Source organism: Epinephelus fuscoguttatus, linkage group LG21 (assembly GCF_011397635.1).
Source record: "Epinephelus fuscoguttatus linkage group LG21, E.fuscoguttatus.final_Chr_v1".
Lineage (NCBI taxonomy): Eukaryota > Metazoa > Chordata > Actinopteri > Perciformes > Serranidae > Epinephelus > Epinephelus fuscoguttatus.
In genome coordinates, this window is record NC_064772.1 from 21,616,992 (window position 1) to 22,593,821 (window position 976,830).

Here is a 976,830-nt window from a genome sequence, read left to right on the forward strand (position 1 = left end):
ATCTCCATACGAGCCAGTTCAAAGTGTCTCTGAGAAAAGGATTTCACAGAAATACTGTCAGACGACCAAAACTCTCCATGGCAACAGATTCTTTTAATTGATCATTTGCCTTTCTAATTGCGATCTGCTAAAAAGAGGGACAAGTGCTTCTCGCCAAGCTGTCCCTTCCTAAATAATTGCACAGCCTTCCCCAGCGGATTGAGCTGTGTTTTTCCTAATACTTCTGGTGTTCTGCTCGACTTTGACAAACTCATTTCAATAAACAAGGTCACTCTGGCTGTTTAAATGAGTCTGAACAGGTATTCTGGTGCTGATCGCTGGGACTGCAGAGCCCAGGGCTCCACACTCAGACCGCCACCTGACCTGTACCTCAGGTGTCCTTCTGGTTTATAGTCCAGTGATATAACCTGTTATAAAAACACTTCTCTAATAGAAGTGGGAGCTTGGCCTTTCGTCTTAAGAAAAAAGACATGGGAAATTTTTACAGAAATGGCATTTCTGGTTTTACAATAGACCACAAAACTACACCAAGCTTTCATACAACCAGCACATTAGATATATGAGTAATTAGATGTATGATAATGTTCAGTCATGGCAGTTTAAGGCTAAATAGACTCATTAATTATGCAGGATGAAAGCTGCTGACCAGTATTGCCTCCAGGACTCTTGATGTTCAAGTATTCTTCAGTGCTGCTCAGCTGCTTTTCAAAGGTGTGAATTTGTCTTGACGCATGTTTCAGCGTATCTGAAGCAAGACATTTGAAATGCTAAAAAAGCACAATCCCCTGAAGCTCTTCAAATGATCACCTTTTGAAAAATTAAATGTAAGACAGCTGGCTTTGCCAGGCTTCTCTTTGCATGCAACTCAACAGTGTGTACGTATGCAGCCTGCATGAGAACGTGTGAAGCAGAGCTGTCCATAATGCAGCGAAGCCCCCAAGGGCCTTTCTGTCTATATGAATCTAGCATGTGTAGCTCCAGAGGTGTAAACCAAGACGTTTCCTTAATGCTTGTTCACATAATGGATGCAGATCTCCTCACACAGGGGTCGAGGGGGGAAACTAACATCTGTAAGGACAGTATTGAATTTTTGTCGAAATTAACTTTTCTGTTTGTTCACAACCATGGCTGGATTTTCCAGTTAAAACCTCACAAAAAGGAGACTAAACATCCAAATAACTTTGATATAAAAAGGTTATCTTTAAATCAGATAGTGAGTACTAACATCAAACCAGCAGTCAATACATAATACATTGTGCTATTGTTAACAAATCCTGTGGAAACACCAAAACCAACAATGTGTTCATCTTTCACTTTACACTCTGACGTCTCTACCCTGTCCATGGCACCCATCCCCAAGCCTGTTTGTTCCCAATGAAGGTGTAAATCTTTTAAAACAGGTCACAACATAAAGTTCCATCTTTATTAAAGCTTCAGTAATTTCCAAAAACAGCTGTACTTTTTTAGCAAAGGTTACTCAAACAGGAGGCGTTAATGTTGTATTTGTTCAGGACAATATAACACACACTCGGTGTGCTAGTTACCGTTTACAGCAACAGGATGGTGTGTGTGGGGGAATAAAATGTCATTTTCGTTTTATTTCTTTCATAGCCTTTTATATAGTATTGGTGTGGAAAAGGACAGAAGGAGCAGGACTAATGCTTTCAGTGATAGGTTACGTCACTGGTCCATGTCCAGGACAAAAATATGTAGCCTCATATGTTTGAAGTGTATCTTTTTTGCTGCTGTAATATGAATTTCCTGCTCTGACACAGGAAACCAATCTCCCTATTTAGTGAAAATTAAATATTCTCAGTTGACGTATAGATGAAACTTACTTTGCTTATTATAGCACACTGCTGTTATAATGTATATTGAAAATCTTTGGTATGCTGTGGGCAGGAGTCCATTTTCATTATTTTGTACTAATGAGATCTATATTGAAGGGTTGCAGGAAATAAATTTTCATGATTTCATGTCGTTAAGTGATGTTTTATTTTAGTGATTCGTGACGAATAATGTTTTATTCAAATGCGTGAGGCAGCAGATGTCCACTCTGACACTGTGTAGATTTGACTGCTTCATAATGTGACAGAAATTGCCATCTCAAGAGAAATCTAGGGCAAAGCCATTCGACCAAAATTGTAACCCAGTTTTCTTTGCTCTTTGAAAACACACGTCAACCATAAGTGGTTCTTAGGGGCCCCTTAAAGGGACAAATCACCCCAAAATCAAAAATACGTATTTCTCTTCTTAGTGCTATTTATTAATTTAGATTGTTTTGATATCGGCCATAGAGATGTCTGCCTTCTCTTGAATATAATGGAACTAGATTTGCCTGATATACGACAGAATTGTCAGCTCATTCGTTCCTATCTTTAATCTGACATTGTCTGACATTGGAGATTCAATTTTCTCTAAATGATCACTAGAGACCAACATATGCTTGAATCCAACGTCATTTTAAGTCCACACAGATGCGTAGCCATGTCAGCATAGCCCACCTGTTTTGATGAGTTTTTAAGTGTGGAGCAGAGTGATGTAAAAACAAACTGCAATGTCAGGCGAGATTGAGAAGACATGACATTTAGAATGGATATTGATATTCTCTTTCATGCACTGTGATTTAAAAGACCTTCTCCTCTTTTTTCCTTTCTTTCTTTTATTTATCTATCCACCGTTTTTCTACTGTGCTTTATTTTATTTTTATACATGGAATCAATGTCATTATGTGTTGAACCTGTATCTTCACGGACTCCCAAGGTATGTATGATTTACAGTTATCCTTCAATAGAAATGTCATTTAAAAAATGACACACCTCTTGACAATAGCACACCACTTTACAACAGCTCGACAGCAGCTTGACAACGGCATTAGTCCCACCCGTGGTGCTCATTGTTTATTATTTTAACCAAGAAACCACTGTGTCATGTCATAATACCAGAAGAATCTGTCAACCCAATGGAGCGGGCAAATTCCATGCATCTACGACAAGCTTACCTGGCTAGCCACTGAACTAGCTAACATTAAAGCTCAGCTGTGATGGACCCCATAATGTTTACTACGTTAATAACGGTTGGTGGATGTAGTTTGTTGGAAAGAAAATAGTTCCTACATGAAAATGCTCACAACAAGGTCTGTGGATTATCTTGAGTAACCGGGTCATGATTTCATGAATGCTGTTGAAAGTACCATCAAGTTCCATTATATTTGAGAGAAGGCAGACATCTCTATGGCTGATATCTCCAACACTCTGCAACTCACACCAAAACAATCTAGGTTGATTAATAGCACTACAGGTAAGAGGAAAAATATGTATTTTTGATTTTGGGGTGAACTGTCACTTTAATCTGAACATATAATGCGGATACTGTCTTCCTTGTGTCACCTCGTGGCTTAGGTTTGAATCATTTATAACTCAGTGTGTCTGTCAGAATACTGGGTCTGTCATTCGTATATGCACCCATAAAGTATGATCCGCTGGGAGAGAACAAAATATCTCCAGGCCTTAGCGCAGAATGATTGACAAACATCATATGCATCAATGGTGACAGTTATCATACAGGTCAATGTGACAGGAGACACCCACAGAAAAGTAACATTTCAAATGTTTTCTTTATTTTAAGCTTGGCTTGACTTTGAGCGCCAAAGACCATAAAACTCTCTATCATTTCATGTCACAATCAGAGGCATCTCTGTCTCTGTCAATGTCTGTCACCTTGGTCGTTAAACTCACATATGTTTATGCGAGGACTTTTTATCTGGGTTAAGATCCAAAAACAAGATTGTCACACCAGTCTAAGTTGACATGCAGATTGAAATGTTTATGCCTTCAATTATATAACCACTTTTGCCTTATGTAATATTCTAATGTGTATGGCAAAACCCTTCCCAGTCGTACGCTTTGTTTTGAAGAGCAGATTCAGTTTTGGTGGATGTGGGATGGATTTATTGTCAAGTGGAGCGCTAATGAGAGCAAACAGTGTGGTGGAGGCAGCGTGGTGTTTTCTTCCTTTCTTCAACCAAGCTGCAACTTTTTTTTCCCAGACAAAAGCACTCACAATAAGTTACGGTTCATAAAAGAAACATCCACCATCACACAGCAGTGACCAGTTCAGTCAACACCTCCTCGCCTTTGTCTATAAGAAACCGGAGATGTTATGATGGCGACTACTTCATCAAATTGCTAGCTTCCAAGAAAGCCTCACCCTGCCTCCATATGTGTACAAACTCTTAAAGCCATGCTCACAGAGTCCTCGCAGATGACCGCACAGGGCATTTGCCCCGTAGCACACGTAATGAATGTCCTCCGTCACATTAGACAGGATGCAAGCCAGTGAAGATGTGGTGAAATCAGCTGTGTTTGTTCAGGAAGAGATGCATTGTTGTTTTTCACAAAGTGCATTGTAAATAGCCTAATGAGGAAAACAATAAAAGGGTCAGGCTGTGTTATATATCATGGTGGAGCTGCAAAAAATATCTTGATAGCCCTTGTGAAGAAAATCTCAAAAACATTGTCTTGTTTTTGTCTATATCATATCACAAGATAATTAGAAATGTCTGTCCAATAAAAAAAAACATGCCGTACATAACTGACCTCCTTACCGTGCATGTTTTACCCCTGAGTAAATGGAGTGACTCATTCTTTGTTTTCTTTTCTCTGTTTTACTGGTTAAGATCAGAAGATGACCGGCCGTGGGTTTCCTACAGTGAGATGCGAAGCATTCCTCTTTCTCTAATTGTTTGTGTAGGTGTCTATGTTCCGTCCTTGGTTCCTTTCTGATCATCAGCGAGGAGCTAACAGGCGCTGATCACACAGTGGCCCCAGGCCCAAATCAAAAATGAGACAATTACACCAGACAGCAGCAGCATTCTGGGAAAAATCCGAGAAGAGCACAAGAAAAGAAAACACCGACAAAAGAAAGAACAAAACTTATCATGTTGTACTCCAGATAAAGTAGTTAAAGAAATTAACAAACTATGTGGGTTTGACTTTTGTAATTGTACAACAAATAATATATTTTTAATAAATGAAACTGTGGTGTTGGATGTGTCAGAGGATCATTGCTGGACTGAACTTTGTTCTCTGTGATTAATTCGATTGAGTGGCTGTAATTTAAAAGCTTCCAGAGCTCGACATCAATCAGCTGAACTAGTCAAATAAAACTAATGTAATGAATCAATCAGCAGAGATACACACATTAATCTGCTCCTCTGTCAGGAGCCTTTCAACATCAGGCTTAACCCTCCAGAGAGAGGGAGCGTGTGAATATACAGTACCAACGCTCATGATTAGAGATACAGAGAACAGAGACAGTGAGGAGGAAGAGGCAGGTACAGTGAGGGCGGATGGCAGGTAGTCGGACACGTGAGCTGATCTTGTCTCGTCAATTCATCAGCGTGAGTGATTGGACAACTCAAGAGTGACATTGTTTCTTGGGATGAGCAACATAGAAAGGCAGCTGTCAGATGGAGAAGAGGTGCCAGGAACTGCCCTGTCCTTCACTGTGCCTCCTTTATCCAGTGATGATGGGAGGTCATCCAAACATTTAGCAATACAGAGGATCTGATGAAGCCGTCCCTCGAGCTGTAGAAACCTAACTTGTTTGAGGAAAGGTAGCAGAAATTTACTGAAATCACTCATCTGCCCATGAGTCCGACCAGTGCTGGATTTTTAAGGCTGAAACCAATATGATTAATTGAGAGTTTAATACAACAGTAAACAATAGATCTGCCTATATTCACTTTCAATATAAACATCAGGGGCGTAAATATAGACAGTGCAGGCAGTGCGGTTGCAGTGGGGCTGGAGGCTGGGGCGGGTTAAAGTGAGCAGGAACTCCAACAATGCGTTTAGATCAGTGGCGCCAGCAACCATAATCCTGTACTCACTGTGCATACATTTTTTTCAGTGATTTATCATCCTATCTTGAAAATAAAATTGTAACAAAAGCAGCAGATCACATCTTTGGGTTTTGTTTTTACTACCGAATGTACCTGAGATGCATTTTTTGTCTGTGTCCACTCACTATGACGCAAATACATTTGGATGCCAATGACTGGTGCACACGTCACGGGCTAGAGGTCAGTGTATGATAAACCCAAGCCTCAGCTGCAAAGAGCCACAGTAAGAACACCGGGTCTGCTAGCATTACTGCTGTTAGCATTAATGTTACAACAACAGAGGCTAGCAATTTCATGATATAGAAATTGATGAGGAGGCTGTTCTGTAGGAGTTTGATGTAAAAGGGGGATGGGGAGATCTTGGCCAGTGTCAAGTCTCTTTTTAATCATGTGTTGAGACTATATGATACGAGGTGGCTAGTTTAAGCGTGTGACAAGTAAATAGTGTGCACCAGGGCCCATCATAATACCATGCACTGGGGCCTGTCCTAACTGTCTTACACCACTGATAAACATATGACCAACATTCCTGACAAGATTAGGATCCCTTAAAGCAGGGGGGGTCAAACTCATTTTAGTTCACAGGCCAGATGTAGTCCAATTTGACTGCAGGTGGGCAAGAGCAGTAAAGCCACCACATAATATCCTATAAATGGCAAATACCTCCAAATACCTTCTTTTTGTTTAAAGAAATACATTTTAAAAACGCTAATCCATTCACAAAACAGATAACAAACCGCCTTTGATGTCTTCAAAAGAATAAATGCAGTTTCACAACATTTCTCAGTTTGTCCACATTCAGTCAGTCGACTACTCACAGTCATTACATGTTCATTTTTCCATACATTTCAACTCCTGTGTAGTTATCCTAACATCCTAACAAGACCACACCAAAGTGAAAGAAAAGAACTGTATTCTGGCCCCCAGGCTGTATGTTTGACACCCCTGCCTTAAAGAAATACTTCACCACCCAAATGACCATTTGTATATAAATAATTTACCTCATGTTATGTTGTATTAATGAAGAAATCATGAAATGAAAGAAAACATGCCTCCTGTGAGCAAAGAATCCGCAAACTGAGAAATTTCTTGATCGACTGAAGTCATAGGGTTCCATGTTTAAAGCTATAGTGCGTAACTTCTGTCTCTCTCCTCCCAACGGATAATGCGTTATTACAACTAATAAGCCGGCGGCACTTCCATGTACACAGAGTAACACTCGTCAGTCGCCACGCACCGTACGCAGAGTAACACTTGCCTTTGTGGTAGGATCCACTTCTGAACCGTGTCTCGGCCACTTCTCTGTCATGTTGCTTTCTCTTTCTACCTGCGCTCTACCTCTTGCTATGACACTGTCCGCTCTTCCTCCCCCTCCCTTCTCGTTGTGAGGAAGCATTTCCTGTGCGCCAGCGCGGGAATGTCGCCAGTCGACACGCATGATATATATTGAAAAATACTGCGAGATGTTAGAGGAGCCGATCAGCTTAATCAGCATTGTGTCATCTCCTCTAGTAGTGGCTTGGGTGAAACAGACATTTATGGACCTGTAGAAGTTACGCACTATAGCTTTAACAGCAGCAAAACTATATCAAAACATCTGTTAAAAAAAATAAAAAAAAACAAACAATTCATGCAGTGTAATCTAAGTCTCATTTATTCAGTTGTATACTCAGGGAACTGAACTAAGAGTGAAATTTATCTATGCTCACTCCAAAGCCAAACTCCATTGACAAAAACAGTAATTGTACCTCGGTGAACACGGGAGTTGCTGGTCAACCACTGCCTCGATCAATAGTTAGTGTGACTTTTTTGTGGGTAATTGACATACAAATGGTCATTTGTGTGTTGAGTATTCCTTTAAAGGCTATTTTTTGCATTTTGGGAAATAAGCAAGGTTTTAAATGTACCAAAATTTGTGTACCAGAGCTCAGCAATTAACAAGTAATTTGTTTGTAATCCAACCAAACATCCTGACATACTCCCAAAATGTCAAACTATTCTTTCAAAATTTGATTATTTATTGATTGTGACCAAAATATGACTTATACAGGATATTTTACAGATGAAAAATAAACTTTTAAGAGCTTTCTACAATGACATATTCTGTCTAATATGATGAGTTGTGGTTTTTATCTGTCATTTACAAGGATTTCCTGATGCCTAGCCTCTCCAAGCTGCCTAAACTCTTTCTCTAAAGTAAGTTTTATTTACTGGCTTCTGTACTGCTAAAGGGTAAAAATTGTGTTTCTGTTCATATGCTCTCAATTGCAGCTGCCAGGCTCTTGTTATGCTGCCAAGCATTTTGACCTTGTGAAAGACTTTGCATCCTGATATGTTTAAGCACCGCTGTGTCTGAGCCCAGAGGATACGCGTGGTCTTCACACAGCCACATTGTAGGTTGCCCACGATGTGATTTCAAGCAACTCTATCTTCTTCTTTCTCCATGCTGCCTCAGTTTATCTGCTGTTGTGCTTCAGCTGCTTTGGCAGACCTTAGTATATCCTGCTGGTGATGCACTGATGCTCCTACCCGTTGCCTGTCTTGTTTTTGTTTTGTTTCATACGGTGTTGTCCATGTCCAGAGCACAAGACCTCTGCAGGCCTGTTGTGTTTTCTTTTGGTTCTGTCTCACTGGGTCTATTTTCACCACCACACATTCTACTTTTGGCCTCTCTCGGCATCAAAGGTTGGACTTTTGAAGTGGCTGGCTATCTGTCGATTTAACATTCAGTTTGCTTGCTAACACTGACCTCTGTATGTAGTCTAAGCCGCTTACCACATCCTGCCTCAGCTCCTAAATCTCCTCTTTGTTGTAAGGTTCACATTATACCATCTCCCTAATCTTTAGAAAAGCCTCTCCAGTATCCCAAAAATTGTATCTTTGCCACGGAGGGCTTTTTTCCACCTTACAGTTCACCTTAACAATCATCCTCCTCTGTGAACCTTTGTAATTCTGAATGCTCACAGTCATGAGCAGGAGCTGAGACAAACGTCATCATGATGTCATCTTCAGATGTGTTGTTCTGCGTGTTCAGCACAGAAAAAAACCTGTAAGGCACCGGGGGTTAGTTTGCTACATATCTAATTATAGCACAGTTAAATGTGTTGCTCTCACTATATGATTAATCTTGCAAACATTAAACTGACTGCTATTTTTAAACTTGCCTTCTGTTTAATAAACTCACTTTGTTGACAGAGAAAGTGTTTTCTTTATTATGTCCCTTGAAAATGAGAATGATATTCGTCACAAGGAGTAAAAGTGACGTTCGTCTTTGTTGCCCTTGCCCTGCCGAGACAGCAATTTAGATTAGCTTTCACGATTCCACGCAATTAAATTACAGCGCCTTTTAAAAAAAACTCACTAAGTGCTCTGTGATGGCAGCGGGTCGTGATTGCTTTAGAGTTTGTTCTGCTGCGGGATACTGTAAATAGAAGAAATTAATTTTAACTCAGGTCATTATATTTGAGTACATGCATTTACATAGCTAATTGTTGTTTCCACTTTTACATACTAATCAGGGTGCGGGGACCAGATATTCATTGATCATAGCCAAAGTTTTCCAAGAACTTTCAATGTGATTACTGAACTGCTCTGTGGTCGCTGTTTGCAAGCTGTGTTTTGTAATTAGAGTTTTTTTCTCCTCCTCTCAATCCTTCCTGATGTGTCCAGTTCACTGGGCTGTGCATACAACTCCCACACATTGTCAACTCAGGTGGGCTTCCCCGAGCTCTTTGACCCCTCTCAACATGGGCGAGCATGAATTACATTAGCCACAGTTATGTAAACATTAATTAGATGAGGGATTCGGATATTGGCACAACACTCTTTCTCTGTATTGAGCTGGAAGCCATCGCTCTCCGCTATATCCCCGTTCACGTGCATGTATGCATGTGTTTGTATTGTGCGCACAGCAATGCATACTTTACACCGATAAACCTCCAGCACAAAGCAAGCCGAGCTTAGACTTGAAGTATACGCAGCCATCTGCCTGACTGAGTTGTGTGATATAACACTGAGCCCCGGGGTGGACGTCGTTTAGTTTAACTTGGTTTGGCAATGACTTTCAAACAGGGCAGAAGGAGAAGGAGCCTAACTAACCTCAAGTAGGTTGTGCATAGCCTGGGGCCATTCACACAATTACAGTTGAGATGCTGCCTTGTTGCGCACCCCTCCTCCCCGCCTGTACCCGCATGAAAAGAATCACCAAAAGGATCTGATATCCGCTATGTGTTCTAAGTCAGCTGTGGCACTGAATCGTCAGCTTTTTATTTGGGAGTACATATGGAGTTGAGGCCTCGTGGCTGGTGCTTTGCCTTCCACTGACACCATGTGCGCAGGCAAACAGGAGTGTAAATTATCCATAAATCTGTGCTTCGGTGAAGCTCAAAATCTGAGAATTAGCGCACATAGTGGTGTTTGCTTCCACTTTGAGGTGCTTGTTTGTGTGAAAAAGTGAATGTGTGAGCGTCTCTGTGTGTGTGGCACTCTCGTGATAGATCTCAGGATGTTTGTAGACACGGCACTCTAAATAAAAATGGTGCTGAATAGGACCCAGACGCGGTTCTTTGGCTCATAATCATACAGGAACCTGTCTTGACACCCATCTTTTAAAGGTGCTATACAGCCCCTTTGTCAAATAGTGCTACACTGAACCATTAGAAGTGCCATATAGCACATTGGTTTTACATTTTTGAGTGGGGTGACCTTGAATGATGACAGATAATGCCATAGAGGGGTCAGTAAGCTTCTGCATGACACTTTTACTTAAAGGAACATTGCCTAAGATTTAGCATCTAGCACTGAGGATTGCAAATTATCCACAGAGGTTTCTTCCTCTCCAAACAAACGGACCAGCAGATTTTAACAGGCAAAAATGCTGAATTACGTTTCACATTACAAATCAGTGTTTCTCAAACGCTGATTGGAGACTGTTTGGAGAGCCAGTGTTTGGTTTGTCCATTCTGGGCTCCTGTCGAAACATGGCAGTACAACATGACATGGATGAGGACCTGCTCCCTTTGTAGAAATAAACTGCTCATTCTAAGGTAATGAAAAAAAGATTGTTATTTTCAGGTGATTATACACTAAAAAAAACCTACTTATTACATTGTATTGCATTTCTGCCAATATGTCCCCCTAAATCCCTACACACTGAACCTTTAAAATATGAATAATTAATAATAATTTCATATGACGTACTAAATACTTGAAAAACACATCAAACCTGGAATATTCTGTGTAAATGGGGTCAAAAGGGTTGAAAGCCAGTGCTTTAATGTACAGTATTATCCTCCCGAAAATACATTCTTTGTAGGCTATTTCAATAATATTAATATATATATATATATACATATATATTTTTTTTTTTTTCAAATTTTTTTCCTACTCAACTAAACCAAGCTGACGAACCAGTGAAGAACCTCTAAAGAACCATACAGGGGCTTAAAAAGTTCTCTGTTACTCCTTTTCCACCATCTTGGAAAGGGTTCTGTTCAGGTTTGTGCACCTAACCTTAAAATTTTGAACAGGTCGGAGCATTTCGACTAAATTTAAACTGGTACAGAACACGAAAAATTGGTATTTTTTACCATGAAATTTGAACCATGACAACATCATTGAGCGTGTCATATTCTACAGGTTGTTAAGAGAAGATGGAGTCTTACACAGAAGTCCTCTATGTCTTCTTATCATTAATAGATGGCATATGCTTGTTATTTGGGATGAAAACAAACATCTGTGATAATAAAACTTAAGCTCGCAGTTAATCAACGTGATCCGCTATCTTACAACTAGCATTTACTTCCACTGTGCATTGTGCAACACCCTCTGTTGATGACACATCCTTGATTACAATGATTCTACTCAAAACTGGTGAAAACATGGGCTAGTTTGCTAGATAGCACCAAGGTACCAAGAATCCTGCACAGAACCGGTTCAAGAACCAGAGGTGTGATGGAAAGGAGGTATGTGTGGCAGTGGTGCAATACAGCACCTCAACCCATGCCAAAGAACCGCTGAGAAACCAACATTTCTCTGTGTGTGCAAACAATGGAAATGAAAGACCTATTCCTTTCTTTGGAGCATCACTGACTTCTGCCATCTTGATCACAGCTCATTTTTCTCCACTTCCTGGTACGTCAAAAATGACAAGAGAGCAGCAGGAGTCCCACATTTCAAAACCCGCCACTTCACATCTGAACTCAGAGCTGGAGCAAGTGTGGACAAAATAAGAGAGACACCAAATAATACCGAGAACCTAAGAGGGGAGCAGCGTCACACTTTGCTTTGAAAAGAGATTCAAACCTTCCTCAGATGCTGTCACAGTCTGAAAGTGTGTTTATTGAATAGGGGGGGGAAAAATCCCTCTTTGAAGGGTGAAGGAGGTGTAAATCTGCTTTGCACGCTCCGATTCAAAACTCCACATAAAGGTTCATTGATGTTCAGATCTTTTCATTTCTCAGGGGGGCAGGTTTTATGCTCCTTACACCAGGTTTCCCTTCTTTGTGCACAGACATTAGATGACTTAGAAAAGTGGTTTCTGAAAAGCAGCCCTTCCATACATTCAAGCTCTGTATGTGCTGAAGGTCGCAACCTACAGTACTTCTCAAAACTTGACCTTGGTGACACTGATTTTGAGTGACAGATGGGGCGTTCAATTAAGTGTTCATATTTGAAGCTGTATCAGAAGCTTTTAACCACTAAACTGTTGAGTGTCCATTTGTGGTCAGCGCTGCTCTTTGCCTTGTCTACCTTGAACATCTGCTGCCATCTTTTCTTGTGGTTGTTGCCTCACAAAGGTGCGCTGACACATTCTGCTAATAGGCAATAAACATATGAATGACTCACCTTTGCATTTGTAATTGTAATGCTGTGTGAATGCCATTTTTCATTTGATGTTTCTACTTCCTGTACACCACTTATGAATATGACTGGCTTTTAAATGCAAATCAGAGAGTTGTCAGTTCATAGTCAAATTAGCCTCATTAAAATCATTATCGTAACTCATTAATCTGAACATACAGACGGGCAACTTTAGTATTAATTGTTCCCGATCAATTCACCACAGTTCAAATGATGCATTAAAATCAAATGTTATTTCAGGAAGCATTTTAGGTGTTTGAGTATTCCTAACCTGAGACTCCTTGTGAAATTCTTCTAAATTGTTTCACTTACTCAAACTCTGGGGCATGGAGGGGAAAAAAGCAGAGATTAAATTTACATATCAAAGCGAGCATACCGATGCTTGAGGGTCCCTGCATAGATGTATGTGATCCATATTATTTATAGCTCAGGAACATCCCCTGGGATCCTGATGCTGTTCTGCGTCTGTCATGCTACAAGAGAGGATAGTTGGGTGAATGTAGCTTGCAATTAGCGACTGTTGCATCATGTCAGGCCAAAGGGTTGCGTGATGCGTGACCGACATATAATCACAGCATTGATCAGACAACTTTTTGGAGAACAAAGCAAAGTGGGCTGACAGGAGTCACTTTGAGGCACACGGTCATGAGCACAGGAGAACGACTGTACATTACCATCGCTGATTTTCTGCTCTGACACGAGTGGGATCATACAGGGATGTTTAGTATGCCAGTGACACACTGACACTCTGTTAGCGATAAGTGACAGTGGCCCTGAGGACGAGGGGAGCAAGGTGACTCCTGCCCTTTTGCTAATGAGCCCCTCTGACTCATTCAACAACATTGACTGATACAGGAGGAGTCGCTCCTGTTGAATGGCACAGGAACAAAGTCACTATTCCCTGATGGGTGTCAGTTTATTCATGCAATACTCTGCACTCAGTATATAATATAAAAGAGTGCAGGTGCATTACCTGTTGCAGATGCAAATTGGCATCAAGTGTAGGCCATGTAAGGTCAGAAATGGACTAATGGTGTGTCCAATTAGAGAGATATAAATGGAAAAAAATGGAAAAGCTTTATAGCTGCTAGCAGAATAAATTAAACAGCTTTAAAAAATGATGACGAGCAACTAAAGAGGCTTAAAACAGAGTTATTTTTTAAAGGAATACTTGACACACAAAATGACCATTTGAATATTAATTACTCACCCTGTGTTGCCTTGAATTTGTGAAGAAAACTTTGTTTGTCTCGCATGTAGGGCTAAGAATTTTCCGTGTCGACCAATAGTCATCATTTAGAGCCATTAGTCGACTATGATATTATTCAGTCATTAAATGATATATTTTGGGTGGGGCAACGCAATGGTTTGAGTTGAAGGTGTGAGAAAAAATAGTATCAGTAAGACTGTTAACAAATACAAAACCGTACTAATGAACCTTCATTAATATAGGCCTATATTTTATCTACAAGTGCACGTCACACACTGAGCGAGCCGCCTGTTAATGACGCTGTGGGCTAATGGGCATGTAGCTACTTCCATGTTTCAGATGATACGTCATGTTTGTAGTCGACCAATGAAGATGAGTTTACATATCACCTTGGGTTCGTCCTTCACCTTCTCAAAATGATCCCACACTTTGGATTTCCTGCCCGACATGTTATTAACTAGCCTGTGTCATAACTGCAGGTACCAGCCCTGGAAATTAGAGGCTGTACACATGCTGCGTCTTTAACCACCTGGAAAATGCGAGGTCGGGGGCTGGGCGCTGCTCTTGTGCTTTTTTTGTGCCAGCTTTCAAGAGAGCGGTGGCAGGTTGCATCTGAGGTTGCTAAGCAATCATAATAAGCACCGTATCATAACCTGTTTACCTGAAATCCTGAGTGAGCTGATCTTCTGTATTTAGGGACCATTAAAGCCTGTGACAAGTTCAACGTAACACATGGTGAGAAACTGAAATACAAATTATAACTTTGTAGGTGAAGTATTCCTTTAAACTTGACATCTGTGTCGCTGGATTCATCCTTTACATCCGGACTTGAATCACCCACTCAATACTTTGCAGTTACAGCCACAAATGATTAAGACTTTTTAAAGTTCAACAGACAGATAAAAATGTCCGAATGACTCTATAAAGTTCCTCTCCAAACATCAGCAGTGCATGACTCTCAGCCCACGGGGGAGACAACAGCACTTAGACTGTGTCCTCAGTCCACCCCTGAAAAGGCCAATTTGTCACTTGTCAGAATGCATATTTTGTTTGAAACAATTTATTTCCGTATGGGGTTTTTTTTTTTCTTACATTCCCCATGGTCCATTGCCATCAAATCAGTCGCCTTCAAGTTGAGTAGCACTTAGTGTCTAAAAGCCCTCTTGTCTTTGATAAAGCATTTGAAGGGTACGTTATCAGGGTGGCTTTTATAAGCCACATTTTCACACAGACTCATCACGGCTCATTAAACTTCATTTAAAACAGTGCTGCGTGTGACATTATATACATCCTGCTCAGATGTGATCTGTATACATTATACTATCTAGCCTATAATAAGCATGCTTTTTCCCCAAATAATGTCTGATTGACCAAATTCTACATCCTTCTAGCAGTGAACAATTCCCCCGAGGAACTAGTGGCTGTCTACATTCATTAAGCTCAGTATCAGTCTAATTATGCGCCAGTGTGCACCTACGGACTAATTAACAGGGGATCAATAAGGGCCCTGGATGCCCCTCACGTAGGGGCCCGGCACTCAGCCCCCTCATTATTGGAGCTGCACCGAAGCTTCAAAGAGGATTTCTCAGGCTCTACCCGAGGGGCTGGATGACACATTAGGCTGCACAGGTTTGGCAAAAGTTGGTGAAGCTGCTCTTCGCTCTCTTTTTCTGTGAGTGTGTCTATCCCATATTTGTCAGCTAAATATGAAGCCACTGCAGTTACTGTTGGCTCAGTGTAGCACAATGACTGGAAACAGGGGAAACAGCTAATGTGGCTCTCCCATGGTGAAAGAAAATCCACTCATTAACACATTATATCCTTTTTTTAATTAATATGGAAGTTTTAGAAAAGTTTTATGGGAGGATATTTCAGGAAGTTGCTTCTGGCTACAGAGAATGTCAAGTTGATGTCATGCTGTCTTAAACTTTTTGGACCGGGGTGCCATCTTAAGAGGATCGCTCTGTGTTACCTCTGCCTGCTACAGTGATCAAGTAACAGTATTTGGACAAACTAATCACCATAAACAGCATAACTCAGCAGCCCAAGGCTGGATCACAAACACTGATGCACCACCTCCACTCACATACCTGTACATTGTAAACTATGTTGTTTTTAGAGTGAGTGCATGCACCTTGGTAACAGAGCACACACCCCAGAAGACGCCCCACACGGCATGATGCACCGTCACATTCTCTTTATGGTCCAGCACATAATGTCCCATAAAACCATGTGTTGTTTTTACACGTTTTTTGAACAGGGCAAACAAACGAAATTTAACATATTAATTAGTTAGCTTTAGAGGTAAAGAACCAGGCTAGCTGGTCACACTAAGTAAAAAACAACAAGCGGCTCCTGTTTCAAAGGATTTTCATGGAGAGTGGCATTTTGAGCCACAAGAAGCATGGGTCCAACAAACACCAGACCTTGAGCTGAGAGGCATTCTTTCACTTCCCATGTGAATATTGAGCCAAATCATGATGATTTTTTTCTGTACCTAACAACGTGCTTTTGTTGTACAAGGAAATACACGTAAACATGAGGTGTTTTATGTTGTGAGTTTATTTTGAAAAAGAACATGTGCATCTAGCTAGCAGAAACTGTACATTTCCCTTGACAACTGAAATGTGTTTTGAAAAGGTTGGGCGGGTCATCCACTAATCAGAAGTGGTTCAAGCCCTGGCTCCTCCAGTCTGCATGTCGAAGTATCCTTGGGCAAGATACTGAACCCCAAATTACTCCCGATGGCCGTGTTAAAACCTGAGTAGCAGGTGGCACCTTGCATGGTAGCCTCGGCCACCAGTGTATGAATGTTTGCATGAATGGTTGAATGTGACTCGTAGTGTTAAAAGCGCTTTGAGTGGTCGGAAGACTATAATGGCGCTATACAAGTGCAGGTCCAAAAGACGCAATGCATGTAACAAGCATAAATCGCCATGGCATTGTGGAACATCAATAACAGATGTAGGATACCTAGCGCATCATATGTAGACACGAACATCTACAAACAAAGCAGCGATATTCTATGAGTAAGGCTGAGAACATATTGAACTCTCTAGATAGGTATAGACAGGTACAGGTACGTCACTATATAGCAGGTATATGATTTTATTTGCACTTCTGGATTTGAAATAATCATAACTTTGACTGAAGGGAAATGATGAGAAGGCTGTGACCTGAAAATCCCGACTGCCTGTCGATGCACCAAAAACTGTTGATGAAGGAGACACAAAGGCTCTTGAATCATTTCATCATTATTCTCCCAAAGTTGTGGGGCAACTCGGTGCAGGCCCTGGCTTAACAGAGTACAGGGTGTACCCGATGATGTCACTGCGATAAGCCCCCACAGTGCTGCTGAATACCAAACTCAGGGACGACCTCTGTAAGTTGCCATGACACCAGGAACTAACCAGCCCTGTCTGGTTCCAACATCCAGCATGGAGCCGCTGTAGCGCATACACACTCGCACAGACACATACGTCATACACTGGCTTGCATGATCGTGTACACACACACACACACACACACACACACACACACACACAGTGGTAATGTGGTTGGAATGATATCTCAAGGACTCTCCCCACCATGCCGTGCTGGTTCTAGGAAGCCAGCCAGGTTTTGGGGAGCAGCTGTAGTGTTTCACCCACGTCACCTGGACGAAGAGGGGGTGCACTTCCGGGAGACCCCAGCTGTGTTTCCTGCTCACCTGCAAACAGAACACCCCTACTGTGACCTGGCGCCTGTGGGACAGGTACTGTAATACCTGCCACAGAGACACAGCTTTGCCCTCTTTTGTCATGTTTTAAACGGTTTGAAATAAATCTGAGAGATGCAGCAAAGTGAAGGGTGATGCTGCGAGCACCAAACAAACAGATGATGCAGTTTATCTTCTGGCTTGTCCTTCTCCGAGTGTGAGATACCACGCGGAGCAGACGATAGTTTGAGAGCAGCAGGCGACTGTGAGGCATTGCACAGGGCCAAATGGTGCTTCTGTCCCAACTGTGGCAGATCAATAAAGGCTCTGACCTCAACTGTCAGCCAACTAAACTCTGTTCGCCAGGGGACACTCATTTCCTTTTCTCCATGGAAACAGGAAGTAGCAAATGTAATCTACAGAAGTGCCTAAGCCTATCAGCTAACAGCTCAACCATGTGGATTTTTTTTGTTTTGCATGAGCACACTTGATTTGGACAGACAGTCACTTTTATCGATTCCTCTCTGAGAAATCATGTCATGTGAAGCTATTACCCATGATATTTACCAAAGCGACGGATCTATAGTTCACTGTATGTTCACGGGTTATTTTTAAGCCTGCTGTATGCTTGGAGGACATGTGTGAAGCTTGAAAATCCTCCTTTACACGCTCAGGCGCTTATTTCCCTGCAGAAAGAACAGACTTCACCTTTTAATGTGTTGTAAAGTAGAATGTTGTTCTTTAAAGACAATAAACCAAAACGGTGTTCCACAAAATCCTGGAATAAGATGAAAAAAGCGACTTCTCTGTCTTCCAGCCAAGTAGGTCTAAGAATTTTATGTAATAATACAACAACTATAAATACACAAGCAAACTGTCAGCAGCTAATCACGTCTGATTTATGCCAGGATGGTGCTGATGAGATTATTTTGCCCTCCTTTTATATCTGGCCCCGCAGCGCTCTCACCTCGTCTTTGATGCTAACAGGTCGACTTTTTAAAGGAGAAGGAAGTTTCAAGCCTCTGGCTGCTTTTTGCATGAATGGGTGTCCTTTCTTTCTCCTTGTGATTCACGGATCATGGTAGCCACCAGTCAGCGAGTATTTAAAGATGAAGATGACAAAGAGTGAAGCACACTGATCTTCACATGACGAACATTTTCCTCTGTAAGAAATGCAGAATAGGCTTGAAAAACAACACGGAAAGCTTTAAATAAAGAAGATGTAATATTGTAACTGCACATGTGCACTTATTCTACAAATAGGATATGGGCCATGAACGGTCTTTGTAGTGCTTTGAATAATGCATGCTGCTGATCCTGTTAGACTTAATGGTTTGTCCCTGCTTAGTGAACCATTCACAAGTTGTATTCATTCATAGAAAATGCGCAAAGGTGCTTAAAGCTTCATTATATCACAGTTATTTCAGGACCTCTTTCAGACTAATATGAATAATGTTTGCCTTCACTTATGTGGTGGTGGGGGATGAAATAATCATGTCACTTCATGTGTAGAGAAAAACATTTTTGTGTAATTGTTACTTTTGCAGGTTCTTATTGTATAACACAAGGAGGACAAGCAAACACTGTGAGGGCATCGTCTGTTGCAGACAGAGCTGAACTGTGGACATCATGCTATTTTTCAGTCTAGACTGTTTTGGTGTGAGGTGCAGGTGTTGAAGATAATGGATCTAGATGGCACTCAGCTTGTGGTGCTCAAACTACCAAAACAATACATTTGGAAAACTCAACAGCAATGTCTTTTTCCAGAAATCATGACCCAGTTACTCAAGACAATCCACAGTCCTTGTTGTGAGCAGTTTCATGTAGGAGCTATTTTCTTTCTGCCTAACTACACCCAACAGTCGTATTACTGCACAGAGGAAGGCGTGCATCTACTGCTAGCTCATGTAGCACCACTGAGCTAGCTAACTTTACAGCTCAGCCGAGGTGGACACCATTATGGTTTACATATCTCGCTGTCACAAGCAGGAGCCTCTCGTCTATGAGTAGATTGGGTTGGCAAGTGTAGTTCGGTGGAAAGAAAATAGTTCCTACATGAAGCTGCTCACAACAAGGTCTGTGATTATCTCAAGTAAGCGGGTCATGATTTCCGGAAAGAGACATTGCTGTTGAGTTTTTCAAATTTATTTATGCATTTATTTGGCGCTTTGAGCACCACAAGCCAAGTGCTGTCTACTTTAATTATATTTCAAAGAAAGCAGACATTTCTTCAGCAAAAATCTCCAACACTTGGCAACTCACACCAAAACAATCCAGACTGCTAAACATCACAACAAGTAAAAGGAAAAATATGTGTGTCTGATTTTGGGGTGGACTGTCCCTTTAGGACATGTCTGCATGTACCGCTTGAAAGGGCCACATTAAATCAGTGTTTCCAAAAAAAGTTTGTCTGTAAATTATTTTAAGCCAAGGGTGCACAGGGTACAGTTCTCTATACTACAATAGTACTATAATAGTAGTGAAGAAACTTGATTTGGTTGAAGAGTTATGAGTAAGATCTTAAAAGAGTTGCAGCAGTGTGAAGCATAGAAGGAAATCTTTTCAGACTTGTATCAGGAAGTCAGAGCTAGTTAAAGGCCAAAGTGAACAGATATTTAGCGAGCTAGTGTCCCTGATATCTATAGGTGGTATGTTCCATAGCTTTGAGGCGTAATTGACAAAGGCTGCATCCCCGATCGTCTTCCGGCTGTTGCTTGGAACATCCAATAAACCTGCAGCAGATGATCGCAGTGTTCTTGGAGAAAAATAGGAGTTAGCGATGTAGCTCAGTCTCAGCCCATGTGGGGCTTTGTACACTAGGAGGAGGAGCTTAAACTCAATTGTAAATGTAACAGGAAGTCACTGCAGAGCAGCTCAGACTGGTCTGATGTGCTCTTTCCTCTTGGTTCTGGTTAAATAGCCGAGCTGCAGAGTTTGAATGAGCTGAAGTCTCTCAGTTTTAAGTTTCTTCACAAAATTTCCCATTAATAAAACATTTATATTTCTAGTTATATCATCAGAGGCAGGAAGTGACTAAGAACAATTATTCAAATTCTGTGCTTAAGTATAGTTTTGAGGTACTTGTAATTTAATTGAGTATTTCCATTTTCTGCTACTTGATGCTTGTACACTACATTTCAGAGGGAGATATTGTGCTTTTTGTTCCTCTGTATTTATGTTAAAACTTTAGCTACCAATTATTTTGCAGATTCAGATTATTGATACAAATATAATCAGCAAGATTAAATATAGATTAAGCTGTCCAACGTTGCCAGCTGCAACATGAAAATTAGGTTTATACATTATTGCATGTGTAACTGATGTGGAAAAACTTGTAATCTTGGTCAGTCTTCATTTTGATAAAATACTTTAGTCAAATTTTAAATAGCTTACTTTCACTAATATGTGTATATAACCTTCTGCGTTAGCACCACAGAGATCTCAGGTGGGGCTCAGTCAGCTCACCATGTCTGATTAAAACCTTCCTGCAATTCTAAAGTGTTGATTTTTCAGGAGCTTGGAATAAAAAAAGAGTTATTTTGAGCTCCTTTTGGCTGAAAGTAACAAATAAAACCTGTGAGGAGGGTTTTCACATGAAAGCAGCGATATGTTATGGAGAGAACTATTTCGAAATCTTATCCTTTAAGCACATTTAAGAGCTGTGGAGACGCAGACACTGAGAGTGCGAATGACTTTGCTGCATGGTCACAGCTCTTAGGGAACTTTATCCGGCCTGTGCTGTGTATTCTTCCATAAAAGAAACACCGTGGAAAAGTAATCCTGTTTGGTTGAATTCACAGCGGATCAAAAGTCAGCAGAAACCCTTCGACACTTGTGGAGACCGTGGGTGACACAGGCAGCGAGGCCAGCAGCTAACTAGTGGACTTTGCTCAAATTGGGGCGTTTTCGACGATATACATTCACGTCACAGAGGACCTTATAGCCTTCTCTAAATCACGACAGGGACTTTGGGCAGCTAATTACGCACTTCCTCCTCACATCTCCAAACACAGCATCACTTGTGACCTTATCTCTGCGCCTGTCAGAGCGTTAGCATTCACATGGCAAGTGTGGCGATGAATGTAATTACTGGAGCCCAAAATAATAACACCATCGTCTTTGAGCAACCAGCAGGCAGTCAATTGTAAAAGGACCCCCACCTCCTCCTCCTCCTCCTCCTCCTCTTCCTCCTCCACCACCACCTCCATCTCCTCCTCCAAATTAGTGGAGACAAGGACAAAAATAGAGTTATTAGAGCCCTGGATCTAGAAACACATTCAGAATACATGACAGACAAGGGAGGATATTAATACTTCAGTGAATTTAATCTCTCGCTAAAACACTTATAGTAATCCTATTAAGAAGTTTATCACAACTCCATAACTCTAAAAATATGTGCAGCTATTATAAGAGACACAGCACAGAAACTTAGAAAGAAAACACCTCTTATTTATTTATATTTCAGCTTTTATTTTCACGTCCTTGTGTAAGTGTCCCTGCACTGTAGTGTTTTTCACAGATGTAATTTTTGTATTTTGAAATGTTTCAGTTGTACCAGAGTCTGCACACCCAAATCAGTCTGAATGCCCTGTGAATTATTTACTTTTATTTATTTCATGTTCAGTAGATGGGAGTAAAATGCACTGACATTTCGGCTATGTCTTCTGAAGTTTGCATAATGTTTAAATTATACAAGTGCTATAATAATACAACATTACATTAACTATTGAGCACTGATAAGTGTTGGATTTTGTGTGGAAATGAAAATTGAATGCAGCTTAAGATATAAATACAGAATCTGACATTAAAAGGTTATCACTCTTGACTTTCCAACAATAACAGAGCAAACTCCATCTGCTGATGAAGACCATGTGATACAGTCAAAAGCTACAGAGCAGCAAGTAAACTGACCTTTGGGACAAAACGCTTTGTTAACCAATATTCAATGTGTTTTTCATGCAAAATAATTAATTAAAAGAAACTAACTCTAATTAGTGTTGGGTAAACTATTTCCAAACTACTAGCTACTTCACAGTGAAAAGTTGTTCAACTATTTCTTTACCTTTCTCTCAAAAAAATATAGCTTGTCAAAATGAAACTAGTGTCAACTACACTCACCAGCCACTTTATTAGGTACATCTATTTAACTGCTCATTAACGCAAATAGCTAATCAGCTAATGACGTGGCAGCAACTCAATGCATTTCGGCATGTAGACATGGTCAAGATGACCTGCTGAAGTTCAAACCGAGCATCAGAACAGGGAAGAAAGGTGATTTAACTGACTTTGAACATGACATGGTTGTTGGTGCCAGATGGGCTGGTAGAAACTGCTGATTTGAATTGAACTAAACATCTTTTACCTGAGTATTGTTGCTGACCGTGTCCATCCCTTTATGACCACAGTGTACCCATCTTCTGATGGCTACTTCCAGCAGGATAACACACTATGTCACAAAGCTCAAATCATCTCAAACTGGTTTCTTGAACATGACAATGAGTTCACTGTACTCCAATGGCCTCCACAGTCACCAGATCTCAATCCAATAGAGCACCTTTGGGATGTGGTGGAACGGGAGATTCTCATCATGGATGTGCAGCCGACAAATCTGCAGCAACTGTGTGATGCTGTCATGACTGGACCAAAATCTCTGAGGAATGTTTCCAGCACCTTGTTCAACCTAAGACACCAAGAAATAAGGCAGTTCTGCTGGCAAAAGGGGTCCAACCTGGTACTAACAAAGTGTACCTAATAAAGTGGCTGGTGAGTGTGCATCCAACAAACAATCATGTGAGTCTGGAATCTCATATTGTTGCACAGAGTTTCAACTGATCTAAAATGCAGGTGTTTCTGATTTAGGGACCAGGGCAGGTTGATCCTCACCTCCAAACTACAGCAAATTGTAGTTTAACTATTGAACTACATGCAGTTAACTACTTTCCAACACTGTCTATTATATCACAATCAGAGGCATAAATATAGACAATGTAGGCAGCGTACTGGGGCCCCTGGGGTGGGGGAGGGGCCTTGTGAATGATTCAGATTGCCATCCCAGACCTACACCTGTGCTCAAAGAAGAACGCACATCAGTTTAAAGATCGTCTCTGTGCAGAATGATGTATATGCAGAGGTCATTTCCACATCAGGGGAAAGATGTTATGTACTCACTTTAAATCTAAGGGGTGTAGCTACATATGATGGGATTTTGTGACACTGAATATTCTTTAGTGTGTACATGTTTCATGGAAATTCTATTGTATGTTAAATGATGATATTTATCTATTAGATCATGATGGATTCAGTCTGAGTCCATCTATTTTCTTTGTGTTTGTCAACAGTTAATGTTTTATTTACAGTCAATGTGCATTATTATGTGTTATGTTAGTATAATGTGTTGCATAGTGTTGTACTGTCACTTGTGTGGACCCCAGGAAGAATAGCTGCTGCAGTGCAAAAGCTAATGGGGACTTTAAGAAGCAAACAAACACAACAACCAGTCTGAAAACCAATCACTGGTCCAGTATGCGACTTACACAAGTGTGACGTGGAGACTTGACACTCCAGTGCACATACACATCAGATAAGACATATTTGCATGTTCTGGATTTTTCATTGAGGGAGAATGGGTGGATGTTATTTTAAGAATATTAAAGAAGGAAACTGGACTTTTAAATTGAAAGAATCATCTATTACTTAAAGCAGCTGTGTCTTCAAAGATTATTAAAAAAGATGTCCCCTTTCTTGTTTTTGTTTAGTTGCTGTTTTAATCATGTATTTTTATACAGTTTTATTGCATTGTGTTTTTATCTATTTATTGCATTATTTTTTGTAATCTTTCACATTTCTGGATTTTAAATAATCATAATTTTGATAATGTTTGAATTTTTTAATATATATTATATTATATTATATTATATTATATTATATATATTTTTTTTTAGTTCACTGCTCCTCGTATTATTTTCTATATAATAGTTTTCTGGATTAGAAATAATCATAATTCCTAAGAAAAAAATGATTTATCATTTTATACAGATGTTTTTATTTTTGTGTTGTTGTTAAAATGCTGAATTTAAATTAAAAAAAAAAATCAGAAAAAAATAACAGATGGCTCTTCCCTCTTCTTTTTTTGGGCTGATATGTTCTTTGTTTAGTCTTTGTTTTTAATCCTGTATCTTTATACAATTTTATTGCATTGTGTTTTAATTTATTATTTGTGTTTTTTGTTCACTGCTTCTTGTATTATTTTTTTATATTATATTTATATTTTTTTTATTGTTTTGTTATTGATAGTTTTGTACAGATGTAATGTCTGTGTGTTTTTGTTGAAATGCTGAATTATTTTTTTTAAATCCCAAAAGACAAACTATAGAATGTATAAACAGTTTGTATCCTGTAATCTAATTTAATCTATCAAATACTTCTGATGTTTACCTAAGATGTTTGCTTAGTAGCCTATTCTTATTTTGTTTTCCCACTTATTTTTGTTTATTTAATAATTTATTTATTGTCATGTTTAAAATAAAATCTGATTTATTAATCTCTCAGACACATGCAGGACAATATGAAATGGACCACGATCGACCTCTTGTGGTTAAATGTGGTATTGCTCCACGTTAACTGTGACCCGGAAGTATCTCCGTGTGTTTTTCTCTGTCACACGTGCCTACTGCACATTTAACAGCACTTTCCAACATGGCGGCGTGCAGTGTGGAGGAGCTGTTAGCCAAAGCTGAACAAGAAGAGGCAGAAAAACTGAGGAGTATCTCGGTCCACAAAGAGCTGGACCTGGACTTTGACATCGGGAACCTCTTAGCCTGCGACAAAAACCGCATCGAGTCCCGAGACTTCAAAGAGCAGAAGAAAGAGGACTTCCTGCGCTCGTTAGCTCGTGACAACACGCAGCTGCTCATCAACGAGATCTGGAAACAACCCACGGAGAGGGTCGAGGAGGCGATAGTGGCCAAACTACCAGACCCGACGACCCCGCTGCCCAGAGAGAAACCACCGCCCAAACCTAAACCTCCAACTAAATGGGAAGAGTTCGCCAAACTGAAGGGCATCCAGAAGAAGAAGAAGACCAACCTGGTGTGGGATGAGACCGCGAAGGAGTGGAAGAGGCGGTGGGGCTACAAGAGAGCCAAGGATGACACCAAAGAGTGGCTGATAGAGGTGCCAGAGACCTCAGACCCCAATGAGGACCAGTTCGCCAAACGCGCCAAAGCCAAGAAGGAGAGGGTGGCCAAGAACGAGTTCAACCGGCTGAAGAACATCGCCAGGGCGCAGAAGGTCAAAGTACCGGGTGTGGGTCTGACCCCTGTAGCCCAGCAGTCCAGAGACGACCTGGCCAGAGCTGTGAGCGTCGCCAAGACCTCCACAGCATCCGTGGGCAGGTTCCAGGACCGCCTGCCCAAAGAGAAAGCGCCCAAGAACACCGGCAAGAAGAGGAAGTTTGAGCCCCTCATCGGTGACTTCTCCAGCGAGAAGCAGAAGCAGCTGGAGCTCCTGAGAGTCCTGGACAGCAAGAAGCCCAAACTGGACATCACCAAGGCTGTGAACAAGCAGATGAGGGAGGAGGACAGGGAGGAGGCTGCAGCCAAACACAAGAGGGGAGCAGGGAAGAAAGGACGCAAAGGCAGCATGCCAGGAAAGGGCAAAGGAAGCATGCCAGGGAGAGGCAAAGGAAAGGGTGGGAAGGGGAAAGGAGGTAAAGCTGGAGGAGGAGGCGGAGGAGGGAAGAGGAGAGGCAAACCTGGGAAGCGCTGAGGACTCTGTATCCTGCTACATGTGTTTGTGCCTTGGCATCAGGACATTGAACTGGACTCAAATGATGCAATGACTGTCTGATCAGTCTGCGAATGATGTGACTGTCTCTTTCTGTGTGTTTAAACTGTCACCACATCTGTAAATGTCAGTGGAGACATACTGATTAATATGTTTTATATCAATGGAAACATATTTAAACTGCAGCTCAAATTAAAATCATCAGATTGTGATTCTGTTCCAGTTTTTAATTAAATGCAGAACTTATAAATTAATTTAATAGCTGATGATGGGGTGCACAACACTTTATTGCAGACACAGGGTAGTTGAACAGCTCTGTGGTGGTTGTCGGATGATTTTTTCGTCATTAATTCATCTTTTTTTCTTCTTAACAGTTTAAACTTAAGAATATCAGTTGTTGTTCTACCTGACATGTTTGGAGGACTATAGAGCGTCACAGGTCTGAAGGGTGGAGGTTTATAATCTTGGGGGTAGTGGGCTAGTCAGGAGTGCAGGTGGGGTTGTGATTTGTGATTTAACAAAGCAGAACAAATGTTGAATGCATTCTCTGGGTTTTAATACTTTCAAATATGCAGTGGTCATTTCTCAAAGATTACACGAAAAGATTTTGGATTTTTTTTAAATTCAAAATTGTAACATGAAATATTTTAATAACTTTGATTACATTCACTAAAACCATCAAACACACAGTAGGCCAGTGTTGTAAAGTGTGAGCAGTGTTGGGTGGGTTGCTTTGTAGTGAGTTACAGATTACAAGCTACCCCGTTAAACATGTAATAAGCAGTATAGTTTTTAGTAACTTCATCAAAATAATGTAACTTAAAACACTTTGATTTTTAAGCAAATGCTTTATTTAATCACCCTGACTCATAGCGAGGAACACACAGCTGTGATCTATCTCTGTTAAAGAGTGTAATCTGTTGAGGTGTTCCTGTCCAGTAGAACAGAGTCACCGTTAATGTACCAGGATTGGGAAGGTAACTTTTGACATGTGACAGGTCACAGATTAGGAGTTAGCCTGTTAAAAATGTTCTTAGTAACTGTTGTTCGTCAAAGTAATGTAACTAATTACAAGGGATGCACAATATTGGATTTTTTGCCGATATCTGACGTGCTGATTATAACAACTTATTTGGCTGATAGCTGATACCGATATATCCACCTTTTTCCCCACCCAATTCTCTTCTGTAGTGGCATTAACATCATATCATGTATACATACTTGGCCCACCAGCAGATGGAGACATGAAATACAATCATTTTTAATGTATGTAATATTCATTCATTGTGCAAAATAAGAAACAGCACGTTGCCTGCTAATAGTTCATTTTAAAGCCAATATTGGACAACGCCGATGATGCACCGATATTATTGTGCGTCCCTATGTATTACATTTGATTTTCTAGTAAATGTTTAAACTGGACGATAAAGCTGAAAAGTATGATAAACATAAAGTTAAGAAACGACGACTCGCTAGCTCTCATGCATCCGAGCCACTCTAACTGTTGTTAAATATCCAATATTAATACATGGATAAAACAGTGTGTTTCAACTAGAGAGTCTTCATCAGGGTGTAAAATATTCCTGCCTATACCACTGTCTCTGGCCAGTCGATGTTTTACATCCTTATGTGACTATTTGTCCTTCAAGAGCACCTGGATTTTTAGAACTAACTACACAGTGCTTTAATGGCTCTGTTCCACTGGACAGGATTACACTTGTTAACAAACATTGATCACACCTGTGTGTTTCCTGCTGTGACATGTAAAAGTGTTACCTATGAAAAATACCTCTAACGGGCTCAGGCTGATTAAAAAAAGCATTTGCTGAAAAATCAGTCCAGGAAAATGTTTATGGATAAATTAACCTTTAAGCAGAGTCTGTTTTTGGCTAACTTAAAATTAAAGTCCTGACAAATCAAAGTACTCGATCACATTTGTGTCAGAATCTCTTATTGTATTAAAGAGTCATGCGCAATGACTTTCATCATTGTCCACAATGGTGTACACTCAGATATCTTAAAGGGATCAACAGTATAATGTTTTATATTTTTGTATCAGCCAACCTCTATATTAAAAATCTTGATTTCTATTAAGTCAGGTTGCTCAAATGAACCTGCAGCAGCCAACAGGTGATGCAGCTCTGGTCCGGAAAAAGAATCTCCACAACGGATTAAACCTATTATTAACCGAGTAGTGGTAGTTGAAGCCAATACAATCTAGTGTTCAAAGTAAAGCTGTAATGCACAGCAGCTTTTTTTGGTGAATTTCATGTACATTTTCAACGAGGCTGCACAATTATTTGAGATATTATCGAAGTTACAATATGGTCAAGTGCAATATCCAAATCACAGCAGCTGCACATTTTTTGAAAATGTGTCACAACAGGGTGTATACGGGTCTTAAATGTCTTTAATTCAATGTTACAACAAGGCCTTACGTGTCATTAAATAGTCTTATATTTGAATTCGTGAGGCATGAACTATTACAAACATTTTATCTAATTTCATTTATCAGTTTTTATTTTTATTTGTGAAAATGAGTGAAGCCTTTCTGGTTAAAAATGCACATTTCTGATGTTACAAATCTTAAAAAAAAACCCAACTATAATACAGTCATTTTACTTCATGAATAACTGAATGACTATTTCTAACCCAAAATTTAAAAAAAAAAATAAAAAATAAAGACAAAATAAGAAAACAGACAAGACAAAGATAACAGTGTCCGAAAAGGAGTAGATAGAAATAAAACTTCCCTACCCCTTTCTTACATTTCTTCTTTGAACTCATTTCAACAAATTCCTAAATTTATTTACAACTAATATACGACTATCCCCAGTCAATTCACCGCCCAGTTAATAAATAAGTAATAAACTCAGTTTATTTACAGTCCATGTAGCACCCAGTGTTACAAAATAAACATGCATTCCCCTCTTTTTTGTATAGTTTTTTTTTTATATAGGTTTGTATTTGTGCCTTGTCTCAACTTATCACGCAACCCATTCCATAAGTCCACCCCAAACACTGAAATACACAGACTCTTCTTAGTTGTACGAATACATTGTTTTTTGAAATTAAATTCTCCTCTCAAATTATAACCATGAATATTTGCACTTATCTGTTGGCAAAATGTAGACTGACTTAACTCACTCTAATAACCATACCCCTATGTAAGACTTACTGCCATGCTTTAATAAGTTAAACATGATTTGTCCAAAAATCTGTCCTAAATTTGGTTAATATGTGTCTTGAACGTGTCTTAAAAAGCCTTAAATTTAACAGACTGACACCTGTGGACACCCTGAACATGCCCTTATAATGATGATGATGTATAATGATGCACTGTGGTGCTGTGGCCTACAGATTTATATTCCACACATAAAGGAACATACTTATTTGGTTGTACCTCAGCAAAAATCACATCATAATCATTTTTATATTTTTTCTTTCAGTGTAAATGAAATGCAGAAATCACTATTCCCACTCAAATCTGTCAAAATAATCGCAATATGATTTTTATACCCTAATTTTTTTTTTAGTCTCAACAGATGAATGCATGAACATGGAGGAGCTCAGTGTTCATGTGTTTCTCCTTCCTAGAAGTAAACATCATTGCTTTTCTAAGCGGCTTAGCTGTGGTTTTTGGTTATGTAAAGGCTTTGCTTTGGCCTTGGCGTCTAGACTGGAGGCATCACACTGAATTAGGAGCAGTCAGAAGTGTTGGAGACAACTAACAAAAAAAGAAAGCCCAAGTATGCACAGACTCATCTGAGAGTCAGAGGGGGTGCAGGCCTAACAAGTGTTTTGCAGAAAGACTGAGGCCAAAGAAATTTAGGTTAATAGCTGTCTCATCCATTTACAGGTGTTTACACAAACACACAAAGCTTATCCACAGCTCCTCTGGATTTCAACCTCAGATCCTGTTGACATTGATTGCAATGAAATAAGTTGATTCATTGGCTCTCAGTTTTATAATAGCTGCAGCAAACTTTCATGGCTCACATGTGATCGTCTGGCTCAGTGATCACTCATGTTATTGATGGATGCTTTTTAATCGCTGACACAAGCTCACAGCCAAGCTCCATCGCACCAGAGCGGGAGAGGGGAGGTGTGTGTGTGTGTGTGTGTGTGTGTGTGTGTGCGTGTGCGTGTGCAGGGTGGGTTCAATCACCATCTGTTGAGCAGTCCACCACCCCGTCCCAAGCCCATTCATCTTTGTCCCTGCTCACCCAGGCCACTGGAAAATGGGACACAGTCAATAACCCTAAATCAATCAAGCACTCATGATGAGGTGGAATTATGAATTCTCATCCACGTCAGGCGAGCGGTGGCAGCGGCCTCTAAACTTCTCTCGCATGTGACCAGATGGTCAAAGAACAATAGGCACTGGCATGAAGATGAGGTGGTCAAGCACGAACTCTGAGTTGAAGACTACTGAATATTAAAAACAGATCTGTATTTGCTGACATTTACTCTTAAAGATTTAAAACCCAGCTATTACTGTAATAATCAAACACTTTTCTTCCACACACTGATATCTGATTTGTCCGCAGTCTTGTGCTGTGCATGTTTGTGTGTGTGTTATTCCCCAGGAAGGACGTGCTGTTGCTTGTGTCCAGCTCCAGTCAGTGCTGCAGCGGATTAGTCAGCTGCATTTATCTGAAGGTAGAGCAGAGAGGAGTGCAGGAGCTTCGGTCAGTGTGCAAGTGTCAGTGTATCTTCAAGATGCAGCGTATCTACATGCACAGCAATGAGCACTTTGAAGTCTTCACCACTGTCCTTGCTCCTCAAGGTGAGTGGAATCATGTCTGCAGTGAAGTGTGACATCATTTTGTCATTGTTAGGGATGTTAGGGCAACATGGGATATCAGTGCCAGATTATTAATAAATAATGGGGGTAGCTTGTTTGTTTACTCATTTACTGAAGGACATGGTTACAGAGATACTTATGTAGGTGCATTTATGTGAAGAAATGCTTATGTACATTTGCATATAACATTTTTGCTGATTCATTTTCCCTCTCACAGGGAGGTATCGATACAGAGCAGAAGCTGAAAAGGCAAGTTAAACCATTCAATTATGCATCTAATATGCACTGATGATAATGTAGCATTGGCTGTAGGTTGTTAATTCAACATCATGTGAATCTTAAACAGCAGATACATGAATCAAAACTTACTGTTTTCTAAGTAAAATTGATATGAGATGACATTGATGTTATGTAAAGTTGGTCAATTTCCTGTGCCTCCATTATGTGTTTAATTAATCTAATTCCTTTGACAAACACGGACCATATTTAGGAGGAACAGATAATGAAGAGTAGACCCAGATTTAGGGTTTCTATTTAACTGCACCACCCGTTAATCTCTGACACATAATCCTCTCCATTCACTGAGTCTGACCTGTAGACTGCAGAGAGCGACACAGACAGTGACTGCAGCTTTAATCAGTGCAACAAAAAGGAAATGCATCAAACTGCACCTTATTTAAATTCAGTTTTAGATTACATTATAAATGCAAAGTCAAAATAACTGGCTGTAGCTCTCCCTATGTCCATTAGATGGTAGTGGTGCACAGCTACAGGCCCCACTGGCCAGATGAGCTGGAGCTGTCCCCTGGTGACGTCATCCTGGTGCTGTCCAAACATGAGGAGGAGAGGTGGTTTGGGCGGCTGCAGGACGGCCAGCAGGGCTACTTCCCCGCCTCCTGTGTGATGGAGCTGAGCCAGGTTGGTTGGCTGCCCGATGAATGTGCTCAGCAATGCAGCATTACTGGATGGTGTTGTTGCTGCTGCTTAATGTCACAAGACAGATTGCACTTCCTGTTCTGTTTCTCCACAGAAGTGTAGGTTTTTTCACCATGAAACAGTTTGTTTCTCAATCAGCTTCTTACCGTGAGCACTGGGATTGTACTCGGACACATTATTTTCTGCCAAAGTCAGAACATATTTTAACTGAGATATTTCTGTCAGTGCTGTTTTGCTGAGCTAATTTCAGAGTGGTAACTTTTAATAAATAATACATAAGGAAGTCTGATAAAATAACCTGATGATGTCACAGTGGTGTCATTAGGTCACTTCAGCTTTGGCCTGAGAATCAAAATTAAATTTAAAAAGCCTGCATTATAACCTGGAGCAGAAAGCTATTTCACTTTTAAACATTCTCTTTTTAATACCCCTTAAAAGTTATGAAGAAATACTTAAGATTTTGACTAGCAGCTTTAAAGGGTACTTAAGTATTTTTCAGTTTGGCTCCTTTTCCCATATTTTTGTGTCTAAGTGACCATCAGAACAAGAGTTTTTGAACTTGGTCGAGTTCTGAGCAAGAGCTCCGCAGCCAGCAGCTAAAAAACAGGTTGCAATGTAACCACTTGGGGCAATTATGCACCGTCAGTTTACGCCCACTGAAAGTGCTTGTTTTTGCCACTGACAGGCTCAGATTGTTGCCATAAGTGTCTGAAAGGATCCCTACAAAGATAAACCTTTTTGTCAAACAGTAAGATCCTTTTGTTTAACCAGGAACAGCTCCTAAAATCATCATCGGCAAGCTAACCAGATTCCATTTAAAAAAACAGCAATTTTATCACTGTAAAACACACATCATTCAAAGTCGACAGAAACAAATTAAAACTCACAAAAGCCGTGTTGGTTCATCTTTCCACTGTTTCAACAATCAACAACTATGGTTTGGTTTAAATAAACCCTTAATTCACCCAGTTAGATGTGAAAATATGTTGATTCTATACATGCTTAAATTACTGTTTATTTGAATGGAGTCTGGTGTTTTGACAACAGCGACTCTGGGGCTGTTTCTAGTCTAACAGAAAAGGATCTTTCTTTTAAATAAAGAGGTCTAACTCTGTAGGGATCCTCTCCATCATGTTGTCAGACACGTAGACAAGTAGGTACACTTTGATAAACAAGCTTACCACATGCCAGTACGCATTTAGGGCAGTAATTAAGTAAATTAAGTGGCAATGTTTTTTTTGTATGAATATAGTAAATATAAGTATAGTTACTTTTTTCCAAACATCATTTAATTTGTGTTTTGATATAGAATTGGTTAAAAATGTTCTGTCCTGCAATCAAACCATACAAATAAATTTCCATTTCTGCACTGCTACTGTCTAAGTAGAGAAATAACAGAAAGATAAAATCAAAGGAATCTGAGCTGTCACTGTGATTTTGGGTGAAAATAGTGGATAAGAGAAGATACCAGAGGAAGTGTACCATTTATTTCAGAACATCTGCACAACAGTTTTAACTCAAACACACTCAATGGTTCCCTCTCAGGTGAATCTTCCTCCAAAAGCCCTGCGAAGGAGTATATCTCTGAGGAGCTCAGCTTGGGACAACGACTCAGGTGTACGCAGCAGACATGGAAAGTAAGTGTTCAACACATACGGCAGCAACAACAAACACACACACATCCCCCTTGACGAGTGCATGCACACACATCAAGCAAACACCCAGCAGCTGTTGTACCAGCGAACCCCCACACATCCCCCATCCCCAAATCCCATCTCACTGCTCTCCGCCCAGCGCCCCTGAACAGGTGGCCCCTCTCGTCCCTCATTAGTTGACAAAGCACACTGATTACTAACCCCACTGAACACACACACACGCACACACACACACACACTATCGAGTCAATCCCCTCTCACTGCAATGCATCTCATTAAAGAGAAGCAGGAGGGAAAAACCTTTTCGTTTTCCATCCTAAATGATACGAAAATGTTTGACCGCTAAAATCAAAATGTTATGAAAATATCTACGATTGTTCGTCAAATAACTTTTCATCAAAGCTATAATCAGTGTAGCACAAGTTGTCTGATAGGATACTGTGTCCCCCCTGCAGTTTATTTGACAGTAGGGGGCATTTATTTTTGACAGCCTGCCACTGAACCTTGCTCACTCACTCACATAAACACACACACACCACACAGAGCCCTCTGTACAACTCCGTGCCTGTCTTGTCTGCTAGCGGTGGAATTTGGGTCATGAGGAATAAACAGGGCCTTTGTGTTTGTTATTTCCTCTTTGTCCCCCAGTGGACACATTCGGCAGGCACTCAGGAGGGGGAGCAGAGGAGTTGGAGGAGGAGGAGGAGCGGGGCTGGATGGGGGCCAAGGCGAGAGCGAGGGCCCCTTCCTGGTGCGGAGGCCCCAGAACCCTGTGCCTCAGCCCGTGGCCTCCCAACCTCAGACACACAGATCCCCGAGCCTGCTCCACAGGATCTTGTCCAAGTGCCGGAAAAAGAGTGAATGCCAGGGAGCTACAAACGGGGCCTTCGAGGGCGACTAAGAGGCCCTCCTCTTTGTCCTGGGTGGCTGAGCCGAGTTCACTTTGGTGGGGGGGAGTACGTGTGTGAATGGAGGAACCTCTGAAATGTAAAAAGACAGGTCTTGAATATGCTGATATGGGCTGGTGCTCATTTCCATACCAGGTATTCTTGACTTGGCTGCATTTCTAGAATCGGGGGGTCAAATTGGGAGTGTGCAAACCTAATCAGCGATGTCACAGCAGGATGTTTTTCCCATTACATTCAATGGACTATGCCTGGTGTGACATCACTGATGGGGGCGTTGCCACAAGTGCAACATGTTTGAATGTAGGGAGCTGAGCAGCTGCTATTTCTGCCCTGTTTTTCCAGCATGGCAACATGACATGCCAGGCTTAGCTTTGAATATATAATAACTATATAATCTTTGCAATCATATGTGTAAAGAAACAGGAGTTCAGTGAAGCAATAAGATGCTCAACAGATGTAGCCTTTTTCTATGATAATTAAGATTAATGTTTCCATTGTCTGTGCACATTTTGTTCCATCATTCATGTTTCTTAACCTCATCTGCTCATGTAAAGCTGTTAATATATATGTACTTTGCTGCTTAATATGTAATTATTATGATGATTATAAACCAGTATACCCTTACTGGCTGATGTATTTTTACTTCAGTGGAAACATGCCTCCATATATTACCTCATACTTCAGCTCCTGTTCATTTTCCTTTGAACACACTGGGCCTCCCTCCTATTTACCAGTGCTGGAGGAGAAAAAAAAACTCTCTCAAGCGAGAGGAAGTGTGATTGAGGCCTGCTGAAAGCCTCGCCAAAGGACCAGGGATTGTGCCGGTTGCCGGGGCAACACTAAAACAGCTCTCAGAAGTCGCATGTTGTCTTCTTCATCCGCGGTGCCTCCCAGCGTGTCCTGGTAGCCGGGGTCTCTATAGGGTGGGCTGTAGATTACCTCCTTCCCCGGGACACAAACACCAAACCTAATCCCTAACCTTGGCCTTGACCTCCGTGGGGGAAACACACTCCTCCTCCTCCCCCACCGTTTGATATTCACTGTTGTATAATCCTTTGTAATAAAGGCTGTAGGAGGCAGTCACTCTGGGGCCAGGGTTTGGGCGGCATGTCGTGCACAGGGAAGGGTGTAAATGTTACAAAGAGAGACAGCTCCGCTGGTGCTCTGAGCAAACTCTGATTCATGAGGAGAATATTTGTGTGGGCCTTTCTGCCGCCGTTACTGTTATCTTGAGCTTGTGACTCTCACTTTTAAACAGAGGGAGGGGAATTACTGAGATTATTGCATGTTTACTTTATGACCTACGATGACTTCATATGGCAGGATATAAAACAAGATAATGTGCACCTCTCTTAATGAGATATGTGCCTGAAAAGGAGGCGCATAAAAGAAGTAAATGCCACTTATCTTAAAGGTATCAGATCCTGGGACTATAAGTGGTGGCTAAGTACTCATATTTTTTTCAAATTCAGACAAGGTCACATTACTTGAAAGTAAACCATCTACTGTGCATGTACATTCAAAACATGACAAATGTCCGCTCAAAATTGGAGCCTGACTTACCTCACACACTGACACACACAAGTGGAAACAGTGACCTATATAGGGCGGAAAGGCCAGGGTCCAATTTTGACACACACACACACACACACACACACACACACACACACACACACACACACACACACACTCCCAGGGCTGTCGACTCTCCCGCCTAAAAGTGTCCTATCCATGCTGTGTTGTGCTGGGTGTCTTCGGGGGGATGGGGGAGAGGGTTAGGGTAACAGGGTGCCTGCCAGATGACTGCTCTGTCAGCCCAATAATGGCCTGCCATCTGCTGTCTAGCATACACAAAGGCAAACAGTGCGCGTGTGTGAGAGTTTGTGCGCTTGCTTTCGGGTGTGTGCTCCGGAGAGGAAGGCAGGGGAGGTTTGGTTGGACGCCTGCAGGCTCTGTTTCATGTCTACAGTGTGCTAGGTAGACATGAAACTGAACACACCACCTTACTGAGTCCATGAACAACTGACTCATGGAGCTTGAGGATGTATAAATGGTACCAGACCTGTTGTGGATGCCAAAAATGGGTGGTGCAGACTATGGCATGTCAAGTTTTACAGCATATTCAAATAAAAAGATGGACAATATAATTCAGTGTTGCGTTCTGCATGCCACAGGTATCTATGTGTCTACATGTCAGTAAGTCACTTTACTCTCAAACGTGCTCCCTTTAAACACACGCACGAAGCATAACGTGGAGGGGCTGCTGCCAATAACCAATTAAGTGCCAAAAGGTCGCTGACATCTTTCAACTCAAGTGCGGGTCACCCAAGAACAAAAGACCCTCTTGTACAAGAACGAGAGCGAAGGGAGGACAGATTGATTAAGTGGACATGGCGTGCATGCGGCGCCCGTGTGTTTATGTGCACATTGTTTGTATGCATGTGCACTGCTGCTCCTTCAGCATAAGGCAAGTCGTCACGTCCTTTGCCTCCCTCCGTTTTGGGGGGCAATTGAGTGAATGGGCCTGTAAAACCAACAGCCCCGAGGACAAAGGAGCCCGGGGGCATTAAGTCATGGGTGAGTGGGCCCCTTTAGGGCCAGCAGCTGACCCTGTGGAGAGGCCTCTTGTTCTGATGGAGGGGGCTCGTGTCCCTGGACCCCAGGCCAAGTTGACAGCATCCCAACATATACATACACACATGACGGGGGGGGTTCAGTTTAAACCACTCTATCAGTTGTCAGTCCCACACCCAAGCTATCCACCTGCATGGCTGTCAGCTCCACCTACGGACAAGTGACAGGATTAAGGTGGAAGATTTGGATTTCCAGTGTCCTCAAAAAAAAATTAAAGGAATCTGTTTTTGGCAAGAGCTCAAGAGATTGCTACGCCTGCTGTGAGCGTGTCAGACAAACCAAAGGATCACAAGAAATCTTTATTATGTGGGAAATAAGATGTAACCTGTTCTAATATGTACAGGGGCAGTTGGCAGAGAAGGTGAGCTCGGCTTGGTTTCAAAACAGAGTTCAAAACGCTGTAGATGTCATGCAACATATGCATTTATTTTTCCAAATTAAGTACATGGTTACAAAGACAGTTGGCAGGATTTCTATGGTACCTTGGTTATGATTTCAACTGAAAATGCTACAAAAAAAAAAAAAAAAACCCACCACAGAGCGAGTGTTACACCTGTGATTCACCTCGTCAGTTAAAGCAAAGTCCAGCATCTTGTGTATTGCTCATGCATAACTACAGTAGTATATAACAGCTGCTACTATCCTGTATATATGTACTTAATTCCCTCAAAACCTATGATGTTACATGGCCAAATGTTGTTAACGTACAAACATGTTAACAAATGGAATGTACAAACACAAGTCAAACCAACAAACAGAACAAACGACACAATTATATACAGATCAGACACATCGCAGCCACCAGATTCAAACGTCTCACGTGGATGTTTGTCTACTTTCTGTTTTAGAGTTGCGCGCTCCTGATCTTTCCACTTGATCTCCCTGACAAGATTCCCTTCTTATTCTCACTCAAATGCTTAATGCAGGATAATCCAGATTATAACTAATACTGGACCCACTAATGCCGATAATACAAAGAAGACCATTTATAGCTGTAGTGTCCCTTCGACAGATTACGTTTCAGAAGGGTTAAAAATGACATGAATCAGCTGGAAGCACAGTGCAGTACATTTCTTCAGAGTCACACCCAAATCCGTGCATATTTACATTTTGTTCTTACGCAGTGTCAAATAATGAGCGAGCAGGTAAAGGTTTAGGGTCTTGCTCGAGGTCGTTTCAGCAGGATATCTGAGTTATAGGACGGTCTGTGTTAGCTGTGTTGTCGCTCAAAGCCATCTGTCTATAAAAATGTTAAGGTAAGGCTTCGATGTAGTGTGTTTAAACACGCATTTCTGCAGCAGAACAGGAGAAGAGAACATGTTAAAATCAAGCAGCAGGATCATAATGTCAGCATTCGTTACAAAATGGGGAGACAACCATCTAACACGCAAACACACACCATAAAACAAAAATAAGGACAAGAGCTACATCATTAGAATGAACAAACATTTAAAATTAAATGATGAGTAAAAAGTGCAATTTGTCTATGATTAGAGGTCGGAGATGGAGTCCTGCTACCTAAGAGCGGAGAACACATTTGAATCAAAGAAAGAAAATGTCCTATCTATATGTTATAAGATCACAGATACGACTACATGATGATTATTTGCTAGATCTTGCCTGATCAGGAAGAGAAATTAAAATTAGTGGCAGTGCACGTTCTTCTAACTTGGAGTAATGAAACTGTAGCCCAATCCTGATTTTGAAAGAGAAAAGACAATAAAATTCTTCAATAATTTCTCTTAAATGTCTTTCTTTTTTTTTTTTTTTTTTTAGAAATAAATAAATTAGTAGACATTAAATAAATAAAACCTACAGCCTTCACAATAAAAAGTAAATCCTTCTCGGCCAAATGCTTGTTGTAGAACACTGATGATATGAAAACTGCTCAGTATCAAAGCAATGGTGACCATTCATTTTCTGTTACAAAGAGAACTGTTTTAGAGCAGGTGAGGGTTTTTAGGCTGTTTTGTCAGCAAAGTTAAACTTCTTAAAAAAAAAAGAAAGAAAAAAAAAAAAAACTCACGGTGTCCGATTTATATTAATATCTAAGCTTTAGAGCTGTCAGATAATAAATAAAACAAACAGAAATAAACATTAAGGTACCCTTCCATTACTGAGGTTCTTACACATGTACATTGCAATGAAATACATTCAACCGATGTCTCAACGGACACTATGGCCTTGGAAAGGAAACAAGTTGTTAAACAAAGATACCATCACAAGTGCTATCCAGTTTGCCCTTAAACACACTGCTCCTTTCTCAGCAGTGAAATCAACTCAGTAGTGCAATACTGACAGTTTCTTACTAACATCCTCAAAAAAAGTTCACATCACCATGGATAGGCATTCAGCAATGTAACGCTGCCGTCATAAAAAACCACGTAACCGCACTTCTGTTTCTGTAATGTCAAAGCAATGGTTATTCTGGACTGTGTGTGTCTAGGTAACCCTCTGAGACCCATGTTGGCACTCCCTGTCTTTAGAGGCTGTAGTGGTACCAACCATGTCGTGGTAACTTGTCAGGAAGGAGGCTAAAAATAACACTCCAATGTTAGGCTAAATTTTGGCAAGGACGACAATGGGTTCTATGGACACCGACAAGTCTCCCATGTAAAGACACGCCCACTTTATGCGGGCCAGGGGGGGTTCCTGGTTCGGACACAGGGTGGGGGGTTCGAACTCTAGGGTGTGGGAGCCCCTCTAGGCGGAGTTTGCATGTTCTCCCTGTGTCAGTGTGGGTTATCTCTGGGTGCTCCGGCTTCCTCCCGCAGTCCAAAGACATGCAGGTTAATTGGTGACTCTAAATTACCCATAAGTGTGAATGGTTGTCTGTCTCTATGTGTCAGCCCTGTGATAGTCTGGTGACCTGTCCAGGGTGTACCCCACCTCTCACATAGTCTCAGCTGCGATAGGCTCCAGCCCCCCGCGACCCTCAAGAGGATAAGCTGTTATGGAAACTGAATGAATAAATAAATGTGTAATATCCGCTGATAGTGTTTGAAAATTCTGCATAATGGGTCCCTTCATTCTCGGAATTGCATAAATTGGGTAAGTTTTGAAGACGTAATCGATGATGGGAGTAGACATCATATACTTCCATTATAATGTTTTAAGCCCTTATACAATCTAATCTTTTAAATTTGGAATAGGCGCCTAACCAAACACAAGTTCATAACAGATTTATTACTAGTAAAACTGGACACACAGTGCTAAGCTGCATCTCAAATAATCTTCAGGATCTCTGCTTTCAGATGATGTGTACTACTTCTTTTTTTAAAGATATTTTTTGGGGCATTTTTAAGCCTTTAATCGATAGGACAGATTAGCGTGAAGGGGGAGAGAGAGAGGGAGGGAGGGACATGCAGCAAAGGGCCACAGGCTGGAGTCGAACCTGGGCCGCTGCGGCAACAGCCTTGCACATGGGGCGCCTGCTCTACCACTAAGCCACCGACGCCCCAATGTGTACTACTTCTATGTAGCATTCACTACTGACCTGCAAACTCCCCCTAAAACTCACCTGTCTCCTCTAAACAAGACAAAAAAGGGTCTATGGTGGGTCTCAGAGAGTTAAAAACCCATGGTGTGATTTTAAAAATACAATGGTGTCAATACAAAGCTGCGAATTTTTGCATGTACGTGGTTTTTTATCTGACACCAGCGACGGGGCAGTTTAGCAAAACAAGCTGGAGGAGATACACAATGAGTAGCGTTACATTATAAAACGTCTGTCTTGTCATTTAAACAATATATTAACAATATAAAACTCAGAAGCAGCCACTGCTATTAATAAACACTCTATGTCTATAGCCTACTGTACGTGTAGGTTGTTTTCAACATTACTGACTAGTGCAGGAAAAACATTCTAGCCTTATCATATCTGTACAAAACTGCTTACGTTGCCAGGTTGTGTGTATTCAAAGGAAAACACAAACAAACAAGAAACTACTTGGGCAGTGACCTTGAAATGTGTTTAAAAACCAGCAGCCATGCCTTTTTGTGGTCGTCCGTGGCAGTGCATTTCTGCTTCAAAAGAAAAACTAAAATTATTTGTCTTCACTGGATTGTCTCTTACTAGGTTCAGTGGAGGTTTTAGTTGTTGGACGGGGTGTAGTAGTGTTGCCTGCGCAGCAAGGGGACGTCTTTAAAGAACAAGGGCTCTTGAGGTAGAGCCAGAAGATGTGTAGGGGGTCAGGTACTGACGGGCCTGTTCTGTCATGATCAGCTGGTCCTCTGTCTTCCCATAAACCACTGCTTCCCAATCACTCACCTGCAGAGAAGGCATGTTACAATGACAGCTGTTCATATTAAACATGGCTTAAGTTTCACACAACGAGGTAAACATACGTAAAAGTAATCCATGTGAGCAAAAACCTCAGGCTTCAGATTGTTCTGAGTGCTGTTTCCATCTTTTTTTTCTACATTTGAGACAAGCTAACGTCAGCTCGTGATGGACTTTATCACTACTGCAAGTGTTTACTTTACATACTACACTAAACTGCTACATGTAGCTACATGCTAACATCAGGGAAACATTTAATCTTGGTTGCCGTGGTTAATTTCTCCCTAATTTGGGGTCATATTTCTGATTGAACATGTCTGCTTGTTTTCAGAAGCTTTTATAGGTGATTCTTCAGGGAGAATGGTGCCGCTATACTCCATTAAAGTCATTCCCCTGCTGCAATGACGTTGCAGAAGACCCAGAAAAGCTGACCAATCAGAGCCAACTGGGCTTATTTGGGAGGGGAGCTGCCAAAATGGAGCGTTTCAGACAGAGTGGACATTAAAGCATGTAAACATGTTCTAGTAGAAAATCAAAACACAGGTATGAACCTGAAAATGAGCAAACTAGGTCCCCTTTAATGACTTTACGTACCTGTACAACAGCGTGTTTTGGTGCTTTGTGGGAGGAGAGAAGCTTCTTCATCCGAGGGCTGGTAAAGCGATGAGGATGAACAGGGACTAGTGAGGTCTCCTCTCGCCCAGAAGTCAAAGAACGGCTACACTCTTCTTGCTCAGAGATTGAGGTGACCAATGAAGAGCCTGACAGTAAACTTTCATCTGGCACCTGCAAATAACAGATTTAATAAATGAAATAGCTACATAGAAGGAACTATACAAGTGATGATGATGCTGAATTTAAAGGGTGACTTCGGTCCTGTCCAACCTTGACCCAATTTTCCCATGTTTTTGTGTCTATGTGACTGATGGCCACAACAAGTACTGATCGAGACCACTGCAGCTGGCAGCCAGAAAAACAGGGTGCGATGTAACCATTCAGGGCATGTCCACTAAAAGTGCTTTTTTTCTGCCACTTACAGGCTTCTGAGCCAATACATTTACAGTTTGTATATAGAAACCAGTTTACCAGTACAATCACACCTCACTATTGTTAGACACTAAGAATGTTTTTAGGGCTATGTGCCCTTCTTCTTCACATATCCATGTTATCTACTGATTCTATTTTTCTCATGTAGTTACAGAATCTGAAGCTGTTATCTTAAACCAGTATCGAGACTTACTTGTGCATTGTTGAGCTGCTCTTGAAAGAGTTGGACATTTAGGCAGTCTTTTCCCCAGGGGTCCAGCACAAGAGACTTGCGCACCTTTCTCGCTGGGCCATCAATCTGAAATCAAAGGATCAAGATATAAATAACAGCAAATGCTCCACAGTTTTGACTCCACACTATGAGTGAGCTCAGTAAAAAGTATTTGTTTCTCCAAAATAACAGAGAGAAGGTAGTATAGTTCCATGATGGAAAACATGTGCATGCTACACATACATTATGTTTCCACGCTCTGTAGTCTGGTTGGATGTTTGCTCTGTTGAAGATGTCAGCTCCAGTCTCCTGCTTCAGAACTTCTCGAATGTCCTCTTCCAGAAATGCCAATGGCTGTGGCTGAAACACATAAACATACATATGATTATTATCACAAGCTCATGCAGCCATATGTAGCATAAAATAATAAAAAGGTTATCACAATAAAGGTAAATAAAAAATGCACACAGCCACATTTGACCTCTCACCTCCATCTTCAGTGGCCCATGCATTTTCTCCTGGGCAGCCAAAGCGTTCTTGAAGGGAGTCGGCGTCCGCGGGGTTGGAATCATGACAGTTTTACGGATTTTGGGGGTCTGTAACCTAGAGAAGTGACAGAAAATATTCAACACCGGGCACTCCTGGTTAAAAAATTCTTACGGAAAATTCCCACAATGCATAGCAATCTTCTGGCTTTTATACCAGCTCTTGTGGGATGTGTTTTAATATATTTACCCATCATTCTCTTTCTGGTGCTTAGGTGTGGTTTCTTTGTGGAGCGGCGTGTTGAGGAGACATCTCTGGCCACACACAGGGGTTGAGGTGAGGGCGGGATTTTCCAAATTCAGATGCTCCGAACCTGATGTGTTGCAGAACTGGAAAACACACAGACACGGCATATTAGCCACATGACTAATGCGACCTCAGTATAACAACTCTACAAAGAAGTAGTCAGCTGAGGTGTGGTTTAGGGTGTGTAGAGAGAGAAAATATTTACTCGTGACGGTGAGAATGGCAGTGACTTTGTTGGCGTTTTCTTGGGAGAATTTGAGATATTCTCCAAGAAAGAAGAGCAGGTCCTGTCACATGAAGGAGACGGTTCCCCCCTCTCTCTTCTCCTCCTCCTCCCAATGGATGACTGGGTGGGTTTGGATGAGTTGATAGGAGTCAGGGAGGTGACGCCGCTCAGACTAAATGGAGCACAGCTCTTATCACGACCAGAAATGGCGTTCGGAGTGTTGACTGTGTAGCCCATTGAACTGTCAATCGTCCGCTCTTGCAGGAGAGTGGTGTACCCTGCCTGGTTGTGCCTGGGTGGTGTCGCTGACTCTGACAAGTCGAAACTGGCCACGTCACTCCACGTCACAGGGTCCTGCAGAGCAAAACACATCTACAGAAGATCTTTAATACATTCATGACTTTTGTTTAAAATATTCATACAGGGATACATTGGCTCTCCACTCTGCTCCTTCTGTTACTCACTGAGTCAATGAGCTCCATAGTTTCTGCAAACTCCGGTATGGTCTGCAGGGTCGAGAGCACGGTGCTGGCCTCTACGGCCAGGAACTTGCTGGGCGAGACAGGAAGCTGTGGTGGAGGTCCTTGGGGGATCTCAGGGCTCCTCCAGGGCCTTCTCTCCGCCTGCTCCTCGAGGCTGCTGTTACTTCTAGTCATTGTGTCATCTGACACACTGTCGGACCAGGATGAGTACTGCTCTGCACTCTGAGGGGGCAGGATGAGAGAATAAGGGTGTTAGATCTCTGACTCCAGCAGCAAAGTGGTGTCTGATTAAAGCTGCAGTTGGTAACTTTTATGAAAATAACTTTGTGTCATATTCGCTGAGAGTGTCACTGTATTCTGAACGAGGTACTGTACATGAGGCAGATGATCTGTGAAAAAATCATGCCCCTCCTCCTCTTCCTACTACTTGTACTAGCATTTGCTAGAATCTACCGCAGCACATGGACAACTACCTATCAGAGCCAAGGAATCTCTCAAACAGCTGTCAATCCTCTCAATCACTGTTTGTACGCCACTAAACTCTCAAACTAGCCAGCGCTGATAAAATATAAATCAAGTTTTGTGACTGCATTGCAAATTTCTCACCTCAAATATTTTCAGAAACATATTTTAGTGTACTGTTTAGCTGTAAAATGAGAGAGTTGTGACAGAGCACTAAGCACCGCCCACCAGCCGAACCAACTGTCTCATCTTCAAATGCCATTAAAAGTGCCACAAGACAATCAAGTAAGCAGGAGTATGATTTTTTTCACACATTATCTGTCTCATTCTCTGCGTGAATACACTGACAGTTTCAGCAAATATTAATAAAAACGTTATTTTGTATAAAAGTTATCAACTATAGCTTTAAATGGTGTGATCTGTAGATGTTAAATAATATCACTCTAAATTTGGATCAGTTTTAAAATTATCTGGGACTAAGAAAGTGTGGGGAACACAGGTGATATTACAACATATCAATCTTGACCAGTCAATCATTCAGTATGAAGTCACTGACTGTGAAGACAAATGACATGAATGAGTGAAGAAGAGTGAATTAAATGTGAAAACAGTGTCAGGAGAAACAGAATAGGAACAGGAGAGACAGAGGAGAGTGCTTGGTTCAAACTGCTGGCTGAGCGTGGGCATGGGGGTGAGGGCTAGAGGGGATGACGGAGCAGGTTGGAACGATGGTAATGGGGGGTAGGTGGGGCGGCTACCAAGCACAGCTTCAGGCCAGTCTGAATGAGTAGCGAGATGGGGAAGGCAGTTACTATAGCAACACTACAGCAAATCAGGCTACAGCTAGCATACGTGAGTGCCAGTCATGTTTTCACATGTATACACTGCAAAAAGTCTATTTAGTCTCAAGTCTTAAAATCTTGATTTGAGAATTTTCTGTGAACCAGTGTTTAGTGTGAGGTGAAGAAAAAACACCTGATTCAAGAAAACTGATAATTTTATCTCTTAATCTCACTTTGATTTGATTTCAAGACTCAATGTTTGATTAGATAATATAAAATATTAAAAATGACTTTTTAGAGTGTATGTGAGCTGCAAACACACGCAGGCTATGCTGACTAAGTATGCAAACACACGTTCGGAGTGTGTTCTTACACGTTGACCTCTGCACTGCACTTGTCGCTGGACTTCATTCTCTGCTGACATAAGCAGCAGCTCAAGCTCCTTAATTCTTTGCTCTCTGTCAGGATCATCCAGGCAGGATGGCTGAAATAAACAAACGTCAGGGAGGAGAGGTCGAGAAGGACAGGAGGAAAGGAAGAAGTTAAAAAATAAACAGACAAAAAACAGATTTACACACACAAAATATTTACAGGAGCATTTAAGATTTTGAATGTTAGGTGAAAATAACGGGACATTCAAGTGCTTGATTTGAAGTCCAGAGTTAGCGATCACAAAGGTAATTACAGAAAGTCCAGAAAATAAAGAGGGTGACAAGTTTTCCCACTGGCATGCAATGAAACACACAAAGACTCACCAACATGAAGCCTGAATTATCAGGAAGACCGTCCATCAGGTGTCCACTGTGAGGATCATAAGGATATCCCCCCATCTAAAATACAAAGGACCACATTTAAATACAGACAACAAATAAAGTAAATCATAACACCATATAGAGTAGAGTGTTGAAGGGAACTGGACCTGGTTGGGTCCCGGTATAGGCAGGGGACTGTGGTCACAGTGTTGGGACTCTGTTGGAGTTTGAGGACATGGTCTGTGTTGGCGTCTCTTCGCTCCAGCATGAGAGGAAGTGAAACTCTTGCAGCCATCTTGCAGGTACCCCTCATGCTCCACCTTCCTCCTCATGGTAGAGTTCCAATGGTTCTTGATGGAGTTGTCCGTCCTGTTGGGCAGAAAAATCAGTAGTATTTCAGCAAATTACACTATTGCATGACTTGGGCTACATCCACACTAACACATTTTTTATTTAAACAGCGTAACTATTGCTACATTTATGCTGAGCATCCACATTACTCCAGTGTTTTGGAACCCCTAAAATGGCTGACCCCATTTTAGTTTTTAGATTATGGGGTTGAGTTTTCATCTGGACAGGTACAAAGGGAGACTTTTGAAAACACTGATGCACCCGCATTCACTTCCTAAATGGGTCTTATCAGTCACGAAGTGCCAAGCCAAAACGTTATAGCTACGTCTGAATACCTTTTGTAATTTTATCCTTCTTGTGTGGGTATGTCTGTCTCATTGCCATGGCTTCCTCTGGTGATACATGATACAATGCTGCCAGTACCACTCTGAAATGTTGCTGTATTTGCATTGCAACAACTGCAATTGCACCTTGTTGTTGGTCCAAGCAAAGAATTATCTGGTCCTACTTTTCGCCATCTCTGTAGTATTTTCTATAACCAAGCAGTGAAGCAGAGTAGACAATCTACTTCCTATTTACATCGGCATACACATACCAAGTGTACATGAAGGTCATGTGATATGTGTTCCAGGTCAGTTTGAAGTGATGGAGATAATCTGAAATTATGCTAAAGCGCTTGTGTGTACAGAGATCATTTTCATTTTAAAACGGCACTGCTGAATGAACACATATTAATGTGCATGTAGCTAGTGCAATGCGTGCACAAGATTATATTTACCGTCCAGGAAGAAGCTTGGAGATCTCTGCCCAGCGGTTGCCAAGGCGCTTGTGGGCCTCATAGATGATTCGGTCCTCTTCCTGAGTCCATGAAGACTTCTTCACCTCTGGGTTAAGGTGGTTGTGCCACCGTTCGCGGCACTGCTTTCCAATCCTTCCCTGGAGGTGCTTGGCGATCACAGACCAACGCTTGGGGCCGTACTTGTGCACCAGGTCAATAACCTGCACAAATATCACCAGTGGAGAAACATTTATTGCACAGTTTTATTTCTAAATCAGAAACTTAAAATATATACACTGCTGCATGTTGTGGTAGTTTTCTCTGCTGTTTTTAGAAAAGGATGGAGTAAGGCCTTAACTGGCTTCATTCAAACTACAAGCTTGTATAAAGAAGGAAATCACATCATTCTATTTTTCTCATTTAGAGCCAACAGCAGCGCCAGTGTTTACAGAGCTTTGACTGAAGCAGCAGCAGCAGCGCGGCTTGTTTGACTGTCTCCGTCAAGACTGAAAAATGCTGTGACGTCGCCACTGGCAACACAGGCTGTTATTGATAGGTCTCGGTTTCTATGATGATGCCAAGATTTTAGAGGAATGAGACGCCATTCTTGACATTCTCAAAGAATCGTGATCCATTTAAGGAATGCATTGTTCATCTCAGGGCTGGCGAACATACTGCAGCTTCACTCTGTACAAAGAAGGCTTGGCTCTAGTGACTTGGAAAGTCTGTGTTTTATTAGGGATGACGTAGTGGAGCATTTACTTTGCAAAAAAAAAAAAAAAAAAAAAAAAAAAGAAGAAGCTAAGGCCAAGAGGGTTTTAGCGGGAAGTAAGCTTGCACATGTGCTCATTAGTTGGAAGGTAAAAAATGCATTGCTTATTGTAGCATTTGTGTTTGTATTGTGTTGCTCTGCTGCTCTCGACAGTCCCTGCAGCTTCTTTCTGCCTCCCCTATCATTTGCCTACTTTACCCTCCAGAACAGGAAACTCCCAGCTCCTCTTACCTTTTGATCCTCCTCTTTTGTCCAGGGTCCTTTCACCAGTTCTGGGTTGAGCACCTTCTGCCAGCGGTGCTGACATTGGCCATCTGTCCTCCCCTGTGACACAGCCGCACAAAGCACAACACCTCATTACACCACAGTTACACCAACTCCTGACAGCTGTATATAAATCTGCCTCTCCGGTCACTGCTCCTACCATGATGTTAATTATGAGATTACTAAATGGTTTGCATGTGTTAGAATGGAAAGAGATAAACCAATATGGCATAAAGCAGTAAGATACTACTGTTAATATTCAAGCAGTTTTGCCTGCATCGTATTACACAATGCAGACATCACATTACATACTTACTGGAAAAAAGTTAGCGATTAGTTTCCAGGAGTCAGTTCCATGCTGCTCTACTAGTTTTTTCAGCTTTTCATCCTGAGAAGAAGAAAAAAAGAGACCTCCTGAGGAACTTCCAGCATCCACATTCACACACTGTCTACTTTAGGGTTCCCCTAAGATGTGTGAAGCACACACTTAAGGACGTTATTACTTGCAAGAAGATGAAATACAAATCTTATGCAGTACAAAGTCCCCATTTCACTCAAATAGTCTACAACTCCCCAAAACCTTACTTGTGCCTATGATAAACTTACCTCATCTCGGGACCACTTTACTTTACACAGGGTCTTTTTATCTTTGCTCTTCTCTTTGCTCTCTGGGTCTGTGGAGTGTAGCTCTTCATCCTCATCATTGCTAAAAAAATATATGCAGGGATACAGAGAAAGGGAAGTAAAAGAAGAGAAGAAACTGTTAGTTGTGCCAAAACTTTTCTTTTATCTTATATTATCTTTACTGTAACTGTGCTTTTATGGCTGCGCAGACCTGTTCTCTCATCCAGTGCATTTCATTGTACCTTTGACCATAACCTGCAGACTAATAAAGTAAAACTGAAACTAAAACTGAACTGAACTCTTTACAAGGTCAATGTAAGCAAGAATACTAGGATGAGTATGGAACTGCATGGAAAGCGCTCAAGTGTTAGTTATACTGTATTTCTGCGTCAGCTCTATGCAGAGTCTATGCCGTACATGGCCTACGCCATGTCTGTGTCACTCTGCAGTTACACCTCCAAAACACTAGTCAGCGTCAGGGTTTCTATGAACTGCTGTAAAGTTTAGCTGATTCAAAACACACATTAAACACACATTAAACATGGCTTAATAGAGACAACTTCAAACACAAGTACACAAATCAGCTTCACTAGAACTCAGCATTTACAGACAAACACTTGTCTTTATCTGGACACATTTTCCCCACAAATACAACATGCTAATGTTTTTAGCACAAGCCTACGGCATTTTACATTGTATAAATTAGCCTAGCAGCTAGCAGACTTTTTCGCTACTCATATGAAGCCAGGGACAACAGCAACATTTAACAAAGGTAATGTAACACAATTCGGCTCCATTACAACTCACAAGATTCACCGACAAAACAACTGTCTGATACTAAACATGTTTTCCAAACAAATATAACATGCTAAGGTAATTAGCACAAGCCTGTGGCATTTTACATTGTATAGATTAGCCCACATATAGCAGAGATTTCCTCCACTTATCTGAAGCCAGGATAAATCATCAATAATAATTAATAATAATGTTAGTATCTTAGTTCTATCAATATGTAATGTAGTCAAATGCTCAGTAAAGCTGTATCCAGATTAGTCATAAAATGTATGCTTATACAAATGCAAACATGTAGGCTAAAGCTCTCTGCTTGTTAAGGCTATTCTTTGCATATGCAAGTTCTCAAGGTAAAGGAGAGCAGTACAGAAAGGTGCAAGAAGAGCAAGTATTAGATAGGCTCTGCTTTAAGTAGGCATTCACTTCTTCTATTAAGTCTGAAAGTTAGTCAAGAACTGAAACGATACCACAGCATTGACTCTGACATCGCACTGAAACTACGGTAAGTCAGTTATCATACAGAAATGGATAAGAGTAAATAATACAAATTTACTACAAAATGTAATAGTCTGCTTTCATAACAGACTATGTCGATTCAAATAAACAATACGGAAATGTAAACTAACAATCAGATAATTAAATAAATAAATAAAGTATAATTATGGATTGCACAGAAATGGGTTTGTCAGACTGGTGGGTCTCAATATGAGACATAACAACACTGTAAGAGCACAACAGAGCTTTCACTTTAGAGATTTAGGGGATAACTGTTTTTAACAAACCTTGACAGAATATAAAGGAAAGAAAGAAACAACTTGTATTTGTACATGACTGCATACAAGAACACAAAATTCCTCTCTACTGACACAAGAAGTTGGCAGGTAGCACTGTACTTCTGTGTTCCCACAAAACCTGCTGCTGGGCAACACTTTCTTTGTGGCTGTGGAGAAGAATTTAATAAATGGAGGAGAAATTAAGTTATCTGTTATCGAGAGCTGTTACTGTAAAGCAGATCTTGCCAATCACGCAGGCCCTTAACCACACACAAAGGGGTCTCATATTAGACTGTGTATGAAAGGTCGTCTTCAGCATGGAAATTTGAACATGGCAACTGAATTTTGGTGTGACCTGACTTCTTCACCAGAGCAAAGAGAAGTGGGGAAAGTGAGTCTGGAGCTTTAGCTGAGCAGGAAGGAGGGGAGTAAGTGGGCTGGAGGAAAGGGGCGATCCCACATCAACAGGCTCTTTCACCTCCAGAGGTGTGTGAGTGTGTGTGTGTCATTGAGATGGAGGAGGCGGTGCGCTGGGGTGTGGTCAGGGGAATGGCAAAGTCCTAACGGTCCAGTTGTTCAAAAAGTTTTCAAAAAAACAGGCAGACTTATATAACCTCTTTGCACTCGGAATAATGACAACGTAGTATTAAAATGTGCTTTAAAAGTTTTAAAAGGAACCATTTTAGTGTCACATCAACACCTCAGAGGCAGCAAAACAAACAGACACTGATGTACCAAACATTCATCGTCAGTTTGTTTACTTCATCAGTCATAAACAGTTCAAAGTATATTGTAAAATACAGGACATGCATTCCCCAGGTCAAACCCTGAGCTATTCTAATTGTGAGAGGAAAGAGCCGCCCATCTTTCTCCAGATGTGAACACAAGGAGAGGTATGTGAAGGGGGCAGGGCACAAAAGTAGCACCATCCACTAGCCAAATGCTGGTAAAATATGTGGCTGGTAGATTTCTTTCTCTCACTAACTCCCCAGAAAAGTCTGCAGCCTGGATTGGGGTTAATTTAGATATTAAACAATTCAACTATTAGTTCAAGCACAATGCTATTTCCCACAGCTCCATGTCACATCTTCAAATGGCTTGTTTTGTCCACCCAAATACCCAAAGATTTATTTACAGTCAGATAAAACTGGAAATAGTGACTGATCTTCACATCTGATAAACTGGAATCACTAAATTTTGCTTCATAAACGACTAAAACAACTCACTTGTTACATAAATGGTTGGCAATTCATATTATTTTGACCAACTAATCAGTTAATTAACTTATAGTTCCTGCACAAATTGTGTTTTTTAACTAACACTTGATTGCAAATACCCTTTTTATTGTGCACCTGGCTGTTGTTAGATGTAAATAGTGAATGTGCTGCGGCCTTGGTGGTCATACAGTTTAACAAGCCAGTATAACTTATCAAGTCTAACCACAAACCACAACATCTGCTTGTTTTCTCAGGTACTTTTCCTACTGAGGTTTGTGAAAAACAAAGAAGAGCTTTGGGGCTTGGCATTAACAAGATGTTCCAAGAAGACCAGAATAGTAAAAATCGGAATAGAAAAACACAGGAAACATTTGATCTGATCCAGATTTTTGTGTGTTAGTCTTTGATTAAGAGACTATATCTTACCAGGTAAAACGTTTATTTATTGACAGCTAATCTGACTGCTTTGTTAAGTAATGTTTACAGGGATGCTGCTATTACATAACTGCTGTTTGACAATAGGCTGCAATGAGCTGATAATGAGCTCCCATGCGTGGCAATAATATCATGCAAAGTATACTGTAATATTCCAACAATAGTAATACTTGCAAGGTATACATTTGGATGTATAGCGTTGTTTGTATTTTACACTATCCATACCTATGTTCAGGCTAGTTTGAGAGGTTATTAACCATTAAATATAATGTATCTATTAACTAACTGGTGCATTTCATGAGCTAACATTACCATTCATAATCTTGTATGTTGACCTCGTTACAGTCTGACTCTGCAGGTGCACATGCTCTGCTGTCAAAGATGAGACCTGCAGCTCCTTAAAGAAAAACCTTAATAGTAAAACCTATCTAAGGTTATCTTGTGTTGCATAGAGGCACTGGTGGCTGTGGCAAACAGATAGCAAAGTGCTTATTGCTGGCACTCACCTGCGTGGTTTCACGTTGTCCATGACAGTCGATAGGATGATTGAAGCTTTTCAGAGACGAACCTGTGGTTTGGCAGCTGTCTAAAATCCCACATTAATAGATGTTTATCCATAGAAATCGCTGTAAGTCATCGCTGGCTTCCTCTGATACACAGCAGCATCTAGCTAGCAGCATTCGGCTAGCCAGTTAGCTAACTTAGTGTACAGTCCATAACGTTACGCTTAGTTTGGGAAAGCTGTACTAACTGTCGATAACATCTTTCTGAAGAAAAGCGTCACTATCTCTTCTGTTACTTGTTTCCGAAACGTCAATATCGCAACACAAAAACCCGATATAAAGTATAAAAGACTAACACAGTACTCTCATTACCCGCTGTCCGGGCTGTTTCTATCTTACTTGTCTGTACTTCTATTTGGCGTTATGATTTTTGTCCATCCCGCCGATTCTCGCGCCCAGCCCTCTGCGCAGGCGGCCTCGCTCCTGATTGGTCAGGAATGGGGCTGTGAAAAGAGGAGTCGGTACTCGAAACTGATTGGCCAGAAAATGAGGAGAGGCTCGTCTGTGATTGGTCGGAAGTGGGAGGTGGGTTAATTTGATTGGTTGAAAACGTGAGAAGGCGGGCGTTAAGTTAGACAACTGTACTGTCACCTTCTGCACTGATGCAGCAGAATGGGTCTTTTCATTAAGGCGGTGGTGGCTCAAAGTTGGGTGCGGGGACTTTCGGGGGCCCTTTCAGGGGGTTTCAGGGGGTTCCCAGCACCACAAGTTCACTAAAGGCAAGCATGATAATCCATTCTCCGATTTTGTCCATGTAATCTGCAGTGCTGAGATGATATTTTGTGTTAATATTTAGGAACACATATTCATACAAGCAGATATTTCTACTGAACATATATTTTTTTTTTAGATCAAATAATCCACATATAAATTTGAGCGCACTGTGCATTTGAACTGACATCATTGTGGTTCCTTGCAAGGGATAGACATTATTATGATGATTCACACAGTAATTGCATCATATTTAATGAGGTTAAGACGTTTGGTATGAGATTCATACCGATGTTACAGATAATATGTAGACTACAACATTCAAACTGACACAGATAACACAATATACCCTTTCGTTTTGACAGGCAGCTCCTGCATATCCATAGTGCACGCTGCAGCTCCTTTAAATTGTGTTTTGCTGACACCTTGTGGACAAACCTTTGGCATGTGCACTGCTTATTGGTTTCATGCATATAAAGCCAAAATGACAGTATTAGTACAACTGGAAATGTCTTCTATTTATATGTTACATAAGGTTTATGTTTCTTTTAATTTGTCACAACATCTCTGGTTTTTATTCGCCTCCATTTTTTTTAGGTCCATGCAGGTAGGTCGACTCGGGACATTTTTTTATGGGATAAGTGGTGCAATGCGTCTGTGTGGATTTTGACAAGGTATAATACCAAACATAGCTATAGCCTCTAGATAGGACAGGAAGTTAAAACCGTTTCTTTTTTGGTCACAATCATGACGCACCTCATTATGTTGATAGCCTATATTATCTCAAATTTGTCACGTAATTAATTCCTAATTACTTTATATCTTATAATCACTGTGTCACAATTTTGACATAGCCTTGTTTATAATAGGCTATATATATATATATATATATATATATATATATATATATATATATATATAATTCCTACTTCTTAATCTATTAATATATTTTTCTGTCGGTAAAATCAGGATGCGGATGATTTTTTGGGGATATTAGGCATGTTCTTTTTTCCACCAATAGGAGACGCTGTTTAACTGTTTGACTTCCCAGTGTTGTCATTCCTGAGTGCAGGAGTGGCTGTGTTAAGCCAACCTAAACAACACCGGAAATAATTTACTATGCCTCGAAAAATAAAAGCATTAATTCTGTCAATTAACAAGTAGGCCTACAATAAGTGTAATCACAAAAAACATCATATAACATTGTAATATTAATATACGAAGTATCAAAAGCCTTTTAGAACTGCTTGTATTTTCTGTAGTCCTCCTTATACAAATACTTTAAACTACAAAACTAAACTAATTCAGTTTGTTAAGACTTCCACTGTGTTTAACTTACTCCTTAGGGTTAGATCCTCTGACTGTCATGTACAGAGCAGATGGAAATATAGTTGGCAGGGCAGGATTAAAAGCCACAGGTTTGTGGTGAGTATGGCTTTTGGAAATTTGATCAGCAGTACATTTGCTAACTCTGACCTATAGTCTGTGCACCACCAACTGCAATATCACCTAAAATTAATGTAGACAAGTCCCTTTATACAGGTTCTACATTATTACCTTATCCTGAGGTCCAGATGGCTGTTGTCGTCTTTTAATTTATTATTTATTCAAGGCCACACAGTGCATGTTCCTATATAAATCATTTTAACTGGTATACTTTGAAATGATAAGGTACATAACTGCACACTGCACAGAGAGAAGTGTTTAAGTGGGTTGATCCAGCCATGATTAAATGTATAAGTACACGTAAAAAGTAATAATATTACAATATAAAAAGCACAGGTTCTGCATACTAAAGTGCAAAAGTATTAACATCAATATATAGCCTACTTGATGTACTAAAAGCAAAAGTACTCATTATGCAGAATGGCCCATTTCAGAAGTATAAAGTGGCATAAAATGAAAATACTGAAGTAAGGTACATCAAAATTATACTTGTGTACAGTATCTGAGTAAATGTACTCAGTTACTTTTAACCACTGTATCACATTATTGGGTTAATTATATTGTTGCACTGATATTGATGCGTAATTAGAATATACTTTTGGTGCTGATTGTAATGAAGCCAATGCATCATCATACATAACATGGTTTTAGGCTGGTAACTTATTGTAAAAAAGGCTATAATTTTCTCTTAAATGTAATGGAGTAGAGGTAGGTTATAAAGAAGTGTGACATGTAAATACTCACGCACGCAAGCACAAATACTTCAGTATTGTACTTCATAGGCTACTTGTAAATGTGCAAGCAACATTCCAGCACTTAACTACTTTGTGTTTTATCTTGTTATATAAAAAGTTTTATTATTTATTTATTTACTTACAGTTTTATTTTTAATTTAAAACAAGAAAAATATACAGCGCAAGTAAGGGAATAGATGTACAAAGACATAAGTTGTAATTCAGCAGCAGTGGAGGAAATGATGCCACAATACAATCAAATACAAAAAAAGAACAATAGAGGTGACATTATTTTGAAAATCGAGAGATTTTTTTTAAACAAAAAGGCAACAAAAACAAAAAATGAGAAACAAGCAAGTAAACAAATCAGGAGCACAAAAGGGCAAGGTAAGATACATTAAAAGAGCAAGATACTAGATGAAGATACAAATAAAGATGAAAATATACATATATAGACAGGATATAGATATACGCTTTACTTTCGCTTTACTATTCAATTTTTCCATATATTTTAGCAGCTTGATGGTGGGAAAGTTATGAACACAGTGAAGGAGGGATCCTTTCCATAATACAAGCGTGAATGTGATATTTACCCAGAATAATCACAAGATTAATAGTATGTGAAATAACTGTATCCAGTTTGTCCATAAAATAAAATATATCAATGTTACTGAATGATGACATCTGACAGCTAGGTGTGAATATCAGTCCAAAACAAATTCACGGACATAATGATATTAATAATAACATGGACAATAATATGGACATAAAAATAATAAAATGAAATAAAATAGAATAAAACAAATAAAATAAAATAAATGTTCATGTTACGTCGAAGTTATCTGCTTATATTTTGAAATGCCATACCGGAAGTGCACCGGTGTATTGTGTCCGGCCTGACGGTTGTTGCAGTTGTGAAGTCCCGTGACAAAATTTCATTGGAACTTTCTACAGCCAGGAAAGACTGATGTTTCCTGCTTCTCTCACTTACTTGACAGTACGCTTATGGACAGCAAGAAAATACACGCTCAGTTTGAGACTTTAGGGGCTTTTGTCCAGACCAAAACTGGAAAATGTTGACTGTGGTGACGGTTTGAATGCTGTAGAGCGAAGTATCCTCACTGGACCAGCGAAAATAGATGAACACCGCATCAGAACACTGTACGGTACGTGATGTCCATGTAAAAGGTACCTTGTTCTCGTTTGGCTAACGTAGTGTTGGCTAGCCGTTGGGTTACATATACCTAGCACACGACGCTTTAGTAACAATATAAGTAACAAAACGTTATTTTTAAATAAAAATAAAAGGGCTAACCGTTATATATAGCTTAACATAACTTTTTCTACTCGAAGACATCACTAAACAGTGGAAGCAAAGTACTATAAACAAAGTTAGGTTAGCTTCTTTGCTGTGTAGCATTAACGAGGAACTTAGCACATGTGTAACTGTGAGCTTTTGCCGCATTGTTTACAGTTTGTGCTGCATGTGGGGGCTTGTTTCAGCATGTCAGTCCTCTCATTTGGTGTGGGAATGTGCGTGTTGGTGTTTTATTTGTGTTTATGTGTTCAGCTCCTCCCTCCCCCGGCTCATTTTGATCTCCTCTCCTCGGCTGGAGAAAGTATTTATGCTCCTTTCCTGTAACACACGTGATCTGTGCTGAGATTTAAAAAAAAAAAAAAAAAAAAAAAAGTTGTACCGGTGTAAGTACACAAATAGCCTTAGGTGTTAGCTCAGCCAAATTTAAACTGAACAAGGCGAGGTCTTTTCAATGATGTGTGCCAGGGACGTGTTATCCTCCCAAATATAATTGTTCTCTGCCTGCAGAAATGATGTGTCAGACCTCATAGGCTGTCATAATTAGACCCAAAATGGATATTGATTCAGCTGTGTGGTATGGACTGAGGCAGACAACCATTTTTAAGCCTGATGATGTGTATATGAATGTTTTTCCTCCTGTGATGCAACATAAAACTTAGGTAACAAGTGTGTAGTGACAAGAAGGATGCATGTCTTGATAATTCTCCCTTCTCTAACACAAGAACAATGAAATTAAAACAGTCATAAATAGGAGAATGTTAGGACAATTGATTAATATTTCAACTCCGTAACGTAGAAATGTGCTAGCTTTCTGCTTGTCATGATTTGAGGAGGTTCCCAGCTGTTTCTTTGATGTAACATGTAGCTATCTATAACATTTTTTGTATAACATGACACATTTCAAGATATGAACGATGGATTTTACTATGTGAGATCTCTACATCTGTGAGAACTGTGATTTGGGAGTTCAGATCTCACAGGTAGACCTGATTTGCCATAAGTTGTTTAGGCCTGCCCAGCAAGAGCATCCCGCATTCTTTGATGTCTAATTTTCTAAGGCTGATGAGCTTGTCGTTTTGTCAGTGCACACGCTGATTCAGACCTGTTTCTAAAAGGAAGTCAGCACCACAGTTTGCAGACTGTGGCTTTCTGTGAGCTGTCTGGACAGTCAGGTCAGTTTAGGAGTTTATCCAGATGCTGAGGTTGGTTGCATGCACGGGAGGTTGACTGAGTTCATGCCCCTCACGCTTCTCCAGCTGCACTTCCTCAGTCAGAGATCTGTCTCTGTTGCATTATAATGAGATAAGTCCAAATTGAAAAAATGTTTTAGTCATTAAGTCGCATCCCACATGTAACAGACTATTTAGGTTTATTGTCAACGTTTCTAAGTGAATCTAAACAGCTTTTGATTAGTTTATTTGTATTTATGCAAAGTTAAAAATATCTGGTAGCTCTTTTGAAATAGGTCGTCTTCCTGTTTCAGCTCTTTGTGTTTGTCTCCAGAAACCATTTCAGCTTGCATCGGTCTGTGTTTCCTTGTTTATCAGTGGATGCAAGCCTGATTGAGCTTTCAGCACTGATTTAACATTGTAGGGTGAAGTGAGCTTTGTTTTCTCGCTGAAACTGCTTGTCACGCATGATACATGGCCACACACGTCGCAAAAAATATGTTCAACATCCTCATAGGATATCCACAGGCAAGGATGTGTGTTCGAGCTAAGCAGGAAGAATGCTATTTTTGATCCTGTGTAGTAGTTGAGCGTATTTGTGCCTGTCAGCACAAGTTAATTCATGTAGTGGCATACGTGCAGAGCATGCTGGGTCTAAACAGCGGCCAGAGAATGTGCTTAACATTAATCTTGTTCCTTTTCATACTTGTTATGCCTTTCCAAGCTTTGTTTTGAATTCTTATTACAAACTTGACAATGCCTCTACGTGGGTGTGGTGAGCTGCAGCATTCCATATGAAGGAGTAGCAGTGTCAGCTGAAAATGTAAGTCGTACTAACTAGGCGCTTATAGGTTAATTCTCCCCTGAACAAAAAATATTTCTGGAATGTTAAAAAGCGGGTCCTACCCAGTGACGTAGAGAGTCAGTTAACCATGAAAATAAGCACAGATGTGCAGCAGCTCACGGAAATAGCCAACCGTTTTTGTGCACACCAGCCACAGTTGCACAAACCTCACCAGCTCTCTGTGTTTAATGGCCAAGTTTTAAAAACACAAACACATCTGTTGACCCCTGCAGCGGCCATAGGAGGAGCTAAATCTGTTTGATACAGCCACACTTTGGCATCTGAATGTCACTCTTGAAAATCCAGTTTAATAAGAGCTTTAACTGTTACTCAATCAATCATTCAGTTGACAGAAAATTTATCAGCAAGTGTTTTTAAAAATGAAATTGTCATTTTTCTAGCGCAAAATCCAAAACTTTTCTGCCTACAGCTTCTCAACTGTGAAGATTTTCTGTGTTTTTTTTGTTTTATGTCATTGTCAAATTTATTTGAATTGCACAAGACATTTTATGAAACTACCTGGGGCTCTGAGAAATTTCGATAAGCTTTTTTTGCATTTAATAGAGCAAACAATTCATCAGTTTAATTGAGAAAATAATCTACAGACTACTCCAGTGAACATAATGATTCGTTACAGCCCTAGCTTTAAAACTTCCAGCATGAAAGTGAAGTCAATTGTGGTAGAGGAAATGTTATTTTCTTGATGTCTTTGTGGTTTGATAGCTGTGGCTGAAACTGAAACCAAAAGAAAGTTAAAGGGAACAAAAGAGAAAAAGGGGACTAGTGATGAAGAGGGCATGAAGGTCCCTCTGATCGCACACATGCATTTTAAAGAGGGGCGCTCTTTTGCTGTACCCTCACCCCGACGTGAGCAGAATGACATATCCCTTCAGGGTGCGTTCAGGAATCAATACGCAGAGGGAGGATGTTGACCCAAAGCAGGTTCTCCTTGTGTTGTGAACAAATAACACTGAGAGTAATAGCGATTGCGGTTAGAAAACAAAAACTACTAAACAAACTAGGCTGACCTCATGAACATGAAACAATGGACGAGTCAGGGCAGCAGACAAAGAGCTTTGTTGTAGAAGAAACAAGACGTTACATAACTCATGGTGAAGGAAAAGAGATCTGTGTGTGCGATTAATTTACATCACACAGTGTTTAGTATTTGCCCTACACATAATAGGTTTCTATCATGTCCTTTTCCAATTCATCATAACTCACTTATAAGACTCTTTGCAATGGTAATAAACCTAACCTCCGTATCCATCTTCAGGGAACTCAGGTCTTGACCTTTTGTTACTACTGTTGTCAGGGGAAGGAGTCTATTACACCTCAGCAATGAGCTTTATTTCTCTTTAAACGCTGGGGAAGAACAACTCTGGGGGCCTTACTCTTAACCTATTGTGTAACTCCAGCTTCAAAGACCTCTGGAAGGTTGTTTAAAAATACCTTTCTACTGACCGGAACAAGGGAGAATGTCACAGACCCAGCATGCGCAAGAGAGCCAGTGTGTGTGTCACTGTGAATGAGTGTGGGCTTATGTGTGTGTGTTCACATGCTAAAGACGGTATGTGTGAGATGAATACTCGTGGAAGACGGAGACTTGTAATTCTCATGTGGGGCTTTAACAAGTTGATTAATCAGTTTGTATGTATGATAATATGTACAGTACAGGCCAAAAGTTTGGACACACCTTCTCATTCGATGCGTTTTCTTTATTTTCATGACTATTTACATTGTAGATTCTCACTGAAGGCATCAAAACTATGAATGAACACATGTGGAGTTATGTACTTAACAAAAAAAGGTGAAATAACTGAAAACATGTTTTATATTCTAGTTTCTTCAAAATAGCCACCCTTTGCTCTGATTACTGCTTTGCACACTCTTGGCATTCTCTCCATGAGCTTCAAGAGGTAGTCACCTGAAATGGTTTTCCAACAGTCTTGAAGGAGTTCCCAGAGGTGTTTAGCACTTGTTGGCCCCTTTGCCTTCACTCTGCGGTCCAGCTCACCCCAAACCATCTCCACTGGGTTCAGGTCCGGTGACTGTGGAGGCCAGGTCATCTGCCGCAGCACTCCATCACTCTCCTTCTTGGTCAAATAGCCCTTACACAGCCTGGAGGTGTGTTTGGGGTCATTGTCCTGTTGAAAAATAAATGATCGTACAACTAAACGCAAACCGGATGGGATGGCATGTCGCTGCAGGATGCTGTGGTAGCCATGCTGGTTCAGTGTGCCTTCAGTTTTGAATAAATCCCCAACAGTGTCACCAGCAAAACACCCCCACACCATCACACCTCCTCCTCCATGCTTCACAGTGGGAACCAGGCATGTGGAATCCATCCGTTCACCTTTTCTGCGTCTCACAAAGACACGGCGGTTGGAACCAAAGATCTCAAATTTGGACTCATCAGACCAAAGCACAGATTTCCACTGGTCTAATGTCCATTCCTTGTGTTTCTTGGCCCAAACAAATCTCTTCTGCTTGTTGCCTCTCCTTAGCAGTGGTTTCCTAGCAGCTATTTGACCATGAAGGCCTGATTCGCGCAGTCTCCTCTTAACAGTTGTTCTAGAGATGGGTCTGCTGCTAGAACTCTGTGTGGCATTCATCTGGTCTCTGATCTGAGCTGCTGTTAACTTGCGATTTCTGAGGCTGGTGACTCGGATGAACTTATCCTCAGAAGCAGAGGTGACTCTTGGTCTTCCTTTCCTGGGTCGGTCCTCATGTGTGACAGTTTCGTTGTAGCGCTTGATGGTTTTTGCGACTCCACTTGGGGACACATTTATAGTTTTTGCAATTTTCCGGACTGACTGACCTTCATTTCTTAAAGTAATGATGGCCACTCATTTTTCTTTAGTTAGCTGATTGGTTCTTGCCATAATATGAATTTTAACAGTTGTCCAATAGGGCTGTCGGCTGTGTATTAACCTGACTTCTGCACAACACAACTGATGGTCCCAACCCCATTGATAAAGCAAGAAATTCCACTCATTAACCCTGATAAGGCACACCTGTGAAGTGGAAACCATTTCAGGTGACTACCTCTTGAAGCTCATGGAGAGAATGCCAAGAGTGTGCAAAGCAGTAATCAGAGCAAAGGGTGGCTATTTTGAAGAAACTAGAATATAAAACATGTTTTCAGTTATTTCACCTTTTTTTGTTAAGTACATAACTCCACATGTGTTCATTCATAGTTTTGATGCCTTCAGTGAGAATCTACAATGTAAATAGTCATGAAAATAAAGAAAACGCATTGAATGAGAAGGTGTGTCCAAACTTTTGGCCTGTACTGTATATTTTTATAGTGAATAATCAGATGAGAGGAAGGATGGGATGTTCATGCTCAGAGGAAGGAGTGAGTTAACTGGCTGCTCAGGAGGAGGGGGGGGCCGCCTGCTGTCATGTTGCAGCTCACTGACCCTCCTGTTGTTGCCTGTGCACACTTGCCACAATCTTCATTCTCCAAGAAAGCACAGGGACCTTAAGATAAGGCTTTCAAATAGCTGTTTAAAAAGCTCCATTGAGGAAGTTATATGTTATGTTTTTTACAAGAACATTTCGTTGAATAGGGATTGGGGCCATTTTTTGACACCAAGTGCGATACTTGCAGGCAAGCACGATCCACAGTCAACAGGACTATGTCATGGCTCAAACATCTAAGAAATGCCTAACAAAACAGTAGTAAAGAATCAACAACAAAAAGCTGCTTGTCTGAGATGAATGTTTGTCAGGTATGGACAACCTAAACACTTGAGGCTGAAGTGTGTAGAGAGCAGAGGGGAAAACAGTAGTTTCACTTCCTGAATAACAGAGTGTTCTGTTCTCCTTTCTCCTCAGCAGCAGCGACCCAGGATGGGGATGGGCCAGTTGTATACTTGAAGTCTTATCCTGAGGAGGACGCATTACTTTATGACCTTGCACCTTTGAATGCCGACAGCCGCTAAGATGGAGGAGCAACCCAGTCTCCCCAACGTCAGCATACCCTGCCACAACGAGCAGAGGGACAAGAAAAAGCGTTACACAGTGCGTACAAAAATTCTCTTCGTTGTTCAATTGACAGTTCTGTGTCAACTTAATTCTACAGTGTGTTTCATTGTCAGTCTATGAGTGTTATTTCTGTAAAAGCATACAATCACAACAGTTGATCATATTAGCATGTGATGTTACTCCTTGTGCTTACATAGACCTACCTTGCCCTTTTTTAGGTTTACAAAGTGATCGTCAATGTTAGACAACAGGAATGGTTTGTCTTCAGACGCTACGCAGAGTTTGATAAACTCTACAACATAGTGAGTGGTGGAACATCTTGACACATTATCATAAATCTGTCCACGAGTCTTTGATTCCCTTAGTCTTTGATTTAATGGCTGTTCAAAGTACCATTGAGAATAATTATATACTTGTGACTATAGATGTTTCCCAGCCCTTGTGTCATTTTCTCTGCTGCTCTCCTGTCTTTTGATGCAGTTAAGGAAACAGTTTCCAGCTATGAACTTAAAAATCCCTGCTAAGAGGATATTTGGGGACAATTTTGAACCTGGTGAGTGTTCACATTAGACTGATGTATGAAATATGCACTCAGACAGAATTCCAGTAACTGATATAAAAAAAAAAAAAAATTCATGTTGTTTGCTTAGTGATTGTATGTTTTAAACGATACATTTATCTTCACATTAGAGTTCATCAAGCAAAGAAGAGCAGGATTGCATGAGTTCATCAAGCGGATTGTCTCACATCCTCAGCTCTGCAACCAGTAAGTGTCGGTGTTCTCACTTTCATGATGTTACACTACATTGCTGACTTTATCAGGATGAACGGCTTCAATATCTGAGTCCAAAAAAATCTAATGAGATCAAATGTGTTCAGCCATGCTTCACACTTGGTGTGAATTAGATTAAGAAAGATGCAGAATGTTCTGCTTTGTCGTGCTTCACTTGCTGATGCGAACTTTGTTTTTGCTTGGTCCCTCTTTAACTTCACAGTCCAGATGTGAGGACGTTTCTGTTGATGGACAAAATGCAGAACTTGTCAGATGCCTCCGAGGATGAAGATGACAAAGTGAGTAACTTGAGTTTCTGTTTTTCTTTGTGAATATTTTTGTTTTCCTGCTGACTATGTCTTTTCAGTTGATGTGTAGGATAGTCTAGGTGATGCAGTGGTTAATCAATTAGTTGTCAACATTTAAATTAATCGCCAACTTATTTGGTAATGGATTAATCTGTTTTAGTAATTTTTAAAGAAAAAAAAGACAAAAGTCTCTGATTCCAGCTTCTTCCAAATTCATAATAGTTTTTATTTATTTATTTATTTAACCTTTAGTTAACCAGGAAGTCCCATTGAGATTGAAAATCTCTTTCACAAGAGAGACCTAGCCAACATATAATACAAAAATCTACAATAAAACAACTATTCAAACAAAATGGCCTGTAGTTACATTTTGTCGGCTAATCTAGATAATGTTTTCTCTTCTGTTTAGCAGAACAACTCTACCTCCAGAAACATTAACCTGGGACCCTCTGGAAACCCACAGTATGTTCAACCTGTTTATATGTCATGACACTGTGTATAGTTTGGATTTGCACCGTACTGATATTTGATGTGTTATATTTATGTCTGATCTCTGTATATTTGCAGTCTTTCCTACTTTGTACTGCTGCACAACAGTTTCCCTCAGGATAGATAAAGTCCCATGTGATCTTATCGTATATTTACTTTAACACTTATATTTACAGAAATCTGTGTTAGCACAAAGCAGACCGCCTTACTGTTTTTACTAACCTTGCAGCTGTGTAATCACATACAGTGTATTTTTACATACGCTGAATTTAATGTGCTGTAATTCTTCTTTTCAGTGCCAAGCCCACAGATTTTGACTTTCTAAAAGTCATAGGAAAGGGAAGTTTTGGGAAGGTATGTGAACAACACAATACTGGAAAGCACAGTTGTTTTCTGTTCATTGCAGAGTGAGAATTCTCACGGGTACTGCTTAGATAAGGTATTGTCTTTAATGTATTAGTTTCAATACACAGAAAGCAGTTTACAAATCAACTTTGTAGAATTATGTTATATTATAATTTTGTCGTATATATTAGTTATGTTTAGAGATGTTTCTGTGGTGTTGTTTTTTTCCACAGGGGTAGCAACAAGTTTTAGTTCTGCATGTGTTGGCCTTTCCATGTAGGAAGTGAGAATCAGATCTGGAATCACGCTGGTGATGCGTTGTTCACTGTGCTTTCTCTTCCTTGTGATGCAGGTTTTCCTCGCAAAACGAAAACATGATGGAAAGTATTATGCCGTCAAGGTTTTACAGAAAAAGGTCATCCTCAACAGAAAAGAGGTAACTTTACGATGATATATGACCATGACTCTGTCAATGTTTCAGGCACACATATGTAAATTATAAATCTCTAATAAATTACTCTTCCTAATCAGCAAAAACACATCATGGCAGAGCGCAACGTGCTGCTGAAGAATGTGAAACATCCTTTCCTGGTCGGGCTTCATTATTCGTTCCAGACCACAGACAAGCTATACTTCATCTTGGATTTCGTCAACGGAGGAGAAGTGAGTCGTTTCAGTTTTGTGAATAATGCGCTCACACAGACATGACTCACAGGTTCAAGAAAAGCTGAGAATGGCAGTAAAACAGGAAATTTGTATTAAATAGCTTTGATGAAATCCCTCAGTGTGGCACTGTTGGTTGTCAACACACCTCCATGTGTGAAAATCTCATTAGAGATCACAACATTTGTGATAAAGAACACGCACAGTGTGACTTCCTCTGCGCCTCTCCTTCATATGCAATTGGCCTTTTTAAAGCTGCCACGTGTGACTGACTGTCTGAGGGTGACTAACGACAATCTGTATCTCAGTAAATCTGTCTCTTGCCCTTCTGAATAAGTTGTCTACAAAGACCAGTAACATGAAAATTAAATCAGATCGATATTTAAACTTTCCAGTAAAAGTTATTTGTGTAAAAAGGTGACGTTAAGACATAACCAGATAAAGGGCTGACAAAGGCAGTGTACACGTAAGAGTATGTTTGGCAACTTACTCACATCATGGTTAATATGATTTTTGTACTCATGGTCCTACAATGCATTTGCCATATAATACATTCCAATAATCGGACGAAACATTTCTATTTCAGCTTTTCTTCCATCTTCAAAAAGAGCGGACCTTTCCAGAGCCCCGGGCAAAATTCTACGTTGCGGAAATGGCAAGTGCACTTGGATATCTGCATTCTCTCAACATTGTTTACAGGTATGTTGGAGGTTTATTCAAATGAACACTTGCTTTGTGTTAAGTTTATTAGAAGGGAAACTGCTATGTTTCAACCTAGACCCTATTTTTCCATGTCTTTGTGTGAAAATGACTAATGGAGACAGCATTTTTTTAATTGGTCCAGTATTGAGAGAGGCTGCCACAGTCGCAGCGGTAGCAACAAATCAGACTGCAATGTAATGCCTATGGGTAAATGTGCACCAACAATTTACATCCATTAAAAATGCTTGGTATTGCCACCAACAGGGACACATTTTTGTTATACGTGTCTCACAACATTACGGAGAAGACCCCACAGAGAAATTAAACGTTTTTCTTTACCTTTCGCTTATCTGGAACCTGTACTACAAAGCAGGGATTGGAGTTAGCAGGTAACTTCAGGGTTAACTCTGGGTTTTCACTGCTGTGCCGCCAGTTCTCTTTTTAACAGGATAAATCACCGTGGTAACTTAGAATGAGCAGGTTAACTTCAGAGTATTGGAGCACATGCTGTCAATATTTCTACACTTCTGTTAAAAGATTACAGAGTATTGTTTACATCTCATATGATATGAAGCAGCCTACTACATTCCTGGTTCTGATGATGTCACTCGTAATTAACAGCCCCACCTCTTTCACATGAACGTGCTCATGGCTGGATAGGAAAACCCAGAGTCGACTGACCTGGTTGATAACCAGTTTTGCAGTACTGTTTATCTAGATGGCCAATGTTAGGGTTAGTCAAGCCAGATAACAAAAAGATATCCTGGATAAGTTGAACTGGCTTCATAGTACAGGCCTCTGGTCTGTTAGTGGAGTCACCAAGTCTCCCTCAAGGAGAAGTCTTCTGAAATCTTGCAGACTTTCCACTTTATTGAAATCAGCTAAATATTCTGACATTGAAAAGCTTTTAGATAACGCTCAGCTACTCTTTCTGTACTCCAACACAACAAATTCTTCCCAGCACTTCTCCAACTCTCACTAACATCTCCACCATTGTTTTTCCTGCAACAAGTCACCTCCCACTATATTTCAGAATGATACTTCTTCTTGAGCAAGACTTGGTCACAATAACAAACTGGGCAGTGAAAGGTCAGGAAAAATGTTTAATTTCTCCGTAGGGTGTTTTCTGTAATGTTGTCAGACACTTAAAGTAATAATCTGCCTGACAGTGGCAACAAGGAGCACTTTTAATGGACATAAATTGACACAACTTAGATCTAGAAAATGTTACAATGTTTTAGGTACTGTTTATACACATATCAAATAAATCAAACATTGATGTCATGAAGTGTATGAAATTGAAGATAAATTAAACGTGTGTGTGACACATGCTCACGCTCACATGATAATATGTCTGCAGGGCCATAGCAACCTTTTTTTTGTTATGGGGAATTTGGGGTTTTGAACCTGAGAATCTGAATGTAAAGGCACATTCTAAAATCAAAACCACACTTCATAGTTTTCTGTAAGGCTGATTCTCAGAGTTATATTCCTCCCATTGTTGAAGCAGCATTTAGATCCATCCATCAGTTTACAGAAATGTGCATTTTCATTGTTAGATTAAAAAAATAGTACAAATCTAAGAAATATTATTATTATTTCTGCAGGATATAGGGTTGCAATGGTGTAGTTTGGACTTATGACATCAGTGTTTCCTAATACTGGCTACCGCCCTGTGCTACATTTACTGACATTCATTTGTTTTAATTTTGTCCAGAGACTTGAAGCCAGAAAACATCCTCCTTGACCATGAGGTGAGTATTCCTGCTGTGTAACCCAACACACTGCTGTTCAATTGAGACATAATCACCCTAGCAGTAATTACAAAGCACAAACTTTTTTCAAGTTAGATCATTTTATCGACAATATATTCATGGAACCATAGTGCCTAAACACTGGCTGCAGATTTATTACATAAGACCATACAGCACTAATGTCATTCTTTCCCAGTCATATTGTACCACCAGTGCACAACAGTGTCATTTCCAGTTCCAGCATGTGATTGGATTAGCTCTTACTAATGAATTTCTTGCCGAGCCTTATTGAGAAAGCGAGGGAACGGTGAATGGGACTGCCTGAGCTTCAATGCAGCCAACATTCCTGGGCAACAATAGAATCCTCAGTCCCCGGGGATAATGAGCTGCTTGTGTGGCACATGTTGTCTAAAAACGTCCCTGTGTCCTCTCTTTAAAGGGGCATATCATTTTGACGGACTTTGGATTGTGCAAGGAAGGCATTTCCCAGACTGATACCACCACGACATTTTGTGGAACACCTGAGGTATGGCACCACTGAATTGGATGTTTAATTTCTACCACTTTTGCACCAGACACTTTAAAGAAGTCTCACGTACAGCATCAGAACGTAATAATCATTAACAGACTTTTTGGAATAAAGTGTGGTTAATGATTAAAGTGTGAGTGTATTCCATTCAAGGCTATACTGCTGTCTGTGCAGGGATATGAGTCACATTTTCCAGAGAGGAAAATAGGCTTTTATAACTAAAAGTAGTTGATATACATTTGGTGTATTTTAAGCCAAGAACAAAATGTCAGTGTTATATTTTTGTGTTTGTGTGCTTTTTCTGACCAGTACTTAGCTCCAGAAGTCCTGAGGAAGCAGCCATATGATAATACAGTCGACTGGTGGTGTCTGGGTTCAGTGCTGTATGAAATGCTGTTCGGCCTGGTGAGTTTTTGAGATTTGAGCCCACGTCTGCTCAAATATCCCCCACGCATCATGCTTATATTTTCAGCATGCCACACAATTAATAGTTTAACTACTTTCGTAGACAAAGCTTTTCAGTTTTACTGTGATGTACACGTAAACTGCAGCAAATTTCACAGTTCGTTTTACAGCTAAATGTTAAAGAACCTCATCGTACTGTCACACTCACTTACATGCCGCTAAATGTCTCTTCTTTTTATATTCTAGCCGCCATTCTACAGCAGGGACACACATGAAATGTATGACAACATCCTCCACAAGCCGTTGGTGATGCGTCCCGGTGCGTCCAGCACAGCCTGGTCGATCCTCCAGGGCCTGCTGGAGAAAGATGGCACACACAGACTGGGGTCGGGTGATGACTTTGTGAGTGGGATAAATCAGAACACTCACACTGAGCACATACAGACACTGCATGTACAGCAGAACTCCACGTGTTTGGGCTCCCTCTGGTGGCCGATTTGTGAACATCATGTCACTGATACGTTACAAATGAACAGTCATTAATGAATTTTATTAATCAGGTTTTTTCAGCTAACTTTCTATTGATACAAGATTAAGTTTAAGTTGTTGTTTATGCTATATTTTCAGAATGAGATCAAAGCACACAGCTTCTTCTCATCCATCAACTGGGACGACCTGGTACAGAAGAAGATCCCTCCTCCATTTACACCCAAAGTGGTAAATATTTTTTTGTTTCCCAGTAATCAGAAACTTAGAGGTGTTTCACAGTGTCTTGACTTTTGTACGTCTGCACCCAGAACTTAAAATATATATCATAACTCACATTGATTTTGAAGACTGCAGATTTAAAGAAAGCTATGTATTGTATTTGATCATATTTGAATGCTCTCTCTTTCTGGTGTTAATAGAAGTCTTATTTTATGTACTATTGTTGTACTATTGTAATTGTTGTATTTTGTCATCAAATTAACTTTTATAAATACACACATCCTGTTTGTTTTAAATTAGTTTCTTGAATGCTAATATGACCCATGTTTTTATTCCCTCTTCCCCTGATGTTTTTCCAGAGCTCTTACTGTGACATCTCAAACTTCGATCCTGAGTTCACAGACGAGCCGGTCCCCAACTCCATCTGCTGGTCCCAAGACCATTCCATAGTCAACGCCAGTGTAATGGAGGCCGACGATGCCTTTGTGGGCTTCTCTTACGCCCCAGCTTCTGATGACTCTTTCCTATGAAACATTCCCAGTGAGGTCGTTGATTGCCTTAACCATTGTAACTTCTGTTGACTAAAGGGAAGCATTTGTACCATGGATTAACTTGTTCTATGAAGCCAAAGTGAGCGGATGAGACAAAAAACAGCACTTAAAACAAATTTTGGTGGGAACAAAGCATGCCAGAAAAGTCTTTATTTTTTATCAATTTGTATTTATATAAATATATATACATAACAGATGATATTTTTAAGAATTAAGGACAGCCAACCTCTATAAATGGTATTTCTGGTGGTTTCTAAAATGAGACTTTTTAAAGCCTTAAATTTGTCCCTTAAATGAAATCAATAAGCAGTTTTCTGGAAAACTTGAACAATTCACTGGACTTGAAATCACACCATTTGACTGCCAGATGGAAGTGTGTTTGTCCATGTAATTACTGTAAAATACATATTCATCTTAACTAAGCTGGAAATAGGGATTACTTGAGAGACCACTGAATAAAGCATTTTGGTTCATAGGTCACGTTTGTAAACAGAAAAGTGTCTTCTACTTTTTAAGTTACCTTTCAGTTTGTCTTTGAATACTGAGTTAATTGTTTGTTTTTTTTTAATATTGGATTGTTTGTATTTGTTTTTTGCTGTCCTTTGCCTTAACACATTTATTCATAATTACAGAAATTAGAAATCCACAATGCTTTGCTACGCATAGCAGTTAAATAGGCTTATACTCCTGCACAATAATAAAAAATATAAAAGAGATGTAGTCTGAGTGTCTTTATATGTAATAATAATAATGATGTATTTTTTATTTTATTTTTATTACAATTACTATTTTTTGTAAATAAGGGACTGTTCGTGACTGTTCGTGAGGGAAGGGGGTGGATGAGGATAGTAAGGAACAGATCCATTGGTACCATCCACATCTTTTAACAGTGGTCTGCTTGGTGGTGATGGGCTACAGTTGTTTTTTGTTGTTGTTTTTAACCCTCTTTGTAGCTAGGATATATTTTTCCTTGATTCTCCCTAAGTAACTGGCAGAAAACTTAACCACTTGATGTCTGAAAGTTCAAGTTTGAAGATGTAAAAAAACATTGGTTTTTCATTCTTGTGCATGCTGGCTAATTAGTGCTCACATATTATTATTTTTAGCCAAATTTTAAATGAGTTGTAGAATAAAGTGATTTTGATTAACAACTACTTTAAGCTCAGATTTGGCGATGTTTTTAATCTGACAGAAGCATTTGTTGCACATGATGTGTCCAACATCAAATTTAAAAATGCAACTATTGTTTCTGTTTTACAGTTTCTGGCTATAATAAATGGTGTAATTTTGGAGTAAACATGCCTTCTGGAAGGCATTTAGTTCAAAAATTTGTAGTAAAATAAATACAAAATAAAACCAGTTAATTTTGTATTCCCCTCCCCTGAGCCAAAATAAAAAAAAACATAAATCCTCCCCCAGTATAATATTTGACATGCCTGCCCCTGTTTGCGCCACCATTTTCTCCTTTTTACGTTATGAACAGTCCCTAACTTACACGTAATGGCCTTAACGTCCTGGTCCTTCTGGTCACCGTGGCAACGGGGTTGAAGCTTAGCTCGAGCGCCAATGCAGCCCAACGTCGCCATGCTAGCTTATAGCAAAGTACTACTTTCTTACCATTTAAGTTAAAATGGCTGTCATTTTATCGTTGAAAGAGTCAGTTCTGGTCTATTTAGACAGAAGTGGTGGCCTCCAGAAACTGGCCGAAGATTGTAAAGCATTCAACGGTAGGGCAACTGTGAGGAAAATGATAAAACTAGCTAGCTTAACGTACACTAGATAGATAGCTATCTATGTTCATAACCTAAGTTAAGTTAGCTAACAGAAATTAAAGTTAAAAATCACTACTGAAACTCCATTTAAGTAAGGATTTTAAACTTTGGCCATCCTTTCCAGACCCCCAACAGATTGAAGCAGTCTATAGGTTTTGTATCGGTGTAAATCCCTCTGATGTTATAGAGGTGGATCCTATACTGGGTGACTGTGTCCTGCGTGATCCCCTAAGAGCAACATCCTTGTTTCAGTCTGTAAGTGAAAACTGTGAGCAAGCTAAAATGAAATGTCAGCCTCTACTATAAGGGTAATTATATTTGCCTAATTCCTCATTCAGGTTTGCTTCCTGGCCATAAAGACACTTTCACTTGTTGAAAAAATACACACAGAGAGTCAGGTATGATTAATTGGTGAAGCTACATCTGTTTCTGCCCCACTGGTTCTCACTCAGCCCTCTAACAGTGTGTCATCTGATTGTTCCCTCTGAGGTGAATGTAATTCTGAAGTTGACACATCTGCCTCCATTTCCTGAGTACACGTTGGACCTTTGTAGTTTTCCTCGTGGGTATGGGCCCATGAGGCCTGTCTCCATGGAGGGCCTGGTCATTGCCATGACGAGGGTCACGAAATACACCCAGGGGGCCAGGTTCCTTTGCATTAATGATGACTGTCCCTGCTCTACAGGTACTACTGGGCAGACACATTTGTCTCCTCTCAACCCTAATTTTATCTCTTCCCTTCAAGTAGTGCTATCTATAAAGACAGACCAGAGTCAGTTGAATTTGTACACACAACATATTGTGTGTTTCAAGCAACTGTCCGACAAGTAGCATTTCTAGACTTAAAATTTGATTCATCATTTAATTTCCTGGATGCTGACTGTAGGGTTTCACCACATTCGTGTCCACGCACCTGGAGCCACAGAGTCAGCTACCGTGAGAAACGACTTCAGCTGCATGATCTGCAACTCCCAGCTGAAAGAGGATGTGAAATTTAGAGTGTTGGGAGGTGAGAGTGATGCCTCTGAGTGTTACTGGAGATGACATCTGAATTGGTACATGAGGTTAAGAGAAAACTGTGTGCATTGTTATGATCGGTATGTTTGCAACTGTGTTTTTGTGGAGGCAGACAAACAGCTTGTGGAGCTGATCCATGTCAAAGCACTGGATGTTCTTAGGGCCCATCAGCAAAGCTCACTGAGATACCAGTCTGTCACCCTGTTTCTCAGAGGTAGGTCTACAATGTGAATTGCCGAAACACAGACACACTCTATTATTGCATAATGTCCCTAATTACAGTGTCACCCAGTCAACAAGTTGATTGATAATTGCAGAAAATGTCAGGGGAAACAAAGCTTAAAGTCTATTTCCATCTGGTAGAAGGGAGGGTAATGTGGCATGTGAAGAAAAATATGCACTTTCAGTACATTTTACAGCACATCACAATCAACAACAATTCAGAGTAAAGGAAAACATATCAAAGGTTCACATAACCCAATTCTAAAACAACAAAAACGCTAAATAATATCATAAACTGTACAACATGTAACTAGTTCTTTATAAGGTTCACCTCTGACCTACACTTTCAAGCAGGATTTGAATTTGTTTGTGTTTTTTGGCTACCTTTAAGTCAATTTTTAATCTGCGAAACAGCTGCAGAACACAAGAAAGGACTTTTATTTACAACCTCTAAACTAAACAGCACAACGTAAGTATGATTAGGCATCCCTGACACATATGTCTGTGATAGACTACCAGAATCATATTTATGGAAAAAGACATGAGTTTGATTGCTTCATCATAATCATCTAAAGCTTTTGTTGTAAGAAGGTTAGACATGAATATGCCCTGGATTATTTGATAGTTATTTAATTTGCTGCTGCTGTATGACAGCTAAAAGATGCAAAGCAATGACATTAGTGTATGGTTACTGCGCATAGCAAAGAACAAATGAGTACTTTTAAGTTTTTCTGGGTTAAAAGGCTCAGTTTTCATTTGCAAGTCAAAATGTCAAAGTAGATACTGCACTGTAAATTAATATCCTCAAAATTTTAAGGGGTATTATTTATTTGTAAAATCATATTCTCATCCATTATAGTCACTCCAAGTACTGAATAATGTGGTTGTAATAGCTTGTATTTACACACAGTCAGATGTACTGAGGTTTGTCATTAATTTTCTCTGGCTTTCTAAATGAGGCTCACTTTGGAACACAAACTTAGTGGGGGAGAGTTCAAATAAATAGATTTTTGTGCAGCCAGCCGCACACAGTGCCTCATGGTGGGATATTAAGTGTTTCTGTCCCCTCTAATAACATTGTCCAGCCAGCCCCCATGGGAGCTTAGCAAATCTCAGCACTAGGATTAACATATTCTGTTGACCCAGTCCTGTAGAGGAATTCAATACACTGGGTTCCCGTTACTAAACATATATGTTAATAAGTGCAAGGAACACTCATTAGCTGGCTGTGCGATTCTCACACAGAGAAATCTTTGTTCTGAAGGCCTCACTCTGTGTTTCTCTTGGCAGTGGTTTGTAGGTGGCATGCATGTTTCTTCAGTAATCACCAGACAGCACAGAACAACCCCTTTGAGTGTTATTGCTTTGTTTCCCCTGTTCGTACAGATGAGCTGTGTAACTCAATGAGAATCGGCCGCCTCTACAGGGTGTTAGGCATTCCTGCGCATGTGCACCAGTGGCCCAACATTACCTGGAGTGTAGAGGCAAATAGCGTCCAACCGTGGGAGCCAGAGTGTAAGGCAGTGAATGATTTCATATTAAACTCTGGTCCAAAGCCACAGAAATCCCAGCCAAAGACATACAGAGATAACATTTGGATCTTAACACATCTTGACACAGTATATTCTGATTAATCTCAACCATTTTTTTCCCACACTGTGCATTGTTAGCATATTTAAACATCTACAATGTCTCACACTCTCCCTACAGACCCCTGTAAAGTCAGTGCCAGCTTCCAGGAGCTGATGAAGGCCACAGCCGGTTCTCGCTGGAGGTTCTCCGCCATTGTGGCTCACTGCTTTGGGTTGGACGTGGCCCCTCCAGGCCTCTACAACACCTTAAAGCTGGGCTTGCTGCTCAGCTTGGTGCAGACTAGAGCAGATGCAAAAGAAAAATCTAACAACTTGGATCTCCTAGTTGTCACCACTGATACTCTGATACTGGAAAGGTAAAATGGTCTGCATGAGCCAGCTTTGCTGAAACCTAAGATTTAATACTCCTCATTTCCCATTCCCCTCTGTTGTTTTTGCCAGACTAATGACATACAGCCTGAGCTTGGCGTGCCGTGGGGTCAGGCATCAGGCCTCAGGGGAGATGTTTGCATCTCTGTCCCGGGACCAACACGGAGCAGGCACTGCTAACATCCATGCTGGCTCTGCCCTGCTAGCCACTGGTGGCATTTGCATGTTGGGAGATTTGGGCTGTTACAAAAAGGACAGGTTGGATGCCATTCAGTCAGGTAAAGCACCAAAGCGGTTATTAAATAAGTGAAAGCATGAGGAGAGGATTCTGTCAGCAGTTCACATGATGGACAATTTCTGCTACACATAAAGTAACAGAGTACTTTAATGTTCTTCTCCTGCACTCTGAATTTTTCTCAGTTCTTGAGAGCTGCACAGCATCTGTGTTCATCCCAGGGAAGAAGTATGGCGAGGACGCTGATCAGCAGCTTTCCTTCCCAGTCCAATGCAGCTTCTGGGCTTTCACTGACTCTATGGATGTGTCCCGACGGTCTGGGAGGGCAGATTGTGCTGTACTGGGAACAGCAGTGGGTTCAGTCACAACATAATGTTCTGTTACTTTAGTGTAGTTCGCTTAAAACGTGGTCTGAATGTGTACTAGCAGGTCAGTGTTGCGATTTTTTTGGGAAATAAATCGTCATCTGTTAGTGGATCTTGTGTGGTGCAGTACACTGGGTTCAAGAATTTTCATTTAACTCAGATGTTTGTACATAGTACAGACAAAACAGGAAGTTGAGACAATTTACTTTTCTTGGAGGAAGTGCCCTGCCCAGACGACATTACCTCACAGTAGAGCCCTTGAGGATAATTAATGCTTTGTGTTTTTTCTTGAGCCTGGAGGGAATGTTGACAATAGACTGTGTAACACATAGAATTTCAGAGACAGTTTAGATTTCAGGTTACTTTCTTACTTCATAGGATTCTCTTGACAGGTTTACACTTAAAACATAACCCATTGGACAGCTGTCTGATGCACTATCTCCTTCTATGAGCAGGAAATGGGTCCCATACCAATTCAATTAGCAGACGCCTTTGGCCTGGTCATTCAGTGTAAGGATATCATGGGAGAGCAAGCCCTGCTTGCCCAGACTGTCCACACCCTCCAGCAGGCAGTGCAGCCTGGAAAACCCCTCTACCCATCCTGCTGGGAGTTTTCTACCCAAGACTACCGGGAGGTTAACAAACATGTTCTTATACCAGGATCTTTGCATTGCTGTTATAATAAATTACACTGCCTCACTGAAATACACTAAGCTTAGAGTGCAATTACTGTTCTTAATTCTATGCCTTCCAGTTGGTAGCTCATGCACAGACTTTGCATGTGGAGCTCAGCCCCGAAGCAGAGAAAATAATTCACGGTTACTACATGGCCAGCCGAAGAGTCCGAACACAGAGCCAGGGAGTCAAGATGTCTGTGGCCTCTATCAAACTACTGTAAGCAATCTAGAATCTACTACAAATTAAAATAATAATTGCTGCTATAGTATTCCATCTTCACTTTCTGCTTCACAACCAGAGACTATGTAAAGACAAGAAGGCATTGTTCAGAGTAATGTCACTATCATCCACTAGATGGAGAACTTTTCATCTAAACTGTTCTCTGAGATGGCTATTTTTCATGTGGTTATGACAAATGTGTACAAGTCTTTTCACTGTGGTGATTTATTTTCTGTCGAAGTAAAACTATGAAAATAAATCTGTTTTCCACTGCAGGACAAAATGTCACATTTAGCTTTAAATCTCAAAACATTTACATGGCCTGTAATGGGTTTAATTGCCATACTAAATACAATTTTACAGATTATTTTGAGTTCATATTTTTAAGAATAAAATATTAACTAATAAGGAAATAATGTTCACTTATAAATAGTACTTTGATGGGTTTTTTTATGTTGAAGGATCTCTTTGGCGGAGGCACACTGCAAGTTATGTCTCAGAACACGTGTACTGGAGGAAGACGCTGTGATTGCTGTGCTCCTCTGTGAAAACTCAGTCACGCTCAAGCATGGTACATTTTTAAATCATTACTCCCTTCTTACTGATTGTAGTGAGTACAAATACAGTACTTACATTCATTGAATTAAAAAATTATCTTACAGTTTATACAAATTTGCTCGACCTGTAACACACAGTTAAACTACATCATGCAAATTAAAGCTATTGTTATATGGTTAACCCATTTAAAAGCATGGTGTTATTCAGCACATAAACAATTAATACTATACACAAGACACACAGCTTAACCTTTTTTTTGTAAATTTAATCCAAGCCCTGGCTATGTTATTAAGCACCATAAGGGCTCTATGTAGGTTAAAAGGTTTCTTCAAGAGATGTCTGCCTCTTTGTACAGGGGCCTCTACCCTCGTTATTCCACCTGATGCAGTGTTTCCTTGTGACCTGGGAGATGTGGATGGTTTGCACAGGAGAGACAAGACCCTGGACGAGCTTCACCAGAATATCCTGCGCTTCATCTACGCATATGCACCGGGAGCAGACACGTACATCACAGAGGAGTAAAGACCTCTCCATAGGGTTCAAAGACACAGGTAGGCAGCACAAAAATCCTACTAAACATACAATTGATGTTTAAGAGCATTTTTCTTTTTCATTACTTCATTGTTGTAGATTCATTGAATCAATGTAGGCATATAAAACACATCATGAATTTAATGCAGCGGTGATAAGACGAGTAGCTGTGATGGTTAACCAAGATCATGTTTATAGGGAAAACATCTAAAATGCATAACAGAAAGAGATGAGCAGGGAACCAAATTAAAGACATCAAGTCAAGGCATTTTTCTTGTAGACAGGTTTTTATTATTGATGAAAGGCATTAAATCCCCCCCCTCAAAAAAAGGCAAGTAAGATTTCCTTCCAAATGGTGATCCATCAGCTCCAGAAACACTGTAAAAAAATAGGCCAAACATTTAAAAAAAAAAAAAAAAAAAAAAAAAAAAAGTAATGCAGTGACAATATCCACATTGAATGTGTAGCATCATGTGTGAACAGCTAAAATATTAATTTAATATCCGTGTGAGAGAGGTTGGGTTCCACCCTTACCTTAAAACAATGTTCCCTATAGATGGCCTGATCAGTCGACTGGCTCTATAACCTTGCAAATAAAGAAATATACAATTAGCTTAAGTGGAAAAAACAGGGATTTGTATGGTTTTAAAACTCTGACTTAAGTTCAGTTAGTCACATTCTCAGCAGCCCATTTTGGTCTGACGGGTAAACGGCGAAAAGGTGAACTCATCATTACATCTTTAATCAGGACATGGATCAAAAAAAAATAGCAAACTGCAAATAAAGTAGCTCAGTATGGGCTTTACTTACCACCCATTACAGGCAGACACGGTGGTGTGTTTTTGTTCCACTGCTACTCTGACTGCTCATCTGCAGGAAAATGTGGAAGACTGTTTAAATTTGTCTTACATATTTAAATTCCATAAGTCAAGTAGATATTTTCTGTCTACACGTGAAACTCTTAAAGTAACTGCATAAATCCAGATGACTGGGACAACAGTAGAGCTGATGGAGTATAACTAAGCTTGCAGCTGGTAATTCAGTAGACACAATCTCACCATTCTATTGTCTGATGGGTAAACGGCGAAAAGGTGATCTCATCACTATTACAGCTGCAAGTTGCCAGTGCTTAATGTAATATAACACTTAGACAAGCCATTTCTCTATTACAGTCAGTCGTATGTATTTCAAGAAATAGCCGGGGTTAGGAAATTATTCTTAAGGTAGGACTGACTGGGAAATGCCTTCAAAGTTAAACTGAATTATTTTTAAGAAGCTCTGCATATTTCTGCAGTTATTCTGATCACTCAGTCAGTCTCACTGCCCATTGTGTCTGACTGGTAAACTGAACACTGTTGTCCCAGCAGCATAAATGTACAGCTGTGCAAAAACCAAATACTGTAGCAAGTAACTCACCTCTTGGTCAGCACAGGAGGCAAAGGATTACATCTGATACATATCCTGTGACCGTAGCATGGCCCCTGAACAAGAAATAGGAAAGGGATTTAACTTCATAAAAATTCCACATGCCATTTTCCACATCAAAAATCACTCCTGACGAATCTTAAGCTGGCAATTCAGTTAGTCACAGTTTCACCACCTTATTGTCTGATGGGTAAACGGCAAAAGTGTGAAGTCATCACTATTCCAGCAGCGGGACTGCCCAATACCATTTGGTCCAATACAACCAAAAACTGTTAATACCATACGTGAGGCTCACCTTAAGGTCCAAACGGTGAAAACCAGTGTTTGGCCATGTGTAGTAGGCAGCAGCGACCTGACATCTGTAATACAAAAGGATCACTGAGTACACAGATCCAACTAGCAAATGTATTATTTGACCAATCTTGCACTCCTTATCAGACTTTAATCTTACCTGATCAGGTGTACCAATCACAGGTCAATCACAATGTCCATCTTCATCTGCACATCTATGAAACACAAAAGTCAAATTTGTCAGAAAGTTAAAGCATGCTCAGTCTCATTTCACTTTAATTACTTTAAATTACAATATTTTCTGACAAGTCTGTCATAGTAACTTCATCAAACCTCAGGAATAATCACTCTCAGGAGTAATCTATTGATTTTCAGCTCGCATGAATAACATGTACTTAAGAAACAGCCAATATGGTGAGCACCGATGACTGATCACCCGCAGGTCAGAGGGTACCGGTGTAACACAGCTTGGGAGCATGGCTAACATCGCAGGGTTCAACAGCAGGTCACGACCTCTGCCATGACCTCGCGTCCTCAGTGGGAGCCATGATGACTTTCCCCAGTGAAATAATGGGAGAGGGCAACTCTCTGACCAGCAGCTCATCTGCTGACCCCTGGACACAGCCAGATATGGACAGGGCTGTGAGGGGCTGAATGACACAGGGGACGTTTTCCCTTTTAACTGTCTCAGAGAATGATTTATTGCATTACTACTGGGATGTGACCTGTCTATAGAGACACTGCAATGGGTTTACTGGCAGGTACGGCTGCGTTACAGTTACATTTGTGACGTTGCATTGCTGCAGAATGTGCGTGCATATAAGCTATAAGAGACGTTTAGCATATGAAATACGGTATTTACACAGGCGTGAGAATAACTGAAGAAATAGGCGCTGCATTCAATTCACATCCAAATCCACGTGCATTTATGCTACACTACTAAGCTAACCCAATAGAAATGAACGTGCAGTGTTAAACTTAAGCTGCCCGTGTGCGTTATATACACGATTTATACTGTTTATTTTGGTTTGTGGCATGAAGAAATGTCCCAATCAACTGTTATAGTGCGGTCTTTCCTCCCACGTGGCAGAGATAAGAGCTAAGTTAGCTACTGGCTAACACGCACCGGTCGTGCTAAAGAGCTAACCGCTAATCCGCCCGAAAACACGTCCTAATCTGAGAGTAACACATCTGTGGAAACATTTAAAGTCATTTTACAATTGCCTACCTTCGTATTTAAGATTAAACATGATGTAGTCTTCTTAGTTTGCAGCTCACACGAGGAGCTGCAGGGCTGCTTTCTGCTCATGGTTGAGTCTCCAAGACAAGAGGACGTATTTCCGGGTCCGTGCGCTCTTAACTGCGCCGCAGAGCTGCGCAGTGCAGCTCCTGAAGCGCACTGCTGAACAGTGATTATATTGTCAGTACCAGCTGCATCCTATTTCTTTGACGCTTACATTTAAGATTTAAAAATATAAAATAAATACAGTCTCTCCACTCTACTACACAAAAGCACCAGGTTTGTGATAAACTGGGAATCTGTGGTTTATTTTCTTTAACTCACTGTGCCTTAAAAATAATAATTTATAGACATATAACCTCCTTCATTTTCCTAAAACTGGCTACAATACACATATACTGCCCTTTGTTACTTTTAGAAAATGTGATTTGCCCATATATTTATAAATATTTAAAGAAGTTAAACCATATTGACAAATCAAGCAATTTAACAAAGTTGATCAAATAAAGCCAGTTTCTAAAAATGTCTAAACGTGTCAAAAAGACAGGCAACTTCACATCATTCAGCTTCTACTGAAATAATAAATTGTTAAATGTAAAGGGGTTAATTCACTTAATATTTACACCTTTTATCTGTACAAATATATGTAATTATTGTTTGCTTTCTTAAACATGATGACAGTATAAACACAATGAAAACTAACCTAACATATAGGCATACATTTATTCTGGTTTAGCCTATTTGACTTCTTAAGTCGCGAAATCCTTCTCAGCCTTCTGCAGATTAGGTTAGGTGTAGTCATTTTTATTTACACCTTTAATTATTGTTTGCTTTCTTAAACATGATGACTTTGTAAACACAGCTGAAAGTACCATAAATTATAGATTTTTTTTTTTAGGCCATTTGATTTCTTAATTCATCCTACTCAGCCTCCTTCATATTCTTCAGTTAGTGCAGTCAATTTGCTGCAGTTAAATGTTGTCTTGAATTAAAAATATAGCCTGCAAGAGCACTACAGCTTTATTTGATAGATTTGATTAAATGTTACTGTCCCATGATCACAAGGACACTTTTAAATGGTCAGGAAATACCGTCAGTGTTAAATAATACAGCATAAAATATTACTTATAGTAATTATTTTCACAAACCTCTACGTGAATTTTCAATCGTTACATTCTACTTTATTATCTCAAAATAAGCCAAATGAAAAAAGGGCACTTCCACAGATCTTCTATTATCGTAAAATCTTGGAGACTTGTCTTCTTTCACTGAAGTCATTTATTCACAAACACATTTACAACCATGCATGTAAAAATACGAAGGAACATGAGATGAAGAGCCTCCATTGTTGACTCTCTGACAGACCACTTCACATGACAGATGTTAAGTTATTCACACATGCATTTAGTGCAAATGTCTCAACTGAAAGTGCACACCTCAAGCATGACGGGCTCATTGCCCCGCGGAATCTCTACAAATATCATACCTGGGACATGTACCGAGCTGCACGATGCAGGGGCAAACAGGATTGGCCAAAATAACAACAGAGAAACATAACATATGCTTTCTCCAAATTTATACAATAAAATTCATGTAATATATTAATTTACAATGTCTTCCTAGAGGGCTTTTAGTGGAGGTAAAATCAGATCTACAATCATAATGCAAATGTTGCTGCAACAGCATGGACTCATGCAAATATGAAACTATTTCATACGATGATTTTAAGGGCTGTTACTGGGAGGTGGACGATGATGGGCCTTGATTCTCTGACTCTGAAGGACTGGTGGTGTTGAGGAACTGTCCGCTTGCTCCGACGTACAGTCTGGATCGCATGGGCCATTTCTGCAAAGACATTTAAGTTGTTAGTGAGGTAACCTCTGAAATAGGCCCAAAGGACACCGAGGGTGATGTTGCATGCTTTAGAAATGTCAACTAAGTATAAGTGATCACTGTTTATTAAGTTATTTTTGTGCATTATAGACCTTTGCAGTGAAAAATTCAGCTCAGAATTTTTTTTTTATCAAGAGACATTTAACAATATAATACTGGATAACAACTGACATTGAGAACAGATGACATGCCTTTATTATTATTATTATTATTATTATTATTATTATTGTTATTATTATTGTTGTTATACTGACCTTCACTGGGTGCAGGTAGCCGTCTCCTTTCAATGAGTGCAACGCCTCTGTTTGTTTTGTGCTCTCTCCCTCCTCCGCGCCTTCTTCTTGTAGTGTTCGAGTCAAATGGGCAATATAGGTGGTGGCCAGTATCAACACGTCGAGTTTGGACAGCTTGGTGTCCGGCGGCACGGACGGCAAAGTCCTTTGTAGCTCCAGGAACGCGGTCCTCAGGGTTTGCACGCGGCTCCTCTCCCGCGCTGCGTTGGCTGCTGCCGGGCGTCCTCTGCCGCCGAGCCCGCCGGCCTGGAGCACTCTGGCCCGCTGCAGGTCCTGGCGACGGCCGTCCGGACTGGGGCTGGAGCTCGGGCTGGATGCAGGGCTGTCATCCACCGCCGTCCCGGAGCAAGTACCGCTGTCCATGCGGAGCGTCTGTCTTCCAGCCATCAGGGTGCACTCACAGACCTGAAGAGTTACATCAGATGGATGAAGACACATCAAGCCACCTTTAGTTACCTGGTTATTATATTGCACATTTTACTGAGCTCATAACTTATGAATTATTTATTGTTGTCTATGTTCCTCTATTCTACCTTTAACTTAACTTTTAATTTATATGATAATTTGTTGCATTTATTTATTAAACCGTAACTTATTTGCAGTCTAGTGCTGAAAATGTCTGTATTCAAAAATGCATGTTCAGGCAAATTAAACAGACACATCCCTAGTCTAAAAAGCCAAATGGCAGAACAGACAGCTCTCCAAAGTTGCACCCAAGACACATGAATTTGTGCAGATTGCTCAGCCACATGTCAAACGACCTGCGGCGCAAATGAAGTCCCTGCCATGCACAAACTCATGAGAGCAGTTTCTGATCTGGGGTTTACCTCTGGTATCTGTTAAAGGCGATGTTTTCGACATGAAGGCGATCCAAACAGGGCTTCGATAGGATTGAGAATTTGCTCTTCAATGGAGAACAGTCCCAGTCCACGTCCAGCGTATCCTTATAAAGTGTTGCGTCTGCAGAAAAGGTGCGCAGCAGTCCCTGTACGCTCATCCAACACTTCACCTGTGTGCGTAAAAGTCTCAGGAGCCCTTAATTTATTGGATACACAAAGCGGCGGACAAGTATTTCACTCCGACGTAATTAATCATTCGGCCCATAGCACTCCCTCACAGTGCAGAAGACTGCTCTTTCCCTTTCCTAACTTATTTCTGTCTGAGGGCAGTAGAGGCTCGTTTTCAACGCCAGAGGCAGGACTCTCTTTTCCTCGTACCCTGATATGTGGTAGGCCAGATCCCACTCTAATTGGCTGCGAACCTGACACTGTATTTTCTTTATAAGCCTATCAAAAAGTGGCAATGGGACCAAAGTTAGTCAAAATGACCTAAAAAATGTGCTCGTCATGGTCAGAAATAAAGCTTATAGTCTTTCACAACGCTATTTGCAGCACACCATGAAGACAGGCTGACATGTGTAAGGTGATATGCAAAACATTTGACTAATTGCCAGGGTGTCTTGAATTGCAAGCTCATTGGAACAGCTAATAAATAAAGTCCAGCGCTGCAATCAACAGGCAGGCATTGAGGAAATTCTTGTGAGACTCATAAATTAATCACTCTGATTTCCAAGGCTCCAAACGGAGATGTCGGCAAATTAATGAAAGGAATTATTCATAATATGTATATCCTCGGACTGTTCTTAATAAACATTGTTTTTGTAAGGATGGGGTAACAGTTTTGCTCCTGGCCACTAATTACATGGCGAAGTAAGAGAAGGTTAAGTAAGCTTGTTTCCCTAATAACCCCGCATCTTTCAGGGGGTCACACACCCACGTGGCTCCTCATTCAAACACTCAGTGACAATAAATACATCCGCATTGTTACTGTATCTGCTACAAACCAGCACTGGATCATTTATCACAGAGGCTGTGGGTAATGTAAAGCCTTGTAATGCTGGGGCACAGTGATCATTTAGATTGTGCCACTCTGCATCTCCTGATTCACTTATTTGCTGAAATGCATGCAGACGAAAAATTACGCACATAAAATAAGACTATCAGCAAATAACAGTTTGAGTTGGATAGAATATTTATATCCTCAGAGCCCCAAAACAAAATGTAATTAGAAATAAACCAGCTGTGAAAGTGAGAGGAGTAAACGCACAAACCATTACTCATCGTTTTGCTCTTTATTTTTTCATTCATTTCAAACAGTAGGAGATTTACAGTCTATTAATTCATTTATATGAATCTATTTATTACAGATAAAATCATTTGAAAATATGCAGTGAAAAAAGCCACAATTTAAACCACTATAATCCACTAGGTGAAGGGTACCCTGCAGCAACATGGACATTAATGTATGCAGGTGACAATGTCTGTTTTCTGTCCTGCTAAATACACAAAGATAAAAGATCTGCTGCTGTGATGACCAAGGTGCTTTAAAAAAGGCAGTGGCAGGGTTAGTCCTGCATGTGTGAGGGGGGAGGTGGAGATTTTAGGCAGGTTTGTCATAAGCATCCACATCACTGCAGAGGGGTGATGAGACAGCCACACGATTGAGCAGTCTGCTCATGGGAATCTTTAATGTTTTTACCCTACAATTTCAGAGAAAAAGAAGAGCATGCATTATCAGATTATGGAAGATATTTTTTTTTACTACTTTGTGGTCTAAACGTTTGTGAATGTTCAACAGAGACAGGCAGAACTGCTAATCAAAAGAATATGATAAAACAAAATAGCAAGTAATTTGTCAAGATGGAAGAATGAGGGAAATTAAAATAACTGATACCACTTTACAATAAAATAAACCGAAAACATTTCGTCCTGATTTTGAGGAGAGCTGTGAGATGTGGGATGAGGTCCAGCCTGTTAGCAGCTGTCATCCCTCATGAGTTCTACATTTCATCATGTACACTGTACACTGGTTTGTGACATTGATAATTTAGTGTCTGCAGTTAAATCATTTGTGAGACTAAAATGTGTACTGTCTCGCATTAACTGAGATCTGTGTGAACTAGGATTCTGGACCTCAGAGACGGCTGCAGTGACTTCCACCTCTGCATGTTAGCGTGGCTGTAGATGTGACCGGGATGTGGACCCTGACCCACGTTAAAGTTATCTGGAATAAAAACAATAGAGCACACACACAAATTCGAATGTGTAAAATCCCATCCAGCATAATAAAGTAAAGAATGACACACGTGAGTAGAGCAGGAAATCAAAATAAACACATTTTTAGTGGTTTCCATATTTTATTGAAAAATTACATGTATTATATGTAGCTGTTTCTCAATATTATGGCTCATGTTTAACTAATGCATGTAACTAAATCAAAGATGTGACCACGTAAAAACAAAGTAGAAACATTTAAATCACTTTAAGAATTTAAGGGCTTATTTGTTCAAATATAACTGATCCCATGAATTAAAATAAGTGGATAGCTGTGGTAATGTGGGCAAAGATGTTACAGTAGATTTATAAACCACAGAATTTTAAGACTTACTTGTTAAAGGATAGGAGATCAATGGCTCGCTCCTCAAATGTTTGTTGTTTTCTTTCTTCTTGGCTTCTTTGGATGCTTTCCAGTTAATAAGGAACTGTCTGGTTAACTCATTAATTTCCCTGCCGTCGAGAACCTCTGTGAAAATAAATACATACTTTAAACAAACAAGCATTTAATTTGAAATTCTAAAATGAAAATCATCTTAAATATTAGCCCGGTTAAGTGCATTTTCAGATTAGGATGCCACTGAGAAAGGAAATGAATAATAACTCACCGAGGCGTTTGCACACAGTTATCAGGTGGTCTCTGTACTTTTTACTTTTACACACAGGATTTCCACCCAAATCCATTTGAAGCAGCTGAGGCCAGTGGCTGAACACATCCTCTAACTCCTAAAAATACACAAAAAGAGAAACTTCACCACAAGTATGTTGTGTTTTCATTTTAACCACAAATCATTCACATGGCAGTAGTTTGTCTCTACAGCTACAGCTCAGTAACGAAACAGGAAACAATGGACAACTTTCTTTTAAACAAATATGATACATATTTATAATTACTACTCAGAGACGAAAACGTTTGAAGACATGGTAAAAGTGAATGGTAATGTGAAGTACAAGGGCCAATGGAAAGTTCATAAACAACACATCAGTCTATTTTAATAAACAGTGTCGCCGGTGTCATGTAACTACAAGTTCTCTCCTGGGGCAGCGTGAGGCTGGCTCCTCCAGCCAGTTGCCTGCAGTTGTATGTTTATCTAAAGGCACATTAATCCAAGCCTGGAAATATGAATACTCTCTGGACACGCTCTGATTGTTCATTGCCTTCCTGTCTTGGCCAAAGCGCTTCCACTTTTCCAGCTCGTGCTGCAATCAGTTCAGAGGGGACCCCTGAGCACCGCGCGCTCCCAGGCTTTGATAAATGATCGTGTCAGGGCCGTCACTCAGAAGGCCCTCACCGAAGAGCAGCCCAGCGCCAAATTGCCCCCCACGCGGGGGCGTGGAGAACAGCAAAGGTTGGATACTCACTGAGCTTGGCTGGCTCGCTCGCCTGGACTAATGATGGGCCAGTTATGAACCTGTATTTGACCAGGGCTTCGATTCCCCTGTCCTCTCTGCCCTGCACACGGCTAACGGTCTCCGAAGATGCTCCCCATTTGTCACCCGGGCTGACTGCCTGTCATAATCTATTTTAAAAATCCATAATGTTTCCTCTGGATTCTGTGCAAATGGCGCAGAAGAAGGGATTGATCCTTTGGAGGGCTGTCTTTGCAGGATCAATAGTGGCAGACGGGTTGTATAAATTATAGGAGATATCTGCTAAAAATGACACGTGTACAGCAATTACCTGCATCAACGTTCTCAGAAAAAAAATCACTTGTGTTGAAAAAGTAGCCTCAGCAGTGCAGTCAGTTGTAAAGTGCTTCAATGTGTCATCCGAGTGTTAAGAAATAAGAATGACATCCTTTTAAATGAAGTCATCAACCTTTTCGAATAATATTCATACTTAACGCCTCAAAAACAAGCAGATTATTTCCCAAATAAGTCAGCGAGCACAAACCCTATCTCTGCCTCAGATGAGTCTCCTGTAAAGTTAAGTACTGCTGGTTTAAGGTATCAAACGGAGGATTCTGAGGCAGAGAGGAAAAATCAGCAAGGAAAGAGAGAAACTTGTGCTTGTTTAAAGCTGTCAGCGAGAAAAGTCTCAGGGGAACGGCTCGCTGATTTGTTGAATAATTCTGACCCTGTGCGAGTCATGGAGACTGGGAACCTATGGCGGGATTTGCAGGATTTGGTTCTTTAGAACCCTGTTCTCCATATCATTTCACACATCACCGCAGAGAGCTATGGAACAATGTTAATCCTGACCCGATCAACTAATAGCTGGTACGCTGACTTTAATACACCATGTCATGCGTGGTTGCTGTGATGTGGTATTTACTTTGACTGCAGAGTGCACGGCATGCAGTCAGTTTCTACCACTATCACACTGGAGAAGACGTCTTGAACTGGTTTCACAGACACTTCTTAACTACCTCCTTTTAAAGTCATATTTACCTCCATATTGTGCAATTTATTGTCAGCAGCAGAAAAGTGCTGGAGTTCCTTCAGCACGGTCAGGTCTCTGATATCATCGATGTTGTTGTTATTGATATTCAGGACACGAAGCGATTCCTGTGCAAAGAGTTCAGATTGATAAAGAGAGAAGTTATAGGTACACATAAATATATTGTGATCCTAAATGTGTAAACCAAGAACAATAATCAGCCAAATGCTACACTAAATAGTACCTATATTACTATTGTGTGTGGCCAAAGTAAATGTACAGTATTTTCATCCCTTCCTTCGCTTGTGATCCTTTTGCTTAAGCATTTAGATGTGTACACTTTATATGCCTGAACTTCTCGGCTCATGTCCAAATCAGACTCTAGATAGTGCTGTTGCTAAATATTCATCGTGGTTTGAAGTTCTATAATGGCACATTTATAAAAAGCTGGAACTCTTTAAATTTGCACAGCAATTTCTTTAATTATCCAAACAAACAAGAAGCTGAGACTTCTGGTGTGTTTACCCATGGCCTGGGCAGTAAACAAAGTAAACACACCTAACTGATTTGTCAGACCGGAGAGAGCAACAGAGGTCTCTTTGACATCATCAAACCCGGCACAATACTGCTTTTACATGGATCACTGGCCACTGGGAAATCTGAGATCTTTTAAAGTTGATGTGATAACCTACCAGGTTGATACACCACACATATCCTTGTGTAAAAATATTAGGTTATCCTCTGACCTTCTGATTACTTAAAAATATATACAATTTTAAAAGAAGGGGGCCCATATTATGAGTGTGGATCATCCTTTTATCTCGCACTATCTCTGTATTGAGCAGTGTAAAAATAGGTCATACAGCAAGTGAGCGGAGAGCCATGGGGTCAAAGAGCAACTTTTCCCCTGGTGCCAGCCTCTGACTCTCCAGATGAAGCTCCTTGAGCTCACAGAGCTTCTCTAAGCCCTCCACCACCGTGATCCTGTTTCCACCCAGATACCTACAGAGCAGGAAAACCACACACATGTTCAGACACACTGTTAGATTTTAAATTATTACCACAGCACAGGACAATAATCGGTTCAACTTGTCTACTCACAGTTTGGAGAGCCTCTGCAGATTGAAGAGATTCTCTATATGTGTGATGTTGTTGTTCTGCATATACAGATGTGTGAGGTTGGAGGCAAAACCGAGGTTGCAAATATGTGTGATCTGATTATCATACAGGTAAAGAACAGTGAGGTTTCTGCACATGGAGAGATCCCCCTGAAAGCAGAATTTAAAAATGAGGCATATGAGAGGAAGAAAAGATGCACCAAATTAAAACCTCAGAGTCAAGAACAGCTACTTACAATATCTTCAATATTCTTGCTGAAGAAGTGGAGGTGGGTGAGTGTCTTGAGGTACTCCGGGAAGGTGAGGCCCCTTTTCTTTTTGAAGTGGTTTCTAGATTTAGCAATCAGATCTACGGTCAGGCGTACCATGGTGGCTCGTCACAGACGCTGCTTTAGAGAGGATCCTTTTCAGCTTCAGCCAAGCATTCAGCCCACAGCAGGGACTAGATCTGTCCGTCGGGGAGAAAATAGATCCGTGTGAGCTGAAATAAACCTTCGCTGCCAAACAAATGCTCCCTAGAATAACTATTTACTAATGCCACATTACTTCAGCATTTAATCACAAATGACAGGCAAAGATTAACCTTGTACAGAACTTTAAATGGCCTAAAACCCAATTGTCAATTCACAATTTTGGATAATTGATGTTAAAAGAACATCACTATTCTCCAGGAAACTTGCAAAGAGGCCAAAGGTTGGGCGACCACTCAATTTATGTTGTAATTAGAGCGGTCAATATCCCCCAGCAGACTGAGCAGAGCTTCCACTGCTTCCTCTCACTCAGTACCCATGGGGCTTGTTTATTAGCTTGACCTGACATTGAGATATCAAAATTTGCACTTCGATTGTACTTTGCAATTAGGCTTTATTATACATGCATGCCTCTCCACCTGCTAATTACACAGCAGTCAGTGTGTGTGTGTGTGTGTTTGTGTGTGTGTGTGTGTGTCTGAAATATGGTGGTAGGTAGAGAAAGGCAGAGGGATGTGACAGCAGGTATTTTCCACACTTGATCTCAAGGCATCAGGCCGCGGTTATTGGAGACAAGAGGCACTGATCGATAAACCAGAGCTGGACAGAAGCTAAAGGCTAACTGAACTTATACACCCCTGGGCCTCAGCTCTCCAGGGAGTCGGGGACAGCAGTTTATCACTGTCAAAGAAAGTGCGACACTCATAGATGTCCGTGTGCAGTGCGTGAGGGACAGGAAATATCCACTAAAGTGAACGCAGGTTGGCAGTGAGAGGTGGTGATGAGGTTCACACAGTCGGGGAAATTAGTAGGGTGTTATAAATGAAAAAATGGCCCCGAATTGTGACGATAGCAACGGCTAACAGCTAGCTTAAAAGCTATCATGACACTGTAGCGCACTGGTATATTCTGTAACAAAACTTAGCACAACATTCCTTTGTATAATGGCGAATTTACTCAATTAATGTCAACTAAACTCTCCTACCTCTTCGTGTCTTCAGAAATGTTTAAAATGCGAGCGACTTAAACTGGTTTGAAGAAGTTGTAACGTTAGTTGTAAAACGAACCGCTGTTTTGTTTGAGAGTACTACGTTGCTATGGAAACCACGGAAGCAACGCATCAGTCAGAAAAAGATGGGTCACAGAATTTAGTGCAACACCGGTAAAGCGGACGTAAGTAAATGATTATATTGATGAAATTAAAATAATAATTATATTTCTGTGGTGTTTGTTATGGTTACTAGTATTTTGGTTACAACCAAACGTTCATAAGTCTTATCGCCCTTTCAGGGAAATACCGGAAGTTGCTACGTAGTGCATTATTTTAATTATTTGTATTTATAATAATTCATTCGAATGGTTATAAATGAATAAACGACAAAAGGGAGAGACTAACTAAATTCTAACTAACTAAAATGAATTGGTAATATGGTAGGAATTTAACAGGAATGTAAGAAACTAATTTGCAGTGTAAGCAGTGTAAGTCATACAATAGCATTATTAATCACATATTAACAGGAATAACATCCACTGAATCAAGGGGGTAGCTTTAATTTCAGCAATGGGGGGGACACTTATGAAAGGGGGGTTTAAGGGACCTCTGCCAGAAAATTTTGAGCATCAAACACTTTGATTCCTGCATTATAGTGAAATTTTATTAACCATTTTGTACATTTTCTGCATCAATGTATGGTGTAAATGTCTATAATTTTGTCCAAATAAAAGTCTTCTGCTGCTTACCTGTTTTATATGAGGGAGATAAATGCGTATGTTCTAAGTACTGAAATGTACACCTATGCACTGAACTAAATGTGACTATATGTTGCTAAAACTTAATGCTGTTCACATTTTCTGATTTTGCTAAGATGACATTTATCCAAGCTATAGTGTTCCTCTTTCAAGGCCACATACCAAATCAGGACCACAGCCCACTTTTCCCAGTGACCCCCACAGTGCTAATCTATATCATGTCAAGACCTGCGTTTCCTGTAAGAGAGTGACTTGCCTCCACTTATGCAGGAGCACATGGTGGAGAGGAAGTGTAGCACCTCCAGCTCTCTGAGCTAGGATCAACTTCTTCACACACGGGGTCATGCTTGTGGAGTTAATTCCTCTGAGAGCCAAACTAAACATAACATCTCCAGATCTTGGTGGGGTCATTAGATCTACAGGGTCTACATACTGTAGCTACTCATAGCTATTAATCATGAGCCTTATCAATCTGCTGCTCTCATATCAGTCAGTGCCAAATCACTCCTTTATTTGTCTGTGGACAGCAAAGAAGGCAGCATTCCACTGCAATCTGCAAAAGTTTTTTTTAATACTAATGGGGAACATATTTGGGATTATAAAACTGCTAAATGTTAAAAGAGTAAGGTTAAATGCACGAGTAATGGATTTTTGGCTGCCCACAATTTGACTTGATTAAAATTTACATACATTTTCCTATTCCATCTTTAGTCATGCATACAAATGTCCATCTGGTGATAATCACAATATTTACATGTCCAACGAGTTCAATATGTTTCACTGATTCTTAAATCACCATGAAGACCAAACATGAGGTGAAACTATTTTAGAAGTGCATACCCTAAATACTTTCTCAGCACTGTGACAGTCATCCATGTAATACATTTAAATATCTGGCAAAAACACCAACTATTCAGCAGACCGTGTGTGCAGAAAACCTATTCAACTATTTTAAATTCCTAAACATTAAATATAATCTAATAAGTTTCCTCTTCCTAAACCGCTATACTGAACACCCTCCAATTTAGGGCATGGCTTAAATACTGGTAAAAGAAAATCATTATAAGAAGTGGTGCCAAAGCTCATGCGCATGAGCAAAAACAGACACCTCCACTGCCCCACTGGGATTGTCTCCTCTGCGATATATGACATCAAAAATATACATTTGGCCATTACAATACAAGGAAAAAAAAGACATGACACAAACCCAGGCCAAAGTGGCTGTCTGTAAAAAAAAAAGCAGACTTGGTGAGTGTCTGCTTCGATGGAGAGCAGACACGTTGGGTGAATAGACTCCAGTGTGTACGGCTTCTGTTTCTGCGCTGCATCACTGCCACGCCACAACCTGACGAGCTGGCCACTCCGCTGGAGTGTGTACCACCGAGAGCCAAACTGTGCTGGGAGTGACTCCGCAGAGACATCCCACACATGGCAGCCGATTCCCTTTGAGCCTGTGCAGAAGCTTGAGTTTGTTGTTCCATTATGTAACGCTGTGACACACTGCACTTCAATGACTGACTGGTGCTCGGACAGGCTGTGCGTTACATGCAACCATGGTGTGTGTTCATATGTTGGGCTGCAGAAGAACATATCCCTTACACACAAAAAGATTTTTACCATGAAGGGTAATAATGCTGCAGTGCCTCATGCCTTCAAAAATACTGCACTATATTAACAAAGGACTGAATATGTGAAGACAAACGTCCACCTTGTAAACCAGTGAAATAATTGCCAGTTTTATGTTGTGTAATATAGTGAAATAAAATCAAAGCATTTTTGTTTAATATGAAATACAAACATACAGCAGCTGCACTTTTTTATATTTTATTTTTTGCACAAGTCCTTGACTGTATAATCCTTAGCTACTTCTAGGACAAAAGAAGAAATTGAATGAAAAAACACCCCCCAGAGAAATCAGATAATCCTACCCTTGGCAGTTAAACATAAACCAGTAAGTGCTACACATGCACAAGATTTCCAGGTGAAATCCACATCAGCTCGTAGTTCAGGTTTAATTGCCAGACGTGTTGATTTGATTGAAGAGTTTGTCCTTAATGACTTGAGACATCAGGCCATGAATTGCCTCAATGGTTGTCTTGCAGCTAAAATAAACCGCAGTGAAAAATGGAGATTAGTCCAGGTACCCACAGACACAATTTACAGAGATGTAGCATAGACACTAGTATCAGTCGACTATCAAGAGCTATACATTGTTAAGGTGTTTACAGACATGAATAGTACAATATCTCTACTCGTGTATCAGATATTGCTAAAACTAAAATTAATAAAAACAGATTTGTAGGCTTAGTTCTGATGCACTTTTGGTTAGTTTGAATCACAACCATATTTAATTAATGCGATATTATAAAACAATGGAAAAATGTAAGTGTGCTTAAAGTTTATGTTTTTCTTTTTTTGTTATTAATCACACTACTTATAAATAAAAATATTAAAAACCCAATAGACCACATATCGAGAAATAAGGCTAATTCTAAGTTGATTAAAGATTGCCAAAAAAAAATCGGTAGCTATATTGATAACTGAATCATGGTTTCAATCATTCTCTGTTTTATATCATTGTAAACTGAATCTCTTTGGAAAGATGGTCAGGTAAAACAAGACATTTAAAGATGTCTTTTTGGAAACTGGTATTTTTTATTCACTTTTTACAGTTAAAAAAAAAAAAAAGACTTGATTATTTGAGATAATAATCTGCAGATTGACCAGTGACAACAAAAATGTTGGTCATAGCCTTAAATCAAACATTTGACTGATGTTTAAGATTGAAACTAGCACAAATATTATATTACCAGCCTTCCTTCATACCAGTGCCCATTAAAATGTTATACAGAATTAAGGTTATTGTTAACATAACATAATAACATGTGTATATGATGATTCTTTTCAGGATCTATAATACAGAGTACACAACAGGAGCACAGTGTAATTATAGTCCCCAAAATAAATCAAGTACATGTTTACATTTGCAGCCTTTTTTTTTTTTTTTTGGGGAGATTTTTTTGGGCATTTTTGACTTTAATTGACATGATAGCTAAGCGTGAGGGGGAGAGAGAGAAGGGGAATGACATGCAGCAAAGGGCCACAGGCTGGAGTCGAACCTGGGCTGCTGCGGCAACAGCCTTGCACATGGGGTCCCTGCTCTATCCACCAGGCCACCGGCATCCCTTGCAGCCTTTTTTTTTTTAAAAAAGGAATATATTTACCTATCTCGTGTTGCTTTGGCCAGCTTGTCCTCAGACTTCCTGTCATGTGTGTCCAACCCGAGCATGAAGCTGCCTCTGCCCAGCTGGGCCTCCGACTGCTCTAGCTTCTCTGACAGGTCAAACACCTGGCCTGTGGTGTAGTCCGAGTTCTGACCGACCAACCAACCAACCAACACACACACACACACACACACACACACACACACACACAAATTCATGCACAATTTGCCAACAAAAGCCAGATACCAGATTTTCCACAAAGAAGAAGATTTTTGCAGCATGGCAACAAATCTGTCTAACAAGCTGTAAGAACACTCTGTGTGTTGTCGTGAATGAAAAGACGCCAGTGAAAAGTTTACTTAAGGTGAGGCCGTGTTTTTAGTGGAAAAGGTAATTAAAACACAATGACACGGGGCCCCCGACTAGGGTGACAGTGTAGCAACTGACAAAGCCTGTCACCCAAGGAGCAGCTCGTCCTTGACATCTAGTCAATTCATCTTCATCCAGAATGCCAAAGAGCTAACTGTTTGGATAAGCCTGATGCCTATTTAGACTGTTTAGTCAAGCTCGGGACAGAGTGACTGCATCCACAATGGGAATTCACATGAGGGGCTTTCAATCTTTACAATGAACTGCGAGGGAGAAAGCAGATGATCCATGGTGAACCATGACAGCATCAGTATCAGTGGACTTGGATCCAACTTTAATACTTATCTCCCTTGTTAAAAAGTTTAAATGAAGCTTATTACTAAAATCAATAAACAGGGACTCTTGGCTACTAAGCTGCAATAAATCACTACATCACAAGCGGGTGACCACATGTCTCAATGAGTTATAGTGTAGTAATTAACCATTAATCAAAATGTCAAACAATTAGCAAGCATTTAGTTTTTTGAAGTTGCCTACATACCGTGAGGAGACTTGAGGAGCTTAAAGTATTGACCCAATATTTATTCCAAAGAAGTTCCAGAAGCTTTCTGTCGAGGGAGGACTTAAAGTAAGTTACCTCCAAGGCGTAATACCTGAATACAAAAAATCAAAGAAAGAACATGAGCCACATGCAGCCATAAAGTAAAGAGTACACTACTTGCAAGCACTGAAATTAAGGTACACATTAAAAATATAATTTACATGACATGTATTTATAATTAGTGTTATGAATATCTCTAATACTCACTGTTTACAGTGAACACCAAAGTCTTCAATCTTGTTCAAGGGGATTGTCTGGTATTCTGACGGTCCCTCATCAGGAGGTTTGTAACCCTGAAAATTCAAAGAGGAAATGCTGAAAAATGACAACAAACAAAAAAGCTTTCTTGCACTGTAACCAGATAATTATTACACTAATAAGGAATAAGGTCATGAGATAGACAGGCAACTAAAAGATCTCAAAGTCTAGTTAATATAGCATAACAAATACACAACAATAAAATCCAAATTCAAAAACTACAAACCACACATGCACTGCAAATTATTTTATTACTATTACAATTATAGTCTCAGGAGAACTGCTGCTAAATACAGTCTTTGCTTTACCTTTGGGTAGGTCCTAAAGGCGCCAAGGTTGACTTTCCCTGCAGAAATAGTCCGAGTGGGGTCGATCTGTACGAGGCAAGATACAGTAGAACAGGAAAACAAAGTCAGGGGTCGTACAAACCTCCAGGGACCACTCAAATCCGGTCACGAGGAGCCTTTTGCTACGGCTGTCAGTGTGCTGGAAATACATACTTAATTATATAACGCCGACGGCAATTAAGCACCACTGAGCTAAATGAAGTGTAAATAGCATATACGGTTGCAATAGCAAAATATTCATCAATACTACATGGAAACCTACAACTCATACATCAACAATCTCACCGCCTTCTCAGTTACACACACATTAACTTTGATAATCATGGTTAAAAAAAGAGAAGGTTTTACTCTCCTTAATACCATTTTCATGGAGTGAAATTAGAAAGCACAGTAAATTAAGTATTTGGCTTGACATTAAAAATGATAACTATTTCCACAGTCTTACCACAACGGCCACGAAAGGCTCCTGAAACTGCTGGTTGAGCATCTGAGTGCTGACATCTATGCCCGAGAGCCAGCATCCGTAGCCTGGGTGACTGTGGTACCAGCCAATAGCGTTCTCCAGCCGGCCAACCTGAGGGATTAAAGATAGACGTAAGACATTATCCAAGGCATGAAATACATCATCATACAATAACAGCACAGAAAATAACCACCAAGTGTTGTTACTGCATTGCATTTGGTGCAGTGTATAACAGCATTTTTGTCATCATTATTTTAAGGAATAACTGACAATTCAGCGACAGGATTAAAGTATGCTGTATTTTTTTAGGAAGAAAAACACACGCCATGTAGTAGCTGTGTTAGAAATAAACAACAGGATCGGATGGGTGTGACATAATACATATAATGTCATATTGCAGTCTTGATATATAATTCCATAGTGCATTTCAAAGTCAACTGACAAACAGTTTATGGATGAAATAACCAGACAGGAATGTTCAATATTAACTAAACCTGTAAATTAATTACAGATCAAGGTACTTCATCATTTACACTGATGCACAACGATGAGTAAAGAAATTATAAAACAAATGCCAACATTACAATACAGTATCCCTGCTTGCTGCTTTGCAACAGTGTCCATTATGGCCTAATACAACGAAGGATATAATAACAGTAGCTACTTTAGTATTAACAGAAGACAAAACTTATTTAATCTGACTTTATACAGCGCCATATCACCCAGTATCAATTTCAAAACTCATGTGGATGTATGCCTACACATTGCAAATACAAAAGTGATTTTTGAGTAAATGAAATCTGTCCATTTTCGTTGCCATCAATAACATCTATAGAAAGAGATGAACTATAAATCAAAATACTGTAACTGAACAGAGTGAATGCAGTGTTTGGTCCCCTCTCTCAATCATGAAATGTGTAAGATGCCCTTAAGAAGTCAGTGACCGACCTGTTTGGCATTTTCAATGTAGGCAGCCATGTATTCATATGCTGCAGCCTGGGCGTTGACTCGTGTTTCTGTGCCCTCCACAGGCAGGGCAAAGCTGTCCATAATGATCATGGTTTCACCATCCACCTTCCCCAGCATGAGGCCCATAACCTCCAGGTTTCCTCCAGACCTGGCATGCATCACCATCTTCAACAGGGCCAGGGCTGAGATCTTGCAGTACTTGAAATAGTGATGACTATGGGTCAAAAGGATACATATGCATTAGCAGTTATATTAAGTTTGTTGGGGCTAATGTTAAGAAGTAGATACATTTGCAAACACACACCACACAGTTATAACGTTACTGCTGTTGACAAACAACACAATGCTAGTTGTAGCTAAGCTATCAGAAGGGTGTTTTACCAATGAACTAGCGTTGCATTTACCTAACATACGACACCGAAAATGTAGCTAAAGAATCACTTTAACTAACGTTTAACACCACATTACTGTTTTGTACTCACTCTTTTGTCCATGGCTTCGCAGCGAGGATTTCTTGTTGTTGCTTTTTGTCATATTTGTAAATTTCGTCTATGCTCTGAACTTCCTGCATGCTGTTCGATAGCTCCCATGTTTTCTGAGCTGTGCTACTCCCCGCCATGATGAGTTATCTAAGTAAAACAACCCCAAGTCGTTAAAACCCCAATTTCTGCACCTGTAAGAGAAGAAATGTTGTGTTTCTCCAAAGATTTAGATAACGTTACCATAACAGAGCTAACGTTAAATGTCTACTTGCTCAGGGAGCCATGACAGTGGGTGATACCAAAATACCAAAGTGTAATCGTGGGGGTCGTTTGTCACAATTTTAGCGAATATGACGTTGATATGTTTATATGGTGTATTAAATATGTTGAAATTAAACCTAATATTTGTAAATGCAACAATTACGTTCCACCTGAAGCGATGTTTTACCGTATCTACCACTCATACTAAAGTGCAATAACCCCTCTGCCAGAGTGAATGGTTAAGTCCCGGGAAGAAGACAGCTAACCGCTGGGGACACACTGACATCTAGCGGCGCTTTTCAGAAAATGAAGAACGTCTCTGCATTTACATCTTGGGCACTTACTTTAGTGAAGATTAAGGTATTAAACGAATCGACAAAAATGCAGCTAAGTTCATTAATTAAATTAATGTCTTAACGACAGAGCCCACAAGCAAAGCTAAAAGGACTACTGAGGCTACTTGGTACTTAATTTCTACCGTTTGTTGTTGGTAAACTAGCGAGTAAACTTGATTTCAGTTGATGTTTATCATGTTAAAACCACTTAAGCAGCCAATTAACTCCAAACCCCAGACTCTAAAGTGATATAACATAAATTAAACAACGAGTTTGACGTGTCTTAGAAATATTTTCAATGTTTTGCGGTGTCATGTAAGCTAGGTTAGTTAGCCTCTCCTGGGAGGACCTTTGTGTCATGGTTGCCTGTAGCAACGGAATGATGCTTTGCGCCATGCTGGGAACCTACACAGGATCATTTGGCACTTTTTGGTCTGTATAGGCAAATAATATGAATCTGAATAATTTTATACGTTATAATGTTTTGTTTGACTGATTTGGACTGAGCAGAGTTTAAGCAGAACTTTTGTGTACATAGTAATTAATGGACGAAAGATGGGACGTTTTTCGAGGAGCATAAGGAGGAAACACCCAAAGATACATCATCACTGAAGTGTGATACATAATTCATAAATGCAGATCGAGGTATGTGAAGTATCAGTATCTAATGATTACCATGTCGTTCTAAAGAGCAAATATACTGAATTTATGAATGTTGTCCACAGTCGAGGACTGATAACAACACAGTGTGGATATGCCTCCAGCGTCAGCATTACTAAGAATGTCCCCTAATCCAGACAGAGGTATTGTGCAAGTCTCAAATACTGAACAGTGAACATAATGGGAATATAGGTTTAAGTCATACAGTTTATGTGGTATATGTTTATTACTTCCCAGGTTTGGGCGTTAGTTTGCTGCTGGGAAAAGACTATGAGAGGAAGAAGAAGAAACTTCAGCTGGAGCTTCAACTGGACTACAAACACTATGCTGCCCAGGTCTGATGATGTATTTGAAACAATCAATAAGATATGTTTCACAATGTTGCAGACTCACCATTCTGTCCTTTGTTGTCATGCTCTTTCTCCAGAAAAAGGATCTAAAAACTAGTGAACCTTGTGAACAACCCCAGGGTTTCTCCTTACCTATTGAGGAGAAAACATCTGTTCAGGTGTGTGTCTGTGTGTCTGTGTGTGTCTGTGTGCCCTGGTGGGTACTTAAATGAGTACATTTTTGTCTGTGTGTCCCTGAGTCTGACATAACAGGAAGCAAGTCACTCTCCATAGTCATCAAGATGAGACCTCCCCTGGCATGATGTAACATGATCACAACAACACCAATGGAGTTGATATACAGCAGTGCAGTGAATTGTTGATTGTACAGGGCTCTGTGTCTCGTGGCAACTGCTTTCGTGCTTGCAGATGTGTCAAAGCTTACTAAGTAGGTCGAAGATGTTGCAGCATGGTACAACACTGGCCCAGTGGCCTAATGGATAAGGCATCAGCCTCCGGAGCTGGGGATTGTGGGTTCAAGTCCCACCTGGGTCGATAAGTTTATGAGGACTGTGCATCCTTGAAAGGCTACAAATATCATAAGGTCAAAATGCCCATAATGTAGGGAGAAACTGACCTTGAAATGTGTTAATATGTTATGTTCTGAGAAGCCATGTTGTAATTGTTCTGTTACAATAAGCTGAGATAATGCTCTAACATGAAAAGTACAGTGAGGTGTCTTATATTCAAAAGATAATTTTGTATATTTAGTTTCATTGTTATGTGATTGAAACTGTTTAAAAACATCTTCTATATTAATTAGACATCAAAAGAGAAATGACTGAATGAAAGTTGGAAAAGGGGAGGGGATGACATATAATATTGGTATTAATTAGTCGATTCAAACATAGCATTGAAATTATGTGACTGGTGCCCTATCTGACTAAGACATCACTGAATTTGTTTCTCTCACAGGAAAAACTAAGAGAGGAGAGAAACAAAGAATACAACCTCTTCTTACAGGAAAAAGCTAAAGTTAGAAGGTTAAAGAGAGGAACACCTCCTGTCACTTCAAAGGTAATAATAAAAGAACACATTTTTGCAAAACGATAGTAAATATGTGGAGCTCTTTTAACAAAATACATGGTTGGAAGAAGATTTTTTTGTTATGTGCTATAAAACCTAGGTATAAAGTAAATGTTTTCTTCTTCTTCTTTTTTTAATTCTCACTCTTAGCCTGAACAGGTTCAAGCTTCAGATGCTGTGAACATTTCTTCTCCAGCTTCACATACAAACACACACCCTCCTCCCAGGGAGCGCCCTGCATCCAGGAGAGATGCTGCCACTCTGACTGAGGCAGTGAATAATGGAAAAAGCGGAGGGACATGGGATCCTGGCAAGCGTGGACGAAGGCGATGGCAACTCTATAGACTGAAGGAGCCCTATAGCTCTGAGGAGGAGCCAATCACTGACAACGAGGATGAGTTGGAGTTCAGACGTGGGAGGCGACTAGACAGATACACTCCAGAGCCTGAGTACAAAAAGGAGAGGAGAACAAGAGAACGCAGAGCTAACAGGTGTAGCTTTTTTCTGTAATATGATTTTGAGCTATATTCACCCATTACATATATACCATAGACAGAAGAACAGGTGTGATAGTATAATTTCTCTTCACCTATCTTATCTGTCTCTGTGGCAGAGCTCCTCGGGACATAAAGGAGTTGGAGGCTCCTGGTGTTCATGATCGGAACAACAATGATTGGGTTCAGAAGTCAGAGTAAGCAAGTTTCATTTCTATGTACAGTTCCAGTCGACTGCTGTATTGAGATGTGTAATGCCGAAAAAGAGTTATCCTAGATAGCACACACGCAGAACTAGACAGCCAATAACATCCTCCTGGAAAGTCACATACATTTTCTCAGTCAATAAACTAATCTGATTGAATGAGCCAATATAGTCATAGATCATTGCTGCCATACTCAGTTATTGCTCTCCAGCACTTTTGTTATTTGCTGTTGCCTTTCATTGTTTCCGTTCATGCCATTAAGTTGAGCCGCTCTCAATAAGCTGTTAACGTGTGGGGCAGTGATGGAGGGTGGGGGGTTGAGCATTGGCCCAGCTCCAGGCAAACAATTACTCACCTCAGTTCTATCGGAGCAGCTGGATTGATTGGAGAATAAGGCTTCACCCCATCTCTGAGAGCAGAAAGCTCTGCAGGCAAACTTCGAGGCAGTGCATGATGTAAAATGGTTGCTGGGTGTGGCTCAGATGGGAACTGATTGCTGTGCTGTTACCCTCATACACTGTCAGTAATGGGATGGCTCTAGTGGAATGTCTGGTTCTGTCTGTGTATCTGTGTTTAATAGTCTGCAAATGCCAGACAACATGAGGACGGCTACAAGATCCAGACCTGCTACCAGCAAGGATAAAGCAGAGTTTGCTACTGGACTATTGATTGGTAAATACCATTTTTATTGCATGAGTGTGGAATTATTGTGGAATTTGTCACTTGAAATCCCTTTTCAGCATCATAAGTGACAGCACTTGCATGTTAATAGCTCTCTGTTGTCACGCAGGAGCAGCAGAGGAGCAGACGGCCTCTCAGATGAGGAAAGAACAGTACAAGCAAGAACTGCTGCAACAAATTGCTGAGCAGCAGAAAAATAAGATCAGGTGACTATTTATTCACTAAATCAACATTTTCTTTAAAGTAGTTTCAGCTTGCACATCTCCGTGAGTCAACAAAACACAAAGGATACGGTGATTTTTTTCAGGGAGAAGAAACTTGAGCTGAGGGTTGCTGCCACTGGAGCCACAGACCCTGAGAAACAGGTACAGCAGAATGGCAAGAACAGGCTGAAATTGATACAGCTTTTCGAAACATATTCAGGTATTATACTCAGCAGATGTATCAGTCCTGCATTCGTTGCTGTATTTGAATAAGTATTGTAGAATTGCCTATACAGCACACTTTTGATGCCATGCCTTGAGCATCACCCTATCTTGAGGTTTTCTCAATATCTGTTGCCTGATTTCCTTTCATGTATCTCTACACAATGCTCACCTCTTCCAGCCCGACCGAATTAAACAGTTTGGGGCCGTAAATCGGCAATATGACAGCTGGAGACGAGATGTCCCCTACAAGACCGGAATAGATCTGGAGGCTGGAGGGAAAGACCCAAATCCAAGGCCAACAGATGACAAACCCAGTCAGGACACAGAACAGAGAAGCCCACCAGGAAAGCCTCATAAGGACTACAGTGCAGCTCTCAGTCAGCTGACAGGGACGACAGCGCCTGGGTCCATAACGAGAGCAGAAGGTGTCTCCCCGCTGGACTATTTTAATGAGGACTACCACAGGGACTTCTCAAACATGCTAGGAGAAGTGGCTAACCCGAGGTAGCTCACTATTCCTGTGTGTTCCTATACATGAATGGCATTAACAACTCTTTTGTAAACGCATTTTACTTCATGTGGTTTTGTTTTTCAGGGTTGCTGGTGTTCCTCTTCCTGTTGCTCCCACTGTACCTAATAATTACAACACTCCATATGATGCAGCGTACTACTACTATGGAACCAGGAATCCATTAGGTCCTAATCTTCCTTACAATCAGAGTACAGTATTTTGGCCATCTTCATGTTGTATTTGCCTCTTTGCCTTTCATCAGAAATCATACTTTGATTAACTGTGAACCATTTTTAATAGTGGGCTTTCATGTTTTTGCATTATGAATTGTGGTTGACTGAACATTATAACACTGACTGTCAAATGTACATAATCATTGTGACTAAAAGCATTTATGGTGTTTAATGCTAGCATTTAGAGCATTTTAAAGAGACAGTTCACCCCAAAATCAAAAATACATATTTTTACTCTTACCTGTAGTGCTTTTATCAGTCTCAACTGTTTTGGTGTGAGTCTTTGAGTTTTGGAGATATCAGCCATAGAGATGTCTGCCTTCTCTTAAATAAAATGGAACTCGAAAGGCGCTCGGCTTGTGCTACTCCCACCACCCAAAAAATAGGTTTGAAAAACTCAACAGCAATGTCTCTTTCCAGAGATCCTGACCCTGTTACTTAAGATAATCCACAGACCTTGCTGAAAGTAGTAGAAACTGTTTTTTTTTCTACTAATCTACACCACCAACCATATCACTGTGCAGAAAAAAGCATGCATCCACTCATGGACGAGAGGCTCATGTGAATGACAGCATGAGATGTAAACATTAATGGCATCCTCCTCTGCTGAACTAGCTAGCTCAGTGGTGCTAGGTGAGCTAGCAGTAGATGCACACTTCCTTCTGCGTGGTGATACAGTTTGCAGGTGTAGTTCAGTTGAAAGAAAATAGTTCCTACATGAAACTTCTCACAACAAGGTCTGTGGATTATCTTGAGTAACCAGGTCATGATTTCTGGAAAGAGACATTGCTGTTTTTCAAATATACTTTTTAGGCACTTTGAGCACCATTACGCGATTGCTGTCTAATTCCATTATATTTGAGAGAAGGCAGACATCTCTACGGCTGATGTCTCCAACAATCTGCAACTCACACCAAAACAATCTAGACTGATAAATAGCACCACATGTAAGAGGAAATATATGCATTTTTGATTTTGGGGTGAATGGTAAAAAACATGTAACTCTTTATGGTTGTATGGTCATGCATGGAAACCTGTGGCTGCTTGGAGACAGGAGAAACATAAAAAATCTATGAGGCTCTGGAAGATAGTCAGCAGGAATGTAAAATATGCATATTTGTAGTCAATGCTGGTCCAGAGTCATTGCTGTGTCTGGTGTCTTCACAGTCATAAACCAACTCACAGTATCTGACAGTTTCACCTCAGATGGGCGTAATTCACATTGGCTTAAACAAACTCCCAGACCTCTCTGTGGAGAGAACTATTGCCATTTATTATGGAGCCACTTTATCGCCATATCAATGGCCAAGAGGACTTGGCGTACCAATTCATAAATCTTATTTTACAACACAACTGATTTTATTACAAAGGGGATATATACAGTTTATTGGATATGAGTTCAGCAGATCCAGATGGATCTCATTTCATCCAGCTCGTCTGTTTGGTTACATTTATTTTCTTTCCATTGTAATTTTGCAGCCAAATTTTAGCCCTGGTCTGAGCTCACAAATATTTTAATGTGTTGGGAAAATAAGCTGACAGCCTGTGGCAGCAGATAGCTAATGAAACTGTTTGTTTTATTATCTTGTATTTTTGTATATTCTTTATTAGATGAACTGCCTGGAGGGGTGCAGCAGCCGTGGGATTTCTATAGTCCTCCTCAAAGACCACCTCCCAAAACCAGTGGCCACAACAAGTCAGTGTCTATTTAAGAGTTGTGTATTCATCCAGATGATAAATTCAGTGTACACAATTTAAAAACATTTTCAAAATGTGTGTGGCTCCTGTTCTTTACACTGAAAATCCATTTGCAGAGTGTGAGAGCTTTCAGATTGGTAGATGTTCATAGGACTTTTTGTTTTCTTCCAGAAGAGGGCCCTCACTGCCAAATAACTGTGCCTGTCAGTACCTCCTGCACACATGCATTATTTGTCCCTCTGTCTATGCTTCCAGAGAAAGTGATCAGCATCGAGTGTATCCCTTGGATGTTGGAGAGCTTCCTACAGACAAGTCCAAGCAGAGGAGAGAAAGTGTTCTGAGCTACCAAGAAGCACTGAGACAGCAGGTATGACATCAGATCTACAAGATACCATCTCATCGCTGTGAGCAAACCCAATGTTTTCATATATAACAATTTGTGTTCAAGAATTGTTTTGCGTAGTGTGTTTTTGCACCCACTTTGCGGTTCTGTTAGCTGGTAGTTGGATGTTTTTAGAGGTTGTGGAAGCAGCACACTGTCTGACATGCTAACTGTCCCAGTGACATGCTAGTAGTTGCTGTAACAGGCTACTACCTTCATGCTGATACCAAAGGAACCCAGACACTGACTAATTTTAGGGACAACCCCAGATATTTTGACAAAGACCAGAGCATGGTGGAGTCTGCATTTTCCTATGATTAAAGAAATACCTTGTAGCAAGGCTAGCAGTGACTCGCACTCCCCTAAGGTAGTCTCAGAAAGTGCTTCAAATTTTGCATCATCCTGCCTTCCCTGTGACCAGATCAAAGAGAGAGAGGAGCGTAAAAGAAGAGAAAAAGAAGAGAAGGAGCGATATGATGCCAAAATAGAGGCTGAGATGATGGCGTACAACCCCTGGGGGAGAAGCGGGGGAGGCGCTCCAATTAAAGACCAAAAAGGCAACCTTGTTAGTAAGTTGGCTTTTACATTCTCTTTTAATGAGTTTACCCAAACCTGAGATAATTTCATGATGGCTCATAATAAATGCTAATGCAGCATGTTTCCACGCCCTCAGGTGACCTGAATCAAATGCACAGGACCAACGAGGAGACATATAGGAATCCTGTGTCTAGGAATAGTGGAGAAACACAAAGCTTTTTAATGAGGATGGTAGACACTCCCAGAGATAAAGCCAGGGCTCCCCTTTCCCATCGACTATCAGGTAGTGTTCGGTCTCTGGGTGATTGTGTCAAGCTTGTGGCAAACTGGGTCCTGCCATCCACGGTATTTCAGTGTGCTGTGCATTTGTGTGTGCACATGTACACGGTATTCTTCTTTATTGATGGTATTATTATCTTTCCCAATTGTTCTTTCAGGTTTCAATGAGAATCCAACTCCACAGCAGCTCCAAATGCAGGACAAATACAAAGAGGACCTGAAACGACAGGTAGATCCAGTGTCACATTATAAATCTGAATACTTCAAGACCATTTTGAGGAAGTTGTAAACTAACTATACCTGCAACTTGTCATTAATAACAGATAGAGGAAAATAAGCAAAAGCAGGCACAGGAGGCAGAGCGAATGAGGATTGAGGAGGAGAAGGAAGAGAAGAGGCTGGCAGAGCAAAGGGCTCGCATACAGCGAGAATATGAGGAGGAGCAAAGCAAGCAAAAGAAGATTGAGGTGAAGAGTTCATGTCTTTGATGAAGAGCCCTTCATCTTTCCTCCATCCTGGCAGTTAAGGGGGTCTCCTCACATTGGGCTTGCTGTTGAGACACAGTTTTCTTTACTCTCTACAGCACAGGCTGGAAAACCGAGATTGGATCCATGAGCCTAAAACACAACACCAGGAGGAGGAAAAGAAGGTGAGGCGGGAAGAAGAGATTGAGAAGAAGGTACCCGAGAGCGCCAGGGACAGAGAGGAGAAAAAGCCGCTGTTGAGTTATGAGGTACAGTAAGCCTGAGAAGACATTGGCGCTGTAGCTTCCAGTTTTATTGAACATCTTTGTCAAGTGATGTGACTCTGCTTGTAAATTTGCAGAGAGAGCCATCTCCTCCCGTCCCAACCTTGCAGAGGAAGCAGACAAATCTTGTGGCATCCAGACCTTCTACTGTTGTAAGCCAACTCTCCGCCAGGACTGTAAGTCACTCAGTAAACGGATGCAAATATTTTTACATCAGAGCTAATTTGGTGTTAATCTAAAATATAAAAAGTCCCGCAATTTTCACAACAGGAGCGCTCTGTGTCAGCGCCACAATCCCGACCAGTCCCTGCGACGAAACCCCAGCTACAAGGTAAGACTGCCTGGAGTTACTTGTGCACAACCCCACCCTTAAAAAATTCAATTTCTACCTACGTGTAAATCATAAATTGCTATTTAAATATTTATTTTTCCCATTCTTGTCTCTGTCTCCCCTCACACTCTCTGCTTACTTCAGATGGTCACCAGGAAGTGATCAGAGAGCTGTCAGCCCTCCGTAGATACCTGAGGAAAGAGCAGAGACAACTGGAGGTTCAGCTGGGTCAGAAAGATCAACAGGGGAGTCACTACATTCCCCCCAGCAGGTATTACAGTCAGACACCCATGAACACCAGGGGTAATTTGTGTCTGTATAGTGTGCCCAGAACGGATGGGATTTTATTACTTTCTTCTTGGCTAAAAAATGAGCCATTTAGAAAACCTATTAGATGTGCTCTACCCCTTCAGGTCCAATTTCACCTATTACACCCCCAGACACATTAAGGTGAACCACAATACTAATTCTGTCTTGTTAAATGGCAATTTTGATTTGCTATTTGTATTTAAGGAGGCTTCTTAGTGCTCTGAACTAATGAAAGTGACCCAGGTCAAATTGGCTATCTTCTAATCTCCATTCAGAATTGTTTCGGGGACTCATTACTGCAGTAATGTAACAGTGTGATCCCAGAGGGACATTTCTTTTTCCTCTGTCTTCATCTTGCAAGATCAGCAAGGTCATCTGCAGTACAGCATCCAGTAGGGATTCAGAGTGTTGTTGAATAGCACTTCAACATATGTGGCTGAAAAACACACGTGAGTCATAGTATGTGAGTAAATTCCACCCCTGAAAGGACAGAAATGTACTACAAGCTACTTGTAAAGTCTCTGCTTATATTCAAATAAGTTTACAGCAAATCATCAGAGAAATGCGTTTGAGCTGGTGCCAGTTTCACGGCTTTTCTTTGGTTCCAGTATAAGCCACTTACACAGAAACCCCCGCGCTTTAGGCCTCATAAAAGCATTTGTAAGTGTTTAACACACACACACAAACCAGGTGTTCGGTCCTTATTCTTTAAAACAATACCCTCTTAACTCTTTTTGAATCTAGCCTAACTTGCGGGGGCCAGTGTGTCAAGTGGAACTGCATGCTACAGTCATTGTGCACAACTGGAAAGCATTCAGGAAAGTGAACTATTGGGACATTTTTAAGAATGGCATCTGTGTGTTATTTGAGGTAATTGCCCTGTTTAAACTGGGTTTTTCCTCCTTTGCTCAGACCCAGAGGACAACCCAGAGAGCACGCCTTTGAATCGACACACAGGCAAGCTGTCCAGCCATCAATCAGGAGTCCCTCCTCTGGGGCAGCATGTGTTAATACGCAAAATATTAGGGAGTTCAACCAGCTTAAATACAGAGGTATGGCACTTTGACTGATTTCATTTTATGAAGCAAAATTTGTTCTTACTAATCAGATCACCCCTAGGTCACTCCAAGGAAAAAAACAGCTTTAATCAGTTTTCTGTGTGATCTGTATGCCTTCAATGTGCTCTAGACTGCAACATCATGAGTAGTGACCCTCTGCCTGCCAGTGCCAGTCAGGGGTGCAGTAATCAGGGGAAAAGTGGGACTGATTACCCAGGGCACCAATCGAAGGGAGGCCCTCGAAAAGACTAAAATTAATGATTTTATTTTTAATTATTTTTAAGTTATTAGTGCCATAACTGAAATATCCACCCCTACATTAGAATTTTTCTCTCTAAACACAGCTAAAGCCGAGTGAGCGACTGCTTATACTGCTGGAGCACCACCGTTCACTGTCATGTCTCTCTCCATGAAAGGGAAAGTGGGGTCCAGAAAAGAAAAGACAGAAAGGAAAGGGAAACTGAATTTAACTAAAAAAAATTTTTTTTTTTCCCACGCTCTTGTTGGCTTGGCTTGGTTTAACGCGGCCTGTCGGCCGAGCATGGCAGGGACTTGTGTTACCATTGCAACAGGTCTACCTGCTTGAAGGTGCGTCTCTAACTGATAACAGATTTGTCTTGAGAGCTGGCGTTTAAAAGTAGTCAGCTGATTCACAGCTTAAGTCCCTCGCTATTTTACTGCAAGCGTTTTTCCATCACGCAGCTGGGCAGTTAAAAGAAGTTTACCTGTTGGAGGTAAGCAGTTTGCAGAGGTGCAGTAAGAGCCTGTTGTCTGCAGCTCTTCATCAACATCTCACTGTGGCTGTTTCTGCTTTTACTCTTCCTCCCTGCCGTATTATTAGACTTGTCTTGAAGGAAAGCCGCTAACAAAGTTCCGCTAATACAGTAATAAACACATTTTATTTACTATAGGTTCTTTACAATAAAACTTGTGAAAACTTTTATTGTGAAGTAGCATAATAAGGAAATGTTGGGTTCATCGGGAGTAACTTAACAAGACCCCTATGCGACTGAAAGTGAACATGAAACAGTAAAATTAAGCAGATAGCTACAGTAAAAACAGGACGCAGGAGAGAAACTAAACTCTACACGACAGAGGTTCAGTGAGACACAACAGAAGTACTGAGAGATGAACACACAGAGACTTTTAAACTCTTTCTCTCTGGTCTCCTGTGCAGACAGACATGAGTTGAGACTTGCAACACACACACTTGTTTCAGGTGAAGAAACAGGTTGTCAGGGATTTGCCGCTACCTGCTTGGGGGCAGCCAACTGGCTTTAGCCCTGCTTAGGAGAAGGCCCATTTCTAGGATGGCTCGCTGTGGCGCATGCACCTTAACTGATAATGGAAAGAGGAATTGGCATGGTTTGACTCAACACTTCCAAAAGTGGTAATGGAAAAGGGCTAATGGATCAAGAGAAGACGGGCAGGGGCAACACAAAGACTGCTTGGCCCAGAATTTGGTGCTACGCCCCTGGTGGCAGTTCACATATGACCCAGAGGTCACAAGCAGCCGTGACTGCAAGAAGGGGTCATACAGTTCACTCACAAACTGCAGTGAGACTTTTCACAGTGGTTACTTTTTTGTGAAAGTGAGATATTGCTTCATTTTACTTCTATCATTCAAATAATAGTGGTGAACTGAAGTTGGTTTATCCCATTGAGCTGAAACCAGCTGGACACAGCTTACTTCCCTTCTGTACTCTGAAACAAACCCCTTTTCCAACTTTGAGAAAGTGATTGAAAAACCCTCCTCTAATTGCCTTGGTCATGGTGTTGGTGTAAGGACAAGAGACGAGGATGACTGTGGTCCTAAGCCAGCTGGGCATTACCAGATGGTTTAGACTTTCCAGAGCCTCATCAGCCCTCTGTCTCCCTCTAGCCGCACTGAAACTTTAATCTCATGAGGTCATGGGAGGCGTCCGTCAGTGACAGGCAGTTTGGCAGCGTAAACAGAGAATGTAATGCAAGCAACCAAGGAAATGGCTTTGGATGGGTTCCCAGACAGCGTTAATGCAGGAGCTCCAGCTTGTAAAACCAAAAAAAAAGGAAGAAATGTTAGTCTGTGACGAATTGACCAAATCACATATCAGACTTACTCATATAAATAATGGATGTATGCCAGCCTTGCATCTGAGAGCTGCGTCAGATCCATTCTGTACACAGTCAAACCTTGATAGGATGTAGTTGGAAGGATGTAGCCAGGCTGTGGAGCTGCTGAGTCACGGCCAAGTTGCTGTTGCAGAGGGGGACAGTAAGGGAGGGAACAATCAGAAATCACTACCAAATATGAACATAGTCTGTGCCTCCTGACCTTATCTTTCCGATTGTTTTATTACTGTGCTAATGCGTCTGTTATTGCTGCATCAATCCAAGAAAGCCACCTGATATGGAAACTTTCCTTTGTTTGTCAGACACAGCATCTCGTGAAGAGGTCTGTCACATGTACCCCGACCCTCCCACTGATGCACAAAGTCTGGACATCCAACAGCAGGCACTTCTTCGTGAACAACAACGAAAAATCAGACTCATGAAGAGAGAGGAGGAGCCCGGTCTGTGAGCAGACACACTTAAATTTCTCCTCAAACTTTTGTGCTCTTTAACTCATTGTTTTGTGTTTCGCTACAGACTTTTTGGACCAGAAGCAGAGCCTCTATCATTCTGTGAGTGGTGATCACATTGTAAATATGCATTTTCATTGTCAGGCTAGTCAAGTGGATCTTGCGTGGTTTGCTCTTCTTGAGGGCAAGTTAATTAGTGTCTGCCTGTGTTTATTTCTTCCCTCAGAAGAACAAACCTGTACGCCACATCCGCAGAGACTCCATACTGCCATCTGAGACATCTTTTATTGGTAAGCCTAGCTAAACATAGTCTGTTTGTCTGTTCCTCGTCTTCTTTCAAGTACGAAGAAAGTGTTAACATCAGTGGGGACACAATATGCTCTGGGGTTTTCTTTTTCTGACGCTCCAGGCGTTTTCCATAAAGGTGACACGGCTTGGGAGGTCAGCTACATATACGCTCACAATACCACACTACAACACCTTCTGTGCCAGGATAATTTAGCTCTGTGCCTCTGTGCCAGGCTAATTGTGGCACATGCCAGCTCCTGTCTCTGTGCTGCAGCTGGTGCCAGTGCTGGGTGCAAGGCACACATGCCAGCTGCAGGGTGGAGATAGCACAGTGCCAGCCACTGGGGATGGGGGCAGTAGAGAAATTGTTTAAAAAGCCTGGTGCAGTAAGGGAGGCTTTTGAATACCTCTTATACTTTTCCATCCAAACCCCTTCCAGTAAAAAGTTTTGCTGAATGGACTGATTTCATTATTTGTCATATATCTGAACTGACTGAACTTTTAGGTCCCTGCTCTCTGTCCAGCTGTAAAGAGGTTTGAGTGTAATGATGAATGGCTTTGTCAGATGTTTACAGCGGTGATGTATGTGAAGAGTGGGTTCATCAGCAGAGACCCCGTCAGCCCTCAGCAGAGCGCCAGGAGAGGACAGCCCCACGGAGGAGACGTGACTATGATGTATGGCGCTGAGTAGTAAATGGATTCTTTTGTCTGCTTCAGGCCAAAACGGTCTGAGTCACTACAGTACCAGAGCTGCAGCTTTCAATACTGTATTACTCAAGTCCCATTAGTTTTCTAATTTTACAGCATTAAACAGATGAAAAGTGTTGTAGATTTCTTCCTTCTGGTCTCTGTTGCACAGGAGGTGGCTGTGTGTATGGATCAGATGGGTGGTAACATTCAGCCAGATGCTCAATCTTTGGAGTCAGCGACAAGTTTGAACCTTGAATCTAAAGTCAGAGCCAACAACCAGCACCGCATCTCAAAACAAGACACTAGTGATCAGCACGGCAAATCAGGTGAGAGGAAACACTTTACATCAGAGGTATTTAAATAAGCTGGATGCCAATGTAAAAAAAGCATAACAAATCTGGCAAGTGGGGGCGTGAAGGAGTGTTGGTTCACTAAACATCTCTGTGTCTTTTCTTATACATCTTAATCTGTTAAATTAAAGGGACTAAATTCCTCAGTGCCATGAGTTTGCAGCTGCAAAGTCTTGTTCTTCCTGCATCTAGCTCCGTCATTTGACATGACAGTGACGATGTTGAGGCAAGCAAGAACTACAGGCTATGTCAACTTGGATTACTAATGTCTGCCATGTGGGGCATTCTCCAGATGCTGCTCAAAAACAGAACTTCCTCATTCTCTTCACTTGTATTGCAAACTAGCTATATTTCCTACAGCGAAATTGGCATCCCAAAAGATGAGAGCAAACTGCAGAGAATTTTATGGATGAGGATAAATTTTAGTGTTTTGGCTGACTCGCATATTCATCCGAATTTATTTGAGCCAGAGTTCACGGCCGAAGAAATACAGAGGCCAAGACTGAGGCTGCCTTAGCTGTGTAAGAAGATATGGCCAGCTTTGCTCATATTGCTTCATCATACTACTGCAATGAATCTCAGCGTGAGCAGTTTTTTGGATGCTGTCACAAACGGAAATCCTAAAGGAACCTCTGTGTGCTTTACTATGGATCAGAATTTTACTCCTCACAACACAGAGATAGCTATTAGCTGGGGTGGTGATACCCAGTGATGTTGGAATCTCTTGCATGCAGTGCATCCTGGTACATGGAGGCACTTTCACAGTCGCTATATTGCATGCACTGAGGAATTTATTGCCCCGACTGAATTTACTGTCAATACTGTTTGGAAATAAAAGGTGGTATATTTTCCATTTAACAGATAAAATACAATGCATATAACTTCACATGCAGTAGTGTTCTCCTCGTGTCAGTGTGGGTTTTCTCCAGGTACTCCGGCTTCCTCCCACAGTCCAAAGACATGCAGGTTAATTGGTGACTCTAAATTGTCCGTAGGTGTGAATGTGAGTGTGAATGGTTGTCTGTCTCTATGTGTCAGCCCTGTGATAGCCTGGTGACCAGTCCAGGGTGTACCCCACCTCTCACCCAATGTCAGCTGAGAAAGGCTCCAGGCCCTCCGTGACCCCTAATAGGATAAGCAGTTACAAAAAATGAATGTAGCTTTATATTGAAGATGGCTTTTAAAATAACTCGTTTTTACCAGATTTCTGACTCATGCTCAGACTCTACTAAAGCTTTGCCTTTTCATCTTTTCAACAAAGATGAGACAGATGTTAACTATTGTTTCAAAACAGTTTAAAATTAGGCATCATCATTTCTACAATTTGTTTTTAACATCCTTTATTTTGTGATTGCCTAAAGAAATGTGTGATGGATAATCCTGTGTTCCTCTCCAGAGGGTCTGTCTCGTGATGAAGTGGATGTCTTATCTCTGCGTTCTGCCTTAGAGAGGCGTGTCTCCATGGAGACTGTTGCCACAGATGCCTGGCTGCGGCCCGGCACGTCGGATACTGTAAAGCGCTCCGGCTGCAGGGAGAGGCCAAACAGTAGGATGGATGCTCCACCCTGGCTGACACACCGCGTCACGTAGCTCCCATTAGCTGTCTGATGCTTGATTCACTTTCTACTGACTAATATGTTAATTGTGGGTCTTTGTTAGAAAACACAGCGTTCAAAGTTTGTTAGAGACAAGAGTCTGCCTGTATAAATATTAATGTCTGTTAGTTTAGACAAGAGCCAGTTTTACAAAAGACTTTGAGCATGAAAAGTGCACTTTTTAGCCCATAAATATCTCAGACTTAGCCCATAAAAGTTTTGTAAAGTCTCATATCTGTGAATGTACCATAAATATATTTACTCATTGATGCATTTTTTAAATATAATTACACACTGGAGAGTTTATTTTATAATAAATATTATTTTGATGTTGTCCCGGCTGATCATTAATGGAGAAAATAAATAGCTAGCAGATACGTCATTTAGAAGTCAGTGATTCAGCATTTCAAATCAACCAAGTTCAAAAACTTTATTGACCTAGAACCTGATTAGAATGCCAGATGATGTATTGTACAGAAAGTTGTACATAATCTTTTTTGCAACATAGAAAACTTTACATTGCTGTATCATATACATTTTGTTTTCTACATCCATGAGCAGGAATGCATCCCATTCATACTTAAAGCACAGCTAACATTTGTCATTTTCTCTATACATATACCTTTCCCCCAAACCAAAGGAAAAAAACAAAACATTAAATATATTATTAACTTTTGATTTTGTACACAAGAGTGAAAACTAAACTCAAACATGAAAACAGACTAGTGAGTCAAAAGCAGCTAGCATCAGGTTGCTCTCTTATCTTCCAGTTTCAGATGCCCTGTTATCACCTACCTCCAATAAAAACCTAAGAACATATAAAATGGAATAATTTAACCCTTCACTTTCCACGGTCGTGTTCCATTACAAATCATACTGTGTAGGACAATCTGCAGGAGATGGTACAGTCAAATAAATTATCACAAAAGTAAAATCTCCAGTGCATTCAAAAAAGAGATCAAGTGCAGCAAATCCAGAGGAGGAAAAACAATAAACAAAAATAAATGAAATCTAGTGTTATAAGATTATATTACATAGCGGCAGATCTGTACAACTAGTTTCATCCAAGAGGCTATCAATACTAATGTTAGCCATCTGCGGTGCAGACAGAAAGATCGTTACTATCAATGTGTGACAAATGTCACATTTCATAGTTACTAAATATGTCTTTTTGCATGTTGTTGAAACCATTCATTCTTTACTTTTTAAATATACAGTAAGAAGCACACATTGTTTGAAATATATTCCTTCTGAGCAGATCAGAGATATGGATAACTGTCAGTTGTTAATCAGTAGTTTTATCCAGTGGAGGCATCGCTACACCTTGTACAAGACATTACTGTTTTCATTGTGATATCAAGTACTCTGTCTGGGCTGTTTGTGTGTGTGTGTAGGCGTGTCTGTGTGTGTGTGTGTGTGTGTGTGTGTGTGTGTGCGTGTGCGTGTGTGTGGTGACAGGGTTAAGGGTGCAGGTGGGTGGTAGCAGATAGCCGATTGATAATCAGCTGTTTTAAGTCAGGCATAAACCACGTGAAGGGCCCTGAGGTGATGCAGAGCCACAGCACAGTTGCACAGATCCAAGGTGGAGGCCTCAGTAGAGCTCTGCGTTCCAGGCTGTTGGTGGTGCAGCATCACTGAGCCTCCTCCCCAGCCTCCTCCCCCACCTCTGTGTCCGCCTCCTGCTCGACGGGTGCCGGCTGAGGTTCTGGTTCGGGCTCAGGCAGCTGTGCGATGTGAAAAACGAGGCCGATGCGCAAGTAGAACTTTCTGAGAACAGCCCGCAGCTCGGGGATCAGGTCGAACTGCATGATCTCACACAGCAGAGGGTAGTATCTGGACGCATGTGCCTTGAACTGTGGGATGAGACAGAGACAGAGAGATAAAGAAGTGAGATGAAGACAGACACACCCATGTCTATAAGGCACTTAAATCCTGTTTGCATGTTAGCTATTTGGAACAAAAGTGACAAACATAATTTTCTGCTAACTTTCCTGAGCTCTAGAGTAAACATGTTCAGTGAATGAAAAGTGGAGCTGCACTTCTACATTTTTGCTGTTTATCAGTTTCATGAATCTAAATCTAAATACTGAAATGGTTCCAATGTGATATTTTAATCCAAAAATGCAATCAGTTTGGCTCATGCTCTGCTGCAATCGGCTCCACCTACACCCCACAGATTTCCCCTTCATTGTTAAACTATATTAATGCCATGGCCACAAAAACATTTTTTCTGACTGGCTGTTCTGTGTCTGTTAAAATAGTGTAACCGGACACCACAAACATAGTCCCAGTAAACAGTTTAAATAAGCACACAAGGTATATTTAAAGCGACAGTTTGGATCTTTTAAAGTGGGGTTGTGTGAGTATCAGTGCCTGTGTCGGAAATCATTAACTCATTCACTACTCCCTACTCACTATGTGGGGAGTTCTATGTAGAGGACTATATAGTGAGCTAACCCTACTAATGTCTGATTTTCTGTTTAACCTTTGTTGTATTCAAGTTTGTTTTACCAGTCAGTCATGGATTAACTTGTGAATTTAATGTAAAACGTTATGCATTACGCCATTATGTCACAAATCAGAGCTAGCAGCAACTCAGCTTTCTAACACTAGCTAGCAGTATTAGCCCACATAAACATGTGAGTGTACAGCAGGTTGTAATAGAGCTGCTCTCTCTCCTCTTGTCCATTTTGCTGTCCATCCCATATAGTCCGTCCGTTCCTTTGGCGCAATACATGATGGGATATATTGCTTGGTGACCATCGGTTGTACACTACTTTTCATGGTGCATTGTGGGATACTTTGAGTCCACTATATAGGGTATAATGATTCCCACTATAAATTCCGAAAGCACCACAAAACGGCAAAATCACTTTATAGTGGATTATATAGTGTGTAGTGGGTGATTTCGGACATAGCGTATCACCTACAGTAGATGTCAGTCGGCACACCTCCTGTTTGGAGAGGCAGGTAGGGCTACTGCCACAGAAGCTAAGCACTGTACTGATGTGGACGGGGGCAGCAGCAAGATGTATTTTAGCTACCTTGAAAATTTTTTCACTGCTTTACTTTGATGAAGACAGCCCTTTGTGAAAGAGAAATGGTGTCAAAGCAACCAGACTCCATTGACAAAAACAGTTATTTTACCTTGGTGAACATGGGAGTTGCTGGGCTATGGCTGCCTCGATCAGTTCTATCATTTGTGTTATTATGGGACTTTGGTAAATCCAAACTAACCCCTTTGAAAGCCTTAACCACACAACACAAAAAAATTAACTAACAATCGAAGCAGCGAAAGACCAGCAGCTCCCATTTTCACCCAGGTTAAATAACTGTTTTTGTCAATGGAGTCTGGCTTTGAAGAGAGCAATAACACAGCTTCAGTTACCTTTTGTATAGTTTCGCTCACCAGACCTTTCTCAAGAAAAGAAAGGTCTGGCTGGGCAGACTCTTGCAGCAAGAAAAAAACGCCCTGGCTGCTTGTACTTCTTTCAACCAATCACAATCGTTCTGGGCGGTGCCACAGCAACGGTGCGCTTACAAAAATATTGCCGGGGGAAACAGGTTTTGGTGTAACACGCCCACAAAAATATCGCCTACAGGACGCGAACCATGGCAGAAAAATGGCTACATCCCCGCAAGATCAAACACCGCAAAAGTTAGTAAAGGACGTGTTGAAAACGGTTGAAAACTACTACACAACCGGAGGTGGTAGGGTGGGACTTCAGCGGGTGGCTCGTTCCGCCTAATGAGAGGCTGATCTCTGCAGCAAACTTCCGCCCACTCAGACTACCTGTTGTAAAGCGCTGTCTGATAGCAAGATAATGTGGTTAAAATATTCTAAAAGTAATATTGCTTCTTGAAGGTGGGACTTTTTTTTAGGTGGCTAAAATATGTTTTCTTTCTGACCGGTCCACAGTTCATTCCTTAGCCTGTTTATACAAACTGAGGGTGTGCTGACCCCCATCTGTGGTATGTAATGCACTGACTATAGATAAGTATCTCAAACAATCCCGCTTCAAAAAATACAAACTATCCCTTTACACAAGCTTTAACAATGGATTATGATATAAAAATACCCTCTATTTTTTGCCTGTTACACCGATATTAGCAGTGTGATAATCCCCTCTGAAGTGTTAAAACGGAGAAAATAATCACCCCATCTGTTATTTCTGGATGTCAGACCTCATCTTAAATCATCTGGTATGTGTCAGGAGAGGCGTCATCAAGTGTTTCAGCTCCTTACCCTTTCATCGCTGATCTTTAGCACCTTGGTGAGGAAGAGCAGCAGCAGGTTGGTCCAGGCCTCTCTGTGGCTCTCTGAGGTCAGAGCCAAGAAGTACGCTACAGCCTCACTGCACACACTACAGCACAGAGAGAGAGAGAGAGAGAGAGAAACATTTCAGAGATGTATGTTAACCCCTTAAGAGAACATTAAACACAAAAAATTCTGGATATTATGACAGAAAAATTGTGTTTTGTCTGTAATGTATTGTAGCAAGAAAGCATCTGCTTCTCCATCTTGCTGATCATATGACAAATTTGCCGGGATGGGGATGATGAAGATTGTTTTCGATCAGTAACTGCTAATTAAAGCCACTGACTGAGGCTATTATGAAAACAATTAGACACTTTTCTTCACAGTCTACGCTTGAAGGGAAACTGACACAACCTCTGACCTTTCTCCCTCGACCCTGCGGCCCTCTTCCGACATCAGCGGCATCCATTAGCTGCTCACCCCGCTCTCTCTTCCTCCCTCACATGCAGCTCTGTTGCACTTTTATCTCTGCGACCTAATCACCTCCTCAATCAGCTTTGTACCCTGCACTAATCAAACTTGCATGTGTGCTGGCGTCTGGTGAACAGGGATCTGTTTGTGTGTGTAATTGAAGAATAAATGTGCGTCTGTGCTGCTTCTGGATGACAGGATGAGGTGTGTTTGAGAGAGAGGAAAGGAACATAAAATACAGGCGTGATGACACATAACAGTGTCTTCATGAATTAGGATTTCTGAGCCAGTCGCACACGGAGGCACCATCCTTCCTCCTCCTCCTCCTCCTCCTCCTTCTCCTCCTCCTCCTCCACTACTCTTTCTCATCTTCTCTCTAATAATGAATGCAAGTAGGAGAGACAGGCGATGATTCTGCTTTATCTTGATATCATCATCAATTTGAGGGCGAGGCTGGGGGAGAGAGAGGGGGTGACGGCTGTTTGTGAGGCACTGAATAAAGATGCAGCGATGACAGCGGTGCTGACTGAACAATGAAACATCAGTGTGCTGATTCCTTCGGATCTATACGGCGCGAGAGCATCTGTTACGGAGAACTGCCGAGCTGTGCACGCGCTGTGCCTCTGCCACGAGTAACTGACTGTAGATAGTGACATCAAAACAACATCCCCTCCTCTCGGGGGTCAGTGTCTTTTGGTTTCTCCTTCCTCTGAGTAAACTATTGACGTCTGTGCCCGGAGAAGTGTGATTTTTTATTCCCACATTGAGGCTAGTGATGGTGAATGTGTGAGACGTGTGTGAGGCTCTGAACAGTAAAAAAGTCCTCAGCTCAGAGAACGTAGGCATATGCTCACACGCACACACAGACTAGGGGTGCAACAAACTGATGACTATCAGTCAGTAACATTATTTCACAGATGTATTGGCCACAACAACCTTAATATGGTGCCAACTGATTCTTTAACCCTTTAAATCCTGACGACAGCAACATCCACTGTCTTGTGCTGCGTTCAAATGCCTTTCACAAACATTTAAGCATCCAAGCCTGAAGAAGTTAGTCTGAAAATGTATTTAAAAAAACATAGAAAATTATCAAAAAAAAAAAAAACAAACCCCTACGAAAATGTCAAGTTCTAATTATACACTTAAAATTATGTGACAAAAAATGAATATAGGTATTATTTAGTTTAATTTATAGCAATTTTTTGGGTAATTTTCTTGGTTTTTTTTTTGTACTTTTCTTTGTTGTTATTATCAGGAAACTTTCGTGTTTGGCTTTTGATTTTTTTATTTACTTTTTTTGGGTTGTTTTCAGGTAATTTCCTTGTTTGTTTTTGCTTATTTTTTGATAATTTCTTCGTTACTAAAGTTACTTCTTATAACGTTTTAACATCTTGCTAATTATCAGGTAATTTCTTAAGTTTCTATTTGCCTTCTTCCTGTGATTTAAAAAAAAAAAATAAAGCCAATATGCATGATTTCAAAGAGTTAAAAGAGATAGTAAAAGGAAAGATTTAGAGCATTTTCAATAACTATGAACTGCCCTCAAGACTTTCACTATTATTATAATCATTAATTTATTCTTGTTCATTCTCATGTTTAACTTTTGAAATCATAAACATGATCCAACCAAAACTTGCCACGTCCACCTCTATAACACAAACAACAAACTGAAAAACTAAACCAGTTTACTCCGGCAGAGTTTCAGCAGAAAGATGTCCTGCACCGAAAGCCTTCATCGTGTTTTCATCTACCAACCACCACCAACAAAAACCTCCAATTAGTCTCTGAATTCTGTCAAACTGAGAGCAACAATCTCAGGCATATGCACACAAGGATGTATTGTTCCAGCTGTCACTTAACACATGTTTGGCAGGAGTAGTGTGCTCTGTGCAGACAGCATCATTAGCTGGATGAAAATAAGCAGCACAACAGGAACCATCACAAAGATCAGTAGTTTAACCTGCTAAGGGAGTCTACACTGCTACTCCTGCTAGCGTGGTGGCCAACGATGATGATGATGAGGAGTGTCAGAATAATCGGAAAAAAGTGGCATCTACTAAGACGTCATGTTTAATATTAATAGAGATAGCTGAGCAGAGTTAATTCTTAGATCCACTGACTACTATTCAAACCTAATTGCCAGAATAAATGTTGTATGCTTTTGCAAACCCGCATATGTAACATTTACACGTTATTCTGCAGGAGATGTGTTGAAACTTTACATTTCATCGGTGTGGTCATGTTTAGGCACAAAACACTTGATCATGTTGAGGAAAAGATCATGTTTTAGCTTAAAATACACGCTTTGGGTGGCAACATCACTGCTGGAAATGCTGCAGCGACTCACAAAAAACAAGTAGTGCCTAACAGCCATGAAACATACAAGTGTAACATATCCAAGGTCTGCAGAAACACACACTGCCAAAGTTTTCTCTTCGCCCTGACCATCCACTACCACTGAAGGATCAGCAGTTGCAGTGGCTGTGAATGTGTCACATGTTTGTTCCTTACTTGAGCAGTCGTCTCTGTACCTCCTCCCAGGCGTCTTGGCGACTCTCGTCTGTGTACATGCGGAACAGGATGCGCAGGCCACACGCCAGGCTGCTGGTTTCCTGCTTCAACAGGTTGGGCTTCGACTTTCCTTTGAAACCTTGAGCACAAACACACAGATGCACAAAGCCATTTTAAATTTTCCATAAAGTCAGATGGATTACAGAAAAATCACCAGCCCAAACTTGATGGAAGCGTGTGGTATCGTGTGGCAGATACACAAATTATTTTCACTTTTGTTGACAATGTGACACAGAGGATTTGGCCTTGGCCCTTCTACTTATTAACCCCAAACTACCAAAAGAAGCGACACAGCCGAAGGTTAAGTGCTAATCACAGTTTAGAGGCAGTGATTTCTTGCCGTACCTGCTTTCCACAGTAAAGTCCTCTGCTCATTGTTGGAGTTGAAAGCCTTGGCGAAGCTGTGTGACTCCAGCAGGCAGTCCAGCAGCTTGAAGAGCTGTTCTGAGGTCAAGTAGCGATACATGCCCTGGTCCTGGGTCTCCACTGGGACGTCTGCTGCATACGAGGCATCCCGCTTCAACAAAACAAACATGACAGACTATTATTGGTGTTAATCACACAGCACAGTGATTCTGTTATTTTGTTAGAGGAAAGCATTTGTACCTGAGCAGCAGCAAAGTTCTCAGCATCTTCCTTCTTACTGGTGGCGGGGAAAAACACGATGTTATCGATAGTCTGGATCAGCTCCAGCTGCACGACGCACTTTATCAGCAAAGCAGTGAATAGGCGCTGCTCCTGAACCTCTGTGGAACATATGGGGAAACTTTCGTCAGAGCACACATGCAGACAAAAAGACGAGCAGTGCGTCATTGAGTAAAGCGACAGGCATACTTATTGGGGTCCTGTTCCTAGAGCCGTCCTCACACATGCCTGAGGCGGAGCTGTACTGACTCTGCCGACGGTTCTCCATGGCAACCCTATCAGCACTGCTGATGGAATGCTGGTCGTCAGAGCGGGACTGAATGTCCACTGACTTCTGGGAGATGGAATCCTGAGAGCGAAGTGGGCAGAGTTACAGCAAGGCCTATCTATATGTATACATACAGTATGTGAAATTATAGAAACAGTACAGGCATATAAATCATGTATAAGACATGAAAACTGTGTGAAAGAAGTGAGGCAAATATTTTGTTTCCTGGCAGTAAAATTCCCCAAAAGATTTTGAAATAAACTTGAAAAAATATGGCAAAGAAAATCTTGAACAAACAGTTCTTCATTCACATGCAAAACAGAAAAATGGCGTCTTTCCTCACCAGCTGTTTGTCTGACAGGCTCTGTGTTGTCAAGTATTCTCCCTCTGCTCCTGCTGGTCTCCATGTTAACAGCCTGAAAAACAGTTTATTCAGTAAACCACATTCATTCTTGGACAGAATGACAAACAACCAACAACTTCCAAGCAAGAAAATTACCCGAGCCAGGAAATCCATCAAGCTAAACAAAGTCTTAATTTATTTAAAGTCTTTGTTGGATGATACGTCCATATCTGTTTGCTTTGTTTTTCCATTTATCACTGTCATTTAGCAACTAATGTCCCTGTTTATAATTAGAATCACTGCTAAGTTTAAGACTGCTGGTTTATTAACATCTAAATGTACGAGCATGGCTTGTTTTTCTGGCTTTGATGAGGAGCTGGTTTTATGTTCAGCACAGCAGCTTACGCGTGTGGGATGGTGGTCTTGAAGATGTCCAGCATGCAGTTGCACGTCTTGTCCCAGATCTCCGGGGAGAACTTCTCTCCATTCAGGATGACCACATTCTCTAGACAGTTGGTGCCTGAACGGGCGAGCTGCTCATTATCTAAATACACACAGATGACAAGGAGGAGGAGGAGGAGGAGGAGGAGGAGGAAGGGTTGGGCCAGAGGAGGGAGTGTCAAGGGAAGGGTAGATTAAAAAAGACAGAGTGAAAAACAGGTAAGATGTATCGATGTATAAAGTGCAAAGAGCCTTTTTTTAATCCAAAAAACAACCCAAAAACACTAAAAACGTTTATTGACTCTTTGCTTCACCTTCGTCTTTTTATAAAGTGGTGGACCAGTATTGATGTGGCACATTAAAGCTCAGAGATCATCTTTAAGCTCTGTCGCTTCAGCCGAGCTCAGGTCATGTCTAATGCCAATAACTGTCCTAATGCCTCTTATTATATCGACCTCTATAATCTCAAGAGCAAAAGTTCTTCCTCTTTTCTGTGTTGCTGCGTAAAGACAAGAGGACACTGCATACAAATTCCACTTAAAGATACTTGTCTGTGGATAAATATGGCAGAAAACCAAAAAGGGATGCTGCGTGCTCACCTTGCTGCACACACCAGTAGAGCTGAGCCAGAATGTCATCCAGCAGGACGTCACTGAGGGACTCAAAGTATTGGGTGAAGACATCACAGATGGCGTAAAGTGCATGGTTGCAGGTGGTGGTCATCCACTCTGCTTTCTGAGGGTGCAACACAACCTTGTTGAGTATTTCTTCCATCAACATAAGAGCACAAACTACAAGACAATACTGCATCTCAGGATTGCATTTTAAAGGTCCAGTGTGTACGATTCAAGGGGATACATTGGCAGAAATGGAATATAAAATAGTAAGTATGTTTTCTTTGGTGAAAATAAAAGCCTTTTATCTATACAGGGAGCAATCCTCGTTGACAGAGATCGACATGCTGCACCACCATGTTTCTACATTAGCTCAGAAAGGACAAACCAAACACTGGCTCCAGGAGCCTTTCACATTAGCCACCGTAGTTAGCAGTCCTTCTGCCATGAGCGGTGCTGGAAAAAACGTTGTTTTTTTTTTAATGTAACACATGCAAATGGCATTTTGTAATGTAATGCTTTATTCAGTGGTTTTTTACTAGTTTTAATCATCACATTGGTTTGTTACGGTGAGAAAAAGACCTTTACACATAATTTGACTCCTGGCAAAAAACGTCCTGAATGTCTGGATCTTAAGTTATCAAAGAAAAAAGGTGGGCACACACTAGCAGGTGCTGGGTCAATCTTGACATACCAAACAGCGTCAGAAGAACACTGATTTTTATTAACGTTTAACTGCTTTATTCTGTGTAATTTACTGGTTTAAATCACCAAATCCTTTTGTTAATTTGGCTCATGGTGAAAACCGCCTTAAACGTTTGGATCAGAAATAAGGCACGCACACATTAAGGATGTTTTCCCACTTAGTCCTTTCCAGCTCTCTTAGCAGACTCAGAGCGGTGACTGAGCATTTTTTGTGCATATGTGAACACTCCAAGAGAACTCAGACCCCTCTGAAGTGAACCGTACTCAGACCCGCTGTTGCGCGGTTCACTTAACCTGTGCCTTGTGAACGCAAAGTGCTCCAGGTTTGCTTTGCTCTTTGCCAGTGTATTTAGCCCTCTAGATCACATGCTGTTGCCCTGGGATGCTTAAAAAAAAACAGAGAAAACCCTGTCGACCTGTAACACTTGCAAGGACGCAGAATGAGGAGTAGTTTGGTCCACGGGAGATACTGCACGTCTCCAGATGTGGTAGTAGAATACATCAGACAGATGCAGTCCACAGAAACACTAAGGTTTTCCTCCAATTTTAAATTAATCTGAAAGCGAGGGGCTTTGTAACCACACTGCAGTGTCACGTCAAAGTAAAAACAAAACTATATCAGTATATATTATAAACAGGTTATAGTGTGAAGACAAAGAGGACTGAGGCCCCATCAGAGCTGAAGTAGACCAGAAAGCGTCCTCTTTCAAATGCACTGACAATATGAAAACATAAAAAAATGAGTTCCTTTTCTGTTGGTCCACTTTAAGAGGAATGAATTCGGTTTGTTTAAAGAAGACTATTTGTGAAATCACCCTAGGTTATAAGAGAAAATAAGTGAGCACACATTAGCAGTTGCTGAGCTAGCGGCCGGTCTGCAACTTTTTTTTCAGCTCCCAGTAAAAACCTCCAGAACAATTAACATTGTTGCAGTGGTTGCAATCTGCAATCCTCACGTCTAGATGCCACTTAATCCACCTAAATTTTACACACTGCTCCTTTAATATTTGAGATATCCAGCTGTGAAACACAGGATCTGAAACAGCTATTGAGGATGAAAGACTTGTTGTGTACCTCAGTCTGTTGCTCAGGCAGCTTCATGTTGTCAAAGATCCTGAAGACAATCCTGAACAGGTCTTGCCACCAGTGTTTCTCAAAGGTGTGTCCGTAGGTCTTCATCACTTCAAACATCACTGTCAGGCCCCTGGGAAATGCACACACACAGTTTTGTCCTTTCCCTGATGCTATAGCTGACATTTGCTTTTTTTCCTTTTGTTTTTTTACAACATGCATCAAAGTCTTTTCTATGTTGCAAACACTGTCTGTGTAGTAACATGCCTTCACTGCTGCCTTCACACTTATCTTAAATCTAAATTAATAGGTGTTAAAACATGCAGTTTAATGCCTTTAATGACGCCCACCGTCTGAGATAGCAGGCTAAAGGTGAACCCCGCCTACCTGGTCCTGACATCCAGCTTACACCTGTTGATAATGCAGGAGAGCTCGAAGAGAATGGGGAACCACCCCCGCACCCACACGCGGTCCTCAGGCGCTACATTCATGTCATCACTGGTGTAGTCTTTGAAGGCCTGCCAGAGAAATACGAGCCGTGTTCACCATCTCTGCCTCGGGAGAGGATTAACCCTCCTAAATAAATGCACATTTCCATGCATACTGTACGTGCCCCTGATCTGCACTAAACACACACACTCTATGTCATGCTTTATTGATGCGCACATTCTGCCTCTTTGTGATGTCAAGGGTGAGAAAATGAGTATGCAAAAGCAGCACCAGCAACATTAGCACAAGACACATGTTGACACACACTGGATGATGTTAACATACGTGGGCTAGACATAGTACTACACACTTGCATTAATTCATCCTTTGGTGAACAGCTTATGATCTGAGCACAACATGCTTATACTCTGTCTCTAGATGTTCATAAGACCATATACATGTGTTGCTTGGATGAATTATGTTTAATTAAATTAATTAAACGCTACATTCTTCTTTCACAGCCGTAGCTTCAAACCTATAATATACACAGTCTATCTAATACGGTGCAGAGTTTAAGGGGCCTATCATGCTTTTTCTCATTTTCTGACACATATATGTTACAGTGTCAGATGTTCATAGCAAACATGGCCATGGTTTCAAATAAAGAGGTAAACATATGTAAAAGTAATCCCCGTGACGAAACCTCAGGCTTTAGACAGCTCTGAATACTCTTTGTTTTTTGCTCTGGCAGCGAGATGAAGTCAGATCGTGACCGATTTCTTTATATGGTTATCTGCTCCTGGCAGGCATCTGTAAGTATTTACATTAGGTAGCCTACACTGCTACATGTAGCTACATGCTAACATCGGGGAAATATGTTATCTTGGTTGCTGATATTGCTAACTTCTTCCTGTTTTTGGATCATAGCCCTGCTGGAACAGTCTGATTGTCCTTTAATTGGTGATTTTTCACTATTTTTCAACCTAGAAACGCTGACCAATCAGAGCAGACCGTGCTTTTTTCAGGGGGTGGGCTTAAAGAAACAAGCCAAACCTGAGCGTCTACAACGGAAGGTGAATACAGGTGTTTCAGCACGGATAGTATGAAGTGTTTCTTGAACATTAAAGCATGTAAACATATTCGAGAGACCAAAATACAAGTATGAACCTGAAAATGAGCATAATAGGTCCCATTTAAGTTAATGCATTTTGTCTCATAATCACTCAGGATTATGCACATGGCACATTTACAGCAAGTAATAAACTGTACAGCGTAAAGCACAGCCTGACACTGACCTGTGGCCTCTCTGAGACGTATTTGGCGCAGTGTCGGATGAGGCGGATGGCTTCCATGCTGGTGTCTGGGAAGGAGGCATTACAGGCAAACTCGGACAGACACTTAACAGCGTCCTGGAAGGAGTCGATGGTGGCTGCAAAGTGCTTTTCAAATACATTCGCTGGGAGAGGGATAGAGGGAGAGATGAAGGCAGAATAACAGAAGGGTAGGTGGAAGTAGATAAACAAATGATGAAGAGAGAGAGAGAGAGAGAGAGAGAGAGAGAGAGAGAGAGAGAGAGAGGGATCAAATCTAAAATCTGATGACCACAAGGTTAACAAAACCATTTTAGGAGGGTTGTCATTTAAGTCATTACTTATCCTTCTTAGGTGTCTGTGTGCTGGACTTACTGACGATATGGCCGGTGGTCTGGAAGGCCAGCTCTACAATGCTCTCATCCTGGTCAGAAGCAGCCAGGTGGAAGACAGAGAAGATGTTCTTCCAGCCTGAGCGGATGTTCGCTGCCTGGGAGTTAACCATCTGTGCTATACAGCGCACCACCATGTCTCTGATGGTGGGAGACCTGGACAGGAAATAGTGGGTAACAGGAGTAAATTGGAAGGAGGAACAGAGTTTAAGGGAAGAGGAGAATATGAAAGTGGTGAGAAGAAGTCAAAGGCAGAGCCACAAATGAAGAAGCATAATAAAGAAGGCAAGAAAGTAGGAAGCATGAGAGCCAATCAATTAAAAAGACGGAAATTCATCTCTTCATTGATGTTAATTATCTTTAAAAGCTCTCGATAAGCCATTTTCAGGCAGCATCATTAATCCAGTGCTGGCTAGTCTTACCACGACAGGTTTTTACTGTTGCCATAGTGAAGAGCATTCCTAATTGCTCAGTAGTTATGAATGAGAGAAGAGCTCTGCCTCCGCTTAGCATTGCACACGCACACACCACCACAGCGGAGGGCAGCAAGTCTAACGGACACACTGCGCTGCAGGGTTTACGTGGCTGCCTGCCATCTCTCCTCTCTGTTGAAGCTCTCAGCCTGTTCAATCTGTGGGTGGATTTATACTTACACTGCTACTCCCTCTTTCACATGAATGAAAAGTGTGCTGCAGCAAAACCGCTTGCCTTTTGATGCACTGCACACAGACAATTACGACAGCAAAATCAAACTAATTTATGACTGATTGCTGTTTTAAAAATCCATTCAAGACTTATTCAGGCTTTAAAAAAAAGGCTTTTTACATGAATTCACTGAAAGGGTAATGCAAACAGACTGAAATGGGTCAAGTGAAATGTTTGCTTGCTGCTTTTCTCCGAGCGAACAGTACGCTTACTCACTGCTCTAAGAGAGAAAGTAGAGACAGAGGAAGAAAGAGAATGAATAACAGAGGAGGCAGAGAGCTGCTCCAGAGGTTGAGGGGAGGAAGGGAGTGCGAGTCTGCAGCCATGTGAGAAACAGCCCAGAAATAGTAACTACTCAAAGACACAGTGCAGGCCTTGTGTTTGCACCACCCGGCACCACAGACTTACATGGGAGGAGCAACAGAAGCGCTCACTCTGTGGGTGAGTGTTCAACTTTACCTGTTCTTTTTCATGATGTGCTCAAAAGGCCTCAGAAAGTCTTTCTGGAATCTGAAGTTTGCCAGCTCCCCTTTCTCCAAAAATTTCATGGACAGTTGCCTGAGAGAGTCCACCGCGAAAATTGCCACATCTTCATTTGTATTACAGCCAACCTGCACGAAGATAAAAAGTGTCAGTAACATCGCTGTTTTCTTAAATTTAACAAGTCAAGTGCAGCTCCTTTCCAACTGAATAATAAGCATCTACTGTAGATGCATAGGTCACCCTGCAGCAGGAACGAAAAAACCTTGAAATCCACTTTCTAACATGATAAATGAATATTTTGAGGATTTGATTTTACACAGACTAAATCTAGTTTGCAGCGACTCAGTGAGAAGCAGAGCCTCAGTGAGAGATGTGTCCTTGAATAACAAACTAACAAAAAGCTTTTCTGGCAACAATTTGTGTTTATCAGTGACCGAAATCAGCCTTCTGTAAAACAGAAGGTGGGAGAGGAAGTTAACAGTCCTCTGCGGTTCACTCAGTCACTCCTCGACTCCTCACTCATTATCAATGACACTATTTTTAGTATCTTTCTATACAACAGGGCTACACTGCAAACCATGCTTCTGTTTCATGATTTCCATCCCTGGAGTGACCAGCCCTCACCCACCTTGTTAAAGTGGTCTCCAATAACCTCCCAGATCCTGGACCACTGCAGCCTGATGCGGCCCATGTTGTAGTAGGAGATCTCGACTATTTTTTGCAGGCTGAACATGCGTGGGTGTGTGGGCGAGGCCAGCTCATCCATGGACACAGCACACAGCCAGCGCACAAAATCAACTGACGAACAGATAGAAGACGTTGGCAATGAGCAAAGAAAGGGTGCTTTGTACCAGCAAAGTGATGCACGACGATAAAAACAGCCTGAATGTACCTGTCCTTGAAACAATAAGAATAAAAGTATGTAGCTAGATCAGCTGGACTCACCTATTGCGTTACCATCCAGTCTGGTGGAGCCGGTGAATATCCTAAAAAAAGAAAATGAGGATGATGTAAACTACGTCTGAAAAGTAGATGCTTGCTCCAAACATACAGCATACACCCACTGCATAACAAGTTAATGTCTTCCTGCCTTTCAATCAGTGTTTCTTTGAATCTAATGTTTTCCTCTGATAAGAAGTGTTTCCTGTCTTAATTCGCTTTAAATTTTGTAGACATATGGAACGTTTTGTCCTGTTCTATTGCCGTAGCTTCTACTAAAATTTATGACCAACATAATCATTTGTTCCATTTGACAGTGTGGATGGAAACAGTACCTGTCCACAGCCACCACCACACTCTGCGAGCTGGTCTCTCCGATGGACTCCTGAATGCTGGCGATCTGCTTACGGTCCACTGTCCCTCCAACTAGAGAGCAAAGCACAGAGGATTACAAAATATAAAAGCAAATATCAATATCAAGGATTTAGTGTGGTTTTGACCGATTTACTAAAAGTACAGCTCCGCTTGCAAACCACAAGTGCTGTGACAGTGCTTTACAATATGTATCTATGAGTTTGTGCTGACCTAGACCCAGGTATTCATCATTGCTCTGCTCCTTTGTACTTGTTATGAAGCCCTCTTTGCCGCGCACCGTCCCTGAGATGTAGCGTGCCTTCACTCCTGTGCCGATCAGCTGAGCCAGTTCCAGCTGACTGATGCACTTCATGATCTAGAAGAGATAAGACGGGGCATATTTAGAGAAACAAGCACAAATAAGAGAAATAGAAGAGGACACGGGGAAAATTGGGATTAAATGGAAGAAGGGTTGATTGGGAGATATGTGGATTTGGTGGGAAAAGGGGTGTCAGGAAAGATCCAATAACAAAGTACAACTGGTTGCTGTAAAATACCCCTAAACCCAACAAACGGCTATGGCTGTATAACAGATAAAGGTACGATGATCTGACGTAAACAAAGAAAAAAACACATACATATCCCACTGAGAATTGAGGCCTATGGTGGTTCATTGCTTGGGTCAGGAAAGGAAGATAAGGTGCGGTAAGACAGTTGAGATATGGGGGAATACAGTGAGTGAAAGAACTGCAAACCTCATGCCAGGAGTTGCCCAGGTAGTTGCCATCGGTGTGGGCCACAGTGATGAGGGTCTTTATGGTGTCAATGTTCTTCTGCTTCATTTCTGAGATGCCAGAGCTGGCTGTGAGCAGGGTGAACCTCGCCAGCGCCTGCACATACGCATCCCTCTCCAACTGAGACAAAAACAGAAGGCAGCGTGTCAGAATACTGCCAGGTATGAGATACAGCAAGACACTGATCCTCCAGTTTAGACTGCAGTACCTGTATGCAGAAGATGCATGCTATCCTGATGGCACAGCGGATGCCCTCCAGACACAGTGAGGCCACCTCGGTGTCATCGCAGTCCTGAAGACCCACACTGAAGGCTGCCAGGAAGGGTGTCCATGCCAGCTGAGGAAACACAGACAGATGAGGTGTACAAATTGTGTGTGAAAATGTGACTCATAGACATGTGTGTGTGTGTGTCTGCTACCTTGAACATGGGCCTGACGTGCTCCAGATGTGTGGCGCTGGTAAAAGGAGCCTGGACGTGGCTGACGGCCTCCATCAGAGCTTTGGCCGTCTTGGCCATCTGCTCCATCTCCACGTTGTACAGAAGACGCCTCTGCTTCTCGCTGGCCACACCTGAGCACAAACACACAAGTACGCATAGTCACACGCAATAAGAGCTTTTCGCAGCAACCAGACAATGTCAACAAGAAAAAAAACACTGCAGCTTTTCATCTAGTAAGCTCTGCAGAGTGTCAAAAGGAGACTGAATTATACAGAGACAAAAGTGACAATAGGCCTCTTCATGCCTATTAAAATTTTAAGCCACTCATTGAAGTGTTTTTCACCGAACAACTGATGGTAAACAAACAAGTCAATATACCGTCTATTGTATATTTCCATTATGCTTCATAAAGAGTTACAGCACTGCACATAATTCTTCGAGATGTTTTTGCAATGTCTTTGCGCCATGTGTGCTGTCTGCTCACAGTGCTAAGTCTCATTCAAAACCATTACAGCAAAGACTAGTGCTGTAACTATTGATTATTTTTTTTGCTGATTACTTTGTTGATTTTTTTCTCAATCATTAGATTAGTTGTTTGATCTACAAAAAGTCAGAAAATGGTGAAACAAGTCAATCAGTGTTTGCCAAAGGCCAAGATGACGTCCTCAAATTTATCAACAACCCAAAGATATCCAGTTTACTGTCATAGAGAAGTAAAGAAACCAGAAACTATTCACATTTAAATAACTGGAATCAGAGTTCTGACTTTTTTTCAATCACTTTAACTCATTATTGATCATCAAATTTGTCGGCAATTGATTTAATAGTTGACAACTAATCAATTAATCATCGCAGCCTAACAAAGACATCAGGTACACAGCTCTGGATAATAACCGAAATTATAGCCTCAGATTGAATCACATCTTTGAGATGTGAGAGTCTGCACCTCCTCCTTCTTCTTCTCCTCCTCCTTTGCTGAGTCATTCAGTCACAACTCACTCTGCTTGTTGGATTTCATAGTGAGCTCCTTCGTCTCCTTCATGGCGATCTTTTTCCCCGCAATCTCGTCGTAGATGGCAGAGAGATATTCCTCAGGCAGATCTTTGCTGTCATTTATGCCGCGGTTCATCTTGATGTATTGCTCTTTTGTCATTTTATTCTTCACCTTTGCAGACGACAACAAGGATACGGGTCAAAAGCGGCTCATGCAATCCCGGTGATTTATGCTGCACTAATATCGGAGGGAATGACTGCTGTCAGAACATTCCCAAAGGCTGCCGCCTCACTGAGGTGGAGTGCTCACCTGTGGACTGTGAAGGTCTGTTGTCAACATAATGATTGAGTAAGCAAGGACGTATGCGGTGTCAGCGCTGGCGAAGAGGGTTTGCCTGGAGAATTGAGGGGAGGAAGAGGAGGGTAGGGAAAGGCAGAATGCATATTAATAGCAGCATGTTGTATGTGGGTCATGTTAAATCAAATTCAGCTATTTCCATAGTAAGGATTTTACAGCCAGAGATGAAAACTCACCCCTGATTGCATTCCAGATATCTCGCTGCAAATTTCTCCATGAGCCGGTCAATCTTCTGGGCCTCCCCGGGGAGCCGAAAGCCCTCCAGGAACATGCGTAATGCAGAAACAAAGTCTTTGCCCTGGAAGTCCATTTGATCCACGTAGGCATACATCACCTCTTTATTGAAACGGTCATTATCCCCGAGGAATTCTCCCACTTGAGTCTGGCAGGGCAAAAGTTAGAGGTCAGTCTTACTTTAACATACTTCAATGTAGCATACAAATTAGAACAAGACAGAAAATCCTGCCAAAAAAAACGGAGAGGCTGTGCGGGGCTGTTACACCCCATGTGTCCAATTTGGTCTGAACCGACTGAGTGCTCCACACTCTCGCTGGAATTGCAATAAGTTGCTCTTCAACTAACATTTCTCTCGTCATAAGAGGTAAAAGCAGACGAAGAAAATTGACTTCAACACGGCAAAAGAGCAACATGCTTGTCTGGCTTTTCAGTCAGTGTGGATTACATAAATACAGGTTTGACTTTCATGTTTATTCACTCTGTTTGCCTCTGCCACAGAGCCACTGCATCTAAGGGCCCTTGTTTCTAACCAGATGTTATGAACGCTCTTTAATGCTGATTACCGCTGCGCGCAGACACCCTCGAGGCTGTCCAATCAAAGCGAGTGTGCTCCTCATTAACATTTACGCTGCTGGTGGACAGACATTAGATTACTGTGCGGCTTCTGTGGGGTTTGGCTGGCTGAGGCAAAAGGCAGAAGGTGCGGAGTCTGTTTGACTGGACTGGCCGTTTATTTTATTTGCCAAGATTTTTACTGAAGCTGGTGGATGCTTATTTTCTTTACGAAGACTCCACAAACAACAACAAAGGTGCTGGAGTTGAATATGCTGTTTATTGTTCCTTAAAACCACAGTGACACGTCACACGTTTCTGTTGAATAGTGCAATCATCTGATCCACTCTCGGAGTTCAGAAGAGGGACCAATTGTGCAGGTCAAAAAGAAGGTCTGCACACTCTCAGGCTCCAAATAAATAGCCTATTTCTCTTTTCTCTTTTCAAGGCAACGTTTCAATCTACAAGATCATCATCAGGCTCTTCCCACTCTCTGACATCCCCAAGTGGAATAATCTTGTTATCAGTTCACCTTGTCTGAGATTAGCTGTGTAGTTTGTGCACTCTCATGTTCTGTTTTGTAAGCAGCACTTGTCTTTAGTTGCAAAATTGAATGAAAATCAGCTGAACTGTTACCGAATCAAGCCTCTCTTCCTGGTGCAAGAACTGAGCAAGATCCTCTGGGGTTGTACCCAGCATGCCTTGCTCTTGAAGGTACTGGATTCCTCTCTTTGGTTTCTTGTTGAACCTAAGCAGAATGCAGAGACACAGAATATAATGTAGCCGATGGAGCATCACACAAACAACAGGATAAAATGGTAAACGTGTGCTCAGTGAAACTTACAGGTCAATGCCTTGCTCGATGATTTCCTTCTGCTGTTTGAGGACCTCAAACTGCTCGGGGTTGTCAGTGCCTGACATCTGGGTGCTGTAGCTGCCGATGCCAGACGAGGCCGTTGAGTCCAGAGAGTTAATGCTCCCATAGCGGTTTATAGTCTCTGGGGCCTTGGTCTCTGTGCTCTCCTGTTCTGACGGTTTCTCCTGACCTGAAGAGCAAAAAACACCAGATTAAAAAAAATGGTGGAAATAAACTAAGTATTCCTATTGTTACTGTACCCCCTGTTACCCAACCCCCTGAAACTGTCGAAAAAAAGGTTTTAATTGAAACTCTGTCGCTGGCACAAACTCAGCCTGGGGGCTTAACAAATGAGCTAACTTAAAGCTAGTACTGCAGGAGAGAGACTTCAGTAATTGAAAGGGGAAACTTCAACACAGAGAACAAAATGACCCTGAGGCCTTATTAATGATTGTTGTTGGCAGGGAGGGTATGCACGCTGGTGTTACTCACATGCATGCAAGACCGCAGCCTCACGAACTCAAAAAAAACCACACACACTTATTCACACACAGCAGGTGCAAGGCAGGGCATGAGGGGAGGATTTCACAAAAGGTGGGTTATCTAAAAAAGCTCCAGGCAGTCAAAGAGGAAGCAGCCGGAATTAAGAGGCCAAGAGAAGTGTTTTTTTTAAAGCCTGCCCGAGATGATCTCAGGGATCTGCGCTGCTGCTGGTGCTGCTGGAGCGGGTCCAGCCTGTAACCCTGTGCTAGGGCCAGGCGTCTGATTACCCGTCGGAAACTCTTTAAAACATTCACGACAGTGTCTCCGTAATGTGAGCTGGCACTGTACTCCACATTCTTAGGTTTAGTCTTAGCGTCGAGAGAGGAAGGTGTAGGTAGGGAGGTATACAGGGGAATACGAAAAGGGAAGAGGAGAAAATGACATGGAAGTTTAAAGGTCCAGTGTGTAGGATTTACGGGGATGTATTGGCAGAAATGGAATATAATATAATAAGTATGTTTTCTTTAGTGTGTAATTGCCTGAAAATAACAATCACCATGTTTTCATTAGCCAAGCGTGAGCTGTTTATATCTACACAGGGAGCAGTTCCTGGTCCACAGAGTCCGCCATGTTGCACCGCCATGTTTCTACAGTAGTCCAGAATGGACAAACCAAACACTGGCTCTAGATAGGGCCAGTTGTGTTTTTGTATCGATCACCAAAGTTAGCAGCCTCTCCACGATGAGCCAAACAGCATTGGAAAAACAGAGATTTTTAACATGAAACTACTTTATTCAGTGTTTTGACCACTTTAAATCACTGGGTCCATTTGTTTTGGAGAAGAAGACACCTTTGCTGATAATTCGGCTACCAGTAAAAACCTCCTGAACGCCTGGATCTTAAGTTATCAGCAAAAAAGTTGAGCACACATTAGCAGGTTCTGGGCTAGTGGCCTGTCTCCTAGGAGTCGAACCCCATCAGAAAAACGCTGCTTTATAACATGACACTGCAGTCTACAGTGTTTCTACCAGTTTCAATAACTTGGTCCGTTTGTTTTGAGGAGGAAGAGACTGCGGATATTTTGGCTCCCGGTAAAAACCTCCGGAACAGAGAACACTGACAGAAATCTTCACGCTTTGCACACGTAGTTCGTAGTTTCAGCTGGCTGCAATCTGCAATCCTCACCACTAGATGCCACTAAATCCTTCACACTGCTCCTTTAACATGTGTACTGGAGAAATACTTTATAATATATTTATAAGTTTGTCAAGCAGCATTTTTACTCATCAAATTCAGAAAAAATGTTTCTACCATTAGTTTAATTATTGCATACATACATGGTTCTGGTTACAATCTAAGGGATGTAAGTGTGTAACCCTACAAACAACATGTTTTATTATGCAAGACCAGTACCAGTCATCTAAAACTACAGATACAACAGGTTTAAAACAAAAGATTCTCATCACAGCAACACGTTCTAGCAAATACTCTGTACGTTTCTACCAGTATTACCTGCTCTTGCTTTGAAGACATACAAAAAGGGAAGAAAATGACACAACAAGGGACAGTTGAAAGAGTGAAGGTGATATACTGTACTGTAATAGTAGAATGCATTCTGAAATTCAATGTACTGTACTCATAAATATTATCACAAGGAAGAAAAAAGTCTGAAATCCCCAACAGCCAGCGGGGTGAGTTTGACATTCAACGTTTAAATCTTGACCCGTGAGCTCCTGCTAGATAAGTAATGACTCATCATAATTTTCCGCAAGATAACGTCCCCGCGAGTTAACACAACTGCCTCTGCTGGTTAGCCTCAACAGCTTAGCCTGAGGCTAGCCTGTGGATAGTTCCCAGGGCTTGTGGGATATCTTTTCCAGCCGTTTCACTAAGTTGCACTTGCTCCTTATGTTGCGCTCCTCCTTTGGAAAACAACAGAAATCCTCCAGTGTGCAAAAGACCCAGAGGCCAGTCTCACACACAGGATGTGCGGTGTATGTTGGAGACGGGGTGTTTCATCGCGGCTCGGCTTCAGGTATCGCTCTGTTTAAGACTAAACCTTCTGGATTAGCCTGTCTGCGCTGGCCTGTGGGCATTACCTCGCTCCCTCCTCTGGCTGGAGCCGAGCTGACGAATGCTTGCTTTCCTCCTCTGAGCGGTAGCTTCCCCTGATGAATGCCAACTGTCAATCCAACAACTGATTGCAACCGAGCTGATAGATGTGAGCTTTATCGCTAACCCCGGTTAACCTCAATGATGAATTGCTGCCAAAAACCAGGCCGATCAGGGGAAAATCTAGTTATAACCTTGGCAGTTTCATCTCTGACACACGCTTTCCACAACACAAGTTCAACTCCTCACAGACTGTTGAGGAAAAACAGCAGTCTGGGGTTTTATGGGCAAAGCCAACAAAGCATGTATCAACTGTATTTAAGATGTGAAGATAAAGGTTCACACCACTTCTGATAACATCTTGGTATAATTATATGGAATACAGCATCACTATAAAAACCCTCTTCATGGATTAATTCATCCTTCAATAAGTGATGGGATTGGTAGTTCAGAATTAAGAGATACAAACATAAATTCTGTCACATGTATGTCTAAATACTAAATATTCAGTCAGCATGTAGAATCAGAATGAACAGAAAGGTAATGTTCATGTCTGTCACATTCAGTTTGGGTTTCACAGCTGCCAGAAAGTCTTGGAAATTCACATCCATGTTCAGCGTGTCTTACCAAGGCTGGTCTGAGAGTTGGGGTTGACGTATTGGTCTTTACTCCATTCGACCATACACTTCAGGATGGACACTAGACATTCAAGGCCTTTCTTTCTCAGGGTCAGCTCCTAGAAAGGGAAACAAAAAATGTTTGGGTATTTTAAATGACTGTAAAGGCAAAATGCTTCTTTGGCATTTATAAAAACAAAGAATATCAAATAAAGCTAAATATTTTAAGAAAATGGAAGAAAAAAATGTCACCTGTAGGGGTGTTGTGCCGAGCTCATGGCCTCCGCGACCCTGCGCGATTTTCGACAGGTCATTGACCAACCGCTCAAATATGTTAGCAGCATTCAAGTCACAATCATAGTTGACGTAGATGTCCACCACACTCTGGGCATCTGAGAGAGGCAGATGGAGTTCATCAGTGCGAATCAATGAGACAAACACAGACTGTGTACAAAGCTTTCATGGAGTCTGATGTCAGCGTTAATAACTAGAGGTTTCCTATAACCATCAATGGGGACTTATTATGCTTTTCTTTTCTGTCTGTCATACACTGTATAAATAATGTTTCTATGTCAGATGCTCATATTAAATGTGGCTAGACAAGCTGACATCAGCTCATGACAGAATTTTTTAGATAGTCATCTGCTCCAGGCACACTACTGGAAGTGTTTACTTTACATAGTTTACACTGCTACATGTAGCTAAATGCTAACAATGGGGAAAACGTAATCTTGGTTTCCTGTGTAATTCATTACTTCCTGCTTTTGAATCATATTCCTGCTGGAACATGTCCTGTTGTAAAGATTTCGGGTTAGAAGCTTTTACTGGTGATTTTTCATGGCAGAAAGTGCTGCTGTACTCCATTACAGTGATTCCCCCAACTGCAAGTACATGGCTACATGTAGCTACATGCTAACGTGAGGGAAAAACGTAAAGTTGGTTGCTAATGTTGCTAATTTCTTCCCAATTTTGAATCATATTCCTGCTGAACATATGTGATTGTGAAGATTTCAGTTTAGAAGCTTTAACTAGTGACTTTTCATGGTAGAAAAGTGTCGCTATCTCTGTTACAGTCATTTCCTCGCTGCAAAGATGGTGCAGCGACGCAGAGATACAGAAGACCCAGAACACCTGACCAATCAGATAAGAATCAAAGCAGGGCTTTTTCAGGAGGGGCACTTAAAGAGAGGATGACTACAGGTACTCCAGCACAGACAATATGGGGAAAATAAAGTGATTTTTGAACAATAAAGCATGTAAACATGTTACAACAGAAAAATGAACATAATTGGTCCCCTTTAAACTGGCTGAAACTCATAAAAAATAAGGTAATAAACATAGTTAGCTGACACGTATTCTGCAAAACATCAGAAAAATAAAAAAATTAAGAATTTAGAGACCCAAACCTGCGCATATTCTAGTGAGGGTCTGTATGACCATCCACTTGTGGTCATAGGAGCTTGTGGACGTCTCAAGAATATACAGGAAAATCTCCTTGAAGAACACCTGCGGACAAAGTCAGGAGAGGTGTTAACACCATCAGCTGCCTGCGTGGCCGACACACAACACACAATACTCTGTGGGAGCCCACATGAGTTTCCCTTCAGTGGACACGGCAAATACAGCGGGTGGTCATGTCATGCGTTAGAAACTTTGAACCAACTCAAACAGAACAATAAACTGTGGGCAGCAGAAAGAAGGTCACAGTGCAACTCTCGACTGCACCGAAGTGGAAGAATGTTACAGCGCTCTGTGAGAAACCACATCTCCAATACATCATTTGTGTCAGCTGCCTGCTGCACTGAGAAATGGAGTCAGACTGTTGGTATCACAGTGTGGGGTGTTCTTCAAAACTCGGTGGACACTTAAATGAACAATTTTAAAGTGCTGCATTTTGTGATCTGTTGCAGTTAGTATATTTGCAATCTTTCCGCTTGAGTCTGAAAGACTGTCAGCTGCCAGAGAACGTGTGAAACTGTTGTTTCCATCAAGAAGTGGTGGGTGGATATATAAATATAGCCACTGTAATTAGCCAACTGGTTCATCCGGTTTTCCCTGCATATATGAATCGAAATAAAGCTGTGGGAAAAAACTGAAAAGAAAAAATCGAACACATGGAGAGCGCACTGCTGAAGAGCAGCAGGTAACTGTTGTCGGAAAGCAAGTGTGTGTTTTGGTAGTGCGGACGACCTTCGCTGCATCACGTTAAAAGCTTTCCAGCAGAGATATCTGATTACTGTGAAGCAGCTGCATGAAGTGTTGAGTTATAGTCTGTAGTAGGTGAGAAGTAGTACGTCAGGTGTGGAGCCTGAGAAACCCTGAAAAATGTGTCTCTTATGATTTCATCACATTAAGGTCTGTTCAGGCTGTCAGCAGAGAAATTACTTTCTTTACCGTCACACTGTCAGTCTGAGAAACTGTCAGCAAAACCTGAAATGTTCTTGATAAAGACAAGACACTGCCGTGAATACGTTACCTCGATTTGCATCTTGAGGTGCGTCTTGAAGTGGGAGAGCAGAGTGAGGAAGATGGAGAGCGAGAGTTCGAAGACCTCAGGCACGGAGGAGACGCCGTTCTTGGACAGGGCCACACACAGGTACTGCTTGATGGCGTTGATGAACATCTCGTTAGTCTTGAAGATGGGCCCAGCGTTCTGCAGGATGGAGAGGAGCAGCTGGAGGGACAAGACCTTCGATCGCAGCTCATGGGACCTGAGGCAAGCGGAGAGAGGAAGAAGAAGTTAGAAACTATTTGTGTAAAGTCAGGAGGAGGTCAGTCTGAATATTTCAATAGGGAAGGACATGATGATACATTGAAGAAATTAAATCACAGTAACAGAGGAAAGACTGACAGTGTGTATTTTTGTGCATGAAGCGCAGGTCCATGCCTGTATCTTTAGCTCTTGCACTGTATTGTGTATCCTAACCCCTTGGGAAACAAAGCTGGCTCCTACATAAAACAACTTGAGGGATTTTTTCCAGCCATCTGCTCAAGACTCTGAGAACACATTGTCCAATCGGATGAGCATTAACATTTCAGACGTACAATACACCCAGCGAGACAAAAACAAAGAACTCCCGCTAAAACCGAGCACTTATAGGGAAATTATCTGTCCTTCAAGAAAAGTTACGCCTCAAAGAAACAGAAGTGTAATGCACACTGAGACCACATCACACTGTGTTTCTCCATCTGAGAGTTAAAATCTTCAACAGCCATCAAAGAAACGCTAGGGCAACTAAATCAAAGCTCCTCTGCGTGTGGAGCCTCAGCTCGTCAGAACTGTTTTCTCTGCAGCAGCAGGACAGAAAAACTGGAGCTCAAAAAACATACTTTCAGCTACTTTATATGCTGAGATTGGCTGCTTCACTGCAATGTCTTCCATCTCTGGCGAGCAGACAAAGTAGGATTTATGTGGCACAATGAAAATGTGTCTCGACTGCTTCTGCGAGTGCCCAAAAATATGGACACTTTTCCCCCAAAACGGACTGCCTCTGTCAAAACATTACAATTGCATCCTCATGGTAAATGGTCTATAGAGCAAGAAATACAAACCAGAAAAAACTGGTAATTGGTAAATATGACATGAGCTTATGAGAAACTGTTAAAAGTAAAATACCCTATGATTATTACTGTCATTTATACATTAAGTAATGGTAATTGGATGCATAAATAAATCTAAATCCAAAGTGTTTTGTAAAAGACTACATTACCGAATTTAACTGTGGCAGAAGATACTGCATTTGTATTTAATACCACAGACTGTCAGTACACTTCGGTTACCACCAACTCTCTGAGGAGGCATCAGGGTGTCTACAGGTGTCAGACAGTTAAATTTAAAGCTTTTAAAGACCATTCGAGACACATTTTAACCACATTTAGGACAGATTTTTGGACAAATCATGTTTTACTTATTTCAGCATCGCAGGTAAGCATCGCATGCAAGTAGTTTATATGTGATCCTGTGCAGAGGTAAGTGTTTTGTAGGAATATGGTTATTAGAGTGAGTTAAGTTGATCTATATTTTGCCAACAGGTGAGTGCAAGTATGAAGTAAAATGACAGTATAACAAGCTTTTTTAAAGATGTATAACATTAGAAATGTGGACTTTAAACTAGGAAGACTTCACTCATTTTCATAAAAAGACATTTAAAAAATGGACAAATGACAATAGATAAAATCTCTGTAGTAGTTCAAGCCTCACAAATTCAAATTTAAGACTATTCAATGACTTTAAAGGCCAGTGACAATGAATTTAAGACATTTTAAGGACCTGTAGACACCCTGTGCATATAGTGTCACTGTGCCTGTATGTGGCTGTCAGTGCTGATCTTTGTGATTTGGATCGTTGTTGCATTAAGCAAAACTTCCATATAAAGTAGGGCTGCAACTAATTTTCATTAACAATTAATCTGCTGATTATTTTCACAGTTAATAAATCAAAATGCTAAAACTCCAAAAGTCACAATTTCCCACAGCCCAAAGTGTCTTAAAATTGCTTCTTTTGTTCAAAGACTATGACACCTTTACTACATTACACATCACCAGCTTTCAAAAATGACCAAAAAAGCAGCAAATTCCCAAATTTAAGAAGCTAGAACCAGCAAATATTTGACATTGTTGCTTGAAAAATGACTGAAACAATTAGTTGGCAATTAATTTTCTTTCAATCGACTTATCAATTAATGAACTAATTGTTGCAGCTCTAACAGAATGGCACCAATTTTGCACCAAATGTATGCATGTTACTCAATTTAAATACATGCAAATAGCACAGGAGCACTGAGATGCTATTTGCTTGACAGCGCAGTTAGGGATTCTTTTCCTTGGGAATTATATGGTAATTTATATGGTAAATCTGTGCTATCCTTTTGTGAATTCGCCAGTTTGTTGTTTTTGGTGCAACTTCAATTAAACTAGCCATTTGTGGGTCATTGTAGAGGCTGACATATGTTAACTGAGCCCAAATGATCTAGTAAGGACTCAAGATGGAAATCCAGAGTCTCACTTCATTTTAGTCAATTTAAAAGTATTTTTTGAACCACAATGACTGAATTAAATGGAGTACGGTGACGACTACACAGAGAGATTATGTCAGATTTGACAAATGCTTGTTCTGGCCCGGTCAAGGAGATGTATCCACATATAATATCCAACTTGTACACTGGTTTGGAGGACAGTGTTGTACATTCTGACCCATAAATCATCATAGATGTCCTGAAACAGGCACACAGTAATCCCTCTTGAGACCATATGTGTACCCTCTGATCCACCATGAAGACAGAGAGTACTTTCTGATAGTTAAGGAAACAATAACACAGCTTTTCAGCCTGTGTGTGTGTGTGTGTGTGTGTGTGTGTGTGTGTGTGTGTGTGTGTGTGTGTGTGTGTGTGCGTGAGACACAGAGTGAAAGAGGCAGAGCAGCCTTGTTAGGAGGGTAAAAGGTTTCTGTCTGGCAGTGACATGGCACATCAGTGCTGGGGTAATTGACATGGCCTTCATCAGACACACACACACACACACACACACACACACACACACACACACACACACACACACACTGCTCTCCTGCGTTTTCACCACATTCATTTCCAAATGCTATTCAAGAAAGGACCCAGCCTACATTTTACCAGCTGACCTAAAAAAAAAAATGGAAAAGATTAGATAAATGAAGAAGCAAACAAACACATATCAAAGCCACCCCACACACACTGTGTGAATTGAGTTATACACAGAAACCAGATGCAGGAAATCCTGTTTCACAAAAGCCACTGCTATCAGGACGAGCCAATCAGATGCCTCTATTTTGGCAAACCAGAGAGCATGGTCAGAGGCAATATTGCATGATGGCAAAATCAGATTATTTTCCCCTCTCTGGTGCTCTGAAAAGGGGAAGCGTTAAAAAGGGATTTGTGAAACCAGGAAGTGATTCAGAAAATGCTGAGCGATGCCTCATTGTCTCCCTCACCACCATTTATCAAAACACTACCGTAATCACTGGAGCAATCCTCATTTTAAACCGTGACTCACGTCTATTCTTATACCCAACACACTCACACTGAATAACAGAGGCAGCAGAGGGGTTTTCACAAGGACTTGACAAACTGTAGAGCATATTACTAATCTAAAATTCAGTCATTTAAAAGTCACACAGCTTTTTACTGATAAGTTTGTGTCGCTGTGAGTTTATCATCAGTGATTTAACACATTTTTTTTCTGGTCACATACTGGAAAAGCATTTTTCATTGTTTTTCAGAAGCTTTTGAAAAGTGTTGGGAACCTTTTGTGCTCCAAGCCATCCTTGGAGCAACAAGCTCTTTATCTTTTGTCAATACGTCAGTGCCTTCAGGATTTGGCGAGATTTTGGGGGGATTGTTGGAGCCTAAAATGCCTGATTTCACAGCAGCTTTTTCTAAAAGATATTACAAGGCATGTAGGAGTTTTTTGCAATCAAATTTTATGTTTTGTTTTTATTCCTGCTATGTCAGGGTCTCTACGGGTATCAGACACTTAAATTTAATGCTTTTAAAGACCTTTTTAAGATCATTTTTTACCAGACTTAAAACTGATATTTAGACAAATTATCTTTTGTGGTAATAAAGACCCCACAAATTCAAAACTATTTAATGACTTTCAACATGTTAATAAATTTTAATTTGAGAAATTCTAAGACATTTTAAGGAACTGCAGACACCTTGTATGCTCTCCAAAACCAATAAATACATTTTTAAAAATAATAATAATTCATCAGACATTTAATGAAAAGTAAAATTTTCAGAGTAGAACATGACCTTCAACTATTGGTGTGTTTTTGCAGCAAAAAATATCTAAATGACAAAAAGTTTGTGGCTTAAGTTATTTATGATCTAGACTAGAGCCTGTTACCACGCCCTCTTATCACAATTAGTCTATATCATTGTGTTTAAGAATATAGCTTTAACTTTTTGCGGACATAAAATATCTCACTTAGCTGCAACACTAAGCAAAATGACCACACAAGTAATGCTGTAATCCTGATGTTGCACACTACATGAAGTGAACTCTTACTTGGGATCAGGTGGTCCATCTGACAGCGGTTTCATTGACAGCTTGCAGAGGGAGCGAAAGACAAGGAATGCATCTTTCTGGAGGATGTGGGAGAATTTTGCACCTGGCGGCTGGCCCGGCGCTGCTCCTGACTCCTACAGAGAAACAAAAACAGTGAAATCAGTGTGCAGCTAGAAACATCTTCTTCCACTGACTCTCAGCTTACGGAACATAATAAAAGGGGTATGATTAAAAGCCTCCCGGTCTATTAGATGTGTTTAACCTTGATCACTGAGGAGTGCAATCAACCATGATTGCAGGCTTCATATAAAGCTGAAAAGAGGGGCGATTGCATAAGACATTCCAGGAAATATATTCACCTAAATTAAAGACTGGATCAGTAGACTTCACAGTACAAGTGTTGACAGACTTTTCATTATTTTGTCTTTTGATTAAATCAAGTTGTTCATTTCCTCTGACTCTCAGATAGTGCAGCAGGGTCACAATGTTACATCATAAACAAGAATTTAATCATCTGAAAACAGGGGTGAACGCCATCTAACAATTATGACACATTAACATGAAACAAATTAAAAATCATTTGCAATGTTTCCCGCTTACTTTAACCAGTAGATCTAACTTTGACTTTAACTTATAACCAAATGTAGCAACTCTGCTTTGTCCTTCACCTGAGTGTCATTGGACGAGAGAGACAGCCTGTCATCAGGCAGCGAGGGGGTGAAGCTGGCAGAAATAGGCGTGCCGGGAATGCCGTTGGCATGGACGTGCTCGCTGTCGCTACCCAGGGTGCCCTCGTCCTCCAGGGAGCTCTGAGTGCCTTCTGTTACTGCCTCAGCCGGCTCCGACTCTGCCGGCTCCCCTTCGCCGCCAGGCTCCTTGGTGTCGGAGCAAAGGTTTGTGGGGTCCAAGCAGTGCCCTGCAATGATGATGGAGCAGGGAGGAGGTAGACAGTGGCGACACATTGATCTCCAGTCTCAACATGAACATACTAAAAGGGGACTCATTATGCTCATTTTTAGGCCTGGAGCAGATGACCATAAAATGAAATTCATCAAGAGCTAACGTCAGCCTCTCTCGAAAGTAGAAGGAAAGTTTGGAACAGAGTATTTCTCAACTCATTTTTTGAAAAACTTTACAAACATCAGACATTATAACATTATATATGCACAACAACAAAAAAAAGCATAACAGGGGGCGTCAGTGGCTTAGTGGTAGAGCAGGCGCCCCATGTACAAGGCTGCTGCCGCAGTGGCCCGGGTTCGAATCCAGCCTGTGGCCCTTTGCTGCATGTCACTCCCTCTCTCTCTCCCCCTTTCACGCTTGTCTGTCCTATAAAATAAAGGCTAAAAAATATCTTTAAAAAAAAAAAAAAAAAAAAAAGCATAATAGGTCCCCTTAAAACACTTTGACACATCCAGAACTACGTGTTTTATGTCCATCGAGACAACATGTAACTGTCAGATCTTGATCTAGAGTTTGACATGATGTTCTGGTCAAGTACAAAGAGAGAAAATGACAGCGGCACATTAGCAAACAGCATCTAAGAGAACTTTCAGGTTAAAAGAGAATAGTAGAGTGCATTTCTGTTCAATGTTCCTCCCGACCATTACGGCCTGTTAGTCAAATTGCTGCTCAAGGGTAAAAGAGTATTTGAAAGAGAAAGCCAAAGCACTATTCTTTTGTGTGTAGAAGTTAATGAAGCTTTTTTTAGGCGGCCACAGAAAAAATAAAAGCTCCTTTTAACTTTTGCACACAAAGACAGAGTGCTTTGCCTCTTCCTGTCAGCATCTAAGGGAACTTCAGGGAGCTTGACACGACCTAAAATTATAGTGTAGCTTCCCGGGAAGTATTTCTCAGCAGAGGGCCAGGTTTAGCGACTTTTGCATCTCCTTTCAGACACATTTTGTACCCAGAGAGGCGCGTGCTATCTATCAAATGGGCAACAGCCTGGGAGCATAGTCCACTTGTCACCTGAGGTAGGGCTCATACAGAGACAGCACACCGCTTTCCTTTTTCCATATGCATTTAAAGACCCAGACACACCAACGGATATCAAAGAACTAGTGGTAATAAAGGTCGACTGCTGCGTCGCCTTATGTTGCATGCGTCTCAACTGAAAGCTGCACTTGAACACATCGCAAACACTACAGCCAATGGCCAACTAGATACGTTCTTTGCCTACGTGAGAGGAAAAACTCCAGCAGGAGGTGGTAGTTTGTACTTGTCATTCAAAAAGGGAAACTAGAAGATCAACAGGACGGATTCAAGACGCTAGTTAGCACATCAATAAGTAGAGATGCACAATGATCGGCACGTCATCGGTATCGGCCTATATTGGCTTTAAAAGTAAATATCAGAATCGGCCAACATGCTTTTTCCTAATTTGCACAATGAATGAATATACATACACTGAAAAGTATTGTATTTCATGTCTCCACTTGCAGGATAAGAGTATGCATAGATAATATGATGCTAGTTCTACTACACAAGACACTTGATGATCACTAAAACTGGGTGGGGAAAAAAGTGGTTCTCTTTCAAACATTCGCTCGGTATCTCACTATGGTACGGTGAGATACGTCACTTATCTTGTCAGAGAACCGGGGTTACCTTTGTAACCTACAGTTATATCAATATCGATATCGGTCAAATGAGTTGTTGCATATCGGATATCCGCAAAAAACCCAATATCGTGCATCCCTATTGACAACACAGCCCAATCCTGAAAGAACAAATTCATGTTTACCAAGCACCAGCAAACAGTAACAAACAATTACGAACCTTTCAGCTAAAGATTTTAATGGCTAAAGAATAATCTTACCGTGTATGACTAATTTGCTTTGCTCACACCCTCTGAACTTTAGTCCTTTGTTTGCTTTCCTCACTTCTGTTTCCCTTTTTGCGGCTGAGCTGAACTGTTAATCAGAGTGATCTCACTCACAGACGGGCTGCGACGCCTCCGACACCGATTCAACATGCTGAATCGACCGAAAGACAGCTGACAATGGTCAAGTAGTGCCAACAGTGTGGGACACGATGCAAAAACTAGGGTGACAGACGCTCATTGACAGCCTGACTTGGTGTGTCAGGGCCCTAAACACCAAATTAGAAAATAATGGGACGATAAATTAAATGTGTGGCTGATTCTACTGCTGAGCTACATTCTGCTGGATGGCTGAATTTGCAAGGGGTCAGTTTTGCATTAAAAAAACTGAACTCACAAAAGCAGGTGTAGATTTGCACAAGTATGGGGGGGGATGCAAATTCAGATAACCTGTTTGGCAGACAAAGGATAAGCAAACTGAAACGGCTCATAGGAGCTGCCCTGAACAGAAAGCAGAGGGGATAGTTGTGGCTGAAGTACTTGAACTTGCTGTTCATCGAGCTGCTAATGCACCATGACAAATACACTCACTTGACTCTGAGGTGGATTGTACAAGTAATCCCTTCTTTATGCTTGTGCTTTTATTTCCCCTTGAAAATAGGTGAATGACTCCTATGTTAGCAATACAAATGTGCTTATAAATAAAGCTAGGTGTGTTTTTAGGACACTCTCAAAGAATAATTAGCCACTGCTTTTAAATTTTTATATCAATCTCTCTCTCACCTCCTGCAACAGTGTTGACCACCTCCTGTAGAATACTCTGAACGATTTCCTGGGCTTTCTCCTCATAGTTCGGGGTCTCCTCGTCCTCCTCCTCACCTGCCTCTGTATGCTGCTGGGCTGCTGCATCTGAACAACACAAACACACACACACACACACACACACACAGAGTTTAAGAAAACACATTAAACCTCTTTGTTGACTGAAAAAGGTGCCGAGGGCAGTCAAAGCATCCATTCTGCAGTAAGTATAGTGCTTTCTGGGCCAGCATCCATAAAGCTACAATGTCACCGACAGACTGTTTTTAATCCTGCTGTTCATATTCTACACCAGCTTTCACAGTGAATGAGCCATTGTAGTGCTGAATGTGGTATCAAATGTTTGCGACGGTAAACACTGGTTCTGGCGGCTTTTCTTTCCTTTGAATGTAATTGCACAAAATGTCAAGAGTGAGGCTTTTATCGAGCACAATCAGTGGGTTACTCTTTTTTATCAGCAAACACACCAGCCAAGATTGTACATAAAGCCCAGGAGATATGAAATGTTTACAATATGTGATCTTAAACATGTCTGTGGCTGTTTATCAAGTGTGTGTGTGTGTGTGTGTGTGTGTACAGCCCTAATTTGTTTAAAGTCACACTAATCCTTTGCTAAGCCCCTCCCTAGAAAGGCTACTGTCTAATTCAGGGGTTGGCAACTATTACTATTAAAAGAGCCATTATTGGCCAAAAGATATACATTTGAATAAAGGTAACAGCCTATTAAATCTAAATTAGCCTATCAAAATTATGAATAGGTCTCAGTGAGCATTCATTAATATGATTTACTACAAGGTGGCTACACTGCAGTTGGCTATTTATAATTATTTAGCAATTTAACTTTGCAGCATTGGTGATGAAAGCCAATGAATCTGTCCACATACTATTAAATCCTCTATTTTCCTCCACGCCTTTTTGGATTTGGAATCCATGGCTAGTTTTGCTAGGGAGACTCCAGGCCACCGCTATTGGAGTTCAACAAAATGTAGAGGAAAAGGCACTGGGTCGTAGACATATGACACACCATTCAATTGATGAAACATTAAAACATTTTTTAATTCAATGTATAGGCTACAGATTTTTACAGTTGTAGAATGCAATAATCACTTTAGGCCTACAACAATGACAACTGAAAATCTGAATGTTGAAAAATGGCCGCTATTCATTTCCATATGATTTTATGTCAAAGTCACAGGGAGCCAATGGAAAAGGTAAGTGGTTCCTAAAATGGTGGGTCGTGGTCCAAAAGTGGGTCAGGGTTCCATTCTGAATGACTCGCCAACGTGTCAAGTTTTAAAAAACACACTTTATTTTTAAAATATAGTAAATTTCTGGCACAAGCTTTTATTTTGAAATGCTGTTTCCTGTAGTAGAGTGAGTGAAAAACAGACAGCTACTTAACAGAGACAGCAAACTAGCTTGATGACATGGCCACATGCAAGTATGACGCTGAATATATTGAATATTTGTGGACCTTGAACCAATGACTAAGGAGAAACCTGGACCCCACGGCTGGATCAGTTGGGAACCATTGGTCTAAAGAGCCACATTCTGCTTCGGAGCCATAGTTTGCCTATCCCTAGTGTAATTGTATGTTAGCAACTGTCTGTAAGCACTGCAGGCCTGTCCCCCTTCAGAACAAAGTAAATGCTAAAATGGTGTGCATATGGAACCTGCATGTCCGACAGCAGATATCCCTAAAATATTTAGAGGGTGGTGTCATATATTTCTGTATTCTTATGCTCTGAGGTAAGAGGCTAGGCTAACTTAAGTTAGCTGGTTTAGCACTTAGCAAACAAAGACAGTTAAATATTTATTGTAAGTTACTTTCATTTGAACTTTAGGTTAAATAGTTGTGTACCACTTGAGGCTGTTTGCGCTTTAAACAAGTAGAAAAGAAAAATAATTTTGTTTTGTTAGCATTGGGCTAAAACATATATAAGATAATTAAAGCTACAGGGAGTTGTAACTACACGTTAGCTTAAATTAAACACCATATTGACTTACTCTGCTGTCCAAAAACATTATTGGTCCTGTATATGTCTGTCGGTCATGTGAATTGTCAAAACATGGGGTGCCTGACGCTTACATTGATACCAGTGAGCCTTTCCCTGAACTTTAATGTCCTCTTCATTCACAATATTCCACCAGCAAATGGTATTGTGAATGTAGCTCTACAATACATGTTGTGGTCCTTTCTGCCTACTTCTCTGATATTTCACCATTATTCCAGAAATATCCAATATCTATCTCCAATATTATTGAAACGCTGTATTGACGTGCCAGGAGCAAAGGCTTGACAGGCCTGACGGCAGTGACTCCATATCTTATATCTTTCAGAATAGGCCCCGCCCACAACTTTGGGATTTGCAAACAAAACTTCTGGATGTGCAAAAAAAACCCTTTGGGATTTCCAATCAAAACTTTTAAATTGACATTAATACATTTTAAGCGGTTATGGAAAATGAGTGAATGTAATGTGTTTTACTTGCAATAAAACATTTTTTGATGGCAGTATCGATAATTCTGCTCTAAAATCCATTTTTTGATTGCTGCGGGGAAAGTTGGGCTATAAATTCTTTTCTGTTTGATTGGATAACAAAGAAACAAAAGTGACTTAATAACCAAGGAAGGCAGAACTTAGCGAAGGGTCATTTAAACAGTATCTTAAAATTTGGTATTAGCCTTATGAATATTGATAGTTTTTTACTTTTTCAAACGGGACGATGGGGCTTGAAACTTGTCTTTGTGTGTTGGTAGATAAAGGACAATAATTGGGTAAAGTAAGGATACAGAATATAAAAATAATAAATCCCTTTATGCAGTCTTACTCTGTGCTGCTGCTGTGGCTTGATCTGCCTCAGTCTGTTCATTTTCAGCCACGCAGAAATCCGAACCATTTTCTGGATCTGGGCTCTCGTAGACAGCCCCCTGCTCTCCCTGCTCCTCTTGCTCCCGCTGCTCCTCCTGCTCCCCAGACACAGACCTGCTGCTGCTCTCCGGGGCGGGTGTCGAGGGGGTGGACGGGGTGGATGGGATGGTAATGCTGGGAGTTGGAGGGGTGACGGGCCCGTTGGCCTCCTGGGACAGACCCTTGGCCGGCGGGTGGATGTGAGCCTGGAGCTGGGGGGAGTCTGGCTCGGTGTGCTGGGTAACCGGGGAGTGCTGCCGGTGCCGCTCTCTCTCCAGCTGCTTCGCTTCCTGCAGCTGCCGGGGGGGGGGTTGTGGGACACACACAGACACACACATACAAAATAATAAAAAACAAAACACACAGACACGGACAGTACACACAAAGAACAGCAAAAGCATTCATAGAACAGGCACATGCAACACACACATACGCACACACAGAAAAAAGACAGGTTAAGACTATGTAAACAAACTCATAACAGCAATTACAAGTTTGAACAACCTGTCAAGATTCCCTGGGGGCTCACTGAACCAAAAGCAGAGCCACAACACTTCCAGATGTCAAAGCAGAGAAAATAAGACTCTTTAAAAGGATTTTTTTTCACATCTAGAGTGTCAGCATACAATAGATGAGTGTTCTTATGGAAATGTATATGAATACGCAATCACTGAGAAGTAGGACATGCTACTACGACAGCGATGAGACAAACTTTGTGGAATCGATTCATGCTGGCTCGTGTGAACTGGGTCTATTTCAGTCGGCTGGTGGCAGAAGGTATTTCTGATGGAAAATGGCTCGTACAGCCATGTCCCCGCTGATGCGTCATGGCTGACTTGTGTTACCACTGCTTCTGATATGAGGTACTGGAAAGTGTTGCTATGCTTTAGCTTGGTAGGTCATGGGCGAGAAGTGGGTCACAAGACATTTGCACATAGTTGTGGCCAGAAGATTCAGTCATGTTAGTAAATATTGCGTTATTTTAGATTAGGGCTGGGCGATATGGGCAAAATAGAAACATCATGATTATTTTGAATAAATACCTTGACATCGATATTGCAACTATACTGTAGGGTTGACTACTGGCGCTTTCACAACATATTTACACAGTGAGAGGAATGGTAAAAACTAGAACAGCTAGAGCAGTCTGGTAAGTTCAGAACATTACTGCACACTTGCCAACCCTCCTGTTTTCCCTGGGAGACTTCTGATGTTCATTATCCTCCCTCGGTTTCACAGTTCTCCCATATTTCTCCACATTTCTGACAAATTTTCGCACTTTTTTGTCTTTTCATTATCAAAACCTGTTTCTGGCACTGTAAACAAATGTAAGCCCTACAGTGCTCAATGTGAACTGATTTCTATCTGTTGCAGCTTCCCCCTCTCTCCCTCCTTCTCCAGACCTCCAAACCTGCATGAGTCAAGCGTAGCTGTGGGTGGGCGTCTCCTCTCTGTGGTAACCGCGTTACATGTGCGAATGTCTTACGGGATGCTCTGGGGGGGTTTGAGGGCTGCCTCGTGGGTTGGTGGGCCATAAAAATGCTGATGCAGTCCATTTTTCATGAATTTTCTGTAACTGCTTATCCTGTTCGGGGTCGCAGGGGGAGCTGGAGTCTATCCCAGCTGACATTGGGCAAGAGGCAGGGTACACCCTGGACAGGCCGCCAGATTATCACATAGAGACAGACAACCATTTATGCTCACAATCACACCTACGGGCAATTTTGAGTCACCTATTGACCTAGCCTTCATGTCTTTGGACTGTGGAAGGAAGCTGGAGTACCCGAGGAAAACCCTCCTCACAAGAACCCGGAAGAGAGACCATATCACATCTGTTTTGGCCTCTCTTCACTGACTGCCTGTATAATTCAGAATTGATTTTAAGCTTCCCCTATCTGTCTACAAAGTGCTTAATGGTCTGGCCCTGTCCTACATAGCAAACCTCCTAACCCCTTATTCTACCCCCAGGTCCCTCAGGTCAGCTGACCTGGGTATGCTCCAGATTCAAGCTCATGAGTGAACTGTGGAACTGTCAAACAGCCAATCAGATTCCCCCCCCCTCTATTGACACCAGGCTCAAAACTTTTATTCATTAGCGTTTGAGTCCCCCTGATGTGGCTTTCCCTGATATGTGCCTGTGTGTGTTGTGTCTCTGAATGTATGAGCTGTGTACCTAACAGTTATGTTGCCTCTCGTGTATGTTTTTAACGTTTTATTCCTTTGGCACAGCACTTTGCTCAGTGGGAGTTGTTTTTAAATGTGCTTTATAAATAAATTTGAGTTGAAAGACTAAACCTACAAAATCCTCCCAACTTTTGAGGTCTCAAGGTTGGCAAGTATGCTTTACTGTAACGCAGCCTTTAAAAACAGGAAAAGACAACTCTTATAATATCAAATATCTTAAATCTAAGACGATATCTCGTCTCGTCATGATTTTGATTCAATATTGGTATATTGCCCAGCCCTGATTCAGATAATAGATTGCTTCATGGCAGAGGTAAGGTTTGGTTTTGAGCAGAGTAACTCTATCTCTACTGCTGATCTCAGAGGGGGAAACAGTACTCATATGCACAGTTACACACTTAGTATTTCATGGCAAATACAGATCCAAAAAAGAGAGCAAACATTACAAGCAGTGGAAGTTCTCTCAGCCAAGCTAAATTAACAACAGCCCATGGTGCATTTTCAATCCAAGTGCATTTGTAGATTTGTCGGGCACAAATGTATAAAAAAATAAAAACAAATTATAGACTTGAGTGACTCGAAGAGAAAAAGGCACAGTAACTAAAGAGATGTATGGGTTACAGATGGAAATATAAACAGTGTGACACATTTACAAAACAGTGATGATAAATGGTGTTTCTTCTATCTACAGCAGACTTGCTTTTCAATTAATAACTGTAATTAACAGAATAAATCTGCCAAGTGCAGGGACACTGGTGGTGTCAGTAGCCACAAGTCACAATTATACAATCTGTTTTATGCTGTTTCTTCACAGAAAGTTTTTCTCTCTCCCACGAGGCAAACCAAAAACTGCATTTCACACCTACTTCATACACAAACTCCTTTTATTAAACTCATTATGTCTTGTTTTTAAAACCACACTTCCAGAAGCTGCTCGAATCTAATTAAATGAGCCTGCTGCTATTGTCACATTTAAATGTGAGCAACTCAATTCAGTGACACAGCATTCCGAATGAAACAATTAGTATTGAATATGAGCAACGGTAACAAGGCCAGACAACGCACCTCGGCTGGAGGGGACGGGCGAGGCAGCGCAAACAAACTAAGCTCATTATTTAAATGCCACCTCAGTCGGATAGTGAAGGCTGAATCTGTGAGAGTGAGCCAGACAAACACTGTGTGTGTGTGTGTGTGTGTGTGTGTGTGTGTGTGATCATACCATGCTGAGCCGCAGCAGTCAGGAGGATTCATCTACACACAAACACACAAACTGGATCTCCCTGTGCAGCAGCACAACACTACATGGGGAGTGACAACACAACAATAGGCCTCTGCCTCAAAGTCTGCCTTGTCTCTCTATCTCTACCCCTGACTGCTTCTTCATATTTCCCCGTCTGTGTCTGACTCAATACCAGTCGCTTATTGTTCTAAAACAACTGTATTAGGCCCTTTGGAGGAACAAAACATAACAAAAAGCTGTCGGGGATGAGACGGGCGTAGTTGACCTGCGATAACACATTTACCAGGCTCAGGTGTGGATGTGAAACAAAATGTAAATTAGTGCAGGAGAAGCGAAATGATTTGTAGGCAAGTCAACAGAAAGCCACGGCAAGCATATGGTGGAAAAAAGTACACAGCATACCTGCTCCTGTGCAGTGTAGGAGCAAAGGAAGAGAATGGATGAGTGCATGAATGGATGAGGGAAAAAAAGCGCAAACACAGATACACAGAAGAAAAGTTTAAGAGTTCTGATCAGGCAAGTCACGGCAGTCCTGCACGCTTTACCTGGCGGTCACGCTTTCTGGAGGCCAGAGACCAAGATAGCTTGTGATTTGTAAGCTATGTGTCCAAAAGGAAGGGAGGGAGGCAGGTGAGGAGGGGGGAAAGTGTCATTCAAAAAGAAAAAGATGACATTAGAGCAAGCTTTGTTTTTTAAGGCAACACCTAAAATGTCCCTCTGGACACAAAGCAAACAGTAGACTTTAATGAAACCATCAAGCAGAAAGCTTTCCTACAGAATATAATGTCTTTCATTGTATTACAATCCAAACTGACCCCATGCCAAAACAGTTTTACATAATTTGCTGCAGCATTTTTAAACTGCAAGCTCACAGAGATTTGAGCCTAAAAATTTGCAGTTTGTTTGATCCTATAAACAGCTACATCGGCTTTTGTTAGTTCATCAGACAGTGGCTCAAGGGAGGAGCTGTCCTCTCTTTCACTTTTGTGCGTCTCTCTACATAAAAAGGATTATGTGTGATAATGTTTCCAAAGGGTCGGACATACTGCTTGGTTCTCCATGCGGGCGAAGATGACGTTGAGCATCTGTGTGAGTGTGGCCTTGGCCGTGGTCTGGTTGATGAGGTTTTTGCTGGCCAGGTAGATGTTGTAACACGTACGGACGGCCTGCAGGACAGTGCCCTCGTGGATTTCTATGTGCTGGGAGGTCACTGCTGTCAACAAAGCCTGGAGGAAAGAAGATAGGAGGTGTCAAAGTGGCAGGGGCAGATTACATGAACATCAAAAAAAGTATCTTGTTCAATGAAATATTTTGTTTAACAGTAAGTCATTAAGTGTATTTTTTTTCTAATAAGTTATAGTTCAGTCAGGAACACTTTAGTCAAAGAAAACTTATTTCCACTTGCAGTATTATATTTGGTGGTATGGCTCTGTTCTGGGGCCTCTCTGCCTTTCCATGCGCCTATGTGGAAAGCCTGAGGCAGACAGTTAAATCCTCCCTGCCCTTCCATGCGCCTATATGTAAAGCCTAAGGCAGGGAGAGCAGCAGCGAAGACCCCCCGGGACCAGAACAGAGCAGCAGCAATGACAAACAGAGATGACATCAATAAGTCAGACACAGTATGAAAAGGAGGAGCTGGGGCGGAGACAGGTGTGTCTTCTGTTTTTATGCTGCTCTTGTAGCTGCCTTTCATTGGCCAAAAATTTCAACGTACCTGTACTGTTTTGCATCTACACAAATGGCAATAATGAATCTATCTATCTAATCTATCTAAGCCAGTGCAGAGTCCTATGTTCGGTTGACTTGGGCCAGCTGATCAGTCAATAACTGACCAAATAAGGACAGTGGAGAGATTCACCGGCCTCCTAGTCTTTCTGCTCTTACTGCAGGTTACAAAATAATCCTTTTAAGAAACTTTTGTCATGTTTTCCAGATGGGCCATGGAAAAGTTTAAACATGTAAACTCACCATTTGTCAAATGTCAATATCTGTAAGGCGTTTTCACACACGTGCCTCAGCTTCAGCTTCAGAAATTTTACACCTCAGTGGCATGTTCAAAAACAGCCCTGAATATTCCGCGTACTTAACCTACTCAAGTCCTTTATAACACTTCCATGGCACTGCATGAATCACTAACAGATAGGTTGTACTTCTAGGGGAAGTTATTGAAGATGCGAGAGTATTCTTAAATATGTGTTTCTTTGAGTACTTCCCCCCTACAAAGCAGCACTACAAAAGAACACACACAAAAAAAAATTCATCCCAGGAGCTTCCTGGATAAACATCCAGGAGGGATGGGCAGATCGATACTACTGGATCAATACTCACAAGCTACTCATTTGGTATTGATTTCTTTACAAAAATATCGATAATAAAATCATATAAATACAAAACGTGGGTAGCTGCATTACTTTCAAACATTTTCCGTACTTTTATATATATATATCTTGTCAAAACAGCCCTGATATATTTATCTGGCTCCTGTCACATGACTGTGGAAACCTATCTGACTCACTGCCACTCTCTAGCAGAGATGACAAAACAATCAAGACCAGATCATACGGCTCATTGTCTCCCTATAAACCATCACATTTATAACATAATTACACACCAACTAAATTAGTCTTTTCAAATGACGTATTGATTCATAAGAGAAAAAGGAGCTACTTGTAGTGTAGTGAAATAAAAAGTAAAATAATAAAACTGACTTCATATCAAAGTAATACAAAGATAAAGTGATCTGCTTTTGAGAAATATTATAAATGTGATGCTGAATTAAAGCAATCTGAAGTATCTGTGTGATGAACTGTGAAATTTCGGAAGACAAGGACAGCAGCACACCTTAATAATCTGTAGCTGCACGCCCTCATCAGTCTGCGGCCCTTGGAAACAAGCGCAGATGGTCTCGATGATCCTGTCGATGAGCTTCTTGCCCGGGGCTGTGCTGTCCGGGGCACTGCCTGTCAGGTGGCCGTACGCAATCAGCTTCTACAGGTCAGAAACATATGCAAACATTGGGAGTATATGTCATGTCACTTTCTGTACAATTATCTTTTGAAAGTACTACTGCTTTTTTAGTTGTCTCTCAAAGTGACTTGGTAGAGTTAGGCGTAACATCTCAGAGTAAAAATTTGGGGCTCTGCCGTCCAACTTGTCCTGCCACTGACCTGTAAACAGTCGAGCGAGGTGATGACGATGCGGGGACATTTGGACTGACAAGCCAGCTCAAACGGCAAGAAGTACTTGTCGGCTTCAATGAAGTTGGTCTTTGATTTGATTGGCGGTAAAGTGCTGGAACCCGATTTGCCATCTCCACTGGGCGGACTAGGAAGGAACAATACACACACACAAAAAAAGAGAAGAGATGGAGACTGTGAGATAAACACAGCGATCACACGGTCCAGTCTGTCAGCTGGAGTCACTTGAAAAGAAGGAGGAGGGCTCAAAAATCAGCCTGACACACTCACACTCCCCTTGACTAACAGAGCATTAAAGAAGTGAGTGCAAAGAATGGCATGTTTCACTGGGGAGAACAGCCTCTGACGTGTTGCCCTGCATCCTGCTCCTCCAGGAAAATGCAGAGTAACAAAATCTTTATTACCGTGAATTTAATGTAGAGCCTGACTGCTTCAAATTTTTCACTTGATCTCTCTCAGGGAGGGGTACTAATCCCAGAGGTTTGTTATTCAGGCTTAGCCGTGTGCTCGTGCTGACAAAGCATCTCCTGGCCTTAACTCAAACGATACAGTGATTTTTTTTCTGAATTTTTTAAGACCGGAGACTCAGACATAAAATATGGACCATTGCTTTCAGCAGCCATGTGTCTACAGCATCCCCGAGCACAAACACCACACCCAGACTGCACTGGCTGGAATACGAGAGGAACAGAGAAAGGGAGGGAGGGAGGTTGGGGCAAAAGATGGAAGGAGGGAAACAGATAGAGCAGGAGGGGTTGCATTGTTTATGTCTTGGCAATGAAAAAGGATGACTTCAGCTCTTTTTAGAGGGACGACCTCACAGCAGGGCACAATCATCGAGAGAAACACAAGAAGAGAAGAAGGATGAAGTGCCTTGTAAAGGAGGGGGAGAGGGAGGAAATATAAAACAAAAGAGGAAACAGGCATCGAGTAGCGTGTATTAAAGAGGAATTAGAGCAAGATCAAGAGATCATGCAGAGAAAGAAGAAGGGAGGAAGAGTGAAGAGCTTGGTTAAGGAAGGGAAAACCAAACAAAAGAGGAGACAGGCGTAGAGTACCACAAATTAAATAGGAACAAGTGCGGGAAAAAGCTACAATACAATTATATAAACAGAAATTATGGAAAAAAGGTGAATCCCTTTAGAAGCCTTCTCATCATTCTCAAAACCTTTTGGACAACAAGATCAAAGTGGAGAGCTGTGATTCAGCAAAGAGTACTCGGCTGGCTCATCTGTACTGTCTGACCCAGCCTCCATCTCTTTCGGCTATTGTGCTCTGTGTTTGTGTGTGTGTGTCTGCAGGAAGCTCCTCTCCTCTGGCTTATTCCTGGACTCCCTGCTTAATGTCAGCTGGCCTGCTCTCTCCCTCATAATCAGCCCAACGTCAGACTTAGCCTGCTTATAAAATATAATACAGCCATTAACTGGGTTTTAGTCAGACAGCGAGGTCTGCGTGTATGACTCCCTGGTGCCATCGTGGGGTGCTTCATTTGAGGCGTGCTTCATTTGAGGCGGCACATGTTATGCCATGGAAGAGAACACAGATTTGTATGGCAGTACATAGGCATGGGATGATATAAAAAGTGAATGCCACGATTATCTTAGCCAAAATAATTGCGATTCACAATACGGTAATCATAAATCATAAATAAAAGATTATTCAAGATGGATGACAAAAGCCAAGATTTATGCTGGCACAAATCGAGGTTTATTATTCCATCTGTTCCGGGACTGCCCAGCTGTAGAAGTGTCATCCCTTATGTCAAAGTTTTTCAATGTTAATTTCCCAGTTTGTCCAAAAGATTGCCTGCTGGGCCTGAAATCAGACAATAATGTTGGCGTCACTAGCTCCTTTCACACTGCCTGATCAAGGCAGGAATTTTGCACCGTTCTGCTGCCTTACTTTTCTGTATATAAGATATGATCTTAGAATGAAAGACAGAGCTGTCTCGCCTTTGATCCGCTACGGGAGGTGGCAACAATGCCGAAACAGTGTCTATATAAATAGGACAGCTGGTAGAACAGGACCATGGGTGAGATGGGTGTGACGTTTTGGCAACATGTTATGTGTGAGACCCACCGTGGGAGATTTAAAAAGCAGCTAATAGCAGTTAGCAGCTAACTCAGTAAAAAAGAAAGAACAGTCAGTACGTTTACATGGACAGTTTAATTCCACTTTTAATCGGAATGAACGGCCATTCCGATTAAAAGTGGTCATGTAAACGTTCATTCCGATTGAAAAATGGTCATTCCGATTGAAAATTAAATCCAATTAAAGGGGGTGGTTTATTCCGTTTGTCATTCCGAATGAAAGAGTTTTATGTGCATGTATACACTCATTCCTCTTTGAGTTCATTCCGGTCTTTCTGCGCATGCTCGTTTCCTTGCCTTTCTGGTGCGATGACGTATACACTGTGTTCCAAATTATTATGCAAATTATATTTTTCTCTGATTTTCCTAAATAGTTGATGCAAATGACAGTCAGCATAATTTTCAAGTCATCAGCTGTTAAAGTTTAATTCAAATGTTATTGAACAAACCTCCCAATGAAAACAGTATTTTTTTAAAAAATAAAAAACTTAAAATGCACTGTTCCAAATTATTATGCACAACAGAGTTTCAAGACATTTTCTAGGTTGTAAAGAACTGAAAATAGTCATTTGTTGAATATGCAGCATTAGGAGGTCATATTTACTGAAATCAAAAGCTATTTCAATCAAAAACATCTTAATAGGTCAAGTTACATTTTAACACAGGACCCCTTATTTGATAGCAGCTTCACAATTCTTGCATCCATTGAACTTGTGAGTTTTTGGAGAGTTTCTGCTTGAATTTCTTTGCAGGATGTCAGAATAGCCTCCCAGAGCTGCTGTTTGGATGTGAACTGCCTCCCACCCTCAAAGATCTTGTGCTTGAGGATGCTCCAAAGGTTCTCGATAGGGTTGAGGTCAGGGGAGGATGGGGGCCACACCATGAGTTTCTCTCCTTTTATGCCCATAGCAGCCAATGATGCAGAGGTATTCCTTGCAGCATGAGATGGTGCATTGTCGTGCATGAAGATGATTTTGTTTCGGAAAGCACGGTTCTTCTTTTTGTACCATGGAAGAAAGTGGTCAGTCAGAAACTCCACATATTTTGCAGAGGTCATTTTCACACCTTCAGGGACCCTAAAGGGGCCGACCAGCTCTCTCCCCATGATTCTGGCCCAAAACATGACTCCGCCACCTCCTTGCTGACGTCGCAGCCTTGTTAGGACATGGTGGCCATCCACCAACCATCCACTACTCCATCCATCTGGACCATCCAGGGTTGCACGGCACTCATCAGTGAACAAGACTGTTTGAAAATTAGTCTTCATGTATTTCTGGGCCCACTGCAGCCGTTTCTGCTTGTGAGCATTGGTTAGGGGTGGCCGAATAGAAGGTTTATGCATAACTGCAAGCCTCTGGAGGATCCTACACCTTGATGTTCGCGGGACTCCAGAGGCACCAGCAGCTTCAAATACCTGTTTGCTGCTTTGTAATGGCATTTTAGCAGCTGCTCTCTTAATCCGATGTATTTGTCTGGCAAAAACCTTCCTCATTGTGCCTTTATCTGCACGAACCCGTGTGTGCTCTGAATCAGCCACAAATCTCTTAACAGTATGATGATCACGTTTAAGTTTTCGTGAAATATCTAAGGTTTTCATACCTCGTCCAAGGCATTCAACTATTTCACGCTTTTCAGCAGCAGAGAGATCCTTTTTCTTTCCCATATTGCTTGAAAATGGTGGTCTGCTTAATAATGTGGAACATCCTTCTTCAGTAGTTTTTCCTTTAATTGGGCTCACCTGGCCAACTAATTATCACAGGTGTCTGAGATTGATTTCAGTGATCCAAAGAGCCCTCAGACACAATACCATCCATGAGTTTAATTGAAAAACAAAAAAATTAATCTTTATGACACTTAAATACAATTTGTATAATAATTTGGAACGCGGTGTATAGCGTACATAGCAATGGGCTGCATAGCAACGGGCTGAGCTAGAGCAGTCGGACTCGTTGCACTCACCGGTTTCCATTCGCCACAGCACGGTCTTCTGCCTCCCTTCTCCTGCTCAACAGATGAAGCATTAGCAGAACAAGGTTGTTGTCGTACTGCTGCTTCAAGAATATAAGCAAAACACACCCGAAAAAGGCAGTAATAACGGCGTCGTCAAGCATCTTGTTATCCGGAGCGAGGACCACAGTGTTTTCTTCCGGTAAACGTAAACACGTAACATCCGCCCCGCCCCCTATCCAATCAGAAACCTTCCCTGCCCCAAACCTTGCGCAGACCTGAATAAAGGCGATTGAACGGATCTCCCATGTAAACCCTCATTCGGAATTAATATTTCCCATGTAAACTACCTGGAAACACTTTAATTCCGAATGATTTCATTCAGATTCATTTCATTCCGAATGAGAAGCTATCATGTAACCGTAGCCAGTGACTGAAAATATCTACAAATTAGGGAGACAATGAGAGCTGGGTGCTCCTTATTCTTCAAGCAGAGGACCAGATCAACCGCCATGTAGGACAGAAGGTAAATTATCGCTACTGCCGTGTTATGCCATTGTTATTGTTTGGAAAGCGCTGCTGACGTGCATTTGGCACACTGGAGGCCGATGCTGTTGTGTTACATGTCATGCCTGTTTTGATTCCACGATGCCAGGATGCTATTTAAAGTCACACACTAGAGCAGAATGATGTCACCCTCATCTGATTCTGTGTAAAAATGCAAAGGAGGCATAAAGAAGGGACTTAGTAGCAGCCCAACAGCGCGATCTCGACGTTAAAAGGGCCACTGTTAACCTCCTGTGTACACTGGGTTGCTTATCTACAAAAAAGACTAATTCTTTTAAACAGAAAGGAGAGTAAACCAGCCGGATTCTCCAGGGATTCATGGCAGGGGGAATACCTGAACTTGCTAAATATGGAACGAGCAGCCTGCCTATTAAAAGACACTCCTCAAATAGTAGCTTGTTCCCAATTGAAAAGGCTTGTATATAAGATTTCATGTACATTGTGGGTTCTGGGTGTCACCCTCACAATGTTGATTAGTGTTTCCCAAAGCCAAAGATGCTGTTCTCAAATGTCATGTTTTGTCCACAACCCAAAGATATTCAGTTTACTGTCACAAAGGAGTAAACAAACCAGAAAACACACTCATTTAAGAAGCTAGAATCAGAGAACTTTTTTCGAAAGATAATTAGTCAAACCCATTAATTGATCATCAAATTAGTTGGCGATTAATTTTAATAGTTGACAACTAATGGATTAATCGGTTTATCATTGCAGCTCAAAGAGGTATTTGCTTAAAGCAATATTGACAATGCATCTTAAATGTTGAGTTTGACAGTTCACACTTGACAACAGCCTTTGGCAAAAGTCTAACCCTGTCTCCACTCATGGTCCCCTTACTCTCTTTACCCTGGAGCTTTCAACAGAACTGTATCACACTGTCTTCTCCAGCAGCTGACGTTTCGCTCATTTGTCGTGAAACTGTTGAAGGAATAGTTCAACATTTTGGGGAAATATGCTGATTTGCTTCCCTCTCAAGAGCAAGATGAAAAGATCAATACCACCTGGAGTCTCCTCCGGTTGCCTGGCAACCTCATGGTGACGGGACCTTGAGCGTGGAGCATTTAGGAAATGTTTTTGTCTCCCTGTCTGTAAAGGTGGTGTTACAGTTAAGTGATTTGTAATAAAATTAACAGTTAATTATTCCATTTGTTTGGGTCATTACATTCACTTTACACTTTATTTTGACAGCGTTCCCTAAAGCACCAATCATTATATCTCTTTGTGTCAGTATCTAAATGTTAAATATCCTAGTGTTTAAATTGCAGATATAGCTGAGTGCTCCTTCCCATCTGGCCATTTCATCTACTGTATAAATATGATATCAAGATGTATGTTTGCAGAGTGATACTGCGATAGATTTTGCCCATCCCTACTGCTGAGATTTTAAAGATGTCCTTGTTAAATCTGGCCTTGTGTCAGCTGAGCTGCAGAATGAATGCACATAGGGAAACAATTTAAATAGGACTGCAGGCACACACAAAAAGTATATTTGTATTGCTGAGTAGCACTGTGAGACTATTGCATCTTCAGTTTATAACATGAAAAATAGGTGAGAGTAGCGAAGTGCCTGAGATGAATCCAGAAGCAGCAGCGTCTGTGTGAGCTGAGTGTGGCCGCACATGCGTCTATCTAACTTTGATCTAGCAGTGCTAACCTTAAGGGTAAAATTTGGATGAAATTGGTCACTGGTAATGCTAATTTGGAGAGAATGGAAAAGCTGGAGAGAGATAATGGGGAGTGAATATGAAGGGAGGGACGGTGTGTGAGGGAGGGTAAGCGGCAAGGGATAAAAATGTAAGAGGGAAATAAAAACGAAGCGGCAGGAGGGAGAGAGGATGGGGAAGAGGAGAGGTGGCACTCATGCTACGTTTCATTCCATGCCCATGTTACTTGGCAGCCCATACACGAGCACGCCAAACACGCGCGCACGCACACACACACACACAAACACAAGCACATACAGACTCTCAAAAACAAGTTGAGCATTAGGCGGGGGTTCGTGAAGAAAGCCATTAATGAGAAGGCAAGGGGCTGCTGGGAACAGGCCAGGCAGAGAGACACAAACAAAAACACACTAGAGGCTGCACGCACGCACACACGCACACACACACACACACACACACACACACACACACACAGAGCTAATCCCCTTTACTAGTCTGAACACAGGGGAAAGCAACAGAGAGGCTTGCAGTTGAGCCATGAATTTTACAGTGACTGAACATGCAGAAAGAGAAACAAAACCAATTAAATGACCCTCGATGCCTTATTGTGGTATGTAATTAATCAATTGCTTACCTTAATTTTTCTGATTCCTCTTTGATTTCCTCTGAAATTAAAAAAAAAGACAGGGAAGAGAAGTTAAATTAGTCGAGTATAAGCTTTGGGGAATGTAAATTCTGCTGTATTTTACTCCACTAATGACACTGTAAGGATTAGACTTATTTATGAAGGATGGTTTTAAGAGAATCTTCTCTAAAAACTCCTTAATGCACAACTTAAGTGTCTGCACATCAGGTCAGTAATGTTTTTCAGAGCCAGAGCCTTTTAGCTGCAGCTGTGTGTGTGTGTGTGTGTGTGTGTGTGTGTGTGTGTGTGTGTGTGTGTGTGTGTGTGTGTGCAACTAGCAATTTCACTCCCAGGGGATTAGGCTGTATACTGTACACACTGTGCTGACACTTGCAGCACATATAACTGCACACATCTGACACAGAGAGAGTTCTCTAACACACTTGTGTTAAAGTATTCAAGCAGAGAAATGTGCGCAGTGTTTTTCTCTTTTTTTTTTTGTCATCGTGTCGTCATGGTGACGGTCTTGTTGACGTCCCAACGCGGTGCAGAACGGAGCCTGGTTAATGTATTGCCTCAGCTGCAGCTCAGACCCAAAAATGTAATCATTATTCACTCGGCGGCGTGTCCGTGAGCCAGGCCAACATTTGTGTTTATTTCACAGATCTCCAGGCATGAAAGCAGTTGTATGAACTTGCTGAGCACTGGCACAGAAGAGCAGAAAAAAAACAGAGACAGACACACAGAGGGAGGGATGAGAGCGATAGAGAGACAGAAATAGAGCTAGAGAGAGCGATAGAGAGGCCAATTGGTGCTAGACATTAAAGGGGGCCTTCAATGAGGAAGCTTTTTAAAACACAGTGGCAATCGGCAAAGTCCTCACAGAATTGCACCAGCCTGTGATGGTTGGGAAAAACCCCAGTAACGCAATGACAGCCCAATTATTTCACTGCTGGAAGGCTAACAGTCCTTTCAAAGAAATCCACTTGGCGAGAATATTTAGCACTTAACACTCGGTGGAATTAAATTAAGGCTGGTTTTAACGTTGTTTTACTGTACTACCCATTAGGGACATGCAGAGGAAACAGTCATGAGGGGACAAAGCAAAGCCAGGTGTCATTTTTGATTCAGAATCAATACATCCGTTACAATCATGCAGTCACAACCGGCCTGCAGGAGCGAAAGTGCTCCACTCCCTGTGGATCCAAATGTGACGTGAGATCCAGGCACATATGACCTTGTCATCTTTTCATGTCATTATTCTGAGACAGACTGAATGGGATCATCAAGCCTTGACCCAAGTCTCAACTGTCTATCCGTTTTGTGCTCTAACGCGTGCCTGCGTGCGTGTGTGTGTGTGTGTGTGTAACATCCTGAGTGTTTGCTGCACTGCTTCCAATGCCTTGTACACACACAGACTGCTGCAATGCACCTAATTAGTCTGTTGATTAATTTTCTATTTATCAGCTAACTGTTCAGTTTAAAAAATGGCCCAGAGTCCAAGGTGACATGCTTAAATGGCTTGTTTTGTCTCATTTTTAATCCAAAATCCAAATACATTAAAATAATACAATGAAATAAAAAAGAGCAAAGCATCCTCACATTTTAGAAGCTGCAGATATTTGTTTTTTTTATTATGAATGACTCAGAAATATTGTACATTTTCATGATAATGTCATTCGATTCTATTTGTTTCTTTATTTTTGCAGTATTTCCTTTATTTTCATTTTCTCTTACTGTATTTGTTGTGCGCCAAAACACCAAAGCAAATCCCTTGTATGTGAAAACCTTCTTGGCAATAAACCAGATTCTGATTCTGATTGATCAATTAATAATACGGCTGCGACTAAAGATTATTTTCCTTATTGATTAATATTTGAAGATGCTACTCTCGAGTAACTCGAGGGGCAGCGCTCAATCTGACATGAATGGAAGTTCTGGCTCACACTGACAGACTGATGCCGTCAGTGTGTATCAGCATCAGACGTAACAGGAACAAACAAAAACAGAGGGATGGATGGACGGATACTGAAGTGCTGGGAGAGAACAGGCACGGCCAATTAACTTGTTATAATGATGATAACTTTCTCGTATTAGCTTCGACCTTTTGATTTCTTTTGTAGGGACATTTTTTTGAAAACCTCTCATTATATTGTGTTTGTTTTATGTCTTTTCCTCTTGATCGTGCTGTCACAACTGTCTGACTGCAGGTTTTTTCCTACTCTGAAATAAAATCTGACATAATTGTATGAATATGTTTTGGTTCTTAAGCGAAGGGTACTGACTTAAACAGTAAGTGCCTCATAACTACTTTTACTGCTGCTTTTTGTCCTGGCCATACCTGTATCACAACAGGGTTAATTAATCTGCAGATGCCCCAGTTCAAAATGAGACCAAACTTTTCAATGGATGTCCAATGTGGCCAGCCTGATGAAAGTCACCAGTGCACCTGCTCTGCGCGCCCAGTCATGTTGAAGCAGAGCGTTAGATTTGAGTAATTTTACACACAGAAGTCGAACTGTTTTGGCTTCCTGTACCACTGAGTATCACTCATATGAAGGAATGGGGCCCCGCCTCCAATTCTGTGTCCAGTTCTCTTTATACATCCATGCCTACAACAGACAGTGAAGCTTGTAATTTTTTGGTAAGCCTATTGCTGTAACTGTATTTCACTTAACTGCTTCTGCTACACGATTTTGTTGATCACTTGCAGCCTCTTCCAGCCAGTTAAGAGGAGTGACAAGTCAGCAGTATCACCACAACCATTAGACGTCCTTGAGTGCATGTCATACATATGCACACAAAATATTAGGCTGATTGGTCCAGTAGTATGCAAGATTAGCTGGGACAGATGGATGGCCAGATACACACACACACACGACCAAATGCATGACCCCTTCCATGTTTGCGCCTGGTGGAGATAATTTCATATTTAAGAAGCTGAAACCAGCAAATGTTTTGCATTTTTGCTCGATAAATCACCGCCCAGTTAGTCATTTATTATCAGAATTGCTGTGGATTAATTTCCTGTTCACTGACTAATCCATTAATTGACGACTTGTTTCTGCACTAATCATAACTATCATAAATACTGCATTATAATACCCATGAATATTCATCAACGTAATCCTCTCGCTCTGTGTGTTCGCTTCAAACTTTGAAATTCTTGACAACCAATCAGCATTTTTTACTACTACAAAGTGAATAATCAGCACAGTCCGATCTTTTATCTCTCCCAGCTACCCTTTCACTTTAGCTAGAGTGCTAGACAAAGCCCGACATCATAGAACTGGACCCGAGAGAAAACTAGAGCAATATCACACTGTACTGCACGCTACAGTGAGAGAAAACGCTGCATGTCTGTCTCTCTCCTGCTCTGCTCAGTGTCTGTGTGAGTCTGCCACTTCGTAGTCCATATCATAAAAGTTACAGCAGGACTCTGGAGGTCTCCTCTCCAGGATGTGTGAAATTACAAACACACACTGACCTCAGGCTATTCCGCTTTTAATATCAGCTTTACCTCAAATGATTTCTGTAGTGCAGGGTTATCAGATTTATGCAAATACACACACACACACACACACACACACACACACACACACACACACACACACACACACACAGGAGTCAGAAGACAGGCAGGTGGGCACACAGGCAGCAGGTTTGATGGGAGGGGTGGGGATTGTCATATTGTCTGTTTAAGTAACCGTCAGATAATTAGCTTGGTGTGTCAGGAGTGTTGATGAGGAATTGTCACCCAAGGATTTGAGCAGCGAAACCATGGTAACGGTGGGTGGTGTTGGTGCTGAGAAAGAACAGATATATAAGTGCTGGATACTCCTGGGACTGGGCAGACGCGAGCCGCAAATTAAAGCTGTGGAATCACGTCTGATCTGCCAGCTACCGGTTTCAAAACAAACACGCGCAGTTATAGAGTGCAGACATATGCCGGGAGGCTGAGTGGGACTGAAACACACACGCGCACACGCGCCCGCGCGCACACACACACACACACACACACGCAAAACTACACAATTATTTATTAAATTATCTCCCGTTTTTATCAGCTTCACCACGATATAATCAGAAGACACACTGAAATGAATGAACCCAGTATGTGAAAGAGAATACAAATATTTTAGTCTGCATTTGTCTCGAAGCAGACTTCACTCCACAAACTTCACAAAATGGCTAATCATAGTCTGATCAGGTGTCTTAAAATAAACCAAGCACTAGATAAAAACTTGCACAGAAGCCGAGGAATACTTTACTGGTAGAGGAAAAGTTTCATTTAGCAGACAACTTAAATAAAACATTAAACAGCAAAGTTCCAAAGCAGCTTATAAATATAAAATATCCCCAAATTCCTAAAAAATATCTGGTATTCTGTGGTTATTTAGTTAGTTGCTTTAAAAAAAATGACTTTATTCCGTACAGGCGATAATGTGCCCACAAACAGCAGCCTTTTGTCAATAATTAACCCGATCCCACTCTCCCTCTACCTCCTCTCTGCAGCATTCATACAGTAAATACAGCTGACCTTGAAGACGCTGTGTTCTGTGCCCTGGTTTGTCCCTGCACCCTTGTATAATCAAAGAACAACAGCACCAGCAGTAGTTCAGTGTGGTGGGTAAAACCTCCTCCACGCTGTTAAAACACACGACTACAGCGATGCAGATCAAACTGAATGTCCCACCACTTTTTAATCTAATGAGTCCACATGGAAATGATCAGGGCTTTTTGTGAATCAGCTAGTTAAACTTTGAAAATGTGAAACTGAAACTCAAGAAACTGACTCCCACAATGACAACAATTAGTATATTGATTGCAAAAACGTCCATCTCACTCTCCACACATCCATTATTCTCCCAAAGAAGTCGCAACAATTTTGTGAAACTACTACTGTGAAAACTAAGACACAATAGGGTAAAGCACTTGTCTGAACTGATGTAGGTAAACTTTAAGAACAAATTTGTACTGGATTGCTATAGGTTTTTCATCATATTACTTAGAGGAATACTTTAACAGAAAGTGAAACTTAATCAGTGCTTTAAACAAAGCCAAACTCAGTTAGTTTGTTTGTGTTATTGTGTGACTTTGGCGTTTTATAGGGTTAGTTCAGATTCATATTCACACATTAGGCAAAAGGTGAGATACACCCTGGACAGGTTGCCGGACTCCTTTAGATTGTAAGAAATTTAGATTGTGGGAGCAGGCCAGAGAAAACCCACGCTTACACAGGGAACACATGCAAACTCCACGCAGAAGGGCCCCAGTCGGGTTTGAACAGGGGTATCTCTGGCTTGGCGGTAACAGTGCTAACCACTGTGCCACCATGTCACCTCTCTCCCGTGTTCAGCAAGGTAAAAATACTATTTTTGTCAATGGAGTCTGGCTTTGAAAAGAGCACAGATAAGTTTCACTTTCTGTTCAGTTCCCCATCATAAAGGGCTGTCTGTTAGGAAGTACAGAGCCTATGACTGGATTATACTACACGAGTTATTTGAAAGTTAAGTTTTTCTGTTGTTAACAGCAGACCCCAGTTACCTCAGTTCATCAAGAATGTTCACCATTTTTGGACTCTTTGTTCCCCTAAGGTATGCCAGTAAAACAAAGTCTTCTTCACGAATTCATCCAAACACAGGGTGAGTATCTGATATACCAACAGTCATTTGGGGGGTGAAATATTCCTTTAATACTCAATTACAGGCTTGCTGTGCTGTGCTGTTGCTTCAGCAGAGAGGAATAGAATTACTGTGCTCCCCTTAAAACAAACACTGACACTGAAACACTACTTTTACCAAACCCCAGTGGGGAAGCAGCATACATAATACACCTATTTCACTGACCAGATTAATAAGAGGAGATACTCTGTAGCCCGGACCAGACCGCAACACAAAGCCTGTGAGAGCTCCATAATGTATGAGTGCAGCCTGCTAAGCCCTCAATCACCTCCACCATTTCACTCATCTTCAAGGTACTCCTTCCCTCTTACCCTGACTTTGACCCAGATCCTTACAGTAGATGACAGTAGGACATTAAATGAGCATCAATGCCAGCATGTCAAATGCCCCCTTGGAGAGAGTCATTTTAGGCCCACATTTAACTTTTCTTCCATCATCAAGAGACAAGTGGTTCAGATACAAGTAGAATCTTCCTATTCCTCTGGTGTGTTATTGCATCGGGCTGCTGCTGCGGGTACTTGAGCAGCAGTGTCCACAAAAGGCCAGTTAACCAATCCAGTCCCAACCAGATACTTTGCAAGTGAGAGCCTTTTACTCTGGTTTCAGTTTGTACTGAATCCCATATACCCTTAGGTTGTCATCTATTCAAGGGCCCCCCTAAAGCTTCCTCTAAGCTCGGGAGAAGGTCAGTCAAAAGCTGGCTAATCATTTCTCCACTCTGCTCTGGAGTGACTGCAGTCTCCAAGCCCGGATAAAGGCGAGTGGGCAGAGGGAGATTTCTGAGAGCCAGCAAGTGTACAAAATGGACATGCATGAATGCAGGCGGGTAAAGGCACACACACCAGTCAGGTACTTCCCCACTGTCAACTGGAACTCTAGCACCTCCAGTATCATATTAACAACCTTTGGCTCCCTGTTGGGGAAGTTAAACACTTCCTAAATTTCAGATATTATTCTGCACCTGCAGCCTCAGCTACTGTTTTGATAGCATGACACACACAGTTGCTGAGTCAATGCCGCCAACCTTTATGACATGATTAATTCATGAAACATATCCTCCTTGGAACTTATTATTGGATATCTCCATGTCTAGAGGAGACCAAACTGCACAAACATCCCTGTACGTCAGCCTTGGTGGCAGACTTATTAAAGCAAACATAATAGCCCCGGTCCCTCAGCACAACAACGATATACGACACCTGCATGACAAGGCCCGCTGTGAAAAATACATGAAGTGATGAAGACATTGAGACAAAAGCTCGGCACCTCAGCTCGAAGTCAGCTCACGCAAAACAACAAAATGCCGCCTCTGTTTGCCATAATGTAACACTTGCATGGCAAAATACGACATGCATGGTGCACGTGTCATCAGCACTGTACTGTACGAAGACTGTGGGCCATATGACAGCTGTGGAAATACCTATGGAAAGGATAGTTGTTCATTTGACAAAGAAAAGCACAGTAACCTCACAGCTTCAGGTGACAGTGTCAGATTGAGATGCCAGGATAAACACAGCCTGATTTAGACTGAAAGACGGCAGCATCACACTCAGTCGCTGAACTTGACACATGCAAAGAAAGATTTCTGCAGTGCTTCATATAATACACATTACAAAGGGGCTTATCAGTGATCCCTTCAATCACATTTACACTGAGCTACGGCAAAAGCTGATCATGGCTTAGATATCAAGTGCACAATGTTGTAGTCAGCCTCTTAGGATGCAAATGTGCAGCTGTTAACAGATAAGGATGATGAATCGGCAAAGGAAGTATTTGGAAACCCTGAGCCAAAGGTTAGAAGCGGGATTGGAGCAGGGTTAATGCTTCAAATCCCGGGAATATCTGGGGGAAAATCTGAGCTGAGTGAACGAGGAATGTGCTCCCCTCGTGCAGCAGCTACAACCAAAATCCCTGGAGCCCTGCAGTTTACACCCTATTGCTCCAAATGTGAGTTTATGTATCTGGATAAAAGTAAACAGTGTTGCTAAAAGATGTGCATGCATATTCATTAAAGCCCTACTGAATAAATAAACAACATAGAGAGGGCTACAACCATACAGTGTTTGCTAGAGGGTGAAGCTACAACACATGATGATGCATTTCAGAAGTTACAACATCCATTAACACATACAAGCAGAATGGCAGTCTGCTTTCATGGTGGATCACATCAAAGTCCAACTGCTTCTCGAGGCAGCATGACAAAACAACCTGCTTGTCGTCTCTCGCTGCTGACGAGAGCTACTCGCAGGCTAACTTGAGTCTTCCTGGGCACCACCCTGCCTTAGTAGCGTGACAAAGCATTCCTAAGCCAGCAGCAGCGGTGGCGGCGGCAGCGGCAGCAGTAGCAGAGCACCCTGCTGGGAGTGTCCGCCACAAGGATGACTGCTCACTAGGACCATTAACGCTGCAATCATAGGTCCCACTGCCTCCCCGAGTGTATTTGTGGTCATGTAATGTATGCTTGTGCAACAGTACATTTAGGAAATGTAATGCCATCAGTTACTTATGCTGCACATAAGGAATATTAAAACAGCTTTGCAGCTTAATCAGTGCTGATATTGCAGTGTTCATGTTTTTAGTATCTTATTTTTCTAGCTGACTGCGAGTGACCACGACACAGTTACCCTGACAACTGAAACTCTCGTATTAAAGGTACCCCGTGGAGTTTTTAAAGAGGACCTATTATGCTTTTGCATTTCTACTTGAACATGTTTACAAGCTTTAATGGTCATGAAACACTTTATTTTCCTCAGACTGTCTGTGTTGGAACACCTGTGTTCACCCATCTGTCTGAAACACTCCATTTTAGCACCTCTCTTTTTGATCCTCCCTCCTGAAAAAGTCTGCTCTGATTGCTCAGCGTTTCTGGGTCTTCCGTATCTTCACCAATCTTGCATATCTCTGCGCTGTTGTTGTTCCTGAGTGAATGACTGTAACGGAGTATAGCGGGACAATAAAATCTGCTAAACCAAAATCCTGATAACTGGACATGTTCCAGCAGGATAATGATCCAAAACAATAAAGCAACCAAGATTACATGTTTCCCTGATGTTAGCAAGTAGCTACATGTAGCAATGTAGGCTACATAATGTACTAGCAGTAGCCTGCCAGGAGCAGATGACCGTATTAAAGAATAAGTCATGAGCTGACATCATCTTGTAGCAAAGTAGAAACAAGACTAGGTCCAATGCTAGCAAATAGTTGAACCGTGTATGAAATGCAAGACAAGAGGGCATTTAATTTGAAACAGGGAGTTGGTGGCATATACCCAGTCACGGACATTCGTTTGCGCTTACAGAGCTGGCCCCATTGTTGCAGTTCAGCCCAATGATTCATGTAAATATATTTCAAATGAAGACCACTTCAGTCACACAGCAAAAGGAACCTGTTTTCTCTGAAGCTGAACCCATGATCAGCTCCTTTTCTCTCGATTTAACACAACCGTCTCCTCTTCAGCTCCAGTCGGCGCTGTACGTCCCAGCCAGCATGACTCGTGGAGGCTGCACAGCCATCAGACACTATCAGGGCCAAATTCCGCAAACATCGATAGTTTGTAAAACACACTTTTGGCACCAATTACCACAAAGAGAATATTTGTCATTGTTGCGGCACCCATTCCAACACTGTAACCCTTAATGTTCACATCAATAAGTGTCTTATTGCAACCTTGTCCTTGATAACGACAGCACAACCTGTTCTGACACTGTAACATGTATTTACATTTAAACAAGGGCTTGTGTCAGACACAGTTGTTCCTCAAACAAATTGATGAGGTCAGCCGGCTAGTTCCTTATACTGGCTAGCTTGCTAATTCTGCCATGTTTTTTGCACTGTCGTTACAGTTGTTACAGAAAATGAGCCAAACAAAGTTCTCACTAATTTTATGATAACAGTGTGCTTCAGTACAATGTGACAACAACAGCGTGTTGATGAAGCATTAAGTTGTGACATTTTACCCATGTAGCAGCTGGCTAGTTAGGTATTAGCTTGCTAATTCCACCATGCTACCATGCCACACTGGTGTCCTCAGCTCTGTCTACGTGTCAGTGCCTATTCATTTCAAAAGAGTAATGGCCAATGGGGAAATACCAACACTCACGTCATCAGTCAGTCATCCATGGACAGACTTTTGTGTTTATAGGGCGGGCCTCGCCTCTGTGGTCTAGTCAAAAACAGCTGAAACATAGTGTTCAGAACAGTCTGAAGACTTACAGGGGTTGCTTTTAAATACGTTTACCTCGCTAGCTGTTTAATATTTAAATCCGACACTGTACCATTATATCCACCCATCAGCCCAAACATTAAAACCACTGGTGGGTGATTGATCATCTTGTTACAGTGCAATGCTCTAATGGGAAACCTTTGATCCTGGCATATATGTGGATGCTATTGGACGTGCTCCACCCCCCCGAACACCGTTGCAGACAAAGGCACCATGCCACATCACAAAAACTGCTCAGGAATGACCCGAGGAACGGGACCATGGGTCAACCTGGCCTCCAAATACCCCAAATCCCAACCTGATTGAACATCTGAGGGACATGCTGGTACCCCAGGGGTACCTCCGATCCATGGTGGGTGCTCCTTGGACCGGACTTGGCTCTGACCTGTCGAGGCACGGACACAGGACATTGGTTTCTTATACCAATGCTTCATTACTTCTTCACTGTGAGTAGCGACCCATTCATCCCTTATCATATTAAACACAGGTCCATAACACAGCTGCACATTGCTGCCATAGCCTAAAGTAGGGCTACATTATATTTGTAAACCAGTCAAATTTTGTTATGCTTGATAGCTTGACTGCCATTACAAAATGGAGCCTACATCACAGCTTTCCTATAGAGTTTTGTGAAGGGTCATATATAGAACACCCGAGGAGAGTGAAGTGTCAGTGTGAGTGTGTTGAAAAACTTTTTTTTTCTTTTTGTTTGGACAGGATTTGCATTTTTGTCCCGAGCATAAACAAACACAGAAGTCCAAATGTTGTCTGCAACCAGCAGCAGCTCATCCAAGGTGCAGTACATCTGCAAAATGATGTGTAAATAGAGGCAAAGCGACCATTATTTCAACCCGAGGGGGCTCTGCTCGCTGGTGCATGCTGTCAATGTGGACACTTTATTCAAAACACCCGGCTGCTTGTTCATGCAGCCCTGCAGTTCTCTTGCAAAGCTGTGTGTCAGGAATACATCATTGGTTTTTAAAGGTGTACAAAAAGAGATAGTGCATCTAAGGTGCGACTGTTTACAGCAAACAAAGTAATGCTGCAGGTATTTGCCTACTTCAAAATGCCTTGGTCACTCCTTAAACTTAAAAATAAAAACACGGAAAAACAAAAGGAGATATCTCTTACTAAAGCCTAACAAAGAGCTGTTTGACACAGTACCCCTCCCCACTTACTGGACTCCCTCCTAGTCTGATATGAATGTTTTCTGAGTAGACTTCAACAGTGCGTAGAGCAGGTAGAGCCAATGACAGGCCGCGGTGTCTGCACACACCTGGGTAAATATTCTTGCTGACTAAAGCTGTTGGATCAACACTAATTCAATAAGCAGACATTCTGCCAGCAAGATGTTCACACAGAGAATCACAATCAAACATGCACAGATACAGTACACACACTCATACATGCACACACACCAAAAATCCCATGTGAGCTCTAACATTTCATCAATTAAGACACGGCGGAGCCTGCACACGGCTGCTCCCCTGGCGGGAGGGACGGAGATAAACAGACAGCTCTCCGGAGACGCTCTGCAGTACGTCACAAGACCAGCAGCAAGAAAACAGCTCGCTGGGAGGGGACGGCCGGTTCAGACACAGAGTGAGCGGAGAGAAGGGAGAGAAAGCAGCGACAAGGACGAGGCTGGCTTCCAAAACAAACTCGCTATATAAACCTGTCTCCCGCCAGCTCCATGGTTTGTGTCCATGAGCTGCACGAGTGTGTGTTTGTGTGCGCTCATATTACGAGGCTACTAGAGGGGAACAGTATGTAAGGTCTCATTTTAACACTGTGGAGAGACATGTTTTGGTTTGTGCTGTGTGTGGCCTTTCACAATAAAATCCTGTACGCCAGAAAGGATAAAAGAAAGAAAGAAACTAGAAAGGGTTTCATTGCATCCTAATCACTCCCTGCCCTTTGGGTGGGTAAAGAATCTGCAATATGATAACACAGGCTCCTTCTTAATGGGCTTCCAACAGTCTTTACATGTACGCAGATACAGAGGAGAGGTTAGAGGTCATTCCCTGACTCAGTTTCCATCACCTGAGCGAGGAGCTGGGGACTGAGAAAGGGCATCCCTGCATCCCGCAGTACCATTTCCATTTCAAAGAGCTTAGAGCCCATCTGCATCTGGCATGGATCCCATAGTTGGCTCTAACCACTCCGTATGCAGCTATCAGCTAAAATTCAATTCAGTGCCCGAATGCTTTCACCTCAGTAAAACACGGTGGTCATGGTTTCTGTGTGACTCCAGATATGGACCACTGACTGTGCAGTATGTTCAAGCAGGTAAAGAGGAAAGAAGGTGTGAGTGTGGCTGGACAGGATAAGAAAAATAAGTTGCAGAGACAAGAAAAGGCCCCTCAGGACTCAGATGGACATAAACTGTGGCTGTATGATGGTGCAAGATGTTAAAAGTAAAGTTTTATCTCCACTGAGTGTCCAACACTGACCCCATTATCCAGGCTGTGAACATTATTACATCTCTGGTGTATTTATTAATCAAGCAACGGCATTTTGAGAACAGTTTGTAATAAGGCAACGTCCACTGGCATGATAATAAAGACCACAGTGTAGCTATGTGCCACTAAGACAGGCTAATCAGCGGATGAATCTATGTGTAGGTGTTTATCCACCTCCTACCAAACACAGATAAACACGGGGCAGCTGCGACCCCCACGGAGAGCCTGAGAAAAATCAGACCCCTGACATTTCTATTGTCCAGGCTGAAAGGAAAGGTTGCACAGCAGTAATTACATTTGGAGGGGAAGAAGCAAACACTGTCAGAGGTTGTCTGGGCTACCTAATCGTGTGTGCGTGCACGCCTGTATGTGTGCATTACGTCTGTGTGCGTGTGTCCAACCCCACCCCCTCACCCACACTTGCATAAGCCTGTGTCTAATCACTAGTCTCACTCCCATGGCTGAATCAGGGCTCTCGTTTTTTTAGCCAAAAAGTCACACACAAAAAAAACTCGGCCTCCACACGGCCTTGATTACTCAGCTGTTGGCTTTGTTGTTGAAATGAATTAATCTTTAATAACGCCGCTGCTGATACATGATTTGGCACTTTTCTGCTCCAATGCTATGAATTGCACTTTCTGTCCTCTGAAATGGGGTTATTATTATTGTGCAGGACTGTGCTGCACAAGCTGGAGATAATAGCCGCTCAATGGAAGATAAATATGTGCACTGTGAACTGCATCCTCCTCAGCTCATCCGGCCGAGGTGCCCTTTCTCATCCAACCTGCCCTCCTTTAGGTCCCAGCATGCTTAGCAGCGAGCTTTGATGGAAATTTCACCAAGGTGCTCTATATGCACGACAACTACTGCAGGTATTGCCCATACTGTTACATATTCTAAAGAGGTTGTAATCGCTTCTGGACATATCTGAGAAAGAAAAAACTTTTTAGACAGATAAGTGTTGGGCGCCTGATACACGCTCTCGTCGGCTTGCATTGGGTCGTCTCTTCACTTTTTGGATAAACGAGCAAAACTGAAACCTAAAAAGTTGTTTATTAATCTAATCTTTGCTTTAACCCCAGGATTAAACCTAAAGGAAACCTCACGCCTAACTGTAACCTCAGACATAGATGCTTTTTTAATTGTTTGTGATCATTTATTTACATAGATATGAAAACACTTGAAAAACAAATGAATTTTACCTTGCTGCTGATGAATTCTCACTTTAACCATCGTAAAGTTAGACTGGAAAATACGAACAACTAAGTAAAGCTTAAAAATATTGCCATTTAGATGGACTAAACCATGCCCAACAACAGAAATCTGCTCAGATAGGGTGGGCCTGTATTCTGATGTCAATGTAGTATCTTGCATCAATAGATGCCCCAACAATCTTGCAAGGCAGACGATCAGTTTCCATGTGCATTAATGCTTGACCATTTTGTATATTCATGTTTTCCTATCATTTGTATACATAATCAAATTACAAGAAAAAATGAATAGACCAATCCTATAGAGCACCTTGGTGAAATTTCCATCATAGCTTGCTGCTTAGCATGCTGGGACCTAAAAGAGGGCAGGTTGGATGAGATGGGGCACTTTGTGTATTCATATACAAATAATAGGAAAACATGAATAGTATACCCTCTATGCTTTTATATTTAACATGCATTGAATAAACCAATCTCATATAGTATACGTGAATTATTCAGTTTGCCTAATTTACCGAGCTTTAGAAATAAAACTAGCCCATAATTAGACACTCAGTCCACCACTGCATTTTAATCAAAGCAAAATAATTCAGATTTTTGTTTTGCATTCTTTTTTTCAGGATTATTTTTATGGGTTTATGGGTTTTTATGGACCAACGGCTGCTGCAGCAAGGACATAGCCTTTATACATGGGGCACCTGCTCTACCAGGTGAGCTACTGGACACCCCTTGTTTTGCATTCTTACAAAAGGTACATACAGGTTATCACATAACTGTGCACTCAGAGCATGGGCTGAGAGTGAGTGCACTGCTGCGTCTTGCAAAACCAAGCCCATCCAGGTGAAATGCCCCGTTTTCAGGGAGTCCCGTTAATAGAGGTAACTGAGCTGACATTGCTAGGAGGCGTTCTGTCAACTTCCATGGAGTGCTACTGCCTAAAGGACGTTAGAGCTGTGTATGTGGGCTTGTGGAAGGGAAAAAACTTAAGGTTAATGGTACTTTCATAACGGTTCTCTAAGTAGCATGAGTGAGTTGTCTGTAGATTCCCAAGCCCATGTTATATCTGATGATATGTACAGTTTAGTGATTCAAACATGCCCCTTTACAACAGCAGGGCTTGACACTAACTTTTTTCCCAAGGAGCACATGTGCTCCTAAGTTGAAAAAGTAAGGAGCACACAAAGAACTTTAGGGACACAATGTAAATTGATCAAATAATGTGTTTTCCATAATAAACGTGATGCAAATAGACATTTACAAGCAAAATTATTTAATGAATTTGTATACAAAATGTACAGAAAGGTAAAATCATCAAGTTTTGAAAAAGTGTTGCAATTTAATTTTGTCTTTAATGTTATTATCTTATATATATTATCTTTGCAATATTATTATCTTATATAATGTTATTACTATCCTAAAACATTCTCCAGGTCCTCTGAAACTCTGCAGGACTTATTTCCACCCTGCCCAGCAGCGGTACCGTGGCTAACGGTCCCTTACTGCGGGGAGAACGGAGCAGGCTTCCCCGGAGGTCCGCCGCTTTTCCCGGTCCGTCTCCTCCGCCACACTTTGACTTATTCCCACCCAGCCGACAGCCCCGCAATGGAGAACGGTCCCTAACTGCGAGGAGAACGGAGCAGGCTTCCCCAAAGGTCTGCTGCTTAACCCGGTCCGTCTCCTCCACACTTTGACTTATTTCCACGCTGCCCAGCAGCAGTAGCTTGGAGAACGGTCCCTCACTGCGGGGAGAGGGGAGAGGGCTTCCCCGGAGGTCCGCCGCTTAACCTGGTCCGTCTCCTCCGCCACACTTTGACTTATTTCCACCCTGCTGACAGTGGGACTTATATTCATTGTGCTGACAGTGGCTTGGAAAACCGCCCATAACCGTGTCACACGGGGAAGAGGGAAGAGGGAAGGCGGCTGGAGTTCCTCCAATATTTGCGGTTAGATTATCATATTTTTTTTACTGACAAAAATATAGGCTGCTTCGGCTGATTTTTTTATGCGCACATGTGCCCCTAAATATTTTTTACAGTTCGCACACCTATTTTTAGTCACAAATGCGAGTGAAACGCTCACACCGTCGAGCCCTGAACATTCAACATTTGTTCGGAGAACCCATAATGCTGTTTGTATTCTGGAAAGTGGAAACTAGTTAGCCGCCCTTGCTAACATGTCTACTGGACATTACATGTTAACACCAGCTGAGTTGTCAGTGGCACTCTCCTGTTGTCAATGAGATAACAAATGACCAGACTGTCAAATCTCCCTCTATGGTGTAGTTCTGTAACCGCAGTGCACCCTATATTACCAAGTTGTTAGAATTAGGACATGAAGTGATGAACAGCATCACAAAGTAAAGCAGGGGAGGCTCACATTCACACCCACTGGAGATGACCAAATTTGACCAAGTAAGTACAAAAGTCCCCCAACAGCAATATGTGTCCACTGATATAGCAGAAAAAATGGATTTTGATTTCAGTTCAAGTATAAGCTCACAATTTCGTCTGTGTAACACTGCCTCCTTACTCACACCTTCTTTTAAACTGCCTCTTCCTCCCTCCATCTCCCTCGGTAATGGTGATGTATTATTCGCTTGGTACCAACCTTCCTTGGATGAATACAGATGATAGATCAATACAAGATAGATAATACAGATAAATACAAGCAGCACAAGATGAAACAGAAACTGGGAGGAAGAGCGAAAGGGGAGGGTTTTCTCTTCATTCGTCTCATCTGTTTGCGGTATAATTAATTTATCACCTGTCCCGGGACATCAGTCGAGAGAAATAATGTATTATGTATGGCGGTATCGGTGTAAGAAAATGAATAAAAAAGAGGACGGGGAGGAAAAAAAAACAGACTCTTCCTTCTAAATTCTAAACCGTCTCGTCTGTATAGATAAAAGGATTATTTATGCTTTCAGAGCGAGCGCTGGCCCTGCCATGTTGACTACTCCACTGCTCATTAACTGAATACCAGTCAACCTTTGGGGTTACAAGCAGCTTAAGTGTCTGCACTTAGTCTGGAGGGGAGAAACGAGACAGAAACCAGGCACGGGGCCTCACCCTTTCTCATGTCTCTAATTTCCATCAGGGCAATGTAGCAGTGGACACAGCTGTGATTGGAACAGACTTTTTAACACATACAGCACACTGAAAATCCAGTTAGTACCTTGGATCGTGTCCTGTGGACTGAGAACTTGAAATGGGCTCTTATCACGATTTCTACAAATTTGAATAATCAATGGAATGATAAATAGAGCAAATAATCATTAGCTGCGGCCCGACAACAGGCTAGAAGACGAGACACAGCTTTTACAGCATGTCTTTCTCTAACAGGGTTTAGAGTCTGGTCTCTATTTGTTGTTTGTAGCTCCACTGTGGAAGAGGATGTCTATGTCTTTAGTACTTTTAGGAATAGGGTTGGGTCAATGCAAACATTTTCAAACAGGTTTGATATTTAGAGCCTGACCTGACCGGTATACCTAATTTTACCACTAGGTGTCGCACTTGAGTTGATGACAGTGTGTCCCAACAGCAAATGAGTGTCTGACCATCGGACCTCTCTGTCCACAGTGAATCCATTAAATACGCATTTCTGTTACGTGATGTAAACAAACGACGTAAATATCAGCTGTGTGCTCGAGATCAGACTGGAGACGTACCTACTTAAAAGACCGGTCAGTAGCCTACTTGCTATCTTCTTACATTTGTACTTTTTAAACAGATAAACATTCTAAATTACGATATTTAAAGGAAATGACAATTACCAATGGTCATTTACCAGAAACTTTTTGTTGCCTGGCAATCAGGTTTTTGTGCTTAAATAAGAAGGCATTGTACAGATAATTCCTTATTCCAATTTTTAATGAATCAGCCATTTGTTGTCCATGGTGGTACGATTAAAATTCTGTTCAAAATGGTACGCTGTGTCGCTCAGGGCCTGGTCGGACACCTCTTTCGTCAGATTCAAATCCAAACTGTTGCCATACTGGCGAGGTTCTAGGTTTCCTGAGAGACTAACTCTGCCATGTCTCATCTAGTCACCCCAAAAAACACATGAACTTTCTAGAAAACAAACAATATGTGTGCCACTCTTCCCCCTTCCACCTCAACTGATATGTGATCTCCTTCGTGTTGCCGTGCTCGGCTCACAGCCTGTCAGATACTAAAGGCTCCATTAGTCTGTTTGTAAGTAAATATGACTGTGTTTATCTCATTGTCATAGTAATACTAACTTAATAAAAGTTGGATTTAGCACGTTGATGCTGGCGGCACAGGTTGCTGATGAAGGCTGCTTTTAAATTTGCCAGAATATGCCGTAATGACAAATACCTGTTCTGCGGTTTGCGTTAAATCAAAATAATTTAAGCTTGTACAACAAACCAGACCATCAAAACCTGAAATCAACCTGACTCTATTTAAGAATTATACTTTAAAATAGAAAACCAAACTGCACACATACATACACATCTGATTCCAGTTAAAATAAAACACTTAGTGCCAATTTATAGCACCCTGACAAATAAAGGTGAAATATAAATGCGGTTGCGAGCTGTCATCTCTGCCCTCATTTACACTTTCTCATCCCTGGCAACGCCTGCCAGTTTCATCAGCAGACTACCTGGTGTGCCTTCGCTGCATGGAAAGCAGTATGAAACTGCCTGATTTCAACTTCTTGGTTGACGAATTTCTGTCAGGAATATGAAGGATGCCGGTAAAAAGGTTGTCAGGTACACAAATCAGCAAAGCTTTTATTATTCAGTAGGAGCACAAACATCCGAAGCTTGCCCTGACAGCAGCCCTCAGCTGCCGCACTTCATGTTTTGGGAAGGCTGTGTGGCTCTTTGGGGAGTCGTGGTGAAAACCTTAATTAACAAACGGGATCATTTATTGCCTGGTGCTTATCATGGGTGAGCATGCGGTGACTATGGCGCAGCTTATCATGGAGGAGCATGTGTTCACCATCTTTAATGATCAGAGGTGCATTTGTCACATTGGCTCCCCTGCCAGGTTTGCCAACTCTAAAGAAAAGGCGGCCCGTGCAGGCGGTGGCCTTGAGTTTTGTGCAAGAGAGCAGCTTGCGAGCTTTTGTTGATTTTGTGTGTGTTTACAGATTGTAGTCGAGGATCTTTTGACCTTGGATGGGAAAATGTTTTGCCAAAAATACAATGGCATTAGTCAAAACCTGTCAAACAGCATGGTTTGGACTAAATCTTAGAGAGAAGATAAAAAAAAAACCATGTATGAGCAGGAAACAGTTCTTCTCTGCAGATGAAAAGCATGTATCGTCAGAGGAAAAACTGTTCTTTGGATCTTATAAATTAAAGTAATGGAACAAATCATATCATATTATCTTACTTAGAATTGTTAACCTTTATTTAAATGGATTTAACCAGACGTCTGGGAGCTCTGGTATCACACCAGAGCTAGAAAAGCTATGATAACAAAACCCCTAATGACATCACCAACGTTTGATTTGATTTGATTTCACTTTATCATCGCAAACGATCTGAAATTTGTCTAAACTCCCAAGATGTCAACTGTATCACATATGAAATAACGCTGTAAGAAAACTATACTACCATCACTTCAAATCACACCAGACATATAGAAAAAGTGGATGCAGTGCAACAAATTATCATTCCCCTTTCATTCAGTGTTCGGCTCAGGTACACTGAGGCTAGTTAGACGCCATACTCTGATTTAATAGGTTTACAGAATAAGGGACAAAAGAGCATTTAACATCTACAACACGAACATTGCATTTTAAAGAAGAGGATAATGTTGATGACATTAGAGGAGGAGATGGGGACTAACGAATAAATTAAAGGGAAACAAACACCATAGCATGCCAAGAGTCAGTGGACTGTGTCAATATAGCTACTAGCGTCTGGTTTATTGTAATTTCTTTTTCATATCCTCCCCATGTTGCAAAAACATTCAGATTTAATGAATGTCAAACCCCTCAGACCACCAGGAACAAACCACAGGCACTCCAACTGTCAATATCTCCGAGAGCAAGCAAGCTGACAAGCCAATTGACAAGGTTTGCTCACAAAACACAACATTGGGGCATAAAAATTCACACAGTGCTCTCACATACGCCCATTTCAAACCAAAGGCAGGCTTTTATTCGGCAAATAACCCCAGACAAACCTTACCTGCCTGGCGAGAAAGAGGTGAAGTGAATGAAAGAGGAAAATCGAGCATTTACAAAGCCATGAGAGCCGGTGTTTTTCTCAAGAGTTGGTGGATCAAACCAGGAACAAAACACAACTGAATAATAGATTTCCTCAGGTGGCAACAAAGATGAATCCAATGGGATGTCCAAGTTGCCACAAGTAGTAGTTTACTAACATATCAGCAATGCTAGTCATCACCATATTACTTTTGTCCACACTACAACGTATTGACTAATAAATTTAAGCTACAGCTGCAGGTATTGAGCAAATAATTTACCTTCATTGATTAAGGACAAGAAAACAAAGAGATATTGAGAATGCAACACATCTTCAGACATAGTGAAGTTCTCTTCCCAGTGGCTGACTCCAGAGCCTGAACAGAATAATCATCTGCAGGTAATAAAACTAAAAGGAGGAATCAAGAATGCATCTGCGGCAGGTTTCCAGGTTGTTCCCAGGTTGCTGTGACCTATGCAGCTGACCCTCAGATCATACACCCCAAGGGGAGAGATAATGAGCAATGTGCTCAGCAGGACTCAACTCCTTTTAAGTGACTACTATCCTGGATACAAGTTCTCACTCCTCCTGGCGTGGTAGCTTGTACCGAGTCCCCTGATTTAGCTTGTTACATTCACAGTGTGATTGTTTTGTAGCAGCAGAAGTGAAGCTGTGCGAACTTCTCAAGTCGGAGAGGACAGGTTGGGTTTAAAAACAATGAGACCATCCACAAAGTGGATGTGACGCTTGCAATGCATGGCAACAATGAAGCAAAGCCTCTATGTGAGCTTCTGAGAGGTGATAGGCAGATACAGCCCGAGGGCCTTTGATATTTTTGAGTTAACTGTCGGTTTCACCCTCTGTCTATTCACTGGTATCAGACAGCTCCTCTCAAAGAAGCCGACGGTGCAATAGAAAGATAATAGGACCCTACGCTGCTACGGTTTGGAGCGTGTGAGAAATTGAGATCTTTTTGGGAAACTGCTGAGCGACATTTTGATAATCCAAGAGAAAGGTCAGTTTTGGGAGCGAGGACGGTGTACAATCTGGCAAAGGTAGCCTTTTCCCTCATGCCTATGCATTAAACCGAGCAGTGATGAGCAATATGAGCCTAAAGATCGAGCAGAAACGAAAAGCTAGATAAAAATACCATCTTGCGTATACAAGAAAAAACTCAAACAATACCTAGTTTTGCACAGTGGATAAGTGGAGAACTTTCAGTGACAGCAAAGAGGAGACTCTGGCACAGGCACTCTCTCTGAGATGTCTCACAGCCCCAAGAGCTGGAGGGGATTATGTAAGTCACTCAGTATACTGGGTCACCCAGTCGTTCTTGATATGCAATACTACTGTACGACTGCTGCGCTCATTACAGAGATTCCCATGCCGTAGATTTGTAGTGTATGGCTAAGTTAAAATCAGCATAGACAGTTAATTGCAATGAGATTTTATACTATCTCATTTTCACAGTGGTTAGAGTTGTATCTGAGTATTGTTCTTTCATTTTCTAACCCGAGGAGACCTACAACCACTAACCGCGTGACTAACACTGCTTTTTAAAGGGAAAGAACAACCTTAAATAGGATTCAGTGCAAACTGATGAATATTAATCAGTAGAGACAGACTGTAGTGGTGATGTCATCTGCTGAAAAAATATGGAGCTGGTCCATAAACAGTGAATAACTGCCTGGATGCTATGTGGCAGTCAGCAGCCATGATGTTTTTTATACCGTTTTTTGTTTTCTGACTCACAGTTGGACGGCCTACATTTCAATAAAACCCATAGGATGACTAATCCACTTAAACAGACAGAGAGTGTCACCTGATTCGTGTCTTTATGCTCTGATTCCTCAGTAAAGAGACAATGCCGACTCTCCACTGATCACTGGAGCATTTCAGGGTGTATTTTCCCTTTAAACCCATGCTAGAGAAAGCCCAACTCTTCTTATGAAGACCAGCCTCTTGCACACAGTTTTTTCTGTTTCTCCACACACAATTGAGTGGGGGAAGGAATATATAATTGTGTGTAGGTGGGTTGGTTTTACTAAACATTAGAGCAAGCCTAGGCAAACAAGATCAGTGTATTTAGCCTTCAAGGCCATTTCGAAACCCTACCACAGCTGAGTGAGTAGATAAAGGCAGCAACTGTCAGGACAGGTAGGATGACTGGCTGCTGCACAACATGGACCCATTGTTTCTCCATAGTGTCAGATTACTCCTTTTGCAGGACAAAACCTGGCTTGTTCCAACTCAGAGCAGATTAAAAAAAAGAGTCTGGCATGTTAAAACTGGTTATGGTGTTATAAAAAGGTGTATTATTAACTACTCTGGTGTTTCGTACTTTTTTATTTTATTTAAATCGACTTAAACATGTTTATCTATTATTAATAGTCACCCCAAGGACGTGTTCCGGAAAATACACCTGCTAACAAATAGTTTAATGAAGTTGCCGCATGCAGTTAAATTAAAACCGGATGTTGAGTGAGGTTGACTTCAAAATAAAAGCGCAGTCATTGTGACAACAGTTGGCGTTGTCTAAAACACGCTATACAAAGATAAAAAACTGTTGTTTCGTATTAATTACTTCTTCAACGTATACTTTTTACCTTAGTAGTTTTATTTATTGGTATTTTGATCTTGTTAAGTGTATTCTGATTTTTATTTTATTTTATTTTTTTTATATCTGACCGGAAATCATATCTTATTATTTCCGGCATTTTGACATTGTTCTAGCATAGCTGTGCTACTGACAGCTGACACCTTCACTGTCCCGACTTCTCTTGTAGTTTAACAACATATTAATTAAAAGGAGAGCCCAGAGTGTTCAATAAAATATATAATAATGCACAAATATGACTGAAATACTCTCTGTACTCAGCGGGCACGGCTTCGTTTCTTGTGTACCAGGAAGAGACACAAACATCCCACCTTTACGGGGTTAAACACACCAAATTAAGCCGTTTAGATGAATATAGTTCACACTTGACGAATGTTTAAGGTGTAATTGTTGGTTGGCTTTATATTGAAGGAGGATACAGCCGTTAACAACTTTGTTTTCTGCCCAGTCCTCGGCCTGTTCCCACATCGCTACTAGTTTCGCAGCATCGCTCCAGTGTTGCAAACACCCACCCCTCCTGCACCATTTCCGTGTTTTATACGGAATCATTTCCACGGAGCCTGTGCCACGTCAATTAAATACGCAGGTTTTGCTGAATTATAACGCTAGACAATAAGACAGTAATAGCAACCAGTAGATAATGAATGGAAAATCCGCTGTGTTGCCAAACACTGCGACATCGTTGCAGGATAACCAGTTAATAAGTGAAAGGCTGCATGACGTGTCTAAATCAATGAGTCCAAGACAAGAGAAATGTGGAGCTAAAACAACACAACTTACCAAGTGCCACCTCGCAGGCTTTGCGCAGTTGCGAATGGTGAGCCTTTTTCACCTCCTTGTCGGCCAGGATCTTTTCCAAAGCTCGTGTAAGGAACATGTTTTTCGTCTTTTTGCCCTCAAACATGTCGCACCGGAATTTGGGGCGAGGTGTGCCTGGTCCCAAGGGGGGCTGCAGCCGCCTCGAATAGAGATGTATTCCTTTACAAATGTCAGCCGCAGAGCCCCTAACAGACAAACATAAATAAACACAGAAGGTGGGGTAAATCCCTCAGATTTCCATTAACGATCTGCCTCCTGCGCCATGTTGGAGAGAGGAAACGACGTCACGTACGTTTGAGAACGGCCGCAGTGAGGCAGCAGGGAGAGAGACAGAGAGGGGAGATGTCATGAGTGTAGTCTTACAGCTAAGCCTGGTGTATAAGCCTATATGGGCTGATTAAAGTCACATGTGAAAGAACTCGCATTAATATATGCATGTTATGAATTAAACAAAGTATGATGGCTTCAATGTGTGCAGGATTTTTTGCTGAATAAAACATTTACAACTTACAATATATGCACATTACACATTATACTTACGTGTGAGACTTTTGTGTGGGGACAGGGGTCACCTCCCAATCAATATTTAGAACGGGTGTCAAACTCATTTTGATTTCAGATGGGCTCGACCAATAAAACCATCGCACAATAACCTGTAAGTGACATCAGTTTCAATATTTTATCTTTTTTGTGTGTGTAAAGAATTACATACATTCTGTAGACCTTCATTATTTATTTTTTTTTTTTTTTACAAAACAGATGAACAGCCTGGGATGTCTTTAAAAAACTGTCATGTCATGGGCATTTGTCCATTCATTTCCTGATACATATTCTTTTGAACTGAAGTTGCTGGTTGACAATATCCTCCTGTGACCCTGTGTCCTCATATGAGGACATCACATTTTGGGTTTACTTGACTTTACACTTCATTCTGCTTGACTTAGACCTGTTGTCCTCGTTCGTGGACACAAAAACAAGATGGCAGCCATCTCTGTGAAGTCAGTCTGCTTCTGATCCTGAAACAAAAGTGGACAAGGTCCAAAGCTTTGGACCAGGCCAACATTTTAAGGTTGAAACTTGTTTATTTATGATTAATAATGTTTGTAGTTTGATATGGTAACACATTTGACCAAGTTTACCAACAGTAACAAGCTAAGAAACTGTTAATTAGGAAGTACTTGTTTGAAGACATTCGAACTTAATAATTGTTGACTGTGTTTAGGTTTTTATACTTATCGGGTCCTACTGATCCCAAGTAGCTTGGAGAAATTAAAAATGCGCTCCAAATAAAAGTCTGGGTCTCAGGAGGATATTTTGCACAATGTTCAATGTCTTTAAACATGGAAATATTTAGTATTCATTATTATATCAGAGAACTGTATTCTGGTTGCGGTGGAAAAGCTTCTGAAGCAGAATTTTACAAGTCAGCATTGTTTAACTTGACTTAGTCTAGTCATCTAGTGGGCTGGATTGGACCCTTTGGTGGGCTGATTCTGGCCCAGGGGTTGTACATTTGCCACCCCAGATTTAGAACATGTGAATATGCCACCTCCAGTAACAACAGTAAAGTACTAGAGGACTTTTATTTTGACAAAATTAAAGACAGTTACAAGATAAATTGATGCAGAAAAGGTACAAACTGGTGCAGAAAAATTCACAAGGCAAAAAGTTAAGTGTTTGATGCTCAAAATGTCCAGAGGGGTACCCCCAAACCAAGCCCAAGCCTGTATTTTCTTTTAACAATTTGTGTAAAAATCTGGTAAACAGGGAAACAAGAAAATGTTTGGTATTTTAACAGACATATTACAGGCAGGGGTGTAAATCTAGACAGTGCAGGCAGTGTTGTTGCATTGGGGCCCATGATGTAGGGGACCCACAGAGAGAGTGGGCCTTCTAACAATGTGTTGAGTGGAGAATGGGCCCTTATGAGTGATTGCCACCTTGAAAGTATGCCTGTGGTGACAGAAGAACTGTCATATAGTGCCATTTGTTATATATGTCTTTGAAAAAGACAAACCCATCTCCATCATGCTTATTATTTTTTTTGTAAAGAAGTCAATAGCATCTATACCAAAATATATGCTTATTCTATAACTGTAAATCATCTATTCTAATAATCAAATATTCTATAACAATAAGTAAGTATTAGCAAATATTAAAATTGTTAAATTAAATCAATAATTTCTTATTTTTGTTGGTATTTTTTGTTCTATATAGATATGCAACAATGATTGACGAGTAATATATATGTTGATGTTATTCATTGTCAAGTCTCTGAACATGTAACAAGACGATATGTGCACAACATGAACTGGGGCCCATCGTTACTACCTTACACCAATGATTATAGAAATTAATAATAATATATTAAATATAATGAAAAGTTTGACATTTACAAGAAAAATAAGTCTTTTTTTGATTCTCTGATCATCATAATTGAAAACAAAGATTTTACACTCCAACATCTCCCGATCACCCATATTTATTTAAAAAAAAATCTATTTTAAAGAGTTAGATTTTTTTTTTTAATGTCACCCCTTCCCATGGACATAGGCATAAATTTCGGGGGGCAACACTTCCCCCTCAATATTTAGATCTTGTGCATTTGTCCCCCCAGTAAAAACACAGAAGCCAAGGACTTTTGTTTTGACAGAAGTAAATATGTTTACATGCAGAAAAGGCACAAATTGGTACATTAAAAAATCACCAGAGTGCAGGAAATTATGTTAGATGCTAAAAATTTTGTACCAAAGGATCCCCAAACCCTCCTGTTTCATGTGCCCCCTCATCAATACCTAAACAAAATCTACACCCTTGCTCAAGGATGAAAAGAAAAACCTTAAACATAGACATTAAACATAATCTTAAAATAAAAATAGCACAGATTTTGTTGCTGTCTGTGGTCATTATGTTGTAAATTTCACAACACCTTTTTATTTAATCCTGCCATCACTTTGCTTCACCTTATCTATAACTGTGTGTACCTGCATGTTTAGTATTGCTAAAGCCTGTTACAGCCTAGTGCAACATTTAGCAAAGTCCGACAGCAAGTACATCCAGAAAATCTGGCAATTTGACAACACAGATTTGGCAGTTGTGGGCGGCAGAGTTCACTTTCACTTTGGGATGTCTTGAATGTCAGTTCCACCATTTCTGAATCCATAAATAAGAGCAGAGCTGCAGAATCAGAGACTGGATATGAAGAGTGGGAAAGAGAAAGAGGAGGACGTTTGGAAGAGAGAATTTGATTTAAAGTGTTGTGCCTGAAGCTATAAACTCACTGACCTGTGACAGCTCAGTGAGTTTATCATAATAAAAAAATACACCAGTAAAATAATGTTTATTATCAACATGTGTACAAAAGATGTACAAAACACAAATATGGGCGACAGCTGTGACATTTTACTGCTTTCAAATAAATAGTAGAGATGTAAGGATGAGATGAATGTAAAAACATGAACATTTATTGTTATATAACAATATCTATTCAAGTCAGATATTGTACATTTATTAGAATCTCTTATTAAGCACATAAGCTGTCAAAAGTAAACATTTCTGACTCTGTCATTGATCCGTACCTGAGTGATGACACAGTGAGCTGCTGCAGTGACAGGTCATTTAATCCAAATCTCAATCTGAACCAAATGAAAAAGAAATCAAACAAAAAAAAAAATCTCAATTTAAACCAAACCCAAGATTGTCAGATGATAGCATATCATATACACCAACAATGTTGCAGTAATAAAGGCATTTAATATTAAGATACTGGCACTTGGTAGGACTATTTAAAAAATAAAAAGCAACCCGAATAAAAACAGTTCTCGTGATTTTGGAAGACATTAAAATCTGAGCTGTCTCTTTAGAGGAAAGTGCTGTTGTATTGTGACAAGTGCTCACGTGACCACCATTCAGCTTATGTCGTGGAAAAGTGTGCATTATTAATAATTTTTGTAAGTCGAGAGCAATTAAGAATTTGGGGAAGGTGTAGAGGATTACATGCTAGAAAGGATTCGAGCTCAGGACACTGACTTTGGACACGTAATGATCTATGTAAACAGGCTGGTCACTAATTAGATTCATGGTTATTGACACCTGCCACCATCAGATCATATTTCATCAGTAAAGGAAAATACGGCTTACAACCCCAAACACGAGAAAGGCAAATTAAAATTCATACTTTGCTGCTTCTCCTCAGCTCCTCACCTGATAATATCTTGGAGGAATATGAAATCTCAGAGGAATATGAGGTGTTGAGATAAGTAACTGTGATGGTGGAGCTCCGGGGACCCACAGTGCGCTCATATATATGGAAATCTGTCCCGATCTGTTTCACACTTCTTAAGCAGACCTGATGCAATGGCCTTCACTGCCCGCATAGTCTCAGTGCAGGTCGGGTTGATCAGGGACTCAGGCAGAAGAAAGCCGAAGTATCCTGTGTCCCTCAACTCAAATGCAAACGCGTATGGGATCCCGTTTCTGTAGGCCCAGTCTATAGAGCTGCCTGAGCTGACATCTGTGGAGAAGTTAAACAAACAGAATAAACTTAGGACAGTATTTTGTTCCATAAGCAGTCATAAATATATTTTCACTATAGTCACATTGTGAATGCAAGACCTTTACTTGCAAGTGCAGTATTGCTATTTTTACTTGGCTATATGATTTGAATATGTCTCCCAGCACTGCTGACAACAAATTGATTCAATTTTAGGTGAGTCTGAAAGCATTTCATTCTTATTGGTGTTACATCTCTGCATTTAGCTCCTCTCAAGGGGAACGTTCAGTACACTGAGTGCAAGACTAAATTGATCGTGTATTTATAGAAAACTGGCACTTCTCCCCACTTCATAACATAAAGGAGGATCCACTTTCCTTGTCGGCAAATGAAAGGAACACAGATGAGGTTGGAAGGAGAGCACGCAGCAGCAGGTACGACATGACAAATAATCCATTCTGTTTTGGTTTCTAAACTTGGAGGGTACAATGAAGACAAAGAACGGTACTCACACAAGGTTGTGGAGGCAGGTCCATATCTGTACCTCACTCCATAGGCAGAGTACAGGGCTGTCACTGCGTTATGAGCTGCCAACTCCTGGACGGTGGAAACAAAAGGCCAGCTCATTCGTGATTGTACATAGGTTTGCAAAGTAGGATTTAATATCAAGTCATTCTAGTTAAAGGAACACTTCACCCCTCAAATGATCAGTTGGATATTAATTACTCAGCCTGTGTTCTGTTAAAGTCAGGAAGAAACTCAGTTTGTTCTCTCATGCATCTGGTGAGCGAGGAATCCAAAAATGGAGTCATACAGGTCTGCAAAACTATATCAAACCATCTGTGTACACACTCTCACACAACCTGTGCAGTATAATCCAAGTCCAAATTTTACATTCATATGCTCAGTTCTTCCCAAACAGACAGCCCTTTCCAACAAGGAACTAAACTAAAAGTGAAACCTCTTCTACCATGCTCTTTTCAAAGCCAGACTCCATTAACAAAAACACTTGTTTGTTTGTGATATATTTGGCGTTGTTGTTTTAAAGGGTTAGTTTGGATTCACCAGAGTAACACAGTAAAACAAACAAACATATTGATCGAGGCAGGGGTAGACCAGCAGCTCTGGTGTTCAGCGAGGTAAAATTACTGTTTTTGTCAATGGAGTTTGGCTTTGAAGAAAGCAAAGACAAGTTCCCTGTTAGAAAGGCCTGTCTCTTTGGGAAGTAATGAACGTACGGCTGGATAAAAGAGATGTGGATTATACTACACAAGTTGAGTGAGAGTTTGTAAGTAGATATTTATTGGTAAACGTGGACCCCAATGACCTCAATTCATCAAGAACTTTTGTAGTTTTTGGATTCTTCCTTCACCAGATGCATGCGAGAAAAACAAAGTTTTCTTCCTGAATTAAATGTAACACATCGTGAGTAACTGATATACAAATAGTCATTTGGGAGGTGAAGTATTCCTTTAAGTACCTCTAACATACCACCGTGCAGTGCACTACTAGAAGTTTAGTTTAGTTTAGTTTATTAAGGATCCCCATTAGCTGGTACCATAGTAAATGAAATAAACTAGTCTTCCTGGGGTCCAGAAGGTGGTGGATATGAATATTATCTTAAATAAAGACTTGTTGGTCAGTAGTTTATTATCAGGCTCTTACCACGCAGTTGAAGTTGGGGATAGTGGCATACTTGTAGGAATAGGGATAAAGCAGCATTTGAGCGTAGGCGTGGATGGATATATAGGCTTTGACGCGCTTTTTGTGCTTGCGCAAGAACTTGGCGACGGCCTTGACTTCAGGTTCAGACTCAGGGAAGGGACCACAGTACGTGTCATCACAGGGATGAGAAGAGGCACCTTCCTCTGTGAAAAGAAAGGAGAAAATAAATGATGCCATTCTCTTAATCACCAGAGAGCATTAAGGGACAAATTACAAATGTGGCTCATGTTTCATTCAGATTTTCTAACCTAATATAAAAGAGGTGCTGCGATCTTGGTTCTTTATATTCAGTGACCACACAGGCAGCTTAAAGAGATGGAGTGATATTGTGGAGGAAAAACTAATGCAGACCCAGACTGAAATCAGCAAAGTCACATTATAATGCCAAGGATAACATTCCCAAACATTATAGGCTGCACTGATGTTTGCGTATGAAAGTCCTTTACAAATAACTAATAATGGTGGTCAATATTGTAAATAATTAGCATGGATTTCAGTCAGGCTGCAAGTTATCACAGAACTAGCTATGTTCTTTTTAATGCAATTCTCTTGTGTTTCCTGTTTCCCCTTCCTAGTGTCTCATGTTTGTTTTCAGTTTGTCTCCATGTGTTTGCTGGGCGTGGCCTTCTGGTTCACCTCCTCCTGCCAATCCTCCTGAGTGCCAGCTGCTGCTGAACCTGTACACCTGAACCTCATCTACAATCATGCCACTGCAGCATAAAACCCCAGCTCAGACATCCAGACTCTGCCAGATTGTTCAGTGTCCTTTGTGGTGCAGACATCAAGGCCAACTTCTAAGTTTTTTGACACTTGTCTTTTTGTGCTTTTGGACCTCAATTCACACTTTGTCCTGTGTTTCAAGTTCACCACGCCGGCTTCGTTTTCGTCTCTTTGCCTCCAGATTAGTGCTGCTCTGTCTTTAGCACCTCAGCCTGCAATGCTTCGCCATTCCAAGCCCACCTCAGCCTTCCTTTCACTCAAGCCTTCAGCTACCATCTTCAAACTAAAATAAACTGCCTTAAACCGTTCCCAGTGAGCTGGTAGTGTTTGCATTTGGGTCCTAAGTCAAACTGTCAAACTAGTCCAGTACTGAAGTGTAATCTTGTTAAATCTCCATCTTTCATATGAATAAATACTCAAGCACGTCCACCTGAACATTTCACTGACAGTAGGGCTGCACAATATACAATTTTATTATCATAATTGCCATGTCAACTTGCATGACAAATACAGAAGAGTGTGATATTGCACTTAGTGATTTTTTTGAGTTAGTTGACAGGGAGTAACACTGCACATTAAAGTGTAATTATCTTTTTTTATTTTATTTTTTTATTAGTGCCTTTTGTGCTCAGTTCCATGTGTTAATAAAAAGAATGTTGGCAATAATTTCCTCTATTTTTTTTTTAATTCAGCAAGCAATTTGTTGTATTTTAGCAGCGTAAGGAAAGCAGAAGAAAGGCTATAATATATATTTATTTCTCACACATGACAATGTTATCCCGATATTCAACAACAGTAAGTTCCCTTGAAGAAAAGCTTTTAATTTAAGTACCCAAAATACCCAATATTTAAGCTAATATTCGATTTCTCTCTGTTTCTCATCTCACATCACATCTCCGTATGTCTGTCTGTACCACAAACATCCCAGCTATAATCTCAGAGCCCTCCTGGAGTGATGATGATTCAGCAGAACCCCCCACCCGCCTCCCACCAGAGACTAAATGACATGAAACACAGACTGTTGTCACCACACAAATATTTTATCCACAGCTTACTCTGATTAATAGTCAGAAAAGACCACATCAGCAACAGACTCCAGGGAGTGCCTTGCCAAGTTGCAGTGAGCGTGTCTCCGTGCGCTGTATGTGTGAGAGCCATTCAATCGATTTTCCGTACATTTCAGCTGAAGTCCAGCGTTATTGAACTCACCACACCATTTGACTTTCCAGTTTCTGTTAGCATCCACTCCTCTGCAGTGGAACTTGTGGTTTTTGGACCGTGTTTTCCTCCAGAACCGATCCTGCAGGGAAAACAAAGACGCTGTCACCACGTATGTCCACTTACTGTCAGACTTATCAAACAAATGGAGCTTCCTGTCATCTCCAAAATAATCCATCTGTCACTCAATCAGCTCCTAAGAGATATTTAAACAGCAGTTGAGGAGCATTTTTCACTGAAATAAGGGCTGCTTAACGACAGAGACCACATCATTGTCTCTCTGATGTTAAGTTTTTCTACTTTGATCTACTTGGACACAAAATGGGAATTTAGTTATTATTCCAAATACATGCATGAATATAATAAAAGTGTTTCTTCTCTGGGCCCAACATGCTGCAAAGTTATCAGAATACGCTGTATGTAGAAAGACCTACAGTACCGTGGTCCAGCTGAAGTGATATCCATCCACGTTGAAGACAGGCATGATGTAGAAGTTGAGCTGGTTCAGCAGTCGTCTCATCACCGAGTCATGCTGGTATGAGTTGATGGCCTTGAATTACAACACAAAAACAGTATAATTACAGAGCACAGATCTAGATTGTGGCCTAGTAATACAATTGCAGGTAATTACTATGCTATGTTTTCATTATTTTGTAACCTTGCACATATTTGCTGTCACAGTTCTTTAAATGCACGACTACAGCAGGTTAATACTCAGACTGTAAACGAGGTGTGAAGATCTGGTCACTGAGCTAATACTGCTTGTACCTGCTCTTTAATCAGACCCAGGCCAAGGTTAATATGCTTTAAGCCTTAAACAAAGATGGCACCCTGACCTCCAGTGGCCAACCTCAGTTACTACATGACAGTTGATCACATTTTAGTGCACAGATTTGAGCCAAGTGGAGCATCTTTGAGTGTTTTTCCCGAGTCAAATGTTTCCCCCTGTTCATTTTTTTTGTCGGTCTGTTTCTGATTTCCTGCTGCTGTTTGTCTTTTCCCTCCCTTATTTACTCACTTCCTACTCCCACTTTACCCTCCTTTGAAGAATTCCCTACTGAACGTGTAAGTTCATGTAAAAGCCTAAAGTGAATTAGTCATGCATTTTAGTTTAAACCGTTGAGGCCAAACATGTGTCTGCAAACAGAAAGACTGTGGAGCACAACAAAACACTGCTTTGTAAATGTTATGGTCCAGTGAACCTAAGACAAGGTATGATTTAAAATGTGCATGTGTCACTTTGAGGTGGAACATGTTTACTTTTAAGTCTCCTCAACAGCAGTTCACTTGGTTACTAGAGATTGAAATATTTCGTTGCATTTGTTTAAAGGTTCTGTACGTGACATTCAGAGCATCACTATAGCAGCAAACCACTATTTGCTATGTAAAGATATTGTGTAATGGTGTCCTGAGCAGATAATGAAGTCACACTCTCTCTGTGTGTGTTGTAATCCAAGCTTCTTTGTGGTTTGCTGTGGTAGACCGGTCCGGCTGCGTGTCCATGTTAATGCATGCGTGTATCCCACTGGTTAGCTCATCGCTGCTGCTTTGCATCGCCCTCATACACCGGTTACTGCTGATATTGGGATGGCATTATGGCGAAAGCATAACACCTACACTTCCCAAGATAGCAAAGGCATGACCTGCCCTACTCTCCATCTGACTGGCTAGTACGTCTTGCCTTTGTTGGTTAGGTTGGTTAGGTTTAGACAAGAGGAGTCAGAATGATTAGGGTTAGGGTAAGAATGAAGGGGTAAGCCAGTCAGGGGCAGAGTAATGCGGGATTTAAACTTTTGCGGTGAAATCTGACGTGCACCTCCTCAGAAATGTACCTACACGTCGTAGTGATGCAAATCTCCTGTCTTTTTTTGTAAGCTGAAACCATTTCTCTCAGTGGAAACAGAGCTTTTATTTACTTAAATTTCACAGATAAGAAACAATAAATTGTGAAGACAATAAAGCCTCCACAAAAATAGCATTTTTAGTCTTGTGTGTGATTTATCCTGGCTTCATATGAGTGGATGAAATCTCTGCTTGTCGCCAGGCTAATTCATACAATGTAAAATGCCATAGGCTTGTGCTAATAACGTTAGCATGTTATATTTGTTTGGAAAACGTGCTTAGTATAAGACAGTTGTTTTGTCGGTGAACCTTGTGAATTGTAATGGAACCAAATTTTGTAACGCTACCTTTGTATTACTCATATGGCTTCTTATGAGTAGAGGAAAAGTCCGCTAGCTGCTAAGTGGCTAATGTGTAAATTGCCATAGGCTTGTGCTAATAACATTCGCATTTGTATTTGTGGGGAAAATGTGTCCAGCAAAAGACAAGTGCTTTGTCTGTGAATGCTGTGAGTTATAATGAAGCTGATTTGTGTACTTCTGTTTGACATTGTCGCTATTAAGCCATGTTTAACGTGTGTTTAATCTGTGTTTTGGGTGTGTTTTGAATTAGCTAAACTTTAGAGCACTTCACAGAAACCCTGACACCGACTAGTGTTTTGGAGGTCTAACTGCAGAGTGACACAAATACAGCAACTCACAAGTATAAATGCTCACAATATAGGCCGCATGCATAGGCTATGGCATATAGGCTCTGCATAGAGCTGACGCACAAGTAGGCCTATAAATCCCCCCTGGTTAACAACATTAGTTTTGTCAGAATCACTGCCGTTGTTTAGAGCTGCTTATGGAGTTAGCACCATTAGCTGCTAGCTGCCAGTTCAGCCCCCTTCATGTTGAGAACTGTGTCTTGATAAGCCTTTTTAAGCCTTTTTTAAAAACCTGTCAGTTGAAGTCTATCATGCAAGAATTCCTTATAAAGGCTGTGACTCAGCGCCCTACACTGATATTCATTGACTTTTCCTTTAATTATCCTAATGCTCTGGCACTGTGTTGCAAATCCCACTCATCTGGCATCTAAGCAGTATAAAACAAACCATTAAAGGTTCTTGCAGTTAATGTCTGGCTCTGGTCTGGTACCGTCCTCACTTCAGAGGGTAGTAACTAAGACTTTAAGGGTGTGACGGAACTTGTGTGAGCGTCTGGGTTATGTTCAACATCTGAACAATAAAGGGTATTCTTCAGTATTTGCATAACTGTGCATGACGAGCGAACAGATGTTCACGTTTTTGTTGAGGACCCCAGAGACCAAACATCACAGACTGCTTGCTACAGGCTGTCATTTAGATATGAGGCACTGTTGAAACATGCACTGATGCAAGCAATGCACAAAGTTCAAACAGTGTTTTAGCATTTTAATTTGCTGGAAAAACAAGGCTACCTCTTTGACAAACCACTGGCAGAAGGCAGGTCCTATCCACTCCCTGGCATGGACGCCACAGTCGATCCAAACAGCTTTCTTCTGATGACGACTTCTCTTTCCTATCTGACAGGAGACAAGCACAAGAGTAGCACAAGTTTGCATGTGTCAGCACCTGTGTCTCTTTGTATGTTATTTGTGTCTCATGCTTCCTCTCCTACCTGAAGCACATAAAGCGGTCTTCCCTCGTACGACTTCCCAATGGAGAACATGTCAACCAAGTCAGAATGGGTTCTGTTCATCTCAAACATCCAGCTTTGGATCTTAAGGACAGAGAATAATGCAGAAGAGCGAATGTCATTCAAGGATTTGTTTACAAAGTTTTCAAGAGCAAATGTGGAAGAACAATAAGACTTGTGCCTATGGAGTATATGCATTTGTGCCGGGTTGTGTCTCTGCCTACACAATGTGTCTGCACACACACACACACACACACGCATGTCTAAGTGTGCATTTTACAGTGAAGGGGAGGATCACAGCTCAGAGTACAAAAGATTTGTGGAGGCTCTCAGGATCTGCGTGTGGAATTCACGCTGCTTCATAGGGCCCGACAGATTCGTGAACCGGGAGCCTGATCGACCTGGGAAAATAAACACTCCACAGCTGTGAAGTGTCTGAAGTAGAGTGCGTGTCTCTGTGTGTAAGAGTGCGAGGCTGTGGGAGAGAGACCTGTGGAATGGGGTAATTGGGAGTTTTGAGAGCACCTTAGAGAGCATGTTTGTTTACTCAGTGTGTGCATTAGATTACAGAGCAGAGCAGAGTGAGAGATAGGCAGGCAGGCAGGCAGGCAGGCAGGTAGACGGTGGGCTTCACATCTACCTCTTCCAGTGAGTGGTAAACCTCGTAGTCATACTGAGACTCTGACCTCCGCTTGCGAGAGGAGCGATATCCCGTCTGCTTTTCAATTTCCTTCTGCAGATTGGAGATAAACACCCTGTGGATGGAAGAGAGGGAGTCACACAGACACATGATAGACATGATAGCCAAGACCATAACACCTTACCAATAACATTAGAACATGTCAGTCATGATGTTCCCAGGAAAACATTGTTTTAATACTAGTGTTTTCAATACTTCTCCTTATGTACATGTGTCACTTTCTAAAAAGGGTTACTTTTAAAAGATTACAAGTTGTAACTACTATGTTTATTATTCTTAAATGTATTAATGCTTTGTAGATCAGTAATAAGCTATTAATTGACACATTTGGGTTGCCTGTTTGGGATGCTGCTGTTTATCCACCCCTTGCATAACTTCATATATTTATAAATGAGTAAGTGAGCCAATAATAAGAAAGAGCCTGATTATTATATTTTCATTAATCATTCGTCTATAAAAAAATGTAAAAACTCTTCAAAAGTCTTTTTTAATTCCTCCAAAAGTCCAAAATTGGAAGACAGTCAGTTAACAATGATATATATGCCAAAATAAATAAATAAAAAGCTACAAATGTTCACATCTCAAGAGCTGAAAGCTAGAAAGTTTGGCATTTTTTCATTACTCTAAAAATGACATAAGCAAATAATTGATTATCAAAATAATGGCTGATTATTTTCCTGTTCATCGTCTAGTCAGTTAATTGACTAACTGATTCAGCTCTTTATATCTAACTAAATAATCGAAGCTTGAAGTTCAACGTTCTATACTGTAAGAAGAAACTATTTGCTTTAACTTAAAAAATTAGCACCCAGGTTTTTGACTGAATTTGAGAAAACAAACTGAGGTAATTTTGTAATGATTCAGTATAAATAATAAATAAATAAATAAATAATCAATTAAGATAAAATTTATTTGACTGGGAAATTCTATTTGTTTCCAGTCGTTACAAAATTACCTCAACTTAAAATTTTAATGCAGCCTGCATGCTTAATTTTCTAAGTTAAAACAAAAAGTTTCTTTCTGCAATGCTTTCTGTGCCTTAATTTGCACCTCATGGTCTTAAGTTATCAAATACAGCCGACTGGTATGGTTACACGCAAAACTTTGACCATATGACAAGTGTGTTTCACAACCTGGTGACCTAAATTTTGCTGTTGCTTTTATAAATAACCTATTTCCCATTTATAAAGTATTGGCAAAAGTCTTAAATTACAACTTACAAACTCTTTACAAAAACATAGTTTACAAGAGTGTGATACCCATGTAGCTACTGTAAAACATAAAACAGCAACATGTAAAATTACTGCATATTTTGTTTATGCTACTTTACACAACATTAACTCTAACTTGATGTGAGGTTTTATCATTTTGATCATTTGTTACAGTACGTCCATGTTTGGCTGCAGTGGCACCGCACTGTAGGTGAATATAATATGTCTGATAGGTGCAGAGGGCTGGTATGAAGTGGTGGATCAGAGGTCCTGAATATATTGTTGACTCATTCTTAACACCAATTATGCAACTGCTCTCTCATCCCTCTTCTTTTCCAACACCCAAACCAGTTTTCTACATCAGCACTCACCCGGTTTGATAGTGCAAACTAGTTATAACACTGCTGTCTATCAGTAAATTAAATGTGCTGTAAATGAGCCAAAACTATAATTATCACCAGCATTGTCTGTTTATAGACTGCTCCTGCGTCTGTTCAGACCCTATGCCTCTGCACTTCCCACTCCAACGTGAAACAGACGATGTAATCTGTTTTTGTAACAGCTATGTGGGCAGCCAGACTCTCCTAAAATACACTTTCTCACGAGGTCCTTACATGTCCATTTCTATCCATAACTGCTTCAATAACATTCAAAAAGCTGCATCATTTCCATGAGAGAAAATGGGATCTTCAACACTTCGCTCCCTCAAAACCCAACCACCTACCAGAGAACGTCCCCTGCAGTGTAAACCACTTTCTCGGTCAATCAACACAGAGAAGAAAAAAAAAACCTCACCCTCAGATCTGCAATTCCACCCTTAGGACAGAGATGACAATGGAATTCTTTCTATCTGCGGCTGCTTTGATAAACTCCATCATTTCAACGTTAATTTTGATGAGGGATGGGGTGGGGAGATGAAAGGGCGGCTTTCTGGAGCAGATTGGGAGAGTACTCTGATGTGTGTTTCTATGTGTCCCAGCTTTGAGGAAGCTCTTTTGCATGCACAGTATGGCCGACTCTGCATGTGCAAATCATATATTCTGGCTGGGGAAAGCTGGGTAATTGCAACGCCCTTTGGATAGCAGATGTGTCTCGGGGTGTAGACACCCTGCTAACAAGATTGCCAAATGTGTGAGAGCATGAATGTGTAATGTGATATGTCTCTGTATTTATTGCTGGCGGTCTCTCCAGTCTTACCGATAATCAATATGTTCCCGCTTTAAGCGTGCACGTAAGCCTCGTGTGTCATTGTGTTTCACATGGACGTCCACTGTGACATTTTGACAGATTAGAGTGGCACTGTTGGGCTGCCAATAGTCCACCTAAAGGAAGAGAATAAATATATTAGATCAGAGGTTACAGACACACACACACACACACACACACACACAGCAGGATTTCATAATGAGGAAAGGAGTGGGTTATTGAGATAAAATCTTCTATCACCGTTATTTTAAATTGCAGTATTAGTGAATAAGAATTACTGCCAGATGGTTGTACGCCTCCGTGAACCAGTGAAGTTGTAGTTACAGTTTACATACACTTCTGCTCAGACTTACATGTACAGTAGCTATGACAGTTCACAATACGTCTATGGATGTTGCTTCCAATAAGCTACATTCTAAAACATGGATGCTTCACACACATCTTCAACCCGGCAGCGCTATATCTATATCTATACACTCAGCAAAAATTTAAGATCAACAACAAAGATTAATGTCACAAATTCAGTATCTGACCAGATGTCTTCCCTTCTGCTACTGAGTTATGATGCTGAGCTATGGCAGGAAGCGTGTTTTTGCAGACCGTTATGATGTCACACTGAAGTTGACTTTTTGGATATAAAATGTCATCACTTCATTATTTTATTCTTGAGACATTTGTTTGAGAGTTTGTCAAAACTAGCATATAAATTCCTGAGTTATGGCCAAAAACATGAGGTAACAGTGACCTTCGGTTCTTCCTTGAATCCAAGTCGCTGTTTGTGTCAAATTTGAGGAAGTTCCCTCGAGACATTCTTGAGATATCACGTCCAAGAGAATGGCGCGGACATACGCCACAGCTGTCGCCAGCACTGAGGCATGAAAATCGTATAAAAATCCAAATTTCTCCACAGCCCTGATGATTAATTTTCAACACTGCCCTCTAGTTTTGTTTAGTCCATAGGATCCCCCATTAGAGTCAACAAACAAGATTTCACATAAAGACAATGCAACCATTACAACTCACAGCACATAACATTACAGAAAAAACAGGACGACACTAAAACACACACACAGACAAGACAAGCTCCTGACAATTCAATAATGACAGGATATGAAATATATTCATAACACACTCCAGTGCAAATCATAATTTCACTCTAGTATTCAATACATTAATCAAAATATATCAAAAATTGTGTGTTTCATGCCAGTACTCCCAGTCCACAAACACTCTAAAGCCACAAGAGTCAAACTCACATTTGTATTTTGTTTAAAACATAGCCAAACTAGTTTCTGCATCTTTTCAACATCTCTTGTCAAAACAGAAGAAATAAACTTGACTGTTTCCTTGTGCTGTATGTCTAGGGCAGGGGTAAGCAACCCGCAGCTCCAGAGCCACATGTGACTCTTTCTGCCCTGTACAGTGGCTCCCTGTAGATTTTTTAATATTGTAATTTTCATGCATCTTTCTTCTCAGCCTAAAGTGATTTTACATTCTCTGATTGTAAAAATAGGTAGCCTATACACAACTAAAAATATTCTTTTACATTTCGTCAACTAAAATGCCATCATATGTCTATGACCTGACACCTTTTACTCTAAATTTTGGAAATGGTAGTAAGTGAAAACGCACAAGGAAGATAACGTTAATGTTTCAGAGGCTACGCTACAGTAGGCTAACGTTAGCCATTAGCAACTGGATGTTGTGTTGTCATATATAACGTTATAGCCTCTGTTACATTAAAGGCAAACTAAAAATAACTGTCCAGCAGAAACTCTGTGACCATCTCGTCCCTTTTTAGCTCAGGATGAAGCTGCAGCAGTCTTCGCCATCGCTCAAAAGCAGAGCCGATGTTGACCCGAGTTTTGGCTCTTGCAGCATCGAGCTCTCTCTTAGTGTTAGCTTTTTCTGCAACATTCTTTCTTTGCCAAATGACTTCCCTGTTGGAGCGGTTGGAGGTGGTAATGTCAGTGGTTACGTCAGTCGAAGGCCTCCACGTGAGGAAGACATACAGGACGCTCGGCCAATTGGTCGGAGTTTTCTTCGAACCATATGAGAATGGTATAATTATTAGTTTTTATGGTGGAATTCATTTACATTTTAGTGTACCTTCAGCTTATTAATAGCATTTTAACCTAAACAAAGAAAGACGTAACATTTCCAGGAAGGTCAGTGTCGCTTTAATAGCACATGGACAGATTTGCTTACTTTCACCGCCAATGCTGCAAAGTTAATGTAGCAAATAATCAAGAATAGCCGTCTGCAGAGAAACCACCTTGTGGGAAAATACATTATTAAACTCTCATTTGGAGCCATCAATAATGCTGATAGGCTAATTTAGATACCTTCATAATAAGGCTCAAATATGCTTTGCGGCTCTATACAAATTTTTTCCCCCTTTTTTTATTGGCCAAAAATGGCTCTTTGGATAGTAAAGGTTGCTGACCCCTGGTCTGGGGACAGGGCCGTTGGTTTGATTATGGCCTAATGCACCAAGAGATATTAAAGGGATTTGCTACCATGGTGTAAACAGTATTGCAAATCTACAGTATATTGTCTCATGGTACACTATATATTGCTATATTGTTGTATTAGTTTTATTTATTGTCTGACTTAGGACGTAAGATGCTGCCGTGCCACATGGACTCAGTAGGGATGCACCAATCCAACTTTTCAAAACTGAGTACTAATACCACTGCCCTTTTTTACCCTAATCTAAAATACATACCACACTGTAAGGAAAGACTCATTTCTATGGGAGATAACACAAAGCAAGGGATTACTGTCGCTCTAAAAACTGAGTCTGTGGCCGGCTGTGACTAAATAAATGTAAGTGATTGCGGAAACACTGAATTTTGTAATGATGCTGATAAAAATCTGTGTTTTATCTGGGGTGTGTAATGCTTTGGCTGATAGCTGATCCACTTAGTATTGGCTTAGATTAACTAAACTAAACTAAACATGAGGGTTAAAGAGCATAGTTGTAGAAAAAAAAACAGAAGACTTGATTATCTTTTCTGCTGGGAGTTTAAAATAGCTCCAAACATTTGGTGATAATGACCAAATTGTTTTGTTAAGACCTGGACAGTTTAACATTCCTCTACTCTCTACCTTGGAGCGATGGACTAAATCAGGGGAATGTTGATGACTCTACAGTGTTAATGAGGCAAAACACACTCTAACGTGCCCCATTAACAACCTGCAGTGAATGACTCTCCCTCCGCTCCCCTCTCTACCGTTTGACCTAGTATTAGCAACAAAACTCCTGTCTTTCAGCGCCTGTTATCAGGCCGTGGTACTCCGGTCTGTTAGCTTTAGCTAAAACAGCTAGCCAACCATATAAACACAGACATCATGTGGTAACAGATAAAATAACAGAGAGAGCTGACCTACGAATGATACACACAGTAGTCACTGCAAAGGGAGCGCTGTATATTCAGTGTTCCTGCAGACATGTGCGAGCGTCCTCAGCTGGCTTTCATTTGTACATAAGGGCAGAGACATGCAGGCTGGCACACATGCTTGTTAATGTGTCAATTGGTTTAATGGTTTACAGAGTGCATACCAGATTAATTTAACTTTGTTTAGAGCCAGGGGCAGAAAATCTTCAGCTGGAATGTTTGGTGCCCTGCAGTATAAACCGCTCTCTACTGCTGCACTTTTATGGCGTCTCCAAATGGTTAAGTACCCCAAATGTTTCAGCTCTGCTGTTAGCCAAACAAATCCAAAACACAGACGCCTAAAAGACACTTAAATACCCCGATCAGATAACGCAACTCCTCGCAAGCATTTCTCTCAATTTAAAATTTTACTGTTGTATTTATGAGCCCTAAAGATGCATGCTTTGTCTGCTTTTTAAATCTTTTGTCTCCTGATTTTTAATGCGATTCTTCTTTTTTATGTGTGTGTCTGTGTATACAGGCTAGCTATAAATTGAATTTGTGTTGTTTTGGTTGATGTAACACTGGCATGGGCAGAACAAGAAAGGAAAAGTTATAGTTCAATAAAAAGAGCTGACTTTCCTTCAGGCAGACGCGGTGAAGCTGCCGTCAAGTAAAAGAAAACAAGTTGCCAAAGTAAAACACAGTTAGTGAGTATAAACAACATTGGCAGAGTATGTGACAATGGGCCCCTGGGCACCAATATTCAAAAGGCCCCACCGCCTCTCCTACATAAGAGCAAGACACAAAGACTTTGTACTGGCTTTACCTCTTTTTGTTGCTGTTTTATGTGTCTCTTTGAGGTCATTTTGTGTCTCCTTGATGTATATTTTTCTCATTGTTTTGTCTTTTTGTAGTTACTTTGTGTGTCTCTATAGTTCCTTTGCATATCTTTGTTGACATTCTGTGTTTATTTGAAGGTAAATTTGTGATTCTGACATAAATTTGTGTCTTTTTTTGTTCATATTGTGTCTTTTTGTAGTCATTTTGTGTTTCTTTGACATACAATTGAGTCCTTTTTGTTCATTTTGTATCTTTTTGTTGTCATTTTGTGTTTTTCACATATAATTGAGTCTTTTTTGTTCATTTTGTATCTTTCTGTAGTCATTTTGCACCTGTGTGATGTATATATTTGTGTATTTTTGTAGTCATTTTGTGTTTCTTTGACATATATTTGTCTTTTTTTGTTCATTTTGTGTCATTTACAGTCATTTTGTGCCTTTGTGATATATATATATTTATGTCTTCTATGTTCATTTTATGTCTTTTTGTAGTCATTTTATGTTTCTTTGACATTCATTTGTGTCTTTTTTGTTCATTTTGTGTTTCTTTGTAGTTCCTTTGCATCTCTTTGTGGTCATTTTGAGTCTCTTCCTGGTTGATACGTGTTAATTTGAGTGACATTTTTGCGGGTAAAGGACAGGGGTGCCCTGGCACTTTGAGCCCCTTGGCCTGTACCCAAGAGGCCCGTTCAGTAATCCATCTGTGATTATCAAAATACCAGCTGTTTGACATGCTTCGCAGCCTGATATTGGATGCTTTATTACAAAAAGAATAGTTCAGCATTTTGGGCAATACATTAATTCACTTTCTTGCTGAGATTTAGATGAGAAGATCAATATCACTCTCATGTGTGTACAGTGAATATGAAGCTACAGCCAGCAGCTGGTTAGCTTAGCTTAGCATAAAGACTGGAAACAGCTGTCCTGGCTCTGTCCTACAAGCACCTCTAAAGCCCCCTGATTAACACTTTCTATCTTGTTTGTTTAATCTTTAAAAAAAAAAAAAAAGCTGACAAGACCTAAGAGGGTTATGTGCTGGATTATTTCTCAGAGCAGTGACTTCCTGAAGTTTGGTTGTCAACACAAAGTTGCCAGGTGGAGACCCCAGGAAGGTAGTTCCCCTCGTTCCCAGTCCTCAAACAAACCGCTGCTGGCTCCAGCTTCATATTAACTGTATTTATCTAACTCCTGGCAAGACAGCAAATACTTGTATTTCCTAAAATGTCAAACAACAGTCTGTTTCCCCCCCAACAACAGGTCACGCAGACTGTGATGATGATGTCATGTGAGACACAAACGCTGAAACTGCTCGACAGATAGTAAATAATGAAATAATTCTTGGGAAGCGATGACAGCAGCCACAGTGATTGATGATAATAGTACATCTGTTTCACAGATTTAATCCCTGGAACGCCTCAAACAAAACTTCTATGGTCCCGGAAAGAGACAGTCACTCATTCTGTGTTATTGCTCCCCTCAAACAACATGGGACCACTAGATTTATATTTATTTCACTTTACAAAACATGATACCAAACATAAAACTCCAGCTTGTGGGGATTTCTTTGACTTATGTAATAATAAATTGAACATGTTGGGGTTTTTGGAGTGTTTGTCAGAAAAAAACAAGCAATCTTAAGTCATTACATTGAGTATGAGACCAAATAATCAGTCAATAAGAAACTGCAGATTAATTGACACTGATCTTATTAACAGATAATATCTCATGCCCCCTTTCAGATACGGTCATAAACTTGTTCTCCAGGAGCTAAAGAGGTAATTATTAACTTTTTGTGAAAACCAACATGTAGAAATATCTTATCTTGATGATGCATAGCTTTGGTGAAGGTATTATTTGCTCTACTGGGTGCATTCAGGAGCTGTTGTGTTTCTGCTCTTGGCTGCCCAGAGGTCACCTGTCAGTCACACAATGCATGCAGGAATGTGAGGTTTACTTTAAACTTGAATTATTGCAGATAGATTCTGTTGTTGCTCAATTATGGTGGCTTTCACAGCTTGTTTTCTGGTGTTGCTGCTTCTGGAAATGCACAGGTGTCAGTTAAATATTTTGTCAGTGAGCCAGCAGCCAAACAAAAATCCTGAATAACTACTCAAATTATTGTTATTCTGTTGATGATGGATCTGATTTTGATTCTCAGTCTGCACTGTACTGTCCAGTGGTTGTTTATTATTTGACCTTAATGCGCAGCCCGAGGCTGAAAGTTTGGCTGTGGCGCTGGAGGCATGGCAGTGTGGCTAAGCTACTGAAAACACAAGTCCACAGCTGTCCAAACAGTAGCTGCCGCTGCCTCGGTTGGCCTTGGAGCACCGCGTCCACTGCCCTTACATACATAAAACTCCGGCCAGGTCCTGACCAACAGCCTGGCTCTTACTTAGTATTCTTCACCACAAATCATAAACATTTACTGAATCCTCTATTTTGTCCACTTCTGATCATTCCCTGCTCGGAGCTGTATTGGTTCTGGACCACTAAACAAAAGCTTGACCTGAACCCGAACAGATGCCTTTTCATAGCTGCTGGTGCAGCATCTGGCTGCACAAATACAACCCAAGTGGACCAAAGCGAACTGGAGAAACAGAACACACTGCCACAGGGCTGCAGGCAGATCGAAATCTTTGCAACTCTCTCAAAGAGAATTACCGCCTTGTGATCGTACGCCTCCGCGAACCAGTGATTTTGCAGTTTAAATCCATGTCTGTCTAGACTCATATGAAGCCACGACAGTCAACAATGCTTTAAATATGGATGTTACTGGAAATAAGCTACATATTTTAAAACATGGATGCTTCAAACAAATCTTCAACCCTGCAGCACCGCAGATCTATACAATCAGCACCGTTTCAAGATGGACACCCAAGATTAGTGTCACCAATTCAGTATCTGACCAAATGTCTCCCTCTCTAATCCTGAGGTATGACGCTGTTTAACCTCCAGAAAAGTGTTTCTGCAGAACATTATGATGTCACAGTGAAGTTGACCTTTGACCTTTTGAATATAAAATGTCATTGCTTTATCATTTTATCCTACTAGATATTTTTGTGAAATTTTGTCACAATTAGCATATAAATACTTGAGTTATTGCAAAAAGCATGTTTTTTGAAGTCACAGTAACCTTTGACAAACAAAATCTATGCAGTTCATTGCTGAGTCAATGTGGACATTTATGCCAAAATTGAAGTAATTCTCCAAAGGCCTTCTGCAGGTATGACAGTCACAAGAATTAGATGGACAGATGGTTCCCCTGCACGGAAGCGCTTAAACCTCTTAAATGCATTAATTGGATTTTGCATATTTAATTCATTTAATTAGGTGTGTTATTATGTCCTCTGCAAGTTTTATTTAAATGGAGCAGTATTTTTTTTAATACTTCATTACAATATTTTTTCAGTTCATTTAATGTTTTTATGCTTTTTGTGTAAATTAAAGCTTCATACATCGACCAACCATGCACAATTACACAAATAAAGAAAGTGTGTGTGTGTGTGTGTGTGTGTGTGTGTGTGTGTGTGTGTGTAATTCCTACCTGTCTAAAACAGTATTTTATTTTGTGTATTCTGCTGTTAGGAAATAAACTGTTCCATTTCTCAAATTGGTCTCTACCTGCGAAAGTTAATTTCTCCATCTCAAGAATCTGTTCTATTGTTGTTATCCAAGAATTTAGTTTGGGTGTGACTGGATGTTTCCATGTTCCTGACACCTGCTTCATGGCTGCCACACACAGTATGTTAAAAAGGTACACTTCATTCTGTTGAATCTGCCCACATTAATTCACCCCAAATATGTTTTCTGTCTGTAAAGGTTCTTTTAAATCAAATATGAATGGTATTATTTTCTTAACCTCGTCCCAACACGGCTTTAACACTGGGCAGAGGAAAATGGTTTGAGTATAGTTTGCTATTACCCCTCCACATCCTCTCCAGCAGTTAGTCCCCGCTGAGGTTAAAATGACGCAGTAATTTGAAGGAAATTTGTCTGAACATGAACTACATATAAACTCACAAAACAAAAAAAAGCTGTCATGGAGCTTTGCCTCTATTTTTTTTTGCTATAATTAGTACCAGATTACACAGTTCTTTCAGGGAAACTTCCTGGGAAATGATTAGGAAACAGATCTATAAAATAAAGTGTGAGATGGTAATAAAAGATAAAACGGACTGTGAGAAGCAGTTGCAAGCTCATAAGTCGGCTGTTGAAATCACTGTTTTATTTCAACATAAGATCTAAATTCAGTTTCAAAGCCCCCTCGACACGATTACCATGATTACAGCTCTGATGGAGCAATATTGAATTTATTATCTGTTTAGAAAAGTGGTTCCCAACTGGTTCAGCTATGTGATCCAGATTTCTCCTTAGTCATTAGTTCAAGGTCTGCGCAGTTTAATATATTCAGTGTCATATTTGTATTTGAACATGTCATTGAACTAGTTTTCTGTCTCTGTCAAGTCCATTAGTCAGTCACTCTACAGCAAGAAACAGCAATTGAAAATAAAAGTTTTAAGCTGTAAATTCACTGTACTTCAAAACAGAGTGTGTTTATTACAAACTTGACATGTTTGCGAGTCACTTGTGGTCCATTTAAAAAGGACCCATGACCCCCTTTTGGACCTCGACCCACCAATAGGGAACCACTGATTTAATACATTTTAAATCTTAAATCTAAAAACACTGGGATCAGCCTAAAAAAATGTAAAGTTTTTAACTGCCTGCTGTTTTCTGATATAAAGTATTCAATTAAGGTGTAACACATTATGACTCAGTACTGAAGGTAAGTTAAGGGGTTTACCAATAAAGTGACTGTATTGTTTCTGTTTTTCAGATACTTCCTGATCAGTTTCAGTAAAATGTTTAGTTGAAGATGCAGCATGCCTTTAATAATAGTGACTTTTATAGATTTCTTCGAGTTCTGCACCATACTGACCAATTAATGAAGGTAAGGAATGTGGATAATATGATACTAAAAGTCTTCTTTGAGGCTAATGTTTTGAACTCAAATAAAAAAAACATCTCAAAACTTTATAGGGGGCTGCAATTACCGAAATATAACCCACTGTATATAAAACAATAATGGGAAAAGGAAGGAAACCTGGGTATAACAGAGGAGGAATGGGAGGAGTTATGTGACCTACAGTGGAAAGCTACAAGTTCAGCATCATGGAGAGAGTTTTGTTGAAAAAACCTCATTAGGATCTTTATTATATCAGTTCAACAGAGTCACTGTTCATCAACTGTTCAAACTGCTGGAGACAATGTGGGTGCCCCGCTGCCAAACATTATCACATATTCTGGTCTGGTCCATCATTAATTCCTTGCTGGCAAGAGGTTCATTCAGTTTTGCAAAAAGTGGACATTCCATTTAAACTAGAGACTTCGAGACTAGATATTCGGGCTCCTTGCCATTGGACAATGTTACCTCTCATTAAAGATATCTATTTCAGATTCTAAGTGCTGCTAGTAGGAAAGCCATTACTAGAAAGTGGCTGAAGCCAGCAATACCTACAGCTGATGATTGGAGTGACGTTATATATGACGTCTTTAGGATGGAAAGGATTACTTTTTCTATTAGACTGCAACAAGACAAATTTTTCAAAAGATGGGAAAATTGGATGGTGTACATTAAACCAGTTTGTTCTTCATTTGTTTACAGCAAATTTATGTCCGCCTTGTGTTATTTTATTTTATTTATTTTCTGGGTTTTTTTACCCCGCTCCCCTTTTAGTTAATCATTTATCTTTATTTTTTCTATATGTTAATATATTTTTTCTTTATATTTCATATTGTTATTTTAGCATTCTGGTTCTATATATTCTCTCCTTTTGTGTATTAGTTTTTCTGTGTTCTGTGTGTGTGTTCATTTATTTACATGTACTTTATCGGCCCATTTTGGCCTCTGTATTACACACTGTAACAAACTTTTATGTTACTTTCTGCTGTAACTGTCCTACCGAAGGCCTGGAATGAGGTCTATAATCCCTTTGAGTATGATTAAGCTGTCTGACTGGACCCTGAAATAAGTAAATAAAAAGAGAATCTAAAAAAAAAAGAAAAAGAAAGTTTGATCCAGTCAGAGGTATTTTTGTTGTCTCTGATCTACTAGTCATTAGTTACTACAGGAAATTGATCACAGCATCACACTAATATTCACAAGCATGCTTTGGTCTTTGATAAGCCTGATTCCTCTGAACGCACCATTCATCTGCAGAGAGATAATAATACTGGAAACACTGATTTTTAGTAAAATCAACTGTGCAATCAATTATTCAAAAGAGTTCTTTGAATATTTGCTGAACAAGAACGCCTATAATTGCATCATGCTTTTTATGCTTTACAAACAATCTTCGCTGTGTATTTGCAAACTGAAACAATATGCAAAGGAAGGTCATCCATGCTCCCGAGGCTGATGGGTAATTACTCCCAAATGAGTTTGGGGAAAAGAGGCGAGGCCTTTCGTGTCCTCCAGGGTTTCCCCTCTAATTTCAGTATCTTTGAAACACATGTTCATATAGTTTGTAACTGAAAGGGATCCAAACATTCAGGCGTCATTATGGAGAAATCTTTTGTATTTCCTCCACATTCTTCTCTTGGGGTTTCTCACTGAAACGAATACAGAGCATCCTATCAACAGTATCTCGCTCTCTCAGACAGGGAATATGTCCTGACTGTGACGGATGACCACACTCGGCTGCTTGTGTCTCTCTGTTTTGCCTATCGATGTCCCCGATCCTCTGTCACATCATCCCCCCTTTACCGCCAGCGTCACGCCTCACTCTGTCTGTGACTGCTGCTCAAGTGTCATAAAAGAGACCACTGGGGGATTACAGGCTGGTGTGAGCAGAATATTAACAGATGTGACATTTTAATATGGCATTTCAGAGCAAGAACACACACAACAATAAAAGTCAAAACAAATTAGATTTGTAAGTAAAAACATTTCAAATGGCATCTGATGAGGATCACACAGTCGTTAGTATAAGTCAGAATTATGAGCATGAGTATGTGTGAGGGGAATATAAGACAAAATATGTGCCAACCTTCATGTGTCCCAGAATGTTCTTGAGCACTTGGACCTCCTCGTCATTACTCGGGGTTATCCTGAAGACTTGATCACTGCAAAAACAACACAGCTCTTCTAAGTTTCAGGTTCAAAGCGCCTCAAAGGGGTTTTAACGACACTAAAATTCACCGTATCAGGGCTTGGATCCATTTTCGCTAAGTGCCCATCATTTCAAAAACATCTGGGCAACGGAGTCACAGGTAATGCTACCTGCTTTTGTGCTGATTGAAGGTGACACTTCTAATAACAGATGTTTGATGGTGAAATGGGTGGTTCCTCCTTTAGAGTGCTATAGATGACAGGGTCAAAGCCCAGTCAAACAATCTGTGTGAGACATCATTAAAGGATTATATTTCATCGTTTTCAGCTCTGCAGGTAGCACCTGGAACTATTCTTTGGCGGATACAGTAGCAACAGCAGCTGTTTCACATTTCATACTGTAAATACATCAATCATATACTGATATATGCTGCAGATAGATGTGAAAAACACCTGAACATATGAACGAGTACAGTTGAATGATTTGTTTGACATTGCAACAGGACATCCGTTGGAAATCAGGCTGTTCTTATACACTGTTCCTATGTTTTCCTACAAAAAGCAATGCCCCAAAAGTCGTACATATCCCACGCAGTCATGAGCAAGTAATTTGTGCCTAACCCACGTATTGTGGAACCCTGCAAACATGTGACCAGTGCACTGATGGAACAAAAAGGAGGGGGTCCCAAGTGGGCAAGTAAGAAGGCAGTTTGGAGCAGCGGATGTGTCAGAAAACACAGGACTTTCCCCACGAGACTGGTGGTCCGAACCGTGTGAACTTAGAGTAAACCCTGAGTCATTTTATGATACGTCATCACCATGTTTGCCTTCCCTAAACCTACCACACTAACTTTAGTTGCCAAAACCTAACTTCTGTAACTCTACATTAAGGATGTAATGGTCATTCGTGTGATGAAAATTTGTAACATATCATATGAACCATTGTCTGTGCATTTTCGTAGGGTATCGTACAAACAATGCTATGAGGATACATTGATGAAACACTCAAAACGACCTGCTGTATATCAGTTGCTCAACCCATGTTACGTTAAATTTATCAAGCAAACTTTGTTTTTGTCATACGTCTCCACAAGTGAACGAAGAATCCAAAAATGGAGAAGATTCTTGATGAATGTTTAACAACAGCAAAACTATATCAAAACATACATTTACAGACTCACACAATTTGTGCAGCATAATCCAAGTCTCATTTACCCCAGTCAAATGCTCAGTACTTCCCAAACAGACAGACCTTTCTGATGGGGAGCTTAACTGTAATTGAAACATATCTTTGCTCTCTTCAAACTCCATTTACAAAAACAGTGATTTTACCTCATAGAACACAAGAGCTGGTGCTCCATGGCTGCCTCAATCAGAACATGGATACATTTCACTTTTGGTTCAGCTCCCTGTCAAAAAGGGCTATCTGTTTGGGGGCTACTGAGCATACAGCTGGATAAACTTGGATTATACTGTATGAGTTGTGTGAGACTTTGTAAATGGATGGACATGGACCCCTTTGACCTTAATTCACCAAGAGGGTTCTCTGTTTTTGGATTCTTCGTTCACCAGAGGCAAGTTTTCATCATGAATTTAATGTATCAAAGGGAAGTAATTGATATTCAAATGATGGTTTCGGTGGTGAAATACTTCTTTAATGTTTGTTTTGGGGGGGGGTTTAACACAGAAAAGAAATCATTAGTGAATACAACACTGTCATTTGAAGTCCGAGACACAGCTAAAAGGTGTTTGGTTGATTCAAACCACAGACAACAACCATTCATGTTTATTTTGTCAGACAAGGTGGGGCTTAAAAAAAGCTGTGCTGCATTTAAACATCTGTGGTCAGATTAAAAAAACACTGGTGCACTTTCTGAGTTTAGTACTTCATTCAATTTTGTTAACTGAGAATCAAGGAGAACATTATGTTAATCAGCTGCAGAAAAAGTTAATTAATTTGTTAGAAAATACATTAGTGAAATGAGGGAAAATTAAATATAAAAATCATGATAGACTAATAATATTATTCACATATTGGTCTTGGCAGATGACTGAAACAACCACGAAAGAAAATAGAGAACCTTGAAAGCCTCTCTAACTCAATCTGCAAACCACATCTTTTATGATAAAACAAAGATGCTCTTTATCCTCATCATGAATCTTTCACAGTGTTGCTCTCACTCTGCAGATCACAGTTCCTGGGGTTGACCTTAAAGCTAACACACCGCCAATAATTCATTAATTACAGACTCCGCGTCTGCCCAGATACCTGTCTGTCTGCCAGGTAGTATATCTGTCCACTTTGATGTCTCATGTTTTTTTAAACCTCTTTCTTTCTCTCCGTGTCTTCCTCTCTCATGTTTCGCTTCTTTCAAAGAGCTTTTTTTTTTACAATGTGTCACACAGGAAGTTGGGCCCCTTAAACAAAGGTGGCAGTCGGCCACTCTGAGGTTTTGATGAACAAAAGGGGTCCGGGTGTCCCATGTGAGTGGCCACCCCATTTCAGTGACCGCAACACAGTGTCCAAAAACAACCTGTTTCCATGGCAACAGTGAGGATAGAAGATGAACTTCAAAGTGTGCAGGCCAGTAGGTTTTGGAGGTGAGAACATTGTTTGGGAAACTGAATCTAGACCGATCTCAAACCTCAAAAAACAACTTGTACTATAAAATATCCTCTCTGAAACCTCAGAGAATACGTGTTTCCACATCTTCAATCGGTTCTCACTGGTCTAAGCTGGTAAGACCTGTGTTTTTTGTTTCCACCAGTGCATTCAGCACCATGTACACACACACACACACACACACACACACACACACACACACACACACACACATACAGAGTCTCCAAGTAACTAAAGTGGCACCCCAGAGCTCTACTGTGGTCCAAATTGAACCATTCGTTCATCTTGTTGTGATTCTCAAAGATGACATGCTGTTTTTGTTACAGTGTTGGCCTGGCAAAGGCCTTTTGCTTTGAATCTACCAGCTGCAGGGCTCTCGGAGCTAAAGCTGTCTTTAAGTTGACAGTGTGTTGATTCCCACAGCAGTACTCTCTCCGGGATGGAAGCAATTTGTTTTAAACCGAGGAGTTGACTCTCAGCAGTGTTTTGATAGTGTAATATATTGCAGCCATCAATTCTCCATGTTCAATATGTACAGTAAAGAAGCTCGGTACATGGATGGTATGAGGTTTTTTTTGACAATTACAGTCTTCTTTTTAGACTTTAAAGGCTCATAGTAGAGCCACCACATCTTTGATTTCTGAGTGAAACAGGGCCCCTCTATAGAAACGCATGTTAGGACTTTTTGCGTTAAACTAAAGGTGGCAGCAACTTTTGGAGCATATCCAAAATATATGTTGTTTGAGACAGACGAGAAGGGGGTTTCCAGCACAGTTGGTCGCCCTCTGCTTCTGCTAAATTGTATCAGAAGCTCTTTTGAAAAACAGACCATAAAGCCTGACATGCCCCATGATGCCTTCTGCCAAAATACTATATGTGTCCACCTCCAGGTGGTCCCATAGGAGACCATCTATTAGGCTACCAGCTACTTTCAGGGTCTTCTTGGGGAGGTGTATGACCCACATTCAGCCTCATAACCATGCAGACAGACTAGTTTGCCAGGACTTTTGACAAAAGTGACTGTTATGACAAATTTGTTCTCTCTTGTGATTATGGAAGCACATGGCTACATGGAGAGGGCTGGGAGTTGCTGCCATCTTACAGCTATAATTTCTGAAATGAATACTTTGAGCAGTTTGACAGGCCACTGTAGCTGCAAGCATCCCCTGTGTCCTCTGTGCCTATCATGAGCAGTCTGAATGCCTCTCTGCAGCACAGCCGTATCCAAATGCCATCAGACAACAAGATCAGTCTAGAGGAAACTAAAAACATTATATTATGTCTAACAGGAGAGATGTCCCGAAACGATGAAGTGAGAATAAAGACTTTATTTGTTTTTCCTCTCCTCTCTCAACCTCAGATAAAGCCCGTCTCTTGGTGTGTAGTCTCTGCAGAAAACTTGTGATAGTGCGCTTTTCCTGCAGGATGAGAGGCTCTGGTGAGCCCCACAAATGAATGGGGGTCTTTACTCACCCTGCGTAGCGGTTGTTGTAGAGATAGGCACCGACGGGACATAGCACGTTACTGCAGATTATCACACACGCCAGCAAAACGGAGGCGCGAAATGCGCTCTTATGATCCAGTACCATCCTTGGCCAGCAGATCAAAGACGGAAGACACCGACTGGGCTACTTTGCAGGATGCACGCCAACTTATCAGAGAAGAAATGAAACTCAGAGGACACAGTCCAGTCGCACCATCAGCTAAAGTCACTTTTTGGTCGCGGTGCGCGCTCCCGTGGATGTCCCTCTGACACAGAAGGTGCAAAAGGTGCGAAGGTCGGTCATCTGGCACAGGGGGAAGCATTTACCACCTCTTTGAAGCTGTGGAGGGAATTGCAGAGTAGCAGCTCTTTTTAAAATGAGGAGGACCTGAGTCACGTGGGCCGGTGTCGGCGAAGTTGGTAACTGGATCCCTGATGACTGGTGCGCACTGTGTGCTGGGGGGATGTTCCACAGTGAGCCGGGAACACATGGACACATTCACCAAATATGATTTTTTAATGGAAGATAATGTGTCTCTTAACATTTTAAGTGATGCAGAGGCTTTTGTGTACTGTATCAAGTGACTCATCTTTATCACTTGAGAACAACAGGCTCATTCTTCCAGAGCGCTCAGCTCAGGTCCTTTGAAGAAGACACTCTGCTCTTTCCTTGTTTAGATAAAACTGTCAAATGTGCTGTGTTGTCCACTGGAACATCTCCATACAACTCATCAGTGGTGGACGAAGCGCTGACATATTCTACTTTAAGTAAAAGTGGCAATGTAAAAATGCAGAAATACTCTATTACAAATAAAAGCCCTGCATTCAAAATTTTACTTCAGCAGTAACTTCTGTGCTTTTCAACCTGCATCTTATTTTCCCATGTTTTTGTCATGGACAGGCTCAAATTAATATTCAGAGTGTCACTGTTATGGAAAGGACAATACAGAGATAAACCTCTTTGTTAAAAATGTGTTTTCTGTTTTCACATCTAACTGGGTGGATTTAGAATTTATGTCAAACAAACCAGAGTTGGTGATTGTTGGAACAGTGGAAAGATGAACCAAGACTGTGTTTTATGATTTAATTTAATTTTGCATCTTGTGGGTTTGACAACACTCACAAAAAGAATCTACTGGTTTAACTTAAAAAAAAATCAAGGTAACAATTTGCATTCATCTTTTTAAGTAGCAGTAATCTGACAAACTAATTTAGTTTAGTACAACCAACATGATTTGCTTTAACCTCAAAAAACTTTACTAAGTTGAACCAACTTAATATTTATCCAAAAGTTGTAGCAATATAGTGGTCAAATTATTTTATTTAAGATAGTCCAATTTATTTATTTGAACTCCATCTTACTGAAAAAAATGTCAAACATGTTTCTGATTATGACCAGCTTCTTAAAATGTTGACTGACTGAAATGCATTAATGAAACAAATGTAATTTTTTTTACACTAAAAACTTCTTTATCGCAAACCCCATTCTGGTTAAACAAAAAGGATCTTATTCTTTAACAAAAAATATTGATCTCTGTAGGGATTCTTCCCATAATGTTTTGAGATACTTGTTATTTTTTCATTGGTATTCTCTTGTTTACAATCCTATTCTTGGCCTATTTCCAGCATATTTATGTCTGTGCATTTAGCAAAAAAAATGAAATGACTGTGCTTTCTGTTCGCAGAACATGCTTTCATTGTCTATCCCTAGGGTATATACAGAGTTTGTCAAACAAGCATTTATACATGCAGCTCCTTATATGTGGAATCTTCTGCAGAAGGACTAAAAATTGCACTCATTGGTTCCTCTCAGCCATTTCAAAGCACAGGATTTTTGTATGCAATCATCTATATGCCAATATCTTGCTGGTCTTTGTAATCATGCGTAGTTGCATTTGTGGTTCATTTATCGCATATATTGATATACTTTTTGGCTTTTTTTGTGCTAATTTCATTTTTTGTTTTATGTTGCTTGTTTTAAAGCTGTATATTTTTATTACACTATGTTGTCTGTCTATAATGAATGTTGCTGCCTGTCTTGGCCAGGACACTCTTGAAAAAGAGATTTTTAATCTCAAGAGATTTTTCTAGTTAAATAAAGTTAAATAAATAAAATAAGTGGTGGTGCAGCTACTAGCTACAGCGGTCTCACTCAGTACTGGACAATTAGTCACTTAGACACAGAAACATGGGAAAATGGGGCCCATGTTGAAAAATACTGGAGTTACCCTTTAAGTAAAAGTATGAAAGTATCCATCCATCTATCCATTTTCATCCTCTTATCCATCAAGCAAAGCACCCCAAATGTCCCTCCCCTCGTGACATTTTCCAAAAGTATTTGCATCAAAATATACATAAACCACCAAAAGTAAATGTACTCATTATGCAGAGTGGCCCATCTCAGAATAATTTATATCATATCATTGGATTAAAATTACAACTACATAAATGTGTTCATCTCTCTAATGTTGCAGCTGGTAAAGGTGGAGCTCATTTTAATTTATTTATATACTGGTGGATAGCTTGTGAGTTTCGCTCTGCAGATTACTGAAGTCTTATCTATAGCTACATCATCATTTATTTGTTGATTTTTTTGTATGATCTGAATATGCAGAGTAACTGAAGTTATCAAATAAATGTAGAGTAAAAAACACAATATATACCTCTGAGAAGTATAACTTACATTATAGCTGTCATCTGCATGTGGGTAATGTACAGTATATCTAATGTATTTTTGTTATATTGACACTAAGAACAGCATCATATCCCAGTGAGCATCCTATAAAGACTGCATCATGTTGTCCACCTTGATCAGTAGAAAGGAAATGTATGCCCCACATGGACAGGAAATACATAATAAATCCAGAAAAAAAACAGCAAGGGAGTATTGTTCATTCAGACATTAAGAGCCCATTGAGTTCCTGAATCCTCAGCTTCCTGTTCACTTACACTTCTATACCTCACAGCCTGAGTGATAACCAGCAACCAGCTCTGTCAGTGCCTTGGCCCCGCTCCACCAGGAATCCCTCTGCTGAGCTTTAGGTGGCTCTCCCTGTTATTCCAGGCTTTTCGTGCCTCCGTTTGATCCTCTACTTATCACCCAACACAGTGATTAAATGTCTAAGTCAACTACCAGCCTTTTCCTTTTGTGATTGCATGGCAGCAGCACATTTTTCACATGCTTTGCTCCAGTGTCAACAGTGCGCCACCTGTTTTACACCCAATTACTGTACAACAGAACCCAAACACTCCCCACTCCCTCCAAAGCCTCTCATACAAACACACATAGACATTAGGACAGGGGTGCTGTTTTGACAACACCAACTAATGCACAGGAGATGTAGAGAAGTAGAATTATTATACAGTTGAGATAATGGTATTTAGAGAACACAGATGCTCAAATCAGCATAGCAATAACTAGCCTGATAACTTAAGGATGGAGTTTAAGCAGCAGTGAGCTCATATTCTCCAGCATTTAGTCTTAAACTCAGGATGGGCTGAAAGATTTATTGATGAAACAAACTTGAAGCTGATACCATGATGGCTTTGAGATAAAATGCTCTTTGTGTGCTTGCTGTGATTTAAGACATCATACCCATACACCATATAAATCCACCGAGTCTTCTTTCACTTGTTGACATAATAGAGTCAAGATTTTAAGCGTTTCCAGCCATTTGCCATAGCTGTTCTAAAAACAGACTCAAAGTGGAAACAGACAACTTTTCACCCCCTGGTGTTCCCAAGTGCGATCATTGTCGGCGCCACTGTCGCAAACACAGCCGCATAGTTTTCCTCAGAGCCTCATTTTTTACAGTTAATTCAGTTTTTCCCATGAACTGTGTAAAATTACGGATGTAGCTAACATGATGTCACCAACTGGATTGTGGACTTCCGTTTCGAAGCCTCGAGATTGGCATTTTGGACATTGCCATCTCGTTCTTTGGAGCTGTGGAGGAGTGATGGGTGGATCTGACTCACATACTGTAGCAATGCTCATAGACAGCCTGCTGTAAAGTTAGGCATTTTAACATGGGGGTCTGGGGGGATTGACTCACCTCAGGAGTCAGCCTCAAGTGGCTTTTAGAGGAACTGCAGCTTTTGGCACTTCCACGTTGGCTTCATTTTTGCCCCTGCAGATTGTCACTCACATATTTGTTTTTCTGTCAGCGACCTCACCCTCCTTGGATGCTCTCAAATCAAAATTGAAGGAAGTGAAAGGATCTCAAATGAAATCTGGAAATAGTCCATTGCAATGATCCACACAGCTTCCACACGTGTCAGACATACATTGATCCAATTTTAAATATTTCACAGACTGTATCTGTCCAGGACTAGGCTTGCCCAACTCTTTCCACAATTTGAACCAACCTGTCAACAGTGCAACCAAGACCCAGCAACCCTTAATCATACATTCTGGGCTTGTCCACAATTTTGGGCTATGATCTTCGTACCAGATAACAAGGCCATATACCAAGTCTGGCAGTTTTTGGCATTGCTCTTAGAGATCTGAATCTCTCTTGAGCTGAGGTCCACACTGTTGCTTTTTCGTTGCTTTTAGCAAGACAGCCTTTTTTCTTGGGCATAATTTTCCTGAGGTTACCACCTGATTGTTCCACCATCCGGCCATTCTGCTGCTGGGGATAGTAACTGCAAACTTACACTGATATTCTTTGGTAACTTGGGATAGCTATAGAAAGCTACCATGGAAAACAAAAGGGCTATCCTTCCTGTTTTGTTTGTGCAACGGTTGATGCACGTCCTTTGTGCTGTCAATCGAGCCTTGATTTTTTTCAGGACATCATATCAGACCACAACAGACATAATTGCATGGTAAAAATTAGGCTTTTAAGGAACCAGTCTAGACACAGATGGTGTTGTTATTCTATACCCGCTACACTGTGCAATCAAAATTTACTTTATCATGATGAGTTAAAGCAAAAAACTTGTATTTTTCCACTTTAATACTGTTTTATCGCCTTCATGACCTTTCCTATACATTCATTCATTCATTTTCTATAACCGCTTATCCTGTCAGGGGTCGTGGATGGAGCCTATCCCAGCTGACATTGGGTGAGAGGCAGGGTACACCCTGGACAGGTCACCAGACTATCACAGGGCTGACACATAGAGACAGACAACCATTCACACTCACATTCACACCTACGGACAATTTAGAGTCACCAATTAACCTGCATGTCTTTGGACTGTGGGAGGAAGCTGGAGTACCTGGAGAAAACCCACGCTGACACAAGGAGAACATGCAAACTCTGCACAGAAGGGCTCCTACACATCTGTGAGAATCAGACATGATTTAGAACTGACATGTTTCAGAAGTCCACTACAGAATACAAAGCATTATTTCTGCTTGGTCTCAGCTTTAAAGCATGCTTAAATCTAGTGTTGATAATACTTTATATGCAGCACTGCTCAGCCTAAAATCCCAAATAAGCCTATTTGGATTTCTGTAAGTGGAGTTTAAGAGGGAATACGACCATTACGGGATCTACAACATGAACCCAACTGTAAGTATTGTCACTATGTGGAATAACGTAGTATACATTTCTTTCGCTTTCTATTTGTTTATAAATAGCCTATATAACAAATGTTTTCTTTTTTGGTGTAATAACAATGCTTTGTGGCCATTTCTGTATTTCATCACCTTCATCAAATGTACAAGCCCATGAGAAGGGTCACACCTTCTTTTTGTACATATTGGGACTTAATAAAGTCAGATAAACAGAAAAAAAGATAATGATTTTACATCATTTTTACAAATACAGCAGTGGGACCCCAAACAAAGAGGAGGAACAACAACAACAACAAACTGAAGGGTGAAATCACATTAGTTTCTTATTTACTCAGCATCTGTGAAGAGCACTTTATAGGAACATTAAAGAGGACTCAGAGAGTGAATCCATTTCTGGTTTAAACACCGTGAAAATCCACCTCCTTATTGGAAAATGTCATCAAAACTTAAATTGAATATCCCAGGGTTTAAAGAGGGGGTTACTGACAGAGCTGTTTTTCAAAAATAACATAAACTCAGAAAGTGTTTTTGAGCACCGCGACAGCTGCACACAGAAGCATATTCATAAAATGCTTGCTTTGCGTTCCATGTATATCATGTTCAGGGATTTGTGGGGAGAGTGAAAACGCTTGCATGTAAAGGCTGTTACTTTGGCTGGTCATTTAAGCATGGCGCGTTGGGCACGGAGACGTAGGTTGAGGGCAACGCCGGCAGTCAGTGTGATGTTGTCTGTGTTGTTTTTAACACACAGGAACGCAGACCTGGCCGTGTGGCACTGCTTTGGGCTGTGGTCTGTGGGAAGGTGCAGAACCAAGCATCTCTCTTAGAGCTAACGCTGTACAATCTTAGAAGGGCACCGAGCTCCAGTAAATCACCATGTTGCTCTGTGAGCCTCAAACTGTGCCGAGGGGTGTGAATGAGCCCTTTGATAAGCATGCAGTCTGAGAGTGGGGCTCGCACTGGTTGTGGTGGTGATGGGGGGGGGGGCTCTGGTCAGTCTGTGGGGCTAACTGCAGCTCTTTGTGATGCCTTTAGGGCCTCTGCAGGATCTAAGAGGTCCAAGCTGACCCTGAGCAGGGCTGTGAGTGCACATCTATGACCTTTTGACCCTGAGGGAGAAGTGAAGAAAAGGAGTAGAGGGGGTTAAAGATGGTGCATAGTCTAGGAGGCAGCACAAAGTGGACCATTTAGCAGTCACTCTCACAATGAATGGAGAGTTGGGGGACGATAATATCAGTGACAAGAACTTACATTTGCAATTATTCATCCTTGTGAGATAAGACATGAGTTACACTAAGCTTTGCTCAGATGTCTGCAGCCTACAGACTGATTACAGAGCACAAAAACAGTGATGTTGGGAATGAGAGGCAAAATGAAAAAGGGAACAAAGGGGTCAGATCGTAGTGCTAAGAGAAGAACATCAAGGAGTTACCATGCTATTATCATATGTCAGTGATTAGATTAACAACCTTTCTGGCTTTTTGGCCCTTTAAACCAATCTGATTACAGATTAAAATCCTTTACAACAACGATAAAGTGCTGGCTTAAAGCAAACCAGAGTTGTAGCATATGTATTGCATAGTGGTGTGTCTGTTGTAGTAGATGTATTGTGGTACATGTACTGTGGTGTGTTGTGGTGTGTGTATTTTGGTTTATGCCTTTTATTGTGCCTTCCATGGATATATTGTATAGTAGTTTATGATATTTTAAACTGTGTATTTTATTTTATTTTATTTTATTTTATTTATTTATTTATTTTTACAACATTTTAGGTCTACATGTAAAAACCCAGCTTGGGACAATAATTGAAAATTAGTAAGAGCTATAAACTCTCTATGAAACATGTCTGTCCCATACTCTGTATTGGAGCTATGTTAAATTGCATCGTCCCTATCAAATAAAATAAAATAAAATAAAATAAAATAGAAATAAATAAATAAAACAAAATAAAATAAAATAAAACAAAACAAAATTAATTAAAAAATAAATTAAATATATGTAAAATAAATAAAATAATATAAAATAAGAATGAAATAAAACAATTATATTTTATATAATTTATTATATAAAATATTTATTTTAATAATTTAACAGGTCAAAAGAAGTAAAACTGTTTTCAAGAAATGATAAGTGAAGACTAATGCAAAATAACATTGTATTACAGTCACAAGTGTTAATTTATGGAGCAACTGTATTGAAGAAATGAAAACATGTTAAATAGTGAACAAATTTAAACAAATTTCTAAAAACTTATTGAACTGATATGAGATGGATGATTAGAGAGGGGGACTAGCATCGTAAGACAGGGTACAGGATATGTAGGTTGTTTTTCTTGTTTGTTTCATTCTGATTGATTTGTTCTTGTTTTGTTTGTCTTTATTTTCCTTCGATTGATTAAATCAAGGTGTGTATGGTGAACTCTGGGGTGGTAAGTTGAAATATTAATGTTTATCACTGAGTTTATTGATAAGACATATAAAAAAGGGTAGGACTTAATAAGTACTCACCTCTTCTTTTTGGACATAATGTTGTATAATGAATATGTTTGCTTGGTATTATTGTTTTGCTTTCTTACTTATACTTAAACATTTTTGAAATAACATCTAATCTGATCTAAAAAATAAAAAAAGAAGAACCTCTGAAAAAGCATAAAGTAACACATTCTAAATGGTATAATGGTGTTTTTTTCCCCTATCCAATCTTGCAGCCCTTCAGATTTATCTTGCAAGCAGTTCAATAGTCCCATACCCCCTTATAAATATAGTGGAGGAAAAGGTGTAGGGTTTGGAGGCTTTATATAAAGTTTAATTACAGCACAAGACCAAACATGAGGTACAAACAAGGTACAAAGGAGAGAGTGTGTAACTTAGCTTTAGTGCACACACTGGGGAGAGCTGGGAATTGAATTTGCTAAATACTGAAGGTGCAATAAAAGTCTAAAGTGTTTTACATAGACAAGAACAAATACAACACAAATTGTATATACAAACTTGAATTTAGTCAAGTCATCCCCATTTAGTTAAATTGCTAAGTCTGCCTTTAGTCCTTTCAGTGGATTCTGAAGAACAAGATATAAAACCTAGGACAAAGTTGTTGTTTTTTTAAAGAAATATTCTTCTACATTGCATAAAGATGGTGCCTAAATTCTGAAATGTCGACATTATGAAACTGAGAGAGCAGTAAATTGAGGTATTTTTCACTTTGAATCAGAGTAAAACAATATTAAACTATTTTTTTACAGAAGCAAATCAGTGAAAACTTTAATCTCTTTCTATACAATTGATTATACACAGTGGTGCCCTATGTGCCTGGGCCAAATCGATCACCTCTTATCAGGGGGAAGCCTTGTTATTTTTACCACAGCATCTCAATATCATGCCGGGAATCACATAATACTACTTATTACCAGATTTTGATTAATAGCTGCAGGGCTGTAAGTAATATCTCTGCTAAAAGGGGGGCATCGCTGCTTTATATTCACATCAGTCGCTCAGGAAACAGAAACTTGGCAGAAAGAGGAGAAAAACAGGTGAGCTACAAAACCTAAAGACTAATATATACATTAGCAACATGCCACGACTTTATTAAAGCACTTATCTTGACGGCCTGTTGCGCAGAGCTGCAACATGAACCAGTACAAATTAACCACAATGCAGAGATTGTTACCTACTACAACCTGAAGCTGGGCATGAATGGCCTTTTTGTACTACACATTCGCCCATTCAAGGCTGTAGTTCTGCCATTAAATAACACAGAATGACTTTTCTTGGCAAATGAGTTGTTTCTTTTTCTTAACTGGTATATGGAGCTGTTGTACGGGCATTACAAATCTGCCAGGAAAGGGTTTTATCTGATTGATAAGTGTAAAGATATATGTGTTTCCTGTGCTGCAGCCTGGTCTGAGAGAGGGTGAAAGTCAGACTACTTACAGTAATAAACCCTCCTCAGCTCCTCCTTACATACTGTATCATTACTGTACAGGAATCTGGACAAAAGACAACTTGTTTGACTGACACAACTGCAGATATGTGATGTAGGAATGTTGGTGTTGGCTGCTGTAAACTGATCCCCTGAGTAGCACATGGGTGGAAATAAGGGATTAAACGTCCATATCAGTGTAAATTAACACTTTTATCACCACTCATGTTTGATGTTGAGTACAACTAATCAGAAAAGGCAGCTCGTATCAGCCTGACACTCCTTTTCCAATGGGAAGAACAGAACACTTCCTGGCAGCTCTTGGCACGGCACCGGCAGCACTAGACCACAAATAATAGAAGTTAATTCCACAGACCAAAGTCATGGGCAATAAAAGCTGAAGGTCTGGAAATTTACCTGCACTGGAATGGCTAATATAAAACTATAATTAAGTCGGTCTACCGCAAATGTCGTCAAGGTTTCTCAACTTTTTTTCATGCGAGGACCCAGATTTAGTACATTAACTGTCAGACTGGGACCCAGGCCCACTCAGGCTTTCAAGGGCTTTGTCAATAAATAGACTCATAATGGGGTTGAAGCTCTGTTTGATGGAAACCTTTGATTCATAGCAGGATCAGCGTCCAAGTCAAAAACAACACTGCTCTCTGGTGGCAGCAAAGACACAGTACAGGACACAACTTTATAATCAGGAAACACATCCAAAGCTAGCAGTACTGCATTTAACCACCAGAGTATACTGCATGTCAAGATTTACTCAAGTTTAAGAGCCGTGTCCTCATCTCATCTCGCAAAGCTGACACTAACCTGTAATTGAGACATAAAAAACCTCCATAAAATAAAGACTCCCTCTGGTGCTGATGAATTAGAGCAGCAGCAGTCATCAGTTACATTCCTTTTCTCTGTTGGTGACTGTGCTCCAATAGACGGACTACGCTCCAGAATATGCTGAGATACATAAAAAAGGATGTCACGGAGCAGAGTGTAGGAATTTGCTGCAGAAAGGAGTTAACTGAATCCCCACCTGTTGAAATGTTAATCCTTAAATCATTATTGTGGGCTGTAAATGGCTTCCCTAAAATCCCCTCAAAAGACTTTTCAGGCCGGTGAAATTAAAGCTGGTTCTAGTGATGATTGTGCTGCTATTTACCCAGGCGCTAAATGACTCTGACTGTGTCTAATTCAATATATAAACACTTAACCAGCTTCTCAAGTGGCTGTCCCTGCACTGCAGCGTTCGGGAGCAGAAAGAGACTTTGAACATAGCTTTCACCTCCCAGGAATGAAAATTCTGTCCTAATTAAACACACTCTGACTGATCACTGTGTGCATGTTGGTAGCCTGCATCTATGTGTGTGTGTTTTTGCATCCTTGTGTGTTCATGCCTTTAATGTTTTTTTCTGCTTTTTTCCACATAAGAAACTGTACATGAATTCCAAACAACCATTAACTGCAGTGTGAGAAGTAGGTATCACCCACAAGGATAGGAACTGGACAGGATGCATACCAGCTTGTAAAGATGAGCTGTGGCGCAAGAGCATCTGCTGGCTTCATTAAGAAAAAACCTTAATTAAATGTAAAAATGAATAAGTTATTAACATAAAAAAGCAGAGGCCCTTTGCTGCAGACAGGATGCATTTATTACAGGAAAATTGCTGCAAGAAATGTCCTTAGGTCATGTTGTTCTGCAGTTTAATTTGTATTTTTTAGTTTGATTGTTAGACCAGATTGTATCAGTTACATTTAATTAGCTTATTATTTTGCCTGTCAAATAAAAATACACATATGTAAAGGGTGTTTTAATGATTACAAAGCAATTATTGCTTAATTGAGATGATACTGTGACAGAAAAAGGTTTGTGTTTCAAATGTAACCACCTCGAATGAGTCACATTAAAGGGACAGTTCACCCCAGAATCAAAACGCATATTTTTCCTCTTACCTGTAGCGCTATATTTTCAGTATACATTGTTTTGGTGTGAGTTGCTGATGTTGGAGGTATCATCCACATGTCTGCCTTGTCTCAAATATAATGGAACTAGATGGCACTCAGCTTGTGGTGCTCAAAACACCAAAAAATACATTTGAAAAACTTAACAGCAATGTCTATTTACAGAAATCATGACCTGGTTACTCAAGATAATCCACAGACCTTGTTGTGAGCAGTTTCATGTAGGAACGATTTTCTTTCTACAAAATACATCTGCAAACTGTGTAAATGGACTGCATTTGTACAGCACCTTTCTAGTTTTCCAACCACTGAAAGTGCTCCTACCCTACTGAGTCACATTCACCCATTCACACACACATTCACACACTGGGGGCTGAGGCTACCATACAGGGCACAATCTGCTACTCAGTAACCATTCACATGCTCTTACACACTGATGAAACAGCCATCAGGAGCGATTTGTGGTTGAGTATCTTGCCCAACGATACTTTGACATGCGGACTGGAGGAGCCGGAGATGGACCTCCCGACCTTCCGATTGCTGGATGACCCACTCTTCCTGCTGAGCTGGAAGAAGAAAGTGTGCATTTACTGCTGGCTCACCTAGCACCACTGACCTAGCTAACATTACAACTCATTCGAGGAGGACACCATTAATGTTTCCATCCTGCGCTATCACAAACATGAGCCTCCAGTACATGAGTCGATGCACGCTTCCTTCTGCATGATTGGCTGGTGTACTTCAGTAGAAAGAAAATAGGTCCTACATGAAACTGCTCACAGCAAGGCCTGTGGATTATCTTGTGTAAATGGGTCATGATTTCTGCAAAGAGACACTGCTGTTGAATTTTTGTATTTTTTGGTGGTTTGAGCACCACAAGCTGAGTGCCATCTAGTTCCATTATATTCAAGACAGGGCAGACATCTCTACAGCCGTTATCTACAACACTCTGCAACTCACACGAAAATAATCTAGCCTGATAAAAAGCACAACAGGTAAGAGGAAAGGTATGTATTTTTGACTTTGGTTGAAGTGTCCCTTTAAGGAGAAAAGAACCTCACATTGTTCTTTGAGGCCCCTTACATCTAAGCTCAAGTCCCAGTCCCTTGCAGTCTGCCATGTCTTGTTTCTCCTGTTATCTGCATAATAAAAGTGTTGTTGAACCTGTGTGTAAGCTCAACTAGCGAGGAAACTAAAGTGAAGCGACAGTCTGTTGACAGAGGTGGTCGTTATGAGAGGAGAAGGACTTAAGGTCTGATGCAGTGCAGGCCCATTTGTGACTCACTCTCCCCTTTAAGTTCACTTATTGTATATGGGAAAACAAAAAGCTCACGCAACGGCCGTTTTCGTGCTCGGCTGCAACAGAACAGAGCTGCGGACGGTACTTTGCTGCCTCTGCTAACATCCAACGTGTCCAATGTGTTTATCATAAAAGCTGATGGCATTGCAAACTATGCAACTGGGTTCCCTACACAAAGATATGGCGATAAACTCATTTGCAGCTTAATGATCTATAAAACAGAGGCTTTATGATTGAATTTCATTACTTCATTAGCCAACTACTGTGCTTTATAACGAGGGGAAAGAAAGCAATTAAAGTAACGCAACATAATTCTTTTGCATGGTTAACTTCAGCATTGACACTGGTTTCAGCTTGGTCTTGGCAGCACCAAGGGGTCATTGATGAGGAGTTCTCAAACAAGTGAGAGGCACTTTACTTCCCCCATTATTTCACTTCATAAATTTCACAGGAGTGAATCTGAGTGAAATGGAGTAAAACTGATGGATGTGCTGCTGTGGTGTCTTTGGTTTTTATCTGACATTCCTCCTATCTTTAAGGAAATAAACTGTGTAATTTTCTTTTTGTTGATGCTCTCTCTGGCTTATAATCCAATGTGTCAGTCATAGGTGTAGATGTGCATCTGCCCCCTCTGATAAAAGCGTGAAAGTAACAGGGACTTTTATTTTGACAAAACTAAGGTCATTTACACCATAAATTGATACAGAGGGGCCACAAACTGGTGCATATATATTCACCGGAAATTAAAGGAACAGTCTGTAAGATTCAGGGCGATTTAGTGGCATCTAGTGTTGAAGATTGCAGATTGCAATCAACTAAAACTTCTCTTGGTTAGAATTCCTCCAGGGTACGCTGTTTAGGAGGATTTTACCTGGAGCCGAATTATCTGCAGAGGTCTCTTTCTCTCCAAAGCAAGGTGGACAAGGTGATTTAAACCAGTGAAAACACTGAAAAAAGCTACAAATCAGTGTTTCTCTGACACTACTCAGCATATCATAGACGGGCCTCTAGCCCAACACCTGCTAATGTGTGCTCCCCTTTTTATCTGTTAACTTAAGATCCAGAGGCTGGTTGCACAAAACACCTTAAATATGTTCCTTAAATATGACACTTGCGGCTTACACAACATACCTTGCCAATAACTGACTGGAAAGATCCCGCTGCATAAAACTGCAGAGCAATCATTAACTGGAAGAACGCCACTTTGGAAAGATGAATGAACAACCAGCCGGTTACAATCATAAATTGACTACTAGTCAAATTTATAGCACAAAATCATTTGCTCATCATTAAGTGGTCCATCGAATTCTCCTGGTTGCAGGAAGCCTTATCTTTTTTTCATTTGTCTCCATAAACTCAGCCATGTTGCAGATAAGATGGAGTCAAAGGTACTTAATGTTTTTGTCCTTACTTTGATTACTAAGGTCCAATGGTTTAGCAAACTTTAAGTGATTCCTCAAGTACAAGACCAACATAAAACATAAAAAAACCCATCAACTGTTAAGAAAACATTTTAAGGAAACCTGAAGGAGAAGACTTGAGGATGTTTTGTGCAACCCATTTTATCTCAAGGAAACCTTAACTCTAACTTTAAGGATAATCTTAATTTAAGGTGCTTTGTGCAACTGGCCCCAGACGCTCAAGGAACTGATGTATCCACATGGTCTCTTCCACTCCAAAACAAACACTGAATAAAAAAGTAAAAAAGTTTCACAGTAAAAAAAAAAAATCAGTGTTTTTCCAAAGCTTTGGCCGCAGAGGGGCTGCTGACACGAAAATGCACATGGCACAATCTATAGCCAGTGCATGGTTTGCCATGTGTGGAGCTATTGTAGAAACATGGTGGTGCAACATGGTGATCTCTGATGACAAGGAACTGCTCCCAGATACAAGCAGCTCATTCTACCATAATGTCAACACAACGATTCTTATTTTCAGGTGATCATACAGAAAAGAAAACACACTTATTATATTATATTCCATTTCTTTCAGTTGGCCTTTATCCCCTAATCCTACACACTTGTGTTTGATGCTCAAAGGACTCCCAGACCCCCCATTTCATATGTATATCCTCCAATATTGAAACAAAACCTACGCCCTTAGCAGTAGCATAACATAGTCACAGTGTGCCCCAGTGACAGACCCTAGTGCATGCTAGTTAATAGTTATGTACCTAAACTCGTTACCATATGATCTCATAGTCTCGTCACATGATCGGAGAGTTGACATTGGATAACACTAACATACATAATACCCCATTGTGTATATGTATATGACAAATATGACAAAAAAAGAAATTAATCATTTAATTTAAAAAATTTTTTTAGTTTATGTAGAATAAGTATATTTACATATTGTGTGATACATTGATACTGATTGTTTAACAAAATAAATTAATACAAAAATAAAGGAAAGAAGAAAACCACCTTTTCGGTGCCATATATAGTAAATGGCACCTTTTAAACTGAGTTCTTTTTTGATCACAGGCATTTCTAAACTGGCAATTTGAATTACAGGCAAGGTCCTGTTTTCTGCCCAACATATTGACGGAGGTCCCACTCTCTCTTTGGGCCCCCTCACGTTATGGGCCCCAGTGCAATCACCCTGCCTTCACTGAATATATTTACACCCCTGGCCCTTGATGTCAGCAGTCTATGTGGTTTCAAGACATAAAGTTGTGTGAACATTTTCCTTGCTTCTCCAAGGTTCAGGTGTGTCAAGATGAACGGAGATAACGACACTGATCCCAGAAGTAGAGTAATTGCTCCTTCAAAATAAAAGCACAAATCAAAAATAAAGATTTTAGGGCCTCAATTCAGACAGTGTACCTGTAATTTCCTGCACGTCTTTTTTAATAGAATTCATCCGAATTTTATTTGACTAAAGATCGTCTGTGTGATCATGTAAAACAATGTCGTAACGTGTATGTGTTAGTTTTTCTTTCATAAAACCTGTCGCTGCAGTTTTAAGTTGAAAGGTGAAACCGGAAGTCACCCATTACACTGTGGTTACCTTGACAGTGGTCCTCTCTGCGTTAAAGACTATTGGGAGGCTGGATTAGGATGAAGATTGTAGGAGTCACATGGACTCAACTTTCTAACTGGTGTCCACTTGTTGCACGCGCTGTGGGCAGCTGTCTCGCGCTGCTGTGTAGCTTTTAACTCACTTGCTTTTCACACTTTTTTTGTCTTTAAAAACCCGGCTTTGTTTTTCTACTTTCCGTGGACTCCCGCTGCAGACACCGGTTGCCCCTTCAGTGTTGACTATGAAAACTTCACACGAGTGAAACCTGTTTTGTGATGTGAAACTTTTGCCGAAAAGGAAATAAGTTTTTTTAATTCATCCACTCACAATGACTGAGGAGAGCAGAAGTGAGCACAGAGCTGAAAGCGGGAAGGACCTGGAGAAACAGCTCCGGTTACGAGTGTGCGTCCTAAATGAACTTTTAAAGACTGAACGGGATTATGTTGGGACACTAGAGTTTCTCTCGGTGAGTTTTTGTGAATCATTTTTACCCAGAGACGGCCAACAAAAGTGCACAATATACTTTTGAGAATGAAACCCCGAAGCAAACAAACAAACAAAAACAGGCAGCCTGTTTAGTATGCATGGTGCATCAGGCTGCAGGGCAAGGACTCCTCCACTGAGTGTTACATGTTAATAACCTGTGCAGAGTACCCTGAATGCCACTGGTACTTTTAATAAGTGTGAGCAGGGAGAATCAGCTTTTACCTGTAGTGCTGTCTGAACCCAGTCCTCTGATGGAGATATTAACTTTTCAGATTGCAAGTGTGAAATTGGGATAGCAGGCACAAAGAGGCATGGCACAGCTTTGGTTCTTGCACAGCCTGTGTGATGTTTAATCCTTTTCTCAGTCTGCTCAGAGGCTGGTAGAGATGTGTAGTGGTTTGTCTGATCAGAAAATAGTTTAAGTCATTTGGGACACTTGATATTTAAGATAGAAAATGCAGGTAAACTGTCAAATGTTTTAAGAATAGAAGTTTTTCTTTTTGTAAATGGCCACATTCCCATTTTTATTTTGTGTTTACTATTGTGTACCCACCTTTACAGTCAAATTTTTAGTGTCACAACACAGGCTTGTAACAGCTTGTGCTGTTCTGCATCACCATCCCATCCATATGATTGCCCCACTTCCCACACAACACAGAAAATACAGTGCGAGTGCATTTCTGCTGTGTCCTTTGCCAACTTCTGATCAAATCCAGAAGTGTGTGGACGTCTGCCAAGGACGGCACAGGTGGACTCAAATGAAAACCACTGGAGCTGCCGCTCAGCTGGCAGCACACATCTCTGGCCGCACACTGAGTGAAACGCCTGGTTGCTGCAGCACAGGAATGATGTGCTGTCAGCTTAATGGCGTTACATAAAATCACACCTAACCTCAAAGACAGGAGGGGAGGGAAACATTGGAGATGTGTTGTGCTTAAACCAGAAAGCTGTGAGAAGTTGGTGATCAAGTCTTATTGAGAAAGAAAGCTGTGTTGCTGCTGTTGAGGATGTTAAAACATCCTGATATGATGTGATCCGGACTGCATGTTTGGATGTTTGGACGGCTTCCACCAAATTTTCTCAGCAGTTTCTCAGCGCGATGGGAACTTTGCAGGGAAGTCAGGTCGCGTTGTGTGTCATTAGAAGTGCAATTTCCCAGACCACATGTATGAATGCGTACACCCTGACCTTCCTCCCACTACCCAGATGTTTCCAATGGAGGACAGAGGGACCAGGGAGGGGATAGAGGAGCTCTATCTGGCCTTTCTTAGAAGTGGCATCACTGGAGAAATGAAGGAGGCGATTACATGAGGGAATGTGTCCTCTGTCCTGGTGGTGGGGGGGTTTGGGGAATGCAGCCACCCCTCCTTTATCTCCCCTGTGGTGCTGGAACTGGGATTCATTTCAGAGAAGTGACTGATCCTTACAAGGCAACTCTGTTCTGGCCCCAGGAATGTTGGGATGGATGCATCAGATTGAGATCTGTCCGTGACAGATTGTTGGTTTAGCTGTGTGTTGTAGCTGGATGAGGATAATAAAGAATCTAGAAGGTGAGGGAAAAAGACAAAAAGTCGCTATTATTGACTGCCTTATCATCTTGGAGGTCCTAGGGAGTGCTGTGGAAGATACTCAGAATGATCAAAGACAGCCCCACTGGGGAGAGGGGTCATAACGAAGACTTTCATCTGATCACACACAAACGCACCCTTGCCTACCCCGCTTCCTGTACCGCCACGCTACAACCAGTTACAAACCACACAAGTTTCTGTGTGTCTAGAGGTCAGTATAGAGGATGACCTGCCCCCCCACTGTGCGACTCCCTGGTAGGATAATCCAGGGGACTCCAAGTACCAGCAGGGAGACGGTTGAACGGGATATTGCCAGAGGGGAAAAGGGAAGAGGGTAGTGCTGATCACGCAGTAGATATTGCCAAGAGGGTAAAGGGTAGGGGGGAGTCTCCGCAAGTGGCTGGGCTTGGTGCCTTCCTTGTAAACCATATTTCCTGGAGGAGGAATTCCTCTGAGGCTAGGAAATGCTGGGGAACAATGAGGCTCTGGTCAGTAGCAAAAGTTGAATTGTAGAGCAGAGATTGCTGCTGCTGATCCATGCGACTCAAACACAATGCACCTCACACATACCTTACGATTAAGGTAGTGGAAAACAACATGGATGATAGGAGCAGTCTGAGCCTGTTGTGCAGCTGTACCTAACCTCTCATGGGAAAATACCCAGATTGCATCTTGAAGGTGTCATTATTAGGAAATCTAAAATTGACTTTGTTTACATTAAAGCACTACTTCTTAAACTGCATGCACCAAACTTCCACAGTAGTCAGACAGCGAGAGGAAGGCTCTAGGGAAGCTGTTTGAAATATCTCAGGCCTATCTTGCATAATGAACAATTATAGCTGAAGATAGTGGGAGGAGGTGGACACTGGTGTTTATCTTGGACAGCTATGAGCCAATAAAATGACAGTCATTCTTAGAAATGTCTCAATGAGGGGAACAAATCAAGACATAATGTAAACAGTCACAACGAGGTCCTCGCCTCCTTGCAGTTTTTTTTTTTTCAGTCACAGTGTCAAATTAAATACTTTACATAGTCTGACATTGTTCGCTGTTGATAGAGAGACACTGAAAGCCATTTGCTTGCATGACAAGCACTTAGAAGGGAGACTGCAAGAGGGGACAAAAGAGGAAATCTTTCATGTCCTGATTCTGGAGGGAGATCTGAGCCACAAGTTAACTTAATATATTCCAAAGAGCTTTGCAGTGTATTAAGTGGTCCCTCAGCTGCCGCCTTCCTCTCCCCAAAAAAAGCCTGTTGAACTATGAAGCAACCATGGAGTGTAATGTTTAAAACATTCTTAATCCTCCGCATAAATTGAAATTAAATAGATGTGGTTTGAGACATTGTAATGCTGTGGAATCTCCTCACACACTTGTCATTCTTTTAAAGGGACAGTTCAACCCAAAAACCAAAACTAAATATTTTTCCTCTTACATTTAGTGCTATTAATCAGTCTAGATTGTTGTGGTTTGAGTTGCCTAGTGTTGGAGATAACAGCCATAGAGATGTCTGCCTTCTCTTGTATGTACCGTCAAACTTCAATTAATAGCCTTAAATATCCTTTCACATAAAACTGTTGTTCAAGGTTAGCTCAAGTGGGTAGCCATTTCAAATACAAAAGTTGTGATGTATAAAAACAGACTTGATGGGAGAAACTTTGACCCAAGCTTACAAACATTTTAGAGACGGGATACTGGTGATGCAGACAGTGAGATGGAAGCCTTTTTGGCTTTTGTTTGTACGTACATTTTTGGTATGGATCCTATGCATTGTTTTATAAATGAGACCTCAGGCATCTACTGTCAAAATGTGTTGCCATACCGGGCTGGTAAAACGAACTGGGCATTTAATTGGGACCAGGCTTTTAATTGAAGTTTAACGGTAATAGAACTAGGTGGCACTCAGCTTGTCGTGCTCAAAGTGCCAAAAAAGTACATTTGAAAAACTCAACAGCAACATCTCTTTCTCGAAATCATATACTTCCATTATATTTGAGATGGGGCTGCAACAATTATTTTCATTGTCAATCAATCTGCTGATTGTTTCCTCGATTAATCCATTAGTTGTTTATTCTATGAAATGTCAGAACATGGTGAAAATGTTGACCCAAAGCTCAACACCACATCCTTAGATGTCCAGTTTTCTTCCACAACATCCCCAAAGATATTTAGTTTACTGTTACAGAGGAGTAAAGAAGCCAGTACATATTTAGGCCAGGTTTACACGAAAACGATCCACTGAAAACGGAATCACTGAAAAGTTCAGTGTTCAGATGACAATGTTTTGATAACAATCACCGTGCACACGGATCCGCAAAAATGATCAAAAACGCTGCAGTATACATGCCAGGTTAGTAGTTGGTGGTGTGACTTCGCAATGAAGCAACACGTGCCTGCGCACATATGCTTCCTTCTACAGAGTGGTGATGTATAAACAAATAAAATGGTAACTGCACGAACATTTGTCTGGACGGACGAGGAGGTGGAGTTGCTACAGTAAATCTACACCTTGATGGGGAAGCGTTGATAAATTCAACAGAGTGAGCAGCACTAACAGAACTCGGGAGTCTGCTATTGTTGTCGTGATGGTCGACTTTCTCGTGCATGCCTAGTGACTGGAACTGTAATGCACATGTGCGAAAAGTCTCCGTTTTTGTAGGAACTGCATATTGCAAGTTTACATGACAACAGAGATGGTGCCGTTTCCAAAAATTGCACTCTGGAATCCATTTTCAAAATGTTGCGTTTTCAGGCACCCAAAATGCAGCTGTCGTGTAAACGATCAGCCAAAGAACTAGTGTTGTCACGATAACAAAATCTTTGTTTCGGTACCAATACCAATATGAATTTCAATACTTTGCAATACTCTTAGGTACTTTTCCTAAGGAAAAGTCCTTTTGGATACAAACTTTTAGAACAATAAATAGTAGGGGTGTAACGGTACCAAAAAAAATCATGGTTCGGTAAGTACCTCAGTACGGACGTCACGGTTTGGTAACTCAAATGTCCCACCAAGTTTGTGTTGTCTCGTGTTGTCTCCCTTTGCGAGGCAGACTTTCTCTTGTCTTTTTTCACATGCGCCAGCTGCGAATGTTCATACAGGTGTTGTCATACACACCACTTGTGCAATCTGTGCTCCAATAGGAACAAGAAAGGCGTTTGTGTGCATAAATGAGTAAAATAAATTAACTAAATTAATGAATTGAATCAGTTTCAAAGTACCGGTATTTTCCAAATGCAGTATAGTACCGTTTGGAATACTCTAGTACCGCGGTACTATTTTAGTACCGGTATATTGGGCAACACAACAAAGAACTAAACTTAAGTTTACCGTTTCAGTTGAAATTGTCGTATAAACGGGACCTTAGATTTGAGAAGCAAGAATCAAAGAATTTTGAAAAATTCCCTAAAACATTTGATTGTCAAATTAGTTCTTGATTAAATCAGCAGTTGACAGCTAGTCAATTACGGTGCAAACATCTCTGTGGCTGATATCTCCAACACTTGGCATCTTACACCAAAACAATGTAGACTGATAAATAGTGCTACAGGTAAGAGGACACATATGTATTTTTGATTTTGGGGTGAACTGTCCCTTTAAAGTAACTGTTAGTCATCAAGAGATTGAACTCAAGAAATATTGCATGTGAATTTAATATCTTTTAAATATGGATGCATGTGATTATTCTTGTTATATATCCCAGGCTTCATGCAGAAGGGTTATTGGTCAACAAACAAGTTGGAGGTCACTTCATGTCAGCAGTGTTTTTTTAACTGTAAATGTCTGCAGGAAGTTCGGGAATCCAGCCTAATGGAGAAAGCAGCTGCTAAGAGGGATGGTTTGCTGGCTCTTACAAACCCAGGTGTTCAAGTGAAGCCTGTGTGTGCGTATTTATATAGAGAGGTTTGACATCTCGCTTTTGGAGGGTTAAGATTTGTTTAAATCTTGGCTGGGACAGTCCGTTGAGAAGTTTCCATTTTTGCTTGTAACATCTGACCAGTGGGCAGTCGTTATGGAGGTCAGGTCACGGTGGGTGGACGACGAGGGGGTTCACATGTTCCAGACAGACAGTTGACGACCCCAAAGGTCACGACTTCTTGTTCCTTTCACCTTCCTGTCTGTTAATCTGCAGGCTTTATGCCAACATCCAGCTCCCTCTTGTGTTGTGATGGAAACAGGGACAGAAGATGCTGATGGTCAGTGCGTCCTGATTTGATGAAAACATACAAACACAATGTGTAAACAGAGGGCTCTCCAGCATCGGGCCATATATGGAGGCATGTTGTATTGATGTTGGAAGCGAAAATAAGATTTTTAATAAATACTGAATTAAGTGAGATGAATTGAAATATAAATATTTTACTACGTGGTGTTTTATTCACAGTAAAAAGCTGAATCGTCAGAGTTTTAGGGGTCAGAAGACAGAAATGTTGAGAGTAGCTGTCTGGATCTGTTGGAGGAGGAGGAGGAGGAGGAGGAGGAGGAGGAGGAGTGGGGTTAAAGAGTGCAAAAGTTGTTTATGTTAGCCTAATGAGACTGACACCACGTGGTATAGCTGCTTGTACAGATTCCACTAAGCTATTTAAATAGCTTTTTTAAGTGACAGATCAGATAAGATTCAACACACATGATGCTACTGTGTGTGGATTGGGCGGTTTAGAGGCCGAGGGTGAGTGCTTAGAGCCCGCCAGTGGCCATTTACTGTTGCTTACATTAATCAGTCTCCATAATGGGCTGCGTCTGGCGATAAGGGATTCCACAGAGAGCAGTGTTTTCGCACAGGCTGACGTTTCTGCCCTGATTGCCTTCTTCTTTATTCCTTAATTACTTCCTATATTCATTTAGGATGGCCTCATCATACTGTTCCACACCTGCCTCTTACGCCCTCTTCTCTTTAATATGCCTCAAAGCTCTCTTTATTGTGCTCTTTCTCTCTTGTTTTTCACACCTGTGCTCCAGAGGGAGCCATGCTGCATATGGTCCATCCATTATATTGGATGCTGTGCTCAGAAGAACTGCATTTTCTTTTACTTTCTTTCTATTTGAAGGTTTATGATAACCCCTACTAGCCCGATGTTTCCCCATTACTGGCCATAAGCTTCAATCTCTTTAAAAGGGTCTGTTTAAATTTAGCTTTATTCTGTGTGCATAGACACAATTATGTTGCATGTGGGTGTGTTTGAGAAGCAGAAGAAAGAAATGGAAGCGGAGAAGGAGGTGAGATGTTTCTCTCCTTGACTCTTTTTAATTGGATTTGGCCAGTCTCTGCTCTCCGAGAATACAGACAGTTTCTCTCTTGTGTATGTCCCCAGTGTGAGGCCCCTGAACCGATAATGTGGCTCACCTGCATTTCAATTTCACACCACAGCCACAACACAAGCCTGACTATAAACATAAATGCATTCTGTCGTCTGGTCATACCGTATGTTTATTTTGTGCCTTTTTTAATTCTAGTAGATGCAATGTGTGTAAACCTGTTTAACACCCCCCATCTTAAATAGATAAATCTGTCTTTAACCAGCCTGAAGATGAATGATTGTGAGGATTAGCTCAGCAAAAAACAGAGCCCTCTCCTACTGAGATTTCTGCATCAACCATTGAGTCCCATATCAATAAAAACACTGAGTGAGATTATCCTTCATCTTCCCATTGAGCAATGCTGCCTTTGGAGCCGCTGTGTTTTGCATGCCTTTCAATATTTTATCCGCTCATCTTTAAGGAAAAGATTTAGCCGTTTCCTAGATGTAGCAAATGTGATTACCACGGGGAAATATTCAGTAACATGCATGGTGACATTTTGCCATGTTGTGGAAGAAATATTGAAAGTTGGAACATTGCTGTAATGTTCAGTGAAAGGCGTGATGGGAAAAGTTTAAAGGGTTGCTGCTTATGTTCTTGACAAGCGTGTAGGGCTTAGTGTTTAACCTCAATCATTCAGAGAGACCAAAATGTGCGCTGAAAGCCAGTTGTTGAATTGAACTTTTATTTTGGCAAAGTTCCTGTCCATTCTTTTTTTTTTTGAGGGAATAGTTCAACATTTTGGGAAGCACATTTAGTCACTGTGTTGCAGAGAGTGAGATGAGAAGACCGGTGCCACACTCCTGTCCGTGGTCAACAAGGGCAAACACGCGGCAAAATGACTCAACATAAGCAAATGAAGACATATCTTCGCCAATTTGACGACACATGCCACGGATTTATAGACTTACACACACAGTAAATCTATAAAAAGCTCTGCAAGAAGCTCAAAACAGAACAGAAACTCTTTCCAGGGGATGCACACGGCAGGGACATCTTTGATGTTGCCATGATTTTTGGGCTTATGAAGTTGTTGAAGTTGGCAGTCTGTCAGTAGTGTTGGAAAATCACCCAAAAATGTCTTACTTTAATATTGTGATCCTAGTTAAAATAATATTGCAGACTGAAGATCTGCTGTTACCCTAGCATTAGCCTTTTGCTTATCATCAGACTGCCAATTCAGATAATCTAATGGAATACACACAAGTAATTATGAAACAGGCTAACGTTATGTTATTGTTATGTGACTCTAAATTGTCCGTAGGTGAGAATGTTAAGGTTAATGGTTGTCTGTCTCTTTGTGTCATCCCTAGGATGTTATGGCGACCTGTCCAGGGTGTACCCCGCCTTTCGCTCAATGTCAGCTGGGATAGGCTCCAGCCCCCCCACGACCCCTAGCAGGATAAACATTTACAGAAAAAAAAAAGAATGAATGTCTGAATCCGGGTCACGGTGACACAGTAAAATAAGCTAAACAAAACTTTAATGTGATTTTCCAACACCATGCATAGCTGACTTCAATAACTTGCCAAAACATGGTTTTGGTGACCGGGGCGGCACGGTGGTGTGGTGGTTAGCACTCTCGCCTCACAGCAAGAGGGTTGCCGATTCAATCCCGGGCGTGGGAGCCCTTCTGTGCGGAGTTTGCATGTTCTCCCCGTGTCAGCGTGGGTTCTCTCCGGGCACTCCGGCTTCCTCCCACAGTCCAAAGACATCTAAATTGTCCGTAGGTGTGAATGTGAGCGTGAATGGTTGTTTGTCTCTATGTGTCAGCCCTGCGATAGTCTGGCGACCTGTCCAGGGTGTACCCTGCCTCTCGCCCGATGTCAGCTGGGATAGGCTCCAGCCCCCCCGCGACCCTCAAGAGGATGAAGCGGTTTTGGTGACCAACAAGGACCACCATCATGAACACCCCCACAAACATTAGTGCAGCTGTTAATAGTTTGCAACAGCAAGCCATGTCCAAACTGTTTGCATCATTTTTTTGTGTCCCCAGGAAACCATTTCCGTTGTTTCTTGGGCTTCTTGCAGCGGTTTTTTTTTTTTGTAAATGCCGTGCGTGTGTCATTAAATTGATGTTTTTGTGTGTTTTGAAGTTGGTGAATGTTTTCCAGCTGGTGCGTATGTGTCATCAGGATGGAGAAAATGTTTCTTTATTTGCTTTTGTGCTGTCTCTTTGCAGCATGTTTACCCTTGTCGGCCACTGTAAGTATGACATTACAACCAACGGGTGTTAGCATAGCCTCTAAACTGCAACAGCAACTAGAAATTCAGAATTAATTAAGAGAAAAAACATCCTTGCTTTTATTATCATTTAGTCTATCCTATGACTTAATTGATTACTGTTTGGTTACGGTCTTTTACACCTTCTTACTGTCAGTGTAAATAATGTTTAAGTCCCTCAAGAAGTATCTTACACTGTAGAGACTTCTCTTGCTTTGTCTCAGGGGCCATTTTTCAAGCAGGATTTCCTTCCTTCCTGGCCCTCCCCGTCTTTACATTGTGCTGCATGTTTCCTGCTGCAGCGCGCACACACTCAAACACACTTCCCCCACTGTCTCCTCTGGGTCAGGGAGTGGAGACTTTTGCCCTAATTGAGCTTCATGGCATAGGCGACAGGCCTGGAAAGGACCCCTGCATTGAAACCATGAAGTGGATTTAGCTCAGGAGGCAGAGGTGGTGCTGTCCCGCTGCCCAGAGGAAAAGGCGACCTTTGTTTTGGCCAGTGCCAGCTGCCCTGTCACATGGTGCTTACGTGCGACAAGTAGAAGAGTGGCGGGACTACGGTAGACACTTGTCAGGACGCTCATGGAGTGTGAAGGGGTCATCATCACAAGGGGGCCTGTGTTTTAGCTGGCATGCTCTGCCACAGGGAACACACACACACACACACACACACACACACACACACACACACATGCACACACACTTGCTCAGATCAGTATGCCTGCAGCGTCTGCTCAGCGCTCCCAAACCTTCAGCATTGGCCTGATTCTGCGTGACACCTTAAAATTGAGAACATGTTTACAATTGAGTTTAAATACTGGTCTGTTGTTCATCAGCCAAATTAAAGTTATTTTTGTAAAGGAATTTACAAACCATATGGTTTGGTATCATGAAATATCCCCACAAACACTAGTGCAGCTGTTTCTGCATTTTCAGATCTGACTGAAACAATTTTGATGAAGTGTCTTGAGAATATGTTTAGACAAGTTTGCATGTTCTCTCTCTCTGTGGTCTAAACTCACACTTTCCATGTCACTCATGTCTGACTGTCCAGCATTTCTGGGCTCTGAATCCATAAACACTCAGAGCTGCCCCGCCAGACATGATGGGAAATTCCACTTCACTCTAAATTATTTAATTAAGCACTTGAATGAGATTTGCCATAGAAGCGCTGAGAGTGAGACAAGTGTCTCTCTGTCTCAAAGCATGCCTTGTCCACAGTCATCCTTTTTCATGTCTGTCTGTCTTTTTTCTTTCTCTTTCCGTTTTATTTTCAGCCTCTGAAAGTGTTCGTCTGGAGACAGCGAGTAGTCTCTATTTTCCACTTGTACAGTCCCCCTCCACTCAAAGTGTTTTTCTTCTGTTTATGTTCCCTAAATTGTCTGACCCTGACTACACTGACTTGTATCTGTTCAAGGTCTGTCACTAAAGAGGTGTTCACATACCTCTACTGAAGAGGGTCAAGTCTTCACAGTTCCCTAAAATCTGAGATTCGAGCGTATGCTGTGGAAGCTAGATTAGGTACATCTTAGGTTCTCCTCATCTGAGTCTGGGTCAGACTGAGGCTCAAACACATTTGGCGGAATCTCTCTGATGTTTCCTCTAATGCTAACGCTACCCATTTTGAGGCACACTGCTCTTTCACCAGTCAACCTAGCATGAGGGAGGGGGAGAAGATTAGATCTGTTTCCAGCAACTTTTTGCTTAGCAGTGGTTTTTGGGGGGGAAACATGTGAGACTAGTATTTTTTGATGCCCCCTACAGACTGTGAGATTTAGCGCAAGCTTTACTGTGTGACATGGATCTGATAAACTTGGATAGGACATCAAGTTTGATGTATGCAGACTGTACGATGACAGCGCTTACTGAATTGCAGGCTATGACGTATGACGCAATAGCTTTCCATGTTGAGTGCACAAGTATGCTGCATGGGTTATCACTTCTCCAACTGTGGAACACAACATAGATGGTCACATTATTAAATAACCTTAAGTTTTGTTGGCACAATATACTGCAGTATATCTGTGTTTGTGTTTGCTAGCTGCTAGATTGCTCACCTGGCAGCTGCAACTCCACCCCTGTTTCCCTCCATGCTTCGTCTATCTTTACGCGATCATAGTAAGAGCTGGAGGACACATTATGAAGGCAAGGCCTCTGCTGCCACAACTGAACGAGGTTTTCCTCCTTGCTGGAATCCCACAGATTTCTTTTGGCACGTTTTGCCTCCATGGCGAGCTGCTGTCTGTCTGTTTAGCACCAGTGCGTCATTATACGGTACATTTCAGTTTGTTGGTTTATAGACGTAGGTCGTCAGTCACACAGGGAGACGGTCATCCCAAATTTCTGACACTGTCAGAATTTTATCCCAGGCTGTCTTTGATCGCAAGACAACTGCCATCCTTGAACCTCTGTCACTGTCTGATGTCTGACCACTGTTTAGAGCCATGGCCACAGCTTTCACCAAATTTCTTTTTCCTCTTGTACAGCCCAAAATCGTACAGTATATGCATATCTGGAGGGGGACTTGAAGTTTTAAATTGACCTTTCACATTCTTTCTAGCCTAAAGTTGCTGCATGTGTGCTGTCAGTTTAGTTTCACACGTGAAAGCATAACTTGATAAAAAATTACAGTGAATATGAGGTCTGTAAAGTCTGGCTTTCTGCATCAGACTAAAAAATAAATTACTGACTATAAAGTAGTGCATGTAAACAAAGCTACTCACTTACAATAAAAGTAGTTAATGTGCCGTAATTAGTGGTTTCCATTCCTGCTTATTTGAAAGAATAAGTGGACTGAATCAAGCTGAGGTCTATACTGCTCTGATACAGCCATGTTGGCAGGGTGCCTCCTGCTCTGTCCATTCACAGACAAAAAGGAGGCATGATGAGCAGAACCTTGGCAGGAGGGGGTATTTGTTCGGGTGGGCATGCTTTCAACAGTTGTGCCTGGGGAAAGTGAGAGTGGGGGAGAAACTGGCAAAGCAGTTGTTCAATTCTCCCTTGACAGCGTCTGGTTCTGAGTCAGTGAGAGAGGCTGACGCTGCACAGGTTTCCTTTTTTCTTGCCGGTCCTGCTGAGATGGATGACGGGGGCGGGGGCTCCAGTGGATGATTTGGAAGCTTGAAACGGTAATCAAATGAACAATCTGGGTGTGAAACTGTCATGCTTGGGAGTGCACAACAGATTGGGAAACTGATGATTCTGCTTAGTCATGTTGCAGATCAATACAGGGTGCTGGTGTGCTGCTGATTGGGAATTGCCAGCTATCAGTGGGTAGTGGTTTGCTTGGCTGCACAAGGAGATTGGGGATGCAAGGCAGGTTAGGTTTCTAAAGACAGACTCTTATCTGCTGAAGGTTGGTCTCACTGCTTCATATCCAATTTCACAAGTCAAAAGATCTTCCTAATATGCAGAAGATACCCGCCATTTATAGTGCTGCGATGGGTGAAATTGGACAGGCCCACAGCCTGTCAAGTATTCAGTTTAACGGATGTGACCTCGGGCATCATTTTATACTCGTGTTCATTTCGCTCCAGTGCGAGTAGCTCACCAGGAGTCAGGCACAGACATTGGACGCAGACATGTTCATTAGATGAGTCTCTTCATTCCAGCTGTTTATGTATCGCCTTAGGGGGCAGGGTCACTGAAAGGACAAGACTAACATCTAAGAGAAGAATTTTCGATAGCCTTCATGGACAATAGTGAGTTCTTGGAGATGCCTCAAAGCACATTGCTTAGTCCGTCTTTATTTTTCCTTTGCAAGCCAGAATTTCACTTCATCTTCCACAAAAAAATAAACTTTCAAATTATATTTTAATAACTGTCTCCTTTTGTCTTGAAAAACACTTCTTCATCTACCTAGATACCTTGATAACGGTATTGTGGTGATATTGTAGGGTTGACTGTTGGTGCTTTCACAAAATTTTTACACAGTGAGTTTTATGGTAAATAATCAGTGATGTTGATATGATGACTAAGTGATGAAACTTGAAACTACTTGTAATGCACTAGTCTGCAAAGCTCTGAAAACCTCCCAGTTTACACCAGTGCGACAAGGTCAAACGGCGTAGCGTCTACATAGCAACGGCTCTCACTATGTCCGTTATGATTTCCAGCTTTTCAGATTTTGTTTGTAGCCAAATATAATTTATACCATCTTAAATCTGAATAGTGATAGTGAGATACTTGCTTCAGTTGCATTTCTCGTCGTGATGAAACAGCCAAAAAGGTAAACCAAAGATGACTATGTTTATGATAAATATGCCACGATAATTTAAATAACCAGGACCAATTATCACCGATTATCAGTCAGTGAGTATATTTGTGTGACATCCATATACAGCGAGCAACAGCAGCAGCCCATTGTCCGACAGGACACACTGTGAGGACAGAGACCAACATGCACGTCAACAGCAGCGGGGATGTACTGTACTTGGGGTACTCTGGCTGGGCGGGGACAGAGGTCTCTTGTCAGAGAATGTGACAGCAAGGGAACACACCATCTGCTGACACTTTGTAACTGACTTGACCAGCTGACTTCGCAACTAGCCAATTGACTGTTGAAATAGGTGACCTTGCGTTCTTAAACCAGCCACTGGCGACTTGACAAGCTGAGTCATAGGAGATACCATGAGTTGGCTTGAACATTGCTTGGACGGGCCAGCTCTCACAGCTGCAGCGCTCCCCACGATGTTGTAAAATGGTTTTGTCTTGTTGCGAATCTTTGGTCATAACTGGGCTTGAAGTCAAATAATTAAACAGCTAGATCAGTCCGGCCTTTAAAAGCAGGATAACAACAACAGATACGATAATACAACATCCAAAATCAAACATGATACAGTCTTATATCAAGATATGGATATAATATCAATATAGTGCTTGGCCCTATCCTCATCCACAGTATTCAATAAATTTTTCCGACTCATCTGGTATTCATACAGACTGCCTGAACTTAAAAATGAAAGTCTTCCAAAGACAAATGAGCTTTTGTTCTCTCGAGGAACCTGTAAAATGACTACACTCTGTGTTCTCCGTTGTTAATTAAAACCAGAGACCCTGCATTGAGCTGTGGAGATGAGCCCTAATAGCCACTCCCAAGATAGACATATTAACTTTCCCCGCTACATTAAGTGTCTGTTTCCTGTATACATTCCCAGCAGAGAGAAACAGGCCTGTTTGGGAAAACTAGCCAGCAGACTAATGGGATGGAAAGCCTGGGATGACTCCTGGAGGTGTCATCAGGACCTTTTGAAGTTGGGAGGGGCCTGGCTTGTGGCAGGGAATCACTACAAAGAGCCTTTTCTCTCTTTTCGGATGTTCCCCTGTGTGCTCTCGGCTTTGGAGACTGACTTTGTTTGTTACTGGTCAAGACTTTTTCAGCGGAAGTTCAGTTTTTGCTTGCCAGGAATTTTGTGTGTGTATAGGTTTGTGTATGTGAGGCCAGGAGGTTTGACCCTGTAATGTTGAATTCCAGTTTGAAAGCAGTTCCTCTGTGCAGGAAGTATAGTAAAGGCACCATATCCTCCCCACAGGGTTGTCATGGCCAAACAAGGCTCTCTTTTTCCTTCCTTTTGTACTTCCTCTCTGTCTGTATATTATGTCTGTCTCGTCTCTTTGAGTCTCTGCTGCTCTCTCATTTTCTCACCAGCACACACACAGCAAATCCAGAGACTCAGGTGTTACCAGAGCTTTGCCTGAGGGTGTTGAGCTGCCAGTGCACCTGCTACATGCACATCTTTAACTGATATCACAGTGCTTTACTTTTTATTCTGCTATCCTGGGGGACAGATGTATGACACACACACTTACACATACACACATACTGAAAAAGACTGTTACGTTAATGAGCATACCTTCACAGTCTAGTGATTCACTACAGTGGGCTTTTTCGTGTGGACGCTGTTGTTTGTCTCCATCTCTGGCGTCAAATGGTCTTTGTCTTGTCTGTTTTGTTTGTTGACAGGAGAGGATTCCTCCACAGATGGTGGATCAGAAAACACGGAAATACCTGTAAATGTGTGTTGTAATATCCCTCTTCATTATAATCTTTTTTTTTTTTTTTTTACACCGCTAAATATAACACACAGAGAGGAAAATACACAGGATATTTGTTTGTTTGCCAGCTCTCCAATCCGGACAACAAAGCACATCAGTGAATCATCGGTGGACAAAAGAGCCAGTTTGTCCAATAGACTCTGAGAAAGGCCTATTCATTCCTGCAGAGTTTATACTGGTGACCAGTGCCAATGAACTCAGATTGGACCTATTTCAATTGTTCGCAATAGATTCCACATTACCACAAAAACTGAACTTTGGTAGCAGAAGAAGTTTTAAAATTGTGCTGACATTGTATTTTTTTTTACTCTTTTAATATAGCTGCTTCAGTACTTTTAATTTCGAGGGGAACATAGTGTTCCACAGTTGAACCGATCGATCCACAGGGACCTAAAATGGTTGTTTTGCATGCAATACATCAAACAGGCCCCGTGTTCCTGCCCACTCCTCCAATAGTTTTAACTTGAATGCATTAGCAGATGTTTGAGGCGAGCTTTGTACTTGATTCAAACTAATTTCTGTAGCATGGGAGCAGCTAGATGGCTTTTTCTATCAAAGCGATTTGCTGCATCATTTTGCTCCTTTGGATCTGTTTAGTGCTCTTTTTCCTCTCCCTGGGTTTGATTTGTATTCCCGTCACAGCCAATTCTGCTGGCTGTGATGAACGACATGCTTTTTCTCCCCTCGCACTTTCTTCATTCTCTTTTCCACTCACTTCCCATCCACTCTGGCATTTTTTATTTGACCCAAGCACATGCTCTGGTTTGGCAAATTCGCTGCACACACGCTTTATTTTAAAGTGCAAGAATGTCCATCATTGTCTCTCTTGTTATGTAATTGTTAGTGTAATTGAGACAGAGATCAGCTTATACAGTAGGAGTGGCTGGCCTTCTGCTGATTGTATCTTTCCAATCTGGTGGAGGGATGCTGGGGGGGGGGGACAACATTGCATAATGTCCATTCACAAAGTCCTGAACTAGGTTGGCTCAGTCAGCACACACACTCTGTTGGCATGGAAACAGCCCTCCAGCCAGTCTATTACCCCTCTGCCTTTCCTTTCCTATATGACACTGATGTCCAGAGGATGAAGGGTGCAATTTCAACTACCCTGATCAAAAAGCACATGTCAGCAAACTGAAGTTATTAAGCAAACTGTCACTCATAGATGGGGGCAATTTTCCACTCTTTCTAGTCAGATGAAGTAGGGCTGCACAATATGAGGAAAATCTGCGATATGCAATAACATCATTGAATATCACTATAATAATATTACTTGCAATTAACCTTGTTTCCACTAAGTAGTCCGGTTCAGATCAGTTCAGTTTTTACACATTAAAATGGTTATTTTTGTGTTTCCATTGTCAAAAGTTGTGGATGGTAACAATTAAATCTTTCAAGTACATACCATTTTTGGGTTACTCCTCTGTTGAGGTACCTAGTACACTGATCCGATAGTAAAAGTTGGAGCGAGAAATACTCCAGTCTGTTGATTGGTTTGCAGACAACCATCTCTCTTGCTTGACAAGGACTCAATACACAATTCCACCATTCATAAATATCCAGTTGATTGCGATAGAGACTGTAAACTGTCTAACCTGTTCTTTTTTTGTTCTGAAAATATCAGCATGCAACCGTGTTCTTCGGACGATCAACCAGGTGCAGACATTCCTCTGCATTTTTACTCAAGAAGAAATACAGTGAGAGCTGGATGGAGCAGTAACGTGGCTTTTACTATCCAGTGACAACCCCGCCTACATTTAAGACTACTGTCTGCATTGGAGACGTTAAACAGATCTTAGGGTTTAGGTACATCTCCGTACAGATTCTGTACCAGTTTAAAGGGTACTATACTGAAAGTGTTCGGTAGAAACGCAGCCATAGTGTACTCAGGCTCAGACTTGTACAGTACCTTTGGGACTTCAGAGGCTGCAGTGTTTATTCATGGACAAACTTAAAGCTAAGTTGTACATTTACTACCACTGACAACTTGATTGCTATCTTAAGTGCTATATCGTAGGCAACAGGACCTGCTTGAGTTTCTTGAAGACGTTTCACCTCTCCTCCAAGAGGCTTCTTCAGTTCTTCCTCTTGAAAGAGAGGTGAAATGTCTTATAGCACTTATAGATTTAGCACTTAAGATTACCATGACCTGGATGACTGAGAATCTTCACCAACAACTTGATTGCTAATTTCTTCTCTGCTCTGATCACCCACAGCTTTCTTCTCTGAGGGCATGCACGTCACTCTTTCTTGTGCTTGATCACACACTCATTACGCAATGAGCTATTCTTATAGCAGCTACAGTACTCTTATAACACATGTCATCATTCTCCATTCAGTTGTATGCTTTTCTTAGACATGCAGTGAATGTTCTTTTACCTTTCTACTCATATAATGTTTTAGGATTGACCGCTAATTCATATATGAAGTAAACAAGCCGGCCTGTGTCTGAGTAACATTGCTCTCTTGCTAAGCTCGGACAGCTGACTGATTTTATTGACTGGCCTGAAGTTACTTTTTTTTGGCCCCAGGTTCCAACGGTCTTTATTATTGTACACTGCCAAAAGGTGAGGGCTCTGGCTGATTGGCCAGAGGTTAACAGCATGGCAGGTATCAGACAAAATGGTGCCAGACAGACAGAAATAGGTTGGTCCTCCATTTAAAGTGCGATATTGCAATCTTGAATTTTGTATCCCAGTGTGTTTAGCATGTAAGTTGACATCGCAATGTTGATAAGAAACAATATATTGTGCAGCCTTAATGGTAAGTCAGTGATGGAAAGGTCTATGATGTTTACTGAACCTGATTTCAGTTTTACTGTGACAGTAAAGGTCAGGTTGTTATCACATTGAAGCATCACTGCGTCAGGCAGTACAGCCGTGATTTCCACCACCATAGCTTTGTTGCCCACAGCGTGTGAGCTCGTGTTGATTAATGGCAGGTAGGGCCACACGCAGTGATTGGACCAATCTATTCATCACACCCATCTGCTCTGTGGAATAATGAAAACTTTAATGGGGTTTTAATGTGAAGTCCCCCCCCTCAGCCATCAGAGTGACAATCCAGGTGATTATACCCGGGCCTCAGGAAACAAAATGACTTTCTGACACAGTTTTGCTGATACATGGTTAAAGATAGTAAATGTGTACAGTATGTCAAACAAGTAGACAGGAAATAACCAATACAGAAAAGAACAGCCACTGCTTCATTGCCCAAAAAAGTGTGTGTTGGCGTGTTTGTGACAGCGAGCGGATGCCATTTTGGAGATGAGTCTAACTTTCCTTGAATCACCAGTGGAAAGAACACTGTAAGCGAATCAGTGCTGTTGTCCAACTCTTTATCCTCTTTGTCTTCTGAGCTCATCACTTTACCTCATCATTTTTCCGAATATATAAAAATCTGTCAAATTCATACACTCACAATGTTGGAGAGAAAACGTTGACTTGTAGTTCAGTATTTTCTGCTCGGTTCAAAATGTCAGTCCATCTCTGCTTCCTGAAAGCGTGACATGGATCGTGAACAGCTCCTTTTGAGATTTAAAATGCAGTGAAGTCTGCTTGTGATTCAGAAGTGGCCGGTGCCCAGACATGGTGGATTCCTGCTAGAAAGCACATCTAGTCCTAGGGAACAAAATGTGTCCCTCTGGAATTCAGTCGGTCGTTGCTGGCTACGAGGCCAGAGATAGCAACTGTGGTGAACCATAATGAAGAAGTTTCATGGCTGAGTCTTAAGCAGTTCTTCAGCTGCATTTTTTCCTGCCATTTGTTTGAAACTGCTGCAAAATGCATCACTAAAATTTAATTAGTTTCTAGTTAGTAATTATTATCCTCATAGCTTAAAACCAGAGAACAGATGCTGTGCTCTGTGATGCCATAGAGACAAATGCACTGACACTGAATCACAATGCAGGATTTGGACTCATACAGTCTTAATACAGTACACACAGGTGTTTGCAAAGGAGCCATGTGTTTATGTACCGCAGCGCTGTCAGGTACTGTACAAACCTGGAAATGGGCTTATATATATTCACAGTCACCCTGGGTACCGTTACTGTGTCCATAAATCCAGACAGTCAGTCAGCTTTCTATTCACTGTCCGTGGAGCTGTTCCAGGATCAGCCTCTAAACGACATCAACAATGCAGTCTTGGCTTTTTCCTCAGAAGAGACATGTTGGTTTCCAGTCTGAACTGTCCACAGTTTAAAGAATAACACAAACAGTACTTAGATGAATCGTTTAGACTTTTGTGTGGCCCGGTCTGTTTTCTGTGCGGTACATTCATCTCAGAAAACTACATGAAAGATGTTTCCAGTTTTACACCATCACTTGTGCGCGACAAACACAAACAGTCCCTTATCTCCTGGGTGATAACACAATTCATTATCTCCATCCAATCAGATTCAGAGTTCCTGCACTCCATTATGCCGTGCCTTTTTTCCTCATGTTTACTTCTGATGAGCATCTGCAGTGGGGCTCCTTATGTTTTGCTGCAGAGCCCCCCGCCATAGCTGTAGATATACTGTATAATTAGTGCTTTGCAGATATAGTGATTATGTCCTGTTGAATAGACTCTTCAATATTAAAGCTGAAGTGATGGATTTCCTAATGAGACCATGTTTGATGTCACGCATCAATGATACTGAGCTGGGTTTTGATGCAAATTAGCACTACTTTTGCTCAGCTCAGGTCCTGTACTGTAAGCCCTGTCATGCCTTCGCGAGGGCCTGTCGAAGTCTGCTCCGTGTTTGTACATATTAGACTTGCTAATCAGGTGCTAATGCTCGTGAGTGGCAGAGTTGTGAGGCAAGGCAGCTACAGAATGGTAATCAGTGTGGAGTTGGCCTACAACAAAGAGGCTGATTATTTAAGCCCCCCCTTTTTTTTCCCAACCACAAGTCCGAATTCAAGCATTCACTTATACGGTTCCTTTTGAAGTGTTGCTTGACGTCAGTACAATGTGATTAAGATGATTTCAGTAATTTCTTCATGTCTATTTGTTTTTCCTTTTTCTTTTTTTTTGGCTTTCTAATGAGCTAGAAATAGAGACTTTAACACAGGTCCAGCCCGACCACCTTACCATCTGTTCACAATTAATCAAGTGAAACTTCAACACGCTCACTGTAGTCCCAACCACTCACTTAGATCTTGGTGTCGAGGAATAATTCTTGGCTTGCCTGCTCATTAAAGTAAGCTGTTTACATGCTTTGTGGTTGCATTACGCAGGCTTGCTCAGGTCAGGCAGCCCGCTGTGTGGCTGCACTGGATGACAGATGGCATTACGGCCCTCGGTGGGGCGGTAAAGGGACGCCTATGGTTAGGGTCAACTGCAAAGACAGATGTAAACTTCTAACAGCACTCGCAGTGACCGCATGCATCACTCTGCCTTTCAGTGCGGAGCCTCATGTTGGTCATTTGTTTATGGAGCTGCTGTTGTTGGTGTGTGTCACGCTGTACCGTGAAATGATGCTTTGTGCTGCTGAAGTGTTTTTCTGTGTCACAATGTTTTGTATTGTAGCACTGTCTCTGTGCCTATTATGTTGTCTGTCATGTTGCAGTGGCTTTGTGCGAGGATTGGTGTGATCAGTGACAGGCCATTTATTAAGTCAGCGTTTGAGTTTTGACAGCTGTGCTGCATTCTCTGTGAGCTTGTAATGGTGTTATGGTGGACACAGATGGATTCAAACTGCTGGTTAAAGATATACTATAAAGGATTTTCCTTAAAAGATGTATAGACTCATACAGCAGTAATCCCTCTCAATCATCACTTATGACCCTCTAGAGATGTACTGCGGAGTACTTATCTGCAGAGATTCCGCAGTCTGCCTGTATTTTCTAATTGTCTTATAGTGATGCACCTATTTATTGGCTGCACATCGGTATCGGCTGATATTCACCTTGTTGGTTGCCATTGGCGTATTGGCAAATACGATTACATTCGCTGATGGCAGTGGCCGATGTTTTTCTGTTGTGTCACAGTAATCTTGCGTAGGCTAAAAAGCAGGGCTCAAGACTCGTGGTGTCCCGTTGCCTGGGGACAATAGATAACTTGTATGGAACAAACAGAGATTCCCAGGCCCGCAACTGGGGCGAAAGGACGTGGTAAACTCACTCTCAACTTGCCAGGGGCTTTATTAAAGGGTGGTGATCACTTGCCAGACTGTAAGCATCAGACATCCAAGACACAAAGGGCTAAAAAAACACACATAGCGGGGCGAAACGCCAAATGAGAGTGAATCTGAGGTTCACTTTCCCTTTTACTGGCGAGCTTGCTTACAAACAGTAACCAACAACCCTGCATAGTAAACTTTTAAAGTATAATTTCTTTGCCTCAGTTTTCTTTCATTTAGTAATTTATCTTAAGTGTCATGAGTCTTTCCACAGTGTTTTAGCCGACAGGTCTGGCACAATAAAATCAAAGTACACTCTTGATTCTACTTAGAGATCTCATTTCTGCTTTTATCTTGCTTGAGTTACTGCCTTTTATGCCATTTGGTGGATAAATAAAGTTCGCTTTGTGACATGGGAAATGAAAACAAATGTAAGATAAAACCCAAATCACACAAGTGTGTTTTTGTGATGTTGTGCCAAGGTTTTTTTTCTTCCTGCTGCTTAACTCGCTCTCATTCAAATTTGACAGCGACATGAACATCAGGGACGCTGTTGTTGTCGCTTGACATCAAGTTTGATGGAGCTCAAATTCAGAGCGATTGAATGCAATTTCGCTTGTGCTTTATATTTCATGAAAGTTTTGATTTTTAAGCCTTGCTCTGGATTTCATCATCGCTTCCCTGAAGTGAAGTGCATCACAGACATCAATCAAAATCAAAGTGTGATGCCACCAATTTGTCTTCCCCAGAGCTTCTATACTGAAGATAGATTCCTGTCTGACAAACTATATTCCAAACATTGCACACATAAGGATTCAAGTCTGGTACCTGTTGATGGATGTCTTCTTTAAAAGCTCTCCCCCAGGCGGAGTTCAGAAAATGACTAATTCCTCCTTAGTCACATTTTAAGAATACATTCGAAGCACACCTTCTTAATTTGCCATTCTCAGATAGTGCCCTGAAGCATTAAATGGGATGTTGAGGGCTTGTGTGGTGAGGCAGCCTGGGAACCGGCGTCCTCGGGGACTGAGGAAAGTAAGAGCACTTCCCATCCATCTCAATTCACATACTGTTGGCCTCCCCAACTCCCATCCCCAGCCACTTAACATCACCTTTGAAATACCAAGTGCTGCATTGATTATGTTTTTTAAGAGATTGTGTTTCATGCGTATCAGGTGTCCCCGTTGTGATAGTTACCAATTAGCTCTGGCAGCCAAGTGTTGCAGCTGCACACAAAGCACCAAATCTTCTATTTGTCTCGTTAAAGGTGCAAGCGATCAGATGTCAAAATGTAATTCAATCCTGGGGGACCACTTCATCAAAAGTGTTAACTGTTGCTTTCCTTCTCTGCTTCAGGTTTTTCTACATCGTCTCAACCAGTATGCAGCCACCAAACTCGACAAGAACATCACAGAGGAGACTGTTAAGGTGAGGGTCAATCTGTGAGGTATGGGACTGCATAATTAAGATTTGGAAAAATATTAAGGGCAATTGACCTTCTCTGGGACACGGCACACAGATTTTATTTTTCTACAGTAACCTGATCCATGAAAGGACCGGAAATTTCATCGGAAACTAAATAAAGTGGGTCTCTTGTTTGGGGTGCTCTTTCAGTCTAAAATAGCCAAGTTCTGAATGGAGAAAGAAGTAGTGGGAGATCCAGGAAGCAGCTGTAAATATAATCTATTTCTGGCTGGAGGATAATAAAGGATACTCTCTCACAGTGGGAGTGTGACTGTTTCACTGAGCTTGCTTACTCTGGAAGGTAAATACACATTCAGTGGATATTTACTGCGCGTCCTATGTTTTGGAATATGTCTATCCATGCTATGTTTTGTTTGGGAACACGCTGTACAAACTAGAGAGGGGTTTGGATAAGGTGGGTCATCACAAGGTTGGGCTGTGATGTCACCAGGCAGCTGAATGACATCCAGTCCTTTGGAGCAGAAACGCACTGATCAAATTTTACCAGATATTTTTTTTTTTTTTTTTTTTTTTGCTATTCTTGTTTTCGCCCCACAACACCCATAAAAAGTCTTTTCTGGTTTTCATTCTTTGGTTTTATTTCACTAGCTTCTTCCTTCATCCAGAATTGTTTTGTCCTTTAATATCACCACAAGAAGGACATAAAAGGGGGCAGAAGTCAGCACCACATGAAGGCAAAGTTTCCATACAACAGATCTTAAAAATCTGTTCCCTTTTTTCTGCCTCTCTATTGAAATATCTCTAATAATGTTTGAAATTCAGATATCAAAGACGTCTCAAGCCAAGATGCCCATTACAAAGAAACCTCATTCTTTATTGTGTGGCCTCACAAATTGCTTCGCCTAGTGCCACATGACCACAAAAAAGCAGTATATGCCAAAGTATTGATTCGGACAATCCTAGGAATACCACTGGAGGAAGAAACAGTTGGCAGATATGCTAAAACCACACGTACACACTTAAGTTAATGTGACCATCTAGTGTTTTTGTGTCCTTTTTCCTCTTTCAGGTTTTATTTTCCAACATCGAGGAGATCCTGGCTGTTCACAAAGACTTCCTGTCTATGGTGGAAGAGCTACTCCACCCTGACCCTCATGCTCACCATGAAATTGGGCGCTGCTTCTTACACTTTGTGAGTAGCACATGTGACTTTTCTTACTTACAGTAGAGGCGAAACACTGCACAATATGTCTGTGGTTCATTTGATTTTTACTTGAAGCAAAATATGGCACTGCAATCAAACGTGGTATTCATCTAGATTTGCTAGAAAACCTGCAGGGCACAGCCATTTCAACAAGCTAGTTGGTAACGTCAAGACAATGGTTGTTTACAAGGAGCACTGAGTACAACACTGAAGTTTAGGCTAGTTAAGTGTTGATATAATGGACTTTGAGAGACTTGGCGAGATAAATAGAACCAGGGACAAAGTCAAAAAACAGTTGCCTAAGCTTTTGAGCCAGTAAGACCAGTGGTTAGACCTGTTCTCATTAAGTCGGACAACAGCGGTGGAAGTGAAAGTGAATAGCTGCCTGAACGTGACTAATGTTACAATCGGTGTTAACAAACCACACAAAACACTTCTCCACTCCAAATATGTGCTCTACCACTGCCTCCATCAAGTTGTCAGGCCACAACAACAACGCAAGATGCTTATAACGTTACATTTATGTTCTTATGTAGCAGCTAACATAGCTAATGTTAGCATAACCCAGCAGTCACATCCATAAGCCATCTTCTATCATGATCAACATCACTCCCACCTAGAAGCCATTTCATATTAAGGTATTGCTTGCATCACAAAGCATTGGTAAAATAAACAAACAGCAACACTCACCATCAGCAGAACTGTCAGGGTTGAGCACCACTTGAACTTGTCCCGTCTCCCTGTGTGCATTGGATTAAATAGCTGGTAATGCCAGTACAATTTTGCCTTCGTGCGCCCATCCTGATCTCGGTGTAAATAATAGATGGTCATCCTTGATGTGGAGACACCACCAAGCACCATCTTGCAAGCTCTTTAGTAAAATTTTGGAAACGAAGAACTTCCTCCTTAGTGACAGAATCAGAGCAATGTCAGGCTAGTTGATGATGTTAGCTTCACCTTAGATCTTAAACCAGAATTTTTACTACTCACTGCTTTTGTAATGGCTGCTATACCAGTTTTGCATATCCGTAGAAATAGTATCAAACTTCAGTTCTTTCATCAAGACAGCAAGTAAGGTTTACCTGTACCGGGACACCGAAAAGTGACTTCCTGTACTTCCATGCACTACTCTACTCAAATTTCTCATATACTGGCTATAAAAAATTATGTTGTCAGAGAACAAAACAGTCATCAAACCACAAAACATCTTTCACATCATCTTTACCAAGTTTAAGTCTAGCTTAACAGCTACCTTCTGGCTAGAAGCAGACAACAAAGAGGCAAACCATTCTTGTGATGTCACCTATTAGCTTGTTGAAAGATGGCTGTGCCCTGCAGGTGAAAACGTTATATACTGTCCTATTTTCCAGCAAAGCTAGATGAATATCAAGTTTAATTGCAGTGTCATATCATGCCTAAGGTAAAAACAAATTAACCACAGTCATATTGTTAAGCGTTTCATCTCCTCTTTTGTAAGCTGAAAGTTATGTCTCCACCTTTGACTTTCATGTCACCATCTTGTCCAAGCTCTTATAGTTCAGTTGCGTCAGTGCCAATTCTGTTTCCAATAATCCTTGGCTCACTGGAGCCTGTAATGTAAAGAATGTCTCTCCTACTTTACTATTGAAGTTCAAATACAGTTATGCCTTTGATTACTGCTGAAAATGATAAGACACACCACATGTTGTCAATTCATCTCTCTGGATTACCCATGATGAGGGAGTGCACATGTGTGATATGCTTGATACGGTTCTGATATACTGCTCACCCCTGCAATATATCACATGTCTTTGATGCAGAGCCTTGAAGCCCACTGGCATATAATAGGTTTCAAAGTCCAATAAATCTTACCATCCTTCTGTTGGGCTGAAGGCGACGGCTCTGCCAGTGGGTTGCTGATGTAGTGTGGGGCTGCTGCTCGCACAGGTGAAAGGGAGAGACAGAGGGACGACCTCATTGAGAAAATGGGATATGATTTGCAGCATAACTGAAAACTCATGACCATAATTCAGTCATGAGTGACCATGTGAGTCCGTTGAGATAAGACTTGGACAAATGTTCTTTTTCCGTCCTTTTCCTTATTCTGCAGCGTTTTTTTCCGTCTTTGTGGTGATTTGTTGATGCTCTAAAAGTTCCAAGAAAGACTTACACAATCTAACTGTACTAAAGAAACACAAATAGGTAAGTAAGCCAGCTGGACAGTGGACTGCTCAAATCAAAATCCCTCTGTGATTCAGGCCTGCAAATTGGACTCCACTCCTCCCTGTTGGACTACAGTAACATTTGTCCCTAGGGCCAAAGAATAATCTTCATGGAGGTTCATAAACTGACCTCTTAGCAAACATGACTCAACAAAGAGAGCATACTCTTCAGCTAATCATGAAGTTGTGTTTTGCAAAACGCCCCCGCTTGTTGTTATGACAGTTATGTCTCTCCACATCACCAGCTTTGTCTTCTGAGGGAGAGCAGCATGGTTGAAGACTGTGTGTACTATTTTTGCTGCTCTGTAGTGACTTTGTAGTGAGTGATTTAAAGGCTGTGTGGTCTGATCCCACTGCTGCCTCTCACAGACAATGGAGTATGAATGTCAAGAGAACTGCCGCGCTGGAAAGTTGTCGGTCATATGGCTGCAAGGCAGATGACAGGATATGATTGGAGCCACCCCACATATATATATATATATATACATTATTTATTTCATGATGGAGAGGAGTGTGGAGAAGAATGCATGCCCACCATGAATCCTATAATTCATGTGTCTGCTCTGTGGTCTGTTTTTGCCTTCTTTTTCTCATTTTTCTTTATTTCTCCAGTCAGTATATCTGTCTTCTGTATCGCCCTCTCTGGCTTAATTTATTTCTTCACGCCCTCCTCTCTTTTTTTCCGTTTTCTGTTAGACTCAGTTGCCCTATTTCTCTCTCCTCCTGTCTGTAATTTGTCCCTTTTACTCCCCATGCGTCCTTCTCACCTTGTCATTCTCTGTCTTTCGCAGAGGAGCCGTTTCCAGATTTATGATGAGTACGGCGGGAATCATGAGAAGGCCCAGAGGCTGCTGCTGGAGCTCAATAAGATCAGAAGCGTCAGGACATGTTTACTGGTGAGAAGGGGGCTGTAAAGGTGCACATAATACAATAGTGTCCCGCTGCAGAGCTCCAGGGTCAGGCCCACATCTGATGCTGGGACTCACCTCCATCGGCAGGGCCCATGGTGGAATATCACGTGTTTTTGTCAGGATTCCTTACCAATAAATAACTTTATATACTTTAAACTATAAACTAAACTTTACATCTATTGCGTATTGTATTGTTTTATGGCACCTAAAGCCAATAAAAAAAAGTAGCCTACAAAGCATATATTTAATACACTGTATCACGTCCCTGCTGTATAAGTAACATGTGTCGCAAGATGATCTACAAGCACTTTATAAGCTGACTGATCAAATTTGGTTTCATGTTTAGGCTACGTATGATTTGTCCTAACTTCTCTTTGATCAGTACAGATGTCTTATTATCGACCATAGAGAGTAAAGTGTTAACTAAGATGCCACATAGCTACTTCCAACCTCAAAGGTAAACCATACAACCTCAGTGTTTTGCTAAAAATAACTTATAAAGTTACGTAACAAAATGTTAAGCAGCAAATAACTTGTACTAACCTGATTTTGCTAATGTTAGCTAACATTACTGTATACAACATTAGCTTAACTAGCTAACTTTTGCAAACTCATAAGGTTAGTACAAGTTACTTGCTGCTTAACGTTAACGTTACTTTACCTAACTGCGTAAGTTACAGTTCTACTGAAATATAAGACACTTTTTTGGGACGACATCACAATGATGTCATGTTATTAGCTTGAGGCAAAACACGACTCTCCACCGCAGGGCTGTAGGCTACACAGGAGTCTTAAAATGTCGTGTCATGTTGTGTTATTGGGAGACAGAATAGATATTATAATAATAAAACTTACATTTTATTACATGTCACTACCCGTCAACAAAAACGAAGACAACTATGGTTAAATGTGATAAGACAAAAGGACTGGACGGAGGCGATCATCAAAAATGCTCACATGTGCAGCGCACACTTCATATCAGGTTAGAGAAAAAGTAGTTATTGTTGTAGGGATGAATAACGTTATATGTATTTTAGGGCTATCATGTCCACATAGTTAGAAATTAGGGAGGTATTAAGAGGAATGTTGGATTTCTCTGTAACGCTAACTTTAGCTTCTTCTTTAGCAAAACAAACTGCAGGAACCCGTTCAAGTATCGTCGTCCTTTGTAAGATTGGCATAGTAATCAACCACAAAGCTTCTTGTGACATCATCCATCCACTGAGTGAGAGCATACAGGTCGGCCAGTCTGGTCCCGTTGGTCAGTGTTTACTTTTTCAAGTAACACTTCATTACATCCGTAAATCCAGTCTGACGCTCTACATCAAAATTAGATCCCAGTTGGTCGAAGAAACAGAGCATTATATCTCTATGTAGCTTAACAAACAGTTAAGTTCATCACACTTCGTCTCCCTTGACAGAGTGTGCTTTGCCACCTCAAGAGTGTGGTGCTCTGGATAACTGGACGGTACATTCCGACAGCGCTCTGAATTTATGACCGGTCCAGTTTGTACCAGAGTGCGCTCCGACACTCGGCATGAGTATTTCTGAATGCACCACTTGCATCATCTTCCTCCATCTAACAGAACTTGCTAGCTAGCACTAACTAATGTTGGTGGAGTATTGTTTTGCCTCAAGCTAAGCCCCGCCCACCAAAAAACATCATACTAATTACTAACAGTAAAAGGGTCTATAGATGGAGGTGGTGTTGCTTATTGAAACCAGTTATTGCAGGCTATCCTGATGGTCGTCTCTGGCGTACACTTCCTTCTCCAAGCTTGGAACTGAAGGGTCCGATGAAAAGGCGGGCCTGAGCCTGGAGCTCTGCAGCTAGACCCTTCTCACATAATGAAACATACATACAGCCAAGTGAAGTCTCAGAGGATCAGTGCTCACGTCCAAGTCAGAGAAACTGTTAATATTTAATGTTTAATCCACGTTAACACACAGACAGTGCACATAAATACACAAGTTTGACTTCTGAAAATAATGCTGAGCTCGTAGGGCCAATGTTCAAGTCCAAGTGGGGTCAAGCGTGTTTAAAACTGGACTTAAGAACTGCTCACATATGAAGACACATTGTCTCAGTCTTGTAGACATGCAAACACGCAGTCACCCACACATGGCAGTGTAAAACCCTGTACTTAATGTTCCAGTGTGTCTGACAGCTGATGTGACTCGGCCCCTTGTGTGGGCGTACTCCCTCTTCCTGTCCCGACACTCTGAGAGAATTTCACTTCCACAGGGGAGCATCATGTTGCTAGAACAAAAGATGACTACATCCCCAGTGCTGGCTCGCTAAACTGTATGTGTGTGTGTGTGTGTGTGTGTGTGTGTGTGTGCGCACTTTAAGAGGTCAGTTTAAATGTTGGCCCTTTTTCTTTTCCATTGCCTCTCAAAGCTCTTCTCTTGATGCTGTTTACAGTCTCTTGTCCCTCTGCTGATACTTTTCACTCTTTACTCATAGGCTTTGACAGTTTGTAATGTGAGTCCGTCTCACTCCCTACTCCTTTGCTTCGGTGCGGCACACACTTGTATCACTACACACTGTCACCCCTTGTGTTTTAAGACTTCCATAAAAACGGAGCACTTTGAAATCGAGATCTACAGCAGAGTTGCACTCCCAGTAGAGCCAGAGTATGACCACAGACTTGGGTGTATTGATTGGCCGGCTCTCTGGTAAAGCATATGACCTTTTCGAAAGACTGTAATTCATGGAGTGAGAAATTCAACACACACACATGCACATAATATACACTCCATCAGAGAAGAGTAGCTGCAAGAGCTCTGCGTCTTATTTACTATTCGTGTGTGCCTTTAATCTACGAAGCCAGAGCAGGCAAAGATATTAATTGACTTTGATTTAATGGGGTCTTTATAGCCTTGACCTTTCTGTGACCCAGCCTTCCATCAGGGCTATATGGGTCTCATGTTACCCTCCAGCCTACACTTAGCTTTGGGCTAATATACCTCAGGTCACCTTCTCTGCCTTGCAAGGACCAGGGTGGGGATATCCACTAACCTCCACTAAACCTTTGGCCTGCTGGCTGCTGTTAAACCTGTTTTATTGTTTCCACCGTAAACCAGCACCTCACTGATATTTCAGGTGAGGTTAGAATAATTATTAGCGGTTGACCTCATAATATGTCACCTACCACATGTAGGTACAGGTCACTTTGATTGACTAAGGGCAAGGTTTGTCTCTTATTTCATGATAAATCCGAATTTAGGGATGACGATTTTGGTCTGTTGGCCATTTTGGTCCAGACTTAATATTTCAACAACTATTAGATGGATTGCAATGAAATCATGTGATTGTATTGTGTACATCTAAGAAGCCACTGGTGCCATGCGCTGTCAAGGTCAGCCCGATGAAGAACAGTTGTGCTCGAAATGGTGTGTAGGTGTATTTAATAAGTGGACGTTGGAGCCCCGCAGTGTGTGAGCTATTTGCTTGTTTCACAAACTCATTTTTTTCCCAATAGTTCGGTTTATGACCAAGTACCTCCGAAATCGGTGACATACCCATCAGCCTCAGCTGTATATGGTGCTAATTAGCAAAGGTTAGCATTGCAAACATGCAAAACTAGCATGGTAACAGTGGTAAACATTGATGAAAACACTGATGTGAAAACTTCATGACATCAGCTAATTTTGAATAAACATGATGACCTCTCTGCTTACACCATCCTCAAACAAAAGGCAACTGTGAAATACAGCTAATACCGCTGATAAACCCGTTCTGATAAATGTTGCCTGAGACCTTTATTCTAACACCACTCTGGCAACTTTGACATTTATTTCACCTTGTCTAAAATCAAAACCAAATGGACCTCAGCTTTTATCTAACAGTTTGGTTTTCTTTACAATGAGCATTACAGCCTCACAGGGTTAGCCTTGTTAAACCTCCTCTCCTCTCCTCTTCTCTCCTCTCCTCTAGAATTGCATGTTGCTTGGAGGCAGACAAAACACAGAGGTCCCACTGGAGGGTTACCTGGTAGCTCCTATTCAGAGGATCTGCAAGTACCCATTGCTGCTCAAAGTGAGTATGGTCCTGTGAATGCTAACCATGTATTATGGAGATACCACACCCTTGTGCCACCTCTGTAGGGCACCTTCTACCCCTCTTTTCATCCACTACCACCTAGTCATTAGTTAGGGCTGTCCCGTCCTATTCACATCAACCTCTCCCTCACTAATGAAACACTGGTCTCATATTCTGACACGTCTCTGCTCTAGTTCCCCAGCTCAACCACATCGTAGGAATAACACAGGACCTATCATCACCTCCTCTGCCCAGCTGTGCATTCAGACGCTTTGACTGGGCTTATTCATACCTGCATTCTCAGTTGTTAGTTTTGAAATTTCCTTTTCCCAAGTTAAACGTGAGGGAAATTAAATACACTTTCAAAGGTTTGTTTTAGTGAGTGATCCGAGCTGTCCCATCTCGTTTGTCTTGTTATGATCTATTAATTCACACAGGCATTCTCTAAACAGCCACTCGCACGGGCACAGAGATGTAATAATAATAAGGGGGTAATCTGATGCTCCGCCATTTGAAGTCTTTCAGCTGCCGGGGCCTCCTTCTCTGAAATGACACAGATAGCCATCACTGGCTGCAGATATATCCAGAACAGAGTAAATCAGCCCTATAGCGGCTGACATGCTGAAAGGCAATGTTTAGACTATAGATGCAGAGATCACCATCACTTTTGCTAGACCATTGCATGCAGTAGCTTCTAACCACTAAACTCAGGAACCACTGAAGGGTAAGTAAATGTGAAGTGGATAAGAAATTGAACGTTTATTTCTGTCTTGCTTTTCATGATGTGCAAATTATGATTCAGAGTTGGATTTGCCACAAATTTGATTTGAGAGTAGTTTGGGTGCATTAATGGGAATGTGTGTCTTTATTATCACATAACTCTTTTTTCTCCTTGTGTGACTTTGTGTGGTCTGTGTGCAGGAGCTGCTGAAAAGGACCCCGAAGAAACACAACGACTACGTCCTGGTGCAGGAGTCTCTGCAGGTGATGAAGGCTGTTTGCTCCAGCATCAACGAAGCCAAGAGACAGATGGAGAAGTTGGAGATTTTGGAGGAATGGCAATCCCATATCGAGGGCTGGGAGGTGGGCCTCAGCTGAACTTTGTAAACTGTGTTGAATGATTTAATCTCACCCAGTAAATTCAATTTAAATGGCTGTACTGACTTGTTGCTCTGTTGTCAGACTTGGCGTGTTTTTTGATTTTTATTATTTTTTAAAAGACAGCAAAGCTTTCCTCCCGTCAAAGCTCAAAGTCATGACATATTTAAAGCCACTTAGCCCTATGCCAGCAATTCATCAAAAAGTGGCGTGACTTTTGTCAGGTTTTTAAGCTTTCTTGTACTCTCTGAGAACAATGGCTTGTATTCACAATGGTCAAATTCTTTCCGCCTGGATGAGCCTGTAGTTAAAGCCGTCACGCTTTAGGGTGACTGATCTAATCATCGTCAGGTGGACCACACTTCTTGGTCTGGAGGGTTGCCCTTTAGATTAGTTTTCCTCCTGAGCTCTGGGATGCCTTAATAAGGGGTCAGTAGGCCTAGTGGTTGTTGGAAAGAGAAAACAGTGGTGGTAATTGTAATTCAAGAGGCTGGGGTGCTTATGTAATTGACCTGGCTTCATGCAAAGAAGGCCTTAAGACTTCCTGGACACATGCAGACAGAAAGACTCTGCCGGTGTTGATATAGCTTCTGTCTGACGGTGCAGGCAGTAACTGATTTCTGGTAAAAACACAGACTTTTAACTCAGACAAGATACAATAGAGCATGATTAGACTTCCTTAGGCTTTAAGTATTTGCTTTAGTACTTTGCTTTATACTAAAATATACTCTAGAAACATGAATAGTTGGTCAACATTTATGACAAAAAAAAAATCCATGCTGAATCTATTAAGGTAGCTCTATTCAACATTCAGAGCCTATCTGTGATTCAGACTCTGATTCAGTTTGTCGGAACACTGTTCTCAACATGGAGGTAGCTAAGCCAGTGGCTAGCTGCTAACGGTGTTAATAGCCTGGTCAGTGCCAACAACAGCAACAGTGCTGACCGAGTCGATGGTGTTTACCGAAGGATGGGTGCTATGTTTTCTTGTTGACACTGTCCAGATATCAGTGGTAAACGTCGTATGAGCCCATGGCAGAGCAAAGGCAATTGTCTAGCCAATGGGAGCCATACAAAGGACTCACAGCACTAACATGCATGCATGACAGGAAGGGTTGGGGACCAAACTCATTACCTTTAAGGGTACCGACCAAATTACATTGGTACTACCATGTCCCAATTCATGTGAATTCGGGACATGAACAATTGGTGCCAAATTTGGGTACCTAAGAGTGTACCTGGGTGAGAACACTGGCTTCAGACAGGAGGCAGAAGCACCTCAGCGCCCTGAAGCCAGCAATCTGTATGTGAAACTCCGTGGCAAGCTTGGGGGCGCTTTGTTGCGGAGACAAGGGAGATATGCGGAAGTGCCAGATTCAGAAAGGAAGCCAAGGTCCGTGAAATGACCTGAAGCTATTAAGACAGAGCTCCTTGGCCGGCTTCCCAACTTCAATCTATAGTCCCAGGTTAAGTCTGTAGTCCCAGCTTCAATATATAGTCTCTGTAGCCTCTGCAGCCCAGTATTACTGCTGTTTGGGATTGTGTTTTTTTTAATTACGTACTTATCTACATATTTGTCAGTTGTGTCTAAACAGAGAGCATGAGAGACAAGCAGTACACACACACACACAAGCAGACAGACAGACAGACAGACAGAGACTTAGCTCTTTGTGTGATTGGAAAAGAGCAGAGGAGAAGAATTGCTTGTTGACGCAGCTTGTTCAAAAATTGCATTGTTATTACAAAAAGAGTTAAGTACAAAAAAAATCAGTACTGTTGAGTACCCACACCAAATTCAAGGTTAAAAAGTAAACAGTACCCAACCCTAGTGTCTGGACTGTCTACCACAACAACTAACAGAGAAGCTCGGATAACAACACTCACATTGGGAATGTCACTTCATTCGCTGCTCAGGACACCGTTACTCCATTATATCTTCTCAAAAAGTTTTTTGCTGCTTTATTAATGTTGTGGATGTCATGTACGAAACCTTCAATGTGTATGCAGACCAAAAAAATCCCAGGCTTGTAATGGATTTAGACAATTAGAAGTATACAGTATAAATTCTGTTGCACACTTATAGGAGGATAAAAACAAGAAGTCCCAAAATAATCACTACTAGATGCACACACACACACACACATACACACACACACACACACACAGAAGGAGAAGAATAGTTAAAACTCCAAGGATAGTGTGATCAGAGTGAGTTTTATTGTTGGGTGCGGTGACATATCTTGCTCTCGACACACTCCTGGCTGTAGCTACTCTGCGGTTTCCCCTCAGCACTTTTTATTAATCGTAAACATTAGCTCATTCTGGAGCGGGACCCTCTGACTTCTGCACGCCAAGCTAAATGAGATGGAACTGAGAAGAAGAGAGAGGGTGAAATAGAAAGAAGAGGAAAAAAGGAGAGGGAGCTGAGTGATGTTTGTATCTTGCATTTCTGTGTGGGTGTCTGAGGAATGATGGAGGGATGAGGAGTGATTGTGAGAGCCTCTGTTTTTCCGTCGCTGCTTCTCCGCCCGGGCTGATTGCTTGTTAGCGCTGACCTGCTCCACAGCTGGCCGCCCTCGGGGCATCCTGGCAGGTTCACCTCGCGTGGGAGAGACAGGGCGATGGCCTGCAGTGGTCACCATGGTGACGACTGCCAGCATTCGTCAGGGCGGTGATTGCCAGTTGGTTTGTGTTGCAAGTGTCTGTGTTTTGTCACTGTTTACCATAGAAATACGTTTATTTTAGAGCAGCGGGTAGGAGTTTCCAGTAGTGTTTTCACTTCACATTCTGTTCTCTTGTTTAAGTTTAATTAGCGCTCTTAAAATCTACTCGAGTTGTCGAGTTTGCTTGATTTGGCTTCTTTGGTTTTAAGAATTTCATTTAAATTGTCTCATCTCCCCAGCTAATTGACAAATACCACATCTGAGTTCAACACAAACTTTTCCACCATAGTTTTTCCTTAATTAATGACATATCCTGCTTTGCTGCTCCTAATTTTTATCCATTTCTGCAGTTGTTATGTCTGGCTGTTGTCTGGTTATAAAAATAGAAGGTTGAAATTTAGATGAAACAGATGACTGAGGGTTTAAAGTGTTGCTTAAGTTTCTGAATGCACCCTCTGTGGAGCTTGAGCTTGGAACAAGATGAATGTGAAGAGTGATAGAAAAATGCTGCAGAGAAAAAGAGAGGCTGCACCAAAAGAAGTAAATTGGCAGGGGGTTCTGTCAAAGGCGCATGAAACACAAAAGGGAAGTGTCGGTTCTTCCATTAAGGAAATGCAGCTCTATAGTCTCAACCAGTGTGTGCGAGTTGCTATTGCCCCCTTCAAGTGACCAAGACAAGTTGGCCTTTCCGTGTCTGGTGTGCACACATTCACTGGCTGCAAATTAGTTTAACATCTGGTCATGAGCAGGGGAGTTAAAAGGCCCCTGAAAGAGCGGGAGACAAAAAAAAAACCAAGCACGGAGGAAGGAATGAAAGAGATAGAGGAATAGTGCGGGGAATCAAGGGGAGGAGAAGTGAGTGAGAGATGATCGGCAGAAGGGAAGGGAGGAGAATTAAAAGGGCGAGGAGAGAAAGAAGGAAAAAGCGGGATAGGTTTTGGCCCGCTGATGTCTCCAGCAGGAGGAAATGCTTAGCACATTTTCCGGCTCCGTGCGCGTAGGAGTTATTTTTAGCTCTGAAGGGCCGATCAAACGTAGTACATAAATTCCCAGAGCAGGCAAGGTAAGGGGAAAAGACAGCACACTTTATCACTTGCAGCAGGAACCCCAACCAATATGGTGACCAGGCACGACAATGCAACACATAGTTTGTCCGGACGGGATGTTATTCTATAGAGGCTATTAGCGGCTATGCATTTTCAAGTCCCTCAGCAATCTGCTCTGAGGAAGCAGGGAGTGTTTTCATAGACTCCAGAGAGAGGGAACAGGAAAGGCTGTGCTTTGTGATCCCTCCTCCTGTTCAGACACTGTGTGTATGTTAAATGGCAAAGAAATAATCTGTAGAAACTTTGTCTGTCAGATAAAAATTAAATTAAAATATCTGCGAGTTTGAATACCTCCTTCCCCGCATTCCTGTGTGTAAATCTATGCCATAGCATCTGTTTCACTCTGCATTTTTCCTCTCTGTTTGACCTTTTCCCCACATGTCCGCTTGCAGGGCTCCAATATCACAGACACATGCACGGAGATGCTCATGCATGGCGTCCTCTTGAAGATTTCGGCTGGAAACATACAAGAGAGGATTTTCTTCCTGTTTGACAAGCTGCTGGTCTACTGCAAGAAGAAAAACAGGTGGCTTGACCCGCTTGTGTTCATTACGCTACAGACAAAATCCACAAAGCAGGAGATGAATTTAAATTCTCATTACAGTGTGTGTTTTTCAAGAGACAGAATAAAAATATTGTTTATGCTAATTTCAAAATTTCCCTCTGTCTCTGTGCGCCTACAGAACATTTAGAGCATGGACTTTATAAATAATTCACCGCGCAAGTTCCTTTACTTGTTTAAGGGAAAGGGAGCAGTGCACTATGGGAAGCATTTTAGCTTTTTGTGAGGGGAGTTGAAAGAAGTCATGCAGTAGAGGCGCCACACGAGAGAAGGATATATATTTTTTTTATCTTGGGAATACAGTGACGGGGGTTGTTAACCACCATCTGTGGACACATGTTCGTAAACACACCAAATACTATGACATTTGTCATGATCGGTGCAAGTTGAATCAGGAAACTCTTGCTGATTGTCGATCATTGTCGTGTTTCTGCCAGATCTGCTCATGCTGAGCTACTGATGCAGCTGCTAACAATGCTGCTGCGTCCATTGTGCGCGTTTCTGGCAGGTTTTGTTTATCCACCACCAACCAAGCTGCCACCTGCTTCGATTTGCTTTTACTCTACGTGCTGTATACAGTGTAGTGTCTACAGGTAGTATCCATTCATGACTAAAGAAATAAAACCAAGACAGAAAATAAAGTGTGTCGCTCTGACCTTAATTCGAGTAACTTGTCTAAATTGGGTGCTTTCCTCACTTAACATGGTTAATACACATGGACAAACATCAGATGATTATAATTAGTCTTTTATAGAATCCCAAATGGGCTGTGAGTGATACTAATTACACAGAAAATAATAACATGATTAATCTTTATGGACTAATATTTGTGGTTGCTTTTTTCTGTCCAAGGCGTTTAAAAAACAGCAAGACGGCCACGGAGGCTCCTCGCTACCTGTTCAGAGGGAGAATCAACACAGAGGTGATGGAGGTGGAAAACGTGGATGATGGCACGGGTGAGTGGACAAGTAGATTTTCTCTTTGTGCTCACACCCTCTCTCAGAAGCTCATTTTTTATGTCAGCAGCACTCCTGGCAGCAGCAGTTTAAAAATATGCCGTAACCCACACAGGAACGTTGACAACCTGCGATTTTATACTTGGAATGCCGATGGAAAAATAAGATTTACCTATAAACATTTTTTTAGACATCTATAGTTACTTATTCTTGGGACTGTGCTGCTGCTGGTACTTGGTGAACTCGAGCGCTTGTGTCTCTTGGCCTCACATAGCCACTGATTATCATTTGTATTTGTAGAAGCCATCATTTCCTCTCCAGCAGACCTAGATGGGCCGTAATATTGGGTGTTTTTGGTGAGAGATGGATGGGTTTGGGTCTGGAGAGGGAGGATAAACACGTGAGGCCGGCGGCGGTGCAGTAACTCCTGGGTGTTCTGCACCACAGGCGGGAGATCTCAATCTGAAATCCAGGGCGACAGGAGTATTTTAGCTTGGATTCCTACGTAATAATAAGCGCCGCAACTTTTTTTCCCAGGCGCACACTTGCTGCCTGAGGTTGAAAAACGCCCTCAAGGCATGCCATATAAAGGACACCACACTGTAGATGCTTTTAGACCTGATTGTAATTGATGATTGTAATGGTTTGCTTTTTGTTACACCCTTGGAGGGAGAAAATCAGAGGTCAGGTGGTGAAGCATTTAAAATGTTCTCTAAAAGATGGAAGAACATGAGGAAGATTCAGCTTATGGTCAAGAGTTCAATTCCATTTGTTCTGTTTTTTTAATTGTTTTTTTTTTGCATACCTTATGGTTATATTTGTGTGTTAGGTTAGAGCTAAACACTATGGTAAATTAGCAAGCTGCTTATTTTTTTAGACCAGTATTGCTAATGCAATTCAGTATACGATTCTTTGCTTATCTTCTGTATTATTCAATCATCCTAATGTATGACCAACACAACACTGTATATGGTCACAATATGAACTACTCTGTCATGTAAGCCAGGCCTGCAAGTTATGATAAAATGAGATTAATTGTCATGAATAGGGCTATACCCGACTGAATCATTATCAGTCAAATCAGATTTGGCTGTTTAAAATGAATATTTGACTATTCGCTCCTTTTATTTTACATACAGAGTTTGAGAGGTTGACCTAGGTTCATCAGGATATTCAGGGTGACAGTAGTGATATAGTAAACCAGCCAAGTTAGCCCTTTGAGCTAATGTGTGCTTACTATGATAATGATGCATCGGAACTGTGCGACAACCTTTTTTACTGACACTAGATGTCAAAGAAAAGTTGCTGTAAGCTGTAAATTCACCACTTCTAAGCAGAGGGTGGAAGATAGAAGAAGTTTTCGGGCGGCTGTAGCTAAGGAGGGAAGCTTGTTCACTAAGCAAAAATCGGCTGTTTGATCCCCGGGTCCTCCAGTCCACACGTCGAAGTATCCTTTGGTAAGGTACCGAACCCCCAACTGCTCCTAATGGCTGTACCATCGGTGTGTCAGTGCCTTAAAGCTGAGTAGCAGGGGGCGTCCCATGTACAAGGCTGTTGCCGCAGCGGCCCGGGTTCGACTCCAGCCTCAGCCTGTGGCCCTTTGCTGCATGTCCTTCCCCCTCTCTCTCTCTCTCTCTCTCTCTCTCTCCCTCCCCCCTTCACGCTTAAGCTGTCCTATCAATTAAAGGCTAAAACGCCCCAAAAAAAAATCTTAAAAAAAAAAAAAGTTGGGTAGCAGGTGACACCTTGTATGGCAGCCTCGGCCACCAGTGTGTGAATGTAGTGTTAAATCACTTTGAGTGTTAAAAACGAACTATACAAGTGCGGGTCCATTTACCACTCCATCTCTCAGAACCTGACTGGGTAAAGCCTCTCTTCCTCTTGGCAGCTACCTCCGTCTCACTCAGACTCACCCTGGGTCTGGGTCTGGGTCCGCGGCTGCCTGTACCGGAGAGCAGCGTGAAAGTGAGGAGTGCTCACTCTGCGGTAAAGCTGGGGATCAGAAGTACACTGCACACTGGCTGACCAAAAAACAAACCCAAAAACAAGCACAGAAAACAACCGCTCAACTTGAAAACTTTCATTTAAATGAGGCGTCTCCGACTGATGATTCAGATCTTGTAACTTCCAGTTATGCAAGCATGTAATCTAATCATCATGACTTTGATAGTCTGAAAAAAGAACAACAAAGCCCTGCAAAACAACAGGCTCGGGTGAACATTTACATAAATAAAACAAATATGAATGATCTTACTGATCTCCAGTCAGTTACCGAAACAAATCACCCAAACTTAAGTGCACACTGACTGATGCTCGACTCACCTCACTGTTCAGCCTCCAGACAGTGGTCAGGAAGCACATGGCCTCTCTGTTCCAACACCTGTTTTTCTCTCTGTGCATCCATTTTAACTCTCTTTCTTGCTTGAACACACACTTGCTACAGCCTTGGCTGTTTTCACAAGGGATTACTGTGAGCATGGTATTTGACAAGTTGTTTTCTTCATCTACTCTTATTTGCTTAAGTCACGTGTACGCTGGGGGGGGGGTGGGGGGTGGGGGGGCAGGTGTTTCCGACCTGCTTGTTTGTTGCCTTTAATTGCAGCTTTTGCAATTTAAAAATGACTTCCTATTACACTGCAATGTCACTTTGAATTCGATTAATCGTTCTGCCCGAGCCAAGGTGGTGAATCACAAGCAGCCATTTACTCTGTGTGAGTATTCTGAACACTCAGTAGTAAATAATGCTGATGGATGGTTCTTCTTCTGCATGTGTGTCCCCTCGTTTATCTCATTGAAGGAGAAGAGCGATAATCAATGATGCTTTCAATAGAGAGGCTATGAGGGCCGACACTACAGCTGGGAAAAATGAGTCCAAGGCAAGAGTTTGCACTGAGATAGAGGACTTTATTTTCAATAGTTTCATGATGGATGTTGTTTCTTGAAAATAGACCACACGCTACTGTATAAGAAAGCCTTAATTTATCAGATAATGTGTTGTCTGTTCTGCTCTATTTGCACTTTCCCATATGAGTTCCAGTGTTGCTAACACCATGTTACTTTGCTTCGTTTTGTCTGGAGCAAATCATTGGAGCTGTGCTTCACTATGTTATTGCTGTGTTTAATGCGGGTAACACTCTTTCACTGTGAACCCGACTTCCCAACAGCTCCATTTACAGTGTCATGATCAGTACGACCACTGATTGATGGCCCTCCCCTTCAAACTTCTCTGAGCTTAAACGAGTAAGAAAAAAAAAAGTGGATGCGTGTCGTTCCACCCCTCACGAGGAGAAGACTTTATAAAACTAGAGAAGTCAACCTCTGTGTCTGTGTTACAGCTGACTACCACAGCAGCGGGAACATAGTAAACAACGGCTGGAAGATCCACAACACAGCCAAGAACAAGTGGTTCGTCTGCATGGCCAAGACGCCGGAGGAGAAGCAGGAGTGGCTGGAGGCCATCATGAAAGAGCGGGAGCGGAGGAAAAGTAAGAAGGCGCTTCAGTGTCAGGGTGGGGGTCGGTCAGTTAGGGAAGCTCATTTCACGTTTTTTTTATTTCTCTACATCTGTGTTGAATCAGATAGCTGAAAATATATGCTGCGTTTGGGAAAATCAATACAGAACGATTTAACCTGAATAGTAAAAAGAGGGCGTAAATCCCAGCTCTGATGAGTTGTTGAATCTGTATGAAAGAAAAAGCGAGCAATGTGGTGATACTGTGTGTCTTGTGTTGGAACAGATTAGCAGGTTGTCACTCCTACAGTGACGGAAACACATATTTTCAGTTTCTACTTCCCGCATTTTGAGATTGTGTACATGATAAACTCCTCATAGTGTCAGTGATTAACATTGCCTCAGACTATTAGCACAGACTCTGAAAGACACTGCTAATTATCTTCTGAAATTAGGAGACATTAACCTTCTCCAGCTAGTAATTGATGTCACGTCTAGTCAAGACGCTGAGTGCAAAGATTATTAATGCCACGATATTGACAGGCTTTTTTTGTTTTTTTTGCATCCTCCCTCCCTTCCTTCCTCCCTCCCTCCCTCCTCTGCTGCATAGGTCTGAGGCTCGGCATGGAGCAGGATACGTGGGTGATGGTGTCAGAGAAGGGAGAGAAGCTCTACCACCTCATGACCAAGTGTAACCTCATTAAGGACCGTAAACGCAAGCTCACCACCTTCCCCAAGTGCTTCCTGGGAAGGTAAGATTCTCACCGCTAACCTCGACACTTTGGTTTGTCCGGTGGGGAAGCTGCTGAGCGCTCAGTCCTCCTGGTTTCCTCTGTGTCACATCAGTGTGAGCTCTGTAACTGTGAGGGAGTGAGTGTCAGAGTGGATGACTGTGTCGTGACATGAACTAGAATAAATAATTCTGTGTATTCTCAGATGTGTACGTCTTTATATATGATGACAAGAGGGCAGCGAGGCCTTGTACAGTGTTAAGTGAATAATAGTAGCACCTCTGGCATATGGCTGTATCTTCAGAGCGGATTACACAGGACACTTTTGTAACACAGATCAGTTTCCCCATCCCTGCTTTCATTTTTTAAATTGGCAAGGGTTTCTAAAGACAGCAGCTGGGAAGAAGAAAGCATCGGCGCCTTTTTGTTCAGGAGTGTGTTATGTATATCTACAGCCTCAGTCATGGGAAAATCAAATCCAGCCAGATTTAGCCCATGAATCTTATTTAAGGATTATTGGTGTGGTGTCTGGGGACGGATCGGCCATTGAATGCCAGTCGTAAATCACAGGGAGATATCCCTGTGCGGCTCAGCTGACTGCCCGCTTTCTCTCTCGCCCATGTTAGACTACAATAAGCTCTCTGCTGAGGAATCCATGAGGTAACTGCAGTAGAGGGCCCATTATGCCAGAGGGCAGCTGTGTGTGTGTGTGTGTGTGTGTCTGTGTGTCTGTGTGTGTGTGTGTGTCTGTGTGTGTCTGTGTCCAGCCCTGTCGCCTAGAAATAACAATTGTATACAAGTAATCTGAAAAAGTAAATGCGTTTTTTAAGTGAAACATAGTGCCGGGGTTTTTTTTATTATTACATTTTTTATTAACATATAACCAAAATCACGATTTTTATTCCTAACTTTAACTAAAGGGCTTTTTTTTTGCCTAAACCTAATGCCCTATTCACACAACCAAACCAGCAACAAAACAATAGCGTGATTAGTGACATTATCGCCCAGTCGCCATTGAAGTGTTGCTTAACGTAGTTATATTGTCACAGGCCTGTGTGTCTGCTACTTGCAACAAAGCATTTCGAGTGAACACCATCTAAAGTTGGTCAAATTTATATCTATGTGTTTCATTAATGTCTGAGTCCCATTTAAACATCACATTTTGCCATCCCATTGCAAATCACGTCAACACGTCATTGGAGCGCAGAAAAAAGTTGAGGCCAGATGAGCTTTGATTTGTACTGCGTCACGCCTGTCACTTAGACAATTGTTGGGCGGCAGATTGTAGCTTTTTACCAACTTCCACTGAAAATGACTGTAAGCCTGTTGCTGTCAACAAGCCTGTTGCTTGTAGTGTGAACAGAGTGTATGGGTGCTTTCATACCTGCCCTGTTTGGTTCGGTTCAATTGAACTCAAGTTCATTTGCCTCCTAGGAGTGGTTGGTTTGGGCAGGTGTGAACACAGCATTCGCTCTCATGTGCGCACCAAAACAACCGGGCCGAGACCTTCTTGAAGAGGTGGTCTCGGTCTGGTTACAAATGAACTCTGGTGCAGTTTATTTGTGGTGAGAACATGTTCCGACCTCGATCTGAACCAACTGCAGTCACATGACACATTGTTTGGGTTAAACATGAGCATGTTACAGTCCTGGAGGATTATTAATGTGCACCTCCTCCTGTACTGCCTTAATATGCACATTCAGCACATCCAATGCATCAAAACATTGTTTTGTAGTTGGAGCCGCGCCTCGTTTTCAAACTGTATGGTTTGACTAAAATGAACAATGACAGCAGTATAGTCCACGATGACCAGCGCTAAAATCAACCTGCATAGTTGTCCCTCCATTGTGACATTAGAAAGTGTCACATTTATCTTGCAAATGTACTCTTCTTCAACGATTTGTTTACTTCCTGGAAATTTTCCCACATGGAAATTCTGACCAATCAAGAGCAGCTTTCTCGTGCAAGGCATTTGATCTGGTCCACCTGTAAATGCTGCCGTGAGAACACGAACCAACTCTAGGCAATTATACAACTTTGTAACAAACTTAGTCCCTGATTTGGACCAAAGCAAGACAACTCTAGGTCTGAAAGCACCCTAAGACAAAGGTCTGAACCCACAGTTCTGGTGTCATGTCGGCCATCCACCCCAACCACCTCCCAGTGAATCCAGGGTGGTACATAAATGTAGTGTTTCCCAAAGAAACATTGTTTCCGAACGTAACCCAGGCAGCAGTTACATCGTCACCACAATGCAATTAAGTAATATACAAATGTTAATTCTAGGAGACGGGGTGGTGTGTCTCATTGTAACATGTCCATTGTTTCTGCATGTCCTTGAGCTTCCACAGCCAAGCCAGTGCACTTTCTATGTTTACTTTTCACAAGTCTAAACATGTCTTTCTATCCTTCATTTGCTGATAGGTGAGAAAGTTTACTTTAAAGGGTGCTTTGCTCAAAATGTTGCCCTTGATCTATTTTAGGCATGCATGAGCTGATGCCCCCATTTCGCTACTTTGCTTTTATCATATAAGATGTAGATGTCTTGCCGCCGTATCGACTTGCCGGGTTTCATGCAAGTAAATAAGTAATAAAGTTGGCTTGAACTGAGTTTGCCTCGGGTTTGATCCTGTCCAGAAACACTCTTAAAAAGTTTAAAATCCAATATTTAGGGGGCATGGACTGTAACTTCAATCACTGATGTATATGAGAACCAGAACCATGTGATCCTCTAACTACCTGCTGTGATAGGAAGTTCCTTTCATTGGGCCTGAAAGCTTTTTACAGGAAATCTTGACAGGAAATCACACCTCTTTCTCTCCTGATGTTGGAAGGCGCAAAAACCTTTAACCTCAATTCTTCTGTCTATTCCTATCACATTGTAGACTTTTTGTGGGAAGCACACATTGTGGGACTTAAAAGGTGACAAAACTGGATCAGGGTAATAAAATCTCCAAACATCTGGCTGCAGCAGAGGAACTCTCCATGTTTGAAAATGAAAATTCTGTGCGAGGGCCTTTTTATAGAGTGATGACACCATGCAATTTAAAAAGGGCTTGGAAATAAAATAAACCATTTTCACAAGACAGTGTTGGTTGGATGTTATTTAAACCGTGCTCATATCTCGACTCTTGTAATCGCATAACAAATTTGCCTTGTAAACGCCCCACTACTTTTTAAAATGATCCGTGTTTTCCATTTGTTTTAAATTTTTACAGAGATGTTTTGACTGGTAATAATCACTCCGAACTCAAACAGTCAGTTCAGAATGTTATTTTTAAAAATAACAGGGAGAAGCGTGGGGAGAGAAAAAAAAACAACAACCAAAAAGTTCAGTTGGGCAGCATAGCTGTGGCCATGTTACATCGCCTGGTGGTTTGGAATGGGGGGTTACTTTCTCCTTTGGTCCGTGCAGACAACACCAGATACCTCGCGGTCTGGAGGAAAAATTGATCTGTCAGCTAAAGAGATTAAAAGGATCAAAGGTTGGTCATATGTGGGCACGTCGTTGATTCTGAAGAGATCATATGGCAAGAAAGCAGCTCAGGGAAGCTCCTCGTGGAAACCTATCCCTCTATATATACAGCTTGGTCAACACCTTGATGACCACTTGTGGGTGCAAAGACTCCTCTAGCCCCTCTGTACTTCCCCTGTCTGAGATGATTATGGAGATGATTACATGTAGGCGTAATTGGTGAATTGGAACCAGCATGGTATGTCTCTGATGAAAGCCACATTGCCTATGGCTTCAACTCAGCCCACTCCCTCCATTGTGAAATGCTTTTATTCTCCTACCACGCCTCCTCGTTCTCTTTTTATTCTTTTTTTTTTTTTTTTTTTAAAGGCCGAAGGCTATTTTTGGGTCTTGGGCTCCGCCCCTTTAAGTGCTACAATCATTTGTGGTTTGGTTCCTACGACAGTGTAATTCATCACAGAAAATGCGTGTGACAGCCACCTAGCTTGCAGTTATCATCCAATTTTAAACCTGCCTGGAATAAACAGAAAAACAAAAGAGATTCAAAGTGTGTGTCTCTTCTGCACATGACAGACAATAGTGTCTGCTTGTTGTGATAGATGTTGATGAAAAGCCCTTTTAAGAGCTCAGTGAAAAGGTTAGACATCCTGTAAGAAATTCCCTTTGTCTTTGTCAGCCTCGTCTCTTTCTTTTTGACATTGCTTGGAATCCACCTTTTTGCTCTTTCGGCACGCACAAACGATGCATTTAAGCAGAAGCTGAGAAAAAAGACTGCTTTGGCTGCATGTGGATGGAGACAGGATTTTGCCCATAGAGAAGGGAGAGATACTCATACATCAATTAATATACTTTGCAGATGTAAGAACGTAGACACTGTCTGGCATTTTATTACCTTAATATATTAACACACTGAAACTTTAAACCAAAAGTCTGACATTTTGGGAAGTACTGTATGCTAGTAGTTTGCTTTCTTGCAGAATGTTAGATGAGAAGATTGATGCCACTCTCATGTCCTCTAACTACAGCCAGTAGCTGACTAGCTTAGCATGAAGACTGAAAACAGGAGGAAGCAGTTGTCTGAAGGAATAAATCCACTTGTACCTCCATAGGTAATTTATTTATACTTGGGAGGTAGTTAACCCAAGAAAATCTTGGCTGGCTGAAATTCGACCTACTTTTCAACCAGTGGATTGGTCTATGGGGAAATCAGACACAATGGGCTGAGTGCAGTCTACCCTGGTAGCATATCTACTAGGGGTGGGGTAAAATATCGATACAGCAGGGTATTGCGATATTTTTGTGTGGCAATATTGTATTTTTTGTATTACACAAATTATTAATATTACAAAGACAAATTAGACTTTATCTAACCTACTACAATAGAATAATCAATTGCTTTTTCAGTCCACTATATACATTTTACTGCTGCAAAAAAACCCAGGCTGAAGTGACATGAACAGGCTGAAAACTGTCTTATTAGATAAAACAGATGTTGACAAAGTTTGGGGACATAATTTACAGTTGAAAAAAGGTAATTAGTTGCAATATATGGAAATATATTTTATTGCAATACTCAGTATATTTCAACATATTTAAAATGGCAAAAATATTGTAAAGTGACTGAAGTATTGTGATAATATGATATCGTATCGTACCGTGGATCATCTGGTGAAGTAAACTCTGTGAGTTTTACAATTGGGCAAGGGTAAAAAAAAAAAAATTATATGCAATGTAACGTTATCTGAAAAGAAACTGCGTACTCTATCGCACACCTTTTCCACTTGAGCTCTGTGTGCAAGTCTGTCTCACCACCTTGGATTGAACAGGACTCATGAAAAAATCTGACATACTGGACTCTAGAAGTTAAATCTGAGGTTTTGGGATCATATCAGGCAAAGGTTACTAATGTTAAATACCTCTGGAATGCTGCATGCAGGAGACGTACATTGTTTTGACCAGACACTGGCTGTCATGCTGTTCCGACAAGGGCTGCCTAAGCTTTCAGAAGCTTTGTAATTCTTGAATTGCTGTGTCTTTCATGAGACTTTTTGAAAAAAATCAGTAATGATGATTCCGACACTTAATGGCATTTTACACTTAATATGATTATTTATCTTTTTTTTTTAATTGAAAAATTAGACTTGAAAAACTTTTGCTAAATCACTGCACTCTTCAATGTCACTTTTTACTCAGCCGTCCAATCACAGTTGAGAAGGGGCAAGACAAATACCACATAGCCTCACATACATGTACAAGTGCTGAACAACCAATGAGTTTGTTCAGAGCACATGAGCCAACAAACTGACCCACAGATTAGAAGATGTTGGCCCCCTGATTCATACATTATGTGATATTGTGATATCACCATTTTTCCAGCTTTCCAAACCAGTGAGAGGAGCACAAACAAAAACCACATAAATACAGAGATCTCTCATGTGAAATACTCCAAAGGTTTATGGCAAACAATTTTGTGTTCATTGAGAACTCTTTCACTCATAGTTAGAAGTTCATTGACGCACACTTGGTTTTAGGGGGCTTTAAAAGCTGAATTAAAGTAAGTGAGACATTTTTTTCTCAGATACTAAACCTACTCTCTAATGATTGATACATATAGTAATGAGTCGTAAATATTGGGATGTTTGATTTGGTTAGTTTCGCCCCACTACACATTTCAATTGCATGGAACTGTTTATTGCATATGTGACCCTCATCAGCTGGAGGCCATGAGAACCACATAGTCCAAACTTTCACTTTGTTTTTCCTTCCATGGTTAAGGTACAGAGGTTGACAAACTGACGTTGTTATAGACTTGTGTTTTTCCCTTGTGGTCTGTTGCGAAGAGAAAAGACGCCAAGGATGAGTGGTTATAGACTGACGGACGGAGGTGGGGTGTTTGGTCAGTTGTTTCTCTGAAAGCGTTGGTAATTGCCACTGCTGGCTCGATGCTGACACCCGACCACCTCCGTCATGGCCTGGAAGTGAATTCCACAGAAATTTAGTGGTGCTGCTGGCCATGTTTGTTTGTCTATTATAGGGAGACAGGACAGGATGTAATCTGATAGGTTGCTGCCACTCTGCCTGTCCTCAACCCTCGTCCTCTGTCTTTATTTTGTCCTCTTGCTCTCTCTGTCTCTCTTTGAGTTACTAAATTATAAAGACTTATCCCATTTGGCTCATTCGGGCCCTTTGAAGTTCTGATGTTGTTTGTTGATCTGGCGGTTGGTTTGTTTCCTCTTCTCTGTTGTAAATGATGCAGAGAAAAAACATTCTTTTAGTTTCCATCATGAACTTCCCAACGTCCAGTTAAATTGCTCGGATTTCATCGTGCTCCGTCTTATGTCTAAAATAAATAAAATTAACCCAAACAAAACACGCAGAGTAAAGCCTGCTGGTTGTTTTAACAAACATGTGGCCCCCAGCAGTAAATAAATCATCCCTCATTGGCAAGCTGGTGTTTGTTGCTATAGTCACATCAATTTAGAGTAACTGTTCATAGCAAGTTGTAAAGGCTCTCTGTAATGATGGCAAAGGCCACCACTATTTTTTCCAATTTGCAGATTAGCAAGGGTAAATTCAAAGCTCTCTCCACTGATCATACACTTCTCTTTTCCGGAGTGATGGGATTTCTCGTGGGGATTTTGTGTAAGTTTGTTGTGTTATCCCTGAGTGAGCATGTGCATTATTATGTCTGTGTTGTCTTTTGTGTTTTCCCCAGTGAGCTTGTGTCTTGGCTGATGGAAATCGGTGAGACGGGCAACCCAGAGGAAGGGGTTCACCTGGGTCAAGCTCTGGTGGAGAATGGCATCATCCACCACGGTTAGTTCTCACAATATTTGTCCTTTATTTTCTCCCACTCAGACCTGCTTTATCATCCTTTGCTGTTCCATGTCTATAACCAAACCTACCACAGTCTAATTTACTTCATGCTGCACGCTGTAGAGCATACAAATGCCTGTCATTGCCTGACCTAACCTCTGGCCATGTCCAAAGAATGTTCCTCATTCAACAAGCAGTTTCACAATACTTTCACTCCCTGGCTTGAGCCCACAATGCAGACGCAGCTGTCTTATTTATGTCTTAGCAGGTGTCCCATTTAAACACCCCCTTGACACAATGTTTAGGTAAGGGATTATAAATGTTAATCTCTTCTCGCCGTAATGTTTGTGTAATATTTGCTCTGTGGCTGTTCTGTGGCTTTGGGTAACAAGTGTATTTGGTGCATGAGGCTTAAGCTGGCTAATGCTTTGCATTCACACTAAATGGCGTGTACTGCTCTGCATGTATTTTTTTTTTCCTCAAAAGAGTAGGGCCCCAAGCCAAGTTGTATCTTGAATCACTCGGGGGTGCTTTATTGCTTCCTCACAGAGAAATGAGATTGGGCTTTAGAGCCGTTCCTGACAGAGAGGAATAACTCCGAGCCCCTCTGAGCTCTCCCCCAGTACTGTTAGAAGTGCCCATGTGGAAAACGATAGAATATCTTTTCATAAAAACCTTTAATGGAACCCGAACGGCTGCCGCCAAGAATACAGAGCCAACTGTTATTACTGTTTTGGAGGGCCTTCAACAAAGTCCCCCAGAGCAAGAGGAGCAGGGAGCTCTGAGCAGCCGTGTTATCTGTGACCACTCTGTATTAAGTTTGAGTCTTCCTCTTGTCTGGAAAGCTTGTTTCACCATGCAGCCCTGCTTGGCTCGAATATGTTTTTAAACCTCTTATACTTTTAAATTTGAAGCAACACGAATAACGCCCCTTTGGGATTTCGAGACTTTTTTTCTCGTCTTTTATTCTGGTACTTCTTCTTTCAGAAACATCCTTATGTTTTGAATTGCATTTTTAGTCACAGACAAACACCAGTTCAAACCCGAGCCGGTACTGTACCGCTTTCGCTACGACGACGGCACCTATCACCCCAGAAGTGACATGCATGATGTCATATCTAAGGTAACAGTGTAACAGTAGAGCTACTTTTACTACAATTCACATTTTACACACCTATTATTGACCTAATCAAAATCTCCTCACTTTTTTTTTTTTTTTTAGGGTGTTCGGCTGTTCTGCCGTCTTCACAGCCTCTTCACCCCTGTCATCAGGTAGGTGGCCATTTTCTTTTTCACAGCCCAGCCAGGTGGGGCCCCAGTAGCATAGCATCTGTCTCTTTCCTCTAAAAATAGTTCCACCACACAGCAGCGTGGAGGAGAGAAATATCACGGTGAACTATGAGCTCATTGTTTTTAAAGAGGAGCTGACTTAAGAAGAGTTGGCACAGATGGTGATGGAGTGTGGTGGGGCCTGTGGGTGATCTAGCTTGGCAGGTTTTATCTGCCCGGTCTCAAAACACAGACGCGGTGAGGAAGATTGAGTCTATCAGATGTTATAAGTGGTCTGGGTGCACCTGGGAAGCAGATAAATGGCCAACATTGTGATGAATCTCTCTTGGTGCCTTTGAGAGTTCATTTTCAGCTTTTAATAGTCTGTTGCCACATTGTTCACCATTTTCCACTGAGGCAAGGTCACATTCTTGAAACAGTTGTAGTAAGCAATCTTAACTTAAGATCCACTTATTAGCTTTTGCTGGAGCCTTTAACCCATCAGATGGTCCTCATCAGCATGAAAGTTCATTCTTTACAATCAAAATAGTACTTTGACTAAACAGCCAAGGCCCTCTCATAGCGTTTTCTGGGGCGTTCAACCCCATCACACGGTCTTAATTGGCATGAAAATTTGTTCTTAGCTGCAGTCAGTAGTTGGGATTTTTTGAAGTGGGGTTGTTTGAGATACCTATCTATAGTCAGTGTATTACCTTACAGTAGATGATGTTTGATTTGATTTGATCTTTATTTTCCTCGAGTAAAAGGAACAGAACAGAGCAGCATCAATGACAAACAGATGACATTGATAAGTCAGACAACATGAAAAGGAGGAGCTGGGTGGAGGCAGTTTGCAAAGCAGCTTGCAGAGGAACCAGCAACAGTCGACAGGCTAATGCTTTGCTCAGTTTTTTTTTTCAATGGAATCTGGCTTTCAGTTCAGTTTCCCATTGGAAAGGGCAAGGTAAAGTGTAGAGTACACATGAATTGATATTTATTTTTGTAGGTGGTCATTTTAGGTGGCTAATATACATTTTTCTGCTGCCCCTGTCCACAGCAGAACATTGCTTAGCTCCTTGGCAGTACTCCTGCCTGCTTCAAACTCAAGATGTGCTGACCAGCATTTTTGTACAGTAGGTAATACACTGACTATGGATCTATGGAAGTATCTCGTACAACCCTACTTCAAAAAATCTGAACTATCCCTTGAACTTAAAGCCAACACGAATGAAGTCATAAAAGTCCTATGGATAACATTTTAAGCTCTACTTTTGAATTAAAATCATGTAATATTGAAAGGTTGGAAGTGGATCTGGAGTTGTGATTGTTCTGTCAAAGGATATTGCCAGTTTTTGCTTTGTGGTTTGTGGTCATTTTTTCCTTTTGTTGTGTGTCTACACTACGTTTGGCTCACATGGCTCAAACTATTCATCACAGATACAAATAGCCTCATTTCTCTTATAAAGCAATTTAAGGGGTCACTCCGTTACAATACAGAGGTCTTATACATTCCACTGAGTGTGACCGACAGCATATTGATCCTGTGCTCTGAAAGGCCTGACATGAATTGGAGCTGCAGGAGGCAAACATTGATTCCAATTCTTCAACATCCAACATGGTGCAAAAAAAAGCCATTTTGATAACTGAAGTTCAGCGCTGTTGTTTTCAAAGTTTCACAGCTGAAGTTCTGTATGCCATGATTTGTCATTCAAAACACACTTAAAATGATAAAAGTAAGCTCCCAGTTAGTCATCTTATAGTGTGTAATTAGTGTAAACAAGTGAAAGCTGAAAAATCCAGCATGCCCATGAAATAGTCACTTAAACCCAAATGTGAAACAGGTGTTTTGGAGCAATCCTGGCACATGCGATGAAACATCCCTTTGTCTAACAGAGTTAGAAGTGGAGCAATCTCATTTTATAGGAGTAATTTGCTGGCATGGTTTGGTTTTCAATGTTGTTGTTTTTTTAAACTCCATTTGAACAGTGTTTGAAGAGCAGGCTGCTAATGTGTTTTACCGCAAAGCACCGCATCAAGGTTGCCTGTTTATGCTGGATCTCAAATGGCCTGGAGAAAAGCTTTAATTTCACACCAATAAAACTGTGCCATAGCTGGAAGGGGGCACGCTGATCCTGCATGTTTCCAGCATAGAAGCTTCGCTGTATTTCTGTTTGATCCAACTACTAAAAAGCCTAAAGGCTGATTTTGTGTGTGTGTGTCAGCATTTAGTCCATTGGCGTTTGTGTTGAGGCCAAACCTCTTGACGTAAAAACTCTCGTCGGTGTACTAGAGTTGAGTGTGTTGTTAGCCAGCATATCTGTGCAGTGTGTTCTCGCTGAGAGGCCAGTACAATGCATCACAGAGCCTGGGAATGCCAGAGTTTAATTGGAGCAACCAGCCCCTGCCTAATTAGGTATAATTTCCTTGCAGAGCGAGAGAGATGAAGCGAAGGGGGGATCGTACACTAGCAACCCTGCTCCCTCGCACAGCTTTTGTGTCCCCCTCACACCCGGCTCTCCTCACAAGAAAGCTCCAATGAATCTGATTGTACACTTTGAAATGTCCACTGCAATGTCCAATGTGGATACACTGTTTGATAAAGCAATGAGAAGAGATTTTCAGTGTGCTTACAGTGAGGCTGCAAACCCACACAATACAGCGAAGGTCACTCATAAATTATCTTCGCACAGAATGGAAAAACTGGCATTTCAGTTCAGTGTCTGATAAATATTGACAGGTTTTCTTCATTATGCTGATGAGTCCTCCAGAAACTCAATATTTGCAGATGCATGTGCAGGATTTTCAAAATAACTAATGATATGCCACACTGTACTTGAGTTATTCATCAGGACTGAAACAGTTGATTAAATCTTGAACTTTCGGCATCCTTTGCATAAAACATTTTCCAAAAATGCTTTGAAAATGCAACATTTGCCTTCATCATCCATTTACCCCGAACAAAATGTCAAAGCAAACTTTTCTCTACGGACAGCAAGTTAGAAAACCACCTCTCTGACCTTTCCCTCTGTTGCTCCTCCAACTGCTGTTCCCTCATGCCGGACATATGGCTGCCCACTGGACCGCAGTTTACCCCCCATTTTTCACTCTGACAGCCTAACTGTGAACCAGCCGATGTAGCCCCAATCTCCCTGTCTCTAGTATCCCATTCAGGAGGAAAAAAGGATTTCTGTTGCCTCTTCTGGTCCATCGGGATTATGCATGGCACGGCAGGGCAACGTGCCTCACCGGCTAATACCAACACTACCGACCTCATCAGAGACCAACGCAGGCTGTCAAATACAGTTACGCAACAGAATGTTCCATTGTGGAGGAAACAGGGCAGCATTCGGCCTCTCACGCTTCACTTTCTGAACAGCTCCAGACAGCTGAGATTGGACTTTAACTTGGCCCACATGTCATGTTTGACTTGTCTGAACTGTGTGAGTGTGTGCGCAAGATGGGCATGTGTATGTGCGGTTGCGTGTGTGTCTGAGTGAGTGTTTGCATGTGGTGGAAGTGGTGGAGTGGTGTAAGTCACGGTGGTTCTGGACTTTCCCGGCCTGCAGCCTGGCCCCTGCATGTCCCCGGGGAGGCCCCCATGTTCATGGGAAAGTCACGGCTCCATTTCAGAAGGCATTCTCGGGGTCTCTGTGCGGCAGTGTGGGTAACACTGAGAACAGCAACGCCAGACTGACATGGGGCACCCCGGGGCCAAACACTGTAGGGGCTGTTTCCAGCCATGCTCGGAGGAATGCTGTTTTGCTGTCACCAACTGTCAGAAACTCACTCAGATTTATGACGCAACTGCCAGTGCTTGAAAAGCGACCACGCCTTGCTGACAGTGGGAATTATTAGCCCTCTTTTAGGCTCCTTCACCATTTGTGTTTAAATAGACTAAGAAATTACTACTCCACATGTTCCCCATCTGGATTTATTGCAGTTTAAGTGAATCACAGAGTTGAATAGTAACATGGTACAATCCAAGTTTAAAAGTAGAATTTTGTTTTCCTCACGATGTGTTCTGCTTTTCTGCTCATCCAGGGACAAGGACTACCATTTGCGGACCTACAAATCAGTGGTGATGGCCAACAAGCTCATAGACTGGCTTATTGCACAGGTAAACCCTAGTTTTTTCTTGATATCTGACAGAACTTGTTACACTCTGTTCCCATCCTCAGTCTGACGTTGCGTCCACTCTAATTTATGTGCAGGAGGGGGGTTTCGATTTCCCCTTACCAATCACAAGAGACGAAACGTATCTGCCTGAATCTAATGTTATTTAAAGTCCACATGAATGGGTAGCCATGCCAACATACCTGTTTTGTTGGGGTTTAAGAGTGGAACAGCCTTGATAACAGCATCTATCTTGTGTATAGGGCTTGGCATTGTTGTTTTTTCTTAGTGGTTCAATAGACTATGCTTGACAACAGCTTGACAACTGCGTTAGTTCCGCCTGTTGCATTCATTGGTCGTTTTAAGCCTCTACACTGGCGACAGCCATGGCCAGAGGCATTATATTTATGGGTTGTCTGTTTGTACATCCATCTGTCCATCCCATTCTCATGAAAGCAATATCTCGAAATCACTTTGAGGGAATTTTTAAAAATTTGGCACAAACGTCCACTTGAACTGACTAGATTTTGGTTGTCAGAGGTCAAGGGCACCTTGACCTCACTTCCGTCTCATTCTCGTGAATGCAATATCTCAAGAAGGCCTCGAGGGAATTTCCTCAAATTTGGCACCAACATCCACTGTGACTCAAGCATATACTCATTAGTTTTTGGTGGTCAAAGGTCAAGGTCACTGTGACCTCATAAAACACATTTTTGGCAACAAGTCAAGAATTCATATTCTATGACAAAATGTTTCACAAATGTGTTATAGGATAAAACAATGACACATTTCTAGCCATTGCTCAACGTCATAATTCAGGAACAGAGGGGGAGACATTTGGTCGGACACTGAATTGGTGACACTAATCTTGGGTGTCCATCTTGAAACTGTGCTGATTGTATAGATCTTCTGTGCTGCCAGGTTGCAGCAACATCCATATATGAAACATTGTCTAATGTCATGGCTACATGAGTCTGGACAGACATGGATGTAAACTGCATCTTGGCTGGTTCATGGAGGCGTACAACCACAAGGCGGTTATTCTAGTTTATTTTAACTGAGAAACCACTGTTTCATTTCTCGATGCCAGACAAATCAGTCAACTCAAACTTGGTGGAGTGGGCGGACTTAAAGGTCTAGACCCAGGCAGCCCTAACTTAGCCTCACCCACAGTAATGGATGAGAGGTATTATAATATATCAGCTTTCAGTGGAAGCATGATAACCATGTGATCCTACATTGTACGATCAAAATAAATTGTCTAAATAAATCATTCCAAGCAAATTGTAATTCAAAATGTTATAAAAATATCTTTGTTTTACATGTGTGAAAAGTTTTTTCAGTATATTACATAACTTGAAACACAATCAATTGGATTCTTAGAAGTGTAGTTTTTCAGGTCACTTCAAATGTGCAACAGAGGAAACAAACTAAGACGACAAAGCATTTCTTGCCATCAGACTCAAGGCTCTCAGTGGAGCCAAAAGGAAACGAAGAAAGAAAGGCAGAATTGATTCGACAGCTGAGCTTTATTGACTTTGACAGGAAGCTTTGAGGCTGACAGATTGATAGCCCTGTCCAGGATGACAACAAAGAAATGAAATGTATATGGCCACCACCGCAGAATCAATGACAGACATCACATGTTTGTGTGTGCGTATGAGTGCGCGCGTGTGTGTGGTAGTCCATATGAATGTGTTTGACCCAGGCCAACGGAATAGCTTTCACTCCTTCCGTGGGACTTCAAGAGCTGTCACACTTTGCTGTATAGACATGATTTTGGCTGTGTTCAAGATGGAGAATGAAGTGGGTCTGCAGGCCTCTGGGCTTTTGGATGCAGGAACAAAGGAGGGGTTGCTCTCTAAACATACAATGTCCTTTGTTCTGTCTCTCTTTCTCTTACTTTCCTGTGGCTCGTTTATTCTATCCACTCTTTATTCTCAAACCTGTCTCCGCTCTCTACTGCATTCACTCTTTAACTTTCTTGTGTCTTCTGCTGCAGGGGGACTGCAGAACCAGGGAGGAAGCGCTGATCTTGGGGGTGGAGCTGTGCGACAATGGCTTCATGCATCACGGTACGGCACTGTTCACTGCTGAGGATTTCAACAGACCAAAAAAAAAGGTTCCCATCCCGCTGTTCACAAACCATGGAATCCTCTCCATCATTGACTAAATAAGAGTCGAATGCTTCGGAGAAACCACACAGAGGGCGTCTGGCATTTAGCATCCTGTTTTAGAACACAACCACTCTTGTTCTCTTTCCATTTCTACTTATAATCCCTTTGACACGCTACAGGAATAGAACTTTTTTCCAATCCAGTGAATGAATTTGTATGTGTGCATTTGTGTGTGGTTAGGGTTATGGCTGTATTCATGCATACTATCATTAACTTCATGCATACTTGTGTGCATCTGACTTAAGTAACCAAGTGCGGGGTACGTGAATGGTTTGCTTTAGCTGTGAGAACTTGGCAGATAACACATAGCTGTCAGTTAAAGTGCAAAAAATGGTTAGTAGCCATGGTTACAATTTGTTTGTGCGAGTTAGACTTGTTTTTAACTCGGCACTTCTTGCGTGCCAAAGTCCACATCATACACACTACAGTATGAGTCACAGCGTGTCTCCTTGTACCTCCATGATGTAACTGCTCTGAACTAGCCACAGTTCAAGCCTCACACTACAAATTACCAGCACATCTATGGAACATACAGTAACAGACCCAGCCATCAAACCTCCTTTCACTTCCACAGCCTTTGGGGTAATTTTGCCATTCGTGCCAGTGAGTTATTTGGCCTGACGATGTGGCTATTAAACCTATTGCCGTTATATCTGATCCTTCAGGGGAATGAAGTGAATGTTAGAGGGAAACTCTGTTTTTCCCCTCAGGGTTATTTTTCATTTCAAAATGAAGTCTTGGTTAAGGCGTTATGTTGCTGTGGAGACTGGGTTCATTTAAAAGTGATCCCTTTCTCTCATAGTGTGTGCTGATTTATGCATATTAGAATACATGGTATGCATGTGTTTAAGTGCTTTGGCTTGCTCTGTTTGGCATGTGACAGATAATTAACTGTATTTTGGGTTTGTATAAGAACATGTTTACATGCTTTAATGATCAAAAAACACTTTATTTTATTCATACTGTGTGCTGGAACACTATTTACCCTCTGTCTGAATTGTTCCATGTTTCCTTGACATTAGCATGTAGCTACATGTAACAGTGCACTTGCAGCTGCAGAATAACTGTGTATAGCGGCACTCTCTCCTGTTGAAAATCTTCAGTAAATGCTTCTAAACACAGCTAATCATGTTCCAGCAGAAATATGATCTGAAATTGGGGAGAAATTAACAACGGCAGCCAAGATTACATGTTTCCCTGAGGTTAGCATGTGGCTACATGTAGCAATGTAGGCTATGTAATGTAAACACTTGCAGTAGCATACCTGAAGATGATCAAAAAAAAAAAAAATCTGCATGCTTTAGCCCATTTCCCATAACTCACATGTATTTCACATTACTAACCAGGTTTTATACCATGTTTCTGCATTATATTTTACTGCAGCGGTTCTCAACTGGTCCAGCCACAGGGTCCAGATTTCTTCTTAGTCTTCTGTTCAAGATCCGCACAGTTTCAGACATTCAGCGTCATACTTGTGTGTCGTCCGTGGCCATGTCGTCGAGCTAGTTTGCTTTCCGAGTCACGTATTTGTCTGTTAGTCACTCCCTCTACAACAGGAAATGGCACTTCAAAATGAAATCTCAGAGCTGGAAATTTTCTGTACTTCAAAATAAAGTGTGTTTTTTACAGACTTGACAAGTTTTCGAGTCACTTGTGATCCATTCAGGATGGACCCACACCCACTTTTGCACTGCAACCCACCAGTTGGGAGCCACTGTTTTAATGCATATTTTGCCAGTCTGTGCTGCCACTGGTTTCCATGCATTTCCCTACAGTGTGTTTTCATAATTGCCAAAGTTACATGGTTTTGGGGTTTAAAATGGTTCAAATCTAAAATCTCAAAAATGCATCACCATGAAAAAGTTATAGCAGATTCAGTATTCACTGTGATGGATTTCAGAACTCGAGCAAACTTTAGAAGTCTTGTTAATTTTAATACTGCTTAAATCGAAGGCACTTCTTCACTGGAACAGTAGAAAAAAACATTCAAGAGTCTGAAACTGTATAAATAAATAAAATAAAACTGCATAAATAAAACTTTTGAAAATTGTCAGCAAAAATGTGATTTATACGTGATGTGTAGTTAAGCAGCTGATCCTTCAAACACCCTTGTATGAACTCTTAAGTCTAAAAACAAACTATTTGCTAGAATTGTGATTATTCAGCAAGTATCAGTTCAATTGTTTGTTTTTCTGACATTTAGTCACTTGTGACTTTGTTATTACCTCCTCTAGTGTTGGAAAAGAGTGAATTCAAGGACGAGCCCTTGTTGTTTCGTTTCTTCGCTGATGAGGAGATGGAGGGCTCCAACACCAAACACAAACATATGAAGCATGACCTGAAAATAGTTGAGAACGTCATTTCCAAGTCTCTCCTGGTGAGTGTTCACTTACAGTACTCTTTTGTGGCTAATTGACTGATTAGCTCTCAGTCTGTCTAGCAATCTATAATGTACACACAACTCAAACCAAACCAAAGGCACAGTAAATCATTAGAAAGCACACAGCTGTGAGAAGGAAAAAGGCACAACTCTGCAAAAGTCCATTTTATACCTCAGTAAGCATTTCTTTCTGAGGAGTGAGCTAATACTACCATGGCTGCTATCTGTTTGTACCAGTATCTGGTTCTAGTTTGTGTGTTTGTGCTCTGTGAAACTGTCTTGGTTTGCTGGCTTGGGATTTTGCTGATGGGAGACGTGTCGGTTCTTTTTTTCCCAGATAAGGCCTAGTGATGGCGGCTACGGTTTTACCCTGGAGGAGAGGAACAGAGTCCCCATCATCAAATCTGTAGAGAAGGGCTCCCAAGCTGAGGTGAGAATGCACACAGACGTAGATGGATTATTGAACGGGCCTACTGGGCAAAGGCCCAAGGGCCAAAATTGTCAGGGGCCCCCTGTCCTTCATCTGCAAACTGTCACTCAAATAAATATATATCGATCAGAAGACGACTCAAAATGACCTCAAACACATACAAATGAACTACAAAGAGACACAAAACGACCGCAAGGAGACACAAAATGATCAAAAAAAGACACAAATATACCCAAAGAGACACAAATTTACCTTTTAAAAAACACAAAACGATTATAGGATATGCGAAGGCTCTACAAAGACATGCAAAGTGACCAAAAATATGTCACAAAAAGACACAAATTCACCTTTAAAGAAACATAAAACAAGAACAAAGATATGCAAGAATGACTTCAGAGACACAAAACAACTACAGAGAGAAGCAAAATGACCAAAATGGACCCAAATATACCCTGAAGAGATACAAAATGACTTCAAAAAGACACAAAACAACTACAAAGGAATGCATAGGAACTACAGAGACATGAAGTGACTAAAGAGACAGAAATTGTCCTTTAACAAAACATAAAACTACAACAAAGATATGCAAAGGAACCACAGAGACAAGCAACAACTTCAGAAAGAAGCAAACTGGCCAAAATTGACACAAATTGACTTCAAATCGACACAGAACAACTACAAAGGAATGCAGAGGAATTTCGAAGAGACACAAAACACCTACAAAGGGATGCAGAGTTACTACAAAGAGACATAAAGTAACCAAAAAAAACACCAATATATCTCAAAGAGACATACAGTGAATTGTCCTTTTAAAGAAGCATACAACAACAACAACAACAACAAAGATTATGCAAAGGAACAACAGAGACACAAAACATCTACAAAGAGAAACAAAACAACCAAAATGACACAAATATTCCCCTAAGAGACACAGAATGACCTCAAAGAGACACAAAACTACAAAAAGATGATGAAACTACAAGAGACGCAAAACAACAAAAAGAAACAAAGCCGGCACAAAGTCTGTGTGTCTTGCTCGTATGTTAGGAGAGGTGGTGGGGCCTTTTACATGTCGGTGCCCAGGGGCCCATTGTCACATAATCTGCTCATGCACACAGTCATACAGTACATGTTTATTGAACGAATTGATTTCCAAAATCCTATTGTTAAAAATCCTTCTGAAACTTAGTCCTCACTGAGCGGATTTACCTACTGTACAAATCCATGTAATCGCTGTTGTAACAAATAAGGGCCCGAGATCTGAGGGTGTTTTTGGCTTTATAGTGTTCAGACTCTGGTTCACTGTGTCCCTTTTGTAATTTAACATCATTCTGCTGCATTTGATTTTGTTTCCCAGAAGTTACTCTGCAAAGCTGTGACGCCTTTATAGCAGATGAGCTCCAGTCAGCAGAAGCCTTTTGTTGTTAAAATGTGGTTCGGTCATCAGTTATACAAAAACCATAACCTCTAACCTGCTTTATGATGGTGGACACGGATGCTAACATTAGAGGCATTTTCATGCAGAAATAGAGCGTATGAAAGGGCGCCATATTTTTGAGGTCTCCTTTGGTGTTTCGCTTTGATCTGCAAGATGAAACTGGGACAGAGGAGTTGGAGGGCAAATGTGATCAATCTGAGCGCACGACCCATAATTCCCTCCAGCCCTGAAGTAGCACTGAACAAGCCTGAAAGGGTCTGGATTGCATAGAGACTGGCGTTGTGTGTGTCTGCATTTAAATATTCAGTCTGGGACGATGAAATCCACAACAGGATCCAGCCGTATGCTCATAGATAAAAGTTATCCTATGACTGGGAGTGTGAGCGCTTTCCTTTGTGATATATAGAAATCCTTTGGGAGGTTGGTGTGTTTATACCAACAAAGTTAACTTGAAGCTAAAAATGACAAACATTTCATTGTGATTCTGTGTGGCATCAAAACCTAACCTCAATACCTTTTTTTTTTCTTCTCTTTTATTATATGCTCTTGTAAGATGGCTGGCCTGGAGGTGGGGAAGAAGTTGTTTGCCATAAATGGAGACCTGGTGTTCCTCAGGCCTTTCTCCGAAGTGGAAGTTCTTCTTAGGCAGTGTTTTAACAGCAGAGGACCCCTCAGGGTGCTGGTGAGCACCAAGCCAAGAGAGTAAGTCAGATTTGAATATGCATGTGCGTTAATGTGTGCATACGTCTAAAGATACGATCAAAGAGATCTTGTCGTTTTCCCTCCTCTTGTCCCCAGGACAGTGAAGATTCCCGACTCAGCTGATGGATTAGGTTTCCAGATTCGTGGCTTCGGTCCGTCTGTGGTCCATGCTGTTGGGAGAGGTAAGAAATCGCCACCTCTACCGCTTGAGGTGTCTGGCTTCATCAGCAAAATGCCTCCCATCACCTCCCTGGTATTGTGGCACAGCTGGTCAGCAGATGCCACACCAGTCTTTTGCTGTATGCATGACTTGGCCACAAGGGGCCAATTTTCCACACTCCTGCTCTCCATGTGGCTCAGCTGGTCGGTTAATGTTGCTGCCAACACTGAAAATTAGCTTTTTATCAGTCTCTTTCCACATTACAATAATTTACATGTACCTATTCACATTTTTCTTAACGCTCCCATGCCTCTGTGTGATGGAGAAGCATTTTTTGATCAGCGTGCCCGTTTTTGTCCTAACACAGCGTGTTTAGTAGCACCGCTATCAGCGCTGGTATGAGATAGGGTCCAATCAAAAAACAATCCATGGCCTTGTCTGGCTGTTCTCAGGAGAATTGGATCCTGTTTTTTTCCTTAAGCAATCTAAGTGGGATGGCAGGGTAGAAATGTGCTGGGTATGTGTGAGACTTTGCCTGTGTGTGTGCATGTGTTGGCTTGATGATGTGGTTGCCTGGGAACCTGCTGTGTGTTTAAGTAGATGCTCTGATCCCCCCGAGACAAAACTGATGATGTAGGAGGTGTCTAATTCCTCAGATTGTCATCACAGCTGCTGTTTCCCGGTGTCTGAGGTCAACAGAGCAGGTAATAACAATTAAAGGCAAAGGAACTGAGACACAAGAAGGGGTGAGACAAAGAGAAACTGGTTAAAAGATTACTTTACCCCCCAAATGACCACTTGTGTATCAGTCACTTACCTTGTGTTACAGTGAATTAATGTAGGAAACTTTGTGTCTCTTGCGTGCCTCTGTGGTGAACAAAGAATCCAAAAACTGAAGTCATAGGCGACTGCATTTAACAACAGCAAAAAATCCATTTACAAACTCTCACAAAACTTGTGCAGTATAATTTAAGTCTAATTTATCCAGTTGTATGCTCAGCACTTCCCAAAAAGACAACCCTTTCTGAGGTGTATCTGAACTATAAGTGAAATTTATGTTCTCTTCAAAGCCACACTCTATTGTCAAAAAACAGTAATTTTACCACGCTGAATTTGGGGGCTGCTGGTCTACCGCTGACTCGATCACTTAGTTTGTTTGTGCCATTGTGTGACTTTGGTGTTTTAAAGTGTTTGTTCAGATCTAGCAAAGTCACACAATAACACAAACAAACAACCGATCAAGGAAGTGGTAGGCCAGCGGCTCCCATTTTCAGCGAACACAAATTACTGTTTTTGTCAATGTAGTCTGGCTTTGAAGAGAGCATGAATAAGATTTACTTTTAGTTCAGTATTAAATAGTTTTAGGTTTTTGTAAAAATGCATGTCTTTGGGAAGAACTGAGCATACGGCTGGATAAATGAGACTTGGATTATACAGTTGTGTGCGAGTTTGTAGACGGATGACTGTTGCTGGTGTTAAACATTCTTCATGGAGCCATGCGAGAAAAACAAAGCTTTCTTCCGGAATTCAGCGCAACACAGATTGAGTAATTGATATCCAAATGGTCATTGGGGGGGTAAAATAATCCTTTAAAAGGATGGAATTAATGTTTAGCTCGTGGTCCAATTCTAGCCAAGCCAGTCATGCCCACATTAGTGCTAATTAGCAACACTTCAAAACACACTCTGTTTACCACATTATTGTCCCAAGAGGCACCTACCTGAAACAGGGAATGTAAACAAACATAGCTTTTTATTATTTCATTTTATCAGTCTGTGATGGGAAAGCAAAAACAGTTTCACATACACACACACGCACAGATGCAGCCTCAATAATATGAATGTTAGAGTGCTGTATCTTGTACCACACTTGTTCACGTCCTTGCAGTCTGACTCTCTATCTTATTGGCCCTATTGTTGTGTTGCTGCTCTGTTATTAAGTAGACCTGCCTGTTGATATACTTTCTCACCACAGTTAAAGCAGTACAGAAATGAGGGCTCAGTAATTTCATTCTTGCAATACTTGCTGTGAGGAGTACAGATCCTGTATATTGCGATGTGAGTTATGCATGATGTGTGTTTAAGGAGCTATGCAAACAAGTGGGAGGAATATTTAGTCTGCCTTGCTCTTCCCCCTGATAGCTGTAAACCTTGAAGATCTCTTACAGTACGGTCTGAATCACATCCCTCAGAGAGGCCCTCGTCTAGCCCAGATAAACAACTTCCCTCCTCTCCACGCTCACTCTCACACTCCTCCTGAGCTGCCAAAACAGGAAGCAACGTTGTAAATACAAAGAAGAAAAAGGAATGTTGTTCAGCCTAATTTTGTGTACAGGATGTGGAAGATGTGACAGTTATTTTTTGAGGTGGGGGGGATGTGCTGGTGTTTGTTTTCAACCTGATGCAGCTTTCACCTGCATGATAACGTGCAGTACTTATTGCCCTTGACGCGTCCTTTTTTGGGGTTGCTTGTCTCACGCCAGGCACAGTGGCAGCCATCGCCGGTCTCCACCCAGGCCAGTGCATCATCAAGGTGAACGGCATCAATGTGAGCAAGGAGAGCCATGCCAGCGTCATCGCTCATGTCACTGCGTGCAGGAAGTATCGACGACCCACACAGGTGAGACGGGAAGAGAAGAAGGGACGGGGAAAAAGGGAATAAACCTAACTACTGCAGTTTGGCAGAAGTTTTATTTTAGAGAGAAAGCATTTATCCAGTATTTAGGGTATCATAGGCCCTGTTTACACCTGGTATTAAAATCCTAAATGCAGCCTGGATGATCGGATCACAAGTGGGCAGCTTTAAGTACAGGTGTGAATGCACCAAATGCGTCTTTAATGTGTTTTGAGATCCGATTTTTCACACCACATTCAGAGGTGGTCTGGGCCAAATGTGGCCACATTCTTTCAGCATCGTGAATGCTAATGTGTACTGGGCCACATTAAAAGACCGCCTACTCAGCTGATGACTTTGCTTTTCTGACTACCCACTGGATAAGAAAAAAATGTTAGTGCAGTTGCATAGAAGCAGAGCTAAAGGACCATCTCTGGAGACACTCTACTCCTGGCTAGCGGTCAGTTACACGTCTGCCTGGTTAGCACGAGCTAACACAACAGCAGCAACTGTTAAATGGTCCCAACAAACCCACACCAGCAGTGAAACAGCTCGGCTCTGTCTTTACACCCATTGATAACCATTTGGCAGGGCACCCACTAGCTCACCTGGTAGAGCAGGTACCTCATGTACAAAGGCTGTGGGCGCAGGTTTGATTCCAACCCATGGCCCCTTGCTGCATGTTATCCCCCCTCACTCTTCCTACCTCACACTGTATCTGTCCTATCAAAAGAAGGCAAAAGGCCCCATAAATATCTAAAAATAAATAAATAGATAACCGTTGGGTAATGTTAGCTGTGCGACGCTAACAGTTAGCCCCGCCAATGTTTGTTTGTAGCTGGGCGAACTCTTACCAGCTGTCCCAGGCATGGAGCTCACACTACTGGAGTCTCCCCATGGTGCTTGGCTCATGATGAGCAAACAGAGAGAGAGAGAGACCCAATTAAATAATATTTTACTCATTTTAAATCATAAACACTCTAAGTTGGCTTGTAGAATGACAAACCTCCTGCCAGAAAAAAACAACGGAAATGATTGGCATGTTTATTTTTATATAACAGCTGGAATTGAGATCAGAAGTGGTCGCTCAAGATGCATGTGAAGAATGCCAGGTGTAAAGAGGGCCTTAGAGCTGTCCACTTGTGATCCGATCACCCAAGACACTTGAAAATACCAGGTGTAAACAGTAGGGCTACTCCATAATAGTCGACCAAACGTCAGCCAACCAGAAATGTCATTAGTCTGCAAGATTTAACTGTTCGCTTAGTTGCAGAAAAAAAAACAAAATGTGAAACTCTATTAGGAGCTGTGCCTCATCAAAATAAATCAAAACCTATATGACTGGACCATGCTGGAATTTAATTTGAAAGAACAGACACAGGAAGTGGCCACGCTCAGCAGTCAGACAGGAGTCAGGTTAATTTCCAGGGCTGGTACCTGCGGTTATTCCACAGGCTAGTTAATAACATGTCGGGCAGGAAATCCAAAGTGTGGGATCATTTTGAGAAGGTGAAGGAGGAACCCAAGGCGATATGTAAACTCATCTTCACTGGTCGACTTCAAACATGATGTATCATCTGAAACATGGAAGTAGCTACATGCCCATTAGCCACTTAGCACAATCATTACTGCTTTGCCGACAGCGTCATTAACAGGCGGCTCGCTCAGTGTGTGACGTGCACTTGTAGATAAAATATAGGCCTATATTAATGAAGGGTCATTTGTACGGTTTTGTATTTCTCTGTAATGTAGCAAAGTGTTAACAACCATTGTGTTGCCCTGCCCAAATTATATAACTTAATAATTAAATAATATTGTAAACATTTGGGGGAAAAGTTGACGACTATTGGTGGACTATGAAAATTCTTGCTGGGGGCCAGCTCCAGTAAATAGGCACATACATGTACACAATGAAATTAAAAATACCTGTGAGCACTATCAAGATCTATTCCCCAAAGAAAAGACGGATTCTTTTCTGTAATAATGTTTGATTTGGAGGTCACACTTTAATTTCCCGTGACCTCACTGGTAGAAAGTTGAGATAATTTGAACTGCATGTTGATTGAGCTGATAATTATGTAATAAAACTACAAGGAGGAGAAGTGTGGGAGATCATAAAACAGCAGAAGGAACAAAAGCAGTTGAAAAGACGGGAAACAAGCACTAATTGACCGTGAGAAAAAAACATAGCAGACAGACCTCCTAGCTCCCGTTTACCTTCATATCTCTCCCTCTCTCTCTCTGTTTCTCTGACTCCCTCTTTCCTTCTCTTGGGTCATTACTCAGAAATAATAGTAGTTTTGGCTTCTCCAGCGCTGACCTCTGGCTCACAGTGGTGGGCCTGCTGTGGGAGACTGGCAGGCTGCACAGAGAGGTGGGAAAGGATCTGATTGTGGCTGGAGCTCAGGGTGGGTAAGATCCCTGGAGGGAGGGACGGAGGGAGGGCAGGAGATGGACAATCATAGCCATGTTTTTTTTTCTCCCAAAGAGTGGTTGACAGAAAGCTCAGTCCACCTGTTGAAGGTGGGGAAACTGTGTGAAAATAGAAACCCAAGGGTATGTGTGTATGTTGTGAGTCAGTGTAGTGTGTCACTATAATTGAGCCCCTCTGGGATCTCAGGCTTAATGAAGCACTTCAGGGTTCCAACACTACTGGAGATCTGGTTTACATCAAGTATGGACGCAGAGGAACCGCCCTCTCCCTCTCTGTCTCTTTCTATGTGTGTGTGTGTGCGCACTAGAAGACCACAGACCAGTAGGCAGGCACAGCATGTAGCCTTGGCAGAAACCCGACTGTGGGTCTCGCTGTGTAGACGAGAGAACAGACAGATACACAGACGCACACACAGAGCTGTGTGGCACACTGGAGTGGGTTGATGAGATTGGCGTGGGTTTGCATTTGCGGTCTCACCAAGCACCATGTTTCCATATGTTTGTGAAGGCTTTTCACTGTGTGCTCTGCCAACCCAACTGTGACGCTGTACACCATATCGGGGCAGAATCAACTCAACATGCTGCATGAAACCCAAACCTCAGCTTGTGTACACGCACACACACCAGACCTCTGTGTGTTCAGAGTTTTGTTTTTCCTCATCTCCTATCTTCCTAGTAATAGAAATGCCACCTGTTGACCACAAGTGATGCTACAATAGACTGATGCGTGCTGACAGTTGTGTGCATGAGCAACTGTAATGTTTCCAGTCAATTTAATCTTGAGCAAAAACACACAGACATTTTACAGGTCAATATAAGTTTAAGGTATAAAGAGACAAAACGTTTCATATTATTAATGATGCAATAACATTTTCACTAAATAAATTCCTTTATTGTGATCCTATGCAGCAAGACACTATTAAGTGGGTGTACAACAACAGTGAGAGCGCCCAGGAGGACAATCAGAAAACAAACCAGAAACCAACCCCTGAGGAGAATGGAGACGGCTTCGAGTGTAAAGTAGAAGGTGACCACACACACACAAACACACCCACACGCACACATTCACAAGAAACTACACGAGAATCTGGGAAAAACATATCCCGCTCAAGGTGTCTGTGGATGTAACGCAGGCTTGTTCGCGGGAACACAAGTCTGTCGCTCTTTGCAGTTAACAAGTCAGACGGGGCTCTGCAGAGGCTCATCTGGAGTGTGTTACTCTGAGAACAGCCGCCTCCTCTGGCTCATCAAGTGTTAATTCCCTCCTACAATTTATGGATCCCAATGAGAAAGTTAAACAGGAAAGCTATTCCCCTCGTAGCAAACAGCTCCAGAGCAGGATTTATTGCCATATTAAGTCATAGCATTAACATAGGGCCGGTTAACTTAATGCTCTTGGAATTGCTCATCATTTGAGGAGGGTTGTGGAGGGAAGCCATGTGCAGAGGGTCTTCCTCTGAAATGAACTGCAGATTTGGTGGTCAGAGACCTCCTACAGTCCTCCCGCCTACAGACCTCCAGAGTGTGCAATGATGTAAATACTTCATGTGGTAAAGATAGGGATTCTTTGTTTATCACGGAACGTGATTAGCACATAATTTTTGTGATTTGTGCATGAGATCTGTTTCAACACTGTCTTTTCTTTCTTCCACAATCGCAGAGGTTATGGACAAGTTCAACACAATAGCCATCATCGACGGAAAGAAGGACCATGTGAGTCTGACAGTAGACAACGTCCACCTGGAGTACGGAGTGATGTACGAGTATGACAGCACAGCTGGCATCAAGTGTCACGTGCTGGAAAAGATGGTGGAACCCAAGGGATTCTTCAGCCTCACTGCTAAGGTATACTGTCTGTTTAAAATAGGATGGGTATCATTTATAAAAACATGACATCACATACTAATCCTTGAGTTTATTCTGTGTGCTGCTTCACTATTGGCTTTTCTTGTCAAGACCTGCCCTACTCTACCTCTGATTGGCTACATTGTACTTCTTGATGCATCTCTCATGTGTCTTGCCCATGGACTGTATATATTTAGTGGATCTGCAGTGGACACTAGAAAAATAGACACAACAAGGCCAAGAAAAGAACTGAGAGACGAATAACAGTATTAAGTAGGAAGAGAGGAGAAAGACGTTTATGTTCTAATGTCCCAAACAAAGAAAAGTTTTCATTTAGGTCTGTTATTTTTATTGTTTATATCAATGTCTTTTATTAATTATAGTTTATTGAAAGAAAAGTATATTTTGGAATTCTGCTTTTGAATTACTGAGATCGCCTACTGAAAGAGGTCAAGACAGAGAAATGCATCAAGTAGGAAGAGGAGAGATAAAAAAAAAAGTGAGCAATAGGCCTACAGATGATGTCATGTTATTGGAGGACATGTTCAAATGTCACAAAGTCTTCAAAACAAAAAACTGTTTTTCTTATCACTGAGATATTGTGGAAGTCCAAAAATAAAAGTAGCTTTGCAAGTAGCAGTCTTCTTTTGCCATTTTCTCTTAGCTTGCTACATTTCTCTGGAGATAGTAGCTTCCCCAACACTGGCCATCACTTTGCCGAGGCAGTCACACATACTGCGCTGCTGCAGATGTATAGAGTGTTGTATTTGTAAGTGTTTATGAGAATTAATGGTAGTGTACCATCACTGCGACACGGTGGTGCAGCCGCCTCCCAGTAAGAAGGTTCCTGGTTGGAACCCAGGGTAAATGACCAACTAGGCCTCAAATTTACTTTGGAGCAACTGTTTGCACAACCTATTTGCACTTCTACTGAAATATGTTGCACAGTCTTGTGTAAGGGCTCTGCATCAAAATCTAGTTTTAACACTTTTATAATTCAACTTGATATTATGCTTAAATGGAGCATATTTCTAAATATATTCCAGCAGGAGGAGCACAAGTGGATTTTTTGGGCTCTCTGAGAAGTATAATCAAGCTGCCATGAACTGTATGCACTGCATATGATGAGTACAGATACACACACAGTTCACAGAAAGTTGGAGGACCGGGGGGGGGTCAGTTAAGGCCCACAGCTCATTTTTGCCCCTGTGGTTAATCCGGCCCTACCCAGCCCCAGAGGAATGTCTAGTTCAATTAATGCCAATTACTTTTATCATTAAGCTAACTGTTATAATCCTAAATGGCTGCGTATGACAGAGAGAGAAAGAAAGAGAGAGAGGAGAAGGAGAGCGTGAAAGTTTTATTACCTTTTAGGTGATGAATAGCGCTGTTGGGGTTTATCACCTCAGAGCTGAGCTGAGCTTGATGAGGGAGAACAATAAAGATGTAAACAAACCATGACTAGGCTTCTGTCTCACACTAGGCTGCAGAGTAGCAGGAGATGAGCTGCAAAATTGTTATGACAAGTCGTCGATTCTGTTTGTTCTTGCTGTTTGGAAGGAAATGAAATCTCTGTAGAATTTGCAATCAGTTGGATTCTGACTGATAATTTAGAGGAGCTTTGTCGTGGCATTTTTCCTTAAGTTTGTATTTGAATACTTGAGTACAGCCGGATACAGCCAACAGCTCTCCCGCTGTGTAGATTGAAGGGCTTGATGCTAGTTATAACTGACAGCTTTATTTTAGCCATGTTAGTTCCCAGCTGTGTTAAGTGCATGCTTTTTACATCCCGGAGGCAATGTTCACAGAATGATCATTATTGATTTAAGATACGCGCAGGAAAGAAGATTCGCCCAGACACACTGTAGATGCACACATGCTGGTGTGGGAAATAAAAGAGGATTTTGCATCATCTTGCTGCCAAACGTCATGATGAACAACATCTTTCTTCATAGTGATAAATTAGCAGAGATCACAAGTTGGGTTCATGTCTTAAACTGGTTGAGATTTACAGCCCCTGTGTCCTAAAAGTCTTTAAAAGCACCATCTTAAATAAAACCCAGTGACATGCACAGAAAAAAAACGTGCCATATCCCCTCCGACTATAACTTGTTTCCCATTCCCCCAAAGTGAAAGTAATTTTAGTATTATTATAAACATCTGCCCCAGATGTCCTCTGAGATATGTGTGTGATGTTGAATTTTAATATTGCGAACGCTGTCGGGGCGCATGGGCTTTCTTGTGCTGCAGTCTCTTCCTGCTGTTACATTTCCTCCCCTGCTTTTCTCTCTCCTCCACTGGGCATCTCATTAAGACGGCTCAGAGATTTGTGTCTCTCTTCCTCCTCCATATCTAATCTCTGATCTAGAAAGTCAGAGTCTACATACGTACAGCATATGTAGCACAATCTGGGTTTATCTCCGAGGACTTATGAATAGCACATGGAAATTTCAGATAGCGCTTTAACCGCTCATGAAATGCTATAGAGGAATCAGCCCTCCAGCCAATTTCTGTTTTGTTTTCCAATTTAAAGAAAAGCTCTGTCGTTTATTAACATCCCATTAGTTGTTCCAAGAGGGATTTTTTTAGGCATTTGTATATCAGTTAATCATCCCTGCCTTTGTTTGCCCTTTCTCTGACCAGATCCTGGAGGCACTGGCGCGTAATGATGACACGCTGGTGCAGATGTGTGGCAGGTTGAGCTCCAGCTGTGATGTGATCCCAGAGGAGCTGCAGGTACGCTTCAGCGCCATGTGTGGTGAGAGGGTGGAGCACATCAACCGGCGTATCACCAACTACAGAAAGGTAACGAAGAGGCCCTTCATCAGTCTCTCTCCTCTGAATGATATTTGTCTCCACTATGAGCTGCATTTGTATATTTTTACACAGCTTGGAAGCATGAAAATGGACTCTGTCTTCTGTAATTCTCTGCAGACTGACAATAATAGACACAGACAGGATGCAGCTGGTGTAGAAATGCCACTTTTACATAGTTTTCTCTGTGGTTCCACACTGTGGTTTTTGTCCTAAAAGAAAAAGTGGAAATCCTGCTGAACCGATTCAGCATAGATGCACCATGATAGAACTTTTATAGCGACCTCCATTTAGGGTTGGGTACCAAACCCAGAGCCAGTGTGGTACCAGCTCCTATATGACTGCTACGCACCGAATTGAATCACAATGCAGATTTTGGTGCTTCATTCTGGTGTCAGATTGTGTGGGTAACGATTGTAAGTGTGTGGTCAAGAGACACAGAGAGCATGTGTGTGACGGTGATGTGTGACAGCGGGGCTGCAGTGACTGGAGCAGAGAACATGCAGTTAAACGTAGCAGTGCAGTGTGTGAACAGTTCAGGTTCTTTGTCAGTGAATAAATGCTACAACTCCTCAAGACCCAAGCCAAGTTCCCATGTCTTGCTTGCTATCTACTGGTGAAAGTGAAGTAGGTTAGTAAAGTGAAGTTAGCGAGCAATGTTAGCCTCCCTTAAGGTGCACTGTTAAGGTGGACCACGTTTCTTACTGTAGTGATGATCTCATTGTCTCTCAAACAGATAAGGGAGAAATGTCTGGGAGCTGAGTTTCTGAGCTAGAGAGACGATTGTTATACCCAGCTCAAAATTTAATTGGCTGTAGCTGTTGCATTATTTATGTGAATTTTTAATATTTTTTGTGTTTATTCATATTTATTTGTATTTAAGTATATGTCAGGAACACTTTGTTAAAGAAAACCTTATTTCCAGTTGCAGTATGATATTTGGCAGTATGGCTCTCTTCTGGGGCCTCTCTGCCCTTCCACGTGCAAACGAGGAAAGCCTGAGGCAGAGAGAGCACGCCTCCCTGCCCTTGCATGCACCTACATGAAAAGCAAAGACCCCCCTGGGAACAGAACAGAGCAGCATCAATGACAAACAGAAATGACATTGATAAGTCAGACACAACATGAAAAGGAGGATCTGGATTGGAAGCGAGTTGCAAAGCAGCTTGCAGAGGAAGCAGCAACAGTAGGCAGGCCAGAGCAGTTTTAATAGGGCGCCCTGAATGAGATTCACCAATTGGTTGCATAGAAAGGAATCATGTGATCTATCAGCTGACTCCCTTCCATCAATCAGCTGCTCCATCAGTTGATTGGGCTGTTTGAGATCAGCTGATGTAGCTGGGATGTGAGCTGAGTTTGACATCATGTCCTGCTTGAGCTAACGCTATGCTCAGTTTTAAACTGATAATAGTTAACATATTGTTCAATTGTCTAAAGACTCCTTTGCTAAAATGCAACACGATCTCACTGACCTGAGAGTGAAGCATTTAGCCAAGATGTTTGTCACTGACTTGCAAACTTGTCACTGATTACTTTGTGAATGTGTGTGCAATACGTATATATCCGGTGCTTTGTTTGTAATTAGGTTACAGCTGGATGTTGAGAGAGCCAAAGTGTTTTCATCACTTCATTCACATCTGTAAGCATGTGTCTATAGGCCAAACATCCCAATGCTTGCAAATGTGCGTGAGAGGGTAAAAAGGAAAAAGATCTGACTCAACATTAGAGCGGGCCTTGGATTAATTACCAGTCACTTATAAATAGCCATGCACAGCCACAGCCAGGACTTTTGTTGTGTAAGATCGCCTCTTGCACTGGAGCATTCCTTCTCAGACCCCTAGAGAGAAAGGAGGGGGGGTGCTAAAGTGGAGAAATGAGAGAAGGAGCAAGAACTGAGAGAGAGGAGAGGATGAAAGAGGCCATAAAGAGACAGAAAGATAGAAGAGAGAGTGATATAAGGGAAGATGTTAACCTGAGGCCTAGAAATAAGAGTCCGCAAAGACAGACGGGATGCGGTCAGACTCTTCAGTCTCAGGAGAAGGTCAGCTTGGGGCCCATCTGGAGTGTATCATCTCACTTGAAGCAGGAGCTCCATACTCCAGCTATGTGAGATAACCGGGGAAGACATGTTTGGTTTAAGTTCCTCTGCTGACATATACATTATGTTATGCTTATGTTGCTTGACAGCCCAAGTTGCTAAGAACCGATCCAGCGGCTTATACCATCTGCTGTGTAACATTTAAGACAGGACACAGGCCCTGTGATGGAGGGTTCATGGAAAGTGCAACCAAATGTTGCAAAGAAAAAATGTGTTTGTGATATTCTGCATCAGCTCAACTGGACCCAAGCAGTCCTTCAGGCTCCTTGTGTATTGTGTCTTTACACGGAGATGCTATCTCATGGCACGTTCAGAAAGTTTCCTTCCACAGCAGGGTTGGGTGGAGTTAGAAGTCCTGCAGAAGTTCTTGTATAACACCATGCATGCTCTTATCTGAAAAGAATATTTACGTTATTTGAAGCAACATATTTTTCTGTGAAACATGAACTCACATTCTGGAGGTCGTTGAAGATAATAAAATCATTTGTCATATAATCTTACAACATGATGATATGTGCTATACGCCAGTTTGAGTCAATTCGTATCAATTTAAATGATAAACGGCCAAGTCTGAGTCTGCAGTTCTTCACATGTTTGAGCAATGATGACGTTCTGTGTCTGTCTTGGATCTTTGATTTTGGTTGAATATTTGAGCTGCCACATAAAAAAGGAGGAATGTGGGAAATGTACATTAATAGATATTTATGCTTTTCTTCCAGTGCCAGCTGTCATATATGGAAAACAAAGCAGTACATTAAGCTGACAGTTATTCTCTAGTGTGTTTCACATGAAGCCTTATAGTCTTGTGCTGGTGAGATTACACATCAGCCATATAATGCGAAGACTTTTGAAGCCTGGCTGTTCTAAAAATGTCAATTCTTATTCCCTACTTTTGATAACTGTTGATTGTAAACCTACCAGCCAGTAGCATCATAGTATTGCATTCTTTGCTCTGAGTGAAGTTATAGTGCAAAATCTCTACCCATATTTCTACCTAATCAACTTTTCACTTTACCAACCACATCAAAGAAAGCATATTTGATCTCTTTCCTACAGTTTGCGCGGGTACTGAAGAACAGAGCGTGGCCCACCTTCAAGCAGGCTAAAGCCAAGGTGTCCCCGCTCCACAGCAGCGACTTCTGCCCTACAAACTGTCATATCAATGTCATGGAAGTGTCCTACCCAAAGACCACCACCTCTCTGGGTAGTGCCTTTGGTGTGCAGCTGGACAACAGGAAGAACACGCTGGAAAAGGGAGGGCGCAGTAGCGCTGAGCAGGGTGAGTAAGGAACACCTGCACAGTGGGGTAATGATGCATATTCATCTAAATCTGCTTTCAAATGGCTGATTTTCCTTTTTTTTCCTGGCATGTTTGTGTTTCTTCAGGTAAGATTAACCCCATGGTTCACGTCCAGCACACGATCACCACTATGGCCGCGCCGTCAGGTCACAGCCTGGGCAGGACAGAGGGTCACGGCCTTCGCTTCCTGCTCAGAGAGGAAGACCTTCTCACCTTGGATGCTTACCAGAAACTCCTCTACAAACTCACTGTGGTTGTCAAGGAGATGGAGACACACGGTGCTCATATTCACGAGTGAGTGCCTATACGTACATACAACATCTGTTTCTGAATGTAGAGATTCAAGTGGTCAAATTACACATGTTTACTTGTTTCTCATTTGGACAAGTCCCTGCAAATCATTCCCATGTGAAGCACAGTGTTTCATTATTTTCAACTTACTCTGTTCATTTTCAGGTTCATGCTTGTATTTTTGGGTTTCTACTAGAACATGTTTTCATGCTTTAATGATCAAAAAACATTATTTTCCTCATACTATCTGTGCTGGAACACCTGAATTCACCCTCTGCCTAAGATGCTTCGTTTTAGTGCCTGTCTCTTTAAGCCCCCCCTCCTGCTCTGATATGTCAGCATTTCCAGATCTTATGCAGCTTTGCACTGTCATTACAGCCAGGGGAATGACTGTAATGGATTGTAGCATCACTTTCTACTGGAAAAATCACCAATTAATGCCTCTGAATCAAAATCTTCGCAACCAGACATGTTGCAGCAGGAATATATGATCCAAAACTGAGGAGACATTAACAAGCAAGATTACATGTTCCCCTGACGTTAGCATGTAGTTACGTATAGCAGTGTAGGCTATGTAATCTAAACACTTGTAGTAGCGTGCGGACAATCTGACACCTGAGGTTTTTTGCTCCCAGAGATCACTTTTAAATACCTCATTGTTTGAACCTTTGGCCAACATTCAACGCTGTAAAATGTATGACAGAAAATAAGGAAAAGCACAGAAGGTGCCCTTTAAGTGGGCTTGAGTTTAAGATTATTCTATCCTAACATATTTCCCACAAGTTGCAAAACAAAGGGTGAAATTGATATTTATTGAAACTCTTCAAATCTCTTTTTGTTTATGATGGAAAGAGATATCTTCCTGCTGATTCTGTTCCACTTGATTTCAAATGTCTTTTGAAACCAGATTGCGTCATATAACACACTGTAACTTCAGCAGCCCGCTTGGCCAATGCGCTGCATGTATCTGGCGTTTGGCGGGCATACATTTCGGTCATTACTCCGACACCTGTGTGTGTGCTGTCGGTGTGCTGTGTGTGTGAGAGAGAAACGAGGAAAGGAAAACCAGAACAATCAAGTCAGTTTGGTGCTTTTCTCGACCATATGTATATGACCATATGCACAGTTGGTGCACAAAGGTATGCCCATGCTTCATTTATGTTCTGGATTTTAAACTTGAGATGGTGTATGTGTGTGTGTGTGTATTAGATTAGTGTTTCCTGGCTGGCCACTCTGTGTTCAGCACGGTCACCGGGTTCATTGTTTGGAGGCACACGAGGCTTCGGAAAGGAAATGGGAAACACTGCTCCCGTTTGACTTCCCCCACCCCCAAACAGGAAATACAATTTCAATGACGTAAAGGGTGTGTCATTAGTCCAGGTGCCCTCTGGAAATGCCATTCATCAACAATAGACCACTGATACAGAAAAACACAAGCACACTTATGTCTGTGAAAGCTCTTATTCCTAAATAAATGTCCATAAAAAGAAACTTTCAGATTTGCCCTGCAGTAGCTGGTAATTATTGGTGGACAGCTGACTTATGTGTTATGAATCTTCAGATCATTAGATTGATGCAGTCATTAAAAGTCTCCTCAGCCAAGGCGGCAGCGTTCGGAGAATGACATTAAAAGTCGCTAGATGGAGCGGAGCTGTAACCTAGCCGTGGTAATAATGAGTGGAGTCCACAGCAGGGCTCTTAATGACTGAGTCTGGACAAATTTTGTCATGCTCCTGTCAGTGCCAATTAGTAGAGTTGTTTTCACGCGCGTTCAAATGGACCAAGACGCGGCTGGCGAGGGGATAATGACCTTTACCATCCGCTATCTGTTTAAACATGCAGACGCACACACACATGCACACTTCAGGAGCTTGTTAAGAGTGGGCTGTGGGGCCGGGCGTGAGTGTTTCACAGGAGTGGAACTAATATGGGTTGTGTTGCCAGTAGCTGCAGTCTGGAAGCATCGCGCTGACCTCTGTGGGTGTGTTCAACCCTCCTAAGCGCTTCATTAGGTTAGTTTGCATATTAACCTGTTTGCTGACTGGCCTGGGGTCACGACTACACACACACCCCACCATTTCTCTCCTAGCTCTCCTTTATGCCTGTGACTCTTTTTTTCTGTCTCAGTTCCTCTGTCTCATGCTTTCCACACACCGTCTGCGCACATAGACGCAGACATTCCTCACTCCTTGTGTCTCTCTCACTAACTTTGACAGCACGACTTCATAATGACACAATAATGAACTGAACTGACCATATTTATGAGAGTGCCTTTGTGCTTGACGTCAAACGCAACCTCCCACGTAGTTCCCAACCTAAAGTCAAGAGAGAAAGTCTACGCCGCATTGGTCAGAGATTAGAAATATCCGCAAGTAATTTAGGAAAAAAAAACAACTGGACATAGAGTGATGTTACGTAATTTCTTGGCTGATTCTCGAGGAATCCATTTTGAAGCTGCGACCTGTGAACCTTTGTCTTGGGGGCCACGGACAAGGGGTTGCAGCTGTGTGAGGACGTGCCCCGTAGTGTACTTTACATCAGGACCTCCTCCTTTCCTGTATCAAACACCCACTTTCCTCCTCTATTTTCACATATTTTCCGTATTCTGTGCATTAATGAAGAGCTATAGGGACATCAGACTGATTTGCTTCAGTGTGGATCAAAGCATGCAAATATCTGAGGAAGAAGCAGCCCAATGTGGAGCTTTGTAATGCAGATGGATGTATAGATACACTGCAGGCGATTGATGTCTAATGGTTTAAAGTGTCGAAGTGGGTTAAAGAGCTTCCTGTGAGAGATTAAGAGATCTTTCTGATTGCTTGCTATAAGCAGTGGTGTACTTTGGCCTACTCTTTCTGTTTCCCCCCAGTTTTTTTCTTCTCTGATCCAGTCATTGTTATTCTGCCCCGCTCCCTCCGATAGTTTGCGCCCCGAAGGCCCCAAACTGCGCTCGCTTCTTTATGAACCAATGGCCAATCACAGAGCCTGGAGAGCTTCTCCATGGCGATGGAATGCCACTCTGCTTTAGAAGGGCATTGTGGCCGCTCCTGGAGTGGACCATAATGAGGGCATCTCTGTGGCCCAGTGAATGGGTGGAAAGGGGGTCAGTGGAGAGAGAGGAATGAGGGGACGGGAGAGGTGTTTAAAATCATAAAGCGGCATAAAAAACTGAGATGCATTTGGGTAGCACGAGCGAGACAGGTTGTTTATTTTGTGTAGCTCCGAGTGGCCTCAAGCAGCCCCCCCCTCCTGCCTTGCCTCCACATTGAAATGTCCTTAAGGCCGATGTTATGACACAATGGAAAATGTAAGCGGACACAATTTAAAATGAGGCCAAAAGGTAAACAGAAATCGCGTGTCAGAATGTGCATGGGGAATGATTAAAAAAAAAAGTCCAAGCCTAGCATTTATTGGAATATGGCTCTAAATGCCAACATGTGTTGCTGCAACTGTGAAAACATCCCAACCAGCCTCTTCCTGCTCCTCTGATAGCCGTGTGATAGAACACAGGCCGGCTGTAACAGTAAGAGGGGGAGCTGATCTGTGCAGTGCTGCTGCAGCGTATTGACACAGCTGTACCCTGCTACACGTTTGAACCTATTAATACAAAGTGGATCCCTGAGCCTCTGAAGCTGTTGTGCGGAAGGCCGAGCACAAACAGGTTGGGGTTTTGTTTGGCGCACCCAGTCAGCTGTCGGAGCCCACGCATATGTACAGTACACACATACTGTACGTGCTGTATTTACAGTTCAATATGTTACAGCGCCTGGACACATGTAAGAGCTTCCTGTGCAGCATTAGTGTGATCAAAGAAGCTGTTTCTATCCTGCTGTCTCAAATGTCAAAGTTGTTTCAAGTAAAGCCTTCCACTGTTTTCTCTCCATCAGTCTCTTATCCTCCATCACCCACCCTCCAGCATCAGAGGTGAGGACCCCAGAGAGCTACATATCGGCAGAGAGCGAAGGGGAGAAGGGGGAGCGGAACGGGAAGAAAGTGTGTTTTAACGTGGCAGGGGACGAGCAGGAGGACTCCGGACACGACACAATCAGCAACAGAGACTCATACAGGTAAAAACACAGTGAAAAATTGGTAACTTATGGTCACATACCACAATATGACTCAGATAGGTGAGTCCAAATATCGAAAGCTACAGTAATGAAGTGTACACTATCTCTCTCTCTCTCTCAGTGACTGTAACAGCAACAGAAACTCCATCGCCTCCTTCACCAGCATCTGCAGCAGCCACTGTAGTTCCTATGTTCACAGTGATGAGCTGGACTCAGGTACACAAAGCTTTACTTTCCACCACATGTTGGAGGATAGAACTGAAAAAACTTCCTCTATTAACGAAGGGTAACATCAGCGTTTTTCAGTCTGGACACTATTTTCCCATGTCGTGTCTAAGTGTCTAATTGTAACAAACGTTTTTGGAATCGGTCCAGTGTTGAGTCAGAGCACTGCAGCTGGCAACATAACCACCCAGGGCATGTGCACCCCAAATGGACGTCCACTAAAAGTGTTTGTTTTTGCCACTGACAGGCTCAGATTGTTTTTATTGTTTTTAAGTGTCTGACATTATGGAAATGATCCCTACAGAGATAGACCATTTTGTTAACGAGTAAGATGCTTTTATTTTAATCAGAAACAGCCCCGAATATTTATCACCAAACCCACCAGACTCCTTTTAAATAAACAGGAATTTAAGCATATATAGAGCCAGCATATTTTCACATCTAACGGGGTGAATTAAGGGTTTATTTAAACCAAACCAGAGTTGGTGATTGTTGGAACAGTGAAAAGACAAACCAAGACAAATTTTGTGATTTAGTTTTGTTTCTGTTGACTTTGAATGAGGTGTGTTTTATGCTGATAAAATAACAGATTTTTTAAATGAAGCCTGGTGGGTTTGGTGATAGCATTTTTGGTGCTGTTTCTGGTTGACAAAAATAGCCTTACTCTTTGACGGGATAATGTTATCAGACATGACAGTCTGAGCCTATCAGTGGCAAAAACAAGCACTTTTAGTAGACGCACATTGACGGTGCAAAAATACCCAGAGTGGTTATATTGCAGCCTAATTTACGGCCTCTGACTGCAGCCCTCTACCTCAATACTAGATCAGTTTTTAAAAAATGTTGTTCCCATTAATCGCTTGGGAAAATAGTGTCCAGGTTGAAAAGTATGGAAGCTACCCTTTAAACATTCATTAATTTATTAATTCATTATCTGTAAGCACTTTTCTTTGGTACAGGGTTTGGGTTGGCGGGAGTCTATCCCAGCTGACCTTGGGTGAGAGGCGGGTACGCCCTGTATAGTTCGCCAGACTATCACAGGGCTGACAGAGATAGAGACAGACAACCATTCACACTCACATTCATACCTATGGACAATTTAGAGTCACCAGTTACCCTGCATGTCTTTGGACTGTGGGAGGAGGCCTGTGAATATAATGAGTTATAATTAATCCACTGTATAACATCTATATGGCAGTACACAGTTAGACGCAAAGTTCCCATCTGAGCACCATGATCCATAACCCCAATCAGCCACATTGTTGCAAAAAGTGACAGGCCATGATTACAGTTGAACTGCATGATTACACCTTCTAGAGGACGTGGAGCAAAAAAGCCTGAAGTTGAATCTAATTGGATACGACAGGCGTTTGGCCGCACATCTCAGCTGGATTTGTCATTAACATCTTACACAGCTGTGCATCCTGTCAAATATCCTTCCCCTCTGTCTCCTAGGATGTCTCAATCACACTCCACACACACATAAACACACATTGTAGCTAGATGTAAGGTCAGATATCACCCCTCTTTCTGTGTCCTAAAAGCTGAGAATATAATCATTTGAAATAAAGGTAGAAAAAAGGTTGATGCAGTAAACGTGTTTAATAGTGGACCAATGACAAGTTGTAACCACACCTCTGCAGGAGATGAGATGCCCTCCAGTGTGTGGCTGTCCCATGATAAGCAGAAGAAACTCCACAGCTTTCTGGAGCATCTGTTCAGCCAGGTGAGTCAGCGAAACATCTGTACAGATGTGACTGGTGAGAGTGATTAGCGAAAAGCCTAACAAAGCTAGCTGTCTCACTATCTGCTGTTCCGGCCGCCTGAACATTTGTTAAATTCAGTCTCTCCTGCAGATAAAGATTATTTAAAATCTTTATATATTTCATTGATCCCTGTGGAATACATTTAACTTTTTTGTTATCTTGTTATGGTTTAAGGTCAGTTACTGTGTTGCATAATCATATTGTGTGGTAGATTGTAAATGGCAATCTGGGCAAGGGAATCTTTTCAAAGCCAAAACGGTTCATATCTCATGTGCAACTTTAAAGGGCAGATATTTATTTAGATTTTAGAGTTGTTGTTTTTCTTGTTTCGTGCTGAGGAAATGAAAATCGTGCCAGCCTTAAGCTGACCGGTGACCTTTCTTTGGAGCAAAGGTTGACCATATCTGACCATGAGACGGTTTATGAGGATGTCTCCATCGGCAGTGGAAAAGCAAAAGAACTACGCTTTGCTGTCTCTGCACTTTTGAGCTGCTTCCTGTCATTTGTTTTATTGTAGAGCAGTTTCCCGAGCTTTGTTTACATACTGCATAGCAAATTGTATTCACTGGGGCTCTGAGGGATTGTGTGTGTGCGAGTGTTGGAGAGTGAGCGAGAGACGCAGGTGTTGGTTATGTTTGGCCAGCAGTTGTTGCTTCCCTGCACACACTTTTGATCTCATCTTAGTGGGAAACTGTATCATGTGAAGTGCACCAGCTTGACCTTTGTGCTTTTCTTCAGGTGGACTCAATCACCAGCATGCTGAGAGGAGCAGTGGTGGCCCGGGCGTTTGAGCAGACCAAGTGCTTCACACCTGGTAGAGGATTACAAGGTAAAGCGCCGGGACTGTGATGTGCTCATTTCTCAGCATCTTTTTACCACACCTCATTACACAGTAGTCACACCATCTGAGCAAGAAATGTAAAAGTTAGTCTCTGTGTTTCATTTTCATTGCAGTACGTCTCAGTATATGTTTCCTGCGAGGAATGTTTTTGTTATGGTGCAGCTCTGCTTCCTGGGCCTTGCTGGGCTGCACAGTGGGCCTGAGCGAAAAAAGATAATATTGGAGCTACTCCCAACCAGCACCGACACTGAGAGAAAACAGAGCACATGCTGAAAATGTCGCAGCCGCCTGCACACTGGGGCTGCAACTTCCTGTTGTGTAATGTGTGTGTGAGCACAGATGTGATTGTATAGACGTGGGGAAAGTATAGTAGGTGGATTCCAGCTCCTAAAAAAAAAAAGGTTCCCATCTATTTTTTCCCTCTCTACATTTGCCCCTCCTCCTTCGACTATCGCAGTGCCCTTCACTCTGAAGCACTTCGTAGTGTTGAAACAGCTCCACTTAGTTACACACTCATCTCCACTTCACGGTTATTGTAGTGCTTCTTACCAGTCAATGGAAAATGTGACCCTGTGACAGCTCTTGTGCTTGTGCATTATCTGATTATTTTGTTTTTTACCATGTGCTTATGTGCCACCTAATCTCATGTTGGCCTTGGTGTTTCACCGCAGCTCTATTGTTACATGTTATCTCCCACAGGAAAATGTAGGAAATGTTACTGGAAGGGGCTAAATTTATCCTTATCATTTCCCACTGCAAATTTAAACTAACTTACAGTGCGCCCTTATGAACTGCCCAACTTTGTTCAGATGACTCAGCCCTTTTTGAAGATTAGATAGAAGAAGAAAAGCAACAATTGTTGTCTTTCTTCTTTCTGTAAGTGGTGCAGACAGGCTTCCCAGACCTTGCAAAAATTATAACTGTATCTTTTGTACCCTGGTGGTCTTTGTACAACTATATAAGGCATTAATAAGCTCTGATGCTTATTTTGTATTCTCCAATGTGACTTTAGTGAAGAGTGGTGAGCACTAAATGCAGAGGAGCAGATTAATATGTATATTTTCATATGTGCATCTTCCAAACACCCCGACCCAACTGGCACACACCCCCCCTCTCATCTCAGGCTGTCTTCAAGTGAGCCCAGATATGCTTGAACTGAAAATAGGTCTGCTTGTGTTTTGTGTGTGTTTGTGTGTGTGTGTGTGTGTGTGTGTGTATGTGTGCATAAATGCCCTCAGGAGGGACGTGAAGGCCTTGATCAGAGCTGATCCATCTCCACTCCAGTAATGTGTGTGGTTGATAACAGAGCAAATAGGATTATCTAACAAGTGGAGCATTCCTGCATCTGATCTCTCACTCACTCCATCGCCCTCAGACACACACACTCTCTCACACACACACACACACACACACACACACACACACACACTCAAGCCCCCCTCTGTTAAACAGCCACGATTCTATCACAGATCTCTTCTTTTGGCTCCAAAGTAAACTTCATTACGAGCCTCTCTGTCCAGTTTAAGGAGTTACATTAAATTGACAGACTTTTGCACTGCGAGGATGAGAAAGATTAAACCGTAGGCGGTCTAAAACTGGCGGTCTGCGGGATGCACTAATAAAATTGGAGGTTTCTGGGTCTGTCTGACCTATAATTTTTAACTTTTCAAACAGAGCAATGGACAGAAAGAGAGTGAGACCAATGTGAAGAAGAACAAAGAATGGAAAATGAATGATGGAGATGGTTTTAGAGGAAAAAAAAGAAGATCAGCAAAGCATAGAAAGATGCAGATTGTTATAATTTATTAAAATCCATCTTCCTTTTAATTATATCCTTTGCGGAAATATTTCTTCTGACTAAATAATCAATCCAGTAAATAATTTAAGTGTGTTGTACTTCTAAAGGGTTTGATGTGCTCTAACCACTTTATTACAGTAACGAAGATTTTATGACGGCAATAAACATCTGTGAAGAGAGCTGACTTGAGTCGAGGAGAAATAGAGCTGGAGAAGAAGAGATAAGGCAGAGACAAACATTGTATTCGGAGGATGAAGATGATTAAGGAAGATTAATAAGAGGAGGCTTGAAATAATGAGATCTTTTCTCTCTGTCTTCATGTTTTAATAATACAAGAGATGGATAAAAGGCAGTCGAATAAATCCACTTTCTCCATGCGCACATTGTGCCTCACAGTCGACACACATACACCTCTGCACGGCCTCTAATTCTCTGCCTGTGTGTGTTTCTGTCAGAGTTTCAGCAGGAGATGGATCCCAAGGTGAACTGCACCAAAAAGCTGCGTCTCCATGTCAAGCAGGATCCCTGGAACCTTCCCAGCAGCGTTCAGACCCTCACACAAACCATCGCTAAATATGTTGAGGGTGAGTGCATACCTGAACTGGTCCGAATATGGTTTAAGTTTAACTTTGGTGTTTTTCAACCTGGACCCAATTTCCCCATGTTTTTGTGTATAAGTGACCAATGGGAACAACACATTTGGGGCTGCAGTGTGAGTGCTTAGGGCATGTTTGCACTATCACTTAACATCCACTAAACGTGGTTGTTTTTGCCACTGACGGGTTGAGTCAGATTGTTATTAAAAGTGTCTGAAAATATTGTGGAAATGATCCCTACAGAGATAGACCTTTACTTTAAAGAGTAAAATTCTTTTTGTTTAATCAGAAACAGCCCTGAAATCACCACACTCACCACACTCCATAGAAATAAATGGTAATTTTAGTATGTGTAGAGCCAGCATATTTTCCATATCTAACTGGGTGAATTAAGGGTTTATTTCAACTTAACAAGTATTGGTGATTACTCTCAGTTGAATGAACAGCAGAAAGACAAGTTTTTTAAATGGAGTCTGGTGGCTTTGGCAAGAGGGTTTTCGGGTCTGTTTCTAGTTTAACAAAAAGGATTTTACTCTTTAACAAAAAGGTTGATGACATTTTTGTCAAAGACTAAGATTGTTTTTGTTCAACCAGAAACAGCCCAAAATTGCTATCACCAAACCCACCAGGCTTCATTTAAATAAACAGCAATTTTATCATTGTAAAACATACCTCATTCAAAGTCGACAGAATCAAAATAAAGTCACAAACGTTGTCCTGGTTCTTCTTTCTGCTGTTCCAACAATCAACGACTCAGGTTTGGTTTAAATAAACCCTTAATTTACCCAGTTAGATGTGAAAATATGCTGACTTTATACACACTAAAATCACTGTTTATTTGAAAGGAGTCTGGTGGCTTTGGCGATAAATATTTCGAGCCCGTCCCTGGTTAAACAATAAGGACTCTAATCTTTGAAAAAAGGTCTATCTCTGTCGGGATCCTTTCCCTAATGTTGTCAGGAACTTTGAATAATAATCTGAGCCAGTCAGTGGCAAAAGGAAACACTTTCAGTGGACGTACATTGACGTTTCAAACATACTCTCTGTGTTACATTGCAGCCTGTTTCGACGGCGCCGTTGACAGCGCTCTCACTCTACTGGATCCGTTATAGAAATTATTGTTCCCATTAGTCAAAATAATGAAGTTATCCTTTAGCACACACACACTGCTCTTACAGTGTTTGGGGCCTTAGACACACAGCCACATATAGTATTTATAATGGAAAGGAATTCTGGGCTTGGGAGGTAATGTACATTAAATTGACCAATCCTCCAGTGTGCCTCATCATGTTTATTGGATGCAGTAATAGCCCCTGTTTCAGTTGTGTGGGTACAAGCAGTCCCAGACCACTAACTGCTGTTTTTAAACTTTAAACCTAAAAGCATCCTGGGATACATAAATCGGGGCCACATTGTTGAAGCTGAAAACTAACAAGTTAAACATCCAAAGAGCCGCACTATTTGAGTTTCCCTTGATTTTTTTTTTTATCTAGATAGGCAGTTCAGCCTCATTAATTCCCAACGGGAGTGTGTGGTTTTGTGTTTGTTAGCACACGGATTAAACACACAGACACAAATGTACATACAGACACGCCCCAGGCAAACACAGTGAGCTACAAACTGCCCCGACCCGAGGCCCGGCCACATGACACTCCTGGGAAAGGTGAGCTGGCGGTCACCACTGAGAAAGTACAAATAAGCAGAGTTAATATTAATACGCAGCTTGGCCTGTGTTCACCACATTTTTTTTATTTTTTTATTTTTTTTATACCTCTCCCCATGATGGCTTTTTCATGCAGCGCAGCGTCCTGCCAAGATTCCCGCGGCTCTGATATGACTATAAACAAATGCGGATTTATGTTATTATCTTTGCCTGTGGCTGGTTTTTATGATGCAGTGGGTTTTTTTCTTATATGTGAAGATAAACAGCCGTGGAGCTGGGACTGAGCAGAAGACTCATACAGCTCCGGCCTATTTATGACTTTAAAGGGTTGAGTTTATAGTATAGGTCATACTATTGCAGTGGAGGAGAAAGGCTCTTTGGGAGTTGATGTAAGATTGTTCACTGCCTCACTGGATTGCTTTTATTTGTTTCCTTCAGAGGTGAAGACACGGCTGCTCTTGGTGCTACTACAGTACACAGGTTTGTCTCACTCTCCTCCTGCATTAGAACAGAAATACAGAAAACAATAGAGGCTTAAACTTTAAATGTTAATGCATTGTGCACATAAATAATAAATAAATAAACCGCACCCTTCAGACACAGCATCCTCTCCTCGTAACCTAAACTGTGAGCTCCATTCAAGTAACAGTGAAGAAAGAAACAAGGGAGAAAACTGGAAAATGCAAGCGAGGAATGGAAATCAGAATCATACACTCAGACAGAGAGAGTTTTACAAACAAAACAGGAAGGTGAGAACTGAACAGTTCAGAAGCAAATGACGTAAACATCTGCAATAATCCTAGAGCATAATAAAAGCACAAAGGTAGAGTTGGAGCTCTGCAACTTTCTTAAAATGGCCAGCTATCAATTTCCTAAAGCCACATCTGGATAGATTTTTGTATGAGGATGCATTTTTTCTTACTGAAAAATAAAAAAGTAACCCTTAGCATACAGTGAATCCACCCTCTGCCTGTGTGAACTTATATATTGTCCCTACAGAGTGCTGCAGGGATGACATTTTACTGTAGGGCAGCGCGGAAGTTTACATCACTCTGGTTTCCTTGTCAAAATAGCCTATGGGATTTTTCCATTGGATTTTGGATTACTGCAGGAAATAAGCTCTGTGGTAAACAAGAGGTTATGATACTTGCACATTTTGTGTTTTCTAGCAAGATAATCTTCAAAAACCAACACCGCTTTTAGGGTTTTTGAAGTGTTTAGTGTGTAAAATGCGAATGTCAGGCTAAAAAATGGACCACACCACTGTCACATGACTTAGGGTGTTTTCACACTCAGCCCTCTAAATGGACTCAAAAAAGTGACTCAGCATTTTTTGCACAAATGTGAACACTCCACTCCCCTCCCCTCTGAAGCGAACCATGTTTTCGGTTTACTTCAAGTTCTCTAGATCACATACTGTTGCACTGGGATGCTTGAAAAAACAGACAAACCCACATCGGCCTGTAACACTAGCTAGGACACAGGATGAGGAGTAGTTTGGTCCACGGAAGATACTTCAAGTCTTCAGATGTGGAGTGTAGAATACTTAAAACGGCAACAGTCTAAGGTACACAGGAACCTCAGATTTTAACTTCATCTGAAAGAGAGGGGCTTCATAACCGCACTGCAGTTCCACGTCAAAGGGTAGGGTTATAGTGTGACCAGAGAGAGAACTGAGTCCCTTTTCTGTAGATCCACTTTTTGGTCCACTTTAAGAGGACTTAGTTTGGTTTGTTTAAAAAGGACTGTATGAAAACACCCCTAATGTCACCACCACAATAAGGCTGTAAAGCCGTGTTTGGCGTGATGAGACTCTCTAGTCTCTTTTAGCCACTTTGTAGCAACATAGAAGCTTCAAAGTTCAAGAGGGGGGTATTTAATGACGTATTTTATGTTGTAGTACAAAACATGAAAGTCTTCTAATGTTGTATTAACCACTGACCTTATTTCCGGCATCTAACTAGAAAAACATCAGGAAAAAAAAACCTTGACTTGAGATGAAAAGACCTTTCCTGGAGCACTCATTTCTGCTGAGCCTGTTTTGTTACTCTATTCTTTTTTTTTTTTTTTCAGTTTTTTTTTTTAATCTTCTGTTCATGTTCTTTTTCATAAAAAAACAACAACAACTGAACAAAGTAAATGAAAATGTAGCGCCAACAACTTAGACTTCAACAGCACCAGTTCAGTAGATACTATTAAAACAGCAGTGCTGAACTCTTGAGAGAAACTGTTGATAAGATGAGGTGTTTTGATCCTTTACACACCTTCAGGAACTTTGATTTAATAAGAAAAAGTAGAGAGAGGTAGATTTCTTTTTCTGAGTCCATGGTGGGCTTGGTTAATAGTGTCAAAGAGTTTGCAGCCGTGCCTTATGACACATTATTCATTTCTGAGGGGTTCATGAACTCATTTTTAACTCGGTGGATTGCAGAACTTTTTCAGGGGGCCTATTTCTCAGGAAATTATGGCAGCAATTATTTTCCACTCGGGCACACCTGTCATTTGCTCTCGTTTTTTTCCTGATACAATATTTAATACCTGGGAGATTTTTGGGAAGGGAGAAAAAAAAAGCAGTCAAGGCTTTTTGTCACCTTAGTGAAAGCTTGCCACAGCGTAGTCAGATCATGAAAGTCTGTTTAATTATCATAACAAACTCATGCTATCACTTCTTTTCTTTTAACCTCTTACCTTTACACCTCACATCTCTTTTTTTATCTTCACTGACTCAATTTTGTACAAATTTCCTTTTATTCTTCTCGCTTACTTTTACTGTTTTTACTTTTTTAAACATGGGTTTCCTCTCAGCCTCATGTTCTCTTTGTTGTCCCTCCAGACTCAGAGATCCAGTTGCGTCGAGACATGGTGTTCTGTCAGTCTCTAGTTGCAGCTGTGTGTGCCTTCTCGGAGCACCTACTGGCTGTCCTCAACCAGGTAAATGACACATATGTCTTGTCTGGAATTGGAAATTAAAAACATGACCAAACAGTGACATACAGAAATGCAGTAAACAGCATCATCCTACATAACAGCAAGAAATATTTGCCTCAGCTCACTGCCTAGCTTGTTTGTGTCCACTCTCAGTTTCACAATGTAGGCAGGGAACTGGACCAAGACAGCTCGGACCCTCAGGACCTTCAGGAGGCCCAGGAAGCCAGTCGCCGTTGGCTGGAACAGATCGCCAGCGCTGGGCTGCTCCTCCACTTCCAGTCCCTTCTCTCCCCCAATCTGGTGAGCAGCAGACGAGCCTCAGCTCTCAGTTAATCTTCTTTAACAGACACTCGAAAAACTGGACTCACTGTCTGTATACTCTCATAATCATATGGATATGTAAACTGGCCGATGCCGTAGTTGTGCACAGACAAAATACCACCACTTTCATCCAACTGCACATATATTTGCATTGCAGACATTTTAGATTTGACCTAAATTAAGTCTTTGATTGGCACAGTGGTGCAGTGGTTAGCATTGTCGCCTCACAGCAGGAGGGTTCCTGGTTCGAACCCAGGGTGGGGGGTTTGCATGTTCTACCCGTGTCAGTGTGGGTTTTCTCCGGGTACTCCAGCTTCCTCCCACAGTCCAAAGACAAGCAGGTTAATTGGTGACTCTAAATTGTCTGTAGGTGTGAATGTGAGTGTGAATGGTTGTCTGTCTCTATGTGTCAGCCCTGTGATAGTCTGGCGACCTGTCCAGGGTGTACCCCACCTCTCGCCCAGTGTCAGCTGGGATAGGCTCCAGCCCCCCTGCGACCCTCAACAGGATAGGTGGTTCCAGAAGATAAATGAGTAACTCTTTTGTAACATATTTTCCTTCTGAACCCTCCAATATGCTCACATTCTGATATAAAACCAAAAACAAACAGTATAACAAACAAATACAATCATACATCAAACAATATGAATCACTGGGTTACAAAAACTTGTGGGACTTGAATTATGCAACATTCAACTTTTGCTTTTCCCTTTGAGTATATGTGATTGTGAGCTATAGCTAAGCAAATAAGATGTGCGTTTTGTATTTTACCATCATCAATCAAGGTGCCACTACCAGGCTGCGTGGCAGACAGTAAAACATTCACTAGAATGTGCTGAGTTTAATACACAGTCTGCCCGCAGTGACTGTGTAGGGATGTGGTCTGAATCATTGAGGTGTGCCGCTGATTCTGCAGAGCCAGATCCGACAGCCGACCTCCCTCATGTGTTTCTCAAATAACAGTCATGTGGATAGATTGCTGTTTAGGCTGGAGCTGTGTCTAGGGATACTGTGGAAATATCCCAAACAGCCAATAACCAAAAACACACTAAATTTTGAGCTGTTAAAAACTCAGCCAGAGGATTCATTAAGGCAGCCGAAATAGTTTTACATTTTAACCCCATGTACACTTCATGTCTGAGAGAGATCTGTTGATCTGTCTCTTCATTTTTGACCTTTGAACTTCAAGTTTCAATTGATGCCTTCACCAAGTAGATACTAAGATGGCAGTCAACACCATGGCTGAGTATTTTTGCCTTGGAACTGCAGGGACAGTCTCAGAAACACGGATTCAGACAGTCAGGGTTTGTTACATCACAAACTTGAGGAACGTAAACATCACACTAAGGCAAAACAAGGAATATCAGAGAAGAACAGGGTGCTTATCTGTGCTGTAAACCAGCCTTGAAATAGCCTGAAGCATGTTACCTTCATGAGAGTTATTAATCCTCTATCTTATTTTGGAAAGAAACTTGAGACATGCTCAAGTAGTCTTTTGGCTTTGGTGTCAGGCCGCTCTGTTCTCTGCATGAATTTAAGTCAGTGCGGTGAAAAGACCATCCAGAGAGGAGTTCATTATGAGTAGCCACAGTGGATCGCTAAAATTGAGCTCAGCACACACTGTGACCTCATCGAGGTCCATTAACCTTTCCCGTCAAGGTTTTTTTAAATATTTTTAAAGTTGTCTCCGACCCTGTTAGCTAAAGGGTTGTAATATATTCTTTCAAAGTAGTTATTTCCTCATGGTTTAATTTATACACTTTGCATCATCAACCACATAGAAAAACATTTTTTTATTGGATGAGGTACTTCAATTTAGTTTCTATTTCTGCCGTCTTTCTCTGGGAATTAGAAACACAGGAAGTGTTTTAAAAGTGTATTTTGGATGACCGTTTATTTAGGTTAGACAAGTGCGCGGCTGACGTCAGGTCCCCAGAAATGATGTTTTCCTCTTTTCCCTCCTGGGCTGACGTCTCTGTCTTTCTCCCTGTCGCCCCCTTTTCCTTTATTTCTCGAGACATTTCTCTTTCAAGTGTCCCTGTGGAGCAAAACAGGGTCTCAGTACCTGCAGGTGATTCCAGCGAAATCTCAGCACGCTCCTTTTTAGGGCATCACATGAAAGGCAGCATGAGTCAAACTGGGGATGCTGTGGGTGTGTGCCTCTGTGTTAGGGTTTTTGTGTATACTGAATGCGTGTGTGTCGGGGGGGAGTGTATTTATGCGAGGCGCTTTGAGATAAACTTGCCCACACATGGCAGGCACTGCTTGGCAGGGTGATGGGTACCCCTCCGTCACATGTTGGGCCATCTCGAATGTGTCTTTAGAAAAAGGACCTAATCCTCTTTCACCGCTGCTCTGTTTATCCCTCTGCATGTGGTGGATGAAGAGGAGCGGAGAGAGAAAGAAGAAAGAGAAGGGGGAAGGGGCGGTGACAGAGGAGTGCAGAGTGTCACAATCCCAAATATTGGAGCCGCTATCGCTGTGGCCACAAGCAGATGTGCTTGTTTGTGTGTGAGGATGCTGAGTGCATGTTTGAAAAGGAAACACACATTCAGAGACATAAACAAACAAGCTAAAGCAAACAGTAAAACAGACAGACGTACGCTTACACACATTGTCATACATACAACACAAGCTGACGCCTCAGATCAGCATCTCGTCACACAGTCAGAAAAGTTTCTTGTACGATGCTATCCTCTGTGCCTTTTTTTCTTAAAGGGACAGTTGACTCAAAAATCAAAATACACGTTTTTCCTCATACCTGTAGTGCTAGCTAGTGTTAGATTGCTCAGTGGTGCTAGGTGAGCTAAAAGTAGGTGCACACTTATATCATGATAAAACATTTTTTTTAATCATGTTAATCGCATGCTGCTATTTTCGCTGCCACCCGCTTTCAGGGGCAATAGATGACTAAGTTTTAATGCTGAAGTGATGATCAAGGTATCATATGAAACTAGAAGACCTAAGGAATCCCGTTGCAACCGTGTTATGCTAGCTAAATAACACTTCAAAGTTAGGCTAAATTTTGGTGAGAGAAAAACAGCATGGCCATTTTCACAGAGGTGCCTTGACCTCTCATGTCAATATATCTGAATGAAAATGAGTTCTGTGGTTACCCATAAGCCTCCCCTTTACAGACATGTCAATTTTATGTTAATCCCATACAGTTTTGGCACAAACTATGCACTTTATTACATGCAGAATTTATTGCAGATTTATGACTAGAATAACTTGACGAACAGTGCTGAGCTACATCTCAAATTAATCTTCAGGTTTCCAGCTTTCAGGTGATACATACCACTTATATATAGCATCTACTGTTGACCTGCTATCTCACACAAAAGACAAAAATGGGTCTACAGTATGAGGGTCTCAGGGGGTTAATTGCTTGCTGCTATTTTATCTTTCGAACAACACTGTAGTAGCAGTGCAGCACTGACTTGAAATAAATAAATCTAGATGTCAAGATCACAAAGTAAATTTCTTTGCATTCAATTTATTCCCAATCAAACACTGGTAAGAATTGCTTCACATACTTTATACAGACTTCAAAACTGTTTTGAAATGCAAAGTTATGGAATTTTAAACCTGCAAAAAAAAAGTGTGATTTATCACTATTAACTGTTGAAATTCACTAATACATTGCAATTGGAAATATGAATTATTTGACTGCCCTGTCTCATTGTATTCAAGAGAAGGCAGACATCTCTACAGCAGATATCTCCAACTCTCTGCAACTCACACCAAAACAATCTTGATCAATGAACAGCACTGCAGGTAAAAGGAAAAATATGCATGTTTGACTTGAGGTACTTTACTGGCTTTGTTCTTGGTATTATTCCCATGTTATGTTATTGAATACAATTGTGCATATAAGCTGTGGATGGGGCCTTTCTGCATCTCTTCAGATATGTTCTAATTTAAAAAGGGACATACAAGGTCGTCATAAAATTAAAGTGACACTGGTGGTTTGTTCACAAGAAAATATATCACTCAAGAAAAATCCATAATCTGTAGTCACCACCTGCCCCCAAGCTGACACATGAAACACACTCATGAACGCAAACTCAGCCAGCTTTAGTTAAAAAATGGTAGAAGACTATATGACCCTTCTAAAGGTGGTTATCAAGGATTAATGCCGGGCCTTTAGATCATCAGTAAGAGGCTGCCTGGTCTTCTTTAACCTTACTCCTTCAAGGTGCAGGGTATTGATCAGCTCATTAAACCACAGCTTGACTGTGGGAACCTCCTTTTCCTTCAAAACATTTTTTTTATTGTGATTAAGCTATGAGAAGAGGCTATTTTGCATGATTCATACTTTTAATTTTACTACTCACAAACATGGGCGACCGTGAGCTGCAGAACAGCTTTAGTGCTCTTTGGCACAGGCTGTATGAGTCTCTGTTCTCCCAAAAGATATTAGTTTTTCTCCGAAATCTCCCATGATGTTCACTTGGCTTAGTGGCTCAACATTCACATCATTTTCATAGTCCATTCTACTATTCTGAGACCCCTTATGCCCTGTATGGACTTGTCTGCATTATGTCCGTACACTCATTTCTTTCATGTTTTTGCGCTCCTATAACATTGTCAGACTCACGATGGGTAGTTGACAAAGAGAAGCATCAAAATGGATGCAGCAGAACCAGAGGTCTTGTCTTTGTAACTCAATGCTTTCCTCTTCCTTGCCAGTACCTGTCCTACATTACCCACAATGCAACTTGACCACCCACAGTTAAGTTGGAGGTTCAGGGGTGCTATACCAACAGCAGCTTCTATAGTTGAAACAGGGCTCCTTGCTCATAATCCAACAGCATGCGGCCAAGTTCACTTTTCAGCTCAAGGACAGAAACTTGTCCAATAGATTTGAAGAGGCATCACTTCACACATCTCTCTCTGGAGCCACAAAAGGCTTTATACGACCTTCTCACAAATGCAATACTACCCCCCAAGAGTTCTCCTTTAATTTGTCATCTGTGTGTATCTACTTTTACTACGGAAATGATCTGAATACTTCCTCCTCCACTACTTTCTCACGAGTATGCTGTCTTTCTCTCTTCAGACTGACGAGCAGGCCATGTTGGAGGACACTCAGGTGGCTCTAATTGACCTGGAGAAGGTTACGTTCTACTTCCAGCAGTTTGAAGGGGAGCCGCTGGTGGCCAGTATGTACACAGACTTTTATCTTACATTTGACTTGCTTTTTTGAAAACATTATAGTCTCATTGTTCCTACTGTGTTCTACGAAAATGAGATTGAGCTTTAATTTTGCCTCCTCTCCTCTCCTCTCCTCTTGCAGATATGCCCATGTCATATCAGGTGGAGGGCACCCGTCAGGCCTTGAAAGTTTGCTTCCACCTTGAGAGTTTCTACTTCTCCCAGTTGCCTCACAGGCTGAAAAACGGAGGAGGCATCAAAATCTACCCTGTGCTCTTCACACAAGGTATAGTGAGCCTGGTTAGGGAACTTTAAGTCAGCAGGTTGTGCAGAGATGAAAGGCACTTTACAGATGATTGAAAACACCGGCAGGTAGATGCACAGTATATGCAGTGGCTTTTTCACTTTATTTTTCACTTTTTTGTTTTATCCCTTTCTAGCGCTGGAGAGTATGGAGGGTTACTACTACAGAGACAATGTGTCAGTGGAGGAATACCAGGCCCAAATCAATGCTGCCTCGTTGGATAAGGTTAAACAGTACTACAAAAGACTGAGGTACGTTACACAAGACGCACACTTTGAAACTACATATCCTGTGTGATCTGGCAGTTTTTCAGATCTAATATAAATCAAGACGACCTGTTCAGTCGGGCTTGACTCTCAACACCCAGCAGGGCCTCAAGGTGATTGGCTGAGAGCAACACAGCGGGAGTGTTTTATGATTGGTTGCGAACACTCGCAGCAGGGGCGGCGGTGATTGGATGAGAGTGCCCAGCGTGTCACCAGCGCTGATGTAGTGCTTCTGTGCAGCTGCTGCACTCAGTTACCTCACACCCCATTGGTTTGCTGCACACCCGAGACCTTCTGTGATTGGCCAGGCGTGGATAATTTAATGAGGTGGAAACAGATACGAAGACACAGACACTTCTGGGAGTTGAAAATAAGGGCCTGACTTTATTTAATCTCCTGAATGTGTGAGTGAGTGTCAGACCTATATAGTATGCAGTCTGAATATCAATGCAGTCTCATATTAGATGCCACCTTGTTTATTCCAGTGACTAAGAATCACATTTAAACCAGCTGTGTATAAAATGATGCGAGTGCCTGTGAATGCACAAGGCACATTAAGAATTCATAATGAGAAAATCTAAGAGACTGTGTAATTTAGACACAAGATGTGGCTTTTATGAAATGTCCTATGCTGGTGGAAGTGCAGAAAGATCTACAGCTTACACCTGATCCTCTTGAAGTCTGATAATTGGACTCTCTGTTATCATAGAGAGAAGCTCTCTATTTGACTATATGTTTGCCAGTTCAGCTCAGTTACCAATGAACTATAGTGATATCACGATTAAACAGTATGGACTGATAGCATCTTGGTTAAAGGGGACCTGTAATGCCTTTCCAGATTTTGTGTCTTACATGTAGAGTTACAATGTTGGCTGTTCATATTAAACATGGCCAAAGATTCAAATAATGAGGGTATGAGGTATGTTAAACTAATCCCTGTGACCAAAAACCTCTGGCTTTAGACCATTCTGAATACTTTTTTTCTGATGTTTTTTTCTCTACAGTATGACATCATAGTGCGCTGGATTTCTTTATAGACCCATTTAGGCCTGACATCACAATAATGTCACTTTATTAGCTGGAGGCAAAACATGACTGTCCACCACAGGGCTGTAAGTTACATAGGAGTCTTAAAATGTCCTCTTGTTGTGTTATTGAGAGCCAGAATAGAAGGAGTCATGGCTCAAACTAATGCTATACTGAAATGAGAGCCCTGCTGGTCAAGGAAATAGAACATTGTATTTCTATATGAATTTAAAAAATGGTTAAATTAATCACACATTCACTCCATTTGGTGCTTTGCTGCTCCGCTTCCCTATACAGAGTGCCTAAAGTGCGCTTTGCCACTCTGAGAGTGCCGTGCTCTAGATAACCGAATGGTATATTCCAGCAGCGCTACGAATTTGCAACGGTCCAGTTTGTGCCAGAATGCGCTCCAGCACTCAGAGTATTTCTGAATGCAACACTCGCATCATCTTCCTCCATTATCTAAAACAAGCCAACAGAACTCGCTAGCTAGCGCTAGCCACTGTCTGTGGAGAATTGTTTTGCCTCCAGCTAAGCCCCGCCCACCAAAAATGTCATACCGTTTACTAACAATAAAAGGGTCTGTACGATCATCTGCTCCAGTGTTTACAGTACGTTACCTACACTGCTAAATAGGACTACATGCTAATGTCAATGAAGCATATAAACCTGGTTGCCAATATTTTAAATTTCTCCCAGATTTCGGATACATGTGAAGTTAAGTTTAGAAGCTTTTATTGGTGATTTTTTATGGTAAAAAGTGCTGCTACAAACTACACCCACCACCAACTCACTAAGGCAATGGTTATTTGGACCGTGCTACAGTGTAGCATTGTAGTAAATACGTATGAGGCCAAACATAGCAATAATCCACTTTAATCATTTACTTTATTCATATGAAGACGTGATTTACCTTTTAACTAACGAGATGTAACCCTTACCTTTACCTCTCCTTAACTGCCTTTTTGAATATTTTAACAATTTATAGCTGGCTAAATGCTAACTTAGCATTTTCTTTGGGGCTTCTTTTTCCAGGCCAAGAAGCAAAGGGGACTGATCATGTAGGCATGGTGGGCGAGTCATGTGGCTGGTTGGCGACTTATGTAGCAGCTCCAGCTGCAGCTTTACCGACTCATGCAGAGGCATCAAGATATTGAAAACCAGTCAGAGCAGACTGGGCTTTTTTGGGAGGAATGCTTAAAGAGACAGCTGCTAAAATGGACAGCTCAGGAGGAGGGTGAACACAGGTGTTCCAGCACAGACCAGAAGAATAAAGTGTTTTTGAACATGAAAGCGTGTAAACGTGTTTCAGTAGAAACCTTAGATACAAGTATAAAATGACCATATTACACCCTCTTTAGTAATGACACTCCTGGAGAGCAGCTTGAAGCCTGACCAGAGTGCACCCACTCATTGAAAACCGAGGAGGGCGACTGGTCGACACGTTGGCTTCGACTAAACATCTGCTGCTGATTGTGTGGATAATTAAACAGAGCAGAGCTCACAGCAAAACTCCATCTTGTTATTTAGGGACAATCTGCTTTGGGGGGCTGAATGATTTACAGCTTGAGCAGTCATGTGTTACATCAGTGCTGATCCTCCACAACAAAACATTAATTTACTGGGATTGCTTTCCGCTGAGAGTTTTTAATTTGTTCGTAGTGTTTTGTTCGACGAGTGAAAAGAATTTTGAGCATTAATTTCTGTGAGTGTCAGATTTCCCAAAGCGCAGTTATGGATACCAAATTGTGCTGGGTCATTTAATCTCTTTCGTGCATCAGTCCTTCTATCTCTTTGTGTAATGATATTGTCTGCCAGATCTTCTGGGACTCCACAACCGTTTAATAGAGGAGTATTGCCTTTTCGGGGTATCTCTTTCATTTTATTGAGTCCTTGTTTGCAGACTGCCGTTAAGACTTCATGATCAATCTCTGAAATGTTACAGTTCTAATTGAAATACCACAGGGAGACATATTAAGTGCAGAAATGTGTTAGAGCACCTGCAGCACCTTTTAACCTCAAATTATTTTCATAAATTTATATGTAGCTTTATTATTAAAACTGTACATGCAGGACCATACTTGAATTCAGCCACGTGATTCAGAATAGCCTGTGTTTTTGTATGTGTGCCCATGTACCGTATTTTAGTCTGACCTGTACAGAAAGAGCCTAATTGAATCGACAGCAGAGGCTCCAGCAGTAACATGGAGCAGATGTGGGCTGACAGGCGAGTGAGTGAGGCTGGTGATTCTGGGGGCTGGGTAGGGATGTGCATAAGCAGTGTGCTTGAAAACCTCAACTGGAGTGAAACTGGTAGAGACTCTACTCAAGCACTCAATCTCCTTTTCAGAACAACCTGTCATAAGCCAAAACTGCACATCATTTCAGTCCAAATACAATCAGATGTCTGAGCTCTCGAGACCCCGGCCTCCTGCTGTGTGTATACTGTTGTACAGCGGGTGTATCAGTTGGTGTTGAGTTGACATATGAAAGGCTCCAGAGTGCGACCAGAAACCTGTCAAGTGCGACTGAACATTTTCATTGGTCACACTGGTGCGCCTGACTTTTAGCAGGTTTGTCTCTGTGTGTATGTGTGTAGCATTTTTCCCCACCTGCATTCTGCAAAGACCTGCCCCTTCTCTGCCTCTGATTGGCTCTGACTCTTATATTCTTTTTTACTGAATGCGGGAATGTGTTTATGGTTGAATCCTGGGACTGTACTACTCCTCGAGCGGCATCACAGTCTTAAAACATATCGGTACTATTGATCGTTTATTCAACAATACAACTTCTGCAGTGCCTGTTACATCGGCAGAGGTACCCACTCCACCCCTCGTAAAATGCCTAATCCTCACCCAACATCTTTAGCGCAGTGTTGCAGTCAAGACCACCTAAACGAAGACCAAGTCATGACCAAGACCAGACCAGTACAGGTCCTACACTGCAGGACAAATTTAGGATTAAATGTGGAATATGCAAACCAAAACCAACTGGATTTGAAAGATCCACATTCCCATAAAACTCCCATAGAAATAAATCAAGATTCCTCTTCATTCGTCTCTTTATTTGCTACATATCTACTGTATATGTGTGTGTAGGTGCTGTATCTGATTTGTCTTCATTAAATCATCAAAATTGTAGAGGTGAATTTAATGTATGGGAATTAACCTTTGTTTCTATGGGCAAACAGTAATGGGCTGAAATGAACTTTACTGTCTCTGTTCATCGCTGCTTTAGTGATATCCCCACAGTTGTTGACTTGACCGGTCTTGACAGAGTCCTCTTTATCTGAGACCGAGACAAGACCAAGTAAAAATGCAGTTGAGTGTGAGACGAAACCGAGACTTTCAAAAAGTGGACTCGAGACCAAGACTGATCTTTAGCACTACAACACTGCTTTGACGTTAGTCAGTTACGTAATATGTAAAGAAATTACAGATATGTATGGGAACTGGGCAGCACAGTGGTGTAGTGGTTAGCATTGTCGCCTCACAGCAAGAGTGTTCCTGGTTCGAATCTAGGGTGGGGGAGCCCTTCTGTGCAGAGTTTGCATGTTCTTCTTGTGTCAGTGGGAGTTTTCTCCGGATACTCCGGCTTCCTCCCACAGTCCAAAGACAAGCAGGTTAATTGGTGAGTCTAAATTGCCCGTAGGTGTGAATGTGAGTATGAATGGTTGTCTGTCTCTATGTGTCAGCCCTGTGATAGTCTGGTGACCTGTCCAGAGTGTACCCCACCTCTTGCCCAATGTCAGCTGGGATAGGCTTCAGCACACCCTTGACCCCAATAGAAGAAGCGGTTATGGAAAATTAATGAATGGGAACTGACCAAAAGGTAGCCCAAATGTAAAAACCTTGGGCGCACCAGTGCAACCAATGTAAAAAGCTAGTCTGGAGCCCTGATGTGTACAGACCTAAGGAAAGACTCTTTACAAAAGTAAAAGTTAAGGAAATAAATTAGAGAGTGAATCCATCGTCCAAATAGTTGCTTATTAAGTTTTGTTGATGGACTTGCCGTTGACTAATTGTTTTGTGGTGTTAACCACATCACTCTCCAAGTAGTGCTTTAAATTCCACCTTGCTGCTGAGTCATTCGTGCACACATGGAATAACACAGTCAACACTAGCAAAACTTTAACAGGCAATCTACACCAGAAACACCTTCTTCACTCCCACCCAGTAGTATTTCCTTGTATCAGTGGTAGTAAAATAAATATTCCCAGATGGCTTTCAACAGTCAATGAATACAGTGTCTTTCTCTATGTAATGTTACCAGTAGTTTTCTTTTGCCGGCTGCCATGTGTCTTTCGGCTGACCACAGACCAGCCTGTGATGTCACTCCTCTCTCCATTGCAGCGTTCCAACCTCAGGCACCTCGTTATCCTTGGAGCCCGGCCACGGCAGTGTTGGGTTAAACCCACACCGTGGGCCGCAGCCAGAAGCTGACTGACACACAGAAACAGCACAGCACGCAATACTGAACTGAATGAACTGCAGGGGCCGAGACTCTTGCATGTTTTCATGTCGTCAAACACACATTAACACCTCAGACCTCTGTTTGCCTTTGGGAGCCCTGAGATATCATCTTTAGGAGCGATAATTGAAATCTCTAACTAATAACATTGCATGTGGAGAAATTGAAGTAATGATGATGAAAATTTGCATTTTCACTTATAAATGGGAGCATTGGGAACATTTATACTCAGTTAAACAGTTGCTCATTATAATGTGGAACCCTGTTGAGATGAGAAATGCTTTTCTGTGAAGACTGTGTGTGCATGTTTGTATACATGCAGAGTGCTTCATAGTGAAATTCAAAAGCAAAGAGAAACCATTGTTTTGGTCCAAAAGAAATTTTTGTTTTTGTCTTTTTCCCTCACTGATGCCTTTGCCAGCATGCGTTGTTGGCATTATACAATCTGACTCTAAGGGCTAGTGTACGATTTCCCAGCAGCCTCTCTGTCTCCAGCTTATGCTTTCCATACCCACACCAAGATACAGTATGATCCAAGCAAAGCCATAGTGCCCTGATGACGTCACTCAAGTCTTCCACAAAACATAAACTCACAGGCCAAATCACAAGCACATGGCTGGTGCCACGGGAGTCAGCGGTATGTAGAGCCAGAGCACGCACCCATGTTTTCAAGCTTTCATAAACCGTCTCAGCTGACACGTGCATTTAGGTAGAAGAGGTTTGTAACCCTGACATGTAAGAGTCAGCCATAGTCTTAGTCTTGTTTGCTTAAATCTCTTGGAAGTTTCTCATCACGCAAACAGGAAGACAAACTAATCGTCTCTTATTTTACTGTCACAAATTGTGAGCTAATTTTCCAAATGCACACAGTTGCCTCCTCTCTAGTAAGAAAGTAGCAACAACTGAAAAGGGTAGGAAAGAGCATGCTCTGAACGGAAAGCGTGTTCTGCTTAAGGACACACTGAGAGTGGAAGAGGGGAAATCGAAAGGGGAATATAGATCACCAGAGCAGGTTGGGAAGATGGAAAGGGTTTCAGGGGAGGGGATAAGGATGATAGGTTGAGGAGGAGAGTGTGCAAGCGTGTCGAAGAGGGCAGAGTGGAGAGGGGGGGAACCGGAACAGAATCTGCAAATGTATTATTCAAAGGGAGAGATTATTGCAGGCTTGTGGTTTCATCTCATTTTGCTCTTATTGACAGGAAGCTTCAAGAGGGAATTGGGGTGTCCCATTGCATGCTTCCATGCTTTCGATTCAAGGAGAACCGTACATATAGCTGCGGGAAAGAATAAAGGAAGAAGTCAGGCATGTACTGCATGTTGTCCGCTGGTGAATCATACCTAATTCGTGTCCATATATTGATGCTGCAGGTGTAACAGTAACCTGTGAGTGTGAGCAGATGTGCTAAAATCAATAACTTCTGGCACAGCTGAGACGGAACAGTTGCACTGCAGGCATTAGACTTTTCTCCCCCTAATTGAAATGCATTTGGCAGTAGTGGGGAGAGTTTGGCACTACATCACAGAGGCAGTTGTGAAACTTCCACTTCTCATGGTACACGTCCCTTTGGTAAATCGCTTGATTTATGTGGATATTAAAATTCCACTCAATCTTGACAAATGGTGTTTAATGATGGCATGGTGGCTGAAAGATAAGCAATAAACTTGGACGTATAGCACTGTCCAACAAATAGTATATTTTATTCTTACTGCAGACTTGTATTTCATACTTTGCTGGTTAAATATGCATCGGTCATCACCACAGAGCACAGCTTCGAAGTCATTTTGCACTCGCAGTATTTGCTCTCCCATCAGAGTTGGTAATTACACCACCGCAGTGCAGTCTGTCTTAATAAGTGAAAATGTTTGATGCTTATTGCAGGTCAGAGTGTCAGTTTCAACACAGTAGTCACTCACTTCCTTTATCTCTGCTGTCCGGCGGCCGGAGCAGAGATCGATCCTCTCACTCTTGTTCAGACGTGACCTGATGTTTAGAGTGCAAATGCTCTAGTTAAAGTGCTGCATGCATGACAACATGATTAATGCAAGTAGCTGATCAATTAATGGCCGCTAACACACACAGGTTAGGCTTTGTTATTCTAACATACATATATCTACTTCTGCTTGCATCCTCGCAGACACAAAAACAGATGTGCAAATCCAACTATGTAAATCATATTGTTTGTTCTCCAAGGACACCTCTGCAATATATGCTCAAAGAACAAGACGATATATGGTGTGACATCACTGTAAGTCGTTCAGCACACAAAACATGGACTGTGCTCATCATCAAAACAACGCCACAAATCTGTTGCTCAAACAGCATCGTTGTTGCGTTATGTAATTGATGGCATTTCTCTTCCTCCCTGGGGCAGTGATGATTAATATAACAATAGCTACTGCAGCAAGTTCCCACATCTTCCATGTGACATGCATTGTAAGCTCCTCACTACAGAAATGCGGCAGTGCAGCTAGTTTGCTCAAAGTGGGATTGCTGCTCGGATGGCTGCATGTGTAACCTGAGAAGTAAAGTTTTTCCTCACAGAATGAAAAATACGTCTTATTTGGGCAATTATAATTGATTATGGATATTATCCTAGCTACAGCAGGGAGGCAGTTTGGCAGTCTGGCAGTTTGGGTAAATGTTTTTCCTAAACAGAAACAGAGCTTTCTTGTCTCTACTTTCCCCCCATTTTAGAAAGTGATGAAAATGCTACAGTCATTGCAGCGGCAAAGGGAGTCCCAATTCACTAGAGCGCAGAGGAAGCTGGTGGGGCTTCTTTCTGCTCCAGCTAGTGTGCACTGAACCCCTGTCTATAAAGCCTAGAAAGGCTGAGCATCAGAGACCCGTTTCCATTAATCATTTCCATTCGATTCTATCGTTGAACAGCCATAATGATGACAGCTCTGCACTCAGTGATGCTTGATGTTGTAAAGAAGACCTTGACTCACCTCCTCAGCAGTTTCTGTGTTTAAAAAATCACCTCTGTGAGAAGCCGGGAAGACTTTGCATCTACTTTTGTGCAGCATCAGGGTCGTAAATTTGTTCCCCATTTTAAGGCAGTCGCTGTTCTTACATTGTAATATCTACAGTTACTGCATATGTGTCCTCGGTGACAGTGATTTAGTGATAATATGTCCTCAACTGGCTCTAACATTGAGACCCTTTTAATGCTAATGTGCTTTGGGTGTCAATGATCGGACATTTTTGCCTGGTCTTGATTGACACTATAGTTTGAAAATGGCATCTTTGTCCTTGATGATGATGTGTGTGTAATAATGCAGGGATTTTATCCTTTAATGATACACCAACAACAAAAAAAACATCTCACCGTTGCTTACGTATTCTTGTTTTATCAGTATTTATCTCAGGTGGGTTTGAAGGCTTTTCCTGCTGCCATGTGCTTCCATATTAAGCTATGGTTGACATCTAGCTGGTCATAAATATTTGTGAGAAAGTGTAAATAGGAAGGAGGCGTGGGATAAGGAAATGACCTCCAGCGCACTTCACACACACCCCATCCTGCTGGTGTCAGTGCAGAAGCATCACCATGAGCCATGTGTGGGCTCCTGGAAGCCCTCATTAGCCCTTATAGGCAGCTCTGCCACACACTGCAGGGGTTTCTGGGGGATTTAATAACACCGAGTGTCATTCATCATGGTGGTGTGAGTGATTTACATGGACCAGCATGCCTTTCTGCAGGGTCACATGTAATGTTATAAATCCTAGATTCCTTTGTGGTGTCCTCATGAGTGAACGGATGTGATACCAAATCCGCAGAAGGCTTGTGTAAAACGTTTTTCCTCGTGTCTCTCAAGGTATTTCGGGGATCATTTTTGTTTCTTTTGTACCTCTTGAACAGGGGATGTCATGCTAATGTGCCCATTCCCACGCTGCTCCTCTGAAAACATCTGTGCCTCAGATCCTTCTTCTTTGACGCTGCAGCTGACTGTTAATACTCCTGTGCTTTAAAGGGCCTCGAGTGTCCTATTGTCATGACGGAAGCAGAAACAAAGAGAATTAAGTATTCTCATCGGCCCAATAAAATAAAACCAGCTACACGCAGAGCAGGTCCTTTCTGGCCTGCAGCCAAATCCTCCATTAGAGTCTTGTGTAAAAAAAAAACTATTGGCTGTGTGTGTGTGTGTGTGTGTGTGTGTGTGTGTGTGTGTGTGTGTGTGTGTGTGTGTGTGGTCGTTTGGGGTTTGGTTATTGCAGAAAGAGCTACGAGCAGGCTGCATCTAAAGGTATGGATTTCTTGACTTCGACTGAAAGCAGAAATATGAACAGGAGTAATGCTCTTAAAGCTGCAGTTGGTAACTTTGATATTAAATAACTTTTTCATATTTTCCAAAACTGTCACCATATTTACACAGGACTGAATGAGACAGATAATCTGTGAAAAAAAATCATAATCCTCTGCTTATTCTGTAGCCTCATAGCATTTCTTCTTTTGAGATTATTTTTATGGCTTTAGCTTTTATTAGACAGGATATCTGGTATAAAGCGTGAAAGGGAGAGAGCAAGAGAGAGGGGCGACAACATGCAGCAAAGGGCCCGAACCTAACCCGCAACCGCCATAGTAATGACACCCTCCCCACATATGGGATGCCTGCTCCACCCACTGGACACCCCACCTCATAGCATTTCTAATGGCCTTACTGCATGTGAACTAAAACAACCAACGAACCAACCAACAGTCTCTGACGCAGCTGTCAATCATGTCAGTCACTGCTTGTGAAATGCAGTCAGAGATTCTATTATTGCATTGCCTATTTTTCCACTTCAGATGTTTTCAGACTTCATGTTTTAGTGTACTGTTTAGCTGTAAAATGAGAAAGTTGCTCCGGCCAATGTGCGGTGCTTGGCACTCCATTTTAACTCTATCCAACATGGCGGTCAGTAAAGCCCCGTTTCCACCAAACACTTTCTGTATGGTACCTTTGGAGCCAAAAGTAAACCTTCAGACATGGTACCTAGACCCTAGCGTTTCCACCGCAAACAGTACTCTTAAATGTGGGCGGGGTTGTTGTCACTCACTGCTCTGTCTAGCATTCACTTGGCCCAGTGAATTACGTTTTTTTCTCTCAGACTCCAGCTGCTGTGAGAGGCAGCAAAACATCCTTTCATTTTGTAGTGACAGTCTACTAATAAAACTCTCCACAGTATGAACAGTGAGCCTCAAAACCAGCCACAGCTCAGCCCTGAGCAGAGTGACTGTCCTCTACTGACCAGTCAACAGACTGCAGTGTTCACAGCTCCACCTTTTAGTGCCAGATCTGTGTGCTAGGTACCCCAACAGAGGGGGGACCAAAAATGGGGATGGTATTGAACGCTTCCATTGGTACCATCCATAACTTTTCACAGTGGAAACTGAAAAAAAGTGTACTGAACTGAACTGTACTGTACGGCTCGGTGGAAACGGGGCTAAACGTTCTCATTTTACAGCTCAACAGTCCACTAAAATATGCTTTTGAAAACATTTGAGGCAAGAAATACGCAGTGCAGTTACAGAATTTTGCTCCGTATTTAATCAACTCTGCCTAGTTTGACAGTTTAACCACTGTTCATGGACTGATTAACATGATTGACAGCGGCGTTAGAGACTTCTTGGCTCTGACTGGCTGTTTCCGGTGTGCCGCAGTCTGATTCTATTGAATGCCATTACAGGCAGTAGGCAGAGAAGAGGGACATGATTTTGTCACAGACTATCTGTCTAATGTACTTCTCTCAGAATATAGTGACATTTTCAGCAAATATGACACAAAGATATTTTCACATAAGTTACCAACTGCAGCTTTAAGAGAAGAAGCAGAACGACAAGCAGTTCTGGTAACCTTTATGTTACTGACTGACAGATGGTGGGTTGGAGTTTTGATTGGCACCAAATTCCACCCAAAAACTTGAGAATCAATGAGAGACGCCAGAATTTTTCTTCAGGGTTGGAGAATGCCAAAAGAATCCATACTTGTGTGAAAGTCTGCAGGGGCGTTCAGTGTCCTGGGGCAGCTGGAGTTCAGGGGCTTAAACCTGAGAGCCAGTATAGATGGGTGAAGAAATAACAGACCCCCAGTGATTTAAACCATATATATAATCTGTATGTAATCCAGTATGTTCTTAGTGTTGTGTTTGCACACCGTGTGTGGGCTCAGAATTTCATTTTTCATCCACTGTAAATGTTTCTAAGGTGCTCCGTCTCCAAACCTCTGACAAAACATCATCAGTTCAGAAGATGTAATGCAGGTCCTCTTTAAACCATACATCACTTGCAGTCTCACTCCTATTATTTTGTCATTAGAGACCTCCAGGAGAGTCAGCCCTGCTCCTCAAGCTGTGGCTGATGGTATTTTTAGAAAGGACTCATACAGCAAGAGGATGAGATAATCAGCGGGTATTGTGACCTTGCCTCTGCAGAAGAGGTGTGCAAGGGCGGGACGAGGTGCTTTTATTTAGTCTGAAACAGATAAACAGATGCCTGCAGATGAAGTTGGGCAGTGATACAAAAGTCGACTCCTCTCAGGCAGATACTCTTTTATACCTTTAAGATAAAAGTCTGAGCAGCTGACCGATAAGCAGGGGGACAAGGGTGAATGGACGCACAGCACACAGTTGAAGTTGACAGATAACAGGCCATACCTGCAGTGCGAGCCAAGTAGGAACTATTTCAGGGCCAGGTTTTTTATATTTCCAATAAACTTTCTTTTGTGTTATTGTGTTCTGTAGCGTTTTATCGCTCCACTCGATCTCGGCTCTCTCTATTGACCTGTTAAAAGAATGATGTTTTGTTAGGAAACTGTTGGATCTAACTTTCATTAACTGCAGCCGTTTGTTTTTCCCCAGCAACCAGACCTTGAACGCCACACGCTCACCGGCATGCTCACACTTACAATATGGATGCCAGGTGTTTACTGTTGAAGCTTTAATGAGAAAATCAAATATTTAGAGCTTTAAACAGTCGACTCAACAAAACACTGGCCCAATGCCCCTCATGTAGATTGTTCAGCAGTTGTGGCCATTACGCCACTTTACTTGCTTTTTACGAGAGGAGATGAAGAGGTGTGTGCTCCACGCCGTGATGTGGTGTGACTCCTGGTCTATCCCGAGCATCTTTTGAACGATAAGGCCATCTTGAACCAATTACATGGGCTGTTAGCTCTGTCTGAACCCTCAGCAAACTCTGCTCTTAGTCGTTCAGTAGAGCACGCCACAAGGTTAAAGGATAATTTGCCCGATAGGGATTAGATGCCTGGAAAACTTCAACAAGTGAAGATATAAAATGAGCAGGTTACTCATCCGTGTCTCAGAGTAGATGTTGCATCGTAAACTTAGATGTGAATGAGCTTAAGTGAATAGAAACATTTGCTCACATATTAGACCCAAAGCTTTATAGGCTTAAATGGATGAAGTGTACTATGGAGGCTTAAAGATTCAGTGTGTAGGATTTAAGGGGATATATCAGCAGAAATGGGATGTATTAGAAAAACTGTGTATTCTTTAGTGTATTATCACCTGAAAGTTAGAATTGTTGTGTTTTGGAAATCTTAGAATTCGCCGTTTTTACCTACATAGGGAGCGGATCCTCATCTACAGAGTCCGCCATGTTGTGCAGCCATGTTTGTACAGTAGCTCAGAATGGACAAACCATACACTGACTCTAGATAGGGCCAGTCGCATTTTTGCATTTTCACAATGGCCACTGTAGTCACCGCGATGAGCGCAGGGGCTGGTTGCTCCTAGTGATGAAATTCTAAAAAAATTCTTAGTGACTTGTTCTTAAGACTAGGTCCTTGTAAAGGTAAAAGTAATTCACAGAGCATCTTAAACCTTAAAAGAGCTCCTAAGGTGAAAAACTGTTAGATGCAGGGAGGAGGACTTTTCAGAGGCTTAAGAGTTTCTTAATCAGAGGAGAAAAGAGAGGTCGGAGAAACTTTTTCCAAACACTGGATGACAGTGAGTTAATGAAATGCTACAGATTAGATTGTGTAGGGATAATGTGTGGTTGATGTCATTAGGGATACGCACACATTTCCCACCCAACGCTGTGATGTCGGAAATAAAGTGATCAACACTAAAATATTTAAAAACTGGAAAAAGGCAACAGTGCAGCAGTGATGACTTGAGTCTGTCTCAACCTTCCATCAACAGAGTGACTAACACAGTAACAATGACAACACTTTCACAGTCAGCAGTTCATTTCATTTCCACTGGGTGTCCACACCTTGCAGGCTCACAAAAATGGCGTGTCTGTAACAACCAATCACATCTGTTAAAAGAATACATCACACCTAGCAGCCGGGTCAAACATACCTCCTCACTAGGGTAAAAGTCCCTTCCTTGCTCAGAGCTGCTCTGACAACTTTCCTAAATCACTCCTAATCTAGGACTCTTAGGGGCTGTCCACACCAATGCGGGTATTTATAAAACTGTGACTCTTTGCTTACGGTTTGGCCTTTCATCCACACGTAACCGCAGTTTTGGGCCTCTGTAACCGGAGTTATTTGTAACCGGAGTCCAGGGTGAACTTTTTGGAAAAGACTGGTGTCAGCAGTCATGTGTGGACAGGATAACCGCAGTTATGTTGTCTCATCTCCATTGTATGACGTCACAGTGTGCGACGTAAACAGAAAACAGCTGTGTTATTACCCGATCCAGTGTGTGCGAGAGACGATTTGAGGATGGACCTAAACAAAATACTGCTGCTATTTAGCAGCATATCAGCACTTTGTGGCTGTATTATACAACTAACGCTACTCAACCACATCCAGCAACAGAGGCGCAAGAGTGTGCTATTACGGAGACTGCTCCTGCTGCATTATACTATGCTTGTTGTTGTTTTTCCGGTAATGACGTTTTACTGCCTTCTGATTGGCTACAATGGCCTTACAGTTAGGAGTTATATTGCCACCTACTGCTTTGGCCTGTGTATTACATTGCTTGATATTGGAATTTGCGGCGTCATGTGGACGGAGGTATTTTTATTACAACACTCGTATGGACGCAGATTTTTTAAAAACTGGAGGCCAGAAAGTTCGGTTTTAAAAATACTCGTGCTCGTGTGGACTAGGCCTTAAACCTTACCGGGAGAAGTTTCAGCTGGTTGCAATCTGCAGTACTCTCCTTTAGATACTACTAACTATACTCCTTTAAGGGACTTGTCACATGTATGATTAGGCAGGTATTTTTTCTCCAGTATGACTTTGGTATATATAGTGTGTGTGTGTGTGTGTGTGTGTGCAGGGTTCTCAATGACTTTTCACTCCAACCCGCCTGGTTTATAATCACTCTAAAATCTTGAATCAGGGATGTGTTAACTCTGCTCTGATGAATTAATTTCATTAATATTATGTCAGGCAGAAATACCACAGTCATAATGAATGCCTCCTTGGCCTGATTTTAATCACTTAATAGCAGAGTGAATGCAGACGAATGAGCCCTGCTCGGCTGATTCTCATAAACAATCTCCCTCCCTCAAAGTCTGTCGCTGCTGCATCGCTTCAGACTGAATTTTTCCTTGACTATTTGCGATTTCTGAACTCTATGGGTGACTGTGTGTACTGTACATTATTATTGCTGCCGGCAAAGAAGTAATGGAGTATGTGATTTTATTACAAGGGGTTTAATGTGGTGTAGTGTACCTATTTTTAGCCCACTGCTGGATTACTGAGATTTGATGGAGTCACAGACTGCTGAGTTTGCACCAGTAGCACTCCACCTCAGATGGACTCATTGCGGCATACATCCCCTCTGTCTGCATAATGACACCAGTGCAGTGCTGCCTCTGGTGGACAAAGGAGGAAAATAACACCAAAATGGACTGTGCTCCGTGAATGAATGAGGCAATGGCATTTGGAGTGATGCCCAGGATAAGAGATGCTTAGTTCGTGTTTCTGCTGAGCTGTACCCAAGTTACTCTCGTGATTGATAGTCAGATGGTGAAGCTCCATAATGAGCAGGTGGCCTACTTTTCCCAGAAAAGCAGCCAGTGCTCCTGATGACCTAATGGTGCAGAGAAAAGAATACCACATTGTGTTTTTCAGGCAATGGAGCCTCTAAATAAATAAAAAAAACAACAACTTGTGTGTGATTGTTAGTCTACTGCAGTATGTTAATACTTAATACACACTGTTTTTTTCCTCCACTGCAGTACAAACATCCAGTTAGACTCACTCCATGTGTAAACTATTGTTTCTCCCCCTCAGGGCTTTCTACCTGGATCAGTCCAACATGCCACCGAGCTCTGCACCCAAAGCTGCCCTCATAGATAAGGTAAGAACAACCTCACACAACCTTGTGCTGCATTCATGACATCATGGAAAAACTGGAGAGCAGGATTAGATCTAAACACTGCAATGTGGAAGTGATTGCATGTGTAACGACTCACAGGATGGCAGCTGCAAAGTCGACTGATATGTATAATCAAGCAAAGAAGATCGGCAGCAAATACCTGTTTACTTCAGTGAGTGACATTGACTGTGTCAGTGTGAATTTAGACCATATTAGGGTGGGGAATAGTTTAAAATATTGTGATACCAGTACTAATATTAAGCCCCGACACCCAGCCCTACAGTAAATGCATAAAATATTCACCTAATGTTATCTAGAATTACCTAATATTTCCTGTAGTTACCACCAGGAAGCTGACATGAGCATGTTTTCCCAGTGGGCAGCTCTCTTTTGTTGTAAATCTGCATTCAAAGCACAATCTAAATCTACCTGACAGAAGACCACAAACACCTCATACTCAGCAGATCTACTCTTCTTATGCAAATTGCTCATAAACAGCCTGGCAGTGTTTTTATTCCCGAGCTGGACTCACCACTAACCCCTCTCCTTCTGTTTCTGCCCAGTTGATGCGCCCCCTGAATGCTCTTGAGGAGCTGTACCGTCTGATGGAGAGTTTTATCAGTTGCCGCCGCACCGCTGCCTGTCAGTACACCGCCTGCGGGGCTTCCGGAGTGGGGCTGCTCAGTGTGGCCTCTGAGCTCTGCTCGCGTCTGGGAGCCACACACATCGTCATGTGCAACAGCGGTGTGCATCGGTGAGTGAGTGGGCACATATATGCCACACATACCTTCCAGGCAGCGTATGAACCCGCCTCCAGTTTAATTACATGTTCCTGCTTACTGTTTTCGTTCTTTTGACAGCTCTCTTGTTTTCTTTTCTCTTTCATCTCTTTTGCATTAACACTCCTCTCACCTTTACCACATCTACCAGAGTTTCTCACTGGTTGCCTGCACCTTCTTTTATCCTCTGTCTACCTCTCAATTTCATGAGAACCCTGCCTGCGCTCCTCACCATGGGGATTTTCTATTAATACCCATTTCTCTGCATTAATTACCAGCAGCATATTCTAGTTAATAGGGCCCATTGTTTCTCAGACCAGATGAGGGACTTTCAAGTAGGTATAGCACTTTACACAGGGAGGAGACAGGTCAATTACTCCCATTCTCATTGAATTCTATATATGGCAGCCTATTTCACCTGCAGCTAAGGGCACCATTCATCAATGCATAGGGACAGAAATATCCCGATCGTTTGTCACCACTGATCCCCACCTTTCATCCCTCATCTCTTACTCTGCCCCTTCCCTCCACGCACCCACCTGTCTCTGTGATACCCTTCTTCTTTACCCAGTGACAGTTTCCATATCTCTGCGTCTCAGTCACATGCTCACACATGCCCGCGTTCACGCCTTCGCCGGGTGTGACTGATGGCTTGATAAAGTGCGGCGGATGGAGCCGTGTGGTTGCCTGAGCTCTAATAGAAAGTTCCTGTCCGTGCAATGACTGCTGCTACTTTATTAACCTGCAGCCTGTGTGCGTTTATGTGTGTGTGTGTCTTTGCAATTATACACACTAGCCACAACTCAGCCAGGCAGGCAGGCTAAGTGTAGCGTGACACAGCAGGTGACAGGTTCCTGCCATATTTAGGATTATTTGTGAACTGGCTTCCTCCTTAAACACTGTTTTACCCTGCAAAGCTGCAGACTGATGGGCATATTGGATTCACAGGAGAGTGAGTTAGCGAGGCTTTGCCTGAAGAAATCCACAAAATCAATGTCGTAAACTTTGGCCGACAAGCTTTTCATGTATAACACCCTTACGATTGACAGAATACAGATTATATACGAATGAACCAATTTCACTCCTTTCTCGAACATTGAAATATTCAAAATGTATTGCTCGTGTAAATGGTGAGCACACAAACTAAATCTGGTATAATTGAAAAAGCTGTGAAACCAAGCCAGTAGATTAGTAATGTGGAAATTGCATTATCAGTGTGGCAGCCTTCTCAGGCACTATTGATTGGATTAGTTGACTTGATGGATGAGTTTTAATAACAGTGAAAGCGTGATATTTTGGGGCCATCAGCATTTTGCAATATGCAGCGCTCCTTTCTTCTCCAGGTTTTTTTTTTTTGTCCATCACCTCCCACAAAGAACATTAAGAGAGGCAAAAGGAGAGTTCACCGTCTGATAGCAGAACAAAAACGATATCAGAGCAGGGAGAAAATACCACAAGCACAAAGCCTAATCCACACTCCAACTTGCTTTTTATTCATTATCGTGGAATTTCACAGAGTAGTTATTTCTCAGAAATAAATGTTCGGCCTGTGTGCGCTTCCTCTTTGCTCATTCCTCCTGTTTCTGCTTCCTCTCTGTCATTCTTTCCCTTTCTTTGTGTGTGCTGCTCTCTTGTTTCATCTCATTTATCAGAATGGACTTAGCTCTGGATGGAACACAGAGTGTAAATGGGATATGGGTTGGAACAACATAAAACAGATGGGTATAAATCACCTCATACTATCTCACCAGCCCTAATGAAAAGGGAAACCGTGCAGCCTCACAGACACACACTCACACAGATTTTGTGCAGTTCCTTCATCCTGCTCCAGCTGAAGAGATATTTAAAGATCCTCTGTGGGTGATTTTTTTTTCTCTTCCTTTATTGGTGTGGGAAGCTGAAAATGGATGCTTAAAATATTCTGGGGTAGCCTGCGAAAGGACATTCTTTTGCAATTCTCCACCGGGATATCTTTTGGCACATACTGGAGATGATTGTTGAGTTCATTACTTTTATCACATCATGTTACGCCATCATAAAGTTATGCAACTGGAACTCGCGGGGGCTTTTAAATCTTGATCTGATTGCCTCAAAGTTTGGCTTCTGGCGGCAATAAGTTCCTCATCACACATCTGCTCTTTCTTTTTCTTTAAGTTTTGTTCTCAGTTGGTGTGAAACCCTACCAAAGAGATGGAGATATTAAACAAACAGCTCATATTTCTTAGCGGCCCCATGGCAATGTTACTCTTTGTAACTGCGCCTGGCAGCGTTGGAACTTTGGACAGTTCAATTTGCAGTGAAAAGGCCCTGGATCGATATACTAGTACAGCTTGTTATCATAGAAAGGTCACCAGCAGCCTTGATACTTGTCACAGGCTCTCTAAGGATTTATCCACATGCTGCAGTCTGCCTGTGTGTGTGTGTGTGTGTGTGTGTGTGTAAAGTTGAGAGAGGGGAAGAGACACAGTGTGTCTAAGTTTGCTGTAACTAATAAATCACACACTCGCGTCAACACTCATTTTACGCACATCACACCCTTATGGCAGTGAGAGCATTTCGCCTCTGCCACAGGAGACACACTGACTTGTCCTTGGACCCATTTCTCTCGGCTGCAACGAGAAGCATCAATCCTGATGATGATGAGAAACGCGGGAAGTCTTCTCAAGTGCTGAAAGTCCACCGCAAGGTTCTATCTTCTCTTTCTGCTCGGTCTAAAGCAAAGATCAGGAGGTTTGTTATTCTCCTGATGCCGTGTGTTTGCTCACTGTGAGTGACATCTCAGTGGCAAGCGAAATGATTCATTAGCAAGGATATGAGCGAAGGTGATGCGGGAGGAATGTGAAGGCGATGACAAGGTGTCAAGAGGAGCAAAATGCGTGCGGGGAGATTTGATATAATCGTACTGAATTCTGCCAGAGCCTCATCATATCTGGATGAAGCCCAGAGTTTGAGTTTGGCATGCTTTTGTTTTCTGTTGATGTTTGTTTCAGTCTACATCTGTTGCAAGGGTGACTTTGATTGCCACGACAGCATGTTAAAAAAGAGTGAATGAGATAGTGTTGACTGAAAAAGGTGTTTACTGTCACCATAAATGATTTTATTGTGACTGTAGAGGAAGATGGACAACATGTCCCCATGTTCCCCCACTGTACAAAAATAGGCCGAAATATCCAGGATACAGCTGCTGCTGTCTTTGGCTGGTAACATCAGTTGGAGCCAGTCGTGTGGCTCCCTAAAACTTGCTCTTTCACCTCGATCGCTGTGATTTCACAGGATTGTAGCAGTGCACGCTTCTGCGAGCTCGATGATCATCTCAGCCTGTGAGTGCAAGTTCACAAGTTCTCATCTGAATATGATAACCTGTGTGCACCTTTGTAAGAAGGCACAGCAAAATTTGAACTATTTAGGTTTTACATAAATAAGAAGTTGGACTATGGGCTAGTTTCATAAGTGCTATATTGTAGGTAACTGGACTTGCTTGCAATTCTTGAAGACATTTCACCTCTCATCCAAGAAGCTTCATCAGTTCTAGATGACTGGTGCGGAGTCACAGACTTTAAACCCTGTGTGGGGGTGAACCTTTACAGAGTTGTTGGGGTCACATGTGAGCTCTTGGTTTCAGAGTTTCGTTAAGTTCACATGTGACAATTGTGACCTCAACTACTCTGAAACCAAGAGCTCACATGTGACTTGGATGAGATGCAAAACATCTTCAAGAAACGCAAGCAAGACTAACTGCCTACGATATAGCACTGAGGATTACCGTGACCTGAATGACTGAGAATCTTCACCAACATGGGCTAGTTTTATTTCCAGTGCTTGGAAACTTAGGCAAACTAGACTAAATAGTACAAATAGTACAATTATATTCCCAAAACTGCACTAACAGGAGCAATATTTTTCTCTATGATCATCCAGCATCATTTAATCTCTCAGTGAGAATCTGATAAATATGCAGACTGTGAGCAAATGTATGAGCTCGACCTGATGTTTTCTCTCTCTGACCAACAGCTGCACTCTGAGTGTGACACTGGAGCAGGCCATCCTGCTGGCCCGGAACCACGGCCTGCCCCCTCGCTGCATCATGCAGGCCACTGATGTTATGAGGAAGCAGGTATGTCTCACACACATGCATATAGCCTCTCTCTTTATTTCCACTCCTGTTATCACTGCTGCAGTCCCTGCTGTGACATTTCCTCACTCAGAGGGAATTTGTGCTTCAGTCTCTGCATCCAAAATCATTAGATAAACTGTATGCTTCATTGAGTCAAACAAGGCTGCCAAAAGAGTATTAGCAATGAGTTTAACGTTGCATGTAGAGGAGCATCCATGCCGTTTAGCTTCCTTGGTTACTGTTTCCCTCAGACACTATTACTTCAGTGGGAATGCAATTTTTAAAGGCAGCCAAGTAAGTATATTTCTGGGTGATGAAAGAAGTGTCAGCAGCTGTCCACACGCAAAAATTATTAGCTCTGCTTCTGTATATATAATACTTTATTTTGCTGTTTCACCCCTATCTGATTTCAATCTTATGAGATATGCATTCACCGCAACCAGAATATGAATTTGACCAAATGAGGCAATAAAAAAAAGAGTAATGAGAAACTGAACAGATTGGTTGAGAGTCTGGAGCTTGTTTGTTTGTCCGTGTGTCGTTTTGGGGTCAAGGCAAGGAATTCCCATTACTTTCTCCGCGCGTACGCACTCACCCTACAAAAGGCTCCAGCCATGACCAGCTCCTGGCCCATATCTCAGACAGTCATTAGAAGTTCTGTGAGTGGTGGTTATATTGCTGTTTGCAGTGAGAGGAGAAGTTAGACGAGAGGCTGAGATCCTGCGGGAGGACAGGCATTTAATTTCTGCACTCAGAGAGCTGGGCTGCCAGCCAGGAGGATGCAACTCTGTGCATTGTGTGACCTTGAGCAATACTGTATGTGTTTGGGAAAAAATCCATCTTGTGGCGGGTGTGGTTTGAGATATTTGTAATGGAATATTAAAAGGTGCAAGTATGGAAATGTGCTGTTTGCCTCCTTGCGGGACACACAACTTTTTTGCTTTGTGTCATTTTTCAAGACACTTCCTGTTATTTTTTTGCATCATCATTGACCGAGACACTGCTGAAAAGAGATGGTTCATTCCAGATAGAGAGCAGAGGGGAGTCTGCTTTGCATTGTCTGACGGTGTGTGTGTCTCCTTGCTCTCAGACATCAGCCGACGAATCTGATGAATATGAATATCACACAGGGTTTTGGATGACGCCTCTTCTTCCTCGCTGAATAGTCATACTTACTGACGAAAAGGTTATCCGCACAGCATCCGGCCCCAGCAGGCCCCATCCATCAAGCCCAGACGACATCATTCAGAATGAGAATGCATGAGTGATTTGGGCAAAATGGGTCCAATAACAGCTTGATTTGTAAACTCCTGCATAGCAATCTCCGATATTTGGTCTGTGCAGGATGAGTATAGTTTACTATATAAAACTACCTCAACTTCTGGGCTTTATTTTGTCCTGTTTCAGCATATGGAAGGAACAAGTTAGAACACTTTTTATAAGAAAACTTGGCTGACCAAGATGGATCAAATTAAATAAACTAGATTCAAATTTCCTCCCTGGTAATATTTATTTCATGTTCTCATTGATGTTCCAACCATTACAGCCTCAGCAGAATACTGAGTTTCAGTTTTCGGCGTAGAGACATCATCTGTACAACAATCAGCTACCAGGTTTGAGTTTTTAAGTGATGCAGGAATGAAAAATGAAAAACAATTATACAGAATACATGCAGCATTTTAAATGCATGACTAACTCAGTGTTCATTATACACAAGCAGGGATGGACTGTGCATTTTAACATTTGCACATATTTGTACTTTGCTGCTTCTTGGACGGCCATATTTACCATATTTGCCCAATATATCTTTTACTCCATGTGAACTGTTGTTGTATTCAAGCTAGCAGCAAGGTTTTAATATTGATTCGAGGCTCAAATATAGGATGGGTTGCTAAGTGATTCTGTACAGAGTTATATTCCTCAGGGGCTGAATCCTGAAGACTGTGGTAATCCTCTGACTGTTCCTCTAGCATCACCACCATGAGGTTGATATATTTGTTTGATAGGTTGCCATGAAAGAGACAGACAGAATTGTAATAACTTGTAACTGTACTAACTGTGGTTGGCACGGTGGTGCAGTGGTTAGCATTGTCCCCTCAGAGCAAGAGGGTTCCTGGTTTGAACCTGGGGTGGGGTTCTCTGCAAGTACCCTCCCACAGTCCAAAGACTTGCAGGTTAATTGGTGTCTCTAAATTGGCCATAGGGTGAATGGGAGTGTGAATGGTTGTCTGTCTCTATGTGTGAGCTAGGTTTGTCACGATACCAGAATTTCAGTAGTCGATACCAATACCAGTGAATTTCCACTATTCTCGATACTCATTCGATACCGCGATAAAAATCAAAAAACAGAATTCATGTATTTCTAAATTCACTACTTTATTAAAACTGTTTCAAACTTTGAAATAAACCCAAATAATGTAATATATTTCAGGATAAGTATAACATAACACAAGTGATGGTAAATTGAAACTCACTCACCCTGAATTCTTTAAACAAGTCAGGGTGTCTGTCTTTTAAATGTTTCCTCCTTTGGTCTGGAAACTTCGGAGGCACTGTTTGCAGACTGGTTTTTGTGAGTTTATAATTACTCCGCTTTCATCTACCTCAAATGCAAAATATCTCCACACATGACTCCTACTACCTGACTTTTCGACAAACCGAGGTGTTGTGGCTCCAGCAGCACTTGTAGAAGCCATATTTTCTGGCAAAGACGATGGAGAGCAGACGTTCTTCTTCAGTGCTCGTCCTCAGCACAGATTGACGCATGTATACTGCCCCCGTCAGTTCCGAGGTACTGACGTATTTTTTGCGTGTTGCCATCGACTTGGTACCGAAGTATCGGTTCTCATGACAACCCTAGTGTCAGCCCTGTGATAGTCCGGTGACCTGTCAAGGGTGTACCCCGCCTCCTGCCTAATATCAGCTGGGATAGGCTCCAGCCCCCCCATGACCACCAACAGGATAAGCGGTTACAGAAAATGAATGAATGAATGTACTAACTGTACCTTTTTTGCTTCTAATAAGCTAATCTTAGCATGCTAAACTTAGAGCTGATCATGGTAAAAAATTATACTTGCTAATTACTGGCTGTTAGTGATGTCATTGTAAGCATTTTGCTATGCTGCCAGTCTGACATAGAAGCCAAACCATTGAATTTCAGCCCCTGAATCTCTCGAATGATGCCATGGGGCCCCAAAATGCTTCTTCCCATAGACTTACATTGTGAAAGAGACATCTGTAAATCAGTGGGTACATTTTTTGAGCCTCACAACCCCCGTGAAATAACTAGTTTCACTATCGGAATTTGATCCATTCAGTCTGATCTTTTCAGAAGTCTAGAAGAACCGCGTATCAAATCATTCTAACCCCCATTCAAGTTAGCGGCGGGCTAAACAGGAAGTTAGCTGGATCTCTAGTGTGCTTGCTCCATGGGCCCATGGATGTGGAAGATCAGGTAATTTTATATCAGGGACATCGAAGATTTTTGGCAACTTTTATATAAATGAACTGGACCCCACCTTCTATGCTGTATCCAGTTTTCTTTATACATCCGTAGTGCTGCCTCACAGAGTTGCTAGTATAGCTGACCCATATTTTTGTGACTTACTTTGTTCCATGGCCTTGTAACTGAAAATCAGAATCTGAATTCATCAGGCATCATCAGACATTTTTGTTTAGAGATCTTAGATATGTAAATCGAGTTCCTCTTGTTAAAGAAACTGTAAAGAGAGTTTTGCCTTGACTCTTTGTCTCTAACTGATCTCATCTATTCTGGGTGTCGTGTCCTCTAGGGACATTAGGGGGCATCTCTGTCCAGAGGCATCAGAATGGATGGCTGTGATAGGCATCGAATAATTGCTGATGCTATCCGGCTATCAGGACGTAACTCGGGGCAGACAGTAAGATGGAAAACGGCAGAGCTGTAACTGAGAGGTCAGCTAATGCACTTTTGGCCAGTTGCTGCCTCTCTGCTCAAAGAGGAGACGCTGATGACCTCCTCGGATAATGATTTGATTGTGTATTTTTTGCTTTGGTGCGTGCGTCACAAGGGGGAGAGAGAGGGTGTATTTGTGAGTGCAGGTGTTCACGTCTCTAAATTGAGAGGCTGAGTTGCTTCCTGCTCCCCTACGTTTGTGTATTTGCCGACTCTGCGCACAGCCAGCAGACTACAGGAACATTAGTGAAGAGCAGACATACTCCTGACTGGGTATAATCAAAAAAAACTCCGACACACACACTCGCATACAGGAACTATTCATCCTCCAAATCCCTTACTACTTACTTTTATTTCCTTACAAAGACTATTCAGCAGTTGAAAGAGGAAAGACAGCACACAGCAGCTGTTGTTCAAATTTTAAGGTCCTAACGTGCATCATATGACATTTACTTCAAAACCTTTAGTATTTATAGCAGCTGTTTAGACTAGAAATGACTTCTATTCTCTCACAGGTGACTGCCAGTCATTCATGGCCTGACACGAAGCAATCTTACTTGGGCATTATTAAACAAAAACCATCAGGAGAGATTTATCTCATCTGTTTGCCCAGCGGACCTTTAAAACGTGTGCTTTTTGTGTCTTCTCTCTCTGGTGTTTTTCTAAGCCCCTGTTTATGACTGTCGCATTTCAGCCGGATCCATGATGTCATGAACTATCGATGTCTGTTTCTCTTTCAGGGGGCAAGAGTTCAGAATTCTGCGAAGAATCTGGGAGTGAGGGATCGCACGCCTTCATCAGTCCCAAGGTAAAACTGCAGCCACATCCTGTGTATACGAGCCGACATCAGCTTAGGGAATTAAAGAACAAGCTTTGAATGCTATAGCTCATTAACTACAATACTCTGCATTACTGCTGGCCATTTTAAAGCATAGTTCTTTGAATGATTTCCCACCCTCCAGGCAGCCATTTATTTCCATTAGTTTTACTTGGGCATTAAAATTGACTTGCAGACAGAGACAGATATGTGATGCCAAAGTTAGAATTTAGTAATACGGTTGCAAGCAGTGTTGGTGCTTTCAAGGTTTCACTGATTTGAAAACTGTAACCAAAGCACAGTTTTTAAAGCACAGACCTACTAGATGAGTTCACTTTTCAGACTACAGATGGACAGGCAATGTTTGGAATCTTGGAACCCCTCAGCTATCGGTCTGACGCTGATTTAGTGTCTAGGGGCAACGGCCAATATTTGGAGGGTTCTAGTGTAGAACATATATCCAGGGCAAAACTTCCTTTTTAGAGCACCAGCTGTTGTTCACAGTCCGATTAGCCACCTTAGACCAGTTGTTCCTAACTGGTGGGTCATGGGTCCATTCTGAATGGACCGAAAGTGACTTGTGAACGTGTTTAAAGCCCAACTTGCAGGTTGGAGACCATGGTGAATAAATGTGTAGGAAAATGATGTAGAAACTTGATTAAAACAAAAAACAAAAACATATACACACTACAGTGACTTTTGGGGTTGTTTTTGTGAGAGAATTTTGCTTCCGCATCTAAAAACCCACTAACCGGAAGTGACGTAGCGTAAGGGAGTCTGGCCGAGTTCGATTGAGTGTAACATTAATAAACATGGATCCCAGTACTAGTTTTGAGACTGAAGAGGTTGAAAATGTACATTCATATGCATATGACGGCCCACAGAATTATAACTACGAGCCTGCTAGGCGTCCAAGAGACCAGGAACAGATCAGGGTTAGGAGAAATAACGGCCACAGGAGAGAAATAGAGCTGTGGTGTGAGGAGAACCAGTGGAGAACTGGGCTGGTGTCTTGGTGAACGACCATCGTTAGCTAATGACAGCTAACGATGTCTAACGCTGTGTTCACATCACAACATTAAGTTTGCCATCACGTATTAGGTTATAACAAAGCTACCAATAGTTCTGCCAGTATTAGATAACTAATGCTACTTACCCATAACAGAAACTAATGCGCAAATATCAGCTTGTATCAGACGTATCTTGCTATGCGTGTTATAACTCTGCATTACAGTGTATTGACGTCAGCAGGGGAGAGAGGGAGAGAGAGAGAGAGAGAGAGATACGAAGATTTCCTGAAAATTTTTTGTGTGATAGGTGCTTGTGTGGGAACTGCCAGCCCATGTCCTCAGCTGTGGAGAGTATGTGCTGCAGGGAGGTGGATGCCTTCTGGGCTCTGGTGGAGAATCTGACCCCCAGACCAGACATAACATGCCTCACACTGTCCACCAACCCTCACACCGCCCGCTCCTGTCTCGCACATACCCCCGAGGCTCGGGTCTCCGTGGAGCCCGCCTCGGGTCCCGCACATACCCCCGAGGCTCTGCGGAGACCAGAGCCTGCAGGGGCGGGCGGGCTCCACCAGGAACATAATCCTCCTGTCCAAAATGAGTGCTGCACACGGCCGCGTTTTTGGTCACAGATGAAGCCGTGAAATCGCACCTCTCCACCTGCACAAAATGCACCCATGCACGAAAACTAACTCCACTCCTTTTTCTGTCCGTGGTCAGTGGACTCGATGTCCTGACAGACTCGAGTTTGTGCAACCTGCACAAACACAATAATTCAGCATAATCACAAATGGTGAAATGCACTGTTAACAACTGAAAAAATACTAACTCACAAGTTTACTACTGCTCAGACTCACTACCACCTACTACTGTGCATTGGACAGAGGCAGGGTCAAGGACACAGAGTCCCTCTCATGACGTAGTATCAGGCGATGTTGAAAAAAAAAAAGCGTTTTTAGAAGAGGAGCTAAAAAGCCACTTTTTCCTCTGAATTTGTGCCCTTGTGTAAACCATAATAAATTCTGAATTAACTTCTCATATGGTAATTTTCAGACAAGGTTATGTATATATTTTAAAAAAAATGTAACCTGCAAGTTGCACTTTAAGTTTGTAAAAAAAAAAAAAAAAAAAACACTTTATTTTGAAGTACAGTGAATTTCTGGCACATAGCTTTTATTTTGAGGTGCCATTTCCTGCTGTAGAGAGATTGACACATGGACAGCTTCTTAACGGAGAGAGCAAACTAGCTTGACAACATGGCCAAACACAAGTGTGACGCTGAATATATTAAAGTGTGTCAACCTTGAACTAATGACGAAGGAGAAATCTGGACCCTGTGGCTGGACAGGTTGGGAACCACTGTTTTAGATGCTATATACACAGTCATGATGCTCTATGAACAAATATCCTCATATGAATGAATAAAAAGCTAAATTGTCGTCACATAAAAGCTGATGGGTTTTATGGAAGCATTTGGGCCAATGCCTTCTGCTTTTTTATGCTCTCCAGATGGACTGTTTACTTGCATGCAACCAAAGCTTGCTCAAAAGTGATCGGCCATTTCTATGCAGACTACAAACTCAAACCAAACAACTTCCAATACCAAAGTCTTTTCCCATCACCACAAGATTCTGCATTCTTGTACAGGTATCTGTTTATAGAAATTAGCTCTGCGATGAACATCGCTATTTTTTTTTAGCATAGTGGTCAAGTGACTGAAGTGTGGGAAACAAGCAGTAGGGAAGACAAATAGAACGCTCTTATTTTCTTTCATCATGTATCTTTGCAGCCATAACAGTCCTGGATGTTGGCGTTTACTTGAATGCACCATGAAAGACTTTTAAAAACTGCCTCCGCCCTCAATTACTGTACCATGTGGGGATAGGATAAACCAAAAAAGAACAAATACTGAATAAGTAAAGTGGTGTAAGTGTTCCCTGAAAGTCTAAAAACTTGTGGTATACTTTTGCAAATAGTCAGCAGTGGCATAAAACTACAGTGGTTTAAATCCATGCCTCTATAAAGTTCATCTCTGTGTTGTTGTGCAGTTCAGCATTTTAGAAGTGCATGTATTTGTGCAGCACTGTAGGTCTGTGTATGTGCTTCCTGTGCAGGACTTGGGCCAAATGCTTCCATTAGAAGGGAGCTCCCTGCACTCAGTAGCCCCAAGATGAGGACGAGGACTGCCTCAGCCATTTGGCTGTGACATATAGGCTTTTGTGTGACAGGCAGCCCTTTTGAACCTTTTAGTGAAATTGACAAATACAATTAAGTAGCAGGATGATTAGTGTTGAGACATTGTGGTCGCAGAGCAAAATCGCTGCACTCTCAGCTGGTTTATGTCATAATTGTTGCAGTGTGAGCGACTGCTGCAGAATGTGGAAGTGTGCTTTGTGCATCGGGAGACACTGGCTGCTTGTTCACTGATCTGTAGATGAAAAGGACTGTAAAGTTTTAATGTGAGTTTACCCTGCAGCCATTTCTCAAGACCAAAAGATGTGAGTGGTGCAATCGGTTATTTAAACTACACAAGGCAGCAGTGCTTTATTAGGATGCAAGAAATACTGTTGATTGTACTGAAAATGGCACTGAGTTTGGAAAAACATGATCAATTATTGATAACGGAAAATAAATGTGTTGTTGTGAGTTATATTTCCTGTTCATTAAGGCAGCAGAACAGACCGTATAGTGCTTGTTTATGGACTCTATAATGGTTATAGTGGAAAAAAGAGCATGCAGGGTTTTATATTCTCTTACAAATGCAAACAACGATCTAATGCATTATTCATGTGGCATTTAAAACACCAAGCATATGGCTTCTGTACGTTTCACAAGTCAGACTTTTTAAAGCTTTAAAACCAACAACACTCAAAGGTAGAAGCTAAACTCTGAAGTCACTTTCTACTATTTGAACATAGTTAATGTTGTTTGACTTTGAAACACAAAGCTGGATGTGCGCTGCCTGCTAAGGATAATTGTTTTTCCGACGCTGACAGTTTTCTTCTCGAGACTGCAGCTTAAATTTGTGGTTACACTTCCTTTGCACCAAACAAAGACCTGTTGCCTGGGGAAGTGACATTTCTTTACAGATCACTGCTTTGTTTACACGCTATATAATAGAATGTAATTAAATGCCATTTTGCCTGCATGTTTCTGTGATCAGGTTGTACAAGCTGTGCCAGCCTCCACCCCCGGATGGTGACCCATAATGCATTGCATCCAAGAAGAAGCTGAAGTCTCGAGGAGCTCTGCGTCTTCCCTCCGCCCATGAAGGATCAACCTAATAAAAGACAGTTATTGGGTCCATTTTTATATGTCCGGAGTAGCTGCCTGAAGTGTAAATAGAATTTAAAAAACGTAAATAGTATTTTTAATACATTATATTTTTCATGATTGTACTTTATACATATTTTGATTTTTTTTCGCACAGTGCATCTGACAAGACAATGACTCAGTAAGAAAAAAACCCAGAGGATTTATAGCAGGAGAATGCAGTTAAATTAGCCCAGTGAAATGGAATGAACCCCATCAGTTCACTGTTGGCACATTATGGTCTGAAAATGATGTTTGTTTTCATGAGGGACATTTGCATTTCATGTTATTAGTTTAATTTGCATATGAAATGAGCACGATAATATTGATTACAAAGGATATTTGGCGTCGTACTGTGTTCAAATTACCCAACAGTTTGTCTGCTTCTCTTCAGCTCTGACCTCTACGCTTTATCGATTGTCTCAGTATTGGATAACCATATGAATGTGTGTTTTGTAACGCTCCTCAACGTGTTTGTGTTCACTTGTAAATATACATATGTAGTGAGTGTGAATGTGCTAAAAGAGATGACTCCCATTGTGTTTGGATTTTTACAACTGTTACATGCATGCACGTGAAGATTTTTAATGGTTTTATCAGTATTAACATGAAATAGGTTTTTGGAAGTAGAGCTATGAGATGTATTCTGTTATTTTATATCGACAGTACTCAGGATTAAAGTGTCTCCTCTGTTTTACTTATTATTGGATGTATTATTGTAGATGGACGTCTAGCTCACTACTATGCAAACACACAAGTGGTAATAAACTGCATCAGTAAGCTCCAGTTGTGTGTCCTGTGTCATCCATGCGGAATTGTTGGATTTTTGCTTTCCAAAACACTACAAAAATGACCTCATGTATACATTTATATCCGTAACCACTTCTCCACTCCACTCACCACTCAAGCACTTGGCACAGGGGCATAGATTATATTTGAGCATATTTGAGCCTTTTCTGCATTTTATGGTGTTTTAAATTTTGTCAAAATAAAAGTCTTCTGCTTCTTTTATTGTTTTATTTGGGGGACAAATGCACAGGTTCTAAATCAGGGGTGTCAAGCACACGGCCCAGGGACTAGAACCGGCTCGCCAAAGGGTCCAATTGGACCCACTAGATGACTTTGCACACCTCGTGTTGATGCACTTGTGAAGGCTGGGAGGTTTCAGGAGCAATTCAAACAGTGAGTAGATATTTTATGTAAATGCTGCCTCAGAGGCTCTTTACCCTGACCAGAGTACAGCTCTCTGAAACAACAATAAGTACCTTCTGTGCTCAGATTTAAAGATATTGGACATTGTGCAAAATACTGTCAACCAGCAGCTTCAGTACAAAAGAATCTGTATCAGACTTCCATCTTAAAACACTATGGGTGGAACCCTGCTGCTGAGGCACTGACAAAACTTGAGATTTGTAAATGGTTTGTGAGGCAGAGGATGACTTAATCTGCCTCTACCATTTTAGTAGGAGTGAAAATTATGTTGAATTTGCACATATTCTTCTCAGGATATCGCAGGCTGTTCATTATTTGTTTGGTAAATCGATAATTGTATTCAGATTTGACTTCTTTACACTACAAAAAGGGAAAAACTTGAAGTGGTTGTCATTTATAGGTGCAGTGGTTTCACTGGTCTGGCCCACTTGAGACCCAATTAGGCTGCATCTGCTAAACTAAATGAGTTTGACACACCTGTTCCGTCCCTCTAAATCCATACCTATAACTAGGCATGGTGGGAAATGTCAGCTATCCCTGCAGTATTCTAGTACAAAGCCTCGTTTTGTTGTGCTCTGCCATTTGCTGTGTATGTTATTTTTTCTCTGGCTAGGCACTAAAAAGAAAGTACAAATCTGGTGGATTAAAACAAATGCAGCAAGAGAAAAGTTTGTCTGCATCATCTGCTGCTCTTACATCGTACTTCTAATCTTTGTTGTCTTTCAATTCACCACGAGGAGGATGAAGTTTTAAAAAGAAACCGTGATATGTACTGTTTTTTGTTCTACTGTATGGAGGAATATACAAATGCACTACACAAACCACAGCAGTGACACATACATAATTAGTCATTAATAACGTTTGTTTATAAAGAAATCAGTCAGATTGTTAGATTAATGTGCTGTTCAAAGGTCCAGTGTGCAGGATATAGAGGCATCTATTGGTAGAAATGTTATACAATATTATAATCATTGTGTTTTTGTTACCTTAGAGTGAACTGAGTACAGTATATCTAGGTATGGAGCAGGTCCTCGCCTGTGGAGTCGGCCATGTTGTTTCTACAATAGCCTGCAAAGGACAAACTAAACACTAGCTAGGGCCATTTGCATTTCAGCCTTGGCTGTTATGGTTCTCCTACATGCTTGGCACACGAGACAAGTTTCAGTTCTGCAACCTCACAGCTAGATGCCACTAAATCCTACATACAAGACCTTTAAATCCACGTTACTGCAACTGTCTCTGCACCCAGGCCCTGTGGTGACATGGGCTAGACTGCTGTGTGTCTATTTTATATTTGAATTTAGACCTTGTAGTGTTGTAGACATCTGTGCCTATTTTATGATATGTTTAAGAACGTCCTACTTAGACAGAGCACCAGGCGTGTTGGCACTCAGCACCACTACAGTGACTGTAACAGCGGTGGTGCTGAACCGTTCATCAATCATGCATGTAAAGCGTGTTGTCCTTTATGCTAGGTGCTGAAATGTTTAAACATGACAAGCAACCTGTTTCCTTTATTCATTCTTCGGACAAGCATGTCTGACAAAGTGACTTTGCTGTATATTTTTGTGGACATAGACCAACACAACGTTTGTTTGTGTTCACTGATAGGAAAGCATCTATCAACTATTTTACAGTTATGATTTTTAAAGCCCAGTTCAGACCAAACATTTGCGACAAGACAAAACCATTTTAGAACATAGCAGAGAAAAGTTGCGGCAGTGTGAACTGGCCGTCTGAGCTTGACTCATGCCGGCTGATGGCATCACCTGCAACTCAGCTGGTCAAATCGCCGCCGGCTGGTTTAAGAACATAAAGCACATCATCTGTTTCAGCAGCCAACAGTCTGCCGGTCAAGTCAAAATAACCACAGATGGCATGTTTGCTTGCTGCGTGCGGCAGGTGCTTCGTCCCCACCGAACCCTCTATTTCCAGCCTCTCGGTGTGCCAGTGTCGGACGGTGGGTCGCTGCTGCTACTTGCTGTATGTGCTTATACCCCCCCACATACATACACATTCTCATTGACTTCTTAATTGGCACTGCTTACTTATATTATTCATTCACTCCTTAATTATCCGTAACCACTTATCTGGTTAGGGGTAAGGGGGTGGGGGGCTGGAGCCTATCCCAGCTGACATTGGACAAGAGGTGGGGTACACCCTGGACAGGTCACCAGACTATCACAGGGCTGACACATAGAGACAGACAACCATTCACACTCACATTCACACCTACGGACAATTTAGAGTCACCAATTAACCTAACCTTATATTATTGTGGCGTATTTATTATAAATACAGTCTGGTGCTCGTTTTATGTTTTTCGCCATTTCATCACTACTAAAATTGCAACTGTTGCCAGTATCTCGCTGTCACTATCCTCATTCATATTTTAAGAAGCTACAAATTATATTCAGCTACAAAATAAGTACAGAGTACAGAGTACAGAGTTGTTGCATAGAGATGATACACCATCTTATCTAGTTGCAGTAGTGTAAACCACCAGGATGCAGAGCGATGCGTTGCAATTAGTTGCATGATCATCTTGTCGCAAATCTTTGGTCTGAACTGGGCTTTAAATTACTTTTTCAGAGGGGCCCCTCGAGCATGCCCCGCCCCCATTGTTCTAAGAGTCTAGCTCCGCCCCTGCATTTTTTTTAATTATTATTTTTTATTCTTATTTGTTTATTTTTTTAGTGACGGTTTTACTGCTTCATTCGCAGCAAAATTAATTATAGATTTTTAAGGGAAAAAAAAAGACTTGTTGAGCTTTTAACTGTACTTCCGGTAATTAGTAAAATCATCCGCACCCACGTTAACAGCTTTCAGCGCTCGTGCGTGTGTCGTTGCGCATTTTATGAGCGTTCAGGTGGCTCATGGCTGAGCAGCAACACACTCCGGGTGCACACAGAGGGCTTGGCTGAGCCCGGCGGATAAATGGGAGTGGCGGTGGCACCGTTAACAGTGCTGGCAGCCAGTGAGCGGAAGATTTGTAATCTCTGTCACAGAGCTGCCGTGCCATTGGCTTCTACCGGGAAGCTGCCGCCAGAGAGTCAGTGAGGCGACAAACTGGGGATGGTCCCGGGCTGAGTCTCCACAATGAGCCGGGCTCAGAGCCGCCTGCTCCGCACTTGACGCGAACCGTCTCAACTTAAACGAGGCTCCGGCTTGGTGACATTTTATTATTTTTTTTAGCACATTTTCAGTCGCCGAGACGCCTCCTGAAGGACGACTGACACCGGCTCACCTCATGATTTCATCCCGCTAAAAGCTCTTGGCAAAGGCACAACAGTTTCTTCATGGCGTCTCCACAACAGTCAAGAATTCAGTCTTATCTGGAGAAGAATAAAATCGGACCCTTGTTTGAGGTGAGTGCACGAATACAACCAAGAAGTTGTTGGCTGACATTTAAAGGAGCTTTGCACCAGACTGCGTTAATCATCTTTGCCTTATAGTTGTGCTAAATGATGACAGCACATCTGCAATGTGAGCTGACACAGTGGAGTAACTGAGAATGTATTAAACTGGATAATTACTCCCATCACCTCATACACATGCGCTCTTAATGTTAAAGCTGCTATTTAAATTGAAAACCGTTTATTTGTGTTCACCCTGAAACATCCCACTGCGCTCCGGCTATGCCACACTGTAGTACACAAGCATACAGCAACATCAGCTGCTGTTTGCCCTCACATTTCCACGCTCATCCTTTAATTTGCATTTCAAAAGATGATGCTGCACCCTGCTACCGCCTGTCTCGACATTGTTACAGTTAGTTGAAGTTAGGGCCACTCACAGGAGCCAGTTGTAATTCATAATGCACAGCGGGGCAGGCTACAGAGGACACAGCCAAACTAACTACCTGCCTCTCTGTCTGTTTGTCAGTCTGTGTAAATCTGTGTGTTCATCCCCGGGTTGTCTCAGTGTGGCATCTGAAGCAACCCAGGGGAGAGCATGACTTCATCCTTTGTTTGCTATTAGATTTCTTGCTGGAAAGCAGGACCGCACAGGTGTGAGGCATAATCAGAGTCAAGATGGGAAAGGCAGACAAAACACCCCAGCTCAACTGGGATGCAGGAGATCTGTGAGTCTCGCTAAACAAGACTGACAACTGGGAGGACGACTGTATTACCATGAAATGCAAACTGGGGATCAAGTGGGATGACGTGCACAAGCAGTATTCACATGATGTGTGCAGCAAAGTGCTGATGTTTCACTTCTGGGCTTGGGCTGGATACGTACAGTAGTAACACACCAACACTGGCTGCATGTTAAGCAGATGTAAGAGCAGTAGTGAGGCTTGTTTCAGCACCGTGGACAGAGGCTCATGCCCAATATGCATTTCACCGGCAATGGAGACAGGGACTGCTCAATGAGTGTGTGTGCTCTCTCTGTTTGTTTTTCCTCCCTCCATCTTCCCCTTCCACCTGTCTCCCCCTCTGTTCCTCCTCTCAGTTTGTGTTTCCTCTTTATTTTTGGCTCTTTGGACAATTGAACAGTGTCGACTTCATGTCACAATTAAAAAAGATGAAAGCAGTGCTGAACACATTTGCTCCAAAGATCAATGAGCTCATATGATGAAGCTTTAACCTGCTGTGTGCTGCACCCTCACGTGTGTCCCTAAGATACCAAGCGGTTTTGGTCAGCCAACAAGGACGTGGATAATTGCTGAGTTGTTTACAGTGTTTAGACAGTGAATGGTGTATTGTGAGGCTGCATTGTGCAGTGTGGATTTTTCAGGCGAATCTGACAGTTTTTTGAAAGGGAGTGAAAAGAGGTGTAGTAAGAGGCGAATATAGGAAAACTCTCCCGGGTCTGCCACTCTCCTCATGAGAAAAATGATGTAGCTGCTACCTTGGTGTTGTGCTCAGAAAAGCTCAGGCCATTTCATTGTTTCCTCAAAGAAAACTCATCCATGTGCATTCAGTTGTGAAGAAACAGGATCCAGGAAGAGAGGCAGGAATACTCCTTTTAATTTTCTTTTTTGATCAGATGTGGAGAATTGGTGCGGCAGAAGTAACAATACAGCTGCTCTGCTACGCTGCTTAAACCGAACAGGAGCTTGCGGAAAGATTGATTGCCATTCACACATGAGTACAGCACTTGAAGAGAAAATGTGTCTGTTAAAGTGACACAAAACAACTTGAGAATACAAAAGAATACCATATATATATATATATATATATATATATATATATATGTATATATGTTTTTACAAAGTGTATTTCAAACGAAACAAAGCACCACTGTAAAAATATGATGATCTAAATGTTTGATTTTGGGCTGAAACTGAACCAATACTGATAATTTCAATAATGAAACAATAATAATTGGACTGCATGTATCACACTGAGAGTGTCCACAGTAAATGACATCATCTCTACAGTAAGAATAAATGGATCTGTGTGGTTTCCAAGCAGAAAAAACTTAATCTTTCACAGTATTAGTATTAGTATTATTGATTTAAAATCCTGCCTTATTCATTTATTTATTGTACAAAAACTGTCACGATAGCTACTTATGGTGGATTATATTTTGTCCCCAAAATTATTGCACTAAATAACATTATCATTTTAAGACAATTTTATGCTGCTAATATAATGATATTATAATAGCACAATGCTAGTACACACTGTCAAAGAGCAACGAACTTTTAATTTTTAAGAATATCTAAACATTTGAATTGGAATTAAAAAAAATAAATGTATGTCTTAAATAAATAAGACATAAATACATGTGTGTGTCTGTGTGCATTGCAACCAGAAATGACAGCATAGTTATTTTGTGTGTCGATTTGGCTCAGGTGCCATGAAGAAAAAACCCTTAGGTGTTGTTTCCAGGTCTTAGAATGATAGGAAAAAACCTGCTGTGGTTGGGAAGACAAACTGGTTTGATACTAAGCCAAACACCGGAGAGGACCAGTATACTGAATTTTAGCAGTTGTCACCCTTGGCTAAGCAGCAGCTCCTGAGTGGAACATTAAGACACCATGTCCTAACAGAAGATGAGCGTCTGGCTATCGTGTAGCATGGCGTAACATCGGAGTTCTCTGTCCATATTGAATCTGTTGAATATGCACTTCTTTTACCTCCGTATAAACAAACCACAGAGCTATCAGCTATGTGTTTGAGATCTGGGGTCTCATTTGTAAAACAATATGTAGGATCCATACTAAAGGCCTGTCCCAATACCCACACTTCCCCTAGAAATACACACTTGCACTTGTGCGCGTTCACGTTTAGGCTAGTGGTGTCCCAAAACAGAATTGAGGTAGTGGTTTCCAACACTTAAAACCCATCCTAGATTCCAAGGGAGCCCTGACCCATACTTACAACAAAGCGGAAGATGAAATTTCCAAGAACACCTTGCGAAGTCAGCAACTTGGCCAAGTTTTGGAAAACAATTTGTTACTGTGCAATCGGAATGTAGGCTATACAAACAACAGATGGTTGGACTAGCGTCAAACGTCAAAATATTTAAACAAATCGACTTAACCGAACAAAATCGATCAGAACTAGAAGACCTCGTAGGTGCCTCCTGTTTTCAGCATTTCTTCTCCGTCTGAATAAACATAGCACATGCCACAACACAAGTGCTGGAGCCAGCATTTTCAAACCTGAATGACTACCTGTATCTTGCATCGCTATTACGCGTGACGTATGCCTGCACGTCGGCCACGCCGATTTGCATGAAGTGGTGTCTCATTTCTTAGGGAAAGATCTCTACCCTAATATTTCTCACTTCCCTCACCAAAGGTTATCTCGCAAACGAGGGCACTCAATACCAAGTGCAAGATTTAAGAGGTAGAGATAGGATTGGGCCTAAAAATCTACGTACAGACAAAAGCCAAAAATGGCATGCGTCAAAAAAAATTGACGATTTCTACAATCAGGCTTCCACCTCACCATCTGTGTTGCCAATTTCCCGTCTCCAAAATGTTCATAAGCAGGGGTCAAAGATTCTTTCAAGTCTGGTTTTATATATCACAACTTTTGCATAAGAAGTGGCGAGCACCTCTTCCAGCCCTCGTTTTGTGTGTATACAATGTTTATAAATGAGACCCCCAGAAACTGGAGATGTAACCATTTAAAAGATGTGTGGGTAGCCTATTTGCGGTCTTCCTACATCTGTGACATCACTCTTCAAAAATGGAAAACGCACATTTTATATTGTGATATTCACTATAAAATGACATGCAATATAGCCAACAGCAAGTAGCCTAGCTTGTTATTAGTAATGGTCATTTCGTTTAACAGAAAATTTCGGCTCCCCAGTGATCTCCCTCCTGCCAGCTTCCACCTTATTTTGTTTTTTGTTGTGAAATAATAAGGTGTCATATAGATGACTCCTAATTTCAACTTAATGAATCAGCTATTACTCGTCTATTGTGGCGCTTTCAAAGCGAGTGACACACGGCGAAAGTTCAGCTCAAGATGACGCTTGCAGCTAGTTATGACACGTCTTTTGTCAGCTTCATATCTGAAATGTTATCGTAGTGGTGCAGTTTTAGTTTTCTGGAGACACTAACTCTGCCATGTCTCGTCTTGTCACCCCAAAAAACCCATGAGATCTCAGGTAAACAAACATCGCACGTGCTGCTTGTCCTCCCTCTCACCTCTCCTGAAATTTGATCCCCTTTATGTTGCCGACACCGTCCTGGGTCCAGCAGCAAATTGCACACAGCCTGTCAGACACTAGTGGCTCTGTTAGTCCTTTTATAAACATAATATAATGTTCATCAGGTTGTCATATTGCTTATTATTAGGATTAAGAGCTGTGATGTCATCAGCACAGGTTTCTGATGTAGGCTACCTTTTTAATTTGCCAGAAGGTGTCATACAGTACTTACAAATGCTAATTTAGCCGTTTAAGGTCGTACACTTGACCAGATCAGCAAAACTGGAAATCGACCCAGCTTTAGGTGACATATTTTATGTAAACAAACACAGATATAAACACAAGGGCAATATCTTATGATATATGGACATGGCACTTAAAATTTTTGCTGACCTCCGTAAGTCAGTAACGTAATTTTCATGACAGGTTTGTACATCAATACATTTAGTTTGTTGAGGAGCCTTTACAAACACAAGTATGTCATTTAGCATGTTACGGTGTTCCCTCCCTGACCTTTCTCATCTGTACCATGGGCTTCCTTACTTCCTGCTGGGTAAACACCACCGTGACGTAATCAGCGTCTTTGCCCCAAAGAATCCTTCTTCTCCATTTCTCCCAAACACTCATCACCCTCGTCACCTCTTCCTCACACCCAGCACACAGCTGCAGCATTAAACAGTCTGCGTAGCAGCAAGCAGGGGTTCATTTACTCACTCTGATGAGACACAGCTTATGATTTGCCATCAAATTGATTTTTTTCCCCCCCTCGCTAATGAAATGGTTGCTTTGCAGAGATAGCAAGCTGAGTCAACATTGACGGAATATTCTCCAAAAAAGCGAAGCAGCCTTTCATAATAATTGAAGTAATTGCACTCCAGATTATTGTCAGCCACTTGCCCGAACACCTACTCTTTTCCAATCTCTTAACAGTTGCAGTGCAGCGGGACCTTTCTCATTTTTGTGTTGCTTGAAGAATTGTAGTCAGTATGGGCATTAAAGCAAGGCCACATGTGCTGGATCCATTGTCACAGTCTGTATGATACACACAGTAAAAGTACATTGGATTTGTCATGGAAACAGTGTCACTTCAAATGTATGACAGAATCTATAACATCCTTTAATCTTTGTTTTATCAGAGAGGATCTGTAGGATCTATCTGCACCCTCCTGACATTTAAACTCGTGTACTGTAACAGGTCCAGCAGGTAGAGACAGAGCAGTCTTTGTCTTTATGAGCCGACAGTGGAAAGCCAGCTCTCATGTACCTCCCTGCTGTGATATGCCAATCATATCTGAGGCGATGTAATTGTTCTATTGGAACAGGGAACTGATGGATCATGTAAGTGTAGCCTAGACCAAAAAATGTCACCGGGTTGATCTGTAATTGGTGTAACAGTCAAATGTTGAATAATAACACTGCTTTGTGGAAGAATCGGTGTCATTGTTCATGGCCAAGTCTGACTGCAGTAGCTTGAATATAGGTCTGATAATATCTATTATTAAGTGAGTATTGGTCTCAGCTCGGGGGTTGTTATGATTACTTGCTGATATTAATGAAATACAGAGATGAGTGATAAACTGGATCTGATTTAGTAAATGCAGAATGAGAGGCATGCTCATAAAACATTAATACATCAATAATCCGTTTAATGACTATCATTTCATGCTTTTTTAAAATGTCATGTGTATATTTCTCTCTTTTATAGTTGAGAAGTGTTGTGTAGTTAACGGCCTCACATTTCCTTTCACATAGAAGAATGATCCTTATTAGTTCTGCACAGTGAGATGAACAGATTTTAAACTGATAAAGGCAAAAAAGAGCACTGGTGTTGAATCTAGAGGTATGGAATTTTGAGGCACTTTGCAGTTCAATTCCAAATCAGAGGTTGATTATAAAACGATTATAAATACATCTGGATGCATCAGAGTGTTTGATTTCTACGTATGATTTTGCTTCTTTCAGTGTGTGACTACTTGACTGAGAACTGTGCAGAATACTGCTCTTTTTTTCATGATTTTGAAACCCTAAATACTTGGTGATTTTTTTTAATCATTTAAATTTGGCTGGGTGGTTAATAATACATTTTTCTGTGGTGTGAGTCATCACATTTTTTAATACTTAAATGTTTATTAAGTTTAAGATTGTATACAACCATAAGTGTCATTTATAACAACTTACAACATTCTTTCCACAATCAGAAAGATAGAAGACAAAATATCAGCAAAAAGAGTGAAAAATAAAAGTCATATATATATATATATATATATATATATATATATGGATGCTACCCACCGGAACACCACTGCAGACAAAATAAACCCCCTCATGGCAACAGCACTTGTTGATGATAGTGGCCCCCCAGCAGGACAATGCACTACATCATGAACCCTGCTCAGAAATGACCTCAGGAACGGGAAAAAGAGCTCAAGGTGTTGACTTTGCCTCCAAATACCCCAATCCCAACCTGATTGAACATTTGTGGGACATGCTGGTACGTTAGTAAGTTCGTAACAGTAGTACTAACAAAAATATTTTTTCTCACTCCAAGCAGATAGATGATTTTTTTCCATAGCACAAATCTCTCTTATAATTTCCAACCATTATTTAAAGGTAGGGGATTCAGTCTTGTACCAATTCCTTGTTATTGCTGACTTGCTTGTGATCAATAATGTCTTGGCCAAATATCTATCATAATCCCTGGCAGTCATTTATATTTCCAAAGTAAATAACTTTGCAGTTATAAGGTATTGCATATACCAGAATTTCTCTGATTGTAACATTCACATTTCCCAGAGTTGGTGTAGCTTGTGATGCTCCCAAAAATATGTGTGTGGTTTGCCTATTTATTCCTACATATTCACCAACATGGTTGTTATGACTCAGTTGTTGTACTCTTTATTTTAGGTGTAATGAAGTAGTGGAATTACACATTTATTTTTGCTTTACCCAGACTTTAAAACATAGTGTATTTGTAATGAGCCATTACCAAAATAAATAGATGAATTTACTCTTTTCTTAATACCGTACACTTGCTCCAGAGCCAGGCGGTGCTGGTTGGATTGTGTACATCTGTGGTCACACTTAGTGATCATCACCAAAACTCAAGAAGTAGCCCATCTTAGAAATGAACATGATGCACACATTTACGCCCATTATCTTTCACCATCCAGTTGGTTCCGTTTTAGCCTTTGATAGGACAGTCAAACGTGAAGAGGGGAGAGAGAGAGGGAGTGACATGCAGCAAAGGGCCACAGGCTGGAGTCGAAACCTGGGCCGCTGCAGCAACAGCCTTGTACATGGGACGCCTGCTCTACCACTAAGCCACTGAATATGCAGCCTGCTCTTACAGAATTGTTACAGGTGATCATAATATCGAGAGTTTTGTTTTAATTTCTGATTATTGACTTTCCTCCATAGAGCATTTTCAAGAGAGAGTCATGATGCATTTAAGGATGAATTTTCCCCTTCCATCCCAGGTTTTATCTGCACTCAGTTCAGCCAATACCTTGACTTTAGGAGTAGGAATTTAAATCAGTAAGGCAGCTCTCCTCCTTCTGTTGGTGTTGCTACCTATAGTAGAGTTAAATGACTTTGCCTCTCCCTATAGATTTCTCTCCCATCCACATGGAAGAGATCTGCTCCGACCTGCTCAGCTGAGTAGTGTTTATAATCTGCTGTGCTCGGGGTCTCAGTCGTGTAGCTCTGCGGTACTGTAAAGAGGTCAGTCAGTCAGGCGTAACTTGGACACCCACACACACACATTCTGACCTATTGATCTGCTCCCTTAAGAGGTAATTTATCGGACTGGGTGTGATTGGTTTTGAGCTATTTCCACCTCCTGTAGTAGCGTAATGCTCTGTCTTCCTGTCTCAGTGAATTGATGTTATTTCCGTATGCATGTAACGAGTTTTTGTATCTTTTCCATCATTTGATCTGCTGTAATGGTAGGTTATATGGTTCATATGAGAATTTCACTGACCCGCCTCGTTGTAATGCCTGTACAGCTCGAGAAAAGGAAGAAAATTGTGAAGCAGGCATCTGGTTTTGATATATTTGTTATTCTTGACCTTTGAGGTGCATTAACAGCAACACACAAAGAGAGAGGTTCAGTTATACAACGGGAGAAATCCTTCACAGGTCTTATTACATCTACAAAAACACCTGGAAACATTTCTGTTTGACAGGGTCACTTTGTCATTGACATACCTCCCACACATCACATCAGTAATACTAACCAGCAATCTCATCTCAGCTGTAGGTCACTTTGTTATATCATTTATTTTTTATTATACCACCTTATTCCACTATTCGAGGCAGACTGTCTGCAAAATTAGGTCAGAAAAATAGTGGCAATTTGCATTATTATTTTTGCGACAGAGCTCAGTGGTGTGTTAATTACCTTACCCCTTGATTCTGACTAAGAAAAGCCAAGTCCATTGATCAAAATATCATCCATAGTGTTGCTTTTATTTATAGCATGCTCGCCTCTAATTAAAATTTAAAAAACCCCGATCAGAAAGCTGTGAAGGCATGCTAAAAGTCAATACAATCAGTTTAGAGAAAATTGATGTGAAATTTCCCATGGTGCTCTGTTACGTCACCATGTGGAAATTGAGAGGAGGCCTTTCACTTTTGTCGTCTCTGGGGGACGGTAGATTTCATATTTAGACACCAACACCATCAAAATTCAGAGGAGCAGGTTTGTGATTAGTTTAACTCTAAACAAAACAGAGCCACAGTCTTTGTCCAAGCAATTACAGCACGTTTTTTTCTTTTCATCCTCCAGATATCACCTATTTGTTTGGTCCTCAAGGTTGATGACTTGATATGGCAGACGTCTGGTCGTGCACGGGTTAACACCACTCCCCTTCAGGCACAGTTAGAGTAATTACTGCAAGACAGGCAGCCTAAGGCCAGGTTGGTCCCGAGGGAGTACAGGAAGGGGCGAACAGGGAAGGCAAAGGATATCTTGGAGATCAGGCAGCGAGACGATGAGTGAAGCCCAATATGAGGAAGATTTAGAGCATGCAGCGTGCGGCGGTGGGGGCAGGGAGTGCGTACGGGAAACAGAAAGAGAAAGGGAGAGAGAGTACTGTGGCTGTGGTGCATGCTAATAAAGTTATCATGTCCACTTACAGCCCGAGGATGCTGAGGGCTGACTGCTGCGTGTAATTGATAGTCATGCTGGTGGTGTGGCAGAGCTGATCATCTGATACAAAGAACCTTGACACTTAGTTTGTTCATCTGGTGACTAATGAGTGTATGTGTGTGTGTCTGTTTGTCCAGAGAGGGATTAATGTGTGTCTGTGCACATAAGTATGACTAAAGGTCCCCTTTTAACTCAGTTTCAGTCTAAGTGATGGGGGACAAAATCCACATTCCTCATTCTGTGCTTTCTGAACTTCAGTTGTAGCTAATGTAAGGTCTGGGCGGTCTGGGGTAGACAAATCAAGCAGTTATCCTCCAAAGTCACAGTCTTTTTGGCATGAAATTTCTCTTTGTGCTTCCCTGGACAGTGTTTCCATACATTTTTACACAGAATGAGAACTGTGGATTTTTCCCCCATGTCTATTGAAAGGGCTTTAGGGGGACATCTCTGCACAGCCAGAGCCTTTTGCAATGTTGTTAAAGATGTACACCTATCCTCAAAAGTACAGCTCGACCCCCAAATCAAAAATACATATTTTCCCTCTTACCTGTAGTGTTATTTATTAATGTGGATTGTTTTGGTGTGAGGTCCTGCAGAGTGTTGGACATATCTGCCGTAGAGATGTCTGCCTTCTCTTCAATATAATAGAAGTAGATGGCACTCAGCTTGTGGTGCTCAAAGCACCAAAAAATACATTTGAAAACTCAGCAGTGATGTCTCTTCCAGAAATCACGACCTGGTTACTCAAGATAATCCACAGACCTTGTTGTGAGCAGATTCATGTAGAACCCATTTTCCGTCTACCAAACTACACCTGCCAATCATATCACCACACACTAAGGGTAGTTATTCTTCATTGTCATTACCATTAGGTTTGAAGCACTCAATAATTCACTGTCCAAACTAGGGATGTTCCTGGCAACTAATTTCCCTGTTGACTAAGGGAAAATATTAATTCAGACTAGTCGACGACTCAAAAAAGAGGAAAACACTCAGAAAACAGTCAAAGTTTAACACAATTTATTGCTAAGTATTTGAAACATTGTCCCAAAAAATATTGTGTGCATCAAGAGCCCTTTGAAGCCTTTAATCACAATCTTCAACAACCATGTTGGGTTTTAAATGCCGCTGAAGTACGAGACTTTGTGCCGAATGTGAACATGAACATTCAGGCTCAGCATACTGCATAAACTTCCTGAAGCTTTTACCTTCAACAAAGTTAAATGGAAGCATATCTTAAGAGGTCATTGTCGTGATGAGCTGCGTTATCTTCTCAGACGGGGCAGGATCACAACATCTCCGGGTGAACAATGTCAATAGAGTGCCGAAGTCACACCCCTTCCGGTAGAGCTCATGGGACCTTAGATCGGAGGTCAAGAAAGTCATACTTTGTGGTAAAACTGTTGAGATATAAGCTTTTTAATTAGAAAGACTACACAGAGTACACAGGAGGAGGTCGCGTATGTGACGTCATAGCTTTCGCTCGCTTCCTGCAGCTTGGCCTCCCCGCTGAAATTCCACTGTTTTATGATTAATCGATTTATGATTGAAGACTTCCTTGACCTTAAAATTTATGTTTTAAATTCATATATATTCACATATTTGGATTTCATGTCACAACTCAAACGGGACCAAAAGATAATATTTCTCTCCTCATTCACTGGCATTCATATTTTTTCCAGTCTAAGGTCCCGTGAGCTTCACCGGAAGGGGCGTGACTTTGGCACTCTATTTGATCTGAGTGTGGCTAGCACCACAAGCAGCAGCAGCCTACATGCTTCCCTGTTTTCATTTTCTGGATCAAAGTACTACCAAACTGCGCTGGTTTTGCGAGAGGACATCTCTCCAATTTTCCACTGTGCTGTTTTAAAACTTGGTATCTTGGTAAAATCTGTATCCATCACTAGTGGCGGGCCTTGTACATGAATAAAACACTAATTGGTTCAACCAGTTAATACTTCTGGTGCCGACTAGCGAGGGGGCAGACGTTTAATTGTTTAATCGCATGCATCCCTAGTCCAAACCAGCTGAGCTTTAACTGACTTTATACTGATATTTTTCAGTCATTCATGCATTTTCAGTAGTCTCGCTCACCAGGCCTTTGTCAAGAAAAGAAAGGTCTGGCTGGGCAGACTCTCACTTTAAGATTGGAGAAAAAAACGCCCCGGCTGCTTGTATTTCTTTCAACCAATCACAATCGTTCTGGTCGGTGCCACAGCAACGGTGTGCTTGCAAAAATATTGCCGGGGGGAAACAGGTTTTGGTGTAACACGGCAACAAAAATATCGCCTACAGGACGCGAACCGTGGCAGAAAAATGGCTACATCCCCGCAAGATCAAACACCGCAAAAGTTAGTAAAGGACGTGTTGAAAACGGTTGAAAACTGCTACACAGCCAGAGGTGGTAGGGCGGGACTTCAGCGGGTGGCTCGATCCGCCCAATGAGAGGCTGATCTATGCAGCGAACGTCCATCCACTCAGACTACATTTTCGATAACCGCTTATCCTGTCACGGGACGTGGGTGTGCTGGAGCCTAACCCAGCTGACATTGGGTGATAGGCGTGGTACACCCTGGACAGGTCACCAGACTATCACAGGACTGACACACACAGACATCCATTTACGCTTTGAAATGTGGGAGAAGCCAGAGTACCCAGAGAAAATATGCTGATACTGGGAGAACATGCAAACTCTGCACAATATACACAATGTAAGAAAATAGTCCAGTAAGAAACCCTTAAATGGAAGTGTGTGACGATATTTATTGAGGTAAAGAGAAGGTACAGAAGAGAAAATGAAAGATGGGCCCCATCAACGTGATGCATCTTCATCAGGCCCAGGCACATATAAGATAGATGATAGGAAAGGATCAGCCGAGACGCAGTTGGTGGTGGAGTACAGCCCGCAGGAAAATGATGGAAACTGTCGATTGCATCTCCAGGAACATCCTGAAGGTCATGGCGGTGATAGGGAAGTCACAGAATTGCAATGATATTTATAGAACAGCATCCGAGTGGCGTTTGGCCCCAAAGATCATGGGTTAGATATGTAGGGAAGCAGAAGTGACAGAAGTGAAGAGCAAGAAGTAGCTTCCTGGAAAATGTGCTTGTTCAGAACAAAAAACTATTCCAAGCTATCCCTATCCTCCTGTAAATGACCAAACTGTGCTCAATATTTTGTCTGTAAATTGATTAGTTGACTAAAAGTGAGCCAGTCCACCATTACTCATGCTCACAGTACCTCCAGAGAAATGACACAGGCCGTTTTCTGACTGCTGCAAAACATGGAAAGAAGTGCTGGAAATGGACTTTGAGGCTGTGCTGCATTTACTTGTATTTCTTGTGTGTATCAGTGGGGCAGATAAAAGCATCTCTTCTGATGAGTATTATCTGGTAGTGCCAGCCTGGTCAGGTGACATTGCCTCTCCCACAGTCTCCTCTTCCGCATGATCTCTTCTGTTCTTGTCTGCCTGCTTATTCAAGGTCTGGATCTCTTCCAGTGGCATCGCTCTCTTTCCCTCTCTCTCTGTCTCTCTCTCTACTCATCTTCACCTAAACTGTCTCATCACATCATTCTCCTTTTTCCAATAATGACCTCTTTTGCTATATGAAGCCCATCTGACAGACGCAGACGTGACCTTAAATACCCTGATATGACTTTGCATTCCCACATTTCATTGACAAACAGCAGGTAAATCAATGGTCGTCTGTGGCCTCTAGTATAGGCGGCAGGGACAGGGAGCCCTCTTGGGAGTCTTGGAAGAGCTGTTGCTGCATTTCAATTTTTTTTTTTTTTTTTTTTACACAAGGACAAGTCTGAAGAAAAGATGTCAGGTTTTATAGCTGATCACAGCCCCAGCCTCTGAGCTGCTGTGTTGATTGATTTTAGTGCAGAATATTCTGCAGGTAAAAAATGATTTTTAATCAAGCAAACATGATTGTAAATGCATGCGGGATATTGCAGCAATAGTCTGTGTGTATCCTCACTCACACGTCTCAGTAGACTGTAATGGGTACGCTGCCCCCCCAGGGCCGCACACATCATAGAAAGCCGGCTTGTGTTGTGTGCCGGTGGCTCAGTGTCTCCTCACATCCAGACATCCATAGCTCAAACAGTTCACCAGGAAGCTGCAACAGCTGAGGTGGAAATTCAACAGCTCCAGGGTTGACAAAAAAGAAAGGAAGGTTGCTTACATCACAGAGCTTATGTTGCTGTATCAACTCTGTCAATATCTTTTTTTCTTCCCAACTTTTGGGTGACACTCAAGCACTCTTCTTTGTCATGCCGCCTTTGTTTCCCACAAGAGAAATGTCTCTTTTAACTTTCACAGAAAGGTAAGTGTCCAGGGTTAGGAGTAAAGGACCACCCTGTGAGGCTGGGAGGATTTGTTCTACTGATAAGGACACTTGAGCAGGGTCTCCGTGGATTTCTCCCGGTGTCCTACACTGAACGACCTTCTAAACTTTCCTTTTTTCAGCTCCTTTCAACTTTCAATTTGGGGAGTTTGTTTAGGTTGCAGGGATGCAGGGAGCATCCGTGAGTATCACGATTGTCATTGTCCCCGGAGGGAGTCCTTGAGAGCTTCCAAGGACACGGGTGTATCTTGGCCAGCTGACAGCTTGTCAATTACCGCCACCTCACCAAACTGCCAGGGGCACAGAGATATCTCGCCCCGACCACAGATCTGCACAGATATGAACTGTATGTCTCGGTTGCTGACGCCACCTGTTGGCCTGCTTCCTGTTCTCTGACGCAGCAGCTGAAACTGTCTGCCTCGCTTTACCTCCCTCACAAACAAACATGTTTCGCTGATCCAAGTCACTTGAAGCCAAATAGCATTAAAGTCTGCTTATATATAGAAATGTTGACCCAAATTTGAGTCTACATCTTACTACAGAAAATATGATTACCCTTCAAACAGAATGGGCTCATCAAACATGACTCATGTTATTTAAAGCATCTCATTACCATAGAGAGTGAAGGTGTCAGATATGGTTACCTAGTTCTGCTGTATGTGTGACACATAATGTATGCATATCCGCCATGCGTACACGGTGGGACCTGTTACTTCCGTACATGTCTCTTTGCCTTTTTATGATGTTATTGGAGATGGTGAAGGACGCGCAAAAGGTACACGGGTGCATCGGCTCATTCAGCACAAACTCATTCAGCTCATGCAAAATGCTCTACAGGCTGTGCAATCAATATATGTTGGCACACAAGTGTTTTACAGTACAGACGTGGGTAGACTGCAGATGCACCCACACGTGCTGCCATTTCTCCAGCATTCTATGCTATCTGTCCATCTGTCTTTGCCACAGTTTGCTTCATGCATCCAACTCCTGCCTGCGCCACTCTCTCTACATGCCTGTGTGTGTGATTTCCACTGGGAAACACAATCATGAAAATCACCTCTCTGCAGTCATCTATAAAAAGAACTGCACATCCTTCGCTTTACCCCATGCCCATAAAAAACTATTAAGACTTGGAAACCCTGCAGTACTTAACAGGGTTCTGCTAGTTTGGCTTCCTGTGTAATCTACCAAATTACAGCCTTCATTTATAGACCTCCTGTTGGTAGGTTAGTTAAATTACCCACAGGAGCTACTAAGCAGTAATTACAACTTTTTACATCTTAGCATCGTTAGTGGTTTATAATTGTTTGTCACAGGCCACAGAAATCCGTCGTAGTTGTGAGCAGAGATACTTTGCCAAACTCATAGCGTGCTGTATGTTCTCTTCCAGTACTCTCTCATATTTCTCAGAAATGGCTTCGTTGTTCTCTTGTACATCACTTCAGCTTTATCTCCCGCCGGGAGAGGAGCAGCTGAGGTTCTCCAGTCTTTTTCAGGCCTGCAGTCTGCAGAGAAACATTACAGCACACTCCCTGTTTTTCCATTCACATGCTGTTCGCTGCCAGAGCTGCTGTAGACACTGGGACCGGGCAGGAACGTCCCCCGGACCAATTACCTGATTAGCTTTCGGAGCACACACAGGACAGCCAAGGCTAGCCAGCTACAACACACACGGAGGCTGCGTCCATGTAGCGCTCTCCGCCCCCTGAAACACACACATGCAGATACATGAGCATGTCAACAAGGGCAAAGCAGCCACCAAAGCACAGAGCTACATGCTCCTGCTTAGCTGCACATACATATGTATAGAGTGATGTGCTTGTCACACAGAAACACACACACAGTAACGCTTGTACTCATGCGCACACACACTCATTTTATCCATACATTACTGCCAGTATACTGCAGTGCACTAATGACTTTCTTTGCTTCTCTGCAGCAGCCGTCCTGGAGTCAGCCTCTGCTGCTCCTGCTGGCTTTAAGTGGTCAAACAGAGTTCATTCTCCATCATGCCAGCACACACAAACATGTGCTCATCGCTCTACATCAGCTTCAGGGAGACAGTTATTCCCTACAGCTGTAATAAAATAACACATGCCAAAAGTAGCTTTTGGTATTCTGTAGGAAAACATCATTTCTTTTCACATTACATTTATATTTTTACCTGGTGTGTTGTTAAGTTGATTGTTATGGACGTGTGCCTGAGCTGGCAAAGCATGGAGCTAGGATATAACTGATTAGTCATGACATGATTGGCGCATTCAATGCTAAATTCCCATCGTGCGTTTGACAGATTATCTCTACCCTCAGCACCTGTTACTGTGACTCCCTGTGTGTTTTCCTTCTCTTCCACCTTCTGCCGTACTCTTCTCTCATCAGTCCAATTGGGAGTCAGTCGTATGAACAATGTCAGTACCTCCTTTGATGAATCATCTCACAGTATAAATGACTTTCTCATTACTTTACCTTTCACATCCTCTTTAATTACTCTCCAGTGATAACCAGATTGTCAAGTTATTAATATTTAGGGACTGTTCTGTGGTGTGACTTTCTTCTTGCTTTTATCTTGACCCTCCCTGATGCTACAGATATTTTTCCTTGAGCTTCCTGGAGTGACTGGGGGAAAATGCATCCCTCTCCCTCCACCATAAATTTTTTGTGATATTCACACCAAGTGTAGGTATCGGAGAAGATGAAACGAGCAAACAGCACAGGAGTGAGAGTTATCACTCAAACAAACAGCTGATTTCTTACGCAAAATGCAAATCCTCCTTACAAATTGTTTCATCATCGCACAAGCTGTGTGTGTATGTCAGCAGAGTATGGGTGCATGAAAGCCACCTGTCCTGCCACACAAACCCAACTAAATGTAATAAGCCTACACATCACACACACTCCACATCACAGCGCACACACAGCCGGCATTAGTAACGTGCATGATGACTGTTCTCCCAAATAAACTATGTACAACAGAGGCAGCAGCCGGAATGATATTGGTTACTGTCGACGGTCGATGTAATTTGATTTTACAGACTGACCCTGTAATGTTTGAAAGTTAGAATTAAAAAGTTGAAGCTGGAGCTGAGAAACACTTGGTTTTTAATTATTAACACACCTGCAGGAGCACCGAATTTAATGTTTTAACTGGACCTCGTAGGGCAAACGTTTTATTTTTTGGCACAATTTTAAATGAGACATGTAGAGTAAAGTGATTTTGAAGACATATCTCTATTAGAAGTTTAGATTTGGTTGTTTCCTGACAGAAGCGTTCGTCACGCAAAATGTGTTCAAGGATCTTTGGCTTTGATAAATGATGTAATTTTTGGAACTTTCAAGAAAACATGCCTTTTTTAAATCCACTGGCAGGTTTTAGGGCTCAGATGGCATTTTTTTTAGAAGTTATTTTTATTGGTGATAATGTATTTCAACATGAACATACAAACCCCAAGAAAAATCCCTACCAAAACCCAACCCAACACTCACACACACACGGAAGAGGGATCTTGACACCTATAATCAACATGATTATCAGACACAGCCCATCACGGATGAAAGTATGCAGGAACAAGAAAACGATAAAGGATAAAGGGAAAACATCCAGATGCACTCATTGAGTCCAGATATTGCAAAAGCGAATCCCAAGATCCTTCCCATTTATATTTACATTTTGGATGATTTTCCATGTGAATAACCGAAACAAGTTCACACAGCCAGTTTCTGAAACGGATTTGGTGTCTTCCAGTCTTTGAAAATGAGTTTTTTGGCCTATCGAAGGAGCTGTCTGTATGTATCATGGAAGTGTCCTTTGAACATCCAAAAAGAGCCATGTCCCTGTCAGGAGAGCGTCCTCTGATAAACCCCAGAAACCCCCCCCCCCAGAACTGCATTTAAAATACATACAAAACACAACCATTTACAGCTGTGTGTCCCTCTCATGAGCCAAAATAAGAGTCCCTCCCCAGTGCTTAATAAATTATCTGACATGCCTCCCTCATTTTGCACCACCCCCTTCTCCCCTATAAATAATGAACAGTCCCTTACCCGTAATTATCACTTATCTCCCAGTGGAAAAGAAATGATAATGTCTTTTTCCTAATTTTAGTAATAGAACTATTCCTGACACTAAAATCAGTCAGTCTGTTCCTCTCTACATCTGTCCATTCTTCCATCAGGCCCAGTATATTCTTAGAACATCAGGGACTGGTCTGTGTTCTTGCCTCATGACATGATTTTTAAAAATTTACAGACTGACCAAAGGCTGTGTGTAGTATTTGTTTACTTGTTTGTCCTTGTGTCTTGACAGACTGATCTGATTTTCTGAAGGAGCTTGCCGACATACTTGTTTCTAATTGACACAGAAGGGAAGCGCTCTGATCTTTGGGGACGTAGTTTTGTCTTGTTGTCTCGGCTTCCTGTTTTTTAGGATATCAACACTTGGTGTAGCAAATTCCTGAAAATAAAGTTAAGAAGCTTATCTCACCACGTTAGCTTTCTTCTCACATACCCTCCCTTGATGGTGGAGTACAAAACAAGACTTGCAATGCTTGTATGGATTGATTGTCTTTCTCCACTTCAGCTTGGTGGATACTCCACTGGCCGCACTCTCTCACTCCTTTTGTAGTGCCACTCTCCTCTAACTGCTCTCTGCTTTACTCTGCTCCTGTAGGAGTTGATGACCAAATTGATAACTGAGACTCCCGACCATCCAATCCCTTTTCTCATTGATCACCTGCAGACCAAGCAAGACAGCCCCGGCAAGCTGCACAGAGCTCTCTCTGGCTCCGCAGCACTGTGGGCGCAGAGCTCCCCAGGTCGGTACATACAGATGCAAGCATGCAAAATGCACACACACATACATGCAGAATGAGGCTTATTTCTTTGTACACACTCCCTCCCACAATACACACAGTATATATGACACATATAGGCTCGGAGAGAGACAACAGAGCGTGAAGAGTAAACTTGGCCTGCATTTATATTCTCTAGAATTTGCATAACAGGGCTTTCTGAGCAGAAATTGTGACTATCTCTCCCAACAGAGAGCAAAAACCCTCGAAGGGAGAACAGCAACTATGAGAAGCCATGGCAAATTCACCCAAAGAAACCGAAAAAGTCCAAGAGCGACCTGGCTGTTTCGAGCATCTCTCCTCCTTCACCAGAATCCAAGTCTTGTAAGTTCCCTTTTTGTACTCATCAGCAAAGTTTTCCACCTTCTGAATATTTTTTGGAATTACGTTGATTACACACACACACACACACACTCACACACATATTCCACTTTAAAATATGAAGCCGCACAGTTTTGATACCTGTTGTATCAGTTGTATCCCAATTACACGCTCCATTGACTTTAATCTTCATTTTTAATTTGATATAATTATATCTAATTAAAGTTAGTCACAGTGTATAGTCCGGTGTCCTCCTTCCAGCTTCCCACAGCCCTGCAGACGAGTTCATTATAAAGTGCCACTCTCTGCACACTTGCCGCTGCGCTGCTGCACACTCCGGAGATGAATTGTTCACAAAGTTCTCGCATTAATGCAGATGAGAAGATATTTCCGGGCGCTAACTTTTCTTAGTTTTAATGAATTACCGCAGCTATGATGTTCGAATGAAGTATGACGCTTGAGACAATGAGGCTAGGTCAAATATGGAGCGAGCAGACTACTTCAATAATTTAACATTGTGCTCTGTCACTGCCAGACCAAGTCTATTTCAGGCTGCGGTCTGAGCATTTCTCACAATCAAGAGGAAACGGGTATCGGGATGAGTGCACAAAGTGAGCGAAAGAAAACAAGTGAGAGGGAGAGGCGACACTCGGCACATCGAGATGTACTTAAGTTTGGAGTGTTATGAGAGTAAGAAGCCTTCAAAGCTACATTTAAAGTCAAAGCATATAAAAAATACATGCATAGGTGTTTTGGTGTGCAGAGCTCATGAAAAATTGAAATCAAAAGAACTGCCGCTCATCATTATTGCACAGTGTAGCGAGAACACAACAGCCGTCATAAATATATGCACAGAGGTTGATGTTTCTTTCTGTGTACACTTTGGCGAAGGGTGAATGCACTTCGGCCTCACTTCTACCTGACTGATGCTTTGAGAGGCCTCAGTGGGAATCGAATCATTAACCCTTAATCTAGCCTATTAAGATCCAGCACAGCCCTTTGCAGCCGCAGCACAACACACACAGGGAGGACAGAAAGAGCGGAAGTAATGAACAAGATTTTTTTCCTCCAGTCTGTGTTTGGCAGCGACATTTGCTCTGTGTTTATGGTTGTTACAATGCCAAGCAGCTTAGTCAGAGTAAACAAGGGTAGAGGATGGCAGATTGTAGCAGCAGTGCTGTCAGATATTCGCGTTTACTTACTCGCGTGTGTAAACAGGAGGGCGATGCTTACTCTCTGCACCTGTCACCATGTATGTGTTTCATTCAAACACGCATGAAATGATCCTAAAATCCCTCTCCTTTATATCCCGGTTAACGTGTCTGTTCAGGCAGCGAGCAGTGGACAACCAGTACATTTGTTTGGCAGCTCTTCATACCCCACTGGTTTTTCATGTTAATTCAAATCCAGTCATGTTGGAGCTTAAGAACGTTAGATATGGATGAACTACAAGGAATCCCTCCCCTTTCAAAGGAAAATCACTCTTTCCTTTTTATAAATGTCTAACAGTTAATAAATTAACCATCACATACAGTAGATACTGAGGGACGCTGCGAGAGGACGTGGGCAGGCCGTCAGTACAGTATGTGGGTCATTTCCTGCTCCTGTTTCGAGTTATTTTGAATGTTAATCAAAGAGACTGACAGACACTGTCCCCTGGCCTGCGTCCAGTGAGCTCTGTGCTGCTGGAAGAGACACGTTGACTTTACTGCCAGTGTTTCCGTTTCACTCCATCCTGCAGTAATTCACAGTAATTCCTGTTTTTTTTTTCCTTTTTTTTTTTTTGCACTTATCCTTTATTTTCTATTTCACTCACATGTTATCATATGGCAGTGAACAAACAAACATGATACATCACATAACAAATGGAAGCTTTGCATGGACACTTCTTATTCAGATTCTGTTCACAGGCATCCAAGCAGCCTCATTCTAGCTAACATGCAGTCACCCGTATGTTTAATCAGGCACTTAAATTCCAGCAGGGAGACTCTGGAGGATAAAGAAAGGAAGGTCAGGACCTACATGCACTTATACCCAATCACAGCTGTATACATGGCTCCAATTAGATGTGGATGGTACCAGTCGATTTCCTCTCCACTGGGGTTCATGAGACATTATGTCCTTAATCAGTCTCATCAGCTGTACTATTACAGGTGTCTATTTAATGTTGTCGTCTTCATTTGATTGTAGTGCTGTATATTTACAAGAAATGTTACAAAAACCAAGCAGCTTTAAAACATCATAGTGGAAAGCCAAAAGATGTTTACCAGGAAAAAAGAAGAAAAGAAATGTTCTCATAAGAAGCTTATGAGAATGTTTTATTTTAATGTATATCAGTTTGTCAATTTATTTATTTATAAAACATAATATACAAAAAATAGGATAAACAATAGCAGCACATACAGGTTAAATATAAGTGCTGAAAATACATACAAACAATATAAAATGGGAGAAAGTTTTATATTTACGACAGTTCCTCTTTCTGCTGCAGAAAGAGAAGTGTGTCCCAAAGCTTGCTGCTGTGTTTACCCCCTACAAAGTAATGTAGGGAGCTTCATTCAGCTGCAAAGGTGACTACAAACGCAGTGACAGCACGACGGAGTGGGAGTGGGTAGGGTCCGGTTTTAATAAGGCCCTGCCTAATGTCACTCTAATATTTATCCAATTTGGGACATTCCCAAAAAATGTGGGTACAGTCGCCAATCTTCCCACATTGCCTCACAACTCAAGGTACTGCTGAGGAATCTTAAATTCTCTCCTTTTAGTTTCCTTTTAAACTCCCTCCAGGTAGAGCTGCTTATTTGCTTGTGGTCTTCACAACATGACATTTCATCTGCGGTAATAATATTCATTTATAACTCCCATTTCTGTTTCGTTTCCATGGTGTTTCCTGTTACATTCTGTTGAAGTCCTCTGCATAAGTGGGTCATCAGATTCTTTTTCATCACTCCTTCCACAGTCAACAGGAAGATAAAGATATAGTTAAATTAGACGCTACTTAACATATCTGCATGTGTCTGTACGGAGTGTCTTATTTGAAGAAATCCAAAAGAATCCATCCTTTTATCCGCCCAAAGTCTGGAGCCATTACCTGCTGCTCTGCTTCATATCTGACTGCACCACTGTGTCCTTAAACCTGCGCCCAATCAGGTGTTCAGCATCAAAAACTGTGATGGTGGAGTTCATGGCAACCTGATTCTTGGCTGTATCGCAGATCAGCCTCTTAGAGTCTGTGAAGGCCGCGTAGCTCGTGTGGTCCTGTTGCCCTGCCCTGTTCTGATTCATTTATCTGTGATGCTTTTAAGAGGATCTGATTTTAAAAAAAAATCATGTTTGTGTTTCTGTCCAGTGCCACGGTCCATCGAGTACCCATCCTGGGACTGGAGGGAGAGCCGGGACTTTGACGAGCTTAACCACATCCTGCAGGAGAGCAAGAAGCTGGGCAAGGCCCTGGAGAGTCTGTCACGCAGTGAGTGGCCGTAGCTCGGCGAATTGCACGCTCACACCACACTGAGCAGTGTTTAATACATCTTAACATACACAACTAAAGCGTAGACCTTTCTGTAAATGTCACTGTAAATCCTGACAGGAAACCGGATTGAGCAGCTAATCTTACAAGCCCGCCACTAAGCTCAGACGCAGTCTAAGCTCGGATTTTGAACTGAATTAGATACTTCTCTGTGCTTTAAAGCATTTTCTTCTCTCTGCAGGCATCGCCATCTCCGATGAGCTCGACCAGGTAGATAACAACTAGACTGGAGTCTTTATACACTCACATATACAGTACACTGGCAGTACAGCGATGTGTCACTGATCACTCTGCAGCACTGCTAATGCTACATCAAATGAAAGCCATGTTTCATAACTTTCACTCGGCTGACAGAGCAGCACAGCTCTGTTTCTGACAATGAACTGCCGTCTCATGGGAGTGATATGCGAGAGTGATACTTCAGTGAACATGTCCTCCGTCTCCCTCTCCCTCGCTGCTTCAGTGTGCATCTTACACGCAAAGCTCTGTCTGAGCTCCCTCTTTGTCCTCGCCTGGCCCCAATTCTCTCCCAAACACAATGGTGCAGCGGCTGCCCAGGCTGGAGATGCACAGAGCGATTTGGAAATGATGGGTCTGGATGAGAGACGCGGCATATGTTTTGACAGGGACTTCACTTTTTGCTCAGTGCAGCAGTTGCATGTCCAACGTCCTTGGCTCTCAGCCCAGAGATTTTCCTTCTTGCTCTGCGGGACGGGACAGTGAATGAATACTAAACACCTGCTCTGATCATGCAGAGACAATGGCATTTGATGCTATCCTGGATTTAGTCAAAGACAAGCAGACACATCTTTGAGCGGGGTTGTAAATGTGTGCTGGCTGGCTTTGGGATCAGATTGGGAGGGAGACATCTCAGACAGCGCTGTGGTGCTTTTTGATTTTATTTTGGCTTTTGTGAAGAGCAGTCTTAGTTCTAATTTGAATACATTGTAGTTAAAAGTTCATGGTGTTAGATGAAGTTTTATAGCAGTATTTTTAAAATAAATCTGCGTCTTTGTCCTTCTGTCTGCCCTCTTCAGTGTTGTTTTGCCTCTTATTATTTCTATATTGCTCTTTTAGAACTTAGGAGGCTATAACTCAGTGCTGCGCCCGCGGGTGGTGGGGGAGTGGATTGGTCGGGAAGACGAGGACGCGGACCCACTGGCTTCTGAGATGCTGCAACCCCCCATCCCTCGGGCTAAAACCGAAGTGTGCTGGAGTGGAGACAGCAGCCCTGCTGGGAGGTTGGTGATTGGCATTATAAGTATGTGCAGTCATAGATATGTGTGTGTGTGCGTGTGTGAATCATTTGAATGGAGAAAAAAAAAGAAGTTTAAAACTTGGAGAAAGTTCACAAAGCTATTGTTGGCTCTTTAAAAATGAGGAGGTAGACTTCTAACTGTGGCTCCTGCTGCCTGAGGAATGCCCATCTGAATGGGGTTGATAATCCCATTTCAAAGGCGCGATTAAACATGCTTGCCATGATACTGCTTCAACCCAATTTCGAATTAAAGCTAACCTCATTTCTGTGCGCTCAAGGCCAAAGGAATTTTGTGCTTTTTATTTTAAAAATGGCCCGCTTTTGACAATATATTTGCATCATGCGTTAAACTCTTAAATTGTTTGTCACCCTCTCAGGAAGCTTTTTTCACCCTCTGTTTTTTTATTCATGTGTTAGCAAAACTATCAAAGTTTCAAATAGCCTGGCACCTTTTGGGCATCCCTGCCAGATGTTACTGTTGCTGTGTGTGTGCGTGCGTGCATGCTTGTCTGTGTCACGTGCACTGCAGCTACTGATGTGACTAATTAGAGGAGGATCGGATATAAGACCATAAATCATGCGCGGGCCTGAGCTGACATACACACTGTGTTAATCTCATTAGGTTACTGTATGGGTGGATTATAGGGAGAAATCACTTAGTTTGAAGTCTGAGCTGGGAGATAGTGGTGTGTGTGTGTGGGCTCACTGATGAGCTCCACTCTGTGTGTGTGTTTGTAAATGAGATGGTTTCGTGTTTACCTATGAAGAGAAACTTGTGCAGCTGTCTGTTTGGGGTGCTGCAGCGTCCCAAAATATTCACAACCCCTTGTTAACTGTAGGAGTGTTTGGCTCATCTGATGGATCATTTATATCAACTCTTAATTGCATTTACTGGGAACTTGCTCCCACTTCGGATCCTGTTTAGGGATTGAGATCACTTTCATACCCTCTGAGCTGTTTCCCAGCCAAGCCACAAAGTCAAAAATAGGGAGATAAGAAAACATAAATACATTTGTTTTTTGTCTCTGCAGGCGGGAAAGGTGTGTGGCAAAGATACTGCATGAGGTAAAAGGGACAGGTACATTTTAGCAGCAAAACAATGTGAGGTTTGTCATTGTACTTTGGCTGGCAATTTTGCCCACGTTGCGAATAAATGTCTGGGTAGAAATCAGAACAGAAGATGCTCCTGTAACTCCAGACTATGCCTGAGAATCATTGCTTTTTCTCCAGTATCACAATAAACCAGTGATAGTTGTAGATAAATCTATAACTGCATTGAAAACAAGCCCCGCTAATAGCTATTTTGGCGCACTGTTAATGGTGCCAGTTTGCTTAAATGAAAAAAAATATGGGCTAAAAATCAGAGGAAGTCTGAGTTTAGTAATTACCAGGTCTGGATAAGTATGAAAAAAGGAAAAGAGAACATGAAAAAAAAATGTTTGGGAGTGAGAGTGCGGGCAAGAGTGAGTTTGATGTCATGGAAAGCAAGGCAACAAGTATGGCAGGCAACTGAACACACACTCCTACGCAGAGCTGCCTCTACTGCTGTACGTCACTGATTGCAAACAGCTCTGCCACGGTTGCCTTATAAGTGTTTCAAATCCAGACACGCACGACCAAACTAGTTTGAAAGAAAATGGAGCAATATCTTTGAATTGCATAGTTATGTACACTCACCGGCTACTTCAGTACGTATACCTGTTCACCTGCTCACCAAAAGGACTGGAAAAACATTCCATCCTGCCTTGTATCACCGATTCAGGCTGCTGGTGGTGGTGTAATGGTGTGGGGGATATTTTCTTAGCACACTTTGGGCCCCTTAGTACCAACTGAGCATGGTTTAAACACCACAGCCTACCTGAGTATTGTTGCTGACCGTGTCCATCCCTTTATGACCACAGTGTACCCATCTTCTGATGGCTACTTCCAGCAGGATAACGCACCATGTCACAAAGCTCAAATCATCTCAAACTGGTTTCTTGAACATGACAATGAGTTCACTGTACTCCAATGGCCTCCACAGTCACCAGATCTCAATCCAATAGAGCACCTTTGGGATGTGGTGGAACGGGAGATTCACATCATGGATGTGCAGCCAACAAATCTGCAGCAACTGTGAGACGCTTTCTGAGAAATGTTTCCAGCACCTTGTTGAATCAACGCCACATAACAGACAGTTAACAGTTGGATTTGACTTGAAAAACTTCTAGCTATTCGTACTCGGATGTCAAATATGGTTTGAAAAATCTACAGAGAAGATAGGAAAGTCAAATCTGGAAAAGCATGGAATATTGAAAAGTAAAATGTGTAGGAACCCTGGTGCTGTTGTCTTGATTTTGTCTAAGGCATAGCATCTTAACCAGTGAATTTAAGATCCAGTTAAAAGTAAGATTTGTTTTGGTTAATTTGCATCAGAAAAACTCAAAATAACTCTGAGCAAGTGGAAAATTGGCAGCGCAGACCAGCACTGCCCGCTTTTAAAATCCCATCTGAGCCTTAGTAGGCCATCCCCTCTGATGCTCGTACACTTTCTGACTAGAGTCCCCACATTTTCTCATGTAGCTGACCTTATTTGTCAAACCAGTCCATCTTCCCCCTCTTACTTTGGTAAGTTTACTTGTTTTCATTTTCAGACTCCTCGCTCCTGTCCCTCATTCCAGCCCACCTGTCACTGAGGACCGTAAGGAGAGCTGACAGTCGGTGGTGGCGGCTCTCTGTATGATTGGCTGCAAAGTCTAGATGGATAAGTGCAAGGGGCACATGGGAAATCAGATGCAACTGTGGCAGAAGTATATTCAAGGAAATGGCTTATTTTGACAGAGTCTGTCCTGTGCAATGGGACTCCCTTATCCCACATCTGTCAGTGCCATAAACTCCTCTCTCTTTTTAGCCTCCTGTTTTATTTTTCTCTTATATACAGTACCTTCTCTTAACACCAACGGATTCTGATCTCTTATTGTACATTATATTAACAGGGAAAGGTCATGATGGCCAGCGACACCTGCTTTGATTTTGTGTTGATATTTATCATTTTTAATGTTGCACCACCTGAGGTTGGGAAAAATTGCTGACACTGGTGAAGCTGCCAGCAAGCATAGCGAGCCGGAGATTTCCATAGGAGATACGAGCCAATAATATGGTGCGACATGTAAAAGTAATAAAACAAACACCTTCGTTCTCTCTATTTTTCTTCCTTATATTACTTCCCTGCTTTTAATATAACATTTGTCATCCTCAGCTTACTCTCTCTGCGACACTGTGTGCCTTCCAGTTTAAAATGTTTGTTTACAAATGCAGGAAACATTTTCCCCCAAGTCTGTGGTTAAATAAAAGAAGAAAACAGTTGTCCAGACTCACACCGGCCACTTTGCCTTCCCCGTGTTAGCAGATCTAATTATCACAGACATGCCATACAGACAGGAGGAAGAAGTATCTGTCATCGTATGACCCTTCCTCATTATCTGTAAATAGAAGTCATTAAACTGAGATTAGCATCAGATTAATACTCTTCCGCTCGTCTAATCCACGCCCTCAGCCTGGGGGATGTGGAAATTAATTTCTCCGATATAGAGGTAATTCAGAATCTGGCTTTTGTAATTGTATCAGAAGCTTTAATTCTATAGGAAAGAGATGTTATTTGTAATTTTTCAGCCGTCCTCCAGTGTTCCAGGTAACACCGTGTCTCCTGAGAAATGAGTAAAGCTGTTGGGAAAAGAAATATGAAGAGAAGCGTTTGATTTCTTTCTATTCATGTATTGTTTTTAATTTGAAAACAGCCCGGGAGGCAGTCTGGGGACTGTAAAGCTTATATAGTGCTGTGAGTGCAGCGGCGAGGTGTGACGCAAATGAATAATGCAGAGAAATAGTTTCCATAGCTGCATCCTGTTGCTTATGTTTATAAACGCCTACAGTGCAGTATGTATTGTAAATGTTGGCATGGGAAAAGCAGAATTCTTGCTTTTTATAAGTGAATCAGACTTACATAACTTTATATTTCTCCTTTTCCCTGTGCTTTCCTTCACTGACTATAAGATTAAATCAGTAACTAAATCCTCCCCTTGTGTATCACCCTTCCATCTTTGTTCACTACTCTTAACTTAAAAACTACATGAGACATTTGAACACCTCATATCCTTCTACATGCTGTAAAACCTCCTCAGCTCAGACCTTCTTTTTATCCCACTTCCTCTAAATACTACTGCTTTCTGCTTAGCGCTACAACTATTTCTCTGTTGCTCACCTCACAGCAATTATCCCTTCTTATCTTCTCCCTGAGAACCGTTTATAGCAAGGTGTTCTGCACCTGCGTGGCACTTGAAATGATTGTATGTTATTTTGTCCCTAACAACCGTGGAACAGCTGCCAAATGCAACAAGTGGGGAAGCACGCTTTAAATGGAGTCACACATTTGCACACCACCGAGGGAAATGCAACATTTTATCCTGCGTAGATACGAGCCTGACAGAAACCCATGAGAGGCATGTTTTATAATAACCCTGCCCCTATAGTAATTATACTATAGGAGCGCAGTTATTATAAAACATGCCAGTTTTGCAGCTATATTTCTCAGTAGCTGAAAGCATGTTATTGCTGATGATGATTCAGACTCATATCACATTCAACTTTCATGTTCTTTATAAATGTTAGAGGCTGTGTGTGGAAAATAACCAGCAACAGCTGATGTATGTTAAAGGTATATTACGCAGAAAGTGTCGGCTGCTGTTTGTAAACAGCATCACAAGAGAGAGCCAGCCCCAGATTTGCTATGTTTGCATTTTTTCTGTGCTTTGTCCGCACAGTCTGGCACCTGGTTGCCACTTTTTATTAACATCCTGACTTCATCGATGAGCTATGCCCAGGAATATCCCGCACATACACTTCTAGTGGGTCACAAGTGATGATTATAAAGGACTAAGTTTGTATGTAGACTCTGTACGTACATTTTTTTTGTGAAATTCCTGCATAGTTTATCTTCAAGCAGAATTTTGAGGCACTTATACTTTACTTGAGTGTGTCCATTTTATGCTACTTTATACTTCACAACATTTCAGGGACAAATATTGTACTTTTTACCCCACTTTATTTATTTTAAAACTTTAGTTACTAATTACTTTGCAAATTTAGATTACTGATACAAAATATAAATGAAATTATTATGTGTTAAGGGGCCAGTGTGTCAGATTTAGGGGGATATATTGGCTGAAATTGAATCTAATATAATTTCAATCAGGAGAGACTCTTTTTTTTGTTTGTTAAACTAATATTTATTTACTTGTTCACATAAGAATAAAAAAAAATTAAACAGTTTTTGTCGATTAGACCCCAACAAGATGATATATTTTTAAGGAGGATAATGAATCAATAGTGGAATAGGAAAGCCCCACTGGGGTCTAGACAAAGGTGGTGGTAGAGATGATGATGTGGAGAGGAATAGGCATTTGTTGAGCTTGTCCTAGACTCTGGATACGATGGCTGGAGGTGAACAGGGTGGAGGAGGGCGCAACAGTTCTGCCTTAAATGACAGCTGACGGCAGCAGAGGAGAGCAGATTTAAAATTCTGCTGTAGCATCCTGATTGACTGATAGAGATCGTGGCGAAGTTTGATTGGATAGCTAGAAGAATGAACACCCATAGTCAGCTAATTCGAGGCAGCGGTGAGAGTAGGAGGGAGAGAGTTATGAATGGATGAGCACAGAGAAAATCTTTCTGATTGAACTTATGCTGAGCTTCATAAGTATGTTCTCTTTAATATATATTCACCTGAAACTAGGAGTCACTGTGTTTTTGTCACCTTAGAATGAACTTTTTATATCTACATACAGAGTGGGTCCTCTTCCACAGAGTCCGCCATGTTGTCCCTACAGTAGCCCAGAATGGACAAACCAGACACTGGCTCCAGATAGGACCATTCGCGTTTTGGATTCAGCCACTGTAATTCTCTGACATGCTTGGCACATGGGGGAATCGTCACTTGGTTGCAATCTGCAACCTCACCACTAGATGCCACTGAATCCTATGCACTAGAACTTTAAGCTACCCAGCAGTGTGTAGAATGATTAACATTAGCTCCACGTTTATTAGCTGCGTCATTAAAGTGACGTGCACATGAATACATCAATAATTATAATGAAATATATAATATACCTGACTCTGAAATGGGCCGTTCTCGAGTACTTTTACTTTTTGTACTTTAAGTATATTTCAATGGTAACACTTTTGTCCTGCTTCAGTAAGATTTTGAATGCAGGACTTTTTATTTTACATTATATTATTGCTTCTTTAACATAGGTAAAATATGACTGATACGATATGATTGTGAATACTTCTTCCACCTCTGGTTAATATGTGTCAGTAAATAGTTATCCAGTGGAAAAGTCTTTTATCTCCTCCTCACCTCTTCTGTTTGCCTCCTCAGCTTGAAGATGGAAACAAAGAGCAAAGGGTTAAAGGAGCAGCAGCAGCATCACAAGAAGCTCCTGGCGGCCATGTTGTCCCAGGACTCCTTCGATTCAGTCCATAGCCCTGCCCCCTCTGTCGCAGAAGAAGAGATGGAGGACGAGGACGACGCCATGGAGCTTCTGGGTAATGTCACAAATTTTGTATATACACTACTTTTCATGTGCACAGACACAAATTATAAATGTGTGGTTGTTCAGTCCATTTAATCAGCATGACATGCTCTCATGTGTCGTTACATTCTGTTGAATTCTGCTAATTAAATGCTGTTGATCATAATACAAGGCTGCTTCTGAGCCACAGTGGCTGCAGGTGTACAACTCTTCGCTGTGTGTATCCGCAAATGTGCGAGACATCCACTTTCCCCCAAATCCCGCATTCAACAAGAACAGCTTGCTGTGTATACCTTGTGTGTGTGTGTGTGTGTGTGTGATAAATCATAGTTGAACATTTCACGTTTAATGAGTCTCTTTGCAGAGCTCGTTAGGGTTTCCACTGTCTTTCATAAACTTTGATCATGTAAGTTTTCTCCCCAAAAAAAATCAATCTGTTCTGATATTCAGGAGTCCAAGTGTATTTCAGTGACTTAGTGGGTGAAGCTTTGAGGTAACATCAGACAAACCTCTGAAATGAAAGGATCAAGAAGATATAGGAACTTTATTTAGCTGCAGTATGTAGGAAGGACAGTTGACAGAAACATCTTCAGTAGATAAACACTTCAACAGCATTTTAAAACACGTGTTTTGTTGACCGTGTTCTTCATGCAACATTGAATAGTTTTCTTTTTATGTATTCCAATTGATAACTGGTCAAAGATGTCAGACTGGCTTCAATAGTAGACGGAGAAAATATCACAAGTATTTAAGGTAAATATCAGGTTTTAGTGTCTTTTTGTTAGATGCACCACTTTGTATCAACGATTAACACTCAAAGTGGTGAGCGGGTCCTCTTCCATGGAGTCCACCACGTTGTTTCTACAGTGGCCTAGAATGGACAAATCAAACAATGGCTCTAGACAGAAGTTCGCATTTTCCCATGTTTTGCATTTTTTGCATCAGCCACCGTAGCTGTCCTATATGCTTGGCAGTTGGCACACGAGAGAAGTTTCAGTTCTGCAGCCTCACTGCTAGATGCCACTAAATCCTACACACTGGACCTTTAAGTGTGTTTAGTTAAAAATATACCATGCAGGATTTCCCTAAAAAACACAGTGCTTATACAGAAGCAATCCATCTCAGTTATCACGTACGACCCACTGAAATGTGTGGCGGTGTGTTCTTCTGCAGAGACTCTGCCCTCTGTCCGTATTTTCTTATTTTTCTTCTTATCTCCTGTGCTTGGGATGTTAAAGGGTGTGTATCCCACAGCTCTCAGGTGAGGTCAGGGCTTTAGATAAAGGTAGCAATCAGGGGTTAGACCATAAGCAGCAGGCACACAAAACAACACAAATATAGCAGTACTCCAAACAAGAGTGAATCTGGGGCTGGCTTATGCATTTGTTGGTGAGTGCAATGGTAAATGGACTGCACTGCATTCTTCTAGTCTTCCAACCACTCAAAGTGCTTTGACACTACACACACACAGTCATACACTGGTGCCACCTGCTACTTAGCTAACATTCACACACACTGGCTCACCGATGGAACAGCCATAGGAGTTCAGTATCTTGCCCAAGGATACTCTGACATGCAGACTTGAGGAGCTAGGGATCAAATTGCCAATCTTCCGATTAGTGGACGACTCCGTCTCACTCTGAGGCACAGTCACCCCAGCGTGTCTGCAAACAGTAACCAACAATCCTGCATAGTACACCTCCTTCTTTTCCATAGCTGGGACAACTAAACTGTTGCTTATAGTATTAGTAGTACAATAACTGTCTTTGGTTGCATACTCAAAAGCACAATGTTCAGACAGCTTCTCTGCAAGTTGGGGAAAAGCATGCTGGTAGAAGTGGAAAAGCACTTACCTAGAGAGGAGCAGATACTGCAATTGGAAATGAAAGTGATGGAAATTAAATATAAGAGATAGCTGAGAAGGGAGGAAATGGTTACATGTATGCAGACCTGTAGAGGCGTCCTTCCTGTATGTAGTGTCAGGAGAGCTGGATGAGCAGAGCAGCAGTCAGTTTATGTTCTGTACTGAAGAGCACTTAGCAGTAGCTGTTAAAGGAAACTATGCTTCCTGTTTACACAGACTGGCCAGATGCTCCCAGCCACTGAGTCTAGGTATTCACTCTGACAACTCAAGAATCACAAAGTAGCTCCTTTCATTTACTTTTTGTGTGTTCTCGTGTGTGTGTGTGTGTGTGTGTGTGTGTGTGTGTGTGTGTGTGTGTGTGTGTGTTCACGTTCCTTCATGTCATGCCATCATGTGCTGACTTAAGATGAATGAGTGGGTGACAAAGGAGCATCTGATGTGGGGTCTTGTTTTGGCTTCATGAAGTGGAGCTTGTCACCATGTCTGTGCAGACAGAGGATCTCATGGCTCACGCTAAATTGATTTTTTTGTCTGAAATACTTTGTGTGGTAACGCACTCCCTCTGTTCCTCCGTCACTTGTTCTTCCTCTCTGTCTCTGCTGTGTGTGGTAATCTTTACCTGCAGGGGTGATTCTCTGGAGTAAAGAAGCTTATCCCTGCATTGTGACACGACGGTAAAGGGAGGCCATACACACACAGGCAAGCACACAACAGTATACAGCACACACTTCATTACTCAGAAGATTTATTGTACTGGTAGCTCTTTAAAAGAATCCATCAGACTTGTTTGACAGCTGTATCATATACTGGGAAAGTCAGACTTCCTGCCAGTATAAGTCAACGTAAAGTCACTGAGCTTCCTCTATGCTAGCTAACAAACGCCTGACATACAGCACTTCTTTGAGGAATAGCAGTCTTTTTCTAATGTCTCTGTGTCTACATCGTGGGCCCCAATTATGTGGTGCTCCAGTGCTTCAGTGTCTCCCCAGTCTCTTCAGAGCCGCTGCTCTGTGATGACACACAGGCTACGTATGTCATTGATCTCTGCTCTTCTGTCACAGCACTGAGGCGCTGCTTGTTAGCAGGATCTTTTCATCCGGGTCATCCAGAGGTTCACGTTTCTTTATAGATGTGCGGCGGAGGGGCCAACAGGTCGCACAGACTGGGTTCTTATTCGCAAAGCTACAGATTTTTTTTTATAAAGTGCCCTTTTTAAGTGAGTGAAATATCAAAACCATATGACCGTGAACTGTATAAGATAATGGATGTAGCTACTGTGATGTCACTCATTGGTTTGTGGACTCCAGTTATGAAGGTTCGAATTTGCCATCCTGTTTTTTTGGAGCCAGAAGTGACCATTTTTGGTCAGTTGTGAGGGTGGAGCTGTATACACTGGGGCCATGCCTCAGCCTGTCACTCAAGTTGCCCCACAATCGATAATGCATATTAAGCTTTAAAGGATAGCTATGGCATTTTTCAATCTGGGCCCTGTTTTCACGTATAAATTGATCAGAGACTGATGTGAACAGCAATTTTTGAAATTGGTCCAGTATCGAGGTAGCTGGCAGCGGCCATCTCGTGACATCTTGTGATATTTCAGAGAGACACCTGCTTAAGGAGGCAATAACAAACACACCGGATCAAGTGAAAGGTAAAGAGACACTTCAGACACTTACAATCTGAGCCACTTTGTGTTGGAAATAACCACTTTTAAAGGACACATACAGTGACGATGGTCAGTTGCCCCTGGTGCTTCTATTACAGCCTGTTGCGCTGTCATTGTATGTCCGTTAAAAGTGGTTATGTTTGACACAGAGTGGCTGAGATTGTGAATACCTGAAGTAGGGTCCAGGTTGAAAAATTCCAAAGTTGTCCTTTAACAAATGTAAACAGGTGAGTTATACAACAATTAAGCCCCGCCCCTCCCTGTGCAGTTGTCATAATTGTTGAAATTAGCTGTAAAGACCAAAACTGTTTTTTTTATCAGGCTCTAAACATGTTAATTTCGGCTGTAATGCTGGGCACTTTAACACGTGGGTCTATGGGCTTCTGGAGCCAGCCTCTATTGGCCATTCAAGGAACTGCAGTTTATGGCACTTTGGTACTGGCTTCATTTCTCAGCCTTGCTGATGACGAGTTACCAAAGCTGAAAATTACGTTTTAAAAATGCTTTTGAAAACAATGCTTTGATTGTTTCTCTTTGTCATTTGCTTATCAATTAATCAACTAATTATTATTTGAGCATTAGCACAGACATCAGATTAACTAAGATCACCTGCATTCACGCTCTGCCACAAGATCTACATGTTTTAAATTTGTCTCTGCTCCAGTGCTACAAGACGAAGTCTGTACTCTGTTCTGTTGAATTTTATAGCAGGCTCAGTATTTGTCACTATGAGACAGTGTTAAATTTATGAATGAAGTGATTTATTCCTACATTTAATGTAGACCGTAATTAAATTTATTTATACTTACCTATACCCCATGTTCTCCTCTCTGATAAGGGAAAGGAATCTGGAGAAAACACAAGTAAACACAGAGTTTTCTTTTCCATTATACAGTAGGCCTATCAACTGAGCACAGTGGTGACTCGGGACAGCAGTATATAATGGTGATAAATACAGCCATAAAGCAGGATGTTGATGGTGTGTGATGGCCCTTCTTGATCATAGCTCTAGGCGCATTCCCCCCCAGTGGCTTTTACACCGTGGTCCTGGGCAGTAACTCAAAGGAAATAATACAGCGAGGTCATCTCTGATTCTCCGTCCAGGCCTGGTGCTCTCCGCAGGGACCACCGCCACTGTGTTGACTGTCACTCCGAGTGGGCTTCCTCACTGTGGTAGAGTTGATTAAAGTGATGCTAACATGCAGCATGTGGCGGCCTGGTGGGCTCGGAGAAATGAATGACCCTCAGGAGGATCTCTGAGCCTCATTTAGAAAGAGGGTCTTGGCACAAACTCTGTGGCCATGACCAAATGCATGCCAAAGATGACAGATGATCTTTGGCAGGAATGGTGATCATGTGATAGTATATTGATCCCTGAAGGAGGTATTTATCTCTTTCCTTGCTGCTGTCCACATGAAGGTTAAAACATATGGTCAGCTGCTCAGCAGCACGCCTGGAGCTGGTAGGGATTCAGTGACTTACTCAAGGACTCTACAGCAGGCGGGGTGCTCGCTGTCTAATAGGTCAGACTTGGAGATCAGTGGATTTAAATGCTCTGCTCTAAAATTATGGGATGCATCAGAAGCTTGAGCACTATAGCTGCATTTGTACAGTTATCTTGAGGAAAATTTCCACACACAGGATTGTTTTTCTAATTCCGTGTAACACTGTAAACACCTCACTCCTTTTTTAAGCATCCTTATCTCTTAATTTTGATTTACCAACTGATAACATACTCAACGGGCTATATAGTGCATCGCGCATGTGAAGTTATTCCCCCATATGGCTTCTCACCTGCAGCAGTACAGTCACTACAGCAGCAGACATTCTCGGAGGCATGTGATCTTATCAAGCATTTGCTTAGGGTGACCTCTAGTGGCTAAAATGTGGTATTACAACTGCTGTGTTTAAAGCCTGTTTGGAAGTATAGAGCCAGGTGAAAAGTGTTTAATAACAGCTCTACTATTGGTTGGGCTGTCCCAAATACGTTTCTTTTTTTTTTGCTTTTGGAGCTTTGGTGGTCACTTACAGTGAATATTTACCCCTTCAGCCGGGATTGTGAGGCACAGAAGCACAGAAACAGTGTACTAGCTCCAACAAATATAAGATTTGAGATATATATTTAGAAGATTCATATTTATTTACATTTTCTTTATTGTCATTTCTTGACGGTTAAGTTTTTAAAATTTAATAATCTGTAATTTTAATTTTTATTGTTTTGTGATGAACAGAAAAACAGCATCAAATGTGATACATCATATGGCCATATAAATCTGTAAAAGTAAGGTACAAGGGCTAAAGAGGGTACACATTAGTATAGTTAGACAGAAGACAGTGCTGAGACAAACCGACTAAAAGAAAATTAACAACACTGAAAAATAAAAAATATTTAAATAAAAATAATTAGATAATCATTGGCTCGTGAAATAACTGAGTGTCACATGACAGTTTGAGGCATTTGTGGACATTCAGTACTTAGCCCAGGCGTTCTGGAGCATCCCAAAAAACTCTGGCACCTTTTTTACTCTCATAGTGCAAAAAAATTCCCAGTGTAAAAATGGTCAGTGGGCCACCTGGCACCCTATTGCGAGCCACATTTGGCCCACAGGCCGTAAGTTGAGTATCACTGATTTAGAGTGTCAGATGAGTATTTGAATTAAAGTAAACTGTCAGACAAGTATGCATAGGTGTTAATACTTTACACCAGTGGTTCCCAACTGGTGGTTCATGGTCCAAAAGTAACTCAAGAACGTGTTAAGTTTTTAAAAAACAACTTTTATTTTGAAATCCAGTGAATTTCTAACACAGGTTTTATTTTAAAGAGCTGTGAAGAATTTAGCAAAGTTGACTATCAAACACATTTTAAACTTTTCCCCTTTAAACCAAAGGCACTCTCATTCACTTTCATATACCTACAAATATCTTCACATCTTTTTCTTCACACATATGCAGTGTTTGGTATACTGCAGTCTTGTGCTGTAAGATTCTGATTAAAGACACTCGTCTCAAAGAAACATACAGTGCACATCAGTTGTTGTTGTACTATCAGCTAAGCAGAGCTTCCTTCATCACACCTGCTAATTGGCATCCTTGTTGTGCTGAATACGAGTGTACAGAGAAATCCACACCACTCAAATGAGAGCAATTACATTAGCACGAAATGAGCAGGTCCCATGGTGCGTGGATGTATGGCAAGCCGTTTAAACATTTAATCGCTAAGTTTGACTATCCGGAATTACCATTACAGATATCAACAATGTCATTTTGACTAGTAGTAATGTCATTGTGACTAGTATGAATTTTAATTGAAGATATCTATAACGTCATTCTGACTAGTCAAAACTGAATTACAGATATCTGTAACGTCATTTTGATGAGTCAAAACTGAATTACAGATATCTATAATGTCATTTTGACTAGTCAAAACTACAGTTACAAAACTGAATTACAGATATCTATAACGTCATTCTGACTAGTCAAAACTGAATTACAGATATCTATGACGTCATTCTGACTAGTCATAACTACAGTTACAGATATCTGTAATTCAGTTTTGACTAGTAAGATTCAAACTATTTTTGCCATTCATGTGTATGGGGTTTGTCATTATAGATATCTACAATTACATTATGACTATCTATAATTCCAGTTTGAGATATCAACGTCATTTTGACTAGTCATAATTCAGTTGCGGATATCTACAACGTCATTTTGACTAGTCATAATTCAGTTGCGGATATCTACAATGTCATTTTGACGAGTCATAATTCAGTTGCGGATATCTACAACGTCATTTTGACTAGTCATAATTCAGTTGCGGATATCTACAACGTCATTTTGACGAGTCATAATTCAGTTGCGGATATCTACAACGTCATTTTGACTAGTCATAATGCAGTTGCGGATATCTACAACGTTATTTTGACTAGTCATAATTCAAATTCAAGATATCTACAATGTCATTTTGACTAGTCATAATTCAGTTGCAGATATCTACAACATCATTCTGACTATCTGAAACTCAATTCAAGATATTTAGAAAGGACCATGTAGATATCTTCAATTGATGATAATTAAAGATATCTTGAACTTGAATTATGACTAGTCAAAATTAAATTGTAGATATCTCAAACTGGAATTACAGATATCCACAATTCAGTTACAGATATCCGCAACTACATTGGAGATATCTATAATGACAAATCCCATACACATGAATGGCAAAAATAGTTTGAATCTTACTAGTCAAAACTGAATTACAGATATCTGTCATTAGAGTTTTGACTAGTCAAAATGTAATTACAAATATCTTGAATAAGAGTTTTGACTAGGCAAAATTATATTGCAGATATCAGTAATGAATATCCAGTCTAGCAATTAAATGTTAAAACAGCTTGCCATAGTGGATGTCGTATTCATGTGTCCAAACCTCTGGAGGACGAGGTGAGGAGAGTTCAGAGCCACGGTGAGCTCTAAACATATTACATAATATCCACTGGGAGGCAGGAAAGGAGCACTGGTTTCTGTCTAACAACTACAGCATCTACTAGAGAGTAAGATGCGTAATAAAAGCAGGCTTAGAAGATACAAAGAAAGTTAGCAGCTAATCTCCATTTCCATACTGAGCAGAAGGGTTTTCCAGACTGGGTGTCTTTTTGCCAGCACCTGGATAAGGAGCTTATAGAATAATAAAATCCTCTTGGAATGGTTTACAGTGCTGCTAGCCAAGGTTGTACAGATTGAATGCAATTATAAAAACCAAAGACATGGCTTAAGGTTTATTTGTTTTGTTCGGATTGTTCCAAAAAGAGAAAATAAAATCAGCTTAGGGGCTAAGTCTTATTGATTCTGTAGCTGCTCTCGGGGATGGCACTGTGTTTTCCCTGTTGTTTTCATTAGTTGTGTGCTTAATATTTGCCACAGTCAAAACCATACTGAAAAGGATCATGACTCACATGTTCTTGCAAAGCCATGGAAAATGTCAAGATTCGAGCTTTCGCTGGGCGGTGAGACCACAGTTTTATACTGATCTGAAATAAGAAACAAGCTGAGTTCAGTGTGTGGGGAGAAACACCCTGTTTTTGGCCTTGCAGTGTTATTTTATGGTGAGTTAATGAGACGAGTTAGCCAGTTCCCTGCTGTAAAGTTACTGGTCTCGTCATCCTTGGTGGAAGTATTCCATTTCAGAGACATACCCTGTGAATTCTCAAAACCTGCTTTTGTGAATACGTGTATAAAGTAAGTGTTATTTACTTGCTGTGGGCACTTATCATCTTTTTTCACAATAAATGTTGTATATTGTCCTCTTTAGCATCATAAACTCAGACTCTCTCAAGGTGTGATAGAGTCAAAATATAACATAGCTTTATTTTTTCTCTATTTGTACTCTATTTAACCTCTTTGAGGCTCCTTAACAGCCCAGTCAGCAGAATAAAATGTTGGCATTGTACATTCCTGCTGTTTCATACATATCATATCAACATTTCTAAAGTGATGTAGTTCTGATATTGGTATAAGAGCTGATTCTGTCATCAGGAGGTTGATGGGGATGGTGGATGGAGTGACAACTAGGCCAGAAGGCTGCCAAGTTGCAGATTGAGACCAGCAAACAACATAACCTGTTGTTCATTAGCATATCCAGAAGCGTTAGGGCCATGAAAGACAGGTTTTTTGGCGAGACATAATGCCGTTTCTAGCAGCTTTTCCAGCATCATTTGAGCCACTGAATTTGGGTGTTTTTAGTGACACATTGCAGTGTTTCCAGCGTTGTTTCCAGTGGCGTTTGAGCCACCAAACCCAGGTGTTTTTTAGTGGCACAAGACGGCTGCCAAGCTGCTCACCACTGACACATTATGGCATTTCCAGCTGTGTTTCCAGCGGCATTTGAGCCACTGAATTTGGGTGTTTTTAGTGTCACATTGCAACCTTTCCACCGGTGTTTCCAGTTGCGCTTCCAGTGGTGTTTGAGCCATCGAACCCAGGTGTTTTTTTAGTGACATGAAATGGCTGCCAAGCTGCTCACCACCAACACACTGCGGCATTTCCAGCTACGTTTCCAGCTGCATTTCCAGCTGCGTTTCCAGCATCATTTAAACCACAGTTTTTGCAGATGTTTTTTAGCAACACATTGCAATCTTTTCACTGGTGTTTCCAACCCTGGTGTTTTTTAGTGACACAAGATGGCTGCCAAGCTGTTCAGCACTGACACATCACAGCATTTCCAGCTGTGTTTCCAGCATCATTTGTGCCACAGATTTCGGGTGTTTTTTAGCGACACATTGCAACCTTTTCACTGGTGTTTCCAGCTGTGTTTCCAGTGGCGTTTGAGCCACCGAACCCAGGTGTTTTTAAGTGACACAAGACGGCTGCCAAGCTGCTCAGCACTGACACAACACAGTGTTTCCAGCAGCGTTTCCAGCAGCGTTTCCAATGGCATTTGAGCCACCAAACCCAGGTGTTTTTATGGTGTAAAATGTAGAAACATGGAGTGCTAACATTTATTCTAGCGATTGTGTCACTCACAGATGTGTTGCTAAGTCAAGAATTGTTTAGTTTTGTTTGGTAGACACTGTCAGACATTACTTTCAAACTAGAGATCTTGTTGGAGGGTTGTAAACTTTCATTTCACATGCACACACACCTATATTGCAGAAAGTAACAAAGATTCTCTGTGAGCAACATTCACACTGCAGCAATCAGACAGACCCTTTTAGTATGTCGACCCACTTTGGCATGATTCCTGAAACAGGAGAGGAGGACGTGAGAGTAGCGTTACCCACTCTCACTGATTCACAGTGACAGCGAGGATTTGATGGGGACAGGATGAGGGCATGATGAAGCTATGTCTGATCTTTGATACACGCAGAATAAAGCAGTGTCTGCTGGATGGGTTACAATGCCTGTGTGTGGCTCTTTTGTTCGAGGATGTTATATCTTCCTTGATCAAGCAGAGTATGCAGAGCGATACAAGAGCTCCGTTTTTTTTTAAACACAAAGTTGAGTAGGTGAGGGGAAGTGAGCCAATCTTTACCACCCTGAAACTTAAGTAAAAAAAATGTTCCATGTTAAGAGGTCATCTACCGCATGTAGACCCCCGTGCCTCAGAGGGTGATTAAAGTCTTAGCCTTTCAACTCATAGAGGCCTGAACATTTACTTAGTCCTACTAAATGACTTTCTGTGGTCAAAGAGCAACGCTGTTATTATTAGCTTCATGGCAGATAGGAATGACAAATATTTGTTGTGACGATTATTAGGAATAGCCCCCTCAAAATCCTTGGGCTGAAGCAGAACACTCTTGGGAAAAAAATGCAGTGTACCCATAACTTTTAATCTAGCGCCACCAGTCTTGTGAAACATCTCAACATCTACTACCTCAGTATCATCCAGTATTTTGCTTTATGACCAAATACCTGTAAAACTAATGACATTCACATCAACTTTAGTTATAATCATTCAATCTCAAGGTCCCTCAGGTCGACTGACGTGGGGCTCCTGGCTGTCCTGGGATCTAAACCTAAGCTCAGGGGTGACTGCGCCTTTGCTGTTGCAGCTCCTAAACTGTGAAACAGCATTCCCTCTCCCTGTTAGATCTGTTTCCTTCACTGACTGTTGTAATTCTGCCTGCTCTAGTCTGTACAGCACTTTGGTCAGCTTAGTTGTTTTTATAATAATATGTGTGTGTACATGCCTTCAGTGTCTAAAACAGCCATTGCTATGATTTGCTAGTCGGCTATCTTATCTCTTGCTGTCTGACAATTGCTGTCATGTGTGTGACAAGTGTGTAGTCCAGTGTAGTGGAGTAGATGTACATTTATTTTATTTCAAATGTACTTTAGCGAGAGGAAAAACACTCTGCAAATCAGCTACTCTTAAAAGTACATTTAAAAACTACTCAAGTACATGTAATGTTGCTGCCCACCACTGCCAAGTGCAGCCTCCCAGAGCTGCAAGCATGGCTGTAGACTGTTGTTGTTGGTTTACATTGTTTCTAGGGCAACTGTTGTGTCTTTGGGTGTTTGGGCGAGGATGAAGGGGGCAATGGGGGCGATGGGTGCATGTGTGTGTGTGTGTGTGTGTGTTGCTGGTGCTGGTGCTGGCGTCAGGAAGTGCGTGCCTCGTCTGCTAACTCTGGCAGTCTGAATGTTGGCCTAAGGCAGAGGACAAAGAGACAGCTCTTAGCCATGTTAACACGGCAGTCCACTCAGACACACGCAGGATGATGCACACTTTCTACAAGTTACATTGCAAGTTGAATAATAAAACCATTTTGCTTACTGTTTTTTGCTGCACTGTTTGACAGCTTTACAAGTTACCGTGCTGATTAACAGATTAAAATCGTATATATTAAATGTATAATGAGCTCATAAAATAGTATGCGTTGTTGGAAATACCTAATATACTGTAAAACTGTAAAATTAGCTCCCTCTCTGCCAGATACAGCTCAGTATCATTATGGTGCATGGGGAGAAGCAGGAGGAGGAGGTGGATGAGAACATACATGTCAGTGGTGTGAGCTGCTTCAGCACTAAATCTTTCACTTGAAGTTGAAGCTTGAAAGGGCCAGGCTCACCTCTGAAGGTTTTGCCGGCCTGACGGTGAAAAAAAAAGTTGCCAGTAAAAGTCTTAACTGCGCCCAATTTGACGCCTGTAAAAGTCTCCATGGTGCCGATGGATACGCTAATCGAGAGGCAAATTGCTGCGGTATTACGGTGGTATTACTGGAAGCAATTACCAATAGGCAAGTAGACTGCTGTGATCATACCATAAATCTAGCAGTAGTCATTACGCAGAGCGTGGCCTAATACCAGCCGGTGTACGTATCTCTGCTGTAGATGAACTGAGCAGTTTATCTGAATGGAAGGGAGCTGAATGGACACAATGATGCTGTATTGTGGCTACTGTAACCAGACAGAAGCAAGAGATGATAGATAGACACACAAGGATGATATCTGTGTTTAGCATTGTTATCTAGAATGACAGATAAAGGACTTGTGTGTATGGAAGCATCGTGTTATCATAGGTTAATCGGCGAAGGCTCCCCCAGCAGTGCTGTGTGCAGCTTTCAAGAGTAAAAGTGAAAAATAAATGAAGTTACATCATCGCTCTGTGGCTCCTCTCCGCTGCAAGATTAAGATTTAAGACACAAATAGACAAGTGAGTTATAGACTTGTGTCATTATGCAGTAATTGGTGTGTAATCAGTAGTTGGTGTGTGTTTGTGGAGCTGTACGCCTTGTGTGTGCTGCTGTATCTATGTGTTTATCACAAACAAGCAGGGAGAGGGTGATCTCCAAGAGAAATATAGACATCTAAACTCAAAGAGGAGAATTGCTCGTAAAATATCGTCCCATAACTCATGTCAGATTTGTTTGTGTTATGAAAATTAAATGGCTCTTCTATCATCAAGATTTCTCTGCACCCTTTTTGCACAGGCACATTCCAGTTTCATGAATCATTTAATTATTTTAGAAGTGATTAAAGTCATCATTTTGAACTGCAGGTGGCAGCCTTGATCCTGGCAGTCTTGATGTATTTTTGCATAATACATTTAAATAAATATCTTCTTAAAACCACATTGCAACAAACTGAGATTCATTTTGAGATTTCCAACACACAGGACAGCTCATGTCGCTTTTCCAGCTACAATGCCTGGCAGCGTAATGCATCAATTCATCATACGTCCTGATGTCTGTAATATTTGCGGTTAGAAAACGAGTTAAAAGGAGGTTTGCACCGAGGTCTGCGATAAGACTTTCCACAGACCTCAGACCTGTGATGTTCCCCTGCTCATGTGTGTCCCCATCTGATTCTGATCAGGGTTTTTACTGCCGCACTCGGAGCCGTGGAGCCTAACAGGCATATTTTTAGGCCAGAAGGGTAGGAGGGTGCTATTGAAAGCCGAGACATAATTATGAAATGTAAGTTGGAATATTGTTTTTATTACAAAGCCAAACAAATGCGTCTCTGCCGCGACTCACATCAAAAGATGTCTGTGTGACGACTAACCGCCAAGTGGAGGCTTTGGTGCTCGAGGCTTAATGAAAAGCAAATGCTGGTTGTATGTGTGAGGGCAACGCAAGTGTGAGGTCTGCGAGTGTCACTGTATGCGTCGGGGTTGAGTATGTGCTGTGTGCCTTTTTATCTATATCAAGTATGTTGCTCACACATGTGGGTCTCTGTGTGTGTGTGTGTGTGTGTGTGTGTGTGTGTGTGTGTGTGTGTGTGAGTGGAGCTTTTGACTGTACAAGGCGTCTATCACTTAAAGACTATTAATTATGGCCCAGTGTAATGTGGTGGGACTCTGTCACTGCTCATGAAAGAATGGAAAATTCAATTATTTCACTTGAGCTGAGACACCATAACTCACAGCACTTGATGAAATGCCATGGATCCGATGTGGAGGATGATGAAGTGTGTGCGTGTCTCCTTGCTCCACGTGTGGGGTAGTGCGTTAGATGATTCCCCCCCCATGCATCTGTCAACGACTCATTCATGAAGGTGTATATTAAGTTATTTGTGAAGCCAGTGCGCTAATTACGACTTCAGCTCTGTTCTCAGCCCTATGAAGAGCAGCAAAGAGCCAGTCAGTCCGTCGCTGTCTAAACAACATTAAATTACATGGAAACTTGGAGCGAGGCGCACACAAACACTTTATCTGCTCGCCCGGCTCCGCTCCTTTCTGGCTTTACTGTGAGTGAGTGATTGCGGCACGGAATTCCTCATTGCTCAGGCCTTTTGTTGGGATTGCATCGCTCGAATAGTTTCCATTTCTCCCCCCCCCCCCTTTCCCCGCACCTACCCCCCAGTGCAGAGCCATTTTATTTATCTGCCATGTCTCATCGTTAGACAGGGGGAGCACGCATGGCTGCCCCGGTGCCCAGGGAGTGGAAATGTGATGGGCTGACAAACGGGCGAGTGTGGACAGACGTTTGTTGTGTCTAGACAGAGGCCTGTGAGGCTGTCATGGTCTCAGGGTAAGCTGGTCTCATGGGAGACGCACTGTAAACTTATCATGGTGGTATTGTGTGGGAGGCACGCCGGGTTCTATTGTGAACCTGGAGAGTATGCACTCAGTCATATGTGTTTGACTACGCAAACACAACAGAGAAAATAATACTTAGACACAGTCGCACATGAAAAGACAGGTGTCGAAGTTAAAAGTTAGTTTGTTAGAAGTCTAGTTTATACAGTTGATTCAGTATCATTTGAAAGTATTTCACTACTGGAAAGATGTCTATGCAGTAGGAAGACACAAACACTTATGGAGTACGTGCTATGTGAGAAAACAGGAAAAGGTCTGTGGCATTCGCTTTTGCTCAAGAGGTAGAAAACCTACAACTATCAGAACACACTGTACTGCGCTGGACCAATAGACATTCCAACTGGTGAGTGATGTAGTGCGAGCTTGGCTGATTTGACACAGGGAGCAATATTGCAGACATTGCGGCATTGCGGTAACAAACAATCTCAAAATACAGTTGAACCTTGAGCTGAACTGTTTCTGAAGGTGAGACATAGGCAATACAGTAACACAATCATCAGCACTGCCTAGTTTTCTAATTTAATCTTACCTTGGTGTGAGTTTGAGAAAGAGAGAGTGGCGGGTCTCTCTCTTGATCCACCTCTATACTCTTAGTGCCTGCGGTTGCGAGCATACAAAAATGCACACAACAGCCCTGGAGCCAGCATTGCCTGGGAGATCTGAGCACTGGTGAGATGAATGAAAGTTCACCACAGTTCATTTACACACGCTGCCCACATTGTGATGATACAAAGATGGCTGAAAATTAGCAAAATATCCTTTTAATGGTGCACTCTGTTAGGAAATATTTTTCCTGTTTGTTTGAGACCACAAAAAACAATTTTCCCCACCAGTAAGAAACTTTCTGCGGTCATATTCGGGTTTCTAGTCATCAGGATGATGCAGTGGGAGCATTTGCGTCAGAATAGTTCTGTGCATGTAAAAGCAATCATTTACAACGCTAACACCCAAACCCCAACCCGTCTGATACACATTTATCACTTTAACACTCCACACTCAGGCCTTCCTCAGAGAGTGGTGTCAACGCAGAAATCTGTCACCTCTGCCTGCCCAGCAGAAAGTTCGGAGCTGGATTCTGCCTCATGGAGGGCTGACACGGCTGGGATGCAGACTGCTGTAGTGCAAATGAATCGCTGCGCTTACTCCTGAAGCCTACGCTCGGAAAGACAAGCAGATTTAACGTATGGGTAGTGAGTGGCAACAGTGCACCATACAGTAGATGCAGACATTTTCTATTAACTCATCTGTTTCCACAAACAAGCATATGCATGCAAAAACCAGTTAGGCTGACTAAAAGTTACTCTTTTCTCTCTCTGTATCTGAGACTGTTGATATTACAGGGACATGCTCTTCTCTCCTCTCTCAAGTATGAAACAAATTGCTTCAGAACGAAATGTTAAAACGCTCTGTTACGCTTTTCAACTTCTGCTACATTCAGACACAGTCTCATCTGTTTTCTGTACAGGACGCACTCCAGACAAAAGCCTTTGTTTACCTCAGTGACCTTTGAGTGTCTGAGATTAGCTTTCACTTCCCCTCAGACACTGAGGTCTTTCTCTCCATTATTGTCACTTTATATTGACCAGAAGGCAACACGTCCAAAAGACAAAGCGGGAGTTGAGGTGACAAGCAGCTGTGTACACTGGGGTCATGTTCTCTTTCAGGGTCAGAGCCGCTCGCTGTTATTCTTTTGCTATTCCAATGCGAGCTGCAGCCTCGCAAGTGAATGTTTCCAAGTGTCAAGTAATGATTTGTATCACAGGCTGTGACCCAGAGAAAATCTGGCATGCCACATCAGTCAGTCGGCAAAAGAAGGGAAATGGTTAGAAGTGGGATTGGACGAAGAGAAAAGAGGAAAAGGTGAAGGCCCAGACTCGAGCAGTTCCCACGACCAGCAAATTGCCCATATCGCTGGTGGCTCTCTCTGTCCCCACCCCCTCCAATACATACCGTGATGAATGGGACATTTAATATTGCCTTGCTTAAGGGTATTACTGGAATCTATCTGTCCTCCTCAAAACATTTAAATAACACTTAAATGGTCTCAACTGAAAATGTAAGAAAAGCAGGAACCTTCCAGACTTCATTAAATGTCTTGATGCAGTTTTTGGTGTTCAATACTGTAATAAAGTCAGAACAACTATAACAAGAGTACATTATGATAACAATTGTCAGTGTGATGGCATTAAGGCTGATTAAACCCAATTGAAAGTGGTGAAAGGCCTGTTCTCATGTAATTTTGAGACAAAATTAAAAAAAAATAAAAAAAAAAAATATCTTTTTTTTTTTTATAAAAACTTAACTACAATAAAATTTAATTTATTGTCATTACTTATTGGTAGAAGTTTTGTTAACTCTCTACATGTAAATGTACTGTATCTGTATCAACAAGGTGTTTTGACATTCAGATTTGACTCAAAGCCACAACATGTATGTGGAGTTAGAGGAAAAGACAGAGGATCACCAAAGTCAGTAAAGTCAGTCCCTCAGGGGACCATGAATGGACCATGAAACTCATAGTAATTCTCTCTAATAGCTGTTGAGATATTTATATATGGACCAAAGTGGTAAAATCGTCCAGAGAGCCACACCATGATTGTGGCTAAAAACACACTAAGATACTTTTTAAACATGCAAGAGAATGCACATTCATCTATTCCTATTATTTTTGCTTTGGTTTATGAATTAAAGAAACCTATTTCTGTAACGTCATACAATAAGAAGTGTTCTCAAAATAATGAGTTAGCATCTCAAAACAATTACTTGCTTTCTTGAATAATCAGTTAGTATCTCAAAATAATGAGAGAAACCTCAAAAACAAGTTAATGCCTCGAAATAATGACTTAGCATCTCAAATTAATGACAAACTGTCTCCAAATAATGACTTAACATTGAAGAAAAATGACTTGCTTTTTAAATAATCACTTAGCATCTCCAAAAAAGAGAAGATCCTTCTCAAGAAAACAAGTTAGTACCTCAAAATAATTACAAACATTCTCAAAATAATGATGTGGTGTCTCAAAATAATGAGTTCATGTCTCGAGTATTGAGAAACTTTGTTAAAATAATGATTTAGTAACTTAAAACAATGACTTTGTGTTTAATAATAATGAGAAACGTTTTCAAAATAAAGAGAAACCTTCTCAAAATGATTTGCTTTCTTGAATAATCAGTATATCTGTCAAAAGAGAGAAACCTCTAAATAACGAGTTAATTCCTCAAGATAATGACTTAGCATCTCAAAATAATGACATTCTCACCATGATAACTTGATGTCTCAAATAATGAGTTTACATCTCAAATATTGAGAAACTCTCTCAATATGATAATTTTGTATCTCAAGATAATTTAATATCTCATAATAATGAGAAATGTTGCTAACACTTTACTTGAAGGTATCTACATATGGGTGACATGATGACACTGTCATAACTATGACATGACACTGTCATGAACTTGTCATAAACATTGTGTGCATGTCATAAACGTTTATGACTGCTGTCATTAAGTGTCATTCGGTTTTTGTAATGACAAGTTGACATTGTTTGGGTTGTCTTGATTATGACAACTTGACATTAATTAAAGTGACATTACCAGAAGTTGTCTTTGTCATGACAAGTTGACATTAAATTTGTTTGGGATGTCCTTATGATGACAAATTGACTTTCCCAGTACATAACCAGGATGACATTACCAGAAGATATCTTTGTATCAATCGTTATGTCGCCTTGTCATAAACACAAAAAGAGGTGCATTTCTTGTTAATGTCAAGTTGTCATGACAATGACATCCTCTGGTAATGTCATCCTGGTTAATGTCAAGTTGTCATTATAAGGACATCCCAAACAAATTTAATGTCAAAAGACAACTTCTGGTAATTTTACTTTGACTAATGTCAACTTGTCATAATCAAGACAACCCAAACAATGTCAACTTGTCATTACAAAAACCGAAAGACACTTAATCTCTTTCCTGATGTCTGGACCAGCCATCAGGAGCAATGTGGGGTTCAGTATCTTGCCCAAGGATACTTCGACATGTGGACTGGAGGAGTCGGGGATCGAACCGCCGTTCTTCCAATTAGTGGACGACCCGCTCTACCTCTGATCCACAGTCTTAAAACACTTTTTTTTTTCATTATTTTGAGATACAAAGTCATTATTTTACGAAAGTTCCTTTTTTCGAGAAAGTTTCTTAAAATGATGAGAAATGACACTGTTATTAGACTGAGACTCTTGACTCATTACTTTGAGATAAGTAACTCATTACTTTGAGACACCAAGTTATTGTTTCAAGAAAGTCTTTCGTTATAATGACTTTCAGGATCTTTTTTTCATCACACTTGCAGAAGTGGGCTTCTGTATTGAATGGACTAAACTAAGAATCAATTAACACAAGCCTCAAGCTTAGTGTCTCGTCTCAGGGTAGAGTCATGAATGAGTGGATTAGATTGAAACACTGCGTTTAGGTGTCTCATCAGAATGATTTTCTGACACCCGGCGGAGACAGGTGAGATTTTCTGGCTCTGTGCCACGCTGATGGATGGAGGGAGAGAGTTCTCATGAGCAAGTGTCATCCAATCTAATGCAGGTGATTAGTCATGCATTCTCCTCTTTCAGTGTGTGAGGCCCATTTTTCCCCCCAAACCAGGGGCCAGGTAACGTGATCTCTCAGGGAAAAGTATCAATGTTGGTTTCATATAACCGGACACACATACGAAGAGACGTTCACGTTCTGTGCTGCTGCGTACTGTATGCAGACGAGCAGAAACAATGGCAGCCAGAGGTGAGAATGTTCTGTATGTCCTGAAGGCGACCCCCCTCGTTGGCAGACCTCCTAAATTCCTCTGGTCTGATGGGAGGATCGGGACAGATATTGTTATGGTGACCGATCAGTGTGCTGTGCGTGATTCGAGTCGTGTTTAAAAAGCTTGACCAGCACACTTAACCAAGTAAGAATCCAGACACCCACTCGCTGTTCATTCTCATAACACGCAAAGTACTGCAATATGTTTTTATCTCTTGAGGATGCAGTCAAAACCAAAATGGTCTGGCTGATTCAGACTCTCCCCTTTGATCCTCGGTTACACTTAACGAACCGTTGACTTCATATTATTCAACTTCACCGCTGTTTTTTCGTAAGTCTCGTTATTGGCGTGATTTATGCCTTCTTTCCCCATCATGCTGGTGCAGCATCTATTGAAGAAACATGGATCTGTGTCTTGATGCTGAACATTTCGTACTCAGATATGATGGCTGACGATCTTGTTTAGTCTTGTATCACATCCAGACTTCAAACTTGTGATGTGGAGAGCACTTCATCGCATAGGGAACAGCTGTATTATGAGATAAAGCAGATATGGAAGGAGGACAAGAAGAAAGTTTATTTAACATGAACTTGAGAAAAAGAGTCTAGAGGCCCTCGGCACCTGTTATTTTTGTGTGTTTGTGTGTGTGTGAGCACATGTCATATGTGACTATGCAGACAGCAGAGACAGACTAAGAGGTTAGGATGAACAATACTGGCGTGTCTGATGCATATGGACTTCTTTAGAGACTCAGAGGGATCTATGTGTGTGTGTGCTCCGAGAATATTTGCTCTGGAGGACACAGGGAGAGATCAGACAAAACCCAACTTTCCAGCTCTCCATCTTCCTCTTACCGCTCATTTTTCCCCGCCGTCTTCATTGTTCTTTGTCCCCTTTCGCCCTCAACTTGTTAACGTACCCTTCCTGTTACTGTTTGGCTGTGATACGGCGCTGTCATCGACTCCTCCGCATCACTCCTTATAACAAAGAGTTTTGTGTTGATGATGCAAGCTTCTTTTTTTCTGTTTGTGGATGTATGTGTGTGCAAAGTGTGTGAGCGAGCACAGCAGCAGGGCTGGGCTGGGAATGTTTATTTACTGTGATGTGCTTGCTTGCTCCTTTGGCTCTAAGCACACTGTCATCACCGGGCATCATATTGACAAGAGAGAGACCAAAGTATGATTAATGACTGTCCTTTCTCCCCCTTGTTTTCTCTCCCTCGTCCATCTCCTTGCTCTGTCCCTCCTTGTGTCTCTTTTGCTGGCTCCCCTCTCAGAGGACCTGGATGACCTGCGGATGGAGGGCGTGACGGGCTTGGCTCCATCCGGCAGCAAGTTCAGCCAGGGACGCAGCTCCTATCAGCCTGAACCACAGGCCAAAGTTACACTCAACATCTGCTCTAGGTGTGCCAGGTAAATGTTTCCACCTACTCTTATCTGGTGCCCTAAGAGAGATTGTGTTTTTTATAAACAGCACAGCTCTGTCGAGTCAAAATTTTCTTTCAGGGATTTTTACAGAATAGTTTGACATTCAGAGAACTTCTCTTATTTGCTTTCTTGCTGGGAGTTAGATGAATAGATGGATACCATTTTTGTGTTTGTTGGATAGATACGGGACTACAGCCAGCAGGTGGTTGGCTTAGCAAATCACGCCAGACGAACATGAGAGTGGAATCAGAAAGGGCTATACAGAATTAGAGCTTAGATTCTCTGCCTGAGCCCGAGCCCGGCCCGACCCGGCCTGCATTTCCTATATTTCTGTCATTCAAATGACAAGAATTGTGGATTTTGTTTAAAATGACCTGTTGAAGTAAAAAAACGAGTACTGACGGGAACAGACGAGTGGAGTCGATGTTTAACCGGCGCGGAGAGCGCAGGAGAAATGCGCTGCCTGTGTGGACAGTCAAGCGCCTGCGAGTACACTCGCAGGACTTCCATGGCACTAACGCGCTCACCGTGTGTGCCCAGGCACTCTTAATTCTAACAGCCAACTTATTGAAAAATGCCGGGTTTAAATCGGGCTCGGGCCCATAATTACAGTTAATTGGATGGGCCGGGCCGGTCCCTGACACAACGTGCACGGGCTCGGGCCGGGTCAGGCTCCATTTTTTGGGCCCGATCTAAGCTCTATACAGAATGGTACAAAGTGCCAGTCATAATGTTGACATTTGAATTGTAAATGAACATTTTTATGCTTCCATGCTGGCAATGGCAGTAGCCAGAGGCATTATATTTCTGGGTTGTCTGTCTGTCCCATTCTCGTCCTATTGTCGTCCCATTCTCATGAATGCGATACCTCAAGAACACCTTAAGAGAATATTTCTCAAATTTGGCACAAACGTGTCCTTGGACTCAACAATGAACTGATTAGATCTTTCTGCTCATAGGTCAGATGTCAAGCTCAATGTAACCTTGCATCTGTCTAATTCATGTGAATGCGATATCTCAAGAGCTCCTTAAGGGAATTTCTTCCGATGTGGCACAAACGTACCCTTGCACTAAACAATGAACTGATTAGATTTTGGTAGTTGTAGGTCAAAGACCAAGGTCACAGTGACTTTGTCTCATTCTTGCCAACAAAATATCTCAAGAGACACCTTCAAGGAATTTCTTCAAATTTGGCACAAACATTCTCTTTGACTCACCAACACACTGATTAGATTATGGTGGTCAAAGGCCAAGGTCACCATGACCTTGAATCGGTCACATTCTTGTGAACGTGATATCACAAGAACACAAGGGAATTTCTTCAAATTTGGCACAAATGTAAACTTGGACTAAAGAATAAACTGATTGGAATTTGGTGGTCGAAGATTTTTTATTTTAACCAAGAAACCATTGTTTCATGTCACGATGCCAAAGAGTTGGTGGATTCCAAGGTTTGGATCTCTGTAAGTTCAGTGGTCCAACCATAGGTTTCAGTTCAAGCAGGAGAGACAGAAGAATGAAGTAAAGATAATATTTAATACAGAATATGAGTGCGCAGATTAACAGATGATTTGTGCTGATTAAGATTTAACAGAAGATTTGAGGCAGATGAGGCTGATGAATCCATAAAGACTAGGTGGTGATGAGGAGGTGGAGGGCACACATGACTGCAGCCAGAACGAGCGACGGCAGAGAAAGAACCATATTTAAAATGAGCAGCAGTTAGATGATAGGCTGACAGAGAAGGTGTGTCGCTGTGCTATTGGTTGATTGTGACTCAGCTGAAAAACAGCTGACGACTCAATTGACAGACCTAGACAATGCTGAACTTTAGCTAGGGCTTCATTAGTGGCTTCACGGGATTGTTTCCGATTTTTGTGCTCCAAACACTTTCAAAACTTTGTAGTGTTGTAACGTCCAAAAAATAAAATTTATACAAAAATGGGAAGAACTAATTGTTTCCAAAATTCATCCTCATTATTTTCTTTCTAATAAAAATGCCTTAATCCATGTTTGTTGGCGGTTAGGCTTTCAAAAACATTTTCAATGAGGTCAAAAAATGTTTTTCTTTTTCTTTTTTTGTGTGGTGATGTCATAAAATATAGTGACAAATATTCAAAGCTGAAATCAAACACCTCGGTAGAAGCCTTCTCATCTCACTCTCGGCAGGAAAGCACACATGTATATGTAGCAAAATGTCAAACGCTCACTCTAAGGCTTTCAATGATATGAATTCAAATACATTTTAGCCACAGTAAGGTTGTGGTTATTACTGTAATCTGTTATTTCCTTTCATCATCCAAACCTGTTCTTATCCCAGGTCATGACTCCCCTTTGTGCCCTATCCATTCCCCCACCCACTCTCTGCAGCTGTACCAGAGGTGGCATACCTCAACATTCAGAATGGGGAATAATATCATATCTGAAGTGCATTCCGGTGTTGCTTGTTTTCACAAATCGGCCTGAGCACTGATAATCGTCTCCATTATCACCCTTTCTTTCTTTATCACAGTTTTTCTCTGCTGACACATTTCCTGTTCCCTCTGAGCCCCAGCATCAGTGTAGCGCTCAGATTTCTGAGTGTTGGGTGTGATACCACAGACAGGTGTGGGCAGGACTCTTTCTTGATGCCAGTCAGAGATAAACTGGTATCTGTTCGATGAGACGCCATGCACACATCTGCCTGCACGGCCTCCTCTGTTTGGGGTTTGGAATTTGTTTGTTTCCTACTCTTCTTTCATTCACGCTGCTTATCAGTTTCACTCCACGCACAGGCTGCGGGATGTTGTCAGAGGACGAATGGTATCAGTGAATTTTTTTGCTGCCAGTTTATTGACTGGATGTTTTTAAGCAAATAGGTTAAACCTTCAGCTTATTACCAAGTCCCCGGGTCGGATCAGCGACGGAGCAAAGCAGCATCTGTATCTGGAGCCGTTCTTGGCTGTCGCGCTCACTTTTTTCGTGACTGAAATGTCAGACATCTGTTCTCCCTCTCTGTCTTCGTCTCTCCTTCTCGCTCAGTCCAAATTCCTGCCTTGTCCCCTATAACCTGACCACAAAATCCTCCCCAAGTTTTGTTGGCGAAGGAGTCGTGGTCTTTCATAGTCATTTTTGGTAAGTGCAAGGGCCATAAACAGATCACTAAACTGGAAAAGTGTTGCACGCACGGTATGCCTTTTGTGCTATTCTGGTGACGCGTAATTCTGAAATCAGGAGTATCACACATATTCATGAAACACGTGCGTGCATGTCCTTGCATGCACTGCATGCTTCTGTGAGCAGATAGTGGAGGCAGAGGTCAGGGAGCAGTAAGGGAAGGAGACTTTATACTGTGTGCATTAGCACTCAGTCTTGATGAGATTACCAGAAACACCTTTCAAACATGGCTCAATATGAGGCCAACCTTTAAACTGACTGACCTGAGAACACTAACACATGTGGCACAGTGTGTTTCACACCTGCAGACAGTACTACTGTACAGATGTGGCCTTGCTCAAGTTTTTAACGTAAGGTTAATTATTTTAGTTTAACATGAAATTGAGGCAGGTGGATCTTTTCTGATAGCATATAACTATAACTATATGACAAAGACATTAGAGGGTTGCCAGGCCCTGTATGGATCTATGAACACAGGCCGAAGTTGGACGAGCATTCCTCACATACCTATCACCCCTCCGGCAAACACATTAGAATGCAGCTCCTTTTTTCCACATGTGAGCTCTTCTGGGTCAGTGAGGTCCAGCTTTCGGCACATTAAACTTTTGTTTAAAAGCATTCCCACTGTATACGCTCCCTGTAGTTGTCTAAGTGATCATACGAGCCCGAGCCACTTGGCTTTACCACGCGCCACCCAACGCCAAGGAGAGGTGGCGCGTACTTTCACACCCACAGCGTGAAGGTGACAACTCGGTTCCTCCCCAGCAAGCATTTATTAATTTCCAGCAGCACTCCTGTATGTTACTGTGTTCGCAATCCACCTGCAATATTACAGGCCAAGGACATACACTTCAACATGTGCAAACTCTTTAAAATGATTGTTTTAAAAAGATTGATAGTGTTTAGATATTATGTATAATGTAAACAGTAATATGTGTATATTATCTTTATTGCATGATGACATAATAACTGCCTTTAGACACCGTCCTCCATCATTCTCCTTTTCCTTTGCTTCTGTCCAGCCACTGTCTGCGCCACCAAACAGTCCAGTCAGCCTGTGTGGCTCCTAACAAGCAGTGGCAGGTCAGGAAACACGCCGCTTCCTCTGGCCTCTCCACTGGTCGGTTGAAGTGTAAAGTGCCGTGTGGCCTGTGTGTTGTGGGCATGTCTCTGTCTCTCGGGCTATAGCTGTGGTCACACCAGCATTTCATCCACCTCCTCCATGCACCCGATCAGTTCTTTTAATGGTTATGTGCTCCTGCCACAAAACCTCCTGTGTGCAAACGCATCCCAGATCTTGGGCACAGTCCGGAGGAGTTGGCGGTGCAGTCCATGGAAATGGATAGATCTCCACAAACCTCTTCTGGGCTTGTAGTTCTCATTAAATTAATTGCTTTCATATCAGGAATGCACTGAGGGAATGGTAGTCAAGACTTGTGGCTACGAGCAGCTTTTGTTCAGAGAATGGGAAGGCCTTGTGATAGTCATCTCGGGTACTTTTTAATGGTCTTATAAAGACCATTAAAGAGAGGGAGAGACAAGGCAAAGGATGTATAAAGAAGGAAAGAAACAGAATACACTTTAAAAAGCTGCGTTCTGCTTTTACCCTCGTCTTAGAGGTAGAAACCAAGAGGCCCTGCGGCTGTGACGGATTGCAGCCGCGCCATAAAAGCGTATGGATTGCTTTCCTTTGTCTTCAGCTAATGGTTGCGCCGATGACATGGAAATAGCATGCAGCGAAAGCATATGGAGCTTAAGTAGTGTGTAATTACAGTTAATATGGTGCGATTTACAGTCGTCAGAAATATGCTTTAGAAAAATAAATGCAGTGTTTTTTAATTCCATGCGGATGTTGGAGTGTGTGAATTAGTTTGAGTGTAAAGGCAGCGTGTTTATGTTCCCGTTGAAAAGGTATTTCAATCACTGTTTGTCTTTCACCCATAGTATACTTTCCTATCTTAGGGAAACTTAAATCTTTTAGTACCTCAAGGAGACGGCCAAATCTCTGAGACCCGCTTCGATTTCAGTACAAACAGATATCTTAAAAAAAAAAAAGCTATAGGGGCTTGGAACACATCATGATAAAGAGCAGTAACTGAATGATTTAGGGGGAAACAGAATCCATGTGCCAGTTTTTCAGTTTTGCTTTTGTCAGTAAGCGGAGTGAAGTCGCCTCTGAGACAAGTGAGCTGTGTACACTTTAATCCATGCACCACATGTCTGTAAATGCATTACTTCGTTTTCATGTCAACATGCCAGGACTATTTCAGATTTACTTTCAGCAGGATGAGAAGCTGCGATGAACAGATAGGATTTGTGCCCCCAAACTGACCCCCATGTGCGTCTTTTTTATGATACTATCCCAGATTCTGCAGGAGAGCAGATCATAAACTCACTAAACACTTCCTCTTTGTCTCATCACCTCAGACTGATAAAGACAGGCTTGTCTTCTTGCTATCTGGGATTCAATTTCCAATCGTGCGTTGCAGTGTCGTGACTGAAAAACTGAAGATTTTCAGGGATGATTTGCACGCACTCGACTGCCACTGTGTACGGTAGTTATATGTGTTACGTGTTGTCTCTAGGTTGCAGGGGGACAGTCTATCAGACGGCAGATCTGAAGAAGAGCACAGGCCTCACATATCTGAGCAAGCTGTACCTGACATCTCCTGTAAGTTACACAACACAGTTCAAATATAAATTTGTCTTTTTTTTCTGTGGTCTCACGCTCTGCTCTGTCGCTATTCTTTTCTTTCCTGTTTGTGTGTGTGTTGTCTGGAGCAGCTCCATTGCCCGGGGTGGACACAGTGGCGGGACGGTTGCAGGAATGCGAAGCCTTGTCTCAAGTGTCAGGCTCTGTAAGTGTCCTCCCTGCATCCATCACCAAACAATTAAGATCACTTTACAGCCATCAATTACCACGTCGCTCTCTCCTCCTCAGCCTCTATTGTCTGAGAGCGAGCGAGAAACCACCTCCAGCCTCTTGTTAATAGGACAAGACCCAAGCAAAACTGATCCATCTTTATGCGGGCAAATTTCAGCTTACACAACTGTTGATAGCACTGAATAAGCAATAGAAATCTCCCTATATCACTTTGCTTCCCTCTCAGGGCAGTTGTGTGCGATATGAAAGGAATAAATGAAAAGAATATCTAGTGACACGACGGCAATTGAGGCTGATTTAGAAGTTTTATACAATAGACCTAAATATTTATGGGTTACAGGAGTACACACACTTTTGTTCAACAGCAGGATTGCGTGATAACCTCACACGCTTCAGGGGAGAAACCTATGGAGGACTAATGTGGTGCATGCCAGACTCAAACACAGGCAGACACTCACATGCTGTTAATAAAGCGGCCCGCTAAGACGCCTGTACCTTTTTTATAATTACCCTCCAAAAAGCAATACCTTTTTTTTTTTTTTTTTTTTTTTTTTAAATAATGGTCCAATCTAAGTGTTAGACAAGGCTTTTTACAGCATGTTTTAAAGAAAGAAAGGGCTTTGGAGCCAAGGCATTGCTCCGTGTGTGGAGCAGATGCAGAGAGGCTCCAGACTAACTGGGAGCAGACTTTGAGAGACTGAAAGACCTGTTGAATCAAAGCCTGTAGTCGGAAGTGTGAGGGATTAGGCCAAATACACGAGCGGCTACCCAGAAAGTAGCAAAACCGCGCACCTTATAGCATCAAACTGCCAGTCTTCTATTCATTCTCTCACATGTTTCATGTGAAAAGCTTAAACCAGATGATAGATGATGTCATGTCTAACTCAGAGATTTAAGATGATTAATTTACCCTCCAACTAAATCTGACATCCTCTCTAACACTGACCCTCACACCCACGTTGAGCAGCCACTATTCTGTAGCTGCTTTTAAGGGACCAAACACTACGTCTCCATAGGTTAAACCCTGTCTGGCACGCTTAAGAATAAGGTACTAATGTGTCCCATATGGAAAACACAAGTGCAAACATCTCCTGTCATCTACTGTAGCTAATGTGGCTGTTTTGTGTTTTAATTGCTTGTGTTTGGCTGTCTTTGAAAGGCAAATGCAATTTGTAATAGCTTGTTAGTTTAACTGGGCCTTCAAGGGCTTGCGGGCCACGATCACTGAACGGTATGGAAAAAAAATGTAATGCCTTTATGGGCTTATTTGGAGAAACACAATGGATGAGGTCATACAGTATGGGAAGTAGCTGGGCTTCTGTAGATGATTGTGTTTCCTTTTTTAAAGAACAAATCAGTGTTTTATGTAATTTATCTAATGCTCCAGTACCGGTATAGATAGTGTTCCTTGCATTGGTAGAAAAGTGTCCATCGTGTTAAAGAAAGGATGCATGTAACTTTGTCTAGGTTTGAAATTTTGAAGCCGTGTTTAATTATTATTAACATATTTCATCACGCTTGGCTGTCGTTAAATGAAGTGTGCCTTGCATTGTATGTTGCCCTGGTCTGGGCAGTAAAAGGTTGGTGATGTTGGAAAGTAAACACTGTTAATGGTTATCGTTATTAGTCTGACAGGCCCCCTGCCTCCGCCAGCTCCTTTAGGTGATAATTGCCTCATAAAGACAAATACTTTCCTAAAGCAATCGCCAGAGCAAATTCTCCAAGCAATCCTTGTATAGTTTCCTTTGTGAGTGTTAAGTGATATGTTTTAATCAAATTTAGCTCTGTGTGGAGTTGTATGGGTGTTACCATCATAAAATCTGCCAGGGGGAAACTGTTCATTTGTATGGCAGAAATAAGATAATTAGTGTGATGCCATGCCATGTGTATGATACAAGGCAGAGCCGTTGTGACGGTTTATTTTTGTTTCCAGGGGAATTTTGGCAGAGTTTCAGCCGATACACTGTATGGCTTTTTATATTTGGCAGCAGTCTGCTCTCCACACCTCCACAGTTGTGCATGCATGGTTATCCTCTGTGCAGATCTCTGTGATTTTAGAGCATAGCTCGAGTGCAGTTTTCCAGATTTCCCATATTAGTAGTTTTCATTCGTTTGTCATCTGTGTGCATACGCCCTAAATTACTGTTAAAATACAAAGTGTCAGCTGTTTGTGCTGGTACAGTTTCATGAAAGTTCTTTTAAATTATATTCTTGAGACAGGGTTTTGTTAGAATTCTTCTCACCTGCAGTTGCAACAGTTTCATCATTTGACTTGAGCCTAGAGGAAGTTGTAGGGAGTAGAACATTCAGTTGCATCACCATCTTGAAGTTGCTGAAGATTTGTCCGACCTAAAAACTAGTACTGTGTATTGTAGCTCCAAAGACTAAGCATCGTTGGAGAGGCATAGAGCAATAATACCTGTACAGTACTTGCCTTAAAGGAATACTTAACCCCCTAAAATGACCATTAGTATATTAATGACTCACTCCGTGTTACCTTGAGTTTGAAAAGATGACTTTTTTTTCTTGCATGTCTCCATGTGAGCGAAGAATCCCAAAACAGAGGAAATTGTTGATAAATTGGAGTCATAGGGGGCCGCGATCAACAACAGCAAAACTATATCAAAACATCAGATTACAAACTGTCACACAACTTCTGCAGTATAATCTAAGTCTCAGTGACTCAGTCGTATCCTCAGTACTTTCCACACACATGGATTTTCGCTTAAACCTTAATAACGCAGGTACACTACATGTTCGTGCATGAGACTCTTTATACGGAAGTGTTTTAAATAGTCAGATTTTACTGCAGAGACATGAGAAAAATAAAGGCTTCTTCAGGAAGTCAATGTAACCTCATACGAGGACATCACATTTTGGGTTTGCTTGGCCTTATACTTAATTCTGCTTAACTTAGACCTTTTTTGTGCAATCTAATGGTAGAAAGAGCACAATACACTAATCCATGGAATAACAAGATGGCAGCCATCTCTGTCAAGTCAGCCTGCAGCTGAACCCAACACAAAAGTAGACAGGGTCCAAAATCTGATCACATTTTATGCCTGAAACTTGTTTATTTATCATTAATAATGTCTGTAGTTTGATATGGCAACAAAGTTGGCCAATTTTAGCAACAGTAACAAGCTAAGACACTGTTAATTAGGAAGTACATCTTGAAGACATTGGGACTTACTGATCTTTGACGATGTTTAGTTTTTTAAACTGATCAGGTCCTACTGATCCCACATAGTTAGGAGAAATTAAAAATGCATACAAAACAAAAGTTTGGGTCTCAGGAGGATATAAATGATCATTTGGGGGTTGAAGTATTCCTTTCATTCCATTTGCATCTCACTGTGTCAATGGTTTAATAAGGAACTTTCAAATACTTAATTTATTTTGAGGGTTCTGCTAAATAAAGCAGCGACTTGAAGGCTTTTGTTTGGCAACAGACTGTTTGTTTATATGGCTCATATTAACAAACAAACAAATTTGTCTTTAAGATTATAATTCCAATCTAGCTGCTATTCGACACTCTCTAAATGAACAATATGAGTTCCTGTGCAGAATCCTCTCATTTCTCTGTACTAGTTTTCACCCCGTTGCACTCCTGTTGGCCCAGCACTTCATCCTCTGTTGGTTGTTCTTCCACGACTGAATGATAGACAGTGCGTCATATAACCTGTCTTTGTAATGCTTGAATAAAAGTCTGACTGTGTTATTGTCAATATCCTGTTTGCTCTTGGCTGTGCTAACTCAGTGGTTGGGCCGGTGAGCCGGTGAGCCCTGTATACAGTCCATAAAATCCATTAGTTGATTGTGCTGTGAGCCAAAACAACAGGAACTCATTAAAAGTTCAGTGTGACTCCTCATATCCCAAATCCTCCGGTGGCTGTGCAAGGTAGAGGGGTCTACAAGAGCAGAATCGGTTAGTGGGAAAACATACAGCATCTCTTCTATGTTGCAGGTAAAGGGACAGTTCACCCCAAAATCAAATATTTAGGCTGTGTTGGTGTGAGTTGCCGAGTGCTGACGATATCTGCTGTAGAGATGTCTTCTTTCCCTTGAATATAATAAAACTAGATGACTCTCAGCTTGTGGTGCTCAAAGTGTAAAAAAAAATATATTTTGAAAAACTCAACAGTAATGTCTCTTTCTAGAAATCATGACCTGGTTACTCAAGATAATCCAGAAAGAAAATAGTTCCTACATGAAACTGCTCACAACAAGGTCTGTGGATTATCTTGAGTAACCGGGTCATGATTTCTGGAAAGAGACATTTCTGTTTGAGTATTTTTTGGCGCTACGAGCACCACAAGCAGAATGCCATCTAGTGTCATTTTATTGGAGAGAAGGCAGACATCTCTACGGCCAGTATCTCCAACACCAGCAACTCACACCAAAACAATCTAGACTGATAAAAAGCACTGATTTTGGGGTGAGTTGTCCATTTAAGTTTAGTGGATCAACCCATTTGAGGATTTGATTTTGACAGGAAAGATAAATCATTTTTATCTTTGCGCTTGTGTTAATCAACTGTTTTGATCCCAGTGTCCAGGATCAGTAATGCTTTACATCTGAACATGTTTTAAACAAGAAAATAACTAAATACCAGTGGTCTATGCTCATGTGCTATGACGAGAGATGATCTCTCCCCGCATGTTTGCAGGGTTGCTATCCAGCATAATCAAAACCTTTGTTGTTTTGGTTAGAATAAAAACAACCCATTGCTACAATACTCAATGTTCTCCATCTCACACATGTGCAGATCAGATCCTTATGCCGGCAAGCTCCTATCTGCCAGGATCCTCTCTTCTCCGCTCAGACGTCAACGCATCCCGCACCTGATTTGATAAAAGCAGTGCTTGCTGGGCTAAATCACAGCATGCAAACTGAGCTCATGAGATGTGTACTGGCTTTGCAAAGCTTAAGTGGCAGTCATCCAGAATTCCTGAAAGTGCAGTTACATTTGTGAGTCTCATTTTGTTTTGTTTTTATTGCTAGAGGAGGTGCATTAGCATTTGATGAGTCATGCAACCAAAAGGAAAAGCTGCTGCAATAAAATAGGGACTGAAAACACTGATATTTGGAGACAAAATAAGGTGTACGGTGAAGCTCAGGTAGTTTAAGAAGAACCTTAACGCAGCCCATGATGTGCAGTAGTGACAGTCCTTATAGAAAATGTCCACCCAACGGAACAAGTAGCCCCAATTTGCCCCGATTGTCCCAGTTAAATGCCTAAAAAATAAAAAAAAGAATGCTGCTAACATATGTGTCAATGTATTGTTGCATGCTATACTGTGTGTGTTTGTGTGTGTTCGTCCTTGTGCTGCTCTGTCTGACCACAACAATAGAGTCCATCAATTGTGCTCTGCAAAGCCAGCAGTAGGCTCAGACCATGTTTGAGGTCTATGACTGCATGCACACATCCCGAACAGTTCATGTTGTGCGGAGGGCAATGTTGAACCGAACCCCAGATTGTGGTGATTATTACTGCTGACCACACACGTATAGCTGCACACATGTAGGCTATAAAATATTTAACTCCAGACTTCCATCCTCTCTCATTCTGTCTTGTTTGCTCTCAACATGGAATCAATTTTGCAAGAAACAAGATCCTTGTTTGTTAGTCGGGCAGAAGCATCACCAGAGGGTTTTTCCCCATTTTCTCTTTAAGGTCTTTTAGTTTTGTCATACTGGGAGGGAGATTATACAACTTGGGTTTTGCGCCACTGACATTAATATACTCATAAGTCATTGCAAAATCCTGGCCGCTCTTTAGTTTGGAGATGAAAAGGCATTCATTCTCTTCTCTTTGTCTGTGTAGATTAAAGCATCCGATCCAAGCATCCAAACAAAGGGGAAGAAAAGTTTGAGTCATTTGCACTCATGTCATACATTGTTGCTGATAAGGACAATGGCTGCTTTCAACTGTAGTGAAAGGAAATTGCTTTTCATCACGTCATTGTGTCGCCCTAGCGTGTAATCAAGTCCATTTTTGTTTAGGTTTGGGGTTATTTTTGCCCCCATCTGCCATGTAGAGCCTCGCTGATTTGCACATGACTTTTTAATATGCACTATTATGGTGTGTGTTCATGTTGACGTCTTCCAGGTGACTTTGTAAATATGTATGCCTCCACCAAACTTGATGTAACAACACTTGTATTTTGATTGTGATGTCTGTTTATTTACTGATGTTATCTAGGGAGGTGAATTGCTTGCAGACTCAGCATATCCTGTTTATTTGCCCGTCCATAGGACTGCAAAGCACCACCAGCCTTTAGGCCTGCAGTCTCCATGATATTTGGTCCTGATTACAGAATAGTCTTTCCTGTAGTGGACACTGGAGCTCGAGGGCAGGAGCAATGCAAATGTTAAATTGCGGACATTACTGACATGGGTACATGTCCATGACTTTAACTGGTCTCATGAGGCAAGACTGGACTTTTTTTAAAGGGATATTTCACCCCAAAATGACAGTTTGTATATCAATAACTCACACTGCGTTACTTTGAATTTATAAAGAACGAAGAATCCAAAAAATTTAGAAAGTTCTTGATGATGAAGTCATTGGAGAAGAAGATATATTTTATTAATCCCAATAATTAAAATGGATAGATGTCAGGGCGAGAAGGCTGCCTGTGTTGCCCCAAGCAGTTTGGGGGTTGGTGCCCTGCTCAAGGACACCTGGCAGCACCCAGAATATAAACCTGCACCTATGGACTGAGCAATCTTTTCACAAACCCTTCTACAACTCGTGCAGTATGATCCAAGTCTCAATTATCCAGTGGTATGCTCAGGATTTCCTAGCCATACATTTTTGCTAAATCCGTGAAAACTGAGCTGAATGTGAAACTTATCTATCCTCTCTTCAAAGCCAGACACTATTGAACACCCCGGATGTTACTATACAGTTTTGCTTTTGTTAAATGCGTACGCACCTTTAACTTCAGTGTATCAAGAATTTCCTCAATTTTTTGGATTCTTCGTTCCCCCGACACGTGAGAGAAACATGTTGTCTTAATGAATTCAATGTAACACAGGGTGAGTAACTGATATATAAATGGTCATCTGGTGGGTGAAGTATTCTTTAAAGACACTACAATTAAGTTTTTGTCCAGTAAACCTTTTATTGAAACCAAGTTAAAGCCTTGACTTCCAAAAGAATAATAGCTGTAACACCATACAGTAATGTAACGATGATTGGACGACTGGAAACTTAAATTAGGAAACTGTTGGTGGCCTTGTTTGCCGGCGCTGAGAAGACCCAGAGAAAGCGAAGGACAGGATGATGTCATGCTGTTGGATTTGGGGGGATACCACCAAAGAGAAAGAAATAAAGTTGGGGAGGGGATTCAGTTGTAATGCTCAGCTCGCCTTGCTTCTTTATGAGGGCTGTAATTAAGGATTGGCTTGTGGTGTTGTGGTTCTGCCGCCACAGAACGCCTCATGTATCTGACAGGCTCAGAGATCAATGCCATAGACCCTGGGAATCATGTCCTGTCATTTATCAGGGGGTAGCAGCTTCACTTGTTTTTCACCCCACCTCCCCTTTGGAGACAGACTTTTAAGTCCACTTTGGATCCTGAAAGTCATAAAATGAGTATCCTGCTATATCCCAGGTTTGTCCTTAAATGTTATTGGAAGACTGCGCTGTATGTATATCACCACATCTCCCAGAGCCTTTCTCTGTGTCAGCACTTTGTCAAGTTAACTCTGTCTCTCATTAAGTGCTTAGCACATCGAGTGATGTAAGCGCTGGCATTGGCGGTATCGTAACTTATCTAGTGTAAACCAAACTTATAGGAGGTGGAATTATGGCTGACAGATTTTATTTCTCACCTGTGCTTGAAGCTCATGTGCACTTGGTCCATTGGCTTAACAGATCAGCCGGCCACTTGTGTCCCATCAAAGGAATAAATAGGAGGATTAGGCGTGCTGCCATTACAGGACTTGGCAACCTGACTCTTTCAAACAGGTCCCTTTCCAAATCATACAGTTGGCCTCGAGTCCCAGAGTAGCCCCTATAAGTGGTCCAATCTGCTTTTTAGAATTATTTTGTTTCATATGCTTTGGAATATGATCATCTTTATTGTTTGTATTATACCAATACCGTGCGCTCTAAGGGAACCATCCCAACCGGCTGATTTATTGTTCCTTAGCTGCTGGTGCAAGATTTGCTGCTGTCAGGCTCCTTGCCAACAGACTAGTGTGCGTACAAGCTCCTATAGATTTACTGATAGTTATACAAAAATGTCCTGAACCACTACTGACAGTCTCGCATCCCGCATTCACTAAACAGAGATCACTGCATGCTCTGTGCTTTCATCTGCACTTGCTGTGGTTTCGTGTGTTTTTCTAAAGCCCATAAAATAATAATTGCCCCCTTTTTTTCCAGCAGATATGGCTTCGATATTTCCAGCAATAGCTGAAAATTATATAAAGAGTTAATTGAAGGGTCTTTCTTCTAATGTGACTTTCTCTCTTTTCTGTTCTCCTCGCTAACTAGCGTCAGGCTGTCTGGGAGGCTGATCTGAAGGCTGTGAGAGGTGGGAGCTCTGTCGGGCAAACGGGCCTGCTACTGGGTGACTCCCTCTTTTCTAAAGAGCTGGAGAACATGGGCAAACAGCTTGCTGGTAGGCAGATCTGTGTGCTGTGTCTGTGCATATATGTATGTTTGTCTGTGTATTTAAAAGTGGCTGTAATGATGAATAGTATGGGTAAGTCAGATCAAATACTTTCTTTGGAATACAAAAGTTAGTCTGCAGTGTGCAAACATTTATAACACACACACACACACACACACACACACACACATACACACACACGCATAAACACACACAGTAAAAAGACTTATGAAATATAAAGGGCTTTAGAGAGCACTTATGAGGAGTGGGAGGGGGCGAGTCCAGCTAAAGAATGTACAGCTTTTGGCCAAAGGATTTTCCGGGTTAATTAAAAACTGATCTTCCTGTGAAATGTGTCAAGACTAAATAGAAAAACTAATTAAAATAATTTCCACATGCCATGAATTAATCTCAAATCCAGCTCTGACGGGGGTCAATCAATAACTGCAGCTCTGCTGAGTCATTTGGAAGTGATCGAAGCCTAATGGAGCTGGAGACTGATTTCATTTGACAAAATGGAATTTGTGTGGCATTTTGGGAATCATTATTCCTAATGCAGTTCAAGGCTCATCTTTGACATATGTGACGTCTGGGTGACTCAGAGACTGCTTTTGTTGTCATGATGATCAAGTGTGTATCCACTTATGAATCAGATGAAAGCCCGGAGTGGAGGCCAAAGGGAATGTCGCCATTTACCATCATGTGTCACCCACTTGTTTGTTTATACATGTCCTCCCACCCTGTTTGACAGCGTCACTGTCTGTAAAGACCACGTACGCTCCTTCACATACCAGACTTATTTGAAGCATATTGGTCCTACTTAGTGAACCTATTACTGTCACCAAACAGTGGTCCCAGCTGCTCCCATCTCCTCAGCTCATCCGCACATCGGTGCTCAATAAATACGCTGGTTCCTTCCGTGCCTACAGAACAAAACAGCATGCTGGTGCTTAGGAGACACTAAGGGGGACTATTTGTGTTAACAACACACTTAGTTTTGCCCCAGAGGTCCTCAGATGGCATTCATTTCTAGTTGTTTTACGCCGAGTTACTGAATATTCAGGCCGAGGGCTCCCACCGCGCAGTTCAGTGAAGCTGTTCAACGAGCTAATTCAGCTCTTTCAAGCCTTTATTAGCTGCTAATACTTTCCATGTTCAGAGCCAGGGCCTCACTTTTCATCTTATATTGTCACCCCAATTATGTGGTTGTGAAATCACCCCTCATCTGCCTTTTGTGATATTGTGAAGCCCATGTGTTCTTGGTTTTGATTTTTTCCACACAACACAAATGAATTAATGCTCACTAAATTTGTTATTGAATCATTTTATTAAGTGCAGTTTAATCTGAATGTAGTTTCCCCAAGGGATGGCTATTGTTTTAAAATGTTCTGTCATCGGTGATGCAATATATTAGTTTTAGGAGTATAAAGACATTTTAACCCCTTTTTACAAAAAAAATGCCAAGCTGCTGAGTGACTTAGCGTTAAATTAAGACTTTTGCTTACCAAAGTTTCCTGATCTAGAACCAGAAATAACCGATTAAAATGCAAGTAAACAAGGCAATGAATCCTACTAAGCTTTCGATGATGGCTTTTAATTATTTTTTATACTGCTTGATACTTAAGGGGACCTATTGGGCTTGTTTTCGGGTACAAAGTTGTATTTTGGGTTTCTACTTTAACATGCTTACATGCTTTAATTTTCCAAAACACTTTATTTTGCCTCATACTGCCTGTGCTGAACACTTGTATTCACCCCTCTGCCTAAGGCCTCCATGTTAGCATTTCCATTTCTTGGTGTCTCTGCACTGTCATAGCAGCCAGGGAAGGACTGTAAGGCCCAATCCCAATACCCCCCCTTGTCCACTACCCCTTGGCCCTCAAAATGAAGCAACGAGGGGTAAGGTTAGAAATCTTTCCCTAGGAATTGGGACACCACTCACTACGTCACCACGTTGGTTACGTTCACGTATACGTAACTGTTTTAAACAGGAAGCTGCAAGCCATCTACATTTCCAACCGGCATCTACAATGGAGTCTCATTCATCCTACCAATCGCAGTTGCCGCATTGATCATGGTTCGTTTGATGAACAACAGACGACAGGGGACTTCTGCTAGCTAGCTAACCAGCTAACATTACGAGGCAGCTTAGTTGTACTAGCTGGCGTGTTATCGTAATGTGAAAAGTTTTTTGCAGAATAGGACAGCCAGATAGTGCGAGCTAGCTAGCTAGCTCACAAGCAACCTGATAACAGTAACGTTAGCTATGTATGAACTTTTTTCCCTGTCTCTTGCTGGTAGCCATGGCGACGTCTACCCCTCGCTGGCAAGTCAGCATCTGAAATCCCTTGCTCCGAAGGGCTAGTTTCATACCCACTACCCCTCGTTGTGCCCCCAACCCCTACACGCAAACAGGAATTGGGACACCACTACCCCTCGGGTGAATGTGCAATGAACGTGAAATGAAGGGGTAGGGCTAAGGGGGGGTACTGGGACGGGCCCTAACACAGTATAGTGTCACTTTCTACCGTGAAAAATCACCAATTAAAGCTTCTAAACCAAAATCTTCACAACTTAACTTGTTTCAGCAGGAATATGACCCAAAATCGAAGAGAACTTAGCAACATCAAAAAAGATTACATGTTCCCTAACGTTAGCGTGTTGCTACATGTGGCAGTGGACTTGCAGCCAGGGAATAACTGTAATGGAGTAACATATAAGCCCTGTTTCCACCAAACACTTTCGGTATGGTATCTGTGGGACCAAAAGTAACCCTTCAGACATGGTACCTAGACCCTAGCGTTTCCACTGCAAACAGTACTCTTTCCTGTTTTTCCTGTTGTTCCTCTTTCCTCCTTTATCAGTCTGCAACTAGTTTATCGTCCACAGAACAAAATATAACAGGCTGCAGAGAGAGTCTCTCCATGTGATTTTTAAAAATAGCGGGCTTGTGCGTTTAGTCCTTCTAAGACAAGCTCAGGGGTTTAGTGTTGCCAGAGCCCACAGGAACAATGTTCCGCAACGCTTTTTTTTTCTCTGAGTGAGGATTAGCTTGAAGATCCTCTCATAACTAAAGGTGTATGTCATCCGAAAGAGACAATAAAAACTAAAGTAATGGATAAAGTTGTCACAGTAAAAGGTAAGGTGTGTTGATGGATTCACGCCGTCAACTCATGCATTGAATGACAGTAAGTAAAGTAAATAAGTAAGTTAATGTTCTGTCTTAAAAGTCGCCGGCAGTCGGCCCAGTGAATTAAGTTATTTTTTCTCAGACTACAACTGTTGTGAGAGGGAAAAACACATCATTTCATTTTACAGTTACAGTCTACCAATGTATGTAAAACTCTCCGCAGTATGAACAGTGGTTACATGAGTTTCAAAACCAGACACAACTCAGCCCTGAGCAGAGTGACTGTCCTCTATTGACCAATCAATGGACAAGTTTTCACAATTGAAATTGCAAAAAAAAAAAGCGTACCTAACTGAATTATACCGCAGCGCTTGGTGGAAATGGGGCTATCGTGGCACTCTCTACTAAAAAATCACCAATAAAGTTTTTAAACCAGGTCCCCTTTAATGCTACAATTACCCTTTAGGTCTGTACTTTAAAAATACTGAGACTCTTAGTGACACCATATTAGGAACATGTACTTCTAACCATTTTGTACTTAATGTATCTATCCAAGGACAATAGTTGATATTTAAGTTTATTCTGGTCTGCAGTGTATTGTATTGTTGTAAGCCGGCAGTAGAATTACAGACAAGCGATGTGTCATTAGCACTTTCGTTTATTTTCAGAGGAGGGACCTAATAAAGTTTGCATGAGCTCTGAACGGTTGAATAGCGTGCTGTGGCCCTGTAGTCTCTCACCATGTGCAACCGCTTCTTGATCAAAGACTTTAATAGATCAGATCTGTTTCTATTTCTTCTTGTCTCCTTCTCTCTGTCTCATTTTCTCCTCGTCTCTCTTTTTTTCCCCCGTCTTTATTACTGAATCAAAACTTATCAAAGGTTCGTACCATATGGATTCTGATGCTGCCGCTTTGATCTCTCTGAGCCGTCGTTTTACATCAGCGTCTGTGAGATGGCTTGTAGTATCTGCGCATTAAACACTGCACAGAATTTCAAAATAAAGCTGCTTGTGATGGGCTGCTCATTAATGCCAGGAAGTTAGGGGAAACAAATGGTTTACAATAAAATCATGTGTGGAGCAACCATTTACGGAAGCGGGGAAAAGTTTCACAACAAAAACATGTGGTGTTTATCATCGTACTGGTAAATAACCTGAGATAAAAATATCAACTTTATGGGAACAGATTACTAATGAACATATCCTGTTTACAATAGAGTGATAACGTCAGTCGTGGTGGACCTGGTGTGGGTGGTTAAGAGCTTTAGCAAGGGAATCATCATATGTGGAACTTCCGTTTTGGCCACTGTCTAGCCGTGCATGCAGACCATCAACTAAATAACAAAGCTTCTTTATGGTTTGTAACGTTACATACTGCAGTCCTGCCACAAGCTGATGTCACGGCACGCCCTGAACACCTCACATAGTTAATATCTTCCAACTTTCAATCAGGGGGAGGTCAAGAAAGGCCAAGTTGTAGCCTGTATCTTTAGTTTTCCTACTATTATATAGAGAAGTAACATGTGTAGAATGCACCAGGGTTAAAGCAACACAGACACAATGTCACACAGTACACATGCACATTATTGAGCACACAGCACTACGCAGTATGTGCTCTGCATTGTATCTCACTCCAAAGGTTGGCCTCCATACAATCAGAGCTGATTAAGCACAGAAACAGCAATCTAATTATGCATGTCAGAGAATTAAATGTTTTTGATCCCTGAAGGATTGTATACAAAACAGTCTGGAATAGATTTCAAACCAACTCGGTAATGTCTCAAAGCTGAATTTGGAGTAGTATCGCAGACGCGTTCGGCTTTGCATAGTAAATGGATATTTGTAAGCGAATAGGAGCATATGCTTCACATTTTTGCGTGGAAAAATGTTGTTTGTATATGATGGGGGGGGAAAAAGCACAATTTGCTCCAAAACAAGGAAGTCAAGGTTTGTGAAATACTTGTCATGCTTCCTTTTGCTATTTATTTAACGTCACACATATACAGTTTTCCAGAAATACTCGCTCCTGATGAGTCATTCCTGAAATTATCCCTCTTGAATGATAACTCCCAGGCCGGTTTGTTGAATCCCGATTGCCAAGATTTTTAACAAAAGCATTAAACACGGAAAAAATGACACAGATGTTGATCATAGAAGTTGGCAGCGTCACTCCTTTCACAAACAGAAATGTTTTTGAGACTACCAGTGAGGCAAACAAATGAGTTTCTGTCAGGAACAGGGTTTTTTTTATTTTTTTTTACCGGGCTGCGCTCGCTGTATATCAACTTGGAACCTTTTCTGACGGAGGAAACTGGATTCACCACAATTTACAGTGCCTATAAATATTGTCATCATTGCCCAGAAGAAGGATTAAAGCAAGCAGTCTCGCCCACTTTAATGCTCAGTAAAGTTTGTGAATCATCCGTCTTGTAGGACACATACTAACCTCACAGCACCGCCTGAGAATATGTGATAAAAAATAAGCTTGACTTTATCTTAGAGTCTCCTGAGATTCTTGTGCTTTGTGTTGCAGTCTTTAAACACTGTCATGTAAAAAAATAGGATTGCACTCACTGCCACAGTTACAATATTTATTGATCTTTATGTTGTAGATATGAAATCTGGATGTTGACTTGGATTATCTGCCTTTTTGTCCCTCCAGAGGTCGAGAAGGACCTGGCCAAGCTGGCAGAAGTAGGGAAGATGACCACCCGGAGCTCCAACAATCCCCACAGTAGTCTGCTTCACACCCCTCTGCGCCACAGAACACTCCCCGACACGCTCCCTCTCACCAGCCTGCTCTCCAGACCCCAGTCTCCAGCTGGCAGCCTCTCAGGCAAGCCCTGCAGCGTAGGCCTCCCACTGCTCAGCCCCAAGCCCACCTCGCTGGTCATGGGTCGGACTCAATCTCCCAGCAACTCCGGGAGCAGGACTCAAACCCCCAGAACGCCCAGCAGGCCCCTGACCCCGAATAGTTTACTGACACGCTCCACCTTTAACCCTGGATCTCATAAAGAGGTGACCTTCAGAAGGTCACGGAGCCGCCCTGTGACGCCCACATGTCAGCCTACACATCCCCGACCGCTGCTCACCCCTCCTGGACTAAGCACTACAGACAGCCTTGGTGCCAGCCTACGGGCCTATCTGTCTGAGGTAAGACCCTAATATGAGAAATATATGTTTAGTTTCCAAAACACCTTCGCTGCTCACTGCTCAGAGGTCATTAAAACAATATTTCATGACAAGGTTTCCCAATACAGGTAATATGTTTTGCAACACAGAGACAACTAGCAGGGCCTTTAATTTTGTCATGATCAATCTGGTGAGTGTCAGTGTTATCAGTGTCACTGTAAAGGAATAGTTTGGCAGTCAGAGGATGATTAGCTGGCCTTAGCTTGGCATAAAAACTGAAAACAGGGGAATAGCTACCCTGGCTCATGGCAGCTTTTAGCCAGAGAGGGAAATTCATATAATTTCCTTTTATTGAGACATTATCTTTCATGGCCATGGTGTTGCGTCAAATTCTACAGATCACATTTGAGTTGTTTCTCACATTTGTCAAGCAATGAAATAGATCAAAAACAGTACAGTGTGTAAAACAGAGTTAAATTGTCATAAACTCTGGTTTAAGGGCTTGAAAAGCACTCCAATTTTATTGTAATTTTTTCGTATGTTGAGACTGAACTTGAGTGTCAAATCGGCTCAGTGCCCGAGTAAAGCTGGCTGTAGAACATGAGCGCCTTTACACAGATTATGACTGAGAGCACCAGAACACACAATGTCACACATGTGCAGACCCTCGCAAACACTCACACACGCTTCGTGTGGGGTTTAGCAGAGAGTCATGGAGGTCCATACAGTAGGATGTCATTTTACTGTGGAAAAATGAGTCTGGCATAAAAGGCGAATTTTCAGTGGGGATTTCTTTCTTATATTCCTTTCATGATTTACTTAACAGCAGCGCTGTTAAATACGAGACCTTTTTGAAGGCTTTATTAATGGTGGGCAGGAATTTTGCAGTCCCTCTGTATACTCTTTGACAGTTATGCTAGTTGACACCTACTGAGATTATCCAAAACACCCAGTGCACCCAGTCAGCTTTTATTGAGGCCACCTGGTCCCATGTAGACGGACTGGGAGGCCTGCTTAGAGATTTAAAGGAATACTTCACCCCCCAAATGATAATTCAATTACACTGAAATCAGGAAGAAAACAGTTTTTGTTGCATGCCTCCACGATTAAGAATCCAAAAACAGAGAAAATTCTTGATGAATTGGAGTAAAATGAGGCCATGTTTATTAACAGCAGAACTATTTTAAAGCATCTGTTTACAAACTCGCACTTTTTGGCCGTAGGTGAGACTGTTTATGCGGGCGGAAGTTTTTAAATAGTGGTTTCAGCAAAAATGCATGTGTTTAGAAAGTACCAATCAAATTACCGGATAAATGAGACTTGGATTCGATTGCACGAGTTGTGTGAGTTTGTGAACAGATGTTTTAATATAATTTTGCTGTTGTTAAACGTGGTTGTCTCTGACTTCAATTCCTCAAGAATTTTCTCTGTTTTTGGATTCTTTGTTGACCATAGAGGCATGTGAGAAAAACCAAGTTTTCTTGTAGAAGTGAAAACAGGGTGAGTCATTGATTACAATCAATTATTTGGGGGATGGAGTATTCCTGTAAGGAATCCTAAACCTTTTTGAATACTGAATGTTTAAAAAAATACGTACAGTATACGCTTGTGATCTTGTTTTTCTTGACGACTACTCCTTTGATTACTTGTGTGATCATTTACAGGTTTGAAGCTCCATCATTTTAGCACTGAAAGCTAGGAAGACAAAATGGTCTTATATAGGTAGCATGGGAGTTTTGCCCTGAGGACTTTCAGTATGTAAGATGATTGTTTGTAGGGCTGCAACTAACGATTATTTTTGTTGTCGACTGATCTGTTGATTATTTCTTTGATTAGTCAACGAATCATTTTATCGAAAAATGTGTTAAAATGTTGAAAAATGTTGGTCTGTCTCTCCCAGTCTACATCTAATGTCTTGTTTCGTACTCACGCCAAAGGGTTTTAGTTCACTGTCATGGTAGAGTGTGTAAAGCTGCCAATATTTGAACGTAAGAAGCTGTAATAAGAGTATTTTGGGGTACTTTTATAGTACTTTTCTATGAAAATGACAAACCGATTAGCCGACTGCTGAAATAGTCACCGATTATTTTAATAGTTGATTAGTCATCGATTAGTCGACTAATCGTTGCAGCCCTAATTGTTTGTGTCTCAGGTTTTGACATCTTTGGTTTAAAGTGAAATGAAGAATTGTCAGTACCTTTTCTTTGACCAGCTGCTCATTTTCATGGGGTCATTACCGCTTTTCACATCACACCACTGAAGCTTTAAACAGGAAGAGGAAGACGTATGTTTGAATGTGAAGACAAAATCACTTCAGATTTGATGTTTGAAATCTAAAACTGCTAAATGAGATCTTGCAGCTGGACTCATTACATATTCCTGTACATGTTTTCCTTTCATTCACAACAAGACCTTGAGTAAGACACCTACAGTCTAGAGACTAACAGATGGATACATTAACAGACGGATTGACAGAATGATTAATATTCTCTTTTCCCAGCTGTGTTTTCAATATCCATTTCCCTCTGTCTGTTATCGCCACTGACTATGAGTTAACACAGTCTTCCATCATCTCTGTTCTGCTCTATTTTTCCACGTCAGGATGAGTTTTACCAGCAGTTACAGGCCATCCGACAGCCTTGGCATATTCCCAGTGACACAGACAGTGACATCCTGGAGCCTCCTGAGCAGGATAAGAGTGAGTGACCTATCTGTCTCTTCTGTCAGTCTTTTTTTAACCCTACATTAGATTGTTTATCAGTTCCTCAGACAGGTTCCCGTCACAGGAGAGTTTGCTGGGAGGTTCTCAGAGCCTCTGAGTTGAATCCACAGTTCACACATTTGACAAATTACAGCTCTAATGTTTTTACCTTCCCGCAGTTTTTTCTTCCTAAGACGTGAGGCTCATTTCATTACTGTAATGTCACTTTACCACAGCGGGTAGCTAATGCATTTACGTAGCTATAGATCTATTAAAAAGGGAAGATTAATGTGAAAGTACTTCTTGTAAAATTCTGAGATGGAGGAAAAAGGCTGACACATGAGAATTTCCATATTTCACAGTCGGGTGAAATCCTCAGGGGTTTCATAGGGGGGGAACACTGTCATGTAAAATTTCCTTTCTGGCCTCTTGTAAGAGATATATCTCTATCAAGATTCAGTTGATAGACACGAACAATTCTTGCTCGAAAGTCATAAAGCAAGTCATAGTAGTGGTCTGGCCAGGATACAGTGCAGCATATTACTCTGGCTTTGAACATGACAGAATTAGATCAGACCTCCTTGGATGTTCTGGAGCATAAATCACATGAATGTATGAGGCGGTATGGTCTGATTGGCAGGGGCTTGTAGTTCTCAATTCACTGAGGTCCACTAAAAAAATGTCAAATTTATGCCTGTTTAACATTGGTTAGCATATGGTGAAACTTCTCTGAACCTCTGAGATGTTTGTACGGATTTATATAGTGGCTGGACTAAATGAAATTAATTATGTAAACATTACATATTTCTCTAGAACAAGCAGTTTTAGGGCCTGCTGTGTGGGGCATGAGGATGTTAGACAGAACAAACAGGACTTTGAGAATTCAGCTCGTCTGAGGCCAAGTCCACACGTACAGAGGTATATTTGGAAACATAGCTTTTCTCTGCGTTTTTTTTTTTTTTTCTCCCCATGCAGATTGTTTTAGGTCGCTGAAAGCAAACATTCTGAATATCTCTCTCCAGGGTGAAGTTTTTCAGAAACTCTGTCACAGACATATGACCTTTTACTAAGCCCAGCCCCTTTGTGATGGTCTGAGAAGCTGTCAGAATAAGCGTGGAGCCCACACTGTAACTAACTGCACTCCCTGAAGAAATACTATCATATTTTTGTTAAAATGAAACAGTGATTCCAGAGAGAAGCAGACAGAGGGGTCTACAGTCTGTGTTTGAAGGATATATCCAGGATGCCAAACTGACTCAGCAGCAACAACAGGTTAAAAGACAAAGATAGTTAGAAGCTAAAGCCGAACTATAGGCTACAGATCACAGTGTAAAAGTGAACCACCACATCACTGCTGATCCCCACACAAGACAGTGAATATAAATGGAAACTTTGCTGATACTGAACCAGCTGTGTGGCATCGCAGTGTGTGCAGATGAGGGATGAAGTCAAACAACCTTCATCTGCACACACTGTGATGACACAGAGCTGGTTGAATATCAGCAAAGTTTCCCTGCTTCCCTTCACTGGTTCCTGTACAGCAGGGTCGGTCTTTGTTTCACTGTTATAATCATTAAAAAGCAAAAGCAGCATGTGTATACATTCAGTAGGCTATATCATCAGTAGCTAGCTAGCTAACCCTACACTTTTCAGGGTTTGATTTTAGTTTTGAAACAGGGAAGAAACGTATATCTTTTTCCAACCTCTCCAGGTAACGAGTATCATTAATACACGACGTGCCCCAGGCACAACATTTAGCTCCAAATCCACAGAACCAGCCTGAAAATGAAGGAAATCTGAAACGACTGCATTAGAGTCAATGGAGCACAGCTGTGTTGTTGTCGGGCCCTGGTCTGAGCCGGCCCGATGCTACGTTATGATTGGCCAGTCTGTATGTAGGGGGCGGGACTTAGTGAAGGATCAATTGAGTTTTTGGTTTGTAACATCAGAGTGTGCACCATTATTTCACAGAGGTGTCACAATTGAGGCAATGATCCATGACAAAATACAATAAATGTAATGAACACCAAACTGAGTTTACTCCCCCAGCAACATATTTGCATTCTGAATTTGAAAAAATGAGTGTGTTTACATGGACATGAATAACCCGTTTATGATTGGGTTTTTTGGAGTATCCCAGTTATGTGTTAGAGCATGTGAACACCATATTCTGTTTATGAGAAACCTGAATATGCTAGCTTGAGTACTCTGAAAGAATTCAGGATGTATGCAGGGAATATCATATCCTGAAAATGATCGTAACCGGGCTTAGCCTCATAAACAGGTTATTCTTGTCCATGTAACCACCCACGTGTTTAGGTCTCCAGTGAAGGGAACCTCTATGAGGAAAAGGTCATCTTCCTAATACTGTTTAGACTGCAAAGTGGGAGTGGATGTGAGAGAGTGAGTCAAACTATTACAAATATTGACCTCTAGGATGTTACCCAAGTCAGATTTAGGAGGAAAATGTGGGAATTGTTGGTGGGTGGTGGTTCACACAAAGGGGCAAACTTAAAAATTTCTAAAAGATGCAAAATTGGTAGACTGAATTTTTGAGAGAGTTGCGAGAAAGATCCATACACACCTTCAATATATCATTAGAGTCCTTGTTGCCTTGAGCCCTTTTTCTATACCAGCCTCTTTTAAAAAAAATCCTCATCTAAGGACAGATAGTATAAAGGATTTTTGACTAAAGGTGAGAGAATCAAGAGAGACTGTAGACAAAACTGTCCTCCAAATGGAGCCCAAAGCTGAAGAGAATGATTCATGATACGGTTTAAACTTGTCCGAGCAGACGCTAGAGGAAAACAGTAGGATGAAATAGCAAAGAGGCAGGCTGATTTACAAGATGCTTCCTCTATTACAGCCTCAGCAGAATTCCAGTCCATAATGGCCCTGAAACAAATGAAGAAGACTATGGATGTTGGCTGACCTGTTACATATCTGAAAGTTAGGGAGCACTAAGCCACCATGTTTTATGATTTTGAAGAAGAGCCTTTGATTCTAGCAGGGTGGTTATTCCAAGTAAATGATGGGACATGTTGATCAAATAGCCTGAAAAAGGATTTGGGGGAAAAAAATGGGATTCTTAAAGTTAAGTAGAAGCAGTAGGGACAACCATCTGCTAAAGTCTTGACTTGATCTAGGAGAGAAGAGAAATTTAGGGTGAACAGGTCATTCATTTGTTTGAAGATTTTAACTCCTAAATATCTAAAATGATCAGTAGTTCTCTTAAATGAGGCCACATTTTGTAAAGTTGCACATGTGGCTATATTGGTACTGATTCTAATTTTGCTAACAGGACTTTTTACATGTTTACACAAATGTACAGTTTCTCTTCCACGTATGAGTTCACTGCTCCAGGTAGCCTTCAGGTGATGGCTTTTTGGTTTTAGCACAGGGATGGCAAAGTGGAAAGCTTGGAAGAGGAAAGACAGGCCACAATGCTAAAGGTCCATCCTCTGGGGAGCACAAATGTGCTCAGTGCATATAACGGAAATCCCCCACACAGTACAAGTGGTAATGCAAACAGAAATGTTGGCCTGGTAAAAAGGTGACAAATTGAACAAAAACATGATGATGAATCCACTTGGAACAATGAAAGTCCGCTTTTATTTCTATGGAAAGCGAGCCATTGGTTATCGAGATATCTTTTGGACCTGAGCGTTTGTCAAAGAGAAATTCTGACCCTATTACTCAAATTCATGCTAATCTGTCTGGTAGTTGTCCAGTTGCTCTGGACCAATGTGGTTGATCGACAGACAGATCAACAGCCAAACCAGCAGGCTAACAAACTGACTGCTGTTGCCGTGTTGAAATCCCACCACTACTGGGGTAAAAAAAGGCAGCCCTGATGTTAATTACGACCAAGTCCAAAGATGCAATGACTTAAATGTTCTCAAATTAACTTCGACCTGTTTTCTCAATAAACAAAACATCAGCATCCGCTACTCAAACTGAAAATCAAGTGCACGTGGGACTTAAAAAGGCGGTTTTCATTGACGTTATGACACAAGAATTCCAGTCAAACAAAAGATCAAGCAGGCAAATGGTTGTCACATGGAAATATAACCCTTCTGACAAGTTCCTCTGGAGGGTCATTGCTTTGCCAAATGTGTATCTTGCAAAATAAATGGATAAATTTTCCTAATAGCCCCTGGGGTCCTGCTCTAAGTCTTGGCAGTGGTAATGGCGTGTTGAGAAAGGATATGAGCCACACATTGAATTAGAGAAGGCTCAGGCGCAGGGAGAGAGAGACTGACAGGGAAAAAGAGACCCAACAGCCACAAGACGTGACAAAGCACTTTCTGGCGTGAGAGAGGGCCCACAGGACTGTTCGCTGAAATCTGGTTTGTACAGTATGTCCTTGTGTGTGTGTGTGCATGTGTATAAGTGTGTGCATTTAACGTCTGAGTGATTGCATTAGTCAGGGTAAGACTTTAAAATTGTTTTCAGAGAGTGATTTTGCCCTCTTAATCTTTTCAGGGGTAATTTTTTGACCCATGAAATAATGGAGTTGAATTGCATCCTGGCAAACGAACACTCAATTTGTACCACTGAGATTTTTTTTGTTAAGTTTTAATCTCCAAACAAAGGAACAGAGCAATAATCCTCGACTACCTACAAGTTTTCCACGCTTCTCAAAAGGTGAAGAAAAACAAAGTGTCCTGCTTTCACAGCCATTTCATGAATTTGAAAAAGCATTTCAAACACGAGTATGGACATGTGTGAGAGTTTGAGTCTGTCGATGTACCTGTATGCGCATGCGTGTCCATGAATATGAGTCTTGCTTCATTAGCGCGGTGACACCCTCTTCCCAGTATCACAGCACATGTGTCTGAGCTGGTGCCAAGAGTATGGTGAGAGCTAAATAATGGGGGAAAAATCCATAGCTATTTCCTGTTATTCTACAAACTTCCAGAATGGGACAACCACACACGCCACAATGGAGATGAAAGGAGTCTGTCCTCTTCCCCCACTCCTAACCCCGCTGTCCGTTTTGGGTGTGGCTCAGCACATGAATGAATTCAACATAGACGTGTACAGTGGAAGTAAATCAGTGTGTTACAGTATACACACTTGTCAGGATTGCTTACAGAATGCGATATTCACAGTGTTTAAAGATAGTTTGTATTATTAACGTACTGATAATCACAATCACTTGCTGCAGAAGCATACGTGATGTTGAAACTGGTGGCCATGTTGACCATTTCATCAGTCGCCGTCTTTAAAAAACTGAAAAATGCCAGGGATTAGCCTCAGTTGTGACAAAAATATAACTCTGCAACTGACATAGTAGAGAGCTGCTTTCTTGCCGATAGTTATATGACAAAATACTCTATAAAAAGATACCCACATAAGTGTGCTGGTTTGGTTGCCTACATGTAAACAATCTGTTTGGACTGGAGAGAGAAAGAAATGCAATCTCAGAACCCATTGTCTGTTGTCTGACACTTTAGCTGACATTTAGCTTTTCAATAGTGTTTTTCTAATCTATGTCTGCATTTTATTCAGCCATTCATTGATTTTCCATAACAGCTTATCCTGTTAGGGGTTGCGGGGGAACTGGAGCCTATCTCAGCTGACATTTGGCGAGAGGCGGGGTACACCCTGGACTGGTCGCCAGACTATCACAGGGCTGACACATAAAAACAGACAACCATTCACACTCACATTCACATCTACAGACAATTTAGAGTCATGCCTTTGCGACTGTGGGAGGAAGCTGGAGTACCCAGAGAAACATGCAAACTCTGCACAGAACCAGGTTCGAACCAGGAACCCTCTTGCTTGTGGGGCAACAATGCTAACCACTGCACCACCGTACCGCCCTCTGTCTGCAGTCATATGCAGGTATCTGTTTATAGAGATTAGCCGTTGATGTTGAAACTGTCTCAAGATGCTAATCGAATTGTAAAAAGGTGAGCGGCGCACCAAAAAGGAAATCTTGGCCCAGACATGCACCAGCTACACTGGATCTTGGCCAGTGCGTATGATTCATGGGTACAACTCGTTCTAAAATTGGTACAGTATTGAGGCCCGAAATGAGCTAAAGCGGTAATGGGGGCAAATGCGTCCCGTATAAACGTGCTTTTTTTCGCCACTGACCGGTTCAGATCGCCAGTGCTATCTCTGTAGATAGCATATTGTAGCGGCCCTGGGGCAGTGGTGAGTGTAAATGAGTGGAGTCAGCTGTCAGTGTTGGAGCAGAGAGGCGGAGGGCGGCCCCGCTTGGTACTGTAAATGAGTATGTGTGTGTGAAGTGTGTGTTACACTAGAAGAGTCAGAGGACGGAGTCTTTTACGTGCTACCGCCTGGAGTGTTACCGGAGTTGTTGGAGTGCTCAAATAAACTGGCCTTTTTCCTGAACGCAAGAACAGGATATAGCGCAACACCCCGTACAGCTTTCACAGGCTGCCTTTGTCGGACGGCAAGATGCTGAAGTTGTGGCTAGTTGTGCTACAAATGGATGCTAACACTCCTCTCCAGACACTGCGCCTTGCAGACCATCGGGTCTGCAGTGCTCACTTTTCCCAAGATGACTACTGCCATCCGAAGAAGAGAAGACATCCAATCCCGAAACACCTCTTCCTCAAGAAAACGGCTGTCCCACGAGAGAGAGCTACAGACACAGTGGAGCAAAGCTTGTCACATCACACAGCTCAGAGGTAAGGGAAAGGCTAAGTTAATATGCTATCTACAGAGATAGCACTGGCGATCTGAACCGGTCAGTGGCGAAAAAAAGCACTTTTATACGGGACGCATTTGCCCCCATTACCGTTTTAGCTCGTTTCGCGCCTCAATACAGAGCCAATTTTAGAACGAGTGGTACCCATGAATCATACGCACACATACACATGGGGAAATAGAGCCCAGGTTGAAAAATACCGAAGTTGTCCTTTAATTCCTTAAATATGGAACTTAAACTCCTTACGAGTGATCATGCTGCCCTACATGACACATTTTCTGTCTTTATTTTTCCACAGGTGGAGCACGAGATGCCAATAAGAGATCTGTGTTTTCAGGTGAGAACTTGAACACTTAGAGGCTGCACAGCACTGCACTCCGAATGTGATGTTTTGTTTGGGTCACCAGAAACCAATTTTGCTATTGTAAGCCACTGCCTTAAGTTTAGAGAGCCTCAGTGTCTGTCAGTGACCTCATTTGTAGAGCCACAACATGCTACCCAAATAACTACCAATGGGTGACTTACTGCCGAAGCCTCCACCTTCATTTATGGTCCATTCAATTACCGTCACAGGCTAAATGGAGGGCACAGTGGCTCTGAAATGTGATTGGTGGAGGCCGGCCATGTGTGGAGACAGGAATGCTGTTGCCCAGTTCCATTAAGTCACTTGGGTTCTGAGTTTACACGCAGCAGACAGCGTCAACTCTCAGCGTCAACATTTGGGAGAAAGAGAAAGTCTGTCTGGTTTGAGGTTGTCTGCGGTTCTCCTTCTTGTGGCTCAGGAGGTGCCCACAGTTCCCAGTGTCAGTGTGCCAGTCTGGAGGGAGATCTGAGAGCAGGCTGCTGCTGCTTGGCTATCAGAGAGGCCAGAGCATCGCCACGGCAACCAAACTCAAAGCTCGCTGCTTAAGTCACCCCAATCACTGCTCTCCCAGAACTTATTGTGAAATATGGTTGTTGGAACGCACACTGGGCAGCGGCAGGCCTCATTTTCCACCTCATGTTTGTGTATGACATGTTTAAATATTAAATAGCTGTTTCACAGTAATTGCCCCAGTTATTATTCTTATTAGCGGTTAAATGTGTCTGATTTTAGTTTCTAGGAGACTGATGTTTTTGTCTTTCATTTTTCACAGGCCTATAGTGATGAAGACCAGAGACATTGATCCAATCAAACTATTATGCAAACCACTGGACATTTTCAATATGTCTACAGAGACGATTATTTTTATAATTCATATGAATGGGGAAAAAGAAGATTGTATACTTTTTTCACAGATATTTCATAGACATTGTACTGTAACTGTATGATAAAATGTCAAAAAAATATTACTTCAGAGTATGGAATATAACATTTATTTTTGTTTGCTCTATAGCATGCTATTGAACTTCCACGTGGAGTCCAGGAACAGATGCATTTTGTTGTTGACAGACTCTTTTTCTAGGCCTAGTGCATTATCACATTGTGAGGGCAGCACACCCATGTTAAGAAGGCGTTTATTGATATGCACTGTTAAGAGATGTAGTGTTACGGAGGGAGTACAAGGAATGCTGTTATATTAATTAAAATGATTTGGTGCACATGTCCCCATTCTTTATATGTTTTGGGCTTCCTTTTGTTTTCACATTGTTATGAATTTCAACATGCAAACGCTAGAGGAGGAGACCAATTCATTTCTTTCATTGTCCTCCCGTCTCATTAAAAAAAAGCACACTGAAGTCATTATTTAAACGACTAAAGCTGTTACAACACAGTCTCGCTTTAATCCAGTCTCTCCCAGATACATGATCCATCTAACTGTGTGTCTCTCACACGTTCTGTGGTGCTGACGGAGACACACAGATCTGTCCTGACCATGACTACATTGCTCCTGTGTGTTTGCCTGGGCACGTGTTGGTTAAACTGTGGTCGTCTGAGTGTTACACACAGACGACGTCGGCTCCAGAGACACACACCATGGACACACCCTCCAGCCTGACACAGTCTGATCCGAGCATTTGAACCCTACTGAGTTTTGCGGTATGGTATGCCCGACTTTTCAGTCTGTCTCTCGGGATGTGGTCTACAAACTACTTCTCTGTCTCATTTCATTGACGGTGATTCCTGTAAAAGGATGTGTGAGAAGACTAATCACTTAAAACCCCATCCTGTAAAACATGGTATGCGGATTAATGTCCCACGCTTTTCAGACCCGTCATGTGCTTGTTGGAAAGGGATGTGGTTTTGAAAGATCTGTGGAAGAATTTAAGGACATGGCATTATGGAGTCACAGTGGTGCCTTGATCTAATCTTCGTATCACTATAAACAATATTTTCCTGTCAGAAAAGGGAAATGTCTTGAGTTGCACATTACAATTTTCACATTTCGTATTCCATTTTCGCACCGTCGGACGGGGGTTGGGAGTGCGATTGCCATCTGTTCTGATTACCAGCACACTAACTGCGTTTATACTATCAATATTTTCTCTTGAGTTCATATGTCTCCTCAAGTCTTTCATTTATGTCAGCAAAAAATCAAGACATGAGGAGTCCTGGAATAAGGAGAGACAGTTTGTGAAATGAAGACTTAAATTATTGCCACAGATGTCATACAAAGACAGCGCTCTGATGCTTTCCCCCCTCTCTGTGTATCTTTGAATGTCTCACTATGTCACAACGTATAAAGATGAAATGGTGGGACCATAACGGATATCTCTCCTCACCGCAACTTGCACAGTATCATATATCAGATTATAGCCATATGACTTCTTAATGATTGGTCCCAATATGAAGGCTTATTTTATGCTGCTCATATATAATCATTTAGCTCAAACTACATATATCTTTATCAGTCACATATGTCATGTTGCTGTGAATCAGCTTGATCGGGTTTCATAATATTAGTACCATCCCTCTGGAGTCTGCAGGAAGAAACCTCCAATATCTTCTGAAAGTATGTTTACTGTGCAGGCTTTATACACCAGGCCCGTTCAAAGCAACTGCAAGGGCCACCCAGGAACAGCGGCAGACATCACTGTACTTAGAGGGAGATCCGGACCACCATCAATGGTCAGCAGACTGACCCAGGTCTTAATTTACAACTGAACAGACTGGGATTTATCCTGACGTACAGCACAAATAAATCTATGGTGGAAGAAAGGTATGCTTTCAAGGCATTTAAAGTTTTTATCATTCACTGCTTGGAATGAAAAAGCCAGTTTTTTTTCTCTAACTATAACATTAAGAAAAGCACAAAAAGCTAGTACTTTAAACTACACTATGTGTGATTATGGAAAAGCTCCACATTAAAACCCTTTTCTGTGAGGACTCCTCTGCAGAAACACCCGAGGAGGTTTGTGGGGCTGTTTTTTCATGGTAATTTAAAACATAATCAACAATCTGGATTTTGTTTTCTGTGTTCATGGAAGCGAACTCCCTGTTCTCACACGGCTAATGAGTTCAGCCTCCACTGTTCTTTGGCTGTTAACTTATTCAAGTCTGTCATCAGCATGGATGTTTGAGTGTTGCTCTGTGCTGTTTCAATGAAGTCAAGGCAGTCGTGCTCTGCTAAAGCAGCTCACTTTGTATCACAAAATACACAGTATTAAACATTCATAGGTGCTGCAAAAGCCAACATAAATAGTGTAAGACTGAACCTTGTCATTGTTTAAAGCAATGGTTCCCAACTGGTGGGTCCTGATCTATTCTGAATGGACTGCAAGTGACTTGTGAATTTGTCAAGTTTCTAAAAAACGCACTTTATTTTGAAGTACTGTGAATTTCCAGCACAGAGATTTTATTCTGAAGTGCCATTTCCTGCTGTAGAGTGAGTGACCAACAGGCAGCTGCTTGACAGAGACAGCAAACTACCTCAACGACATGGCCAAATGAAAGTATGACGCTGATATATTAAACTGTGTGGACCTTGAATTAATGCTTAAGAAGAAATCTGGATTCAGTGGCTGGACCAGTTAGGAACCAGTGGTTTAGAGAACAGATCCTGACACAACTGCACCATTGGAACAATCAGTATACGATTACTCCAATCTTGAGCATATATTTAGTTAATCCCATTGTGTTTGGAGTTCAGCTGACAATTAATATGAAACATCATAGAAAAGAAAGAACACTGGCTGCTGATTTTAATCCAATACATAATGCCTAAAATACCACGAAAACTAATGTTGGGTGACAGAGGATGCCATTGCCACACTATCAAAGCTTCATATGATTTGTGGTTGTTGATTGCTAACAAAATACTCACTTACAATTTCTCAATCACTATGTGGTCAACTTGAGCCATAATGGGTGTATTAGAACAGACAAGAACTAAAGCTAAAATGATATTTCTGAATGCCCGAGCATGGTAAGTTTTGCAGCTGTTTATTTTACAATGTAGTGTCCAAAAATCTTTCTTGGTCCCAGCAGTGGTGTTGCCAAGGGGTGGCCAATGGGAGCCATAGCCACCCTGATACAATTACTGACCCTGCCTCCACGAAAATAAGTGGAGGCCTCTGTGTGGTGTTTTTAAACTTAAGACGGCTTGTTCCCAGTACATGTTTTGTTTCTCACAGTCAATGTACTTCTTCAAATAAAAGCTCTATATTTGTCTCTGTAAGGGAAAGGACAACCAGCCCATTTGAAGAACAATGAGTCATCTTACACATGTGTATATATATATATATATATATATATGTACAGATACATAACACATTAAAACAGGATTGTTATGACACTCAGTTGTCACACATCAGATAATTAGAAACTGTTACAAAAGAAACCAAGGTGCATCAAAACAGGATTCTTTAACCTTCATATTGACATTGAACTAGTCTTTCCACTACAAAAGCAGAATAGAATTTCTAAAAATTCAGTTATGGCTTATGGTTTTGGTCTGCCACACCAAGATTTGCAGTGGCCCCATCTAACCACCACTATGAATTTATTTGGAGGGGCCACTTATTCCTACACAGGACTGGTATGACGTGCAGTACTGATTGCAGTCACTACATCAAAATCATAGCACAGCCCAGCACTGGGAGCTTATCTGTAGCAAATGGGCAGAACTGTGGGTTTATGTATGGTCTTGTAGTTTTGAATTTTTAACAATAAACCTCTTATCTTTTATCTATTTTATATACAGTACTTATAATTTATAGTCTTTCAATGTGTTTATTACTTTAACTAGCTGTGTTTCATGTCCATCAAAGCCTCAAAAGTGCTCCAACTATCAGTCATGTTTTATTATGATTAAGAGTAACAGAGCCTGGATGATGTAACTTCTCCTCCCTCCCTTTGGTTCAATTATCATGTGATCATCATTTTTACATGTGACTTCTGCAGAGAGAATTAATCTCAAGTCAGAGAGAGAAAAAACAGAGAGCACAGGTTGTTTAATAAAACTTACTGCTGTTCTGAAGACATTTCCAGGTTTCTCAAAGACAGTCCAGCTGTAATGACAATATTCCATCTGCTGCACAATAAGAAATGAATTTAACAAGTGTCAGAAGTTGCATTCACAGTAATGTAACTATTTTAATTAATTCATCAAAGTAATGTGACTTTTTGCATTTGATTTCTTTTTGAATAATTGTCTTACAAATATTTTAAACTGGACAATAAAGAGGAAAAGCCACTCAAATGCACTCAAATTTGTGGCTTTGCTGACCCATGTTGTTTGTAGAAGATTACAGTTACATTTATTTTGTGATTTAATCACATAACTCTATTACAAGTAACTAGTCAGCCTACTCTCCAGTACTCATAGAAACTCAAAAAGTATGGCTTCATCATCATCATCATCATGTTCTTCTTCTTATAATATTAATAATAATGACATCTGACATTTTCATAGTTGTTTCATAGGTGGTGAACTAGGCCTACATGTAATTAAACTGGTAGTTTAACTACATCTTGCAATAGTTTGCTGGTAGTTCATCTACAGTCATGTTCAAGTAGTGATTCAAGTAGTTTTTTTTGCATTTTTTGTGTAGTTACCTACAGAGACTACAAACACTTTTGGCTATAAAAGTAAAGGAATTATTTTCTTTTTTAATTTTACCATTGCTTTTCAACTGTAATTGAACCCTCGCATGACCACATGTGCTCATTAGTATTAATGGTTAACTAAATAAGCCTGCCTGGCACAATAACTCCACTTCGACTCTATGGTTTCAGGAAGGTAGGTGTGTGACTGATGGACATTGTGTACAAAATCAAAGTTGACATTCCTGCACTCTCCGATTAATAGTAGGCTATTTTATTTTATTTTATTTTTGGTTCAGGCAAGACCTGTAAACAAGTGGACACTTTTTGCAATAAACTCAATTAAGAAGTTTTTTTTTTTTTTTTTTTGCTGGCATAAGACTTTTTGTATCATATTTAGTTATAATTTCGTATCACATGTACACATTGTATTTACAAAGTAATTGGCTTACTTTTTCTAAGTAGCTTTTGTTAACCAAACTAGATTTCTCCCAAGGGTATGGCTGTAGTTTAGCTTGCACAGCAAAGTAGCCTCCCCAGTACTGCTTATATGTACATTACATGTAGCCTACATTAAAAAAAAAATTGCATCAGGTTCAATCCATACAGTTATCTTAAATAAAGCTAGTTATACAACTCGATAAAAAAGACAAAAAACAACAAACAAAAAACTATACAACGAGGGTATCAATGAAATTACATTTAAGAGAAATATTTAAGGCTTTACAATTTTAATGTTTTCATTGCTTTACTGTTCTTCAATTCATGTCATGTTTTAATAAAGTGTCTAAATTATATTTTCAATTGTTGTATGTGTGACATGTTTTAGTCCATTTGCATTTGTGAATGTATAATTTTCCATGTAAAATATTTTTTAAAAATAAATAATTAAACCACTCAACCTCTATCCAAAAATTATTTTGTATAAAGGCATTCGTAAAATAAATGACAAATACTTTCAACTTCATAATTACAAAATACACACAAGTGATGACAGGCTCACAGGTCAAACAGGTGATTACTTCCGGCCGCCATCTTAGTTAGTCCCAAGCCGTTAGTACATCTTTATACGGTCTGTGTGATACTTTTCACTCTTGAGAATTATCTGGAAATGCTCTGAAACAGCGGCAATAGTTGTCTCAGTTTGGTTTGTAGTTTTACTCGAGGAAGAACACGGAATTAGCTGTGAAACTTAAATTTTAAAGCGGAAACGATGACTGCAGGAGACGCACGGCTACGTTCAAGTTCCACCTTCAAAGACGTTGAAGGTAAGCTAGCTATAACGTTAATGAAGGTAAGCTAGCTTGAGCTGTGTTCTGTTGTTGGTAGGTTGGTTTGCTGTTTAAATGTTAATTTGTGCTTTCAAAAGAGAAACATTTAACCTTCTCTCACAGTATATTGTTTGAAGAGCTTGAGCTTGACCTTTATTGTTGTTAAAAAACAACACAGGGACTTAATGTTATACCATAGTAACGTTAGTTCATTAGCTAGCATAGATTTAGTAGCTGCTGATAGTTTCACTGTTTGCTGTGATAACATATCATGAAGCCAATCCTCCAACATGTATTATAAAAAGAAAATCCAGTGTAAATATGGATTACTGTTGCTTTTTGTGTTTTATTTGTGTAGCATGTAAGATAATATTTTAAGTATAAGAACAGATCTTAAATCCATTCTGCATTCAAGTTTGAACTGTTTAAACCCCAGGCAGCAGAATGAAAATAGTCTTTGACCATCCTTACCAACACTGTAAACATTGTAAACCAGAAGATATCCATCATTGTTGTGTGGATAGTTGAGGCTGTTAGGTTTGGCAGGGCTTGTGAGGCGTTGAAGGACATACTGCCTGTATTAAACAAGTGTTATGTTGTTTCTCGCTGAAGAGTTTTCCTAACATTTTCAGCTGTTTGCTGTGGCAGATTATTGGCCCTCTCTTTTACAACTACACACAATATAGCCTAGTAGTACAGACATCCATTTATTTAATGCTTTTTCCATAAAGATCAAGGTGTCAATCTCAATTTTTATGATAAATGACATAGAAATGGCTCATCCCCCTTGGTGTGTGTCTGAAAGGAAAAGATCACTATTGGGATTAGCAGACACTTGTATGATCCACTGGAACAACATGTATTTAATGTTGTTCCAAAGAGTTGTTCGGCAAATCCAGAAGGATTACATTGTGGATGGATAAACAGAAATCCCGTTGTGATCTCTGGCTGATTGTGAGGCTTTTCTGTCAAATCTCTATAAAGTCACAGAAGGCTCAGGAGTCTTGAGAATACTCTGCACTTGTAAGGCTCAATTGTGAGACCTCGTTGTGTGAGAACGGTAGTCTGAGCTGTCTTGTCTATATCTCCCTTTTCTTTCTCACAGACTAATTTATGGTTCTTCTCCCTGACCATGATGTGGTCAGTGTTCCAGACGCTTGGGGATCTTTTCAAAGACTGGGCTGTATGTGTGTTACACATTGGCAGGCCTTGTGGTGGGTGAGGCTTAGACCTGGGTCAGATGACTCATCCAAACTCGGTGCTTGTCTCTGGTTCCAGGACTCTTTGTGCTCATATTAGTCTTATTATTGTTTCAATTGCAAAGGATCTAATCTTGGTCTAGTGGTGCACCCATGTCTTGGAAATGTTTGCGTTTGCTTGTGTGGATGTGTTTTATTTCTGTCTGGAGTGGATTGAAACAAAATATTGTGTCAGGCACTGTTAACCTGATCGTATGTATACCTATTGTCAAACTGCTTTGTCTCTATCCATCCAACTCAACCTCCCTCAGGGTAATGTGGAACACCTCCACTGCTGCAGTTATACTTGGATTTTGTTTCACTGTCAGAGCTGATGGTTTCACTATCCTGTGCTCCAAAAGCACCAACGATCCCTCTGGATCTCTGCTCTTTTATGTTTTCATTTACATATAAAGTTGCAGTGGATTTATTGAGTCTGCACATGGCTTTTTATTCAAGCGGTGATTTATTACACAATCTCATGCAGCTTTATTCTAATTGGCTGCCAGCAAGCTTTTTTATGCTTTCACCAATTTATCAAAGCCTTCTGCCAGAGGCTGCTGGTGGATGACTGGGTAAGATTTATCTGTGGAAACTTAATCCTTCACCTCACCTTTATAGATTCACGCTCATTTACTCAATGTAGCAAATATATATAAGTTTTTGCCCTCATACCAAACATAAAAAAACATTTTCATAACTGATTTCCTTTGTGATAGTTATTGTGTCAATCCAGATGCCTCATAGTCCATGTGTTTGCTCCTCTGTTTGATTCTCCGTGACCAAACATGATCAGAGAACATTCAGCCAACATCAGTTCTCTCACCAGATGCTAATTGGATTCATATTCCAGTAAAAGTGTTGTCATGTCACTGTCTCCCTTTGTTGAAGACGGGCAATAAATATTTGTGGGATGTCAGACAGAGAGATTTCAAGGATGAAATGATAATAAATTGCCAGGTCTAACTTGCCAGAATACATAAAATGGTATATATTATGACCTTGGGTGTAATAAGAATTGGTTCTCTTAGATAAACATTTGCTAATCATTTTGCCACATCTGCCGCTTTTGTGGCTTTATTATGTCTACCCTCAGCAAAACCATGCTATCACAAGTACAACTGTACCCCCCATTGCCTGTGCAGAAACACTAATTTGAAAGTGAGCGTATTCTATTCTTACTGTAATGAATCATAAAGCAATTTAAGGGATAATTTGCCGACTTTTAAAAACTTCCCTCCACCTAACCAGTGGCCAGATCTCTGCTTAACTCACAGCTCCGATCAGATTGGATTTCAGTGGCTCTAGGGCTGTTGCATTCTGTTACAGCATTTCCTATTTCTTGCCTTAAATGTTTTCAGAAACATATTTTAGCTGGTCCATTGTTTCTGGTGCAACGCTGGTGGTGATGATGTATCACCCACCAGCTTTTTGGTCTGATGCGGTGCAGTGCATTCTGGTAGTTAAAGGTTTTGTACCTCTTGAGCAAAAGCAAATGTCACAGCCCTTTATCTCTGTTGTCTCTGGTCATGTAGTACCAATTTCAGAAGTATTTGCATCTATGCACTGCGCAGACAGCCCTGTTTTATGAAAAGACCATCTTTTCAGCAGTGAAATATTTCTTTAAGCAGTTAAAATTACAGGTGCCAGATAACCCATTGCTTTATCCTCCTAATACAATAACTGGGAAAGCGGCAGAAATTATATTGAATCATTTGATCTGGCAACAAAGGCTCTTTTGGTAGTGTTGGTGTTACTTCATCAGGGCTCCACGGGACAGCGTGCAGTAAAAGGGTGGAGTAGGACTGAGTGATGATGCTGTTACTGGCCAGTCGGGAGGGGAGGAGCTGCGAGATCGGCTCTTTTCAATAAACTCAAATGGATCTGTGACCACGGGAGAGTAGAAAATGTCTGTGCTAATGCCAGAAGAAGTTTGATTGCTTTAAGCTGCCTCACACCTGCTGCTTCTTTTCTCTCTGTTCCTCTCCTCTCTCCTCTAGTATCATGTCTCTTAGTTGGCAAGTAGTATATGAGTGGCCTTTTGTTGCCTTTCTTTTTGCACATACTTGTCATCAGCATTAGCCTCAGTCAGTTGACGATGGTTAAGGGCCACTGGCTTAAAGGTCATAGCAGGGGGAATGGCAAAGGACAGATTAATTGTCGCAGTGTGAGTAACATTGGAAGTGTTTGGTTCTCTTCCTCTCCAATCACCAAGATGACGCTGTTTCCCCTCATCAAAGACTCCTGCTGCCAAGAGTCTGATCTCAGTTTCCCAGCAATGCAATGCGAAATGGAATTATACAGGGGTCACGATACATTAGTTTCAGCTCGGTAGAACGGAAGCATGATGGACGGGCCGGAACATTAACAAGTCACATTTGTTGTTGTGACGGAGTTTGTCGTGATTTGAGAAGATGTTGAGAGTATCAACATGACAAAGAAGATGAATTCCCTGCACTTTTTTTATGGCAGAGCTAGGATGATATTCTGTGTCTGAGTCATAAGTGTTTTTGCTCTGGCTGCACAGAATGCTTTCCATTTTCTGGGTTTCAGCTTTATGATTTTGAACAAAGAATGATTGAATGTCTATACCAGCTGTCCTAGATAGTTTTTTTTTCCACTATAACCACCCTAAGGACAGCTTAAACCTCCTTTTTATTTAGGGCCATTTCAATCAAAAGGTTGTAAATGTAATGTTTATCCAAACTGAGTACCTCTGAAACCTCATCAGGCCGTTTGAACCACGGGAATAGAGTTGCCTCAAATGAAAATGTTGTGTCAGAAGGTTACACAGCAGGTAAGCTACCTCAACCACCGGCCTTGGAACATTTTTGCAGCCACACAGTGTTTTGTCTGCTATTAAGTAGGGACCACAAAGATCTAGGGAAGTGGGTAAAAAAGTGGTTAAATCTTATGAAATTCTGTAACCTGTAAGTGTGAGTCTGTACAATACATACTGTAGGGTATGCATGCAGTCGGACTTTATAGTACCCTAGTATTCTCACTGGTGTCAGCACAAGAGCGAACATGAAAATAAAATGGATTTATTGGGTAAGAGGGAAACACCAGTTTGTGGTATCCAAAGCAACTTTGTGCTGATTGGGTAGAAACATTATCACCATTATATAGAATGTATTTAACGTGGGTTCTGAACTTTCATAGAGAGCATGTCCACTAGTCCAAAAGGCCATCTCATTTGAAGTCCTGTAATGTAAAACTTACTGAAAGGTCTGGCCACTTTATCATTTACAGCCTTGAAAATCTCTCTCTTAACCACCGCTCTATAATGATCCATTCAGTTGTGACCTGAATGGATAAGTTTACATTAACAACATTAAACAGGCATTTATCAAGTGATTCAGTCCTGGACCTGAACACAAGCCATAACCTGTTTTCATGACAAGCAAATTATTTCAAGACTACTAGCTGATGACTTCTGTGTACTGACTGTTCTGTTCTGTCTCCTCATAATGGTTCCCATTACACGATCAGCTCTCTGAATCATCCTTTGTGTCTTGCATCATATCAGCGGGGCCAAATCTGCCTGTAAAATCCCCCTTTAAATTGCTTTTTGATATTTATTGGCTCATCTAAAAGAGGGGCTGGTGAATGAATGAAGAGAAATCATTGATAACTGAACAATTTTAGTGTTCCTCTATGATGTCAGTGACTGTTTAGCTCATGGTTGGACTAAGTACCCTGAAGATTCTTTTAAGTCTAGGCCAAACAATGAGGGGTTTTGGGCTGATACTGGTTTCTGTGATAGGCTTCCATTAAGGCTGAGTGGTGCTTGGAACTTGCCAATAGTTTTGAGGGAAAAAAATAAAGAAGAGCAACTAGAGAAAAGAAGAGGTTGTTGAAAAATGTATCTCGCCAGCAGCTGTGGTCTTTTTTTCCTCAGATCAAACAGGGAGATCAAGGAGTGAAGACGTGTGAGGAGGTTGAACTGTGCCAGCCCTCCACAAGAGGGCACAGATGATGTTGCTGAAGGAGCCTAAGTAAGTATCCTCCCTGGAGTGTTTCTGATGACATGCCTAGTTGGTAAGACCCTTCATGTTGAGCCCTGGCCTGGCTCTGGCCATTAATCTCCCGTTGTTATAAATCACATTTCTAGTTTCTGCTGAAAGACTGAAAATCCAGTGGTTACAGAAGTAGTTCAATTTCCACTTAAACACACAACTTTGGCAGGTGACAGGAGTGAATATATATACAGGTTATCTTTACAGTCTCTGTTTGTGAGTGTGAAATTATAGGGTGCACCATCCTTTCAGGGGACTACAATGTAAAGGCTACAAAGTGATTTCAGAAAATACCATGGGCAGAAGTGAGGCTCGAGGCAGTTTTTGACAGCTTAGTATAAAAGTTTCCCATTTCCTCTTAATACTAGTAAGCTATTTTCATATAGATCATTATCATAAATCAAAAGTTTGCCTCAAGGGGCTTGTGATTATTATGCTTATTGTTAAGCAGAGCCACTAAAGCTTTTTTTGTGACTGCTAAACACCTTCCCATCACTTACTAGAGTCATTTAAACAGTCTAATGTTTTTTAATAATGGAAAGCATAATACTTGTTGCTAATAAGTCACTGTAATAAGAGCACCAGTTGATCAGCAGATAATGATCTGCCACGTTTTATCAAGCTGACATGCCAAGAATTCAGTGGTTCAGGCTACTCTAATTATTTCCTGAATTTCTTTGTCTTTCATGTTTGCAAACTAAATGGCTTTGGTTTTCTGAGTGTTGACATTTAAAATGATTACATGATTAATTGATTAAGGAAATAATTGCCAGATTAATCAATAATCAAAGTAATCAGCTCTAATGCTGGTTTCACATGGAATCTGGGAGACAGTAGACAGCAAACTGGATGCCATTTTAGTGAACAAGAGCAAGAATGTAAAATCAGGTGAGCCTGGCAGAGTATACTGGAAATGGTAACGGCAGACGGCAAGTTGAAATATTTTAAGTTTTTGCTGTCCTCTGCGACTCAACAGTTCCAGAAAAATTACATTAAATGATAAATACGAAATATTTTATTCAGTGTATTTTGTTCAATTCTTTCAATACAGCATCACCGTCGCAACATATTGTCATGCGTGTTTTCTTTTATCATCTTGCCATTCTGTCGGACTGTTCAAAAACTGTTTTGCATTTACCATCTGCCTGATTCCATGTGAACACAGCATTATTCCTACGAAGTATCAAACCTAGTCAAACTGAGGTACTTTATCTCATTTAAGACTTCCTGTAAGTATTTACTTTGAGATCTTTTACCACTTATGACTTTCATCTCAGCATAATTTGGTTAATTTTAACCAAGTTTCTTTGATGGTTGTTCACCTATTCAGCCAAGTAAAAGTATGTTAGCAGTCAGTTGCTCTTGAGACAATCAGTTACTCTGATTATTCTTGTATTTCCTTAGTTGGTCAACTGGAATTGAAACTCCAAGGTGTAAAAAAACATTGGTGCTAGAAGAGTTTTACTTAGCCATGTTTTCCATTTATGAATAAAGGTTTAAGTATCTAGAATTTTTTTTCCCTTCCTTGTCAGATTTACTGCCGCTCTGCTTTGCTGAGCAGGTTGTGAAGCGAGACTATGAAGTGATCATCACAGCATCACCTGCCCTTCAGTGCTGGATGTCAGACGCTGACACGGAAGAGCAGTCGGGGTTTGATTTACAGGAACATGTGGTCTGGGCTGCTGTTTGTCCTTGCAGTTGGTGTGCTATTACAGAGCCTTCGACTCTGTAGATAGCCCCATATGGTGCAAAAGACATCTGAAGTTGTCTTACTGTGTCTGGAGTTTTGCTTGGAATGAAAGGCGGATAGAGTGGTTTGTTCTAGGGATGGGAATTTAACGGACTAACCCCTAGTTGACATCAAAGACAATAATCGTTAAAACTAAAATTGATGCTTTGAATTTATTTGTCCTTTAAATAACATCAGAACATATTATCATCCCTAGTGTTTTTCACTGCAGCATGGTGTTAAAATTGATTGTTTGAACTTTTGTCATCGCTTTGCCTTTCCTCAGTTTATCTAAACATGCTATTCTCTTGGGAGGCGGAAACCTTTCTTTACATTTAAAAAATGTAGTATAGTTAGACATTTGAATCCTGCATGTGCCATACTATTAGCCTCCTTTTCCCCATAAACCTAATTGATACCTATGGCTAGTGAAGTGTAAACAGACAGGCAGCTGGTGAGACAGCCATGTGTCTTGGATAGAACAGCCACCCAGCCCATAATGTAGTGCAGTTTGGATTGTTCACTCCCTCTTCTGTGGCTGTCAGGGCCGAACAGAGGCAAGGAGACGACCACACAAAGGAAATATTTGTCCAATCTGTCCAAGCAAACTCCCCAATTGAGGACTGAACTTTCCCATCGCATTGCTCTGTGCCTGTGTGACATGTAATTGGAAGAGGGACGATGCTTTGAACTGAAAAGGAGGCAGCCTTTGCATTTAAAAACAGTTGGGAGGTGTAATGGCCACTGACAAATTATGCACCTGTTCCATTAAAGTTTGACCTGGTCAAAATCCAACATATGAAGATATATTTAGGTATTATGATGATGAAGTCGAGCTTAGACTAAACAATAGATTGGCAGCACTTTCAAAGCTCCTTTTGCTTCTTAACAAAACATTTAAAGTTACAAGAGGAATATTGGAGATAAAAAGAAATTGGTTTTCGACCACACTTACTTGCATTAATGTTTATCTGGAGATCTTAAATACGTTATTTTAAAACACCACATTAAAGAATTTTTTGTCTTTTTTCTAAATAAGCCAAGTCTGTATGTCTCGACAATGATTACCATATGCAAACATCAAAAATATCCTCATTGCTCCGTAGTTGAAGCCTTGCCATTTAAACACAATGTTTTCAAAGTGCCACGGTCCATAGATCTCTCCACTGTTCAGAAAATGGGGTTTCCTCCTGTCAGTATCTCCAGGCTTCCCAGACGGCTTTGCTACCAGCGTCACAAAGAGCCAGGAAGTCTCGTTCTGTGTACGAATACTAAAACGTTTATCTCTCTCAATTCATGAGAGAGTGTTGGGTCTGCTGTCAGGAGCCCTGATGCAGTATGTGTGTGTGTAGGTTCAAATGGTTTGCCAGTGTGAAGTGAAAAGGGTTGCCAGGGTGGTGAAAGCAAGCTGTTTGCTCATGTCCAGACCCGCAGAATGGATGAGGACACAGATGGGATTTCTCTCTGGTGGACTTTTCTTCTGACCTAGCCCCACCATGTTTGGAGAGACATGGAAACCTCGGCTAGAATGGACAGGCATCTTATTGAATGAGGGAAGACTTAAGGCTTTCACCCAGCATTATCTGAATAGGATGTGGGAGACAGGCAGCAAAAGTAGTGTGTGGAGATGGGGGGTTTGTTGAGATGAGGTCAATATAATGTGAATGGCCCATGCTGTCACCAGTTCTTATGTGCCTATGACTTCGGGAATGAAAACATGTTTTTAGATACAAGTGAACCTACTGACCATGCCCCTGTGTGTCTAGAGCATCTGGTAGATTGATATGAAATGGTGGTCTGTACCACAGTTGTCTGATACAACTCAAGCAAGTCCAGGCCTTGCCCTCTGAGGCTCCTTATAGCTGCAGTACCATAAAACTTCAAAGCCTGGACCAAAGAAATCATCTGGGTTTGTTTCTCTCCATGCCGAGCACTTCTGCTTTTCTCTTGAGAACCATGAGGGGATTCACAGCAGCACATTTTCAAAGGGAAACAATGTGCATCTCTAAGAATTGCATCCAAGAAACAGTCCATGGCGTAATGCAGAGGTCAACTACAGTTTATCTGAGGTTAACAACAGTACGCTGTAATAGAGTGCCACGCCAATGTTCTGATGGTCCAAAATTCCAAAGCCCTGTTAGTCTGAAAAATGTCCCATTGGACTGAAATGCGTCTGACAGCCCATTATCCCAAAAACAACCTAATTTATCCAAAATCCTGTTTCTCTGTTCTCTGTTTCCCAAAAGGCATTTGAGCCACTATTTCCAGTTGTTTTCACCAACCCTTAGCGGCGTTACCAGCAGCGTTTTAACCACTGAACCAGGGTGTTTTTCCCAGAATTGTCCCTGATTTCCACCATCTTTTGTGCCACCCAACATGGGTGTTTAAAGCCAAAACATTAGGGGTGTAACGGTACACAAAAATCACGGTTCGGTACGTACCTCGGTACACAAGTCACGGTTCGTTTTTTTTCGGTACAGTAATGAAAAAAATAGACAACTATTAAATATCTTTTACTTATTGGTAACCTTATTAAAACATACCACCACGGCAGTTAACTCTTTTTACACAATTTTTGAATGAAACAAATATATATATATAATCCTCCTTTTTCACATTGTTTGAATGAAAATAGAAATACAGCATAAAAGTCAAAAATAAAATCCTGCTGTTTTTTTAACACATTTTTTGAATGAAAAAATATAAATATACATTTCTGCTTTAATAGTTTTACTCAATTAAAATAAAAAGTATAGTGCAGCTGGTCAGCTTTAAAGCCTGCTCAGATTCAGTTTTACTAGGAACTTACTTAGCTTTCCCACTTTGTTAAAGTGCAGTAAACAAAACATGCTTATATCTAAAGTGCAGCTTAAACAATTTTACTCAGCTCCAATGGCATTGGTTATTTCTTTAGCGTGATGGTCAGGGAAACGCTCTTTCTTTTTAAACGACGACGATATCATAGTTTGCACCAGATTGCTTTTTCTAGTCGTGCCGGTTAACACGACACATTTACCAAAGCATTGTTGACAAATGTAATGTATCAGGTGTTTATAGAAATGTATCATTCTAGCATTTTTTTTACTGCAGGGGGGGGATAACTGGATATTGGAGATATGGGCTTTTGGTCCAATGGGACATTTATAGCCTAGTTCTTCGGAATTTTGGATTGTTGGAACAACAAGCAGTCCCCATTATAGGAGAAAGAGTGCTGAAACAGTTTTTCAGTGACGAGTATACTGATCTTTTCCACCACATGATGACATATCTATATTGCTTTTAAAAGAAAAAAGGTATGGGAAAATACAGGCGTTGGTTGTGTTGGCCTCACATCACCTAGAAATACTATCAACCCATCCATTATCTTAAATTTCTTTCCTTGTCTCGGTAGGAAATTCTGCTCGGAATAGGTAAAAGTTTCATATCTACCAAAGCATGCTTGATGTGTCACTTTGTCATATGTTAGGTGTTCGTCATTTGCTTTTTGTCTGGTCTCATGCCTGGGACTAATTTGCTGTTGGAGACCCTGCCAGGAGCTAAATGATCCAGACAGAAAGTTCCCTTTTTCATGATAAGGTGGCAAGTTCAGCAGAGAAAATGTGGATTTGTTGCGAGTCACTTTTTAAGATCAGATTTCAAAGATACATTAGCACAGAGGTAGTGGTGTTGTGTACGTTACACTAAGCCAGTTGACACAGCATCAGGTACTCATGGGATATCTTCTTCTGATACAAAAGTTAATCCTCAGCTAACCAAAAGCACCAACTTTAGTTTAAATCACTAGCTCTTTTGGTATTTACAAGGATGATTCTGGTGTTTAAATACAGTAACTCCCAGTGCTTGCTCATTGGGAGTGAGTTACTGCACCAGGTGAAGGAGTTTGCGTATCTCATGATCTGGTTCAAGAGTAGAGTATAATGGGGGTGGATGAGTGGGGGGAGGGGCTCTGTGGTGCAGTAGTGAGTTGCTGACAGGTGTGGCATGACCAGGGCTGAAAGGTCAAGAAAGTTTCTATAACAATACAGGTCTGGAACTGCCTCTGGAAACATGCAAGTTTGATAGAACGAGCAACCCACAGCGCTCCTATTCTTGTCTACAGTGTACTTAGCATTCATATTACCGAGATGAGTTTTCAGTTTATGGTGTCTTCGTCTTTTGGGAATTTTCCCCATCTCTTGTTTTTTAATAATATTCATGCATGTGTTTGTTCATTTAGCAATGTAATATATATTTTATAGGTGTATATTAATGCACCTTCTGTTCACAGTGGTAGTTGATTTGACTTTGGCGGACTTTGGTTGAATGACTTACGACCATCAGAGATGAAACTAATAGCTGATTTCTTTAGATGGACATTGAATGAAATGTAATGCAGGGTATTAACAGCCGTTGTCAGTTCAAGTGAAAGCATCTGCTTTCAGTTTAAAATCAAGATCAAGGGAAATTTGTCGTGGACATAAAGGCTCCCACATAAAAATACATACTGCACAAACAGACATAAAGCGCATAGCACAGACAAGTGCAAACATTAAGTGCATTAAAATGTGTGCAGTTCCGCCCCTCAATTCACACCCGCCATATGCACACAGTTGAGGAGATTTATTGACAGAGGGATGAAAGAGTTTTTATACATATTTGGGTATCTCACTCTGGAATAATAGGAACCCTGTAGTGTCTAGCTAATGGGAGCAGTTTGTATTCTGAGTACAGGACTTGTAAGGGGTCTGCAATAAATGTCCTAGCCTGTACCTATAGTCTTTTCAAAGAGCATTTGAAGGTGGTGTTAGTTCGGGATGTGCAAGAGAGCAACAGATGCCGTCACAGAAATATTGGCACCTATCATTTAATAGAGAAACTAGAGGATTCAGAAAATCAGTAGCTCTGAAATTTTGCATCGTCTCAGGTTTCCAGGATATTAGCAATGTTGCCTACATATGTCTCAACCACTGCAACAAGAAATACAGATTCATTCAGATTCACCCATTCATTCTCATCTAAGACATTGCTACTGAAAAACCCCAGTTGACAGCAGAGGTGAGATGTACGTTAGACCTAGTGGAACAGAACTTTGTTTCAGAAGTGCAGAATGGGCATATTAACATCGGGTTAAACCAACATTTGGAATGGGAGTGACGCCAGGATCATTAGAGAGCAAGAGCGAGCGCTGGGCAGGGTCAGGTTACATGTTGTCGACCCCAGACCTGCCCTCAACCTGTCTGTCAGAGGAGAGGAGAGTGAGTAAAGACGAGGAGAAGGAATAAAAGACTGAGTGACACGTTTTGACACACAAGCTGTGCTCAGTGGCGTCCATTCAGCTGGATGCTGTTGCTTACTTTGGCGGTAGAGAGCTTAATCAGATCTGATGGTTGTATTATTATTAACCAAAATGTGTGTGTGCTCTCAGCGTCTTTGGAGAGCTTGCTGCCAGTTAGATTTTCGAAACCGAACCATCTGGTGATGTGTTTTCCTCGTGATTTCTGCAGTAAAATCAGTCAAGGTCCAACTAATTTAACATACAGTAGTTCATGGTCATTTTTATCCAGTGAAAGAAAAGTAATATTGCAATATGGATCAACATTATGTCAGTGATTTGTTACCCCAAATTCAACACTGGGCTGTCTGTGGCCTGGATGTGACATCATCCAGGGAGGTGAACCCAGCCCTGGGTCAGGCCCTAATGAGACCCACAGAAGAGTCATTACAGTCAGTGGGAGAAAGTTAGACTGTTGAGAGTAGCAAACCGCCGGGTGGAGCAGCCCCCCTCCCCTCTCCCTCCGTTCCTGCTCCAACCTCCCCCCATCCTCCTCTTCCACCAGCTGGCTAACAGATGGAAGGACCTGTTGGCCAAGAAAGTGAAGGAGAAGACGGGAATGTGGGCGAGGAGGGGAAAAAAATTCAGTGACAGATATATTGAATGATAAGCAAATTTGCGGATGCTTGAATCAGAGCGTGGGGAGCACTTACATATTTTTCTCCTTCATCGTGGACGAGTGTGACAAGTGTGTGTGTGCAGAGGGGACATTTGGCTGGGGTCGCTGATTGGGTTATGCAATGTTAGCGTTTGGTGTGTTTTGTTTACAGGACTTGTGAAATGGAGGAAGTCAGATTGTGCGGGGGAAGGTGATGAGTATGTCAGAGGATGGAAGACAGAGTGGGTACAGGCTGTGCAACGTGCGGCCTTGATACGTGTGTGTGTGTGTGTTTTTTTGCATTTGTGGTCAGGGAGCGCTGCAGTCAAAATGGTATCTGTCCTGCTGTTATTTACCTTCCAGGCCCTGCAGAGAGGAAACCGATGGGTGTGGTGGGATCAACAGGGACTTGTCCTCCTAGATTTATACAAACACCACCTCCTCAGATCGGCTGAGAGTTTGCTCTGTGTGTGTGTGTGTGTGTGTGTGTGTGTGTGTTATTGAGTACAAGATTTTTAAGCTGTATGCACAGGTGGTAGCAATGGAAAAGGAAGTCAGGTCCCAGTTAAACTGCTGTCTGTTGGTTTTGCTGTCAGTAGATATATAGTACCTTTTTTATGATATTTGTAAAGTTCTATAAAAAGTAAGATACAGGTATTGATAAAGTATCTTTTAGCAACCATTTTCTGTTTGCTGTGAACAAGCCTTCAAATATAATGAATGACTTCATGTTGGCCTTTTAAGAGCCAGTTGTAACCTATCAAAATATTTTGAATGTAATAGATTTATGGTTTTATTACCACGAGACGGCAGGCACGCTTTTCTTAATAAATGACAAGTTTGAAACACCTGAAGAAACACTTTCTTACTAGCGCTGACAAAGCTGTGCGCTTAATCACTGTCGATTTTATCTGCATTGTTTCAATAGGACTAATGTGCATTTTGTTGTCAAAATAAACCTCCTGCCACTGATGGAGAGACACATTAGTACATTGTTGCCGTGCTTGTTTTTGTTTCCTGTGAAACTCTTGTCTCGTTATATATCACGCAGCTATAAATGAAAGCTGGAGGCAGTGTGATTATGTTATGATTTTCATTTTATCTTAATTATCTTCCAAGCAACAGAAAACATTGTTTTTTAGTCTTTTATTGATAATTTCATTGCTGTTTTTTAGAGCTCCGTTGTCTTCTATTCATACTTCAAGAAGTAATAATACAATAACTGATCTGATTTGATCAGGGTGCTAGTGCTCCCCTAAAACTGTTTAACATTAAGATGTTAAAGGGTGACATCTGCCCTGATGACTTAACACTCGGGCGATGTTATTTCTGTTATTTCCTGTCTCAATGCCTGTTTACACCTGGTATTAACAGCGCTTAATACAAGTGTAAACGACCACAGAGAAACATTGTGATCCAATCAAACAGCTGTCTGAGACATCTAAGACGCATTTGACCATCTATCTTTTGTTGGGATAATGCTAAAGTCAAAAAGTCCAGACCAAAGATTCACAATAAGATGGGTTGAAACAGGCAACTACTTGCAATGCGCCATGCTGCCGGTTCACACCAATGCAACTAGATGAGACGATGTATCATCTGTATGCAACAACTCTCTGTACTTTCGTTCTGATTCCCAACTTTTCAGGCTTATTTTGTTGCTGAATATAATTTGTAGCTTCTTAAAGCTATAGTGCGTAACTTCTGTCGCTCCCCCAGCGGATAATGCGTTATTACAACAAATAAGCTGGCACTTCCATGTACACAGAGTAACACTTGCCACACACCGTGTACAGAGTAACACTCACCACACACCGTGTACACAGTGCTACACAACGTGGCAAACACCAGGCTGCTAACATTACATTATGTTCATAGCACCATTTCCAAGAAAATAATAAAGTACTAGGTCCAGTACATGTAACAGCAACACATACTACTCATAATATAATTAGAAACCAAGTCACTTATTTATCCAACAGCAGCAAGGCAACATCCTTGTCTGCCCTCAGCCCAATTTCTTCCTTCAGGTCTCTCCACCGAGGAAAAGCGATGCCAATACAAATCCTTTTTTGCCTTCTCCGTCGGTCACTTTCCTTCTTTGCTAATAGACCTTCAGCCGAACGTCCAGGCTTTTTCTTTGTGGTAGGATCCACTTCTGAACCGTGTCTTGGCCGCTTCTTTGGGTTCTCCGCCATGTTGTTTTCTCTTTCTGCCTGCGCTCTACCTCTTGCTATGAGACTCTCCGCTCTTCCTCCCCCTCCCTTCTTGTTGTGAGGTAAAACGCGGCATTTCTTGTGCGCCAGCGCGGGAATGTCGCCAGTCGACACGCTAACTAAAAATGATATATATTGAAAAATACCGCGAGATGTTAGAGGAGCCGATCGGCTTAATAGGCATTGTGTCATCTCCTCTAGTAGTGGCTTGGGTGAAACGGACATTTACGGACATGTAGAAGTTACGCACTATAGCTTTAAAATATGTATGAGGCTAGAGATTTTGAGATACTGGCTACAGTTGCATTTGTAGTAGTGATGAAACAATAAAAAACAAAACAAATTGAGCATCAGATGAACTGTATTCATAACAAATACGCCCCAATAATAACCACCGGCAATTAATCAGTCAACGAGAATGTGTGTGTGTTGGCAGGGCATAAGCAAATACAGTGAGCAGCAGCAGCGACCCACCGTCCGACACTGGCACACCGTGAGGACGGAAACCAAGGGCTCTGCGGAGATGGAGCATCGCTGCAGCAAGCACACATGCCACCTGCAGTCATTTTGACTTGGACAGTAGGCTTCTCTACAAACCGATTGGCTGTAGAAACAGGTGATGAGCCAGTGGCAATTTGACCAGCAGAGTTGCAGGTGACTCCATCAGCCAGTTTGAGTCAAGCTCAGACCGGCCAATTCACGCTGCTGCAACTTTTCTCTGCAGATCGATGCAGGATGGGGTGGTTGTTTTTGGTGACGGTGGGCTCTAATTTGCCCACTTTACGAGTTACGAGTTGGACAGAGTGTTTCATTTCTGTCTATTGTTTTGCCCCATGGAAGGAGACATGTTAAATTTTGCTCACAGTGATATCTCGCTAAAGTGACTGGCAAGCCTGCTAGAGTGTGGACTTATTAACCGTGTGCAGGCCCGTTTGACCTCCTAGCATTTAAGCGATATTGACAGTAATGAAACCAGAACACAAGTATTCTGCTAGAGACGTATGATAGACACAGGTGTGAATGACGATGTGTCTTGGCTGTCTTCTTGTGTTTGGATCACCCAAGTGCGTATTAATACCCGGTATAAACAGACTCTGAGAATAATCCTCAGTGATTGTTTTTGTCTTCCATCCTGCATGCAGATGCTCATAAACAAAGGGAATTAATTTGTTGTGTAGGTCCCACAGCGTTAACATATTTTTGTGTGCCTTGAACAAAGAAGAATCAAGTTACATGCCTCAACTATGCTAACTAATTATATTGTTTAAAACAACTGAAATTGAATCTTGAAACCTTAATCTAATAGTTGCAATGTTTTCCTTAGTTATTCATGGCTCACTCAACCACATTAAGTAGGACAAATCTTAGAAAACAAATACATGTTGGGAAACTCCGAAGCTCTTCGAGCCTTAGGTCACTTCCTCAGGGTTTTTATAGCCGTGTCTCTTCCTCGGTTATGATGGAAGAGTACATCTGGTGGCGTACACTGTGCCATATTGTCGGCCAGTGTTTTGCAACATCCCCTGTATATCAGCATGCTCTGCTCATCTTCGTCAGATATGTCAGGGATCCAGACACAGAGAGGCTTTCCTCCCGAGCTCAACTCAGTTTTCTTTCCCACAGCTCTCAGGATATTTTGGCGGTCAGTCCATCTCAGCAGGAGTGCGCTGTATATACAACTGTGAGGTGGTTTGCTTAGATTTGGCTGGGACTTGAGGTTGCAATGCAATCCTGTCTTTACAGCTCTGGTATGGCACCAGGTTGGTGTCTCTTAGATTCAGAATGTCTGTTATTAAATGTTTCCTGGCCTCACCTGTGTGAAAATACCTTTCAGGTCTGTTGCATCTCAAATTGTGCCCTTTTTAACTTTCTGGTCCAGAATTCGTCCATTACTTCGCTAAATATTTCGCTTACCTCTTTACTGCCATGGAGTATTTTTCAGTCTTTTGATGGACTCTTCACTTCTGCTTAAATGTGTCTTTTAATACTGATGACCTCACTCGGCAGGTGCTGGGTCCAGCTTGGCATTTCTAATGTGTTAGGAATTGTTTCCTTGGCAGTCTGCAAATCAGCTTCAGTCCTTCCAGCTGTAGTTTTTTGCCAACTTCACATATTTTGTTCAGTTTCTTTTACTAATATTTACCTGACCTTTGGATGATCAGCGACAATTTCCTTTTTGAAGAATGACTCCTTTAGTATCCATTTACATTCATTATACTCAGCTACACTTTTACAACAGTATGAATGACAATCACTGTCATTGCTGTGTCTCAGGTCAGAGTCCTCACTTCCTCTCACCCACCCTCTTCTCCACTTCCAGCCTTGTTCTCTCTGTTTTACCTTCCTTACAACCCAAGACTATAAAATGCTAATTTGCCAGTCAGTTGTCTCAGGGTTTTGTTTTTGGCAGCTGAGAGCAGACCTGACCTGGCTGGGACAGTTTAGGAAGGTGAGGGACAGCTGCTCAGCAGCTCACTGACTGTGTGAGAAAATGGTCATCCCAGGACTCTCCTCAGGGCTTTGCTGTCCTCTTCCCCGTGTTTTGTCCTGTTGGGAACGAGGCACAAAGCCATTCAGACTCACATACCTGCCACAGTACCAACAGAGCTTCTGCTGTTGTCTGCTTTGAGGAAATTGGTCCCCAAAGCTAGACGTCACATGGTCATTCTGAAATACTCATTTGAGTTAGACTGAATATAGCTCTGTGTTTTAAGGGTCAGACTTTTCTGCATCTTTCTTTATTGCTGTCTGCGCTAAACAGCATTCTTGGAAAAAAAAGACTTTTAATAATGTAACATGCTTGACTTGAAGTTTTGAATACCTTGTTGAACAGCCAAGAATGATTGAGTGAGTGCGCTTTTATTCTCTGTAAAGTTTGGGCATACAGATGAATGGCATCCTGTTGAGCTGATTGACCCACTGATGTGTGGCGCCTCTTTACCTTGTGCTAAATGTGTTGTTTGTTTTTTGATAGCTCAGTACTCAAATTGGATTTATGTCTGTCTGAGCAGTAGGTTAGAAGTTACTCCCTGGAGAATGTGCTAAAATAAACTGTTATGCTCCTATGGATCCTTAGGGAGTGCCCATAAACCCAAATTCCCCTCACAACCAAAATCCCCCTGTCTCTTGTCGTGAAAATGTGAATGGAAAATTACAGGACGTTCATTGAGCATTGAGGGGTTATTTTTGTTAGGTGTTGTCCATAAATGATTGGTTTGAGATCGCTGTAAATGTTCCTTCTGTGTCTTACACTTTCATCACAGCGACAGAGCTCCAATGCAGTCGGTATGTTTTTAACCCCATGAAACTTTTTAATTAGTCTAAGCCGGTAAAGTGCTGCAAGTGTGACTGTGGAAATACCTTAGTGTTCTTAATAACCCACCAAGCAGCCACAAGTTCACATAACTGCTGTTTGTTCTGCTGTTAAGTGAAAAAGACTGTAAAGAAATGTGCCATAATTTAGTCACATTAAGAGAATCTGGATAATTTTTAAAATCCTCAAAGCTGTACATGTGTTTAAGAGAGGAAGAGCAAACGCAGGTGTAAGTGAATGTGTGTTTCAACGTCTGTGTGACTGAAGATAGTGGCAAGGTAGAGCTACTGAGTGCTGCTGATAAGATCAGGAGATGCCTGGAGTTATTGGAGTCCCTCTTTGCAGGCTGTCATTTCCTTTTTTATGTGTCTCCGTTTAAAGACGTAATTGAATAACCTTTATTAGCCTGTTAGTTCTCAGCTTAGACGTCCTGCGCTTCCATGTACTCTCTTGTCTGTCTGAAGGTGTGCTGTTGAGACAGGTATGCTTCTTGAGCAGTTGGCTCTCAGAAATTGGACAATCATGGCTTCTGATTAACTTGTAAAAAAGATAACATGTTTGCTTTGTAGGGATATTGTATTTTTGGGTGACAGAAATTAGTTTTAAATGATGACGCACAGGATAATGTGAGTCGAAGCTTTGCTCAGTGATGTCTTTAGCCCCTTAGTAATGATATGACACAGATTTCTGTTTGTTCTCTCTTAAAATCTGAAAATATATGTATTACTTTTTACTCATTTATTCTCAGGACAGTGCACATCGATCAACATGACTGTAAATGAGCCAGAGTTAGTCTATTGTAGATACAGAGTAGATACAGACATGGAGTCATACAGGGTTGCAGTCCTGTCAGCTGAACACTGTGATATTGTCTTTCTTTTTTTGTGTCTCTTACATTGTAGGCTGCTGCGTTATAATTGTTCCATGTTTCCAGTCTGGCTACAGTGCATGTGTTTATGGCATCCCCGATGGGTCTGGTGATCCATGGTCTCTGGTTGTTGAATGATTCAGCAGTAGTTTTGGGTACTGTTGCTTGTGCTGTTTAACAAATTAAATCCACCACAGACTCTGTGAGTTCATTGATGTCAATGCAGGGTTGATGGAGTCTGGAACATGGACCAGACTCTGATCGGCCCATTCTTTTGCCTCTCTTGGGGCATGCGTCATAGTTTGTTTACATATTGTGACCTTAACGAGATGGCCACAAGGTCGCTCCTCTTGAATACAGGCAGCATTGCTTTGCAGCCACCTCTGAACAGTGCAAAACAGCAGGCGAGCAGGAACAGGACAGCACCTGATATTCCCACTGTCACACTAGTCATTATGCACCATAAAACACAGGCCTCCTCCCCTTCTCTCACCAGAGTTGTCTGCTCTGTCAGATCAGCATTTAGAAAAAGTTACCTGGTTGAATGCTGCTGTCCAGGATTTCACCAGATTTTGGTGAAAGTAGGACACAATGGGTCTTATTCATGAAAAGTGAGTAAATCTGTGTGTAGATTTGCACATAAAAGCCTACTCTACTAAAAACCTACTCCGGATTCAGGAACGCCGCGGGAAACTCAGATTTGATCGTAAACACATGTGTATGATCATGAATGCCAATCCATCGTAAAGTGACAGCGCGCTCCCCGTAATCAGCAATTAGCATAAATCCCCGCCCATAAATAGCCAATGACCACCATATAAGGAGGTGTAGGTGCATCGAGTCGACCTGTCAGTCATGGCGCAAAGAAAGAAAGAGAGAGAGAAAGAAAAAAGAATTTTTCCGACGCAGAGATCGAAATAATTTTGGGTGAAGTGGACTTAAGAAAAAACATTTTATTTTCTTCAGTTAGTAGTGGTGTGACAGGGACAGACAAAGCGAAGGCCTGGAGGGAGGTAACAGATGCTGTTAATGTTGTCTCCGTGGTACAAAGAACCATGTCAGAGGTGAAGCGTAAATGGTTTGATATGAAACTGGTGGCAAAGAAACGCATAATAGGTCATAAGGTGAATCAGAAAAAGTCTCACAGAAACTGATTTCCGCTCCGACATCTAAGAGTAGGCTACAGTGAATACCAGGCCATCAAATCACAGCATCCGCGGTGAGAGGACACGGAATTGTGTGCGCTTTTACGCGGGTGTAGGTAATCACAGATATTTGATGTGGGAAAGATGTAGCCAGATGTATTACCTGTTTAAGATAAGTGGCTGTCTGTCCGTCCGTCCGTCCGTAGCACGAGTCATGTTCCGCCACTTAACCACCAACCCAGCGAATAACGCTCAGGCGGAACAGATCATTACGCTCAGATGGAACAAGTGCCGAATTACGACCCCGATCACAGGACTCTTGCGGGGTTATGAGCTACGAACTCCCGATGATTAGCTGAACATGTATTGATCTTTTTTATGAAGTAAAGATCGTGTAATCCCCAGATGTCGGAACGAGATGAAACGATAACTGCGTTCACCTTATGGCCTATAAGCACACACAAAAAATACAGAGGTCACTAAACAAACAGAAGATTCATTCATGGGGTTTTGAATGAAGTGGGAACGGCCCAAGGCTGAAGAGGCTGTGATCCGGCTGTCCTTACGGATATATTTATTATCATCATTCAACATGTAGAAAGAACGTGTAATCTATTGAGTCAATTTACATAGATAATTCACAATCATGAACCTAATCTGGATCTTAAACCTGCTAATTGCCAACTAATTTAACTAAATGTGTTATATTTTTAATATTTTGTCATGTTTAGATTACGTGTTTCAAAGGCATTTGTGTATTGTGTACATAACAGAGTGCAATACGAATTAAAATTGTAATTTCCAATAGTGACAAGCAATATTTATGTGCTTTACTACATTGACACAAGCACTACGAGTGGTCAGGAGCAGGAGTAGATTTTGTTAGTAGCTACGAAAAGATCGGAGCTACTAAAATATTGATGAATGCGGACATGTACGTAAATTTCCGTCTGCGAACAGTTTACACACAAATGCTCACGTTTCATGAATGAGACCCAATGAAACCACAAGTCCTTGGCTGATATTACTGCAAAGTTCAATGCTCAAACTTTGGTCAGTTACCTTAATGTGCATGAATATGAATTGATTTATGCTGTAATTATGTAAAAGGGACAGCACAGCTTTTAACAAAGCATTGCAGGCTTCCTTTTTAAAATGCGGCCCTTGGTTTACAGAATCTACAAACAGAAAATTCCCCAAGATGTCTTTGATACAACATGTCTCCTCAGAATTTAATGCCATCATCACTCAATAAACCATATTTAGGGTGAACACTTAGATAAGCACCAGGATATCGTCCTGGTTTTCCTCAATGGACAACCTCTTTTTTTAAACATTGAAATAAGTCCAGAACCTGAGTGCTAGTATAACTCATAGGCAGACTTTGTTTTTACAACTTTATATAAAGGTTTCTGGCATTCATCTCCTGCACACGGATTCTTCCCAATGGGCATGTTTTCCTGTGTTTGACGATTAAAAGGAGTTGGACTGTACTTTAAATTGTAATTGTCAGTGTATCTGAAGGGAGATATAACTGCAGTTAAGGGAGGGGTCACTCTCACTTGTACAGGCAGAATAACCCTCTTTTCTTTCTTTCCTGTCTTTTAAAGCCACATCGGGCCCCAGAGCACAAAGATGCTCATGGCAATAATATGTCAGTCAGAGAAATGGTCGTATAATAAGATATAATGCTCCCTTTGTCTGTGTTTAGAGCTGTTTGTATTCACACTGGATCGCTGCCAGGCCAAAAGAGTTGCACTTGTTGGCTTTTTTATTATCACCTTTTCTTTTTTATTATCACCTTTTCTTCGATTTAATCACGTAGTGAGTAAATAGAGACAAATACAGAGCAAACGTTACCTGAGCAGATTTAATTTCATTGCCTGTTTTATCGTCAAAATTGAATTTTCCTCTGGCTTTATAATGCTGTGCAGCCATAGGATATCTCACATTGCTGAGTTTTAAAAGCCTAGGGGGATTGGGACTTAATGTGAAATAAGCTAAGAACAACTTTGTACATACATTTATCTTGTTATATTAAGTATTTATCCAAAAGTTAGACATTTTTAAACACCCTCTTTCAACAAAGCAAAACTAAGCAGCGCCTAGGAGATGATTGACCCAGTGGTAGCTCAGGCATCCCTGTTGCCAAGCTATTAAGAATGACCCAGCCGGCGTCATGTGATCAATATGTTTTCTTTTCCTCTTTTTAAGTCAGTGATGGTCCTAAATGGGTCCTGCAGCCTTGGCCTGTCTGGCCTTTCTCCCAGCCACACCAATCAGGGACCCTTGTGTGTGTGCCTGTCTGGCTCTTTCACAGCCAGCCTGGGAGCTCCCCTAATTTATGAGTCATTTCCCAAAGAAAACACGCCGCGTCAGCAAGTCCTGATACAAGGATATGGGACAGTTTAAGTGAGGCTTGATTACTGAGAGAAGGGAGGGGTAGCTAGAGGAGATGGAAGAAGGGAGATGGAGTGATGTCTGACAGGAGGAAAAAGAGGATTTATGAAGCACCTGTGACACCAGTCAACATCTGGAATGATGGCAAAAGGAAGAATAAAGGATTAGAGGAAGGTGGAAAGATAGAGGAAGCTTGAGAGAGGGATGGAAAGAGGGAAGGTTGGTAGTGATACAGGGCAGCAAAGGTGGATGTAGGTTGTAGGCTATGTGACTCACTCCAATGTGTAAACAGGAAAGGCAAAATGAAATACTTTTATAGCTTTTACAGTTACAGATCAGAACTAGACGTACAGTTTGGTTGGTCAAGTATGTTATCCATTTTGGTTTAACTCCTCATTCTGAAATTATATTCATAGATATGTATTTTGGATACCTCATTAGTTTAGCTGGTACATAAAAGTCTACACTTGTGATACTGTGAAGCTGTACTGATACACAGCAGTGCTTTGTGCTAAATGCTAACAGCAGCCCCAAAGTATGTGCTCACAATGACCATGCTTACGGGCTGATGTTTTGTAGTTATGTTTAAAGTTCATATTTTGCTTCAGTTTATCATCATGCCAACATTTGCTTATTAGCACTAAATACAAACACCTGAGGCTGATGTAGGGCTGCCGCTATGAAGGAATTTCACAGTGTGATATTACTGCAGTATTGCCACCATTTTTTAACACTGTTTTGCAAATTATTTCCTTGATCCTGATTTTAGTACTTTGTAAATAAGCTTTATTGTTATGCTGTTATTAGGTACGTTGTTGCTCCTCAGAACACAAAGATGTCAGAGTTTTAAAACAAATTGAATATGTGTTCATTGTTAAATGCAGAACACAGAAGGGCAGTGAAACGCAATAAAAATAAATAAGGGCAGCCATAAAACTCTGCAAAATCAAATTCCTTCTCCACAAAGTCGAAGTCTGGCAAAAAGTCAGCCACTATTCCATAAATCTTTTATAAAATAAATGAATGAACCTTCCAGGCTACGGTCCGGTTCTGCCTTGCAGCTGCTGCTGCTTGTTCTCGCGAGATTTCAGGCACGGTATGAGATCGCTGCTTGTTCTCACGATATTTCGGCCTCGCTTTGGGAAGCAGAGGTAAATGGTTAACACACCGTAAGGTAAAACAACAACTCTGAAGACCACCTAAATGTAGAATGTTAGTATATAGGCTTTCCACATCAAGAGGTGATGGCCGCCCTTATTTATTTGAGCCAGAATACACTGACGAAGAGCTTCGTGAAATTGAAGAATGGAGAAGGAGAGAGAGAGAGGCACAACAGGTAACGTTAGAGGACGACAGAGGAGGAATGGCTGCTGGATGGTTTTAGCTCTGGAGATCAGTGGTGTAATGTTACCTGTGAATGCTGTACCCCAATGCCCACAGAAGAGGAATACCTCTGTTGCAAGGAATGGGAGCGGTTGCAGCCTTAGCTAAATGGTAAACAACAAACATGGCAGCACACCGGTAAGGTAAGACAACACATTTACATGTCATTTTCTATATGTTCTCTGACATTTATCCTAACGATATGAGGCGGTCTTTGTGGAGAAAAAGCTTGTTTAGTGGACTAACTTTGCACTTGAAAGTATGCCCGTTCAATTACGTTTTAACAGGTCTGACGCTACGGCTGTATCTAGGCTAACGGCTAACATGCTAACTATTATTTCTATGTCACTAGTGACTTGAAACAAATTTAGGACAATAGGAGATGGGTTGAAATAAACCGAAATTTCCCTTTAAGTGGCTAAAAAAAAGTTGTTAAAACAATAAAAAATGGCGGCAATAATGCAATCATATAATGCTCTTGAGACACCCTTGAAATTCCTTTTAGTGACAGCCCTACATCAGTCTCAGCTGTTTGTATTTAGTGCCAATAGGCAAATGTCAGCATGATAATGAACTAACTTAAGATGTGAACATGTTGAACATAACTACAAAACATCAGCCTGTAAGCATGGTCATTGTGAGCATGTTACCTTGTAGTGTTGTCACGATACCAAAATCTTTGTTTCGGTACCAATACCAATATGAATTTCAATACTTTTCGATACTCTTCCTAAGGAAAAGTCCTGTTGGATACAAACCTTTAGAGCAATAAATAATAGGGATGTAACGGTACCAAAAAAAATCATGGTTCGGTAAGTACCTCGGTACGGACGTCACGGTTTGGTAACTCAAATGTTCCACCAAGTTTGTGTTGTCTCGTGTTGTTTCCCTTTGCGAGGCAGAGTTTCTCTTGTCTTTTTTCACGTGCACCAGCTGCAAATGTTGATACAGGTGTTGTCATACACACCACTTGCGCAATCTGTGCTCCAATAGGAACAAGAAAGGCGTTTGCGTGCATAAATGAGTAAAATAATTAACTAAATTAATGAATTGAATCAGTTTCAAAGTACCGGTATTTTCCAAATGCAGTATAGTACCGTTTGGAATACTCTAGTACAGCGGTACTATTTTAGTACTGGTATACCGTGCAACACTATTACCTTGGGGCCTCAGAATAGCCTCACAGAATCCCATGTGTAGACTCTTAGTCTTGTTACTGCCTATCCATCCATCCATCCATCCATCCATCTTCACCTTTCTCTAATCCTTCATTCTCCGTTCTGCCATCATTCCAGATGTTGACTGGTGTCACAGGTGCTTCATAAATGCTCTCAGTAATCAAGCTTCACTAAAAAATTAATAATTGAGAAAATATCCTTACAGTGCAAAACTTTAATGACCCTATGTGGAATACTCAACCAGCATTGGCATGGTTGCTTTCCAACCATGAAAGCAAAAATAAGGTCGCTATGAGAGAAAGCTATGAACTCTTAATATAGCACCTGTGTTTTGTAGAAGTGCATTCAATGGTTTTAAGGGCTCTCTCTTGATCAACATTGACATAAGATAAGGTCATCCTTTCATAGATTACTATATTGTAAGGGCTTCTGATCTTTTTACTGTGATTATATAGTTGGTAAAATATGGACAGTCCATTTTTTCTAGCATCAAGGAAATGATAAATGCCATCAGCAGAGGTCTGTTTTGGAAAACTAGCTTGTTGCAGTCTAATAGAATAGACATAGGGTAAATCTGGACAAGCAAGAAACCTCCAACTTTGATGTCCATACGAAGGCTATAAACTTTACCTCAAAGAGACCAGTGAATGCTTTCTTTCTTTCTTGTGGCAGGGTAACTCCTGCTCCTCAAGCCTGTCCTGCTTTCTCATTGTCTGTCCCAATCCATCTCACTCTTGTAAATCTGTGCCTCTTTAGCCAGGCAGCCCTTAAGTCACAGCCTTTTTGTATCACAAGGCTACAAAAATAAACATTTCAAAGTGAAAACGCCAGCGTCTGTTCTCTTTTACACAGGAATTATGCATGGGATATTTGAGGCTGAGCCATATTAACTGCAAGAGGGGGAGGGGAAGATATATTAACAGGTGTGTTCAATTTCCATCCTTTTTTATTTATATGTCAGATTATCATGGTCCTTTTGGTGCAGTGCGGTCCAAATAAATACAGGAACTGTCTATAATGCTGCAGTGGGTTGTTCTGAATTTAGTCAATTTATTGGTGGACTCCATTAAACATTTGCTCTGTTTGTGTTTGATTTTTGGTTGGCTGGTCTTAAGGTTAAGCCAGCAGGTTCTGATGAGCTCCAGTTGTGATAAATTATCGTCAGTTTCTAAGAGTTGCCTCTTGTTATCTTCACTTGATAGTTTTATTTTGTGATCCAGTATTACATAGAGGTTATTGTTCAAATTTCTTTCTTTTTAAATGTCAGTTATTAAATGATTTTGTTATTGCATGATGAGTTCACTGTCCTCATGGCTGGTGGTAATTTGATTAAGTGAAGTGGTTCTCATGTTGCTGTAAACTTATTGGCATATCACTACACAGTGTAAATAATACAGAGAGATCACAGCAGCAGGGATTGTTCAACATAAATATTGTATGTTCAGTTTTATGTAGCTATTTATTTGCCTAGCTCGGATTTCTCCAAACGTCATGTTCTCACAATGCTGTTTTCCATTTGCCTGTGTTTACAATTTGCGTATATCAAGTGACCACTACAACTTATCCACTTAAGGGACTAATCTAGCAAATGAGTCTTGGCAGTCAGCTGGTTTTCGAAAGCCTGTCAGGGGAGTATTTAGAGGGGAGAAATCCATCTTCTATTGTACAGAAGTTTTGGTGATGATGGTCTGCACTGCACAACATTCAGTCCCGCCATCCAAAGGCGAATAAAGCCACCGTGTCCTCTGCCGTTTATGGAGAGGTTGCATGTTTGTCAGTGGATCCAGATGTTTCTGCAGTGCTTATTAAACAGTGAACATATTGTCACACAAGTAGTAAATTTGAGAGCGGGAAGAAAGGGAAAAAATTATCTTTTCAGATGGCAAAGCGAAGTAGTTTTGAGTTTACACCACACTTTTCAGAAGCACTTTCATCACACTACTTTGTTCTTCTGTTGCGGTCGTGTTTCAAACCTGGAATAACAGGTGTTTTTCATTTATGTTGTTCTTAACACAGTCTTTTAGTTTACCGCCCGTCTCCTGCTATCCTCCTGCTCGGAATTACTGCCTGGGATTTGTGGCCTCCTGATCTCACCTCCTTTTACTGAGCTACTTTTTCTATGTGGAAGAACACATGTATCTTTAAGAATAGAGGAGAAATAGACATAAAAAGAGTTTTGAGTCTTGTGTTTATGTAAAATAATGTTTTCTTTTTTTCATCCTTCTCTTGCTTAACTAAATTTCATTAGTCTCTAAATTATAAAGATTTAGAGACATTTAGTTGCTTGCAAAATTCATGTCACTATCTATTTTGAGATTAACTAACTAGCTCAAGAAAACATTGCACATTCATTCATCACAGCGTGCAGCAGCTGGTTAAGAAGCAACAAGACAGAGTCTGCTCCTTCCAGTGATGTCTGTGCCCACCATGCACTGTCACTCCTAGGATTACCGTCAAGGCTGCCTCCCACTTTCAAAGGCTTAGTCGGAGAATCACAGCAGAAGTGGTGTTAAAAGTTTGGAAGGCTGCATAAAGACAACAGCATGTACTCCCATAAAGCAGCATGAAGCAGGACAGCCATGAAAGCCTTCAAGGACATCGCTACAGTAGTCTCAAAAGTTCACTCGAACTTGTACACAGTGAGCTGGCCTGGCTTGGCTCCTCAGACAGTAATTCTAAACAGAATCATCTGGTTACAGATAAGGAATAACACAAATGTAACTGTTTCTGAAAGTGTCAATAAGAGCTTGTTGAAATATATAGTTTTTTTGCAGCTATTTTAATTGAACAGGGGACATGACAGATTTCTTTTACATTTTAGGCACTATTGTAGGCTAAGCAGCCTGTTTCTGGGGTTGGAGAACATGCAGGCAAGTGGGTCATGGAGTTTATCAAATGGGCACCTCCCATCACAGATGTTTCATTGAATGGTACATGACAGCTTCTGAACCCAAACGGCACCTAGACACACACACAAACACACACTGAAATATTTGAGCTTCAGCGTGTTAGTTGCTATGTTTTTTTTCCCTACTTACTGGCCAATTTGCTGTGTTCTTCTTTGTGCAAGTTTGAGCAAATTAAACTGTGATTCTGAATCGACCATGATGCAGGAGGTACTCATAATGGCTTTGTTGCAATAAAACACTGGCTAATATTTGGAATTGACAGACAGACAACTAGCTGTGACTACTAGCTGCCTGACACAGCTGAAAAGGTTCCCAGAAAGGTTTTAAAGAACAAAAATGGGAGACTGTTTTTGAGAAACCCTCCTAGTGGTGACAACTTGGGCATTTTCGGATGAAACAATTCTGGGGTATCCCTGGAAGAACTGCCGCCTAGGGAGGTCTGTCGAGAACTGCATACCTTAAAGGGCTTTTTTTCTGTTTGCATTGGAATTGCCAATAGGAACACTAAAGTTATGTACTGTAGCAGGCCAGTGGATGGTATAACAATGTCACTTTTGCTTTGACAGTGTATCCTTACAATGTCTGGCCCAATTACCACCGTACACTTATGTCACTTGTGGTTCCTCTTGCGCTGGGGGAGTACCTAATCTGAAAAAGGAGCTAACAAAGTAATTCAGAACAGTGCACTACCGTCGTTCCTAGTTCTTGCATTACAGACATAACAAATAGAAGGGCTCATTGAAAAAGTTCCTCCGATCTAAAAATGTCTATAATATGTGTTCAGACTTTTTATGGATGATTTGATGATCCAATTTCCTCAATCTGATCACACCTCTGTATACAGATGTGAGTATAAAGTGGAGTTTTCAAAGTTGGAATTGAAAAGGCGAGGAGCCTTGTGACAGGAAACAGCCAATTTGGCTGTAAAGAAGTGGAACTGTATGAGCCAGCACAAAGATATCCTCATATGATGTATACATCTTTTATGTGACATGAAAAAGATATCTATGGTATGGATCCCATCTGGTATGCCTCTGTTTCAGCTAAAGCCACTAAATGTGAGTCATTAGTGAAGAGGGCCATTTATCCAACGTCTGGACAACACAGATATTTATCAGAGGAAATGGCTGACATTTTTCCACAAATTTCCAGTTATGTGCAATTAATGACCAGCAACCAGATAGTAATTCACACAGAAGAATTCCTGACAAGGACGAAAGAGGCAAGTTTTGTTTTTCTTAACAATACTGGCTTTCTTTATTTCCCTCCATCACTTTCACAGAGACACTTCCAAACCTAGGGGATGGTTTTCACATGGGTGGGAGGGAGGTAGAGCTGGTTTTTTGACATTTAGCCCCTCAGCTGAGGCCCATAGGCCCCTTCTTTTCAGCTGCTGGCAGAACAAAGTTGCTACTTGTCCTAGAATCTCAGTGCCATAAATCAATACACAACCTTGACTTGGAATCAGACTATAAATCAACAATACTTTTGATAAATATCCAGATTAGAGATATCCAGGGTGAACAAGCATTGCCAGGTCCGCTACATCAAACATTTGCCTGTTCTGAACCTAGAACTACCACACTATTTGTTTCTGCATTATCTTTCAGACCTACAGTAGTGAAGTTGCTGGGTGGTCATGCACCATTTGCTGTAGATGACATGTTCAAAGAAGCAGATGGACCCCAAGTTTGTTGTTGATGCATTGCCTTTGACAACCAGCGGTCCGTTGTGAGGAAAAATATGTCCTGTTTTTATATTTTGGTATAGTATGTGCTGGTGGCCCATATCTAATCCTCACTCAAAGCTACAGCCATGCATCTCCTTTAATTAAAGTAATATGAAGGCACTTTTCTTGGTATTTAATCCTTGGGACACGTGATCAAATGTCCCAATCCATGAATTAGATTTTGTTTACATACTTGCATATGTCTTTCACATGACTATGTAGGCAATTTGGTACTATTTTAACACCTGATCTGTTGTGCCAAACCAGCTGTCATGTTGCATTACATCAAAGCAAGAGTAAACATCTTATTGCAGAAAACATTTAATTAAATTCTTTCCACTTCCTTATTTTGAAGGTCTGAGGTTAGTGGTGTTGTTCTGGGGTGGCAGAACATGGATGCAGGAGTGACAGCCATGGCTTGGGGTACTGGTGTGTTGGTGTTCTGTCATGGTACTGTGAAGATGGTATGTCTGGCACTGGCCACATCATTTTCAGCGGGTACCACCAAACCCCAAATAGGACGGGAAGTTTTTACATTTTTGTGGTTTGTTGGAAATGAAAGATGTCATTTTTGAAGTCATTGCGCTGTCTTTGTCTTGATGAAATAATCTTTATCGTTGTGTCGTCCTGCCCTTTGGGTGAATCCTCAAACTTGTGAAGTCAAATTACTGTGTCGTTACTTTTAAAGCCTTACCCGAAATGATTTATGCATTCGTTGATGATAACCCAAAGTACTTCTCACCGCATCAGACACATTCAAGTTCAACTGCTTTTACACAGTGATGTCATATAGAAAACAATGTGGGCGCCGGCACTCCTAATGATGTGGTGGGAACAATATCTTCAACAGCATCAATGCAGCGATAGGGAGTTTGATTAATGATCCTGAGGAGACACAACTAGCAGATGGTATGCTGATCTCATGTTTTTGGTGAGCTTGTTTGAGCGCAGCAGCTGTGAGGCCTGCGCTTGCAGCAACGTGTGGAGCATGGAGCTGTCATTAGAACAAGCACTTTATTGGGGAGATGGAGTCCAATCATTTCTGACTGCCTGGAGACAAGTCCATGGCTATTCCTGGTGGGTTGTCAGCCTTATGGGGGCTGCAGATGGGTGGGCAGATACTTGACGAGAGCGCCATTGCTTCAACACATGAGGCTTGAGAGACAGCAGTTGCATAAGGGGAAAGCATGATGGCGTTTTCTAATAGGAACTCTTTTTAATGTTTTCAGCGTGGTTATGGCCCATTGTGGCTGTTCTGTGTAATTGTTTCTATGCTTTCATATCTGAGGTATTCCCCAACACGCAGAGACACACAGTACTTTTTCTGTATAAAATCCTTAAACAAGTGGTTATTGGCTTTGACATGTGCCGTAGGGAAGGAGCCTTTTTAATGGAAACATAAAAAACCTGTTTAGAAATGAGAGTCATTTTTATAAATTGATCTATCAATGTGTGTTGTCTGACAGGACAGGGGTCCTGAGGATGGCATTAGAAGCCATTATTGTTTTCTCAGATGGAAACCAGGCCTTGCTCTGGCCCTCTGGCTGGCTGCTGTGTGCAACACACTGATTAGGACTGCCACCACAGGGACCTAAAGGAGCCTTTTGAGAATCACATGGAACTTTTAAATGGGAGCCACTGCAGCAGAAGTGAGCTGCACAACTTCTGAGGAACATCAGCAAGGCGAAGTCAAACTGCGATTGGGTAATGGTTGTCAAATTGGAGGTGAAAGAACTGCGGGCAGTGGAAAAGTCCTGACGTGGTTCATTAAAGATGAATCAACCACTGCCTAAATCTCCTACATTACATGAATATGGTTAGACAATGTTTGGTTCTCATTCCCCGTGGCTGCATAGGGGATAATATCTTGGAAGAATGTCCAGCAGATGCACTCCATTTTTATGGATCAAAGGGCCAGAAAACAAGCACAGCAACGTCATGCCTACTGTATTTCACATCTGGACCTGGGGATGTCAGTCATGTGTGGCCACTTGTCATAATTTGGATGATCCCGCCTTTGGCTTTTATGAAGGGCATACTGTTGTGAGTTGCAGCTGATGTGGTTAAAGGCAGATTATTTTCCATAAACTGGGATTGTTTTACAAATCCAAGGATTTTGTCCTGTACTTGTGCTGACCTCTAAATGCAACATGGATGGATGGATGCACTATATTCATTGTACTGTTGGGAAATCTCAATCATTGGAGTGCTTCACAGAAATATGTACAGTGGTTTGAGTCAGCATCCTTTTGGTTTGATATATAGGTTGGGCCTCTTCAAATAGGAAATCAATCAGTTAGAACCAAATTGTCTTTTTGACTAAATCCTTTAAGTATTTAAAATAAAAGCACAATTTATTTTTCTAAGTCAGCTAGTGTCTCTTAAGGGAAATGTCTTTGCCTCCTGATAGCTTGGTTTGTTCAGTGACTGTGACTGCTGTCCTCCATAACTGAGAATAAAAGACTTACTCTACCATGAGGTCATACCCATATTAACGTCACGAGAGATGAAATTGAGGAGATTGAAGGGTAGAATGAGAGACTAATTAGGTGACTTTCTGATTTATGTCAAATACAATAATATAAGCCTCCTTTGGCTTTGCAAGTCAAACACTGTCTGAGCCAATGTATAATTTGTCTCTGTCATTGGAGCTGGACAGATTTATGACATTCAGGGACGTCTTAAGTATTTTTTGGCCCTGATCCTGATCTGACCTGCCGATACAGTCCGAACTCATACTCATATTTACTTCAGTGTTGATCACATATGTATCTGACGCAATGAAATAAGAGCTGTTGTGTACTTAATTGAATACACCTTAATTTTAGGACATTCTTGCCTCGAGGTCCTGGTTAAAATTATCAAATTTATATTATAATATTTCGGCTATATTCTCCTGAAACTAATGTGAGGTGATCAGCTTGAGAAAAGATGTGTCTCTCTGCTGGAGTTGTGGGAATTACAGAAACACTTTTCCCTAATGACATTACAGTCACAGCTCTGTGGTTTGTGTGGTTGTGAGCAAAAGAAATGGCAGATGTGGCATTCCCCTTTATAAAAGGGAGTTTTAGTCAAGGAACCTCAGAACAACAGTGGAGGCAAATGTGTATCATTGTAAATAAGTGAAAGTGGTGTCCTGGCCAGGCTCTGCTGTTCCTCCTCTCCTGAGCTCAGGTTGCAGCTCCCAGATGGTTCCTTAATCTGTAGGTCCCGCTCAGGTCAGCTCCAGCAGAGCCAGGTAACACGAGCCAAACTCATAACCCCAACATCCTCCAAAATGCATCCATGGAGAGCCAGACAGATGACTTTAATGTCTTCACTTCTTCTGAAAACCGAGCCACATGGAGCTCACTGCACTGTGATCGAGGGCTAGCCTAACTGAAACCCATTATCTACAAGACCTGCTGCTGTGAGCTTAAATCCTCCTCGCTGTGTGCTTTTGATGACAAAGCATCTAACCTGGACCTAGTGGAAAAGAGCTTGAACATGATAGTGATAAAATTACACAAGACGTCACCTCATGTGGTGTTAAAACACCTCATCATTTCCCACTCACTCCCAGCCGCCATAGCTCTGTCCTGTATAGTGCACAGGCATTTCACATAGTATAGGAGTTGTGCCACTTTCCAGAGCTGGACCAAACCGCACCGAAATGCTGCTTGTCAAAGCCACAGTAAGAAATTACAGCACACTCCTGAGGGTTTGATCCCTGGCCAGATAAGGAACTGCTTGATGAGATTGGGTTACCCCCCTCCTTGTCTTGGAAGAGAACAACCACAGCAGGTCCTGAGCCTCGACTGTGATAAAATGCCTCCCTGTTGGAGTTCTCCCATCTCCTCTTATGTTTAACGTCTAATAATTTCCATGCTACGATATCAGTTGACTTGACAGGGGCTGGGTGTTTTTGCAGCCAAGTTACAGCTGGAAAGCTTTTCCAGGCTGGCCTGAAGGGTGTGAATGAGCAGCTGACCCATAATTTCACATTCCAGCTTCAAGCGTTTTGAAATTACCCCCTGAAATTAAGGGCTTTTGAATTTGTCTTGCTCCTTTGATATCTTCTATCCCATTCCTTGCTGAACTTTGCTCTCCTTCTGTTTGTGCCTATTGGCTTTGTTAGAATTGATCTTCTTTTTTTCCTAATCAATTTCACCTTTATGGGGTTTGGTAGTCACACATTTTTTTCTCTTTTAGGCTCCAAGTTTCTCTGCAAGGTTAATAGAGCATTAGTGATTATTCTAGTTGCAGGGTTAAATTAGTGTTTAATTAGTGTTTATCCCTCTTTACTGCAATGTATGTACTGTCACATCAGGCAAAAAATAAATCCTCTCAGCCTTCCTCTGGACACTGTAAAACACCTCAAAAGATAAAATTTTAGTGCATAGGGTATGCTTTCACTGACACAGAAACTACATATGCCGGCCCCTGGTGTAAGAACAGAGTCCTGTTGTTCAGAAAGCTACTTAAACACCTCACCATTTTTAAGACATCTACAGTCGCTTTTTGAGTACCTGCATTCAATCCTTGCAAAATGGAAAAAATCCCGTCAAAAACGCATTGTGAAAAGCATTGAGGTTGATGTTTATAAGAAGGTGCAGACGTTTGTGCTTGTCAACATGTGTTTTCTTTTTTCCACTGACCCTCAAAGGATTCCAGTGATCTTAATGAAACCAATTTTCATATAAAGACGCCTTTTAGCTTTGGCTCCTTGTATGAAGGCAGCAGCATTTTTGGACTCAGACGCTGTGAGGAGACCTGGCCTTTGAAGTAGCCTCTGGTTATTTTTCTGCTTGACAGATCAGAGCAACTGTGCAGAAATCAAAAGGGAAGTGCCCTGCCGCCCCAGGTAAATGGTAACTCAGGACTGAGCCGGGACATTTTGAAAGCTAATATGGCTACTGCTGAGTTAGGGCCATCTGGACAATTTGCCCTCCGTCCAAATTCTTGAAAATGTGATGCCTAATAGAGTGAGATTGTGCGCTGCACTTGTGAGCAGTCTTGTGCCAGAGGTGTATCATATGACTCATCAGAAAATACTGCTGCACACCTCAGAGAGTGTGAAAGACAGACCAGAGTCTGAGACATGGCTTGTTGCTGGTGAGGTGTTGACCAAGGCTATCCAGGCATGTCTGACCAATCTCCACTCCTATAGTAGGAATGCAGGGTGCGGGAAAAAGTTAAGAAAATTCTTGAGGCTCTAAAGATCCATAGCACCTGGCGGAGCTCATTTTCCCCCATGAGAACAGTAGGTATTGAGGGATGAGACACGGCCAATTTAGCTAAGTGAGATGTGCTTCTCCACCAAGGAATAACTGTCTCCCTGTCTCCCAGTGCAATTGTCCCCTAACCAGGGCAATGAGGGGGAGGAGAGCAAGGTTTCCACAGCACTTGCATTTCATTTTCCAATGCCCCCTGGAGGGTTTCAAAACAAGCTCTGGGGTTAAGAACAAAATCACTGAAAGCCGTTACACCACAACTGATGCCTAGTCAGGTCTGCTTCTCATTGCAAGGGATCTTGGGTGAGGGAGAGGGCTTACCAGCAAGGCTCAGGGTTGCAAACAATCAATGCCACATTGCCTCTCGACCCCACTAAGATTATAGATGCCATACATACACGCATAAACTAAACAAGGACAGAAATAAAAGGAGAGCTACATTGATTAAAAACTGAAAATAAAATGTTACATTGTTGTCTGCAACTGTAGAAAAGTTTTATTAATGATCCCAATCATTTGATATATCGTGCAATCTGCCCCCTTGTGTGGGCCACATGTGGTTACTTTTTCAGGAGGTCCTGGTAACCAATTGACCACAAACTAACAAACTTTTAATTTGTTTCAGGAGTGGGGTTGACAAAAGCTTTCACATGCAACCTCAGATCAACAAAACACATTTGTTGAAATATTCATTATATGTGAAGATATACTATGCAGGATTTTCATAAAAGACCATGCAAAGAGTCATACAGATTTTCTTATTTTCTTCTTATTTATTGTGTTGGGGACGTGTATGGATGTTCACCCCCATAGCACTCAGTTAAGGCTTGTGCTTTATAAAAGGTAGCAACCAGACCAGACCAGAACGTAAGCGGGGGGGGGGTAAATAGAAATAAAGGATGTTTTTTCAGAGAACAATCATTTGACTTCTGTAGATTATCAGCACTATGTATTATGTAATAACTAATGGCTGGGAGTTGTCCTTTTCTACTATTTTCACTTGTACACACAACACATTGGCTATGTCACATGAGTTATCATGAGTTGTTCTAAGGTACATTTACTTATTGAGATCAATGCACACAATCACACAGACAGTCTGCCGTGTGTGTTGTAGGTTCCTCTCCTTGGTGGTGTTGTTAAAGGGATATTTTTGGAGAAATATGTACTGTAAATGATGTAGGAGAGTCTTTCACATACTCTGGCTGCTTTGTATTGTCTAAGTTCCAAATATGAAATCTAATTCATTCAGCTATATCATAAATAAACCATGTGTGGTCCCACCGCAAATAGGCCCAAACCATTTTTGTCTCTGACCCATTAAAATACTGCCATGTCACGAGTCGCATACAGCAACTATTGTACTATTGCATGTGCTTTGTGTTACCATAAGTTAAAAATAATTTCTGCTTGGTGTTATTTTTTCCATTTTGTATCTACCTTTTGTGCAGTTTAACATAGGGACATGACTTTTTTTCTGCAATGTGTACAGTGTAGCTGTACATGTTTCATGGTTTGAGCTGTACGTCCCAAAAGACCAAGCCTGAACTCTCATACTGCTTTACACTCAATGAAGTTATTTTCAAAGCATATAGCGTATTGCTTAAAACTGCTTAAATATATGGTAAACTGACTAGAAGAAACACTCACAAATTGAAAAACTGTCCTCTTATCTATTTTACCAGTTGGAAAGGGCAAAGTTTTTTGAATTCACAACTCTCATCAAATCTTAGAATAAATTAATAGTGCATTGGATTTCCTGCAATTCAGGTGAACTCTCTGAACTTACAGTACAGCATTAAGCCCCTGAAAGTTACAGTCATATCCTAAACTAATGCTGTACCCCTTTGATAATAAAAAAATAAAATTATAGAAGGGCAGCAATGAACATTAAATGATTAAATGTAGGTAAAACTGATGTTAATTCAAAAACAGTATCATTTACAGTGCTCTGTGGAAGGTATTTCTTCTGTTCTATAGATTGGCATAGTGTGGTGTTGTTCTTGTGCAAGGTTGTTTATCTAGTCCAGCGGTGGAGATGATTTAGTGTTGTTTTGATACAGCTGCTTGTGTTCCTGCTGGGCCCAGGGAAACTGGGAGGTCTTGGAGGAAAGGAAAGGAGTTAGGAGAGGATATGGGCAGAGGTTGATTTATTTGCAGTCTGAGCTTACCCTGAGCTTCCCTTTACCTCCAGACCTCTCAGCTCTCAGGGATACAGGCGCATAACACACCAGCTAGCTGGAGAGATTGATGTGGGAAAGTAACTTTAGAGAGTTAGTTTCTCATTAACTGGTATATCTGATACATAAAATCCCAAACTCTTTAGTGAAAATGACAAACACTCACTCAGTCTGATGTGTGTGGACCCATTCATGATGATTGCTATATTCTGTATTCTAATTGTGAGTCAATATTTAAACTCCTTCTGAAGTTTATGCTGGAATTTAGTGCAGTGAATAAACACCAGACAGTGATAGAAGTACAGGTTTTATTAGCATCTATTAAAAGGTGCTATTAAATTAAATTTGTATGCTGGTATAGACATAAGTAAATCAAGGCAGTTTATGTTGTGAATATACCTGAAGATTCTAATCTCTTGCTCTGAAAATCCCAACACAGCCATTTTTCAGTTTTGGATTTATCCAAACCTGCTACTGCGTTACTCTTTTACTTTGTACTGTTGTCACATTAACAGTAAAGGGTGACTGAATTTGTTCTTTTAAAGGCCGATTTCATAACGATAGTTTGAACAGGATAAATTGGCTGCTAACACAACCCTACCCTCTCAAGCTTCGGTCGATGATTTACGTCCTCACATGACTGGTGGAGGCTGTACAGCCTCCACCAGTCATGTGAGGACGTGACTGGTGGAGGCTGCACAGCCATCAGCCACTATCATAGGCAAGTTCCGCTGAAAGCTTTAGTCAAAGAAAACTTTATTTCCATTTGCAGTATTATAATTGGCAGTATGGCCCTGTTCTGTGGCCTCTCTGCCTTTCTTCGGGCCTACGCAGAAAGCCTCTTCCACATGCCTATGTGGAAAGCCTAAGGCGAAGAGAGCACACCTCTCCGCCCTTCCATGCGCCTACATAGAAAGCCTAAGGCAGAGAGAGCGCACCTCTCCGCCCTTCCACTTGCAAATGAGGAAAGCCTGAGGCAGAGAGAGCAAACCTCTTTGCCCTTTCATGCGCTTACATGGACAGCCTAAGGCAGCAAGAGCAGTAGCAAAGACCCCCGGGACCAGAACAGAGCAGCATCAGTGACAAACAGAAATGACATTGATAAGTCAGACAGGACATGAAAAGGAGGAGCTGGGGTGGAGGTGGGTTGAAAAGCAGCTTGCAGAGGAAGCAGCAACAGTAGGCAGGCCAGAGCAGTTTCAATAGGGCGCCCTGAATGAGATTCACCAATTGGTTGCATAGAAAGGAATCATGTGATCTATCAGCTGACTCCCTTCCATCAGTCAGCTGCTCCATCAGTTGATTGGGCTGTTTGAGATCAGCTGATCAAACTGGGATTGAGCTGAGCTTGACATCGTGTCCTGCCTGAACTAACGCTATGCTCAATTTTGTAAAAAAGTCCTCTTGGCACAGATTAATTGGCCCAACTAGTAAATAAGTCAAAATCTAGATAACAATGACATATTTGTCTCCCTCTGCTGTCTATAACAAAACACTAGGATCGGGCCCTGCAACAACTTGATAAGGCCATGTGTCTTTATCGTGACAGTGGAAACTATCAGTCTTCACAGCAAACAGTTTTCGCCCAGGACTGTATACAGATCTGTGATATGCTATAGATAAGTCTAAAGGAAGACCTTTATTTTTTAAGAGACAGGCTGCCTGAGGGTTTGGTTCACACTGAGGCCTGATATCTGATAACCTTCTCCTATCCAATGGATGGCCAGAACCAACTTACCAATAATGATTGGTATGTGTTTAAGACTAAGCCCAGAGTTGATGCTGATGTCGGACGAAAAAAATGCTCCAGATAGTCTCTGCAAAACAGTTGCAAAGATTAGGCCAGAACTCTCTCATACCATCTCCTTATTAAAAATAAAATGCCTGATCTTTTTTTCCATTGATGAGGCCATTTTAGAAGGGATTAGGGGAGCACTGGGAGGATTGCTGCTGTGTTGTGCTGTTGCTAACATTAAGAGGATGTAGGGCTTTAATACCTCAATATGTTTTGCATTAAGTCTGAGCATGTTTGCCTCCCTCTGGGAGTAAAACGTGTCAGCAGATAACAAATTTTTCTTTAAGCTCAAGTTTTAGCGGACCCGTTTGCCTCACTGTGTGTTAGGAGGAGGAGGGGAGCAAATGAACTCAGGCTGATGTGTTGTTTTTAAGAGATCCTTAGAAAAACAACCCAAGCAGCTAGTGTTGCAGCGGTTTACCAGTTTCACAGCATGCCATGGTATGAAAATTGACAGTTATCATCCTGTGTACATTGGCTTATCTAGACTATTGGAAAAAAAGCATCTGGACAGAGAACCTCACCTGCACGTGTGCATCTTTTTTCCTCTTTGACTGCCAGTCAAACTTCCTATATAAAAAATAATTTCATGGTTCAAGTATAAGACCACTAATAATAATTGTGTAATACTGTATGCTGTGATACCATGAAATGGTGATTTTCTGAGACAGAATGTCGTATACAAGTGCAACCCTAGAAACAGCGTTACAATGCTCAACCTGGAAGCTGACATAAGAGATGAAATGAGAGATGGTTTTGCAATAAAAATGTCTCTTGATGAAAAAGGGGAGAGAGCCTAAAGCAGAGAGAAGATTGTGACTGTTACCTTTAGTACATGTTCTTAAGTTTTGGCCTAATTTGTTTTTTCGATTGGAGTTTAGTTTCTTTTCTGCTGCTAAAAATGTAATAATGTTACGGCCATTTTTGGCTCCTTGCACACTATTTCATCTCAGACACACTGCCAGCTTTTATATTTGGCCCTCTTACCAATAAACAATGGCAGGGGTTGACTCTCCTTGTGTGTGTGTGTGTATGTGCACGCGCATGTTCCTGTGTTTTGTATTGTGGTCTGGGTGAACCCAACTTGGCTCTGTTTGAACGGGGTAGGATAAAGGCTCATACATTTTAATATATTACCCCCATGTCAAGCAAGAAGAAGCAAACACAATGCCATGGGGGGAAAAGCTATTTGGTAATGAGAATCAGCTTCAGAAGCACAAGTTTTTAAAAAGGGGACTGCTGCCATGTATTTGTGTATACATACTAGCTGTGGGAGACAGTAGGGTTGCCAGGTTTGGCATTTGAAACCCTCTTTTTCTTTTATTGTGACCCAGGAGAGCAAATGGACATCTGGAGAGATGTAGAGTAACTGAGTGACGTTGAGAGTCATGTAAAACACATTCAAGGGAGAATTTTTTTCCTATGCTTTGTACCAGTTACAGATTATTGAAAACCACTTGGAAAACTGAAGTCTTCAATCATCTAGCCAGATTAAGAGAAGTAATGTAAACTTGACCTGTTGCCTATTTTGATCAGATTGTGGTGTACCTGACTGCAGCGTTTTCTTCCACCTCATTTGTACTGAAGAGGACTCTTCAGATGAGGTGGATTTGGTGAAAGTCCATGATTAAAGTGTCATAAACTACTAATCCCAGACCTCTTTGACTCCTCCAACCCAGGTCAAAGGTCATCTAACCCTCCACTCTGACCACACAACAATGTGTTCAGGGTCAGTTTATCTTAGAGAAACAACGCGTCACTTAGGTGGATCAGGACGTTTCCTCCAAGTCTTGTCGTGGAACATTAAGTAATGCCGCAAAGCCGCCACATTGTTGAGGGATTATCACTCTGATTGTGGGCCTTATTTGTTCTATTTATAGCTGTAAATAGTCACATTTCTGCTCCATTCCAGATGGCTTTCATGGCTAGGACTTGCATCCCCTTGACAATTGACTCCAAAAGTTTGGCTGGTGCACAGTACACTGGCACCACACACACATCACGGCCAAAACACTCTGTTTGCCTGCTGTGGGCCTGTGAGTAATTTGGAGTGTAGTGGCCTTGTCAGTCAAATGCAGTGCAAAAGGGCTCAGTTTTAAGTGTTTTATATTCTGGGATATATTTATGAAGTCTTAATTGTGGTAGCAAAGACATTGAAGTGAAAGCCCCTTGACTTCCTGCTGATCCAGATTTCTACATTTGCGGTGCCAGCAGCCTAGTTTTCTTTGACTTGGATATAAAACTTGAGCTTGTGATTTCTCTTTGGCCGGTGATGCGAGAGGACCAACTTGCTGTTTGACATGGAACACCATTGTGTAATGTCATTACAGAAGATGCCAAGAGCATGGGGTTCATATGGCAAACTTGATGTGATGTGGAAAGTGCACAGAGCACATTTTATAGGCAATTTCTGTCAAACTTCTACATACTTGCGGCCGAGCTGAGTTACAGTTTCTTCAAAACAGGATTCAGACAGCTTCCCAAAAACAGAATGATTTAACCTGATATATCGATAAGTTCGCAGCGTTAGACTGAGTTATACATCCACTTCGAAAGGCACAAACAGCCTCGCTTTGGCTGCCAATGATCCAACTCTACTTGAGGCAAACACCTCAGCTGTGTAATGCTGTCGACTCCCTAATACACACTTTCCATGACAGTTATTCCCAGCAGAACCGACTATATGGACACTTTTGGGAAACAGGAAGCATAACAACCATAACATTCATGGTGCGGTATACAGATTTAAACTGATAGGAAGAGATAAATAGTCTCATACAGTTTTGACTGTAATATTAGGAGAACATTAAGAGGTTTTTGTTACAGCTTGTCTTTTGACGCTGGTAGGGATCTCCCACTCATATCATAAAGTATCAAATTAGAAGAATACTTGTCTTCATTGCCTACTGTAAACCTGTCACTTTATATCTGCCATTCTCATAACATACCTGGATGGGATCAGACAAGTGTAGAAAACTCTTCCACAGCTGTAATGTTTTGCATTCCCAAAGCATGTTTATCTAAGCTATAGGCGATAATATTTATGACTGTTTTTAATTCAGTCAGCGTACAGTTTTGATTTCACCATCAGCTCAAGTGGTGTACAATATGTGGCAAGGGGTCCATAAAGCCTTCAACATGTTTTATCCCTTTCTTTCCTTACATGTATAGTTTCAGCATGTCTGACACCAAGCTAAACACATTCCTCACCATATAAAATGAGACACTATTTTTCCAGTTTTCTCTAGGAATTTAAATTGAACCCTCAAGTAGAGTTCAGCTTCAGGATTGTTGAGTTCATCAGCTGTATTTGAAATGTGATATATGTAAACATATCTATGTGTGCTGTGTCTATGACAAAATGTCTTTGGGTAGTATGCTAGTGGATGTTCCTCTATCATAACACTATAGCGGTTTTCTTTGTGCAAATACACAGCTGATGATTTACGGGTTAAAGAAGCTGGACACGTACTGTTATGATACAAATCCTTCTACCTCCCGCTTACTTTATCCTGCTCGGCACCAGCTTGGTCATGAAAGTCTTCAGTCATTCCGTTACGGATGTTCTCTGGATCCTTTGGCCATCTGGACCCGGACAGGAACAGGAAATGAAGAATAATAAGTTAAGAAAGGTTCTTTTTAGGATATGAAAGCTTGAAAAAGAAAGTGGAGCACCACTTTTTACAGTTTAAGCCTGGGCTACACAAATTGAGGCACTTTCTTTTTTCTTTTTAGTGCCCTCTTTGCTACTTCCCTTCTAGCTGTCCTTTGTTCATTCCGTGCTTCCTGTCTTTATTCAGTTATTGTAATATTTAGTGTATCAAATGAAAGTATTAGATATATTCATTTTGATCATATTGTCATCCTCTACTTTATTGTTTTGCTTGTTCCTCTTCTTCTGTGCTGTCATTTTGTTAATCTTTTCATGCCTCCAAGCGGCAATAGCCGTGGCCAGTGGTATTATGTTTTGGGATTGTCCGTCTCTCTGTTCATCCCTATGCACGTCCCATTCTCTTTAGCGCAAAATCTTAAGAATGCCTTGCGGGACTTTCTTCAAATTTGGCACAAATGTCCAGTTGGACTCGAGTAGAATTTGGTGGTCAAAGGTTGAAGTCAGTGTGACCTTGCGTCTGTCTCGTGCTCGTGAACACAATATCTCAAGACGGCCTTGAGGGAATTTTCTCAAGTTGGCACAAACATCCACTTTGCCTCAAGAATGAACTGATTAGAATTCACAAAACATATTTTTTGGTCATAACGCAAGAATTTGTATGCTAATCATGACAAAATTTCACACACATTTCTTATAGGATAGAATGATGGAGTAATTACATTTTATATCCAAAAGTTCAGCTTCACAGTGACATCATAATATTCTGCAGAAACACTTTTCGGGCCGTCATTCAACATCATAACTCAGTTTGAAGATGTGTGTGAAGCATCCATGTTTTAGAACATGTAGCCTCTTAGCAACATCCATATTTGAAGCACTGTCAACTGTCATGGCTGCACATGAGTCTGGACAGACTTGGATGTAAACTCTTACTGCAACTGGACTGGTTTGCGGAGGCATACAACCACGAGGCAGTAATTATAGTTCTTTCCATCTTTTGATTAAATTTCACTTCAAATCTGTCATTAGTAGATCTGTCCCTGTAGCTTTATGCCTAGAGCACACTATACTAGAGAACTTTGAAAATACCGTTATAAGTCACGTACTGTAAGATTTTGTGAAGACTAGGGGTCTTACAGGGTCACTATTTGGAAGACTGTAACTAGATTCCTTTTAGATTATTTCCCCTTCTGCTCTTGGTGGAAAATATTATGCTAAACCTCCTTTAAAAAAATATGACATATTAACAATTCCCAGTGTATCCGCAAAAACACATAACACAAAGATAAAAGGCGCCATATGTCCATGGTATTCTTGTCAATTTGGCATCAAAAAAATCCATAAAGATTAACTGTTTTTACACACAAAATTTAGCTTTTGGATTTTGTTGCCTTAGCTGCACTGTTTTAAAGGGAAGAGACCATGGAAATGAGGGGGAAAACATTTCACAACTCCATCAGTTTCTTCTCCTTTTCCATAATCCAAGAAAATTTTTAACGTTCTTATACCTCCCCAGAGTCTTCTCTGTCTTTACTATCTACCTGGTTTGCTGCTTTGGTTTGTTTTGTTTCTGTGGAGAGCGCACCTATTGATTGTGGAGAATATTCACATCATAGAACACAGTCTAGAGAGAGATTTATGACCACCTTACACAAAGCGATCGAGGTCACGGGAGTTTGCCGCAACTCTAGCAAAACTGATTTAATTCCAGCATTTGAAATTTGCCTGTGACAGCCAAATTGCATAACAAGTTGTTAGGTGTAAGACCAGCTTTAGATTGTGCAAGTTTTGTCAGCAATAGTTCAGTGAGGAAACAGCAGTGTTATCAGATGGTCTCCGTAAAATTCAAGAGATCAACATTCTCGCCAACACAGGAGGGAAGGGGGGTGGGGCAGGGAGAAGAGAAAACACAGGGGTTTATCAGTCGTGTTCCTAACTTTACCTCCTCATCTGAAGTTATGTTTTCGGAAGGCTTTGTGAAAGTTGCTTGTAGAGATGCACGTTGAACAGATCTACATACATACATAGGAGTTCTTCTTTTTTTTCTTGGGAGGGGGGACTAAAATATTCACAAGATGATGCCCATTTTCTCCTTTTTGGCCTCGTCATTGTGGCTGAGATTCCATGCCCCAAGAGGGAAGATAAGCGCTTACTAGGAGGATATTCTGAATTCCTGTACTGTTTTTCTCCCCTCTAAGGTCCCTCTCATTGCAGGAGTGTATTCACTGAAACAACTTCATATGTGTGTCATCCTGGAGAGAGTGGAATCTACTTGAACAGAGGTTAATGGAGAGGTTCAGGTAGGAGTCATGATGGGTTATATTCTGCCTGTGTATGCTTTTTTTTTTTTTACCTACATGGAACATCACTTTGTCACATATTTCCCCCTCTTATTTCTCTCCCTTTCCTCATTGTCTTTCTTTGTGAACATTGGGCCAGTTATAGAACAGTGCACAGAACAGTAGAGGAGCCCCATCTCTTCTCATGCATATTCAAGCACGCGTGCACACACACTCACACTATGAAAGGCAGCTTGGCTCCTGGTCAAGGGATCTCTGCTAAAGACTGGTCCTGGACAAGAGAGCTGATCGCCAGCCAAGCAGGACAGTTACAAAGTGGAGCATGGGAGGCCCCGCCATGTTTGCCGAGATCTAAAGCCTCTTTCTCTAAAGCTTTGTTTGCATTTTGTTCACTGCAGCAGCTGAACAGTACACAGAAAAGCCTTTTCTTACCCTTTCTCTGTCCACTCTTTTTCGCTTTTCACTTTTTCTGACTCGGCTGCTTTCTGACAGTTGATTCTGTTCTTGTGTACTAAAGGAAATTATGTGCTTAATTGGATTATTGGGAGTTTTCTTCAAATGAGTGCTCACCCACCCACACAGCCCCAGACTCTGAATTCTCCTCTGGGTTGGCTGTCCGCTACATGTTTCCAGACTCCACGGTCTGCAGGATGAGCATGAAATGGGAACCTGGGAGTGTGTTAAAGTTTAATACCATGAAGCCAAAGCAATTATAATAAATACAATTACATTTTCAAGATGTTAAAAGGGTTTTGTTTATACTCACTTGATTACGGAACAGTTTTCAAATCAAGGCAGCAATTCCATTTAAGCATTCACATTAATTGAGAAAAGCTCTCTTTTCACTCTCTGTCTGTGTCACTCACACACATACACATAGTAACACAATGTGAAAATTCAACCTGATATGGGACAGATCTAGCTGTCAGACATCTCTGCTGGCCATCACCTTCAGTGTGCTACTTGGCCCAGGTTTATAGAAACACAGTGGTGTCCAAACGCACGCAGGCATCACTGGAATTTGCACCTGTTGGAGACCCGGCTCTTATGGTCTTCTCTCTTGAGAGCTGTCCCTCTTGCTCTTCCTAGGCATTCTTTAGTAACCGAGGGCATGACCTGTGAATCGTTGTATAGAAATGGTGAAATCTCAAATGAAGGAAAGGAAGCCGATGGGGGTTAAAATGGGTAAAGGGCAGAGTGGATGATGAGAGGGCCTGAGTGTATAAAGAGGCTGGATGAGGGAGCTTAGGGAAGGGGAGGGTCCCGCTCTTGTACCTATTCTCATACAAATGATCCCATGCGCTGTGTGGCCCTTCAGTGGGTCATAAACATCCCAGTGGTTGTGCAGTTGTGTAGTGGTGAGCTGTTCATGTTACTGATTTTCTCCTAGAGAGAGGAAGCGGAGTCCAGGGCACAGATTAAAAGGCCTCTCTTTCCCACCCGCGTGCGAATCACAAATCACATAGAGCCACAGTGCTTCCCCTCGCCCAGGAACCCAACAAACACCCTGTTAAAAGCCACAGCCACATCCCTGTGTTTTCATCTTACTGGGCACAGAAAACATAGTTTGTATTCTAATTAGACTAGTGTGCATATCCAAGTTTTCCATGTGGACACCAGTGCTGCAGTGGATGTCTATTAGCCTGCCAGTTTAGTCCTTGTGCCTCATTATAACGTATTTTGGTGGTTGTATTGCGGCTGTTAAGAACAGCACTGATCATTCACTGGAACTGTTATGTAGTGATGTATCATTAAACTACTATATGTCAACATGCTCTGTATCCTCTAAACCGATCTCCCTTGTTCTCGCCACATTCTGCTGACAAATGAAAAATCTGTCCTTATCGTGGCCCGGGGCCAGTTAAGGCCTCTGAGGGGATAATTGAACGGCCTATCTGCTCTACGCAAATCCTAATTCTCTCTCTCAACAGGCCACTGGCGGCATGCTTTATGGGATTATTTTCAACCAGGCATTTTGAATGTTGTAGCATACATAGGCCTTCCTTCCCACGTACAGCTTTTCCCCTTTCTCCTTGTTCCTGCCTTTCACCTTCTCGCCTGAGAGGATTAGTAAGTCAGGCTTCCGGAAACGGAGCACCACTCGACGAGAATGAGACTCCCAAAAGCTCCGAGACAGGAAGGAGCTGGACACTGGCTTTATGACAACAATCACTGCCTTCTCTCGATGTCTTTGGGGGGGTTTTTTGTATTTTAACAAAGAGTTGGCCTGTTTTTTGCAGTGAATATCAGTGTAAACAGCAGATTTTTCTGCTACCCAAGAGACTGAGTGGAGTCTGTGGAGTCAGGGGGTATGGAGGGAAATGATTATTTGTTGAATGCATTGTTGTTTGGTGGTGTGGAGACTGTTGATTTGTGGCTACAGAGGAACTGTGCTCGCAGGGTCAATGATATGCTTTACCAATTCCTTTTTGTCCTTTATCTCTAAAACATTTTTGGAGGCAAAAGGACATTCTTTGTTGAGATTAAAATATATCCATGGCTTATTGACAGTTCAGAAAAAGGGTTCATTTTCAGCTCAGGCTAAATCATATTTTATATTGAGCAAGATGAACCCCTTAAAGGGATACTTTGCTGATTTCCAACCAGCTTTGTATCATAACAATATGTATAGTATATAAAAATGAACTATGGTAAACTAACCTCCATCTTACCAGCACCCAGATCTTCCTGCTCATCTTTCACCTCGAACCAGTCGATCGCAACCTGATTTTTGATGTCTTTGTGGCTTTTGCTCAAACTGCAGATTGTGCTTCTGCATTTCCAAATTCCTGCCACCACAGACAAGGAGCCACAGTACTGGACTGCAGGAGAGAGCAGCCCCTCTGTTTTTCTCTCTTCAAACGTTTTCAGAAACATATTTTAGCGTACTGTTTAAATGTAATTTGAGGTTGTTTCCTATCTGCCAGTTGCCATATTATTTCCTGTGACAAAACAGACAAGCTCACATAATGTCACCCAACAGCAGAAGCGTTTATAGGTCCGTTTTGGTGCAGTGCATTCTGGTAGCTGGAAGTTTTATACCTCTTGATCAAAAGCAAACGCCACAACCCCTATTATCTGTTTTCTGTGGTCATATAGCACAAATTTCAGAAACATTTGTGTTTTTCTACTGCATAGACAGCCCAGTTTTGTGAAAAGACCATCTTTACAGAAGGGAAATACTTTTATAAACAGTATTGTGTACAAAATTGCCAAGTGTAAACTAAATGATGATGTCTGTCCCAGAAGAAGAATAACCAGAAGTAGGGCATGACCGCCTGGTTGTATGGTGACTATTGTAAGCCCAGAAATATGGGAATAGGGGGAAATTGTGTTGAATTCAAAGGCTTAAAAGATTTTCAATTGTTGAATTTTTGCACCAAGATTTATTTCTGGGTGAGGATGACCTGACCCACACTGTGGTCCATATTTTGGTCCAAGTGGAAAAGCACTGTTACCTATTTTTTTAATCTAGTGTGTCCTTCAAGATGTCTTAATTCATGTCTATTCAAGAGCAACCAATTTTGTTCCACTTGTGCTGTCCCAGTTTGAGAGAGGTGTTGCAGGTTGTCTTTCTAATCTTACCAATATATGTCTTTAACTAATGTTAAGCCCACTTGAACTGCTTTTGTCTGACAAGACTGACAAAAGGCACCAACACGTTGTGTAAATCAAAAGTGGAATTCACTTGTGCTGCAGTCTTAAAGGTCCCTGAGGCTGAGCCTGTGGAACCTGGTTGCTACATGACCTCCATTGTCTTAGCTGTCAGAATGTCTTTCATCTTCTTACTAGGACCCAGGGAGAGCGATCAGTATCTCCCCGTTGTATCTTTCTCATATCTCCATGGCTTACAGCACTGGTTCCCAGCCATATACCCATTTACTGAACCTTAAGGCTATCCCAAATCATTTCCGTCATCCTTTGATTCAGCAGATCAGGGGAATGATAGGACTGGTTTCTCTTGCTATCTTTTCCCAACTCAAGAAGTTCTTGGAACGTCCTAATCCCACTTTAAAATGACTCCCTGGGTGGTCCATCAGATTTCCACAGAAGTCGTTCTACGTACTATCATCTGATTTTTATCATGGCTATGAAACATAAAAGTTTGGAAAAGCAAATGAATAAGGAATCTGTTTTTACTGTTTTCCAGGCAACACAGTGTTGAAATATTTGTGAGAAGGACTTTTGATGAACCTATCAATTGATTCACAAGATATGAGGCCCCCTATTTGACACACAGTGTTTTAAGGCTTGATCAGTAAGGGTGTCTGTGTGCTCCTAAGTGCCCCTGACAGCCTGTAAGAACCATGCAATCATAGTCTGTGCTGACAGTTGTTGTTATTTGGAAATCTGGATGCACTTACCTTTTTTCATGCCAAGAATTATCCAATATAGGCGGCATTCCTCTTGAGCTACATATGTGGAAGTTAGTAAGTATTTGCACCTGTTTATCATTATCAGTGGTACAACCTGTCGTTTTATATTTTGTGTGGGAATCAAACTCATAATTTTCCTCAGAGCAAAAATGATCAGAAGAGGGATTAAGTCAACTGTAGTTTAGGGAAGCTGGAAGAACATCATGTGGGATTGCGACATAAAGGCAGTGTGGCTTATGGAAACAATTGCTTTCAATGAAGGATAGTCACTTGTGTTTTATGTGATTGGGAAAAGGTAAATATGCTAACTGCTCTGATCTAATGACATTTGGAGTAATACTTTGTTGGTTTAAACCCCCAGAGATTAGATTAGGTTATCAAAATGCAACATTATCCTCTATTACAACTGCCTTTTACACTCTTAACACTGATGGTTGGTGGCCATCATGTAAACATCTGTCAGTGAGGTGATAGCACATCTGGCATCTGATTGAAGTCTGTTGGTGGATGTCATTATTAACAGACCTCTAAATCCTATCATCATTACCTAACACTTGATCTCAGGTTACTGTTAATGACTTCATTATGTGTTAGTGTATTCCCTTTGTCTGCAGTAAGACCTGTTAGCTGCTTGATAGTGGCTTTTGAAGAGTAGGTGTCAGTCCTGATGTTTATTGTAGTGATGACTGGCAACCTTTCAAGTAAAAAAAAGCCAAGCAATATACTTTGTTATTCATTGTTTGTTAAAATACCTGGAAACTGAAAATTTCACATATAAAGTATGCTTATGTCCACACAAATAACTCTATAATTGTGAATACCAAGATAAGGGTAATAGCCTCATTAAGCTGTTTACAAAGTAGTTACCAAACTCCAAACCCCAGTAACCCTAATTTACATGGCTGTGGTAGTCGAGTTACCAAAGACATGTAATTTTTTTTCAATATGTCAATCAAGCTGTGAGCCTGAATAGGGCTGCAGCTATCAGTTATATTGGGAATTGAATATTCTACATAAATCTATCAATTAATTGAGTATTTGCATAAGAAATACTCTTGCTTTAAAGAGCAATAGTGAATATACAAAAGAGAAAATAACATGGGTCTCTTAAATGGATAACTAATTGGTTTCCTTTTTAGAAAATGAACATTTTTCTTGCTTTAATTTTGTACAGTAATTGGGCTCCAATTGCTACCAGCGCCACCCAGTATTTAGTTTTTGGGAGGTTTTATGCATCGCTCTGTGTGTGTGTTTGCGTATATGTGTGTAGCTGTCATATTAATAAGGCGAATGAAGTTGAAGTTGAATGAAGATGTAGCGTTTTATTTTCTGTGGTTATGTCCCTAAGTTAGGAATGTTTTGCTCAAGAAATTAAACAGCAAATGATATGCTGCAGTCAATTTATGAAAGTCTAACTAGCCACCATGTTGTTTTATGTTCTTAAAGGGAAGACTTTGCTAATTTTCAACCACCTCTGTGTCACAACGGTGTGGACATTTTGTGCAGATGAATGCCGTGTATCTCTCTGTGCTGCCTGAGATTCCCGCTCATCTGCTAGCGAGGTCCCTGGGTTTTGGGTCATTTGGCGGACTTTTGCTGGTGGATAAGCAGGGAGCTCCAGGTGCCAGCAGGGAGGCTGAGTGTTGTTCATTTGCACTTAACATTACTGCCTGTGTTGCAACAACAAAGAGCTGGTTGAATATGGACATAATGAGCCAAAATTTACGCATATCCTTTATGAGCCTTCATTTTACCTAGCAAGCATTGATTTAAGTTAAATGCAAACATTCATGTTACCTTGTTCTGGATCAGCTCCATGGATTGAATGCTTTCTGCTGAGATCCTGAAGTATTGACGTTGTGTTATTGTGTTAGGCTAGTTTGGTTTTTACAATAGACACACTGTACAGATTTTTTGTTTTGAACCAGCTTGAAATTATCCCATACTTTGGACACTTTATGTAATTTTATTTAGCCTGTCTCTTCTCTTTGCCTCTCGCACTTTGCTCTTTCTTTTTCTCCAATTTTACAATCTGCACTATGAAATCATTGTAAGTGCGTTGTTCCAAAGTAAAAACCATTCATGCAAAACCCAGTGTGTTGTGTATAGTTATGGATTAAATTATTTTTAAGCACACAAGTAACACTATCTTGTGGTTGAATTGTGTTTAATCCAAATACATGACCCAGTGCCTTTATGCTAACTCACCGAAGGTGTAACATGGAAAGAGATCATTTTTTAAAGTGACAGTTGGCTTTATTCAGGGTATTGGGACACATGCCGCCACACATGTGTGCTTGGATCTGTGGTTTTCATACATGTTCAATCACATATGTGTGGTGCAAGGGCACATGCATGGCACAGCAGGAGGGTAGCGTGAGGAGAGCTCCCTCCACATGCATGTGCTGCATGTTCAGCTGTCACTGAACCACAGAAGCCCCTCCTTCTCCTCCACTCCCCACTTTCTCTATTTTTCCTTCACCCTTACCGCCCCTCTTTCCCTACTGTATTCCTGTCTCCCTCTGTCTTCCCATCTCCTGCCTTTCATTTCTCCTCCAAGCCCGATACATTCATGGCCAACTGTGCGTGTCCTCTCCTGCTTTCCTGCTGTAACCCAGTCATCCCCAGCTCTCAGCTGTGCCTCTCTGGCATGAACTTGAGATGACACTGATTCAACCCCCAAAGGTGTATGGAGTCCTGGGGACCAGCAGGACCAAAGCAAATGTAACATCTAAGAAGAACACCATGGAGTACAGTGCTTTACAAATTCGATCACACCTGGGCTTAGCTGTGGAAAAAGGTTTTGTCTTTTCTAAGACTAGTTTTGTCTTCTCTGCACCCAGAGTTGGCACTTGCTAGTTGTGCATGTTGTTTCTCCAGTGTCTTCCATCCTGACTCAAACGGATCTTAAGCAGCTGACATGTTCAATACTTTGATACCCACCAGTCATCTGACACGAGTCTTCAGCACTGCATTACAGAGGGAGGTAAACATGGCAGTAGCCATGTGCTTGGCATTTAAAATGCTGTGCAGTACAAGACAATGTCACCCCAAGGTTTGCCTTCCTCCACATCATGGCTGTATCTTCCAGCGGCAGCCCTAGGGCTCTATACTGGCACAGAGGCAGGATCACAGCTATGACACCCCTATGTATCTCATTCAGCCATAGAGAATGGGACTATTGAACCGAGTAGCCCCCCAGCACTGGCCTCTGCCTGCACCTGCAGGCCCAACTGATGGTTGGAAAGCTGGAAGGAAAGGGGGGGAAGTGATTTTGAGATGTGAGGAAGCTTGGATTGAGTTTAAGAGCAAAGCTTGGACAAGAGACAGGACTATGACATCATACTGTATGGGGGAACCAATCTGAGAGGTCTAAAATAAGAGAAAACTGTTCACCTTAAAGCTACTTTCTGTGTTTGATATTCACCATGATGGTCTTGGTGAATTCTTTGTGAAGTAAGGATGGGGAGAAGGCGAGTGAATGGGGGTTACCAGAGAACCTCTGGCCCCCCTGCAGGTCATTCAGTCATTCATAAGATGAGGCCATTTTATAGACCTCCCTCTACCCTTGTCTTTGTTGCTGTTGTGTCCATCAGCGGAAGTGAAAATGGAAAATGGAGATTAAAAGTGGTCATGCAAAATTGATCCAAAGGTGGATGATCGGTTTCTATCTCTTAAACATTTTATTTCTAGGCGGGCCCTTGCTGGACAATGCTGTAGTTGTTTTCCTCACAGACACCCAGCCTGATAACCTTTTCTGTCTGCATGGATTTATGATGTTTACAGATGTGCTCACTTTATGAAAAAACAGCCCCTCTCCCCCAGTGGGGCAGCCATCTTTAATCCAGTAAAGAGCACAGGGATTTCGTCGCCCCTGGCCTGCCTGAAGGCCCTTTGGAAACCTCTCGGCCGTGAGAATGGGGGCTGGGGTTGGAGGTGTGGGTCGGGATGTGTGTAGCCATGCAGGAGGGGCTGGGGACAGTCTTTGTGAATTTAGTTAATCTAATTTGAGCTCTTTCCCCCTAAGGCCCTTTCTCTCCCTCACCACTGCCCCTGTTTCAAACATCAGTCCAAGCTGGGGAAAGTTTCACGTGACCCTGGTGAAAATAGGCTTTGTTTAGTTTAATCCAATATCCTCATATGTAAACCTGAGGGGGATAGAATTGGGAGCGCCCACAGAAAAAAGTGGCAGCATCTCTGTCATTTGTGTGTTAAAATGGAATGCTAATACACATGCATGAGAAATCTGAGCAGTATCACAGCATGACATTATTGAAGCTTTACCAGTCGGATAATGCAACATATAAGGAATTTGATGACACCACAAATGAAACCTACTGATTAAAGGTCAGTTTGAGAGAGACAATCAAAGTCTTCATTAGTAACTGTTAGTACTCCTGTTTTAACTTACTAGTTTTTGTCACAGGACAACTCGAAACAGAGGCTGCTGCTTATAGAATGTAAATGAACCACTTAGAAGCCTTTCATTGGTGTTTCACACCTCTGATTAACTCATTGTGATGCTGTCGGATATCAGATGGGTATTAACTCATTAGGGTTTGCCTTTGAAGTTGCTCCTGAATATCATCAGGGTCTTGTAATCCTTTTTTAATGGATCAGTGAGTAGGACAGTGGTTCAAAAATGATTAATGTGACAGCCTTTCTCACCTAATGTTCCCTGTGTTTTGCATGAATGGGTTGAAAATTGGTTGATTCATTTAGGAAACGCACCAGTAATGGTGTTACTGTTGAAAGGCAGAGAGTAAATGGTAAACTGCTTTATCAGGTTGCCGCTGTCTAGCCGTAAACCCAAACCCCCCTCTCTTATCTTAACTTCTTTTCCTTTTCTTTCTCTTACTATCTTACTCTTTCCTTGGCTTTGTAATTTTAGTGTCTTCCCCTCTGCCCTCCTTTTTAACTTAAGGCAATTGGTGGTGAAGGGCAGGAATGCAGCCGAGGGACTGTAAGGATTTATCACACTGAGGTGTGAGGGCTGCTGCCTGTGCTTCTGTGCCTGGAGATGTAACAGTTTAGTGCCAACAGCATTCCCACCATGGGGCCAATACAGAAGTTTATTGCTTTTTTGGTTTGATTCTTTAGACCACATACTTTGTGGCTGCAGGGAGAAGAATGGGAGGGAAGGTGTCAAGGACAGAAGGTGCAGAAGTTTGGTGTGCATGGGTTTTCAGTCCGAGAATTGTTGAGTAACATTACCAGCAAGGTAATATGAACCATGAGAATAAGTTATATCCATATTCCTCTTATCAGTCACTGCTTTTGCCTCTTAAACATGGTCCGTCTCTCTCTGCTCTTGCCGTCTCTCTCTCCACTCTTGCTCTCTTTCCCTCTCTCCCCTCCCATTCCTTCTCTTTCCACTCCTCTCACTCTCCCGGTCCCTTCCTCCTACTCTGCCTCTCAGGTTACGATGACTGGGGGTTTTCTTGCTTCCATCTCGTAGAGTGTCTGTGTGTGTGTTTGTGACTGCGTGTGTGTGTGTGTCTCCCTCAGCGCTGAGCTGTGTCCTTGTCCCTGCCTCCTGGCAGCAAGGAGCCACCCAGCAGCCGGTCTGTGATTGGGCAGGGGAGTGGGGTTCTTGACACAGCGCGGTGCTGACTGCTCCGGGACGTGTTTCAACAGATGGTCGAGGTTAGAGAGTGTCATCACATCGGAGAGAGGATTAGAGGAGAGAGGTTGTCTTCCAGGAGCTGTGTGGTCCCCCCTACTCTTCAACCCCAAATCCCTGCACCAAGACACAAACCCCTCTATGAGCGCGGGGAGACCCGGTGAAGAAACGCAAGAAGAAAACTCAGAGAGGAATCCTAGCCTTGCCTCTCACTCGGCCGGCACTCTGCTCTCCTGCCTTTCAGGTACTTCACAACTTTCTCACTGTTTTTTTTTTTTTTTTTATGGTCTGCTTTCTGCTTATTTTCCATTGGTTTTGCAGTGCATGTGCCAGTTAGTTTGTTCAGTCGCTAGTAAATTTCTGATGCAGCATACAGTCAGCAGTGGGAGTCCACAAGTGCAGTGAATCTGTGTTGCCTGTACAGCAGCACTGTGTGCTGGACTTCATAGTTTTCCCCCTGAATGACAGGAATTCCCTCCGTCGCAAATTCCTCCGTCTCAAGGGATTAGAAGGCAGCACATTCCATTAATGTCATTTTTTCCCCAATCCATAAGCACCCATCTGTTAATTTCTAGTTTTCTGAATGCAGGGTGTTTGAAAGTGAAGGGAGGCTACTGTAGATTTGTAAAAGATTGCTGTCACTTAAAAAGTATGCTGCATAATGAGCTGTGTCAGTGGGGGCATCCTGTGAGTTAGAATGTGGACAAGGTAAAAAAAAATCTGTATTTTATTCTGTTTGTATCCTGAATGTCTTTTTTGTCACCTACAATCTTTAGTGAAGATGAATTGTGTCCTTATTTACTCTGTCAGTTCTGCTAATAGGAATTAAAACACAATTTTTTACATGCCCAAAACTCAGTGCGGCAATTAACATTCCCTCACTTCAGACCAGATAAGTTTTTTCATAAATCTTATTCAGAGTGCACTTCTGGCAGAACGTGTCAGTATACGCGAAATGGATGAGCTGCTGAAGACTGCTTTCCGGACAAACTGTCAGAGCAAAGCAGAGACTCAGAATCTACACCTCACTTCAGCTATTTAACTCAAGTCAAGTGAGAAGGGAAACTCGCCAGTGGAGTGGGAATATGATGTATAGTATTTATACCTAGCTCCAGGCAGTGTGTGTGTGTGTGTCTGTGTGTGTGTCTGTGTGTGTATGAGGTGTTTGCAAATGGAGATTGTGCAGCTGTGAAGGGCTGTGCGGACAGCAGCCGGGCTGAGAGGAGAGGAGGTTGTATAGGTGAAAGCTGCTGTTGTGTGAATTTGTGTTTACCTTGGTAAACCAGCCGTAGCTACACTTCCTGCTTGTTACTTGAAGTATTTAACACAACCACCAATAGCTTGTGATGACTGCTCCTTTAAGGCCAGTGGGGACGTTTGTATAAAATTTGGCTGTGTGAGCAGATCAACGATGAAACAGTTAAATTTATTTTTGAGAGAACTGGGAGGGAAAGTTGATGGTCTCTTTATTTTAGGCATCGCGAGAACTTTTATAAGAGGTATTGAGTGAAGTTTGACTCATGGATGTGTTTTTCTGTATTAACCAGAGAGCGTGGTTACATTGACACATAACATTACAAGATCAGTGCTGTAGTTGAACATGTTTTTTCTTCTCTTAATTCATTTTTTTATGCTTCTGGTAAGCTTGGATTTAGCCGCGTGTGATATGTTATTAAATTTCCTCTATTTTAAAGACCAAGTGAGTGACTTGGGACTCTTTATTTTTATTGTGTATTGGATCAATGTATCCTGCACCAATCCACAAAAAGTTGAGAATTCATACTAGTGTTCCTAAATGGCAAAATTATGCTGTGGTCCTGTTCAAAGCCAACTGCTTGTGCCAGGCACAATTGGCAAAAACGTAACGCGCTGGCTTACATTTCAATACACTGGCAGTGCCAGTGTGTATTACTGAATGAGAAAGCCGGAGAAATATGGAGAAGCCTGACTTCAAACTTTCAGCATTGACGGGACTGAGCTATAAATCTTCTGTTCACTTCAGTTTCACCCGGCAGCGTTTAGATTCAATTTCTGATTACCCTACACTGAGCATAGCAAAGCTGCTTTGAGGCATTTTGAAAGGGAAGCGCTGACTGCCAGCTCAGAAGAGAAGGGAGATCCTTTAAACAGTTTAGCTTCACTGTGCTACAAACAAGAGCAGCTGCTGCAAATAATTAGGTTCTGGGGGGTAGCCGCTTGCCAAGACAAACGTTGTTCAAGTAGCGCCTCTGCCATCACTCGGATCTACCATAGTATGTGTGTGTGTGCGTGCATGTGTGTGTGTGTGTGTGTGTGTGTGTGTGAGAAAGCAATTCATTCTGCTGATAAGTATGGTGAATGACTGTGACTGTGTAAGGGAAGAGGAAGAGGTGTATCTGTGGTTTTCATTTTTTGCACTAACGGGACCTGAAGTGTGTGTGTGTGTGTGTGTGTGTGTGTGTGTGTGTGTGTGTGTGTGTGTGTGTGCGCGTGTGTGTCCTTTAAATGCCAGGCACAGTGAATCAGACTTCCCAGACATCTTGCGTGACTTAATACTTGCCAACTGATGAACAAGGTCAGAGGTATTCATTGCAGACTAATTCATCCAAGAAATGAAAAGGGCATTAAATATATGCTTTTGTTCTAAAATGTGCTGCGTAGTGTTGTCAAAAATATCGCTGTATTGATTCATATAGATACAGACTATTTGAAATGGTTTAAATACCCATTCTCCGCAGTATTGATACACTGGTACCAGCTGCACTTTCTTGCTCTCTCTTATTATTGATGTTTAGTACAGTCATTCTGCTGTTCTCTGCTACTAACCAAGAAAAGAAAAGTCATGTATCTCATGTTCTTTTAATTAGAAAAATAAATTGTATGTCCTTAATGTCTGTTTTCCCTGTGGTATCTAAAATAGTGTTGAATATCAATATTTTCCATGGAATTGTATTGGAGTTATAAATTCCTGTATCATGGCAACACTAGTGCTGTACCTGTCAAAAGCGCTGAACTTCATTAAAATTCAAGCATGTGTGGGCAGTGGAAGTCTTTACCTTTTCTATTCTGTCTTATTAACTCCAAATCAAAAACCCGCACTCTCTTCTCTCCAGAACATTACCGTAATTTTATCTCAGCCGAGTCGGACTGTCATCATGCTGCATTTTCTCAGCTTGACCCTACAATGACAGAAGTCACATTTACCATTTCTATCATTATGGGGTTCTCTGGGTTGCAGCAATGTTGAAAGCCTTGACGATGACCTTCTGATACTCAAGGCTGATAAAAAAAAAAAAAGAGTTTTAGATGGTGCTAAAATTGAGCAAGAACGTGAGATGCATTATCCAGAGTTATTTCGATCTAATTGCACCTTATCAGTTAAAATGGCCGACAGTTTAATAAATACTCTCAACTGATTTATTCAGCATCTTTGCCCTGGAAGATGAGAATGTCGGTTCCTCACAATGTTCATCTCTCTGGAAAATTCAGACAGAGATGCTATATAACTGCAGTTTGTGTGTGTTCTCTTGTGTGTGAGCATGTTAAGAAAAGATTTCCTAAACCACCCTCTCCTCCGGCACTTGTTTATCTCTTCAGCTTAATGATAGTGTTCCTCATACTAGCCTGATTGCATAGTAGCGCTGGAGTAGATTGCACAGTCCTATCACTGCAAATGACCAGTATTTGAACAGTGAGCATTTGGCATGCTTTTATTTATGTGGGATCTAGAAAGGCTATCTTTAGATGAGTCAGCCACTTTCTCAGTTCCTTTGTTGTCCTTGCTGATCAAACATTTCCATGGAGTTTCCATTCACTTGCGTACAGCCCTGAAAGGAGACACGTCCTTGACTTTTTAGGGCATATCTTCAGGGAAATACCCTATGCATATCTGGATGTCCACACAGGCACACTGCATAGATCTATTTTGGGGTATTTTGGAGCTCACAATAGCACCCCCAAGTGTTTGTTCAGCCTTTCATTTGAGCGGCAAAGGTCAGGGCATGCAAACATCACATTGAGCTCATCATTGGCAGGAATGCCTGATCCTCCAACCTGCGATCTTGTGCCTGCACACGTTAAAGAGAGCAGCAAACCAGAGATATATTCGATGCTTCACTCTTTTTTTGTGTCTGGCACTGTTCCTTTTCTCTTTGTCTTGAGCCTCTGCCCTGATGACTAGTTGGAAAGACAATATATGTTTTGGGAAGAATAGGTTTTGCAAACTTCTCAGGGGATGGTTAAGCTATGCAACATTCAGGAATGACCCCTGACCAGGTCCTTGTAGTTTTGGCCTTAGAATGAATAGAGCTAGAGGAGATGTGAGATTGCTGTTAGACTTTAGTCATTAATGTGCATTTTTAGCCCGTGAGTGGGAGAAAGAGGATTTGAATGCTTTTTCTGTGATGTCCGCAGCAGCTTTTGTTCAAATGTCACTGCACATAGATGCAGCATGGGCTTAAGAGGGAGAAAGAGAAAGCTGGGTCAAGAGAGACACCGAGGGGGAAGTGAAGAGGGATAAAGTAGAAGAGGCCAACATAAGAGAAAGGGAGGTGTGAACATGTGATAAAGAGGGAAGGAAGTGGTGGTTTTAAGTGGACAGAAAGATGCAGTGATCTTGCCGAGATCAGAGGCTGGATCTTGCGCACACGTTCTTGGTTGTCACTCGCACGTGTGCGCATTTGAAACACATGGACACAAACATAATCTTCTTGTGACACAGTCATGTACAAAAGGGAAACATAGAAAAACGTGTACACACACACACTATCTACAAGCTTACCCCCTCCGTCCTCCACCCCCCAGAGGGCTGCACTGTCCCTGCTTTGTCATCTCTCTTGTCCAATAATCCCCTCCCCAGGGAGAAGCAATCTGTTTTAGATTTGAAAGAGAAAGGGCCCTGCCTGTATCACGTACAATTAAGCAGCCGTCAGAATGCGTCGGCGTAAGTTTGGAGGGAGAAGTGCTGCCACTGGGGGGTTGTCCCTTTCATCCGCCGCTCTTCTAGAATGGAGATAATGGGGTGGGAGGGTTGGAGGGATGGGAGCGGAGGGGGGAGCAGGAGGAATGAATACATTTCCTCACCCCTCCATCCCGCTCCACAGCTCGACTAATAGAAGCCAGCATGCGTTTGTTTCAGCTCTTCTGCTCCCTTTCTTCCCTTCTCCCCTGGAGCGGGCAAACACATTCAGCCTCTGCCAGCACTCCCCTCCTCTGCCCGTGTGTGTCTATGCGTGTGTGCATGCACAATCACTCATATGTGTGGACTTGGCCATGTGCTACTGGTAGCCTCTGGTCCTGTTTGCCCTTACTTGAACAGCTCGGCTGTGCCATGTGGAAGCAGAATGGCTGAATATTTGAACAGTTGTGGTATTAAAGGTTGGGCAACTTTGTTTATACTGACGGTCCAGCATTGCATGACACACATTATCTTTGCTTTGCTTTCCTTGAATTGCCCGCGGCAAGTTCAGCTGAGTTTGGCTGGTGTCTCTTCAACATGTTGGGATGATGCATTGACTGCATTCCTTCAACTTTGGCTCAAATGTAAAGGAATGGAAGCACTTGGAGGGGTAAGCTTCCTGTTTTATGCTTAGTAAGCTAATTAGTCTCCGGGTAGATATCGTATTTTAGATATTTTACAATGCACTAAGATCTGGAATTTCTGCCAGGCAGGATAAAGTTAATTAAATTACAAATGACGTTACTGCATGCTTTGGAAAGCCACACACTGAGCCAGAGGCAATGGAAAGGAGAGCTCCCCTGTGTACAAATTACAGGTTACGTGTCTGTCTGTGTTCAAGTCTGACTGATTCTTACTCTGGCAGTTTCAGTGAATGACTACTGCACACACACGGAGTATATGATATCCAAATACACACATGCATATATGCCCACAGGCATGGACAGAAGGGAGTGCTGAACAGGCACAGGTGCAATCGGATGAATGCTTTTTTATGAGTGGTATCATGTTGGTGTGTCACAGCCATGGAGAAGTTTGTTTATGGCATCCAGGGTCACGCAGGCTGGTTCTCATGGTCTATGTTTGTCTACAGTTCCCAGAGAATATGCCTACACATGTTCCACATTTTAGGGGTGTTTAGTTTCATGCACCAGCAGCAGCACTACACTTAACTGGGGTTTGCTGATTGAGCTGCCACCACCTCACCCTGAGGAATCTGCCTTTTTTCTCTCATTTTATCAGAATTCATTATTCAGGATTGATTTGGTTTGTATTCCCATAATTAGGGGAACTTTTATTAAATGCTAAATGCTTATTCATATTTAATTAACTTACAACAGCACAGCACAGCTTCTGTGATATTAAGTGTATCACTTTGCTAATGCCCAATTACTAGAAAAAGAATCACTGGCGGCTGCTGAGATAGGTATTATTAGTATTTGTCAGGACCCCAGGAAGTGTGCCGGTCTTTAAAGCCAACTTTCATAGTGGCCAAACAGTGGAATTACGTCTGTCACTTGATGCCATTGGGCCCAAAAATGCTCTCTCTGGTAGACTTACATTGTAAAAGAGACATCCGTCAGTCAGTGGATAAATATTTTTGAGCATCACAACCATGCTAAATGACTTTTTACTGTCAGGATTTGATCTGTTAGGTCTAATAACGTTTAGGAAGTCTAGATAAATAATTGTATTCCCATTCAAGTTACTAAAGCACAAAACCAGAAGTAGTCGGCTTCGATGTCTCAAGTTCACCTCCTTTATAGGCCACACAGTGCGGAAGCAGTACTGATCATATGGGTAATTTTACACACAACAGTTGAACTTTTGGGGCCCTATGTGCCACTGAGCATCTTTTATAGGAATGAACAGGGCCCTGCCTCCAATGTTGTATCCAGTTCTTTTCGCGTTCAAGTTTTTTTTAAGTCTAAATCATCCATTTTAGTTGTTGTTACCCTAACTTCACTTTATCAGCTCAGTATAAGCAGCTAGATGGTAACAGGGACTTTATAATTGGGTATACTATGTCTATTGGCTGAATGTGATGTATACTGATCATCTTTAAAGACAAGACAGTTGCCAAAGTTGTTTTACTTTTTCTTAAATTTGAGTTTATTTTAGGTGCATACAGTCGTCTGATTGTCGTCCTGTTTTAAATGATGTCAGAAATGCTTATTTTTCTCAAAAGCACAGTGCTTGTTCAGTTCAGGATCTTCTGTTTACCTGTTTTTCTTTTTTTGTGTTGCTAAACACAGTTCTGTCTGTATTGACACTGACATAATTCTCTTCAGTCTGTAGTTTGAGTAAATAAAACTCTATTTTTATTGTAAGCACAGACCCACACAAACACAGAGATGGAGAAAAGTAAAGCTCAGTTTGCTATTTGAAACATTTCTTTACCTTATATTACCTTTCCTACCTAAGTCAAACCTTATTTAGGAGAATGGTGCATTGGTCAGTGAGCAGTCCAAATGAATCTTTATTTGTTTAAAGTGGTCCTGCACCATACCCTTGTGTTTTGTTTTGTTTTTTTAGTAATTTTTTAAGTAAACAGCGCATATTGAAAGAAAAGGCCATGTCTTCTTGTTGTGCTCATACAGGTTTTACTTTTCTTGTTAATTTTCACAATATACAAGGCAGAGAATTCAAGTCACTCTTCTCAAGTCAGTAGTCAGTGAACATTACAGGGCTGTTGAACTTGGTCAACTGCCGAGTCTTAACAGAAAGAAACCCTACAGACCTCTCACTCCCTCTTTCTCTCGCTCTTTCTCTGTGCCACCACGCTGCTGATTTCATGGAAAAGAAGTCAATCTCTTTATTCTTGACAATTACCTCAGTGGAAACCCATTGAAGCAATTTGCCATAGCTCTCTTTTGTGGTAAAAGGAATAATTTATCTGGGGTATATTTGACGAGTCAAAGAGACAAGAAAGCCACCCGTGAGTGAGCAATACGTTCTACTCCCTCTCGCTCCGACTTTCTGTGGAGCTCTCGCAGCCTGATGGAGTGTTTCTGATGGGAGTGTGGGTTTTGACAAGAAAGTGGCTGGAGGAATATAAATGTGCAGTATTTTATTCATCTGAGGTCGTCTATCGCTAATGGTTTCCATTCATGGCTTAGAATAGATTTAACAAGAAAGCGCCTGCTCGAGACTCGTATCATATAACTGTGGCTGCTGATCCTCTGATTGTGATTCTGTGTTTTCATATCACACTATAAATCAGAGGAGTGGTTTCCCTTTCGTTCACTCTCTCCCCTTTCCTTCTCTCCTCCCTCTCCCTCTCCTCCTCTTTCTCTCACCCTTGTCCTCACCCTCTGAATGGTAAATTTACTTTTCCACTTGTAAAACTGAGCCTCAGTTGAAAAGCAAGCCTCCCAGAAAAAAACAGTACATGTCTTTGGAAAAGTGTAAGAAAACATTAGGCATCATGTACTGCTATGTGCATACATATTATACTGATAGATATATAAGAGAAGTGAATTAATGCAATACTGTTACCCACTCATTTTGAATAGTGGGAGCAGAGATTGGCCATTCAGGGCACTGAACATAATGATAATGAGTGTATGTGAGTGATGCCAGTCATACTGACTGACACTAAACTCCCAGACACCCCAAACCAACATCAAAGAACCAGTGGCGACGAAGGCCAGCTGTTGCGTCACTTCATGTTGCCTTTTTTCTTGGCCAAAAAGTTGCGTCTGAGCACACCACAGTGACCACAGCCAATGCCTAACTAGCACATATGTTCTAGGTAATAACTCTCCATACCAGCAGGTGGCTGTAGTCTGCATTCATTATTCAAAAACACAACCCTGTGTTGAAAGAACAAATGATATGTGCCGGGAATCAATAACACAAACAATTGCAAACCATTTCTGCGAAGAAACTCAATGGCCGAAACATAATCTTACCGAATGTAACAAGATTCAACATGGCAAGTCTCGGGGCACACAGTAGCTCAGTGGTTAGAGCGGGCACCCTATGTACAAAGGTACATGTGTCCTCATCGCAGCGGCTGTTGATTTGACTTGAGCCCACGGCCCTCTGCTGGATGTCCCCTATCTTTCCCCCTTCCCACTTCAAACTGTTCCACCATTTAAGACTAAAAGTGTCTCCCAAAAAAAAAAAAAAACCTTTAACATGCTGAATCAGCTGAAAGAAGTTGACAAGGGCTGGCTAGTGCCAATGGTGCAGGACACACTGCAAAAACTAGGGCGATAGATGCTCACCAACAGTCCAACGTTGACCGATGGTCAACTGTCAGCTTGGTGTGTCAGGGCCATAAGGCCTATTTGTCAGATTGAGGCTTTTGCTTGGAAATACAGACCTCAACTAAGAGGTTTCCATAGTTAAGAATATGGGCGCTTAAATACACACCACCTTCAGGACAGGAACACACACGCACATACATAAATAAATACAGGCAGCTTTCCCCATTCATGAAATGACCTTGTGTGTTTTTTAATCATTTCCCTCTTAGGGTTCTCAAACCCCCCTCATGATTTCCAACAGACCACCTGGTGGCCCGCAAGCCATTCTTCCTTTGAAGTCTTTTGGACAGGGATTCATTTAATTATGCATTAAGATGCATCCATAATATTGATGGGGTGGCATGGCAGCCTTGGCACTACAAAGGCTCTCTTACCAGGTCCGAGAGAAACATGAGGGGTTTAACTAATAGCCATGAATGCACTCACTCCAGGTTCACATTTCACTGAATTGAGGCCATTCTTCTTCATTAAAGTGGCCTGCGCTGTACTCTAAACATGCTGCATACCAGTGGATGGGAATAACTTCTAGCTATAACATCTGAAGTTTTGTAGTTGTGACATGGACAAAACAAGGATTCTGAATGTGCCTGTCAAGGTTAAGAGTTGTGAAGCCATAAACATGTCGGAACAAAGAGCCAGTGATCTCTCCTCACTGCCTTGCGCTTGGTTTTCTCACTGGAATTTTGTCATAGATCCTACACCAATTTGGGCATTTTGGTCAAACAAATCAGTGGAGTTAAGAGTCTGAAAACATCGAGGTCTGAGCATTTTCCCAGTGCTTACCCACAGCCAAGTGAGTGCATCGGGACAGAGCTCTCCTTCAGTCAGCTCAGCGTCGCTGACGGGCGGGTCTTGGTGGGTACAATATGCTGCCCTTGGCCTGCTGGGCACAGCGCGCCCCGACACAGGCCCTCCTCAGTGTAAAAGGCCCTCGTCAGTCCTCATGGCAGGAGACCAGCCGAATTCCCTCGGATTACAGAAATATTTGGACAAACCTTAATCTAAGGCCTCGCAATAATTATTTTTTCCCCTCTGAAATGGAGATGGAGCAATCAGTCTGCACTGAAAAATGTCACTGGTCTGAAGCAAAAATCAAGAGATCTAACATTGTTGTCCTCCATCTTTACATCTTCTGCTTTGCCTCTTAGATCAGCTTGTAACCAAACGTATACATGTACTTCTCTCTTTAATTTTATTTTATATTTTCCATAGTTCTCTCATGTTTGAGTGGAGTTCCTGTACAAAATTGCGACTGTATGCAACAAGTCTTTTGCCGTCATTGCTAGTCATGGAGCCTATAGTTACAGAACAGCCTCCAGAATTCAAACTATGCCCTCAGACTTTAATTCCCCCTTTTTGCCATTGTTCCTCTGTGACTTGGCTGCCCTAGTGAGATGGACTGGGCAAACAGAGAGGGAGGGAGAGTGGACAGCAATAAGAGGGGATTTGAGGTGCTTTGAAATGGCCATTGTCCTTAATAGTTAGGCCTTTTATGAATGACTGATTTACTTGAGTGGGGCAAGGCATCTGGTTTGGGTTTGACTTGCATCTTGTTTTGGGAAGGTGAACCCCCTCACCTCCAAACTTCTCCATGTTAACTTGAGGCTCGAAGTCTGTGGGCAGACACACATTAGTAGACAAATGCACTGCTTAAAGGGAAATATGGATTCACTGCTGTCAATCAGTGTGTTTCGTCCAGGAAAATCCCCTTATGCGTCTTCTCAGTGCGCCTGCTGTTTTTCACTGACAGCTGATAAATATGTAGACTGCCACTGCTGACTGAACAGAACCTCGGCCAGATGCAGACTGTTTGCTGTTGCTGAAATTAATATGCAGGCCGATCACAACCAGGCTTTTACGATACTTTTGTTACCTTCATACCTCTGTACTGAGCCCCCTCCACTCATTTTTTCCCCCTAGAGTTTCCCCTCTTAACCCCTGTGTGTGGGTAGCCTCAGGTTGCTGAGGTTAGGTTAAACAAGCCACCATCAAAGCCATATTACCACTCGGGTCAGAGGAGGGTCAGGGTACAGCAGGGTGTGTGGTTTGAGGCCCTAACTGGAGGGCACAACTGCCAACCAGCCAAATAGTACTGCCCTGGATGGTTACACAAGCAGCAACTCTATTATGTTCAGCTTTACTCAGTGCACAAAGCACAGCTGTCTGTGCAGCCATACCAAATCACTGAGCAATGCAGCCCGTGCCAAATGAGAGTAAGTGAAAGAGCTGTTTTCTGCAAGTAAAGTAGGAAAAAAAACTTTACTGTCATCAAAGTAAAGATTAGTAGGGTGTTGAGGTGTGCTAAAAGTCCCTAGTGTTGATGGCCATTAATCCGAGAATTGCACATATTTTATGTATTTGGCAGCTGTGTGTCTGAAAATTCCATAGTGGCCTTTTTGTTCCAGTCCTTTGAACCCCTGGGCATTTTACGTTCCTCCCATCCCTCCCCAATATTCTTCCCCCAGCTTAACCATGATGAGTACAGTAAAGGCTCATTTAAAGGGTCATTAGTGCTAATCCTCCAAAACAATGAGGAAGGAGAAACAATGTGCACCCTAGTCCTCTGACTCTGTCCAGGAATAAAGACCTCTTGTCTGTTCTACAGATGTATAGAAGAAGCCTGTTCTACTTTTATCACGCTAGATGACATAAATAAATGACTCATTCAAAATGAAGGTTTTATAAAAATGACATGAAACATTATTCTCACAGAGGGCTCTCAAGGGCTTCTCAAAATTGGCAACATGCATTTTAGCTCAGATGTTGGAGGCAAGTAAGAAGCGGTAGCAATAACAGAGGAGAGCTTCAGAAGCCAACTATGTAATAACTTTCAGATTTCAGCATATTTACTCATATTGTTTCTTGTACTTACAGCGCATGAGCTCCTTCTTCAGTTTGAATACATCCAGCAATGTTAAGATCTGGATGCACTGAGTTCCTTCTCTTCTGCCTCTCATCCCTGAGCGTGCCCGAAGGCAAGAACTGTGAAGTGACCACTCAGAAGTGACCGCTGTTTGAACACACTGATCTAATTCAGTTAATTTTAGGCAGTTAATCCTGATAACCAGCAATGATTAAAGCTGCATTTAAACTGTCCAATCTGGGCAATCTAAGTACTCTCAACTTCCACATCTGGAGCAGAGGTAGTTTTTAATAGACTTAATAATAGAATACATTAAGTATTTACCAATAATGCTTTATACAGCTGATTTGTCTTCATTGTAGGGCAGCCCCCTGAAAGTCAAAGATTTTGATCATCAGACCCCTCATTCAGCTGTAATTCTTTTCTGTATTTTCTTTGTCAGTCAGTGTGCAATATTCTTCTAGGGACTTTTCAGTCCCTAGATTTAGCTGCACAGTGAGCACTACTTGCTTTTATGCTGCTCTCTGATACAGGCAGCTGCAAACCCAGACCCAAAGTGAGGAGTCTTATTGAGAAAGAAGGCAGCTGCCCGGAGGGAGACAGGTTTTACTGAGTCAGTTTCTGAAACAATGTTGGCAATTTACAGTTCACAGCAACTTAATGCAACACAGTCTCTGGCTTTTGTTGATGTCTATTGCTGACAAAAAATGTTGTACGTTTCCGATCCATCGTTAGGCAAGCACGCATTTGCTGTGAGGGCTAAATTGGCTTGTTTACTATATTACTTGTATGTCGCTGTCACCCTGAACACCCTGACGAATCCAAGCTCTTAAATTTTAAAGTTGTTTTCTTATTATTTTCTTGTCTATGAACTGAAACACCAAAGCAAATTCCTTGTACGTGAAAACCTACATGACGTTTAACCAGATTCTGAGTCCCTTTTCTAATTTTCCTCTAAGTGAATAGGAAACCTACGTGTCTCATAGGTCTTAATACAGTCTGCTAACTACTACTTGATCTACTTCTGCTCTTAAGACAGCAGCTGCTGATCTCTACACACTGGTTTTGTCACCTAGCTGGTCATTCCCTGTGGCATCTTAAAGTTCTACATGTCATATTAACATGAAAAAGTCAGGTTACTGATGATACCACATAAATAAGTAAGTGTGGTGTTTCCTTTAATGAGGGGTGACTTTGAGATGGACAGCTGTCGAGTGATCCAGGGGTACGTTTGGCAGACGCAGAGCTGCAAGAAATCCTTCTAGTCATAAATGAACTTCAGACGACCTCGTGAGGAAAGTGGATCAGGTGAAATTGAGTTAGGATGAGAGGTAGCCCAAAGGACAAGGGGAGGTCTGCTCTCCCTCGTGGCAGCAGTGTCTTTTTGCCTGCGTAACGTGGTCTCGCATCCCATTGGTCGTTATGGGTGGCACTTTATTAGCCCTGCCATCTCAGTCGTTTCAGACAGTGTAGCTATTGATACCACTATGGCTAACCACATCAGCACCACAAGGTTTGTATCAGATTCCACAATGGACCTTCTTGTCTGTATTCTCACTTCTTTAAGTCGCATGAAGAGGCTATTGCTGGGAACCATTGGCATGTAAAATTGAATTTGCGCTGGGTGCTAACATTACACCAGTTGGCTGACTGGTTTACAGTTGATTTCAGGTCTTCCACAGCTTGACAGAAATAGAGCCTTGAGTTTTGTCTAGATTTGGCCTGCCTCTATTGTTTCTGGGAAGCTGTCCCATTTATGTAGGAGGACTTGGACCCTCACAGCAGGAGAATGTGTTTTTGTGGGAGAAAGCCTCGTGTGTGTGAGTGTCTTATGAGTTTCTGCGTGTCGCCATGTGTTTGTACAGTAGTTTGTGTTGTGTGTGTAATTCACTGTAAGGTTCTGTGCACTCTGCCACCCTGCGCTGGAGGGGTGTTTGTCCAAACGGCGCCAATGTTTGCACAGGGCTGTCACGATGACTGGGCTGGCTGGCTCGGACACTGCTCGTCTGAAACGCAGGACAGACCAGAGTGCCCTTAAAGCTCCGTCTGACGCTTCTCTTATCACAGACAGCATCTGACTAGAGGAACAGATAAACATTGTAGTGCAAGGAAAAGATCAAAACTCACCTGTTGACCCATTTGATATGTGGGAAGGAGAAAATAATTTGTAATGGTGTTATCTTATGTGGGGCCATCTGTTTGGCACATCAGTGAGAACAAGTGTTTGTGGAAGTAGGCTTTTTCTGGATTTGCATTTTGTGTTTGGAAAAGGACTAAAGCCACACATTAATATAGCGAGTTAATGATAAAAAATAATTTGCATTTCACCCTTCAATCTTATCCAGAGTGCCCTCTGTTATGAGTCAGACACCATAAATGATAACTTATTTGAGGTTATAGTCTCTTTGCCAATTGGGTCTGGCCGTTTTGTGGAAATGAGGGTAAGGGCGGAGCCACCCAGTGGGGTTTGACCAGGCTCAGGTGTCATAGACCTGCCATTTGTTTTCAGGCCATTAACTCAGAATAGCAAGCAGTATGGTGCCACTCAGTGGGACTGCTGTCCATAAGGCTATTTTTCACAGGCAGTGATGGAGTACGTATTGTTACAGCGTCACGGTTCATGTCACAGCCACAAGCCATTTTTTCCACATCTATTATTGTTAATAATTCTTGTATTTATGGATCAACTTTTGGAATTCATTTAAACAAGCGTGATGTCTCTTTTAGTGAAGGCTTGATGTATATCTTCTTCTGAAGTTGTGGAAAGGTCAGGCTTAGTGCTGGTATTAATTTTACACTGGTCCCTGGCATTTAGGCAGAGGATATGCAGACTATTTCTGACCAACCATGACATTGTAAGTGAGCAAGAGGCTGCAAAGTGCTATGATGACTCAGTGGTAATCTGTGATTGGCGACAGTGGCACTGGGGTTAATGTAGCGGAACCCTCTCTCCGCCTCCCGTGCCCCCTAACCCCCTCCCCCCCAGTGTGGTCCCATCCTCCCCACCGGCCCTCTGTCACGCTTGACTCGCCAGGGGGTGACTTTTGAGTGACAGGTGGAAGGTGGACCGCGATTGGCTGCCACAGGAGAGTGGCTGTGGGTGTTTGAGTGCAGGCAGCCAATGGCACTGCCTCAGCACAGTTAGCTGAACAACAGCTCTCCAGTGGAGGTAGAGAGTTTCTGTGTGTGAGTGTGTGTTATCTGACACAGAAGGGGAGAGTGAAAAACACAAGAAAAAGTACTTGGATGATGAGAAAAGGCCAAACAAAATGAGACTTACAGGATTCTCTGAGGTGAGATCTGTCTCTGCTTGCGGTTTTGTTGTTTCAAGTGTTTTCAAGGGTTGCTGTGATTTACTTTTTGGTTTTTTTTTTTAGTTAAGGTCAGGAGAGTTAATGTTGAGGGATTTTGTTTACAGGGGAGAGTATTGATGGGGTTTCAGTCAGCACGCAACTTTTGTTGGAACTGTTGGGTAATTTTTCCTTGGTAGACCATCAAGGGCTGAAGCGCAGAAGAATCTGTTTCGGCTTCTCTGTTTATGGATAAACTGTTGTGTTTGAGTATGATTTGTGAGCAGATGCACACAATTTCTCTGAAGTAAATATGCTCAAATGTTCCCTGAGGGAATCTCGGCTTTTCAATGACTGTCTTTCTGAGAACATAATGCAATTCTCTAGTCCACTACTTTAAAAGTGCCCACTTTAATTCTCTTTTTTTCCCTCGTTGTAATGTCTCCATGTGTTTTTCTCCTTCTGTCTCTTAACAGTTGACCACAGCTACAAGAGCTGCACGGGTGTGAGTGAGTGGCCTGGCTGGATTTCTTCTCCCTCCTTTCACCCCTCTATTAATCCTCTCATCTACCCATCCCGTCTCTTGTCGTCTCGGGCACCATGCTGATGCAGTGGCTGGCTTGGTTGGCCCTGCTGTCTTTGGACTGGGCTCCAGGCAGCTGGGCCTTCACCACCACGAGGGCTCAGGGGCTGAGGGGTCGCATCCAGAGAGACCGCAGAAACATCCGGCCCAACATTATCCTCATCATGACTGACGATCAGGATGTTGAGTTGGGTAAGGTTGGCACACTTTCCGGTCTTCCTGGAATACTACAGGGCCTATTCACTTTTCATTTGGGTCATCTTACTTACTAAAAAATATTTTTTTAATGTAATTTTGCCTTTTTTTCTCTCTATGTTGTTTTAATCAGTTTCTTTGTCTTTGTGGGCATTTGCATCAAGATTTATGTGGTCCTTCTCCACACATGAAATATTAAATAGAGGCCATAAGCCAGAGCAGAATGGCCATCTGGCCTATTAAATGCTGAATTCTAATTATTTGCCACTTAGAGAATTCAGTGAGAAAAGGTCATGTGATCTGAATAGACTGAACTGTGATCATCCGTATTCTTTTTTGAAGAAAAAAATTATTTTCATTAAAAAAAACCAACATTTTTATAGTGTGTATTGACACAACCTAGGCTTCACAGTAGTAAAAATGCATACAACAGAATTACGACTTGACTGAAACTACAGCACTCACTGACCTTCACTCCTCGTCCCCCAGGTTCTTTACAGGTAATGAATAAAACCCGTAAGCTCATGGAAGACGGAGGAACAACTTTTACCAATGCCTTTGTCACGACACCCATGTGCTGCCCTTCGCGGTCCTCCATGTTGACGGGCAAGTACGTCCACAACCACAACACCTACACCAACAATGAGAACTGCTCCTCCCCTTCCTGGCAAGCTCAGCATGAGCCACGCTCATTCGCCGTCTACCTCAACAACACCGGCTACAGGACAGGTTGGTGAACTAAGACATGCACTCATATACGGGCACCTATTGATATACAATAATCAGCATTAAGGGCCTGTTGTGTGCCCATCAGACACCTCTGGTGATGTTTTCTAATAATGTAACATGGAAAATTGACATTTCTCAGGTTATAATTGGGTAGCATCTCACTTTTTGTCAATATACTGTCAATCACCACCAGCTCAAATCTCTTCCTGGGCCCTCTGTGTTCACTCGTGCTAGTCAATGCAAATTTTTACAGTAAGCTAGACTCCACTGCCCTGCCTGGCTGTCTGCTGTGAGAAATGCAAACACGGTGAGCGTGCCAGGTCGCTGTCGTGTCTCATCAGACAGTGTCTGTGTGAGTGATGGGCAGGCGTTAGACTGGGCAGCTCAGTGGGGTCCTGTGGGCTGCAGCACGGCCTGCGGTTTTAGAGCTGATGCGTTAGTCTGCAATTAGCCTTCTCTAGAACAGGCTGGCTCCCTGCCCAGCCTATCCGAGAATACTGTGCAGTGAAGCCAGGGGAAAGGAGACAAGCTAAAAAGTTATGCGTCACACACACACACACACACATACAGACAGAGAGAGAAAGATAAAGTCACACAGTCACATAGAATTGATTTTCATAGGTACAGGCATAATTAAAAGAGGAAAACGTGCATTTATGGACTAAGACTGCATATTAAAAGAAACCTTCCCTTCTGTCTCCTTTTCTTCTTCAGGCTTCTTCGGCAAGTACCTTAATGAGTACAATGGCACCTACATCCCACCTGGGTGGCGTGAATGGGTTGGATTGATCAAAAATTCCCGCTTCTATAATTACACCGTCTGTCGGAATGGTTACAAGGAGAAACACGGTGCAGATTATGCAAAGGTATGTGTTCCTGTAATTTCTAAAAAGGGACCATTAACTCAATCCCTCATTTGTTTCCTCTTTATGACTTAATATAAAGACTTCGTCTGACAGATTGCAGGTTCCACTCCACTTATAAATACAGACAGTGAAGCACCTCACTTATCACAGTGTTGTGATCTAGGCTGGCAAGAATTCTCATCCGAGAATTAAAGGGAATGACTCGAGGTGGAGTCTCCTCTTTTTGCAGCATCCCTTTATTATGACGCACCTCACCTCAACATGTAGACACTGTAAAACTGAAGCATATTTATGAGAAACCCTGTGATAAATACCACCCTGCATTTGTTTTTGTCTCTCTTGTGTCTGTCTGCCTTTCTCCCCTTCTTTTTGTCTCACTATGAAGTTTTGCAGGACGACTTTGTGCTATAATACCATGATAAAAAAGAGGGGGGAATTTTATCTTACCACTGTCAGAGTCAGAGATGAACACTGTGGTTACACTGTCTCTTGTAGCCTTGGCTGGCACTGGTCATCAATCTTTCCCAGATGTTTTTGTTAGACCTGTCAGTTTGTTTTCGCAGCTCCATGCCAGTATCTTCCCAGGTAGCGTAGTCCTGGGTACATGAGGAATCCGTGAGGAGGGTTTATAGTTTGGATACATGTCAAGTTTCAAGATGGCCTGGCCAAAAGATGGGCAAACAAATGTTTGGACTGCTATTCCTCTGCCAACTTGGACTGAGGTGTAAAGTTACCCACAAGCTGAGGCCGAGGTGTTTACATGACATGGGCTTGGTCAGCAGATTGTGGTTTGAGACCAAATGGACACACTTTTTGCTATTTACCGTCAAAAACCATTAACCTGTCACTGCGAGGACAACCACGGCTCCTCTTTTTAGATTCACACAGGGTGAGAAGGTCGTGGTATTCCACACAGAGCGCAACTGGCACACCCCGTCATTGTGATCGCATGAGGCACTTGCCCCGTGATTTCATTCAATTTGGTCCCATTTGATTTTCCATCCGTAGGAGGATGAGTTCATTGAGGTTAAGGCCTTTGTCAGAGACCTTTTGCGTGAGATATAGTTGGAGAATATGATCCATACACTTTTTTTCCCTTCAAATTCCATTACAGAAGACAACGGTCACAGAGACACAAAGCAGGCCGCGTTGCAAGCCAGATGTGCTATGTTGGTGTCATCGGTGCTAGCAGGAACTGATCAGAGACCAAGCGCCTTGAAATTAACTGAGAACTTCTCATGAGCAAATCTTGTAAATGCAAAGCCACAACGCCCTGCTGCAATGACAGTCAAACCATGGAGGTTGTTATACAATTTAAAATGTCAGACTCTCACTGCATGTCATGGGTGAAATCAAACCATGTGTGAATGAGCTTGTATTATGTGACTGCCACTTAGTATGAATCATCTCCAAATGGTTCTGGGATAAGCGATACTCTTCACCTCCCTGACCATTTTAGAGCTGTTGGCCAGGCATTCCCCATGACACTGTTGCTTCCTTCTGACCTGCCAGAGCCCTCAGTAGCGGCGGCTCAGATTCTGAAGAGCTGGCAACACGGAGGAAACAAGTATGGCAACGCTACGCCATGTGCACGCAATCACCAGCCTCCATGGGCATGTGAACCCACCAGGCCATTAAAGCTGGCCTGGCTATAAAGCCTATTAATAGAGACAGGATGAATCAGCCAAACCCACTTCTGACATTTCAGGAAAAATCACCCTTTACCCTTTCATTCTGAACCTGGCACTCCCTTCCACATGTGCCAGACAACAACTGTGGCATGCCAAAGCTGCAGGTAGAGTGGTTAATCTGTTGGAAACTTGGCAAATGCTGTTGTGATTTTAGTTCAGGATGTGACCTACAGTACACTTAGAAAGACAGACTCCGCCACGCCTGGAATAAAGGTTTTGATAAAATGTCAGGCCTGTGGGTTGTTTGATGTGACAATATCACATTTCCTGAGCCTAAGCTCTCCACCGTAAGTTATAGTCTCATTCATTCAGTTGTCCTCTCTTTGCACATACCACGAGAATTTGAAAAACAGAGCACTCAGGGTCTTTCCCATTTCCTGTATACAAGTCATCACTCACTCCAGTTCATTTCCCTAGTAATGCCTGAGGCTTATATCTGTTGAGGTTATTGTGTCTGATTTGTGGGTTCCATTATCTCCCGGAGTGACTCAGCGACAAGGAAACAAAACACATGTTAACGGAAAGGGGATAAAACGAAATGAAGCTAAATAGGTGAGGCGGAAGCTGAAGGAGAAAGAGAATGGATAGCCCGGAGAGGAGTAGAGGGTGGGAGCTGTCATAACAACATACCATTTGAGAGCGCCAGGCTCCTCTCACCATCAAGTGGTGTCACATTCAATAGTGCAGAGATTCACTGATGAAGCAACAGCCCATATACTGTATACACACACACACACACACAGGCCCAAGCGCACTCTCACATTTACACACACACAGGCAAGCTGCCAGCTGTTGACTCGACAGATTGGTAGTGTAGTGTACTCAATGGCCCCAGTTCATATCCCCACTGGCCCCTGTGCATTTATTTGAAAATGACTGGATGAGGGAAAGCAACATGTCATGGTGATTGGACTGCGAACCAGTTTTATCAAAGCTTGTGTTGTTTTGCATTTCCCCCCCTCACTTCTACCTTTAGCCTCCTCTAGATGGGATTTTAGCCCTGCAGCACCTAATAACTCCTGTTTATTCACTCTTCTCCAGGACTATTTCACAGATCTGATCACCAATGACAGCATCAACTTTTTCCGCATGTCCAAGCGTGTATACCCTCACCGCCCTGTAATGATGGTCATCAGTCACGCCGCTCCTCATGGCCCCGAAGACTCAGCTCCACAGTACGCTGAGCATTTCCCAAATGCTTCGCAGCACATGTAAGTCACATTCAGACTCACATTACCACACATGCTCAAACACATATACCCATCAGGGTTCCCACATCAGACTTTTAACCCTATAAAATTATGAACAATTATGCTCAAGAGATTATATATACACAGACATCCCTTTCATCTGCTGCTTTTTTGGAATTTTTTCTCTTTAACATCCAATTTGAGTTTTTAGGATTTGGTGTACATGACATTATCATAGCACTCACGTCCCTCAATCCCCAGTGATGACAGGTTGCTTAGGAGCTGCTCAGGCCGACGACTCAGCAAGCGTGAAATCAAAATGATTTATCATCCAAGAATAGCCGGGGCACATACCATGAATAAGATCAGGGATGGCTTTTTTACGGAGCACAGCTCATGCCAAGCCCACATTGGCCTCCCACAACTCTCATTACTGAGCCGAGGCAGCGTTGCAATACTCTGTGTCTTTCCATGGCAACACGCCCTGCCATCTCTTGGTGGGCCCTCCAACAGGCTCCCAGGATGCACTACTCCTCTGGGTGGGGGGAGGGATGGTGTTTTTAGAGATGTAGATATGAGGTTCAAGGCTGCCATTTCTGCTTTCCTTTTTCTTTTCGCTTCCCAGCCGCTCCGCTGTTTCTCGCTTCCTTCCTCTCACTTTCTATCCCACTTAACATTCCCCTCGTCTGTTTGCTTGACCTCTCGGCCGCTCTATCTGTATATCTCTGTGTCTCTCCCTCTGCGTCTCCCAGTGTCTTGTCTCGTTTTCTTACCCCTTGCCACTCTCCCCAGCCCTCCCTCCCCTCCTGTGAAATTCGCAGAGGACTTCCTGATCCTGTCCATATCAATCAGTAGTTTCTCCCTGCGGCTCTTGGGACGAGAGGAATGCATTGTGTGCTCTGGAACACCCTTTGTGACATTATTAATTTATTTTTAGCTCAAGCCTCTGGGTAAAGGGGTGGATCTGGGGCCCGGGGGTGACTGAAGGGGTTGCCCCAGTGATTGTGTGGAGGTGCAGTGTGTGCCGAGTATGTCGTGTGGTTACTGTGGCAGCGCAGGTGGTTGGTATGGGTGGGTGTTTGTTTTTGGTGTTTGTTGACTCAACACTTCCATAACACATATGGAAAAACTTTTATTTTTACTGGCAAATGCTGTGGAGCAAATTCCTTTAGAAACATGATTTTGTTTTTGACACTGTTCCACTCTGAGTTGGTTGTTAATTCTCTGCAAAATCCAGTAAGTCCCTGGGAAGGTCATCCACTAATGGAAAGATATGACATGAAGCGTATGTAGTCTGCTGCTCTCCGTCTCTGCAGCAGATGCAGCGTACCTCTTATTCATAATGCATACAGTTGGGACGAGACTGCGTGGCAGTAAAGGAGGAGCTGCCTCATAAATCAAATGAGCGTCTGTACTTTTGACAGCAACAATAGCAGGGGAGGGTTTGATGTTAATGTCATTAACATTCCTCACTGAAGGTGTTTTTACTCCATCTCTTAGATGTAAGCCAAACTCTTGACTTATTTTAAACACTATAGATCTGTTGTGGTTTCTCAATGGCATGTCTCTCTATAGTAGGGAGTGATTGTAAGTTATTCAGGTCGTAACTCAACAAGTTGCTTTCGGGAATGTCAGTAATCCTCATACTGGATGTGTCTATGTTAAGTTTTGTAAGGTCAGGAGGCATTCTGGAGCGAACAGCAGGCCCTGCGCTGCTGTAATCCAGGGCTAATACCACCAAACACCAACCTATATGTGACAGGTGGCAGGTGTGACCTCTCCTATGGACTGGCTTCGTTCCACTGACCTCTGCATTCCTGGTTCCCTTGTGCCCAGGGCCCCATACCTTGGTGGCCCATTGCCCAGAGACAGGTCCCTTTGTGGGGCTTATTAGACCGCCTGGCTAGGTGGGTGAAGAGTTCACCCTTCTCACAAAGCAGGCCTGAGGAGACGAGGGCAGAAGGCAGCTCACTCAGTCAGAGCAAAGCAGCTCCCATAGCAGGTCTTCATTAAGTATCTAAGTCTGGATACTTTGCTCAGCGGCTGCTTATTCAGGGGTAGAACCTGTTCATTTATAGTTTGCTTTAGGAGTGAATTACTTATTGTAAAATTAGTTATTCCAAAATTAGAGACCTTAAATATGACTGTGAATTCTGGGGCTAACTACATAAGTTTGCAGTATATTAATCATATATTATTTTGCTTTGAATAACACAAACTTTGCAGACACAGAGTCAACATCATAATTTACTCTACTGTTTATCTCTCTCCTGTACTGTACAGCCAATACCACAGACAGGTGAACAGCTTCTCTGAGCTATAACTCCACAAACAGGACTGCTTCTCCCTCCCTCTTGCTCTTTATCCACTCTTGTTATTCCCCGTTTCAAAATGACCATGACTTATTGAGTTTTTGGTCCAGAAATTGTTGCAAACTTGACTTTGGGGCCTATTATTTTCTTAAGCATGTGCCAACCCTCAAATGACTTGTCCGTGCCAAGAGCGCAGCAGAGCCGGCAGACTCTCGACTCTGTGTGAGGGGAGAGATGGTCAGAGAGAGGTGTGGAAAAACAGCTAAGGTGCTGGCTGCTGAGTATTAAGACATTTCCTTCAACAAACAGAGCGGCTATTGATGCGTGTCGAACGCAGTGGACAACTGTGGCACCTGTTACCGAGCAGTAGTTTGTGAAAAGTAGCAGACAGGTGTTTTTTGGCATCGTAAATGGGGTCGTAGCTGTTACGTGCTCTGATAACTCACCATTTAGATTTTCTTACTTCTATGTGACTTCATCAGGCAGACAGTGTACATGTTTGTCCTATCAGTCCTTAATACAGGCAGTTTTTTCGCATGACTGTCTCCTCTCTCCGTCCTTTGTACACTCATAGCACCCCCAGCTACAACTATGCCCCAAATATGGACAAACACTGGATCATGCAGTACACAGGCCCCATGAGACCCATCCACATGGAGTTCACCAATTTCCTCCATCGGAAGAGGCTGCAAACACTCATGTCTGTGGATGATTCAGTGCAGAAGGTAATGAGCTGTTCTTTAGGAATTTCATATCTGGTTCTCAGAGGCATGTACTTTCTTTAAATGTCTTAAATGTCTTCTCATCCCCATTCATTTGGTTTCATAGGTGTTTGAGATGCTAGAGGAAACTGGTGAGCTGGACAACACTTACGTCATCTATACAGCAGACCACGGCTACCACATTGGTCAGTTTGGGTTAGTCAAGGGCAAGTCAATGCCTTACGACTTTGACATCCGTGTGCCGTTCTTCCTGAGAGGACCCAACGTAGAGCCTGGGGCAGTGTAAGTTTTTTAGCTTACATTGTCTCTACGTTGACCTTGTATAAGGTCAAGAATGAACTGCACTATGTGTACTTTGACCTGTCTTTCTTGCAGACTATTTTTTTCACGTGTCTTGTGTTATTTAATATCACTGTATGTATCTCAGAAGATTAACATCATGTGCATGTACTTCTCAGAAACCCGCATCTGGTACTGAACATTGACCTAGCTCCCACGATTCTCCACATTGCTGGGTTGGATACCCCTCCAGACATGGATGGAAAGTCCATCCTTAAGCTGCTGGAACAGGAAAGGACTGGCAATAGGTCTGTATGGATCCATCATGCCATGCTGTAATAGATATCATGTACAGTAATTGCACAGTGTGCATGATATGTGCAACAGTCCTGTTCGTTTGTCGTTATTGAGCGAATGCAAATTTCCATAGCCCAAATAATTGCGCTCCAGCTGAGCACAAAGTGGGTTTAGGGCAATTTGGTGGATTTTCCTTGGCTGTAGGACTTTGGCTCGAATTCACTGAGGTTATTCTTGTGAAGTTTCCTGTAGAATTTGTTTGCAAGTTGAATCATTTGTTTCCCCAGGAAACCTACTGCACAAACATTGTCAGAAAGAGCCATTGACCTGTTATGAATGAAAAATCATTGTCCTTTACCAGGCATTAAAAAGAGCACAAAATATATCTGCACTATTAAAGAAAAAAACAGTCGCTTAGAAAAACATTTCCAGAGCAACAGAAAGAACGGAGATAATCCGTTTAATGCTCAGAGAGCATTTACACGATTCCCTTGAACCCACAAGGTCTTGAGCCTGCTATGATAAACTCCCCTAATGTTGGCTAGCTGCATGCCCGACATACTGTAGCTGATGGCGAGTGCATAGGCCATATGAATTCTATAAACTTTGTGCTTTTTGTTTTCCCAGATTCAAACCCAACCGGAAACCCAAAGTCTGGAGGGACACATTCCTGGTGGAGCGAGGGTAAACTCTGGTTCTTTATTCCCTTTCCACACCACAGGCACATCCATGTCGTTGCAGAGCATTGTGTGTCACATAAACCTGACAAAGCATCTCAATGAACCCGAAATGTGCAAGGCTCAATGCGTGGTCCCAATTCCAGCAACAAAGCCGCTTTTCCCAGTTATTTGTTATCTGACAGACATTTCCTGACCACAGTCGGCTTGGAAGGCAATGAGGGTGGAAGAGGTTGAAATATTCATTTTGGTAAACCTATAAGCGGCTTGCAAATTATGACAGTTCACGCAAGAGGCCCTGACACGTGTAAAAAGGTCATTTGATCATTTGCAAAAGAAAAAGCAGAGTCTTTGTCTTTTGAAGGGACCTTGCATCTATCCAGCACATGATCGGGGCCTTAAACCTGACTTGGCCTGCTGTTCATGCACTGGCGGAGACAGACGGAAGATAGCTAGACACATGCAGAATAAACAAAGGCTAGCCAGGCTCAGGATGATGTTACCTGAGGAATGGCTGGAAGGCTCACACTCAATCCACTCACAGGACATGTCACCAGCTCCCCCAGTGTGGAATGCAGCAGCCACGCTGTAGCCAGCGCTCGACTGTTTCCCCCAAGACTGTTTTCTTTGTAGTGCACGCGATCGCATGCAGCACATGCTCCCTCACAAACCCTGTCAGTTCTTTATTTAACCTCCCCTCCGCTGCCAGATATATGTTGCAGAAAACGATACCTCCAATCTGACAGCCTGCTTTTGTTCACTTAACATGTTAAGCTTTGGTAATGCCAGGGTTACGCTGACAGAAATCTGACAAGTTGGAGAGAAACGATCCCATCAAGCTTCAAGTCTTTGCATGATGCAGGTGCCCAAGAAGAAAAGAATGAAATGAAATGAAATTAAATAAATAAAAACGGGAAAGACACAGAGGCATGGGTAGGAAAACGAGGGGGGAGAAAACACTGGTTGGAGCCAGATTGTGCTGGCAGCATGTGTAATGATACTGTATATTACAGTATGTCACCCATACAGCTGCTGTTTTTCCCCACTATCATTTCCTCACGATCCCTACTTCTTTTTTCCGAATCGCTGGCTTGGCCCATCTCCTTTCCACTAATTTGCTCATTTGCCAACATCTGCAGACACGCATCCAAGAGTACAAAAGAAGCACTCGTTAGCTGAGCTGCTGCGCATACAGATCAGTCTCCTGCTGGCCTATGTTTGTGTGACAGAAGAACAAGCGGGTCTATGGACCGCTGTGTATGAAATGAAAGAGTGTAACCTTTGACATGTCAGGACTTTAGCTCTTTTAATCCATTCCTCCATTAATCCACACTGTTTATAAAGGCTGTCTGCTTGTGTGCTTGCCTCTAAATACTGAGATTAGCCTCCACAGACCTCTCACTCTTTTTCCCTGGCACAGATGTAGCAGCACACACACACACAGTAGCTAATGTTTTTTGTACACTTCTCTCACTGCTCATGTGATATTCTCTATGATCTAATATCCTCACATGACCTAACAGTACTGTTCCTCTGAGCCTGTGAAACGCTGACTGACAGCTGGGGCTGACTGTGTTGTTTGAGAATCTAATAATCGACGCAACGCAGCCATCAGGGAGTGACATCCACGACAACTGTTCGCTCCTTAATCACCCTTGGCTAAAGGCTAGAGACTGCAGCCAAGGCAGTGTGTGAACATTGGCTTTTTTCCCCTGGAACAGAGCGCTAGACAGGATCAGACAAGACAACGGCCCTAGTCTTGCAGGGCACAGGTTGTTCTGTGCTTCGTTGTCGCCGTCACTCTGTCTGTGGGTCGCGAGCAGCCAGGGCATGTTGGCAGAGAGTTGGTAATAGAGCAGGGGGACGGGGGGAGGGAGGTTGGCATGGCCTTAGCAGAGACTCAGCCAGGTCTTGCGGTGGTAGCGGAGGAGAAAGGGGCAGGGCAGTTGAACATGATGCCAAGCCAAGGTCAGACAGCTTGGCCTGGAGCTGAGCACTGGTGTGAGGCTGAGCTGAGCTCCATGCCCAGACCCTCTGGCACACACACACACACGCTACATAACTCATCCATTCACTGACCATGACCATGAGAAGCACACGGGACTGTCCGTAACAGAGAGTAAAAAACAGGAAACAGTGAATAAAACTTTCAGCTCACTCCAGTTCAGTAATACCTTAATAGTTTAATAGTATATTCACTCCTTGAATGAGCCTTTTAAAGCTGATTTCCTCTTAATTCTGTTGACTCGTTGTGTTGTGCAGAAAGATCCTGAGGAAGAAGGAAGACTCAGTGAACACTCAGCACACCAACAGCCTTCCCAAGTACAAGAAGGTCAAAGAGACTTGCCAGCAGGCGGAATTCCAGACACCCTGCGAACAGCCTGGACAGGTAAAACAAACACGCCCATGTGCAAATGAAAATGAGTTCCCTTGATATCCACTAAGGAAAGTTGCTTCAGTTCTTTCCTAACAGTAATGAGTACCACTCTAGATGTGACCTCGTGCTGCCTGTTGAGCTATGCCGCAGAGCCAAACGTGAAATCGCCATTCATAGTACATCACTTTGTTCATAATTGGACCCTATTGCACTGTTTTGTGGTATATTAATCTGTTGGTACTTCCCTTTCATCTGTGCCCATTAATTTTCTGGCAGACCAGCAGTCAAGTGGTACAGTATGTGGCCTTGGAGCACACAGACCAGAACAATACAAATTGTTACAAGTCTCAGGTAGCGTTAAATGATAGGCGGAGTTTCTGAGGGTCGGGCTAATGCATTCCAGATCCAGTTTATGGTCACATAAATGTGTGTACGTAACAATCAGTTATTAAAGACAGCGATGGAACAATTCCAGTTGAGCTCAGCAGTGTGTTGTGTTAATGCATGCGGATACTGAAAGCGTGTGCACCTGTAGTCGTGCACAAAAAAGAGCAGAGCCGTCGTCTTGCCGCTGTAATAATTCACAGTGTTACATGTTGGTGCATAGCATGAAGGATAAGCTTTGGTCATAACTGGCCTGTCTGGTATGATTTAACATGACCTCCCAGTGAGCAGCCTGAAAGCCAGTGGTGTGTGTCTTACAAAATTACAGGGGAAATGGTAGTTTCGCACAGCAGGGAAGTGCTTTATTGCTCTTCTTCATTTTGTCTAATCTCTCTTTTCCAGCTCCTCTTCTTCTGTATTTTACAGTTTGTTTTATGCATTTAAATGCCACAGAGGAAAAAAATGGCTCAAACTGGAGCATTGTACTGAAATAGTTAAAAGGGTCTTCAACAAGGACATCAAACCTCAGTCTTGAACCCAATTTAGGTTCGAATGAGAGAAGTTTTGTTTTTGAAACGCCTTAAAAGTTACTGCCTTTTGAATATGACCACACGATCTTGGTTCAGACAAACCAGATTTTTCTAAAAGCAAAGCCTCTGTTGTGTTTTTGTCGCAGAGTTGTTGCGGTTCTTTGGAATCGATCATGTGATAACGCTACGGGTTTGTTGTGGGTACGGCAGATTTACTCACCAGGGACAGAGAGAAATCTCTGTTACTCTATGTTTTCGGGGGTACATCACAGTGTGAGTGGCTTGCGGTACTTTGGGTCTTTCACTTTACCGCTCATGTTTCAGCCTGCGTGGTCATCCATGTCTGCTCCTAACTAACCTCCCCCCCCATCCTCCTCCTCAGTGTCTCATCCATCTCTGCTGTCCTGCTGCTGCAGTGGCACTGTTGTGCCTTAAAAGCACTCACAGGAGGGAGGGCAAGGGAGGAGGATAAAGACAGACAGAGATTGTTTTCATCCCTGAGTGACAATACATCTCTCTCTCTCCCTCCCCTACGTCTTGTCTAATGCTGATATAACAGCTTTGTTTGGCCCGTAAGCCCTTCGTCACTATATGAGCCTTCCAGAAGAAACCTGAGCTGCTTTATGGCTCTTTGTTTGGACCCTCGTTCCCACACTCACCGCTGATGATCCGCACTGCGCCCTGCAGATGTGTCTCTTCCATTTATACAAGACCAAACCAGCGGCACAACTCACAGCAATTAGCCAAGGCTTTCTTTTCCTGGTGGGAGTAAATGTTGAGAAAGACACAGAAAATGTAGGCAAGTGCGTGGATACGTATTTACACAATTACGCTGGTGACGCACTTGGCACAGACGCACTCAGTGTGAGGGTGATAGGGGGGCTTCCTCTCTATTTTCTAGACACCAGACAGGCCCTGTTCATCTCATGTGGTCAGTTTGGTTTATCTTTCCCGCTGCTTTTGGATGCCATTCTTTCCCACAGGCTGAGATTTCCCTGATATATCTGTCAGAAGCATGTGTTTCTCATGACCCCAACACCAAAACAGAGGCTTTGTCGGAGATTAAGTTTTTCTTAGATTGGTAACATCTCTAGCACTTATTATTAGCTCTGCCAGAAAATCTGTTCATTGTTAAAAATAACGTGGAGACTTCCAAAAGGATACAGATCAAGGACACTTGATCACTTGAAATCTACACATAGAAATTAAGTTAGCTGAAAGAATGCCTGAAAGAATTCCTGAGGGAATATTGTTTCTCCATATTTATTTCTGTTGTGGTTGCTGTTGACAGAAATGGCATTGTGTGGAGGAGATCACAGGGAAGTGGAGGATACAGAAGTGTAAAGGTGGTTCCAAAGAAGGCTCCAGGAAGAGGGCCCGCAGCCTGAAGCCTCGCAGCAGTTATGACCACAGAGAGAGGGGCTGCGACTGTGGGGACACTCTCCTCAAACCCTCCAGAATGGACCGCCGTGCCCAACGACAGTTATCTGGCTCTACAGGCCAGCGTAAGTATACATCACTCTTCATCTAATAATATAGAATACAGTGTCCTTTAAAGTGATGACGGATTGGATATATGTGTATGAGTATTGTTATTTCAGTGCAACAGTAGACAATTTGGCATGAATGTGATCAGCAACAGGTTTTTCTTTACTTGTATTGATGTCTCTCAATACCAGAAGAAAAATAAGTCTGCAAAGGCTCAAGCCTTGACTTCCTGCAACTGATTATTTATGCTTTAAGAGGAGACATATGCATGGAAAAAGTAAACATCCTGCAACAAGTACTGCAATTTGTTCTGTGGATGCTGTGTTGCGTATGTGTGTGTGAGACTATATGTGTGAGTGTGCTGTCAGGATTGTGGTTTTGAATTGTTTGATGCCCTCTAGTGTCGCTTAGAAAAGGTGCAACTGAAGCCGTGTTTTACAAGTGTATACATTAAGGACTTTCCAGGCAATACAAACACACAAGCCAAAGGACGTATCTGACAGCATGACGTGTGAATGAAAATACATGGGCTTTACAGATTTAGGAGGCACAGCGTAAGTTTCTGCAGCTGCGGTTCTCTCAATCGAAACAACATCCAAAGATGGAGTTTGATTATGTCATGAAGTCGTATGGGACCATAGAGGTTGTTGCTTTCGTTGTTAAACTACTGCCCAGTACTGGATAAAGTTTACCAAGTATCCGCGAAAAGACAAACCATTGGGTCAGTAATCACATGCAAAAAAATTGTTATTTTGACTCAATTTAAAACAAACCAGCCATCTGTTTATGGGGTTAATAAGGTCAACTACTGTATATGAACTAATACAACCCAAGACAAACCAGTAGAAAGACCCAAATGCCCACACCCTCAAACTTGGGTTAGCGACTTGTCTCAGTTTTTCTTAGGTTATATGAACAATGATTAGGATGCGTTCCAGAAATGGCCCAAAAATTATACTTCATGTCAGAAACAGTTTGATTCATCAGTAAAACTGAAGTAAGGTGTCGTATAAGTGTACCTAACTAGTAAAGTAGGAGCATAAAGGCATTGTTTGACTCAAGTTTATATGTTTATAGGTTATCAGCCACGTTTTGTCCACACCCGGCAGACCAGGTCTCTGTCTGTGGAGTTTGAGGGTCAGATATATGACATTGACCTCCAAGCAGACGATCAGTCAGCTGTCCGCCGCCGCGTCATCTCCAAGCGTCACTACAGCCCAGACGACCCAGACTTTAATTTGGGGTCAGATGATGGTTCAGAGGAAATGCTGGCGGATGACACCAATGCTGTGGGATACCCAAACTCTGTGAAAGTTACCCACAAGTAAGAAAGACTTCACGTGCATATATACTGTGTGTCTGCCAAAAGAGCAGCATGTGACTGTTTTTTTCTGTTTCAGGTGTTATATCTTGGTGAATGACAGTGTTCATTGTGAAAGAGAAATCTATCAGTCCTCCAGAGCCTGGAAAGACCATAAGAGCTATGTGGACCATGAGGTGAGTGTACACAGGTCAGGTTGCTCATTTTGTTTGTGGTTAAGGATTTGTCAAAACAGATAAAAGATAATTGATTGCATTTGCTGTGTACATATTTAAATCCAGATTGAAGCACTTCAAGACAAAATCAAAAACCTCCGGGAAGTACGAGGCCACCTAAAGAGGACAAGACCGGACGAGTGCGACTGTGGAAAGAAGAGGTTAGTCTTTTAAATTTCACCTCAGAAATATGTTTCTCTCTTTCATGTTATTCCCACAAGGTATCTATAACTTGTTTTAGGCCTGCCTGATGCAAAACCCTATAGGAGGCCACACCTAAAAAAGTTTTCTGCCTGGTCCTTAGTCTCTTTCTCTGTTTATAAAACCAGCTATTTTAACAAAGGAGACAGAAACAAGGCAGAGAGATTGAAGAACAGGAATGATCACCTCCATCCGTTTAAGTGAGTCTCTCTTCCCCTTTGATTATGAGTTTGCCCCATTTAGTGTCACCCTTCCTTATTTGTTAAACTGACCATGACTTGCAATGGATCAAGTGTGAAAATGCTGTTTGACTGTCCATTGCTAATAATCTGCATGGTCACTGCATGTCAGGTTTAAACATAAAGCTCACCTTCATTTAGATGACTGTGTAGATCCCAGATGAGCAGCCCAGCATGTGTGTGTTTTGGATGTGTTGATGATGTTTGTGTAGAATTTTTTATTCAGTGTTTGGTCCTTGAATGGAGTTTAAATGACAAAGCAGATGCATGGCCAGGGATCTATTTTATGTGTGTCTGGAAGTGATTGAGTCGCATGGAAAGCTAGTATGACTCAACAGAGGGGAAATCAGTCAATCCCTCAAACACAGTGATCAACTTGCACCAGGAAACATTGGAAACAGATTATGCCAATACAAAGCAGCTGTTTTTCTGCTGTGCCTGTTCTGCGTTCAGGCAGGGAGGAAGAGGGGACAGTGGCTAGAATGTCATCCCAGAGAAAATTGGACCTAGTAAGAGCTTAAACATGAAAGTAAACAGACTGTCACATCCTGGCATCGGCGATGCCTTCTGGAAGTCCCCTCCAGATCCTTCACCACTGTGGTTGCTGGCATTAGAGAGGGTAGAGGCTGATGTCATCTTTGCATCAACACTGTTTTGTAATTCTCTCACGTTTCTGCCCACAGGGAGGCAGCGCAGGAAATTGACGGGAAGGCACAGTTGTACAACGAGATCCGGAGAAGGAAGAAGGAAAGGAAGGAGAAGAAGAGGCAGAGGAAGGGAGACGACTGCAGCCTGCCCGGCCTCACTTGTTTCACACATAACAATGACCACTGGCAGACTGCTCCCCTCTGGACATGTATGTATACTGACTTCAAGCTCCTGAAGCCTGATTTATGGTAGGCCGCTTATCACTTTCAGTGAGTGATGCTCGACAGAAACAATGTATTTTCAACACAAAAATGTGTTGCACAACACAAAAATGTGTTGCACAACACCATATACCTGGAGAATTTTGTTATGCCACAGACAATGTCATATGTTGTTGCACAATGTGATTGGAAGTGTTAGTATCATCCCCATCGAGAGAGTAGTTTTTAATCCACACCGACTTCGACCTGCACTCAGCGTCTCTGGCCACAGTAAGCAGCCGTCCATCAGCAGCAGCTCCTGGAGAGCTGAGAAGACAGCGGTCAGCCAACCTGCCTTCACCAGGCTGACTGACAACAGACATTTACTGAAACCAAATTATTTTTCATGTCAGCTCCATTGGACGACATCAACAATATTTGTATTTATTGATTCATGAATTTTATTTCGCCATAGTGAGAGGAATCTGCTGCTCACAGACAGACTGGGAGCAGATTAATCGATGTATATACGGTTAAAGACACATTTACAGCAATTTTAAACAGCTGTCTGTGCAGATTATGCTTCACTAAATGTGACAGAAATGGATTCTGACCACAAAAAAAAGAAGATGACTGAAGCGTAAATTCAAAACAACACACAACTGCGTAATTACTGTCAAACAACACTCATCAGAAGTGTTGAGCACTCTACTATAAATCAGGCTTAGGTCTTCCTCTCCTCTCCTTGAATAAGAAACACCACTATAAACACATTGTTAGTAGGAAAAATGCTAGTTTGATGGGGTTGAGTCAGTGTTATGACTGTGAGTATGCCTTGCTCATGAGCACTGAGCACATTTGCTCAAAATTTGTAAGATCCGTTAAGAGATTGGTCTGTAGTTGCATTACAACTGACTCCTGTTACAATGAATCTCGATTGCTGTTTAGTGGGTGGATTCTGCGCATGCACCAGCTCCAACAACAACACCTACTGGTGCCTGAGAACCATCAACGAAAGCCACAACACGCTCTTCTGCGAGTTCTCCACCGGCTTCCTGGAGTACTTTGACCTCAACAGTGACCCCTACCAGGTGGGTGAACATCAGTCTTCAGCCATTCAGCTCAGTGTGTCCCATCTGTGTCTCCTCGCCTCCTCTCTCAAAGCCTTTTTATTGGTCCCTGCTTTATAAAACTGGTTATTTTGAAAGTTTTTATGTGGGAACAGCAACATGCAATTTCATCCTGCTATTTTTGGACATGGATAAACACGCAAATATAACATCATGACACTAAAACAAATGTTTTTTGTTTTTTTTCTTTGAGTGTTAAATTTCTGTTTTTGTTTTCCCCATGCAGCTCACCAACGCAGTGTACACAGTGGATCGGGATGTACTGAACTCTCTCCATGCCCAGCTGATGGAGATGAGGAGTTGTCAAGGTTACAAGCAGTGTAACCCTCGCCCAAAAGGCTTGGACACAGGTAAAAATGCTCACTGTTAGCCTGTTTGTTGTCTCCTACCTGCCTGTCCTTAAATCGTTGGACATCTGGACTATTATTCTGGGTTTAGTGGTGGTTGTTATGCCAACAGAGACTGAAACAGATTTTACACGCAGAAGAATTAGACTGAAGTTGATGATTTTGAGAGTATATAGCGTCAATATCAAGATGTGGCACAAGATAGGCAGGTGGGATATAACACTGGGAGGAGTTTGATTTGCCACAACAGTAAGGTCCCAGTGGTGCATAATGTATAATTTAGAGCTGTCAATCCTCAATGGGAAAATATTCCAGCCAGCAGGGCAGTAACAATGGTGTTTTGTGGAAAAGGCGACACACCTACATGGCGTGCTGTTGCTAGCTGGTTAACTTAATTGTAGCTCTGTGCCGCCAAAAGTGGCAGATTGATTGCACAAGCAAGCGCAAGTCATATTTTGTTTTACAGGAAGAAAACATGATTGGATTTTCATATAACAATATGAGGAAATAGATTTATTTTCTTGCATATATTGTTAAGTAGGTGCAAAGTATGGCCATAGATGTGATCTAAAATGGTTAAATCAGCATTGTGACTTTAAATTTGAATTAATTTGACTTTAAAAAACACTCAGTCTAGTCTTCTGCTGGGTCTCTATTATCTGTTTCAGTCTCTGGTGTGTGTGTCTTTGCACATATCTGCATGCTGCATGTGTTTGGGGATGATCTACTCGGTGACGTATGCTGAAATTTCAGGTGGAGGTCAATGAATCATCACCACATCATCATCAACTCTTACGTGTCATTTGTCGATGTGTTCTGAATGTTTTCTTGATACACACATGTACACACACTCAGACTTCTGTTCCCCAGCCCAGGACCTTCCACTTACATACACTGAGTTCTAGCATTTTGACTCATAGTGTTCTTTAATAAAAAAAGATGGCCGTGTCACAGTTGTACGTCCTGGCCATCATCCCTGTTGTGACTCACTGAGTGTTAGAGATATTATTTGGAGGATGCTGTCATCACAGCAGTTGAGGCTGTCATTTTATTTGGGCCCGTCATGCATCACTGCCATAATCAGCCCCAATGTATTTTTACTACCACCACATAGTCCAAGCATCCTTACTGAGCAGACATCCCGGTGACGGAGGCGGTTAATAACTAATGCCACGATGACCGAAGGCCGCGCGGCCCGAGCTGTGGGGTTCGTGTGTGGCATGAACTGGCTGCGCTGTTTATGTCCTGAGGATAAAAACTTAATGTCTGTAATTACCAGCTGGAGAGTGGAGCACCGGAGCGGCCAAGCTGCTCTGAGAAAACTGATTGTGTTTCAGTGTTGGCATGGCGGACTTGTCAAAGCCGTGCCAACACATGTCACATAGCAGCCTAAAATCTCTTACTTGTACTGGCTGCCCTCGCTCGGGTACGGTGCCAGCGCCGTGGACCAATGAAATTGCTGTTGTGGTTGCATCAAGTGATGTTTTTGTTGGATGAATAGGTTATTAAGACTTAAGTATCTCGGTGAAATGGATCTAGCAGTTACTTGCATCTATTTGCGGAGTGTGACTCAACCACCACCATCACCTGACTGGATAACCTTGTGTGTTTTGCTTTGAAGGGGAAACCCAGTTGAACTCTACACCTCACAAACCACTCACTTCTGATCAATCCTCATCTCTCCATCCAGCCCAATCGTATGAACTCTTCCACCCTGTTTTTTTTCCTCCACTCAAATCCAAATCTTTTTTTCCTCCTCACCCCTGCCCTCCTCAATCTGATCATCCAATGATTGCATTTCTCCATAGGGAGTAGCAGCTGTGCATGAAGAAATCTTCAGTGTGAATGATCTATTTATCTCCCTTCCCGTATCTCCCTGAATCAAAGCATTAACAACCGATTGCTTTTATTTTCCCGATCAGGAGGTAAAGATGGAGGAAGCTATGAGCCACACAGGTATCCACCAATTTTTGTTTCTCTTCAGTGGCTTTTTCTTTAACACCTGCATGGGCCCGAATTGCCTCATTACCACTAATACATCCATCCATGGAGTTGCTGGCGCTTAATCCGTGGCTGCATGCTGGGGACACGCTAACAAGTCATAACAGATGATTATTATTTTTTCTCTCATTAAAGCAGCTTCATTTGTTGTCACCTCTGTGCACACAGTCTGTCCTTACTTTTATCTGCTGTGTAACGTCAGTCTGCAGCTATTCCAACATCCAATCAGCAGCTCAGATATTCTCTGCCGCATCATTTCACACCTTTGCTTGAGAGTGCAACATTTATAACAGCTGCCCATGTTGAAATACGGACTCGGATATTCACCCTTTTAGCTATTCTTACAATAGCATGACTGAAAACTAAAAAGTCAAACAGGGAGGTGCTGAATATGAGCTTCTACTAGAGACCTGCCCCAGGCATTATGTGCACGGGAATGACAATGCATGAGACTGTATCATCCCAACTCATGCATCACATTCTACATGATAGCTGAAAGGAGTAGTTAAGACATTTTGGGCAATAGTCAACATCACTCTCATGTCTGTACACTAAATATAAAGCTTTAGGCCCTGTCTACACATATACAGATAATTTTGACGATGGATATTTTCTCCTGTGTTTTAAAAAATAATTTGGTCCACACGACCTTTGTTTTACAAAATATCTGCATCCACATTAAAGCACAAAAACGACTCTAAACGCTCGCTAACGTTAGCTGTGTTCAGCAGTCGACCTTGTCACAAAGGTAGTAAAGTTTACCATTCTCCCACTGGAGATTTCATCAGTTGATTTGCATTTAATTCAAGGATGAAGGACCTCACTGAGAAATGCAAGTGATGCAAAACCATTGTTTCCGGCGGATTTTAAATCACGGACGCTGAGGTGGAGCAAAAACATCAGATGCAGCAGATGCCTCAGTGTGAAGAAGGCCTGCCCCAGACTAAGAATTTTCCTAGTCCACCAATAGTTGTCATTTAGGGCCATTAGTCGACTAGTCGCCTGCATGTTTACGATATTAATTTAAGTTATATAAGTTATATATTCTGGGCGGGGCAACACAATGGTTTGAGTTGAAGGTGTGAGAAAGAATAGTATCAGTAACATTGTTAACACTGTGCTACATTACAGAGAAATACAAAACCGTACTAATGAACCTTCATTAATATAGGCCTATATTTTATCTACAAGTGCACGTCACACACTGAGCGAGCCGCCTGTTAATGACGCTGTGGGCTAATGGGCATGTAGCTACTTCCATGTTTCAGATGATACGTCATGTTTGTAGTCGACCAATGAAGATGAGTTTACATATCACCTTGGGTTCGTCCTTCACCTTCTCAAAATGATCCCACACTTTGGATTTCCTGCCCGACATGTTATTAACTAGCCTGTGGAATAACTGCAGGTACCAGGTAATAAGAAGAAAAATATCTGCTTTAAAAATATCTCTATATGTGTAAACAGGGCCTCAGTCAACAGTCAACAGGTAGCTTTATGCTAAGCTAACTGTGTCCTGTGTCCACAGACAGATATGAGCGTGGTACCAGTCTTCTCATCTCACTCTTGAAAGAAACACATTTCCCAAAAATGCCTAACTACTCCTTTAACATCACCCTCCATGCAATATCAGCCATATCCATATATAAACCATCACCATCACATTAGTGTTCCAGCATAGCATGACATTCAGATGCCTCTCACATTCACTCATGGCCATTAGCTAGTGGTAGAGTGGACACTTGAGTTGCCGTGACCTCTCTGTCCTACCACTGACCTCTGCCCTTTTGACCTCTGTTTCTGGCACCTGCTTACCAGGCAACAGCAGCATCGAAAGTGGTCAAAGAGGAGACCAAGCCTCTCCTTCCTGTGAGTCCCTAAAGCCTACGTCAAACCATCTCCATCCTGTAGCTGCAGTAGTTAACAAGACAGCTGATCTTACAAGGAAAGCCGACCTAAAGTGGCGCTCATGCTTCTTTTCCTCAGTTTTTACTCGCAGACATCAAACTGAGCCCTTTGCTGCAATTTCCTTTTTATTTGCATCTTTTTTCTGATAGTATTTTGAGTTTATTTTTCTGGGGATACACCATCCAGCAGCTCATTTTTGTTTCCCTGAGCATCTTCTTGTTTTGTGTACCATCTTTTTTGTTTCCTCTGCTGTTCTTTTATTTTCCAGGTTGCCTGACTTTGCATTTCAATCCAGTGCCGTCCTTTCATTAACTGTGCCATTCCATTTTTATGCGCAGCTCAGTGTTAGTCTGTTATGATGGATCATTAAATTTTTTTTTTTTCAGTCTGTCTTTCTAATGTGAATTTCTGAGGCAGCATGTGTTTGCACTACTCATGGCTTGAGCTTAGTGTGAGTGCTGTGTTTATCTAGTTTATTGAATGCTGCTTGAAAGTGTGCGTGTGTTTGTGTGCAAGTGTGTGTGTGTGTGTGTGTGTGCGTGTGTTTGTGTGCAAGTGTGTGTGTGTGTGTGCGTGTGTGCGTGTGTGTGTTGCTTGGGGCCTCAAACCCCATGGAGCTGGCTGCTTTAGTGAGAGCTGGAGGCTGGGCATGACTGCATGGTGTCTGAGTCAACTCTTCTTTCCACTCCAGATCCTCACAGTCTCCTGTTTCTTTGTGTTTGCCAGCACACAGCCACTATGGGACGGACGACAGGGTTAAGCTGCCCAACTTGACAGACGAGGAGGTGAACTGGCAGGGACTGGAGGATCTGTATAGCATTAACGAAAGCCTTTATGAATGTAGGCCTGACTACAGCCCCAGCCCAGACAACTGGGCCAACTTCCGGAAGGATGTAGATAATATGTTTGCACTGCGACACGTTTTTAACAAATTCAACCGAACCCTTGACGACTCCACCCTGCCAGAGCTGGGCTCCGGGGCCGGGGGTGGAGGCTTTGAAGAAGGCAGCGGAGAAGAGTCGGCCTCAGCCAGCAATGTCTGGCCGGGCCTGGCCGCAGAGGCTCGCCTCACCACCCCCGCCCCCAGCAAAACTCCATCAGCACCACCCACACCCAGGACCACACTGGAAGGCCAACTGGAATCTGTTGTCAATGACCTTTCTGAGAGGCTTCTGAGCAGACACGGGATGCCTGTGATGTCAGCATCACCGGTGCCAGCGTTACCATCGGGTCCAAGGAGAGACAGGGTTATCTTCCAGAGCGACACGTGGGTGCAGCAGCTGGAGGAGATAGAAGGAGAGACTTTCAGTGGGAACGGGATGACGGAGCTGGAGACGCAACACGACAACCTGCTGCGCACTCACAACAGCCTGCAGGCCCAGCTGGAGCCTGGCCTGGGCCAGGGAGAGGCAGCCAACCCTCAGCGGCTTGGCCTGGACCTCGAAGACGAGGAGGACATTTTCCAGGCTCAAGGCTACCTCCCTTATTACCCGCAGACGTTGAGGCCCAAGGTGCAGACCAGCACCACCGGGAGCCCCCCCACCACACAGACTAGCACCCCACAGAGTGTCGGGGTGGTGCTGCAGGTGCTGCCTCAGTCAGCGCTGCCCCTCACCTTGGACTACGAGGGCAGCGGCTCTCTGCCTCAACCCTCCAATCAGACCCTCTGAGGCAGACGCATGTGCTGGCCAGCCAGCCGACGAGCTGCTGGTCGCCATAGAGACACAGAGACACAGTGATTGGGAGATGAGCTTGCCAAGAGCGATGGCAAGTGATGCCACCTCAGTCAGTCAGAGTTGTATAATGAGTATTAAAATTATTTTTTATTTTTTTACAGGTGCCTACATTTATTAGTAAACAGTGTTATGTTGGGTTTTTTTTCAAATATATATTTAGAAAAGAAAAAGCCTTAATGCAGCTAAACTTAAGTGTTGGGATTAAAGATGATTAATTCCATATGGATAACACCATTGATGTTTTTAATATATGTTTTTATGAAAAACAAGTGTGAGTGGTGAAACCATTTCAACATCTGAATACATAGTTAGCATGAGTCAGCTTTCGGTACGCTCCACATCTATTAATCACAACGCTGCCCAGTCACAGGAAGCTTCGTCACCATGGTACCCACTCACTGTATAGATAAAGGTTAAATTTGACCCCAAATGCACTTTTGAACTTTTCCACGTGATGACCTTGTGTGTGGATATGAAATTTGTGTCAATTTGTGAAATTAGATTTTATGAAATGATTATTTCTACTGACTACTTTTAAAAACTGACAAGAGTTGGAGTGTCGCTTCTGAAAGAGTTACAGAATCGACATGAATACACAACATCTGTTTCTCAAATCTTATTTTTAAAGTTGCCAAATGGAAAATATTTCTAGCATTTGTTTTTACCTCCTTGCCATATGGCGTCAATAGCATCAGAGAGTTTAGACAATCATGAGACAGCCTGAGCTCACAGTTCACCCTCTGACTCTGACTCTGCGGAGATTTAAAGGGACAGTTCACTCCAAAATCAAAAACACATAGTTTTCCTCTTACCTGTAGCTCTGTTTATTAGTCTAGATTGTTTTGGTGTGAGGTGTCAAGTGTCGGCGATATCGGCCGTTATGTCTGCCTTGTCTTGAATATAATGGAACTAGATGGCACTCTGCTTGTGGTGCTCAAAGTGCCAAAAAAATACATTGGAAAAACTCAACAGCAATGTCTCTTTAGAAATCATGACCTGGTTACTCAAGATAATCCACAGACCTTGTTGTGAGCAGTTTCATGTAGGAACTATTTTCTTTCTACTGAACTACACCAGCCAATCACATCACCACACAGAAGGAAGTGTGCATCTACTCATGGACGAAAGGCTCATGTTCATGATATCTATGTGAACATTAATGGCGTCCTCCTCGGCTGAGCTGCAACCTTAGTTAGCTCAGTGGCGCTAGGTCGCATACTTTTTCTTTATACTTTTAGTAGGCACTGCAGCTGCCCTTAAAAAGAACGTACTGTTGCATGCAGTGTGCACACGGTCGGGACATACTACTTCCTCATAACATCACACCCTGAACTTTGACCCTCTGGCTTTTATATCCATTACCTTGGAGATAAAACAAATGCCATGGATATAGTAGAACATCCTGGTATTTTTGGCGTACTGCATTTAACATACTAAATCTTTTCCTGGCACACTAATGGTAGTATTTGTATTGGAACACACTCTTTATTCTGAGCGGTGATACGGTTGGTGGGTGTTGAAAGAAAGTAGTTCCTACATGAAACCGCTCACAACAAGGTCTGTGTATTATCTTGAGTAACCAGGTCATGATTTCTGGAAAGAGACATTGCTACAGCTGATATCTCCAACACAGCAACTTACACTAAAACAATCTAGACTGATAAACAGCTCTACAGGTAAGAGGGAAATCTGTATTTTTAATTTTGGGGTGTACTGTCCCTTTAAGTTAACTATCCTCACTAATAAGCAAATGCTTTCACAATCAGCAGGAGATAGAACATGTTCATTGTGTAACTTTTTTTGGAGCTGTCACCATTCCTCATGTGGTGTATGATGTAGTGCTTTGATAATCCTGAGTATAGTGTTGCACATGGCCAGTTCATTTTGAATGTAACTGTGTAGTCCCTTCAACACGCTCTGTTACAGCTTTATCTACGACAGCACAGTCAGCGAAATACTCTGCAGACGTTGCATAAGCTAAGTATTCCCGTGTTTAACCTTTAGAAAATGGTTCTGCAAAAACTTGATGCTGTCCTTTTCCTTCTCGACAGTGTGCGTACAAGTGTTAGAACAACTCTGGTTTCAGGAAAGCCATGAAGCTGTTAAACAAATAAACCCTTTCAACCTTCCCCGTGATGTTGTCCCACCACATTCATTATCCTTCGTTACACACAAACACTTTGCAATAATTCAACCAGCCGAGTGGATTTTTCCATTTTTTAATGACAAATATCAAGTATTCAAGGCATTTGTAAACCAAGTGTTCACAAACATCAATTAGACTTCTGCTCCTGAGGAACAAAAGTGATAAGAGCTCGACTTTCAGAATACAGCTTCTGTTCTGTCCAGGAAATTCACTTTCGGTTCAAATACTGATGAAAGGGAAAACGTGTTAAAAGCAAATCTACAGTCAACCTGAAGTCGTCTGTGTCAGTAGTAGTCCAGGCGTTTGAGCAGCAGGACACTGAATACCAAGTAGTAGGTGCACAGTAGAGGCAGACATCCCTGCGTCTACTGTGTCTAATGATCTGTGTGGCATTACTGGATGATTCTCTACCCTGTCATTGATTAACTCTTAGCAATGTGATCAAGTTCAGTTAGTATAAGTGGAGAATTTTAATCCATTGAAACATGACTTTACTCAAACATACTTTCAGTGAACAAAGAATCCAAAAAAGTAAGAAAATTCTTGATTAGTTGAAGTCATAGGAGTCTGTGTTTAACAACAGCAAAACTATATCAAGACATCTGTTGACAAACTCTTAAAAAAACTCATACAGTACAATCCAAGTCTCATTTATCCAGTCACATGCTCAGTTCTTCCCAATCAGACAGTCCTTTACGATGGGTAACTTAACTGAGAGTGAAACTGTGTCAATGAAGCCAGACTTCATTGACAAAAACACTAATTTTATCTCCTTGAAATTTTCACTTTTAGTTAAGTTCCTTGTCAGAAAGGGCTGTTTTTCAAGTACTGAGCATCCAACTGGGTAAATGAAACTTGGATTACACTGTATAAGTGATGTGAGAGTTTGTAAAGTATTATTTTTTGGGGGGGGGTCGCCTATCCCAGCTGACACTGGGCGAGAGGCAGGGTACACCCTGGACAGGTCGCCAGACTATCACAGGGCTGACACATAGAGACAAACAGCCATTCACACTCACATTCACACCTACGGACAATTTAGAGTCACTAATTAACCTGCATGTCTTTGGACTGTGGGAGGAAGCTGGAGTACCTGGAGAAAACCCACGCTGACACAGGTTTTTTGACATAGTTCTGCTGTTAAACGTGGACCCCAATGACTTCAATACATCACAAACTTTCTGTTTTTGGATTCTCCGTTCACCATGAAAGCATGTGAGAAAAACAAACTTTTCCTCATGAATCCAGTGTAATACCTGGTGAGTATCAAATATACGAATTTTCATTTAGGGGGTGAAGTATTCCTTTAATTGTAAAATGACTCAGCAGGGACTGCATTTAACTTCCCAGTCACACAGGCAGGGGGACCTGATCAATAATCCTACATTGGTATTCCTCTTTTGAGGCTGTGATGAATACGGAGCGCTAGAAGAAGGGTAGAGAATCATTACAGATGGAGAGAAGGGCATTCTGGGTAGCATAACATAAGCATTTAAATTAACTCCATTGTGTTCTCCTCTTGACAGGAGAATATAACCCAACTCCCTCCCCCCACATACACGATGAACTCAACCCTTCCCGTGAGTAGTACTGCTCAGGCACGGCGAGACAAGTCCACTGGTTTGTTTTGTTTGTAGCTTTAAGTCTTATCCTCGTCTCTTAACTACGACGTCGTGGGTTAGTTCATAAATATGCTTCTAACTATTTGTGAGCTCTATAATACGCTTCATTTGCTTTGTCAATATTTACACGATGACCACTTATGAATATGTCATTTGAGGTACTAAGTCACAATAATGCTAAAATTAGTCACTGCCATTATTATTATTATTAATAATGATAATCTTCACCTGGCAGAATATACCAACAATCTTGGCCAGAAAACGTTAACTTTTAAGATGTGTTCACTGCATCAGATTCTCCATTCCTTTGCAAACGTAACTAAAAATAAGGTGTACTGATCAGAATATAAAATACAATAACTTTATTAGACTTATCTCATATTCCCCCTCAGGAAAATGTGGTTTTCAAAACATGATATCGAACAAAAGTTGTTTTTTTTTAAACATGGAAACCACCTCTTCTCTTCCATTTCTCAAACATCACCTCCCCTATTCAAAGGAAGGTAAATCCATAAGATACTTAATAACATGAAAGTAAAATAAAATTACAATCAATAAAAAAAATGGCATCTGTTATTCTGAATATTGTAGACTTCACCACCAAACTAGGTTTATCTTTGGGAAACTGGAGTGCTGAATTCAGTGCAGTGATCAAGTTAAATAATTAACCTTTGAACCAAGAGCTTTATACAGTAGGTCTGACAAACAGCAACATTCACTGGCCTTCACACAATCTTCTCTCTGTCCACTAGAGGGCGCCAAACACCCAGGAACTGAATGATCAACATCAGATTACTCTCGCTGATTAAAAGGGGGGTTCATAGTTTCACATGCTTGCTGCACTACTTTCTTAAAAGCCTAGACTACAAGATAACTACTATGTACATCTGATGACCATTAGAATGGAGAAGCCATTACAATGTAAAGCCAAAATGATGCATCCTTTCGTTAAATACAAATTTGTTTCACTTTGAGGAAGTCGTGTTCTAAAAATGGGTCAAATTTTGCTGCAAACATTCTTTAAAATCTCCATTGTCACGTTTCCAGTTACAAGTACAATCACATCTTTTGGACATACAGTAGCTTCAGCACATGGTCAGAGATGAGATAACCTTTCTTGTTCCATTCTCCTGTTCGCTGTGAGGCTGATTATTACACGTTGTAATAACAAAGTAGTGTGATGACACATAGGTTTCATAGAAGTCGCTGTACCATTGGTGCTTGTCGGCTTTAAGCTACATGGTTACCTTGCCAAGGCGAGGAGCTTCGTCCACCGAACACAGAAGCTGAGGGCAACGAAGCAGGATACTGTCGCTCGACTGAGAGGACAGTGACTGGCTTTTCGGTAGCTAGCGTGTACCCTGGTAGCTAGCTTTGTATACTGGACTGGCCGAGGCAGCCTGAGAGGCACTGTTACGAAAAAGGAATTAAAAAAAGAGGTGAGGGGATTTTTAGAAATCCCAGTTTTTTTTAATTGTGAAGGTCCGAACAACACCAGACAGGAGAGCGGGTGGAATGGCTCGAATACAGGAGAGGTTGCTGATATGTTCACAGCTCAGACTGTGAGGGACGATGGTGGTTATGGCTGAGCCAACGACATGTAAGAATGAAGGGGGGAGAAAAGGAGGTACAGATGTGTAATACAGAGGGAGCTGTACAGTACTGAGGAGGGAGGAGCTGTACACTGGATCTTGCATAGTACAGGTTTATCAGTTGTGCTTTAGAGGCCGTGTTGATGATGACTCATCTGTCTGTTCAGAGATTTTAATGCCCTGCCCTTTAACAGTAGCACCATGTCATGTCTTTACATCGTCCCAACCGTCGCGTGGAGGTCTGAGCATCAGTGTGGATGCTGTGTGTGGCTGCAGCTGATGATATGCTCAGAATCAAATCTGTCAGTCTCCTGTTATTATAAACAACAACGAGCAGCCCTTTAAATATGGTGGCCGCACCTGTGTCTCTGCCTGTCAGTCCTACAGCAGCTGTGGAGCCCCGCCTGGCGTCTGATTGGTGTGAAGCAGACACTGTGTGGCGCAGAAACACAAACAGGAAGGCACAAGTCACAATGGACCCCAGAGGGAGGCTTGGAGCGCTCTCAGACGTGTGCGGAGCCTCTGTGGTGATGCGGCAAGAGGATGGGCGGGGTTATTGCTTTGAGGGCGTTGCCGGGGCAGCTGAGGCTGCTGTGGCCACGGTTGAGCAGCAGGGCGGCGGGCGGGTCCGGCCGGGGCGGGATGAACACGGGGCAGGAGCGGGTGCGCGCGTGGCTTTTGTGGCCTCCGGCGTGGCAGATGAGCTCGCTGACGGTGCCCAGTGGAGGCAGGTGCTGGCGCCAGCGCTCGGCCCGATCCTCCTTGTGCTTGATGGAGTACCAGGTGAGGAAGATGAAGATGAAGCCAACGAACTTGAGGCTGGCGGCCAGGCCGAAGTAGACAAAGCGGAAGGAGGTGACGTCGTATTCCCAGCAGGAGCCGTGCACACCGCAGTCCTGCTGCCACAGCATGCAGGTGGTGTCGATCACAGCACCAAAGTAGATGGGCGTGGGGATGTAGGCTGAGGGAGCAGAGACAGGATGTGATGAATAAATCTAGTAAACAAGTTGCTGTGTACCAACTCCAAACTGTATATAATTCTCTGCCAGTTTGAACCACACAGTGTATTTTACTGTCTCCTCCTATTTTAAACCAGTTTTGGTTATTTAACAAGTTTCTGTTTGTTTTTGTTATTTGAATTTGGCAAAACTCAGCTGGAACAAGGTGATGTCATGAATTTCCATGCTTATGTTGCCAGCACTGTCAGTCAAATCTGATCAAACCCCATCCACACTTTCCCTGAACTTTAACTTTCTTTGTTTTACAGAGAAATATTCGAGATTTGTAACCACATTTTCAGGGACTTTAAATATACCCCCAAAAGTCGATGTGCATGTTAATGATTTTTGAATGTGCTGTTGATGTACAGTTTCACAATATAGTGCATAAAGCCAAGGGAAATTTTTGGAAAACACAAGGTAGGTTTTAAATCTAAATTTTTAAGAGCTGTGTTTGTGAAGTTTACAGTTTCTTGTCAGTTTGAATGATCCAAGATGCCTCAGAAGGCAGCCTCTGCAGTGCTGTTTATGTCAGTCAAATGTTTGTTGTCCTTGTTCTAAGCTGTATGTTTATTCTATGTATGTACATTGAGAACAATAAAAGATGGGAGTCAGATTCTTTGTATGCCTACACATACTTGGCCAATAAATCTGATTCTAATTGTGTTTGTTTCATGTCTGACAGCTCATATATTTTATCATGTGAAGTACATTAATTTCACATATACTTCAACAAACACAAACTAATGACAGATTGTATATATGGTGCCTACTGTGTACAATTAACATGTAATGGAATTGGGATACAGCCCCTGAATGTAATTCGACGGTGACTGCAAACCATAATTTTACCACTTGGTGGAGCCATTTTGTGCCGATGAGAAGGCCTGAGCCTCTGAAGGTCTCACTACCACTGAGTATTAAGTGTCAAAAAGTCAGTAAAGTAGGCCATAAAAAATTGATAAAAACTGTCAAGACAGTAATAAAAATGTCACAAGGCACTATGCAATAAAAAATGTCAGAAGAAATAGCCGTCCTGTATTTTAAAAAATGTCATAGTATAGTAAGCCATGAAAAATGTCACACAACAGTCAAATAATACTGTGCCATGAAAAATGTCATAGTATAATGTCATCCAAAATCATGAAAAAAGTCATAGTATAGTATGTCGTCCAAAATTATGAAAAAAAGTCTTAGTATAGTATGTCTTCAAAAACCATGAAAAAAAGTCATAGTACAGTATGTCGTCCAAACTTATAAAAAAGTCTTAGTATAGTATGTTGTCCAAAATTATGAAAAAAAAGTCAGAGTATAGTATGTCTCCAAAATCACGAAGAAAAAAAGTCATAGTATAGCATGTCTCCAAAATCACGAAAAAAAGTCAGAGTATAGTATGTCTCCAAAATCACGAAAAAAAGTCATAGTATAGTATGTCTTCAAAAACCATGAAAAAAAGTCATAGTACAGTATGTCGTCCAAACTTATAAAAAAGTCTTAGTATAGTATGTTGTCCAAAATTATGAAAAAAAAGTCAGAGTATAGTATGTCTCCAAAATCACGAAGAAAAAAAGTCATAGTATAGCATGTCTCCAAAATCACGAAAAAAAGTCAGAGTATAGTATGTCTCCAAAATCACGAAAAAAAGTCATAGTATAGTATAGCATGTCATCCAAAATCATGAAAAAAAGTCATAGTATAGTATGTTGTCCAAAATTATGAAAAAAAGTCTTAGTATAGTATGTCTCCAAAATCACGAAGAAAAAAAGTCATAGTATAGTATGTCTCCAAAATCATGAAAAAAAGTCATAGTATAGCATGTCGTCCAAAATTATGAAAAAAAGTCTTAGTATAGTATGTCGTCCAAAACCATGAAAAAAGTCATAGTATAGCATGTCGTCCAAAACCATGAAAAAAAGTCATAGTATAGCATGTCGTCCAAAATCATGAAAAAAAGTCATAGTATAGCATGTCGTCCAAAACCATGAAAAAAAAGTCATAGTATAGCATGTCGTCCAAAACCATGAAAAAAAGTCATAGTATAGCATGTCGTCCAAAACCATGAAAAAAAAGTCATAGTATAGCATGTCGCCCAAAACCATGAAAAAAAGGTCAGAGTATAGCATGTCGTCCAAAACCATGAAAAAAAGTCATAGTATAGCATGTCGCCCAAAACCATGAAAAAAAGGTCAGAGTATAGCATGTCGTCCAAAACCATGAAAAAAAGTCATAGTATAGCATGTCGTCCAAAATCATGAAAAAAAGTCATAGTATAGTATGTTGTCCAAAATTATGAAAAAAAGTCTTAGTATAGTATGTCTCCAAAATCACGAAGAAAAAAAGTCATAGTATAGTATGTCTCCAAAATCATGAAAAAAAGTCAGAGTATAGCATGTCGTCCAAAACCATGAAAAAAAGTCATAGTATAGCATGTCATCCAAAACCATGAAAAAAAGGTCATAGTATAGCATGTCGCCCAAATCCATGAAAGAAAGTCATAGTATAGCATGTCATCCAAAACCATGAAAAAAAGTTCATAGTATAGCATGTCGCCCAAATCCATGAAAGAAAGTCATAGTATAGCATGTCATCCAAAACCATGAAAAAAAGTCATAGTATAGCATGTCATCCAAAACCATGAAAAAAAGTTCATAGTATAGCATGTCGCCCAAATCCATGAAAAAAAGTCATAGTATAGCATGTCGCCCAAATCCATGAAAAAAAGTCATAGTATAGCATGTCGCCCAAAACCATGAAAAAAAGGTCAGAGTATAGCATGTCGTCCAAAACCATGAAAAAAAAGTCATAGTATAGCATGTCGTCCAAAACCATGAAAAAAAGTCATAGTATAGCATGTCGTCCAAAATTATGAAAAAAAAAAGTCATAGTATAGCATGTCGTCCAAAACCATGAAAAAAAGTCATAGTATAGCATGTCGTCCAAAACCATGAAAAAAAGTCATAGTATAGCATGTCGTCCAAAATTATGAAAAAAAGTCATAGTATAGCATGTCGTCCAAAATCATGAAAAAAAGTCATAGTATAGCATGTCGTCCAAAACCATGAAAAAAGTCATAGTATAGCATGTCGTCCAAAATCATGAAAAAAAGTCATAGTATAGCATGTCGTCCAAAACCATGAAAAAAAGTCATAGTATAGCATGTCGCCCAAAATCATGAAAAAAAGTCATAGTATAGCATGTCGTCCAAAACCATGAAAAAAAGTCATAGTATAGCATGTCGTCCAAAATTATGAAAAAAAGTCATAGTATAGCATGTCGTCCAAAACCATGAAAAAAGGTCAGGTTTTGACCTGCTCAGGGGCCATTTCCTGTATATGTACTGCCAAATTCATTGCCAATACATACAATCACTAAATTACACCCTTTGGGTTTTCTATAAAGCTTTGTACCTTTAACATCTAGTTTTTATGACCCAAGTAGAAATAAGAGATGAGGCATTGTAGTGTTTTAACCTGCTTCACAGGGTAATAAAGCACACAGTGTGTGTTCCTATCATGTTTAACATTCATCACAGTGCAAATAATCAGGAACTTACCAAGAGTTCGGAGCAAGACAAACTGCATCCCAAGAGCAAAAGGCCTCTCCTGTTCATCAACAGACCTGAGACACAAGAAACAGAAAGTGAACAATATAAATTTACTGCAATCCATCTATTACTCAGTTCAAACAGACAGAGAATATGATGGCCTTTCAGCAGAGTGGACACACACACAATGACTGGCAGAAGGTGCTCCTCACCTGAGTGTGACGATGATGGCGGAGGGCTGGGCACAGGCGGTGATAAGAGTAACGATAAAGAGGAAGATGAGGAAAGGGATGAGAGTGTTGCAGGTGCGGTCGCACTTCCCCGACACAGCGTAGCCGTTCTCGTTCAGGTAGGTTTTAACGATGACCAGCTGGAGCTGGTTGACCTGGCCGCCGGAGGATGGAGTGATGACCTGTCTGCTCTGCACACAGCCACAGTCTGTGTAGTTTCTAATCTGTGATCACAAACAACATGATTAAATCCCACCTTCCACTACCAACATCTTTCTTTTTTAAGCTAAATAAAACCTGAAGCTAACTCGATTAAAACATAAGTGATACTGCAGCTGCATTGAAAAATGAAATGTAAATTTAGACACGAGCAGACAGACTGGGTGGCACCAGCCGTGTGGCACAATCTAGGCATTTCCTTTCCTTACGCTGTTATAACTTCCTATCTGACATTGTTGTGTGGTCTGCTACTTCCTGTTCTTTCAGAGCTCTGGGAGGAGAAAGTACAGAGTGTGTTCATTATGATTAGTGTGTCCGCTCTCTGAAATCATTTTTATCACTCCTTTCATATTCTGCTACAGTAGACATGTAAACGGCCACATAGCAATCATTTTTGAGACAGAAAACAATGAAGGCATGGGTGTAGCGAGTACGTGTGTGTGTGTGTGTGTGTGTGTGTGTGTGTGTGTGTGTGTGTGTGTGTGTGCTCACCCCAGTGCTGTCGTTGCCTACTGTGCTGCATCCAGCCAGACAGGGGTTGAAGTAGGTAATGCCGTCAGAGCCGCAGACCGGAGCGTACTCATGGATCCTGCATCCACAGTTGACGTTGCAACTGCCCGTCAGGTTCCTGTGGGTCATCGTCAGGGTCGGACTGCACACAGGAACACAAAACGTGTTCAGAACAACAGGAATCCATCTATTTACTGGACCATTTCAGTGCAGGGGCTACATACGTCTTTGTAACCCTTGTTTATACTAGCCTTTCAAAATCTTTTGGATAGTACTAAAATGCATCGAGAGGGTTGCTTTTCTTTTTTTTTTTTATTCACACTTTGGAAATATATTTCCACAGTAATGCTGTGTCAGCAAGGGCCAGAGGCAGGGGACTGGGCCATTCAACTGCCTGTAGGAGCATTTATTAAATTTCTGCACATTAATGCATCTAGGTTAGTGTGGCCCTGCTGGGAGAGCAGCACACCATTTCACTCCGGAATAAAATTTATGGCGCTACGTGTCGCATTATAAACCACATTTCCTCTAAAACTCAATGCTTCCTGCTGCAAAGAGGGTAATACTTCATGTCCCCAATCTTCTTCCCTGCTTGGCACCATTCCATTAAGTTTTGTTTCAGCAGGAAAAAAGAGCCAAAGAGGCATTAAGACAATAAGAAATGTTGCATATTAGCTGCAAAGTACACAGCGAGAATTTCATACAATGCAAAATGTAGTGCGGGAGATCTAAAAGTCTGACAATCTTCTCAACAATGTGTCTCATTGTTAATCTGCTGCACATAATCCCTTTGATTATCTTTAATCTAGCCCTCCACCTCACTGTGTGATGTGTGATGATAGAGGGACAGAGATGAGGGGGCGAGGAAGTGACACCTCTAGTGACTCGAGAGGCGGTGTGGGAACAGTCGCTATAAGCCAAACAGGACTTTGGCTCCGTCTAAACCAGGAGCAGTGAAGCGAGTCCTGGGTTTGCTCTGGGAAGCTTCGCTCTGAGCCCTGCGGAACAGCCGGGGACGGGCCCTAACAACACAACAGGCTTGGGGTGACGCTGTAGCGCACACACACAACCAACACTGACATTACATTTCTATCTCAAAGTATTTTGATATGTTTAAGATGCCAAAAAAATCAATTAGTTTATGCTCCTTCTTAAAATCTGTGGACCATCATTTCTCACAAGACCATAAAGGGCTACTCATCCTCATTTGGTTGTCACAGGGGAAGCACATTTGGGCCCGTCCTGACATAACAGTGTCACATTCCAGACACTGTGTGTGAGGGAGACAGAGTGTGTGTGTTTGCATGCATGAAAAAAGAAAGGCATCAGCCCCGATGGAGTCGCAGGCTCACTGCACTGATTGCACATGTCCTTTTTTTTTCCAGACTTAACCACGGCCTCCACTGAACCCTCCAGATGTCATGTCGCCGAGTCCAGGCTGCACTGCATAAAAAACCCAAACTGAGAGCCAAGAGAACGAATGGCTTACTGTGGTTTAGCTCTGCAGACTCTGAACAGGGAGAGTGACGGCCAAAACACTGAGTTGTGAAGGTTTATTGAGATTCTTTATTTTGAAAATGTCCTTCAAAGATGACGAAACAGCAGCTTTTGATTATACATACAGGCCTTGCTCGTAATCATGCAGTGCTTTTGCAGAATATTACATAACTTGACCTCTCCGCTCTGTGAAGCTCGAGGACCTTCGGAGTTTGTCATGTCCTTTTTTGTCAAATAGTCCCGAGCCTGTCAGCAGAGGGAGAGCTACGTCTAGATTAGTGTGTGAGAGCAGACAAGTGACACAAAGGGTGGGCTTGGGCTAAACATTCCTTATGTGGGTGCTAGCGGTGACTAGTGACCAGTGCTGTTCATAATGAGGAGCCCCCACCGGCTCACACGTCTTGTTGACCCCTCTATAAACACCGGCTCCAACAAAGACTGCAGTTATTAATGGGTCAGCTACGGGGCTTTAAAGGGCCCACTGGCTATTTGGCAAATATTCACCATGATTAACTTAGTAATGTGAAAAGTAAATTTCACAGAGGTTTAGCAGTTTCACCTCTCTTTGCTCAGGGTTTACTGAACTTCTGCCAGATGCAGTTGACTGGCCCGCACAGCCTACAAAGGCAACCAGTTCCTTTATCAAAATAAATTTTAATACATCTAATACCTCTGACGATATGGATGCACAACAAAAATTGAAAATGTTCATTTTTGGGACGTGTATGACACTGTTATGAGATGGGATATTAACACAGTAGATATTAAATGTTTGTACGTCTTTTGCATCATCCAAGGTCACTCCGCTTATGGCATCTTTATGCATCCGTCTATATGAGTGTATTCATAACTGTGTGTCCGCTCCGCATTCCTGTCCGCAGGGGCTGACACATCAGATGACTGTTTCTGTTAACTGTGCAGCCTGGCTGCTGATGTGGTGTCGAGCAGCCGCTTCAGAAATAGAGGTGGCAGAGTGATTCAGCGGAGCCACAAGAGCAGATGCCTGTGTCGCTAATTAATCATTCGCACTCCAAAACAACGCCACAACACATAAGAATGATGGAGTGGTGACAGCATCCCAGGCCCACACCCTCCTACACTATATGTGTATGTCAGATATAACTTCATATGAAGAAGTTTGTATGCAAATGTATACCTGCATATGTAAAATTATTCATATTGTACATGGTCAAGGAAAAGGAGCTTACAAAGCGAATCTATCACTGCAGATCACAAGCTTATTTTCCTGTCAATATGTGTTTCCTCCTTAACACCAGCGCTTTGGGTGCCTCTGCCTCAGCCGTCTTAGCAGAAAGAATGGATACCGGATACTTCGGCGGCTGTTACCATACTAAATAAAGTCTGAATGTGAAAAACACTGTATTACCCAGTTGTGTAAGGTATGTTGATGCCTCCTAAATTGATGCTCTCACAGCCCACTATGAAGAGTGTGGAGAAGCAGAGCAGAGACACGCCGCTGCATATCATGGCCAGCTTGGCCGACTCTCTGGCCCCAAGCTTCAGCTTCTTGATGATGTAGCCCCCCAGCACGATGCCCACCCCGGCACTGGGTACGATGATCACTCCTGTGAAAGAGATAAGAGAAAAGACAAACTGGTGAGGTGAGGGGGGAGAAAAAAAACTTCAGAGGTGTTGCACACAGTGCATAAATAGCGCAGCTAATTTGTGTCAGGAAGTAAATGTTAACACTGAATTAATTACTGTAAAGCGTGAATGACTATGTGCATCTAATCTACAGTATTTTAATCAGCACCAACATGACTAACATTAACATGTCGTGCTTTTATATGAGAGATTATATGATGTCTCGTTGGACACGGTTGCTTGGAAGAGAAACATCAATCTCAATGTGACTTCTCCTGTTACACCAAGAATAAATCACTTCAAAGAAAAATGAAACAAAAAAAAAGGATCAGGATCAGAGGAGGCTTTGCTTTATCAGTGTGACCAGGCTACACTGTGGGCTACCAGTGAGTCTTTTCAGACCGTGGCAGCACGAGGCATGTGCTCCCAGTCCACTATAGCTGGTCTAATTGACAGCATGAAGACAGGCAAAGCTGGCTGCTGGCAGGATGGACTGGGAGGAAAGTGTCAAATCGTGCAGGACTGAAAGCCCAGGGAGACTGCACATGGCAGCCCTCGAGCCTGCCACAGGACTCTCGGCCGGGTAACGAGCAAGATGGGGTCAGTCGGCGGGGGCGGAGGGTCATCAAAGATAGAGGATCAGCAGAGAAGTGATCCAAGTGCACAGAAATGTCATCTGGCTTCTCCTTCTCTCTATGTATCTGTGTGTATCTCTGTATGTGCGTGTGTAACAGTGACAGAAAATGTGTCTCTTTGAGCATGCTCAGTGAGAGCTAGGCAACAGACAGCTGTGGCATGACATTATCCTGTAAGTGCATGTCTATGAGCTAAAACCTTGTGCTTTCTGCAGGATTAAACATGTACACAGCCAAACCAGATATCATATCACAGTGACATAAAGCCCGCACACACTGTGCTGTGGTTATAAATGCTACATGAATAACTTACTCCTGTTTTATCTGGATTAACCATCCTTCGATAAATGTGTGCATGTATGCATGTCGGTGCTAATCTGTTGCAGAGATCCTACATCAAGCAGTGAATCTCATGACAAACTTTTGCGCTGCCTACAACTGTCAACTGCAGCTTGTGCAGCAGAGACGTAGAAAGAAGAGAAGAAATAAGAGAAGCACAAGAAGGATGGAAAGTGCATATCTGAAGGGAACAGAGGGTGAGATTAGGAGAGGTGTCAGAGTGAAACAAAGTCAGAGAAACAGTCAGAGAGCAGCAACAGCAGCACTGGGGAAACTGCAGCTGAGGGAGGCGTGTGTGATATGTTACAGAGCTATTTCTGTAGCAACATCTAATGAGCATGTAGCAGCAGTGGCTCTTTAAACAGGGCATGATACAGACTCATGGAGGTGGTAATTTGTGATTTCCATTTATCTTATTTTGACATCTTTAGTTTCTACATTGCTGTTTTTGTGGTTCACTTCCTACAGTGAGACAAAGATATCATGTCTTTTTCTTTATATGCTCTTCTTTGGACTTGTCAGCCACCGTGGCTATTGCTGCTAAATCTAGATACCTAATTGTTCTGTTTATTTCTAGCACTGTCAGTGCTGCCGGAAACACAAAGTGCATCATGACCTGTGCAGCCCAAGGACAGTACAAAAGCTTTAATGAACTGAACCAAGTGATGCTCAATCCATTGACAATTAGGGCTGGACTCTGATTGCTGGCCCCATGTTGGATCTCAAGTACAGCTGGATTTATTCATTGTACGTTAACAGATTTTTTTTGGCCACACGGGAGCAGCAGAAACAAGCTGTAAAGACAACAATTATAATTATCATCTTTTAATTTGATAAGGTGAACATGTCAGCATATTGTTGCTTATTTATACAACCAACATATCTAAAGCGACATTAGCATGTATTAGAAGTTGTGTTTCTAGTTACTAATGAATGCAAGTTCAATATTCACTTTCTTTTTCGTTCTTTTTCTCTCTCTGTTGATTCCTGAGTGGAACATCTGGATCTTAAGCGGAAACATTTGTCTGAAGATTACATTGCTGAGATTGGAGAGTCTGAACCAAAACAGTAAAGTGGTGGGCCCTCAAACCAAAGCAATGAGCTGAAAGACACTATAAAGCTCTGAAGAGCTGAGAGGGAACTGCAAAGTTGGGTGATAATTCTTTGTGTGATCGCTACTATGAATGAACCCTTTTACATTACACACTCATTGTTAATGGGCCAATTTAGAGTCACACTGCAGTGGTTAGCATTGTCGCTGCTAGCCACCAGCACTTCGTAGAGGTATTTGTCCTGGGTCATGAGATTGTCCAGGGTTTTGCCCAAGTATAATATGACAAAGCTCCTCATTTATTTGGCAATCTCTTGTGAATATGGGTAAATTAGTGGGCATCCCCCAAAAAATATGAAAGTTGTCTGCAAATGATTTATCAAACAGCCTCCAGCATTCATCCCGCCCCTGAGGCTCATATAAATTTCAATTTTGTTACAAAATATCGTATTATGTTTTTTCAGCAGGACTCCTGCCAGGATTTTGAACTGGTGGTCCTAGTTTTATCCTCCAAAATATCATTCCGGTCATTCTCAGATATCTCCAGGCCTATATGTCATATATTCGTGATACAAGAGCCACCTCCATGTTGAGAACTGTATGCAGACAATCCCGACTTACACTGAATGTTGCACGCAGCTCCACTAAGTAGCAAATAGCAATGTAGACAAAATTATCCAAAAGTAGTCATTCAGATAAAAAGTAAATATTTTAAAATTTGATTACATTTTTTATATCTTGGTAAGCCAGTGTTTTAGTTCTCTAAGTTCAATCATTACACTTTTATTACCCTTTGAAACCTGAGTAAATTGGTTTGATTTCTTTCAAACATCCGAAGAAGGCAATAAGCAATGAAAGAAGAAATGACCCAAAAATTCTGCAAGAAATTAGTAAAAAGAGAAAATTCAAAACAAAAAATGAGTTAAAAAGAAAAGAAAAGAAAGCATAGAAAGCTAAACAAACAAACAAACAAACAAACAAACAAGGAAATGACTTGGAAAAAGTACTTAAAAATGTCTGTATCATAATTTTAAAAATGAAATAATAATAATTATATAGTTTTTTTCCCTATTTTTTTCCTTTTCCCCCTAATTTTTTTAAAATCATTTTCTAAACCCATACATTTTTTGCAATTTGCGGGGCATTTCTTACCAAGTTGCTCATTGCCTTTCGCCCAAAAATAGCACAAATTTGCTCAGGGTTCAAAAGATTTAATACTTGTGAAAGGCATCTGAGACCAGCACAAGAAAAGCGATGTTGCTCCAGGTTTCAAAGGGTTAAATATCACCTTGAGTTGCTTAAAAATTGTGGAAAGCTAATCCTAATTGTATTTGGTTTGATGAAACAGACTAAAACTAAACTCAATCAAAGCCTGACTCTACTGGTATTACTATTTATGTGAAAACATAACAAATAATTCATGATAACATAACAAATATTTTACGCATGCACAATCACTGTCTGGTATTCTGGTCATTCTTTAAAAACAATCCCTCACAATCAACAGGGAAATGTCACAGTTGGTCCGTCCATCTGTCTGCCTGAGGAAGCACTGTGCTCCCATCAACGGGAGTGCCCTCTCCTCCTCCTCCTCGCCAACCACCATCACATCCCAGCAGCGTGGCATCGTTTGGGTAGCCATGGCAACTGCACTACCCATTTGCCCTTACCCCTTGTATCCTGGCAACAGGCAGATGAGATGAGGCAATGGTATTGTGTATGTGGGTGTGTATGTGCATCTAGAGATGACCATATGTTAGCCACCAAAATACACACACACACATACACACACAGTCACACACAGTCACACACAGTCACACACGTACACCTTTTTTCATTCACAGGCATAATTGAGTTTTCAATCACTCCTTGCTGAAATAATCCTGATACCAGATTAGTCATGTATTAGAACCACTGGCTTAGACACGACTGAGGGATTTGTCCATGCTACATATGTGGTGCACAAATTACAGGCCCAGTGGAGGGTGGGGTGTGGGGTGTGGGGTGTGTGTGTGTGTGTGTGTGTGTGTGTGTGTGTGTGACCACATTATGATAAATGTGTCTCCCCCGCAGTCAATAGAGACTTGTGTTACAGTCAGGGGACGAAATGGAAGCTCATCATTGAATGAAAGTCTGCAATGACTCATAGCACTGCCCTCTGACTGTGAATCACCGTGTGCATGTGGAGAGGTGAGAACAAATGTGAGCTTGAACTGGTACAGACTAATGGTACATGCAGTGCGTGGTGATGCATCATTTGTCCTCCTGCCCAACATCAGAACAAACACATTGTGATGTACAAACCATTTTTCATGGCAGTGAAAAACATATTTCCTACAAATACAATAATGTGTTTCCTAAATTAATATGTGGGTATATTTATATAAATATTCTACGTGCAGGTTTAAATCTCACAATAATAATATATTTGCTTCCATCGATTAGATATATCTCAATAAACAAACAATCTAGTATTTTTTTAAGTGCTGTAGACTAGGGTAATATTAAATACATTCCAAATAAGTCTTTGCAGAGAAAGTTTTACCTCACTGATCTCATAGTGTGGGTTACTGCAGATCTTTTCTTATACCGTTCAATAAACCTACAAAATGACAGCTTTATTTCTGCATTATATGCAAATAAATACACAATACCTTCTACTAAAGACTATTGCTTTTTAAATCCCATATTCCCAGCATTTCTTTCTCACAGCTGGAAAGTCATGGCAGAACATCCAGAGGAGGAAGATCTAATTTTCTTGGTTCATTTACCCTCAATTGTTGAGATTTTCTTACCAAATTTGTGCTTATTTTAAGTGATGTAACAACCTCTTAATCAAAGGAATACTTAACCAACAAAATAATCATTTGTATATCAGTTACCCTGTGCTTCACTGAATTTGTGACGAAAAACATATTTTTTTCTGGCATGCCTCCACAATGAATGAAGGATTTAAAAAAACTGAAAAATTTTTGATAAACTAAACGTGGTCCACGTTTAACAACAGCAAAAATGCAAATGTCAAGACATCTGTTTACAAACTCTCACATAACTCGTGCAGTATAATCCAAGCCTTATTTATCCCGTCATATACTCAGTACTTCATAAACACAAGCATTTTTGCAAAAAACATTTGAGCTTCTAAGGAAGTAAGGTTTAACAAAAATGTGTGAGTTTCGAAGAAGTGTTTTGCTGTTGTTAAACTGAACTGAACTGAACGGAATTGAACTGAATTGAATTTAATTGAATTTAATGTAATTCAACGTAACGAGGCAAGTAAAGGACTTAATCCTTGGACTAATTTCTGTAGTATAGATAGAAAACAGTTGCTGGTTGCACCTTTTCAAACTGTGAGGATTATCTGCACAGTCGGTTTGGAACAGTTGGTCAGACAATACAAGCACTCTGAAGTCGCACATCACTACTGAAATTAGTTTGTTAAATCCCTAGTTGTTTTAATTCTTAATTCATTCACCTCAACTTTTTCTTCTACAGGCAGCTAATGTTGGTACCATCTTGTTCTACTGCATCATTTTCAATGGAAATAAGAAATTATTTTACTTCGCTGCTCAGAACATATTCTAAAAAACACTCATTACAAGCTCCCACACATCCTTGATGGCAGCCCACAGGGGACGGTGAGTGCAATGACTCACAAGACAACTCAAAAATATGTATGAATCTGCTGTACAACTGTGATGAAGTGAAAAGAAAAGAAAAAAATGCTGAAAACAAACACAGTGAGTCAGCCAAGACAGACTCACTTTACAAAGACACACTTACCAGTATATATGCTGGCGTTGGAGGCGGGGATACCAAACTGTGACTCAATAAACTTGGGGATGAAGGTGATGAAGGCGGTGACGATGGCACACTCTGCTGTGTAGGACAGGCTGACGAACAGGAAGGTCATGTTGCTGAGGATCCTCAGGGCTGCCTTGGGCAGGTCTGGGGAGGGATACAAGACAAGACAGAGCGCTCCATTACTGTGGTGCTGTAATTAACACACAATCAGTCTCTTAATTTGGCTCTCACTCACGCCCACGCCAACTGAAGTCGACAGAATCATCACAAGAAGAATCATTACTGGAAAGCTGTAATTAAGAAAAGGCAGAGAAGGCGGCATCTGTAACACAAATAAACCTTGTGTCACAATAACCTTAGGTAATAACGGAGTAAAAGTTAACACCATCTTAAAATGTCTCTGAAACACATAAATAAACACTCGGGCATTCAACCATGTCTCATTACATCTGGGTAAGTATTCCTGTTTCACGCAGGACTGCAGGAACAAACAACAAGGCATAAACACACAGATGCTCATTGTAGCCTGAAACCCTATGAAGCTTGAAGAAACTCGTATCGCTACCAGCAAGTTCTGCTGCACAATGCAAGTTTGTGGATCATGTGCATCTCTGCTGCGAGCCCAAAACAAACCAAGCTCTGCAAATCCAGCCTGAATGCCGTCATCCTTGGTTCATCATAACAAGGGCAAACATGCCCTTTATGTTTGCCTGAGGGCAGTGTCCATATGATTAGGCTGACATGATGCAGAATGCCCTCTCATCCTGCCACTTCTAAGAGTCATGTGGTCAAACTGTAAGTACACTACTGTTACCAGGCAGAATGAAACAGTTACTCTATTGATCTGTTGCTATCCAGAGATAAACCTCTGATGTCACCTCCTATCCAACTGAAGAAACGCAGACACATTTTCCAAACAGGAGCTAATGGGCATTCAGTTTCTTACTCTCTGGCACATCAGTGAGGCAGATGCTTGCTGTCATGGCAACTCAAATGTGGAACTCCCAGTTGAACGACTATCCCCGAAATCATTACACCAACATGCTATCCACACACCAGTCCAATACATGTGTCTGCTGACAGCCTTGAATGACCATTTACATTTAAAATGTGTTCCTGTCCTCCTGCCAAATTCAAAGCATCAAATCTGTTCCTCTCAACCTAAAGCCCCATCCCAACATCCTGTTTAAAGAGAGACTGTAGTCATTTAAAACCTGGACCATATTTTCCCATGTTTTTGTGTTCAAGTGACTAATGGAAACAACAAAGTTTAAAAACGGTCCAGTATTGAGCAAGAGAGCTTTGCAGCCACTCGGGGCATGTTGGCAATGTCATTTTACATCCACTGAAAGTGCTTGTTTTTGTCACTGACAGGCTCAGATTGTTATGATAAGTGTCTGACAATGGGCTACAGCAGCAGAAGACCACACCAGGTGCCACTCCTGCCAGCTAACAACAGGAAACTGAGGCTACAGTTCACACAGGCTCACCAAAACTGGACAATAGAAGATTGGAAAAACGTTGCCTGGTCTGATGAGTCTGGATTTCTGCTGCCACATTCAGATGGTAGGGTCAGAATTTGGTGTAAACAACATGAAAGCATGGATCCATCCTGCCTTGTATCAACGGTTCAGGCTGCTGGTGGTGGTGTAATGGTGTGGGGGATATTTTCTTGGCACACTTTGGGCCCCTTAGTACCAACTGAGCATGGTTTAAACACCACAGCCTACCTGAGTATTGTTGCTGACCGTGTCCATCCCTTTATGACCACAGTGTACCCATCTTCTGATGGCTACTTCCAGCAGGATAACGCACCATGTCAAGCTCAGGTCATCTCAAACTGGTTTCTTGAACATGACAATGAGTTCACTGTACACCAATGGCCTCCACAGTCACCAGATCTCAATCCAATAGAGCACCTTTGGGACGTGGTGGAACGGGAGATTCTCATCATGGATGTGCAGCCGACAAATCTGCAGCAACTGTGTGATACTATCATGTCAATATGGACCATCTCTGAGGAATGTTTCCAACACCAACACGAAAACATGAGAAAATAGGGTCCAGATTGAGAAATACCAAACTTATTCTTTAATACAGAAACATGTCACAACATTGAGAGAAAGAGAAAAACTATTAATTTTAAGGCTACTGTAATGGTCGCCTTGATTTCTCCCGTATGTAGCCTCCTGTATTTACAAAGTTTACCTTACATGTCCTTGCCAAAAACACAAGGTTGCAGAAAACACTGTTCTCACGGTCACTGGAACATACGCGCTCCTTCATCTCTCAGCAACACTGAGGGCAAAAGATTTCAGGAGCAGGTTTGACAGAATGGGGATCTCCGCAATCCACAGGGACCTCAGATTCAAGCTGCTGCTTCTCTACATTATAAAGCTGATGTAGTTTGGGCTCCTGGTTAGGATGTTCTGCGGAAGGACCCAGGACATGCTGCAGGGACTACATGTCCAAACTGGCCCTGAGCTGGAGCACACTGCTGATAAAGCAGATGTCTAGTTTGTTCTCTTGCATGACTTACATCCATAACACCAATGACAAAAAAGCATTAGACTGAAATATCCATTTTTTGTGCTTCCTTGGAGTATTTTAAATATTGTTTTGCTAATTCTTTTTAGCATAATAGTCAAACATTTACTAGTTTGATGCTTCTTTAATGTGAGAATTTGATGCTTTTCTTCAGCTCTTGTTCACAGAAAGACAGGAAGAGATGGAAATCAAAGAGAGATTTTCTTTTTGCTTTTCTCCGGCAGTTGAAATCCAAAAAGGCCAAGAAAGGTCCCTCTATCAAAAACAATTATCGGTACCTTAAAGAAGCGAGGTCACTTGTGTGCATGCAAAGCTTCTCTATTCAAATGAATTTGAACTTTGGGGGCTGATTCCAGACAGAAAAACATTGTGCTGGCTACCCTTGACCTTAACTATCTGTGGGATGATAGATGGGAGAAGACAGCAATCGCAGGCAGCATTTAATAGAGTCTTTCAAACTAAAATATTAAATTCAGGTTTTCAGATTTTATCTTAAATCTCTTTTCTTTCAGTGCAGTCTTCTTCTCTCCCTGTGTGTGTGTGTGGTTTGTCAAAGGCCACATTTGAAAGCAAAGTAAGACTTCAAACATTTGGCTGGTCACAGCTTGTCTAACCGAGCACACAGTTGGCATCTCCGATCGGTCCTGTGTGTGTCCAGAGTGTTTTAAGCCCTGGGCTGAGGGCAAATATTATGACTTTACAGTCATAAGGCGATCATGGGGGCTTCTTCTGTCTCATGTGCTTCACACACACACACACACACACACAGATTCCTAGCGAAGAAAGAACAAAAGAAAAGGCAGGAAGCATTTAAAGTGGATTATTATTGCCTTTTAGAAGGGTGTTAATCATAAAGCTGGCCAGCCTGAGTGGGTGGCACGGTGCCTTGATTTGGGGATAGCCATCTCAGCACTGATTCAACTAATCTTGTTGTAGGTGGGAAAATTTTAGCATCTGTCAGTGTTATCTCAGATCAAAAGGTATGAATAGAATAGTGACGCTAATTATTTCATTCCCATGGAGCTGTGCTGTAAAGTTGTCTGGAGGGGGACAGATGGCGAGGTCCTGTTGACGTCTGCAGCAGCTGCTCCCTCAATCAGACAGACCACTGGCTCGCAATACTTGCCACACGCGCTATTTTGTTGTGAGAATTTATTTGATGACTCTGTCAAACTATTTCATCCATCTGCTTTTGCTTAGCGGGTGTTAATAGCATATTATTTGTACTATCTGTAAATACACTAATATAGCTCATACAAGTCACGCCATGAAGCTGGTAAAGTCAAAGCGGTAGATCTAATTTAAGAACAAATGTTCAACAACAATGGTGTACATGATCCCTGTACCTCCTCTCAAAAGATACAGAATTGGTTTTCGATTCTTTACAATTCTGTAATCTGAATATTTAAAGGTTCAGTGTGTAGGATTAAGGAGGATATATTGGCAGAAATGGAATGTAATATTATAAATATGTTTTCTTTAGTGTATAATCACCTTAAAATAAGAATCGCTGTGTATTAGTTACCTGAGAATAAGATGTTTATATCTACATAGGGAGCAGGTCTTCTTTCACAGAGTCTGCCATGTTGCACCACTATGTTTCTACAGTAGACCAGAGCAGACAAACCAAACACTGGCTTTAGACCGGGCCATTCACATTGTCATGTCGGCCACTATAGTTAGCAGCCCCTCTGCGATGAACAGCATCAGAGAAACACCTATTTTTTTTAACATGAAACTGCTTTACTCAGTGTGTTACCGGTTTAAATTACCTAGTCCATTTGTTTTGGAGAGGAAGGGACCTCTGTGTAGAATATGGCTCCCAGTGAAATCCTCCTGAGCAACTAACATCGAAGGAATTCTAACCAGAAGTTTCAGCTGGTTGAACTCTGCAATCCTCATTGCCAGACATCACAAAATCCCCCGAAATCAGCAGGCCACTTTCATCCAGATTTGGGTGGAAAATAATTCATGAATTAGACAAACTTTACATTTACATATAATCCTGATAATAACAAACGATTAGTCTATCGACAGAAAATTTATCACCAGCTATCTAAATAATTGTTAAATGTTTGGCGGCAAGGTGGTGCTGCGGTTAGCATTGTCGCCACACAGCAAGAGGTTTTGTTTTTTTTTTAACCCTTGGGGTGGGGGAGCCCTTCTGTGCAGAGTTTGCATGTTCTCCCCGTGTCAGCGTGGGTTCTCTCTGGGTACTCCAGCTTCCTCCCACAGTCCAAAGACATGCAGGTTTATTGGTGACTTTAAACTATCCATAGGTGTGAATGGTTGTCTGTCTCCATGATGAATGAATGAATGAATGAATGAATGTTTAAATCATTTATCTGTTTTTCTGTTTAAGATCTTTGTAGTCTGAGAATATTTGGGCTTTGGACTGTTTATCAAGCTGTTAAACAAGATATTTAAGAAATCACCTAGATGTACTTGACAAGCAATAAGTCAACTGATTAATTCCTGAAGTCACTTTCCTTCATCTTAACTTGAAATATTGAATTTGGATGGAATCAAATAGTGAGTCTTGAGTCAAACCTAATTTGAAAGTAATTGTTGAAACTATTTTTTTTTATTTTTTTTTTTAAATATCACTTTGTATTACTGTATCTGTATTTTATTAGCCATCAGGTCAGTTATCGGCCATTGACATATGATTGTAATATGCATTATGTAGCTGCAGTTATTCATCTAACAGCAGAGAAACTGAAGCCAAATATATGAGCTAGTATAGATTCTATACTAGCTAAAAGTCTATGAGATGCAAAGTCAATGAAATGTAAAGAACTGCTCCAACACAGCAGTTGACCAAGGTCTGGAACATTCCGTAATCAAAAGAGCGTCCCTGACGTGTATTACTGAAAATACTGAGTGTTAGCATTTTTCACTGTTTGCTGATGATATGAAGGGCAAAAAAATGCTTGGTGAAAACAGCCACTTTGGTTCAGCATATCTTTCATAGAAAGTGCTGAATTTGTTCTATGGACAAACACACACACACACACACCACTATAGAAGGACACGCACAGCACTATAATATATTACAGACCCAAACATTGAAGGGCCTGAGTCTGCAAAATTGGATGTAGTTTGCACAACAGCTCAAAACATCCTGCTGGGACGAGTAAAACAGCAGGAGAGCTGCCACTGGCCTGTAGAAGCTATAATGCATTCATGGTTACATTATGTGTTATCTGCTTTCAGAGACACAATCCTGTCCGGACTGCTGTGGAGAATGCACAACAGCATGAATATATGAGTATGCATCCATTTAAATAAATATTAGGATTCACTTTAGTTATTTTGCATATAATAAAGAGTGTGAGAGCAAACATGCATTCTACAGTTTTGCTCTGCTGCCAGGACTGTCTGCTCTTGTGTGTGGAAACGTGACTGAGTTCCCCCGAGAGCTCATTTAAAAGAGAGAGAGCTGTCTGACTGAGAGAAAAATCAGTCAAAGAGGAAACTGGGAAACACTGAAACAGGATTCTGCTTAACTAGGGAGCTCTCTGAGGGAAAACCAGGAGATTCCTGTTATATCTGGCTCAGAGAAAACATAAAAAATACTCTCACAGCATCTCCAATTTTCCTAATTTGATGTTTTAATTCTAGTTTAAGAATGCATGATTGCTGCAATGTGTCCGTTGTCTTCTGCCATGCATCACTGGAAGCACCATATACTTATTTGTGAGTGCTGATGACTTCCTTCTTTATTTTCTGATTTTTGACTCTGCACCCATTATACTTGCAAAACATTTGAGCTGAGCACACCAGTTCTTTTGTTTCAACTGTGCGGACAGCCTCCTCCGTCACTAATCAATAACATCTTTAAAAGGAAATCTAAATGGAGCACCGACTGTTAGATAAAATGACTAATCCTGGGCATTGATTGAATTATGGGCCATTTGCACATCAATAGCTCACAGTTCCTCTATGTAAGGAACTTGTAACACCTCCAGAGGTGCAAAACCAAGACTGATATTATCTGTTCCTCACCTTTGATGTCCTTTCCAAAGCCCATGGAGGAGGAGACATTCTGGCCCTTGCTGCTGGATTTCTCCTTCATCACATCATCATCGCTGGACACGTCGCCGGGCGAGCTGATCTTTTTCTTCTTCCTCTTTTTGTGGCGTGGGGGCAGCTTTTTGGGGAAGGCAAACATTGGAAAGATGACCAGAAGCATGGCTATGGCACACAAGAGAAAGCCGCTCCACCTGAGAGGAAGAAACAACAGATGGGTTGTAAAGGCTACAGAGAACAGACTGATCACCGCAAAGACAAAGGTACATAAGGACTCGGACAGTCATGCAGATGCACATGCATATTTACCAGTTGCCGACAAAGCGGGGGTCACTCTGGTCGATGTTTACTACAGTTTTGGGGTCGACGTAGAAGCCGATGAGGACGCCTCCTAGCAGGTAGCCAGCTGCAGGTCCCAGGGCTCCCATCACATACATGATGGCTAGAAAAGAAACAGGCAGAGCCAATCACAAATTCAAATTCTCTTTAAACTGCTTTCCTAGATGAGGCTAAATGAGCTCTCATTAACAACACAGGAAGTCAACACTTTGAGAGCCTTCAAGTTTTTCCTCATTCTCCATTAATGCTCTTAATGACCCACTGTTAACTGTTTAACTCAGACCTGTGGGAGCAGTTCATTACCCCTGATGCATTGCGTAGCATACTCAGAACACCTGCACTGATATCAGTGGGAACTTGCCACCAGCCCTGAGGTCATTTATCACAGCTTTTGAAGCGTCTGTAACAACCGACCTTAAAGCTCCAGAGGTCTCGGGTTGACCTGAGGGCACGACAGCGGCTCTCCCACATCAGCAAACCTCAGAGCGAGCGGGGGCGAAACATTAACCCTTGGAGGGCTCTCAGACCCTCACAGAGGTAAGCCTATCGCACTCCGTCGCTTTGCCCGCAGGAAGGGAAAAACTCATTAAAGTTAGATAACCTTAGCTGGACAAGTGGAAAAACCTCCTGCGGACATCCAGCGGAGACACGAGTCAAAGCCATTTACTAGCTGTAATCATGGGGCAAACTTTCTATACTTACACCTGGAACATTGCTGCTAGCCGTCAGGGTGTGAGTGTGTGTGTGTTTGCAAGACTGGGGGGAGGGATTAGCTCTTCGTGATGGTTGTGTGTGAATATGCATTAAAATGTTTGTGTGAATGACATAATTCTCACCCTCAAGTAGACTTAGCGGTTATATTTTCATTTTAATCGGCAAGACGGCTACAAATCACATGCCTCCATCGCTCTCACACATTCACACACCAGCAAAATGTTCCTGTTCCTCCGTTTGTGTCTCTCAAATGTCACTTTTCTTGAATGCTGGCACTAAACTCCGTCATAAGTGTGTGTGCGCACATGTGTAAGAGTGTGCTGGTGTCTGTGTTTAGCAGCAGGTATGCTGTGTATCTAGACCAATCCTCAAATGTCTAATCTCTTCCCCTGAGACCAGTGGAACACCTCATCTCTGCCAGATTACGTAACAAATGCATGCATGCACACACACACTTCAGCAAAGTTTGTTTTCGTCAGAATGGAAGCTCAAAAGCCATTTCATCTCAGTCTGTTTCACCAAATGTTTCAGCTGCCCGCCAACATTTGCATATAGCATCCCTACATCCCAAGAGGCTTGCATCTTCTGCCGCCCTCATATTTTCATTCCAATGTTTTGAGTGCTTTTGGACCTCCTTTAATCCCCGGATATGGCCAATCGAGCACGTGTTCGCTTCTATAGTGCGGTTCCAACAATGTCCCAAAGCCCAAATCCTTATCTACACTTAATTAAATCATGGCTTCTTTAAACAAAACTATTGGGAAAAAGAGAATGAGAGGAAAATATTGCTTTAAGAACAAAAGGCCCTTCAACAAATCCTCTTATCAGCCTAGAGCAGACACACACACATGCTTGCATGCATGAACACAAAATGCAAGACAACAATGGTCAATTCCCGTGGCTCCAAAGACTCTGGTGATCACTCATTTTTACGACTTTCGGCGCACATTAAGCTCGTCTATGTGAGCGTATATGTTTCAAAATATAAATGAAACATGTATGAACATATGAAAGTGAGAGCCTGACAGTCTGTGGCAGTTTCAGTCCTATAAATCTTGCAGACATGAATCACTTCTCTAAGCACCTGAAGCAGGTGTCCAGGTGTCCTTCTTTCACTTCTCCTGCCGCTCTCTCTCACATATCGTATTTCATCTTTTTAACTCCTTTCACTGTGCCATTTCTCATATCCTGCTGACTGGAGAGTCACTTCACGGCAGCAGTCGATCTGTTACACAGTGTAACTGGAGAAATTACCCACCCAGAGACAATAAACAATTAACTATTGTTGGCAAGGACAGCGTGAGGTCTTATCTTAATATCTCCATCTTGAAATTAAAAACCATCTCACAAAACCTGAGCCAGTGAATCATGCTTTTGTGGTACACAGCAAAATCATTTCCATCAATAAAGCACTGAATATAGTCCGTGATAGAAAGGATGGCTATAAAGCCGACAGTTTAAAGATGAGAATGACTCTGAACGCTTGGTACACATGATTTTAGAGATTGCAGAGGTTTTCAGATTCAGTTCTCCTGACTCTTTTTTTTAAGATATATTTTTGGGCATTTTTTTTACCTTTAATGGACAGGACAGTTAAGTGTGAAAGGGGGAGAGAGAGAAGGGGAATGACATGCAGCAAAGGGCCACAGGCTGGACTCGAACCAGGGCCGCTGCGGCAACTGCGGCAACAGCCTTGTACATGGGGCGCCTTCTCTACCACTAAGCCACCGACACCCCAGTTCTCCTGACTCTTGATCGAGCTTCAGAACAGGGTGACTCTTCAAAAATATGTTATACAGTTTTGAGCAGGTTAATAATAGAAATATTAATGGACACAACCATTACTTATGTGACTTAGCTATTGCTTAAGTTTAAAGGAATACTTTGCCTCTCAAATGATAATTTGTGTATCAATTACTGACCCCTTCTAATGATGGATTTGTGTTGAAAACTCCACAGTGAACAGAGAATCGAAATACAAAGAAAATTCTTGATGAATTAGAGTCATAGGCGTCCGTGTTTAACAACAGCAAAACTATATCAAACATCTATCTACAAACTCTCGCACAACTCGTGCAGTATAATCCAAGTCTCATTTATACACTCATATGCTCAGGACTTCCCAAATGCACAGACTTTTTCGACAGGAACTGAGCGAAAAGTGAAATTTATCTATGCTCTCTTCGCAGCCAGACTCCATTGACAAAAACAGTAATTTTACCTCACTGAACACAGAAGCTGCTGGTCGACCACTGCGTCGATCAGAAGTTTGTTTGTGTGTTATTGTGTGACCGTGGTGAATCTGAACTAACCATTTAAAACACCAAAGTCACACAATAACAAACAAGGAAGTGGTAGACCAGCAGCTCCTGTGTTCAGCAAAGCAAAATTACTGTTTTTGTCAATGAAGTCTGGTTTTGAAGAGACTGTACCTAAGTTTTACTTCCTGTTCAGTTTCCCATCGAAAAAGTCTGTCTGTTTGGAGAGCACTGAGCATCTGACTGGATAACTGAGACTTGGATTATACTACAAGTTGTGTGAGAGTCTGTAAACAGATGTTTTGATATAGTTTAGCTGTTGTTAGACACGGTGGGTCGCCTATGACTTCAATTTATAAAGAAATGTCACAGTTTTTGGATTCTTTGTTCAGCGGAGGCATGCAAAAAACTTTTTTTTTTCCATGAAGTAAACATAACACAGAGCAAGTAATTGACATACAGTCATTTGAGAGGGTGAAATATTCCTTTAAACCTTACAGGATTAGAAGCCTCAGTAATACTAAACTAACAGTCAAGATGGACATTTTTGCAGTACAGTGCCACATGAAGAAAAGCCTATCAATGAATCATCACATCACTTTTCCAACTGCTGACCCTTCCTGTGCCCCAAATATAACAGGCCATCATTTAAACACACTTTGGCTTGAACCAGATACACCTGGCGCAGTCAGCCATTCACTCGTCAGGCCAAGGTTGAGCACCAACTATGGTCCTTTGGTTGCACTCCAATCTCCATCATCCCCTTTCTTGGGCACCCAGGCGGGAACGGCCATACTTTATCCCCCTTGGGTGATTGTGTAAGCACCTATCTTGCCACTCCATCTATCACGTTAACAGTGTTCTGCCCGATTGGAAGACGCAGGGGGTCATAAACCGTGCTTGACTCGTCGCCCTACCCTGCTTGCCTGGCACAGGCTCCATTCAGATATTTAGGGATGAGGGGATTGAAGGGTTGCAGCCGGGCTGAAGGGCGGCCAGGGCAGACCCATCGGATTGAGGAATATGCTGGCACAGCAGCAGCGCTCCATCACACACAAACACACATGCTGCGGTGGCAGACGTCAGTGGAGCACAGGGGCTGAATGCCAATGCAGAACGCATGGCACGCCACAGGCTCACTTTACTCAATTACGCAATAGACCTTTACCAGCAGCACGTGAAGGACGATACATTATAGACTTAATATGGCTTTCTACACGTGCTGCAGGTAATGGATTAGGAGCTCGCCATTGCAGTTATTGGCTTCTCACTCTTATGTTTTACAAAGTCAGCATTTAAACCTCCTACTGTGACCATTCGACTTGACTTTCAATATGTTGTGTTATTTTGTGCTGACTTTGTTATATGCATTAGACTCGCATGAGAAGATACATATTGAGGATAAAGTCACAGAGCGTGCAAGTTAACATGTTATAAGCAGAATATGATATCAGCAACAAGATACTGATGTTTATTGTACCAGCCTGGGAAAAAAACAAACACACACACACACACACACACACACACACACACACACACACACACACACACACAAGCATTGAAAAGAACCCATCAAGAAGCACTATAGCATAAATTGCAACTCAGTCCCTTTAACGTCAGCCAAGGTCACTCCCTCACTGCATATTAAACACACACATGAACACTGAAACTTGCATGCACATGGACACGTGAGATGGGAGGTGCAAGGGCATTAAAGGTAAGAGTGGAGGCGGGATGAGGTTAGAGAGTTTTATAGTGCATCGTTGACCCCAATTTAGTGTTTCAGCTCCACTGTTTGTGATGGATGGACTCAGTGGTGTCAGGAAGACGAAGAAGAGATTTACTCGCCAATAATCTGGAGAAGAGAAAGGCAATATAGTGGGATGCAGAAAGAAATAAAAACTGATAAATAGAGACAAGTGGCGGGGAGAGAAAGCAGAGACAAAGAAAACAGATGAGGCAGGAAGAAACATCTGAGAGCGGGGAGCGAGAGAGTGATGAGGAAACAGAGGGAGAGGAAAGGAGAGGAGCTGGGCTGCAGTCTGTGGCGACTGATCCTGCTGTGTAACAGAGTGATAAAGCTTGCTCAGCAACATCCCTCTCAAATCTAACCTTCAGGGACCAGCGCTGCTCTGTTGTCTCCACTCTGCCTCCTCCACACTCCGTAAGAGCTCTGCTCCTCCTGACTCTGTATTCATGAGCTGCACTGACTCATTCAGAGCTTGTAGGAATGAATGAGGGTGAGACAGAAAGAGGAGAATGGCAGCAGAGCGGCGTTAATTGGAAGCATGATTACAGGAAGGTAAATGCCCAGGTGCTGCTTTTGGATTGGTGAAATTATCTTCACGGCAGATCCAAAGTATTGTATATTAATGTGTTTGTTAATTTGGCCGTCCTTCATAGCTATCCAGCATTGCGGCTAGGCTTGGATACCATTCACATCATTTTTTTTTTAAAGATATTTTTTGGGCCATTTTGCCTTTAATGGACAGGACAGGTAAGCGTGAAGGGGGGAGAGAGAGAGGGGATGACATGCAGCAAAGGGCCACAGGCTGGATCAAACCTGGGCCGCTGCGGCAACAGCCTTGTACATGGGGCGCCTGCTCTACCACTAAGCCACCGGATACCATTCACATTTGTACTGATAGCAGTACCGTTTTTGATACCAGGAATTTAGTACCATTACCCAGTGATACCTTTCTTTGGTACTTAACCTTCAAAAAAGACTTCAACAAGCTGCAGTGATGACGTCGTAAACTAAAACGCAATTCTGCTCCTCTGCTTTTTTTTAACCCCACACAGATCTAATCGTCATTCTGTGCTCATCTTGCAGTGATTCTATGCTATACTTAAAAAAGTTATGCTTAAACTATCACTGCAGATCAACACTGAAGCAGCCATTTCGGCTCACTGGTAAGCTGTAGGAGCTTTGGTAAAGTAGTAGGAGTGAAGTCCAAAACTCAAAGATTTAAATTTATAATTAAATAAATCAGAAAAGCAGCACTTAAGAAGCATTTTATTCAATTAAAGACTTAAACAAATGATTAATGATAAAAAATTGCTAATAGGTTTTCACTTACTCTTCAATTGACAATTCATTTCAGCCTTAACTGATATTTATTACAGATGATACCATTTTACATTTTGACACCAGTTTGTTTTTTTCAAATGCCACACAACTGGACTTCCCCTCCTTAACTGATAATAACTTCTGCAATAAATGCAAGGAATTCTGGGATACAAAGCACCCAGCTGCTTCCATAGTGTCCCTGGCTGCGAGTGGAATTTCAGCCCTAACAATAAAATGGCGTCTGCAATGCTCCCCCCCATCCACCCTCCTAACCTTTCCTGACCTTCTGTTCTCTTCACCCCTCACCCTTGAGACGCAGCCAGAGCGGCAGCGGATGGAGGAGAACGCAGAGCAATCGGACCTGACGAGAAAGCACATTGCACCTAATGAAGCAGCTCTCCAGTGGCCAAACTCATTACCACAGATTAATGATTTGATTTAATTACGTGGGCAAAATAAAGGACACACTGCCTTGTCAGAACACTGCAGGGTTAAAAGGTTGAGGCTACAACTCAGAAGATGGAGGAATCATCAGTGTTAGACAGACTGCCCTTTTATCATATCCACAAGCTGAAATGAACCTGAACACGACGTGTCTATGTATGTGTTGATGTTTACGTGCTGGCCATTTGCAGTATGTCTCATTTGTTTCCAGATTTGCTTCCTTCTTGTCACTTTCCTGCAATAAGGCTGCAGAGGTATGAGCAAGGCCCTGTCATCCCTCTCCACTCTCTGGCTGGAAACTTAGTTTCAATGAATTATGTAGCACTCCACCTGGCTATTAGCCTACAAAGCTCAGTCAGCCTCCAAACAAGCCTGGGAATGGATGGCAGGCAGCAACACAACGACCTTGGATTTGTATTCAATGCATTACAACGGAGCTGTCTAATCTCAAAAAGATGCAATCACGTTGTTTTCCCAGCATTACTCAAAAGCCGTGTCATGTTGATTTGTGTAACATTATGCTATTCACTCTGACGTAGGATAATGATCAATTTCCACACCTGCTGTGTGACAGAGAAAAAATCTAAATGAGCCGTTCCTCTTAATTTAATAACATCCACTTTGTGTCATACGTCAGCACACACTTCAGATTTCTGATGTACTGCACTGTACAGTCCAGCTCAATGCCCAAAGCTCTTTGGAAAGTGTGGCTGCAGGTGACAGCTGTATGATAGATGATCTATGCGGCTGCTGCTATTTGAAAGAGAACGAAAAGAGAGGGACGCCACTCTATGTATCCCTGTGTTGCAGGGATCAGTTCAGTCATGTGACTTTCCCCCCCGAAAGACAAGAGGAGGAAAAAGACAATGAAATAGGGGGAATGACAGCATTGTCATGGCAACTCGCTGACATAGCAGTGTCTTCTTACAAGTCCTAACCTTACAGTTTTACCCAGAGGGCATGCACGGGGACTGTGGCCTCTCACACACACAGGACAGTGGGACAAACTGCATTAATATGCATGAGTTATCTGGACCAGACCTAAACACATTGTATATCAAAGGAATGTTTTCTGTAAATCCATTTGCTGTGGAGAGCCAGAGTGCTGATCCTCTAATGTTGCAGCGTGTTCTGTACGGAGCGTCTCCAAGCGCACCTTCTATTTTGGTTCATGTATGTGCTGCAGCGTGCAGAAGGGTAGGATAAGGAGTAATATAGATCAGAGGGTGTGCTGAATAAAAAATGCTCTGGTCTCATAGCTCTGAAATCACAGGGACACACGACAACAACAACAACAACAACTCAACAAATTAAAAAAAAGCTTCTGCAGGAAATCATTTTGTTGTCGTAACAGTGCAGAGCAGCACAAGTTTTCTACTGTATTTCTCATTAACTGTCACACCATATCTTCAGATGTGATACAGCAGCATTTGCACTACAATGCATTTCAAGAATAAAACACGAACCACTGAAATGTGTTGAAAACGAAGCTGTGATGCATACAATCGATGAGCTCCAGTAATCCCATGTCTCTCGCATAAAGAGGCAGAATAAAGAGTTACAGCCGACCAGTCAGAGGGGCATGGAGCTGTGTGCGTTCATTCTGTATCAACCTTGTGTCATTTGAATGCGATTTAATGAAAGTAAACACGGTGAAAGGCCGTGCATAATGGCACTGCACTCCAGCAAATAGGAGGCTGCAGATTTATCACCATATCTGTCCTGCTGCCTTCGGAATATCTGCGAGGATTTAATGAAGTGCAGAAGTATTTCATACAGTGTAAAAGCAGCTGTGGACAACAGATATTGTGAGAATTACTATTAATTCAGAGATAATGCAGACTGATTTACCAGTGCTCATGCTTTTACCACATTAAGATTCTTAATTATGGCCTTGGGAGAGAAGCTGTTATTGCATAAATTGTTCCTGCATTGAGCAAAAAAAATAAAAGTCTTTATGTACGAATGCTAAGACCAGTCAGGGAGGAAATGAGATGGAAATCAAGGGAGAGGACGCAAGAGGGTGTGGACAGAAAACGGCCAGGAGAAGTCCGAATAGCAGTAGGTAGTAGAGGTAGTGGAAATGAATAAGAATGAAGCGTGCTAGATAAAACTGTTGCAGTTTAAGCCAAGTCAGACTAAACCGACATAAACCCAACTACACTTGCTACACTTGTCAGATATTCAGACATGGACAGAGAACTACATACAAACAGACATTATATCGGCCTGTTTGAGTGAGACGAGTGATTAGACGGGTGGGACTGGTAACATGGAATGATAATCCACAAAAATAGGCACAGACTGATAGAAGCCAGACAAAAATCGCGCAGCTCCAATATGGCACAAACAGGTCAAGAAGTCATTTCCTGCGCTGTGTTAAGCCGGCAGATAGTGTCTCTGTGATAATAACATGCAGATTTAGCTTTGCGGTGGCACACCAGTTGGTTGAGCCCTACCAGACTGCTCGGGCACCCAAACAGAGGACAGCCTGAGCAGGCATATAAATATGCCACTGCATTTGAGTGCTCAATGTTTAGAAATCCATGCTTTCCTTGACCTGTAAATTGATTTGAAATGGTTCAAAATCATGACATTTAATTGGATTTCAGTGCTGACTAATGTTATATAGCTCAGTAATTTTGGTAACCCTCTATCACAACTAAATTGTGTTTCTAAATTCAATATATTTGAACGCTTGAGATGACTTGCACATAACATTTTTAAGAATGTATCTCACTGTTGGACTACCAGATAGCCTTGAAAGCAGAGAGACACAAGATTGAGGTTTTAATTGCATACTGTTATGAAAACTATAAAACCACAATGGCTGAAATGCTGAGAATAGTGTACGTAACCAGTTCATGCTCATATAATATTAAAAAAGGTACGAGCAGTCAATGAGCGTTCCACACAGCGCTGGCATCCCACAGGCAGAACAGTGGGTGGTAAAAGCTTAAGATAAGTATGAAATGTGGGCAGGATGTGAGGAATATTTTAATGGATCAAGTACAGTAAAGAACTTTGATCCTGGTTTGCAGGCAGCACAGACTGGTACAGACACAGAGTCGAGACTTTATCAGCCAGACACGGCCCTACGAATACCAACATCAAAGCCCTTCCAACTTGGAAATCTGCGTGCAGGCCACCCATCGGGCTTCTGAACCACATTACCTCTGAGCATTACAGTTATAAGCCCCTTAAGCAAAGACATGACTGATCACAAGGTGCCCAAAGGACTTGATCGGAATCTTAACTCTGTTTCTCTCCATCCCTTCCCCCTCGAGTTATTCTCCTGCAAAGCAAACTACGACCCAGTGACCTCTTCTCTCATCTAGAGGCAGGTCATGTGGCAATGTGGCGTGGTGCATGATTGATGCAGCAGAGGTGAGGCACGCAATAAGGGCAGGCGACGATCTGATTCATAAATCTACCGTACACGCTCCACTGGAGGAATTTTCTCATGCCTTTGTCAGGAATTGCATCCTCTCTTTTATTGTGGTTTATACCAAAGCTCCTCGCTGCAGGATAGTAGCGCCCAAATCTGTCATATTGCAAGAAAAGCCCAAACAGCAATAAAACTTTCATGCAAGTTGCTATACTTTCCTTGCAGGGGTCCCCAAGCTCACTTTGCTAAATCAAATATTTAAAAATTGAGAGAGAGAATGGAGGGCTGGTCTTTATTTCTAGCTGCTCCCCTGCTACAGGACGGATGCTACACTACAGTCAGCCAGTGAGGCAACACTTCTGCTAGCCATGATGAACATGGATATTATTAACTGCTTTAACCAATGATTCAGCCAGTCCACAAAGAAAAAGCTGTGGTAGCAATGACCCTCATCGAATGCAACTTAAGTTTCCAGCACGCATGGTTTTCCTGAGGGACCCCAGTACAACTTCTGTGTTCGTCAGACGGGTCATGGATCCTAACTCTGACACCGAGCGACCACTTTCTGCTGATTCTCATGCTGCTGTAAGGCTTCTGGTCTTGCACTAACAGCAAAAGAACACAAATCTGCTGCTGCTGATTGGGGCTGGTGGGAGTAAGGCTGAATGGAAAGAAATCTAGATGAACAAAAATCAGCAAAACTCAACTGGGAACATGGTGATGGAAGAAGAACCCCGCCAGCGATACATATGAGGTCAGTCGTCAGCTGCTCGCTCTGCTGTGCTGCAGTAAAGCGAGTGAGTGGGCCTCTAAATCCATCACTGTCAGATGGACAAACGCTCTGAGACAAAAGATTTGAGGTCTTAGTTTAGAGAACACATTTGGATTCAAACTTACAAACACTCAAGTGTGGTTTCTTATCAAAAACTAGTGTGATTTACATGGAATTAATGTTTTTGTCGGTGACTGGTGTGTCCCAGTTGTTGTTTTGGCACATTTTATTATTAATATTAATAGTGATCAATTCCATTGTATACTGTGGTCTTGGCCTGTATCATAATGGCCAAAATGATAACCATGATTATCTATCCATCCATCCATTTTAATCTGCTTATCCAGGGCCAGGTCATGGGGGCAGCACCCCAGACATCCCTCTCCCCAGCAACGCTTTCCAGCTCCTCCTGGGGGACGCCAAGGCATTCCCAGGCCAGATGAGATATGTAATCCCTCCAGCGTGTTCTGGGGCCTCCTATCGGTGTGACATGCCCAAAACACCTCTAACGGAGGCATCCTAATCAGATGCCCGAACCACCTCAACTGACCCCTTTGGACGCGAAGGAGCAGCGGCTCTACTCCAAGCTCCCTCTGGATGTCAAAGCTCCTTACCCTTGTACTACATTCCTGCTTATTAACAAATCTTTGCATCAATGTACTAATTCAATGCATTTCCTATAGATGTGTATCCACGATGTATTTTTACAGTGGTCATGGTACCATGATGCGCTGCAGCTGGCTGTCATGGATGTCTGAGTTGATGCTAGACAAGGACAGGTATTCAGTGAGGTAACGTCGGCAATGTTTTTCTTCTTGGCATTCATTCAGTGATCGCACTACAGACTGTAGTGTTTTTTCAGGTAGTTTAAAAAGTTAGTTGGGTTGCTTTTCTATGCAGGCATTAGTCACACACACTTGTTGCATATGATTTGTCCTCTCCTAAATCCGAAATGCTCCCCGACAAGAGATGATGACGGTTGGTTTTGCTCATCTGCAGTCCCAACATTCAGGAAAGTTCTTCACAGGATGCTGCTGCAGAGTGCACATATAGTGAACAGCTCTTTAAAAGTGGAGGCTGGCTATTGGTTTAGAAGGTGCTGGAGTTGATATGCAGCAGAGTTTTTTTATGAGCTGGGCACACATTATTTTCATTTTATTGTGGGAAGCCAAAATCGTGATCGTAATCAATGTTAGATTAATTGTGCAGCCCTACATTGGTCTGGGTTGACAGTCGATTCTGATTGGCTGCAGAGTGTCCATTAATTCCTGATTATGTCTGTTCACTGTTCTAAATTAATGCACTGACTACACAGTATCACAATCTTTGTATGTACAAATCTTGATAGAGATTTGGGAACTGACATGGCTGCACATCTAGCTAATCTTGTTGCCAAACATACTGTCAAATCATATTTACTGTGTCAACTGTACGCAATGTTATTGACTTTGAATCCTGATACCATCATGTTGGCTTTCTGGCTCACAGCTGAGCCAAAGGGCTCTATGAGCTGAGGGAACTGGAAATATCATCGCCATCATTGCCAAGTCTAAGGTCCATCCTATTTGCTGGAGTAGTAAACAACGTTGTCATTGCACATGAACCTTATGGAATGGCAGTGATTATTGCAGGAATTAGTCAAACCCTCAGGAGATACACAGGAAACTGAGTTATAGCTTTTGAAAAACTTTAAATTTTAATTGCTAAACACATAAAAATGTAAAAGAATGGTCATAATTTTTTTTCTTTGGCAAGTGACCATAGTATAAGTGGGATAATGCCCTTAGAGGTGCCCATAATGAAGAATTAATAGACTCCACAGAGACAACTGTTCTTCATGCACTTCCTGACAATGGACACCTTATGGGACATTATCCCCAACTTATTTATTGCATCGGGGGCTTGGACCACGTTATACTTGCTTGTAAGTCTGGTATTTTATACACTCCCTTACACTGCATTGGAATAAAACTTTGCTACAGTGCAGACTGAAAGCACCTGTCGCTGACTGATGTGGCTCAATCATGACTATTTATTGTTGTCAGTGAAAGCCTGTGGCAAACAGCACTGTACGCACTCGCATATGTTATTTTATAAACATGAACTACTGAATATTGTTAGTGTGAGTAAATGATGATTCACTTTTGATTTTACCATCATATTAAATTCTGTTTTCACCAGCCCCCAGAAAGGTGTTTCTGTGAATGCTGTGCACAAAGCAAACCTACTTTGTTGTTAGCCATCCATGCTGGCATTATAAAGTGTTATTTATCAGACAGCTGGAAATCTATTTCGCTCACTCTTCCTCACGATCTCCCCTTGTGACAAGCCAATCAAACCAACTCAGTTCTATTTAACTGGCTTACTGATGGGATGTCATTCAAAGGCAGAGCCTGAGAGAAATGTGCTAATTCCTTTGTGCCTCCTCCCTTTCATATGACTTCACTTTCTAATATTTCTCAGAAGTCTTTCACACACTGCCACATTAAGTAAATCCCTTTGCTCTCTACTTAATTGTCTAATCCATCATCCTTTGTGGATTTCCATCCAAATCCATCTTTCTTTGTAACTTTTACCCTCAGTCCCTTTACATAATGAGAGCAAACACACAATTTTAGCTCATCCTCTACTAATTGCTTCTAATGAATGACTTAAAGGGGCATTTTCAACATTTTCTTGCAATGAAAACTCCTCTGTAGACAAGTTTAGGTCAGTATGTACCTTGCAAATGTACAGAACATGCACAGCCAAAGCAACAGGCAGGTACAGAGTCTGCTGTAGTGTGGAGCCTGCTATTTTTTCCACCACTCTCTGGTTGAGCTGTTAGGTCAACAAATTGCTATTCCAGGTTAGGATTAGTCATCAGATTTGTGAGATTAAGAGTGCAAACAAGGTTTATAAAGGCATTCTAGGTGAAATTTGAAACAGTGTGAGTCATTGTGGGGAGGTAGACTGGGCATTTACATCCTCAGTTGAAAGTAACATATGTTATCAGGCCAAATTTGCTTCATTCTCAACCTCTGATTGAAGCTGTACGGCATGCAGCCAATCTGAGAGGACCATTATTAGCGACTGGATGAATGTATCAGCTATCTGTGATTGGCTGAGTACATCACCGACTGTTTTTTGGGGTGCTAATTTAAAGGTCTGCCTCCATAGAACAAGTGAGAGATAGTGCTCAGCGGGCAGCTGGCAAAGCACTCAAAGTGTGCAGATAGGTCTGGCTTTGCAAGACTACTCAGCGACAGAATCTTGTTCGGCAAGCTAATCCTGCAACACAAAGATGCCAGAAAAAACAGCATGTAGAGCCAGTGTATTTTCACTTCTAACTCAGTGAATTAAGGGTTTATTTCGACCAAATAAGAGGTAGTGAAAGACTAACCAAGACAGTTTGGGTGAGTTTTATTTTGTCTTCGTTACATTCAAGTGTGTTTAATGATGTGTTAGGAGAGAAACCTAAATTCAGAAAGTACATATTTGCATCGTTATGTTAAATAAGGAAAACAGATGCACAAATATATTCCTTTCTTGGCATTTTGTGAGTTTATTTTGACTAATCATTTGACTAAAAAAAGCTATGAGAGCTTGGACCTGGATTTTAACATGTTGCCAAACCCTAATCCTTACATTACCTCTTGCCAAAACACACGCACACTGGTGGAGTGCTCCCAAATGTCGCGTCAAACACACCAAGTCTGTCACCACTCTGTGTGTTTGTCCATGCATACATAATGTTCCAGCATTTGAGAGGGTGGCAGATAATCTTTCAGCTGATGAGGGGCCATGAATAGGGCATCTGGGCCGGGGGTATAACCACATTATACTAGCAACCAAGTGTGCGCGAGTGTATGTGTGTGAATCCATTAGAGGAGTGAGTACAGGGCTGAGGTGTTAGTGTGCCACAAGCTTGCACCTGCAGCTTTTCAGCCTCTCTCATTGACAGACATGGCACAGCAATCTGGTCCATGGTGCTTAAGCGGTTGCCCCCCCCCCCCCCGTCTTCAGCCGGCGCCAAGAATTTGGCCAATTCATCAGCGCACCCTCCTCTGTCCAATTCCTGCACCAGCTACTCCCCAAGAGGAAAATAAAGAGGCAAGAATGCTGATTCCAACTCAACTCCACAGCCATCAGCTCGTTCCTTGCCTTCAGGAAACCATAACAACATATCGAATATATAAAGACATATTCTTTATCATACTCACCATCAGCCTTCTTTATGCTTGAATGTGTGTTTTTTGATTCTGTGCCCTGTGTGACTTTCCTTTCCTTGGCAACAGTGAGAAAATTGGTTTTGCTGGTATCTTGAAGGATAAAAGGCTAAAAAACTATATTAATAGCTAAGCTTATGTGATCTTAACCATGAATCTGGAATACTTTGATTACTATTTGAGTGAATATAATTACTGTGGCACAACACGCAGCAGATGGAGTGACTACACAGCACCGCCCTGCTTTCATTCACATCATTTGCTGTTAATGCAGGTAAGAAAAGAACTCAGTACACTGTTCTGCAGCAGAGGTGCCTCCTACACACTGTGACAGAAGTCTGTGGAGTCAGTCTTGACAATGACGGGTCAGACTTCCCTGCAGTGTCTCCGCACAGGCACAGATGTTCAAATACCACTGCATGCTTGCAGGAAAAGCCACGCAACACAAAACCCTGCCTCCTGCAAACACTTGTGCTCACTCCCACCAACCCCCAAAGCCCTAAACCTCACCCCTCCCCATCTGCAGGTGCACACACACACACACACACACACACACACACACACACACACACACACACACACACACACACGCACCCTGCCAGCTCTAAACAGCTGCTCTCTCACCATTTATACCCTGCTACCAACTACTAGGCCCCCCAAAATAAAAAAAAACACACAGCCATGGGGATAGAAGCATGACAAAATTAACATTAGAGCAGCAGGCTTTGGAAAATATTATAAGGTACCTGTGTCTGGCTGTTAAAAGATTCCTACTGTGTACTTTAAATAAACTTTTCTCCCAAACATCCCACAACAATGAGCCAACTCAGTCAGCTAAAACCAGTGGACAACTCTTGTCAAAACACTGTCTCTCCAATGAGCTGTATCGCGGTTACGTGTTAGCCTATTAGCCCGAGTTACATAATGCACAACCAGCTTAACGCTACATTTAGTGGCATAACGGAGCTTGGCAGAGCCGCTACAACAGACAGAAGAATGTGCACGGCGAGATTTGCCCCAGTCTGTACGCCTGTCAGGCTACATTTTTTGGTCTTAGTGCATTATTTTTCAGCATGTCTGTATGTGTCTGAGTGTGCACGTGTGTGTGTGTGTGTGTGTGTGTGTGTGTGTGTGTGTGCGCAGCAATCCCACAGGCTGGGGTTGGAAAACGTTTAGTGTCATGCCATTTATCTCCCTCAGAGTGGGCTCCTGTTCCTCCAGGAGCTTGACACAGATGGGTCGGCTATATGCAGCCAGCACAGTAGAATAGCAGCTTAAGGTCAGAAGGTCAATATGAGGAAAAAAAGGACATCCAGCGTATAAAAATGGAAGGAAATGCTTTAATTTTCTTACCAATGTTGCTTTAGTAAGCAAATCTGTTTGAATGTCTATGTGGAGGTCACCATTTGTCGACATGATCCTAATATTTGTGAATGAAAGCACATTCTTTCCCAAATACCAGAGCTGTTTTTGTGCTCAACATGTTCTTACACTTATGTAAATGCCATTAACACTTCTCCCTCCAGCAGCCCCTCCTCCCTCAGTCTCCATCTACGCAGAACAGGGGTCAAGGAGAACAATAGCTAGTCCACTGCTCCGAGGGCATAACACGAGAACGGAGGAAGATTTTTTCCCCTCCATCTCTGTAGCAAAACAACACTCCTAACAACACCCTAAAGGCTGAATCAACTTGGAGGACGGACTGAGCTGAGCAGATAAGACGCACAAGATTGAAAGAAGAGAGCGTAATTCAGCTTGACATGCATGTACAGGCAGTCTATATGCAACTATTTGATCCAGATAGAATTGACACAGCTCAGATATGTCCAATCCCACAGTAGCTCACTCAGAGTTTCCATCTTTTTAAGAATCCAGTGCTCAATAGCGACAGCACCCTCTGTGTCGATAGCCATCGCAGGACATGCTGTACCCCTGGCAACAGATAAACATCTGGTAATTATTGACAACGACTCATTTCCTGACTGGACACAACACGCAAAGGAAGGGCATGTTTCTCTTCACAATGCTGATAGGCTTAATCAGAGAAAATACACAGAGAGGCTGCAGGTTTTTGAGTGCTTTCAGTCAGCAGAGATGAAACGGCAAAGGACATCTGAAGTGAAGAGGCCTCTTGTTTTTTTGTTACAGGCCGTATAACACTTAAAGGGGATGTGGCAGCTCGGGGGAGATAAGGCAGTATTAAAGCTATCCATCTAGACAAGAAATATAAAAAGGGAGAAAAATGTGCTATTCGCAAGTACAGATGTCACATTAAGATGTGTTATAAATTAAACGTTTCATTTGTGAATGAAGCACTGTAATTTGTTCAAATTGACGGACGCTGTTAAGGCAATCATGTCATCCCCAAGACACTCAATTATGAGTCATGGTTTCGTGGGTGGGGAAGGTAGCGTCTGCGGTCCTGAGGTATTTGTAGCACTGTAGACCAAACACACTAACCACTCAGTCATAAAGTTACCCAGTCTGAAAATCTAAGTGACATTTCATTTTTCAAGCTGCTTTCTAATGTATAGATGTGAATGAGAAGTGACAATCCCCTACTGTGTTTCTGTCCAGTAACAATTAAACCACTTCAAAGCTATTTTGGGGCATTATTTCATTTTAACCCGAGCCAACGAGAGCAAGGGATCAAAGAGGATTTGGGGGGCGGGGGGAACAACATGAACCAAAGAGCCAGCAAGAACAAAGAAAAATTGTCCATTCCTTTCCCGCATACCTTTAAACAAAAGGTTTCTCAGCGTCACTGTGATCCTGAAAACCTCTTATGGCATTTCCCCAGGAACCTTCCCACACTGTCAAAACAACCCGGACACAACGCTGAAAAATGGCCAGAAGTGAGCGGCCAGTGAAACTGAGCAATGACTGCACTACAGTTGATGCGGTAAAGACCCCTGCCTCTGGAAACAAACCGACTCCCACACTTGCCTTATTCTATCACTCCTACTCTTCCTGCGGAATGATTAAAAGACAAATGTCTGTGAGGAGTGCAGGTTGGTGGGGATACAAACAGCAGTGAAGGATTTCGAGGCACAGACAGAGTCATCGGTGGCACAGGATCAGCCTCAGAGGGGTCAGCAGTTCAATGGGGAGTCACAGTAGTAGTAGTAGTAGTAGTAATAGTGGTGGTCAGAGCTGGCAGCCCTGCAAGCTGCAGCTAAAAAGGTCGCCTGCTGCTGAGTAACCCTGAGGGCCTGTGTGGACAACACAACCGAGCGGAGGGAAAGCAAGTAGAGATATTTAAAACCTCCTTGAGGATAAGCCAAGGGGACAGTGATGAAACAGGACCAGCCTTCTTTCTATATGTGTGCCAGCCTCTGACAGGGCCCAAACGTGTACCCTAACTGATTCTGAAATGTGATCTGTCAGCCTGGAGGGGCAGAGACGGAGCGAGCGCCGGGGGGAGGGGAGGTTCTCTAGGGACGTGTGTGTGTGTTTGCTTCTGTCAGTGCACAATCTGCATTTGCTTTGGCTGCTGGGCAGAACAGGACACACAGTTTAATGGAATTGACTTGAGTGAGCACAGAAAAAGGACGTGCCGGGGCCACGGCTGATAATCCTCAACAAAAAATAAAAACACAGGAGGTAATAGTGAACTGTTCATTCCTGCTTTTTCCTCTCTAATCTGGAGGGAGACACACACACAAAACGCACTTCAGGAGAGACACTGAGAGCAACTGTTCTTTCTAAATCTGTCAGAGGGAGAGAGCGGAAAACACACCCCTTGTGCTTATGCGAGCATGTGTGTGTGTCTGTGAGTATCAGAGAGCGCAGACAAGACCAGTGTTCAGGCTGTCTCTGCGGGTGTTAAAGCTCCTCTCTTCCTAAACTGGGCACCACCTCTTCTCCTCCTCTTTAGTAAATAAACACCACTGTGTCAAACTACAGCTATGTCAGATCTCCTTTTATTTTCATGGGAACATCAATAATGCACACACACCAATAACACACACCAGTATGTCCGTTTCAAAGTCATCTGCACTGCAAACTAGTTAATGCAGAGGCAGTGGGACATTGTCAGCCAGTAGGAATCTATTAACCTTATCCTGCGTGTAGACAGGGTGGCTGCGTGTACAGTAGATTTATATGCAAACAGGCTGCAAAGTCTAGACAATAAAAAGAAAAACAGGGAATTAACAAAAGGGCTGTGACAAATTTTGGGTATATTTTCAGTGGACACCTCCTCCAGAGGGTAATGTGGACATGCAGACAGCAATCTAATCAGAGATGACCTCTCCGTTCACCCGACATCAATAACAGCTTCTCAGCATCATTAGCTTGTAAATCACAGAGGTCGTCAGTGAGGCAGGGGTGGAAGGAAAAAAACGCTCCCTCTCATAGCTGGAGGTCACAGTCACTGTCCATGGCTTGTAAGGGATCAACAACTCAATGAGGAGAATCGAGATTATATTGATCATTTAGATCTGTGGGTCACTGTGTAGTCAAATCACATGGAGATGGTGACGGAGACCGGAGGAATCAATCAACAGCAGAGACAGCAAAACAACAACAGAAGCTGATTTGAATACGTTTGTTTCCAGTTTATTACAAATTGTTGCTCAGCTGAACAACAGAAACCTCATCTAATGCAACAAGCCACCTTCACACAAGATGGAGTGGCTCCTCAGAGAGGGGCAAAGACAAACGTTCACCATAGTAACGCCAAGAATGGTATGTTGTAAATCTGTCAGAGCAGAAAGAGAACAGACTGAGGAAAAGAGGCAGAAATGTGCAAACGGCGGCTACTTCCACACTCGAGCTGCCAGTTCTTGTCTTTAAATTCTCTAGGGGAGTACTACAAAACCACAGAATCCTAAACAGAGATCTACAAAGCCAAATAAACAGTTCCCTCGTTTCACCATTTGCTCTCAAAGTACAGTAAAAGAGGTAAAGTTCAGATGCCGTGCCTGTTACATTACCATAGCGACATGGGGCCATAGCTGGGAATTGGGGCGACTGGTCCGAGGGAATGCCTTACTGTGTATGCATGCGTACACAAAGATAACATCCTGACAAAAAAACCACACACTCTCTCTTTCTCTTCCTCCAAGGGCACCAGAAGTACCCCTGAGTGTACACCGCATTGTCCTACTAAAGCGAGCAGCTCCTCCCCTCTGAGCCAGTGTAAATTGAGATGGGGTTTACGTTCATGGGAGAGGGGGGAAAACCATCTCGAGGTAATTTCGGGGGAAGCCTCCTCAAGATATGGGTAGCCTATATCTCCACAAAATTAAGCTAGGAAAATATGAGGATAGCTTGGAGGATTTCTGGGTGAATGGGTTCAGAAGTGTTCCACTTTCCCTTCTTGCTGGGGACTGGGTAGAGGTTAAAAATCTACGTTTCAATGTTGACTCTAACACTTGCCCAACAACATGTTTATTTAGGGTGAAATAAAGAAATATGTCGTCTGAAGGTAGATTTCATCCAAACTAAACATACTGCGTTACTGGAGTGCAAGGTGAAGCGGTATCATGGTACTACTGTAACCAGGGTAGTTAGAAATCGCAAAGGTAAGGTTTTCAACACCGTTAAAAATACAGACACTCCTGTTTCTATTGAGCTCAAAATGGAGAGGCTGTAATGAGAACGTTTTCATGTAGTTCACATTGCGTACCACCAGAGGTCAGTCTGGCGCCACAGCAGCTGAGCTCACTGTAAGTGGTGGGGATAATGCTACAATTGGGGGTGTGCCATATCATCTTATTCACGATTATGCCGGTATAATTTTTAAAACAATATAAAAAATTGTTATCGCGATACTCGCAATATTCCGACTTGTTGACATATTGATGTCATACTGTCAACCACGGCAACAACAAGCATAGCTGGAAGCAAAATTATTGCCGACTCCACAGGGGTTTCAAAAAGAGAAGCAGCTTCAGTAGCGCGGAATAAACGGTGGCGTCCTGAATGTTTTATGAACAGCCCCGGACTTCTCAGACTCTTTTAGTGAGTCACCCCTCACAGGGAACTCATTCAGCGGCTCCTCTGGCAGCAGCACAGCAACTCTCCCTTTCCTCTCTCGCCGTGTGCACGTGTTATGAAGTGACTGAAGAAAAAATTACATATATGTGAATGTGCGATAGTTCTGGTATCATAACAGCCTGTCACAGGTTACAGCGTGATGATTAGAGGAGAAATGGCAGAGCATAAAAGTCCAGGTGGGAAAACAACAAAACTCATTCAGAGTCTGTATTCACAAACTGTGCCTTTAAACAAGCCGTCTGGGCTTCTGGGAAGTTGTGACATCACAAAGATAAAAAGGCAGAAACTGCTGATACCGTTTGGTTACGGTCATTTCCCAGCTGCAAAGATGGTGCAGAGATGCCGGGCGAACAGATGTGGAAGACACGGAAACGCAACCAATCTTAACACGCGGGCTTTTCAAGAAGGAGACTTAAAGAGACAGGCGCTAAAATAGAGCATCTCACACACAGGGTGAATATAGGTATATTCAGACAGATAGTCTGAGAAAAATAAAGTGTTTTTCGAACATTAAAGCATGAAAACATGTTTAAGTCGAAACCTAAAATACAAGTATAAACCTAAAAATGACCATCATATGGGACCTTTAAATCTAATTTTAGAAAAACTGCCGATGCTAGTGGTGTTCAATGAATGACTATGCCTGTTTCATAGGGATGCGTTCTTTGTGTTTATGTTAGGGATATGCTGCTACGTAGGAGTTAAAGAGTCAAAAGGCTGCAGATAGATTACACTGGAGGATCTAATGGTCAGGGGTTTAAAAACACAAAATTAACCACTGCCATGAATATTTGCATATAAACTATGAATTAAAATCTAATAGTGTTTTTGTGAGTATACTAATATTTTCGTACACCCCTACATACTAACATGGCAAGCCAGCACTACCTGGACTTCTTCATCCATGGCTGACTCATGCACCAAATACCAGAACACGCCTCAGAGAATGTCAAAGATAAAGATGTATTCAAAACACCTGAATAATACAAGTGGAGCCCAGTTACCATGGTTATTGTGAGAGTCTGATATACAAATCAAGGACATTTTCTCCACTTCCCCACTCCGTCTGACATGTCAGAACATGTTGCCGTTTTCCCAAACAATGCATTGCTGGAAGACACAGATTATCCCTCTGGGAGTCCTCTGAAAATAACCATCAAGGGCACAGCAGCCGCTTTTGATGGATATCTGTACACAGGGACGTCTTGACTGTGATGACTCAATGGGCCTTAGGAGCTCAGATGCCTTTGCTCTGGTGTACCATGGCGAGGTGAAGGCACAGCAAGTCTCTGTTTTGGGGTTGTTTTCTCCTTGCTTTCCTGCCTGGTTCAATAGCTCTGCTGCATTGGCTCCCTGTGACGCAGGGATCTGATCAATACTGGGACTCGGGGGCAGCGGAGCAGGCAGCGAGAGGACTCGACACAGAATATGCTCCATAGACTGCGTAATGTTTGGATCGGGGGCTGGTGTCATCACTGTGGCTAATGCTCTGCAACAATCTCTGTTGTTTTACATCCACCAAGCATATTGAAACAAGGAGTTAATGAATCAGTCGATGGATCAACTGAAAAGTTAAATCACAAGATCACAAGATAAAGCTGTTTATCAAGCAAAAACACAAACATTCAGAGGATAATTTTGCAGATTAATCCATAATATAAATCAACAGATAAACTGATGACAGTAATCATTAGTTGCAGCCCTACACACAGGTCAGTGGGACAATGACCATCTGTGTAAAGACACTGCACCAGATTGAGGGGTGCCCCATGTCCCAATAACCCAACTACAGTGGGGACACACAGGAGGATTACTTCTGCAACCATGACCTTCTCTATGAGCTCTGCGGAGTATGTGTGTGCATGTACAGGCCATCACAGCCAGCACAGCCCCAGCATACCAGATAAATTACAGGATACCTGTGAAGAAACGTACAGATGATTTGTGAAGGAATACAATCTGCTCACACTTAAACACACCAGAAACCAGTCCTTTCTGGCTAAACATGAGAGCATGCTGCTTTACTGCTGCCAGCCTGCGCGCACACACACACAAGCCTGAGGACACAGCAGTATTACCATGCACACGCGCACACACACACACACACACACAGTGCAGGACCATTAATCATAAGCAACCCAGTTCTGCTTCTTGCACCACACTCCTCTCATGCGCTTCTGGCCCAAGGTTGACTTTGCAGTCTCTGTATTTACCTCAGTGTGGTGCAGAGGTTGCATGCCGTGGAGATTAAATCAAAAGGACAGAGGGCTGGGGGGGTTGATGAGTGCATTTTTTAACTCTGCGGGCATACATGCATGCACATACCCTCCCGGTAAACATCGTAAGACCAGACCAGTTAAAAGCTGTCTTTTAAATCTATCAAAATGCAAACATCTGATGCATTTATAGTGGGAATGAAATCAGCAGGGATAATTGACACTAACTGTGCTACAGACCAGTAACTGTATAGCCCAAGGGCACTGCATCCTTCAAGTTACACACATAAGAGCTGCACAGTTTGTACTGTGGAGCAAAACTAGTGAAACTGCTCAAGTCTGAGAAGCAGCCTGTCTTCTATTTATCCAAATAAATTCAGCAAGTCTGGAATGTTTTTGTGATGTAACATTGTTCCTCCACGTTTTATAAATGTCAGGGAAACAAAATGTATGACAGGATGTCTTACCCAGGTAGAGAGATGCATTTTCTTTCTTCACATTGTCGTCCAGGTAGGTGGGCCCCAGGGTGTAGATTGGCGTGGACCCCATGCCCACAAGTATCTGGGCACAGATGAACAGAGTCACATACAGGTTGTGCTCATTGCCCTCCTGGTCGCGAGGGCACGATGCCACGTCAAGCTCACGCCCACTGCTGTTGCCACTCAAACAGAGGCCTTCACGCCCCGTTGATGAGTTCATCTCCTGAATCTGGTATGGTGGTGAGATGAAGTGGGGCAGGGAAAACAATGCTGCCCCCACAGCGATGACCACACCACCTACAGCCAGCCAGCGCGGCCTCTGACCTCTGCCCCCAAAGTAGGAGATGAAGACCACCACCAGCAGGCTGCCGATGTCGAAACAGCTGACCAGCAGGCCAGACTCAGAGCTGCGCAGACTGTAACGCTTCTCAATGGTGGTGATGACACTGCTCAGGTAGCCCGAAACCATCAGGGACTGAATGAAGGTCAGGTAGCACATGCAGAACAGGAAGCAGCGAGAGTCTCTTAGGATGACCCGCACATACTTCCTGGCTGGGATGCGGATAAGGCGGGTGAGAGAGAAACCAAGTTTTTTACCCCCCGAACCTGCAGCCCTGTGGCCCTCCACAGGTAATGAGCTGCTGAGCCCCACCATGCTGGAGGCAGAGGGGGAGAAGTCTGTCCTGGAGGAGGGAGTCTCTGCCTGGCTTGAGTCTGGGGTTTTTGCCTGGAGCTCGTTGCCCTCCTCCACCCCCACACAGGTGTGGGTGGTGTTGACCAGCCGAGTCTCCGCAGACTTGCGATCCGGCTGACAGGGTCCATTCAGGATGGGTAAGCTTTTGGACTTGAAGCAAGTCTCTGGGTCCATGTACTGGTCCTGGAGCTCACGGATCTCCAGAGACTCAGACAGGTCACTCCCCGTCTCATCGTTGTCCGATGAAGTCATGTCGCAGCTGGAGATGTGTCTCCTTTCTGTGCTGAAGAGTCGGTCAGTAACTAGTGCCACATGAGGGCAAAGTGGAGCTGCTGCTGGAGAAAAGACTCTGCCCTGCCAGTGGGACTGGGTCGGACTGAACCCCTCTGGTTATGTGCATGTTTTGTTCCACATAGCCATTCACAGCAGCTCCTCTCTGTCACCTTAGCTCCAAAATATTCTTACAAGCCACTGGCTACTGGTGACATCATGACTGAACACAGTTGAACATCACTTCCCTAACACTTCACAATATTGTCTAAGGTGTGAACTGTTTTTAATAAATAGTTTCTAATAATAAAAAAGAAACATACAAATAACAAAAAGGTGATGTCTTTACAGTACTCCCCTAATTTATAACCCCTTGTAGGTGTTGCTTTTATGGCTCTTTGTTAGATAGCTGGATTCATAGGGGCTTTTTGTTTCCTTTGTCCCATAGCTGTGCAGCATCCTACACAAAAAAGATAAAAACATGAAATTAAAATATTAACAAATATCAAAAAATGGCTGATAAATCAAAAACAGACACATTTGCATACAAACAAAACGTCAAAAATATAACCCCATTCACTTCTGGCATTCTGGCAATACGTCCACCCTGGATTAAACCGGTCACTTCACATCGCTTAATTGCTTAAAACGAGAAAATATCCCCCCCAAAATAAAAAATAACCTCCAGGAACAAACAACCGCATCGGTGCCAAACTGTCGCAGCGGGTAAGGCTCAATAACAGCCAGCTTTCCTTTGTCAAAACGAGAAATATACCTAGAGAACAAAAGACCACGCTGTCCACAAACGTCTCAGTCATGACTTTGAAAAGAATTAAAACCTCCGATTCAGCGCGAGACATTTCTGAAATTAAGCGACAGCAAGTCTCGGCTTCGACTAAAACGGCGACAAATATTATTTGACATAACTTCTGTGAAAGGCTAGAGGTGCAGGAGGCTGTAATACTCACACAGGACAGAGGGAGGTAGCCTGTTGTTCTCCACGGAGCGGCCACTCAGTGAATGAAATCTGTTTAATGCGGATGGCTGCTGCTGCTGGTGGGCACGTGCTGCCTTCATGGGCTGTCGGAAATAGTAACATTCAGAGTTGGGGGCACCAATTAAGCACGAAATAAACGCTGAAAGTGTCTAGTTTTGATTACGCCAGCTCATAGAATTAAAAATAAGAAAATTAAAATGTTATAAGAAAAATAATATAAGTGGCGATTGAAGAGAAATATTTGGTCAGAAATATGTTCATCTATTATACAGCCGGTAAAACTTATCATGTATCTTTTTACGTGTGTAACTCACCGTAGCTTTATGCTACTCTAGCTCTAAAATGTTAAGACAATCACCAGAAAACACGTTTCCGACTTCTTCGCTGTATTTTATACACAAATACGCTAACTTTTCTTCTCAACCGTCGAGCTACTACATAAACCCAACGAGGAGAATCTACATTGAATGTAACAAATGTGGGGGTGATTGTTTTTCACACCAGCCATACTGGGACTTGTAGTTCCTTTCGCGAGTAAAGCGCGCGTTCAGCTCACTATTAAACTACATGTGAAGCTGAGATAAGTAGCAGCGAGTCTCTGAGACACAAGCCATACTTGATACTTCTGGAAATACTGTTGTATCCATAATTTCATTCAGGTAATTTCAACTACACTAACTCCAGGACTTCATATGCCAGCATGCTTGTCGACCCATATGCTTGCTTGTTTAGTACACTACGTCATTCAGACAGCTGGGACCCTTGCTGACCCAGCAGTGATTGACTGGTCACAGGCTCATATAGACAATGGGTTTGTGCCTGGCACTCCTCTGACGCAATAAATAGTAATTAATTGTCCAGTGAAGTCAGTTTATTTTTTCAGGGAATACTACCATTGATTCATTGATGTAAAGTACTTCAATTAGAAAATATTAATACACATTTTTAAAGCTGAAACGATGTGAAATACATTTACATTTAGACTTGTATTGAGAAGGGAAAATCTAGATTTATGATGGAGATTGTAGCCTTTCTTCTGATGGCCGTTGCAACAGTAGGTCTACTGGGTGCATTTATAAGGTAACAAGAATGATTTGGAGCCATATAAATAAAGGTATTGATTCTGTTTGTCTGAATAAACATTAACGCTTGACATGTTTTTTTAAAGGTAAAATGTCACCGAATGGAGATTGAATGGAAAATATCTGTGCTGGCAGAGAATTAAGATCTTCCTTTTTTGTGGAGAGAGTTGACTCCCAGTGCCTGTCAAATGGATGGATGACTTTCCCCAAGGTCATTAATTCATTTCCTGGACAAGGTAGGCTGGGTGATCAATCCCGCTCCTCCTCCGCTCCTCATTCTGATGCTCTTCGGTTCCTCCGCAGAGGAATACCATTCGAACAAAGCCTGAATGTCAAATTTCTGCTTCACTTCACTTCTCAAATGTCTGATATATTTGGGATGTCTCCTAACATTAAAATGCTTTTTTTTCTCCAATCCTAAAGTGACACACATGCTTAGCTTTCCCCCAGCTGTGTGCAGTCCACCATCTCACTGGTGACTGAGAGAGAAAGACTGTCTCTCAGCAGTCAATCAGAGGGATCAATGAGAGGCATCATGGTCCATCATAGAGGCCTCTGTGGCCTCTGTTCGGGAGTTTTTAATCTCTCTCTCTGGCTATGGGCACGCAGCAGGCTAATCAATACCCCAAACCACCATGAATACACAACAGCATAAAGGGAAGAGGGGATTTATTCAGCAGATAGTGGCACTGAAGCACTACGGCAGAGCTTTCATCTCTGCAAGTATAGATACAGTAGGAAGTATAATATTTCGGGCACACATAATGTTGAATGTTATGTAATTGCCCCATATTTAAATACACCTGACAGAGACAGAGGAAAATTAAGTATTTTTGTTGTTGTTTTGGGGTTTTTAAATCATTTTTTATGTTTTCTACCATCTGTTAGCTAAAATGAAATAAAAAATAATTTAGTTGCAAAACATAAGACAACTGAATGGGCCTACTGGTCACAGTCCCAGGGGCCCCAAGTGTCAGGGGCCCCACTGGCCTTCACCTGCAAAATGTCACTCAAATTAACACATACCAGGAAGTCAAAATGACCACAAAGAGATGTAAAGGAACTGCAAAGAGACACAAAATAGCTACAAAAGGGGGCAAAACAACCAGATACCCCTTTTCATCCAACATGGAACTGGTTCTGTTTCGGTTCCAACACCTAATTTTTAACTGCATTTTGTCCAAAGATTCAGATTCAGAACTTGAAAAGTTGGTTACCAGCTGGAACCAAAAAACATAGCAGGTTTTTCCTCTGTCCTTGAGTATGAAGCGTAATGATGTAAGTGGGTGTGTCATATTCTACAGGTTGTAACGAGAGGATGGAGAAGGCAACAATGGAGAAGTCAGAAATCATTGGAACAAAACGGCCATGCAGAAGTCTTATTAATAGTTGTTTCATATTTGTTTTGTTTTTTGTAAAAACAAATAACTGTAATAACAGAACAAAAGTTTGCAGATAATTTATGCAAAACACAGTTTTGCTACTGTTTATTTTGTTGAAACATGGGCTGGTCGGCTAGATAGCACCAAGGTTCCGAAATCCTGAACAGAACTGGTTCAAGAACCAAAGTTAATTTGGTGGAAAGGGGGTAAAAGAGACATAAAACGACCAACAAAAGGCACAAAGTTAACTAAAAAGGCCACAAAACAACCACATGGAGTCACAAAATCACACAAAGATGCATAACAACTAGAAGGAGATGAAAAACAAACAAAAAAAGAGGCTTAACTACCACTAAGTCTGTAGCCATTTTTACACAGAGACTGCACTAGAAGGCTGCTTAGAAGTCCCATCTTTATGTCTCCTCTATATTTTGAACCAAATAACAACGGCATCATTCTGCTCCAGTGTGATTACACACTACATCAAGGCTTTGCAGAATCGAAAGAGGCATGACGGGCATGACATGTAACACAACAGCATAGTATGATATAAAACATATGCATCGGCAGTGCTCTCTAAACAACGACAATGACATTCAGGTCTCAATCATTTACTGTCCCAGTCATATGGCGGCTGATCTCATCCTCTGCTCAGAGAGGAAGAAGCTTCCGAATCTCATAGTTTTTTCCAATTTGTGGACATTTACGGCCATTCTTCTCCTTTTTTTGAGTTAGCCACTAACTGCTAACAGCTACTTTTTAAATCTCCTGCAGTGAAAGGCACGAATAACGTGTCATCAAAACTGAACCGTGGTGACTTAAAGGCAAGACCACTCTGTCCCCACATTCTGCAATAGTACCTTATATACAGAGCGGCAAGGTGGCATAATAGTGTGATGTTCCCACCCTTAACAGACAGTGTAAAAGGGATTTGTGTGTCTTACTCCTGTGTAGGAGAGGTGGCGGGGCCTTTTGCATATCTGTGCCCAGGGGCCCATTGTTTTATAATCCATCTGTGAACATGAAGAGGACAAAAACAATGAATCCAGGCCAGTTGAAATGTCATCCCCCCATAATTCAAACAAAATACTGTATTTCTAATTCTTTGTAATCAAGGAGAATGTGTTGCAGAAGAAAAATATGTAACATACTGCATCATACACTCATTGTCCACAGCAGATTCTTCTTTGTTGCAGCCAAAGGCTATTTATTTAGAGAAGACAGGGAAGTCACAGGGACATTTCGCTAGCCCATGACCTTTCTTAAAACAGAGAGTGTGTGACCGGAGACTTCACAGATGACAGGAGCAGCCTTTCCAAAGGTTAATATGTTCATGCCTTCTCAGAAGCAGCTCTAATACAGCACAGTCCAGCTTTAGACGAATCACCATCAGCAGAACAAAACACAACAAAACTTCCCATGTGAACCAATGAACCAGCACAAAAGACCACTGGATGACCAAACATTTTAAAAGAGGCCTTGCTACAAAGCTTTCCTTCATATCTAAATGTTTCCCACAACCACTGCCAGCAGTTATCGCTGTATCGCATTCCTCATATAAGCAGCGATAAAATACACAGCCTCTTATTGGAACAACTATAAAAAAAACAACAGTTATCGCTCATGGGGGGTCAGAAATCAAACCTATTTAAGATTTAAATATCGATGGGTAATATTCAGAGCAGTGGAGCGCAGAAATGGATCATCCCCTGTTGAACTGGCTCTGCAGATGGTGATAAATGTTTTATAGTGAGAAAAATCAATGAAGCTGTAAACCTGCAAAACAAATGGACGTTACCCTGTAACTTATGTATTTATGATCTGATGAGCAATGCACTGATTTAAAAACTGAGCCCCTTCCACATGAGATGCAACACCACCCTCTAGTGCACAGTCTGGTTCAATGAGGCCAACATCTGCAGGGTGCTTGTGTTTCTGGTCATGACCAGTAGATGGTGCTTTGTCCTCAGGGTTGTTAGCATCTAACAGAGGGCTGGGCTGCATTATGTGCATGTGTGTGGGCGAGAGGCAGGGTACACCCTGGACAGGTCGCCAGACTATCGCAAGGCTGACACATAGAGACAAACAACCATTCACGCTCACATTCACACCTACGGACAATTTAGAGTTACCAATTAACCTAGTCCCCAATCTGCATGTCTTTGGACTGTGGGAGGAAGCCGGAGTGCCCGGAGAGAACCCACGCTGACACGGGGAGAACATGCAAACTCCACACAGAAGGGCTCCCACGCCCGGGATCGAACCGGCAACCCTCTTGCTGTGAGGCGAGAGTGCTAACCACCACACCACCGTGCCGCCCTTCTCTGGTTAATTAGTTAGTTATTTTATTGACAAAAACAAACAAAATATTTGGGTCCAAATACTATATTAAAAAAAATCATGTATAAGATAAACCCACTAGTAAAAATTTTAAAAGGTAATACACCTAACAACACAGAATCCCATCATTCAGTAGAGGCCTGCTGCTGCTCCGGTACCTCAAGACATGCATGTAACATGAACAGTCTTTTATCAGCAGCCCAGTTCTTCATCTTATATCGCAGATTTACAGCAACATACATAATGTTCTGGTGGTGCATGTCTCCACCTCCCCATTTCCACCGTGCGAAAGTTATTCTCAGATGGTCTTCAATGTGCAGTGTATTGCTGGTAGAAAGTAGATGAACAGATATAGCTGGATTAATGCCTTGGTAGGTCTTGTATCTTGTTCCCTCTTTAGATCTTAATTTTTCAATCATCTCTCTATGGTCACTCTGAATATGATCTTGTTTCTCCATTATCTCACTCAAGTATGTTACATGACAATTGCCATTAGGTTTTGATTGGGTTGTTTTAAAGCATCCTCTGATTTTACACATAAAGATTGGTTTAAAGTCATGACAGCCCATAAAACAGTTGTATAATGTCTTCTGTAGAGAGAGCTGTCTTTGAAACTAACCCCAATGATCTCATCATATTGTCAGTAGTTCTCGCCTCCCTCCGTTGGTTGCCAGTTAACTTCGGAATTTAAGATTATTTTAATAACTTACGCTCAACATTTATACAGCTGAGCTTCTGACTCCTTATGCTCCAAGTCATGACCTGAGCTCCTCAAGCCTACCCTCACTAGTCGTCCCTCAGTCAAGGCTGGTAACTAAAGGTGACCGGGCTTTTGCCATCAAGGCCCCCGAGGCTCTGGGATTCTCTGCCTGAGGCGATCAGGCAGGTTAGCACATCACCTGTTTTAAAACATATTGTTTATAGGAAATATAATATAACACTATCTTTCTATGCTCTTGACATTTCTTTTTAAATATTGTAATGCTATTGTCTTATTTTCATACACTTTGTGAAGCACTTTGTAACCTTGTTTTTAAGTGCTATACAAATAAAATAAAATTAATACTACTATTAGTAGCAGTCGGGTGTGACGGCCTGGATATCAGCACCTACAACCTCCTCTTTGTTTTCCATTATTTCTGTTTATTTATATGTACCAGTACTCATATTACCTTGATTAATATTATCTCTGTGAATATTAAATTTAATCTTAATGTTATCAACCAATTTTTACTGCACATTTCTACTATTTCATTATTCTTCTGGCTACTTAAAGAGGGCTGTTGGCTGGGATTGGATTGAGAAAGGTTTATGGGTTGATAACTCTTTTAAAAAAAGAAAGAAAATATCTGTTTTCTACTTGTTCTATGTATCACTCTTTCACTCTTTTGTTTCAATAAAACATTAAAATATAAAATCTTATGTTACCTCCGGCGGGGCTTAAGATTTTAGATTTTATTAACAGAAACCTGCTTTAAATTTTTTTGGAAAAGGGGCCGAAATAATAAGAGTTCACCAGATAAACACAATCTAACAAAGCATGGTATCAAGTTGCATCATGGAAATCGAAGGATCCAGTGTTTTTATGGAGCTTGTATCATATTAGGGACTAAAAGTTAGGGTTATTTCTGTCCCTTATGGTCAGTTTTGTGAATATACAATAATAAATTACTGCAATATTCCTTTAAATTAATTGAGAAGTAAAACAAACCAAGCTATTTTAATGTTTTATTTTATTTTATTTTATTTAGCTGTCTTCTACACATTAGATTCAGTTTTTACGCATGTGGTCAAAGTGTTTGTTACAAAGGTATAGTACCTGTGAGATCTCCTCCTGTCAGTCCATGAGTGATGACATCATAATCATCATCATCTTCTGCAGCCCTGGTCTGACACTTCCCATGGCCTTGGGTCGCTCTCCCCCTGCCCCATCCCACACTCTTCCTGTTAACCATCCCAACTTTATTGACATTACAGGAATCACTAATGAAACAGCGTCTGTTTCTCAGCTCGCTGTGTCTGCCCGTGGAGCTATTAAAGGGAATCGCACACAAACTTACACAGACATGCGTGCTCATAAATACACTGTACGTTCCCATCCCCCCACACACAGCAGCCTTTTCCTGTACGTAGCCTTGGCTATCATATCCACCGAACAACATACGGGAAAATGCAATAATGACAGACAGGTGTGAGCCTCTGTAACTGGAAGTCAGGGGTGCTGCTCGGAGTTCCAGGACTCAAAATAATCAGCAGACTCTTTATCTTTTGTCTGCTTTTGCATCGTGAAAAGAGGTAAAACAATCCATCCGTCTCTGACTGTGTCACAGCTTCATCAGCTAATGGCTTTACAACAGCACTCAGAGATATAAGAGGACTCTATGCTTGAACTATAACCCTCCGTGGTACTGTTTTACCACATTCTGTCTCCCGGAAAGGCATCCTTTTAAATTAGGAGTCCTCTTTGTGCTGCTTTCTAAGGTCAACATTCTTGCACTGTGGAAAGGCTCCCAGGTCTGTAGTTGGGACTACTCACCAAATTAGGTTACCCATTCAGGGAGGCATGCAACTGGGAACTTTGCAGCCCAGAGAGTGGCTGATGCATATGAATAAGCCGAGCAGGTCAGGACAGAAGGGTGGTGTAGTAATTGTGTTAAAAAGTGCAAGGGCCCCAAAATAAAGACCCCCAGTATAAGCCTGTGGAGGCCCCCTGACTGTGCAGAGCAATCCCAGCAGATTGGGCCCCATGCTTATGCAAAAGTCCTTACCCCCTCCCTTTGAGACCCATCACCCTCAACCCTACCATCACCTCCAGAGGCCTGATTGGTAGGCCAGCTCACCCAATGACTGGGCGAATGCAGGTTCCTCCATCACAAAGGCTGGCTGAATGCTCCTTTCCTAATAAATCATGACAACATTAACAAATATGCTGGTTGCTAAGAAGAACACAACAGCTCTTTTCCCTGAAGGGATCTTTAACACTGATAACACACAGCTTCGATTAGCAAAGACGACCTGAGAACTCTCCCCTGCTGAGGAGAGCACTGGAAAACATTTGACTTATTATCAATCACTGCAATGTAAATTCTTTATATCAAGAAAACCTGAATTAGTCATAAAAAGTTAAGGGGGAAACTGCCTCGTCTACTTCTGTATTGCTGTTTTGTTACTCACATTTAAGAATAAAAAGAAATGATTAAAAAAGGAAAAATACAGCAAACTCAAAAAAGTGACAGATTTTCTTCATGGGGAATTTAGTGATTTAATTTTATTTTCTGGTATATATGTTAGAATATTCTAGCAGTCAGTTACATGCATCTGCCTTCTCACTTTAATTTGATACTTTGATATTAAACTAAATGTAAATGATTACTCACAAGTCGATTACATTAGTAAGATAGTTAGCAAAAAAAAAATGTTCTAAAAACAGCAATGGAAGCTCATCCTACAGTGGTCAGTAATCAAACCTTCTTCTCATGAATCAGATCAATTCATTGTTGCTTCGCTCTCTCTTTATCAGAACTGAACCAGGAAGAATGTATTACAGTGCTCCTATACATGGAATAATTTGCAAAAGACCTTAAACTTGGACACTCTGTCACCCTTAAGGCTGTTTAAATGCCTTATTTCAGATCTTGTTATAATTGAGTGCAAATGCTTCTAACTATACATCGACACCATAACATGTTTATCACGCTTAGCGATTTTTTTTTATTGCTATTGTTGTTTTGTACGATTTCTTACCGGTTTTAATTGATATGCATGATGGTTCTTTGTTGATTGTTTTTAATGTCTTTATTCATGTTAGGCATAACTGAAAATTAGGGTCTCCTTCAACTGATTTCCCGAGTCTTAAATAAAGGTTTGAATGAATTTCAACACCAGAATCATTTCTTTCTTTTAACCAAAAACACATTAATGAGATAATGAGTACATCAGAAACATAGATACAGTAGCAGTAATTTATTTTTTTATTTAAATTAAAGATTCAGTGTTTATGATTTAGGGGGACTTAGTGGCATATAGCAGTGAGGAATGCAGATTGCAACCAGCTGAAGCTTCTTCTGGTTAGATAGTTTTAGTGTTAATTGTTCAGGAAGTTTTTTAGGGTCTCTCTTCTCCTAAAAAAAACTATAGTGGCCAACATGAAAATGCGAATGGCTCCATATTGAGCCAGTGTTTGGTTTGTCTTTTCTGGGCTACTGTAGAAACATGGTGGTGCAACAATGCAAGCTCCAAGTTGGAGGACCCGCTCCCTATGTAGACATAAAAATCTCATTCTAAGGTAACAAAACACAACAATTCTTATTGTCAGGTGCTTATACACTAAAGAAAACATACATATTATATTCTACTTAATTTCTGCCAATACATATCCCCCCAGATCTACTGGACCTTTAAAACAGAAGTACATACGCAAGTAAATAAGCTAAACACATGCTGTTTAATAGACAGCATGTGTTGCGCTGCTGCTGGTATAAGTAAGAAGAAGCAGTTTAGCTGCATACTCAGCATGTCTGTCCTTCCAGAAGAGACCCTGAGTTTACTGTAAACACAGAAGCTGTTTCATGCCCTCCTCGATTCCCCCTAACACATATGGAAATGGGCCATACCTTCAGGGCTTTGTCCTCCTGCAGGAGCATCCACACAGCCCTCACAATGTTAAAGGAGGGACTGACAAACATTTCATATTCATGGGACACAATTACCTCCATATGAATGGAATAATTGCCCTTTAGAGGCTTAAGCTACCATCTGAAGTATGTGTGCGTTTCTCAGGCCCTCGGGCTAAGGTGATGATCAGCCGCCTAAGCTGAGGGTGTGCTCTATCATCTGCTGGAGAGAGGGAGCGTCTGACTGCTGTAGGACAATATGTAGGTAACAAAAAAAACATACAGTGTGCGCATGTGTGTGTCAAGGATTGCTGTGTTTTATATCGCATATACAGAAAGTCAGACTTTTTTTATTTGATTGTTTATCAGGTGAAAAGAAATGCTAAACTTTGTTTGTTTTTGTTTTGAAAAGGAAGCATGATTGGCAAAGATAGCAGTGAAAGATAATTTCCTGTGTTCACGGATGATTATCCACAACAAGTATTTTTTGGATGCAGAATCAGTCATTTCATGACACTTGTACGTTACATGTGAATCACAATGTACTTTTTGGCACAGCTGATGATCGTGATAATGTTAGCCAGCTGTGGTGCACCTCTTTCCCTCTGAGCAGGGTGGGCCCTGCTTGGATGAACCTAAAAGGAAATCCCCTTCCTATTGTTGTCTTACCACCCTGACACACAGCAGCGCCTCAGAAGCCAGAGGTACTTGAGCGTGTGCCTTCTTCACCCCTGAAGAGGATCCCTCTGCCCAGCTCATCCCGCTAATTACCTCCTAGCCATACTGTAAATGGGCCACTCCTGATAATCAGCCTAAGCTGGGAGGAAGGCTGGATAGAAGCGCAGACAGAGGGAGACATGGATGGATAGGGGATGAAAGGAATGAGGGGATTTCAATGAAACTGATTAGCCGGGGGCCAAAAGCCTCAGTTTGACAACGTGTTAAGTTTTGATGACATCATCCCTGATGCAAACGGTGACTTAAGATCAATCCTCAGCTGAGCAGCTGATTCATTTCTTTTTCTTAAGTGTGTTTGTGCTTACAGAGTTGGGAAACAGTGTGCTGTGGTAGCACTGCAACAGCCGTCTGTTTTTGTGTAGTCAGTCCTCTCCACTGAGACGTGGTGAAAACTTAATAATGTGGAAAAAGAAGCAGGTTAGCAGGCGTTTTAACAATAATTGAGAGTGCGTGCCCTCACTGGTCTCTGAATCATAACACAGAATATATATATGGGTTTATGTAAGTGCTGTGGCATTCAAAACTTTCAAAGAAACAACATAGATTTCCTTTGTTGTGGTGAATGTTTTTTAGGTGGTATGAGGGTTTTGGTTTTGATTTCTTGTTTGGTAAACTGAAGAAATGTTCTTGTCTGTATATTTCCATCGGATACAGCCACACACTGTAATGTGTTTTTGGGACACCTGTATCGAACTTTGTTGAAAGGATAAGTCTGTTGATAGTCTATATTTTTGTTATTGTCAACAAATCCCATGAAAATATTAAGAAAATACACACAATGAATTCATCAACAAATACTGTCTGTGTAGCTAAAGCCTGATATAATTTAAAATTGGTACTGTAGTTTCAGCCCGTTCCCGTTCATCCAGATCATACTGATGCTTTGTCACGCCCCTCCGTGTGTGATATGAACACAAAAGGCACCCTTTAGGGTCTTAATGAGACGCACTATACTTCCCACTAACTCCAATGAAAACGTATCCACACCAACTGATGTACAATACTGGACTTTTACCAACTTTCACTCAGGAGACAGTTTGTGTCCCATGTGAAACCAAAAGTCAGTTTTGTTTTAGCGTAATATTACTTATATGTACCTATGTTAGGTGTGAAATCAAAAGGCACTGTTACGTTACATAATTTGTTTGTGGTAGTTGCACACTGATGTCACTCAGAGGTCATATTACCTCACGTTACATTAAATAAGAAACGCTTTGTTGCCTACACCTTACCGCCACCGTTTTGATATGATATGATACACTATGATGCAATGCAATGTGATATGGCATGACACAATACAATGCAATGCAATTGCGATGCGATACGGTGCGATATGGCACGACACAATATGATGAAATACGATACGATATGATGCAATACAATGCGATACGATATAGTACGACAAGACACGATGTGATGCAATGCGATACGATATAATACCATACGGTATGATACGACATGATATAATATGATACCATGTGATGCGATACGATGTGGCACGACACAGCACTACACAATGCGACGCGATGGGATGCGATGCGATATGGCATGCCATGATATGATACATTATGATACGGTATGATTTGATACAATATGATATGATACGATACACTTTATTCTCCCCGTAGGGAAATTTGTCTGCACAAGTATTGCTGCCTTACAGTCCAGTCACATCATTAACCACGTGTTCAGTGTGTTTCAGCTGTACATCACATACATGCTAAAGGGTGCCCTATGCGTCGCTATTAGACACCAATCATGACAAAGCGACCTGGGTATGAGAACGGCTTGGTATTTTAAAAGCCACAGACATTGTCCACATGCTGTAAATAGTGACTTGTGCACCAAATCCAAAGCTGAAAATTGTCCCCAATAACAGTGCTATTTACTCCTCTTTGAGAAAGGTTTGCTAAAAATCTAAAATGGCCAGTTGTTTTAGAAAATTGTATGAACATTTTAAAAAATGAAACTTTGTTTTTGTGATCCACTTTTAAAGGTTTACTACCTCAGTAGGAACAAATGATCTTGGTGCTGAGAATCACAGGGTAGGGGTGTCTTAAAATACTGAGAAACAGACAAAGACATTGTTGGTTTTGGTCTTTCCATGTTTATTTATTCTTTTTTTTTTATAGTCAATAATAAAAGTATAAAATATCACAAGCTCTATCATTTAATTAGTCAGATAAATAATGAGCCTTTTTTTTTTAGTGAGAAAAAGGTTCCCTCATCTTAAAGGCCCACACACAACCTCCTCTTACAGTAGTTCTTGAGACACAGCTGCTAATAGAGCAATGCCTCCTGCCCTGATCCACACCTCAGTACACACACACACACACACACACACACACACACACACACACACACACACAATGCAGCAGTGTTTGCACTGTAATTACTGCAACACTGTCTTTGTCTGCACCATAATCCGAGGGATCCATTGTTGGTCATACGTGCCTGCTCCTTCATTATTACCAATACTCACCCTCCTCCTCGTCCCTCACACCACCCCCAAACCCCTCCAAAAGACTGTCTCTCTTTCACCTCTCTCCGCCCCTCGCACAAGAGAAGTGTGCTGCACCACAAAGGGACTAAAAAGAGCCACAATTAGCCCTGTGACAGTAAGCCCCGGCATGGGCCAGGAAGCATGCCGCACAAAGGGGACAAACTTTTATACGACACTTTAATGCAAACACTGGAGTGTGCTGCCTCGTGCCGCGGTGCTCAGGGCCTGGCCACTCTCATCACAGGCCTTTGTGACCGAGACACAAGCGGCTATTCATTTCATTTATTAGTTATCCATTAATTGGGGAGGCGTGGTGTTGCCGCTGAGGAAACAAGGAAGATGGTGTTACAGAGGGTGGATGAAGAAAAGGAATAATCAGTGGGCTGTGCCTTTAATTGAATCCCATGCTAGTCATTCAGATATTGCTCTGTCAATGATTATATGGGGATCAATACAGTGAGGCCAATTGCTATCTGAGATGGGGTGTGTTTTTTACTGTAAACTGCTCTGAGGAAAACCTTGAGATGACACACAGCTCACAAGCGCTTCTAGTAGAGTAAGAAATTTGGTTTGCAAACTCAAAACCTAATCTCACAACACACACATCTCACTCTGCCCTTGTTTGTGCTACTGAACTGTATCGGAGCACTTCAACAGGTCTCAACTGCTGCTCTGTATCTGCACTGCAGGACCCACATTAATGATCGGCAGACTTAAATAAACCCTCTGTGGTTGTTCTCTATCGATCAGGTGATCTGACTATCAGATAAGCTAACAGATCTATGAAGGACTCGTGCTGTAATTGAGTTGCTCTGTGGGAGTGTGTGTGTGTGTGTCTGTTCAAGCACATGTGTTCACAGGCACATCGTATATGCCAAAGGTATGCTCCTGGAGGATTATCAACACATAGTATTGTTTTTCTTGTGTGTGTGTTTCACACTGTCGACCCAAATGGGAGATGTGCTCCCCGTGCTAATTATGAGTTGTAAAGCGGGTTGTGATTGTGGTTGTTGGTTTGAGTCCCAGAGGGGGATCAGTATTCAGTCTGTCCACTGCGCTGTGTGATTAGAGAGACTAGGGGAGAGGAGGAGGGTAAAGTTTAGGTTGAGATGCTGGACCTATTAAGACATCAGGAGGAGAATCCCCTCTGTATTTGTCATTTTGTTGTATTTGACTAGACTTGTGTTGCTCAGATGTCAAACATATTGGTAAAAAGTCCAGTTATTTTAATCTTCACTTGATTTCTACAATGAACTATGGAGAAGTTTTACAGAGCTTTACAAAAATTATATGTCTCAAATTTTGAATGTAAGCAGCAAAAAAGGTTTCACAAGACACTGGTGTAAAACTGATCATCCAAACAAGAAGTAATGATTCGATTTTGTCCAGGAAATGTATTCAATGTCAAAATTAACCCAACCTTATGGCATTAAAGTAGATATTTGGGCAAAAATGGTAACAATTGAGCCATTTATTATTAAAGTGACAGGTCACCACAAAATCAAAAACACATATTTTCCTCTTACCTGTAATCTTAATTAATTTGTCAACTTGTTTTAGTGTGAGGTGTCAAATGTTGGAGATATTGGCCGTAGAGATGTCTGCCTTCACTCAAATATATGGTACTAGATGGCACTCAGTTTGTGGTGCTCAAAGCTCTAAAAAAATGACCCGGTTACTCAAGATTATCCACAGATCTTGTTGTGAGCAGTTTCGTGTAGGAACTATTTTCCTTCTACCGAACTACACCCGCCAACTGTATCACTGTGCAGAAAGAAACTCATAGATGAGAGGCTTGTGTTTCTTACAGTGCAAGATGCAAACATTAATGGTGTCCTCCTCAGCAGAGCTGTAACGTTAGCTAGCTCAGTGGTGCTAGGTAAGCTAGCAGTAGATGCACAGTTAGCGGGTGTAGTTTGGCAGTAAGAAAAGAGTTCTGCATGAAACAGCTCACAAAAAGGTCTGTGGATTATCTTAAGTACTCATGATAATTACAAAATGGTTTTGATTTTTGGAAAAAGACATTATTGTTGAGTTGTGTCATTGCTTTGAGCACCACAAACCAAGTTCCATCTAGTTCCATTATACTGGTGAGGAGGCAGACATCTTTATGGCTGATATCTCCAATACTTGGCAACTCACAGCAAAACAATCTAGACTGATAAATAGCACTGCAGGTAAGAGGAAAAATAATGTATTTTTGATTTCAGGGTGAACTGTCCCTTTAAATAAGATACTGAACAACTAACCTAATTGTTTAAACATGAAGAGATATATATCTATACACCTATATATACCTGTAGGTACCTCATGACAACTACTACCTCCATTTTATCTTGTTTTTACTGTCAGGTACTTGTATCAAATCTACAGACTTCAGAGGGGATACAGATGAAGTTAAACACATAGCAATAGTGCCATACACTGTTTTTCTATGTCCACGTGGATGTGTGTGTGTGTGTGTGCGTGTGTGTGCATCTGTGTGTGTGTATGTATGTGCGTGCCTGGCACTTCCATGCTTCTGTGACTCCCTGAGACGCTAATGCTACCTGTCAGCTCCCTCACCACAGCAGCTATACAGACTACATACACCGACTAACTAACTAACTACACACACAGCTTTGTGTCCGGCAGGAGATGAGTTACAGGACAACAACAGTCACAATTAAAGGACACTCAGTCTGAGAACTGCCTTCATTAGATGTGTATTTTCTGAGTTGAAGGGACAGTCTAATGGTCAGGTTTAAGGCTAATAGGGCTCAGGGGGACTGGAGCACCTGAGAGAGGCCCGCACCTTGCGTATTACAGACACACTACATGTCAAAACACAGACTGCAGCAGGGATGATGCACAAAGGGGAATAAAGACATGTTATAGTGACTGTTCTATTGAAGCAAAAGAGTTTTTCAGTCAGTAAGGTCAATTAGAAATATTATTGAGTTATGTAGCTATGCAAAGAGTTTAAGATTTATCTGTGGAGGCTTTTTGATTTCTTTGGCAAAATGTAGTGCCAATAAAAATGGTCCACAGAGAGATCTGAGGTCCGTCCAGAGTAACCAGGTCTTTGTGTTTGGAAAGGGATGCTACTATTAAGATTTTTTAAATACTCCAAGCACTGCAAAGGATACTTGCTCATTGGGATGGGGGCAAAATTCTCGGTGATAGATACCTGAAAATCTCAGCAGATGCAACCAAAATGGGAAAACAGTGTGTGCATTTTTGTTATTTGGGTGGACTGGCCCTTTAAACTCTAATACGGAGAAGAGGACTAAAAGAGAAATCAAACACCTTCATCAGCAAATTTTAACTTTAACCCTGCCAGTGATAATCAACATCTACACTTTTGAGGTTATACTCTTAATATAAAAATCAATTGATCCTGATCATGTCATTCAAATATTAAAGGATAGTGTAGAAAATGTTGATGAAGAGTAGTGAATGATGAAGGAGATCATAGTCAGAATAACTAAGCAGTTGACTGCACCTGTTGCTTAAAATATAAGATGTTTGCTTTGCAAGAAAATGAGAAGTGTACTTAAGAAAACAAGAAATGTGAGATTAAAACTAGAAGAATGCTAGTATCAGATGTCACATTTTAAATAACCATTTGCATTAGTGTGTATGTAGTGTCCTCACGGTGACTGTCTACTAGCAGCTCGAAAAAGAAGATAGTTGTGAGACATGACAATCGAGGTGTTATTCTATGTGTTGATTTCATTTCCTTATGTTGGGGATCATCTATACGTCAGCTGTGAGTGTGTCTGTGACGTTTCAGACAAGACCAGTTCGTAAGACACTTAAGGAAGTGCAAAAGCTGATGTAATGGAGGACTTGTTTGTTGAAGGCACTCTGCTGTACTATGAAAATAGCAAACACTCCCTTGTTAGTGAGAGACTCTTCTGTGCTGCTGTGTGCAGGCCTGCTCAATAAAGCAGAGCCTGACTGAAGCATCAGTCTGTGCTCCCTGATCCCTTCATGTTACCACAGGAAACACTCCACCTGCGTCACTGCAAACTGAAACAGCGGGGAGATTCCCACAGTAGCTTCACATTTTTTCAAGTGTGTCTTAAAAAGACTTCAGAACCATACCCTCCTCATTTGGCTACCTCAGACTGCTTAACCCCCATATTAGCTTTAGCTGGACTTGAAGGAACATTTAACCCACAAAGTGATCATTTGTATATCATTTACTAACCCCTTCCACCTCTCGCATGCCTTCACGGTGAAAGGAGAATCCAAGAATGAATGAAGTAAAAGGGGTCAATGTCTCAACGGGCACTGTAAATAATGGACAAAAAGCCTGTGCGGTGGCATCACTGTTGCGTATTCGAGCTACACAATCTTTTCAGCTTTGACAGCTTCATTAACTTTTGTTTCCTGAAATTAGTTTTCAAATGTATTACCAGTTTAACTCCAGAGCCTCTTTACAGCTTTATTCAGAGACAAGACAGTAATAGAGTGACAAGGAGCAGCGTGAATGGCAAATGTAAAATACCATGTTGTTAATCTAAATTTGGACAATCAACTTTTTCCAGAAAGAGCTGTCAACTCTTCTTCACAACAAAGGTCAAGTGCTGGCTAAAAGCAAACCAGAGCTGTAGCCACTTTTAGTGAAATGCCCTAAAACTTTTAAGGGGTATTTCTAAAACTCAGCTACAAGGCTTTTAACCAATGCCAAGACGTCCGACCACATCACACCAGTTTTAGCCTCTTTACATTGGCTCCCTGTTTGTTTTAGGACTGACTTTAAAATCTTATTAGTTACTTTTAAGGCTCTTCATGGCCTGGCTCCAGATTAGATTTCAGACGTCTTAGTCCCTTATGAACCTCTGCGTAGTTTGAGACCTCAGGCAGAGGCCTTCTACTTGTCCCAGAGTCCAGACCTAAGACCAAAGGGGACAGAGCTTTTGCCACCAGGGCCCCGAGGCTCCTCCTCCTGCATGCAAAACATGCAATTTTTGATAAAAATTTCCTATTTAAAACACTTGAGCTGAAACAGTCCCACACACAGACGAGTAGCAAGCCAGGAAAAGTGTTTTAAACTATGCTCAATGGAAAACACAAGCAGATGTGAAATGCATATGCTTGCCCACGCCTGCTACTCGTATGCTGAGGTGTTTTTGATAGTTTCAGTAAAAATGCATGTGTTTGGGAAGTACTGAGCACACAGCTGGATAAAGGAGCTTGGATTATACTGCACAAGTTGTATGGGGGTTTGTAAATGAATGTCTTGATATGGACCCCCTCCCCCTCCCCTCCCCCTTTACTATAAATCATCTAGAAGTTTCTCTGTGTTTGGATTCTTTGTTCATCATGGAGGCATGCAAAGAAAAAAAAATTCAACAAAATATGGGGTCAGTAATTGATATACAAATGATAATTTTGTGGGTGAAGTATTCCTTTATGAATGCAGCAGACTGAAGACAGTGGATTTTGTGCACTGGAATCACATTAAGAAGGGATCTCTCCATGGCCAGTGTGAACAGGAGGAACAATCACAGCAAACAAATACTGTTTAAATATAACATACATGTGTAAGTATTGTTTAAAGACTTGAAAAAATGTGAAGCTGTCATTTAAAACATCGTCCAAAGCAGGATGCCTATCGTAGTTGTCTGACCCTGACCTTACAGAGCAGCTCCACTCTGCATAACTCACACACAGTTACCTCTGAGGCAACAGCCAGGATCTGCATCTCAGCCTCTAAATCAGGGCCCGTAGGCCGTCCTCGTCTCCCCGGCCTTTCTCCTCCCCTGCTCCAGACAGGACTGATGGCTTTTGTTCGTGGAGGAGCATCATCGCTCACAGCTGCTGCTGTAAATCTGAGCGGCCTCATCCATCCGCCAAGCGAGCCAAATGAGCTCATCTTTTTGGCCTCACGTGGCACCACGGTTGCAGCGGTGAAATATCGAGGATGATGATGATGATGGTGATTATTGGTGATTTCCTCAGCTGAGCTGTGTGTGTCATTAAGGGGAGGAGGGGATTGTTGTTCTTTGTCTTGTTTATGTGTAGAGGGTCTACTCAGGGCGGGATGAATCGTCTGTCCTCGGGTCACTGTTTGGATCACCTGGCTGATTGTATTTCAGCTGTTGATTAACTGAGGCTGGATTAATGTGAGAGCTATATATGGCAAAAAAAAAAAAACAATGGCGAGATTAATCTGACTGTGTTGCTCCCCAGCCACTGTCTTTATAAATCAGTCCTTTATAAATGGAGCACTGAGGTTCTCTATCTCTTTCCAAGGTGAACCCTATAGACCCCTGCTCCTCTCCTCTCTCCTCATCTCCATGTTCCCTCTTCCTTTAATTACTGTGTTCATGCTTGACGGGCACTGATGACTTGATTAAGCCTGCCGTGTGCAGTTCCAGTCTCTACCCTGCTGATGAATGAGTCTAAAGCTTATTAACTTACTCGTTCTGATCAATAAGGCACTGGGCTCGAACACTGCAAGGACAGAGAGGAAACTGCCGTGCCGCCGCTGCTGCTCCTCCACGCTGGCAGCAGGGATGAAATCAACACACATGATTAGCGTGTGTAACCAATCCTGCTGCTCTGTGGAGAGAGGAGTGCAGCTGGATTGATTTTCTGGATTACTTTCAGTGGCAGAGGCTTTAGAGTCAGTCTTCCTGTGACTTTCATGATACAGATTATGGTGTTTGCAAACGTATTCAAATCTGTAGGCTTAAAACTGATCATGAAATGATTATTAAATCAGCATTTAGAGTTAAAAAACAGCCTGACATGGAGGGACTTTGAATGGAAGGTCAAAATGAGTGTGACCCCAGACTAGATAATTGGCAAAATGATTTTAAAAAGTTGACAAAGATTAAGCACTGTCTGACTCAGAGGGGCTCTTTTTATCTGCAGCATCCTTCTTATTAAAAACTGTTGCTTCAATCAACAGAAGAAACACATTATGATGAAAGCCCGAGCAACAGACAGAAACACTTAGAAGACAGTTCACATAATTATTTCCTCTTACCTGTAGTGCTGTTTATCATGATTGTTTTGGTGTGAGCTGTCGAGTGTTGCAGATATCAGCTGTAGAGATGTCTGCCTTCTCCCAGATATAATGGAACTAATTGGCACTCAGCTTGTGGTGCTCAAAGCGTCAAAACAAAGACAAAACATCTGAAAAACTCAACAGCAGTGTCTCTTTCCATAATCCACAGACCTCGTTGTGAGCAGTTTCATGTAGGAACTATTTTCCGTCTAACGAACTACGCCCTGCAACTGTATCACCGCACAGAAGGAAGCGTGCATCTACTCATGGACAAAAGGCTTTTACTTGTGACAGCGCAAGATGCAAACATTAATGACATCCTCCTCTGTTGAGCTGTAACCTTAGCAAGCTCAGTGGTGCTAGGTGAACTAGCAGTAGATGCACGCTTCCTAATGTGCGGTGATGTGGTTGGCCGGTGTAGTTTGGTTAAGAAAATAGGTCCTACATAAAACTGCTCACAACAAGGTCTGTGGATTATCTTGAGTAACTGGGTCATGACTTCTGTAAAGAGACATTGCTGTTGAGTTTTTCAAAGGTATTATTTAGGTGCTTTGAGCACCACAAGCCGAGTGCCATCTAGTTCCCTTATATTCAAGAGAAGGCAGACATCTCTATGGCCGATATCTCCAACACTTGGCATCTCACACCAAAACAATCTAGACTGATAAACAGAGCTACAGATAAAATACTGGCACCCCAGTGTATTGCTGAACTTCTCTGCCCCTATTCTAGCTCCTGACCTCTCAGATCCTCCAAACAATGTCTTTTAACTATCCTGTGATCGAGGATAGTGGGTAAGGGAGATTGTGACTCTGACTTAGACTTAGACTTAGACTTGCTTTATTGTCATTCAACAAATACACCATTGGTGCACATATGAAACGAGATTTCGTTACTTTGGCTCATGAGTAGACGCATAAATTGTGTAACTTACAATAAAATAAAATATAAAACACTGGTATGTGTCTGCGGTAGCTGCTCCAAAGCTTTGGAATAGCCTTCCACTCTCAATCAAATTTTCCCCCTCCACTGACACTTTTAAGACAGATCTCAAAACGTTCGTGCTTTTAACGTACTTAATTGTTCTTACCGGTGTTATTCTGTTATATATTTTTGTACATTTTATATTACTATATTTTTGTGTGCCATTCTTTTATTTTGCACAGGTCAACTGTGGCTCTTTTTAAATGTGCTATATAAATAAACTTGATTTGATTTTATAGAAAATATGTATTTGTGATTATGGGGTGAACTGTGCCTTTAAGGTTGTCTATGTCATGGAAAAAACCTTAATTAAAAACAGAAATGTTGAGGAAAAGTTGGGTATTATTTTCACATAAAGTTCAATTTTTAACTTAATTTCTGTTCTTTCCAAAGATCATCGATTAATAAACTACTAAATAACTGTTAATCTGGCTCACACACACACACATTCATACAAACATGCACACAAAACTAAACTGCCAACTTGTTTCAAAACTCAAGCCTTTTATTTAGCAGTAGTTGAATTATTACTGTTCATATCACCTACAGAGAATACCCCTCATACATTAGCTCCCACTACTCATTTACACTCAGGAGGCCTTCTGACAGCATCCAGGAGGCGGCGGATGAATAAGGGTTACATCTAAACCCAATTCCCCTGAGGAGGCCTTTCAGCTCCACCAGGACCTTTAGAAATAAGAGGCTCATCATTGAAGCTAATTCGACCTCCAATGGAAGCAGTCAGCGTGCGTGTAGCCTATACAGCAGTGATATTGTCTGAAGGTGACATCTTAACTGACAATCCTTTGAACAGGAGATTATGACCGAGAAAGGTGCCATGTGTCTGTCTGCACCCTGGAGCCACAGGAAACAGAAAAAAAACAAACATGCTTTCCGCTCTTCAGATTCTGATATTGATCATTTTTTGTGCTGCAGATTCAATCTTTAATGGTGAGAGGTTCCAGTATTGATGTAATGTGGTCAGTGATACACACACACAAGAGAACTGGAAGGTGTTTGATTCATTTTTCATGTCAAGAAAACAGATGCTTCCTGTTGCAGGGAAGATGCAGATCATACGATATCCCCCCATACGCCCTCGTGTCTGAGAACTATCTCTGCTTTGTCGGGGTCCTTAATGAACAGGACTTTGTAATGTAAGCCTCGAACTGTTAGCAGGCCTGACTAGGCTAAACAAGACCTGGCGCAGGATAGACTGTATTGACCTTTGTTTCCCCTCTGCTGGCTGCTGTGTTTGGTGCATGTGCAAGAGTGTGAGCAGGAAGGTCTTCTGGGAAGAGCCCTTTAAGATGATGCGCACCATTAATGTGACTGTTAGGTCGGCTCCATTTCAGAGGCATTGATCTGCTGCTGGAGCTTACAGAGCCGTGTGGCAGCAGAGCTGAGCCTGAGAGGTTGGAGAGACGGACCAGAGGTGGATCTGAAAGTGATGCAATGAGGGGTGCTAATACAGGAATGAGAGGAATACTGCGGGCGCTAAAGGTTTCACTATGTTTAGTTGAAACAGGGATCCCTGCACACTCTCTCGCAGCATGCAGCTAAACCTGGTGCCTCACAGTTTGAGGACAGAGAACTTCTAAGCGAAAAGAAAGGTTTCATCACTACTGTGTCTTTATCAGAGTCAAAGAAGACAAAGACAAAAAGCAAAGACATATATAGTCAACCTACACCAGGTGAGCAGTTCTCACTGGATAATTGGTTGAACAGGACTTTAAATCTATTAGATAGTAGCTCCAAAAATGGGAGTTGCCATCATCAATGTCTAAGTGCCACAGCCTACTAATGAAGACAGGGTTTGCTCCATTTTAGTGTGCTGGTGCGCCGCTTTACATGTAACGATGAGGGCCTGGAAAGCTGTTTAAATGGAGTGTAATGTGTCAGCCTGCGGCAGCAACCGCGTAACTGTCAACTGACAAAACAAATAACAATGTCCGCCTGCAGGGCAAAAGTCATGGTAGCTTTCCTAGTTGACAAATAATTGCCTGCATGGACAGTAATGTTAACATTTTTTTATGTGAGCCAGAGTGACATTCATCAGTTGTCTGTCTTATCAATCTCCCTTTACATGTTTGTCATTGTATAAGCCATGTGGTCGTGGTGACCCCGGTCTTGTAGCTGAAATTTAGCAGCAGATCTGACGTATCTGCCGGACACATTAACTATCAAATGGTAAGCAGACTCTGCCCACTCAGCACAACAGATGTACGCTAGCAAAGTAACCATTGTTTATTCAGGGAAAACTGTCTGAGCATTACGCTCTTTTATAGCAACGCCCTGAGTTTACATTCAATGGGCTACAAGGAAATAAAAATAAAAAAAGTGATAAAAAGGCCATGAAAACAAACAGTAATAAAAAACTGTGAAAACTTAAATAATAAGAATAGAGTCAGCTGTAAAGGATGGATACATGTCTGTCAATTAACCAAGGCAGGAACACTGTAAAACAACCATATCATCCAGCACACACTTGAAATGATCTAACGACACATACCTGTCTAATTTAAATACCTCTTGTAAAAACTAAAAGCTAATTTACTGAGCTCTGAACTGATCTGAGGAGTTTCAAGGGATAAAAATTCCTGTAAGTTTGTGATGAGAGATGGATTTGATTTTTAAAAGAGAAGTGAGGTAGAAGGGGAGCTTTCAAAGCAATTCCTTATAAACAAAAAGGAGACTGTGTTTATCCCTCCTATTAGTGAGAGACGACCATCCCACATTCTGATACAGCTCACAGTGGTGAGATCTAAAACCATCCCCAGTGATAAAAGAGAGAACTGTAGTCGACTGTATCAAGTGATTATAGTGTAGATATGGCACAATGCTTGGAATTTTACCACTACCTTATCAGTATCCATCCATCCATCCATCCATCCATCCATCCATCTATCCATCTATCCATCCATCCATCCATCCATCCATCCATCCCCAACTGCTTATCTAGGGCTGGGTCGCAGAGGCAGCAGGCCAAAGTGAAGCACCCAAGACGTCCCTCTCCCCAGCGACGCTTTCCCCAGTGCTTTATTAGAATCCTTCGTTTCTATATGTGATTCTTAGTATGAGAATTACTTTAATATAACATTATTTGCTTTTTGATTTACACATGCACTGCGCCTGATAGCCTGACAAGTGGACTAAAGGTAAAAGCTCAATTAAAAAAGTTACAGCATTTCTTCTAGTTTATTTACCAGGGATGATACAGGTCAAAATTGTTACATGAGAAGAAGTAATGCATTTCATGTCCACTGAAAACTTGTTTGCATGTGGGACTTTTTAATCTTTTGACTTTTGCTGCCAGGAAAAATATTCTGCTCTTTTGGGCCAAGGATTCTGCTCCGACAAAAAAACTGTGGCGCAATCTTATAATGCAGTGTGTTACCAATTAATTTATCTCTTGTAAGCTTCACTCCTTAGTAGAGGCTTTTCATAAAGTTTTGGTACATTGGAACTACACTGTCATCTTCTATATTACAGGGGTTTTATAAATTGGCTTAGCCAGTCTCTCTACACTTCCTGTAAATTAGTCCCCTTGTAACCTGTTATTTGTGTATACAGCCATTTGTTAGGCTGTTTTTTTCTATTAATGCAACAAATATATTCTTACAAAAAATGTTTGCATGTATTTGAGAAATCCCTTTATGTATTCCCCCCTGTGTGTCTGGTTAAAAACTTTGATATGTTTTTGTTTCTTATGTGTATGGAAACACTAAGCATGATTAAAAAGAACATGTAGAGGAATCTATTTAACAAAATCCATTTGAAAAGCCAGGGATACGCTTTATTCCCAGAGTCTGGACACTTAGCAGGCACCACTAAATCCTGAAGTGAAGAAAATAGTTGCAGAGCTCTGCAGTTTTCCTCTGATGAATGCACATTATCAGAAATATAGACTGACTCTTACCGTATCTCGAGTCTGAGCCATCCTCTGTGACTTCTATTACCTCAGTCAATAAGGACATCGTCAATAAAGTAGTCTGGGATGTGTAGTTTGTATTAAGTGAGGGTTTGTGTCTTTTTCAAGTATTGAATATTTAGTTAAAATAAAACAAGCTGCAGTATTTATGGAGCTGCATTGCTGCATTATTGAAATGGCAAATGTCACTGATAATGCTTCAATAATGATTGACTACTAAAAACAGCAATGATTGCCACCACTAATTAATTGGCCTGGTGTTACCAGATGAATCAATGACCATCAGAAGATTGTCTGTGGCTGAGATGAATCTCATGTGTTAGAGATTGTTAAAAAAGCATAAACAGATCAATGGAGCTCCACTTTATAGGCTTGGATATGGCTTAGATTTCCGTTCTGCTTGATGTCGGAGTGTGTGTGTGGGGCAGACGGACCGTTTGGAAACCAAAGCTGTAACACAAGCCCATTTAGCATATGGCATTTTTACCACGGAGAGGTAAACACAGTGGGGAGGCCAGGAGAGTAGTAAAACACACTGCTCAGGCCAGATCTCCCTGTGGACCCACACAGGGTGGACACACACAGAGGACACAGCGTCCAGGCCCAATGACAACCTGAGGTCACTCTCCTCGAATAAAGGAAACTATGCTTTCCTTTAATTCAGTCTTTTTGTTCTGACTTAAGTCTTGTGTCGGACTGTAAGGAATACTTCACCCCCTAAATGACCATTTGTGTATCAGTTACTTATCCCATGTTACGATTAAATTAGACCAGCAGCTCCCATGTTTAGTGACGTAAAATTATATGTTTTCTTAATGGATTCTGGCTCTGAAGAGAGCATTGATAAGTTTCACTTTTAGTTTAGTTCCCCGTCGAAATCTGGCACTTGGGCAGTGACTTGTGGCGTCAGACACTGACAAAAAAAGCTGTCTTTTCACATCAGCATATGTGGCTGGTTACGGTTATACTTTAACGGTGCTCGGTGGCGTCAGGGAGAAATGCGGCGGAACAAGAATGAAAGTTAAGGTGCCAAAAGTCCAAGTAGAGTAGGTGGGAGGGACGGTGGATAGGTCCAACAAACACAGTCTTTCATCCGGGAAAGCAGTGTTTGTGTCCTGCAAGATTATAAATCTAAACCCTGTTCTTTTTTCCTAAACCTAACCACGTGTTTTTGTTGTCGGAGGAAAAAAAATCCATCAATTTTCATTGTTGTGCTGACACAGTGCGTTCATTTTGAAAGAGACTATATGCAAACTGTAAATTTCCTGTGAATACAGAAGTGTATTTTGAAAAAAGACAATGCATATAACAAGCAGAACTTGACACGGTGTCCCAGAACATCAACAACCAACGCACCTAAGGTACCTTTCATGTCATATCTGGACGTGGAAAGTCCATGACCAAACGTCGGTAAATGACGAGGTTGGAGTGAGAATGTGTTGGTTGGAAAGGGCTTTTCATGAAGTACTGAGCATACTGGATAAATGAGATTTGGATTATACTGCACAAGTTGTGTGAGAGTTTTTAATATATAATTTGATATAGTTTTGCTGTTGTTAAACACAGACCCCTATGATGCTAACTCATCAAGAGTTTTCTATGTTTTTGAATTCTTCGTTCCCTGGAAGCACGAGAGTTAAATAAAGTTTTCTTCACTAATTCATCATAACATCATGGTGAATAACTGATATACAAATGGTCAATTGGGGGGGTGAAAAATTCCCTTAAAAACGTAAATAACAAACGTACTTTCTCCACTCTCTATCTCAAAGTTTCTCATCCACAGTCCTACAACCTTTATTCCCTCTGCTCTCTGGGTCACGGTGCATTTAAATGTGTCACAACACTAAAGGATGTTGATATCAACTGTCAAACCTTAAACCCTAATGGGGCTTTTTTAAAGTGACAATCTTAACAGATCAATGCCCCCCTCAGGAGTCACATTACAAAGACTGTCAATGACCACACGAGAAGGAGAGGGGGAAAAAGAAGGGGAACAATATGACACTGGAGGCATATGACAGTCAGCAGAGACGTGCGCGTACCATCCACATACCTGCAGCCTGATTTACTGGATGTCTCGGGGTAATTGTGCTGCAGCCGTCCTTTGTCAGCTCAGGAAACTCACCAGGGCGAGGCTTCTGCTGAAAGGGCGTAAAAGAGCAGTGGTGGCAGGGTGTTAAAGAAGTTAGATGCCGGGAAGCAGCACTAAGGTGGCGCTAGGCTAGAGAGAAGCCATAAAGGCCTGTTAGGGTACATTAGGTGGAGGAGAGGGTCATAAGGCTTCATGAATGTTTCAGCAGGACCTCGGTCATTTGTCTTCCAGCTCTACTGTCAAAAAGCCATCATGACTCAGTGTTGGGGGGTGGGTAGGTGGGCTGCGGCTCCAGGGCTAAGACACTCTATTTCCCTGCGGCAGAGCACGTGTACACAATCACAGACGTGGACAATGCACTGAGGCACACTCACACGCAGCACGACAAACCAACAGAAGAACATATACTCTTAGCTGCGGTAGTGCACTCAGCGCCCGCCTCATCCTTCACAGTTTTCATCCCCATCACTGTCAACACACCCGCTGTTGAATCATTGCCTCTGGTCTCCCCGACGAGCAGCTTTAAGACCTTTCAGCTTTACACTCGCTAATGTTTGGCACCATCGCAGAGCATCAGGTGCTTAAACAGTCACTACAGCCCTGAGGTGGCTGCTAAACATCCACACCCCAGGGCCTTTCAGCTCCTGCTCCCCTTTGACCTACGTGGGCCTTTGGGAGCTGCCTGAGGTCACGGTCAATTGTCCCATGAACAATAGAAGTGTAGCTGTGATAGCGACAGAGACTATATAACCTGGTGTGTTTTCAAAAGGCAGTGTGAGGAAGGAGTAGACCCTGAGGAGGAGAACTGTGACCCTGACATCAATGTGTTAGCTTCAGAAATGTCAGTACTGGCTGCTACATGAGTTGCAGGCCTGCTCCTGACAGTTGTATCCATGACGTGCCTACACATACATTTTAACATCTATGTCAGGGCATGGTTACATTTGGATTGATTGATTTTTATTTTTGCAACATGCATACTTACATGTGCCCAACCCTCAAGACACCATTACAATGACATTGCAGTAACAATCCAATGTATATATGTCTTAACAACTCAGACCAGAAGAAGAATGCTCTGCCTTCTATCTCAGGCCTGGCAAAGATATTCAGCCACAAAAAAGGTTCCCTTTCTGTAAAACAACTCAAATTTTTCATGATCATCCAGCCAAAATAAATCCAAATAGATAGAGGCCATCTTACCAAAAAGTACATTCCTTATGTCTTCATATACAGGACAGTAAAACAAGAAGTAAAATTATTTTTTTGGCCACTATTTAATGCAGACAAATGACATTGCAACACTCTGAGATGCATCATCATTGTCCCATTTAGGCTACATTTACATTACAGGGCTTAATGGTCAACTCTGATTTTTTACCCAGACCCATATCTGACATCAGTGTGTGCAGTCCTATGTCCTGAAACACCTCACATGCAGCCAATAACATCACACACATGCACGTTGGAACAACAACAAAAAATATCATATTTGCATCAGGAGAAAGGTGTGGGATTGGGAGAGTAGTCGGGAGTGCAATGTGGAGGGAAACAGTTCCTCTGAAACTTTAGGATGTCCAGATACAACATCACTGCTGGTGTTTCACAACAAAGTGGTCATGGCAGGACACAAAATAGGCAAACTGTTCCTGTCTAACACTATATGGAGTAATATGCACCTGTGCAGTAAAGTATGACATGGAAAAACCACAGATAATATGTATCAAATTCAAAATACATATATGAAATTGGATCCTTTATGATTGGGAAAAATAGGCTGTGTGTATTTGCGCTACTCTTAAAAAATCTGACCTACCAGGACCTTTTTAGATACTTACAGATTAGTGATTAAATTGCCAAAAAATAAAGAAAGATATGGCCACAGAAAATGAACTACTCCAAATATTTATGGAAGCATATGAGAATAAACATCATAAAAAAGGTAATTTTGAAACTGTACCTGAGACTTCAACAGCTAAACAAGGAAAATACTTTAAGAGTTAAAATAAGGTGGGAAGCTGAAGGAAGGAAGGAAGGAACAAGCTCTCCATCCTGGAGAGAATTTTGTTGGAAGAATGTCATGCGTTATTTCTGTATTCTACTATCAAGAAAAAGTATTTCTCAAACCAGACTAACTGTTGGCTATTGTGTGGAAACAAAGAAGCAAATCAGCTTCATATTCTTTGGGTGTGCCCCTCTGTCACTCCTATTTGGACTAAAATTCCTGGCATCTTGAAACTGTTTTTCTAGCCAACATAACCTTTAATGTTGAACCGATGTACCTGATTAGACTGGAGGAAATCGAATGGAGGAAATAGGATGCTAGGAATATTACTGGCGGCATGCAAGAAAACCCGAAACAAGAAATGGCTGAAATAACTTGTAATGTGAACACAACCCTAAAGTCAGCTCCACCAACTTTCAAAAAAATCCTATCTAATTTGGATTTACATTTCTGTTGGACTGGATGTTATGATCCTGGCTCAAGGAAACATAAAGAAGTCGCACACAAACTCTACCTTATGAATCTTAGCTGCTGCATTGCTGACCTGGATAGTAGCAGGAGGCATTCAAGACAACCTGCAAGACACTGTGAGCTTCACAGGACAGGCTATAAGCTCCCCAAATCAGACTGTAGGTTGTACAGTGATCCAAGGGGCTGAGGTGAGGCAGAGGAGGTGATGAGAAGACGAGGGAACTAACTAGCTGATAAAGCAGTCGTCCTCTCTTGTCTCTGCACTGTTAGCTTTGTTAAATGTGACTGACAGCTATTGATGGATACGTAGCTGACCTGCCTCCCTCTGTCCATCACTTCATGTGCATGTGTGTGCATATACGGGCATGCATGTATAGATTTTTGTGCATTTGCTCAGCTAAATGCACACCATATACCCTGTGTATTGGAGTTCGAGTGTGTATGAGGATTTGGTTTGCAGGTTGGTGGCACACTGTGCGGCTCACTCCTGTACTCTCCTGATGGCCCACGGGGAAATCAATCATCAGCTGTCTGGTGCGGCTGGTGACTTGTACATTCTCCAAGAAGAGGAGATGAAGGGAACAAGTGAGGTGAAGAAAAGACAAGAGTGCTTATTAGCTAATCACTTCAAGAGGGTTGAAAACTCCCACTTCCTCCAATTTGTCTCTCTCTGTCTGTTCAGACCACAGTGACAAACATATGACGACATCAGATTCTCCCTTTTTCTTCAATATATATAACAGACTCTACACCGCCCCCCACCCGACAGTAACAAAGAGAAAGCAAACAGATCTCTATTTGATAGTGCAGAGTCGATGTCCTGCCATACGTGTGCGTTGCCCTCTAAGTGTTGGTCTAAATGGACAGCTTAGTTAGGATTAGTTGGACTAACAGCAAACATCTTTAGAGCCAGAGAGGTCACCTCTTCTGTGCATGGATGTGCATGTGGCAGGAGTACAGTGTCCATATGTTGTAAATCCTTCCCTCGAGGACAACACATGCTGTACTTCTTTGACGGGTAGAAAGCACACATTCTCAAGCTTTTTAACATTCAAATCCACCTCTATTATAAAATACCAACCATACAACTTATAGAAAACTACAAGAAATGGATTCAAGGTGCCTAAATTTAAAGAATCCTTGGAGATACCCACTACTGAGCTTTCACATCAGTGGATTTATGCAAGCATGCACCAGCGCGTGTCTTTCCTCTGGCCAATGGTGTCATAGCAGCATGTGGTCCAACTGTCCTAAAGTACCAGTTTAAGACATCCCCGGGGCCTTTCAACACCTCTACCCCACTGAGAGAAACATTCGCCTGAGAATAGACCCTGGCACAACAGGGGCGGCCAAAACCATGAGGCAACCGTCACATGGGAATTATGTAGTCACAGAGCAGAACATACAGACTTTGCATGCGGTTTTCTTATCGCAAAGGCAGCGTCAATTCGTTCGAACACACAGACGGAGTGAGAAGAAGAAATGTGGGGTGATTCAGTGTGTGAGAGAGGGAGGCAGGTAGGGAGTACTGTAATGATAGCTCCTCTCCGAGCTTCATCACCCACAGGAATAACAGTCGGGCACATACAATAGCCTTGCGCATAAGGACACACAAATAGCACACTGAGAACTATTGTAAAGCACAACGCATGGGGAGAAGAACCCTATAACACTTTCTAACATCCCGAATGACAATGCCAGATGTCAACCTACAAGCAGATTTACTCCTTTCAGCACCGTCGCATATGAATCGGCCCACAAGAAGAGCTCGGCAGTCCATCAGGGGTTAAATAGTTCAAAGAGGAGCAAGCAAATAAGTTCTTTTACCAGCATGATAGATAGATAGATAGAAGCTCAGGTATACAGTAGATTTATGATGGGTTACTTTGTGTGTGTGTGTGTGTGTGTGTGTGTGTGAGTGTGTGTGTGTTGGGGGGCGGTAGGCCAAAATATGTTGCCCCATGGGACCACTGTGGAACCTCACACCAGCCCCCACAGAGAAGGATAAGGCCATCTGCCCATCTTACTCATCAATCCCACCTAGAAGACACACACACTCACACACACACACTGAGTGCTGGGCAGCAATATGGAGAGGCTTTGTAGACAGTGTTTGATCTGCCTTTCATCCAGGCAGCAGCGTGCAGGCTGCTGAGCCTCTCTGTGTGTCTCCTGCTGTACTGTCCACTGTCCCAGTGGAAATCAGCGGCGTATAACAACAGCTCCAACCCGAGGCATGAATGGCAGGACACAAGCTGATCAGGCTCATCCTCTGACTGAGGGAACAGGAGGGGGTGGGCACAGCTCAGTGGATCCATTCAGACTTAAATGACTTAACTCAAATGTTTCTTTAAAGTCACACTGATATCACATCATTGTGACGCAACTGAGTTAAACCTCAAATTCAGAGTGAAGGCAGGCACTGAGAATGCTGCAAAGCTGAAGTGAATGAAAAAATAAAGCAAGACAGTAACAGACACGTCTGCTTCCTAAACAAACTGCACTTATTGTCAGTGCACTCCTGCCTCCCAAAGCTAACCAAACTCTAAAACAAACAAGGCAAAGAAAGTAAGAGCAGGTTCATAACTATGTAGGCTTATCTTCCATTTTGATATGAGTCCATATCCGGTCCCAGGGAGACACTCCTTTCTCCTGATCGCCATTTATTCTACTGAGCATACATTCATAAGATGCTGTTTCCACCATTACATTAACCCATTCTTTCAATGCAGGGCATTTGATGTCTTCCAGTGTCTTAGACTAACTCAACAGACAGTTATTAGACCCACAATAATAACAGAACACTTGGATTTGTTTGGTATTTGCGACTGATCCCCCAGTGAACACAACTTTGGACTGAAAGGGATTTCGGAAGCAAACCAACAACTTCAAATTTGATGAGTTGATGATGTTTCTATCATGAGGTCCATGTGAAACCCAAAGAAAAAAGAAATCCAGGGGTAAAGAAGAAAGGTCATCTAAACAAAGATGGCAACCGGAGAGATCACGAGATGGAGAACTTCTGTTGGTAAGAGCCTAAGACGAATTCATCAGACAAATTCAAGGGATGGCAAAAGACAAATTACGAACCGATGACTTGACCGTGGTGTAATTCACGTCATGTCCTGCCTCTTGCGCGCTCTACCCAGGTACCACCCCTCACCTAAACCAAATTAAGTATATCCAGTAGCTGAGCCTGACATGGACATTTTTCTGTTGGATGCTAGATGTGTGAAAGGAAAACTCTGGACAATGTCTGGACCTGAATCTCCAGGACATTGTCTGGGGTTCTAAACCTCCTGAGACCTGAACATTTGATTGGTATACATTTCTAATTTCTCCTTGCATAGTAGTATAAAAAAAAATCAACATCATCAACAAAAAATAAAGTCCCAATGTCCTCAAACGAGAATAAAAAAAGTCCCAATATCTTCAAATGAGTACATCCTAATTAACAGTGTCTTAGCTTTGTTGCTGTTGCTAAAATTGTCAAATTTGTTGCCATATCAAACTACAAACATCATTAATCATAAATAAAGACGTTTCAACCGTATAATCTGATAAGGTTTTTTACCTTGTCCACTTTTGTGTCGGGATCGGCTGCAGACTGTCTTGGCAGAGATGGCTGCCATCTTGTTTTTACATGGATTAGTGTATTGTGCTCTTACTACCACTAGATGGCACAAAAAAGTGTCCACGAAGGAGGACAACAGGTTTAAGTTAAAGGGAAATTTAGGTTTATTTCAACCTGTCTCCTATCGTCCTAAATTTGTTTCAAGTGACTAGTGACATAAAAATAATAGTTAGCATGTTAGCTGTTAGCCTAGATACAGCCGTAGCGTCAGACCCGTTAAAACGTAAGTGAACAGGCATACTTCAAGTGCAAAGTTAATCCACTAAACAAGCTTTTTCTCCACAAAGACCGCCTCATATCGTTAGGATAAATGTCAGAGAACATATAGAAAATGACATGTAAACGTGTTGTCTTACCTTACCGGTGTGCTGCCATGTTTGTTTACCATCTAGCTCTGCTTTCCAAAGCGCAGCCGAAATATATCTCACCAGCTCTAGATAAAGCCCAGCTGGATACTACTCCAGGTGGAGGTGTCTCGTCCTCGGTCACATCCAGACCTTGAAAATAAGGCTGCCATTCCTTGCAGCCATTATTCTATGAATCTTTCATAAAATAAATGAATGAACTTCTCAGGCTACTGTCTGGTTCTGCCTTCCAGCTGTTGCTGCTTGTTCAGGCACGCTATGAGATCGCTGCTTGTTCTCCTGATATTTTGGCCGCGCTTTGGAAAGCAGAGCTAAATGGTAAACAAACATGGCAGCACACCAGTAAGGTAAGACAACACGTTTACATGTCCTTTTCTATATGTTCTCTGACATTTATCCTAACGATATGAGGCGGTCTTTGTGGAAAAAAAGCTTGTTTAGTGGACTAACTTTGCACTTGAAGGTTGCCCGTTCACTTACGTTTTAACAGGTCTGTATCTAGGCTAACGGCTAACATGCTAACTGTTATTTTTATGTCACTAGTCACTTGAAACAAATTTAGGACAATAGGAGACAGGTCGAAATAAACCGAAATTTCCCTTTAAGTAGAATGAGGTATAAGGTCAAGTAAACCCAAAATGTGATGTCCTCATATGAGGACTCGGGGTCTCAGGAGGATATGGAAAATGACCAGTGCTGATTTGTCCGCTCTGGGCTACTATAGAAACAACAAAGCAGACTCTGTGGATGAGGACCTGCTCTGTATGCAGATATATATTCCACTTCTGCCTATATATCCCCCTAAATCCTACACACTGGCCATAAAAAGGACAGAGATGGACATTTACTGTAAGATTGAGCCAACTGCACTAAAAAGTAGAAAGTTTTCATAATTTTCCTTCATCTTCATCATCGCTGACTTTTCATGTGGTCTGAGGCGGATTGAGAGCTGGTGTGGTTATAGTTTATGAGTCCACTCAGCTGAGAGTCTGAGGCCTGTCTGGAACCAGAGGCTGGCCTCAACATCAGCCAGACTACAGCAACACACACACACACACACACACACAGACACACACACTACACTGACAGCTATTAGGCAATCAATAGAAGCTAATACATCAGAGCATTTGACCACTCAGCTCCACTAGCTTAGCAGACAGAGAGGAAGAGAAGAAATCTATCAATCATGCTGTATGACGAAATGCATTTTACAGGCATGAAGCACACAGGTGGTGCGCCTATCCCCGCAGCAGCAATCTCTCCTTTATATCAATACACATTACTAATTGATCACAACTACAAACTCAGTTGTGGCCACGTTTATGAGGTGACATCATGCACAGGTTTGGAGAGAGTTATGGCCGCTTGCTTCGACCTCAGAGGGAATTAACCTCAGCAAACCTAAGCCATAAAACTTCAATCATTAATATCACATTAATATAGAGATTAATCTGATGGATGGCCCTCCAGAGGCTCTGTTAACTCGCCAAGGAAGTTAAGTGTGAAATCAATCCGTATAAACGACCTGGATAAAAATTCTTCCATGCTGGAGCAGTCGAGTCCTAAATCAGCCAATCAGAGAGGCGCTAGTAAAACCAGTCTTTTAGCACGGCTCGCTAACAATCTCAGTATTTCAGCTCTGGCAGCTCATTCTCCTCTTTTCTCCTTCTGTCTTTGTCTCATCGTGCCATCCTTCTCCTCCACCCCTCTGCTCCTGGAGGGCCACAAAGGGGAGTATCCCCTCTTTTCACAACAGGCCCCTCATGGAGACTCGGGGGTTGTATAGATGGGAGGCGCAGGGTGATCTACACTTGTTCAAGCATCCATATTTTGGCTATTTGAAGGGAGAGGGAGGCTGTTAAACAGTCAGTGAGGAGGTGACCTCTGACCCTGAAGGCTGCTGTCCATCCGGTACAGAGAATAAACAGAGAGGCATGGCAGAGCTGGGTGTTACTGCTCTTATCTCTGCCCTGAAAGATGTACAGAGAAGAACTGTGAACTCTGATCTGATGGCAAAACAGGAAGATTTCAGATCTCAAACATGCAGCCTGAAAATCTGAAAACCATTTTCCAACCACTTCCTGTTTTCCTTGCTTTACTCCTCCTCTCCCAGTGCTTGAATCTGCGTCGTGGCTCCCACTTAGCGCTGTCGCAGCCCTGGTGTGTCTGACTGCATGCCCTCAGTGTGAAGTGTGGTGACCCAGAGGTTAAAGGTGACATTACAGAGCACTGAAACAAAGGCCAGACACTGTTTCTCCAGTCAGACCTCATGCTGCTGCCACCAACAGCACCAACTGGGGCTTTCCTCCTCAAATTAACACACAGACTCTTATCTATCTATCTATCTATCTATCTATCTATCTATCTATCTATCTATCTATCTATCTATCTATCTATCTATCTATCTATCTATCTGAGGACAGCACATGTGGGACAGTTGGTGACAGTGTGAGAGCAGATGTCAGTCACAGCGAGCTCCTTTGTGTGTGGAGCAATAGACCACCTCACTGCTGCACTCTATTGTCATTCATTTGCTCCAGTGGGGTTTGTTCATTTTTTTTTTACTGGGAGCATGCAGCCTTCAATCCATCACTGGGCTCTTTATAAACACACCACACAGAGGGTGCATGCAGAGCGACACATGCACTGAGTGAACTGATGGGTAGGGTGATAAATGTATATGGTGAGTACCAAAGACACTGTCCATGAAGCAGTATGTGAATTATTTAAGAAGACTGATGGACACTAACACTTCAATTTAATTCAGTTCGATAAAATAAAATAAAATAAAATAAAATTAAGAAAGAATGATAAAAGATAAATATCATATATTGGAGCATGTAACTGATTTAAATCATGAACAAAATCTTTGTCCTCCTTCTTCTTTCATTTCAAATGATCTTTTTTTGTCACATTAATTCAGTCTTTCCCTCAAAAATATTAAATGAATTATAAAAAAATAAAGACTTTGTAAATTTTATAGACACTAAAAACTCATGCAACCCAAAAGGAAAATTTGTGCTGTATTGAATCATTTTAAATGAAAGGCCTGCTCATTTCGGACATCAACCAAAACCAACACTCTTATTTCCATGCGCTGATTTTTTATTAGTTAGTCATGAAAAAGCAGACGCTCATAGAGAACAAAGGAGGACACTTTGCTTCTGCAGCCTCGCATTACAGTAAAAAATATTATAAATTAAGACAGGGCATAACATTTATTTTATACACAAATAGGCTTGAATTTACAATAATAAAAAATAGCTTTGCTTTTCAAGCATTTTGTTGATGCAAGAAACCCAGTGTAATAATAATAATAATAATAATAATAATAATAATAATAGTTTATATTATAATTATTATGAAATCACATTGGGTTTACAACACAATTGCAGAGTGAAAGCTTTAAGCCACAAAACAGACAACATATTTAACATATTATAAATAGATTTAGACACATTTTTTAGCTAACAATTTAAATTATGACGAGCCCATGTAAAAAGGCCCATTATAGAATTTATTTTTTCCTTTAGCAGCATTTACATAAAGAAAAAAAACATTTATTTTTTTTTTACCTCTCATGGTATTACCACTATGTTCCTGTATAGATGTGGTGTTATTGATATATTAAATCCCATGAAGTTTTACACACAATTAATGTGGATCTCTTTGTCAGGATTTAGTTCCAGGGCCGATACTCTGGGTTTATAACAGTTAACCCGGTGTAAGGACAGTTTTGTCCTGCGTTTTTCTGTAGCTTTGGATTGTCCTTCACTGGAAACACGGAGTCCTCCTGTAACACACTCCCTGGAGAAGACGGAAGAACTGTGCTGTCCAGGATTTGCCTCTCTGCAGGGCGAGAAAACAACTCAATAAATGACCAGCCTAAAATAATTATTTTACCATGCAAAGACAAAAATCTGCTTGTAAATTATTTAGGAGAAATCATAGCCTACGTTTACTGGCACACATACTGCCTTTAAAAGATTGAAGTCCCTCATTTATGGCAGTAATAAATGTCAGATTTACCTTGTAGTTATTTTAGTTTAAAATGTATTTTACTTCTATTATTATTAATATTCGTTGTTTGAATCACTTGCATTATTTTTCAGACACCCAGCTTTGAAATATATCCACAAAATTAAAAGGCAAAAAAAAACCCCAACTTGCCCCTATATTCTATTATTATGTGAAAATAAATCTTACTTTTGTGACTCTTCATGTGATATTTCAGCTCCTGTTCCTCCTGGAAAGAGGCCCCGCACAGGTCGCAGGGATGGGGCTTGTCCTTGGCGTGGGTCCGCCGAACGTGGCTGTCGTGGGCGGCGTGTGACGCGAAGGCCTTCCCGCAGTGCTTACACTTGAAGGGCCGCTCTCCGGAGTGCTGCCGGATGTGTGTGCGCAGGATACTGGAGGCGGTGAAGGCCTGGAGGGAAACACCCGGTGAAAAGGACATAATATATTTATAAATATTTTCATTTATCGCCATGTTAAAGTCACAATTATGACAAAAATAATGATGCTTTAACCACAGTTTATAGGCCCTAGTTTTTTACGCGCACTAACACCTACTTCTATTTCTATTAAACCCTCTGGTCTCGTGGCGTTTTGCTCTGATAAGGAGAAGAGGAGGACCAGGTTAAACAAAACCTCCGCGTGCATAAAGAGAGGAGGAGGATATCGAGAGGCAAAGACAAAAAAAACTTCTGCTCATCCCAGGGCCGTAAATTAAAAGTATAATCTCCGCAGACAAAAGGGTGGGTGTACATCTGGCGATAATTAGCATGTAAGTGTCTCCGCGGAGCGTGCCCGTCCACGGGAACAATACTGAGGGGCTCGAGCCCAAATGCACCGTGAAACGAGGAAGACCTGAATGAGCCAGAGTGATGCGTAAAAGAAGCGTAGAAGAAGAGAAGTGAGGAGGGTAAGGACAGGAAGGCCTCCAGGTCGGGTACTTAGAAAAGTAGAGGGGTAAATAAAATAAAATAAAATAAAATTTGATTAAATTAAAAGAAAAAATATAAGTAAAAAATACGTCTATGATGGGAAAATCTCGGACGGAAACAAGGAGACATGACTTTTCTGCCTGGCCTATCGACATGGTAACCTTTTTAAAATTATTTTATTTAATTCGTTTTTTAAAAACAATGTAACAGACTCAAATTTAACATTTATTTAACACGATATTCGCTTTAAAAGGGTTAAAAAAAACATAAAACACAACATAACGTAATTCATGGGCCTTTTGTCTGTGAAAAGAGCTGCTTAACTTTTAAAATTAAAATACTAATATATCAGCACTGCTTTGGAAAATAATATTTAAAATGTCCTCTTACCTTATTGCAGTAGACACACTTGTATGGCCGCTCTCCAGAGTGCACACGCATGTGTTTGTTGAGACTGGACGACTGGGAGAAACTCTTTCCACACACTGAGCACTGTAGATCAAACAAATATATATAAAACATTAAAATAAATAACGGTTATTATGTCATTTAAATTTGTTTATTTTAGGGAAGATACCCCAACTAATTCACATTTTTTGTGTTAATGTATCCACAATATAACAGCTTTTTTTTATTTTTCATTTTTAGTAATATTTCAATTAGTAATATTATGTATTTTAATTTATTCATTCATTTTATTTTATTTAACCTTTATTTAACCAGGAAGTCCCACTGAGATTGAAAATCTTTTTCACAAGAGAGACCTGACCAAGGTAGCAGCCAATCAAAACACATTTAAAATGCAACAAATACAACATATAATACAAAAAAAAAAAAAAAAAATCCACAATAAAACAACAACTATTCAAACATAGTGGCCTCTGAAGAAAAACAAGCACATGTCTCTGTCACCACATTCTTTATGATGCTCTTAAATTCATCAATGGATATAAATGTTTCTAATTTTAGATCTTTTTGAGGATTGTTCCATGTCCAAGGTTTTGATTTCTAGTAATTAGTTAATTAATAATTTAGTTAATTCTGTTTGGTGGTGATGCTTTAAGCTGTGGAGTCACCAGAGGCCTAATAAAAAGTGCAGGGAGCTGTTCTTTCAGTACCACACAAACTTTTGCACCACTTTACTGCGTGATGTAATGATGTCATGATGTAATGATGTAATGGTCTGCAGTGTGGAAGCCCAGCACTTAATGCAACAGACACGCACGCACCTTGTGAGGCCTGTGTTTTTCGTGCACGTGCAAAATGTGGATCCTTAATCTGTCTCTCTTCTCGAAGGATCTGTTGCAGAGGTGACACGGGAACTTCCTGTCGCCCTGGTCCACGCAGCGCGTGTACTTCAGGTGCTTGTCTCTGTAGTACTTGTAGGCGAACACCTTCCCGCATCTGTCACACTTGAACCCCTCACCTGCATCTGCAGGAAATAGAAAATAAAATGTTTAAAGGTGGTGAAAGAGGTGTTGATTTAAGAGTGAGACACACACAGCAGGGTAGAGTCTGACCTTCAGCTGGGGGGACCACGGTGTTGTCCTCTGTGGGGTCCTTCAGGGTCAGAGGGATGCCGAGGAACTGCATGTAGCAGTCTCCATACCACACCAGCAGCTCCTGCCCGGGCCGGATCTCTTTGCAGGCCTCGTAGAAGATCTGACCCTGGACCTGCACAGCAATCAGGTTCTGCTCCTCTGGGAAACGAGCGCACTTGACTAAAGACATCCAGTTTCCTGAGCCTCCTCTGCCGTCCACGAAATGACTCAGCCGGCCGTTTTCAAACACCTGAAGGAGGAAGAGGAGTTGCATTAGATAGGACTAATAAAACATTTTGAGTATTGCAAGCTAGACTGGACTGAGACTAGACATTACCTCCCACATCAAGGTGTTGTCATCGTATGTTTTAATCTCGCTGGTGTTCACCAGTTTTCCTTGGAAAGGGCCGAAGCGCGTCCCTTTGGGGATGCTGCTCTTGTCTGTGAAAACTCCACAGTGGGAGACGTTTCCCCAAGCTGCCTGCACGATGTTCAACCCTGCAACATAATATCAAAGCTGTGTCAAATCCCAGCTGTGCCATGAGGAATTCAGAAACACAGAATTAATTAAAGGTGATTTATGGAGTAAAAGAAAGGTGGCAGGTGTTACCTTCTGGAAGTTCAAGAGTTTCTTTGTCCAGAGGAAGAATGTGAGAGTCAGACACTGGAGAAGAAACATAAAATGAATGGGTTTGTTAGTCAGATTTTGGGAGAATTTACGCAGACATTTGATTTAAGCGATGTCCAATATTAGACTCCAATATTTTGCCTGCATGATTTCACTAAAATCCAAATTACGTGGTTTTATCTTTTCTTATAAAACTAATTAAACACCCAGTAACTTCAGCAGAAGTCTCACCTGTCTTCTCAGGCAGGGTCAGTCCGGATATAGCGTGCCCCACGCTGCGCTCCTGGCTGCCGGAGTACCCGTACAGCACCATGAACAAGTCATCCTCGCTGAAATTAAAAGACGTGCGCGCTTTTTCCGGCGACATCTCTGCGCTCCGGAGACGAAACAAAGCCTCTTTAGGCGGTGTGTTAGCGGAGGAAGACAGGGAGGAAGAGGAGGACCTCTCACTGGACGGGCTGCTGAAGTCAGAGGACAGCGGACCGGCTGCGTGCTCCGTCACCACAGCAGCCAGCTCCTCCGGTTTGGCGCACAGCGGGTGTCCCGGCATCATCTGGCTCAGGTAGGGGATCCCGGAGGCGCTCAACATGTGTTCGTGCAGGACCGAGGCGTGATGCGGGAACGGAGGGGCTCCTCCGTGCAGGCTGAGCGGAAGGGACGTCTGGGTGTCCGATACCAGGCGGCCGAGGGACTTGAGCGGGTGGAGGAGGCTGTGAGTCCGAGGGAAGAAGTCCATGTAAGGGTGGGGGCCCGGGAGAGGGGCAGGGTAGAAGCCTCGGGCCGGGCTGCCCTTCAGCATGCCGGCTTGGTAGCAGGTCTTGTCCTTCAGCACTACAGGGATGCTGGACAGGGACACCGACATGACAGCGCCAAGATAAGGGTTCAGGTGGAGAGGGTGGTGTAGCCTTTAGTGGAGGAGAAGGAGAAGAGGGGGTGGGAGAGGACGTGGGTTAAGTTATAAAAGTTTAATGCATCTAAAAAAGGAAACATGACATCAGGAGAGGCTGACCACACCTGGATTGATTTTTCAAATTTGAGTAATTTAACCAGGGCAAATAATGCAGTAAATTTAGTGCAATAAATTAGATAACCCTGAAAGAAAACACCAAAAACATTCACTATTGAGAAGTAGTTATCTTCCCTCCTAGAATATAACAATTTTCACGAATCCACACCTTCAAATGTTCCCATTTTGCCTTTGAAACCCGCACCCAGATGCAAACTGCTGCACAATATCGAACAAATCTACATGCGTAATAAGTGAAATCACTCCACAGTGACATTGCACAGCCGATTTTGCAATATTTCCAGCTCAGAGAACACACACACACTCACACACACCACACACACATCAGATGCTCATCAGCGGCTTTAAATGACCGGCTGGAATATGCTGCGCTCTTTTTAGGAAGCGATCCCCAATCAGCCAGTAAATAGAGAAGACAAACCAGGGTCATGACACTAATTAAAGAACAGTCGGCTGGAGCAGAGGTCAACATTAATGAAGCATTTTATAGACTTTAAATTACAGTCAGTGAAAAGAAAAGAGAGGGGGGAATGTTGGAGCAAAGGAAATGATCATAATTAAGAAAATAAAACAAGAATTTGGAATTTAATAGAAGAGGAATTTAAAGGAATTAAGACTGGAGTGCGTAATGCTCTGTGCGTAATTTCAAACCATCTCATCTTAAAGTATTTTTTTAATTAAAAAATATACATGTAGGCCCATTATATTAAATAATAAGTCACAATAAACTGTGTGCATATCACAGACTGTAATTTCCTAAATAAATGTGCAGCAGTTATTTCTATAATTTGGATAAAGAAGCTTACCTTGTTGAATAAATTGCAGCTGTTTCACAGTGACGTCGTCTCTGCCATGTCCCAGGCTTCAGTATATAATACCAAACAACTGACAAATCTCCAAACTGTGCAGCTCTAAACTTCCCAGACTGCTGCAGGGACCTTTCGCCGTGTCCTCCTGGTGGCCTGTGGTCATCTGAGGGCACCTCCACTGTACACGCTCAGGTCTGCTGAAGATGCTCCCCGGCACCTTCCTCCTATTGGCCGGGAATCAGCTCGACCTCATGCATCTCAATGCCCCACAGGAATACATTTTCTCAGGGACAACCCACCCCGTTAACCTCTCCGCACCGGGCTGCTTTCTCTGGCACAATGAGGCCGATTGAGAGAGGTTCCCAAACATTTCCATATGAGGACCCCCACCCCAACACACACACACACACACACACACACACACACACACACTGAGTGAGATTGTATCTGAGGGACCTCCTGTGGAGTAGAGATGTGTGTTGTTATGAGTTGGATGTGGTGAATTAGGAAGAGAGAAAAGAAAAGGAGAAAGAGGAGTTTATCTGCTGCATCTCTCTCCTACTGTCCCAAACTTCATTAAGACAACAAGGAAAACTGGAATCTGTAGTGGGGTATTTTAGGTTGCACTTTATACGGACCTAAATGTTCTCTCATATGGATTGTTGCCCAGCAGATTGGTCAAATGTGACAATGGATAAAATAAATAAATTACAGCTGTGGATACGGGTCAGATGTGGCTGCAATGCATAATAATCTTAGTGTACTCATTACTGGTACCCAGTTACAAAAGTTCCATTCATTTTAGTAAGAATAAATTCAATGAAACATACAGTAATGCACAGAGATATGCATGAATGGAAGTCACAGGAAAACAGTACAGCTAGATTTAAAATGATGTTGAAGCAACACCTTTTGACTGAGACTAAAATCATCCATAAAATAGATGGTCAAAGCCTGATAAATTAATATCAGAGGTAAGTCTGACTGTGTCATGTGTCTCAGGATGTCTTTGCTTGTGTCTCAAGATCACTTAATTGGTTTTCTGTTGTAGTATGCTTATCATATTTTCATGTCTTCCAAATGAGAATACAAGAAAAGGTGACCTATGTAAAGTGATTCATATACTGTAATGGTAAAATATTGTTTTTCCTGGGAACTATTCCTTTAAATGCACATGTAATGTGTGTAGGGAAACATACACATGTGAATGTATAGTATTATGTATATATTTGGTCTAATATTACAATAATGGAGCATCATCATGTAATCAGAGTAAAATTTAGCCCCAAACTGGCGGTTACTTACCAGATGAAGTCATGGAAAAGCGTCAGTCTTAATTGTTGTATTACCAGGAGCTGTCTTGTTAAGTCCTGTCATTCTGTTAAGTGTTACATGTAATTTGTTTTTGTGCAATGTCACAAATGTAAAGTTGTTGTGGATCTCAAGACGAATAGCTGCTGCAGTGCAGAAACCTGCAGTGGGGATCCTGATAAACTGAACTTGTCATTAATCTTAAATCTTAATTCTCTTGTTTGGTTTGTGTTGTGTACTTTTAATGTATTTTCTTAATGACTTCTGTTCATGCTATTTGTATGAAGGCTCACACAAGCTCATGCGTGTGTTCATAATGCCAATTTTTAGGCACATATGAAGAAGGGAGTTTGGGAGCCCTCTCAAAAATTTGAGAACCAAACACTTAATTTTCTGCTTTCTCTTGATTTTTTTGCACCAGTTTCTAGTATAAATGTCTTTAACTTTATCAATATGAAAGTCCTCTGGTACCTCAGTGTCTTTAAAGGGTGGCATTAATGCATGTGTTGCAGCCCAGTTTGATCTCAAGTGGGCTGGAGCAGTAGAACCATTGCATGATAACCTATAAATGACAACCCCTTCAAATTTTGCCTTTTTTAGTGGAAAGGCGTCAATTCTGAAATTGGTTATCCATCTACAAAACAAACAATGAAAAGCCCCTAATATCCTCAGAAAGAATTATATGTAAATCCAACAGTATGTTTCAGTTTTTTCAGTCAGTCTACTGCTCACTTCCATTACCCGTGCTATTTTCCACAATTCTCCACTAAAGTAGAAGCTGTTGAAGAAGCAGGTGAAGTGGTCCCTGCCTTACAAACCATTTACAGTCAGAAGTTTTGTCAGTGCCCAAAGAGCAGGGTTCCACTAATAAGTCTGATACAGATTCTTTTGTACTGAAGCTGCTGGTTGACAATATTTTGCACAACTCTGACCACAGTAAGTACTCATTGTTATTTCAGAGAGCTGTACTCTGGTCAGGGTGAAGAGCCTCAGAGGCAGCACTTCACATGAAATATCTACTCACTGCTTAAACTGCTCCTGAAACCTCTCAGCGTTCACAACTGCATCAACACTAGGTGTGCAAAGTCATCTAGAGGGCTGGATTGGACCCTTTGGCGGCCAGTTCTGGCCCCTGGGCTGTATGTTTGACACCCCTGTTCTAAATACTGAGGGGCACAAGTCCCCTATTAAATTGTCTTTGAGTATTTTTTACATTGTTTCTAGCAGTTTTAGGCCATAAAGCAAAAGCTATTACATCTTTATATGCTGAAAAATACTATGAAAAGTAAACAGGGGCCCTAAAAGTTTACTCGTCCCTTTTTTCAAACACATGAAATAAGAGTCTCTGGATCAAATACTGCAATAACAGAATTCTTTATTTACAAGGCAAATAGCATCAGCGAAGCCATATTAGTTCACAACTTGCATAACTGTGGTTTTTAACTTCTCTTGTATATCTAATTTTGCATAAAACGCTCACACACACTAGGGGTACAAAGGTGGATGCAGGTATACAGTGTGATTCCTGTGAACAATGCAGAACAAAAAAAATATCTGGGGTGGGGAGGGGAACAAACACAACAGTAAGCTTTCTTCAGAAAGTCCATATAGTATATTACATATTGCTTCAATATCCCTATGCATCATCTTTTCCATACAAACAGTGAGGGGAGGAAATGAAATAACAGAGTCTTCAACCCGACACAACAGAGAGCGACGATGAGGAGCAGCTGGACTGTGACTGAGTCTCCAGCAACTGCCGAGTGTTGAGCGATGATGCACCCATTCAATATTGTACACAAGTCATTATACAAATTTATACAGACAGCGGTGTAATGTACAAGAACGAGAACGGACGAAATCTAAGGCATTATGCTAGGGTTTTTAGCATTTCAAGGTTGCATCTTAGCTCTAAGAAATTGGCAGACAATACAAAAGGGCATTTAAAGTTCATCAAAACCAAAAGTTAAAGAGAGAAAAAATAGTTTTTCGTTGAGTGGGTCCAAAGCCTGGATATTTCTAAAGGGGCAAATTCATTTATTTGCACCTATCCTCATTATAAATGCTAAAAAATGCATTGCTACCACATGGCTTTATATCTTTTTTAAAATCTCGACAATCTTTGGAAATTTGCAAAGGGCTGTGAATCATTCTTTAAAATGGCTCAAAAAGGCTTGTTCCGCACGACTGTATGATACAATCACAACAGCATTTATCAAAAAAGTGTGATCTCACGTAGGCCGACGGCGAGACAACTGCAGGACGTCCGCGGCGATGACAACCGATACATGAGCGCAAGACTTTTGTCCCGCAGTTGGCTCGTTACAGCTTCAAATTTCATTTACACATGAGAGCGAAAAGAAGCAACAATGGGCGACTTCCTGTCTAAATGCTGAGAGGAGCACGGCGTCACCATGCTGTCAACATTTTGAGATAAACACCATCAAATCACATCCGTAGGCCTTTAATGACAATACATTCAGAATGATTCTCTTCCTGGTTCACGCTGCAGCGTCTACATTAGGACCCTGTTAAGTGACATCATCATAAATTTCTTTCTTTTTTTTATTTTTAAATCTGTGGGCCTCAAAGCATGCTAACCAACAGGTCGTTTCTCACTATGAAAATAAAAGCTGGTAAAATTCAGAAATCCAATTGATAGGTGAGGATTATTTGGCTTGCTCCAAGTCTGTCCTGGGTTAAAATAGTTATAAAAAGTTTTATTTTTTTTGTCGAGGAAAATGTACTTTTGAGGTTAGAGAAGATGACTTGCTTTAGATCTTGTGAAGGTCAAACCGAACCCAAGAACAGCACGTCATTATCGAACACTTCATAGTTGAACTAACTGCCTGAGGTCATAAAATATGGCTAAGTGTCTGTCAGAGCAGGTCTGGTGAACCGTGCAGTCTTAACTCTGACCTCTGTGAGAGAAGAGTGGCTGGAGGCAGAGAGGGCGTGTGTCGACAAGGGGATCACAAACTTACCTCCCTCTACAGGCCTCAGCCAATGCTGCATAATCTAACAGGAACGCTGCGTGTGGATGTAGACTTTCTTGGTACAAACTGCAATAAAAAACTGTGTTTAATACTGCATCCAAACGTGGAGCAAAAATGTGTCCTTTATATTAAGGAAACTGTACAAAAATTACAAAAACAAAAACACAAAAAAACCCCAAGAGATTCTCAAGTAATCGTTATTGCTTGTTTTACATCACACCAGGACAGTTTGCACCTAGCAGCTTGTATGAAGCACTTTTCACTCCAGACAACATAGAAAGCACACTTCTGTTATTTTTTTGAGTTATTGTATGGCTGTGTTGAATCTGTCTTTTTTTTTCTTCTTCTTTTTTTTTGTGATGTTCTATGCTAAAGGCAGAGAAGCAAGCGATAATCTGTACACTGTATACACAGCACACCCCCTTACAACCCCCTCCCGACCTCCCGCTCCCATCCCTGTCTGCGTCGTACCAGAACATCAGAACGTGAAGGCTCCCACTCCACTTCCCAAAACCAAAACCAAAAAAAAAACAACCAAAAAACCTGCGCTGCTTCAAGAGGCAGTTGTGACCAAATGGGGGAACCAAACCCTAAAAGGAATAAAATAAATAGGAAAGAAAACGTTTTACTTATCGGTATGTACAATCTCTGTAATTCATTTTTAAACCATATATGATTTTGACATCTTCTTTCTGAAACTATAGGACCAAAGTATAATCCATTTTTCAGGTTAATAGAAGAATCTTTTCAGAAAGAATACAACCATTACTGTTAAAATTATAAAAAAAAAAGTGCCTCTTTCACACTTTTAGAAATCTTATTTCTCGCTGCTACTAGGATAAAGAATCATCTACAATAATTAAAATGAATCTATACAGAAAAATAAAACTTAATTTAATACACTATATAAACCTCTTGACTAAATTAGTCTAATCATACAAATCACCAGTCCACTCAAACCATTCTTCTGCAGTGTTTTTCAAAATCAGTTTTTTTCAACCACATCTTCATTCTACATCTTAATTCTCACGACAAAAAAAAAAACAAAAAAAACACAACAACAACTAAAATAATAATAAAATAAAGAACAGCAAAAAGGCAAAACCGGCTAAGTGTTTGAGCTCCGTCCGTAACTTTGAACACAACTTGGAGTCTTTGCTGCCATTTTGGAACTATGTGGAAATGTCACAAACGTGTGAGAAAGGTAGGACACGGAAAAAAAAAAATAATAAAAAAAAAAATCAGTGTACGTCATTTTTGTTTTGAGATGAGATTGTAAATGGCCGCTGTCCACTGAGAGGAATACATTCATCAGAACGAGGGATCCCACCCACTGCTGCCCCCTTAGGTCAGTGTCCCCCGTCAGGAGGCCTACAGTAAGTCACACTACGGTGAATGCAGCTGGACAGGCAGACAGACTGGCTCATCACAAGGCTCTCCTCCAGGAGGGTTAGGCATGTTGGACAGAGATCCGCCATCCCATCCCCAGCCCGCTTCACTCTCTGGTGTCTGTTCCGGGGGGGCCGGGCTCCTCCGGGGAAAGAAGCCCAGCTGGGACAGACGGCAAACTGTGGGCTGGGGAGACGGGGTCAGGGCACGGCCGCGCTGGTTCAAGGGGCAGTCGGTTGGTTACATGTACAATTTTTAAAGGGCCGACGCGCTCCTTGCACCAGCTGATCACTGAGGTTCAGGTTAAGAACTCCATGAGGGTCAACAGTATTTCTGCGGAGACACAACACACATGAAAATCAAATTCAACAGCACACTTGAACTCGCAGAACTTGAACTTGAGGAAATCATGTGCAAAAAGACTATAAACAATTAGAAACCATCCTGGAACGCACCATCAAGCCTAAAACAAGTCAGTAAATCTGAAAAGCCTGCGCTAATGGCCAAACGGTGAATAATTGAAATAATCTAAGTGCCAATATATTCCTATAATCCTGGAAGGAGGATAAATCAAGTGACAGATATACTGGGATGTTACAACAGTCTGAAGTGCAGACAATCAAACAGCAGCCCCTTGGTTAAATATTCATGGCCCTTTATTGGGCTTAAAAGCATCATGGACAACAACAGTGCATTTCACATACCAAGCTAACAAGACCAGGGAGACAAAGGAAGGAGGATTAACTTGGTTGACATTAAATAATCACCAGAAAGAGTGCTGACAAGGTGGAAATATCTGTACGTTCACCTGATTTCACTGAGTGACTGAGGTCAGTTGTCTAAGACTTGTCATCTCGCCAAATCAAACTGTATCATGCTTGTGTGCTTGACAGATACATGCCATCAGAAACCAAGTTTTGCCTGTAAAGAGAACCAGCTGTATCTGCCTGAAGTCCAGACAGACCAGCCTCTGCACATCACACAGTAACGTCTACACAGTCTAAATGGTCTGGCTCTAAAGTGCCCGCTGCTAATTACATCATTGTCCTCTAAGTTCAAGTGAAGTATCAGAACTCCGGCTGGAGGAGTTACGTAAACTACTGAGTAAATTATTCACTAGCACGGCTGTTCAATAAGTGTACCCAAACACTTAGGGTCTTACGACAAGACAAACACACACACAGGCAGCTGGGAGTGCGGGGAAAGAAAGGCGAAGCTTTTAGGTTTTCTTGGTCCCTCGATTACTGTGTAAAACTGTAAAGGGTCCATTTTGTTAACCTCCAAGGCTTAAACTCTCAAAGAGTCTGACTTCCTACAGAGCGCTAATGTAACGGGACACCCTGAGGATATTACTGGGCCACTCCAAAACCTCTAATTTGGTTGGGCCATGCTTAACGATACCCAACTGTGAACAGCAGTAGACATTTATCCTAAGTAAAATTGTGGGTAATTCTTGCTCCGACCAGCTCCAAAAATGTTTTAATTTTTAACACATGCAGAGAAACAATGCTTAAGGATCTGCGTGGCATTTACCTGTTCTTGCCCCATGGATGGCAAGCCGGGTGAGGGCCCTGAGGCCATAGACGTGACACTCATCTGTCCGGCCATCTGGCCCATGCTGCTCATGCTGCTGGTTGCCATGTTGCTGGCCATGGAGACATTGTTGAGGTTCATGCCATTGCCGTTGTACATGTTGCTATTACTCTGCTGGGTGAACTGCGGTGACGCCTGCTGCTGTGAGAACATACTGGGGGAGAAGAGAGGAAAAAGGACGATCAAAATGGGTGAGCTCAAACACTTTCACTATGGGAGCGTCCTTTAGGAGCACTAGGAAAAGTACATGTTCGCTTTTACATTACATGTCACATTCACATGCACAATCACACACTGGTGGCTGAGGCTGCCATACAAGGTGCCACCTGCTACTCAGTAACTATTCACACGCACTCTCACAACAATGGAACAGCCATCAGGAGCAATTTGGGGTTCAGTATCTTGCCAAAGGACTGAATCCCTGATCTTCCAATTAACGGATGACTCGCTCTACCTCTGAGCCACAGTTGTATATAATTTATAGCAATTTTAAGTACTAAAATTTAGCAGAAAATATATTGCTAAACATTTCAATTTTTTGAACCACCTGTGCTGTGACAGCTTTAACCCATGGGGGATGTAAACAGGAAGTAGAAGGTTGGCATGGAAACAGTGAGGAAATTGTGGCTACAACATGGGCCCCATGCCAGATTAGCTATGAGCAGTTTCTGTTTGCACTCTACTCAGGGACAGACAACTGTCACAAAAATAATTAACCTAATAATTCTTAGGCAAATTCTGCAGTTGTAGAAGTGTCTTTTTTTTCTATGATTATATTTGCATAAATATTTTTTTTCTGTTTTCAGATGTTCTACATATTTTCCTCATTAAAATCCCATACTTTTCTAAAGTCAGATGTCTTCATTAATCTTCAGATTATTCAGACCATATCTGACACCTTAGTACTAACAGCCAGCCCTTGGAAAACTTATCCAACCTCCTATGCAGAAAGTCCAAAGAGGAAGTAAACTAACCAGTGCTACCTCTAATCACATTTTTCCCCTTCGTATAGTAAGTAAGTAATGTTATATTATTGCCTCCAACCCCTTACAAAGTCTCTGTTATAAATAAAATCAGAAAATGAGTTAAAAACAAGTTTAATAATCTAACTGTGCAGCCTTTTTTACTTCCTGTTTGAAAACAACCACAAACTCAGCTATAAACGTATGGTTTCTTTATGCAGAAAAGAATACACATTGCATAACTCATATATTGTTCCAAATATTTGGTTATTTGTGATGCTACGTACATATACAATTCAAACTAACTTGGTCGCAGATGTCCAGATTTGGCTCAGTAATACGGCACTTGTGACAGAGCTGTTCTGTGCTCTGTGTAGGAGTGAATATTAGTTGCACACCTGCAAGCCATAGTTCTTGTCTTGCTTTCATTGACATCAAGCTCGCTCTGACCCACACTCTCTCACATGGTGGTTAACATTTTTTCTGCTCTGGCTGCCTGCTCCAAACACCATTAAAAACACTCTTCTTATGTGATTCATTTATTTTTTTTTTTAGAAATTCTGCATTTTTCATTTTAGAAAACACGACAGGGACAAAGGTCTGGAAACACAAACATCTGTTCTCTTTCTGCCATATTTAATGACTAAACTCGTGACTCTTTGATATGCTTGGAAAGTGACACTAAGAGTTTATTTAGGAAGAGGTTTTTTTGAATTTGGAATTTTAAAAGCACAACAACTCACGGGAGTAACACAACGTAAAAAAAATCTCAGAGCAAAGCATTAATAAAACACTTATTTCCAAGGTGTTTCTCTGTGGCGACAGCAGAACCACACATAACAACATCCATCTTTACCTGTTGCCTCCCATGTTGCCCTGTGGCCAGCCGTTCATGTCAGGGGAGCCCTGGAAGGCAGCGTTTCCTTGGCCCTGCTGCATCATGGGGGACTGTGTGTGGGCCATGCGGGGAGAAAGCAGGGGGCTCTGTGGTGCACCGGGACCTCCAAAGCCTCCGTCTGCCTGTTGGCTCATACCTGTGGTGGATCATGAGAGGTCAACCAAACTGCATCGACTACAAACCAGCGTACTGAGTGGAGGAGAGGAGTGTTAGCATCCCATGTTATTTACACAACCATGCCACACAAAGATGAACACTTTGGCAGAGAATGAGCGACTGAGCAAGCACGATGATTAGTGTGACTCAAGACTGTGTGTTCCAGTCTGCATTCAGGATCACTGACAGGCAGTTAGTATCTTCTACATGCATGTAAGCAGTGAGCAGGCAAGGAGCTAGGAAGAAAGGGAATAAGGGGATGGCTGAGAAGAAAAGGGAAGAGAGAAGTATTTCTAGTGGAAGTTATTGCTCTGTATGAACCCACGGGGCCAGAATCAGATTAGGGAGTGAGGGATAAATCAAACATGTTATTATACAAATCAGTATTAAACCAGATTATCAGATTATATCCAGATTACAGGCCAGGCTGTTAGACTGACAGGTGCAGCTGTGATTATTGCTCTGACTGTTTACAGTCTTAAGAGTCAGGTGTCAGTTTGTATCCTCGCTTAAACCTTGATTACTGTGCTGTTGGCGCCCTCTGGTGGCAGAAGAGTTGGGAATACATTCACACACATAAAATATTCAGTTTTTGCCCTTATTTCAAAAAAGAAAATATTCCTGCTAAGCTGTTTGAATGTCTAATGAAAATGAATATTCCACTAATACTTCTGTTAACATGCAGCTGTACATACTTAAATAAAAATGCCCTAACATGTAATTTATTAAGTTATAATATGGACGAGTGGAACGGCTAAAGCTACTGCCAATTTGCTGCTTTGCATCGAAATGTTCCCACCGACTGTACAACGACAGCCTTCCTCTTTTAATCCTTCAACCACCTTCTTGAAAAGGTCTGAGTTGAGATGTGTGCACATATCCAAACACCTCGAACATCCAAATCTTTGATAATGTTTAAAAGTAGGTGCATTTCTCCTTCTGATTAGAAATGTGGGCTTTTCTTGTGGGCATGCACTTCTGCTCCAGCCTTGCAAACTGTTGGCAAGCTGGTCTGTGTACAATGCAACCATGACAACATATGGGACCGAATGTAAACAAGCAAGAGGCCATGTGTTGCAAACTGCAGCAAAACCCCCCAATTGAGGAGCATTTTCATGTCCCAAGAATGCTCCTATAACCTGAACAATACCAGCATATCCCACGTCACATTTGAATAAGGCCTAATTCAGAATATCCAAACAGCTGTTTACATGACATATCATACTTAGAATAATAGTAGAATATTAGTGTGCATGTAAACGTAATCAATAGTGCATGATCACACTCTGATAACGACTCTGAGTTATAAAATAATTAAAACTGTAAAATGTATAATATGATTTGGATCGTTCAAAGGCAGCTGATTAATGCAGTCATCAGTGCACAACATTACAAATCAGATGATGGCCGCTACTAAAAAGCATGTGATGCTGTGCAACTAGAGTCACATCAACGCACATACACGATGGCACACACACACACAGACACAGGTTGTCGGGTGAAGTGTGTGGTAGGCTGGGGTGTGGGAGCAGTACCTGAGTTGGGAAACTGAAAGGCACTGTGCTGCATTTGGGGGCTGAGTACGGCCCCGTACTGTCCGCCCATCATGTTTGTGTTTCCCATCATCATCTGTGAGGAGGAGGAGGAGGTGGAGGAAGAGGAGGAGGTGCCATGCATGTGGAGCTGAGGGTTGGGGGGGAGAGAGGGCAGGCTGGGGGAGAGAGGGGAGGAGAAGGGGCTGGTAGGTGGAGGTGGCGAGGCCAGGCCTGTACTGGTACCGTAGCTGGGCGGGTAGGGGAACTGCTGGGGGTTGGCCTGGGGGATCCGGGGGTTACTCATGCCTCCAGCGGCCATGTTGGGAGGCAGGTTGAGGCCCTGTGCCCTCATGGCCATGTTCCTTTGCTGTTGGACCTGTTGGGCCTGCTGCTGCTGCTGCCTCTGCCTCAGGTGATTACTCAGCAGCTCCCGCTGACGCTGTGCCAACATCTGAGCGTTGATGGTCCCCTGGAGGTGGCAGAGGAACAATGTGTGAGAACAGAGGAACACAAATAGGCAAAAAAAGTGTCATGGATCTACATTATATATGTCCATTTGTGCTTGTACAACGCAACAAACACTGAAAGTGTTGATTTACTTTAAGCCATCAACACACTAAACACTACCTACAATCATAGCGACATGTCTGTGCAGACAGATAATGTGCCTGCAGCAGTCACCTACCTGGTTTGGAGCACTGGCTCTAAGAGGTAGGTTCACATTTGACACACTACTCATCTGAGTCATCATTGGCTGACGATTCTGGTGAGACGAGACAGAAGAAGAGGTTAAGACAACCAAAAGTGAGTTGCACTTCCTTTAAATCCCTAATTCCTGAAACTCTTTAAGACACACTGCTCACTTTCAGCTAGTAAGAATACAGACAAAATACAAGAAGAATCCTACATTGAAATGATATTTTAGTAATTGCTTTGAAAGACCAGTGGGTGGCAGGTAGACCTAAATGTCCCGTCTTGTGTGCACAGATAGAAGACCTGCCAAAATGTCAGCCTCATGGATAATTGCAAAACTCCCATGTTGCACACAGCGACAGATCAAACAGTGTGGTTACATCAGAAAGACTAAAGCATCAAAGGACAGGATCACGTCCAGCAGCGTCTGGATCCACGTGTACCTGCTGTGACTGTAGCCGGTGCTGGAGCTGCAGTCGTAGTGCGTTGGGCTGGTTGGGGACGACCCCAGCGGGCCTGAGACCGGGCCGGGCCTGCATCCTCATCATGGGGTAACCCGGGCGTGGACCTATCTGGCCAGACATTGGGTGGAAGCCTGGCTCTTGCATGGGGGCACCAGGATAGCCCCTCTGGGCTATGTGGGATGGCGGGGGACCAAACTGCTGGGTGTACATGGGGGGCTTTTGGTCTATCATCATGGAGGGGTCCTGGGGGAACTGGTCTGGCTCCAGTGATTGGTTCTGAAACAGGCAGCCACAGAAACAAGTGTAAAGAAAATGTAGTGCCGTAAATGATGATGATGATAAAAAGTCACTAAAAAACAAAACTAGTGACTGTGATCTCACTTGTTCTACCAGAGCAGGGATCCCCAGAGCACGATCAATCTCCTCCAGGCCGTCAAAATCTTTTAGTGCCGTGTACAGCTGAGACATCAGGGCCCCCTCGTCTACTGCAGCGCCATCACCAGAGCTGAGCCCCGTACTACACAGCATTTCATCCTGGGGCGCAGAGTGCACCGGCCTGCAGACAGACAAGGTACTTTATATATTTTCTCAATGAGGAGATTCCATTAAAAAGTCTTAGACCGGCAATTTAATTACAACAAAAATACCCACACAAGGAAGTTTGACAGGAGAACAAGAGAAATCTTAATGTTTAGTAGTGGGGCCAGTAAGATTTTTTTTAGCATTATAAGTAACATGTAATGGTATTTTTTCTTACCTGTTCTGATTTACAAAAGCTGTCTGGTCGATGGGCATCATGCTGTCTGGCCAGGGGGCTGTCTGGTTGGGTGGAGCCTGCTGTTGTGAGAAATGGTGGCTGACCATACCAATATCCATATCAGGTTGAGCTACATGAGGAGAGGAAACAAAACAGATTAAAGCAGGATAGTAAACTGCAGACAGTTAATTCTGCAATTTTGGTATTAAGGAAAACAACCTGGCAACCCAGACGATGGTCAATAGTCTCTTAAACCCTCTACAACCAGCACAAAGCACCAGGTTTGATAGTACATGGATTTCTTGAGTGCTAGACCATGATTAGCCACTGGGTGGCAACCTTTACCACTCAATGGCAATAATATACAATGGGTGAGCTGAGGTCTTTTCATCTGTGCCTCACTGGTCCCTCTGCACCATACAGTTTTCGAGGGACTGTAGCTGATAATTCAGTGAGGTGAATCTAAAAAATGTCAAATCTTTCATCAGGGTTCTGGTTAGGTTAAACTGCTTTAACAGCCAAATTTCCCCTCTGGAGATCAATACAGGTTCATCTTGTCTGTACCGCCTATTGTACTCTTAGGTTAGATGAAGAAGGGGCTATATTGTCATACTATCATCTAGTTTCTGCATTTAAAACTCTGTGAAACCTGCATTAGTGCACTCTGGGCTCTCACCATTGGCCATCATTGGGGACTGGAGCATCTGTCGAGGCCCCGGCTGGCTGTTAGGCCTCATTGGAGCACTGTTCGGCCCCATCCTGCCCTGCATGGGACCTTGCTGCCCAGGACCGGATGCTCCCAGGGGAGGTGCAGAAGCCGATCCCACCCAGCCCTCCTGCTGCTGCATACCTGGCCGTGGACCACCTGGAGCCATCAGTCCTGGAGGAGCACACACACGAATATGAAGGCATGAGAAATGCCTCAGCAGAGACCTCCGTGGATGTCCTCTGTGCCCATGATGTAATGGTATAATATGAGGGGAAAAGCCGTTTCTGTCGCATCAGGGGATGTTCGAGGATACGTGGGAGTGACAGTGAGAGAAACTTTGTGCCCGTGTGGGTGACTGAATGTTTCCTGTCACAGGAAGTGAGTCACTGTGCCATGACATGGTATGTTACAGGTAGAGAGCGACACAGAGACGGGGTAAAAAAGGTCTTTCCTCAGAATTTTGAAAGCAGCAGTGTTAGCAAAAACATTCAAAGCACTGTCATTGTGCTTCGTCCACGTGGCTTTACCCTTGTGAGACTGCCAAGTGGGAGACAAACTGTTGACATTTAGTGCTTTATAGGATGCTTCTCATGAGGTTACTGTGTGTTTTCTAACCTTGCTGTTTACACATTCTCATGGACAGTTTGTGTAGGACAAGTATGACTGTCGCTCTATGGGTCATTTTCATTTAATGTACGCAACTAAATCAGGGCATGCGTCATTGTTTAAACGGCCTCTGGTTCAGCTGTCATCGCTGTGATCACAAAAGCATGACTGTAACACCCACCTGTGTTGACCAAACCGGCCTGGTTAGGCATCATGCCGTGACCTCCCACCATGCCTTGCTGCTGTTGCTGCTGCATAAGAGTGTACGGGCTGGTGGCCCTTATGGGGTACTGTAATGAGGGCTGCTGGGGGGACACATTCATGTCCAGAGACACGCTCCTCACAGGGAGACCCCTGCCCGGCTGGCTTGGTCGGACACCTGTAAAATCTGAAGACAGGAATAAATGGTTTGAGTCAGAAATAGTTCAAACTGTTTCATAGCTCCATATTTGGAGTGTTATGACCTCATGATGGGAGTATTCTCTGAGCTGTAAAGATTTAATATCACAAGGTCTTCTAAGTGCAGGACTCACTCGTTGGGCCCATTCCAGTCCCGATGCCCCTGTGTTGCTGCTGTGCCGCCATGGCAGGATTGGTCTCGGACATCTGCAGGATGTCATTGATGATGTTCTGCTTGTCCATGGGACTGGGCAACGAAACGGGCCGCGGCTCGCAGAAGAGCTGCGGCTGAGCATTCTGCAGGTCGTTCAGGATGTCATCCAGCTCCGACGACTGAAGAGAACAGAAAGAGAGAGAGCGGGGGGGAAGTGTGAAAACAAGAAACAGATGAACCATTTAGGCCTCCATTTAGAAACCAATTGCTGCTTCACCTGCAGACACACACACACACACACACACACACACACACACACACACACACACACACACACATATACATGAAAGGCCACACTTGGTTTGTAAACACTACAAACACTTGCATGAGGAGTCTTTATCTGGGAGATGGGAACAGCAGGCTTGGCCTTGTTTATAATATGGCAGTAACCCCGGGATAAAATGGACCACTTTCCATCAAATCTAGGCCACACTTCACTTTGACTTAGCTTATCAGACACATACTACTCCTCGCTTACCGGCTGGTGTCCTCAAAATGCACAACTACTCCTCTTTTCCAGAATTTTTAAGCATATATTTAAGAATGACATATTATTAAGAACACTATTTTGTCGCTGCTGAAAAGACCGGATCTGACAGTACAGATCTGGCTACTGAAACTGCTTTATAACATGGGAGAGCAGCGTGAGGCGGCAGTTTGGTTAGTGCCAAAGTTTGAACTGCTCTCTGCCCCCCTACTGTAAACAGCTGGACTGAGCCTACCCAATAGAGCCCAAGGCTGCATTCATACGCAGCTGGGCTTTGGACTATCGGGCCCGTTTTTGTTTAGTTTTTCACACAACTATCTTAAACAAAGACAAGGCCATGCTGGGTTCTGCTTTCACATGCTGAACTAAAGAACTGCTACAACTGTGAAAGATGAATCTCGTTTGATGAATCTCACGTTTTTTGAGTTTGTTTTAGAACACTGTCTCAACAGTAACACCTGTATAATGCAGTCTGATACAACACATTGACAACATCCAGCCTCAGAGGAGTCGATAAACACCAATTCGACACAACTGAAAAGTGGAACATTGTTACGTTCACAAAAGGCAACACTAATCCTAGCATTACTGTATCAAATTTCATTTATAGACAGTCAGAAACACAAACTGCAGTCAAAACTGAGCAGAAACATCAACATAAGTGATCAAACTGCTTCCTATAGAGGCCTGAGGGACTTTAGGTAAATAAGCTGCACTGGCTCTAACTGTCCAGGAGAGTGCAGCACACTTGGACTCACTGACAGCTCCTGATCGTGACATACTGTACAGCAGGAAAACTGCACACCAGCCACTGTTCCAGTGTTGTACTTCAACGTTCTATACAATGCCGTGTATCTGTCAGGCATTTAAATGCGTCTAAAGATAACACAGCTGCCAAAAAATGCCTGATAGAACGGTTATCTTGAGTGGCCAAGGACTTCAGGACTGCATATGCTTTATTGTAAGATAGGGGAGAGCTAGAGAGAGTAGCAGAGTGAGGGGTGGTGGTGGTGGTGGTGGCGGCGGTGGTGGTGGGAGAGAGAAAAGCCCTAATGAGGTCAGGAATGATGTAATGCTCCTGTACGCTCTCAGTTTGCTCTTTTCCTCCTCCTCTCCGATTCTCTCTCCTCCCACTTTCTATTCTCTCGTCTTCTCTGGTTGCTTTTACCCTTAATGGGTCGCATTTCTATCAATCCCTTTTACGCTCTTCTTTCAATGCATGTCTGCGCACTCATGGCAATACATGTTCTTTCTTTGCTGCATCTGTATTGTATTGTGTTTAAACTGCAGGGACTTATACGGCCAAATGACCATTATCAAATATCTAGCCCCATCTGCAGATCATTAGTTTGGTTCTGGACGATAGGACGGTACTCACGCTAGGAGAGCAGCTAAGGACACATACTGTAGATTACAAGATGTAGGTTGTTTAAGGGTAAACATACATACCGGTATTTAAGAACCCTGTGTGTTTCTTGCTTCAGGCATGGTCTCTTTATTTATCCCCACACGCAACACACAATTAAGCATCATTTTGTAGTTGAAAAATGAGCAAGGGGAACTAAAACTTAACTTTATTGGGTCCTCTTTAATTGTGGCTTCCTGTTAAATCTGAAGAATACAGATAGAGTTTTAAGGTACTCTGACAGTGCCTTGTAGATTTCAAGCACGTCTGATACAATGGGGACTCACTCTGTACAGAGTTGCGTGCTCAGGAACAGCAGAGGCCGACTATCTCACAGCAGGGTGACGGTGAGGCTCTGCCAAATGTGTACCCTCTTTTTTAAACTTGCATCTAGGGCTCAACTTAAACCGATCACGTCTGTAAACGAGCGGGTTGTAATCATTATGTGAAACAACTTTCCGATCCCAATTTCACGTTACAGTGTGCGCCCTAATGTCAGAGTGGACTTGAGGGCAGCAGGAGCACGGTGCCTCTCTGACCTAGTCGATGCTGTTTCATAGGAAAAGGAAGTGAAAATCAGGGTGGGTAAAGCAGAACTGGCTCTGTCAAGTAAGGCAAAAGGAAAAGTCATTTCGCTCCAGAATCATGCTGGCCTTTTGTCAACAGAAACAACTTGGCAAAAAAAAAAATCTATTCGCCGTCTGAAAGAGCTGAAATGGCAATTTTTGGGATGACTGCAACATTAACTGCAGTCCTTATATACTGCAATATCTGAAGGTTGTTAACAGGGAGTACTTCTTGTTCCTTCTTTGCTGCTGATATTTATCATGAGGTGAATATCATTACATAATTTGTAATAAGTGATTTGTGTGCAATATCTTGGGGTTTTGTAATAGATAAAGTTCCTTCATAAAGGGAAGTTAAACACAGCAAATCAACTCATGCTGCAACACACTGAAGGATTGTTTAATTGCGAGACTGCTGATAAGAATTCCTTGATATCTTATTTCTTAATGGTTACATATTCACCAATACATCCACTATAAGTCATTCTTTTCCGAAGGAAGCAGCTACTCGTCTAGTAATGATAGGAGCAATTACATACACTGAACAAAAGGATCTGTGTGATGTCTGATAAAGAAGGTACGTGTGCCTATAAGTGAGCACAAATTGAAAGGATGTTTTGGCATGCACTTGGACTTAACAGTAAGGATTGCCAGATTGCCCGTGACAAGTAAAATGCCATTTCAGGCTACTAAATCTAGCAACTCACTTGCCTGATTGGGCAAGGGGTAAAAAACAATTTGACACACAGTTTTTTTCCAGAGCTGATGATGGAAGTAGCAAAGGAGTGTGCCATCTCACATCCTTCTCATCTCTGTTGAGAGTTGCACATATGCAGTACTGATCAGGCAGCGGGAAAGACAAAGTTTATGAGCTGATGCACGAGAGAGCATTATAATTACTCAGGAAACATGAGTTCAGTTGGGAGGTGTTATAGAATGTCTGTGATCGTGTAACGAGTCCATCTCTGGGGAGAAGGAGGGGGATTATCACACCATATTCGATATCGCATCTATGACACACTTACCCCCTTTACACCTGGCATTAACATGTGTTTCTTGTGATCACATTGCTCTTGACCACATGACAGCACAAGTGTAAATACACTCTAAACGCATTGAGGACGGATTGTTACCCGATCTGCCAAGCCATGTCTGAAGGTGGTCAGGGACGTACAGTGACCACATCGAACACAAGTGTAAATGCGAATGTGTCTCCAATCCACATGCAACAACTCCATGGGCGGAAATACATAAGCGAGGTGCCCTAGCTGGACACAGGAAGAAGGAAGAAGAAGACAACAACAAGAGCACAGCTAAAGCAAAAGCTGTCTCCTCTGCTTTTGTCGATATTCCGCTTGTCGAAGACGGTTTCTTCCAGTGCTTCGAAAAAAAAAAAAAAGGAGTCCATACAATAACGCGACTTCACGGGTGGCTAACATCTTGTTGTTGTTGTTGTTGCAGCACACAGGATATGTTGTAGTCTGCTGCTGGAAAGGTTTGCAGAGAAAGAAGAGGAGGATGTGATATCAGCGGGACGGAGCGTGATCGGATAGCAAATGGATCTGGATGTGGACGCCAGAGACGCATGTTAATACCTGGTGTAAATGTATGTGGTCAAGTGCTATCCGACTGCAATCCGATCACAAAAAATGCATGTTGATGCCAGATGTAAATGGGGTAACTGTGTCCTTGTTCTGATTTATTTACTTTAAGGTGCTGTATGTAACTCTGGAGAAAGATCTATTGTTCAGCCTCATTCCCAGATTGTCAAACACTGACGCTTTTGGTTGGTAACTGGACCGAGCCACCAATCCACAGCGTTGGTATGTGACGACTGGGAAATGAGATTTCACAATCAACTATCTTCCTGCAGAGCTACATACAGCACCTTTAAATAAAGATTAAATGACAATTAAAGCTACTCTTACCTTTCTTGCATTTCACACAGCACTTAGAAAAAATTTGAACATCCACAACTCCACCTCCCTACAAAGGCCTACTCCCCCCTCCTCCATGATGTCCTCATTACATCTATGATAGACGTAGGCACTGGCAAGGTAATGTTAGATACACGGAAGAGAAGAGCGAGTGTAACGTTACAACCAAGACAGTCAAACGCAACCCCGGAGTTTAAAAACTCAACCGGAGTCAGTGATGACTGATGAGTTTTATAATATAATGTAAACGCTAATGTTAGATAGTACTGGTGACTGGCAACAAACAAGGAAGATAATGCAGAGGCTCAGGCAAAGTTAAGCTACAGTAGGCTAACCGTTAGCAACTGGAGCAACTTCTCTGGGGAGAAGAGAGATGTTACGCGAACAATTACGTCAGTCGGAGGCCTCCACGTGGTGAAGACAGACAGGACGCTCGGCCGAATGCAACGATCGGTTGGAGTTTTCTTAGAACCGTATGAGAATGGTATAATTATGAGTTTTTATTTCTGGTGGAATTCACTTACATTTCAGTGTGCCATCAGGTAAGTGTTGCTTTAACTTAAGTCTTTGTTGTTATTTGAGAACTGCTAATATGTGAAACAATTAGTACAGGGGCAAGTAAAAGTGGACTTGGGACAAGTAGATTTCTGACCCCCTTGTCCGACCAGCCAAATGAAAAACAGAACAAAACACAAACCAATGTTAAACCCTACACTACATCATCATTACATAAACGTTACAAAGGAGAACTTCAGTTTTCTGTCCAGGAGAAAACAACTGAAGGAAAACAAAACCAGACTATATTCGATGAAATAAATTAATTCGTTTTCCTCACCCACTTACTCCTATTGAGGGTCACTGTGGGGCTGTAGCTACTGTGACCAACATTTTATAAAAGAAATACTCAATCCTACATTGAGCTGCAGTGATTTCACATTACAACAATGACCAACTCATGCTACCCAAGTGAACAGATTTTATAATATTACTGATGATTTTTTGCTTGATGTGACACATCGCTGATGTGATAATGAGGAATATATGTTTCATGTTGAGTCATAATGTGGTGTAGATTAAAGATAAGCTGATACATGAGCTAAATCATTAACATGCATTGAAATAAGATTACTACTGTTGTGGAAACAGTTCAGCTTCAGTAGACAGTATGTTTACATGATGCTGTCCGCAATAACCACGGGAACACACTCGTGTAAAACACACAGTTAATCCTGCCTCCCATAGGACCTTGGGGCTCCATGACCATACCTATAGTTCCTACAGCCATCAGCTGAGCCTCTACTATGGAGCTCTGCTCTGATTTCTCATTTAGCTCTGCTCCAGCCATCAATAATTCAGCCCTCAAACAATCATGAGGAGGAGGGAGGGAGGGAGGGAGGGAGAGGAAGCAAGAAAACAGTGGGTGAGGTTGGTAGAGAGAAGGATGAGTGGACTTTTTAACTAGTACAGTCAGCTTTCACACATGGCCGAGCAGCAGCTCACCAGTAAGGAACAGAAACCCACTCGCACACGTGTAATGCCGCTAATGAAGTCATAGCTTCATGTTGAACAAATGCCCTTGTTCTGGGTTGGAAACCACAGTCAAACTGGAATGAGCCATCATCATTGCTGTTTGAAGCTTTGGGCGCTTTAATCGGCATCTAACAGTAAAACCCCGATTTCACCAATTTCATTTGTGCTGCCAACACAAGGCAGGAATTAACCAATTTAACGTGCAATTGAATTTTTGTTGTACGCTGGCTGCTTCTAATAAAAACAAAGCCTTCAGTATCAGGGCATGCATATTAAATCTCTCAATTTCTTTTCCCCCTCTATTGTTTCTGGTATGTTGCTTGTTCTACAAACACACCACTCCCTCTCCCCTCTATCTCCATGGTAGCAGAGAGGACATGCAGGAGCATATGGCTCATCATTTTCACTCTGCCTGCCGAGGCTGGGCTCTCCTGGGGGTATCTACACCTCTCTCATCTCTCCTTCTTTGTTCAGTTCAACAGCAGCTCTTATTATCCATCCAATCACATTTTTCTCTTCTCCATATGTACCCAAGTGGCCGAGCACATACTGTACATACGCAGCTAGCGTGTATAGCTGGCTGACATTCTGTTCCACTGCCCCTGTCTGCACGGAGAAAAAACACAGCACACTGTTTCTATAGAAATGGGCCACAAAGAAGATAGGACACCACAAGAAAGCAATCCCTTTAAGCCCGACACAGTGGTCTTTGAATGTTTCTCTCGACCAGCATCATTTCTACACCAAACATGACTTTTGTTTAATGTTCAAATATCATGAATACCAGTCTAAGAAGAGGGAGGCAATGAGAGAAATACAGACAGCAAAGCGTGCAAGGGCATTCATGTACTTTTGTGTAATTCTATGTAATTCTGTGGTTTAGCAGTGGCGTGTGTGATCGAACTACATTAGCATCTTGAACCTGTGTTTAGTAGGGCACGTCATGCACAGGTTTCCTGTATGAAAGGTTGTGTGTCTCACCAACCCTGCATTAGACTATCAGCGAGCTGAAACCCCTCCTGCACAAAACTTTAGAGTTTTACCAGCGACACTCTCCCGGCTCACTCCCCTTTTACTCTTTCCTCCTCTTCTCTCTTTCAGCGCCAGGCCTGACCTGAGCTCAGAGCCAAACCTGAGGATTCTGGCCAAACGCAACCAGGATCAAATGGCTGGAGAACCACAGGGGCTCCTTCCAAATGTCACAGTTGTTTGAAGCTGGCGGACAGCCTCCCTCAGCTTGTGCTGCCAACGCATAGGCAGTGAAAAGACCAGATGTGTTTATATATGTGAATAAAAAGCACGCGTGGTGTCTTAAGTGTATATGACGAGACTGTAAATCTGAATGGGACTGTATATAAGCCACGAATGGTCTGTCTGACCTCTACGTAGCCAGACCGTTGTGTGTGTTTAGCTGTAGCATCCTGTGTGGACATGGGACTTGGAGGAGCCAACATCTGCTACCTAACCCAGATTAACGCTCAGACAGAGAGGGGAGGCAAGTGGAGCAGTGCAGGGCAAAAAAGTTTTAGTTTTCGCAATGGGCTAAAGAGAAGGAGGTTACAAAATCAGTTTTAGGGCAGCTCTGGTTCTTTCATCATTGCAAAGCTGGAAATTAAAGCAGTAAACAAGCTATTACGACAGCTTTTCGTGAAACTTACCTGTTCAGCTCGGTCGTATCCTGTGTCTTGTTTCTCCGTCTTGACAAGAGGGTGTTTGCCTCCGTCCACCTTCACCTCCCCAGGCTCCAGCTTAGGGACCTTGTCTTTCAGTACAGTGTCATCCTTATCCAGCAGGTAGCGTAGCAGGGCATTGTCCTTCTTCTTGGGGCTCAAGGGCTCCTGCTTAGGAGCAATATCTGCACCAGAAGCTGTACTACCTGCACTCTGGGCTTGGTCTTGGCCCAGCTCTTTGCCTGTGGCCTCCGCAGTGAGCTTGGCCAGGTCGACTGGAGATGTACTGTTCTGAAGCAGTTGGTGCAGGATCTTGTGTTTTTCCTTAAGGGATGTAGCATGAGTGTTCCCCCCAGTGTGGCCACCTCGAACCCCAGTCCCTGCCTGGTCCTTACCCTCACCTCCTGCACCGGGGGACAGGGGCGTCTCCAGAGGCTCTGGCTTGGTGGTGAGCAGTTGCAGTAGCTTGGTGTGGCCCTTGTTGTCATAAAGACGATTGTGAGCATCGTGGCCCTCAGGAGGCCCTTCCCTCTCCTCCTTGGGCTCAGCTAGGTTGCTCTCTGTCTGTCCCTGGGTGTGCCCTTGACCCACCTCTGTGTGAGGTCCAAATGAGTCTCCTGTACCACCAGCAGTACCACTGCCCCCTCCAAGTTTTGTCATCATATGAGTGTTCACCCCTGACCCTGGTGTGACCCCAGCTGGGGAGCCTATCTTTCGGTCAGGAGACCCCAGTGTGTGTGCATGAGGGGGCCCATGCCCGTGTCCTACACCGTGACACTCACTAAGGGCCTGCAGAGCTGAAAGAGAACTGCTAGTGTAGCTGTTAGCATGGGTGCTCGTCGTGCTGCTACTACCCGCACCTCCAGGCCCTCCACCACACATCCCCACTGGGGAGGGTGAGTGCAGGCCTCCTGCTACACGAGGGCTGCCTGCCCCTCCAGGACTACCTCTGTGCCTGGGCGACAGCATAGAGTTCTGTTGAGGTGGATGGGGCCCGCCGGCTGGGCTGGGGCTAGCGCGAGAGGGGCTGTTCATCCTCCAGTTGGGGCCCTGCTGTGGCGGCTGCATGCCCCCAGTGTGGTTATGTGGTGGGGGACAGCCAAAACGGTAGCCCTGCATATGCCCCCCCATGGCTGCTGGTTCTCTGGGGCCAGCAGGGCCTGGAGAGGAAAAAGGCGTGCTGTTGCTGCTGATGGTAGTGTCTTGGCCCTGAGGCCCTGAGCCTGGCAAACTGCCTGGGGTTGGAGGAGTCATGGAGGGAGTGGAGGAGTTCATCGGTTTTGGAGCCATCCCTGTGGCCTGACTACCAGGACCCATGTCCTGGCCCATTCCACATACTGTCTGCTCCCTAGATGTAAAAAACAGACACATACAGATGATGAGTTCAACACTTTTCATTATCAATGATTTTTCGTTAGAATTTGTTTAATTTTTCTTTTTTGAACGAAGCAACCTTTATGTTTGATTATATTATGACCCTATTGCCTGAGACCCAGTCCACTGGCAAGCACAAATTTACGTACTATCACATCCACACAGAACACATGAAGCCATCAGGTCGCGCTGCAGGGCATTAACAGGCTAAAACATGTAACCACGTACATGCCGCAGATCTGCCTCTCTCTTCCTGACACAGGTGTAAGCAGCGAGACATACCTCTGAAGAATGTGCAGGGACATGTAGAGCTGAGGCTCATTGGTGGCGGGCGAGCGCACCAGTTTGCTCTTGGTGTGGGCAGACACGATGGTTCCGTCAGAGAGGGAGAAGCGGTAGATGGGGCTGAATGCCTGGCCATGGCGGAGCACTGAGGACACACATGCACATATGTGAGTAGGTGCACACACAAAACATTTCTTACTTGCATGATTAATTGATGTTGGTGAGGAACAGTTGTCTCTAGGTTGTCTATTGTGTAGTGTTTTCAGTTTGTTTTTATAGCAGCAATAAAATAGTCAGATTGAGGGTCAAAGCAGAAGCCTACAATTTACCCGTGATCAAACCACCATTTTATACTCGTGCAGTCATCTGACAACAGCATCATTAAAAACCAAAAGAAGTAACTATCAAGAGCCAATAATTGAACAACATATGCTTTGCAGTAAGTCGAATCACCTTCTTGCTGATGTCTCTTAGCAAAGGACATCTCTCCGTCATTCTGCAGGTGGAACCTCTGGATGCAGCGCCTCACCAGATCCTCCCAGCCTGGCTTCATGGACGCCCGCAGCAGACTAGTATCCAGGGACGTTATCTTACCTGAGCACAGAGGACCGGATTAGTAAGGCCTTAGTCAGACATATAAGTGAGGACTTCTATACACATATACAACCCTGCACCTGCTGAGCTGATGGAGATTCAATCTCTCTCTCAAACATAAACATGTAGAGCAGCTTGTTTACCAGAATATGTTCTGTACTTGGCCACTCTGCTGCACAACAACTCCATGGTTTGATATTGATTGAAGAATACCGAGGATTTACTCTATTTACATTTTAATAACAACCTGGCAAAAGCTTACGCTTTCTTCTGTGCCAGCAAAGCGCTGAAATCAACTGAGGAGAAAGTCCTGGCTACAGAAGATTAGATAGGTAAACACAAGTACAAATACTGTGAGCACAAAGTGAAAGATAGCCATTTAGACACAACAGGTAGAAGGATTCATTTTGTAAGTCACCAGGACAGCTTAGGCTCAGCTATCTTTACAGCTTAACATGCTATGCTATGTGCGTAAACACATGCATACATACTCTGTTGTATCAGTGTAACAGTTGTCTCTCACTGGGTTGCAATTTAAATGGAGGCAGTGATGCATTTAAAAGGGCTGACAAGCAGACTGCTGCCTGAATGACAGCCATAGGGACTGACTAAAAAGTTGTTACACAAAAATTCATACGGATAAAACACCGTATCCAGCAGATTCAGAACTTGAATAACAAAATCAGGATACTTGTTTTATTCAGAATTGTGCAGCCCTAACAAACAGGCAAAAAAAATGCAGGCATGCATACATGCACGCCTACAATAGTCTGGGTGGGGAACTACAGTAAATTACTATATGTCAGCAAGTAACTATGAGTGTGCATTTGTGTGTTGTGTTTGTGTGTGTATGCTACACACAAATGCTACGAGCACATCAAAGAAAAGGTGACACACAGACAATCGTCTGCGTCTATGCGCCAGCGTTGAGACAGGTGGTACTTTACCTCCCAGAGTGCAGACAGAGGTGGGAAGTGTGTTCAACTAACGCGTTCAATCCTAAGGGCCTTTACCAAGGATATAATAATCTTTAAATACCTAAACTGTAGTGTGAGGTGATTTATGGGCTAGTGACATCATAGGATGAGGCGGTGCTGAGGATGTGCCTGTATAAAGAGACTGTATAGCTTTATTCAAACAGTTACAAATGCTGTAACCCTCTGGTGGTAGGGGACTATGGGATCCAAAATGGTCACTATGATCTGTGTGACCTGGACTGGAAAGTGTGTTCCTGTAGGATACGAATTTTTTTTTGCCTAATGGGAAATAAATCACGATTGCTGTGAATGTTCTTCACTATATTAGTTTGTACTTCCTGGCTGTGTGGCTGGTTCGAGTACCTTGCAGGTCCTGGCGCGTGGTGAAGCTCTCGTGCGTGGGAAGCATGGGTCTTTCCTTCATGGGCACCCTGCGAGCCACACAGATCAGGCACGACTGAAAGTCTAGAGAGAGAACAGAGGGAACACACGGAGGAAAGAAAGATGAGGGAGAGGATGTAACAAAGAGGACAGGGCAGAGACAGAAGGGATGAAGGGGGATGGGAAAGGGGAGGAGAGGGGAGGATGGGGGCGTAAATGATAGAAACAGAGACAGGGAAAGAAAATGAAATGCATGTTATTCCCAGGCAGCATAATTAATACAGTTATTAATGAGCATGGGGATCAGGGCTCCGCTCCTTTCATGAGGAGGAGCAGCTATCGCTGGCGAGGGAAATGATGAAGTGTGACCTTTGAAGGTGTGTGTGTGCGTGTGTGGGTGCATGCATGCATACGTGCACTTGAATGCGTCTGTGTCTCCGGCTGGTCTCACCTACAGTGCCATCTCACACTGATGACACCTCCCCTGGCCCAACATTAAAGATTGCCATCGCTCAATCATGACAGTTGCCTCTAACACACACAGATGACACCGCCAAGTCCAGGGCTGGGGTGACCCCAAAAAGTCTGCCATCCAACTTTCCTGAGCCAGTAATACCCACAATCCCACACATGTTTTTGGCAAAGGAGTGCATGCCAGGGCGCACACACACACACACACACACACACACACACACACACACACACACATTCCTCATTTTGACTTGTAAACAGAGCCTCTTGGGTGGTCTGGCCCTTAGATCTGTGAATCTCTCTCAATTCTCTTGCTTTCCCTCTCCTTCCTTCCTTCCTTCTTTCCTTCCTTCCTTCCTTCCTTCCTTCCTCTGTCTCTGTCTACGGCTGGATAGATTCCTCCAACTGTAACGACTGATCCCGCCTTGCCACTCACACACACGCACACACACACAAACACTAGCACAACTCTGGCCTGGGTCCTAGTCAGTCTATTTGCCAAAGTATAGCTGGCAAGCAGCTGGTGCACAAAGGAAGCCAGAGAGGGGAAAAGACAGGTTGAGAGTTGGAGTGCAACATTTTCATTTTCACTTATTGTTTTAATTAACCACTGAGTTACAGTTTGGCAGTGAGAAGTTACGGTTACTCATCAAAACCACTGAGCAAAGACAATTTAGGTAGATTAAATGTGGAGTACTGCAATTGTTTTGGGAGCATAACGAATCAATGCCGAGCGTTTTTGGATAAAGGACAGTCACTTGTGATGGAAATTTACTCAAACTACAGGATCTCAAGTTCCAGGCTAAAGCCATGAAAACCACTGGAAAAGCTCAGTGACCTCTCAGTGACTGAACACTGTAAGGAGAGCAGAGCCAACATTCAATTTAAATCATTGCCCAGGAAAGGCGAGCAGATGTTTATACGAGTGGCTACCGTGAGCGAAGCTTCCTTGCTTACATATGCTCCAAAAACATGTTCAAAGGGTTGATATGTTGAGAATTATTCGGAGGCTATCAAAAGGGTTACTGATGTAAACAGCTCCACCCTTTCCTTGGAGTCATAAGCCCAGGTTTGCGAGGGATGCACATGAATTATAGATAAGCTTTAATGACAGCTGCCCGGCCTCTCGTCTCCCTTGTGTCACTTAACTTTTCATGGATGTAAGTTGAGTGGCACCAGAACTGCTCCTCGTCAGCTGCTTATACCGCTTTTCACATTTCAATGCCAGTATATTGCTTATTCTCAATGATCTATTCATGATAAATCTAAAAAGGTAATTGGCTGCAACTTGGAGTCATATTTAAAACCAGTTTCCGTTCTGCAGCAGTCACATTCTGAGGTTTCTTGCACCCAAGATAGCATCTTTATGAGGTGCTTATCCATAGTCACTGTACTACACACAGTAGATGACAGTTAGCACAGCCCCAGTGTGGACAAGCAGGCAGAAGTACTGTCACCGAAGCTAAGCTGCTGTCAGGGGGGCGGAAACAAACTGTATTATAGCCATCCAGAAAAAAGTCTGTGAGGCTAGATGAGTTATATCAATCTCTTCAAAGCCAGACTTCATTGACTGTTTCACAGCAATTTAACATTGCTGAACAGGCTGGTCTATTGCTGCCTCGATCAGTTATGCAGGATTTATACTTGTACGGCACACCCTACGCTGTAGGCTATGCACGTGGCCTATGCTGTTGTGAGCATTTATACGTGGTGCGGTGGTGTGTCTGTGTCACTCTGCAGTTACATCTCCAATGCACCAGTCAGCGGCCGAGTTTCTGTGAGGCGCTTTAAAGTTTAGTTGATTCAAAATGCAATTGAAACACATATTAAACACATATTAAACAGGGCTTAATAGAGACAGTTTCAAACACAAGTACACATTACAACTCGCAGCATTCCCAGACAAAGCACTTTTTCTGGATACGTTTTCCCCACAAATACAACATGCTAATGTTATAAGCACAAGCCTATGGCATTTTACATTGTATAAATTAGCCTAGCAGCTAGCGATCTTTCCCTCTTCTCATAAAACCAGGGACAGCAGCAACATTTAATAAATGGTACATAATTTGGCTTCAACTGACAAAACATGTTTTCCAAACAAATACAAAACACTAACGTTATTAGCACAAGCCTATGGCATTTTACATTGTATAAATTAGCCTAGCGACGAGCGGAGTTATGAAGCCAGGATAAATCCTGAAGTGTAAATCCCTGAAGGAAAAATTACACACAAGACTTAAAATGCTATTTTTGTGGAGGCTTTATTGTCTTCACAATTTATTGTTTCTTATCTGTGAAATTAAAGGAAATAAAAGCTTTGTTTCCACTGAGGGAAATGGTTTCAGCTGTGATGTGTAGTTACATTTCTGGGGAGGTGCACGTCAGGATACGATGTCGATTTGACACGAAGTATAAATTCCACCTTAGTGTGTTTGTGTTATTGTGTGACTTCGGCATTTAAAAGGTTTGATTCAGATTCAGTTAAGTCACAAATTAACACAAACAAACTTACAGATCAAAGCAGTGGTAGACTAGTAGCTCATGTGTTAAGTGAGCTAAAATGACAAGTACATAGATGGAACAAAGGAGTACTTTGCATGTCTATTTCTTAACAGGTGCGTAGGAGAGGGACGAGCAGAACACAACTTGTAGAGAGAAACACACTGTCTAACTTTCAAACATAATGATTTTAATGCTGCAACTTTTCGGTGACTAGATCTGATGAAGTTCTAGTCACCGAAATGTTGCGCGGGAGTTTCTTCTACAAGTACATAGATGGAAAGCTATAGCTGGGAATGTCCTCCCCGTAGGAATGTCAAGGTAAAGTGGTGAAAATTTTGTCAATATAGTGTACACCTAAACTGGCAGCAATCAGTTTGATTTTGCATAAATTAGAGATGCTTAGGAATTTTTTTTTTTATTTTGTCCTCAGTCTTGCGCTGTCAGACTACTTTGAGTTAGGGCTAATTTCCCTCTAAAGCAATCTACCACTCCACTCCTCAGTCACAACAGTTAGCCTTTTGCATCCGCTGACTTTTTCACCTCATAATGACTGCTGGGTGTTTTAGAAATTCTTAATTAAATGATTGTGACTTTTGTATTTTAGGATACATTAAATTGCAAACTCTTGAAAGTTTCTAAACAACTATTCTATTCAAATTGTTCAAATTCTCTAATCCCAAAAGTGTTTACAACTGCTCTAAGTCTCAGTCTTTGCCTGTATTTTACTGTATATGTTGTATTATTGTATTGTATTACTCCATGCTCAGTAACATCATACTTACTGTTTTAATTCTAAAAGCCTAACAAAGGCCAAGGGTTGCAAATTAGCTGAGGCTAGAAACCTGTATGCAATGCATCTACTTTATATTTCAATTATGAAGCAATGTCTTATGAATTTGTCCTTGTTAAATAAACAAGTGAATAAAATAAATTGAATCATAAACACTAAAATAAAAGATGGCCAAAATCCTGACTGTTCTACACATTTCACAGGAGTTTCAACGGATCCCAGAACTAATCTTGTCCAAGGTTGTACTATAGGGTCACTGCTTTAGTATCAAATGATCCTCCAACTCTCTATCCGTTCTCTTTTCCCACACCATCTCCCCCCTCTCCTTTCATACCGTCTCCTTCCTCCTTGATGGACTTGGGCTCTGAAACAGCGAAACACTGCATGGTCTCGTATTTCTGCTGCTGAGGCTCGTGCTCGTGCGGCTCGTCCTGGCTGTCGCTGTGGGGATTGACCAGCATTCGGCAGTTGAATGTGTGACTGTTCCTCCTCGGACCCTCGCTGGACCATGGGACGCCGTTCACTGTAAAAGGAGCAAGAAAGGGGCAAGGGAGATTTACAGTGTGGCCTCCTGGGGATTTTATTTGATGGATTTTTTACTGCAGCCAAAAGTGAACAACAAAACAAGGAGCGGCGACGAGCGAGCCAAGAGAGGCTACCACACTGCAAGTGAAAGACATAATGAGAGCAAGACAGAGAGAATGAAGGCGGAAAAAGTGTAAAAAGGAGAGAGCAGTTGCTGGGTAGAGATCAGTCATAATGAGCAGTTGGAACCCTGAGCCCTGTGCCATCTATCCACAGCCATGCATCACAGCCAGGCCTCCATATGCATGTCCTCTAAAACATCATTGCCAATCTTTCTTCTTCTCTCCAACACTTACACAGGCGCGAGCAAGCACGCCGCACACACGCACACATACGCACACACGCACACATACACACACACAAAAAAAGAAGAAGAGACATGTACAGTCACGCACACAACTCATTTAACTCTCGCAAACTCCCATCACACTCCATCTGGTTTGTGATCTCATTCAGTGCATTGATAATCTCCCAGTATCTGGGACACAGCCCGCTGATCGTTTCCAGGGTACTCTGCTCTGTGCTGCTCTCTCACCCAGATGGCTGGGCACTCAGACCTCAATCCGAAGCACCAGGAGACAAGAGGAGAGGAAGGGGAGAGGGGACTTAGAAAGAGCTCCTGGTGGGGTGCACTGACATACATTACCACCACCTCTTACGCAGAGGAGATGGAGAGGTGGGATGTGGAGGAGGTAGGTATGAAAGAGAAGAGAAGAGACAGGGGAAAAGAAAAGGGCAAAACTGGAGGAGAGAAAGAGAAAAGCCAATGTCTGTCTTACGAAAATAAATGTCCTGTTTTCGTGAGATGAGCAATGCAAGCGCAAAGACAATGCTTTTCAGGGAGGCAAGGAAACGGGAAAGCGAGAGCATGAAAATGTGCACTTGATGAGGGTGAGAATAACACACAAAGTGAAGAGAAGGGGAAGGAAGGGCACGAGATGAGAATATATGAAGGGAGGGATGCTGCTGACAGGGGAGAGAAGCTGAAAAAGGAAGTTAATTAGCTGAGAAGAGAGGGAGGAGGAAGAGAAGAGCGAGAGCAAATGTCTGGGCTGAGCATCAGCAAAAGAGAAAATGAAGAACCTATAGGTTATGTGCACGATGCCAACGCTGTATAGAAAGCTTACATAACACTTTGTATTAGCCAGCTTTCCCACATCCTCTCCGTAGCAGCTCAACTGTAAACATTTTAGCGTTTTAATTAAACTGACATCGCGACCAAACAGCCACCTACAACTGTTTAAACAGGGAGAAGAAGAGAGGTGAGGGTGTTAAGAGACAGAGGAGGCACACAATGTAAAAAGCAAGAGATGAGGCTGGGGTGTGAACGGGAGCCTGCTAAGGTATGAGCAGAGGTGGGAGTGATGCAACATAGAGGACATACATGCGGAGTCGGGAAGAGAGACAGAGATAGAGAGACGCAGAGCACAAGTGACACAGCGAGACACGAACTGACAGGTAGAAAAAGCCACGGAGCAAAGCAAATGAAGGCAGGGAAAATACGCTGGAGGCTAACCGAGGGATTTGGGCAGCAGGTTCTTGATGAACTCGGCGTGATCCCCGACGTGCAGCACGCTGTAGACACTGGTGTTCATCAGCTCCTCCTGGTTGTAGCGCAGGTACTGGGTCACATTCTCAGACACGAACACGATGTTACCCTCCATGTTCACCACAAAGAAGAAGCCGTCCAGGGCCTGGAGGGGTGAAAGAGAGTGAAATAAGAGAGACGTTCAGGAAAAAGCAGGTTTGTTTATTTCACTTTTCACACTGACACAATCAAACTGTGAAATCGAAGCACAAGTAAGGGAGTAAAAATATGTCTGACCACCTGTATTTCCTACTAATACTGGCAGATTTCCTCACATAATACGCAAGATATGCTTTTCTTCACTCATAGATTATTGAGATAATTTTACTGTTCCAGTCCAAAACTCTCACATCCAACACCACGAGCTAAATTTGGCTCATAAACAGGATAGTTTTGAAAATAGCCAACATGCAGAGGAGGTTCTGCAATCTTCCATTGTGTGTGTGTCTTTAGCTGTCTGTGGTCAAAGAAACATATTTAAAAAATGTACAAAAAAACTATTCAAGGAGCTGTTTCGGTAATTCCCTGGTTTCCTTATTGCTAGCTTATTTTCTTTATTGATGTTCCACTTGTGCCTACTGTTCCTCAGCCAGCATGCACACACACACGCGACTGAAACTTTCTCACCAAGTTGTGTAAATATGCAGCGAATCTACATAGTGCCTAAAAAGAGCCAATTAGTTCAGTGTGTGCCGGGTACATCCATCACTCCTGCAGATGCTCGACATCAGTGTTGCTGATAGAAAGCAGGATAAAAGCATGTGCCAGCAGCGATTGGAAGATGTGAGGGAGGAGGAGCACTTAATTGAAAGAATACAGCCCCAGGTCAGCCATTACACACAAGATGGTGTCAATTAGGCCATCAAATCACCCAGAGCCCTTAAAAGGGGATTCTGGTGGTTGTAAAGCTGTAAAATCAAGTGTTGAGATAGGAGACAAGGGACTCCTGCCAAGGTGTCTGCTCCATGCCTCTGTTTAAATAATCATTACCTATATACCACACATACATGCGGTTTACATTAGAGGAATTTCTATACTTTTTTAAAGCATGAACTGCAAATAAACCAAACATTTTTCTATATATTTTCATGAATATTTGGTTGTCTCACCCTTCCACATAACTTCCATTAACTAGCGGGCACAATTTTAGGGTGTAGCAACGTCATACACCCCAGGTTACACATGATCACAGTGGGACACAAGTTTTCACTCGCCTGCATTAACACGGCACGAGCTGAAAATAGACTTAAGGAGATCTCATCTATCACTGCGTGAAGCAGAGCGCTTCCAAAACGCAACATGGCTGTGCAAGTCCACCCGGCGTGAAGAAAGGCCATGTACTGGACAAGTAGGGCAAACAGAAACAGAGCAAACACTCCTTGGTGCCAACTCTCGCCGCCTTTCAGACACTCTTGAATAATGCTGTTGGCCAATCCCTTCATTTATAATGCCCTGATTAAATATACACTGTAGAGGTGACTAAAGGCGGTACAAATGAATACACTCTAAATAAATACACTCGGAGGCGGCGTACTCCCCATGTTCCATTTTGCACCTAGCCTATTGTCTTGATATATGGCTCTATACTGCTTAACCTCCCACAGCAATGTACAGTAGGTAGTGAATTGTTATAGCGTGGGGAATAGGGTCTGGTCAACTCCCCTCTCCCCTCTGGGTGTAACTGTAATTTATGATATGATACTGGTGCTTCGCAAACAGGGTCTCTCTTCACATAAATTCTTGCTAAACACGCTGTATTTTCTGCATGACAAAGCATTACTGTCTTAACAAAAACAATTCAAACAGGTCTCCTGTAGGGCTTGGCTTTGAACATAGACATTTTTTTGTACAGATAGAAATGTGTTTATAGCACTACGTCTAAAAAACCTGTCAAGTACCTTAATCTGGCATTAAATGACTGGTTAGATTCGTACTTGTTGACTTAATTTATTAAATGAGTAATAATTTAAATAATAGTTTAGCTAATTTAAGCCTTTATTTTCAGAGTAAGGTCTCATTCAGCTACTTGAAGGGTTGTTAACTTTGATTTCTTTGGTTAAATGAACAAAACGGTTTTGTAAAGAAACATTTCTTAAAGTAAGCTATCAAAAATATGTATGTTTTTTTATTGGTTATTAAACCTTGGTATCATATTAGCACAAGTATCTCCTCTATTGTCTGATGATGTCGTCACACTGCACAGCAGAAACCATACAGACCAATCTACCAGGAATGCAAACTACATGCCACAGCAGTCATGTGACAGACCAAGACTTGCCCCCAGAGGGTTACAACAACTGCACATTAATGTTTTTGCACCGCCTTCTCTGTCTTCCTGCGCTCTTGCATGAGAGTGGGCAGCAGAGAGCCTTGGAGGAGGGTCATGGGGCGCGTGGGTGCATTTCCTGCCGACTGCCATTCTCCTCGGAGCATCCTGTAATGAGCCCGAGCTGGCGGACGGGCGGGGACGTGGCTAGAGAGGAGCGGGTGTGAATGGCCGATTGCTGTGTTTTGGGGCTGCTGACAGATGGGAAAGCATGCAGGCTGCACTGGGCTATATTTAGCCGCGAGTTAGTATGTCGATTCAGTGACGCTGGACCAGGAGAGCTATAAATATTCCATGACAGGACAGATCTAGAGGCAAATGAAGAGAAGATGGGGAGGGAGAGAGAGAAAAGAGAACTGAACAAGTAAGAGAGAGAGAGAAAGGGAGGGAGGAAGTGAGTGAGAGGAGAGGCTCAATGGACTGATTCATTCGCCAGGCTGTTGCTTTCTTTCCCATTATACGTAAGCACTTCAGTGGCCCTCCACAGGACAACGAGGCCATTGCTCCACTTGGTGATTTACAGCCAATCGGGGGCAGATACAAGATGCTGGCTGCTTTTACTCCACGCAGCTACACTCACACACAACCACTACTGATCCATTTGGGATTGTTCTCTGTGGATAGCACTTTTCATTATGCACCAATCATGATTTAAAGAGGAGAGTATATCCTATGCACTCCGGGGTTTTTTTTTTTTTTTTTTTTTTAAAGTGTGTGTGTGTGTGTGTGTGTGTGATTAATTCACATGTCAATATAATTTTCAAATTGTTTGTTTCCTTCACTTGACCATTCATTAGCTGTACTGTTGGAATATATATATATATATGTATACCATTCGGTTATTCAGAGCACCACACTCTCAAGCACAGAGTGTACTCTGGAGCAGAGCACCGAGCACAGTGAAAGGGAAACCTAAGTGTTCGTTAATTCATATAAAGGTAGAACCCTCTGTTGTTTTAGAACAACATCTCTGGCATAGCTTCTGTGGAAAACACTGCACAGAACGTGAATTCCTACGCAGTGAAAAAGCGATAACTTTTTTCTAGAATTAGGCAGATTTTTCTGAGCTTTCACATCGCGAATTACGGCACTGACCGCTAATGGTTATAAAATGAAAACACAGAGGCTCCATAGTCTGCACCATCTCATCAACATCTCGTCCATGTTAATACTCGTCCAATTTTCACTTTAATTTTCAATTTTCAATACAATTTTCAGCTTATTGACATTGTAACGTCATGGCATTACCGACGGCAACAACAAGCATGGCTGAAAGCGAAATTATTAGCAACTCCGTGGTGGTTTCAAAAAGAGGAGCAGCTTCAGCAGTGTGGAATAAACTGTGGCGTCCTGAATGTTTTATGAACAGCCCCGGACTTCTCAGACTCTTTAGCAAGTTTGCGTTCTGAGGGAACTCATTCAGCGGCTCCTCTGGCAGCAGCATATCGTCTCTCACTCTCCTCTCTCGCCACGCGCACACAAGAGCCGTGTCGTCAAGTGATTTTGTCATAAACCTTTGGTGATGTAAACCTACGTGACTACATATATGTGTATGTGCGATAGTTGTGGTATCATAACAGCCTGTCACAGGTTACAGCGTGATGATTAGAGGAGAAATGGCAGAGCATAAAGGTCCAGGTGGGAAAAAACCCCAACTCAGTCATTTAGGATTTTACTTAAAGAAGGAAATCACCTGTTGATTTATATATATAGATCCCAGGGGACATTTTTTGTATTTGGGAGCTGTTTAAATGTGTAATTTGTGGTAGATTTTATTTTGTTGAACTATTAATATTGTATACAGAATCTGAATCTCACTCTGAGTTACTGTTGTTGTTTACAAATTAAAGAAATGAGATAATTTTTGTTTAGTTTTTACTGAATATTTAAAGGCAAATGATTAAAATTATATCACTCATTTTGTTGCAATTCTACGTTCTTAAATCAATAATACATTTTTTTAAAATTAATTTCTCATATTGTCAAGAATGTCATTATCGCAAAAATACCCTGAAATATCGTGATATTATTTTAGGGTCATATTGCCCACCCGTAGCATACAGTAGCTCAGGCTATACAACAGGTTACCTCAGACACTCTGCTGCTCTTATTCAACTGTCAGAAATTCGCATTCCTACAGGTATGACTTGTTTTAATATTTGCAGGCAAGTCACTTGCATTTTTGTGTCACTCACTCGTCAAGCCCCCCGTGTGTAAAGACTTAAGTATGAGTGTTCAGTGTGTGGTAGTTTGATATGACACTATGAGTAAGCAAGAGAACGCCCTCTACCCACCTCCAGCATCATTGGTCCCAAGGCATCTTTGTCAATCACACTTTGGCCTGTTGATGAGACATCAGCCTTCTGTACCTCCTCCTCATTTGCCGCTGCTGCTTTTTCTGTTGTGAGGAAAGTCGGTGACAACAATTCAGAGGCAAAAACTAAACACTGATTCAAAAGAACATGGATCTTAATTTATGAATTCGACATAAACACCCGTTATGGCTGAAATACGTATATTACGCAAGGTACTCTGTTTCTATGGGGAACAACCTACATTGCAAAACACAAAATATAACCCCAAAACAGGCAGGTCACAGAGACAAAAAAAGAAAAAGAGAGAAACAACTTTTGCTTTCACCTATATTGAACCAAATACTTTAAAGGGGTCACTTGTTGACAAGACTTTGTACGAGTATCTTTCTACAAAGCAAACACATTTTGTCCTTTAGTCAAAACATGTTGCCATGGCTCAGACCCAAGCACTGAGCACTGAGCAGTGAGCAGAGTGAAAGGTTGCTGTAAATGACTGTCAGAGCACGCTGCTGCCACACTGGTGGCAGCCACTGGATGGATTGCATTGTCATGTACAAAAAAAGGCTATTATGAAAACACTGGCAGTGTGTAAACAACTCATGCTCCCCACAGAGCAGTAAGCTGTTACTATGTGGTCAAGCAGAGAAGGCAGAGTCCAGAGAGTTGAACATAAACCCTGCTTTTACTATAATTAGTATAAAGTCTGTGATCACAGTTTTAAAAATTGAACAATTTTTTAATTTTTTATGTGTTCACAACATAAATAAACACAATTAAAACAATAAACGGATATTATGAAATTGTTTTTTAAATACACCTTGACGATACATTTCTTATCGAAACACTGGTTAAATCTTTAAGCTGACATTTGTCACAGAAGGTTGATCACAGATATAGGATGGTGATTTCAGAGGGTCATAAACCGTGAACAGTCTGTGAGAGTCTTCATTTTGAACTGTTCCCACAGGTCCGCTCCCTATGCATAGATACTCCTGAGCCAGGGGTTGCCTCCCTTTTACATATGGACTGCCTTTCTCAAATGACTCAGCTGGCAGTGTCTCCTTGTGACTGCAGACTCCTATTGGGTTTCTGAGTATGGATATAGAGAGCATGACTTGTTGCACATACAGGTGCTCATGATCAAAACCAAACTGGACTTTGGTGAAAGACACCTACGATAATTTGACGAGCTTCGCAATGATGTTTCAACATGATGAGCACCTTTGATAAACTGGACAATAAACTGCCACCAACCTTTTAATGTAATGATTACGTGGTTTATTTAGGAGGTAAAATCAGAGTAAGCTCCTGTACCTGCACTATGGAGCTGTGCATTTGTCCATGTGAGTGATTGGGTTAATAACCATGCAGAGAAGCCTTATGTTCAGAGCGTAGGCTGCCCTACTTTTGGAGATGATGATGAGAGGCGGAATATGAGTGGGCTGTTGGGGAGGGGGGGACACATTTAACTGTCGCACCATGCCAAGACGAGGGCTGACCATATGGTGGGAGAGTGTTGTGGTGAAAAGCAAACAAAATTATGTCCTTCTTCTCCCTTTTTTTTTTTTGGGTGTAGATGTGTGAACGCCGACACAAATGCAGGTTTTCCCCCCTGCTCCGTGGGCTCGTGCTACACCGCGCAGGCCCACATTCATCTCTTTCAGCATTAATGATGTGTGCATCAGCAGGACCTCTCCAGGCCCAGCGGGGCCCAGTATACCAGCACAGCTGCCCCGGGTACAGACCCATCATTCAATGTCAGCGCGGCCCTCGCTGGCTCTCTGTCCGTCTGCAGAGCTGTGCCACAGACAGAGGGAGGAACTAATTATTTATAAGGGTTATGTCTGGTAATTGGGGCTGCAACTAGCGATTACATTCCTTATCAATAAATCGTTTTGCCAGAAAATAGGTAAACATGCCCTGTGTGTATGCCCAATATGACTTCATCAAAGGGTATGTTCCATCTGAACAAGTGTCCAAAAACTACAAAGCTATTCAGTTTATCATGTTTGACGAAGAAAAGCATCGAAGTCACAGATTTCATCTAATGAAAGCAGCAAATATTTAGTTGCTGCTACATTATTTATAACATTTGCCACATTGTTACTCCATTCTTCTCACTCTTATTTTACATGTAGTGAAATGTTTCACAAATGTATGGTGAATAAAAATGTACTAAACTATCTCCTGGCGGCGGCTCAGCAGCCACTGTATATGCATTGCCGTGTTGGCACAGGCGAGCAGCTGAGAGTGTAAAGAAAGCTGTTAAACTCTTGGCTGTGCCCTTATTTTACAAGCACTATAAAGATATCATAACTCAACATATTGTCTATTAAGATGCAACAAGCTGGAGAGTGAAATAAAGCCGAGCCTATGCAAAGCACACGGCTCCACCCTGATTTCAATTAGGGGAAATGTATGCAGACAGCATGAGAGGAACAAACAGGGATGAATTAACAGCTTACAGTGGGAGGCCGCTTTTTCAAAGGCCATCATCGCTACGTTGTGCCTCTCTGCAGGGCTGTGACACCCATCAGTCAGAGTTATTCAGTCACATTAATGTAATTTAATACATGCAGTAACATCACCATAAACTGAGAATATCTTTTACACTGTAATGATGCTCTCAGGGGGGGAAACAATAACAGGCCTATAGACAGAGAGACTGTGCGCCACAAACAATACTAAACAGATGGCAGATAAGATGCAATGAAAAGAACAAATGGTGGTGGTACAGTGATGTAACATCTACTTTGAGCATAAAGACATCTAAATGAGCTTGCAGTGCATCCCTGGTTCAACAATGTGCGCAACAAGAAAAATGAATGGCTGCTGAAATTGATGTCCCTGAACTGTGGAAGATGAGGGGCAGCAGCTCTCCGTGTTCGCTATAAAAAGGTATCTCTTGCTGTCCACTGAGTTTGGGAGACCAAAGCAGAAAAGCAAGGACTGTTAAGCCCTTCCCTCAGTGGCTGCTGTACAAACACAATTATGCCTTCAGACGCAGGCAGGGGATGTCACTCTAGCCTAGCGTACCAAACAAAAAAAAAAAAAAAAAAAAAAAAAAAGGAGTGAGGAAGGGAAGGGTTGGAGGGAGGGAGTATGGAAGAAGACAGTTGAGTGGGGGAGGGACGGACAGACAGTAGCCAGAGTTTGTGTGTGATTTTTGCATCACATTGCTCACCATTACATAACGCTTGGCTCTGTGAGTCACATAAAACAAGATGACATCATCAGCCGGTCTGATTCATGTATAGCTCGAGTGGGCCACTCTTTGTCTACCAGTCACTCAGCTGCTTTCCTCGTGTGCATGAGCCAGGCTTTTTCACAATTTAGTGTTTGCCTTAACGTTTATCTAAGGAAAGCTACATCTCTTTTTGCAGTGTTTGGATGTGTAAGAAGGGGGGAGAAAAACTTGGACTACACTGATCTTCGTCTGTTAAATCCAACATGAAAAAAAGTAAAAAGACAGACCTCAACTAATTGCTAAAGATTACTAAAAAAGAAAAGCTGGCAAGCGCAACTGTACAGGCTGATCCATTTGCCTGATGTTCTGGCTCGGGATGGAAGTGGGAAAGACCGCAGCCAACAAAAAACTGGTCTGGTTCATCCACATTATATGATGAAGTGATGGAGGGGCATTAATAATAAAATTAATTATTGTGTGTGGAGCGGATCCCAAACCATAATATTTATGCCATTAAATCTGATGCTTCTGCCAGCACAATGCCACCTGTGGCACTTGTGGTTATATTGGAGCTTTAAAACCACAACCACATCCTAAAGATATTTGATATCGTAGCACCTTATTCACAACATAAATAGCTTTGATTTAAACCAGTGTTAGATCTATTTGCAGGTATTCACTTTGGCTGGGCTTGGTGTTTAAGTAGGTACTGTAGGTATGTCATAAAAACCTGAAGGGAAAGATTGTAGATAAACACATGTTGTGAATTAAATGCTTCAGAAAAAGCAGTCAGCTGAAAGATAACTCTGTGTTCCTTTCATTACTTCGTGACTCATCACCTGTTGTTTCTTCAACAGGCAGAGATAAAGTGTCAAAAATCATTACAGGTCGTACCTTGCTCCTTTATTTGTCTGATCTGTTTCACAGTTTCCTTCAGGATTGCACATTTGTCAGGCTTGACATTGAAGTTGTCGATGTCATTGAAGTTGGCAAAGATCAGCTCGGCGAGCTCCTCGATGTATTTGTTCTCGTGCTCGCGGTTGCGCTTCTCGTTGCTCCGCTTCGGACTATGGAGACACAGAGAAGACTGCGGTGAGAGAGTGCGGCAAAGAAGACAGTAACAGCAGAAGGGATAAAGAGTGTGTGAAAATATATATATGACAAGAGCAATTCAAACACAATAACAGAATGACTGAGTGGTGAAAAAGAACCTGGAGCAGGGCAGAAAAGATCCATCTACAAAACTATGAGTGTTCACACGCATCTCTGGACATGACTGAAGAGCCCTCTCACTTTCATAGCTGCCAAATGACAGTGCACAACAGCCACTGCAACCCTTGGCATGGAGGAGAGTCGGATGGGGGATAGAGCTAGGGTCAATTATTCTCCATATGGCTTGAAATATATCTGTGGGCCTCTCCGTTGTGCCAACACGGAGCACTGCATCAATAAAGAAAACCCCCGTTCCTGAGTGCTTGTCTTTGGGATGAATTATGCAGATTTATTGTACAGACTTCAACAGCGCTCCGTGGTTTTCTGCCACAATAGCATACAGGCATTCTTAGTAACCACTGAGACTTTACTGTACAGTATTTTATAAGTGGCTGGAGCTCGAGTTTACTTGCACCATCTTTAAAACTCTGACATCATCTTTGTTTCATGGGTAATGGACGGTTTGGGAATGGGCAATTTAGCAAAGCAGTGGGCAAAGTTGCTGACCACAGGTTGACTCTCAAGCTGACCTTAGCTGCATGAACATGATTGTATTTCAACCACACTTTTCTCATAGCTTTCAAGTCTGGACAAATAAAGGGACAGTTCAACCCAAAATCAAACATACATATTTATCCCCTTACCTGTTGTGCTTTGTTTTTTTATCAATCTAGATTAATTGGTGTGAATTGCCGAGTGTTGGAGATATCTGCCGTAGAGATGTCTGCCTTCTCTCAAATATAAGGAAACTGTGAGGCTCAAAAAATACAGAAATCATGACCCAGTTACTCAAGATAATCCACAGACCTTGTTGTGAGCAGTTTTATGAGGAAACTTTTTTCTTTCTACTGAACTACACCCGCCAACTAAATCATCGCACAGGTGATACGGTTGCATCTACTGATAGCTAGGTACGCAAGTGCGCAGCTACAGCTAGCTCACCTAGCACAACTGAGCTAGCTAACGTGCACACCTCAGTCGAGGAGGATGCCATTAGTGTTTACTCCTATGCTGTCATGAGCATGAGCCTCTTATCCATGAGTGAATGCTTGCTTCTTTTAGTGTGGTGATACAGTTGTCGGGTGTAGTTTGATAAAAAGAAAATAGTTCCTTCATTAAACTTTTCACAACAAGGTCCGTGGATTATGTTGAGTAACCAGGTCATGATTTCTAGAAAGAGACATTGCTGTTAAGTTATTTAAATTCATTTTTTCGGGCACTGAAAGCTGAGTGCCATCTAGTTCCATTATATTGGAGAGAAGGCTACGACCAATATCTCCAACACCTTGCTACGCACACCAAAATAATCCAGAAAAAGAATATGTATTTAAGATGTGGGGGTTGAACTGGGGGTTAACTCGGGGGACACCTGCCTTTTGGCAGTAGGAACGAAGTCTTACCTGGGTCCTAGAAGTTCGGCAGAACATTCTTTGCGTTTTCGCGCCTCTGCCCTGGCAGGGTCAGATGAGTTTTCACCGACTCCACTCATCCTCAATGCATATCAGCGTCTGCAAAATGAACACACAGAGACAAAGACAGTTTTTGAAGAACTGCTATGTATGAAAACATGAATACATTATTTGATGGATCAACTGCAAGCTCCGCCGGCAGAATTCTGTGGAAACCACTTAGATGCTGTAGGTGTGTGAGCATGCCAACATATGCATATGCATACAACACACACACACGCACACAGCCCCACACGCACACAGCCCCACACACACACACACACACACACACACACACACACACACACACACACACACACACACACACACACACACACACACACACACACACACACACAATCCTGCGCTGGGGGCACAGGTTGATCCACTCCAGGAGAAATGAGTGAAAATGGAGCGGAGAAAGAGATTCAATCATTTCTCTCTGATGGTGCAGCTCTCCCCAGAGACACTGAAATGAGAACACGGCGCTTTGCCCACAGCACCAGACTGCGCGCTCAACCATGTACCAAGAAAAGCCCATTCGTTACACGATACCAAGCAAAGCCAGCTCACAGTAAGAGCAGAGTGGGTTTATAATCACAACATGTGTCTGTGTTTACCGAGTACCTCTGAGAATGCTCCACCTGTAGTGGTTTGTAAGTGTCATTTAGAAATGACGTAAAACAATGATATCCTGTCTGTTCTTTTTCAATTCACAGAACAAGAGATCTCAGTAAGTAAGAACTCATGTTGTGACTTTTCCGTGCGATCCAAAGTGACAAGCTGGCTGCAGGCTGTTTCTGTTTCAGTTCAATTTCATGCTTTTAGGCTATGGTATGAATTCATGTTGTGTTCTTGATCTACAAAGTTATTTCTAACATCTTCAAAGCCTTTCTAAACTTGCAGACTTTGTCCCTCTGCAGATGTTGAGCATCCATACCAACATGCTGTATATTTTATTCTGCTCCTCCTCTTACCCTGCGAGTCAGCACAGGCTGAACTTCATGCCACTTAATGAAAGACAATCAATTATTGATCAAAGTAATGTCTTATTAATCAGCACCATCATCTGCACCAAAATGTGATGGTGGCTAATGGACTTGGATTTCAATATAAGAAGATATCTGCTGCATAGAAGATGTGAACACTTGTTGTATTCCAAAACAAATGGTGACATTTAGAAATATATGCATGAAAATGATTTCTTCATGCAAGATGGGTGATCTGCAGCCCTCTTTGCTTTGAGAGGAGGAAGTGAAAAAGAAAGACAGAAGAGAAGAGACTTAGAGAAAAAAAAATTAAGTTTTTCTCCCCCAGCACAGTGCACAAGCTCGGGGCACGCTGTGTTGTGATACACTCTCAGCCACTCTAACCATGGAAACGGCTGTGACACACACCGCTCACTGCTCAGCCATTACATAAGGCATAACAGAGTACAGCACAGCACAATGTAGAGCAGAGAGGAATAGCATGGCTTAGCAGGAGCAGGCTAAACTAAAAAAGGGAGCTAGTGACCATGCAAACTTGAGTCTGGCTCCCTCCTGGCCTGGAGTGACCTACTTTAAGCTAATGGTAGGGTCTGTGCTCAAATGGATGAAGTCAAAGCAGTGGTGATTGGCCAGAGAGGCAGGGGAGACTCTGAAGGATAAAATCCATTTCCACCCTTCTGTTGACAAGTGACCTGAGAACTACTGGCCTGTGCGGTGTATGGACAGGTAATGAACACAAATGTCACTGTGCGTGTCCTTGCATTAAGCTCCTTTGAATGCCATCAGGATGTCTTTATGCTGTGGCACTGTGCTGTCCACTGAAATTATAACAGTCTCTATAGCAGAGGTTATGTGCTTTTATTAATGACAACAGAAACAGGCCATTAAAACTCTCATAGCTAAGTGGCACTCTCCATTCCTATTGGCTGTAACTGGGCTTTCCAGCACAAGTTACCATGGGGATTCTAGACCTGATTGGTTGTGCCTGTCCCACTGGGCCGGATATGATTGGTTGCCGTCGTCTCCTTGACATGGCAGTAATGATGGGTCAGTGTACGTTGAGACAAAAAGGGAGACTGGAAGTACCAGGCACGTCTCAATGACACCAACACAGACAGTCAGACAGCCTGGCAAGAAGGCTGGCAGGCCATTTTTGTTGCTGGGGTGTCCGATCTTCACGTGGGCAGACTAGTGAGGGATCTCTAATCCTAGAGAATGCCCTGGATCTCTGGGCAGCTATAAACACCTGGGCACTGGTGTTAGCACTTACTGTACAGAGCTGTGTCACTGAGTTAATTATCAACACCGGCCACTAGGGGAGACCTCATCTTTGAACAAAGCTCTAACCTGGTGGCCGAGGCTCTAACAGGCCACAGAAAGTCTGGAATGAAGTGGCAGCTTGTTGCTTTGAGGTCTTTGTGTTTAGGACAAACACACCTCATTCCACACATGTGATGGACAAGACATTCTTGTTTACTCTTAACATTCATATTCGTGGGGCGTCGGTGGCTTAGTGGTAGAGCAGGCGCCCCATGTACAAGGCTGTTGCCGCAGCAGCCCGGGTTTGACTCCAGCCTGTAGCCCTTTGCTGCATGTCACTCCCTCTCTCCCCCTTTCACACTTGTCTGTCCTATCAAATAAAGGCTAAAAATGCCCAAAAAATATCTTTAAAAACAACAACAACAAAAAAACCCCATTCATATTCGTGACAGGCAATACAGCAAGAGCTGGATTCTCACGAAACTCTTGCGTGATCTTGCAAATCCAGCAAATCCATGCACATTAGAGTTGTTGGTGATGACACAGACAATCATGTTTATGGCTCTGAATGCAGGTAGGGCTCTGAGCTTAGTCCATGATGATGCCTACCAATCTTCCTCCAGTATGACACATGCATATAAATTATTCACCAATGCTTAACGATTGAAAAAGAAAAGCACAACAACCAATTTCACCTCATTAAACTCTGTAATTTCAAAGGGAAATCAAGAGCAACAAAAGCATCTGACACCGTGAAGAGATTGAAGACAGCAGGACACAGTTCAATCACAGTCCATTGCTGTGTGCATCACAGCTCTTCAACACTGCTGGAAAAAGTTTAAAAAAGACATTCTTAGTCTATTGCAAATTTTCATAATGTACGCGAAATGACACAGCATCATAAGGGAAGAGTGTTAGGGGGAAACACAATAACCAACTAAAAAGCATTTATGAAGACAATATTATATTTTATAGCTACATCAACTCAAGACTGAGCTAAAGGGCTCCAGACTGCAACCAAATGGTGGTAGTATGTACAACTGAAGTCCGCAAGGGCTCAGTCCACAAGTCCAGAGGGTGGACATTTATATTCAGCCTGTGCCTATCTGAATCCCATCTGGAAAGCAAACATTCTGTTGCTGTCTTTTCGACAGGCGGGATGCCAGGTTATAGGACCATCCCACTGCAGGGCAGTTCAACATCTGCCCGGTTACCACAGGTTACTGCAGCAGCGGTGGCTAACATTCAACGTAGAGCCATTTAACAGTTCCAACATACTCACACCAACGCGGAAATGACAAAATAACAGGGGAGTTTTACTGTAAAGACCCTATAGTAAATAAAATGTGTTCATTACTGAATTAGCGGAACTCTGTTAGCGGATTTACTTCAATAAAGGCAACTCTAAAAACACAGCAGGGAAGAACAATGAAAGCAGAAACAACCACAGTAAGATGTTTGTGTGCTATATGCTAAGATATTGATGTTTATGTTTGTGTTTACATCAGCTCTCAGTTGACACCTTTCACACGTCACGTGGGTGTGGTCAGGGAGAAGTCACTGAGTGATTGAATGAATGGGCATATGCATGGAGAGGGGGTGAGTAGGGAGAGTGTATTTTTTGTTGACCGCTTAACCTAACTGAAAACTGGGTATTTGAATATCTTGCCGTGCCTTGGCTTGCTTTGCCTGTTTGTTCGCTGTTGAAAATAAATATGGACACAGTCGGAAAACTCGGAAATGGCTTTGTTGTTTGTGTGGTGAGTCAGCAGTGCAATGCTCCCTCACTTAGCCTCTCAGTGACTTCGTCTTTTGTTTGGAGTCACTATAATGTTAATGAAGCTGCACACAACCGGCTCACCTCCATCAGGTAAACTTATTTTACCTGCCCTATTGTGTGATGGAAAAACACTTAAAATAATGGGGGACTTAAGCCGTCAGCTCACTGCTTTTAAATGTCATCACTGAAGACATGCTTGGCTGATGGTCCTAACCAAACCAAACCAAACCTAGCCAAGCCAAGCCAAGCCAAGCCAAGCAGACCCATGACTGTTACAGGCACAGAGCTCACACTCCCACAGCAGTAGTCTCATACTGATGGTGAAAGATGAAGTAAGTGTTTATTTGCATATAGAGCAGGGAAGTGAGAGCCGATCACGTAGTCACTCAAGATGCATATGGAGATGCAGTCTTATGCCAGGTGTCAACACAGACAGATTGCTGACCACTTATGATCAGATCACTCAAGACGCACTTTAATACCAGGTAAAAAACTGGCATTGCTGACAAGGCTGAGCAGAAATTCATGTATGCATCAGAGTCATCTATTGGTTCACCTGTGCTGTGTGCAGATGTCACTGAGTGATATGTGGGGTAAGTGGGGGTTGGGTAAGTAACCTCATTATATGTGGAACTGATTGGCACATTCTGGAGGGCATCTACCAAATTTGCAGTTCATCAAGCTGTCAGCTCATTTAGTTCATTAGTATCGTAAGTTGAGACATATGGCCCATCAGTCACTGCGAGCTACCTTCTGTTACTCACTGACGGTGTGAAATCATTGTTCACACAGGCGAGATGAATCAAAGCAATGCAGCTTTTAAATAAATATTCCTCAAAAACTCAACCAGGCTGGAGCACTGACGGGTTGAGCTTCAGCTGATTACTGCATTTCCATAAGAATAAGAGAGGGTGAGAATGAGGGGGAAAGTGAAAAAGTTCATGAGTTAGATCTTCATTTTTTTGTCTGAACATTCACAAAAGTCTGTGTGAAATCCTGGCGTTAAAAGGGGATGCACTTCACACTCAAGTATGAACTGCTATGTAGAGTTTATCTGGCCAACTGCTTGCTGCTGCTGGCAGAGCACTGGCACACTGACGATCATCGGGAAAGCACACACTGAAGATCTGACTGGAAATGACACTGGGGTCAGGAGGTTTATTGGAGCAGATAGCCTTCCATGCAGTTGTTTTGCTGCTTTGAAGTTGTGATGAGATAAGGTTTCCACTGACATGTGTAGTAAACACCTCTACCGAGACTCTCCCCCTCTTCTCATCTGCCTCGCACAAACTCACGCTTATACAGGTGGCAACCATAATTGTATATTTGTGTGCTGACAGGTCAGCTCTGCCAGTATGAACTCAACACTTCTCACTTCATTACAGGTTTTCATCTTCATTATGGCCTATCTGTGTGACTGACTCACAGGGCTAAATGAAGGGTTATGTTATTAAACCACTGCAGTGACCACAACCCTGCCTCAGCAACACAACACTGAGGGTTTTCCAGTATCTGAACCTGTTCATTAGACCGATGCTACACAAATTAGATTTTAAAATGTCACAACTCAACACATTACAAGCTAAGAGATAAACTAAATATGAATTAACTTTGAACAGTGTATGACAACACAGTGATGACCAAACAAGACAAAAACTACTCACGGACAAAAACACAAGTTAAAGTTTGAAAAATCAATTGACTTTGAAAGCGCTACGTGCACTTGAGGGAGGTGATCATAGGTGTGTGTCATTGCTTATGTCTTAGGTGTCACAAGAGCAGACTCTCCAGCACTGAGCTGGAGCCAACCAGTCTGGCGAGGGAGGAATGCTTAAACAACTTGGAGCTGTTGCTGCTGCTGCCCGGAGAGCTGGAGACGACAGTGTTTCCTCCTGTCAAACTCAGCTGGTACAAACTGTACACGACATGTAGTGTGTGACTGCAATAAACACCTCAAAAGCACAACAAATTAGACCTTTAACTGCACCTGTGCAGCTGAGAGGCTGTCTGGATGACTGAATGACAGAGGACACACACTGCTGGGCAAGTTTACTTTCCAATTGCAGAGTTGGGGCTGAACAGTGATACCAAATGACATGGTGACACGGTGCTGCTGGCTGCAGGGGAAAACAAAACCTTTCGGGATGGCAGTATGCTGCTATTGTCCAAATTTCAGAATTTCACGGTGTGCAAATGTGAAGCGGCATCACTCCAACGTTATCTCCTGTTTGTCTGTTTCACAACATGTGTGAAAGAGACGTAAAAAGGTGTAACACACCAAAGCAAGGTGCATAATCCTTCATGCCAATAAATTAGCCAGTTACTGCTAAAATAAAATAAGTACTGAAGTGGGAGTATATTGATATTTTGGGCTATCAAGTGATACTTCTTGGGTGTGACTAAAGAATCTCTTATTTCTGATAATTAATAATTCAATTATGTCACTTGTCGAAAATTCATACTGTGAGGATATAATCATATCATTTTATCATTACACAAGTCTCTGTGGGTCAAGCCTGACCCAAAACAATGGTTTCAGATAGGCAATTATTTCAACCGAACAAAATCAGATACTAAAATTAATATGATTTTTCATACATTGTCCATTAGGGGTGGGTGATATGGCCCTAAAATAATATCACGATATTCATAATTTTTGCGATAACTATATTATTGACAATATGAGAAATTCGTAAAATTAATTAATTAATTAATACATTTAATTTAAGAAAACAGAACTGCAACAAAATAAGTGATGTAATTTTACAGTTTGCTTCAAATATTCTGTAAAAACTAAACAAAAATGACCTCTCATTTCTTTAGTTTTTAAACAACAGTAACTCAGAGTGAGATTCAGATTCTGTATACAATATCAGTTCAACAAAATCTACCACAAATTACACATTTAAACAAATACAAAAATGTACCCTAGGATCTATATATATATATATATATATATATATATATAAATCAACAAGTGATTTCCTTCTTTTAGCAAAATCCTAAATGAGTTGTTGTTTTTGCACTTGGACCTTTATGCTCTGCCATTTCTCCTCTAATCATCACACTGTAACCTGTGACAGGCTGTTATGATACCAGAACTATCGCACATACACGTGTATTTTTTTTAAATCAAGCCCCAGGCATCACGTAAGTTTACATTACCACAAGTTTATGACAAAACAACACTGACTACTGTGTGCGCACAGCAAGAAAGGAGAGGTGCGACGCTGTGCTGCTGCCAGAGGAGCCGCAGAATGAGTTCCCTCTGAGCAGTAACTCGCTAAAAGAGTGAGAAGTCCGGGGCTGTTCATAAAACATTCAGGACACCACAGTTTATTCCACGCTGCTGAAGCTGCTCCTCTTTTTGGAACCACTGCAGAGTCGCTTTCAGCCGTGCTTGTTGTTGCCGTGGGTAACAGCATGATGCCACTATGTCAACAAGCTGAAATATCGAAGTATCACCATGTGAATTTTTCATATGATATTAAAAAATATACCAGTAGTATTGTGTATGACATGATATGGCACACCCCTATTTTCCATACTGTGATATACACTCCCTGCTCACTTTATTAGGTACACCTAGACAATCTAATACAGTCCAGCGCAACAGCTGTGTCACACCTCAATAAAAGACATATAGTTATACCGCTCTCTTTCTCTGACAGTGTAAATCAAAACTGAACAGTCTTATCTTTGTAAAGGTAGAATTTATGGTTATTGGGTTGAATACGATATTAGGAATGCACCTGATAAAATGGCCTGAGTGTACATCAAAACAAAAAATTCCGATACTGATTTCCGTCATTAGATCCATCCGTAAACAATGAGAATGTTTCCTCCACATTAGATAACTTGGTAATGTGTTTCTAGAAAAACAACAAAAACAAAACACAGTGCAGCTCTGAAACTTTATTCCAAAAGCTCATGTTAAACTACTATTACTAGACAGTTTTTCTAAACAAAACTCATTTGCAGTAACCACAAAGAGTGAGTCGGGCTGCATGCAAATCACCCGGGGGGGGGGCCTTCAAAAACACTGAATCATCCATTCCAGTCATAGTATAACAAAAAGGACAAAAAAACGGATGCAGAGGGAAATAAAAAAAATCAGTGTCTGATTGCCAAGGGGAGAGGGCATGTGCCAGTGTGCCATTCCTGTAATCATGTGGGTTAGCAGGGCTTTGATTATAAAGACACACCCAGTGCTTCTGGAACTCAGAGCGCGCTGGGCATGACTGTGCATTTAACTGCATCAAAAGCTATTGGGGAAGTGTTTGAAGTCTCCTGCACTATAATAATGAGGGCCCTTCCAGAAAGTGCACAACCACTGTGGGGCACTGAACAATGTCTCGCTGGTGTGTAAGCTGTCCTCACATGGCTTCTTGGCACAACAGGGCCCGAGAGAGAGAAATAGAGAACAAGAGCGTACCAACAAAGACTGCTTCTAGTGGGCTGCAACATGGGTCATTTATTTCCCCCAAAGTGAGGAGAAAATTGTGACAGGGGAGGGGCCGGGAGGATTGGCGTCTTCTCATTTTACATCTCAATATTTGCGAGGGTGAGAAGAAGTGCCAAGATACACAGGAACATGCTGGAGCCTTGTCAGTTGGTATTAAAGACAAACATGTATTTAAAAACAATATCAGTTTCAACAGAACGCAACTTGGGTGGGGGTCTGCTGTGAACTCTGGCCTGGCTGACAGCTGCTGTTACCTTGAACCAGATGTTCTGATATTAGGTTTGGGTCAAGGGGGAGACATAGGGAGAAGGAGGGAGGAATGTGATGACGGACTGACAGAGATTAAGAGCAATGTGAATTTGAAACCTTGAACGTTGGGTGAATTTAACAAGACTTGAGTGACTCGGAACGTATAGAGGGACCAGATCAATGATCGGGAACGAGCTGGGGAGAAAATGAGAGTGTGGATACAGTAAAGGAAGATGGGGAAACAAAGGGAACAAAAATAGGTCATGGGCCTTTTTCACAGAGAAGGTTCACTGAGTGTATGACGCTTTTTTTCAGTAGACTGGATGTCATTGTTCAGAGTGCCTGTATGTCTACATACATCCCTGCTACAGTACTGGATTACATTATATAAGGGCTACAGTTAAAGGGATAGTTTGGATTTTTTGAAGAGGGGTTGTGTGAGGTATGCACTCATAATCAATGTATCATCTTCAGTAGATGGGAGTTTGCATACCCCCAGTGTGAAGAAGCAGGCAGGAGTAAAGATATGCAATGTGCTGCTGTGGACAAGGACAGCAGCAAAATGTATTCTTGCCGCCTAAAAACAACAGTATCAGCTTGTACATATACACTTTATTTGAAATATTTCACAGCTTTACCTTGCTGTCTGACAGCCCTTTGTGACAGGCAACTGAAGCCATTACCTATGCTCTCTTCAAAGCCAGACTCCATTGACGAAAACAGTGATTTTACCCTGCTGAACACAGGAGCTGCTGGTCTACCGCTGCCTCTGTTAGTTAGTTGTTGTGTGACTTTAGTGTTTTAAAGGGTTAGTTTGGATTCACCAAGGTCAGACAATAACACACACAAACTACCTCATTGAGTCAGCGGTAGACCAGCAGCTCCACTGTTCTAGGAGGTAAAATTACTGCTGTTGTCAAAGGAGTCTGGTGGATCTGCATCGGGCACAGACAGATGCAACTTCTTCAGTTCCCCGTTGCAAACATAGCGTACCCTTAAACTGATTTAGAATTTTTCAAGGTTTTTTTTTTTCGGTTGCTAAAATTTGTATTGCTGCTGCCCCACAGCAGTGGCATTCGTGGCGCCTGCCATTGCCATAATACCCCATACAACCCTCAGGGGTGTAACGATACATTGACCTGGACTGATATATCAACTCAGTGGTCAACAATCCAATATTAGTGACTGAAAGTGAAAACATCAAAACATATCATCATCCTTAAGATTTGCATTTATGTTAAAATTGCCACTGCATGTCTGCGTCATCATTTCCGTCCAAGCACACCCACTTTCTAAATATTCAAATAGTGTTAGTGGCCCAGCGCCAGGCAGATTACTGTAAGCAGCTTCGAAAAAGACAATGAGGATATTTACTGATATTGTCTCATATTGTCAGGACCCGGAGTTGAATTGAATCTGATAAATCTTGTGATTTACACCCCTAATAATCCGAACTATCCCATTAACTCAGTTCTCTCATCAAGCTCACTCTCCATCACTTGCCTACTTTTGTGCAGTGTTCAGTTTTCATAGTCAGCTGCATGACAATTAAACCAGCTAATTATCTGGTTATTCAGTATACTAAGCAAATCTGCTTAATTCAAATGTCCAGAATATCTGATAACAACACAAACAGACCGCTGTTGACGAAGAAGATAAAGCAGTATGCACCTTGCCTGTTACCAAGTCTCACTCATGAGCCTGTCCACTCCAGAATCACTGCAAGGTAATGGCTCTAAAGTGCCGGAGTGCAACCAAGAGCCAGGCCCCCCATTTACTGAAAGCTGATCAGGCTCATGAATCTTTAACACTGGCAGTCACTTCAGGATGTCGCAGGATGGGAAGGGGAGGGCTTTCTGTATAAGCAGCACAGAACGCTGGGCTCTGGCTGTCAGACAGATGCACCGAGAGCAGAGGAGAGCTGGAGTCACGAGGGGAAAGAGAGACAAAGAGTCAAGGGATGGCAAAATTGATTAACTGGTATAAATAAGCACCTCTCCACAACAATCTAGTGAACAATTGATCTGTGGCTGAGAGCACTGGCTGAGGGGAGATTCAGATGTCAGATGTCAAAATTACCACATATCAATTTGAGATCCTTTGTTTATTGTATTGCGCTCTGGGTACCCTTGCTGTCAAACACCTCGTTGTACTCTGTTATAACACTGTAAATTCTTCCTAACTTGCAGGGTTGTGAGCAAGTGGACTGCGGAGTGCTGCAAATAACCAGCCGGCGGTTTCAATTAATGACACGCTGACAGTGCATAGTGGTTTTGAGTAAATAAATTTAAAATGAGGCATTTTTCAGGTGCACTCTGCCTCAGAAGTGTTGCTGCTGGCATAAGGACACATTTAAATATCTGTATTTTGTTTATGACACTCAAATCCCTGAAGATACTACACAAAACACTGCAAAAAAATATAGTAGAGTTCCTCTGCCTTACAACAAGTTAGATTTGAGACTCTTTAATGCCACTCGAAATGAAATCTGAGACCATTTTCTCATTAACTAAACTGTAATATAAAACAAACTTTTTTGTCTCATGGTGGAGATAAGGAGAGAACAGAACTGGGAAATATCTGGTGTTTTTGGCAGGTACTCTCACTGTGCATGTAGGATTCAATGGATCTGACTGCCATCGTGCTAAATTTGAAAAACATTTTAATAAAGACTTTGAAAATTAACAAAATACACTGAAGCTTGTATCCATTGACTTGTAACAGTTTCAGCCATACCACAAAATCTTGGTGAAAGAGCCAATTTTCATTGAATTCGTACATGTTGACAGTGACAGCTAGCTAGCAAACAGTGAACTGTCTGCTCTCCTGGCCAGAAATAAAATATGAGTTTTGTTACTCCCGCTATCCCGGTCTGCGTGACATTAATGCAAGGGCCATTTGTTTCATTATTTAAAAAAAATAGATGTAACCAATTATTTTGAGAATTTCAATGGTTATTCATATTTTTATTCATAAAATTTGACTTCCCATGTATTAGCATTTTTTTGAGCCTATGAAAGGTTGATTTAAGACATATTTATGTCAGCTAACCCCTCACCAAGTCCTGCCCCCGGAAGCAGATCGGGCCGGCTCAGACCAGGGTCCAACAACTCCACAGCTGTGACTCACTTGTTTCAGATTTTCTACATTTTCAGGCTGGGTTTGTGGATTTGGAGCTAAATGTTGTGCCTGGGGCACATCGTGTATTAATGATACTCGTTACCTGGAGAGGTTGGAAAAAGATAAACGTTTCTTCCCTGTTCCAAAACCAAAATCAAACCCTGAAAAGTGTAGGGTTATCTAGCTAGCTACTGAAGATATAGCCTACTGAATGTATACACATGCTGCTTTTGCTTTTTAATGATTATAACAGTGAAACAAAGACCGACCCTGCTGTACAGGAACCAGTGAAGGGAAGCAGGGAAACTTTGCTGATATTGAACCAGCTGTGTGTCATCGCACTGTTTGACTTCCCCAGGAGATCCCTGCCGGTCTGTCAGTGGAGGTCTGGGTGCTGGCAGCAGCACAGGGGCGAAGCCAAACACCGTTCATCTGCACACAATGCGATGCCACACAGCTGGTTCAATATCAGCAAAGTTTCCCTTTATATTCATTGTCTTGTGTGGCGATCAGCAGTGATGTGGTGGTTCACTTTTACACTGTGATCTGTAGCCTATAGTTCAGCTTTAGCTTCTAACTATCTTTGTCTTTTTAACCTGTTGTTGCTGCTGAGTCAGTTTGGCATCCTGGATATATCCTTCAAACACAGACTGTAGACCCCTCTGTCTGCTTCTCTCTGCAATCACTGAAAACTTACAGATATGAATCGGTAACATATAATCAAATATAGCAATATATAATGAAAAAAGTGAAAACGATTTTCCTTCCACTTGTCAGGATGAATATAATGGCTGCACAGACCACCACAGCCTACAATGCTACCTCCTTTTAAAGGTACAACATTACTGCCTCCACTGCTGCCTCGTTTGTTGTTACGTGAAACTTTTGGCTGTCTACTCTAGTGCCATTTATCTGCACGTTTGAATTGGATGCATCTATTTTCACATGTAAAGGGAGCGTATGTTAGCCTTAAGAGTTTTTAAGGATCAGCGGTAACCCTGTATAGGAAATTTAATTAGCTTTGCCATTGTTATTGCAGGTCTGCTTTAAGCTATGTGCATGAACTGCATCAGCTATATTATGTTGGGAAGAATAAATACTGGATTAAAACTCCAACACACACTCTACATTAGGTGAGTCATACTGAGGTTGAGAAAAAAAGTATTTTGCACTTGACCACAAAAATAGTACCCACATTCTGATAGAGTGGGACAAATGCTCAGTGCATTAATAAAACTGTAGTCCATTTCAATTATCTGCAACCAAACTGAGCTAATGCAAACTATTATTTTGAGTCCACTGAGAAAATGGTGTTGTAAGAGCTTCTGGCAATGCAGAACTCCTAGAAGACATATTCTAGCCAATACCATCTGAACTGTAACCTGTAAAGCAACACAACCTCACAGAAAGAACGGTGGTTTCAACAGTAAATCTGTTTTCCATGCAAGATGGATGAAAACAGCAGACCAACGGGACTATTGGATGCAGCCCTCACTTTGACAAAACGTTTGGATCTGGACACTACCGGGCGCAAAGACGAAGAAAAGTCAAGCGAGAGCTGTGTGGAAATGGGGCAGAGAGTTTAACTGACTTCTTCTCACACAGTAATAAATGTTCAAGTCAAGGAGACCCTTAAAACAAAACTTTGCTCAAAACTGAATTCAGACCTTTAAACAAAGTTCTCACTGTGTGGCTTATCTGTTGGCAGTGGAAAAATGCCTGAAGGTTTTTCTATCAAAACCACCATCAATGCTCTCCCCTTATAATGAGAGAATTCAGCTAAAAACCAGCTGAGAATGCAAAGCATATTCAGGGAGCACTTATCCCAGTTAATAGCTTAGATGGGCGCACGAGCCAATAAAACAACCACTGCAGGAGGGGGCATGTGGGATTGTTTTCATGGACACATACAGAACAAGCCTAATCTTTTTTTTTTTAATTATATAAAAGGAAAAAAAATAAAGTTTTTTCCCCACAATATGTTTGCTTCTGCATCTTCTGCGTCTAATTGACACATTGCACAGTACAGTTGCGTAAAAGGAGAGCTGGCTGTGGCTATGCTTCTCACCTTGGTTTCAGTCCAGAGAGTCCCTCAGGCCATTGCTTCAAGACGGTAATGCTAGGAAACCTTTAAGCATCATCCGCGTCTCCCTGCTGGAAGAAATAACAGCAAAATTGGGATGTACAGTACATAGTGTGAATCAGCACAACTCTCATCACAAGGGTAGAACAGTGTATAGTACGGGAATGCTTCAAGATTGTACTGTGCAATGTGCTGTGCTATTTCTGTACCTCAATATTTACAGTGAAGATGTAATAGTATATTTAGGGCTGCAACCAGGTTGTCTACAGTATCACACACTTAAATTGAATGCTGTTAAAGACCTTTTCAAGATTATTTTTAATCAAATTAAAGGCTGATTATTGGACAAATTTTCTTTTTTAAGCATTGTAGGTCAGTGTAAAGTAGTATATATGTGGTCAGGTGCACAGGAAGGTTTCATGTTGCAATATGGTTACTAGAGTGACTTAGCTTAATCTATATTTTGCCAACAGGTATGTGCAAGTATAAAGAAAAATAAAACAATATTAGGTTCAATGGCAGATTTAAATATTTGTAATGACAGAAATTTTGACTTTCATGTATTTTCAAGAGCTTGACTCCTTTATACAGAAGTAAATTTAAAAATGAATAAATCAGATTAGATAAAATGTTTGTGGCAATTAAGACCAAACAATTTAACTATTTATTGATTTAAACGTCTCCCTAGTGTGGTGGTTAGAGCACTCGAAAGGCAGGGGTCGACGTCAGCAAAGGCATACGGTCGCAAGAGGTTCCCACCGCCAAATCAAACAGAATCAGATTCCTCAAGGAGGCTTCAGGATAAGAGATGTCCTCAATGAGGGCGCATCTCAAGCCCGTTGTCGACGGGAGGTTCCAGATGCAAAAAGCAGATTCATTTATTGATCTGATGTTTATATAATTTAATTTAAGACTTCTAGAGGAGCTGTAGACAATCTGGCTGCAACTAACAATTGTTTTCATTACTGACTCATCTACTGATTAATTTCTTAATAATCATTTGGTCCACGGTGACGACTGTGCGTGAAACATTATAAATTGCTTGTCAAACAGTTGCCAACGGTCAACCACCTAGTAGATCATTTCAGCTCTTACTATATTAAATACATTTTTTAACACCTGTATTGTGTTTATTCACTGTAGCACAACAATGCTTCAAAAAGGTCCACATTTTGATAACAATAATACCCCACAGTGATGCCACTCCTCACACACACAGCCTTGACTGAGGGACAGCTCCCATCCCAGTCTCATCAGAACAGAAAACCTTCAAAGAACTACTTGGAGAAGGATCCTCCTGCAAGGATGCTTCAGTGTGCTTGGGCAAAAAGGATTTTAACCTTATGCTGTCCATGTTTTATCAATAATCCGCACAAGAAGCAAAGTAACTGTTATCTCCTGCAGTCAAAGCTGCAGGAGATTTGCATAGAAAATGATTAAAAACAAACAAATCATACTGGGAGTTCTCACAGCCAAGCTCCACTGAGTAATGTTTACTGACTCATGAGTTTCAATACACAGTTGATAAGAGCTAATTAGAAAGAAAACAAGTTACTTCAAAACAAAGTGCTGTACTTTTGTATTATGAGTGTAATGCAGCATGTGCACTGAAATGTCAAGCCATTTTCAACCAGCCAACTTGGTGTAACTGTTACTGTGCTTCAAACACACAACAAGTCATCTCATCTAGCGCCAACTGTTTGCATTAAGTTAGTATGGAGCTGCACGTTAAGTGTCTAAAGGGTCCTTTCATCTACTCGGGGACCTCAAAGCCTATTACATCGTGGAACACAGTGTGTGCCTTTTTAATCACGGCACACAATTAATTAGACAGGAGAAAAGTTTCAATTTTAAATCATATTCCCATTTGGATAATTAGAAAATGCAACTCAAAAGAGGACTCTGCAAGGCGACTTGGCAGTGTTGGAAAAAGCTCCCACAGAAAGGTTTCCGTGGAGGAGCGGCTCCGCCTTGTACTTCACGTAGCCTGATGAAGGGAGAGCTGGCCGGCCCCTCTTGGCCTGGGTGATTTCTCCCAAATACCTGCCAAGTGAGCCAGCTGAGGAATGCACTCACGTGATGTCATGTGCTGACATAACTGGAGAGTACGGTAAACCGATTCCCCTGTTGAACCCTGCACAAGTTCACTGCTAGAAGCTAGGCAGCAGGTTGATATTCAGTAACTGCTGCACCCAATATACTAAAACAGCTGAGATCTGTGATGACTCAGGGACTGTGACCACATGTACAGTTCAAACACAAAACTCTTTTTTTGCATCTGTTTGGGACTAAACATCAAGTACAGATAAAGTATAAAATATCTGACATGTCCTGAACATTACAGTCAATCTCTCCTTTTTAATGAAATTTCACGACTTCGTATTTCTCAACTCCACCTTCCTCTTTTCCCTTTCCTGCGTGGCTCTTAGTTCTCATCCTCCAGAGGAATTTCCTCTGAGCTTTAATGCTGTCACATGTTCAGTCTCAGTCCAGCCCTTGATCTGGGGACTGAGTGACAGAATAATGCAGGGTGTGAAAACACTCCATTGAGCGAGTTTAGCGGTAATTATTTTTAAATATCCAAACTGGATCAAAAAGTGATAGATTTTTGCAATGAGGGGAGGCTTTTCTTTGTTTATGAATTTAATTGCTCGGAAGATCCACTTAATGATAGTGATTTCCTCTCTAAAAATCAATCAGCAGAACAACAGGGAGAAACAGATCACAGATAGTCATCATGCAACACAGAAATATATTGTTCTACAAGCAAAATGAGGAGCCTGTGCACATCAGTCACTTTCACTGACTGCTGGGGAAGTAGCCTGATGCCTTTTTTTTTGTCTCATCTGATTAACATACTTTGTGTAAATTGAATGCCCCATGCCTGCCCCAGTGCGTATGGGCAGTACTCACTGAGTGTATCAAACCAGCTCTCACATATCAGAACAGCTGAGCCATGCCAACACTTCCTGTGATATTAAGGGTGGGGACCTGCTGGTGACATCAGTGGTGTGATACAAGACCAGTAGCAAGTCAAACCAGAAGTATGCATGCACATATGCCTGCACGCAAGTGTGCAAATCATCCCAGCAGAACAACACCTCGGGAAAGACTTGAGGAGCTTTCTATCCTTAAAGGGCTGTTCTACTTGGCACAGCAGTGTTGAATGACACATGGTGTAACCTAAACAAAAACACACAACCCTGCCAAGACTGTCACCGAGCTTCAGCAGCAACATTAATTGAGTTTCATGTTACCCTGAATACTGGCGTGACACGATCGATAAAGCTGGTTGTAAATTAAAGCGGAGCCTGTTTCAAAAAAATAAAAGCCTCAATACAAATATGAAAAGTCGCAAAGGTGGATGAAGCCAGAGAAATAATCTGACACAGGATCATGGGAGTGTTTCATTCGCCAGATACACTCACAGTCCAACCATCTGTTGGTATTTAAAGGGAGGTCAAAGATCATTGGGTTAAAAGTTCAAGCTCCCCTTAACCAGAGTGCGGCCAATTAAACCGTAACTGGTAATAGGCAGTTATGTTACATAGTGCAACACCTCATATTATCTTTGATGTTTGTGACAAAACAGAATGATGAAGTGATTAGTGAAACTGTAACACTAAACAGAGAAAAACACCATAAAGCGAGTGAATGAATGAACAACAGATTTCACATTCAAGTTCATACAGCTTTGAATGTGTTGTACTCATCAAGACAACTAACATTTCCTTTGACAAAGCTGATTGATCATGGGAGGTGAGCTGAATCGTTACCTAAAGCCGAACACCGGGAGTAGTTTCTAATCCCGTTTTTCTCCCGGAGTTGGCAATGGGCTGCATCTGAGTAAAAGGCTTTGTCACCCAGGCTGGGCTAACAATGCTAATGAGCCGGCTAATCAGGTTCAGATAGGACAAAGGGTAGATAGTTCATGTGCTAGAAATGACCATAATGCCCAGGTCACAGAGGGGCTAAACACCAATGGAGCCCCTACTGGGTGCCTTCTGAATGGCCCACTAATGGCCTTCAATTCAATAAGAATAAAGGCTGATGCCTATCCTAATGAAAACACCTGGCTCTTTAGCTCCAGTTACACCAAGGTTTGGTCAAGACCCTCTTCCTAACTAATAATCAATTGATTGCGGTCCCCCCCCAGATGGATCAAAATCAATTGATTATTTGCTAAACAAAGATTTTGTCATGTGTATAAGTCACACGGTGACAAAGGTCTACATGTTTTGCCACAAATGGGGCTTGTGACAGCTTAAAAGGTTAAGAAGTATTGTTTTATAAGCAGGTTTAAACCCATGGACTGGCCACGGCACTTGCTATTACAACCTACAACTAACTGCTTCAGTTATGTGTTAGGATGCCCTAGAACAAGGGACTTGATATCCTTTTACGTCAATGGTGATGCTCAATTGCGAAATAACAGGATTGTGGGTGTAACTGCACAACTGTAAAGCACAACACTGGTGAAAAAAGGCACCCATGATCAGGAATATCTTGATATTTATAGAGAAGCTTTCCTCAGTAGGCACAAGGTCTTTTAACAAACCCCTTTTCAGATTAAGATAAGTGAACAAAACACTCTTGGTGTCTTAATCCTCACTTTTATCATTTTCATTTGAAAATGAGTATGACCTTACACTTTACCTGCAGAGTTTAATTTTACCTGCCATTGACAACTTTCTTTTCACCTGACACTGAAAGCATGGTCATTGCTATTTAGACTCACAATCCAACAAATACAGTATTAGACTTCTGCAGATGAATTAAAAAAAAAAAAATAGACCTAAGAGTAAGTTATACCATTTCCTGCCAATAACAGCACGACTGTGCAACAGACATGTTAAAAATAGGAACAGGCAACAGACAGCATTCCTATTACCAGTAGACCAGAGTAGAGGACACACCTCTGCAGTAGTATGCCTTCCTTCTTTGTTTGTTTTTTTTCTAGTGTGTCAGGTTCGATGTCACTGACGGGCCAGAAAACAGGTTAATTAACAGTAGGAGTGGGAATCACTAGAGGCTCCACGATATGACATTATCACGGTACATTATTGTGATTTTAAAAGTGTTGCCATATGCTCAGTATTGCGATAAAATATATTGTGATTTATTGACTGTTTTCAACTGTAAATTATGTCCCCAAAGGAAAACTCTGTCAACATCTGTTTTATCTAATAAGATAAAGTTTTCAGTCGGTTCATCTGACTTAAGCCATATTTTGCAGCTCTCTAGTATCTAATGGACTGAAAGAACAACCGGTTATATTATTCAAGTAGGCTACGTAAAGTTTAATTTGTAACATTAATAATTTGTATACTTAAAAAAACTGATACTTGGCACTGTGTGATGATATGATATTGACACACAAAAATATCACAATACTATGCTGTATTGATTTTTTCCCATCCCCTAGTAAACAGCAGAAAGCAGCATGGAGGCCAGTGAAAATCTTACTGTGGTTTTTTAAAAAAAAAAACAAAAAAACTTTTACTTTTTAATTCAGTCTATCTCGCAAAACTTGGTGCTGATTAAAATTTTTACAACGGACTAGAGATGCACTGATCCAGTTTTTTTAGTGTCGATACCAATCCTGATGCTGTGGCTTTGGTTATCAGCTGATACCCAATACCGATCCGATACCGTGGTTGACCTAAAAAGCTATATACCTTTATGTATTGTAGAACAGAAAAGACCAGAGGCAAAAATAAAATAAATAAACAATTGTGAAACAACAGTTGAAATAGTGTGAAATACCTCCACACAGAAAATTCTCTCCTTCGCTCCATGACGTATGACATAGCTCGCGTCGCAATAGATTTAAAGGGAAAGGATCGCCTCAGGTATAGGTTGCATTTTCCGATACCCTATCCACCTATTTTGATTATATCGGGGGCTGATATTCAATCCAGATATTGGATCGCTGCATCCCTACAATGGACAGATGATTTTTTGTTATAAGCTGTCACAGCACAATCTCTTCTATCAAAACAATATGTTGAGTATCCATCTACATAAGCAATACCACATTTGGGGTTCAAGAAAGATGTATTCAGAAAGATGAAATCTAACGGGATATTTCTATTGTTTATAGCTCACCAGCATATATAAAAGCAGATCTCTGTCTGTACCCAGAGTACAGTCACTTCCATGAGTAAACCTAACTAGTGTATGCAAAAAGGTACACAACTGATCTTTCAGGTTTAAACCCATATCTTAATAACACAAAAATAAACTAGCATTAACACATGAAATCAGTTGACAAAAATAAATTACCATTTGCAAAAAAAAATGAAACTGCCAATTTCTAATTTCACCATAAATGTAAAAAGGCACATGAAGAAGGAAGCTGCTAAAATTTGTAATATTTTGAATGAAAATCCTGTAGCCTTGATGACATCAACACATACAGAGATCCTCACATAAAAACACTATTTATTACACTTTGGCACTGTGCCAGATGATCTCAATGGGCTGCGCTGATGCAGATACAACCCTGTGCCAGGTGCCCTCACATCTGTTGCTCAAATAGCAACAGCCAGCTCCTTCAGCTGTGACCTCGGGGACGGTAAACACAAATATATATGTTCGTAGCTTCCTGGGACTGATAAGTTGTGTTGTAAAAAAAAAAAAAGGAAAAAAAAAAAAAGGTGAGTCATAATGTAGCGCACAGCCATGGAAATGCAGAGTTCAGAAGGGGTGTGGGCAGAGAGAACAATTTGTGTGTACAGCTGATTGCATCATACTTTTAAGATGATTTGGAGCTCATCTTGTGACTGGTCGGCATGTCAAGTCCGTATCTATTGTGCCTGTGTGTGTTTGTCCACTATCTTTTATTGCCTGTCACAGTTTGTAAGGAATTAGTTCCCGTGGAGGCCCGAGGCCATACAGTGGGAGCAGATTCAGGATAAGGAGGTGCCATGTTAGCACGTAGGGGAGGGGGAGGAGGAGATCAGCTGACACAACTATGTCACTTTATCAGCCAAACACTGAGACAATGTGACAGGCCAATGCTCACATTCAAACGCACATACAGCGTCCGACCAATCTGCAAAACACAACCTAAATATTAGCTCAATTTAGCTTTAAATAAGGTAGAAGAAAGCAGATAAGATGGAGAAAGAGGTTCACGGTGTTTGTCTGCTCCTATAAACCAACGTGTGAGAAGGGTAATAATCTGTAGAGCACGTTTAGGGGGATGACTTTTAAACCCCAGCATTACCTGATTAAGAGCGCTGCTGCTCTGACAGTGGAACATGTAATTGGACGAGACAGAGCAAAGAGCAAAGTGAAGCAGCCTTCCCTCCCTCTCGCTGTCATTCTCTCCATTTACACAGTCCCCTGCTGAAACACTCGGTGACAGCCAGGTCAGGCAGACCCTACAACTATGGCTATTTAACCTTTACACAGAAAAGCAAGCCACTGACAGAGCCACGAATAGGAGGCAGACTTAAATCTTTTCAGGTTGAGTTTTCTATGAAATAACTATTAAAAAAAATGTAATTTGGAAATGTGTTTATCACCTCTTATTCTTGCTAATGACAGCTATGTTAAGGATTACCAACAGGGTATTGCACAAATGATTAATTTGCGGTGACAACGAGTACACTCCTCTGTTTCTATCCAAACCAGCCACTGACCAGTGATGAAATCCTGCCAGGTCAAACATGACTCTGGTCTTCATGTCAGACACGGTGGCGCCTATCTGCTCGGTATCCCGCTTGCCATGTGAATCTATTACATGTTCTTTGACTCTGTATGACAAATGTGACTTTCTGATATTTGGTTTTCGTGTATTGATGGAGAGATGAACTACATGGTGACCTCAGAGATGACTTAATTCCTTCATCTCCTGTCATCGCTTCTACTCAGGGTCAAAGAACTCCACCCATGCTCGAAGTTTTTAAATTGAGCTATTGTCTGTCAGCTTCTGTAGCAGGAGCATCGGTGTAACATCATGGCTCAGCCTCTCCTGTGTAATCTTCTCTCCAATGAGTGCCTTTGTTTTGCACTCCACTGCCAGATGAGATGGGAGGCGGTTTTGTTTTGATGGCCCACATCTTCAGGTGCCAAAACCACAAATCTCTGGAGTAAAAGCATGAATGGAAGCACTTTGACATGCAAACAAACACATGCACGCTCACACACTCCATGTGGGACAAATATAGGTAATTTGGCTGCTCTCTTGGAGCGGTGGTGGGGTGGGGGGATATAATTAAATTATGCTGAATTTCCGTGCTTGCAACAACTTAGTTAGCATTAATAGCACATACACACAAAAACCAAAATGAGAGGAAAAATGTTAAAAACAATCTAAGAACTCAGGAACGTGAGCAACAGGAATTAATTCTCACTCTGTTAGCAGAGACAAAATGGCCTTTAGCTTACTAACAAAGTCACCATCATTACCAATTTGATATAAGGGCTGCCCTTTTAGTGTGGCAGCTGAGCTGACGGCATCTCAATTTTAAAAACCTAAGTCATGTATGGTCAGGCAAGGTGACAAGATGCTTTCTTTCCCCTTTATGCAGCATTAAAAGGACAAAACCTGCCAGATGTTATCTAAATACTATCAACAAAACCCTTAAAACTACCCTTAAAAGTACCGTCTATATAGTCAAAGACTGACATTGCTTTTGGCTACAGTACATGCTATAAAACGCCACTAGTATCCAAAAACACATGACAGAGCCGTACTGTTGCATTTAGGTGACATACTCCATCATTAAAGTCAATGCAGCAGGTGCAGCTTATTTCTATTAGCTGGTCACCGATGCAAAACAGAGTAAACGCTGAACCTTTGCGTTTGCTTTACCTAAGCGTCTTCAACACTACAAAATTAATACCTGGGCTCTGTATAAATGGGTCCGGAGTGCTGACAGTCTAATTACACCTGACACATCCACGGTGTGCATCATTAGTTGACTAGTCGATTAAGGGTGAAGTCTATGATTCTTGAGAAAGACTCTTTATGATAGAACTCAAAACTAAAACGAATACAAGTGCCTTGTCAGAAACTCCCCGCATTGCCATGGCAGCTGTACAGCCATCTAATCGGAAGCATATATAGGGGAACTCACAGCATCTGCTGCCTGAGGGTAAGTTAGCCTCAAAAAGTAACGTTACACAGGTGAAAACGCGTCCTTCCATGGGAGATAATGTGAGGTTTTTTTTAGCAAGTCTGCAAAGTAATGTAGCCGACGTTATTCAGTGTTTTCCACAGAATTCGTTTTTATTTGTGGTGGCGGAGAGACATGGACTGTCAGTTAGCCTTCAGTTAGCTGCTGTAGCAACTAGAATTCTGCAAAAGCAAAGCCCAGTGTCAGGGGTCCAATCCTGGGGGGCAGTGACTCCCCGCTGGCTGGACCGACAACTTCGTACTGCTAGTTAGACCAAGCGCTGCTGCTGGCAACTAGCCCCCTGTGACTGCCAATGGTGGGGATCTCAGGGGGCTGCTGTCCGCTCTCCTTCCAGCTAAGTCACAAAGAAATCAGTGTGTGGGAAACACTGGATTTATGTTGTTACCTTCGCTAGTCGGCAAAAAAAAATACCAGTTGGTTAAACTTATTATTATAATAATTATTAATATTATTTTCATACAATTCATACAAATTAGTTAGGAATATCCCTAGGGAGAATTAAAACTATCAAACAACAACCCATCTACTGTCAAATTCTAATTACCACCCTCTTAGTTTCAGACAATCTTTAAAGTGTTATTTGTATAGTTATTAACACATAGTCATTTATTATATACAAAAAAACATAGCCTAATATTCTGATTACATCATCTCATCTGAGGCGAAATAGTTGGTGACCTCAGTTCTCTGTCACTGTACACTGAGTGCTTTTGGTTCTATTTGTCAAGTGAGGGAAGTTCAACGATATCACGGTGGATTTAATGACTAATAGGGGAAACTGTTCCTAGACTACTTGTTAAATTAAATAATAACCTGTCAGATACATTTTAATGTCTATCAGGTAACTTGGTGTAGAGCTGATTTACATGCACACCATGTTCACCTATTCATACTGGTCATTTCACTCGCCATTTATGGTTAATTGTGGGAGCTAACAGGGCGTGATATGAGGCTCATGAACCTGTGCAACATTTTATGCCCTCAGTGATTAATAAAAAGAAAACAAGTACTTCAGCTAATGGGGTTAGGCTTAATTTAGCCATAATATTAACCTACGCTGTACCTGAACTGCACAGTATGGATGGAAAACACAGGTCAGCTAAGGAGATTCCCTACCCCGCTGAAAACAGTAAAGATAAAGCAAGCAAAACCATATTATAGGTCACTGAAGGAACACTGCTGAGTCAGCAGCGGGCCCAGAGACAGAGAGAGAAAGAGAGGGAGCAATGAGAGAGAGAGAGGGGGGAAAGAGAAATCATGCTGGTCAGAGTTTGACCCTCACAATGTGTACAGAAATGAAAAGCCTGAAACTGAATCCCTACATTCCTCTGGCTTTATGACAAGCGAGTGAGAAATGCTGCTGCTCTGCACATGTCGTTCCATACTACCTCAGCCCGGCCCTGCCATGGTGCCGTTTACCTCCATTCCAGAATAAGATGGTATACCAGATTTTTCTCAGGGGCAGATTCACGCTGCATATTTTTGGACCACCCACCCAACTCCAGCAGGCAGCTTGCTCAATCCAAGTTTTCTCTCCCTCCCTCGGTGCCAAGGATTCCACCCTGGGCAGTGGGAAAGGTGCCAACCACATGCTAGCACCCAGCGCCACAAACACACTGTGGCAGAGGGGAAAGCGATTCACCCACACGCACAAATTGAGACTTCAAAGCACACTCCCCTAACCTTTGTGTACAACTCTATCTCATCATGAATCAATAATGGTGACACCATCTCGCTCCTTTATGATGTACCTTTGTCATTCTTTGAGGGGAGTGGGGGCGTTTTTATTCCTTCCCATAAAACACTTTATAACCTCTATGTTTAAATAAGTACTTTTTAAATTGTATATTTTATTACCACAATGGAATGACTGTGGGAAGCATGAATAAAGATGTGGTACGGAGAACATATTCAAAATAGCACCAGCTATTAGATCGACCATATTGTACGGCTAAGCAATACCAGCCCACAACACGAGGGAAAACAGCTGCAGAAGCATTGTCACACAGTCATGTGACCTCTGTTGTCTCCTCTGCTCAAGCAAAACTGGTTGAGGGCACCTTCTTAGCAACGAGCAGCAGACACCACAATATCATTTAGCTTGGGAGATCAATATGCACTTTGCTGTAGCTGACCTACATAAGTGGAGGAGCGTGGACCGTCGAAATCATTGGATTGCCTGCGAGCCTCGAGATCCTCAGAGCCCTGGTGGAGTCTCCATGGGAGTAGAGCACCAGGCAGCCTTCGGTGTGATGTTACAAATCTCTGTTTTAAAAAACACTACGGACTCAAATAACTAGCCATATCATTCTAGCACAAACTGACTGCCACAAGGAATTAGCCCAGAACAATCACAGACAAGTCAAGGACACTTCGACAGGGAATTTGTAGAGCCTAAATGTTCCTGAATGTTACGTTTGACAAGCACAGGAGCAAATTTGGGCTCAAGATTATCAGCAAACAAATCTGAAATAATTTTTGTAAGATTTAGACGGAAAAGCCTCTGTCATGGTGATCTGTCTTGTCTGTTGTCAATGCATTTCAGCCGTCGTTCGTGTGTGTTTGTGGTAGAAAAGTGTTTGTCAATCGATGACTTTCATTTGTGTTGGAAAAACAGTTTACCCTCGCTTTCACGCAGAGAATCAGTGAACTGCCTTGCACGGTCTTTAGCAGTGATTTTTGTTCGTAAATGTGAGATGCTCGTGTCGCACAAGTCTGCATCTTCACAACCAGTAAAGAAGGAATTTAGTTCGGAGATGTCAAGCGTGGTAATCTGCAATGATTAGTCCAGTTTGCAAGGTTGCACAAAATTCATAGCAACTGGTTGATTTTAGGTTAATGCCATGATCGCAACCTCACAACATCCTGGACAGGCTGCTTTAACGACAAGCACTGTACTTGGATAATTTCAGTGCTACAGTTACACCCCAAAAGATCCTGAACAGGCTGCTGTTAACAAGACAAGACCTACTCTTAGCACAAAAAGATGGGAGGGCTGATTTGAGGTCAGCTAAACAACACAATGACAACATGCCTTGAAGCGGAGGGAGCAAGCACTTGGGCTCCTCCTCCTCCATGTCCAAAGCCCTCTGAGCTTTCAATCAACCATCTCTGCCTTGCTTTTGACGTCTCTCCTCTGCTGTCTCCCCCCCCTCCTCTCTTCTCCTCTCTCCCTGTGCTGTAAAAACCTGGCCATTTCCCCACAGCTCATCCCTCACGCCCACCCAGGACCTGTCACACTGCTGTTTCCATGACAACACAAACGCAGAGACAGCAGGGTGAGATGCCCAGTGAGACAAGGCAAACAGATACAAGGGGGAGTGGCGCATCATGTCAAGAATACACTGTGGCGCCGTATACAGCATGTGATGGACAGATAACACAACGCAGTCTGATCTGGTACAACTAAACTTGACGAGACGCCACATGGTTTCTTCTGTGTTTATTTAAGCTGTCTTATCGCTGAGCTGAAGTCTACCTTACAGTTTGGTCTATATCATTTAAGGTTACTTTCCAAAATCCTCTTAAAAGCCCAGATTCCTGCCAGCCTCTCGGTGCTTTTAGAAAAGGAGGAGCCCAGGAGTACCTACACATTAAAGAGCCGTGTGAGACACAGGGTTATGGTGTTGTTCAGGAGCTGGATGTACTAAGTGGCAGAGACGGGGATGTCATTTTCCAGCCTGGTTCAAATGAGTCAACTTAATGTTGTTAGCGAAGAGAAGTGTGTGGAAACGAGAGGAGCAGAGCGGTTAAGTAATAAAACATGATATGTTTGAAAAGGGAATTATGTCAGAATTTAAACAGAAGTTTTCCTGCTGTCATACATTCATCATCTTTAGCAATAGGACAAAATCAAGATTCCTCCAACGTGGCGCTCTTGGATCGAGATGCTAACTGTCAATTAGAAATTTGATAAGATTAAAGATAACCAGTAATGAGTTTAGAGCAGCAACTAATGAGTATTCATTACCGATAAATCTGTTGACAAATGACTTGTTTTTGTCTGTCCACGCTGAAAAGATATTAAATATGCTATCACAGAAGACTAAGAAAAGATTAAAATTGGAATCTACAAGTAGAAAATTCAGCATTTTAGATTAAAATTTGACAGAAGTGATCTAATTTTCAAATTTGTTGCAGATTATTTTTCTGTTCATAGTCTATTTGATGAATTGGCAATCAGTTCAGCTTTAAATGAGCACAAACGCCTGGCGGTGATTGTTTTAATACGTGTTAAATTCTTAAGTTCAGTTGTTATGATAATGCCTTAATAAAAATAGGCCAATGCCTGGCAACCTCAGGAGATTTAGGTATATTCACCCGGGCATCTGTGTGTCATGCCGTGCATTCACTCAGGACACACAAAAACAGTATTTCAATTGCATTTACTGAGCAAATCTTTAAGATATCTCGAGATACAACTGACAGATAATGCTCTGTAGCTAGAACTAACTCCTGGTTTTATACGCAAAATTCAAAACAATCTATCAGCATTAACTCAGTTTAATTCTCAGTACAGCCTCTCCCTAAAAATTAACTAACATGAAATTAAAAGCATACACCATCAAGATGACGGCTCACAGAACGCCACAGCAATTGTAATACATCACAGGAAGGCCCTTATATAGGACTACAAGACAATCATATGATTCCATTTGTGTAGTTTTCACAGGTTTCCCTACAAATACATGCTTAAAGCCCAAATAAAAACCTGTCCTCATCTGTGAAGATTGCCTCATTACACATACGAAAAGTGTGCATAAATCACAAAGCATATATCTGACATCAACACAAAAATGTCTTTTAATTCTACATTATATTGGAAAAAATGCATATTAGGCCAACAGTGACAAACAACCCAAAAACTGGCAGCATATGCAACCGAACAAGGGTCAAATGATTACAGTATCACTCAGGTGACGCAACAAAGTGAGCCTATCACAGGGCAAAAGTCAGTGATTACAAGATGAGAGGCTTGTCTCTGAGTGCAACTGGAAAAATACTGCTCTGTTTCATGGAATTATGAACACACATTGAACATGGGGTAGGCAAACCAAAAAAAGGGCTCAGTGACAATATAGAAAGATGGGTTTGTGTGAAGGAAATTACAGGGTTGAATGGAGCCCAGACGGAGGGAAAACAACCAGTGAGAAAGACGACAGCGAGACATAGATGTAGAGATTGTTTCCAACCATGTGACGAGCTGGACATTACTCTGCCACACACCTGTTGCTATAGCTGTGGTTTACAATGTGTTCAGGCGGATAATTACTTCTAAGGTAACACCCCGATAGACTTACTGTGCCAAGTCAGTGTGAGAAAACCTCCAGCCAGTTATCCTTGTATAAACATCCACATACTTGCATACACGCTCACATGAATTCCTCAGCTGTCATCATCCTACTGTACTGTTAAGTCGAAATGACGCAAAATAAAATGATCAGTGTGCCAGCCAAAGGCAAAAGCCCGCTTATGTGAGTCTGAACACAGCCTCGTAGGCTTCGTCCTTAAATAAAACACACAACAAAAGCGGCACTGCATACTGTAGGAATGCATGCCTCCATCTTTACAGGACTGCATTCCTTGTAGCTAGGAGAGGGCTGTCGCAGGCGTCATATTCATGTTATGTGTCCTTATCTAACACTCTCAACATTAAAATTAAGTCAGTTGTGGAGAAAATTGTACTTCTTGACTTGTCCTGTTTTCCAAGGGCAAATAGCTTCAGCCAACAGCCACAAAAAGAGAATGCGATGTCTTTCACGGGAACTTAAAAAGTCAGTATCTTCAGGCAAAATGCCTTGGAGATAAAATGCAGCTCAGGCTGACAGGAGTATGTTTAAAGTTGTTAATGGACAACACATGCACACAGGTGTATGTTCCAGCCTTTTTCAATGCACCGTTAATTAAAGAATATAAACCACATGCCATCGCTGCTCCTTTTAAACTCCTTGAGAGCTTACTGTGCATATGACCAGCGGTGGATCTGACTGAAATCCATCACATCACATCTTCACAATCTTCCCTGAAGTTGCAGCCAAACCGCAGCTGGACAACATGTCATGTTACATCTCATATCAGTGATGTGACACGAGTGCTGTGCACCATCAGGTGGGCAGAGTGATGCAACAGAGAGACTGCTCAACTGGTTCCACGACATGCGTTCCTGCAGCATTACTAAGAGGAGCGTTGACAATCACTGAAATGGCACAAGCTGTCTGCCTGTATAGTCCTGGATCAGTCAAGCAGGAGAGCCCTTAAAAGGAGTGCACTGCACTCTCGTCACAGGCACAACAAAGCAACACACAAGTCAAAGCAGCAGTCCTTCATAATGCATAGCTGCCTTGCATTTCCATGAGCATCTTCTGTGTTCAAGCAACAGTCCTGCCTCTGTTACATCTCCACAGTGAAGCCTGCATGGCTGCCTTGTTGTTGTTATGTCATCTGATTGTGCTAAACATTATTTTAAGTGTGATGACGTTTCTGAGGGAATGCCACAACAAGCTGCAAGCACTGTTTTCCTCTTCAAAGTTAGAGCCACAGCCTGTGTGTCTGGTGTGGACAACTTTCTGGATACTTCTGCCAAATGTTTAGTGGTTAAACAGCCAGAGTGCTCACATTATAGCTTGGCTGCTAACTAGCTTTGTAGTAGAGCACCTCCACAGTGCATAAGAAACATTAGTTCAGCAAAAAATGAGTCCCTGTACCCCTGAGCAAACGTAGAAATTTGGTCAACTTACCTAACGTAGCAAGTCGCACCGAGCCATGGGTGATACCACAACAAACACGGCTACCAGCCCGCTCAAACACATGGAGGTGAACTGTCCTGACTCACTCGTATATTGTGACAACGACGTCCAAGCAGCCAGACTAGCCCGCAGCTAACCAGCTAGCATGCTAACTACGTTCCTGCTGTACTGGCGAACTTCGTCCGGTGTTGTGTGCACGGTCACCCGCTCACTCAGCACAAAAAACAATGACAATATGAAAGTATTGTGCACGCCATATGTCACTTTACATCACACGCACACGTAGTGGTAGCACAAGTGGACAAAAAGGGCTGACAAACGTTGCAATAACTCGCCCGCAAGCTCGCTGTCTGAGCCGTCTAAATGAGTTTGCTGCAGAAAACACTCCTGACACAGGCAGCGGGCTTAGCCAAGAAGCTAACAATGCTAACAAGCTAACGCCGAAGCGAGAGCCTGTGCCAGACAGACACACAACCGAGATTGAAGCCCTCGCATGGATTTCACCACGAAAACACCACGTCCCGTCGCAACAAGGAGCAACAACACGTGTGGCTACTTACGATTTAATACTTTCGGCCGTGTCCTCGTTGTTAAATCCCGTTTATCAGACGCCGCTCTGACCTTCGCGGTAGTGAAACAACATTTCTGCTGGCTAACTGTGCCGCCATGTTACTCCTGCTGTGCAAACCAATGCTGAGTGTTTATCTGGCTGGTAGCTGCTATCCTCCCCCACACCAAACCACATCACGGGGCTCCAGCAGTATCAACTCACGTACCGCCGGGCTCCCTCATCACCCATACGGCGATTTACCTGTTAGGGTGGCATGGCGGGAGACACTTTAATGTGCTGACATTTATTCCTGCAGCCACTGACAGCTCAAACACCACCATGTCACGACTGTCAGCTGCTAATGTTTAAATGTATGTTTTAAAGGTGGGCAAACTATGACCCCCACATCCCAACTCAGGCTTTCCAATGCAGCAGAAAAAACTATATATATATTCGCAAATATCCTGCTTACATTTAAGCTCATGAAGATTTAATATTAACCTATAAAATAATGCCTGTGTGCAAAATAAAAAGGCTGGTAAAAAGAAAGTTTATCATCTCAAAGCCACATAGCTTATCTTAAAGTTAAATTTCAACCTACTTAATTTAAGATACATAAATAACTATATCACCAGTGGTGAGAAAAATGTGCAAGACTTTCCAATAAATCTCATTTTTTGCTCTTGTACTATATAAACAAAAGCTATTAAAACACAAATGACAACCTAACATTACAAGCTTTATAATCCTGCAAATAAGCTTGCCCTACTTATTTATCCACCTTGATTTACAGTGTGGTCAACTGTCAAGGATCAAATAAACCGGACAGGCGTTTTCTCCTACTTAAAACATGAGCAACACCGCCACCATGTGTTCAGTAGTTGAAACAGCAGCAGGTTGGTTTCTATGTGTTTCCATGAACTAAAGGAAAGACTGGAGAGAAGAGAAACTTAATGTAGACACATTCAGCCACACGACCAGGTTTTTCTCGCAGTTGCTCCCATTTGTTTGTGTTTACCTAAGGGCGGGACCTGTTCAAGACAGTGCTGCACAGTATACAACAAATATTTGTGTGTTTGAGTGTGTGTAGAGGGCCTTGAAACACCATTCACACGTTCATGTTGAGTTAGTAAATGTACACAGTAACTGAAATGTTTGCAGAATAAATAAAATGTGACATTCATTCATTTTTCCTAACTGCTTATCCTGTTGGGGGTCGCAGGAGTCTGGAGCCTATCCCAGCTGACACTGGGCAAAAGGCAGGGTACACCCTGGACAGGTCACCAGAGTATCACAGGGCTGACACATAGAGGAGACAAAGTCCCATTCTAGAGATAAACCAATCCAGCTTTTTCAGTTTCAGTATCGATCCAGATGCTGTGGCTTTGAGTATCAGCCGATACCCGATACTGATCCGATACCATGGTTGACCTAAAAAGCTATATACCTTTACATGTAGAACAGAAAAGACTAGAGGCATCGGGCACTGATAACTACACAGTTTTTTCCTAAGATAAAATGAAACAAGATGAAACCGATTGATGCAATGATGAACTATTTATTTTTAACAAAAATAAACAATTGTGAAGCAGCAGTTGAAATAGTGTGAAATACCGCCACACAGCAGATTCTCTCCTTCGCTCCATGACGCATGACGTAGCTCACGTCGCAATAGATTTATAGGTTGCATTTTCTGATACTCGATGTATCTATTTTGATATCAGGGACGATATTCGATCCAGATATCGGATCGGTGCATCCCTAAACCATTCATGCTCACATTCACACCTACGGGCAAGTTAGAGTCACCAATTAACCTGCATGTCTTTGGACTGTGGGAGGAAGCTGGACTACCCAGAGAAAACCCACGCTGACACAGAAGAGCATGCAAACTCTTCAACTTACATACAGTAGGAGGCAAGAGTCAGAGTTTGATAGCAAACTCATCAACTTTTTCCCAAACAGCTTGACAAAGTGTCTTCACAAAAGTGCTTGATTGTCAAGCCCATTAACTGTTGTCGAACCTTTAATGGTTGTTTTATTTTTAATGCCCTTTTCCACCCATATTTGCCCTGTCTATTGAGAACCAAATGAGGATAATGGGAAAAAAATGAATGTGTATTTATTATATATTTTTCTAAAAAACAATATGAATAGAGGAATAAATACAAAAATAAAAACTGAATTGAATTCATGAAGGAATAAATGGGAAAAAAATAAAGGAAATAAAAGTGCTAATACATTCATTCATTTTTCCTTATCACTTATCCTGTTGGGGGACATGGGAAGGCTGGAGCCTATCCCAGCTGACACTGGGCGAGAGGTGGGGTACACCCTGGACAGGTCACCAGACTACCACAGGGCTGACACTTTAGGCCCGTTTCCACTGAAGAAGTTCCTGGTACTATTTGGGGGGCAGGAACTACTACAGGAACCATAGACATATATACGTGTATATATGTATATATGTCTATGTACAGGAACGTCCTCTCGCTCGGCCCTCTGTACCGCCGTGTCTCCACCAAAGAGCATGGATACCAAGAGGCGAAGCTCCGTTGAATTTTTGCCAACAGCCACTAGGGGCGCTAACGCCATTTTGGACTGTTGAGCTTGGACTGCTGCGCCCAGACAACGTGCAAGATGTCAAGGAGAGAGGAGAAATAAAGTAAAAGAAAACAGTGTAGTGCAATTAACTGCAACAACTATCAGTGGAACACTCCGCACCTGGCCTTCCACCATTTCCCGAAGGATCCCGACAGGTAAGAACTCCTGAGGTGTACGTTTTAAAGTGTTTTAATATCAATTTAATATGCCAATTTTCGTGGGAAGATATATGTATATATGTATATATAGGCCTATATATGGCCTCTTGGACTATTTATATCAGAACTGATTACTGCTTTAGCATTAAAATAGATCATATTAAAATAGCTTATATATTATTATTATTATTATTACTGTCCCCTTATTATACAAACTGTAAATAAATCCTTATTCCTGACTATTTGATGTCGCCATTAATGTGTTTCTAGTTAAAATATTGATTTTTTTAAATTATTATTATTATTTTTTGGTAGATTGGCTTATGGGGTGATTTTGAAGGAGTAATTAAGTTAATCTTCTCATAAGTGGATGTAATATGTAGAGATGTCATCTCAGCCATTTTTCCTCGTTTTGTTTTTTTTTTTTAAAAGTCTATATTTTGCTTTACAAAAACGTGAAAAAGCAGCTGTGACTAAGCTATCACGAGGTGAGTAGCATTGTAAGCATAATTAATAGCGATATACTTCAGTTTTACTGTGTGTTTTTGTGTGCAAGCGGGTCTGCTGCAGTCTGCTGACGATCCAAAATGGCGGCGGTAGGACGAAACCATGGGGGAATTTGTTGCTATGGGGCTTTCTATTGAGCTTCGCCTCTTGGTATCTATGCTTTTTGTCTCCACTGAGAGAGCGGAGTACGAGGAAGGTTCCTGTAAAGTTACGGGCTCTGGATGTGACGAAATCGTTGCGCGACCATTTACCAGGGCGACGTAGTGATGCCGTTAGCTGATAGCCCTTAGCAATGTCTGTAATAACTCACTAAATGGCCCGTGAAAAAAAAAAATTCCAGCGGATGTCTTAGTTACAACATGATTGAGCTATCTGGAGTAGTTTCATGTCGTATCCGACAACAGGAGGCGTTTAACATATGACGTCCTGATGTTAGCTTTGCTGCTGCTGTTAGCTGTCCCTGTCAGCTGATGCTTTCTAGACATCGTGATTTCCCAAAACTGAATAAATACCACACATATCAACACAAAACTGCTTTACTAGCTCAATCATGTTGTAACTAAGATATCCGCTGGAAAAAATATTTTTTTCACGGGCTATTTAGTGAGTTTTTTTACATGGCGGCGGAAGCTATATGAACGAACTAACCCTCGTCTGCTGAGTTTTAAAAATGCTGGCTATTTTGTTGCTTTCCGTTGACATCACATCCCTCCTTGAGTATATCCAATAAGAACCAAGTAAACCCCAAGCCCCAGCCAGGAGTCTTTCGGGGCCGTTCTGAGTACCTACTCCGAGGCAGGGACTTGTTTAGCCCCCGTAAAAGTTCCAGAATTCTGTCCTTCGGGGGTGGTTCCTACGGTGGAGACACGCACCAACGGCCCTGGCCCCGTAAAATTACCACGAAGTTCCTGCGGTGGAAATGGGCCTATAGACACAGACAACCATTCACACTCACATTCACACCTAAGGACAATTTAGAGTCACCAATTAACCTGCATGTCTTTGGACTGTGGGAGGAAGCTGGAGTACCCAGAGAAAACCCACGCTGACACAAGAAGAACATACAAACTCTTCACCTTACTTACAGTAGGAGGCAAGAGTCAGAGTTTGAAAGCAAACTCATCAACTTTTTCCCAAACAGCTTGACAAAGTGTCTTCACAAAAGTGCTTGATTGTCAAGCCCATTAACTGTTGTCGAACCTTTAATGGTTGTTTTATTTTTAATGCCCCTTTCCACCCATATTTGCCCTGTCTATTGAGAACCAAATGAGGATTATGGGAAAAAAATAATGTGTATTTATATTTTTCTAAAAAAAATAGTATGAATAGAGGAATAAATACAAAAATAAAAACTGAATTGAATTCATGAAGGAATACATGGGAAAAAATAAAGGAAATAAAGGTGCTAATACATTCATTCATTTTCCCTTACCACTCCCTCTTGCTGTGAGGTGACAATGCTAACTACTGCACCATGCTGTCCAAAATACATTACCAAAAAAAAAAAGACAAGACAACAGAAGTAATTTAAACATTTTCAAGACCTTATTTTTAGACCTTTCTTTTCTGAGAGTGGTGAGGGGTGGGTTAGGGGGACCTGAGTACCTCTAAAATCCTGGCTACGGCCTTGCTTCCAGGCCCAAGGTCTAAAATTCAACTTTACCCCATGTTTTCTTGTGAGGTTCCCACTAATGTTTTGGACTTAGTTTGGGATATACCATAAAATTACCACACCTCCGCCTTGTTTTTCCTTTTTTGTTACTTCAAGTCCATCTCTTTAGGCAAATGTTGACTTACGTACATACTATACTGTACACACATCTATTGGACGTCTTTTTGTCCTGGAAGAGGGGTCCCTCCTGCTGGAATTTCATTCTGTTATAGTTTTTTCTTTTCTATTTTTAGGATGGAAGGTCCGAAAGAAGGGTCTAAGGAGGGCAGGGGTTGTATTCTGTTCAGATTTACAGATTTATTGAGTTATATAAATGAAAGAAAAAATAATTGACATCTTTTTTTTTTCAATAAAACATTTTATTCCTTTTTCAGATAGATAAACCCTCGGGACAAGTTGAGAAAACCACACACATTGCTGATAATACTGCCAGTCGCAGCCGTGACTCACTACTGTGTACCTAATATTAGTTAATGGGTTTATTCCTTAGAATATGACAGTGTCACCAAGGTGATTGATTCTTGCAATACAGCTGACATTTCATGGCATGTAAGTGAAAGGCATATATTATAAACAATCAGTCAGGCTCATTTGGCACAGTTTTTAGTAGGTGGGGGGGAAAACAGCTGTACAAAATATGGTTTTCTCATCCCCTGTCCGTGCTTTGACAACAAATCATTCAGGACACTTTAAAGGTAATCTATTGTATGCGAGGCCAAACAAATACTACTTAAACATCATATAAAGAGGATCCATACAAGACAGCGATTCAATCAAACTCACTAAAGGAATGTTTTGCCTGATTTTCCTTTTCATCTCTTATAAAGTTATAGCATTGAAAACATGATGTGAGGTCATTTATTGACAGTGTTAGGCAGAACTGCAAGAGTCTTTATCATTTCATGGCGAGGATTATGTTCTGTTGTGATTAAAAAGAAGCTCTGAACTCCGATTATTAAATGCTACATCAGATCACTACGTCTTTTCTGGCAGTTTTACAATACTGAACTGTGAATCTACTTACAGTATTACAGGGTGATGCCTCCTGTTATCATTGGTTTCTTTACACACTCACACGCTATCCATCTTTAGGTGTCCGTGAAAACACTGTGACAATGTCTGTATGAGTTTGAACAGTCTGTGATGTGAACCCAGATATCAGAACAGGACTGTATGCAACCGTCACTGATGGAAAAATAAGAGATATCATAAGGAAATTCATGAACTTTTACAGATATCCCTCAACAGAGAGACAGGAGTCAGTCACGAAGAAGAAGAAGAGGAGCTGGGCTAGCACTTATAAATACAAGAGAAAAAAAAAAATCACAAGCTGGAATACACGTCGTTTAGGAAAACGTGTGAAATGACCTGACACGGGAGAAACATTAAACACTGACGTCATCATTCCTGAAATTTTTAAAATTACACACCCTGTACAAAACAATCCGTATCAATAGGCACTTCTTAAATAAGGTCTGTTTGTTTTTTATAGTTTATTTCGGAATTTCTTTTCATTTCGAGATGGCACAGCAGAGCAATGATTCTTAAATCAAGGCGTGCTGGACGACTGGCGACAAGCAAAGCTAAATGCATTCTGGCCCTTGAAGTCCAGCTGGGAGGTCAGTCCTGTGTGGGAGCTGAAAATGCATATCGTGGTCGAGAGGGGCTTGAGGGACTGTTGGTTGGACACAGCCACGGAGGCACGGGGGGGGATGGTTCTTTGAGAAAGGGGGAATGTGTTTATGATGACTTCTCTTTTCTTGCTCTTGGTGAATCAGCTCTGTGGGAGTTCACTCCGTTTACTCCGTTGGCTGGAAACAAAGGATACATCAAAGTCAGTTTCATATGATGAGTTAATTATGTCAAGTGTATGTTAGCATGGATACTGTGCATATGATTAGAATAAATACATGTTGATTTACTGATTTTATTGTTTGGGAAGAAGGTAGAGCTCCTCCAGTCCGCATGTTGAAGTATCCTCAGACAAGATACTGAACCCCAAATTGCTCCTGATGGCTGTTCCATCGGTGTGTGAGTGTGTTAAAAACCTTGCATGGTAGCCTCGGCCACTAGTGTGTGAATGTGTGTGTGACTTGTAGTGTAAAAAGCGCTTTGAGTGGTCCGACATTCATAATCACGTAAATGCACCTCACCTTTGTCTTTCTTTGATTTGCTCTTGGCAGGAACTTGTTTCTTTTTCAAGGTCTGCGCTTGGGCATGCTCTCTCCACCGACGCAGCTGGAAGTTGATAAATTTCCACATCATGAAGGCCTGAGTGAGGCAGATGGCAGCCAGGACAGTTATCCTAAGAGACAGCGGAAACAGTCAGTAAATCAAAAGGTTGATAACGAAGCTGTGTGTGTGTGTGTCACACAGTGATGCTGATACAAATTCTAACCTCTCTCAAGTTCAAGTCCGAGCAGAAACTATACTACCACCCTAAAATATGTATGGATTTCTTACATTCCCACAGTATGTTTCAATAACTCAGACATGAGGCTGCATGAAGAAAGCAACAGTGATGTATTGTGGGTACATTTCATTTTAATTTATTGAAGCTGCTGTGGCTGAACGACTCTCTTCCTCTTGTACAATGGAGCCTTTCCTGTATGATTGTTAAACCTCAGTGCGACAGAAATACAGTCTACAGATAAGCTTTTGTTCCTTTATTGTGAGTGGCCAGCCTGATGTTGACAGATATGCCCCATGGGAGTTAGAGCATAATTAGCAACTCTAATAATGCTAAAGATATATTTCAGAGGGATTTTTTTTGTGGGGGCTTGATGGATGTGAAAGTCTAACTTTGGTATTTTTCAACCTGGAATCTATTTTCCCATGTTTTGGTGCCTACTGGAGACAGCATTTTTTAAACTGGTCCAGTATTGAGTGTGAGTGCTGCAGCTGGCAGTGGTGAAACAGGCTGCAGTGTAACAATTTACACCCACTTAAAAGTGTTTGTTTTTGCCACTGACAGACTCAGGTTGTTATAATAAGTGTCTGACAACATTATGACAGGGATCTCTACAGAAATAGACCTTTTTGTTAAAGAGTAAGATCCCTTTTGTTTAACCAGAACCAGCCCCAAAGTTGTTATCGGCAAACCCACCAGACTCCATTCAAATAAACAGTAATTTTAGCATGTATAGAGCCAGCGTATTTTCACATCTTACTGGGTAAATTAAGGGTTTATTTCAAGCAGACAAGAGATGGTGATTGTTGGCTGACTGGAAAGTTGAACCAAGATGGTTTATGTGAGTTTCGTTTTGTTTCTGTACACTTTGAATCAAGTGTGTTTCATGATAATAAAATTAGTGATTATTTAAATGGAGTCTGGTGGATGTGCAAAGAGCAATTTCAGGCTGTTTCTGGATCTTAGTCTTTAACAAAAAGGTCCATCTCTGCAGGGATCCTTTTAGTCAGACACTTGCAATATTAATCTGAGCCTGTCAGTGGCAAAACCAAGCATTTTTAGTGGACGTAAATTGACAGTGTACAATTGCCCCATTGATGTTACATTGAGGCCTGTTTTGCGCTGATGGCTGCAACAGTCTAACTCACAACTGGACCAATTTCAAAAAATATTTTTCCTGTTTATCACTTGGATACAAAAACATGGGAAAAGTAAAAAAATAAAATAAAAAAAAGTACCCTTTAAATTAAAAACAGCTGTTGCTATATAATTTCAGAATAAAGCAGTCCCATTCTCTTCTCAGACACACTTACCGAACAAAAATAACATTAAAGTTTCCTGCAGCCAAATCAAAGCCTTGATTCTCAGCGGTGGCGAGGCCGAAGCCCACGGTGAGGACGGACAGGGACAGGGTGAGCAGCCGTCCAAGGACAAACAAGACGGCCCATATGGTGAAACTGGAGGAAGAGAGGATGACATCTCACTGTCAGGACATTTCAACTGGTGAAACATGTTGCACAATGATTAGCAGACACTATTCTGAACATGAACACTCACCCAGTTTGTCTGTGCTCGTTGCTGAAGTAGATCAGGCGGGAAACGTGGAACAGAAGCTCGATAAAGTAGTGCAGCACGAGCAGGACCAGACCCAGACGGTTCAGACTGAAAGACACAAGGACACACGATCCCCCTTCATTACAACTGACAGGAACAACACAGAGGGGGGGCACCACGAGACACCACTAACTTTCTCCTGAAGGGCAGTGTACAAACACAGGAGAGATGCCAACTGTGTCTCACACATAATTTCAGGCTTTCCAAAGTGGCGGTTCTTACTTCAGAATGTAGGCGCCCGCAATGTGGACCAGGTAGAGGGAGATGTACACAAGTTGGCGTGGAATATCCTCCTAAACATAAACACAAAGGATGGAAGGCCAAGAATGGTCAAAATATTTACTCTGCACATGGAACTGAGCAAAGAGAGTCAAACAATGCAACATAACCAAGGAAGTCAAACAGGAAGTAGCCTCGGAGTCGGAACAGACGGTACAGTACGTCACATACACTCTCACCTTCTTTGTCTTTTGGAAATACAGTTCTGGGAGAGCGTGTAACCAGTAGCCCAGCTGACAAATGAAGTAGAATTTCATCTGGAATCTGGAAGGAAAGCAGGAGTTACAAAATTTAAATATTTTAGAAATCAGAGCCACACTTGATGCTTTAACAAAATAACCAATAAAGTAACATGACAATTTTTTAAACACATTAAATAAAAAAACAGTATCTCCCAAGTAGCTTCTCTGATGGGAGGTATACTTGGAGTAGATTTATAACCTGTACTTTTAAATGATGATTCTATCTGAAACTTTCTCAGAGAACACTGCTTTTAGGTTTGACAGCTAAAAAAAGGGGAAACCCCCACACACACTCTGCACACATGTATGCAGAGATAATATCTCTAGAACTCTCTATTGCCTGGTCAAATAGGGCCATGGTAAATTTCTATTATTATTATTATTATTATTTATTTTTTTTTTTTTCATTTTATTATTTAGAAAATATATTACTAAAACAATGTATTTCATTTATTATTTTATTTTTAATAGTTTAATTTTTATTTATTAACCTCTTTGTTTTTGTAGTTCATCTTTTTTTCATCTTATTGCTGCGTGTATTTATTATTATTATTGTTATTATTATTATTTTATTTTTAATAGTTTAATTTTCTTTTATTTATTAACTTTGTTTTTGTAGTTAATCTTGTTTTTCGTCTTATTTATTGCTGCATGTATTTATTATTACTAGTATCATTATTATTTTATTTTTAATAGTTTAATTTTTATTTATTTATTAACCTTTTTGTTTTTGTAGTTCATCTTTTTTCGTCTTATTTATTGCTACATGTATTTATTAATATTAGTATCATTATTATTTTATTTTTAATATTTTAATTTTTATTTATTTATTAACTTTTTCTGTTTTGTAGTTAATCTTTTTTTTCGTCTTATTTATTGCTGCATGTATTTATTATTGCTATTATTATTATATTTTATTTTTTTATTTTTAAATCTATCCATTTATTTATTTATTTATCTGACCTCTGGCATCAACAAGGCATTTTCACCCAGAGAACTGCTGCTGCCAGCCACGGTGGGGACGGGAGGGAAGGGTTAGACAGTAGGTCAATTTTTCTTATTTTTCTTTCTGGAGTTTCAACAACTGCAAAATTTGTGAAACATATGGACACACGTGGATGGGATACGACTATGTATATATGATTTATCATTAATATTTTGCAAAGAAACTAACAAAAATTTGATCACAAAAAACAAACAAACAAAAAAAGGTATCTCTGACAAACATCATTACAAACTTACGGCATCAGTGTATGGGGATAACCCTCCCACAGGGAGACTGGATTGGACAGGAGGTTTTCCTAAAACCAAAGGAGCATTTTAGTGGCACTCAGACAGTTTAGGGGATGTAAAACATATATAAACACAAACAAGGTTGGCTTAGCTACTGTACTTACAGAAAGGAGGATGCTTGTGCCCCAGCCGAAGGAGAACAAGTAGAAAGCGCTGAGCTGTCCTGACTCGTTGAATTTGCTGTGCTTTGTTTTGGAGAAGTGCTTCTTCCTGTTGATTTTCTGTAAAGATGAACAAAAACCAACAATAAAGAAAATGCAGAACTGTTGGTAGAGATGAAAGCCTGAGCACTAGGGTTTGTGTCTCACTTACATCCAGCACATACTCCTGGATGATGGCGTGCATGATGATGGCCACCAGCATGTAGAAGAAGGTGGTGGCAAGGTCCTTGATGCCATGGTGGAAGTGGTTCACAGCGGTCTCCTCTGGGCCTGAAGTCAGAAGGAGTCATCACAACGAGCATGGTAAAAATCCGCACCCAGCTCATCCTTAACACGAACAGCCGAGCCATTTTAATCCAGTTCAGTCAAGTGATTCACATGTTTAATAACCTTAACTCCTGAGATAAGGTGTTCAGCAAAGTCACTGACTGTCTCAGCACATAAGCCGTCACACACAGCCTCCTCTGTCTTTCTGAAGTTACATATTATCTATACAGCCTCCGACTCGCTATCCGTGAAACACTGTGAATAATGTGATAGATGATACAGGAGCACAGTTCCCAGCAAACAGTTGGAGAGAGCCTGAGCAGCACTCCTTTACTCATGCTTTATTCAACCACATAATGAAATCAGCCCAATCATTTATGAAAGTCAGCACACACACACACACACACACACACACACACACACACACACACACAGTATACAGTGACGCTATTGAATTTGTTCCACTACAGAGAGATTTAGGTGCTACCTGTTATTTGTCTAATTAGATACACGCTGTAAATAAGTTACAGAGCAGGGTACGAGGTAAAGTCTCTCAGATAAGGAGTGAATCACCGGCTGGCAGACTGCAAACCTTCAGCGTATGAATACGCTCCGAGGCTGTGCATTCCTTCTACAGTATCCGAAGTTGGCAAAGAAATCGTTAACCTTGAAACGAGCAGGACTTGGATCGAGAGGCCTATATTACACCTTAGCCCAAATTCACCCGGCACAACCTTGCCACAAGAGAACTTTATAAATCAGGCGGACTAAATTTAGCTCCAAAGGGAGGGAAAAAAAAGGAGCTCTCAAATGGGTTGGTGTAAAGCCACGCAAGTACCGCTCTAGAATCCAAATGAGAGGCTTCCAGCAGGACAACTCGAAGAAAATACTGCATTGTGTGTCAAAGCCAGAACTCACAGTATTCATTTTAACACATCACCTCAAAAAACTGTCCTAACCACATACATTTCATACTCTCAACTCAATCCTTACTTACCATTTGTTGATATGGTGACATTGTACTGGACAGTAATGAATAACACTGCAAACTTTGAGGTCACCTGCAAACAAACAAACAAAAAAAAAATCATATTACTAATGCAAGCCTGCACAAATCTATTTTTACTGTAAAATCAAACAGCATAACCTGTTGTGTTTGTGCATGTAGGAACTTGCAGCATTACATTTATATGAAGGAACTCCCTGCAGAGCCAGTAACAGAGTGACTGTAACTGTGACTCAGATTTGAAGTTGAAGTGTCACATTGGTTTTAATGTCACCAAATGTTTTATTTTAGCAATAAATTATAGCAGTTTTGAAGCCATATGGAATTATGCAATGTTACTGTGACAACAGGAAAAGTCTGATAAAGCTCCCTCTGTAGAGGTGTTAGAAATTAGGGCTGGAACTAACGATTATTTTCTCGATCTATCTTGCAATGTGGCCGGGCTTATACAAAAAGTTGTAAATTCATTTATAATTGACAGTATCAGTCGATTTTGCACACACATTTCCTAATAAAGAGGTAAACTTTAGCTAAAAAATGTAATTTAATTTAGTTTAATTATAGAAAAACCTTCACGGGGAACCTATTTCTCGCTGTTCGCACGTGAGAATTACAACTATGTGACACATCAAAAGCCCTGATTGGCCCCCAGTGTGAGGGATGATAACATTTAAAAAGGAGAAAGCCGTGAGTGGGACAATTGATCGCTTTATTTTACGGAGCAAATTACAACAAAGCACCAGCGAAGATGACCTACCACCGAAGGAGAAGAGGACAAAAAAAAGGTATTTTTTGTGTCTTGTGTCGTAAGTGTTTTAAGTTATAGAAGCTATTGTGTCCTGAGATTTTGGTTTGCCCTTTGGTGTGCCACCAGTCTTTATAAGGTCAGTAACAGGTGAAAAATGCCCAAAATGATGTCGTCAAATGTCTTATCCACAATCCAAAGGTATTCAGCTTACAGTCATAGCGGAGTAAAGAAACCTGAAAATATTCACGTGTGAGAAGCTGGAATCAGAGAATTTAAGACTTCTTTTCCACTTAAAGACATTACTTAAACCGATTAATCGGCTATCATTTTAGTTGCCGATTAATTTAATAGCAGACAACTAATTGATTAACTGTTGCCACTCTAGCAAAAATAACAGAATTGAATGGAATGATGTAGTCAGTATTATTGTGTGGGGGTGATACAAGTTATGTGTAATGGACAATTAAAAATGATCCGACCAAGTTAATGTAGGCTCTTGGAGGGATTGCAAATAGAGCTACATCAAGATTGCCACGTAATAAGGTTAAAACGTAAAGTTGCTTTTCCCTTCCTCACAACAAAACAACTACAAGGGCAACAAATTGAAATTAAATACATACAAGAAGTATTCATTGTTTAGCTAAGTTGTCATGATTGGCCTTAATTTTGGAAATGTTCATGCTGCTGTTACTCTATGCTACAACAGCTGTTATCACATGAGTTTTACTTTCATTTTACTGTCACAGAGGAGTAAAGAAACCAGAAGAGTCACATTTGAGAAGCTGGGATCAGAGATTTTGTGCTATTTTCCCCTTAAAAACATTACTCAAACTGATTAATCAATTATGAAATTAGTTGACAACTAGTTGATTAATCATTGCAGTTCTAGTAAGAATAGAGGAAATAGAAAAATTTAATTTTTCTGAAATAAATTAAACAAATAATATTATTATATAGGGGTAATATGAGTAATGTGTAATGGGCATTTAAAGTAAATGTAGGCTTTTGGAGTGATTGAGAATAGAGCTACGTCAAGTTAGCCATGTCATTAGCTTAAAACAGGAAGTTGCTAATTCCTCCTTCGCAATAAAATAACTACGCGGGCTACAAATTGAAATCAAACACACAAGTAGCTTCACTGTTCAGTTAAAAAAGTCATAAATAGTCGTAATTTTGAATATAATCATGCTGCTGTTACGCTACAGTGTCCACGTCGCGACAGCTGTTACCGCAGGAGTTTTACTTTGGAAAACGAAAACAGGAAGTAGCTTGAATAACGGCAGCGCTGACGCTAATGGCGCTGTTTTTCACTGAGGATGAAACGTGCTTGAAATGGAGCATAAATGTGGGGTAAAGTGGACCAGCGTGCAGCACAGAGGCGGGGATGCTGTGTGAATGGCTCCCAGGTGTCAGTGAGCATTTAAAACGCTGTTTAGCCTCAAGGGCAACTTTGAGGTTTGGGTGCAAGCGAGTTGTGTGTAATGACAGCCCTCTGAGTCGCTGTATGATTGCCACGTAACACATCTACGTACAAACTAACCAAGTCGGGAACGTTGCACAATATTGATACAGCCGGGGTGGATAGAGGGTTGAGAGTGTGCAGGGAAGCTTAATGAGATATTTCCATACATAATGTTGCACATAGAAACTTTATGATCACACCGCAGTGATTACAAATATCGATTACAACATGGGAAGCAGCCAGATGGACAGCGGACTCCAGTGTGTGTGGTCGCTTTCATAGAGACAAAAACATATTTTATCTTGATAGAAACACAATAAAAGGCTGCCCAGGTGAGTGGATGATGTCGTGGACTTAAGACAAAAGCGAAGCGTACACAGAAAACTTTCGATCTCGAGAGGAAGTAGTGTGAAGACTAGATCAGCCATGTCACTTTGCAGGAGAACAGATGGGGAGTCCTCGGCATCTCCGTCCACTGTGCCGGGGCGAGCATCCCCCGCATGACCCGCAATCCAACCCCATTCAACATGTGGACGGCACTTACCTCAAACATCAGCCCGAGAAGGAACACCATAGCAACACAGGAAACAATATCTGCATGGTTCTGGATGACAAACTCATGGCTCAGCACCGGCGGGTTCTTGTTAGTCTTTTTTCGGATCCCCATGTCGACACGGCTCAGGCCCAACTTTTGCGTTACGCAGCGCGGACGCGGTGTGTTTCTATCAGATAGTATTATTATCCGTGTGTGTGAGGACGCTCAAAGCTGCCTCCTGCTTCCTACAAGCGAAGGGCCAGGCAGCAATTGAATGGCGTGTCACTCTTCTGCTAGTGGGAGGATCCACGGAGAGAGAGCCTGACCAACGAGACGCTTTTACGCACAGGAGAGAAACAGCTGGGGCTCTCTATCGCTCACTAGAGGCTCGGAGTATAAGAGTGTTATACACCTCTTGCCCACAGAGTCCAATCAATCTGTGGTTTGACCCAGGGACAATTGCAGTTGTAATCATTCAAGGTATTTTGTGATCTCTTGAGACATCAAAATAACATATTAAAGGATCAAGGTAAATTCAGGGCTCAAAGAAGTGCATCTCTCTGCTTCTGAACATGGTATTGTCATATAATTTATGTCTCAACATTAGTTTATAAGATGTTTTTTCCCTTATAACCATTTGAGACGACTTGTTCTGAATGTGTATGTGCAATTAGTGGGAACCCTTACCCCAAATTTCCTTTTTTGAATCCAAACAAAGTTAGGAAAAGCATATGCACCAATCAGAGATCTCAAGGCCTTGACCTGGCCTCCAAATCCCCCAGATCCAAAGCCAATTGAGCATCCTTGGGACATGCTGGCAGGTCATCTTGCAACCCACAGCACTCAAAGGATCTGCCATGAAGACCCTGGTGCCAGACACCGCAGGACGTCCCCAGACTTCCTGTGGCCATACCTTGACATGTCAGAGATATGTCCAATCCGTAAAGGCCCCACTGTGGATGGGCAGTATGTCTTGGGTATTGGCACATCCCACAAATGCTCAGTCGAATTGGGAACTGGGGAATTTGGAGGCCAGGTCGATGCCTTGAGCTCTTTGTTATGTTCCTTGGGTCATTCCTGAGTTGTTGCCATAAGGGAGTTTGCTTCATCTGCAATGGTGTTCGGGTGAGAGGAGTGCGTCAAGTAACAACCACATATATGCCAGAGTAATTTTTTAGAGTTAGTGATCCAAGCTTTATTCTGCCTCAGAAAGTCTGGAAAAGTTAACCACAATAACTTGGATTAATTTTTATGAAAAACACTTGATTCTTTTGAATCCTGGGTAATTAAGGTATGGACTTATGTTCTGACTTTATGACAGATTCAGAGGAAGAGAGTCACCACTTGGTTTTTCATCATGCTGGTAAATCTGAATGAATCAGGGTCTTCTCATGGGTTCATTAAAACTGGGCATTTACTTGGCACTAGGCTTTTAAGTGAAGTTTTACTGCCAGCATATTTCCTGAAATGACGACTATTCCTTTAATCAGAGTACGACAAACTGAAGAAACCACAAGCTAGGGGCAGGTAGTGTTTCAGCCTTCTGATGGGTGCTGTAATAGTTCAGAATACTTGCAGCATGCACACAGAGTGGGAGGAACAAGTGTTAGCAGCCTGGTCCCACTCCCAGTGTTCCTGGCTTCACTTTAACAATGTCACCATAATGACACTGGGGACACTGGCCCAACACCATATTCTGACCGTTTAGCGTGTGTGTGAGACACATCAGGCTTTCCACTAACTCCAATGTAAACCCATGCACGTCATGATTATGAACGTCATGAACAGACATAATTTAAAGGCTGTGTGTATTTAGCGATACACCTTTACGGTCACTTTTGTGGCACTCAAAACTGGGTGATTTTTGGTGACACACCACTGCCTTTCTGGCTGCATTTGTGGCATTAGTAGGCAGGTGTTTTTAGATGACATCCTTAATCTTTTCCTAACCATAACCCTGTGGTTTTGTTGCCTTAATCTAACTGCCAACTCCTACTTAATGCTGCTTTTATGCCACTCAAATCCGTTTTTTTTTTTTTTAGCGGCATCTGCAGTCTTTTCCTAACCTTATCTAAGTGGTTTTGTTGCCTAAACCTAACCATTGACCCTTTCTTACTATATACTTACTATATATATATATATACTGGTGTTCTCTGGTGAATGTCAGTCGAGGTGCACGGTGCAGGGCTGTGAGCACAGGTCCCACTAGAGGACATCAGGCCCCTTATTCCACCCTCACAGAGTCTGTTTCTGACAGTTTGGTCAGAAACATGCACACCAGTAGCCTGCTGGAGGTCATGTTGTAGGGCTCTGGCAGTGCTCCTCCTGTTCTTACTCACACAAAGGAGCAGATACCGGTCCTGCTGCTGGGTTGAAGCTCTCCTACGGCCCTGTCCAGCTCTCCTCGTGTAACGACCAATTTCCTTGTATCTCCTCCATGCTCTTGAGACCTTCTTGGGACTGCACATATGGATGTGCCATCCTGGAGGAGCTGGACTACCTGTGCAACCTGATTGGGCTGCAGGTGCTGCCTCATGCTACCAGTACTGACACGGACACTGGCATAACACAGAACTAGAGAAGAATCATTCAGGAAGGATAAGGAGAGAGCAACTGTCTGTAAGCATTCCCTTTTGGGGTGTTGTCTTGCTTTTGCCTCTCCATTGCACCTGTTGTCACTTTCATTTCCACCAAAGAAGAAACTGAAACTGATTCACAATCACTTGTGCTTCAAAAATGAACAGGTTGATATCCCTGAAGTGTAACTGACTTGGTGTTACACTGTCAAGATTATGTGTTCCCTTAACTTTGTGTATCAGCTAACAGCCATCATAGGCTACTGCTCATGTCAGACCAAATAAAGCTGCAGCAGTAAAACCCCTGAGAGTACTGACCTGAGCAGGGGAGCATTTTATTGTTTATTAATCAGACAAGAATGTCTTACGTCTTCAATCAAAAGTTACATAGTTTGTCTTTAAATTCAGTTGCCTGTGTCACAATATAGCTACAACAATTATTCATTAGAGTTGTTTGAGGTTACATTTGTATGTTTGCATTAGCCTACAAGGTTCCTGGTCTCTGATCAAGATATTCTCACACTTACTGTAAATGCTGAGATTACAGGAAACCCACTGAGGTGTTACGTCATCCTTTCTATCCTTTCCCTTGCAAAATCAAGGAATATGTGAGGGGATTCCTCAGCATTTAATCACTGACTGGCTGGTGTTTCAGTCATTCAAAAAATGTCTTTCAGTTTAACAGGGAAGTGGAGGCTGTCGCCCAGTCACACACACTCACACATACACACCCACACATCCACATGCACACAGACACAAGCTGTATTATGTCATTTCATCTTTCCGGCTTAACTAAATTAGTTCAGAGTGTTGTCACTGAGGTGGAGCTTGTCACGAGTTGGAAGGAAACAGATAGAGAACTGCTGCATGCCGAAGTGTTTGCCTCTGTGACCGTTCACTGCGGTCTACCATGGGAAAATATACTGGTAAGTGGAACTGCTGATGATATGCACCTATAACTGTGTATTCTAAGACAGGAGGTGGTCAGATTGGGATTTGTGTGTGAGTTTGGAATAATTTACGGAAGAATCTTTATAGAAGTAATAACCACAACTATGACTTTATTTTATTGAAGAGGATATGATCATATGATGTCATGATGATATGTAATTTTTTATCATGTGCTATCTTGAATTTGTTTGCCCTTAAATTAACCTTGTGTGAATTTTCTTTATCACCAGTTGCATCTCATTACAGTTTAAAGTTATACAATTGTTAGATTTATTCTGTAAAACAGAATACGTGAGGATAATTTGGCTTAAAATGACATTCTATGAGAGGTGTATGAAAAATACATCACAGTAAATCTTATATAAGAGTCCGGACTTGGTATCATTTATCATTTTATCATTCCTACTGATAACGTCATTGATTATTTTTACATTTCTAAGTGTGTCATTTATCAGGACTCCCTGTAATAAAAGTGTTTATGACAGAGGTCAAAGTGCAGGAGACATAGGTGACTCAGCAGCTGACTCCGGTCATGATGCATTACAAAACTGTCACAAGAACAGATTTGTGGTCAACCTGCACACGTTAGAATGCCGTCCTTCTCATGATACTCACGAGTTTTTTCACATGTAATCTTTTCACAGATGAGTAGAAATGTCACCTGGGCTGCTGATGACCAACATAAAACAGTCCACAGCAGCTTTTCTTCAGACGCTTCGTCGCAAAATGCCTCAGCCGGACATTCAATACACTAAACTGCGATGGCTGTTAACCATTGTTGGACTGGTCTTGTATGTGGTGGACATTTGCACAGACGTGGGACTGGCACTGAAATATTTTCGAGAGAAACATTTTGTGTGGACTGCACTGACTCTAGTGTTTGTTCTGGTGGGGCTGCTGGTGACGCAGATCTTCAGTTATGCCTGGTACAGGGATGACATGAATGAATTTCAGGCGGACACTGTGGGAGAACCGAGCATATCAACTATACCAGGCATGTCAACAGGTGGACTTGCTGTCCTGCACGTATTTGGCATGGGTATCTTCACCAGGTAAGAGCAATGCACGAGCTGCAAAATAACTGCACTCCTAATAAGGAGTGCCTGCATGCACTGACTCATAATGTGCGGTACGCTAGTTATTCACAGTAGCATGGAATTATGGAATGTGCAAACTGGAATATCCACATTTAAGCTGTGGTGGATTTGCATCATCGTCTGTGCAGCAGCAAGAGATAAAACACTGACAAATGTGCTGTATGGTGGCAACAACACGTCTGACTTTGTTTTCTTTGTGCTTGGTTGCTAGGTATTATCACCTCCTGAACAAAAGCTTCAAAGTGGTTTGGATGACAACAAAATCATACACAGTGGAAGAGAAGACAGATGTGCACTACGATCTGTTTGGTCTGGCGACAGATCTGAGCATGCTCAAACTGTTTGAAGCTTTCCTGGAGAGTGTTCCCCAACTGCTTCTTCAGCTTTACATATTGCTGGGTCAGAATGAGCGATACTCAGTCCTGCAGTGTAAGTAAAGGCAGGGAGTGGCAGGGAGGGCAGGAAGTGACATATTTATGAACTTACTGTACCATTATTTATAACGTCTGTTTCTTGCAGATTTATCTCTGGCGTTCTCCTTCTTTAACATCGCCTGGTCCCTGGTGGACTACCGCCGCTGCATGCGCAGATCCCACCCCCATATAACAGAGATGCCATCTGGCCTCCCCACAGTCGTCTACCTCCTCTACAAACTCTGCACCATCACCAGCCACATCCTCAGCTACACCCTCCTCCTCATACTGAGCCCCTTCAGCATGATAGCCCTCACTGTCCTCTGGCTGCTGGGCACAACCTGGGCAAATGTACTTCAAACTGACTTCTGCTTATCAAGAGGGCTTGAGTTTCTTTACCGAGCAGTCGTCGGATTCATCCTCAGCTTTACCTTTTTCAACGTCAAAGGACAGGACACCAAAGTAGCCATGACTATCTATTACATTTTCTATGTTGGCATGAACATTTTAGCTCCGTCGCTGCTGGCTTTGTTGAAACCAGAGTTACAGACAGCTGTGTATTTGGTGCCGGTCTGTGGTTTGATCGTTGGAGGTTCAGTGCTGGGGCTGCTGTGTCTCGTGCTTTACTACCTCCTGCTGCATCCTAGAGAGAAGCAGCAACGTGTGTCAGATGAGGTGGACGGCCTGGGGAAGGAAACACAGACCACAAGGAGAATGAGGAACTTTTTACAGCCTTGATGATGCAATTCCAAGCTGAGAAAAAAACAAGGAATCTGAAACTACTGAACATTTTGACAAGGAAAAGACAGATGTCATCTTGATATTGTGCTCGCTATTCATCATAAACTAATGCTGCTATTAGTTATTGACCATATTCTGAGGAAAGTTTGCTTTTTTATTACTGATACAAATAACTAACAAAGCAATTAAGTGTAATATAGTAGACTATATAAATTATTTATTCTTGTTTAAATAAACATAAACATATTTATTCTTGTCATATCTTGTTTCTTTTGCACACCTTGATGTTGTCAGAATTGCAACATACACTCACTGGCCACTTTATTAGGTTCACCTTGCTAGTACCAGGTTGGACCCCTTTTGCCATCAGAACTGCCTTATTTCTTCATGGCATAGATTCAACAAGGTGCTGGAAACATTCCTCAGAGATTTTAGTCCATATTGACATGATGACATCACACAGTTGCTGCAGATTTGTCGGCTGCACATTCATGATGTGAATCTCCCGTTCCACCACATCCCAAAGGTGCTCTATTGGACTGAGATCTGGTGACTGTGGAGGCCATTGGAGTACAGTGAACTCACTGTCATGTTCAAGAAACCAGTTTGAGATGATGTGAGCTTTGTGACATGGTGCGTTATCCTGCTGGAAGTAGCCATCAGAAGATGGGTACACTGTGGTCATAAAGGGATGGACACGGTCAGCAACAATACTCAGGTAGGCTGTGGTGTTTAAACCATGCTCAGTTGGTACTAAGGGGCCCAAAGTGTGGTAAGAAAATATCCCCCACACCATTACACCACCACCAGCAGCCTGAACCGTTGATACAAGGCAGGATGGATCCATGCTTTCATGTTGTTTACACCAAATTCTGACCCTACCATCTGAATGTGGCAGCAGAAATCCAGACTCATCAGACCAGGCAACGTTTTCCAATCTTCTATTGTCCAGTTTTGGTGAGCCTGTGTGAATTGTAGCCTCAGTTTCCTGTTGTTAGCTGACAGGAGTGGCACCTGGTGTGGTCTTCTGCTGCTGTAGCCCATCTGCTTCAAGGTTGGACGTGTTGTTGGTTCAGAGATGGTCTTCTGCAGACCTTGGTTGTAACCAGTGGTTATTTGAGTTACTGTTGCCTTTCTATCATCTTGAACCAGTCTGGCCATTCTCCTCTGACCTCTGGCATCAACAAGGCATTTTCACCCAGAGAACTGCAGCTCACTGGATATTGTCTCTTTTTGGGACCATCCTCTGTAAACCCTAGAGATGGTTGTGTGTGAAAATCCCAGTAGATCAGCAGTTTCTGAAATACTCAGACCAGCCCGTCTGGCAGCAACAACCACGCCACATTCATAGACACTTAAATCCCCTTTCTTCCCCATTCTGATGCTGGGTTTGAGCTTCAGCAGGTCATCTTGACCATGTCTACATGCCTAAATGGATTGTTGCTTAAACGTGATTGGCTGATTAGTTATTTGTATTAATGAGGAGTTGAACAGGTGTACCTTATAAATTCGTTGGTGAATGTACAGTCGGGTATTCACTTATAGTTCAGATATTTTATTTAAGCCTGTAGCACACATTTTAAACACAAGGTGGCATTATTGTCTAGGACTAAGACTTTTTAGCTCACTCTCATGTTTTTCCTTTGGTATTTCCAGTGTCCAGTTAGAAATAATCTTATTTATTTTATGATTTATGTGATTCCTTGATTATTAAGTCCTTTGTTTGATGACGGATGTGCGTTAATTGCTTTTAACTCTAACCTCAATCCCATTCTTTTTCTGCCTTCTTAATTGATCCCTACAGATAAAGTAAAGTGTGTCAGTGTAACAAGACCTGGAAAAGATTAAAGCTCTTTGCTCAACAACAATCCAGCAAAACAGATGCTCATCAGCACAGGATTAAATACAGTTTTACCACCATCACTGCACTGACCTCAAACTACAAATATCAGCTACTACTCTGATTTTTCTCATCCTAATCTTCAGAACCTCAAAGGTGGCAACTAAACATTTCCCTTTCCTCTGACATGATGAACACAGGAGTCATGGATGAGCTAACTAGAAATAACAAACCCGTGCTAATTTTGTTTTGACTACCAGCAAAATATTGTGTGAGTCAAGCTGGAGAGCCGAGGACGCCGTTTCTTCTTGGCCAGGGCAAGGGGGGGAGGGTTTGTTGGGGGGGGTGGCCGTGCTCGACTGGCCCAGTGTGAGCTCACCTGGGAGGAACGCTGACAAACCGCAGGGTCCAGAGAGCACCATGCTCGTTGGCTCCCAAATAAACGCAGCCCCCCTCCCCCTTCCTTTCTGCCTTTAATTCAGCCAAACTCAGAAGTTTTTGACTTGTTTACTCCGAGGGGCCACTTTAACTTTCATCTGTCAGTTGTGCTCTGTCAGACGCACTCCATAAAATGACAAATTTAAGTGAGGAACTTGTGTTGGAGAGGAAATGAATCACTGCCAGGTAGTTACCACACAGAATTTAGTTTAACTGTGGAGCTGCAGTGGACAGACTATTTGACTCTTATCTATTCAACTCTCTCTGTGTATTTCGAGTAGACATGGCCATTTGCTCTATATGTAGAGTAAATACATTGCTAACGTAGAGTAGATTAATAGAATCCCAGAATGATGCTGATAGCTTACCTTTGGAACCAAAAGGATATTGCACCATTGCACCTGTAAGCAGGACACATCATTAGGGAGAAAATAAAATGACTTCATCCTTTGCATTTCAGATGATGGATGCTCCCCTCTCTCCCCTCCACTGTATATTTCCTTGGGTTCAGAGGACTAATGCGATGTAAACCTGCCAAAGGGACTTTTATTGGGAGAAGATGCATGTGCCCTGGGCTACAGTCCTAAGCAGTCTCTCCCTCTCTGTCTTCCTTTGCTTTCGTTTGAGCTACACAGACTTTTGGCTGTGACTCACCACTGATAGCGCTGCCAGGGACCAGTCACAAGCCATTGGGATGAAACGTGGTGAGTAAAGCATTACCTCCCTCTCTCTAGGAGAAAACAAGCAGAGAGAACTCTGGCGTTGACAACCTCTCTGTAATTTCCACTTCTGGCACTGAGAGCTTAATACCCCGTAATCTCTCACTCTGATCTCACAGTAATGCACCTCCAGAAGGGCTGGAGAGCATGGTGAGAATCTGAGAAACTAATAGCAAATCAAAGATGATGATACATGACAGTGCAAGATGAATCTCCAGAGCACCGCGGACCTTCATTTCCCTCAGCCAAGGACAGAAAACATTGAGTGCACACACACGAGGACAAATGTGCAAACACAAGGACGTGCAAACTCACATTGCCCTCACTGTCAGCGGCTCACTTTTGTCTGATTGAATGGCCCTCAGCGTCTACGTAAACAGCCTTGACCACTGACCTTTCTGTAACCATCGCTAGCTTTTCACCAAATCTTATCTTTTTGTTTTCCATCACCACATCCTGAAACAGGCGGTCAGGAGGGGGGCATTCCTGGCGTACGCCATCCCCACAATTTGTACAGACACAATAAACCCAGAGAGGCAGGCTGTTTTTCATTAGGGCTTCAAAGTCCATATAAACCATGATTAATGAAGTCCTGAGATGTTGTATGTCTTTAATTATTATGACTTGACTGCTGCACCAGTGCCGCAGATGCATTAGCAATGTTGGCGATCTGTACACGTCTGCCTGGCTCGCTCTGACATGGCAGCTTCGCCTCGTTCTTGGAGAATTCCCCAAATGTGGAGGAGGAGGGGAGTGATAGAAGCCCCCCCTTCTTTTGCAATGGCACAGAAGTTTCTTTAATCACTGTACATGCACTCTTACAAATGAGTTTGGGCAGTGACAGATTGGAGAGCAGGCTGAGGATAATTACATGCAGTGGGCTGGTGTGTGATCAGAGCATGGCATTGCGTTACCCAGGGGGCTCTGTAAATAAAGTCCTCATGCAATGAATGAGGATATTGTAAAGTGCATTATAGTGGGTACAATAGCCCCACCATTGTTACTATATGGATATCTGCTCCAGAGTAGCTGTGGGTGTAGTATGACAAGAAGTGCAACAGGGAAGTCAATCTAGGCTTAAGCCGAAAATATTGTGGATGAGGTCAGTTGTTACCATAAATCTGACATAAGGCACCAATTACCCACAGTAACTAGAAAAAGAGAGAATTAACTTTAGAGGATACATTTTTATTCCCTTGGACTTAAAAGGCATCCTATCAGGGGATTGTATTTTTCCCCTTTAATTAGAAATATATAATGTCAGAAATTAAAAGTTAATGTAGGAATTTTAAAAATTTGATTACTTTAGAGCCTCACCCACACAGTGAAGCTGTCCAATATTAAAGTGTAACACTGTTTTATCAAGATACATTTTTAAAAACATCACAAATTATTCATAAGTTGAGTTATAGTATGTACAAATAGGCTGACACCACCATCAAATTTACTCATGGGGATTTGTTAAAATGTATAACAAGAGGAATCTTCAGCCATGCTAGTGGCACTGTGAGGCTGAGCTTTAACAAGGTGGCTAACACCAGCGAGCTAACATGACAATGCTAACATGCTGATGCAAACCAGGTATACTGTACAATGCCATCTTCTCATTTCTCAGTTTGTACATCCTTGATTCCTGTCCCCACCTCCTCTCCTCCCATCTTAGTCCCTCCCACCTAAGATGCGAGCGGAAGAGGCGAGGAAGAGTGCTTCGGAGCAACTGCATCAAGCGAGGGAGTTCAAGTATTTTGGGGCCTTGTTCAGTGTTGAGGGTAGAATGGAGCGTAAGATGGATTGGCGGTTTACTGCGGCCTCTGCAGTGATGCAGGCGATGCACTGGACTGTGGTGGTGAAGGAGCTAAGTCGGAAGGCGAAGCTTTCGATTTACTGGTCCATCTACGTCCCAACCCTCGTCTATGGTCACGAGCTCTGGGTAGTGACCAAAGGAATGAGATCTTGGATATAAGCGGCCGAAATGAGTTTCCTCCGTGGTGTGGCTGGGCTCAGCCTTAGAGATAGGGTGAGGAGCTCCGACATCTAGAGGGAGCTCGGAGTAGAGCCACTGCTTCTTTGCATCAAAAGGGGTCAGTTGGGGTGGTTCGGGCATCTGATCAGGATGCCTCCTGGGTGCCTCCCGTTAGAGGTGTTCCAGGCACGTCCCACTGGTAGGAGGCCGCGGGGCAGACCCAGAACACACTGGAAGGATTAAATATCTCATCTGGAAAGCCTTGGGGTCCCCCCAGGCGGAGATGGAAAGCGTTGTTGGGGAGAGGGATGTCTGGTGTGCTTTGCTTGGCCTGCTGCCCCTGCAACCTGGCCCGGAGAAGTGGATGAAAATGGATGGATGGATGTGCTTTGGAGCCATCATTTCTAAGCAACGTCAATTAAATAAGACGTGTGGCACAGCTGCATCATCACCTGTGTGTCACACCTGTTTTATATATCAAGGGTGCTGAAAAGACTGCCTTAAACGATACACCTGTGCATCCTCACTTATAATTCCTCTGTCAAGCCTCCTCTGTCCTCAAGATGCTGCATGCTTTATAGGTAAAACTATGCAGGATTGTCAATTACTGGTTGTAAACACACTAGCTACTGAAGGTGAACGTAAAAGCCAAGCCCTCATCTGGCGTTTTATCTCAATATATTTCCTGCACAGTGTCTCTCGTATGCTTGCTGCTTACTTTGTAACATCTGATCGCTACCTTTTTGTAAAGCCCTGACCTCACCTGAGTGCTGCAGGGGTACACACCCATAAACATCCCGAACACAGAAGTGATGATCGTTCCATAAGTGATGATTGAGCGGGATTACTTCCGTATGAGTCTATACATTGCTTTTCAGGAAAACCCTGTGTAGCATATCTATAACGGAGGAGACAAGGAGGCACAAAATATACAAATGAAAAGAGCTCCATGCTTTCATTCTTAAGTTTAGCAGCACTAGAACACAAAGAACAGAGGACGCTGATGGGAATGTCATTAGTTTTGCAAGAATAAACAAAGTATTTCATCCTTCAGGAATCCCAAACGTCTGTGCAAAATTTTATGACTCGATCCAGGCATTTGAGTCTGGACCAAAGTGGTGGACTGACTGATGGACTAACATTGCCAGCGCTATAGGCCAGGGGAAGGCAACCTGAGGCTCATGCCACTCTTTAGCCCCTCTCCAGTGGCTCCCTGTGGCTTTGACAAGGAAGAGGAAAATAGAGAATATAATAGTGTGTGGACACATTTGTTAGCTTTCACCGCTAATGCTGTAAAGTTTAGTACGGGGTTATCGACCCCTGCTGTGGGCAATACATCCATGCTAGAGCCACACTATTAGCATGACTAAAGTGATACATACATAATGTATACACTGAGCTGTTTGCTTCTGGTGGGGCCAACTGACCTTTAACTCCATTTACAATAACTATAAGATAAGATCAGGTAACTGGATCGGCCACTGCAGGAAAGATGTACCCAATATGAAGAGGTTTTGTGATGTGGAAAGGTTCTACAATTTTTATTACCCTCAGACATCCACTGAGAACACTCACACTCTGGAGTTGCCTGAAAAAACCACGGTCTCATAATACTGTTGTCCCTAGAGAAGCAACATTGGGGCAGTTGGTGTTTAGTGTTATTTGGGAATTAAACGATACTTGTCTAGGAGGGAAAGTGTGGTAGTTAATCTCCTCCTGCTTCCAGATTTTCCCAGCCTGTCCATGGATCCAGGTTGGGACTTACTGGTAAGTATGATGACTAAGGAGGTGTCACATATGAAACAGGCGTTTCGGGGGTCCTCCTTCAAACACTTAATTTCCTGCATTCTGGTGGATTTTTATGCACCAATTTGTGACTTCTCTGTATGTAACTGTCATTAATTTTGTCAAAATAAAAGTCCTCTACTACTTTCATTTTATTGAGGGGGGTTTGGCATGTCACATGACTGGCTCAGGCAGCACTATGGGTGCCCCCTCTGGGTTGGGAAAGAGTTACTGCCTCAAGCGAGGGAGTTCAAGTATTTCCAGGGCTTCTTCACGGTAGAATGGAGCGTGAGATGGATTGGCAGTTTGGTGCAGCTTCTTCAGTGATGCAGGTGCTGTGCCGGACCATCATTGTGAAGAGGGAGCTGTGCTGGAAGGCGAAACTTTCTATTTACTGGTCCATCTACGTCCCAACCCTCAGCTATGGTCATGAGCTCTGCGTAGTGACCGAAAGAATGAGATTGCAGATACAAGTGGCCGAAACGAGTTTCTTATGTGGGGTGACTGGGCTCAGCCTTAGAGATAGGGTGAGGAGCTCGGACACCTGGAGGAAGCTCGGAGTAGAGCCGCTGCTCCTTCGCGTTAAAAGGGGTCAATTGAGGTGGTTCGGGCATCTGATCAGGATGCCTCCTGGGCGCCTCCTGTTAGAGGTGTTCAAGGCACGTCCCACTGGTAGGAGGCCCTGGGGCAGACTCAGAACACGCTGGAGGGATTACATATCTCATCTGCCCTGGGAACACCTTGGGATCCTCCAGGAGGAGGACAGTGTTGCTGGGAGAGGGACGTATGGGGTGCTTTGCTCGGCCTGCTGCCCCTGCGACCTGGCCCCGGATAAGCAGATGAAAATGGAAGGATGGATGGATGGATAGACTTTCTGTCATGTATCAGAAGTCTGAGAAGTCTGTGGCTGGAAACGTCACTCTGCACTGAAAATTCTTCAAAATGGGAGCTAGTTGTTGTGTGGACTTACTTGTTTTTTACTTTGCCAGACGTTTCTTTGGTCCAGCACCCACTCCATTGGATGTTGGGATATGTGTGTCTTTTTTTTACTGTTTTTGGTTGGGACAAATGCACATGTTTTAAACAGTGAGGGAGACGTGTCCTCTGATTCCCCCCAAAAATCTACACTTATATGTAAGGATTATTTTTCAGCTAAATTATTTAACAATTGGCTGTACCAATAAAAAAATCACTGCTTAAAAAAAACTGTAATCAAGTTTCATAGCCATATTACGAGCCCTTCTCAAGCTCAGATGAGAGTCATCTCAAAAGGACTCTCTATGTGTAGTCTCTACTCTGCATCTTGTCCAGGCAGTGGGACACAGAAACAAAGAGTAAGGAGGAAGCTCATTTGTATAATCCTCATTTAGTGCAGCCGGTTTATGTTTCACAGTCAGGGACTGAGCACTAACATAATAGTGCTACCCATCCCAGCCCTCACACACAGTCTCTCTCACACAGACATACACACAGATAGAAAACAGAAGCCATGTTTGTGTTGGGCACGCTCCCACAGCACACAGGATGATGGATTATAGAGTGTTCCTGTTTATTTATGCTGCGCTGGGTAGAGGAATATGGGCAAAGACCTCATGCATACAGCCTACGTATGGCGAGCACAATCAGCCGTTAAATAAGATTGCATATTATGAATGAGAAATGGGTTCACACATACATACACGTGAAAAGCACTAGGCTGCAATCACACACACACACAAACACACACTCGTCTTTTTGCAGGGGAAGCTTGTCTTGATTAACCTGGCTGGGGGAACCCGACATGTTTTTCCTCTTACGTCATGGCCCGTTCCCTGAGTGGCGCAGTGGAAGCCATCAATTCTAGTTTGTCTGCAGTTTGTCTGTTTGAATTTTTTGCTAATCTGTATTATTCACTGATGGCCTGTTGGCTTCGTGCGGGACGTGCTGAGTGAAGACTGTCGTGGTATTTCTTACTCAGACATCATACATCATGCTTTCCTTTTCTTTCACAAAAAATCAGTTGGATCGCCGTCCTCTGCCCTTGGACCTTGAGAGTTAAACTGTTTTGAAGCTTTATAGGGAAAATCTTTTATCTGCCATTGATTCTTTGCTGCACAAGTGCTGGAGGACGAGAGGCTTATCAGCATGATCCATGAAAACAGTGAGGAGGTGCACGAAGCATCTGTGACTGTGTGACTATGAGGGACAAATGTTTTTCTCTCATACGGCTACTCTCTGAGCTGCGTACACCACAGCTTATCACCCCCTTGACAATTTTCTGTTTCTCCCAGTATCAGAAGGCCCAAAGATCTTGAGTAGAGGAAAAGATGCTATGCCTGATTATAACAAGAGGTCAGGCCTTTGATGCTGGTACGGTGAAATTTGTTATATGTTAAGCCAGTGCTAATGTGATTATGGACATTGATCCATTAAATCTACTGTAAAAATGCAGCCTGCACCAGTTTTGAACTCGATACCGAGGGGAAATATGAGAGGTACTGTGAAACATTAAAGACGCTTTGATGTAATATTTAACCCATCTGCAGCGAACGGGGGGGAAATGTCCATAAAACGCATTTTGGGCCAGAGTGAGAGGGACAGGCCGGTGTGAGAAATGGGATGTGTGATTTTCTCTCTGGTCTCTTGCGGTGCCGTTGCAGTGTGGGCATGAAAAGGGGCAACTGCCTGTCACGATTACCCCAGAGGACGTTTTATCAGGGCAATAAAATCAGGCTCTGTGTGGCTGGAATACTCTGTGGAACTCCCCCGCCCACCAGGATCAGCCCGGGTCTCAGACTGTCACCCTCACTCCTCTGCTGCCATGGGAAATAAGTGTTAAGTTTACCCCAAGTTTGCCCTGAATACAGAGAGCAGTCTGGCAGTGAAACTGAGAAGAAAGTTTGTAGGCTGGTTAGCAGACTGCCCAACAGATAGAAGGGTTATAATGCCTTGATTAAAAAAAGGCTGCCATCAAAAAGTTTTCTTCTCTTCCACAGAGTAGCTCAGAACAGATAAACCAAACACAGACTCTACAGGGCCTTTCGCATTTTCGTATCTGGCGGATAAGTTCTCCTACATTAAGAAAATAATCAGATTAATTAATTGCAGCTCATATAGGAAATAAATAGAGGTTATCTCCTAGGTCTCTACTAGGTGTCTATCCTTTCAGCTACTATTAACATTTATATCTATATCACTGTAACAGATTCACTTCTAGTTTAATACATTTAAATCTGTGCTCAAGGTAAATTTCACAATTGCCATACAGTAAAAGCTACTGGGATCTTTGCAGCCAGTTAGTGTTGGCAGGACTTTAGCTTTTTTTTTTTTTTTTTTTTAAATGTTTTAATCAGATTTGGCAACTGCCTCATCTTGTTAACTAATTATGAAGATACTGATCCATTAAAATTGATCTCTTTCATTCACAAAGATGATGTAAATTTGGTCAATTTTAGCTTTAGCTAAGGCTAGCCGTGGATGGCTATTTCACCAACTAGCTTAAAGGTCAAGAAATGGAATATAATATTCATAACTATGTTTTCATTAGTGTATAATCACCTGAAAATTAGAATTGTTGTATTTTCGTTACTTTAGAATGAGCTGTTTATATCTACATAAAAAGCGGGTCCTCTTCCATGGAGTCCGCCATGTTGTTTCTATAGCAGTTGCGAATGGACAAACCAAACACTGGCTCTAGATAGGGCCATTTGTTTTTCCTGTTTTTGCATCGGCAATAGTACTTCTCCTTTATGCTTGGCATATGGCAGACCTATTCAACTGGCAGCCCGTGGGCCCAGCTAGAGGAAGGTACTGAAACCTGGTATTAAGTGGGCCGTGGCAAAATTAATAAAGACCGTAGTATTTATAAGCTCTGACATTATTGGCTCTTTGTTCAGTAACGTTTTGGTTTTATTTCCTCACTTCACAAAGTGAAGTGACCAAAAATAAATAATTTGTTTTGTTTTTTATTTTAAATGCGAAACAATAAACATTGCTATTTTTTTTTATTAAATTAATAGGCATTTGTAAGATTTGTTTGCATTTGTCATCACCAAAACCTTAGATAAAGTTTTCAATAGGTTGCTCGCTGCTAAAAATGTCTGGCCCATTGACATTTCCTGGTTTTAAAATCCAGCCCAATTGATTTTGTACTTGATTAGCCCTGGCATACAGGAGAAGTTTCAGCTTGTTGCAATCTGCAATTCACCACTAGATGTCACTAAATCCTTCTCACTAGACCTTTAAACCATCAGTGTATTAAGAGAACTGGATGACTGGATTTCTGTGGCAGACCGTGCATAGATTACCAAACCAGAGTGTAGTTACTGCAGACATGGGCAGCAACACAAAGCCAGAATGCAGTAGCTAACTACATAACCAGAGTGCACTGCGGTTTGACTCTTCTTTTTCTGTTGGCTCTGTTTAGTAGGCTCGTAACGGCAAATTGAAAAAGCTGTTTTCACAGAAATGATACATTTTTATGGCATAATATTTTCATACAGTAAAACACATGTCAAACAGTCTCAGTTTTGACCAAGTGCTGTGAATACTTGTAGCCTAGACACGATTGAGATCATCACTTCATACCTTTAAAATATCGAGGATGCAGAGTGTAACTGAGGACTTCAACCATCTCTTTACCAGACCAGAAGGAAATGACTTAATTTAATTGTGGGTTTGCAATAATTCCTAAGAGGGTGTAGTGCTTTTTTTTCAAAGTGTGTCTTTCTCATCTTTGTAATTGTAATTTGTCCAGGACATTGGATCTGATCACATATACTGTCTCAGACCACCACCAATGTACTGTATGAGGTAGTCCTTAGTTTTATCTGATTTCATGAGCCTGCCACGAACAGTTAATGCTGCGTAAATGATATAATGTTGCACTAACAATGCCATATTGTCTGTGATCAGACAGCTGATGACTGATTGAGTTGATTGACTAAGTCCTCCTACAGGCAAGTTTGCCATCAAGTCTTGTCTGTGAAGGTCAAACTGTTATGTCTTCATGGAAATATAAATTAATAATCTGAGAACTGGGCTCAGATGAAGGCTGATGTCTGTCCACGTCAATTCAGGTGTCAAAAAGCTGTCAGTATGGCGTCTCGTTGGGATGTCCACAGTGCCTGGCCTTTCACTCTGGCCCATAATGCAACAAAGGTGTGGTGACTGAGTAATCTCCTTAAACAGGCTCCCTGGCAAAGCCACGGGTTCACTCCTGGGCCCCAGAGTCTCAACCAGAGGAAACTACACCCCCCTCAGATCCCAACTCAGATAAAGCACTCTGATGACATCACCGTCTCCCCTGTTTTTTAAAAAACATCCCAGTGGTCCTCCCTTATTAGCATGTGCAGTGTAGCGGGCAGCGGGAATAATAATGTGCTCTCCCTCTCACACTGCCTGAGCTATTCGGGGTTGAAACCACAAAGCCCCAGGCAGCAGCCAAGCTAAACAACAGTCAGGGGGAAGATGGTCGAAGCATCACAATTAGAGGCAGTTTATTTTGTATGCTGCCCATGCCAGAGGGATTGCACACACTATAATTTGCGCCAAACATGTTTGAGAGTTTATGTTGCTGGAGAAATCTGTGGAAAGTCTATGAAGGACTCAGATAGAGGAGCGCGGTCAGAGGTGATGCTGGGTGAAAGCTGACCAGAGAAGTGGAAATGATACAAGTGCTGCGTTACAGAGAACATCAGCTTGAGTTGGACGAAATTCAAGTGCGAAGTGCCTCGTTCTTAAAAGGGCAACGGGGAACTCAAACAAACACTCCCCTGCGTCCCAATATTAACACATTACTCTGCGATAGGTGCTCTAACTTTGACTTATGATTATTATTGATCATTTTATGAACCATGTGAAGCAAACGTAGACTTTATGCCACCCGAGGGTCCCGTCCAGGGCCGGGCTCGACCATATGTGCCCAGAGAGGGCTCTGAGTTCAGGCAGGCACATGTGGGATTTCCCCACACAAACACACACAAGCACACACAGTTTCAGCATTATTATAAAGCTCTGTTGTGGATTTTTGGCTTGGGTACAGCATGTTGCTTATGCTGCTCTGAATGCTCTTCATTATGGTGGTGTTTTTCTAAAGCTATATTGATTTCCATGTTCTCCCCTTTATACAGCAGGTCATTATTTTTATATTAGGGCATGGGAATAAAGCAATTTTTATCTTCAAATTTCCAAATTGATTATTTTATACAGTGAGAGGCTGCTATTCACTGCACACCCTGCCTGGTATCTGACCAGTAGATGGCGGTATATGTACATGGTAGTGCCACGCATCGTTGAGGCACAAGGCCTGGGCCTTCCAGGGCTTCCAGCCACTGGCAGCCCGTGTGTGAGCAAGAGGCCAGCGGTCAGAGAGAGAGACACCTGATCTGGCCTCATTACCTTCATCACCACTCCGCACTAATTAGCAGAGTGGCCAGTGCTCAAGCAACTACTGTCTTTTACCTAATGGAGTTTTTAATGAATCCCTTTTAGTGTATGAAGTGCTTTAAGACAATAAGCCTGGAACTCAGGTTACCACGACGAACAAATAATTGACATGCAGCTACAAAAAAACCCTTTTTTTTAATTTAAATTTTGCAGTGATGACCAGGAATATAGAGATAGTTTAATGTATAAATATTTCAGCATAAAATGGGCAAAATAATTTCAAAATATTTTTTAAAAAATGCAAAGAAATTTAAAATGAAAACCTAATTAAAACATTTTTTTTGCAGGGATATTAACATGCTGATCACCTTAAAAGCTTTTCAATACTATTAACTGTTATCGTCATGGTTAATGTTTGCACGATTACAAAACAGCAATTAATTGTGACATATAAAATAAAGTGTAATTAAAAAAAGCTATTAGGTAAATGTCAAAAAAGTTAATAAATATAACGTAAAACAATATAATTATGATAAAAAAAAATCCACAATAACCCTAAGTGTATTTTCTTTGGATTTAAATAATAATATACAATTAATTATTACTATATTTAGTCAGTTTTTGATTCTACTAACTTTTTTTGCTATTCAATTTATTAAAGCATTAATATAATTGAAGGCAACATGTAAATATAATGTGCCATATATTTAAAATGCATAAATGTGCATTCATATTTTAATTTCTATCAAATTATTATTAATATGTTATTATTATTATTTAAACAATGCATTATGGACATGTCCAGAAGGCTGAATAATTTACCACAATATTATCTATCGATTGAGTGTACAGAAAAGAAGTGATCCGTGCGCAGCTCTCCGGTGTGCAGCAATATGGCCTACAGTAAATGTCTCACTCACAGCAGCGAGTGATCAATAACCCCGGCGGTTTGGGACAGTGGGGGCAAGTCACATGACGGCAGATTCCATGAGAGAGGCAGCAGGACAGGGCCAACCTTGACACTAAAAGGACTATTGAGTTTCAAGACAGGGAGAAGTTCAGGTTTCATACCTAAAATGAAGTGGCCACAATTAATGAAACCGGAAAATTACAGTTGGTTGGTGGATGTCTGCGAATCAGAGCTGTGTAAGATGTATAGATTTAGAGATTTATAATGTATTTTTGCAAGAGCAGTAGAAGAAAAGCAGATTTAAAAGGCTAAACTGTCACATATTTATATTATTAATTTTTCAATGGGTAAAAAAGTGGCAAAAAATTCTATTTAAATTTCAAATGTGCACAAAATTGCAGACATTAAATGCTCCAAACGCTAAAAAAAAACAAATGCAAAGCCATCAAAAGAGTTTTCACTTTTGCTTCAGGTCTGACACCAACACCGTCCTGCCTTCAATAATGTTCCCACCTGTCCTGGAAAGTGATAAAGCTCTTCATCTCACTCGCATGCTTTGCCAGGAAGTGACGGCCTAGTGCTTCTACTTAATGATTTCCACAGGATAGGCTGCGCATGACAGACGCCAGAGAATCAGCCCTCATCACAACACACACACACCAACACTATCTATCAGGATACTACACTTGGTCCAGCGCGTCTCAGTCCTGCCTGTGTTTGTATAAGCTTGATTTTCACAACTGGAAAGTAATAGCCATCTGCCCAAGCAGGCTGGAGGGGTATCATGTGTGAGCAGGTAACCGACGGCTATTAAAATCACACACACTTGGTCCCGAGCTCCTCTCGCTCTCCTACTCTCACGTTCACATACACACACAAGTGACTAAAAGAGACGAGGAGAGAGGAAGAAAGACAGATTAAATATAGTGCAGGCGCCGGTCTGTCAGAAACTCTAACGCTGGCAGGACATACCAGGCAGAGGAACATGGCGTTGATGATGGTGATGATTTATAGGTGTAGTGTTTGATAAACCTACAGTACAAGAGGTTTGTTTCCGCTGTATCGAAGCAGACATGACGATGAAAGTGTAGATGATGTGGACGTTTTTTTTGAGACTGTAGTAAGACAGAAGGACAGAGCCAGCCAGACTGGCCAACATAAATCCAGGACGCACTTACGACCCGACTGACAGGTGAGTGGAGTCAGTCAGGTCCAGGTTAGCTGCATTCCCAGGCCTCGTCTGCTCTCCAGGTAGTGTGGGAAGGGCCCCCTCTCGGCCCCTGCTCAAAGGGCGTGTGCGACCCCGTGATGACATATGACCTCTTCAATGGCCCTCCCGAGCCGCATCTGTCATTCCCCACAATCCTGCTCCCATTTTCATCTCAGGGTAAGCTCCAAATTACAGGAAAGAACAGTGGAAGCTTCCTCCTGCCACCAGACTACGGTACAATCTCAGTTGATTTCAACATAGTGGATTTATGACAGGAACAAGTAAACCAGGATGTTGTCGACAAAAATGTTTATTTGCATTTGATTTTTTTTGTTGGTTTTACAGTTTTTGCTTTTAAAGTCGCAAACCAAGGCATGTCTTAGATTAGTTTTCTTACTCAGTGTGTAAAGTTGTGTGTTTCTACCGCAAAAAGGAAAGTTCCTGAATGTATTACTAATAAAAAAAAAAAAAAAGCTGCACATCTTAACATCTCATTTATTCAGAGGACTTAGGGAGTGTTCATTTATTCCCCCGGCTATCTGTAATGGTCTAATTACCCTCTAAAAGCTTCTCCATTGGCGTCTGTGTAATGAGGCCCCTGTAGACTACAGGTTGACATAAGACTGCCTTCAGCTGCACCTTTACCCCCCCTGCTCCCCTCCTCTTGCCCCATCCGGCCTCAAGGGCCCAAAGCGGAGCGACCAGCAGTGGTCCATCTGCACAGGACAGGGCAAGCGCAGACAGAAGCCATTGAGGTGGAACATACAGGAGAGGTCCTGACAAGATAAAGATATCAGGAGCAGACAAGGGCAAAGGAACATATTGATGGAGAGGGCCTCTCTCAGGGCACGCTGACACCAGATACCTGCTATTTAAAACAGTGGTTTCGCTTGCTCATGGATTTGTCCATGCTGCAGTGCCATAACCTAACTGGGAGGGCCACGAACTCTCTCTTTCTCTATCTCTCATCCACCCCTCCGCCCCCTCATCCCTCTCCACCGTCTCCGTCTTAACCCTCTTTTACACAGTGTCAAGCAGACAAACACAGTCACCCCTATAACTGCTAATGCCGCCGACACAAGGCTCCATCTTTGGCCCCTAATGAAACCGGAATATGTGTTATGGAGTTCCAAACTGGATCATATTAAAACGATCCTCCCCTCTCTCCCACAGACTCTTCCTCAGACTTAACCATTAGTGTTCCTCTAGTCTTTCAGTGCGACAGGGGCCCCAGCTCAGGCTTGTCTGGCCGAGGGCCAATGCCCCTCTGAGGACGGATGCTGGGATCCAGTCTACCCATTGGCCATGCATTGTGTGGAGCCAAGTGACAGTGAGTCTTGGGCAACAGCTGAAAGACGCTGGCAGTATGAGCCCGTACGGGGGGAGGGTTCAATCTGGCTTTGAGCGCTGCCTAAATCTCCCAAAAGTGGAAACAGTATAACACAAAAATGTAGTTGTTGTCTATAGCAGGAGTTTTGGGTTCCAGTAGTCTGGTTCCATTTTGGATCTTTGATTTTGGGTCCAAGTTACAACAAATCTTTCAAAATTTTCTTTCATTTTTATGCGAACAACAAGGTACAAACTACAGCAAATAATAAAAGAACTTGATTATATTTTTTACACCAAAGCGGCATTAAATTGATTTCAACATTGCCAAGACAATACTGATTATGCAAACGGCTATTACAGCTGGAAATGATTTCTAATTCATTATTCACATGAAAATGCAAAGCACATTTTTTTTCAGCAGCCATTACCTGAGTGTCATGATGATAAACTTCTTTAATTAATTATATCTAAATAATCAGATCTGGTCAGTTCAAGTGCATCCATTGTGAAACAAAGTATCAAGAGCACAAAGAAGAAATTATCTGGGCATTTCCTAGTTTTAAGCTTTTGAATGTTTAACTTCTGTTGGATACATCTGTCAAAGTAAGACCTAGGTATATTTCAGAGGTGTAGGTTTTGTTTCAACACTGGGGGGGGGGGGACGACACATATGAAATGGGGGTTTAGGGACCCTCAGCCAGAACATTTTGAGCATCAAACACCTAATTTCCTACATTCTGTTGAATTTTTACGCACCGCTATGTTCCTTTTCTGCACCAATTTATGGTGTAAATGTCAAAATAACAGTCCTCTGCTGCTTCCATGTTTTTTACAGGAAGGAACAAATGCACACGTTCTAAATATTGAATGGGACTTGCCCCATGTCCCCACCGAAATCTACACTTGGGGCAGATTTGCATTTCAAGGGAACATCATTTTTATATTTCTTGTATCACACACTTATTTCGTTGTTTCATTCACCAACCAGATATCCCTCCCTCCCTCCCGGCCCATTAACCCACTCCGTCCTTACAGTACACTGGCCTTTCCTTTCCCTTCCCAGTGACTGGCCCCTCCCATGTCCCAAAGCCCATTATAGCCCCTCAGTCCCTTTCCCCCGTCACCAGCTCTCTCCCCCCCTGTCACATACCCCTGCCCCTGCCTTGTCACACCCCTGCACTGATGGATGGTCGGGGTCAGTGGTTCAGCTGTGGAGTTCAAGCCTGCGGGCTCCGTGGACGCCCCACAACTCGCCCCATCCTTCTGCCGGCCCCCCCTCTCCCCACCTTTTTACTACTCCTGCTCTCTCCTCCCTCTCGGAAGAAAACAATGTCAGAAACCCAAAGCTGGGCGCTCAGCTGAGAAAACTCATAACTCTCCCCTCAGCGCCCACCTTCCCCAACACTCACTGTTAACACTTTCATTCCTTGCTAGGCCCTCAAATAGACCCAGCTTACTGGGGCCACATAAATCACCGGGAGGGTCAGGCCGGTCCTAGAGTCAGACCCATTCAACATGAGGCAGGTCACTCACTGTCACTGCTCTGTGAGTTATCTCTTTATAATGACGCCTCTTGGCTGTCTGTGAATGTGTGTGAAAATACATGTTAGCCAATTTTTTTACAAGAACTCCTCAAGTCTAATTTTTCGACATTCAGTTAAATTAGAACAATTGTTTTTGCTACTTTTGGCTGAGAGCTGCATTAGCTCACTGCACTCTTTGTGGTGCTGTTTACTGTCTGACTGCATGGCCTCACATCTGTAGAGCTTGGGCCACGCAGCTCCTGATCACCCCTGTCCTAACGACTCCACAGTGGGGGTATCTGGAGAGTCTCAGATCCTAGACCTGAATCTATACTGACACACACTCTGCTCTTATGCTAATCATAATGTTAGGAACATTGAACCGACAAGGGGGTCGGGACGGAGCTGGACAGGGTTTGGGTGGGAGGCCCGACGAATTCCAGTAGTTTTGAAACGTGGCAATTATCAGCATTAGCCTGCACCCCCGACCCAAACCGCCAAAGTGAGCGGAAATGGCAGCAATCAGCCCCGATTTCCCTCAGAGATGCTGGATGGGCTGGACACACACATCCCAGAGACATGGGCCCTCAGTCAAGGGAGGGAGAGCAGCACCAGATCCCTGCAAGCCCCTGACAGATGGGAGCTGAGCGGGGCAAGTCCCGGGGCTGACAGCAATGTTGCCAAAATTGCTCTTGGATTGACTAACAATTAAGATATCAGAAGAGATCACGGCAGCTCACTGACAGCTGCTTCAATTGTTTGCACCTGCTCCTCTGGTGTTCTGCACATGTCTGGCATGGATTAGGCCGACTCGTGCTGGCCACATTTCACCTTTCCACAAGTGATTTACTCCAGAATCATCCTCCTGCCTCACTAGCTTGTTGAACACACCCTGTGGCTGCTCTAATGTTAGGAAGAGGGGGGGGGAAGGAGGGAGGGTGGGTGGCGTAATGGCATATTATCATCGTCATTTTCATTAGCAGCATTGTTACATATCTCTCATCCTTTCTTTTGCTCCTGTTTAACTGTTACAGTACAGTTTTCAGCCTGAACTCTACACGATACAACCTCTGTTTGCTGACGTTTCTACCTGTTGTGTGCACATATATTCTACCTCACCTGTAATATATGTGTGGGGTTGTGAAATCCCAGGGGTGTTTCTTTACATTGCATCAGTGGCTTTCCAGCACACTTGCAGAAGATCTCGATAAGCCCGTGAAAACTGAACTCCGAGTTTGAAGCCCTGGTGTGATAAAGAAAGCCTTTGTGTGGTGCACTGCTGCCTGCTGGTACCCTATCCCACCGGGTTAGGGACGGATGGATGGACGGATGGACAGACTGATAGATGGAACAATGTTGAACCGGTCTAGCTCGCCACACCAGACCTGTTCTGTCTCAGCTTGGCGTGTACCACATGTCAGGGTGGAGTCTGCTCAGGTGCTGTTGTGATTGGTTAAGGAGAGATATAATGCCAGACTGTGTCTTCACTAGGTGAGCGTCGCTGTCTTTTGTCCTCAGACATCTGTTTGTCAAGAGAAGCAGGCCAAAGATGAAGAGTGAAGAGCACATGGGAGGATGGGGACGGTCTAGAGAATACACACACATACACTTGTGTGTGTCTGATTAGAAAGCATGCAGTTCAAACAGGGCAACTCTCTGCTATTATCTTTCCATCGGCTTTAGGCTCCATTAAAACTGCCCTCCCCTCAGTGCACAATAACAGCAGTATTCTCTGTGTGCTGTCATTGTCCAGACCCTTAAGGCACGGTTGCCCTTTTTTTTTTTTTTTTTTTACCCGATGGAAAACTTCCTCTTTGTGTGTGCGTGTGTGTGTGCCAGTGTGTACCACAACAGTATTGCTTATGGACCTGTAGACAAGCCAATTACAGAAGTATGTCCCTAAAAAAAACAAGAACAGGAAGGAAGGATGTAGAGGTGGCAGCCGGTACACCCCTCCCACTACCAACTTACACAACCGCACAAACACACATATACACACACACCACTCCTCCTCTTGTCTGGCAGGGGGAGACGAGGCCAGTTGTACCCAGTGCCAACCCCTCTGGAGCCAGGCCAGTCCCGCTGGACCCTCTGGATCGTATTCTGGTGTGGGCCGTTGTGGCTGGTTGGTCCCACTGTGTAACTCTAGCTCTGTCTCTGACACAGTACAGGTATGTCCCCTGTGGCCCAGATTACCAGGGGACTGTGTAAACAGCCCTGCTAATCTGAGGAAGTATCCTGTTGGCATATTTGCGAAGCCTGCCTCAGCCACAGGTTTGGTATTTCATTTAGAAAGCCACTGTGGGCATCACGAGACTGACAGCTGAGGGGAGACTCATTCAACAAATGTAATGTTTTAAATTGGGATTAGAACCCTTTCACTTTTTTCTGTCTTTATTCCTACGCAGAACATCACATGAACGATCTCCTTACATATGAACTTAACTTTCTACATGTCAAATTAAATATGTAATTGCTTTTAATTCACAAATTGTTCTTTAGAGTAAAATATGGATATTATAGATGAAATTAACACAAACAAATTATATTCGTTGTCGGTGACTTTACACTGCTCTAACATAATGAAAAAAAGCGGCGACAACCCTTCAAATGACCTTACCGAAATCTCTGTATCACCTGGCCTACCTTTTGTCATGGAGAATTCGGGTCCCTGCATCTTTAAGTCACTTTAATCTGCTAACAGCTTGGGCTTGGGCCACTTGGTCATTTCTTTGGCCCTCTTTCCATTGTCCTATATGTCATCTCCAGGCAGACACTGTTTAGATATTAATGGCTGCATGATGAGATGGCCTCCTTACAAGGCTGCCCTTACTGGATAATTGATCATGTAGTGAATGACATGTTGTGGTTCAGGTTTAGGTCTAGCTGCTCCACCACGGAGACATGAGCAACTTTTTTCTTTACGCAACATCTTTTCTTTGAGGCCATAACTTCATAGTCTCGTGTGGACAAATTAATGTCTGTAAGACATAAATTTAATCTCATTCATTCCCTGTCTATAGGAGAGGAGAACAATCCAGCCATAAATGGTGAAAAAGAAACAGAAGTTACTGGAAAATCCTGAGAGACATAAATCACACATTAAATAATAATTCTTACTGTGAATACAAACAAGTTTAACAGTCTCCGAGTGGTTTCTTTTTCTGTTGCTGTGACTAATCCCAGAGCCAAATGAGAGAAGTAATGAGCATTCTTTTCTGACATGAGTGTGTTTATAGGAGCGCAACTCTAGCATGTAAAGAGAGACGCATGGAAGCACTTCTCTTCCTTGGAATAAAGTAATTAAGGATCTCTCGCCCATTTTTTTTTTCTGCCGCTCTCAGCCAAAGAACCTAGCTTTCTGTGTGTCGGTCGATCATCGCCGCAACTTGACATCTTGACCCGGACATTTAATTTATTGATCTTCATTTTATTCGGATGTAAGGACCCTTTGCTCTTTTAAATTAATCCAGGTTAATTTGGCCGGGCCCCCTTATCCCACCCAGCATGAATGGGCCCTCTGTTGGGCAGAGCTGGCCCTGGCCACCCAGTTTTATGGGAATCTGCAGTGAATTAGAAAATCTGTCAATGCGAGAGGAGCTGCGCTGCGCAGATATGCCGTGTCACTCCACCTGTAAAAGAACTGCTCTTTGTCCATTATCTCCCAGGCTTACCTGAGGAGAGTTAACCTTGAGGTCAATAACATCTCCATGGTGTTTCATGACTGGCTGGGCCTGGGCCGGGGGTCTGAGGAGAGCCATTGTTAACACGGGGGCTGCAGACCCACACTTCCTCCCTCTTTGGCTCTCCCCGTCAAATACCTCTGGGAAACAGATCTGTAAAGAGCAGTGACGGGAGCCATAAAGATGTGATCACTTTCACAGGAAAGAGCAGCCACTGTACCAGTTTGTCTTCATTGTGGTTAATAGAAACGGCTCATTTCTTTAAATGAAGTTACAGCATCGGGGTATACTCCCCCAGGATGTCATTTCTTGGCATGCTGCAGAACTTTTACCTTGAAACCTTTTAAATTAAGTCTCATAATTACACATAATATATAACTCTACACTAATACGCCATCCACAGACCACTCTGTACTCCTGAAAGCAGGGATGTGGAACTTTTGGCCGCATGCTCTCTTCCTCTTATTTCCCCCCTCTTATATGATTCATGCTCTCTAGCATGGTCTTTGTAGTTAAGCATGCTGGTATTCAAATCTAAGCATCCCAGATTGGAGTATAATTTGCCTGTGCATATTTGTTGCTCTCCCCGTAATCATCCACATGGTAGGAATAATTGTAAGATTGTAGGAAAGTTTTAGGTAGTGTGCCAAGCAAATAACAACTATTTTGTCACAGCAGTGCGGCATTATTTCTCTCAATCCCACCCCTGCTGTGAGTAACAGGAAAGATATTTATGTTTACAGCTGCCAGAAATGGATTTAAGATGACTAAGAGGAATAAACTGACTTGTAGACTAATTAAAAAAATGTATTTAAGCCTCTATTATGACAGCATAAACAATCAGAGATTATTGTCTGTAGCGTTAATTAGATTATTTCTGTTCCTGCGTCTGTGGAGACCTTATACAAACTGATGCATAATCAAAAGTCAGTTGACGGTGTCTGTTTTGAAATGCTCCTCTGTTTAGAGGGAGCCATTTGAATAGGATTTGACCTGCATGTAAATGGTGGGTTGGGAGAAGTTTACACTGAAAGCAGGCGGGCAGGTGCAGAGCACAGGAGAGTCCAGGTGTGCCGCCGCTGACAATGACACACATCCAGTCTGTGTCGTTGCTGTTAGTCTTCCAGCTGCAAAAGCAGAGGAATATGTAATTTACCCTTCTAGAAAACGACTTGTTAAATGATGTATCATTTACCCCGCTCGTTGCAGTGATATTTTTAACTTTTTAGCCCGTGCAGCTCTCTGTTGAAGCACACGAGGAACAAAGGATTTGCCTAATTTGAGTGGATATTTTCAAGTCAGTCAAGCATTTGTCAACAGAGGCCAACAAAGCGAGACAGACAGCTCTGCGCTACGCAAGCTGACAGCAAATTAAACAGTGCTGGACTGATTACCGCTCGCTGTCCAACACGGATTTATTTTACCAAACAAAAGCAGAGACAAATGTCTTGTATTGAGGTGCTCATGGGAAACATGTCTTTTTCCCATGTTAAACACAACCATGCGTGGGCGGCTCTGCAGCACTCAGGCCCCGCTAATCAGGTATTGATCTGCGTTGTGGAATAGACAGGCCTCTTTTGCCTCAGCTCCTTTTCTTGGAAAACTATGTTGTCACTGCATTCACTAACAGCCCCAAGGGGGTGGTGTGGAGGCGAGGGAACGTGTCGGGCCAAGCACATCACCTGTTCCTCAAACCAAAATAGGACACAACTTGAGATTCAATTTTAGCAGCCAGTGGAGCTAACCAAGAGCAGCGACGGGGGTGTAACGACTGGTGATGAGTGATGATCACAGGCCCTCACTCACAATCAGCAGTCCCTTGTGGCCTCATTTCACTATACCTGCCACTTACTGTGGTCTGTCATCAACCGTGGACACTATTAATAACCCTGGATATTTGGGTTTCTATTCAGACCTTATTTGAAATTATCTCCACAGCAGAGGAGATTATACTGTTATTTGTTTGGGTGAGGTAGTTTCTGTTTTGTACCCTTTGAGTCTTAGAGGTTTTAAAGAGGTTTGTGCCATCTGTGCTTTCATATCTGAGATCATCTCAGTGGTAACAATGGAAATTAGACCATAGCTGAGAGGACAGGACAAGCTAAGTCAAGCAAATCCTTTGAGAAAGTAAAAAAAAAAGCTCCTATTTCCTGCAAAATCTGCACCATAACATAAGATTAAAACCCAAATAATCAAACTGGGCAGTAATCAAAATCACAAATCTTCCTCAAAGGAAGAGACAGATCCTTTTCGTTGATTTGAGCAGCTGCATCTTACTTTTTTCCTGCATTCAATTTGCGTCTTGTCTCGTTGCCATATTAAAACACAATAAACCACAAAACAAATATTTGTTTTTCTTCTTCTCCCTGGAAGTAGAGCGCTTTGAAATCCAAACCAGCCGCCTCGTAGCTCAAATTGGTGCTGTGAAATCTAAAGTGACAAAGCATTTTTCTCTCTCCCTCTGAGCCCTTGTCCAATTTTTTTTAACCTGCTAAGAACAGCAGATGTTTCACTTTTTCATCATTTGGAAAATGTATACCTGCCTTTTTTCTGCTATTGTATATTTAATCCTTTGTGAAGGCTTGTGGTTATTTGCGGTTGTAATTAGGCTGTTTCCATTAAGGAATATTACTGCTAAATAGATCCATTACTCTAGACTCTACTTCGTCATAGGAAAATGTCCGACCACCACAGTGATTGGAAGGAGGCCCAGCCTGGATCTCAAAACAGAAAAGACTCACACCTGAGAGAGACAGAGGCAAAACTGGAGCTCCATATCGTAATCTGAATCCATTTTCTGCTGCTTGTATGGGTCCAGGTCAAGGTGTCTACAGGCTAAGCAAAGTAGCTGTGACGTCCTTCTTCCTAGCCATGTCCTCCAAGTCATCCTGAGGATCCTGAGATATCACCGGGCCAGTTGAGATATGCCAACCCTCTGGGGTTTTTTTTTCCACAAGGGTCTCATTCAGAATGCCTCCCTGGAGGATATGTCTGCAGGGAGGCATCCTGATCAGATGCTTGAACCATCTTAGTAAGCTTTTGTCTACACAAAGTATCCAGTTCGGTCAACACATAAACAAAACAACCAAAAAACCCCTCTAGCATCAGTTTTGGATGTGTTCATTTCTGCTAGTAACATGCATACACAACACAATCTCACTCCCTTCATGGACTTCCCACGTCCAGATACGATGTGAAAAGTTCCCTGGGTGCGTTGGTTGTTGACTCTCTGGACGTTGTGTCAAGTTCAGCTTGTTACATGCATTGTCATCTTTCAAAATACACTTCCGTTTTCACAGGAAATTTACCGTTCACATACAGTCTCTGTCAAAATAAATGCACTACATCAGTACTATAGCGCGAATTGACGTTAAACTTTTTTCGTCACTGTCTGACAGTGCAAGTCACTGCCCAAGCACTGGCTTTCAACGACTGTGGAGTGAGACCTGGTTGGCATACAGTGTCTTGGTTGCTTGGTGCTTGGTTAGGTAGAGCAAAAACAGACCATGGTTTGGGTTAAAAAAAAAAAAAAAAGGTTCGTTTTCTTACTCAGAATAACATCATATGATTTACATATATCATGTGACCACATAGTCATGTGACTTGCACATGTCCCCTACATAGTTAAAATAACTCAGAATAACAACTGAATTTTTGTTTCTTGTGGGACACAGAAAGCGGTCTTTTGGGTGAAAGTCCTATGTCTGTTTGACCCAACATTCCTTGGCTCAGTTTCTCTGAGCATCTCATACAGATGCTAAATGGTGTCTTGTGCGTTGGCATCAGGAGTGTGACCAAGTGTTGGTATTTAGCTAACTGAGAATAGGAACAGTTTGCTTTGGTGGCTTGGGGTAGCATCTCTGCTTTTTTGCTGATGATGTAGTTCTGTTCGCATAATCTTGCCATAACTTCTATTGCGCACTAAGATGGTTTGTTGCAGCATGTGATGCAGCATTCAATGATGTGGCCGTTATACCGCACTTTCATGGCGGAGAGGTGGCTGAGCCTGAAGATAAAGGTCTTCATTTACCAGCCACTGTAGATTCCACCCTGAACTTTGGTCATAAACTCTAAAAAAGGCCAAAGGAATGAGATCACCCAAACAATGTATTACTTTATAAATGACTACAACTAATAAAAAATAAGTTGTTTGTGTGCATTATCAGAGCTCTAGTTCTGCTGGAGACTCCAACACTGTATAACATTTAAATGAGTTTTTTTCAACAGTGCTAAGGAGATGGACAAGAATAAATTTTTAAAGGTGGAGTCTGTGACTCTGGAGAAAGATTTTTGATATCTGAACTCAAGACCAGGGTTGTGTATGAAGACCAGATTTATTATTCATCACACACACACAGAATGGACCATGAGGAGATATTCATTGAATCTGACGAAAATTGTACTGGATTAGAATCACCGACTTCACCTTTAAGGAACACACACCCAGAAAAAGCCCATCCATCATCAAGTCAAAGAGGGCAACATTTAGCATGTACAGTAAGTGGGGCATTATATAATACACACATTGTCTTCTTAAGGTCTGTGTTGAAAACTTTGGCTCTTTTCCTCCCTGTCAGGATCACGCCAGCATTGACAGAGCTTACAGCCCGCAGCGTTTTTTGTCAGTGATATGGCTGCGCTGTCCTCTAAATGGGTGACACTGACACTAGAATGTCACCTAGACTTTGTTTCTTAGCGTGCCTCCACCTCCCCACCCTCGCCCCCTGGGGTGATTCCCAGCCTCAGCTCCTCTCACTCCTCCCTTTTGTATTGAGAAACAAAACAATGCATCCCAGAGCCTCCAGGCTATTTTTACACCTCCAAGCTTTGTCGTCCTCCCCTCCTCCCTATTTTTGTGAAATGTACAAAATGACAGGGCCGATCAATTGCACAAAAATATTTCGGGAACTTTGGAATAAGTGCATGTGGCCCACAGGGCTGTCCCACAAAAGACTGAAGGCCTTATTGTTGTTGTGTGCCATTATGGTGGCAGCCCATAGCGTGACAGCGCTGTGACAACAGCTCCTTTCAGATTTAATGCAGAGTGACGTATTGTTGATAATCACGAACAGATTGAGATCCGCCATGTTGCTTGTATTAGAGAGTTCAGCAGTTGGCATACGTTATATGGAAAAAACACAGTTATTATGAATATCATTCCTACGGTGTTTGATTTAGTTGATGGGAAGCACCCTCCTCAAAAACGAAGCATTGCTGTCCATTATAACCAGAACGAGCTTGTTTTTATAACTATGATAGGAGCGGTTTTGGAAGGTCTTTTGCAGTATTTTGAGTTCAAATCAGTTTTCTAAAAGAAACATACAACTGTGTCACAGTAAACCAAGAAACCTCTGGCTGGTGGACTATGTTTGACTTAGAACCTCAACTCATTAGAAAATAATGTACTTCCTTAAATTCTCCAGCGAATATAATAAACACTACAGAAAAACATGCCAGTCCACAGTTTACTGGTTATGTGTCAGTGTATGAATTTGGCGCTCGCTCTCTCTGACATTCTGCCCTGTCAGTGAAGCATGCCCGTGGATCTTTTCCTTCATTGTTATTAAGTGCCTTGTATCCTTTCCCTGGTCTTAACCGTGATGACAATGCTTTCCAAATCCCAATCATTTAGAATTCTGTAAACAGACCACCGCTTTCATGTGAGCACAAACTACACAGTGAATACCCTCTAATAGCGCATATCAATTGCTATTAGGACCAGAGGAAAAAGAAGAGAGAAAAGGAAAAAAAAAACAGGGGGGTCCGATTATCCCTGAGTCTCTAACAGGCCAAATAAATAGTACCATGTGAGTGATTTGGCCCAGATGGACACCCGAGTCCAGGGGAGTTAGTGTTGTCCAAAAACCATCAGAGTTTAGGAGGGAAGTCAGGGTACCTGCCTTACCTCAGCATCCCCTCATCATTAAGGGCTTAGTGTCCCAAATGGATTTTACAGTCACTGCTCTGGGACACATGCCGGCATGGAGGCTAGGAGCCGCTCTAGGCTGCACAGTCCAATGAAAACCACTTGTGGAGTCAGAGGTGCACTTTGAATGAAGGACAACAGTGATCGCAGAATGTTACATCATTATTATTCAAAAAGGTTGGCAGTACAAGTTGAAAGGGTCAGTTCATCCAAAATATGTTCTCACATTTAGCCCTGGTATCTAGCCACATACATGTTTTGATGTATTTGTTCAGATTTGGAAATATCTCCTGAGAATTCTACAATCACTCAAATAAACTAAACCACCCTGACGTTGCGCTAACACTTCCAGACAGACAACTGGCAATTGTATTGAATTACAGAGATATTTAAAATCAGCAAACTTGTTTATTTCTGTTGTCATTTTCAGCTGGAACTGCAAAGTTTAAAGATATATAGTTCAACACTATGGTCCAACCTATCTGATGTTTCTGTTGTGATTATCTTATGTAATTCGTTGCTTTGATAGCATCTTTGATAAGCCAAATCTACTGGCACAAAAGCTAAGCAATTTACTAGTGTGGATGACCAACCTAAAAAAATTAAATCAGTTTAAATGTACCGCTTTAACTTATTCACCAAGTGATCAAGGCAGTGGTAGACCAGCAACTCCTGTATTTTGACAGCTTTTATCAACAGAGTCTAGTGGCTTTAAGATAATGGCTTCAAATCAGTGAAAATATTTTCAAGATAGCGTAAGGTCAAACTAAAATGGATTTTTTTAGGTAGGCAATTGAGGTAGTATTTGCTCAGTGCCGTTTCTTTGTATGTCTGGGGTACAGAGTTTTCTACCCAGAAGTTATTGTAAAAAAAAAAACAAAAAAAAAACAAACATTGTGTTTCGATCTATTAACTGAGGATTTTTGTTTTGGTGCTCTCAGCTTAAAAAAAATACATTTAAACAAGACTAAACAGCTATGCTAGCGGCTCTGTGAGGCTGTACTTAGGTACAGCATGCTTAGGCTGACCAAACGTCCTCTTTTGCCTGGGCATGTCCACTTTTCACGTCCCGTCCGGGGCGTCCGGGTGGTTTTTATAAACTGGTTTATAAACGGTTTTCCGTGTGTTTGTGTGTGTGTGTGTGTTAGAGTGCAGCACGGGCAGCATATTTCTGTCCAAACCCGAACCAAGACCGACATTATTTAATGACCAAAACACTGAGTTTGTGTCACACAGCGGTTACAGGCTATTTAACAGGCCGGGCATGCGCCGTGGGTGCTCAGCTGCGGAGAGGGAGACCTCCGTGTTTGAGACGGGAGCGGGAGGCAGGAGGTTCGACGCTTCTAGCGAGAGGGAGAAATATAACAAAATAAGATAAAATAGGAAAAACCTGTCTCCCTCTTTTATTTTATTTTCAGCGTTTAATCAAGGCGGAGGCAGGCGGCTGGAGGTCCGAGACTTCCAGAGAGGGGAGAGGTAGAAACAAATAGCCAGTGTGTGTATGTGTGTGTTATGTTCAGTTGTTGTCACGTAAATAACAGTGCCCAAGCAATAAACAGGACAGACAATATGATTTTATTTATTTTTACACTACATTTTCACTGAAAGCTGACCGAATCCGACCCGAGCCCGAATACAATTTATAGCTAGCTACATTTTTGACCAAACCCGGGCTGACCCATTGGGTACCATCGGGCTCGGATCGCCACACTCTAGTGTGTGTATGTGTCCCCTATTGGGGCCTATCTGAATTTCTGTCTTTGAGAGATATTATTTTGTAATATAACTGAATTTTCTATCCATACATATAAATTTTAAATATATTAAAATTATAAGGCATCTTTGAGTAAACTGCGAGTATCATTTAAGTAGGCTATGTCGTGGCTGGCTGAGTGTCCTCTTTTTTGGAAATCAAAATATGGCCAGACGGCCGGTTCGCACCGCTGCTACTATTCTCTGCAATGTTCTAAAATGGTGTCGTCTCGTTGCGAATCATTGGTCTGAACTGGGCTTTAGCATGAAAATGCTAACATGCTAACCGTCTTAGTTTTACATGCTAGCATGCTAATTAGTGAGCACAGCTGAGACTGATGGCAAAGTCATTAGCTTTCCTGATATTTGGTCATAAACCAATGTATGAGACAAGTTAAAATAAATGTGTGCACCAAATTTCATGGCAATCCATCCAAAAGTTGTCAACCTCATGATGGCGCTGGAGGAAAAGCCAGGGACTTACTGAGGTCATTGGGATTCATCAACTGGGAATAATGAATGCCTGCCTAACAGTGATAGTTGTTGAGATATTACACTCTGGGCCAAAGACAAACAGGCTGACAATGCCATCACTAGAGCCATGTTGACATCACCGCTAAAAGATTTAACAGAACAATGCCTTTCCAAAAACAATGTCCGGGTTACTCTGGAGGATCCACAGACCTCACTGTGCGTGGTTTGGAAGAAGAAGTCCCTGTGCATCTGTTGACAGGGAGGTCTGTGGATTATCCAGAGTAACATTTATGCTGTTTCTGGAAAGAGTTGTTTTCTGTCTGTCTGAACTGGAAAAAACAGATTTTTCAAATGCAAATTTTCACAACAAGCGAAATTCCATTCACCTCTGCTGCACTGGGGTTAAAGCAGAAACCACAAGAACAGATCTTTTAGGAAAAAGAAAAAAAAACATATCTATCATGACAACATACTCTTGAGGTAAGTGAGAGGATATACATTTGAACTCATTTAAAGTTCAGAACAGACAGAGCATCCAATAGCAAGACAAATCCTGGCATTCTTCCCATCAGGGCAACGTCTGCCTCTACAGTCGGCCTCATTTGTGTGTGTAAATAAGTCTGAGCCACGGCCACGCTGGGCAATGGAAATGAGCCACAGTGTGTCAACATCCAAAAAGCAGTTTGGATCAACTTGCTGATCCTGCTTCATTTAGGATTGCTGTGCCATGGTGACAATGCTGACTAGATGACTTGACGATCCGTCAGCCTCTCCCACTCTCAGATTAATGGTTATATTTTTACGTGTCTGCCTTCAGCTCGCTTAAAACATCTCTTGCAGAAACTGCAAAAAGCATCTAACATCTGTCTACCTGTCAGCCATGGTGACCTGCTGACATGAGTTTGTGTAACTTAATATCACAGAGAAAATGTAGTGACCTCGTGTCGCCACTGGCCTTCTGTCACAGTGTTGCGGGAGAGTGTAGTGAGGCCAAGTGAGTCCAGAGAAACTGTGTCCTGCTTCATAGTCATGGCCTGGATGTCTAAATGCAGCAGCACATGGAAATGTTTGCAGTGGAGCTGACCCCGAGCTGCCCAGTCAGTCCTGTTTGCGGGAGATGGAGCCTGTCTTTTATCAGTCCCCATTAGAGGGGACAGGGCTCGGGTGTGAGTGTGCGTCTGTGTTTGCGCCTGTGTGTGTGTGTGTGTGTGTGTGTGTGTGTGTGTCTTGGTTGAGCAGCCACATTAATCTCCATGAGTGAGCGCTAGCAGGTGTTAACCTATGTCACTCCTAATCGCCATGGCAACAGAGTCGTGGCACCTGGAGGTGTTTGTGAGGCGTGTGTGATGTTTTGATCATCACCTACCCACTACCATACCGTACATACAGACACACACACACACATCAACATAAAGGTACAAATAAGTTATATTTGTGACTACATAATTGCTGATTAAAAGAATTTTGGGAGATCTGCTTAGACATTATGGTGTCATACATTCTTGCCGAGAATTAGTTGAGTAGATCTACACCAATCTCGTATGTTTTCCAACATGAGGCTGAAGCCACGTCATTGTTTAGCAAGTCACAAGTAAATGGTAAATGGACTGCACTTGTTTAGCGCCTTCCTAGTCTTCCAACCACTCAAAGCGCTTTTCACACACTGAGTCACATTCACCCATTCACACACACTCATTCATACACTGGTGGCTGAGGCTACTGTAAAAGGTGCCTCCTGCTAGTCAACGCCTCACCGATGGAACCACCATCAGGGGCAAATTGGGGTTCAGTATCTTGCTCAAGGAGCCTTCGACATGTGGACTGGAGGATCCTCCGACTAGTGGACGAAAGGGAAAATGTGCTGGGACAAAGACAAAAGTTAAGGCAGTGCAAGTCTGAGTAGGGTGGGTGGGACGGGTGGTGGATGGGTGCAACGACTTTCACCCAGGAGAGTGATGTCCTGCAAGATTATAAAGCCAAACCCTGTTGTTTTTTCCTAAACCTAACCACATTTGTTACTGAAACCCAACCACGTGTTTGTTGTTGAAGGAAAGAAAATATCAATTCACGGTGTTGTACCAACATAGTGCGTCTATGTTAAAAGAGACTGTATGTAAACCTTATATTCCCTGTGAAAACATAAGTGTATTTTGAAAAAAGACAATGCACACAACAGGCAGAACTTGACACAGCGTCCCAGAACATCAACACCCAGTGCACCCAGGGTATCTTGCATGTCGTATCTGGACATGGAATGTGATGATATGTGATGAGGTCAGAGTGAGAATGTGTTGGCAATTTGTTTTTTGTTGACCACGGTGTGGTTTTTTTACGCAAACAAAATGATCTTTGGTATCAGTTTTTCAAAGTGGCGCTCAGTAACATAATGTTAATTCTAAATAGTTCTCTCCTGCAACAAAGTGGACGAGGGGAATTAAGTTGACTTGCTGGGAATGAAAAGCATTAACATGAGTTGATTCAGGAAGCACACTTTTTCAGGGTTTGGGGAGAGGGTTTAAGTATTCAAGTACAAAGTCTAAAGTCCAAGTAAAGCAACGAGTTACTGGTGTTGAAGTCCAAGTCAAGTTGCAGCTCTTCTTTGATCCTATCAAGTCTTAAGTCATCAAATTTGTGTCTGACTCCAGTCTAAGTCATGTGATATGAGTCCACACCTCTGTCTCTGCCAAAATCCATCTGCTGTTTTTTTCAATAGCATTAAAAAAAAGAACAAAATAAAAGGTAAAGAAGTAAAACATCTTTCTCAATGACTCGTCTCTTGAAATAATAACCAACGAAATGCAAGAACAGCATCATTTGCTCCAAGGGCAGCATCAATTCATCCCCTGTAGGCTCTTAAGCACAAGATGAGACTATCTTTTGGGATCAACTTCAAAATATCTTCCTTACAGTGTAATCATTTCAGCTGAGGTCAAGTACTGATGGTTTTCGGGAGAGCTCTCTTAATGCACCCTTAAGTCCTCTGGCTCTTTGGCTACGTTCGTCTGGCAGACAGAAGTAAGCGATGGCTTGTGGAGGAAATTCTCGGGGAGGACTTGGGGCTGGAATGTGGCGCGGTGTGCTCCCAGAAGGCCATGCTTGCAGAGGGCCCCAGTGTGGCTGCCACACGCCATGATTGCCAGGGGTCACCGCCTGAGCCCGGACCCTTCAGCTCCAGACTCACTAAGCAAGATTTGGGGTTCACATGTCAGAATGTTTCTCTGCTTCTCGGCCAACCCCCTCTCATTGTCCTTTGGGGACTATAAGAAGTCAGAGGATGTGTGCGAGTGAGTGTGAGATAAGCACGTTCAGATCAGAGATAGAAAAAGAAAAATTAGGAGTGAGATAGAGTGTGACATAAGGTACAGCGAGCTGTAATACAGCGGCGTTGTTTACCCTCTGAAGGAGGTGATGGTGAAGCCAAGCGCGACTAGCTAATGCTGGGTGGCAGCTCTCTGAGGCCGGGCCCTTTGGGCTTTCTGTTGGCTGGCCCAGCTGTCATCTTTCTAATGATTTCTTTATTTTGCAGGAAGAGCTTGTCGCCAGGGGAAACGCGCCACTTCCGGCATGGGGAAACCCGACGCTGGGCCAGGCTGACGCTGGGACCCGCTACGTCTGCAGCCACATCACAAGGGACCAACACACCCTTTCATCCTGCCTGTGTTTCTTTGCTTTCTTTCTCCCTCTATCCACACAGTCATCAGTATCACCCTTTCTTTTAGAGCTCCCATTTGTCCTCGGGGGGTTTAGCTTTACTTCTCAGTAGTAATAGTTTTCTTTTGACTTCTAAATGATTATTTAGCATTCCATTTTGTAGCACATAACAGTGTCGCTGATACTTTGATAAGATCTAATTACCCTTGTACTGCGAGCAACATTTTCCAAAGTGCATGATGTCAGTCATCTCCCTAAATTCCTTTGCTTTTTGAAAGGCAACATTTAAAGACTGATTAATAAACCTTTCTTTTATTTTGCAAACTCAAACCTATTATTAACCATGACTGATTTTTTTTCCGCTCTTTTCGAAAATGGCCGTTGTAACTTCATGGCAGATAAACATACTAATTTCGATCATGATCGGCCGCATTAAAATCTTTTTGACCACATTTGAACCTTGCGATTGATTTTGAAATGTATCTGAAATCCATTAGTGATTTTGGCCCCGGCCTGTTGGAGCAGGGGTGAGCGGGGTTACAGGCCCTGATCTCACCCTGGTGAAGCTTCTCTCTGAGGGCGAGCTCGCGCAGATCCCCAGAGCCCTCGCCTTTTTTCCAGCCCTCCGTCAGAAACCTTGAGAGGGCCTTGAAGGAAAGAAAACGAAACCCCCCTCCATCCCCTCCCTCCCCTCAGAGCCGAGCATAATCAGGCCCAGCCTCCCAATCATGAAACCCAAGTTGAGCGCGACTTACAGCAGTTCCCCGTGCTTCTCTCCAGGCCCCTGCTGCTGATTGTTCCAGAAACAACAGATGGAAATTGTGAGCGTAAACATGTAAATATTGCAGGAGTCATGGCTGAGAGCAGCACGGAGCAGAGGTCCTCTCCGCCATCACAGGGAAGCTATTACAACATGAAACGGAGCAAAGCCTTCAGAAAACAACCACTTTGTGTCAGAAGTGATAGCTGTCAGGATCCAACACACAGAAGCATAAACACGCACACACACACGTAAACACGCGCAGTCCAACCAAACCGACATAAAAGAAAGGCTGAAATCAAGCGTATGTGAATGGTTAGGGCTGACTCAGTTTTTGGTCGGTCTAATCTGATGAACAATGCTGCAAACAAAGAGGGGGATGACTCAATTCTGAAAAGTAAAATTATCAGACGGGATACTTCAAACAAAGAGAAACCATTCATTATCAAAGAAACTCAAACTCTGAACAACTGAAATATGTTGTTGTGTATCTTACCGAGAAAAAAAACAATGACCTAGCTGACGAAAATGGAATACTGCACGTGTGTGTGTGTGTGTGTGTGTGTGTGTGTCCTGTATGTAAAACCGCTCTAATTTTAATAGGTCTTAATTGTGGTCGAGCAATCTATACAGGGGCACCTGAGAGTCAAAGCACGCAGCACAGTCGAAATGTAAACATTTTCAGAGACTGATTGGTATCCAAACCGCAGGACCGTTACCTGTCAAGTCCGAGCAGCGCGTACTAACTTGATGAGATGTGTGTGTGTGTGTGTGTACGTACATGATTATATATGATTGAAACCCAGGCCTGCTCGAGACACTAAAAAAAGCTCTGGTTAGAATCAGAGAGTGCTGCTCCGCTCCAGACTGACAACGCCATCGTATAATCTAAATTCTCGGAGATTTGATTTCTGACAATGCAGGAGAAAGAAATGTAAATGAGCGGAGAAAGTGAGTCTTGATGAGCCAGACAAATGGTTTTTTTTTCCAAGATAATACGATGGTCAAAACCTGGCATATTCATATACATGTCTGTACTTATAAATTTCAAATCTCAGGAACAGATGAAATAATTAGTCAGTTTAAATGAAATAATTTAGTGCAATTTTGGGTAAATGATTAATTGATAACAATTTGGTCTGGCTTGTTTTTTTTTGTTTTAAAAAATATATAGCATATAATTTTAAAATGTCTATTTTCCTTTTAGTATTGAAGACACAACTGTATGCGGTCTTAATTTTTGACATTTCATGAACAAAAAAATGCAAAATTTCAAATATATAGGTTTATTAATAATCGAAATCAACATTAAAATAAATAAAAATCTAAAATTCACTTTGTTTTTTTATACACCTTACGGATATATTTCTATGTCAAAAAATATTAAATCATACAGGATGGCTTGGAAAGCTGCCTGTCATATTATTAGCGTTCAACAGTGAACCAGCAATCAGTCCAGTTTTTTATTTCCCCAGATTTGAAATCTCGATATCGCACTGAGAGTTGCAGTCTTCAGCTGTGACTAAACGGTGCTCACTACATAGCATTGCCATTGTGTAGTCCGTGAGCTCCGCCATTAAAGCCCGGTGATTGACAGCTGGGCCCGGCCTGGAAACTCTGTTGGGGGCTCAACACTATGGGGAGGCTGCCATTGATATCCGTTGTGTAATTTTCTATTGGCAGGTGGGTGATGGCTGTGATTAAATCTGGGCTTTAGCCCCTGCCATCAGCATTATTGTGTCGGGATTCCCCGAGTCCCTGCTCTGCGGATCCTCTGTCACATTCTGTCATGCCAGCTTTGGACCCTGCCAGCTGGCCCCGTGGCATGGCATAACACAGACTATGTTAGCCCCGCAAGGGCCCCCGCCTATGCTATCTCTCTCACACACATACACACACTCTCAATCATGCCCTCTCACTCTTTTTTCCTCTCCTCCCCCTCCATCAACCACCATTTAAAGCCCCACGCTGTCATCAGGCAGCACTGTTTTATTTATTTTAGTCCTCTGCTGTTCTCCCGAGCAATGCATCTGTCCGTCACGCTTTGCAGATCAGCTGGGCACAGCCACCAGTGGCGGAGGAGGGTCACACCAGGTTTACAATGTAATTTGCGTGGGCGAGCGATGTGGGTGTTAGTGATTACTGCTAAATGTCTGAGACGTGCGGGTCTGGTCTTGGTGGGCACAGACTGGGACAGCGGCTAAAGGTCAGGCGTGCTAAAACAGAGACACTTCCTATTGATGTCTGACTGCTGTGTTTGTCTAAGGGCAAGGAGGCGAGGAGAGCCACGGCCGCTCTCATTGGCTTTGGCTGAGGCCACTTTACCTCACACACATAATTGGGGAGGCTTCAACACCAGTTTGAATCATCTCTGGGCCGTCAACATCATAATTACCCCATTTACCCTCCAAACACTGACAAATTATTCTGAGCTAATCTGACTTTACAGCGACGCAAAATAATCACCGCAGCCGAGTACAGAAAATTAGCTTGAATCCTTTAAATAGTTAAGAAATATTATATGCTAACACTATCAAAATCACTGTTTACATAATGTTATTATCTGCTGAGTGTGCCAATTTAAAAATCAGCATAACTTATGTTACAGAAATTATTCTGTAACAGTTATTTGGATGTGGCTCAGAGCTTAATGCAGAGGCGTAATTCTGGGGCCTATGCATAAGCAGTCCCTATGGGCACCCCACCCTTCCTCTCGTAATCCATGTCTCCCTCATGCACCTTTAGGATTTTCCCCCCTACGAAGTCAGTCTGCCGATTTAATGCACTTTTTACTGGCCTCCCAAAAAACACCACTGAGAGACTTTAGCTCATTCAAAACTCTGCAGCTCGGCTATTAACCAGAATCAAGAGGAGAGAGCACATCAGGCCAGTCTGAGCTGCTCTGCACTGACTTCCTGTTACATTTAGAATTGATTTTAAGCTCCTCCTCCTTGTATATAAAGCCCTACATGGGCTGAGACTGAGCTACATTGCTAACTCCCTTGTTAACTACTTGCCTCGAAGAACACTGCGATCATCTGCTGCAGGTTTATTGGAGGTTCCCAGCAACAGCCGGAAGAAGATCAGTGATGCAGCCTTTGTCAGTTACACCTCATAGCTATGGAACACACCACCTATGGATATAAGGAAAGCTAGCTCGCTAAATTTCTGTTCACTTTAGCCTTTAACTAGCTCCGACTTCCTGATACAGGGTCTGAAACTCTTCCTATTTATGCTTCACACTGCTGCAACTGTTTTAAAATCTTAATTGATTTTATGATTAAAGATTTTACAGCTCTATGATTTTATCAGTTAATCCATGTTGTAAACTGTTTTTATGTTCTTCTGTATTGAATTGCCTCATCTGTACTATGTCCATCATTATATTTTCATATGACACACTCAATGCTTGTACTGCCACTTACTGTAAAGCAATTTGTGCTGCATTTCTTTTATGAAAGGTGCTACATAAATAAAGTTTGTTGTTGCTATTAATATTTTTTTTAATTTGTTTATTTGTATTTTTTTTAACTAAATGTTAATTTAGTTTTTTTTAAATTAATTACTAAATTAAAAAAAAATAGAAATTGCAAACAAATCCAAACTTTTCATTCCAGGCTTTTTGAGCCCCCCCTCCCACTGGGGCCCTTGGGTTATGTGTAACCACCTAATATGACTTTTGTCTGGCTTTTTGTGTCCTCGCACTTTTTTAACGACAAACATTTCTAAAAAAAATTCTAACACACACATGCAAATAAACATGCATGCATCTATGCACTTTCAAATATGCACCAACATATTTTTCTCAAGTAGTAAATGATCATATGTATTTTAAAAAGAATATATTTATGTGTATGACTCATGCTTTAAAACCACATATATGTAATGTAGAGCAGGAGAGCGGGATGCATGCACATACTGTATGTGTGCCTGTGTGTGTTATCCCTCAGAGTTACATTAGAATATTATATTTCTGTAAGGCTCAGCTTTCTCTCATTTTGTCTGGTGACCGAGGTGGCTGACTGATTCAAAATTAGCCTGTGACACGTCAGGTGCGTACAGTATATCATCAGCGCGGTGACCTCTTGAATAGCACACCTCATGCTGCGAATGTGTCAATATTATGAAGTGCTGTCATCTGATCTAATGGGGTCCATGTCAGTGGACAAGCTGCGACCCATGCTTGCACACACACACAAACACGCACACACACACGGGGACAGAGCTTGTGTCACCCTGCCTATTCCCGGCTATTGTTTTAACAAAATGGTTTACCCATGTGCAATTTGTCCAATGCTGTATTTATGACTGGAGATGTATCACATTACATTTTTCCTCGCCATAAGACTGCAGCTTACTCAGGCGCTTTATTGACAGGAGTGTTTTTCAGTGACACCGCTCTTGTTTTGTCAACTCTAAATCCAGGCCAGAAAGTGAAATGTGTTGCAGCCTTTCCCAGTCTATCCCTGCCTGTCTTTTGAGCAACTTGTAATGCAATGATCCATCTTGGAACACATCATCCCCACACGAATTTGGTGTAAAATCAAAATCTGTGTATGTGCCCCATGAGGCTGTGTGCATTTTCATCTTCGTGTGCACATGCCTGTAAAAAGTAACAAATGCCAAAACACACAACATGTGTTCAAAGAGGGCCTGTCTGTCTAACTTCAACACCGCCACCATTGGCGAAGACGTGGAAAAATAGATGTTGAAAATCATCATTATTACTGCTTGTTTTTATTTCATCCGCTGCAGCACAGTGTCGGCCATTGATGTTGCCTACATTTGACTTTCTTTATTGTTTACCTTTAGTATCTATATCTGTTTACCTTGGGCGTGGGTGATTCCTTTGGGTGCTTAAAATGATTTTGCCGATGACCTCATCCAGTACACACGCTTGTCAACTGGGAATTGGAATTCATACAGAACATTTTGGTACGGCTTTCTTTTTTTCTTTTTCTTTTTTGTGAAGGTGGATGTAAATGATATATTTTCTCACATAGCTGAATAGTCTGGGAGTCGAGAGGGTTGTCACAGAGGTAGCCAGCTCAGCTCAGCTGGCCCTGTGAGCAGACATGCATCCTGGCCGTATGCTCATCACAGACGGTAATACTGTCAAGTGGAAGGGTGTCTTTGTGCCACATAAGCATACCGAAGCCGTGATGTAAGCTGTGCCCATAATCTCTACAACCAACCCTGAGCCAAACACATCAGACAATCAGATTCATAAATTGTTTAATGCGTGAAATAATTTCGAATGATTTCCTCTCTCCACACACACACAGACTCACACACCGGCTGTGTCTGGGACTCGGTGGATCCCAACGGTAAAAGCCACATTAAAGGTGAGTGTTGTTATTCTGCCTTCAGTCCTGCTAGACTCATCAGTTATCCTCTATGGCCTCCAGGATGTCTGCCATCCCCTCCCGCCCTCCTGTTTGTTTTTAGAAAAATCTCAAAGTGGGAGTACGGAGTGGGTGCGTCTGACACAAAAGTAAAAACACATCTTTCATGTCTAAATAAATCTGACAAAGAAATGCTTTATGAACTGCCACCTGAAGGTAGTCCTAAAAGTCGCGGTGAGCAAAGTGGCCATAACGTTTAATCCAATTGGCTTCCTAACCATCTTAGCAGATGGCCGGCTGTAATATGAAAGTTATTCACCCACTCACTACGGCAGTGTGTCTGTTATATCACCATGTCCTGTTATTCTTTATGGCTTCCATAGGCACTAAAGAGGAGAGAAGTTATTTTCTTTTCATTACTTTTCTCTCTTGGGGGACTGGGAGACTTGGTCCAGCTCTTCCCCTTCAGTCCAGAAATTCTTTTCAATTAAAGGCCTATCCTACCAGATGGTAGAGACATTAGGCCAGTGCTCTGTTGATGTGCCGCCCCTGCAACCGATGGACAGCCATTTCATTTACCAGGCAGTAAATCTTAAGGCACCTAATGCCCCGCAGCACAGGCCCGCCAGCGCCCGACAACACACACCAGCCCGGCCAAAGTGTTACGCGCTGCGCTGAACTTTTACAATCCTCCGCTCCCTCAATCACACATGTATTGTCTTTGCCACGGATCAATTAAAAGGATGAGGTCTAAAAAAAGGGGCTCCATTTGTAGAGTGGACGTCCTCTAAGAAGCGAAACAGCAGCAGAGAGCATTGGAAGCGTGAATAATTTATCCCGAAACCCTATCACAGTGTTTGTATCAGTTTCCATCATAAAGCTTGGCGAGGGAGAGGGGGTGGAGGGGAATACATCAGCCTGTGTGACAGGCTCTGCAGGGAGGGTACAGTAGAGGGTCTTCTGGGCAACCACATACACATAAATCCACTCGCTGTCACCGGAGGAAGAGGATGAGAGGAAATGGCACAGTGAGAGCGTGGCATAAGGACTTCGCCAAACCTTATACATAAAAAAAAACATTTTTAAAGAGTGTTTTTGGCAATTACAGATTTCTGAAGCTATAAAGGCCTTGGTGATAGTTTCATGTGCTGCATGACTATAAACCTCCTGAATGTATAAAAGATCATCATAAACAAAAGCATGAAAATCATTCTTTTTTTCTTTTTTTTTTTTTTTTTACATGAAACCACAATTTACAGTATGTAGTTTTATGGAGGCACGTGAAGCACATGAAACTCAAGGTGATGCAGATGATTTCAGCCTTTTTTTTCTCAGAAAGTGTAATATCTACTGCAGCTGCTGCAAAAATATACAAGGCGAAACAAGAAGCTTCTGGAATCTTGATTAATTTCTTCCCGACTTAATCCAGACTTTGTTTAACAATGAGTGGTATGTGCTCTATGTGTCAAAATAGACACCACATACTTTTCTCAGTTTGAGGAACTGGGATGAACTCCACTGTTGTCAGACAGACGTAAGAGAGGCTGTCTCGCATTGCTCTCTGTTTTTAGTTTGTGTTTTCACAGACACGATGAAAAGATCATTTTGCATTTGGGAGCGAATCTGCTCTGAAGTGACGTCTGGTTCTGTTGTGCATGTACTAGACACTGATTGCCTACCAAAGAAAATTGTCTAGCATGTTAAATTTTGCATGTGTTTGTCTGTATTGCTTTAGCTTGCTTGAAATTTAGTATGAACGCGTGATGAGAAGCAGAGATGCTCTATGGGCAGAATACAAAATGAAAACGCAGGAATACATTGGGATTTTGTTAGTTTGTTTGTTCTTTCCTCACCTGCAGAACAAAAACCTAAAGAAAGATTCGAGAAGACTGGGAAAATCATGCCTCGAAAGGAAAGGAGGTCTCTAAAGATGTAGATGTATACTGTTTCCTGTAGCCTGTACAGCTGATTTTATGGTAATGTATGTGAAGGCCAGCTATTGTGTAAATACTGTCTCTACTGTTTCTTGAACATAAATGCAGATTTGATATTTGATACCTGACAAATACAATCTCTCCATTGTGTTGATTTATATCTCCGTCAAATGTCTACTTTATATACAGTAGCTTTAAAAATAGGGATATATATATATATATATATATATATATATATATATATATATGCACTTGTATGATATTTTTACCCTGGGAAAACAGAAATCAAATGTAGTGTGTTTTGATGAAGGACATCATAGCTCATTTGCTTCCCATTTCCTGTCACGTTCGGAGACTTGTAAAAACAGAGCTCCTGGTGAGTGAGTGAAAAGCAGCAAGTCTGAGCTCACCTCGGCTCTCGTCCTGGCCAGCGATTGCAGCCCGCAACTCCCACTGTTCCCAGCTGCCGTGGCAGGGAAGAGAAGCTGGGGACTGACTGGCTGCTACTGCCAGCAGGCTGACCGCGATCTGCGTCTGAAGCCTGCGCCAAACCTCCCCTGTCCCAGCGGAAAGTGCCATTTTCTGCAAGAGAGAGTGAAAGTCTGGTTTCAGACGGAGTAGGCAGCTTGTTAGGCAGCTCTGCCTTTACCCGTTCCTCGTTCAAACGGGAGCACTGGGATATTGGAGGAAATCCCACAGAGTTGAAGAGAGACTCAGTCAAAACAAAGGCTCCTGTCAGGGCTGGAGCCCACAACCATTTTCACACATTGTTCTACCTGGTAAAGGTGTTTGCAGTCACTTTACTTATTACATGCATGGGTGGAGAGGGGGCTAAGTTATTTTACATGGTGTGTTTTAATGTGTTTTACATCTAAGGGAAAATTCCAGTTTATTACACTTTGGGTCTTACTTCAGTCATTTTGGCCGATGGATAACACTTTAATGTCTGTGTGCTATAAGTGTTATCTCACCCTGTAAGTATGGACTACAGCCAGGAGACAGTTAGCTTAGCATATTTACTGGAAGCCATGAGAAATAGCTAGCTTTGTGCTATTCAGTGTTTAAAAACAAAGTCCAACCACCAGCCTCTGTAAAATATACTAACACATTATATACTGGGCCTCATGGAGCAACATTTTCATTAATTTCTAATTTTTTGCCTTTTAATTTTCTGTTATGAGAGAAAAAATAAGAACGAAGTCAACTCTTACCTGCTCATACCCAGGTGTGCTGAATAATGAACCCACTTGATCAATCGGCACATGGCCGACTGTTTGATATTAGCACAGATAATGCACCCTAAACACTATATGAGGGCAAGTGTTGTAATGCAAATACTCTGGCACATGCCCAAGGACTGAAGAGATGCCACCAAAAAGGCTGTAAGGCCATTATATTACTCATTTATTGTAAGTTTGTTGATACCCAAAGATGTGATACACGTAATATTTCACTGTAACATGCGATAGTCGATTTTATTTTTTCTAGGATCCCTTTTTACAGCTGGCGAAGTGACTGCCGATGAAAACTAGCCTTTCAGCTATTTCAGAGGCATTTACATTTGTTAAAATGTTGATTAATGCACACTGTCCCTTTTCTTAAATAAATAATAAATAAACAGAACTTCAGCAGTAATGAAACTGTGACCGACTATTAAATAAATTCAAAGTAACATTGGTTTTCCAGAGCGTCAGTACAAAGTACCAACTTCCAGGGCTGATAAATAAAGCTAGCGTCAAAGTACCAAAAGCTGCAGTTCCTCTAATGGCCACTTGAGGCTGGCTCAAAAAGCAATTCAATCCCCATAGACCCCCATGTTACAATGCTCAACTTTACAGCAAAAATAAACAAGTTTACAGCCTGGTGCAACATCGGTTTTGGTCCCTGGGTGAATTGTTTTTTTGTTTTTTATATGACTTGCCCATTTACTTTTTATTAAGGCGTAAAGTTATGTATGATTAAAGGCAGGGCCACCCATCACTCTTCCACAGCTCCACCCTCACATCCCAATTTGTTAACTTTTGGATCCAAAAATTCAAGATGGCGATGGCCAAAATGCCAAACTCTAGGCTTTAAAATGTGAGTCTATAAACCAATTGCTGACGTCATGGTAACTACATCCAGTAAACATTTGTGATACTGTAAATACCACGTCAGCAAAAGGACGCTCAGTAACTGACATTAAAAGAAAATGGTTTTAATTGACTTAACTGGGAATAATTGTATTTCTTTAGTCCACAAATTTAAAAATCAATCATCATAATTACTCAGATAAAATAATCTAGATTTGATTTTATGATAGGCTATTCATGTTTTTTTCAATGTTCCTCAAATTTAAAACTTAGGTTTCTTTACATTAGTCCAACAATTTGTGGTGTTGAAAGCAAAAATTTTTTCTCTTAATGTTTTCTCACCTATGAGCGGAGCAAAAATAAGAAAACATTAGCAAATCCCATAAATCAAAGGGTACTAACAAAGTAAGAGCAACTCATGGATACAAACAAACAAAAAATAAGTGGAGATCTGTTTCCTTCATGAGGCCCAGTGTTTGTTTAATCTGCACACAAACACAAATGTTAAAAGTTGTGGTTTTATGGGGAGTTACGTGCTAGAACTGTTTCTTGGCTTGGTTCAGGGACTTCTTGTTATCACTCTGAAGACAAGGCAAAGAGCTGAGACTCAAAGACGTCACTGAACCCGGCTGCTGGCCACCACCAGTCCAGCTAAATTGTTTCCCCCGATTCTAGTCTTTATGTTTAACTAACAAAATAATCTCCTGCAGCTTTACAATCTAACCTAACTCTCTGCAAGTAAGCAAATAAGTGAACTTGATAGTCCTTCGTCATGGTTCTCTGTGAAATCTGAATCAGAAAAGGAGTAACTTCCTGGTGGATGTGGAAACACCAGTGTCATCACAGCAGACATGACTTCTGTATGTCTTGTCCACCTCTTGTCCTGCATGTAGCATATGAGAATGGTGTCTGTCCTTTTTTTCCTTTCAGACAGAGGGGTTTGAGGGTGAAGTGTCATTTTACTCAGCATCCATAAATAGAACGTGCGGCGCGTATCCCCCATGGAGGTGAATGCATATCATGTTAGCAGGGCTGAGTAGGTGCTAACCTGCTGCTGGCAACCTCCACACTAAACAATACTTGTTACAGAGAAACACAGAAATTGGATCACTGTTGTGTGAAAAGTGAACTAATGTTATGTGGAGTAAAACACAAGAAAGTGTAACGCAATCTAATGCTCATTGTTGTCAGGTGCTGGTTCCCTTGACAGAATTACATTACAAGTAATTGAATAACAACAGGGATGTCTTTAGATTGGAAAGTGTGATACGTCTGATTTGGCAAAATTCTCAACCTGAATAATGTTAAAATTAAATTGTAAATGTTTTTTCCCACTCCAAAGAAAATAATAATCTAAAAAATCAACTGAACTAATGGGAAATCCTGAGTGTGTGTTTCCTGTTTTCATTTTTATCCGTGTTGGAGAGTTACCATAAATGTAGGGAAAAAACAACAAACCACTCAGATTAGTTACAATTTGTGATGCTGTCTTAGTTACAGATGTGTACTGAGCAACATTTTACTCCAGAGTTACCGTTTACCAAAGCCAAAGTCATTTTTGCTGAATAACAGCCACAGCTAAATGCTAAACTGTCGCTGAAGCATTAGGCCCGATTAGCCTAGCTTAGTGTTTAGCTAAAATGCTTATCTACTGTAACAGTAGCACAAGTGGAGGGGTCGTAAAATCATCAAACTGAATCAGAAATGTGCTATAGCTAAATTTACCTAGTTGCTAACTTTAGCTAACATTAGCCACCATATGCTACTGGCTACCACAGCCTTAAGTGGCTTAATGCTTTTATAAAATGGCTGCTACATATGCCTGGCCATGTTTCATTAAATAAGTGCACAGCAACAAAAAGATCTCGTGATTTATAACCACATGTATTTACCACTATTTTGCTCATTTCTTGCTAAGTAACCAAGCTATACAGTATCAAAAATTTTGCTAGCAATTGACTGCATAGCTAGAGGAAGGTGAGGATAATAGTCTACAAATAAAAAATGCAAGCTAGCTAATGTTATATTGTTAACTTACCATAGATTGTTGATTTAGTTTGTCCGCATTAAATGAAAACAAAACGCTGGTGGACTGGGCAGCACTGTTACCTCTCTCAGTGACAGCTTACTGGCTCAGAATTGTCGGGAACAACCTGGCTTATTTGCATTAATTTAGCTTCGCTCGTTATTAGCTGGTAACTAGCTTCCAGCAGTCCAGACCACGTAGAGGGAAGGATGGCGAGATGTTCGGGTGCTATTCACCAACAATGTTTTTATTGCAGTGTTCACCACAAAACAATAAACATGGCTTCTAATGAGGTTAAAATGTAGCACTGAGCTTTTCTAGACACTTATCCGACCCTTCACGAAGTTCCTTCATATTCTTGCTAAATGTTGTGTCTGGGGCAAGTCATGTATTAATAATACTCGTTACCTGGAGAGGTTGGAAAAAGATATACATTTCTTCCCTGTTCCAAAACCAAAATCAAGTAGGGTTATCTAGCTAGCTACTGAAGATATAGCCTACTCAATGTATACACATGTTGCTTTTGCTTTTTAATGATTATAACAGTGAAGCAAAGACCGACCCTGCTGTACAGGAACCAGTGAAGGGAAGCAGGGAAAACTTGCTGATATTCAACCAGCTGTGTGTCATCGCATTGTGCACAGATGAACGTTGTTTGACTTCCCCGGAACACGAGGGTGAAGCCAAACAATATTCGTTGTCTTGTGTGGCGATCAGCAGTGATGTGGTGGTTCACTTACACGCTGTGATCTGTAGCCTATAGTTGGGCTTTAGCTTCTAACTATCTTTGTCTTTTTAACCTGTTGTTGCTGCTGAGTCAGTTTGACATCCTGGATATATCCTTCAAACACAGACTGTAGACCCCTCTGTCTGCTTCTCTCTGGAATCACTGTTTCATTTTTCCAAAAATATTATAATATTTCTTCAGGGAGTGCAGGAAGTTACAGTGTGGGCTCCATGCTTATTCTGACAGCTGGTCGGACCATCACAAAGGGGCGGGGCTTAGGGAAAGGTCAACTCTGCTGACTATTAAAGCTCTTTGCCGCCTGCAGTCTTCACCACAACACACTGAGAGAGAGCTGCTTCCCGCCACATACTCACAAGGCCACTGCCACCGCCAGTTTTTTGTGCTTTGATCCAATGAATGAATGATTGCAACCCTCTGCTCATTCCTGTCCCGGCAGATGATAAATGATTCAGGCATCAGTTGGCAGTTGCCCTTTTAACCCTGTGCCCCATATAACAACAGGTGAATTATTGTGCAGTAATACTGCAATTGTGATGCGGTTACAGCTGTATGTTTATAGAGGTTTTTACAGTGGCTTGGAACGCAGCTCAGCCAATCATATTCAAGGGCTAGAACATTTGTTTTATAATTAGAATTACACTTCTTAATCTTTAGAGGAAGGAGAATGTGTTATTTGTTCTGCCACAAGTTTTGTAGTCTCGATTTGAGGATAAAGGTTTGACCGGAGGTTTGTGTAAAGAAATTACGAGGTAAATGTCTATGTGATACTATCTTACAGTTTTACTAAAGTGTTGCCAAGATTAAATCTGTAACAAATTATCTGATCCCGTCTGTTCTTTGCAGGCGTAATTATCCCAGACCATTAAATACAGACTGGGCCTTGTGGTTAGATGAGGAACAATGTGTAAAAATTACACGCATTAAGACAGTGTCAATTACACAAACCTCAACATCACTATTAACACAGAACAGACACGCCACCATTTTGAGCTTTGACACCGTACACACCCTGATATTTACCTGAACTGGAGTTGGAAAGTCATTCGCAAACGAAAAAATATCCCGGGGCATCGAACAAGCCGCCTGAGAAACCACTAACAAGTCTGCTTCCTTCCGAAACACCCTCCCCCCAGTAAAAGTCTGCGAGCCATGCCAGCGAACATAAAGACATAAAGACGTGATAACTAATATAGCCTTGGCTACCTCGGCGTGCCCTGCAGTCACAAGCCTATTGTTGTCGTGCTCTTTTGAAGCCTGGGAAAAATATCAAAGTGTTGGAGGCTGACAGAGCTTTGAACAATTAGATTTTGGCTCGGTGACAGGAAAACCTTAGACAACAGGAGAGAGGGATAGAGGGAGAAAGAAAGGAACTGACAGATAGAGAGAGAGTGGGGTGTGTGTGCCGTGATTTTGGCTTTCCCAGTTTCTGACTGACGGGGCGAGGAGCATAGAGGGGGGACCTCAGATATTACTGTCCTGAAGCATGACAGCTTGACAGGGCAGCCTCCATTTGAAGCAGGAAGGAGCGGACCGCTCACAAGCCCTGGCACATGAGTGAACTGCTGCAGACAGACATGCAAACATGGGATTCAGACACACACACACACACACACACACACACACACACACACACATACACAGCACCACATGCATATAGACACGCTCAGGAATGTACATCAATATGAAAAACAGTGTAAGAAGGTGGACTGCGCCTTGGTGCATCGAACAGCTGTGCAGACAGGCCAGGGTGGATGCCAAAGATCTCCAATCATCCCATTTCCAATAGGAACGAGCCTGTCAAACTGGCATCCTCCATCTGACAGACAGAGCGAGAGAAGAAGAGAAAGAACAGGAGAGGAAGAGAGCAAGAAAAGGAGAACGCCTGGTCTAGCTACAGCCTGCGCTGCTCCCCCGTTCCCAGCCAATGCAGGAAATGAAGAAATAGGATCACATCAAAATATGCACCCCGATCATCCCGAGCACACCTTTCCAAAGGCCACAGGCGAGCCAGCGTAGGATTTAGGAGATTAACCTTTTGCCAGATGAAACAATTCTATGGAGTTTATTAAGAAATGTGTTTTAACGATGAGCAAAAAATGTACTGATTGCCATGGCAAAATAAACCAGGAGTCTGGAGCGGTCGCTCTGCGAGACATGCCAACCAACACAGAACTTCCCTAAAAAGAGATTATGAAGAGATAATTCAACAATCAAACCAAAGAAGAACAAACACTAATCACTGTGTCACCAGCGTACAAGGCCGTACTTGAAAGTCCGACTGAAGTAACAAAGTCTGCAGGTGAAAACACAAAATTAGATCACTGGCTTGTAAAACGATTAAAAACACATCAGTGACGTACACAAGGGAAACTTGCTTTGCCCTGGGGCCACTTTTGCAAAATGACAGGAGGCTAGGGGCCAGTTAATGAACAAACATTAATAATTCATATAGAATAAATTAGCCCAGACCTCAGACAGGGGTCCAGGGGATCCTCCACCTGCACTTTTTTGACAGACAACCTCTGTTTTGATGCTTTTTACACACTCTGGCACCTTATTCACATTCAAAGTACAAAAAATAAATTCCCAGTGTAAATAATAATCATAATTATCTTGACTGTAAATTACAAAATGGCTGGCAGGCCACCTGGCACCCTATCGAGGGTCATGTTTGGCCTGTGTTAAGTATCCCTGACATACACCTTCCTGGTGTAGTTAGAGCATGTTCCATAGAGTGCCCCAGGAATGAGTCCTAAAACCAGGAAATGATTTTTTTTACCACTTCCATTTCCCTCGTCTCAAAGTCAATGTTTTTTTTTTGAATAGTTTTTTTGTTAGTACTGAAGTAAGGTGAATGGTGAAGACAAGCTTGGGATATGCTGACATTTTGCTTAATGACATAAAATATGTCAGTAAATACCCCACTTGTGAATTTTGAAGCTTTTATGTGTTTTAAAAAGGGCAGTTGCCAACAAGTTGCTAAATGAGACTACAGAACATCATCACACTGACCATGGCTTTACGGCCTTGCTGTGGTGGCAATGTTAAGTAGTGTGACGATAGTGTTGTTCTTTTATAGCCCTAATACTAGCTTTTTACTTCTGGCAATTCAATTTAGGCTTGAAAAATCATGAAAGTGGCGTTCGTTTGTGAAGATTATCTCACTTGTGTGTGAGTGTGTGAGTATCATAAATGTTTGTTTGCCACAGAGCTTATTGTCTACAGTAATCCAAAATCCAATGGAAAAATCCCATAGGCTTTTAGACAAGAGAACCAGAGCAATGCTACAGATAAAGGTCATCCCTGGAGTATTCTAGAGTACTCAATTTGCATTTCCAGTTGGAAATTTTAATTGTAACGCCCTCAGAAAGTCTGATTTCGGGCTCGGACAGTCAGAGGAACCTCACAGAACGTGATTTTGCCAAGCAGGATGTGCTCCTGGATCAACATCCCACATCGTGTTCCTGGACATACCAAATACAGCCCGCTGACATCATCACTGTGCTGCTCCTGCGCTTCTCTCAAAATACGTTTGTGCTTCTTCAGAGCTAAGCTAGTTTTCGAAATTGAAGTTAATAGAATTAAACAAAATCCTCAGTAACATTAAAGAAAAACCTAATAAGCTACAGCAGGGTTAGCGAATTAGCGTGCCAACTAGGTTGTCTATGCTAACAAGTAAGCTTGCCAATAGGCTAGAATATTAGCGAGTTAGCTTGCTAACTAGGTTGACTATGCTAACGGGTAAACTTGCCAATGGACTAGAACATTAGTGAGTTAGCTCGGTAACTATGCTTGCCAATAGGCTAGAAAATTGTTTATTAACATTAAGAGTAAGGATAATGTCATTTTGCAGTTCCTAAGACCATTGACACATTTTCCCTTCATCAATGTTACAATAGTGAAAGCTACTGTAATATATTATTTATTTCTGTGTTATTTGTGTCTCATTAAAACAGCCATTTATACAGTACTGGTCCTTCCAACTGTGGACATGAAGATATGGTGTTTCATGTACAAAATACAGCTTAATGCCTTGCTAACAACAGCTTGGTTTTCCAACGTGTGGTACTGAAGCATGGTCAACTCAGGTGTGATGTCATTCCCAGCTCCAACCTCTGACCTCTGAGGTAAATGGACCACAGCATAAAATCAAATGTGGTTTCATCCGCAGTTGAAAATAGACTCCAGGAAATGCAAACTTGCTCCAGATCGAGTAACATTTGCTAAAAACCACAGTGCCCCGCTGTTTAAAGAAATTACTGAGCCTTCGTAAAAATGAAACTACATACTGGTGAGCTATTTCAAAGATTTACATCTTCAATAGGAGCAAATAGGCTTAACTGACAGACAGACATGGTACAGAAGTCAGGAAGTATTGAGAGAAAAAGTACAAGAGATGGTGGGTGGGATGGTGTTATAAATATATAACATGAGCAAAAACTGTGAGAAGAGGAAGCTTGCATGCGATGGTTTTGAAGCAGGTGGGGCTGTTTCCCTCCTAGTGGGCAGTGATTACTGTTGGCTGAGGTCCACGCAGCCTGCAGCTAGCAAAACATTATCTATGGCTCAGTAAATTCCCTTTTATTTGATTTCACTTCTTCAGGTTGAAAGTTTCTTCAGTTCTTCGTGACAGGAGCCCATAACGCATGCACACTTTGAAGCCTAAAAGTTTAAAACATGTCTTCATAAATCCCACTATAGTTTATAAGTTTGTATGTATTGTGCTATGTTAAGGAGGGGAAAGTACATTTAGGAAGTGTAAACATACGTGTGACGCTGTAGATCATCCGTGCTATAATCAGGGGAGCTAAACCCAGGCCCCTGATTAATTTACTGCTCGTTAACAAACACACACACACTGCTCATTGGCTGAATATTATTAGTGTGTGACACATGCAGAAGCACACACACATATATAGAAAGAACACTGATGGTGATTTATAAATGCTTTTCTCACTGTAACATGGTTGATGTTTCTTTAAGCAGCAGTGCCCTAAATCTGTTTGAATATTTGTAGAAAAAATGAGTGTTATTCTTTTTTATTACAGGTTTGAAGAAACGATGTTTATGGGATACACCCTTAAAGAGTCAAGAGAAAAAAAAGCACACACATGGGTATCAGCTGGGTTTCATTCCTCTCTTTTTTCTCCTTTCCGTTGCTCTCTTCATTGAGACGTGGGGAGCTCATAAAGAGGCCGAGAGAGAGAGGATCTGGGTGATGTAATTTGCTCTTAGTGTCAGTGAGGAGCAGTCCGGTGATTTAGCAGGAGTGTGCTGAAGACATGACAGAGACTAATTGCTTTCATTAATCACGTTTTGCCGGGCCCATTTCGAGGTAAACTAATTGAAATCCTCTTACCTGTCAGGGCGCCAACCATTGTGTGCCCGGCAGGAGTCACGCGGGGAGGAGGGGCGGGTGGGGGGGTAAAGGTGCAGGGAGAGAGTGCAGGAGAAGGAACAGGCAGGAAATGAAGCTTTAACTACAAATAAACCATGTCTTTGTCTAGACAAATCTCTTTTCAAGCCGTAATGCTCTCTGAAATGTGTTAATGTCATGTAAAGTCTTTCAGGGGGCTGCAGAGCCGAGGAGAAGCCAAGCGCAAATGTGGCTTGGGAAGAAAGGCTCTTTTCCAGCATAAAATACCAAATCAAATTATTCCCCTGGCCCAGCTGCCAGTGGCGTCGGAGAGAGAGGCTTTAGGCCTTAATACCTTTGTGTGTGACAGGGGCCATTACTGAGGCCCCTTTATGGTGGAACAAAACAGAGACATCAGAACAGCCCAGTCTCTGCAGACAGATGGACGGAACGACAGACAGACAGACAGACAGTGGACAGATAGAGGTGAGTGGATACTCTGGACACCATGTTAAGTACAATGTAAGAATCAATTACACTACTACTTGCTTTGCACTTAAAGTGATAAAGAGAGTTAAGAAGGAAGCTCGACCATTTGCTGCTGCAGTTACAGTCAGGCCAGAGGATTATTGTCTGTATTAAAACCCAAATTTAAAAGACATACATTTTTTTGTGGACATGTTGTTGTAAGAGCTGGTCATGGAAATAAAAGCCCTCAAATATCCAAGAGAATAAAGACTGAAATGTAAGATTTATTAGGTGAAAGGATGACAGCTTTCACCTGAACTCACCTGCTCAACATATGCTGTGAATGCAGCACTAGACTCTTTTTTTTTTCAGTTTACTATCGTTCTGTCTCACCAATGTACTGATGTGAGTAAGGAAGTAGTGTAAGAACCGAAAGTCTGTGTAAAGAGGCAGGTTGGGGTGGATGGATAACAAAATACACTTTAACCCAGGAGACCGGTGTTTGGGACTGTTTAATACCAAGTAAGCTTTGAATTATTTTAAGGTATGTTGTCACCATGCTTCTTTTCCTGGACCTAACCGATGTAACTTTACGATGCCCAGCCACGTTTCTTTTACTAATGCTAACCTACGGGACTTTACTTGTCTAAACCTAAGCTACGTAACTTTACGATGTCAACCCATGTTTCTTTTTCTAAAACTTATGTATGCAACGTTACGATACTAAATCATGTTTCTTTTTCTAAACCTAATCCACGTAACCTTACGATGTCAACCCATGTTTTTCTACACCTAACCAATGTAATCTGACTTGCCTAACCGTAACTTACGTAACTTTACAATGCCAAAACGTCTTTTTGTTAAGCTTCACCTATGTAACTTCATTATGCAAAAACATGTTTCTTTTTCAAACCTAACCTCCGTAACTTTACTTGTGCAGCCCTCCCACTAAAGTCAAATTTGTTACTGAATTGTCATACCTCTTTACACCAGATAACACCCTATGCATGGGAGGTGAATTGGTGGGAGTCTAATAAAATCAATTTTGGGATGTATCTATTTTAAACTAGAGCATATGACTCTGACTAGGTTGCAGAGAGGCCTGGTTATCTTATTTTTATAGCTTTACTGTACCGTGAGTGCACAAACTCCCATGCATACCATTTACACACATAGCCCTTACATTAACCACATGACACAACCGTCCTGGAGGCAGGTCCTTGTTTCAACAGCAGGTTCCTGGCAGCAGCATGGAGTCCTGGGCACCCTCTACAGCAACAGCAGCACGTGGCAGTAGACCGCAGACATGCATGTAGCATACAGACACCAAGGCACTCTATCCAGAAATTCACAACACTAATAAATTCCCAATCTTTTATCATAAATGTCCATATCATTAACAATTCACATGTAATGTCCATACTCACTCAGAAACTTGGCGCAAAACATGTCTCCGCCACACACTCAGTCCTCTTCTCTTCCCAGCTAACTAAAGAGGGCAAAGCTAACTAGCATTAACGTTAGCTCACAGCAGACAATGGCGTCACTGGTTTAGTAGAATTACTGGCTCACTCTTCTGTTTTGTACTAAGTACCACACAGATACTGTAAAACCTCCGGTGTTTATGTTCATTAACAGCATTACTTTTTAACAGTTTAAACTGGTTACAACTAGCTCTTGGCGTCTCTTCGTTTTCTTCCCGGTTTTCCTGTTAATCACTCAACTTCGTCTTTTTCTTTTAGTCCCGCCCCCTCTCAGAATCCAGCACTGATTGGCTAATTAACTGATTGACACCTGGATTGCCCAAATTAACAGAGGAAACGATATGAGACTTTCAAAGACTATACAGAACATAGGACATTTAAATACCCTCCCAAATAAAATACCAAATATAAATGTCTCCACATTAATGTAAACTTATTTCACATCAGCAGTTATTTAACAGACAATATTTCAAGATATACTGCATATTTGTTGACGAAACACATATTTAAAGAATGAAATGTTAACAAATGTACCAGGGTCTTACACTTGCCTAACCCTAACCTACATATATCCTTATGATGCCCAACCATGTTTGTGTTTGTAAGCCTAACCTACATAACTTTACTTGCCTTTACCCAACCTGTGTAACGTTACTACATAACTTTACTTGCCTAATCTTTACCTACATAATCTTTACAATGCCCAACCATGTTTGTCTTTCAAACATGGCAGCTGAAGCTCAGAGGTAGAGCAGGTCATCCACTAATTGGAAGATCTGCGGTTCAATCCCCGGATGTCCTTGGTCCCCATGTTGAAGTATCCGTGAGCAAGATACTGAAGCCCACATTTCTTTGAGCGGTCAGAAGACTAAGACTAAGACACTCTTTAATTTTGTTATAATGTTTTTTGTATTTGCCCATGTTGTATGTGAAATTCTGGTGGTATAAACACACGTTCTGTTGTGATTATAGTCATAGGTTCTATGATTACAGTGCATAGTCTTTTTGTTTTAGAACATCAAAAGCTAACCAATCATATGACCCGGGCGTCTAATCCACACATACCTGTCCTGTCACACACCTCACTTCTTGCCAATCAGCAGGGGGTTTGGATTAAAAGAAGCAGTCACACCTGCATATACATACACTCACACACGCACACACACACACACACACACACATACACACACACCTCTTTTTGGCAGTGGTATTCAGGAGTTGCATAGAGGACAAATCCAAAAGTGATTGCCGTGTGAAAGGCCCTCCTCCTGCCTTGAGAGTGCGTCTCCAGTTACGAGGTCACAGACAATTAGAGAGAGAGGATCAGACGGCCCCACTGTTGTCATGGTGCTGTAGAGTGACTCTCTCCACACACACACACACACACACACACGCACACAATACGTTCACTCATACAGTACATGAAACATGCCCATTGACAGACATTTACAATCCCTTGCACATTTATTAATCACATAACACACACATGTGTATGTACATAAAGACAGCTCAGTACCTGTCAGCTAACACCTTGCACTTCCTCTTTCCCCCTCCCTGCATGTCAGACAGACACTGCCTCAGGCTGGGAGAGCAGACATTTTTTTGGGAGGTGAAAATGTAATTTAAGGTTCAGGAATGACTTTATTTGCCAGAAAAATATTATCTGTTGATCTGCAGGGTGTTCACTGCTTCCTGAACACCTCTTGTCACCGCACTGCCTTCCCTTGTGGTGTAGCGAGGAGGAGAAGGGCCTGCAGGGACACGGGCCGACTCCAGATCTTATCGCCGCTACCATCCCGTATTAGGTTACATCCATTTTTTAATTTAGCATACTGGGAGACAAGTCAGCATTCACAATGAAGCCTTTATGATCTGTGTCAACTCAGTGCCAGGGACGAGTAATTCTCCTCATGGCCCTGCGTATTAACAAACACACAGATGTTTGTGACTCATCAGGACTTTACGGTAGCCATGCAAAAAATATTTTTGAAGCAACTAATGTTACATTTTTAATAAGCTTGTGTCACTGGGGTTGTGATTTAACTTCATGGAAAATTGCAAAGCTGTTGTTTGTCCTTATATACATTATACAGAGGATTACACATAGAAGGAAACAAAAGCAGGTGTGTCACTTTATAGCCAACAGCCATTCATTTTGGGAGGAAAAACCGTTGCTAGGAAACTGTTGCAGTTACCTTGTATAACCCACAATACAGAACTTTACATACTAGGAGCATTTTTTCAGTGATTTGCAAGTCAGTATGTTTTTGTACTGTTGTTGCTGTCATGAGCGGCAAAATCTGGAAATGAGATATTTACTACCTGGCAAAAAAAGCAACACATTTTTTTCCGGAACAAGGTTAGTTTGACTGAGCTTCCGCACTTTAAAAGAAAGGCATCAGCCAGTCATGTTGTGCAGAACAACAGCATAGACACGCCATTGTCCGAACCAAGACAACAAATGTTATTACTCCTTTTAACGTTGACAAATGCAGCACACACCACCACTCCTTCCCTACTTACCGTTTATGATAAAAGCCCTAGACATACACTGAGTAGCCATTTACCTGAGGGAACTCAAGTTCACTCAAAACATTTCACTAAAAGAAAACATGGAGGGAAAAGAAAAAGCATAAAGTAGCTTAACTTATACAACAACATACCTCAGACCGACTGCCAGACGCTGCTCTGGGCCAATAGGACCCTAGTAGTTGGTCCTCTGCCTCCTAAGATGTGGCTCTACCATCCTCAAACTGTCATCATTTTTTTCTGAGGCATTAACTGCCATGAATCAATTTGAACCTGTAAATAAATGGAGCCTGTCCCAGCTGACATTGGGTGAGAGGTGGGTTACGCCCTGGACAGGTCACCAGACTATCACAGGGCTGACACATAGAGACAGACAACCATTCACACTCACATTGACACCTACGGACAATTTAGAGTTACCAATTAACCTGCATGTCTTTGGACTGTGGGAGGAAGCCGGAGTACCCGAAGAAAACCCACGCTGACACGGGGAAAACATGCAAACTCCACACAGAAGGGCTCCCCCACCCCGGGTTTCGAATGCCTCACCCTGGGTTTGAACCAGGAACACTCTTGCTGTGTGGTGACAATGCTAACCACTGCACCACTGTGCCGTTTTCTTGAGTGTAAACTTCTGCAGACTATTTTCTAACATAACCCCACAAAATAGCTTCTGATAGGCAAAAAAAAGAGGAAAAAAACTCTACAGTCTGACACTACCTGGAGAAATCAAAAGCTTGACAGACCTGCTGTGCCTAGTAACTGTTGCTAAGCTATGATTAGACAATCGGTTCGTGATCCATACATACATTACTCCCCTGGACTCTCTCTGACTCCCCCATGCTAACCTTTCTGGTGTAACAATAATCGGCCTAGCAGCTTTTTGTCAGGAACAATATCCTTCTAGTAGGCGACGTGCTGATGTGAATTGGCGTAGGCTGCGTGGCTCAACAGTCCTCATGAACTAACTGAAACAATTAACATAGTGAACTCTGTCAATGCTCTGATTCTCTTGGCTGGTGGTTCAGAGGGAGAATCATGAATTATGGATCGAGGTCTAAATACTCACACCCCCGTTTTATTCAGCAAATATAGGATGCAGGCCTTTAGATTATGCATGGCGATCTTTGTACATTTATACCTGAGCTGACTGCTGCTGGCCGATGGGGGAGCGCAGTGGGACAAGCCAATGTCCTCTTATCAACTTTACCTGTGTGTGTGTGTGTGTGTGTGTGTGTGTGTGTGTTTCAAATGACATACTGTACAACATGCCCATTCAGGGTGGAGGTATGTATGAGCGATCAGAGGGCAGAGGTGGCGTACATGAGAGGGCATAGCAGGGGGTGAATGCGGGGTGTGTGTGTTGGGGGGCAGCTGCGGGCACAGGGGAAGGGAATGGTTGAGGTGTGGGGAAGAAGGGAAGGGGGGGAAAGCCTTGGTTTCCTGTTCCCCAAATTCCCAGCTCCTGTCTGCGGAGCAGGTACACAAAGCCTCCCTTGAAGGGTTTGGAGAGGGGCGGCAGGATGAAACGCAGCCACTGATGGTTAACAGATCTGTCCCCCTGGACGCCCCCCCCCCTTCCCTTCTTTCCCCTCCTGCACTGCTAGCCAGCACCCCGTTTGTTTACACTCTCCCAAGCCTTTTTAGCATTTTCTGGCCAGGCCAGAAGACTTGGCGTGGCTCCACGCTGCTGATTGCCATATTCCCAGACAAGAAATGTCACTTACCACTTTGCTCTCCTTCATCCGCCAGTTAAACCCTTTGTAATCCCCCAGAAGAGCGGAGTCACCCAGGATATAGAATATTTTCTCCCATCCCAGCGGCTCCTCGCCCCCGTGCTGCCCCTCCATCCCCACTGTGTCCCCTGCCCAGACAGAGGCAGAGCAAAGAAACCATTTCAGCCAACTGGAACGAAACATTAACATTCCTACTGGGGCAGTGTGGGCCCAAAAGAAAAAGAAAGACTGAGGAGAGGATATCAAGAGAGAGAAATGTGCCATAAAATAACTCCCATGTGGCTCCTCTCCATTTACAAGATGAGTGTCCTTAAATTGTTTAAACGATTATTGACTCATACCTATTTTTGAGAGTTCTTTCACCACAGTACAACAAAGGTAAATGGAATGTTGTTTGTGCAGCTCACAGACTTAAATCCATTTTTAAAGTTTTAACTACAGCTTGCCAGGACTCTCTGTTGAGGACAGTTTTCATTGGAACCACCTGAAAGAGACTGCTGTTGGTTTTTTCATAATACATTTTTAATACTGTGAGCACCACAAACAGCTCCAGCTAGCAAATTCGAATTTCTTATAAATGGATTATGATGTTTACATGCTTAAACACATAAACATAAACACATACTCCAAAAACTTGATCATAAATGGGTTAGTCATGTCCATAAACACACAGTAGAGAAGTACAAGAATGAGTTCTAAAACCTTGAAATGAGTTAGCATTTTAGCACTTACATTCCCCTTGTCTCAAAGTCAATGGGTTTTTCAGTTGGATGACTGAAATAAGGTCTGTGATTAACAGGAGACTTTCACATTTTGTTCTATGACGTAAAATATGTCAGTAAATATCCCCCTTTTGTGAAACTGAAGCGTATGCGTCTTAAAAAAGGTGGTTGCTAGCAAGTGAGTAAAGGTGCTTTCAGACCTAGAGTTGTCTTGCTTTGGTCCGAATCAGGGACTAATTTTGTTAGAAAGTTGCATAATTGCTTACAGTTGGTTCATGTTCTCACGGCAGCATTTACAAGCAGACGAGATAAAATGAGCGGGAAAGCTGCTCTTAAAATCCAGGAAAAATCCAGGAAGTAAACAAAACATTGGAGAAGAGTACACTTGCAAGATAAATGTGACACTTTCTGATGTCACAGTGGAAGGACAACTACGCAGGTTGATTTTAGTGCTGCTCATCGTGGACTATATTGCTGTCATTGTTCATTCAGGACTGTAACATGCTCATGTTTAACCCAAACAATGTGTAATGTAACTACAGTTGGTTCAGACTGAGGTCAGAACACGTTCTCACCACAAATTAACCGCATCAAAGTTCGTTTGTAACCCGATCGACCCCACCTCTTCAAGAAGGTCTCGGTCCGGTTATTTTGGTGCGCACCAGAGTGCGTTTGCTGGCTGAACCGCACTTAACCAAACTGAACCAAACAGGGCAAGTGTGAAAGCGCCATAAATGAGACTACCGAACATCATCATGGCAGACACAGCTTTTACAGTCTTGTTGTGGTGACATATGACTGTAGTATAGCCTAAAATTGGTGTTTAACTTCTGGCAATTGCATTAACGCTTAAAATTTGTGAAGATTATTTTGCTGAACAAAATGTGTGAGTATCATAAACGCAATAATCCAAAATCCAGAATCCATTGGAAAAATCCCATTGACTTTTTGACGAGGGAACCAGGCTGACGCTAACTTCTGCGTCGGCCTACAAAAAAAATGTCCTCCCTGCAGCACTCTACTGCCAAAATTCATAAGTTACTTACTTGTACATAACTTTAAACACTCAGCCGACAGTTCATCTTAAGGACTTCAAAGCCCTAATAGAAACTCTTCACATCTGTGGTATTTAATATGGGTAGAAATAGAAAACAGACATTCTGGTTTAGCAAGCAGCCAGCTCAGGGTTTGCAGGGATTTACTGACCATCAACAGTTAGCTTAACGTCAGCTCTCTCCAAACGTCCAGTCGTCACAGTGACACCAGTGACTTCACTCCCGCTTCAACTCTGATTAAAACTTGTGTGGTTCTTGAATGTGGGGTGACCTGTGGCTAGGCTAGTCAGCTATGAAGACACAGGATGAATAAGGCAGGACAGGACCTGTGCCAAGCTAATACTTTGAATTTTTCTAATTAGAAGAACTGACCCTTAAATATACGACGTACACACAATCAAACCTCAGTCCTTTACTTCAGGGTACCCAGACTAAAAATGCTAACACAATATCAAAAGGTCTTTTTCTTCTCAAATTTCATTTTGTTCCTTGACTACAGTTAGTTTCAAAAAATGAAATACACCAATATATGTGGTCATAGCATACAAATAATTAAATGAATTATTTGCGCTGTCGTACTTCAGGATATAAAGCAGCAGCAGGACCAAGAGGAAAGAAACACACAGCCTACCTATGAAACAGGGTTCACCTTTCCTTCATTTCTACTTATAGAAAAAACAACATCACCCGTGACTTATCGAGCAAAAACAAGCCAAGGTGGGACGCGAGGCTGTTTTATTAACCGGATGACATCGAGTTTATTAAACTGGCTGAGAGGCTCTTTCTGCTGCCAGACCAGAGGGAGCTTGGCCCGGGTCCGAGACCCGACTTGGGAGAGCCAGCCCAATTAACACCCTGGAGGGAGGTCCTTGCAAACACACACATACACTTTCTGAGCACACATAAACACGCTGCGCATGCTCACACACACAGCATACAGGGAGGTCTGAGGGGGCAGCAGCAGCCAAATAAACCCTCAGGGACCTGGTAGCTCAGAGTTAGCTAAGAAGCCATGCACGTGCGCATTTACACACACACTCACAGTTGTAGGGTGGCCTTAGCTTGCCATATAAATCTCTGCCACTCACCTTCAAATGCGAGTGGTGCGGTGGGCCCAGTAAATATGAGGGAGTGTGTGTGTTTGACCACAGACGCAGGTGGAGCCGTGGTGTGGTTGGGCAGACAGCGAACATCGCTCCAGGTCCAGTCCTGGCAACGCAGCACTACGACCTCATGTTGGTTATGAGCCGTGGTGAGAGGTTATGTGAACGTGTGCCAGTTGTTGCCGAATTTGCTCAGTGAATGAAATTCAGTGGCTGCTAAGCCGCAGCAGTTGTTGTACAAGTAATTATTTTTTGAAGGAGGCACGCAGCGGGGAGGCACTGCTTCAACTTCCAATGAAAATGGTTTGAATTAAAAAAACAACAACTCTGCAATCAGGGGACCAAATACTAAAACAGCATGTTGATGACTGGCTGAGAGAAGAGTTATATTTCAATATTTCAACATGTATCTGATTTATGAGACTTGCAGCAACTACTGCTGAGCTGTGTGGGATACATGCATGATGAGAGACAATGCCTACCAATGTATCTCATTATTAGAACAGTATGGGCTTTGACACAACAACTACTTATAGTAAAGTAACACATCATTTGCAGTGCCTGACGTGCACCTCCCCAGAAATGCAACAACACATTGCGGCGACACAGACCTCCTGTCTATTTTTGTAAGCTGAAACCATTTCCCTCAGTGGAAACAAAGCCTTTATTCACTTTTATTTCATAATAAACAATAAATTATGAAGACAATAAAGCCTCCACAAAATATCATTTTATGTCTTGTGGTTGATTTATCCTGGCTTCATACTGTATGAGCAGAGGAAATCTCTGCTTGTCGCTAGGCTAATTTCTACAATGTAAAATGCCACAGGCTTGTGCTAATAACGTTAGCATGTTGTATTTGTGGGGGAAATGTGTCCAGATAAAGACAAGTGTTTGTCTGTGAATGCTGCGAGTTATAGTGAAGCTGATTTGTGTACTTGTGTTTGAAATTGTCGCTATTAAGCCGTGTTTAATGTGTGTTTAATGTGTGTTTTGAATCAACTAAACTTTACAGCACTTCACAGAAACCCCACCACAGACTAGTGTTTTGGAGGTGTAACTGCAGTGACACAGACACACCACCGCACAAGTATAAATGCTCACAATAGTGTAGGCCACGTGCACAGACTCTGCATAGAGCTGTCGCACAAGCATAAATCCGCCTTAACCCCTGCTGACCTCTACCAGTCCCAACCCGCAATTCAAGTCTATTAAAGCCCAATCTTTTTTAGACCAATCATACTCAAACTCTTCACCATCATATATGCTTAACGTTGTCAAAGCCTAGACCCACTTGGGAATGCCTCGTCTGTGTGGGACAGGCATAGCTGTGTGGACGCCTGGCCCCTCCGGAGTTGACACTCCTGGCTGGGATCCCTGGCATCCACAGCTTCCTGATTACCAGCTGTCCTTGCCCCACTCTGCCTGTCAAATCCCAGTAACTGAGAAATAAACAAACAGTAAACAAAGGGCCTAGTTTAGCACCACCGCCCGCCACAGCATGACAACAGGTTTGTCACTCCCGCTGGCTGCCAGGGCGAAACTGAGCCTCTGGAGAGGAGCAAGAAGCCTTTTTCTTCATGTGAAAACCACTGGAGGAGGAGCTGCAATCAGTGACAGTGGGTTCGTCTATGCCGCCTCCAGACAAACAGCATCAGCCAAACCAAGAATAAAGCACTGCAGACTGAGACAACCTAATGGTGTGTGCTTTTGGTTCTTAAACTGAGCAGAAAGTCTTTGCAGCTGGATGGAGCGGCGCAACATGGCGAAGGGCCTGTCTCAATCTGTGAACATCTGCTCGCTACAGAGACAAATTCCCCTAACTTGAGACACTCTAGCCACCAAGAGGAGAACACAGGCCTATTAATAGGCTTCCTGCTCATAAAAGAGATGTGGCAGATCAGGTTTTTTGGGGGGAGTTTGATATGCATGTAATACAATATTAGTTCAATTGTGATGCACCGTCAGAGGCCCCCTCTATGGAAATCTGCATGAAATCACTGTCTGGGCAAGGTCGTAAATCACCAATGGCGTTGTTTATTATTGCAGTACAGTTTTATGGAGGGCGGGCGCTTTGCTGGGACGTCCTGGAGAGGAATGCCCAACAGAGGACCTGCTAGGTAATGGCCCCTTTATTTCCACAAGAGGGTTGATGGGAGTTCAGTGAAGATCAAGCCTCTTGAGAATTACACGGTTACTGTAAAGCCTGATTAAAGCACAGGAACACCTTTATCCAACACAAGCAAGCACATGACATGTTCACAGGATCTACAACAACATCAAAGGACGATAAATCTCAGAGAAAATCAACGTCCTGCCGGAGGATTGCGAGTCAGGTACAAGCCAAACAGACACAATCTAGCTCTTATTTTTATTCCCTTCTGTTCAGCACGAGCAGCCAGAGCGGCTGGCCAACATGCCACAACACCCACTTTTTCTTTTACAAAATGTCTGGTCTGGTTGTGTCTGAGTTTCTCTGCCAGGTCTCTGAACATCGGGAAAACTTATCAAAGAGAACAGACCTCTATTCTGTGCAGCAGCGCTCCTCTGCTCCAAACACAGCCAGGCAGGACCTCAGACACTACTCAGTCTTTCAGCTGTTCGGAAGTGGAAAAAGCACATTAGGGGTCATTGTGTCGGCGCATTCCGACAGTAGCAACCCGACTTGCTTTGTCCAGCCTGGCAGACGTGTGCACCTCACCCCGGTCATCACTCCCACTCCATCTGAAAACATAATTGATCTGGATATTAAATGGGCCGTGCGACTCTAAATAAAATTCCACGCATGCTTAATTCTCCAACGTGGTTTTGGAGGCCGGACACTTTCTTCCCTGTCCGGGCTAGTGTTACACGCTGGACTGTCTTAGCTGTGACCACCTCATAAAATCAACCCCATAAATATTTTTCATGTGTTATTTAAACTAACTCAGCTCTCTATGGCTTGGAGTGGTTGGATATATGTTAATTATGCACAGACGTAAGGATGGGGCTGTTGCGAATATTGGGCTGAGGATTGGCTCGGCTTCTGGAGCCTCAAGAATGTGTGACACATGTTTGACATTGTTAAAGCTACTGAGAAAATCTAGCATTGTCTAACAGGAACAATACAATAGAAATTCAACCACAAAAATACAAAGCCTTTTCGTCATTTAGGTGAAGAAGGATTTTATTTTTATCAGCTAAAGGATGTCATTAGCATGTGGGGGCATGATGTTGTTTGGTCTAGACTTGCACCAGCTCCAGTTTCTATTTGTTTCCTGGTAGGATTAGTGGCAGAAGCCTGTGACATCAGTGTCAGTCTCTGGACTCTGGGGGCAGACAGTGATGTTATTCCAGTATTATTAACACACAATGGACGCTAGTTAATAAAATGTCAGTGTTAAACTGTATTTTGCAGCTACTGTTCTGTATATAATATTTTAAATAATCTACTAAGTTGTAGTTTTAAATAAAAAAATCAGAGGGCAACATGTAACAGTTCACAAATCAGTTTTTATTAATTTAAACACAATCAAATAATAATGTCAAAAACATCTGTACACATATTTTGCAGACACAACAATCTTTTGCGTTTCACAATGAGGCCCATGTAGTGTAAAGTATTTCCAGTTTGCATTTATGATTGCAACATAATAAAAAAAAGCGTGCTGTATGAATCTATAAAACATTTCCTCTAGTTACCTACCATTACCTTGATCTAGCAGCAATATGTAGATACCCCCAGAGTGTGGGGGAAGAAGTTATTTTGAGAAGATGGGTGTGTTCGGGGGAAGAGAGGGATCCAAATTGAAATGTAAAGGCCAACAGTGATCATGTGCAAAGGAGGGAAAAAATTAGAAACACAACGAATGGGTTTCTGTTTAAGAAATTCACAGTCGATAGCACATGTCCTGTATGTTCACAAACCCCTCGAAGTTAGTGGCTTTTCTCTCAACGTTAATTACGGTTTTCCCCGTCCACAGATGTCGAAGCCTCATGAAAAAAGGGCTTCGTGACTTTCAACCATTTCAAAGAGGGACACAGAATGTATTTCTCAAAGTCGAAATAAAAACACTACATCATACAAAATTACGCTCGCTGTACAAGAGTCGTTATAGCGCTTGTATAAAAGATAATAAAACCTATTCAAGCCTGCTTTTTTCTTTAAATTCTTCAAATTTGTTGTTAAAATGGCTCTCAAGAGGCAGGAAGGTTTCTCACTTCCACGCCAAAACCGAAAAACTATCTGGGGTCGGGGCTGCAAGCTGGTGAAATGCCGTGAGGACACAAGTTGTGAGCTACCTTTCTGAATAACTAAAAAAAGAAAATGTCTTTCCCTTTAAAAAGGACTTGCAGTAGAGGAGACCTGTTAAGCTGTATAAAGGTGTGACTGAAGTTTCCTGTTAGGGATGAGAAACATCACAGAATCAAATGAAAGGTTCATTGACACTTGACATCCATGCTTTTGGTCTTGACAAAACGATTTATCACAAAATCCCATTATCTACATATTTGTTTACTGAACAAAACTTGAACACATCAACACTTTCAGGCGTCGCACAAGCACGTGTGCGATGGGATGCCTTTTATTTATTTATTTAATCTTTTACTTCAATGAAAAAGCATTGCCACCTTTCAAGAGCACGTACCTAAATGAATATAGGAAGGAATAGTCCAGTGATTACAAACTTACACACACAAAAAAGATTTCCTCTATACACGATTGTCTCAGCGTTGTAAATAAAGTTTTTTGTAATTTTCTTAAATTATTAGAAAACCCCATTTTTTTTGTTTCTTCCCTAAACGTCTTCCTCTCGCTGTGGTGGAAATCAATAGTACTTTGTAAAAGGCACGAGTCTTTTGTCGTCGAGGTACCTTCTCTGTGGCACGGCGCCACTCACAAAGTCTCCGTTCATAAATAACAAGCACAGGACTCCCAGGCCGGCGGTTAACAGAGGAGCAGTCGCTTTGTCTGTCTGTCCCATGACGGAAGAGAGACTAAAAAGTAGGTAGACAGATAAGGAACAGGAAGAGGTGGGAGGTGGAGAGCTAGAGGGACGGAGAAATGTCACCACCAGTAGTCGTGGGCCTGTGGTTTGCTGTAGCTGAGTTCTGTGGCAAGGTGAGGCGAGGCGAGGTGGGCGAGGCCATCAGTAGCTCTGCTCTCCTCACAGGTGTGAACCCTGACAGAGTCCCGGCACAAACGGGGGCCGTAAAACACTTTGACAGCTTCAGAAAGCAGCCAATTCACAGTAACCAGGGCAAGCAGCTGCAGCGCCGTAAATTCACCTCTCTCCTTCGCTTCCAGAGAAAAAAAAAAAAAAAAAAAAAAGTTTAGGGTTAAGACGAAGTGTGACCGTATGTCAGCACATTAACCGTGCGCTCGGCCCTTTTTTTTTCTTCCTCCATTCTCCTCTTCTTTTCTTCCTGTGTATTGGAAGACAGACGCCAGGCAGCGTAGGGGGGTCTTTTCTGAGCTGCAGGCTCTGCGGCAAGCGTGGGACGGGGCTGGAGGGCGAAGGTGAAAGGTTGCAGGGTGTGCTGAGGCGGAGCAGGGTGTACGATGGTGGTGTAGTGCTACAAGTACTCCAGGTCTAGAGCGTGGTGGAGGGCCATGAGGTCTGAATGGCTGGAGATCCTCCAGAAGGGCATGTTGTGCTGTGGGAGGAAAAAAAAAAAAAAAAATCACATCTTGTTTAATTAAGTTTTATTAAAACAAATTCTGTAGGATTTCATGGCTGACACAAGTCAACTTACAGAAATTATGGTAAACTACAAAATCTAAATGAATCATGTCAGTCATTTATTGAAGAAAAATGGCAAAAAATTTCACATTCCAGCTTCAAATACGCAAATGTGTAGATTTGTTGCTTTATTCTATTATTTTATTGTAAACTGAATATCTTTGAACTTTGGACAACTGGTCAGATAAAACAAGCAATTTAAAACTGTAAACTTGTGACTATTTTGTCACTATTTTCTGACATTTTTATAAAAATATTAGTCAACAACTTCATCAAAAATGAAAATAAGGGTAAGCTTCCTATCTTATTTCTCAAAATTATATTAGTTTTTTAAGTGATGCAAAGGAAGGTATAAAAATCCAAAGACAGTGACACAGAATACATAAATGAGGGTAGACTGAAAAGGGAATATAGACAAAACAAAACAAGCCCATGCAGCTCTACTTGTTAGCACTCACAAGAAGTGCTAACAAGTAGAGCTGCAATGATTAATTAATTAGTTGTTGACTATTAAATTAATCACAGACTAAACTGATACTTGATTAATCAGTTTGAGTATTTATTTAAGAAAAAGTCAAAAAAGTTGCAAAAGGACTCCCGCACTTAAGGAAAAAAGTCTAAATCTTTTAATTCCAGCTTCTAAAATGTGAATATTTTCTGGTGTCTTCTCTCCTCTATGACAGCAAACTGAATATTTTTGGGTTGTGGACAAAACAAGACATTTGAGGATGTCATCTTGGACTTTGGAAAACAATGATTGACATTTTTTTTTGTTACCATTTTCTGACTTTTCTACTAATTGATTAATCAAGAAACTAACTGATGTATGAATCAACAATCAAGGTGTGTGCTCGCGTCACAAATTTGATGAATTTAGATTCGATGTGACAAAACCAAAGACTTGCAACTTGACTTGGACTTGAACACCAATGACTGGTGACTTCACTTAAGCCTTTTGACTTGAAAATACTTGATACCTTCCCCAAAACCCAAATATTAAAATGTATCTCAATTAAAAATTGTGTCAGGAATTAGTTAATTTCCCTTGATTTACACTTTAGATCCACTTTGTTTGAACCAATCTGACAGCCTTCAGTGAAGTTGCAGGAGAAAACAATGAGGAACTAAAGTTACATAAGTGAACACCAGTTGGAAAAGTGGATAAGAAGGACAATGTTGTTGGCGTACAAAAGCTAAAACTTGTTTTTAGAAATAAATACAATTTTTTAAAATTTAATATATTATTACTCTGTTATTAAAAAGGTATTATATTTGGATTAGAGTCCATTATGACTTGTTTAAGACTCAACACTCAAAGTTCTGAACTCAGGACTTGACTTGAGACTTGCCTGTCTTGACTTCTAGACCTGACTTGGAACTTGAATGTGAAGACTTGAGACATACTTGAGTCTTGGTCCCACCTCTTACTAACAATCAAAATAATCAAGTTGCAGCTCTACGAAGACGATTTTATTTTTTACCCTCCAGCTGATACATTCAATGAAAGGAGTGAGTCTGGTCCTTTCACCAGGAAAAGCAATCATATCAGTAACACCACAACTGCTCCTCTTGCTCCCCTGTGCATCTGTCCGTGCAGCCAAATAGTACATCTGTACCTCTAACTAATTTCTCTTCTGCACCAATGTGTAGTTTTATACCGCCAAACTAATCCAGTAGCTGTCTTCAACCTCAACAGAAATGAACTCCCCACAGGGTCTTTTGAATGAGCCTCCTGCCTGCCGGTGTGTGTTTGGGACAGTGCAAATGAGCTGTTGTTCCCAAGCAGAGGACGGGGGAGAAACCTGAGTCGCAGAGAATGAAAGGAGCTTGTCAGGTAGAGTCCTCAGCTCCTCAGTGTGTGGAGCCCATTACCCTCCCCTTATCAAAGGTATGGCCTCTCCCAGGCATATGTTCCGCTTAGGAGAGCCTGCACTGACCCTTAAAAAGCTCTTTGCTTTTTGTTTTGTAAATTGTCTTTGCTTTTAAGTTTAAAAGCTGGAGATGCTATCTCTGCCCTCTCTCCCAGGCGACGGTAATAACTGAAGGCAGAATTGTTTCAGGGATTTTTTTTGGATGGAGGAATGAGGGCCGAGAGAACTTTTAGACATTTGCTTTTGTAGTTCCTCACAGTGTCACGTCTGATGTGTGCCTCCTGACGGGTGAAATTGTTGTGTTATTTCACGTCCTCTCTGATGTTGACACAGAAACCTTTTACCGCATGGCGTGTCGTGGGACTCTCACCACTCAGATGTGGGGGAAAAAAAAACGCCTTATCCTTCCATCAATGTCACACTCCGACAACTCAAGACTGAGTGAAAATATTTGCATCTTTTTCCACAATCATCCCTCAAAGACCATATTCCCAGGGTGTGTTCGCTTTTCATAATACAGAGCTATTGCTTTACACTCTTATCCAGGGTAAAGGTTGCTACTTCTTCCTAATCGCCGCCTAATCGCTCTTCATCTGTCCTCACGCTTCTCCTGGTTGTTTACTGAGAAACAGGTGAAAAAGGAGCTGGAGGCTTTTCAAAGGGAAACTCCACGTCTTCACCCTGACACTGTGGCTCACCACGACTGTCAGGGAAATATGCTCTTGGGCCGCTGATTAATTTGCTAATGAATATGTTTGCTGTGTGCGGCTTGCATGCGGCGTTGGGTTTACATCCAAACTTGGCAGAAACGCTGAGTACACAAATTGTGGAGCAAGAGCCGACAGGTAACAAAAAGGGCAAAGTCAGATTAATCTGAACAGATACTGTCGGCTCTCTTGATCCGTCCCGTGCCAAGAGGCTTGTCGTTGCAGTAAATATTCCAATTCCACCAACAATGATTTAAGTCTCCTGTATGCGTGCTGTATTTACAATGTGCCCTCAACATGCCTGAAAGGGCTTGCCTAGCATTACACACACAGCATTCACGCTGCTCAGGGTACCGAGCAGGAATATATAATTATGCCATCTCTCCCCTCCCCTGCTCTGTAAACCTGAGATGGCGGAGGAAGAGCGCTGATTACACACTACAGACTTTCTCCCTTGTACTTGGACGCCCTATAAGAGGATAAACGAATGAAAGTAAGACCATTGAGGAGGGAACCTGGAGTGCTGATTCCTTTCTTTGGGAAACTATGGCAGGTATGTTTTGTGTTCTGTGAGCATTCATAATGAACTCCTGACCTCATGGAGAGTAATCACAAGTCCAAACACTGTCTCTGCACCAGGACTCAGTGTGTATGGTGTAGGCATGGGACTATATGAACATTTCATGGCATGATTATCCTGGTCGATTCATGATATGATTCATGATTTTACTGAACGTCCTTTTCACTCAGAAGCCAGGCTTTTCAACTATTTAAAATGGCATCATATCTTTTGATATAAAATATGCCAGTGCGTGATTAAAGGTCCAGTGTGTAGGATTTAGGGGGGTATATTGGCAAAAATCGAGCGTAATATAATACGTATGTTTTCCTTTAGTGTATAATCACCTGAAAATAAGATTTGTCGTGTTTTTGTTACCTTAAAATCAGCTGTTTATATTTACATAGGTAGCAGGTCCTTGTCCACAGAGTCCGCCATATTGCACAGTCATGTTTCTACAGTAGCCAAGAACAGACAAACCAAACACTGGCTCTACATATGGCTCTTCGCATTTTCACATTGGCCATCATAGTTACCAGCCCCTCCACGATGAGCCAAACAGCGCCAAAAACACTAATGTTTTTACCGTGAAACTGCGTCATTCAGTGTTTTTACCAATTTAAATCACTGGGTCTGTTTGTTTTGGAGAGGAAGAAACCGTCGCTAATTATTCGACTCCGGATTAAAACCTCCTGAACAATGAAACCTGAAGGAATCCTAACCAGGAGTTCACACTTGGCACTTACGGCCTCGAAATCTTACACACTGCTCCTTTGAGATCTTTTGTGTTTTTGAAGTTGGAGTCTCTTTAATGGTTGGTTGCCCAGCAGTCTCTCTGGGTGCTGCTGGCAATGATATTTAAGATGATCCAAATAATGGAAAGTCACCATGATCGACTTACTGTTTGTTTTTTTATTGCAATGTACTGTAAAATCATGTATTGTCCCATCCCCAGTATGCAGTATCTATTATTCCAAGACCTCTTACCTTTTTTGAGCCTTGCTCCTCTTCCACACCATCTCCAACGACAATGTAAACAACTTTCCTCCCGAACCTTTGAATTACTCTCTCAAAGCAGCTCTCCTTCCCTGCGGGGGAGTCGACAGCAGGATGTTAGCAGAGTGTCGAGTGGATGCAAACAGATACACAGGCACATGGGCACTTTCGGGGGACCCGCACTAAATGCCATCAAGGTGATTCAAAGGCACGGGGTGACAAGAGCCCCTTTAAAAACACCACACGTACAAAATAGGGCAGAGTGTAAACACTTTGAGCTCAGCGAGGAGATGTGATAAGATCAGCCCGTAGATAAAGGCAATCTGAAAAGCATTAACTCTGCCCTTCTGCTCCTCAAACCTGGGTTAAATGGATTTAAATCAACTAAAATCACTCTTGCATGCTACAGGGTCTGGTTAGGAGGACCGGTGAGCTTAAGGCTCCGAGGAACCCTGAGCTGCACTCTGCTCCAACTCTGCGCTGATGGGCCTGAAAATGGTGCGGGAGTAAAGCTTGATGTTTATTTTGCATTTGAAACAGTGAAGGAGGGGAAGGACTGGAGGAAAAGGGGGGAGATTGGAGGAGGAAGAGGAATGGGGGGGGGGGGTCTTGTTGCTGTGGAATGACATAAATGTGCAGAAGTGGTTTCATATGCAGAGACTGAACAGGAGAGGCCTGGGGAGGCCCAGCGCAGGCCCAGCTCCAGGAAAATAATCCCAGGCTGATTAGGCCTATTCCTTCATAGAAGAACATCAACCCTCTCCGGTGACTGAATCTCCCACCCCATCCACGCCTCTGTCCCGTCACTAAGGTAACATGTGTGTCTTAACTTTCTACTTTAACATAACTTCATGTGATTGATTGATCACAGTGGACGAAACAGAAGAGGATTCAAATCACACATTTACCTATTTTGGTTGCACTATAAATATTCTCGATAGGAAAGACTATCCCCAAGCCGTAGAGCAGGACCTTAGCCAGGGCTGGGATGAGCTGCGTGGTGGTCACCAGGATATTCACACAGTTTGACCTGTGGTAGACAGACAGAGGAGGAGAGCAAAGGGATGACATCATTCTAAATCACTTGAAGGGAGGACAAAAGAAAACACAGTGTGCAGAAAAATAAAGACACTGCAATGTATCAATTGTTTAAAAGATGTCATGCAATTAAGGATTAAATCTGAGCTTCCTTTCAAAGGAAGACTTCTTAGCACACTTTCAAAATCAAAGACAAATCCAGAGCACTGTTTCTTTAATAGCTTGAGACTATGGAGTTGACTTATTTACACCACATGCGAGTTTATAGATGTGCGGTATGGGACTGGGTACAATTTTCCTCACTGGAGTCCTACCTTGAGTGGATTAATGTTAGTGCTTTCAGTGCCAGTGTTAACCAGGAGTCCGTCAAGGCTTCGATTTCTGCTCGCAATTGCAACCAGGCTTCCCTTTTGGCTGGGCCCAACAGACCTGAAACGCAGGGTAACATTGTTTGGGTTGGACCAGCCCTCCGAATACCACTGAAATTTTCAAAATTTACCCTGACCAAGTGGTGTGGCATGTGTGCTTTTAGAACACACACACATGAACACGCGCAGACGCTCACACAAACGCACACACAAATAAGGGCACGTACATCTGCAGACTCATTTCTACTCGACAGATCTGCACAGAGGCAGCGCTGCTCGTTGGGGATTACCTCCAACGTTATTTTTGTAGGTGGTGTAGATTTCTTTTACTCGTCTGTAGCGGAAGGCCAGTTTTCTCATCCAGTCCACACCTCCCCGCACGCCTGTGGCCAGACATAGATTGGCACTGGTCGCTGCTGCGTGGAAACCATCAGCGCCGAAGTTATACGTACTGGGATGAAGACAAAGAAAGAATCTGTCAGCACAGGCTGCACCGACGTTGATGCAAGCAAATGGCACCGTTTATTTTGACTTTTCAACCAAGGATGTAAGTGTACCAGTGTTGTACCTCAGATCCTGGCCGTTATCATCGGAGGACACATCGTCGATATGTACCTGATCACATTCCTGTAACACACAGAACACACACTTTGAGTGATGTAGGATTTGCACACTCTTAAAGAAATCATTTTTTGAGGGGTTTCTTTCCTGGGAAAGGACACTCCCCACATGTTTCAGGTCATTTTTCACTAGGAAGAACATATTTATTCAGGAATTTGTGCTTTGGCTGGACACCTCGGTCTTAAGCTCCTTTGCCTTGACTTTCTCCTTATATCTTTTTGAATAAGCTATCCACATTTTTTTTCCCTTGCGCCCTCACCAGCTCTATCTAAACAAAAAGTAACCTCATCATCAGTCAGAATGGACTGCTACCACTAGAGGGGTCTAAAGATATGCACACCCACAGACATAACCAATTAAGTCCCAATCCAGCAACTCTAAGCACTCCCCAGGTTGGCATTTGAACCGCTATGTCTGCAAGTACTGATATATATACATACAGTAGAAAGATGTATGTGGGCTAGCTGAATGTATGAAGAGCCTTGGCACTAATGGTCTGTGCATGTGTCTGTGCATGAGTGTGTGCATCTCTAAACATATGTGTGCACTCCTCTTCCCCCTTGGGGGTGCCTGGCTCCTCTTGGAAAGGTAGAGGGATTCTGCAGCTCTGCGCTGATTCCGCCGGTACACAGTAACACAATCCAGACTTTCTGGTAAATGTAACCTACTAGAAAAAATTGAACCTGATGCTAACCGCCAATGAAATTATGACCTCTGATTGCTGCTGCGCCACACACCAACACAGCCCCGGGGCCAGTCAGCCAGCCAGCCGGCAAAAGAGCACAGGAGAAAGCAGACTAAAAATCTGTTATTAGTTTTCCATTTATAGGAGAGCTCTAGTGCCTCCCCCTTCCTCCCCTCTCTCCGCCCCCCTCGGCCAGCTTGAAATGTGAGGGAGTCCTGCCTTGGCATTGAGATCAACACATTTCACACTGGGCAGAGAAGAGACAGAGTAGCAAAGCTTCTTTCTGCTTTGGTGGCGAGCAATCTAGCCAACAGGAGGTTTAGCAATACCCTTGTTAAGATCAAAAACTTTGAAATTAATGTGACGCCAGACTTTCAATTTGTTTCAGTCAGTCCTAATCTAGAATGAATAACAGAGAGAGTATTTGATATCTCTATGAAGTAGTTTCTCTGGATTAATTCCTCTGGAAAGCTACGGTTTTTTAATTGATTGTGTAACCGCCCAAAATGTTAGTCTCACCTGTTTAAAGTTATGTGAGAAATAATAATTTCACATGGAAATTGAAACTTGAGGGAGAGAATTCCTCCAGTCTCCAGTATGAAAAATCCCTCCCGATTTTTTAAGCTTTTTAATTAAGTTTCATCCGGCTGTTAAGACACCAAAACACAGAAAGGACTTCCTTGTTTTAAGTCAATCTAACTGGGGCCAAATGCTGACGTTATTGCATTCCTCTCTAATGCTAGAGCAGGGTAAGGGTAAGGGCTTTGGACTGTAAACCTTTTTTATTTTACTGGTTCCCCTCTGAACAAATTTTTCATCTCCCTGGATTTGTGGGGAAAGGGAGGGGAGAGCGACGTGAGGAGAAACTCAAACCAGCTGTTCTTTAACAGAATTAAAATCTTGACCCCCAACCCCTGCTCTAATGCAGCCATTCTCTCGCCAAGCCTCTCCCAGCAAGCCCCGAGATCCAAAGAGGAAAAGACTTTGACCCCGTGACCTCTCTCCCCTCCTCTCCGGGGCTCCGGCACCCCGATAAGGGGGTGGAAGGGTAGAGAGGTGGAGACAGAGGAGAGCAGCGGGTAAAAGGCTGGGGGAGAGAGTCCAAAGTGACCTCACATGGAGCGAGCTCTGAGCCCCGCGTTCCAGAAGATGGACTGCCAATTGGAGATGGGGTTCAGGCGGGGGCTCTTAGCTCTGCTGGCCTAATCTGTTTCCAGACACTCACCAGTGGATCTTTAATAGTTGAAGAAAGCAGCAATTTGTCCCAGCTTGAGGATCTGCTGCCAACAAACTTGTGGACAATTTATGTTTGCGAATTATCCCCAATTTTTTTCAGAGCAGAACCAAAGCCAGAAGTATTGGTGTGCTTAATTCCTTAAGTAGTAGAGGCATGTCTGTTTGTTTAGGAAAACAAAAACTGCACCCTGGGTTAAGCACCTCATAAAGCCTTCTTTCAAAGACCTCCCATTCTGGTGCAAGTGACTGGAATGCTTCTATTATCCAGTAATTACCCGCTGATGAATCAGACACAATCAGCCCGCTGCAAAGCACTCGTTTGGTATATCATTGCCTAATTGTACTTGTTTGATGACAATAGTTCCTCATGTTTGTTCTTCCCCTGTAATGTGTTTCTTTCAGAGTCTGACAGCCAGCATGGATCAAAACAGCTATGCGAGAAGAATATGACTCAGCATGTTAATTATGGGCCTACTTTAGGTGCCAAAGCCAGAACTCCGACATGACCCGTAACACATAAATATGTCTCAGTAATTAGGCCTAACCATAGCCATTATAATTGCAGCCTGATTATGAATGATTTTTCATGGACTTTCCAAAATCCTCAAAGATAATAAACACATCAAACCTCAACAAATGTAAAGTGTTAAAGATTCAAACCACCAAGACAAACACAGGGGTCTGATGCTTGTACCCCTTCCATTTCATTGTTTCTGCATGTTTACATAGTTTTAAATTCTGTAAATATTACAACGCTTAATTAACAGCTGAACGGGGCTCAAGACCTCCAGATAGAAGTTTGTCTGTCTGTGTGTGTGTGCGGTGAATAAAAAGGGAGGGGGTCGTTGCAAGAATGCCCAGACTCCAACAATTACTGTTCCCAGCTGGGGCTGGCATAAACCTCTGCACTGGCTTCCTGGGAGGACTGGGAGAGCTAATAGAGGAGGTGGCTGTGGGTAATGTTGTACAGTAACCCTTACACATATTCATTAGGAGGCACTTCTGAAGGCCTCGTAAACACCACAGGGCCATGGACGGTGCAGGTTCAAGTCAGTTAAGTACAGTCATATAGTCGAGGTGGATGGGATGGAAAGAAACACCATGGGGTGGTGAGTTTTACTGACTGACGGACTCTATAGCATACAGAAAAATGCATACTACACTCTTAGAAATAAGGGTTTCAAAAGAGTTCTTTTGAGGGCAGAGGTTCGACCATGAACCATTTGCTTCTGAATAAAGGGTTTTTTGTAAGACTAGGGGTTCCATTAAAAACTCTCACCCTCAAACCCTCAAAAATTCTTCCTCAAAATATTCAAATGTTAACTTGTGTTTCAAAAAGTATTTTTAAAATGTACATATGTCTGGAACCCCCTTAATTCCCTTTATTCTTACTATATCTTCACCACCATTTCTTACTATACAATACCATATTTTCCTAAGGCATTTTGTATTCGGCAGTAATTCGGAAACAAATTTCAATTCCCAACAACACTCCACCATAGCAAAGAAACCCCAATTGTAGTGATTTTTACAAAATCACAACCCCCTTAAAAGCGTGATTGTAAACCATGAGCGCTGTGGGTTGCACTGGGCCACGTCAGCCATGGACCTTTCGGAGCCTCATGAAGCCAAAAGCTGCTGAACGTGGTTCCCTTGACCCAAGGCTACCTTGTTAAACTAAAACTATGACAAATGGGATAGGGATCTGTGGGTAATATGGTCAGTTACTATTTTCAGAGTACACTAGGAGCTTTTTAGATGAAACCCTTGAATGTAAAAGGGTTCTTAGTAGAACCTCCTGTGTGGATTCTTGTTAGCACCCTCAGAAGGTGGAAAGTTTCTGTATGGAACCCCCAGGGAGAGATCTGGTGGAACAATTACACCATAAAAGGGTTTTCTGTAAAACCTCTCATGTGGTGTTCTGGGTGAAACCTTTCACAGATGGTTCTAGGTATAACCCTTTAGGCTGGGATCACACAGAAGCGTTTTGCAGGTTGCAAAACTTACCCCAACCTTCCTGTGTAATCAATCTAAAGTTTATTAGCAGCTAGTTACTAAAATGGACAGGCATAGGATATTTGCTATACCTCTGGTTCAGGGTGAGAGGCAGTCAGCAAATAGTTTGTTGGGCACAGGGAAACAGAGATCTGTGTGGGTACACGAGACCCTAAAAAAGAGTATGGATCACGGGGAGTACCACCAGTAGGTCCAGGAGCTTCGCCTCGATGATGGCCCTTTCCAGGCATTCTTTAGGATGACTCTGGGGGAGTTTGACAACCTGCTGTCTAGTGTTGGGCCGTATAGCTCTGGGTATCCAGCAACAGCTACCACCAGTTTCTCCTCCATGGTGTACCAACTGTAAGCTTGTTGTTGTGACCACCACAGAAGGCCCGTCTCTCAAATCATCCGTTTGGACAATGGGAAAAAAAGCGGAGATGAAGTGGGGCACTTTTCTGCTCTGAGTTGAGGAGTTTGAGTGCTCTAGAAAAACGCCAGGCACCTAGGGCGCAGAAATGAGAGGTGTGCTGCAACACAAACACTGCGAGCAAAAAGCTTTATTCTCATTAAAAACAATTACAAAAAGTTGCTAAAATGCTTTCTGTGTGATCAAGGCCTTATTTTGGACACTTGGTAGAAGTCTCTTAAAGGGTTCCAGGTGGAACCTTTATTAAGGTTTCAACCAGGAACCAAAAAATGCTCTCCTATGGGGACAAGCCGCAAAACCCTATACAGTTCTAGTTAGCACATTTTTAACAGTGTGTGTCTGATAAAAAATACATTTTTCAGTTTTATTAGTGTCACCTGACTTGATCAAAATAATTCACAAGCACTTAAAGTTACTGTCACTGACTCATTGAAAGGCTTAAAAGCAAAAATAACATGCTGCTATTATTTTGTTTGTGTAACACTAACAACAGAATGACAGGGCTTCAAGATGGTGGCACATTGGCAGTCAGAGAATTTCTCAGAACCTTTTGAACATGTCTTTTCCATCGAATCCCCCCATTCTCCCCTCACCAAGCAAACAGTGGTCTCTCTAAAACCTACAATCACCACTAACTCACACCAGATGTTCCTACTGTACTCAGGAGTGAAGACCCTCCACCAGAAGCCATCGCAATTACTCCTTATGCAAACACTATGTCTTTCTGTTAAATTCATCAGCAACATTCCTCTCTTTTATCTGAGCTACCAAACAGTCTTTATCTGTACAGGAACAACGCCAAGAAATGCGCAACAATTGAAGACAGGATGCTGCTGCCTCAGGATGCCTCCATCTTTACATCAGTCACTCTCTCTTCCTTTCCCTGTCTCTCTGTCTTTCCACTGGTCTGCTGAAAACTCCTCACTGTGGAGGAAGTTATCAGAGCCTTCTTTGTTCCCATGGCATCTGTCATTAAGCAATCAGCGATGACGGCCTGAGTCTTCCTGTAGCACTGGAAAGAGCTCAGAGTGGTGACTGCAACAGTCAGAGGCAGGGAGAAGAAAGACGGGGCGAGTCAGCAATGCATGTTACCAAAACACAGAAAGGGCCAACCTATCTAAACTAACTCTTAGACCTTTTTCCCATGCAGGTCTAGGTCACTGCTGTATAGACTGTGTCCATTTCTTGGACACAACCTGCCCCCTCTCTCTCATCCTCTCTCTCAGGTGAGCCGCTGGGGTGGGGGTGGGTGGTCAAAACCACAGTGTGAGCGATAACAGCCGTCATCACAGCATTCCTTGTGACCCTACAGGCTAATGCCATGTGAAAAAGGCTCATCCATGGTTCGCAGGTTCTCAATACCGCCACTCCACCGGCAGTGGCTGTCATCCCCCCCGTGGTCTGTGACCCCCAGCAACTTCCTTCTCTGTTCCCACCACAGGCTCCCCTGTCTGTGGGGCGGGGGGGCAGAAGGGAGAAGGGGGGGCTGTGATTACCTGGGGGTCAAACACAGGATGTGGGTAACAAAGGGAGAGTTCTTCGAACCCACTTCATTCCAATCCACAATCTGTGCTTGAACAGCCACGGAATTCAAACAGCGGCGCCAAACAAAGCACAGGTATAGGAAAATATATGCTGGTTTTACAAAAATTCACACGGTCAGGGGAATGGATCCAGAGGGAGCACAAATACGCCTTGCTCAGGAACAGACTGAATATTAACAAAGTGGTGTTTAAAGCGTAGCTGTAGGGACTTGAAAAGTTGGAAAAGAATGAATCACCCCACAGGTAGGCAGTGAAAAGTATAAATTAGTTTTGTGTGATGGATGAGCTGCTTCTCATTATTTCCTAATTTTGGCGTTGCAAGTCCAAACCACACCTCAAGGAGGGCGACATTAAATGCAATATCAAATCTCAGTCATTTCAGCATTTTCCCTTCGCAACAAACGTATCCATAGAGAAACAGTTTATTCTTGCCAAGCACACTGTTGTCTGGACAAATCTCTGCAAGTTTCTGCTCTCTTCCTCCACAGACCACGCCGGGCAGGTGCTGCGTCGCCCTCTCTAATTCAGGACAAGAAATCTATCCTTAAATGTCATTTGTTACCAGACAGTAATTTTATATTTTCCATGCACCCTGCGCCCTTATTGGTGCATGTACTGACTGTGTTAGGATAGTGGGCAGAGGGTGGGGGTGAGGTGGAGCTCTGTGGAGCGAAGATTGACAGGGTGGCTTTGAAACCTCCACTTTCTCTCTGTAGTCTTTCCAAAACACATCAGTGGCCCCGCCTCGAGATGTGATGGAGTTATGTCGAGCAGCATGACAGGACTACTGCATCAGTGGCCAGGCAAATGATGAAATACCCACATCAGTGTGTGCAGGCCTAAAGAAGCCCATCTGACAAAATATACTATGTATGAAAATGGTCTTTTTTAGTTCACTGTTGCACAATGTGTATTGAAAAACTGAAAGAAAAAAAAAGGAATAGGAACTCCTATTCCCTCACCTCACAGTTTTCCACTGGTGCAGATCTTGATGGGTTGTTTTAAGGTGTTCTCGAAATATAAATAAAACTCAGTGCCCCAAAACTACAGTGTTAATTGGTAACCGATCAACTGAATGACTCAATTTCATGTTTCAATGAAAAGCACAGTTAGCATTATGTTTCCCCTTACTGGGAATAAAATATAGTATCAAGGAAAACACCATAAAGCTACCAATCTTATGGAATGGCGAGTACAGGATCTGACTCTCTACAGTGGGACATAAAACTAACAGAAATGCTCCACACTAAGAGGCTCTGGAGGGCCATTTCAGCCACTAGGAAAAGGTAACCATGCGTTTCACAGCATCTCTCATTAACAGGCAGCCCCTGGGTGAGAGTGACAGAGGAGGGTTCAACCCTGTGACTGCAGGCTGGGAGCTATAAAAGCAGTCAGCTCACAGTGTCACAGGGTTGCTCCACAGGTATATGTGTGTGTGAGTTTGTGGGTACCTTCACGAGTGTTCGTACAGTTAAGAATTCGCAGCAACGTGTTTAGAGTGCGTGTGTGTGCGACAGGGGTTGCACACAGCATGGAGGCATCAGTGGACTAATTTAAAATGTTCCCACCTTTAGAGACCTCTCCCCCTCTCCCTCCCTGTGAGTGGTTTGCCCCCGTGCCCTTTATCCTCCAGACGGGGAGGGTTGTTTTCTCACCCAGCGAAGGGGGAGACGGCAGCCCACGTACCCCACTGAGAGGGGAACACAGGGGGCTCGGCCAGCAAGAGAGAGGCCCCCGGTTCCCACATACTGCTTAGCGTTAGCGTTCGGGCTGCAGCAGCGCACCTACAGTAAACTCACACCCTGAGTCACAGCGGAGCTGTCAGTCTTCCCAGTGAGCTCAGCCTCAGAGGGCTTCATTATACACATCAGTTTAGACCATCAATTAACTCCACATTCAACCTCACACCCTGCGCTGGTGTGAAAATGGCATCAAGGGAAATTTATTAGATTTTAAAATAAGATCTATGAACAATAAATCTTGGTTAAAGTATATCATAAATATTACAAGGTTATTATTCAGTTTTAAAGAGTGTAATTCCACAATTATTGATGTAACTTTTCCTCTGTTGCTGTTAATAAAGAAAGAACCAAAATTTTGATTTAGTAATTTTTGTTTTCTATTGATCTAAGATATAACATTGATTCTATGTTTATCTCTGTAGCTACTGAAACACAACTTCTTCTATAAGGAAAATTAATACAGTGGAGATCACATCAATAGGGATCATATTGCCCTGAATTACTTTCCTAATACTTCCTTCAGTAAGAGCATTTTTGATGATAAAAACAGCCTCTACTGTTCATACAACACTACACCCGTCCTGTAAAGGGCTGAGCAGCAAATGGTTTGCGTGGGACGATCGATAGAGATTTGTGTGTGTGGGTTGCGAGGGGAAATCTTCTGGGGAGGTGCAATATTTCTGAGATGCATCTTCAATACTACCTTACTGTGAATGAGAAAAAAAAGAGAGAACGCTGATCCAGGAAAAGGTTAGAGGAGAAAGAGGGAAAGAGAGAGGGAGACGTAAGGGTGAAACTGATCCCTGTTGACCCCTTCGGCATGCCCTCTTTCTTTTTATGACTTTCCTCTGAATCGTCAGTCACCAGCTCTATCAACGCTGTCCAGCCTCCATTCACACACACTCCAACACACACTTGAACACATAATACACAAGACTAGAGTGCTGGCTGTGGCTTCAGCAGACTGAGCACGATATTATGCTTAATTTGTATGTTTTGAACAAAACTTGTGCATTTAAATTTACTTAAAAAAAATTTGAACACAAGCAAAATAATCTGCACATGTAGCGAGTTTTTAAGGGGGCTGAGTTCATATTTAATGTTCTTGTGCAGAGGCTGGCAGGACAACAGTGTTAAGACTTAGATAGACCACTCACACTCACACACCGTAAGGCCACTAACTCTGCACCTGTGTTTCTGCACAGCCTCTGGGGTCTCCCTTTATGGCTTAGACTAAATTAGATGGACCATATGCATTTCTGCACATGCTTAAATACATAACTGCTGCTGGCTGTGGTATTTATAGTTGGACTCTATTTAGCTCTATCTGAGATGGAGGACTGTAAATCAGCGGAGAGGAAACACAACTGGTTAGGCATTGCTGAGAACTGGCACTTAACACTTGGACTGTCTCAGCTCAGTTTAAGAGGGGAGATCAATATGCCTTCGAGAGAATGTCACTCCTCCTCTGGTATGATTGTTAATGACAATCACTGCAGCGTCTGCAGAGAGGTCTTTACATTGGATGTCCTAAAAAGCATTCTTGCAGCAGACCACACATTGATATTCCAGTCATAATACTTCTCTAGTTCTGGCTGGGAAAAAAATATCTAACGCTTTAAAGTGTCAAAACAAAATCTAATAATTTTGTTACTGAGATAGAGCAGAAGAAATGTACGCGTTGCATTTTAAAATAATTTTATAAGCAGTCTGAGCTGCCAATTCGTCTGCGAACGGTTTCATCACACATGAAAAGAAATCAAAACACAGGACAGATGTTGAGCGAAACCACATTTAAGCGTTGTCACAAACTGCCATTTTTTCACATGATTGGGGCACATCTATTAAATAAAGTGCAGCTACAATGGATTCTACATGGCCAGGGCATAAGGAAATATTTAACCAGCCAATTGCAGCCAATTAACTTTGATCACAATGACTGCGCTTGGAATCTCAGTCACTCGTCTGTCTGGGAGAATATGAACCTTTGCTTTCTCTGTGTCTCTCCCTCTCACTCTCTCTGCTGTTTTTTCCTTCCTTCTTGGGTTTGCTTCATGTAACACAGCCGAAACATGGTGGTGAGTAATGAGACTTGGCAGACTGGCCACAGATCTCTTCACACTTAAGTATCAAACAAAACATTTCCTCTACTGTGAGGTCAGCATAAAGCAGGACACCGAGGAAAAGCACTGGGTCAGTGGGATCAGATTCAGCGGGAGGAGGCAGGGACGAAAATCACAAAAATAAAAATTGAAAACATAAAAAAAAAGCATAGAGCTAGTGTTGAGGGAAATAACACTGAGATAAAGTGCTTTGTGAAAAGTTAAAATAAGACAAGCATGGATAGTTTGCCTGGCTTGAGATCTGAATCTGGAAAGAGAGCGGCGGGTGCGCTTCGTGTCTGTGCATGTGTACATACGTATGGACAAATGTGGCACACACTTTTCTGTACATTCAGTCTGAGCCTATAAGCATCCCTGACCCTCTGGTCTTTCACCTCTCCCCAGAGCAAAGCAGACACTCAGACACCCCACCGCACACACACACACACACACACACACACACACACACACACACACACACACACCTCCCTACCCTTGATCCCTCTATTCCTGTGCCCCAGGGGCAGATTTTACACTAGCTGTACATGAATCAGGGGGGCAAAGAGGCGTGGGAGGGGAGACGGTGGGGGATTTCATGCTGCGACGGAAGGGTCTGTGGTGTAGGTGGACAGCGACACCAAGCACACAGCATGACACACAGACAGACGGAGCGGCCACAGAAACACTAGAGCTTGACAAATTGAGCTGGCCGCTATGGGAGTGGGAAGGAGGTGGGGGGTGGGGGCAGGGCTGGTGACCCAGGAATGACGGAGAGTGACAGCACATGTAAAATTCATGGTATCCCTTGGGCTCCGAGGTAATACTTCACAACTATGGGACTGATTACTGAGAAACAGGCTTCACGCTATGAAACAGTTGTTGCTGCTTTACTAAAATCTTGATGGACTGTTCTTTCTCTCTGTTGGAGTGTATACACAACAATCACAAGGTGAACAGAAGTTGTAACAAGAGCATAGCGGAGCTAAAGGCGGCTTAAAGAAGAGAGAAAAACACACAAAATAGACGCACCTCCAAGTCGTTAAAGAATAGGTGTGTGTCGGCCAGGTTGAAGATCATTTCTTCCATCCTCAGGCCTAATGATACAGATGTCGGAGGATCCTGAAAAACAGAAAAAAATGAAAACGTCTCTTTAAATATTGAGGTATTTTTTCCATTTGAAGGGGTTAATGTGAAACAATAAATAACGCTGGTCCCTGTAAGTCACTCAATTAACACAGAATCCCTTTAAATTCCTCAGCAGGCTGTTCCCATAAAAGAAGACATTAGACGGACTTGAAAGTTTCAGCCTCTGTTTACGACTTTCTGAAACGGACCAGAATAGTCATCAGAAATGCCACAGACTTGAATGAATGCTGTAAAAGCATGTCTCTTCTCAGGAGGGGTGGTCGATGTAGGAGAGTTCGGGGGTCACAGCCTCGTAAATAGCCCATTCTCCACATACTTGTGCTGATGCATCATCTGATTGTTCTCCAGGTTATACACTTCACCCTGAAGCAACCACTCTGAGGTGTTCATTAATATTTAAAATAATTCACGTTTAAGATATGGATAGCTCTCTGCACCGGGCATGGCTGCAATTTTTCTTTAAATCATGATCTCTGTCAGTAATGTGACACGTGTGGTAATGGTGATAGGGTTGCACTGTCTGTAAGATAATACCTAGAGAGGAGTGAACTGCACTGTAAATAGTTAATGAGCCTGTGACAATGTGTGCGATTTTCCCTTTAAAAAGATAATGAATTGGCGAAAAGTCTTCGGTGCATTTTCACCCTAACATTTACGATTATTTTTTCACATATTAGATAAGTTGCTTTCAAATTATTATAATAAAACAGCATGCAAAACACTTTTTAATTAACTAACTGAATACACCATTCTTTTTTGTTGTTGTACAATTAAAATCCTCTTTATCTTAAATCTCTAATTAGCAGATTGTCCTCAGCAAGCAAAGGATGAAGAGAGACAATGGCCGGCTGTGCAGGAGGATTTTCTGCAGCTGGGTGCGACTGCGTTAAAAGACAGGCCAGGCAGGACCAGAAGCAGGGATTACAGAGTTAAACCACCTGAAGACACACCTGAGCTTTCCACTGATTAGCTGTCACACCCCACAATGCTTATGTTTTCCCTAAAATGACAGAGGACAAACCACACAAGTAGAGCACAATCCCCACTTCTGGAGGCTTTCTCCGTCCTCTTAACCTCCCAGTTCGAATCAATCTTTCAGTCAGAATTCATCAAAAATAATTAGCCTCCCACATCAACTGGCTACCAGCTCCCTCTCCTGAACCTCTGGCGCTGTCGGGTGATTTAGCTTTATGGGGCTGGTTTGGTGGGAAAAGGCCGTCTTCTCCGGCGCGAGTGAATCCTTTCCAATTAAATCTAAACAATCAGTCAGTGAGGGAGTTAAGAATACAAGCAGGCCAGAAGGCCAAAGTGCTGCTGCTGTCATTGCTCCAGCACCACCTGTCCCGAGATGTCAGTGCCATCCGCAGGGGCGCCAAGTCCCCCCCACCACCCTCGGAGCCCCTTACCAATAACAACCCCCCATCCATCCCCACCCACTTTAAGCTCTAGCTCTGGCCAGCCCAATAGCAGCACAGCTGGCCTCAGCCATCAGCTTTATGGGGGTGAGCTGCCTTGATGCCAATTAAAAGAGCTGATAAGAGCAGCAGTGTGTTTATGTGTGTATGAGAGGGAGAGAAAAAAGGACAGAGTCGGAGAGAGTGGGTGGGAGGTCACAGCGAGTGAGAGAAAGTGTGGATGTGTGCTCACTCAGATACACATCTATTTATAGTAGGCTCAGAGCAGCTCGGAGGGAAAACTGTTTAGTAACTTTTTTTTGTTTATGCGACTAAGCTGAGGATGACATGAATGACAGAGGGGGAAGAGAAGGGGTGGTTGTGGTGGTGGTGGTGGTGGATGGGTGGTTGTGGTAGATGTTGGTCTGCTTCACTTTCCTTTCTGAGGTAGTTTACAGATCTGTGTCTCTGATAGGCTTTGAGGTAGCGTGCTCTGTGGTCGCTGTGAGTAAGCATTTCTCCCTCTCATAATGCCGCTTTAATGTGACAGTGTCAGCAGGTCGGAGCATGAGGGAGACTTTTGCAAAGACGGGACTTAAATGTGCGGAGGAGAAAAAAAAGAAGGAACAAAAGAGAAAACAGAGTGAGAGGGACTCTAGCGGCTGTCACATCCTATATGAGCTCTGATGGAACGGGCCCTTATGGAGTCAGGAGTGTTTCCTGTTTCAGAGGAGCACACTGGAGACCCTGTGTATGCATGTGTGTGCGTGTGTGTGTTCATATGTGTGTGTGTGTGTGTAGTTGGAGAGTCCCTCATCACTGCGCCACGGCTCCCTAAGCCTTAGCTCTCTCTTTACCCAGCATGCAGGGCTGAGAATAAAGTAAATAAACAGTGGAGGGTCGTGGGGCAGCCCTCTTTCACCCCAAAAACAAAACACTGCCCCCATCAAACACCCCCTCATACCAGAACAAAGGCGCAGAGCGCGGGCCGCAGACGCTAAGCTCTCTGACATATGAGGAGCAATATGTCATTTTTGACTTCAAAACCAGACACCTCCATAGCCAAAACAACCGGTGATTAGAACTGCTTCACTCCCCAAAAAAATAGAATAAAATAGAGGTTCATTTATCACCTTAAAAATTTGTGATAAGTTGGCTTTAAGGTTCTATATTTGTGTGTAGCTGACATATCTAAAAGGTAATATGAGAGTGGGTGATGCATTTTGGAGGCTATATACTGTAGAACCTATGACCTCAGCCGAACATGAGAATAGGATTCGGCCTTATTTCCCAAATTGTTTGTTTTTAAAGTTTAAATTTAGAGAAGCAATTTACAAGGAACAACAAATAGCAAAGCCTGGAAAAGTAAACTCCTCATCTTATAAGCACACACAGTGACATGGGATGGAAAATGACCTTCCAGAATAATAATAATAATATATGTTTGTTAAGGTTTATATAAAGGCAGGTTTTAGGGGAATCTCCGTGTTCTAGTTTGAGTTTTGACTGAGTTACATTCGGTGCACTCAGTCTCCTGCCAGGGTCTCCCGGGAGATCCCCGTCTGAAAAGGATGGATTGAGAAGCACTTAATTAAACTAACAATGTGGCATTTCTGAAGGAGAAAGGAACACTTAAGATGTGTCAATAGACATCCAGAGTGCAACTGTTGTGAGGCCCTACAGCTGAGCCCCGACCAGCCATGCATAGCTCCAACAGCTGCAAAGAGCAGCCAAATATTTGCCAAGCCTCATTGGACCTATTAAAAAAAGAAACAATTATCTGTACATTGAGTTCTGCTCTATCTTTTCTGGACTCTGTGAAATCTATCCACCGCTCAATGCCCATTTCCCCTCCTCTGATCCCTTTTTTTTAAACGTCTTTTAATATTTATGTGTTTTGCTGATAAAGTGCACCGCTACTGCCACAGTCTGATGTCACTCACCCGTCCATATCTGTTGGCATAAGAACCCGTAAGCAAGGAATGGAAAATGATGATTGTTTCATCCAGGTCCCAGATGAAAACTCGCTGGAGAGATGGGGGGCGGAGAGGGGGAGAGAGGGGGGAAGAAAGAAACAAAGAAAAACAGAGAGAAAAGAGGCAAAATCAATGGTGCACTCTGTAGGGCTGCAAGGTGATCCTCCTGGTCAATAGGCCAGGAGCGTGTATTTGTGCGCCACAGGGACCAGGATCCATTTGCTTGGGTTGGTCACCGCAACACTCCTCCCATCACCCCACCGCACGCTTTCCACCCTCTGCCCTTTACATTAGAGTAATCAATAGTGACAAACTAATTAACTAGATATGTTAACACGCCATGATGTCAGCGCTATAATGGGTGCTATTAAACTCATTTAAATTCATATCATATTAATGAAGAGCCCTCTGAATTACCAAGATTTATTGTGACATATGGTCACTATCAAAGTGTTGCACGGCTCATGGTGCAGCCTTGTTATCCACAGCTAGAGTCCATATATATATTATTCACCTCAGTGACGACTCACTTAATCACATGCCTTATTGTTTATTCATGAGGTATACACGAGAGCTTTATATAAGATATGTGTTTAGTGATGTCATATATTCCACAATGCATCAATAATGCATTTATAGTTTAGGAATCAAATCTTTAAGAATTAATGCCCATCAAGTGTTAAAGCCGGTGTGGCAGCCATATAGTAAGTGGATTAGTGTCCATGTGCCTCAGACAGGGTGAGGCTGTCTGTCGCCAAGGTAGCGGGCTCACCCTACCTCAAGGTCGGAGTCAGGCGGCGGTGATGGGTTGTTGTTCCTTCTTCCCCGGCCACGTGACTTTCCATCCGAGGCCCGGCGCAATCGATCTGAATCTGAATCTTTAATGGGGGTTGATGGACTGTGGATGGTACTGTACTCTGCTGAAAGGAAGGATAGAAGGAAGAAGGAGAGTATAAAAAGAGCGCACTGAAGATGAGCTATTATTTGCTTTTAGCAAAGAAGTGCGAGTGACCATTTGTCTTCATGCAGGACAGACAACTTCCCAGGACATTTTTAGTAATTGTGCAGGCCTACAGGTAACAAACATGTCATGAATGAGCTGCAGAGCACAAACTAAAAGCTATTGTGCTCCACGCTGATTCAATAAACAAGACGTAATGGAGTACATGTCAAATAGAAACAGCGAGGATGTCATTTATCCAAACTGGATGACTGTGTATGAAATTATGTTTATCTAAAGCCTGATGTCTTTGGTGTTGATTGATGACGATTTCAAATACAGTCATAAAATTTTGACTGACTCCTACAGATACAATCAGTGTTCGATTGCCAGATGATGCATTAATGTCACATGGAATTATGGGAAATGATTACACTTTTAACTTTTGTTTTTCCGCTTGCCGCACTGCAGTACACGAGATGTGATGGCTGAAATCATTTCCTGATAAATACAGATTGTTGGCCTTTAGCGCGTGTTCTCTTATCAGCAGCAACTTCCAGTCAGTACAAAGGAGGGAGGCTCAAGAAAGAAACATCAAACTTGTGATATTCAGGTTACACAAGGCGACCCTGTGGCCTGTGGTTTCTTACCTGCAGGGTTCTCTGTGAGGGCCTGGCTGGTGATGCCAGTGGGTGGCTCCTGGAGGGTGTAGGTGGTGGTGGTGGAGGGCGTGCTGGGGCTGGTGTTGTTACTTGTCATGTAGGGTGAAGTGTAGGGTGAGCTGTTGTAATACTGAGCGTACTGGCCCTGGCCAAAGGCTGGATAACTGGCATAGTCCTGTTGAGACAGACAGAGTAGGGGAAATGGTAAAAAGGTTGGTTACATATAAAGATAAGGCGATTAAAAAAAAGAAAAACTGAGAGATAAAGAAAGATATGTGCAATGTGGTGTAAGAGAGATTGAGATCAAAAAGGTGGAGCGAGTAAGAAGGTAGCAGAGCTGAGAAAGAGAAGTAGGAGGTTTGGCAGAGTAATGTGAGATATGCCCTGCACCAGTGTTGCTACTTTACAGTGCAGATTCCAAAACATAAATGCAAACACATGTCTGTTCTGTCCTACATCTGGACAGCGATCTGTCTTGTTTTTTTTTCCTTCTCCCTTCTCCCTCTGTGGCATAATACATTTGTGTTGGAGGAGGTACAGTAGATAATCCTGCGTACAAAGCTTTTGACATCCTGAGTGATTTATGTTTGAATGTGTCACGGATGAAATGTAACATATTGAGTATGCATGTTTCATAAAGATTTCCAGGTTTGGGAAGAAGTCTGCAAACTTACATACACTGATAGCTATATACTGATACCAGATCACAGAAATGGAGCGAGCAGAAGGAAGTGCAGAGCTACCTGTTGTGTGCTGTTGAAGCCGGTGGAGTTTGTCAGTGAGTTGTTTCCTGTGTACAATCCTGACGTTGTTGTGAAAGTACCACCTTTAGGGAGAAATAAAACAACTTTTGAGTTATGTGTACACGATGTTACATCAAACAACATTAATAAATCTGCAGTGTTTCCAGCAGTGCAGTGACAGAAATGAAATGGCACATTGTCTTTTGTGAAACAGCTATTTGAGGTGGTGAACAGAGGGAGGCCTGAGGGAGCGCTCCCACCACTGGCCTTATCTTTCTCCTCTTCCTTGCTTATCAGTGATTGGATCAGGCCTGATGAATGACAGAGGGGGGGCAGTGAAGGGTGAGGGGTGGACACAACCTGCTTCCAAAAGCCGTCCAGGCCCGCACAATGTGAGGAAGACAAGAGACTTTTGTGTGTGAGCTACTGAAGGATGGCGTGGGGGGGGGGGGTGTGAAGAGGAGGCTGGAAACGATGGCTGCCCTCGGATGGAGCATGAGGGTGCCGGGGGGTGTGCATGGGCAGTGTAGTGAGACAAAGATGTATAGGGAAGGAGGGTGGAGGTCACAGTGAGTAGCACTTAGGAGGGTTTGCCACTGACATCCAGCCCCAATGAATATGTATGTCCCTCTTTTCACTTGCTCAAAGGATGGTCCTCCTGGGTAATTAAATCATTCAAAGGGGCTGATAGCATCTAATGGCTTAATAATATACACGACATGAGTTATAGAGGAGGGGAGCAGCGGCAGCCCCCCGGGGCACGACTTCTCTCTTCAGCGGCCATCCACCTGTACTGTCACGTCAGGCCAGAGAGCAGCAGGAGGAGCAGCTCTTAATGGGATCAGCGACTGGTAGGGAGGCAGCAGGGTGACAAGGAGAGCAAGATAATTTTGCTCATTTTTGAGATCACAGTTGTGCTGCGTTCAGATGGAATCAGATCGTAGATGGTAGAGGGCAAATGGACCACACATTATGGACGGCACGGGAAAAACAAACAGTCCAACGAAATGGCGGGACAGTAAAGCGAAACATGCGTGATACTGGGTTTCCCCTCTACCGTCTCCCTAATTCCACGTGAATGTAGCATTATGATCATTCAATAATCTTTAAAGGTCCAGTGTGTAGGATTAAGTGGCATCTAGCAGTGAGGTTGCCGAGCTGACACTTCTGTGTGCGAAGCGTGCGGGAGAACTACGACGGGGATGTGAAAATGCGAATAGCCCTATCCAGAGCCAGTGTTTGGTTTGTCCGTTCAGGGCTACTGTAGAACAACATGGTGGACTCCATGGAAGAGGACCTGTTCTGTTTACAGATATCAACGGCTCATTTAAGGTAGCGAAAACACAACAATTCTTATTTACGGGTGATTATAAAAACAAAACAAAACAAAAACTTGTTGTAAATATTATACACCATATCTGCCAAGAGATGCCCCTAAATCAAAAATAGTTGTATTGCACTACATTTTAATTTGACAAAAAACACTTTGCATATTGTGCTCTATACATCTACGAAAGAAAAGGTCCCAAATTTGACATTTCCCAAAGCTCACCATTATGAAACTGGGCCTTTTTTTAAGACAATACTACTGCAAAATCCAACCTTAAAACTCTGATTTGACCCTTAAAGAAAATGGATGCAGGTTGCCTGCCTGCAGCCACAAATGTGTTTATAAATGATGCTTAATCGCAAAGTGCTCGAAGCAAAAGGCTAGCTAAAATTGGTCACAGAATTCAGTCAAGAGTGGGGAGCGTCTGATTTGACGTGTTAAGCATAAATATTGCATCAACTCACGTTTATGCATTGTGAAGGCCAAAATTGTGATTGCAGTTTTTATAAGATTATTTACGTAGCTGTGGTGTGCATTATTCTGTATTATAATAATATATAATCATTGAAATATAACAATAGCAATAGTAGCTTTGGGCAGATGTTGACTTTCTCAACCTAGTAACAGACGCTTATGAGTTTTATTACAAATAATCTATTAAAAAAAGTATAAAAATGCACCAGTCAGAGCAGTTTACTTTTACAACCTTAACAAATTCGACCCGTGGGCTTCACTGCTCACTTTTGTGCATCCAAAGACAAATCAGTTCTCCGTACATTCACAGGAGACATGCATTAGCACTACCATTGAATTATTTCAAAAAGCTTCTTCACTCCTCCCGAAGCCAAAAAATATCCCGTAGCTTCAGTGAAAACGAAGGGGGAGATAAATTTACTGTTCCTAAATGGGGGCGTAATTACACCTTTGTTCCCAGAGACAAACATAGAGAGTTTCTTTCATCCTCTGGTCATTGGCCCCATCAGGAGGGCCCTCCCACACCGTGACAAACGTGAAGCAGCTTTCAGAGCAGGGGGGGAGGATCAGGGAAGTATGGGAGGGGGGCATGAAGGGTACCGTATGGACGAAAGCAAGGAAAAGAGAGGATGTAGTGCAGTGTTTAGCCTTGACAGTTGGCTAAGTACCCAGCACTGTGGCTAAAAAAGAGAAACAAATACCTCCCAAGCTCCCAAGATTACCAGGATCCACTAATTATTTGTGCAGTTTCTCACTCTATGCTTCCCGCAATTACACACACAGCAGATTTTTACCTCATTCTTCATCCTGGCCTCTACCGGTTATTTTCACCAGAGCTGTTCTCTCTCTCTTTGTTGCTTTGTCTGATATGTCAATGCCTGCAGGGGGAATTTGAAAACTTTTGTGTTCTCCGCAGAAAGTTCAACATCAAGTGAAAGTCTGACAGAACAATGAGGCAGAGACGAGGAGGAGTAAGGCTGCGAAGGACAACAAATTAGCCTAATGCACAGTTCAAACAGTCATAAAAGCTCTCACTGGCAGCGTTTGAGGGCTGCTCTGTGGAGGACAGGGAGCCACATAAAAGCCAAGGGGACCCCCGCTAGCAGTGAGAATGAGCCCATGCTGTTGGGAGTGGTGGTGTTGGTTATAGCAGGGGGAGAAAGAGGGGGTCTTGTGGTTCCCCGGGGGGCATGTTTTCTCTCCCTCCCCCTGTCCTGCTCCAGTTAGTTCACTCACTCAAGACCAGACATCATCCCTCCCTCCTCTCCTCCTTCCCTCCTGCCTTCTGGCTCCACAATTGGAAGTCCATTTGCTTTGCTTGATCAGTCCCCTTGCCATGGGCTATGTCTATCATCAGTGCACAATATTTGTAGCAGAAGTTTGTATGCCCCACTTGGGAATAGACTATCAAGTCCAGATGGGGCTTTCCTTTCAAAAAGGCAACCGAGGCTTCGGCTTCTTCAGCTTGCGCTGCCACTGGGACAGAATGCTGGAATCCAATTATTCACCTAATTAGCATCTGCTCAGTCCCACCATCAGCACAATCTCCCTGTCTCATCACACACCTCTGACGTTTTAGGACAATCCACGAGAAGCACTACGTTTAAACTGCCACGAGGGATTGCAAAACTGAGACGCACGAAAACACCAGTCCCCTTCACCATTTGGTGCCATGACTGTAGCACCCACACAAAGCTCCATGGCATCGGACATGAAAGCAAGTAAAAACATTAATCTAATCGTCCTCCGCCTTGACAGCTGGCCACAGGCTGGTGGCAGGGACACTGACAGAGAGGGGGAGTATCAGATGTGGAAAAAGAGTCTTTGGTTGGGACACCCAGGCCCGAGGCACCTCGCCCAGGCAGATCAATAGGCCAGAAAGAGTAATGATGATGGTGTGGCGGAGGGCCAGAGCCACAGTTAGAGAACTCAAGGCCAGAATAGTGGTCAATCTGTCATCTAACATGGCTGTCAATTACTAACGCACTTAACGCTACGTGGGGCATCCGATAGCCAGAGAGATAGCAGGAGACAGTGAGGCAGAGACAGAGTTAGATAGAGGGAAGGAGAAAGACAGAGTAAGAGCATAATACTTAGAAGATGAATGGGCACATAATACTGTCATCGTGAGTTAAACCACTAAGGGCAGGATAGCAGCTTGAACATTCTGCCGCACATGCTCCGACTCTCGTTCCCTTTCTTCCCCCTCTCTCTCTCTCTCTGCCTCTCTTTTTCAGGCACTCGGCTGCGTGCTGCAAAACTCCGGCTGTGGCCGACTGTATTTGGTTAAGAGGCGTGGAAAAGAGGCTTCCCCGCGCCACATCTGCTGCTGAGCTGGCGTTATTTATCGTGAGATGCTCTAGAGGCTTTTCAACAACATGTGGAGATGTTTCTACTGTCGCACATTAGCTATTGGAGGGGAGAACACAAAGACTACGCTGGCTGTTAGCTAGCTGCTAACTTCGCCCAGTGCAGGTGGAACAGAGGCTCGATACAAAGAGAGAGTAACAGAAATACAACATGACAGAAGGCTTGATCTGCATTTAAACAGAATGTATGACTGGACAGAGAGAGCAAAAGAGGGGGAGTGCAGGGCGCAACAACTCATCTTTATCGGTTTCAAGGCCATAAATCTCCACGGTCTCAGCTCTTAAACAAATACAAATATGATCACAGGGAGAGAAAAAACAAAGGCTGGGGAGTGGGGAGGACATGGCTGGTGCCTCCTAAGTGCCTGCCATTTTTCCATCTGTGTTGATTCTTTTAAGAGGAGACGAGAGGGAGGCAGCCGTCGTGGCTGCACATAACGACCGCCGGGATGCAACCATCTTTTGGGGTGAGTGCGAGGGCCGTGTTGTGAATCAGTCTGGCTCTGCGTGCTATTAAATCAGGGACAGAGATCTTTTTCTCTAATCTTTTTTTTTTTTTAAATAGAGCACAATAAACCTTATTTGGATGGGCTAAGCAGAGGGAACACATGGCAGAAACATCAAAATGAGACTAAGTAAGGAAAACACAGAGGGGGAAATAGTGACACTGGCAAAATAATATAAAAAGAGGACAAAGAAGATAAGTACTTCAAAGGACAGAAACAAAACAGGAAAGATAACAACAACCAGATTTCCACCATATTTTTAGACTGTTGCTGAATCAAAATCTGCTTTGTAGTTTTGTAAACCTCCCGTGATGTTAGCAGTTTCAGATACACTGCTGCAAATGTGTCACTTTTAGAGAGAGCAGTGTCATCTCACGCTGCATTGTGACACCTTACAAACACCCAAACTGACATGTGAAGATGCGCAGAGAAAAAAAAAAGATGAAGGATTCACAAACATGTCCTCACCCTGCATCTGGTAACTGTAGGGGGCCTGTCCTGTCTGCGGCGTGGTGAAGCCCGAGCTGTAGCTGAGGAAGCCTGTCTGTCCCGGGGATTGGGACTGGGTCAGACCCCCCTCCGTCTTTATGCCTGCCCACAATGGACCTAAATCAGTTAGTGACACCAGATCGGTTTGATGCACAGACAACAGTCAACACACAGGTTTAAATTACACTGGACACAGCAAAGGGACACGGCCTGTGCCTGTTAGCGTAACACACTTATCACAATGGATGAGCGTTGATTATCTGATTAAAGATTTTTACTATCATCAGTTGTTTAGAAATATTATCTTACACTGCAAAGGAGTGATCTATTTGGCTGTAAAACCAAAATGTTAGGACTCTGATTGTTTGATTTTGTGTTATCATTAGTGTTATTATTAGTATAATCATCTATGATAGGTCATCTGTGAAAAGATGCACAAGTAATAAAACATTCTGCTTGTGTTTGTGAGTGAAACTGGCCACTGCTTACACTCAATCAGTCACGATGCAGTTTCTGTGCAGCAGTAGGTTGCAGGACTCCAGTCAAATAAACAGTGTAAATTCCTCCACATATTGGAGAGTCTTTCGGGGTCAAAACACTCGAAAGACTTTGGACAAATAAAGCCCACAGTGAGCCATGCTTTCTCTCGCAACGCCAGAAGAAACCAGTTTTCAGATTTTTATCATTAATCTTCCACATCTATCTGAACAGCTCGACAAGCAAATTCTGTTTTATTGCAATGGAGGAGATTATGCAGGCACTAAACAACAACTCAGCATCTCTGCTGCTGCTGCTGCTCTGCCGGAGGAATGGTGGGAACACTGTTTGTTATGAGCAAGGTCTCAGTCCTGACCTTCAGGGAGGAAAAATATTTAGTTGTAGTCAACATGCATCTTTTAGCAAGACAAGAGGAGGCTTCTATGTGTGTGTTGAGAAATCTTACCATAAGCTGGGATGCCATAGGGCTGGCCAGGCTGGGGGTAGCTAGCATAAGCTGCGGCCTGCTGCATTCCTGTGGTGTACTGCGTCTGCCCATACGCAGCCATATTTTGGGATGAAGGGGTAGGAAGAATATGCGGATATGTTCTGCTATTTGAGAAAAGAAACAAAAAGACAAAAGTGAGAAAGGCAGGCAGGAAGAAAGGGGACCGTGTTTTACCCCTAAAACCATAACACAAACTCTGCTAACTGACAAATTCCTTGTGATTGTGCTACTTCATTTTAAACACCGAGCCAAGCTGGGGGACAGATAGCATCGCGCAGCTCATATACATAGTCAAAGAACAATAAATGGCAAAGGAAATTTTTTTGCAAGATAATAATTACAACAGATTTCAGAGTGCGCGAGCTGCAGACATCCAGGCAAACAAAGCCAGTCGAAAACCCCCCGATCTAGCAGAAGGATCTAATTAAAGATCCAAATGAAGTTGGATGCTGCTTATTTTTTAAGGAAAAATAAAAGAAGCCTTACTTGGAAGGGTAAATCTGTGGAGAGAACTGGTGAGTTTGTCTTGGGCTGAAGCCACTCGTTCCAATAGCTGAGGAGAGTTAAAAAGAAAAGAGGCAAGCACATATTTAAACATTAAGAAATAAGGTAAATATTGTCTTTTGCCAACAGAACTTCTGGATTCCAAGGAAACAGTAATTACATTGCATTACTCTATTTATTTCAGTAACCTTATTTAAGGGTTGAAGACCGGAGAGCAATAATGAAGTAAAATAATCAGGTAAGAACATCAGGTTTTTCTGCTGACCCGCGTATCTCTGAGATACTTGTGGGCTGCCATGACGACCGCTGGTGTAAACACAAACAGGATGGTCTGAATCACTCTCGGCCTGTGGCTTCAGCTGCCTCGGGCCTTTCAGGCCACAACCACATTGGTAGTGACATCACTGATTGCAGGTAATGAGTGCTACTGCATAATCATTCCTTCATTAAGCGTGCGACTCTGTGGTTCCATGGTGCTGTGAAATCGCGAAAGTTCAGCCACAAATAACTCACAGAGGTGCACTTGTTTTAAATCTGCTGTGAGAATTATAAAAGACACATAATAAGCTGTTTTTTTTTTTACATTTTTTTCTAAATAAACTCTCATTAATAGGAAAATGGGAATTAATATTTGTGTGCCCAATGTTACCTGCAGGCTTCAGTTTTAAAATTCAAAATCTCAATTTTAAAATAAATAATTAAATGAATTAAACTTCATTCAAATTCTTTTATTGGTTTTATTTAATCGATAATTATTTAAATTGCAGGTATAATTTATCGCACATTCATATCTAAATTTGGATTAAAACACAGCAGATGAACTTTAAATTACATTCCAAATTAATAATTAATAAATTAAAGTTAGACATTTAATCAAACTCAGTTCTGCAGTGTTACACGTTTTAACTGCAGTGGAGTGCCACAGTTTTGAAACATCTGTCTAATTGGTCGTGACATGTAAAATAAGGGATTTGGTTGCGGGGGAGCGCTAACTGTATGTAACTGTATGCTGTAACCCCTCACACACGTTATTAATATTGAACACTTTTCCCACATCAGCAGCACCTGCCACTAGACAAAACCTGCTCCTCTAAACGGAGCTTTGGGTTTCCCCGCGGAGGATATGGGGTGTACGATTACTAAATTTCATTAATATTGTCAGAGACAAAAGTCATAGCAGTGATTTATGCGCTTCTAGCGTTAAGTATCAAGTGCTTAGTTAAACAGTTAGGGAAATACAGGAAAATTAGCAGCAAGATAATACCATGCACAGTTGGATGCAGCATTGTTAATGCATGTTTATAGAAAATAGAGGAGAGTGCTGCAGGACGACACGGATACTGGTGAGGCTGGAAAAAAGAAATAAGCTAAAAAATTATCACATTAGTGATTGTTTCTGTTACAATTCCTGCGATGCTTGTTATACTCCGAGAGGTCTTGGTTTTATTTAGAGATGTCCCTGTGTGTGTGTTTATGCGCATGCATATGAGTGTGATGTTCCCGTGCTGAAAGGAGGGTGTGAAAACCCTGGCTCTGACAGGGCGATAGGGTAACAGCCCGTGGAGAGCGAGGGCCACTGGGACGCCGTGTCACTCCACTGGACAGACAGGTTCAGTGCATTACAGGTCATAATTCAGTCCTCGCTGGCATGGGAACCAGCAGTGTTCACACACACACATGTGCAAGCAAGCACAGCATATAAATATGCTGACAAAGGCAAGGTAGAGTCACTTGTTCTTAAACACACACACACACACACACACAGACACACACATTATATTGGTGTTGTAGCTGCAGGGACACTTCCTGGGGCCCTGGCTTATAGGTCACCCATCTCTAGGCTCATCTCTCGCTAATCAGTTCAGCAGCTGTGTGTGTGTGTGTGTGTGTGAAAGAGGCAGCCAGACACCAGTGCACACACACACACACCCACACCCACACCCAATAGTCCCCCAGCCTCACCTGATCCTGAGAAGCTGTCTAGAGAGGTGTCTGCTACGGAGGTGGCGATTTCGCTGCTGCTCATTGGCTCGGTTTTAACTGCAAACAAAGAAGCCACATTGTCACCAAATGCACCAAATCAAGTCTGGAAAAAGAAAAGAAAAATAAAAAAAGGTCAGATTAATGTCTAGCTACCTTTCAGATTTTCACATTCACCAAATTATGGTTTAACGGAACAAAAATTTACTCGGAATAAAATAAAAAACAGAGCTGCAGAGGAGGGAGGAGTCAAACAACATTCAGTATTTGTAATAATGTCATTAAAGCTAAATCCATTACATCTGTATCCACTTAAATGGCTTACAGATATATTTTTTGAATATTATCATTATGTTTAATTCTTTCTAATGGGATTTATCTGATGGTATAAGAGAGTTAGGTTTATCTTTATCACTGATCTTTATTGGTAAACCCAGATAAAAGCATTTTACATTTAGAAATGTGCATGAGCCATTTCCTGATGTAAAATGTGTTTTAAATATTTTGCAGAAGCAATATAAATCAAACTTTATTTAACAGTACTTAAAAAAGATATTATCCTTTACATTTTATGATTAATTGCTGCCTTAACACAGCTTAAATGCAGCATGAAATAAAAATCATTACTACAGATATGTGTTAAAGGCGCAGATAAAAAAAAGAGCTCCGCAGGGACGTGAAACTGCAATTGAAATGTCAAGTAAATGTATGGTGTATAAAATCTTTTTAAGAGTGTAGCGAACGCTGTTTGACCTTGGCTCCATTATACAGCTCAGCGATAGATCTGCAAAGACAATTTCACAGCTTTCTGACAGCTCAGGAATCTTTGAAATCAATCCATTTCACTTCAGGCGGGCTGGAGGACTTTTTTTCTCTCGCTCTCTCTCTTTTTGGCAAAACAAATTGACAATGTGGGCAAGGGAGTCATGCTCAGTGGAATCCCCCATGGTTGAAGAAGCCATTTGCTGTCATGTTTTACATGTTTCCGCTATGCTCGTTCAGTGCAGAAACATATGTTGACGAGGAGAGATTCTTTTGAACAACACACCGATGAAAAAAAAAAAAAAATAGCGGTAAGGTGCATGCATAAACTAGCACACACTCAGGGCACAGAGCACACAGGAACTACTGTATTCAGGAAACGACATGGGGCGTCTAAATGAAAACAAAATGCACAGTATGTTCACAGTTCACAATCTGGAACAATGGACTCAAATCCAAGTCAGTATCAAATCATGCTCGAAACAAAAAAACACAACAATTACAGCAAAGAGTTTGTGAATGAAAGGCACAATAGTTGAGGCAACTTCATAATTCAGCAGCTGATATTTTGAGGCCTTTTATATAGATAATATTTCTTTATAAGTGAGTTCAAAAAGGTGAACTACAAGGAGTGCTTTCAACACCAAGTATTGTCCTTTCATTGTGTCACCAAGAGTAAACAAACCTGCAGCGGACTGTGAGTTAGAACCTAACAACCAGTCTGCAGTGGTAAGCATTGTGATGTTATCACCTATGGGAAAGAAAGACACATGACAGTCTGCACCATGTCTACGGGTCCTGTGTCATGAATACACACAAGAGTAAACCCTGAGCTCAAAGCACAGGCTAACCTGAAGATTACGTGACAGAGGAGGGGAGGGGATGTTTTTAATAAGTTGTGTTGGTTTGGCTGCTCCACTAAACAAAGGCTCAGATTTAAGCGCAGGTGAATCACCTGAGTAAATAACTATGTACAGTAGAGACCTCATGCAAAACGCTGTCATTTCCATGTTGTGGGCTTTGAATAATTACATGGCTACTTAAATAAACAGCTAATAGTCACTGGAAAACAACTACTGGTCGCACTGGATTGTTGAAGCTACAAGTGCAGCAAATATAAAGTGCATTTTCTCAATTGTTTTACAGCTGTTTAATATCATATTACTGCAACCCCAAAAAACTAGTGACTAAATATTTCAATATAAACACTTGTATGAAGCTACACTGAATTACTGAAATGCTACAATACAGCTTCTGTCACCATTATCAGCCCTTTAAAAATTTTTAAAATAGCATGCAAGACTGAGAGAGCAGCTAAAGAGCAACAGCGCCGCACACATACCTTCAGTGCCATTGGGTGTCATGGAATTGTTATTGATGTGGGAGTTGTCGAGGTTGGGACCATTAGGAGATTCACTGCTTCCACTTACTCGGCTGTGAGGACTGGCTAGATCCTGCATTTCCATAGACCTGACGAGACACACGCACATGCACACGCCAAAATCAAATTACACATATCACTCTGGTTTCAGGGAAGACACGCAGCTCTGGTACACAATGCAGTGTGCACAATATGCTAAATCATGTAGCGTGGATTTTGATGAATAAAATGGTGGTAATATTACAGAGTAAAAAAAAAAAAGTGTGGTTAAAAATATACATTTTAAATATATAATTCACAGCAATTTTGAATGTGATATTTTCTACTGAATTTCAAATGGAAAAAAATTAATATATGACAATGAAAGAAAATACAAGGCAGAATGCAACACACACACACACACACACACACACTCACATATGCACAAAGAAAAACAGAGCGGAGCTATGAAATGAATAGTAAACATTTTGACAAGGCAGTTTCTGATTGCCCTCATTACAACAATCTCACTGCAAGTCACCGTTTTACATCGAGTGCACACAAAGTGTTTACTGTCAATTTACTCTGATGTGTCTTTAAGCAAAAATGGCCTTAAGTGTATATCGTTTTGTGTGGTATCGAAGACTGTTAACAGATGTTTGCTGGTTTGAGGCGATGGTTAATGTGCCTGTTAAAAGTGCAGCACTCTGCCTGATTGTACGAGCCCATGCCTCAGTGATGGGCAGATGAGAAGCTCATGAGGCATGTGTTTGCTCTGGCAAGCTCCTTAATTGTTTCTGTGTTTATACAAAAGACCACGCCACTGAAAACATTATTCTATCTTCTCATTTGTGCGCTCAAAGGATTTGATAGTGTATGGAGCATGGAGGCAAAAGAGAAGGCACGAGTGATTTGAAAAGTACGGCCACAAACTCCAGAGCCCATTTGTCTCTGCCACCGTTCCCATCGCAATAGTGAGCTAATGAAATTAGGACAAAATGTTTTGTACATTATACTGCCATTTCCAATTATATCCCGGGGTTCTGGGTATCTCTGCTATCGATAAACATTGGCCTTTTACACAAGGCCACAGAGATAAATGCTGAAGAAACTCTGAGCAGTCTGAGTGCTATCAGATGGCACGAAGAAACCAGAATTACGAGATAAAAAGATTAAATTATGATATGCATTTATTCTATTTAAGATGCTATTATAATGTTATGATATTATGATACTTTGCAGTATAGCTTGGCAAATGTAGTCCTTTCTTGTGGTTCCAGTCTAATTTAATTACTAATGGGAAAAATATATTTTATACCAAAAAGACTGAGATACAAGTAAAAATCAGAAATAATAAAAAAAAGTTTTTTTCACACATGCTACAAAAACAGAAGCTGCATTGTCCTTTTCCCAGATGTGTATTCATTTACGTCTCCCCTAAAAATAAAAGCACACAGAGGTACAAATACGAGCACATTCAGGATCGTGCAGAATAAACTAACGCCACATTTCACACTCACTACTTAATCCTGTTTTCTCCTCCTCTGCCCAAACTTTTTTCTCATTAGCTCATGGCTAAAAAGCCTCCACTATCTCAAATCAGACAGCACAGTAGGCTGAGGGAAGCTGACAGTTGTTTAGCACAGTGTCTAAGTCAATCTCTGATGCCACGCACAGAGCTGCATGTCTCTGATGCTGCTGGCACTGGCTCAACTGTGCTCTTACCTGGACCTAGATGGCTTTGAGTCCTCACAAACCACACTCCCTTTCTTTACTCTGCCTCCACCTGCCCCGGCAGAAACAATGTCACTCCTTGTTATTGCAGCTCGATGTCACAGTCCAGAGCCATCCATGACACAAAAAGGCTTGTCTGAGAAAACATTATTGTTATTCTGGAGCAGAATGGGAAGAGAGGGCTCGCGGGGGGAACAGAGGCGCACATTGTCTCTCTCCGAGCCGCAGCCCTACTCCGCTGTTGTTTCCTCCTCCAGGTCCTCCCTCCTCCCTGAGCGAGGGGAGCACAGCCAAATGACGGAAAGGTGATTCATCATTGGTCTACGACAGCTGCAAACTGGATTAGCCCTCCCCCAATCAACATGCAAAGCGGCTTAGCCAAGGTAAGCAGGAAGGGGTGGAGGTGGTGGGGGGGGGTTGTGGGGGTGAAGGAGTGAAGGTAGGCAGAGGGGTGAGGGGTTGGGGGAGAGCAGGGGCTGAGGGGCAGCAGAGGGGTGGGAGAGCCTGCCCGCTTTCCTGCTTGAGGTAGCCTGCTGCTGGAAGGAAGATGGGACTTGTTGAGTGGAGACAAGTCAAGCGTGACACCCCTAGCATCTTCAGCAGATCTTTCATCTGCAATTGACACTATCTGAAATTTATCAGCACTCCCCCTCCCGGCATACTGACAGGTCCTAATGACCGTCAGGGCAGCTTCCCGCGGGCCTGCCCCAGCCTGGGGCCATGGCACAGCACAGAAACACACAACTTCCTAACTTCACAGCCAATTCACAATGGACAGAGAGGCAGGAGGAGAACAATATATACACTCACACAGACATTATATAAATCTTTGCTTTCTCTGTGGCAACACAAAAACTTGTGTCTTTTTTTATGTCTTTTTTCTTCAGCACACAGAGACACATAACTCATGCCTGTATGTCTGCATGCATGCGTACACACACACTTATACACAGGGCACTTCAGAGGCCCCCAGATCAGTGCTGCAAATACACACGCGCACGCGCGCGTACACACACACACATACACGCAGGGGCACTTTAGAGGCCCCCGGATCAGTGGTGCATCTCAGACAATGAAGGAGACTGGAAACAAGAACACGGAGAGCATATGGAGCCACATATGTTTCCTATGACGCTACGAATGCCTCTATTACTCTCCTTTAGCTGACAGTTACATTTTGCTGTCCACTCCCGCTCTGCTCGTCTCTCTCCCAACATCAAGCACAGCCATATACTTGCATGGCTATAACACTATATTAGACCTGACTCCGGCCCACCATGGGAATACAGGGTCCAAAAAAGGTCAAAGGTATTCAACTGGTCAGGGAAAACGGCATATAAAGCCTTTTTCTGAAAAATCCTAGCAAGATTTTTTTAATGGCTGACTGTTTACATGAGCCAGGGTAACCTGAGCTGCATGGTCTTAAGGTTTTTTTTTTCAACAGGCTTTGCTCTTCACACCAAGGCAAAGCCTTCATGAATACCCTTCCAGCTTTACAATTTGCCCACTCTCCCTCTGCTGATGGTACAGCCATCTTAGCAAAAAATAACCATTATATTTCTCATTTTAGAAGCTATGGACAACAGCAGTGCCTCCTCCTGGCTTTTCCCAACACTAAAATATGCAGAGGGGATGTAAAAATATCAGTGGAAAAGAAAGTCTACGGAGGTAAAAGCCATAAAGACGAAAGAGAAACACATTTTGCCACAGCACATTAACAGCGATCACAGAGTTGGGGGAAGTTGTGGAGAGAGTGTGTTGTGGTGGAGAAATGTGGTATAGTGTGTGTGAGTGTGTGTGTGGTGGCTGGTTTCTCTGTTCAGTAGTGCAAGCCAATGAAGCCATTACCATGCTGGTGTCTCAGCCATTGCCAGCAGGTGAAACTGGCCAGGTGAAGAGAGAAAGAGAGAGGGGGGGAGTGAGGAAGATGGGGAGAGGGGGAAGGGATTTAAAAGCACAAGTCTTTCTTCTGCGCCGCTAAATATTTATTGTTAAAAAAAAAAAAACAGGCTGCATTCAGCATCTTTGATGTGCTTCTTAGTTCAACCTGAACTGCCAGGTCTTTGAAGCTAACAAGAACAAAGCCAGGCTAGATGAAGCGCTGGAAGTGTCATCAAGAGCGAAAGAAAAAAAAAAGAGGAAGAAGTGCCACAACACGCTTCACTCACGGTTGTTTGCTGGCCCTTTTGTTTCGCTTTACTTATTTCAAGACCTGCATTTCCAAAGGTAAACATAGCCACAGCCAAGCTTTTAGCATAGATCATCTCAGCATGCAGGCTGTCTGACCCGGCACAAATCGCTTCTTCACCTTTGCAACATATACCGTTACTATCCAGCAAACAGTTACTGATGTGTTGTATAGACAGCAAACTTTTAACATATAGGTTAAAAGGTAGTTTCACATATTAAAGTTTACTGCTGCAAATAAAAACACCCAGTGAAACAGAAATATGAGCGAACATGCTTTGTTTATTTCTTCTGTCCTGTGTCATCCTCACTAGATATTAATTCTATAGGGCACAGACCATAGCTCTTTGAATTTTACAGTCTATGTAAGCCATGTGTTGTGAGTTACAACTTTTGAAAAACAATGCTTTAATCAAAATCTAACTTTAAAACAACTAATCCCCACTTAAGCTGGTCAGCTGAATCCACATGGTGGCCCAGGAAAAATAAATCCACTCTCAAAGAATGTAGATGCAGACAACAATTGGACACAGATGTGAGTGGAATTAGGCACAGTTTACAAAATGCTACACTTCACTTGTGTCTCTATACGTGGCCGAAAAAAATGACGGCTGCCAACAAATGCAACATTAAATGGCTTGGTGTTTTTTCATCCTCGAAAGTAAAGCATTTTAAAGGAGACAGGCGTTGCATATTTTTAATTAAATGGGTGGACATTTGAAACTAGATGGTGGTGTCATTTTGCACAATAAGGGCATTTTCTGAAAGATGTTTTTAGCTTAATAAAACAGCACTAGAACACTAAATTAAATAAACCAATAAATCAAAATATATTTATATAAAAAAACACGAATATTTCTTTTTATTTTTTATATCCCACATATTTTTATTTATACAGATGAGCTACACTGGTTGGTACACGAATAAGACTTACGGCGACAAATTATAAAAGCACATGGCTTTTCACACGTAATTTAAAATTGTGTACTCGTCTGTAATTAACAGCACAATTATTAACACATGTGCTGCGTGTCGATGTGCAATTTGTCTCTCTCATTTGGCTCAATCTGACATTGGTGCTCCAGCAATTCACTCAATAGCTACGTTAAATCTGTTAATACTGTGCTCTTCAACCTTCCAAATTATTTCCAGAAGGCCAGTTCAGCTTTGAGGGGCCATCAAACAAGATTTAAGGTGCACATTTTTATCACAACCTGCCTACCACCGTGACCACCGCAGAACGAGGGAGGCTTTACAACACAGAGATGAAAGGAAGTCCAGTGACGAATCTTAACGATTATATCACTTTTAATGCTCGTGGCTTGTTATTCAAATTCTCCAAAATCTACAGCAGTGATCTGCTATGCTGATAAAATTATTATCAGGTGAGGAAGAGGACAAAATTCTAAAATTGCTTTGTTCAAAGTTGCATTTTTTACAATTTTAAAGACGAAAAAAATGATGTAAAATCAGAGGCACGTTTGACTGTAGGCACATTTGCAGTGCGATCCCTTTAAATACAGTTTCTGCTCAGACTTCCAACTCATCTTCTTTCACACTGTAAACATATTGCCATTTACAAACAAACACACAAGTGGGTATTAGTGATTGTGGATCTGTAATAGCGATCATTTCCTGTTCTTTCAGCCCCATATTACAGATGCAAACAGTGGCGTGTTAACAAAATAACACCCCACAGTATTTAGTAAACAGCCCCTGTCCACTAATCACCCAGTATGGGCTACTTAATAGGAGGTCCCTTATTTCCTTCGTCTTTCTCTCGCGCTCTCTCACCCCCTCTTCCTCAGTAATAGCTCTATCAGTGAGGCTGGATCAATTAGCCCTCTGTGTCTTTCACCATTTTCAATCTCCTCCCTGAGAGAAGAGGACAAGGGCTCGGCCGGCTAGACACATCTATACGGAAGGCATCAGGCCTTGGGCAAACAATGCCACCGTCACCGCCGACCACTCCTGCTTGTGCACACTGCTGCTACACATGCATGGAGCTCCGCAGCCAGGCAGAGAGACCCTGATCTGTCCCTGCGCAAAGCAAATACGCAGTGTAAACAGCCCCAAATCAGCCGGCTCATTATCTGTTAATTGGATAAATAAGGTTATTGTGTGAGTGAATGGTTGCAGCAGGCGATCACACACACTGTCATGTTTGTCTGCACGGAGCCGAGGCCACTCTGCAAGCAGCCTGGCTCACTTGCCTGTCCTAACCTCTCGGTTTCCTCTCTTTCATCTACAAACACACACCTTTCTAAACACCAAAAAGGGCAGGCGTTTGAAAATGACAGGAATTAGAGGATGAAAAAGGAAAGAGGGGAGGAAAAAAAAGCACAATTTGAGAGAGATGAAATGCCCTTCACACACACAATAATTCCCTGACTTGTGATGTAAGCCTGTGATCATACGCAGAACATTAAACCAGAACATCCTTCAATTAGAGAGGCTAGTGATTACAGCGGGTGAGTCATCTTTACTACACGCGAAACACTGGCGAGCGGAGGAGCAGCGCGGCCGGGAGTCGAGGCCTGTTGTCTCGGTCAGACGCTGGGAGCCTCTCAGGTCTCCCTGAGCATTCCTGGCCTCAGCAGATGGCATTAGATGTCAACTGCTTTAACTGTGTTGGTTTTGTTTGTTCTGCCAGTCAAATAGGGACTCCTGCAGGGAGCAGCGTGTTTTCATAGCCTGATCAAAAATGTAAACTGGGCCAAGCAGAAGATCCCATATTTCAAATGAAAATGTGGATATATGTGCAACTAGGATATTAGTTTCTCTTGCTAACAAATATATGTTTTTGCAGTTTAAATAAAAATGTGTGTGTGGAGAGTAAAATTGTAGATCATGATATTTAAGATGGAAATTTTTGGTGACAACATTTATAATTACGGATAATTTGGATGTTACATTTATAAAACTATTGGACATACTATATGTACTATAAATACAGAACATATAAAATTGTTCAGCAATAATCAAACACACTGTAATATACTGTGAATTGCTATTTAAACAGTATCATATTACAATTTGTGTTGACTTCTTTACCAGGATGTGACTTGCATTTGCTTTCACTTAAATTAAAACTAAACATCCAGCAAGAAGAATTTAATTATTTATTTATTTTAGCTATTTATATCTAATCATCAGCGACTTACATTACGTTCCTCTTTGCTTGATATTCTGATCAATATTAAAACATTTTTAGTAGCTCTACAATATTCCAGTTCTTACAATAATTAAGACATAGGTGCTAATTTAAACCATGAAAATTAATGACAAGCTAATTGCAAAAATTAAATGGCTACTCCTACCGCTCTGTTAATATGAACGCCTTAATTGAGAATTAAATCTTGAATTAAACGCTGATGCAAATGTGCCAAATAAACAAGATATTTCCACACACACACACACACACACACACACACACACAAATCAGACAAGGTAAGACAAGACAGGAAACGCACATATCACACATCACGTACAAATTAAAGTCATACTCACTACAATTATGGTTGAATCCTTGTGTGTTTATCCCTTCTTATATCTTCTTATTTAAAAAAAAAACACCTTCTACAGAGAGATCGTTCAGTCCAGCAGCACGGACAGCAAACTTTTTTGCTGACTTCAGGTGCTGGTAGAATCTGTAGCACAATAAATGTAAACTACAAGACTACTTTTTTCTTTTTCATTTTAGGTGTTGGAACCCATGGAGCCCCGCGCGGTATCTCAGGAGACCCCGGTCCTGGTGAGAAAGAGAGTTGTCCGATTACTGCTTCAGGCAGTGACTAGTGAGTGTCTGAGGAAGAGGGAAAAAAAGAGAGGGAGTGAGAGAGTGAGGGAAAGGGAGGAGGGAGGGTGAATGAGGGAGGGAGAGGGAGGCTGCTGCCGTTTGAAAAAGCAGAAAAGTTGCTCGGTGCTCTCTCACAGGAAGACTTTGGGTCTGGAGGAGGCACGGGGGAGTTGTGCCTCACACCAGCTCCCCATATGTCATTCACTCACAGCTTTAAGCAATAGAGCCCTCTCCAGATTGTATCAGTGGAGACTAAGACAATGAAATGGCAGATCTCTCCACCGGCCTGCCTGTCCGCTGGAACACCAGGCTCCGCTCACACACCCCAAGGGCCCACACTTTTCCTCTCCCCCCTTTTCTCTCTTGTTTTTGTTATGCTCTCTCTTTTTTTTTTCACCACAAACCACATTTTTTTGCTCTCATTTGTGAGTCTTAGGTCGCTGCTGGATTTCTCTTTGTCATAGAGGGACTTCAGAGGGTAAACAAGGGCTTAGGTCATTAGCTTAGGTGATGGGAAGCCGGAGGTTTAACAGAGGGGGCCGAGCGGCTCGGCTCTGTCCGTCTCCACAGCAGTCTAGTGGAAGTCTTCCGTCAACACATACACACCGCGTCTGTGTGCAAGGTAATGACTGCCTTCTGTCTGCTCCAGGTTATTATTTCAACTGTGCGAAGCTGCTACACAAGGCCACGCTGCTACTGATGAGCTCAAACTGGTGATTTATTCAAGCTGGTGATGAGGCTTGTACAACTTTTGCTTCAATATGTCATGCCATTTGTTTTTCTAAGAGTATCAGATCTGTGTAATGAACAGTGGAGAGGTCAGTGGACCATCTGAAATTTGTTTAATTTCCACAGAATAAAACTGTTGGTGAAATACCGACTGTAATACTGAAAAATGATTACCGAGAAAGAGGAAATCATACATTTACAATGGTAAAGAGGTGGTGAGAGAAGAAGAACACCCACGGCTGGAAGAATAGTACACTGTGTTAGCGGTTGGCCCGCTTGTGTGTCACTGTTACTAGTCAGTGGGTGATGATAAAAATAAGAAAACGGTGATGTGTGTCACTGAAAGGGCACACTCAAACCTCCTTTATTAATCATATGGCATGTTTCAATTAAAAAAGGACTGATACATTAGTCAGTTTCTAGAGTTCACAACCCACACTGAAAGCAGGTCAACACAAACCAACCTCTGTAGCAGCAGTCAACAAGGAGCTGACAGAAATAGACTCAAGCTGCACTGCTCCTGATTTAAATACACTGCAGTAATGATGTGTGGACGACGTGCTACCCTCTTTTCCTCCAAACCAACTGCCCACAGGTAAACCCGCAGGCTCACATTTCAGTATCGAAGCATGAAATATATTGCACATTGAGCAGGTTCCTGATAACTCGATTGACTAATAGATGCTCGGGGACTCTCAAGTAACTATTTCTAATAGTGGAGGGGTACACATGCCAATTGAGTTACTGCATTTACTCTGTCGCTCTCTATTTCAATAAGCAGCTGTACAAAATTAGTTTGAGATGTAATTTTGCAAGTGAGTTATTTTCAAATTGCACAGTGTAATTATCCTGAGTTGTTTATGTCTCGACGACTAAACTCAGATTTTCTTCGTACTGTCCTGCATGCAGTGCGGTGTGGTATGTTTTGAATCAAGGCTCCAATCAACCTCGCAGTTTTACCGGTGATGTTTGATGATTGCTATTTTCATGTTGAGCGGTATTAAATGGAAGGCCGTTGAATGCAGACAATCTGATGTAAAATGTAGGTTGAACTTTGGATTGATGAAACTTCGAATGATGCTTAACCTTCTGATGAAAAATACTCACATACATAAAATATTACAGCATAAAAGAAACTAACACATATTCAACACAATAATTTTTTAGCAACTATATAAACTTATCCTAACAGACAGTTTTACGTGTGCCAAATGGAAGCTTAACAAAAGATGCACTGATACTGTCCGACTGACATCAGTGCTAAAACGTCACTTGCCAAAAACTATATCAAGGAAGAAATTTGAGAAGTGAGCTAAGATTAAATGTGAAGCCATTCTTTATTAAGGATTATCTTGATGGGACTCAATGGTCCTCATGTGGGGTTGCAGGGATGCCTGCCTGCAATTTAGAGTGAGGAGAGATCTGCACTGTCCTCCGCTGCCAATAGGTTATCCACTCAGCTTCTTGCACACATGAAAATAGACTCACTTCCAAATGGCTGATTCCGTCTTCGAGATAAGGAATGGAGGGTTAATGTACATCTAACTGGAATCCTAGTGCTTGGAAAGTTTTAGATCCTGAAGCTGCGGTGGGTTTTTCCTCCGTCACTCCACAAAGGGGAACATCTCAGTAAAGTGAGTTTGCTTATCTTGACAAAGAATACATAAACAGTGTGAAAGGTGCAGGAGCGGTGTGACAAGGGATCAAATGGTGCGGATGAAACAAAATGCTAACACCCTAGTGACACAGTTGCAATATTTTCATATGCATATGCTGCAAATTTGTTTGGGTAGAGCTACTACGGTGTTTATACAATGTCACACATTGGGGGGATCAAGTTCCTTTTTTGACACAAGTCTCAGCAGAGTATTACACTCCGAACCTTCCCCCAAGAAGGGAAATCTGAACTTGGGATAACTTTGGATGAAATAACAGTTTTTATATATTTATACAGGCATTACTAGGTGAAGTGTTCACCTATTGACTAAGGAGAAAACAGAAAAAATCCTTAACTACACAAACCTCCCACCCGCCAGCCTTGCCCCTGACACAAGTGGGACATTAAGTTTGCTGGATGGCAATTTGTCAAAGAGCTCTGTAAGTGCTAGGTACTGGATATTCCTGAGTTATTCAATGTGCATAGTTTCCTGTTGAAAATAACTGAGCCGCACAGAGTGACATATCCTTGGTAAAGCAAAGCACCACTGATGACCAAGGGAAATTCAAGATCATTTTCAATACTCTTCCATTCCTCCTCTGTTCCCCCTGCTTGTGTTTTCATGTGAACTCTGAAACTTAAAAGGCGACTTGCATAGCAACAATGACAGCTAACGCAACTGAAGCAAAAACAAAATGCAACCAACATAATTTTGAGGCTCAGAAAACATGTTACCTTGAGTTTAAGATGTCTTTCTGCATGCAGCATTCAAGTATAAACAATATAACATTAACCCATCTATCTACCAGGCTTTCATTAAACTCGAAAGAAAAACTTTGATGATGACAAGTTGCCACCACAAAAAAGATTTTGACATCGCAGACAGATAATTTTGAAGTCCCTCAAGGTAAATTAGTAGCAAGTCGAGTGCTTTCAAGTGGTGAATGAAAGTTTCGAGTGAAGCCAGAATTCCTTATAAACAAACATCAGGTTGGCCCGCCTTACTGAGGAGCAGTGATAAAAGTAAACACAGCATACCTCAACATGAAAATACATTGGAGTTTTCCTCCACAAAAAGCTAGGAACAAAGGAAATGGTTAACCTCAGCGGACGTCACAAGCTTAAATTAACAGAGTGACCTTATTGTTGTCGCCATCTTGGTTCCAAACAAAAAAAAAGAAAGAACATGCTTTGAAACTAAATAAAATACCCATTGAAATATAAAAAGCAAACAAGAATTTACAAAAGTCATTCCTACAGTTTGTTGTGTTAAAGATCCCAGTGCATGCTAAGTGGTATTTGATTAAAGAACACTCAGTGGACACATTTATCCGCGCATATACCATGAGAGACAAGCTGTACTTTATGACTGGCGAGGCACACCTGGAGAAAGTCTATGAGGACCCCGAAAATCCTCAGACAGACACTTTATTGCTCTCCAATGGCCCCAAAAAAGCCAAACAAGCACACTTTAGAGACCTATTACTCAGAATGAGACATCACTATGGCTGGAAGTATCACCGTGGGCATTACGTTTAAAATATATAGCCTGTTAAAAGATAAAGAGAATAATAAGAGTAAATTCAGCTTAAAAAGTCACATAAATAAGGTTCGGTATATTTTGAGATATATATGTCTTCCAAAAATATCTGAATTTTAGTTTTAATATGTGATTTAAGATGTGTGCATTTGTGTGGGGGCAGACGTAATTTAATAAATGAAAGGCCTCTCCTCGAGATAGTTCAGGATCCAAACACACTGTGGAAAAACGTCCTACATTTTTACACCTGGTATAAAAAGTTGTCCACAAGGTTTGCAGTTTTTGAGGGAGCTGCGATTGATGTCATCATCTAAACACTAAAGTAACAGTTGCTTTTTTAGTCACCAGTGTGGCTTTGTGAGGGGATGACTAAAAGTTTTTTCACTAAACAAGATCTGAGCTGCACTTATTTTGCATCATTGTGCTGTTTTATCCAGTAAAAACATTTTTCTGACAGGCCATATGGACTTTGTACAAATTCCTCTGACATGCCTTTGTGATTTAAAATCGTCCACAAGCCAGTGATCTAAGACCAAATATCTGCGATAAAATACTATCAAATACACATTCTTAAATTTGCCTGATTTAGAAAGGAGGGAAGTATTTTGTTTCTCTCATTTTCTTCTTATGTTGAGCAGCATTTGTCTGGCCTCAGGAGTGTGTAATCTAATTGAATGTTGGATGGATGGATTTTAAACCGAACAACAAAGCTTTCACATTGTACGGCTCACTTATTCTACATAAATGCTCTCCTAACCTTCGCCATAAATACACTGAATACAGTGTTAGATGAAGCTTCATTTCACTGGTGCAGTTTGATACTAAAAATGTTTGCAGTCTGGGAAAGGAGATAAGATACAAACCAATAAAAGCGACCATAAATATAGGTTCGCTGGATACAACATATACAGTATATTTTTTCCTGTTCTTTCTTCTCAACGCTGCCCTACAATTTGCATACAAACAGAGAAAACATTTATATTGACAATCAGTTGATTCCAGTAACTTGAAACAAGTCATCGTCTGACTTTATTCCCAAGATTCACGGTTGAAGTTAAGTTCAGTGGAAATACAACTGCCGAGGAATCACGTTGAGCAGATATCAGTGATTGTTATAAATACAGTAGGTGGTATGAGGGCAGTCAGTGCTGGGTGTGACTTTCTGGGCTTTTTGGGTTTAAAGACAGAGCCTCATCAGCAGCACCACTAAATCTAAGTCAGCTGCACCCTAAAATACCAATATGTTTGGTAATAAATTTTCAGCACCCCTCTAATGGCAGCATTTGTCAGGGTAGCCCCAACTGTCTGGGACTGCTCCTGACTTGCGCAACCCGGGCGGCCAGAAATGTGGCACTCCCCGTCTCCTCCACAGCTGCCTGCCCAGTTGGGCCCAGGTCAGCAGAGAGCTGGGGGCCGGGGCGCTCGTCAGCAGGCTTGCAGTGGGTCTGGCCCAAGAGGAAGGAGGGGCTGGTCATCAGTGGGAACTTATGTTCACCACGCCACACAACTCCCAGTGGGTTAGAGTACAAAATGCAGAGGTTATGGAGGTAACTTCTGCCTTGCAACTCCACCCCCCTCAGGCTGACTCCCTGTTTCTGTACCCCCGAGTCACTCACCAAACCCCCACTAGCCCAGCCACTGTGACATTTGTGAAGCCAGGAGTCCACATAACAAAAACACATTAGGCAAATGTCTGGGGTCAAACGTCTGTTTGAATTGGCCAGATGAAAGCCACTTAGATTGGGTCTGTGCCATTCTGCTTAGAGACTAAGTACAGTTACAAAAGAGGCAGTGCTGTGCGAGCCAGTGGTTTGTCTCACTGACAGAATATGCTTCCACATTCAAGTTCTGGTGCTGTGTGTGCCAAAGGACGATACAAGAGCTTGGACAAGGCTATTTAAGCCTGGGGTATTACCAATCAGCCATCTATCCTACATAAATAAAACAGAAATACTACAGACCGGAAAATAACTTATATTTAACCTACATCCACATTTGTTCTCTGAGAGGCAAGTGCAAGCAAACACAGCGGGGGTATTTGCAGTGATGAATGGGCATTCCCATCGGACACCAGTTTTCAGTAATTTTAAACTCCTGGACAGACTTAACAGCTGGGCTTATCTGTCCGCCCGGCCTCCTTCTGCATGTGCACTTAAAAAAGCCGAAGCTCGGATTATCTAGGCACCAAATGTCACTCGTTTTATAGAACAGCAGGAAACATGCTGAGCTGCACAATTTTTCACAGCCTTGAGGACAGTGTGAACTATTAGCGGCTTGCTGAACCAGTGGGTGCCTCCAATCATGTCAGAGGGACCTGAGGCATGACAAGAAGTTCCAAAATAACCAATGGGGTAATCGCAGTTTAAGACTATGCGACGAGAGTGCTGACGTATATGCTAATACCTTACCCCAAAGTACCTCTTGGTGACTTCTGTGCGTGTGTCTGGTACATGTCGCTGCAGTCATCGTGAGTAAGGGAGACAGCCTTTCATTTAGTGTTTTTACTAGAGCACTACTGCTACACTATCAATAACTAATGAACAGGAAGAGCTGTCCAGGCTACTTTACAAATGAAAAAACAAAGACTGCATCATTTAAGTGAGGAGACCACTAACAGTGGGTTATAAACCAGGAGGAAATAGCAAATATAACAGTAGTTCATTGAAAGGAAACAAGGAAAGGAATCCTGTCTTACTGTAATACTCATCCACTTTCTTGAGACTTTGCCGCCTCTTAATGGAGTTCATTTGGACAAACATATCATTGTGAAAGACATCAATAGAGCCGACCGGACTGAATGATATGCCAACTTTCCATGTTTGTTTCCTCTTGATGTGTTTGGAACAGCAGTGGCCCTGCTAAAAGGTGACTTCCTCTATGAGGAAATGGAATTTGCAATGCACTCCTTGCAGCACACTCTCCCTTTGTACTTGCGTGAAAATATGTTGTATCTCATTGAGCTGCTTACAAGTGATTTGAGGAAAAACAGTCTCATTTTTTACAGTCTTTTTGTATCAGTCACCCACATAATGGTGTACAGTATTTCACTGTTTCAGTACAAGACTTTCTGCTAGAGATAACAGGCCTGCCCCCAACTAAGAATTTTCCTAGTCGACCAATAGTCGTCATTTAGGGCCAGTAGTGGACTAGTCAACCGCATGTTTACGATATTATTTAATTATATAATTATATATTTTGGGCAGGGCAACACAATGGTTTGAGGTCAAGGTGTGAGAAAGAATAGTATCAGTAACATTGTTAACACTTTGCTACATTACAGAGAAATACAAAACCGTACTAATGAACCTTCATTAATATAGGCCTATATTTTATCTACAAGTGCACGTCACACACTGAGCGAGCCGCCTGTTAATGACGCTGTGGGCTAATGGGCATGTAGCTACTTCCATGTTTCAGATGATACGTCATGTTTGTAGTCGACCAATGAAGATGAGTTTACATATCACCTTGGGTTCCTCCTTCACCTTCTCAAAATGATCCCACACTTTCCGATTTCCTGCCCGACATGTTATTAACTAGCCCGTGGCCACTTCCTGTGTCTGTCCTTTCAAATTAAATTCCCACATGGTCCACTCATACAGGTTTTGATTTATTTTGACAAGGCGCAGCTCCTAAAAGAGTTTCACCTTTTTTTTCTGCCACAAAGCCACCAATGAAATCTTGCCAACTAGTGACCTCACTGTCCCAACAGATAACACAATAGTTTTATAATAACAGGCTAATACATGGTTTTCTTGGTGATCTTAAACAATTTCGCCAAAATGTAATTATTGTTTTAGTTAAAAAAAAGAGATTATCAACAATAAAAGCAAACTGTGAGAGACAAAAACATCACATGACCTCCACCAGGCAGGACACTGACAAGTCAAACCAATCACCAGAATGACTGTTGGCATTGTACATTTCTGCAAATCACAGATATGTACCATTTGTACGTTATTATATAGCAGATATTTACGTTTCAACAACGATGTAGTTGACGTGGTTTTGTGTATGCAGCCTGTTCCAGTTGCTCCTGCTTAACAAAACAAACAATATAACTACTCATTCTCATTTCATTTATAACGCTACAACCATTTCATTGTATATTGTATATATTCAGATTGTCTACTTTAATATTTTATCTTATTTTATTTTATTTTATTTTATTTTAATGTCTATTATTTTATTTTACTTTATTTTATTTTAATGTCTACTTTAATATTTTATTTTACTTTATTTCATTGTCTATTTTAGTATTTTATTTATATCTTCATCTTTATCGCTTGTTTCTATTCATGCTGTATTTCTATTTCTATTTTGCACGGAGCATTGGAACAAAAACAATTTCCCCCCGGGGATTAATAAAGTATTCTGAATCTGAATCTGAATGATACGTATGAAATGTACAAATGTAATGTATCCGTGATTTACAGAAATGTAAAAACAATTGCATTCCCTCCATTAATTACTCCCCTGACAAGAGTTTTACCTTTAAACTTTTCATCTTCTTCCACTGTAGATCGGATGTGTTGCAAAGCAGCATTTCTGGAATCTAAGAGTGCTCATGAAGAAGACTGTACAGTAAAAGGCACATTTCAAGGGGGGATGTAACAAACGGACTAAGGTAGGTGAATAACCACAACAATGGTGTTAGGAGTGAGCTTGACACTGGAAAATGTATTGACAGGTTAGATTTACGTGCATTAAAAAGCTTTAAAGACAAGAATGATTGATTGTTAGTTAAGTTAATGTATCTAGTCCATAAACTAAATGGATTCCTATTGATATCTCACCTCTTTTAAAAGTCCATCTCATTCCATCTATTGTCTAGCCTCTTTAAGTCTTCTCTGTGGACTCAAAGTTTCCTACTGTATCCACGTTTGGTTATCATAAAGCAATACTGTTTTACTCTGTCTTTTTAGTTTCTTTTATTCAACAAATACTACTCTGTCTTGAACTAAACCTTGAAAATGTTTTAGGAACAATAAGACTAAAGGCAACTGTGGAACAGAGATATTACAATATGCCGAGTGTATAAGGATAGTGAATAGGACAGATTTTGAAATCGGAGTTAAGTTTGATGCAGCTGCCAAATGCCTTAAGGGACATCTTGTCTTGAACTCTGCACTTGACACCTTTGATAATTAATACGCCTTTTCAACCCTGTGAATCAGAGATAAATTATCACTTTAATATGGAGGGTTCCCTCTGATTAACCTTTTGCTAAAGACGCACACAGCGAGGGGAGACGTGATGAACTGCCAAGGACCTCTGATGATGAACACGTGAATCATCAATACCAGCAGCTCCGCAAGTCTTTGCTGAAAACACAAACGAAACCACAACAAAGAAATTCCGGCCATCCGGGGCATTGCCTCTGACTCCAAAATAAACATTACGTTTTGTTACCAGGATCCGCTACTGCACTGAGGGGGAAAAGCAGACAGTGGGAAAACAAGGGAGAAGAGTGTGAAGCCTTCTTCCTCTTGACTTTGTGACTCAATTGCCGAGGCCCCAGGTGTTTTTTGTTCTCAAAACATCCAGTCAACTCTCTAGTTGAATTTCTGTCTATCAAAAACTACAAGACTAACTTCTCTCTTCTAAATGAATGAATAAAACTGTTGGTAACGCTTTCTGTGCCTTCTCGTACCAGCTAGATAGACCTATAAATAGCTCAGCAGCCTGCCATGGAAACAAACAACCGCCTAGCCTCGGATCAGTTACAGGAGTAGCAACTTTTTATAGGTCACAAAAACTTCCAGTTGCCTAGGAAACAATGTGGAAGAATAGTGCACTTTTGGACGCAGAACAGGTAATACTGGTCAGGGCAATTAGAGGGCCCATTTTGTTGAATGGGAGTTATCAGAGAGCTGGCTTGGGGTAATTGAGGGGTTTGCTCATTCACTGGCCGCGGACTGTTCTGCTCACGCTGCACCTGGGCCAAGGCACCTTGAACAACTCACAATGGAAAGAAATGCCTGTTTGTTTTCTGTGAGCCAGGGGAAGTATCTGGTGGAAAGCTGTCAAAGGACGGGACTGCTGGTTTAACAAAAGGCCACTATCTGAATATTGATTTTCATTTGGGCTTGGGTAATATTGTTAATTCTGTAGCCAAGCTAAAGTGGAAAGCAATAGATCTGTTTGACTACAATTGTGTCCAGAGTGCTGAGCTCAGAACGTGTCGCCTTTCTGCATGTAACAAAACAACCATTTATCTTCATCTATTGCTCCGTGTCTGATTTAGATTATCTGTCTGCATCACAAGCTTTAATTAGATGCATCCAATACCATTGCTTCCCGATACCGGATCCGATACTTGAACTTACAAATCAGCCGATACGGACTACTGATCCAATACTGCTGCGTTAAAAAATAAAAATAACAGCTGTGCACTACTACACCTGTAAGGATGTGAAATGATTGCTAATGTTGAATAGTTTTGCAACCATTTGTAAAACTTTGAAAAGCTCTCTAGGCTACTGTAGTTTAAAACAGTAGTGCCCAACTCGTGGGTTGTGGGTCCACTCTAAATCGCCCACAAGTGACTCGCGAATGTCTCAAGTTGGAAAAAATACACTTTATTTTCAAGTAAAGTGAATGTCCAGCACAGGATTTTTATTTATAAGTGCTGCTTCCTGCTTTAGCATGAGTGAATAACAGACAGATACTTAACAGAGACAGCAAACTAGCTCCACAACAACCCTAAAACACAAGTATGATGCGGAATATATTAAAGGAGCTATATGTAAGAAATCTAAAGCAAATAGTCGTAAAATCATCCTAATATGTCACAGAGACTAAGGAATAATGTTCATATAACATACTGATCTCAGTATAGCCAGAATATTTGCATTTAAAAAATTTTTTTTGCAGTTTGCAAATCAAGTTTATGTTTTGAATTTGTGTTTTGGCTTGTTGCGCCACCCACCGCCGTCTACCAGTCACACAGTCAGTAGAGTCTCAGCATCGGTTACAGTTACGACTGAGCTACAATGGCAGACGGTGCGACTAAACCCAAACGACCTCGTTATGATTCCCAAAAACACCAAGACAAAACTCGAGGCAAAACGAGGGTCTATATAGGAGAAGCTTTTGAATGGTGGAGACAGTTGAAAGTGGAGAAGAATTTGAAATCGGATGTCGAAGTGGCTACTCTTCTCCTCGACAGGTAAGCTTTAGCCAAAGTTGGCTAACTAGCATCATAGCTAGACGGGGATGGACATTTTGAATACTTTCAACTGTTACTCATTTTCAATCGTACATTGTAGCACATGTGCAGGTGGGTCATCGACCCGACTGATTTTTTTGAGAAAGAAACGTTAGCAGCATGGCAAGCAGCCGGCTCCTCCTCCGCTGTATTCCGGCAGCAGCGTTAGCAGCAGAGAAGCCAGACTTGCTAGAACGGTCGGCTGAAAAACCGAAGATCAAGGACGCGGCGATGCAGCCCTGCCACGGCAGCCGCCCGTGGACAAACAAATCACCCCCAATTTCCACCAGATGCGTGTTGGTTGCGTCTGCGCTCCGGCACGGCACGGCACCTGCTGCGGCTGTGCTGTGTCTTGGCTCTGTCTCAGCTACAGCAATCCAGAGCCCACCGCAACAGAAACGCAGGACTTTTTTGCCGGTGTTAGATCACCGGACGCCGGAGCACAACGCAGCAATTCAGCACAGAGCAGCATCCTCGAATCTGTAGGGGAGGGGGGGGGCGGACACGACTCGTGGCAGTATTTTGAATTTGAGTGCAGTAACCATTTTGGCCACATTCTTACATACAGCGCCTTTAAGTTGTGTGGACCAGTTGGGAACCACTGGTTTAAAACATCTTAAAAATAAACTTCCTTGACGCTTAGGCTGGATGGGCGGCTTGGTTTGCGACACACTTCTTCTTCACGGCTCTAAAACAGTAGCTGTGTGTGGTTCCATAGCACAACTTGCCTAGAGCAGCAAGGAAGAATTGAATACCGGGAAAACTTTGACTTTATCTGGGTGTGAAACTACTTTTAAGTTTATTAATAAATTACGCAATGTCTGATCAGTGCATAGACCTGACCCAGCAGTTTAGGCAGTATCAGAGACATTTCCAATATTTGTATCGGTATCCAACTAACTCTAGCTTTGATATTTTGTTTTTCAGAAATCAAGAAGCTTCCAACTGTCATTATATTGTTTCTCTCCAAGCCTCTTTTGTTTCCACACTGCATTTGTTGTGGATACCTGACTACAACTCCACCACATCTGAATTAAACTCTTCCTGTAACTGTTACTAAAATCCCAACCAACATTCACAGTTGTGACTCTCAGTGGCAGCCTGGCCCATCCATTGCATGATGACTATGCAATTTACAAAATTACAAGCTAGCTGAAACCCTGCCCTAAAGAAGCCCCAGACTCTGCCTGAATTATTAATCAACTATTGATGAAGGCCTGATAAATGCACTCGGCTCACCGTCCCAATGACATTCTTGCCTCCTGCCCTGGGCCACTTCTCTGCCTGCCTATATGTTTCTGTCAGATGATACAAAAGTTTGGAAGATGTGAAATATCCTCATTTAAATCACAAAAGGTAATTGTTTTCAACAATGTATCGGCTTACATATCTCGACTGTACTGCTATCTCTCTTGCCCGGGAACTCAAATAAGCACACTTGCACGCCAGCTAATTACAGTTTCACACTGTGTGACAGTCGACAATCTTCCCCTATTCTGCTGGCCAGCCACCAAAGTCTTCTAATCTGCTCACACGAGGGGAATCAGCGTGCCAACCTGATGGAGGTGTACAAACAGTAGTGGAGAATTACAGGCTGAATTTTGATTACTTCTCTGCCTTTAGGTATTAATATAATATCTATGAATCTTTAAAAAACTGAGGACAAAATTATTGAAGAATGCCAAAACTGTGACATGCTCTTTTTTCACACAGCGGACAAGTCTTCTAAGAAAACTAAATCATGACTGTACACACCAGGGAATGCATTATACCACACGTTTTATGGTGATGCTAATTTAATGAAATAATTCACATTATCAACCGACAGTAAGCACTTCAGCTGCCCCTCTGACTGACCTCTGGGCCTGGTCGTCCATATCTCCATCACCTCTAGCAGCTGTGGAGCACTTAATAAATTGCACCTTTAACAAAAGGAAAAGGTGATGAATTGAAAAATGTTTAGCCCTTTCATGCATTATTAATGCCGCCTCTCCCTCAAATCGGCCGCTGATAAATAATTAAAATTAATCTCATTATGGGAGTTTTCATTATAGGATAATTTAATTAAATGAAAGCCCAAGGACCTCTGAGGGCCTGGAGCCACAAGGGCCCCATGCCCTACTCCTCTAATGGGTAGAGGACAGCAGAGTGCACTGGTAATGCACAGGAGCCCATACATTATTTAATGGATCCCACTAAGTAAGGACAGATCAATGATAACTTGTCATCTCATCAATGTGTTGAAAGCATTCCAGAGCCCACTGCACGGCAAATCCCAAAACTGGAATAGAAAAATATCAGCACGCACGTACAGAAAGCCCATACACACACATTTACTGTACGCCGAGCAATGTCACTGACTGTCATTTGAGGATGCAGCTATGAATATTCTTTGTTTGTGCATATTGAAACGCAATACCAAGCAGAGGATGCCTGTGCAATTTACTGATGGGAAAGCAGCGGAGGGCTGCGGGTTGGAGGATGAAGGGAAAAGAGTAAGACTTGACGTCTGTTGCCTGCATTACAGTTCAGGTCAAACGTGCTTCAGTGCAAATGGTGAAGGGTACAAGGTGTACATCTGATACCAAACAATAAATGATATCAGAGTCAAATGGGAGCCATTAAAGGCCTTCTTAGTGAATGAGAGGAGGGGCTGAAGAGGAAGAGGGTATCTGGGTTTGTCTTGTCTCCAGGAGCACTTAAGCACTCTAATTATCACACAGCAGTGAAGATGCACACATCGAGACGTCTTCAGCTACCTTTCCACCACACATGGATCGAGTTCTCAGCCATCCACACAAGCATCAAAATAAATAGCAGCATAAAGTTTTTAATACAATAATAAATAAGACGTATATACCAATGATCGATGACAGTCTATCATCGATTATTATCTAGTTAATAAAACTCTCAAAAGCTTCAACATGCCACATAATGTGTTGTTACTCTGACTTTATTGTTATTGCCAGACTACAAATTAAATGAATGCAATTATTATACTTAAAAAACATTGTGGGAAGCATGTGACAATAAAGACCATATGTGACAGACTCACGTTAGAATCTCTCATTATGTATATGCACATCAGGCCTCCATTTCAAAGAGGAAATCTTTAACATAAACATTAGCATTTTGTGAAAACAACTGAGTAATTAGTTTAGGGCATAATAAGCTGGGGTAGGCACACAATGAAAGAAAGCATTCTGCCTTTAAAATGAATAAAAATTGATTGTGTCCCAATAAAAAACGAATTGGCGGAGTGTTAACTGGATTCCACATAAACGTCTGTAGCAGTCCCTGGCCGCTTTATTGTGTGCTAATGCAATAGAGAACACTTAGCAATAAATGCTCCTCTCTGATGAGCTCACAGAGGCTTTCCAAGATGGCCTGATGAAATTGTAAAAATTAGATTTGAGCTAGCTGCTAATGACTCCTAAAACAAAGGAAAATCTCTAAATAGAATTAGCCTGCCCTCTTCTTCTCTAAATACATCATATGTAAATTACTGTCATTCGGAGAAATATGCTTGCCTGGAAGGTAAAGCCTTCATTAGAGATCTCAGTAGGTTTGGGACTCGAACAAGAACTCCTCCAGGACATTTAAAAAGTTTGAACACAGAGAGAGGAGGTAAAGGTATTGTTCAGTCAAGGCAGCAGATCAGAGATATGACTAACAAATCTATTTTACATGATTTTAGTCAAACCAGATGGATTTTGTTCCAAATCTGAGGGCACAGATGTTCTGGGAAACAAATACTAAATATGTTAAAATGTTATGGTTGTTGTAATCCATATTTGCACTTAATTTAAAATCCAATTATGCTCAATATGTTTTAGCCAAGTCACTGTACATTTCTCTAAAAATAGCTTTCCATTTGTGGAGGTGGCAGCACACAAAACAGTGTGTCAGTGAGAGGTATCAAATACTAGGGGTTGGGGGGGAAAAACCGATACAGCATAGGATTGCGATATTTTTCTGTGGCAAGTATCAATTTTTTAAAATAATAAAATTATTATTATTACAAATACAAATTAAACATTAGGTATCCTACTATAGTAATCTAATAAATTGTGTTTTTCGAGTCCACTGGGTACATTTTGCTGCAAAAAAATGGCTGAAGTGAGATGAAACAAATGAAAACTTTATCTTATTATATAAAACAGATGTTACAGTTGAAAAACGGTAATAAATAATTTGCAATATATCGCGATATATTTTATCGCAATACTCAGCATATCGTAACATATTTAGAATTTGCAATAATATTGTATTGTGACTGACGTATCGTGATAATATCTTATTGTATCGTATCGTATCGTATCGTGGACCCTCTGGTGACTCCCAACCTTATTAAAGACAGTTAATTAAATGAATAAAAGTCTGAATAAAATAAGTGCATATAATTTTTATTTCAAGCTTTTTTCAATTTTATTTAATTCAACTTTTATTTAACTAAGAATTGTCACAAACTGATTCAAAATCTCTTTCACAAGGAAGTCCTGGCCAAGAAAGCAGCATTAAGAGTTTCACATAAAAGAACAGATTAAAAACACAGGGCCTTCTGTTTAGTATTAGTAAATGCATTAACATATAATTTCCACAATTACTTAATTAAGTTAATGCCTCATCTAATCATTAAATACTTAGTGACTAACCAGGAATTAGTTGTTGAATAGGTATGATCTTATAATTCAAACATCCTGAGTCGTCAGAAATATATTAACATTAAACAATACAATTCAGTAGATGGAAACACGTGTACTTTATACGTCAGTCTAACTCTGTTAATCAGATTCCTCCAAGATAAATGATGCAATTTTGTCAACTCAAGCCTCAGAAGTGTTTACACAATTCCTACCACCAATTATTGGCCATTCTAGAGGCGTCCACTTAACCACTCCACGACCATTCACACCACCCTCCACTGTTTGCACAAGTCAAGAAAAACAGACATATATGACAACTTTGCAGGAATTACGCACCAATTAAACAGGATAAGTTGTGTTTGCAGGAGCTGCTCAACTGTTTCCTAACACAAACAGAAGGCCTGCCAGTTGCCTAGCTTCAGGACACAGCCCTTGTGTGTTCCTACCAGGTAGGTAATTCACTTATCTGGGCATTGTTCTCTGTTCATCCCTGTTGAATCACACGGCTTTGCCATGAGATTTGCCCAGCTTTGGGTAAAACCTCCACCAAATATAAGCACAGACCTCACAGGGCTTCCCAAAATACAACCATGCAGAATGTTTAGCAACTTTAAATGCCAATAGCTTAAAGAAATGCACTCTTTGCACCATGCATCGCTACACAGCTACACGCTAATTGCCTGTCGGCTGTGTTTTGTATTAATTGTGAATGAAAGCAGATTATTGGTGGATTCACTCTGCACCCAGAATGTTTGTTGGACACATGTCTGCAGGAGTCGGCTGGAGTTGAGACTGCGCCTGCATGGTAGTGAAGTTTGAGTGTTTTCTGAGGGTCTGACAGGAGGATCACATATGGAGCAAGAGCCAGACTGCAGCTGTGGGGTATTTCCACTGTCCATAAGCACCTACCTATTAATGGGCTTAAAGAAACTCATAATAACTCAAATCTGCCAAACTGTTTCTGCACATTCTCTTGCATGCAACAATTGCTCATCAAACCAAAGGCAAGCAGATATTCTATATTGTATTTCCTGTCTCCCTTGCTTCCATGCACAGTAGTTAAAAACAGCTATAGATGGAGGCAGAAATTTTGCACCATATTCCCAAACTTCTGTAGTGAATATATACAAAATATTTTTATCAAATGTCAAAAATAAGTCAATTTATGATGTGTACTGTAGGTGTCAACACCTGATGCATCGACATAGTTAATCAGGCCTGATGTTCTTAAAGGAGTCGAGCAGCGGATTACAGTAATTGAAAGTCCATACTGCGACAGAAATAACTGTTCTCACACAGGGGCTAGACCCACTGGTGCCTTTTGCTGTCTGTTGGCGAGAACTAAATATATTTTCTGCATTCTGAATGGCATTCCGCTCGAACACATACGTGCCAGTAGTTAACAGTGTATGAGAATAAATAGCTTTCTCAGCCAGGCCTTGAGACCTGTCAAAGATGGGTGCATATGTGTGTGATTTGTTTGTTTGCTGAATTATATAGAGGCAGGTCTTAAGAAGTGTTCTCTTCATTTTTATCAGTTTACATTAGTCAGATAAACTCTCGCTCATACATATTGACAGAGTAATAACATGTCTGGCAGAGCAGCAGGGCCTAATTTCTAAGGATCTTAACACTGAGCCAGAATTATGTCACTCTGACCACCTGTTCCTCTGGAGAAAAAAAAAACGTCACCAGCCTTAAGTATATCCGGCACGCATCCAAAATGTGAACTTCTGAACCGGAGTGCTTACTTTCTCATTTGTGTAGAAGCAGGAGGCGGCGGCGTGTAGCAACAGCCACTCTAATTTCGTGGCAGTAGAGGAAGGGTTTACATAAGGGATGTGCTGTTCTGTGCCTGTCACTCAACCTGCCTTTGATGGGCAAACGCAAGATTGAGGCTGATGCTGTTTCGTGTCACCTAAAGGCTAATGAGAGATTAAACATCAGTAGCAGAAACGCTAAATATTGTTCCAGTAGTCCGGCAAGGAGTTCACACTTACGTCTGTGGAAATAACCCAGAGAACATTTCCTTATTGGGTGAATGGAAACATCACTCATAATTAGGAGCTTAATTGAGCATTTTCTTTCTTGTATTATTTAAAGCATCTGAACAAAATGACCTGTGATAATTCTCCCAATCAATGCTCACTTACACGATCTATCAAAAATAGAAAATGCAATCATCTACAGAAAGACAGGCTTCATTTATTAATAATTGCCCGTGCATTAGTTTCGACAGAGGGTCACGGAAATAATAGCTGAGCTCAACAAAACTAATCCTTTCTCTGTCAAGGGAAAAAACAAAATGTTCTGCTGCTTACACCGTCTGTCCTCAAGACCGAGCTGCATTGCAGGTGTAGCGCGAGTATACGGTGTATTTCTTTTGGACTGGAGCTCCAAAATAGCTGTGCAAGCATTGCTGGACCACACACAGCTGTTAGTGGTGTGGTGCTGCTTACATCATTGGAGTTTATGCCAATTAGCCTTTCTCCCTATTTGCAGGGTGTTTGTCATGAATGAATGACACATGTAAAAATAGCCTCCACGGCTGTGTGGCAGGGCTCGCTCTGACTCGTAATATAAGAGTAAACAGAAGACATGAATAACAATAGACTACTGGTATCAGTTCATTAAACTTTCATGTGATTAAAATTTTTTAAATTAAGTGTATGACCACAAACAAAAATAAGAAGCTGCACAGGACATGCTCCTGAAACCAGCCCAGCAGTGGTCCGTCATGGGGGAGCAAGGCGACCACCATGCTGTGGTGGCCTTGATGAAATCAGCTCGCACTAAAGCCAATGTGCTGACAGTGGGGATAATGGTGGTCAGAGTTATTCCAGAGGTCGCGCCGCTCAGCCCAGCGGCTGACCTGTACAAGAGGCTGATAAGCCACAGAGACAGAGAGCCAGTCTCCACACTGTAAACTACAGAGAAACCTGAAGTAATGTTTCAATCTGTGGGCGACACGACAGCGACAGAGACAGGCAGAGAGACAGGCAGAAGAGGGCACTGTTTTTCTTCACTGTTACACACAGTGCAGTTCAGTGATGGAAATATAGTCTATATAAAAGTATTGATGGTACTGAAATGCACTTAGGGGTTTTATGTGTGTAAAATTCTATATAAAAAGAGGATAATCTAGCATGTGGACTGTTACAATGGAGGTTATTATCCTTTAATAACCAAGAAAATTCACATATCTCATTTTAGACAAATCTCTCTAAAAAATAAATTAAAACAGAATGCAATTATTTGCAAATCCTTCTTGACATACAGTGAGGGAAATAGGGATTCAATACATTCATTTTTTTCATGAAATATATTTCCAATGCAGCTATTTATGTGAAATTTATATCGGACATTGGTATCAACTCAATAAAACTACACAGAAAAAGAAATTCTAACATTTTAGACCCATATAAATTAGGTGCAATACAGTGGAATAGCACAGAAAAAGCGTGTCAAACATGCTAACTGGAATTTATTTAATACTTGGAGATACTTCAAGACACTTCCTGTTTGAAGAAACTAATCTCTCACAGTGTTCAGATGGGGTTTTGGCCCATTCTTTGATACAGACAGTCTTACAATATTGAAGATTTTGTGAATTTTGTGAATCTTTAGAAAAAAATGTCACTTGCAATACTTCAACAATGAGTGTCCCCAGTTTCCAAACACTTACTGAGTTGATGTAACACAGTCGAAAACACACAGATGTCCCAAATTTTGGACCGAATCGCAGGCATCAAATTCAGAATGAGTGTATATGTACAAAAAACAATGAAGTGCATCAGTTTGAACATTAAATATGTTGTCTTTGTGTTGTATTTAATTGAATATATGTCAAAAAGTGTTTGCAAATCACTGCATTTTGTTTTTATTTACATCTTAAACAGCATCCCAGCATTTTTTGAATCACTGTTACATTCATGGATGATAAAAAAAAAAAAACCCTACTGCATGAAGGCCGCTGCTATGTGTCCTGCTATGGTTAAGAGAAGTAGCCACATACCCCGCTCCATTTGCTCCATGTGTTAAGGTGTCTATCATGTGTGAAACAAGCTATTTTTCTTCAGCCGTGCCTTTTTGACTCTGATGACATAATGCTGGAGAGAGTGGGCGCTGGGGGGAACTTTCCCCACTCTCACGTTTATACACCTATTTAAGAACAGCAGCCTTTCACACCGAGTTCAGCAGGAAGACGTAGTAAAACGAAATGGGCAAGACCTACAGTATTTCATAATTAATAGGTAGCAGCGAGAGGAGAGCGCTCCACGCTGACGTAAAAAGATCAACAACGTATAAAAGTGATCATTCATTCCCCAGAAAATTACATATGAAGAACGCAGCGCCATATGTTATTCCTTTCACAGGAACAAAACCATAACAAATTTGAAATACGCGTCAAGCTTTTTATAATCTTTGATTGCTTTGCTTTATTTGGAAGTCCTACAGAGCTGCTACTCTGCCTGCCTATACGATCTAATTTGTTACTGAGGTGGTCCCAAGCTCATACCAGGTCACTACCTGCAAGCAGTACTGTAAATTACTTGGTGGGCCTAATTGCCCATGTCCGCTGTATTACTATAAACCACTAGTGCTGTGCTAACTCTATTGTCAGGTACTTAATCAAGGCCACCAGATTTATTTCCCTGCGCTAACTCTGGGGACAACCACAAGCAGAGGCCTGAGTAATTGGATCTTTTTTTGCATCTAAAATTAACCACCTATTCTTAGTGAGAGCTGGGGTTTGGAAATGATAACAATAATGATATCAACCAATACCATATGAGGCCTTGCCTTTCATACTGGGAGTTGCATAATGCATAATAGACCCAGATGTTGCTCGGACTGACCCTACCTGGGGGGGTATGGTGCCATTATGCCAATCAAACACTGTAACACTTGATCAGCCACAGGCCTAAAGCAGACTGGAGAAACTCAATTATTCAGTCTCTTACCTCACACGTACACAGCGGTAGCAACAGGCGTTAAGGTCAGCCCAATCCCTCCTGCATGGACCTGACGTGGGAAATGACAATGCAGGGAAATTAATAACCACAGTTGAGCTATTTTGAGAGGAAAAGCACAGCAATTTTAACATTTTCTGCATTTTCACGCTTGAAAAACTACTTTAGAAGGAAGACAGAGAGACTGATTGATAAATGAATTATGGAAAAATACAGATTTTTGGGCAGGATCTAAGAAAATACAAACATAAAACACCTTTTACAGGTTATTATAGATAGACTTCATTCAGGAACAATATTGATATTAAATTTAACATGCAAAAAAAATATGTTAATATGTCTTCCATCCAATTTCTGTCATTAAGTGACTGTATATAGTAGATTGTAATATAATTCCTTTTCGTCGATGCGGTGGGTGAAGCGGAGACGTGAGAGAAGAGTGAGCACTGAGCATGCAGAGGGAATGTGGTCTGTGTAAGGATGTCAGAAGCATAATGGCCAGCTGAGTCATAGGTTATAAAAAGCTGTCATTAGGGATTTCTGTCCTCAGCAGCTCATCACACAGGACCTGTGAATTATTTATTACGCTGGAAACTCAAGTGCCCCGTTACTCAAGACCGCCTGGTTTCCTGCACTTCCCTTTCCTCGGGGCTTGTTTAATAAAAGCATAGCATTTAGTTGTTGTAATTAAAGTCTTTAAGAGAATCCAATATATAAATAGGAGTTCATTTTATTAATGTGCGGGGATTTTTTTTTTCATAATGGATATAACAAATTATACACCAACAGTGTGTGCGCCTAATGAGGGCTTTTATACAATGAAAGTGTACAATCAGAGTGTTTGTATTATTAGGATGGGCCTTGTATTTGCTTTGCCCGCAGTCCAAATGACCACATCATTAGCACTCAGAGTGCATTAATAAAGGGCATTTTTATTATGAGGCTGATCTTTTTAAAGAGCCAATCTTAAAAGCAGCAATTTGGAAACTCTTAAGAGTACACTCTAACATGCATGATGTTGTCACATATGCTTATATGTCTTTAAAAGAACTAAAGATGCCCCGAATCAGTTTCACCTCATTTTTTCAGCTCGGTTTTGGATAGCAAAGTCGATGCAAATCAGCTCAGGCATTTTTCCTCACTTTGTTTTGTTCTCAGTATATGAAAATGGTTAAAAATCCCATGGGTCAGTGAAAATGATCCCTCCACTCCAGTCGCCTGCTCTAAGTCAGCCAAAACATTCCAGACATCAAAAGGCGGCTTTGCCTACCAGGGCCATTTCAGTGTCCCAACCTCCATGGCCCAGGAGGACTTGGTTATTTGGATAAATTAATTTCTGGAGTCTGCCTGAGTTGCAAAAACAACCTCCTGCCTGACAGCAAATTAGTCTTAACTGAAAAACCTTAGAAAATGCATAAGGTTAAATAAAACAGCCCATTGTGTTTCACTTAAAATTGATTTGCTGTTTACTGACTGCACTGCTGTGTTTATCATCTCTATATTTTTTGTAAATTTCAACAAGAAAATAAAAAATACTGAATACATCTGTAAAGCTTTACGCTGGCAGGTGAGGAGTTTCAATAGTCAACATCAGCACACAGGTTGTAAAACACACATGTACACAGCTGACAGGCTGTATACCATAAAACAGGCTGATGTAAAAGTTTAACAACTGTCAGTGGTATTGAAAAAAATGATATAAAATCGAAATCTCATGAAGACTCAAACAATCATAAAAGAGAAAAAAAATAAACCTGAGAGCACAGACTGTGAAAATGGGGGAGGAAAATGGTTACGGAGGGAAAATTATGCAAACAGATGAAGACAATCCAGAATTAATGGTCCGCAACATTTTCAGGCACTCAAAGAGCTGTCCAAGGACACCATAGGGGAGACTGCATGGCCCCAGTAATTGGAGGAGCATGTAACTTCAAAAGTGAGGAGAACAGACTGGAGAACTTTCCTCTGAAGTCAAAGTCTTAAAGAAAACGTGAAGCACATGTACAGTACAGTAGGGAATCTGGTACATGTGTGAATAAAACTTGTTCTGCTCATTGCTGCAGACATGATACATTGCAGTGTTCCTGCTGTGCTACCGCTCTTTTTTAAACGGACTGAAGTCCAATCATTAGGTCACAGCTGCTCCAGCTCAGGTCAGTGGCTGAAAATACAGAATGCGGGGGAAAGAAACTGGGTCGAAACAAAACAAGATATTCCACAGTGTCAATAAAGACGTCCATAAAACATATCAGTCAGAGGATGTGAGATCACCCGGAGTAAAAGAAAAAGCTTTAAAATGTAATGACCGTAAGTCACAATAGATGTGTCATTTATGGTATTGTGCATTTTGACTATGTTCATAAAAAGGATGATATTTCGGCAAGGCAACCCAAAGACAGGAAAGTGAAATGGTGGCCTTGTCAGATGATGATCTAATCACAATATGAAAGGAGTGTTGCAGTGTCGGTAGTATGGCTGAAAGGATTAGTCTATAGACAGAAGAACCAAGCGTCTATTGATGACTGATTATCTAGTTCTAGCCTTTCAAATATGAGGATTTGCTGCTTTCCTTTTCTAATGTGATCATAAACTGAATATCCTTAAGCGCTGGTCAGTTAAAACAAACAATGGGAAGATGCCACCTTGGATTTTAGTGAACTGACAGGTATTTTTCATTATTTTCTGACATTTTATAAAACGATCAACCAAAAACTAATCTGCAAATTGACCGACTTTGACAGTAATTGTTACTTGCAGCCTATTTTCTGAGGGAAAGATGGGTACTAAAGATACTAAAGGCTAAAGCATATAAACTACAGGGGCATGAAGAGAGTGCAGATCTCCGCCAAGGCCAAATACCATACCTTGCACTGTTAAAGAAAGTGAAAAATAATTTGTGCATAAGTTGCGTGATTCAGATCCGCTCCAAAATTTAATGAGCTCTTCCTCAACCCATGCAACACCCTTCCACTAAGTTTCAAGAAAATCTGGCCAGTAGTTTTTCTGTAATCCTGCCAACAAACACACAAACAGCACTAAAAACATGACCTCCTTGGCAGAAGTAACAATACACAATATCATGAGAAGCAGTCTGATTACCGATATTAAAAGTCTGCAAACCTCACACATTAGAAATATTTGAGATTAAACTAAAAAGATGTGGACCAGATGAGACAGACAGACAAAGCAAACATCATCTGCTCCACTTTTCTACCCTTGTGATTACAGCACCACATGGTTTGTGCAGCCAATGCATGACCTCTGGTCACAAGCGAGCCAATCCTCAGCAGTGACCTCATCATAACATTTAACCAGGTGCATAAATATATGAAAGCTTCCTGAATTGACATTTAGACTCTAACAGACTGCTGATATTTGACAACTTGGTCCTAAGACAAAGAAAAACATCCAATCAGGGAACCACCATCTTTACACAGCCGATGCTTACACAGCGCTGCAGCACTGTAGTCGAAGGCCTGCGTCTGCAACCTACACTGTAATCATGATGGCATAACTTTGACATAACCTACACTTCTGTCTTGATGATGTGCTTCAGCCATATATCACGAAAATGAGTCCAAGTCCGAGGAAAATGAAGACAAACTGTATCATATTGGAATGGGAAAAGCAGAGGGGAACACAATCTTTCCAAGGTCCTTCGGTCTGAGGGAAGAACACCATGCGTGCTTGAGTCAATCCAACATACACTAACTGAGGAGAAAATGTCCATTTTTAACCTGCTATCCATCACTGTCAAGTGTGGTGCACGGTAAAAAAGGAAATAATTAGACAGAAAAATGACTGCCGCCTGGGGCAGAATGAATGAGAGTAAAACCTAGGTACAACTGCTGTTAACTTAAGGCAAATGATATTTTGATAAATGTCCTGTGTGCAACCTGAACTACCTGCATCGTCCTATTTCTGGGAGTGAACGCATGTTAGTCTTACATTATGTGCTATTGGGGGAAAATGACAGATGACATGTGTTACAAAATGCTGCACAATGCAAGAAGAGGCTTCAAGAAATTAAATAACGCAGTGTAGCTATAACTTTGAAACTGTGTTGATTCCTTTTCAAGCTAGTGTAAATTAGTGTAAGGTGATGTAGCTGCAGGATGCACCAAAGTAAAGTACCATAATGCTTTGCAGGACAGGTAAACACTTCAAATACACCAAAATTAGGCTTTATAAGCTTAATAAAAATGATATACATTGAAAAATAATTAATTAAAATAAATACATTGAGCTACAAATAAGGTGTTTGTCCTGTGAAGGCTCTACTTATCACTGCTTGAGCCACAGCTAATACCACAGCTATGATTCATGGTGCTAGCTGTCTCCCTCCTCACAGTCACTGCTGCTGTCCCCGCCCATATTGGAAGTGTCTCAATACCACGCTGTCAATTCACCACACAAGGCAACAAATTGGCAACAACAATTGACAAGAAACGGGAAACAGAAAAGCAACAAAAAAAGCAGACAAACTGCAAATACAGTCGTGTCAGTGCTACCTACCTCACTGTATCACCGCTGTCACCACCACATTCAACAAGTCTCTCCGTCCATAACCATGAATTTTACTGTCTTCAGCCACTGCTTCTTTCTCTGCTGCGTGGAAAATGTGTCCGTGACAAGCTCACACGGGAGGAAGGAGGAGAAAAACCACGCATTAATAGCTTTTAAATGTACAAAATGAGAGCTAAAAAGTTTTTAAGGGCAGCGGAGTCGGAAGGTTACAGTGAATTGACAAGATAGATCCGCATGCGTCTGTGCGCGCGCTGCCCACTGGTATCAGATGTAGCAGGCACGAGGAAAACTTTACCCGCACACACACAGACTGTGTTACAGGTCACTGTGTCGCCAGCAGGTTGGCTTTACCTGTCAATAACACAGCTTATAGTTGGATAATATTTCAAAACTCAACTGTTTAAGTTAGCTGGATAAAATTGTCACTTGTTTCAGTAGGTTTTAAAATATAATACAACTTTTAAATGTATTAATTAGTCACTAAAACCCCACTTACAAGACTGTGACGATGCCTGGATATTAAAGCTGCCTTTGTAATGGTAAACCATACTTTACAATTAACGTCATCTCTTCCTCTCCTTCGATATGAACCAGAGCGCCACCTATAGGTCCCCCATACAACCATTAATATTGTTAAATGGTGATCAATATCTGCTGAGAATATTATTGATGGCTTGTAAGAAATCTTTAACTCTTTGAAACATGAGCAAATTGGCTTGATTTCTTTTAAAAACATGGGAAGAAGGCAATAAGCAACAAAAGAAGAAATGACCCAAACATTTAGCAAGGATTTTTTTTAAGAAAAAAAAAAAAAAGATAAAACAAACAAACAAAGAAATTACTTGCAGAGGCCTTAAAAATTATAATAATTCTGCAACATAATTTTATTATTTTTATGATTTATTTTATGATTTTTTATTTACGTTATATCTTGTAAAATAATCATAATTATTTTATTATTATTATTCATTTTTACTTTTTTCTTATTAATTTTATTAATTTATTCTTTTTTTTGCTTAAGGTCTTCATGTTCAATTGGCTCTGGAGTTTGTTGACATATGTTCAATACTGCCTCTATAAACAAATAAAAAGACAATTACAAAAGAAAAATGCTTGATGTTAGGAAGGATGTACTCAACTTAGCTAGATAAATGGTACGGTGGTATTTGTATTTATGTTTATATTCCAAGTGTTTTTATTGAGTTAAAGATGAAATTACATATATCATGCAGTGGTGTCAGTGCTCATTATATATTACAGAATTTTGAAATGATAAGCTCACAGATGTAGAAGCATATGAACACAAACATGTAAACAAGACAGAACATCGGTGTATTAAATGTAGTTAAATTAAAAATAATAATTAAAAAAAGGTCTAGATGCAGGACTTCTTTAACCCCTTCTATCCCCCTATCTGTTTTCCTCATCTCGCTCATAAACTTATTGTCAGAAAATAATATAGTAAAGGAGTGGAGGTGTGATATGAGAGGTTGCCAGGTTGTGATATATAGTAGGTCTGCCCTTTAAGACGTATCTTATCCTTTCCTTTAAGTGTAGTGTACTGGTTCGGTCATGTAGCCACATATTGTAGGTTGGAGCTGTTGTTCCTTTCTGTGACATTAGTAATAGCTTTATTGCAGTAATGATACAGGAGAGAGGAATTTTTGTTGAGCTTGTATCTATATTTTGTCTTTATTTGTACCCTATAGTGCATGTTTGAGAACTTTAAACATGTATAGCAGATTTGAGAGACAGACCCATAGGGACGAAGAAGGTTAGGGTTGAGGAATGACTTTTACTGTCTTTGTCACAACAGTAGAGCGTGTTATATGAGGTATGATGTCATTAAGAGAAGGTCAGACAGTTTTTGTTGAAATCTTTTTTGTTGTATGCTCTGTTTTGTTCATTTAACAGTCTGTCATTGCCCTGATATCTACATGTGTCGTGATACTGACAACGGTTATTGGTGAATGTATGCCTGTAAGTTGTGTCGAAAATAAAATAAATTTAAAAAAGAAGTTTTAATTCAGTGGATCCTAAACTAAATCTGGACCCAGGTAAAAAAAAACATGAAAACCTAAATTATTATGGGGGGAAAAATATATTAATGTCATTGCTTTTTCTTGAGAAATGCAAAAAATATGGGGAAATTTAATCATTGACTGAACTGCTTACATCTTGGACACACGTCCTATGGTTAGGGATCACAGGGGTCACATGTTGGGAACCTCTGCTTTAATTATTGTATGCATTTATATAATATGGCATGATATAGTAGTATAGATTGGGATGTCTGGCACAACTTAATCTGCTTTCAGTGTGTCTTGAGAACGTCTAAAGAGGTTAAAGCTCCAGTGACACAAGTGTAAACTTGTACTTTATTGTTTCGCAATTACAGTGCACACAACAGGATAAATCAGGAAGAGTGTTTCTGAGTGAAAATGTCTGAATGCAGCATTCTTGCTGGCCTAATAAGCCTTTATATAGCAGCCTAAAGCAATTGTCATGCCACTCTTTTGATAATATCAACTCATCGGACTACACCATTGGATGGACAGCCCTTAACGGCCCTTAACAGCCTTCAGCAATACATCACGAGACAATTCTGATGATTTGTTGCATCAATTGACTGTTCACATAATCTCATTTGGGGTGGAAAATGCACTCATCCAAAGGTTCCAGTCGAGGCCTTCATTTCAGCACAGCAGCCCACACACCTTCAGATAAAGGGCTTCGAGTGGATGGAAAGTGCCACATATCCTTGAGAGCATTTTTTAATTTCTTGGTGCTCCATCTGTTGAAATGATAAAGTGCAGCCATAATGGAGTGCAACAAGATTAAATTAATCAGGTTTGTCCATTACACCGCCGCAGGCTCTTCACAGATGATTGCAATTTTCTCTGTCAGGCCCATTATTGTAAGATCTGTTTAGTGGCTTGATGCAATTAAAATGGACTTAATGTAAATTTAACAATACAAATAACACTTCTGTCTGTGTATGTTGAAGAGGGGTGCGGCTGGAGGGTCCTGAAGTGCAACGGTAAACACCCACTGTAACCATTTATAACTTCAAACAAACCAGGGTGCTATTTGATTAGTGCGGACTCTGTGATCAATAACTATGTTTCATGTTTTCATGTTCTCCGTGATGTCAAAGGATCCGGTTGCACAGACCACCCTTGTCTGGACATCGGCTGTAAGGAACACAACACCTTCCACAAGCGTATCATGATGCCCATAGATCATTTGAACCTGGGGGGGGGGGCGGTTTAATGGAGTCGCTCTGATGAAAGCACATAAAGTGCACGCCTTTACTCTTGAGTATGAATCTCATGGTTCAGTACAGTAGGTGAGGCAGACTTGAGAGAATTTTATTAATTTTTCCCGGAGCTGATCTAATATTTTCCTGATTGGTTGCTTCCTCCTGCTGGATCAGGTCACTGCCAGGGGACAAAGCCTACAGGATGTGTGCTTAACAGGAGGAGATCTCAGCCGAGCGCCACAAAGCTCCCACCGCCACTTAAACACGGGAACGGCGGAACTGTCACGCTAAAAATGTCAGATGCTTTTTATTCTCAGCACCTCTATAATTTTTGATTTATGCCAAACAGTAAAATATAACAATGCACCAATGCTTTCTCTGCATGAAGATACTCCTACGCGTTCGAGAACCAGGTTTTCGGTGGTACCTCTGCCGTGAGGCACATTTTTCATAGATCTATCTGGAACCTCTGAGCCACATCTGTTTTAAGTGATTTTACTGGATCTGAGGCGGCTGAGCTTAAGGTTATTGTGGCTAAATGAAGAATTACCATAACCAATCAGACAATGCACCTTATTACATTATATGCTGCATTTCATTTTGAGGTCAGGTGTTTTGTGTTAGTCTCCTATCGCATTACAAGCAAAGTGAAATAACCCACACCTGGAGAAAAGCACATATTTTCTTTGATACATAAAAGGACGAAGGCAATGTTTTTATTCAAATGTTCATTTTTTTCCCATCACACAATGAGATTTATAATACCTGGTGTGCCGCCCAGGTAACCTGAGGAGGTATGCACCAGTGTGTTTGTTGGAGGCACCTTTCTCACGAGGTGCATTCCAGTGGTCATGGCAGGCCAACAACAAGTCAATCAATCACATTCTGCACACCAGTAATTTAGTAGGTGTCACACTATCTCTTTTGTTAGCCACAGGACGGCAGTGGGAGTCAGAGAGGGAGGCAGGACAACAAAATGCTTCTCAAACAGCTGAGGACACATAAAAATCACATTATGCAACGCTTTATGTGGTTTATATGAATCGCTGAACGACAATCACGCACAATTTAAGACAGTTACGCATTTTATATGCAGTAAAACTACAAACAGGAAGTTGATCCATCTTTTATATGATTACAATATGATACTTTATTGACCCCTGCAGGGGAGCATGCTTAAAGTTTGTGCCCCAGACACAAAGAGTGAGGCTGGTAGGTATTAAAGAACCAGCTCAGTGACACATAAGCAGGGTGCAAACACAGCAACATGGAAGTCTGATCTTCAGTTGTGGACTTGAGTCAGATTTGAGTCTTTAGAGGACTTTAGATTCAACTAGACGAAATCAAAAAGACTTGCAACTTGACTTGGACTTAAACACCACTGACTCATGATTGCACTTGGACTTGAAAATACTTGATAACTTTCACCAAGCCAATTTGTGCAATTGCCAAGTTGTACAAAGTTTTCCAATATGAGATGAGTTAATTACAACAAAACAGGACAGAAACAATCAAAATTCATTCTATTATGGCACATTAATAGTGTTATATACTATGAAAGTGAAAGACTGATTAAGTTCAGTCATATTTGTTTCAACAAATAAATACAAATTGTAAAAAGCAGCCATGTTTTTTATAAATTCAATATATTATTTCTCTGTCAAAATGGCATTAAATTTAGTAGGAAGCACACTAAAGGTGTTTCTCAGTGTCAAGGAAGGATCCTTTGAAGGACGTTACGTCATCGACCCCCGCCGAAGGACTATTCCAATGTCAAGGATCCTTCTGAGTTTCACGAAGGACTGAATCCTTCTTTCAGAGAAATTCGACGGGTATAAAATCCCCACAATGCTTTGCACAGTACACGATTTGCTGGAAGTGAGGGCGCGGCCTCTTCAGTGAAACCTGCATCAGTGGAGCTCTGCAGGATTTTGATTAATAGGCCGATGTCATTTATTTAGATTAATGTCTCCATGAGTTTTTATCATACAAGTGTGAAAAAAATATTGACAGAAACCTCATAATTTACATTTTCTAATGTGTCCACTGTTGAATAATGAGATTTTTTGAAATCACAGGATTTAAATAAAACATAAAAGTTTCAAATGAATCATTCGCAGCATAGATGGGGCGCTAAATGTGCTTCTGCAGGATCCTTCCTTGACTTTGAGAAACACCCTAAGACTTGTTTAGGGCTTGAAACTCAAAGTTCAAGACTTGGGACTTGACTTGTGACTTGAAATGACCGACTTCACCCCAGCTTTGCCAATCTGTAATACTGACTGAAGCTTGACTTCAAGATTTAAATTCAATGTGTCCCTTAACTGACTGTAAATATTGGCTGTTGTACTCATATTTTTGTAAAGATGTATAAAATTGGTGTTTTAAATTGTGCTGGGTGGAGTACCCTTTTGCTTACATTCACAGATTGTTCCTTTAAAAGCCTCTCCTTTTATAACCATTAAACAACCCTGCTATTCCTCACGAGTCCCTATATCATGGGAAAGAAATAATATATAAGATCCAGATATAAGTGCTTATCAAATAACACAAATTATACATTTTTGTAATACCACCCAACACAACCCAGTGAGTCCTTGGGTAATTAATCTCCATCTGTAGGTATTTATATGTTTAACTTGCTCGACATCTGCCCAAACATACAAATACAATAACAACCAAAACACTTTGATTCATTGCTCTGGTGGTATATGGCCTCGAGGTGACGGCTGTCCGCTTGCCAAATCAAATACCCCTGCAGGTATGTGAAACCCTGAAAAATGCACTTCAATCTGTCCTCTATCAGCGGTTATGCTGGAGAGGAAGTATGGCCAGTGTTTGAGAGCGGAGCGCAAAATAATGAGCCGCCCATTCCAAAAAATGTTTAATACAAACATACAAGCACCGGCATCAAATGCCAGAATCTCCCACAAAAAGAGCTTATGAAGCCCCGGTCCAGTGGGATAGCATAAAGTATGGGAAATTTGTAGTCCTCCAAAACTGCTCAGAACAATTACCCAGTATGTGTGGATTCTTTTTAATATGTCATGAAGAAAACTGGCACCGAGCGCGAGACCTCTTCTTCGCCTTTTACTCAGTCATGATGGTTTATGGGCTGCACTTTTTTGAATAAAAAAAAGGCATCTTCTGAACTTTGGCAAAGTTGGTGGTGAGCTTTTTAACATATGAACGTTTGCAAGGAGATATGTTAGCTTTTTAAATTATCACCACACCAGAATGCTTTTGGCTCGTGGTAGAAAATTGCTTTTGGGGGGAATAATGTGCGTGAAGGTTAAAAAATGTCATAAGGAATACTGGTGAGGAGTTACCTTATTGGCTCTTCTTGGATATAATATGATTCCGCTGATGTGCCATCCGCAACCAACGTCTTAAATCTCACTCACTGACACCATTTTCTGCCAGGGTTACCTTACATATCTGTGGTTTTATACAATAATACAATAACTGGTAGATGCTCAGGCCAAGAGTACTCGCTTTTATAAAACATTATACATATAAAAAACAGTGCTGGCAGACTGTTTTATGTGCTCATTGTCACTTACAGGTACTATCATGGCATTTTTTACTAGAAGGTTGTATTTCATGATGATGTAATAATTTTCTTTTTAGGGGAAAAGACTTATTGGATTTGTAAAGCATCCACCCTGCTGTTTTATAATGAAGATAAAGTAACCTCTGCCATAAAAACAGACCACAGCCCATGCGGTGGAACGGACTTAATCATAACACATATACCTTCGCTGCTTTAATGTATTGAAAACATCTCTATCCTGAAGTGGGGAACACACGTTGAATGAAAATGTGTTTGCCTCGTAGCAATAGGTCAGCGATAGGTGTGGTTGAGTCCGCAGACGGATAGTGATCATGTGGATTAAACTGCATTTAGCCACACTTGTCTCATGGGATTTTCCTTGGCTACATGCGAGCAGACACTGAGCCAAAGCCCAGCTCAGTATTTTGACAGCGGAGCCAGAAAAAACAAAAGTGTTTTGCTTTTCCGTTGAAAAAAAAAAAAAAAAAGGCGAGGGAGAAAAGAAATGAAGATGTAGTGGAGAGAAACGGTAGTCCCTCAGCCACTGCCTTACTCAATCCATATGCGAGGCTTAGAGGCAGGAAATACCCACAATTCAGCGTAATCAGGGTAGAGGCCGCCTACCCCATTGGAACGGACCTGGTGGAACTGATTGGGCACCATTAGGGCAAGCAAAAGCTAAATATGCAGCACACTTGAAATGTTACATTTTCATACAGATGCAATCAAAGTAATGGGAGGGAACAAGCTCTATCTCCCATGAAAATATAAGTAGAAATGGATTTGTGAAGGTTTTTCTGTATGATTTTTAAGGTTCATCTCTAATCTAACAGCTTCAGCCTGCTGCCAGATATGTGCGAGCAACATCGGCCCACGCTCGCCTTAGTTTAGAGTGACACATCTCCGAGTTACGAGTGTTTGATCACTGCAAAAGCGCGTCATGTAAAAATCTCCCAGGCCCTCGCTGCTGCTGCGTATTCTCACTCTGAATCACAAAGGAACATTTTGTATTTTGCTCGCTTGCATTGCTAATTCACAAACTGACTCTATTCTGCGGTACCAACACTCAACCACAAGTAAGACTTCAGCGGAGCAACATGACAATGTGCTTCCCTAAGAAGGCAGCAGTTGTTTGACAGGCTGGTGGGTTTGTTTCGTGATGAGGGAGAACTGCTGGCATGTTAAACCATAATAACACTTCCCCCAAACTAGCGTGCTAGCCGTAGCTCTGTGTCAGAACCAGAAGAGGGGTTTCCCAGTTGTACAAACAGAGGCGGACTGGCTTGTTGTCCGTGCTGCTTGACGTTTATGGAATTTGAGGAGTCTGCATGTTTACTGATAGTTGGTTTTGGTTTGTCCCGTTTGAGAAATAATTGGGAGGCTAGGAAACAAGGGGAGCGACAGCTGATGTGGTTTGGTCAAAGGGAACGAACATCTGCCTTGGATTTAATGTGTGGCCCGATGACGACCGATGGCACTGGCGCAATATCTGCCTTCCTCTCTGTCTCTATCTATTGTTAGATTTGTCTGTCTCTCACACTCCTTCGCTCTCACACGATTTCAAAAAGCATCATCTGTGCCACACAGCTCTGTGTGTGATTGCTTTCTCTCTCTCTCTGTGCTGTAAATGTAATTTGCGAGCCGCCAACAGCGCGCACAATAACAAACACGTGAACACTGGCCTATACATTTTGAGTAGGAGAGAGGGCTGCAGTAGTTAAATCCTTGATTTGTACCTCTCGAAAACTCTCACAAGTCCCCCGTGCCCCTCCACCCCCGCTCTCCACCTCCCACACAATTCCCAGGTCAACAGAGCTCTCAATATGAGGCGCGTCTGGTCTACTGTGACAGCATATGGTTATCCACTCAAGGTGTCCGGAGACACTCGTTCTTAATACATTTCCAGTAAACAATAGAGTGAAGGGCTTAGTCAATCAAAGTGGGTACCACACTGAAGAAGTCTGTCTCGGTAAGATAAAAAAAAATACATCTTTCTAGTATTTAAAAATGTCTCCCCCTTCCATACACATAATGCTATACGAATATACTAAGCTGGATCTTTTTCCTCCTCTCTGCAATCAAAATATCTCCTTTTTAGCAGTTAAACGTCTGGCAAAAAGGAGCTGTACTGTATGCGAGCGAAGAGTAAACACACCAAATTAGACGCTGATTACATCATATTTTGAATCGGGGGGCTAGAATGGCATCGCATGAAGTTTTATGGGCACTGTCAGTTACCTTTTAAAAAACACACTCACCATGGAGATGATGTTTACGTTAAGAAAACAAGTGTACGTTTTGCCTGTTAGAGGCACAATTCCTTAAGTGCTCGGCAGCCTGGCGCAGATGTTTGTAGTGTAAACATATAGTGAATATTAGAATGATGTAAACCCAGAAGGTCTGCAGGCTATTACCACCTCTGCTACTTTGCCTCTTTATGTGTAATGCTCCGAGATTAACAATAAAGCTAATTTTATTCCGTCAGACTGTGTCCTTCTCTGGCAGATTTGACCTACATGCTGTCTGACTGGATGATAGACAGATGCTGCCATTTCTCCCAGAGTGTGTGTGTGTGTGTGTGTGTGTTGCCGTTGCATGGCGACAGTATGGCAGGCATGATGGAGACGTGTGCTGGGACTGATAGCATCTCTGAGAGGCAGCTCCCCTGGGTTAATGGGGGAGTTATCCTATTAGAGCCCCTCCTCTGCTCCACTCCTCCTCTTTCTGCTGGAGAGCACCCATCATTGCCTGGTCTGTATACACTGGGAAGAGGCTAATGGCCTTCGCTGCACGCAGTACAACCACAGCCGGGAGAGCTGCTAGAATTCCAGGCTAGCTGACTGGTCCGAAGAAGAAAAGTCCTGTTGTATTTCGGGTACTCCTCCTGAGGTGCAGTAGTGGATTGTAACTAAGTACATTTACTCTAGTTTTGTACTTCAAGCTGGAGCTGAACTCTGTCGACATGTGCTTCTTATGTATGCCTGCAGGTGAACTCGCTGCATCTTCCCTGCCCTTAGGAGCGCGCCTCTCATGCCTTTCCGTGCAAAAATCTTGATTTAAATCCTTCCTATGAATGCAGAGTATCGTTTTTTATCAGGAGCATCCACTCCAGACACTTTTCTTTGAGGCTTCTTCTGCCATAGTCTCGGCCCTTTTCCTGCCCCCTTTAGATCCACATGTTTGACGTAAAACATACTGCAGAGTCTTAGGGCTGCTGTGAAAATGCGCCTTTTTTAATCAATTTTTTAATTATTATTTTTTACTTTTTTAATTTTATAAAATTTATTTATTTATTTTTTGTATTCTTTTATTCATTCCTTTTTTTTATTTGTATATGTGTATGCATATGTATATATATGTTTGTTGTTTATTTAATTTTATCTTATTTAATTGATTTTTTTCTCTTACCTGCTGTGTACAGTTGTATTAGTTGTCGTTGTAATTTGGTGGTCAGGCCTCTGCTCCTCAGAGTTGATCTCATCTAATTGGCGGTATCAGCTGACTGATTCTTGCACTTCTAAATAAATTGACTTTTTTTGTTGCATTGATCTCAGCATATGAACCTTTTTTGTGGCTGTCCAGTCCAGTTCTATCAGAGTGCAGGTATCTCTTTTGCCGTCCTTTCTTGACGTAAAACGCATCACTTTCTAGAGCCCCAGAAAGTCGCCATAGACACCAGAAACCAATACTCAAGTATAGGGGGAAATACAGAGGGCATCCTTGGTGGCAATAGGCTTCAAGGCTGTAGCCATGGAGTCAACATTGGGGGAGACCAAATCTGCAGGCCCCCCACCCCCCCAAACACACACACCCTTACGTCCTGCCATTGAAATTCTAAAGTAAAATATGTACAAATTCACGAACACTATAAAAAACAATAACCATTCACGACATCAAAATTTCATAACACTTTACAAAATCACAATAAACAGTTACAATATAGCCTACGTAATGCTCATATTACATTCTCGTTTTCCACTTCTATTCAGTAATGAACAGAGAGACAAATTTACATTGCCTGCCTGGAATGTTACCCATACAGCAGTCTGGCAACAACATTAATGGCAACCATGGCAACCAGCCCTGGCATTCTGCTACGGCAACTCCACTTGGACAAACCACTGCAATTCTTGAACCAATAGTAACAATAACGGGGATTTGTTATGTTTAGTTATAATTATGATGATTACATTATTTCGGATGGTGGTATGTGGTTGCCTATCGTAGAGTAGCAATGAAAAAAAAACGTTTTTTGTTGTTGTTGTTTTTCATTTTCAGTTATATATTGGCGGAGGGGGGCATTTTGGGCACATCTGAACACTGGGGGGGACGTGCCCCCCTCAATGTATATGGTGACTACTGCCCTAATAGGCTTTATCAGCATTGTGTGAACACATTTAACAAAAGCTTAAATGTAACAGACATTCATTTAGCCGTCTTGCACTCCAACTTTAGCACAAATTTGAGGTATTCTACATGAGTATTTACATTGAAGTTTGGAGGAAAATACTGCACTACATTTATTTGACGGCTTTAGTTACTAGTTACTTTTTAAATTAAGATTAAAATTAGACCATATATATGAGCTTGTAGCGATGCCCACATTTCCCAGCATGCTGGGCGGAGTAGTTTGTTGTTGCTGGTATGTTTACTGTTTTCTGTTCCATAATGCAAATATCATCTTTTTGTTTTTGGCCATGGTTTGTCTGCTTAGAGCAGGACGGTTTATGCTAGTTAATGTCATTTGTGTGTTAATTAATTAACACACATTTGTGTGTGTTAACACAGTTAGTGAGTTGGCTACCCCACTTCTTGACCCCAGCTGTATTTTTCCCACTAAGTTTAAGTCTGATGTTCGTATACGACATGTCCGTAAAGAATGACAACACAATAAAACAGTAAAACTCTCTCTCTATATATATATGCATCAGCAATAATATTGAACCAGTCACAGGGGGCATTTCCTGCATTTTAAGTATTTTAACTTTTGATACTTGAAGTGAATTTTGCTGATATTTATTCACTTTTACTTGTTATGGTATTTTCTGTTTAAAAAAAATAAGAATAGCATTGACCCTTAATCATGCTTTATATGAAAGCAGGAGATGCATATGCATGTAAATAATATTGACCATAAAGAACACTGTATACTTTTTTCTGTCAGGTGGAAAGGGCTTGGCAGATGTTAGATTCTCGTCCTGAATTATTATAGTACAGCCCTCTCTTCCCTCTGTATCAGTCTCCTGTGTCTCTCTCTCTCTCCTATCTCTCTCCACTGCTGATTCTCAGGATCGATAATCCTCGGCGGGTGCCCTTACATTTCCCTCTTGACATGTTGGGCCATTAATCACCCCTCTGCTTCTGCGGCAGGAAGGATGCCTCAGCTAGAAAACATCTCAAGCAAGCGCAGGTCAGGTGGAAAGGTGAGGACAGCTTAACGGACTGTCCCCAATAACATGCCCTCTTCTATTGCTTCAAAAAGAGACTTCTTTTCCCTCTGCCCTGAGTCAATGGATGAGTGGGGGAATAAATTAGGAAGCCACATTAAGCTGTCACCCAGCAACACAGACTAGCTTTCCACATGTGAGCACACTTTTCAGAGACCACACTGAGCAACTGGTCCAACTTGAAGCCATATTCATAAATAAAAAGCTTTAAAAAAGACAAAAAGCACTGGATTTTTAAACTGTTTTTCAGGACATAGAGTTATTTTTTTCACTTTAAGATTAATTCACATTAGCAGCTTTCGGAAAAAGTTTTAATTCAATGTGATTTTCGTCATATATCTCTGCTTGGATCAACCACAGCAACTAAGGAAACTGTACCACAGCAAACAACAAAACCACCACAGCTAGGCCTACAGCATATTCCAAGAAATGCACATTCAAGAAATGGCATCCTGTTTTTTTTTGAAAACTTAACCCTGCTGTTGTGTAAATCTCCAAGTTTTCCTCCTTCACAGATCTGACCATCATATAAACCATTCTTAGTGCACACATGTTCGATAGTGAAAGTCAAAGGAAGGAATCTTTGAAGATTTCAGGAGTGCATCTGGGCTCCTCTTAGACGGTTTACTCCCTCCACCACAGCCGCTGCTTGTTTCCCCATGGCTTCTGAAAGCAGCACAAAGACATTGACCTAGGCCTCAGTAATGGCCCCTTGGTGGCCATCCTGCCTCGCAATGTCCATCCTCAGCATAGTTGAGTACCGAGGCGCTTGACATTTTTATGCCTTAACTCGTGCTTTAACTCCACCACATCAACAAGGGTGCACTTGTGAGATGTTACAATAACGGACGTGAGGAGAGAACCATAAAAAGCTGGAAGGATTAAAACAATCTTATAGATCACAGTCAACTGGGGCCTCCACAAGGTTCGTTCCAACAGTGATCACAAATTGTGCTTCAGGTTTTCTAGCACATCAAAGGTGGTATGAGGAAGGTGAGTCACCCTCAGCAGGGGAGGCTGATATATGGTGTGAGGAGGGAGACGGTATGAGGCTCATTGAGGGGCTCGTGCGGAAACCTCTTGGACAAACTCTCACTGCACCATATTTGCCCTTGTGACCTATTTTCCTGACAGCATTGCAGGAAAGGAGAAGTACTATTACTTCTTAGCAGAAAAGGCACAGAAACCATTCTCAGTACAAGGTCAGGTGGTGGGAATGGCCTTGGTTCCTACTGTAAGCATGAGCATAGGCAGATTAATAAAGAATGGGCTCCTGGGTACAGACATGCAAAAGGCCCTACCACCTCTCCTACAAAAGAACAAGACACAGACTTTATGGTATTTAGCCTGTTTTTGTTGCTGTTTTGTGTCTCTTTGTAGTTATTATGATTCATTTTGTGTCTCTTTGTCCTCATTTTCTGTCTCTTTGTAGTTGTTTTGAACTTTTTCTAGTTTTTCTTTGGTCATTTTGCCCCTGAAAGTAGTCATTCTGCACCTGTTTGTAATTGTTTTATCTCTTTGCAGTTGTTTTCTGTGTCTTTGTAGTCAGTTTGCATCTCTTTGTAGTTGTTTTCTCTTTTTAGTTGTTTTGTGTCTCTTTGTAGTCATTTTGCATCTCTTTGCAGTTGTTTTGTGTCTCTTTGCAGTTGTTTTCTGTCTCTTTGTAGCTGTTTTTTTGTCTCTAGTTGTTTTATGTCTCCTTGTATTTGTTTTCTGTCTCTTTGTAGTCATTCTGCACCTCTCTGTAATTGTTTATGTCTCTTTGTAGTTGTTTTGTGTCTCTTTGTAGTCATTTTGCATCTCTTTGCAGTTGTTTTGTGTCTCGTTGCAGTTGTTTTCTGTCTCTTTGTAGCTGTTTTTTTTGTCTCTAGTTGTTTTATGTCTCCTTGTATTTGTTTTCTGTCTCTTTGTAGTCATTCTGCACCTCTCTGTAATTGTTTATGTCTCTTTGTAGTTGTTTTCTGTCTCTTTGTAGTAATTTTGCATCTCTTTGCAGTTGTTTTGTGTCTCTTTGCAGTTGTTTTCTGTCTTTTTGTATTCATTCTGCACCTCTTTGAAGTTGTTTTATCTCTTTGCAGGTGTTTTGTGTCTCTTTATAGCCATTTTGCATCTCTTTGTAGTTGTTTTGTGTCTCTTTGCAGTTGTTTTCTGTCTCTTTGTAGTCATTCTGCACCTCTTTGTAGTTGTTTTGCATCTCTTTGTAGTCATTTTGTTTCTCTTTGAAGTTGTATTGCAAGTCTTTGTAGTTGTCTTATGTCTCTTTGTAGTTGATTTGTGTCTCTTAGTAGTTGTTTTAATGTCTATAGTTGTTTTGTGTCTCCTTGTAGTTGTTTTCTGTCTCTTTGTAGTCATTTTGTTTCACTTTGAAGTTGTTTTGCATATCTTTGTGGTTGTTTTGTGTCTTTTTGCAGTCATTTTGTATCTCTTCGTAGTTGTTTTGTGACTATTTGCAGTCATTTGTGTCTCTCAGGAATTGCTTTATGTGTCTTTGTAGTTTTTTTGTGTCTCTCTGAGTCTGTATTTATTTTTTGTAGTTGTTTTATGTCTTTTTGTGGTTGTTTTGTGACTCTTTGCAGTCATTTGTGTCTCTCAGGAATTGTTTTATGTCTTTTTGTAGTTGTTTTGTGTCTCTTTGTAGTCATTTGTGTCATTTTGTAGTTGTTTTATGTCTCTGTAATTGTTTTGTGTCTCTTGGTAGTTGTTTTATGTCTCTTTGTAGTTGGTTTGTGTCTCTTTGCAGTCATTTGTGTTTCTAAATAATTGTTTTATGTGTCTTTGTAGTTGTTTTGTGTCTCTTTGTAGTCATTTGTGTTGCTCTATAGTTGTTTTATGTCTCTTTGTAGTTGTTTGGTGTCTCTTTGTGGTTGTTTTGTGTCTCCTTAAAGTAGTTTGTGTCTCTCTGTAGTTGTTTTACGTCTCTTTGTAATTGTTTTGTATCTCTTGGTAGTTGTTTTATGTGTCTTTGTAGTTGTTTTGTGTATTGTTTTGGTAGTTTTGTGTCTCTTCAAAGTTGTTTTGTGTCTCTTTGTAGTCCTTTTGATTCTCTTTGTAGTTACTTTGCCCCTTTTCATATTCATTGTGAGTCTGTATGTGTCTCTTCACAGCTGTTTTGCATCTCATAGTAGTTGTTTTGTATCTTTGTAGCCATTATGTTTAATGACTACAAAGATATGTTGTGGTTATTTTGAATATCTTCCTGGCTGGTACATGTCTCCTTGAGTGACATCATGCAGATGGAGGCCAGTGGAGCCTCTGACACTTTGGGCCCTTGGGCCTGTGCCTGGCAGGCTCGTTCAGCAATCCATTCATGAGTATAAGAGGTAGAAAACATTAGACAAGGGATCAGGTTCATCTGTCAGTCCGCCACTGTTTTAACCACATATTTAAAATGTTATCATGTTTAGTGAGGCGTGCACCCATTCTTGGGTCTCACAGCATCTTTTGTTTTTTTAGGAGATGAATAGTGGCAGAGCGGAGCCAAAAACACGCAAATAGTTCCTAAGTGTTTTCTGTTTTTTTTTTTTTTTTTGTTGAACCAATAATTTATGATTGGGAGTCAAAGGTATTTCCAGGAGAAGCCAATGTTTTTCTTACTGGACTATAATTGTGCTGATTTACACCAGTGACTGCAAAAACATTTAATTTCACCTTCTCCCTTCAGCATTAAACTTTGTCCTTTAGTGCAGCACAGGAAGACCATTGTATCTCTGCATTACGATAAAGAATACACAGATAAGTGGAGACTCGCACCAGACAATGGCTTTTCTATTGCAAGTGTGGGTAATCGTCTTGTGGAGGGAGGCACTGTGTTTTGGCAAATTGCACCAGATTCATCAGGCTATAGGCATCCCCTTTCCTGCTCTCTCCTCGGGTTTCCTACACCCCATCACAGCGCGGGGGCCTTATAGTGCTGCCCACTCTCAATAGGCAGGGCCGACGCTAAGATTTCAGATGCTGGCCAACCTCTCTGAGGGAACAGGTGTCCCCTCTGTCTGCCTGTGGTCGAGGTCCCGTAGTGGAAGCATGGGAAAGGGCAGCCACCGCAGAGGTTCTACCCCAGCGGACAGGTAACAGTGCGCCTTTCAACTCAGCCTGAATTCAGCTAAATTGGTATCCTTTTAGGAACCACGGGAAGCAGTTGGAGCTGGAAAATAAAGAGCGGAAATTCGCCCGGTGATTCCCAGTTGGCTTGAGGAGTATGGTGCTCTCACAATGGGAAAGGAGAGAAACTATTTTGATGTGTAAATGAGATAAGAAAAAAGAGGCTTTGACTTGAACTGCTTTACTTTGCTGCACGCTTTAATAAAACTCAACTATACTGATCATATATTCAGTAAATTCAAATAACTGCACAATTTCAGTGAACACATACACAATCATTTCAACGGTGTGTCACTTCCCTTAGGGACAAACTTTTTTTTTTAATCTGACATGAGACAAGAGGGATTTTGAGGCCTTGTGGTGAGCAGGTCATTTTGAGGAGAGATCAAAAGAGCAGCAGCAGTGTCAGCCCTGAGGCAACCAGCTCACAGCGTGACCTGTGATCAATGGTGCAGGTGTGGAGGAGGACACCAGGGCAGGTAAATATCTCAGAGGCTAACACCTTTAACATCTCATTAGGAGCAAATATGTATGAACTTTGAAGGTTGGGATTATTATAAACCCAAACTTTAAATCTAGAAAAGACATTTATGTCACAGATGATGAATCTCCTCAGTCAGAATACCCTCAACACACCCCTCATTCATAATTGCAGTCCAACATAAACAGCTAAATCATCAGCCATAGCCTCAGTGAAGCTCTGGGGTTATAGACCAAAGACATTTGCAAATGTCATTTGTGACCTGCACGCTCCAATTCTGCACAGTGATAATATATCGATGGGAATGCCATTAAAAACAGTTTCCAGCTCCTTCTGGATTCATTTGCGCTGACCCAGAATGCAGTATTTTCTTAACACAAGCAGCAGGCTGCTTTGATGTTATCTCCCTATCCAAACAGTGGAGGGCCGGCCGCCCCTGCCCCGCCTGTGGCCGCGGAGGGCGGCGTCGATTAATCACAGTGAAGCCTGCGAGAGCGCGCTCATAAATCGCCCCGGCGCTCCTTAAACAGGAGAGTCCCAGGGCGCTGCGCCGTCATTTATCAACACTCTGCCCTCCGGATGAGGAGTAAATAAAACTCTGAATATGGAGCGGTGTCCAGGGATGTTGAACATATCCACTGGTGTAATGCTAAATAAAGAAGTGCCTCAAGTGTGACCTCCAAGCAGTCATCAATTTATGTTGTTTATTTATTGAATATTTTCTTTAAATCCTTCCTTCCTGTAAATATCTCACATCATTTTGGCACTATATTTGGGGTACTTTAATGTATCCTATATAGCAAATAATTGATGCTGCAGTGACTATTAGATTTACTGTATAAATAGAACTTAAGAGACTTTAATAGTGGCCTTTTTGGAGCCTTCATCTCAATAGGAATTCCATGAAAACATTACAGGAATATGTACAGAGCTGAAATAATCATTTGATTAATCACTAAATGGATTGGCAGAAAATTAAGTCTCAACTATTATGATAATCATTTCAACATGGAGTCGTTTGGATCAGCAAGAATATCAAACATTTTGCAGTTCAGGCTTCTAAAGTGAAAATATCCCCTTGGGCTTTTGGAAAAAATAGATTTTTCTCATTATTTTCTGACATTTTCTAAATCAAATAAGTGATGGATTAACCAGGAAAATAATCAGCAGTTTAATAAATAATGCCACAAATAAGCACGTGGAGTCTATTTATTTAAAATCTGCAATAGCTCCTTCTCATCAGACGTGTCTTTACTCCAGGCTGTGTGTTAGAGAAACAAAGAGGTGCCATAGCTGCATAATGTTTCCCTCAAGTGGAGATTAAGAAAAATGCATTAGTTTGGGGCTGACAGCTGTCCCCACTGTGATACATGTGCAGAGGACTGTATATTACTCATGGCTCTGGATCAGGTTTTATGCTTGATTTTGTTTTTGAGATCATATTTGTAATCTTTCAAATGTCTATCACTGTATCTTCACATTTAGGGGTGCTATGCTGCAGTAGCATGTAAAAGTATGACAGTTTAACGACCTGATGTGATGCTACACTTTCTTAAAACTCTTGTTCAAGGTTCCTCTAACACCATTCCACAAACAATCAGCCATGAAGACCTGCAGTGAAACTTTTTTCTTCCCAGGAGTTCTCTTCAGGACTGGCCGGGGGTGTAAACATTGCTCCTTGTGTCCGGCAACACTGGAGTCCTGTGAGAGTCTGGGAGAAGCAACAGCAGAAAGCATTATCTCCATCATCGGCGCTCACCAGGCCTGTCCTCACACTGGCAACCCCACAAAGCCTGCCCGGAGACAGATGACAGCGCCACAAAGACAACACAGGTGGCTCGGCTGCAGACCACCTGGAGCAGGAAAGCTGGGTCGCACTAAGATCTCTGGGAGACACCGCAGAGAGGAGAGTTTGGGAATGGGGGGGGAATTATAAAAGGAGTGAGGGGGTGAACAGAGTGAAGAGTCAGATGGAGAAACAGACAAAGGATAGGAAGTGAGGCACTGAATGAGAGAAAAGGAATAGAAAGAGTCGGGCAGCTGAGACAAAGTTGCAGGCCATCTTTGAGGAACTTTGTTTTCTCTAAGCACCTGAAAATAAGAATCGTTGTGTTTTTGTTACCTTAGAGTGAGCCACTTAAAGAAGAAGACGATATACTTAATTAATCCCTGAGGGGAAATTACATTTTTATTTTTTACTCTGTTGTCAACACAGGCCCAAAAAACACACACATGCACAAACAGGACCTATACATGCATTAAATGTAGAGATGTCAGAGCAAGAGGGCTGCCGAGCAGTTGGGGGTTCGGTGCCTCGCTAAAGGGCACCTTGGCAGTGCCCAGTAGGCAAACTGGCACCTCTCCAGCTACCAGTCCACGCTCCATATTTGGTCCGGACAGCCACTTGAACTGGCGACCCTCCAGTTCCTAACCAAAGTCCCTATGGACTGAGCGACTGCCGCCCCTACTGTAGATTTATATCTGCATAGGGAGCGGGTCCTCATTTATGGAGATCGCCATGTTGCACGGCCATGTTTCTACAGTAGCCCAGAATGGACAAACCAAACACTGGCTCTGGATAGGGCCATTCATGTTAGAGACCTTTGATACCAGCCTCTCCACAATGAGAGTGTTTTCAAAAAACACATTTTTTTGTAAAACTGCTTTATTAAGTATATTTACCGGTTTTAATCATCGTGTCTGTTTGTTTTGGAGAGGAGGGGACCTCTGTGGATAATAGGGCTCCTGGTAAAAACCTCCTATGTGGATCTTAAGTTACTTAAGAGACAAAAGGTCAGCACAGATTAGCAGGTGCTAGGTTAGCGGCCCATCTCCAACATGCCGAACAGTGCCAGAGAATTACTGACTGGTAACCTGAAACTGCTCTTTTCAGTGTGTTTAATGGTTAATCACTAGATCCGTTTTTTTGTTTGTTTGTTTGCTTGTTTTGAGAGGGGGAGACCACTGTCAACAATTCAGCTCACAGTAAAAACCTCCTGGATCTGAAATAAGGTGAGCGCTCATATGGAGGTGCTAAGCAAGCCACCCATCTGCGACATACCAAACAGGGTGGGAGTAAGACTGATTTGTACCTGGTTTATTCACTGGTTTTACTGGTTTTAATTACCTGGTCTGTTTGTTTTGGAGAGGAAGACACCTCTGCGGATAATTCGGCTCCTGGTAAAAACCTCCTGAACATCTTGATCTTACATTATCAGAGATATAAGGTGAGCACACATTAGCAGGTGCTGAGCTAGTGGCCCATCTAAGATATGCCAAACAGCATAGGAGAAACACCGATTTGTGACATGAAACTGGTTTATTCAGTGTTTTAACTGCTTTTAATCACCTGGTCTGTTTGTTTTGGAGAGGAAGAGACCTCTATGAATAATTCTCCTGGTTAAAAACTCCTGAACAATGAGAACTGAAGGAATTCCAACTGAAAGAAGTTTCAGCTGGTTGCAATCTGCAATCCTCACCACTAGATGCCACTAAATACCCCTAAATTTTATACACTGGACCTTTAAGATGACATTAAGATTTTTGATAATGCACTTATTTGCTTGATGAGAGTTTGTCGAGAAGATCAGTATAACTCCAGAGGTACTGATCTCCTCATCTAACTCTCAGCAAGAAAGCGAAGAAGTGCATTTACAAAACATTGAACTATTGCTCTAAGAATAGTAATAATATGACCAGGCAGTTTTTTGTTTTGCAATAAAATAAAACAAAGATACCATAAAATAAAAATGCCAGCACTTTGAATAACATTGACCTATAGTTAGGAGATCTTATTATAATAAATGACTATTCTTCTAAAATAGTCTCAGTTGAGTTTTAGTCTAAAACATTTTTGAAAGTAAAGTCAGCATGAATAATGTAAAGTACCTTTTTACCCCAGAATGACATCGTCCTCCACACCATTATTTATAGTGATGGATAAGCTCATCAAAGCTAACCCTATATCTATCATCAGCATCAGTGAAGGACCCGTCTCACATGTCACAATAAGGCGGCTTACATCAAATTTGACCTCTCTCCTGTTCCCTTTAACAATACCGTTTAATAACGATATGGTCGGTCACGCTCCACATTGCGATTACATGCCCTCCTTTCAAGAGGTTTTGTGCTGACCAAGATGAATCTGTCTTGGGGACTCACGTTCGTGCCCACCTTTGAACTGAGGGAGATGCTTTAGTGCCGTGACCTCGATCCATTCCGCTTATAGAGCTCGGTGAACATTTATCCAGACAGCACAATCCCCTGGATCAAGTTCTTCAGGGTGATGGAGAATTTTTTGGTGCCGGCAGTCTTTAAAGCAAAGATGGACTTCCAGTGAGGTTGATAGCCTTTTAGACCTTAGATCGAGTTTGTCTGTGCTGGACATGTGCGGTAGTTAGTCTTTATAGAGATGGAAGAAGAGGGAATAAAAATAAGTCAGACAGAGCATTGTTGGAGGACTGATTAGAATCGCAGAAGCAGCCCGTACTCCCAGCAGTAGGCCTGGTTAAATTTTTTGACCTCTGTGCTTTTACATGGCAGTAATAGCAGATATGACCTTACCTGCTGCTGGAGGAGCAGAGCTGGAACATCATCAGAGCAGATTGATAAGCCTCCATTCTGTCATTGTGTTGAAAGCCACCCACAGGAGGTTTCTTTGAATTAAACCTAAAGTCAAGGGTCTGTTATTCTTCTATAATCTATGTTAGCTTTGGAAAATATTTATTCCCCTATCCACTCCACATCTCCATCTCTTTCTGTCCTTGTCGTCATAAGTATGTTTTCTTTTCCCCTTTCCTTCTCATCATCACTTCTCCATCTCACAGACTTCATTTTTCAACCTCCTCATCCCAGCGTTTCCCCCTTTTTATGCCCCAATCTCACCTCATCAGTAGCGCTTCTCCGTGCGCACTGCGGCTCTCCTGCGTATCAGCACATCTGGGTCCTGGCCTGCTTGGTGGGAGCCCTTCACCTCCAGAGCATAGCCTGACTGTCTGCAAGCCTCCTCAACAGCTGTCATGAAAACCAAACAGACACTCTTAATTGGTGTTCCAGACTCAAGGAAACTGGACTAAAATATTTGCATAATTTCACAGAGGACGGAGGAAATTGTTAAAACATGTGAGCCGAGGCCCCGGCTGCTGGGTAACCCTACCCGTTGGGCCGAGTGGCTCTTGGGTGCCACCCAGCGCCAACGGTGCCAGGAGGGAATGGAGGGGGAGGGCGACAGGGGTGAGGGGAGGGCAGTGGAGGAGAGAGAGGCGAGGAGTGAAAAGGTCATACTGGCTGATCCTATTAGAGTGTCTTACCTTCTCATAGTGCTCAGAGCCAGAGAAGACCTGACACGGGCAGAGTCGAGCCCGCAGTATCGTATGAACACAACACTGGGTGGTTCTTGTTAGAGCAAACAAGTTTTTTTTTTTTACCCTGAAATTTCTTCTGTTGCGTTTGCACATGTACTGTACACATGAGTGTTTGTGTGTGCCAGGTTCAGACAGAAAGCTGGACTTTTAAACTAAACTAAACTGGATTAACAAGATCATCTATAAAGTTATGTTAATTTTTTAGGATGTTCATATATATATATATATATATATATATTTTGTTTTTTCTCGTAAAATACTGGATAGTTTGACCTCTTGAGGTCACATTAAACTCAAATCAATTTTTGCTTTAATTGCTCATAGCTAATAGAAATATGGCACTTTTGATAAAGAGTCATAACTTGACTTTTTATTGTTTTAAAGGCTCACAAGTCAAAATATTTTTGAATTAGTGGCTTATATTATCATTGCAGATTAATTTAGTAGACTGTAAGAGCATTCCTAGTAAATGAAAGGAGCTGTATGTTTCATTCAGAACATAAATGTAGCAGCAAAAGTAAGATATAGTAAAGAAATGGTATCATAAGCAGAGATTGACAAATGTATGTAAGAATTCTGCTTTTTCTGTCATGTGTGCATGTTGGTGCATGTGAGTCCCTGTGTGTGTGTCCGACTGGCTAGCTGATCGCCACCCCTCTGCACTACGCTCATATGGCAGTTACCACTGATATGGGCATGGTGTTGTCATGGAAGCCCTTCAGGTAGCAGTGTCAGCTCTGTCAGCATTCTTGCTGTTGTTAGCGCTGATTATTGAGTTAGCATCGTGCTAGCTGCTGGCTCTACCTCCTCAGGACTTTCCAAGCCCAGACTCTGAATCATAGACCTCCGAATGGCACATACTCCTCCTTTAAAATACCTAATTGCCCAATAGTGCCCTGAAATCTCAAAAATTCCCCACAACTGAGACTTGATGTTTTAAAAAATAAAAACCATAACAAGGTTGGCTCATTTGAAAAAAATGAATTCAGAAGATAGGGCTGATCATTAGAAGACTCAATGGGGTGGTCTGTAATGTATGTGCCTGCATAGCTACTATATATACAGTACATATGTGTCTATCTAATAGCACATGTGCATGCACAAGTATGCGTATGTTACTATTTTTGTTTTGTCTATATATTTTTTTATTCTGGAAACTATCAAAACTACGTGTCGTCACTCCCAACTCGTTACTAATATTTGATCAGTGGCCTCTGTGTCTGATATTGGTGCACTGAGGCACCCTTAAGTGTCTGTAAAGAACGAGAAACTCTGCATAGGGTGGGAGGGATTTTTTTGGTGGATGGTCAAACACAGGACTTTCACCCAGGAGACCGCTGTTTGTGTCCCCTGTGAAATCAAAAGTCAATGTTGAGTTATTCTAGCTACATAATATAATATGTCACATTAATGCAGACCATGTTTTTTTCTCTAAACCTATGTACTTTTGTTGCCTGAACCTAAAAACAAAGTAAACCTACATTAGTTCAAGTTTATTTTGAAAAGAGTCTGTGTATGTGAAAGGAGAAAATGTGCATTTATTGTGAAAGGGGATTTTTCTTTTTGAAACAACACTATGCATGCAATAAGCTGAAACTGACATGCTGTCCCTGAGCATCCAAAACTGAGGCTCGAGGGGAGCTACACTGATTAATCCTTAGGGCCACTGACCTAGCGTTCATATTTGAGGAGTTTGGAGTAATAATGTGTTGTATAAAGACATCAAGTGACACTAACACTGTGGAGACGTGTATATCTAGTTAGAATAGATTAGAATACAATGGGCCTATAATGCAACTGAAGGTGCCATTATCTCCAGTCTTTGTTGTTCTGCCATTATATTGTATTAAAGTGTATAAGAACATATAAGTATTAATGCATAATGCAGCAGAGCTCCGTCTCCTAACCTCCTCCATACTGGTTCCCACATCGTGAACCACGGTGGTGGGCGTTCACAGTCACAGCTGAGGCTGGGTAATTAAACTAGTCTGGGGCCATGTGGAAAAGACATAGAGCTTTAAATGCCCTCACTGGAGATAACATGAGCACCATGCAGATAGATCACATGGGAGCCCCCCGTTTACTGGGGATGCCAGCTGCACTGAGACACTGCAGCAAGCTTTGTCACCTTGTAAACCAACGAGGACAGACAGGGAAGCGTGGGGAAGTCAATGAGCGGTACTACAGTATGTCTTTTTGTTGCACACCAGAGGCAGAGGGAGCGGGAGAGGGGAACATGGGCTCTGAAATTGCACGGTGCTTAATAAAAACGCGGAGGAGGCTAGCATGAGACGCATGAAGTAGCTCAAACAAGCATCAGGTGTCTCTGGGATTTCAAAGGAAATTTCATGCTGTAAAACTGTATTTTATGGTTCTCAGCTAAGAGAGATTGTGAAATACAAGCCTCTGATTGTTGACATTAGATATTATTTAGTTTTCTTTTTTTGCAATATAGATGCAAATGAGCCATCGCCATACATACACCTCAGTGGAAAGGAATGAGCAAATTAGAAATTCACCGGAGCTACAAGTAATTATTATTAAAAAAAACAACTTTGTATTATACTGAGGAGTGATTAGATCTAATCAGGCGGAGATAAAGCCAGTAAACAGATCATGAAACATCCGCTCCTTATGAATACAACATAATTATTAAATGATTATGGTGATTACACACCCACCAGGGTTTGTGGTGTGTCTTCATTATCACGCAGATTAATCAACGCCACAGCCTCAGGCAGCAGGCTGATGAAGGATTCACGGTGCAAGGAAGATTCATAATGAGGTCAAAAACAAGAACACATACCATTGTATGTATGTACTCTGTGCATATATATACACACACACACACACACACACACACACCAAAAAACACAAAAAAGAAGCTCAGAAAATATCAGTCAGACACATAGTTATGTAATAAATTTACCACAGCACAATGTTTCCACATTATCTGAGTAGTTCTGATGTATTAAATTCACTACTGAATTCATAAAGTTTGCCAAAAATCCTTTTGGATCAACTCTTTGGAAGCAGGTGAAGCAGCTACTGGTGTTTGGCAAAATATGAGCATTTATTTAGTGTGATGAAATGATCAGAAATACTGCAGGTCACTGAATCTGGCAGTGACACACACATAACTCACATCGCTAATGCTCCAAGGATACAATGTGCTGTATTTTATTACTATATTATTTTACTATTTATCTGATGTGCCTTCCAGTGACAGATTATTATATCAATTATGAGGATTAGGAAAGTCAAAATAGGTAGAGCTGACTGGTAAATCAATTTTGGGGAAAGTGAGTATTAAAGGAACATTATGTAAAATTTGGGGGGATTTAGTGGCATCTAGCAATGAGGACTGCAGACTGCAATCAGCCACTTTTGATTCTTTCAGTTAGAATTCCTTCAGTGTTTGTTGTTCAGGGGGATTTTACTGTGAGCCGAATTATCCGCAGAGGTCTCTTTCTCTCCAAAACAAATGGACCAGATGATTTAAACTGGTAAAAACACTGAAAAAAACAGTTTCATGTTAAAAATCTGTATTTTTCTGATGCTGTTCTGCTCGTCACGGAGACTTGGCGAACTACAGTGGCCGGCGTGAAAATACGTATGGCCCTGTCTAGAGCCAGTATGTGGTTTGTCCATTCTGGGCTACTGTAGAAACATGATGGCAACATGGTGATCTCCATAAGTGAGGAATTGCCCCCTACAACCTGGTCTCACTCCAAAGTCGTTAATAAAATCCAGCACTTATAGTGTCAGACACTGGCGAAAAAAGCCATTCTTTAGCGTCAGCAGGATATGCAGCCTTTATAATTTAAGGGCGCTTGACGGTGTCGGGGGAAACATGGCAGGGCAAAAATGAAAGTTAAGGTGGCAAAAATCCAATAAGGGTGGACAACAACAAACACCGACCTTCACCCGGGAGAGCGGTGTTCGCTTCCTGAAAGATTCTAAACCCAACCACATGCTTTTGTTGCCTAAACCCAATCACGTGCGTTAGTTGGTAGCAAAAAAAAAGGCATCAGTCCATGTTGATGTACCGACGTAGTGCATTTATTTTGAAAGAGACTGCTTACTATAATATATTCAATTTCTGCCAGTATATCCCCCTAAATCCTCCACGCTGGACCTTTAACATTTTTAAACTGCATCCAGTTTTCTAAGCTTTTCTAGATCAGAGAAAAGTTCATGTACTCTTCATGTCTAATAATGTTCCTCCACTGCATCACAATGCTTAAAACAACTGTAGAACAGCTACCCTGATATTAGTTGTGTCTCCATTATATGACGCAAATTAATCAGTGTCAGAGGCCCAGACAGTGGGAGAAAGATGATGGATGAAAGATGTCTGTACGGTAACCATGTGACGCAAATAAAAAAAAAAAAAAGGTAAGAAGGCACTGAGAGCGCCTGAGCGTGTCTGTGATGTAGTGACAGAGGAGGATAGAGTGTGTGTCTCGCTGATGCAACAGACAGTGGGAGAAACCCAGTGCGTGTGTCTTTTCAAGTGTGTGTGCGAGTATGTCTTTCTATGATGACAGAACAAACGACCTCCTCTGTCATGCATGGCCTTGAGAAACCTCCATGGATTTAGGCCTCCATCAGCCCAGAGGGGTGGGCGGGGGCTCTCTGGCTGTCCTTGGAGCTGCCTGTTTGTCTCTTTCCACACCGCCGACTAGCCAAACAGCAGGGTCCTCCGCCTCTCCCACGGGTCAGGTCCCTCTCAACCCCCGGCAAGCTTTGATCTGACGGACAGAAGAAGGGGGTCTGAGAGGGCTTTGGGAACTCTAAGCTCTGTGTATGTGTGTGTGTGTGTGTGTGATGGGGTAGCAGACAGAAAGGCAGGGGGATGGTTCGGGTCAGGTGGGGTCAAAGGCCGATGTCCATCTTGACTGTCCTGTTACAGAAGAACACCTACCACACACTTGAACAAGCATACACTAAGTCAAACATATAACAACATATATCAGGACACATAGAGTTTAAAGCTGCTATAGTCAATATTTTTACAGTACCAGAGGATCAAATTACCATGTGAAATGTAAAAGGTGTCGCTTGCAGTGAAGAACCCACAGAGAATTATCACCTGACCTTCCATATTTTCACCATAATTGGCCTCCTTTACATGACCGGAGTTTCCATTAGCTTGTAAAGCATCTTTCAGCTCACTGTTTTGGTTTTCAAGCCCTAAACTTAAATGTTTTGATCCACTCTGACTGTAGTTTTCAGGCAGCATGGCAGATGTTTTCAATTTTAAAAACCCACTGTGTTCTAAATTCCCAGCACCAAATAACAGACAGACAAAGTTAGGGATATATTTATTCATAAATTCATGTTATTTGCAGATGATAACAAATATTTCCTGCTCTGGGGACAGTTTACAGCAGCTTCTGGAGATGATCACATCAGAATGAACTAAATTAAAGATGTGGTTTGATTCAAACATATTATCATTAAATCTGAGCAAAACCAAACTAATTCTTCGTCAAGTGTACCAAGTGCAGCACGATGCTCGTATATGACAGCAAAAAGACGGGGACCTCGACACTTGACGAAGGTTGCCATGGAAGGAAAGACGAGAGTCAGCCTTTAATGTTCACGTTCGTATCCTTAAAAAAAATGTTGGGGTGTAAACCAGGCTCGGGCTCAGGACAGGCTGGGATGGGTTCTGACAGAACATGCATGGGCTGGACAAAGCTGAAAAGTCAGACACATACTGGATTACAAAGCATTATAAACTTTGTACTGTTCTCTGATATTGCCTCGATTAAATTATAGTGTTGAGGTATGAGGAGACACCTACAAATCCACCCTACAACCATTATTCATACTGCAAAAAAGAGCCATAAGAATGCTGGATATTGGGAACACACTAATAACCTGTTTTGGAAGTCACATGAACAGAAATTTATGAATCTGGTGGATTTTAAAACAACTCAAGTCATGTACAAAGCAAGAAGTAACCAAGAAGTAACTACCTAGCAACATACAAAAAATGACCAAAACATGGCAAAAAGAAGAGTAAACACTGAACATACATTTGTCATGTGGCCAGAAAAATGACTCCAGATCTACTATGTGTTTATTAGAATTAGAATTGTTCATGTTATCACTCCCCAGTATCAGAAATGCCTCTGATGCTGCTTAAAATGCTGGATTGAGTATCAGGGAGGGTATTTGGGTACCCGATACAACATAATTTTCCATTAACAAACTTTAAAGTAGCTTCAAATCCAGATAAAATGTCCAGTTTTTAGTTTTGTATAACTTAAGGTGTTGACAAAATGCCAGAAATTTGGCAATATTTTATACCAGAAAGTCCCATCAGTTAAGGATTTAACCTGAGCAATGCCAGAAAATAATGATATAGAATATCTGCATTATTTTGTGGCATCATGCACAAACTTCTTCTATTTTCTGCTCAGGGTGGTTTTATCTTAATTTATGAGGGTGCCACTGATATTTCAAAATATAAACAACAACATACAAGAAAAAATACAAAGAGCAAGCCTTGTATCTCTTTATGATGAGTCTAACCTGACTGCTCACCTGTGTGAGTGTTCGCATGTCTGTGTGATCACTGTGTATGCACGCAGATCTGCCACTCATCCCCACGCCTTTTCCCCACGGGCAGCCTCTCTGACCACCACACAGCCATCAGCCCTCCACTCACTTCTACCCAGGACAGCCCCCTTTTGAAGGCTGAGTAATTAACGTGCCATCTGATACACCATCCGGCCACAGAGGCTCTCCAGGGGGACACACACACGCACACACATCTCCCACACACACACACACACACGCACGCACAAAACTTGCATGCACACTCGCACGCTTACACGCACAGGTGATCCATCAAACGGTGTTAACTGGCCGAGTGTCGCTGTCAGCTGTGGCTCGTTGTATGATGGTGACCCTGAGGTTAGCCCAAAGAGACCATCATGTGCCGTAATGGCAATCCCCTCTTCAGCAATTTGGAACTGGATGCACCATAAAACTAATCCTGAAGATATGATGTCTGATTGAAGGTCTCTAACTGTTGCCCTAAAGGGATAGTTAGGTACAGGGGAAATCTACTGACTCAGAGTCATGCAAACTAGTGCCTGGATACACTGTTGTACGTATGTATGTAGATATATATAATTGTATTACATTTAAATCACTGAAATCAACAGGCCTATATTTGGGACAGGCCTTTCACATAAAACTGTTGTTCAGCAAAGATCAGGAAATACAATCAAATTGTTCATTTAAACCAGTATGAAATTTACTAGTTTAAAAATTAGGCTTCAGAAATCATTCATTTGATCTAGTTCTAACAGACAGCGCATCAGACAGAGAGTGAATTACAGCACTCAAGGATTACGGCACCCGACACACCGACACACCGACACACACTTTCTCTCCTGTTAAAACAATACTCACAGCTTGGATTCATTTTCATGAAAAACCCTTTTGATTCTTTTGATCTGAGGACCCTTACCGACAAAAGGAATATGAATAACTTGCAGGGTAATAGAGGAATGGACACATAATTTGAGGTAGCAAACAACCCGTTTTTATACATATGAATGTCTGATTGAAGATGAAAAAATGAACTGGTTAGCAACCGGCCTCTAATTGAGACAGGCCTTTATTTGTCAAAATGTGTAGCCACACTGGGCTAGTAAAAGGGACTAGGCTTTTAATTGAAGTTTTAGGGTATACAATTATGTGCTTTCCAAGGAGTGTTCCTTATGTATTTAAACCTGAATATTTAAATTTTAGTCACCGTATGTACGTTTTAGTGTCAAAATACTATTTTGCCAAGCAATTCTAAAAATGTTTCCCCACCTGACCTGTCGTAGGTTTCTGCACAATGACGGTGCCACATACAAACCACCTTGCCCGCCTATAATGTGCTGAGCCCTCTTTGAGAATTGTGCATCATTGATTTTTCAAATAAGCTATATTCATCTAACCCTCTAACCAGCATTGAAGCTAAGCAACTTAGCTACTGCTGAGGACGCCATGTTAGTATGGATCCAAATGTCACACAATGTTTATGTTTATTTCATTTAGAAAGGCACAATAAACATTAATTAACATGATCACTTAAGTCACGTAAATGTGCCAGATGTATATGTGTATACACAAGACAATAAAATAACATACAAAAGCACAGATAGAAGCGGATTGATAGCATGTCCATAGAAGGGCACATAAGCACAGAGCAAGCATATAACCATAGACTAAAGCACATAGCAAGGCACATAAACACAAACAAGAAGACATAAGCACTATTAATAAAACAATGACAAACACATAACCAAAAACATTACCAGCATACGATACAAAACATAAAACATAACATACACCAAAGCACACAGCCAGAAACAATGACACACACAAACTAACCAATCGAGGCAGGGTAGTCAGCAACTCCTGTATTCTGCTAGGTAAAATTAATTGTCAAAGGAGTATGGTGGCTTTGAAGAGAGCAATATCACGGCTTCCCCATCAAGAAGGGCTGTATGATGGCAAAGTAAAGTAGCAAAAAAAATTGCACAGACTAATGATAATTACATCATACAATACTATAATACTATAATATTTTGAAAAATGTAATTAACCCTTTTCAGATATCATCAATCCTTCATCTCAGCTTTTTGCCAACTTGCCTAATGCGGTTCCAATTTAAAAAAACAAAAAAAAAACAACTAAAAAAGAATCCAGATGGACCTGTCCTTTTAAGTTAGGGAGGATATTACTAATTTAATATTTTCAATTTAAAAACTAAATAATGACACACTCATTTATGATGAGTCTACAGGGTATAAGGATAAGTATTTTCCTATCATACATAAGCTATTATTTATCTATTAACAATTAAATTAACAGCTAGATCAGTAAAAACTAAATGTAAGCTCAGTTTATTTCAACCACCAAACAAATCATAAACTGTAAATATATCAAAAAGTGTGTTTTGCTCGATAAGAAGAAAGAAAAAAAACTAAACACTCTAACTCCCTCTATAGTCCCTTTTAACATGCTTCTATCTGTTTTAGAAATATGTGCATGTGTGTGATTTCTTGTCACCATTTGAATAGTGGTGTTAAGCTATTCATGCTGCTGTTTAGGTTCACCTATGTTAGAAGACTCCACCTTAACTCAGCACAAAAGTTCAACGACATTAAAATGAGTAATGGGAGTGTTTTTCCTGTCGGCCAAGATGTTTGATACGGGATAACAGGAAATGTTGTAATGACGAGGAAGTCTCTGTAAAGCCGCTTATGACAAACAAATGTTATCACTGAAATTACATAAAATGTTTCTATCAATTTTCAAATTTTTACGATAAAAGTCCCACATTTTTCATTGCACCTGTGCAGACTGAGCGTTCGTCAGCTGCAATAAACAAGAACGGAGACCACATCTCCATAAATTTCTCTTCCACCGAGACTTTTTAGGACATCACGTTCGACACGATGACCGTGAAATCGCTTTGATTTCTGGTGTGGTCATGGAAAGTTCAAGCCTCTTAGAAAAAAAGGTTGGATTTGGGGTTTAGTTGCTCGGACGTGGCCATCAGAGACCCTCGACAGAATATTTTCTCCACGAGGTTAAAGGTGACGCGGGGATGTCAAAATAAGAGTGATGCCTGAGAAAGAAATCCTTCCTGACATTTATTTGGAGTTGTAAAAAGGTTTGGTTCGTGGATTGATTGAACTGATGGAAACAATTTTACCAATTAATGAAGAACTAACAAAATAAAACTATTATAAAAAAAATCACAGTGTCCACCTTTGCTCTGGGTGTTGACCAGGGAAGCCTGTTTTTTTGTCTGGAAGATCACTTTTGATGTGGCCAACACTGCCATGGGCAATGTGTCAGAGAAGAAAAAGAAAACGACAAGAGAGGAGAAAAAAGAGGGTAAAAAAAAAAAAAAAGTCCTAATCCATAGTTGCAGGTGTGTTACACTTTTGTTGCCCCAGCAGAAGTTCACAACAGAGTTGATGACAAAGGGCCGGGCCCCATGCAGTCTATTGTGGCCTGGAGAACAATACGGAGGCTGTGAATGGCTAATCCCTCTGGACCGCTGACAGGTTGGGCCTTTAAGCAACCTGGGGACTCATTTCTCCACTGGGCTGGGCCGCTCGTCTGACAGGGATGGGAAAACCCGGGCTACTTACAGCCACTGAGCCTTCGCCCAGAGCAGAGACTGGGAGCCATTGTGAAGGGGAAAATATTATCTCCATTGTCAGGTTGTGGCTGTCTTTGTAATGTCAGAAGATGAACTCGGGGAGAATATGCCACCGGAGGGGGGACTGGAGCAGCGACAGAGCAGGATCAGAGTGTGTGAATGCCATTCAGCCAAGTTAAGAGGTTTTTGGTCTAAAATCTTGTCTCAAAACAAATTCTTGTGACCTCATTGTCCCAAAGGAACAACAAAGGTGTTTGTGTTGATATTTTCATCTAAATAAAATAGCTGTAAACAAGGTATGTGGACTTCAGTTTTCCCCCACAATTTGATCACCATACTTTTAAAAATATCAATAAAAATCTTTGACTACTCTCATGATTTTTACCTTTATTTTTATGCACATTATAACTGTGTTTGCACGCCTGCAGGAGCGTATCTTAGAGCAACCCTACACATCCAGAAACTCAGACACAATGGCAGAAATACGCAGTGTGTGTACGTAAAACAAGCCCATAGAAAGAACCCGCTGGTGTTAATCTCTTTGTGAGAGAGACAGAAAGGCGAGGACAAGATAATAGGCCAGGGGGGACACCGCCCAGTCCTTGTAAACAGGCCTGGGATGGCTCCACAAATATCTGTTTCTCCTGAGCTCCTGCTGGCAACACTCTGGAATCAGGACACCACCCAAGCAGCTCAGCGACAGCCTCAGCCAAGAAACACCAGCGGCGAGCTGATATTCACCTCCCGTCCCGTTGCCCAGTTAGGGAGACAATGGAGGACGAGCCCGAGAGAGGGCCGCGGGGCTTGTGTGGATGTTGTTTTCATCAACCTTCCCCTCCTCGTGCCCTCCTTACCCCTCCTCGCCAATTTATGCATCTTCCCCACCGTCTTCTTCTACTCTTTTTTTCCCCCCCTCCCTCTGTTTGGCTCGACCTTCCCTTTCAGAGTGTCCAGCTCATCCTGCCACAAAGAGCCTCCATTCTCTCCTGAGAGGAGGCTGCCAGTCCTGCACTGTAACCCAATCACCTATCTAACAGAAGAGTGTGTCATCTCCACAGAGTAACAGGAAGTCAGATCTCCGTCTCTCTCCAGCTCTCAGTCACACTGACTCACCAGAGGGCATATATGCATACACGCATGTATGGACAGCAAATTACCAATATCCTGGACTAAACAGCATGACATTTGATTTTGGGGTATTTTTAATGCGTGACACATAGGTTTACATTGATATGATTGTGTTCTTTACAGATAAGGATGGTGATACTCTATATTTTAGTTGATGTCAAAAAAATCTAATGAAAAGACCAGAACGAACAAAAATTGTCTGTGTAGCCAAAGCCTGGTCTAGTTTATTCTTTTTTTTAAACCACGTTTGAAAAAAAGAATAAACTATTTGTTAATTTAATCTCCTACAAATGCACAATTTACTTATTTGAGTGACGTTTGCTTAACAATCACAGTGCCTGGCTGTTTTAGGAAATAATAACCCTTTTTAGGGTTAGGGTTAGACTGGGATTAGAGTGAAAGAGATGGTTAGGGTTTGGATTAAATGATAAATAAAAAGGAAATAAAAATAAATTAAATACAAGTCACAATAAAGACAAAGGCAAAATCATGAGGTTAACATCCACACTGAATAATACACAGTGATAAATAGCAAGTAATTAAGGTCTTTCCCTGGAAGTGCTTAAAATAAGGTGTGGAGTCATAAATAGCTGAGTGTAACACATCTAAGACATGCAATAGAAAGTAATTAAATACAAATAAAACTGTAAAACATGCATCATATTCAAGGATAAACTCATCCACATGTGCTTGTCCCTTCCTATATTGCTATAGATCATGAAATAAAGATCTTCTTTAAAAAAAAACCATATATTTTTTGCAAGCTCTTAAGTGTATTTTTATTTTTTTCAGGAATTAGATTTATTAGTTATTTTGTCCCCCTTTTTAAGAATAATGTTAATGCTACTACCTTCTTATTTTGTTTGCTTTTATCACGTCCTGCTTTTTTTTTTTAAATGTATGTAATACATAATTAAATTAATTATCTTATATGATATTTAATGTTTGTCATGTACACTGCTCCAAAAAAATAAGGGAACACCTAATCGTGACAGTGTAACACCAGGTCAGTTACACTTCAGGATATCAATCTGTCCTTTTACGAAGCACAAGTGATTGTGAATCAGTTTCAGCAGCTTTGGTGCAAATGAAAGTGACAACAGGTGCGATGGAGAGGCAAAAAACAAGACAGCCCCAAACAGGGAATGGTTTTACATGTGGTGTCCACAGACAGTTGCTCTCTCCTTATTTATCTCTCATGACTGATTCTCTAGTTTTGTGTTCTGCTAGTGTCCTGATCCAGCTCTGGAAGGAGATCCCTGAGGACACCATCCTCCGACTCATCAGAAGCACGCCCAGAGGTTATCAGAAGTGCATACAGGCAGACGGGGGCCGTGCACATTACTGAGTCACATTATGAGTTGGATCAGCCTGTGATATCAATTTTTTACTTTGATTTTCAGTGTGATTTTGAATCCAGCCCTCAGTGGGTTGATGATTTAGGTTTCCATTGACCGTTGTTACACCATTTTGTTCTCAACAAATTATACAATGTACATCAGTAAAGATTTTACACTTGAATAATTTGTTCATTAAGATCTAATGTGTCATTTAAGTGTTCCTTTAATTTTCTGAAGCACATTGAGTTTACGCTTGTCATTTAAATGTGCTATATAAATAAAGTTACCTTGACTTGACTTGTTGGTATTTCTCTCCATCAAATCTTGATGTCTGCTAAATAATTACAATCCCCAGCTTTTAGGAAATAATGAGCCATTTTTAAGGTTAGGTTAAAAGAGAGGGGGCAGTTTGGGTCAGAGTTAAGAAAGTATAAATATAAGATTTAAATCTTTAGTAGCAATGAATGAGTGTATGAAGTAAAGGGAACCTTTGCTGATTTTCAACCAGGACTGTCACTGTGGTGTGAGGAGTGTGTGCAGATGAATGGTGTCAAGGTGTTCCTGCTGCCGCCAGCTCCTTGAGCTCCCTGCCCATGCCATGAGGAAAAATCTGCTGGATGACGCAATGTGTCATTTTGTGCCATCCAGTGGATTTTGGCTGGTGGACAGGCGAGGAAATTGGTTGAAAATTGGCAGACTATCCCTTTAAGTGTCACAGACAAGCTTAGGAAAGAAACAAAAAGCATTGGCAAAGTGTGACACTGTTGGTTTTGGTCTTTCCGTGGGATTTGTTAATAGTAAAAACCAGCCTTTTTAATAACTAATTGCATCGGATCAGTGAGAATATTATTTTTTTCCTGCCCAATAACAGGAAAAATATTTGTGTTTCAGTACTCGTAACATTCACAGAAATATGTACGTGTTTGAAATAAAATGTAATGACGTATAAATGATTACACAGATGCACTCACACAGAACTGTGTCAGCATCATTCAGCGATCTTCAGTGAAAGGAACACTCTCCCCGACCACGCTGTTCAGCCCAAGCTCAGCTTTGGCTCCGCTGCAAGCATCAAACTTGTGGTTTCTCAGTTCATGGGCACATTCCTGGAGAGATTTTATTTAGGCAACACTAAGTGAGAGTGGATACTGGTTATCAAAAAACAAACAGGTCATGCTGCAAAACAATCCCACTGCAATAATTATAATTATAATTATGACAATTTGCATTACTGTTTCCTTACATGTCTGTTTTGGGATGACAGCTCAGGTTCAGGGGGTCAAAATTTTCATACCTGGAAAGAATGTATTTTCTAAATGAAGCCTGGACGCAGCAGAGGAAGTAATCTCCCCACGAGGAAGTGTATACATTAGGCAAACGTGATTGAAATACTTTAGGATTTACATATCCCTTTTCTCATTAGTGGTATTGAGTGACTGGATATTGAATAACAAACACGGTGAAAGCGGGTTTGGAAAGCTCAAAGCGTCCAGGCTGGATTCCTGCAGGCTGTAAAGGCCTAAACTTAGTGCTTTTGGGGCAGCTACAAAGGCAGCCTCGCTGAACCCCCCAATGTTGGCTTTGGACCTATAGTTCCTTCCTGTTCATGGAAATTCTTGTACAAACGAAAAATGTTTCAGTCGTACAGAAAGGGGAAAAAAAGGGCTGGATTGTGCTGAGCGCTGATGGCTGACGAGGCAATTTTATATCAAAGCAATGTGTTCTGCCTGAATGAAATTAATATCTGAAAACATTTAAGAAGAAATAATGATAATTAAACAAGATATTTCTGTGTGAAAAGAACACAAGGAGCAAAAGGACAAATGTGCTGTTGTTGTGCGCCAATATTTGTTTTAACATATAGGTTAATTAAACAATTAGTGATCATGTACAGAGGAAAAAACAAGGAAAACAATTTAATGCTGAGGTTTCCGAAATCCCAGTAAACTGTACAAGCAGCAAGTGTCTCATGTTGCTGTGACCATGTGGCCCATTGTGAAGATATGCTGACCTCTGCTGGACAAAAAGATATCGCACCCTATGTTCAAGGCCACAAATTGTTGTCCTGTGTCTGACATATGCTCAAATTTGTATTTAAACATTTAAAAATGTAAAATAAGGAAACTTCTCATGCATTTTCTTTTTGCTTGTCTGTAATTCTCTGCACCTATAAACAGAATATTTGCCTCCCTCGTCCTGCTGCGAACTCTAACAGTTGTTTTTGTAAAGAGTAGAAATCAATGAGCCTTTCCACAGCAGACATTCAGACTTCTCATAGTCTGTTCATGTGACACTGAAGCAGCAGCCGTCATCAGTGTTATCATTTACACCTGTGCTTTCACTACGGTGACATGATTGTCTTCTGGTGTGTCTGCCTTTAGTATCTCACACTACTAGTCACACTGCCGTCTATTTGAACCAGAGGATATATTTGTCTTGAAAAACAAAACAACATGAAATTAATTTTCAGACAAGAAAATTAAGCTAAAAGAAAAATCTTAGAACAATAAAACATTGTCATTTCAATCAACTTGCATAATTCTTTGAACTTGTGTATAAAAAAGTGTGATAAAAGTGATGACTATTCTAATTTCAGGACACTTACTTTGTGTTTTAGGCTTAATACTCTGCTTAGTTAGTGGGTGGCATGGTGCTACAGTGGTTAGCATTGTTGCCCCACAGCAAGAGGGTCCCTGGCTCCAACCAGGGGTGGAGGGCCTGAACCCCACAGTCCAAACACATGCAGGTTAACTGGTGACGCTAAATTGTCCGTAGGTGTGAATGTGAGTGTGGATGGTTGTCTGCCTCTATGCGTCAGCTCTGTGATAGTCTGGTGACCTGTCCAAGGGAGTACCCTGCCTCTCACCCCAAACGAGATAAGCGGTTAAAAATGAATGAAATGAACTCTGCTTAGTGTAATAAATATTAATGCTGACTTGCAGATATAGAAGAGGTACTGCACAGATGGGGCTGTAGGTGAAACCCAATAATAAAGGAAGTGACTTTTCATCATGAGATTTAAATAAATTATCATTTAATTTCTTTATTAAAGGAATACTTCATCCCCTAAATGACGACTTGTATATCAGTAACTTACCTCATGTTATGTTGAATTTGCAAAGAAAACTTTGTTTTTTGCTCATGCCTCTGGTGAATGAACAAGTTTTTGATAAAATGAAGTCATAAGGATCCATGTTTAACAACCACAAATCTACATAAAAACATCCATTCACAAACTCTCACACAACTCGTGCAGTATAATCCAAGTCTTGTTTATCCAGTTGTATACTCAGTACTTCCCAAACACATGCATTTTTGCATAAACTGTACGATTTACAACCAAACTGAAAGTGAAATTTATTTATGCCAGATTCCATTGACAAAAACAGTAGTTTTACCTTGCTGAACATGGGAGCTGCTGATCTACCGCTGGAACTGTCAATTACTTAGTTTGTGTTATTGTGTGACGTTGGTGTTTTAAAGGGTTAGTTCAGATTCACCAAAGTCACACAGTAACACAAACAAACTACAGATTTTGAAGCGGTGGTACATCAGTATCTCCTGTGTTCAGCAAAGTAAAATTGCTGTTTTTGTCAATGGAGTCTGGGTTTGAAGAGAGTACGATGGTATTGGAGGTGGCAGTAGCTCAGTCCACAGGGACTTGGGATGGGTTGCAGCCTCAAGTCCCCACTGGGACCAAATATGGAGCATGCTGGTAGCTGGACAGGTGTCAGCTCACCCCCTTGTTACCGCCAAGGTGTCCTGAGCAAGGCACCGTACCCCCAACTGCTTGGGGCGCCTGTCCATAGGCAGCTTCCTCACCCTGTCATCTCTCTGACATCTCTTTCAATGCATGTATAGGTCCTGTTTGTGCAAGTGTGTGTTTTTCAGGCCTGTGTGTATATGACAGAGTTTTAAAAGTTTTAAATTTGAATTTCCCCTCAGGGATTATAGCATATCTTCTTCTTAGATAAGTTTCACTTTTAGTTAGTTTTAAATAGTAAGGATTTTGTGAAGTACTGAGAATGTGACTGGATAATAATATACACTGCAGGAGTTGTGTGAGAGATTATAAACAGACATAGTTTTGCTTTTGTGAAACACAGCCCCCCTTTACTTCAGTTTATCAAAAATGTTCCCAGTTTTTGGATTCTTCATTTACCAGAGGCCTGCAAGGAAATCAAAGTTTTCTTTACAAATTCAACGTAACACAGGGTGAGTAACTGATATACAAATGATCATTTCTTTGGTGAAGTATTCCTTGAAAGAGTCAGACATGGTATCCACTCTGCAAAGTGACTATTTTTAACAGTAGAAGAAGTAAACTGACCAAAATGTTCACATTCTTGTTGTGCTCAGCTGAATGAAGACCGATGTAGGTTTGCTGTTCACTTTTCTCACCACTAGATGCCTCTCGTGTAACATTACAAACTGCATGAGCTTCAGTGAAACTTGCTGCAACATAATTCTCCTCTTAGCAGCAGTGTCTTTGCTGCTCCAGCCAGAGTTTCCATATATTAGCACAAACTATCTGTTGTTGTTTAATTTGTTAAAAAAAAAACTCAGAAACTTCACTTTTCGAGACCTGAGCTCAGCTCACTGTGCATAAACCTGTCCCAAACATCATCATTTTGCTGACATGTTGTGATTGATGGAATCTCATTTTCAGTGCAGTCAAGATGCACATGGGGCATTTACAAGTTGCTTTCCCTCGGTGCCACATTTGAAGTGGATGGTGCGAGGAAGGAGGCAGACCGAGTGTGAGAAGTCAGCTCATTAGCTGTGCGGGTCCAGCAGAGTGGCTGCTTTCTCCCAGGAGAGCAGTTCAGAGTTCTGGGAAACTCACCAACGTGCCAACAGCTGCGACTCTACCCCAAACCTGATGAAAACTCTTCCTCTTTCTCCTCCCTTGGTCTCTTTCTTCATCTCAAGCACTTTGTCAGTGTGTCCCAGCAGACTGCCCCTCTGGGCCTGGATCTCCATCCATCTGTAGTCACATCGTTTGGGGGTTTAACCGAATAAAAGGACTTGTAGATCAAGAGATCACTGTCATGCATTATTCTCTGGCTGCTAAGTGTGGATGTTTGTGAGTGTGTCTGTGTGTGTGATGTGCATGTTTGGCTCTGTGTGTGTGTGTGTGTGTGTGTGTGTGTGTGTTAAGGGGGTGTGTGTGAGAACGTCTGCTCCTCCCTGAACTTTTGACCAATGCTTTGAGAAGTTTTTTGTTTTGACTGAAACATGAACAACTGCATCCCGTCTGAAGACATGGCTCCAGATATCTGGAGTCCTGCTGGCTGATAAGTAGCTGAAAAACTGCAGCAACTTGAGAGTTTGTCAATATTGCAGTGCTTTTAATGACTATATGGAAGATTTGCACATTTAACGATCATGATGGCATGTATGGTGGATAGAGTACTGTCCGCTGAACAAGCTTTAGGGCAAATACAGTTGCATCTGTTCTATCAGGTTTCATTTTCAGTGAGAAAAATAATAAAATATATCTTAAAGACCAGAAATACATTAAATATTTTGGGATTTCTTTGTGAGGTGTCTTACAAGTTGGTTGATTATAACAGGATGAAACCATACCAGACTATTTTCTGATAAAATATCAATGTTAATAGTTTCCTTTGGTTAGGTTACATGCACAAATTAAACCTTTTACAGCTTATAGGTGCTGCAGCCACCACTAGAGCTGTGCCGACATTATCTAAACCAGTGGTTCCCAAATGATCCAGACATGGGGTCCAGATTTCTCCGTAGTAATTGGCTCAAGGTCCACACAGCTCAATACATTTAGTTTACTGTCTTTGTCGAGTAGCTGCATTAGTCACCCACTCTACAGCAGGAAACGGCACTTTGAAATAACAGCCTTGTGCCAGAAATTCACTGTACTTTAAAAATAAAGTGTGTTTTTTCACTTGCGACCCACTTTTGGACCACGACCCACCAGTTGGGAACCACTGATTTGCTTTCTGTGTATTTCAAGTCACATGACAGCCTGTGCTCTCTTTCAATAGATGAAATTGTTGTGATTTTTGATTGAACGCAAGGCAAGACGACAACCATTCTTAGTAAATTTTTTATCTGAAATGCAAACACATTAAAGGACAAACATATCACGAACACAATAAATACTGTAGATCTACAATATAGAGAAATCCTGCTGCATGTTTCAGCTCGATACAATCATGTCGAAGAAGCAAAATGCATTCTGAACTGTGAGGCGATTTTGCAAAAGGCATCCTAACCCTGTCAATCCATGCAGTTAAGAATACCATACAGACATCAGTATTGTTTTGTGATCAACCAGAATGCTGATAACACTTTCCAATAGTGAGTGAAATCACAGAGTAGTAGTGGGAATGAAGTTTGTGGAAGCCATCCAAATTTAAAACCAGTAGAGCTTACACACAGTGTAAATCTACCATAATCAACATGCACACAAGAAACTATATCTGAAAACAATATGGAGATTTTATTGTTCTGTCATGCTCTAAAATACACAGTCCAGGTGTATTAAAGGTTGAGTTCAAAGTCACTGTTTGGGACAATCAGGATTAGCCACAGTTAAGCAGACAGTTCTCCAAAGATGGAAGTGGACAGGTGGAGAAGGGAGGTCCTATGCTGTTGCTCCACACAGTCTGACAGTGGTTGAGATGTCTTGGCTGTCCTCTGATCGGCCTGTCATCATGAACGGCCAGGTCTGTTAAAGCAAAGGACAGTGGGATTAACATTATATCATGAGATAATAATAAAATTCAAGACTATTAAAGTTGTTTTCCACATGATGGTGTGATCTGTTAAAAGTTAGCACTGAGATATTTCACTGTTGATATCTTCATACCAGGTTGACAGGGTGCGCAAAGCTGTTCTCGAACCGGTCCTCCTGCAGCAGCTGTCTCAGGTGCGAGATGTAGCTCGAGGCGAGTCGAAGCGTGTCCAATTTGGACAGCTTGGTGTCCGCCGGTACCCAGGGCAGGCTGGTTTTTAGTCTGGAGAACGCTTTGCTCAGCACTCTCATCCGCGCCCTCTCCCTGGCGTTGGCCGCGTTTCTCTGCGTCTGCCGCGCTTCCTTCTGGTGCGCTTTGGAGAGTTTGCGCTCGTGCTTGACCCTCCCCTCCGCGCTGTCATCCTCCAACTCCTCATCCGAGTACCTGCTGGGGTTAAAGCAGGTAGTCCTCTCCAAAGCTCCGTGCGCTCCTCTCCTCCTGTGACACGTCTCATAGTCCTCAGCATCACTTGCAGCAGAGCCAGTGGACATGGCTGCTCCACCTGTGCCCTGGAGGCGCAGTGACACTTTCGGGACAGCAGTGACTGGAAACGTAGATTCTCAGCTTGATGAGATTTTTGTGAAGGACACGAGATTAAAAATCAGACTGTGGTCACTTTTAAACTCCCATTTGGTAACCCCTGCAACTTCCTTCGCTCTGAGATGTCACCACCTGACAATGCTGCCACTGCTTGAGGTCAAGTCTGGAAATTGCAGCTCTCTCTAAAACTGAAACATGCCTCCTTGCTTTGCTACCCCTCTAATTTAAGTGTCCTGGACTTGGCATCTGTGCAGTTTTTCCCCCTGAACATTTCTCCTCCCCCTTTTTCTGCAAGCCACCATGACCTCAGTTAGACCACAGCTCTGTCTCTTGTGTCCTGTGTATACTGTTAAAGACATACATTGCTCATCTGCAGCCTGATAATTACATTAAACCCTGTAAATGAATGGTTTGTTATGGGCAAATCTTGTGGGAGGTGTAAAAAATTCCAAACATCTGAGGATTGATTTGACCAAACAGAGCTACTCCTTCAGATATGTTGGGCATAACTTCCCTGATAATAACACAAACAACATTTTGCAACTTTTAAGAAACGCACATATCGTAAACATTTCCCAACGTTGTCGGTTCCACAGATGTGTTTCGGTAATAGAAATGTCTTGAGGACCTTATCAAAAGTGCCTAATCCTTTGCTGGTTTCACAGAGGGATTGGGTTTCCGCAGATGGAGCAGCCTTTCACACGCAGCCTGCGTGCACCAGCCCCAGCTGTTATCGGTTCCCATGACATCTGGAGCGTTGGCATGACAAGGGTGTGGCAGAGGCGAGGAGGCACCATCTTCATTCCCATAGTGTTGCAATCATTTTGAATTTCCTGTGCAACTTGTTTTGTATTCTGCAAACTTTTCAGAGATCATCCGCCTATAGAGATCAGACAGGGGAGCACATTTTAATGTGCATTGGGATCAGGAGCTAACAAAGAGGGAGGAGAAGATTGTTTTTGACCTCTGAGGATACAAGATTGCAAAAATATTGTTTTTGCAGATATACTGCATGACAGGTTTCTGAAAAAGAGTCTATGTCTCTAACCTTCAGACAGAATATCTGAGGAGCCTGTGAGATTTGCAAACATCACAAAGTCAAATACAGCGAGCACATTTCATATTATATTCAAAAATACAAGTCAAGCTTTGGAGAAGACTAAAAGAAGCTTGGATGTGTGGATTTTGTGTCCACAGAGGAACCCCCTTTTACTCTCTCAAGATATTCCCAGAAAATCCCAGGTCCCTGTTAGCTATTACTCCACTTAATGTGCAGAAATAATGTGTGAAATTCAGATTTTTTTTATGACAAAGGCAAGACTCTGCCAAGAATTACCTAACTGCAGCTGAGATGCATGCTTGATTTTGGTAGCAGGCCATGCCAGGATTACTAGAGAGAAAAACCACTGTACGCTGCACTGGGCTGAATGCTGCACTGTGCTCCAACAGTTCCCAGGACGGTGTGTAAATTATTCCAAACAGCTGGCTCAAGTCCAGCCGTCTAAACTGCTCATATCTTTTAAAACCTAGTGTACTTGTTCATTACTTCTTTATATTGATTTTCCTTTTCAATTTTTCAGTGTCATAATGAAAGTCACTGTGATTTTGAAGTGCTCTGCATTTTTCCACTGCTCAAATTTCCCTCTTTCACAGAACAAGAATGCTCTCTAATCCAAGGACACATTCCCATGCTTCCCACAATCCCGCTCTTCCATGCACAAGAAGCCCTGACATCAGCTGGACCTTGGAGGGATGCTTAACTTCATCCTTGGATGTGTCACGAGGTTGAGATATTAAGTTCCCCTTGTGCTGGTGAGACAGACAGAGAGCTTCAGGCAGGCTGCCATCTCACCCCCCCCTTCACTGCGTCCGTCAGCGAGGTGAATCGCCTGACTGACACACTTGAAGGTGCAAGCTAAGGCATTCTGCTGTTGGATTTACTCCTCATTTCATAAGCTGTCATCTTTTTTTTTTTTTTTTACGTAACACGAAAAAGTTATTGGCTATGTGACACATATCTCAACCTGCTGCTTCATTCTCTGTCAACAAGAAGGAGGCTGAGATGAAACAAGAGCGCTCATTAGTCATTCAGTAGATGTAGCTCCTCCAGTAAAAGTGGAAAATATTGTTTAAAACACCAGTGTAATTGATGGTTACATGGTTATTGTATTTGCCCTGGGAATAATTAAATTCAGGCCCAGCAGTAATAAATATCACTTAAAACTCGACTTGAAGGGAGCGCTAGCTTTCGTCTATCAGCAGAAACTTTCAGGGGTCGCGACCTCTATCGGGGCCCTGTGCCGGAGAAGCAGAGGGACAGGTGCAGGCTCATGATGTCAGAGGCCTCTCTCTGTTTCTCTCCCAACCTCCTGTGATTCCCATGATTGCCACTGAAGCTTTAAGCTGGTGTGTGACAGCAATAAGAGAGGGCAGTGCACAAATCAAAGGCAATAATACATCAAGTTGTTCTATCAGTGTGTCATGCATTAACCCAGCCCAGCCCAGACATGTTCAAACACTACTACGAAGAGTCCAGAAATCAGTTCATATCATTTATATATCTTTATATAATCTTCACAGGTTATTCATAATGCATGTATAAATGTCATATATTAGAAACATTAAGGTAACTGCTAATTAAATAATGCATCTTGCCTTTTTTCCAACTTTAAATTAAACACTTCAAATACACTCAGTCATACTTCAGGTTAGCAATAAAATCTCTCAATCATCGAACATGCACAGTGGCACCTCCTAAGGGACGGCCAGAGGGGGCCATGGCAGGCAGTTATCACTGTCGTTAAGAGGCTGTGGCTCACTCATATTTTAAGCTAGCAAAGGTAGTGGTATTCTTTGAAACAAAACAATCTACGGCCTGCACTGGTACCACTGGTTTTGCACCGATCGGCAAAACTTGTTAGAAAGTTAGGCCATTTTCACAGGGGTCTCTTGAACTCTCACCTCAAAATATCTGAATGACAATGGGTTCTATGGGTGCCCCCACGAGTCTCCCTTAAAACTTAAACTCTCCGTGCAACACATCAGTCTCATGAGCCCGGTCTTGGGTTTGACTTGTGGCATCAGAAACCAATGAAAAAAGGTAGCCGTTACATTTTAACGGCGACTGGCGGCGTCAGGGGGAAACGCGTTGGGACAAGGACGAAGGTCAAGGTGGCAAAAGTCCAACCAGGTCAGGTGGGAGGGGTGGTGGATGGGTCCAACAAACACAGACTTTCACCTGAGAGAATGGTGTTTGTGTCCCGTAAGATTCTAAAGCCAAACCCTGTTCTTTTTTCCTAAACCCAACCGTGTGTTCGTGGTTGGAGGAAAGAAACGTCGATTCACGGTGTTGTACTGACATAGTGTGTTTATTTTGAAAGAGACTGTATGTAAATGTTAAATTTCCTGTGTAAACAGAAGTGTATTTTGAAAAAAGACAATGCATGTAACGGGCAGAGCTTGACACGGTGCCCCAGGACGTCAACAACCAACACACCCAGGGTACCTTGCATGTCGTATGTGGGCGTGGAAAGTCTATTACCAAGCATGTCAATATGTGACGAGGTCGGAGTGAGAATTTGTTGGTCTCATACTCTGTATTGGAACTATGTTAAATTGCATCCTCCAAACAAACAAACAAAAAAATGGTATATCTGTCATTTTAAGGAAAAGGACAGCTAGCCTATTTGAAGAACAATGGATCACATATATATAGATATATCATATATATATAGATACATTCAACATACAGATATATATCCAGATTTGATATCAATGTCAGTGTTTTGATTGGCCGCTACCTCGGCCAGGTCTCTCTTGTAAAAGATTTTCAATCTCAGTGGGACTTCCTGGTTAAATGAAGGTTAAATAAATAAAATAAATAAATAAATCCATGCATATTGGTATAGATTTCATACAGTGAAGAGATACATAATTTTGCTTTGATTTCTTCCTAGAAATCCCTGTTAAAATGAACATGCCACAGGCGTCTGCTCAGCTCTTAGTGCAGCCTTAAACTCTGTCTGTGCCTCAAAATGATAATTAATCCAAGAAAAACTAATTCCTCTTACTTTAAGGATATTTTACTGACTTTTAAGAAAGGCAAAGCATCATATTTTAGAGATATAAGAGCACATGTTGCACATAAAGGCACATTACAACATTTCAGATAGTATGGCAACACTGAATACACACCACAACATAAGTTTCAAACATGTGTCTATGAGTGGGTCACTGGGGTAACTTACTGTTTCAGTCTACAATGAAACGTTTGACAATAACACGACTAATACTACAGGTTTGACTATGCACCAATATTTAGTAGCCTATCAAACCACACAATAGTCAAGGCAAGATAAGGCAGTTAAAGGCACTTAATTAACTGTTACATTATATTTAAAGTGGATATGAGTGCTTAATCTTAGCATAAGGAATTACATTGTTCAATCATCACATGATTATGTCTGCTATACGTATGCTTTTATAATGCGGTGATAATTCACTTGTTGTTGGTGTGCTGAGACATTACATTTGTCTCCTCCTCCTCAGTTCCTTTTGGACTCGATGGCCTTTATCAGCGGGACCCACCGCGATACGCTGTGCCCTCTCGGTTTGGCCTTACTCAAGCTCTGCCACATGTTGCCTCTGACGTTCACAGGGCCGTCGTACTCGTCCGCCTCCGAGGTGATCTCCATCTTCTGAATGATGAGCTTCAGGAGGCTGTGCTGCTTCTCCATCATGCCCAACACCTCTTTCATTCTGAGGAGGGAAACATCATAGTGAAGCTCTTCATTTAAACTTGAGCAGATTTATAATCAGGCGTCCTGGGGGCGACACTGCTGACTGGTTCATGTGCTTATTATAGAAAGGAATACAGTGAGTCACATCTTTGTGTGACCTGGTCAAAGGGTGTTCTTCTTTGCAACCACTAGGGGCCACTCATGCATAAAAAACTACTATGGAATTGGTTAATATACCACAGTCGTTTCATTCCTTGAGGTATTTCACTGTGTTTGAAGTCCATGATCTTGGTAGTAAGCATATCTTTATGATAACAGGGAACAGAAATCTGACTCTCATGTGATATCATGTGGGTTAAGCGCTCTCTACCTCCGCTTCTGCTTTTGGAGCTCTCCCTCCAGCATAGTACAGGCCTGTGATTTGACCTGCAGACGATTCCAGGCGTCATTTGGGTCCTCCTCACCTGTGAATAGCTGCCTTATGAAGTTCTGTCAACAAAAGTGAAAGGGTTAAGAAAGGGAACTGAACTAGGTTGCAAAGACAAACTGATATGTTGTATAGTGTTTTAAGCGGCAAATATAGAGAATAAACATGTAAATATGGAGAATACTCTGGAGCATCTGCGATTGGGGTAGATGACGAGGTAGGGTTTGTCAACGCGCTTCATAAACCAATAAGGCAGCTTGTCTTCCAGAGCGGTGTGGAGCTCAATCTGGGGTCAGAAATTCAGATTTTCAGTCAGAGGTGCCACTTTAAAGAGGAACCTTGTAATGACAAACTTAGTCAACTGTCATCTGCTGTGCTTGTGGTTATGTGTCCATCAAATATAGCCATAGCAGTCTAGGGAGGCACAGGATATGAAGGATAGAAGATGTATGGGAATAGCTTCTATGTTTGAAAATGCAAAACACATTAAAAGAATAAAAGCTCTAGGGAAAATATACATACCTGCATGCCTATTCTCTTTAGGGCAGCATTTCTTTGTACTTCCGCAATGTCTCCAACTGCTAAACCAATCTACAACATGACCAAAAACAGATAAAAACCATGTAATCTTTCCGGAAATTCAATAGTAGCAATTAGTAGTGTTTATGTGAGAAGTAGATATTGATGAAAATGGACAGAATGGGCTGTCAGAGCACAGAGACGGTAGATACAATGCTACTCCCTCAAGAAATCTTAGATGAGTACGTAAATGTTCTCCTGTTCATCTAATATTCAATTCAGAGTATTGAAAACCACATTTATTTGGCATTGTTAGGGATCCTTGATTTTCAATTAGAGCAGCCCAGATTATTCTGGTATGGATTTAAATGTAGAAGATTTGTCAGATAAACATTAATTCTGTGAACTCTTCCTCAGCACAGTATAACAAAAACAGGATTCAAGATAAGTAATGCTTTTCACATCAAAATCTCACCCTACCTAAGTTACATAACTAAAGAATAGTAACAAAAGATAATTTTTGTCTCTTTTTAGGTAGCAGGAGTGAAAATGAGTCATCCTCAACATTTGTTGTGTTATGGATTCAGGATGATGATGAAGACAGTTGGAGAACAATTAGATGCAAAATAAGATGACGGCTCTACAAAATGATTTTTTTCCTAGCAACGATCATATTTTCTGTCATGTTTTCCCCAAATGATTTCCAGATTTCCAGGTATTCTATTACCTCAAATGTCTTGTAAAAGACTGGGTATAGCTGCTATACATGAGAAAAAAATCTCCCCGATGGAGTATCCCCTCGAGCCCTCCTAGGTTCAGGTAAAGCCCCGAATATGTACAACGTCTGGCTCCACCCCTGTCAGAGCACACTTACCATCAGGTTCACCAGAAGTATTGGCATGAGCAGAACAAACTGCACAAAAATGATGTAAGTCAGGAGACCGAAAGGAAGCTCACGCTTCAGATAAGCATCCAAGAAGTTATTCTGGTAGTTCAATTCCCCGACCATCATCACAAAGGTTTGTATCACTGAGAGCGGCACACTGTCAAACTCTTTCTGAGGGTGAAAAAGAGAGAATACCAGTTTTATCTATCATGGAATAAAGATGATGATGTCAGTTGTTGATTTAGGGTGCTTTCAGACCTGGAGTTGTCTTGCTTTGGTCCGAATCAGCGACTAATTTTGTCACAAAGTTGCATAATTGCCTAGAGTCGTGCTCTCACAGCAGCATATACAAGCAGACCAGATTAGCGCTGGTCATCGTGGACTATATTGCTGTCATTGTTCATTTTAGTCAAACCATACAGTTTGAAAACGAGGAGCAGCAACTAGAAAACAATGTTTTGATGCATTGGATGTTGGTCCGGATCAAGGTCGGAACACATTCTTACCACAAACGAACCGCACCAGCATTTGTTCGTAACTGCACCGAGACCACCTCTTAAACAAGGTCTCGGCCCGGTTGTTTTGGTGCGCACCCGAGTGCAATTGCTGTGTTCACACCTGCCCAAACAAACCGCACTTAGGGGGCAAATAAACTTGAGTTTGATTGAACCGAACCCAATAGGGCAGGTGTGAAGCACACTTAGCCATTTGGTCAGTCTCTCAAATTCTTGTCGCTACTGCTGCCATCATCAATTTGAATGAATCATTCAACATTTTGGGAAATGTGCTTATTCGCTTTCTTGCCGAGACTTAGATGACAATTGACACCACTCTCATGTCTGTTCTGTAGGTTACCGCCAGCCACCAGTTAGCTTAGCTTAGCACAGTGCATTCATGCTCCCAAGAGAATAAAGCCTTTGGTTTTAATAACAAAATGGCCTTTCATCCATCCAAAGTATAAACTCCGCTCTTATTTCCACATCTGATGATGACAAAACACTAGAGAATAACAAAGCTTTAGTCTTAATGAGGCTTGATTATTGCTCTCTTACCTGGTTGAGCATCAGGGCATGGAACGCCAAACTGAATGCTAACATCAGGTACAAGAACAGCATCACGATACGGAACAGTGTCCTCATGATCTCCCAGAACATTACCACATAGATGCCAACACCCTCAAACCTGGAGAAACAGAAAATTATACCAGTTATTGGCCTCTGTGCCATAAAAAAGACATTATGTTTAAATAGCACTATTAAGTCAGAGTGAACAGTACCTCTGAAGATAAAGGAGAAATCCAATCCAAGAGGATAAAACTGCCATCGCCCCTGCTTGCCAGTGTAAAGAACCCTCTACATTGAGCATGGTGGGAATGATAAACAGAAGAGAGAAGACTGCCGAAAACCAGTCACTCTGGTTGGAATAATCCTTGAAGTAATTCCAGCGCTTTAAATGACAAGAATAAAAACCCATCACAAACATGGAATAATTAGACAGACCAACAACTGGCAGGCATTTAAAGGAATACTTCACCCCCCCACAAACATCATTACCATTTGTATATTAATTACTGTTACAGTGAATTTGTAAAGAAACCTTCGTTTCGTTTTTTTTATCATTTGCCTTCAGTGAAAAGAATCCAGAACATGAGAAAATTCTTGATGAATTGTCATAGGGGGCCGCATCTAACAACAGCAAAACTAAATCAAAACATCCATTTACAAATAATAATGTATAATCCAAGTCTCATTAACTGAGCCATATGCTGCTCAAAAGACAGCCCTTTCTGACAGAAACCGAACTTGGAGTGAAACTTATCTATGCTCTCTTCAAAGCCAGACTCCATTGACAAAAATATTAATTTTACCTCGCTAAACACGGGAGCTGCTGTATGATCCATTAATTTGTTTGTGTTATTGTGAGACTTTGGTGTTTTAAAGGGTTAGTTCGGATTCACCAAAGTCACACAATAACACAAACAAACTACCTATCGAGGTAGCAGTAAACCAGCAGCTCCCATGTTCAGCAAGGTAAAAACTGAGCATAGCGTTAGTTCAGGCAGGGCACGATGTCAAGCTCAGCTCACATCCCGGCTACATCAGCTCACCCAATCAACTGATGGAGCAGCTGATTGATGGAAGGGTGTCAGCTGATAGATCACATGATTCCTTTCTATGCAACCAACTGGTGAATCTCATTCAGAGTGCCTTATTTAAACTGCTCTGGCCTGCCTACTGTTGCTGCTTCCTCTGCAAGCTGCTTTGCAACCTGTCTCCACCCCAGCTGCTCCTTTTCATGCTGTGTCTGACTTATCAATGTCATTTCTCTATATTTGATGCTGCTCTGTTCTGTTCCTGTGGGGCCTTTGCTGCTGCTCTCCCTGCCTTAGGCTTTCAATGTAGGCACATGGAAGGGCAGAGAGGTCTGCTCTCTCTGCCTCAGGCTTTCCTCATTTGCATGTGGAAGGGCAGAGAGGTGTGCTCTCACCTTAGGCTTTCCACGTAGGTGTGTGGAAGAGGCTTTCTGTGTAGGCCTATGAAAGGCAGAGAGGCCCCAGAACAGAGCCATAGTGCCAAATATAATACCGCAAATGGAAATAAAGTTTTCTTTGACAAAAGTGTTCCTGACTGAATTATTATTTTGTCAGAGGAGTCCGGCTTTTACGAGAGCATAGACAAGTTAACTTTTAGTTCCCCATCGAAAAGGGATTTCTGTTTGTGAAGTACTGAACACATGACTGGATAAATGAGACTTGGATTATAGTGCAGGAGTAGTGTGAGAGTTTGCACACAGATGTTTTGATGCAGTTTTGCTGTTGTTAAATGCGGCCCCAATTTACCTCAGTTCATCAAGAATTTTCTCTGTTTCTGGATTCTTCATTCACAGGAGGCATGCAAGAAAAACATACATACATACGTTTTCTCCACACATAACACTTGGTGAGCAACTGATATACAGATGATCATTTGGGGGGGTGAAATATTCCTTTAATTCAGCTCAACTAGCCTGATGTACTCTTAGACAAATGTTCATACAAACAAAATTTTAACTGTATACTACTTACATACCATGTCTATGTGGAAGTGTCCTATAGGTATAATCCAAATGACTAAGGTAAAGTGTGGAGGTGACATTCTGACTATGGTCATTCAGCGATCCCGCTCATCCGTCACACCTGATTGCTGGTGTGTCCACACAGAGCAGATTTATGAGCTCATGCTTCATGTGAGGTAATGACACTTGAGTTACAGTACCTGTTGTGATATCTGCACCACTTCCTTCACTATGGAGTACACGTTCATCACCAACACCATCACCATACAGAGGCTCAAGAACAAACTTTGCTGTAAAATGAAGGGTATTGAGATTTACTTAATCTTGGGGGATTGCATCATAATGTTGATACATTTGGCAAATGGAGTTTAACTTCTTTAATACTGATTGTCACTGTCATTTGTACCTGTAGAAAAGATGTGTGCACCATGATGATGTTGTGTGTGCCCTCCACAGTGGTGTTCAGACTGGGCCTCAGAGTCACTATCAGGTGAGTGAGGGGCAGCAGGCCTAACAGGTAGAAAAACATGTTGAGCACATGAGCCGTGCTCCCATATGCCACCCTGTGGATAAAAGCAGAGAGGGTTTACTAGGAGAATGACATGATGGTAAATAATGCATTCGTATTTGGTGCATTCAGCAGAGCAAATCATCTTTACTGCATTCTTATTAGTAGTCACAACATGTCAGAATGAGAAAAAACACTCTTGAATACGCACCACTTCATTGCCAGGTACTTTTTACAGACAGGGTGGTTGAGGAGTTCAATGCGGTTGTACTGCACCATTGCCTGCAGAAAGGGTTACAGAATAATGGCACATTTTCTACAAGCGGTAAAGAACAGCCTGGAAAGCTAAAGCCTAAAAGGTTTAAAGTACAGTATGTGCATCTTATTCATCTCCTGTGGGCATAATATAGGATGACATCAGCAGCCAGGAAGTGTTTCTAATATTTGGTGGTAGATGAGATTGCTGGTGGTTTTGTAATACCATGCCACTGTGTTATTAAAGTAGAAGTGAAAGTTGCTGTGTGAATGACCATATAACAAAGATTACATAATGTACCTTTAGTTCAATGATGTGACACAGCCCTATTAGACTAGCACACCCACTAAAGCATATCTGTGAACATTCTCATGCAGATTTAACCCATTTTGAATTAACTGTGAAATGAGAATAGCCAATATCACAAAATGAATTTCCATGCAGATGAATTCTATGGAGCTTGAAGTAGGTTGTTCCTTATGCTGTGTTCACACCACAAGCAACACAGCAACAGGCTGGAAGTCATTTTCAATGGAAGGCAATGACACAAAGCTACAAAGTGACACCAACAACTGTCGTTGTGGATGGCCTCAAAGTTTGCAGCATTTTTATAGCAGTGATGCATCAACCAATCCAATGTTTCTAGCTGTGCTTTAATTCAGCTAAGTTAGCTGATGCCACGCTAGCTTTATGTGCATTGCGACAAAATATGACATTAAAATGGGGCTTTTATCAAAAGCAAAACAAAAAGTGGCGCTGTAAAATAGTAAAATATATTTGAGCTTTATGTTGAAAGGAAACCGAACAGGTCTAAATGTGCAGTCATTAATATGTTGAACAATGTGCAGGGTTAGCGAGTTAGCTTGCTAACTAGGTTGGCTATGCTAACAAGTAAGCTTGCCAATAGACCAAAACTATTGTTCATTTTACAGTTGCAAAGACCTGCAAAGGATGCTTTTACCCTCCCTTTTAACAGCTTATTCAAAACTATTTTTTTTTTTTGCGAGATTGCAGTGCTCGTGTTGATACAGGACCATCACTGTCATTTTGACCCTGGATGATCAGTTTGTTGATCCAGGACCATCGTTCTCATCTTTATCCTGGATAATTTATTCATGTTGATCCAGAGCTAGCATCACCATATTGACCCTGGGTAATTTGTTTATATTGATAAAGGACCATCATTAACATCTTGATCCTGGGTAGAGTTGCTTATGTTGATCCAACCTAACCAAATCTATCCATGATCAACATGGAAAAAAGGAGGGACATGTGTTAACTGCAGGAATTTGCAACTTAAAAAATGCTTTTATCCTTGAACAATATTGTAGTCTATTGGGAAGTTTGCTCATTAGCATAGCCAACCTAGTTAGCAAGCTAACTCACTAACCCTGCAGTAGCTTATAAGGTTTTTGTGCAATGTTACTGAGGATTTTGTTTAATTGTATTAACTTCAGTTTGGGAAACTAGCTTAGCGCTAAAGAAGCACAAAGGTATTTGAAAGGGGAGCGTACCTATGTTCCCCGGGTTCTATGTTCCCCGCTTTGTATGGGACCCCAAAAGGGTCCTATGTTCCCCGTTTGTACGGGATCGGGGAACATAGGACCCTTTAAAAAAAAAGGGTTCTATGTTCCCCGCTGTTGCCAGGGAACATAGGACCCTTTTGAGAAAAAGGGGTTAGGGTTAGGGTTAGGGGGTTAGGACCCTTTTTTAAAAAAAAGGGCCTATGTTTCCCAGGTCCTTTTGGGGAAAAGTGGGGAACATAGAACCCTTATTATTAAAAAGGGTCCTATGTTCCCCGCTTTGTATGGGACTGGGGAACATAGAACCCTTTTTAATAATAAGGGTCCTATGTTCCCTGATCGGGGAACATAGAACCCGGGGAAGATAGAACCCGGGAATATAGGGATGACCCCATTTGAAAGAAGCACAGGAGCAGCACACTGATGATGTCAGATGGCTGTGATTGGTTGATTGCAATGTTGGCCGAGGAACATGAGGAACGTGATGTGGGATGATGATCCGGGGGCATGTCCTACTTGGCAAAATCACATTATGTAACATGTTCTGTCACAAGATGGTGATTTTTTTGTACCTAAAGTTTGCAGTGATGGCAGTGAAAGCAAACAAAACTTCCCATGCACTATCAAATTATCTTTTTTCCTCTGAAACTTTTCCTTTTATGGATTTCAAATCTATAGCTAGCCTAGCCAGGGAGACTCAAGACTAAGGGCCTGTCCCATTTCTACCCCTTAAATCTTCCACTTGGTATTGAGTGCCCTACAATGTCTTCTAGTTCTGATCGATTTTGTTCAGGTATGTCCATTTGTTTAAATATTTTGACGCTGTGTTCAACCAAGTTGCTGATGAGTTGACGCTAGTCCAGCCATCTGTTGTTTGTGTAGCCTCCATTCCGATCGCACAGTAAAAAATTGTTTTCCAAAACGTACTGAAGTTGCTGAGCAAAATTTCAAGTGTGGATCTGGGCTCCCTTGCAATCTAGGGCGGGTTTTAAGTGTTTGAAACCACTTCCACTACCTCAATTCTGTTTTGGGACACCACTTGCCTAAACGTGAATGTGCACAACAAAGTGCAAGTGGGTGTTTCTAGAGGAAGTGTGGGTTTTGGGACCGGCCCAAACTATCACTATTGAAGGTCAGCAAGAATTTAGAGAAAAAGGGGCCAGGCCATAGATGTATGTTGACAAAATGTTAAAACATTTTTTATTCTGTGCATAGGCTTAGCTAGCTCACGCCTTTAAAGAAGACAAAAATCCCCTGTCACACATGCCTATCACTCAGTGATGAGCTGACATTGTGACCCTGTCTCATCTTCCCATAAGCTGTCCCCTGATTTATCCACTGCTGACAGGTAACAGCTCTGCCTGATAAAAGGTGTTGACCACTGGGACCACATTTAGCAGCTTGTTCATAAACATGTATGTATGGTGGTGTTAACAGGAAAGCAGCAGCTTGACCTCACAGCTCATTTCCAAGTGGCCCCTCGTCGGGGTTGAGGAGAAAGACTGATCCACAGTCTGCACCGAGCAGCGGGCCTCGCCCTTTCCACACTGCAGTTTGCTAGCCTGCTGCTCTGAGGCCTCTCTCCCTGGAGGGCAGTGACAGCTGGGATATGTTCTTTTGTAACCTTTCATGGCAGCCAGAGGAATAACAATCTGACAAAGCCACCAACCTTGGCTATATAGCTGGAACTCTTACTGCAGAAAAGTGTCACCACTGTCCCTTATGGATGAATATCCTAATCCTGATCACACGAGCCTGTACAGTACATGTAAAATGTGAGCCCCTGGATATATAAAGGTGAGTGGTGAGCCTACAGAGCCTCATCAGACGCTGATGTGTGACAGCAATCTAACTTTAATACTCATCAGTCATAGGGAAGTAGAAAACTTGCATTTCACTGATATAAAACCATATTTGAGAAACAAAATTAAAGTTGCTTACGTTGAGTGCAGCTAGTGGCTGAATCCTCATTTTGATTTCAGTTTTGCTCCTCTTTGAAAGGGGAGCTTGGAGCCATGCGAAATTATATTCAATCTACAACACATAAAATATTGTTAATTTTTTTTGCCTGGCATCTACTCTATACAGTACTGTTTTTATAATGCAACTTGTTGGTGAGTTACATGATAGTCAGGACTGTTGTGATCATCATCCGATTCTGTCACACAGCGGTCCAACAGGTGCTATTGAAGAAAACAGAGACAGACAGTGACAGAGAATCAAAGGGCTTTACACTTGCTGAATGCTAAACTAGAACTGACAGCGAATTGCAGAGAGAGACATCTTATGAGGACTTTTTTTTTCTTTGCCTATGGCAAACCTTGTAGGTCTCGGGCAGAAACTCAATCATGTCTAGTATGGGACTTCGCTGGCCAGAGCTGGGGGTGAACAGGCTCAAAGCCTCAGTAGATCTGGAAAAAGAAAAGCACAAATTAATCTTAATGTCACTACAACTTAAGACTTTGGAACCTTGGTGGTGCCCAGTGGTACTTCTCAAACAGCAACCTGCACTACTACTCCCAGAATTTAAATGACGAATGCAGCTAGAGGAACAATCTGCAGTGTTAAAGTTACTTTAAAGGGACAGTTCACACCAAAATAAAAAATACATATTTTTCCTCTTACCTGTAGTTGTATTTATCCGTCTAAATTGTTTTGGTGTGAGGTGCTGAGTGTTTGAAATATCAGCTGCAGCAATGTCTGCCTTCTCTTAAATATAATGGAACTACATGGCACTCAGCTTGTGGTGCTCAAAGCGCCAAAAAGTACATTTGAAAAACTCTGTCTCTTTCCAGAAATCATGACCTCAGGATAATCCACAGACCTTGTTGCAAGCAGTTCCTTGTAGGAACTATTTTCTTTCTATAGAATTACACCCACTGGCCATATCACCACGAAGAAGGAAGCGTGCATCTACTGCTAGCTCACCTAGCACCACTGAGCTAGCTAACGTTACAGCTCTGCTAAGGAGCACAAATTAATATTTACAGCTCATGCTGTCATGAGCTTGAGCCTCTCGTCCATGAGTAGATGCAAGCTTCCTGCTGTGTGGTGATACGGTTTATGGATGTAGTTTGTTGGTAAGAATAGTCCATCCATTTTCATCCGCTTATCTGGGGCCAGGTCGTGGGGCCAGCAGGCCAAGCAAAGCACCCCAGATGTCCCTCTACCAAGCAATGCTTTCCAGCTCCTCCTGGGGGACCCCAAGGCATTCCCAGCCCAGATTAGATATGTAATCCCTACAGCGTGTTCTGGGTCTGCCCTGGGGCCTCCTACCAGTGGGACATGCCTGGAACACCTCTAACAGGAGGCGCCCAGGAGGCATCCTGATCAGATGCTCGAACCACCTTAACTGACCCCTTTCGACACAAAGGAGCAGCAACTCTATTCCAAGCTCCTTACCCTATCTTAAAGGCTGAGCCCAGCCACCCCTTGGAGGAAACTCATTTTGGCCACTTGTATCCATGATCTCATTTTTTCTGTCACTACCCAGAGCTCATGACCATAGGTGAGGGTTGGGAGGGATGTACCCGTAAATCCCTCACAAGTAAGGGGAAGAGTTTTTTTTAAATATATTTTTTTTTAGCACTTTGAGCACCACAAGCCGAGTCCCATCTAGTTCCATAAGAGAGAGAAAGCAGACATCTCTTCAGCCAGTATCTCCAACATTTGGCAACCCATAGTAAAGCAATTTCGACTGATAAATGTCACTGCAGGTTAAAAGAATAATACGTCTTTTTAATTTTGAGATGAACTGTACCTTTAAGATGAGTCTTTTACTTTTACTTGACTTTTATTCCTCTCTGGAATAGACACTTGTATTAATATCATACCTGTCACTGTCAATTACAGCATTGACCACATCTTTTCTCCCGTTCTGCAGAGCTTCGTGGAGGAATGACGTGTCATTCTTGTTTAAGGTGAGTTCTGCTCCCCGAGCCAGCATCAGCTTGACTGCAGCCACGTGTCCCTCTCTTGCTGCGATGTGGAGGGCAGTGCTCTGGTATATCAGCACATAACAGTAGACAATACCCTGCATTCACTGTAGAACTTTGTGTGATGTGTTCAGTGCTACTTGTAGTTATTAGTGCTGCAATGTTTGGAAAACACCTGAATATATACTGAATTCTGCTAACTATTCACAAACTGTAGAAATAAACATATAGTCTCAGAATTGTTGTCACAAATGGTCAAAATGAGTCAAGGATTTGGATAATGTTGAACTTTTTTTGAATACATTAATTCATACCCCATCTTCATCTGTTTTATCCAGTAACTTGGGATTGGCTGACAGCAGAATATCCATAGTTTGTGTGTATCCTGCAGATGCAGCATGGTGCAGACAAGTCCACCCCTTGTAATCGCTGTAAGCAAGAAGCAAAGCAGAGTAGAGATCTCACGCACAACTTCACCTACTTCTGAGGTGCCATGAGAAGATAGAAAGTCTGAAGAGGTCAGAGCTCTAGCAACAACGTTATTGACCACAGTGTTGTTCTTTAACTTCTGACTTGTAAAATTATTTTAAAGACATGACCAACTAATTAAAGCTCATTCAGGAAGACTATACTTTTGCATGTTTAGGTCTTTCATTTATTTCTCGGACCATCTACTCCTCACACACATGCTCAGTCACAATTTCTGGCTGCTATTGTCTGGACCTATCAACTGAGCTATCAGCTGTACAATCAGCTAATCACATTTAACCAATAGCACAGCAACACACCATCGTTAGCTTATCATCTTGCTATGGATTCTCTTTCTGTCTTTAGTATGTCCAAACTGAAGTTGTGCACACCTGTCACCTCCCCATCACCTTCTAGTCTTTGCAGACTCATCAGCTTCATCAGCCTCATCAGGCTCATCAGCCACCACCAGTGTCCGGACCCCATGGGGAGATATATCTGCTACTCAAGGCAGACGCCCCTCGATTACAAAATCTCCCTGTAGAGCAGTGATACTCAGCTTATGGGCCAAATCTAACCCACGATAGGGTGCCAGGTGGCCCCCCAAACCATTTTCTAATTTCCAATTAAGATACACTGATTAACATTGGGGATTTTTGTACCTGTAATGGAAAGAAGGTACCGGAGTGCATAAACAACATCAAAATAGAGCTTGTGTATCAAAAATGTGTCAAGGAGGATCCCTGGAACCTGCCAACAGAGGTCCATGCTAAGCCCCGAATTGTCAAAGTTTGGCTTTGCCTGTCGCTTTCCTTGTCTTTCCTGTTGTTTCCCCTTCCTGGTGTTTCATGTTTGTCTGTCTCTGTGTGTTCCTGGGCGTGGACTGTTGGTTCCCTCCTCCTGCCAATCCACCTGATCCTCTGCAGCTGCTGGTCCTACTCACCTGTACCTCATCCACCAACTAAGCCACCACTGTACAAAACCCTGGCTCAGACTTTACAGACCCTGCCAGATCATTCAGTCTCCCATGTGGTACAGACGTCAAGGCCATCTTTCTGTGAATTTTTTGCTGGTTTGCTTTTTTGGTGTTTTTTGGGCATCGGCTAATTTGTTTTCTCTGTCTCAGATTCTCCACACCTACTCCACCAGAGAATCTACCATGACCCGCTTCGTCTCAGTCCCTTGCTACCCAATCAGATTGTTCGGCCATCAATTCTTCTGTCTGCCCCGCTCAGCCAGACTCCTGATTGCCTCAGCCAAGTCTTCAGCCCTCCAGCAACATTTCACTATAAACTGTCCTAAACCTTTCTCTGTATCCAGGTTGTGCTTGCTTTTTGGTCCAAAATCGAAGTGCCATAACATGAATGTCCTTAAATCCTAGAAACACCCCTGCGTACACCTAACCTATGGGCATTTGCTGCCTCTTGTCATTTTGCAAAATTGGTCCCTGGGCAAGGCAAGTTGAGTATCCCTGCTGTAGAGTCTAAGTGCCTATACAGTAATCTGCATTAACCAATTATCTTTACTTGATCCATCTATCGCCCCTGATGACATTGCAACAACTGTGGGTTGGTAAGTATAGCTAAACAGAACATAGATGACAGGTTATCACATCATGCTTTTGTATTTACAGTTTGTACGTTTAATGTTTGTCCCTGTATGCACACATGTTTACCAGTGAAAGAGAGCTCCTTTGCGCAGCAACAGTTGTACCACCTTGGTGTGCCCCTCTTTTGAAGCCAAATGGAGCGGTGTCAGGCCTCGCTCGTCACCTTCATTTAGCAGACGAGAGTCTGTGATGGTCTCCAGTAATCTCTGACACGTATTGATGCGCCCATACCTTAAAGAAGAGAGGGATGAGGAGAGGCAGTACGTTATGGTGGAACTTTTTTTTCACTGCTCTGATCTGTTGATCTCTGAAATAGAAATGCTTTCTGTGCAAGGACCACAGCACAGCAAAGCAAGAGATCCAAGGGCAGTTACAGCACAGTTTATCTTGGCGATTGAGTATCTTGCTCAAAAAAACACTTAAAACTGCTGTTGCAGGTCTTGAACCTGTTGGTAAAATATTGTCAAAAACTGTCGGGGAATGTTAATGTCTGATGGTGCTGCAAGCTCCGAGAGGACATAAACAGAAGTGACACACTGGCTTGCCATGATCTTTCTTTGTCTCTGAACGTTTTAAAGAAGGTCAGCAGCACTTTGTGTCGGTGCAGTAGGACCAGTGGGGAAAGCGAATGAGGTGTCTGTAAGAGTTAGTGTATGATATCACTGTGCGGCCTTCATTTGCCCTCTAATTCTAATGACATAGGTGTACATGATAGAAAAATCGATAACAATGTTGTTGAATGTCTGCTCATTTCACTCTATTAGTGACATTTCTTCTCACATGCATCGCTAATTGAATTCTATTCTTGTGACAGCTCCTTTGGGTCACTGTATAATAGGTATGTCACAGCCATTAATCATCAAAAGGCTTCCGAGCACAGAAATGGCCTGACAGATTAAAACAACGGAGCAGCGAGGAGACAGTTTTAAATGTAAAATGTGAAGCACTTTGTGTTGCATTTAATTGTGAATGAAATGAGCTTCATATAAATAAAGCTGACCTGAATAAATGTAGGCACACTCATTTTTCATCTGACCACTTTTGTTCAATTACATAGATAAAAGTCTTGGCTTAAGGAAGATCATAACTCAAAGTCCTCTGAGGAGCCATTTTTGATTAATATTTTATACTCTTGTGGTATCATTGATCAATAGACAACATTTGTTTCAGAATAACTACTGGGATTTAAAGACAAGGAAGATATGTAGCTACCCTTCCCCCCTTTATAATAAAGCTGTTTTCCCCAGCATAAAAAGTATGAAATTCTTCTGTGTTTGCTGCTTCTCTGCAAATTGATTGTTGTAGCTTTAAAACAACAAAATATACAGAAATAAAATAAAGTATATACACTGCATGCCAAACTTGTCACTGTCAACAGCAGTGACATTCCTGGCACTTCTTTGATCAAATTTGCAAACTTGGAGCAACTTCGAGTGAAATTCAGGTCAAATCAGCATTGTTTAAGCCAGTGGTATGGAAAGTCATGCCCTCGGGGACCAATCGAACTCACTGGGCAGCAAAGTGCAGGGCAGACTTCTTGTCCTTGGACTTGCATTCGAGGCCGACCTGCCCCGAGAGGCCCAGCATGTTCTTCACAGAGTCATGGATACCCAGTCTGCAGGCGTAGTGCAGTGGCGTGCAGCCCTCATTATCCTCACAGCTCAGCAGTGCCTTCACACTGCTCGTCTGAAGTTAGACACATTACAAACACATTTATGTACTCAGACATTACAATGTATTATTAATTTGTGTATTAAACAAAGCACAAATGTAAAAGACCAAAGTTTGCTGCAGCAACATAAAGGGCACATACTGTATGTAACTTTTACCATGGCTACAGTTATGCACATAAACATACACTAACCAGCCACTTTATTAGGTACACCTGTTCAACTGCTCTTTAACACAAATAGCTAATCAGCCAATCATGAGGCAGCAACTCAATGTATGTAGGCATGTAGACATGGTCAAGACAACCTGCTCAAGTTCAAACTGAGCATCAGAATGGGGAAGAAAGGGGATTTAAGTGTCTTTGAGCGTGGCATGGTTGTTGGTGCCAGACGGGCTGGTCTGAGTATTTCAGAAACTGCTGATCTACTGGGATTTTCACACACAACCATCTCTAGGGTTTACAGAGGATGGTCCCAAAAAGAGACAATATCCAGTGAGCAGCAGTTCTCTGGGTGAAAATGCCTTGTTGATGCCAGAGGTCAGAGGAGAATGGCCAGACTGGTTCAAGATGATAGAAAGGCAACAGTAACTCAAATAACCACTGGTTACAACCAAGGTCTGCAGAAGACCATCTCTGAACCAACAACACGTCCAACCTTGAAGCAGATGGGCTACAGCAGCAGAAGACCACACCAGGTGCCACTCCTGTCAGCTAACAACAGGAAACTGAGACTACAGTTCACACAGGCTCACCAAAACTGGACAATAGAAGATTGGAAAAACGTTGCCTGGTCTGATGAGATGGATTTCTGCTGCAACATTCAGATGGTAGGGTCAGAATTTGGTGTAAACAACATGAAAGCATGGATCCATCCTGCCTTGTATCAACGGTTCAGGCTGCTGGTGGTGGTGTAATGGTGTGGGGGATATTTTCTTGGCACACTTTGGGCCCCTTAGTACCAACTGAGCATGGTTTAAACACCACAGCCTACCTGAGTATTGTTGCTGACCGTGTCCATCCCTTTATGACCACAGTGTACCCATCTTCTGATGGCTACTTCCAGCAGGATAACGCACCATGTCACAAAGCTTAAATCATCTCAAACTGGTTTCTTAAATTAAGAGATTCGCATCATGGATTTGGTGTACCTAATAAAGTGGCTGGTGAGTGTACACCGACACTCATACACATGCTGAGATTATATAAATAATAATATTTGAACACAGGTACAGAGAGACTCCATTCATATCCTGTAAACAACTACCAAGTGTAAATCTATCAGCCTTCCTCTGTGGCTCATTGTGAAGCCATCACTGTAGCTTTAGGTAAAGCTTACAATGTTTTAAAGGATCATCTGGCTTAGTGAGAGTATAATGAACTTCATCATCCGGGCCCTGAATACATACTCAAGGCAAATTGATCAAGGACATTGCAGTAATTAAATTCCAATCTTAATGACATCTTTGTCTGAGCAGCATGCAGTGCATTTGATGAGTCACAAACAGGCTGTATTGATTGAGGCTACCTGCAGTACTTCCTCTGGCAGGTTTTTCAGACCCTTCGGCTGGAGAATGGCCAGGTGAAGGAAGTTGCAACCACATCTGTCTTTCACATTTACATTTGCCCCTAAAAGATTTAAACATATGCACATGTACAACCTTCATTATCCGGCATTTTATAAATAATATGAGCATTGCTGGGGTGAGGTACAGTACTCACCTTTGGACAGGAGCAGAGCCACAGTTTTCCACGCTCCACAGCTCGTAGCCAACAGCAAGGGAGAGTGTCCTTTACAATCAATGCTGTTAAGGTCTGCACCCTGAGGAAACAGTGTACTAAAAGCTTAAAATTACCTCATTAATTACCGCATTAATTTTAACACACATTGCTGCAATTATTCCAAACAAATGAGACTGTGGAAAATTAGCAGTGTATTAAATTCTACGTTGCATTTCACATGTTTGTTAAACCCGAGTGGAGTTTGCATGGAGAGAGCACAGTGCACTGTTATACTGAACAAACCAGGAGCAGGGTGCTGTTTTACAGAGCAAATAAAGCCCCCTGAGTTTCCCATAATGTCACATCAGATGTGTAATGTGAGGTGTGTAATGTGGCATGTGTCGCTTGCACAATTTCACGGATAATGAAATGAACATTAGATAAATTTTGGATATTGATTTTTAAGATTTTCAAGCGGAGCAGCCATAACAAGGCACGGGGAAATACAACAGCAGAAGTGTAAAGAATGGATTAAACAGTGTGTTTGTCTGCTTTAATTAAGTTAGACTTTATTGATGTCTTTGCTCCAGCTGTAGGCTAACCAAGTGATACGCGTCCTCCTAACATACAGAGAACAAGTGAACTCTGGCGAACGAAGCACAAGAAAGTGTCCAGATACTATAAGCGACAACCACATTCAGAGAGCCAGCTGATCCCTGAGCAAGTCTAAGCAACAGCTTTGTCAAAGTAGAGCCAGGGAACATCTTCATTTGAAAACACCAAAACAATCTGATGTTTGCGAGCTGGCTTGTCTGCATCAAGTTCAATTTGGAAGTTACTTCCAAAGCAAAAGTGCATATCATTAAATCATTTTCTTGAGTTACAGATTCCTTTCAGAGAAACCCCCATTCACATCTAGCACATCTACTAGCCGATATATCAATGAAACAGAAGCTAAACAGAAACAGATGTTAGCTATTGTTAGCAGCTATATCCTGCTTAAATTTGCTAAATTTGGAGAAGTTTAGACTCCAGCAGCTCAAGCAAACATTATTGGAAATAGCGTTCACAAACAAATGCACTAGTCCGCTGACATAGTTAAATACTTTGAATGTTAGCACTACTCTACCCTGCAGTACAAGAACTTTGCTATTTTCCTCTTCTCTTGTACATGAATCATGATGAGGATGCTAAAAAGTCAGCAATATGCAATGTTCTCAAGCAGCTCATTCAGCTAACATTAACCTTGTTAGCCTGCTAGCTTGAGCTAATCAAAACTTGGTAGACATAGCAACATCAAAATCTTTTTTAGTGACATAAATTAGTACATTTTTATATAAAAGGCAAAGATGGAAACATCCGACGAGGAAGGGGACAAGAAGCAACGTTGTATTTTTGAGAAGTTAAAATGTGAATGATTCTGAAATATACAATAATTAAATAAACAACAGACCTAGAGTTGTCTTGCTTTGGTCTGAATCAGGGACTCAGTTTGTTACTAAGTTGCATAATTGCCGTCAGTCAGTTTCAGATGAAGCTGGGAGCCTCTGCAGTTGTGGCGAGTAAAAGCCCCGCCACTATTTGTTAATGTTATTACTTTATGACAGTCTCCATTATGAGGACGTAACATTGTTTGCTAGCTTGATGCTAATGGCAGTACTCAGCAGGTTGACAAAGTGCCTCTGCTGTTTCACACCATCATTTCCTGCTCTGCGTGGTAACATCCCTAGAGGAAATATTACGGTACATACAGTTGTCTACGGCAGCAGATCGTTCTGTGTTTCTACTGGTCAAAGTGACGGCTGTGATGGGAGAATTGGATCTCAGTGAAGGGCAAGTGGTCCATAACTTTAATTTTGGAGACAAAAAAATGTAGGCTTAGCGCCCTGTGGTCCATTGCCCAATAGGAAATGTAGAATACTCAAAAGTACTTTAAAAGTGCTTGAGTTACTTTTCTCAGGGAGTAACGTTGGAAGTACTTTAAAAGTACTTGAGTTACTTTACTCAGGGAGTAATGCAGTAAATTAACTGGTTCCTTTTCAAAAAAGTAATGCAGTAAAGTAATTTGATTACTTTTAAAGTGACCCTTACCCAACTGTGTCCAGGACTGTAACATGGTCATGTTTAACCCAAACAATGTGTCATTTGACTGCAGTTGGTTTGGATCAAGGTCGGAACACGAACACAAACGAACCGCCACAGAGTTCGTTTGTAACCGGACCCAGATTACCTTTTCAAGAAGGTCTTGGTCAGGTTGTTTTGGTGAGCACCCGAGTGTGATTGCTGTGTTCACACCTGCCCAAACGAACCGCACTAAGGGGCAAATGAACTTGAGTTTGATGAAACTGAACCAAACAGGGCAGGTATGAAAGCACTTGAAGAGTTATCTCTTTACTGCCCTGATTGGTTGGTTTTTCCAACATATTAAAACCAAACACAGAGCCAAATCTCAAACCAATTAGCTTCCATGTGGTGCCAAGTGATGTCAGTGTCTGCAGGCCATTTCATGATTTCAAAGACAAACATGCTCAGTGTGTATGAGTTTATTTCCTGTTGCTGTGTTTGCTTACAGAATGAGTTGACAGGAGATAAACTTGGACCCCTGGCTTTCTCCTGGCAACGCACTTCTGTTGAAACGGTCTATGAGGTGCAACAGATGGTGACAGATGGTCTACAAACAATGGGTAGCACCCTCAACATTTACTAAGACAAGGTGTGTTTGAACTTGCAAACATAGTGTAATGGCCGGGTGACCCAATTGAATCCAAGGAGCAGTGAGGACAGCCCTCTGCACAGATGGAAAAGTTCATGATTTGCCTTTTAATTTGCACAAATGGAGCATTTAAGACATAAAAAAGCAGTTTTGCTGACTTTAATGCAATTTCTGCACTCAAGGCAAGAGATTTATAACAAAGTCCCTGTTATTAATGTAGGGAACGTCCTGTGAGTAGCAGCTGTTGGCTCTGTTTGTGTGTGTTTGTGTGTGTGTGTGTGTGTGTGTGTGTGTGTGTGTATGTGTGCCTTATTTACCAAAGAAATGAGGTACTTTGCCAGCTCTGTGTGGTCGAATATTGTAGCCCTGGAAAAGTAAACACAGATGTCGTAAACCAGTCACACAGCACACACGACATGTGAGTCAATGCCGTGAGATGTTAAGTAAGGACGATCTAATTCTAATTCTGCCTTGTCATAGCATGATATAACAACCGGATTTTCCTCGGCGGTTACATCTTTTATCTCCTGGATTGTAATGGCTCACTTCAATGACGTACTTAAAGAACCAATTCCTGGTATTCTGGTGACATTCCACGTATACTCACAGCGATCTATCCTCCCTCCCTCTGTCTTTGTATAAGGTCTTACTCTGCTCTCTGCTGCTGCCTGTGCCAACGCAAATAGCTTTTAGATAAAATCAATGTGGCAAGCATCTTTATTATGTATTCATATCGTTATTATTGGCCCTAATTAAAGCCCATTAGCCCGCCAGCCATACCCAAGGGTTTCATATCTGTGTTCCTGTTGTTTGTCACAGTGTTATAGTGCTGATACTATGCAGATGGATTGATCTGTACACCGTGTGAGTAAGCAGCTGAGGCGGTGAACACAGATATTACACATCTACATAAAGGGGCTTGTTTATGAATAGTTTGGTTTAAACAATGTTTATTATCCAAAGAATGACCTAAAATTGTGGAATTTTAATCATATAAAGTATTTCTGAATACAGCACAGCCAGCAGTTGGATAGATTAGCTTAGCATAGAGACTGGAAATGGGAAAACAGCTAGCCTAGCTCTGGCCAGAGGTACCAAAATCCACCTCCAGCACCTCTAAAGCTCACTAATTAATGTGTTTTATCTCATTTTGTATAATTCAGGGTTCCCACACATTTTCATGGACAAAATTTCAAAACTATTTAATGACTTTTCAAGGACCGTTAACAGCATTTTGTCCCCTTGTCCCACTTATCCAGCGTTTTTCTAATGTATCAGATTCAATCTCTACTGAAACATAATTTCAGCTAGCGAGCATTCGTGAAGAGAGAGGCGGAACATGGCAGGAAAATTGAAAAACCTGTGTGATGGTAAGCAAAACGTCACAAATCGACACATATTAGAGCAACATTACATCATCAGCTATAGAAAATGAATTTTCCATTACGTGGAGGGTCAGCCACGAAAGATTACTGATACAATTTCATTACACAAAACAAAAATTTCCATGACTTTTCCAAAACTTTAAACGATTATTTTCTACTAATTTCATGACTATTCCAGGCCTGTAAAACATGATTGTGAAATTCCATGACTTTTTCAGGTTTTCCATGACCCGCGGGATCCCTGTTAATCTGAAGAAAATACAAAGGTCGAAAGCAGAGTCCTGCATGGATCGGGCTTTTCAAACCTGCAAACACCTGCACCCAGAAGGCCCAGTAGTGGAGATGTACAATAACCCCTAATTATCTCTACTCAGATACGGACCTGCCCCACTCGCCCAATTAATACAAGTCCCTTGACCTGGCCTGTGTTTAAACACAACCTTTGCAGTTTTGCTATTTTGCCTGATGCCCTGTCCCATCCAGATGTGCAAAGCACTTACTTAGTCGGCTCCAGTTGTTGTTGATGTGATGTTAAGTCACACAAAGGTAACTGATTTTCCGGTAATCATGCATCCACATATCCATAGTAGTGCACTATTTCTATCAGTCAGTTAGATATTTGTCAAACATCCTCTGCATATTTTAGTCTGCCAGTTGTCAGATCAGGCAGATGTCACTGAGAATCCACAAAGCCAGCTTGGAAAGCTGTGATTACTTTTGTTCTCACCACTCCTGGCACTCATTTAGTCTTTTTTTTTTAATTTCTGTATTTTATTTCTAGTAATCTTTCTATTTTTTTTTACCCATTTTACATTTTTTGGGAATATTCAGCGGATACCTGCAGGTAGAGGAATGCATTGGGATTAGGATCCTGAGAGTCCCGCAGGATCCAGCATTGTTTTTTGGTGAACAGGCGCTTTAATTGTTGCTGCGGGTGGGAACAGGCGGTCAAAAAAAAAAAAAAAGAAATAAAAAAGTTGCGGGTCCCATAGATTACTTAAGGTGAAGGATGGAGACGTCAATGAAATAAGTGGAAAAGAGGATAAAAGCAGTACATTAGAATACGAAAGAAAAGCAAGGCAAATCGGAATTGTTATGGAATTTCTTTGATTCCCAGAGACACCAAAGTGATTGTAATTATGATGGTAATTATGCACTAGAACAGTGGTTCCCAACTGGTGGGTCGTGGTCCCAAAGTGGGTTGCGGGTCCATTCAGAATGGGCCGCAAGGAATTCACGAACATGTCAGCTTTGTAAAAAACACACTTTATATTGAAGTACAGTGAATTACCAGTGCAGAGCTTTTAATTTCAAGTGCCGCTTCCTGCTTTGAGTGAGTGACTAACCAACAGATATTTGGCAGGGACAGCAAAGTAGCTCAGTGACATGGCCAAATGCAAGTTTGACACTGCATATATTAAACTCTGTGGACCTTCAAGTAATGAGTAGTAGAAATTTGGACCCCATGGCCGGACCAGTTGGGAGCCACTGCACTAGAACATAATTTATATATGACAGGTAAGCATATCTTTCCCTCAGTAAAATGACGTTTTCACTGTCTTCTCTATTGATAATCATGGTGTTTAGTCTGCTGGCGGACATGTATGGTCAGACTGTTTGTGGATGGAGGAGGGAGCTGACTCTGCGGGAGTGGACGGTAATGATCAGAAATCCAACAGGAGCGGGATTGGGAAAACAGTGCCATGCAGGGCTCTACCTGCAGGTACCTGATCCAGTGCAGAACTCTGACCTATGTTATCGAGCTAACTCTCTGCACTAAAACAAACAGGTATATTTGTCAAACTATTCCTGTAAGTCATAGAGCTCTAAGAAAGCTATAAAGACCAGCTTGTCAAAATACATGTATAATATCAAAACAAATGCCCACCTGTGCAGGGGGGTCTGACACGCCCCGTCAGTTAGGTTGATGATGTCGTCCACTTGGTCAAAAGAGGACAGCATCAGTTTGACAACCTCAGTAGCACCCTGGGTGCAGGCCAAATGAAGCGGTGTGGACCTGTCATTCTGAGCAGCAACAAACACAGTTTCATTATGACTGATGAATTCTGAATCAATGTAATGAATATTCACAAGCTCTGCAAACACAAATTATGTCTGCTCCATGCAGAGACGCTTTGACACACTGAGTTAGACAGAGCAGAATGTAAAAACACACAGCAATTAGTATGCATGCATGCACACTTACACACATACATATTGTACGCTCCCCCAGTGTAACATTAGCAAAGTATCTCCCAGACTTACTGGCTGAACACTGGGGGCTGTAACACAAGCCTATAATGAGATAACCAGGACTGGCAGGAGGAGGCCAGTGATCGCTCCTCTCAGCTCCACAGTGTAAGTGGAGGTAATTTGTATCAATTTAGCCAAGCCAAGTTATTACTGTGCTCCCTATTCCTGCTGTAGCTCTGGCCACTACCCCAGAGCGAGACATAACGATCACTCCCAGATGGGTGGGATAAGTCTGACGTGCTCTCACAGTACAGAGACCCTTTACTGGGGCAAATGCTTTACAGGTGTAGGCAAATGAGATCGACGTTAAAACACAATGCAAATCTGACAAAGCATGGAATAGACAGCTGGAGAGCAATTAGGCTTTAGTGGTTGACAAAACAGTGACGACAACCAAATGAATGTGCTCCCTTTTGACAGCCAGTTTGCAGATTTATGGAAAACGCAGTGCAGAGATTCACATGTTTTGTTTGTTCTTTTGATTCGTGATGTCAGTACCTGTTGCTGGTCAATTCTGGCCCCAGTGGCGATGCAGAGACGGATGGTCTCGATATTCCCCCCACGTACGGCCAGATGCAGCGGGCTGCTCTTGGACTTGTCTAAATAGTTGATGTGGACTTCGGCTTGGTGGCCTAACTTCTCTCCTGCCAGCAGAGAATTAAATCAACTGTTTCAACTGTGACTGATGGGCTGAATACATATAAGGCTCACCACGAAGGTTTTAATGCTTGTTGGTATAAGCTTGTTTGTTTTATATCACTGACAAGCTTTCAAGCGAATTTCAATTGCAGGGCTCTCATTTAGTACCTTCCCTCTTTGGCTGTAATATTAGGGTTCTTTGTTATTTTCAGTGGAAGGAAGTTATGAGTAATTGTGTCCATTTATGGTGGGCTGTCTGTGTAAATTACCAAACAGCACAAGAATGCGAATACCCATTAATTCCCTTGCTGAGCAATTACAGAAATGTCATAAATATTTTGTGCTCTGACTAAACCTTTCTCCAGCAACAGAAGATTTGCCAAGCAGACCTCCCACTGCGGATAAACACACTGTCAGCGTGTGGCATCTGGCCTGTGTACAAAGTAGCACATTCTGCTGAATGTCTCCGGGGGCTGAGGTGAACTCTCCGCTTATCTATCAGTTTAATGTGCTGTTTGGCCTTGTAAAAACTTTTTCATTTTTGTCAGCACTTTAAATTTTTGATGATAGATCAATCTTTTTGTCATACCGGCCTTCAAGATCACTTCCATGGCTTTCTTTGCACCTGCGAAGGCGGCTGCATGCATGGGGAAATGGCCAAGCTTGTTCTGTTGGCACAGCCGGGCTCCATGATTTAACTTCGACAGATAGAAGAATGGATGGAGAGAAGGACAAACAAGAGACAATTCTCTTGTCAGAGACAAAGCTGCAGAGGGCTGGCAGACAGTATAAAGAACAGCTACATAATCTGTGCTGTGCAGATGGACAGTTATCCTTTACTGGCTGGTGCAGGAAGACAGTGCAGCAGGATGAAAACATGAGTCTGAATGCATCACTCTTGTACATACCAAAGTGCTGAGAGCCTCACAGTTATTGATGGAGCAGGCAAGTATAACCGGGGTGTTCCCAAGGTCTCCCTGTAGATTGCAGTCTGTGGCACTGTAGGACAGCAGCAGCTGCAGGGGGGCACAGATAAAAACTGAACAGTGATCTCCATCACACTTCTGTCCTCATCTCTCTCACAGATACGCCTGCCTCCTTTATCCTCCACCGTACTGCAACTGTGTCAGATTGTGGACAGCAGCCAGATGCTATGGGGACGGCGGGACAAGGACAGTTGAGTCAGGTTTTGTCGGATACGTAAATAGTTGTCAGTTGACTTTAGGGTTCAGCGGCGCTGCTATAAGTTACAAGTCTTTGTGCTGTAAAAGATGTGGTATGATTATATGATTGTCTAATATCCTTTTTAGAAACCCATCATCTTTTTTATGAAGAAGGAAGTCAGGATGATAAAACAAATTGGCACACTGGGCCTATCAGAGACACGAAAGTAACTCAGTCCACTCTATTAGGGATTGTAGGTAAATTATTGGTGTGCAAGGCAGTGGTGAACAACTGCATGACTGTTTATATGCCTCCACACTGGCAATAGCCATTGCCGGGGGCAATATGTTTTCAGGTTGTCTGTCCATCCCATTCTTGTGAACACATCTCAAGACTGGCCTCATGGAATTTCTTCAAATTTGGCACAAACATCCACTTGGACTCAAAAATGAAGTGATTATATATTATTGGCCATAGATCAATGGTCAAGGTGAATGTGACCTTGCATCTGTCTTATTCTTGTGAGCATGGTATTTCACTAATAAGAGGAAATTCCTTCAAATTCGGCCCAAACATCCACATGGACTGAAAAGTCAACTGATCAGATTTTGGTGGTCAAAGGGCACTTTGACCCTGCATCCGTCACATTCTCGTGAACATCATACCTCACAAACACGTTGATGGAATTTCTTCAAATATGGCACAAATGTCCACATAGACTGAAGAAGAAAAACTGATTAGAATTTGGTGGTAGAAGGTCAAAGGTCAAGGTCACTGTGACCTCTCAAAACATGTTTTTGGCTATTACTCAAGATTTCATACTTTAATTGTGACCAAACTTTACACAAATGTCTAAAAGGATAAGTGGTGACATTTTATATCCAAAAGGTCATGGGTTATCATCACTGTGACATCATAATAATCTGCAAAAACACTTTTCCGTCACATCTCAGGAACAGAAATAAATGACTCGTAAGGTTTGGACACCATCCCTTCAGCAAAATAAAAATGACAGTTCCCTTTTTGACTCCCACCCACCCTAATAATTTTTGTATGGTCCCTTAAAAGAAAAATTCCTGAACTGAATGTTACATCACAAAAGACAAATAAATATTAGCTTTAAAGGGATAGTGCACCCAAAAATGAAAATTCAGCCATTATCTACTCCCCCATATGCCGATGGAGGCTCAGGTGAAGTTTTAGAGTCCTCACAACACTTCACTTGCGGAGAGTGTTCTGAAGCCCCGACATAATGAAAACAAAGTTGTTTGGAAAAACGTCATTTGAACTCTGTTTTTAGCCTCATTGTAGCCTCTAGCTCTAACTGCCTCTTTTTTTTCCGAACAACTTTTTATGTCGGGGCTTCAGGACACTTGGATCACTATGGACGAGCAGTATGGAGATATTTTGTGGTTTCATTTATGTGTTTTTGGACGTTTGAATCTGGGGCGCCGTCAGCCTGCATTAGGTGGAGTTGTGTTGCTACCTCCTCCCAACTGGGATCTCCGCAAGTGATGTGAGGACTCTGAAACTTCACCTGAGCCTCCATTGGGTGAGTAGATAATGGCTGAATTTTCATTTTTGGGTGCACTATCTCTTTAAGTGTCATCTCCTGTGACAAGGAAAAAGCACTTTCATATCATCAGTATCTATGCATGATGTTGTGTAACAGTAAGTGCGCTAAGCATGTTTACTCGTCTTAAAAGGACCTTGTTGTCAATGAGAAAAAACAAAACCACAGGGGCAAACCTGCTTCATATAAATTGTTATTTCAGCGGGATACTTTTGTCTTCCTTACCTCCACCAGGTTGTTGTGTCCCTGGCTGACAGCCACGTGCAGAGGGGACAGGAGGCCCACGTTGAGGATGTTGGGGTCGGCCCCCAGGTCCAGAAGAGCCCTGCAGCTCTCTGCCTTGTTCCTCTCCACTGCCCAGTGTAAGGGCGTGTTGCCCTGCTCATCACAGCTGTTCAGATCTGGGAGAGCACATGCAAACACACACACAAATGCAGTTACATAAGGATGAATATAGATGCAGTCAACTCTAAGCGAACTCAGGACTCTGAAATGGAAGTATCAGACATATTGCTTTTTACAGCAATTAAAGAATTATGGAAATACACAGCACACATATTTTACCTGTGCTGGAGTGCAATTTATGATCGATGACAGAGGCATGCCTACCCTGTGAGTCTATGACAGTGGTGATGAATTGGATGAGGGTGACGTGGTCCCCTGCAGCGGCATGATGAAGGGGACTAGCTCCACATTCATCTTTCTCACTCAGGACCTCTGGGCTCTTCCTCACCAGGTTCTCCAGGAGAGCCAGGTCACCCTTCTCCGCCAACTACATGGTAAAGTAATATTACAGAAGCAGAGTGAGGAGATGAGAAGCGCCTGTTAGTCATGTAGACGTCTCCATTAGTGCGTCTCTGATTTCCCCACAGATAACATGATAGTGAGAATTAATACTCATTAATGCTCACAGGCATTAACAGCTATCAGTGTCTTGTTTCTGCTGCAGTAATTCAAGGATGACGTAACGTCTATTTATTAAACTTTCAGGCCAGTTTAAATACTACGACTCTCATAACAGTATTACACAACACTTGAGATGTCATTTGGTCTCTGTTCAGCTCTTCACAATGACTTTGTTTAAGGTTACACAGGGCTGGGATTACTGACAGGGTGTTACATAAACACTCTTGAAGAGAGACACCATGTCTTAAAATCAGGATTATCAGACAACGGGCCCCCGGGCACAGATATGCAAAAGGCTTGCCTCATTTCTCTTACACAGGAGCAAGACACACACACTTTATAGCTGTTAAGCATCTCTTTGTAGTAGTTTTGTGTCTCTTTGGAGTTCTTTTGCATTTCTTTGTAGTTGTTTTGAATCTCTCCCTGGTCAGTACATGTTAATTTGAGTGAGACTTGGCAACACATTCTCTATCCAACCTCGTCACATATCAACGTCTGGTCATGGGCTTTCCGCGTTGAGATATGATGTGCAAGGGACCCTGGGTGCGTTGACTGTTGGGGTTCTGGGACAACTTCAGCCTCTTACATGCATTGTCAGTTTTCAGAATACACTTCCGTTTTCACAGGAAATGTACAGTTCGCATTCTGTCTCAGGGGTTTGATTCCACAATCATACGGGGAGTGAACACTGGCATCCTGGGTGAAAGTCAGTGGTTCTTGGGCCCATCCACCACCCCTCCAGCCTACCCTCCTCGGACTTTCGCCGGCTTAATTTACATTGTTGTCCCACCACGTTTCCCCCTAATGCTGCTGGGTACCGTCAAACAATAACTGCAACCGAACGCACATCATGCTGATGTAAAAGGACTGCTTTTTTGTAGGTGTCTACCACAGGAAGTCACTGACCAAGTGCCAGTTTTCGATGACTTTGAAGTGAGACTGACTTATATTATGCAAGTGAGAGCCCCCCCCTTACACTTTGGGCCCCTGGGCCTGTGCTGTGTAAGCCAGTTCAGCAATCAATCATTTTTAAAATACCTTATTGTTGACTTTTGTCGTTTAATACATGAGAAATTAAGAAACTGAGATTCCCTGTTTCCTGCCGAGGGACTACAGATGTTAATTAGCTTATCGCTAATTGGTGCAGCTAAGAAGATATGCATTGTCCTTGTTGAATAGAGAAGAAATATATGAATAAATAAATAAATAAATACAAATCATACAGTTTGGTGACAGCCTCACCTCAAATACATTTAGTCTTGCCAGGGCTTGATCGTCATCCTCTATCACGTATGTATAACAACTGGTCTGTCGGGCCACTTCCCTGCTGAAGTTCATCACTCAACCGACCCTCAGTGGAGACATGAAGGGTAACAGCAATGACACGTGTCTAGACATACCACCCACACACACACACACACACACACATGAATGCACAGATCTGTATGCAGGCAACAGCAAATTACTGAAACAGAAAACAAATCCACTGCAGTCTCAATCATGGAGTATATAAAGCCTACTTTACAAGCTACAAGAACACAGAGTGTTATATGACCGAGAGGGCAGATAACGCCTTAAGCCATAGGCTCCTCTCGACATGAGGGGATACGGGCACAGATGACTTTGTCTTTACCCGGAAGGGCATTCAGTTCCGCCGAGTGTTTGGAGGTTGAAGCTGTTCTGTTGAAGAAAGCAATTATGTTCCTCGCAGCTGGGGGGCAGCTTGTTTGAGTCAGTCCCAGGTGTCCTTGGGTGAGATCCTGGGCGAGGGAGATTGAGAGAGACCTTGTAATTGTATCGTACGAGGCCCTCAGTCACATCAAAAGGCCAAACAACAAATGACATTTTTTGGTGAGCAAATTACTACGGAGAATTCTCATTGGAAAACCCCCTCGACCTTACGTTGCGGCGGCAGTCCCTTGGTGTATACCGTGACTGATCACAGTTGTTTCTCAGGTCAAAACAGTGGCTAAGTTTTACCCTGTGTGGATGGAAGTCCTTTTTTTTTTTGTGGAAATTAAATTTTGTCTCCATTGCTCACTTCATTTACAGTGTTCAAACACTCAAACAATACTGCATGGGTCAGTTCACCTGGATGGAGGTTCTAACAGGGCCTTAATCTGGCTCCTTTAAGATGAGCAGGAAGACTCTCTATGGATCAATAATTAACTCTAACATCTGTGAGCTGTGGTCACCGTGGCGATCAATTTAATTAACTTCTCCTCAGGCAGCCCTGCAGATTAGTAATAGATTTTTCTAACCAGTAAATAAAGGAAAATAATCATATAGTAGAAGCGTAGCTCGTACTCCAACATGTGCTTCAGGGGACTCTACATAGGTACACATGAGGACTATTGAGATGTTACAGATGTTTGTAACAAGACACTGCAAAAACATTTCCAGTTGATAAAATGTTCCCATCATGATCCATCAATAATTCAGTGTTGCTTATACTTTGATCAGACGTGCACTTAAGTCTTCACCACAATGTGAAGTTAATGATGATTCTCAGTGAATGCCTCTACTGTACTTCATTTCACCTCCTCTGTAGTCCAGATGGGACTTCGCTTTTACAGTAAAAAAACCGCACATTGCAGCCTCGGTCTCCTCTAATTTGATAATGACCTGCTGTATGTCATCCTCCCCATCGTTTCCGAGCAGCAGTGGTAAATAAGTGTCATTATGTTTTTTTAACCGAGCCTGCCACTCGTGTTTGCAGAAGCGTACAGGAAGTGCACTAATGGGCATTGGTAAACACATTTCAGCAGCTGAAGAAGAAATTGGGGATCTGATTGCATTTAGTGATAAGATGCTTGCATGCAAAGGATTTGCAAGTTCAGTTTTATATTGTTTATATTTTACAGGCTGCAGTATTATTGACACATATGGGGTAAATGTTTGCTTATTAAATTAATTAAAAAAAAAAGCTTAATTACCGTAGAAAACCTAAAACAATCAGAGTTTAATAATAGATTTACATAAATTATTTTAAATTTAAATTTAAATTAATTAAATAATTTTAAATAAAAATAGATTTTTACAGTGAAAAAACTATGATGAAAATTAAGGTGTCACACGACTATTACTACTGTGGAACAGAAAAATTAAATAATAAATTAATTATAGAACTTAATGTATCAACTGATATGAACTAATAAATGATTAGCTCAAATGACTTAAGAGCAAATTTGATAAGAAGTTTGTTGCTGCACTCAACATGGACACTTGTTGAATGTAACACACACTACACACTACTCTTCTAATCCTAGTCCAACTACATCAGATATATTTAGTTGAATATAGTTAAAAGTTTCAGTAAAACACCAGCTAAAGCTTTAAACTTCAACATATTTTCCACACTTAAAACATCTCTCAGTATTCAAAGCATTCCTCAGTTTCATTCACTCTTGTAGCTTCTGATAAATAAAGTTAAACATTACAGACAAAGTTGAAGACATGATGTACTTACTGTATTTCTGTGATGAGCTGAGCAAATCTGGACGTTCTCCTCACCACTGCAAAAGGGCTTTAAATAGTGTGGTGAGCGAGCTTCTACCCAGTCTGTCTCCTAATGCAGGCAAGACGTTGCCCCTTGTGACCAAATGACTCTCCTGATGTTTTCATAGAGAAAAAGGCAAACTCATGTTGTAACACGAGAGCTGGCAGTAATACATTAAGCAGCAAACACGATACTGCTGTCTCTCTCACAATAAGTTTAGGTTAATGTGGCTGGATGCTTGATACTGTATTTAGGAGGGAGAAAGAGTGTGAAATGTGATTTTTAATCTTTTACAAGATGATGATGAAAAGAGCCTTTTTCCTGACATTTTCTTCCCACTAGAGGAAACAGAGCATTTATGTCCAAAACTTTGCCATCAATTCAAATTTGCCAGGTTGACCTTATTGTTAGTCATTTGAAAGGCTCCCTGACATTTTCAAAACAAAGAAAGAAACTTAACAAACTAGCTGCACAAAACACACTGTAGCTTTACCATTTATCAAACCATTACTCTGTTTTCTTTGCCACCCGTGTTCTGCTGCTTTTTCTCTTGAAGTAACTGACAAGATAGAATAAAGACGACCTCTAAGACCTGCTTGTTGATGGTGGGGATTAAGGAATATTCCTCAGGGAATCTTTATCATGCAGGATTATCAGATAAGGTATATCATTAACTGAGGATTATACTAGTATTTCTACCAGCATTATTATCGAGGGAGTAATTGTCATCTGAGATTGTTTGATGATCTTTGACTAAAGAAAATGTTTATTCTAGATGCTGTGCTAGCATTATTGAATTTTAAATCTTATTTTAAAAGGTAAGCAAATATACATGTGCAAGAACAATACATCAAATAGATGAGTCACTGAGAGCTAGCTGCTCTGACCAGTGTGTTGGTCCACATTGAAATATTCTAACAACTGCTGAATAGAAGATCTACAGACAGATCCTGATGAGTTTCCCCTGACTTTTCCTCTAGTGCCACCATGAGGTCAACATTTTTGGATTTTTTTGAAATGTCTCAACAGGATGGACTGCCTTGAAATTTAGCACAGAAATTCATATTCCCATCAGGGTGAATTTTAATCACTTTGGTGAGCTTGCCTTGTAACATTTCATCTGGTACCATCATCAGGTCAAAATATATCTAAGTAAATGAACTAAAAAGTTCTCATCAGCAGCAGCTGTACTTTGGGTTAATCAGAATCAGAAATACTTTATTGATCCCCGAGTGGAAATTGTTGTGTTACAGGTGCTCCTTGCAAGAGAGGAAAGATACATGAAAATATAAGAAATTTAAACAATAGTAAATAAATAAAATAATTAAATGCTAATTAGCAAAGTTAGCATGCTAACACGCTAACATGGTGAGCAAAAATGGTGATACTTGTAAACAATAGTGGCCCTTCCTTACACCGGGCGTTAAGCAACGCACAGTGCAACTGTCATTGCTAGTTTCTGACTGATGCAGTTGTCATTTTCATGGCTAGGATCCATGTTTTCAAAGTAGCAAATGTACTTGCACCTATCTGTGCACCTATGGGCGTTCAGGTCCTACAATAAGCTGTGGTCAGATGCATTGTTGACATATTGCTATTTTTAGGCAGCAGAAAACAACTGTGCTATTGACCAACAAAAACCCTGGTCTGAAGTCAGAATGTTGGAGTATTTTGCTACTATTTAAAGGTCGCATTATTCAGATAGGAGGAAGAGGGTTCCTGGCTCGGTGGGGTTCGAATCCTGGGGTGGGGGAGCCCTTCTCTGTGGAGTTTGCATGTTCTCCTCGGGTCAGCATGGGTTTTCTCCAGGTACTCCAGCTTCCTCCCACAGTCCAAAGACATGCAGGTTAACTGGTGACTGTAAATTGTCCGTAGGTGTGAATGTGAGTGTGAATGGTTGTCTGTCTCCAAGTGTCAGCCCTGTGATAGTCTGGTGACCTGTCCAGGGTGGACCCCATCTCTTGCCCAGTGTCAGCTGTCAGCCCCATGACCCCTAACAGGATAAGGGGTTATGGAAAATGAATGAATGGAGGAATTATTCAGATAATAAGATGCACCTACATACAATGCCCGTCCACTCTGCTTTTCACACACAAGAATGTACGAATGAGTTGCAGGGTGACATAATACATCATTGATGAGGACAATATTGATAACATTCTCTAAAATATGAACATTGCAGAGAGCAGAGCAGAGCTGTTGTCCAACTTTCCATTAAGAGAGACACTGTTAGTATTTAAGCACAATGAGCAATATAACTTCGTTTATTGTTACAGAAGCTGAAAGTTTAGTGCAGTACTAAACAGTACTGCTTTTACTGCATTATTCTCAGCAGGTGCACCTGGCTTTTTAAGGGAATTGGAAATGATACTCTGACTGAATCCATGTTACAACCAAAACACATCCATAATTAATTAAGAGGCTCAAAACAACCCTTTTGCCCCTTGGGCATTAATTTGTGCCTAGATTATTTGCTGTTACTATTTAAGTAGCAAAAATGGAGTTGGATGCACCCTTATTTCACTGTGCCATGCACTTTAGACTTAGATGGTGAATATGGAACACATTGTACCCAAGCCCCCACGAATAGTGCCAGGCTTTGAGGCCAATTTGACATAGTGGCCAAATTGTGGTATTACAACTTTCAGGTTCTTCACATGATGCCATGGGGCCCAAAAATACCTTTTTCCATAGACCTACATTGTGAAAGAGACATCTGTGAATCAGTGGATACATTCTTTAAGTGTCACACTCCCTGCAAAATGACCATACGATCAGAATTTGATCCACTCAGTCTGACATTTTGAAGGTCTACAAGAATGAAAAGATAATTTTATCCCCATTCAAGTTAGTGGAGGTCATCAGAAAATTAGCTGGCTCGACCTGCAGAAGTCTTTGGTGCACTTACTCTGTGGGCCCCACGATGAGGAAGGTCTGGGTAATTTCATACCTGGGAAGTTAACCTCTTTTAGCCTAATTAACCTCGGAGCAACTTTCACAGGAAGGATCAGGGCCCGACACGGTATCCAGTTCTCTTTTTACATCCACAGCTGTACCTGCTAAACATCAGCATATTAGCATTGTCAGTGTAAGCATTTTGGCGTCAGCATTTAGCGCTGCTTTGCCAAGGTACAGCCTCACAGAGCTGCTAACATGGTTAGTTTTGTTCTAGTTTGATAGGTGTTTGTAAATTGTACAATATATTTTTAAAGCTTCCAAAACTTTAGAATATTTGGCATGTATTTTCCCGCCTTATAGTATCAGCCTTCCTCACTTAACCGCTGAATCAAAACACTAAAAATGAATTGCAACTACTGACGCAGGTCTGATTTACAGCAGCCCTATAATAATTAATGAACCGATAAATACGCAAACAATTTTCCAATTTATTGAAGATCTTAAAATTCTATATTGCTGCCAGACAATAAAGCACAAAATAATCCATCACAATAAATGTCACCAGGTAAACTTTATTCAGATCCAGAGTCCAAACCCAGCAGATGTCTAATACCTCAGAACCAATATTTGCCTGGTTATTGTTCTTACGGGTTATCTTTGAGATTTGTTATTGTTCAAGCAATGTTTGCGGAAAAGCCACACATGCAGCAGAATCGGAGCCAGTGTCACAAAGCAAGTATTATCTCCAGCTGAGCTTGATGAATTGCCTGGATCAGGTTGTATTAGTTAAATAAACATGAGTAGAACTACAGACAATAAGGCTGTGTTTGTTCTGGAAATGTACGGTGGGTGATGTATTTATGCACAAAGGCAGAGATGGAGGAGAGGGTGAGGAAGTGATGAGCATGTGTGTGTTTTGACTAAATTTGTTTCAGGGATTGACTTCATGAGTGTGTCTGTATATGTAATGGCTATGTAATGATGTTAGGATTTGAATATTTTGGAGTTCAGATGAGGGCATGTGTATTTAGCCATGAAGTGGCGCACATACAGTATGCTCCTCTGCACCTGTCGAACAAGGTGGCAACTGCTGACGAGTCGGTTACCAAGCTCTAGTGGTGAAAGGGCTACTGGGGACTAAATTATACATTCATGCCATCATGCAAAGGACATACCGGGCACTGCATGAAATATGCAGTTTCTTACAGGCTCCCCTACATGCGCTTGATACTTTTTTTCATGTTTGCAAGATTTAAAAGTGAGCGTTTTATTGGCACCAGAATTTCCTCACACGGAGGATAATTTGTGATGCACGTCACCCATAAGAGTTATTTAAAGCTGTCTGCAGTAGAAAAGCCTCTTTATTGGTTTACAAAGTGTGAAAAGGACAGGTTAACGTGTTGCTGTACGCAAAAGTGGCTGAGAACAGCAATATGCAGAGTGCTTTTCCCGCAGAGCTGTCAATCAGAAGTTCACAACAGCCTAAGTGGTGTAAGTGTGTGTGTGTGTGTGTGTGTGTGGGTGTGTGTGTGTGTGGGTGTGTGTGGTCCTGGTTACATGTGGCACTGCGTTGGTGTTCCATCACTTATAAATGAGGTTACCTCTTAAGAGAGGTGGTGTCCTTGGGGAGTGTGCTGCAGGCCCAGCTGCCAGACTGCTTTTTGACACTCTATTTGTCCCCTGCTGAAAAGGTAGTCAGCATGTTTGACTTCTCACATGCACCGTCACTGAACTATACTCACACAAAACATCACTTCCTTTCCCATTAAAGCAACCTGAAGTGACAAAACTTTTTATGACGCTTGTGCTGGTTTCAGTGATTTTCCTGCCTGACAGTGACTAACCTGTCAAACAACGTAAGTCACTCTGAACCAACGATGCAAATTTCAGCATAAATATGTTTGCATAGTGAATCTCTTTAGTCATACTGGGGATTAAATTCTTTCTAAGCATATAATGAAGTGCTCAGAGGCATGCTTTTCAGGCTTTACTAAAATATGGAGTTCTGCCAGAGAGACACATTTCCTCTTTTGAAAGGAAAAAATTATGATGCTTGTATTTCTCCGTGTATTTCCTCAGGGTAATTAAAACATTATGAAACACTGCTGTTAATAACAATAGCACAGAGGTGAAATTATTATTCTTGAGACGATTCCACATGACACTGAATGAATAATGAATGTCTGTGAGCTTAATGTGATCAAATGCCTGTCCATGGAAGACAGCACACAACTGGGCTGGTGTCTCACACCTTTGACTTCCACGTACGTGGGGGCCAAGAGGTGACGAGGTGAAAAAGACGATGGAGTAAAACATAAATGTCCAACTTGAAGGTACAGTGTGTAGGATATATTATCAGAAATGGTTTATGACATTTATAACTATGTGTTTATTAATTTAAAATTACCTGAAAATAAGAATTGTTTTGCTTTCATTTTTCATTCATTCATTTACCATAACGGCTTATCCTATTAGCCTATCCCAGCTGACATTGGGCTCAAGGCGGGATACACTCTGGACAGGTCACCGCCAAAATGGCCCTTCCATTGTTTTCAGCTAAATCACCGGACATGTTGGCAAGCAAGGAGAGCATGGAGAAAGTGTCCGACGGTGGAGTGTACCCATAAATTCCGCATCCTCCATGTTAGCAGATGGGACACTAAAAATTCAAATAAAATTTCCCCATGGTTTCTGTCATTTTAAGTAGTTGTTATCATGCTGATGTATGTTCAAGTGTTCATTTTCTCCAATTACTTTGGTTTTAAATTGTTATTTGATACAAAAAACACTATCTGACCACCCAGGCTTTTATTTTGATACTTCCACTGACCAGCAGTGTGTGTTTGCATATTAGCTAAATATTTAGTTTCACCACACACATTTAGATTTAACATTTACATTTACATTTAACATTTAGATTTAACATTTAGAGTTAGTGTGGGTGTGTCTGTCTGTGTGTCTGTTCCATGTTTTTTTCCTCACTGACTTGGTCAATCCATGTGAAATTTGGCACAGTGGTAGAGGGTCATGGGAGGATGCAAATGAAGCAATATTACATCAATTGGCCAAAGGGGGGCACTATAGCAACCAATTGAAATTGCAAACTTTGAATGGGCATATCTCATGCCCCGTATGTCGTAGAGACATGAAACTTTGCACAGAGATGCCTCTCCTCATGAGGAACAAATTTGCCTCAAGAATCCATAACTTCCGATATATAGAATTTCCGCCATTTTGAATTTTTTGAAAAACACTTAAAATCGATCTCTTCCTAGGAAGTTTGACCGATGAAACTCGGTGAACATAATCTAGGGACCAATATCTAAAGTTCCCTCTTGGCAAAAGTTGGAAAACTTACTAAAACTGAGCTTCTATAAGGCAATGAATATTGCGGAGGGTGTGGCTCATCACATAAAGGTGTCTAACATCTCAAGAGTTTCACCGATCACCACGCAACTTTGTAGGCATATGACCACACATAATCTGAGGGGACCCCTCCATTACTGACCCCATCAAACAAAATGGGGGCGCTAGAGAGCTAATTTCTTGTCGATTATCGATTTTTACTAAACTTGGTAGATATGTAGAACAGGACGCCTCAAGGTGACTGGAGAAATTTAACTCTAATTGGCAACTGGGTGGCGCTATAACAAATGCTTAAAAATGGCTAAAATGCGACCGATCGCTGTGGCTCCCCCTGTGGACCAATGTTTGTTTGTTTTTTCTAATTTTTGGTATGACTAAGTCATGGTATGGTATGCTGTACATAATCACGGAAACTGTCAGTGTGTCATTCTGTCAGTCAGTCATGGCTGTCCCACGTTTTTCTACTCACTGATCAATCTATGTGAAACTGCACATATGCTCCAGAGGAGGATTGGCATAGGTAGAAGGTGACAAAGCTACCAATGGGTATGGACTAGTTTAGGTTTTACATTTAACATTTAGATTTAGATTTAACAATTAGTTTTAACATTTAATATCTAGATTTAATTTGGACATTATATTTAACCATTTCAAATATTGCTGTAAATGTGGTAAAAAAGTGACTTTAAAAAATTCACACCACTTTATTAAACATTGCTTGAGGCTAAATGTGGCAAAATATTGCTGTTAATTTCAGTGTGAGCCACTTTACAAATGGCACCCCATAGGATGGGTCAGGTAAATGTGCAGACACAAAAATTAAAATACTCATTCATTTATCTATTCATTCATATTGTGCAAGCAAGCCGTGAGTTTTCCCACTGCCCCACTAAGAAAAGATGACAGTGTATCAGCAGTGGGATGTGTACTAGTCTCCTCTGTTGCTGCTCTGAATGATGGTTTTAAAGGGTATATCTGAAACTAACCCTTTGAAATGTTTCCCTTGTGTGACAAACTCTCTGACAGCGTAACACGATAATGTTCAAACTATCTGTGCGTGACAGGCTGAGAGGTCAGAGCTGAACCGGACATGAGCACTAACAGATAGATAAATGAAGTCTCTTCCTCCAGGACACTAAAAATGTGGTATTATATCACTCTGTCTCCCTCTCCCTCCCTCATATCCTTTGTTTTCTATCTCTACAAAGCCCCAGCTGGTCCCAGCTAAGCTGAGGTGAGCTCAACTACATTGTCTTGAGACTACCATGAGCATTATGACTGCTGGAACCCCCTGAGGTCTAAATCCTTGATCCCGGTGCCTGTGATTATCTGTGTGGATTCGCACAGGTCAAATTGGAAAAACAATCATGAGCTACACAGGCTGCCGCTGCTTGTCAGGTCAGAGACAGTATCATTCCTATCTCGTCCCAGCTACACCATCTGCTCAGTTTGTAAGGCCGTGCCCCCGCACACTTGTTACCGCAGCAATGGATTTGTCACCATTCCAGGTCCCCCCCTGAAATTCTCAGTTCTGAACTTTTTTACCTGACATTGCTGAGTGCCAAATTGCAAATGCGAGTTGGTCTGAAATTTCTTACATTATTTTAGATTTTAAGGGGTGTTATCAACAGCTATAGACCACAATGCCTCAACACACATTCAGATAACCTACAACCAATCAGAGCAACAAAGCATCACATAGTGCAGAGACGAGCTGTGAAAGTGTAGCATCCATATGTTGCTGCTTTTGCCGTTAGGATTTGAAAATAGTACTTCAACAGAAAGTTCCACATCAGCTGCACCCATCTTGGTTGTTTCTGAAAATGCCTCAGCAGCACTAGTGTCCCTGGCGTGAGGGTGTGCTAGCCAAAAACGATGTCATTACGTATTTCACGTAAAGCGTGAAGGCTATGTAAGTTGTTAGGCATCGTCTAAAACACGCCCCATATTAAATATACACTTCAAACTCAAAACATACGCTTGCAGATTTGTCTGGTTCCCAGGTTAATATTTTGTACTTCAGTAAGTTTCCTTTGCAGCAATATTTCTATGTTTATAATATCCATATATAATATAATTTCCACACAGATCAGCATTAACTCCAGGCCAGCACTGACGAAGAGACGTATGTGTGTTGCAGCAGCTGTTTCTTGAAAGCGCTCCATGCCCTTCATGTGATTCTCTGCGCTCCATCCCCTGATGTACCTGGAGGACCACTTCCCCGGAGCGACCTTTAATCCTCTTTAACAGTATTCTTCCATCTGTCAATGCTGCACTCTGTACTGATCATTAACACTGAATTTACACTTCAGCGACCGACCTGAGGGGTGCTCTCATCTGTGGCGGCTTAGTGTCAGCAACAACGAGTCAGCTTCAGTCCTGAGATAACCGGCAATACAAGCAAACTGTATTTATGAAGTCAACCGTTAAAAACACACTAGATTGTGCTGAACCAGCTACTTTTAAATTAATTAGTGTGTATACAGTCCCTCATAAGTTCTTAGTAATTTTCTGCAGCTCACTGAGGAAACCAGTTCCAGCTAGGTATCATTTGTACTATAGCATAGTCAATCAGAAGCAATTATATGTTACTGTACCATCACCAATTCTAACATTAAGTTAGTAGTTTTAAGTTCTTTATTTATGTGATTAATTCACATGTCAGTATATTTATTTTAACTATTGTTCATCAACTTATTCATGAGTGCTTTCACACAGAATGTGAATATTACACAGAAAAGAATCTCCATAAAATATCTTTCAGTTGGCCATAGAACAAGTTACCTCAGATAGCCAGATGCTGCTCGGATAGGATCCCATAGTTGTCCCAAATTCTGGTGTCTTTAAGTGTTGTCAAAAGTAGATTGAAGAAGTTGAAGGAAGGTGCATCCCAGTGTAGATGCTTTGACGAAGTATTTGCCTCTATGTGATGCAGGATATGTTAACACACTTTCTTGGTATGCTGTGACTGATTTTTTTTTTAATTATAATTGTCTGTAACCGTTTTATGTCATTTGTCTGCAGCTTTATTCAATATGTTGCTGCCTGTCTTGGCCAGGTCGCTCTTGTACAAGAGATTTTTAATCTTAATGAGACTTTTGCTGGTTAAATTAGAATATATTAAAAAATAAATAAATTTGCATCTGAACGTGAATCTGTTCACATAAAAATCTTTTACTGAACAAGAGTTGCAACTGTTGTAGATTCTTATAACTGCTGGTGTGAATAGTTGTAATGTGAAATTTTTGCAGGTGAGTATTTTGCATTTTAGTGTCATTTATTCGTCACGCACCAACTCTATAAACGCCTTTAGGGGGGCTGACAATATATTAAACTTAACTGCAGTACAGTACTACAGTACTTGTGGTATTCACCTAGCTCAGAGTGGAAACTATCCAGTTATGCAAACCTAACAGATGCTTCGTGTAATTTGGTCTGAAATGAGTGGTTTTGAAAATTGAGGTTAAAATTATTATCAAACAGGTTTTTAAGCAAATCCCATGAGAGAAGTGGTGGCCATATTTCATATCAGCCAACTGTTGCAAATCTTGGCCACATACGCCTGCATTTAAAAGGTGTAAAATGACTAATGTCTAGATAAGAACTGGTTTGTGTTGATTTTGGCGGCCCCTGTGGACAAAAGTGGTAGTGTTTCCCAGAATGAAGACTGCATTTCCCATGAGCACCACTGCCTCTGTCATAAAGAGCTTGATCTGGCTAGCATGTGCATTTATATTGGAGGAGAGTGAAAGAAAGACACAGCTTAATTTTTAGTACTACTTTTGTTTTTTAAACAAAAAACACAGCTGTTTGCAGGACGTATCTATATGTGTGCAAGATTAGTAACTGTAATATGACAGTGGTGAAAGCAAGTAAACTTCATACACGTAGGTTACATGTCAGCCTACAACTAACTGGTTGCTTGGTTATATGAGAAAACTAAAAAATATCAACATTTCCTGGTAATTTTATATCTTCATAATAATAAGCCAACAGTAAAATATAGCTTGGTAGCAAGGCAAACATCAAACATTACATTATAAGCCAGTTGTATTACAGTAATGTTCACCATGACTTTTAAGAATATATGGAATGAAATAAACAGTCACACTTGGTTCCCAACTGGTCCAAAAGTAGGTCCTGGGTCCTTTCTAAATGGGCCGCAAGTGACTCACGAACGTATTAAGTTTATATAAAACAAACTTTATTTCAAAGTGCCATGAATTTCTGGCACAGAGCTTTTATTGTCCAGCTTGACAACATTCTCAAATGGAAGTATGACACTAAATATGTTACACTGTGTGGACCTTGAACTAATGACGAAGGTGAAACCTGGACCCTGTGGCTGGACCAGTTGGGAACCACTGACATGGGCTACCTGTTTAGAAAGGAGTGAGCCAGTTCAGGATCGGTTTTGAACCCTTTAAAATCCCCCTGTGTCTCCGTCTATTGAATTTCCTGCCAAGGCTGACTCGTGTTTTCGCCCACGCTCTATCACTGTCCTTTTTAGCTTCTTTTTTTTTCAGTCAGTTCTTGTCTTGTTCTCTTTTTCCCACCCCAGTATCACTCATAACCACAAAATATGACATCAAAAATAAAATTCTTTAAAGAAAAATCTCCACCCACTTTCTTTTAACTGGCTGATGTACTACTAACTGTAGAAACGTTGCCTGGGAAAATGTAAATTAAATCTCTTCGACTCTGTGTTGGAAATCAGTTGACCTGGGGACAGATATTAAGAATAACTAAATAGAAAGAGCCAGTCTTCTATCTGATCCGATGATCTGCTTATGTAGGTCATTTTGGGGTAACTGTATTAAACAGAGTCTGTTTCATAACCTGTTAAAAAAGCTCCTTGTAGCTGCTCTAAAGTAAAAGTTGATCTCAGAGCCACTGGTTTCTGAAATTTTGGCAAAGTCCATGGGATTATTTAAACATAGGTTGACTACTGTTAATAGTTCAGTGCTCCTTTTCTTAGCACCGCTACAGTAACTGGTTCTGGATCAGTAAGCCGATCGTGAGTCATCATTAGTTCCACTTGCTTGGCCCAGACAAAGCTTGTTAACTGCTGACACCAAGGGGGTTATGCCTGGGTAAGATCAACCACAACCAGAGCCGACCACCAGGGCAATGTGTCACTCTGTGGGCGAAAGCGGTTTACTTCTAATTGCATTGCGTCATCGCTCATCATTTGTTTTGCCCACAGCGGGGAATTACAGGGGGAGATAATCTATAAGTGATAAGTTGATTTCAGATAATGAGCGAGGACAGAGTGAAGGAAGAGACGGAAGAAGAGATTAGGTTGGAAAGCTGAGCGGGTAGAAAAAAAGGGACAGAGAGGAGAAAGAGATGAGAGTCCAGCTCTCACCACTACAGGATGCCCTGTTTTCTTGCCCTTATTTTGTGATTGAGGATGTACGCGCTAGTGGACTGACAGGCATTGCGGGTAATGAACTGCCTCCACTCTGCTGCAACCATTATTTTGAAGGTCAATGGATGGGTCAAGACAGCCGGCTCTATGGACCGGTACCTTCCAAACTGTGGTAATGAGTGGTTGGCTTCACCGTCTCACTCGACTGAACTGCTCTCAGCAGTGAACAGTTCTGTACAGTCACACTTGGCTCCTTATACAACAGGATAAAAAGGCCCACAGATAGTTCTGCCTGTAATAAACAAGAAGAAGCACACTTACTCAAATATGTCTTGACTTTTGTTGATGAATCAGAGGTAATTACAGGTCCACTTTGTTTCTCTCAGCTAGTGCTGTAGATGTGGGAGAGAGAGAGGTAGTATCACCCACGCAACGAGGTGTACGTCAGTGTGAAAATGAGCTGCAACATTTAGCTAATGAGCATGACACCACCTTGTGGAGACAACACAGATTTCTGAGTGGTGCACACATGCTGAGAGAGTCAGTGACGAACTCCTCAGCAGTTTAGACGGACCATACCCGAACATCACACTGTGCTTAGAGAGTCAGGCTGTTCAATTATAACGTGGAGAGGAAATGCTTATCTGACAAATGAACGAATATGCTTGTGGAGTGCGGTATCATCCTGAAAACTGTGGCACCTCTTATTAATCTTTTTTACCTTGTGGCCACACTCTATCCCACTTCTTCTCCTAGAATTGCTGTATCAAGGACATTAGTTCTGAAATGTGTTCCACTTCGCTGTTTAAGAGGCAACACCAAATCACACAGCGCTGCCTCCATCCCCCGCCCCCCCAAAAAAATCCAATCAGGACTGATGAATTCGAAACTGATGGCAAATCTTTATGAGCGCAGGCACTTACTCGGGTGATGAGGGCCACTGAAAAATGAGAAATGGGGCAGGAAGGAGAGGCAGAGGGAGAGATAGCGAGGTGGAGACAGCTCGACAGAGAGGGGGAAGAGGAGCGTGGATACACTGGTAGATTTATGGCTTCTTGTTTAGAGCATACTGCTGAAACAGACTCATAAATGTTTTTGATGGTCCACAAATAAATAACTCCCAGCATGTCTGCTCAGCATACAATAAATAATCCTAAAAAGTTTAATCATTCACTATCCTTTTCGATTTATTTGGGGGGTATTTATCAGAGCTCACATATACTGTAAAGTACATACAGTACTGCCAGGGCAGGGGATCACACTATCTCTACATCTTACCCCATGTGTCACCTTCAAATACGCAGGGTCTCAGTGAAGTTGTACATTAATGTAAAAATGTTGTGCCAGCAGGACTGGGAGAAAGCAGCACTGGAACACTGTTTTGTTACTCAGCAGTGGATCTTCCTATAGTCGCCAAAAGCCAAAAAATGCCATGAAGTGCACTGATTTTCTGAGGAGCACTAACTGTTTCCTTTTGGCAACCATGTTGAGCAATGGGGCTGTTCACACTGGACAGACCGCAACACTGAGCTTTGTGGCTGGCTTGTGATATACAGCGATAGTATCAGTGTCTAGTCTTTTTTTTTGCCACAAGCAAATCTGGGAGGATCACACACTGATAATCTATTATGAACAATATAAAGGCTATATTAGATATGATTTAAATTATCTAATTATGATAAATAATAAAATATGTATGCTATGCTTCCACATGTGGACGTCAGTTGTGTCTGAACAGAGAGCAAAGAGAGATGAGCAGACCAGAGTGTATTCCTTAGCTAAGTTGTTTATTTGTGTTGACTTCCCATTAGCTCCTGTCAATATTCCATCCATCCATCCATCATTTTTCACCTGCTTATCCGGGGCCAGGTCGTGGGGCAGCAGGCCAAGCAAAGCACCCCAGACATCCCTCTCCCCAGCAACATTTTCCAGCTCCTCCTGGGGGACCCCAAGGTGTTTCCAGGCCAGATGAGACATGTGTGTTCGTCCGTCTGTTCTAGGTCTGCCCCGAGGCCTCCTACCAGTGGGAAACGCCTGTAACTAGAGTTGGGTAAGGGTTACTTTAAAAGTAATCAAAGTACTTTACTGCGTTACTTTTTTAAAAAGTAACCAGTTACTTTACTGTGTTACTCCCTGAGTAAAGTAACTCAAGTACTTTTAAAGTACTTCCAACGTTACTCCCTGAGAAAAGTAACTCAAGCACTTTTAAAGTACTTTTGAGTATTCTACATTTCCTGCTGGGCAATGGACCACAGGGAGCTAAGCCTACATTTTTTTGTCTCCAAAATTAAAGTTATGGACCACTTCACCCTTCACTGAGATCCAATTCTCCCATCACAGCCGTCACTTTGACCAGTAGAAACACAGAACGATCTGCTGCCGTAGACAACTGTAGCTATGACAACAACACCCCAGCGTTTTTAATATTTCCTCTAGGGATGTTACCACACAGAGTAAAAGGGGGAAATGATGGTGTGAAACAGCAGAGGCACTTTGTCAGCCCGCTGAGTTAACGTTACTGTCGTTAGCATCAAGCTAGCAAACAATGTTACATCCTCACGGTCGGACATAAAGTAATAACATTAACAAATAGTGGCTTTTACTCACCACAGCTGCAGAGGCTCCCAGCGTCATTTGAAACAAACTACATTATAGACGGTCCGTTATTTATTCATCCCTCTGTATCTTTATATTTTTGCTTTTTATCCGTTCCCGTTGTCTTCATAAAGTTAACACATTGCGTCGTCATTTCAAACTCAATACTTCCTGATTTTCCTTCAAATTAAAAGCCCCTTATAACCTCAGCTGAGAGAATCCCTCCATTTTCTAAATAGGCTTTTATTGTGAAACATGTGTAAGAACTTGGTTGTGGAGGATGCAGTAGCTTGAATGTTTGCCTATGGTACTTCAAATGGAGCTCCTGTCATCTGCTGACACTTTTAGGTGACTACAACAACATTCCGGCTGGCACATGAACAGCAGTGACTGAAATAATAGTAAAAGTAATAAAAATAGGACAAGATTAAGCCGATGACATCACATTCATCATGTACAGACGACCGGGGATAATTGGTGAGTACCATCGTGTAGTGTGTTATGTCTGTCGGCCAGGTCACGGCACGATTTTATGACTCCACAATCGTGTAATGTGACATAGTGACTTTCAAAACGGGCAGAAAAGTCATGTAGCGTGTACCAGGCATAATGCAAGTCCTGAGTCTGACCTGTCTGTCAGCGAGTCCTTCTCCACCTTTTTTTAGACTCCACCGTACGGCAGCATTTCTTCTACCACGTAGCGAGCCGCAAGCTCCGTGGCTTCTTTCAGACTGATAGGTTTAACGTTATCTCCGTTATTAGAACCAAAAGACAGTCGTTGCTGTTTCGGAGCTGAAGGACCAGCATTCTAAAAGTAACGGAAGTAACTGATGGCTTGTTTGAAAATGTACTCAAGTATTCAATTACTCAAACAGCAAACTAACGTGTTAGGTTACTCGTTACTGCAAAAAGTAATCAAAGTACTCTAACGTGTTACTTTGTAACGTGTTATACCCAACTCTGCCTGTAACAGAGTGTGGATACCCGACTTGAGCCCCACAGGACCCGTCAGAACCAGGAAAACAAATCAGACATTTTGCTTGGGTTCGGTTCGGGTTCGGCCCACTTGACATGCTGCTGTGTCGTGCTATGGCCTATTCAAGTGCTGGAATTTGTTATTTACGTGACAACGCCTGAACGCACCACAGGCTGGTGAGTGTATGTGCTGTGCTATGCTGCTGTGTGTGCGGCGTGTTTGACTGTGCGTAACAGCAGCCTTTTGATGGTCATTTACACACTGTCCATGTGTAATCACAGTAAACAGACAAGCTGTAACCGTAGTAACAATAACTTTGTCAGGTAACAAACTGCATTGGTCAGTGGGGCGGGTTCAGACTTAAAAATCAGAGAGTCTGGCGAGGTCAGGCTGGACTCAGTTGTAACTGTCGGACTTGGCTTATTTCAGTCACTACCTAGAGCTTGTGGCAATCTACATCCCAGCCCTCACCTATGGTCTAATATGTTAATAACAATATTTTTTGGGATGGTGGTGGGGGATAGGGGGTAGAAGAGCCTGCCTAGGGCACTGAATGTGCTTGGTGTGGCACTGTTGTTACTGCTCTGTCTCCTCTGTGCAATAATTTTAGTGTATCTGCTAAGAGCCGTGTTCACCCCTGAACCTCCTCCTCTCACAGCAAACAGCTTCCCACATGCACAGGTCAAGAGACTCACAGTAAAGATGCCCTTTCTAACTCACTACAATCTGCATGTGTGTTTTCATGCACCAGTGCATCTCTTTGTCATACACGTGGCATGCATGTGCAGTATGTGCTGCACTGAGCGCTCACATAAGACGCATTTCAGTGTAGGAAGACATTTGCAGGGATGCATGTGTTGGTGGGGCACCTGTGATTGACCAGTGTGTGGGACTGCATTTGTGTGTGTGTGTGAGTGTGTGTGAGAGTGTGAGCTCATATGTGTTGGCGGAGGTTTCCCTGGAGAAGCCGAGCAACAGCGCTGACCTTGCAGTGAAAAAAAAAGACAATAATTTATTCATTGGCATAGCACAAATTTCTCTCTATCTTTTATTAGGTGTTCAGCTGTTATCTCAGCTGTTTTAAAGCGTCTCTTCCTGAACGCTGCAGATTATTGATTCCTCCAAACGCTGTCTTTAGTTTAGGACACCAAGATTGAGATCATAATTTATGATCTAATCAGTGTGCATTCAGTAGCTTCTCCTCCATAGTTTGGATTCAGCTGTATACTGCCTCCGATTCTAAAGGTCCACACTCACCAACCGTGCTACATTGTGTATTTTTAAACCCCGGAGCTTAACCTCGCTGTAAAAATGTCTCTTATCGGACAGGGTCCAGCTGGCAATGTCAAACAGATGGCTTTATACCCTCTAGGGTTTCCATTCAGAATAAATTAGTTCAATAAAATACCAAGAGGGCACTTAGAGAGCAGACAATTAAACACCTTGCATAGAACGCGGTCGAGCTGTATTTCAAATGACTGAAAGCTTATACTGATGAATGCAGTCATTAAAAAAGACAGCGCTCAATACCGTTCCAACAATGGACAGTAAACCCACAGCCAACCTTCAAGCAGAATGGACCGAAGATGAGATGGGTTCAGAAATCACTGTTTGTCTTATATAAGAGTGTGTTACCCCACACCCATGGAGGAAAGTGGTGATGCTTACTTTGATTTAAATTAATCATCCTGTGGCGTGTTGAAAGGTCCCACGATGTGTATAATGCATGACTGAGAAATGTGTCAATGGTGTTCTTGACAACACAGTCACTGTGTTGTATAAACACAAATCGGTACAGTAATGGGACCCATCTATCGTCACAGCGTGAGCGTAAATTGCTTTGTCAAATCAAACAGCTGCAGTTTTTTAAGCTTAATTCAAAGATACTTTAATCAGTGAGGAAAAACAATACATTTTCCGGATGAATTATCAAACAGATCGCCGGCTCACCTCAAGTGACTTTTGGCTACGCGTGTTCATTGTGAGTGCAGTGACTGTGGAAGTGTTCATTTCAGGAACCACGTCAAAGCGCCATCCAGTAACACTTGTTGGTGGCATTGCTATCTCACACTGCTGCCAGTTACCAGGGATAACAATGAAACATTCATTGAATCCTACTCAACATAATTAAACTGTATTAACTTAATTACCTCTGCCTCTGTCACGGTAATCAAATGAATAGAGTTGAGCTGTGCGCTAACCTTTCCCTCAGGTGTGAGTTACAGAGCACCCGTGGGATAACATTACCATCTCTGCCAAGGGCCTGTCTGTCGTTTCTTTTGAGGACTTCATTCCTTTTTCTGTCCACGTGCCAGCAGCCACTGAATGCAGGTCTCTATCTGTGCCCTCCAAAACCCAGAAAAGGTATTCTTAGAACAATGACCCCTGCTCCCTTGTGAAAGTAAACCCGCGCCTGATCCCTTCACAGGAAGGTTAATGTGGGTGCGACGATCCAAGAACCGCCATCTGTCCTCAGGGGTTCTCCTTTATGGTGACAGCAATAACTCATTTTGAAACTTCTCATCGTGACTCTGCTTTTGGACAAGGGCTTGGACCCCGTGTGCTGGGTAGAGGGCGTGTTGAGCTGCGCGGAGTTGCTGGGCATGATGGATGAGGGGAAGGAAGTCTTAGTTCCAGATAGGATCTGTTCAGCTGGCCTCATCAGTGGGGATTTGGAAGTGCAGTAAGAATCAATCAAGGCGATGTTGCCTTAAATAATCTTGAGGCTAAGATTATTTAAGCCCATGCATTTACAATGAGAAACATGTCGGTGGTACCTAGAGGGGCCTTGGCATGTGAAGAGGTGTGGCTTACCTTGATTGAGATTTGCTGGCTTTTCTCCCCAGGAAGTCAAAGATATAACAACATAAGAAAGACAACACTTAAGTGGCCTGTCTCAGATTTACACACAGAGAAACCCTATTGACTTCTACTGATGGCTAAGTGTATTGACGTACAGAGCCATAAAGAACTGTGTGTAAAACTCAAGATGTGCGTCACACAGGCAGACCACAAGATAAACCATCCAAAAAGACAAGCCTCACAGCTCAAGTACCATCACTATGTACCCAAAGGACACGTGTATCAGCATTATGTCCTTGCAGACATAAGCCCTCAGGTCGTTAGGTGTATTTTTAAATGAGTATGACGTGTCAACAGTATGAAAGATTACTTCACTAAATAGGTATTTTGTAGTAAGGCATACGCCATGGCTGGGTGTTAGGGAAGTGATCTGGGTGGGAAAAACATTAACACCTTGAATTTCCTCTGCAACTCTACTGTAAGCCAGCACTGATCCCCCAACTGGTACGGGGCTGCACATTCAGCCGCAAGAAGCCTGTGATCATGCTGCACGTTAAAGGTGTGTGAATGTGTAAAACGCTCACTCTCCATGGAAGTCGTTCCCTTAGGTCATTACTCGGAATAGAAATGTTGGTTAAGACTACGTGGCTGCTTAATAGGTGCACAACCTTCTCTTCTTCTGGAGAGAAAAACAATTTTGTTCTGGTGTCAGGCTCAGTTACTAACCGCTGCTACTGTCCTCCTACTCTAATCCCAGCAGTTTCCTGCAGAAATAATAGGGGGGAAATATATGTATCATGGTCAAAGAGGTTGAATCTGAGAGCGTCTTTGTGTGTTTCTATGTTTCTGTGTGTAGCAAGCCTGAAAAAGAAAGAGGGGGCAGAGAGAGAAACACAGGAGGACAGGAACAATTTGTCTATTTCACAGAAGAAAGGGAAGGCATTTTCCTTTGTATTTGGAGTTAAGGGTACAAAGTGTGCAAGAAACAGCTCTTGAATAGATAAAGAAGTGGCTCTTAAATGTCCATCTGGGACAATGCCTGTGGTGCTATTCTTTCTAAGGTAAAAGTTTATTTCTCTGTCCCTGGCATGGCTGGAATAACCTGATAGGGGCCTTGAGGCAAAAAAAAACTCTTTGTGTAGTATGTGTAGTTCTACCAGAAACACCAGAACACTGCCTGGCCCCAAATTTGCTGTGTGTATAATCTAATTATACTATATATATATATACTAGGGTTGGGAACGATTAACCGATACGACCGGATATCCGGTTTGACAAGCGAGAGATACGGCTATGTCAGTAGCAGCCTCCTCAATCGATACGAATCAGCCATGAATCCTTTGATGAATTGATTGTAGAGTCATGAATTCGGGTATCGCGAGACTAGCAATCGGTTGACTGACTTTGACAGTTTGCATCTCGAAAACAACGCAAGAGCCGGCGGCATGCTCGTAGCAGGCATTACTGACAACGATAATGGATGTAAACATCAGCGCCAGCTTGACCGCTGGAGCTGAGGAACAGAAGCTAATGCTGGTTGGAAAAACCAGGGAGCAGCCAAGCCGCAGCAGAAACTAAAGGCAAATCCTGCCGGTTGTGGGTTGAACGCGGGGTCACAGACACAGACAGTCAAATACGTGTCAAATATGGCGGCGCATGATAACGGCTTACCGGCGACCGACAAGCCCAGCTCCAGGTCCAAGAAGTCTTCGTCGGTGTCATGACTGCCCAGAAATACCAGCCGAGCCCTGGCAGCATACAGGTATGTGATGTGTCAGAGGAGAAACGAGCAGTTCACATTTCCACAAACCTCACCGCACTTTAGGGACTGTTCTTTACTTGTCAGGGGAGGAGGGTGGCTGGTTGATTTTTATTTTATTTATTTATTTTATTTTGATCCCCCCTTATGTTAATCACTTATTGATGCTGTTTTTGAAGTATGAATAAGTCAATAAGTAATTTATTCCATTGTAATATCATTGATGTATTATAGTAAAAGTGATTTATCTTTTTATAAATGACAAACACAGAGTGTAGAAAACACAGAGAAATAGTCTGACATGCTGTCAGTGATAAGCTGCTAGTCATCACAGTCCATGATATCAACTAATAACAGGAGATGTCAGATTCTGCCCCTACATTGCATGTTATTATTTTATTCTGCTTCATGTTTATATTGTACAGCGTTATGATAAACTTTATTCCAGACTCAAGTCCATATAAGATACATACAAACACACAGACAATACCATAAAAACAACACAACAGGTAGGTTTAAAACACTTAAATTTTACTTAAAATTCACTTCACTTAAAGTTTAAAACTTCTTCTCATTTTTATATTGATCCCATCCAACAAAATGATGTTCATTCAGCAAGACTTTTTTTGGTCCATGTCTAAAAATAAATACATTTGACATGTGATTTTGTTGTTGTTTGTCTTTTTATTTTATTTTTGCCAGTGCCATACAGCAACAATGCTTGGGGATGTGGTCTTTTACAAATGTGAAAATACTGTAAGAATGTCACTTTTATAGAATTGGATCCTTTATTTTATAATGTATGATTAATGTCTACATCAACAAATGTTAACCATAGAATCATATCGAATAATATCGATCCTACACTGTATCAAATCCTATCGAATCGTTCTGTATTAAAAATATATCGTTTTTGAATCGTATCGTAACCCGTGTATCTAGATATGTATCTGTATTCAGGGATCGGAATCGGTATCAGGGAGGAAAAAGTTGTAACGGTACATCTCTACTTACACATAGGACTTTCCCCTGGAGTTTTGTGTTCGGAACCATGTGAAGTTTGAGTCGTTTTAAGGTACGTCCTTACGATGTTTGATTTCCTAACCCTAACTACAGTAACTTGCCTAAACCTATCCTTTGTAACTTTATTTACGTGACTATACGTTAAAGATGTATCGTCATTTGAGAGGTGCTAATTCGTAGGATATCATATAAACCATTCTATGACAATATGTTGGCTCAGGTGGGCTACTCGTATGCTTCCTTCCACATATGAGTGTTTGAAATAGTAAGGTTTTAGTGAAGATGTATGTGTTTGGGAAGTACCGAGCTCACAACTGTATATTTGGCCTTGTTCCTACCTGGTATTAACATGCGTCTTCAGTAATCCGATCACAGGTAGACAGCGCTAAATACAAGGGTAAGCGACCACCTAGATGCATTGAGATCCAAACAATTACACCACTTCGAGATGGTCTGGATAATGTCACAAACTGGCTCAGTGAATGAGCTGGTCGGATCATCCTCCAAGACAGTGTAAGGGGCGTCACAGTAGCATTTGACAACATATCTTTTGTAGTGTAAATGTGTTCTGATGCATTCCCAACAAGTACTAAGTCATCGATGCAGGACACGGTGGTTGTTTTGGTGACAGCACGCTAATGTTCTATAACTAGCCCATTTTATGTGTGGCGTGGCCTTCTACTGTTTTACCCTATGGAAAGAGACATATTGAATTCTGCTCACAGCATTGTCTCCAGCTGTACCAACACAACCGCTAAGGCAACTAGCAAGCGTGCTAGCGAGGGTGTGGGCTATTTTACCTTCTACCTTTGGTAAGGTTGGCACTAACAAAATCTGAACACAAGAGGTCACCTGGAGACGCATGATAGACACAGGTGTGGACGCAGATGTGTCTTGGCGGTCCTCTTGAGTTCGAATCAGCAAAGAGACTTGGATTATACAGCATGAGTTGTGTGAGAGTTTGTAAACGCATGTTTTGGTACAGTGTTGTTGTTGACTCCAATTTAAATTTTTAGATTCTTCGTACACTGTGGAAGCATGCAAAAAATCAAAAAACAAAGTTAGTGTAACATGGGATAAGTTACTGATAAACTAATTATCTTTTTGTGGGTAAAGTATTCTGGAAGGTTCCTATCATGTAGCGCACATTCCCAAACAAATTGTCAATTTCACTGTCACAAACCAGTTGACATGCAGTAGGCATATTGCACTTGGTTATCCAGGCTTGGTCCCCAGTCCCAAATGTTCCACTATGCCGGTACGGGTCACAACACTCAGGGGATCACTTCCCGTCAAGGACACGACTCAAGATCAGCACTAGTGACCTCTTTAATAGACTGGTTTAAATTAGGAGGTGCTTCCAGAGAGGATGTACCAGAGTCCATCAAGAGCCTTGACATCTCCAGCAGTTAGCATTATCTTTAAAGTCCAATATGTGTAACCTTGAAGGACACACGCCAGATGAAATGATGTCATATCACCACCGGACGCTGATCGTGATTGAACATTGTGTGCGCTGGATTGCTGTATGTCCAGTGACTTGACAAATTGGTTAATGCAAATATCCAAGGTTATCACTCACTTACACACACACACACACACACACACACACACGCACACACACACACACACACACACACACACACACACACACAGTCCAGTTGAGGGCATTGGATGTCAGTGCAATACAATCTCCCATACTTAAAGTCTAGAAACAACTTGTTGTTGCCCAATCTCCTCATCGTGACAGCGGTCCCATGTCAGTAGGTAAACAGCAGACAAGGAAACAAGATAGGGGCATCCTGTACATCACCTGCTCAAGTCTGGCCTTGACACAGACAGCGTATGTCCACACATGCTAATAGTTACGCCTATTTGTAAGCATTTGTCACCTATTGGTGTGTTCACAGCAGGACACAGAACACAGACATGAAAACATAAATCAAGTAAATTAGGTGTGGATAAAGCGTGAGCAAAATAAATGAACAATTAATGCAGGTGGGAAAAACCTTGAAAAAAAAACCGATAAGATTTTAATGTTAGGGCCCTTGAGTCTATTACCTTTGCTCGTTGCCATTAAACTTAACCCCAAAATGGACACACAAGAAATTAAATGTTGTTTTCAGCCAGCAAATCATTTACCACTCCCCCAAAAGGCTACATAATTGAACTTGCAACCCATTAGCGGTTAAGTAAGGTATTAATATAACAGGGGGCCATAACACCTTAGTGCAATATGTGGCTAGTACCGTAACAAATGGCCCCGTCATTGCCTGTTCATGTTGGAAAATACCTCATTATTATCAACACTGGGATATAAAGCTCATCAGTGTTTTGTACTTTGGATTTTCTTAATTAAGTTCGTGCAGTTCTGCCAGTTTTAAAAATGTGAGATAACTTGGGAGAAGATACAAACACAGTCAGCATTACACGGCAATTTAAATAGACCTCCGTCTTCTTTCTTCATTTTCATTTTTGAGAGAAGAAAAGAGTTTCCTCATCATAATATCCCTCCCAGGAGCGTGTACGTTTTGGTTTCCTGTCCAAATGATTAATCTTTCACATTATTTTGCAGAGGGACTCATAACACCATAATACTACCTGTGGACCCAATTACACAAGTGACAACAGTATCAATGCAGCTCTCAGACTTATGGAGGCATAAACTGGGGATCCTTTGTGCCACATCAGCACAAGTGATTTACAGAAATCATCTGCATAAATTAGCAGGCCAGCATGGATGCAGATGTATTTTGATAATGTTGGCTTCTTCGGTTAAAGGTGCCAAGCAGTGAGAAAGTTGATAGCAAGGATACAGATGTATCAGCAGGGCCGAGGATATAAAAAATGTACTCTCTGTTGCAAACCTATTGCCTAGAATCCTTCTAATACCTAAGATGGATGCTGTGTCACCTATTCCAAATGTTATCACTCTATTGAATAGGTATTAAAAGTGGTTATCAGTGTTATAGAAATAGGTTAGAAGGCTCCAGTTACACTAACTAGTATGTTCACAATGCTGTTATCACCTTATGTAACTGCCGTTGACTAGACTTTATATTTCCTAATGTTTTAACAAGGCTATGCTTAACGTGTAGTCATGTTAAGGCACAAAAATGACTTGGTTATGGTTAGGAAAAGATCATGTTTTTGCTCAAAAATTTGCAGGAAATGCAGTGATGGGTCACTAAAAAAAGATTTATATAATATTTGGGAGCACAAATGCCACTAGAAATGGAACAACAGGCTGCTAAAAAACACCTATGTTTGGGGACACAAATACCACTGGAAATGCTGTGATGGTTGGCTTAAAAACACCCACATTTGGGGACAGAAAATTCACTGGTAATGCAGTGATGGGTTGCTTCAAAAGTCCCATATTCAGAGCACAAATGCCACAGAAAATGCATAAACAGCTCACTGAAAAACACAACATGTCTGGGCACACAAACACTGCAGGAAATGCTGTGATGTGTAACTTAAAAACACCCACATTTGAAGACAGAAAATCACTTGAAATGCAGTGATGCATCGCTAAAAAAGACCCATTTTGGAGGGCACAAATGCCACTGGACATGCAACGATGGCTGCTAAAAACACCCATATTTGGAGGCAAAAACTATGCTGGAAATGCAATGACTGGTCGCTGAAAAACACACACATTTGGGGACATAAAATTTGCTGGAAACACAGTGATGGGTCCAGAAGAACGCCCCATATTTGGGGGCAGAAATGCCAGTGGAAATGCAAGGACAGGTTACTAAAAAACACCCATGTTTAGTGGCACAAACAAGGCTGGAAATGCTGTGGCGTGTAGCTTAAAAACATGCACATATTTAGGCAGAAAATTGACTGGAAATGCTATGATGGATTGCTAAAAAAGACCCATATTTGGGGACACAAATGCCAATGGAAATGCAATGACAGGTTACTAAAAATGACTGATGTTTAGAGGCACAACCAAGGCTGGAAATGCTGTAATGTGTAGCTGAAAAACATGCATGTTTGGGGGCACCATCTACACTGGTAATGCAATGACAGGTCATTGAAAAACACCCTTATTTGGGGACATAAATACCGCTGGAAACACAGTGATGGCTTGTGAAAAATGACCCATGTTTGGGGGCACAAACTATACTGGAAATGCAGTGATGGGTTGCTGAAAAAGACCCATATTTGGGGCCAAAAATGCCAGTGGGAATGCAATGACAGGTTACTAAAAAACATCTATGTTTGGGGGCACAAAACACGCAGGGAAAGCAATAATCTCTCAAGACAGATTCTGCAATTTACATTGTAGAATCTGTCGGCAGCCCTGTGTGAAAGACGACTTCAGAGGAGGAGGAGGGCGGGGCTTTGAGTTTGAACAATGCTGTGCTCTAGCCAATCACAATGAGGGGGCGTGGCCGAAACATGCAGGTGTCCCCAGGAAATGTGTACCTACAGAAACAGCAAGTTCCGCGTCCATGGCGACTGCTCCACCCAAAACGTCATCTTGGCAACGTGAAAAAAATATTTTTTCCATCGGATGTCTTAGTTACAACATGATTGAGCTAACTGGAGTAGTTTCATGTCGTATCCGACAACGGGAGGCTTTTAACAGATGACGTCCTGATGTTAGCTTTGCTAACTGTCCCTGTCAGCTGCAGCCACTGATGCTTTCTAGACATCGTGATTTCCCAAAACTGAATAAATACCACACATAGCAACACAAAACTGCTTTGCTAGCTCAATCATGTTGTAACTAAGATATAGAAAAATAGAAAAATATTTTTTTTCACGGATCGTTTATTGAGTCACTGAGTTATTACAGATACCGCTAACGGGGCTAACAGCTAACGGTTAGCCCAGCTAATCTACGATAACCATGTTATTAATTACAAAATGTGCACACATAAATAGTAATGCTTGTTCAGTCATTGTGTTTATAGACTTTACAAACATCAGATTAGTCTAAACGGTGATATAGTGACGTGAAAAATGTGATATATATATATATATATATATATATATATATATATATATATATATATATATATATATAGCTAAACTCTGCTGGTTTTCTACCTGGAAGTATTTGTAGATAACAAGGCCATTCCCTGGGGGCACCGCCGGAAGTGAAGGGCTTGAGCGATCCCCGAGGCCCCTGCACTTATGTTAGTTGAAAAACTCTGGGCAGTGCCTCCAGAGGTAAAGGAAGAAAAAGAAAAATCCTTTTTTTTTTTTTTTTCAAATCGATGGATTTCCAGATTGGGAAAGCAATGACAGGTCACTGAAAAACACTCACATTTGGGGATATAAAATTCACGGGAAACATAGTGACAGGTCATGAAAAAATACCCGTATTTGGGGGCACAAACAAGGATGGCAATGCCATGATGTGTAGCTTAAAAACACCCACGTTTGGGGGCATCTACGCCGCTGGAAATGCTGCTGAAAACGCAGCTGGAAATGTCCCTGGAAACACCGCAATGTGTCCCTAAAAAGCACCCATTTTTTGTCGGTACAAACGCCGCTGGAAATGCCTTGATGTCTCGCTAATGAACATCAGGTCTGTAGTAGGTCGGCAGTGGTATGAGCCTGTACTCTGCTGGAGCCTCACCAAGATGTCACTCCATCCACTATCCCCTCCACCTACTGATATCAAAGTCAGCTCATGTACATGTCGCCGCATAATAAAAAACTTGGCCATTAAATAGCTGATAAGTCTAGCTATATCTATAGTACAACACTGATCAGCACTACTAACGCTTATGTGTGATGACATTTGAAACCAGGTGGTTGGGTATAGAAAAAGTACATACCATAGAACAAGCACTTGGTCAGATGCAGACTGAACATACTCCAGGCCCAGCTAGTATGCCAGCTACACTACAAGTGACTTCATTGCTATTCAGACTGCAGTCTCTCCTCCCTGTCTTTCATTTCAATGTACAACACACAGTGATCACTGGAACACGCTAGAGGTGCCACACCTGCCCTGATTACATAAATGCTTACTCTCATAGGACAACTCCTCACAGTAGTAGCAGGTCAAATTGCCAGCCTGGGTGTTTTCGTAGCAATTAGACAGAGTGCATTATATTCACATTATCATGCTGCCACAAGCACTTTGGGTTAAGGTGCAGCACTGAGCGTCTTGTCTACCCTGCAAGGCAGCATCATTCACACTGATGAATGCTGATGAGTATGGCGCAAACCCCTGAAATTTGGAGGTTACGCTGAAGCTGTGTTGCAAGGGAAGTGGCAGTCTGTATTTGGCAAACAAGGATACTGAGGTGTAGAGTCAAAGCAGAGCAAAGTGTTTCTTTCTGTTTGCCTGTGGCAGTCTGCGTGCTCCGCTGTGCTGGGCAACATGACTGCCAGAGCAATTGACCAGCAAAGATCCCAATAAAAAAAATATCAAAACAAAACAACACCCATTCAATTAGTGATCCATGGCCCTGGATGTATTATGCAAACATAACCAACGGGACGGAGTGGTAATCAATCATGTTTGTTTGTCCCCAGCAGCAGCAGACACATCGCTGTGGCCAGGGTGCCATGGACTACATATACACAGGAAAAACGGTATATTCTTGGAAAAAAAAAAAAAAAAAGATTGTTTTTAAGGCTTTGTTGCCTCGCTTTGATTGATGGCAGTAGGGAGCAACAATAAACACAAGGAGATAGAGAGGGAGGTGACATATTGCAAAGGTCCTCAGTTGGATGTGAACCAGGATTTAGTAGGTGCATGGCTACACTGTACAGACTTAGACCGATAAGCCCCTCGCACATCCGGTGTACCATAGTCGTATTTCGCACAAACAAATACCAAAGCATGTTCATTGTGTTGTGTGTATTTTTGACACATTAAGTGTAGCTGGAAGCCTCAGAGGTGAACAGGTGTGTTTTGTGACATGAATGAAGAGATGACATAGATTAATGACTCGGATCTGCAGCAGACCATTATATTGAAGGCCACTGCTGCCCACTGTGGGTGGGTGGATGTGTAGACCTTGACATGGCCAGCGGCTAAAAATAGCCAAAGAGAATAAACAGGCTGCTGCTATGGCGTGTTTCCTCCCTGTTATTGACAAAAACACACAAGCACGTACAGACGTAGCCACACACACACACACACACACACACACATACTGTACATGCTGTACTGAACCACAGCTGACTTACACAGTCTTCAAACTCACAGTTGGTGGCCTCAGTCACGGGCCTTCTCCAGTTTAAATTTCACAGAATAATAAATGACACCTTTGAAAATTATGTTACATCCAGACCTCTGAAATACCATGTGCTGGCAGCAGGCAGCAGAGGAGCAGAGTGGGAGAGGGAGCATGCATTTTTAACCTGGCCCACCCATGTCTTCTTTCTTTTTATATACAGGTATTCAAATGTATTGCAGCTTTCTATTAATAGAAAGCTGGCCCACATTGATTGAATGCTTATTATTGTAATTTAAATGAATGTGACTTTTGCTCTCCCCCTCCTGCAGAGGCTCACAGTAAATCACAGCCACATCTCTCTCTCTCTGTTCCTCCTCTGCCAGAAACAGACCCATTTTACATGAAAGTCAAGATGGCTTGTTAGCTTAAAGGTCCAGTGTGTAGGATTTAGGGAGATATATTGGCAGCAATTATATACAATATAATAAGTATGTTTTCTTTAGTGTATAATCATCTGAAAATAAGAGGTGCTGTATTTCCCTTACCTTAGGGTGCTTTCACACCTACTCTGTTCGGTTCCGTTCAATCAAACTCAAGTTTGTTTGCCCCCCTAAATGCAGTTCATTTGGGCAGGTGTGAACACAGCAATCGTACTTGGGTGCGCAGCAAAACAACTGGACTGAGACCTTCTTGAAGAGGTTCATAAAATGAACAATGACAGCAATATAGTCCACGATGACCAGCGCTAAAATCAACCTGCGTAGTTGTCTCTCCATTGTGACATTATAAAGTGTCGCATTTATCTTGCAAGTGTACTCTTCTTCAACGTTTTGTTTACTTGCTGGATTTTCCCCGCATGGAAATTCTGACCACCTCTGAACACAAACCAGCAGCTTTGTAATAAAAGTAATCCCTGATTTAGACCAAAGGAGGAAACTCTAGGTCTGAAAGCACCCTTAGAATGAGCTGTTTATATCCATATAGGTAGCGGGTCCTTGTCTGTGGAGATGTTGCTTCACCATGTTTCTACAGTGGCCAGGAGTGGACAAACCAAACACTGGCTCTAGATAGAGTTATTCATGTTTTTGTATCGGCAACCGCAGTAAGACTGATTTCCTTTTTTAACATGAAACTGCGTTATTCGGTGTTTTCAGTGGTTTAAATCAGTGCAGATAATTTGTCTCCTCTTCTTGAACGTCTGGATCTTAAGTTATCAGAGGAAAAAGGTGAGCACACATTAGCAGGCGCTGGGCCAGCAGGCCATCTGCAACAAGCCAAACAGCATGGGAGTAGCACTAATTAAAAACATTATTTTGCTTTATTAGGTGAATTTACCAGTTTTAATCGCCTGGTCTGTTTGTTCTGAAGAGGAGGAGACCTCTGCAGATAATTCAACTCCTCGTAAAAACCTCCTGAACAATGAACACTGAAGGAATTCTAACTGGAAGAAGGTTTAGCTGGTTGCAATCTGCAATTCTCACCACTAGATGCCACTAAATCCCCCTAAATCTCACATACTGGACCTTTAATTCTTCTCAACATGCTTAGGAATATCTTTTTCATGCAATACAGCACCTTCAATGGCAGTTTTATATTCTTGATCTATACGCGAACACACTCACACCCAGGACAGTAGTTAGTGTATCTCTCTAATAAAGGCGTTATGAACAGATGATGGTGTGTCTCTTTTATGTGCTGACAGCGTCAGAAGCAGGAGCTGTGGGGTGCGAGTGTGTCTGCGGTGTTGTTTGGATGATGGAGTGGACACATTTTATGACAAATTGGAAAGGGAAAATAGAGCAGGCAGTGACGGCTCAGGGATGAGGCTGCCGGTGTAGTCAGTCAACCCTTTTTGGAGCGGGACTGATGGGAACACGTTCACAAAGAGAGGCAGAGAGAAGCTGGAGGTGGCTGCTGGGTTAGCTCCTGAGTTTGTCTTTACTTTTCTCTGCCTTTACGCGCAGCACGTGATGTTGAAAACTTCTGCATGGCACTCAGTCTCCATCATCACGTCACATTAGCAGCGTCAGCGTGTATAATACATTCTGGTAAATACAGACAGCAAAGGTTAATTGACCAAAATAGTTGACTCAATCACTGTCAGCCACGCTAGCTGTCTATCTGGCTCCGTGGCCCAAAGTGTTCCTTCAGCATGATGCTACAATTTGGGTTGCCATGGCAACAACCCACACCAGCACACATGCCCACATAGTACACAGGAATTAAAAAAAACCTGCACAACTCTCATCTCTGTGAACACCCTCCAGGAAGAAATAAAATAATTTTGTAGTCTTTTTTAACCTGCAGTGCATCAATATATTCCTATATGGAAAGTTAGTAATTACCAATATCAAGCTGCTGACTAGAGTTATTCCACCCACATGGTGGGACCCGGGCTGGCTTCGACTCCCAGAGTACCCGTGCATGCAAGGTGGTGTTAGTATAAAGCTGGCAGCATCTACAGCACAAAGTATGACATTACTCCACACAGCATATTTACCGTGGTGCACAGCCCTGCTCTGCTGATTATTTTGCACCAACATCACAGCTTCCTCGTACATCATGACTCAGTTGGGTGGCTGATTGACTGTCAGTCTGATAATAATCAATGACAGAGGACACAGTCAATTGCCCTTAATCATTTTTCTGAACCCTAAGTAATTAACGACGGTGTCATCAGCAGTTTTGTTGTCATCAAGAGAATAATTTACGTCTGTCAATTAGGGGTCAGGGGGATGCTCCGCTGCTCCTGAGCATTGTCAAATAAATGTCAGCGCTGTGGGAAAATGAACCGCAGTA

General features: G+C 41.8%; 22 protein-coding genes, 1 long non-coding RNA gene and 1 other non-coding gene across 63 annotated transcripts; 10 read left to right on the forward strand and 14 right to left on the reverse strand.

Annotated features, from left to right (window-relative positions):
• The first annotated feature begins 25,336 nt into the window (after positions 1-25,336).
• Positions 25,337-26,669, forward strand: rrs1 (ribosome biogenesis regulator 1 homolog). Its single transcript, XM_049565655.1, has one exon. It carries the CDS (start codon positions 25,369-25,371, stop codon positions 26,437-26,439), a length of 1,071 nt encoding a protein of 356 aa, XP_049421612.1. The 5' UTR covers positions 25,337-25,368; the 3' UTR covers positions 26,440-26,669.
• A 4,422-nt stretch (positions 26,670-31,091) lies between these two features.
• Positions 31,092-35,378, forward strand: LOC125881806 (caskin-2-like). The gene is made up of 5 exons (XM_049565158.1): positions 31,092-31,246; positions 31,482-31,513; positions 32,015-32,182; positions 33,746-33,837; positions 34,504-35,378. Exons 1-5 carry the CDS (start codon positions 31,180-31,182, stop codon positions 34,754-34,756), a joined length of 612 nt encoding a protein of 203 aa, XP_049421115.1. The 5' UTR covers positions 31,092-31,179; the 3' UTR covers positions 34,757-35,378.
• A 2,452-nt stretch (positions 35,379-37,830) lies between these two features.
• mybl1 (v-myb avian myeloblastosis viral oncogene homolog-like 1) lies at positions 37,831-53,380 on the reverse strand. Of its 3 annotated transcripts, none has more exons than XM_049565739.1 (16): positions 52,946-53,380; positions 49,205-49,304; positions 48,915-48,986; positions 48,566-48,658; positions 47,563-47,783; positions 46,601-46,802; positions 46,437-46,511; positions 46,055-46,165; positions 44,420-44,659; positions 43,935-44,309; positions 43,673-43,812; positions 43,426-43,540; positions 43,181-43,297; positions 42,920-43,024; positions 42,274-42,465; positions 37,831-41,667 (listed from the first exon to the last, which is right to left on the reverse strand). In XM_049565739.1, exons 1-16 carry the CDS (start codon positions 52,966-52,968, stop codon positions 41,542-41,544), a joined length of 2,307 nt encoding a protein of 768 aa, XP_049421696.1. In that variant the 5' UTR covers positions 52,969-53,380; the 3' UTR covers positions 37,831-41,541. The 3 variants fall into 3 exon arrangements, with proteins under 3 accessions (XP_049421696.1, XP_049421695.1, XP_049421699.1); XM_049565738.1 differs by having other exon boundaries at positions 43,935-44,327; XM_049565742.1 differs by lacking the exon at positions 46,055-46,165 and having other exon boundaries at positions 43,935-44,327.
• A 3,437-nt stretch (positions 53,381-56,817) lies between these two features.
• Positions 56,818-71,159, forward strand: sgk3 (serum/glucocorticoid regulated kinase family member 3). Of its 3 annotated transcripts, none has more exons than XM_049565028.1 (17): positions 56,818-57,059; positions 63,068-63,253; positions 63,436-63,519; positions 63,698-63,770; positions 63,908-63,983; positions 64,213-64,288; positions 64,707-64,759; positions 65,083-65,140; positions 65,484-65,567; positions 65,663-65,794; positions 66,381-66,493; positions 68,214-68,250; positions 68,690-68,776; positions 69,089-69,184; positions 69,431-69,586; positions 69,812-69,901; positions 70,252-71,159. In XM_049565028.1, exons 2-17 carry the CDS (start codon positions 63,158-63,160, stop codon positions 70,420-70,422), a joined length of 1,482 nt encoding a protein of 493 aa, XP_049420985.1. In that variant the 5' UTR covers positions 56,818-57,059; positions 63,068-63,157; the 3' UTR covers positions 70,423-71,159. The 3 variants fall into 3 exon arrangements, with proteins under 3 accessions (XP_049420985.1, XP_049420984.1, XP_049420986.1); XM_049565027.1 differs by having other exon boundaries at positions 63,071-63,253; XM_049565029.1 differs by having other exon boundaries at positions 63,071-63,253; positions 64,710-64,759.
• Positions 71,160-72,028: 869 nt separating this feature from the next.
• mcmdc2 (minichromosome maintenance domain containing 2) lies at positions 72,029-83,254 on the forward strand. Its single transcript, XM_049565026.1, has 15 exons — positions 72,029-72,170; positions 72,340-72,470; positions 72,554-72,613; positions 72,705-72,900; positions 73,102-73,224; positions 73,345-73,446; positions 74,841-74,969; positions 75,165-75,402; positions 75,488-75,693; positions 75,836-76,002; positions 76,471-76,650; positions 76,770-76,909; positions 77,374-77,483; positions 77,826-78,021; positions 83,198-83,254. Exons 1-14 carry the CDS (start codon positions 72,074-72,076, stop codon positions 77,990-77,992), a joined length of 2,046 nt encoding a protein of 681 aa, XP_049420983.1. The 5' UTR covers positions 72,029-72,073; the 3' UTR covers positions 77,993-78,021; positions 83,198-83,254.
• Positions 78,270-81,066, reverse strand: LOC125881734 (uncharacterized). The gene is made up of 7 exons (XR_007448253.1): positions 80,946-81,066; positions 79,878-79,932; positions 79,722-79,785; positions 79,418-79,482; positions 78,812-78,871; positions 78,536-78,587; positions 78,270-78,379 (listed from the first exon to the last, which is right to left on the reverse strand). It is a non-coding gene; the product is annotated as an uncharacterized LOC125881734 (long non-coding RNA).
• LOC125881733 (transcription factor 24-like) lies at positions 82,494-84,399 on the reverse strand. The gene is made up of 2 exons (XM_049565030.1): positions 83,105-84,399; positions 82,494-82,802 (listed from the first exon to the last, which is right to left on the reverse strand). The coding sequence occupies exons 1-2, from the start codon at positions 83,579-83,581 to the stop codon at positions 82,692-82,694; spliced, it is 588 nt and encodes a 195-aa protein (XP_049420987.1). The 5' UTR covers positions 83,582-84,399; the 3' UTR covers positions 82,494-82,691.
• Positions 84,400-85,268: 869 nt separating this feature from the next.
• On the reverse strand, positions 85,269-91,342 carry ppp1r42 (protein phosphatase 1, regulatory subunit 42). Its single transcript, XM_049565034.1, has 9 exons — positions 91,210-91,342; positions 89,991-90,202; positions 89,738-89,904; positions 89,500-89,638; positions 88,648-88,764; positions 86,865-86,982; positions 86,591-86,725; positions 86,116-86,206; positions 85,269-85,682 (listed from the first exon to the last, which is right to left on the reverse strand). The coding sequence occupies exons 2-9, from the start codon at positions 90,120-90,122 to the stop codon at positions 85,583-85,585; spliced, it is 999 nt and encodes a 332-aa protein (XP_049420991.1). The 5' UTR covers positions 90,123-90,202; positions 91,210-91,342; the 3' UTR covers positions 85,269-85,582.
• Positions 91,343-93,783: 2,441 nt separating this feature from the next.
• On the reverse strand, positions 93,784-98,970 carry cops5 (COP9 signalosome subunit 5). The gene is made up of 8 exons (XM_049565258.1): positions 98,687-98,970; positions 98,184-98,418; positions 97,218-97,346; positions 96,734-96,799; positions 96,375-96,460; positions 96,108-96,219; positions 95,198-95,346; positions 93,784-94,075 (listed from the first exon to the last, which is right to left on the reverse strand). Exons 1-8 carry the CDS (start codon positions 98,821-98,823, stop codon positions 93,985-93,987), a joined length of 1,005 nt encoding a protein of 334 aa, XP_049421215.1. The 5' UTR covers positions 98,824-98,970; the 3' UTR covers positions 93,784-93,984.
• A 140-nt stretch (positions 98,971-99,110) lies between these two features.
• Positions 99,111-115,007, forward strand: LOC125881854 (centrosome and spindle pole-associated protein 1). 3 transcript variants are annotated; one of them, XM_049565251.1, is made up of 30 exons: positions 99,111-99,410; positions 99,821-99,927; positions 100,008-100,085; positions 100,180-100,277; positions 100,370-100,450; positions 101,247-101,348; positions 101,508-101,848; positions 101,971-102,048; positions 102,638-102,729; positions 102,848-102,944; positions 103,046-103,103; positions 103,345-103,670; positions 103,762-103,886; positions 105,522-105,606; positions 105,864-105,975; positions 106,412-106,559; positions 106,664-106,810; positions 106,965-107,035; positions 107,130-107,273; positions 107,390-107,539; positions 107,632-107,730; positions 107,825-107,885; positions 108,030-108,156; positions 109,107-109,246; positions 111,667-111,804; positions 111,881-111,915; positions 112,040-112,103; positions 112,667-112,776; positions 112,961-113,117; positions 114,538-115,007. In XM_049565251.1, exons 3-30 carry the CDS (start codon positions 100,037-100,039, stop codon positions 114,729-114,731), a joined length of 3,429 nt encoding a protein of 1,142 aa, XP_049421208.1. In that variant the 5' UTR covers positions 99,111-99,410; positions 99,821-99,927; positions 100,008-100,036; the 3' UTR covers positions 114,732-115,007. The 3 variants fall into 3 exon arrangements, with proteins under 3 accessions (XP_049421208.1, XP_049421207.1, XP_049421209.1); XM_049565250.1 differs by lacking the exon at positions 99,111-99,410 and adding an exon at positions 99,571-99,714; XM_049565252.1 differs by lacking the exon at positions 99,111-99,410 and adding an exon at positions 99,571-99,714 and having other exon boundaries at positions 114,589-115,007.
• On the forward strand, positions 100,754-100,826 carry trnar-ccg (transfer RNA arginine (anticodon CCG)). The gene has a single exon. It is a non-coding gene; the product is annotated as a tRNA-Arg (tRNA).
• Positions 115,008-115,140: 133 nt separating the features above from the next.
• Positions 115,141-188,782, reverse strand: arfgef1 (ADP-ribosylation factor guanine nucleotide-exchange factor 1 (brefeldin A-inhibited)). 2 transcript variants are annotated; one of them, XM_049565233.1, is made up of 40 exons: positions 188,453-188,782; positions 165,302-165,332; positions 158,370-158,526; positions 158,044-158,190; positions 156,249-156,428; positions 155,748-155,801; positions 151,699-152,074; positions 148,832-148,957; positions 145,893-146,140; positions 145,225-145,358; positions 140,657-140,891; positions 139,587-139,686; positions 138,433-138,572; positions 138,191-138,299; positions 134,957-135,158; positions 134,749-134,860; positions 133,500-133,705; positions 133,276-133,360; positions 132,972-133,137; positions 131,952-132,103; positions 131,741-131,869; positions 131,494-131,652; positions 130,970-131,114; positions 130,720-130,810; positions 130,391-130,431; positions 130,074-130,243; positions 129,422-129,573; positions 128,241-128,413; positions 127,851-128,011; positions 126,514-126,644; positions 126,130-126,259; positions 124,336-124,471; positions 123,701-123,839; positions 123,296-123,368; positions 122,874-123,033; positions 122,646-122,785; positions 122,385-122,556; positions 121,980-122,118; positions 118,983-119,100; positions 115,141-116,589 (listed from the first exon to the last, which is right to left on the reverse strand). In XM_049565233.1, the coding sequence occupies exons 1-40, from the start codon at positions 188,574-188,576 to the stop codon at positions 116,368-116,370; spliced, it is 5,865 nt and encodes a 1,954-aa protein (XP_049421190.1). In that variant the 5' UTR covers positions 188,577-188,782; the 3' UTR covers positions 115,141-116,367. The 2 variants fall into 2 exon arrangements, with proteins under 2 accessions (XP_049421190.1, XP_049421191.1); XM_049565234.1 differs by lacking the exon at positions 155,748-155,801.
• Positions 188,783-189,809: 1,027 nt separating this feature from the next.
• Positions 189,810-219,061, reverse strand: cpa6 (carboxypeptidase A6). Of its 4 annotated transcripts, XR_007448261.1 has the most exons (13): positions 218,693-219,061; positions 214,535-214,610; positions 203,255-203,379; positions 200,787-200,901; positions 200,129-200,230; positions 199,929-200,033; positions 197,086-197,196; positions 196,638-196,728; positions 194,649-194,851; positions 193,496-193,580; positions 192,695-193,004; positions 192,070-192,126; positions 189,810-191,683 (listed from the first exon to the last, which is right to left on the reverse strand). XR_007448261.1 is itself a non-coding variant. In XM_049565257.1 (11 exons), the coding sequence occupies exons 1-11, from the start codon at positions 218,806-218,808 to the stop codon at positions 192,790-192,792; spliced, it is 1,344 nt and encodes a 447-aa protein (XP_049421214.1). In that variant the 5' UTR covers positions 218,809-219,061; the 3' UTR covers positions 189,810-192,789. The 4 variants fall into 4 exon arrangements, 1 of the variants encoding a protein (XP_049421214.1); XR_007448260.1 differs by having other exon boundaries at positions 189,810-192,126; XR_007448259.1 differs by having other exon boundaries at positions 189,811-191,683; positions 192,070-193,004.
• Positions 219,062-234,470: 15,409 nt separating this feature from the next.
• prex2 (phosphatidylinositol-3,4,5-trisphosphate-dependent Rac exchange factor 2) lies at positions 234,471-360,490 on the forward strand. Of its 2 annotated transcripts, XM_049565244.1 has the most exons (41): positions 234,750-234,905; positions 257,535-257,606; positions 258,673-258,795; positions 261,800-261,904; positions 265,860-265,961; positions 266,886-267,047; positions 271,224-271,357; positions 272,246-272,349; positions 275,685-275,834; positions 276,411-276,552; positions 283,722-283,822; positions 284,842-284,945; positions 285,045-285,094; positions 289,133-289,208; positions 291,207-291,279; positions 293,616-293,758; positions 294,099-294,191; positions 296,183-296,331; positions 296,428-296,513; positions 298,974-299,110; positions 302,447-302,564; positions 303,198-303,382; positions 306,026-306,187; positions 309,351-309,573; positions 309,681-309,888; positions 313,773-313,952; positions 314,074-314,168; positions 315,821-315,903; positions 316,682-316,772; positions 319,038-319,166; positions 321,280-321,321; positions 323,675-323,772; positions 323,923-324,069; positions 329,153-329,255; positions 329,390-329,533; positions 329,688-329,802; positions 345,511-345,577; positions 346,159-346,349; positions 350,386-350,488; positions 355,163-355,230; positions 359,413-360,490. In XM_049565244.1, the coding sequence occupies exons 1-41, from the start codon at positions 234,768-234,770 to the stop codon at positions 359,456-359,458; spliced, it is 4,842 nt and encodes a 1,613-aa protein (XP_049421201.1). In that variant the 5' UTR covers positions 234,750-234,767; the 3' UTR covers positions 359,459-360,490. The 2 variants fall into 2 exon arrangements, with proteins under 2 accessions (XP_049421200.1, XP_049421201.1); XM_049565243.1 differs by lacking the exons at positions 345,511-345,577; positions 346,159-346,349; positions 350,386-350,488; positions 355,163-355,230; positions 359,413-360,490 and adding an exon at positions 331,879-332,077 and having other exon boundaries at positions 234,471-234,905.
• A 3,098-nt stretch (positions 360,491-363,588) lies between these two features.
• On the forward strand, positions 363,589-447,118 carry lg21h8orf34 (linkage group 21 C8orf34 homolog). The gene is made up of 15 exons (XM_049565255.1): positions 363,589-364,141; positions 382,562-382,706; positions 382,935-383,066; positions 386,413-386,532; positions 386,774-386,802; positions 387,670-387,833; positions 394,266-394,432; positions 415,074-415,209; positions 420,966-421,051; positions 421,165-421,238; positions 429,774-429,900; positions 435,684-436,174; positions 438,755-438,851; positions 445,841-445,879; positions 446,679-447,118. Exons 1-15 carry the CDS (start codon positions 364,073-364,075, stop codon positions 446,684-446,686), a joined length of 1,884 nt encoding a protein of 627 aa, XP_049421212.1. The 5' UTR covers positions 363,589-364,072; the 3' UTR covers positions 446,687-447,118.
• A 5,428-nt stretch (positions 447,119-452,546) lies between these two features.
• sulf1 (sulfatase 1) lies at positions 452,547-549,672 on the forward strand. Of its 5 annotated transcripts, none has more exons than XM_049565245.1 (21): positions 452,547-452,775; positions 457,918-458,014; positions 507,929-508,158; positions 523,754-524,052; positions 524,545-524,784; positions 525,499-525,650; positions 528,383-528,552; positions 531,418-531,568; positions 531,672-531,847; positions 532,024-532,152; positions 532,769-532,825; positions 535,081-535,207; positions 537,401-537,614; positions 538,675-538,921; positions 538,998-539,094; positions 539,200-539,294; positions 539,463-539,534; positions 540,257-540,429; positions 541,370-541,512; positions 541,778-541,901; positions 546,534-549,672. In XM_049565245.1, exons 4-21 carry the CDS (start codon positions 523,878-523,880, stop codon positions 547,475-547,477), a joined length of 3,486 nt encoding a protein of 1,161 aa, XP_049421202.1. In that variant the 5' UTR covers positions 452,547-452,775; positions 457,918-458,014; positions 507,929-508,158; positions 523,754-523,877; the 3' UTR covers positions 547,478-549,672. The 5 variants fall into 5 exon arrangements, with proteins under 5 accessions (XP_049421202.1, XP_049421203.1, XP_049421205.1 ...); XM_049565246.1 differs by lacking the exon at positions 457,918-458,014 and adding an exon at positions 497,830-497,915; XM_049565248.1 differs by lacking the exons at positions 452,547-452,775; positions 457,918-458,014 and adding exons at positions 543,821-543,854; positions 545,718-545,768 and having other exon boundaries at positions 507,704-508,158; positions 546,534-546,719.
• Positions 549,673-551,658: 1,986 nt separating this feature from the next.
• On the reverse strand, positions 551,659-626,430 carry LOC125881855 (solute carrier organic anion transporter family member 5A1). Its single transcript, XM_049565253.1, has 11 exons — positions 626,402-626,430; positions 599,738-599,849; positions 597,794-599,229; positions 574,224-574,356; positions 573,891-574,108; positions 567,315-567,479; positions 561,289-561,487; positions 558,387-558,546; positions 557,658-557,899; positions 557,455-557,519; positions 551,659-553,864 (listed from the first exon to the last, which is right to left on the reverse strand). The coding sequence occupies exons 3-11, from the start codon at positions 598,749-598,751 to the stop codon at positions 553,407-553,409; spliced, it is 2,598 nt and encodes an 865-aa protein (XP_049421210.1). The 5' UTR covers positions 598,752-599,229; positions 599,738-599,849; positions 626,402-626,430; the 3' UTR covers positions 551,659-553,406.
• A 10,091-nt stretch (positions 626,431-636,521) lies between these two features.
• prdm14 (PR domain containing 14) lies at positions 636,522-641,944 on the reverse strand. The gene is made up of 9 exons (XM_049565256.1): positions 641,864-641,944; positions 640,262-640,935; positions 640,013-640,066; positions 639,740-639,900; positions 639,382-639,652; positions 639,091-639,293; positions 638,252-638,353; positions 637,122-637,341; positions 636,522-636,764 (listed from the first exon to the last, which is right to left on the reverse strand). Exons 2-9 carry the CDS (start codon positions 640,890-640,892, stop codon positions 636,595-636,597), a joined length of 1,812 nt encoding a protein of 603 aa, XP_049421213.1. The 5' UTR covers positions 640,893-640,935; positions 641,864-641,944; the 3' UTR covers positions 636,522-636,594.
• Positions 641,945-644,535: 2,591 nt separating this feature from the next.
• On the reverse strand, positions 644,536-714,917 carry ncoa2 (nuclear receptor coactivator 2). Of its 7 annotated transcripts, none has more exons than XM_049565238.1 (22): positions 714,834-714,917; positions 698,113-698,198; positions 684,134-684,241; positions 682,416-682,588; positions 678,314-678,417; positions 673,622-673,799; positions 671,855-672,043; positions 667,737-667,838; positions 666,256-666,396; positions 665,800-665,947; positions 664,132-665,491; positions 656,469-656,667; positions 656,117-656,323; positions 655,297-655,500; positions 654,621-654,750; positions 654,245-654,419; positions 653,843-654,139; positions 653,392-653,469; positions 652,707-653,175; positions 650,974-651,151; positions 649,096-649,309; positions 644,536-647,895 (listed from the first exon to the last, which is right to left on the reverse strand). In XM_049565238.1, the coding sequence occupies exons 3-22, from the start codon at positions 684,220-684,222 to the stop codon at positions 647,884-647,886; spliced, it is 4,647 nt and encodes a 1,548-aa protein (XP_049421195.1). In that variant the 5' UTR covers positions 684,223-684,241; positions 698,113-698,198; positions 714,834-714,917; the 3' UTR covers positions 644,536-647,883. The 7 variants fall into 7 exon arrangements, with proteins under 7 accessions (XP_049421195.1, XP_049421194.1, XP_049421198.1 ...); XM_049565237.1 differs by lacking the exon at positions 714,834-714,917 and adding an exon at positions 714,583-714,773 and having other exon boundaries at positions 698,113-698,195; XM_049565241.1 differs by lacking the exon at positions 714,834-714,917 and adding an exon at positions 714,583-714,773 and having other exon boundaries at positions 654,254-654,419.
• A 5,060-nt stretch (positions 714,918-719,977) lies between these two features.
• On the reverse strand, positions 719,978-729,849 carry tram1 (translocation associated membrane protein 1). The gene is made up of 11 exons (XM_049565329.1): positions 729,540-729,849; positions 726,777-726,840; positions 725,664-725,782; positions 725,456-725,572; positions 725,301-725,359; positions 723,996-724,080; positions 723,760-723,830; positions 723,481-723,585; positions 723,237-723,380; positions 721,667-721,818; positions 719,978-721,324 (listed from the first exon to the last, which is right to left on the reverse strand). Exons 1-11 carry the CDS (start codon positions 729,660-729,662, stop codon positions 721,254-721,256), a joined length of 1,110 nt encoding a protein of 369 aa, XP_049421286.1. The 5' UTR covers positions 729,663-729,849; the 3' UTR covers positions 719,978-721,253.
• Positions 729,850-732,572: 2,723 nt separating this feature from the next.
• xkr9 (XK, Kell blood group complex subunit-related family, member 9) lies at positions 732,573-735,469 on the forward strand. The gene is made up of 4 exons (XM_049565024.1): positions 732,573-733,032; positions 733,702-734,109; positions 734,366-734,583; positions 734,674-735,469. Exons 2-4 carry the CDS (start codon positions 733,712-733,714, stop codon positions 735,303-735,305), a joined length of 1,248 nt encoding a protein of 415 aa, XP_049420981.1. The 5' UTR covers positions 732,573-733,032; positions 733,702-733,711; the 3' UTR covers positions 735,306-735,469.
• A 64,218-nt stretch (positions 735,470-799,687) lies between these two features.
• Positions 799,688-869,026, reverse strand: eya1 (EYA transcriptional coactivator and phosphatase 1). Of its 19 annotated transcripts, XM_049565358.1 has the most exons (20): positions 868,951-869,026; positions 868,443-868,562; positions 863,919-863,979; positions 835,435-835,562; positions 834,778-834,843; positions 833,313-833,390; positions 831,333-831,399; positions 830,805-830,950; positions 829,841-829,978; positions 824,694-824,776; positions 823,939-824,125; positions 823,126-823,268; positions 822,316-822,399; positions 818,862-818,951; positions 808,046-808,104; positions 807,768-807,928; positions 807,424-807,538; positions 806,980-807,101; positions 806,063-806,163; positions 799,688-801,852 (listed from the first exon to the last, which is right to left on the reverse strand). In XM_049565358.1, exons 4-20 carry the CDS (start codon positions 835,556-835,558, stop codon positions 801,772-801,774), a joined length of 1,845 nt encoding a protein of 614 aa, XP_049421315.1. In that variant the 5' UTR covers positions 835,559-835,562; positions 863,919-863,979; positions 868,443-868,562; positions 868,951-869,026; the 3' UTR covers positions 799,688-801,771. The 19 variants fall into 19 exon arrangements, with proteins under 19 accessions (XP_049421315.1, XP_049421334.1, XP_049421319.1 ...); XM_049565377.1 differs by lacking the exon at positions 868,951-869,026 and having other exon boundaries at positions 823,126-823,265; positions 830,805-830,947; positions 868,443-868,935; XM_049565362.1 differs by lacking the exon at positions 868,951-869,026 and having other exon boundaries at positions 830,805-830,947; positions 868,443-868,935.
• A 40,660-nt stretch (positions 869,027-909,686) lies between these two features.
• On the reverse strand, positions 909,687-910,729 carry LOC125881820 (musculin). Its single transcript, XM_049565187.1, has 2 exons — positions 910,169-910,729; positions 909,687-910,027 (listed from the first exon to the last, which is right to left on the reverse strand). The coding sequence occupies exons 1-2, from the start codon at positions 910,583-910,585 to the stop codon at positions 909,944-909,946; spliced, it is 501 nt and encodes a 166-aa protein (XP_049421144.1). The 5' UTR covers positions 910,586-910,729; the 3' UTR covers positions 909,687-909,943.
• Positions 910,730-913,329: 2,600 nt separating this feature from the next.
• On the reverse strand, positions 913,330-946,139 carry trpa1b (transient receptor potential cation channel, subfamily A, member 1b). Its single transcript, XM_049565000.1, has 29 exons — positions 946,052-946,139; positions 944,216-944,342; positions 943,825-943,972; positions 942,286-942,448; positions 941,902-942,077; positions 939,848-939,955; positions 939,529-939,637; positions 938,799-938,944; positions 937,936-938,072; positions 934,980-935,028; positions 931,950-932,049; positions 931,756-931,856; positions 930,069-930,244; positions 928,625-928,789; positions 926,796-926,910; positions 926,380-926,546; positions 924,867-924,957; positions 924,670-924,729; positions 924,488-924,580; positions 920,979-921,049; positions 920,666-920,822; positions 920,460-920,549; positions 918,482-918,651; positions 918,258-918,387; positions 917,194-917,376; positions 916,323-916,391; positions 915,985-916,086; positions 915,744-915,862; positions 913,330-915,392 (listed from the first exon to the last, which is right to left on the reverse strand). Exons 3-29 carry the CDS (start codon positions 943,918-943,920, stop codon positions 915,179-915,181), a joined length of 3,357 nt encoding a protein of 1,118 aa, XP_049420957.1. The 5' UTR covers positions 943,921-943,972; positions 944,216-944,342; positions 946,052-946,139; the 3' UTR covers positions 913,330-915,178.
• Positions 946,140-976,830: the final 30,691 nt, after the last annotated feature.

Coding starts and splice junctions, on each gene's coding strand:
- rrs1 (XM_049565655.1), top strand. CDS start 25,369: ATGGCGGCGTGCAGTGTGGAGGAGCTGTTAGCCAAAGCTGAACAAGAA.
- LOC125881806 (XM_049565158.1), top strand. CDS start 31,180: ATGCAGCGTATCTACATGCACAGCAATGAGCACTTTGAAGTCTTCACC. Junction 31,514..32,014: donor ACAGAGCAGAAGCTGAAAAG/GCAAGTTAAACC, acceptor TATGTCCATTAG/ATGGTAGTGGTGCACAGCTA. Junction 33,838..34,503: donor GTACGCAGCAGACATGGAAA/GTAAGTGTTCAA, acceptor TTTGTCCCCCAG/TGGACACATTCGGCAGGCAC.
- mybl1 (XM_049565738.1), bottom strand. CDS start 52,968: ATGGACAACGTGAAACCACGCAG. Junction 47,784..48,565: donor CAAAAGAGGAGGATCAAAAG/GTAAGAGGAGCT, acceptor ATATTTGTGCAG/GTTATTGACCTGGTGCACAA. Junction 46,803..47,562: donor TCCAAGCTTCTTCCTGGACG/GTAAATATAATC, acceptor TCTGCCCAACAG/GACGGACAACTCCATCAAGA.
- sgk3 (XM_049565028.1), top strand. CDS start 63,158: ATGCCGACAGCCGCTAAGATGGAGGAGCAACCCAGTCTCCCCAACGTC. Junction 63,254..63,435: donor ACAAGAAAAAGCGTTACACA/GTGCGTACAAAA, acceptor GCCCTTTTTTAG/GTTTACAAAGTGATCGTCAA. Junction 65,568..65,662: donor TCATCCTCAACAGAAAAGAG/GTAACTTTACGA, acceptor CTTCCTAATCAG/CAAAAACACATCATGGCAGA.
- mcmdc2 (XM_049565026.1), top strand. CDS start 72,074: ATGGCTGTCATTTTATCGTTGAAAGAGTCAGTTCTGGTCTATTTAGAC. Junction 72,614..72,704: donor AAATACACACAGAGAGTCAG/GTATGATTAATT, acceptor GTTCCCTCTGAG/GTGAATGTAATTCTGAAGTT. Junction 75,403..75,487: donor GATACTCTGATACTGGAAAG/GTAAAATGGTCT, acceptor TGTTTTTGCCAG/ACTAATGACATACAGCCTGA.
- LOC125881733 (XM_049565030.1), bottom strand. CDS start 83,581: ATGTGTCTTCATCCATCTGATGTAACTCTTCAGGTCTGTGAGTGCACC. Junction 82,803..83,104: donor GCTACCTGCACCCAGTGAAG/GTCAGTATAACA, acceptor ATGTCTTTGCAG/AAATGGCCCATGCGATCCAG.
- ppp1r42 (XM_049565034.1), bottom strand. CDS start 90,122: ATGGTACGCCTGACCGTAGATCTGATTGCTAAATCTAGAAACCACTTC. Junction 89,639..89,737: donor CTGCAGAGGCTCTCCAAACT/GTGAGTAGACAA, acceptor CCTGCTCTGTAG/GTATCTGGGTGGAAACAGGA. Junction 86,207..86,590: donor GATCTCCTATCCTTTAACAA/GTAAGTCTTAAA, acceptor TTTTTATTCCAG/ATAACTTTAACGTGGGTCAG.
- cops5 (XM_049565258.1), bottom strand. CDS start 98,823: ATGGCGGGGAGTAGCACAGCTCAGAAAACATGGGAGCTATCGAACAGC. Junction 98,419..98,686: donor GCGAAGCCATGGACAAAAGA/GTGAGTACAAAA, acceptor TTTGACCCATAG/TCATCACTATTTCAAGTACT. Junction 95,347..96,107: donor GCTCCTCAAGTCTCCTCACG/GTATGTAGGCAA, acceptor TTGGTCGGTCAG/AACTCGGACTACACCACAGG.
- LOC125881854 (XM_049565251.1), top strand. CDS start 100,037: ATGCCTCCAGCGTCAGCATTACTAAGAATGTCCCCTAATCCAGACAGA. Junction 103,887..105,521: donor TAATCTTCCTTACAATCAGA/GTACAGTATTTT, acceptor ATTCTTTATTAG/ATGAACTGCCTGGAGGGGTG. Junction 113,118..114,537: donor TGATCAGCACGGCAAATCAG/GTGAGAGGAAAC, acceptor GTTCCTCTCCAG/AGGGTCTGTCTCGTGATGAA.
- arfgef1 (XM_049565233.1), bottom strand. CDS start 188,576: ATGTTTGAGGGCAAAAAGACGAAAAACATGTTCCTTACACGAGCTTTG. Junction 148,958..151,698: donor AGCCACAGCAGCAGCACAGA/GTAAGACTGCAT, acceptor TGTGTTGTTCAG/ATGCAGCAGCCCAGCAGCAT. Junction 138,300..138,432: donor TCGGCACAACACCCCTACAG/GTGACATTTTTT, acceptor TTCCCTTTCTAG/GAGCTGACCCTGAGAAAGAA.
- cpa6 (XM_049565257.1), bottom strand. CDS start 218,808: ATGGTACTGGATCATAAGAGCGCATTTCGCGCCTCCGTTTTGCTGGCG. Junction 203,380..214,534: donor ACATTCTGGGACACATGAAG/GTTGGCACATAT, acceptor CTCTTCCTTTAG/GTGGACTATTGGCAGCCCAA. Junction 200,034..200,128: donor GACCGCTTTATGTGCTTCAG/GTAGGAGAGGAA, acceptor GTCTCCTGTCAG/ATAGGAAAGAGAAGTCGTCA.
- prex2 (XM_049565244.1), top strand. CDS start 234,768: ATGACTGAGGAGAGCAGAAGTGAGCACAGAGCTGAAAGCGGGAAGGAC. Junction 319,167..321,279: donor CATCGCTAAATATGTTGAGG/GTGAGTGCATAC, acceptor TGTTTCCTTCAG/AGGTGAAGACACGGCTGCTC. Junction 345,578..346,158: donor AAGCTGCCCTCATAGATAAG/GTAAGAACAACC, acceptor GTTTCTGCCCAG/TTGATGCGCCCCCTGAATGC.
- lg21h8orf34 (XM_049565255.1), top strand. CDS start 364,073: ATGGCGTCTCCACAACAGTCAAGAATTCAGTCTTATCTGGAGAAGAAT. Junction 383,067..386,412: donor TTCACCAGAATCCAAGTCTT/GTAAGTTCCCTT, acceptor GTTTCTGTCCAG/TGCCACGGTCCATCGAGTAC. Junction 438,852..445,840: donor GCCTCCTGAGCAGGATAAGA/GTGAGTGACCTA, acceptor ATTTTTCCACAG/GTGGAGCACGAGATGCCAAT.
- sulf1 (XM_049565245.1), top strand. CDS start 523,878: ATGCTGATGCAGTGGCTGGCTTGGTTGGCCCTGCTGTCTTTGGACTGG. Junction 528,553..531,417: donor CCAAATGCTTCGCAGCACAT/GTAAGTCACATT, acceptor GTACACTCATAG/CACCCCCAGCTACAACTATG. Junction 541,902..546,533: donor CCCAAAAGGCTTGGACACAG/GTAAAAATGCTC, acceptor TGTGTTTGCCAG/CACACAGCCACTATGGGACG.
- LOC125881855 (XM_049565253.1), bottom strand. CDS start 598,751: ATGACTTCATCGGACAACGATGAGACGGGGAGTGACCTGTCTGAGTCT. Junction 574,357..597,793: donor AAATGCATCTCTCTACCTGG/GTAAGACATCCT, acceptor TTTCTTTTCTAG/CCATCATGTATGTGATGGGA. Junction 561,488..567,314: donor CAACGCCAGCATATATACTG/GTAAGTGTGTCT, acceptor TCTCTTTCACAG/GAGTGATCATCGTACCCAGT.
- prdm14 (XM_049565256.1), bottom strand. CDS start 640,892: ATGTCGGTGTCCCTGTCCAGCATCCCTGTAGTGCTGAAGGACAAGACC. Junction 639,901..640,012: donor AACTCTTGAACTTCCAGAAG/GTAACACCTGCC, acceptor ATTATGTTGCAG/GGTTGAACATCGTGCAGGCA. Junction 637,342..638,251: donor AGTGTGTCTACTGCAATAAG/GTAAGAGGACAT, acceptor GTTTCCCTCCAG/GCCTTCACCGCCTCCAGTAT.
- ncoa2 (XM_049565238.1), bottom strand. CDS start 684,222: ATGAGTGGAGTCGGTGAAAACTCATCTGACCCTGCCAGGGCAGAGGCG. Junction 653,470..653,842: donor ACCGGCTACAGTCACAGCAG/GTACACGTGGAT, acceptor TCGTCTCACCAG/AATCGTCAGCCAATGATGAC. Junction 649,310..650,973: donor GGCAACATGGGAGGCAACAG/GTAAAGATGGAT, acceptor CTTCTCCCCCAG/TATGTTCTCACAGCAGCAGG.
- tram1 (XM_049565329.1), bottom strand. CDS start 729,662: ATGGGGATCCGAAAAAAGACTAACAAGAACCCGCCGGTGCTGAGCCAT. Junction 723,831..723,995: donor ATTTCCAAAAGACAAAGAAG/GTGAGAGTGTAT, acceptor GTTTATGTTTAG/GAGGATATTCCACGCCAACT. Junction 721,819..723,236: donor TTTAATGTTATTTTTGTTCG/GTAAGTGTGTCT, acceptor GCTGTCTCTTAG/GATAACTGTCCTGGCTGCCA.
- xkr9 (XM_049565024.1), top strand. CDS start 733,712: ATGTCACCTGGGCTGCTGATGACCAACATAAAACAGTCCACAGCAGCT. Junction 734,110..734,365: donor GGCATGGGTATCTTCACCAG/GTAAGAGCAATG, acceptor CTTGGTTGCTAG/GTATTATCACCTCCTGAACA. Junction 734,584..734,673: donor GCGATACTCAGTCCTGCAGT/GTAAGTAAAGGC, acceptor TGTTTCTTGCAG/ATTTATCTCTGGCGTTCTCC.
- eya1 (XM_049565358.1), bottom strand. CDS start 835,558: ATGGAAATGCAGGATCTAGCCAGTCCTCACAGCCGAGTAAGTGGAAGC. Junction 833,391..834,777: donor TAACTCACAGTCCGCTGCAG/GTTTGTTTACTC, acceptor CTTTGTTTGCAG/TTAAAACCGAGCCAATGAGC. Junction 801,853..806,062: donor AGGAGCAAGGCTCAAAAAAG/GTAAGAGGTCTT, acceptor TTCCTCCCACAG/CACAACATGCCCTTCTGGAG.
- LOC125881820 (XM_049565187.1), bottom strand. CDS start 910,585: ATGTCCACTGGCTCTGCTGCAAGTGATGCTGAGGACTATGAGACGTGT. Junction 910,028..910,168: donor TTGCGCACCCTGTCAACCTG/GTATGAAGATAT, acceptor TTGCTTTAACAG/ACCTGGCCGTTCATGATGAC.
- trpa1b (XM_049565000.1), bottom strand. CDS start 943,920: ATGAACTTCAGCAGGGAAGTGGCCCGACAGACCAGTTGTTATACATAC. Junction 928,790..930,068: donor GCCCTGCACTTTGCTGCCCA/GTGAGTTCGATT, acceptor CTCTTCTTTAAG/GTATGGGCGCATCAATACGT. Junction 915,863..915,984: donor CCAATCGCAGATGCTCCAGA/GTATTCTCCATA, acceptor TTTTGTTGACAG/AACTTCATAAGGCAGCTATT.